The sequence below is a fragment of the Schistocerca americana genome, chromosome 10 (assembly GCF_021461395.2).
Source record: "Schistocerca americana isolate TAMUIC-IGC-003095 chromosome 10, iqSchAmer2.1, whole genome shotgun sequence".
NCBI classification, from domain to species: domain Eukaryota; kingdom Metazoa; phylum Arthropoda; class Insecta; order Orthoptera; family Acrididae; genus Schistocerca; species Schistocerca americana.
In genome coordinates, this window is record NC_060128.1 from 63,334,071 (window position 1) to 64,487,503 (window position 1,153,433).

At 42.5% G+C, this 1,153,433-nt stretch overlaps 5 protein-coding genes, 7 non-coding genes and 1 pseudogene across 24 annotated transcripts; 5 read left to right on the top strand and 8 right to left on the bottom strand.

The window, feature by feature from the left end:
• Positions 1-74,165: 74,165 nt before the first annotated feature.
• On the bottom strand, positions 74,166-74,924 carry LOC124552676 (piggyBac transposable element-derived protein 3-like). The gene has a single exon (XM_047126998.1). It carries the CDS (start codon positions 74,922-74,924, stop codon positions 74,166-74,168), a length of 759 nt encoding a protein of 252 aa, XP_046982954.1.
• Positions 74,925-103,183: 28,259 nt separating this feature from the next.
• On the bottom strand, positions 103,184-608,053 carry LOC124552687 (poly(rC)-binding protein 3). Of its 13 annotated transcripts, none has more exons than XM_047127022.1 (11): positions 607,918-608,053; positions 385,331-385,371; positions 195,505-195,697; positions 176,988-177,044; positions 159,075-159,191; positions 157,092-157,358; positions 136,144-136,497; positions 128,328-128,421; positions 120,376-120,526; positions 119,256-119,384; positions 103,184-109,498 (listed from the first exon to the last, which is right to left on the bottom strand). In XM_047127022.1, the coding sequence occupies exons 3-11, from the start codon at positions 195,580-195,582 to the stop codon at positions 109,414-109,416; spliced, it is 1,332 nt and encodes a 443-aa protein (XP_046982978.1). In that variant the 5' UTR covers positions 195,583-195,697; positions 385,331-385,371; positions 607,918-608,053; the 3' UTR covers positions 103,184-109,413. The 13 variants fall into 13 exon arrangements, with proteins under 13 accessions (XP_046982978.1, XP_046982966.1, XP_046982977.1 ...); XM_047127010.1 differs by lacking the exon at positions 103,184-109,498 and adding an exon at positions 113,996-115,856 and having other exon boundaries at positions 157,092-157,370; XM_047127021.1 differs by lacking the exon at positions 103,184-109,498 and adding an exon at positions 113,996-115,856 and having other exon boundaries at positions 136,372-136,497; positions 607,918-608,052.
• On the bottom strand, positions 307,705-308,193 carry LOC124552677 (sulfated surface glycoprotein 185-like). The gene has a single exon (XM_047126999.1). The coding sequence runs from the start codon at positions 308,191-308,193 to the stop codon at positions 307,705-307,707; it is 489 nt and encodes a 162-aa protein (XP_046982955.1).
• Positions 546,518-546,592, bottom strand: Trnas-cga. Its single transcript has one exon. It is a non-coding gene; the product is annotated as a tRNA-Ser (tRNA).
• Positions 608,054-608,802: 749 nt separating the features above from the next.
• Positions 608,803-770,998, top strand: LOC124552479 (molybdenum cofactor sulfurase 2). Its single transcript, XM_047126760.1, has 13 exons — positions 608,803-609,182; positions 648,269-648,425; positions 661,202-661,454; positions 665,949-666,191; positions 674,301-674,449; positions 682,617-682,902; positions 688,431-688,547; positions 700,118-701,025; positions 708,314-708,546; positions 726,957-727,172; positions 746,497-746,603; positions 753,502-753,606; positions 767,541-770,998. Exons 1-13 carry the CDS (start codon positions 609,128-609,130, stop codon positions 767,736-767,738), a joined length of 3,027 nt encoding a protein of 1,008 aa, XP_046982716.1. The 5' UTR covers positions 608,803-609,127; the 3' UTR covers positions 767,739-770,998.
• Positions 770,999-820,357: 49,359 nt separating this feature from the next.
• Positions 820,358-820,429, top strand: Trnad-guc. Its single transcript has one exon. It is a non-coding gene; the product is annotated as a tRNA-Asp (tRNA).
• Positions 820,430-863,661: 43,232 nt separating this feature from the next.
• On the bottom strand, positions 863,662-1,071,789 carry LOC124552679 (carbonic anhydrase 2-like). The gene is made up of 9 exons (XM_047127001.1): positions 1,071,681-1,071,789; positions 1,039,526-1,039,637; positions 985,931-985,999; positions 971,156-971,227; positions 924,684-924,848; positions 903,454-903,586; positions 893,792-893,897; positions 883,878-884,108; positions 863,662-863,766 (listed from the first exon to the last, which is right to left on the bottom strand). Exons 2-9 carry the CDS (start codon positions 1,039,620-1,039,622, stop codon positions 863,662-863,664), a joined length of 978 nt encoding a protein of 325 aa, XP_046982957.1. The 5' UTR covers positions 1,039,623-1,039,637; positions 1,071,681-1,071,789.
• On the bottom strand, positions 998,386-998,503 carry LOC124552889 (annotated as a pseudogene).
• On the top strand, positions 1,030,663-1,030,735 carry Trnak-cuu. Its single transcript has one exon. It is a non-coding gene; the product is annotated as a tRNA-Lys (tRNA).
• Positions 1,030,813-1,030,886, top strand: Trnat-agu. The gene has a single exon. It is a non-coding gene; the product is annotated as a tRNA-Thr (tRNA).
• A 45,065-nt stretch (positions 1,071,790-1,116,854) lies between the features above and the next one.
• On the top strand, positions 1,116,855-1,116,925 carry Trnag-gcc. The gene has a single exon. It is a non-coding gene; the product is annotated as a tRNA-Gly (tRNA).
• Positions 1,116,926-1,145,428: 28,503 nt separating this feature from the next.
• Trnat-agu lies at positions 1,145,429-1,145,502 on the bottom strand. The gene has a single exon. It is a non-coding gene; the product is annotated as a tRNA-Thr (tRNA).
• A 78-nt stretch (positions 1,145,503-1,145,580) lies between these two features.
• Positions 1,145,581-1,145,653, bottom strand: Trnak-cuu. Its single transcript has one exon. It is a non-coding gene; the product is annotated as a tRNA-Lys (tRNA).
• Between the last annotated feature and the right edge of the window lie 7,780 nt (positions 1,145,654-1,153,433).

Genomic DNA, 1,153,433 nt, shown 5'->3' on the forward strand with positions numbered 1-1,153,433 from the left:
CTGCATCAGAAGGACTTTCAACTCAAAGCCCAGTAGCCACTGCCACAACCAGTCACGGTGAAACAAGATGGGACGGTACAGGGAAACAGTAAAACACTTAGCTAGGAAGTCCACAGTTACATCTGGACTGGCAAATAATAACAACATTACAAATATTAACTGCAAACTTACCTCTAAAGGAATGGTTCATGCAGCTCATCAGACTTTGCAGATTCTCATGAAAAACATTGAAAATCTTCCAGGAAGAACTTTTCACGACTTCCCACCAATGTATGACCTCAGAATGATTTAGGCTTGTAGAATCAGCAGAGAAACAAAACTAGCTCTCACATTCAACTTATGTAACAGGAAACGAACTTTATTTGTGAAACTAGATGATTTACATTCTGGATGATCTACAGATTGCACTTACAATTTATTGTATTTTGGTATGATTAGTGATGTAAATGCCAAAGAGAAAGATGAGTTTATAAATTTTTTACAATCCTTATGGACCACTGGAGTCATTTTCCTGGCCTGAGAGAGAAGATTCATGTATGGTGATTATGGATCCTCTCAAACAAAATGACTGGGAGAACTTACAGAATCACTCAAGAGTGAATATACGCTAATATTCAAGTTTTGAAAATGAAGATACAAGAACAACGACCTGCAATTTAGAATTATTTTAATAGTGATTTCTGTCATAATACATCAGATTTAATACTGGATATGTGTTTACCATGTCAGTTTCCTCGTTTAAAATCATGTTCCCTCACGGAACGTATAATGTGTGGCCAAAAGTTTCCGTTCAAAGGCCGTAAAGTGCAGAACTGGTATGTCAGTCGGGCAAAATCGCCATGAGCAATGGGGCAATCATCCCACCAATGGATTCCGTCCGGTAAAACTCCGTGTCCCACTGCATGAAGAGGTCTGTAACTGCCTGCTGCGTATCCTTGTCCGACAGGAATTGTCGACCCTTCGAGGCATTTTTTAAGAAATCGAGGGCACGATAATCGCGTGGGGAGAGATCAGGATTATAGCTGCTCGAGTGTCTCCCATTTGAGTTTTCGTAACTTCTGTGTAATGTCATTTGCTATATGGGATCGACCAGTGTCTTGTGTCGAATCGTGACCATCATGGAACTTGGCACACATTCCACAAGGCGCTCTGCAACAGACGTGCTGCCCCGACGGATGTCTACTGGCATTTTTCCTTTGGTAGCCACGAACTGAATAACAGCACAGTAATCCTGTTTGGACATATTTGCAATGTCGTCACCACAGTTCACATTTGCGCATTTACCGCATACACGTCGGAAAGACACGAATGCCGCACTAATCCCTCGTGTAGGTGTTAGTGCTTATCACGTGCATCAGAGTTGTGCTGTGTTGCATTTACACTGCAGCAAAACCCTCAAACGGAGATTTTTTGATTGCCTTCTCAATTTAATCTTGTTTAAAGTACTCAAAATGGTTGTTGTTAAACCAAAGGAAAGGCAAACACGCTGTTAAGTATGCTTGTGAATTTTGTTAATTACTTTCATATATGAAGTAATATATAACGAAAGAATGAAAACTTATTAATTTTATTTTAGAGCAAACTCAAGAGAGAAAAAAAAAAGGCATTGGGGTATCCTTTTCCCTTTCAATGATATTGCTCTTACTGTTGTTCTCTGTATTTGGTTTTCAAATAACTGAAAACAGCAATTTAGGATTTTTTCCTGGCCACATGAAGATTTCATCTTGCACACTGAGCACATACAAAAAAAAAATTTTAGCATTCTTTACTTAGTAAGGAGATATAAATTATTTTGTATATCTGAACGCATTGCGTCCGACCACCATAGGTTGTGAAATTTCAAAAACTTTAGTTGGCTTTCAAACCCAAACCATTTGGGACAAAGCAAAAATATTTTGGAGTCCTACTTAAACCCATAAATGACGTAAACACACTAAGTTATACTACAATCCGAGACCGAGGGTGTCATGGAGTGGTTGAAATGACATGGAATGACCCAACCTTCTTTTATTGAAATATGAATCACAGGCAATGTAAATGTGTTTACACATCACTGCCACTGGGAAGGAAAATGAATGAATAATTTTGCGTCAGCTTTGAATTTGATTTTTGATTTGATTTATTGATCCATTTCCATCTACACTGCACAATGTGCAAGAGATATTTGGATTTTTATGTTAATATTAACAGTTTTACATATAATATACTTTTGTACATAATAACACACATTAATATATCAATTAATGATGAATACTTAAATAAATGTTGTTACGCTATGTACAGAGAGATAATATACAAATGTTCTTCTGTATGAGACTACATTGGGTTAACATAGAAAAATTTATCTTTGTAGGTATTCATTTACTGTGTAAAAGCAGTGACCATTTAAGTGTGACTTCAAATTAGATTTGCAGTGACCAATCTTTTGTATGTGTTTAATGGTATCTGGTAAGGCACTGTATAGTTTGATACTAGGATGGATAAGATTGTTTTGAAATAACTTTGTGTTGGCCCTTTGAACATGTACATCCAATTTTTGTCTTGTATCATAGCTGTGTATTGTAAGTTTTGCTTTAAATACATTATATTTTCAAGTATATATATGCAAGGAAGTGGCAGGATCATCTTTTTTTGAAAAAATGGTCTACATGATTTGCAATTATCTACCCTTTCCATTATTCTTATAATTTTTTTTTTTAATTTTGAATTTTTTGATGGCATCTCCAGAATTTCCCCAGGACATAATCCCATACCGGAGGTGAGAGTGTACAACTGCATAATATACACACTGGAGGGTGTTGTAGCTGGTACAATTTTTTAATGTACGCAGCACAAAACAAGAAGTACTTAATTTTTTGTCCATTTGCTCAATATGTGCTTTTCATTTCAAGTTGTCTTGTAGATGAAGTCCAAGAAATTTGGTACAGGCTGTTTTGGCAATTGTCTGTCCGTATAGCTCCAGATTGGGTGATATCAGATTTTTTGTTTGTGCTTTGTATATCCGTAGCTACAGTTTTTCCAGTGTTTATTATTAAGTCATTGTTATCAAAGTAATATGTTAGCCTGTCAGTGGCTTCTTTTAAGTTTTTTACAAGAGTTTCTTCTGAGTTTCCTGTAATTAGAACACTTGTATCATCAGCAAATTGAAATATTTTACTGCTGTCATTGCTTATGTTTAGGTCATTTACATAGAGTAAGAACAGAACAGGACCTATTACTGATCCTTGTGGCAGTCCATATTTAACAGTCAGTAGCTTGGAATTACATTTCCTAATGACATTATCCCTTTCCTGATCTATTTCCACATCTTGTTCCCTGTTCTTAAGATAAGAGCTGAGCCAGTTGTTAGCTGTTCCCCCAATGCCAAGATTTTCTAGCTGGTGTAGCAATTTCTTGTGATTTATGGTATCAAATGCCTTTGACAAATCTAATAATATGCCCATGGTAAGTTTTTTGCTGTCTAATGCTATCAGTGCCTCTAATAGAAAGAAGTGAACTGCTGATTCAGTTGAACGATTTGCTCTAAATCCATGTTGAGATTCTGACAGAATGCCAATATCCTTCAGGAAGCCTGTTAGACTCTTACTGAAGAGCGTTTCTAATATTTTTGAGAAAACAGACAGAAGTGCCAGTGGTCTATAGTTGGAAATATCATCTTTGTTTCCTTTCTTGTGTAAGGGCTTTACTTTTGCTATTTTCAAACATGAAGGAAAAGTTCCTGTAGCAAAAGATAGGTTACATAGGTGAGTTAAGGATTCAGTGATCAAGTCCCCACATTTCTTTCTAATGAAATCAAATATATCATGTATGCCTGCAGAATGTTTCATTTTGAGACTTTTTATTGTAACCTGTACTACTTGGGAACAGAAACATTGATTTGCTTGAGACTTTTTCCCCTGTTTCTGTATGCTGTTTTCTATTGGAGGTCTGTTGTAGTAGTTTCTCTGTTACATTTATAAAATAGTTATTAAACATATAAGCTACTTCCTGTGGGTTATTAATGTTTTCCAAGCCAGCCTTTAATACAATGTTATTCACTCTATTTTTGTAAGATTTGGTTTCTTTCTTTACAACTTGCCAGATTGCTTTGGTTCTGTTTGAAGCATCTTATGTATCTGTCATTGTCTCATTTCTTTGCCTCCTTTATTATTTTATTTGAGATAGATTTATATTTTTAAAGTAACTATCAAACTCCTGAGTTGCAATATTGTGAATGTACCATTTTCTAACACAAGATTCCCTTATACCACTAGTAATCCACTTGTTGCTTTTAGTAGTTAGGGTTGTTTTAGCTTTCAATGGAAAAGCAAAATCTAAAAACTATTTAAAAATATTCATGAATACTTGAAACTTATAAGAAATATTTTCTGTACTGTACACTAGCTCCCATGATTCTTGTTGGAGATAATTCGGGAATGTTTGTACTGCAGTATTACTGAAAGTTCTGCCCATGTGTGTAGTCTTCCTCATATAATTATAGGATGGATTAGTGTTTACACAAAAGCTTATAGCCTGTGCATGATGGTCTGCCAGTCCAGCTTTAAGTACAACTGATTTATATTTTGTTTTGGAGCTAATTATTATTTGGTCTATAGTAGTACTAGAATGATTCGTTTCACATGTAGGGGAGTGGATTGTAATCTCCAAATTATTGGCTGTTAATATGTTCATCAGTTCAGATTTTGAATTGCTATGCTTATTTAAGTCTGCATTTAGCTCTCCACGTATAAGAACTGTTTTTTGATTTGTTACTACTTCATTTAGTAAAGTATCAAGCCGAGTGTTGAATTTTTTTAGGTGGGTATGTGGAGATCTATATAAACACATTACAATTAACTTGAATGCTGAAATTTCTATGCCTGATATTTCAAACTCTCTCTGTGTTTAAGGATTCAACATTGTCTAAGTTATTGAATTTGATATCTTTCTTTATGTATATGCAGTTCGCTTCATGTGTAAACTGATTTCTACAAGTTTGTGCTGCTAACACACAATCCATTATTTTCACTGTCTTTAACTCATTTTCTTTCAGCCAGTGTTCAGTTAAGCAAAGTATATTAACATATCTGAGTTCACGTGATAGCAAGATTTCCAGCTCCCTTACTTTATTCCTAAGTGACTGTATATTCTGATGAAGAAGAGTAACCTGGTGAGATTTTAGGTTTGTTCTGACTGTACTTGGTTGACCACTTACCTTTATTCCTGAATTTAAATTATGTGGGAAATCTTCCTTCTCATCTTGAAGCGTGAGTTGGTTTTTTTATATTGGTCATAAGAAAATGTCCTAATGCTGATAAGGGGCAGTTCTCCATCTCTTTGGTCATTTTTCTTGTGTGGTCGATGTTGAGGTGGTTTCTGTTTTTGCTGCAAGGACTGCTACTGGAGATGGTTTTGATAGATGAACTAGTTATCCTAATTTGGTCTTGAGACCTTTTGGGAATAAAAAATCTTGTAGATGACACGGTCACCTTATAATCTTCTCACTGGAATTGCTGAACTTCCTCCTGTTGCTGGGGTGGTAGTAGTTGATTGTTGGTGTTCACTGATACATGTAAAATTAGATGTCCTTGGTGATACTTTTATGACTGGATCTGCTGATGTCCTTAGTGCGTCTTCTGTGGGTACTGCTTCTGGTTTTCAGTGCCAAGTTCATCTTGTTGTATCTTGAATATCTTCGGGTGTGGAACTTGGTTCAGTTGCTTTTTTTTGGGTTAGATGCTTTTGGCAGGAACTGATTACCAGCTGACATACAGCTCATAGGTAATGAAAGGAATGTGCCAAAAAAGGAAAAATGTTGCCACAGTCAGTCACATTTTGAAAAAAGAAAGCAAATTCAGTCGATGTTTAAAGAAATTCCAGCATTGTAGTTGTTTCTTTTGAATTGGCAAATGAATCACCAGTGCTGATAATGTGTTACATATAAATCTTCAAACAGCTACTAACTGCTATATAGTGATCAAGGTAATTAAGGTTTATTCTTAAATAGTTCAGTTCATGTGCATTGAATTCAATTAGCATAGTGAAATTCGTTTGACGGACATCAGTACACAGTTTAATTACTCTATGCTGATACATATCACCATCATGAGACAGATTTTAAAGATGTGAGTTGACATAATGATGGAATAGATAAAGACTTACAGTTTGCACCATTCACTGGATAAATACCTCATCACTTTTATCCATTCTAACTAAAACTCATCCATGTCATCACTTTTTTATTGGAAAATCAGTTTTAGAGTTGTACTACAACCTCCAATTATTCTCTTTATGTCCCCAGTTACACACTTAAATTGTCTTCCTTTGTTACTAGTTTAACAACAATCCAGTATTGCCAAATGCCCAAGAGAAAATGTTGCAAAAAGGCTTTCACAAATAAACTATTTTGCATTGAAACAAGCTACGTTGTATGGACATTTTATTACAGCTATAGGTGGTAAAAGACATACAACTACATTTGTAGTACCATACAAGATGACAAAAGTGTTGATTACCTCATTTAAATTTCTGTTGTATGATCAAGTTCAAATTCAAGTTCTGCAATCGATAGAAACAAAGGTACAGCCATAGTTCATACTGTGCTTAATCCTTCCCACTGAAATTTATTGTTTTGACAACACTTTCCCTCCCAACTAAGTTTGCTCTTATTGTCATTACCGAGTTTAAAACTTCTTACGGTATTTTATTATGCAGTTTGTTTTTTTCATAATCGGCCTACCGTACTGAAAATTCTTTCAGCCCCTACATTTGAACATGACAAAACTAGTAAAGTTACTAATTATATCCACCAAACACTTGACAGATTAACACCCAAAGCAGCTTTACAGTTTGCCATCACACTAAATTCCAGTTGCTAAAAATCAGAAACTGACAACAGTGTGAAGAACAGAATTTTCGTACTTTACTAGAGATATCTGCTCCAAGAGAGAGAATTTCTTCAGTGGAGCATGGAGTAACTGTGATTTGTGTGTAAGTATGTGGCACTGATCCTCGATATATTCTATTGATGCATCCCGTGAACTGTGCACGACAGTCTTCTGAAGTACATAAAGCAAGTGATTATGACACATCTCAACTGCTAACTGCTGCCATTTGCTATTTGACTGTTTTCTTTAATATCGAAGTCCCCACATTCCTTACCTGATTTCCTCGTTTCTCTTGACTATCGCCAATACAGAAACAACCAGATTTCATTTTATCTTGCACATATTTTGATTTCATTTGTAATCCAGGGCTTTTATTAAGTTCAATTCTTGACAAAGCAACTGTTAATTATTTTTACAAACCCACCTATAAATGCATTAAGTTTGGGATTAGCATTTTTCACATTATGCGCATCCCACCAGCCAGTTTCCTGTGAAGTTGCTGGCTTAAAATTTTTGTTGTCATTCGTTGACATCATTACATTGTAATCAGATAAGTTATTTAGCCCAGCTGTTCGTGCATCATGGCCAGAGAGGCCATTCACTACTGGATAAACATTTATATTATTGATTACATGTTGACCTGCAAAACTGTTGTCTTTTAGTGTATTGGTTTCCTGTGTAATTCTAAACAGAACTTGTGTAACAAGTGATATGTAACATTTCCATACCATTACTTTTATGTATGTAGATTTTCAACAAATGCTTGAAAACGGCACTCAGGAACATTAACTGTCTTGCGTCTTTATAACACAATGACACATATGGGTTTTCCTGTAATGTGATTGATTTTTCACAAATAATTAAGTGTCCACTGTTGATAAAATGCTGCATGCCTCAGGTGTTTCCAATTTTTTATACCCCAGTTTTCCCACGATTTCATTAAGACAGTTGAAAATAATGATACTTTCATTACCTTCATTGCGTCTTCCAAACCATTCCATATGCTGCCATTCTTATTTAGTATGGCTAACTGTGCATAATGGCCAGAGGAACGATTGTGTACTATACAAACATTTACATTATTTAGTGTTCGCCTACAAGAACAACAGGGCCCACACTTTACTACAGTGTTCGACAGTTCATTACATTACACAAACAGCAACAATAACATACCTTTACTCACCCATGTTTTCTTGCAAGTGTTTTCCTATGGAAACCATCCTAGAAATGCCAGGTTGCTGTGTAGGACAGAAATGCTGCTGCGGTTCACAAGCTATCAGCTACAGAAACTATAACAGACTCAGCAGAGCCTCTTCCAAGTAAAAGCACTCTTACTGCAGTTTTACCTTGCATTACTCTAGCAGTCAGTGACACATACAGCTCTGAAGCAAATGAAACAGGACACGTTTGGCGATCGTATATATTCATGTTACCACTTTCAGTGTTATATTCAGCACTTGCCAAAGCTACGAAGTACCCTGTTCTTCTTTTTTATATCCCTCACACTTTAACAGGTGTGCCAGATCTGTATAACAGACACAAGTGTAAGATCAGCACAACTTGGTTCATTATGTCACTGGTGTATTCTATCCCTTAATGAGCACAGTACACTGCAAAGCAATCATATCAGCTCTGGTGGAAACGTTGGACAGCCTATTACATTTGGATAACTGCCTGTCAAATATTTTATACGACCTTTCACTTCGGACATCCTGTAATGAGCTCTGAACTGTAATTCCGTCTGAGACTTCCAGAAAATAACAGATGTTCCTATATTTCAGTCTTTGTCCATCATTAAGTAGGAGTTTAAGAAAACTCTTGTATGTTCCACATTCTAAAGAATTTTATTGCATTACTGAAATACCAGAAAAGAATTTTCGATATTACAACTACACCATGCAACAGAATTAATGGATTAATTTTTCAAAAACCCATTATTTTCACTCATTGTGTCACTTAAGTTTAACATTTGCCTCAAAGATACCTACAATCTTCCCCTGTAATACTGCAAAAAGCACGGTGCCCTGCGATGTCATCCTCCATGCTTCAAACAGCAAGATGTCAACACATGAAAAAAAGGTGACAGTTCAGAAACTCAAGTGATGTGTAGGGAGGGGGGAAGGGTATGGAGGGGGGCTGAATGATGACACAATGCCGCTGTCGACATGTCACATGATCGGAAGGTCATCACACCCCCTCTTACTCAAATTTCACCACTTCTTTGGATACCTTTGCAGTGGAGGTCAGAACCGTGACACCCAGGTTTGAAATCACAAGGTTTTCCTATGAGTGGCCACTAACATGATTCCAGACACACCATCACTGAGAATCAGCACGAAAAGGTCTCGGGGAGATGGCATAAAGAGTGTCAATGAAACCATCCCTTCCCTGGTGAGATGATTTCGCCAATTTTGTGCTCAGAAACGAAAGTTCACAGTGCGATGAGCAACAGGAAGGTGCTCTTCCGACCTTTGACACTAATGACACCCTCAGGTGCTCCGGCACTTCTCTAAGGACACTGTGGTGCCGCCTCCCCATCAAACATGATCATATTCATTTGGAAGGCAGTGTGATCTCAATTTTTGCTCTCGTGTATTGGTTGAAACTGCTAGGGACCATTCAAAACCATTTGATGAAACTTCTATTGTGATCCAAAGCTCTTTCAGTACTTCTATTTAGTGTCGTCCTGTGGTGTGATCACTAGGAGATGTGACACTGTCACACACACAAATGAAACGGCAGAGTCTCTCCGAGACCCTCCAGTTTGGCAAAGCCCCCAATGGCACCTGCTACTTCATTTTGAAAATTTTGAAAATGTACCAGTATAGACAGAACCCATGATAGAGGTCTACGTGTTTACAGACCATCAACCCTTTCTGTATGGTCTACTATCAGGTGCAAGAACAGGATTGTAGTGGCGAATGAGCAACAGTGTAGCCTCCTGCAGGCAGCTGGTACTTTTGTCACGGGTCCCGTCTGTACAGGTACATTTTTAAGGTGCTAAATACAGGCAACTGGGTGGCGCTGAGGGTTCTGTCGCACTGGGGGTCTTAGAGAGATCCTTTGCCAGTTTATTCATTCATCTCTCAATGCCAGTCCCCCCATGATCCTGCCAAAAGAGGACACAAAAATAGGAGCACTGAAAAAGCATAAGCACACTTGGCCGCTTCGGATCACGTTCAGATTTCGTAGAATGGCTTTGAATGGTCCCTAGTAGCTACAACTTGTAGATGACAACAAAATTGCTGTTGCGCTATGCTCCAAATTAGTGCAATCACGATCGATGGAGATGCAGCCGCACAATGTCCATAGAGAAGGCATAGTGAGTAGAAGAATACTCACTATGGAGAAGGGTTGAAACATCTGAGGGTGTTAAAGGTTGTTAATAACATCTTCCCACTGCTTATCACACTACAAACAGTCACCTCCAACTGCGAAATATATGGGAATCGATGCCCCAGGAAAAGGGGAGGCTTCATTGGTGTCCTTCATGCCACACACTGTAGCCTTCTGTCTACGGTCATGGCGGCAGGATGTCTGGAATGTTTTCCTTGGCCACTCATAAGAAAAGCACGTGAAATGAAATGTCGTGTGGCTAGTGCCTCCTGCACCAGTCGCCTGGTGCAAGGCTTTGGAGTTGATGCCACTTCTGCGACTTGCGTTTCGATGGGGATGAGATGTTGATGATGAAAACTACACAACACCCAGTCCCCGAGTGGAGAAAATCTCCAACGCAGTCGGGAATCGAACCTGGGCCCCTTTGCATAGCGTGCCATCACGCTGACCGTTCAGCTATCGAGGTGGACAAAACCGCATGATTTCAGTGCTGGGTTTCGTGGTGCTAACCTCAATTGCAAAAGGCGTCAAAAGAAGGGGTGAAATGTGGTTAAGAGCAGCTGTGATGGTCTTCTGATCCTGTGTCACGTCCACAGTGGCACTGGACAGAATTGTGAAGAAATCTGGTGCCAGTGTGATATCATTAACCCACTTTACACCTCAATGAACTTCTGAGCTGTGGCCTTTTTTCTTATGTGTTGGCACCTTGCCATCTGAAGTGTTTCAATCCCAAGGATGATGTCACAGGGTGCCACAGTTTTGCAGCATTACAGAGGAAGGTAGTACACACCTGTGAACCAAATTTGAAACTTAAGCATTGCAATGGGTGGAAGTAACAGGATTTCAAAAAAGTAATCCTTTAATTCTGTTGTGCAGGGAAATTATCACAGTTAGTTGTGTGCGTACATTGTCGGTGGAAGCATAGCTCTCACTGACAAAAGCCAACGACCTTGAGGTGGTGGAAAGGGAGGAGCAGTCACAGTGAGCTCGCACTTGCTAGGCCATTACATTTTCTAACATGTGTTCTAATCCATTGAGAGACATTTCTGTAGCACATAAAAGTTATGCAACACAAGAGTGTTTCTTCCTTTCAAGATTGTTCTTTTTTGTCATTTCAGTTTACAATGAATATGATGAATGTGTTGTTGGACCAATTTTGGCCAAGTCTCCAATGAAAGAAAAAAATAATTATAGACTCAGTTGAGGGGGTTATGTTACTTCAATTTAATTTCAGTAATTTAATTTGCTGAAATTACATTGTAGTAACATAACCCCCCTCCATATGGAGTTAATAGTCTTCCGTCAGGCACTTTGCCAGGTGGCAGACAGGGGAATGCTCACCGGATATGGTGGGTATTGGGAAAATAAAATACCTGGGGTGGTGCCTTGTAGCATGATATTGGCTTATCAAAGGCTAATGTAAGAAAACCTTGAGAATGAATTACCTTGTTCCCCCTATTGGGGGTTGTGCAGTGAGCCAGCTCCTCACTACATTAAACTTATTGAAATGCTAAAAAACCTAATAATATGCCTCAGGAAAACTGGAGTCTTTGACAACAACTGGCGAAGAAGAAAGGAAAATGACATTTGGATGCAGGAATGTGCAAGATATCTCCACAAAACTGAATATATTACCAAGAGAATTTGGCAGTTTCAAAATGGATGTTGTCGTACTTTCCGAGACCAAAAGGAAAGGCAAAGGAGAACAACAACTCGGTTATTATGTACATATCTGGAGTGGGGTGACCAAAGCGGTAAGAGCCAAAGCAGGAGTGTCCATTATGATAAAGAAAGCATGGAAAAAGAGAATCACAAATTGGAAATTTATTAAAGAATATATTATTGTGGTAGAAATTACTATTTGTTAGGGACATTGTAGCTATTGGTGTATATGCATACACAAATGATGCAAGAGACTAGCAGAAAGATAATTTCTGGACAATTCTTAGGAAGACTACAGAAAAAAATCCTGAGGAAGAAGGAACTGATTATGATGGGGGATATGAACGGAAGAGTAGGAATCAGAGAATCATGTCCAACAGTGGGAAAACATGGAGAGACAGAATATAATGACAACGGAGAACGAATGATTGAAATTTGTGAACAGTTTGATCTGAAAATTACTAACATACTTTTTAAACACAAGGGTACACATAAATATACTTGGGGACAGAATAGTAGAGAACCTCATTCTGTACTAGATTATATTATGATTAGAGAGACAAGTAGTTTCAAGGTAGCAGATGTTAGACCTTATAGAGGGGCCCATTGCGGATCAGACAATTATTTAGTAAAAAGGAGGAGATTTTGGCCAAGGAAGAATGCAAAGAATGAGTCTAACAACTTTAAAACAAATTGTGGGCACAAAGTTCAAAATCTACACTTCAATATTGACAGCCCACAAGATGAAAGGGTATGCCGCCAGAATGGAAAAAAAATTGGGAGAATCATTTGAAGAAAGTACAGAGGAAATATATGAATACATAAAATCCAATGTTATAAGTAGAGTTTGGATTATGTATATTTGCATGTTGCATATGCATTTGGCTCCTTTTTACCGGTTATTGCATATTTTAACTACAAACTAGTGACGATGCATATTTTCACTCTAAGTTTACAATATTTTAAGAATTATATGGGTGGTCTCCAGCTTGATCTTATTTTGATGTCACACAGATTGACTGTGACCTAGAATGCGTGCAATCGCTAACTGAGAGGCCACTGTCTAGAGAAATTATTACAGGAGAGGAACAGGAACAGGCAGACAGAGTCAATGATTCCGCGCCCGCGGCTAATTCCTTCTGCTGTCATACCATAAGGGTTGGCAACAATTAAACTAAGCAAACATTTAGTCACATTTCCATTGTTTCAGATTAGTTTTCTGTTTACTTGTACACAGTTGAACATGTTTACGACGTGTAGTGTTTAACGTGTTGTGTGCCATTCCGCCCGAAAAAAGAAATGTCGTTTTGTAGATAGCTGACCATCCTAGAACATTTACATATGACAGAATTCTTTTATATTGTCGAGTTTGCAAGAAAAAAGTTTTTTGCAAAAAAAGTTTCAAATAGACCAGCACACCAAGACAAGTCTTCATATCACAGGAACGCAGAAGAAAGGACCACAACAGCAACTTCTGACAACAGCAAGCTGCAGTAGCAGGGATTCGTCCAAAGGTAACCAAAAAAGTTGGTTCAACATGGATCTATGTGAAGCATTCATTGCAAGCAATATTCCCCTTCTCCACCTTATAGATCCTATCCTCAAAGGCTTCCTGTGCAAATATTTCTTAAATCAAAATATACCAGATGAATCAATATTGTGTAAAAATTACGTACCGACAATTTACGTAAATGTTCTGGAATAAATACACAATGAACTCAAGGACAGCATTACCTGGATTTCAGTTGTAACTGCAGACACTTGTGGCTGTTACAGTGCAAATTTAATTCAAGATTTTAAACATGGCTGAAACAGCAACTGTTGAAATTCTTCATGGTAAATGATGACAGTTGCAGGATAAAGATTTATTAAAATTCTTGACCACGGTTTCAGTATATCTAAATATACCTTCATCAGAAGTAAAATACACTAAAATCACATCCTGCAATGGAGATTCATAAAAAAGTTGTGCCAAAGGCGTCATCAGTAGTTGAAACATCATCTCCATTTACACAACATAATTATGGACAGAGGGTCAATGCGAACACAGCTTAGCATCAGTACCTCGCCTATGAACTAATATTATATTAAGCACTGATGCTAAGCTGTGTTTGCATTGACCCTCTGTCCATAATTATGTTGCGTAAATGGAGATGATGTTTTAACTACTGATGACGCCTTTGGCACAACTTTTTTATGAATCTCCATTGCAGGATGTGATTTTAGTGTATTTTACTTCTGATGAAGGTATATTTAGATATACTGAAACCGTGGTCAAGAATTTTAATAAATCTTTATCCTGCAACTGTTTTGGCTGTCATCATTTACTGTGGCAAATTTAATTGTTGGTACTTTAAAAGAAGAGCCTTCTTCTTCCTATTTAGTGGCTTGCAAAGAACTTGAAAAAGTAAATCATTCTATGCTCGCCAGATTTGTGAATGAGGGTATTAGAAAAATATTTCCAGAGTCTTCTGCAGATGAAAGGGTGTTCATGTTTATTTCTTCAGATGAAAGGGTGTTTGTGATTTCAGATGCTGCTCCCTATGTGATCAACTCGCAGACGATGACTTGAAAGGTGTATGAAGTGAATCATGATTACAGGATTGCAACCGACGACATGGTAATAGAAGATAGTGACAAGGGACGATACCTCTAACACCAACACAGTGAAACATGAGAGCTCACCTCACATGGGCAAAAATGAAAATTAATCTTCATGTACTGACGCAAAGGAGAATGACAGTGAAAGTGACTTTTCATGCAAAATGTATATTGTTACAGTAAGGAAAGGCCCAAAAGATCTCCAAAATTACATTAAAAAATCCTTTCAAATATTTTTTTGAAAGTTTATTTAAATTCTTCATGGCCGCATTAGCTGTACATGGGTTCCTTTATTAGGCGACACAGTGGGTTCCGTACCTTATAGGTCCATCTTCAGGTGATAATCTGTATTGAATACAAAACATGTTCATATAAAATGCTGTTCTGGAGCATGAGTTTTGACACTTCTGATGTTCACCTTACAGTGTATAAATTCCAAGTTTAGTTATTCCATGATCAGCCTTTTGAGATGTTACACAATTTATTGGTTTACAATCTGACTGTCAGGACATCGCACATTCACTCTAGCCTGATGATGCGAAAAGTTGCAAGTAAAAACCTGTTCCTTTTCCTCGCTACTATACACTATGTACTAACAGCATTTTATAAAAACATTTTAGTATTCAATACAGATTATTAGCTGAAGATGCACCTGTAACACTGTAGAACTGTTTGTATTCACTAATAAAGGAACCCGCATACAGGTAGTACAGCATTGAAGAATTTTTGTTCATTTTCAAAAAGTTTACAGTATTTTTAAAGATTTTTGGAAATTCTTCTTATAGTAAGAATGTATAATCTAAGCTGTCATTACTCTAATTACAAAATACTCTGTACAATACATACATGTTTTAAATGCTGTGTATATTTAATTGTGTTGTTTTACACCAAACATTCAGCCTACCTGTAACTTCATATCGCTTCTGATAAATACTACAGACATTATACAAATACACCTACTGCATATATCCACCTTCCATTACAAACTTTGACATTACAGTTCAATGTCTGTGCCCTATGGGTGCTCTAGTGCTTACCTGCTTTGTTTTCATTTCTTTCCTTCTCGTGCTCCTCTCTGCTACCACTGCACTTCCTCTGCTCGAGCCTCTTGCTGCCCTTTAGGCACATTTCCCTTCCCTTGCTGGCACATTTGCCTCTCCCGTCATCCTCCTTCCGGGAAGCCCGACACTGCCACATTGCTTCTGATGGTGCAGCCATTGCCAATCATTACAAAAAAAATGATATCTTCATTGAATTAGTATGCCGCTTTTAGTACCCACTTTACAACACATTATGGCACTTACTATCACTGCACTTCCTGTCTGCTTTTGCCTACGGCCAGCTGCCCTGCACAGGAGGCAGGGCTTGTCCCCTCCCAACACATCCCTTAATACCGCTATAGTCCTCATTTGTTTACACTCACAGCTGATAGCCGTGATACAGTGTCCTACACACAATGTGTAGAAAATGTCATGTCAACAATTACTTTAACAATCAGTTACAGTTCTGCTTGTTTCATTCTTTTGGAGCCTTGTTCAAACTGTCTGCATTTCGCTGTTGCATTTGCAGCATAGTGAGTGGGTTCTTCTGGCTGAATGCAGCTTACATACTTCATAAGGCTAAGCAAGCTTTCTAATCTGATCTATATTTGTAATAATAGTAGCTTCGATTATTTTGCTTAGCTACATAGAGGCCAGAGGCAGTGGTCACCATTTTCATGTGATTTGTGTTCGCAAGAGTGTGAGTGTTTTGACTATTTAAGAAGAAGGCCTTTTGGCCAAAAGCTTACTAGTTTACCAGTCTTTTTGTTGTGCCCATCTACGACTCAACATCACTATATGGTGAGTGGCAATCTATCCTTTTCATAATATTGTAAAATAATTTTTCTGTCACAGTTCGAAGTATGCAAACATTTTTTTGATGCAGCCTGTACTTTTGTGATGAAGTGGAAATGGACAGAGAAAGGAGCAGCTTGTCTTCCTGCGCAATTTGGCTAGAGCATCAAAGTGTCTACACAAAAACAGCTGCTCTAAATTTTTTTAAAGATTTTAGCAAATGTGAATAAAAGGTCTAGTTCAACACACTGAAGCAAAGCTGAACAATTCATTTCAAGTTTGTTGGCACCAGTCCTCACTTTTCTGTAACTGTCCCATGTCCCTACATGAGTATCTGAAACAATGTTGAATCCTTAATATCTGGAGTAAGACTAAATGGTTGCAACACAAACCTGGTCATCAGCCTACAGACGCAAGGAACTTTAGGCAAATTTCAGTTCTGCACAATCTGTACATAATATTTTAGAGAATGCTTGTGAATCATAACACCAGACATAAAACCTCTGGTAATTCCATAGCAGGATGGTTTCAAGACAGTATGGACCTGCAGAACACACAGAAGATGAGCTTCAATGCTGGAGTGACTTTTGTGCATCTCTCTTTGGTGTACGGCGCTCTACAATACCAAACAGCTTTAAGAAAGGTCTAGTGTCCTATCATGGAATTTAAACTTACACAAATTACAGCAAATTACAGCCACTCTGCTGCAGAACAAATCTTTCTTTGTCGAACCCAAGGCCAGCACAGTAGATGAAGAATACAGCAGAGTTGTCTCCCACAAGAGAGTGTTTTAGCGCTAATGCTGTTTAACACACACACCTATGACCAAATACTCCTGTCATACAAAGAGCTTCCTATATGCAGGTGACATGACCCTAAAATCTTCGAGACTGTGGCACAAAACTTTACTAATGCTCTGAAAATGCTTTCTGATTCATACGAGCAAAATCACCCCAAGCCAAATGCTGCAAAAGCCAAAAGCTGTACTACCACTTGAACAAAAAAGCCTCATAGAAGTTTCTTGTGAATTGGAGAAATATCAAGTTGGAGCACAGTAATGCTCCACTTAACCTCGGTGTTACTTTACACTGCTCTCTGGCCTTCAAGACGCATTGCATCAGCACCAACACAAAGGCTTTATCATCCCTCAGTCTACTATGTAAGGTACCTAGATCTGGATAGGGTGCCCATCCCCAGATAGGAAGGACAACTGCCCCAGTACTCTGCTGCAGGATATGCTAGTCCTGAGTGGTACAAATCCTCTCATGCAAAAAAATCTACACTGCCCTCACTTGTGGTAATAGTTGTGCCCCATATAAGATGTGAAGTGGACACTAAAAAATAGAGACAAATATCTCCACACATCTCCTCCTTGATCATCAATCACCATCAGCTCGTCTGTAGTCTGAGAAGCGCTTCTGTACTATTTCAAACCCAGATTTTATTGGGTCTGAATGAAGTATGGAAAAAGAGGTAGCCTCATCCTTCATAATGTATCAAAATTAAAGAATTGTCACCTGGTCATGGAGATGGATGGTATAAGCACATTTGCCAGCTTTTTTTTTTTTTTTTAATGAAACACTAATTTTGAATTGCAAAGTAAAAACATTTTATTCAAAGTACTGACCATTTCTTTCTATACATTTTGACCACCTTTCTGGCAATTTATGGACACCACAACAATAGAAATGTTCGTCTTTTGAAGCAAACCAATCAGACACCCAATTTTCGACTTCTTCAAAGTGTCCCATTGATGAAAACAAATGGTAGTCGGAAGGGGCCAAGTCTGGTGAATATGGCGGGTTGAGTAGCAGCTCCCAGCCAAGTGTTCTGATTGTATCCTGAACCAGTTTTGCTTTGTGTGCAGGTGCATTGTCGTGTAAAAAAATTACTTCGCCACATCTTCTGGCCCATTCTGGTCTTTTTTTGATCAAAGCATAGTTCAAATTGATCATTTGTTGTCTGTAGCGATTATTATTCACAGTTTCACTGGGTTTTCGAAGCTCATGATACACCACACCTTTCTGATCCCACCAAACACAGAGCATTGTCTTCTTGCTGAATCGATCTGGTTTTGCAGTCGATGTTGGTGGTTGTCCCGGATTAACCCATGATTTTTCCCATTTAGGATTCTTAAAATAAATCATTTATGTTCTGTGTAGTACCTCATACATTCTGTTTTAATTTCTTTTTTAATAAATAGCCAATTGACTAATGTGCCTATGAATATTTCATATTCTACATCTTCAATATCTATTTGGTATGGTACTTCTGACATGAACAAAGAAAGGATGCCACCCAACCTCACAAAGGCAAAAACATTCCCTTCCTCGGGTCCAATGGCACATGTGCACCGTGTCAAGTACTCCAATTTGTGTGGTTGTGCTCCAGGCATTTCAACTAAGTGTTTTATGCTTCAACAATAGACTTTGTTACATTCCAGCAGAGTATGGGGCTGAAGTGCCAATGGACAATACATGATTACTGATATACTAGTTGTGAATAGAACAGCACAAAATTCAAGGTTTTGGACTAGCTCTTGTTAGTTAAACTTTAATCTTGTTATGTGAGTGTTTCCCCAACCTTCCACAAATAATTAACATCCCATGACTAAATCTTTACCTGACAGCTGGAGGAGCATTGAGACAGCCGTGAGGAAACCAGGTATGTAGGGTTTAGGGACACAGTTATAACTATCTACACTTCGCCCCTATGTTTATGTGACATGCAGTATTCGAAGGGAGTAGGCCAGTTGAAAGAGAGTTGTTTTACACACACTGAAAAAAGAAAATGGTGTGATATTTTTTTAGAATTTGAAAGTATCTTCATTCCTCATTACAAGGGGGGTAAGAACAGTAACCATTACAAACGGAAAAAATTCCATGACCTGAGTAGTTAAACATATGCAGAACCAGTATTATTCACATGTGTAGTTAGCAAATAACATATAATAGTAACTTCAGATGTTAACATGCCTAACCTTCTAACAATCTCAGTTTAAAACAGAGTTTCCCAAAATAATGGATAAAATCTTTGAAATTGATTATCTCTTTAATTAAAGGAGACAGAAAAACAATTTTTGTGGGTAATAATTCATAAGGCAGTGAAAAACATAACAATGCTTCCTTTCATTTCAGATTTCAGAGTTGTAAACAAACATGGTGTTATGGTTCAATCAATGGAAATGAGTGCTAATGTGTTAGTGGAAGAAAAGAGAATGTGAGTGAGGTACAACGACATTGGAGGGTTGTATTTGGACCCCCACAAACAATGGTAACAATCACAAGAATCTGGGATAAGTGTGACATCAACACAGTGATGCAGGATCCAGAGGAGGGACATTGCATAAGAAGGAGAAAAAGGAGAAGAAGAAGAAGAAGTAAAGTACAACAGGCAATGAAAGTGTTAATGCAGTGATCCAAGCTTACACAGAACCCCAGAAGAAAACTGTGAGGCAGTGCTCTCATGAAACAGAGATCTGCAAAAGCAGTGTTCATAGAATTTTGCAGGCTCATAAATTTAAGCCCTACAGCCCAAGACTTTTCCACACTCTTAACAAGGATAACCCTGATAGGCGAAGTGAATTTTGTGAGTGGTTCATTAACAGATGTGAAGAGTAATGTTCTCAAGATCTCTGGTTGGATAAAGCAACCATTAAACTTAATGGAACAATTAACCACCATAGCTGTGTGTACTGAGCCTGTGAGAATTCATGCCTAACCAAGGAATGTCACGTTAATCTACCAGGAGTATCAGTCTTTTGCGTCTGTCTTCTAGAGGGTTAATTGGGCTATACTTCTTTGAAAATCCTGTCACAGGTGACTTACTTAGAGATGTTGTATATCATAACTAGACCTCAAATTTTAGGTAAAAATCTACTTTGTTCCTGATTAAATAAAGGCAATAAAAGTTGTACATACACAAATTATGTCAATTTATGGTCGAAAACACTAGTTTTATAGCACCTACAAATACCAAATTTCAGGTTAGTACTTGATTGTACTTAAATTTTAAAAACCCAGTTAAATAAAAATTTTTTATGACTAACATTCTGTCGTGGTCTTCCCAGCTAAGAATTACACCAATATTTTATCAAAAATTGTAATTTTATGGTACCTAAAATACCTAATTTTATGTAGAGTCTGACTGTCTAATTTTTAAAAATCCAGTCAGATAAAGTTTGTATGACAAACTACTTTTCTAGTCTTCCAGGCTACTTAGAAAATAGTAACTGAATAATAACCGGTTTGTTTGCATGCTTGAATGCCAATCGTGAGTCAGACAATGACAGCATACGTCAGGCTGTTCCATCCCGTCCTGCAAAGTGTTGTCACTCACTGTGAACCGTCAAATGGGCCGGCAGGGGATGGAGGACTCTTGTGATCTGCTTCCAGTGCCTTCCTGCCCTGATGGAACAGCCAGTTTAAAACACCTGCACAGCCTTCATTCAGTTGGTCAGGGTGCTGCTTGGATGTGGTGAAATATTTCACTGTGACAGTGTATTTGTGGAAAGTCAAGCATGCCGGAAAATAAATCAAACTTGAAACAAATGTTTGTAACTAAAGCTAATGCAACAAACAAAAACAAATTTCATCTGCATCAAGCCATTGTTGCAGCAAACATACCATTTGATGCAGTTGGAAATAGCCAGTTCAAAAGTTTTTAGATAAATACTATCACTATAGCATCCCATCAGGATCCACAGTGAGAAAGAACTAATTAGATAGCTTATATGATAATACATTGAGCACGATAAGGGAAGATATAGGCGATTCGTACTTATGGATCTCTGTCGACGAGACAACTGACAGACAAGGTAGGTATGTGGCTAATTTGATTGTTGGAAAGTTCGACCCTGACACTCGCTCTGTACATCATCCGATCTGCAGCAAGGAGCTAAAAAAGAACTAACCAGGAAACAATTGCTCACTTTGTTAATAAACCCCTCAAATTACTTTTCCTCAACAGTCTAGATGAAAAAGTACTTGTAACCTATAAGGGGTGTTCAAAAAGAAATGAACCGGAGGCATAATTACAGAGACAAGTACCTGTGCTAGAAGTATTGACCCTGGCTGTTGAGACACTTGTCCCACTGTGACACAAGACGGTAAACGGCTGTCTCATAAAATTCCTGGGGCTGCTGTGTTAGCCAGTTCTGCACATACAACTGGATGTTGTCATCCAGGGTGAATCGTCTGCCCCTGAGATCCTTTTTATGGGGACCAAAAATGGCGTAATCACAGTGAGAGAGATCCAGACTGTACGGACGGTGGCCGTGAATGTCCCATTTGAATTTCTGCAGGAGTGCCACAACAGTGTTGGCCAGATGAGGCTATGCATTGTCATGGAGCAGAATAATCCCACAGGTGAGATTGCCCAGTCGTTTTGACTTGATCACTTGGCGAAGGGTGGTCAAGGTTTGCAAGTAATGCTGGGCATTCACTGTTGTCCCGTGCTGCAGGAAGGGTCATTCCACACCAAATCATCCAGCCAGAAGTAGATATAAAACCCAAGGGTTTCGGATTTGTTACAAAATTTATATGTGAAATGTATGCATAAAGATAAGAAAACATCCAAAGTTTCATCCAATTCTATCAAGTAGTTTCTATCACCATTTTAAGTTTTAGGATAATTGTATTTCTGAGGGCGATTAAGACTTAACTAAAGCGTGCATGCTTTTACAGAATTTGAAGCAAAATCGTTAGTTTTGAAACTAGAGGCTTGAAATTTTTACAGCTTTGTTCTAAATTAAACCCTAAAACTGATAGATCTACAAAATTCCAATTTACAATGTTCAATCATATTGAAAAACTGTACTGAAACTTAAAATATTGTTAGTTTCAAAATTGTGACGTATGTGTGGAAAATTATGAACAGCTACAGTCTCTCTCCAAATAACACAATACAATCGTATATTTTTGAAAACAGCATACAATTACCTTTCAAATGATGTAAATAATTTGGTGGGGTCCCAAATTTAACAATTTTATCTTACATTAAAGTAAAAACAAGTTTTATGTATTCAAAATGTATAGAACAACTGTTTTAAGATTCAAAATGGTTATAGTACAGGTGATATAGAAGTAAAAGGTTTTAAAACTATAATTTGGAAGATCAGCTACTTGAAACAGTAATTTATTTGTACATTTTTTGTTATGTATTTTTAAATTGAGATAAAGATTTTACTGTAGTTGTAATTTTATTTATCTTTTTTGTTTTATTTAGCTGAAGTTAAAGTCAAGGAACATACAACATTTTTGGAGTCATGAGAAGTGTGTTGAAGTTCAGATAAGGCAGTACTACTATGCAAGTATGCACATGAAAAATTCACCAGTCAGCAGTCTCCCTGCTGTCTTCCAACAAGACATGAAATTCAAGTCAAGACATGAAACCCTCCCTCCCCCCACAGCCTGCTTGTACTGCAAGTCTATCAGTGCGCATTTGGCTCTGTTCAAGTTAACTGCCTAGTGTTTTGTGCTTGACATTTTAAATAATTGTTATACAAACACAGCTATAATTTTATTTTTAAAACTATTGTTTTGTGTGTGTGTGTGTGTGTGTGTGTGTGTGTGTGTGTGTGTGTTCCTTACCATGGAGATAAGAACAAGTTCAAGTAAAGATGAAACTAATTTTAAGTGTTCAGTAGGTCCATTACTAAATTTTTCATGTGAAAATACTTCACTGACAAAAAGCAAATGATTTATTATATTTCGAAAAAGTTGTCTAAAAATGAAGAAAATCTTTAGTTTGGTGCCCTAATAAGCAGTACAGTGAAACAAATGCTATTTGTTCCTATCATTTGTTTTATTTTTTAAAGTATTTTGAAAAGAACCAAAAATCCTGTTGCATTCCATTTAAGAAATATTCTGAAACTTTAACTAAGCAGAAAGATTTGAGGATAATTACTCTGGAAAATGCAAAACATGTTAAGGAAAATAAGAACATTATTTTACTGTTATTTTAGTGCCGGGAAAACTGTAGTGCAGTACATGTAGAAAACTGTTGAATGAGGCAACACCTACTTTAAATCATGAAGATATTGCTCTACTGGAAAGTGATGAAGCAAATGAGAGTGAATTAAGCAATGCAAAAAGAGTAATAGAAAGAGAAAAGTTCAATGAAACTCTTATAGGGCTGGATGTGACACCACTTACTCTTCAGTCATTATCTACCCAATCAAAGAAAAAATATGCTAAAAAGAAGTTTAAAAGGCAAAAGACCATGTTAAAAAAAGATGTCATTTGTTTTGAAAGCACAACAATCCAATGATTCAAGTGAATCTGACAGTATAACTCAAGGTAATGAACTGAAGACAAAATCTGAGGATCTTTATGCTTTAGTGGATGCTATAAAGGAAAACCTCAAGACAGACTTAACCAAACAGGAAAAAATACAGATATTAACAATCACTCCAAAGTCTTGGTCACACAGAAAAGCAGCAGAAAAATATAATGTATCAGAATATTTAGTGCGAAAAGCCAGAACACTTGCAAAGCTATTTTGGCTCTGACAGAACCCAAACATGGCCGAACCCTTCCCCAAGAAACAATAGACACTATCCAGCTGTTTTATGAAGATGATGAATTTTCTTACATGTTGCCAGGTGCTAAAGACAAAATTAGTACAAAAAATGCTTACAAGCAGAAAAGAATTCTTTTATGCAACTTAGAGGAACTATTTATTGCTTTTAAAGAAAAACACCCAAATATTAAAGTTGGATTTTCCAAATTTTGCTCCTCGAGACCAAAATGGTGTGTGCTTGCTGGTTCACCTGGAACTCACCAAAATGTTGATCTTTTAGCAAACTCTCTGAACCAGCATGTTAAAGAATCAGTACACACTATGATGGACTAATTGGTTTGTGATAGAAAAAATGGGGACTGTATGTTAAGATGTTGTGATGTGTGCCCAGAAACAAGTGAATCACTGCAGCTACATCTAAGAGAAATACTAGCAGACTACAATGAAGATGAAGACATTAAATTTTCACATTGGATTTCACGTGATGGCAGAATGATTTTACTCCTTGCAAGGAGTTTATTGATTTTACTATAAAAACAATTGAGTTCTGATACCTCATCCTTACATCACAATAACTCAAAACTCTTACATGAAGCAGAGCAAAGAAAATTTGGCATTTAATGAGATTTTAGTTCTTATGGATGTTGCAGAAAACTAACTCCATTCTGCAAAATGAAGAGCAATTCTACCACTGGGGCCACTTGAGATGCTCAGTTCATCCAGCAGGGATTTTTTCTAAAAATGAAGATTCCATCATAAAAGAAACATCATTGTGTTTCATTTCAGATGATCTAAAGATGATGTACCATTTATTTATTCAATACAAGAAATAACCATAGATTTCATAAAACAAACTTTCCTGACATTTACCAAATTGAGTATTTTACAGATGATTGCAGTGCTCAGTACAAAAACTTCAAAAGCATGATAAATTTCTGTTTTTATTATAAAGATTTTACATTAAATGCAAGCTGGTCATTTCATGCTACGAGTCAAGGTAAAACAACATGTGATGGGATTGGGGGTACAGTCAAGAGAACTGTTACCAAAAAAACTTGCAGAGCAGTAGGCAAAGTGAGTAGATAATAAACACTGAACAAATGCACAATTTTTGCAAAAGTTTATTCTCAACATTTTTTCTTTTTAAAGGAAGAAGAAATTGAAACTAAAAGAACAATGCTTGAAACTAGATTTCAAATGGGTCAAACAATACCGGGTCAAGAAGTTTCAATTATTTTAAGCCAGCTTCTTGCGGAGAAATTTCAGCCAAATGATAGAGTTCAGACTCTGAAATTTTGTTGAAACAAAATATTTTTACGACTATCCCAACTATTAAACCTAAATCACATTCTTTCATTGCACGTGTTTATGAGCAAAACTGGTGGACAGAAATGGTTCTGAGTTTCAATGAAGAAGGAAGGGACTATGACATTCTTTTTATTACCCTCACAGAGCAGCAGTCACTTTCTTTTGGCCTCAAAAAGAAGACAGATGTCCTGTTCCACCAGCCCGTCTTCTATGTGTAATAACTCCTCCATAAATAGCATCTCAGTTCGGCAGATCATGTAAGATTGATGCTAATTTCCAAAAGGAAATCATCAAAACATGGAACAATTTCAATGCATTATTGTAAAAAAACCTTAATGGACATTTAAATGTAATTATTGTACATGCTGCTTCATATAAACTTAGTATAATACTTCAGCTGAATATTTATTAAACTTTAAAGGAATCAAAAACTCTTTCTACAAAGGATTTGTTTAAAAACGAATAATTGCCAACTCATGTGTTCAAAGTAAGTAAATCTACTTTGTAAAATTCTCAATGTATGTATCTTTTATTTTAAAATAATTCATACATAAAACTTGAGTTCATCTGGTATTTTCACAGTTGTACTGTATTCAAATATTTAATTATTGTATCAAACATTTATTTTACAAAGTAAATTACAAAATTTGACTTCAATGTGTTATAAAATTGTCACGACCCAGAACCCCACCACTTTTTTGTACCATTTGAAAGATAATTTCATGCTATTTTCAAAAATATATGGTTATATTGGCTTATTAGGGGAGAGATTTTAGGTATTCACAATTTTCTACACTTATGTCACAATTTTTAAATAAACAATATTTCGAGTTTCAGTACAGTTTTCCAATATGAATGAACATTATAAATCAGAATTTTGTACATCAATCAGCTTTAGTGTTTAATTTAGAACAAAAAAAGTGAACATTTTGTGGCTCTACCTTCAAAATTAACGATTTTGCTTCAAATTCTGTATAAGCATGCACGCTTTAGTTGTGCCTTAATCACCCTTGGAAATACAATTAGCCTAAAACTTTAAATGGTGATAACTCAGATACTATTTGTTAGAATTGGAAGAAACTTTAATGGATGACTGTATGGAATGACCTGGAAGTGAATCAGAAGGGGACCATCTTGCACAAAGAAGAATGTCAGTATAACCTTTCCCGCACTTCCTCAGATGATGACATCCAGCTGTACGTGAGGAACTGATCAACATCGCAGTCCCAGGAATTTTATGAGACAGCCATTCACCACCTTGTGTCACAGTGGGACAAGTGTGTCAACAGCCAGAGCTGCATTTGAACACAACAGGCAAGGAACTTACAGCAAAAAGGATTCCAGAGTTACTGAACATGAAGAACAGGGATAACAAACCAGTGATTGAACTCAAGTGGAAGGACGACAGCAAATAATGAGCTAATGACTATAGCTTTAGCAAATAAACCAGCAGCATGTGCAGCTGAAAAGAAGACTTCCCACAAACAGCCAATCCAGATACCAACTAAAAAAAAAAAATATCCCAACGAGCCCTTTGGAAATGGAAACACAAATATGGAAACTAAATAAACCTCCAGTATGTATAGTTCAAAAGGAGACTTCCTACAAGCAGTCAATCCAGAAGTCAGAAAGAAGAATAAACAGGAATCGAGGATGAGCAAAGAAAATTCCAACATGCTGTGTACGTAGATCAACAAGCAGAAAGAAGCCACTGCACAGAAGTCAGGATATTTGGTGGGATCAGACTTGCTGCAACACCACGTAAAAGAGAGAGTGAAGATCAGTGCTCAGGCAAGTACTACATCATGTTCTTACATGTTAACAAGCAACAAATGAGGGTATCAGTGGATTAAAGAAAGTGACCAGGCCTAATACTCCAAGCAACTGTGTGCGGACAAAGAGTCCCCAAATGAATACAGATAAAGACAAAATATTAACTTTTTTACAAATCAACATCTGTTGCATTAGAACATCTTTGTAATGATTTGTTTGTGTACGTTATATGTATATCTGAACACAGGCTAACAACTGAGCAAGTAGACATATTTGTCCCTCAGGGGTATGTTGTGGCTGATATCATGTGTAGAAAGCAGAGAAAGAATGATGGTGCAGGTAGTTTTGTAAGAGAAGGAGTGAAATTTTCCAAAATTTATGTAACAACTTATAGCTCAGAACTACATGCAGAGTTCAGTTGTGTTAAGCTGGTGGATGAAAACATTATAGTAGTTAGCCTATATAGATCCCCAGATGGTGATGTTAACCTATTTATAGAGAAATTTGAATTATTAATTAAAAAAATTTTGAAATTCAAGACAAGAATTGCTGTCTGTGGAACTTTCAACATTGAAATGGCTAACACAGACAAACAAGTCACAAAAATATTTTTGAATCTACTAAGATCATTAAACTTATACTGTAAAAATGTGTCCTACTCATATGGATGTATGCTTGGACAACATAGTTAATTTCATTGAGGAAGATTTTAGTCACATTTGCAGAAGGACACTTTGCAGATCATGATTTTTTGCTCCTGACACTTTATAAGAGGCAGCCAATTAAAACTACAGGACAAAAAGAGGAGTACATTACACTGTTTATTGATAAGTTAAGGAAGGAAAAGTGGGACTGGGTGTACAAATGTCAACCAGGGAAACTGGGAACAGAAATAGCCTTTGATAACTTTTTTGAGAAATTATAGAACTATGGTATTCCCGTTCTCCATTAACAAAAGCTATAACTACAAGGAAACCTAAAAATAAAATGCTTAACTGGTTTACCAAAGAACTTTCTTAAATTAGGGAAAACTTGAACATATTACACTGGATTTACAACCATGCCTGTATTCACAGGACTGAACAGAGAGAGAGAATTTATAAGTTGTATACTAAATCCAAAAAATTCTACAGAACTAAGCTTCTCCTCACAAAAAAACTAGTATCTGAAACGTACATAGAAAGTGCTCCCAATAAATGCAAGGCAGCATGGCAAATTATAAATCAAGGTCTCACTCCTAGACACACTCAAGTGCCTTTGATGGATTCTGAGGTACCAACTAACTTTTTTATTAATTCAGTTAAGGGAGTAACAAACAGTATTAAAGAAACAAGTTCTTCTGCAACAGACCTGCTGGCTACCCCTCTGCCCAATGAATGTATATTTCACTGGAATCCTATCACACCCACTGACATTTTAAACATTGTTGCCAAATTTTCAAATTCGAAAAGTATGGATTGCCATTTGTTGTCCAATTACATTATTAGAAAAACAATACACTTCATATGCTTACCATTAGCAAGTATTTTTAATAAATGCTTAAAATTTATAGTTTGCGTAATCCAGTCAAGATATCTAAAGTTATTCCAGTTTATAAAAAGGGGTATAAAAAGTTGCCTGAAAGCTATCAACCAATTTCAATTGTGCCTATACTGTCAAAAATATGTGATGCACTAATGCACAACCAGCTAAATACCTACTTTGAAGATCATGGCTTACTTTCTAACTTTCAGTTTGGATTTTGCAAGGGAAAAAACACAACTGCTGCTGTTTTAGTAATCATTGATTGAACATTGTCTGCTACTGAAAAGAAAAACAAAGTATCATTTGTATTATGTGACTTAAGCAAGGCATTTGATTGCATTCCTGTTTACATCCTACTAAAGAAAATGAAATACTATGGGTTTCAAGATAACACTTTAGCCATCATCACTTCTTACTTGAACAACAGGAAACAACTCATTTCAGTCAGGAATGTGTATTCTTCCTTGCGCGAGATAGACATCAGGTGTTCAGAAAGGATCTACCCTCGGACCCTTCTTTTTCATTGTCGCAATCAATGACCTGAAATTTCCTGGCAGATTTAAACTGTGTGCCAGACCGAGACTTGAACTCGGGACCTTTGCCTTTTGCGGGCAAGTGCTCTACCATCTGAGCTACCCAAGCACGACTCACACCCCGTCCTCACAGCTCTACTTCTGCCAGTATCTTGTCTCCTACCTTTGCCCGTGAAAGGCAAAGGTCCCGAGTTCGAGTCTCGGTCTGGCACACAATTTTAATCTGTCAGGAAGTTTCATATCAGCGCACACTCTGCTGCAAAGCGTAAATCTCATTTGGGAATCAATGACCTGCCTTACAACATACCACATCCTGTCATATGTTATGCAGATGATACTACACTGTTTATCTCTCATCAGAACACCTCTGAACTCAATCACATAACAAAAGAATCTCTCGACATAGCTTTCGACTGGTTTACTGCTAATAGACTCTTATGTAATCCCGGTAAAACACCACAACTCATACTAGGCATGACAAAGGATATAGAAACTAAATCACTAAAACTTCTAGATATTCACATTGAGTCCAAACTTAATTGGCAAGAACATATCAATCATGTCTGCAAAAAGATATCTCTTTTTGAAACTAAGGGACATGGTAAGCATGGATTACCTTTGGATGACATACTTTGGACTTTTCCAATAGCATACATCATATGGCCTTATTATATGGGGACACTCTCCCCATATTGATAACATTTTAAAAATACAAAAAAAAGTTTCGCATTTAATTTGTAAGACAGGTGATTTGGAACATTGTTGTGTACTCTTCACCAGGCTCAAAAGACAACAGAACTTGTTGTCAGGGGGGAAGTTCATGACCACAATATTAGGGTTAAGTCAAAGTTAGGTATACCTAGGCACAGATTAGCAATGACTGGAAATTCTCACAAAGTAAACCAACTCAGAATTTCCAATAAGTTATCAGTCTTTGCTCAGACCATGGATATAATTAGTTTTAAACGTAAGTGGTACAACTGGTTAACAGATCACCCTTTTTATAATATTAAAGAATACTTTGATTTACCAGATTATTATATTAACTTTTAAAAACTGTTACTTTTAATTGTTTTATTATGTACTGCACAAACTTTGTAGAACTAACATTTAATGCTACACATTGTACGACTGTGCACAATGTATACACTTTATCTTGTATGAAATTGATCAAACCAATATCATTGTGAAATGATTGATGGTGAATCAAGATTCTTGATTCTTGAAAACTTCATACATACAGGTACTGGTTTCTGTAATTATGCCTCCGGCTCTTTTCTTTTTGAACGCCCCTTATACACTGATGCAGCCGCATATATGATTGCTGCTGTTAAACTGTTGAAAGTATTTTATCCAGTCTTGCTCCATATCACATTTCTTGCCCATGCCATGAATCATGTGAATCATGTAGCTTAGACAATACGTCTCAAATTTCCACATGTAAATAAGCTAGTTTCAACCATCAAAAAGGTTTTTATTAAAGCACCTATAAGAATCCAGTTATTTCAAGAGGAACTTTCCAACGCGCCATTTCCACCAGAACCCATACCTACTCACTGAGGATGTGGCTACAGGCTGTGGAACATTACAGCGAGCATTTGGAAGACATTGAGAACATTGTTCTTAAATTGTGGGAGGAGGCAATGAGCATTACTTCCACTAAAGACCTTCTATAGGACCCAACAATTTCCAATGACATTGCATACATAAAATTGATCATGCATTTTTGGTCCCTATTATTAGAGTTCTAGAGTGTTCAGTGAAACCAGTCTACACACAACTGTGATTGATAGAAAAGGATACAGAAAAAAATCAACTTGCTCGCAGGTTCTATTATGAAAGTTAGCGAGAAACTAAAAGACAGCACTTTTTAAAAAAAAAGAAAAAGAAAGAAAGAAAAAACAGAATGGACTACAGTGGAGGACATCTTACCAGGTAAATAAACAGAATGAGTATGCGGTCCTATTGTGCCTAATACAGTCATTTAAATATGCTCCGGTTACATGTGTTGACGTGGGACACTCATTCTCAGCATATAAGATGCTATTAAACCACAAGAGGTGCAGTTTCTCAATGGAAAATCTGGAGAAAGTATTAGTTATTTACTGTGACTGTAATTATGGACATGGGCAATAATATAATGTGGATTTTTGTCAATCTATTTATCTTTCTAGGCAATAAAACGTCACATTTTGGTCACCTATCTTCTGATTTTTATAACCTTTTTTGGAAGTGATAGAACCTATTTTAGGTACCTAATTTAAGATTTTTAGAACCTAAAAGTCCGAGATCTAATAACAACTCCTGCTCTTAATGAATTTTTTTAAAATAAAGAATATTACATTCACGATTGCACGCCACCTCACTTTGTCACTCATGTAAGGGCATTTCTGAATCTGAGATGTAGAGAAATCTTACATGTAGATGAAGATGAAATGGGAGATATGATACTGCGTGAAGAGTTTGACAGAGCACTAAAAGACCTAAGTCGAAACAAGGCCCCAGGAGTAGACAACATTCCATTAGATTTACTGATAGCCTTGGGAGAGCCAGCCCTGACAAAATTCTACCATCTGATGAACAAGATTTATGAGACAAATGAAATACCCTTAGACTTCAAGAAGAATATAATAATTCCAATCCCAAAGAAAGCAGATGTCGATAGATGTGGCAATTACCGAACTATCAATTTAATAAGTCACAGATGCAAAATACTAACACGAATACTTTACAGACGAATGGAAAAACTGGTAGAAGCTGACCTTTGGGAAGATCAGTTTGGATTCTGTAGAAACATTGGAACACATGAGGCAATACTGGCCCTATGACTTATCTTAGAAGATAGATTAAGGAAAGGCAAACCTACGTTTCTAGCATTTGTAGACTTGGAGACAGCTTTTGACAATGTTCACTGGAATACTCTCTTTCCCAATTCTGAAGGTGGCAGGGGTAAAATACAGGGAGCGAAAGGCTATTTACAATTTGTACAGAAACCAGATGGCAGTTATAAGAGTCGAGGGACATGAAAGAGAAGCAGTGGTTGGGAGGGAGTGAGACAGGGTTGTAGCCTCTCCCCAATGTTATTCAATCTGTATATTGAGCAAGCAGTAAAGGAAACAAATGAAAAATTCAGAGTAGAAATTAAAATACATGGAGAAGAAATGGCAAGGAAAGTGTTTCTGAAGAAGAGAAATTTGTTAACATCGAGTATAGATTTAAGTGTCAGGAAGTCATTTCTGAAAGTATTTGTATGGAGAGTAGCCATGTATGGAAGTGGAATATGTATGATAAATAGTTTGGACAAGAGGAGAATAGAAACTTTTGAAATGTGGTGCTACAGAAGTGTGCTGAAGATTAGATGGGTAGATCACATAACTAATGAGGAGGTATTGAATAGAATTGGGGAGAAGAGGAGTTTGTGGGACAACTTGACTAGAAGAAGGGATCGGTTGGTAGGACATGTTCTGAGGCATCAAGGGATCACCAATTTAGTATTGGAGGGCAGCGTGGAGGGTAAAAATCATAGAGGGAGACCAAGAGATGAATATACTAAGCAGATTCAGAAGGATGTAGGTTGCAGTAGTTACTGGGAGATGAAGAAGCTTGCACAGGATACAGTAGCATGGAGAGCTGCATCAAACCAGTCTCTGGACGGAAGATCACAACAACAACAACAACATTGCCTGCCACATGGAGAGGATGACGAGGGAGTGTGCAGTTTTCCAGTTCAATCTCCTGATTTAATTCCTCTATTCATCTATCTGTGGGGCACTCTCAACAACACAGTTTCCATTGCAAGACAACAGACACTGAATGATCTTAAAGAGTAAACTGAGCAATTGTGAGATGCTATTCCATCAGGAACAATACAAGCGGTACGTCAGTCTGTTGTAAGATGTTCACAAAGTGTATTGCTGCTGAAGGAGGTCATTTTGAACATTTACCACCTTTAGTTGGACCTTAAGGTACACCACAAACATTGTACTGTATTTCTATCTCCTTTAATTAAAGAGATGTTCAGTTTCAAAGATTGTATACGTTATCTTAGGACACAATGTATATGTAGTTAAACACATTACCATATAACAGGCTATTTTGCTGGCACTACTTAACACCTGAAGACATTCAAAACTAAAAAATGCACCCTTCCCGCATGGGCTACTCACACCTGCACTGGAATCTGCAGCTGTCACGATGTGGACAATACCTGGAAGATGTCATGAAGAGAGATCAGAGCCATTTTGTTGCTGCAGCTCATGCCTGCGGCTGGGTTGAGGTTTATGTAGCTAGCATATGTATTGCTCCAGAGTCACTAGCTGCCATATGATGGCAGAAGTCACTGAACCACTGAATACACCTGCGACAAATTTTGCAGTACAGTACAGCACAATGTAAGTCAATCACTCACTCGACATTTCCCATTAACAGCCCCCCCCATCAGCCACCACACCGACTGTCGGCTTGGACTGTGCGAACAGGACTTGTGATAAACGCAATATATCAATTTCCTAACCAATATCATAACATCTGTGATGTTTAAAAAGAATACTATAACTGAATCCAAATAATGAAATGACTGACATTCGAGCACAGAAGGGGGCAACGTTGTCAGTTACATTTGACTGCACACACAATAAGGCTGCAGCAGCAACAGCTGGGTGTTTCCATTCTGGACAGACTTCTCATACGCTGCATGTCAATGTGCAATATTGGGTCTGCTCAGCAGGTAAAAGTACAGCACAGTGTCCGTTACATGCTGCTATTAGTAATGGTTCGCACTGTGAGAAGTCAGCACAACAAATCACAAGTCAGATGTAGGCACCAAATTATATTCTCATTTGTAATTTTCTGTATGGTTCATGAATAAGGTTAGCTGGTATTTTATTCCATTGGGTTAAAATTTATCTACATTGTTGAAATATCAAGCAAAATCATAAATAAGACAAGTAAGTTATTGCAATGATGAATTTACACCTGGGGCTATGCCACACTTCAGTCTATCATGACAGAGTTATTTTCATGTTGAGATTCACTGGCTTCATCAAGTCTCAAGCAAGTTATCACCTTCCAACCTAAGCTAGGCCTCACATTTTGCTAGAGGTCAGTCTATGAGCACATTAGTTTTTTTCCAGTCACCAAAGAGATATGAAAATAAACAAGCAACCATAAAATTAACAAAAACCAGCTCAGTAAAAGTTACTGTGGCACTCTACATGTCTAGAAAAAGTGCAATCAATTCCTATCTTCTGCCAAAAGAAATAATTAGATTTGATAATTTTCACTAGCTACTGTAACACTACCACCCAAATGGCTATGACCAACAGCGACAAATTGTTAACATCAATATGTAATGCAAGAGCCACTGACACCATAAATACACTACTTTAGCCATTTACAAGGTGCACTTAAGCAACTAGTTCAGGACATTGGTACAAAATAACAATATCAAACACAGAAACAACACAAATGATAAACATTAACATGACTATTACACTACTGGCTGCAAGTATTGTCTGCCACTGACTGTGGCAACTGGTACCTTACAGGATGACAGCAGTGAAAAGAATGAGAGGCGAACTGAGCTCATTCTCTGACTGGCTGTTGCTACAATAGCTGTCAGTTACTGATTGTGATACAGGTACAGCTAACCCCCACAAATTTATCTTTTAGCAATCTCCCTTCTATAACTGTTATAACATCAAGTTGAACACATATATTTCAAAATAACACAACACATGTAAGTCACAGAGCAAGTTGACAAAGCAAGACATGTGAACACGGTAACATTCAAATGAGCACCGAGTCCAAGTCTAGCGGCTGCTGGCTGGCTGGCTGGCCACTTAGGTGGCGCGGCTGCTGCATGGCTGGCAGACAGCGCCGCATGTAGAGGACACGCGTAACTGCGCGGCGGCACTTTGAATGATTGGCGAGTCACAACAATAACTTCAATAACATAAAAGATTTTCACAAACATCAATAACATTAGGAATCTACTCAATAACCTCCTTCACAACATTAGTGTTTTCCTTTCTTTCTTTTTCTTCTTCTTTTTTTTAACAATCAAAAAGATATATAAAAGTGCAAATTATAAAATAATTTTGGGGTTAAATTTTGTTACAACAGCTTTCAGTGAAAAACATTTGGTGCCACTTTCTCAAAATCAGAAGGGCGGAGTGCAGAGAGTTGGGGGAGGGGGGGGGGGGGCGGAAGGGGAACAAGTTACTGACATGCACTCATTTACTATATTGGCCTGAATATTAGTCACACATTTTCTCCAAAATCTGGTGAAAAATTAGGGTGCTGCATACATGCATGACCCAAGAAATACTGGTATATTTTCCAATCACAGAAACTTCAACTGTAGTGCTCCTTCCTTACAACAATACAAATAATTGGAAATTAGCTGCTGAATACAATGAAATAATGTTACCAACTTCAACTGTTGAAATTTTACTACATAGCGAGTAGTAACTATTATCCTGATTACATTTCTGCAATTTTATACTGCAGGACATGGACAGTTTTCCTCTATGTACATATTAGAATTTGAAGTTCAACAATGAATGGTAACATTGAAAGGAAATCTTCAGCAAACTTTACAATTTATCAAAGTTATGATTCACATTACAAACTCACAGTTACACATCATATGAAAAGTATGTATAATACAGAAGCTTATAAAAGTAATGTTTAGACAGATGTAATGTGTGGCATTGGATCAAATTGGAGAATTAACTGCAAACTACCATTTAATCAAAGAAATCTTACACTAGGCCAAAAGCTGGAAGTATCCTGAAATGAATTAAGACTGAAAATCAAAAGCTATCAGTTAGCCTTATTTATGAGTGGATTCTCATACACTCTCTCCCCCCTCCCCCTTCCACCAGCTACAACATTAAAGTATGGCTTACATTTGGGCCAGTACAGCAATTTTTTTTTTTGGGGGGGGGGGGGGGGGGGGAGACATAATGCAGACATGTTTACCCTTTAAAAAAATTCTGGTGGAACTTTACAATAAAAATGTAAAATGCAAAGCATTAGCAGCAGTTTCATGATAGAGGTGAAATTCTGTCAAAAATTCAAAAATTAAATGTTCCTGTTTCTCTGGACTGACTTCCAAATCAGTGTTAAATAGACAGAAAAATAAAATAAAATAAAAATATCTGGCATGGAAATAGATAGTAAAATACATGCACACAAATCATATTTTGAACATTGTAGCAACAAGGATAACAGATGATCTCCAAAGATTAGAGAAATAAAAAAATAAAAAAAAAATAGGAAGACACACTTCAACAGAAAGATGATGATATCAGTGTGTAAACTGTTTGGTATGAAAAGAAAAAGAAGCATGTCTCCACATATAATTGTGAAAAGTTCACAAGAAACAAAGCAAAGTCCCATAGCTAACAAGAAATAGGGAAATATGTAACTGGGCAATCATTTTTGAGGTACAATTGACATATTCCTAGCATTGACATTCTGTTTATATTCCCTGTAAATTACCAGCAAACCTCAGACAGTGCCCAAAATTTCCACTGAGGCTATCCAAAGAATGATTATAGAACAAGTTATGATTTACTCGATGTAACAAAGTCAAAACGAACCAGAAGTGCAGAGCACAACAGAATGTTACAACAACAAAAAACTGTTTGTGGAAAATCATTTGTTTCATTTCAAAATTTAGTCCTGTGCATAAAAAAGAGACTCTCCAGTGCTGTTTGTCAGGCATGCTACTTTTCTAATATTTCTCTGCAACAATCTTTGATTGTGGAAAGAGGGCATATCATTAAACAAGATGTAAAATTTAATGTACAAATGACACAAACTCTTCAATACAGATAGTAAAACATTTTTGAGAGGTAGGCCTTTTTCCTATTTCCACGAATGAAAAAAACGCTAAAAGGGGAGCGTTATGACAATGTGGAGGCGGTAAAATCAGCTTCGCAAAGGGCACTGGACCATATCAAACTGGAAGAGTTCAAAACATGCTTCCAACAGTGGGAAAAGAGACTTGAGAAATGTATTGCAGGTAATGAAGAGTATTTTGAAGGTGACTGAAGTAATTTTGTAAAAAGGTTCATCAATAAATTTTTTATGACAACAATCCGGTTTCTTTTGGGTCCCCCCTCATATATGAGTTTCATGGGCATCTTACACCATTCTTGCTCAAAAATAGTGGCAAGTTCGCATAAGGATGATGGAGGTGGATAGTGCTCACACAGAAGTCTCACCAAAGCAGACCACAAACGCTCAATAGTACGGAGAACTGTTGATTGTGGTGGCAAGTGGAGACGTAAGAATTAATTCCTATTTGTTCCCCATCAGTGATGCTGTAATCCAAGATGACAGGGCCAAAATGGCCACATAATCCTTGGCAGTACTGAATCTTCACAGAGTAACCATGGGGCCCACAGAATACAATGATACAGCTGTCCAAATCATTACCGAACCCCGACCGTGCTTCACTCTCGGCAGTGAGCAGTCCGCATCGGACTGTATTCACCAGGTGTAAACTTGGCCAGAAGTTGGAAACAGTGTGAAACAAGACTCATCTGCCTAAAAGGCTTTCTTCCATTCCTCCACATTCCAAGTTTTTGGCGTACTATGTTTTTGTGTTATGGGCATTTGCATCACTGATGTGCTATTTTGGAATTCCACCTCACCCTGCAGTTCACAGCTTATCTAGCTCTCTTCACATCATTTTAGTACTGACAGATTTGTGAGGGTGACATTCAGTTCTACATCTACATCTACATCCATACTCCGCAAGCCACCTGACGGTGTGTGGCAGAGGGTACCTTGAGTACCTCTATCGGTTTTCCCTTCTATTCCAGTCTCGTACTGTTCGTGGAAAGAAGGATTGTCGGTATGCTTCTCTGTGGGCTCTAATCTGATTTTATCCTCGTGGTCTCTTCGTGAGACATACGTAGGAGGGAGCAATATACTGCTTGACTCTTCGGTGAAGGTATGTTCTCGAAACTTCAACAAAAGCCCGTACCGAGCTACTGAGCGTCTCTCCTGCAGAGTCTTCCACTGGAGTTTATCTATCATCTCCGTAACGCTTTTGCGATTACTAAATGATCCTGTAATGAAGCGTGCTGCTCTCCATTGGATCTTATCTATCTCTTCTATCAACCCTATCTGGTACGGATCCCACACTGCTGAGCAGTATTCAAGCAGAGGGCAAACAAGCATATTGTAACCTACTTCCTTTGTTTTCGGATTGCATTTCCATAAGATTCTTCCAGTCTTGTTGCAATCCTTGTCCACAGTATGAGCAGCCCTTAGCGCCTCGCCATCTCACAAGTGTTCATGACGTCGCCTTTCCGGCTTAGATCTTTTTTAATATGTGACTTGTAAGTACTGCATCTTTTCTAGTCAGTACAAACTTTAATTTTATTAATGTACTATATACCTAATGTTTTAGTACAGTTAGTTTAATTCTGAAGACGACACTCATAGTAGCGTCGAAACCAGGTCAATTTTGGCTTAATATTTGTGACCGAGGGCTTATTTGTTACAATATTCTTCCAATGAATCTCAGTCTGGCATCTGCTTTACCAACGATCAACTTTATATGATCATTCCATTTTAAATCACTCCTAATGCGTACTCCCAGATAATTTATGGAATTAACTGCTTCCAGTTGCTGACCAGCTATTTTGTAGCTAAATGATAAGGGATCTATCTTTCTACGTATTCGCAGCACATTACACTTGTCTACATTGAGATTCAATTGCCGTTCGCTGCACCATGCGTCAATTCGCTGCAGATCCTCCTGCATTTCAGTACAATTTTCCATTGTCACAACCTCTTGATACACCACAGCATCCTCTGCAAAAAGCCTCAGTGAACATCTGATGTCATCCACAAGGTCATTTATATATATTGTGAATAGCAATGGCCCTATGACACTTCCCTGCGGCACACCTGAAATCACCCTTACTTCGGAAGACTTCTCTCCATTGAGAATGACATGCTGTGTTCTGTTATCTAGGAACTCTTCAATCCAATCAGACAATTGGTCTGATAGTCCATATGCTCTTACTTTGTTCATTAAACGACTGTGGGGAACTGTATCGAATGCCTTGCGGAAGTCAAGAAACACGGCATCTACCTGGGAACCCGTGTCTATGGCCCTCTGAGTCTCGTGGACAAATAGCGTGAGCTGTGTTTCACATGACTGTCTTTTTCGAAACCCATGCTGATTCCTACAGAGTAGATTTCTAGTCTCCAGAAAAGTCATTATACTCGAACATAATACGAGTTCCAAAATTCTACAACTGATCGACGTTAGAGATATAGGTCTATAGTTCTGCACATCTGTTCAACGCCCCTTCTTGAAAATGGGGATGAGCTGTGCCCTTTTCCAATCCTTTGGAACGCTACGCTCTTCTAGAGACCTACGGTACACCGCTGCAAGAAGGGGGGCAAGTTCCTTCGCGTACTCTGTGTAAAATCGAATTGGTATACCATCAGGTCCAGCGGCCTTTCCTCTTTTGAGCAATTTTAATTGTTTCTCTATCCCTCTGCTGTTCTGCAGTTACTTTTGCAGATATCATCCTCTTATTTTTTGTCACAATCCTCATCACAGAGCAACTGTCATGATCACTCAACACACACTTTTGTCCACATTATGACTCAGCAGATGAAATTTTTCTGCTTCCCCTGTACACAGTGCCTCTTGAAACACTAAACATTTCATTTCCCCTCAGTTACAGAAGCACCCACCTTACGAGCAGTAACAATTGGCCACATTCAAAGTCACTTATCTGCAATGTAGTGCATCCACAACTACACAGAACACCTTTCTGATCACGACTAAAACATACAACATATTGAAGGCACTGAATGGTTGCCATTTGTGGTCAAATACAATAGCACCATTCACAGACTTGTACAACATCTACATATAAGTTCAAGCATGCATTTCTCACGCAGTGTTTCCATATTTGTCTCCAACCCATGTATGTGTTTTATGACAAGGTAGTTACCATCTCTTAAATGAAAATATGTTTAAAATTCTTTGACTTATTCCCCATCCATGGGGAACATTTCATTTAGGATCTTTGAGAAGGATGTTAGTACGCTTCTCTTGTTTGTATTATATATTCTTGCTTTATATTTCCTACATCCTTGAGGATACCCTCACTATGCATCTATGGAATAAAACTACACCTAATCAAATCTAATGAAAATACATAAAAAGACAGTTTTGTAACAACTTGCACTTGGTGATTTGTAGGGTTGCATTCAAATATCCCAAGTGTTAATAAACGTTAAAAGCACTGCAGGCTCACATGACCCCCTGGTGCCATCTACAGCACACCAGAGGGATCACAGTGCTTTTACATGGCTCATAAACCTGGTGCATGCATACCGCATGCTAGAGCATGTCTAAATCACAAAAATCAGTAAGTGGCCATATGTGCGTCTTTGCTTGCTCATCATCAATTGGCTCACAAACAACACTAACCATTTCTATCTCATATCATTACTGGTGACAAGAAATCTTGCCTTTATGCTAATGTAAACAAAAGAAAGAAGTGGTTCAGCCCAGACAAAGCAGCAACTCCCCATACAAATACCTGTGTGCATCCACAGAATATAATGCTATGTGCATGTAAAAGCAACAGTGTGGTGTACTGCAATTTGCTTCCCTGAGGTGTAACCATCACATCTGACATTTATTGTCAACAACTGAGACATCTTGCAGATGAGTCCAAGAACAGTGACCGGGAAGACTGTGTGAAGTGATGCTACTCCATGATAACCGCATTGTGCTAGACTGACAAAAAACACTATACAAGAATTAGGAGGGGAAAGTATCCCCCACCTGCCTTATTCATCTGATTCTGCACTGTCAGATTCTCGCCTTTCCCACTATTTATCAAGCAAGCAACTTCCTTTCCAGACGAGAACGCACCCCAAACGTGGCTCGATGAGTTCTTCAGTTTCAGTTTCAGAGTTGAAAAGTCATCTCAGGATTTCAGACTATTATTGTAAGGGGTGATGGCGAATAAATGATTAGTGACTAAAGTTTCTGTTATGTATATCTGTTGTGTCTATTAAATTTATGGAAAAATGCTATGGACTCATTCACCAACCCAGTAAGTTCCCATATATGGGAAATAGATAATTTATGAAAATAAATATTTCTGTTACCTATAGTTTTGTAATGAAACATTGGAAATGAAAAAATTCAAAATAAATCTTCTGTTCAGGGCCAGTGTAATATCATACTGCTGAACTATGGCCACTATTCACCTATATGTTGTACATTCCTGACACACTCAGTCTGCAGACGATCTGCAATATATGACAAGTGAAGAGAATATCACAAGGCAAGATTGCTAAAAGAACATTTTACTGGATGACAGGTTTTGACAGAGCTATGCTGTCATCATCTTATCTTATGCTTTAAATTTTTTTTCTTTTTTTACGGCTTGCTGTAAAAAATTGTAAAGCATAAGGTCTGATGACAACAGAATAGCTCTGCCGAAACCAGTCCTCCAATAAAATGGTTTTTTAGCGGTCTTTGTTTGTGAAGGCTAGAAGTAAGATACAAATATGAAACTTGTGTCGAATTGTTTACAACTATCAAAGTTTTTTTCTGTTTTAGGGTCGCAGTACGTAAGTAGTGGCTGAGGTGCAGTGCCCAAGAAGCCATGTTAACCAATCAGGAGAAGGCACAGTGTGTCCTGTGGTACCATGAGACACGAGCACCAACCATAGTGCACACACACTTCCAGACAACATTTGGAAGGAATCCACCTGATGTCAAGAGCATTAAAGCCTGGTATGACAAGATCAAGAACACAGGATCGGTTGCTGACCCTCCGAGGTCTGGTCGACCGAGAACCTCAGCATACAGGATGGAAGCTGTAAGGCAATCTTTTTTGCGATGTCCCAAGAAATCGGTGCGCAGGGCCTCATGTGAATTACAGATGCCAAGAAGCTCTCTCCGTGACATTTTACACAAACATTTATTGTTTCGTGCATACAAAGTGCAAATCGTTCAGGCCTTGTTGCCTAATGACAGTACTCACCGATATGACTTTGCATTAGAAATGCTATCACGTATTGAGGACGATGATGGTTATCTCAGACGAATTGCCTTTTCCGACGAAGCGACCTTTTTTGTCAGTGGAGTAGTGAATCGCCATAATGTGCGCATTTGGGGTTCACAACCCCCTGGCGAGGTCACGGAGTGCACCAGAGGCAGTCCAAAGCTGAAAGTTTGGTGCGCGCTATTGCACCATCGAATTATCGGGCCGTTCTTCTTCGCTGAGGCTACCGTCACATTTGCAGTGTATCTGGACATGTTGCAACTGTATGCTGTTCCTCAGCTGCTTCAGTATCACCCCAATGTCTTGTTTCAGCAAGATGGTGCACCGCCTCATTTGGGTTTGGATGTCCGTGCCTATCTCGATATGACCTTTCGTGGGCGATGGATTGGTCGTGATGGGCCAACAGTTTGGCCTCCACGCTCTCCTGACATAACCCCATTAGACTTCTTTTTATACGGTTATGTCGAGGACGAGGTCTACCGAACACGTGTACCAGATCTCGAAACCCTGCGGCAACAGATAACCACAGTCATCGAATCGATCCCTCCGGTGATGTTGGCTAATGTGTGGACGGAAATTGAATATCGCCTAGACGTGCTACGTGCTACCGAGGGTGCTCATGTGGAAGTTTACTGATGTGTGAAAAAAAACTTTGATAGTTTGTAAACAATTAGACACCAGTTTCATATTTGCATCTTACTTCTAGCCTGAGTTATCAATTTATGTAATCAGGGAAAGACTTTTCGGACACCCTGTTTTATTTTGTGTACATGCAATACACTGATCAGCCAGAAAATTATGACCACCTGCCTAACAGCTGGTATGTCTACCTTTGACACAGATAACAGCAGTGACGCGTCATAGCACGGAAGCAGTGAGGCCTCGGTGGGTTGCTGGAGGGACTCAGCACCACATCTGCACACTCGAGTCATATAATTCCCATAAATTCTGGGGAGACGGCAATGAGTACTGTTGCCATGTTCAACCACATCACAGATGTCTTCCATCAGGTTCAGATCTGACAAGTTGGTGGGGGCCAGCACATCAACTGGTATGCACTGCTGTGTTCCTCGAACCACTCCATCACACTCCTGTCCTTGTGACATGGCACCATTACCTTGTTGAAAAATGCCACTGCCATTGGGAATCATGATTGTCATGAAGGGTGTACGAGGTCTGCAGTCGGTGTACAATACTTCTTGACCGTCACGGTGCCTCGTAGGAGCTCCACTGGACCCACGGATGCCCACGTGAATGTTCCCCAGAGCATAATGGAGCCATTTATTTACTGATCATCATTTTCTATTTGTAGTTCACTGATGCTGTTTTAGTTTACATATCATTTTGTCTTTTGGTAATAGTGAGTGGAGCTGTGGAGAAATTGGAACATATCTGACATATTCTTCTGTTCGAGTTCCACAGAAGAGGCGTTGAGGAGCTGTCCCCTGGAAGATGAAGTATTCATGCCCTCCCATCAGCATAATAAAGAAGATATTACGATTCATCAGATCGTGCAATGCTCTACCACTGTGCCAACATCCAGTGCCGACGGTCACGTGTCCATTTCAGTCACAGTCACAGTGTTAATATTGGCCCACGAACGGGGCCTCGGCTGTGGAGGCCCATCGTTACTAGTATTCGGTGCACTGTGTGTTCAGACACACTTGTATACTGCCCAACATTGAAGTCTAATCTTAGTTCTGCCACAGCTCACTGCCTGTCCTGTTTCACCAGTCTGCCCAGCCTATGACAACTGGCACGTGTAATGAGAGGTGGCTGCCCAATCCCGTGCCATCTGTATGTGGTTTCACCTCGGTCTGCCACAAGTCGAAGATACTCACAGCGGCACTCCTCGAGGAGTCGACAAGTTGTGCAGTTTCTGAAGTTGTCATGCCAAGCCTCTGGGCTGTTGCAGTGTGTCCTCGGTCAAACTCAGATATATCCTGCACCTTCTCCATTCTACACACAGACAGCATGGCCACTGATGCATATGTGCACTATGTGTTTGTTTGACTGCTAGTCACTCCTCACCAGGTGACACTGCTGTTGCCTGGACCAGCTTATAGCAATAGTAGGTCGGTGGTCATAATGTTCTGACTGATCAGCATATGTGAATGGAACATCTAATAAGATTTTATTTCACTATTTCAACCACTGAAACAGGTACAGTAGAGCGTCGATTATCCGAACGTCAGTCAACCGAACGACCGCTAAACCGAACCGTGTACTCGCTGGCACCTGTTACTCTCCCAGCCTACCGTCCATCATCCCCCTCACTCCCAAACCAAGTTTCCCACAGCAGTCGCCGCACTGGTCCACCGCTGCCGGAACATTGCTTCTAATGGGGCCTTCACGAGGTGCTCCTGACCGGCTGAGCCGCCAGTCGCTGTGTTTCAACAATCAGCACACTTCTGTCGGCTTGGCACTGGCAGTAGAAGTAGCGGCAGTATCAAAGCTGTTGACAGCAACAGCAGTAAAAACCTAACCACACAAAATGGCTCTGAGCACTATGGGACTCAACATCTGTGGTCATCAGTCCCCTAGAACTTAGAACTACTTAAACCTAACTAACCTAAGGACATCACACACATCCGTGCCCGAGGCAGGATTCGAACCTGCGACCATAGCAGTCGCGCGGTTCCGGACTGCAGCACCTAGAACCGAACGGCCACCGCGGTCGGCGCGCCAGCTTAGAGTTGAGGCGTGCCGCTCCGCGCAGTTTGAAGGATTGCGCGTCCCCAAGAAGAGCTTCTCACGGTGCAAACAGTCACCTTCTGATCTCTGTTACGACCACTTGTGTGCTGCTGCGTGAAGAAGTGAACTTGACGATACAAAATACTTAAACGTAAACGAAGAGGATGGAAAAGAAAGTCTTTTAAGAAATCATAAGAATATTGACTTGAAAGACGCGTCCTACATGATCAGCGCAGCATGGAATAGTGTAAAGGAAGACAATTTGAAGAAAGCCTGGAATAAAATCTTGGACACAGAAGAAAATTCACAAGGTATGATTGAAAATTACGAACAGAATGATATGTCCGAAATTCTTGGTATGCTAAAAGAAATAGATTGCCACAAATGTGATGAAGACGTCGTTCATGAATGGGTGAATATCGATGAAGCAGATCCAGGACACCAAATCATGCAGGACAGCGAGATTGTAAACGTCATCACCGATAAAGATGACACCACCAGCATCTCATCAATCAGTGCTCCAGAAAGTGAAGATGAAAGTACACCAACAGCTTCTGAGGCATTCACTTGTTTAGGTACTGTCTTGCAATGGTTTGAAGCCCAAGATGAAAGTGACCAGTTTCAGATATCTTTAATGAAAAAAGTACATGACTTAGCTGCTCATAAACGTGTAGGCTTGCTTAGACAGACCAAAATAAAGGATTTTTTTAAACGTTAATTTTGTATACTGTGTGTATTGTTCATACAAAATGCATATGTAATATGTATATATTTTTGTTTAATAAACTATGCCACGTACTATATATTCCTACTGAAGTTGTCTTTGTATGTTACTTTGTAATACTAAAAGAGATGGCTGTTTTTATGAATAAATTTGCTGTACAGTACTTCTTTTTGGCAAATTAACATGTACAGTTCGATTATCTGAACAAACCAGTTTTCCGAACACCCATGTCCCCCATTTACTTTGGATAATCGACGCTCTTCTACTGTACTTTGATCTTTGAACCATTAGGCATATCTGGGAACATACATAACATCAATCAAGACACAAAAATTACCAACCTTAGTTCACTGTTGTTACACAGTCCAGTCACATTAATATGACTACTGTCTAAGTTCATCACCAACATGCAATAGCCACTCACAGATGGCATGTGACAACAGTAGCAATGGACTGTATATAAAGTGTATCAGGGAGATGTAGGAAACAGTGCAGTCATTGTCATGATGCAGAAACGGAGTGATTTATTTGACATCCAGAAGGGCACAATCATTGGCTTTCGGGTCAAGGGTGGAAGTATTTCTGAAACGGCCAAGTGTATAAACTTCTCGTGTGTTTCCACGGTTAAAGTATGCCGTGCATGGCAAAATGGGACTGTCTAAAACCAGCACCTAGGCAACTGTGTTTCACCATGGTCCACAGATGACAGGGGTTAATGACAGCTGCAGAGATGTGGACAGGCAAATAGACCTGCAACTGTTGAACAATTACTCATCCAGATGAACTGAACAGTGACCAAAAGTGGCTCCTCAATGACAGTTCGATGATCACTGCTGTCTATGAGCCTCCACAGCAGGTGCCTAGTTCGTGCACCCATGCTGACCGCAGTTCATCGGTGACAAAGGCTGTAATTGCTGTACTTGCCAGTACAACAACTTGGCATCCATTAAATGGCAACAGGTGGACTTTTCAAACAAATCTTGCTGTATGTTCCATCGTACAGATGGCCATTGGCATGTACAGAATGAAATACCTGAAAGCAAATACCCTGCAAAAATCATTGGAAGTTTCTGGTAACATTTTTGAGGAACAGCGATCTTGTAAGCTATATAAAATTAGCAAAAAAATGGCTTAGATCATAATGGTTATTTTACTAAAATGACCAGTTACCAGTTTCGGCGTAGTATTAGGCCATCTTCAGATAACACCATCACACCGTCAGCTGAAGTTGATGATGCCTAGAACAGTCAGTTGACCTCAGTCGCTGCAGTTTCAGTAACTGAGAACAACTGACAGTTCTACGCATCGTCAACTTCCGCTGATAGTGCTGTCTCGAGATGGCCTAAGATTGGGTCAAAACTGGTCATTTTAATAAAATAACCATTGTGACCTGGACTGTTTTTTCACTGATTTTATAATCATTGGAAGGGTTCAGGCTGGAGGAGATTGGTTGTTTTGGGGGAGGAGACCAAACAGTGAGGTTTCGGGTTTCGACCCCATTGGATTAGAGAAGGACGGGAAAGGAAGTCGGCCGTGGCCTTTCAAAGGAACTATCCTGCAAGTTGCCTGAAATGATTTAGGGAAATCACAGAAAATCTATCTCAGGATGGCCAGACACAGGTTTGAACTGTCATCCTCCCAAATGCGAGTCCAGTGCGCTAACCGCTGCGCCACTTCACTCGGTATCAGAGAAGGAAGTATAATGATCTGCAGAATGGTTTTGTGGCATGTTTGATCAACAGAAGTATACATCTATCCTTGGGATCGTGTCCACCATTACACGAATTTATTTTTCTCTGGAATGATGGTGTCTACCAGCAGGACAATGAAACGTCTCGCATAGCTCACAGAGTATGTGCGTGGTAAGGAACACCAGGATCAGCTTACTGTAATACACTGGCCAGCAAACTCCCCAGATTTAGACCCAATCAAGAATCTGTTGGACCACCTCGATCAGGCTGTACGCACCAATGATCCTCAAACGAGAAACCTATTGCAGCTGGCCACGGCACTGGAGTAGTAGTGGCTTCACATTCCTATCTGTACGTTCCAGAATCTCATTGACTCTCTTAATTTGCTCTAAAGTCATCATAGTGCACAGGTTATATCAAGAAAAAGAATCTTTGAGGACGTGGAATAATTCAAGGTATACGTTAACATGATACATGGAAATCACAGTACCTTAACCTGAATATTGTATTACTGGTGAACTATGACTGTACTTGCTTAATGCTATTCAAGCTTATATCAACTAAATTTTATTGAGTAAATTAAGGAAGCTGCTACTTTGAAAACAGCTGCTCCCACCATAGCTGCTGTTTATCTGCTATGATATTCTACTCTGATTCACGAACAATGGGCCCTCAGGGACTCAGGATCTGTTTGCCAGGTACAGGCTCGGAGACCTCAGGGCTCCTGAGCTGGAGACTGGCTATCACCTCCTGTCCTCTGACACTTTTGGCTCTGGGAACACTTCAGCAAACACTGTACAGTGCAGTGGTGGAACATCGTGTGTCACACAGAATGGGGAACCTGGCTTGACTGCTGGATCACAAGGATGGTAGAAAAAAAAAAGCACCTCAGTCTCGAGGTTTGTTGTGCGTCGATGAGATGTGTGACTGTTGAGGTGGAACAGTCACTAGAGGGCAACCTGTGGGGAACCTGCCACAGCTTAGTTGTATAAGGCTTACCTAGGCAGGTAGGGCTCTGTCTGAGTGGACCCCCATTTCCCTAGCTGTTCGTGAGACAGATGGAGCCCTCGTCATTAAATTCTTCCACTCCAGGAGGAATGGGCATACTGCTGGTGGGTTTTAACACCCATTTCAACAAGAGGGCTCATGCGGCCAGTCATCCTGACTCAGGGATTTTCCAGTGTTCGTATGTTAATAACAAGAGAATGCATGTTGCCAATCAGGATGTTTTTTTAATAGTTGAAAGGAAAGAGGGCAATGTTGAGAAAGATTCCTCTTCCTACAGTCAAAAGGATTTAGAGGCACATTCACAACGTTTCACTTCAGCCCTTAAAAAGCCTATTCCAACAGCCAATGCCTCTACGCAAACAGTGGTTGTTGGTATCAGTACTAGTACCTGTGTTTGGCAGTGCACGTGTGAAGCTGCAGTCATCTAACAGCCCATTATTCATCTGAGAATATCAGACAAAGCCACAGTTGCCAACTCTGTGGAGATCCCGGCACCTCCAAAAGGCAGAGTCTGGTAAACAATCCAGCACTGCCTCTACTGCAGTGGTCATTCCATTTTAAATCACTCATAATGCCTACTCCTAGATAATTTATGGAATTAACTGCTTCCTGTTGCTGACCTGCTATATTGTAGCTAAATGATAAAGGATCTTTCTTTCTATGTATTCGCAGCACATTACACTTGTCTACATTGAGATTCAATTGCCATTCCCTGCACCATGCGTCAATTCGCTGCAGATCCTCCTGCATTTCAGTACAATTTTCCATTGTTACAACCTCTCGATATGCTACAGCATCATCCGCAAAAAGCCTCAGTGAACTTCCGATGTCATCCACAAGGTCATGTATATATAGCAATCGTCCTACGACACTCCCCTGCGGCACACCTGAAATCACTCTTACTTCAGAAGACTTCTCTCCATTGAGAATGACATGCTCTGTTTTCTTATCTAGGAACTCTTCAATCCAATCACACAATTGCTCTGATAGTCCATATGCTCTTATTTCTTGCATTAAACTACTGTGGGGAACTGTATCAAATGCCTTGCGGAAGTCAAGAAACCCAACATCCACCTGGGAACCCGTGTCTATGGCCTTCTGAGTCTTGTGGATGAAAAGCGCGAGCTGGGTTTCGCACGATCATCTTTTTCGAAACCCATGCTAATTCCTACAGAGTAGATTTCTAGTCTCCAGAAAAATCATTATACTCGAACACAATACGTGTTCCAAAATTCTGGAACTGATCGACATTAGAGATATAGGTCTATAGTTCTGCATATCTGTTTGATGTCCCTTCTTGGAAACGGGGATGACCTGTGCCCCTTCCCAATCTTTTGGAATACTATGCACTTCTAGAGACCTACAGTACACCGCTGCAAGAAGGAGGGCAAGTTCCTTCGCGTACTCCATGTAAAATCGAACTGGTATCCCATTAGCTCAGGTGGCCTTTACTCTTTTGAGCGATTTTAATTGTTTTTCTATCCCTCTGTCATCTATTTCAATATCTACCATTTTGTCATCTGTGTGACAATCTAGAGAACAAACTACAGTGCAGTCTTCCTCTGTGAAACAGCTGTGGAAAAATACATTTAGTATTTTGGCCTTTAGTCTGTCATTCTCTGTTTCAGTACCATTTTGGTCACAGAGTGTCTGGACATTTTGTTTTGATCCACCTAACGCTTTGAAATAAGACCAAAATTTCTTAGGATTTTCTGCCAAGTCGGTACATAGAACTTTACTTTCGAATTTGTTGAACGTCTCTCGCATAGCCCTCCTCACATTACATTTCACTTTATGTTCAAAAAATGTTCTAATGTGTATGAAATCTTATGGAACTTAACTGCTAAGGTCATCAGTCCCTAAGCTTACACATTACTTAAGCTAAGTTATCCTAAGGACAAATACACACACCCATGCCCAAAGGAGGACTCGAACCTCTGCCAGGATCAGCTGCACAGTCACTTCATGTAATTTTTGTTTGTCTGCAAGGCTTTGGCTATGTTTATGTTTGCTGTGAAGTTCCATTTGCTTCCACAGCAGTTTTCTAACTTCGTTGTTGTACCATGGTGGATCTTTTCCATCTCTTATGATCTTGTTCGGCATATACTCATCTAATGCATATTGTACAATCGTTTTGAACTTTGTCCATTGATCCTCAACACTATCTGTACTTGAGATAAAACTTTTGTGTTGAGCCATCAAGTACTCTGAAACTTGATTTTTGTCACTTTTGCTGAACAGAAAAATCCTCCTACCTTTTCTAATATTTCTATTTACGGATGAAATCACTGATGCTGTAACCGCTTTATGATCACTGATTCCCTGTTCTGCATGAACTGTTTCAAATAGTTCGTGTCTGTTTGTCACCAGAAGGTCTAATATGTTATCGCTACGAGTCAGTTCTCTGTTTAACTGCTCAAGGTAGTTTTCAGATAATGCACTTAAAAAAAATTTCACTGGATTCTTTGTCCCTGCCACCCATTATAAAAATTTGAGTCTCCCAATTTATATCTGGTAAATTAAAATCTCCACCCAAAACTGTAACATGGTCTAGAAATCTACCCAAAATATTTTCCATATTTTCCTTCAGGTGTTCTGCCACAACAGCTGCTGAGCCAGGGAGCCTATTGAGACATCAAATTACCATGTTTGAGCCTGCTTTAACTGTGACCTTCACCCAAATTATTTCACATTTCGAATCTCCATCAACTTCTTTCGATACTACTTCACTTTTTATCACTATAGGCACATCTCCCCCTTCACTGTTCAGCCTGTCTCTGTGGTATACATTCCAATCTGAGTTTAGAATTTCATTACTGTTTACATCTGGTTTCAGCCAACTTTCCATCCCCAGTACTATGTGGGCATTGCGAATGTTTATTAATGAGAGCAGTTCTGGGACCTTTCTATAGACGCTCCTGCAGTTTACTATTAGCACATTAATATTGTTATTCCCTGTTGCATTTTGCCTACTCCTACCTTGCCGCGTCTCATGAGGCGTCTTGTCGGGCCTAGGGAGGGAATTCTCTAACCTAAAAAACCTCCATGTGCACTCCACACTTACTCCACTACCCTTGTAGCCGCTTCCTGCGTGTAGTGCACGCCTGACCTATTCAGGGGGACCCTACATTTCTCCACCCGATAGCGGAGGTCAAGAAATTTGCACCCCAGATCTCCACAGAATCATCTGAGCCTCTGGTTTAAGCCTTCCACTCAATTCCGAACCAGAGGACCGTGATCAGTTCTGGGAATGATACTACAAATAGTTAGCTCAGATTCCACCCCGCGAGCGAGGCTTTCCGCCTTCACGAACTGAGGATGACCTCTGAACCCAGACAGCAGGAGTCATTGGTGCCGACATGAGCAACAATTTGCAGTTGGGTGCACCCAGTGCTCTCTATCGCCGCCGGCAGGGCCTCCTCCACATCTCGGATGAGACCCCCCGGCAACTAGACAGAGTGAACACTGGCCTTCTTCCCAATAATTAATAAACCCCTCCCTCCCTGTGTGAGTGCTCGGACCGTGCTGAAGGAGCAGCCACATGTCCACTCACAGGCAGAGTGGGCGATGCCACATGGCCAGCCTCTGCAGTGACCCTCCGCCTCGTGTGAAGTGAACGTGTTGGACCTGCCACTCCCCTTGGGGAGAGGGTGGCCCAACCGCACCCGGTACCCGTGAACATGTCTCGACAGCAGGGACCGTGGGTGAAGCGTGTAACACCTGGGGTGTACCATGCGATGCACCAGACTCCCCACTGCTGCTACACTCTGAGGCAGCAGCCTGAAGATGACTGACCGAGGCCACCAGCACGCTCAGCTGTTCACAAACAGTGGCCAGCTCCTGCTGCATCCGTACACAGCAGTCACGAATCCTATCCATCCCAAGAAATCAACAATTTTCTGTAGAGAGTTAAGTAATCAACTTTTAACTAGACTGCTAATTCACTAAAGGCAGCTGATAGCTGACTAAACTGTGGTTGCTAGATACTTCTTGTTGGAAACAACGAAAATAAGAACTAACTGTCCCTGGACTATATTCGAAACAAACACAAAATCTATGGAACATCATTACTAGTACTCAAAAATTAAAGCTTCATAAAAACAAAAACACATGGAAAAAGAAGTGACAAGTAAGAGAAACACAGCTAATACTTAAATTTACATAGCTTGCTGCACAGGAGATGAGAAGCAGATGGCAGTTACGACGACACTCCAATGCCCATAATGGGGGCTCGAAATCAGCTTGCCTTAGGGTTCGAGTTTTGGATAGTCTCATGAAGTCTCAAGAGCTGTGCATCCTCAACAAGGGGAATCCTACTCATTTCTCGGCTGCTACTGGGTCATCCTCAGCCATCGACCTCTCTTCTTCCTCTTCCAGCTCTCACAGATTCACCTCAGCAGGAATTCACCAGTGATCTTCATTCAGTAGATCCATAGATCCACCTATTGCATGGAGCATTACTGGAAAGGAAGCCAGATTGTCACCAGAGCTAACTGGAAGTTGTTCAGCCAGCTGGCTGTGTTTGAACACCGTGGCAGTGTTCAGGAGTGGGTGGACCACATTATACAAGTGATCTGTCATGTCACTAACTTATCCATCTCAAAGTCCTCAGATCACCTTAGGAGATAACCCGTACATTGGCGGACTGCTGAGTGCCGCTCAGCAGTTCGTATCAGGTGTGTGACTCTACAGTGGTTTAAATACTGCCCTACAGCTGACAACCTGACAGCTATATGAGTCATCAGAGCTGAAGCTTGAGGCTCAACTGAGGAGAGCGAGGAAATGCCGTGATGAGCTTTCTTGGACTATATCGACTGCTCTGCTTGTTCTACAAAACTATGGGAAGCCATTAGATGTATTTCTGGTAAGCACAGTCATTTACCCATAACGGCAGTGCTGAAACAGGGGTGTCTCCCCAAACGATGCCCGGGGACATCACCCAAATGATGGCAGAGCATGTGGCAACACTACTGCCAATGTTAGCCGGACTCCAGCTTTCCACCTGAGCCAATCCATGATCGATTGTCAAAGATCTCAGGCTGCACTTGAGGCGGTGCTACCCTGCCACCTTGCTAGGAGGTGATAGAGTCACGACTCTGCAGAAATAAAGGAGCATGCACGGCCTGGCCAAGGGTCTCTTGGCCCCTTCTGAAAGCAGTGCTGTATGTGATGCCAGACAAGAAGTATCCGCTCTGCCAAGTCTGTCATTGTTGTGAGTCCGGGAAGATCCTCTGAGAGTTGCACGGTGGTGCTCTGATGGTTGGATGCTGTAATCTCCCCCCTCCTTCCTAATTCCAGTTATTGTCCACAATAAGCAAAGTCTTTTATGAAAAATTTGAGAGGAGCAAAGATTACAATAAACTTTCTACTTTACTTAGCTTTTTCTGTGGAGTTGGATCCAATTCTTCTTGTATAGGGGTCTGATTCTTGAAGCTGAGATTCTCACATTGTGGGTCCTCAGGTTTGATTTTATCTGAATAAATTTGAAGATTGTTGTTGCAGAATTTTTGTTGTTACATTAATATATTTTGTCATATTTTAGTATACCATATAGTTTTTTGAATTTTTACGTTAACAAAGATGAAATTACACTGTTTGCCCAAAATACAAAAAATACATCCAACCATATCAGAGGCACGCTTACTATTACTTCCCTCTGCACTAATAATCGTATTCCAAAGGGTTTACAATTTTTCTTGACACATGAATTTCTATTAATTTCAATTATTATTGCATAAATGAATCCAGAAATAAACATAGTAAACGGTACTATATTGCATAATTAATAATAGTAGTAATTTTAAGAGTGTCAAACAATGCGTAATTTCAAATGTTTCTATAAAAAAGAAAATTTTAACTGTACATTCAGATCTAGTAGTTATCGACTGTAACAGAGAAAATAAAGTGATTCCTTTTCATAGATTTTAACTTGAAATATAGCATACTGAGTATAAAGTTATATGAAAGTTTTCAGAAAAGCAGCTGGGAGAATACTGACCTGTCCAAAATTCAAAAAATAATATTGGTATCGACAACTACTGTTGAGGAAAAGTGATGATAGAGGAGGATGTCCCATTACAATGCGTGGTGTTGTTCCAGAGCTGACATAGTGCACCTTGCAGCGGAGTAACTGTGGTAGCCATAGTGGACAGTTGCCAGATATGGCCACTTAAAAGAGGTGCTCCACATTGGCAATCAGAAACATCAGACAGGGTTGTCAGCCACTCCCCACATATATTGCCCATTGTGATGCTTGCCAAGATATGTTTTCTGATGCAGAACAAAGCTACACTTCAGTGCACGGCTAGCACCACATTTATGAGCAAATAGTTTTTCACTGGGATTAGGACAAGAGGCTCATTTGTGCTCTGAATGTTCGGGTGTGTGTCTGCACTTTGCAGCTCCTCAATTTGACAGGGCCTAAGACTTTTTGTGGTTTAAGAATTTGTTGTTTTAAGAATAAAATTCATTCTGCCTTTGTTGAGACAATACCTTTTAAATATTCTTATTGTGCTGGCCCACTTATATTAGTGCTGTTAAACATTTTGTAGTTCATTTTGAATTTAAATGGTTATGATGCTTGAAGCAAGTTATGAAAGATTACATCTAGCTGGTAATGCCTTTTTTCGCTCTGTCAGCTGATTGCACTGAGCGGAAATGGAGTTTACATAAGTTGCAAGAATTAAAATTTTACCTCAAGATGAAGTGTAGTTTCTGTTAAAAATATATGTTTGCCCCTTCTGGGCATAACATTTTAGTGAATACTAAGTTTTATTACTGTTTTTTAAATGCATCTAATTTAATTTGATTTTCATCACAAGATGGACTATATAAGTGTCAAGCAAGTTTCATTTTAATTATGTCAGGTGATTATTTGCCAGTGTACATTTTGTAATATGTTAACGTACATATGTTTTAGATTTTGCCTGTACACGACATGTGTTAATGTATTCTTTGAAGGTAGTGGACAGCGAGGCTGTGGGGGCTGTTGTTAAAATCCTGAATTTGATTTAGTGTAGTACAGGAGAGGTTGCACTCCTGCATATGTTTTTAATATATTATTTTATGAAATTTTAACTGAGCGCTACAACTCTGTAGCCATAACTGAATTTATAGCTGGGTCTAAACAGGGGGACTCAATTGGTTGCTCTGTTGTTTTCCCTGATCATGTCCCCAAGATCTGACTGCCTCGAGACTTTACTATCTTCGATGTGGAATGATAAGTGATCTTGTGGGCACTGGAACAGATGAGGCACTTTTGAGTACTAAATTCATTGTCTGTTCCATTTCCCTTAGTGCCCTTCACTCTCTACAACGTCTGTACCCAGCAGATAAAGTAGTCCAGAGTACCCGGGACGGCCTCCTCCACTTACAGAGGTTAGGGAAGGAGATGTCTCTCCACTGGGAGCCAGGGCACGTAGGAATTAAGGGGAGTGAAAGGGCCAATGTAGCATCCGAGGACACACGTCACGATCCTCACACACTGTCTCCCCGTTGTCGAGGTACAGAGGCATGCGTTGATGGGAAGACGAGTTGCTGGAAGTGACAGATAATAAGCTGTGCCCCACAGAGCCCACTGTGCAGCCGTTGTGTACCTCTCTACAGCTGTAGGTGGAATGAGATCCTCCTCAGTTGTCTCCATATAGATCACAGCCCTATGACACACGGCTTCTTGCTCGAGTGACAGGACATTTCTGTATGTGGCGTTCTTGGCATACAGATCACATGGCACCAAATTTTACTAGTTTGTGTTTTATTTTCAAACCAAAGGGCGGCAGCTCATCTGCCGACATATTGCCCTCTGTTTTACTTGACGATCAAACAAATGTGGTATGATGTTTAAAATTTAGTGACTTGTCCAATTTATTTCCTAAAATTTTAGGGCAACATTTTTAAGGTGGCTGGCTCATCTGTGTTTTTGGTAAGTGATCAGCCAGCCACACATTCCTGTTGGTTTATTGTAGTTTTCATCGAACATGTGAACACTTTTAACACTACATTCTATGATGTGAGCTAGTGTGATTGTGCGGGTGACTGTGGGTGAGAGTGAGTGCAATTTTAACTCGGATTGATTTATTATCTCCTTTTCACACATTTTCTTCCATTTTAACCATATTCAATTCTACTGATTTTGTAAGGACACTAAGGATTTCAAACCTCCCTGCCCCCGCTCCTCCCACACACACACACACACACACACACACACACACACAATGGCATAGTGTGTGCACGCGTGTGCTTAGCGCATGAAGAAATCGTGTATCCTGCATATTATGTCCCTCACTTGCTTATGTAGAATTTTCTTCTTACCGCCACCATCAATGATGACAACTCTCAGCAAACGGAATGAAAATTCACTAAATACCTCACTACGATCAGGCATAATGCTCGCATTGGCTACGACATTCACAGCGAAACACTCAGAACGCTACTCAATGCTCAGTACCTGTCAGAGAATGTGTGACATACGAACACACACACCAGCATATACTTGACCACAGCCATTTGTGATTCCACCTGTAGTTCCTTGATATTAACTTGATTAGAAGGGTATTTTTCAAAGAAAAAGTTCCTTACATCTGCCAAATATTGAATCCTATTTCTTCTTCTTCTTGCTCTTGTGCCTTTATTCCATGTCAGTGAGGGTCAGCTTGATCATTAATGGATGTGGCAAGGTTAATTTAAGGTGTGGGCATATGCCTTCCTGTTGCCATCCCATTACCCTCCAGGACAGAATATGTGATCCCTGACTGTCTACTTGTAGTGTTATTTGTGTGAAATATTTAAAATTGCATAAATGAGATGGGACACAGGTATCAGCCCAGTATTCACCTAGTAGGATATAGGAAACAAACTGAAAACCACATCCAGGCTGTTTGACACCATCAATATAACAGGTAGAGTCCATCTAGGGCCAGTGCATCTACCCATGCTGGAAGTGGCATTTTCATACGCATTACGGCCCGGGGGAGTGACTGCTGTGTCTTGTTTACAGATTTACAGTAATTTACAGTTTTATAACAAATACTGCTAACTGCCATGCAACAGAATTTTTCAGTTCCTGAATCTAGATATTCAGATAATTTGTAGAATGTCCTTGACAATGTATGTTTTTAATTGGTAGATATTCCCAGTTTCTTTCTTTATTTTAGACAGGGCCTTGTCGAATATCTTACCAACAGAGTACATATTTCCATTCTGAGACCTGGACAAGGAGGCAAAGTCTACATGAAAATTACTTTTCTGTCTTCTATTGCGACCACATAAATCGCAATTCAATTGAAACTGATTTTTTTACATCAACAACAAAAAGCATTAATGAGTAAATGTGTTGAGATAGAATACAACAAGTCTGAGACCCTCAAAAAGGCCTTTACAAGATTTGACTGTCTGTTTTACAATAACATTTTTACTATTTGCATCTGCTGAACAACTGCTACTTTAGGCCTACTGTCCCAGAAGATAGTTCCACAAGACAAAAGACAGTGAAAATATAATCAGAATGAAACACCATTCTTTTCTTTATGTCAGCACAAAGTGAGGGCAGAACACACTGAGGTAAACTTTTTGATTGGTCTACCCGTGGGCTGACGACATTTTAACTTGTTATAAAAGTCGGCCCTTAGGCATATTACATATTCTCTCTCTTTCAGTGCATCATCACTAATGTCAACATATGCTAAATGGCCATTATTGCTGGTTTGAAACTATATAATATGAGTCCTTGGGACATTAAGTCTTAAACGATCAGTTGCAAACAAGCTGCAGGCCTGCTCAGCTGTTATCTGAACTGTGTCTGCTACGGGTGCGTTTATTTATTTATTTATTTATTAAGCATCGTATGATGTACATCTGTGGAGTATGTCCAAGTTACATATTTGCTTTGTCAGTGTTACATTAAAATACATTACTTTTACAGCTTCAGACTGCAAATTTGCTTAGATGACTAATGGATTTTAGCTATAATACTTCTATAATTAGATACAGAAAGCCAAACAGATTTTATGAGGTATACATATTCTATGTACATAAATGAAAGAAAATTTAATTCCACTAATTCTGTACCATGGTTACATAATTTTATATATACAGCATAAAACAGTCATATACATATTCTGGCTCCAGTTATGTTTACATTAGTAAAAAATTTATAATCAGTAGTGCTGTACCAAAGTTAAAACATTTAGATGCAATAATGCTGTTAAGAATTTACCTCATTTTACTTTTCACTTTTTCTCTCTTCCTGTGTACATTTTTTTTTTTTTTTTTTTTATGCTCTGCTTGTTTGCTTCAGTTAGTTTCATATGGAAGAAATTTTCTGATTGCATACAAACAGGTTTCTAACAATAGCTATTTGATCAAATGTTTGAACTTAACTTTTAATTTGGCATTAGTGGTGGGTGGTGGTAAATAGTTGTACAATTTTACTGCCATGTACCAATTGCCCCTCTCATGTCAAGTTGTGTCATGCTGAAGAATTCTTAATTTCGTGCGGTTTCTATTGTAGTAGTGGTGTATATCTTCATCTTTGCTGAATTTATCTTTATGATCCCAAGCAAGGAGCAGAGTTTTGTATATGTACAAACTGCAGAAAGTTAGAATCTTAATTTTTTAAATAGACATTTGCAACTGTCTCTTATTCTCATGTTTTGTATTAATTCTCTTTTGTAATTTGAATATTTTAACTGCATCAGAGATTTAGGAACCAGGTCTTAAATTGTAGGACATTTCCAGGGGCAGATGTGGACCCTGACCACAATCTATGGGTTATGAACTGTAGATTAAAACTGAAGAAATTGCAAAAAAGTGGGAATTTAAGGACATGGGACCTGGATAAACTGAATAAACCAGAGGTTGTACAGAGTTTCAGGGACAGCATGGGAACAACTGACAGGAATGGGGGAAAGAAATACAGTAGAAGACGAATGGGTAGCTCTGAGGGATGAAGTAGTGAAGGCAGCAGAGGATCAAGTAGGTAAAAAGACGAGGGCTAGTAGAAATCCTTGGGTAACAGAAGAAATATTGAATTTAATTGATGAAAGGAGAAAATATAAAAATGCAGTAAATGAAGCTAGCAGAAAGGAATACAAACGTCTCAAAAATGAGATTGACAGGAAGTCCAAAATGGCTAAGCAGGGATGGCTAGAGGACAAATGTAAGGATGTAGAGGCTTATCTCACTAGGGGTAAGATAGATACAGCCTACAGGAAAATTAAAGAGACCTTTGGAGAAAAGAGAGCCACTTGTATGAATATCAAGAGATCAGATGGAAACCCAGTTCTAAGCAAAGAGGGGAAAGCAGAAAGGTGGAAGGAATATATAGAGGGTCTATACAAGGACGATGTACTTGAGGACAATATTTTGGAAATGGAAGAGGATGTAGATGAAGATGAAATGGGAGATATGATACTGCGTGAAGAGTTCGACAGAGCACTGAAAGACCTGAGTCGAAACAAGGCCCCGGGAGTAGACAACATTCCATTGGAACTACTGACGGCCTTGGGAGAGCCAGTCCTGACAAAACTCTACCATCTGGTGAGCAAGATGTATGAGACAGGCGAAATACCCTCAGACTTCAACAAGAATATAATAATTCCAATCCCAAAGAAAGCAGGTGTTGACAGATGTGAAAATTACTGAACTATCTGTTTAATAAGTCACAGCTGCAAAATACTAACGCGAATTCTATACAGACGAATGGAAAAACTGGTAGAAGCCGACCTCGGCGAAGATCAGTTTGGATTCCGTAGAAATACTGGAACACATGAGGCAATACTGACCCTATGACTTATCTTAGAAAATAGATTAATGAAAGGCAAACCTACATTTCTTGCATTTGTAGACTTAGAGAAAGCTTTTCAAATTCTAAAGGTGGCAGTGGTAAAATACAGGGAGCGAAAGGATATTTACAATTTGTACAGAAACCAGATGGCAGTTATAAGAGTGGGGGACATGAAAGGGAAGCAGTGGTTGGGAAGGGAGTGAGACAGGGTTGTAGCCTGTCCCCGATGTTATTCAATCTGTATATTGAGCAAGCAGTAAAGGAAACAAAAGAAAAATTCGGAGTAGGTATTAAAGTCCATGGAGAAGAAAAAAAAACTTTGAGGTTCGCCGATGACATTGTAATTCTGTCAGAGACAGCAAAGGACTTGGAAGAGCAGTTGAATGGAATGGACTGTGTCTTGAAAGGAGGATATAAGATGAACATCAACAAAAGCAAAACAAGGATAATGGAATGTAGTCGAATTAAGTCGGGTGATGCTGAGGGAATTAGATTAGGAAATGAGACACTTAAAGTAGTAAAAGAGTTTTGCTATTTGGGGAGCAAAATAACTGATGATGGTCGAAGTAGAGAGGATATAAAATGTAGACTGGCAATGGCAAGGAAAGCGTTTCTGAAGAAGAGGAATTTGTTAACATCGAGTATAGATTTAAGTGTCAGGAAGTCGTTTCTGAAAGTATTTGTATGGAGCATAGCCATGTATGGAAGTGAAACATGGATGATAACTAGTATGGAGAAGAAGAGAATAGAAGCTTTCGAAATGTGGTGCTACAGAAGAATGCTGAATATAAGGTGGGTAGATCACGTAACTAATGAGGAGGTATTGAATAGGATTGGGGAGAAGAGAAGTTTGTGGCACAACTTGACTAGAAGAAGGGATCAGTTGGTAGGACATGTTTTGAGGCATCAAGGGATCACAAATTTAGCATTGGAGGGCAGCGTGGAGGGTAAAAATCATAGAGGGAGACCAAGAGATGAATACACTAAGCAGATTCAGAAGGATGTAGGTTGCAGTAGGTACTAGGAGATGAAGAAGCTTGCACAGGATAGATTAGCATGGAGAGCTGCATCAAACCAGCCTCAGGACTGAAGACCACAACAACAACAACTGCATCAGTTGAGTGGTCCCAGACCTCCATACAATACCTCATTCTAGCAATGAAGTATGAAAAATACGTGATGCACATATCATTATCAGTTGTTATTGGAGTAATTTGTTTGAGGCCCAAAACAGTGCTGCTAAGTTCATTGTTTAAGCAGGCAATATGATCTTACCATCCTAACCAACTGTCTACAGAGATCCCTAAAAATTTTGTATTTTCAACTTCTCTTACATGTTGCTCTTGCAATTTGGTCAATTCATTTGTTTTTCTTCTGTTGTTTCTAAACAGCATTGCAATAGTTTCCTAATAACTGAGAAGAAGCCTGTTCACTTGAAGCCAATGGGTGATCATTTCAGCTGGGCGGTCTCATGGTTATGCTTGTTGTGTCATCTGCTAAGAGTACCATTTTACTTTCTGTGCTAGAAAAAAAAAAATATATATATATATAAAAACAAAGATGATGTGACTCACCAAACGAAAGTGTTGGCAGGTCGATAGACACACATACATACACACAAAATTCAAGCTTTCACAACAAACTGTTGCCTCATCAGGAAAGAGGGAAGGAGAGGGAAAGACGAAAGGATGTGGGTTTTAAGGCAGAGGGTAAGGAGTCATTCCAATCCCGGGAGCGGAAAGACTTACCTTAGGGGGAAAAAAGGACGGGTATACACTGGCACATACACACATATCCATTCACACATATACAGACACAAGCAGACATATTTGTCTTTAAATATGTCTGCTTGTGGCTGTATATGTGTGGATGGATATGTGTGTGTGTGTGCGCGAGTGTATACCCGTCCTTTTTTCCCCCTAAGCTAAGTCTTTCCACTCCCAGGATTGGAATGACTCCTTACCCTCTCCCTTAAAACCCACATCCTTTCGTCTTTCCCTCTCCTTCCCTCTTTCCTGATGAGGCAACAGTTTGTTGCGAAAGCTTGAATTTTGTGTGTATGTATGTGTTTGTTTGTGTGTCTATCGACCTGCCAGCGCTTTCGTTTGGTGAGTCACATCGTCTTTGTTTTTAGATATATTTTTCCCACGTGGAGTGTTTCCCTCTATTATATATATATATAAGGACAAGGAGAGGTCCTAGAATACTGCCCGATGCACACCATGTTCTATGCCCTGTAGTTCTGATACATGTTTCCCTCATTTGTACGACACTTCCACTGCTTGTTTTCTGTTCTGCAGAAAGGACTTTATGATACTGGGGGCTGTTCCTGTAATTCCATAGTGGCATAGCATCATTACTAAAATTTGGTGGTTAGAAAGATCAAAGGCTTTAGATAAGTCACAAAAAAGACTAACAGGGATTTGGCCATGATCTAGGTCTCCTGGGATCATAACAATAAGTTCAAATGCAGCTGACACTGTAGAATTTTCCCCTTTGCAACCCAAACTGCCTACAGTTATAATACAGTTTTTATCTAAAAGTGCCATTAACCTAACAAATGGGCAAGGGGCTAACTGGTCAGAAACTATCTGGGTATAGGGGTTCACTTTTTTTGAAGAGTGGTAATACTCTGACAGCCTATCTAGGAAGATTCCTTTTCCCAGATATGAATTAACTAAGTGACAAAGAGGTTCAGCAATTTCCTTAGTGGTTTGCTTGAAAATTTTATTTGAGACACCATTTATGTCTGTGGAGGCTTTATTTTTTAGTGTTCCTACTATTTTTATGATCTCTTATTTAGCTGCAGGATACAGGTAACGTGTTTCTGGGTGACTTTTGTTTATTCTCAAGCAGTTTTTAGACCAGTCATTAGTATGCTTGTGCCACCAGTTTCTCAACAACTCTCATTGGAAGATGGTTTATGTAGGTTAGAAACAAGAGTGTGGCCAGTACTGATGCCTGTAGTACTTCACATGTTATGTCTTCCCAGTCTGAGGTTATTTTCAGGCCTGACACAAAGTCTGTTTTCACAAAGAGGGAAAATTACCAGTAATGTAACCCAATGCTTATAATGGACATCAGTGTGTCACATTACATTGCATCCTCATTTGTGAGGCCAAATGCAAGTTTCCAAAATGTAGTGAAAGAAAACTTTACTCTCAATGGCACTATTATAATTCGATCAGGTTTGTGCATAAGTTCATGCTATTTTGTTTTGCATGTTGGTATTCTAGTTGCTATGGGTTTAATTACCAATTGTCATTTCTTATTTGTAGTTCACTTTTGCTGTTTGAGTTTACATCTCATCACATTGTCATTTGGAAATAGTGAGTGGATCTGCGGGCATTAGAAAATGTAGTGCCAAGTGGAGAAATTGGAACATTTTTTACATAATCTTCTCTTTGAGTTCGACAGATGGGTGACAGCAATGGAGGCAGCCAGAAACGTTAGTGCCACATATAGGGGATAATGCCATTGGACAGAGCACAGCAAGAAAATAGTTCTCTCATTTTAATGAGGATTGTTTTGGTATTAGTGACTCTCCACATTCAGGAGATCTTTGGCATTTGATGAAGATTGTTTAAAGACATTAATCCACAATAATCCAAATCAGTGTACCCGAGAACTGGCAAATGTGATGAAGTGCAATCATTCCGCCATCATATGACATTTGCATGCAATGGAGAATGCTCAAAAATTGGGTGTATGGGCATGGCATGCTCTAAACCAAAATCACAAAAATCTGCGGGTGGTCATACGTGCGTCTCTGCTTGCTCATAATCGATTGGCTCACAAACACTGACCGTTCCTATCTTGCATCATTACTGATACCAAGAAATGGTGTCTTTATGCCAAAAAAATGAAAAGGAAGAAATGTTTGAGCCCAGAGCAGCAACTCCCCATACAAAGACCTGTGCACACCCACAAAAGATGCTATGCATCTGGTGTAACAGTGACGATGTGTCAACAACTAAGATATTTTGGATGTGTAGTTCAAGAAGATTGATGAAGAAGACTGCATGAAGTGATGCTACTCATCACTCATTCATCAGATTTGGGTCCTGATATTTTCATCTTTTCCGCTCTCTGCCAAACAACCTTCATGGAACTTCATTTCCAGATGAAAATGCTCTTTGAATATGGCTCAGTGAGTTCTTTGTTTTAAAACCACTTGATTTCTACAGTGATGGAATTGGCAGGCTACCCCAGTATTTCAGACTGTTGTAAATAGTGAAGGAGAATATATTATTGATGACTGAAGCTTCTGTTATGTGTATCTGTTGTGTCTATTAACAAACTTATGGAAAAAAATACAAACTTATGCACCAGCTCATTAGTTGGGATAAATGACACTAAACAAAACACAGGTGACTGTTATTACAGACATATTATACAGAACTAATACTGTGCCCTATCCCTTAGAGCAGGCTGTTCCAGCTCGTCGGCTCCGTTGTGAGCCGCGGAGCGCTCCCTGCTCCAGGGAGCCGTGTAGCTCGCTGTGACCATTCCAGTGGGCCGGCACGTGGCACGGCTGGCTGAGGCAGGCAGCAAGGCGAGCGTTTTGATGCGCCAGCTGCGTCTTACAAGATCGACAACCTCATACTCTTAGCTGCTAAGACGTGGTGACATGCTATACCAGGAAATAACAAGTTCGGAAAATAAATAAGAAACAACTGTTTTACAAGAAATTGCGTACTAAATTTATCGGGCCTCTGTAGCTCGACATTTTCTTTCCATTACAAGATCGGAAATATCAGGCGTCAAAGAGTTTGCAGCATTAATGCAGAGGATGGCCTTCATTTTTGCATCCTGAAGAAACGATCGTTCCTTACTTTTTCCTCTTTTCATTGCTGAGAAAAGCTGCTCACAACAATACATAGATCCAAACATGCACATGACGATACCATCGTGACAAATCCAACGTGTTGTAGAACCTCTCTTTCAAGAAAGTTGAATTTTTGCAAATCAATAATCTCCAATTGAAGTGACAATGACAAGTCATTGGGGGAAACTGAAAAAGGAGTGCTGAACACCTGAAGTTCCATTTCAAAACTAGTGAGGAAATCATGTTTCAACCGACGTGATGAGCTGTTTTAACTTTGCTTGGTAATCACCGAAACTATTACCTTCAGGTTGTTTTAAAGAAGCAAGACGACTGAAGAACGTTAAATGTCCATTACTCATCTGCCTTTCAAATAAACGTAACTTTTCCATGAACTCTTTGATCTGGTCGTGCATGTCAATGATTACCTGCCCTTTGCCCTGCAATGACAGATTTAAATTATTCAGATGCATAGTTATGTCAGCTAGGAACGTCTGGTCTGATCATTTGTGGTGCACCGTCTGTCGCTACAGAATGGAGCTTATCCCATGTCAAATTCATATTGTCCACTGATTCACAAACAGCTTCAAAAATGCCACGTCTTGTTTCGGTGTAATCGAGTGGTACCACATCCAAGAGTTCTTCAGTTACTTACAGCTCCATGTCGACACCACGCACAAAGACTGCAAACTGAGCACAGTCCGATACGTCGGTGCTTTTGTCAAGTACTAACGAAAATGCAACAAAGCTCTCCGCCTTTTTCCTGAGCTGTATCTCTAAATCCGCTGCTATTTCCAGGATTCGACGAGACATTGTTTGTTTCGACAGGCAAACCCCTTCAATTGCCTGCACCTCCCTTGGAAACAAACATTCTGCAATTCCTACCATGCACGATTTTACGAGTGGTCCCACCAAAAACGGCTTGCCTCTCGTCGCAACGATGTGAGCGACCCTTGTAGCTTGCTCGAATTGCAGATTCAGTAGTGTTTTCTCCGCTCTCATTCACCTGAAAATTATAAACGCATTACAGAACACAAACTATGTTGCATGTTTTGATACCCTCCGTATTACGAAACCGTTTTGAAACGTACATCTCTTGGTATGTCGTTCTTAAGCCTGGCTACCAGTTCTCTGCGTGCAACACCTTCTACCTGATCGTAGTGTGCTGCGTGGAGACATGTATAATGTTGTTATATATTGTACCTCTTCGCAGAATTAAATACTTTATGACATACAAGACACTGCGGGCGACCATCCCTCTCAATGAATAGAAAGGTATCCTCCAATAGAGGTACAGGGCTCCCGCGGCTAGTCATAGCTGTCATTGAACACGGGTTATTCCGTCAGTGGCAGCTGCATGAGGCCAGGGGGCAGTGAGTTCGCTTTCCCCCTCCACGCGGGCTCTGAGCTGTCGCAGTGAGCGCTCCGGAGCGCTCCGGCTCTCTGGAGCTCGGTTGGAACAGCCTGCCTTAGAGGTATAATAAATGACTAGAGTAATGATACAGTTTGTTGTGTCTAGACAAGACAGCCTAGACACAATGAGAGGAAGCCGAAAGGCACGCGCTTAAACTCACGCAGGCTGGTGTGAGGTCTGAAACAGGATACGTAATGAATGCTATAAAGAAAAATACGTAGCTTCTGGAATACTTAACTTTAATCCACATTTGTAGAACATCACTCTTGATGATACATTAATAGAATCTCAATATCAATTGAATACGGCGCCTTGCTAGGTCGTAGCAAATGTAGCTGAAGGCTATGCTAACTATCGTCTCGGCAAATGAGAGCGTATCTGTCAGTGAACCGTTCCTTGCAAAGTCGGCTGTACAATTGGGGCGAGTGCTAGTACGTCTCTCTAGACCTGCCGTGTGGTGGCGCTCAGTCTGTGATCACTGACAGTGGCGACACGCGGGTCCGACATATACTACCGGACCGCGGCCGATTTAAAGGCTACCACCTAGCAAGTGTGGTGTCTGGCGGTGACACCACACAGTTTGTTTTCAGACTTGAGAAATTTTATATATATCATGTCACATGACAATACTCATGTTAATATAGTAAAACATAAATATGGTTCTGAAAGGGCAGGACTATACCAGACATGGACTGCACATCAGTAGATGAGATCGGATAAAATTGAGGAAAAACTTTGTTACCATAGTCACAAACAATGGAATCAGAGGAAAGTTGTGAAAACTATTTTCCCTTGGCACTCCAGGGCAGTAGCTACATTACTAAAACATCTGTGGTGCAATGTACTTCAGAAGCAAACAAAGTATCAAATATCTATCACAATACCATGCAGCATAAAAATAACAGCCCAATCTTCTACATCACAAAAGAAAATATTGTCCAATGTAGGATCTAAAATTCATGTTTTATTTATCGTAGATACAACAGGAAATTTTTTCCTTTATGAAATACATCGAGGCAGTGGACCAATGTACAAACAAGACTATCAGTCTTGTATATGATATGATGTCTTCATTCCTGCAGCCTGTTATTAATCATAACCCTTCCATAACTCTTCAAAGCATCCAAGTGTAAACTCCATAGAAAACTTGGTGTTAGTATGTAAGCTAAACTGAAAACAGCAGCATTAACAAACCAATTACAGTAGCTACACAAAAAGGAGTACTGGCATCAGCAACAACAGCACCACCACCACCACCACCACCACCACCACCACAACAACAACAACAATGATAACAACAACAATGATAACAATAACAACTACTGCTACTACTATTACAGCCGCTACTACCACTTCTATAACTACAACTACAATTCCATGTACAGCAGAAACAGTGCCAGAAAATAGAAAGTGATCCATTACAGTAGAAAAAGCACTGCTCAGAGCTGAAGCCATACAGAAAACTGCATCTAAGGCAGGCTGAAAAGGAAGTCTGTAAGATAAATAGAACAGGATTTCATATAAGATGGAAGTGCCAGTATGTGACTGCATCACAGTGTTCAAGGACTCAGAGAACAGAGTAAGTGAACTTGAGATTCTGACTAGCAGTTGACAAAATATCATCAAGAATGGATTTACCATGCATTAGTGAGAACTGGCTCAAGCCATCAGAACTGCCAAATCAATGTATCACTAGTTTTAACATAAACACTTTGGAGTCAGATACCATCCTTTATGCAAATGACTTGACAGATATAGTTTGTTCTAAAACCAATGAAGACTTATTCCACCATATTAAGCAGACACTTGGGGAACTGAAGGAGTGGGTAAAAAATAATAATTTGAAATTAAACTTTGCAAAAACAGAAATTGTTCATTTTGCCATGAAACAGTCGGCATGGTGTATAAGTGATTTAAGCTATATGGACAAAAAATTGGGCACTGCAAGCTGTGCCAAATTCCTTGGTCTCTTAATAAATAAAAACTCGTTGTGTAGTGATCCACCTATCCACTGAATCACAGTTATAACACTTTCCAGAAACTTACTACTACATTTCACCTGCAAATCCACCCATCTCTCCTCATACGTTGCTCCTGTCAAAATTTTACGTCTTTCTTTTTTCTTCGCTACATGTGACAATAACTTGACAAAATTATCCTATCTCCCTCAGCACAATTTCTTATGTCCTTTTCACTTCCCAGACGCATGATATGTTATTCACTTCCATTATAACCACATAACATTTTCACTCATCCATTTTCGTTTTCCCTAACACCATGCCTACCACAGTGGAGCCATCAATGACTGCAAAGACTACATAACTCCATTTGTCTGTGAAAATCTCACAATTCCTAACCAGTAACTCCATTATCAAAGACAAATCTGCATGTGCATGAATTTCTCTAATATGTCAATAATAGGTTTTGGGCATATAGTTACGCATGTATCAACTTTATATGTATCACATCTTTGCTTCTCCTGTAAAATTTAGCAAAATGGAGTTATGAGGCTTTCATTGCCTGCCATAATAATGCTCTATTTACCTGCACCAGTTCAGAAACATATTACTTTCCCTGGTTAAAACACAGTCCCCACATCCTCTTCATTAAATGCAGCCTAAGCCACAGAATCCCCTGTGATGGCTTACCCGTAAAAATCCCCCCTTCTGGAGGCTGTAAATTGCCATAATTCTGTGATAAATATTATGGATAAATTTGTCACTTCAGCTTGTTGCAGAAATAACTTACAGACCAATGTAGGAGTAAAGGAAGGCTGTCATTGTAAAATGTTCAGTTATATTTATAAGTTGTTGCGCATATATTATTGTGGAAAAGAGCTAGAGGTGAAAAGGATGATGATAATTCAAGTGGTGATGAGTGTTCCTGCCAAGCAACATTCTGAGCTGCAAAGATGATATTAGAAGCTGCAGCTGGCCACTATCTGAAGTCACAGTAGTTCACTATGTCAGTTTGAAACTGTTAAAAGTAGCAATATCACTGTTTGTTTATTCATTCTTATTGGTTCCTCAGCAGTTTTGATGGTTCAAAAGTGGAGTAAATGGGTTGGTTCTAGTCAATGATAGATCTGACCTTGCATGAACTCAAAGTTCACAGGATAAGTCAGTGAATGTGCTGAATGTCCATAAAAAGTTGTGGTGGTAGAGATATTGGGTGTTAATTTCTCAAAGATTAGCACAGGTTCCAGATGTAAAGTTTTGTCGAACAGTTACGATTTTTAATCAGTATTAAATCAAAGGAAAGAGCTTGTGCAACTCATTGGTGATTAATAGGGAACAGATAAATTACTGAATCCGTAGGGATTTCACCATAAATTGCCTGTACACAAGACAAAATAACTGTCATTTTGTGATCTTCCTTATGCAAAAATATTTAAACGGTGTGAGTCCGATTAATGTCCCCATAGTTCAGAATAGTGGTCTGGCCCAGAACACTGTCTGCATCTACATCTACATCCAGACTCTGCAAATCACTGTGCAATGCACAGCAGAGGCTACATCCCATTGTACCAGTTACTAGGATTTCTTCCTGTTCCTGTGGTTCAGGTCCCACACACACGAGCAACATTCTAGCATGTGAGTCATTTGTAAGCAGTCTCCTTTGTAAGCGGATTGCAATTCCCCAGCATTCTACCAATAAACTGAAGTCTGCCACCTACTTTGTCAACTGAGCCTATGTGACCATTCCATTTTGTATCCCTACAAAGTGTTACACACAGGTATTTGTATGAGTTGGTCGATTCCAGCTGTGACTCATTGATACTACAGTCATAGGATACTACATTTTTTTCATTTTGTGCAGTGCACAGTTTTATTTTTCTGAACATTTAAAGCAAGGTACCAATCTTTGCACCACTTCAAAATCTTATCAATATCTGACCGAACATTCATTAGCTTCTTTCAGTCAGTGCTTCATTATAGAATTGTGGAATTGTGGTTTATTCATTTCGTGATGTACATTTGCAATCCACTTGGTCTGCGAACAGGAGACATGTCAAAAATTTATAATACAGTTACAATAATTTTTACACTAATAAATAATAACACTAAAATAAATAATAACACCATAATGATATTTCTTGGAATAGATAACACATTGTATCCAGCTCAAATTTTCAGTTTGTCTCGCATGAATTCATCCACTGAGTAATAACATTTCAGTGTCAGTGGCTCTTATAGCTTTCTTTTAAGTGGACCTAAATTCATCTGCATTAACGTGTTTCCTTTTAATTTATTACAAATTTTCATTCCCATGCATTCAGGTCCCTGGGCATACAGTTTGAGGCAGTGGGTGAGGAGCATAAAACTTTCTTTGTATCTAGTATCATGCGAATGAACAAAATAGTTTCCCTCAAATAATTCATGTCTGGTGTAAAAAAGATTTTTTTATATAAATGGCTGAATAATATTTTAAGTTTTCTAGACATGGTTCTTCATGATTTGCTGTGCACATATTTCGAATGATTTTGTTTCTGTATGTTTAGTATCTGCACTATGTTCACCAAATTACCCCAAAAAACAATACTGTACCTAATAATGGATTCAAAGTAGCTTGTATATTCTGCTTTTCATATGTCCATATCAGTTGCAGTTGATAATATTTGCCTGCAAATGCAAAGCTGCTCAGTTCGTTTGCTAAGTACTCAATGTGTGCCTGACAGCTCAAATTTTAACTCTATTTAAACCCAAGAATTTGACTGAGTCACTTTATTCTATATCTTGGTTGTTGTGAACAATCTTAATCTGCTCACATTTTGACTGTTTGATTTTGAATTGCATAATGTGAGTCTTAGATATGTTTAGATTCAACCCATTTAGCTGAAACCAAGTTTCTAACGTACCGGGGTACTGATCACAGATTTGGAAATTTTTTTCTGAATCCTGGTTTTCAACTATGACAGAAGTGACATCTGTGAACACAACTGATGGGGAGCTGATATTTAAAAGTAAACCATTAACATTCCAGTCAGAAAAATAATTTGCTAACTCTTCACTTTGTTTGACGAGTAAAATTTAAGCCATTGTACGGCACTGCCACTAATGCCACACTTTTCAAGTTCATAAAAAGCAAGGCATGGTTTACAGAATCAAACACCTTTGTGAGGTTGCAGAAAATTCCTGCCACCTTATTTTTTTTATCTAATGATGTATTTATTTTCTCAATGTAACTGTTCACTGCATCTATGCAGTTTTTCCACTGTTTGAAATGAAAGTGATTGTTTAGAATACTAGAATATTTTGCAATGGAGTTTTGGATTTGGCCAACAGCAAGGTTTTCAGATATTTTAGATATGACTGGAACAATTGAGATAGGATGATAATTTCCCATGAACTCTCTCGATTGCTTCTTGACGAGTGGTTTGTCTTCAGTGTATTTCAGTGCCTCTGGTAAACAGCCCACTTCAAAACATTGATTTAATATTTGAGACAGTGGGTTTGCAATTTTATTGTGTACTGCTTTAATGACTTTGGTGGGTATTCTATCCCAACCTGCAGATTTTTTTTTTTTAATATTAGGATTGCATTTTCTACATCCTTCACAGAAACTTTTAAAGATTTTGTAAAGTTTTCAGTGTTTTCATTCAGGCCATGTTGTGATAATCTGTTACATCCACATCGACTTTGCTACATTTATACAGAATTCATTAAAGTACTCTAGTATTTGAGTTGGACTTGCAATTTTTGAAATGTCTTGGTTACAGGCTTTAACACCTAACTCAGATTTAATGACTGACCACACAGCCCTTGTCTTATTTTTATGGCTTAAAATTAGGCTGTTATTCACCGATTGTTTTGCTGCCTTGACAACTCTCCTTACATGGAAATTTTTATGTCCTGGGTAATCCACTTTAATTTATTTGTCATTTTATTGCTGCAGAGTCTAGGTGGAAATGTTTCATTAAAAACACCACGAGAACTATTTAGGAATTTCTCAAAGTTTTCATCACTTGAGTTACAATGATCAAAAGGCCATTTTTTCTCTTTTAGCTTATTACTAAATATTAGCAAGTTTTATTTGCTAAAGTTCCTTCCCATATGCATCATCTATAAAAAACTTGAAGGTACTATTAATATAGTCTGCAAGGTCATTGATATGCAACATGAACAACAAGAGTCCCAACACACTTCCCTGGAGCACACCCAAAGTTACTTCTACATCTGGCGATACTCTTCATCCAAGATAATATGCTGTGTCCTCCCTACCAAAACATCCTCAATCCAATCTCAAGTTTCACTTGATACCACATAAGAGTGAAGTTTTGACAGTAAGTATAGCTATGGTACCGAGTCAAATGCTTTCCAGAACTTAAGAAATGCTGTGTCTGCCTAGCTATCTTGATCCAAATGTTTCACTATGTCATGTGAGAAAAATGTAAGTTGAGTATCACAGGATTGATGTTTTCAGAATCACTGCTGGTTGGCATGGAGGAGTAATTCTGTTCAAGATACCTCATTATGTCTGAGCTCAGAATATGTTCATAGATTCTACATACCTACAATGCTAGATGGAAAAGTGACTTTTATTACCCGTTGCTAAAGCCTTCATTGGCTCAGAGAGGTGTTCAATATGCGCCAATAAAATTTTTTGATCATTTGCCCAATAACATAAAATGTCTGGCAGGCAGTGAAGCACGCTTTAAATCTAATTTAAAATCATTTCTTCTGAACAACTCCTTCTACTCCATTGAAGAACTGGTAACGATTAAAAAATAAAATTAAATTAAATTGAATAAAAAGTTTATTAACTCCACCACTGCCGGTGGAGTGCAGAGGGCCTCATCTCACAAGTGAAGAGGAAGGAATCTCAGAGGTGGAAGAGGAATCCTAACTCCCAATGGCAGAGAGACTGGAGGAACCTAATGGAAAAACCGTGGAAAATAATCATTTCGGACTAACAATCTGATCTTACCTTGGAGTTTATTTCCCAGCATGTAAAATGTACAATTTCAATTGCAGAATGGGAAGTCCACTAGAAGAAAGCACTACCCCAGGTGGTAACTTGGAAGAGGAATCTACCATTGCTTAATGCAATGCATTGGGACTTAGGGTTCTGGGGAGTCCCAACATCTGCATTAGGGATGAGTCGGAGCATCCTTGGTATCCTTCCAAACTCAAGTTCAAAAGGAAATTCTCTGCAGGCACCTCATTATGAAAATTGGTAAACAAAACAACTTGAAATTCTCTTAGATAAGCATGAAATACATATTTTAGCAGTTCAAGAAATAAGATTTTTGGATGAAAATGCTACAGAAATCAAAAACCATAGAATTTTTAAGGGTAAACCAGCAAAAAAAATGATGAAAGGCATGCATAAAAAATTAGTAGATAACATTACAGAATTCAAATCCAGTTCAGAAAGACTATCTCTTCTCATAGTTAAATGCAAAAATAAACAGTATACCTTTGGTAATTGTCATGCTCCAATCAATGATGACAATAAGAAAAATCCGAGTAAAGTAGAAGCATGCTGGGAACTTCTAGAAGAAGAAATATCAAAACTTCAAAAATCAAATCATGTTATATTAACCCAGATAGTCCTGAATTATTTGTTTTTCAATATTGATTTATATCTTATCTACATTGATTCACAAGGTTGTAAGGAAGAAAGTAAAAATAGTTTTGAGTATTTATTTTTATTTAGTATTTCCAAAAATGGGCGTCCTTCCAGAAGGACGTCAGGACAATAAGGGAACATGTTTTTAAAGTATATGACATTGCACAATTAAGTTGTTTTGGTTTTTATACTTTCAAATAAACATAAATAAATTTGAATTATGGGCTAAAATAGCTAATAAATACAAAAAACAGAGAAAATAACCTATACACATATTTTATGCACTAGTATGATAATACAAAAAGCAACAAACATGAAATGTTTCGTCACATTTTACGAACATAATAGTAGCTTTTTGTGGCAACTTCGACATTTCAGCTGCTTTTTCTTTTTTGTTATCTCGTCTGTTGGTAATTCAGCAACCTAATGTTTTCTTCCATCAAATCTAGAACCTAGTTTTGCCCTCTTACTAGGACACCCTCTGCTGGTAGTGACCCTTTCGTTACTTTCAAGAATTGCAGTGACAATTCGACGACGAAATGTCAGATGATCTATGGGTTCTTCGTTGTGCGTGCAAAGATCCCAGGTATTTTGCTCAGAAATGTCTATAAAATGTGCGATGATCAGGATATACAAGTTTTTCCCTCTTACAGAGCATCTATATAGGCATACATTTTGGTCAGCTTGATCTATGCCTGCCATATGAGTATTGTAGGACTGTAATAAGTTAGGTTGAGGCACGCTAATCCTTTTCTTTGGTTCCCTGGAAAGTCTTGCTACAGAGCGTAGTGGTTGCACTCTGTCAAAGTTGGTGGCTACAGTAACAACACTGTTGTCATTCCAACGTACAATGGAAATGCTGTATGCTGAGTCAGAACAAACTTCATATGATCCTCTATTTTCTTTTATCATTTTATCTACAGATGATAGTGTAAAATTCTTACCTCTGTTTCCACTTATTGTTCCCGTTGCTTCCACGCCCCTCACTTTTTGGTCATGTAGTAGTTCAACGCTGGTAAAGAGGTTATCAAAGTATATTCGATATGGAACATGTGGAAGTAACTGGTCAACATAAGTCATTATCACACCGTACCCCATACCTTTTGTTTCATAATCCTTACTACACATACCAGCATTAGGTATTTCCTCATCTTTTGATTCTAACATGTCCAAAAGTTCCATCAGTGTACATCGTTTTCTGTGAATACAAAATCCTTCTGGGAGGACAGTTGGAAACATTACTGAATTACAACTGATGAAAACTTTCAATCGTAATATGAACCCGTAAATAATATGGGTTAATTCTTGAAGATATCATATGACATGTTTCAGAATTATTGATGCAATATGAAAGAAAATATACATACACATTGATGACAATGTCAGTCAGTTCATCCATGGTAAAATAGGCCCTATTTTCAAGACACAGTTTCTCACTCACTATGAACGACAGCGTCAAACTGACTGTCGCAGTGCGCAACTGACTCTGCCTACTTCATATAACAATGCGTCACAGTCCGTTGCAACAATGTGTTATTCGCAAAAATAAATAATTTCAACAGTGAGTGACGCTGTCCTTCCAGAAGGACGTCAGGGTTATCTGGGTTAAGGGGGATTTTAATGCACAAATAGGGAGGGAGATATCGTTTCGAAAAATAGTAGTATATTATCCTTCATTGTATCGCCATAAGAACAAAGGACTGATTGTAGATTGCCTGGCTTTTGCAGACGACATGGCATTGATTGCTGATTCTCTTCAAATGGCAACAATGCAGGTAAATTGCCCCAGAGAACATGCAGCCAAAGTGAATCTTCAAGTGTCGCTGGAGAAAATAAAGTTCTTTACCAACATCAAAGAAGCTAACAAAGAGATGTTACTAGACCAGGGAAAGATCAAAAGGACTGAGAAATTTAAGTATCTTGGCGGATGGATTGAACCCAACTTATCAGAAAAAACGTCATTATTCACGAGAGTCAACAAGTTGGAACTAGCCTACGGACTGACTACGAACACCTACAACAAGAAATGCCTGTCACGCAACCCGAAACTTAAGCACTACACATCAGTCATACGATCAGAAGCCCTGTATGCCATGGAATGAATGTCTTTCTGTGAACTGGAGAGGTCTGATGGAGAAATTGGAAGTAAGAGAGAGGAGAATCCTCAGGAAGATCCTTGTCCCAGTAGAAGAAGCTGGGGAATTCAGAAGGCAGCATAACTCGGAGCTCTACAAACATATCGAGAGGCTCTCTGACTGTGCAAGAAAAAGAAGGGCAGCTTTCTGTAGCCATGCTGCAAGATTGCCTCCAAACAGATTGACCAACCATCTGTTCACCTTCTGGCAAAACAAGAAGGTTTGTACCACTTGGCTGACAGAAACCTAGAAGGGCATTAAAGAACTGGGAATAAAAGATCTCCAGAACGGACAGTCTGTGAGACACACCATGAAGGAAGTCTGAGGATTTCAGGAAAAGCCCCGAAGAAAAGGTACCCCCTGAACAGAAGAAAGGAAGGAGTTACACTGACAGAGGATGTGACAGTACTGGGCAAAGATCAAAGCCCAACAGTTGAACAAGCATGGTCCAAAGTAGGCCCATTCGAAATAAGGAGAAGTAGGATATTATCCACCCCATAAAATGACAAACAAAAATGGCACAAGACTAACCAGTCTTTGTAGAACATTTCAGTTGAAGGTAATGTCAACGATTTTCAAAAAGTTTCCAAGAAAGTCAAAAACATGGATCTCTCCAAATCCAATGATAGGGCAGTTCCAGTTAGATCATGTGGCTATTTCTATGAGCAATTTTAAAGAAATCATGAATGTAAAAGTAGCAAGAAACAGGGAATTTGATTCTGATCATTACCTGACTAAAATTAAACTGAAACTCCGCTTCATTAAAAACCAAGAGAGACAGCAAAAATTAATTAATAGGCTCAACATCACCAAAGAGGCAATAAAAATTTTCAGGAAGAAATATTGAAAGAAATCAACAGGGCAGCGAAAAATGTATTTGAAACAATAAAAATGAAGAATAAAGTCTGATGGAATGAAATCTGTGAAGAAGCAGTTACAAAAAGAACAAAACAGTGGAAGAAATGGAAATGTTCTGGGAAGCCTGAACACCTTGATGAATTTAGAATGCTAAGGAAAGAAACAGCAAGAATAATAAAGAGTGCTAAAAGATCTTTTGAGCAATCACAACTTCCTGATATGCAAAACAACTTTGTAAAAAATAACTCCCAGAATTTCTATCAGATGTTTAAAAGTCAACTAAAGGGCTACCAAGCTCCAAGTATTTGCTTCACAGATGAAAATGGTAAAGCAGGCCTAAGCAACAGCCACAATTGTGAAATACTAAGAAAGTACTTAGAAAAATTATTGAACTGTGAAGAACCAAACTGTAAGCTAGAATTGCCAGATCTCCATAAAAATAAAGAAGCAGATCCACCACCTACAGCTGAAGAAATTAAAAAAAGCAATAAGTACCCCGAAAAACAACATAGCCAGTGGAGAAGACTCTATTACAGTTGAACTTGTTGAACAGTCTCAACCAAAAATTATAACTAACCTTTGAAGAAACATGGGAAACTGAAAAGATACCAGAAGACTGGAAAGTGGCTCTCATCCATCCCTTACACTATAAAGGTAATAAGTAAAATGTAAATAACTACAGAGGTATATCTTTGTTGCCAGTGGGTTATCAAATATTTTCAACAATACTACTAAACAAGGTAGAAGCAACACTTGACAGCCATTTGGGAGAATATCAGAGTGGATTTAGAAGGGGCAGATCTTGCTCAGAACAGATTTTCAACCTAAAGTCCATAATTCGTCTCAGACTTACAAATTCCAAAGATATAGTTGTAACACTTATAGTTTTTAAAAAGGCATTTGACTCAGTTGATAGGGAAACACTAGACAAAGTGATCAGAGAATTTGGCATCAAATCTAAATTAGCAAATCTTATTCATGAAACACTCACAGACACTAAATCAAAAGTTTCAGGGTGAAATATCGAAGGCATTCAACATAAAAACAGGTGTAAGGTAGGGCGATGGCCTGTCTCTAATCCTCTTTAACTGCTTACTAGAGAAAATAGTAAGAGAATGGAAAGAAAAAATTTAAAAACAGAAGCTATCACCAATCAGTCTGGGAACTAAAAACAAAGGTATTGAAATTCACTGTTTAGCATTTGTGGATGATTTTGCCATTTTTTCTGAGAACCTAAGAAATACTGGAATACAAATCAATTTCTTAGAAGAAATAGCCAACAAAGCAGGTTTAAGAATATCAGTAGAAAAAACAAAATTTATGAAAAATATAAAAAATGCTCCAGCATCTTTAGCAACAGATATTGACCAGATAAAGAGGGTAAATAAATTTAAATATTTGGGAGAAATTATCTAAGAAAATGGATTAGAAAAATTCGCTGTAGAAGAAAGAGTACATAAAGTGGAGAGAGCTTATGGAATAACTAGGAATGTCTAAAGCAAAAGGTTGCTGTCTGTCTGTCTAAAAATTTGAAGATACAGCACTACAACACAGTAGTAAAACCAGAATGTCTTTATGCAAGCGAATGTTTAGTACTGAACTACAAACTACACAAACGTGAAGTCCTAGAAAGAAAAATCATTTGAAAAATACTTGGGCCACCAAAAAATACAGAGGTATGGAAATTAAGAAACAATGAAGAAGTTTATCGCAACATAAATGAAACACTACAAGAAGGCGACTGCCATTTTTTAGACACTTATACAGAATGAACAGCAACAGGTTAACCAAACAGCTTTTTAAATATCTTTGTGACAATAAGTCAACAATAACCTGGATTCAAGAAGTTAGGAAAGGTTTGGAAAGACCCATCATAAGTGAAAAAGATGAATCAGAAAGAGAGATTTTCAAGAGGAAAGTGTTAAAAATGAAAGGATTCCAAGGAAGGAGGGAAAAGAAGACAGGGCCAAAATCGTCCAAGGAGAGAAAAAGGACACACAGTGAAAAGATGAAAGAAGACTGGAGGAAAAAGAAAGAAAACAAAGAAGGAAGCATTGAAATTGGTGTGTGGTCCTCAGATGACCCAAATGGAGAAAGGAGAAGAAAAAGTTTATTGTTAAGTGAAGTTGCACGAGTAGGAATAAAATGATAATGTGTTCATTAATGTCACCACTAATCATGTAAACATATCCTGTAAACTGACTCGTTCCACATCATTTTGATAAAAGGATCGTTCAAATGATCTATGGAACATTTAACTAACTAACTATCTAATTGAGGTTAAAGATATTGGATGGTAGTTTTGTGGATTACTTCTACTACCCCTCTTGTAGAGTGGTGTTACTTGTGCTTTCCTCTGCTACTGGGCACAGTTTTTTTTATTTGAGAGACCTTTGACAGGTTATAATTTGAAGGAGGCCTAACTTAGTCACAAACTTGATATAGAATCCAATAGCGATTCCATCAGGCCCTGGAGCATTGTTCAGTTTTAATGATTTCAGCTGTTTTTCAACATTAGCCTTAAATCACACCCCTGTGTAATCATCCTTCCTGCAGACAAAGATTCCATCACTGTTGTGATGGGTCACAGTGACTACCTGGTACAGGGCCTTAGTCAACTGTTTTACACCTCCAAGTTCTTCTATGGTGATACCATCCCAGAAGTCCAACATAGCTTCCAATCACTGCTGTAATCCATAGGCCATCCCCCCCCCCCCCTCCCGACTCCATCACTCCCCTCACCTCAATTGTACTCTGTGTATCTACCGTCTACATGCTCCCTAAAACTGACAAACCCAACAATCGTGAATGCCAATTGTAGCTGACTATTGTGCTCATATTGAAAGAATTTCCACTCTTGTTGACAAACACCTCTGACCTATTGCCCAAGATCTAGACTCCCACATCAAAAATTCCGACCACTTCCTTCACCTAATCTCCACCGTCCCCACCCCTGTACCTCCTGGATCCCTACTTAACACTGTTGATGTCACCTCCCTATACACTAACATCCCTCATGCCAATGGTCTTGCCGCTGCCAAATGCTACCTGTTCCAACATTTGTCAAACTCCAAATGCACTACCTCATTCCTCACACACCTTACAGATTTTCCACGACATATGCCCACAAACCCCCAATCCTTCAACCAACCCCAATGATCAATTACAATGAAGCACTCCCCTTGTCACCCAGTATCGCCCTCAACCGGGAAACTGAACCACATCTTAGTCGGCACTTCGATTATCTCTCATCGTGCACTGACATGAGGGATAACCTACTCAAGATATGTCCCAACCACCCTAAATTGTGTTCCACTGTCCACCCAAAATGAACAACTTCCTAGTCCATCTTTATGCCACTCCCACTCTGACTCGCAACCCCTTACCACATGGACCATACCCGTGTGGTAAACCAAGGTGCAAGGCCTGCCCAATCCACCCACCAATCACTTCTTTTTCAGTCCTGTCACAGCTTATCTACCCTATCAGAGGCTCGGCCACCTGCAGAAGTAGCCGTGTCATATACTAACTCTGCTGCGAACACTGCACATCTGTTTACGTTGGTATGACAGCCTACCAGCTGTCTACCAGAATGAAAGGTCACTGCTACACTGTGGAAAAAAAAACAAAGTTGACTACCTTGTGGCACAACATGTACACCACTCCCCAGTTAACTCTGACAGCCGTGTATCACAGGCCTGGCTTACGCACCAGCTATTCTTCCCTCTCGCATTCCTAGCTGTAAATTGGCTGTCTCCCCCCCAGCTGCTGGCAACCACCTCCTACCCCTCACCCTGCCTCCCACCTTTCTCTCCAACCCACCAGACACAAACTCCACCCCAGTCTAGATCACATACCGAAATGCAGAACTGGTATTGAATGTCCAGCTACCACCACATAGGGTATAGGCATGTGATTGCACACACACACACACACACACACACACACACACACACACACATTTTTGTGTGTGTGTGTGTGTGTGTGTGTGTGTGTGTGTGTGTTTTTGGGGGTGGGGCCATAGGCACATGTGCACGCATGCCTGTCGAGGACTCAGTACTTCTGCTTTTTGTTGCATGGTTGCCTTTACTCCAACACATTTACATTCAACCAGAACTTTCCTACAAAATTGTCCCCAACTTTAATTTACTGTAGCGCTATTCCTGAAACAGCTTTAAGAATCAGTTTTCTTTATATTTAAGGCATGTTTCTGTACCTAATGTTTTGTCTCCTACTGGTGGAGACATCTTCAGACACTATAAATACCTGTTAGTTGTTTCAGACTTTCACGACCTCAGCATGCCAAACTGTTCATACAGGAAGAACGCCCCTAAAGAAATCTACTGTCAAAATTTTAGCTGCTAAGACACACTGCAAAAATTTTTAAAAAGTGTTAAAGCTATTCATTTTTGTTGCACCAAGAACCCTTTCTTGCTAGCACATGATTGACGAATAAGCAGATGCAGCAGTGACATGAGAACATAGCGCTGTGTAGTGCTAAATCCAAAGTGCACACACATGACTTCTGACTTAAACCATACTGAACACATCTCAAATAATTAATTTTTTGAATAATGAACACCCTGTTGCAGATGTATCTGTCACACAAGTGACTAATAGAGGTAGGAAAGAAAATCAAGCCAGTGTATGATCTTTCTTTACAGACACTTCCATCAATTGGGACTTTCATCTGTTGGCATTAAATGTTTTATAACAATTCCTGTATCACAGTTCTTATGATAATTTTTGAGTAATGTACTTTTTAACAACAATGAAACAGTTCCTTTTCTAATTGTCATTATCATCACAAAAATGCAGAGCATCTATTGGATGACAAAAACAAACATTTTTCTTACAGCAGGCACACCTGACAAAACATTAGTCCATTCATGCACTTCTCACTAATTACTAGTTTTATTTACACAGAAATGGGATGGAATAAGAAATGGCCACAGCTGTTGTTCAACATATTATGCTGAGTACCAGGCATACTCTTCCAGTTCGTAAAATGTAGTCATGCAGATTGACAATGCAGAAACAACTATAGTTTAATAGTGTTGTTCTGCTCATAAACCTGAAATGACATAGAGCTATTGGATATTTTTGTGTTGTCTCATTGGCACTGTAAGCTTGTACCATGAGAAGCAAGGAGTGGATGTTGTTTGGTGACCAGTATCCTCTTTCTATAACACAAACTGCACACAAGTATTAATTGGGTTCTTTATTAATAAGAATAAGAAAGCAACTTAACTCAAGATAGTCCAGGTGTTGTGGTACAAGCTCTCTGTAACAGTCCACATTAGCCTCACTGCTGGTGAAGTACAAGTCACTCCTCTGGTCGCCTGCGACTGTCTGCAACTGCAAGTGACTGGGCTGCGACTGATGTCTCGGTGACTCACTGGATGAAATGAAATGTCGTGTGACTAGGGCCTCCCGTCATGTAGACTGTTCGCCGGGTGCAAGTCTTTTGATTTGACGCCACTTTGGTGACTTGTGCATCGATGGGGGTGAAATGATGACGATGAGGACAACACAACACCCAGTCCCTGAGCGGAGAAAATCTCCGACCCAGCTGGGAATCGAACCCAAGCCCTTAGGATTGACATTATGTTGCGCTGACCACTCAGCTACCAGGGCCGGACACTCACTGGATAACAGATGAGAACTGAGTGGGCATGACGGCAATGGAAATACTGGCAGCCGAGAGGGCATTGGCAGCGCATTTCCTGCAAGTCTGTCTTGGGCCTCTATCGATCTTTTTGCAATCTGTTTGCCACCTGGTGTGCTTGCACCAGGTTACACCACCACAAAGATTCCAGCAATTCAGACTGCTGCACATCGATTTGGCAACAATATACAGCAGATGCATCAATATCAGAGTGTGGGCCAATCGGAAGGCGAGTTGTAGGAACGAAATAGTTAAGCTAAATGAGCATGTCTCTAGTCTGCAGTTAATCATCAGTTCCCTGAGTAGTGAGATGTCGCTACTTAGAAAAGAAATGTGTGTGCCATTCGCCAAACAAAAGTGTAGTTCTTTTCCACCCAAAAACTCAAACGAGTGGTCGAAAATATCGTATAAAAACAGAAATCCGATCATTAAAAAATCACCAGTGATTGAAAAACTGATCAATTGACAGTTGAAAACGAATTTCATGTACTTTCCATTAGTGAAGGAACTGAATTAATACCGGAAAGTAAAAATGGGCTTTTTAACCAAGAGTGTCAACACAAAGTTGAAACAAAGTCAAAATCCAGCATTAGGGAAAACAACGACAGTGAAAAAGTGTGTACGCCATCCATTGCACGTAAAAATGAAATGAATGAGAAGAACACTATGAATAAAAATGTAAAACAGTGCATTTATGAAAGTAGTGTATTATTTTTAACTGACAGCCACAGTAAAAGCGACAAAACGTTTCAAAGAACACAGGAAATGCTACGCAACAAGTATTGTTAAGCCTGGAGCAACAACAAAAAATATTATTGGCGTCAATCTGCATGAAAAATTGCTAAGAAAAAATGACTTTGTGGTGTGTGTCGCAGGTTCAAACGATGTTGCAAAAAATGAAGTTGATAACTGCCTAACAGAGATAAAGAAATTCTTAGAATGTAATGAACAACATAATACTATCATCTCAACATTACCACACAGATGCGACTTGATGTATCACTCATGTATCAACAAAGAAATACGAAAAACTAACATGAAAATAAAACAAATGTGTTCTTTGTTCACAAAATGCAGTGTCCTTGATATAGGCAAATTGGACAGATGCCAGCATATCAGGAATGGGACGCATCTGAATTATGAAGGAAAGAACTTTATATGTAAAATGGTAAACCAAATTGTTGAAAGCAGAGAGAAAATGAACCAAACAGTTCCTTGTATGGGACCAACTTCACTAGCAGCAGAAACAGCAACATTCCCCCTGTGTTTGTCAGCAGCGGATTCAGAAGTTCCATCTGCTGCTGATATTTCATCAGTGGCTCAGGACCTTTCATCAGTATTGGCCCCTCCTCAGCCTTCAACGGTGAAAGACTTTTCAGCAGCTTCACCATCATCAGCAGTAATAGAAGCAAACGGAAGAAGCCCAAGAACCAGGAAACATACAACTCTGCACGATTTTTGGTACCCAGCCTCAGTTCCAAGATTAACATAAGGCAGATACCCTCAGGTAGACCTGCTATAATCTCTAATTGCAGTTCACAACAAAGAAGCGTCATTGAATCAAAGAGTTTAGGAAATGACAAACTCTGCTTATTTCATCAAAACATTATGGGTCTAAGGAACAAACTAGACCAGTTGTCTGTCTGCATTTATGACAGTGGTGCAATAAACAATGGCCATATTTTATGTTTTACTGAACATTATATGAAGGAAAGGATTGAAATGCTGCAACCAGACAAGTACACCTTAGCAACTTTTTATATTAGAAGTAAAATGGACAAAGGAGGAGTGATAATGTATGTTAGAAATAATATAGTGTACAAATCTATAGATGTAAAAAAATATTGCGTTGACCAGCATTTTGAGGCTTGTTGCATTGAAGTCCTTCTCAATACACTGCCTATTTATGTTACTGCTGTCTACAGAGCTTCCTCAGGAAAGGTCAGTCTATTCCTCAAGCAAGTAGAATCACTTTTAACTTACTTGTATTCAAAAACCAAAGACATAAAAATGCTTGGTGATTTTAATGTACATTTTCTTACCTGTAACAATGATAGAATAAAGTTTGAGTTTGTAATGAATTCTTTCAATCTGAGGGCAGTTGTTGACTTTCCCACTAGTCTGATTGACAATATTTTTGTAGATAATAATAGAATCGAAAATATATTTGTAACAAAAATCTTAAATGGTCTCTCTGACCATGATGGGCAGCTGTTGGAAATACAATATGTAAGCCCTGCTAACAAGAGCAGCTCCATCTGTAGACCATACAGGTTAATCAACACTGAAAATCTGGAAACCTTCAGTAGGCATTTGGAGCAGTTAAATTGGGAGGCAGTATATCAGGCTAAAAATGTAAATGATAAATTCAACCTTTTCCAAAATGAATTTGTTACCCTTTTTGAAGCTGTATTTCCTAAGAAAATTTCAAAAAGCACAAATCGGTTTGTAGGAGACAGTGGCTCACTAAGGGAATAAAAACTTCATGTAGAAAAAAGAGAATGCTTTATGTTTCACTCAGAAATTCTGATAAACCTCGGGATAGGGAACACTACAGATTGTACTGTAACATCCTAAAGAATGTTATTAAAAAATCCAAGAGTATGTTTATCAAATCTGAAATTGGTGGTGGTGTCGTCTTCAGTCCTGAGACTGGTTTGATGCAGTTCTCCATGCTACTCTATCCTGTGCAAGCTTCTTCATCTCCCAGTACTTACTGCAACCTACATCCTTCTGAATCTGCTTAGTGTATTCATCTCTTGGTCTCCCTCTATGATTTTTACCCTCCACGCTGCCCTCCAATGCTAAATTTGTGATCCCTCGATGCCTCAGAACATGTCCTACTAACCGGTCCCTTCTTCTTGTCAAGTTGTGCCACAAACTCCTCTTCTCCCCAATTCTATTCAATACCTCCTCATTAGTTATGTGATCTACCCATCTAATCTTCAGCATTCTTCTGTAGCACCACATTTTGAAAGCGTCTATTCTCTTCTCGTCCAAACTATTTATCGTCCATGTTTCACTTCCATACATGGCTACACTCCACACAAATACTTTCAGAAATGACTTCCTGACACTTGAATCTATACTCGATGTTAACAAATTTCTCTTCTTCAGAAACGCTTTCCTTGCCATTGCTAGTCTACATTTTATATCCTCTCTACTTCGACCATCATCAGTTATTTTGCTCCCCAAATAGCAAAACTCTTTTACTACTTTAAGTGTCTCATTTCCTAATCTAATTCCCTCAGCATCACCCAACTTAATTCGACTACATTCCCTTACTCGCGTTTTGCTTTTATTGATGTTCATCCTCCTTTCAAGACGCTGTCCATTCCGTTCAACTGCTCTTCCAAGTCCTTTGCTGTCTCTGACAGAATTACAATGTCATCGGCGAACCTCAATGTTTTCATTTCTTCTCCATGGACTTTAATACCTACTCCAAATTTTTCCTTTACTGCTTGCTCAATATACAGATTGAATAACATCGGGGACAGGCTACAACCCTGTCTCACTCCCTTCCCAACCACTGCTTCCCTTTCATGCCCCTCTACTCTTATAACTGCCATCTGGTTTCTGTACAAATTGTAAATAGCCCTTTGCTCCCTGTATTTTACCCCTGCCACCTTTAGAAATTAAAAGAGAGTATTCCAGTCAACATTGTCAAAAGCTTTCTCTAAGTCCACAAATGCTAGAAATGTAGGTTTGCCTTTCCTTAATCTATTTTCTAAGATAAGTCATAGGGTCAGTATTGCCTCACGTGTTCCAACATTTCTGTGGAATACAAACTGATCTTCTTTGGGGTCGGCTTCTACCAGTTTTTCCATTCGTCTGTAAAGAATTCGAGTTAGTATTTTGCAGCTGTGACTTATTAAACTGACAGTTCGGTAATTTTCACATCTGTCAACACCTGCTTTCTTTGGGATTGGAATTATTATATTCTTCTTGAAGTCTGAGGGCATTTCGCCTGTCTCGTACATCTTGCTCACCAGATGGTAGAATTTTGTCAGGACTGGCTCTCCCAAGGCCGTCAGTAGTTCCAATGGAATGTTGTCTACTCCCGGGGCCTTGTTTCGACTCAGGTCTTTCAGTGCTCTGTCGAACTCTTCACGCAGTATCATATCTCCCATTTCATCTTCTTCTACATCATCTTCCATTTCCAAAATATTGTCCTCAAGTACATCGCCCTTGTATAGACCCTCTATATACTCCTTCCACCTTTCTGCCTTCCCCTCTTTGCTTAGAACTGGGTTTCCATCTGAGCTCTTGATATTCATACAAGTCTCTTTAATTTTCCTGTAGGCTGTATCTATCTTACCCCTAGTGAGATAAGCCTCTACATCCTTACAATTGTCCTCTAGCCATCCCTGCTTAGCCATTTTGCACTTCCTGACGATCTCATTTTTGAGACGTTTGTATTCCCTTTTGCCTGCTTCATTTATTGCGTTTTTATATTTTCTCCTTTCATCAATTAAATTCAATATCTCTTCTGTTACCCAAGGATTTCTACTAGCCCTTGTCTTTTTACCTACTTGATCCTCTGCTGTCTTCACTACTTCATCCCTCAGAGCTACCCATTCGTCTTCTACTGCATTTCTTTCCCCCATTCCTGTCAATTGTTCCGTTCTGCTCTCCCTGAAACTCTGTACAACCTCCGGTTTAGTCAGTTTATCCAGGTCTCATCTCCTTAAATTCCCACCTTTTTGCAATTTCTTCAGTTTTAATCTACAGTTCATAACCCATAGATTGTGGTCAGAGTCCACATCTGCCCCTGGAAATGTCTTACAATTTAAAACCTGGTTCCTAAATCTCTGTCGTACCATTATATAATCTATCTGATACCTTCTAGTCAAAAGTCTTGTACCTCCTGCCACCGAACTTCACTAATCCCCACTATATCTAACTTCAACCTATCCATTTCCCTTTTTAAATTTTCTAACCTACCTGCCCGATTAAGGGATCTGACATTCCACGCTCCGATCCGTAGAACGCCAGTTTTCTTTCTCCTGATAGCGACATCCTCTTGAGTAGTCCCCGCCTGGAGATCCGAATGGGGGACTATTTTACCTCCAGAATATTTTACCCAAGAGGACGCCATCATCATTTAAGCATACAACAAAGCTTCATGCCCTCGGAAAAATTACGGCTGTAGTTTCCCCTTGCTTTCAGCTGTTTGCAGTACCAGGACAGAAAGGCCGTTTTGGTTAGTGTTGCAAGGCCAGATCAGTCAATCATCCAGACTGTTGCCCCTGCAACTACTGAAAAGGCTGCTGCCCCTCTTCAGGAACGTTTGTCTGGCCTCTCAACAGATACCCCTCCGTTGTGGTTGCACCTACGGTACAACCATATGTATCGCTGAGGCACGCAAGCCTCCCCACCAACAGCAAGGTCCATGGTTCATGGGGGTAGGAATCTGAAATTTCTATTTTATTATTTGATCTGAATCTGAAATTGACAGATCAAATAATAAAATAGAAACAATCTGGAAGGCGGTAAAAAGGGAGACAGGAAAAGTTTCAGAGGATACAGACAGTATCCAAGTTTGTCACCATGGTAGATGAAGGGGAAATAGTTGCCAATATCTTCAACAATCATTTTCTAACAGCAGCGGATCAAATTAGATGTAAAGGGTCTATGGAGAAGCCACGAACCTTCTACAAAAAGCTGTGCAGAGAAAAATTAGTTTGATGTATATACCCTACATCACAGCAGATGAGATTGAGAAGGTGATATGCCAAATCAAAAACAAAAATTCCACTGATGTGGACAATATATCTATCAAAGTACTGAAACATTGCCACAAATATATTCTTAAAGATCTGTGTCAAATATTTAATGAATCTCTAAATCAAGGTACTATCCCTAATAGACTAAAATTTGCAGTTGTTAAACCACTCTTCAAAAAGGGTGATAAAGCAGAGGTTTCTAGCTACTGCCCAATTTCATTGTTAAGCAGTCTTTCAAAAATCCTTGAGAAACTTACGTACAATAGAATCATGGCCCACCATAATAAATATAACATCCTCAATAAAAATCAGTTTGGATTCCAAAAGGGTGTCTCGAGTGAACAAGCCATTTTCTCATTTGTCAACCAACTCCTTGAATCAATAAACAAGAAAATGTCACCAGTTGGAATTTTTTGTGATCTGTCAAAAGCAATTAACTGTGTAGATCACAAGATTCCACTAAGAAAGCCTGAGCATTATGGCTTAAAAGATAAAGTAGGGAAGTGGCTTGAGTCATATCTAGATGACAGAAATCAGAAGGTAGTATCAAACAATTGTCCAAAGGTGCCTGCTAGCTCAGATTGGGGCACATTAAAATACGGAGTGCCGCAGGGTTCGTTGCTTGGTCCCTTACTTTTCTTCATCTTTGAAGTGACCTTCCATGGTGTGTAACCCAAGAAGCACACTTCACCCTATTTGCAGATGACACTATCATTATGATTGACAAGGTACCCAACTGCTGTCTGGAGAACACTGCAACCCTATATTCCAAGAAGTTCTAGATTGGTTCACTGCAAATGGTTTGTCCCTCAATGTTAATAAGACTCATTTCATTCAGTTTCAAACAGTAAACAAAAAATTGGAAAATGCTGAAATAAAATGTGGAGACAAAGAAATAGTGAAAGTTGCATCTTCCAAATTTCTGGGTTTACAAATTGGAAACAAACTAAACCGGTCTGTCTACATCACTAACCTATGTAAAAGACTGAATTCAGCAGCATTTGCTATTTGCTCAATTGCATCTGTTTGTGACATGGAAACAATCAAAACTGCATATGTTGGTTATTTCCATTCACTTATGACATATGGCATCATATTCTGGGGAAATCAACCACAAGCAAATAAAGTCTTTCTTGCACAGAAGAGTGTTATCAGGATTATGAGTAGAGTGCATCCTAGATCATCTTGCAGAAATATATTCAAATAGCTGGGGATCCTCACTGTGCCTTGTCAATACATCTTGTCACTAATGTGCTTCGTGAACAAAAATTATGCAATTTACAAAATGAATAGTGCGTACCATGATCACAATACAAGAAGAAAACATTATCTTCGCAAATATTTATAAAATCTCAGCATAAATAAAAATAAAATAAAACAAATCTGCACTGCCATGCTTTGCCGTAGGTCTGTACAAAATTTCATACTGATAACACTAAAGCAACAAAGTCCAATGTTGCAATTTTTGACCAGTGTGTGTAGGAACCTCTTTGATGGATGAAACAAGGACTGCAAAGGCTTGTGATCTGTCACTAAATAGAACATTGTGACCATACAAATAGTGATGAAATTTGGTCACACCATACACAGTATCGAGAGCCTCTTGTACTATTTGAGAATAATTGCACTGAGTTTGAGTTAACAACTTTGAGGCAAAAGCAATAGGTCTCTCTTGTGCACCAACTCTGTGCAAAAGCACAGTGCCGATTCCGTAGGAAGAAGCGTCAACTTGAAAAACTACCAGCTTAGCAGGGTCAAAATGCACTAAACAACTGTCACTAAGCAAAGTATTTTTGAGTTTCTGAAATGCATCTTAACAGTCTTTAGTTCACACAAAAAGCACATTTTTGCGATGCAAGTGATGCAATGGAGCCACGATCTGAGTGGCATTTGGTATGAACTGAACATAGTACATCATCTTGGCTAGTACTGACTGCAGTTCAGATGCATTGCGAGGAACAGGCAAGTCGTGGATTGCAAGAAAATGAGATTGGAGGAGGTGCGCACCCTCACTGTTTATTCTATGACCTGAGTATTGTAGTTCAGTTTGAAAAATGCCACACTTTTCTAGACAACACTTGAGTCCTGTTTCTGACATCACTCGTAAAATGAGTACACAAATTGGCAATGTGTTCCTCTGGTGTACGACTTGAGACAACATTATTGTCAAGGTAGTTTGAACAAAATGGTAGTTCTGCAGTCAGCTGCTCCAAGTAATGTTGAAAAATGGTGGGGGTGGAAGCACTGCCAAAGGACAAATGCAAGTACTTGAATAGTCCGAAGTGTGTATTTACAACAAACACTTTCTGTGATTCTTCAGCCAATGGATTTTGCAAGTAGGCATCACACAAATCATTTTAGAAAAGTAATGCACTGCACGAAGCCTGTCCGTGAGTTCCTCACAGTGAGGTAACGGATTAGTGTCAACTACCGTTTGTGGGTTGACGTAGACTTGAAGTCAACACAAATGCACATGCGACCAGAAGGCTTAGGCAACAAAATGAGAGGACTTGCCCACTGACGAGCTTGAATGGGAGCAACTACACCATTATCTTGCAATTCTTTCAGTTCACTGGCGACTTTGTCTCTTAAAACAATTGGAACATGGCTAGGAAAAACTTAGGCTATGCATTGTCTTTCAATGTAACATGTGCTGAAAAGTTATTAGCTTTTCCCATTCCTCCTGAAAATAGTTCGGGAAATTCTGTAAGCAAGCTACCAACGCTGTCTTCTGGGTCAAAAGCAGACACTGGAAGTACATTGTCTGGTATGTCCAGCGAGATCTAGGTCCTCAGCAGACACCAGAATCTACATCTCACCTGCAGGTGCAGAGCTTGTAGGTAGCGGTGGTGTTAGTGCCACTCCAATTTCCTTGGCCTTGGGGAAGTTCTTTTTGGATTTTTCTTGCTGCTCCTGGGGCTTACCTAGCTCGGAGGACTTCACTGATTCAATCTCTGAGGATGATCGTGAAGCTCTACGACCAGCTGCTTTTGGGCTCTTCAGCCACTGGTGGGTGTCATCTTTCCTACTAGCAGAAACCTGGGAAGGGAGTGACCCAACGCACCCCTTCCTAGCAAGAGGAGCCGAAGAAGACTTACGCTTCTCCTCTGGCTCAGAAGTGGGGGCTGGTATCCCCAATGGTTGGGGGACGGGCGGCGGGAGGGGGAGGGGGGGGGGGGGTGTTGCTCCCGAAGAAGGTGGTGCGAGAGCAACAGGGAGAGAAGTGTCCCCCACCATCAAGGGGGCAGGTGTAGGCTTCTGGTTCTGAGAAGCGACAGTGACAGGAATGCGAGGAACTGATGGGGCGACAACTGTTCTGGTAGTGACGGTGTAAGAGGTGGTCATAGCCACACGATGTAGGTACTCAAATTTCCTCTTAGCCTCAGTTTAGGTCAGTCGGTCCGTGGTCTTATATTTCATTATTTTCCTCTCCTTCTGTAAAATCCTGCAGTCTGGCGAGCAAGGAGAATGACGCTCTCCGCAGCTGACACAGATGGGAGGTGGGGTACATGGAGTATTTGGATGGAATGGACATCCACAATCTCGACATGCGACGCTGGAAGTACTGCGGGAAGACATATGGCCAAACTTCCAGCACTTAAAGCATCGCATTAGAGGAGGGATATATGGCTTGACACCACAGTGGTAGACCATCAACTTGATCTTCTCGTGCAATGCGTCACCCTCGAAGGCCAAGATGAAGGCACCGGTAGCAACCTGATTATCCCTCGGACCCCAATGGACGTGACGGACGAAATGAACACCTCGCTGTTCTAAATTTGCGTGAAGCACATCGTCAGACTGCAAAAGAAGGTCCCTTTTGAATATAATACCCTGGACCATATTTAAGCTCTTATGGGGCATGATGGTGACAGAAACATCCCCCAACTTGTCACAGGCGAGTAATGCCCGTGGCTGGGCAGTGGATGCTGTTTTTATCAAGACTGACCCAGAGCGCGTTTTGGACAAGCCCTCCACCTCCCCACACTTGTCCTCCAAATGCTCCACAAAAAACTGAGGCTTCATGGACAATGAAGATTCCCCATCAACTCTCGTACATACAAGGTACCAGGGTGAATAAGCTTCACTACCATTCTTAGCCTGGCATTCCTCCCATGGTGTGGCCAGGAGGGAAACGATTTGGGGTCATATTTCTTAGCACTGAAGTTAGACTTTGCCCGCTTAGAGACTGCTGGTGGCAGACCACTAGCAAGAGATGACATACTACGCCTTGTGACGTGTGATCCACCCTGATGCCAGCCACTCCGACCAGGGGCCCTCCCCACGGGCGCCACCCAGCCTCAGCAAGGGCCTCTTGCCAGGATGGCCATTGCCGCGGGTGCCGGTGCCCCAGGGTGATGGGCATCTACTCCATGGCATACATGGGGAGTTAACAGCGCAGGCATCAGCAGAGTGATCCCTGTGTTGTCAGGGGGCTACAACCTGTTGGTTGGGTACATGGCAGCCCCACCACAATGGACTGGCTACCGTGCCGAATATGAGGTGCAAAGAATTCCATGGTCGTCATCAGCGCAGAAAATGACACTACATAGTGGGTGGAAGAAAATGCACCCAGGAAGGTGTCCTCGCTCAAGAGATGGAGGATGAGTGGAACTGCAATAACACGACGAGAAAGTGGGCTAAAGATCTCAATTCGTGATGGACATAATGCACCATGTAAGGCGCCCTTCCCCAATTGGCTGCCTCTTACGGAAAATTTTAAAAAACGGAGGTCAAATCTTACAGGGGACCATCACATAAAGGGCAAAAGTTGAGAGACTCCTTTTATTTGCCTCTTATGGGAGGCAGGAATACCTCGGGCCTATTCTAACCCCTGGGCCTGCAGGGGGTTGACTGGAGAGTGGATTGTCACTCTGTTGTCTTCAGTGATGACAGTATGTTGTGTCTGTAAGTGGGACAGTGATGTCCACATACATCAGGTGAAACACACTGTGCTCTTTGTGGTTCATAACAGTTGCCCCGGCCAGCAAGATCGCCAATTGAACACGTACAGGACACGACAAAGTGGGAACCTACTCGTTCTTTGTGGCCTCGGAGATCTGTTGCCGAACTGCAACAAAAGGTGCAACGAGCTTATGACAGTCTATCAGAGGATGTCACTGGGTGGCACTTTCAAGATTGTTTACATGCGAGTGCACGCACACATGCACATGCACACACACACACCTGCATTGCCACCAGAGAGGATTATGCAGTACACTGCGTACTGATGTAACATCCTTTATTGTGATGTCTTCCACTTGGTTTCAATGTGTTATATCTGCTTGTAACCTCACCTGTCAATAAAGTGACGATGTCCTTGAAAGTGTTGCATTTTTTGTCCTCAGCAGGGTATTTACATCATGCACCAACATATGATGTACAACTGCCTCTATTATTTTTGTACTATAAATTTCCTTTGCCCATTATACATTTAAACTTAAAATTTTGCTTTGCCTTTTTAAAAATCTATAATCCACATTCCCATATCAATGCAATACTATTAATTACAAAGCTAGTACAAGATATGTTTTCACCTGATCACCGATTCTGAAAGGCATAGTTCGTATCTCCTCCATTTCTTTTCTCCCGTCAATGAGAAACATGTGGTTCCATAAGCTCTTGTAATGGTTGGAAGTATTTTATGTTTCTATATGAGCATCTGATGCTTGTGAATTAACACTAATGCAACGCACACTCTACCATTCCTGCACCTACATTAGTTACTAAACATGCAATGTATATTCTGATTTAATTGCGATGTCCTATAATCATTTAAACAGATCTCTTATCGAAATGACATGGAACGAGTCAGTTTACAAGATAGGTATGCTTGATTGGTGTAAATATTAATTAACATATTATTTTTTACTACTTCTCCTACATCTATACATAGCTTTATTTACAGACTATCAGTTTCTAAAGAAAAATCACTCCATAGAATAGTTGTCCAGGAAAAATGATTTTAGGTCAGATTTAATACTTGCTTTGCTACCTGTGAAGACGTTTTATGGTATTGGGCAAATTATCAAAAATTTTAGCTTGTGCCATTGTACTCTCTTCTGAGCCACTGGCAACTATAATAATGGGTAATAAAGACCATTTTCCTCTAGTGTAGTAGGTATGGACATCACTATTCTTCTCAAATTGCAATGTATAATTTATGATGAATTTCATTAGTGAATATATGTACTGTATTGAAGCAGTCAAAATGCACAACTCCTTGAAGAGGTACCTACACCATGACTGCAGGTAAAGAGCACATATTATTCTTACTGCTCATTTTTGTACAATGGTTGCTTTCTTTCTACATATGAGTTACCCATAAAATTATTCTGTTAAGACATTATTGAGTGGAAGTATACAAAATAAGTTAGGTTGATCATTTGTTTCCAAGACTGGTGATTACATGAACAGCAGAAGTAGCTAACCTTAACCGTTTCAATGGATCAGTAAAATGCTTCTTCCACTTCAAGTTTTCATCGGTACACACACTCAAAAATAAGGAGCATTCCATCTAGTTTACTGGCTCCTGCTCATGTGCTACATCAGTTGTTGGTAAGATTAATTGTTGCACAGCACCAAATATAGCGTTTTTCTCCAAATTTGGTGAGAGTCATTTTCAATCACTTAATAATTATTTGAAATATAATAACCAAAATCTCTTCTGCTGCACTGTCTCTGATAGGATTTATTATAAGACTAGTATCGTCTGCAAACAGTACTAATTATGCTCTATTACTGGTAACAGTGAGGTCATTTGCATATATAGGAAATTCTCCAATCACGAAAATGTTATCTCCTTGCAACATTCTTTGAATTACAAAGCACAGCTGTTTGCATTCTGGCTGTTAAGTATGATGCAAATCAATTGTGCGTCAAAGCATCAGTTTCATAAAACTTAAGTTATTCTGAAAGAGCAGCACAATCTACACAAAAACTTTGGGGGAAAAAAAATGCTTCTCATTCAAGCTACCCTTCTGGAATCCACACCGCAGTTTGTATGTTTGTATCTCACAAAATTCCAGTTTTAATTTTATCTGCATTATTAATTTGTCAGGTGGTGCATACATCTGGACATTTTAATGACCTTCTTTAAAATATAAAGTAATATTAGATCTTGAATGAGACTTTTCACTCTGCAGCAGAGTGCTAGCTGATATGAAACTTCCTGCCACATTAAAACTGTGTACTTGACCGATACTCTAATTCGGGACATTTGCCTTTTGCAAGCAAGTGCTCGACAACTGAGCTACCCAAGCACGAGTCATGACCCAACCTCACAGCTTTACTTCCAACAGTATCTCATCTCCTGCCTTCCTAACTTCACAGCTCCCCTGCAAACTTTGCAAGTCTAGCACTCCTGGAAGAAAAGTTATTGTGGAGACATGGCTTAGCCAGAGCCTGGGGAATCTTTCCAGAATGAGATTTTTACTCCACAACAGAATGTAACCTGGTATGAGGCTTGAAAGCAGGACTTCTGTCTTTTGCAGGCAACTGAGCTATCCAAGCAGGACTCACAACCCATCCTCAGCGCTTTACTTCTGCCAGTAATGTCAGATCTTGACTTACTCTGGTCTTTATTAAAATGTGTCTCCTCCTCTTATATTGAGATTTTAATTCCCTTAATTATCCTTGATTTACTTGTTTTTTACATGGATTTTTCTGGATAACTTTTTCAGGTAGCTACTTTCAAATATTGACACAAATTTACTGTGGAATAGATTGAACCTGACTTTAGCATCTTTCTCTATATGTACCTCATCCCACACCATCTCTTAACTTACTGTCACTAAACATTGTGCCCTGTTCTCATTGATGAGCCTCAGTGCTTTGTCTGAGCAGCTGTAATGTGATACATTGTTTATTTCTGTTAATTGTGCATCATGATCACATTTCCTTTACCAGTTGGGTAGACCATAATTACATGTTTTGTAACCATAATTAACTGAACCTGAGCACTGTCCGTGAAAATGTTATCAGGATCCTGTTACCTTGTCACACACTCGTTGGTAAATTCATTGCTGAAATCAGACTGAAACAGCCAAATAGATATGGGAACATTCACAGGAAGAAGCAAAATGCCAGTAAATGAAATTAACACAATTTATTACTAAACACAGACATGCAAAAAATCGTGCACACGATACAATTACTCACACCAAACACCAAGTCAAAGATTTTCTCCCTGTGGGAGGCTAAACTTCCTGCCAAAGAGACGTTTTCTAATATGTTACATCATCAATTGTGAGGTCCCCAAACAATGATCCTATTTCATTTTTCCTGTCACAGCCTTATAAAATTTAAATCTTTCGAAAATCCACCAGGAGTCAGAAATTTAGATGGCATTTTTGTATGAAAATACCAGTGAAAGAAATGTGGCATTCAGTTTGACAGTTCTGCTGTAGCATGTTTTCATAGCAACAAATTCCACATTGAATACTGATTTCTGTAAAAAAGAATATAATTGAAAGCGGTATTTCAGTGCGTTATCAGTGGTGGTTATATCTTTGGTGTGTTGTAAACATTCAGTTGTTTCAGTTTGAGATTTATTTCTCTGGAGAAAAATGTTACCAGCAAGGCATCAAAAAAAACGGCTGGCATATGTGCAACATAAGCTAAGTATATGATCACAGAGTCAATGACTGAAGAAGAGAACAGACAGTGTTTGGAGGCACACTGAATAAAAATTTCTCAAGCACAATCCATGATGACTCCAGAACAATGAATTCAGATTCTTCATTTCAATAAATTCATGATCTTAGTGAAATAGTTTTGATAAATTCACACAAATTCAAGGAAAGATTCAGATGGATGAGTGACTGAGTAACTGAGTGAGACACCGTGCACAGTCTCAGCCAATGGAGATATACAATAAACATCTTCTGTTAAACTGAGAAAGAATATGCTAAGCTGTGCTGTGAAAATGTGCAGTTCTGTTTTCCTTTTTGCAGTAATTTTAACAGAAAACAGGAAACTTGGAGTTAATAACTTTATACTCCTACCTGTTTGTATATTAATACCATGTAAAATACTTTCACTTAAGACACTATCCTCACAGGCCCAGCAATTGGAAACATCTCTCTCATACCCTGTGTACTGATACCGAGAGAGAGAGAGAGAGAGAGAGAGAGAGAGAGAGAGAGAGAGAGAGAGAGAGAGAGAGGGGGGGGGGGGGGGGGGCAGGAGATGGATATAAAGGAGGGGAAGAAGGATACAGATAAAAATGAAGGAGGAGATGGCTAGAGTGAGTGTGGGGCAAGAAATGTAAAGGGGGTAGGGGGTGGGTGATGGACAGAAATAGAAGCAGGAGCAGACAGAGGGAGGAGGGTGGAGGAGTGGGACAGAGAGAGGGGGGATAGAAGGGCAACGTATATCCAATTTCCACACATATTTAGCAATTGCGAAGTACTGGAGCAGACAGAGGGAGGAGGAGTGGGACAGAGAGAGGGGGGATAGAAGGGCAACGTATATCCAATTTCCACACATATTTAGCAATTGCGAAGTACTGTCGGGTTCATTAGTGTTTTCATAAATAACAGAGAGGTTACTAAAAGGCACCTGTAGACCATTACAAGAGAAGTATTCTGCAGTATAGTCTGATTCAAAGTAGTTGTCACTCGACAGGCAACGGGCTGCAGGGCTCCCGCCACCAATAAACGAATGGCAGCCGACGCTGTCGGCTGCCACTGCGTTGCCACTTCACTCTGCTGAGCTGACTAAGGCATTGTTCCAACCAGCCAGTCCTCAGCGAGCCGTTGTAGACGCACGGGTGAGAGATTTCAGTCACTTGTAGCTTCGGGTGTTTACGATGTCTGATGAAAGCAGTCGCAAGAGAGGGAGGCCGAGGCTGCACACTCCTCGGAAACCTCCAAAAAGTGGTGGACATGGCGTCGCCGTACGCAGTCAGGCACATGAATACGTGTGTTCCTTAAGGGAATATTTTGAGAGAGAGAGAGAGAGAGAGAGAGAGAGAGAGAGAGAGAGAGAGAGAGAGAGAGAGAGAGAGAGAGGGGGGGGGGGGGGGGGGCTGGACAGACAATACCATCAGTGGTAATATGGCAGCTCCGATCGGCAGAGGAAAAAGGATAATTGTAGCACATGCCAGAAATTAAAAAGGTTTTATTCCAAATTGTATGCTGCTATTCAGTTCAAATAAGACCTCCGACTACCACTAAGAGATGAACCACAATCCTTTCGTGAAATGGTTTGAAGACTGTGTGCTCTTGAACTTAACAAAAACTCTATCATTGTTATGGATAACACTCCTGATCACTCAGTAATACAAGATAAAGCACCCACAAAGGCAACGAGGAAACGCGACATTGTTAGCTGGTTACAGAAACATAAGGCACAGTTCGACAGTAATCTGACAAGGGCAGAATTATTAGAACATGTATCGCAACACAAGCCAAAGAACCCGATTTACATTGTGGATGAAGTAGCAAAAAAAATACGGGCATAAATTGCTCAGATTGCCTCCTTACCATTGCCATTTCAACGCAATAGAGCTGATTTGGGATCAGGTTAAACAGCATATTGCTGCAGAAAATAAGAAATTCACATTAACCGAAGTGGAACGCCTTTTGGAAGAGGCAGTTGAAACTGTGACATCGGAAGACTGGCAGAAGGTAGTGCACCACGTGAAAGGAGTGACACAGGACGCATGGGACAGTGAAGGTATCTTACGACAAAGTGTTGAAGACTTGATTATATCTGTCAATATGAGCAGCGACACGGATAGTTCCACTGACTCTGAATTAAGCGGTGTTTTCGCATTGTCTGATTGGTGTGTAGTGTACTTACTGTCATTAAATATCGTGATTGTGAATTTATTTCGATTAATTTTTATTCTTGTTGTGAGACTAAGAATTACTGTTTGGCCAGTTCTCGTCATCTCCTTACGGTAAGTTAGACTGAATTTTAATTCTATTTCCTTTTTTATAAACACCAAGATGTTATTAAATGTGTGTAACAGTTTTCGAGATTTGCAGTCTAAAGAAGAAAACTTTTCCGGGCGCGAAAATTTCTCACACTTCAGTAGTTAATGTAACAACGGCCCTAATTAAAATTAAGAAAGGATATTTGATATGCTTATGGATACCACTGAGACTGATTCTGCACGTAAATTTCAAACTATGTACATAATATTTATAGGAGATAGAGATTTTAAACGTCATACTTGTTTCGAGTTCAGTACTGATAGGGTTGCTTAAAAACGCTGTTTTCAGAAATTTATATACAGGAAACGTAATGCAGTAATGCACTATGAAAACTTTTAAGGATTCTTTTCCGAGTGCATTACTTTGGTAAAGAATGGAAAAAAAATATTTTGCTGTGACACCAATAGTTTTTCAGTAATGACGTGATAAGTAGAAGCTGTTTGCGAAATAAAGAATTTAAATGGTTTCAAACAAATTAACATAACTCGTCCTAATTAAAATTAAAAATAGATATTTGACAGATTGAGACACATTGTCAAGATATACATCATATGTGGGTTTGAAATTTTTTACTTACTTTTTGTAGAAGATACAGGCTTTAATACGCTTTTCTATCCCCGGGGATAGCGATGCGCTGAGACGGCTGCCTCCAGCCAGCGCTTGTGACAACGCCGCAATTTCGTAGCGCAAACATCAAGTGACAACTACTTTAAATCAGACTATAATAACTTGCAAGCACATGCTTCTAGGTTCTGATCTACACAAAAACTGATTGTTTCAGTATTTTTGACTCTGTCCAATTTTTATAAGTGTGTGCTGAAAAATAATGCCTCCAATTTTTTTATTCTATTCTCAATATTAATTTGAAGAATTATACATTGTTGATATTACCCAGCGATGGAAGTTGGAACCCTCTGCCTCATCAGAGCTTCGAATTGCAGGGTGTAACATGGTGGTATGTAATGTAACTACGTTGGTGCATGAGAAACAGTGTGCTTTAATAGGTTCTAACCACAAAAACTGATAATCTGTCCTTCCCTCTTATATTCAGGTGCAGGTAATGGTTTGTGCGCCCCCATCATAGATCAAAATATCTGAAATGTAAGGCCCATGTTATGAAACAGAAACAGTGAGCCCTGAATACAAGAAATATGGTGAGCAAAATTCATATCATTGCTTTTCAAAATATTAGTACTAGATGATGATATTCATTTGGTATATGGAAGAGTCTGGTGACAAAAAGTCTTTATTTGTAAAACCCAATATTGCAATTTTGACTGTGTGTTATGTGGAAATTATATTCCCAATAACGACCATCTTATATGACTTTACTCTGAACTGTAATGCAAATTCGTTGCTCATATTCAGCTTAGTTTTTACTCTCATCCGTAATATTGGGTACGTAAATGATTACATATTTGTTTTTGTTTCATATGAAACAAACTGGTTTCGTCACATGGTATTCTGTAACCTCTTGTCTATTTGTTACTGCTTATGAATGTGTGCAAACTGCTCGACTTAATAGCACTAAGCATATTGCTTATATTCTACATTATTTTTGCTACCACCTGTCTTTCGTACTTTCTCATTTAATGGAGGCCATCGAAATTTTTATTGACTTCTGCTTAAATGTACTGTTTGTACTCCTGTTAATAATGTGTGCAAACATTTCCAGAACTACCATCCCATTTACAAGGAAGAATGCTCTGGTTGCCAGGATTGCATAGCATTCAGTGGTAAGAAGCAACACCGTTCAAAGCAGAATTACATACCCATTCCGTAGCGAAGTATAATGAAGTTTAATAGCAATACTGTCAAAATCTGCTAAAACTGAGTTTTCCTTTACATGTGAGAAAGTTGGATTACATAGAATACGGACAATATACTTACAATGGTCTTAAATATAGCAGTTCGCACTCACATTCATAAGCAAAAACATAAAAATAAGTTAACAGAACACCAAGCAATGAAAGCAGCTTCTGTTTCACATGAAACAGGAACAAGTTTGAAATCATTTACCGCACCCAAAATTAACTGATGCAACAAGAATAAAACCGGAATACAAATAACATGGTCAAACGCAATTCAAAGAGTGCAATGCACGCTAGAAATCTTAATTGGAAGCACACCAATGAAACCAATTTCTGTTGACTATGAAACGAAAATAGACATGGAAGACTAAAAATTAGCAAATAAGAAAGCGAGTGATGGACTGACAAACTTTGAGAGCTCCGAGTTGTGTGGCAGCAAACTAAGGGCATGTTACCTTAAGTCCCTATATGAATTTCATCTCCGAGATGACTACCTCTCAAATTGCAGCAATAGGAACAGCACAGATACGTGACGATTGCTTTTAAGTGAAACTCTCAGCTCTATGTTTCTAGACAATATCAATCAAAATAATCTTTCAAGTGAATTTTAAATTACATAAAAATAAAAATTTAATATATTGTTAAACTGAACTTCCTACTTAGCATGATCTTTGGAAAGTACAAAAATTTTAACTATAGAACTTCAAATAATAAAGTCCTCACTTCCTGCACTGACCAGATATTGAAAGTAAGTAAAAATTCCTGCTTTTCAAAATACATTATGTATTTCCTTTCCCTAACATCACGAAGTTGTTCAACAGCCAAGCAGTGATGGATGGGAAGGGGAGTGAGTGCACAAATTTTAATTTCCCTGATTATTTCTCCTGTCCATCAGTTACACGGAAAGTCAGCTTAAGATGACAATAAGAAAACAGATGCAATAAAAAAATGGCCATTATTACACTAAATATAAACAAATTATTCATCAAAAAAGTGGGTGTAATAAAAATGCCCATGATGACTTTCTAAATACACATAATTTAATAATCAGAACTCAAACTTACATAAACTGTTAAATACCAACATGACAGAAAATACAAGACAGAATGTGCATTATCTAAAAATCATGTCTTTTTTAATGCCCAAATTTAAATTAAACAGTTATTGCCTCTGAAAAACAGAAAACTGTTTTATGAGTACTTTACACATCACAATACAATACATTCTCACCACTTAAATCATTTCTCACTTGAACCTAAAGCACAATTTCTTATTTTTTTCTATTTGCACCAATGTAAAAGTTACTGAAAAGATTTCACTAATTTTGCTTTGTTTCCTGAAAAGTCTACTTTTCAGGCTTATGACTTTTTCCTGAAATGGGTATTAAGTACAGGACTATAATATAAGCAAAGCACTAACAGCATGGAATTTTATCACACGTCGCAATGTTTACACAATTCCATGATCACTGCAGTAAAATTATACGAGATTTAAATTCTTGTTCATCACAATTGTCAATTAATGCCAATAGTAAATCAGCCCTCATATTTATCTCTATTTTACCCCCTATTTTACAAGAGATTAACCATCCTTCTACCCTCCCCAAAAAGCCACGCAGCCTTATCTTCCTCGATACGAGTATACAACAAACAACACAGACGTGTTTGCCTTGGTATCAAATAACAAGTACCGGCAAATACACCTACCATCAATCAATAAGTCATTTTATATGCATTACTGCATACCAGTGCAACCACATGAGAACTTTTATTTTTCTAAATTTGGAAATACATCCATTGTTTGTTCATATTTCAACTGTTAGTAAAATAAACCTGTTTTTCAATTTGTACAGTGCTTTAATTACAGTGAATGAGACATTCTGGCTCACACTATCACTCACTTGTCCTGCAAAATGACAGATTAAGTGATGGCATGATCTTAAAATTTGTCCAAATTACATTACATAGTCCCTACTTATATAAAGTTCTCATCTGATTATAGATTTGGAACACCATTAAATAGTGTCCCACATCCTCCCATTTCTTATATTTATAAATAATACAAAAATCACAAAATGAAAAAAAACAATACTGCTGTTTTTTATTTTATACAAAGATATGGCATTTCACATATGAAAACACAGCTTTTTTGTACAACTACCTACTTTAAAAATTATTTTTAATTGTTTGAATATGTTTTGACCCTGTTCATTTGAAGGCTAGTAGTAAATATATATTTTAAAACTTTCTTAACACACGTTCAATTTACACTAAAGGGAACTGGTAACCGGCCAGTACACCGGTTGTGATGGTAAACTGACAAAGCTTCTTCCATCGTCTCTTTTTTTTTTTTTAGAAAAATGGGTGTCCTGTCAATGGATTTTAATTTGGGTGACAATGTGGTTACTCTAGTCTGACGGGTGTATCTGGTCTGTTGTTGATGTTTCTGAACCCAGGTTACCACATGGTCCACTTGAATGTTACAATTGTGACTCAAAAACACTATTCCTGCAGTTTCTGCACAATATGCTGCTCAGGAGTTACAAGTGAATAAACATGTGGCAACACAGCGCTCAAGGATATTATAACTGCACAAAAGGGCATACGCACATTTCCTGAGTTAACACTGCATTTATATTATATATAAATATTAACGCACCTCACTTATATACACAAAAGGCTACTAGGTGGCTTTGGAACCAGTTTAAATTCAAACAGATTCACATGTAAGGTTCAGTCCAAAATTTGGAAAGCAAAGGAAAAAGCACATTTAAAAATGAAAAATCTGGAATGTTGCTCTTTGTGATCATGTAGCAGCAGCATTTGCATCACAGACATATAGTTCAGTACATACAATCAATGTTGGAGAGAAAATATAGGATAAAAATTTGTGTATACAATTTGACTAGAGCCTTAAATTCATTAAGGACCCACCCAAAAAATTTAAACTTCTGTACAAAGTAATCCAATAGATACTTTCCTGAAAGTTCATACTGGGTTCTTACTCTAACCTCACAAATACACTCAAATGTTTACTAATTATTAAAATCATAAGAAATAATCACTGGAATTATCAACACAGGCTTAATCATCATTTGCTGTAGAGAGGGAGACACTTATTTAGGTTATGATTTATACTACAAAAGTGGAAACTTATCTTTCCTATTACGCTTTGCACATGAGATGAGCCACAAGCTGCAACCTAGTAGCCAATATGAGATTCATAGCACAGCCTACACAAAGTAGTTTCCACTGGGAAAGTCATCCATCACAATATCAGTTTTTTCAGTAAAGAACTAGAAGTGTTCTGTTATCACAATTTAAAAGCATTAAAACTTTCTAGCAGAACATAGACCCACTTTTTACACATTGTAGCCATGACCAAGACAAAATAACTTCATGATAAAAATTACTGATATTTTAGCAGTAATTGTAAATCATAACCTGAATAAAATTCTTAAGGTTAAATTTACCAGACCAGCTTTTTAAATTAACACAGAACACTTTTGTCTCATTTTATAAAAAATGACAATATCAGGCAAAAACTTCAACAATTTTATAAAAGATATCTTTAAAATTTTGTTTAAATTATATTTATATTAGATAATTTAACATCTGTTAAAACACCTTTAAAAGTTTACAATGGAAGAAAGAACTATTTATTAACAGTACTTGATTGCCTTTCTTACAAGAAATTTCCGTTGTTTTATCCAATAAACTATTTATTGGGCATTTAGGAAAGTACAGACTAAGCCCAAAATGGAAAAGTTTTCAATATTTTTTCTGTAAACAACTGAAAAACTAACTCATTTTTCTTGTTTAGAGAGAAAATTTTCCTCAAACTGATAAATTTTGGAAGCAATGACATTCGTGACATTGCCAATATTTCATAAGCAAATAGAACAGCAATCCACCCCCTTTCGCAACCACTGACAAAGCTTGGAAAGTCATACTCAGTCACCAAAGATGGGTGTCTCAACATATAAGGCCCCTGTAACACTGTTCACAAGTAATTATGTTCCACATTCAACTCAAAATATTTCCTCATTATTGCTCTGAGCTCTAAGAATATTATTAGTTTCTGCCTACCCTTTCCTCAACAGTATTTGCTTTAAATAACTTACAAAGAGGGACATCTTATTGCACATGCATCAGAATCCAGGTCATATCAAATGCCTCAATCAGGAGCGTAAGAAAGTTGAAATAAATGATACTGCAAACAAAAATGCAACGAAAGAACAGCTTTGGACTAAACAGCTTGAAAATACAACACAGTGCTAAATCACATGGTTATTCACTGACAAATCATAAAAATAAGAAAACTGGTAAGCTAACATTCCTGTGAAAAACCATGATTTAATAGATCAAAGACATCAATTATTATTACTAGTTAGTACAGTGTGAACATGACTAAAGACCAACTGAATTTCTTCTATGAAGCAAGACCAACTGAATTTCTTTGATGGAGCAGCATCATATTTCAACTTCCTTCTCTACATGCAGGGGAATACGTGGGTTTACAAGATCATCATCCTATTTTCACACCTGGTTTCTCTACAGTTATACACTTAGGGAGGTCAGAGGGATGGATTATCTACCTTACCTGGTTTATCAGATTCACAGTTGGTAAAACAATATCATTATTGGCTCTTGGAAGAATAGGTTTTTCCTGGATGCTTAATGTTAACCATCTTCAGTATATTATGCACTAGCCACAGTTTCTGGTGAAAAAAGGATTCCTAAGGAACCGACCAACACACTGAGAAATAAAAAACAGGACCTAAAGCTTGAGATAAGAAGGACAGTAGGGCAGGAAACATTGTGACATGAAGGGTAGACAGACTTTTTAGTCTTCTTAATCCCTGAAAACACAGGTAGTTTGTACCCTTTATTTCCTAACCCGTTTAGAAACGATCATTATTGTTGAGAAGTTCATAGATACTACGAAAGCTTGCTCTGACATCCAATACAACCAATTTAAATATAAAGATAAAGACAAGAGTAAAGTTACTTGTTTTATAACGTCTGAAGCAAAACTCTTCATTTTCGGTACGGACCATATATAGATATATGTATATATATTACACTTTTATGTATATTACTTCCTTTTTAAATAAAATGCATAGCAAAAACAAAGTTCTTGTACGAAATATAAATATTTATATATTATATAGTATATATTATGAAATCTTACAATTCACAAGACTATCTTTTACATTAAACTGCATGAAAGTAATTTTCTTTTGAAAACTACGAAATGTACTTTGGCACTGAACATTTTCAATTGTGAATCAACTGCAGTTTTTTTTTCTTTTTTGGCACACACATTATCTTAATATAGATAGTTTTTAGTAAATATATTAACAGTTCTCTAATGCTCACTCTCCAAAATGTACACCTCACTTTACTGAAGAGCCATCTGCAGGCTCTTCAAAAAGTGTTTACCAACAAACACATAATGCACTTGTCTAACATGGAAGAAACTATTGTTCAACAAGAATAGCTATTTCTGTTTTTAGACTAGCATGAGAAAAACATTGCTCTTTCTGCATAAAAATACCTTCTGAAAGATATCCACTATCTGCATTAGTAAAAAACACTAAAATTTATAAGTTATTGCAAATAATTTTACAACAAATATATGCAGTGCAGTGAACTTTTAAATGCTCACAATTCCTAAAAAACAAACACATTGAAAATTATACTTAAGCTTATCAACCTACAAGAGATAACTGACATATAGTTTAGTATAAACAGCCTTACATAAATATTTATGAGCTTAGTGCACTTAAAAACATTCATCTCTACTAAATATTGACGATTGTCCAGATGCCAAATGACAACAACTCTATCTCTTATTTTTAAGAATGTTTTACAATAACCTATGAACTACTGTGTATCAGAGAGAAGTATTTATTGTACACAAGTTATTATAACATATCTTTTATGTATCATTTACCCTCTGTCACATCAAGATCAGCACAAATGTGCTAACAATGGTATATCAGTTATTAAAATAAATAAGTATACTAAAAGATATGTAGATCTGATATTTTTAAGTAATGAAGTCTGCCAATGCATACTTACAAAAATCTTAAAGAATCAAAGACAAAATTATTTTGTACTGTAAGTGTATACACATGGCACAAAGTGTTTATTGTAGTATTATGATTTGCCATATCAGTATCCCTACTGTAATGACTAGATTAGAAGGAAACTAGGTGACACACTGACCAGCCTTCTTCACTGATACTAATTCTGTGCCACAACAGCACACAACACATTCCAAGCCCCATCACAAAAATATTCTTACAAATTAATGTAGTTTTTGTATGATTATCAGCCCCGACTACTTTCAGACACAAACAATTTTTTTATAATAATATACAATATTTAAAACAAAATGCACGTAACGGCAACTGGTGAAGCTTTAGCATTTACAAACCAGCAAGGTAATTCAATATATTACTTAAATGAGCAGCAAACAACCAAATTCCTTGCAAATTGCTTATTACAAAACGAGGACTATATGCCGATAAGAGTCAATTAAACTGTAATGTATCACCACAATAAGCACTTGACCAGATAAAACGCAAAATATGAAGTATGTTATATCCAATTAGAATGATTTGTAAAAGTTAATTTTCAATAAAAAAAGTAGCTAATGAACACAAATTACAGTATGTGATACAGCAAAAATGTGGTCCTATCCAGATCTTAAAAATACAATTCTTAAAAACTGAATGACAGATACCTAAATAAAGACACACAAAACTACACAACTCCAAAAGGAGCCTCCTCAATATAAAAAGTTTATATCTCCATAATTTACTGTCATTCTGCATACAAGTTGGTTTGCATAAAACTTCAGTTTGCTTTGACACACAGTTTTTTTTTTTTATATAAACAGAGTACACAAAATATACTAACTATTCACAGTACGCTTTTACAGAAGAATGAAGTATATGTTGGTATAATAATAGAAGTCTTTCTACTAGAACACTTAAAATGTGCATTATATGGTTTCTAAATTTTAAAACTGTAAATAATTTGGCACATGAACTAGTGCTCAGGATATGTAATGGAAGCAAATCTGACAACTGTATTAATAGGGGGATATGTGGTATCGTACTAATGTGTTTGCATTCTTTCAAGTTATCAGTCCCTACTTTATACTCAGTATACCTACTCAACAGCACTCAACTTCTTAAATCAGTATTTTGCAATATTTCATCAGCTGCTTTCATGACTAGATGATTGTAAAAAAGCATTTTAATGACATGCTTATTTCAGTTAGTACTTTAACAATAACTAAGCACAGAGCATCTGTAAACTGCTAACATTTTTATAACCAAGATGTTCACAGAACATCACAGAAAATGAATAAAATATTTTACATGTGCCCTAGTGTGATATGATTCTTTCTCCAAAATGATATGAATCAATAGCAATTATGTAAAGTATTGACTGAGAACTCCAACAAACGGTGTAATTTTGATTATTCGCCCCCACTCCCAAACTGTTCCCTATTTATCTATGTGTGTATAGTATTTACACACTGATCTCACCAGCACTCTTATGCCAATACTGAAAAACTTGAGCAGCTTTTGTGAGAGTGTACTGAGAAACACCATATCTTAAAATACTGATTCAGTTTCCATGTAATTTCAGTACAAATCACTTATAGCAATCAATTATGTTTTAAGATGAAACACTGATATGGCTAGATTTAAGATACGTATAAAACTGATGAAAATTTCAACAGGTCAAGGAAGACTAAAATGTTTGCCAACTGATTCACTACCCAGTCACAATACTGTGCCACAACTGTGTTGACAGTGTAATATGTCACAGTACAATAAAATTACAAGGGCACTGAACAACAAACATGATTTTCATTCTAAGCCCATTATGTGGTTTACTTTTTCTGTTGGGCAGTGAGAATTTGCTCTTCAAGAAAAGAAAACACTTATCATAGCTAATCATTACTGCTAACATTAACAACTTCATGAAGGGAATGCCATTAAATGACAATAACAGGAGCAATTAAGAGTGTAACCACTGTAAAATATTACATACAATAAACAAAACAAAAAAAATCTTTGGCTTGATCCCCTTTTACCTCCTAGCTAAATTTTCACATGGCAAATTGTCATTCCACTAATTTAAAACATTTTTGAATAACTTACTGTGTTAAAAATAAATAATACAATGGGATAGCAACTTGCCAATGATGTTAAAGCTCTGCCTGTATTAAAACTTAAGTCCGTTCTTTCTTCTTTGACTTTACCATGGCTTTCCAAAGAAAATAAACACACAAAAGTCAGTTTGCTACAATTCCAATTTTCACAGATATTTCTGCTGAACCTCACTTCTTTATCATAAACAGTATACAGTAGACTATGTCTCTTAATGTGCATCAACTTTACCAAAACTTAACAATGTACAGTGAGTGCTGCATCACTTGCTTTAAATGACTTTTGAAGACCATTCCTATCAGGAAGTCAAATTAAAATAATATACCATCTTAGTTAATGAATTGGAGCTTTGACAATATGATTTGGTGCAATGTAATGGTAACCTGGCAGTGGCATCCCAGCTGTTTCCATAGATATCCTGCAACAGACAAATATAACACAGTCTTCAATAAACACGTGAAGATATATACTTAAATTTCAGGTAAGTTATATGCTGCAGAGGAGGTAGAAAATCACACCTCATTAAAAAAGCAAGCATCCTAAATAAGTAAATGGTATGACCAGTTTTGCTACTAAATCATTCAAGGTCCATAAAAAACAGGTGATTATCTGAGACAATCTTCTATATGTGATATTTAAAAGCAAAATATCAGATTGGAACCAACGCTTGACACTTCTGTTTTATTACCCTGAAATAAGTACACCTCTGTGTGAACTAAATGTCAATATTCTAAACAACAAGAGAGGCAGGAAACTTTTCAATCTTGCAATAATAGATTGCCCTTATCAATTACCCTAACATATCTATTGAAAGCACTATCTACATGTTATCTGTCTAGTAGGTTTCCAATCATTCAGTTTATTTCACAAAGTGCTATATTTTAACACGGAATACAAAAAAAATCTTGGGAATTTTGACACTTATCCACGAACATAAACTTTCTGTAAGTTAATTCTGAACCTGTGAGATTGGCTGCACAAGTAGCACCCTGTAATACCAATGAAAAGCACAATGCTCCCCCTCAGTACATACTTCCCCTCTTACACAGCTTAAACATAAAATCTTCTTAATGGTGCCTTGCAAGTTAGGCAAACTGTATATTTAATATGATACCATAGCAACAACAAACTATTTTTTTCCATGTAGATCAACCTGTGATGTGCAATGTTCAGATGAGGCACTCAATACTATTCAATCATGATTTACAAAAATATATAAAGGTAAAACACCATGTCACACGGTAAACCTCTTAACTGGGTAAAATCAGGAATCCACAACCAAAATGTTACTTATGGCTCTTTCAGAATTACCTTTAGGTTCAGGAAGATGGGGAAATGTGTTTCCTACAACATGGAACAAATTCAATATTGAAATTTTTTTCCACGTTATTGTATTGGGAGGCAGAATAGCGATAAAATAAAATAACCGTGACTCGTGCAAGGGTCCTGTTGCCTGTAATAGTCTGGCAAGTAGCAGAAAATATGACCATCTGGAAGGAAAATAGCATCTGTACTCTTAGCTATGAGCAGCAATTTTAAAATTTCCATTAAGCACCTGTAAGACTATTTTGCACGACACATGCAAGAATACATAACATGAAATAATGGATTATTCAACACAGAGTATGGGACATTTCCCACTACTGCACTACTTAGATACCTCTACATAAAACAAAAAAAAATCTATACACAAGTTACTGGAGTTAAGGCAGAATGTTGTTTAACAGTTTGACAGCACAGCCCTAAAACTGATCACATATCACTAGCTGAGCAAATACAAGGGTTCCATCATAGGACACCAAGTTTGAAAGCAAGCTTGAGGGTAAAAAACCCAGAGTGGTGGTGCAAAGATATTCAATCTTTCAGTGAAATAGCAATCTGCACTATTTTAGTGAATTAAGAGTTCTTTCATTCTGGTAGATGCATGATAGTACCTGATAAATCACACACTGCATGTCTGCAATAGTGATTCTTCTGAGACTACTACACTTGTGATCCTATTTGAACTTACTTTGTATAGCCATTTTCGTGACAAATGTGTGCTTACTTGATGATAAAGGATAGAAGTGAGGAAATAATAAACAATTTATGCCAGGTGAAACTTTCACAGAATGTAAAATCTGCTGAGGAAGCTTGACAAAACGAAAGGTTCCAGATGTATAAAGCTGTTTCTTACACAGTCTTCAATGATAATTGTTTATAATCTGCAAAAGTACGTAAATGAAGAGAAATAAAACTTCACTACAAACACTTGTTGCTGTGAGGTCACAGTAAACTACTCTAGTGCTTAATGGACAACATATGATCCTGGGATGTCTTCACAAAGAGAACTTTTATTTACACCATCCATTTCACATATAATTTCATTTCTGCATTTGTTTAAATTATACACAGAAACTGCAAACCTGCAACCTTGTAGAATCATGTCACTATCTTTGGAATGTAAAGACATTTCTGTTTTAACCCCCCTCCCTGAATTTTCATAAAAAAGTATTAAGATCTTTGTTACTTTATTTCTGCTTATAACTTTTCTAAACTGCTGTACAACAAGGTACTGTGTATTTGAGCCATCACTGTGTATTAGACAGCAAAACTCAAAAATGGCTCACAGACACTTGAAAATGATTTGAGATTTCTCAAAGCAGAACGTATGCCGTTAGTTATACAAATATAGTTTAAGTTAGACTGTCTACACTGCACGATTACTGAAATCAAATTAAAATATCACCTTTTCAAAAGCTTTTTTTTGCCATTTCCTAACATACATGGCTGAAGATGTATTGAGCAAGGAAACAGCATTCTTAATTTTGCTGTCACTTAATGTATTTCTGGGAACAAGTGTGCTCATTTGGAAGTAAGTGCATTAGAAGAAGAAGAAGAAATTATGCAACAGCACTCTAGAGCAATATAACCACGATGGCCTAGCTAAACTTAACAAAAAGTGGTTCTACTGATAAAATAAGCAACAACATATTCTACATAAAGTGGCTATGCAAGCGGGGGGATACATCAAAGCTTAATTGTTACATTAAGCATCCACCCGACAAACATCCAGATGGTGAAAAAAAAAAAAACCGCACATACACCTCACCCAACCTGCTTGTTATACTATCTGTTGTTGCTATTTACCAGACTATTTCGGCAACTGCATATCTAAGATATGGAACTGTTGCACAACCAGTTAAGAGGTTTCTTGTTCAGTGAATAAAAAATATGATTGTGACAAATCTCTGCAAGGGATTAAAGTAAAGAAGGTACATAAAGGAAAAATGTAACATGCTTACCGGACAATTTGGCACAGGCTGGATGGTGAGGAGGATGGGGTTCTTCCGTGGTTATTGGTTAAAAGTCTCAGTCAGCATCTCTTCAAAACTTCAATACCACTTGACACTAACTTTGCTGTTTTCTAACAATTGAGGACAGAAAAATAGTTGCCCTCCATATGTGAAAGGTTATGATCCACATTACCTCCAAACCAATGTTGTTACAATCTACCATGTTATATCTGACTAGTCATAAGTTCACAACAGCATTTGTGTATCATCCACAATGATTAAAATGTTGCACATTACACATAGTTATAATCTTTCTGATAATTTACCTAACAACAGCAATGCAAATGAAAATTTTCTTTACAACAAAAGGAGTTAAGTACCATTAATGTCCAACCAGTGAATAATGCCTCACAAAGTGACACCACCCACCCAACTCCCGACCTGAGATTTCATATTAAGGCAGACAGAGAGCCACACAACTCCCACACATTGATAAGCATTTAGTTTTTTTATGTACAGATACTAATTTATCATACATGACATGTACCTCAAAATTTCCTAATATGAGAGAATTACATTAAATACAATTAATAGAAATTTGAGTATGGAAAAAACTAACAAAATATGTTGAGACCACCACTCATATCAAGGGGAAAAATTGGGGAGAATAGTTACATTTAACTGTCATTTCTTTGAGGGGAGGAAAAGAACTATTTTTCTGATTATCATTTGCAAGTGTTCACCTCTACTCATTTAAGTTTCACTTTAGTTTCATACCTGTCCTGTCTTTGGCACATGAAATGCCACCGCCTAACAATTCTTCAGTGTCACTGTATGATTTCTGCTCACAAATATAGGCCGTTTAATGCCAACACAAGATGCAGTTATACTTTGTTAAGAATGAGGTGACTACTTGCTTTCTAAATAATGTCCACTTTGCAGATGGGACAGTTTATGTCAACTTTCTTTTCACTAAATTTCTTAATAGAAAGAAAGAAATAATGATTAATTTAGCAAGTACAAATTATTGTACCACAACCTGCAGCAGTTCTGATAGAAAAGCAAGAAACTCCTCAAATCGATTGATCCCAACAAAAAAATACTGACACTAACCACTTTTCCTACTTACATCGTGCCACAAAGTTTACGGTAATGACCACCATTTTCATGTATATTTCTAGAACTTTGTACTCTTAAAGAGTAAACTTAAACTGAAATGGTAACATTATCACCAAACTTCCACTTAAATTGGGATCAATACCTTGACCACATAACAGAAGAATAATAAGAATACAAGAAGGGATTCTGTAGCTCTAGTTGTAGTCTGACACCTAATATAAAACTACTACTATTTCTAACCAGAGAATAGAAAGAAAGAAAGGAGAAGGAGAGGGAGAGGGAGAGGGAGAGGGAGGGAGAGAGAGAGAGAGAGAGAGAGAGAGAGAGAGAGAGAGAGGGAGGGAGGGAGAGAGAGAGAGAGAGAGAGAGAGAGAGGGAGGGAGGGAGAGAGAGAGAGAGAGAGAGAGAGAGAGAGAGAGATGTTAACTCTGAAGTTTGATTACAAATTGTAAGATTAGTTTAATATCTCTGGGAACACATGGTTGAAAATTAAAACAGAAAAGAAAGCCTTCTGACCAATAAACATGTGTTTTTGTTGTATTTTATTCATTAACTTTACAATTCTCAGTCACAATCTTCTGAATAATGTCTACAGTCAAATAAGAAAAGTTGTACAACAAATGACATTACAATATGTAAACGGTTTCTATTCTGTCTCCACGATGTGATAAAGCAAATGAATCCAAGAAAATCTTCACAAATCATGTATGACAAAGTTGTACTGATATGTTATCATACTCTTGACAAAATGACAAAACTCTAAGAAATTCCTTTAATAAAAAAACAAATAAGGCAACTGGGAGGAGAGAAATTTACTATAAAATCTGAGAAAATTACGCGAAAGAAGGTACAATCTTTGAAAATGCTATCACAATAATAAAAACACACAATATTGTCACTAATGTTTTAACACTGGAAAGCAAAATTCTGGCAATACAGTACAGATTATCGTCTCACAAAAATGTGGCTCGACACTATTTTGTTTCAAAAATGAGTGATATTTCTTGATCCCTCAATAAACATTTATGAATTATATATTATCAGTCCACGTAAAAATAAACTGTATAATGTAGTTGTCCCATGATCCATAAGAATTGGGGAAAACATATTGATCACTAACATAAAAATATCCAAGAGGAAATTCAGTTACTTGAAAATATCTCCAACAGAAAATATATATCAAAAATTAGAAAGTCTTACGATTTTGGCTACGCCAATACAGAATATAAAAACACACGTCACTCAACGCAAAGTACTTACTTGGCATCAAAAAAGTCTAAAATATGGGAGTTATAGGTGATGCATATTAAAAAATGTCACTAACAGTTGGATGAAATGACAGATAATAACCTAATGTGTGAATATTGTTTTAGTGGAGATCTAATCATGTTGTTGTTGCCTACCACTCCATCTAATACAACAACCATGTCTGTTCTATTACAAATATCTTCAGAACTAAGATAAGCTGTCCAGAAAATAAAATTTTACCTTCTCGAAGAGGATGAACTACAAGACTAAGGTGCGAACAAACCTCTGTAAATGAAACATTTCACAAGATATTTAAAATATGTTAATTCCCATCTTTAGAAGAAAAGCCAAAACTTTCACCAGTAAATACAATGAAGCAGGGAAAGACAGAAGGAAAATTTGAGAAGTAATAGCATACGTGAATTTAATCGACAGAGCAGCAGTAGTGTACTTGTGTCTGACGAGTCAGAATAGTGCGTAACACTTACAGAGAAATGGAAACAAATGGCGTCTCGTGTACTTATAAGAGAACTGTCCTGTCTCCTGTGGCCAAATAGAGAGGTTACAGAAAAAAAAAAAAAATTCAATAACAGTACCGAACAGACACGAGTAATCAGTATAACTAGTAACACTGTCATTTTCTGACGACGTCCCACGACGAAACGATGTGTCGAGACGCCGGTGACGTCCCTGTTGCAGGCACTCGCCTAGTAGGGAGCAAACTTGCTGCGCTCCGTCTTCATCTTGCCGGAATCCTGGCCAACTCCTTGGCCCGAGGCGGGACTGCGCAGACGTGGGGCGTACGGCTTGTGCGCACCACCCCCTGTTCCCGCGCCACCACCAGACGTGCGGTGAACCCCGGTAGTGCGGACAGGTGCGCCCCCACCGGCGCCGCCTCCTCCGAGGAGCTCAGTCAGGCCTCCGAGGGCCGTGAGTGAAGAGAGAGCATTGAGTGCACCCGGCTTCGAGAGCAGCTGTGCCAGTGGAATGGCCGAAGCCAGAGGTGACACGCCGCTGCCGGGTGCCCCACCTGCTCCCCCTGCACCACCGCCGCCGGTAGGACCACCCGCACCCGCACCACCAGGGTTGGAGCCAGGATTTTGGGCTTCAAGGTTAGCTTTCTGCAGTTCAACACTGGTGGGAGAAACAGAAGAGAGAGACACTGGAGATATTGGTACCAGGTATTCGGTGTGATAGGAATGGCAGAAAAACACAGGCCTTTTCTCCTTAACCTGTCAGAGCCCAGCTAGGCCGTCAAAGCTAATCTCGAAATCTGCAGAAATAAAAGTTTCCACTGCAGATAAAACTGAGCCAGCTACTTATTTACAATGGTGCAATCCAAAAGTCACCTATGCGTTATAATTAGTAGAACCGGAAATAAGAAAACCGACACACTTTGCACAGTTGTGCAGAAAATTCAATTTCATTTACTAACAAATTGGCTGTACAGCACCAGGAAGCCAAATCTTTTAATGTCCTGTGAGAATAATATATTCGACAATGAACATTTGAACAGTAAGTGCTTTAAAATTTAACTAAAATTCTCCTCTGATCGAAAGTTAACTGTTCCAAGAATTTTTTATGGATCAGTTGCACTTTTATTTATCCCACCCTATGTCTCCCACAGAAAATAATTGACATCCGATTACATATTCTCTAAGACACAACCCCACCACCACTACCTCACTTTGCATACACTCACTCGGATAAATCAAAGATAATGTCAGTCTTATGACATTTCGTATAGTAATAAAACTAATATGTAAAAATCATTCAAATATACACTGTAATGTGAGTTGAAACATAATGGCCTCTAATTTTTGACCATAACGTGGTACAGAGCCATCATCTGGTATAATTTCCTGTGGGCTTGTACCACACTGATACACCTAAGCACCAAATGAGGAGAAAAAAGGGAGGATAAGAATTTCTTTTGAATCACTTTATAGGACTATGGCAACTGGCAATGAGAAGGGAATTCCATCTGTTTTATAGCTGTATGCAGCCAGACTGCAGGATCATTTCGTATGGGATAATGGGAAAGAATAAGCACGTCTGATTCTCCCCATCACACTAAGGAAAAGGTTGCTGGCATATTTAGGTGCAGGGAAAAGTAACTGACGGCATTGTGTTGTTTCACACTGGGCTTTAAATGGTTAAAAAGAGAATGAAAAAATGAAAGAAATCAATTAAAAGAAACATACATGGTGATTCCAGCCAGCTGCTTCTCTGCTTACAGCCTGAAAATACTGGCAATGTGCCATAAAATAAAAAAAACCTGCAGTTATATGCAGGCATCTCTGAATATTTCTTGAAGTTGAAAATTTTAATGAAAGTATTGGACTCATTTGCTGCTGATAAATAACAATGATGAGTCCTGAATGTACAATTACTGGCAGAGGTCTTGCTAGCAAAAACAAACTGCCTCAGAAAATGAGTAATGAGTTCTGTCTTTCAATGAGCGCGAACTCGGAAGCAACTAGCTGGAGACTGGGAAATAAAAACAGTAACTGAAGCTGTTGGATATACGTGCACCACGTGGAGATGCTATTAATACAAGTGTAGTGGCTTATGTGCCATGTAAGAGAACTAGAGGTTTATTTTTCTAAAAAATCAAAATAGCACAGTAATCAGCCACAGTCATGTTTTTACCATAATAGGGACTGAATATCACCACTTAAAATGCACAACCTGTAATTGTAGCTGTTAACAGTGGCTTACAACAATACACTAATAAACAAACAAAATTTAACAAAAATAAAAGGTCCAATGGCCGAAAAACGTAGAAGCTGCAGAAAGCACTTTTAAGTGGCGATCACTCAGAAATGTTTGATATACAGGGATTTATAAACTTATGGACTTAATTATAATGCTGGATATCATGAAGTGACATATGTTATACAGAATGGTAGTACAGCTCTTAGTGACATTCATGCCATGATACAAATCATTAGGCACTGAAAGTCAACTGTTTCAAGTCCTTTCATATAAAAAGAAAGAACGAAAAAGGGGAAATGTTAAAACATAAAATTAGGCAGCTTTTCAATTATTGCTCTTTACACATTCCTGGACAAACAAGAAAATTTCAAACCTTTGTCTAATGAGGTCAATAGTAAGAGAACAATACATTTGAAGGAGGTGTTTTGTAAGCTAACTCTACAGGAACGCTGAATTTCCATTTCAACCAAAGTCCATGTAATAGGAATTCCAGCTGTACAAACTGACTGGGACATAGTCTTAGTTAATACAGTCCTAGTCAGTCTTCGTTAATAATGCAATAATATAATCTGTAGTGCAGAGAAGTAGGAGAAAAAATTGGAGCTTGGATAAGAGTTCATAACTTTTCCTCAGAAACAATTATTTCAAATATTTCTGCTAAGCCCATTTGAGCTTTACATGCTATTGATCGCATATGAACACTGCATGTATGAAATTCTGCACTGTATTAAGCAGAAAGGCTAGCAAAAATTACAGGTGGATGTACATCTTGAACTAATGCTTACGAAATGAAAAACCCACAAACTTTTAGGCAAACAGCCAGTATTTCACCACAAGTAATAACAGAAAAAACTGACAGCCCACTGTGAAATTGTTTGACAGGTCTTTAGCTGGGCATCACTAGTATGTGGAAAGGTGTGTGTGTGAGAGAGAGAGAGAGAGAGAGAGAGAGAGGATATTTACTCTTTAACTTCCATTACAGGGAATCCGTTGGAATGGCTGTTCTCATTTTGGTATCGGGCAAACAGGCAGGAACAAATTTCTGTGAAGGAAACAAATGCAGAAAAGAGATGAAGGACCTGGACATAAAAGAGAGGTAAGAAATATGGTGGCGGCTCATCCGTGGGCAGATTTCCTCTCTGATGCGATGTCTTCTCCAGTTGAGAACCTGTTACCTGCTATACTACGAACAGCTAACAAGGAACAGAACATGCAAAAATCTGCATAATAATACAAAAGTTAGAAACACACATCTGGGCAAATGGCAACTGACAACAGGTTTACGAAACAATAAACAATCCAACGAAGACCTTAGAGGCAGCAGCACAGGGCAAGAAAACTGAAGGAATAACATCTAGTGCAGAACACAATCACAACCAGGCTGCTGGTTCATAATGTTCAGAAATAAGCCTACAAGTTAAGTAGTTTTCGCATGACAACATTGAAACACAGTAACTGAGAAAATAATCGATTACCTCTTTTCTTCAGTCAAGAGGAACCATCGACACATACAAAAACACAGGTTTTCTTAAAGTTATTTTTCCTGTTTTCTTTTTGTATGTATAGAACAAGAAAACCAGTAAAGTGTGTAAATTCTCATTAGGGCCTTAGCAGGCATGTAACAATTTGTTAACAGTCTGTAGCACCCAATATACAAAACAATAAAATTTTTCACGTCAGCAGAAAGTTAAAAAGAAAACTTGCAGCCAAGTGCTCTTGTGAAAACTACACTCTGATGTTATTTCACTGTATACCTCGCAAACACCAAACAGAAATTCACTATCTGTGGAGAGAAAATTATGTGACTCTCCCTACCTCATGTTGATCAGGTACTGCGCCAGTGCGACGGAGTCTGGATTGCCTGTGATTGTTATGGTCCTATCAGTTGGCCCACCTTCACGTTCCTCACAATTTGAGATGCGGATCATAGCACCACTAATTTGCCTGCATGAGAACAAGAAGGAGCATCTATTACAACAAACAGCACACTGTTGATTGAAAATTCACATAAAATACATATGACATACAGAGGGAATGTGAAAATAATCCATTTCTGATTGAACTGTCTGTGAAAGCCTCATTTGCCGATTGACTTAAGGAATCAAGCCAAATGGGGAAACTTGTGCAAAATCAAGGACCTACTGGTAAGATGGCCCCAATTATACTTGATTATACTCAATTGATCTTTCTCTATTTTTGTATCCAGGAACATGTACGTTTAACATATTTGTTGCATCTATGGATGTATGTAGGTTATCATTAACTTCAGCATATTTCATAACTAGAGTTAAGTAGTTGCACATTTCAAGTTTCATAATCTGGAAAGTGAAAAATGAATGTTTTGTCAACTATAAATGAACTAACAAAGTCATTCTTTCAAGAAATGGTGAGCCGTTACCTACATTCTTTCATATCAATTCCATGTTTATACATATGGTCAATTTTTTATGTTCACCTGTGACAAACACTTCTGCGACAGCTACACGGCCAAAACATTAATTCAGGAAACTCCACCCCCTCTCATTTTGTCCATTGTAACTAACCGAAAAATTCCAAAGCGAAGTAGACCCGCTCAGTTATTTGAACTATCAGTAAATAGTAATTATTCTGTTTTGTGCATACACAAACAAAACTGCACTGAACCACTCATCAGATGCTACAGGAAGGAGGCAGTCATGTCGTGTGTACTGTAAATCTTACATAGATACATTGGTTTATCCTTTTTTGTCTAATACATTAAAAAATTTGCAGCTAACTGCATTCACACACAGTTGGGGTATTGGGGTACACTGTACACTTGCACGCTTCCAAACAGCGACTTTTGTTCTCAGCCCAACATTAATGCAATATTAGTATTTGCACTTGTGCATGTTTAGAGTATTCATTAAACAAAACTTTATTTCAATCGTAATCTATAAAACAATGTCACACTCACCTAATCTCTGCAATCTTTGTGCCACCCTTTCCAATTATGCAACCAATCAGCTCATTTGGGACTGTCATCTCGTGGGTCTGCTGGTTAGCTCCAGGCTGTGCACGGTTCTGGTTGTTCGTGCGTAGCTGGCTTCCCGCCAGGGCGGCCAAAGCTGAATTCAAAACAACTGCTGAAGAAGTGTGGACAGAATCAAAAATGCATTAAAACTACTGCATATATAAGTGTGGAATCTCACATGCAGTCCCAATCACTAGCACAAATGGGCAAGCTTTCCCCCAGGTAGGTGAAGATTATAGACGGACTACGAAATTCTAATGTGCTGCATAGAACACACAAATCTGCAGTGCAGGAAATGGGAAACATTAGGTATGCAGAAATCAAATATTTAAAAATCTGTATAATTTTTTTAATAATAGGACTGTTGTCTGTGATTGTGACACTGAAAACTAACACTTTCTAAGGTGGAGCTACATGACAACTAAAACACTTAGCAACTGTTCTGTACTTAATGCAGCCCAACAGTAACCATTTTAGTAATGCTGCAGATAATATTAGAAAAATAATTACATAATTTGTCCCCAACATAAGAGATCAAAGCATTCCTTGCACAGTGCAATATGAACTGTGGTAATAATCATTACAGCTAAAATTGCTTCTGCCTTCGATATATGATGCAGAACAAATACGTTTTTGTGCCAGTTCGCTGATGGCCATGTTTTTCATCATGCTGTCACCGAAGTGTTTCAGACATTATGTATATTCACAATGGAGATATAGGAATTAATTATGGTTTCATCTAACTGAGGTACACTGCACTGAGCCAATACACACAGGCTATAGTATATCCAGTGGCATATTTTTCAACAAGGCAATTATTCCTCCACGTTGTCTGTAGCATGGTGTGTCCTATTTCCATACATAGAGTAACTTTATGTCAACAATATATTAATGCCAATTAAAATGAAGTGTAAGCCCAAATGCATTTACTAATTTTCAATATAATCTCTCTTTACCCTGAAGGAAAGAAGTAGTATTCTCATCCTAGTAATGATTCTAAAAGACAGACATGCAAACCATGAATCAATTCAATATGCCACCAAACAACAATATAATTTCAATACAAGCATCCCATAGAAGGTAATTTATTAGGTTCAACATCCTACCAATGGGGTCATCATCTCCCAGATATTGAAGCATATAATTATTCAACTGGAGCAAGCTGGAACGAGAATCATTGCATTTGCATCTTACAGTAACCTTCTGAATAAAAATGTCTGGCAATGTCTACAAATTCCTGGCATAAAAAATAAAGTTACTTGCCCTAATCAAATCCAGTTGGCAAAACCACAATAATGTGAGTATTTTAGGACAAAAATCACGCAATGAAGTGTATGAGAAATAATTCTGTGATAAACAGATGTACTTTAATGACAGAGTCACCAAATATAATTTTTTTATCAATGAGTTTATCAGAAAGCTACTTCCCTGAATTTGCTGGATCAAAAGTCTGCACCAAGTTAATTTCCACTCATTTTGATTCGAGGTGATTTCAACAAATAAATGTAAGACTAGCTCTGTAGTAATTTCAATGGCCGCCAAATACAATTTTTTAGGGAATTTTAAGTAATATGATTCAAAGACAACAAATCAGCAGGGTCATTCCTTACACAGACAGTATGAACAACTATGTGGACACACTTATTTCTGCAATGATGCATTGTACAAAGATTCAGAGGCTCACAAAATGTTAATGAAATGGAGACATTCTCATCAATAAAAGTAGGAGCTTTGCTTCCAAAATAACTCCCATGCCTATGAGTAATCATTGGAAGTACCTTATGAATATCTCATGGCATGGAGAAGAATTTCAGTTTATTTCTTGACAGCAAAGTTTAGTAAGGATGTGCTGGAATATCAGTCTCGTACCTTAAGGTCTCTGATTTGCAATGTCATCTGTCAGTAATACACTTCCTGAGATTGCATATGTTACAGTGTATTTCATTCCAGCAAACCTTTCATTATCTTCCTGTGTAAACTGAACATCTTCACAGAAGCACAATCCAATCTTCAATGTAAATTTCATGAATGGATGAGACTGTGTACTGTGCTTGCCGTGGGTCACAAGTGGAGCAACGGACATCTCGCGGCAGAACTGGTGAACTAGGGGAGTCGGCACACACACTCTTCTACTCAGTATGCAGGAATTAAAAATGCTCCTGATGAAGTAATTTACCTCACATATGCTCTGACCACACCGATAATGGCATAAACCATACCCATACAAGCATTTTACAGAAATTGATGGAAATGAAGACAGTATCAGGAAACAACAGTAACACAAGAGTGCAGTAGCCAATTAGCTGGGAAATGCTACAAACTTTACACATAAAAGGTACTATCGCGTAGACCAGTGTGTCAACTGCTGCATAATGTGTGCACTAAACATTTCCTTGATTTGACTAGGAATGCTCAGGGTGCTCTAGCACACCTCTCTTTAGTCATGGTGGTGATGATGGATTCGTGAGGTCCTCAACTGTGTGGTCATCAGCGTCCGTATAACGTCTCAATTTTTACACAGTCCAATCGAGCCACTGTCACGAATGATGATGAGGACAACACAAATACCCAGTCCTTGGGCAGAGAGAATCCCCAACCCAGCCGGGAATCGAACCCAGGACCCAGAAGCAGCAATGCTAGCCATTAGACCACAAGCTACGGACAAACCTCTCTTTAGTGTTGCATACTGTAAGACATGGGCAAGCAAGTCTTTAGAAAACGAACCAATTATTGTAAATCAATAGTGTCTGATGCGATTCCAATTGAAACTGACAAATGCTGATGCTTCTGACTCGAGAACCGACTCGTGGCGATAACATATTAGACCTTCTGGTGACAAACAGACCCGAACTATTTGAAACAGTTAACGTAGTCAGGGAATCAGCGATCATAAAGCGGTTACTGCATCGATGATTTCAGCCGTAAATAGAAATATTAAAAAAGGTAGGAAGATTTTTCTGTTTAGCAAAAGTGACAAAAAGCAGATTTCAGAGTACGTGACGGCTCAACACAAAAGTTTTGTCTCACGTACAGGTAGTGTTGAGGATCAGTGGACAAAGTTCAAAACTATCGTACAATATGCGTTAGATGAGTATGTGCCAAACAAGATCGTAAGAGATGGAAAAGAGCCACCGTGGTACAACAACCGAGTTAGAAAACTGCTGCGGAAGCAAAGAGAACTACACAGCAAACATAAACACAGCCAAAGCCTTGCAGACAAACAAAAATTACATGAAGCGAAATGTAGTGTGAGGAGGGCTATGCGAGAGGTGTTCAATGAATTCAAAAGTAAAGCTCTATGTACTGACTTGGCAGAAAATCCTAAGAAATTTTGGTCTTATGTCAAAACGGTAGGTGGATCACAACAAAATGTCCGGACACGCTGTGACCAAAATAGTACTGAAATAGAGGATGACAGACTAAAGGCCGAAATACTGAATGTCTTTTCCCAAAGCTGTTTCACAGAGGAAGACTGCACTGTAGTTCCTTCTCTAGATTGTAGCACAGATGACAAAATGGTACATATCGAAATGGACGACAGAGGGATAGAGAAACAATCAAAATCGCTCAAAAGAGGAAAGGCCGCTGGACCTGATGGGATACCAGTTCGATTTTACACAGAGTACGCGAAGGAACTTGCCCCCCTTCTTGCAGCGGTGTACCATAGGTCTCTAGAAGAGCGTAGCATTCCAAAGGATTGGAAAAGGGCACAGCTCATCCCCATTTTCAAGAAGGGGCGTCGAACAGATGTGCAGAACTATAGACCTATATCTCTAACGTCGATCAGTTGTAGAATTTTGGAACTCGTATTATGTTCGAGTATAATGACTTTTCTGGGGACTAGAAATCTACTCTGTAGGAATCAGCATGGGTTTCAAAAAAGATGATCGTGTGAAACCCAGCTCGCGCTATTCATCCACAAGACTCAGAAGGCCATAGGCATGGGTTCCCAGGTGGATGTTGGGTTTCTTGACTTCCGCAAGGCGTTGACACAGTTCCCCACAGTTGTTTAATGAAAAAAATAAGAGCATATGGAGTATCAGAGCAATTGTGTGATTGGATTGAAGAGTTCCTAGATAACATAACATAGCATGTCATTCACAATGGAGGAGTCTTCTGGAGTAAGAGTGATTTCAGGTCTGCCGCAGGGGAGTATCGTAGGACCATTACTATATATAAATGACCTTGTGGATAACATCGGAAGCTCAGCGAGGCTTTTTGCGGATGATGCTGTAGCATATCGAGAGGTTGTAACAATGGAAAATTGTACTGAAATGCAGGAGGATCTGCAGCGAATTGACCCATGGTGCAGGGAATGGCAATTGAATCTCAATGTTGACAAGTGTAATGTGCTGCGAATACATAGAAAGAAAGATCCTTTATCATTTAGCTACAATATAGCAGGTCAGCAACTGGAAGCAGTTAATTCCATAAATTATCTGGAAGTACGCATTAGGAGTGATTTAAAATGGAATGACCATATTAAATTAATCGTCGGTAAAGCAGATGCCACACAGATTCATTGGAAGAATCCTAAGGAAATGCAATCCGAAAACAAAGGAAGTAGGTTACAGTACGCTTGTTCACCCACTGCTTGAATACTCCTCAGCAGTGTGGGATCTGTACCAGATAGGATTGATAGAAGAGATAGAGAGAGAAGATCCAGCGGAGAGCAGCGGGCTTCGTTACACGATCATTTAGTAATCGCGAAAGCGTTACGGAGATGATAGATAAATTCCAGTGGAAGACCCTGCAGGAGAGACGCTCAGTAGCTCGGTACGAGCTTTTGTTAAAGTTTCGAGAACATACCTTCACCGAGGAGTCAAGCAGTATATTGCTCCCTCCTACGTATATCTCGAAGAGACCGTGAAGATAAAATCAGAGAGATTAGAGCCCACACAGAGGCATACCGAGAATCCTCGTTTCCACTAACAATACAAGACTGGAACAGAAGGGAGAACCGATAGTGGTACTCAAGGTACCCTCTGCCACACAACGTCAGGTGGCTTGCGGAGTATGGATGTAGATGTAGATGTGTCTTGTTCGGGTATATTTGCCACAGTCATGTGATGCTAACTATGCATTACAGAAGTTCTTCAATATGAGATTTTAAATTTGCTGTTGACTGTTACTTTCTATAACACCTAATCACAGGAAAGTATAATCATGTAATGATGACAACTGAGGGGTTTGGTGCAAGGAGGAGGCAGCTCCACCCACTGGTTCCAGAGAAATCCAACAGATTGAGCTGCCTGTACTCCAGGTTTGCGTGAAAACTGAATCAGCCCCAGGAGCTGCCTCATTCTTCCCCCAAATGATAGCAGAAAGGATGTTATGGTACATAGTGTAAACACTGCACATTCTGTGTGAGGGATATTTTTAACAGGCTTACAATCTGTTTTGTGACTTCATCTTTTGATTTCACAGTTTTTGTCAATATGAATGAATCAGGAGAGGAACGACTGTTTAATTGTAACTCTTGAGAAAAGTACAAGGCAGGTGAAGATGAGACATCTACCGATTCAGAAGAAGATTCCAGAAGCAGAGACACAGTTGTTGGACTAATGAAGAGGAAAAAATGATCGTACAAGGAACAATGGGAACGGACATACGAAAACAGCAGAAGGTTGACAGAAAGCACCACAATAGCACGAGTAATTGTACCCAACATGTGTATTTGGCTGGTTGCGTTAAAGGTTTTCGTGTTAAAAGAAATAGGCCAAAAAGTGGAACAGGAAAGCCCAGATCATTTTCAAATTTTTATAGTGTGAGTGGTGAGAGTAATGCAAAAGTCTGTAAAACAGTGTTTGCGTCACTGCGCGGTGTGTCCACAAAGCGAGTAGAAAACATCACAAAGAATATTTTTTTTACGTAACTTGCACGCCGAAACCAGATGGTAGGGGAAAGCATAATACAAGACACGACAAAATTCCAAATGAAACTGTGCAAAAGGTTCATTGTCACATTGAGTTTTCCAAGGTGAGAATCACATTATAGTCGACGAGATAATGGCAACAGACAATACTTACTTGCCTGCCAACCTCACTATCAAAGAAATGCATCATTTGTACATAGAGAAGCACTCTGAATCTCCAGTAGAATATGATTTTTGCTTTCGGTAGTTCAAAACACCTTCAATATCAGATTCAGGCATCCAAGATCACACACATTTCAAAAACATACAAAAGGAACTCAGTGCCTCTTCCACCTCAGATGAGAGACGTAAGGAGCTCCAGGATCCCAAGCTACTTCATCAAATTGGGTGGATTCATTTTATGAAGATATTAACGACAAGATGGCACTTTCACACCATAATAGTGACACCAAGATGATGTGCTTCAACTACCAACAAAATATGCCCCTCCCGAAAGTTTCTTCTGGGGACGCATTTTGTAAACGCCAGTTGTGGGTCTATAACTTTGCAATTTTGTCTTTTAAGACTGGGAAAACATCATTTCTATCTCTATGATGAAACCATCAGAAAAAAGACGTCTGATGAGCCAATCAGTTTTATAGATCACTACATCAACCATGTAGTAACAGATGATACCAAAATACTTTTACCTGTTTTATTTTCCGGTAACTGTGTGTCACAAAATTAAAAAAAAAATCATTTGTTAATGCAGTAGCTGGTCACTTTACAAAGATTGGTCATCAATTCCCAGAACCAGGCCACAGCTTTATGCCACGTGACAGAGCATTTTGTAACATAGAAAAGTGTTTCTCTACCAGTGGACTATTCTCACATCATCAGAAGAACCAGCCCCAAATTTCAAGTCACTGAAGTGGACCAGGTATTTAATTTCAGCTTTGTTGACAAACTGAAGAACTTTTGTTTAACGTACTCTTACATATGATTATTGAACAAGGAAAGAAGAAATATTTAATCATTAAGTACAAAATATTCCTCTGTGAACAACCATACATCGGTAAAGGGATTATTCAACGCAGCGCGAATGTAAGGATGACTGTGTTCAATAATGTGCAAATTTGCAGCCAAGGACCTACGATCCTCATAACATTGGACCACCTTCATCAAGCTTGTGACTGTCTCCTCCCACTTAAAGACCAAAAGCTTAATGATGTCAAAGAGCTGGCCAGAAAGTATGTTGCGCAAAACGAAATTTGGTTTTTACGACCAGTTGACATCTGATGCTTCAAACGATCCTGAGGGAGAGCTAGAAGACTGAAGAAAAACTGTAGATACTGATGTATTGTGCCAATAATGTTGTACTTTCTTCATTAATAAATGTTTTTTAAACTGAAATATGGTTAATTATGGAGAAAATCGTCCTACAAAGCTTTTTCATTTTTTAAAACTGAAATATGATTAATTATGGAGACAATGGCCCTACAAAGCGTTTTTCATTCACTTTGGAGCAAAACGGAGGCAGCTCCAAAATTCAAAACTCCACTGCACGTACCTGAGTGCATGTATTTCTGTCTATTCTGGTCATTAGTATTAGACACCCCATAACTTAACACAAGGCTGACTATTTTTTGGTTTTGGTGAAAACTGGATTTTTAAACCTTTTTAAAATTTGCCACAAACTGGAAAAAGTGGAGCTGTCTCCGTGCATCAAACACTTCAATTGCTTTTGACTGAAAGGAATATTTCACCACTGTGGGAAGTTCAGGAAATCCTCTAGCTCCTGTGCTGCAGTGGAAAGCTAGACACACAAAACACTCCACTGATGTGGAGAAAATTTAAATTTGCTGTGAGACTGAATTACGAACATAATTACGCGTGCTTATTAATGTAAAAATTACAGACTGGTACGGGGCTGGTGAAAGAGTGTAACTGATTATAACAGAGGAGTTGGCTGAAGTATGCTTTCCTGAGTAGACATTTCCCCTACTGATGACAACAATGACTCGTCAACACTTACACTCACCTGCTGGATTGAGGCCGCCTGTTGTGCCAGCGTTCAGGCCACCGAGTCCGAGAGCAGCCAGGCCAGCCAATGGGGAATTGCCCATCCCCATCTTCTGGAAGCATGCACATAAGGGTACTCTATCCACAGCAATGGCCCACAACCAAGTGCTTGGCCACAGGCACTTCAAAACTTACATTCTACAACTCTAGCAAAAAAAAATTACATATAAATCAAAGGAACAATTAAGCACTAGGTAACTGCAATGAAACCTGTATTTCACTAATTTATAAAACTGAACTGCCTGTAACTGAACTACATTTCTATAGCCAAGCAACTCCTCTGAGGAAATGTCAGTTTATGTTAACACTTCATTACAAATAAAACAAGAATTTGCTCCAAAATGTCATATACGTTGTTACTTAGTGCTTATTATTTCCAGGCAAAGAACATACATTTAGAAATCATGTGGTAAAAACTGTTTCTCTGTAGGTAATTACCCACTTCATGCATGTGAGTACATTAACAAAAATGTTACTTTCGCCTTCTGCCACATAAAAAAAAAAATCATATTGTCTTATGTAGCAGGTATAAAGTATTATGAGAACAGAAGTGTTCAATTAAGTTTGTAAACTAAGGAGTTATAAACAGTTACCAAATATGGAAGCTAAATTGAAGTAATGCTTCATCAGTATTACAAAACTAAAGAACTTTCTTTACTAACTCTACACATAGGAAGAGCTGTACCATTGACAGTCTGTAAGAACTGACACGGCAGATTTTTTTATGAAACAAGTATGTTGAAAATTTAATCACTGATACAATAACATCAAAAATATTAACAGGCAAATTAAGCTCAATAGCATATTTAATGTGTGTTGCTATGGCAATATGGTTCCCACTGCCCCAAACTGACTCCTGAACACATTTATAATAGAAGTATCTACACCGTTCAATGAATGCAATTGGGGTTGGTTGTGTGATGCATTAATACAAAATAAACAGTTACAATGCTCTTAAAATGGAATTAAAGTTAAAATCTCTTTGCACCAGATTATTCTTGGCAGCTAGGAGTGACACTATAATTGTTCAGCTTTCAGTTTCCAGGCTTACTCATCTTGGTTAGCTCACATTTTCAATAAAAGGCGAGTACTGTTTTAGTATATCTTCTTAATCAAATAAGATGCAGTTGTTCCCCCCAATAGTTGGAACACATTAAAGACATACCTTTTAAAGGTCACAGTCAGTTGTTGCACATTACTAGCAAGCATTGGGTCGAGTCCGCCTAAGATACAGTGGCTGGTGCGTAGTGACCAATTTTTGTCCGAAGCACTGGGCAAGTTCATTTGTTTGTTCAGAAGGTAAGGCAAACATTGTTTGCCCACTTTCAGCCATTTGGCAATGTGCTGCACTGACGAAATCAAGGTGCACAGCCTGTAATCTTCCTCAAACGATTCTACAGTACTATACAGTAAAAAAAAAAATTCTGTGTTACTTATAGCTTTATACGTCAGCTTCATGACGGCCCACATTTCATTAATGGTCATAATTACTGTGATATTTGCATGTGAGACAGACATTACAAAATTCAAAAAATTTTGCAATGAATAAATAGGGATCACAATTATGCATTTGGTGCATATTACATAATATGTTGCTGTTCATGAAATTTAGCTAACATATTGAATTTTTATTTAGCTCGAGTGGATGTCACTGTCTTGAGAAAACTAATGTTAAGTAGAGTACGCATTTTCGATTGAACATGCAAATGCCAAAAGCCAGAATGAAATATTCAGAACATTCCTCATATCTCAAATGGTTTGAGATACTGAAACAAGATTTTGAAAAACAATAGCGCGAAACGAGGAGAGTTGTCTGCCATATGCTTATTATACGGAACATCATTATCTACCGTGTTATACCTTGAACTACAGATTTTTTTTCAATAGAAGAATTTATTTTTAAGGGTCATTGATAGCTTGTGAAATAAGAAATTCTATGGGTTTTGGATTATCATATATGAAGTCATTACATTTTTTTATCGAGGATGTGCTTCTATATAAGCTACTGACCTTACTTGTCAGTTCCTCACTCAAAAAAACCATCATTTCAGAATTCTCTTGCAATTGTGCATGCACAACATGTTAGTGAGGTGAAACTGTGGGAACTCCGTGTTTTGGCAAAAGAAGCAAATCTTAACAGGGCAACAAGACAGATGTAGGTTTCAATCAGAATTCATCATTCGTGATGCTTCTCTGAAAGTTAGAAAACTTAACTGGTCAGGTGAAAATATACTGTCACTTTTGTTGAATTTTTAGCAGAAATCGTTCAGTTATTCAGTTTGGAATGACACTTTCTCTCCAGCATTCGGTTTCCTCTCTGGCATGCTGGCCACATTATTCTGTACACACTCTACTCATGCATATTTATACTCTGAATATATCATTGATTTCATGTTATTCACATTCTCTTTCAAACTGACTTTGCAAAACAAAATGGGGGAAACACTGGCTCAAGCGTCTCAAGTTTCCTTAAAAAAAGCTGACACCTATTGTAGAGTCAATTTTCCACCAAGAATTAAATTTTACAAGAAAGGAAGGAATTTAGTTTTAACACTTTCCATTCTAATAATCGTGCTGTGTTATGGACATTTTTTTTAAATCCTACCAATTGTTTCGTAGCCTTCTCTTTCAGCAACAAGCAGGAGGTACACATTCATGAAGTGGGAAATCACTCTACTGTTGGTGCACGTGCACTCAAGGTTTGAAGGATTAAAATCATCCAGTTTATCTCCTACACTGTCAAATACGAGCCAAACATCAAAAAGGTACAAAAAGACATCAAGAAAAATCAACACCAATACTGTGCAAAAACAGCAAGAAAAAATGTGAAATCTCAAATAAAAAATAACCTCTGAATGTAGTCAGTAACAATAGATCACAATATGCTTGGAGAAAAGGGGGGCTAACAGTATAACTCAACAACCATCCATAAATTACTTGTAATGCACATTCAAAAAATTAACACTTAAGTTCATTCACAACACACAAAACTAAATCACTGGGAAAATACAACAACAAGAACACATAGTGAAACCAAGAACAATTTACACATCTAAGAAACTGGTTCCTTTCTGACAGTTCAAATTTCCTCTTACATAAAAACCAACCAACTTTATCTTCTGGCGTTCAAGGATGGGTCGATTGGTCGGATTGAAGAGATCTAACAAGTTAAGGAGAAGTAAGTTACATTGGCAATCAACAAATGATCTCTTTTTTCCAAGTAAAAACTTATCAACTACAAAGATTTACTACGTAAAACACTGAATGACACATGTAAATGTCCACACTTTATTTAATAATAATGGAAAACAGGTATGGTGAATAAATATGATTGTTTCTGGTATATGGCTGGTATGTATTTGGGGTGGAGCAATAGGCTATAGACAAAGACAAAATGAACTTTCAATTAAAGAAATAAATAACTCATTAAGCCTTCCGCTTAGGTACCAGCCGACAACGCAAACTTAAATGAGATTAAATGAAAGAAACAAAAAGCTGAGAATTAAATAACAATAAAAATAAACGGTCCATCAAATTCTTGATCCTATAAGAAAATATTTCTATCAACAAGACATTGACTTGCCTCCACAAGGAAAAAAATTGTTCTGTTCTAGTTCTGTGCTGAAGAAAGATTTGTTCACTACGCTTTAACAAAAGCATGTAAATGTGGCAGGAGGTAAGTAAGGAGGAAACTGTGTACTGCAATATCATTCTCTAAACCTGTGTTCTCTTCATGGCAGTGTAGCATTTACAGTTCCCTTAATTTACCATCTGCTACATTTGAATTTAAATAGAACCTAAGAAAGTACAAATAATAAAGATAATAAAGATAACGAAGTGAACAAATCTAACTATTACAATTAATTAATAGCCTGCATAAAACACTCAGAACAACGTTTTAACTACTGACATCATTACAGTACCACAACTACGGTGAACATAAACAAGTTGCTCGAAAGTGACAGGTTAGGTGGGGCTAATAAAGTGGGTGTGTAAAGTTCTGAAGTGTGGACACTTACAACATCATCAATACATGTTAACCAATATAAATCATTTCATTAATAAAACTAAAAAGATTGATCCCTGGGCCTTTACCGGGAGGGACATCCCCACATGGCAACAGTCCCCCTCCCCTGAAAGAAAAATTTAAGGAAATCTGCCAACAACAGCCGTCAATCAGCATTTCGTTTTACTGTAAACTGAGTGCCGTACAAATGTATAAGCCAAGTAATGAAAGTGATGGTGTGCGATAAAGACCACGAAAAAAGCCATGCATAAAATGTTATATGTACAAATTTATACGAACTCTAATGAGAAATTTTGAAGGCATACATACGAGTTCAGTAAGAGGACTTATAACAAGGAAAGGTGTGGCTTCATTCTAGATATTAGGATTATGGAGGTTTCTTTGGATAAGGTAAATTCAAAGAGTGCCAGAAGAGATTAATTATCTTTGAACAATGCATGAACTCCACAGGCAATGTGAAACTATTTAAGCTAATTTCAGGTTACTTATTTCCAAGGTTCTCAACAAATGAGCTCTGTTTATTTACGAACTGTTACCAGAAAAAGAACTCTGACAAAGCTAAAGAAGTGCCAAATTAAATCAAAATGGTTGCCAAAAAACATTTCCAACTTATGCATTTTGTTACTGGCACCATAAATTAAATGAATTAAAAAGCTACAAAAATTACAGATTCTTCCCCAAAAACCTAGGTATCTTCGCTTGAAGATGGAGCACAAACAGCAAGAGTGTATTAGCTAAACTAAACAGCAACTGAACCATGTACAAAATTTAACATGAAGCAAATCACCTGGAATCTCAACATAACACAAGCTTTTTTAATGTGACCTCTGTAGGTAACCTGGAAGATCCAAAGATGCAGTTCACATTCATCATGCTCCATCTTCATGCAAACACTACAGGAGAACTGAGGACATGGTTGCAATAAAACAATTTTTTCCCAACTAAACAAGCAAATATTTGCTCCAGTTCCCAGGAATTGTAACTGTGGCAGGCAATCAAATAGAAGCAGTGCACGAAGAAATTTGCTGGCATACCAGATATGCAATAGAAAGAAACAACTGCAATATTTTTATTAGAAGCACATTCATCACAATAACCACAGAAGAGAAAGTTAAGATATTCCTGGAAACTTAAGCTTAATTAGTCTACTATTCAGCAATGTAAACAGAACGATCATCATGAATGTTTAACAGACCTCAACATTACTGGGAGAAAGAACTACTTACAGCTAATAAATCAGAAAATAAACAATGCGCAATATCTACTTTCATTCAAAAAGGAAAAAAAAAGAGACAAATAAATAATCCTAATTTAAAAGCAAAATACTGCCAACAGGCCATGATGATTGTTCTGCAACTTTCTTATAACCATAAGAAATGATCCCAAGGAAAAACACAGTAACATTCTAACAATGCAGTGTAGTTCAACAGATGGCTTGAAGGTTAGTGTTGTGTGCAGAAGTTAGAAAAAGAGTGCATGAATGGAACACCAAAGGAATGCCATATCTTAGAAAGCAGGTACACGCAACTTGAAACGCCTCTCTTACGCATAGTTCACGCCTCGAGACAGTAAATGAACCACTGTTTAGAGATCTCACTTAACATATAATATCTGACAGCACAAGATTGCACCACCAAAGTCGCAGTGACTGTTCGAAATGCACGGAAATATATCAGACGATATTTTAAACAAGGGCTGAAAAGGTTTATACCTCAGCTCACTAGCAGAAACATCTGAATGCACTTTGGAGTAATTGTAATTGCTGTATGTTCTCCTGACTGAGAACAACATATTTAACAGAGACCAAATGACACACAATGAGAGTGACCCACACCATAAAATTATAAAAGTAATATTCTTAGCATATGTATGTGTAAATATCAACAAGATCAACAGTATAATTACCAGCCGGTTCAACAAAGTTACAAACAGGATGAACCAGGATTAAACAAACTGTCTGAGATCTGAACGGAAAAACTGTGAGCAAACATGGGCTCTTAAGCGCATACCTTATAAGTTACGAGATAGTTTTCATCTTCACTACTGTGAAACATCTGTTCTCCTGAAGAAGTGCTCACACCTCTGAAGGTATACATTTTAGAGACTGTTTACTGGACACTTTTTTCTTATTTTGATCCGTAGTACCAATTCTGAAAGTTTGTTGGTGGAGTTCTGGTTCACCCTGTGTATAGGAAGGGGAAAAGCACAAACTGGTGGCATAACTAAAATGTCCAAAATTAAGACTTTCTGCCTGCTAAATATAACCATGGGGAGCAACGACAAATTATATTAACGCCATCACCCAGTTGGTAAATTGTGCCTCCAAGAAGTGTCCATTCATAAGGTAACAAATTATTGATGTCTATTTTTAAAAAATATGACCATGTTATTGTTTATAATTGTCAGAATTTTATTTACAAGCTAATTAAATAGATCACCTCCTCGACAAATACAAATTCCTACAGGAAGTCAAAGCGAACAACAGAGAGCAGAAAATTAATAGAGACCGTGAAAGCTTACACATACATACTCCCATCACCACTCATTCTACTCAACTTGCATGTGGAAACATCCTCTTGCCACAGTGACATTGCCACAGACCTAAGAAGTCATAGAAGTACTCTCACTACACTCCTGTTGCACCATCACCATCCAAGATTTTCAACAACACCTGCTACTCAGAAACTGCCATCATTCTGCCCTCATTGGTTCAACCGCGGAAGTCTATTGTGTACATGCGTTTATCATTCCATACTTTGCATGTATGAAACGAACATTTTTTTGTTCAGGGAACAAAATTTACTTTAACTCTTTGAAAGTCATCTCAATCTCATTCTACTCTTCAATGGTTTCCTTTAATTACTCATTGGTATTAAAGTCAAGTAGTATCAACTGTAATGTGTTTCAAAAGTATTTTAACTTTAAGAAATGGTCTTCCTGAAGTTCACTTTACTGCATTAACTGTCAATATTTCACATTTATTTTGATTCCAATGGAGCAACAAATTTTTGCTTTTGTCACTGAATATAAATATTAAAATGAAGTGACAACAGTTATATTAGCAACCTTTAGACATTTAAATCTAATAAAATTACTTCTAAAGACAATGGTGTTCTTAGTAGCACAACTGCTGAATGATAACTTTGTTCTGAACAACGGAATAAAGTTTGGTTGCAAAATTAACTACATTAAAACATATCCACAGCACCTATGACAACCCAGCATCACGAATTAAAGACAGAACTGTTGACAATATCATTTTATCCCCAAATGATTTCAACAAGAAATTACTTTCCACATACACAATACGGACCTTCTTTTGCATTAAAATTTCCGTCAGCTCTCGACTCAAAAACACATAGCTACACTAATGTTTGCACACAAATCAATTGATTTGACACCATATTAAAATTCTGAATGCATATGTGGAAACAACAACTGGCATTGGATGGCAATGATTTGGGGAATGGTTTTGCTCAAGAAACCCAAATTTGTACACAGTACTAAACAGAGACTATGGTGGTGCACACATTAATACAGCTGCCACTGTACAAACCTGCTCCAAGATATGGAACCCCCTAGTGTCGGTGTGTAGGTGGGCCGGGGTGGAATTTCAAAAGGGGTCGGGGTGGGGGGTTGGGGGGGGTGGGGGGGGAGGGGTCGATACGGCAGAGGCGGGGCACCGTGTCACGGTCGAAGGGTGGATTCGGGGCACTCAGGAGACGGCAGGGGGCCCGACCGGACTTACGTCGGCAGCGAGGTGGGCGGGAGGCAGAGCAGCCGCCAGGTGGCCGTTCTTCAGCAGCGGGTCGGCGAGCCCGGTGGCTGCGGCGGCCAGCAGTGCAGGGGAGGGGGGCAGGCCCAACTGGGGGTGGGGGTGCCCCACGCCGGGGGGGACCGACAGCGACACTGACACGGGCACGGGCGGCATCGCCGGCCCCGGACCCGCACGGTGCAACAGGGGCATTGTACTTACGTCGGCAGCGTGGGCCGGCACCGCATAGTTACCCTGGATGGTGTAAGCCTGACCACCAGCCAGGATCACGGGTCCCGCAACCTGCGGCTTGGGCCGGTACGGGATAGTGGCGCCCTTCGGTGGAGACTGCAACAGAAAACAGAAAAATGAGTCAAAAAACTACATACTGGAGAAAACCATGTAATTGTACATAACGATGACTCAATTTTAGCAGTGTACTATCACATACAGAATTCGGACTGTAATTACAGGCTCCTTCATAACATACATTTTCTCACATACCCGAAGTCACTCACCGGTCAATGGCTCTACAGTTGAAGAATGCTTTCAAACAACAGCTATATTTCATTATAACCACCATTTCTTACTAGGATATTGCTGAGAGTGAATAAAACCTACAAATTTATTAAAACATCCACTTTCACTCTTAAAAACTGTGCAGCCTAGTGCAAGATATATGCAGCAAATGTTTACCGGGATACAATTGACAATATGTATCAGGAACAAACCGAACAGAATAGTAACAGGCTTGTAAGAGAACATTATGAGAGAAAAACTGTAGTACCTACAATATAATTAACTTTTGTATCTGCAGTTGTGTATGATCTAGAGTGCAGGATACAAGTTTGTATGATTCATAGTGGTGTGTCACAGAAATGCTGGAAAGTGGTTTGATAGACACTGTAAGATGATTACCAATTATTCCATTATCACATGAAAGTGTACCATTACGAGGAACATTACCGCTTTAAGGAACAAGAAAAATTCTTTGCGATACCTATGCTCAGACAGGGATTGCAAAGATTAATATTAAATTATTTACAATACAGAAACAAGCATTTCTTACCACACTCCATATGCTAATGGCATAACAAGGAAATCTGACACAAAGGGGAAGAATGATCTGCCACACAATAGGTTTGCAGAGAACATGTGTAAATGTAGACTCTGGAAGCGAACACAGGTGCAGCTATTTAGCAAGTGGCATTGGTCCTGTCTATCATTAACCAGATATGATCCAACAAAATATATAAGTAAGGATAAACCACAATCTTCTGGTAACACAATGCAACAAACTGCAAGTTCACAAAAACTTCTTGAAAATGTAGGCATCCATTATATATTTCAACTGCCTGAATTCAAAAATATACCCAAAGCTTATTTCACCCACAGTTTTTGCACAAATTGCTTACTTTTGCAATAACGATACTACACACAAAAACACCAAATGAAGTTCAGAAGTGGCACATTGGTTTGCGTTGTGCAACACTCGCACACCTAGCTGGAGGTAACTAACTGTCACACTGCAAATGGCACTACTTGTCCATCACTGCGTTAAGTTTGTGCAAGGAAGCCTGTGTAAACTTTCCCGTCTGTTTCTGTGGTGGGGAAAAATTACTGCTTTCTTGAGAAAGTTCTATCATGTCTATTTCAGAGTGAAACAGTGACATAATAAAGTATGGGCTTCACAGGCCTTGGGTACTGCACATGTAGAAGATTTAGGACTGTAGGCAGCAGCAAAGACGAAGGCATTACGATTCGACATCTCTGTGGCCTGGTGGGAACAAAAGAATCATACCAATGTCTGTTACTTGTCCTCGTGTACCATTACTGGTTTCAACAAGAAGAACAGGAAGACTATTGACAATACAAACAACATTCACTCAGCAACTTGTCCTGTTCTACATAGCTCTGATACACCTGTACTACAGCCTTCACAAACATCAGATAGGGATGGCAGTGACGATAGAGGTACCATGCAGGAGATGGAGCATACTGACTTTGAAGTAGGCACAAATGAGGGCTCTCTTCTATTCACTCACAAGTCTATCTAAATGATTCAGTCTGTGATCTGGGACTGACAAATGATGAAGAACTCCTAGGAAAGATGTCTTTTAGCAGCTGGTGGAGTCTGCGCACAATATGTTGGCCGATGCGCAACAACCAGTTTTCGTCCAAAGCACTGGGCGAGTTCATTCATTAAAATCCTAATTGTAAACTGCCGAAGCATCCGCAATAAAGTGCCGGACTTTGAAATGCTCATGAAAAGCATTAGAGCTCATAATACTAGTGCAGAAAACTGGCTGAAACCTGAAATTTATAGCAGTGTGATTTTTGGGGAAAATTTGAGTGTATATTGAAAGGATAGACAAATGGGAAATGAAGATGCTGTATTTGGCACAGCAGAGAAGGAACCCAATTCCACTGAGGTGGAAATTGAAGCTACGCATGAGATCGTTTGTGCAAGACTCAATATCAGGGGTGAGCATAAAATAATTAGGCCCTTCCTTCGCCTAACAGACTTATTCCTAATGCAACCAAAAACTTTAAGAGAAAACCCTCCGTTCACTTGTTCGGAAGTTCCCCAATCATACTGAACTCAACAGTGGAGACTTTAATCATCCAGCAACAAATTGGGAAAATTAAAGTAGTGCCCTTTTTTTTTTTATGAAATCCTGTGAAACAGACCTAAATCCCTCCTCCGAAAACCACCTAGAACAGATAGTTAGGAACACCACTCATGAAGGGAATATATTGGATCTAATGGCAAAAAAAAAAAATGGCCCGACATCTTCGAGAATGTCCACATCGAAACTAGACATAGAGACCGTGACGCTGTTATGGCAACAATGACTATCAAAGGACAAATACAACAAGCAGAAAGAACTAGATGTTCAGTAAATTAAATAAAAAAATCTGTAATGTGAGGAACTTTAAACAGTACAGGTCATGAGCATGTAGAGTAACTCTGGCTCAAAAGAACAGTTGACCGTGCACTGTATAGGTAGGCACTCAGTGGAACAGTTCGTAATGGGAAGGAATCTCCAGGTGTACAGTCACTGTAAAGAAACTTCTAAAGAAACAGAAATTACAGCATGACAGGTATAAAACAAAGCATATGGCTATAGGTAGAGAGATGCTGAATGAAACACATTTGGCTGTCAAGGGAGCAATGTGTGATGCCGTGAGTTACTACTGTAGCAGAGTATTGTCAAGTGATCTTCCACAGAACCCAATGAAATTCTGGTCATATCTAAAGGCTGTTAGTGGCACCGAAGTTAGCGTCCAGTCCCCAGTAAATGAGACAGGAACTGAAATTGAAGATAGCAATGCAAAAGCTGAAATGCTTAACTAAGTTTTCTCGTGTCTGTTTATGAAGAACCACCCAGGATAATGCCCCAATTTAATCCTTGTACCACTGAAAAGATGGTATTAAGAAACAGCTGAAATTGTTAAAACTGAACAAAGAGATTCTACACAGAATGTGTGTTTCAATAAACCCCTCTTCTCACTATATCTTAGATCCCTTGAACAAAAAACCATTCCCAGTTCTTAATAAAAGGCACAGGTAAAACCCATCTACAAGAATAGTAGTAGAATGATCCACAAAGCTATCATCCAATATCCTTGACATCGAGTTGTAGAATCTTGGAACATATTCTGAGCTCAAACATAATGAGGAATCTTGAAGAAAATTACACCTCCACGCCAACCAGCATATATTTCAATAATGTCGATCATGTAAAACCTAACTCGCATATTTTCACAGGACATACAGAAAGCTTTGGACCAAAGCAACGAGTAAGATACAATATTTCTTTATTTCCGAAAAGCATTTTAACTCAGTACCGCACCTATACGTCTTGTCAAAACTACGATCATATGCGGTATGAAGTGAAATTTGTGACTGGATTCAGGACTTTTTGGAAGTGAGAACACAGTACGTTATCTTGGATGGAGAGTCATTGTCGGATGTAGAAGTAACTTTGGGTATGCACCCCAGAAGTGTGCTGGGACTTTCGCCATTCATATTGTATATTAATTACAATGCAGATCATAATAGTAAAATCAGGCTTTTTGCAGGTGACGCAGTGATCTATAATGAAGTAATATCAGAAAGAAGCTGCATAAATATTCAGTCAGATCTTGATAAGGTTTCAACATGCTGCAGAGACTGGCAACTTGCTCTAAATGTTCAGAAATGTACAATTTTGCACATAACAAAATGAAAAAAATGTAGTATCCTATGACTATTGTATCGATGAGTCACCATTGGAATTGGCCAAACCATACAAATACCTGGGTGTAGCACTTCGTAGGGGTATGAAATGGAATGAATTCACAGGTTCAGTCGTCAGCAAAGCAGGGGGTAGACTTCAGTTTACTGTGAAAGCGCAATCAGACTACGAAGGAGATTTGTAACCAATCACTCGTGCAACCTGTTCTTAAATACTGCTCGTGCAACCTGCTCTTAAATACTGCTCAAGTGTGTGGGACACATACCACATATGACTAAGGGGGAATATTGAACATATACAGAGAAGGGCAGCACAAATGGTCACAGGTTTGTTTAATCCGTGGGAGAATGTCAGAGATACTGAAACAACTGAACTGGAAGGCTCTTTAAGACAGACGTAAACTATCCCAAGAAAGTCTGTTAAAGTTTCAAGAAACGTCTTTAAAAGATTACTCTAGGAATACACTACAACCCCCCATGTATTGCTCACATAGTGATTGTGAGTATAAAATTAGAATAATTGCTAGACGCACAGAGGCATTCAAACAATCTTCCTGCACTCCATAGGCGAATGGAACAGAAAGAAACCTAACAATTGGTACAATGGGATGTACCTTTTGCCATGCACATCACAGTGGCTTGTGCAATATAGATATAGATGTAAATGATCGGAAGGGAAGGCCGACAAGCGTTTTCCGCTTTTTGGTTGGTCAGTGATGACAGAATTGAGGCGCACACCCTGCAATCTTTGTCAAACGATTTTACAGAAACTATTACGTGAAAAATGTCAGGTTCATGATGATGTGCCCATCATGTCGTTAGTGGTCATAGTCGTCGTGATATTTACAGGGAAATACAAAAATGCGCAAAATTTAGAAAAGTTTGTAATGAAAAATTGAGGTTGCTATGATCTGTTGTTGCATATGAAATTTAGATAACATACTGAATTTCTCTTTAGACGGGTAGAGGTATCTGTCACCAAGCTAGATAAAACTGACATGAAATAGCACACTCACTTGAAATTGCGTCATGCCAGTGACAAAGCCAGAGTGAACTACCCACAACATTCCTCACACTTCATAAATGGTCTCTTATTTCGAAATGAGATTTTTGCAAATGATAGCATGCAAAGAGAAAAATATTTTGCCATATCATTATTATGTAAAACTGCATTATCTACAGTGATTATCCACTAAGTATAGCCTTTTTCCATGAAAGAAAGTAATTTTTAAGGGCCATCGACAACTGATGAAATGAGAAATGCTATGGGTATTTGGAACAACATATGTGAAGACATTACATATTTATTTTGTACCAAGGATGTGATTTTCTGTAAGCTACTGTCATTTTTGCTCACTTAATAAACCACTGCTTCAAAATTCTCGCAACTGCATCTGCACAGGTTAGTGAGGTGAAACTGTGTAAACCCCACTGTGTTTCAGCAAAATGAAGCAAATTTTAACATGGCAACCAGGGAAATGTGTAGGTTTTACTCAAAATTCGCAGTTCGTGATGCTTCTCTCTAAGTTCCAAGTGATTAACAAGCCAGGTGAAAATAAATAGCTGCATTTTCGGCAGAATTCTTTCTAAATATTTATCAAAACAGAGGTGACAGTAGATCTTTTTTAATGGTCACCACGCTTAAATGTGGGCGATATTTACAAGAAATGTGGCTGCAGGCTTCAGTTTAGAACGGCACTTCCCCTCCAGCGCTCAGCGTTTCCCCTACAATGCCTGCCGTCTGTGCCCCCTACCTGTGCAGACTATACATCTTAAATTTTACAGAAAAATGAACTTGATATTCACACAATATTTTGGTCAAAATGACTTTTTAGTGAACTGCAGTGATGTACAAGGTTTGGTGCGTCAATTCAATATACTGTACACACCTGGGGAGGGAAGACCATTTATTGTCTTATCTAAAAGAATCTGTAAGGCAATTCTGCTGAACAACAACAACATGAATGCCTCAATGCCTGTTGACTATGCTGTGCACCTGTAGGAAATATAACAAAGGTTCTTCTTACTATCATCACAATGACGATCGCAACTGGATGGGGCGCAGTGATTGCAAGTGTTGAGTATGCTTCTAGGACAACGATCAGGATACACCAAGTTCCCAAATTTCATCTGCGAATGTGATAGACAGGTTACTGACGAACACTGGGAGTTAAAGTAGTGGCCCTGAAGGTTGGAAATAGGGATAATCCTATTGCATTCTCTACAAATCGAATTGGGCACAATGAATCAATTAGCTAAGGCATTTCCAAAGTGTGACAGATTCAAATATCCATGTTACAGTACTTGTTTTGTAAATAAAGTCACCTTTTTTATTGCAATGTAATGTTTTTTCCAGGTGCATTTTGCCTGGTGTAAGGCATGATCAGTGGGATCTATAGCAATACAGTTTTGTAACTGTTATATTATTCAGAAAGTTCATGTGGCAATTGTTTATGTAATTAAGTAATTACTTACGGTTTGCTGTGATCTTCGTTTACTCTCATCTGGTCTGGAGGTTACATTACCACTTTATTACATACACACAAAGTGGTAGTGTTACCTCCAGACCAGATGAGAGGAAATGCAGCTCACAGCAAAGCTTAAGTAATTACTTATTTACATGAAAAATTGCAACATGAACTGTTTGATAATCGAACAATAAGAAAACTGTATCGTTATAGATCCCACTGGTGATGCCTTAGGGCAAGTAAAAGGCGAAATGCGCCTGGGAAAAATAAATTAAGTTACAGCAAGCAAAGGCGGTTTTATTTATGAAACAAGTATTTCTGAGCTTGCTGCAGAGGATGGCCACGCAAACAAACTCGTTATCTATGTTACAAGTTCCACAACCTCTCAAATGCAAAGTTCTTAAAGGGTGTGTTCGCTGGTCCCTTTTTGGAAATAATTGCTACATTTCATTCAATGAATGCCACAGAGCAAGAAACCTGGACTGCCTGTAAGTGTGTGGTTCAAACCGTTTTGAGAAACAATCTTAGCCCAGAGTATATCGATACAGTTGAGAACATGGCGACAAAATTCAAAATAAATCAACCATTTTAGAAACAATGTAACTCCACATTTTATGTAAAATCTGTCATTTGTGTACAGGCCTTCTTTAAGGGTAGCTGCAGCGTTCTGTACAAAAAACAACATAATATCCATCGCCGTGTCTATGTTTTTTGCATCTGGTAACTTTGTATCAGTTTTAGAAACAATATAACTCCTGGAGTTCTGGTGTTTCTAATCTTAATGCGGCAGCAATGTTGATTCCATTCACAGTACAGTGTGGTCTGTTTATTCTAGTAATAAGCTTTGTCATTTTGAAGAGTTGATTGTCTCTGACAAAACAGAAAATTCTTGGTCTTAGTTATCTTATGCAATTACAAGATGCAGGATGATAGATTTATTTTAAAGTTCTGTGATAACTGTAAACTACATTAAATGAAAGAGAGGTGAAAGGAATCAGGTTAAATACGAGAGTTCAAGGAAGTGAAAACATGAAATATGCAGGTGAAAATTCTGGAAAGAAAAACAGGTGAGAAATGCAATTGTAAGAAAGCATGTTTTGTTAATGTTGATGTTGATATATTTCATTAGACATCTTTGTGAGATAGATTAAATAATTTCAAGAGCACAGATGAACAGGATATATACTTACAAGGTCTGATCACCTGTAACAATGTACAAAGACCTTGTCCGTCTAAAAATGTGTCGTCCATCAAGTGTAGCCACAGAAGTACTCCAACATACTTAATGATGAAAGGAAGGTGGTCTAAAAAGACAGCTGTTATTTATGAGGAAGCCCCTCCCCAGCAAATTCAAAGCCTGCCAAAATTAAGAGGCCCATTCATCAACATATTGAGGCTTCTCCAAGAAAACAGACTCACTATTCCTCCAAAGTGAAAAATTGCCTTGATGCAAAGATATATGTGAAAATTGTGTTTCCATTTCTTTAAGCAAAAATATCCTGATGTAGACATTATGTATCAGAACTATGCTAAAACTTGAAAGGCCATTTTCACATCAGTTTTGGGAGGCCTCAGGTAGGTACCCGCTGTACATGTGAACTTCTGGAAAAGAAACTAAAGAACCCATACCTTAATGAGAAGGCAAACGGCTGCTGAAGCAGAATTAATGATTCACAAAAGAAGAGCTAAATATTTTACAATACTCAGCAGCTTCAATGAATCTGTGCAAAGAAAGGGAGTATCTTGCCGCTATAACATTTGACTATACGCAGAATATTTCACAGCCCAATATTCTGGTGCAGGTGGTAGTTTATCTTCAACAGTTAACGCTCAATGTTTTTGAAATTCATAATGCAAAATCAGGAGGTGGTCATTTTTACCTCATAATGAAAACGATGGTAACAAAGAACCAAATTAAGTACGTTCTTTTCTTCTGCATTACACAGGTAATTGCATTCTGAAGGATGTGAAGCGATGCTCGGAGGATGGGCAACTATTGCTGTCTGCTCCAGTGTAAGCACACACGAATGCCTCATGTGAGAAAAATTGGGGGTTTACCATACAACTAATACAACATGTAATGAATGTGATAAATGCATCTTTGTTACCCTGTTCTCTGGATGCACCTGTCTGTTGTGTGCATATTTCAATACGTTATTGTTTGAAACTTTTGTTTCACTAACGTATGATTAGTGTGCCTTATACTACTTAAGTATATGACAATGTTGGTGAAACTGTGGGCGACAAAATGTTTTGAATATCAGTTTCAAATTCAGGAACACCTACATTAGCAAAAAAGCTTCACCAAATGCCATCATCCACTTTAGTTACTTCTCTCTTGCTTCTACTTTTAAGCTACAGCTGACCAATAATGACAGAAGCCACATACATTATCTACACTGCTGGCCACCGTAAATGCAACACCAAGAAAGACAAGAGGTAGCACAACAAAAGCCAGAGTAGCCGCCGTTGTTGGAGATCACCGCTGCCACACATCTCGGCATTCAGTCAAAGAGACATTGGATGTGTTCCTGGGGTACAGCAGCCCAAGCAGCTTCCACACGTTGCCAAAGATCATCTGGTGTGGCAGCTGGGGATGTAATCTGGGTCACTCGTTGGGCATCCATGGACCACATGTTTTCTATCGGCGAAAGATCCAGAGAGCAAGCTGGCCAGGGAAGTAATTCAATCTGGTTATTGACGGAGAACCTTTGGACAATGCATGCCACGTTTGTTCGCGCATTATCCTGTTGAAATATGGCTGTGGCCGAGCCCTAAGGTAAGGAAGGACAACTGGCTCCAGCACCTCGGATATGTAGTGCCGGCTATTTAAAGTACCGGCAATGCGTACTAGAGGCGTGCGAGAGTAATATCCAATACCACCCCATACCATAATACCCGGTGCAAGACCAGTGTGGCGGTGCATAATGCAGCTGTCCAGCATCTCCTCTCCACGGTGTCTCCACACTCGAATCCGACCATCGTGGTGCTGCAGACAGAAGCGTGCCTCGTCAGTAAAGACAACGTCATTCCATTCTGCCGTCCACATCCGTCTGTCATCACACCATTGGCGACGGAGACGTCTGTGATTCTGCGTCAATGGTAGACGAAGCAATGGATGTCTTGTGGACAGACCACTCTGCTGTAAACGGCGTCGAATGGTACACGCAGACACTGGATGATGCGTTACAGACGCAATGTGCTGTGCTATGGTTCGGGATGTCACTGAGCGATCCGTCACTGCCATGCGCACAATTTGCCTATCAGCACGTGCAGTGGTGCACCGAGGTGAATGCGATCGACCACGTCGGTCCGTCGTACCCTCCTGCATCCAACGGTCACATATCCGCATTACAGTTGCTTGGTTTCGTCCAACACGACTAGCGATTTCTCTGTATGATAATCCACAATCTCGGTAAGCCACTATCCTTCCTCTGTCGAACTCGGATACTTGATCAAACGATGTTCGCTGTTGTCTACGAGGCATAACTGATCGTCTTGTGAAACAACCACAAGGTAAACACACGTGCCGAACGTACACTCGTCGAAATCGCCAAGCCTTAAATGGTGCTATGAGGTGGCACCACAGGCGCGCGTGATGTGCGTCTGTGCTGAAATTCTAATCAGTTGCATATCTCATCGCTGCAAACTCATGGTGTAAATTCCACTCGATTCGGATGCTTCCTTCAGGGTGTTGCATTTACGGTGGCCAGCAGTGTAGATATTCTCTGAAGGGAAAGGCATAATGGTGATGCTTTATGTCATCAACGAAAAATGTGCTACAGCTGAGCCATTGTCAGAGCATTTCATCTAACTTAGAAGTTGAAGTATGTGGGATTATCATCAAAGGGACGGGGGGTGGTGGTGGTGGATCATTTCAGCACGAACTTTGTAATTGTTTTAGAAACTAAGGCCACAACTATTTGCAAAGAGCTATCAAAACATGCTGTCAGTTTTAAGGAAGGTCAACTACACTTTGCAATTCTGGGTTTTGTTTATCCATACATTCAAATATTGTGAGAAGTAACATAGTAGCCAAAAGTCAAAATCATGGCGAAACTACCATCTTTTATTAACGCACTAGCTTAGGTCCCACTGCTTCGCTCACATAGACAGTATGGCCTGTAGACTTTTTTTTGTCTTTATTTGGCTGAATTTTATGCTGTTCACAAACTGTATTGCCTTCTAAGCTTTTCACGCTAGTTAAGGCCATATCAGCAAAGTCTTTTCCAAATTTATTTCTGACCAAGAAGTGATTCTGGTAGCTGGTGACCAAGTTTTTGTTAATTATGCCTTTTGCATTTTTGTGGAGATATTTCGGAAGCACCTTCATCACTTAAAAAATATTGCTTTATATCTAACCAAGAAGTGAATCATAAATTTAGCTCTAGAACTTTTTAATGTAACGAAATATTTTCAAAAATCTAATACCAACTGTCACAGATGTAGCTTCAAAAATCCTTTATCAATTCTTTAGTATTTATTTTCAAAAAATTTCACCCATTTTCCCCCCTTAGTAGTTCAATTTCCCAAAATGCTGAAACCATTATTTCTTTATTTCTGACCAAGAAACCAAATACTAATTTCTGCAGGCCTAGCTTCAAAGTTGCCTAATAGCAACGTTTCTGGAAAGACTCTTCGTCCCCTTAGGGTTGGAATTTCGAAAATTTCTTCTTAAATGATGCCTACAGTATAACAGCAACACCTTGTCCAAATTTCAAGTTTCTATCCTCAGCAGTTTGGGCTAGGCGATGATGAGTCAGTCAGGACATTGCCTTTTATATAGCCTTTTATATATAGAGATTAGACGTATTTTATGCACAGCACAGAGAGGAGTCTCCAAATTAGAAAGAAATTAAGAATGTCTGTTTCACTCAACTGCAGTACAATCAAATGACTTGACACTGCGAAATATTACGGTACTGTTGTGCTAATATATTTGGGGAAATATCATGAAACCCCACTTAAAAACCTTTTAAGGCACTTGAAAAAAATTGTGTAAAATGCGGGAAAATGTAAAATGTGGAAAGTAACATTTTAAGCTATTTTCACACTTCATGTATGATACATGTATATGTAATAAGCATCAAAACACTTGTCAGGAACTTGTTTATTAACTACTAAAGATTTATTAATTAATAAAAACCACTAATGCAACTGGAACCGATAAATGTCTAGGGAGCAGGAGAGTTTAAACCAATTTCATAGGTCATAATCAATTTTTCATTAAAGTCTGCAGCTGTCATTCATTATTAAAATAATGAAACGCTTCATCAGTTACACATTTTTTCATGTTTAGCGCGATGCATTTCGAGAATTTTTTCTCCTTTTAAGTCCAAATATTTACATAAGTATTTTGTGTAGTGTTTGCATACATGTTGTACTGTAACAGTCTTTTTGAGGTTATTAGCTACTGTGCCACCTCAGCAATGTAGAAAACCATACAGATGCCAACCATCATTCACACCGTTTGTTTGTGTAATATCGTACAAAATACATACGTACATACTGGACTCGACAATGAGGATACATTATCCAAAAATGTTCTGCCCAGCATGAAAAAATACGTAACTGGCACTGTCTATAAATCAAAAACATTTGAGCAATGCAGAGTGAGTGAAGGTGTCAACTAGCACTACTAGTGACCAAACAATGAAACACGCTAAATATGATTCAACGAAGGTGTCACAACAATCACAAAAATCCTGAAACTACGCACGTGCAGTATAGATAGATTGGAAATGGTTGTGATTGGTCATGATATCTTTATTCGAATGAACATAGTTACTCCCATCAGGCGGCATGCTGAGTAGAGCTTGGCAGCGGCAGGAGATGCAGCATGAATTGTTCCCACTTTGCGCGCACTACATTTTCATTCGACAAATCTTCCAAACGAAGAAAACTGAATGTCAGAAACAGTTTTTCGCTGTCGTGTTTACACGTTAAGGTCTGAAGTGGATTTGCTAAACCCATATAAATATGGTTATGATTTAATCAGCACAATTGTTATTTCTCTTCAATTATACAAGATATAAACAACTTCAGTCTAATATTTCTTCTTACCCTTCACTGTACAAAAAGCCGCTCCATCCATATTAGCCCAAAATTTTTTAAGACAAGATGAAACCTGACAGCCCAAGCACATTTCAAAATCAGTTGCATTTACACGAGAGTGAAAATCAATTGCACAATTGGATAACCAGCTATAGGAACCAGATTTCCAGAACTGATTATAAAGTGTTTATATAACCACCCAGAAGTTGTATCGGGAAATCTGTTTACAAAATCCAGTATCGGGTAGCCCCTACAAACGAAGTGACATTTACCGATTCAAATCTGCTGAGTAGAGAACCCTGGTGTCAACAAACTTAAAACACACAATGTTTGGTAACACTACTTGACACACATCATCATGATAGCATCGATTTACGCCAGTTTTTTCTCCACACAAACATTTTTTCATATAGTGTAAATCAAAGGAAATTTATAAATTTGTTGAAGCAAAATCAGTTGCGAATTAACATTGTGAACATAGGAAATCTGACGGAAGTGATAAAAAAATATCAAACGGTGGGAAAACGTTAATTCCGGAAACATAAAGTGGGGTTGTACTGTATTTTTGAAGACGGTAGAAATCTGCGACTAAAATTTTGTGAAAAGAATTTGCCACAACGAAACACCTTTAACGATTACCACCTCATTCTGCATATTATATCTGTGACACTCTGACCCCCTATTTTGTGACAATACAAAATGAGCTGCCCTTTGAACTTTTTCAGTGTCCTCTATCAACCCTATCTGGAAGATCCCTTACTACATAGCAGTAGTCCAGAAGAAGACAGTTGAGCACAGTTTAAGCAGCCTCTTTAGTAGACCTGTTCCACCTTACAAGCGTTCTCCAAAATAAGTCAGTCATTTGTAACGGTAACCACTAACTATTTAGTTGAACTGACAGCCTTTAAATTTGTGCATTTGTTCACATAACCAAGATTTAACGCAAACTAATTGTTGAAAGAATCTACGTCACATTTGTAACATGGCTTCAAACATCTGTCTGCTTTACAAATGAGTTAGTATGTTTAACATTTGACAAACATGCATGTGCAAAAAGGTTTGAAATTATCCTTGAGGTTTGTTGGAAGTCGCTAAGTTCTCTCATTCTTAAATACTGTATGAATAATACCCAGGTATTTGTGCACTGTCTCTAACACTGCCTGAAAACAAACACAGTTTCTAGCTGTAACACACATCTTATTGTGTTAAACATTTAACTTAAGATTATACCTCTTAATGAGTAGGTTATGACAGCATTTAAAATTTTTAAATTCAATCAATCATTATGGAAAATACTTAGAACCAAATTTTTGCTGCCCTTGGAACTGGTACCATGTTCTGATTTTATTTTGCTTTAGGCCACAAAAACAACTAGGGTCATACACCCCTATGTCAGAACCGAAAAACACACAAAGAGAGAAAGGGGTTAAAAGCGACTACAAGTCAAGCCCAATCGAGGGAAGGAAAGACAGCTAACAATAGGGACTTGGAGAAAGGTACTTAAAAGATGCCATAGAGACAACGGAAGTCCTGAATTAAAGATTAAACATACTCCGCCATATTGCTACGACAGATAAAAAGTACAACACGGTAGACAGCTTGCATCCCATTCACTAAAATGGCCGATAACTCAGATGGCAAACATATATTAGAACACATGTGATTTAAAAAGTGCACTGTCAGGAAATGGCAAACCATCAAAGGCTGAGGACAATGAGCACGAAGTAGTGGGGGATCACCACTTAACAAATGGCGACGGCTAAACGAACAGTGTCCAATATGCCACCTAGCTAAATACTGATCCTGTGGTGAGAAAGCTGAGAGGAGGTTGGCCAAACCACTGGGAGAGGTTTATTCCTCAGGAGCTTGTTCCCATGAAGGAAAGACCAGTGGTGATGCCAAAGTGACACCACCTGCTGACAGACGACAACATGGATTATATTGGAGGGAATGGAAGAATTAGCAGGCAGAGGTACGAGGACTGCAGCCTCGATGGCAGAGCCAGCGGCCTAATTTTCTGTCAGACCAACGTGACCAGAAACCCATATAAACATCACAGTCACTCCATCAAGAGTGAGAAAGTTGAAATTTTCCTGGACCCATTGCACCAAGGAATGGACAGTGTACAGAACACAGAGGCTCTGAAGGGCACAGAGAATCTGAACAGACGATACAATTGAAAAGCCTGTCTCGCCGGATGTACTGTGTGTCCTGATACAGGATGAAGAGTTCTGCTGTAAGTATTGGGCAGTGTTCTGGAAGCAGGTACCAAAAATCTGTCAGTACCAACAACAAAGGCACACCCGACACTGCAGTCAGTCCGAGAACCATCAGTGTACACAAAGGTACTATCGGGAAGTTCCACATGAATGTAGAAAAACTTACGGCGATAGATCGAGTCTGGTGTAGTGTCCTTAGGAAGAGTGAAGTCCAACGTGAACACGGGCTGCCACATGACGCCAAGTTGGTGAATGGTTCACATCCATTGGGAAAGTGGCAGGTAGTGTGAAGTTAAGCTGTCAGATGAGCTGAAAGTGAACTACTTACACTGGCGATCAAAGGAGTCATCTAAGAAGGATGCATCAGATGGGTGGCCAGGCATGGCAGACAAACAGCACGTGTGTCTGCTGAGGAGAAAATCACGGCAGTATGACAGCACGGTTCGGGAGCTTCTGCATACAGACACTCATCCGGACTGGTGTAAATGGCACCAGTGACCAAATGGCTGCCACGACGGATCGTATTGAAATGGCGTAAAATGGACAAACATGCAGATGGATTAACTAAACACCCAGAATCTAGTTTTGAACTGACAAGGGACCGGTGCAAATGGATGAGGGTGATCCAATCCGCTCCTCAGGAAGCACCATTGAGGACACACAAGACAATGAGGGATCATGTACAGGGGGTGGCCAAGTAAGACACATGGGAGGACCAAGAAAGTTTCCTATCGAGCATGAGCCCAGGAGTTTCTTAGTTTCAACAAACAAAGAGCAAAGGGGCCAAGATGTAAAGACAGCGTATAAAACCAACTGCACCACCAGAAATTCATACAAACAGTTTTGTCAGTGGAAAATCGAAAGCCACTGCCGATGCTCCACGAGTCCAGAGATCGAGACAATGCTGAAGTTGCCACCCAAGGAGACAGGTCTGTAGAGAACTGCAATAGATGGCAAAAATCGTCAACAAAAAGGGAGGCAGAGATGCCTGGTGGACGACAGGACGTTATAGGGTTAATGGCAATAGCAAAAAGGATGACGCTCAGAATGGAACCCTGGGACATACAGTTTTCCTGGATAAAGATGTCCAACACGGACAACCCACACGTACCTTGAAAACTTGTGGTCTTTTAAAAATTCCTGAAGGAAACAGGGCACGCAGCCTCGGAAACACCATATGTAGAGAGTAAGGAGGATACCAGTCCTCCAGCAAGTGTCGTAGGTTTCTTCAAATTGAAAAACATGGCCACAGTCGGGTATTTCCGCAAAATACCATTCATGACATGGGTTAACTAAGTGATAAGATGGCCAACTGCAGAACAGTGCACTCAAAATCCACATTGTGCACTGGTTAGTAAACTGTGAGACTCGAGCCACCATACAAATTGTGCATGAATCAAACATTTCATCATCTTGCAAACATAGCTGGTGAGAGAAATGGGCCAGTAGCTAGAACGAAAGTGTTTGTCCTTACTGGGCTCAGGTGTGGTTACGACAGTGACTTCATGCCAGCATGTGGGAAACGTGCCCTCTGGCCAGTTACCATTGTACGTATGAAGCAGGAAGAGTCTGCCCACAAGAGAAAGGTTCTGCAACATCTGAATGTGACCATCTCCGCAAAATAGCAGCCCAAGGCGTTGGAGATAGCAACAGGGTCCACTATGATGTCATCTGCTACCATCAGAACAGAAATTGGGGAACGAACCTCAGTTCCAGAGAGCCGACGGAGGTTGACCCACATGACGGAAAAGGGACTGGAACCGTTAAAAGAATTAGTAAATTAAATCCAGCTAGCTTTTATACAATGACACTGTGCACGCAACTGTTTATATAACAAATGCAGTCTGCCATCATAGGATGATGGTCAAAAATTCAGACAGCACATCTGGGTGCAGGAATCCCATCGTGGCACACCTCAGTCCACAAAAGGACCGGGACACAGTGCAATAAAGATGAAGTGCGAGGAATGGGACGTTCTGTCATCACAACTGGGGCAATGTTCGTGAAAGGTCGCCAGTCAGGAGTACAGCCTCCTGTCGGCCTTAGAAAGCTGCCATTTGGATGTGCACGTAGGTGGAGTAGGAGTCAGCAAACAAAGTACAGAGGAAATAGCCACTAGAGTACGTTTCAAAGAGAACAGACCACTTGAGGCAACGAGCAAGCTGAGCAGTGCAGGAGGAGAGGTCCACATGGGAACCGGTGTGTGTGTGTGTGTGTGTGTGTGTGTGTGTGTGTGTGTGTGTGTGTGTGTCCTGATACAGGATGAAGAGCTCTGCTGTAAGTATTGGGCAGTGTTCTGGAAGCAGGTACCAAGACAAATGAGGTTAAGTTGATTGAGAAGGTCTACGAGGAGGGCACCTCTCTGACAGGTTCTGGGAGAACCCCAAAGGGCATGGTGTGCATTAAAGTCACCGAGCAGCAGAAAGGGGCGAGGGAGTTGTCCAATAATGTGGAGGAAGTCTGCCCTGGTGACACAGAATGACAGAGGGATGCAAATGATGCAAAGGGAAAAGGTGAAGTGAGAAAGGAAAATGTGGACTGCAACAGCTTGAAGCTGGGTAGTCAGGGAGATGGTTTGACTACGAACATCATTCCGGATGAGCAGCTTGACTCATCTACGAGATGGAATGCCATCCTCCACAGGAAGGTCTGGACCACACAGAATTGCGAGAGGTCAAAGCGGTCGTGAGGACTCAATTTTGTTTCCTGAAGGCAAGAACAAGTGGACACTGCAATTCCAAGACCAGTCGTAATTGCTCTTTGTACAATCATAGATCGTGAATGTTCCACCGGAAAGGAGACATGACGAGGAAACAGGAGCAGGGAAAAAGAAAGAGGTGTCACCTCGGAGGTTGCCGAGTGCCAGCCTTCGAAGACTAACTGCAACAGGGCACAGAGGCTGGTGGATCCTGCTCCACAAGATCTACAGACACTGGAACTCTCCCTTTGTCGGTCTGCCGAGTCCAAGGCAGAAAAACGGTTGGCGGTGTGCACTGGCAGCACAGATGTCGGCTGGGTGAGGGTATCATGTGGCTACACCGTTGAAGAGGATCTCTGAGTTGGCAAAGGAGAACATTTGCTTTTAATTTCTTGGAACCTTTGCGAGTGGCAGATGACAAGTCAGATGTTTGTGGACTGGAGGGACATAAAATGTATTCGTGGGAGTATTCCTTGTGTTCTTTCTGGACTGCTGGTTGTGTAGCAGGCAGCTTAGTCCTGCGAGGTGTAAGTTTGACGGCTTGTTGCACAGCTGGAGGAGGAGATGGGGGATGCTACAGTGACACTGGGCTATTTTACAGCTGCGGTACTGAATTTGAGGTTGCATGTCTGTGTGGCAGTGTCTTTCCTGGAGCGAGATGTAGTAAGAACAATACCGTAAGTGCTGGATGGTAAAACGCAGTTTTTTTAAGACTGGCCAACAACTTGCGAGCAACCAGGCAAGGCACTTTTTCCTTCAGCCGGATCTCCTCAACGGCCCGCTCATAGAGATACATGGGACAATCTTGGGAGGAGACTGCACTGTCATCATTGCAACTGATACAGCAAGAAGGAGGAGGAGGAGGAGGAGGAGGAGGAGGACAATCGCCCTCATGAGCATCGCCACCACATGTTACACATGTAGCCGGATATCTACAGAACATTTGTGTGTGATTGTAACGATGGCACTGGCAGCAGCGCATCTGGTTTGGTATGTACGGTCAGACTGTGATTCCTTAATAGCTTGCTTTGATCCGAGATGGAAGCACTACTATATCAAATGGCAGAAAAAGAGAGCGTGTGGGAGCCAAGGATGCATCAACTTTTTTCTCATCCAATGGACTGCAATGATGCCCTGATCAGAGGTACGTTTGGTTTTTGCCTTTGTCAGACCATCAAGCAGCCCAGTGTAAACAACACATGAAGAATTCAGTGTTTTATGGGCCTTGACACGAAATGGATAGCCGTGGATGAGAGAAGGTGCAAGCAGTTTCTGTGCTTGAGGATCAGTAGTAGTCTCCAAAAGCAAAGTGCCAGTACATAAATGAGAGCAGGATTTCACAGGGTTAGCAATTGAATCAACACCTCTCTGACAATAAATGGAATTAGCGTAGCAAAGGACAGGCAGTTCAGTATGTGAGACCACGAAAAACCGTGGTGCAGCCGGGAGAGTCTCTGAATCGTTCTGTTTACATTTTGTGGACGTAGACTGTGAAGATGATGGTTAGCTAATTGTGAGAAAATCCCCAGGGTTGCCAGGGTCTCCAATGATGTGTTCTTTCCCACTGGGGGCCTGCCTCAGAGGGGGTCTTATCTTCCTTAGGTGATTGTTCACACCTCAGGTCACACCTCCTGAACATCTGACACAGGGGCCAACCGGTGATTTGGGAAGATAACAGCTCAGGCAATCACCCCTCCATGGGCCTGGCCTGTAACGGGGGGAATGTGCAAACCCTACACTAGGAATTACGTCATTATCCAGTCACCTGTTATGTGGTCAGACGCATGGGCCATCACTCAGGAGTGAACCGGAAGGAATAAGAAAAAGAGAAACCACAAATACCGAAGTGGAGGAAGAATTGGAGAAGGGGACCAAAGAAAGGAAAAAAAGAACAAAAAACAATGGAGAGAATGCTCTGATGTCAGGCTACTGAAAATGCAAAGACACGTTCCCCAAGGGAGTGGAAAAAGAATAGCAAGAGGACAGACATGCAGCACAGAAGGGAAAAGATGCTGGTAAGGCTGGGGACCTGTGGTAGCCAAGCACGAACCTGACAGAGTGGCAAGCTCCCTGGTGGAGTTGCGGAGGGGGGTTCTCGGGTGAGGGAGGGGTAGTCGCTTAGTAATATAGATGTGGATGACCTCAGTTTTCATTATTTAGAGTCAATTGCCACTCTTAGCACCAAACAAATATAGTGTCTAAATCATTTTGCAACTGCATTTTATCTTCTAATGCCTGCTCAGATTGTCTGTTACACCATTTATATACATTAGCTACAGCAGAAGGCCTGTGACACTACACTTTCTTGAAGAACACCAGATAGTATTGTCAATTACTACAAACTTTGACCTTTCTGACAGAAATTCTTGAATACAGTCACCCAGCTGAGATATACTTTATGCACCTCGCATGTAGGGACTAGGAGAAAGAAATTGTGTTTATAAACTTCCCAAGCTCAACAATGCCTGTGTTTCTGATCAAACTGCAAATCCTTAATGTCAATACCCACTGCATCTTTGGAAGATACTATGAATTTGCTTGAATTATTGTTTTTGTGCATTGCTACTGTAATGGAGTATTCTTAGCTACTGTTTAGCAAAAGAAGTTTTATGTGGAAGGTGCCTATGATTTTTAGCACAATTACCGTTTTTCTCATTTCTCCCCTCAACACATATTTTTTTACGAAGTGCAGGCCAACACCAAATGCAAGGGGCACGAGATTAAAAAGGTGTTTGTTTCACTCTTGCAGTATTCTCTTACCAATAGTAGTATCTTTCTTTTACTTTAACACCTGCTGTTCTTGGCAGACTGCATACCTGTGAACATTTTCTACTCATTGTTACTCTCAATATTCGCTGTCAGCTACACAAAGCTAGCAAACTTAATTGCTCAGTGAGTGAACCATCAGCTTTGAGTCTCCTAACTTGTTTCAAAAATGATCGCCACAGGAAGCATGCCTCTCATATATATATATATATATATATATATATATATATATATATATATATATATATATATATATAAAAGAGAGAGAGAGAGAGAGAGAGAGAGAGAGAGAGAGAGAGAAGAAAGAAATAAAAGTAACACTTTCAGGTGTCATGGCCTACTGACAATGTGGGAGTGATACGAAAGTAGACACCCTCCTCCTGAAAGACACAGACAGGTCACAATAAATACGCCAGTTTCCCGTCACTAAAAATCTGTGATTTACTGTGGAACAGATGTTTCCATTATAGAAACTACAGAAAAAAATTTAAACTAACCTCAAGCATGACGCAGCAAATGTGGTAGATGCACTGAGTGACAGCTTCGCTGGTACCCGTGATGGTGACAGCACGTTCCGTCGAGTTTGGCAGCATCTCCGATGCTACCTGGATGGATGCTCCCGTGACTTCTCGTATCTCCTTGATCTTTGAGCCACCCTTTCCAATGAGGGATCCACACTGCGAGGCGGGAACGATGAGCCGCAGGGTAATCGGAGGTCGGGGGATGCCCGAACCGCCCCCTCCTCCACCCTGCATCTCCTGGAACTTGTAACACCACTGGGGGTTCAAAGACCAACATGTGTGTTATTAGATAGTGTTCCAACTGTGGACAAGCAGCATTCAGAGTTTGTTGTGGTTTGTCAAAGCAATATGCTGGAAGGGTGTGCGAACAGCAACTGCATATGACAACAGGATAGTGACAAGATTCTGCACTACTAGGACAACTTTTTCCCTGGTTCCTGAAGCTATGGACACAGTCTGTGCAGTAAGTACACTTACAACAATTTAAGCTGGCCGCGTATTCTGTTAACCCTGTGCAACCTTGTTGCAGTCTATATGGCATACTTTTACAATTTTACATCACTGTAATATATCTGTTTTATTTGTACACACACTACAACAAAGCCCAACACCAGTTTACAGAAAGTATTTTCCAAATACAGAGTAGAAACAAAACTAAGAACTTCCAAGTTCCAAGAATTACAAAAATTAAAGACAAAATGCAAGTAGTAAAGGCAGTGCGAATCCAATTAGAAAAAATGTGATATGTTGTTGGTTCATTATTTAGAGCCTTTTGCTAAAAGATGATAGCAAAGAAAGTCCGTTTTAAAGCTGTGACACAGGAAGAATACAACAACACTTATCTGAAGAACAAATTAAAGACCGATCAAGAAATATGAAGGGTTATCCCGAAGGTGTGTTCCATAGCCACAGAACCAAGAGCATACATATAAAAAAATAAATTACTGAGGAAGAAAGAAGGGGAGTTGAAAATTATACAAACACAACAAACCAAAAAAATAACTAAAAATACTTTTTTCTGATATCCCAGTTGAATATCATTTCTGAGGTCATGCTATCTACAAACTGAACTCTATAAAATCATCATGCAGCTACAGACCAACTTTAAATATGAAGAAACATACATGGGGCACATAAGTTTAATTAAAATGAAACTGATAAAAAATACGTGCAAGTGCATTTCACAGTAAATCTCCCAAAGCAGCCAAAGGCAAGAAAAAAAGATATTTAACAGGGATATCAAGTTCTTTCCACTTGTAAAATCTAATTACAATAACTGTTTCCCTTGCAGTAATTTCTGGTTTACCTTACACAGAGACGATGAAATTTATGGTCTTTAAACAAAGCTAAATGTTGGCATTGGCATGAAAGTTACACTGCAGAATCCAATGTAAATAATCCAAGCTATCCAACAGTAAAGAAGAATACAAACAGTAACACTAATGAGGGAACAAATTTACCAATACAAACTCACATTAAGACAGAAAACAGTTCTCTCCAAGATCATGCATTGTAAAAGTATGTAATAGCAGCAAGGGTGTAGCTGATGCATGCACATTCAATTAAGAGGCACAAATTATGAATGCAGTATCTGTAGTTGAAGCAACACTATCTAATCTATTTTATTTCTTGAAGAAGAGAAAGACCTTCCATTACATTCTAAGGAAATAACTTAATGCTAGTTAATTTTTAACATCTTTCATACACATCCACCAGAAATATTTCAGAAAATATATCTGTGCTGTAATTATTATAAATACATGGAAATACTTCAAACAGTGTGCAGAATATGTAAGAAAAGACATCTATGTCAAATTTACATTACCAACTCATTTTAGTTCAAAAATGTTTTTGTGTGTTTCACAATGATGATGTTCATTAAACTAGCTCAAAATTATAAGATGAAGATTGCACAGATCTGACTACCCACAGCACTGTATGTGTAAGATCTCTACTTACCTCTTCAAACTTCTTGCAGATAAGGGTGAAAGCTTTAAAAATTGCATTTGTCGGTCCAGTGACAGTGACAATTCGTTCGGGACAAGAGCCATCAGATATGTTGATCTTTGCACCAGACTACAAAAAGAAAAAGAAGCACTTCACTTTAACTATTCAATTATGCACATGAAAATGGATGGCCTTTATTAACATGGTATCATACCAAATAAGTCTTGAGCACCTTTTACACCTGGTATGTTGTTCAAGATTGCTAGACACTACATAAAAATTTGTAACCAAAAAGTTTAAAAATTCACATCACACAAAGGAAACCACTATTATTAAAAAACAACACTCCACCCGAACAGGCCTCGAAGACCCGACAGGACCAACTCGGCCCAGAGGCACTACCGGATGTGGATAGAGAGGAGCCAGTGGTCGGCACACCACTATCCCGGCCGTACGGCAGTTTACAAGACCGGAACAATAAAAAACACGTACGTATAGCTACTACCACGTGGACCGTATGCACTAGAGATATTAAGGGCAACTTAATTGGCAGCAACTGGTTTGGCCACAAAGGTTACGGTTTCAAATATTCACGTGGGAAAACTAGCCTTTTGCCAAATGCAACAAAATGTTTTCACTCTTCTTACTACTGCCTATGTACACAACGGGTCAATTGCTTCGGTGATGAAAGGTTTAAAATCCAGTGCACTGTATCCCTCCGCCCTCCTCACAACTAGACCAAATAAGTAGAGGATGTGAAACAACTCATCAGATTTTATTTTGATTTACGCAGATACCTGACAAAGTGAATAAAATTTCATACAAAGTTTAATGAACTGCTCAATATACTGTTAAATTTTTGTCTCTATAACCTACAACTCCAAAACATTCTCTGTAGTATTACAACGACCACCCGCAACAGGAACCAAGCCAAAATATCCTCCCTCGCTACTTCAGAGCACTAAATAACTCCTGTCCTTGTTATGTATACACCTGTTATCTCACTACAATAAGTACCCTCCCTCAGAACTGGCTCGTCATAACATCTCGCTTTTCTTTTGCACCTTTTACTGTCACCACTGTTGTCTTCGTCCTAACAGTGTACTAGACCATCAGTTCTCACTCCATAACATATTAGATAAATTATCATTTCAAATAATTTTAATTGTATATTATTTCATTAGTATGTATCACATTAAAATCATCACTCTTTATGCACCTGAAATGTATGTGTAAAATCTTGGCCTGATCTGAGAGGTCTGACACCCTCATCTAATCATGTTAAATAATAAGTTCATTGCGGCTTCACTGGGACATTTCACTACTACTCAACAACAGCTGCCATCTATAGAACAGCTGCGGCAGTGTCTGCCCAAAGTGTAAAACAGAGAACTTTTGAGTCCAGTTATGCACTGAAATTACTATTATACTAAAGCAGGCAGTTCCGTAGGGGAGATATGATGCAGCCTTACCTGTCAAAACTAGCACTCTATACAATGAATTTATTAAGTTAGTGAGTAGCTGCGTATGTTATACATGGCCTACGTGTGGAGAAATTTCATTAGAGGGATTTGTGTTGTCATAACAGTAACAAATGCAAACAAATCAACTACTTTTTAATTTGCAAATCACTGCAGCAAATCACAATCACAAGAGAAAGCAGAAACTACCAAATGTAATTAGATGAGGCCAACATATAGTGTGGGTTTTATCATCAAACACAGCTACACCGCCGGCCGGGGTGGCCGAGCGGTTCTAGGCGCTTCAGTTCGGAACCGTGCGACTGCTATGGTCGCAGGTTCGAATCCTGCCTCGGGCATGGATGTGTGTGATGTCCTTAGGTTAGTTAGGTTTAAGTAGTTCTAAGTTCTAGGGGACTGATGACCTGAGAAGTTAAGTCCCATAGTGCTCAGAGCCATTTGAACAGCTACACCTTCATCTCTTAGTTCTTCTTCGTCTTCTGCTGCTGCTTATCCATTAATGGATGTTGGCAACCACATGCTGCATCTTTCTTCTGTGAACCGCAGTATGCAATAGCTGGTCTACACTTCGTAGTCCTGTCCACTGCTTTATATTGGACAACCAGGATGATGATCTTCACCCTTTTCTTCTTTTTCCTTCAATCTTCCCTTCTATTTTTAACTGTAGAAGCATACATTTGGTGTCCCGTATCAATTGTCCTATGTCCGTCCTACAGAGCTGTATAGAAGCATGGACCAGATGTAGCATTTTACAAATCAGACTAATGTTTAGGTCTACGTCTGTGCTTGTAAGAATATTCTTAAATTTTATGAAGGTGTTTCGGGCATTCTCTATGCGACATTTTATTTCAGAGTCTGTTCACCAGTCTTCACAAAGCCACATTCCGAATATTTAGTCTCGTTGACTCTTTGTATTACAGACTCTCGAAATCGTAGATTTGCATGTTTTAAATGAGTCAGACTCTCTTGTGACAATCATAAAATTAGTCTTTTTGAAGTTAATATTCAGACCTAGAGTACTGCTGTAATCTCCTACTATGTTGACAAGTTGTTGAAGGTCATCTAAATTATCAGCTATCAATACTGTGTCATCAGCACAGCAAATGTTGTCTATACACACTCCATTAACCTTTATGCCTTTTCTACATCAAGTGCCTCCTGAAAAATACTCTCAGAGTGCAAGTTAAATAACAGGGGTGCAGTATGCATCCTTGTCGGCCTCCTCTACATATACTGACCAAATCTGTAACCTCATTATCAAATTTAACCTGCACTCTCCGATTCCAATATAAATTCTCTATGCAGCAGATATCTTTCTCATCTTATGAATTCTCTTGAGAACTTCCACAAGTTTATGAGGTTGCACTCTATCGAATGCTTTTTCGTGGTCAATGAAACAGAGGCGTACATTTTTACCCTGATCGTAGCAGTTTTGTACTAGAACTTTTAGTGTGACTATTGCTTCTCTTGTACCTAAACCTTTCCTAAATCCAAACTGTCTCACTAATTAATTTCTCACATTTTTCGTCTAGTCTCTGATCGATGATTCTCGGAAATATTTTCAGAGAATGGCTCATAAGACTAATGAGTGTGATCTTCAGATCATCTCGTATTCCTTTTCTGTGGTAAGGGAATGAAAGTTGATAATAGTCATTCAGCAGGGTAATAACCAGTGTCGTAAATTTTGTTAAACAGTTTGTTTAAGACTTTGATACCTTCTTCATCAAGGAGTTTAATAAGTTCGAATAGAATTTCATCAGGCCGTGTGGCTATTACTAACACAAAAACCTTGGTACACAAATTGTTACATTTTCAGTTCCTTCTAGAAGTTTCTATTCATTTCCTTCAATTAAATTTTCCCACACCTCTTTGCGACACCTACCTCCAATTCCTTGTAACATGAACCGTATCCCTGTGGAAGACCAGTATGCAAAAGCTGATCTATACATCAATCCAGGACATACTATTCAAGTCACATCACAGGCATACCCTACCCTATCTGAGGCAGGCTACCAGTGCGTGTGGTTGGGTCATACTGACCTTACTAAACTTACACTCTGTCTTTTATACGCAAAGGACCTCACCTCGTCGAATACACCGATTGCCATAAGATCACTGAAATTAAGCAACACCTGGCATGGCCAGTATCTGCGAAACCACCACAGGTGTTGCGAATTTTCCCATTGCCTTTCCAGCAAAGGGAAGGAGGGGTGGTTGTGCAAAGTTCATGATCTCCAGACTTTGCACCAATTCCCTAGGTTAAACTGCAAATCTTTCCACACTACACCATGAAGTGAGTGCGGGTGACAACGGTGGTGATGATGTTTAACTGTCCTTCGGATGGGGACATTAAGCTCGGCAGCCACCTTGGTGCTACTTAACAGGAGTAGGGTATGTGCCAGCAACAGGTATCAACACCCCCCCTTCTCTCTCTCTCTCTCTCTCTCTCTCTCTCTCTCTCTCTCTCTCTCTCTCTCCCCCCCCCCCCCCCCCACACACACATTCTGTTGCGTCTAGACAAACTTTTCCGCAGACAAAGGGGGCTGGAGCTCTACGACATGAGCAGAATAAACCCTAACAGGTGAATGCCAATTGCTGCTGTTTATGTGGTCAATTGGGTGCGCAAATGATCAGCGTTATAATTCTTTGTGAAATCCATAGATTCAGATTACCACAGTGGAAATAAACAACTAAGAGGAATAAGAGGTAAGAAAGATTACAAATTAACTTCTCGGCGTATCCAAGAAAATGACATTCTGACAGAAAATTTTTGCCAGATCGCTACATTAGTAAGGGCCAGTTGTAGCAGCCACTAAGTTCTATTCTTGGAATAGTGTGGAAAACATGTCGTACATTTGTCAGAACAAGGAAGGAGAGAAAATGGGATCACCATACAAATTATATGAAAGAATATGATGATTCCTAATGTTTATATAAATTTCATACTACTACTTCCCAATCTCTCACTTGAGAAACTGGAGTGTACAAATGGAATGTGAAACTGTTTCCTAAGACAAAACTTTTTGCTTGTTGTAGGCCTGATAGGCATTTGATATTGGTACTTCATGAATTATATTCTACTGTGTTATAAAAATGACCATTTGTGCCAGTCTTGCTAATTTGCCACGTGTTACAATTGCTGCAATATTAGAAAGGCCTATTTCGTTTTATCTAGCAGAAAGCGAAAAAACTGATGTAATCAAGTCGAGAAACCACACCAGTCTTGGCTACTGTTTATATTAACAGCTTTTTCAGTATTGGACAACGACACTGATTTTTCTTGTAGCAAAAAGTTTGACGAACTTTGATGAGATGATAAGATTCTTTCGCAGAAGGGTAAGCACGTCGTGTAAAGCTGTAGCAAGATTAAAGAGGAAAAAATGCTGGGACCTAAGGTCTGAAGAAATGTGTACCGCCTTGTTTGTGTCTTTCCTTCACTGGTTTCATGTTTCCTATGTTAAATTTTAGGTCACACAAAAGAGAAAGTTATTAGCTAATAGGCAATGAAGAGTGCAAATTTTATCAGGAGTTCTTATTCTCCTTGTTACAAATAATCAGAGGATGTCAAATTGGCTGCCTGAGAGCATAAGAGGCACCACAGGATATTTACTTTCCACTGTCCTGAATATAGGTTTAATGTCTTCCCATACAAAATATACATCTTTGAATTCCAGATCAAAATACAGTGGCGTGTGATAGAAGAATGCTGTGTGAAGAGGTCTGATGCTACAGTTTGGCACACTTAAGACCAAATAACATGTCTTACCTTTCTCTGAACATGTATGTTTTATATATCAAACTCTTCAGAAAGATGTGAGCTACAAAATGAAAATATTTTTGAAAACTTTATTTCCTAAAATTTTTGACACCCCATCCCAAACACTTGAGGGGGAGGCACCACTATCAATATTTTGCCACAGTTCGGAAATACCTTAGATCCGGGGCTGCATACGACTTTACTTTTACAACCTTTCATGCTGTCACCAAACAGCTATTTACCTGAATATCAAATTGTGGCAAACAGATAAGTAAACCACATAGCATCCGAGCATATTTTCTTGAGCACAATGCTCTCAGCTTCAGTATACGAATCTGTAACGCCTCCTCCCCACTCACCAACAGTCCCCACCATTTCACACTAGTTTGATACCTTTATCCTTAAATCTACAACCACTAAGTTTTGTGCAGTCTGTTCTATTGCCTACCCCTCCCAGACTGCACCACATAATTTATCATATACCATTTGCAACCTCCCCAGTCTGCACCTAAGACAAGCTCACCAGATGAAAATGCCTATCCTGTTCCTTCGGGGTGACCCCAACACCGAGCCCTAAGACTACTACATCCAGCTTCCTTCATGTTCCTCAAACCTACCCCAGTTGACGATTTCTTATTGCAGCTAAGTTGTGCTGGGACAATGCAGCTTTGTGCATATGACAATGTAGCAAATAATGAATAGTAGCGAAATCTTCAAACTGGAATTAATTTTAGAGGGGTGGGGACGATTGTAATGATGTACAATTAAAAACGATGTCTAAGAGAGCTATCTGCCCGAAATAGTACCGAACATTTATTTCTTGAGCACTTTGACATACTCTATCGCAATTTCTTAAATTGTGTTTAGAAGCGCCCCATTTTACGGCAATACTCGGCCGCAACAACATTGCCTTTAACTGGGCTGCAACAGACAAAAAAATTTGCCATATAACTGATGTAGGCTGTCGCAGGTAGTTGCCAACATACTGGTGAGTGATTGCTGGTGTTTTCCACTAAGTGTGGTATTTCATACTACTCTCACCAACAGTCCTGTAGTCACGTGTCTGAGTGAAAACAATATTGTTTTGCTTTTGTTTGAAAATTTGCATGCCACACACTTTGTAGTTGTTTGTTATTGAAGTTTGTTGTCTACAGCAATGTAGAAGCAAGAAAATACAATTTTTATAAATGTGATTCATCTATGAGCAGAGCTATAGAAGTCTAAATCAATGTATACAAAGATCACAATACGAAAAACAACTGGCAAGCTGTTGCCAATGATCTCAGAATCAAGCTAAAAACAACTCAAATCTTCAAAGTCATGCCAGACGTGAGATAAAAACCTTGCACAGGAAGAGTGGAAGTGTAGGCAGCTCTTCATTGACAGGGTGTGCAATTGATGCTTCAGGTTTCATACTATATTGACTCACACAAGAAACAGGAATTTATAGTTTCAAAAGTGTGTACTGGACAACGAAAATAAAATTAGGATACAAATTTTACTCTTATTTGAAACCTCCCTTAATAAAGTCTTTCAGAACTATCAAAGCACTGCATACTTTTGGTACCGTAAGGCTTATTGGTGATTAATGAAGGCCAGAGTGGTACATTAAACTTCTGTACAAATCACCAGTAGCTAAACCCCACAGGGTAACGGATAATTGGGTTTTAAGTAGTACATACTGGTTTTAGCAATTCTTGGGCGAACTGCTTCTACAAAATATTTGAAACCTTAAAATTTTGCAACAGGTATGTAAGGACTATGGTATGAAGATTAGCATCTCCAAAACGAAAGTAATGTCAGTGGGAAAGAAATATAAACAGATTGAGTGCCAAATAGGAGGAGAGCAGGTGGACGGTTTCAAGTACTTAGGATGCATATTCTCACAGGATGGCAACATAGTGAAAGAACTGGAAGCGAGGTGTAGCAAAGCTAATGCAGTGAGCGCTCAGCTACGATCTACTCTCTTCTGCAAGAAGGAAGTCAGTACCAAGACTAAGTTATCTGTGCACCGTTCAATCTTTCGACCAACTTTGTTGTATGGGAGCGAAAGCTGGGTGGATTCAGGTTACCTTATCAATAAGGCTGAGGTTACGGATATGAAAGTAGCTAGGATGATTGCAGGTACTAGTAGATGGGAACAATGGCAGGAGGGTGTCCACAATGAGGAAATCAAAGAAAAACTGGGAATGAACTCTATAGATGTAGCAGTCAGGGCGAACAGGCTTAGATGGTGGGGTCATGTTACACGCATGGGAGAAGCAAGGTTACCCAAGAGACTCATGGGTTCAGCAGTAGAGGGTAGGAGGAGTCGGGGCAGACCGAGGAGAAGGTACCTGGATTCGGTTAAGAATGATTTTGAAGTAATCGGTTTAACATCAGAAGAGGCACCAATGTTAGCACTGAATAGGGGATCGTGGAGGAACTGTATAAGGGGGGCTATGCTCCAGACTGAATGCTGAAAGGCATAATCAGTCTTAAATGATGATGATGATGATGATGATGATGTATGTAACAACATCAGCTTACTAGTTAAATTTTCTGAAACATTCCACTTACTTTAAAACAGAAAACACTTGTGAAGCAAAATTTCTCATTCTTGCTCTATTCCTTATGTGACGCAAAAGTAATACAGCTACACTCATTCCCACTATCTTCCATTTGTCCACTTTGTGGCCCCCCTGAAACACTTCTGGCATAGATATTTAGTGCTGCAAACACTTCCAGGCAACAGAGGCCAGCAATGTTGCAGTAAATGTGGCTTCAATTTGTGTGGCAACATGTTGGCAGACAATATTGTAGACAATGAACAAGTTTTACGGCCTGTGTAACCAGAGTTTTATGCGTATTAATAAGTGATTACATGTCGGTAAGACGTGTGTGCATCTGTGCACTCACACTTAAATTATATTAAAATGAAGCGGCAGAGGTCACTGTAGTAATAGAGCTGCTACAATTGCAAGTCATATTTTTTATTTCTAAAGCACATGAATACTTAGGTTAGTAAGTGCTATGTAAAAATAAATTGCAAAATTTATAAAATGCAATTACTCTCAGTGGTATTCCTACCAGGTTATTAATATGACAATGTTACTTTCTTTCAGAGTTGGAATATACTAATTCCTAAATTAGTGACCATGGGGAATGAACAGGTTGTTTTAATTTCACCTGACCCCAAAAAAACCACAAGCTATTTTTAAAAAGCCATTTCTAAATTCCAAAAATGCAACTAAATTTAATTAACATACAAAATGTTACATAGCCTTCGACTAATTAGAAAGAGCCATCATATTTATTGAAGCCAACTATTTACTGTTCCAAGGATTTATTAACATTGTTTAAAATTTTCTTGCAATTTAAGAAACAGTTAAACAACATTTGACTTCCAGAGAAGAACTTTATGTAGAATCATTATGACTAAGTACAAATTAGTCCTCCTTGGAATCATGCAGAAATTCCTAGATCTTAAATAATTTTTCGGCTCTGTTCTGCTGTGTCCTAAACTACAAGTATTTCTTAATTTTGGCTTACAAGCCCCTCAGTGCAGAAGATTCTTTCAATGGATGCAGTGGTGGCAGAGTGTGAAATGAAGCTTTTCACAAACTTAATAAATCTTCCTTTTCTTTTGCTGTTTTCACCTACATTACTTTCCACTATCTGTTTGCCTGTAGCTGTAACAATTCCATTAGAAAACACAGCGGCTGGAAAATAACCAGAATCAGTAATCCTAAACGCATTATGCTTGCAAAGGTACATGCATCACTATGTGCCATTTTCTGCTTGTGTCTGTGTATGTGCGGATGGATCTGTTGTGTGTGCATGCGCGCGCACGAGCGCGAGTGTATACCTGTCCTTTTTCCCCCTAAGGCAAGTCCTTCCGCTCCCGGGATTGGAATGACTCCTTACCCTCTCCCTTAAAACCCACTTCCTTTCGTCTTTCCTTCTCCTTCCCTCTTTCCTGATGAGGCAACAGTTTGTTGCGAAAGCTTGAATTTTCGTTTTCTGAATGCAAAGAACACCAAGCCAGTCAACATTTGTCAAAAGATTTACACAGAAAATGCAATAAGTGATTCAATGGTAAGGAGATGGGTCCATTTGTTCAATGGAGGACACCACCAAAAACAAACCAATGAGAGCTGTACTGGCAACGTCATGTACTTCTTAAAGCATTGTGCCAGCCAGTCCTCAGTGAGCAGTGGTTCACATGCCAATCTAATCAAAAGAGGGACAGACCGAAGTTGCACAACCCTAGAAAACTTTAGAAAGTGTTGAGAGGACTGCCTCTTGTTCCTCTGGATTCAATAATGGGGTAAACTGTAGTTGCTCAGCAAATTAACGAAGGATCAGTGTTACGAATTTGCAAGAAGATTTTAGCAGAAGAGGAATGGGGCAAGTCCTCTGTATTGGTGACACCAGAAAGAGGTACCTCAAGGAGATGGTCCCAAAACTCTAATCATTACAGGAATATGCAATTTGCCATGAAATATACACACATTATTCAAGAAAAAAGCTCAGAAAGTTACATGCTACCTTAGTAGCAGCAGATACGATACACACTGGTAAACTGTCCTTGCTACGAGTCGTGTCAAGGTTATGGTTAATACACTGTATCATTTGATTATACAAGGTAAGGCACTCAAAGGCAATGAAAAAACAAAAAAAGACATCGTTTGCTGGCTAGAGGAATGTAAGTTACAGTTTAACAGTACTCGACAAGGGCAAAATTACTAAGAACTTGTGTTGTAACACAAGTCGAAAAATCCAATTTGTCTTGGGGGTGAAATACTAAAAATTATGGGCATTAAGTGCATTGAATGCCTCCTTACCATTGCTATTTTAATGCAATAAAACTCATTTGGAGTGAGGTTAAATGTTTTACTGCGACAGAAAAAAATTTACACTGACTAAAAGGAAATGCCTTTTGAATCGGCAAATGAAAAAGTGACAAGAAGACTTGTAAAAGGTAGTGGAATGTGTGAAACTAGTGTTACAGGAAGCACAGAACAATGAAGGTGTGTTACAACAGTATGTCTAAGACTTGATAATACAGTGACTTTGAGCAGTGACACCAATAGTTCAAGTGACCGACTCTGAATTAAGCAGTTTTCTTATTGTCCGATTAGTGCATACTTTAATGAACATCTCACTTTCACTGAATTTTTGCATTTGTGAATTTATTTTATCATTTTCTCTTTCCTTTAGTGAGACTAAGGAATATAGTTCAACCAGCTCCCATCATCTCCTTATGGTAAGTTAAACTGAATGTTAGATATAATTAATTTTGTGTAGACACCAAGATGTTATTTCATGTGTGTAATAGTTTATGATACGTGCAATGATAAGAAGGAAACTTCTTCCAGAGCAAAAATTACTGTTTCAATAACCAACGTAATACTGAGCCTTATTAAAAATCAAGAAGAGATTTCTGACTTGCTTAGAGATACCACTGAGACTGATACTATACATAAATTTCAGAATTTTTATGTTGTGTGTGTGTGTGTGTGTGTGTGTGTGTGTGTGTGTGTGTGTGTCTGTGTGTGTGTGTGTGTGTGTCTGTCTTTAAACTCCGTGCTTTTAACAAGTTGAATAGTGAGAACTGCATAAAAATGCCCTCTCCAGAAGCATATACACAGGAAAACAACAATACAAAAATTATAAAAGAATTTGTTGCCAAGCAAGCAATTTTGGTAAGCAACAAGCAACATAAAGTACTGTTGGAAGATCAATAGTTTTCGAAACACGACATGATTAATTTGAAGCTGTTTACAAACAGGAAAATTTAATCTGTTACAAAAAATTAATGTAACTCTTGTCCTAATTAAAATTATTTTGACATGCTCTAAGACAGTAGAGAGATCTATATTGTAAGTGAATCTGAGATTTTGGAGGTGGTGTAATGGGGATGTTTTTCAGGGTTAGGACATGGTCTCCTTATTGTGCTGAAGAAAAATGCTGCATGCAGAAGGCTATGAACACACACTTTACATCACTGTGTACTACATAGAGCAGAGGAACATTTTAGAGAATACTGTATCACCATGATTAAACATCATCTCGAAGCAACATTTGTGAGGCAAAGGTCAGTGGACACCAACATTCCTGAAAGAACCTGAGCAGCCCAGAGTACTAAGCTGAACCCAATGGAATACCTTTGGGAAGAGTTAGAATGTCAACTCTGCTCCAGACCCAGTGTCCAATGTCACTAGCTCAGCTCTTAAGGAAGAATGGGCTGCCATTCCTCCACAGACATTCAAATAACTCATTGAAAGTGTCCTCAGCATAGTCCAAACCATCAAGAAGGCAAATGGTGTACACCTTACATTACTGTACAGATATTACAATCAGATAGTGTATGCAAACACACACAAAAATAAGTAAATATAAAAGGCCAATTTCTGTGTCGCATCACTCAATGGTGAGACAACAATGATTACAGTAATGTCAAAGTAAAAATGTAAATAAATAGAAGATAGGTGACCAATCCAGTTACTGGGGCAATGTTTACTTTGGGTCTGTACAAAGAAGGAACAGATACACTGAAACAAAGTCTTAGAATTCACACACGTTAGTTAATTATTAAAGTGTTAAACATTCTGTTTATAACGTGTGGATCTGGTACAAATAATAAATGTAACTCGTGTGTGTGTGTGTGTGTGTGTGTGTGTGTGTGTCTGTGTGTGTGTGTGTGTGTGTGTGTGTGTGTGTTGTTTTTTTTTTTTTATGCAAACAGAATTCAGAGGTTCGAGCATGTTTATCTTACATACACACATCATCTTGGTTGTTGCAAGAAATTTTGTGAACAACACAATTTTACAGTGTAGTCATATGTTTAGTAGTATTTTTAAAACATTTCCAGTTAGAAAGCAAATTTTAATCTTGTGGGCATTTGAAAGCTTTTGCTACACTATCTATTCCTTACCTATAGGTCATGAGAAAAACGGATGGTATTGACAGTTCACGTGGTCAGGTGACAATGTCACTACAGCTCACATATTCTTGCGGAAAAATAAGGGAAGTAATACATAAATTCAAAAAATTGAGAAGAGGCGGGTGGTGGCGGTGGTGGGTTGTAAGTTCCTGTGGGACCAAACTGCTGAGGTCATCGGTCCCTAGGCTTCACACCCACGGCGAGGGTGGACTTTAACCTCTGGCTGTGGGGAGCCGTGCGAATCGTGGCAAGGAGAAGAGGCAAGTACGCTGAAATGTCTTAAGTTATTTGTTATGCAGGGTGGTTAAAATTAAACTTTCACTACTTGAGTCAGTGTAGATAACTGTATGGATGCCCAACTTTAGAGGAATGATGTTCAGACTGCCTGCTGTAGGATTTGCATTATTGGTAGTGTTAGTGTAATGGCTTGCCATCAGGCACTGGTACAGATATGACAGCATAGGGTTGAAACACAAGCATCAGTGTGCATTACAGTTGCAGACAGGCAGCACAGGTCTTGACAATGTTAAAAGGACTTTACTGGCAAAACTGTTTTATCACAGCAACAGCAATGGTGCTGCTGTTCTCTGCAAGTACTGATGCTTTAAAGGAATATGGAGAGGTCTCTTTTCCACACTGGGATTGAAGAAAATGATTTAGACATTGGCAATTTGAGAACTTCTATTGGGAGACGGCCAATTGCACCACAAATTATTGAAGAGATTATTGTTGCTCTGGCTGAGAACGCTGGACGCAATGTGCGATCTTCAAGTCATGCACGAAGTGTGTCACGACAGGGTGAACATTCCATGGTCTACAGTTTGAAAAGTTCTGCACACAACTGTGAAATGTTATCTACAGTGCAGTTCCAGGGTGTCATGGATGTAGACAGTTATCACATTGACCAATGTTTGTAACAAGTAACAAACACTGGCATGGAAAACAAATGATACCCTCTCATGTGATAATTAAAACGAGTTTCTTTCAATGGTTGATTCATTATTTTCCTTCCGCATGTCCTTGTGAACGTTTCCACAAAGTTTCACTATTCCACAATCTCTCTTTATTTTCATGGGGGCCCTCTCAAGTAGAGAAAGTTTTTAATCAGAACTTCTCTGTATTCACAAGATAAATGCCAACTATTTCACAGTTTCATCAAATATTTGCAGTTCTTTCCATAGTTAAATAACTGCACTGTTCCTCAATGAGCAACAAAGACTTTATCAATATATTAACAGTTATAATCAGAAGAAAATACAATGTGAATCACCACTCACATGGCTGTCAAGATACTACAGTGATTTTCTTCTGCACTGCTTGAACTATCATTGGCGCTAACACAAATTTTATCTAACTGCAAAAAACTTTTGAATTTCGCACCCTCGATCCTCCACAAATCTGCACCACCATGTAGCAATATCTGCCCTTCTGTTAATGCTTTACATCTGTTAATAATGGATTAGCTGAAGCCTTAGTCTTTGTCCGCTGCACACAATGAAAATTTGCTGCCTTTAAGATCGTCTTTCTGAAGCTACATGGGCAACTTTTGATTGTTAAGGGATGGGAATGGCCAATGCTATCACTTACAAATAGGACAGTGAAGTACGTATTTCTGAAAACTGTCCAAAGCCCTCCTGGTGACTTCAGCCTTGTCACGTCAGTCTATATTATACTGTTCTTTCCCTATCATTACAACTATCTTTCTGTTTACTTTTAAAGATGCCTTGGTCCTCTTTATGACCTGGCAAACAGGAAGTAAAAGCTCACCATGTCCATTCTCTTTCTCAAAATACTTCCTCCCCAAGTACACGAGTATGTGGGCTTTGCTATGCAACATTCTTTCTCCTCCTATTTTCACTTCACACGTTTGGCTTGCCCCACAATTACAAACTATGAATCAGACATCTAGTTAAGTTAAGCAAAACAACAGCATCTGTTATTCACAAGAAACTCATTGTTACATCTAACACACACGTGCACATTTGTCTTGCAGCATGGCAATGTGACTTACACAACCTGCTCAAATACCATTCATCACTAGTCAACGAAACAATAGAGGGATCTGGGACAGACACTGACATTATAACAGCCATCTACTAGAGTTCATGAACAAGTGTCAACTGGTCGTAACAAACTAACTTTACAACAAATAGATATACTTTTGATACGCTTTGAGCATTTATGATGAAATCAGCAACAGCTGAGTTGGCATAAGCTGATCCCTGCCAACTGGAGTAGGACACTGATGACAGCTTTACCTGCCTACTACAATGAATCATGAACCGTAATTTTATAAACTTCTCTGTGTCAATACCTCAGAGCTTTCACATCTCACAGACAGTTACTGTGCAGCTGTATTACAGAATACATAATGTTTACACAAAGATTCTGGAGCCACATATTGGATAGCAGAACAAACACTGCTCAAGAAGGGAGAAAGATTAGGGTTTAATGTCCCACTGACAACAAGATCATTAGAGACTGGGGACAAGCTCAGATTTGGTAATAAAGGGAAAGGATATTTACCTTGGCCTTGCCAGAGAAGCGATCCAGATACTGCCTTAAACTTTTAGAGAAACTGTGGGAAATCTGAATGTGGATGGCCATACAGGTATCTGAACCACTGCCTCCCAAGTTGTTTTTTTTTAGTCCAGTGTTTTATCACTCTGCCATCTCATTATGTCATTAATAGTTGAGGATACATACTTTATCACAGCATAAAATCCAGGCTTGACCAAGGAACTATAAAAGTAAACATTAAACTGATAAAAGCAATGAAGATTACGCAAATGAAATCAACAGAAAATGGAAACAAGTAAAACCAGAATGTATGAGAACGACATGGCAACAGAAGTGGGTGCAGAAAAAGAAAGAAAGAACGAAAGAAAACTGATTATGGACGCAAGGTGTCTGAACTTCACTGCACTGAAGTTTAAAATTAGGTCAACATACTAAGAATACATAGAAAGCACACGTTAAAGTTGAGAAGGAAGGAAAGATGAGTAGCAGCTGTACCTCAAAAATCTGAGGAAAGTTCATTCCTGAGTACATATTGTTTGAAGTGAAAGCAATAAAAATCCGAATAAAATTGCCAGTTTTGACATAGCAAATGGAGGCAAATAAGTCACCTGAAATCAGTGGAATATCATCAGCACACTAAAAACAGTTAATTTTAGGAATTGCTATTTTCGCCAACACCGATATATGTCTCTCGTGATAATTCCATCAGATCCCCATAAATATGGCAATGGCCTTGCCGCAGAGGATACACTGGTTTCCATGAGATCACCGAAGTTAAGCGCTGTTGGGCGTGGCCGGCTCTTGGACGGGTGACCTTCCAGCCGCCATGCGCTGTTGCCATTTTTCGGGGTGCACTCAGCCACGTGATGCCAATTGAGCAGCTACTCGACCGAATAGTAGCGGCTTCGGTCAAGAATACCATCAACACATCCGGGAGAGCGGTGAGCTGACCCCACGCCCCTCCTATCCGCATCCTCCTCTGAGGATGACACGGTGGTCGGATGGTCCCGGTAGGCCACTCGTGGCCTGAAGACGGAATGCTTTTTTTCCCCATAAATATTCACGACAAGACAGAAAGACTGGACAAACATCAAAACTACTTTATAATGTTTGTTATCTTTTGTAAATAAGCTGTTCACTTGATAATTATACAGAATTAGAAAACCTGACGTATGCATGAGAAAGACCAGTTTGGTTGACTTCAGGAAAGGCAAAATGGATTATGAAAGTGCTACAGATACGGTATAAACTTCAGAATGTTTTGATGAATGGGGATAATGCAGAGCAATCTAAAAACCATGTACATGCAACAAAAACAGCAGAATAAAAACTGAATATCTCTCTTGCTGAAATCATGGGAGTTAAAGAAATTTCATAACAATGTGACAGAGTGACTTTCACCATTCAGTGGTCATTCAATAGTAACTTCTAAGAAAGAAGTTAGATCATTACACTTTCACTGTCTTTAGCCCTACGTCAAACGTCATCACATCCAGCCTGTTTCAAGCCAAGTGGTTACGTTAAAAGTCCAAAAAATAGAGAAAATTTAGTTATGAGCTGTAACACCTGTGTTACAATCATTATCAGACTGGATGGGCATTGGTTCAAACTACAATATTTTTTAAACATAATAAGTCAAAACCTCGTACATAATCAGCTGTCTGCTCCAATAACACATGCCATTTTTATCACATGCACGATGCGTCTAAATTCACCGTCAAGGTATAAACATAAATGAAGTTTGGTGCCCAACAGGCACTGGGTTGGAGATCTCACTCTACAAGAAATGGTAATCATCAACTGTGCTTCGTACAGGGGATTTATACGCTTTTTCCATTTCTATGGTAAGTATTATACAGCACACCAAAGGCTTACCACAACAAAATGACAATTAGTACATCTTTGAGAAACAAAAAGAGAGATTCTAGTAAAACTGCAAAACCCTTTGAAACTCACAATAAAGTTTGTTTCACTTTATAAAATTTAACAGCTGATCACTTTCTGAGTAAGTAAAATATATTGCAAGGAGTGCAAGTTCAAATCTATGCCCAACCAGTCTGACTGTGACAGGAACACAAGCCTTACAACATATTACTACTGCCCGAGTTAGTTTTTTACCTTCCTAAGAATACCCACAATAATTGAAATCAATGTTTCAATTTCTTGGAAACCATTACGTTGCAGACCTGACATGTGTAAAAAAAATTTACATTTTTTTAACAATGGGAAGTTTAGAATATAACAACAATATGGGAAGGATAGACTGTTACTCACTATATAGAGTAGGCGTCAAATCGCAGGCAGTATGTTTCATTATGCATCTCTGCTACTCAATGCCTTCTCTATATGGTGAGTAGCAATCTATTCTTTCCATACTGTTAGCCATTATTTTAGAGGGTTATTTCGATTCCTACTGGTCCATCTCCAATCTGGATTTTTGTTCAAAAATGGTAGTGATCTAGACACTTTTACATAAGTTACTTTCGTGTGGTCCTGATTAGTATGCCGATTAACGTCCGAAATTGTGGTTCACAGGATCTGGTCTCTCTGTAAGAGAAAAAGTTACCAATGCTGATATTCAGATGAAATAACTGTGTGGCTCAGAGTGAGCAAGTCTTCGATTACACAAAGCAAGTGTAGACTAGGCAGAATAACAACAAGCTGAAGACATTCCCTTATGTTTCAGACATTCATCCAGTGACATTTAGCAAACATTAAAAACCATTAAATAGAATGATCACAGTGGAAAACAACAACTACTTCACCTTAATCATGAGTTTAGTACTTTCATCACTGTATAATCTCATTTAATATCCTGTATGACTGGACATCAGATTGGCTCTCATAGTTCAGTCAGCAATGTTACTACAGTTGACGTTTAGTATCTGACAAATCGTGTGAAAAAACAAAAACTGGGGAGGAAAAAAAACGGGTGTGATGGGTGTTGGTAGATGTACAGGGTTCATCTTAGTATTGTTAACAACATGTGTGGTACATGTTTCACATTGTGTAATCCAACTAAATAATATACTACCACCACTGGTCATTAAAATTAACGAGTCAGAACTGTCAACAGAACGCTCAGTTATGAGGACTACCACACAAACATTGTATTTGCCAACATACCACAAGCATATAAAATATTTATATTTTCCTTTTGGCCTCATAAAAATAAAAATACAAGTCAAATTCAGTAAAAGTTTCATTTCTATCTTAATGAAATAAGTGCAAATACTTGCCTCCTCTCTAAATCTTTTAACAATTTCACCCTTCTTTCCAATGATGCTCCCAACCTCCTGCAAAGAAAAAGGAAAGCATTAAAATTCATCAACAGTTCAGACAGACATAAAACAATGAGCAAGCATTCTCCTACACGCACAAGATAATCTTCAGCTACAATGGCATATCCACAATGCAAAAACACAATAATGTTAAAGACAAGGCATAGAGGTGAGAAATTTCTGCCCAATACCTACATCTCGCAAAACGCCCTAAGCTCCAATTTACTACTTTGCAATTGCAGTGCCAATTGTGTACAAACTTTGATAAACAGAAAACCGTATCACAAATTAGGTTTACATTTGTACAATATGGAAACTGTCGGACCTTTGTTGCAATGGTATAAAAGTATAGTTTATGACCAAAAGTTATTCGAAAGAGTCTGACTGCATAGAGTTTTAAAATGTAATTTTGTCCAAATGCAAGGTACTGTTCCAAAATCCTCAAGAGCTTCACAGAATGGAAACTGAAGGTATTGCAGGAAAAATATGTCAAGAATCATATGGTATGTGACTGGTGAAATATAGAAAAAGTTTTTCTGAGAAACAATGTTCACTTACCAACTGCTGAAATAGCAAAAATTGAATTGGAGAAATACAGTACAAATCTCTAACTTTCAGGGTTTCTCTAAATTTATTCTTGAGAAAGGATGTGGAAGAAGAAAACAGAAGAGTATAATTAAAAGGATTACAATTTTTCTATGCTGTAACTGTGTATATCCCACCCACTGCAGTCCTCATCTGTACACCAATGGAAGTCTACTGGAATTTTAATTACATCAAACTTTAATTTAATGTGCTGGTTCAGCTGATAAGGTTTCAGAAGATGATGATCTTCACCAAATTATTATTATTTCCTTTCATTTTCAGTTTGAAATGTCAGTAAACTTTAACCATAAGAATCACTCTGATGAAAGACTATAGTTTGCAAAGATGTCGGCTACATGAATTTTCCATTTACACTGTAATAACAGCTAAACAAGCAAGACAATCTCTTCAGTTTTTTATTAGTTTTCACTGTTTCAAACTGCATCTTATCACAGATTTAAGTTGCTGAATAACAGGTATAAGGCTAAAAAGTTATGCAGACAGATAAATGGGAAATTATGTAACAGCTCTACTTAAACAATTTTGCAAGCACAAAGAAGGCAAAAGAAAATGTGAAATGAAACATGGCACTTTTAAAGTGATGGTATGAGTTTCAAGCAAATGTTGAGAACTTTTTGAATTTGTAAATGTATTCCATGTAGTATTACAGAATGCAAACAAATACTTACAATTATGGTGGCACAATAACATGGGAGAAATTGTAAAAGCATTGGAAAGAGTATTTATACATTTTGATGGCTCAAGAGATGAATCAGAAAAAAACAATGACGAGAACAATAACATTCCTCAAGTGAATAAGAGCCACAGAGTTCCAACAAGATTCACCACGGACAAAACAACAGCAGAAGTGTTGTACAAGTCATCTGAGGTGTAAAAAAGATAGATGCCTGAAGATAGGCATTTCTATAGAAATGGTTTAAGGTGGGGGCAAAGTAAGATGTCCATCTAGAAAGAAGATTCCCCAAAGCTGGATGTTTTTAACTCCTATTTACAGTGTGTGTGTGTGTGTGTGTGTGTGTGTGTGTGTGTGTGTGTGAGAGAGAGAGAGAGAGAGAGAGAGAGAGAGAGAGTACAGATAGCTTTTGACTTACAGCTTCCCCTTAGTAACTCAAGATATTCAAAACCTGCATAGGATATATATGTTTGAATTGAGCAAAAGAACACGCTGGCCTCAAAAGAGAATACTGCACACTGGATTGTATACAACTCACGAACAAAATTATAGAACAACAATGCCTTGGGAGGGCGGATAGAAGAGACCAACTTGTTGGCAGGGTTCCTGGAAAGTGTTGTGGACCTTACAGGAAATATTAGACAATATTGCAATCGATTCTAGAGCACTATGCCAATGATTAAGGTTGTCAAGTACACACGACAACAGCACTGAATGATTTCAGAGAGCGTTGCAAAATCTCTAACATAACTGTGTATCGCACAAGGTGTGGCAGGAATGTTCATCAAAATCCAACGGGAACATTTTGAAAGGAGACCATACAATTGTTATGCCGCCACCATCGACTCATGTATGTGAAAGTAACGCAGCAGAGATTAGTGTATGTGTAGGTGCATAGTCATCTTCCACTGCTCAATTACAAATGGGAAAGGAAAGAAAAAAATCATTAACACTGGTATGATGTACACACTGCCACACACTGTAGACTGGCATGTGAAGTGTATATATGTGGATGTAGGCGAATTAAAAATCTTTTTTAAACAAATTGAGAAACTTTATGACTTAGTTACAACAAGATCTCTACTTTCTCTGAGAAACCACTCCAATTCAACTGATTCTAACATGTTGAAGAATATCATCAAGCAAGGCTTCAGTTCTAATTGGACTGTCAGGACACAGAAAACGGAGGTGACAGGGGGAGCAATGAGAAAGGAGGGTGATTCTGCATGATCAAAACTGTTCTCCATTCTAAAAATAAGTTTTCCGACTGAAAAAAGACTGAGGGACTATAAATCTCCTTGTCTCATACATAAATCTCCTTGTCTCATACAGGAGGCAGCGTGCCCTTTAAGAGACCGTGTTATTATTCAAATATTAACTATTTTTATTGAAATCAGTTCTCCAACTGCCAGTTATGTTTTAGTTTTATTCCCCACAACTGCTTCAAACTCAATTACAAGTCATTTCCATGTGTTACATGCAGTTTCATAATAGAATGTACTTTTCCTTCAATTTATAGACTTTCACTGGCCTCTTCATAAATAATTAATATACTTGAAATGAATTTTAGTTTTATCAGTGCAATGATTTCAACTTTATTACAACAGTCGAAAACTGATTTCAATTTAAAAACCTTAATTTTGCTGATAACATTTTTACAATTTGCCTGTAGTGCAGATAAGCTTCAACAACAAACTAAATGAAATTTACAGAACAAGTCTGACCTAAGAATCAATTCCAACAAAACTAAGGTAAAACACGCTGAAAAAATTAAAACAAATTTTTAATCGGTAAAAAATAAGTCAGAAAATTGTAATAAGCTTTTTGTATTTAGGACAGGTGAAGACAATAAATGGATGCAGAGCCAAAGAAATAAAATATTAAAAATCAATGTGGCTGCTTTTGATACACCAAATCCGGCATACAAAACTAAACTTCCAATGAGTCAGGAATGGGAATTATAATGTTTTAGAAGCTTTGATTTCTGGTACTTATACAAAACCAAACAAAACTGGGGATTGTTCAACGGCATTTACAAAGCAACCAATAGAGACTCCAAACCCAACAAACGATCCGGAAACACAGTGGAATAGACTGCTTTATTCTGATTGAAATATAAGTTGGTATGACATGTAGCCAAGTAAATAGATGAAAGATGCACCTAAGGAGTTCTTTGCTAGATACCAGGAGATAAGAGACCAAGACAATGGCCTAATGGAGTGGGATAGTTGATTTCCAAAACTGAATAAGCAACATTAACTGAAGAACATTACGCAAGCAAAAGATGAGGCCTGCAGCCAGCAGCAGAAGTCAAATGGCTGCTTCTGCTTATGGGGATTTTACTGTTCAATTGTGACAATAAATATACTAATAAATAACACCCACCAGAATGTGCTGTGAACACCATGTAAATTAAAAGCTGATACACACCGAGTTATGTATGTAAGAATTACTTTCTGAGAGAGAGAGAGAGAGAGAGAGAGAGAGAGAGAGAGAGAGAACTTGCATGCTTCCCTCGATTTATTCACTCGCTTGTCAGAAGAGGGCAAGGAAAGCAAGGCAATTTAGAGTAGCACACTACTGAAATTGACCTGACCCTAGACTTGGCTCCAACGTCTAGTTCCATTGCTAAATTTAACTTCTTGGCTACAATCACTTCTACTCACCTAATAGCCACAGGCAAACATCTGATCTGTGCTGCAGTTTCTAAACCTACATATCTGTGAACTGATATCAATTTTGCTGTAACAAACCTCATGATTTGGAAGAGTTGTTACACTACACTGTAGTCCAAAACTGCAGTAATATCTGCAAAGGACAATTATAGTCCAAGCAGAAAAAACTATGCAGCTTGTGAACATGCATGTGGAACTCTGAGCAATCTAAGACAAGTGACTGCCACTGCCATTATTAAGAGTGCTGACATACAACATGGCTCAGACTTTCGTGACTGCAGGAAATCAAGCACTATAGATCATTCATATCCCTACCCTTTTTAAAATCTACATTAATCTACTGGTACACAAGGTTCTATTTGGTTTTCGGTGGGTGAGGTGAATTAATAAACACGAATGAGAGCAGATTAAGCCAGTTTAATAATATGAAAGTGGCACAGGTTATCTTCCAACAGCTAAATACATTAGAAAAACAACAACAAAAATTTTGGACACAGCCACTGTGTTTTCTCCTGATTAATCCAGTCTTCCACATCCTTGACTGTAAGCAACAGAAACTTGCAGGATTTTTTAAACTCTTACAACCACATTCAGAGATGTATTTTTGTTTTATTTCTGTGTTTCTCAGGTAATAGTTCACTGTCACAGCCTCAATCTCCAGTGCTAATTCTTGTTTAAATTAACCAAGTCTCACAGTTGCAGGCGTCATCACTGCTCACAGACATACAAAGATGCTTTTGTATGTCCATCCTTTTAGCAGGAAGTCTCTGGGACAACAGCCGTTTACTATCGTGACAAAAAATAAGAGCACCTACAGCGGTCATTATGATTTTATTTTGCCGCTAACAAGTTTCAACACTTCATCTTCAGGCTGTTTTGATGTGGTACAAGTTGATACGATCCCCATGCATAGCCCATCCGTTGCCAGCATTCCTGGATACGCAGATAATCTGAAACTTACGTGTCAGCACTCCAACCATCAACAGGTTGATCGCTGGAGTGCTGACACGTAAGTTTCAGATTATCTGCGTATCCAGGAATGCTGGCAACGGATGGGCTGTGCATGGGGATCGTATCAACCTGTACCGCATCAAAACAGCCTGAAGATGATGCAATGAAGCATTGAAACTGGCAGACACAAAATAAAATAAAATCATAAGGACGGCTATAGGTGTTCTTATTTTTTTGTCATGATACGAAGAGCCAGTCTTGGTGCAACTTGTTTAAATGCGTACGTGCACTTGACAAAGGGGTTACAGCCCTTACACCAGTAGCAATGAAATCAATATAAATTTTAAAAAAGAGTAGCTGCAAAACTACCACTTTCCGGAATATTTTTATCATCTATAGACCCTCACGCTAAATTCTGCTACAAAACTAATACAAGAGACCATGCAAAATTCAGAGAGAACAGCCATTTACAACAGCCGAAGAAATAAAATGGAAATTCATACAGTAAATTGTGAGATATCTATTTACTAATAACCCAACTTCATTCCAGTGTTCTAACATTTTACTTATAGGATTTCCCCAAACACTTTTTACTATTCTCTTTCTGGGTGCACTCAGAACAACCACATCATTATTTAATGTGTACATTTTTTAATTTATTACAACACAGAACACATTAACAACAATGGCGCACTAACAGGTTTCAAGAACAGTTGCTGCTGCTGTTAATGGCACAACTGTCACAACTGAAGAACACAGAACAACAGCTTTCATATGTTCCAGCAGTCAGAGCTTAGTTCTGGGACTGGTTCATCAACTATAGTAACAAAAATAAGTGACAGCACAATTAACAGTGCTATGGGGAAAGGCAGTCTCTACAAATTACACATCAATAACATTTTGACAAAATGCAATCAGTACATGTGAGATTCCCGTGCAGCACTTTTTGAAGCCCACACAAAACAACTTCAATACTTTTCAATGAGTGTACAAACACAAAGCCAATTTTAAACACAAAGCACTATTGTCACATCTTTTAATCAAGTGGTATTGAGCCAAACCAACAGGCACGTCAAAATCTAAGTTAAGTCTTAAGGCAACAAATTATGCGGAGAAAATTTACAAACTGGATAAAAAACAGTGAAAACAAATGGTATTAGGTCTATGTGATTATGGAGAGACAGAGCTTAAATTGTAGAGATGATTCAGCAATTTCTTCACCATGTAACTTCTACCACACAGGACCCTTCTGTACTCATTTTTAAAATGTTCACACCCCGAGAAGATATGTAGTAAAACTAATACCATGAGAATGGTTGCACACAACACCTACACAGAAAGAAATCAAAAGGAAAGTCTTGCCATTGCAAGTATTAATTCAGTTTTCCACTGTTACAACAAAAACAAGTCAACAACAATGTCTATTTTAATCTCTGCATGTAATTTTGCTTAATTCAGCTGCCAATGATACATTTTTTTCCAGTTGCCAATGATAAACATTTTTTCCACAAAAGAATACAATTTTCAGCTAGAGCGTTGTACTGCCCTCACTCGCTGAAACCTTGGTTGTTCAAACAGAATGATACGTAGAGAAGCTTCAGGTTGCGAGTCTGAAGCCAACAAATGTGAATGCCAAGTAAAGTTCGTGAGGCTACTAAAGTCTATAGTAAAGTCTATACTGTGGCCAGTGCCAGGTAGTGGTGTTCCTGTACTGCTCATAGGTTGGCAATGCATCTGTTGCGTGTAGCCAGTAAGATAATCTCGGTTGTCACAAATATTTGGACTTTTGTCCCCAAATGTATCACGATTTCAGTGGTCGTAAGTGACACCACTATTCCTTTCCGAATGTGTAGCAGATTTCACATCCATGTTGATACAACAATGCGAAAATTTTCCTCGGTCTTTTGCTTCGAAAGATGTCTGCCCACTACTCTCTCATTGGCTGTGAATAATCAGCAGCTTACAACCACTTTCTTTCCCAACATTACCTCATGGCAAGTGTTGGTAGCAGTGCTGCACAAAACAAGGAAGTAAATCATTTGTCCCACTTTATATCTTAGAAACGAAAAGCCCACAGACGGAAGAGAATAAAACTTCGCTACCTTTGCATGCCGTGTGTGTGTGTGTGTGTGTGTGTGTGTGTGTGTGTGTGTGTGTGTGTGTTTGTTTAGACCAAATGTATCCATGCAGAAACATGCAACTGCCTTTAACCCTACCTCAGGTACAAAATGTTGTTGCAATAAACCCTGGATTACTAAATCCTTGTAAAATTTACAACTGCAGTTGGTATCAATTAGCAGTGCCTGCCAATTAGTTCAGTAACTAACTACTTTTTGCTAGCAAAAATTAAGGTTGAGATTTTAGTTTTGTATCTTGCGCACTTAGTTGAGAGTCTGCTGAATCCACGTTTTCAACCTATTACCAAAATGATAGAGCATTAAATTTTGTGTCAAATGACCTACTTAAACGCAAAAATCAGTGCAGCCATCCGACCACAATAAGTTGCAATTTTTATCAATTTTACTAAAAACCCGGCTCCAAATGAAAAATATTAACTTATGACTAATGGAAAATCTTATATGAAGATGTGAAACATCTGACAACCATGCCTCCATCCTTGCTACCCTCCCTGTTTACCTTTCCCTGTTGCTTCATAACCTGGGTTGTGAGTAACTAAATCCACTTTCCCTTCTTCCCTTTTTTCCCCTCTCTCCTCCCTGATGAAGGAACAAAGTTCTGAAAGCTAGGAATGTAAATTTTCTGTTCTGTTTTGTGTTATCTATCGGCTGTACTGAGCTGAGGTAAGTACTGGCTAGCCCCTCTCTCTCTCTCTTTGTAAATATTAACTTATCAAAGTTGTAGAACACAAAATTTCATATTATAAAAGCATCTGGAATAGGAAAATAGGAATGCGGGTAAGCTACTACAAACAGCATAGTGAACGCATTATTGTGGCCAAGATAGATACGAAGCCCACGCCTACTACAGTAGTACAAGTTTATATGCCAACTAGCTCTGCAGATGACGAAGAAATTGAAGAAATGTATGATGAAATAAATGAAATTATTCAGACTGTGAAGGGAGACGAAAATTTAATAGTCATGGGTGACTGGAATTCGAGTGTAGGAAAAGGGAGAGAAGGAAACATAGTAGGTGAATATGGATTGGGGGACAGAAATGAAAGAGGAAGCCGCCTGGTCGAATTTTGCACAGAGCACAACATAATCATAACTAACACTTGGTTTAAGAATCATGAAAGAAGGTTGTATACATGGAAGAACCCTGGAGATACTAAAAGGTTTCAGATAGATTATATAATGGTAAGACAGAGATTTAGGAACCAGGTTTTAAATTGTAAGACATTTCCAGGGGCAGATGTGGACTCTGACCACAATCTATTGGTTATGACCTGCAGATTAAAACTGAAGAAACTGCAAAAAGGTGGGAATTTAAGGAGATGGGACCTGGATAAACTAAAAGAACCAGAGGTTGTACAGAGATTCAGGGAGAGCATAAGGGAGCAATTGACAGGAATGGGTGAAATAAATACAGTAGAAGAAGAATGGGTAGCTTTGAGGGATGAAGTAGTGAAGGCAGCAGAGGATCAAGTAGGTAAAAAGACGAGTGCTAGTAGAAATCCTTGGGTAACAGAAGAAATATTGAATTTAATTGATGAAAGGAGAAAATATAAAAATGCAGTAAGTGAAACAGGCAAAAAGGAATACAAACGTCTCAAAAATGAGATCGACAGGAAGTGCAAAATGGCTAAGCAGGGATGGCTAGAGGACAAATGTAAGGACGTAGAGGCCTATCTCACTAGGGGTAAGATAGATACCGCCTACAGGAAAATTAAAGAGACCTTTGGAGATAAGAGAACAACTTGTATGAATATCAAGAGCTCAGATGGAAACCCAGTTCTAAGCAAAGAAGGGAAAGCAGAAAGGTGGAAGGAGTATATAGAGGGTCTATACAAGGGCGATGTACTTGAGGACAATATTATGGAAATGGAAGAGAATGTAGATGAAGATGAAATGGGAGATATGATACTGCGTGAAGAGTTTGACAGAGCACTGAAAGACCTGAGTCGAAACAAGGCCCCCGGAGTAGACAATATTCCATTGGAACTACTGACGGCCGTGGGAGAGCCAGTCCTGACAAAACTCTACCATCTGGTGAGCAAGATGTATGAAACAGGCGAAATACCCTCAGACTTCAAGAAGAATATTATAATTCCAATCCCAAAGAAAGCAGGTGTTGACAGATGTGAAAATTACCGAACTATCAGCTTAATAAGTCACAGCTGCAAAATACTAACACGAATTCTTTACAGACGAATGGAAAAACTAGTAGAAGCCAACCTCGGGGAAGATCAGTTTGGATTCCGTAGAAACACTGGAACACGTGAGGCAATACTGACCTTACGACTTATCTTAGAAGAAAGATTAAGGAAAGGCAAACCTACGTTTCTAGCATTTGTAGACTTAGAGAAAGCTTTTGACAATGTTGACTGGAATACTCTCTTTCACATTCTAAAGGTGGCAGGGGTAAAATACAGAGAGCGAAAAGCTATTTACAATTTGTACAGAAACCAGATGGCAGTTATAAGAGTCGAGGGACATGAAAGGGAAGCAGTGGTTGGGAAGGGAGTAAGACAGGGTTGTAGCCTCTCCCCGATGTTGTTCAATCTGTATATTGAGAAAGCAGTAAAGGAAACAAAAGAAAAATTCGGAGTAGGTATTAAAATTCATGGAGAAGAAATAAAAACTTTGAGGTTCGCCGATGACATTGTAATTCTGTCAGAGACAGCAAAGGACTTGCAAGAGCAGTTGAATGGAATGGACAGTGTCTTGAAAGGAGGATATAAGATGAACATCAACAAAAGCAAAACAAGGATAATGGAATGTAGTCTAATTAAGTCGGGTGATGCTGAGGGAATTAGATTAGGAAATGAGGCACTTAAAGTAGTAAAGGAGTTTTGCTATTTGGGGAGCAAAATAACTGATGATGGTCGAAGTAGAGAGGATATAAAATGTAGGCTGGCAATGGCAAGGAAAGCGTTTCTGAAGAAGAGAAATTTGTTAACATCCAGTATTGATTTAAGTGTCAGGAAGTCATTTCTGAAAGTATTCGTTTGGAGTGTAGCCATGTATGGAAGTGAAACATGGACGATAAATAGTTTGGACAAGAAGAGAATAGAAGCATTCGAAATGTGGTGCTACAGAAGAATGCTGAAGATTAGATGGGTAGATCACATAACTAATGAGGAAGTATTGAATAGGATTGGGGAGAAGAGAAGTTTGTGGCACAACTTGACCAGAAGAAGGGATCGGTTGGTAGGACATGTTCTGAGGCATCAAGGGATCACCAATTTAGTATTGGAGGGCAGCGTGGAGGGTAAAAATCGTAGAGGGAGACCAAGAGATGAATACACTAAGCAGATTCAGAAGGATGTAGGTTGCAGTAGGTACTGGGAGATGAAAAAGCTTGCACAGGATAGAGTAGCATGGAGAGCTGCATCAAACCAGTCTCAGGACTGAAGACCACAACAACAACAAAAGCATCTAGTTTTTCAGTTTTAGGCACTAGTAAGCATTCATACACTTTAAAGCCAAAGCAATCCCCCTTTTTTGTAATTCAACTGAATGAAATTTGCAGTTGGAAAATGGCTCTCTAACGGGGACACGTGTGTTTTCTATGTATATCTGTTTAATTCATTCTTCACTCATGTGTATTTTTATTTATTTTTATCCATGCCTCGAGTGATACAAGTGGATTGCTAAAATCGAAACTAAGTACACAGTAATGGCCAATATATATTAACATATGAGTAATATGAAAATTTGTACAAATGAACAAATAAAAGAGCACAACAATACTAAAAAAATACAATTTAAATATGAGCCACATTCTACGAAATTTCAGTTCCATCAAGGTGGTTTGGAGACACTGGCAGGCCTTGTCCAGCATCCAATCTTCAGGATCCATAACAGTGTCTTCACCAACTTCCATCCTGGAATGTACCTTTGATCTCCTCCTCACCCTTGTCAATCTCAATTTCTGGAGTGTTCTCACAAGATAAGCTGCAACGTTTTTGCACATCAAGGAGCACTTCAGTTCAGATTTGCAACATCCAGATGCAGCTGTGCATCTTGTTTTGCATGTGCAGGAAACCATCTTAAGTAGTGTGTGTGGTGTCAATCATTCGTCATTGCCATGGGAAATAAGTCGATAAGTTTTTCTTTCCATCCCACTGGTGTGGATCAGTTCTCTTCCCCAGCCAATGCTGAACATGATGGGAGGATCGCAATGAGTGCCACCTTGCTGCATCTGATGATGGTGGTACCCTTTCAGATTTGAAAGGCTTTCTTGGTGCAGACATTACAAAATACTCGTACCCAAGATCGTCCAAAGATGCACAGTGGGAATTACCATACAGTGGTAACATCAGCTATTCTGGCTATGCTATTACACCTCGAGAGATTGAGGGTTTAACAAATTCAGCAGCCTGATAAGTTTTTCCTTCTGTCGTTCCGAAAGGTTCAGTAATTTTCCTATTTCTTGGCCAAAAAAGAGGATCTGATATCACATCTGTGAAGGCATGGCTGAAAAGGACAAATGCAGGATCAAAATTGAAAGAATTACTAGCGTGGTCTTTTTAAGCCTGTCAACAATCATTGTTTCTTCACCATATGTCCACAAGAGTGTGGGTTTTATGAGCGTTACACCTGCCGGGTGCACACACGGTCTAGAGGTAGCGTCTTTGATTAGTAATCAAAATGTCCTTGGTCCCGGATTCGAAACCCACTACTGCTTAAATTTTTATTAATAATCAGCATTGGCGGCTGAGGACTTCTGGTGTAAGAAGTCATCATCTTTCTGTCAAAGGCCTTGTCAAAGAGGGCGGAAGAGTGGACAGTTTCAGGGCACTCTTGGCTTTGGGGTAGGAAAGTGGCCCTAATTCCTACCCCTAAAGGCAGAAGAATCGACAATGATCAATGATATGAGGATTAAGAAAGCAATGGACAACAACTACACCACTGTGTATCCACAGGACATGTGGTCAGTAATTGAAAAAGTGTCATGATCTCTCCACTGGCAAAAGATTCTGGAATAGTCCCAGTTCGGATCTCTGGGAGGGGATGGCCAAAGGGGAGGCGACCATGAGAGAAAGATTCAATAACCAAAGAAAGGGGTAGGGAAGCTAGAAAAGCTGAAAAGGGAAATGCAGAGGTTGAATCTAGATACAGAAGGGGGTCAGTGAAGTGAAATAGAAAGAACACAAAGATTTCTGATCAGAGTATAGGGTAATATCAACAGCAGTAGAAAATGGTGTAACATGAGTATATGATTCATTACGAATAGAAAGGTAGGGCAGAGAGAGTGTTACTGTGAACAGTTCAGTGATGGGGTTGTTCTTATCAGAGTCAACAGCAAACCAACAGCAACAACGATAGTTCAGGTATGCGTGCTGGTGTCACAAGCTGAAGATGAGGACATGGATGAAGTATATGAGGATATTGGAAGGGAGATGAAAATCGAATAGTCACGGGGAACTGCAATGCAGTTTTAGGGAAACAAGTAGAAGAAATGGTTAAAGGAGAATATGGGCTTGGGACAAGGAATGAGAGAGGAGAAATACTGATTTCTGTAATAAATTTCAGCTAGTAATAGTGAATACTCTGACTCACAAGGGGAGGACACATACTTTGAAAAGGCCAGGTGACATGGGAAGATTTCAGTTAGATTACATGGCAGTCAGACAGTTTCCGAAATCATATACTGGATTGTAAGGCGTACCCAGAAGCAATATATACTCAGATCATAATGTAGTAGTGTTGAAGATTAGGCTGCATTTTAAGAGATTAGTAAGGAAGAATCAATACACAAAAAACTGGCCCACAGAAGTACTAAGGAATGACGAGATACACCAAGTTCTGTAAGGATATAGATACAGCAATAAGGAATAGCTCAGTTGGAGAGAAAGACACATCTCTGAAAATGGAAATTACAGAAGGTGGAAAGAAAAACGAAGGTACAAAGAAGGTAACTGAAGAAATACTTCAGCTGATTGATGAAAAAGAAAGTACAAAAATGTTCAGGGAATTAAAGAAATACAAGCCACTGAGGAATGAAATAAATAGGAAGCACAGGAAAGCTACAACAAAATGCCTGCATGAAAAATGTGAGGAAATCAAAAAAGAAATGATTGTTGGAAGGGCTGAATCAGCACACAGGAAAGTCAAAATAACCTTTGGTGAACAGAAAAGCAATGGTGGTTACATTAAGAGTGCAATGAGAATTCCACTGTTAAATGCAGAGAAGAGAGCAGATATGTGGGGGACGATTTGTCTGATGTGACAGAAGAAGAAACAGGAATCAATTTGAAAGAGCTCTGGAAGACTTAACATCAAATAAGGTAAAAGGATAGATAATACTCCATCAGAATTTCTGATATCACTCTAGAAAGTGGCAACAAAACGATTATTCATGTTGGTGTGTAGAACGAACAAGTCTGGTGACATAATATCTGACATTTGGAAAAAATCCACACAATTCCAAGGACTGCAAAAGCTGACAAGGGTGACAATTATCATGCAATCAGCTGTACAGCTCAATCAGCCAAGCTGATGACACGAATAATATACAGAAGAATGGAAAGGAAAACCGAGAATGGTTAGAGGACAATCAGTTTAGCTTCTGGAAAGGTAAAGGCACCAGAGATGCAATTCTGACCTTGTTGCTGTAATGGAAGCAAGACTAAAGAAAAATCAAGACATGTTCATAGGATTTGTTGACCTACAAAGAGCATTTGAAAATGTAAAATGGTGCAAGATGTTCGAAATTCTGAGAAATGTAGGGTGAAGTCATAGGGAGAGATGGGTAATACAAAATATGTACAGGAGCCAAGAGAGAATAATCACAGTGGACAACCAAGAACGAAGTGCTCAGATTAAAAGGAGTAAGACAGATGTAGTCTTTCAGCCATACCGTTCAATCCGTACATCAAACAAGCAATGATGGAAATATAGTAATATGTGGAAAACACTGACAAGGAGAAGGGACAGGATGATAGGACACCTGTTAGGACAGGGCAAAAACTGTAGAGCAAGACAGAGATTGTAATACACCCAGCAAATAATTGAGGATGTAAGTTGCAAGTGATATATATACCAGTCATCAGTGATTTGGTCCCTTAACTCCCCTTCTGATTGTTCGAGGTAGGAAGAAATAATTTCCATCTGTCTGTATGGATTCAGAACTTCCTCGTTTTCGTCCACCCTATATCGGCCAGTAAAAATGCCTCTGACAAAACCTATGATATTGAGCACCTTTAGCACAAAGTTGCACATCATGGACACATTCCAATACTTTGCAGTCCAGTCATCACCTCGCCTTTCAGCTACCCTAATAACAGAATCTTTTAATTCAAGTTCCATAACTTACTTCATTTCACTTTGCATAATTAAGGCTGCTAAGTTTCTCCCAATTGGTATCAATTTCCTCACCACAATAAAAGCAGTCTTCATTAAAATCAAATGCCTTCTTGTACGATCAAAGATTTGATGCTGACAGCACAGGGCCTTTATCAAAGACAATTTAGTCAATTTTGGATTACTGTACTACTTCTGATAAGCACCGTGCACTTCAACTACTGTCAGACCAATACACAACTTATGATGTGCTGCAATTGACCTATCCCTACTGGATTGCAACAATATTTCCAGACATTTCTGTTTCATTTTAACCACTTAACCACCTACCATACTGCCAGCACATATAAAACACACCTCCGCACTATCTGAAGCACCCGTTTTAAATGCAATGACCGCACAACGAAGGCAAACCCAAACAAAGAAACGAGCATCTTACAAGACACAAGAAGTTTTGAATGCATTCCTCGCACAACACAGAGAGACTAACAGCCACCAAATCCAACTACAGCGACCAGCTCATAAAGGTGAAACGTAGCAAATATCGAATTGCACTTTATCCTACATTTAAGGATAAGGTATGTTATTGGTGTTGCTTTGCAGGTAAACAAGTGTCAATTTCTTAATGCATTAGTCTTAATTGTTATTTCCCACATAACCTGAAAAAACACAGATCTGAGGTAATAACATTACAGAAATTGAAGACTATGGAAGGAAACCAATATCAGGTCCAAGAACAGCAACACAGTCATGAGATGATCACTTCTTTCACCTTCAAGTTCTCTGTAACCATTACAACAATGCCATTGACACAAAGTCAATTCAGAGTAATCAATGTTACTAAAAGAATCATCCAGTAAACACAGGTTGCAGGCAGTCTTCAACCCATCAAGACCTGCCATGCCCACAACTCACCACATGTAATCACACAGCTCTACTATGTTTTGAAATAGAATAATACTGATAGAGATAATAACTACGGAATCAAGTATTATTCGCTGACGAGTTGTGATTTGGCCTGCAATCAAATGGCGAGAGGGAGGGCTTTGAGAAGGGTATCCCCTTTAAGCATTTTCATCCAGGTCACCTTCACAGGAGGATCTCTTCTTATATGGGTAGGAATCAGTATGATTGTCAAGTTGGGTTTGGTCTTTGCTGAACATGAGGCCTTGCAGCACATTAGTATGTGGAACAAATCCTTTCGGACCATGTTTGCCCTCTGTTCCATTTATTGGTCATAATTTTCCACTAATGCACAACAGTGCACACCCACATCTTGTGAGAATTGCCCAAGAGTTCTTGAACAAATGGAATTTCATGCTATGGCTTGGCCTGCTTGAAGCCCTGATTAGAATTCCACTGAGAATGTACAGGCCCAGCTGCGGAAAAGGGCTCATCAGCAGCATTCTGAAAACCTCCTGAAAGAATGGGAGATGATTCCTCAAGAGAATACTGCCACATTAAACAGGAGCATGTGTAAACGGTAGCATTCTATGATCAGTGCAATAATAGATACATGTTTTCTGAAGATTCGGAATAACGTCTGCAGTTAAGTGTAGAAAACGGAGGTGCATTACCTTCATCAAAACTTGCTTTAAGTGTGAATCCATTTGTGCTACTTCCACTTTCCTGTCTTACTTTGCTTATAAACTTTTTTCGTTTTTACGCAGCAAGATCAGACCATACCTCAGTGTTTTATGACAAACAAGCATATATGTGTCAGAAGAAATCTACGCACTGAGCTTTCAGATCAGTCAGTGCAGTAAGAAGCACTGGGCATATACTTTTCATTTTCAGAACCCCAGAAGAGAGAGATTCTTATTTTACAATAGACATGTCACTTTGTTATTTTATTAATGTGCCATGGGCAGAATCTGAACATAACTGTACAAAACTTGGGAAAGTGGGTTAAGAGTGCTTATACTGAGCACCACAGCTCCCCTGTTTTGTGGCACTGCTGGCAATTCATTATCTATGCTCATATCCAATCCAGTAATAGTATGTGTTACCCAATGACTATTACTGAATTTAATGACTTTCTTTGGTGGAAAGTATGAATTAGGTACAAGATTGACAATAATATGGCTACTGCAGATTATAAATTTGGTTACTGGTTTCTGTATCCATTTCTTGTACATTTCTGAAGATATAACAAGATTCTTGTAATATTGTTTTGGAAGCCAGTGTTACAGTTTGGTTGCAAGTTGACAAAGCCAATGAATACGAATGGAAAAAAAAAAAAAAAAAAAAACTGGCTGTGATGATGGGCCGATTTGTAGCATAGACCAATGATCATTTAAAATATTTGTGAGGCATTTCCTGACTGTCCCGATTTCCAGGGTGCTGTTTATGCAGGAACTTAAGACTACAGTTTAAATTTTAAAGAATATTCTATCTTATACAATAGCAAACTGCACAATATAGCCCATTATGCCACTATGTAATTTAATACACTCAAGATCATGACATTTATTGAACATTGTTTTCTCATTGGTTCTGCTATACTGTCTAATCCGAATCTTGATTTAGCAATTGCAGCACAGAACAGAAGACATGTTGTATACCATAAGTGCACTTTAACCCAAAACTTTTTGTACTACTTAAGTATCTGTGACGTTTTCATTTCTTGTAAATAAATTCTGGTCTTGCTTGTTATATTCAGCAATGTAAGGCTAGGAAAATAAACATTAAGTGAAAAATTGCAGTAAACATGTGATAGAAATTGAGAAAAATGTGTTTCATGTACTGGGCCACACCTAGCTCAACTTGCTCCCTGGTTTTAGAGCTGTCTATAGTTATTTATGTATAAACAATATATAGAACTGAAAAATGGTTTCCTTGGCTCTGGTGTTCCTATCCTTTAATAGTTATAACATTACACACAGAGCACACAGTTTGGCAAAGTTGAGGGAATGAACCAGCTATTATGCGATGTGGAAACTACCTCAAATGATTTAGGAAAGTCCAATAAAACTGTATGTTATAGATAGACTGGACTTTGATAATAAATGCCCTGAACATATAAGCAATACTTTAAACGTTTACCTACCATTTTCTGCATACTGGAAATGCAAGCACTACCGCGACTCAATAAGGATGCAATGGTTTATTGACCCTATCGTACTTTTTATCACCGTGCATGCAATTATCTGGATAATTACAGCTTATACTTTGAATAATACAGCATATGAATTGGAGTGTTGTCAGTCATTTTAAGTACAGGGCGGAGATTGATATAAAGTGAAATTTCACAATTGCCAGGAAAAACGGATTAAAATATAAATTGTTACCTAATGAGAACATAAAAAGTTGGCACTGCATCATCTCACAAATGCTGAAAATAAAAAGGTCAAAGCCAAATTTGGACTAGTACAATGAGGGCTGCTTGGTTATGGTGTGAAAGTGACATTATGGATTTTCTGATTTTTTGTGCTGCAAAGAAAAAGTTGTAATGAAGACCACAAAAAAACAGTGATCCTGGACTTTTGAAGTTTTCAGTGAGAAGTACAATTTAAAAAATTAAAAAAAATGGCAGCACTTTGCGGGTCACTCAGTAGCACTACCACAATGCAAATCCATTTCCTGTGTATGATGGAGGGTGTTGCCTCAAGGTCTGAAAAACATCCTTTGTGGATATAGCCACAAAAGCCTTCATTATCATCCCTGCAAGAAATCTCCATTAACTCAAAGAATTTAACATAGCCTACAATACATCAAGTTGCTCTATATGAAAACGGTTCAACAGTTTTTGAGGGTCAGTTTTCGCATCTGGTGTCTGATGCCTATGCATACTTATCAAATAGAAACTGAGCATCATCACACAGTATGGTATAATACATCCAAATAACTTGAATAAAATGTTTATTATGCAGTACATTAATAAACCTACAATGAAATATTTTACTTACCAGAACGTACTGTCTGTTAAGTACCCGTTTTCCTATTTCTTTTCTCTTACACAATGAAAATATTTATGTTTCCCTTGTTAAGGTAATGGGTGAAACAAATGTCCCCTGTGTATGGGTATTAGCTGTAATCTAGCAATATTTGCTTCAAACACTCAGTTTATTATTTGGAGTCATGACACCCACTAGAACTGAGGTAATATAGTACCAGAGCAAAGAGGGAAGCCAACTTACCTTGCCTTGCATAATAAGTCGAATGGTCAGGGTGACTGAGGGATCATCGTTGGGCAGAGGTTTGTCCATGGAGTCCATGACTGGCACAACAGATGGGCTCTACTTGGCTGGCGGTGGTTGCGGGTTTGTTGGTGAGACGGTTAGAACGGTACAGGGGTGGTTGTGGTGTGGCACGTGGTCAACTCGCCTCACTCTACACAGGTCAATGAAAAAAATAAAATCAACAAATGAACAACACAATGAGACAGAGCAATCTTACAGGTAAATGTAAGGGTTCAATAGGTGAACAGCTTGCTAAATGCATCTTTTATCAGTGATATGTTGGGGCATGTAATTCATATAATTGGTTTGTGACAAAAAAGAGGTTTCCAACATACTGCTATAACAGTTGTCTTAGTTCCCAATTTTTCAGAAGAGTTCCAATGTTCAAAATAGATATGTTTCAAAATTCTATCAGACTGTCAAGATAAATTAGCCTCGGAAGCATGCAGTTAGCAATTCACCTAAAAGTTAGCAATATTGCAAGGGTAATAACTATATGCCACTAAAGTGGAGTGGGCTTGGATTTACTACCCTGGTGAATCACAAGTTACAAATATGAGGGCTGTTCAGAAAGTTTAACAGAGTCATGTAGATGCAAACCTACCTTCCTCCCTGATGTGCAATATGTGATAATTTTAAAATGTTCTGTAATGCTTTGTCACTGAAAATATAATCACAATACTCTGTACAAAACCATTGGACTGTGAGAATAATTTCTGAACATCCCTTCGACACATATAAACAGCTTAACTCGACACATATAAACAGCTTAACTACTGAAACTATAAACTTAATATACAATTACGTGGAAGTAAGACAATGCGCGCGTACATACAGGAACAAACATGTACACACCTCCACGATAGTACAAATTATTTACAGCACAGACAAAAGCTCCTCACCTCAGGGCAGCTGAAATGGGTCTGGGGGAGGTTCTAACAAACCGTAACAACTAACAAGATTCCAAACCGCAGTAGTTCCTCATGTCAGTAAAGCCTTACAGCAACCAAGATGCCTTATAACATCAGCACGCTGCAAGCAGATTAGCCACAGGAATGCGAAACCCCAGAGTGCTAACCCGTCATAACAGGATTGCAGGTCAAAAACGAAAAAGTTCATAAAACAGACTTTTGTAAGGGCTGCAAGCAGCAACTATATAATGTCGATCGTAGCTTTGCCCAAGAAGAACCAGAAACGATGCTTTTCAAAACCTGCAATTCGTGAAACGGTAAATGTTTAAAAAGCAGTCCGATACAATCAAGTATCCTACTACTTCTGCGAAAATCACACTGCCTTTTACCATGAAATACATGTTGACAACTCTACGCACATACAAAGTTCTACACACTTAACTACCGGCCCGGCATCCTTTCTAGCAAGGCCTAACTTCTAACCATGATTTCTGTCTGTCTTCCTCCTCCTTTTCCCGCGCCATGCCCGCATTTTACACACAGTTGGGTTATGTTGCTAAACATGCTCGAGACCTTCTCTACACAGTGGGCCGTAAATCACAGTTACGGGGCAGAATATTGTCCTGTACATATGTAATTGCACCACGCACGTTACTTAGGTGTATTTAAACGCACTCAAGACAAACGAATAATACCTACCGATACACTTCAAGGCTTTTGCTCAAACAATGTACAAAGTAAAGCGCGAAACTACTACTTGTGTCCTCTTACCTACACTCCGCATATGCCAACTTCCGCAAACAAAATACCCACGATTTTTCGAAAACGCTATGCCGCCCAAGCTTCCGCCGGTACAAAGACCCTCCACCGTGCAGACTGTCTACTCGCCACCGCTGATATTAATACAACACGGTAGCGATCAAAGTCGCAATGTCCCAAAGGAACTTGTACCAGTGGTTCGAGATATAGAGGAACGAGGACCACTAAAATCACTATGCCCAAGCTGACAGAAGACTCCATTAACAATTAATGTACGCCACTATAGCCAAAAATTGAGCGCAAAGCCAACAAGAATTTAAAATATTATTCGTCTTTAAAACTTGCTGGTACGATCCTAATAACGCAGAGAGGCACATCGGTGAATGCAATTACAATAACGCATTTCCATTGTACCTTGAACCTCGATGGACAGTATAGTGTCATGTAAAATTATTCGTCGTCGTCGTCTTATATACAGTGTTTAAACTGTGGATTAGGCATATGCTGTTCCATCTTGACAAACTTGATAACCGTGGTCTCCTCAGTCGACCTATGCCTTAATATTCTATATTTACATCCATACTCCGCAAGCCACCTGACGGTGTGTGGCGGAGGGTACCTTGAGTACCTCTATCGGTTCTCCGTTCTATTCCAGTCTCGTATTGTTGTGGAAAGAAAGGTTGTCGATACGCCTCCGTGTGAGCTCTAATCTCTCTGATTTTATCTTCATGGTCTCTTCGCGAGATATACGTAGGAGGGAGCAATATACTGCTTGGCTCCTCGGTGAAGGTATGTTCTCGAAACTTCAACAAAAGCCCGTACCGAGCTACTGAGCGTCTCTCTTGCAGAGTCTTCCGCTGCAGTTTATCTATCACCTCCGTGACGCTTTCGCGATTACTAAATGATCCTGTAACGAAGCGCGCTGCTCTCCGTTGGATCTTCTCTATCTCTTCTATCAAACCTATCTGGTACGGATCCCACACCGGTGAGCAGTATTCAAGCAGTGGGCGAACAAGAGTATTAATTCTTTAATAAGTCTCTTTTAGTGCACGAGAGTATCCTCACGAATCTCATCCATTCTGCTTGTATTTTATCATCTTAGTTTCTATTATGTAACTCTTGCTTCCATACAACAGTAATGGCAAGATTACTTGTTCTAAGTAATGGTACCTTCACTGTTCAGGATTTAATTCTTGTATCGTTTCGAGTTTTGTTATTCAGGGTTTTGTTTCTTGTTCCATATATTGCCTGAAACTTGAGCATAACTGCAAAGCAATTAAATTAGCGTGTTTGCTTAATTTAATCTCTCGATAATGAACTGATTTCTAACTTAGAAGGAAATGCTCCACTTTAACGCTAGGAAGAGTGGATCAAAAGTAACATCCCTGTCTCACTCCTTCACTGACTTCCATTTCTCCTTTCTTTCCTGTATTCTGTACTATACTATTTTTGTTTCACAATATAAGCTTTTGATTGCCCTTATGAGGTACCGGTATGCCAGGTAACCACTCTCATTCATTAATGATCATAATTTATTTCCATCAATTCGATCGAAAACTTTTTTTTTTTTTGAGGCTATATAATTAATACGGGTTTCAAGATTGAATTCTTTGTTTCTCTACTACGAAATCTAGATAAGAGCTCTGGTATTACCGGTTGTGCAATCGACTGTATAATTGTGCATAGCTGACTTGCTCAAATTCAGTGTTCGACGAGATCTCTGATAAATCTTAGTCATTCATCTACAGTGACTCCAAAAAGGATTCGTCTAGCTGCATATCTTTTAGAAAACAAAGTCTGTGTAACATGAAAAGACATGTATACAAAATCTAAAGAGCCAGTCATGTAAGAAGTGCCTCGGTAAGTCATTTTTGTTGAAAAACAAGGAAAGAAATACGTCCAAATCGACAGCATGGTTAACAAAACAGAAAATGTAATACAAGAGCTCGTTCATAAAGTATTCGTCCACCATCTGAACATGCCTAAATTCTGCGCGCAGTGATTAAACTGTAACGCTGACCCACGGCGCACCCTGGAGTCTACCGTGCGCGGCCCCACCCTATCGCCTGTTGTGGCTCTAAACGGCGCAATTAGCGCCATGGGCCGTAAGGGTAGTGAGGCGACGCCGATCGAAAGGAAACTTATTCTGCGCTTACATAGTGAGTGCAAATCTTCTTACGAGATTGCTAAAGTAGTCGGTAGATCTAGATCGACGGTCGTCGATTATAGATCGATTTTGCGCAACTAAATCATTAATAAGCCAACCACGTACCGGACGTCCTCACACTTTGATTGATGCTGCTGTGAGATTTATCGTGAGGCAAAAGAAGAAGAAACCTAAAATCAGTTGGCTGGGGAGTTAAGAGTCCAGGGGAGAGAAGGTGTGCGCCAACACCATCAGAAATACCTTCAAAACGTATGGGTATCACGGCCGTGTAGCGCGCAAGAAATTTTGGGTCAGTTAGCAGAATCGAAAGATTCAAGAAGGAACACTTCTGGGATAGAGTAATATTTTATGACGAGAGTAAATATAACGTATTCGGGTCGTATGGCAGGCGAATGGTGTGGCGTTAAGAAGAATGCGGAGATGTCGCCACACAATCTTGTGCCAACGTTTAAACACATTGATTGGCGACTCAATGGAGTGTCCTGTGCACCACGACCATATAATGGGTATACTTGGAAGGAGAGACAGCATTGGTCGTATTTTTTTGTTTTATTAAACGCAAAATCGATTTTCGGTCACTTAGTGACCACCTTCAGTGCTTAATATATAATTTAAATTGGTAGGCACTGGTGTCAACAAGCTTAGGGCGACCACATTGGTGGCTCGCCGCTGGTGTGGGGCTGGGGCTGGATGAGTGCTGCAGGTGTTGGAAAGTTACATTTCATAAAAGGCACAATGGATCACCAACATTATAAAGGACAATCTGAATCCTAGCGCCGAAAAATTACGTCTGCAAGGAAATTACATTTTTCAACAAGATAACGACCCAAAGCATACGGCTCTAAATACAAGGCTGTGGCTCCTGTGCAACTTAACACCCCTCCTCATAGCCCAGACATTAATCCCGTTGACCACCTTTGGAAAGTACTGGAAGATAGCATCAGGAGAAGACACATTTCTAACAAGATAAACCTTAAAGGAACATCTCAAGACGAATAGGACAGAATTCCAGCCTCTCTGCCGGCAAATTTGGTCAAGTCGATGCCCAGACGACTACAAGCAGTAATAGCTGCATAGGGAAACCCCACTAAATATTAATTTTTGTTATTGAAATCATATTTTCAGACTGTAAATTAAAAAAAAAAATTATGCGGTGGCCGAATACTTTTTGAAGCAGCCCTTGAATAAATTATCCGTTTTGTAATTTTTTTTTTATCGCTACGGATGTATTTATTTCCTTGTCCACCAATAAAGATGACTTACTAAGGTTCGTTGCATATGACTGGACAATCACATTTTATGTTCCCTTCTTTCACGTGACATATACTTAGTTCTTTAAAAAAATTACAACTAGACGAATACTTTTTGGACCCACTGTACGTAACATAGCGTGTGTTATGCTTCTCTGGCACAATGTTAACGCTGCGTTACACAATGGAAAAAGTCTAACCAAAATCCTGAGTGTCTCGTGCTACGTATTAGGCTACGGTTTTGCGCGTCTCTTTTACTTTGGTATATGAGCTGGAAAAAACGTGGCAGGAATATTTCGTGGCGGCCACACAGAGCAGAGAAACTTGCCGTGTAGTGGCACGTACACGCGCCGAAGCAGTAAAGCCCTTCTCACACGGAGCAAGGTTCCCGCAAGTTTGCGAGATGGCGTGCATGCTCGCCGGCTTGCAGGGAAGGGAGCCGGCTATCTTCCATGTCGAAGCTCTCCCACGGTGCAAGATCGGCAGCTAGTTGTGTTGTGATTGGCTGCATGTTGTATCGAACGAAGATGGCTGCTTCAGGTACAGATGTTCAGAGCAAACTGCCATTATTAGCTGTTTTGGTGCTAAACGATGCAGAAATGCATGCTAATGAGAGAAGAAGAAAGAAAGAATTGACGAAAAACTGTATTAAGAGGAGAAACGCTGGAAAAGGTGTGCTCTCCATGCTTCATAACGAGTTGAGGTTAGTTCGCATAACACCTACTTTTGTTTGAAAAGTATCACCATTTCATTACTGTTTGACTTCATAAATATACCAATAATGACTGTTATATACGACTTTGTTTTATAGGATAGAAGATCGTACATCCTTTGCAAATTTTATACGTATGGATATGGCCGAAGAAGACACACGTCACTTGCAACTCTTCCGAGTGCTTCTGCACACAAGTGTTTATTATAGTAGTTTGCGCTTTTCATGGCGTACAGACACTGTCTGTCCCTATAAGTACATATCAATGCTTTAATCGCTTCCTTGGACCACTGCGGTGCCATTATTTAATAATTATACGAACTTCCTACCGCACCTCACAACAGCAGAAAAGCTACTATCAACAAAGGCTTCCCGCCCAAGCTTTCCGCGACTGACGTCACAAACGAAACTGTCTCATGATTGGCCAACGCAGGTGGCACGCAGGGAACCTTACAAGAAAAATAGCACCGGACCTATCCTGGAAATCTTACAAGGTTCCCAGCAAGGTAGCCCGCTAGCAGACGACGGAGCCCGCAAGGCAGCCGTCGCGCGAGCCAGCAAGGAAACTTACAGCGAATCTTGCTCCGTGTGAGACGGGCTTAAGCAGACGCAGCTGAAACACACCTGGACATGGCGCAGTTTCGTCGACTGCTGCAACCGACTCTTCGTTGCTTCCTGTTGTCCCGCAATCATTTTTTCCATATTGGAATGACCAAGACTAATGGAACATTCAATATGTCCCAATAACTCTCTCTCTTAATCCATACTACTATTACAAATGCAATAGCAACTCCGTCGGTTACACTTTCACGATTAAATCGCTGAACTAATTTTGATAAAATTTGGTATGGAGATAGCCTGGGCGCTGAGGAAGAACATACGCTACTTTAGAAAAGTGTGTAGTACGAAATATTTGTTGATTTGAAGAATGTAACGCGAAATATGAAACAATAATTACTCTTCGAAAAGGCTATTTACTCTATCACTTTTAAATTTTACCATATAGGGTATTTATTAGTCTTTCACTTTTAAACTTTATCATATTTGTGATAATGGGTTTGCTGGTTGATATGTTCTACGTAATATGATTCTACGTAATTAACACAACGATTAATCCATACTTCCATACTAACTCCAGTATGATTACATTATTATTTCCGAAGTGACTTACTCCGTTGTGCTTTCATGAGTACACTGCTGAACCAATTTCAATATTTTTATGGGGATAGCTTGAACCCTGCGGAAGACCACTGGCTACTTCAGAAAGTTGTATTTTTAAATATGCTATACGTGATTGCCAGCCGACTAGGCTGGCCCGATGGTCGGCGACTCTTAGTGTCTATAGATTACTCCTTGACAGTGCAAATCCATTATCCTTGACACTGCAAATCCAATGTTATTGTCATAGAGTAAATATCTCTGGAGTGAGCACTCACATGCGCAGAACAGATTTTGTGTTGTCAACATACATTGCCGGCCTGGTCACGTGATCTCGGGACGTCGTGTGTTTGTTCGTATAGCGCCCTGTATATTTAGAATGTCACTACATCCCTAGCACAGATGGATTCTTTTCGTACGTGTCGTGGATTATTTATATATGTTGCGCAGACATTTTAGCAGTATCCATTTGATACCGGGAAAAAACCAGCTACGTAACTTTTAAGGGCAAGTGATATTACATTCAGCTTCTTTGCGATAGGTGTCATAGTTCTGATGCACTCGATTTTTGGTAGTTTTTGGTATGATACCGCACTTTATAGTATTACAGAGCCTGAAGTACATTTTTGCAGTGATAGTCCTGCAAAACGACTTAACAGTACGTTAGTACTTTCGCAAGTGTCCGAAAAACACCGAATTTACCACACATTAGCGATTATATCCCTGCTAATTCGTCCTTGGTTATGTGGACTCTGACCACAATCTATTGGTTATGACCTGTAGATTAAAACTGAAGAAACTGCAAAAAGGTGGGAATTTAAGGAGATGGGACCTGGATAAACTAAAAGAACCAGAGGTTGTACAGAGATTCAGGGAGAGCATAAGCGAGCAATTGACAGGAATGGGGGAAATAAATACAGTAGAAATGTATGATGAAATAAACGAAATTATTCAGATTGTGAAGGGAGACGAAAATTTAATAGTCATGGGTGACTGGAATTCGAGTGTAGGAAAAGGGAGAGAAGGAAACGTAGTAGGTGAATATGGATTGGGGGACAGAAATGAAAGAGGAAGCCGCCTGGTCGAATTTTGCACAGAGCACAACATAATCATAACTAACACTTGGTTTAAGAATCATGAAAGAAGGTTGTATACATGGAAGAACCCTGGAGATACTAAAAGGTATCAGATAGATTATATAATGGTCAGACAGAGATTTAGGAACCAGGTCTTAAATTGTAAGACATTTCCAGGGGCAGATGTGGACTCTGACCACAATCTATTGGTTATGACCTGTAGATTAAAACTGAAGAAACTGCAAAAAGGTGGGAATTTAAGGAGATGGGACCTGGATAAACTAAAAGAACCAGAGGTTGTACAGAGATTCAGGGAGAGCATAAGCGAGCAATTGACAGGAATGGGGGAAATAAATACAGTAGAAGAAGAATGGGCAGCTTTGAGGGATGAAGTAGTGAAGGCAGCAGAGGATCAAGTAGGTAAAAAGACTAGGGCTAGTAGAAATCCTTGGGTAACAGAAGAAATATTGAATTTAATTGATGAAAGGAGAAAATATAAAAATGCAGTAAGTGAAACAGGCAAAAAGGAATACAAACGTCTCAAAAATGAGATCGACAGGAAGTGCAAAATGGCTAAGCAGGGATGGCTAGAGGACAAATGTAAGGATGTAGAGGCCTATCTCACTAGGGGTAAGATAGATACCGCCTACAGGGAAATTAAAGAGACATTTGGAGATAAGAGAACGACTTGTATGAATATCAAGAGCTCAGATGGAAACCCAGTTCTAAGCAAAGAAGGGAAAGCAGAAAGGTGGAAGGAGTATATAGAGGGTCTATACAAGGGCGATGTACTTGAGGACAATATTATGGAAATGGAAGAGGATGTAGATGAAGATGAAATGGGAGATATGATACTGCATGAAGAGTTTGACGGAGCACTGAAAGACCTGAGTCGAAACAAGGCCCCCGGAGTAGACAATATTCCATTGGAACTACTGACGGCCGTGGGAGAGCCAGTCCTGACAAAACTCTACCATCTGGTGAGCAAGATGTATGAAACAGGCGAAATACCCTCAGACTTCAAGAAGAATATAATAATTCCAATCCCAAAGAAAGCAGGTGTTGACAGATGTGAAAATTACCGAACTATCAGCTTAATAAGCCACAGCTGCAAAATACTAACACGAATTCTTTACAGACGAATGGAAAAACTAGTAGAAGCCAACCTCGGGGAAGATCAGTTTGGATTCCGTAGAAATGTTGGAACACGTGAGGCAATACTGACCTTACGACTTATCTTAGAAGAAAGATTAAGGAAAGGCAAACCTACGTTTCTAGCATTTGTAGACTTAGAGAAAGCTTTTGACAATGTTGACTGGAATACTCTCTTTCAAATTCTAAAGGTGGCAGGGGTAAAATACAGGGAGCGAAAGGCTATTTACAATTTGTACAGAAACCAGATGGCAGTTATAAGAGTCGAGGGACATGAAAGGGAAGCAGTGGTTGGGAAGGGAGTAAGACAGGGTTGTAGCCTCTCCCCGATGTTGTTCAATCTGTATATTGAGCAAGCAGTAAAGGAAACAAAAGAGAAATTCGGAGTAGGTATTAAAATTCATGGAGAAGAAATAAAAACTTTGAGGTTCGCCGATGACATTGTAATTCTGTCAGAGACAGCAAAGGACTTGGAAGAGCAGTTGAATGGAATGGACAGTGTCTTGAAAGGAGGATATAAGATGAACATCAACAAAAGCAAAACAAGGATAATGGAATGTAGTCTAATTAAGTCGGGTGATGCTGAGGGAATTAGATTAGGAAATGAGGCACTTAAAGTAGTAAAGGAGTTTTGCTATTTGGGGAGCAAAATAACTGATGATGGTCGAAGTAGAGAAGATATAAAATGTAGGCTGGCAATGGCAAGGAAAGCGTTTCTGAAGAAGAGAAATTTGTTAACATCGAGTATAGATTTAAGTGTCAGGAAGTCATTTCTGAAAGTATTCGTATGGAGTGTAGCCATGTATGGAAGTGAAACATGGACGATAAATAGTTTGGACAAGAAGAGAATAGAAGCTTTCGAAATGTGGTGCTACAGAAGAATGCTGAAGATTAGATGGGTAGATCACATAACTAATGAGGAAGTATTGAATAGGATTGGGGAGAAGAGAAGTTTGTGGCACAACTTGACCAGAAGAAGGGATCGGTTGGTAGGACATGTTCTGAGGCATCAGGGGATCACAAATTTAGCATTGGAGGGCAGCGTGGAGGGTAAAAATCGTAGAGGGAGACCAAGAGATGAATACACTAAGCAGATTCAGAAGGATGTAGGTTGCAGTAGGTACTGGGAGATGAAAAAGCTTGCACAGGATAGAGTAGCATGGAGAGCTGCATCAAACCAGTCTCAGGACTGAAGACCACAACAACAACAACAATTCGTCCTTTTTTCTTGTATTTCTGCGTATTTATTTTCTCGTTTTCGCGACGTAAAACACAATTTTTCTTACTGGTGGCACTTTGAGGTATTTATTTAACGCATTTTAAGTACTTGCTCCCAGTTCATTAAATAAATAGTAGACGGAGTAATCTATATACATAATTGACAAGTCACTGATAAATGCATGGAGGATAGTATTTACTGAAACAACTAACCTTTCCCTTTCCTGTTCCACTAGCAAATTTACGAGAGGAAGAGATTGTTTGTAAGCTTTTGTACGAGCCGTAATATCTATTATAAAGTCGTAGAAAAATAGGTCTACAGAATCAAGTCTTAATTATAATGCGTCTCGAAATTTTTAAACGTATACAGTGTCTCTTACTAAAATGAAAACTATAATTAGAGCTATATGGAATGTACCCATGAAAAGTTACTATCCCTCCTTTAACATATTTTTCTTTGCATCCGTAGCAACAACGTAATTCACCATCGCTATTACATTATCAACAAACGGTGAAACACAACAAAAACTCAAACGCTGCAGAAAGCACACACGCACAGCGAAGTCCCGAGATCACGTGACAATCCTGGTTTAATGTTGACAACATGCGCAGAACGCAATGCTCACTCCAGAGATATTTACCCTATGGTTATTGTGCGCGTGGCTTATGTAATTGAGTTCCTACGCCACTGTCATGGCTAGAGAATTCGGATGGAGATACAACAATAAAATCGGTCGGTAAGCCCCAGAACAACTATGACTACAAGCCTGCGAACGTTAAACTGATTTAGCGCATAGTTCTAAGAATGTTGCTCGAATTCAACAAAACTCATAGCAATGTCATGTCCGCCGGAACTTGGATGCAGAACATCAGGCGGCCTTAAGAGCTACAGAGATATTAGAATAGTCACAGGCCGTCGCATTTTTAGACGCTGAGCTCATGCGTACATTACAGCTGTACGACAGAGAGTAGTACATTTACATGTGGAACGCGGGAGGCTTTGGGTGAGGCTGCATTTTGTTATCATCTATTAACTCACTGTGTTAATCATAAATCAGTCATCACAGGAGGACTGGTTAAAAAAGGTATAGGCATCACAACGTATTAAAATGGAAGGGAGAAGCGGTTGGTATGTGTTGCTCTGATGGCAAAATCTCGCATCCAGTACTAGGTGAACCATAGAAACCCCTAAAAACTATATTTCTGCACGAATGTAATGAATCGAAGATTCTTACATATAATTAGAAAATATAGCGCGTGCTCGCCGACTCTACATACACCATAATAATAGAAGTACATTCATTGTGTTGTTATATAACGGCACTGCACGCATTTCTTATACATACGTTTCCACACCACTATATACACACAGATATCTCGTAATTGCTCACCGGCACTCATAACAAAACTACTATTACGCGAGCGAAGCAGGAGGTGACAGATATCTGAAAATAAAACTAGAGAAAGGTAATTTACTTGCTAAGATAACGCTACTTATTCTTCGCTGCATCTCCACTTCAGTCTTCCCGCAATTTTAAGCTTCTCAAATAGTTACGCTTTTCCAACGTTTCTGTACCTCCTTACCTACAATAAAATTTATACACATTATAAAACGTAGATAATTTTCAAATAATTTTGAGGTATCTAGAATCAGGAAACGTTCACTTTACTTCGAGTGCTACTTGTTCATTCATCGGCTGCAGAAATTATTCGTTATGGGAGACGCTTGTAAAAGAGTTGATGAAACAACCAATCACTGAAGACTGGGTAGAAATCAGTACAAATAATGAAATGAAGATCAATTTCCGTCATTGTGTGGCAGCCATTAATGCGAAACACATCATAATTATAAAGTCATGCGAATCGGCAAGTGATTTTTTTTCCAACTACGAAAAGTTCTTTTCGATTGTCCTAATAGCTGTGGCAGCCAGCAGTTACTATTTCAGATACACTGATGTGGTAGGCTATGTGGATGAAGAAGATTCAAATTTGTTCAAAGCAACTGATCGAGGTAAGAAAGTCTTTGCAAAGACCGTAAATTTGCCACAGCCGGAATTTTTTTCCAAACTGTCCCACCGGTAAACTTCTTCCATCTGTATTTTTGGCTGACGAGGCATTCGCCCTACGCAAAGACCTTATCTAGCAAAACACTTGACGCCTAAAAAAGTGTTTTCAACTAAAGATTGTAAAAAGCCAAGCGTTTTATTAAATGCGCATTTGGCATTTTAGCAAATAATAGCAGGTTTTGCACCAGGCAAAGGATGTGAATATTTTATTTATTGTACTTCATAAATGGGTAGGTATTTTTGACTGTTACAACTTTGAGGACAGACTGACGTGTCCATTAGCCGGCCGTAGTGGCCGTGCGGTTCTAGGCGCTACAGTCTGGAGCCGAGCGACCACTACGGTCGCAGGTTCGAATCCTGCCTCGGGCATGGATGTGTGTGTTGTCCTTAGGTTAGTTAGGTTTAAGTAGTTCTAAGTTCTAGGGGACTTAAGACCTCAGCAGATTGAGTCCCATAGTGCTCAGAGCCATTTGAACCATTTTTTTGACGTGTCCATTGACAAGTATGTCTGCATGTCGAACATGGAAACACCAGCGGAAAATTTTTCAGAGACGATTTTGCAGAGTAGTACTGTTACAGTCATCGATCATTGCCTTGGCAAAACAAGTCTACGGTTTAAATCTTAAAAGGTTGTTCTAGTACGAATTTTAAGAGGAACGTGGTTGTACATGAAATGAAGTAATAAAACTTTTTAGGCAGCTTTCGTACAAACCAACAGCATTTCTTTCTTCCGGTTCCATTTTCTGCACGCCCCCAATAGGTGCCATGGTAACTGCTTGCCACGAGTCCGTCTTCATAAATCTGCTTTGTAGTCTGGGTACCTAATAAGCCGTTGGCGCACGCACTGTGACTAACTGAGCATTGAGCGTGCCGAGTTTTTGAAGTCATAGCATAGAAAAATCATTTTCAGGAGTCTTTCCTAACGTGCACAGGAATTTCTAGCATGTCCGATATGGGATATAGGTAAGTCAGAGACAGGTAGGATCAGAAATGAGGAGGGACAAATAGCTCTAAAAATAAATGAAATCCTGGTAACAAACTAATGTTGTATTGCAAACCATTTAAACAAGTATTTTGTCTCTGTTCCTGATAATATGGGGTTGTCAGGTTCAGTAAATAATGCAATGGAATATCTGAGACCAGTACACACAAGCAATCTCAGTAAAATGGAATTGACACTTCACCCAAAGGAACAGAATTCATCATAAAGTCCTTGAAATCAAAGCATTGTAGTGGTTATAACAACATATCAACAAAGTTAATAAAAGAGTGTTCATGTGAGCTTAGTTGCGTAATCAATCACCTATCACAGGAACATTCCCGGACTGGCTGTCCGCAGCTTGTGGTCGTGCGGTAGCGTTCTCGCTTCCCACGCCCGGGTTTGATTCCGGGCGGGGTCAGGGATTTTCTCTGCCTCGCGATGACTGGATGTTGTATGATGTCCTTAGGTTAGTTAGGTTTAAGTAGTTCTAAGTTCTACGGGACTGATGACCTCGGATATTAAGTGCCATAGTGGTTAGAGCCATTTGAACCATTTGAGCTACAGTCATTCTGGGAACAGTCCTCCAGGCTTGGCTCTGATGACTATGGGACTCAAGTTCTGAGGTCATTAGTCCCCTAGAACTTAGAACTAGTTAAACCTAACTAACCAAAGGACATCACAAACATCCATGCCCGAGGCAGGATTCGAACCTGCGACCGTAGCGGTCTTGCGGTTCCAGACTGCAGCGCCTTTAACCGCACGGCCACTTCGGCCGGCTCCTCCAGGCTTGGGCCAAGCCACGTATCTGCAGTATCCTTTTTTTCCCCAGGAGAGCTAATCATACAAATTAGAAGGAGAACTTCTGTAAAGTGTGGAAGGTAGGTGGTTAGACAATGGCGGAAGCAAAACTGTGAGGACGGGTCGCGAGTCGTGCTCGGATAGCAAAGTTCGCCAAAGGCAAAGCTTGAGGGTTTGAGTCCTCAGTCAGCACACAGCTCTAGTCTGCCAGGAAGTTTCACCGATATGGGTAAGCTGTATAGGGCACTTCTTAATCCACCACTGTGGAATCAGAACGACCCCTCTAACTTGATGCGAAGTAAAACAACTCTCTTCTTACAAGAGATAATCCGGTTTTTATATAAAGGTTGTTAACAATTTTGATACTAGACGCTTCAAGCAGCTGGATACTTATGTGAAAGTCCCACAGTGCTCAGAGCCATTTTTGAACCGGACTGGCTTAAATATGCTGAAGCTATACCTCTCCACAAGAAAGGGGACAAAGAAATGTCGTCAAATTACCGACCGATCTCACTTTTGCTTATTCAAAAATCTTTGGAAAGGTTATGTTCAAGCGTCTACTTAAGCACCTTAGTGAAAATAACATACTGTCAAAGTCACAGTTTGGGTTTCTTAAGAGTCCTGATATTGAGAAGGTTATTTACACTTACAGCGAAAATGTCCTTAATTCATTAGACAACAAATTAGAGGCAACTGGCATATTCTGTGACCTGTCAAAGGGATTTGACTGTGTGAATCACAGCATTCTTTTAAGTAAATTAAAATATTATAGCATCACTGGTAGTGCTGCAAAGTGGTTTCAGTCATATCTTACTAATAGAAAACAAAGGGTGTGATTACATAACACATCAGCAGTAGGCAATCAGGCATCATCTGATTGGGAAAAAAAAAAAAAATTACATTTGGTGTTCCCCAAGGTTCCACACTAGGTCCAATACTTTTTCTTATGTACATTAATGACCTGTCATGCCAAGTTTGTCTTATTTGCAGATGATACAAACATTGCAAAAAATAGTGAATTAAATATAAATTTAGAAAGGGCAACTAATCAAATTTTTACTGACAATAAGTGGTTCATAGCCAATACACTGTCATTAAACTTTGAAAAGACTCACTATATACAGTTCGGAACTTCCAAGAGATTCCTTCTAGTGTGTGAATAAAATATGACGACATGGAAATAGTAGAAGTTGAGAGTGCAAAATTCTTGGGATTACAACCTGATGATAAATTCAGTTGGGAGCGACATACTAAAGTACTGCTAAAGCGCCTAAACAAGTCTGTGTTTGCAATGCGAATGATGTCGTCGGACATAGGAGATATGAATATAAAAAACTGGCGTATTTTGCTCATTTTCACTCCATTATGTCATATGGTATCATATTTTGGGATAACTTCACAAACAGAGAAAAATTTTTGGAATACGGAAGTGTATAATACGAGTAATGTGTACAGTAAATCCAACACTACTGCCGCAGGTTCGAATCCTGCCTCGGGCATGGATGTGTGTGATGTCCTTAGGTTTGTTTGGTTTACGTAGTTCTAAGTTCTAGGGGACTGATGACCTCAGTAGTTAAGTCCCATAGTGCTCAGAGCCATTTGAACCATTTTATAAATCCAAGAACATCATGTCGAAACCTATTCAAAGAATTGGGCATACTAACCACAGCTTCTCAGTATAGTTATTCCTTAATGAAGTTTTTTGTAAATAATACATCTCTTTTTCCAACTAACTGCTTAGTACACAGTATCAATACTAAGAATAAGAACAATATACATAAAGAATTAAAATCACATACTCTTGCCCAGAAATGAGTCCAGTATTCAGCAACGCATATTTTGAATAAGTTACCAGCAACCATTAAGAGTTTAGTTTCAGACAAGGCATAATTTAATCATAATTGAAAAGAATTTTTGAACGCCAACTCCTCCTATTCCATCCATCAATTTCTCATGTGCATGTAAGTAATGAACATTTTTTATACTTTAATTTTTGACAATACTTGGCTGTGATAGCCAAGTAACTAACTAATGTGTGAATGATGGATTTAATGAAAGCAGATGAAAGTATTAAACCTGTAAATATTATAAGTTTAATTTTTATTCATGTACACAATTTTACTGTTTATTGACTGAGGATCATTAAAATCAATGAAACTCAAGTTTTTCTAATTACATTTTTGTAATGTGTTTATCTGAGATGTTCCACAACCAGAAGGATCCCCTCTTTTGTGGGTCTATGGAATGAATACTTAATCAAATCTGAGTGATCGTTTGAAACGTACGATGACGTCATCACTCTTTAGTACAGAGTTGCAAGATGTCATCTTCTGCTTTCAACTGAAGCCTGTATGTGTATATGTCATTTCCAGGCACCAGCAAATTGCAGATCCCTCCAAAACTCGTAATTTATAGTAAGATTTGTTGTAATGAAATGCCGGGAAACGTCAGTCATATTGGTGGATAAAGAATTGTAGTAACTTCCGTTTCAAGACAACGGAATACTGAGGATGCATGACAAACGAATTGTCCTTGGTGCAATTTGTAGTAATTAAGTGCCATTCAAAGACATCTACGATTAAAGCTTGCAGAAAATGATAAGCCACATACTATGGTCGCAAATTACTAATGGTCGGTGTAGCGCTATAGCGCCGCTACTATTGTATGTAAGGGTGAGGGGGGGGGGGATTATATGAAGTATCTTCCGTATTCTGGAAGACGAATGGTGACTTACAGTTTGGCACAAAAAAAGTCTCAGTTCCCACCCTGTTAAAACCCTGCGTTATACCCATTTTTAAATAATTTTCTTGAAAGAAAAACGTCCGACTACACCATATTTTTCCCTTTCCCTGGGAGCCAAGGGAGGTGGGAGTGGCCCCCTCTTGCTCTCGGATTATGGGCGCCCTTTGTCTAGCGTAATGAGTAGAGACGCGGGTGAACAATGCAACAGAGGGTGTGTTGCACTGGATAAAACACTTTTTTTTTTACTAGCATTCACGTATTCTAATAGGTTCTGACACTTTCTTATTAGTTCAACAGAAGACTAAATTATATTATAATGATAATATTCGATGTTATGTAAATGTAAGAGTGCTCTTTCTGAGGAGTGAGTTTCTTGGATCGGCTGTATCTACAAGATCAGCTTGCACTACTTGGCAGAAAATATTTTCTGCTTTCTTGTTTCAAACTTTTTATTTCACATGTTGTAAAGCTTTTGCTACTGACCAGGAACAGCGATCAAGTACAAATGACGTTAGGTGAGGATGATGGAATAATTTTCATGGTACGTTGAGAACTATTGTAAATTTCATCGCAATATTTGTAATAGAACTTTCATTAGCCGCTGTCCTTACTGACTGAACATGATATTTTCGTTTTTGTCTTATACACGTTCATGGATACTGAAATTTTGATTCATGTATACTACGGATAGAACGACAAGACTATAACACGGACAAGGGAGCAAGAGTATATTTTAATAGAGCTAAAGTAAGAATTTTACGCGTCCTTTTCCTAAACAAAGAGTGTCGTTTGCGAGTCAGTTATAGGGGACAACTGCCGCTGGAGCGCGCTGCTATCGCGTTTACCGTCTTTTACGGAGTCTAAAATGCACTTTTTTCTTCGAGAAATTGCCTCCAAAATTCAGGTGCCTCTTATACTCGAAATTAATATAAAAATGTTCAGTGATTGATTTAAAATTCACGCTCGTCTTAAAAATGGCTATATATGCGATGCCACGGGAAACCTATATCTGTATGGCAACTTTGAATTCAACTGGCAGCAGCAGTGCACCGATGCGACGAATGTGAGTTCCGGGGATTCACGAGCTTGCTCACACTGTCTCCCACCCACGCCGCCACCACAGACCCAGAACACTGTCTACTCTATGATGCGTCATTGCAGTCTACGGTGCCAGTTAACTTGAATTGAAAGTGATTTCTGTCACCGGTAAAGGTACAGTATTTTTGTTAGTAGCTAGTTTCGTAATGAAAAAAGTAAAACGTATTCTTATGATGCGGGCTATAAATTGAAAGTAGTAGCATCGGCAGAAGAACATGGAAGTTGGGCAGCTGAGCGGCATTTCGGCCCTCCACCGACAGAAAAAAAAACAAACTTTCGCGGTTGGCGGCCTAGTAAAAAAGAACTGAAAAATGCGGAAATAGAGGACTAAATGCAAAATGGCCAAAATTAGAAGATGACGTATTGAAATGGATTCAAGGACACCGTCAAAACAGCGCTGGAATCAATATAAAAATATTCAAATACATGCTCGTAAGCTATCGCTGCTGTGGAACTTAACAGACTTTAAGCGTGGAGTTGGTTGGTGCTTCAGGTTTATGAGGCGTCATGGATTTGGCGTGCAGACAAAACCAAAATATCTCAGAAAATGCTACAAGAATATAGAGAGAAAACATTATCTTTCCATCGAATTATTATTCAACATCGAAAGAAAGCCAGTGTGGAACTAGGCCAAATAGCGAATACGAACGAAGATCCTCCGGCATTTGATGTGCCGAGTAATAGAACTGTTTGCAATGAAAAGTACTGAAACTATAAAAACAATTGGACATGAAAAAATTGACTACACTATTGTCCTTTCATGTTGTGCTGACGGTACTTAACTTAATCCAATGATCATTTTCAAGTGCCGAACAACGTCAAAACCTCCTGAAATTCCGCCAGGCTATGGTGTTCACGTACATGACAAGGGTTGGATGGACGAGGCTGGAATGAAATCAGGGACCAACGGAGTGTAGGAGAGAGGGAAAGGCGCTTTCTTATTGAAGAAAAGTTTCCTTCTTTGCTAGATCAGTTTAGTAGTCATTTGAAAAATTCTGCGAAAGATAAAGTGAGACGGGAAAATACGGAGCTTGCTGTTCTTCCGGGAGGACTTACTTCACAACTGCAACCTCTTCATGTGTCGATAAACAAACAATTTTAAGTGTATATGAGTGAGGAATGGAACAAATGGATGATCCCCAACATGTATTCGCGCCGAAGGGAGCTCTGAAACGACTTACAATCAAACAAGTGTGTCAGTGGATAAGAGAGTCGTGGTCTATAGTGAGAGAGGACATTGTTTAAACTTTGAAGTAGTGCTGCAGAAGTAACGCTCTCGATGGCAGTGAAGACCATCTTACATGTGGAGAGGATGACTATGAGGACGAAGAGAAAGAAGAAGGAAGTTGAAATGACGATTTTCGGGTCACTTCGGTTTTATAAATTAAATTTTTTTACCTGGATTTGCAATCTAATAATAAAAAAGGTAAAACGTTATTTTTAAAAAAGGCAGAAAAATTAAGGTGCATCTTACAGTCCGTAAAATAGGTACCACGACGAGGCACGCCGCATTCCCAAGTCGCATCTTTTCTGACAAGGGAAACTGCCCATCGCACTCCCCTCAGGTTTAGGGGTAAGATGGCCCAGAAGATAGCCCGTCAAAAAATGAACACAGGAAGAAAGTTTACTGAACTGTGAAGAAAGCAAAATAGAAAAAGTGCACAGAGAGGACAAAGAGTTACAGAAACAGCGTCGTGGTTTAAGTGGTTACGGTGCTGGACTGCCAAGCGGGCGAGCCGTATCCAAAACTTCCTCGTTCCTTTTTTTTTTTTTTTTTTTTTTTTTTGTCACAACAGTATGAACTGTCCGTCCGGTCATTGAAATGTCTGTTTTTTTCTGTAGTCTCGGCAGTTGCCATACTATACACTGGTTATACAATATGAGTCATGTGGAAAGAATATGTTACCGTCGCAAGTAAATGCGATGTATAGTGAGAGCAGGCGAAACACCACATGGACGTCCCACACAAATGAAAACAACAAATAAACTGGTGTTAATTATGTTACAACAAAGGAATTCATGAGTAAAGACTTCCAAAACGGAACGAAACTTCAAAAACGTTAAAAACGTATGATTAGATTAGATTAATACTAGTTCCATGGATCATGAATACGATATTTCGTAATGATGTAGAACGAGTCAAACTCGTTTTGACAGAGCACAGAGAAACTGTTCTATTGTGAAACTGTTGCAGCTTATGGGACAAACTATTATGTTTTCATCATTTCCTTTGGAGTGATCCATTCACAGTCATACGAACACCTATGTCAGGCAAGGAGGCATATCTCACTCGTTCACCAGTCGTACAAATTAGGTGCGTCGATAAGATATTCCTATCGCACGACACACGTACTGTCACTAACGATGTGTGTGACACACCAGACGTGTTTTCCGGTGGTGGATTCGGTCGCCCCGTCGTCAAACGATTGCGGTTCCCATTTGAAAGCAACTTTCTTTCGGTTGCCAATAGAGTAATTGTGCAGAATCAACTGTCATTATAGGTCCCTCCTAACTTCCACCTCGCTATTGCAAACGGACATTACACCACGACACAGACACAAATTTGAAAAAAGTGAACAACGGGAAAAAAGTAAATAAATAAATTGACCCGGCTTGTCCACTTGACAGTCCAAAACCGTCTCCACTTAACCACGACGCCACTTCTTCCTGCAGCTCTATATCGCACTTCTTGTTCTTAGACCGTTCACTGTTTCTATTTCGCTTTTGTTTTTGACAGTTCAGTACACCTTCTACCTATCTTCGGACTTAATCTGTTTTTGGCGGGCTGTCCACAGTGCCCTCTTACCACTAAATCTGAGGGGGGTGGGGGTTTCCATTGTGAGCGTTCAGCAGTACCTTGAACTCGGCACGCTCAACGTTGACGCTCGAAAGCACGGTCGCCGTGTCGAAGGCTTAAGGCTACATCAACATGGCCGGGGCTGCACAGTAGTTCAAAAATTACAGTATAATGTTGAATTTTATAACACATTTCTTGTAAGATATTCTGCTAGTAGATAAGATTAATAGCAGCAGTCGCGTAAATGAATATGAAGCACAATATTAAACAAAGATGGCAACATTTCAAACACAAGGAAAAATTTTACAAAACCTCAGTAAAGAATCGTTTCAGCTGCTAGTGAGAACGAACTTACTCCGTATTAATTACTTGTCAGACCGGTATTTTACGGCGATTACTCCACCGTAATTGCGCAGGCATTTCCCTTTAACGGCATTTCAACAGAGGGCACATTCCCTAGCTGGCTTTTAGGAAAATTCACAGCGCAAGGTGAACGCTTTTACAGAATTTTCTAGATGTTCTGTTGCAAACAATGGTAATCAGCTCCTTTCTGGGGGCCGCGCCACATGGAGACATCGGGCGGCTGCGAGAGTGACGTGAGAGCCGCGGGAACCGGCCAACTTAACGGCGTTAGCAGCTGTCGCCCCGCCCCCCCCCCCCCCCCCCGCCCCTCCTTCTCAGGCCACTTAGAATTCTACCACTCTGTATCGACTGACGGCCGATTTAAGGGTGACACGTGACGCGCACCTATTATCGGGAAGTAAATTCAGAAAAGACAGTCGCTCGTCTGAAACAGGCTTTTCGATGTGCGGTGGCGGAGGATATCTCCGATAACACTTGCATTGTCCCCCCAAGTTTCTGGTTCAATTATCACCCGTTTCTTATTCCATTTGAGACTGGCGCTTACGAGATAACTGCCGTCCGTCTGCGTACGAGTTCGAATTCATGAATTTATCGGCGACGCACAACGCTTCCCGTCAATCGAAAGCATACAGGAGCAATCTGGGCCATATGGAGAGGTTTGCGAGCTTGGCCACTGTCGAGGGAGCACAAATAGAGCGGGAGAAAATCCAAGCAAAAACAAGGCAGACAGTCTGCGAATGTATACGCACGCAGTCCTCAGTGCGCCCACGGAGTGTCTACGCCCAAGCAGCATCGTGAAGAAACGATGGCATCGTTTATCTGGCGATAGTGCACACAGTTGCCGCCTACACAATTCGCTCATTTTCAACTGTACAACGCTTGCTGCTAATTCACTACAGCGTTTTTGGGTATGATAGGCGAGCAATTTGACGGAAAACTTCCGATTTGCGCCAACTGAGACACCGAGGAGGAGCGAACAAGCGAAAACGCTGAAGTACATAAGTGACTCACTAGCCCCTCCAGCTACAAAGTTTTACTTGATACGATCTACTGTGTAAATAAAACAGAAAGTGAGCCTTCTGTGGTGGATTTTAGTACAGGGTGTATCAAAAAGAATCGTCCGATTTCTGAAACTAATTTTTGGTACCTTCTCGCGTAGGTGTTCAATATGCCCCCCTTAAGATGCACGGCTTAAGTCGATGCGATATTCAAACTGTTCCAGCACTAGAGCGAGAATATCTTGAGTTACAGCCTCCACATCTGTTGTTATGTCATGTCTCAGTTCATTCACTGTTATCGGTAACGGAGGCACAGAAACAGACTCATTTACAAACCCCTCCCCCCCACAAGAAGTAATCACATACAGTCAGGTCCGGTGACCTTGGAGGCAAGTACTGTGAGGCTGAGTCATTTGGTCCAGTGCGACCGATCCATCGATCAATGATCCTTTGATTTTTAAATGCCCGCACCTAGCGGGAACCATGTAAACCACGTAGAACTCGAGAGTTTTCTCTTTCCAACAGTACGCTGTTCACGCATATTTCTCAAATAACATAATAGTTATGATTTTTTAAATCGGTGCCTCGTGATGACTGGGTGTTGTGTGCTGTCCTTAAGTTAGTTAGGTTTAAGTAGTTCTAAGTTCTAGGGGACTGATGACCATAGATGTTAAGTCCCATAGTGCTGAGAGCCATTTGAACCATTTTTTTTAAATCGGATGATTATTTTTCATACATCCTATATAACGAGAATTTTTTTGTCTTTTTGCCTATAGATCTACAGCTGTACTCTGTTCAAGGGCCCGGATTCAAAGTCCAAGTGAGAAATGCCGCCGCTTGGGGCGCCAGAGGAGCACCAACCGTTCCTGACTGGGACGTTATGATATGCCGCACGACACGCTGCGATATGGCTCGCGCGGTCCGTGTCCCCGGCCACTGCGCTGGCCGTGGCAAGACGTAATGCCTGACATGTGGTGTTCGGCACACTCTTCATACAGTGGATGTCAGAATATTTAATTACGGTTTTCGAACTGGAATGTCCCATCCGTCTAGCTGCAACTACCAATCCGCGTTCAAACTCTATTAATTCCCGTCGTGCTCCAATGATCACGTCGTAGATCTCTTCACACGTGTATCACCTGAGCACGAGCAAAAGCACCGCCAATGCACTGCCGTTTCACAGCTTGTGGTGGTACTACCGCCAGCTGTACATGAGGCTATCGCTATCCCACGAGTTTGGCCACCTCACCGTATGTCGAGTATGAACTCGAGGCCTGAAAGAGGTATGGCTCTTCTTCCTGCGATAAAAACAATTTCGATTTGTTTGCTAGATTTGGTACCAAGCGCATCCGACCTAAAACGCACCAAACTGACTACTTATATTTTTTACTTCAAATTTTTAAATTATGCGCTCAGTGTCGATTTCGAAATATTACAATAACTATGGGCATTAGCGAAAAGAAAACCATCAGTTCATTATCAATCTGAGACATCACATTGTAAAATGTAAAAAAAATCTTATTTTCTTTACTAAAAAGTTTTCTCAAAAATCGAAAATCGGTTTTCTTTCAGCAGCTACCGAATGATGGTTTTCCTGTACCACAGGCAGCAGCATGAAACAGCATTCTGGAGCAATCCTTCGGCTCCGGAAGAGCCATTCTCCGTCGTATCCCTCGTGATACAACTGAACAACATATACAGGAGAGCCTATGCAAAGACCGGAAAAGTAAGAAAGAGAAACTGCCGGATTTAAAATCAAAATATTTCTTCCCAGTGTGCCCGGATGATTCACGTTGCAAAGTAGAGCAGCTGAACCCAGTACACTTGTCAGACGTCACCTAGATAAGACGGAGCTGAATTGAAATGACTAATTGGTGGGGGGAAAATACGGGACGAAAGAAACTGTCAACTTAAATGAACAGAAAGAGGCCACTAAGGGCAAACTGGGCAAGCTACCAACTCTGGCTCGCATCACGGCAGAGCAGACAAAACGGCCCAGACAGGGGACAACCAAGTGGTTTCCACAGTTCTATAATGATTGTCTACCACGGAGTTCACAAATACGAAGGAACGACAGAGTCGCCGACGCATTGAAATCGAGCTATTACTTCAATTGAAAACTCCAATTAGAGTACCCATTCACATTTCTTGTTCTTCCCCCATTTCGAAGGATTATTTCCACATTATAAAATGGTTTGTACGCAAAATATATTATTCTGTCTTTTAGTCGTATTTGCATTACGTACACTTTCCATAAAACACTGATCGCCTCCGTGTTCTAACGGTTCGCTCTGTTACTCACTAACACGAATGTCTCGTGTTTGTTTCCAAATTACTAGCTCAGATTTTTATGTGGTGGACATACCTCGGACGGAGTGAGCTCAGCCCCGTTGGTTAAAATGAGAAGTTGCTCGATACCGAAACTTCTAGGACACGAACGCCGCAGAAGCGGCTAACCGGGCTGGGAGGGACACAACGTTTACTTGCACGTTTTCATTTGATTTATATCAGACGACGGTTAAGCAGAGACAAAAAGAGGCAGCAAGCTCGTATCACAGTAGTTGGATTAGAGGTATCTGGCTGCATTCAGGTTGTGACGAAAGTATGATCAGTGATAGAAGAGTATAGACTTGCTAAATCTATGTAGCGGGTAGAATAAAATTTGGTGATCATTATTCAAAATTTCCTGCTCTGAAGGACTATCACTAAATTCTGCTACCGAGTGTGGAAAAACACTGCTTAAAGAGAGAACTTTATTATTTTTATCGTAATTACCCTGTATACGAAAGCATTTTATTGTGATGAGTTTTTTTTACAACTTTTTCATATCTCACGTAAAATTCGCCCAGCCCAAACCGCTAAGTATAGAAATTTGAGATTTGGAGACGGTATTGTTCTAATACCATAGGCTTCGTTTAGGAAGAGATGTTTCGAAATCCCACTCCTAAGGGAGTGATACGCGAAATGAAAGGTTTTTTGAAAATATGTTGCTATTAAGACAATTTTGAAGCTAGAGATACGAAAACTGCTATTAGGTTTTTAGGTCAGAAATAAAGAAAAACATTTTTCACCGTTCTTTGATTTTTTTTTTTTTTGAAAATAAAACATTATTGAAGAACTACTGAAGTATGAAAACTAGTATTTGATTATTCGGATACAACTAAAACATAAGTGTCTTAGTGGTATTGGAAATTGAGCCCCCAACGGGTAAAATAGGGAAGGAAATGTTTGACAATATTTAACTATGGAAGCATTTTTAAAGCTAAATCTATGTAAATTTGAATTTGTCTTCTCGGTTAGAATTAAAAAAAAAAAACATGTTTCACTGTTTTTGGAAATTCAATCTCGACGGGGGTGAAACGGAGGATGAAATTTTTTTAGGAAAATATTTAGTTACATTAAAAATTTTAAGCTAAATGTATGAAAATCAGTATTCCACTTCTTGTCCAGATATAAAGAAATGTGAGTTAGTGGATGAAAGTGTCTATGGAAATTCGCCACAAGAACTTAAAAGGCACGATTAACAAAAACTTTGGGCTCCAGCTACCAGAATCGCTTTTTCGTCAAAAGAACATTCGGGTAAGGCCAAGCTTATATGGCTTTAATTAACGTGTGAAGTTTAGAAGGTGTTGAAATTTGCGAACATAAAAATCGATAAAAAACCAAAAAACACGTGTGCAAATAATAACCGTCTACGCGAGCGAAGCCGTGTCCGCATCCTAGTACCTGGAGGTGCGACATGGTTCTGTGGTAGAATTCTCACCTTCCATGTGGTTAGCCCAGGATCGACACCAAGCTGTGTCAAATTTTTAAACAAAGAATCTAAGTTTCAGTGTTCCGTAAAATTCACAAAGGCGAAAAAATATATTTAATTTGCAACGTTGTTTCAATTTAAACAAACTTTATTAACACAGTCTTTTGTAAAAGATTAATAATTTGTATTTCCAATGAACACTGGATTTTTGTGTGTGATGTGTCACTAGAAAGACGTGCATTTTTCATAAAAAAAAAAAATACAATTAGGTATCTGTTAATCAGCATATACTTGGTCAATCGTATATTTAAATGACGTAAGTATTCCAACTGAACGAAAAAAGACACCGAGCGAGACTCGAATCAGCGATTACCAGACTCAAGTATGACTGATTTCTTTCAATCTTTATATATTTTATGTTTCACGGAAATGCTCATAGAACATGCACTAATGTTTGAAAATTTGCATTAGCCTGGAATCGGATCTCGACCAGCCACGTAGCATTCTACCGTATAGCCAGCCACACAGCCTGTCGAAAGAGGGACCTCGAAAAATATCGAAGAATATTTTCTCGAGAAATTTTAAGACTTGGATCGACCTGCTTTGGAAGATTGAAATTTGAGTTCTGAACTGCATGTGCCTTAAAGAGCAAACAAAATAAATAAATAAACTAGATTGCGGTGTGGTCTCCTTGCAAGCCACTAGTTTTATGTGAATTATCCTCGAAGCAATCCTTTAATCACGTTTGGGGAAAAAAACTTATCTTTTTGGTCAAAGTACATTTGAGAAAGCTTAAAGCTAAGTCGGCGTTTACATTGCATATGGAAACAGCGCTACGAAACGTGTGTGAGGGCGTGTTGTGACCCCTAGATCGAAAAACATCTTCCAAGATGAGGGCACTGAACCCGCATGACGTCCTCAAGCTTGCCCACTAGAGGAGTGCAACACTCTCTTGATGGTTCTGCTCTTTTGGAGGTAGTCTGTGAAAACTACTACGAGAATCCTACTTAAAAAAAAGTAGCCACGACTAATCTTTCAGAAATAAGCTGTTTCTATCCCTTACTGTACTGCTATTCCATTTTTTCCATCTGTTGGATGGTTGACTGGTTCGTGGTTGGCTGGAGGTAACGCACGGAACAGCGATGTCACAGTCCTTCGGTTACGAGGTTGTTCAACTGGAGTTGGTGATGTCCACCACAAACGTGGTAAAATCGAGGTTTTGACAGCAATATTGATGCCAGAAGTGAAAAAAATTTAAAACAGTAAAATTATATGGCTTCGGCCTGTACTTATGTCACAGGAGACGAGGCGTCTCCCACAGGTCATCTGTATCGAGAGGAACCCGCATTCATATCCACCGCGAATCCAATTTAGGGTGAAGACAGTTACACAACAAAGCAAGCCTTCCAGCCGGAAGATTCGTAAAAGTGTAAATTAAAGAAACAGGAAGTCGTGCATTGTGTCAGCTACTTTGGGTCAACGATCTGAGACAGACACTGGGAACAGTGAAGATGAGAAAACTAATCACGCTACGGCGAATGGCTAGGAAGTTGCTCACCAATATCTGGCGGAACAGAGCGATAACTAACACCACAATTGTGTTCTCCATCTTCTTTTATAGTTGTGATAGGTGGACATTTAACGCCAGAGACAAGCAGCGTATCGATGCGTAATGCGTTCGCTATGCTGTTCATAGTAATTTAACACTTATTTATAATCCGGTATTTACCTGACCAGAAGTCCTGTTCATCGTGCCACCGAACTTCACTAATTCCCACTATATCTAACTTCAGCCTATCCACTTCCTTTTTTTTTTAATTTTTTAACCTGCCTGCTGGATTAAGGGAACTAACATTCCACGCTCCGACCCGTAGAACGGAAGTTTTGTTTCTCTTGATGACGACATCCTCCTGAGTAGTCCCCATCCATATATTGGAATGGGGAGCTATTTACTCCAGGAATATTTTATCCGAGACGACGCCCTCACCAATTTAATCATACAGTAGAGTTGCACGCCCTCGAGAAAAATTACGGCTTTAGTTTCCCCTAACTTTCAGCGGTTCACAGCGCGAGTACAGCAAGGCTGTTTTTGGCATATGTTACAAGGCCAGATCAGTGATCATCCGGCCTGTTGCCGCTGCAACTACTGAAAAGGCTGCTGCCCCTCTTCAGGAACCACACGTTTGTCCGGCCTCTTAACAGCTACCCCTCCGATTGGTTGCAGGTGCGGTACGACTATCTGTATCGCTGAGTCTGAGGCAGTCCGCCCCCGGTAGCTGAGTGGTCAGCGCGACGGAATGTCAATCCAAAGGGCCCGGGTTCGACTCCTGGCTGGGTCGGAGATTTTCTCCGCTCAGGGACTGGGTGTTGTGTTGTCCTAATCATCATCATTTCATCCCCATCGAAGCGCAAGTCGCCGAAGTGGCGTCAAATCGGAAGACTTGCAGCAGGCGAACGGTCTGCCCGTCGGGAGGCCCTCGTCACACGACATATATATAGTATAAGGCACGGTAAGGTTCATGCTTCATGGGCTTAGGCCTTTTTTTAAGACATGTCATCTCTGACACGCAAATTCTGTCCTCCTACGCTGACTGAGCCATGTTAGTAAGTATCCTTCAACAGGCGAGAACTCGCCCCCTTCGTTTCGACAGCTTGAATAACGAAAACCCGAAACTTTCCGCTGCATCTCTTTTTTTCCCCTTTTCCTTCTCACACAGGGTTCACGGCCACAACGACATGGTTCTTTTTGGCAAAAGTTTGAAATTTTTCCAGCTGATTTATATGCCACAGTATGTTAGGCATTGTTGAGTAACAAAGAAAGGTCATCCAGTCTGTTATACCAGTGTACACCAAAACCAATAGCATGTCTACGACTTTTCGGGGACCGAGTCAGAAGAGTCGACTCTGTACAGTTTTGGGTTGAACAGCACGGTGCCCCCCGTGTGAGAGCTGAGCAGCGCGGGCGCCTTGGCCGGCGGCCAGGGTATCAGAGGCACGGCGAGACGCTCAGTGCGCTGGCAGCGAACCGGCGGCCCTCCGGGCAGGCGGCAGGCGGCACGGCGCCAGGCGCGCTCGCCAACAAGCAGCGGCGGGCGGCGGGGTCGATACTCGCGTCCTCCCGGCACAAAGGCCGCAGACAAAGGGAACAGAGGGGCCGGGCGAGAATTAAAAGAGGGCAGGTGGGCGCAGCCCTAATGACGCGAGCCAACAGCCCCGCCCGCATTGTCTCCCGGGATTCTCTCTCTCCTCTCCACGCGAGCGCTCGCCGCCGCGCCCGAGTGGCCAAATTCGAGGGTGTTTGGGGCGGAAGTAATGAACTCTGCCGGAGGTTCGTCACCGACGGCTGCGCGTCCAGTCACCAGCCCGAGACGACATCACAACCGGTATCCAACCACCGGCTTAAGTGTACTTTTCTTTGGAATATTTCAGAAAATAAATTACACAGATTATTACGTTGTGGTCTTCAGTGCTAAGAATGGATGCTCCTCTCACGCGCAAACCTCTTCATCTCAGCGCAACTACTGCAACCTACGTCCATTTGAACCTGTATTCATCCCTTGGCCTCCAACTACAGTTTTAACCCACACATTTCCTTCCTTGCGTAACTGACGATTCCTTGATCCTTCAAGGTAAGTCCTATAGATCGATTCCTCCTTCTACTCAGCTTATGCCACGAATTCTTCCCCCGCCCGCCCCCCTCCACATCCAGTGGGATCAAGAAATCGTCAGTGGGGCTAAAGTTTGGGAGGGAGACCTGGCATGAACACAAACAGATGTAGGTTAGAGCATTTATTCGGAAATGAAGAGACTCGCACACCACCGTTGAGAGCTGCATGAAGCCAGTCTGCGGACTGAAGACCACATGGACAACAACAGTTAATCGACGTACCCATTTAAGTCTTCTGCCAAGACGGCATACTGAAACTGATTTTTACGAAAACATCATAATTCAAACATTAAGTGATTTATTTGAATCAGCACAGGTTCAAACATACTACACCAAACATAAGCTTCAACTACGGATCTACAGAAAGTGCTCATCGACGTTTGCTCGTTGCCGTCACGGAGGTCACGAACACTGTTTCCTATTGCTCGAATGGAAAAAATTACACATTTGCCTCTTTTCTGGTCCTAAAGTCCAATAGATATCGTGCCGGACACGAAATACATCGAAAAAGTTCCAGCTCTTGTTTCGAATACCGACTGCTTGGGGCTCTATCGGTACGAACAGAATGATCCGACTAGGGAGTCAGAATGTTTATTCAACGTACCTCGCTCTATCACTTGTAAGTGGATACAGAAATCAAGACAGAATCTGGAAACTACCATAAATGAGCCAAACACAGAAGACTGGTGATGCAGATAGACGTCGTGCACAATGCAAACAACTCTCTCCTGGGAGCGCCTAAAATGGGGTCGGAACTCTTTGAAACGAGTGGCAAGGAAGGACACTCAGACGTATTTACGGGGGTGTTGTACTAAGGTACAGTGGACCAGTAGAAAAAACGAAATCAAAACCATCAGCCATGTCACGATAGGAAACCGACTGCATGTAAAAAAACGCCGCACTAGTAAAGGATCCAGACCGGTGGGCAGATAATGTATATACAGACGAGGGTAAAATTTAAATGTTTGCAAATCGAACTTACACGGCATATGACGAGCGCAGAATCGCAAAATAAAACATTAAGTCACAGCAAACCACGCTGGTCTCACGTAATGATACGAGACTATGTTTCTTTGGCTGGAATGGTAAACTTTGGATTCACGCGTTGTTGCGTCTGGATATTATGGAGAAGTGTTCACACGAAAGTGCTGAAAAGCTAAAGGCGCCAGGTTTGCGCCAAACAATCGCACAAATCACACTACTCGCTGCTTTGCTTCAACGCAACAAACACGCTCACAATCTACGGCTCTCAGTACTAATGAGAATTCAAGGGAAAACTCTGGCTAGAAGAAGAAGCCAGAACAATTTCACCAAGAGATGAATCAGAGAGATTGCGGTAGAATAGCTCCACATTCAGCCATATCGAACGGAAGATGCGCGGGAAATTAAGTGGAATGTTTAAAATAAGTAATGATAAGGAAGTGGTGCGAAACAATGTATTAACGCTTTTCAACTGCTTTTAGACAGCGTTTTTATGTTTCTATACCATGAGGGCGGATATTAAAGTAGAATCAGTTTATTGTAACACTACAGAGGTTTCTGAGCGTTCCTTCATTTCCGTAATGATTATAGTCCAGAGACTTGTGTAGAAGAAACATGTGTCATCATGCACTTTCAAATTTGTTTAATGCAAGAAATATTACCACAAATATATAAAGGCTACGGTAACGTAAATACTCACTTGAGTGTCGGTGGGAAAGGTGAACTTAACAACAGTACTTCCGGGTACAATTTATCGCTTCAGCGGTCGCAATAGTCGTCCTGCTTCAAGAAGAGGTTCACCAATAATTAAATCTTCTGCTGGCAACGTTGTCTAGAGGCGCAACATTTCAACAAGTTTCATACTCGTCACTTCCATAAAAAGGAAGGAACAAGATAACGCTTTAATGACCCGTCCACAAAGAGATCAGAAAGTGGAGCAAGACAAAGATGGTGAAGGAAATCTGCGGCGGTCTTTCTGCAGGCACCAATCGGCATTCACTTCAAGTGATTTACGGTAACTGAGGAAAATCTAAGTATGGATGCCTGTCCAGGAACCTGAACCGCCGTTCTCCCCAGTGCGCGTCCAGAGCGCCACATCGTTAGGCCGACGTCTTCAAAACTGAGGATAACGAGTACGGAACTTGTTGAAACGTCGCCTCAGAACGACGCTGTCACCTTAAAAGATTTCTTTAGTGGGATTCGCCCAGAAAACCTGCAATATCAAGTACACCGCTCTTCAAGCTGGCTGAGACTGCAGTAAAGAAATTCATGAGGAGTCGCATGATCACACAACGTCTCTTATAATCAGTTATACGAAAGATTACGAAGCCACTGTTTCTCATGCAAAATTGCGTTCAATGTCTACCCTACTCCAGTTCCTCATTCCTCATCGACACACTGCTTCTATCATCGAACTTCCCACATCACCGAGTTAAGCTAGCAAACGATCTACAGGGACGTTCATCACAAGTCTAGTTAGTTACTAGAAGACGCACGCATTCTTCTACTCCAAGAGCAAACGTCACAATTTATCCGAAAAACTGGCGACGGCTATGACAGTTCATGTTGAAGTTTTACGAGAGACAACGAGGAAGATCATAACAGAACAAATATGTCTTCGGAATTTTAAATTTTTCCCTCGCCTTTCTTTGCTAACACATGATGAGTTATATTAAATCTTGCACAAGACCTAACGAGGTAACGGATCGGCAGTGAGGGTGTAATTCGCTGTTCTCCATTGTGTGTATGGGGACAGAGTCTTTCTTTTTACGTCATCACTACGTAGATAAGTGTGATGCTACCCATCTTTTCCTCTTTGTGATAATTTCATGAAACTATTACACGATAATGCGATTTCTGCATTTTAGTCTTGGTCTGCTCTGCTCCTTCCAGCGCCAAGTCAACTACTACTGCATTCCTTAGCGTTATGTCCTACTAAAATGCCCCTTCTTTAGTAAGGGTTTCTCCACAGACTAACTTCCTCATATATTCTTTTTTAGAGGTACTTCATTTCGTACTTAATCCGTCCGCATTTCGTAACATACTTCGATGGAACCAGTTTCCTTTTCTCCGCATTTTCGATGTTTCACTTTTGCTGCTGTGAGGATCGTATTTTCTTACACGTTACTTTTTTTATCTGTTTCCTTAGCTTGGCTGAATATCGAGTAGCGATAGCCATGCAGTTACGCTGTTTCGAGCAGTGAAAATATCTTTGGCCCTGAAAATGTTTTATGAATTATGGTTGTTCAGGTTGCCTCCGTTGCCGAAGTCAAAGTAAAATTTTGCTAATACCTATTGCGGGTAAAATCCAATATTTTCTCAGAAAAAAATGGCTCTACGCACTATGGGACTTAACAGCTGAGGTCATCAGTCCCCTAGACTTATAACTACTTAAACCTAACTAAGGACATCACACACAGCCATGCCCGAGGCAGGATTCATGCCTGCGAGCGTGGCAGCAGCGCGGTCCCGGACTGAAGCGCTTAGAACCGCTCGGCCACAAAAAAAAAAAAAAAAAAATAAATAAATAAATTAGCGTTGCTGACTGCTGTGCGGAATGACCCGGGTTTGGTTCCCGGTGCCGCCTCAGGTTCTCTCTGAGGTAGGTCGGTCTGAAATGACTGGTCGAATAAAGATGCAGCGACACTATCAACATTCACCTACTGGCAATGGCGGCTGGAGAGATGGGCGATTTGCTGACCACACGCTCCAGGATCCCAGACCGCTCCTCGCACTTCCTTGTAGCCAGCAGTCGGCCTGTCGGAACAGGCATTCAGGACTGATACTTGAATGGCGGTTTTTGTTTCGTGCGCGGACTGGGCGTAATACGTTTCAGTCCCAGTTGGTCAGCAGCGGTCTGTTGATATAACCCGGGTGAAATTACACCCATATCGAGATTATGTTCGGGTATACTGTACCCGCAGTGCGAATGATTAAACCGAAGTTTTACCGTGTACAAATTCATCATTTGAGGCATATGGGATTTTTATTTATTTATTTATTTATTTATTTATTTATTTTGAAAAGGATCAAATCCAACAAACAAATTTTGTGATCCATCACTGTTGCCAACTAAATCTCCTAGAATGTTCGGATAAATAATGTGACGTGCGAGGATGTACGCTTCTCGTAACAGCATAATATACACTGTTGGAAAAAAAATTGTACACCTCAATTCACTCGCGATTTATTGTTGCAGTACTGCATGTGGAGCAAATGAAATGATTACATTTACAAATCAATAACCCACGCGATACTGCGGCACCAGGTCTCGACCCACGCCGAAACAACCCATATTAGTATGTGGTGCATCCTTCACGGGCGGCAACGTAAGCGCGCTGACTCTGGCGTCCAGTCGATCGTACAGATAGCGAATACTGTCCTGGGACACGTTATGCCATGCCTGCTCGACTTGTTAACGTAGTTCTGTAAGAGCTGTTCGTTGACGAGTCGCAAGAGTCGCTTCTCGTCTCATCGTATCCAACGCATGCTCGACTGGAGACTTGTCTGAGATTGTGCTGGCCACGTAAGTTGCTGTTCGTCTAGCTGAGCACGCTGATTTTTACGCGCAGTGTGCAGGCGAGCATTATTCTGTTCAAACAACGCGTCACCTTGCTGTTTCACGAACGGCAAAACACCAGGTCTAACAGCATTCTGCACGTATCGAACGCTAGTTAGCGTCCCCTCCAGAAAACCAAAAGTGAACGGGAGTTGTAGCTTATCGCACCCCAAACCATAAGGCCTGACCTGAGGCCATTGTGTCTTGAGACGAATGCACTCTATGAGACAGCACTCACGCGGGCTACGTCGTAAGCGAAACGACTACTAAATCAGATCCAGGCAGAATCTGCTTTCATTGCTGTCGACCACGGCGCGCCATTCCATCTTCCAAGTGACCCTCCGATGGCACCAGTCTAGCTGTGCGCGTCGATGCTGTGGCGTGAGTGGAAGACAGGCTAGGGGCGTGCGCGCCCGTAGTCCCGCCGCTAATAACCGGTTAGCAACACTTCTAGGCTCGCGAGCCTTCTTAACTCTGCTGTCGTAGCTCTACGATCTGCGACTACTGCCCTTACAATACGGCGATCATAGTGGGCGCCTGTGCTGGGTGAATGTCCAGAACCGCATCTATGGGTGTCAGAATGTTCACCTGACCACCGATACCAGCATCGTGGCACGACTGACTGACGCGGCACACCCAACATCCCGCAATTTTCCGAAAGGACAAGTCCGCCACTGGGATGGCCACAATTTGGGCACTTTCAAACTCGCTGAAATGGCTGTATGAAGTACGAGTGCGTCCGTGGCTGGGTTGCCTGCTTGCCTCACACGTTTGCACTGCACTCAACTTCTGGCAGTCAGAATTCCCTGTTAAAGGGTAGACACAGATGGCGCTTTGATATCTATACTACTACGCTATATGTTGGCGGACGCTGTTGAAACCTTTATCAGTTCATCTACTATCACTCAGGTGGCATTTGCCGTCATTGGGCCAAAATCCGCGTCATCATTCCAGGTTGTAATGGTACTTGAATTACGTAACCATTACGGCAGCTCACCTGAACCTCTCGATACCAGCAATATTCTACTGTGTTTCTGTAAAATAGTTAATATATTTCTGTGACAACATTTAGATTTGATTTCATTAATGTAGAGGTACTTCGACACGTCGATATGTATACATTGCAATGATATTATTCTTATGCGTATTCTTTCTTTTGTCACTATGATCTTTGACGTACTTTTAACTCTGATTTTTGGGCGCGTAAGCGGTTATTAGAGAGTCAAGCTTTGGTAGTCATGTTAAAAAGACGCAAATTGCAGTCAGCTTATGAAATGTGAACTTTAACAGTGAAGAAGATATTTTCAAGTATGTTTTATATTGTGAAGTGATGTTTTGGAACGAGTTATGTGATACTGCAAGAAAAGTAATAAAAAAGAAGTGTGACTTAAATTCGGAGTGCTGATTACTTTTTTACATCACCTTTGTCCTAACTTGCAAAAGTTTAATCTTCAAGAATGGTTTATGAAACACATCTATAAAACTTTTGAATATCACAGAATAACATCTAGGCCTCTTTGCATCCGAGCTTGGAATCATCACTACCTAGATTTTCGACGATTGAGCCATGAGTTCACAACGAGACCAGCGTGGGAAACACGAAAAGATGAGTGTCTAGTTTATCCATTATTTCAAGAAACGACTTTATTAACTGTGCTCTTATGACACCTGCCATATAATATAACTTTGTTGTTGCCCTAAAATGAAATATTTAGCAGCCTGAGCAACACTACAATCATAATTAATTTTTGATCTTTGTTGTGGTAGGGTTGTTAAAAGTGTGCTATTTTTTTTTTCTTCGACAGGGTGGAAGTGAAACTTAAAATGTCGAAAATCAAAATAACAACTTCTGCTATCGAAGAATACTAAGAACTGTGGCCCGATTAGGTATTAATATGCTGCTGAAGAAATGCGTATGATCGGCCGACTGAAGAAACGGGTGAGGAGACGAGTCACGTAACCTTCATGGCAGGCTTCCACTGTGCTCCGTACGTCAGACTTTCTTCTTCTATTCTGCATCAAGTGGTCTTGTTGAATAAAACTTTCTTAGGCTGTGCCAATGTAGCTCTGATGTTTTCCTTGCTTCTGGCAATCTTTGTAGCCTTGCTTCCTAGATAGAATTCACATACCTGTTCCACTACTGTGTCGTTTCTAGCAGCGATGCTACCCAAGTCGTTATTCTCCTTTCTACTGTCCCACAGCAGCTTAGCTATGTTTATCCGTAAGCCGAATTCCGCGCCAAGTACGTCCTCCCCTCCTTTCAACAAATCTTCTGCCCTCCTTACCTCCTGCCAGAAGGGCTCTATTGTTGCGAAACTTAGCATTGGTAGGTATTTCTTTTTTAATCTATACTCCAACCTCGAATTTTCCCTTCATTTTTTCTTTTATTCCGTCTACGACGTATAACTTGCTCCATGACCTCGTATTTCTTACCTGTAAGGTCTGCGACCGTATATCCAAGTGAATGGGACCTAAATTACCGTGGCAGTAGGTTTTTTTTATGAGCACTGTGCCCTCTTGCTAAGATGACTTCGCACTAAATTTACACGGCAGCTTTTTCTATAGGCACGAGCCAGTTCCGGACGCGTGCGAAAGTGTTACATACGAAACATTCATGCAAGTATGTGTTACACATGCCACATGTGAGTCACTCCCATGCTAAAAAATTTTCGGCTTGAAAATGACAGTGTAGTCCACGTGTAAGCAACAGCTAACAAGTAAACACAATTTAATGTAAAGGCACGTGATTATCAGAGAATGCCCTCTTAAACAAGTAGTGGCGATGAAACAAAAAATAAAATAGCGTCAGATACAGCAAAATATTTTCATTCGCCACAGGCTAGGATTGTACGTCTTTGACCAGCTTAAAGAAGTAATATAGTTTTCTAGACAATATACTATGACCGAAATAAGTCTCTTGGCACAATCAGAGATAAGCATTAGTAACTCTCACCGAAGAATATCTACTTTCGTGAAAACTCTGTTCTATCCAAATGCTGTGCAAGTCATTCTACCGTCTCAACATTTTTTAAAGACTTTCGTATGAAGCACACAGCTTATAGAGGAGCAGTAGTACCGCAGGTTGATGCCTTATGGGTAAAGATAAACTTCATAATCCAAATATATTCAGCTTTAGATCTCCAATTAAGCGCAGTTTATTTCCTTGACAACAACGCGTCATTATTTCAGAAATTTCTTTCCAAAACTCACACTTTACGTATATAATTATACACACAGCAAACAGCTTGAAGTAAGGAGACACTTGACAGAGTAAACAAAGCAAAATCTGCCTCATACGTCAACACCACTAAGTAAGTCAAAGTAAGTGGACTTAAACTCTTCAAACCTAGCACTTTCAACCTCAATGCAACAGATATACAGGGCGAACCAAAACTAAACCGACTAAATTTCGGAGGTCCTTTAGCGATATTTTCCGTGTATTTTTTTAATGGATCCGTGGTCGCCAGTGGCTCGTGACAAGAGTACTTGCATTTCGTTTGATTTCCTGCTCTCATTAAACTTTTGTTCCACTCAGCCAGGGTACGTTTTTTGTTGACAACAGTGAAGTCCACAGTTCTGTCTGTTTTTGCTTTCGGCTGGGTTAGTTGGTCCTTAACTGTAATACACAGCAGTACGGATGGAACAGACGCTATGCTGAGATGTTCTCCCAACAGCGACAACCCCATTACACCACTTTTGCATCTGCTTGAGGATTGCTGCATTACTCTGTTTAGTCTTGTGGTGTTGCCAGCTTTTTTACTGTTGTGAAGGCATCTTCCCATAAATAAAGGTAACTGGGGTGACAAACTGAGTAAATCGCGACTACATCATTACTTTACAACGAACCACCGAAGACCACGGATCCCCTATACTAAAACACACTTAAAATATTCCTAGACAACCTCCAAAATTTTGTCGGCGAAATAGCGGTCACGTTGTGGATGTGCGGAAGTACACAAGATAAATGTGTGCAGCAACATGTGCGAAATGCGTAGTGATTCAAATAAAAGAGGGGCAGGACAATCACTATCCAAAATTTAAATACGTATGATACCTACACGCAGACAGCTGATCCCGACGTAAGGGAGGAAATGATATGGTAATTCCCCCAAAGTGCATGGACCCTATGTTAATAGCTTGATAAGTGCTTTGTTTTTGAATTTCGAACGAAACCATGCCGATAAGTAAGTGTAATTATAGCAGGAATAAACACGTTTTAACTCAATCCAGCCAAACGTCTATGAAGACGAAAACTATACTGGTGCATTGTAGTGAATCAGAGGTCACTATCAGAACGAAAAAAGTGTTTGCACAGGAACTAGAGATACTACGGTAGCAAAAATGAAGCTCATTTGATATTAAAAAGTAAACGTTTTCCTGGTGTTTTCTGCAAAAATTATTTTTTTATTATCAGTACCGTGTCTGTCAAGTATCGGCTAATAATTCTGTGAATGAAGCTTTATTTCCTTAATCCAGCTATCAAAGTAATGATAGATAAAATTTCATGTTTCCCATCGCAGTACTAATGTAGGCTATGAAACTGACGATCACGTAAAATCAATGTTAGGAAAGACCAATGGAAGATTTAGATTTATTGTAGGGGTCCAGAGAAAGTGTGCCACCAATTGCAGAGTACTGTTCCAGTGTTTGGAGTCTGCATTAAACAGGTTAGACAGCGGATATCGAAAGATTTCAGAGACGCACTGCTAGGATCGTGACAGATCGCTAAAGGCCATGTCAAAGAGTAACGGAACTCCTCGGAGAACTTAAGTGGGAATCCCTGGAAGAATACACAAGCAGTTTTTGCGGAACTCTGTTTGATAAGGGATTATGAGAATGAGACAAGGGATGTAAACTGATAAGCCAGAACATTATGACCACCGACCTACTAAGGACATAAACCCAGCCAGGTGCTAGCAGCGTCACGCGGCAAGGAACGACTGCTAGTCAGACACGCACACGCACGGTACATGTAGTATCAGTGAGTGTGCTGCCCATTTCCAGAAAGGAGAAAGCGCGCGATCTATCGAAGTTTGTCCGGGGACAGACTGTGACGGCCCGGAAGCTCGGCACGAGCATTTCGGAAACTTGACGACTTTTCGTGTGTTCGAGGGCTGCTGTGGTGAGTGTCTTCAACACGTGGCGAAACCAAGGAGAAACCACGCCCAGACGTCGTGGGGTGGGGCGGCCACCCCTCCGATGTCGTAGGATGGGCAGACATGTCAATAAGGTCAGGCAGTGAACTGTGGCAGAACTAACATCACACTTTAAGGAGGGTAGGACGTCAAACGGGCCGACTTGGAGCAGGAGAGTCACCACAGGACATTTTAATTTCCACTGTCTATACTTTTACAAATAAATTCATAAAACTTTGTCAGCATCACCAGGAAGGATTCGGGGTTCACACTAGTAGCAGCGGAAGTTCAAAAACATAACAAAATATTTTTTTACATGTGTAATTTCATCATTTTTTCAGTTACTAATGGCAGCATTTGTTGCTATAGGTACACTTTTCTTCATAAGCAAGAGAGATTCTTCGATGAATTTTGCACAGCATACAAACCATACTTAAAGGTGCATGAAACTCTACAATTTTCCAAATCTATTAAAAACTGCAGTAAAAATTGAGGTAATTAACTATAAAATTTGTGTTTTTCCTAAACATAAAGTTTAAAATATAACAACTCATTCGTTTTTTCATAAATTAAATAAATTCTAGAGCTACATGCACCTGTAAGTATGGTATGCATTGTGCAAAATTCACCGAAGAATCTCTCTAACTTAGGAAGAAAAATGTACCTATAGCAACAAAGGCAGCCATTAGTAAGTGAAAAAAATGATGAAATTTTGCACGTGAAAAAAATTTTTTTGTTACGTTTTCGAACTTCCGCTGCAATGAGTGTGAATCCTGAATCCTTCTGATGATGCTGACAAAGTTTTATGAATTTACTCGTGAAAGTATAGACAGTGGAAATTAAAATGTCCTGTGGTGCCTCTCCTGCTCCAAGTCGGCCCGTTTGGCGTCCTACCCCCCTTAATGCTGGGCAGAGTACAAGTGTATCTGAACACACACAGCGCCAAACACTTCTAACGATGGGCCTCCACAGCCGACCACCCACGCACGTAACAATACAACATCGGCAACTACAACTGAAAAGGGCACGTGAGCACTGGCACTCGATGATGGCGCAGCGGCAAAGCGTTGCACGGTCTGATGAATCCCGATACCTTCTTCATCGTGACGATGCGAGGGCGCAAATCCGTCGTCTTCCAGGAGAAAAGCTCCTCGACACACGTACTGCCGTACGGATACAGGGTGGTGGCGGCTCCGCTACGCTACGGGGAACACTCACGAGGGAGGTCGTGCAAGGCACACAATGACGGCAAAGGCATATCGTACTCGGGCTGCAGGCCACGTGAACCCCTTTAATGACCATCATGTGCAAGGGGCATTTTTAAGCAATATAATGCGCCACGTCACGAGGCCAGGAGGACAATGGGGTGATCCGAGGAGCACAGTGGCTAGTTCCAATTGATTTGCTGGCCCCCCAATTCGTCAAATCTGAACCTGATCAAACATAACTCCCCTCCCCATAATTTACGGGAACTGACTTGTGTCTCAATAATTCAAGAACAGTCTTAATCGCATTTATTATTGTGATTACACCGCCAACCGGTTTCAACCCGTCGTAGGGGTCATCTTCTGGGTGGTGTCACTCCTGTCTACAATACGGCAGGAAACTTTTGTCTGCAGACGTTGTGCCAACTCCCTCCAGCAATCTACTAAGACCTCATTGCTTCCGAGCTACGACACGTCGCCGCTGTTACCCCTGCTAAAGGTGGACATACCCGCTATTTGGTAGGTGGTTATAATAATCTGGCTGATCAGTGTAAGGACAGGTACGCAGAGACAGTCAATTTAGCCACGCTGAATACGCGGTACCATGTGCCCTCCCTGTAAAATGCCTTGTAGATTCAGGATACGAGGGAAGGGAAGAAGAACAAGTATTTGGCTGCAAATTGCTGACGACTGTGCCGAGCCACAGTAAACGGCAGCCAAGGGCTCGTAGCGGACGACTTCCGGCGAGCCGCCGCGCCTGACGCACCGGCCACCGGCAGCACAGCTCGACATTCGCCTCCCGCAGGGCAGGCCAGGCGGCGTCGAGCTGCGCGGCTTTACCCCCCGCGCAACACGAGGCGGCCAGAAGCCATGCGAGTTGCACTCCTGTCCACGTCACCTGTGCGGCTTCCCAAAGACAAAGACGTGCGCGCTGGTCGACGCTGCAAGTGTTACGAGAATAACTTGTAAAAGTTACAGCAAACCTTTCCCATGGAGTATATATACACGGAGTGAGCACAGCTCACTGCGGGTGTTCTCAACATCAAACCGGGCTAGTCAGGTGACTTTCGGACACACTACAATTTGTGGTAAAACTGAAACCTGAATATTACATGTATTCACCTTGTTTTACAAACGTTCCTGCACGTTTGAGCTGTGGTGCAGAATTCCCATTGCTATGGATGTAAAGGTAAGTCTGTGAAAGGAGGACCATCAACTTTTCATAGGTAGGCACAACAAATATGTAACTAAAAAATGGTTCAAATGGCTCTGAGCACTGTGGGACTTAACATCTGTGGTCATCAGTCCCCTAGAACTTAGAACTACTTAAACCTAACTAACCTAAGGACATCACACACATCCATGCCCGAGGCAGGATTCGAACCTGCGACCGTAGCGGTCACGTGGTTCCAGACTGAAGCGCCTAGAACCGCACGGCCACACCGGACGGCAATATGTAACTCTAAATGTCATATTGATATGAGGCACTTCATATGTCGAAAAATATCAACACGTACTGCACACATCAAAAAATTTTTTGCATCACCTCGGTTCCGAGAGCTCCGGAACCTGTATAGAAAATTAGAATAGAGATCAACATAAACATCACTTCCGCCCTTTTTATTGCTCATGAAAACCACACATTGCATGATGTACCACCATACAGATTTCTGCACACATAGGTACCTCTAATCCCCAGTAGCAAGCCCACTTGCATTGATGCGTGCCTGTATTCGTCATGGCATACTATCCACAAGTTCATCAAGGCACTGTTGTCGAGATTGTCCCACTCCTCAACGGCGATTCGGTGGATATCCATCAGAGTGGTTCGTGCGTCACGTCGTCCATAAAAACCCTTTTCAATCTATCCCAGGCATGTTCGATAGGGTCTGGAGAACACACTGGCCGCTCTAGTCGAGCGATGTCGTTATCCTGAAGGAAGTCATTCACAAGATGTGCACCATGGGGGGGGCGCGAATTGTCGTCGATGAAGACGAATACCTCTCCAATACGCTGCCGATATCGTTGCACTATCGGTCGAAGGCTGGCACTCACATATCGTACAGCTGTTAAGGCGCCTTCCTTGACCACCAGCGGCGTACATCGGCCCCACATAATGCCACCCCAAAACAGCACGGAACCTCCACCTAGGTGCACTCGCTGGACAGTGTGTTCAAAGGCGTTCACACTGATTGGGTTGCCTCCAAACACGTCTCCGACGACTGTCTGGCTGAAGGCATGTTCACTCATCGGTGAGGAGAACGTGATGCCAACCACGAACAGTCCAATCGGCATGTTGTGGGCCCCATCTGCATGGTGTCGTGGTTGCAAATATGGACCTCGCCGCGGACGTCGGGAGTGTAGTTGTGCATCATGCTGCCTATTGCGCATAGTGAGTCGTAAAACGTCCTGTGGCTGCATGAAAAGCATTTTTCAACACGGTGGCGTTTCTGTCAGGGTTCCTCCGAGCCATAATCCGTAGGTAGTGGTCATCCACTGCAGTAGTATCCCTTGGGCGGAGTGAGCGAGGCATGTCATCGACAGTGCCTGTCTCTCTTTGTATCTCCTCCATGTCCGAACAACATCGCTTTGGTTCACTCCGAGACGCCTGGACATTTCCCTTGTTGAGAGCCGTTCCTGGCACAAAGTAACAATGCGGACGAGATCGAACCGCGGTATTGACCGTCTAGGATTGTTTGGATTACAAACAACACGAGCCGTGTACCTCCTTCCTGGTGGAATGACTGGAACTGATCAGCTGTCGGACCCCCTCCGTCTAATAGTCGCTGCTCTTGCGTGGTTGTTAACATCTTCGGACGGGTTACATCTCTGAACAGTCAAAGGGACTGTCTCTGTGATATGATATCCACAGTCAACGTCTATCTGCAGGAGTTCTGGGTACAGGGGAGATGCAAAACTTTTTTTGATGTGTGCATATTGAGGTGATAAAAATCGCGGGATACCTCCTAATATCGTCTCGGATCTTCTTCTGGCTGACGTAGTGCAGCAACTTTACGTGGCATGGACTCAACAAATTCTTGGAAGTCCCCTCCAAAAATATTAATTCATGTTGCCTCTGCAGTCACACACAACTGCGAAAGTGTTGCCAGTGCACGAACTGACCTGTCGACTGTGCCCAATAAATGTTTAGTGGGATTCATGCCGAGCGATCGGAGTGGCCAAATCATTGACTCGAACTGTCCAGAATGTTCTTCAAACAATCGCGAACAATTGTTGTCTAGTAATACGACGCATTAAGCTGCAAATCGTCTCTAAGTGGCCGAGCATAACTATTTAAAGTAAATGATCGGTTCGGCTGGACCAGAGGACCCAGTCGCTTCCATGTAAACACAGCCCGCACCATTATGGAGCCACCACCAGCTTGCACAGTGAATTGTTGACAACGTGTTTTTACGGCTTTGTGGGATCTGCGCCACACTCGAACCCTACCGTCAGCCCTTACCGACTGAAATTGGGACTCATCTGATCAGGACATGATATTCCAATCGTCTAGGGTCCAACCAACCGGTTTGGTCGTGAGCCCAGGAGAGGTGCTGCAGGCGGTGTCGTGCTGTTAGCAAAGGCACTCGCGTCGTTTGTCTGATGCCATAGCTCATTACGCTGAATTCCGTTGCACTGTCGTATCGGATGCGTTCGTCGTACGTCCTACATTGATTTCTGCGGTTATTTCACGCAGTGTAGCTTGTCTTTTAGCACTGACAACTCTACGCAAACGCCGCTGCTCTCGGTCGTTAAGTGAAGGCCGTCGGCAATAGCGTTGTCTGTGGTGAGAAGTAATGTGTAAAATTGGGTATTCTCGGCACACTCGTGACATTGTCGAGCTCGGAATATTGAATTACCGAACGATTTCGAAAATGGAATGTCCAATTCGTCTTGCTGCAAGTACCAATCCGCGTTCAAAGTCTTAATTCCAGTCGTTGCGGCCATAATCACGACGGACACCTTTTCACACGAATCAACTGAGTACAAATGACAGCTCCGCAAATGGACTGCCCTTTCATACCTTGTGTCCGCAACAGTAGCGCCAACTGAATATGCGCATAACGCTATCCCACGGTTTCTGTCACCTCAATGTATTTCTTTGATATCGCTGTGAATAAAATAGTGTCGCTGGAGGTTTTAATATCGCCTGTTTCAATGGAGCGCTAGTTACTTGCTAAGAAGCTATCATTATGTGGAACCGTTTACAGTGATAAATGTAATGGAGATCTACAAAGCACAAGCTGTAAGATCTGAAAACAGCAGTGGCTACCTATTTCAATGTTAAACGGTCCCCTGACCAGAGGCCAGCTTTGGCAGGTAAACAGCTGGAAGGCTCGCCGATTAGTCCGGCGTCTCCGCGCAGTTTGCAACACCGACTTCCCACCCTGTTAGTGTGCGCCGGCCCTTTGTCAGTGAGCAATTTACTTTATGAAATACGGCCAGCCTTTCAGAACAACAGGAGCAGAAGATTTTAACGAGCTCTCTTTCGATGGAGAGCACTGGGCCCGTTAAGGGCTATCAACTTTCCTGGTTTTTCTGGACACACACACACACACACACACACACACACACACACACACACACACACACACACAGAGAGAGAGAGAGAGAGAGAGAGAGAGAGAGAGAGAGAGAGAGAGAGAGACCACGTTATCACCACTGTTCACAATTTATCACTATAACAACAAAAGCATATCATTACCACCCATCTGACATCGAGTGCCGTGGGCCTAATTCGCCGTGCGATTTTTCGACACGTTATGGCCTCAAGTCAATTCCACCCGTGTCCAGAGCCAGAGTTACGTTCAGGCTATCCTGCCTGCAGCCTGCGCGCCCGCACCACAAAAATTAAACAAGCAAAAGTGGCGCGTGTCCTTCTATAATCGGAAACGTCGTAACCGCAATTATTTTGCATGGGCTTATTCCGCTATATTTCTCAGTGGAAGCCAGATACGAATTAAGTAGGCGTTCATCTGTCAAACCCCGTGTTCCCTAACGTCATATTGCTGTTGGCGGCCGGTCAAACGCGTCGCAATTGTGGCCAAAATTGGGAATACTTTTAAAGCAATGAGTATCGGAATTGGGGCATTCTGGAGTGAGTTTGATTTCGTGGAAAGCTGGCTTCTTCCATATCTCATTCGATCCAAATGAGAAGCTGGGGAAAATCGTTTTCGGGTAAAAGTTCGTAATTGTGTTATGAAAAAAAATTCGATACGTTGCGCTCTTGCCGAGTTAATTAGCATCGAAGTTAATAATTCAGGCGCGTTGCGCGTGCAGTTTCAAGTGGCCCGTTAAAGACTGAGTCGTCGAACGTGTATTTCGTTTGGTTTCCTAAAATCGAACAAGAGAGCGATACAGAAACTGGACGTGGGAGTAAGGATCGAAGCTGGACCAAAGGCTGAGCAGTCTCGTGCGCTATCACTACGCTACGAGAACAACTGAAACTAACTGCGTCTAGCGGATCTCTTGAATCTGTGCGCGTAACGATCTGTTTGGCTAATGCTAATGCTAATGAACTTGGAAACGGCGCAACGTATCCAACTTTTTTTCGCAATTAGTTCACAACACAGCACTTACAAGCTTTTCAGAGTGTTTCTGACCACGCCTAGTCTGTAAGCTCAAGACCAAGGCCCCGCTAGCGCTTGTACAAGGGATTTCACAAAGTTGTGTTTGCCCTGCCGCGGCGAGCCCTCTAGTTCTGTGGCGACGAAGGGTACAGATACGTCTGGGCAGCGTTTATGTTTGGTAACTACATTAACACCATACGGAATACAAAAGACGATTGCCTTCATCCGAAACAGAACATTATAAATCATTTTAACGCAGGAACGGAAATCAGGATTCATGCATCAACTGCATATATAGAACCGAATGCCTGCTCATCTGAATGGATTTATTCTGACACAATTTTGAACACCATAAAGTGTAGTTACCCTGTCGAATTTAAGGCTTATTTTTATTTTGTGTTGTCACAAAGTGGTAGATGTTTTCTTTGACGAGGTGCATTGAGACGCAACAATTCTTGCTACACGAGGGGTGTCTACTGTAATTTCGCGCGTTGTATTAGTCTTATTCGAACCACTTTTTGTCACTGTGTTTTTAAACATGTCTGAAAAGTGCAGAGCGATATTTCGTCTGTCGTCGGCCGTCAGAAACGTTACAAGTGTTTTGCTACTATCGGCGATTTCTTATTTTGTATAAAAATGGATAGAACAACTTAAAGTTTGCTATAAAACGGAATACAGCACACCAAAATGTTAGGAATGTTAAATACTGCTTTTGGTGAGCCTGCTGTGAGTAAAACAAGCGTTTCGAAAAAGGCCTTGAGGACGTCGAAGATGACGTGCGCCTTGGACGACGCACTACATCGATCGATGAAATCGTGGAAAAATGACAGAGAAAGATCACCAAATCGCAATCAGGGAAGTAGGTGATGAAACTGGCATAACAACTGGCTGATGTCATGGAATTGTTTCGGACGTTCCAGCAAACTGTTGAATTTTGAAGAAAAACTTCACAGAATGCAAATTGGTCGGAGTCACAAGATGAAGCCAACAGCGACACAGAGCTACTGAAAAGAGTCATAATGGCAAAAAGGCTTGAGTTGATGCATATGACAGGAAAACTAAGGCTCCATCGTCTCAGTGTGAAGCAACCCGGATCGCCAAGTCAGAAAGAAAGCTCGACAAGTGTGGTCAAGATATAAAGGTTGTCCGATAATGTTTTTCGATTTTAACATTACGGTGTACCAGAAACGAACAATAAGGATTACTACTTACATGTTCAACGTTGTTTGCACGCTGCAATCCATGTCTCTACTTTTAGCGGAAGAATTCATGGTTTTTGCACCACGGTAAAGCACCTGTTCACATTCAACGCCACCTGCATTGACGAACTTCGTTGCGCGGTCGTGAATTTTTGCCCAAAAACTATATCCACTCCACTAGGCTCTTTCTGTTTCCAAAAATAAACTTGAAGAGTAGGCTTTTACAAACATAGATGGGGTGAAAAACGCGTCACTGAGAGGCCTAAAAGTTGTTCCAAAAACGAAGTTCCAGGAGTGTTTCGGGTTTTGAAAAAAGTGGGGGCGTACGTATATTACGTAACGGGAAGATTTTGAAGAGGATAACACTGACGTGGACACAGGGCACTCGAATCTTCGACATAGACCAGCATTTGATCCAATATTCACACTGAGTTTCCTCCTAAAATTATCTGCGCTCTTCCCTGGCGATTCGACTAAACCATCTGATGTATTTTCGCATTTATTTTTGATGCGTCCTTTTGTGACAAAGCTGACTTTTGTATGATATCTGTTCGAACAATCCAGAACTTTGCCCACAATTTTTTTCTATGCTTATCTTTTACTTATTGTGGATGGTCTCCTCGGAAGTACTCTCCTCCACAATTGATACGCCGCTGCCAAAGCCGTTTCCACTTCCGGAAGCAGTCTCGGTACGCCATCTTTGTGGATCGCGCGAAGTGCCGTCTGCGAATTTTCTTTTATCTCGTCTATCGTTGTAAATCTTCGACCTTTCAAGGTGGGGGGGTTCAACTTTTAATTTCCAAAGACCGCAGGGGCCGGGTTTGGAGAGTACGGAGAACGAGGCAGCACAGTGATGTTTTTTTGTACAACAGCCACGCACCATCAGGAATGAGTGTGCGGGTGTCTTATCGTGATGCAAGACCCACGAATTGTCTCGCCACATTTCAGGCCGTTTTCTTCTCGCAGGCATCGCAACACGTCCCGACAATACCATCGATTAACAGTTTTCCGTGGCACGAATTCATGATGAACTAATCCTTCAAACACAGAGAAAACTATCATCACGGCTTTGACATTTGACCTGACTGCCTTTTTTTTCGTTTTTGAAAACCTTTCCCGACAATGACCCATTGTGAAAATTGAATCCCGCCTGAACATCATAACCGTGGACCCAGGTCTCATCATTAGTTACGGTTCTCTTACGGAACATTTCGTTCTCATATGAGCAATCAAGAAGCTCTTCACATATTGCGAGGCGAAGATCTTTCTGGTCTTGACTGACGAGCCGTAGGACGAATTTAGCGGCAACACCATGCATTCCAAAATGCTGTATCAGCATTTCATGACATGAAATGTTACATTCTTCTGCAACCTCTTGGACAGTCCGTCTTCGATTGGCACGCACAACTTCATTCACCTTCCTGACATGAGAGTCGTCGATAGACGTCGAAGGGTGTCCTGAACGAGGGTTATCTTCATCTTCCCTCCGGCCATTTTTAAACCGTGTGAACCATTCGTAACACACACTACAGCTTAAGCACTCGTCACCGTAGACTTCCTGCATCATTTGGTGTGTCGCTATGACGGTTTTTCTAGAGTTTCACGCAAAATTTAATGCAGACGCGTTCATCCCCTAAATCTGCCCTCTCGAAATTCGCAAACTGTGCGACACAACGCTCTGGTCAATTCAGCACTGAACAATGACTAACAAACAAACAAACAACAGTGAAACTTCCGGAAGTTACACATTAAACACAGGCAGGCAGGCGTGTGCAGGGGTAGCAAACGGCATTTTGCTCCCACTCACCACTGGCGCAAAATTACGAATGTTCTGAAATTGTTTGAACAGACCTCGTATAAAATGCAGCCCTTTGTTCGGGACTGTCAACGTCAGCCAACAGTTCTTTCGCTTTCAACTCTTTAATACAAGCTGTAATTACGCAGGTGGTTTGAAAAGTTCTCGGAGCAGAATAGAAAAAAAATACATCTCTGAATATTTTTTTTTTTATTTTTCAATGTAGTGTCCTGGTAGATTGATGCATTTGGTCCAGCGATATTCCGGTGCCTTGATCCCATCTCGAAAATGAGATTCCTCCAGGCCTGCAAAATAGTTGTCAACTCCGGCTATCAACTCTTCGTTTGAAGTGAATCTTCGTTCACCAAGAAAAATCTTCGGGTTTTGGAAGAGGTGGAAGTCTCACGGAGCCGTATCAGGTGAATAAGACCGATGTGGCAACAATTCATGCCGTAGTTCGTGTAATTTTGCCATGGCAACGGCACATGTGTACGGGCGCGCGTCAAGTGTCGCGGCACCCATCTTGCAGATATTTTTTCCCGTGTCTAATTCTTCAGCTAAGATGTGATATACCCTTTCAGATGACATCTGGCAAGCGTGAGAAATTTCACGCTCTTTCAATCGGCGATTCTCCGTGACCATTTTGTGCACTTTTGCAATGATTTCCGGAGCAGTGGCACATCTTGCCCGACCACTGTGCGGATCATCATGTAAGCTCTCCCGACCAAATTTAAACATATTTGTCCACCTGGTAACAGTTGAATAGGTCCTTTCTTTACGACGTATTTAATCACTGCTCGAATCTGATTATTTCCATCTTCGCAAATCACTAAGCGGGAACAATAGAACCACAGCTCGCTTCAAAGAACACTGACATGGCATTCCAGGCAAGTCCAATGAATATCATGTGAACAAATCGTTTGCGCTAGCGCTGACCTCTCGTGGTGATTCCGAGAACTTTTCAAACCAGCCTAGTACGTTAGAGACGACTGAATGCACTTTACTCTGAAAATACCTCTTCTTTGTATTGTGCACATTTTCTTGAGATGTACTACGCTTATTCATCAATCCTGAATATGTGTGTCACAAAATACACAAACTGAATTGACTGATGCTAGTACTAAAACGGCACGAAATCAACAAAAATCAGTGCACACCGCAAGACACTTACGCGACAGGAAACGGGCAACTGACTTTGGGTCTGCCCATCGGGCAGTTACAGCGTCCTTCCTTGAAAAGCCATTTCTGTCACACAGAGCGCTGCTCGTGCCTGAGTTTGCCGACAGACTTTTTTTTATAGTAAAATCATGCGACTCTGTCACTCTTTTCGCGTGAAATTCAGACGCCAAATAAACACATGCTTTTTTAAAAAATACGAATAATTTTGTACAGGAAACGTTCTGGTCATAGTCGTCGTACTATAACCAATTGCTTGTAGTTATAATATGTAATTTTTTAAATCGAAAATCTGATTTTTGCAAGGACACGAATCACAAAGTTTATGTTCCTTTTTCTGTAAAAAACGTAGCAATTTAATAAATTGTGTCGAAATCTTAATAGTTTGGATTCTCTTAATTTTTCTGAGTTGTATACCTCCCTCAGTTAAAACGGAACCCGTGTAGGATCACTTCGTTGTCCGTCTGTCTGTCTGCCCGTCCGACAGCTAAAAAACTCTTCTTCTCAAGAACGGGTTCACGCATCAAGTTGAAATTTATGCCTTATACTGAGATCTATAATCCCTTGGCGTGTAAAAACTTGAAGCTTCGAAGTCGGTGCAATCAAAAAATACGGCCATTTGCGTCACATATTTTGATACAAACTCACTCATCAAAGACCCATTTTTCTTAATAGTCAGGAGACGTATCAATTTCAAATTTCTGTCACATACTCACGTCCACGGTCCCGTTGTGGTACAACACATTTCAACTTGTACGTCAATGCAATCAAAAGATACGGCCGTTTATCACAAATTTTGATATTTTGCAAGTATCAACACGGATATCAGGCAAAAATCGTCAAAATTCTCGATTCCCGGAATGGATGAACTATCTACATACATAATTAGGTTTCTACAGACCCCTCAGTACGTCAGTCCTCCTCACACTTTTCCAAATTTTTTAATCTCATCAAACAATTGTATAAAATTGTTTCACAGAGTGGAACAGTAGACCTAAATGCTGCATTACAAGCTTTTAATTAGAAAACTGAAGTAAATGCAGTTTTTTGAGGCGTAGTTTTCACAAAATTTCCGATTTTATGGCCGCACTACATCTTCACCCTACGGTGTCCGTCCTTAATTTGTTTTTTATCCTCATTAGGTTAGTGGTGCGATATTACACTCCTGGTTTCAGCATAAAAATCGAAATTTTGCATACTAGCGATTTTCCAAGCGAAACAGCTGACAAATTCCATTTATTGAGAAAATTTTGACAGAATATGAAGCAATTGACAAAGTAATTGCATTTTCTGCACGCAGTTCAAATACCAATTTTAGGGTAGCCAGCCGTAATGGGACACAGCGTTTACCAGGAACTCCAAGCAAAATGAAGTAATTCTCTTGTTGGTGTTAGCTGTGTGCTCAATTTTGCACGGTGGTGTTCAATCAGCATGGTCCGCCAATTTACAAATATTCTGAAACGTATACTGTTAGAAACCATGCCTCAAAAGAATTCTGTGAGTTTACAGGTGTTAAAGACAGTCCCTATTAAGTAACAGCAGAGCTCGTTGGCTCCCTCTTCTTCCTGTATATCCTGCATATACTTTTCCTGGATATTTTCGCAGGATGTAAGTCATACTTTTTGCCCCTTGACAACTGCCCTGAAATTTTGGTAAATTTTTTCTCTAATAGCTCTTTCCCATTACGGTGGAGGTTTTTAGCAGATCAGTTGGAAATTTTTTGCTGCTACCATTAAAAAAATTGAGAATCAAACTATCTCATTCCCTGGAACCTCTAATTTGGTTGACAATCTTATTCAAAAGATAATTTCTGTAACGATCAGCAGATTCATAACAACAGTTATATAACTGTTGAAAAATCTCGTGGAAGGAGGAATTATTACAGAAAATGTTGATTGCAGACATTTTTTGATGACACTGTGAATTGCATAAAGTAGTCGACTTTCAGGATCTACATTGCATCCGTTGCGACAATCTGCCTCACTGGACTCATCTCAGGGTTCTCTTAGATCTCTGTCTTAATGTAGTGTTCCTGTCAAAACTGAAATAAGCAATTATGGGATTCCAAAGTTTGTCAGATGCCAGGAATTTGCGAGGTTACAAAGTGACCTGTTCGTTCGCCATCAGCAGCCCTGAAAGCCGCCGAGAGCACGACCATCCCCAATGACGCTTAGGACGTCTCGAGGGGCTGGAAAGAGAACTTAAACGCTCACTCTTAAGCCGTATCCATACTGCTACTGACTATTTGACCCCCAACATCCAGCTCGACCTCGAACGGCAGTCCAGCCGATATTTCAGGAGTCTGGCACAAGGCACTAGATCATTGGCAGCCATGGGCCGCATGCGGACCGAATCAGTTTCTGGTGTGGCATGCAATTATCAGCTATGTTACGTAACAACATACATCTAGTAACTAAAAGCCGAATCCAAAAACTCCAGCTAGGGTTATTAGCTGCTTCAGAATGTAGTTACCTTGCTCAGCAACAAACGTAAATGCTTACGGAGATATATTAATATTTTAAGATGTGCTTAATATTAACTGACGTTGGTAAATTCGGACGTGAGCTAAGTAAAGCTGGCCGCTTACGTCATGGGCAGAGGGATGAGCAGTGCAGCCATTGTAGGATCGCAGGATGCGAGAGGGGAACTGTTTTATTTTGTCTTCCAGTGCTGAGGGGGGTGGGGGAATACAACTGCTCCACATAGTATGAAACGGAGCAAGACACACGGACCTGATATCCTCTTGGAAACCATTCAAACAAGTGGCTTGCCTCTAAAAACCAGAATCTTCTCCCCGTTTCTTCTATGAGTATCATGGAAAACCCCTAATGTACCAGCTGACAAGAAAAACTCTACCATAATTGTCCATCTAAAAAGACGACCGAAGCGCTAGTGATGATTACCGTGGCATATACTTGCGATCCGTGGTTGGTAAGATCTTTGCTATAATTCTGTTGAATCGTTCTCGGGCTCTCTTCTAGACAGTACTGTACTTCTCCCAGTGTTGATTATGTGACTCCAGAGGCAATATTGATGTGATCTGTGCGCGAAGAACAGCAGGACAAGAGCAGAGAACAAGGTAAGTCTTTACTAGTAGTGTTCTATGGCTTACAAAAAGCCTTTGATACAGTGTCCAGAGATGCTAAGTGGAAGTTCTTAAAATGTTTTGGCTGCCCTGAACACTTTTGATGTGTTTCAAGCTCTACATGATAATATGTTCGACCAAGTGCTATACCGGAATGTAGCATATGGTAAATCGCCTATTACTAATGGGGTCAGACATTATTTGCCCTATATGTTGCAGCCATGCTTTCTGAGGCATCGTTTGTGAACAAGGCAAGTGTAGAACTGTAGATACAGATTTGACAGAGGACTATGTAATCATTCCCGACTCCATTTTAAAGGGCACGTAAGTTTCACCAAGGTAATTCAACGGCAGTGTCAAGACGACAATATTTCTCCAGCTCATACACACGTACAACCGCAACTGTCTGGATTGTTTCAGTAGTGTATATGAGAGGTCTGTCCTGACCATACACACCCCAGAAATAAATGCAGTCGCCAAGACAACTACTGTAACCGCCTTTTCGGGTTTGAATATCTCTGTATTTAGCCCGCCATGGAACTATATGATCATTTCCTCTACTTAGGAAGTACATTACCAACTAACTGCTAACCGAAAGGACGTCTAGAATACAATCCGCGTTGTCCATTTTGCACTTGGACGTCTCACACATCGGGTCTTCCTGAATAAAAACCTGACATTATGCACCAACCGTATCGAGCAGCTGCTGTTTCTTCCCTGTTCTGTGGTAGCGAAACCTGGATGGCCGTGACCGTAGAAGGTTCCAGCCAGCAGAAGGCTCGATAGATTACGAACATCAAATGGAATGACTTCATATAAAAACGCAAGCGTTCTTGAGAAGGCGAAGGTAAACGGTTTGTAGACCACCGTCATTGCTCACCAACTCAGTCACACTGGGTACCTCGAGCAGATGAAAAATGAAACTTGTCCGCGACAAATTTTGTAATCGAAGTGAGCACAGCTGGAAGAAAGGCTCGACGTTGCTCCTCTGAAGCGCTACTGGGATCAATTCCAGAGCAATTTAAGAGCTTAAACATTGAACTGAGTAACTGGTGTGCCATAGGAGAAGGTCGTAATCTACTTCAGCTGCTGTCTTACCTTTGGAGCATGACCGGTAAAAACTGGAAAATGAGATACGTAAGAGATTCAAATTACGACCGACCCGGCTCTCTGCCCTATATTTATGTGTACGCTTGCATCGGTCTGCTAAGCCATCAGGGGCACCACCACGCCTAAGCTGCGATGCATTTAAGGAAATCTAGGAGAAAAAGTGGAAAACTCAATCAACGACACGAAACCAAACGCTGTCAGTCGACAACGTCGTGGCGCGAGTTCATAAAAATATGCTCTAGGCCGGAGAAGGAAACCAAGTATCTCTTGTGCTAATTAATAGTTCGTAAAATGTTGTTTAATAAAACAGAACTCAGATGAATTTATTCTTCAAACGTTCCAAACTGCGAAAGGTTAACTCCTCCCCCCCCCCTCCCTACCCCCGAGCAACTCGTGGACGCGGTATATGGTGAGCAGCTCACGAAACAGCAATAAAAGTTCGATTAAGATGCATTCCTCGTCAGTTAATACGTGTTGCTATTTCAATATATCACGTACGGTGAATATGGTGACTAAAGGAATTGTTCCACTTGAACCCCACTACCGCAGGCTCTAGGCCTAAGCCTGTATTACATTGTGAAACAACTCAGTCTATTATGTTTTACGAAAGACGTTTTATAAATTCTTCGACAGTCTACTGGAGCACTTTTATCACATCTTTTATAGTAGTCGGGTCGTGGTCCTAGCTTTTAGAGAAGATTTCTCTGAGAACTTTTGTAGTACGGGTCTGTGCACAGTGAAGCAGAACGTGACGTGCATCAGGGTGCAATGTCTGCGACCAAGCAAGGGCAAGTCAGGCTCTGACCACAGACAGGACAAGTTCAGTTCAGGAAAGCCGGTGTCTGCAAACCGGAATATCGAGTCCCAAAGCCAGCCTGCGGACTGCAACGCCGCGGAAGCAAGCTAGGGCGACCTCAAACCGCGCTAACCGTGATTTGCGCCGCGAATGGAAGAATGCCGATCTTATTTGCCAGGCCGCCTGTGTCCTACAGTGTAGTATTCCAAAGCAGGGTCCCATCACCGACTGTATCCTCACTGATTACCTGGCAATTGGCTTTGAACATAATACTCAAAAATTGCAGAAATTTATCTCGTACAGATATCGTTAATTTCTTCTGTAAAGATAAAAAAGGGGCATTATCACACTTGAAGTTAATTAAAGGAACAGGTATTTGACAGCGGATATCAATTTGCTGTTATCTAATCGAAGTATTCAAGTGCATTGCTCTTTCTCATAACCCGAAAATGGCTTAATCTAGTGATTCTATACTTTATTCACGTCAGTATGAGCAAAGGGTACCCAGCTACGTACTTTGCACGATACCACGAATTTCGAAGATTCAGATTGCGTTCATACGTAAATTCAATTTTAACTGAAAAAGGCGTTTCCAAATTAAATTTTCTTGCGAAACTTTAAATACAAGAGACAATGTCTACAGTCACAACACCAATGAGAGAAATTGCTAACGTTAGATACGGTAGTCCGCATGCGTTAAATGCTGAACTATACCGGTAACAATAGGGCTGACTGAATGAGGGAGAAGGGGGGGGGGGGGGGACAGAGCAGAGTCCTCGTGAATGCACTCGCCCTGATGAACACCTTACAATCGAAACCGCACTAAGACCGCGCCCTCACCCTCTTTCTGTGATTAGACCACCTCAGTTTCCCGCCTACGCGCGCTACTGTTCGACGTGAAACATTGGAGAACGTTACGGTAGCCGTTTAATCTCGCACCAGGCGCGAAACGAAAAACACTCCCAAAAACATCTACAGAAATGGACGACTCTGCTCCCGTAGGAAAGGCAGAATATTTCTTCGTGGAGAACTGCTGACAAAGGCCTCTTTCTCGGATAGAAACTGTTGTACAAGAGAGCTTACGTTCTAAAAAATAAACGCTACAAGTCAAGCCTACGTCATTATACCATGCGGATCTACGTCGTCTTGGAAGCACATTATCTAGCGATGGATCGAACGTTTTAGGGCTTTCTGGATGGCTCACGACCTCGGCAGGAAATCAGTTTGAGAGAAACCGTCCCCGCATTTGCTTGATCCCGTTCAGAGAAACCGTGGAAAACCTAAATAGGAATAGACAGCTCCGAATCCAGTGTCCTAAGTGGTCTATCATTTTCCTACTTCGAATTTATAGATCCTGCCAGCTGTTATCTGAATTGATGACGCTTCGGTGGTGCAATTTCCAAGTAGATCTTGCGCTGCAGAAACACCTTGCATTAACAGACTGACACCTTTCTGTAGACGTAATTCTATGTTGATTAAAGTTGACTTATTTGTCTTTGAACAGGTTGTCACGAATCTTTCCGGTCAAAATTATAGGATCCTAACCTCAGTAATGTAACATAAGAAAGTAATGGTTCGAAACAAATATTTAGTTTTTAACTGCCACGAACAAATTACGCTTTATAGTATCAACTTACGCTCATAGTGTTCAAAGTGATGAGGGCCAGTTTCAAAGCATGCACTTTGTTATTCGTAGACAGAACTGAAAATATATGACCTCATTACTTGAACACGATTGGGACGTAATTCCTGAACCACCTGTATTCTCGAAAGTGAGCGGTTAATAACCGCACTGGCAGTGCTTATTGATGAATTATACAACATAACCTAATCAGACTCTACTAAGCGAACAGTACTCTTCCAGTAACGCTGGCCAACATTCTATTGCTTGGACGTCCAGTTTCTTGTACCTTTTTGCGCTGCTGTTGTCTTCAGCCCCAACACCAGTTTGGTGCAGCCACTAGTCCAAGTCTCTCGATCTCAGTCTAGCTACTACAACTTACATACATTCTAACCTGCTTACGGTATTCAGTCCTTTGTTTCCCCTCTACAATTTTCATCCCTGCCACCCACACTTCCCTTCATTACCGAATTGACTAATGCTTGGTTTCTCAGGATTTTCCCAAATTAGATCTAGTTTCTCTACATTACTTCTTCGATCTACGCACTTAATCTTCAGCATTTTTTGTAGCACCAGATTTCAAAAGCTTCTACTCTTCTCTTGTCTCGACTGTTCTTCTTCCACCTTTCACTTTCATAAACTCTACATGAATACCTTCAGAAAAGACTTCGTAACATTTAAATTTCTGTAGGGCAGAAAAAAAAATCTTGCATAATAAGTCAGTCACTATATTCTTTATTTGATGAATGATCTGGGTAGGGTGCGCAAGTAATCTTCAAATATAAAGTTGGTGTTGCTTATGTCGCTCTTCCTTTTCGACAAACTGCGTTTGCAGCACTAGTTTTGGATCTGAAGCTGATCGGCGCAACAAAAAAAACCGTTATCTCGTTGACAAGTTTATGACAGTGAAGAACGGGAGGGAGGGAAGGAAGGAAGGAAGGAAGCAAGGAAGGAAGTTTGGGTTTCACGTCCCGTCGATATCGAGGTCATTGGAGCACAAGCTCAGATTGTGTTAAGAATGGGGAAGGGAATCTGGCCGTGCCCTTTCAAAGGAACTATCTCGGCATTTGCCTGGAGCGGTTTATAAAACGTAAACCTGGATGGCCGGACGCGGGTTTGAACAGTCGTCCTTCCGAATGCGAGTCCAATGTGCTAACCACTGCACCACCTCGGTACAGGCAAGAACGAACGAACGAGTGAGGAGGTGAAACAATTATGGAAGATAAAGCTTATGAATAAACGAAATGTAGGATACGCATAAGGGACGTTCAGTCAAAACAAAATGTTGTCAGTATCTGGTTTTGAGTTTTACGAAGATCCTCGCATCCCGACGTGTGTTTCCGGGAGGCACGAATGGTCTAATATACTCCTGCCACTGCAAGCAGATGCTGTTTATCTTTAACAAACGACAGACACCTGTTGATTTCACGCAAAATACTACGAAGAAAGTATCTGTAATCACTGAAAAGAATCGGTGAGTGTGAGAATGTGTACCGCAACCCATGTATGATCAAAAACCAATACATAACGAGCGAAAGATATAAGCTTGACATGATAGAACGCTCCGTGAACAACCCATCTGGACACCAACCTAAAGCGCTTCCGCAGTAACAGCAACTAGAGTTTGCCAGTGTTGGTACGTTTCGCTGTCGGCGACGCCCATGTAGCCTTTCTCTTTAAGTAGCGCAGCATCCCATGCAGACCATGAGAACCTCCTTTGAAGACGGACACGAAAGTACTACGTTTGGGGGGATTACCATGCTGTAAGGATATATATGCTACTTCCACGTACCACATGGGATAACGTTTGGTGCTAGAGTCAGAAATCTATTAGAAGAGGATATTAAACTAAGCGCGAAAAACAGGATATCTCTTTCGGGCCCTGATATCCATCTGCAACTGCAGATCACACTTAAAGGGTTTTGTAGCGGATGCACAGAACACCTTTCAGACTTTTGTCTACCGTTAAACTGGCACGTGGGGAAAATTAACACCTAATCTTTCTGTGTTCGCACAGATTCCTCTTTTTGTATCACGATGAAACCTTTTTTATATAGGTGGGAGTCAACAAAATATTTTGCCGTTCGGAGGAGAAAGTTTGTGACTGAAGTTCCGTGGAAAGATTTCGGCCACAACTTACAGCGTTTGTTTTAGTGATAGCCACCCGAAGTTGCTTATGTCCACGACTCTCATTTCGTGACAATACCGAGGCGAGTTGTCCTCCTCTGAACCACTTCGTCAACATGGTCTGGTCATGACTCGACACCGCGCAACATTGCTCCAGGATAGGACGGACAAGTGCCGTACAGACTGTATCTTTAGTAGGTTTGTTGCACTTTCTTGCTGTGTGCGAATAAAATGAAGTCTTTGGCTCGCCTCCCCCGGAACATTTTGTGCGTGAAGGCTCCATTTTAAGTTGTTCGGAATTGTAATCCCTAGATATTTACTGGAATCAACAGCCCCCTTTATATTCGTGTGATTGATACTATAAACAAAATTTAACCGATTTTTGTGTGTTCAATCTTTTGCCCCTTGCAGATATCTGTAATAATACTGTACCAACAGCCGTTATTTTGGTATTGTTTTTTTAGGTAACCAGCTTGGACGTTCCAATCACGTCACCTTCAAGACCTTCAAGCTTGTCGCATGAATGACACGAAATATCACTTGTGCATATGTAAGACAAGACACCAATATTTGTATCTGGTCCCGCGATATCCGAACTTAATGAGTGCGCGTGCTCTTCACACCTGTGATAGCAGCTGCAGTTATACATGCCCGAGCGGTACTTGGTGTCGTTGATGCGACAGGCCTGAAGATGACGTCATTGGAACGTCTAACCTGGTTGCTCAATAATATGAAAATAAGAGGTGTTGGTACAATATCATTACATTTCACCCGACCAACCGCTGTACCACGCTCCTGAACCCAGAATGAAACTACATTTGCAGATACCTTGTCTAAATCTGGCAGAAGTAAAGCTGTGAGGACGGGGCGTGAGTCGTGCTTGGGTTGCTCAGGTGGTAGAGAACTTGCCCGCGAAAGGCGAAGGTCCCGAGTTCGAATCTCGGTCCGGCACACAGTTTTAATCTGCCAGGAAGTTTCATATCAGCGCATACTCCGTTGCAGAGCGAAAATCTCATTCTGGATTTTTTATGATGGTTGGATGTGTGATTTTCTGCCTCTTGGACTGCAGTTACAGTTTTGAGGTTATAAAGTATTGAGCCTCCTCAATTACAATGAATATTACACACATGCAATATATTACGTCCACTGTTTGATTTTATAATATAATAATAACAAAAAAAATTAAAATAAGAAGACGTCGATTATTATGAAAGAAATTAACCTATTCTCGGCGAACCCACCCCTGTTATAATAATGGATTTTGTGCTTTCGTGTTGTCTTGATATTTATTCTCTTGACTGCTTTGTTTTTGCAAAGGCTGCAAGAGAACCTACTTTTTTTCGCTATTAGCGTTCTCCCACAACAGAGATAACTGAAAGTAAAATGGTATTTACATTTTATAATACTTGTTCGAAGAAAAAGTCTGAACTACGCAATAATAAGGAAGCAGATAGACAAATATTTTTAATTAACATTGTTTGAACAGTGGAAAAATCTCACTATTTAACGAGAAAAAGAATTTTGTGTGTTATTTGGCACTTAGGATACATAGGATGTTTAAAAAAAGCGGTGCTTACTATCTTCCAAAATACTATTTGATGTGTGTGTAAACGTATATTTCTTCAACAAAGAAATCTAGAGGTTGTGAGATGCTAGGACGATACTTCTGGAATTCAATATGAATTTTGCTTTGCTCATTAATAACCTACATCGTTATTATTTGCTCACACATACTATTACTACATTTCGTTTGTTTCGTAAATAGGATAAAAACGAAACGTGCGTATGGCATTATTGCCCCCACTGGTGCACGTCTTTTTTATTTGCTGCCACAATGGCGAACTACGCATCGATTATGAACTCATGATGCACTGTCACTTTAATCGCTGTGGTGCCAAACTGCAATGAGGTGAGAAAAACCAGGAGATATCTCCTAATATCGTTTCGGACCTCCTTTTGCCCGGCGTAATGCTACACGTCGACGTGGCGCGGCCTCAAGTCGTTTCAAGTTCTCTGCAGAAATATTGAGCCATTTTGCTTCTAGAGCTGTCCATAGCTGCTTTTTGCCGGCGCAGAATTTTGTGCACGAACTGGCCAATGGATTGCGTTCCATAAATGTTCGACGGGATTCATGTCGGGCGATTTAGGTTGTCAAATCGTTCGCTCGAATTGTTCAGAATTTTCTGACAAGGCGTATTGTCATCCATAAAAATTCTATCGTTCTTTGGGAAGGTGAATTCCACGAATGTCTGCAAATGGTCTCGAAGTAGCCATACATAACCATTTGCAGTAATGATCGGTACAACTGGACCTAAGGAACCAGCCAATCGACGTGAACACAGCCCACTCCTTTATGGAACAACCACTAGCTTGCACAGCCTTGTTGACAACTTGAGTCCATAGTTGCATGCGATCTGCGCCATACTAGAACCCTACCATCAGCTCTTACCAACTGAAATAGGGAGTCATCTGACGAGGCTGCGCTTTTCCTGCCGTCTAGGGTCCAACCGATAAGGCCTACGCGGTGTAGGCGATGTCGTGCTGTCAGCAAAGGGACGCGCGTCTGTCTTCTGCTGCCACAGCCCAGTAACGCCGAATTTCGCCGCACTGTCTTAACGGATACGTTCGTCGTACGTCCCACATTGATTTCCGCCGTTATCTCACGCAGTGTTAGCACTGACTACTCTACGCAAACGCCGCTGCTCTCTGTCGCGAAGTGTTGTCCATGGTGAGGGGTAACGCCTGAAATTTGGAATTCTCGGCACTGTCTTGAAGCTGTGGATCCTGGAATATTGAATTCTCTCACGATTTCCGAAGCGAAATGTCCCAAGCTTCTAGCGTCGACCACTATTCCGCTTTCAGGTTTCGTTAATTACCGTCGACTAGGCCATGATCACACGAATCACCCAACTACAAGCTCCGCAACTACACCGCTCTCTTATACCTCGTGTACGAGATACTACGCCATCTGTGTGTGTGCATATCGCTATCCCGTGACTTTTGTGACGCAGCAGATAGCTATCACACGAGACATTTCGATGCCCGCATGTAAACGAAACAGGCCATTCGTGACAAGTGAGGCGCTGCAGTAAGCTCACTTGCTACGAGTAGTAGATTGAGAAGTTAGTTTATTCGGCCTACTTCCACTCACTAATGAGTTATGTAATATTCTTTTGGGGAAACTTCTCTCACAAAGAAAACATTTTCAAAATTCAGAAACAAGTCATTAGAATTACATCTGGTACAGTCATGCAGAGACCTCTTTAAGAAACTTGGTATTCTAACTACTACTTCTCAGTACATATACTCACTGATGTCCTTAGTCATTTCCAAAATGTCTATTTTTACACAAAATAGTGCAAAACATGATTATAATACCAGAACCAAAAAAGTCTGTATAAGGACTATAAAAGCTTATCCTTAGTACAAAATGGTGTCAAATTCATGGGTAGTCATATATTCAATAACTTACCAGGGCATATCAAAGGTCTAGTAAGTGATAAAGATCGGTTTCAGAGTGAACTAAAGAACTTCCTGTTGGCGAACTCTTCCTACTCCATCGATGAATATCTACACAAGGATTACAGCTCTTAACTCTGTCTGCATTAGAATTCATCTACATCTACATCTACATGATTACTCTGCAATTCCCATTTAAGCGCTTGGCAGAGGGTTCATCGAACCACAATCATAGTATCTCTCTACCATTCCACTCCCGAACAGCGCGCGGAAAAAGGAACCCCTAAACGTTTCTGTTCGAGCTCTGATTTCTCTTATTTTATTTTGATGATCATTCCTACCTACGTAGGTTGGGCTCAACAAAATATTTTCGTATTCGGAAGAGAAACTTGGTGACTGAAATTTCGTAAATAGATCTCGCCGCGACGAAAAACGTCTTTGCTTTAATGACTTCCATCCCAACTCGCGTATCATATCTGCCACACTCTCTCCCCTATTACGTGATAATACAAAACGAGCTGCCCTTTTTTGCACCCTTTCGATGTCCTCCGTCAATCCCACCTGGTATAGATCCCAAACCGCGCAGCAATATTCTAACAGAGGACGAACGAGTGTAGTGTAAATTGACTCTTTAGTGGACTTGTTGCATCTTCTAAGTGTCCTGCCAATGACACGCAACCTTTGGCTCGCCTTCCCCACAATATTATCTATGTGGTCTTTCCAACTGAAGTTGTTCGTAATTTTAACACCCAGGTACTTGGTTGAATTGACAGCCTCGAGAATTGTACTATTTATCGAGTAATCGAATTCCAACGGATTTCTTTTGGAACTCGTGAGGATCACCTCACACTTTTCGTTATTTAGCGTCAACTGCCACCTGCCACACCATATAGCAATCTTTTCTAAATCGCTTTGCAACTGATACTGGTCTTCGGATGACCTTACTAGACGGTTAATTACAGAACAAGCTAAGAGAACTGCTCATATTGTCACCCAAGTCATTTATATAGATCAGGAACAGCAGTGGTCCCAGGACGCTTCCCTGGGGAACACCTGATATCACTTCAGTTTTACTCGACGATTCGCCGTCTATTACTACGAACTGCGACCTTCCTGACAGGAAATCACGAATCCAGTCGCACAACTGAGACGATACCCCATAGGCCCGCAGCTTGATTAGAAGTCGCTTGTGAGGAACGGTGTCAAAAGCTTTCCGGAAATCTAGAAATACGGAATCAACTTGAGATCCCCTGTCGATAGCGGCCATTTCTTCGTGCGATTGTACAATATCCACGTATCTGAGTAAAAGCCTTTGACTCTTTCCACATCCCGGAGACTCCTAATGCAGGGTAATGAGACACGCTCCCGCTAGTGACGTCAGCAACGCCGCCGTGGCCGGAGTGGGGTGGGGGCGCAGCGCCGGAACACTCCCGGCGCATCAGCGGGCGCCCGGCTGCTCTCCCGGCCGTAACGCAATTACGGCGCCGGCCGCTGCCCGGCCCCACAGCCGCAGCACGTGGCCCCTCACCCACCCTGCTGTCAGCTGCTTCCACACGTCCTCAACTAGCATTCTTTACAAAGGCTAGCTTCTCTCTCCATCTGCATCCATTTAAAAGACGTCCACCCTCTGCACACTACTGTCGACTGCACGACAGAGGCTACGCTCTGTTCTATCATTTATCTTTGTTTCAAGATTTTAAACATGGCTGAACAGTAATTGTTGAAATTCTTCACAATAAAGGATGACAGCCAAAAGAGTTGCAGGATAAAGACTTATTAAAATTCTTGACCAAGGTTTCGGTATATATAAATATACCTTCATCAGAAGTAAAAAATCCTGAACAGGAAGACACTTTCATTAGCAAAACCTTAGCATCGGAAATGAGAAACACTAAAGCTTAAGTAACAGTGAAATTACCAGAGTAATACAGGCACGAAATCTTTTAGTTACTTACTAAAATTACATCATGCAATGGAGATTAATAAAACAATTGTGCCAAAGGCGTCGTCAATAATTAAGACATCTTCTCCATTTGTACAACATGACTATGGGCACAGGGTCAATGCGAACAGTTTAGCACCAGTACTTCGCCTATGAACTACCGAGACGAGTGTGTGAAAGCACTACGGCAGATGGTTTCGCCGAGAGAGGGCACTTGTGGTATGTGGCAGACACTCGCGCATATTAAAATCCATGAATATCTACATAAGCGCATCAAAAATTATGAAAAGTTGTGTTAATTCAAACTTTCTGTCTTAATAAATAAAAGATATCGGACCATTTAAAAACATTTATGTAAAATAGAAAAACAAGACAGGAAAAGCGCATTTCACCGGCATCAACAAGCAAGAAAACTAACTTCTAGTCAGGCAGGCTACATTACATTAAGGCAAGGAGGGGTTTGAAACTGTCTAAAACATTTTTGTTTCTGAGCTGCACCTGTTCATAAAGAACAAAACCATCTGTTGGGATTTTACGTATTTTTGATGTTTGCTGTTTGTGATTTTTGATGTGTATGTGTGGTTAATTGACTAGTATGTTTTTATTCACAACGACCACTTTTAATAATTTACTATTATTAACGACGCCTTTGGCACAATTGTTTTATTAATCTCCATTGCATGATGTAATTTTAGTAAGTAACTAAAAGATTTCGTGCCTGTATTACTCTGGTAATTTCACTGTTACTTAAGCTGTAGTGTTTCTCATTTCCGATGCTAAGGTTTTGCTAATGAAAGTGTCTTCCTGTTCAGCATTTTTTACTTCTGATGAAGGTATATTTATATATACCGAAACCTTGGTCAAGAATTTTAATAAATCTTTATCCTGCAACTCTTTTGGCTGTCATCCTTTATTGTGAAAAAAAAGATTTATCTTTGTGTTTGGTTTACGGGTCGTGGGAGGAATGATTGCTTAAACGCCATTGTGTGCGGTGTAGTTGGTATTGTCTAACGGGAACGATACTTAGAGGGTTGCAGTATATCCACAGAGCCATCATTTAAAGCTAGTTCTTGAAGCACTGTAAAGAAGTTTTCTCCGAATAGTTTACTTCTACCTTCAAGGGTCTCCGTGACACACTCCCATGCGTCAAACGAATCTGTCATCGTTAGTAGGTTATCGGTGTTGGTTATGGATTTCAAGGCACGCCTGTCACATCCGGTGTCAGGTTACATACTCGGTCATTCAAGGTCATCCCACTACCCTCCCTTCGGGGCAACCACAGGGATTTGATCCAAGGTCATCGATGGGCAACAACCCCCAAGTATTAAGCAGTGGTGTGAGTTACATTTAAGGTCATGACGTAACTCTATATGGACACACGGTCCTACCAACTCAACTTAGGCAAGTAGACTATTTATAACTCAACAACACGATTTAACTCGATAGTGGCCACATGATGTAAAAAATGGCTGGAAATCCTCGTACCTGCCCTATCTCTCTCACGCGACACAATAAAATGACCGAAAACCGCTTCCCCTCTCCCTCAACCAATGGGACCACAATAAAATGGAGGGAAACACAATGGACGAATAGTAATCAAATTCTCTCCTCCCCTCCCTTATCTTCATTTATAATTTACCCAACCTCTTCATTTTGTATTTGGGCGTTATGGCGGAGATGTTCAGATTTGTTATAAAAAGCATATTAAGTTCCGGATTATCAACAATAATTCTCTCTCTCTCTCTCTCTCTCTCTCTCTCTCTCTCTCTCTCTCTCTCTCAATTACTGCACGAGTATAGTCAACTGTACTCTGCAATGAAACGGTTTGTAAATAGTAACAATGATATAAAAAATGTTCTCAGCAGAGAACCACTCGAGCAATAACTGAAGTATACACATAGATAGACAGAGACTGTGTTTGTTTAGAGAGAGAGAGAGAGAGAGAGAGAGAGAGAGAGAGAGAGGTATGGGAGGCCTTTCCCGCCATTTTTATGTCTTGTGATTACAATATAGTCTCACGTCATCACGTTGAATATAAAGTACTCCTCTTGCCTACGTTGAATGGGTACGACCATGTGACCACTATCGAGTTAAGCTATGACCTTTAATATAGCTCGCACAATGGCCTAATGCTTGTAAGGGGTTTCCCGTGGGTGACCTTAATCAGGTCCCAGTGGTTAGTGGTTCCCCACGGAGAAAGATTGGGGGGTGGGGGTGGGGGGGGGGGGGTGGCGTAACTCAGACAAGTATGTAACTTGACACCTGATGTGGTAAGTGTCCGTTTAAAGGCAGGACCAGCACTGATAACCTGTTACCAATCACGTTGATCTTCTCTGTATACGTTCAATATTTCCTGTTGATCCCAATTGGTATGTGACCCCCCCCCCCCCCCCCCACACACACACACTTCTATAACGGGTCTTATTAGCGTTTTCTAAGCAGTCTCCTTTCTAGAATGGCTAAAATTCCCTATCGTTCAGCCAATTAACCGGACTCTGCTACGCGCTTTACCTACGACTGAGCCTGTCCGATCATTCCATTTCATATCCCTATAAATCGTTAGATCGCTGCATGTATCATGGTTGTTCAATGAATAATGCAACAAACTTTTTACCTCGGCCAATTTGGGTTGAAAAAATGCGAAATTTGCTGTGGAACACAAGCACGACGAGTTGTTGGACGAGGCATCTGTCGTCATCGCAACGACGTCGCGCAAACCTGTCCAGCCTCTCGCGTGCCATCCGGCCGCACAGGGCTGCGACTCCTGCAGTGCTGGCACGTCCCGAGACTCTCACTGGAAGTGACCGAAGGGTCACAATCAAACGCCTGCCTCTCTGCTCAGCTGGACGTCTCTGTGGTTAGTGCTGACACACTCGTCCACCAGTTGGGGCAGAAGAGAAGACAAAGACAGAAGACGCACCATCTGTGCGGAACTGCTTGACCTTTACGAGGCTGATCGTGACAATTTCTGTCCAACATCTTCACAGACTATGAAACATGGGTTCATCACTTCGAACAGGAAACAAAACGGCAACCTGTGAATTGGCGCTACTCCTCCGCAGAAAAAGTCCTCAGCCGCTAAAGTCAAGGCGACAGTCTTCAGGGGCTCTGAGCGGCTTATTCTGTTTGATTTCCTACCTCGTGGTGCTACACTGAGCTGTATTGTGCTTCTCTCAGGAAATTGAAGAAACGACTTCAGCCTGTTCGTAGCCACAAAAATGCAAACGAACCTCTCCTTCTCCATAACAACGTAAGACATCATACAAGTCTGCGCACCCGAGAGGACTTCTGAAGACTTTACTGGCCAGTTCTTCCTCAACCACCCTACAACCCGTATCTCGCACTTTCCGACTTCCATGTGTTTAGCCCAACGCAGAATGCACTCCGTGGGGAGCAGTACGTGGATGATGGGGAGGTTACTGACGCAGTGAGACGTCGGCTCAGACGTCGACCAGTAGGCTGGTACCCTGCGGGCATACGGGCCCTCCCAGTAAGCTGGCGTAAGCCTATCGCTTTGAAAGGAGATTATGTTGGATAGCAGGATTTTGTAGCCACAATATTTGGGAGTAATACGGTGTTTTGGAATCCTGAACAAAACCAACATGCTTTCAGAAAAAAATGTGTTGCATAACTTACTGAACTACCTTCGTATTTGTAGGAGTTGATTGATTACAATTATGACTCGTTAACCGACATAGCTGTGGTACTTAGACAGCTGTTTTTCGTAAGTCAAGAAATAGTACATCAACCTGAGAGCTTTTCTTTATGACAAAAATAGTTTCAATGACTAAATGTGTATTTTATTTTACAGTAGAAAATACACAGAAATGATAAAACATACCGTGGAGAGCACGCAGGTACTACGGGCCGTCGGCCGCAGCTGTTGCCATAAAGATGGCGAGGAAACTAACTTACAGCTCGCCCTCTTCTCCGTCCGGAACGCCGTAGTGGATGCTGAAGTGGTCTCTCAATATAAACAAATGTAACGTATTGCAGACAATCGGGTAGAGTAGATAATGCGACTGCAGAACATTGACTTAGGGCACTCACATGCTATAAGTATCTAGAAAAACGTGTAAAGACATGCACATGAAGAGTGTTGTCTATCCACGAAAGATGTTACTTCCAAAAACCTCGTTCGACCAATGCTTGACTATCGCTCTATTGCTCACCAGACTGGGACGCACACTAAAAAGGACTCATAGAAAAAATACAGATGATCAGCGTTTCGTCAGAGATTCATTTACTAAAAAGGAGAACATGACATGTGTCATCACTCGATTTCCCAGGAACTTTGCTCAGTAGGACTCAAAACAAGCGAACATATGTCTCGTTTTATCCACAGATAGTCGACCGTTTCTGAGACACGACGGTCAAAGTTCTCCAGCTACTAATGTGTCAGTTATCTGGTTGGTGTGTCGAAGATTGAGTGTTCGAGGCTAATTATTTGTCTATTTTTTATATCTTTATCGAAATGGCAGTGATAATTTGTATACACTTCGATGTAGCTTTTCATCATTTTACATTTTCGTCCATGTCATTGCAAACGTTATGTCTGTTACTCATTTCGCTCGAATTTCGTTTTATTTATGAAAATTGTTCCATTTAAATCTTCATCTGCGTTATTTTGTTCATGGTGCGCCAAGAATCTATGTTTTATATGTTTGTATGACGATTAGAATCCAAAAATTTAAAACTCAGTAATAACGAAAATTTTGATCCATTGCACAGCCAATATAAATACAATATTCCATCTCTTATTTTTAATCGATAGATCGACATTTTTATATGTTTAATGTTTCGACAGAAACATTAAAAGATAATTATCACTACATGAAAAGATTCCGAAAGAAAAACGAATAAGAAGAAAGTAGCAAATAAATTAGCAAAATATTTTTAAAAATATATTTCTGCCAACGAACTGAATACCCATTTCGATGGAAAAAAAATTAACACCTAATGGAAATGGAAGCTACAGCCACACTACTTAAACGCTACACTATGGTACAATTACTGAACTTACGCAATTTCCAGGGATCTAGTGCAGGGGTAGTAAACTTTTTTTACTAACCGCCCACTTTTGTGTCTCTGTTCGTTGTATAATTTTTTAAACGATCGTAGGTTCCACAGTACTCGTGATTTATGAAGTAGGGAGGTATCTTTACTTTATAAAATTTAGAAAGCAGTTTTACAGCAAGTTAAAGCGTACAATAATAATTACTTACGAAACACTTCATACCAAAATTTTCCGAAAACCTAATGAATTTTTTTTTTTAAACTCTACCACCTACCAGCCACAATGAAAGCTGGTTCGCCCACAAGTGGACGGTAGGGACCACGTTGTTTGCTAATGATCTAGTCAAGTGGATCACAAGAAATACTGTTTTTTTTCCGGTGACTCACAAACAATGGCCCGCCAGGGTGAATGGCTGCAGGGTCATAAGCTACAGCACCGTGTATGTGCTTTCAAGAACTCGATCCCACCTTTGGGGGATCTCTCCTTGTCAGATACAGATCTATGTTCAATCCTTGCCAAGCATGGCAACTAGAAAATATACTTGGTAATAAACGAAAATCACACTGCAGACACCCTGCCTGGTACAAACGAGTCACATAACTGTTATATAGCACTGGAACGAAGTTTTTCTCCCCCTGCTTAGCTCATACACGTCACAGCTTCAACTCATGCGGTTTGAGCTATATCTCAATCCCCTTAATACTTGAATTTCTTTTTAAAGATACGTCATTTAAACCATTTTGCAAGCAGTTGTTAACGGAAGAGAAATATTTTAAGATCTTACATGAGCAGCCAGCTAACGGGTGGAAAAAGTCACGTTTCTGGACGCTCATTTCACAATGGACCTCCTTTTTCGCGCCGCGCGGAATGGCCGCGCGGTTAGAGGTGCCATGTCACGGACTGCGTGGCCCCTCCCGCTGGAGGTTCGAGTCCTCCCTCGGCCATGTGTGTGTGTGTGTGTTGTTCTTAGTATAAGTAAGTTTAAGTTCCTTTAAGCAATGTGTAAGCTTAGGGACCGATGACCTCAACAGTTTGGTCCCTTAGGAATTCACACACGTTTGAACACACGTTATGGTCAATTCAAGACACACTGTGACAACACGAATTACAACTAAAAAGATTAAACGGGGAAATCGCCGTGTACATCTTAATGATTAACGATTAACACAATTCCAGAGCAGTTACGGCTGTTCCTTGACACAAATCTCTCTGCTGTAAAGCGCCGCTTGTTTCTGGGTGTTTGCAATTAATTTTTATTCTTTGTTGACGACAGGCAGCTCTTCTCTTAATCTTCCAATCCTTTCTCCACTAGTGCTTGACTTCCCTTTCCCGCAATTTGGATTCTGCTGCTTCTGGTTGCCGCTACAACGGTAGATGCCTGTGAATACAGTACTCCACTATGTTTGCGCACTTTCGCGGCCGCTTTCGTCGTTACCTGGCTAACGGAACGTTTACGAGACACACGAACACAAATGGCGCAATATGTAGCTTCCCGGCTATCTCCCAAGACGACGTTGACCTTGTTCTCCAAATAGTTACCGCCACTATTTCAACACAGCACGCCGCTTCCAATTAACTACGGGCTATGTAGCTAGCGCTGTTCGTTAGCTCTGAATGCAGACAATTTGCATTATTTATTTCCCACAAACGCACCTCAAATTAGAGCGCACAAATTTCACGGACAAACAGCTTCCTAGGAATTCTTTCACACAAAACTTTAGACTCGACTGAAGAATACGTTTCACATAAGTATCCAGCTGCTTGAAGCGTCTAGGATCAAAATTGTCAACAACCTTTATATAAAAACCTTACTTCACGTCAAGTCAGAGGGGTCGTTCTGATTCCACAGTGGTGGATTAAGAAATCGAGGGTGCCCTATACAGCTTACCCATATCGGTGAAACTTCCTGGCAGACTAGAGCTGTGTGCTGACCGAGGACTCAAACCCTCAAGCTTTGCCTTTGGCGAACTTTGCTATCCGAGCACGACTCACGACCCGTCCTCACAGCTTTGCTTCCGCCACTTTACAGAAGTTCTCCTTCTAATTTGTATGATTAGCTCTCCTGGGAAAAAAAGTATACTGCAGACACGTGGCTTGGCCCAAGTCTGGAGGACTGTTTCCAGAATGACTGAAATGGTTCAAATGGCTCTGAGTACAATGGGACTTAACACCCGAGGTCATCAGTCCCCTAGAACTTATAACTACTTAAACCTAACTAACCTAAGGACATCACACACATCCATGCCCGAGGTGGGATTCGAACCTGCGACAGTAGCAGCAGCGCGGTTCCGGACTGAATCGCCTAGAACCGCTCGGTCACAACGGCCGGCAGTGACCGTCGCCATGTCGTTATTTGAAGTGATTCTGAGCTCTCTCAGAAAATTTGCCTACGAGTCCGTTCCTGTTCTATGGCTCGATTTGTTTCTGCGAAGTTCTCATGGGGGGCCCGAATGGAGTGGGAACGGAGTGGAATTTGAATCGACAGCGAATGGCACGTGGGAGTAGTTCATCACGTGGAAGTGAGTACTGCAGAGCCGTACGCCAACGTTTTAGCTTACTCAAGTAAACGGCGTCGTGCACATTAAAATCTCCGTAATTCTTCGGGAACTCTTGGCGTTTGAGCTAAACAGAAGCCGCTAACACGGTTGTGTTCCGAACATGCCCTTGTTTTATCCACCGTATTAACTATCAGCAGATAAAACATTTCTCTTAAAAGCGTTTCACTTGAAGTATGTGTGATAGCAACGCTTATTCTTACCAAAAATGTCACGCTGGTACCATTAATACATGATGAGATGTACAGTTTAAGATTGCGACAGCAGTAGTTCCTCCCGAGTTAAAATGTAAACGGACCATATTATGTTCAGTTGCGGTAACACACACAACTCTTAGTTTGACGCTTCCCTATGAGTCGCAAAAGGAGGATACTGTCAGGACCGACAGCGGGAACTTCTGGATTACTATTTAAGTCTAAGATGTACTCCTCCATCACGATGGAAATGAGGCCGAATCGATGACCTATAAGTATGATAAAGATAAATAAAAGGCCAAAGTCCAAAGCCATATTCAAGGAATGGGAATACCTTAATATTCCAGCAACAGTATCTACATTACATTAAGGCACTTACGTCAACATCAGCCTACCCCCTACTCTATTACACCAGTTTGTGGGTATATAGAACTACGGTCCAGATTCTCGAAGAATTTTACAGTTTCTATCGATAAAAATCCAAAAACGTTAACTGTAGACAAGCATGTTTTCCCATTATTTAAGAAGTCTTCGATCCACTCACATATCTGTGAACTTGTTCCATGTGCTCGTACCTTCCTTAGCAGCCCGCAATGGGACACCGTGTCAAATGCTTTTTTCGAAAATTTGTGGTAAATTCCTATGGGACCAAACTGCTGAGGTCCTCGGTTCCTACGCTTGCTTACACACTTCTTAAGCTAACTTAAGCGAACTTACTCTAAGGACAATATCCGTGCCCGAAGGAGGACTCGAATCTCCGACGGAGGGGGAGGGGGGGGTGGCGGTGGGGGTGGGGAGAGCCCGTGAACAGTGGCGAGGCGCCTTAGACCGCGCGGCGTCAAATGCTTTCCGAAAAATCTAGAAATATGGAATCTGCCTGTTGCCCTTCAGCCATAGTTTGCAGTGCACTGTGTGAGAAAAGGGCAAGCTGAGTTTCGCACGAGCGATGCTTTCTAAAACCGTGCTGATTGGTGGACCTACGCTAGTCGGTCTCAAAAAAAAAAAATGTTAAAATGTGTGTGAAATCTTATGGGACTTAACTGCTAAGGTCATCAGTCCCTAAGCTTACACACTACTTAACCTAAATTATCCTAAGGACAAACACACACACGCATGCCCGAGGGAGGACTCGAACCTCCGCCGGGACCAGCCGCACAGCACAGTCCATGACCGTAGCGCCCTAGACAGCTCGGCTTATCCCGCGCAGCTGTCTGCTCAAGAAAATTTATTATATTCGAACTCAGAAAATGTTATGCATATTGGTTTGTAATTTTGCGGGGACGTCCTTTTGCCCTTCTTATACCAGCAGTCAGTTGCGCTTTTCTTACGTCGCTTGGGGCTTTTCGCTGAGCTAACAGTTGCGATAAATGTAACCTAAGTAAGGGGCCGGTGTTGTAGGGTACTCTTTGAAAAGACGAATGGGGATTCCATCCGGACCTGGTGACTTATTTGCTTTCTACTCCTTCAGTTGTTTAGCTACGCCATGGATGTTTATTACAGTATGTCCTCCATACACGAGTCTGTTCGATGGTCAAATTACGGCATGTTTGTACGATTCTCGTGTACGAGCGATTTCTTGAACGTGAAGTTTAAAACTTCGGCTTTTCTATTGCGATCTTCAACTGTCACGCCACACTGGTCACGAAGGGGACTGGATGGAATCGTTAGACCTGCATAGCGATTTTATGTAGGGTCAGTATTTCCCCGCGTTCCCCGCCAGATCTCCTGCTAAGGTAGAACGATGGTAGTCATTGTATGACTAAGGCACAGATCTTTTCACAGATGCACGGATCTCTACCAGCCTTTCTCTGTCATCATTTACACGTTCTCTTTTGAACAGAGAGTGTAACAGCCTTTGCTTCCTCATCATCATTTTCCGAATCTCGTTATTCAACCATGGTGGATCTACTCCGTCCTTAACCCACTTACTAGGCACATACTTGTCCACATCACGACTAACAACCTGTTGACACTTTGCTCGTATTACCTCTATGTCCATCATACCGGAACTAAACGACTGCAATTCATTGTCGAAGTGAGATGCTAACAACTTCTTGTCTGCTCTTTGTAGAAGGAACACTCTTTTAGCCTCTTTGATTGGTTTATTAACCTTCGTGACCACAGTCACTGTGACGACCTCACGATTACTAATCTCCGTCTCTTATACTGGCACCATCAATAAGGTCCTGTTTGTAGCTAAAAGGTCTAAGATATTTTCACTGCGTGAGAGCTGCTGAACTAGCTGCTCAAGATAGTTTTTGGAAAGCGTGTTCAAAACTGCTTCGCAAGACTGACTGACTGACTGACTGACTGACTGACTGCACCCTCCGCAATCAATACATAGACGTCCCAGTCTATACTCAGCAGGTTAAAGTCTCCTGCAGCTAGTATTGCATGATCATTCTGGTGTACGGAAAAATCCCCATTATGTGCACGAGTTTGAAAGGAACTCGTCCCATGTTACGATATGTACTGGAATGTCACTGCAGTTTTTAATACCATTTTTTACGGGTCTTCTTCTCTTCTGTAGTGGTCAATCCAAGGATTGGTTTGCGACGGCTACAATCGCAGCTTGTCTCCATTCTGTGCGTCTTTCAGCTTTTCTCTTCATTTCTTTACAGGTGTCACATCCCATATCTTTCACGATGTGATCCATGTACCTCAGCCGTGGTATTCCTCTTGGTCTTTTTCCCTCCATATATTCCTCTATGATTGTGTTCAGGAGTCCTTTATGTCTTAATAGATGGCCTATAAATTGCACTCTTATTTTAACAGTGAAACTCCAGAAGCTTTTCTTCTCACCTGCTCTTTCCAGAACCACTTCGTTTGTGACCTTGTCGATACATTTTATTTTGAGCATGCGTCTATAGCACCACATTTCAAAAGCATTTAGCTTCTGGGCTTCCTCTGTCCCGACAGTCCATGTTTCACACCCATAGCATGCCACACTCCACACATATGATTCCAAAAATCTTTTCCCGATTTCAAGGCTGATGCTCTTAGATTGTAATATGTTTTTCTTCTTGTTAAAATCAGACTTTGCTTGAGCTATTCTACTTCTCACTTCTGCCTTGCTCCTTCCATCCCTGGTAATATTACTGCCCAGATAAGTAAATTTATCAACTTGTTCTAGCAGTTGATTGCCTACATGAACTTGGACTTTCTCTTGACCTTTTTTGTCGCATGCCATTACTTTTGTTTTTGCTTTATTAATTCTCTTTCTCCAGAACTTTGAACATTGTATTCAGTATGGGTACATGAACGGAAATTCTCATCTGGTCATGTCTCCATCTCTAAGATAAGGGAATCGTGGATCACGTGTGGTTACAGCAGGATGGAGCTCCAACACACTTTGTTCACGAAAGTACTCACGCACTTGAATAGCGATTTTGCGGCCGATGTATTGCGAATGGTTGAACAACATTTCTAGCGTAACTGAAATATCCACCGTTTGGCTCGGCCCTTACAATTCATCATCGGAACACTCAAGTAGCCGTCCAGTGTGGCCTAGCCGTTCTAGGCACTTCAGTCCGGAAGCGTGCGACTGCTATGGTCGCAGGTTCGAATCCTGCCCCGGGCATGGATGTGTGTGATGTCCTTAGGTAAGTTAGGTTTAAGTAGTTCTGAGTTCTAGGGGACTGATGACCTGAGATGTTAAGTCCCACAGTGCTCAGAGCGATTTGAACCATTTCTGAACACTCAAGTTCCACTGTGACAAGACTAATGAGGAAAGCGTTCGAGGTGTGCAGGTGTTTGGCAGCAGGCGGCACGGCCAGGCCGCGCCATTATCGAGCGCGCTGCCAGGTCGGGCCGAGCGCTCGGCCGTATCGACCGCCGCCGCCTCCGCCGCCCCCGCTCCTCGCGCCGGAGGATCCAGCAGCCTCCACGCTGTCTGCCGTCTGCTGCTGCTGCCGCTTCCGCCTGCTGCGCGCGCGCGCATCCGCGTCTCACGTCCTCTCTGTGCCGCCTGCGCCTGTACCTTCAACTGGTGGAGTCCTTCATATTCAAACCAAATAAACAAATATCGAAAAGTCGAGGCCCTTTCACATCTAGAGCACGATCGTTAAATCTGAATTTTCACTCTGCAGCCGAGTGTGAGGCGGCAGATTAAAACTGTGTGCAAGACCGGGAGCCACACCTGGGACCCTTGCCTTTCGCAGGCCAGTGCTCTACGCGCTGAGCTACCCGAGCACGACTCACCGGCCACCCTCACAGCTCTACTTCCCAACTTCAGAGAAGTGCGGCTGCATATCTTGCGGGACTAGCACTCCAGGAAGAAGTGACACAGTGGAGAAATGGAATAGCTACAGCCTAGGTCATTGTTTCCAGTTATAACCTGTAAAGAAGTTTAAAATCACAGCACACTCCGCTGCAACATGAAAATTCATTTCGGAAATAATTCCCTAGTCTGCCTACGCATTTCACCACAGCAGTGAGTGTAGTCCAGGACGGTATATAGGAGAATCTCTGCGGAGTTTCGATAGTAGGAAGAGGTTCCGCAGGAAGTAAAGCAGTGAGGGCGCATCGTGAGGCGAAGGTCCCAGGTTCGAGACCCAGTGCGGCACAAAGTTTCAATCTGCCAGGAAGCGTCACGACTGACAAGTGGCGACGTGGAACTATTGCACACACTACATTTCTATCATGTCTTTTTTATGTATACGTAACGATACAGGGTCATTCATATTAACATTTAAAAAAAACTCGAAGCGACGTGGATGACGCTAAGATAAGTAATTCACTAAAGGACACGTGGGGCCGCAAATATCGGGAAATACCCCAAAAATGGATGTCAAGTGCTGAGCACGTGACGTCACCGGATGACGTACGTCGCCGCACGTGCAGCGGTGTAGCCAATCCGTCTGTCGCAAGAGATCATCCCAAGTCAAGTCAAGTCAAGTCAAATCAAGTAAGGTAATGTAATGTAATGTAAGGTATTCACGTCGGTGTGCCTCCGGGCCTACCTGCTCGACTTCAGCGCGGGCGGCTCAGTGTCCGAGTCTTTCATCTGACAGGCAGTATTTTTTTGCATTATGTTAAATTGTGTGTTTAAACTGAAGTAATATTCATTATTTACCGGCTTCGCGATCTCCGCTGGTTAACTGCAAAGCACAGTACAACAAAACCTACCATATTGCGTCAGAAGTAAATCATCGCTAACCTACCATATTGCGTCAGAAGTAAATCATCGCTATCAGTAAATGACCTACGTGTTCTTTAGTAAATGAAGTCTGCAACAAAAAAAGAAGGGACAAAAGGAAAGGAACACACATGAGAAACAGTCTTTGCTTGGTTCCAGAGAGGACAAGTTTGTATTTTCTACGTTTAGAACAGATCACTTTTGTAGAAGGTGTTCGAAAACATTGTAGCCTAGCGGAGCGATGTGTAGCCCTGCCCCCCTGCCAGCGAGGATAGGATCGACAAGACAAATTGCTGCACATGCTGCAAGGTACACCTGTGATATTTACTAATCCATTTTTGAGGTTTTTGCCGACAATTGCGGCTCCATGTGTCTTACATTACATTACTTGTGTTTCAGCCTCATGTACTAACAAGAGCCGGCCGGATTGGCCGAGCGGTTCTAGGCGCTTCAGTCTGGAACCGCACGACCGCTACGGTAGCAGGTTCGAATCCTGCCTCGGGTATGTATGTGTGTGATGTCCTTAGGTTAGTTAGGTTTAAGTAGACCTAAGTTCTAGGGGACTGATGACCTCAGAAGTTAAATCGCATACTGCTTAGAGCACCATTTACTAATCAGAATTACCCTTGATACATGTATATCGTCTCCACTTCAAGGTCGAAACTGTAAACAAGGCAGATAGCCTTCAACTAAGTAATTTAAAACAAGGAAGTAATAGTCGCATAAGAACACATAGTTTTTTTGTTGGCATAAGCAAGTCATAGATTAAGGCAACCACTTAACCTCCTGCAAACTAAAGTAATGATTACCAAGCTCTATGACGGCAATAAAAATAAGCGAAATATTGTGCTGGTCTCTCAAATATCCCTCTTGACTGTTGTACGATGAGACTGGTTGGAGAGAACACCTCCTCCGATTGTACTGGAGTCGCACACGTGATGTGGACACATCACGGACGCTTGTGTATTGTGCGTCAAGGCAGCAACAGCAACGTCGCTTTGGCGGACGGTTCTTTGTCGTGAAACACACGCAATTTGCAAATACTTGCTGTAAATGGACTATCGCTCAAGACTCCTTACTGCTCAAAATTTTCATTTCTGACCACTTGTTCCTTAACAGATTCAAAGTTGTGAATTCAGAAAAAAAGTCCTGAAACTTTGTTGGTAGTATCGTGAACTCGTGCCTTCTCTAACTTAGTTTTACCCTGATCCTCGTGGCTGTGGCACTGATGTAATAAAGGCAGTCACCGCTTGTTGCCGTAATTCGATAAATATCTGCTGTTAAATTTTGACACTTAAAGCAATTTATTTTAACACACAGTTCAATTTTCCTTTTGATCTTATTTTTACAACTACTTAACAGCAGAACGTGGCTGAACGAGTCCACACACGCACAGCGGAACAGTGAGGCTTCCTCGGCGCAATTCATCACTCGTCGTTTGTGGATGTTCTGCGGAGTTGTCTCCATTTTGTACATAATATTTCGACGACCGACCTTCACGTACAACACCTGACTCGGCAGAACACCCGGAAGGACGCTAATAGTGAGCTAAATGTATTTCCCAATAGGATGGTACTGCAATACTGAGGCCGTAGTACAGGGGCACTAAGTAAAGGTTTGCATTTTCTGAATTACAGAGCACATCAGGGAAGTGTTGGTGCGCTTCAAACACCGACAGAATCCGTTTTCTTCATTTGTGACAGAATACGCTGCATTTGTAAACCCATCATTTTTGCACTTCTTTCCCGCGATATTCTAAGCTATGTATTTCACAAATCCACTAATCTTGGCCATATCATCATCTCATTTCTGCTTTCGACGTCCAGCTTTACAACAGTAGTCTATAGAAATTAAATTTCTAAATAAATACTTTTTGCTGAATTGTCTGATATTTTTTATCTGAATACATCCACACTTCTACACGAGTTTACGCCGGGTGGTGGCCTACTTCTGATTATTTCTTTCTTTCCATCTTTCCTTCCTTCTAACCTTCCTTCCTTCCGTACCCGATGTCCATCACAACCCTAAAAGAAGAAATTTAATTTAAAGAATTAGAACGAATCATCCGCATTGAAGTAGTTGGAAACAACTTTATTTTACGTGTATAGTTGCAGTCTATGATTTTCAAAGAGAACGTGGACAACATCTATACCTAAAGTGCGTCCAATAACCAAGAAATTCCTATACACGATATAACCTATCACCATCGCATATAATCTCACTTTTCGCTGAAGAACGCTACGAAACTCCATGCCACGTGCCATCAACCGGTGATCAGACTTCCGTCCGAGTGAAATCTCCCGTATTTACGAAGGAATGAATTATCTCTGAAATTTCAGCACGTTGTCGGTTGTAGATGCATTCTTCCACTAACTTACCGATTGCAAATCTTCAGTAACTAACACTGTTACTGCATTTCGGGTCTCATTCGTAAACTGGCAGCAAGATTAAGAGCTGCAGTATTAGTGAAATAATGTAATTACGACTGGCAGCAGGCAGGGAATTTCACTTGTCGGTTGAAGCAAGGGTTGTAGCAATGCCGCCTCTAGTAAACACAGGTCGGTTGCAAGCACGATAAGCTGATAACGTATCGCCGGCATTAGATAAGGAACTCTGACTTAGTTGAGAGAGGACGGTATAAAATCGGCCGTGGCCTTGTTAATGAATCATTTCTGCATTCTTATGTTATAAAAAACATGAAAACCCTGATTTAGAAGGCTCTTTTTGGAGGTTGGAATCCTGCCCTTTTTGCACCTCTTCACCTGTCAGTTACAAGGATTTGCAGGAGAGATATGAAGGTTATACTTTGCTCACCTCACTATAAAGTGCATCGTCATGGACGTAGCCTCACTGATCCAGAAGTCTTCGGAACAACCTAACACGACAGTCAACGACAAGCACTGCAAAAGGAAATGGAGAGGGAGGGGGTCGAGGAGTAGGAGCAGGAGCAGGAGAAGTAGCAGTAGCAGTAGTTCAGGACTGAAACATGATCCCAAGCCCAAGACTTGTCCCCAACGATAAAACTAGTTAGCAGGAAATCACGGAAAAAGTTCAGCTGGTGCGACGAACACTGACCCCAGTCGGGTGTACTCTGGGACCAGACGGACTTTGAGTCATCAATAATTGGTCTACTGTATAAACAGCTATCTATGGGTGGTTTCACTGTGGTTAATAATCCGCTGCTGAAACGTGACGAAGTTTGTAAGTGGTACTGCGAAGTTTACGTATGCGCAGAAAGCAGCTTACAAATCACATTATGGTTGAACTGGTGTGCATATTCAGTGTTCCAGCTGGGCTCCTCGCTGCTAATTTTTTCTGGCACTTCATGACACTACCAGCGTAATGCTGCATGGATGAAAAACAAAAAAAGGCCATAACACGTCAAAGATGATGCTTTACGAGACCATGTCCTCGGATAAAATGTTCCCCGCCTCCTCCTTGTATCTATTATGCCCTGGGACTAACTATTACATATAAGGGACATTCAAATGTAACCCTATCACTAATGTAAAGTAACAGTAACGATTTTATTAACTCAAAAATGTAATTATACGAAGTACACATACTCATGAATAGTTGCCAAAACTGTTGGCACATTTATCCCACTGTGACACTAGCCGGTCGATCCCATCCTCGAAGAAGCTACTACGCTGCTGTCGAATCCAGGCCTGGACCCATTCATACACTTCGTCATCCGTTGCGAATCGAAGTCCGCGAACAGCTTGTTTTAGAGGTCCAAACTTGCGTAAGTCACAGGGTGAAAGGTCGGGACTATACGGTGTTCTAGCGTTTCCCACCGGAAACTGCCACAATGTCGCGTGTGGGAGGGGATTATCATGCAGGAGGATAACGCCATTGCTCAACGTGCCTCGCCGTTTCCACTTGATGGTTCTGTAAAGTGGCTTGATAACGCTGAGCACTGGTGGTGTTTCCCCGTTCCAGGAACTCGACAAGCAGTGGGCACTTGTGGTCAAAAAAGGACATCATCACCTTACCACAACTGGTGTGCACGGCCTTTGGTTTCTTTGCAGTCGGTGAAGTCGCAAGTTTCCACTGCCTGATCTGACGCTTGATTTCCGGCTCAAAATGGTGACACCACGTTTCGTCACCTGTGACAATACGCGATAGAAAGCCGTATTCCTCCTCATGACAACGCCGCAGATGACTCAAAAAGAGCACCATTGGAGTACTGCCCTGTTCGGCGGTCAGCTAGTGGGGAATCCACTGCGCACAGATTGCATTATGGTGTTTCTACGGTTATCCAATACTAAAGCATTCACTTCCGCAACCATTTCCAGTGTGATGACACGATGAGCGTGTCGAGGACGAGCATAGTCTTCCAGTGACTCGCGCGCCTCGAGGAATCGTTTGCGACATTCCACAACACTTTAACGACTCAGACTGTACTCACGACGCACAGCCTTCACCTCCAACTGCCTCCGCCGCCAAAAATCAAATCACTCCTCGTTGTTCCTGCTTCCTCGCCTGGATGTTGGGCAGTGGACGATAACTTGTGTGACCACCTTCTCTTCGGCGTGAAACCACACTGGCGCCGTGCAACATCAAACGGTGCGCACGCGTCAGCCTCTCTACCAACAGATGGCGCCACCACACCCGCAGTTACGTGGTGCCACCCTACGTGTAAGGCACAGGTAGACGCACTGACCAGGTTTCATTTGAATGAACGTCATACACTTTCCGAACAAACATCGGATAAAGAGAAAAGCTGTGGCCTACAAAACATTTCGGCATTAACACTAATAAAATTATTAATATTGTTTCTGCGCGTTGCATCAGCTGTTTAAGACAGTTTCACAACGTGTGCCTAACACGATCTGTACAAGAAGTTGGACAATCCAGCGGGTGTTAACTCCCTCCTGGGGCTGTGGGAGAAGGCATTCCACTCAATGGATCACTACGAATGTGTGTGTGTACCTGGAGAGACATCTGCTCAAACTCTGTTTCTGTGGGTACAGACAGAACAACAAGTACAGGAAGTAAGACTTTTTCTAGAAAAAGATCTGTTAACATCCAAAAACATAAAGCTTGAAACAGCTATGTTTGGAGCAGAAAGAGGGGAAGACATATGAAAGAATTGAAAATGTTGTGTTACAGCAGAGTACTGAAGGTCAGATAAATTGATCGAGTAGGGAATGAAAACGTCCTGCAACAAGACAACGAGAAAAATAGCACCTAAACAACGTAACGAAACTATGATACACGAAGGTAATAAGATGAAGCCCGTAAGGCGCTATTTTGATGTTATTTTATTACACTGCAATCAGTTTCGATGACTCAGTACACCATGTACAGGCCTTAAATGGCACTGACAGGGTGAACACCAACCATATAAACGATCCCATCACTGGCCTCAATCTGCGAGCTGGCTTCCTTGGAATACTGTAAAAGAGAGGTGATTCGATGAGCCCTCGGCCACGCACTTAAATGTGCTTTGCAGAGTATCCATGTAGATGTAGATGCCTGGAACCACGGATGGAGTCGTGTATATGATTGGAGTTCAACCCCTCAGCGTCAGCTAAAGCCTGAAGATGGAGCTTGAATCACCGAAACTGGTTGCAATATAATAAAACAACATCAAAGCGACGGCTGTGGGTGTTTCAATCTCATTATGTATGTGAACGGCCGGTGTCCAGCAGACCAACAACCTCATGGACGGACGTACAAAAACATGTACAAAGTTTGTGCACTTATCACCACTTGAGTCGTGGCTAAAAACTAGTTGAAGATGTCGCGAAAGGAATACTTGTGAATATATAAGGCAAATCGTCGATGACGCGGGATGCAGCAGTGCTGCTTACATGGTGATAGCTGGGAGGCGAAAGGAATGGAGATGATCGTCAGACCCACCTAGTTGTGCATGACCGAAGCAACAACAAGAATATTAATTACAGCAAGTTTAAAGGAATTGTTAGAGCACAGGTGATGTGAGGCTGAGTGACGTCGGTGAACCCCCGGCGGCGTCAGTCGAGGCCAAGGCCTCCCCCGCGGACGCGGACGTTGACAGCCCGATCCGGAGCCAGGCCGGCCCAGATACCGCCCGGCGCGCCATCTGTATTCCGGACGGGCGCCGTGACGTAAGCACCCCACCCTCCGGAGCACGACCACCGCCTGCAATCGATGCTGCTACTGGCTGGCTGGGTCGGGCCGTTGCCATGGGCGACACCAGAGAGCGAGACAGAAGGGAGGCGGCCCAAGTTCCGAGCAACTAGAGTTCCCCGTCTAAACAGGAGGCAGCAGGGTAGGAAACACTCTTACGCGAGGAGTTGGAGTGGAGCACTTAATGTTGAGAAGGTCAGACTCAAATTTTCGGTCTTTGGCCTTAATTTTTTTCATAATATCTTCTTTACGAAATAAAAGTACGATGGGCTGGGATTCGAACACAGGCCACCTAGCCAGCGAGGTGACGCAGTGGTTAGCACACCGCCGGTATTCGGGAGGACGAAGGTTCAAACCCGTATCCGGCCATCCTGATTTAGTTTCTCCTTCATTTCCCTATATCACTTCACTTCAGGCAAACACCGGGATTGTTCCTCTGAAAGGGCACGACCGACTTCCTTCCCTATCCTTCCTTAATCCGATGAGACCTACGACCTCACTGTTTGGTCCCCTCCCCCAAATCAACCAACTCTATCTCTTGATGATCCTCAGTAGTCGCCTCAACCAGTTAGTCTATGCGACTCGACCCAAACACTCACTGTCACTTCCGGTTTCGTCCCATTTTCCGAACGTTTTCCCTTTCGCAAATACCACCACCAGACGAAAAGGCGAGACCAAATGAGTAGAAGCAATACACTGATATGAACTACCAGAAATGCCTCCCTTGTATTGCAATTATAAAAGGTGGCAAACGAAAATTTGTGCCATATTGTGGTATCGTTGATTACATTATCGCTAGACTCTTTCCTCTCTTTTCGACGAATTTCAATTAATTCACATATATCCCACTAGCGGTGAGGAAATGCGTATTGCCCTAAGAGTGCCGAAAGAATGTCGTATCCTTTAGAGGTAATGATATCAACCAGAAGATTGGTTTGACCGCCACAGTGCTCTACTAGGCATTGTCCTGCTGGAAGTGGTAAATCTTCGCCTTCCTCCCTCTTTTGACACGATGTAGTCAGGCAGTTACAGAGCCAAGATGCAACTGCGCATTTTTCATATCAACACTTACCAAGAAGTGGTAAGTAAAGGAAATAATCTCTGGACCAAGTGCGGATACAACCCGGGACCTTTGAATGTAAATGGTCTGGCACTTTATCCACTAAGCTATACAGTGTATCCAATGACGCCCAAATCTATACATATAGCGTCTGCCCGGTATATGAATCAGCACTGTTGAGACTGCTTGTCGGAAAACCTTAAGTCTCCCGCAGGTGGTGTCTGCCTGTCGACGCAGATTGGTTCACACCCGTCGCGTCGCAGTGTAGCAGCTTCGTATCAACACTTTTATCGAACCTACACTGCCTGTTACCGCCATACGGACATAGTCTCGCGCTTCGTTTCGGCGTGGCAAAGCCGCGTCTGAGAAACATTCATTCTGCTCCTTTCGATCTCGTGCTTCAGATATTGCTGTTTTTTTAATGCCCAGAAAATCTACTGCAACTTGTTTCCTGATTTCAACTTGGTTCGACGAACCTTCATTGACTACACTTTGTGTACATCTGACCTTTTCCCGATAATACAAGAGGTCACTGCTGCGCCTAGCAGTGCCCCATCTTCTCTGACATGACTTATTACTACCGCTATACTGTTCAACACATCCTCCGAGTCCGGTTTCATCCGAGCCAGTCCTTCTGAGTGCAGTATTCTTTCCCACAAGCTCACTGGTTATATGGTGTTTTGCGATGTGGAGAACACTGAAGCAACACTAAGGAATTATTAACCTCTTGCAGTTCCTTGCGTCATACGTAAAATGAGTTCCGGCAGTCTGCTAGCGAAGTACTCTGAATTTCGTGTGAAAGTCTTTTTTATTTTATTCGATACAATGAGGAGAATTGGCACGTCATTTTCTGAACAACCCGTTACGTTGTCAGCAGCTAGTCGTAACTAGTCGTTTGGGGGCAGTTGAGGAAGGGAAGGTTACTACTGTTGGATTTTTCACTTCTAAAACAATGCTAGACAGTTGTTAGTGTTGAATTCATTTATATCACAGAAAAATTAATGAATATTGATTTCAGTCCCTCTAAACCGTATTTGCTTCATACGTCGTGTCTGTGCGACTACGTTTTACTCCAATGAGCAATTCATAGTCGATACCTTTTCACTCTGTGCATTCGACGGTCCGCCAGTATCTTGCCTGTCTTATAGACGTGTATATCTACTTTAATAATTGTATAATTTCTTCGTTCTCCTAAGATTAGCGTATGACGAGAACAGAAAAAATGGCTCTGAGCACTATGGGACTTAACATCCATGGTCATCAGTCCCCTAGAACTTAGAACAACTTAAACCTAACTAACCTAAGGACAGCACACAACACCCAGTCATCACGAGGCAGAGAAAATCCCTGACCCCGCCGGGAATCGAACCCGGGAACCCGGGCGTGGGAAGCGAGAACGACGAGAACAGATAAACTGCTTTTGTTCTTCCACTGCTGAATCATAAATACGCTCTGTCACGACAAAAAAAAGGCAACTGAAAAAAAGAGCAGATCAACGTAAATGGGACTGAGTCATTCAAGCGTGACAAATGTGAGACGTTTTGAACATAAGATACTCTTTCTTCTTTCTTAAGTAAGAGATTGTTTTAAGAAGTATTAGCCTATACGCCACATAAATAACAGTGACGCGACAACAAATATTTATGGTACATCATTAATAAATATTCTTCATTCGCGTCATTTTGTGTCGTTAAAGTGTCGTATGCACATGATACATGACCTATGAAAACGCGGAGTTACTTTATTTTACACACTTTTCAGTGTCTCCAACTGGCAGATGTTTGTTCTAATTTGTTTTAAACGGGGTGCTCTAAAATTCGCCTTACAAACTTCTAGAGCTCGTAGGGAGGACTGAGCAGATAATATTTTGAATTGGAACCCATGTCCGGGAACGTACCGTTTCCGTGTTACAACCGTTTGAAAACATGTAGGTAACACGACCACTTTTACAAAAAAATTGATTAGGCGTGGCCCAATAATTAGTTGTTTCACAATTCAATCATTAATAACCAAAGAAACAACAAGGAAACGTAATCAGGTTTCAGAAACACTGTTGTTTAGAATCAAACCGTTTTTGTCCATTTCAAAGGAGGGTTAGCATTCTGATACTCTACAATTAAGTTTCGACGTGACGACCACCAAGTTTAGTTCACACAATGTACCTACGAATGATGGTGTGGTACATACGCTCTCACCACACTTCGTGTCTCTGCAATCTGTCCTGCAGCATCCACAACGCGTGGCACCGGGTCATCATCTGTCTTTGAAGGACTCTCATAAACCAAAGTCTTCATTCGACCCCACAGGAAAACAATGGGGTCAAATCTGGTGATGGTGGAGGCCACGCGACTTGACCACCTCGGCCTATCCATCTGTGTCCGAATCGTTGGTAAAGTGTTCCCTGACAAGACGTTAAAAGTGAGCGGATGCGCAGTCATGCTAAAACAACATGTCTTGATGGAAGTTCAATAGCTGTTGTAGGAAGATCAAGTAGATGGGACCCGTGAACTTGAGTGGAAGTATGTACGGTCCAGTCACATGACCGTCCAGAGTACCTGCCCACAGTTTGAATCCAAGGACATGCGTGGCATGTGGGCTTCCATCTGCTAGTAAATTTACATTCACATGTGAACAGAATGCACTGTGGGAATACTACAGGCTCGTTGATGCAGAGGCGCACAAACTGCGTATAGAAGTCATCGCGTGGTGGAAAGCTGACAATTCTCTGGACGTGGTATGGGTGTCACTGCGCGCGGAATTGCTCGTGTACTCGCTGAAGGGTTCTCTTCAATGTGGTACAGGATCGCCTCTTCCAATTCGGGTGTGCGGCGTCTCCTTGCAGCACCACAGTAACGCAGTAACGCCTGCTGATGGCGGAGGTACCCTTTCTTGAAGCCGCTGCGTGGTTGTGGCGAAAAGGGTATGCGATGGTGTCGCACGTTGTGGAGAACGATCTCGATGAAGGCGACGATCAGGTCTTCCATTACCGTGAGCTTTGTCATACAGAACGACCATGTCTGTGTGTTCTGCAAACGTGTACTCAACCATGTCGCTCTAACACGTAAGCAACCCCATCTATGAAACGTCCTGGCAGATTAAAACTGTGTGCCGGACCGAGACTCGAACTCGAGACCTTTGCCTTTCGCGGGCAAGTGCTCTGCCAACTGTAGATGTGGTTAAGCCATGTCTCCGCAATATCCTTTCTTTCAGGAGTGCTAGTTCTGCAAGGTTCGCAGGAGAGCTTCTGTAAAGTTTGGAAGGTAGGAGACGGGATACTGGCAAAAGTAAAGCTGTGAGTACCGGGCGTGAGTCGTGCTTCGGTATCTCAGATGGTAGAGCACTTGCCCGCGAAAGGCAAAGGTCCCGAGTTCGAGCCTCGGTCCTGCACACAGTTTTAATCTGCCAGGAAGTTTCATATCAGCGCGCACTCCGCTGTAGAGTAAAAATTTCATTCTAACCCCAACTATGACTATCCCGTTTTAAAACGGCTGTAGCAGGGGAACGGTACGTCTCCGGACAAGGGTTTCGGTTCAAAATATTGTCTGCTAAGTCCCCTCTACAAGTCCTAGACGTGTGCAAGGGGAATTTTGGGGTACCCTGCATATTCGTTTTCGCGTCTCTGGAGAATGAATGTACGGAATACGCCAGGAAAACCTCGGGTCAGACAGGAACCTTTACAGGCAAGCAGAGCGGCCGTGCAGTTGTTGTAATGGTGGGGTGACCTGCGGCAGGTGGCAGAGAACAGGCTGAGGCCGCCTGGCTGGGTCGGAGTGTGGCTGTGGCTGCCCGGACTATTAATAGCGGACAGCGCGAACCGGGGAGCAGGGAGCAGCGAGCAGCGAGCAGGGAGCACAACGCCGCAGACACAGACACAGGCAGGCAAGGCGACAGGGACGCCGCGCCGCGCCGCTCCGGCTTATATATCTGGCGGCCGCGCAGCTGTCCGAGTCAGAGTACGTGTACACACACACACACACACACACACACACACACACACACACACAACCTTCCTATTTAAATGGCCACACGGCTTTTAATACACTTCCTCACAGACCACTCGGGCAGCTAGTCCACGACGGTAAGTCGGCAAAGTTACTTCGAGAGACGTGTTTCACAACCATCACCAAACTATCCGATTAAAAACACTATATATATATATCGCGTGCGCGTATCGTACGTGTCAATCTTTCATAGCTCGTTCTCAGATCTTCCCAAAAGTGCGTAGGGAATAATACGGAAGATCGAAAAGTGTGAGTGAAGGGAACCTTTATGGCATTCGTCAAAAGCAGCCTTTTGATTACTTAGAGTTTGTGTCGCACAGTGACTGGATCTGTTGTTGGGCCCTAAAAAGACTAGGCGCTACAGTCTGGAACCGCGCGACCGCTACGGTAGCAGGTTCGAATCCTGCCTCGGGCATGGATGTGTGTGCTGTCCTTAGGTTAGTTAGGTTTAAGTAGTTCTAAGTTCTAGGGGACTGATGACGTAAGAAGTTAAGTCCCATAGTGCTCAGAGCCATTTGAACCCTAAAAAGAAATTTTATTCGCTGTTGCGCCAAGTAATGCAGAAACCATTTCGATAAGCTTGATTTTATTTAATATACGTACAGAAAACCGCAACCAATCACTTTTTTGAAATAGTTATTTCCTAAAACGGTTTTTGAACTTTTTATACGGTGCACATGAGGTTGCAGACAATTTCAAAGCTTAATGATCCTGTGCACTATCTGAAGATGAGCCTGAAAAGGATCGAAAACCAGTTTATGAAATAAATAAATATTTCAAAGAAGTTAGTAGTTGCAGTTTCATGTATTTATAATGAATAAACAGTCCCCAAAGCAACTCTGTAACACAGTACATGTTGTTCGAACCTACCGGTAACAAATCTAACAGCAAGCTGCTGAATTGCTTGGATATAATCCTTTAATCTGACCTGGTGCGGACCCCAAACACTCGCACAGAAGTCAAGAATAGGTGGCACCAGCGTCCTATGTGAGGTATCCTTTACATATGAACCACCACACTTTCCTAGAATTCTCCCAATAACCTGAAGTCGACTATTCGCCTTCCCTGGCACAGTCCTAACACCCTCGTTCCATTTCATATAGCTCGCCAACTTTACGCCCAGATAGGCAGCTCTCCACGCTAGCCTATTCTGTGCATGTCCTTTCTTCTCCACGTAAATAATTCAATCTTTACGCATTCGGAACTGCTTACTGTAGTCAAGCGTAATCTTGCTCTACAAGTTACATCCTGCACACTTCCGTCCATCACCAATTTAACTAATTCTTGAAGTCAATGCGTCCCTTCTTTTTGTCAAACTGTGTCCTAAGTATATCCCTCCACCCCCCCCCCCCCCCCTCCCAACCCCCAATTCGAAATGGTTGAAATGGCTCTAAGCACTATGGGACTTAACATCTGAGGTCATCAGTCTCCTAGAACTTAGAACTATTTAAACCTAACTAACCTAAGGACATCACACACATTCATGCCCGAGGCAGGATTCGAACCTGCGACCGCAGCAGCAGCGCGGTTCCGGACTGAAGCGCCTGGAACCACTCGGCCACACCGGCCGGCTCACCCACAATTCGAATCGGTATCGTTTCATAATCTAACCTATCTACCCACCCACCCAATCTTACGCAGTCTACCACAGCAGTCGTTCCCAAAGTTTCTGTGGTATCGTTCGAAGAATGAGGTCTCTTGTTACAGTTGGTACCTCACGACGGGACCACAAGCTCAAGACAGTCACTGCCAGACGCAGCCACGAATGAGACTCGTCGGTGAAGATACGCCCCCTAGAGGCGCCATACTACGCCGCTGCTTTCGTCAGAGGACAGCGCCACTCGCCCCAGTATTATGATCATCGATTAGGACAGCAGCATCAACACAGCTCAGATCCGGCAGCGCTAGGATTATTAGTCAGAACTGTGTATCGAAGTTAAATGTACCGGTAAATTGAGATGTGACTTCTTCAGTACAGACGGTATTCCGGTACTTGGAAAACGTAATAAATATATATTGTGAATTCAAGTTGACCTGCAATGCTTCTAAGTTAAGTACTCCATATTAAAAATTACCAACGAAATGAACCAACATTTTACGCATGTTACTGCAGCCGCTCAATCTCCTCCTGAAGCAAATCTAGGGTTGCTACGATATACTGAAGACTGTTCTCTTCTTGACTGTGCTGTTTGTCGTTCACGCATCACTTGCCCTATCCAATAAGCCTTCAGGTGACAGTGTAATGTGGTTAATGCTGCCTTCGTCGATCGCTTAGTTTTTCCACAGAGCTCTACTGCACTCAATCGCCAATTTAACACCATCTGCATCCAGTTCTTGCGACAACCATTGTTCCTCGCTTTCTTCCTCTGGTTTGGATGAAATTACTTAAGAAAACTACACTGAACAAAGATTGATAGGGATCTGAACCAAATTTGTAACTGACAACATCAGCAGCACAAACTCACTGTAGATAGTGGCATCATCACTGAAAGGCATTGTGAAATCCTAGAGCGATTTAGAAATATTGCAGCTAGCTGTAGCCAAATGTAGTTTGTCTTAAAGGTGCATAAATGTATGGCATGCACATAAATAAAGGGAAGAGACACCGTAGCTATCGATTCCAGCATTAGTGATAAGCCTCTGGAATAGCAAAATGCAACTACAATGAAGTGATATGAAAAGGAACGAACTCGTAATATCACTAATTGCAAGAGTTGAGAGCGTCGAGAGAGCGTAGGGCTTATCATGATAAGTATTATCGAGTATTGTTTTTCTCAGATTCTCTTCGACTAATCTTAAGTATCCCCCATGAACCATGGACCTTGCCGTTGGTGGGGAGGTTTGCGTGCCTCGGCGATACAGATAGCCGAGCCGTATCGTAGCAACCTTTTCAGTAGTTGCAGGGGTAACAGTCTGGATGACTGACTGATCTGGCCTTGGAACATCAACCAAAACGGCCTTGCTGTGCTGGTACTGCGAACGGCTGAAAGCAAGGGGAAACTACAGCCGTAATTTTTCCCGAGGGGGTGCAGCTTTACAGTATGGTTAGACAAGAAGACAATAGAAGCTTTCGAAATGTGGTGATACATAAGAAAGCTGAAGATTAGGTTGGTAGATCACATGACTGACGAGGAGGTACTGAATAGAATTGGGGAGAAGAGGAATTTGTGGCACAACTTGACTAGAAGAAGGGATCGGTTGGTAGGACATGTTCTGAGGCGCCAAGGGAGCACGAAGTTAGTATTGGAGGGAAGCGTGGACGATAAAAATCGTAGAGGGAGGCCAAGAGATGAATAGAATAAGCAGATTCCGAGGGATGTAGGTTGTAGTAGTTACTCGGAGATGAAGAGGCTTGCACAGGATAGATTAGCGTGGAGAGCTGCATCCAACACGTCTCTGGACTGAAGACCCGCCCGCAGCTCGTGGTCGTGCGGTAGCGTTCTCGCTTCCCACGCCCGGGTTCCCGGGTTCGATTCCCGGCGGGGTCAGGGATTTTCTCTGTCTCGTGATGGCTGGGTGTTGTGTGCTGTCCTTAGGTTAGTTAGGTTTAAGTAGTTCTAAATTCTAGGGGACTGATGACCATCCGGGATTTTCTCTGTCTCGTGATGGCTGGGTGTTGTGTGCTGTCCTTAGGTTAGTTAGGTTTAAGTAGTTCTAAATTCTAGGGGACTGATGACCATAGATGTTAAGTCCCATAGTGCTCAGAGCCATTTTTGACTGAAGACCCCCCGAACAACAACAACAACAACAACAACAACAATCTGAAGTAATATGTAGAGTCACAATCCCTACTACAATAGTAACTAATGGCTTTAGTTAGCATCTATAATACACGAGCCGCGTTACTGAACGTATTAAGAGTATTACTTCTCAATCCCATGGTCTGTAGGCGAATGGTGTGCGGGAAGAATGATCGTCAGCAAGACTCCGCATGAGCTCGGCATTGTCAGATTTTCCCAACCTCTCTGCTGCTGCGTCTTTCACTGGAGTTTCGAAAAAATCTCTGCGAATGCTCTCGCGCTAAATGAACTTGCCGCTCTTCTTGGGAAATTCTCTACCTTCGCTGTTAATCATATCTGGTAAGGGTCACAGATTGACGAACAATTCTCCAGAGTCGGTTAGGAGAGAGTTGGCCATAAAGTAATACAACGCATTTTTTTCTTCGACAATTCTTTATTGAACATAATGAGAATTACCCAAACGAAAGAATGGTGTTTTATCTGCACACGCTACTTTCGCCCACGAAATCTCCATCCCGTTCCACGGCTTTCCTCCAGCGCGAAACAAGGGCGTGTCTGTCGGTACCAATCCTTGTCTTGCTGGCGGAGCCAGTGCTTCACTGTGTCAACTTCCTTTGCTAATTGACAGATGCAGCGCCAACTGCCGAGTCGGAATGCCCCTGTCCTCGCGAACATCAGCAGCTCGGTGCAACATGCCCGGTGTGACAGTCTCGGATGATCCCCCCGACCGCTGCAAATCGTGCAGCTCCGCCGAGCCGCCTTCTGATGACCTCACCCTTCCTACCCAGCGACTAACTGTGCCTCTGTCGACACCAGATGCTCCATACACTTTGCACAAGCGTTTGTGAATATTCCCCACAGTTTCTTTCGCTGCAGTGAGAAATTCAATGACGGCACGTTGCTTGTAACGTACATCACCTACAGACGCCATTTTGAAACTGTCCTGCAGCTACGCTATCTGTCGGAAGCGACGGAAACTTCGCGTGCTCACTCAGGAAACTTCAGATAACACATACGTAACGTTTCGCATTCGTAGCATTGTTTTCGACTGAGAAAAGAAATGGGGTACATTACTTTCTGGGCAACCCTCATACATTTCGTTAGGATTCTTTGAACAAATCCTACATCTTGCATCTGCCCTTATTATTATTTATGTGATGGTACCACTCCACGTAGCTCCGGATGAATATTTATAAATATTCAACATGGTCCCTTCAAGCAGCAACGGAGTCATCAGTCCAATGACATTCGGTGTAATTCACGTCAAATTCATCCATTTATCTCACAACAATAATGTTAACAGGTTTGCGATAGTTGGGCTAATAGCAGTTGTCGTGTTGTAGCAATTTCGTATCACACAATCAATTAATCCAAGAAAACAGCTCCATTACGGAACTCATTTTAGTAATAATCACGTTCCCTCTGTCCTACCTGTACAACAGTGTGATCCAAGGCAAAGAGGGATTTGTGGGTCTGCTTTGTCTACTACACCCATGCTAGTTTGAACGATTATTTCGCTAATATCAGGGCGTTTTACTCATTGTTCCTTCTACCCCGTACATTTCAGAACACTACCAACATGTTGTGCTTCCCCGTACATCTTGTAATGTACTGGCCTCGGTTCATTCGGTGACTGATCGTGCATAAAACACATTTAATCAATCCACTGTAGGGTCATTTAATTTCATGGAAAGTGAAGGTTTTGTTACGACTGGCCGCCGGACTGGCCGAGCGGTTCTAGGAGCTTCAGTCCGGAACCGCGCTGTGCTACGGTCGCAGGTTCGAATCCTGAATCGGGCATGGATGTGTGTGATGTCCTCAGGTCAGTTAGGTTTAAGTAGTTCTGAGTTCTAGGGGACTGATGACCTCAGAAGATAGTGCTCATTTGAATTTTTTGTTTTTCCGAAAGTTCTGACGAACCAGAAGGACTAAAGTGTACGATGATTTGTCAGGAAATATTGAAGGCCTGCTAAAGAAACCTTATAGTTCAAGAACCCGTCGTCACTCATTCTCGGTGCGTATAATGTACAAAAACAACGCAACCGTCATAGCAGCGGCTGGGAAAGCCGTCTAACAGGCCGGACGCGAACCACGGTATACAGCTCCCGGCAAACTGATGCCAGGACTGCTGGGGTGCTCGGGCTCTTGCTGCACGCCCGCGTTACAAGAGGAAGGCACTTCTGCAGCCACTTACGCATTTACGAGGTCGGGAAGCAGCATTCCAAACAGCGCTTTCTCAGTGCAGCGTAGGTAACTAATAGAATAGATACACTGTTGTAGTCCCGCCGCGTAGACAAAATAAAAAGCTATGATACAGTGAAAAGCCCAACAACAGACGTTCCATTTCGAGTCGTGCAACGTTACGCCTACATATTTAATCGACGTGACCATGTCCAGCAGCACATCATTAAAACTGCGTTCGAACATCACAGGAATTTTTTTTATTACTCGTCTACACGTAACTACATTTCTTTTACACTTACTTCAAGCTGCCACTAGTCATACCAAACAGAATTTATGTCTAAATCATCCTAAGACGACATTTTCCCGCACACGCAGCGACATGAGCAGACAGTCGTGGACTGCTGCTCGCCCTGCCTGTCAGATCATTTACGTGTATACAGAAGAACAATGGTCTATCACACTTCCCCGAGGCACTCCTCAGCATACCTTGCCCCTGACACGGGCGCACATTCGATGGCTGAGCGTGCTTGTTATCAACAACGTATCCGAAAGGGCAGAACCTATTAAGGAAGTTGAGTAGAGGAAGATATAAAGGGAAAGACCCCCCACCAAGAACAAAACTCACATCTCCAACGTAGTGGAAACGACTGAAGGAAAGTCATTGCCGTCATTTAGACGCTCAAACAGCCATAGTCTTCCAACCTGTGTTCACTGCAGTAGTGTTAAGTGGAATACCAGTAATAGTGCACACTTATATTTTGTCTCGAATAAAATATATTACTTATTACTTTAGTTCTTAAATTAATAACATGACGTAAGTTGTTCTAAAATCGTCAGACTGATGCTTTTCAAATGCTACATTTCTCCAACTGAATTTCTTGGATGTTATGTTACAGCATTGTACTAACTTCTGATGTAAACAAATAATAATCATTGTTATATTAAAACATTTTATACACTACTACAACAACAACAACAACAACAACAACAAACCACGAAGCACCACGAAGGAATTTTGCGAATGAGACGGAAATTGTTAGACGTACAATTACAGACAAACAAATGACTACAATGTCAAAAAAACTGGACGATTTGTTCAGGAGAAAGAGCTTCTCAAATTTAGCGAGTCAGTAACTCGTTGGTCCACTTCTGTGACCTATGCAAGAAGTTATTCGGCTTGGCAATGATCGATTGAGCTGTTGGATGTCCTCCTGAGAGATAATGTTCCAAATTCTGTTCAACTGGAGCGTTAGATCTTCAAAAATCCCACACTGCTACAAACGTTCTCAACTGGGGAGAGATCAGGCGAATTGCTGGCGAAGCTAGGGGTTTCCATGCATGAAGACGAACAGAAATGTAAGGCCATGACGGCTAACAAAACAAGAGCGTAGAACATCGTCGACGTACCGCTGTGCTGCAAGGCTGGCGCTGATGACAAAGGGATCATGGCTGTCGAGCCGCATGAAGGGCAACAGTCGTGCTGGTGTCCCGTCGCTCTCCAGTGCGCCTCCTGATCGGTCACAGGGGTTCAGTTCCAAGCGGGACTCGTCGCTGAAAACAATCCTACTTCATCCAGTGAGACGTCCTGGACGGCGGTGGGACGCAAACCTGACTGTCTCGCCACAGACCCGAAAACCAGAAGTGACGCTCTGTGGTTTCATTTTTCTTTTTGTACAAGGAACCATTTGGTTGTCATCCACGGCACTCTTACGGTACTATGGTACGTCGAGCATATCCTATGCCCCAATTCTGCCGTTCATGGCAAGTCATCCTGGACCCACATTTCAACAAGATAACGCCCACCCGCACAGGGCAAGAGTTTCTACTGCTTACCTTCGTGCTTGCCAAAACCTACCGTGGCCAGAAAGATCGCCTGATCTATGCCCAGTAATATTATGGACTAGGTCCTCTAACCCGCTCGAGATTTTTAAGATCTAGCGCGACAATTGTAAGGACTATGGCACGACATTCGTCAGGAGGACATCAAACAACCCTATCAATCAATGTCAAGCTGAATAACTGCTTGCGTACCAGGCAGAGGTGGACCAATGCGTTACCGACTTGCTCAGCTGGTGAAGCTCTTGGTCCTGAATAAACCATCCATTTTTTCTGAAATTAGAATCATTTGTTCGCATGTTACATGCACGTCACATTTACCGACTTCCATCCCATTAAGGTAATTGCTTCGTGGTGCGTCCTTTTTTCTTATTGTGTATATTTTTTGTCAGTATCTGTGGCAAGTTAATCAAGTATGTGACCGTAAGTAATATTTGTTGGGGGAACGGGTAGAAGAGGGTACAGAAGAGGGGAGAACACAGACTAACTACCTGGAAGCAACAGTTTCATGATTTCAGTACATTCATTTTCTTTTTTACCGTAAATATTGGGACTCCCAAGAATTCTAGGTCCACATGTATTACAAAGTGTAATGGCGGATTCCTCATCTGAGTTTACGTCTATTTTTCTGTGGGAGACTGTAACTTGTAGCGAGCAAGAAATCTCCAATCAACCGTGAATTCTCAAAGTAAGGCCACGTTGTTGGCCTGGAATTTTACTGATTCACATCTAGACATTTCATGTGCAGACTCTGAAACGCCTTGCATACGTCGTGAACCATACTTCCGTTAATGCACTTCCATAAAGCTGTCGGCACACGGACCGTCACTGTTGAGTGTGCCGAGTTCGAGGCGCTGCTGAACGCTCAGAACCGATGGGACTCACTCATACGGCACCTGTACTTTAACGTGGTATGTGCCATCGCAGCGCGCTCCAGCTGAAGCTGTCGGCTTATCTGGCTCGCAAATCACATTGTTTACGAAATGGACAGCCGAAAAATTCCTACATTGGATGTATTAAAATGCACATTTACTCCATTTCCCATATGCTACTTCAGACTGTTTTACCTGTAACATGCATAAATAAAAACTTTAATTTCCATGAACATGTTATAAGGCGAAAAGGGAAGTACCACGTCCAGTCAGTAAGGGCATCGGCTTATGAAAGTTCCATTACACGAAAGGTGATAAATTTACAATAGTTCTCCACACAAGAAAAAAAACTGTTTCTTCATTCTCATCTTTCAGTGGAACCTAAGGTCATCCTTACTTAATCACTTTTCCTATTCCGCAGCAGAATCTTTATAACATGCGAAATACAAGAATTGAAACAAAGCGCAAAATTCATTACTGGTACATAGTAGTGCAAACTGTCTTATAGATAAAAAGTTCATTGATCTCATTCATTGGAAAGAGCGCACTTATACATATATAGAATAGAATATACTTTTATTAAAATAATAAGAAAGATGAGCAAGGAGTAGAACATGCGAATGTTAGTACAGAAATATTTGGACCCAGTGAGCTGCAAACACAACACATCACCTTTTACTTTACAACTCTGCATCTCTGTTCATGACGCTGCACGACCATGAATGATGTATGACCATACTTTGCATCTCACCATCTTCTGAAACCCTTAACCGTAGATATGTATTAACTGACAGTTGTAACAAACAGTACCACGAACAACGCAAAATTACTCTGAGCACTATGGGACTTAACATCTGAGGTCATCAGTCCCCTAGAACTTAGAACTACTTAAACCTAACTAACCTAAGGACATCACACACATCCATGCCCGAGGCAGGATTCGAACGTGCGGCCGTAGCGGAAGCGCGGTTCCAGACTGAAGTGCCTAGAGCCGCTCAGCCACAATGGTCGCCATGTACAGTGCACTTTTGCTGTGTCCTCGATGTGCCATTGCCTTTAAATCGGATATTTTTCATAAACTGCAAGGTACAATAACTTTCTTCCTCATGAATATGTCGTTTCCCGCCATTTTATTACAAAAAGTTGTACATTCACCCATAGGTTTTTGAGAGAGCCTCAAGTTGCTGGTGCTTAAGAACAGCATGCACGGGGTGATTCAGCTGCCGCTTTCAATGGGTTTTATACAGCACACAATGCCTTCGAAAACCACATGCGAGATTTTCATATAAACACGACCTTTTAGTCGGAAATTTAATACAGTTATTTTTTTGTAATGAGATATGTTTGTGCTGGAAGCAACAATTTTCGAATTGTTCGAGAGAAACGAGTTTGAAGGTCATTCTCATACTTTTTTCTTGAATAATTCGAACTGCAGCCTCTAGAGAAAATGTATCCCAGTACAAAATTTAAATTTATTTTCCTACGAATTGATGCTGTTCATTTTTTTCTGTAGGACGAATAGTTCGCGCATAGCGAGCGAGAGGTATTTGAAGGCGCTGCGGGTTGCATGAAGCCTGACGGTAGGGGCAGCTGAACACGCTGCGCTGTGGGACCGGACCTGACCGGACAGCGGAGAGCGGAACCGTGTTGCTGCCAGTCGGCGCGGTTATTCCGACAATTTCCGCCGACGGCACCGCCCGCTCCCAATAACCGCGCGCTGCCCACGTGCGTCATAGCCCGCGCAATCGATATGGCGGTACACGGTGTATGACGTGCTGTGATGTGATGCGATGCGATACAACTACGGTCGATGGCGAGGGCGAACTAGCAACACGCTCTCTAGATCAGAACCTCACAGAGCTCGCATCCACGAGTCAGAATGGGAAACATTGTTCTGCAAGTGTTTCTGTCATTCTCTGGCGCGTTTTAATGATTCTTTCGTAGCTCAAACGCACAATAGCAACAGTTACATTAATACCATACAAATTTGTAGCTCTGTCCTATGTAAGTTTTAGATTATTTCATCTCAATGGTTCAGAGTATCTGACATGTCTGATACAGCTCTGCACGTTGGGAAGGGTTCGGCAGCGTGCTGTCTCCACGTTATGACGTCAGAGACTCAGCACCGAGGCCTACGAGAAAGACAGGCGCGGCGCGTACGTTACGAAGATAGGCCAAGCTCGCGCAACTCAGCAGACAAACTGCGTTTCTACACCTGTTAACTCGCAACTAGGTGTGTACGCACAAACGAGAATTGCATCTTCTACCGAAATCCGCTATTATGGAATTTTCCCGTCAATAGTCCTACAATGATAGGAAGTCCACAGGCCTACTAATACTTTGTTACGGCTGCACTGGAGTACAATAAAATGAAAATCATGCCAAAACGATCGTTAGTTGCATAAAGCACTACATCTTCAGAAAAGACTAAATGCTATAAACAAGGTGTTATACATTTTTTTTTTTCCTTTAGGACAACTAGTAATCAGTAAGACCTCATAATAGCAGACTCCAGTACAAGATGTAATTCTCGTTAGTACTACACATTCAGTTGCGAGTTAGGTTTAGAAACGTCTTCGTGACGTACGCGCTGCGGCCTGTCTCTCTCGTGGGCCTCGCTCAGTACGCTTCGTGTACCGACGGCTTTAGGTAGCATCCACGTTGATCTCTAAGCTCACGATCGACTGAAACTAAACTTCTTTTGATAAGTCTTGTCTGAACAGCATTCCAGTATTTGCGTGGTGAACCGTGGTTGCGTCCTATCAGCATAGATGAGCAGTAAGACGCTGGCTGCCACGCACAGTTGTAGTCCACCTCCGCGCCCTCCATTCCCCCTCAAGCCCACTACTTCTCTCACCCCCTCACACACTCTCTTTTCGCACCTGGGACCATACGCATTACGAGAATTAGTACTTTTATTGTATACCCTCCGACCTTTTACCACCACGTGGCAGCGCGACAGTAAATATTATGATCGCACAGCTTAACATATTATAAGTTTATTTCGAGTAATCAAACCAAACATAGGGAAGAAACAGTATCTTGATTATTAATTGTGTATCCAACTGTCGCACTGTGCTGACAACACAGTGCTGTGCTCTCTACATATCAATCTGCCACTATTTCATCCATTTGCACAAAACCTTCAGAATTATTTGATAGTTGTACTATGTCACAACTGCACCCTTGTATCCGATAATACGGCTATTAAACGAAACGTAAATTACGTGTGTTAGTAGATTTGATGTTAGAAATTCATCATTAACTCGAACAATTAGTGAGAGTCGAGGTTATTCTACTACCCTATGGGAAAGACCAGCCCGTCCACATGAAGTTAATTCCCACTTAAGATACCTATTTTGTTTCGGTTCGTGTCATTCTATCTTTACGGTTCCGTACATCAATTAGTAAAAACACGAACTTATAGGTTCGTTTTGTTGTCCGTCTGTTCAAAAACCATTTTTCTCAGAAACGGGTTGACATATCACGTACAAGTTTATGTCGCATACTAGCAACTGTGGTCCCTCGGCGGTGTGATGAACGTTAGCTTCTACGTCAATGGAGTCAAAAGATACGGCCATTTATGTCACATATTTTGATACTCGCAAACTCATTCATCGAAACCTTCCCATTGGCCAAAAATCATGACATTTGGCATGAATAAAGATTTCACAGTACATGTGCAGAGAAAAAAATCCGAAAGTGTTAATTTGTTATTATATCACTTAAAAAAAAAACTATTTGTCTTTGTTATCAGACTTCAAACTTGAAATTAAAGCATCTCCGGAACCAATGTTTGGCGAGTATCAATGTCGGTAATAGGCAAAAATGATAAGATTCTCGCTTCCCGGAATGGATGAACATAAATTAAGTTTGTACGGAACCCTCACAGCGCGAGTCCTGCCCGATTTTTCCATTTATTTACAGTTCCTTCAGAACAGAGAACAGTTTCATAATGGAGAGAAGTGTTCTGACGTGGTATTTCGTCTGCACATTTTTGCAGTGGAGAGGTTACAGTGTACTTAAGCCTTTTGTATAGTATGTGTCGACGGTGTTCAACCATACGTAAAAGAGCCCCCCCCCCCCCACACACACACATTGCAAACAATAGTGAAGAATGCCGTTTTGTACTCGGCCAATACATGGTTTAATAGTTCTTGCGCATCCAGACTGGTTTGCAGGCAAGTATACCTGATCTTTTTGATGGTAAATCCATTAATTACTACCCGTTGATACTTAATGGAAAATACGAAGGAGCTGTGATTAATGGAGTTTTATTAACAACATTAGATATACTGGTGATACTGTCTTACTCGCAACGTGACCGGAAGATTTTCAATAACTGTTACTAAAGAGAGTGATGCCACGCCGTTACGTCCAAACGTCAGTAAGATAACACGGACGGTTGTCATCAGCAGAAACCGGGATGAAACTCGGGGCACTATTGCACTCGGTAATGGTAAGATCGAAAGCGTTCCACCATATACACATTTGGGAAGTGTAATAGAAAGTAACTGGTTCTTTTCTCAAGAAATTTGCTGTCGAATTGAAGAGTCCTGAAGTTCTTTCCAGAAAATTAAAGAAGTTCTGACTAGTCATGACTCAAGTATTGCTCGTCGCACTGGATTAATTCGATCATAAATGTTCACTATCCTACTCTACGTATGGAGTTGAGTCACGAACACTTGGGTAAGAAATTGGAGGCATTTGAAATGTCGCGTATCGAAGGATGTTAGCCGGCCAGTGTGGCCGAGCGGTTCTAGGCGCTTCAGTCTGGAACCGCACGACCGCTACGGTCGCAGGTTCCAATCCTGCCTCGGGCATGGATGTATGTGATGTCCTTAGGTTAGCTAGGTTTAAGTAGTTCTTAGGGGACTGATGACCTCAGATGTTAAGTCCCACAGTGCTCAGAGCCATTTTTTTGAAGGATGTTAAGGATACAAAAAAGTCACAAATGTGGCAGTACTTTGGCGTATCAGCAAAGATTTAGAAATTATCAATACCATCAAGAGAAGAAAATTTGAATACATTGGCCATATAACGACGAACAACAAATATGACATGTTGCAAATAACACTTCAAGGAAAGTTTGATAGCACTGGTCAACAATGGATTTGGTTCCTAAATGGGAGTAACAGCTATTAACTAAATTCGATGTGCTGATTTTAATACTGTCGATAAAAATCACTAACTGGTCCTAGTTTCTGAGACGATGCGTTACGTTAGGTTCAATTGGTTAGTTATGTAATGAGACCTCCGTATTCTTTTATACTATATAAATAAAACTTTTTTTCCATTTCAGTTTTGCGTAATTCCCTGTGAGCCAGTGACTAGTTCTGCAATAAAATGTCACTCTCGTGTGTGAACAGTAGTGACAATTTCTGTTACATTTGTGGCGAGATCATATTTACTACACAGACAAGGAAGCTCACGCCTGTTTTCCGCAAAGCTTAACTGTACTTTGGAAGCAAGGTGGGTGACCAGGAGGAAGGATGGGCTCCTTATTTCTGCTGTAATACCCGTGCTGTGCAGCTAAGAGAGTGGCTGAATGGGAAGCATATATCTGTGCGATTTCCAGTGCCCATGGTTTGGCGAGAACCAAACAACATACGAACTACTATTATTTTTGTGCAACCCCATAAATAAAAGTATGACAATGACAAACGAAAGGATTGTGTATCCAAATTTACCATCAGCACTTCGCCCTGTTCCCAGCAGCTCAGAGTTGTCTGCATCTAGCCGGCCGGTGTGGCCGAGCGGTTCTAGGCGCTTGAGGCTGGACCCGCGCGACCGCTACGGTCGCAGGTTCGAATCCTGCCCCGGGCATGAATGTGTGTGATGTCCTTAGGTTAGTTAGGTTTAATTAGTTCTAAGTTCTAGGGGACTGATGACCTCAGATAGTCCCATAGTGCTCAGAACCATTTTGTCTGTACCTCATCTGCCTGTACATTGGATTATCGACGAAGAAGAACATTTATCATCTACTGATAAACATGAGATACAAGATGAAGCTTTTACAGTTACTGAGTGAGAGATTTGTCGTCCTACACAGGAAGAACTCTATGACCTTGTTCGGGATCTTGAACTTAGCAACGCCAAAGCAGAACTTTTGGGTTTCCAGCTGTAACAGTGGAATGCATGCAATTCCTACTGGCGTTAGCATCTCATATCAACAGAGGCGTAAGGCATTTGTAGACATTTTAAAAATGGATGGAATAGTCTGTTTCTGCAATAATATTGATTCAAATGGCTCCGAGCACTATGGGACTTGACATCTGAGGTCATCAACCCCTAGAACTTAGAACTACTTACACCTAACCAACCTAAGGACATCACACACATCCATTCCCGACGCAGGATTCGAACCTGCGACCGTAGCAGTCGCGCGGTTCCAGACTGAAGCGCCTAGACCCGCTGGGCCACCGCAGCCGGCTGCAATAATATTGATGGGTTACTAGCAGCATTGGGAACTGAATACAACCCACAGAACTGGAGACTTTTCACAGATGCCTCAAAGGAGAGTTTAATACGTGTGTTTCTCCATAATGGGAGAAAAGTTCCAATCCTGTTGTGCATGCTGCACATATGAAAGAGACATACAACTCACTGAAGCATATTCTACAAGGTCTACAATTACCTACCTATAAGTGGACAACCTGTGCTAATCTGAAGGTTGTACCGCTCCTCCTAGGTATGCAGTTAGGATATACCAAGTTCTCGAGTTCCATTTGCGAGTAGGACAGCCGTGCAACTGACAAACGCAAGAGTGGCCAAAGCGAAGCAACCTAGAACTAGGACAGAAGAATGTATTGAGTAATCTTGTCGATAGATAACAGATTCTGCTGACTCAACTCCACTTCAAACTCGGTCTTATGAAGATTTTCGCAAAGGCCCTGAATATGGAGAGTGCAACCTATGAGTGTCTTCAAGAAATGTTCGCTCACATGACACATGTTAAGCTCAAGGAAGGTGTAATTTATCGGCCCACAAATTAGGACAGTCATTAAGAGCGAACATTTTACTGAACTACTGAACGAAAAGGAAAAAAATTGCATGATGCTTCTAAAGATGTAACCATCAATTTCCTTGGAAACAAGAAAGCAGAAAATTATGTGGTATTTGTGTAGAATGTGGTTAAATGGGGTGTCACATGTCTCTTACGTTGCACTACTTACACTCCCACTTAAACTTCTTTCCAGGGTCTCTCGGTGCTGTTAGTGATAAACATGGGGAGAGATTGCATCAGCACAGCGCTACGATGGAGAAACGTTACCAGCGAAAATGGAATTCTTATATGTTAGCAGACTACTGCTGTACAATCAACAGGAAGACTTTAGAAACTACTGACAAACGAAAATCTCGAAAAGGAAAATTTTTAGAGTATTTTATATATATGGAATTAATGTTTGTAATAAATGTACTCAAGTTACGTGTATATAGGCAGATAAATGAATTGGCGTATACAGAAAACAGTAGTTAGTATTACGTATATACAGTATTCCTAAATCACAGGAGTGAGGACCAACTCAATAGTTTTAGAACCGTTTTCCTATTGAGTGAAGTACAACGCATCGAGTGCAGTTTGTTTTATCCAGGAACCTAACAAAAAGTTTTCATTTGTTGACCAGTTTAGCAAGCACTTTCCAGAACGTACGAGGGCGTGCTGAAAAGTAATGCCTCCAAATTTTTATGTGAAAACTCTTAAAGCTTTCCAATTAAACTCTATTACCATTCTACACACTTATAGCTCATGTCCACACATTCATATGTCAATGTAGTCACCCGTTTCCCCCAACGAGAGACCAGTTTGTTGATATCGCAACAGTAGAATGTTTGACTTCGTTGATGGAACCACCTCTGCTTGCGCCGCTCCATCACTGTCAAAGTGAAGCCCTCGAGGGTGCTTTTTAAGTTTTGGAAACATGAAAATCGGATGGGGCGTGGGATTGTTGCAGATGACCTAGCGCTCGTGTGTGTGTGTGTGTGTGTGTGTGTGTGTGTGTGTGTGTTTGTCACGCTGAAGGCGAATGTGCTGTGTGTGTGGACGAACTCTTCGGTTAGATACTAGATTACAGCGAGCTGTTTCTCAGGCACCGACACAGTTACGTTACATACCACCACGTTACACGCTACTATTCGGAGCCATCTAGCGGCAAAAGACTGTAACTTGCATTAGCGAAGCAGGACATGTGACACCTCAACCGATATTAAAATGCTTTTCAGCACGTCCTCTGGAAGACTGTCCATGCTGAAGAACTTACGACAGTCGTTTAGACTGAGCACACAACTCTGTTCAGAAAAGCCTTGACAAACAGCGTATCATACTACTGGTCACCAGTATTCCTGGAAGACGGTGCACTTAAAGAAGAGAATACAGTGCAATTAAAATTGTCTTTCTTCATCTGGAGATAAGCGACTTGATTAAAATGAAATGAAACATGTAGGGAGTCAGTCGGACTAAAACGAGACATGAGGGAAAACAGAAAACTTTATTATTTCAAAAGCAATCGCCGCAACTTATTACATCTATACCGCTGTGCCCCAAGACGGTCAGTGCTAATGTCTGCGGCTGCCTATGGAACCGTGACTGTACCCAAGCGGGCTCATTCGTTGCCAAGGCTGTTTCGACTGTGCAGCAAAAGTTTCGCTGGGAAGCCCTTACACATCCTCCACACAGTCTCGGTCTCTCCCCACATGATTTCCATATTTTCAGGTCCCTGAAGAAAGACATTCGTGGACGTCCATTTGCTTCGCATGAAGAGGTGACCTCCTGGGTACAATCACTGTTCCGCAGGCAACCGCGAACATTATGCCACGAAGACATTGACAGTCTTGTCTCTCAGTGTGATAAATATATAACAGTTAGGACGATTACTTTTGAAACAACTGGCAGTTTACTTAATTTTTCCCCAACTGTCTCGTTTTCAATTGACTGCCCTTATATAAATGTCAGCGTTTCTGTAATATCGATATTCAATTAAAATCTTTCAGAGTATAAGCGAAGTAGATATCAGAAGGTAACAACTAAGTGACGCGACATAAGACAGTACATGAAAGCGTAACAGCAGGAAAGATCAAAAGCAAAAGCCCAAAGCACAGCTTATATTTTGCGCCCCTGTCTTAATTAACAAGACAAGAGAGAGCGGCAGAGGTTTGGGGGGGGGGGGGGGGTTAGGGAGGTAGAAGATAATATTTTCCCTATTCATATGTATCCATGGCAAAGGCGTTCAGTTAGTTCTAAAACAAAGGCTGTTTTTGAGCAACAAACGTGACTCAATCACTTAGCGAGAATGTGTGTGACTAAAAATCCGATGTCACGGTTTCAGTCATCAGACGGCTAAAAGATTCTTCGTTCACTTCGGTATCTGTCAAAAACTTCGCTCCACCGTTGTTGATGATCTGGATTGAACAGTACGTTCGCTGAATCAGGAATCCAATAGGGCTGAAGGCAACCTTTTCGTCGAGGAGGGATTCATCTTATTTGATGGAAAAAAAGTTAGTGTGAATTGACACTGAAGATATCGCTAACGTCGATATGCAGCAGGATTTTGGAACATGTATTGTGTTCGAACATTATGAATTACCTCGAAGGTTCAAATGGCTCTGAGCACTGTGGGACTTCACATCTGAGGTCATCAGTCCCCTAGAACTTAGAACTATTTAAACCTAACTAACCTAAGGACATCACACACATCCATTCCCGACGCAGGATTCGAACCTGCGACCGTAGCGTTCGCGCGGATCCAGACTGTAGCGCCTAGAACCGCTCGGTCACCCCGGCCGGCACCCCGAAGGAAACGGTCTATTGACACACAGTCAACATGGGTTTAGAAAACATCGTTCCTGTGAAACACTACTAGCTCTTTAGTCACGTGAAGTGCTGAGTGCTATTGACAAGGGATTTCAGATCGATTCCGTATTCCTGGATTTCCGGAATGCTTTTGACACTGCACCACACATGCGGCTCGTAGTGAAATTGCGTGCTTATGGAATATCGTCTCAGTTATGTGACTGGATTTGCAATTTCCTGTCAGAGGGGTCACAGTTCGTAGTAATGACGGAAAGTCATCGAGTAAAACAGAAGTGATTTCAGGTATTCCCCAAGGTAGTGTTATAGGCCCCTTGCTGTTCCTTATCTATAGAAACGTTTTGGGAGACAATCTGAGCAGCCGTCTTCGGTTGTTTGCAGATGACGCTGTAGTTTATCAACTAATAAAGTCATCAGAAGACTAAAACAAACTGCAAAACAATTTAGAAAAGATATCTGAATGGTGCGAAAAGTGGCAAATAACAAAAAGTGTGAGGTCATCCGCATGAATGCTGATAGGAACTCAAACTTCGGTTACATAATAAATAAGTCTAATCTAAAAGCCGTAAATTCAACTAAATACCTAGGTATTGCAAATACGAAAAAGTTAAATTGGAAGGAACACACAGAAAATGTTGTGGGGAAGGCAAACCAAAGGCTGCGTTTTATTGGCAGGACACTTAGAAAATGTAACAAAGCTACTAAGGAGACTGCCTACACTATGCTTGTTCGTCCTCTTTCAGAATACTGCTGCGCGGTGTGGGATCCTTACCAGATGGGACTGACGGAATAAATCGAAAAAGTTCAAAGGAAAGCTGCACGTTTTGTATTATCGCGAAATATAGGAGAGTGTGTCACAGATATTATGCAGGATTTGGGCTGGAAATCATTAAAAGAAAGGCGTTTTTCGTTGCGACGAAATCTTCTCACGAAATTCCAATCACCAACTTTCTCCTCCGAATGCGAAAATATTTTGTTGAGACCGACCTACATAGGGCGGAACGATCACCACGATAAAATAAGGGCAATCAACGCTCGTACGGAAAGATATAGGTGTTCGTTCTTTCCGCGCGCTATACGAGATTGGAATAATAGACAATTGTGAAGGTGGTTCGATGAACCCTCTGCTGAGCACTTAAATGTGATTTGCAGAGTATCCATGTGCACGTAGATACTACCTGAAGACGAAAAATAAACCGTTTCGGTGTTTTCATAATTTTTTCCGTACTACATGGACTATATAGTCCAACTGAAGCTGAGAATATCAATGAAGTTACAGAAGGTTCGCAAAACATTTACAACGGGTATTTCATTCCTCAACGTAAAGAAACTAAAAAAAGTTGCTACCCATGTTTCGTCCAACAATACCAGTGCAGCTGCAACAGCGAAGCAGAGGAATGTTTTTTCTGACCAACTGTTCACGGTAACAGCTTGACACGTCTGCATAATAGACGCAATTTTGTAGACTGTGTTCGGGTTGACAGCTGATTTACCTTATTTCATGAGCAAGAGAGTTGTGTGAACCTAAACTGAGTAGTGCTACAACACGATTTCGCATATGCGTACACGGTTGCATTCAATGCGCCTAACAATAACCTGGAACTCTTCAGTGGTGACATTTCGTAGGTCTCGTAAAATCCCCCATGCCGAATAATACAGTAGGTTAACTATACTTTGCGGCAGGTAAGCTATAAGTTTCTGGCACTATGATATTTAGAGACTGCACAGAGAGTCGCCACATGCGTATCTGCAGCTATGTAACGCTTCCAATATTTTCGTCTTTTATCAACTGGGCGACACAATAGAAATAGCAAAAGTCTTTCACACTTTTTATTGTATTTAATATACAAAACACTTCCTGAAGGTTCCAGTTGTGCAACACAAGGTATGGAGGAAGACTGTTGCCAAGTGCAGCCGCTCCGTGATGACACAAATGACAGCGTCCGGCTATCGACGGTGACGTATAGTTAATGCAATCCATAATAAAACGGTATTGGACATTTAAAGTATCTAATTCCTCAACACTGTATGGTTTTTGTTTAACTGCGATGGTGGCTTATAGATAGCCTTACTGAATGTGCTATAGTCTTTACATTTCTACAACTATTCCAACAGAGTCGAAGTTGAATGAGTGCATGCTTATGAATTTCTTTGCGATCCAAACACACGCTGCAGAACGTGTAAGTTTTGAAACATCTTTTGTGCAACGGATCCTCCGTGCTCACTGCGAAAATAACCTATAACGTATAAAAACAGGAAGCGCTAAGCTGCAATGCCACCAGTGAGACTAGAACGATGAACACGACCCTTAAATTTTCCCTACACGTTAAGAACTTTTGAGACCTTACTGCACAGCGCTGTTTTTCACTTTCACTTAGATACTTTAAAAATGACAGTAACGTTTAGAGATGCATCTCCGTTCACAGTCGTTACCTTTTTCGCAATAGCTATGCGAGTTTTGTGTTAGAAAATTACAACGCTCGACTTTTTGGAATCGGAAGGGATAGGATCCAAGCACGGTCACGCGGAGAACGGGCGTGCATCTACGAAACACGAGGTTAATGGCGAGTCGAGGAGCAGATCTTGCTGGTTACCTGAGCCAAATCCAGAGCAGGAGCTAAAGTCTTTATCGCAATGGAAATGCTCCCATTTACTGGCTGCAGCAAGAGCAAGAATCCACCTCTGGTTCTTCTCGGTACCAGCCGAATGCGAAGAAAGGAAAACGCTGAGCGTTCAGGCAGTCACAAACAGCGTGACAGTCCCATTCCGCATGGTCGTCCTCGTCGCTGCCGTTTATGCCCTCTTATCCTCATCAGTTGCTTCCAGGAAACAAACCGCAACTGCCACCTTAACAATGAAGTTGTACGAAACAGTTCGCGTTGCTCCGTTTTTCTTTTATCCTTAATTCTCGTTTAACATCTATGTCTAGCTAAGGGATATTTGCCAGCATCAATATCAGATTCTGAAGAAGCTGCCTTTTCCTTGCTCATAACCAAGCGCTTTACTTCTGATGTCCTCCCTCTCGACCTAGGGTTGAACTCATCCGTCGGACACGGAACTAGAAATGCCTTCATTCAGCTGGGGCGTAAGAAGTCTGTTTCTGCGGATCATTACTTTACACTATACTTGAACAAATAGGTCGTACAGGGGAAGCTGCAAACTACTTTCTGCCGATTGCCGTCTTGACAGTTTGGTGCAGGAATCACCCACATGTATTTTATACTACTCTAAATCTTCTGACAGGCGGAAAGCAGTGATACGGAAGTTTAATGTACGCGGCTTACCTAATCGCGGTACTTAGCGTTCATGCAGTGTGTGGACTACGAAACTCTGGCATACTATTTATCACCTTTCTTCCGTCCGCAGTTGGAGCACGTCTACTACTACAGTTTTTAATACGCCGTCAAGCATATAGCAAACAGGTCCGATCAAGTCCATGAGGCCTGTTTCAACTGTAGCTCGTCAGCAGTGTAACAACAGAAAGCGGTTGACCAGTTGTGTGTCATTAAACGAATCCTTCCTACTAAAAGGTGCGGCGTTCTACTGTGGCAGTGGTCCATTGCATACACAATTGTGAGAATAATCAGATCGACAAAAACGGCACCCTTAAAAGCCACAGGCACGGTGCCGCTAGCCAGTGAATGCTGAGGCCGACTAGCCTCGTACAGCATCAAAGTTTGGATACAGCAGCATATAAAACCCTGTTACCAGACACTGGAATGAGTGTTTATTACTTATAGTTTTAGTTCAAACTTCAACTGAAAGTCAATTATTTTTTATGTTCGCCATCATGGTTCTCACGATAGCAGCAGTCGACACTAGCATTAGCACTCACACAGCTCGATAGGATAAGGTACAAAACATATTAGAGCACATCTAACACTATCGAAGAAAAGCTAAGCATTCGAAACGTGTCGTGAGGATTAAGATACGACTGGGAATCCAAAGTATTTTTGTAGTTTTTAACACAGAGTAACGGGACCCCCTTTCAGTCATGACTACGAGAAAATCCAAATAGAAGCGATTCTACGTCTACCATTAGATACATCTACAATATATATACCTCACAGCCAACTGGGCAGTCGCCGCAAATATTAGACTTTCACTACGCTATTCTACTAGCATGTGGAGGATGGGGAAACTAATTGTGCGGCGGCGTACGCACCCTACACTCACTCACGTATTTTGATGATCCCTATGGGGACGGAAGCACAGTCGAGGTAAACAGCGGTTGTTTGATGTTAAACGAGAACACCGTAGTCATTCTCCTAACGACTAGGTATTGGGCTGCGTGAGCGTCTATGTTGACCTTTCATATGGGCTGGTACGACACAGCAGCACTTTAATTTTCGACCAAAGTCTATCGTCATACCTACCTTGTGAGCGGTCCAAACGTCGTAGCAAAGATCTAGAATTGGCCGCTGTAGCGTCTGGAGAGAGATTTCCTTTGCTTACTCGTAGCGCTTTCCCGATACGTTCCCAAATCTTCCGTTTGCGTTCGCCAGTACTGATTTCGTGCGTTCACTCCATTTCATATTTCAACGCTGTGGTTCAATCGCTAGGTGGCCAAGTGCCGGTCTACACATGCTTAGGTTTGGGCCTCAATTCTCTGTCACTTATCGCTTCTTTCACGTCTCGCACTGTCAAATTGCACGTTATACTGTAGATCACCCTACACCTCGGCATTCTAGTGACTTCAAAGGTCGCCAGAAGGGGAGGGTGCGACTGCACAATAACATCGTGCCCAGTAAAACACCGCTGTGACCAGAACAGGATCCGGGGTGAGAGCATCTTACCTCGAGAGCTGTACAGACTCGTGACGATCTCAACAACGCCTAAAATCCTTCGTTGTTTGTTTCCACGCTTACTGGATAAGGATTGCATCTCCCAAATTGTTCGTTCCGGCATATTTTTCTTCGTAACTGCTCTTCACTTTCGTTGAATCCTCCCAACGAATTGCATTCATCGGAATTTTACACTTCCGATTTCACACATTCGTTCCATTTCATATCGCACCACAGTATGCGTACGCTAGTATTAAAACGATGAGAGAGGCCTTGGCTTACCACAAAAATGTGACTGCACTCGAAATCTGATCCTAACAGCTACATCTTTTATTTCGTACGCAGGTTTCTGCATCCGAAGCTGTGAGCCTTCCGCATGTCCTCCCAACCTGCTCAGTGCCCGGCAGCTGCCCTGACGCACGCACTCACTCACACAGCCACACACAGAGCCACGCAGCAGCCGCGCTTGGCGCCGGCCTCACTTGCCATGTACCGGAGGCCTCTTCCGGGAGCTGGCCGCGTGCTGCTTCGGCGCTTCTGGCGGGCCGGCTGGAACGTGCGTGTGCGAGATAGTAGCGGTGGCTGGCTGGCTGGTTCGCTATACAGTTAACAACGGGGCAGGGCGAACACAAACTGGAGGGAGGGCAGACACAACTGAACTGGCGCGCGGACGCGGCAGCCGCCGGTGGCAGGGCGCCCAGGCGGGGACGGCGCGGTGGAGTGGGGCAGCCTGGCGGGGGTGTGGAGGGGGGGCAGGGGGGGGGCGGCAGCCGCGGTATCGACGCCCGGCGCCTCCGGAGCGAGGGGCGAGGGGGCCCGGGGGCGGGGGCGGGGGCGGAACGGGAGCACGTGCGGCACGCCTGCGCCCTCGTGTTTACCTCACCCCGCTGTCCCACTGCTCTCGCCGCCGGCATCGGACCCACACTCCTCTCACTCGTCCTCTACTAACATCGTTTTCTCCCAAACGCGACGTTTCTGTCCCCGATAAGCCAACGTAGTCGCGAACGGGAGTGGTGTTTCCAGCGCGACTGCCGAGTCGAGCGGTTATTTGTACTAGAATTTTAGAAACGTCACTGAACCGACTTACCCGCAAGCTGGACACCACAACGCCACTGTACTCGGATCAGAGCAAAAATGTGACTGACAGCTATTTGTTTGAAGGACAACTACTATAGCAACATCCATCCAGAAAATACGCTAGGAGGTGCCTTATGTTTTGTTCAACTATGCCATATGCACTGATGGCAAAAAAAAAATCGCGACACCGAGAAATAGTTTAACGCATAAACCAAAGATGATATCTATTCAAATTTCGTGCCACTCGCGTAAGAGTGGCCCTAGTTGCGCCACTGTAAGTGTGGTGTCACCGCCAGACAGCACACTTGCTAGGTGGTAGCCTTTAAATCGGCCGCGGTCCGTTAGTATACATCGGACCCGCGTGTCGCCACTATCAGTGATTGCAGACCGAGCGCCGCCACACGGCAGGTCTAGAGACTCCCTAGCACTCGCCCCAGTTGTACAGCCGACTTTGCTAGGGATGGTTGACTGTCTACATACGTTCTCATTTGCAGAGACGACAGTTTAGCATTCCCATCAGCTAAGTCAAGTAACACGGTGTTGGCTCTTCTGCCAACACAACAATAAGGATGCAAATCAGGTTTGCTTGAAATACACGCTGTAACGGTCGTAAGCGTTAGTTGCCTTTCAGATTGGTGAATCGACGTTAGTCAAGAATGGCTTTAACTTGACAAAATGCCATTATCAACACCTCACTGAGTTTGAACGAAGACGTGCTGTAACAAGACAACGAGGAGCTGGATGTTCCTTCTGCGAAACGGCAGGAATGTAGCCACTGTACGTGAATACGGGCAGCGGTGGTCACGAGAATATACTGTCGTGATGTGACAAGGCAGCGGACGCCCACGTGGCGCTACTGGGAGGGAAGAGGAAGAGCACCGTGTTCGGCTTACGGCTCTCGCGCTATTCGGGCTGCAGTTGGCACCACAGTTACACAACGAACTGTTACAAATCGGTCACTTCAAGAACAGTTCAGAACCAGACGCCCTGTGGCGTGCATTCCACCGACCCCAAACCACCGCCATCTGCGACTTCAGTGGTGCCAAGCGAGAGCTCACTGTACGGCAGGGTGTTTTCTGATCAAAGCTTGATCTGCCTCCTCGCCAGTGATGTCCGTGCGTTGCTTGGGAGGAGGCGAGTTGAGGGCTGGTAACCAAAGTATCTGCGTGCTAGACACACCGGACCTACGACTTGGACTACGGTCTGGGGTGCGATTTCGTATGACAGCAGGAGCACTCTCTTGGTTATCCCCTGTGCAACAGGCGTGGAACTCCATCCCACAAATCGACCTCCAGCACCTATACAGGGTGTTACAAAAAGGTACGGTCAAACTTTCAGGAAACATTCCTCACACACAAATAAACAAAAGATGTTATGTGGACATGTGTCCGGAAACGCTTAATTTCCATGTCCGAGCTCATTTTAGTTTCGTCAGTATGTACTGTACTTCCTCGATTCACCGCCAGTTGGCCCAATTGAAGGAAGGTAATCTTGACTTCGGTGCCTGTGTTGACATGCGACTCATTGCTCTACAGTACTAGCATCAAGCACATCAGTACGTAGCATCAACAGGTTACTGTTCATCACTAGCGTGGTTTTGCAGTCAGTGCAATGTTTACAAATGCGGAGTTGCCAGATGCCCATTTGATGTATGGATTAGCACGGGCAATAGCCGTGGCGCGGTACGTTTGTATCGAGACAGATTTCCAGAACGAAGGAGTCCCGACAGGAAGACGTTCGAAGCAATTGATCGGCGTCTTAGGGAGCACGGAACATTCCAGCCTATGACTCGCGACTGGGGAAGACCCAGAACGACGAGGACACCTGCAATGGACGAGGCAATTCTTCGTGCAGTTGACGATAACCCTAATGTCAGCGTCAGAGAAGTTGCTGCTGTACAAGGTAACGTTGACCACGTCACTGTATGGAGAGTGCTACGGGAGAACCAGTTGTTTCCGTACCGTGTACAGCGTGTGCAGGCACTATCAGCAGCTGATTGGCCTCCACAGGTACACTTCTGCCGATGGTTGATCCGACACTGTGTCAATCCTCATTTCAGTGCAAATGTTCTCTTTACGGATGAGGCTTCATTCTGACGTGATCAAATTGTAAATTTTCACAATCAACGTGTGTGGGCTGATGAGAATCCGCACGCAATTGTGCAATCACGTCAACAACACAGATTTTCTGTGAACGTTTGGGCAGGCATTGTTGGTGATGTCTCGATTGGGTCACACGTTCTTCCACCCACGGTCAATGGAGCACGTTATCATGATTTCATACGGGATACTCCACCTGTGCTGCTAGAACATGTGCCTTTACAAGTACGACACAACATGTGGTTCATGCACGATGGAGTTCCTGCACATTTCAGTCAAAGTGTTCGTACGCTTCTCGACAACAGATTTGGTGACCGACGGATTGGTAGAGGCGGACCAATTCCGTGGCCTCCACGCTCTCCTGGCCTCAACCCTCTTTACTTTCATTTATGGGGGCATTTGAAAGCTCTTGTCTACGCAACCCCGGTACCAAATGTAGAGACTCTTCGTGCTCGTATTGTGGACGGCTGTGATACAATACGCCATTCTCCAGGGCTGCATCAACGCATCAGGGATTCCATGCGACGGAGGGTGGATGCACGTATCCTCGCTAACGGAGGACATTTTGAACATTTCCTGCAACAAAGCGTTTGAAGTCACGCTGGTACGTTCTGTTGCTGTGTGTTTCCATTCCATGATTAATGTGATTTGAAGAGAAGTAATAAAATGAGCTCTAACATGGAAATTAAGCGTTTCCGGACACATGTCCACACAACATATTTTCTTTCGTTGTGTGTGAGGAATGTTTCCTGAAAGTTTGGCCGTACCATATTGTAACACCCTGTACAATACAATGCATGAATGTTTGCATTTAACAATGTGCCGGTTACGTATGCTATTAATGTGCCAGCATATCACATTTTGAATGGCTCATCTCGCGCTGTAATTTTGGAGTGTGACTTAAATATGTTACCTTGACAAAGGTATTGCCGAAATTTCATTACCTACATTAATTATTGTTTGTTGCTGCGATTTTTTTTCCGTGAGAGTAGCTCTGCCAATGACGTGCTAGTTACGTAAAAATATGAATGCTTTTCATTGCTTGTACCTTTTCTCTATCAGGTGTGTTTCTTTTCCACGGCAGAATGTCAGACTAGTTCCAAAAGTGCGCAGGAAATCGATAAGGCAATTACCACCTTACGAAGCAAACCAAATAGGGCTCGGCGAGGAGCGCGTTGATGCACGCAGAACTGGAGTGCACAAGCGTTGCTGCGACAGCCATTTGCGTGTGCTGGCAATACTGTCCCCTTCCCACATCGACCGTCTGTCATTCTGCTGTTTTCATCGAGGTACACCTGATGGCAGACTAATACTGACGCAATGTTTTTCACATGTTTCAGATCGACGCCCGACAAAATCGTCAGACGAATAACATACTTAAAGTGTTGACGACAGGAAGTCTACGAGCTGTCAATGGATGGCTCCTCACCGCCTTTTCCGAAGTAGTAAGCCATCGATATAAACAGGGAAAGTATCATTAAGACGTTCTTCCATATGACTGGACGAAGCGAACCACATTTGTGTCTACGTAGTCAGACATTCTGAAGGAATATCGAAATGTGTCTTCTTAACAAATCAGCACAGAAATTTCTCTTTCAAGGACAGTCACGTTTAATTCACGACACGTTTATGATGATATCTAGTAATGCCCCTGATGACCATGCTACTGAGCGCCCTAAATTCTTCACCACCACCACGCAGCTGTCTGTTACTGGTGCCAGAGATCGATCGCGTGTCGAATGCTGTCAACGAACCGCCTGCATGTGGCAGTATTGCTGGCTGGCTGGCTGCAACCCGCTTACGTAGCTATGAAGCGTCTGTGTGACCCTACAGGTGAAGCTCCCAATGAGTTTCCGTGAGGAGCGATGGCGACTGAACGCGGGTGTTGAGCGACGGAGCAGTGCGACGCGGTAAACCTCACAATGGAACCACCTCCAGATGGACAGGTCCCCGAAACGGATGGAATTCTAAGAAATGTTCGCGCCACTGTTCTCAATACTGCGCTCGTCTGGTGCGCTAATGTATATTTCACTTCCTCGTCGAAAACACCTCCATCGTCATTATGTTAGAAAGCGGTCTGACGCTGAGAGAGTACAATAGGCGTATCTGTTGCGCTATCACGGCTGCGTCTCACCGATTCGAACAAATCTTTCGACCTCATCCTCCTTCCGGTAGATTGCACGTCCATCTCGTAGGTTTACCTGTTCACGCAGCTTCTGCGCCATTCGCTTCCACTATAACCACCTATTTCGCATAGCGTCGAAACTATCCGCACGAGAGAAATGAATGTTGCCGATTCTGAATCGAGTTCTTATGATAGGCGCAATTGTCAACCTACGTACACGGATGAGAACACAATTTTTTTGTCATCGCTCCGTCCCAGATTTGAATCACATTTTCTTGCTTTAACTAAAATCGTGATGCGTACTACTTCCGCTGGTAATTCTGTTCGGCCTACAGAAAGCTGCTATTGTTGTGCGTACTCATCAGTTAATATAAGCAGTATAAGGAACACAGGGTCTTGTTCATCTGGGAAGAATGCTGAAAAACACTCTAGCGATGTTTGTGTAGGAAGTACTGAGCTACGCTTTTCCATCGCTGTCACATCTGACCGGTATTCTGATTACTTTTATTTCCTTCCTGCGCCAGCGCTCACTGATTAACAATGCCGTGCGGTTCTAGGCGCTACAGTCTGGAACCGAGTGACCGCTACGGTCACAGGTTCGAATCCTGCCTCGGGCATGGATGTGTGTGATGTCCTTAGGTTAGTTAGGTTTAAGTAGTTCTAAGTTCTAGGCGACTGATGACCTCAGAAGTAAAGCCGCATAGTGCTCAGAGCCATTTGAACCATTTGATTAACAATGGGCTCTCTCTCTCTCTCTCTCTCTCTCTCTCTCTCTCTCTCTCTCTTTAAAGCCGGCTAACAACATACATATTTTCTCTGTAATGGATGATGCTCAATTGCCTACTTTTTTTTCCTACCTGTAGTACTGGACAGAGGATAGTTTGAATGGATATTCCGATAAATACAAGGTATAGCCAAATGCGCAATGCTAAATCCTCGTTTGACACTATCGTTTTTTCTGTCTGTGTTTGTTGTGCCGTTCAGTTCTGGTAATGCTCTCTTTTCAGATTTCACGCCCTTCTGTAGCTGTGCGGCTGATCCGAAGGAAAGCCATGTCTCGGAAAGAGCTGTGACGTTCCAACCAATCGCGGACCGCCTTACTGGAATGGACGTTGTCCGGTTGTTCTTGCGAGCATATGTGTTAGGCGAACGCTTCCTGCTTTCTCAGTCTTCCGAAAATAGCGCCACGTTCGGGTCCAGATAACAACAAACAGAAGAGCTGTGACTGTCGCATTCGGTAACTATATTGTGTACCGGGAAGACGAAGCAGACAGGCGTAGCAAAACTCTGCTCTCTTAATGTATGCCTCCAGGTCCACCGTCACGCCTCGCATACGCTCGCAACTGGACACCCACGTTAGCCGCAGGACAGCTTCTCTGAGAGGCAGACGTGAAGAGGGAGGGAGGGAGGGAGGGAGGGAGGGGAGACGGAGAGAGAGAGAGAGAGAGAGAGAGAGAGAGAGAGAGACGCTGGGCTGCTGGGCGGCTGGTGGCGCCTCGCCTCGCCCACAACACGTGGTCCCCGGCGGGCCCGCGGCACCTCCGGTCTGCGACGTGTGTCGGAGCGAGCGACGCCCAAGATCATGCGCGCCGCTTCAGTCGCGCGCTACACGGCCCGCAGTCGCCCAGACTGCAGACGGGCGTATTACTGGCCAGCTCACCCAGCAGGTACAAAAACCCTGCCACGAACCAGACGACTCTTTCCGTGTTCGTGCATCGGGTAATATCAGGGTGGCGACCGTTTACCCAACTCAATTATTTTTGTACGTACGAGCAAGTTTTACTTTAAGCTGCAACGTTACTTTTTACTTATTACCACTACACTCCGATTCTTTAAACAATAGAACACCTGTCTATGAAACAGCTTCAAAGGCTTGATTACTTCACAAATGAGTTACTGTGCTACATGTGGTGTCACCGCCAGACACCATACTTGCTAGGTGGTAGCCTTTAAATCGGCCGCGGTCCGTTAGTATACGTCGGACCCGCGTGTCGCCACTATCAGTGATTGCAGGCCGAGCGCCGCCACACGGCCGGTCTAGTCTAGAGAGACTCCCTAGCACTCGCCCCAGTTGTACAGCCGACTTTGCTAGCGATGGTTCACTGTCTACATACGTTCTCATTTGCAGAGACGACAGTTTAGCATAGCCTTCAGCTACGTCATTTGCTAGGACCTAGCAAGGCGCCATATTCAGTTACTCATGTACCGTCAAGAGCGACGTTCATCATTAATGGATTAAAGTTAAGTATCAAACTAATTACGTCCGCTTTCTGAATTCTAATTCCTTGTCATGTTCCAGACCTCACGTCAGTATAGTTCTTCCCTCCTCACGCCAGCCTGCAAGAGGTAAAACGCGTGCATTTCGGCCTCCACTAGTAACACGGTGTTGGCTCTTCTGTCAACACAAAACTACGTATCTGACTTAAAGGGGGAACGTGTATGAAATTTAACAGGGTACATGAACAGCGAAAATTTAATAAGCGATTAACTGTTTCCCTTGTAACAGTAGGCTCTGAGCACTATGGGACTCAACTGCTGTGGTCATAAGTCCCCTAGAACTTAGAACTACTTAAACCTAACTAACCTAACGACATCACAAACATCCATGCCCGAGGCAGGATTCGAACCTGCGACCGTAGCGGTCACGCGGTTCCAGACTGAAGCGCCTAGAACCGCACGGCCACACCGGCCGGCCCCTTGTAACATTCTGTGCCGGATGTCAGGAGAAATATTTTCATAGAGGTGTATTGCTTGTTGCAGGTCTCAGTCTGAAACTCTGGCTGAACACAATCCGGGGAATGGGACTCGTAAAGTTACGCTATCTCAAGACATTTGCACTGTCTTTACCTGTAATACTAGTCTTACTGCGTAGTGTAAGAAAGATCTCAATTTCTTTAATTCGGCCAAAAATTATACGCAACACTAGCTATTTCCTATTGTTCCACTCGCACATCAGCAGTTTTTGCTGTGACAAATGATGCTGAGTAAGTGAACAAGTAATTTTAAAATGTCTCGGTGTACAGCTCAGATGGCTCTATTGCACTATGGGGCTTAACATCTGAGGTCATCAGTCCCCTAGAACTCAGAACTACTTAAACCCGACTAACCTAAGGACATCACACACATCCATGCCCGAGGCAGGATTCGAACCTGCGACCGTAGCAGTCACGCGGTTCCGGACTGTAGCGCCTAGAACCGCTCGGCCACTCCCGCCGGCACGGTGTACAGCCATGTACGAGGGCAGTTCAATAAGTAATGCAACACTTTTTTTTCTGAAACAGGGGTTGTTTTATTCAGCATTGAAATACACCAGGTTATTCCCCAATCTTTTAGCTACACAACACTATTTTTCAACGTAATCTCCATTCAATGCTACGGCCTTACGCCACCTTGAAATGAGGGCCTGTATGCCTGCACGGTACCATTCCACTGGTCGATGTCGGAGCCAACGTCGTACTGCATCAATAACTTCTTCATCATCCGCGAAGTGCCTCCCACGGATTGCGTCCTTCATTGAACCAAACATATGGAAATCCGACGGTGCGAGATCGGGGCTGTAGGGTGCATGAGGAAGAACAGTCCACTGAAGTTTTGTGAGCTCCTCTCGGGTGCGAAGACTTGTGTGAGGTCTTGCGTTGTCATGAAGAAGGAGAAGTTCGTTCAGATTTTTGTGCCTACGAACACGCTGAAGTCGTTTCTTCAATTTCTGAAGAGTAGCACAATACACTTCAGAGTTGATCGTTTGACCATGGGGAAGGACATCGAACAGAATAACCCCTTCAGCGTCCCAGAAGACTGTAACCATGACTTTACCGGCTGAGGGTATGGCTTTAAACTTTTTCTTGGTAGGGGAGTGGGTGTGGCGCCACTCCATTGATTGCCGTTTTGTTTCAGGTTGGAAGTGATGAACCCATGTTTCATCGCCTGTAACAATCTTTGACAAGAAATTGTCACCCTCAGCCACATGACGAGCAAGCAATTCCGCACAGATGGTTCTCCTTTGCTCTTTATGGTGTTCGGTTAGACGACGAGGGACCCAGCGGGAACAAACCTTTGAATATCCCAACTGGTGAACAATTGTGACAGCACTACCAACAGAGATGTCAAGTTGAGCACTGAGTTGCTTGATGGTGATCCGTCGATCATCTCGAACGAGTGTATTCGCACGCTCCGCCATTGCAGGAGTCACAGCTGTGCACGGCCGGCCTGCACGTGGGAGATCAGACAGTCTTGCTTGACCTTGCGGCGATGACGACACACGCTTTGCCCAACGACTCACCGTGCTTTTGTCCACTGCCAGATCACCGTAGACATTCTGCAAGCGCCTATGAATATCTGAGATGCCCTGGTTTTCGGCCAAAAGAAACACTATCACTGCCCGTTGTTTGCAACGCACATCCGTTACAGACGCCATTTTAACAGCTCCGTACAGCGCTGCCACCTGTCGGAAGTCAATGAAACTATACGAGACGAAGCGGGAATGTTTGAAAATATTCCACAAGAAATTTCCGGTTGTTTCAACCAAAATTGACCGAGAAAAAAAATGTGTTGCATTACTTATTGAACTGCCCTCGTACTTAGGTGTGTGTGTATATACGTATTCAGTGCCACTATACAGAGAGAGAGAGAGAGAGAGAGAGAGAGAGAGAGAGAGAGAGAGAGAGACACGATGATGATTGGCTTGTGGGACGCTCAGCTGCGCGGTCATCAGCCCCGTACGAAGCCCCAATCTTTATACAGCGCAATTTTTACACAGTCCAATCTAGCCACTGTCACGAATGATGATGAAATGATGAGGACACACAAACACCCAACCCTGGGCAGAGAAATTCCCCAACCCGGCAGGGAATCGAACCCGGGACCCCGTTATCCAGAGGAAGCAACGTTAGTCATTAGATCACGAGCTGCGGACACAAGAGGCATATTGAATGTGAAGCTATTATTTTGCCGTATGTCGAATCTTAGTTTAAAATATTAGAAACTACAAAAATTTGTACATGCATTAACGCCAGCTGCACTTAAGTGTTTGCCTCTTTAGGTAAGCATAGCTCGTGATGTGTCTTCCATGCTGGTCATGCCTCGGTGGAAGAACCCGACGAAGTGTTTCCCAAAAAGTCTACTCTCTTTCCATGCCCTTTCCAACTTTCCAAAACACCCCAGTACGCAACGGCGAAGCGGACGGAACAAGAACACTTCACACCCGAGATACCCCACGATCACATAGGTGGAAGATATCCCAGACGATTTGACTGTAATGGCGTTGCTCTACTTTCCCCGAGATCGCGGCAGTTTGTTGCAGTTCTGGTGTCTGAAATAACGTCTCTCACATTCATATAGCATAATGAATGGTTCCAGAATAATAGTGCCCGAGTTACTTTCTCACAAGCTGAGATCCATCATAACAAATTCTTGAGATTGTAAATTCTCCTGCAATTTTCCTTCTAGTCCGCTGGCGGCAGAACCTGGAAAGTGCTAGTCTGGACCTGAGCACTAACGGCGGGTGTGCAACGGTCGCTTTGCTGAGAACATCTGTGGCTACTCATAGCTCTGGTCCTGCATCTGCGACTGCGACTGGGCACGTCTATTTAGGATAACCGCTACCACCCTCAATGCGAAAGCAGCTACAAAACGTGGGTATAACAGCATCGGTAGTCAGACTTACACCAGACTGGGAATACGCAACCACAAGGTCCTGCTTTATCTGCGAACGAAAACCAAGAGGGAGCAATATACTGATTATTGGAACATGGAATGTAGAGACTCTTCCGTACATACTTGGCAACAGACCTGAAACGAAAACACCTTTCATCACCCACGTCCTTCCTAGATTAGATATGGACCTTGCTCCTTAAATGAAACCAAATTATCAAGTAAAGGACACAGCAGTGAGATTAGCTCAGAATAAGCAATGTAGAAGAAATTGCATCCGTCCTGTGGGATTTACATTAAAAACAAAAACAGTTCAAGAACATCGATTAATCAGTATTGTTGTCAACGAAAGAATTCTAGCTTTTACAATTCCTGTTGCTGGAGAAAGTTTTTGTCACTCTCGTCGACGGCTATGCTCCCCCCTTCATACAGCGATAAAGATACAGAACGATGTCCTCGTCAAGATACCCACAGAAGACAAACTTTAAGCAACTTCAATGGTGGAATGAGAAGAAAAGATCGCTTTTGGAGAAGTGTCATGGGTAATTAAAGTGTTAGGAACAGCATGCAAATGGGCTGTTACTTCTTGGTTTGTGCGCTGGGTACACGCATTTTATCACCAATACACAATCTCATTTGCATTATCGTTTTAAAACTACATGGACGCACCCACGTTCTAAACACTGGCTTATCACTGACAGTCTTCATTCGGTAGCGTGACGAGAAAGACGTCCTCATCACAAAAATAACTCGGAACGTCAATGATTGGCGGATTGATCACAAACAGTTAGGTATCCATGTGAGGAAGTTCGTATATCGTAAACCACGACCCAATGTTTCAAATCCTTCCAGGAGAAAACTCAAAATAAACAGCCTGCAGGTTAAAACTGTTTGTTATCTCTTGCAACACACACTTAGTTCCACTTAGGAAAACGTCAGCTAGCATAACAGATGTTGAAAAGGAACGGACCGCTTATTAAAAAAACACGTTAAAATTACTGCAATGAACGTCATTGCTTCCATGCAAAGAAAAGAAATGAATGGTTTTATGAAAACAATCACTCCATTAAACATGTCAAACTGGATGTTAGCCTATCTATTACTCAAGATCGTTCCTCCACAGGAAAAACATTGTCAAGAGCTCAAGCAGAAATTTCCGACTGAAATGAGGATAATCACTAACATCTGGTGGCAACTAAAAGACAAGGAAAAACGAAGACTTTTCAAATGCCAGAGATTCGCGGAGGTTTCAAGCTGAAGTAAAAGATACGACCTGTTTGTTCCTCATCAGAAACCCTGAAATCCATCGGCAGTAGTACCATCCTCGCTGACAGTCAACATACCTCCAGGCGCTGGAAAAAGCACCTCAGTTCACTATTGATCCGTAGTTCTACAGCTAATGACGACTTGCTCAAACACGTCCCACAACATCCACCACAACCTACAAGAGTATCCCACCGACATTTCATTTCATTAATTTTTAGCAAGGTTCTTGACAGTATGAATCATCCCTCCGAAGATTATTCAAAGAGGTGACTTGTTTCTAAAAAAAAAAAAAAAAAAAAAAAACACCAACTTGCCGTTGTTTCTCCTAACATGAGAAACCCGTAAGGTTCCAGCTGACATGAAAAGCCCCATATTGTCAGATTCTTTAAAAAAGGCAACCGAAACATTTGTGGTAATACACGGTCACATCCATCCAGAATCTTAGCGCGGATTTCTCCCCTTCACAGGCACTGCTGATAGGATCTTTCGTGCACGACAACGCTAGGGAAAGTGTAGGGAACAACGACGTAAGCCTTTACCTTTAGTGTTCTATAACTCGGAAAAAGCATTTGATATGGTGCGCAGAGAAGGTATGTGGAAGCCCTGAACTATTCCGGCTGATTCATGTTCTGCATGATAACATGTCCGGGCAAGTGCTATAGTGGAATGTAGTATTTAATAAATTCCCTATTACTAACGGGGCAAACATCACTTGCCAGTACCTCACAGCCATGTTTGTGAAATAACATTTGTGAACAATGCAATTGTAGAATTTAGATTAGATTTGACGAAGGCTATTTAATCAGCCCAGACTGCAATCTAAAAGGTTCACAAGTCTCACCCACGTAACAGAAGTGCAATGTGCAGACAACACTGCTTCTTCAGCCCATACACACGCAGAGCTGCACCTATCGGTAAACTGTTTATTAGCGCATGTGAAAAGTTTGGCCTGGCCACTCAGCCGAAAAACAAAACGTATCTGCACAAGCAGCTCCTGTAATTGCCTTGTCGGATTTCAGTATCACACCTTTGGAGCCTTGAACAGTTCCTAAATAGAGAATGTATATTATCAACTAATTACTCATCGGAAAATTACGTGGATAACAACAGATACGTGCTGCCCATGTCACTTTTTGACGTCTCGGGTCTTTCTGAATAAAAGTCTGACAATATGCACCGAACAGATGGTATGTCGAACAGCTGTTTCCACCCTGCTGTAAGGTTGCGTAAGCTGGAGCGCTGTGATTGTAACAAACGAGAAAGCTTCAACCAATGAGAAGCTTAATACATTATGAACATCACATGGGATGGCTCTACATCAAACGTAACAGTTCTTGATAAGGCGACGATGAACGACCGTCGTTGGTCACCGACTCTGATGACTTTAACATCTGCAGCAGATGAGAAACACTGAAATTTTGTACGCTGAAGGTAGCACAGCTAGCAGGAAGGCTGTATGGTTCTCCGCTGAAGCGCTGCTAGCATCAATTCGAGGACAACCTAAGAGCCAAAACGTTAACCCGAGTGATCGGCGTGCCGTAGCAGTCGGTCGTAATCGCTGGCGCACAACTGCTTCAGCTGGTGTTTTGCATTTTGAGTAGGAATGGTGAAAACTGGAGAACGAGAAACATCAGCGATGCAAAGTCCACAGGGCCCAGCCACGCTCTCTATCCTGTATTACGAATAATTGAACTGGCCGCACGTTTCATTCCAGGATTGGTCCGCTAATCTCTCTAAAGTCTCCACATCTGAAATGTGATGCATTCGAGAAAAACCAGGACAAAAATTAAATTAGAATAGGGCTGTCAGCCGACTATGACAACCCATGTGAAAGAACTTATGGAATGTAGTCGAATTAAATTACGCGATGCTGAAGAAATCAATTATGAAGTGTGACAAAATAGTTTACGAGTTTTTACTTGTTGGGCAGCAAAATAATCTACGACCTGTGAGTTAAGAGGATATAAAATGTAGACTCGCAATAACAAGAAAATAATTTCTGAAAACAAAAGAAAAATATTTTAGAATCGAATATAAATTTAAATGTCAAAGTATTTTCTGAAATATTTTGTTACGTTTGCGCCTTATATGGATCTGAAATGTGAATGTAAAATGTCTTCTTTAAAATACTAAACAGCGTAAGTTCTTTATAGATGACCACATGCTCTAAATGGATCTAAGTTTCGTTCTTTTTTCCCAACAAACGCATTTTGGTTCTGAAACGGCTGCTCTTCAAACTATTTTTCAACGTTAGTGAGGAACTGACGAGAACAGAGTGATGAAAAGCAGGAGTTTGCTGCTCCTGAAATTCTGTCATTGATTCCGCTGCGACTGGAGACGCAGACGCGATACAGCATCCAAAGGGTCGCCAGAATACGCGCCAGTTAACCTCTCGCTCTGACCCTTAGAGAATTCGTGCTAATTACGCTCGCTGCTCAATTCGCTGTTCGAGAGAACGTTCTACTACACGTTCCTGTGATGGCCTGCCGGTTTACAGATTTCTGTTCTTTGTGAGACGAGAAGAGTAACTTGGGACATGTAATGTAGTCTAACGTAAAATCCTAAACATTCTGTTTCTGATCGCTCATCTCACATTATCAACCGCAGTATTTCAACAAGAATGTTAAATGAACTACTTCAACACAATTCCCATCTTGTTAGCATTACGTATCTATGATATTCTCTCAGAAAACTTCCCACCTTGCTTATCCTGTCAAGTACAAACATATTTTTAGAAAGTCATCGTGTCGTCTATAACCGAAGTTATTCAGTTCAAAATTTCTTAGTTCCACTTCCGAACGTTGAAAAAATATTCGTGTAAGACGAGAAAATTTCTGCAAACAAAAGGATGGAGATTGTTGTATTGCGTCGCCACGCAAAAATAGGAGGTATGATTTAAATTTAAAGACAGAAGTGACAAATGGAAAGATTTCAATCAAGGACGCTTTTAGCAAGATTTATATTGCGGAAGCTTGATAATTGTATCATCATCCTATTACGTATTTCTTCTAAAACAAGTAGTTTTGACAACAAAATAACAATAGACTGTTCACCTGCGGCGAAAAAAAAAGTAATTAGGCAAACAAGTTCGTCTCCCTCAACGAACTACCTAAAAGTAATACTAGATAAAAACCAAAGATGGGCTTAACATACAATTACAACGCGCATTAAAAGAACTTAGAAGTTCTCCCGTTACAATCTGAAAAATAATCTTGAACGAGCACTTTTAATACCAGCTGTTAGTACAGCGATGTTAACGTACAGAAGATGCTTGGAGTTAAGTCACGAACTTCCCCTGAAAAAACGCGCGCGCACACACACACACACACACACACACACACACACACACACACACACACACACACACACACACACACAGAGAGAGAGAGAGAGAGAGAGAGACTGCTTTACTGTCTGATCAATGCACACTGTACCTCATATCTGTATCGAACCATAACACTTTTCCGAATAATACAGCAGGAAAACACTTATTCTCAGCCACGGCTAGAAACTGCCTCAACTGCATCACACAGATGACTTTTCTAAAACCGTTTCAGTAGTAGTAACCGGACTTCTAAATAACATTTCCAGCTTCTTCCTAGCCGAAACTGTCTGTCGTAATTTCTTTTAATTCTTTACGCGGTAATATGGCGCCCTTACACTCTTACTTTAATTGCATCTGATTTTCTATTGTCTTTGTCGTCAGTAGTAGTAGTAGTAGTAGTAGTAGTAGTAGTAGTAACATTACTGTTCCTTAGTTTCTTGTGAATACTGTGACTCCATATAGGTAGGAGTAGGCAAGTTTGGAATCATGCTGTCCTGTCAATTATTTTATACATTTACTATAACATCTGCAATATTATTACTTAAACTATGAAGCAAATACACTACTGGCCATTAAAATTGCTACACTACGTAGATGACGTGATACAGACGCGAAATTTAACCGACAGGAAGAAGATGCTGTGATATGCAAATGATCAGCTTTTCAGAGCATTCACACGAGGTTGGCGCCGGTGGCGACACGGACAACGTGCTGACTTGAGGAAAGTTTCCAACCGATTTCTCGTACTCAAACAGCAGTTCACCGGCGGCCTGGTGAAACGTTGTTGTGATGCCTCGTGTAAGGAGGAGAAATGCGTACTATCACGTTTCCGACTTTGATAAAGGTCGGATTGTAGCCTATCGCGATAGCGGTTTATCGTATCGCGACATTGCTGCTCGCGTTGGTCGAGATCCAATGACTGTTAGCAGAATATGGAATCGGTGGGTTCAGGAGGGAATACGGAGCACCGTGCTGGATCCCAACGGCCTCGTATCACTAGCAGTCGAGATGACAGGCATCTTATCCACATGGCCGTAACGGATCGTGCAGCCACGTCTCGATCCCTGAGTCAACAGATGGGGACGTTTGCAAGACAACAACCATCTGCACGAACAGTTCGACGACGTTTGCAGCAGCACGGACTATCAGGTCGGAGACCGTGGCTGCGGTTACCCTTGACGCTTCATCACAGACTGGAGCGCCTGCGATGGTGTACTCAACGACGAACCTGGGTGCAAGAATGACAAAATGTCATTTTTCGGATGAATCCAGGTTCTGTTTACAGCATCATGATGATCGCATCCGTGTTTCGGACATCGCCGTGAACACACATTGGAAGCGTGCATTCGTCATCGCCATACTGGCGTATCACCCGGCGTGATGGTATGGGGGTGCCATTGCTTACGCGTCGCGGTCACCTCTTGTTCGCACTGACGGCACTTTGAACAGTGGACGTTACATTTCAGATGTGTTACTACTTGTGGCTCTGCCCTTCATTCGATCCCTGTGAAACCCTACATTTCAGCAGGATAATGCACGACCGCATGTTGCAGGTCCTGTACGGGCCTTCCTGGATACAGAAAATGTTCGACTGCTGCCCTGGCCAGCACATTCTCCAGATCTTTCACGAATTGAAAACATTTGGTCAATGGTGGCCGAGCAACTGGCTCGTCACAATATGCCAGTCACTACTCTTGATGAACTGTGGTATCGTGTTGAAGCTGCATGGGCAGCTGTACCTGTACACGCCATCCAAGCTCTGTTTGACTCAATGCTCAGACGTATCTAGGCCGTTATTTCGGCCACAGCTGGTTGTTCTGGGTACTGATTTCTCAGGATCTATGCACCCAAATTGCGTGAAAATGGAATTATAGGTCAGTTGCAGTATAGTATATTTGTCCAATGAATACGCGTTTATCATCTGCATTTCTTCTTGATGTAGCAATTTTAATGGCCAGTAGTGTATCTTTTTAAGCGTAAAGCAACAGTCCAATGTAAGAGTGCCCCAATGCCCTAATTTGATCAGTTTACGTTAGTAATATGAATAAAATATTCAACTGTAGCGTAGGAAATCAGACCTATCAACGTAGGCCCATCGGTGTTCATCGCTGGAGCAAACAGCAGCAGTGCGTTGAGATCGGTCCACACTATCAAGAGCAGTCGGCCACTGAGACTTTTCCGTTTTTGCAGCGGGTCTAAGAAGAGAGTGCAACTTGGACAGGCTCCGTTATTGCGCGCCCGGCAGTGTGTGTGTGTGTGTGTGTGTGTGTGTGTGTGTGTGTGTGTGTGTCGCGCCAACTTTCCACAGCGCAGCGCCGCGCCGCTTAACGCTACACGTCACGTCACACCGTGGCCTGTTACGTACAGCAGGTCGCCTCCCTGGCCACCTGCGCCGCCTCATATATCACCCCCTGACGCGCTCCACTCATCTTTCAAACACGACACAAGACAAAAAAATTGTTAACGTTCGCCGAACTATTCCGGCGGCAGCGCCAATTTCACGGCTCGTATCTTATCCGTCGTTAAAAATATCCCTTTTGCTGCAGCACGTCTAACCTGTACTGCTACTACTATAAACCCATGCTTTCCGTCACATAAATGATATATACAATGGTCGGGAGCACAAAGGAGAAACAAGGAGAAGACATACATATACTAACGGGGAAAAAATCCGAGACTAAGAAGGAGCTGTGTAAGACTAACAAAAGTTGGTAAGCATGTTTCTACGTCTGAAATTTCGCGCCAGTCGCATAAGAGTGCCACTAGTAGAGTTACTATGAGGATGCAATTCAGGGTCCGCATCTCGTGGTCGTGCGGTAGAGTTCTCGCTTCCCACGCCCGGGTTCGCGCGTTCGATTCCCGGCGGGGTCAGGGATTTTCTCTGCCTCGTGATGGCTGGGTGTTGTGTGCTGTCCTTAGGTTAGTTAGGTTTAAGTAGTTCTAGGGGACTTACGACCACAGCAGTTGAGTCCCATAGTGCTCAGAGCCATTTGAACCATTTGCAAATCAGGTTTGCACGTCGTTACGGTCGTGAGGGTTAGTTACCTTTGGGACTGGACATGGTGAGCTGACGTTAGTCGAGACTGCCTTTAAGGCGACAAAGCCCTTATCAACATCTCACTGATTTTCAAACAGGTCGCGTCGTACTGCATCTGCAGCGGCAATTTGAGCAGCAGGCTGACTGCCATTTGCGACTTTAGTCGGGTCAAGCGAGAGCTGAGTGAAGGGCACGGTGGAGGTCTGTTCTATTTTCTGATTAATGCTGGATCTGCCTCGGTGCCAGTGATGGCCGTGTGTTGGTCAGGAGGAAGCGAGCTGAGGGCCTGCAACCAACTTGTCTGCGTGCTAGATACACTGGACTGGGGTGTGATTTGGTATGACAACATGAGCGCTTGTCGTGGTTATCCCACGCACCCTGACAGCAAAATTGTGCGTCCGTCTCGTGACTCGACCTGTCGTGTTGCCATTTGTGAACAGCATTCCAGGGGATGTTTTCCAACAGGATAATGCTCGACCACAGCGCTGTTGTAACCCAACGTGCTTTTAGATTGAAGGCACGTTACCTTGGCCTGCTCGATTACCATAACTCTCTCCCATCGGGCACTTACGGGACTTTATTGGACAACTCTTGCGTCATCGACAACCAGCACACACCATCCCTGTACTGACCGAACAGGTGCAACACGCACGGAACTCCATCCCACAAACTGATGGCTCAAATGGCTCCGAGCACTATGGGACTTAACAGCTGTGGTCATCAGTCCCCTACAACTTAGAACTACTTAAACCTAACTAACCTAAGGACATCACACACATCCATGCCCGAGGCAGGATTCGAACCTGCGACCGTAGCGGTCGCGCGGTTCCAGACTGTAGCGCCTAGAACCGCTCGGCCACACCGCCCGGCGACTTCCAACGTGCACTGGCCACTGAATGTCGACTGAGTAACAAATCCATTAACGCTTCTAAAGCTGCCCAAGTAGACCGCTGATGATGCGACAGTGAAGCGAAAACGCGAAGGAGCAGCTGTAGCTAAACCAAGACCAGGAAGATATCATATACCGACGGACATTGGTTGTCGAGCACTGCAGAGGGTGGGCGTAAAAGAAGGCATTAAACCAGCGGAAGGAGTTCCAAAGTGCTACCACCAGTCCAGCTAGCGCAATGACTGTTGCGTAGGGAGTTGAAAAGAGTGGAACACAGTGCTCAAGCAGCTCCTCGTAAGCCACACATTCTGCTGTCAATAGTAAGCGACGCGCGAGGAGCGTAAAGAGCTACGCCACTGGACGGTGGATGACTGGAAACGAGTGATGTGGAGTCATGACGGAAGAGTTTGGGTTTGGCGAATGCCTGGAAAGCATTACGTGTCATCGTGCATAGTATCGATAGTGAAGTACGGAGGACGTGATGTTACGTTTCGGGGGTTTTCTTCGTGGTTAGAGTGTGCTCCCATTACTGCGCTTAAGAAAATGCTACATGCGTGAGGATATGAACACATTTTACAACACTATGTACTGTCGTATCCACAAGTCATCGAGACAAGCTGAATGCCGTAGCGAGAGTCCGCAGGGTGGCAGGCTTCACACGACGCTGAGTACACAGCCGGCGCCAACATGGCGGCGACCACCGAATGGAATGTGAACACGGCAGCACCATATCGTGTCCCTGCCAAGTATTCTCAGTACACATCTAGGTCAAAATAAGAGGACGGTAAGTTTTCCGAAGAAACAGAACACAGGGCTAGAAGACGACGGAGGTATTCTGGAAAGGGAACCTAAGCGCCGAGATACAGAAATAAAAAGTCTGAGAGTCAGAAACTTTACTTGTCGCAGTGTGTTACCAGTTTGATTCAGTACAGACGGAACAGTGCCATCAGATAACCTTCTCTGTTAAAAGACTCGGTCTCTCTGTGGATATGGAACCTAACAAGTAAGGGTAGCAGAAGAAAAGTCACTTTCCGAAATAAACTAGAAAGTGTTACACATCTTGAAAGGATCACATCAAGCTTTCCAATCCTCATCTTATTTTCAAGGAGAAATGGACAGGGCAAGAGTCCCTCTCACAGAAACCAACCAGCTAATTCAATCCATGAGACCACCCACGTTTGGGATGCGACAGCACTACTTGCGGCAGAGGATCAATTCGGAGAAGCTGGTTCACTGTTTTTTATTTTTTTGGGTCATCAGTCTACTGACTGGTTTGATGCCGCCCGCCACCAATTCCTTTCCTGTGCTTCATATCAGAGTAGCACTTGCAACCTACGTCCTCAATTATTTGCTTGACGTATTCCAATCTCTGTCTTCCTCTACAGTTTTTACCCTCTACAGTTCCCTCTAGTACCATGGAAGTCGTTCCCTCATGTCTTAGCAGATGTCCTATCATCCTGTCCCTTCTCCTTATCAGTGTTTTCCACATATTCCTTTCCTCCCCGATTCTGCGTAGAACCTCCTCATTCCTTACCTTATCAGTCCACCTGATTTTCAACATTCGTCTATAGCACCACATCTCAAATGCTTCGATTCTCTTCTGTTCCGGTTTTCCCACAGTCCATGTTTCACTACCACACAATGCTGTACTCCAGACGTACATCCTCAGAAATTTCTTCCTCAAATTAAGGCCGGTATTTGATATCAGTAGACTTCTCTTGGCCAGAAATGCCTTTTTTGCCATAGCGAGTCTGTTTTTGATGTCCACCTTGCTCCGTCCGTCATTGGTTATTTTACTGCCTAGGTAGCAGAATTCCTTAACTTCATTGACTTCGTGACCATCAATCCTGATGTTAAGTTTCTCGCTGTTCTCATTTCTACTACTTCTCATTACCTTCGTCTTTCTCTGATTTACTCTCAAACCATACTGTGTACTCATTAGACTGTTCATACCGTTCAGCAGATCATTTAATTCTTCTTCACTTTCACTCAGGATAGCAATGTCATCAGCGAATCGTATCATTGATATCCTTTCACCTTGTATTTTAATTCCACTCCTGAACCTTTCTTTTATTTCCATCATTGCTTCCTCGATGTACAGATTGAAGAGTAGGGGCGAAAGGCTACAGCCTTGTCTTACACTCTTCTTAATACGAGCACTTCGTTCTTGATCGTCCACTCTTATTATTCCCTCTTGGTTGTTGTACATATTGTATATGACCCGTCTCTCCCTATAGCTTACCCCTACTTTTTTCAGAATCTCGAACAACTTACACCATTTTATATTGTCGAACGCTTTTTCCAGGTCGACAAATCCTATGAAAGTGTCTTGATTTTTCTTTAGCCTTGCTTCCATTATTAGCCGTAACGTCAGAATTGCCTCTCTCGTCCCTTTACTTTTCCTAAAGCCAAACTGATCGTCACCTAGCGCATTCTCAATTTTCTTTTCCATTCTTCTGTATATTATTCTTGTAAGCAGCTTCGATGCATGATCTGTTAAGCTGATTGTGCGATAATTCTCGCACTTGTCAGCTCTTGCCGTCTTCGGAATTGTGTGGATGATGCTTTTCCGAAAGTCAGATGGTATATCGCCAGACTCATATATTCTACACACCAACGTGAATAGTCGTTTTGTTGCCACTTCCCCCAATGACTTTAGAAATTCTGATGGAATGTTATCCATCCCTTCTGCCTAATTTGACCGTAAGTCCTCCAAAGCTCTTTTAAATTCCGATTCTAATACTGGATCCCCTATCTCTTCTAAATCGACTCCTGTTTCTTCTTCTATCACATCCGCCAAATCTTCACCCTCATAGAGGCTTTCCATGTATTCTTTCCACCTATCTGCTCTCTCCTCTGCATTTAACAGTGGAATTCCCGTTGCACTCTTAATGTTACCACCGTTGCTTTTAATGTCACCAAAGGTTGTTTTGACTTTCCTGTATGCTGAGTCTGTCCTTCCGACAATCATATCTTTTTCGATGTCTTCACATTTTTCCTGCAGCCATTTCGTCTTAGCTTCCCTGCGCTTCCTATTTATTTCATTCCTCAGCGACTTGTATTTCTGTATTCCTGATTTTCCCGGAACATGTTTGTACTTCCTCCTTCCTGATTTTCCCGGAACATGTTTGTACTTCCTCCTTTCATCAATCAACTGAAGTATTTCTTCTGTTACCCATGGTTTCTTCGCAGCTAGCTTCTTTGTACCTATGTTTTCCTTCCAAACTTCTGTGATGGCCCTTTTTAGAGATGTCCATTCCTCTTCAACTGTACTGCCTACTGCGCTATTCCTTATTGCTTTATCTATAGCGTTAGAGAACTTCAAACGTATCTCGTCATTCCTTAGTACTTCCGTATCCCAATTCTTTGCGTATTGATTCTTCCTGACTTATGTTTTGAACTTCAGCCTACTCTTCATCACTACTATATTGTGATCTGAGTCTATATCTGCCGCTGGGTACGCCTTACAATCCAGTATCTGATTTCGGAATCTCTGTCTGACCATGATGTAATCTAATTGAAATCTTCCCGTATCTCCCGGCCATTTCCAATTATACCTCCTCCTCTTGTGATTCTTGAACAGGGTATTCGCTATTACTAGCTGAAACTTGTTACAGAACTCAATTAGTCTTTCTCCTCTTTCATTCCTTGTCCCAAGCCCATATTATCCTGTAACCTTTTCTTCTACTAATTCCCCTACAACTGCATTGCAGTCGCCCATGACTATTAGATTTTCGTCCCCCTTTCAACATCCTCATACACTTTATCTGTTCATCTTCAGCTTGCGACGTCAGCATGTATACCTGAACTATCGTTGTCGGTGTTGGTCTGCTGTTGATTCTGATTAGAACAAACCGGTCACTGAACTGTTCACAGTAACACACTTCTTCAATTACAGGCCACATGTTCCGTGGATACACGTTACGTGTCTTTAATGCAGTGGTTTCCATTGCCTTCTGCATCCTCATGTCGTTGATCATTGCTGATTCTTATGCCTTTAGGGGCAATTTCCCACCCCCAGGACAAGAGAGTGCCCTGAACCTCTATCCGCTCCTCTGCCCTCTTTGACAAGACAGTTGGCAGAATGAGGTTGACTTCTCATGCCGGAAGTCTTCGGCCGCCAATGCTGATTATTTATCAAAATTTAGGCAGTGACGGGGATCGAACCCGGGACCGAAGACGTATTGATTATGAATCAACAAAGACGCTACCCCTAGACCACTGTATCAGCGTGAAAATGCACCCTGCTATAAAACAGCAGGTGAGGCAATGGTCTGTGGACAATAACTTTCCTGAACTGGACTGGTCTGATCAAAGGCCTCATCTGAACGCAACGGAACAGCTCTGAGATGAGTTGGAACGTCGATTGGCTGCAGACACCAGAGCCTAATCTCACTACGGTTTTAACTCTTGAAGAAGAATGAGTTGCCATTCCGCCAAAAAAATCAGACACTTCGTTTAACGTGTCCCCGGTAGAATCCACAACGTCACAAAGGCGAAGGGGTCGCTAACAGGTGTCCGGATACTTTTAACCAAATAATGCAGATGAAATTGAATAGCATCGCCGATTGAGCTGCTAGTGTTTCCAGAGACATAATTCCGAACTATCAGTTTAATAAGTAACGGCTGCAAAATACTAACGCTAATTCTTTACAGACGAATGGAAAAACTGGTAAAAGCCGACCTCGGGGAAGATCAGTTTGGATTCCGTAGAGATGTTGGAACACGTGAGGCAATACTGACCCTACGACGTATCTTCGAAGATAGATTAAGGAAAGGCAAACCTACATTTCTAGCATTGGTAGACTTAGAGAAAGCTTTTGACAATGTTGAGTGGAATAGTCTCTTTCAAATTCTGAAAGTGGCAGGGGCAAAATACAGGGAGCGAAGAGCTATTTACAATTTGTACAGAAACCAGATGGCAGTTATAAGAGTCGAGAGACATGAAAGGGAAGCAGTAGTTGGGAAGGAGTGAGACAGGGTTGTAGTCTCTCCCCGATGCTATTCAATCTGTATATTGAGCAAGCAGTAAAGGAAACAAAAGAAAAATTCGGAGTAGGTATTAAAGTCCATGGAGAAGAAATAAAAACTTTGAGGTTCGTCGATGACATTGTAATTCTGTCAGAGACAGCAAAGGACTTGGAAGAGCAGTTGAACGGAATGGACATTGTCTTGAAAGGACGATATAAGATGAACATCAACAAAAGCAAAACGAGGATAATGGAATGTGGTCGAATTAAATCGGGTGATCCTGTGGGAATTAGATTAGGAAATGAGACACTTAAAGTAGTAAAAGAGTTTTGCTATTTGGGGAGCAAAATAACTGATGATGGTCGAAGTAGAGTACACAGTATAAAATGTAGACTGGCAATGGGAAGGAAAGCGTTTCTGAAGAAGAGAAATTTGTTAACATCGAGTATAGATTTAAGTGTGAGTAAGTCGTTTCTGAAAGTATTTGTATGGAGTGTAGCCATGTATGGAAGTGAAACGTGGACGATAAATAGTTTAGACAAGAAGAGAATAGAAGCTTTCGAAATGTGGTGCTACAGAAGAATGCTGATGAGGAGGTGTTGAATAGGATTGGGGAGAAGAGAAGTTTGTGGCACAACTTGACTAGAAGAAGGGATCGGTTGGTAGGTCATGTTTTGAGGCATCAAGGGATCATAAATTTAGCATTGGAGGGCAGCGTGGAGGGTAAAAATCGTAGAGGGATACCCAGAGATGAATACACTAAGCAGATTCAGAAGGATGTAGGCTGCAGTAGGTACTGAGAAATGAAGAAGCTTGCACAGGATATACTCTATTGCATCAAACCAGTCTCAGGACTGAAGACTACAACAACAATCCCAGGAGTGTTTCAGGGACTCGAAAAGCTGCTGGCGTTAAGTGTATAATACCTAACGAGATCTCATTTAGAGGTGATTACATGTATGCAGATGGATATATGAAGTTATTTCTGAAACATGGAAGTTGATTCTTTTTTGAACGCACCTCGTGTACGCTGAGTTACGATTAGCACTGTGCAAACGCGCGCCCGCCCTACAGAGAGTGAGACGCGGAGGTTACGCGGCGTCGGCCGAGTGTAGCGAAAGGCGGACCTGTGTCGTCACAGCGCGTCGCTGGAGAGGAGAGCAGAGCAGAGCAGAGAGAGAGAGAGAGAGAGAGTGAGAGAGAGAGAGAGGGGGGGGGGGACTGGAAGGCAGGGCGCAGGCAGCGAGAGATCAATGAAGGGCGTCCGCGTCGGCACAGACTGCCTGGCGCCGGCTGCTGCCGCCCGTCTGCTCTGGCCTCGCCGAGCAGCACTCCACTCCACTGCACTGCACGCGCGCACGTTCCACTTCATTACCCTACACGGCACGTCGCTCTGTACGTGCTCCCCACCATCTTCCTCAGTCACTCGGCTCAACTTTTGCTTGACGCCTTCTGTCTGACCACCGCAGTGTGTCGTACTCGGGAAATCCTTCCCTGAACAAATGCGACTCGATACATTTACACGGAAAATTTCTGGAGGAATAGTAAATATTTTAGGTAGTGCTAATACAGACTAGTTCGAATAGAACTTTCCATCCAACAAGTGGCCAGATCCCAGAATGAGATTCTCATTCCGCAGCGGAGTGTGCGCTGACATGAAACTTCCTGGCAGATTAAAACTGTGTGCCGGACCGTGACTCGAACTCGGGACCTTTGCCTTTCGCGGGCAAGTGTTCTGCCAGGAAGTTTCATATCAGCGCACACTCCGCTACAGAGTGAAAATATCATTCTGGAAACATCCCCCAGGCTGTGGCTAAGCCATGTCTCCGCAATGTCCTTTCTTTCAGGAGATCTTCTGTTAAGTTTGGAAGGTAGGAGACGAGGTACTGGCAGAAGTAAAGCTGTGAGGACGGGGCGTGAGTCGTGCTTGGGTAGCTCAGTTGGCAGAGCACTTGCCCGCGAAAGGCAAAGGCCCCGAGTTAGAGTCTCGGTCCGGCACACAGTTTTAATCTGCCAGGAAGTTTCAAGTGGCCAGATGTCGGAATGTAACTCAAACAAATATTCACAGTAAGTGTTAAGCAAACGCAAAAAAATTAAGTTCGTAGTTGTTTGTCATTAGTTCCACCTTCAATGCACTTTGGAATTCTCTTGACGACATCATCTGTAGTTTTTCTAATGTTGTCTCTCTGTATTTTTATGGGGGCACCATTACTCATAAGCCGAACGATTAATTCGTTTCTTGGTTTTACTTTTTCTATGTAAACTACTACTTTAAATTATCGCCACAGGCGATGCACCTTGCTGAGCAAGAAACGTGACCACTTCGGCATACCCATTTTCCAGGGAATGTTAAGTTTGGTCGGTGATCGTCGAAATTTTTGGCTCAAGAGTGAAGCCAGACGTTGTAGGTCGGCACTTCGGACCGCATACGATTGGACTGACGGGGTTGAAGGGACCAAACCACGAGGTCATCAGTCCCTCCATCCTACATGCGTCGAGTCGTCCAGAGTCCTCGGAGAGGAAGGACACAGAACCCAAACCTAATGAACCTGACTGTAACCGACAATCAGTAAAACCTAGACATAAAAGCAAGTGGAAGTGACAGAGTTGTAAGAGGGTGGAAATGGGCGAGTTGCTCTCACCAAAAAGCAGCCGCAGGCCCACAGACGTGTTGCGCAATGGGAGGTGGACCCTCTGCCTCCGACCACTCTTTCCTCATCTTCCAATACTACATGGTCCACCCCCCGGTAGCTGAGTGGTCAGGGTGACGGAATGTTAATCCAAAGGCCCCGGGTTCGATTCCCGGCTGGGTCGGAGATTTTCTCCGCTCAGGGACTGGGTGTTGTGTTGCCCTAATCATCATCATTTTATCCTCATCGACGCGCAAGGCGCCGAAGTGGCGTCAAATCGAAAGACTTGCACCAGGCGAACGGTCGTACCCGACGGGAGGCCCTCGTCACACGACATTATTATTACTACATGAAAACTAGGAATCCTAAGAAGTTAAAAAAAATGTCAGGAAAGAGAAGAACGATGACGAGACAGCAAACCAACGAGAGATGTAAAAGAATAAGAAGAATTAAGAAGATCAGAAGAGCAGGAGCCAGGCCGGACCAAAGAGCGAGAACAGCCTTGGTCCCCCAGGGTCAGAGCAGTGGATGGAGCACCCCTCCCCAATCCCTCAAGCGGTTTACAAGGCCAATGTGACCTACCTCAAAGAAAGGAGTAGAAACCACCTTCAAAGGAAAAACTAAACTTCAGCGTTGTCCGTTAGCACCAAAGGCAGTGTGTCAGCCATATGGCAGCCAAATTAGGGGAGTTCAGTGAAAAACTGGGTCACTGTCAGATGGGCACTACACCTCATGTTGTAGGACGTGACTATGGGTCAGCGAAGTTTGGCTAGTGTAAAGCTGACAGAATGGTAGATCCTCTGCGAGAAGCACAAAGGGAAGACTGTCACATGATCATTGTCGTCTTCATTGCTCACTCTTTGTTCAGAGAAAAAGGCACAACAATTCATTTTCCAAGCCTCCAACTACTGATGGAGAAGAGTCAACCAATGGTCTTGCATCCAATCTCTAATGTCGTCATTCTGGTAGCCAACTTAGCCAATCGATTATTATGTTCATCCCTGGGATTCCAATGTGACCTGGAGTCCAGATGTACGACCAACCATCCAGCTTCATGGAGTCAGAAAGAAGAACCTAGATAATCACAACCAATGGGTGTCGAGGGTTGCACTGATTGATAGTCTGAAGGGAGTCACTGCTGATTAGGAATGTCTCACTCCTGCAAGAACGTACGTGACTGACGGCTTGAGCAATGGCCACCAATTCTGCATCCACTCAGCAGGCTGCATAGTTCACTTCACTTTCCATGTGCGTAGGCAAAATCGGTTTGTCTGTCGACCGCATATGAACCTCGAGAAGCACGGAGGACAGCCATAAACAGGTAGCGAAAAACCATAGGGGTCAACAGTGTGCCCAAAGATAGATTGAGACAGATCTGAGAATGGAGTACACACCATGGGGGCGTACACCATTGCTCCACGCCAAGAGGTGGCACTGGGGGAAGTTGGAGTTCACAGCACAGATACTGTATGCAAACTGTGACCTTGACTCCGGTCTTGGGCCCCTGTTGTGGGAGGTGATCCCTACCAAGGAGAACGACACGTTAGTTAGGATGCTTATGGGAGCGGTGAATGTGTAATGCATAGCTGAGCAGGTGTTATTGGCTCCCTATCTGTGGGGGAGGAAGCCAGCCAGCCTCTGCATGTAGGCTGTTCACAGCGCTGATCCGAAAGGCATCTGTTGCAAGTCGGTCCCCAAAACGGCGTATTGCATCCAACATCCACAGTGCTGAAGGCAACACCGTGCTATATGTCAGATTCCCATAATCAAGACGGAATAAGATCATAACACTTTAAAGCTGCAAAAGTGTTACTGAGGCAGAAAAGAACGTTAAGATGTGACCGGCGCGTTTGCTTAAGGCGGCGAAGATAAGGAAGCCACGTCAACTGGGCATCGAAGTCCAGTCCCAAAAAGCGATATGACTTTACCACATTGACGTAATTGGTTGTCGTTCTGGTTGAGGCTGAACAGTATGACAGTATATGTACGATTCGTATCTCGGCGACTGAAAACCGGAAGGCATAGGTGTGAGTCGAGGACTGTGCTTTTCATGTGGCACTCAGCACTCAGTGTTCGGCGACACAGACAGTGGACGAGCAATAGTAAATGCGAAAGTCGTCAGTGTACAGGGCGAGTAACTTTGTACGCCCCACAGCTGCAACTGTATCACTGACAGACACTAGAAATAAGAGCACCCACAATAGAGGAAAGAGTAACAAGAGTTGTGGGTATATTTTTGATCGATGGTACTCCACCTTTGATTAATTCGTCGTGTACGATGACGAATCAACAATATAATTCCTACCTAGTGTTTCTCTACCTTGAGAAAGCAGTACAACAGCGATTCTGCTTGGTAGGTTTGGGAGGTATGTGAAACTATAAATCTCGCATAGGTCGTGCAGATCCTGTAGGTTTTGGGCCTATGATTTGTAGACGCACAACTGACCACCGAAAGCATCGTAGATGTCTCCGACTTGTTTTTGATCAGGCAAATTTTGTTGCCAAATTCAAACCACCGCACCACGATTCGGGCTGGCCTTGTAACACCAATAGTTATCCAGTAGGAAGACGCCATTGCCGTAGGGGAAGACGTCAAGCGTGAAGGAATACATATTGTCCACAATAATGTTCACGTAATACAAATTTGTCACGATGCCTTCAAATTTTACCACGTTCCTATGGAAGCCTAGGTGAACGGCTTCCATGTCACAATACTCGCCCTCTCCTCCTCCTATTCCTCCAGTGTCCACGGTGCGGTCCATGTTCCGACCAGCCATTCTCGTGAATGTCGGCGTATTCTAACAAGACCATTGATTTACTGCAGCTAGAACAGTGATTCATCGAACCAGGCGACACCCTTCCACTGATGTAGGGTCCAATGTCGATGATGTCGTGCCAACTAAATTCGTGTTTGACAAGACATTGAGTTAAAATTGGAATGTAAGGGTCGTGTGTTACGGAGCCCCTGTTCGTAAACACTTGTGTGCCACACTAGTTTTGTTCTCTTGTCTTCAGATTTCCCAGAATTCGCCGCCTATCCTGCTTTAAGGAGCAGGCAGGTCTCTGACATACACACTACGTGATGCGTGGACGTCAAACACCTTGTCGCCGGATGTCAAGCAATTTTCAATGGATGTGGGCGACAGTATCACACGAACAGTCTACCTGCTATGCCGCTTCAGAACTTCACGTTCCGAGGCACCGGTTTATAACAATTTGCCCTTTATCAGAGTCGCTTAATTCAGTGGTTTTCAGAATTTGAATGGCCCCCATCCGTCTTTGTTCCGCTTATGCTGGTTACTCGCCGCGTCACGAGCCATCAACGCCACAGGACGGCAGTAAATTTCGCGGTGGGCAGTTGTCATAATGTTTTGTCTCATCAGTGTATGCTAAACTAAACGGTGTCTTACATCTGCTTGTGCGCGCAACTATGATTTCGGATAGGACGAAGAAAATCTTCCGATAAGCAAACGCGGTCCGCATTTCCTTTAAAGCTGAAAAATCACGGGCATTAATTGAGCTAAAATTTGAAAAAAGTAAGCGAAAATAAGAAGGCGACCCTTAAAACTAATATAAAAGGAGAAAATTACCAGTAATTGTCTCTCTCTCGTATTCCCAGGCTAGTGTTGTTACTGAAATTGCATATATTGAAGAACTAGCAATTCCAGCTCCATTAGCTGTATTGGAAAAATTTGGAAAAACTTTCAACTCCAAGTCAGGCTTTACTGAGGTTGAGCACCAAAACCACTTATCAACACACCGGGTTTCCTAAAACGCTTGTCCAGCAGCGATTGCCCAAGATCGCCAAAAGTCGACACCCGATCCAAAGTGCTGAGAGACGAGCAACAAGGCTGTATCTCTGAAATACTACTTTCTGTAGAATGTTTCTAGGCGCTCAACATATACCTTACATGAACTGCATAAAAATGATCTCTTGTTCCAGTCTATCAAAAATATCAACACTCTTCAATTCATCAAGCATCTAGCCTCGTCACGTTATGAATTCAGCGCTGTTCGTCAACTTCTGCAACCGTCTGTAAACTGGTGACAAATCCTAGACATTTTACATGTTGTTTCCGCTCTTCACTAGTGTTTTGGCAACTAATCCGCCGGCACTGTAGCATTCCTCGGATGTTCACTCCTGGAGTAGTGGCCACTTTCAACAGTTCAATGTCACCGGCACGGACGCCCCTCTGACGGGAGGAAGGGAACTGGTTCATTACGGCTTTTCAAGAGAGCAGGGAAGTTGTGGGGGTACGGTGCTGAAACGGGGGGTTATGCGGTTGGTGGAACACCCAGCCACGAGAAACAGTACCCTCACGCACTTCGGCAGCAGTAAGTCTCTTTTCGTTTATTATTGCACAGTGAATATAAAACTAGGAAATCTGGAATTAAATTACTGCAATAATATGGATTTTAGGCATAACTATTTATTTCGAAGATTCTGATCGACAAAAGGGGTTAAGTCTTTAATGCCCAGCAAGCGAGAAAGTCATTAGAGACTGAACACAATGACGGACTCTGAGTTTTCCTTTTCGATGGTACTACTCCAGCATTTGTTTCAAGCGGGAAATGCTGACCTGCATGATCATTGTATGAAAAAATGGGAACAAAACATCTGGATTATACAGTCAATCTAACAACTTTCTTGCTATCAGGTCAGTGGATTCACCCGAACTCTTCATTCGGCAATAGGTAAATTGCAGAGTTTCTAGTATATCCAAACTACTCAACAGGTTTTGTGCCCTCTGACTTCTACGAACTGCTGTACGTAAGAACATTATTTCTGCAATGAAGGGATTCTGGCGGTGATATGTGGGACCTGTCAAAATCGCACTTAGGAAACAGAATTTACACACTACAAAATTTTTGAGATAATTGAACTGACTCAAAAAGTTACTATATCAAAAAGTAGTGCGTTCTTTGACCTAAAAACACTGCCACTTCTGAGGCAAAAACTATTTATGTTAGCCTCGTAATAATTGAGCCGTTCATGGCTCGGCGTCCCACCATTTGGTATTTTACACCCTGTTTAAGCGTATTTCCATCTCACCACGTTAAATTACAGGCGTTACTGAGCTGCCGTTTTGCCTGACCGTCATCGGCGCTAGTAGCGCGTATCGATATATCCCCTCTGACAGGATCTTTGCTCGACTGCTGTTACTTCCCGGTTGTCATCTGTCGTGGTGTCAGTCGGAACGTGCGAGGGGGAGAGCTCACGGCGGCAGTTCGGGTCGTGAGCTGGGCCCTGGCAATCAGTTGCAACGAGTTTGGAGCGCAGCCCGGACCAGCCAGTCGCCGGCTTGCAACAGCAGCGAGCCGTGCGTGGACATCGCCCGCCCGACCGTTGCCGCCACGCATCACTTAAGCCGGGCCTGACTTTGGGTGGATTGTTGGTCGGTCGGTTGGTACGAGGACATCTCCGTGCGGCGTGAGTCGACTGGGCCCGCGGGCAGTCTCTGCACAGTCTCGGAGTCTGTCTGGAGCTGGCCGATCAGTACGAGCATCGTCGCTCGCCGACCCAGGACGTGACGGTTGAGTGGTTTTGAGCATTACGTTGTCGGTTCCGGTGTTGCTGTTCTGGAGGTTTTCCTGTGAGCAACAACGAGTGAAGTGTTCGAGATAGCCGTCGTCAGGTGGAATTGATTTATCCATAGTCAAGTGAACCAGTGGAATTTTCTGCATTGTGGTCGTGAGTGCTCTGGTTACCCGCCCTGGGCGCTAACTTAGTTCTTAGGCACTGTCTTTTCCTCACCTGTTGTTGCTGCCCAACATGGTGTGTAGTTTTGGCAGCTCAGTTCACATACGCGTTTGTTTGGCGATAGTGATACTGGTAATTATATATATATATATATTTGGGGGGGGGGGGGGGGGGCTGAATTCTCGTGGGTTCCGTCGTGGCAAGCAAGCGGTTGGTCGGTCGGTCCGTAACAGTCCCTTGTTTGGGTTCGCACGAAGTGTAGTTGGACACACCAGTGAATGCGGGCAGACCAATCCACTGGAGACTCCCGAGTGCCGTTAACTATCCTTTTGGCGGTCTTAATGTTGTTGTAATTTAACTGTATTTTATATTTTTAATCTGGCAAGGTTAATTGTGGGCCTTCAGTCCTGGAAACACTATCGCCTTCTGCTCTTGAAAGGTTATTGTAATTTCCTCTGAAAGGTTTTACGAGTTATCGTGGGCCTTCCGCCGCTGGTGTTGCAAAAAGGAAATTTTTAAACTTAATGTATTGTTTTACCGATTGTTGCAATATATATTTACTTAATTTGCAGAATTTAACTTTGAGGCCTTCAGCCATCTTATTGCGTTTGTTTATATCTTTTTGTGCACCTTGTGGGCCATCAGCTCTGTTAGCATCTTAAAACATTGTGGCCTTCTGCCTTCAGTAATCATCATACTATATTTGGAATTTTGAAGATTTAATCCGGCGGTCTTCAGCCGCTCCGCATGCTGATCTCATATGTCTATACAATTTATCTTATTCGTAAATTTAACTGTGTGTCATGTCTCTTCAAAATTGGACTTATTCTAAAGCATCTGTTTGGAGGCCTTCAGCCGCGAAGCCAATTTCTTTCAAAAGTGTATTTGTGAACTAAATGATAATAAATTACAATTGTGAAATTAATCCGACCGCAACACCCTTGGCCCTTTCCACAATCCTAATTACCCGTTTGCCCTGCGTGATTTAGCGGCGTCTCAATAATGTTTATCTCCATATCAAAGGTGAATGCTTCTCGAGTGGAATGTTGTGTTACTACCGATCGTGCTATAATGTACAGAAGAAACAAGGCACATCCTTTCCCAAAAAATACAAGTGTCTCAAATGTTGGAACTATGAGCAATGAGTGAGTCTGACTCCAGAAAAACGATATGAAATTTTACGAGGTACGTGACAATATCCAACTATAAGCAAGTGATATCAAACAAACCAAAGCCAAGAAGCCTCGAGTGTGTTTGTATTTACGTTCAGAAGTCTCAGAGATCTCTCTAGTAGTCTAAAGAGATGGTTAAAATAATATAAGGTACCTAAATCATTCCTGTCTCTCGGCCGGCAGAGTACACAACTTAAGTACGTTAACAGAAAACGGGCAATACTTGCGGAGAACCGGCAATGATTTCCGCCGTCAAATGTGCGCGTATTACTGCCCGTATCAATCACCATTTCTAATTCCGAAAAACAAGTCACTGCACTTGCTTCTTGTACTATATTGCTCCAGCATTCAGTACACAACTGCTGTAGTGCCCCCTCCAGCATCCGAAGTAGTATTTCAGCACAGGGAGATGTGCAGTCGCTGGAACAAATACCAAATGGAAATGAGTAACATCCACTAATGCAAATAAACACCGTTCCGCACGCTCACTTCCCCAGTTGATTGAGCAGCTAAAAGCTTGAAAGCACAGCGCGTAATTCGATCTCTCAGACTGCATCACGCGCAACATTCAGCCATAGGAGACATTTGTTGCCATCGTAACCAGAACGGTGAATTTTTCAGAACGTGGCGACAGCAAGTTGCTGTACACTTTTTAACGTTGCGACTAAAACACTACTAAGCATGAAGGCCACACGCAATGCGTTTCCGGAAACGGCAAACTAAGTCGCCGAAAAAGATGCTTTTCGTACTAATTGCTTAGAGGGCATGTGCAACTACACAAGCGCAGATTATACAGGGTGAAGTCACTATCTATTGTCACTAAGAATAACTCCTAAAGCATGATAACTGAAAAAATTTTGGGACAGTAGTTGCATGGGACAACGAGGCCATAATATGACGTTCGTTTTTTGTTGCTTGGTGGCGTCGCCTTAGAGATATGGTCAACTTTGTTTCTTTTAAATGGGCTGCTGTAGTTTGGTACTCATTTTCTGATAGCGGCTATCGAGACGAATCCAATGATGCGTAACAGTAAGGTCTTTGAAGCTCAACGAAGGTCACAAAGGTGGAATGAACGTCCACTTACAGAAGGTGTTCGAAGTGATGACCATTGGTATCAATTCAATGCTTGAGTGGTATTCCTCACCATTTCGGCACTTATCGAAGCACATGCTCAGACAATTCTCTCTCGCTTATCTGCAGGTGTAGTTTTACGAATCCCCACAAGAAAAAATCCACAGGCGTCAAAATTGGCGAACGAACCGGCCACGATACATCTCCTCCGCGTCCAATCCAACGATTTGGGAATTGACTCTGCAACTCATTCCTCGCCATCAGCAAAAACTGTGCCGGACACCCATCGTGTTGATACCACATTCAGTTCCTTGTTCCTAAAGGTATTTCTTCCAATAACAGACCTAATGTTTATTGCAGGAATGTGGTGTACTTCCTACCATTAAGATTTCCTTCGATGAAATAGGAATCTATAATTCCGTCCTCCAGAATCCCACACAATACATTCACCGCCACGTTTTTTTTTTTTTTTTTGTGGGGTTTAAGGGCGCTCAACTACTGCTACTGAGGTCATTAGCGCCCAGTCACAGTTGTTAGAGCACATGGAATCTAGTAAAGCTCAAGGGGAGGGGGGGACACCAGAAAGTCCTGACAAAGATGCAGATAAAATAAGTAAAAAAGTTAGATGTCTTTGGACAAGCCAGTCAAAGTTATAAAACGCAGAACACGAGCAGCTGCTCGAGCGTCATCAGCTAAAATATCCGGTAAAGTAGATGGCAGGGACAGGACAACACGAGATTGACTGAAGCGGGAACACGACAATAAAACATGGCGCACTGTTAGTGCTTGACCACAAGGGCACTGCGGGGCTGGGTCAACGGAGAGCAGGTAGCGGTGGCTAAACCGGCAATGCCCAATCCGCAACCTGGTCAGAAGGACCTCTTCTCGCCGAGATGGTCGGGAGGAGTTTGTCCAAGCAGTTGGGAGCGGTTTTACTGCCCGGAGCTTGTTTCCTTGGAGGGATGACCAAGCATCCCACCACAACGACACAAGCCCCTTACTAACAACCCCACGAACATCAGGTGACGGGACACAATGGGAGGCTGGCCGAGGCAGGAGGACTGCAGCCATGGCTGCAGCATCTGCAGCCTCATTCCCAGGCACTCCTACATGTCTGGGAACCCACAGAAAGCTGACAGGAGAACCATTATCAGCGAAAGAATGGAGGGACTGCTGGATCCGTTGAACCAAGGGATGGACCGGATAGGGAGCTCCAAGGCTCTGAAGAGCACTGAGTGAGTCAGAGCAGAGTACATACGATGAATGGCGGTGGCGGCGGGCATACTGAACGGCCTGATGGAGAGCAAAAAGCTCACCCGTAAAGCTGGAACATTGGTCGAGGAGCCGGTATTTAAAGGTGGCGGCCCCGACGACAAAGGCACAGCCGACACCATCGTCAGTTTTGGAGCCATCGGTGTAAATAAAGGTGTGACCGGCAAGTCGAGCACGAAGTTCGACAAACCGTGAGCAGTACACTGCAGCCGGAGTACCCTCCTTCGGGAGTGAGCTGAGGTCGAGAGAAATATGAACCGGAGCCTGGAGCCAAGGTGGCGTCGGGCTCTCACCCTCACCGCCACGGTTTTGGGTGTGCAACTTGCCGCAGCCAACGTCGATTTCCAGTTGCCCATTAATGCATGTTATGAAAATTAACATTTCCATGGTTCGTGGATGTAGCCTCGTCAGTAAATAAAATCAAATTAATAAATGTGTCATCCATCTGAATGTGAAGTTGAGCCCATCGGCAGAATTCAACGCGACATATACAATCCGTACCAGTTAATTCTTGGTGGAGACTGATACGGCAAGGATGATATTTATGGCGATGCAGAACACAAACTACACTGCTCTGGCTCATGCCAGATTCCCTTGCGATCTGACGCGAACTAACCCAACGATCACTAAGCACAGTTGCATATGTCAATGGCACGTTTAGATGGATACGCCGCATTCGGCGTATATTTACTACTTGGACGATATTCGAGAGAGAATTGTCATAGCATGTGCGTCGGTAAGTGACGATGTGATGAGGAATACCACTCAATCCATGATAAGAAGATTGCAGCACTGCATTGATACCAATTGTCATCACTTTGGACACCATCTGTAAATGGAAGTACATGCCACTTTTTTAACCTTCGTTGACCTTCAAAGACCTTATTGCTGCACATCACTGTATGTGACACGACCACACCTAGCAACAAAAACCAACGTCATACTAGGGCCCCCGTTGTCCCATTGAACACTTGTCCCACAAACTTTTCACCCACTGTCATAATTTAGGAATTATTCTAGGTGGCAATAGTTATTGATTCACCCTGTATTGTCTCGTGCGTATCATATTATTATAATCCTTTTCATTCTACAGAACGAGACCGTACTCTGGATACCGCTTAACTTTTAAAGTCGCAGGTTTGCAACATATGCCGCTGAAGCTCAATAATGTGGAAGCGAAAGACCCGGACTGCAAACAGCATCACGATGAGTGAGTTTGTTCTATCACTGTGACAGTATTTATATAACAAAATTAAAACGCATGCCCAGAATCAATTTTTACTTCGTGCTGAACTGAAATTTCCTCGCAGAGTAAACTGTGCCCAAAGTTCTGAAGGTAAAAGCAGCAGCACTGGCGGAAGTAAGCTGTGAGGAAGGGTTGGCAGCAAAACTTGGGTAGCTCAGTTACCAGCCACGTTCCACTCCCACTCTTAGTTTTAGTCTGCCACAAAGTTTTAAAACATACGCGCATTGTGTGTGTGTGTGTGTGTGTGTGTGTGTGTGTGTGTGTGTGTGTGTTCGTTCAACTAAAAACTGCAACTTTCCTACCTTGTAAACTGGTGCGCGAGTTATGCTGGAAGAGAGAGAGGGACAAGATTGGGGAGACAAGTATCGAAGCAACAGGTACGTGAAAGAGACCATACCAAATGGAAGTCTTATCGCGCGCGGCCTGTGTGGGTGTGCTTTTATATCGCACCGGTGCGACATCTTTCTAACATAAATGTAGGGAAGCGCAAGGAGAACTGCACTGCTAGTCGCCAGCAGCTGAATCTGTACCGAGAACCGCCTATTAGCGACATCTACCAACGTTCCAATCACAACACTACTGTATACTGCTCCGGCATTTTCCCCACAATCGCACAGTCTTTTAGATTGTGGCGTGGCAGTACTTGTGAAGTCACCCGTATTATTTTCGCCGTCGCTTTTGACCGATTTCTTTCAACAACGTGGAAACAGAAGACGTAACAAATTTTACTTCCGAAGATATTATACACCATAGTAACTTGCAAGCGCTGTGCGTGAAGGTGAGAGCAATCCGAAAATCTCCACCTATAACTTCTGGTGCTATAACCTCTCTATTATTATTTCCTTAAAATACGGGGCACCTGCAACAGAACTCAAAGTGGTAGAAAGCTAAGACCTCCGTTTCCTATCTAAATCCGTGACAGAAGGTTCTTTCATAACAGCAACGATGCAATACAGTTCTCCAACATCTAACTACTTTGAAGCAGAGCACTCCGAAATATCCAAGCACATTCATTATTCCTCAAGTCTTAATGCCCACACACATAACTTTGTCTTCGTTCCAAAAGTGAAGACACTGTCCAGAAGACAACAATTTTCTGCTGAGGAATTGCTTCCGCCCTGACGAATAATGTGTTCTCTTCCCAAAAGACTGACAAAATGGTATTAGTTAATGTTTGGGAAGTGTGAATATACGCCATTTTACGATTCATATTCCTACCTTCGCCTGCGTTGATTAGTAAGTGTGGAGTGAGGCATTTAGCACGAACAGCCGTATCGAGAGGCAAAGAAACACCGTTGTTCTTTAAAGTTCCCCTTATGCAAGACAATACTCATTTTTCCTTCACCCACACATTTGGGTATTTAATATGCAGAGGGTCATTGATTTTTTCGCAGCCTCAAAATTAGGTCACAGAAAACAGTTTTAAAAGTGACCACAGAAGTGAGACTAAAACTAGTCTACCAGAGTTGGAAAACATCTACTTATTTTATATGAAAATAGCTACCATCGCATGTGGACTGTGCTACAGGATATACGCGTACACTATAGCTTGCTGCATGCAACAACGTCTGTGTCATGACATTTAAGAACTAGTTACTACTACGTGGGAACAGTTTGGAAGGCAGCAGACGAGGTACTGGCAGAAGTAAAGCTGTGAAGACGGGGCGTGAGTCGTGCTCGGGTAGCTCAGATCGTAGAGCACTTGCGCGCGAAAGGCAAAGGTCCCGAGATCGAGTCTCGGTCGGGCACACAGTTTTAATCTGCCAGGAAGTTTCATGTCAGCGCACACTCCGCTGCAGAGTGAAAATCTCATTCTGTAAACATCCCCCAGGCTGTGGCTAAGCCATGTCTCCGCTATATCCTTCCTTTCAGGAGTGCTGGTTCTGCAAGGTTCGCAGGAGAGCTTCTGTAAACTTTGGAAGGTAGGAGACGGGATACTGGCAAAAGTAAAGCTGTGAGTACCGGGCGTGAGTCGTGCTTCGGTAGCTCAGATGGTAGAGCACTTGCCCGCGAATGGCAAAGGTCCCGAGATCGAGTCTCGGTCGGGCACACAGTTTTAATCTGCCAGGAAGTTTCATATCAGCGCACACTCCGCTGCAGAGTGAAAATCTCATTCTGGATGATTAGTTATTTTGCTCCCTAAATAGCAAAACTCATTTACTACTTTAAGTGTCTCATTTCCTAATCTAATTCCCGCAGCATCATCCGATTTAATTCGACTACATTCCATTATCCTCGTTTTGCTTTTGTTGATGTTCACCTGATATCCTCCTGTCAAGACACTGTCCATTCCGTTCAACTGCTCTTCCAAGTCCTTTGCTGTCTCTGACAGAATTACAATGTCATCGGCGAACCTCAAACTTCTTATTTCTTCTCCATGGATTTTAATACCTACACCGAATTTTTCTTTTGATTCCTTCACTGCTTGCTCAATATTCAGATTGAATAACATCGGGGAGATACTACAACCCTGCCTCACTCCCTTCCCAACCACTGCTTCCCTTTCATGCCCCTCGACTCTTGTAACTGCCATCTGGTTTCTGTACAAATTGTAAATAGCCTTTCGCTCCCTGTATTTGATCCCTGCTACCTTCAGAATTTGAAAGAGAGTATTCCAGTCAACATTGTCAAAAGCTTTCTCTAAGTCTACAAGTGCTAGAAATGTAAGTTTGCCTTTCCTTAATCTTTCTTCTAAGAAAGTCGTAGGGTCAGTATTGGCTCACGTGTTCCAAGATTTCTAGAGTATCCAAACTGATCTTCCCCGAGGTCGGCTTCTACCAGTTTTTCCATTCGTCTGTAAAGAATTCGCGTTAGTATTTTGTAGCTCTGACTTATTAAACTGATAGTTCGGTAATTTTCACATCTGTCAACACCTGCTTTCTTTGGGATTGGAATTATCATATTCTTCTTGAAGTCTTAGGGTATTTCGCCTGTCTCATACATCTTGCTCACCAGATGGTAGAGTTTTGTCAGGACTGGCTCTCCCAAGGCTGTTAGTAGTTCTAATGGAATGGTGAAAGGTAATGCCTCAAATTTGGTATGCTCGGCACACTGTTGACACTGTGGATGTTCGAATTCCCTAACGATTTCCGAAATGGAATGTCTCATGCGTCTAGGTCCAACCACCACTCAGTGTTCGAAGTCTGGTAACTGCCACCGTGCAGCCATCATCGCATCGGAAACCTTTTGGATTACCCGACGTGAATCCCATCGAACATTTGTGCTTCGCTGCCTCTGAATCACGGGGTCCCGGGTTTGAGTCACAGCAGCCTTGGGGATTTTCTCTGCCCGCGGACTGGGTGTTTGTGTTGTCTTCATCATTTTCAAGTGACAGCTCCGCCAATGTACTGCTCTTTTATACCTAATGTACGCGATACTACCGACATTTGTATGTTCGTGTATCGCTATACCATAACTTCTGTCGCATGTGTATTTCATTCAGTTCATACGCTGAAAATACCTGCTCATAAGGCACGTTATTCTACGAGTTTTTCGCGGCCGGTCTGCGGAGCTCGGCAGCAGTGCTGCGAGCGATCTCTCTATCCGTGCGGCACATAAATACGGCGCAGCTGTTTAATCAGGCGGCCGCCTGCTGCCTGCGGTGGGGTATATATATTAGCTGTCAGGTAGCGGCGCGCGTTTTCAATTACGGGGTTGGAGCCGGCAGCGCCGCATTCCTTTATCCGGGCTGCGGAGCGCCCGCGGACGCGTTAAGGGGCGGCGATCGGCGGTTAATTAAACCCGCGCCCGGCCCTATCGCTCCTCGTCAGGGGCGCCGCGCCGCCTGTCCTCTCGTCACCCCTTCACGTCGACGCGGCGGGGCAGCGGCAGCGCGCAAAGTGTCCCGGAACGGCGGGGAAGTCGCCTGCCTGACCTAAGACACGAAACGTGGGGCGGCCGAGACGTTACAGCCGACGCATTAGCTTGGCTCGAGAAGCACGGGGGCGAGGTCGATCGTGGCCGCCGTAGAGGTACCTCTACATCTACATACATACTCTGCAATCCACCATACGGTGCGTGGCGGAGGGTACCTTGTACCACAACTGGCATCTTCTCTCCCTGTTCCACTCCCAAACAGAACGAGGGAAAAATGACTGCCTATATGCCTCTGTACGAGCCCTAATCTCTCTCTTTTTATCTTTGTGGTCTTTCCGCGAAATGTAAGTTGGCGGCAGTAAAATTGTACTGCAGTCAGCCTCAAATGCTGGTTCTTTAAATTTCCTCAGTAGTGATTCACGAAAAGAACGCCTCCTTTCCTCTAGAGACTCCCACCCGAGTTCCTGAAGCATTTTCGTAACACTCGCGTGATGATCAAACCTACCAGTAACAAATCTAGCAGCCCGCCTCTGAATTGATTCCATGTCCTCCCTCAATTCGACCTGATAGGGATCCCAAACGCTCGAGCAGTACTCAAGAATAGGTCGCACCAGCGCTCTATAAGCGGTCTCCTTTACAGATGAACCACATCTTCCCAAAATTCTACCAACGTACCGAAGACGACTATCCGCCTTCCCCACAACTGCCATTACATGCTAGTCCCACTTCATATCGCTCTGCAATGTTACGCCCAACTATTTAATCGACGTGACTGTGTCAAGCGCTACACTAGTAATGGAGTATTCAAACATTACGAGATTCTTTTTCCTATTCATCTGCATTAATATACATTTATCTACATTTAGAATTAGCTCCCATTCCTTACACCAATCACAAATTCTGTCCAAGTCATCTTGTATCCTCCAACAGTCACTCAACGACGACACCTTCCCGTACACCACAGCATCATCAGCAAACAGCCGCACATTGCTATCCACCCTATCCAAAAGATCATTTATGTAGACAGAAAACAACAGCGGACCTACCACATTTCCCTGGGGCACTCCAGATGATACCCTCACCTCCGATGATCACTCACCATCGAGGACAACGTACTGGGATCTATTACTTAACTAGTCTTCGAGCCACTCACATACTTGGGAACCAATCCCATATGATTGTACCTTAGTTAGGAGTCTGCAGTGGGGCACCGAGTCGAAGGAATATAGCATCCGTCTGATACCCTTCATCCATGGTTCGCAAGATATCATGTGAAAAAAGGGCGAGTTGCGTTTCGCAGGAGCGATGCTTTCTAAAGCCGTGCTGATGCATGGACAGCAACTTCAATGTCTGAAGGAAATTCATTACATTCATACTGGGACTATGTTAGAGAATCCAGCAACAAACCGATGTTAAGGACATTGGTCTGTAATTTTGAAGATCCGTCCTTCTACCCTTCTTATATACAGGTGTCACATGCGCTTTTTTCCAGTCGCTCGGGACTTTACGTTGGCCAAGAGATTCGCGATAAATGCAAGCTAAGTAAGGAGCCAATGCTGTAGAGTGCTCTCTGTAAAACCGAATTGGAATCCCATCAGGACCTGCCGATTTATTTATTTTCAGCCCATTCAGCTGCTTCACAACCCCAGGGATGTCTACGTGCTCCATGCGGGATTCTGTACGGGACTCAAACGGCGGTATGTTTGTACGATCCTCCTGCGTGAAAGATTTCTCAAATGCTAAATTTAAAATTTCAGCTTTCGTTTTGCTGTCTTCCGTTGCCAGGCCAGACTGATCACTGAGTGATTGGATGGAAGCCTTCGACCGCTTACCGATTTTGCGTAAGACCAGAATTTCCTTGGGTTTTCAGCAAGATCTTTTGCTAAGGTATGACGGTGGTAGTGGTTGAATGCTTCGCGCATCGCTCTTTTTACGGCAGCACGAATCTCTACCAACTTTTGCCTGTCCTCATTCTCCCGATCTTTCTTGTACCGCGACTGCAACTGTCTTTGCTTCCTGAGCATTCTCCGAATTGCGCTGTTAAACCACTGTGGGTCTTTTCCGTCCGTAACCCACTTTTTCGGCACATACTTGTCCAATGCGTGATTTACAATGTGTTTACAATTTGCCCATAATTCTTTCACGGTCATCGTACCAAGTAAATGAAGTCGATTCATTTACTAAGTGGGATGCTAACAACTGCTTATCTGCTCTTTCTATTGAATACTCTCCTAGCCTTCTTGACCGACTTTTTAACTTTCGTAACCACAGTAGTAATGACAACATCACGATCACTAATCCCTGTCTCAACACTGATACCATCTATGAGGTCTGATCTGTTCGTGGCTACCAGATCTAAAATATACCTCTTCAACCTCGTATTTTGTCCACTCGGTTACAGTAGGGAACTGTGTCCAATGCCTTCTTTAAGACCAAAGTAAAGCAACATAATGCGGAATTTTTAGTGGGCCATCGTGGAGTATTCTCGCTACAGCCCTTATACGAGGGTTGGAACTTAAATAGAGGCAACTATTTATTCACAACCGGTACAATAGAGTTACATGTTTGCACCTGTTACTGTCCTTCAAGGTAGCCACCAGCGTTATGTAGAACCCGTTGCCAGCGATGTGGAAGCCTTAGTATACCGTTAGGAGAGCTTGTTCTGTTGATGGTGCGAATGGAGCGGTCTACTGCCGATCGAATCTCTGGAACAGTCCTGAAGCGAATGCCGTGAAGTGGTTCCTTCATCTTCGGAATCAAATCAAAGTTAGAAGGGCGTAAGTCCGGGGAGTATGATGGGTGTTACAGTTCTTCCCAGTCGCATCGACCGAACAGAGCAGCGACAACTTGAGCTGTATGCGCATTGTCGTGCAAAATGATGGGTGGGTTGCGCAGAAAGAATCGCCGCTTCTATCGCAAAGCTGGTCGCAGGTGATTCTCCAAAAACGAACAGTAATACTGTCCATTGACGGTCTATCGTGGAGGAATGTAATGCGTTATGATAACACCATCGCAGCCGTACACGAGAATAACCATAACTTTCGCCATACTGGGGCTCTGACGCACTTTCGACTTTCGCGGCGACCCATAATGACGCCATTCCCTGGATTGGCGTTCCAGTTTTTGCTCGTACGATGTGGCCCATGTCTCATCCAGTGTTACAATACGGCGTAAGAAAGCCTCTCCTTCGCGCTCATAGCGCTCCAAAGGCGTCTGACCAGCGTCGAAACGCATCCATTTCTGCACTTCCGTCAAGTCACGCGAAACCCACTGTGATGCAATTTTTCGCATGCCCAGGCGTTCCTTCAAGATGCGAAGCACTGTTGTATGCGCTAATCCTGTTTCATGGGCGCGCTCACGAATCATATGGCGTCGCTCACTGTCCACTAACGCGGCAACAGCATGCACTTCTACTTCAGAGACGCTAGGACGACCTGCCCGATGCATGCCAGCCACGGTTTGCCGACCTTCGTTGAAGGCTTTTACCCAACGTGCCGCTGTTCTATACGGCAATGTCGATTCCCTGCACGCCTCTCTAAGACTTTGGTGACATTGTCGTGCTGTACAACCTCTGGGACATTCCCTGTTAATCCAACTCCGTTGTTCCTCTTTCGAAAACATACGACACCGTTACGTTAGACCGCTCGCTCACAACTGTTTCCCTCGATTGTGCATACGCCGGTGACGTGGGACGGGCGAGTCGATTTGCTCGGAGGTAAGATAGGTATGTCAACAACAGTGTTGCCACTAATTAAGTTCCAACGTACATAGTTTCACGGAGTTGCGATACTTGCCGGCGCTATACGTGGCCTACAAAATAGCGTCTTGTAATGGGGGTGCGTTCCGAGCAGAGCGCTGTCACTGAGTTTCTTTTGGCGGAAAACAAGAGCATCCAAGATATTCATAGACGCTTGCAGAATGTCTACGGGGACCTGGCAATAAACAAAAGCACGGTGAATAGTTGGGCGAGGCGTCTGATCATCGCAACAAGGTCGCCCTCTCCCGCAAGACGGCCAGCCGCACACAGTTGCCCTCAGAAAACTGAAAAAACTACTTCGGCGTACTTGTCGCCACAAAAATGCCAACGAATTTCTCCTTCTCCGTGACAAAACAAAACCTCACACAAGTCTGCGCACCCAGAGAGCTCACAAATATCTACTGGATTCTTTTTCCTCGTCCATCTCACAGCCCAGATCTCGCACCATCCGACTTCCATCTGTCTGGCACAATAAGGACGCACTCCGCGGGGAGCGATAAGTAGATGATGCGGAGGCTATTGATACTGCAAGAGGTTGGGTGAGACACTAGCCACTGGAGTGGACCTGATTTAGGAAAAAATGTGCTTAATCTTTATTGAAAGCCCCTCTATTTAATCAGATAAATCATGGGCAGAATAAATTTAGTTCTGACACTAAAACTCAGACAGCAAAAATTCTATACATAGTGTTTGGATTTCTATAGGTTAAAAAACCTTCATTACTCGCTACATATTAAGTCTGTCTCTTCCAAATCCAGGAAGAACGAGCTCTGCAACTCAAAACCAGTTCAATTATTAGTGAAACATTACAAGGTACAAAATATGAGGTAGAATTTAGAGGAGAAATTTTGGACTGCTTGGAATTAAAACAGAAGTTGACGGGTATTTTGCAGGCCTGGATAAATCTAATTTTCGAGACTGGATCAATATAGTGGAACATCGCTCGACCAACTGCGTTAGTTTACAGCAAGACTACAGTGAAAAATAAAAAAGCTTCACTGAGGTTTAAGTCGTTTCTTTTCCAGCAACTTTTCATACTACCCTCGTATGTTCTGAATATGAATCTTCCTAGTCTTTAGTGTGTAACGCTTTTCCCTGTTAAGGTATCCAGTTGCGACTTCCTATCGGTTTTCAAGCGCTTCAGGACAGCTTCGGTGAAATTCGAAAAGCAGGGGGGAGGTAGTGGCAGGTCCGAAGCTGTAATAAAGAATCATTCGGTAAGGGCAAAGTACCGTTTTTGCGTTCCCAGCCCACATGCAGTTCCGATCTGCTACAATATTTTAGGAAAAGTCACCCTGAGTGAACAAAATAGTGAGTCTACGTATGTGGCGATACGTATAAGGATCCCACCGCAAGAAATGCAGTCACAATTAGTAGTATGGAAAGAAAAAGAAAGGCGACGGTATTACCATCGTCCATCTATGGTATTGTTTGCTCCGAAGTGAGATCTATTTCTCTGCTGGCGCACAGCCACAAGAGGCAAACTCAAAGTGACTTTTTCGAGACTTTTATCCTTTACATTTATAGCGAGAGGCAAATCCTTATTAAAGCTAAACTGGATTTACTTCCGGCATCTCTGCTGAACTCATTTTGTTCCCATTTCTTACAACTGTGTCCAGAGAAAGAGAATCTCAAAGACTGTTGCCCACAAAATGTAAGTGCGAGTTCGTCAACAAAAATCAGATTACTAAAAGAAGAGAGTTAAAGAATTACGGCGATGTTTACACAGTCCACAGCAGTCACGGTGTAAGGTGTCAGGCAAATCCAACACCTTCCATGAAAACCCTGACATAATAAGCAAATCCAGTAGTATGTCACATAGCTCCGAATAAATCGTGACATTAAATTAACCAAAGTAATACGAGTAACGAGTCAGCAAATTGAATACCACAGACTAACACAAGAATGCCTAAATGCTTGTCATACCTTCCCACCGTGAGACAGACGCAGTTACGAGGGGAGAAACGAGAACAGAAGCCGAGAGCAGAACCGTGTTAAGCGAGAAGGCCCTACGATAAGGGACGGACACCCACGTCTCCAGCTAACCGCTAGGACCACCCCCCCATCCATGTTAAAAGGTAGAGCCCTCCAGACGAACAGTATAGATCTTACGATAACGCTAAAAGGACCACACCAGCTGCAAGTTTTAGCGTGAGACTTTTTCGCGTCTCTGTTACGTTGCAAACTTTAAAAACATTGCCCCACCACTTAAAGTATAACGTTTCTCATTGGATAAACAGAATTTTTGTAGGCGGAGCTTAAGGTTAACATTGAGACCCTGATTGGTCAGATGAAAAAACAGCCAGATAGTTTGTTAAAACAACTTCGGTAAATTGTAGTAAGGAGAAGTTAGGAGAGAGTTGCTTCCGAGACGGCGAGGTGAGCGGAGCTGTGCTGCCCGCCGCCCCCTGACGAACACCGACAAGGTAATGAACGCACGCGATGCCGCATAACAGCGCATTAAGCTTCACTCAGAACTGCAGAAGTCTCATCTGTTACACCCCATTTTTGCGTAATACTAGCGTCGATCGTCAATTAAAGCTCATGGTGTTCACATTTGCCACTTGCAGTAAAAATCTGAAATGCGATGATTTTTCTGTTATATAGGTATTGAGAAGCCACATCAGCCACTGTAATTTACGACAAGTTAGATAAGTAATTAAAGATAATTGAGGGTCACTGTAGACCATTTTGATAGTTTTCTCTTTTGTGAAACTTAATTTAAACCTAGATTATAGATGTGATATGGCATAGGTCATCCTTCGATCCATTGTACATCTTGGAAACACATTCAGGGAATATTCGTTCACATTTTTGTTGAACGCAGTTGGTTTTTACCATCCTGTATTAAAACATTTCCTTTTATCAATAGTGCAATTTATAAACAATGTTTTGTGAGTAGAATAAAATTTCCAATGGTAAACTTAGCTGCTTTTTCGACGTTATTTTGCCAGCTAACTAAAAATAGGAAAGCCTTGAACCCCTTCCACTAAATTTAGTTAGTATTAAGATTCTTTTACAGGGAGTGCAGTGGAGCTGACGCTGAAATCATTAAGTATTTGGTTATATCATCGCTAGTCTCACTGAACTCTACATGTCATGTGTGGCCTGGCGCCTCCTTACCAGCAACAGGTCCCAGGTTCAAACTAGTCAATTCCCTAAAAAACACTCTCAGAGCGTCGTTGCGCGAAAGTGGTAGGGAGACACGATATTGAACAAACAGACACCACGCAGAATGTTAGAACGGTGCCGTCGAATCCAACAGGTGAATGTCCACTATGGCCCAGTACTATAACCAGCGCACTGCATCCATTCCGCGAGCATGTTTCCAGCAGTCGTTCGCCTGGATGGTGGTGTATCCGGACACGACGATCGATCTGGTGTCACAATAAACTTTATTCATACGACCACGCGACTAGTTTCCGTTGATCCACGGTACCGTCTCCACGATGACACTGGGTCAACAGGGGAACACGTAGAGCCCTAAGTTCAACTATCTACGCTGAACGGTGTGGTCCCAAAGACTTGTGTCTGCCTGCACCAGCACTGTACTGTACTCTGTCGTCAGATCTTACACAGATCGCCAGCTAACCTACTTTACAGAACGGACAAGCTACAGACATCCACATCTTGACACAAGGCGTGGGCGTCCAACACTACTCGTACTTTCACCGTCCTCCGACCAGCTTCCATTGAAGTTACAGAAGTGGCACGCAAACAACCGGCAGAGATTGTAGTTTCCAAGCACCGGACGATTACGATCTGCTTTTTGCCAAATTTGTTTGGCAGCGGATCTCCCCGTTTGCGGTTGCAGCCCCACCAGGCGGCAGTCAGTATCGCAGTGGGCAGCACGGGCGCTTAGTCATGGGTGACTGGAATTCAGAAGTAGGAAAAGGGAGAGAAGGAAAAGTAGTAGGTGAATATGGATTGGGGCTAAGAAATGAAAGACGAAGCCACCTGGTAGAATTTTGCGCAGAGCACAACTTAATCATAGCTAACACTTGGTGCAAGAATCATAAAAGAAGGTTGTATACATGGAAGAATCCTGGAGATACTAAAAGGTATCAGATAGATTTTATAATGGTAAGACAGAGATTTCGGAACCAGGTTTTAAATTGTAAGACATTTCCACGGGCAGATGTGGACTCTGACCACAATCTAGTGTTTATGAACTGTAGATTAAAACTGAAGAAACTGCAAAAAGGTGGGAATTTAAGGAGATGTGACCTGGATAAACTGACTAAACCAGAGGTTGTACAGAGTTTCAGGGAGAGCATAAGGGAACAACTGACAGGAATGGGAGAAAGAAATTCAGTAGAAGAAGAATGGGTAGCTTTGAGGGATGAAGTAGTGAAGGCAGCAGAGGATCAAGTAGGTAAAAAGACGAGGGCTAGTAGAAATCCTTGGGTAACAGAAGAAATATTGAATTTAATTGATGAAAGGAGAAAATATAAAAATGCAGTAAATGAAGCAGGCAAAAAGGAATACAAACGTCTCAAATATGACATCATCAGGGAGTGCAAAATGGCTAAGCAGGGATGGCTAGAGGATAAATGTAAAGGATGTAGAGGCTTATCTCACTAGGGGTAAGATAGATACTGCCTACAGGAAAATTAAAGAAACCTTTGGAGAAAAGAGAACCACTTGTATGAATATTAAGAGCTCAGATGGAAACCCAGTTCTAAGCAAAGAACGGAAAGCAGAAAGGTGGAAGGAGTATATAGAGGGTCTATACAAGGGCGATGTACTTGAGGACAATATTATGGAAATGGAAGAGGATGTAGATGAAGATGAAATGGGAGATATGATACTGCGTGAAGAGTTTGACAGAGCACTGAAAGACCTAAGTCGCAACAAGGCCCCCGGAGTAGACAACATTCCATTAGAACTACTGGCGGCCTTGGCAGAGCCAGTCCTGACAAAACTCTACCATCTGGTGAGGAAGATGTATGAGACAGGCTAAATACCCTCAGACTTCAAGAAGAATATAATAATTCCAATCCCAAAGAAAGCAGGTGTTGACAGATGTGAAAATTACCGAACTATCAGTTTAATAAGTCACGGCTGCAAAATACTAACGCGAATTCTTTACAGACGAGTGGAAAAACTGGTAGGGCCGACCTCAGGGAACATCAGTTTGGATTCCGTAGAAATACTGGAACACGTGAGGCAATACTGACCCTACGACTTATCTTAGAAGCTAGATTAAGGTAAGGCAAACCTACGCTTCTAGCATTAGTAGACTTAGAGAAAGCTTTTGACAATGTTGACTGGAATATTCTCTTTCAAATTCTAAAGGTGGCAGGGGTAAAATACAGGGAGGGAAAGGCTATTTACAATTTGTACAGAAATCAGATGGCAGTTATAAGAGTCGAGGGGCATGAAAGGGAAGCAGTGGTTGGGAAAGGAGTGAGACAGGGTTGTAGCCTCTCCCCCATGTTATTCAATCTGTATATTGAGCAAGCAGGGAAGGAAACAAAAGAAAAATTCGGAGTAGGTATTAAAATCCAGGGAGAAGAAATAAAAACTTTGAGGTTCGCCGATGACATTGTAATTCTGTCAGAGACAGCAAAGAACTTGGAACAGCAGTTGAACGGAATGGACTGTATCTTCGGAATGGACTGTATCTTGAAAGGAGGACATAAGATGAACATCAACAAAAGCAAAACGAGGATAATGGAATGTAGTCGAATTAAGTCGGGTGATGCTGAGGGAATTAGATTAGGAAATGAGACACTTAAAGTAGTAAAGGAGTTTTGCTATTTGGGGAGCAAAATAACTGATGATGATCGAAGTAGAGAGGATATAAAATGTAGACTGGCAATGGGAAGGAAAGCGTTTCTGAAGAAGAGTTGTATGAAGTGTAGCCATGTATGGAAGTGAAACGTGGACGATAAATAGTTTAGACAAGAAGAGAATAGAAGCTTTCGAAATGTGGTGCTACAGAAGAATGCTGATGAGGAGGTGTTGAATAGGATTGGGGAGAAGAGAAGTTTGTGGCACAACTTGACTAGAAGAAGGGATCGGTTGGTAGGACATGTTCTGAGGCATCAAGGGATCACCAATTTAGTATTGGAAGGCAGCGTGGAGGGTAAAAATCGTAGAGGGAGACCAGGAGATGAATACACTAAGCAGATTCAGAGGGATGTAGGTTGCAGTAGGTACTGGGAAATGAAGGAGCTTGCACAGGATAGAGTAGCATGGAGAGCTGCATCAAACCAGTCTCAGGACTGAAGACCGCAACAACGGGCGCTCAACGGAGAAATTATCGGCGCCTTTACAAATATTAAAAGAAACGAATGAGGGTAAAAGGGCTAAAAACGTTGTCACACTTCCTCCGAGTTCAGATGCCACATAGATGCTCCCAATATGCGTTGTAGCCTGAGCTGTACAGCGTATTTCCGACAACGTTTCCGATTTTGAAATTAGAGAAGTTCCGAACTCTTGTTTGATGTCACCTGCCTTGTGGCGCTGCTCGCCACAGCAACAAAGATTTTCTGTTGCGTGGCTACGCAGGAAAGAGCACGCCACATAGTGAGTGTGTGTGTGTGTGTGTGTGTGTTGGGGAGGGAGGTGGGGGCAGGGGTATTTCTGTTGGTTAGTTTTATGTAGCGTGGAGGAAACTGGTACATTTGGCTGTGTGCCTTCGCCCATTAAATTCACTTAAAGTGTTCAGACAAATAAAAAGGCCATGAAATTAGGCAAGAATTGAAACAGTTGTAAACAAATGCAACTAGCTCAGCGAGGGCGTATCCAGTAAATGAAGCCGTAAACACTGCTTACTACCAATATAGTCAACTACATTTAGCTACTGAAGTACTAGCGTAAGTAGCGGTCAAACACACACATGCATAAAATACTCATACATTTTAACGTCTATCGATAAACATTACAAAGGATGACTCAACTTTATATGCAAATGTGTCTTTTTCCTTTCCTTTCGTTGTATATTCGAGGCAATACGATACTACGGGTCGGCACTCACTCACTACAGTACTTCTTTTTAAGAACTTCAACACCAAGAAGCGTGCACGTGGCTAGAATTATCAGATCAGGTACATGAATATACCGCGTAATCTCCACGGTCTCTAACGGTATGTTTTAGTGACGACTCCCATCTTGTGGACAATATTTGGACGACTGAACGAGCCGTTTAGTATCACAAGTATAAAAATACGTTTAAAATCCAACTTCCTACAGCTAGTAGTAGGGTAAATGGTCGAAACTGAAATTCACTCGCAAATATTCCCAACATTTGAGAACCTTGTGCCCCACTCGCAGCTAGCCATGTCAGTTTGTACACACAAACAGAATCTACATTTCGGCTGGATTTAGGGAAACCTATCGTCTATTAATCACGTGAGATTGCTACAGAGTAAATTCCACTTTCCAGGCAACTGCTTTTCCACCTCATTCTAGTTCTACACTCTTATTTGGTACTAGAATTTATGTACGCAACAACAACAGCAGACATTATACATAATTAGTCAGTCATATTTGTTTATTACTTGTATAATGCCGACCAAATTTGACAGTGACACAGATTTAAATCACTAACGGATACTAGGAAGCGATATTAAATCGAACTAGTATTCGAAAATCAGTGTCAAGGAACGCACAGAAGAGCTAGATTCGTCAATAGAATTCTGAGACAGATGAAAGAAACAGCAGACTAAAGGCTAGGGAGTACTGCACCGCAGCCTCAGGCCCTTATGGAGAGGCTCAATCGTCGGAGAGACCTTAGACCCGTAATTTGCTTTCTTCCTCACTCAAGCAGTTTCACATAAGACGGCTACGGAATTCTTAGACGTATTTGAGGATTATCTGTAGCCCATACGGAAGTGTAACATAGAGGCTCAGCGTCATATGGGAATCATTCGAAGAAATGTGACAACGCCCTTGGAGAACTTTGTCAGTTGAATTTGGAGAGACGCAATCGGATGTATCCTGTCCAAGTTCTACTGCCTCCGCCGTTTGTCTCGCTTAGCGGTTGTACGTACAGAGGCATATATACAGTCCTCTGACCGCTAGTCGTAACGCGAATGAAGCAGCAAAAGGAATGGTTAACACTGGCCAAATGTGCCTTCGCCATGCACTGTGCACCAACGTACAGAGTGCACAGATGCAATTTCCTCATTACCACATCTCAAAGTAGTGCAAAAGAGATATCTCCCGCTGTTTTTTTTTTTTTTTTTTTTTTTTTTGTATTATCATACTCTTTAGCACGAACGATTATCAAAGTTTTAACATGGTAACCAACATTTTCACGGCAGGATAAAAAGTACTCAACAGTCGAGAGCAACGTGTTCTCAACATCACGTCGAAGCGCAGTGAGCCGGAGGAGTGGATACGATTGGGCGTGAGTGTATGCATATAAGGCCACACCCCGCGACGTGCACACCACGCGTACGCCCGCAACGTAGTCCACACCGGTTCAGAGCGTAGAGCGTTCTGTGTCAGTGTGAGTGAAGCAGTTCAATGTTCGTTGTGGAAAGCTACGTAACAACAAAGTCTCAGTTGTTTGCTGAGAAGTATAATGGTGTCAAATTGCCAGCAAAGAGTGGCATGCAACGCTTAGTCCGAAAACGGCATCAGACAGGATCTCATTTGAACAAGTAAAAAAAACTTTCCGAAACGTGTCCGCACATCAGAAAATGTGGCTCCAGTTCACCAGAAAATGCTTCAGAGCCATACCAAATCAACACGACGCCTGCCGTAAGAGACCGGTATATCACGCCGATCGTGCGGACGAATACTCCACCTGGAACTGCACATACATCCCAAGGTAGTGTTTGTGCATTAAAACCAGCAGATGTTCCTCAGCGCCTCCGGTTTTCTGCGTGGCTGTTCACTGAGATAATAATGAACCGCTTGGCCAGGGTTCTGTTCTTTCTACATCTACGTGATTACTCTGCTATTCACAATGAAGTGCCTGGCAGAGGGTTCAATGAACGACCTTCAAGCTGTCTCTCTACCGTTCCACTCCCGAACGGCACGCGGGAAAAACGAGCACTTAAATTTTTCTGGTTTCACCTGAGTGGTTACGTCAACTCACAGGATAACAGGTTCTGGGCAGCGGAGAATCCGCGTTAATCTCCACGAAACACCGTTGCATGATCAGAACGTTGGGGTTTCGTGTGCTATGTCTGGACGGCGCATTATTGGTCCCAACTTCTTTCATCAGACGCTGACTTCGGTGCGTTACACTGCCAATATTTTGAAACCATATGCGGCAGCATTAACGGCAGCTGAAAATAACCTGTTACTTCCAATAGGATGGAGCAACAGTCCATTCAGCCGGTCGAACCTTGGAGCACATTTACACAACCTTCACGCCTGACAGTTGTTAGCCAAGATTAGTATGATCGTGACCCTAGCTGACCATTCACATCATCTGATTTTTCAGTGTACCATTAATTTGTATGGGGAGCCCTCAAGTCTAAGGTGTTCGCAACAACCCTTACAGTCTTCAAGAACTCCAGCACAACATTTCGGATGAGACTGCACCAATTCCAGGAGTCCAGCTTCGATCCGCCTTCAGCAACTTGGTGACTAGGGCCCAAAAGTCCCAAGAGATTAATGGCGGTCACTTTCAACATCTGCTACGGTCAGGTTAGTACTGCATTTTCTTTCCTCTGCTGTGTTTCCTTGTACGCCGGGACTCTGTTCTCCGAGCCACTTCTAATTGCCCACCCTGTATCACTCCCAGCACACATTGACATACCTCTCCCCCGTACCAGGTGAGGTCCTGCCTCGGACCTTCCCCCAGAGTACGCTGGACGCCGCCCACCTGGGACTCGGCGTGTCCGGCCGGATATACCTGCGGGCGGCGCGCCTCCGCGAGAAGCGGCCGCTTACCTCCGGCCAGCGGACGGACGGCCGGGGAATTTAATTTCCGCGCCGCTGACGCCGGTTAATTAATCTGCAGACAGCCCACGGGCGGCTCGGAGATCTGCGGCCCGCATTCTTCTGCGTAGCAACGGCGCCCAGTAGCCGCTCTCAACTCTTCTGGGTGCGCATCGCCGACGAGCTGGTGCTGCCACGCTTCTCCGCGCGACGCACTACTTATCAGCATAACCTGCACATACGCTAATCCACTTTTCTGTGGCACACACGGTAAATGAACACAGGTTTCCGGACGTTCAAGATCTTTAAAAATGAAATGATTGTATGGCGTTATTCGAATTAGCAGCACACTAACCACTGGAATGGAAGCCATCCTGGACATGCCTCCACCTTTGGGTTAAGATGGAGGCAGCAGCTGCGGCATACAGACTTAAAACTGGCCAAAACTGGGTCTCATTCGGATATCCAGGATCACACACTAATATAGTGAGTGAGGTAAATATTGGTATGGCTGGGGAAATGCCCGCTGACATAACTCCTAACTGCTTCGACAAGCCTTACAATATAATAATTGGAAGTAGGGAGCAGTGGGAGAAAACAGTTCGACACCGTACGGGGGACATCGTTTGGTTCACCGATGGGTCGAAAACAGATCGAGGCGTTGGGGCAGGGTTGTACGGGGTACAGCCAAGACTGGAGAGCAGCATCTCTCTAGGGAAACTGGCCTCTGTATTCCAAGCTGAAATTACTGCAATCAGGGCTTGTGTGGAGGAGAATATGAGTAGGTGCTACAATGATCGTAGCATCTGCATCTATTCAGACAGCCAGGCAGCCCTGAAATCATTGGCAGCTCCTGCAACAAGATCTAAGATTGTTGCAGATTGCCACAGGGCTCTGGTGGAGCTAGTGGGAAGCAATAGTGTAACCCTAGTGTGGGTCCCTGGTCACTCAGGGATCTGTGGCAATGAACAAGCCGACAGATTGGCTAGGATGGGGCCAACAACTCCATTTATTGGACCGGAACCTGTCTTGACAATCACCAAGGCTATGATCAGATTAGAACTACGGAACTGGCTTACGAAACAGAACGTAGGATATTGGACCAAGGTCCATAAACGAAAACATGGTAAGGTAATGATGCCCAAGCCATGTTTTAAAAGAAGCTCTGTAATCCTGGGATTGAACAGGAAAGAGATCAAACTCACAACTGGACTGATGACCGGCCATGGGAACTTCAAAAAACACCTACACACAATGGGTATAATGGAAGAGGACCCTAAATGCAGGATCTGTGACGAGGGTGAAGAAACTGCATCACACCTAATCTTTGAATGCACGGCATTGGAGAGTAAAAGAAACAGAATCTTCGGGACAACTAGACCTAACAAAAAACTGGTAGAGGGACTCCTTGCACTATTTAAGGGCACTGGTTGGCTTTACTAGATATACAGGGAGCGATACCGCACAATAAACCTAGTTTCGGTGCGGGCAGTGGCGAGTTAGACCTAAGCTGTTTTAGCTCTCCTGTTAAAATCAAATCAAATCAAATCAATGGCGTTTGCAGCGAGACTCACGACTAGGCGACGCAAGCTGTGGAAAATTGACTATAATAGGGATTTACAGGCCATCTATTAAGACATAAAGGACTCCTGAACACAATCATAGAGGAATATGTGGAGAGAAAAAGACCAAGAGGAATACCACGGCTGAGGTACATGGATCAAATCGAGAACGATGTGGGATGTAACACCTATAAAGAAATGAAGAGAAAAGCTGAACGACGCACAGAATGGAGACAAGCTGCCATTGTAGCTGTTACAAACCAATCCTTGGATTGACCACTACAGAAGAAACGGCTGACGAAATGAAAGGGGTGATGTGTGTCACACGACTGAACATTTCGAGAAAGCACCGTGAGCATTTACAGTCTGACACTTTAAGACTCTTAGCCACCAAGCCACGGGGAGTAATCATACCCACTGTTAACGGTTTTTGTTGTGGGATAAACTCTTTATTTTTACCCCTTTGAGTCCCAACTATACGAATTATATATTTTTAATTTTTTCACAAAATTAACCTTTATTATCACACACGAATACAAGAAGGAATTAGCAAAAAGTAAATAATAAATTGTGAAACCATTGAAACATACCATTTTCACCCATCAAGTCCTATCATATATTTCCAAGAAATTCCGCATTTTTCCTAGACGCAACCCCACATCTCGAAACTCCCATGAGCTCATGACGCATTAAACAAGTTATAGCGTTAAATAACAGGCAAAAATAAGCCCAACATTTAACAAATTTTGTATCAATACTACATACTGTTGCAGTGGTTTTGCGATCACAACAAGAAAACACACACACACACACACACACACACACACACACACACACACACACACACACCACTCGTATAGTTACGTAGCACGATATCCGCGCCGACTGTTGCTTCCAACGTTCTAAATGATTGCAACGTATTACATTCGTAAAGGTACCCCAGTGAACCACTTGGTGCCTCTGCCATTCAACAGCATTAGTCGTCTCATGCTAAAGGCACTGTTACTTCAAAGCGAAATTGGTACTCTAAAGATTAATTCATGTTTTATTCAAGAAATATAGTTACATGTTTTGGATGTTGGTTTAGACAAGTAAACATCCACTCACACGGTCCTTTAGAGAACCGAACTCCTATGTGTAAAATGTCATATCTGGAAAATTATACCTCGTACAATAATATTTTTGTAAGCACATTCTGAAGTACATGTGGACAGTGTTTGCGAAATGTGTTGTGGAAGGAGTTAGTAGTAAGATTAAAATGTCATGCCTGGTATTACAGTTTTACTGCATGAACAGTGAAAATTTAGTAAGCGATAAACTTTTTTCCTTTCAAGATATTGGAGGTGTTAGAAGATTAAACTTTCGCTAAATTTCGAAACCATCTGTAAAGTTTGTAGGAAGTCACTAAGTCGTAACAGGAGAATATGTTAGTCGGGGTACTTGCGCGCCGTGAGTACGCTGCCTGCATGCACACACTTTATCACTGTAATACTAGTCTTGCTATGTTAAACCTTTAGTCTTGTAACGTTAGGTGTACGTATGTGGGCACTTATTCGTCCATCTTGTGTTGGTACTGCCGGCCGGGGTGGCCGAGCGGTTCTAGGCGCTACAGTGTGGAACCGCGCGACTGCTACGGTCGCAGGTTCGAATCCTGCCTCGGGCATGGATGTGTGTGATGTCCTTAGGTTAGTTAGGTTTAAGTAGTTCTAAGTTCTAGGGGACTGATGACCGCAGCTGTTAAGTCCCATAGTGCTCATTTGAACACCATAACAGAGCCTCCATCAGCTCGAACAGTCCCCTGCTGACATGCAGGGTCCATGGATTCATGAGGTTGCCTCCATATCCGTACACGTCCATCCGCTCGATACAATTCGAAACGAGATTCGTCCGACCAGGCAACATATTTCAAGCCATCAACAGTCTGATGTCATCGTTGACGAACCCAGGTGAGGCGTAAAGGCTCTAAGCACTATGGGACATCTGAGGTCATCAGTCCACTAGACTTAGAACTACTGAAGCCTAACTAAGCTAAGGAAATCACACACACCCATGCCCGAGGCAGGATTCGAACCTGCGACCGTAGCAGCAGCGCGGTTCCGGACTGAAGCGGCTAGAATCGCTCGGCCACAGCGGCTGGCGAGGCGTAAAGCTTTGTGTCGTTCAGTCATCAACGGTACACACGTGGGCCTTGGCCTCCGAAAGCCCATATCGATGGTGTTTCGTTGAATGCTTCGTTCGCTGACATTTGTTAATGGCGCAGCACTGAAATCTGCAGCAATCTGCAGAATGGTTGCACTTCTGTCGCGTTGAAGGAGTCTCTTCAGTCTTCGTTGGTCCCGTTAGTGCCGGATCTTTTTCCGGCCATAGCGATGTCGGAGATTTGATGTTCTACGAGATTCCTGACATTCACGGTACATTCGTTAAATGGTCGTACAGGAAAATTCCCACTTCATCGCTACCTCGGACATGTTGTGTCCCATTGGTGGTGCGCCGACTATAACATCACTCTGAAATCCGCTTAAATCTTGATAACCTGCCATTGTCGCAGCAGTAACCGATCTAACAACTGCGCCAGACACTTCTTGTCTTATATGGGCGCTTCCGACCGCAGCGGCGTATTCTGCCTATTTACATGTCTCTGTATTTTAATACCCACGCCCATACCAGCTTCTTTGGCGCTTCAGTGTATTTCGAAGTTCTGAATGTGCTCCAGAGTAGGACTCTGACTTTGCCGCTTGTATTACAAAACTGAGGATAGACAGTGAGTGCTTTTTGTGGAAAGTTCATGTTGAACTCTGAACTGTTTTAAGATAGGGAATATTTCACGTATAGTGATTATGAAATGAACTTCGTCTTTATGTAACTTTGATTACAATTTAATTTACAATGAAATGAACACCCTTAGCTGCTTGCAGGCGTTGACATACGTCAACGGGGACAGATGAAAATGTGTGCCCCGACCGGGACTCGAACCCGGGATCTCCTGGTTACATGGCAGACGCTCTATGCATCTGAGCCACCGAGAATACAGAGGATAGCGCGACTGCAGGGGTTTATCTCTGGCACGCCTCCCGCGAAACCCACATTCTCAACGTATTGTCCCGCACTACATTCGTAGTGCCCCGCCCATTATACTCATTACTCGCGGCGCGTTGCCGATTCCCGGAAGAGTTCGGGCACTGTTTGTGCATTCGCACAGAAGAAGAAGAAGAAGAAGAAGATGGTCAAGTGGCCGGTGAGCTTCGGACATGTCCGGAAGAACAGATACCATCTTAGTATATATAGATTACAATTTAGTTTGGATATTTTAATACCATTCCCGTAGCGCTCTGAACATAACTTTACTGCATTTAATAAGGGTATTTTCTGTCTTTATTTTAAGTGAATATCGTAGGACCACTTCCTGTTTATTTGAGATGTCATTTCTGGAATAAACATTATTCAACATAACTCTGTCATATACACCAATTACAAATGGTTCAAATGGCTCTGAGCACTATGGGACTTAACTTCTGCGGTCATCAGTCCACTAGAACTTAGAACTACTTAAACCTAACTAACCTACGGACATCACACACATCCATGCCCGAGGCAGTATTGGAACCTGCGACCGTAGCGGTCATGCGGCTCCAGACTGAAGCGCCTAGAACCGCTCGGCCACACCGGCCGGCTGAGAATAGGAACTAAACAGCAACCGTTAGGTACAATCACACTCCTAAGGAATAGAACACGACAGCATTTGAAGTTTTTAAATCCGGTCAATGTTTGTACGAAACGGGGTACTGAATATCAAATTTTTGTTGTTCCTGGAATACGTTAGACGGGGAACCTACAAGTCGATCCGTGCCCTGGGACACAGCCGTCTAGTAATGTAGACGTCACACAAAGCGCTGTAGGCGATCCAGTGTTGTGAGCCGGTGCTACGGTCCTAGTGCCGTAAAACTGGTCCAGTCTGGTGAGCGACGCGAGGCGCGGCGGTGCGGGGCGGAAGGTTTATCTGGCGACGGCAGGCGCGGCCCGCGGCGCTATCTCACCTGCGCCTGCGCCTGCGCCGGTCCGCCTGAAAGCTGCCGTCACGCCACACGACACACTTCCCAGCAGCACTCGCTCTGACAAACAAAAGCCGCCGGCCGGCTCTGTGGCCGACACACAGCGTGCAGCCGAGCGCCTCTCCCCCGACCTGACGTACGGACACGGCACGAAACAGTATCAACTCGTTTCGAACCACTGGTAGGCAGCAAGGAATACAAAGCACTTACCATGTCGTTCAGAAGAATTTCTTACTTAAACTAGTAGGTTGGTAAATGTGAATAAGTTGTGTGGAACTATGAAAAAAATAAGCAAAATATACAAACTGAGTAGTCCATGGGCAAGATAGGCAACATCGAGGGTAGTGTGAGCTCAGGAGCGCCGTGGTCCCGTGGTTAGCGTGAGCAGCTGCGGAACGAGAGGTCCTTGGTTCAAGCCTTCCCTCGAGTGTCAAGTTTAACTTTCTATTTTCAGACAATTATTATCTGTCCGTCCGTCCGTTCGATGCGAGGCAACTGACATCCACAAGAAAAATTAAATCAGGCAAGGTAGAACCTTATTTTTTTTTATTGTTCCACACAACTTCTTCCTGTTTTCTCGATTGATCTGTGTTCAGTTTTTCAAGGCCTATCCACTGTGCCAACTTATAACTAAATCTGAGGGGGGTGCGATGGGGAGGTTCCCTTGTTAGTTGCAAAGCCGTTTGGCGTTTCACAACAGCTTGCGAATGTATCGACCTGGCTTAAAAAAAAGGGGGGGGGGGGCGACAATAGAGAACAATGCACGAAATGGTGGACCCCGAAAAACCATCCCAAAAGAAGGCAATCGATGGCTGATCCCAAAAAGATCAGCCTGGGCAGTACCACGTTGATGCACAGGTGAAACACGGAGTGGAGGTTCACGTTTCGGCAGTTAAACATTGCTTTCAGCAACTATAGAGCTCAATGGCAGATGAGCTTCTCGAAAACCTATGGTAAGTTCGGAGCAGGAAGGCTAGACTACCGTTTGCTATGAAGGTTGCGTCACCACTGCAGACTGGTCAAAAATTCCATAGAGTGATGAAAGTAAATTTAATCTCACAGCCTCAGGAGGGATCAGTACCTTCGACGATCGAAAAACAAGAGTAATAATAGAAAGTGCAAAAATGGCTCTGAGCACTATGGGACTCAACTGCTAAGGTCGTTAGTCCCCTAGAACTTAGAACTAGTTAAACCTAACTAACCTAAGGACATCACAAACATCCATGCCCGAGGCAGGATTCGAACCTGCGACCGTAGCGGTCTTGCGGTTCCAGACTGCAGCGCCTTTAACCGCACGTAGAAAGTGCAAAGTACCACTCTGTGGTGCTGTTTCTCGCTACGTGGTGCAGGTCCTCTCGTCGAAATTCAAGGGGTAATGGATAGTTTGAAATGTGATGAATCATAAGACACCATGTAATACCTTAACAGAAGACTAAATATGCCTCATAACTGGCAGTTCCAGCACGGCAAGAATCCGAAGCACACTTATAGCCATGTGAAGACAGTTCTGAAGATGTACAAAGTACAGGTATTCGAATGGCCAAAAACCGCATAGAAAATGTTTGGTGGCGTGCTGTATAGACGTGATCGCCAACACAACTGCACTAACAAAGCGGCTTTGTAGAAAGAATTGCGTGAGCAATGGAACACGGTTACTCAGGTCCGATTCGCCAAACTCGTGGATTCCATGCCAACCAGGTGTACTGCACGCAAAGGGCTATGCAACCAAGCATTAAACCATAACCATTATGGGTCAGTTCTTCATTATTATTTTTCTTGTGTATGGTTTCAACAAAATACTTTTGACCCTATGTAATTTATTCATTTCTGTTTTGTTTGTGATGCAAAGATGAGAATGGCACAAAATGTGTAACAAAATAATGTGCACACTATAAAGAAAAACTTTTTTTTCAAATTTAATATCTCTGAAAAATACTCTGCTCTGTAAATGCTACTTTCTTTCCAGCTTTTCAGACCTTATCCCTCCCATCTTGTACATATACAGAAATGTTGCGACGAACTTCGAGGGGTTCTAGAGGGCGTCTGGAGGAACAAATACAGGATAGGAATCCGTGTCCGGGAACGTCATCCAACGACGCGATAAAGCGTTTCCATTTGCGGTTCATTTTCTCCCCGTATACCGAGAAAACTGATGATTTTAGATAATCCCATGGGAAAAATAAAGTAGATGGAAACCGGCGTCCAAAACCATCCTCCACTGAGACGACACAGTATCACATTCATTGGAGAGCAGGCATAATTATACAGCAGCTAGCACCATGTTGACCACTGGTGATCTCCGCAATCAGTCGCGATCGCTGAATAACGAAGAATATTGCAAGAAAATCCGCTATCTGTCCGACAGCGTAGAAAGTCTCGTTTGCCGTCGAAAAGGAGGGGCTAGCCTTAGTGGCAAGCGCCGGCGTATATAACTTAAGAAGCTCTGTAGCGTCGTTGGATGACGTTTCCGGACACGGGTTCCTACCCTCGATTTCTTCCTCAAGACACCCTTCTCAAACCCCTCGAAGGGTGTCGTGACATTTCTGGAACACAATGTAGATATATATGTATAACGACACGTTGATAGGTAAGTTTTTTTTTCTCTGAGCTTCCTGCACGTATCTCCTGCTGCGATCGTAGAGCATCTTCCCTCGTTTTGTTGACATATTTATACTACTTTAAGTCGCACTTCATTTTCACTATATTTTTACTTGAGGTTTGTATACAGGCTGTACACAATTAATCGCGAAAACTGATACGACAAAGCATTCGAGAGCAAAATCAGAAATGCTAAGTGAATATGGCTCCGTAAACGACCGTCTACACAGGCACACTCAGCTTCTGGTGTGAGACGACGTCTAACGCGTCGCATGCTCCAAGATGGAGCAGCGCCGTGCCTTGGCTTCCAAGAACACCACCTCCCCTCCCCCAATCCTCTGGTTCTGCATTTTCCTTTGGATCATCTCAAAAGTTGTCTGCCTCCGTATCTGAGTGCCATGTGCCGGACCTGCGTTCCATTCCCTCGGTAGGAAGACAGGCATGGGATGCACTCAGCGTCGTGAAGCCAACTTGGAACCGCTGGTAATCCGTCGAGCAGCTGCCAGTGTGAGTGCACCCAAAGTCGGGTTGTCTGACAACTCACGCCCGGGAGAGCGGTGTGCTGACCACGTGACCCTCCATACGACATCTAATGACGTTAGTGGCTGAGGATGACACGCCGTTTCATCTCAAAAGTCAAGCGTACAGCCCTCTCCTAGATGTTGTTGTTGTTGTTGTGGTCTTCAGTCCTGAGACTGGTTTGATGCAGCTCTCCATGCTACTCTATCCTGTCTAAGCTTCTTCATCTCCCAGTACCTACTGCAACCTACATCCTTCTGAATCTGCTTAGTGTATTCATCTCTTGGTCTCCCTCTACGATTTTTACCCTCCACGCTGCCCTCCAATGCTAAATTTGTGATCCCTTGATGCCTCAAAACATGTCCTACCAACCGATCCCTTCTTCTAGTCAAGTTGTGCCACAATCTTCTCTTCTCCCCAATCCTATTCAATACCTCCTCATTAGTTACGTGATCTACCCACCTTATCTTCAGCATTCTTCTGTAGCACCACATTTCGAAAGCTTCTATTCTCTTCTTGTCCATACTAGTTATCGTCCATGTTTCACTTCCATACATGGCTACACTCCATACAAATACTTTCAGAAACGACTTCCTGACACTTAAATCTATACTCGATGTTAACAAATTTCTCTTCTTCAGAAACGATTTCCTTGCCACTGCCAGTCTACATTTTATATCCTCTCTACTTCGACCATCATCAGTTATTTTACTCCCTAAACAGCAAAACTCCTTTACTACTTTAATTGTCTCATTTCCTAATCTAATTCCCTCAGCATCACCCAATTTAATTTTACTACATTCCATTATCCTCGTTTTGCTTTTGTTGATGTTCATCTTATATCCTCCTTTCAAGACACTGTCCATTCCGTTCAACTGCTCTTCCAAGTCCTTTGCTGTCTCTGACAGAATTACAATTTCATCGGCGAACCTCAAAGTTTTTACTTCTTCTCCATGAATTTTAATACCTACTCATAATTTTTCTTTTGTTTCCTTTACTACTTGCTCAGTATACAGATTGAATAACATCGGGGAGAGGCTACAACCCTGTCTCACTCCTTTCCCAATCACTGCTTCCCTTTCATGCCCCTCGACTCTTGTAACTGCCATCTGGTTTCTGTACAAATTGTAAATAGCCTTTCGCTCCCTGTATTTTACCCCTGCCACCTTTAGAATGTGAAAGAGAGTATTCCAGTCAACATTGTCAAAAGCTTTCTCTAAGTCTACAAATGCTTGAACGTAGGTTTGCCTTTTCTTAATCTTTCTTCTAAGATAAGTCGTAATGTTAGTATTGCCTCACGTGTTCCAACATTTCTACGGAATCCAAACTGATCTTCCCCGAGGTCCGCTTCTACCAGTTTTTCCATTCATCTGTAAAGAATTCGCGTTAGTATTTTGCAGCTGTGACTTATTAAACTGATAGTTCGGTAATTTTCACATCTGTCAACACCTGCTTTCTTTGGGATTGGAATTATTATATTCTTCTTGAAGTCTGAGGGTATTTCACTAGTTTCATACATCTTGCTCACCAGATGGTAGACTTTGTCAGTACTGGCTCTCCCAAGGCCGTCAGTAGTTCTAATGGAATGTTGTCTACTCCCGGGGCCTTGTTTCGACTCAGGTCTTTCAGTGCTCTGTCAAACTCGTCACGCAGTATCGTATCTCCCATTTCATCTTCATCTACATCCTCTTCCATTTCCATAATATTGTCCTCAAGTACATCGCCCTTGTATAAACCCTCTATATACTCCTTCCACCTTTCTGCCTTCCCTTCTTTGCTTAGAACTGGGGTGCCATCTGAGCTCTTGATATTAATACAAGTGGTTCTCTTCTCTCCAAAGGTCTCTTTAATTTTCCTGTAGGCAGTATCTATCTTATCCCTAGTGAGACAAGCCTCTACATCCTTACATTTGTCCTCTAGCCATTCCTGCTTAGCCATTTTGCACTTCCTGTCGATCTCATTTTTGAGACGTTTGTATTCCTTTTTGCCGGCTTCATTTACTGCATTTTTATATTTTCTCCTTTCATCAATTAAATTCAATATTTCTTCTGTTACCCAAGGATTTCTATTAGCCCTCGTCTTTTTACCTACTTGATCGTCTGCTGCTTTCACTACTTCATCCCTCAGAGCTACCCATTCTTCTTCTACTGTATTTCTTTCCCCCATTCCTGTCAATTGTTCCCTTACGCTCTCCCTGAAACACTCTACAACCTCTCGTTCTTTCAGTTTATCCAGGTCCCATCTCCTTAAATTCCCACCTTTTTGCAGTTTCTTCAGTTTCAATCTGCAGTTCATAACCAATAGATTGTGGTCAGAATCCACATCTGCCCCTGGAAATGTCTTACAATTTAAAACCTGGTTCCTAAATCCCTGTCTTACCATTATATAATCTATCTGATACCTTTTAGTATCTCCAGGATTCTTCCAGGTATACGACCTTCTTTCATGATTCTTGAACCAAGTGTTAGCTATGATTAAGTTATGCTCTGTGCAAAATTCTACAAGGCGGCTTCCTCTTTCATTTCTTCCCCCCAATCCATATTCACCTACTATGTTTCCCTCTCTCCCTTTTCCTACTGACGAATTCCAGTCACCCAAGACTATTAAATTTTCGTCTCCCTTCACTACCTGAATAATTTCTTTTATCTCGTCACACATTTCACCTATTTCTTCATCATCTGCAGAGCTAGTTGGCATATAAAGTTGTACTACTGTAGTAGGCATGGGCTTCGTGTCTATCTTGGCCACAATAATGGGTTCACTATGCTGTTTGTAGTAGCTTACCCGCACTCCTATTTTTTTATTCATTATTAAACCTACTCCTGCATTACCTCTATTTGATTTTGTATTTATAACCCTGTAATCACCTGACCAAAAGTCTTGTTCCTCCTGCCACCGAACTTCACTAATTCCCACTATATCTAACTTTAACCTATCCATTTCCCTTTTTAAATTTTCTAACCTACCTGCCTGATTAAGGGATCTGACATTCCACGCTCCGATCCGTAAAACGCCAGTTTCCTTTCTCCTGATAACGACGTCCTCTTGAGTGGTCCCCGCCCGGAGATCCGAATGGGGGACTATTTTACCTCCGGAATATTTTACCCAAGAGGACGCCATCATCATTTAATCATACAGTAAAGCTGCATGTCCTCGGGAAAAATTACGGCTGTAGTTTCCCCTTGCTTTCAGCCGTTCGCAGTGCCAGCACAGCAAGGCCGTTTTGGTTAATGTTACAAGGCCAGATCAGTCAATCATCCAGACTGTTGCCCCTGCAACTACTGAAAAGGCTGCTGCTCCTCTTCAGGAACCACGTGTTTGTCCGGCCTCTCAACAGATACCCCTCCGTTGTGGTTGCACCTACGGTACGGCCATCTGTATCGCTGAGGCACGCAAGCCTCCCCACCAACGGCAAGGTCCATGGTTCATGGGGGGGGGGGGGGGGGGGGGGCTCTCCTAGATATGGTAGAAATAATGGATGAGAGAATTACACAGTCTTGTCTTTCTGTACGAGATTACGCTGGGTATACGTAAGGAGTGTACAGTAAATTCGAGCATGTAACGACCTGAAGCTGTATTGTAATTCTTGTTGAAGAAATGGATGGTATTTGAACCAAATTATATGGGGACTTAACCAGAAAGTGTTTGTATGGAGTGTGGCCATGTATGGAAGTGAAACATGGACGATAAATAGTTTGGACAAGAAGAGAATAGAAGCTTTCGAAATGTGGTGCTACAGAAGAATGCTGTAGATGGGTACATCACATAACTAATGAGGAGGTATTAAATAGTATTGGGGAGAAGAGAAGTTTGTGGCACAACTTGACTAGAAGAAGGGATCGGTTGATAGGCATCAAGGGATCACCAATTTAGTTCAAAAATGGTTCAAATGGCTCCGAGCACTATGGGACTTAACATCTATGGTCATCAGTCCCCTAGAACTTAGAACTACTTAAACCTAACTAACCTAAGGACATCACACACATCCATGCCCGAGGCAGGATTCGAACCTGCGACCGTAGCAGTCGCGCGGTACCAATTTAGTATTGGAGGGCAGCGTGGAGGGTAAAAATCGTAGAGGGAGACCAAGAGATGAATACACTAAGCAGATTCAGAAGGATGTAGGTTGCAGCAGGTACTGGGAGATGAAGAAGCTTACACAGGATAGCGTAGCACGGAGAGCTGCATCAATCCAGTCTCAGGACTGAAGACCACAACAACAACAACAACAACAACCAGAAAGTTCGCATCTCAAACAGATTCGAAGTAAATATGACATTATGGAATGCTGAAGTCAGTGGCAGTTCATATCCACACACATTCAGAGTTATCTCGCTAACAGCTCGTTTGCGCACATATGTTTATTGGAGCGTTTTTGCGTCTATTACCGTTTATTCTTGCTCTTGTCAGATTTCGCTATTAATTATAATAAACCCCTCTCGCACGTTACATTCATATATAACTCTCAAAACCAAGATGACCGACATGTGTGTGTATTAATATTTTGAGCTAACATCCTAGAAGGATCACGTATACACTGAGATAGTACGTGTACAACGAACAGTGATCAAAACATTCGAAGCTCTTCTACAGAGTACTGTCTGCTTTGTTTCAATATTCCGGCAATATCAAGGCGAATCGGTAAGATTTACCTAAGTATCTTAGAATATTACAAGCCCAGCTGAGCAACATTTTTCTCCTGCACATTTCATCAGAAGAATATTACATTTATCTTCAAGCCAGTTGATAACATTTAAAACTTCGTGAAAATTTAGCTTGTATATATGTTTATTCAAATTCTATTTGGTACGATTTTCTTTCAAAAGTTCCTTAGAAAATAACCCACAGTTACGAATTTAAATTATCTACTTCTAATAGAAAAAAAACCTGGCGAATGGGCTTGAAATTTTGAAGTTGCCTGATAATCTCATTATTTAACTTCGAAGAGATTTCATACTTGTTACTCGTTTCCTACTTTGATCCACATTGATTTAACTTATTGCTGTAGAAACATTTTTATTGAAAATACTTAAGAGTTTCATGCTCTGACGAGTGCTTCGATTTTTCGAAATGATTTGAAATATGATTTCAAACAGTCATCACCAGCATTCTTAGGTGTTAACTGTTAGTATTTTCTTAGTTTTGCATGGTTTTCTGATGGCAGTTCCATCTGGGCGATTCGGAATCTTTAACATATTTTCAATGCTCAGGTTCTTTTTTAAGAGGCTTTTCGAAAGTCGAGTATCATTATGTTTCTTTAGACAAACATCACACGTTTCTGTATGTATTTCCAGTGTGATTTGGCGCAGATACTTTATGAATTTGTCAATTCCTTTTCCAGTTATTTGTCTTGTGTTTTCCAATAGTTCTTACGTCATGCCCTAGGACATTATACCGTCAGCAGCTGGCCATCACGTTCCGACATACAAGTATGACATGTACACTATGACTATCGTATGCGTTCATATAAAAATGTTATCCATCATCAGTAATGCTGCTACTTCCGTTGTTGCAAATCGCATAAGGGGAATTTGAGGCTACAAAATGTCAAGGGAAACTGGTACAGCAAAAAAATTCGTTTCACGTCTGAGTTTAACATTATTTTACTCTGTTAAGAATTGAAACATGTTTAACAATGCATAAATTCGTAGCACGAGTCACTCAGCTGGAGGCTAGTATCTACATTTTCACAAGCGGAACGTGAAACACGGTTCGCTGCCAAAATTTTGTTTGGTCGGCAGAGACACTGTGCGTTGTTCCAACATAGCGTCCAACTGACGGGCAGATTCACTGCGGCGTTGCTGGAATATGCGCTGCTGCAACAACGGGGGCAGTTTTATTTTGGTGTGGCGGGTTTACACGGGGTATTAATGGTACAGCTTTACGGAGAGTCCCTATTAGTATCTGGTTCCTAGGAAACAGACCGAGGTATTGGCTGTTGCTCCACTGTGCGCGCGACCGTCAAACTGCTGGTACAACGCCGGCGCAAATGTCGGGTGCTACGTGCAAATACTGAATCGCCGCAGCGGCAACAGCGCCATTTCCCTAGCATGGCAGCTGTTTGATGTGCTAAGTGTCAAAGAATACGTAATGTAAATGAGAGTAGGCAACGACGCACATTACTGGTGTCGTACAAATGACGTCTCAGAAGTGACTTACGTAAGTTCTTAATAGCAAGCAGTTTCTCTCGTACAAGCATAAACTTTATCTCTATTGCGTTATTACACTTTCCGCGAACCGAGCTACTGTAGGAGACGCTCATGTCTGACATGATGCAATCACGAAGACAGCGAAAAACCACGCTGTCAGAAGCGTTGGTCATGAGAGCGGTGTTGCCGTGCCGAAGTTCGTAGAAATTTAAGCGCTATCGTCTACTTCGCTGAATCGCCTGCCGTGTCGTGGGCGTTCGTGAACAAGCGACGGGATACGTGAGGGGAGAGAGAGAGAGAGAGAGAGAGAGAGAGAGAGAGAGAGAGAGAGAGAGAGAGAGAGAGAGAGAGAGGAGGAGGAGGAGGAGGGGGAGGAGGAGGAGATGGTGGGTGGACCGTGAGTCAGATCTATCCATCAACTGCAGACTCCATCGCTTCCCTCTCGCCAGTGATGCCCTGACGCCTTCAAAGATTTAAAATTCCAATAATCTTCGCAAAGTGCCAGGATCCGACTGAAGCCAAAGAGTCGTAAAATAGTCCTCTCTAGCCGCTCAGCGTCTCCCGTGCTTCCGCCTCCCCCGCTAACCCTATTTCTCTTTCCCGGCAGGCCGCGCGCGACCCGCCCGGCCTCGATCGCCACCCCTTCCAACACGCCCTAAGTGATTACTTACTCTCCCTTTACCTACGGTTTACAAATCCTCCTCCGCCGCCTGCGCGGCCTTCGCGCCCGCTCAACCCCCCCCCCCTCCCCTCTTCCCCCACCCGGCCGCCCTTCAGCCGGCCGCCGCGCCTGCCAATCGGCTTTACCACATCCCCACGCGAGGCCACGCCTCCGCAGCTCTGACGTCACCGCGCCGGCGCTCCAATGGCGAGGCGCGGCCGCCACCCCTGCGGGCGCTCCTTCAAGAGATGCTGACCTTTAGCTCTCGCGCCGGTCCTCGAAACGCGGCCCCACACCACAGCCGGGGACACGCGGGGGCTCAAAATGAAGGCGAGGCGGCCGCCGCCTCCCACCCGTTGCTCACCGCTCCGACTCGACACAGAGCCCGAAGCCGTAATAAACCGGATAAAATATTCACGAGCCAACTCACCGCCCCTCATTTTGCCCCACCCGGCGACCCCTTTCAACACTTCGTAGGTCCTTCCGTGTCCGCTCAAAGGTAGCGACGACTGTCCATTGTTTCTATACAATCTGCACTAAATCTCGAATGGAGAAGGTGGGAGGCAAAAAAGATGTATTTGCAATGAAGGAGCACAACTACTCCCCTTTCTCCTTCCTTTATGATTGTCGGCTTTGGGCAACACGCTTTAAACGTATTTGGGCTTGTATCATAATGTCTTAGCTGAAAGAGCTAAGACATTATGATACAAGCTGTCTTAGCTGAAAGAGAGCCCTGCGAGTGTGGAGAGCAGCAAGACCCACAACATCTACTGGTCTGCAGGAAACTAAACAACCCGTGTTCGACTCAAGACCTATTTGAAGCAAATGACAAGGCTATTCAAGCTGCAGTGTATTGGGCTTCACGTGGGATATGAAAATCGCTCTGTTTCGCATCCTTAGCGCTTATTATATGTTACATACTTTTCTATATTATTGTAGTTAATTTACCTTATAACCATGTACTATTGTATTATAACTGCTTCTCTTGCATTGTAATATAATTTTTTTTTGTAATTTGGTGATGTCTTGGATACGATAGATAAATAAATAAATAGCTGAAAGAGAAATGTAACTGACAAGTGTTTACTGAAATAACTTTGCGAACTACGCTTCTTGAAGGACATCTTACGTAAGGCTACTCTACGATTTTCTTCATATTCACAGATTTTGAACGTCAGAGCGCGTACGTAAATTTCCTAAAGCAGTACGACGCAAACTTCGTAAACAGTCGAGGAAAACGCCTTTGAAGATTAGATTTCCGAATGTCGTCACGTATAAAATACTTTCGACACTGTAACACAGCATCTGGTAGCTGAAAGCGTGGCGCAAATTTTGTAGACACGGGAGTCCCTGTGTAACGTCCCCACAGAAAATACCCTCTACCACGCACCAATTAATCATTGTCAATCAAACCATCCACATTCATTCACTTTGAAAAAGTATCTGATCTAATTTTCTCGTAACATATGCGGCGACAGCTAGACGACGCCAAAGAGTTTTCTAGCGCGTTTATTCTTTGACATAACAGAGATGCATATATGCATTCTCCATGGTTGTTAGAGTGGTAACTAGGACAGCTTCTGGAGTAGGGATTCTACATCTACATCTACATTTATACTCCGCAAGCCACCCAACGGTGTGTGGCGGAGGGCACTTTACGTGCCACTGTCATTACCTCCCTTTCCTGTTCCAGTCGCGTATGGTTCGCGGGAAGAACGACTGTCTGAAAGCCTCCGTGCGTGCTCTAATCTCTCTAATTTTACATTCGTGATCTCCTCGGGAGGTATAAGTAGGGGGAAGCAATATATTCGATACCTCATCCAGAAACGCACCCTCTCGAAACCTGGCGAGCAAGCTACACCGCGATGCAGAGCGCCTCTCTTGCAGAGTCTGTCACTTGAGTTTATTAAACATCTCCGTAATGCTATCACGGTTACCAAATAACCCTGTGACGAAACGCGCCGCTCTTCTTTGGATCTTCTCTATCTCCTCCGTCAGACCGATCTGGTACGGATCCCACACTGATGAGCAATACTCATGTATAGGTCAAACGAGTGTTTTGTAAGCCACCTCCTTTGTTGATGGACTACATTTTCTAAGCACTCTCCCAATGAATCTCAACCTGGTACCCGCCTTACCAACAATTAATTTTATATGATCATTCCACTTCAAATCGTTCCGCACGCATACTCCCAGATATTTTACAGAAATAACTGCTACCAGTGTTTGTTCCGCTATCATATAGTCATACAATAAAGGATCCTTCTTTCTATGTATTCGCAATACATTACATTTGTCTATGTTAAGGGTCAGTTGCCACTCCCTGCACCAAGTGCCTATCCGCTGCAGATCTTCCTGCATTTCGCTACAATTTTCTAATGCTGAAACTTCTCTGTATACTACAGCATCATCCGCGAAAAGCCGCATGGAACTTCCGACACTATCTACTAGGTCATTTATATATATTGTGAAAAGCAATGGTCCCATAACACTCCCCTGTGGCACGCCAGAGGTTACTTTAACGTCTGTAGACGTCTCTCCATTGATAACAACATGCTGTGTTCTGTTTGCTAAAACAGAAGGGATTTACGTATTTCTGAGAGATAATATTCTGATTTTCTTCTCGCTTAATCGAGCGAATTAACTTTTGTGCCACTAGCGGTTTGTTTGAATAGAAAGAGAGTGTAAACGGAAAATAATTAAGACGTGGAATCACCGGAGATCTGGACATGTAATGGAGATGGATTTAATACAGAATTTCCTTCATAAATAAGGTTTGTGACTTTTTATTCCGGAGTGAATGAACGAATGAGTTTTTTCTGAACCATTTGATGATCACGTTGGCCCTGTAATTAGTGGGGAAGTTTCAGCTGTGTAGAATAGAGCCTGTAATCACTGAGTCTGTGTTAAATCGTCCACAAAGGCTTCGTACACATCTGGAATTCGTAATCTTTCGTAAAAGGAACAAATTGTCCACACGATTGATTCTCCCGACTGAATACAGTGTTTAACAGTAATAATAAATGTAAAGATCTCTTACAGCAAGCCAGCCGCTGATTACCAAGACGAAGGACTCCACCAAAGATCCTATTTGGCTGATTTCACGTAATGAAATATTATAATAAAAACTGTACATAGATAAAGGCGAGAAAGAGAGAGAGCGAATGAAAATAGAGATAATACTAATAATCCTCCATTAGTCTAACTTTTCGCCTGTCTTATTACGGATCAGCCAAGACACGGGAGGCCCTTACATTACGGTATAGATTTATGTGTGAAGGTGAAAGGGTCTTAAAGGCAACAGATACACGTCTATACAGACAAAACATTACACAAAGTTAGCGGCTAGCTGCATTCATCATCTATTCATAGAGGAAGAGACGACAACTTATTATATCTTGTTAAACCTGGCTCAGTTTTCGTTAACAACAGTGTCCCTTTTTAATTCTGTTTAAATTCTGTATTATTACTAAACGAAAATGTTAAGTTAACGTACACTGTATAACTTTTAAATCAAAATTTTTTTAAAAATGGTTCAAATGGCTCTCAGCACTATGAGACTTAACATCTGAGGTCATGAGTCCCCTAGAACTTAGAACTACTTAAACCTAACTAAACTAAGAACATCACACATATCCATGCCCGAGGCAGGATTCGAACCTGCGACCGTAGCAGCAGCGCGGTTCCCGACTGATGTGCCTAGAGCGGCTCGGTCACAACGGCCGGCACGAATCTCCTTCACTGGAAATTTTATAGCACTTTACAGGCTATTTTGTCCCCCATATGCAGCTAAGTAATAGCAGAACTAATCAGGTCTGTAACGCAGGCGTTAGCGCTACAAGTGTGCGATGGAGATCAGAGACGAAGAGCCTGACTGAAGCACGACAATAAGCAGACTGCAACGTAGAGCAGTGTCCTTCAGGAGATGCCACCCACAACGCGTCGTGTCGCTAGGCAGATGAGTAGCTGTCACTCAAAGTGATGGCTGCCATTGTGAACGGTATGTCCGCAGGCGACACCAGCCCACGCAGTTCACCTCACATTGTGTTCACAATGCCTCCTCTACCGTACAGCCCACATGCGGAGGAGACCGCCTTTTATTAAAATTCATTCCAGAACAAAATAACACAAACATTGTAAATAATAGTGCTTCATTTTAAACTGACATGACACGCGCGTGACATAATAGACACGCGTCGTTTGATTACATCAACCGTCAATCGATGCTGGTATCAAGCTGTTACGTGAGAATGGTGGTTGCGCTACTTTCAGCGGTCGAATGCAGTAACGGCTACAGAACCGATCATTGCATTCTGTCACCCGCAAAAAAAGAAAAAAGAACTGAGTTTAGTCGCTTTAGATGACAATATCTCGGTCTCAGGCACGACTCATTTCACTCTGGTTCACAATTAGCGTTTCGCTAATCTCGATGCGTAAATACTTTTGGAAACGTCATCCATCGCAGCGAAGAGAAGCAAGCTGAAGTGGCAACTCTTAGGAACTGCAAGTAAAGCATTTCGAGAAACCTTCATATGATAATTTTTGAAGATGCACTATCCTCCTAACAGCATGTGAATAAGATTGCAATATGTTAAGTGAAAGCTACAGAAAAAAACTGTATACATCTTTCCTCTTCGCGCCATATCAAAATTAAAATACCGGCCTTTGTCGCCGAGCGGTTCTAGGCGCTTCAGTCCGGAACCGCGCGACTGCTACGGTCGCAGGTTCGGATCCTGTCTCGGGCATGGATGTGTGTGATGTCCTTTGCTTAGTTAGGTTTAAGTAGTTCTAAATTCTAGGGGACTGATGACCTCAGATGTTAAGTCTCATGGCGCTCAGTGCCATTTGAACCATTTGAAAAATTAACATTCCCAAACGATAACGCACTTACGTTTCTGGAGTTTAACGGCCACGCAAGTTACGCTGCAAAGTAGATAAATTCTGAGGGACTGTCGCCTTCGTTTCACATGCGATCAAACACGCTCCAGAACACGGTATTTCATGTATTATGCAACCACGGCGTAACAACAAATCCCCTACGGGCGAGATTTTGACAAGACTGGGGCATAAATCAAAGAACCCCTAAAAGTCAAAGTCTTCGAAAGCAAGAAATGACTGCCGTGCAAGGCACTTCGCAACCTGAACCAACCGTGCACACGTCCACCGAGCACCAGTACTTATGAGCACCTGCAGAAAATCAGGAAGTCACACTATTCACGATAATCTTAAGCGCGTTGCTGATGATGACGGGTTTGTCGGTCCGAAGCCGTAGCTCTCCACGCTGGTCTGTCTTCACTTCTGCAACACACACACACACACACACACACACACACACACACACACACACACACCTGAACCTGTTGACCGTAGTCATAAGCCTTGGTCTCCATCTAAAATGCTCATTCCCCTTTTTTCAGCTGTCCATCACCAAATCGACTATTCCTCGGTGTAGTACCACATCTAGTTGTGCCACAGATTTCTTTTCTCCACAATTCTATTCAGTACCTCCTCATTAGTTACGTCATCTACCCACCTAATCGTCATTATTATTCTGTAGCACGAAATTCCAAAAGCTTCTATTCTCTCTGTATCTCAGCTGTTTATCGTCCACTTTTCCATACAAAGCCACACTCCAAATACTTTAACAAATTTATATTCAGGAATTTATGTTCGATGTTAACAAATTTCTCTTTTACACAGGAGCTTTTGTTTCTACTTCCAGTCTGCATTGAGTATCCTCTTTACTTCTCTCATTGTCGCTTATTTTACTGCCGAAACAGTAGAACACTTCTATATTCTGCGTCTCATTTCGTAACCCCTCCCTCAGCTTCACCTTATTTAATTTTACTATACTTCATTATTTCGTCCCCCCCCCCCCCCCAGTCCTTTCTTTACTTCTCTTAATGTTCATCTTTAACCACTTTTCAAGAAACTATTCATTCCATTCTCTGATCTTCGAAGTCCTTTGTCGTATCTTTCTCAGTTTCCTCTCAAACTACTTATACCCTTCTACGTTGTTCCGATTCATAGAACTGTAGGCAACTAGCAGTACAATATGTAGATAACCTTTCGATCCTTCTATTTTATCCGTGATATCTTCAAAACTTCAAGTATTTAAGGAGGTATCCCATATTCATACTTGAGCAAAGTGATACAGTACACGACCACTAGCATTATTTATCAAAGCAGTATAACGAAAGGGCTGAAGAGGACTAAAACAGGAAGCGCTTTTGAAGATCGGTAACACACCTTTTGATATTCCTAAACTGCCTGAACCAGTAATCTTCCATGTACCGTAGCTTCGCGTATCCAGGTCCGTTACCGGACAATTAGGTCCCGAAAACACTTTACGCATCATGCTTGCAAAAAAATGGTTCAAATGTTCAAATGGCTCTGAGCACTATGGGACTTGACATCTGTGGTCATCAGTCCCCTAGAACTTAGAACTACTTAAACCTTACTAACCTAAGGACATCACACACATCCACGCCCGAGGCAGGATTCGAACCTGCGACCGTAGCAGTCGCGCGGTTCCGGACTGAGCGCCTAGAACCGATAGACCACCGCGGCCGGCAATCATGCTCGCAAAGGGCACGTCTGGATGACTGCTCACCAAAACCTTTTCTCTTAAAGTAGTTCTTAGTTTCATGAACAGGTTCGTTGATGGCGACTCCACTGTCTGGAAAGTCTGAAAACGGCACGTGCCTCTCCATACTGAACCCGCATGACGCCGCAAGCCAGAGGATGACACGGCTGCCGGAAAACATCCTTTGGGTATTGAAGGTTCACTCTGCAGCGGAGTGTGCGCTGATTTGACACTTCCTGGTAGACTAAAGCTGGACCGTGACTCGAACTCTACACTTTCGCCTCTTGCGGGCAATCGCTCTACCGACTGAGTTACCCATCCACGACTCACGACCCTTCGTTTCAGCTTTATTTCCTCCAGTATCTTATCTTGCACTTTACAAACTTCACAGAAGCTCTGCTGCGTAACTTCCCAGACTTGTGTTGCGAGTTAGGCAGAGCTAGTCTTGCAAGTACGCAGGGAAGCTTCTGCGAAGTTTAAAAGGTAGGAGATGCGGTACTGGCGAGGAAGACGTGAGGAAGAGTCGTGATCCATGTGCTTTGGTGGCACGGGCGGTTAAGCACCTGTCTGCGAATGGTTGGGTTTCCGAGTTCCGAGCCTCGGTCCGGCACACAGTTTTAATCTACTAGGATGTTTCAAACAGATTTAAGTTTTCTGTGGTTTCCATGCACCACGTCAGGCGAATGCCGGAACGGTTCCTTAAAAAAGTGGCGTCACATTTCTTTCTCTCCCTTAGCCAGGTTCAAATTATTTCGTAGTTAAATGCCAAACAAAAATTTCCATCGTGTGCACGTACATTCTTAAATGAAATCATGAAAGACACATAATTCGAAATTCTTATCGCCAAACGAAATTTACGGTTAAAGAAAACATTTTTACTGGCAACAAAGGACACAAACTAAAGATTTAATTAAAATAAGACTACATGCAGCCCATTCAAAAGTTGGTAGGAGAAGAAAGTAATACAGCCTCACTTACCAAAAATCATTAACACAGTAGCGGACCGCTTTATTGTCGATCTGAAACAAAAGAGAACAATTAGTTACTCTGGGTTAATTCAGTATAAGAATCGTAGATTCCAGTCTCCATTCATAACCAATAACAGCGGGTCTCCAACAGTCAGATACAAAACCGTAGAAAAGCTTTAACATTAAAGATACGGTAAAACTTTCGACGTAACAGTCGCCAAAATGGACAGATGCTCGTTGAACTTTTAACCAATGAATACAGTGCACACATCCGACACAAATCAATGCCCAAACGCTACTCTCATATCTGCATACGTTAGTTTAATCTGGCTGAAAGATGCTGACACTTACGCTGAGAAATATCACGAGATTCAACATAAGCGATCCAAAAGGGAAGCGGCCACTACAGGTTGTGTGTTTCCGCAATCAGACTACTGCAGTACTGGAATCTGGACGACTAAAGAATATATTTTTCCCGTATTGGAACAAACATGACGTAGAACGTGCTGTTCAACAAAAAACTTCCCGAGCGCCACCACACTTTTAGGTGTCACTTCTATGGGCAGGACGTCTCTTCATCCTCATTACATCTCCTCTCAGAAGGAACTGTCACTTGGTGCAGTTTTCCTGATCCCCTGATTACCCTCTAGACTACGTTCTTCTATCCTGTAATGTGCAAATATTTCATAGAAGGTGCAAGACAAGAGTACAGTGAATTGACCCAGAGAGATCAGGGCCTGATTAAATGTCGCAAAGCGCCACGTACATCTTCGACAGCGAGTGACATGGCCCCTTGACCACGAATCGTAACGGGACAGGGTACAATATAAAACTAAATAAAATGCTTAGAGGTACTAAACGAAATGTAGGAAATCTCCACCTAAAACGAAAAGAAATGCCAAAAGCATTGCTTTGACTTCAGTGTGAGCACAAAAGGACTGCAACTCAAGAAAATGAACACCGACAGATGATGATAATATCACTGGAACTGAAATTGTCAAGGAGTCGGTGAGGGCAGAGGAAGGGAAACGACCCCTGCACTACACAGAAAAAGGCACGAACAACCACCAGCTATCACATTACTCGGGCCGCAGCAGCAGTCTGTGGCTTTCTTGTAGGCGGCGGTAAGCGCAGTCCTATCATTTACCACGGCTGCAGCCACTGAAACCGAACACACTGATGAAAAAACGTTACCACCACCTGCTTATTAGTCGTTGGTCCATCATTAAAAAACAACGCAGCAACATTTCTGCGCGACGTGGATTCAGGTAACTGCAGGTATGAGACGGCAGATGTTTACACACAGCTCAGGACAATTCTGTAAACTATGGGCCGATGGTTTGTGGGTGCGAAAACGGCACCCAATAGCGTCACATGTATGTTCCACCAGGTTCAGATCAGGCGAATTCGGAGGTCAAGACGTCAATTCACTATACAACTCCTCAGAGCACAGTAGCAAGATTCAGGCCTGGTGACACTGACAGTTACCGTGCTGGAGGAAGCCGTCAAGCATGAAAGGGTGCAGGTGGTCCGCAATAATGTTCACGTAGTTCACAGGCATCGATTACCACCACACGTCACGAGGGAGGCCAGGCGAATGCCCCCACGCCCCAACGCGTCCGTGGTGCGCGACGTGTTTCGAACAGCCGTCCGTCTCAATGACGGCGTATCCGGAAAAGATCATAGGCATGTTGTAACAAGAAACACCATTCCACCAGGTGATACACTACTGGCCATTAAAATTGCTTCACCACGAAGAAGACGTGCTACAGACGCGAAATTTAACCGACAGGAAGAAGATGCAATGATATGCAAATGATTAGCTTTTCAGAGCATTCACACAAGGTTGGCGCCGGTTGCGACACCTACAACGTGCTGACATGAGGAAAGTTTCCAACCGATTTCTCATACACAAACAGCAGTTGATCGGCGTTGCCTGGTGAAGCGTTGTTGTGATGCCTCGTGTAAGGAGGAGAAATGCGTACCATCACGTTTCCGCCTTTTATAAAGGTCGGATTGTAGCCTATCGCGATTGCGATTTATCGCATCGCGACATTGCTGCTCGCGTTGGTCGAGATCCAATGCGCTGTTAGCAGAATATGGAATCGGTGGGTTCAGGAGGGTAATACGGAACGCCGTGCTGCATGCCAACGGCCTCGTATCACTAGCAGTCGAGATGACAGGCATCTTATACGCACGGCTGTAACGGATCGTGCAGCCACGTCTCGATCCCTGAGTCAACAAATGGGGACGTTTAAAAGACAACAACCATCTGCTCGAACAGTTCGAGGACGTGACGCCGTATTGTTTCTTATATTATTGTTCCCCATTAGCAATGCTGTTGTGTGTTAACTGAATATTCCTTCGCGTTGTTTTCCTTTCTCCCAGTACCTAGTTTCGAATACTTTACCACTAGTCGTAAAACATCGGACACAGTGTCTCTCATCAGAGACTGAGGAACCCATTTCTATTTTTGGCAATGACATCTATCGAAACGTATTGCACAACTGGACAATCGAACATAAATCCACAAGCATTTTTTACACGTTGTAGTAAATGGCATTGCACTTTCAATGTATACAGACACAAAACAATGCATATTAACGCGCCGGACAAACAAATCACTATCCCCTTCCGCCCCCCCCCTCCTACTTGACACCATAATAACAAACTGTAACACCGACTCCAGCTTTAGTAATGGCCTCCAATCGTCAACGCAGTAAATAAATTTCTTCATGTATAACGCATCAAGCTCCAGTTACTCACTGACGGTTAGATTCCGTCGAGCTGTATTACCAAGTTACGAGATTACTGATTGCTCCACACGCTGTTTCAAACAGTCCCAGACATTTTCTATGGGATTTAGACCGGATGCTTTAGAGGGCAAGTGGGGTGCGATTGGGTGCATGACTGTCAGTCAAACCAAGATCGTAATCGTGCAGCTGTATGAACAAGGCTGTTATCTTGGAAGATGCTGGTGACTACATTATATTCATTCCGAAGATATTGAAGAACTTTGTGTGAATTGTAATCCAATATACTTAATTATTTTCCAATTCAATTCAATTCAATTTTTAAAACATTATGTACAAAACTGTAACAGTTAAGCTTTTTATTCTTGTAAATATGCATTTCTGTATTTGTTTATTCAATTATGTGTACATTGTCACTATGTGTTGCCGATGGGTAAATTGAGTACACGCTTAAAAAAAAAAACGGGCAACACTTGGTCACCGAGAATGTTGAAAAACACCATCAGCTAAATGAGTGGATCCCTGTCACCGTTTCAGTTTGGAACCGCGCGACCGCTAGGGTCGCAGGTTCGAATCCTGCCTCGGGCATGGATGTGTGCGATGTCCTTAGGTTAGCTAGGTTTAAGTAGTTCTAACTTCTAGGGGACTGGACCTCAGATGTTAAGTCCCATAGTGCTCAGAGCCATTTTTGAACCTAAAACTGGTGGAGGTGGAACTGCATTGACTGACAGTAGAAATACATGTCGTGTTTGAAACGGATTGGTACTGGCAAGGCGAGACATTCTTTTCACGTCGGTTAGCAGCTTCGTGCGAGCACTGTCCTTATCAGCGTAATATGGCTGCGAATGGTACACCATTCCTCGTAGAAACGATGGAGTGTCCGCTTTCATATACCAACAAATTACGTAACTTCAGTCACGGTGGTGTTAAGGACACCTTCGACACAATAGCTCCTTTCTGCATTCTGGCGACGTCTCCATCTTAGTGCACTGATTCCATACGTCCGACTGACAAATGCGCGCCACTTCACTGCCAAGACTTACAACAGCAATGGGATAACATAACCGCCTGGTACCATATGTACAATACTGCAGTGCTAAGAAGTACCAACGTGGTACTGGCAATACTCATGCGAGTATAGAAGAGGAATAGTAATGGGCTGAAGTGAGAGTTGCACTATGTGTCTAAGAGGGAGAAGTACAAGGCTAGACCGTGCAGCCGTGATATATGTGGTGTAACAGATAGCGAATCTACCTAGTAAGCAGAAGATCGAAGTTCGAGTCCTGGCGCTGGTACAAATTTCAATTAATTGTCATAGCCTACATCATTATTACTGCATTACAATTTATCGATTCATCGATTAGCCAGGGGGAATCGTTAGTTCTAAATTTCAGTGTTCTTCCAGTGTTGTGGAAGACATTTTCAGAGTATAGAGTCACGTCCACTTGGAGAAATCTTGAAAACGTAGTTTCAAAACACTGTAAAAAAAAAAAAAAAAAGAAAAAAGAAAAACACTGCTCAGAATATTACCGAAGACATGGGAAACGTTATGAAAACAATAACAGTAAAATTTAAGGAACTTTTTCCCCACTAGATGGCGCTGTAAGCGGCAGAATACACATCTGTTCCTCAGTTTGCGTCTCTCGCACTCTGTATGACTACCTCAATGCAGTATCGTGCGCTGGTGGTAAAGCTCTTCTACCAGAATGGTGACAGTGCCAGTAGCTCTGGTAAGTTCCGGACACTCAATGACATGGAAAAAGGCATTGGTTAGATGTCTGGTATGGGTCTGGAGAAAATGATTACAACTTTAGAAAAGTCAGGCTCTTTTGAAGTTCAGTGAGGCAGAGGGAGGAAAGCAGCTGATCGAAGATATGGCCATAGCGCTGTAGGAGGGATCGGGAGGTGGTGTGCACCCACACAAGCAGTGCACGGAGAACTGCCCCAACGTTGGACATGCCTGCGAGCACGGTGCATAAAATCCTAGAAAACATCCTGCACTGCTATCAACGCAAAACCACCCACGTTCAGGAGTTGCTTCCCGCTGGCCTGCCAGCAAGACAATCGTTAATAGAATGAGATTTTCACTCTGCGGCGGAGTGTGCGCTGATATGAAACTTCCCGGCAGATTAAAACTATGTGCCGGACCGAGACTACAACTCGGGACCTTTGCCTTTCGCGCGCAAGTGCTCTACCAACTGAGCTACCCAAGCACGACTCACGCCCAGTCCTCACAACTTTAATTCCGCCAGTACCAGAAAGGCAAAGGTCCTGAGTTCGAGTCTCGGTCCGGCACACAGTTTTAATCTGCCAGGAAGTTTCAAAACAAACGATCGCTCTGGAATTTTTTGCTCCCATGAACGTAGACAACGAATGGCCGTCTAACATTTTGTGAACAAACGAACTCCCATTTCCATCTCCAAGGAGATGTCACCACGCAGAACTGCAGAATATGGGTAACTCAAACGCCACATGCATACCAACCGGAACCATTTTATTCTGAAAAGGTGACTGTGTAGTGCGAGTTGACGGCGTAGTTTATGGCTCTGAGCACTATGGGACTTGACTTCTGAGGTCATCGGTCCCCTAGAACTTAGAACTACTTAAACCTAACTAACCTAAGGACATCACACACATCCATGCCCGAGGCAGGATTCGAACCTGCGACCGTAGCGGTCACGAAGTTCCAGACTGAAGCGCCTAGAGCCGCACGGCCATACCGGCCGGCCATCGTTTATCTTTAAGGCCATATTTTTTCGAGATGAGATTTGAAGGTCCTGTTACCTGTCACTGATAAACTTATGAAAGTCTTTTGTGCACCAGCATCAGCCCATCATTTGTACGCAATGTGGCGCTCCTTCGCCCATTGGAAAGCAAGTGAAGCCGAGCCGGGACACAATAACTAGAAACTTTCTGTGGCACACACACCACTCGAGTACACGGTCATGCAGGAGTAGGTGGTAAAATAGGTGCATAATGTCTTCCTCTTTGTTGGTAGGACAGACACCACTTATTGTTTTACAAGATTCTCATATGCTGCCGCACGTCTTCCAGTACGTCTGATAAAGGAAGCATGTTCGCACACCTTTGTCCTGTGGGGGATGACACTGTTAGCGAGAATGTCGATAATTTCATTGCCTCTGACAGCACGGTGCCAGTTGACAGTTCGGCATGTTGAATGCTTAACTTGTGTGGCCATGCATACTGTGTATGGTGTAATGTGTAAATCACACCACAGTGTAACACCTACAACGCCTCTCGGTGTTAATAAACCGAAATAGCTCCCAAATTAGCTCCCATGCCCTCGAAATATAAATTCAGAAAATGTCCCATGCTCCTCCACCAGTAGTAATTTACTAAATAGAAATAAGAGACAAATAGAGGGAAATCTATAGTAGAAAAATAGAAAAAGAAAAGAATTTTAATCATAAATTTCGGAAGCATGGGAGGGGGGAAAAACGATAGAAATGGTTAAATTATTAGTTATTCTTATATATGAGAAAATATTATAGTCACAGAACGTAGGTCTTGAACACCAAAGATAGCGTTTACTAAAGTATAAATAGACATACAATGCAATTATGATACTCCAGTCTTTATCCTCTTGTCTGTTCTAGGTCAATTAGGACGTACAGCTTTAGGAATCAACAACAGGAGCTTTATTAAACCAAGGCGCAAGAATAAATCGCGACGAGATTGTTTTTTGGGAAGCATTAATTTCAGATCAGAATTGGAACTTTTGTCATATTAGAGGAACGGGGAGGTGATCAATAATCTCTCTGACTTTAACGTCACTTCGTGTTAAGATTTAAATATTTTACGGAATTAACGATTTTTGGACAGATTCTGACTTTGATTGTGATAGTGGAAAAGATTTACTTCACGCGACTAGTAATCATAGTTCGTGACAGTTTATGGATATTAAACGGGAACAACATTTTTATCGCAAGTGACAGAACATTGTTTAGTATCTCTGATATTGACGGAATTCCAGATTAGATACTTATTCAAAGAACCCCTTTGAATGACATCGTGTGAGTGAAGTGATTTATTAATAATTACTGTTAAATAAAATAACGTGTTAATTTGAAACTGACTATTCGTTTTGAACTTTACTTCGATTTAGATTCATAAATAATTAGGTTACGTGATGTTCGCCAAGAAAACAGAATAGTAACTGAAACAAGTGAACGAGAATCTATCGAAAACACTAGTATTAATTTACTTATGGTTTTTTCCTTCAAAACTGGGAAGACAATACGTGTAGTGACTCACTGGGGTTAATTTAAGAACTAGCCGAGATAAAACAAAACGTCTCAATACCAGTCAATGTATAGATAAATTACATTCCTACTTTCATGCAAGTACGGAAGTCGGGATAGAAAAAAGGGTCGCCACAACAGCCATCGTATTGCGAATCATCTGTCATTTGTAGCCGAGGTTATTTATGTTCTGACGTCTTAGGTGCTATCTGGTGGGAAAAATCTTTATTTTTTTCTTTCCGTAACTTTTGCCCCCTTCTTCGGTAATATTCAGTCGAAGCTGACGTCATTTTGAGCGGCAGTTCGTTCTAATTATAACCACCCTGTTCGAGCCGCCCTGTGTGGTGCACCGGCCAGGCCGCCGTGTCCAGCTCCTGGCGGCGCACAGCCGCAGGTAGCGGCCGCGGCTACAGCGACGCCTACGCCCGCCTGCCGAGCTCACGCCGGTACAGACGATTTCACGCTCCACGGCGGTCGAGCAGTTTCACAGCCGACTGCCGCCGGCCTGCCAACACTACGGACGCTTTGATCAGCGCAATCTGGGCGCGCAAAATCGCCAGCGCTCGTCCAACATTTCAGCGGACGGAAAACAAGGCAAGCCCTTATCCTTCGGCAGCGCACTGGCGCTTCACTGCCATTAACGACTCTCCTATATCTCAGAGAGTGTGTACAACGCGAGACGAAGCTCGTCCGTAAGGCAACCAGTTTAGTTTGTAAATACACTTACGGTCAATAAATCATTTATGAACTGCCTCGTATAATGCTGCTACACACAAAACTGGCCATTTACACTCCCAAGTGGAAATCGAGTCAACCTCTGAGTACCTTCTTAGAAGCCGCACCATTTTGGCAACTGACAACTATCAGCACCTCATCGAAACCGTCGTATACCGCGTTTGATGACAGCCCAAAAAGGAATGATGGAAGGAAAGTTAACATTTAACGCACACTCGACACAGAGGTCATCTAGTGACTGAGCTTTAATTCTGGTCCGAAGAGATACCGAAACAAGGAGCCTAGTTGCATCACCCTCCAACCGCGTGTGCGACATCAGAAACGTACTACAGAACGGGAGATTCTTTGTGGGATTTCAGGAACAGAAAAGTGGTTACCGCAAGGCAGTGTTCTCGCACCGTTGTTATTCAACATTTACGGTACACTAACGATCAGCCACTGCCTGGAGGGACCCAGAGTTTTGTCTACTCTGGTGACTGTGCCATCACTGCTCAGGCCGACTGTTCTGAAAACGTGTTAACAAACCTTCCCAAAGATCTGGACCAATTTACTACCTAGTATAATGAAAATCACTTGAATGCGAATCCTGCCAAAATTCACACTTGTGTATTCCACCTCGGGAACAAACACGCTGATAAAACCGTTCAAAACATCTGCGAAGGAATTCCTCTTGAACATTATCTCCGGAATATATAGGAATGACTCTGTATAGTATAAATTACATCGTCTTGGTGGCATAGCCCCTCCTGAGATAAGACGCAACGTAGATTTTAGATCCGAGAAAAGCAAGGCTACAGCTACGGAAGCCTACCCTTTTTACAGTCGTCAGTGAGCACATCCTCGGCTGAAATCAAGAAGCAGCTTCTTGGCAACTACCGAAGCTCTTACAGAAACGCCATAGCGAATAAGGGTCTCAAAGTAGCGGAGTTAACATTCGGACAAATGGATGGTTCCGTAGAAAGCACTCCCTCCTGTTCATTCAGAGAAGTGGACGATGGACTGCACTCTAGTACCATGAGAAGCATGACCAACATGCAGAAGTGGGACCTTCCTCTGGAATTTTTTTTATTTTCTTTATTTTATTTTTTATTCCAACTATGGTAGATGTCTACACACAGACTACCAGCCACCTACTACAGTATTCATCTCCAGCCACACGCAGCATGAGAGACGCGATGGGGCGACACTGTATGCACTCAACGTGGCCAATTTCTGGTAAACCAATGAATAATAAACTGATGTCAACGATCGAGTTCCTTTGGTTAAGTATCGGTCCGTCTGCTTAGCTGAGTGGTAACGTGTTTGTCTACCATGCAACAGGCCCGGGTTAGATTCCCGAACGGGTTGCAGATTTTCTCCGCTCGTGGACTGGATGTTGTGTTGTTGTACCACCACCACCACCACCGCCGCCGCCGCGCAAGTCGCCCAATGTGGCGCCGCCTGAGATAAGACTTGCAATCCAGCGGCCGAACTAGCCCGATGGGGCCTCCCGGCCCACAGTGCTACACGATCACTTTTCTTGTTAAATTTATAGTTTGTACTTCTCATACTTCTTGACTGGAATACCTTCTTTCAAATTCTGAAGGTGGCAGGGGTAAAATACAGGGAGCGAAAGGCTATTTACAATTTGTACAGAAACCAGATGGCAGTTATAAGAGCCGAGGGGCATAAAAGGGAAGCAGTGGTTGGGAAGGGAGTGAGACAGGGTTGTAGCCTCTCCCCGATGTTATTCAATCTGTATATTGAGTAAGCAGTGAAGGAAACAAAAGAAAAGTTCGGAGTAGGTATTAAAATCGATGGAGAAGAAATAAAAACTTTGAGGTTCGCCGATGACATTGTAGTTCTGTCAGAGACAGAAAAGGACTTGGAAGAGCAGTTGAACGGAATGTACAGTGTCTTGAAAGGAGCGTATAAGATGAAGATCAACAAAAGTAAAACGAGGATAATGGCATGTAGTCGAATTAAGTCGGGTGATGCTAGGGAGTAAGATAAAAAATGGTTCAAATGGCTCTGAGCACTGTGGGACTTAACTTCTGAGGTCATCAGTCGCCTAGAACTCAGAACTAATTAAACCTAACTAACCTAAGGACATCACACACATCCATGCCCGAGGCAGGATTGGAACCTGAGACCGTAGCAACCACGCTGTTCCAGGCAGTAGCGCCTAGAACAGCTCGGCCACCCCGGCCGGCAGATGAATACACTAAGCAAATTCAGAAGGATGTAGGTTGCAATAAGTACTGGGAGATGATGAAGCTTGCACAGGATAGAGTAGCATGGAGAGCTGCATCAAACCAGTTTCAGGACTGAAGACCAAAACAACAACAACTTCTCATAATAATAATAATCTCAAGTGAGATTCACTATGCTCCGGGCTGGACTATTCCCACCACCAATACACCGACAGAGCCTGGAATTGTTAAACGCCTGGAGCCAACTAACTGAAGTCAGACTATAAGCGAGCAGACGCCGTGGTGTATTCCGCACAGTGTTGCCACGGCGCTGCAATATTTCCCGCGAGTTTCTGGAGTCTGTAAGCTGCGTGTGCTCTCGAGTGAACGCCGCTTCTTGTCCTCCTCGGGCGCCAGCCCCGCAGGTGTTTCAGCCGACGGCCGTCAGAGCCCTGTGGGCGAGGCGGGGCGCTCTCAAGGCAGGCCGGCACGTCTGCTCCTGGCGCGGCTCCAAAGCCGGCGACGGCGGCGGCAGGAGGGCCCGAGCAGCGAAGGAGCTCGCGAACAAAGCGTCGTCGGGGGAGGAAGTGCCGGGGGACCGGAAGGTAACAAACAACCATTGTCCTCGCGGTTGCCACCCCTAACCCTTCCCTGGCGCTACCGCCGCCCGGCTCCCGACTCCCGGCTGCGTCCCGCTCTCCCTCGCGCGCCCTAAGTGGCCGCATTATTCTCCGGCTTGTCTTGCGGCTTTTTATTTAAAACAGTCAGGTAGTCACAGTACAGCTGTCGCATTCACAATGGCTTTTGCAGCTCGCATTTCATTTTCTACGGCACCCGAGTATCATCTTACGGAGGCGTGAATTCACGACACGAATGACATTTCCGTTGGCTATAACGTTAATGAGAACGAATAACACCCAAAAACGTAAACCGTAGAGCGCTAGTGTTCCGGGCAAACTCCAGTTTGTGGCAGATCGAGTGCAGGAACTGCTGCTTAAGTAATCGAGCAAAAATTGGACTGGAGGCTTTAAAAATATTTTTCGAACGATTTATTGTAGCGAGAACGAAGTCTTCCCCGAAGGCACTATCGTATAAAACATTCTCGGAGGGTGAAACCTCGAGATTTTGAAAATTACCTCCCTCGTCTTCGTGAGGGCAGCTAATTTTTTGAACTGCTGCTGTGGTGGACTTATATAGCCCACAGACAGCATCTGACTGATCAGTACTTCGGTACTGTTGACGCAGATGCTGTCAACGTCTCCCATGGTGGCGCCACTGCTCCCGGAGAAGCGGAAACATTACGGCGAATACCTCTGCCTCTCCTCTGCATACAGACCTCGTTTCCCGCCACCGCTAAGATTACATCCACCGTTACGATTGAAATGCTTCTCACACATTCTTATTACTACAGTCTCTTTAATTACAGACTGCCAGTACGTAGAAGCCTGGGACAAAACTTCCGTTTCGTCAGGTATGTTGCAAGTTTTTGTGAGGGTGTGCTCTGCAACTGCAGATTTCTCCAGTTCTCGATTTTAATGTGCCGTTGATGTTATGAACAGCTGTCGGAAAGGGTGCGGATGGACTGACCGATGTAACTGCTACCGCACTCACAAGGGATCTTATAAATCCCAACGATCCTGAGGCCGACACTGTCCTTAACAGGGCGTAGCACCTCCTTTCTCTTCTTAGGAGGTAGGAAAAGAGGTCTTACATCTCGTCTCCCCAGCAGTCTACTTATTTTACTGGATGTAACGCCCCAGAAAGGATGAAACACATTCGGTGGCTCATCACGTGACTGTTCATCAGCTTCACGTTTCCCTTGCTTGCATATCGCTGACTTGACATGACGTGAACCAAAGCCGTTTTTTTTTGGAACATGTGCTGCAAATGATTAATTCCGACATCGAAGTGGTCCTCGATACAAACAATTTTTGCTCTGTGTACCAATGTATTTAAAACTGCTTTGTTCTATAACGGATGATGAAACCTCAGGGCGCTAAGATATAAATCAATGTGCGTCGGCTTGCGGTACACCGAGTGACAGAGACGGCCGTCGGACTTCCGTTTTACCAAAACATTTTAAAACAGCAGCCTTCCTTCTTTCTCTGTCCCGACAGTAAATTGGATTTTAGGATGAATGCTGTTCATATGTTCGAGGTAGAGCTCAACAGCTTCTACGCCGTGTGGCTCAAATGATTCAAATGGCTCTGAGCACTATGGGACTTATCATCCGAGGTCATCAGTCCCCTAGAACTTAGAACTACTTAAACCTAATTAACTTGCGACCGTAGCGGTCGCGCGGTTCCAGACTGAAGCTCCTAGAACCGCTCGGCCACAGCAGCCGGCTACACCGTGTGGCCAGACTATAAATGTGTCTTCAACTTAGGAATAAGATGAAAATGGACGAACAGGGAACCAAATTTAATGCATATTCCTCAAAATGATCCATAAAAAAAAAATTGCCACTGCTGGAGCTCACACCACTCTACGCGTCGTTTTATAAGATTTATCACCATAAAAGTAGGTGGTCACCATGATATGTCACAACAACCTCATCGTTTGAGGAAAATGCTCTGCCAACAGTAACTTTCGTAAATAGTGAGACCACATCCATACTGACATTTTTTGAAGCTCACGCTAGTGTTTTAATTTTCTCAGCGAACACCTAAGAGTTTTTGATGTGATGTGCGCACCGGCCAACTATCAGAGTCACTAAATTACTTAAATACAGTTGCGGATCAAAATTTAAGTTACACTAGGTCGCCGTGAGAGCACGCTGTGTGTCGTGACCGCGGCCAATGTGTAGCACGCGACAGTAACTGCTGGCACTTCCGAGAGCGCGGGTGGTGTGGTACCCCATCGTGGTGTGTGCGCAGAGCAGACTAGGCTCAACAGAGCGTCAATCAGATGTTCACTCCAAATTGGAGGTGCGTGCAGCGATCAGATTTCTGTGGGCTAAACTGCTCAATTGCACGCACATTCATCGAGAAATCACTGTTCTATATACGGTGAGCGTGCAATCTCTCGCCTACGCACTGTAACATGGTGTGAGCAGTTTGACACAGGCCGCACACATTTTCTGACGAATATCGCCAAGTCAGGCCTACAACGTCCAATACCGTTGCAAATGTCGAGCATGTGGATGTGATCATCAGAGAGGATCAGCGCGTAACACCACAGGAAGTTAGCCGCCACCACGCTCAACATTTCGTATATCAGTGTGTTCTCCACTGTTCGCAAGCACCCCGGATATTGTAAACTGCGTGCCAGGTAGCTCCCACGGTTGCTCACCGATGTTCATAAAGGACGACGTTTCCAATCTTCACTGGCATTTTTGGAACGGTATTCTGTGGAGATCAACGAGTTTCTACGGCGAATCATCACAGGTGATGAAACGTGGATCCATCACTTCACCCGGGAAACAAAGAGAACTTCGATGGAATGGGTGCACACTCCATCACCATAATGGAAGAAGGCCAAAACCAACCTTCAGCAGAGAAGGTGAAGGCGACAGCGTTCTATGACATGGAGAGGATTGTGCATGTGGAATTTATGCCAGAAGGCGCAAAAATTGGCTCTGCTTCGTATTGTCAAACGTTGCGCGGGTTGCGTAAGGCCAGCCTGGAAAATTGAGCGCCATTGTTATTCTGTTGCACGATGACGCAACACCACTCTCGGCCCGCCAAAGTCAGAACTGCTCGAGTGATTCAAGTGGAAGGTATGGCAACATCCTCCATGCAGTACAGTACAGTACAGTACAGACCTAGCCCCATGCGATTATCGTATGTTTGGCAAGAAGAAAGAGGGTCTCGGTGGATGACGATTCCGGAACGATGCGGAGGTGAAAGCAGCTGTATCCAGGTGGTGGCTTCTATGCATCCGGAGTCGAAGAGTTGGTTAAGGTTGCGAGGTCCATAAAAGACACACACAGCAGGCAAAGGGCGCAAAGGCCGCCCCCCACACACGAAAAGAAAACACCATGAACCCACCCAGACACACAAGAAACCAAAACATGACAACACACACAGACAAGGCCTGGGTAAAATCAAGGCCAGACACACCAAGGGCAACATATGCGGAAGTGGTTTCTCCCCCGAGGAACCACGAAAGCATTGCCCAACCACCACAACATCAGACACCAACACAAGAACAACACCGAGTAATACACAGCAACAACGACCAGGTCCAACTTGACGGAGAAGGCCCTAGGAAACCCCAGACACACTTCCCCCCCATGGATCAGTTGTTAGGCGTAATGGTGCAGACCATGAACCTCGTCATGGAAATGATGAAGGAATTCAGGGAGGCCCAAAAGCAGAACACACAGGTCCTCGCTGCCCTTCAGGCAACAGTCCAGCAGTCGCTCCCCTCTGCGACTTCCTCAGTAATATCAAAACCCCATCACGGATAGACGACCAAACATCCAAGGCCTGACAATGTGCGTCTTTAACGCAGACGGCATTGTTAATCAAGAGGTCGAGTTCCGAGAACTCATGAAGGAGTTCTCCATCGACATATGCATGATGGGGGAAACCCACCTAAAACCGGGAGTAAGAGCGACAGTTCCCAATTACGTTAGCTACCGTAAAGACAGGCCAACCCAAGGCGGAGGAGTGGCCATATATGTAAAAAGAGGGATCCCCCACCACCAGGTATTCTTACCAGCTACCAACAAAATCGAAGCAGTGGCGGTGGAAGTAACCACAGCCACTGGACCCCTAACAATTGTTGCAGTCTACCGACCCCCACATGACCAGATAGATGAGGGAGACATAGCTGCTCTAGGGCAAATTGAAGGCAAACTCGTAATAGGGGGAGACTTCAATGCCAAACACCCTGACTGGAATTCTAGAGTAACCTCCAGAGCAGGCGCCAAACTGCAACAACTAGCGCGCACCCACCACTTCGAAACATGGGGTCCAGTCGAGCCCACATATTTTCCGAAAAACGGAAGCAGGCCCGATGTGTTAGACATAGCTCTCACCAGGAGGATCGCAGGATTTGTGACCGCAAGGACAATCAACAGAATGTCCTCCGACCACAACCCAGTGATTCTAGAAGTCGATGTGGGAGAATGGGTAGCACTCCCACGGTACCAGACGTCGTACAAACGTACAGACTGGGAGCGATACCAAGAAACTGTCGCCTCTGATATCGCTCGCGCTCCGCCACCTACTGCCGAAACAGTAGAACAAGCGCTACAAGACCTAACAGGCACCATCTTGCAGGCAGCGGAAGAAGCCACCCCTCCACAAAGGGATGGCCCACCGCCACAAATACAGCTCCCGGAACACTTGTTAGCTCAAATTCGACACAAGAACAGAGTGGCAAAAGAGTGGAAGATCACCAGAAATCAGGCCACCAGGAGGCTGCTCAATCGTCTACAGAGAGAACTGAAGGTAGCGCTCAATGAGCACAGAAACCAGCAATGGCAAAACCGCCTCACAGCTCTCAAAGTAGACGATCATAGGCAAGCAACCAAACAATTCACAAAAAGACGCGCTAGGATGCCGCCACTGCACGGCGAGCGGGGACTGGTCTACAGCAATGCTGAGAAGGCCAACGCCCTCCGACTCCTTCGAGAAGCAGTTTCAAACGGCAGAACCCGAGGATGAAGAGCATGAAGAGGTAGTCAGTCGTCAACTGGCCGTCTTCCTCAATGCTGAGGAGGACCCAGAGGACGAACCCATACTTTTTGCCCCCGAGGACGTGGCAAGAGTAATCAGGTCCCTCCCTACAAAAAAGGCGCCAGGGCACGACAGTGTCACAAACCAGTTAGTCAAAAAACTCCCACCCACAGCGATCACACACCTCGCGAACGTCCTCAACGAGATTACTCGTTCCCGCGAGTTCCCAGCTTGCTGGAAACATGCGGAAGTGGTCGCGATACACAAACCAGGAAAAGACCCTCTATTCCCGCAGCACTACAGGCCGATTAGCCTCTTGCCAACACTCAGCAAGATCTATGAGCGCCTCCTGCTAAAACCCATACAAGAACATATTACCAGAGAGCAAATTCTGCCGGATTTCCAATTTGGATTCCGGCAGAACCACTCTGCCCCACAACAGGTCATGAGAATGGTTGAAGCAGCCACAGAGGGCTTCAACCACAGAGGCTACTGCGGGATAGTGCTACTAGACGTAGCCAAAGCCTTTGATTCAGTATGGCATAGAGGGCTACTCTACAAGTTGTACTCACAAGGGTTTCCAGGGAGCATAGTTCAGCTAATCAAGAGCTACCTCGCGAATAGGACTTTCTCCGTCAAAGTAGAAACTGCCACCTCCACCAGAAGGCGTATTCGTGCGGGGGTGCCACAGGGATCGGTCCTGGGGCCCGTATTGTACAGCTTGTACACTGCGGACACTCCGACGGCCCCCCTGGTGCACACCGCGCAGTACGCAGACGACACAGCCTTCTACACGAGAAATGCGAACAAGGACCTGGTCATTCGTAGGCTACAAAGGGTTTTAGACGACACAGAAACCTGGGCCCGTCGCTGGCGCATCACCATCAATTCGGAGAAGACGCAGGCAATGCTGATTACCCGCAGGCTCGGAAGGCGCGAACCTCCTCAACGTCCCCCCCTCCACCTCAATGGAACCCAACTCCCCTGGCGCAGAACCGCCAAGTACCTTGGCGTAACCTTGGACTCTCGTCTTACGTGGAAACCCCACATAGACGAGGTCCACAGGAAGGCCTGCGCCAGAATGTCCATCCTATATCCTATCCTGAACACAACCAGCTCCCTTCCCTGCCCAGTAGCAGTAAATGTTTACCAGGCCCTGATCCGGCCAGTAATGGAGTATGCGTGCCCTGTCTGGGGATACGCGGCAAAGCAGCACCTGGACAAACTCCAGAGGCTGCAGAACCGCGCCCTCAGAAGGGCACTACACTTACCTCTTGGGTTCCCTACAGACGACTTGCACGCCGCAGCCGAAATCCCACTCCTGAGAGAGCGTTTCCAGGATCTGGCAAGGGCCTTCTACGAGGGTTCTTCCAGATCCGGAAACGCACTCATCCACTCCCTAGGTCGGTATGACATGTCCCGCGATAAGCACAAGCGCCCTATGACGATCTTCGACGACTAAGTCGAAGAGAAAATCCCAACACCCAATCCATCATCCTGTTCCATCCCACATAACACCAAACTTCTCGCCTACCTCAGGCACGTACCAGACACACTCACAACAATCATCACAAATCACAGACACCAAAAACTATAGAAAAATCACACACACACGTTCACAGGGGAGTAAAAGCCAAAAGGCTACAGACTCCCCCTCACACTTCCCCAAAGAGGGGAAAGCAAAAGATGAGTGCAGGCAGGGAGAGTTGGTTACCTGTTCCGAGAAATGGTTACACGCTCTTGGGGACTATGCGGAAAGGTAAACTTCCATCGTATGTTGTCATGCCTATGCGTATGTGGTTTAATAAATGGCCACAACTTGGAAGTGTATCTTACTTTTGATTCGCCCTCGTATATGGCTAGCCTGTAGGTCGGAGAAATCAATGCAATACCTTCCTGGCACAGTAATCCGTACAGCTTGGGAGGTCTAGGAGCTCGGGCTTAAGACTGATCAACATTTGAGCCTTTGTATGCTAGTTATCAGATGTAGGGATTGTATGTAGTTCAAGTGTTCCTGTCACCTGTTACTCCAACTCGGATTTTATTTACATTTCCCTCATATAGCTCTGAGAAAGATGCTTTTGGATTGGAAGTTCATAAACGCCAAATTACATAAGCCTAACTTAAAAACTATTTATTGACTACTTACATCATGCCACTGCACAAATATACAGAAACAAGTTTTGAATAATACTGTTTGTCAAAAATCTAACCTGTCATCACTAACTTAGGATGAAGTTGTTTTTCCCAGCCAGGGCGCGGCTAAAACATAGCTACCGACAGAGTATTTAGCACACTGGACTCGCGTTCGGGAGGGCAACTCTTCCGATCCGCGTCCGGAGATCCAAATTTAGGTTTCCCGTAATTTCCGTGAATCTCTTCGAGCAAATGCTGGAATGGTTCCTCCCAAAGGGCACCGCCGAATTCCTTCCCCATCTTGTATCAGCCCGAGCTTGTGCTCCCTCCCTAATGCCATCACTATCGACAGGACGTTAAACACTAAGTGGCGCGCTTGAGCTGTCTTTGTTTTGGAGTTCCTTTAAAGTACATCAAAGATAAGCTAGAACTTAGTTCATCAACGTACTGGCGTTATTTGACCATAGGATATTTTCCATTAGTATTCATAACAATATTTTTTTCTCACAAACTATACGAGATTGCATGCAAGAAGGGTTGTATAAAATTACGTGGCATTAACGGATGTTTTATTTTGTCAATCATTTACAGCTAGGCACTGGAGATACGGTGTTTTTTCTAGTTTTGATTATTTACAGCTAAATCTCAGTATTCAGTATCCAGCTACGTAACCGACTGGAAGTTCACAATGCGTCTTTCCCTCTCGCGTCCTCGCCTGTCATGCGCGCTATCTTCGTGATGTGTGGCGCAAGAGACGTATTACTTACAGCAAGTCCGTTTATTAGAGGACCGATTCTAGAAACTTTTTTTTCGATGCTGCTAATGGTCTAGACAGGGCGCGCGTGTCCGAGTAATGACCCTTGTAGGGATGAACTTTGCAACCATATACCAGGCGAACTGGTAGTGTAGCAGAGAGACACCCCAAACGGGGGAATGCTTCAGAGGTGATTTCCAGTTCCAACATTTATATTATAACGAAGGAAAATCTCCTTAAAAACTTCGGCGTAGTCGGGAGATTCGACGGTTTATAATTCATCTGTGGGACGACATGTCCCAGACAACAAAATGAAGGCATATTCTATGTGAAGGTCTTCAGCCGCGCTTTGATCTGCGAGATACGGTTAAAATAGTCACAGTTCCAATGGTAAATGCCCTGAAACAGCACTGAATAAGATTCTAAGATCCGAACACTGGACCGGAAAACGCACACCGCCATCTGTCAAGGCACCGCCTAGCGGTACCAATTAATTCCTCGCAGCATGCGCAAAAATCTTCGTAACAACGAAACTATTTAATTATATCGCGCCAAGTCCACCTTTCCCGTCAATGCCTCCGCCACCTCTTTAACAGCTACACTATCCAATGCTAGTTCCAGGCGGACTAATACAGCACGCCACTTAACCCGAAACGCCAACGGAATCGAAATTAACTGTCGACAACTCCACGTCCGAGCACGTGCGTCGCACTTTCTGATTCTTGTAATCTAACCTCCACAGGGAGGAACAATATTTCCACTGCGGGCAATATAAACAAGCAACGAGTGCCACCTCCATCACACACGGCCCACGACTCGCCTCTTACATCAAGAAGAGCTCTCTATGTACTCCCAGATTGTTCGGGCTCCAAGAACTTCCGAAATGTTTTAAATACTCGAGCCTTTTAGCCAATCACACACGAGGCGCAGAATGGTTGGCCTTTAACTGAAGTGCAGAAATATAGATCACTCCCTTTCTCCCAGTGACAGTACTCTTATAGTAAGCGCAACCTCCTGGTAAAAGGTGTCATCATTTCCCACATAATGCTGATGGCAGAATACCTGACAAAGTAAGCATCCATATTTCATGGGCTTGGCTCTGGCTTCACTAACACATATCTCAAAGCACTGCTAGGCTAGAATGAACGTAGGTTTCATCCCCATTTAAAATACAAAATTATTATTGTTCCTCCAGAGACTCAATTATATCACACACACACACACACACACACACACACACACACACACACACATATTATCCGTACATACTTCACACCTTCATTCTCAAATTTATTTCGCCAATACCTCCGGCAACTCTTCAAGGTATCTAGCTAGGTAGAGTTACAGCTAAGACAATCTACACCGACTGTTTTTCCCCAGTACAAGGAAACGCACTTGTCGAGTTTGCAATAGTAGGATTTCAGATTAAGTGGAGAGCCTTTTAGGATGGCACCGATGACAAAAGTGGCTTGAGTGTTGGTTAAGTTCAACAACGCCCAGATTTATTTTTAACCTCACTGAAGATTACTGAGCAGTACCCAGTTGAAGAATACAGCTCCTTGAAATCTTTTCTCTGAACTAGGCAGTACAGTTCTAACAGTCGTGGGTTAGCCGTCAGGTTCGTTGGTTTGTGGGGGTTGAAGGGACCGTATTACAAAGGCCATCGGTCCCTTATTCCACGACCATGAAACTCCCAAAGGGAAGAAAAACAAGCAACGGAGACAAGGGACGCCACAGAACAAGAAAGACATAGACAAAGACCAGAAAAGAAGAATTAAAAGCACACAGTTACAGTGGTTGGCAGACCATGGAAGAAAATAAGGAAAAAAAGAAAAAAAGGAAAAAAAGGAAAAAAAGGAAAAACCAACCACCAAGACACATACTGAAAACCCCACTCTAAATCCGTAGGCCAATGGCCAGACACACACACGAAAGAGACAAACCCTCAGATGGATCGACAAAAGCCCCCTGCACGAATAAAATTGAAAACTAAGCCTGCCATTACAGCGTCATCCGTTAGAAGTGCAGGGAGCGTATCAGGCAGCGCAAACGTCTGCCTGAGCGCAGTTAAAAGCGGACAGTCCGACAAGATGTGGACCACTGTCAACGCTGATCCACAGCGACAGAGGCGGGTCCCCGCGGCGCAATAAATGACCGTGCGTCAGCCAGGTACGGCCAATGCGTAGCCGGCAGAGAACAACTGAGTCCTTGCGAGAGGCTCGCATGGAGGAGCGCGGCACACCCGTACTCTCCGTGGTAACCCGAAGGTTGGGTGAAGGCAGGGTGCGCCATTCATCACCTCACTTTCTGCCGCAATAGTAACTGGAGATCACATTCCGAAAGGCTAATCTCCAGGGCCGGTTCACTGATAGGCTGTTTGGCCAGCCTGTCAACACGCTCATCGCCCGGGATGCCGACATGACCCGGGGTCCACACAAAAACCACGGAGCGGCCGCAACGGGCAAGAGTATGGATGGACTCCTGGACAGCCATCACCAGACGAGAGCGAGGAAAACACTGGTCGATAGCTCGTAAACCGCTCAGGGAGTCACTGAAGACTCACCTGAACAGGAGCGGATATACTCTAGGGCGCGAATGATGGCTACCAGCTCTGCAGTGAAAACGTTGCATCCATCCAGCAATGAGCGTTGTTCAGATCGATCCCCAAGAGTAAAAGCTTAACCAACGACACAGCAACCACCGAACCGTCAGTATAGATTACGTAAGAGCCGTGTAACGCGGCAAGGATGGAAAGAAAGTGGCGGCGGGGGTATATGTATATAGGCCCGGAAAAGAGGTGGGAGAGGGAAAAACTCAAGCCCAGAGAGAAGAGCCCAGACGCGAACCGCGATCGTACACCCTGACCGGGGCCGCCGTTCTGGAAGATGGACGACCGAGTTGGGGAACGGGAGACGGTAATTTGGGTGCCCGGGCAAGGTTCAAACATGTGCAGCATAAGTGGCCAGTAGTCGTTGGCGCCGGATCCGGAATGGAGGGACCCAGCCTCCAGAAATAGGCTGTTTACAGGGCTTGTGCGGGAAGCACCAATTGCGAGTCGGATCCCGCAGTAAATAATAATGGAGTCAAGCAACCGCAACGCGGAAGGCGATGCCGACCGTACGCCAGGATTCCATAATCGAGACGGGACTGAATTAATGCCTGGTACAGTCGTAGAAGGGTAGACCGATCGGCAGCCCAGCTGGTGTGACTCAAGCAACGAAGAGCGTTAAGATGGCACCAGCATGTTCGTCAGCCGTCAGGTTAAAGAGAATCGTCAAACATAGAAGTGTACCAGTTCACGCGCATTAGAGCAACAATTCTACTCAAACGGCGAGGAAACTGGTGGAATGCCAAAATACTGAACAGACATCAACTAGTACTGCATCGAAACAACAATCATCGAGCCCAGATTAATTTTTTTTTCCGCTGCGCAGTGGAGTGCGCACTGCTAATGTTAAGGATAAATGTTTGGTTCGTACATTTAACAAGTGAGCAGTAAAATACTTAACTATCATAAGGGTGCGACATGCATCCAAACTTTTTCTCTTTTACGATTCACATGTTTCTTTTTATCGCAAAATAATCACATTTTTGTCTTATTCTCTTATTTCTAAGTTTCATGGTATGTGGCTGGCTCCCTTTCGCGTACAAATACATTTTCTGACATGTAACAGCCGAACTACTATTAGACAGTTTTAGTTGTTTACAGATGAGCATTTCCTGTTTTACTATTAATTCGTTTCCGAGACTGTTCATATTCTGCTGTTTCAGTGGATTTCATCGTAGTAAGGACTATTTGTTTGTATACAGGAACTCTATTCTGTGACGCAAAATAACTCTCAACGTCAGCATATTCACACGAAAAAGTGGCGCTCGTGAAGTGCAAGTTACCGTATACTTTCTATAAATAGACAGACTGACACCAACAGTCACCAGGAGAAATGTGCGTTGTAGCAAACGTATTTTAGTGGTAATAAAGAATATAGAGGAATAAGCACAATTCTGTACACACAAAGGACAATCTACAACTTATCTGGCGGTCACACAAATGGCGTGAATGTGGTTAAAATAGTATAAAGTTTCAAAAGAAGACTAGATTACGCACTGTGAAGCTCCAGCGATATTAGTTTCGCTGCCTTTATGTAAAAACGGTGTAAACAGACAAACGTTAAGATGAAAGTGAATTACGAGTGCTGGCGAAGTGATTCGTTTTAGAGTGTTTAATCCCAGCGTATATAACAGAAGTTAGATTCGATATGAAAGCATTCTCGATTCGAGTTTACCTGGTCAATATGTAAGCTGCTGTATTTAGGCGTGCTCTGTGTCAACTGCACACGATGGTCTGTCTGGAAGTACGCGGCCGACGAGAATGTGGATGAAATTCACAGCGCAGTCAAGACTGACATTGCGAAGATCTGCATAGGCTTCGTCCACCAAGTTGTAAACAAACCCTACACAACAAACCTTTCTGTTTGATGGATGTCACGCCTGTTAAACCTCTGATCAGAATCTCCTGTAAATGAGCATCCCGTTTATGTAAGTTTCTCTGACGTTTCGCAATTTTACTATATGAAATTTGGATTCTTGATAGCACGCCAGAAACTAAGGAGTGGTCGGTATAACCGGTGAGAGGAGATGAAAGTGTGCCAAAAGAAGCGAAGCCAGATATCAGACTGCCCGGGAGACAAGATGTGACTACTGTTTCCCAGGTGTTCCACGGTAAGTGATTATACGCTAACTCGGAGTCCAGAACAACGACAACACCAACTGGAGAGCGTCGCGCTGCCGACTAAAACCTTTCTTTAGTGAACTATCCTCACAGCGGCTACACGAGCTGCCGCGTTGCCAACCGACGATCAGTCCTCGCTGGCACTTGACTGTATGTTATAGGCGCCACAGGCAGATTGCGAACGAAATAAGAATGATAGGGAGATAACAGCACGTTAATGGAAAAGAATTACGAGTAATATAATGACATGTAGTCATGTTAATTATATAGAAATAATAATTGATTACAATAAGGAACAATAAAAAAATTTGCTACATTTGACAAGATTCGAATATATGACCGTCTACCTGTCAGGGTTACGAGTTAACCATTGCACTACGACCCAACACTTGGTTAAGGGGAGGCGGAACGATCGATCTCCTCCATGTTAATTTTAGCAAATAGAAGCAACATTTTTTCTAAAATCATTAAACATATTGCTCTGAAATTTGGACTACATGTTCAGTGATTATTTCTCTGCAAAGTTATAATGCCATGTTAAGAAATATTATTGGTTTTTGTTTCACAATTTTTTTAAACAGATGCTTATTTTTTCTCTAAAATTTTGCACTTTTTCTTCTATTACTCTTTAATTATACCACATTTTTTTTACAATTTGTTATAAAAATGAAAGAAACGAAGTAAACAATATTTTGTATAAATTTCACTGATATACTGTTAGCAGTTCTTGAGAAAATGTTCCTCAAAGACGCAAATTTTAAAGTTACAGGAAATTGCTTCCAAAGTTTTTTAATACATTCCTGCCCCATATGATAGATTATCAGCATCCTCTTCTTTTTTCAGTGTTGGTTTCCTTTTCACTGGTCTTTTCTTTTCTTTTGCTGCATGTTGTAGGCCTTTGTCTCTTCTTCCTGCACCTCTTAATCTTTCTTCATCAATTAGGCGCTTTCTGAAAATGGTGGTGTGTCCTGGTTGGAAACCGAAACGTTCCAGCACATCACATTTGATAATTTTTCATTCACTGTAGGTTGCCACTGCATCATACAATCCAAAATGCAGTTAACTGTACAGACACTCTTTTGGGAATCCTAATCCAAATTAAATTATTTACACTTTCATTTGGATTTTGTGTTTTCCCATGTGGACGCTTTTCCAATACACTTGGTTGTGATAAATCTCTGAATATGGGCTTAATTACATCAATTACAGCATTTGGCAAACTGTTTTTATGGGCATATTCCTTTCCTGATTGGTACTTACACCAAGAGTCATCACCTGTGGGGCACATTGCATGTTGTGGATGCTCATTTGTTGATACAGTATAAAAAATAATGCCCTACTACTCTCCTCATATTCTCAATGCTTCTTGTATTTTGCCCAACTGCACACCCATAAAACCTTTAGAATCTATCAATTGCTTCATCTGTCAGTCTTCCTCTTCCTCCACGAGTCTTACCATCACTAAGCTTCTGGGATCCTAATGTCTGCTTTAGTTTCCGCAAGCGAGCCCCCATGCACGTCTGCACATGTCCAATGCACTCCTGTTTTTTAATGTGAATTTCATTGCCATAAGCTTTGAGTTCCTCTACAGCTTTATATCCCTTAGAATCACCATCTCCTAGATAGTTAGTGTATCGTACATTATACCACTCCTGTGATCTGAAAAAAAAAATTGCTTTCACTCCCAATACTTCCATCACTCTACTCGTGCCGTGAAAATTTGCTTCACAACTTTCACTATGTTCGTCCTTGGTATTGCCCTGACATCTACAATGTTTTGAGAGAATAGCAACATTAATTACTTTGCAACTGCCTCCACTGGTAGCTGTCAAAACTCCATTTAGAGATTTATGACCTCTACGTTACCATGATCCATCTAAAGCAACAGTTAAATCGCTACAATTCCCATTATCTGTCACCGCTTCTTCAATTGCTTTCTTCATTGTTGCTTGAGCAATTTCTTATAAAATCCAAATTTAGTTGGTGGTTTTGGCAAGTTCATAAGTCCACATAACATTGTCCCTGCAGCACTGCCCTTGCCAATGCAACGCAAGCCATACACTAGCCTAACATTTATATCATACACCTTCTTTCCACTATTACCACTACCAGGAATACTGTTAGAATAAGAAAACGAAACTTCCGCAGCGCATTTGTTACACTTCAATAACATTTTACATGCCAAACCAATGTGTGAAGTTATTTTCAATTCCAATCCTCTTTCTTTGCAAACTTGGCATACTACGTTATGTTTCAAAATATTAGAGAGCAAGGGTATGGTAATTATTTCATTAACATCATTACTGTCACTTTCATAGTTTTCAAATTTTTCTTTGTGGTCACAAAGTTTCTTGCTGGAAGAAGTTCAATCACATTCATTTGAAGTAGTCGGTGAAGCAGTCTGAGCAGCATCTCCCTTCGAAACAACAAAAGATTTCTTCTTCCACTCATTGTGCCTTGTCTTAAACACTCGATTGCTGAAACGGAGCATACTGATATCCACAAACCAAATACGTAAAACAGGTACGAGCAAAATTCGTCAAATACGCAAAATTGAACAGCTAAACAACACAAGTCAACACACACGGTATAGCGTTTATGTTTATCGATATGAACTGTCACTTGTCACAGAGATTAACCCATACAGCGTTGGAAAACAAAACACTAATTCCGCAAAGATACCCTGCTTGCAGCCAGCGAGCGGCGCCGTCAGAGGTGACACACCAAGTCGCTACAACCGTTTACGCAGCGCGTCAACTTTGAAGCGATAAAAAACACACTTATAATTCACTTAGAAGGGTGAAACTTGATTTGTTTTATTCAGAAAACTCCCAAATAATTTTATAATGAAAAAATACCAAAAACGTTAATGTTATCATTTTTATAGTTCCGGCTCCCCTTAAATAGTGGTAGTTATGACTGTGATGCCTCGGGCGCAACGATTAATTGAAGCCTTCTTATATAATGTAAGCCGATCCCTGTGACTATGATAACTGTATATGTGACGCTAAATTAAGTCTTGTGCGGAAGTATCCAGTCGTTGCTGGTTAGTGCTGTGTACGAAATGTGTGTATTTCAATTGCATCTTTGTGTGCGTGAGTTGTTTTTGACCTGGTTATCATGTGTGATGAAGTATGAAATAAAAGTTGTTACAGACAGAACGCCGGCCAAGGAATTGGAAGCGAACTTACCAATTGTTGTGGCTGTTTGGCAACGGCGAACGATTCGGGCTTGACGTTGAGCGCTCTGATTGGAGGAAACCAACTCAGACGCGTGAAGTGTCAAACGGTTCAAATGGCTCTGAGCACTATGCGACTTAACTTCTGAGGTCATCAGTCGCCTAGAACTTAGAACTAATTAAACCTAACTAACCAAAGGACATCACACACATCCATGCCCGAGGCAGGATTCGAACCTGCGGCCGTAGCGGTCGCTCGGCTCCAGACTGTAGCGCCTAGAACCACACGGCCACTCCGGCCGGCCGTGAAGTGTCAATTACCAATTAGTTTTAATCCGACTATAGCTGCCGCTACTGAAGTAAAAATTATCACACTGACGTCCCCCCCCCTCACCCCCCCCCCCCCCCCCCCAAATCCACCACCACAGTGTTTACCATGCTATTACCAAAAACCCAGTGCCTGTGCGTAACGTTGTATGAATCTTTTGAGACCACTGTCAGGTCTTTTTTCTATCCTTCACTGATTCTTACACAACGTAAGAGTGCGTAACAATAACCAACACACACACACACACACACACACACACACACAGACACACACAGACAGAGAGAGAGAGAGAGAGAGAGAGAGAGAGAGATGGGAAGCCCTAGCCTCACAGAAGAGGCCTCATTTAGGCGAGCAGCTGCCCAGCCCGCAGATTCTGTCTGCAAACACAGTGGCGGAATCAATTTGGGCGACAAACAAAGCTTTCGCGGCGCCACAATGGCTCCTTTTTATAGTTTTCGCTGGCAGCCGACGGGTTAATATGCGCCAGGTATCGCCCATTAATATCATTCCCAGCGGACCGTCGGGTTATTTTTGAAACCGGCCGAGCGATGGAACTCATTGCCGCCTATTCTCGCTGCAACAGGCGCGGACCAGCCAGTAGCATTGACTCAGTAAATGACAGTATTTCAATAGGAGGGTATGAGAGTATACGTGGATCCAAATGTGCCCTTCTACCAAAAAGCAGCGGCGCCTTGGGTGTGCTGCTGAATTCGTCTGTCTGATTTAGCAGTGGCACCTTCTATATTATCTTCTTCCGGCATCCACCCCCCGAGACGAACTTAATTCGTCGGACCACTTTTACATCATCTTTGCAAAAAAAAAAGCTAATAACTGCACGTCATACTCTTTATTTTGTACTGGTCAGTTTCAACATAATCATGATGAAGTATATGCCAACTTGCAGACGCACCTGAAGATTGGACATAACTTATGCTTTCCTTTTTAGCAATAAACAGCTTTTACAACAGTAGCGACTTTTAGCACTGATGAGTATCAACAGTTGTGGATGTCCCGTCAAGAAAAACGTGTGTTTAAATAAAAAGAAAAGCCTTAGGTTACACATTGATAGTAACATTAAAACAAAAAGTGCCGGGTTGCCTTCATATACTAATATAGCATTGATGTTATGATAATTATGTTTAAATTTACCCACATCCCTTCTGTAGTCTCCATTCACATACACATCTTAAATATAATCTGATGATTTGTGACACGTTTGTGCGTGACAACGTTTCTTTTGATCGGATGTGTCATGTTGGTGCGGTGGTGATGCACGGTTTTCTAGTTACGCCTATGTGGAGAAGCAGTTATTTTGTGTGCATAAGTCCTTGCGCGAATCAGCAGTCACTACTGCCCGCAATATACTTTCACGTTTTTATATGAGGGTCATCATGAGTTTGGTTTACATCTATTGCGTATTATAATTATGCATGGCACTAGCTGTAGCAGGAAATGTTCCTCTTAAGAATCTGCACCTAATCTGGTACGTTCCACTGGGTGTAAGTAGTACGTACGACCACCTACATGTCCGTACTCCGTTTTCAAAGTTATAATCAATGCATTACACGAGACTTCGTAACTAGGATTTATTTCTTCATTTAAAGTTAAGTGCCTCATTCGTGTTTGTCCATTCTATATAAATGGGGGAATGTTTGATAATGACTACCAGGTTGAAAAATTAGACATTAATAAACAAAAGTGTTACATAATGTTACTGCCTCAGCAGAAACATGTCTTCTTTTAACCAGTAGTTTGTGGTATGCACCCAATTATAAAAAAACAACTGACACAATTAAGCGTTGTGGTAGAGAAAAGAACGTAGAGAATGTTAGCACCATCATTCACCATACACTGGTGTGGCAAGTTGAGGGATTTCGTGAGAGTGCTGGAACTATACGTGGCATGGACTCACTAAGTCGTTGAGAAGTACCATGCAGACATACGCTGCCTCTTTACCTGTACATAATCGCCAACATGTTGTCGGTGCTTGCCTGTGTGTACCGATCTCTCTAGTATGTCCCATAAATGTAGGATGGGACTCCTGTCGGGCGATTTGGGCGGCCAAATCACTCGCTCGAATTGTCCAAAATTTTCTTCAAACCGTTGTTTGAGAACATGATGGCTGCAAATGGCCGACAAATAGCCGATCATAATCATTTCCAGTCAATGGTCGGTTCAAAAATGGCTCTGAGCACTATGGGACTTAACATCTGAGGTCATCAGTCGCCTAGAACTTAGAACTACTTAAACCTAACTAACCTAAGGACATCACACACATCCATGCCCGAGGCAGGATTTGAACCTGCGACCGTAGCGGTCGCGCGGTTCCAGACTATAGCGCCTAGAACCGCTCGGCCACCCCGGCATTGGTCGGTTCAGCTCGATCAGACTAGCCATTCCATTTCATGTGTAGAGGACAAGGGGTTATTTTTAGGAAATTCGGTACGAAATTGTGATTTAGTGTGTTTGAGTGCGCGATGCGCCAGCCTCACGGCAAACGGCGGACGAAGGCTGGCGGGCGCGTTATGCAGGCGACACAGTTTTGCAACGAGCGTCGGTATGTGTGTACGTGTGCGGCAGCCATCATCAGAACGCAGCGTTAGCAGAATTACGCAGGCGCGGTTGCATTAGCCAACTCATCGAGAACCTTCTAAAAAACACGCCGCCGCATAACCGGCGGATTCAGCAATGGTCTGCACTATTTAAGGGCATCACAGTAGGGTGTCGGCATTCGGTTCGACCGATTGGGCGTCCGGTCTCTGTCACGTCGTCGTCATCAGTGACGCTGCACCGGCGACTCCCGGCGTCGTCACGAGCCGCCGCGTCTGCAGGAGGCGAGCCGGGCCGGGCCTCGTGCCGCTAACCTCCTATCGCCTGGGCAGCCACTGACCGAGCCCGATGTCGCGTTCCCTGGGCTGCGTGCACCAGCATGTCTCCACCACGACACGAGCGGTGGCGCTGAGTTACCGGAAAATGTATTGGAAAAACCAACACTAAAGTGGAAGATTGCTAGAAACAACAACCTTCTTCTACCCACCCACGCGCTACAACCCCGACCACATCACCCACTCTGGTCATCCTGTTACACATGTAAACACGGCCCACACCACTATGGTGCCACTACCAGCTTGCACTATGCTTTGCTGACAACTTGCTTCTATAGCTATGAGGGCTACCATCACTTCCTACAAACTGCCATCGGGACTCACCTCACCAGGGCACGGTTTTCCCGTCGCCTAGGATCACGAGCCCAGAAGACGCGCTGCAGGTGATGTCCTACTGTTAGCAGAGGCACTCGCGTTGCTTGTCCGGTGCCATAGCCCATTAGCGGGGGACGTTGATGAAATTGACTAAAAACGTCAATTTTCGATTTATTTTTTATTTGTTAGTACAACTCATGGACAATAAGTTCCCAGAGTTTCAATGTTGAAATCGCATCCCAAGTAACTGAAAATTAATTGAAAGTGTGACGTGGCCTCCTTTCCACGTCCACGTTTGAAGCAGCACTTCAATACCAGCTCAGTGGGCAACGATTCTGTGTATTACTTTCAACCAAACGTGTGCGGGATACAAACTCTTGGCTTTCATAGATCATCTTTGACTCTGTTCCGTATCTTACAAACAATAACAAAGTAGCTGCATCGTTTATGACGAAGATATTCTCTTTTTTTTTTCATTGTGATACTGACGGAGATTTATACAAGTGCTCGATTCTTTCTTCATTCACTTATGCCACTATCACAATAAGTGTATAAAAAACTGGATAAACTGCGTTTGAATAAGTTAGTGAATGGAAGACTTGAGAAACTACGACAAAACAGCAATGAGGCAACGTCCGAAGTAAGATCATCTGATGAAAATGTTAACTCGTCTCCTAGCACCTCCAAGCGAAAAATTGGTGAGGTCAATGGTACGTACTACAGTGATGAATCTCGCTACACTGGATTTAGATTAAACGACCTTGAATTATTGACTGCAGCAGTGGAATTTTCTTGGGTTTGTAAGACGTGTGTGGTAGTGATAACATTCAGATTATACATGATGGTAAGGGAGTAGGCTTGGCAGCCAATCTGCATATTGTGTGCAAAAAATGCGATGCTGATAACTCATTCAAAACTTCTAAATGTAAACTATGTACTACGAAAGTTATGAGTTTTACCTATGGATTGAGGTGCATTGGAGTTGGGAGAGAAGGGGGAAATTTACTGTGTGGAATAATGAACATGCCAGCGCCGTGTCTGAGATTTACACAAATAAACCGTGTACTGGAAAACAATTTTTGACGTGTGTGAGGACAGTATGATAGCAACTACAGTAGAAGCTATTGCAGACAATGACCCGTTAGATGAGAACGATTCTGGTCATGTTAGAACAGATCTTGTTGTTTCATGTGATCGTACATTCATAAAAACCGATGTGACTGGAGAAAATGAGTTTACTCTCTTTCATACGCTAGGAAAAATCTGTGAGTTCCGAGACCCGTACAGAGGGCTCCCACTATGTGTCACATGCCTTCAATGGCAATCTAAGTCTTGCTGAATGCCGGTTGCCTAATTGCCCGTCTAATTTTTCCAATTCCTTCCTCCTCCCTATATTAACTTTTTAACTTGTCACATGGAGCTCTGTGGAATTATCAAAGACCAATAAGCCCCAATATTAACAGCAGCACTCCCGTTTCTTGAAATTTTCCCGCCGGATAGAATCTCTGTTCTTTCAGCTGTGCAATCAGAACAGCAGTATTTATATCAGAACAAATAAGCCCACGGTCACAAATATTAAGTCAAAATTGACCAGGTTTCGACGCTACTATGAGCGTCGTCTTCAGAATTAAACTAACTGTTCTAAAACGTATTATATATATAATACATTAATAAAATTAAAGTTTGTACTGACTGGAAAGAGATGCAGTACTTACAAGTCACATTTAAAAAAAAATCTGAGCCGGAAAGGCGACGTCATGAATATTTGTAAAATAAGATGGCGAGCCGCTAAGGGCTGCTCGTACTTGACTGAACAAGGGTTGCAACAAGACCCGCCATCTTATTTACAACTATTCATGACGTCGCCTTTCCGGCTCAGATTTTTTTTAAAATGTGACTTGTAAGTACTGCATCTCTTTCCAGTCAGTACAAACTTTAATTTTATTAATGTATTAGATATATAATACGTTTTAAAACAGTTAGTCTAATTCTGAAGACGACGCTCATAGTAGCGTTGAAACCTGGTTAATTTTGACTTAATATTTGTGACCGGAGGCTTATTTGTTCAAATATAATTCTGACACGGTAACTGAACTTTAGCAGCTATGTTCAAAGTTTTACAGTAGTATTTCTTGTTCCGATACTTGGGCTGATAACCTTAGAGGCATTTTAAGGTGAGTGTCGAGTTATTTATTTCTGCCAGAGATTCAGCTTGAAGATAGCCACAGAATGTCTCATAAGGTTAAGACTTTACTCCATAAAGAGGGAAAAAATATAAATTAATAAAAAATTTAAAAAACAAATTGAAAAGTGAAAAAAGATTCGTTTTAGAAAGGGCACAGATCACGCAGCTATCAGCTGCCTGCTAGGTTCATCGTTATTCTCAGTTTCAATCATTTTTAGCCCCTTCCCTCAATTTCAATTTACGAGAGACGGATTTGCCGATAAATTCGTTATTTAAAAACCGTTCACCCGGCAGCACCAGCGCAATAACTCCTTGACACCGTCCCCCGGCACTGGCGGGGGGCACTAAATATGAAACAGGGAGAGAACTGCGAGCAGTAAGCCCCACCGTGGCGGCAGCACACAAAGGCGGAAGCTAAGCAGCTTAGCGCGAGCCGCACTGGGGCGCTCCCGCTTATTTCGTCGCCCCGTTTCAAAACTCGGCCGAGCAGCACGAGATCCAGCACCGCTGCGACAACGGGCCTCGCTCCGATTAATGCCCCAGGGCAGTACGCAGCTGGCATACAAAGGCAGGTGCCTGGTATGTTAAGCAATGCGCCCTACAGTGAGATTTTGTGAGATAACCCTTTCCAAATGTGAAGTACTGGTACATTAATAACAGCCAGAATGTTGAATGCAAGCACGCAAACGTATTTACATTGCGTTCGACAGGTGCCGGATGTGTTTGTGGGCTGGATTTCAATGCCTGCTGCACTTGGTCGATCAATGCAGGGACAGTTAATGCTGGTTGTGGATGATGCGGGAGATGTCGTCCGGTGATGTTCCATAAGTGCTCGATTGGTGATGTTGCAGGCTACGGCGACATGTCGATACACTGCAAATCAGTCTGCAGCTCGTGGTCTAGTGGAGCCGGCACGGTAGCTCAGCGTGCTCGGTCAGAGGGTTAGCTACACTCAGTAATAAAAACTGAGTGAACGGATCAACAAAGAACCTGAACGGCTGTCATCGGACGTCCGCCACGAACAAATCCAACGAACAATACAGAACATAATGAGATTTTTTAAAAAAGTGGCCAGCGTTGCTACCTCTGGATCACGAGGTCCCGAGTTCGATTCCCGGCCACGTTGAGGATTTTGTCTGCTCGGGGACTGGATGTTTGTGTTGTCCTCATCATTTCATCATCATCCTCATCTTTCGTGACTGTGAGAAAAACTGGGACTTTGTACGGGCGCTGATGTCCGCGCAGTTGAGCGCCCCACAACCCAATCATCATCATCATCATCAACACTGCAAACCATGTTGGGTACAAAACAATGGTGTGTGCGAGCTTTATCCTGTCGGAAAGCTATTACTGGAACGCTGTTCATTGGCAGCACAACAGGTCGTATCACCAGCCTCACGTGCAAATTAGCAGTCAAGGTGCGCGGGATAATCAAAACTATCATACCAAATCGCTCCCCAGACCATAACTTCCCATGTAGCGCCACTGTGTCTAGGTCACAGACAGGTTGATTGCAGATCACCTAACCTCTTAACACACGGTTATCATTGGCACCGAGGCAATACCGGCTTTCATCAGAAAACACAACAGATCTCCATTCCGCCCTGAAATGAGCTCTCGCTTGATACGACAGAGTAACATCGAGCTTCTCGTAACCCTATTACACACTGTCCAGACTCACTGCGTTGTTGATAGTCGCCTCTGTCGCCTTAAAGGCATTCTTTACTAACAACTCACTACCTCCAATCTCAAAGGCAACTAACGCGCACGACCGTTATCTGAAGCAAACCTGATTTGCATCCTATCTCGAACAAATTCCTCTTTGTATTGTCAAAGCACATGATCGCTAGTTTTAAGATTGCGACATGTATCCATGCTCCTCACATATGTTGTTTTTATGGTCACCCAGGTTTATCTGTGCTGTAGGCCTTTGTATATATAAACATTCTCGACGCTGTCTCATCGATTCCTCTGATACACGCTTCCACGTGACCCTGACGACGATATGGTTTAGGTCCTTATGGTTCTCAGTGGTTTTATATAAATACATATACACAATCTCTCTCTCTCTCTCTCTCTCTCTCTCTCTCTCTCTCTCTCTCTCTCTCCCCCCCCCCCCTTCCTCCTCAAACACGCACCGCCCATTTAGTGACGACTACATCTGCTATTCTACTTTCGTTAAGCTACACAAACACTCGTGATTATTTAAATAATAAGCACTGATACATGTCACTGAGAAATGAAATTTATGCAACAGGTTCCGTATTTGGGAACAAAGCAATAAAAAGGACTACATTCCTGACTTGGGTGATTTCTGACCAGGAACTCTGCAGCCTGAGTATGTAGTGAAGGCTCCGTAAGTTGTACGCTGAACCTGCCACAAAACAGAAGAGCGTCTCTGTGTGTTCCTTGGGAATCTCCCACCACGCGGTAAATATGCACAATCACGTGGGCTTTCTGGTCGTGGTGTTTCCGACCCTTTTGTAGGAGCAGTAGGTACGGTGGGACTTACGCCTAGTAGCTTTGCACCGCGGGTTTTCCGACCAGAGCCTCCCCACTGCTGATTTACGCCAGTCGTCCACCAGCAGGGGATGTGTTGTCACCATCAGCCAGGCAATACCCTCACCAACAGCGCTTCCGTATAATTTCGTAGGCCTAAGCTACTTGAGTTCTATGCACTATGGGTAATAGAAATATTTCAAAAATGGTTCAAATGGCTCTAACCATTATGGCGTTTAACATCTCAGGTCATCAGTCCCCTAGACTTAGAACTACTTAAATGTAAATAACCTACGCATATCACACACATCCATGCCCGAGACAGGATTCGAGCCTGCGACCGTACCATCAGCGCGGTTCCGAACTGAAGCGCCTAGAACCGCACGGCCACAGCGGCCGGCAGAAATAATTACAACAATGAAAATGAAGTACTCTTTTCTTAAAGAATGGTCACTGCTACCGGACGCACAGAAAATGTAATGAGTTTACACTAAGTGACGGAATTCATGAGAGTATCGCATACACGAGGCATAAAAGGGAAGCGCATTGGCGCAGCTGTCATTTGTACTCAGTGATCCGGGTTGCAGCTAAGTGCATGGGACATTCCATTTCGGAAACTGTTGGGGAATTCAATATCCAGACATCGACAGTGTCAGCAGTGTCACGAGAATACCAAATTTCAGGCATTATCTCTGACCACAGACAACCCAGTAGCCGGCGGCTTTCACGTAACGACCGAGAGCAGAGGCGTTTGCGTAGAGCTGTCGGTGCTACCAGACAAGCAACACGGCGTAAAATAACTGCAGAAATAAATTTGGGACGTACGATGAGCGTATCCATTATAACAAGTACGGCGAAATTTGGCATTAATTGGCTATGGCAGCAGAAGAGTCACCTGCAGCGCCGCTCCTCGGCTTGTGTCCATATCGATTGGACACCAGACAACTTGAAAACTGTGATCTGGCCAGATGAGTGTGATGACAGAGTTCGAATGCGGCGCAAACCCCGCGAAAATATGGACCTAAGTTGTCAACAAGGCACTGTCGAAGCTGTTGGTGGCTCAATAATTGTGTGGGCTGTGTTTACATGGAATGGACTGAGTCCTCTAGTCGAACTGAACCGATCATTGACTGGAAATAGCTATTTACCGCCATTGATAGACTTCATGTTTCCAAACAACTATGGTATTTTTATGAATGGCAATGCTCTATGTCACTGGGGCACAATCGTTTGCGACCGGTTTCAATAACATTGTCGACAACTAGAGCGAATGATATGGTCACCCAGTTTGCTCGACATGAATACCATCGGGTACTTATAGGACATAATGGAGAAGTCAGTACGTGCGCAAAATCCTGAACCGGCAACACTTTCGCAATTATGGACGGCTATAGAGAGGTAGCATGGCTCAGTATTTCTGCAGGCGGCTTCCAACAACATTACGAGTCCACGCCACATCGTGTTGCTGCGCTACGCCGTCCGACACACGATATCATGAGATATTCCATTACTTTTGCCACATTAGTGCACATGCTCGTTACCCGTCAATTCTACTCAGACTAAATGCTGACGCAGTTTAAAAATTGCAACTGGCAGTATCGTGGCTGAACACACACATTCTAGCCCACTTGCCGAAGCACATGTGCATATTATGTAAGGAATTCTTAATCTGCCGCAATAGACTCCACAGTGCCAATTATCCAAATTTTTACTTAGCAATTTCAAGATTTGAAAGATAAAGATTTAGATTTTGTCGCAAATATGTCAAATTAGAAGAATCTCCAAGACTGCATTGTGCAAAGCAAGAAGAGATAGACTACTAGGGCGACCCAAAATCCTGGCACTTCCTGGAAGATTCAAATGAGCGAAGACATTTTCAAAATAAACCATAGGTAAAAGTGTTTTTGAAAACTGACCATGAGTCTGTTCCCGACAAAAGAATCCTGGTGTTCACTTGTAAAGAAGTAGAGAATATCATATGTGAAAATGGTACTGTTCCTATGGACGAGACATCTGACAGTTGTTCGAAACAATTTAAACAACTGTCCACCACACACACTGACATTGGTAGTATGAAAGAAGAGACCAAGGTACTTCCCATTTTATTTTCTTTGCTTGCAGGCAGAATCCGACATACGCATGAATCACTTTTTTCTGGACTGAAAAAATAAGACGACTGATTGATGACCGACAACTGCAGTGCTACACTTTGAAACGACTAAAATTAAGGCTATGCAATCAAGTATTCTCCGAAAGGTTCCTTTCCAGTTGCAGTTTTCTCTTCAGCTAATGTCTGTGGAAGAAAATACAAGAACTGAGAATAACGGAGAACTACAGGGAAAGAGATGAAGTCAGATTGCTTTGCCCCACACGTGTTGCAGTGGTACGTTTTCCAGCCAAACAGTGTTGTTGAAGCGTGGATTGAAACAGAGGAAATTCCCAGTGGAGAAAAGGTCATGAAATTCGCAGATTATTGGTCAATCAATGGAGGGAAAATCCCAGTATACCAATTGAAATGTGGAACGTTATTAATCAGCAGCACGTATGCTGTCCAAGTTTGGTAGAGGAAACTAAACTCTTCTACAAATCAAAAATACTAACGCATACTTTCTGATAAGTAAGGTGAAGGAGGAAGCAGCAAATGCTGCATCTGACATTATAAACAATTCTATTGGCCTTCCTGTTCAAAAAAGAATAAAAAGATACACGGGTCCTTGGCAAAAGGTAAAAGGATATTATAAGGGGAACTCTGAACAGATATTTAAAAATCTCTGGCTTTCTTACAAAAAACTGAGTGAGAAAATAAAATTAATACAGAAACGGACCGTAGAACCTGCCCCCTGTTGCTACTTTCATTGACGGTCGGAACACTCATGGCTAAAATATTTGTGGTCGGAAAAATCGCGTTCACGTAACGGTCGGAAACTCCACTGCGCCATCGTTGTTGCTACAGCAGTGTGAAGAGCAAGCTGCCCATCCTCTACAGGGGGACAACATGTTACCATGCCTAACACGGTTTAGAAAAACCGTTGGCATTCGAAACAGCTTCCATTCGTCTCGGAATGGATAAATACGGGCGCTGTATGGTTTCAGAGAGAATCTTATACCATTATTCTCGCAAAATAGTGGAAAGATCAGGTAACTGTGATTGAGGTGAATACGATGACGCATCCTTCTCTCCAAACCATAAAGGCCCAACAATGTTGAGCCCTGGGATGTGTGTTGGGCAGCGGATATGCGACGACAGTTCATCTTCGTGCGCGACGAGAGCTGCGTGGACAGGGGCCCTGTCGTCTATAAAAACAGCATTACAGTTGGGGAATAAACATTGTACCATGTGATGGTCCTGATCACCCAAAATTGTCACATTATCGTTGGCAGTAATGCGACTTTACGGAGTAGCCATTGGACCCGTGTAATACTAATTTGGCTGCCCAAATCATGACCGAACCCCCACCATGTTCCACTCTACGGACGTAAACTCGGCAAGTAGTTGGAAGTGGGTGTGTAACAAGACCCGTTCCACTAAATGACTTTTCTCCATTGCCCAATAGTCTAGGTGTTACACTTTCGGCGCCACGTTTTCCTGTTACAGCATTTGCATCACTGATGAGTGGTTTTCAAATTCCCTCCTTATAGACCACCATTCGTATTACTTTGGTGCTGACGGGGTTCGCGAGTTTGACATTCAGTTCTGAAGTGACTTGCATATGTTGTCTCATTTTCTGTCACAATCATTTTCAATGATGCCTGTCACGATCACTCAAAACACACACTTGTTCCGAGTTGTCACATGTTTTCCCGCTTTTCTTGTACACGATGTACGTCTTCGATACGGTGCCTCTTTAAACACCAAACGCTTCGTGTACCCTGGTAACGGAACCACCCGCCATACGAGCAGCAACAGTTTGCCGACATTCGAATGAAATGCACTGACTATATACAACACTGTTCTGACCACGGCTGACACTAGCAACATAAGGAGGATACTGAATATGTAGTGTTCGTGGCCAAATACAACAACGCAATCTGCAGGCTTGACTAGCTTCCGCAATTATGTTCAAGCACACATTTCTCTCTGTGTTCCCATATATTTGTCCAACTCCTGTATACTACATATGTGTTGCACTTTAGGCGAAAGAACAGAGCAGGGAAGGAAAGGTACCTGTCGAAGAATTCTTTCAGATGCCTCGCCACGGATGGCCAGCTGTAATTTGAATGCGCCTCGAGGAAGCATCTTGCCATCTAAAAAAACTCCATAATGTTGCGGTCGCTATTCAGATTGCTTCCGAGGTCGTATGTTATGAACGGTGATGGTCTAAGCCACAACACCTCGATTTTGTGAAATATGCCGTTCACCGGCTGTCAGATTGCGGTCACAGCATTACTGTATTGTCATCGTTGAAGAAGACATGGCAGCGCTCTAGCGTCAAGCCATACTGTGGAAGATGCTGGGACGCTCCATACTACCGCTGCCCCTCCGTGCTGTTGCGACATTACGCATGCCTACACATGTAACGTCATACCCGATACAAACAGAAACGTCGAGGTGAGACAAATCTATTAGGGAGACTGGTTCTTCTTCCCAGAAAGCAATGCCTGATTTGCTGCAATTGCGCCCCCTAGCGTCTACTAGGGATACTGTAGCCCGTTATCATGTTTCCACTTCTGTCAGCTCCTTACGAATTGAACTTTATATAATTCCTGGCTTCCGGGTGACAGATGGATTTGTTGGGCCTTCGTGTACATCACCCCTCTCTGTAGTCCGTTACACTTATTATTACAATATTCAATCTCATTTCCCCAATACAGTAGACGACATTCCAGCCAGTCTTTTTTTTTTTTAAGTTGTGGCTTTTGGGCTGAAGGCTCTCCGTGTTTTGGAATTTTACAGGACAAGGTTACATATATCTACACATTTCATAATTCATTTTCAAATCAGTATATTAATTTTGACGAAGGGAGTTGCTATGTTAGTTAGTAATGGTATATGAGACTGGATTAATTGTTGAATGAAATCATTTTGCCAGTATGCATACAATTTACTCTAATGTGACATATCTCCAATTGTTACTCCATTACATTCACAAAAATGATTATGTCTGATGTGTATTCAGTTCGATACCTGGGAATGATACACGATTAAATGCCACACGAATTATGGAACGTAAAAACATTTTACTCGCCTCAATTGCGTGGAACCAGGGCTCCGAGAAAATGTTTTTGTCTGTCCGTAACATTTCCCTCTAATTCTTTTTGATGACTGATATTCGGCTTATCAATGTTAGCGTGTCCTTTCATCCACATATATTTTACCTTGCCAGCTATCATGATGTCCAATCCCAGGGGATTAGTTTTCTTGAGAAGTGCGTATCCTGTAGCAACCTTCTACAATCCGTCTAACTCGATATGTTCCTTACTTGACGTTCTGCAAGCAATTCAACGATGCGACTACAAGGTAAAAAGTAAAAATTCCTTTAAATCTATCAAGCTTCAACATTAATTCTGATTTTTGGATACTGTTTAGCCTCTGTATATTCATTTCTTCCTAGAACAATCCGGGCCACGCTCTTGGGGTGTCATTATTCTCACATTAGCTGACTGGCTCTGCGCTGCTCTGCCTGGTGGCTTTTCCAGTTTTCGCCGACGTCATTGCATCGCAAGCCGGCAAACGATTTAAATGGCTCTGAGCACTATGGGAGTTAACATCTATGGTCATCAGTCCCCTAGAACTTAGAGTACTTAAACCTAACTAACCTAAGGACATCACACAACACCCAGTCACCACGAAATGATTTAAAGCTACAGAAAAACAGATACCATTGCCTTGAGATTGAACAGTGATGGTTGTTAGCAATACAACGAGCGATCGACTATTAAGTGCTCTCTACACAAGTATTGTACGAGTATACTTAAGTGTCCAAAAACTTTAATGTTCTGTGTCTAATTTCTGAAAACCGGTGTTAAGCAGACGTTGTTGTACCGTGTTGCATGCCACTGCCTGCACTCACAGACCACTGGAACCTTCTCGTTTCTTCCCACACACGCCCAAAGCGCACAGACAGTGCACACTGCAGGGAGTCAGACTTTATTACAGCAGGAGAACTGCGGTCGAAGTTTACTAATGACCGAGTATACACGTGAAAACATATTTACGGGCATCATAATTACGATATAAAACCGGTCGAAAAATTAGAAAACATTGGTGACGATTGCCTATAGTATTAGAAGTGTTAATTGTTAATGCTATAAGATCTTTAAATAAACTGGCGTACGATCGTGTTTACATTTATGTCCTCTATAACAACTGTGACAGTGTTACCCGTTATAGAGGGTATCACTACATGAATCGAGCAATAATTGTCGACAAACATAAACATATAAAGAGGTTTTGATATAATGTAGCAGTGAAATACACCACTTCCACAACTGTTACAAAAGTTATGTCACACATACAAGTTGGTAAAAGAACCAGGCATGCAAATACAAAGAAAAAACAAATTACAAAAAATACACAATAAATTGGTAAGAAAAAATACTCAGGCTTAAGTACCAAACCAATAAGTCTTAAGTTCCAATAATTTTAGAACATTTGGCACAGGAGGGTTACATAGAAATATAACACCAGTCCACAAAGTTTAAAAAATTAATAAGATGGTAGTAATGTTTTAGGGGGTAGAGACACCACCACCTGTAGAACCACCCACTGCACTGACAACGCTTATACGCAAAAAATCGGATACCCAACTTTATGAACAGACAGTGTAGGGCATCCTTTCTTATAACAGGCGGTTTGGTCCTATGCAAACAATAATACTACTACCAAAATCAAAAATAAAATTCATTGGGAAAGCTATTATCAGACAGCACACACATTTAGCAGTGGTGTTAGCGAATCCCCTGATTTGCTTTCGTACAGATTACTAACTGCAGCGTCACGAGGACGGCCCTGCAGTACTCTGCTGTGCTTATAAACATTCAGTAAATCCAATCACCACAAAGAAACAGGCTATAGCCAATGTGTGTGTACATTACGATGATTTGTCTGGGGGTCTACTATCAACTTCCACACATATGTAGCTGTGGTGTTAGCGAATCCCCCCCATTTGCTGTTGCACAGATTACTAACTGCATGCCACGAGTACGGCCCTGCAGTACTCTGCTGTGCTTATAAACCTTCAGTAAATCCAATCACCTTAAAGAAACAGGCTATAGCCAATGTGTGTGTACATTAAGATGATTTGTTGGGGGGTCTACTATCAAACTCCACGTATATGTAGCTGTGGTGTTAGCGAATCCCCCCATTTGCTGTTGCACAGATTACTAACTGCAGCGCCACGAGGATGGCCCTGCAGTACTCTGCTGTGCTTATAAACCTTCAGTAAATCCAATCACCATAAAGAAACTGGCTATAGCCAATGTGTGTGTACATTACGATGATTTGTCTGGGGGTCTACTATCAACTTCCACACATATGTAGCTGTGGTGTTAGCGAATCCCCCCCATTTGCTGTTGCACAGATTACTAACTGCATGCCACGAGTACGGCCCTGCAGTACTCTGCTGTGCTTATAAACCTTCAGTAAATCCAATCACCTTAAAGAAACAGGCTATAGCCAATGTGTGTGTACATTAAGATGATTTGTTGGGGGGTCTACTATCAAACTCCACGTATATGTAGCTGTGGTGTTAGCGAATCCCCCCATTTGCTGTTGCACAGATTACTAACTGCAGCGCCACGAGGATGGCCCTGCAGTACTCTGCTGTGCTTATAAACCTTCAGTAAATCCAATCACCATAAAGAAACTGGCTATAGCCAATGTGTGTGTACATTACGATGATTTGTCTGGGGGTCTACTATCAACTTCCACACATATGTAGCTGTGGTGTTAGCGAATCCCCCCCATTTGCTGTTGCACAGATTACTAACTGCATGCCACGAGTACGGCCCTGCAGTACTCTGCTGTGCTTATAAACCTTCAGTAAATCCAATCACCTTAAAGAAACAGGCTATAGCCAATGTGTGTGTACATTAAGATGATTTGTTGGGGGGTCTACTATCAAACTCCACGTATATGTAGCTGTGGTGTTAGCGAATCCCCCCATTTGCTGTTGCACAGATTACTAACTGCAGCGCCGCGAGGATGGCCCTGCAGTACTCTGCTGTGCTTATAAACCTTCAGTAAATCCAATCACCATAAAGAAACTGGCTATAGCCAATGTGTGTGTACATTACGATGATTTGTCTGGGGGTCTACTATCAACTTCCACACATATGTAGCTGTGGTGTTAGCGAATCCCCCCCATTTGCTGTTGCACAGATTACTAACTGCATGCCACGAGTACGGCCCTGCAGTACTCTGCTGTGCTTATAAACCTTCAGTAAATCCAATCACCTTAAAGAAACAGGCTATAGCCAATGTGTGTGTACATTAAGATGATTTGTTGGGGGGTCTACTATCAAACTCCACGTATATGTAGCTGTGGTGTTAGCGAATCCCCCCATTTGCTGTTGCACAGATTACTAACTGCAGCGCCACGAGGATGGCCCTGCAGTACTCTGCTGTGCTTATAAACCTTCAGTAAATCCAATCACCATAAAGAAACTGGCTATAGCCAATGTGTGTGTACATTACGATGATTTGTCTGGGGGTCTACTATCAACTTCCACACATATGTAGCTGTGGTGTTAGCGAATCCCCCCCATTTGCTGTTGCACAGATTACTAACTGCATGCCACGAGTACGGCCCTGCAGTACTCTGCTGTGCTTATAAACCTTCAGTAAATCCAATCACCTTAAAGAAACAGGCTATAGCCAATGTGTGTGTACATTAAGATGATTTGTTGGGGGGTCTACTATCAAACTCCACGTATATGTAGCTGTGGTGTTAGCGAATCCCCCCATTTGCTGTTGCACAGATTACTAACTGCAGCGCCACGAGGATGGCCCTGCAGTACTCTGCTGTGCTTATAAACCTTCAGTAAATCCAATCACCATAAAGAAACTGGCTATAGCCAATGTGTGTGTACATTACGATGATTTGTCTGGGGGTCTACTATCAACTTCCACACATATGTAGCTGTGGTGTTAGCGAATCCCCCCCATTTGCTGTTGCACAGATTACTAACTGCATGCCACGAGTACGGCCCTGCAGTACTCTGCTGTGCTTATAAACCTTCAGTAAATCCAATCACCTTAAAGAAACAGGCTATAGCCAATGTGTGTGTACATTAAGATGATTTGTTGGGGGGTCTACTATCAAACTCCACGTATATGTAGCTGTGGTGTTAGCGAATCCCCCCATTTGCTGTTGCACAGATTACTAACTGCAGCGCCACGAGGATGGCCCTGCAGTACTCTGCTGTGCTTATAAACCTTCAGTAAATCCAATCACCATAAAGAAACTGGCTATAGCCAATGTGTGTGTACATTACGATGATTTGTCTGGGGGTCTACTATCAACTTCCACACATATGTAGCTGTGGTGTTAGCGAATCCCCCCCATTTGCTGTTGCACAGATTACTAACTGCATGCCACGAGTACGGCCCTGCAGTACTCTGCTGTGCTTATAAACCTTCAGTAAATCCAATCACCTTAAAGAAACAGGCTATAGCCAATGTGTGTGTACATTAAGATGATTTGTTGGGGGGTCTACTATCAAACTCCACGTATATGTAGCTGTGGTGTTAGCGAATCCCCCCATTTGCTGTTGCACAGATTACTAACTGCAGCGCCACGAGGATGGCCCTGCAGTACTCTGCTGTGCTTATAAACCTTCAGTAAATCCAATCACCATAAAGAAACTGGCTATAGCCAATGTGTGTGTACATTACGATGATTTGTCTGGGGGTCTACTATCAACTTCCACACATATGTAGCTGTGGTGTTAGCGAATCCCCCCCATTTGCTGTTGCACAGATTACTAACTGCATGCCACGAGTACGGCCCTGCAGTACTCTGCTGTGCTTATAAACCTTCAGTAAATCCAATCACCTTAAAGAAACAGGCTATAGCCAATGTGTGTGTACATTAAGATGATTTGTTGGGGGGTCTACTATCAAACTCCACGTATATGTAGCTGTGGTGTTAGCGAATCCCCCCATTTGCTGTTGCACAGATTACTAACTGCAGCGCCACGAGGATGGCCCTGCAGTACTCTGCTGTGCTTATAAACCTTCAGTAAATCCAATCACCATAAAGAAACTGGCTATAGCCAATGTGTGTGTACATTACGATGATTTGTCTGGGGGTCTACTATCAACTTCCACACATATGTAGCTGTGGTGTTAGCGAATCCCCCCCATTTGCTGTTGCACAGATTACTAACTGCATGCCACGAGTACGGCCCTGCAGTACTCTGCTGTGCTTATAAACCTTCAGTAAATCCAATCACCTTAAAGAAACAGGCTATAGCCAATGTGTGTGTACATTAAGATGATTTGTTGGGGGGTCTACTATCAAACTCCACGTATATGTAGCTGTGGTGTTAGCGAATCCCCCCATTTGCTGTTGCACAGATTACTAACTGCAGCGCCACGAGGATGGCCCTGCAGTACTCTGCTGTGCTTATAAACCTTCAGTAAATCCAATCACCATAAAGAAACTGGCTATAGCCAATGTGTGTGTACATTACGATGATTTGTCTGGGGGTCTACTATCAACTTCCACACATATGTAGCTGTGGTGTTAGCGAATCCCCCCCATTTGCTGTTGCACAGATTACTAACTGCATGCCACGAGTACGGCCCTGCAGTACTCTGCTGTGCTTATAAACCTTCAGTAAATCCAATCACCTTAAAGAAACAGGCTATAGCCAATGTGTGTGTACATTAAGATGATTTGTTGGGGGGTCTACTATCAAACTCCACGTATATGTAGCTGTGGTGTTAGCGAATCCCCCCATTTGCTGTTGCACAGATTACTAACTGCAGCGCCACGAGGATGGCCCTGCAGTACTCTGCTGTGCTTATAAACCTTCAGTAAATCCAATCACCATAAAGAAACTGGCTATAGCCAATGTGTGTGTGTACATTACGATGATTTGTTGGGGGGTCTACTATCAAACTCCACGCATATGTAGCTGTGGTGTTAGCGAATCCCCCCATTTGCTGTTGCACAGATTACTAACTGCAGCACCACGAGGAAGGCCCTGCAGTACTCTGCTGTGCTTATAAACCTTCAGTAAATCCAATAACCTTAAAGAAACAGGCTATAGCCAATGTGTGTGTACATTAAGATGATTTGTTGGGGGGGTCTACTATCAAACTCCACGCATATGTAGCTGTGGTGTTAGCGAATCCCCCCCTTTGCTGTTGCACAGATTACTAACTGCAGCACCACGAGGACGGCCCTGCAGTACACTGCTGTGCTTATAAACCTTCAATAAATCCAATCACCAATCTCTTTCAAGAAACAGGCTATAGCCAATGTGTGTGTACATTAGAATGATTTGTTGGGGGGTCTACTATCAAACTCCACGCATATGTAGCTGTGGTGTTAGCGAATCCCCCCCTTTGCTGTTGCACAGATTACTAACTGCAGCACCACGAGGAAGGCCCTGCAGTACTCTGCTGTGCTTATAAACATTCAGTAAATCCCATCACCATAAAGAAACAGGCTATAGCCAATGTGTGTGTACATTACGATGATTTGTCTGGGGGTCTACTATCAACCTCCACACATATGTAGCTGTGGTGTTAGCGAATCTCCCCCTTTGTTGTTGCACAGATTACTAACTGCAGCACCACGAGGACAGCCCTGCAGTACTCTGCTGTGCTTATAAACCTTCAGTAAATTCAATCACCTTAAAGAAACTGGCTATAGCCAATGTGTGTGTACATTAAGATGATTTGTTGGGGGCGTCTACTATCAAACTCCACGCATATGTAGCTGTGCTGTTAGCGAATCCCCCCCATTTGCTGTTGCACAGATTACTAACTGCAGCGCCACGAGGATGGCTCTGCAGTACTCTGCTGTGTTTATAAACATTCAGTAAATCCAATCACCATAAAGAATCAGGCTATAGCCAATGTGTGTGTACATTACAATGATTTGTTGGGGGGTCTACTATCAAACTCCACGTATATGTAGCTGTGGTGTTAGCGAATCCCCCCCATTTGCTGTTGCACAGATTACTAACTGCAGCAATACGAGGACGGCCCTGCAGTACTCTGCTGTGCTTATAAACATTCAGTAAATCCAATCACCATAAAGAAACAGGCTATAGCCAATGTGTGTGTACATTACGATTACTTTTTGGGGGGTCTACTATCAAACTCCACACATATGTAGCTGTGGTGTTAGCGAATCCCCCCCCATTTGTTGTTGCACAGATTACTAACTGCAGCACCACGAGGACGGCCCTGCAGTACTCTGCTGTGCTTATAAACCTTCAGTAAATCCAATCACTTTCAAGAAACAGGCTATAGCCAATGTGTGTGTACATTACGATGATTTGTTGGGGGGTCTACTATCAAACTCCACACATATGTAGCTGTGGTGTTAGCGAATCCCCCCCATTTGCTGTTGCACAGATTACTAACTGCAGCACCATGAGGACGGCCCTGCAGTACTCTGCTGTGCTTATAAACATTCAGTAAATCCAATCACCATAAAGAAACTGGCTATAGCCAATGTGTGTGTACATTACGATGATTTCCCGGGGGGTGTCTACTACCAAACTCCACGTATATGTAGCTGTGGTGTTAGCGAATCCCCCCCCATTTGCTGTTGCACAGATTACTAACTGCAGCGCCACGAGGACAGCCCTGCAGTACTCTGCTGTGCTTATAAACCATCAGTAAATCCAATCACCAATCACTTTCAAGAAACAGGCTATAGCCAATGTGTGTGCACATTATGATGATTTGTCTGGGGGTCTACTATCAAACTCCACACATATGTAGCTGTGGTGTTAGCGAATCCCCCCATTTGCTGTTGCACAGATTACTAACTGCAGCACCACGAGGACAGCCCTGCAGTACTCTGCTGTGCTTATAAACCTTCAGTAAATCCAATCACCAATCACTTTCAAGAAACAGGCTATAGCACATGTGTGTGTACATTACGATGATTTGTTGGGGGGTCTACTATCAAACTCCACGCATATGTAGCTGTGGTGTTAGCGAATCCCCCCATTTGCTGTTGCACAGATTACTAACTGCAGCACCACGAGGACAGCCCTGCAGTACTCTGCTGTGCTTATAAACCTTCAGTAAATCCAATCACCAATCACTTTCAAGAAACAGGCTATAGCACATGTGTGTGTACATTACAATGCTTTGTTGAGGGGTCTACTATCAAACTCCACACATATGTAGCTGTGGTGTTAGCGGTTCCCCCCCCCCCCCCCCCCCTTTGCTGTTGCTGGATTACTAACTGCCGTATCACCAGGACAGCTCTGCAGTACTCTGCTGTGCTTATAAACCTTCAGTAAATCCAATAACCTTAAAGAAACAGGCTATAGCCAATGTGTGTGTACATTACGATGATTTGTCTGGGGGTCTACTATCAACCTCCACACATATGTAGCTGTGGTGTTAGCGAATCCCCCCATTTGCTGTTGCACAGATTACTAACTGCATGCCACGAGTACGGCCCTGCAGTACTCTGCTGTGCTTATAAACTTTCAGTAATTCCAATCACAAGTCACTTTCAAGAAACAGGCTATAGTCAATGTGTGTGTACATTACGATGATTTGTTGGGGGGTTTACTATCAAACTCCACACATATGTAGCTGTGGTGTTAGCGAATCCCCCCCTTTGCTGTTGCACAGATTACTAACTGCAGCGCCACGAGGACAGCTCTGCAGTACTCTGCTGTGCTTATAAACCTTCAGTAAATTCAATCACCTTAAGAAAACAGGCTATAGCCAATGTGTGTGTACATTACGATGATTTGTTGGGGGGTCTACTATCAAACTCCACGCATATGTAGCTGTGGTGTTCGCGAATCCCCCCATTTTCTGTTGTACAGGTTACTAACTGCAGGGTCACGAGGCCGGCTCTATAGTACTCTGCTGTGCTTTGAAATTAGTGCTCACAGGCATCATTCACAGTCACACGTTTTGAAAATTACTGGTTGTTACGGTCTACTAGCTGTCCCTTTGATTTACCTTTCATTATACTACTAATACCATTTTACTTGAGTAGATACATGTAATTTTTGGTATATCCTTTGTTTAATATGTTTTTACTGCTACAGCTAAAGAACGTGATATATCCACACATGTCGCAATATGTTTTTGTGTACGTAGCATGCTGCTGTCTGTTTTCATGGTACATTCTCAATACGTTGCTGAATTTTTATCGTATTGAAAATGGTGCATTCTGAAGTGATTTCGCTATGATGAAAGTGAAACATTATATTGAGTGAAATTATTTATCAGGCCTTACTTTATCCCACTGTGATGCGTTTATATCCTGTGAAATATTTGCGATTTAGTGTGAGCTACCGTGTTCGTAAATGTCCGAAAGAAGTCGACAGTAAAAACGAAACTGTTCAACACGTGTTGATCCGAGAATGCACAGGTTGTGTGTTGCAATGACATAGTTTGTGCAGCAGTGTAGTTTGGTTATGGCAATGACATTTGTTATACTCTGTTTCTGTGAGTCTTTACTACCTGTCTGTAAATATAACAGCCCGAGTGAATGGTTTGATCTTGAATTCATGAAGCTAAGAACTCGTAGTTTCCATGTTGGTTTTCTTCGTTATGCTTTTGTAGACTGAAATGTGAATAAGTAAATTTACGGTTTAATCAACGCAGCAATGTCCACAGACTTGCAAGCGCTGTCCTGATGTTACTGACGCCTCCCCTCCTACATTTTTCGGCACTTGCGAGTAATATATCACTTGAAGTACAAAACTCCAAGGAATAAGAAGAGTGGCGACAATTAGGAGAAAAAGTGACGTTGACGGTTCGAAAGAAAGAAAACGTTCAGGTGCACCTACATGCAGATTTCTACAATTTTCGCAATGAAAGTTTTCTGCGCTTTTTGTTTGTACGAGGTCTCCTTGCTAGCACGATGTTAGGATGTTCTGTTGGTGGCACAGACTCGGTAATGCACTGGATCTCTGGAAACACAACGAAGAATTTTCTCTCTGCGATCTCCGTAAGTTATTATTATTTCTTTACTTTCTCAGAGTTAAGTCTGGTTAAAAATGGCAAGTGACGCATACCTTGATCAAGCGTCACTTCCTTTTAGCTGTACGGTATATGTTATATTGCATTTAGGAACTTTCGGGTAATTGAACATGTATCAATAATTACGGATTTCTGTAGTTGTATATATAAGTTTGGATGTAGCTGTACTGCATTTATGTACTGGTGGATATTGTGTGGTATGACTCCTGTAGTTGACAGTATAATTGGTATAATGTCAACTTTATCTTGATGCCACATGTCCTTGACTTCCTCAGTCAGTTGGATGTATTTTTCAATTTTTTCTCCTGTTTTCTTTTGTATATTTGTTGTATTGGTTATGGATACTTCGATTACTTGTGTTAATTTCTTCTTTTTATTGGTGAGTATGACGTCAGGTTTGTTATGTGGTGGTGTTTTATCTGTTATAATGGTTCTGTTCCAGTATAATTTGTATTCATCATTCTCCAGTACATTTTGTGGTGCATACTTGTATGTGGAGACGTGTTGTTTTATAAGTTTATGTTGTAAGGCAAGCTGTTGTATTATTTTTGCTACATTGTCATGTCTTCTGGGGTATTCTGTATTTGCTAGTATTGTACATCCGCTTGTTATGTGATCTACTGTTTCTATTTGTTGTTTGCGAAGTCTGCATTTATCTGTTGTGGTATTGGGATCTTCAATAACATGCTTGCTGTAATATCTGGTGTTTATTGTTTGATCCTGTATTGCAATCATGAATCCTTCCGTCTCACTGTGTATATTGCCTTTTCTTAGCCGTGTGTTGGATGCGTCTTGATCGATGTGTGGCTGTGTTAGATGATACGGGTGCTTGCCATGTAGTGTTTTCTTTTCCAATTTACTTTCTTCGTATCTGTTGATGTTATGTGATCTAAAGGATTGTAGAAGTGGTTATGAAATTGCAGTGGTGTAGCCGATGTCTTTATATGAGCGATTGCTTTCTGTATTTTGCTAGTTTCTGCTCGTTCTAGAAAGAATTTTCTTAAATTGTCTAACTGTCCATGTAGGTTTTTATGTCGATAAATCCCCTTCCTCCTTCCTTTCTGCTTAATGTGAATCTTTCAGTTGCTGAATGTATGTGATGTATTCTATATTTGTGGCATTGTGATCGTGTAAGTGTATTGAGTGCTTCTAGGTCTGTGTTCATTTCACTACTCCAAATGAGTAGGTCAATATTAGTATAGCATAAGTATTTATAGCTTTTGTCTTGTTTCTTGCTGTCAATTCTGTTTTCAGTATTTTTGTTAGTCTTTGTCTATATTCTTCTTTTAGTTGTTCTTTAATATTTGTATTATCTATTCCTATTTTTTGACTGTATCCTAGATATTTATAGGCATCTGTTTTTTCCAACGCTTCTATGCAGTCGCTGTGGTTATCCAATATGTAACCTTCCTGTTTAGCGTTTTTTCCCTTGACTACGCTATTTTTCTTACATTTGTCTGTTCCAAAAGCCATATTTATATCATTGCTGAATACTTCTGTTATCTTTAGTAATTGGTTGAGTTGTTGATTTGTTGCTGCCAGTAGTTTTAGATCATCGATGTATAGCAAATGTGTGATTTTGTGTGGGTACGTTCCAGACATTATTATTATTATTTCTTTACTTTCTCAGACGTTAAGTCTGGTTAAAAATGGAAAGTGACGCGGACCTTAATCAAGCGTCACTTCCTTTTAACTGTACGGTATGTGATATATTGAATTTAGGAACTTTCGGGTAATTGAACATGTATCAATAATTACAGATTTCTGTAGTTGTATATATAAGTTTGGATGTAGCTATATTGCATTGATATTATTATTATTTACTGACAAAAAGGATTGCAGTAAGCTCAGCAAATGAGAGCATTAGTTTGGTATTTCTTATTTTATAACCAGCCTGACACTTCCTAAGCACCTACGACCTAGTAATTATCGGTATGTAATCCCAGTTGCCTTTCGCATATTTCATGACCCTCCTCCCTGGAAACTAAGACAACTTAAAGCAATGCGAACACACAATTCCTAAAGAGAGGCTTTTTAATCTGAGTTAGCCTTTATAGAACCAGGTTTTGGTGCTATTCGATAAAGCTGCAGGGCACAGGTGGAGCTTTAAACATTCTCTAACAGTCGCAGAGAAAAGTATCCTTAGCTCCACTGTGGCGTAGGTGCTAATGGTACACAATTCTCGATCCTCCTCTAAATTTTTAGTCACCTACGATCCTCTGCATTACCAAAGTGACAATCCCTTGATGACTCTGGACTTGTCATTTCTGTTCAGTTCGGTACTTTTCATCAGCTACTTATCACTCATCTGACGTTTAGCATTATTTTGTAGCTCCACATCTCAAAAGCATCTATTCATCAGTTTATCGCCTGTATCTTTCACTTCCGTACAAGGCTAAGTTCCGAACAAGTACAAACCGAAAGGACTGTCCAGCACGGAAATTTGTATTCGATGTTAACATATTTCTAGGAGTATACAGTGACCCCTACATATCGCTCCCGAAGCGATCGTAAGGACAAGTTTTGGTTCATTACAGTGCGCATGAAGGGATTTAAACAATCATTATTTCCGCTCTCCATATGTGAATGGAACGGGAAAAACCCCAATAACTGGTAGTACAGTGGGACTTACTATCTTCGATGCACTTGTAGTTTGCGAAGTATAGATGTAGATTTATCTTTTGAAGCTGATATTTTCGTCCTATTGCCAGTGTGAATTTTGTATTTTTACTTTTGCCAGCAGCAGTTATGCTGTTGCCCAAATATCGACACTCGTGGGCTATTTTTAGTGGATCAGTTCCCGATCTCAATTCCTTCAACTTCGCTTGAGGTAATTCGGATGCAGTCCATTATTCTCGTTCAACTTTGTTGACGACCATGTTACAATCTCTTTTCAAGACACTGTCCATTTCGGTGAACTGGTATTTCACGTTCTTTTTCGGCTCTGATAGAATTACAATGTCTTCAGTAAACCTCCAAGTTTTTATTTCTTCTGTTTAATTCCCTTACCAAATTTCTCCTGACTTTCCGTTACTACTTTGTCAATGTACTGTGTGATCTACAGCTGTGGAACCACCATTCTAAAGCAAATACAAACAGCTAAACAGAAATTCTAACTGAAGTAACAGGAAACGAGTTGGCATCTCTGAAGCTATGTTACTATCATGGCGGCCTTTGGGAAGTAATCTCTGCTTCACTTCGTGTTTTGCCATCGGAAAGAGGGTCATATAGTACGAGATGGGAGAGGGGTAAAACCCTCAGGGGCTATATTTTTGAAGGTGGATGCAGCTCGTAATTCTCAAGACACAAACGAATTAATGACATTTAGCTGCTAGTGGCCGCTGATATACATCAACTGGGAAAGCTGAAAATTTGTGCCGGCCCGGGATTCGATCATGGGTCTCCTGCCCAGTAGGCAGATGCTCTCACCACTCAGCCATCCGGACACAGTAACCATTGCAACTGCGCGGACTACCCTCGCAAGCCTCCAGTCAGACACAAATTCCGAACTTACCCACGCACTGCTAATATAGCGCCCCTGCCCATTAGCCTCGTAATTCAAGGAGTTTCACCGATTCACGTCAGAGCTCGAGTGTGGTGTGCCTGAGCACTGAAGAGATCATTGGCCGTCCTCGCCTTAGTCATACATGTGGTTCCGTTCTTTTGGAGATATCCGAAAAAAACAGACACCGTTTAGATTATTATTAATCATTTATATAGTGTTATTCTCAAATGGGAAGGGGGGCCATTTAATGTAACAAACAGCTAGTGTTAGAAAAAAAAAAAGTAGTGGCTACTTTCAGCATATATTTATTAATTCTCCAAGTTACGTCCATTATATACAGAACAAGTAAATGCTGGTGATGACACAAAGACTGTGGACTAGTTCGGTGCGTTGTCCAGCACGTTGTAAGGTGGTTATTATTCATTTCACCAATTTCTCATATACTTGAACCAAGACATGTACCGGAAAGCCAGCACAAACATCAACAATCTGCTCGCTCGTGAGTCCAAGGTTTCTACTTTTCGCGCCACACTCAACTGCCTACACACATCCCGACAAACGGAAATATAATGGACTTAAAAGTGGGGAGCGTGGCAGCCACGCCAACAGGATTTGTACGTCCTACCCATCTTCAGGGTAACTGGACATCCAGGTACGCTCGGGTGTCTAGTCCGTAATGGGATGTGACACTACCGTGATGAAAGCACTCACTCCGTATTCAGGCCACGGGTGGGGGGGACTGAGACCATCTGACCGCCGTGTCATCCTCAGTGGAGGATGCGGATAGGAGAGGCGTGGGGTCAGCACAACGCTCTCCCGATCGTTATGATGGTATTCTTGACCGAAGCCGCTACTATTCGGTCGAATAGCTCCTCAATTGGCGTCACGAGGCTGAGTGCACCCCGAAAAATGGCAACAGCGCATGGAGGCCCGGATGGTCACCCATCCAAATGCCGACCACGCCCGACAGCGCTTAACTTCGGTGACCTCACGGGAACCGGTGTATCCACTGCGGCAAGGCTCGGAAATTTCCGGTCTTCATAAACGAGCGGCGGCACATGTGCAGGAAATTGTGTATGCGGTGAAAATCGGAAACCTTGCATACCTCTGGGAGAGGACTGTTGATGATTGTACTCGCATTCCGCCGCATATTTCCGTTGAAGTCCATGAGAAATGGCTGAAGTCGATAACAACAACGTTACAGTGTGCTGGACAACATGCCGAGCACACCCTGAAAGATTTACACGTTATCACTATGATTTGCTTGTTCTGTAAAAAAAAGTTCAAATGGCTCTGAGCACTATGGGACTTAACTTGTGAGGTCATCAGAACTTAGAACTACTTAAACCTAACTAACCTAAGGACATCACACACATCCATGCCCGAGGCAGGATGCGAATCTGCGACCGTAGCGGTCGCGCGCGGTTCCAGACTGTTGCGCCTAGAACCGCTCGGCCACTCCAGCCGGCGTTCTCTAAAAAGTGCGGGATAATGCTCAAAGTGATGTCACTACTGATTTCTCGTGTAATTGTGTCTGATACATCACACGACATCCTTCCCCATCTGAAAATTAAGAGCTGCGGCTTCCAAAATTGGCGCCACGATGGTAACATAGCCTCTCGTATCTCATACTACTAGAACGGTGGGTCCACTTCCGGGGCAAGCTGTGCACGGTGAGTACTGCCTACATGCCTGTCTCATTGCCCCATGAGCTCCCGCCTCCTGCGACCCGCACAGCAGCACATTTCCTCGGGCCTCCCCTCCAGGCGCGCCGTCGCCGCGAGCCTAGGTGACCCGGCGACCCGCGCGCGCACCTGTTGTCCTCAGATCGAGCGGCAGCAGCGGCCGGAGGGTCACGTGAAAGGTCAGTCCGCTGAACCGCGAGGTCGCGGCCGCCGCTCGGGTCACCGCTTCACAAACGCGCTATATTCACCAGTTCGCTGCCGCGTCGCCCGGTTCTTCACAACTGGCCTTTTTGAAATTACAGGTTTAGGCCTACGTGTTTTCTGAGCCTTCAATTACCGCCCGCTCCTCTCTCTGTGCCTATGTTTTATTTGTGGCCGAACATCTTTTCGCCCATCGGTTCCGGTAACAAGTCGATCCCGAATAATAATAATTAAAAAAAAATTCCATTCCATATAAACTCCAAAGCCTCCATCCCATTTACAGCTGTAAGTCCAGCAGTGAAACCTCGATTCTGATTATAGGCGTAAATCTAACAGTGAACTAAAACACTGATTAATCGAAGTTAACCATATGGACTGGAAGGGTAGAATCACATGACATCGGGAAGAGCTCAACGTTCACATTTACTGCAGAAAATACTCGTTGTGCATTGCAGAATACGAGTGCATGTCATTCTCAATGGAGAGAAATCTTCCGAAGTAAGAGTGATTTCAGGTGTGCCGCAGGCGAGTGTCGTAGGACCGTTGCTATTCACAATATACATAAATGACCTTGTGGATGACATCGGAAGTTCACTGAGGCTTTTTGCGGATGATGCTGTGGTATATATCGAGAGGTTGTAACAATGGAAAATTGTACTGAAATGCAAGAGGATCTGCAGCGAATTGACGCACGGTGCAGGGAATGGCAATTGAATCTCAATGTAGACAAGTGTAATGTGCTGCGAATACATAGAAAGAAAGATCCCTTATCATTTACCTACAATATAGCAGGTCAGCAACTAGACGCAGTTAATTCCATAAATTATCTGGGAGTACGCATTAGAAGTGATTTAAAATGGAATGATTATATAAAGTTGATCGTCAGTAAAGCAGATGCCAAACAGATTCATTGGAAGAATCCTAAGAAAATGCAATCCGAAAACAAAGGAAGTAGGTTACAGTACGCTTGTTCGCCCACTGCTTGTATACTGCTCGGCAGTGTGGGATCCGTACCAGATAGATATCAGAGATAGAGAAGATCCAACGGAGAGCAGCGCGCTTCGTTACAGGATCATGTAGTAATCGCGAAAGCGTTACGGAAGGAGAGACGCTCAGTAGCTCGGTACGGGCTTTTGTTGAAGTTTCAAGAACATACCTTCACCGAAGAGTCAAGCAGTATATTGCTCCCTCCTACGCATATCTCGCGAAGAGACAATGAGGATAAAATCGGAGAGATTAGAGCCCACAGAGAGGCATACCGACAATCCTTCTTTCCACGAACAATACGAGACTGGAATAGAAGGGAGAACCGATAGAGGTACTCGAGGTACCCCCCGCCACACACCGTCAGGTGGCTTGCGGAGTATGGATGTATATATAGATGTAGCTGCATTAATATCGATCATTTAGTTCCAGAAGGTTAACAACATACACTGAAGAAACACACCTACCTAATATCGTGTAGAACCACCGCGAGCACGCAGAAGTACAATTGAAGAGGCAAGAGCTACGTCACAGCGAATCACGTCTAAAACGACGAAATCCACTGCAAATCAATCTAGGATTTGCGAAACAGGCAGGTCACAAATAGACAGTGACTACTGTGCTCATTGCGCAATGAACTACTATAACAAAACGTACGACAGGTAGACTGGATTCAGCGTGTCACGTCTAAAAAGTGGATGGATGGAAGCTGTACAAAATAAGAAAACCTGTGCAATAACTGCGCAAAAGAACTCTGATTTAATGTGGAAGAAATCGTGTTATTTGCTAGTTTCCTAAATCCAGTTAAGTGTTTGTATATTCCTCTTTGCAGTCTATTAAATTTGCTTTCCGAATTATGTGTAAGGCACACTGTATGATAAAGCCACAAAACTAGCGTTTGAGTCTGCTTCCGATATAACTGCCGTCTCACCACGATGCTGAGGATGACGCGCCTAAACAACGCTCTTCATTACAAAAATTCGTAATTCGTATAATTAGTAATGGTAACATAATATAACTGACCTGTACACAGAAAAGGCCCCTCAGTGAAAACCAATTTAGTGTCGAATCTAATCCCGCAATTCTAACTAAAGTTTTGATCCTCTAAACCTTAAGTTAGGCCTCTTCCCCCGATCTAGTCTACGGGACTAATCCTAAAGCAGTGTATGTAATTACCCTAAAAATATTAAATAAAAATAAGACGTTTATTACAAAACCGTCGTGCGACTTATACTGGAACACTATTTGTCGGTAAAAAGGCAAACTATCCTCAGTCCGGAGCGAGCTTCGCAATGCAGTGCTTTATTACACTTGGTGCCATTGGATGTGGTCTGGTCTGGTCTTCTTCAGAGTTTCGTTCTGATTTACTCAGCTAGTTATATGGGAACAGACTCCGATACACACATCACCTCGGCAGATCCACAGCAGATTCAAAGAAGAGAAGCGCGCTACTCACATGTCTGATCTGTGGGCGAGAGAGAATTAATGAAACTTAAACTGTAACACCACTCACAGATTAAGCCGTCGGCATGTCGCGACTGGTCGATTGTCACCTGCATGGCAGCACGATGAATGAAGCATGTGATCAGCACGTCATCAATCCCTTCAGTCGTTACTGGCCAGTACAGAAATCCCGATAATGCCGCTGCTTCTTTATTCAAGCAGCTCCTCATCTGTCACTAGGCTCAAAGAATCACGTTCCGGACCAAACTACACCAAAAAATCCGAGGACGTACTGCGAACAGAAGCTGAGTCCTCCCGCACCGAAGGCAGCATGCTAACCATTCGGCTACACAGGTGGTGGGCTCAGTAAACTGCAGTGGGAGACGCTAGAGGAGATCCGTTGTTCATCACTCGCAAAAAATAGAAAACCCTGTTTCAGTATGAGTCACGAAACACATTTCCTTCAACATGAATTACGCCTTATGATCATGATGGTAAAGGTAAGGGAATGCGTGCTTATATAGGAGCGGATGCCGATAGTGTTCTCCCTATTCAATGCTGAGGTGACAAAAGTCATGGAATACCTCCTCCCCTAACATCGTGTCGGACATCCTTTTGACCGACGTAGTGCAGCAACTCGAGTCAACAAGTTGTCTGAACTCCCCTGCAGAAATATTGGGCCTCGACAGCCGTCCATAATTTCGCAACTGTTGTCGGTACAGGTTTTTTTTTTTTCACGAACTGATCGCTCGATCATGTCCCAGTATGTTCGACGGGATCCGTGTCGGGCGATCTGGATAGCCAAAGTTTTCTTCAAAGCAACCACGAACAACTGTGACCCTGAGAGATCACGCACTGTCACCCACAAAAATTCCCTCGCTGGTTGAGAACGTGAATTCCATGACTGGCTGCAATTGGTCTCCAGGTTGCCGAATATAACCATTTCCAGTCAATGATCGGTTCATAGACTTTCCCAGCGTAATAACTTCTGATATTCTTCACGGCTTTGCAGCCGGATCATGTCGTCGTCCTGACACAATATTTCGGCGGACCAACTGGCCGCCATCTTCAGGTGAGTTAATGCTAGTGCACTGCCTCGCCGGAACTAGCACTATTAATGCATTAACTCATCTGAAGATGGCGGCCAGTTGGTCCGCCGAAGCATTGTGTCAGGACGACGACATGATCCGGCTGCAAACCCGTGAAGAATATCAATGATCGGTTCAGTTGGACCAGAGGACCTAGTCCATTCAATGTAAGCACAGCCCACCATTATGGAGCCGCCACCACCAGCTTGCACAGTGCCTTTTTGGCAACTTGGGTACATGGCTCCACTCGACCCCTACCATCAGCTCTTACCATCTGAAATCTGAACTGATTTGACCAGGCCACAGTACCCTAATCGTGTAGGCACCGATCGATTCGGCCACGGAGCCCTTGAGAGGCGCCGCAGGCGATGGATATCGTGTTATTAGCAAAGGCACTCGCACCGATCGTCTGCTGTCATAGCCCGTGAATGTCCAATTTCGTCGCACTGTCCTAAAGGATACGCTCGACTTACATCTCATATTGATTTCTGCCGTTACATCACGCAACGTTGCTTGTCTGTTAGCACCGACAGCTTTGAACAAACGGTGCTGCTCTCGGTCGTTATGTAAAGGCCGATGGCCAATGCGTTGTCTGAGGTGAGAGGTAATGCCCGAAATCTTGTATTCTTGGCACACACTTGAAACTATGGATCTGTGAAGATTGAATCCCCAAACAATTTCCATGTGTCTTGCTCCAATTACCATTCCGCGTTCCGTCGTGGGGCCTAATCACGTCGGAAACCTTTTCAAATGGATCACCCGAGTACATATGACAACTCCGTCAATTCGCTATATCCTTTTATAACTTGTGTACGCGATACTACGGTCATCTGTATATGTGCATGTCATTATGCCACGATTTTTGTCACCTCAGTGTATACGCGAATAGAACAGGATTCGGAAGAGAGTGGAGGGAGGGGGGGGGGGCTAAAATGGTACTGGTACACCCACCCTCACACCCCTCGCTCTGCGATACACACTTCATTAGCTTCTAAGCTTGTCTGAGATTGAAAAAAAAATAATAGTTATAAAATAAAAATAAACGTCACAGGCTTACTGCACGCCAAGTGTTCATTATCAGCCAGGGCTTCCCAACCTTTTCAGCTGGTGGACCCCTTCTTCAGTCGAAATTCCATGGCGGACCCCTAGTCAGTCAAGAGCACAGTAACTTTAAATTTCAGAGCGAAACCCATGGCGACTGAAAGCTTCTTAATGCAAGTTCCATCTTCCCAATGAACATCGCCTCCCCTCCCCACCCCCCGAAGTATTCGACATATGAAATAGGTAGTGCACTGACAAAGCAAGTTTAACATTTAATGATGCCTGGGTCCGCATGCGTGCCAGCGAATGCTGTGATTGGTCAACAAAACTCGCTCCGCGCATGCGTAAAAGGTTTCAGCGCATCTACCGCCGTCAGCCGGTGCACAAACGACCCCCGTATTACTTTGAACACAGCTGCTAAGGTTCAGTGACCGTGTCAGAATTATATTGGAACAAATAAGCCCTCGGTCACAAATATTAAGTCAAAATTGACCTGGTTTCGACGCTACTCTGAGCGTCGTCTTCAGAATTAGACTAACTGTTCTAAAACATATTAGGTATATAGAGTCTCGTTGCAACCCTTGTTCACAGTTCGAGCAGCCCTTAGCGGCACGCCATCTCACAACTGTTCATGACGTCGCCTTCCCGGCTTAGATTTTTTAAAATGTGACTTGTAAGTATTGCATCTCTTTCCAGTCAGTACAAACTTTAATTTTATTAATGTACTATATACTTAATGTTTTAGAACCGAGCGAGGTGGCGCAGTGGTAGCACACTGGACTCGCATTCGGGAGGACGATGGTTCAATCCCGTCTCCGGCCATCCTGATTTAGGTTTTCCGTGATTTCCCTAAATCACTTCAGGCAAATGCCGGGATGGTTCCTTTGAAAGGGCACGGCCGATTTCCTTCTCCATCCTTCCCTCACCCGAGCTTGCGCTCCGTCTCTAATGACCTCGTTGTCGACGGGACGTTAAACACTAATCTCCTCCTCCTCCTAATGTTTTAGAACAGTTGGTCTAATTCTGAAGATGACGCTCATAGTAGCGTCGAAACCAGGTCAATTTTGACTTAATATTTGTGACCGAGGGCTTATTTGTTCCAATATGACCCCCGTATTGTTGCGAAACAGGCGTTCACAGAAGCCACCTTCTCCGACACTAAACTGTGTATGCGTTCTCACTTAGGAACCGTAAAGGCTGCTTGGTAATACGACCTGAAGTAAAAGTACACATTTTTTTCACACGAAAAAAAAGTGATGAATTTGATTTTCACATTTTTATTCAATAATTTTACTCATTATTTTAAACGATTTGGTGAAGGATGGCCGCGGACCCCTAGGGGTTCCGCGGATCACACGTTGGGAAGCCCTGCTATCAGCCACAGATGCCCTCTTTAGACACTGGACCTGCCAAGTTGACAGACTGAATACGTAGGTCATTAAACAATGCTACTGGGGCGGCAGGGAAACCCTGACGAGCCCGAGTTGTTCCTTAAGTGTACGTTAGCGGGCCAAGTTGTCGGCAGTGGGAGCGGAGAGCAGCGTCGCCCCGGCGGCTCCGCCGCGCGGGGAATCTGTCGCTGCCCGCGGGCAGCATTGCTATTCGCGAGCACAGCACAGCACAGCCGATGCCTGCGCCGGCACGTGACGGCCGAATTCCCGCAGCCGGGTTGGGGGTGGGGGGTGGGAGGTGCGACTACGTGCCACGGAGCGGCCGCGCGCGCAACACGTGGACGGCCCACAGGCATTCCGGGCGCGCCTGCCCGGCCGGCCGCAGTCTCACCCGCTCCACGGCGACGCTGTGTACCCACTCGGTTAAGCGGGCCCCTTGGCTGGCGCATAGCGGGCATCCCATTATCCATATGCGAATAATGTACACTATTTGTATATTTGGGCACCGATATGGGGTACCCCCACCCTTCGCGTATATGAGAGTTTGAATTTTGCTGCCGGCCGAAGTGGCCGAGCGGTTCTAGGCGCTGCAGTCTGGAACCGCGCGACCGCTACGGCCGCAGGTTCGAATCCTGCCTCGGGCATGGATGTGTGTGATGTCCTTAGGTTAATTAGGCTTAAGTACTTCTAAGTTCTAGGGGACAGATGACCTCAGAAGTTTTAAGTCCCATAGTGCTCAGGGCCATTTGAACCATTTTTGAATTTTGCTGGAGACGCTTTCCAGTGAGGTGCGACTGTCCCTGGAGGAATGGTAATCCGTTCTTCCTCAAGAGCGCAGGACCCAGACGGTAGTCATGTTGGATGTTGGGGTCTAGAGGAAAGTAGAGGTTCTAACGCATTCCATGTTGTTATTGTGGTCTTCGGTCCTGAGACTGGTTTGATGCAGCTCTCCATGTTACTCTATCCTGCCCAAGCTGCTTCATCTCCCAGTACCTACTGCAGCCTACATCCTTCTGAATCTGCTTAGTACATTCATCTCTTTGTCTCCCTCTATGATTTTTACCCTCCACGCTGTCCTCCAATGCTAAATTTGTGATCCCTTGATGCCTCAGAACATGTCCTACCAACCGGTCCCTTCTTCTTGTCAAGTTGTGCCACAAACTCCTCTTCTCCCCAATTCTGTTCAATACCTCCTCATTAGTTATGCGATCTACCCATCTAATCTCCAGCATTCTTCTGTAGCACCACATTTCGAAAGCTTCTATTCTCTTCTTGTCTAAACTATTTATTGTCCACATTTCACTTCCATACATGGCTACAGTCCATACAAATACTTTCAGAAACGATTTCCTGACACTTAAATCAATACTCGAAGTTAACAAATTTCTCTTCTTCACAATCGCTTTCCTTGCCATTGTCAGTCTACATTTTATATCCTCTCTAATTCAACCGTCATCAGTTATTTTGCTCCCCAAATATCAAAACTCTTTCACTACTTTAAGTGTCATTTCCTAATCTAATTCCCTCAGCATCACCCGATTTAATTCGACTACATTCCATTATCCCCGTTTTGCTTTTGTGATGTTCATCTTATACCGTCCTGTCGAGACACTGTCCATTCTGTTCAACTGCTCTTCGAAGTCCTTTGCTGTCTCTGACAGAATTACAATGTCATCGGCAAACCTCAAATTTTTATTTTTTCTCCATGGTTTTTAATACCTACTCCGATTTTTTCTTTTGTTTCCTTCACTGCTTGCTCAATATACAGTTTGAATAACATCGGGGAGCGGCTACAACCTTGTCTCACTCCCTTCCCAACCACTGCTTGCCTTTCATGCCCCTCGACTGTTATAACTGCCATCTGGTTTCTGTACGAATTGTAAATAGCCTCTCGCTCCCTGTATTTTACCCCTGCCACCTTTAGAATTTGAAAGAGAGTATTCCAGTCAACATTGTCAAAAGCTTTCTCTAAGTCTACAAATGCTAGAAACGTTGGTTTGCCTTTCCTTAATCTTTCTTCTAAGATAAGTCGTAGGGTCAGTATTGTCTCACGTGTTCGAACATTTCTACGGAATCCAAACTGATCTTCCCGAGGTCAGCTTCTACCAGTTTTTCCATTCGTCTGTAAAGAATTCGCGTTAGTATTCTGCAGCTGTGACTTATTAAACTGATAGTTCGGTAATTTTCACATCTGTCAACACCTGCTTTCTTTGGGATTGGAATTACTATATTCTTCTTGAACGCATCCCATAGGTGTTCCACTGTAGCATGTTTGGACACTGTTGTTATCCACAAGCCATTGCCACAGATGGTGCAATGTCATGTTGATAAAACCATCATCTCCGTTCTCTACTTTTCCGTCGTTAAGGATAGAAGCTGAAGGAATAAATTAAAATTTGTGCCAAGGCTGGAACCTGTACCCACATCTCCTGCTTATTAGGAAAATGTGTTTGTAGCAATGAAAGAGTGCTGTAGTGGATAACACAGCTGCGTGGATTACCTTAGTCCAACGCCCTCCTTAACAGGGAACTCAATTCATGCCTCAGCCTATCTAGATTTTCCTTCTTAAATCTTCAGTATTTTCCAGGCTCCGACTCAGGACGGAGAAAATCAAGATAGGCAGAGGCGTGAATTGCGGTTCGTGTTAGGGAGGGCATTGTACAATACATGTCTGCGCAGCTCTGTTAGTCACAACACCAGGGTGCTTAGTAGACAACACATCAGCATAGTAAGCAGAAGACCTTTGTTCAAGTAATGCCGGGACATTGGCACCAATTTCAGTTCATTCCTTAAGCTTCTATCCTTATCAAAAATAAAGTTTAGACTCAATATTGCTCCCCATAACAGGCGGGATTAACAGCACACCAACTGTTGGGATAGAAGCCATGCTGGACACGTCTCCACTACACCTTTGTGTCAAGATGGAGGCAGCAGCTTGTGCATACAGACTCAAAACTGGTAAAAACTGGATCTCAGTGGGATATCCAGAATCGCACACTAAAATAGTGAAGTAAATACAGGAATGGCTGGGGAAATGCCGCCTGACTATACAACTGTTTCAACAAGCCTTACAATAACTGTAAGCAGGGAGCAGTGGGAAAACAGACACTGAACGGGGGACATTGTCTGGTTCACTGGTGGGTCAAAATCAGACCAAGGCGCTGGGGGTTCAGCCAAGACTAGGAAAACTGGCCTCGGTATCCCAAGCTGAAATTACTGCAATCAGGGTGTGTGTGTGTGTGGAAGAGAATATGCATAGGTGCTACAAGGACCGTAGCATCTACATCTATTCACGCAGCCAGGAAATGCTGAAATCATTGGCAGCTCCTGCAACAAGATCTAAGACTGTTGCAGAATGTTTCAGGGCTCTGGTGGAGCTAGCGGGAAGCAATAGGGTAAACCTAGTGTGGGCCCCTTGCCTCTCACGTATGGGTAGCAATGAACAAGCCGACAGACTGGCCAGGATGTGGGCAAAGACTTCACTCATTGGACCGGAACCTGTCCTGACAATCACCAAGGCTATGATCAAAATAGAACTACCAAACTGGCTTAGAAAACAGCACATAGAATGATCGACCAGGTCTATAAAGAAAAACATGCTAATGTCCTGTTGCCTAAGCCGTGTTTTAAAAGAAGCTCTGTAATCCTTGGCTTGAACAGGAAAGAGATTAAACTCATGACTGGACTGATGACCGGCCATGGGAATTTCAAAAACATCTACACACACAATGGGTATAACGGAAGAGCACCCTAAATGTAGGATCTGTGATGAGAGTGAAGAAACTGCATCACACCTAATCTTTGAATGCACGGCATTGGAGAGCAAGAGAGACAGAATTTTCGGGACAACTAGATCCGAAGAAATTGCGTCTAACAAAAAACTAGTAAAGGGACTCCTTGCACTATTTAAGGGCAATCGTTGGGGTTACTAGATATACGGAGAGCGATACCGCACAATAAACTCTGTTTCGATGCGGGTTCAAAATGGCTCTGAGCGCTATGGGACTTAACTGCAGTGGTCATCAGTCCCTTAGAACTTAGAACTACTTAAACCTAACTAACCTAAGAACATCACACACAGCCATGCTCGAGGCAGGATTCGAACCCGCGACTAGAGCGTTCGCGCGGTTCCAGACTGTAGTGCCTAGAACCGCTCTGCCACTGCTGCCGGCTTCGATGCGGGCACTGGTGGGTTAGACCAAAGCTGTTTTAACTTCCCTGCCAAAATCAAATAAAAAAAATAAAATCCATATGCCTCCTCGAGTATGCAATTTCATGCAGTACACAATGTGTGTTCATTACCTTCAAAATCTAGCGTTTTCTTAAGTGCAGTAAGGAGACTGCACTCTAACCACGAAAACACCTGCACACTAACACCATCTCATCTGTTCTTCACATTACACACGATGGCAAGGGATGTTTTCTGCTCTTCTCGCAACCTCAAGTGTCACTCAGCGTTGACTACAAGAATGTATGACTTACAAGCAGCTGCTCGAACCGTCAGCTAGCTACTGGTAGCACTTTCGAACTCGTGACTGATTTCTTCCGCTGATTTCACTCCATTTTTTTAAAACCACCTTCCGGAATGCTGTTCGTTAGTACATTAGGTCTACCTGCTCTTGGTCAAGTTGTGGTTGTTTCTTCGCGTTTCCATTTCTCACTCACATAATAATTAGTCAATTTGGGACCCGCCTCCGTGGCCGAGATGGCTAACGCACGCCTGTGCGGTGGTGCTCGACACGGAGGTAAGGCGGTTCGAACCCTGGTGTACGTAACAATATTCACTGCCAGTATGTGGTCGGCAGGGGGAGGGAAGGCGGTGGCGTAAGGTTTCTGATCACCAGATTTTGCGTCAACGTCCTGGTTTAAACATCAAACCTCTCCGCAGTGTCTCATGGAGTGAGGGCATGTGACGCTGCTGATGGGTGATCCATCCATCGGATGGAACGATATGCTGGGCGGCCCCCTTGTTGCGATTCACAAGGAGTAGGCTGTGGACCGTCACCGGATTTCACCCTCTCCCTTCTCTTCGTCTCCAATACGAACATGACGCGTACTAAGCATACACCTATTATAGTCAGCTACACTTACTGGAAATTACGCACACAGCTCTCATACTTCGCAAACGACTGGTGCCTGCGGGCGCGAAGGAAGAGGAAAATCTCTCCAGCTAGGCGGCTAAAGCTGCTCTTCGTGGTCTCGCAACCATTCATGACATACGCCTTTATTTATAGTCGACTTGGGCAGCTTTAGAAGGGTTAAAATGTTCCTGGTGGATTTATTTTTTAGCTCACATTCAATGACATTCGAAGTCACAGATTTACAGAGCGACCCATTCTGATGTTAACTTCCCTACTGACACCACACAACTTCGACAAATTCTGTAATAACAGGTCTGCGGCCCGTGACATCTAGTGGTCAATTACGCACTGATTCGGTGTGTCTGGATACTTTTAAACAGACAGTGTATGAGTGATCATTGGGGGAGACAAGAAGGGGGAGGGAGAGAATTCTGTCCATTCGGAGTTGATGTGCGATCGCCTCCACTGGCCCGTTAGACGGTTGCCAGTGCTTCGTCGAATAGTGCAATGTCTGAATATCGGAGCGCAAACACAACTTCACACATTCCAGTATTATTCACGGCCCTGGCCCCTTCTACTGCTCCATTACTTCAGCGAGATATGTTACATCCACTATTAGAATTTTTAACTGTTTTGCACATGTATTCTGCTCAACAGGGTGAGACACTAACGAGCTTTGTTATATATATATATATATATATATATATATATATATATATATATATATATATATATATATATATATATATATATGTGTGTGTGTGTGTGTGTGTGTGTGTGTGTGTGTGTGAGAGAGAGAGAGAGAGAGAGAGAGAGAAAGAGGGGGGGGGCGGGGGGAGTGGGGGAGGTGGAGAGCGCGACACGGATCACCGATCTCATACGAATGAATAGTTAGAGATTATATCACTGTATGCATGAACTAGTTAATTAAATAAGTTCCCTATTCCACTTACGGTAACATGTCTGACAGAATTTGGAAATTATATGTGGCTGAATAAACTAACTAATCAACCAACCAAAGGATTGACATCTTGTCTCCTCGCAGCTCTCTGCATGATTGAGTTAGCGACAAGCTGCCTCCCCATTGCAGTGTAACCAAATATCAAAGGAGTTGCACCCTGTTTCCTATCGCTTAATTTGCGGGTAACAATATATGACATTAAATGTTTAGTGGGATTGTAGCCAATTTTTTTTGTGCGACTGTAAAATTTGATTTGCGATTTTTAAATCGGTTTTTCGTCTCCGTTTCATGGTGGGCGAGAGTGCGTAATGCGACGTCGGCAACATACTCGGCGCTGCCGCCAAACGAATAGCTGACTGCTGTTTCTCACCAAGTGAAGGTCATCGCGCGGAAGAAGGTACTGTCGGCGTGTGTCAGCGCCCTCCGATTTAAATGAGATTAAGCAGGTTTAATTGGGTTTATCAGACTCAATAAAGGACGATCAATTTTTTAAATCAAAAATGTAATTATGTTTAGTTAGTCCTTGTCTTGACCCCATACGGCTAACATCGAAATTACAATAAAAGACGCTGTATTAATATACATAAGTGGAAATGAAGTTACTCGTTTATCCTCCATGATTTTCTAAAATGAATGCACAAGTGGGAATAGTAATTTGAATTTGATTCTAATTTCATCAAGAGAAGGATGACCTTTTATGATCAAGTCTTGCTGATAATTTTATAGTTATTGATGTCTGAAGTGTATCGACGATCAATAGTTCATATCTATATCTACGTCTATGATCCACAAGCCACCATCCGGTGTGTAGTACAGGGTACCCTGTCTATCCAAGTCACTTCCCCCTCTCCTCTTCCAGTCGCGAATCGTCCGGGGAAGAACGATTGCTAGCAAGCTATGTTATGTCTGCAATTTTACCTTCATGGTCTTTTCGCAAGATATATGCAGAAGGAAGCAACATATTGGCTGACTCTTCTACGAAAGTACGCTCTCGGAACTTCAACAGTAAACCAAACCGTGACACAAAACGCCTCTCCTGCAATGTCTACCACTGGAGTTAGCTCAACACCTCTGTCATATTTCGCACTTACTAAATGAACGTGTAACAAAGCGTTCTGATCTTCTTTTGATGTTCTCTATCAGTACTACCTGGCACTGATCGCATACTGGGGAGCAATTGTCAAATACTGGTACATGAGTGTTTTGTTAGCTACCTCCAAACTTGATTGACTACCTTTCCTGAGAATTCAGCTGATGAATGTCAGTCTGGAATCAGCTTTACTCGTAATTAGTTTTATATGGTTGTTCCACCTCAAATCGTCCCGTATGCCAACTCCTAGAGATTTTATGGAAGTGACATCTTCCAGTGATTGTTTTTCTATCGTGTAATCATACAATGATGAGTCTTTCTATTTATGTAGGAGCCATATGTTACATTTGTTTACGCTGAGGGTCAACTGCCACTCCGCACATCAAGCGTCGATCCTCTGGAGATCATCTTGCATGTTGCTACAACTTCCTTTTGTCGGACTTCTCTGTTTAGTACAACATCATCCGCTAAAATCCTCGTGCAACTTCTGACGTTACCTACTACATAGTGTGAAAAGTAATGGTCCTTTAACACTTCCCGGGGCCATGCCCGACGTTACTTTTACGTCTGAAGACTTCTCGTTGTTTAGAATGACATGTTGGGTTCTGCTGGCTAGAAATTCTCCAATCCCGTCACACGGTTGGTCTGATATTCCGTACGCTCGTGTTTTGTTTAGTAGCCGGCCGTGCGGGTCAGTTAACATCTACCTGGGCGCATTGCTGGCTCCTACAGAGGCGTTTTTCAGTCTCCAGAAATGTCATAGTGCGTGAGCATAAAACACGTTCCAGAATTCTATAGGAGAGATATAAATCAGACTAAGAACAGCCGACCAGTTGCAAAGGATAAAGTAATCTTTACCTAGGTTTCAATAGATATAAATCTATCTTCTTCAGAAGACGGCCTGGGGACAATGAACATCGTAATATATATTAAGGTATGAAACTTGAGTCAAGAATAAAGTTTAACATATGTTAGGAAAATATTCTTTTGTGAAGGAAATTTTTTCATGTAAACCGTTGAAAATGTTAAAGAGATGCTCTAACTCATGATCAGTGCCATCAAAAGCAATGAAAATGTCATCAACATACCGTGCATAATAGCGGATTTTGTGGCGTAATTCTGAACTTGAATTGAAGAACGTTGTTTCCAGGGCGTTAATGAAAACCTCTGCTAGAATACCGGCGAGGGGGCTACCCATTGCTAGACCATCTGGTTGTACATACATTTTCCCGTTAAATGTGAAGTAATTGTATTTTAAAACGACCTTAAGCAAACCAATGAGTTCGGCAATCTGAGTTTCACTTAATTTTTTATGTTTAAGAAGATTCTCTTTTACAAGGTCTATGGTTTCATCAACCGGAACATTTGTGTAAAGGCTGACGATGTCAAAGGACACCAGTCTAGTGTCAGGTGTACAACTTATAGATTGAATATTGTTAATTAATTCCTTACTGTTTTTTACAGAAAAATTATTTTCAAAAGTGAAAGCATCTTTAATTTTAAAATGGAGGCGCCTAGCAAGTGTGTGATGTGGACTGCCTATACCATTCACTATAGGGCGGATCGGGTGATTTTGTTTATGCAGTTTAAACTGACTTCTGAGCACTGGTGGTTTAGGGTTCATATTTATAAGCCCTTTCTTTTGGAACTTATTGAACAAGCTGACGGAATTCGTTAAAGTACGCCGGATTTCATTTTGCAGTTCAGTAGTAGGATCTACAGTAACCTCAGTGATGTCGTTTTCCTCAAAAAACTTTACAGTCTTCTCTATATATTCATTTTTATAAGCCACGACCACGGTGTTCCCTTTGTCACTCTTAGTGACACCCATCCAAAAGCTCATAAATTGGCATTTTTTCATTCCGCCATCCACCGAATGGTAACCACTCCTTTATCACCTGCGGATCAAAAAAAGGAATTGAATGTCATCAAAGCGATTGCGGTTAATAATGGGTATAACCAGAATATGATCGATTACCTGCTCAATAAGAAAATCTCCCAAAAATGTTCGACTTTGAGAAATATTCTCCCCACGGATACCACAGAAACTAAAAAATTTATTTCCATCCCTTTCCTGGGTAACTTATCGTATAGGATTAAACGTCTTCTAAATAAAAAATATAACTGTAACGTCTCCTTTTCTACAGATAACAGTTTAAAAAGAAATCTTGTACAGTCAGTAGAGATTGCCAGGGACTGGTTTTCTAATTCAGGTATTTACAAGCTAACCTGTAATAACTGCCCCTCTTATTATATTGGTCAAACCGGCAGAGCTGTGAAAACACGATATAAAGAACATCTGTTGGGTAAAAAAGGAACGAATATTCGCAACTCTACCTTTGCTGAACACCTCTTGATAACCGGCCATACGCCTAAACAGTTAGAAAACACGGTTATCCTACATAGACAGGTCAAAGGACGGAGACTAGATCTGTGGGAAGAGCTATTTATTTTTAAACATCTAGAGCTCAAAGACGGCAATATTCTGAATGATCAGTTGAACCTTGCCTGTAAACAATTTTTCGAAGGCTTTAAACCCGTACTGTGTAATATATAACATTAATGCTAGTAACCTCAGTAGTCTATTTCCTCAGGAAGCTATAATGCACTTTCAAATCTTCCAGTTTACTACCGTTTATATAATGTGTTCTTTTCACGATGTACGGCTGCTACTACAGCGGCCCTCATGTAATTTTCTCTTATTCTATATTACGTAGTAACTGGATTGTAGACCAGGTCTCGTAATTTTCTTAAAAGCCATTACTGATTGTTCTTGATGTTTTGACTTATATACGTTCTATGGGCTTCACTAATATGGTAATATAACTTTATATTTGGCTATATAGACCACTGCATGTAACTCACGGCGGAAGCGCCACCTGTCTTTTTGATGTATGTATCTACGTTATTGTTCCTATACCTCCCACAATGTCATAACGGGAATGTTAAATGCTTGCCAATTTATTTATTATCACTCTATTTAAGAACGCATTTAATATTGATGTTTCAAATGTTACTTCAGTACGCCTATCGGCACATAGTTCGCGACATGAGCGCCACCTGCCGTGGCCGCTGTGCTACTACGCTGGCCGATTTTACTCAGTCGCTTAGGCGCTCTGCAACTTCTATGTACCTATTTTATTTGTTTGACAAACCCTGTTTTCAGGGCTATATTTTATATGATTAATGTAACTATGCGGATGTTTGCCTAAACGATAAGGACATATCACTTCATGTTATAATACTGTAAGTACCAAGAATCTTTCTCACATCTTGTAATACAATATTTTCCTAACATATGTTAAACTTTATTCTTGACTCAAGTTTCATACCTTAATATATATTACGATGTTCATTGTCCCCAGGCCGTCTTCTGAAGAAGATAGATTTATATCTATTGAAACCTAGGTAAAGATTACTTTATCCTTTGCAACTGGTCGGCTGTTCTTAGTCTGATTTACGTGGAACCGTTGCTGTAGCGCAGCTATGTTTAAAGGAGAGATATAGATTAATCTGACTAGATAGTATCTTATTTTTTATAGCTACAGATACGCCTCCACCACCGGCGTTCAACCTATGTTTGCAACGACATTCCACTGGGACTTCAGAATTTCATTGCTAATAATTAACCTTAGGGCCCAGCCAGCTTTCTGTCTCAAGAGCTATGTGGGCATTGTTTGCGTTTATAAGCAAGATTATTTCTGAGACCTTTCCATAGACGCTCCCGCATTTAACTAATCCTATATTAACATGTTCTTTCTCCGATTTGCTATGACGAACGCTACTCGTATGAACTCAGAAGGCATCTTATCGGGCCAGTGGAGGGATTCAAGTCAAGGGCTGAGATAATCCTGCAGGTGTTAATTTTCGGGAGGGCACGAAACTTTTCTGGAGCTGATGATGCGTAGACTCGCTTAAATTTTGTCTCTCCTTACTTCCGAGCTTGCAAAAAGTTAATCTCATTATTTCACTGACGTAATTCAAATTCGTCGTGGCGCGCCTCTTTGGAAAGGAGGTTTCACACTGTCAAGCTGACTTAATTTATGAAATTTTTGATAACTGAGTGTATGTTTGAATAATAATATAAAAAGTGGTGTGGCGTGGTACATGCGGCCATGGTATATCTGCTTAGGACTCAGGGACATAATCCCCTAGCCCTCCACTCACCTCCTAAACGGTACAATTTAATGCTGTCAACTTCCAGTCTTCTTGGAAAACAATGTCCTTTGCTAACCACCTCCCTTTTAATTTGGTCTTAACACTGGTAAATAGGAACCAAGGCACAATTCTTTGTGGTCGGAGTGACCACTTGGTCAACGCACCTGAAGTACGTGTCTCCTACGACAGATCAGCTGCAACTGTTTTTTAATACTGATAATATCCATACCATACAATATACTGAAAGAGGAATGTTTCACAGCAACGAAATTGCCCTTGGGCACTAACTGCTCCCAGAACGGAGGACAGAATCATATACTCACTGGTCAGTTACACTTTCGACAACAGAGTGTTTAAGGAGCAGCAGGGTTACAATATTCTGAACATTTCAAAACGAATGCTCGTTTATTGAAAAGAAGTGTTACAAATTTTATTTTTAAAATTGTTGTCTAACTGATTCTTATTTTTCTGAGGTTAGAAATTCTTGTTTTTCTTCGTGTTTTATTAATTAAATTTGGTATTTACTCCATTAATGATAAATTAATGATTAATTATGATTCAGAGAACATGTAAAATAAATAACATTATACACAACTAGAGTGAAATGTTGAAGCACTTAAAATATCATCTTATAAAATGATATTCCATGTTTTAAGAAAAAAAGGAAGGAAGCAAAGTTAGTGTCACTGCAGACTCAGTCCAAGCTCAGACTTCTGGAAGAAACTGTCAGAGTCCATACAAAGTAACAATCCCCGAATTTACCTTACCATTGAGAAATTCAATAATCAACGTCTGATTTTCAGAACCCATTTGAGCAAAATGTGGTCTCAAATACAAAACGATTGCTCTTTCTTCATTCGAAAGGTTTAGCCAACAGCGGAATTTTTATTTTATAGAAGCCGAAGCTCGGTCACATATTTCTAGGGAACGGAATTATAACACCGCCATTTGACTCAGGGAATTCATTACTCGCATATATTATATAAATCTGAAAGCAACATTTCATTAACTTTTCTTTCCACTGGAGTGTCATTAATTCTCTATCACTCATGGTCACAGTTGCTGAGTCAAACGGGGATGTGTAAGCCAACGAAACTTAATAAAATTGCAACAGAAGGACTTTCAAAAACAATTTTTAACATTACTAGATACCCAAGTAAACCCTTTTAAAGTTCGTTTAAAGCACTAGACTCGTAATACCCATACAGAGATAATATCATTCTGATGATGATGGCCGGCCAGGGTGGCCGAGCGGTTCTAGGCGCATCAGTCTGGAACCGCGCGACCGCTACGGTCGCAGGTTCGAATCCTGCTTCGGGCATGGATGTGTGTAATGTCCTTAGGGTAGTTAGGTTTAAGTAGTTCTAAGTTCTAGGGGACTTATGACCTCAGCAGTTAAGTCCCATAGTGCTCAGAGCCATTTGAACCATTTGGTGACGATTGGTTTGTGGGGCGCTGAACTACGCGGTTATCAGCGCCCGTACAAATTCCCAATCTTCGCTCAGTCCAATCTCGCCACTTTCATGAATGATGATGAAATCATGAGGACAACAGAAACACCCAGTCATCTCGAGGCAGGTGAAAATCTCTGACCCCGTTGGGAATCGAGATCGGGACCGTAATGGTTCAAATGGCTCTGAGCACTATGGGACTCGACTGCTGAGGTCATTAGTCCCCTAGAACTTAGAACTAGTTAAACCTAACTAACCTAAGGACATCACAAACATCCATGCCCGAGGCAGGATTCGAACCTGCGACCGTAGCGGTCTTGCGGTTCAGGACTGCAGCGCCTTTAACCGCACGGCCACTTCGGCCGGCTCGGGACCGTAATATCACTGTGCATACTGTTTTCTCCTATTCTACGTTTCATATAAATGCTTCCTTGATGTAGTTAACAGAGCTGCACATTTGCTCCATTCCCTTGCAGCCAAGTGTTCTGGGAATTTAGCTTTTCAAATACAGCGAGACAGACCACTTTAGTAAAAGCTAAATATTCCCGCCATTTTCTGTCAGAGGTTCGTGTTCCCATTCTATGGGTATACCTTTCCTCCTTGATGCTGATAAGCATTTGGGTGAAGCAATATAGTATTGCGTTCAAATCCATTTCTTTACGAAGGATTCTAGAAATTATACGTTTCAGCGGTTTTGTTTCGTTTACTGTCGCAGTTTAAGGTACTATCTTCAGCAGTTTGCGAAAATTTCACACAGGTTCGTGAGAGTCCACAAAGATTCCTATGCAGGAGCTACGAAAAAGACAAATCCATTTTCCACCCGATTCCATCATGATTTCGGTTCCGTGTCATTTTCAGATGCTTATTCAGAACCCTTCGTACGTGCATACAGTATACAGCTGATTGTGTGAAACAAATGACTGTGATCATGATACAGCTAAGGAGGAAGATGGAGTGATTTTTTGGTAAATCTATGGCTATAGCACCCGACATGGAAAAGGTTAACTGTTGCTACGAATATTTGCTGTAATCCAGCTCGACTTCCAAATACTGCATAAGCAACATCACAAAATATTCAAATGAATGTATCCGAGGTTATTGTACTTTTAGTATAGAAACTACTAAAAATACGAAATGGACTTTCCGCAATATATATTTTAGCAATAGTCAATTGGAACAGGCGCTTTTCTCGAAAATTGGTCCCATAAGCATTGTGTCAACTACGATATTTACATAAATCTGCCACTTCATCGATTTGAAGGGCAAATTAAATGAACTAGTGGTACGCGCGCCATTCCGTCTTCTTCCATTGTCCATAAATGCCAAGGACGCCTGGTGAAGCATCTGGAACAAGAACGACATCACCGACGCGCCGAACAGAAAAACCATGTTCTCTGTAAAATTCCCCTTTCACGTGTACTAGAGTGATGGTCCGGTACACTGGAGACTGCAGTAATGCAACCTGCAATGTTCAGGACAAACGCCAAACGTGGTAATTTGGGATGCCGTTGGATGCTACATGCGATTTTAACCATTCGTATCGAAGGCAATCTTAAGGCCGACTGTTACACGACGAAGTTTTAAAGCAAAGTCATGTGCTATATTTCAGCAGGGTAATGCCCATCAAGAAATTCTCATATACAACGTTCATATTCTATGTATGGGAAGGACAACCTTCAGTGACTCGTAGCCACGACCCGTATAGTTAACCGCGCGTGCCATGTCACGTGACGCACCAGCAGCGTTCTTGGCGCATGCAATCAAAACTACAGTGTAATCTATGTTAAGGTTCATAGGATAACGCACATATCTGAATGGCACCGCTTTCCCGACACGGCACACCAACAAATTAGGCCTCAAACCACGCGTTTCTTAGAGTAAATTTTTGATCTTCACGCCTTATTGAGATGTTTAGGTTTATTTGTGCGCCTTAAACACTGCTACTTTACTTACGACGTTTTACAAGAGCTGTCTTAAAAACTTCCGTCCGGCCCGCGGATCGCCCGCTGCCCATACATGTTCTATTAGATTATCTTTACTACTGGTGTGTAGTGTACTAGTGCCTTATAAAAATGCGTTTATAAAAATGCGTTCAGTCACATGTGTCCTTATCACACACTTGTATCTGATCAGGTGAGCAGTCCACTTTAAACAGCAGGTCACCCGGTAACGGGCTGGGTAATTCAATTCCAAGGTCATGGGAGGCACAGACATACCATACGGGGCAGTCAAATGAAAACTAGACGTACGGAAAAAAAGGTAAGTAAACTGAAACTTCCTGGCAGATTAAAACTGTGTGCCCGACCGAGACTCGAACTCGGGACCTTTGCCTTTCGCGGGCAAGTGCTCTACCATCTGAGCTACCGAAGCACGACTCACGCCCGGTACTCACAGCTTTACTTCTGCCAGTACCTCGTCTCCTGTAAAGCTGTGAGTACCGGGCGTGAGTCGTGCTTCGGTAGCTCAGATGGTAGAGCACTTGCCCGCGAAAGGCAAAGGTCCCGAGTTCGAGTCTCGGTTGGGCACACAGTTTTAATCTGCCAGGAAGTTTCATATCAGCGCACACTCCGCTGCAGAGTGAAAATCTCATTCTGGAGGTAAGTAAACTGTTTATTGCGAAGCAATCTCCGTGACTTACTACACTTATCCCGCTGTGAGAAAAATCGGTCAATGGCTTCAAGGAATAATGTTTGCGGTAGCCTACAGAACCAGGATTCAACCAAGGCGTGCACCTCTCCGTTCAAAGCAAATCGACAGTCACAAATGTCTTTCTTCAGTTCTCCAAAAATATTGAAATCGCGTGGGGAGAGATCAAGACTGAATACAGAATGTGTAAGGGCTACTGAGCGAAACTTGTGCAGCGTACTCGAAACAACCGTGGCAACAGGTGGGCGGGCATTACCCTGCAACAGAATGATGCCGTCCTTCAAAATTCCTGAGCGTTTGGACTTCATGGCACGCTCCAATTTTTGCAAAGCGTCCACGTACCGATGTGCGTTAAATGTGGCGCCGTGTTCCACAAAGTCAATGAGCAACGGGCCTTTGCACTCAAAGATTACGCAGCAGAAGTTTCTCTGGGAAGCCCTTACATATACCGCATACAGGTCCGGTCTCTCCCCACGCATTTTTGGGAACTGAAGAAAGACATGCGTGGCAGTCGGTTTACTTGGGAGCAAGACTGGGCCACTCATAGTTCCCTAGGCAATCGCAAACATTTTTTCATGAAGGCACTGACCGTCTTATCTCACAGTGGGATAAATGTGTTATGGGGATTTCTTTTGAAATAATAAACAGTTTACTTACCTTTTACCATCTCTCTCTGTTTCATCTGACCTCCAACGATCATGTCTAGAACAGTAATGATGAGTTTAAGCCGAAGTTCAGGTTGAAGGAGGGCTGAGTGTTTAGAGTGTAACGTCCCGTCGAGGTGATGCTCCCATTGGAAAAAGGCAGTATAATAAAACGGCTGCGTCTGTGAAGACGAACCCCTAAGCGAACTAGGAAAACCGAGATAGCTCGAAATCTGAATAGATTTCAAACCGCCATCCGGCGAATACGAGCGGATTTAACCACTGGGCCAGTTCGCGATCGTTCGGGTTGGGGACTGCTTTTGCGCAGGGAGCTGAGCGCCGAATGACGTGGTCCAGCAGAGGAGCGCACACACACACACACACACACACACACACACAGGCTGCGCGCGCCGCCCTCGCTGCCAGCCAGATCGATAGTCCAGCTTCCTCTGTCAGCTTTTGCTCCCCTAGTTGCCAGGCGAAGCACCGCCCGTTTGGCCAACAGACGACACAACTGCATGCTACTGGCCGCAGAACACTAAACCCACAAGAAAATTATTCCCACTATCAGTGAAGAAACCTGTCCTAAATTCACGCAGTTAACATACCTAAGGCTTCGAAATGAACATACGTGTACCGATACTGTTGTAGCTAATTTTGTAAGGCAGGCGACTAATACAGTGTAGACGGCATACTGTTTACGGATACAAACCATTCTGATGTTCAATTTCTACACTGTAGTAGACTGTAGTCTGCTTACAAGGTGAAGTGTTAACGTCGATCAGCCCTAACCAAATGGACTTGTATCCGATGACGGAACTTGCAGACAGGATTTTCGTGTATGGACATGAAAATGCAAGTAGCAGCGAAGCGAAGAGGCTGTATATAACTAAATATCTGCGAAGAAGACCGCCGGCTAACATCATCTTTCCAAGGCTGTTCCAACGATTAAGTGAAACAGGGTAATTGGTACAACGACCGAAGACGAACTACACGAACTGCCGACTTAGAAGATGCAGTGATTGAAATTAGCGCTATCAATTGCACGTGAAATCAATGTTTCGCTCGGTGTCCTGCGGCGAGTATTACGGGAAAAGGAGCTACACTCGATCCTCAGTTTCCTGCGTTACGCACTTTTCATGGATAAAGCCTGTTTCACCCGAGACGGAACGCTACGTAGTCGCAATAGCCATATCTGGGCAAATGAGACCCTCCGCGCTACAACTATGAAGAGCCATCAACATTATGAAACAACGTGTAAGCAGGCACTGTCTATGATCATGTACTAGGACCATTTCTTCTTCCTGCCCGATTAACTGTACCAGTGCACACAGTGTTCATCAAAGACATGCTTCCCAAGTTCCTGGAACACATCCCACATATCGTCAACAGATGTGGTTCCAAGGTGATTGACTCCAACCTCACTTTGGACTGAGGGTTCAGTAACACCTGAATCACACATTCCCTGAGAAATCGATAGCCAGAGGAAGTCCGGTTTCGCGGCCAGTGCATTCACCTAATCTCATTCCACTTCATTACTTCTTGTGTACGAAACGCCTGTCGACGCTGAAGATGATGTCCTGACAAGAACTCTGGCTGCCTGCGACAATGTTCATACGTCGGAGATATATGAGAAAGGTTATGACAGAACTTTGTGCGCAGACGCCATACCTGCACTGACGCTGGGGGACGCCATTTTTAATAATTGCTGTAACTGTTGCAGCTTTTGAAACTTATGCAGATAAATGGAATTCGTTATTACTGCATCGTAGACTTGTGATTTTCGGGCTCTCTGACATCAAGTTATGTGTCCCATTAGTAGTTCACCAACAGGGGAATTATCTGAGGGTATCGGGGAGTATTCATTGAGAATTCTGTGTGCCAGAAGTTTAAGTCCTTAGTTTGAGTACTGCGCGAGCTTAAGCCAGAACTTTAGTACATTTTCGCTTCTAACATTCGCCTCGTTCATTTCTGGACTAGGGTCTCTGATCTCAAATTGATACATTTACCCTTCTCCATCTTTCCTGAAATTTTGTATCATCGCCACGTAATCAACCTGTATAAAATCTTTTTGTTACATGAATGAGGAAGAGTAGTTTGTTTTATACGTATGCTGCTTTTGAAATCCATTTCGGATTTCGTCACAGGAGCCGAGAAACTTATTTGTATCATCGTCATCCCATCCTTTCGTGTTCTCCCACTACGTTTCCCTCCCCGCTCTGTCGCAGTCTTCTTCTTCCTTCTTCACACATTCTTCGCTCCAAAATCCAATGTCTCTAGCTTCCTCTGGGTCTCGTTCCGTCTGTTATGTTTGCTGCCAATTCCAATACTTTTAACGTATCCATACAAGTCGACATCGTCTTTCTGTGGCTTCTTGCATGGGCCTCTTTATCACTACTTCTCTCGGCGTTCATTCCTTACTCTGCCCATTCCAGATGCTTTTATCTTACTTCTTTGAAAATTCATCTCGCAAGCCGGTATGATGCTCGCATTCCTGTACTCATTAACCACGTTTCTGGTACATACGTGACTATCGGAGCATAATATACTCAGTATAACAATTGTTGGCTTTCCGATGGCATATCTTTGCTTTAGACTAGACTTCTAACATTTTGCAGGACTTCATATGCTTGCCTTACCCTTCCACTGCACTTTACCATTTCTACCAATGTCTTCCTTCATGATATTCATGTAGTTTATACTTTCCACTTTTTTTAGCACTTGTCCTCTAATATATCCATTGACACACTTATCTTATTCTTCACTGTCATAATTATTTCCAACTTCTTTGCATTACATTTCAATCCATACTGTCCCACCACTTCCTCCGACACGTGTAGCATTTTTTGTACCTTCCCCCCTCTATTTCCCCACACTATTAAATCATCTACAAACAGAATTACTTTCCTATTTTCATCTTCTATTCGCGCTGCCACTCCTGGCATCATCCACAACGGCGATGAAAAACAGAAGGGAGGGTGCACTCCACAGCTTCATCACATTTTTTTTCTATTAACTCTTTACTCTCCCATTTTTACAGAACTCATACTTCCTCGTTACCTTTCCTTTACTCTTCTCGTAGTCAGCCTTCCTAATCTCCTTTTCTGTAGGGCTTCCCCGATCTTGCTTCTTTTGCACTATCATCCTCCTCCTCAACATGTAGGAACACCATTCCTAAATTCTTACCATATCCATAGCGACACTCTTGGAGCTGCATTAAACCAAAATTAGATCTACTGTCCTGGTGTAAACTCATAACGTTCCTCTCTCAGTCCTCCTACTGTTATCTTCCGTATTCTCTTTTACAGGATCTTCTCACATAATTTCACAACATCACACATGAAAGTATCTGCCCTATAAATTTTGGCATAGCTTCCTGCCATCATTCTTCAAAACTGACACGATGAGTCCCTGTTTTCCAGACTTCAGTTGTCCTTTCTTTCCATACTGTTCAGTAACAGCTGCTCTCATAATTTCCACTATTATTACATCCAGTCCAGGCGCTTTGCCTCTCTCCTCGTCTTTAGCGCTTCCTCTGCTTCAGTCAAGATTAGGTCCACCTCATCATCTTCTAAATCCTCACGCTCATTTTCAACATTTCTATTGGTGTTTGATAATACTTCAAAATATCTCTCCCGCATCTCTCTGTGTTTCTGCATATTATCAAAATTTCAACATCAATGGTGCATGCCTGTCGCTCAGCGGTCAGTCCTTACCAACTCTCTTGTCCTTACCAACTCTCTTTTAACACCAGGAATGACACCGTTCTTCCAATCGCGTGGTACGCACCTAGGACGGATGTCTGACAAACCCTAGGACGGGGGACCAACTCTCTCCAATCGACTCTACACCACATCATGCACTAACAACACAAGGCGAGCGAACGGGCGACCGCATATGTAGTATCTCGATGCATATGCTCAATAGAATCCACCATGTTATAGTGGACGGCGATGTTGAACAGACAGAGATTAATATTGGATGTACCAGAACAACGTGTGAAAAACTCGTTTGTTCTCAAAATACATGAACGATTAATCAAATAAGGTCAGCAGAACTGTAAGATGGTTCGCCGACAATGCTGTTCCCTATAGCAAAGCAATTTCATCGAACGATATATTACACATCGCAGTAAGCGTACTGATCGCAGTAGGTGGTGCACAGCTGGTAGCAGGTAGTCATGTGACGATCCAATGCTGGCGTAACTAATTGCAGTTAAGTGGGATGTCTGTAACGGTTGGTCGAACAGAATCCGCTCAGTCAGATGGATCACAGCTGCGGCGTGACAGAATAACAGAAAGGGGATATGTTTAACGTTGTCCGGTCGGTACGTCCGAAATGCGTACAAGAAATAGTGTACCACTTGCAACCATTTAACACGGCATAAGAACAGTGGTCGTATAAAGATGCTAACCGACAGGGACACGTGGCAAGTGTCACCCCTCAACCAGTTCCAGGGCGAGCAATGGGAAGGTAACTCCATGTTACAGCGACTTCAAGCTTTTTCGTTTCTCAACTTATTGGCTTTCGAAACGTGTCCCTTCAGCCATCTCAAAAGCGGAGTGCCAGTTATGACGATACGAACATAAGGACAACACCCAGTCCCCGAGCGGAGAAAATCTCTGACCCGCCTGGAAATCTAACCTTAGCCCTTTCGCTTTACAATCTGCCGTGCTGACCGCGCAGCTAGCGAGGAGGGCATTCACCGAGTCGACAAAAGTCGTGGGATATCTCCTAACATTGTTTCGGACCTCCTTTTGCCAAGCGTAAGTAAGCAACTTGACGTGGCATGGACTCAAGTCGTCGGAAGTCCGCTGCAGAAATACCGGGTCGTGCTGCCTCTACAGTCGTCCATAATTGCGAAAGTGTTGCCGGTGCAGAATTTTGTCCAAGAATTAATCTCCCGATTATGTCCCACAAACATTCGATTGGATTCATGTCGGGATATCTGGGTGGCCAAATCATTCGTTCGAATTGTCCGGAATGTTCTTCAAACCAAACAGAAACTATTGTGCCCCGGTGACATGGCGCACTGTTATCCACAAAAATTCCGTCGTCGTTTGCAAAACTGATGTCCATGAGGGGCTGCAAATGTCTCCAAATAGCAGTACTGAACCAGTGCCACGCAATGATCGGTTCAGTTCGACCAGATGATCCTGTCCATTCCACGTAGATAAAGCCTACACCATTACGGAGCCACCACCAGCCTTATTGACAACTTCGCGGCCTGGAGAGGTCTGCGCCACACTGGAACCCTGCCACCAGCTCTCGGGACTCCTCTGGCAATGCCACGGTTTTCAAGTCTCTGGTCAAACCGACACGACCACGAGCCCGGGAGAGGCGCTGCAGGCGATGTCGTGATGTTAGCAAAAGGCACTCGCGTCGGTCGTCTGCTGCCATAGCCCATTAACGCCACATTTCGCCGCAATGTCCTGACTGATTCGTTCGTCGTACGTTGCACATTGTTTTCTGTGAGGACTTCGCTCAGTGGTGCTTGTGTATCAACACTGACAACTCTGCACGAACGCCGCTGCTCTCGGCTGTTAAGGGAAGGCCGTCGGCCACTGCGTTGTCCGTGGTGAGAGGTAATGCCCGACTTTTGGTAATGTCGCCACATTGACACTGTCGATATTGGAATACCGAATTCCCTAACGATTTCCGAAATGGAATGTCCGATGCGTCTAGCTGCAACTGCCATTCCGCGTTCAAAGTCGCTATAATTCTCATCGTACGGCCACAATATTATCGAAAAACCTGAGTACAAATGACAGCTCCGCCAATGCAATGCCCTTTTATAGCTTGTGTACGCGATACTACTGCCATCTGTATGTGCATATCGCTACTCCACGACTTTTTTCACCTCAGTGTGTTTGGCGTTTGAGATCTCACTGCCGTAATTCGCAGCGACATATCAAGGTGCATGTCTAATGAGCCAACCAACACAAAAAGATTTCCTTCTGATGGAACATGTAGATGTTCAAATGTGTGTGAAACAGCCCATGACTGCAGCGCCTTAGACCGCTCGGCTAGAGCATGTAGAATAAAATGCTCGAAGCGAAACATTTAACACTGGCTTCGTGACACAACAGTCCGCGGCTCGTGGTCTTGCGGCAGCGTTCTCGCTTCCCGCGCACGGGGTCCCGGGTTCGATTCCCGGCGGGGTCGGGGATTTTCTCTGCCTCGAGATGACTGGGTGTTGTGTGTCTTTCATCATCATTCACTCGCAAGCCGCCGTAGTGGCGTTAAGGATCTTGTGGAGCGTCGGCCGAACAGCCCCGCGAGGGGCCACCAATGCCATACGCTCATTATTATTATTTCTTTCTTTTCTCAGACGTTATGTCTGGTCAAAAATGGCAAGTGACGCGGACCTTGATCAAGCGTCACTTCCTTTTAACTGTACGGTATATGTTATATTGCATTTAGGAACTTTCGGGTAATTGAACATGTATCAATAACTACGGATTTCTGTAGTTGTATATACAAGTTTGGATGTAGCTGTACTGCATTTATGCACTGGTGGATATTGTGTGGTATGACTCCTGTAGTTGATAGTATAATTGGTATAACGTCAACTTTATCCTGATGCCACATGCCCTTGACTTCCTCAGCCAGTTGGATGTATTTTTCAATTTTTCCTCCTGTTTTCTTTTGTATATTTGTTGTATTGGGTATGGATATTTCGATTAGTTGTGTTAATTTCTTCTTTTTATTGGTGAGTATGATGTCAGGTTTGTTATGTGGTGTTGTTTTATCTGTTATAATGGCTCTGTTCCAGTATAATTTGTATTCATCATTCTTAGATGATACGGGTGCTTGCCATGTAGTGTTTTATTATTATTATTACCTATATCCTACTCTCTCTACTGCCGGTGGCCTGACTTTCAGACACTGTGAGTACGAAGAAAGAGTCCCCGCTGTGTAAGATGTCTGGCGCCGCCTCGCCGCCGTCGTGCTCGTGTATGGCCCCCTCGGCCAGGACACACTCCCTGATGGACCGGCCGGGCTGACTGACAGAGGCAGATAGCGCGCCCGCCGCGTCGCGGGCTGACAGCGCAATCTCTCCCGCTGACGGCGCGCGTCGGAAGCGGTTTGTTTCGCTTTAATGGCCGCGCGCCAGATGCGCCTATCGCAGCAGATTTACGGCCGGACCGCTGGAGCCGCTGGTGAGCCTGTGCTGCGGTTAGCGCAATGCGAGTTATCAGAGTTCGAGTATCGCAATTAGGGCTGCCTCTGCGCGGTCCGCAGCGTGGGGCACTCGACACTGACGAAATTGCAGCTCCCAGATAAACGGCTCCCTCGGTGCTTTCCTTTCAATTACACGTATTTACTCGGAGCTCTGTTCGCGAACCAGATGGTAAATGCCACAAACTTCTCGCCTTAACAGCCGAGGCCGCAAATGAAGGCTGAGGCGAATGCGATCCGGGTTTTCACAGGCAAAGGGACGGTTGGTTGGTTTTGGGTTTTGATGGGGGCTAAACATCGAGGTCATCAGTCCCCAGTTCCAAACAGACGTACTTGTAAAAGGCCTATACAGTAAAAGCGTAGCCTCTGCACCCAGAGGGAGGGAACACCAAGGGGTACAGAGCTAAAATGAACACCGCAGTAACACAAAATAGGACACACTTAAAAAGAGCAGAGCAAATAGTTGGCTAGAGTAAAACAGGCTACAGTGGTTGATTGATCAGGTAAAAGGTCAACCACTCAACGACAAACGAACAACCTCCAGCTGGAAAGCGTTGAGAGAGGTACCAACACAACTTGTTACCATAAAAGACACTAATTTGGTATCCACGTCACAATTAAAAGTCGCTGGAGTGGGTGCAGCCTGAGTAATCATGCGAGAGCGCCCACACTAGAGCGAGTGATAAAATCCAGCTGCACGGATAAAACGTAAAACTGAGTCAGCTACAGAGGTATCGTCACCTAGAATTAAAGGAAGTGCAGCTGGCAAATTAAAGGACTGCCGCAAGGGGGCTAAAAGGGGGGCGGTCCATCAGAAGATGGACCACTGTCAGCCCTGCATCACAGCGACACTTGGGCGGGTTTTCACGACGAAGAAGATTGCTGTGGGTCAACCGTGAGTGTCCAATTCGGAGACGGCAGAGAACAACTGAGTCCCTACGCGTGCCCCTCAAGGATATTCTATACGGCCGTGGATGACTTGACCAAGTCGGCCAAAGGGACGAGATGGAGTCACGTATACTGCATATTTCCGAACCATCGTGCAATGTGCCAAAGTTCCCGTTTCAATGCCTCACAGAATAGACGAATGGGGATGTTCGGAGATCTCGTAATCCTGCGCTGAAACAAGAATTCATCCTTCTCCCTCCTCTTACTCCTCCCACCCACACCCAACAATAAAGCCGGCTACTCCGCCCCCGTGCCCTGGTCGTTGCTGGACTGTGTGTGTGTGTGTGTGTGTGTGTGTGTGTGTGTGTGTGTGTGTGTGTGTGTGTGGTGCGCGCGGACGAGGGGGCGGGGGGGGGGGAGGGGGGTTGGGCATTTTAAAAAACCAAACGAGGACGTTATCAGTTCCTCTTTCAAAGTATAGTCCATCTGGTATCAGAGACACTGTCCAATATTTTCATCGAATTAAGATGTAGGAACAGTAAAACTGAGGCACTGAAAGCAGCACCAAGGACACAGACAAGAAATAATTGAGAGAGAGGTGAAAGTAAGCAGGTCAGACACCAGAACAGAGACAGGAGTAAGGCAGCGACGGGATACATATTAAGTTGGTGCATCACAAATTCGTAGCGTGTTTTGTTTTCCATGTTGGTATTCCAGATGCTACTGGTTTTTTTATTTGAAGTTCACTGTTGGTATTGAGGTTACATACTGTCATAAGGAGATTTTGAGTGAAGCTGTGGAAGCTAGAAAATGGAGTGACAAGTGGAGAAATCGGAACATTTCCGATATATTCTTCTGCTCGAGTTCAACAGAGGAGTGACAGCAGCGAATGCAAACATTTGCGCCGTGTATGGCGTTAAAGCCAATTGCACAGTGCACAGCAAGCAAATGGTTTTCTTGTTTTAAGGAGAATCGTTCTGACATTCCACCTTCAGGTACACCTTCGGGGTTGGAAGAAGATTGTTTAAACGCATTAATCCACACTGATACACGTCATTATACTCGAGAATTGGCAAATGTAATGAAGTGCGATCGTTCCACCATCGTGCGACATTTTCATGCAATGGGGCAGGTTCAAACATCGGGTGTATGGACACCATACGCTGTAAGCCAAAATCACAAAAATCGACATCTCAGCGCGCTCGTCATCAACCGACCCGCCAACAGCACCGGCCGTTCCCCTCCTGTATCGTTACTGGTGTCTGTCTTTAAGCTAACGCAGGGAAAAGAAAGGAATGATGGAGTCCAAACAAACCAGCAACTTCCCGTACAAAGACCTGCGCGCACCCACAGAAAATAATGTCACGCGTCTGGTGGAACAGCGATGGTGGGATGTACAACGAATTGCTGACATTTAATGCCAACAACTGAGACTTTTTGCAGACGACCAGTACGACTGCGTGAAGTTACGCTACTAAACGGTAACGCCCGCCCGCATTCTGCTAGACTACGCGCCCTCAGATTTTCACATTTTCCGCTCTCTATCCAATAACCTTGAAAGAACTTCCTTTCCGGATGAAAATGAGCTAAACGAGTTCTTCGCCTCAAAACCAAGTGATTCTACAGCGACGGAATTGAAATGTTACCCCAGCGTTGGCAGACTGTTGCAAATAGTGAAGGAGAAAATATTACTGATGACTAACATCACCGTTTTGTACACTTACGGAAAAACGCTACGAACTTATGCACCAACCTAATCATTTCTTACAGCCGGGTGGAGAAGGCATCCATACTACTACAGTGCAAAGGGTACAAATGCAATGACCTCTGTAGGACCAACAACAGTGAAATAAGATGACAGAAATAATCAGGTCGTTAGATGAGTAGGGGCTCCCGAGTGGCCTTACATCTACGTCTACATGGATACCCTCCAAATCACATTTAAGTGCCTGGCAGGGGGTTCATCGAACCACCTTCAGAATTCTCTATTATTCCAATCTCGTATAGCGCGCGGAAAGAATGAACACCCATATCTTTCCGTACGAGCTCAGATTCTCCTTATTTTATCTTGGTGATCGTTCCTCTCTATGTAGGTCTGTGTCAACAAAATATTTTCGCATTCGGAGCAGAAAGTTGGTGATTGGAATTTGGTGGGAAGATTCCGTCGCAACGAAACACGCCTTTCTTTTAATGATTTCCAGCCCAAATCCCGTATCATTTCTGTGACACTCTCTCCCATATTTCGCGATAATACAAAACGTGCTGCCTTTCTTTGAACTTTTTCGATGTACTCCGTCAGTCCTATGTGGTAAGGATCCCACACCGCGGAGCAGTATTCTAAAAGACGACGGACAAGCGTAGTGTAGGCAGTCTCCTTAGTAGGTCTGTTACATTTTCTAAGTGACCTGCCAGTAAAAACGCAGTCTTTGGTTTGCGTTCCCCACAACATTTTCTGTGTGTTCCTTCCAATTTAAGTTGTTCGTAATTGCAATACCTAGGTATTTAGTTGAATTTACGGCATTTACATTTGACTTATTGTGTAACCGAAGTTTAACGAATTCCTATTATCACTCATGTGGATCACCTCACACTTTTCGTTATTTAGAGTCAACTGCCACTTTTGGCACCATTCAGATATCTTTTCTAAATCGTTTTGCAGTTTGTTTTGATCTTCTGATGACTATTAGTCGATAAACGACAGCGTCATCTGCATCAACCTAAGACGGCTGCTCCGATTGTCTCCAAAATCGTTAACACTGTAAGGTAACAGCAAAGGGCTTATAACACTACCTTGGGGAAAGCCAGAAATCACTTCTGTTTTACTCGATGACTTTCCGTCAGTTACTACGAACTGTGACCTCTCTAACAGGAAATCACAAATCCAGTCACATAACAGAGGCGATATTACATAAGCACGCAATTTCACTACAAGCCGCTTGTGTGGTACAGTGTCAAAAGCCTTCCGGAAGTCCAGAAATACAGAATCGATATGAAATCCCTTATCAATAGCACTCAACACTTCATGTGAATAAAGAGCTAGTTGTGTTTCACAGGAACGATGTTTTCTAAACCCATGTTGACTATGAGTCAATAGAGCGTTTTCTTCGAGGTAATTCATAATGTTCGAACACACATGATCTAAATGCCTGCTGCATATCGACGTTAACGATATGGGCCTGTAATTTAGTGGATTACTCCTACTACCTTTCTTAAATACTGGTGTGACCTGTGCAACTTTCCAGTCTCTGGGTACGGATCTTTCGTCGAGGAAACGGTTGTATATGATTGTTAAGTACGGAGCTAATGCATCAGTATACTCCGAAATGAACCTATTTGGTATACAGTCTGGACGAGAAGACTTGCTTACTAAGTGATAACTTAAATCACTACTCCTAAGATATCTACTTCTACGTTATTCATGTTAGCAGCTGTTCTCGATTCGAATTCTGGAATATTTACTTCGTCTTCTTTTGTGAAGGCATTTCGGAAGGCTGTGTTTGGTAAATTTGCTTTCGCAGCACTGTCTTCGACAGTATCTCCATTGATATCGCGCAGAGAAGGCATTGATTGTTTCTTGCCGCTAACGTACCTCACATACGACCAGAATCGCTTTGGATTTTCTGCCAGGTTTCGAGACAAGTTTCGTTTTGGAAACTGTTATAGGCATCTCGCATAGAAGTCAGCGCTAAATTTCGAGCTTCTGAAAAGATCGCCTATCTTGGGGATTTTACGTCTGTTTAAATTTGGCATATTTGTTTCGTTGTTGCTGCAACAGTGTTCTAACCCGTTTTGTGTACGGAGGAGGATCAGCTCCGGCGTTTCTTAATTTACTTGTGCCCAGGGACTCAACCCGCCGCGGAGCCGAGCCGTCCTCCCGGGGCCTGGTGGTTTGCATCGCTGGCTACTGACACAGAGGTCACCTCACAGATTCCTGCGGGGAAAACTCTGGTAGGAGGTCCACTCAGTCTTGACGGGGCAAGTGACCTGCTGCTTGAATGAACAAGCAACAGAACTGAAATGCAAGCCGCAGAAGTGGCGTCAAATCGACAGGCTTGCACCAAGCAGAAAGAAGCGAGATATTTTGATTTTTTTTTTTACCAACTGAAACACTTCACTATCACATAATTACCAAAATTCTAACTGCTAAAATGAAATTATTGAAGTGAATGACGTTGATATCAGTGAACATGCTGATGTATCTCTGAAAATGGTTCAGAGATGTCAAATGTGCAATGTAATGAATGTCACAAGTGGAGGTGCGCGGTTATTGTCTAATGATAAATTCGATTGCACTTGAAAAGCAGGAAATGCAACACACTTTCACTGGTCACGACAAGTCCATTAATTTCCATCTCTGCGTTTCTGAGCGCCACTGCACTGACATTACATTTCATTGCACCGCCACTGGATTTGGTTCATTTCATTTCAGGGAATTTGATTCAACTGGAAGACGATCATCATCTAACGCATCCTGAAATTCGGAGCTCTCCTGGAGCGTGCGGCATCAAGTAATATTGGTTAGTACATATTAACAGAGCCAGAACGCTGTGCATAAGGCAAACACTGCTGTAAGTATATGGATTTGGTCAAGTTAGCGATTTCCTCACCATCCCATCTTATGTAATGGGATACTGGCATTAAGGAGGCCGTTAACATTCAGATAATAAAAAGAACAGCAACAACAACCGTAACTACGGCCGGAACACCGGCTATGCCCTTAGAGGTGGAGAGTTTAGGGCGCTCGATGCCGAGTGATTATACAGAAATGTGCTTAAACGTTTATATTCCAGTGACACAGCATTCTTCCGTCCCAGAAACCGGTATAATCCGATACTGCATGTAAATTCCTTGGCATTTGTATGACGTCGTCATGACGTTTGACGGTCGACTATTACAGAATACTGTTGGTGTACTAATTACAACGGTCAGCCCCTCACGATAACCACTCCGGAAGACGTCCAAAACTTCAACTGTCACCATCTAAAAGCTGACGCTGTAAAAATACCTAAACGATTTGTTCACATACACCGCCGTGAGAAAACGCGTTCTCTGGACATATTAGGTATTAACGTATCTCAGAAATCAGAGGAAATAGAGCAGAAGCTATGATTGGTGTGGTGCTGGTTCAAATGGCTCTGAGCACTATGCGACTTAACTTCTGAGGTCATCAGTCGCCTAGAACTTAGGTTAGTTAGGTTTAATTAGTTCTAAGGACATCACACACATCCATGCCCGAGGCAGGATTCGAACCTGCGACCGTAGCGGTCGCTCGGCTCCAGACTGTAGCGCCTAGAACCGCACGGCCACTCCGGCCAGTGGTGTGGTGTCACCGCCAGACACCACACTTGCTAGATGGTAGCCTTTAAATCGGCCGCGGTCCGTTAGTATACGTCGGACCCGCGTGTCGCCACTATCAGTGATTGCAGACCGAGCGCTGCCACATGGCAGGTCTAGTCTAGAGAGACTCCATAGAACTCGCCCCAGTTGTACAGCCGATTTTGCTAGCGATGGTTCACTGTCTACATACGCTCTCATTTGCAGAGACGAAAGTTTAGCACAGCCTTCAGCTACGTCATTTGCTAGGACCTAGCAAGGCGCCATATTCACTTACTATAATTACTTCAAGAATGTATTCTAAACAGATATTATTGTGAATCATGTACCGTCAAGAGCGACGTTCATCCTTAACGGATTAAAGTTAAGTATCAAACTAATTACGTCCGCTTTCTGAATTCTCATTCCTTGTCATGTTCCAGACCTCACGTCAGTATAGTTCTTCCCTCCTCACGCCAGCCTGCGTGAGTTAAAACGCGTGCATTTTGGCCTCCACTCGTAAAACGGTGTTGGCTCTTCTGCTAACACAAAAATTGGACGGATGTGGCAGCAAATCGAACGTGCACCCCACCTGTGACAGGAGCGGGAGACACAGGGGAGGGGGGTTGGGGAGGGAGGGGAGGGAGGGGTAGGAGGAGAAGGAAGGGAAGGGAGAAAGAGAAAGAGAGAAAGAAAGAGAGAAAGAAAGAGAGAGAGAGAGAGAGAGAGAGAGAGAGAGAGTCCTGTAGTTGGACCAATATGTCAGCTCCTTCTCTCCAGCACAGTTAAAGCCAAGAACCGAATGAACCACACACTGTGTCTTAAGGGAAGAAGGTTGGGGGTTCAGCGTCCCATCAAAAACGCAGTCATTACGGATGGAGAAGATAAGGGAGCGAAGACACAGGGCGCGGCGTTTCTCAAAAGAATCACCGCTGCATTCACTTTAATCGATTTAGGCAAGACATTGAAAACCTGAACGTGAACGGCCGTAATGGGATTTGAACCGCCGTCCTCGCGAATGCAAGCCCCACTGCGCCAACCCATCAGAAAATCCGAGAAAAGTTGGAAGTAGTTAACGGCAGACGGAAGTCTAATTGGTGTTTTAAGTGTAATGCTTGACTGTTAGTAGAGCAGTGCCGATGAAACTTCAAGATCCACGTTAGAATACCAGTACGTCCCACCATGTCCAACACACCTCGGAGATACATTTCGCTTCGCACCCATCTGAAAGAAAAAGTATCATTCTGGTCAGGTCCGTTTATCTCGACAGCAAGATGCAAATTCTGTGTTGTGGTACATTAGCGATTTTGCCGTGCTGCTCTCCAGTTTATAATAATCTACTCGTTAGTGGCGCCGTTGTGACAGCGAAACAGAAGCTAAGTAAAAGCACCCATTAATAAAAAGGCCGGCCGTATTTATTGCCTACGAACGAACCAATATGCGGGATTTACAGCCCCCGTGGCGCTCCCCGTCTCCGGAGTACAATACTTTCCAGCCGACATCCGGCAGTCAATTATGCAGCGTGTCCCAGCTAATGCGGCCACCTCCAATATTGTACAGCCATTCAAGACAAAGGAATAGCAAAAAGCGCAACAAATTTCGCGTCTACTCTTCGAAATTTGTATTCTGTACAAAAACACCGAAACAACGAATACCTGTCAAATGAAACGTTCTACAAACTGCGCTTAATAAACAAAGAAAAATCATATGCTTCCTAACAACACTAGCAATGAATCATAAGCTCCTTAACAAAACTAGAACTGAAATGATTTCGTGAAAATACTCTGGAACTGTCACATGTTAGGCAATAGTGTATATGCAATGGTTCAAATGGCTCTGAGCACTATGGGACTCAACTGCTGAGGTCATTAGTCCCCTAGAACTTAGAACTAGTTAAACCTAACTAACCTAAGGACATCACAAACATCCATGCCCGAGGCAGGATTCGAACCTGCGACCTGTATATGCAATCTCGGGCTTTTGGCAGCTTTTGCAATTACGTTATGAGGAAATCCTACCCAGCGAAAATTGCCGTAATATCCAGTTATATGGTTCAAATGGCTCTGAGCACTACGGGACTTAACATCTCAGGTCATCAGTCCCCTAGAACTTAGAACTACCTAAACCTAACTAACCTAAGGACATCACACACATCCATGCCCGAGGCAGGATTCGAACCTGCGACCGTAGCAGTCCCGCGGTTCCGGACTGAAGCGCCTAGAACCGCTCGGCCACCGCGGCCGGCTATCCAGTTATATCTCAACATGACATCAGACTAGTAATAAGTGGAACGGTAACATGAGCTTAAGTGGAGGCAAGAAAAATGGCAGACTTCAGTTCATCGATACCGTCCTGGGGAGCTACCAGTTGTCTACAGAAGAGATGCGAGAGACCGCAACATAAAAAAGTACAACCTTAAATGGCAGACGCTCTTACACCTCAAGAGAATCTGCACAAAAAATTTTAAGTAACATCTTTCAGGACTGACCACGAATATTATTCAGCATCCCTCGTTCCATCTGTGGTCAGAACGAGAACAGTCTCAAAATATGGTACAATAAAAACGCTCATGTCATACACTTAGGGTCCGACGTGTATACTTATACAAGATGCTTAAAAACAGTCTCAAAAGCTTTAATGGTGTTGCAGGGTACATTGTACAGGGAGGAAACAATCACGAAAAAAAATTTTATACGTTGCGCCGTTTCCGATTAATTATCGTTTTAAGTTATCGAATCAGGCCGCTGTGCGCGCAAATTCAAGCGGTCCGCCAGAGTTGGTATCTCCAAACTTGTTCTTCGTTTCCTAAAACCGATCAAGAGGACGATACAAAAAATGGACATGAGACGGTAGTAAGGATCGAACCCGAAAAAAAGGCCGAGTAGTCTCGTACCCCATCATCTACGCTATGAGAACAACTGACACTAATTGTATAAGACGGGCCGTCTGAATTTGCGCGCAACGACCTGATTGACTAACTTCAATGCTGGTGAACTTGAAAACGGCGAAATGGATCGAATTTTTTTTCTTAACAACTATTTCTCAACACAACCCATCCCGCAACATTTACAAGCTGTTCGAACAGTTACGAACCCCCTGCATGATACACAGCATTAGTGGTATCGGTTTTCTGTCAGCTTCAGTCCTGTTAGAACGAAGTACATAAACACTAACGTAACAATAATAGATTCAATTTGACAGAATAAATCAAGCAATACATAATGAAGATAAAATGGTTGACGGCCTTAACATACCATTATGCGTAATATGATAAGAGTAACAACGTTAAATACTTTGCACAAGCACGTAGATGAATAAGTCTAGTAATGTAATGAGAGCTTCTGTATTTGTGTGAGCACGACTTACAGCTGGTAAATGGGGCCACTGATGAAGTAACCCAAGTGCCCAGCATCACAGATTCATTAGTTTAAAAGAGGACATTCCTGGTCGTTAATTACAAATGTTTCACGTGGCTGAAGTGTGTGTCTAATGGTGTGATGCAGCGAGTCGAAAATGTTAATGTTGTGCATTATATTATCAAGTGCGATCAATACGGACAATTATTAATTGACGAAGTGCACTAATTGGAACCCACTTGCTGTCTAAGAGTTCGTCTTGCTAATTGTGCAATATCAATATTACAATGAGTCAAGGAGAAAATCAACGAATGCAAAAAGGACAAAAGGAGAACGCATCCAGGTGTCGGTGGTGATTGTTGTTGAATCTGTGACACCAATTTATTATCTAGACCATAAAAAAATTTTCACAACACAGAATTTCACCTACCAGTCACTAGTATTGTACTTACTATGTTCTCAACGGAGGCAGGACGATTTAATACCGAAATAATTTCATGTATTCACACAGTGTCCAACAACAGCTGAGAGACAACATAATCTTGAAGTTAAGATTACTGAATGCACGACCGAGAGCATGGAAATGCCGCGGTAGATCAGTAAAAATTGAAAGTACTTGAGCGTTTTGTATCCAGCATAGGGTCACATCCACGGAGTCAAAACATGTCAATAATGATTGCAGATCTGACAATGTACGTTTACACACACAATGAGACGGTGAAATTTTTTTTCCAGCGAGGAGGCCGTGAAAGTGAAGCAATTTCCACACCCTTAGGCTCTTCCGTCATGGGACACTGCGTTACCTGTAAGTTCAAGACACATGCAACACCATTCCGAAATGAGACGGACGTGTCGGGCCTTCGCGTAATGGCGGAGGCTTGTTTTTGGGCTTTAAAGTAGTTTTTCCCACATTAGGAAAGCACTTCACCATCAGCTTACAACAGCATTTCTGAAGTAAGAACATAACAAAAGGAAGGGCACAACTTGCGAAACAATGGTTCAATTGACAAGAGATAAGTATGTAGTAGTCTGAAGACAACTACTTACTTCATAACTACAGTATAAAGCTGCACACACAGTCCCGGCTCGGCCAAATATTGTTATATTTTCCTATCTTGTAGATCATGTCTTTTCTGCGCTGTAATTTAAGAGATCAAGTTCAAACAGCCTACGGCAGCTGCAAAGGTACAGACAGAGTCTCCACAACTGCGTACAGCGACTGCAAGTGTGTGTACTAAATAACAAGAAAGCTATTCTAGACTACTGCTGAAGCTCTTATCCTCCTACCGTATCGTAGTTTCCAGCGGCAGATGCGGCCCAACGGAACTCACCTGCAAGTAGAAAACAATAGTTTAGAGACAAAATTTTGACACCTCCTTAATATGATGCAATGCTACCGAATAAATTAGCCTATTACAACACGTTAGATTGCTGATATGGCAAGAAGCATGTTAAAACATGCTGCGAAGTAGTACTTTTTACAGGGAACGAATTTTCCGTTGATACAAAATATTCACATCACTTCCACAATGCCAAATTTGCAAACTTGATACTGTGATTTATCATCAAGTCACCATAGTAGTACTTTGAAAGCTTCATTATAATGTAAAATAGTAACAGGCCGTGGCAATCGGCTAAATATGTGGAAGCATGCGCTGGAGCTATCTGAAGTTGAACGGAATTTTATAACTAATCGTAGGGAGGCAGATCCAATGGAGGAAGTGCACGCATGAAGGATGCAGTTACCATCTTACACTGTCACTATCAGGTTCCAACACAACACTCTGCCCACTGACGACTGCGCAGTTCTCCGGCATTTGCCTGAAGCGATTTAGGGAAATCACGGAAAACCTAAATCAGGATGGCCGGAGACGGGATTGAACCGTCGTCCTCCCGAATGCGAAAAGAAAGCTGGATGGTTTTCATTTTACTAGACGCTACAAAAAAGGTGTCATGAAAGCAGCTGTAAATAATTTCACGATAACTGAAGATCAAAAGAGCCGGTAAATAAATTTTAACAGCAATGTTAATGAAACTTCCTGTGCCGGACGAGACTCGAACTCGGGACCTGTGCCTTTCACTGGCAAGTGCTCTACCGACTGACCTACCGTCCTCACGACTTCACTTCCGCCAGTACCTCGTGTCTCCCACCTTCCAACCCTCACACAAGCTGTCCTGCGAACCTGCCTCGGGAGAGGATGCGACGGCTCGGTCACGCCCTTCCTAGCCGAATAAGTGCAAGCATGCAGGCCAGAGGAGTGCTACGTCGTCTTGGTAAGTGGTCTCATACTGACTACTTTGCTAAGTTGATTCTATGTAGTAATCACCAGAATAACATCAAATACCCTCTCACGAGTGAAGTGTCATTTCTTTTCATCTCCCCTTCTTGGTGCAGCACCTTTTTTGTTTGTCAGGCACTAATTAACTTTAATCATTCTTCTCGCGAACTATTCTAGACACAAACAGGAATGAGGGTACACACTGCCACACAGCATGACGTGCAATGATGTGTACAGATGTAGTAGCACTAGCAAAATACAGATAATATTGTCCACGAAAATAATGTTCATAGATGTACGACCCAGTCATTATGGCCATTACTGACTACAACGCGTGTTACGAGGTGTTCGTATCAACATGGGCAAGCATAGACTAAGAATACAAAATTCATGGTTTACTTCCCAATATCGTGTCGGACGCACTTTTGCCCGGTGTAGTTCAGCAACTCGACGTGGCATAGACTCAACAAGTCGTTGGAAGTTCAAAAATTGCACTGAGCACTATGGGACTTGACTTCTAAGTTCATCAGTCCCCTAGAACTTAGAACTACGTAAACCATCCATGCCCGAGGCAGGATTCGAACCTGCGACCGTAGCGGTAGCGCGGTTCCAGACTAGCGCCTAGAACCGCTCGGCCACCCCGGCCGGCCCGTTGGAAGTACCCTGCAGAAATATTGATTCATGCTGCCTCTACAATCGTCCGTAACTGCCAGTGTTGCTGGTGCAAGATTTTGTCCACGAACTAATCTATCGATTACGTCCCACGAGTGTTACATGGGAGTCGTGTCAGTGTGGCCAAATCATTCCCTCTTCAAACCAGTCGCGTAAAACTGTAGCCCGGTGGCATGGCGCATTCTCATTCATATAAATTCCATCGTTGTTTGGCAGCAAATGGTCTCAAGTAGCCAAACATAACCATCTCCAGTTAATTATTGTTTCAGTTAGACCAGAAGATCCAGTTCATTCCATCTAAACACAGTCTACACCACTGCGAAGCCACAATCGGGCTGCGCATTGCCTTGTTGACACCTTGGGTCCATGGCGTCGATTCGTCTGCGCACCATTGGAATCTTACCACCAGCTCTTATCAACTAAAATCAGGACTCACCTGACCAGGCCACGGTTTCCAGTCGTCCAGGATTCAACCGGTATACAGGGTGTTACAAAAAGGTACGGACAAACTGTCAGGAAATATTCCTCACACACAAATAAAGAAAAGATGTTATGTGGACATGTGTCCGGAAACGCTTAATTTCAATGTTAGAGCTCATTTTAGTTTCGTCAGTATGTACTGTACTTCCTCGATTCACCGCCAGTTGGCCCAATTGAAGGAAGGTAATGTTGACTTCGGCGCTTGTGTTGATATGCGACTCATTGCTCTACAGTACTAGCATCAACAGGTTAGTGCTCATCACGAACGTGGTTTTGCAGTCAGTGCAATGTTTACAAATGCAGAGTTGGCAGATGCCCATTTGATGTATGGATTAGCACGGGGCAATAGCCGTGGCGCTGTACGTTTGTATCGAGACAAATTTCCAGAACGAAGGTGTCCCGACAGGAAGACGTTCGAAGCAATTGATCGGCGTCTTAGGGAGCACGGAACATTCCAGCCTATGACTTGCGACTGGGGAATACCTAGAACGACGAGGACACCTGCAATGGACGCAATTCTTCGTGCAGTTGACGATAACCCTAATGTCAGCGTCAGAGACGTTGCTGCTGTACAAGGTAACTTGACCACGTCACTCTATGGAGAGTGCTACGGGAGAACCAGTTGTTTCCGTACCGTGTACAGCGTGTGCAAGCACTATCAGCAGCTGATTGGCCTCCACGGGTACACTTCTGCGAATGGTTCATCCGACAATGTGTCAATCCTCATTTCAGTGCAAATGTTCTCTTTACGGATGAGGCTTCATTCCAACGTGATCAAATTGTAAATTTTCACAATCGACATGTGTGGGCTGACGAGAATCCGCACGCAATTGTGCAATCACGTCATCAACACAGATTTTCTGTCAACGTTTGGGCAGACATTGTTGGTGATGTCTCGATTGGGCCCCACGTTCTTCCACCTACGCTCAATGGAGCACGTTATCACGATTTCATACGGGATACTCTACCTGTGCTGCCAGAACATGTGCCTTTACAAGTACGACACAACATGTGGTTCATGCACGATGGAGCTCCTGCACATTTCAGTCCAAGTGTTCGTACGCTTCTCAACAACAGATTCGGTGACCGACGGATTGGTAGAGGCGGACCGATTCCGTGGCCTCCACGCACTCCTGACCTCAACCCTCTTGACTTTCATTTATGGGGGCATTTGAAAGCTCTTGTAGCTCTTGTCTACACAACCCCGGTACCAAATGTAGAGACTCTTCGTGTTCGTATTGTGGACGGCTGTGATATAATACGCCATTCTCCAGGGCTGCATCAGCGCATCAGGGATTCCATGCGACGGATGGTGGATGCATGTATCCTCGCTAACGCAGGACATTTTCAACATTTCCTGTAACAAAGTGAAGTCACGCTGGTACGTTATGTTGCTGTGTGTTTCCATTCCATGATTCATGTGATTTGAAGAGAAGTAATAAAATGAGCTCTAACATGGAAAATTAAGCGTTTCCGGACACATGTCCACATAACATATTTTCTTTTTTTGTGTGTGAGGAATGTTTCCTGCAAGTTTGGCCGTACCTTTTTGTAACACCCTGTAGTCACGAGCACAGGAGAGCCGCTGCAAGCGATGTCGGCTTGTTAGCAACATGCACTCGCGTCGATCGTCTCCTGCTACAGTCAGTTAGCGACAAATTTTGTCGCACTGTCCTTACAGATACGTCCGTCGTATATCCCACATTCATTTCTGCTGTTAGTTTACGCATGTTGCTTGTCTCGTTAGCCCTGACGACTCTACGCAAATGGCGCTTCTCTGTAACAACTGTGTGTGATATCTTATGGGACTTAACTGCTATGGTCATCAGTCCCTAAGCTTACACAGTACTTAACCTAAATTATCCGAAGGACAAACACACACACACACCCATGCCCAAGGGAGGACTCGAACCTCCGCCGGAAGGCTATTGCATTGTCCGCAGTGACAGGTTGTTGTTGTCGTCTTCAGTCCTGAGAGTGGTTTGATGCAGCTCTCCATGCTGCTCTATCCTGTGCAAGCTTCTTCATCTTCCAGTACTTACTGCAACCTACATCCTTCTGAATCTGCTTAGTGTATTCATCTCTTGCTCTCCCTCTACGATTTTTACCCTCCACTCTGCCCTCCAATGGTAAATTTGTGATCCCTTGATGCCTCAAAACATGTCCTACCAACCGATACCTTCTTCTAGTCGAGTTGTGCCACAAACTCCTCTTCTCGCCAATCTTATTCAATACCTCCTCATTAGTTATGTGATCTACCCATCCAATCCTCAGCATTCTTCTGTAGCACCACATTTCGAAAGCTCTCTTCTTGTCCAAACTATTTATCGTCCATGTTTCACTTCCATACATGGCTATACTCCATACAAATACTTTCAGAAACGACTTCCTGACACTTAAATCTATATGTTAAGAAATTTGTCTTGTTCAGAAACGCTTTCCTTCCCAATGCCAGTCTACATTTTATATCCGAATTTTTCTTTTGTTTCCTTTACTGCTTGGTCAATATACAGATTGAGTAACATCGGGGAGAGGCTACAACCCTGTCTCACTCCCTTCCCAACCACTGCTTCCCTTTCATGTGCGTCGACTCTTGTAACTGCCATCTGGTTTCTGTACAAATTGTAAATAGCCTTGCGCTCGCTGTATTTTACCCCTGCCACCTTCAGAATTTGAAAGAGAGTATTCCAGTGAGAGGTAAGGCCTGAAATATGGCTTTCTCGGTACAGCCTTGCACAGCGAATCTCGGAATATGAAATTTCCTAGCGGTTTCCGAAACGGAATGCTCCATGTACCTAGCTAGCTCCATCTACTATTCAGCATAGAAAGTCTGTTCAATCCCATCGGACACGATTTCACATGAACCACCTTAGTCCAAATGACAGCTCTGCCAATGCACCGCCCTTTTATACCTTGTGTACGCGACACTGTGTCCGTCTGTACGTGCGCATGTCGCTACCCCACGACTTGTTATCTTGGTGTAAACGTGCCCGCTTTGGTTCCACGTAGTCTGTGCAACTTCCATGGGCGTGACGTAACAAAACGTGAAAACAGTGTAGGCGCTGGACGGGCAAACAAACGCCGGCACTCTTTGGGCAGGTGGGCGTGAGGCACAAAGCGGCCGCCTGGCTGGACAGTGGACGGTGGACGGTGGACAGCGCTTATCGCATCAGGCGCCGCCTCTCTGTGACCGCCGGCCCGTGCGGCCGCGCCGCGACGCTCCGCTGCGCCGATATACACAGAACGGCGGCCGCACGCCTGTCGCGCTGGACGCCGCCACAGCTGGCGCATCGGTCTGGCCTGCCAACAGCGACCGGTCTCTCCTTACGGTACGGTCGTACTCGTCGTGGATGGGGAGCGCGGGGAGGGGATGGTGCAGGACTTAAATGAAGATTAGCTGAGTGCTAAAAATATCATCATAATCGTCACTAGGTGTTACCCATACTGGCAGCACCCTGAACACCCCTGTTGCCTCCACCTGGTTCATTCCAGGCTGTTTCCTAGTCTACTATTTTCCTGTTTTCACTTCATCCAGTAAATTTTACCATCCGCGTTTCTATTTCCTACTGTCCTTACACTCTACCTTTAAGGGATTTTGCTAAAATTAGTCCCATCCACATTGATATACTCTTCTTAAACAGGTTTGTTCCGTTACCTTTTCCATAACTTCATTGTTTTTTTACTTCAGCTACGTACTTTATTTCCTCCACTCTCTTCCAAACCCACTCTTTGACTTTTTCTATTTTGTCTCTTTCTCTCTCCTTCAGTGTCCAGCTTTCACACGCTTCGCTACCTTGGAGGAAAACCGGCACATCTCTAAAACCACTGGTTTAGAGAAAACCCCACTTAAACTTAACAACTAAAGTTTCAACATTGCTTTTCTCCATGAAATCACATCAGCACTGTCTTTTTCTTTGTAAGTAGTACATACTCAGAGGTAACTTTTAAATAACTTTTCTTTCATTTTGAGTGATAAATTAACCCTAAGGGCTTCGATGTGTGACGCTTTTCTATAAAGAAAACTTCAATTTTAGTTAAAGGGAAATACAGCGTAACACTGCACAAATTATTTGAATCAAATGAAGAAATTAGTCAACTCAGGTCTTTTGGTTTGTTTTACGTTTTACATCAAATAGCACAGAAAAATTAACCTACAAGTTATTAAAAAATTAAAACAAAATTTTGGAGCTACATTTTTAAGTACTAACTGCAACAGTCCAGCCTTTTTAGCATCTGAAACACCTTTCTCAGCTGTACAGGCTTTTGCCAGACACGCCTTCTGCTTGGCAGCTTCTGATGTTTGTGATCGAGTTGTTTTACGATTATCAGTTAATAAAACTACTTTAAAATCTTGTTCACTATAAGAGTTCTTTTATACCAACTCATTTGGTTTATCTCGGTCGATCCTAAAAATCTTAACTTCAGAAATCTTTAATGTTTCTTTGTCAGTATTCCTTTTACTGACCTCCATGTCTTGATTTTGAAAGTCATAACAAAGCTCGTGCACAGTATATGGCACGCCAATTTTTTTGTCTACCTTATTAGTCTCACATAGTCAGGAACATAGATAGGACCAGATTTGCAAGCTTTACTGATCTGTTTCTCAATATCAGAATGTACACTGTCTCTCGTTTTCGGTATGCCCAGAGATTAAATATTTCTGCATTATGGCTTTAATCCACTTGAAAGTCAGTATAGCTTTACTTTTATTTTGGCCGGCGCAGTTATCTGAATAAAAAATGACCTCTGTTCTATTTCCGTTGCTTGATTCATTACCCCTTTCTTAATGCAGTTGTTCTAAATAAAGCCATACATAGGAAGTAATTTCAACAGAACCTCGATTTGCTTGTCCTTCGTGACAAACGTAGCAGTTAACTAAATTTGTGTTATGCTGAAAAATCGTGAAATTGAAAACGTTCGGATTGGAAACGTAGTAAAACGTTGAGGCATCACCCACACGACATGGTAATACAGCTTGTAAGTCATACACTGCTACTATATTACTAGATTTCTTATCTTTCTCAATTCGTAATAGATCTCTCTCTTTCAAATGGTTCTCATATTGCACTACAAATTTTTATTTTTCTTTATTTGATGAGTTTTCAAACTTTATGCAGAGCTCGCACTGACCCTTCTTCGGGGTAAAAAAAATAATCTTTGATAAAAATTGTGTAATACATGAGCTAATTACCATACTACATAGCTTACGGCGTGCACTGGCAGACAGCACAGCAAATAAGATTGTTAGGAATAACCTGTAGCAACCTCCTCCTTGACTGATAAAATAAAAACACACTCGAATGTCTGCTCGCACCCAGCTCGGAGGAAACAGCTTGTACCGGTCCCAGCAACACGCTCAATGAGACATACATCCTGCCGCACTGCCGCAGCTGTGCTATCGACAGTGTCTCCCACCGAGGATCCAGCGACTCGACAAACCACGATCAGGGCGCTGGGTATGTGCATTTTGCTTCGATCTTTTCTAGCATATGTAGCTGACATCTCGCATATAACCATATGCACGAGAACCATTCGAGCGCCAGTCCGTAGTCTCGAAATAAAGCCTCGCTGGAACATGAACGAGTTTCGCTTGTCGACGCCTCCTTTAAGAGGCCACAATGTCAACTAATATAGACAGAACAACGCTCGACAAATAGGCCAATCCTTCACGTAGTAGCTATACACACGTGTTTCCTACTTCAATAACAACAGAGCGGGATGGCGCCAGTGGTTAGTACAATGGCTCACCTTCGGGAGGACGTCGGTTCACACCCGTGTCTGGCCATTCAAATTTTTCGTGATTTCCCTAAGTCGCCCAGGAAAATGCGTGGATGGTTCCTTTGAAAGTTCACTGCCAATTTCCTTCCCTATCTTCGACACAATCCGAGCCTGTGCTCAGTCTCAAATGACCTCGACGTCGGCCGGACGTTAAACCCAATCTTCCTTGCTTCGTTAATTCAACAGCATTGCGCTTTCAATATGTCACACATTGTAAGTGCTCTACGCAAACAATGTTTTAATAATTTATGTCTTTAAGGCTATTACTTTTCTACAAAAGAAGAACATCTCGTATTTTAGTACCCTACTGAACATATTTTCCAGATAAAGTGTCGTGTTGAGTCATTCCAAAATTTCTAGAGAAAGTCGACTTCGAAGTTTTCTGGACTTCTGTAACATGCTAAAGTAAGGCTGACGTCTCATCAGACGCTCTGTGCAAGAATGCCCAGGGATTTGATTCCTGTCTGACGCGAGTTTTTAAAAGAACGTGCAAGTCCTATGAACATTTCAGCGATGTGTATACAAATCATACAATCTGAAAAAAAAATAAAAATAAAAAAGGAAGGGCGACACGAAGTGTTTAGAACGGTACCGACTTAACGACCTAATTTTTTCTACCCACGCGACGGAGATGTGAGGCCTGTATCACGGTCGGCGTCGTAATTTCGAACACCTTTTTTGATGACTGTTGCCTGGTTTTGTTCTTATTTCTTGGTTTCTGTTGTACTTAACATAATAAACATGTTTTCTCCCGCTGCTCGTAGCTTTTGTTGTTTGCGTTCGTTTTATGTAGTCACTATGGCGCCAGGAAAGCGTTTCCGACCATGTGATTTTCCATTGTCTAGGCCTATGTCTCCAACTTTTTAACGGCTGTGCTGGAACACACTATACATACTAATTTATATGTAAATGTTATTTTTATTAAAATTGCACGTCTTCTTATTTCTTATTATATATAGCACCCAAGAATCCTGTTTTCACTCCAAATATAAATTCTTAATTAGCGGTCTTTTATAAATAATTGTTAATAAAGATTGTTAGGATAAAAAACACTGAAAATTAAATTTCTCACTTTGTGTATTATTCACTTCACGAAAATTCTCGTAGAAGATGCACCTTCGTTTAAAAAATGTTATCAGCTGGGAGTCGAATCCCGGCCGCTTACGTCGCAGGTGAACACACTACGGCCCTGCAAAATAATCTACCCGACTTTACGATATTAAATAGTTCGGATAACTTAAAAGTATACTTGATACAGACTTTCTGAGAGTGGCGTCGAATTTTTTTAGGTACTGATATTGGAATTCTGAACATACGTACCATAAACATACAAAAACACGCAGCAAAAACCACACTTTAAAATAGCAGTTTCTCCTGCGGAGTGGGGATACTGAACTACCGCTGAAATACAAATTAAGAATAAAAAACTTATGTCACGGATTGTTACGAAATTACCATCACCAAAATAGATACTGTTCTCTCCTCACAGCTACCACTCCAAACAATATTAGTCTTCAGAGACAATGAGCTTAGCTGTATGCCGCAAGATCCGTTCATTCTAGTTAATATAGGGATTAAGACCGTAGCCTGATGCTTCATCTTTAACAGCAGCCTCATTCATAGCATGAAGCGACTTATGTACAGTAGAGAACGCAATAGCGCTCGAGTCCGTCTTATGCAGATCAAGACCTCCTAAGATTCCAGCGATATGCCTCTTCGTCTGCGTTGCTCATTTTAGCAGCTAAGATTCCCGCCAAAATTGAATTCAATATCAGGCAGGTGGAAGAAGCAGCAGCGCTAATATACGCCCCCGTCACAGCTCAAGTACTCTAGCGGAGAACTTCACGGGAACAACAGTCTGCCGAAAGTTGGCAAGATTCACAACGCTCACACTAAGTGCAGGAAGTTTATGGAGCGGTAATTTCCCCTGAAGAAATGCTTATGCCGGTGGGGTAATTATGATCACAGCAGCTCGCTTCCTCCCGCCGAGAAGAGAGAGAGAGAGAGAGGGAGAGAGAGAGAGAGACGAGTGGGGCTGGGCGATGGAGATAGACTGGAGGTGGGGTAGAAAGCGTTGACAGCGAAGCCTAGGAGAGGAAACACTAGCCAAGTAGCGCAGCCAACTATGCGTATTAGTCGGACGTCTCTCCTGAGAAATGGCCCATAGCAAAGCAAAGGACAGCCTCCTACACTACAAAGAGCTGCGAGGTCGCACCACATTACTCGTAATTTGGAACTGTGCCGTGGGGTAGAATCGAAAGAGCTGCTGCAACAACCTAATGTCAAGTGACTGCCGTGTTCAATGCAGGTAGTCCCTTCTCGACTTCACCTCGTCCTGCTTTGGCAAAACAAAATTAGTTCCGGCAGCACAAACCAACTGCAATCATCGCGAACGACAAACGTGCCGAAAACAAGGGACTGTCACCATTGCGCCTGGCTGCCTGTACCGCCTCGTGGAAGTTACGCGTACTTGCTCATCCGTTTGCTGTGTGAAACAAAGCAGTCAATACTTACTGCATTGTTTCATATATGGAGAAGTCCGATCTTTCATAAGCGATGCTGCCTGGTGTGAATTATCCACTGACCTTGACGAGGTACAAGACACTGAAGTTGCGTTACGTCTTATAACTGGCTTTAAGTATTTACAACAGCAATAATTACCTGTAATCCGTACCGCTTGCGGTTTTGTACACTATGAGCACTCGGATAACTGAATGAAGTCGTAACTACCAGGAGTACGTATGGTATCACAAATGAACAGTGGACGTACTCTGAGGCGACAGAAGTGGTGGGACACGACCTAATATTGTGTTGGACCACGCAACTCAATATGGCATGTACTCAACAAGTCTTTGGAAGTCCGCGGCAAATATATTTAGCCATGCTGCCTCTACAGCCGTCCACAACTGCGAAAATGTTGCCTGTGCATGATATTGTGCACGAACTGACCTCTCGATAATATCTCATCAATGGTCGTGGGATTCATGTCGGGCAGTCTGTCCGAACTGTCCAGGATATTCTTCAAACCAATCGCAAATAACTGAGGCCCGATGACAATGTTATCCATAAAATTTCCATTGTTGTTTGGAAACACGTCCATGAATGACTGCAAATGGTCTCCAAGTAGCCGAAAATAACTATTTCCAGTCAATGATGGGTTCAGTTGGACCAGAGGTCCTATACCAGTCTAAGTACACACAGCCCACACTATTATGGAGCCACCACAGTGTCATGTTGACGACTTGTGTCCATGGCTTCGTGGAATCTGCGCCACACTCGAACCCTACCATCAGCCCTTACCTACGGAAATTGAGACTCATCCGATCAGACCAAGTTTTCCTCTAGGGTCCAATCCATGTGGTAACGAGCCCAGGAGCAAAGGCACTCGCACCGGCCGTCTGCTGCCACAGCCCATTAACGGCTAATTTCGCCGCACTGTGTTAACGTAACGGATACACGTCTCGCACATTGACTTCTGCAGTTACTTCACGGAGTGCTGCTTGTCTGTTAGCAGTGACATCTCTACACAAACGCCGCTGCACTCGGCGATTAAGTGAAGGCGGTCGGCCACTGCGGTGTTCGTGGTAGGAGGTAATGCCTGAAATTTTATATTCTCGGGACAGTCTTGTCGCTGTGGATCTCGGAATATTTTAACGATTTCCAAAATGGAATGGCCCATGCATCTAGCTTCAACTACCAATCTGCGTTCAAAGTCTTAATTCCCATCATATGCGGTCATAATCACGTCAGAAACCTTTTCAGATGAATCACATGATTACAAATGACAGCTCGCCAATGCACTGTCCTTTTATACCTTGTGTACGCGATTCTACAGTCATCTGTATATGTGCATATCGCTATCCCACGACTTTTGTCACCTCAGTGTGAAAGACTGTAACACACACACACACACACACACACACACACACACACACACACACACACACACACACATACAGAGAGAGAGAGAGAGAGAGAGAGAGAGAGAGAGAGAGAGAGAGAGAAGGGGGTTGGGTGGGGGCGGGATCTTCTGAACGAGTGCATAAACTAACACGGTGCGGAAACAGCACTCACGAATAGCGTTTCCTAAGCCCCTTGCTTCCAGCACTTAGCGCAGACCGTCCTTCTGTCATTCCATTACGCACGTGTTTATCGTATTTAAGAATGTGTTAGTGGCTCGAAAACGACGAACTAGACTAGATTAACGAAGATAAAAGCTGCTGAGGCATACACGCTCTGGTGACCACAGCTGAGAGCACGTGAAAGAGATCGTTTAATGTGTACAGTTAAGAATTGCGACGCAACACTTTTCTTGCCACAGTGTATATGGGACACAGCTTGTCTTCCAGTGCGCGGAATATTATGATTTCTACATACATATTCGTGGAAACTCCACCTTTATAAAACTACTTTCATCGAGGTTACCGCGTCACCACCTTTAACAAGATCGCAGCAAGTATAATTCCTTCCAAACGTTTGCTTCTATTTTGCCGAGTTAAGTTTCGTTACTCATAAATAGGAACTGGAACGGATACAGCGAAGGGGCAGTGTCAGCGGAATACTTAACTCTGTTACCTGCACGTAGTCCTGTTTCAATATTCTATTAGCGTGCATTGTTACTAAGTTTACCGCTTCCCTTCGAGGCGCAGAAGATCCTGTTTATCTACAATAAGGCATTTTTTATCTACAGTAATTTATTTATTGTCCGCCCCTCGTGGTCTCGCGGTAGCGTTCTCGCTTCCCGAGCAAGGGGTCCCGGGTTCGATTCTCGGCGGGGTCCGGGATTTTTCCTGCCTCGAGATGACTGGGTGTTGTTGTGTCGTCTTCATCATCCCCATTACGGTCGGAGGAAGGCAACGGCAAACCACCTCCATTAGGACCTTGCCTAGTAAGGCGGTGCGGGTCTCCCGCATCGTTCCCCTACGCTCTGTAAAGAAGCATGGGACTTCATTTCATTTTACAATGTATTTATTACCTACAGTCTGAAGATTGAAGTGAATTGTAAACTTAGCATAATGAAGCAATTATTAGAGGCAAGGTCATATTGGTTGAAAGCATATCACGTAACTTATGATTTAAATTATGTACGCTCATCTCTGCACTGAGAGATTAGATGGACGTCAAAAGTACTGTGCCTCTACGTTTTCTGGAAAACTTCATAACATTTCCAGTTACGAAATCTTTATTGACATGGCAGGCTGTCTTAACAGTGAAACCGTCAAACGCTATCTAAACAGCGATTAATGCATTTTGAGGCAGACATCACATCACATCCCTGATTTACGGATTCTTCCAGCCGCAAAACAGTTATAATAATAATAATAATAATAATAATAATAATAATAATAATAATAGCGTTCACTGCCTTATTATAAAACTGTAAAAAAAAAAAAAAAAACAGTTTTCTCTGCAAATGTGAGACATTGCCTTGCTAGTAACTCTCATTGTGAGAGTGGCCGTTGGTGCTGTTGAGTGCCGTACAATAAACCCAGAAGCCCGGGTTTCGAACCCCCCAGTCGATCCTGGGATTTTCACGTCAAACTACAGCTGCGCCTGTGTTAAGTTATTTCAAAGCGTCGGCGGAAAGCAAATGCATATCACCTCTAACATGTCCAGTATAGCACTGAGGTATTCAAACCGCCCTTGAGACTGCGTTCAACTTTAAATAATTAACTTTATCATTCACTGAGGTAGAGAGCGAAATTAATAAAAGGAATGTGCAATATAAAACAGAATGATTCTGCTGAAGTGACTTATAAAGGTCGCGGGGAATCAAATCACGACATTCGGCATGGAATATTTACTTAGCTACCGCGAAATATACACATTGTTCTGATTATTCGGCTCTGTAGTATGCCATCTTTCGCAAGGCAATAAGTAAGAGAAAATAACAAAGGGGTTTCTTGATGAGGCTGAGGTCTCTGACCACCACTTTGAACAACAGAATACGATACGTAAGCGATGGAGAAAAATAGTTTAAGGCTGTATGAAAAAGGAATAATAGTGAGCAGCACAAGTTAGTGCTATCAATGGAACTTCGACACCGAGCGATACTTAGTTTAGATAATGAAAAAGTTGTAATAAACACGATTCGGCAAGTTGTTCGTACCACGTTTCTGGAAGTCTACCTCTAGGGCAGAGCGCTGTAAATTGGTGCCAAAGAAGTCACAAAAAGGCAGACGTTAGGAACATTTAAAATGGTATGCTTACAGAATCAGGATACAAAGGAAACAGTCGGATAAAGGAGAAAATGTTTATATTACCGTCTGTAATAGGCGAGGAAAGAAGTCACAGGGAAACCATTTGAGATACGCTGATATGAGAATAGAGGGAGCAATACTATGTCGAGGAAACAGATATAAAAAGGGAACTATAACAAACATTGTGGACATTCGCTGCATCTGATATGCAAAAATGTCGACAGGAGGAAATCATGAACGGTACCGCACCAGCCGGAAAAGTTGACAAGTGAAAGAAATCTTGAATTTTATCTTCGTGTTACTAGTTCTGCTTTCACCGAAGATACGCTAGCCGAGTTAACGAAAGCTTCGTACAATCTCAAGTCTGTTCGAAGTGTTGTGCACGAGAAAAACTAAATATGAAAGCAATCTCTCTCGTTAAGCGAGGTCCGCATATACTGATGAACAGAGGGCGCAACATAAGTGGGGAAGGTTAACCATCGTGGAAGTGTTGCTCCTTTCATACGCAATCCTTTCAACCGAGCTCCGAGGTGCGATGATGTTCTGAATGGATCTTTTTTCCGCTCCGCGCAACCATTACGAACGTGGCACTTTCGTTACAACACATGTCATCCATCTTTATCAATACGTCCATACGACCAGATGGTCTAATTACTCGGTGGAACGTACAACAAACACATTAGGTTTCATTTGTTCTGTTGAGGGGGACTGGTGACTGGTGCTTGCGTTCACGCCATTTATCAGCAGTCAGTCGGTCGATCGAGACACGTTCAGCAACTGTAAAAATTTAGCCAAGTATCGCAACCTCGAAAAGCAAAAGATAACACACAACAATCGATGAATGACACCGCTGCCACCAACGGGTAACATGTGTCTGTAAAGAGGACTGCATGTATTCGATTCGATTGACGGGCTACACATCAGTATATTAAGTAAAGGGAACACTACATTCTACTTGCTAGTACGAGAAATGCAACTTTCCCACCCCTAAAATTCATCGAGCAAGCTACCGTTGGGGCATGATACTGAATTGGCTCACGGGAGTGGAATTCAGATCTTCGTCCATCTATTGGTTTCCCATAAATTCTTTAGTTTCTGGTTGAATCTCTGAACTGTTCCTTTCAGAAAGGACAATGACAGGTTCCACTTCCTGACCCATTTCTGCCAATTCAACTTTCCACTAAACGTTAAACTCTGCAGACCAGAAGCCACGAAGTATAAATCAACCCGTCCAAGGCGAAGATCATACATTTCTTAGCTTCACATAACAACAAGTCGCGAAATAAATCTAAGTATTCCGTAGCTGAGCAGTATCTAAAAACTTGTTGACTTTTTTTCGGCAGAAACGAAGGTACGCTAGTAGATGCGACGATATTTTTTTGGCTATCACGAGCTTGTGTACGTGTGTGTGAAGCTTCTTCAGTAAACGCTTTAATGATCAATTTACACCACAAGCGCTCAGCTACATAACGTTTGTTAAGTCTGTATTTAGTTACAACACAAAATTACTGACAAACCAACAATTTCTGGGCATAAGAAAATACCTAATATGATGGACAAGCTTGCGCTAGTGACACTCAAACGGCCGCATTTCTCACGGAGTACTGGATGTGAACTCATGTAGGATAGCTGTGCGCTGAGCTGACACTCGAACTCTGATATTTTCCTTAGCCGCGCACCGAAATGTGCTCTTGATTTCTCGCTTCGCAGACAGTCACTCCGAAACGCAAATGTCAAGAGTTGAAATCATGGCCTGGCACAGAGGTTTGATCCACACTTCCGTCCAAACGTTTAGACTAATCAAAATATGGGAACACATTACTTGAACAGGATATAGAATATACGCAATACGATAAATTTTCAAACATTTTACACTGCACAAGTGTAAAAAACTGGAATATCTCTATCGCACAAATAAAAAGTTATTACACGTAAAGTTTTCAACGATGTACTTCAAGAACATCGATCTTATTTCTGTGTAAGAGTTAATAAACAAAAAAAGGTCTTAAGTTAAAACGTTCTGCAGTCGAAGAGATCATTAGAGGCAGAGCACGAGATCGGATTGTGGAAAGAAGTCGGCCGTGTCCTTTTAAAAGCAACCAACCCGGTATTCGCTTTCATCGATTTAGAGAAATCACAGAAGAATCTCTGTGGATTTGTCATGCCGCCTCACACATAAGAGTCCAATGTGCTACAAATGAGACAAATTATAGAGAGATGCGCAGAGACTTCCTGGCAGATTAAAACTGTGTGCCGGACCGAGACTCGAACTCGGGACCTTTGCCTTTTGCGGGCAAGTGCTCTACCAAATGAGCTACCCAAGCACGACTCACGCCCCATCCTCACAGCTTTACTTCTGTCAGTACCTCGTCTCCTACCTTCCAAACTTTACAGAAGCTCTCCTGCGAACCTTGCAGAACTAGCACTCCTGAAAGAAAGGAGCACTTGCCCGCGAAAGGCAAAGGTCCCGAGTTCGAGTCTCGGTCCGGCACACAGTTTTAATCTGCCCGGAAGTTTCATATCAGCGCACACTCCGCTGCAGAGTGAAAATCTCATTCTGGAGATGCGCAGAGATTTAGAAGAGTCATCGTTGGCCGTTGGAGGGTTGAGATTGGTCGCTTTTTAAAATATACACATAAAAAAAGTTTTGCGTCACCTCGGTTCAGAGAGTTCCGGAACCTGTACAGAAAATTGGAATAGAGATCAACATAAACATCATGTACGTCCTTTTCATTGCTCATGAAAACCACACATTGTATGTTGTACCACCATACAGCGAGACCTTCCGAGGTGGTGGTCCAGATAGCCGTACACACCAGAACCTCTAATACCTAGTAGCACGTCCTCTTGCACGATGCATGCCTGTGTTGGTCGTGGCATACTATTCACAAGTTCGCCAAGGCACTGTTGGTCCAGATTGTCCCATTCCTCAACGGCGATTCGGCGTAGATCCCTTAGAGTGGTTGGTGGGTCACGTCGTCCATAAACAATCTATCCCAGGTATGTTCGATAGGGTTCATGTCTGGAGAACATGCTGGTCACTAGTCAAGCGATGTCGTTATCCCGAAGGAAGATTCACAAGATGTGCACGATGAGGGCACGAACTGTCGTCCATGAAGACGAATGCCTCGCCAATATGCTGCCGATATGGTTGAACTATTGGTCGGAGGTGGCATTCACGTATCGTACAGCCGCTACGGTGTCCTCCATGACCACCAGCGGCGTACGTCTGTCCCATGTAATGCCACCCCCAAAACAGCAGGGAACCTCCACGTTGCTGCACTCGCTGGACAGTGTGTCCAAGGTGTTCGGCCTGACCGTGTTGCCTCCAAACACGTCTCCGAAGATTGTTTGGTTGAAGACATATGCGACACTCATCGGTAGAGAACGTGATGCCAATCCTGAACGGTCCATTCGGCATGTTGTTGGGCCCACCTGTACCGCGCTGGATGGTGTGGTTGCAAAGATGGACCTCGCTATGGACGTCTGGAGTGAAACGCGAGGGAAGGCAGGTCGACGTTACACCGATCTTCCACAGCGTGCCTTCTGGATCACAGGCGACGCATAGCGTAGACATGCCCGTGGGGTGTTTATTTTCCACAAATTGCGTAAACACACGTGGAACGCACATATGAGTTACTAATAATACTAAAGCAAGTGAGCCTTATGTAAAAAAATCTTCGCAAATCACTGCACACTGTTAGAGGGGAAATTCATTCTTAGTCATCCTGTTTAGCAGCTGTAATGACCTCGGGGGAAGGCGACTTCCTCCACCATAAACGTACCCTATTTCAAGTTTTCAGAAAACTAGTGGCGTTATGATCAATTACTTGGTTGTGAATTAATGAATGATCAGAAAGTTATGCACTTCTCTCACCGCTATGTTGCTGGTACACGTTCACGAATCCTTCCCATTCAGGAACTGCTAGCGCTTGTGGAGTGTGATGAACTGTATGGAGCCACATCCACAGTAGATCATACAAGATGGGAGTGAGTATGTCTGATGGCATAACAAGTCCAGAACTGTAATCTGCTATAATGCACTGCTTGAGTTTCTGTACGTCTGTAACACCTATCTGACCTACTTCTATTGCAGTGGGAGACAATTTAAGCTTATGGGCCTCTGCAGATTTGGCGTGGGCTGGGCTGATGCATTTGATACTCCTCACGCTGTAAAAAGTAATCCAGACAGCAATAGTGGAGACAATGAAATAGAAATTGTCGAATACGTACTGTCACCCTGCTATACTTGGAAACGGCTGTTCGGAGTGGTTAACAGTTGACAGCTACAGCTGTTAAGTGAGCTATTGCATAAAAAACCTTAACAACCACAAATAAGTTCTCAGTTACGAAACTGCAGATAAATCACCAATATGAATACGAGCTCGCTGAACTTCTTTGTCTAACTCACATAACGGAATTGGACAAGAAATGCTGGGAAGGTAGAGTTTCTCTGTGAATTGAAAATCGGACAGCGCTCGTAGTGTGGGAAGTTGCCTTTCCTGGAAGAACACTACTTCAGCCGTACAGGATGGCAAAGAATCAATTTTCCCCTCCAGCAGTGAAAAACAGTGGGCAGAGATTTACATATATTCTGTCCACAAGCATTTCTTGTACTCGCGTTATTAACTCAAATCCGTATTCTATGTAGTGTACCCTCCGGGTATGTGTGTGCACTGCATCGTCAGTAATTCGTAAGGCACGTTGTGGAGTGAAACTTTGTTAAACACCCTGTAGCTGCTGCTTGTGACGTAGTTGTGAAGAGAGAGAGAGGGGAATTACTTGCTCGATCTTCAGTTTGCGGGCCTGTGAAACGGGCTTTCGGAGTGAAAGCCTGAACATTAATACGAATGTTAACCAAGTCTGCAGGTGGCGCTGTATTTGACAACGAACGGCACCTGTGCGACCCCCTCAATACGTTGCACGTGCCAGTCGCGATCACAACTGTACTCTGTGTAGTTGTGAGAGCACCACGTCACAGCTAAGTGAATTTGAATGTGTGGAAATTTTTGGTACCGTTATGGAGGGTGTTTTTCAACCACAGAAACCGAAGTTTTAGGTGTTTCATGAGGCAACGCATCGAATACTTACACCGCATACAGCGAAAGACATCATCCGCTAAGTCATAACGTAGATGAAATTGTGTGTTTAGTAATCGTGGCGGACGATCACTGAAAAGGAATGTGTCCAAAAACAAAAGAGCACGACATCAGGAAAGTCTCTGCAGAACTGAATGTGGCACTTGCGAACCGTCTCAGCCAGAAATAACACGAAGGTATCTCCATAAACAAGGAATTGCAGGAGCGAACTGGAATTCGAAAACCACTCATCAATGATGTCTGTAACATGGTGCCGAAGCCACAAATCCTGGACTACTGAGGAATGGAAGAAAGTGATTTGGTCTTGTTGCACATTGTTTCCAACTTGTGGCCGAGTTTACGTACGAAGAGTGAAACACGGCGGGGGTTCGGTAATAATTTGGGCAGCTATACCGTGGTACCCATGGGCTGCACTGTTACACTGCAAGCTCGGATTACCGCCACGACTTGTCTGACCACTGTGACACAGGTCCACCCCATGGCACAGTGTTTGCTCCCCAGTGGTGCTGACGAGTTCCACGACGGCAGCGCCCCTGTTCACACAGCTTGTATCGTCCAGGACAGGTTTTGTGAGCGCGATGATGAATTGTCGCATCTCTCCCGGCCACAATATTATTGAGATTTTGCGGCCTACTTTGGAGAGACGATGCGTGATTTCTGTTCACCTCCATCGTTGTTACCTGAACTTATTACTACAGTGAAGAGCCAAAGAAACAATACACCTGCCTAATACAGTGTAGGGCCCTCGTGAGCACGCAAAAGTGCAGTAGCGCGACGTAGTATGGACTCGGCTAACGTCTGAAGCAGTGATGGAGGGAACGGACACCATGAATCCTGCACGGCTGTCCACAAATCTGTAAGAGTGCGAGGGAGTGGAGATCTCTCCTGAACAGCACGTTGCAAGGCATCCCAGATACGGTCAATAATTTTTGGTGGCCAACAGACGTGCTTAACTCAGAAGTGTGTTCCTGGTGCCACTCTGTAGCAATTATGGACTTGTGGGGTTTCGCACTGTCCTGCTGGAATCTCCCCGTCCGTCAGAATCCACAATGGACATTAATGGATGTAGGTGATCAGACAGGATCCTTACGTATGTGTCGCCTGTCATAGTCGTATTTGGACGTATCAAAGGTCCCATATCCGGAAACAGCGATCGTGTGAGACCCAACTCGCTTTATTTGTTCATGAGACCCAGAAAATATTAGATACAGGTTCCCAGGTAGATGCTATTTTTCTTGACTTCCGGAAGGCGTTCGATACAATTCCGCGCTGTCGCCTGATAAAGTAAGAGCCTACGGAATATCAGACCAGCTGTGTGGCTGGATTGAAGAGTTTTTAGCAAACAGAACACAGCATGTTGTTCTCAATGGGGAGACGTCTACAGAGGTTAAAGTAACCGCTGCCGTGCCACAGGGGAGTGTTATGGAACCATTACTTTTCACAATATATATAAATGTCCTAGTAGATAGTGTCGGAATTTCCATGCGGCTTTTCGCGGATGATGCTGTAGTATACAGAGAAGTTGCAGCATTAGAAAATTGTAGCGAAATGCAGGAAGATCTGCAGCGGATAGCCACTTGGTGCAGGGAGTGGCAACTGACCCTTAACATAGACAAATGTAATGTATTGCGAATACATAGAAAGAAGGATCCTTTATTGTATTATTATATGATAGCGGAACAAACGCTGGTAGCAGTTACTTCCGTAAAATATCTGGGAGTGTGCGTATGGAACGATTTGAAGTGGAATGATCATATAAAATTAATTGTTGGTAAGGCGGGTACCAGGTTGAGATTCATTGGGAGAGTCCTTAGAAAATGTAGTCCATCAACAAAGGAGGTGGCTTACAAAACACTCGTTCGACCTATACTTGAGTATTGCTCATCAGTGTGGGATCCGTACCAGATCGGGTTGACGGAGGAGATAGAGAAGATCCAAAGAAGAGCGGCGCGTTTCGTCACACGGTTATTTGGTAAGCGTAATACCGTTACGGAGATGTTTAGCAAACTCAAGTGGCAGACTCTGCAAGAGAGGCGCTCTGCATCGCGGTGTAGCTTGCTGTCCAGGTTTCGAGAGGGTGCGTTTCTGGATGAGGTATCGAATATATTGCTTCCCCCTACTTATACCTCCCGAGGAGATCACGAATGTAAAATTAGAGAGATTCGAGCGCGCACGGAGGCTTTCAGACAGTCTTTCTTCCTGCGAACCATACGCGACTGGAACAGGAAAGGGAGGTAATGACAGTGGCACGTAAAGTGCCCTCCGCCACACACCGTTGGGTGGCTTGCGGAGTATAAATGTAGATGTAGACACACGTCCCACACAATTACAGAGCCTCCACTAGCTTGAACAATGCCCTGCTGACATGCAGGGTCCATGGATTAATGAGGTTGCCTTCATAATCGAACACGTCCATCTGCTCGATACACGAGACGAGACTCGTCCGACCAGGCAACATGTTTCCAGTCATCAACAGTCCAATGTTGATGGGCCCATGGCGAGGCGTAAACCTTTGTGTCGTGCAGTCGTCAGGGGTACACGTGAGGGCCTTCGAATCCGAAAGCCCATATCGATGCTGTTTCGTTGAATGGGTCTCACGCGCACTTGTTGATGGCCCATCATTGAAATCTGCAGCAATTTGTCGAAGGGTTGCACAACAAGGGTTGTCGTTGGTCCCATTCCTGCAGGATCTTTTTCCGGCCGCAGCGATGTCGAAGATTTGATGTTTTACCGTATTCCTGATATCCACGGTACACTCTGAAATGTTCGTAAGGGAAAATCGCCACTTCATCGCTACCTCGCAGATGCTGTGTCCCATCAGTCGTATGCCGACTATAACACGACGTTCGAACTCAAATCTTAATAACCTATGTAACATCTGCGCCAGACACTTGTTGCCTTGTATAGGCGTTGCCGACCGCAGCGCCGTATTCTGCCTGTTTCTATCCTGTATTTCGATACGCATGTCTATACCGGTTTCTCCGGCGCTTGAGTGCATTCTGAAGGATGAGATTTCCTTGAAAACCATAGAGAATCTGTATATATCCATTCTGAGATGTCTGGAAGCTGTTTCCAATGCAGATGGTTTGCCTACACTGTATTAGGGACGGTAAAATGTCACGCTTTTGCTGTTTCCAGACTTTTCGCCACTCCTGTACATGAGTCGTACCGGCTTGGAGCACGGGTAAAACTGTACCGCAATAAATAATTTACTTCTAACCGAGTAGAGAGGAAATGCCTAATACAGGGTGTATACATGGACAAGGAAAAAAATTCCCGGATTTCTCGGTTGAAAATACGTTTTCTCCCGTGTGAAAATACATTTTTCCCCGTGTTACGTGAGAGTATACTTTTCCTCAGCACTGTAAAACTTATGCCTTTTGAATGTTTATGGTTTTATGCGACGACGTAGAATTTCCCGGCACTTTAGAAAACGAAACTCTCAGGGGGAGGAGGAGGAGGAGGGGGGGGATGGGGGGAAAAAATCACGTTTTTCAAAGACCGTTGATGTGCAGCAGCAACATGTACGCTGCATATTTTCGTGACCCTTGTATGAGTACTATGTTTTGTTGTTGTATGTGGCCGATTTCCTTTGCGACTTAAGTTTTATTTTCGTTTTTTCTTCCTCTTGTTAATGTTTTGTTGCTGAAGTATTATCCTGCAGACGGGGGATACATTAATATCCTTTGTTGGAGTATTGGTTCTTAACAGTCAGTCACAAAAATTTGAAAACTAAAACAATGAAACATTCCCGGAATCCTAAAAATTCTCGGGTTTTTCCCGGATCGTATACACCCTGTAATAGAAAATGTGAAAAGGCTAAAAACGGACAGACATCAGTAGGACCTATAATATTACAAAATTTGAGAGAAATACTGACGTCTGTACGGTGGGTGGGCGCAATCGAGTGTCTCCCAGGGATCAGCCGCACCCATCCGATCCGTTATAATAAATGCTTTAAAGATCTGAATACAAATCATTCTCTCTATGAACTATAAAATGCGATTAAACTGTAGTCATTCGTTAGTATCGAATAAGGAATGTTGTAGGTCTTGCATTCAGCGGAGTGCTACAGGAAGGGGAATTCCTAAAAAAAGGTCTAACAGTGTGCGGCAGAAAGACGGGGCTAACCGCGAACGTGTGACGTCACGGACCGGTACCGTGCTGAGATGCCGGCTCCTCGGTGCGCCCGCACGCAGTTACGCGGCCCGAGTATCGCATTGCCGCTATTGACTGAGCGTGCGCGCGCCCGTAACGATCCGCGGCCGCTTACGTCACGCCGCCCGCTGCCGGCCGACATTTAGCACGGCGTGGCCGGGCCGGGGCACGCCGGCTCGCGCTCCACCCTTCCTCTCGCAGCAACACGCGCTCCTGCTCCTGCCCCTGGCCAGGCGCACAATGAGCGCCGCTTATCGCCACCGCCCGGGCCGCCCCCACCGACACACAATCGGCGCGGGCAGCGGTTCCTCCGCCGACACGCCGGCTCCAGACAACTGACACCGGGTCGCGCCGCCGCGCTCTACTTCCGACGGCTCTGCTCAGTGCCGAAGGCCTTAACCGGGACCGAAAGATGCTGCCGTACGGCCGAACTTCCACGTCGGCAAAATTTTCTACTTATTTCAGTTATCTACTATAAAAGGTTTGCTACCACTTCATACTCTCTTTCAAATTCTGAAGGTTGTTGTTGTTGTTGTGGTCTTCAGTCCTGAGACTGGTTTGATACAGCTCTCCATGCTACTCTATCCTGTGCAAGCTTCTTCATCTCCCAGTACTTACTGCAACCTACATCCTTCTGAATCTGCTTACTGTATTCATCTCTTGGTCTCCCTCTACGATTTTTACCCTCCACGCTGCCCTCCAATACTAAATTGGTGATCCCTTGATGCCTCAAAACATGTCCTACCAACCGATCCCTTCTTCTAGTCAAGTTGTGCCACAAATTCCTCTTCTGCCCAATTCTATTCAATACCTCCTCATTAGTTACGTGATCTACCCACGTAATCTTCAACATTCTTCTGTAGCACCACATTTCGAAAGCTTCTATTCTCTTCTTGTCCAAACTATTTATCGTCCACGTTTCACTTCCATACATGGCTACACTCCATACAAATACTTTCAGAAACGACTTCCTGACATTTAAATCTATACTCGATGTCAGCAAATTTCTCTTCTTCAGAAACGCTTTCCTTGCCATTGCCAGTCTACATTTTATATCCTCTCTACTTCGACCATCATCAGTTATTTTGCTCCCCAAATAGCAAAACCCCTTTACTACTTTAAGTGTCTCATTTCCCAATCTAATTCCCTCAGCATCACCCGAGTTAATTCGACTACATTCCATTATCCTCGTTTTTCAGGTGGCAAGGATAAAATACAGGGAGCGAAAGGCTATTTACAATTTGTACAGAAACCAGATGGCAGTTATAAGAGTCGAGGGACACGAAAAGGAAGCAGTGGTTGGGAAGGGAGTGAGACAGGGTTGTAGCCTCTCCCCGATGTTGTTCAATCTGTATATATTGAGCAAGCAGTAAAGGAAACAAAAGAAAAATTCGTAGTAGGTATTAAAATCCATGGAGAAGAAATAAAAACTTTGAGGCTTGCCGATGACATTGTAATTCTTTCAGAGACAGCAAAGGACCTGGAAGAGCAGCTGAACGGAATGGACAGTGTCTTGAAAGGAGGATATAAGATGAACATCAACAAAAGCAAAACGAGGATAATGGAATGTCGTCGAGTTAACTCGGGTGATGCTGAGGAAATTAGATTAGGAAACGAGACACTTAAAGTAGTAAAGGAGTTTTGCTATTTTGGGAGCAAAATATCTGATGATGGTCGAAGTAGAGAGGATATAAAATGTAGACTGGCAATGGTAAGGAAAGCGTTTCTGAAGAAGAGAAATTTGTTAACATCGAGTATAGATTTAAATGTCAGTAAGTCGTTTCTGAAAGTATTTGTATGGAGTGTAGCCATGTATGGAAGTGAAACGTGGACGATAAATGGTTTTCACAAGAAGGGAATAGAAGCTTTCGAAATGTGGTGCTACAGAAGAATGCTGAAGATTAGATGGGTAGATCATATAACTAATGAGGAGGTATTGAATAGGATTGGGGAGAAGAGGAGTTTGTGGCACAACTTGACAAGAAGAAGGGACCGGTTGGTAGGACATGTTCTGAGGCATCAAGGGATCACAAATTTAGCATTGGAGGGCACCGTGGAGGTAAAAATCGCAGAGGGAGACCAAGACATGAATACACTAAGCAGATTCAGGAGGATGTAGGTTGCAATAAGTACTGGGAGATGAACTAGCTTGGACAGGATAGGGTAGCATGGAGAGCTGCATCCAATCAGTCTCAGGACTGAAGACCACAACAACAACAACAACAACAACAACACCACCACTTCATGACCTGAATATTCATTTGTATCGGAAACCTCTCTCTCAGTGTTCTCCCAACCACAGGAAAAGCGCTGGGTGCTGGGTATTCCCAGCTATCTAACAAGAGTTGACAGTGAACCACTTTCTATGCAGTTCTGTCAAGTGAGCTACGTCTCCAACATTGAATGGGACGAAACAGCTGGCGTAGTTACACTGTTTAGTCTGTCAAACCTCCAAACGTCGTTTCAAGCTTACACCGTGCGCGCATTGTCATTTTACGGCAAAAAGATGTTCTCCGCCCCAAAAGCAGCAGTCGGCACGGGGTATGAACCAGCGGCCTGCTGTGGAGACCCAAACGCAGCAACGTACGCTGAATGGTCGTTGAAGAGACAGTATTGGTAGCCCGGTCGTCCATCTGGGAAGTCAGGTGCTCAACCGTTGCACGTCTATTCGCTGGTAAACATCTCCGCAGCTGTCGCTCATCCCTGACACCATAGTTGCCCTTGCGCCGGGTTTGGATAGAGCCACTTTGCTATGCACGGTATACTTAAGCAACGGCGCCACGAGAACAGTTTACGACGTTAGCCGTGTCACAAACGTTTCCATCCCTCGCCCGAAAGCCAATGATCATGCCCTTATGGACGCCAGATAAATCGCTCAGTTTCCGCATTACGACAACGACTCCACTGTTTTCCGCGTCCCCCGGGCGCGCCTTATACACTTTCCACTACTAGTGCTGCTACCTGCCGTCTGTGAATGGTTACTGCATGTTGACGTTGAATGTAGGCAGTGATCGTATTCATGCGATTGGACCATGTAGAAGCAAATGGCTGTGTTGTACCGGCAGTACGCAAACGAATCCAAATGACTCAGAGGCCCATAGACACTGGTTCCCAGGTAGATGCCGTGTTTCTTGACTTCCGCGAGGCGTTCGATACAGTTCCCCCACAGTCGTTTAATGAACAGAGTAAGAGTATATGGACTATCAGACCAGTTGTGTGATTGGATTGAAGAGTTCCTAGATAACAGAACGCAGCATGTCATTCTCAATGGAGAGAAGTCTTCCGAAGTAAGAGTGGTTTCAGGTGTGCCGCAGGCGAGTGTCGTAGGGCCGTTGCTATTCACAATATACGTAAATGACCTTGTGGATGACATCGGAAGTTCACTGAGGCTTTTAGCGGATGATACTGTGGTATATCGAGAGGTTGTAACAATGGAAAATTGTACTGAAATGCAGGAGGATCTGCAGCGAATTGACACACGGTGCAGGGAATGGCAATTGAATCTCAATGTAGACAAGTGTAATGTGCTGCGAATACATAGAAAGATCCCATATCATTTACCTACAATATAGCAGGTCAGCAACTAGACGCAGTTAATTCCATAAATTATCTGGGAGTACGCATTAAGAGTGATTTAAAATGGAATGATTATATAAAGTTGATCGTCAGTAAAGCAGATGCCAGACAGATTCATTGGAAGAATCCTAAGAAAATGCAATCCGAAAACAAAGGAAGTAGGTTACAGTACGCTTGTTCGCCCACTGCTTGTATACTGCTCGGCAGTGTGGGATCCGTACCAGATAGATATCAGAGATAGAGAAGATCCAACGGAGAGCAGCGCGCTTCGTTACAGGATCATTTAGTAATCGCGAAAGCGTTACGGAGATGATAAACTCCAGTGGTAGACTCTGCAGACGCTGAGTAGGTCGGTACGGGCTTTTGTTGAAGTTTCGAGAACATACCTTCACCGAGGAGTCAAGCAGTATATTGCTCCCTCCTATGTATATCTCGCCAAGAGACCATGAGGATAAAATCAGAGAGATTAGAGCCCACACAGAGGCGTACCGACCATCCTTCCTTCCACGAACAATACGAGACTGGAATAGAAGGGAGAACCGATAGAGGTACTCAAGGTACCCTCCGCCACACACCGTCAGGTGGCTTGCGGAGTATGGATGTAGATGTAGAGACCAATATGTCCTCGACCATTTTGAGCAACAGTACGAACACCCCTGCAGTTTAGTGGGCGGATGACATCGACCAGGAAACACTTGAAATAAAACCTGGATCTACAGCGACAGGACTCTTAACGGACGAGTGCAGGATCTGTCTGACGACCAACGGTGTGGTACGCACGGTACGAACGCAACTCTCACGCATGCATTCCAACTACTTTGGCAGAGAGAGGGGTCTGTCGTGTTTAGGGGGAATCATGTACGGATGTCGAATATAAACTAGGAGCTGTGCAGGATAGACGCACGATCCTCCACCCTACAGTCAACACTTCAGCGATGGGCTGGTCCTTCGAGACAACTTACGAGCACACTGCATCACCTTTCTCGATGAGCCACGTGGTTTTAATGGAGGGGCCTGCGGTATACACCGACATGAACCCGTCTGAGTAATGCCTGGGATCATTTCAAACTGTGGGACAGTCTTGAGTCAACGTCTCGACAACCTTGTCGAACAGCATGTCAACGAGAAGCGAGGTGTGCTACAATGCTGAGAAGAACGCAGCACGGTACCAATCGCAGTGATTTCACAGCAGTGCAAAAATTTATAGTCTCATCTATGTTTTCTTTATTTCGTGTACTTTTTCGACAATTTTTTTTAAAGTCCCGAAACTTAAACCATCTAATTCCTAGTTTAAAGTAGCTTCAAACGCGTGATTACTTTACAAATGAGTTAACGTGTTAAATGTTTTACATTAAGCATGCAAGTTAATGTTGACTGGAAGTCGCTAGATTATGTCATTGAGAAAACACTGGATAAAAATAGTTTGGGTAATTTGAGCTACGTTTTAAGGAAAAGCTAGTTTTTCCACGCATCTCGATGCTTATGACGACGAACTGTGTATTTACTGTACAATGATGGTGTGTGTCTGGGCGCTGTCTGCAGAATGTGCTGCCAATAGAGTCAGCAGTAAAAAGACAATAAATTAAAACATCATGCTTGATGCTGTGTTTTTATTGCATGAATAGCGAAAATGTAGTTAGCGACGGACTTTCTTCCTTTCAACATCTGGTGTGGGATGTCAGAGCGAAAAAGTTCCGAAAATGTTTAAAATTACGTGTAAAGGTTATTGGATTTTGTTAATGCTTACATTCTCAAATACGGGGGGAGAAGTTTGTGTCATCTGCGCGCTGTGAGTTACGCTGCATCAAGTCATATACACGCTTTCTGACTGTAATATATGACTTACTGTGTCAAACTTTTGACATAAAATTATCTCTCTTAATACACTTAAATTTTTAAATTCAGTCTATAATTACACTAAGTATTTAAAAATCAAGTGTTTGTTGACACACGAAGCCGTTAACACTGATTCTAACGACATTTAAGTATTTAAATACAGTCAATAATTATACTGAAAATCAGCTTTTTACTGCCTCTAGAAGCCGTTAGATATGCAGTCTCCAACTGGGACCAGGAACCGGATTAACCAGTTAGTAATATAGATGGTTATTCTTTCATTACCTTCTCTCCTTTACTCAAAGCCCGTACATACACTGGTATATGGAAGTTTCTCCTAAACTCAGTTAACTTCACCAACGGAGCTTGGATATTGACGAGATTCATTTTCTCTGCAGCCAAGGAGTGTTGTTGCACCCTTCTTTAAATACAGATAAATGCAACGAAATCTCATCCAGAATTTCAGCCCTAATGTTTTCAATATCTATGTGGGACGCGGCATTTAACGGAAAAAGGGAGGTTATATTTAACTTTGTCGGAAACGAGGTTGTTAGGAATGGCGCCGAATCCAGATGAGGGAAGGATAGGAAAGAAATTCGGTCGCACCCTTTTAAAAAACAATCCTCCTGGCAACTACAACAAGCGATTCAGGGAAACCATGGAAAATCTAAATCCGGATGGGCAGATTCCTTAATGCGAATCTAGCGTCTCATATTGCGTCATATCGTTTCGTGATATTCAATAGAACGCACTCTTAAATTCAACAGTATGAAGTCTTTAGCGCTATCGAATCTAGAGTACTGTTACAGTGTTAGAGTTCCTAATGAAGGGGGAAACGAAGCATTTATCGAAGTTATACAGAAAGGGACTTCGTAATCGTAACAACTATGTTTTGTCCAATTTAAAATGTGAGAAGATATTAAAATAGTGCAAATGACAATCGGTGGCGCAAAAGTGTCAACGTTATCACAAAAACCTTGTTGGTGAAAGTTTGATGTAAATGCATCAACGAGAAAAAAGCACAACATAATTAACGTAGAGTAACGGAATTTCGGGAACACATCTGTCTAGGTAACATTTATGCGATCAACATCACAAAATCGCAGGTTAATGCAAGCACGAGCTAAGCCATTGCAAATTAATGATCGGTATAAGCGCCAGAATGTTGAATGCAAGCAAGCAAACGTTCTTGCACTGTGCTTCACAGGAGCCGGATGTCGGTCTGTGGGACGGAATTCCATACCTGTTGCACTCGGTCGGTCAGTATAGGGACGGTTAATGCAGTTTGTCAATGACGCTGCAGTTGTCGTCCGATGGTGCCCCACGTGCCCCACTGGAGACACATCCGGTGATACGGCAGGTCAAGACAACATGCGGCCACTCTGTAGAGTGTGTTGGTTTACAACAGCGGTATGTGGGTGAGGATTATTCTACTGGAAAAAACCCCGTGGAATGCTGTTCATGAATGACAGCACAACAAGTCGTCTAACCAGATTGACGCACAAATTTGTAGTCAGACTGCGTGGGATAACCACGACAGTGCTCCTGCTGTCATTCAAAATCGTACCCCAGATGTAGGTCCCGTGTGTCTGGCACACAGACAGGTTGGTGGCAGCTGCTCACCTGGCCTCCTCTAACCACAACACACAGCCATCACTGGCACCGAGGCGGATCCAGAAAACACAGCTGTGTCTGTTTCCATAAGAAAACAGAACAGACCTCCACCATGCCCTCCATTGAGCTTTCGCTTTGACACCAATGAAGTCCCAGTTTGTGGTTGTCTGGGGTCAGGCTCGGGGCTGTCACTGAAGTAACCGATTTGCAACACTTCGCTGTGTCACTGTGGTGCCAACAGCTGCTGCGGATGCGGCGCGATGCACCGCACGGTGCTCTTCCCCCTCGGCAGTGCCACGTGGCCATCCGGAATCCAGCCTTCTGCCGACCGTGCATTCTCGTGACCACCGCCGCCAGCAATCGCGTACAGTGGCTACGTTCTTGCCGAGTCTTTCCGCAGTATCGCAGCCATATTGCACGACCTCGTCCAAGTTCAGCGAGATCTTACGGCGTCTTTGCCGCCTTAAGGGGTGTAGGACGTCAAACGGGCCAACTTAGAGCAGGAGAGGCACCACAGGACATTTTAATTTCCACTGTCTATACTTTTACAAGTATATTCATAAAACTTTGTCAGCATCACCAGGAAGGATTCAGGATTCACACTCGTAGCAGCGGAAGTTCAAAAACATAACAAAATAATTTTTTTTACATGTGGAATTTCATCATTTTTTCACTTACTATTGGCTGCATTTTTTCTTCATAAGTAAGAGAGACAGTAAGATGAATTTTGCACAACATACAAACCATACCTACAGGTGTCTGAAACTCTAGAATCTATTTAACTTATGAAAAAATGAATGAGCTGTTACGTTTTAAACGTTGTTGTTGTGGTCTTCAGTCCTCAGAGTGGTTTGATGCAGCTCTCCATGCTACTCTATCCTGTGCAAGCTTCTTCATTTCCCAGTACCTACTGCAACCTACATTCTTCTGAATCTGCTTAGTGTATTCATCTCTTGGTCTCCCTCTACGATTTTTACCCTCCACGCGCCCTCGAATACGTTATGTTTAGAAAAAAAATCGAATTTTGTAGTTAATTATCTCAGTTTTTACCACAGTTTTTAATATATTTGCAAAATTCTAGAGTTTCATACACCTCTAAGTATGGTTTGTATGTTGTCCAAAATTCATCAAAGAATTTCTCTTACTTGTGAAGAAAAATGTACCTATAGCAACAAATGCAGCCAATAGCAAGCGAAAAAATGATGAAATTTCACATCTAAAAAAAATTATTTTGTTATGTTTTTGAACTTCCACTGCTATGAGTGTGAATCCCGAATCCGTTCTGGTCATGCACACAAACTTTTATGAATTTATTTGTAAAAGTATAGACAGTGGAAATTAAAATGTCCTGTGGTGCCTCTCCTGCTCCAAGTCGGCCCGTTTGACGTCCTAACCCCCTTAAAGGCATTCTTGACTAACTTCAGCGCACCACGTTCAATCTCAAAGGCAAATAAAGCTCACGAGCTTTATAGCGCGCATTTCAAAAAGCCTGATTCGCATTCTCATGGTAGCGCTACTATCAGTACTGCTGTGCAACTGGCGCGAAATTTGAATAGACATTTTTCAGTTGTAGAAACAAACGCGCCTACCAACTTTCGTTCATGTCGCACAACTCCTACTTGGTGTTGCGATTTTTTTTATCAGCGTATGTCCAACCCTTTCGAACTTCACAGTGCTATACTAGGCACGATCTCATTGCAAGTGGTATGCCGTCGCCTTTCTCCGTCCTTTGAGCTGACTTAATTGTAGAGGGGCTACAGTTCAGCATTGATAGTAAACGAAGCCGTAAGAACCTTTATTTGCATTAGACTCAAACAACTGAACAACGTCCATCACATATAAAGATCATGAGACGAACAACTGAGAGAATAGTGCATGGAAGCACACAATCATTGGAACAACTGAGAGAATAGTGCATGGAAGCACACAATCATTGGTCCCTCACTCCATAAGCGAAAGGGCGGACACTACTGATAAACAATGCCTTCTGCCGTTTTAAGTACAGCGGCTTGTGGTATACATAAAACAGAATACACGAAGTAAACCGAACAGCGTTAACATGCTTTTACAAACAGGAAACAGTGCATTGCGACTGAGAAGCAATAAGGAAAAAAAAAAAATCATCTCAAACGGCCGGAAAGGACAGCAATTATGGCAAGCCCATAGCGTACAAGAACACACATATTTAAATATTTTGGAAAGCAGCGTTCCCGTCCACGCAGAAAGAAAAACATTTGCAGAATACAGTACTATCCTAATATTGTAATGAGAAGTACGGGGCATCTGCAACTTCTTATCGCCAGCAGCTTAGTAACGACGTCGATGTTTTAAGTCCCGAAACGAAAAGACAATGCCCCCAACTTATGGTAAAGCCCTGCAGCATTCTCCCTCACGATTCGTTCAAGTCAGATGCTCATGCGACACTTTTACTGTAGCATTTCGCTTGTCTTCTCCAACTCCCAAAAGCCGCATTACCAAACTCATCAACATTGTAGGCGTAGTCCGATTCTCTATTATTATATCTAAAATGTTGTGTGGCGCAAAGCATGCATTTCACCTTAACTTACCTTTTAGTGTAGCTACTTTTTCAGCTCGCCAGCCATTCAGCTAGCCTCACAATACTGAGCAGTCCTTATATCCTATATTAATGAAAATATCTGTTATGGCCAAAAGGTGTCGAATTCAGGACCTTGAGTCACAAGACAAATGCGAACGAACAGGCCACTTACTGTGTCTAGCTGATTACACCGACATGCCAAAGATTGCTTTGTAATTTGTTTATAAAGGTTCCATACGGTGAAACCATATTAGCTTATTGCTGATCACAGAGTGGCATTTTTTTGATAACCTTCGTTCTACCGGGACGATTTTCATTTTAGGTTTGTGTACCTTCACTGAATATTACAGTCACGGAAGAACAAAACATCACACATGGTTGCGACACGGTTGTACCGCTCGTGTTGAGGTCTGAAGTTTAATGAGGTTCATCGTAGTCTTCAGGGGTGCAATCTAGCTGTGTTGATAATCCATCCATACATGAAATCCTCCTTATTTGGTTCCTAATTCTAACATTAACATTTGTCATCTCTGGACATGGATATACCCTGTACATGCACTAGTTTAATATTTTTCATTCAACAAACATTCACTGCAACACATACTGATCTGTGCACCTGATGATGGCGTTACAGCCGAAAACCAGGTCGTGTAATAAATAATAAATATTGTGGAATATTACACCAATGTTGTGTGTGTTTCATTCAATGGAACCCATCAAATTACGGCTTTACCGTTGATATGAAGATTCCCGGGGGGTTTGGTGTCAGGTGGCTTTAATTTTCTCTTTTGAACAATTACACTGCGGAAATTATCCGTTTCACCACTAAACAGTCACAAATGAATGTTACACTATTAGATACGGTCCTTAAAATTGTTCCATACATGCGTACCACAAGACAGAAGAAACTTTAAGACAGCCGTTGTATTTCATTTCTCATTACATATTCATTCTGAGTAGAGAAGCTTACGAAGATTTTTGTACGAGGGTCATTCTAAAAACAACGAACGTTTGTTTCTTCAGAAATTTTTATTTGAGATAATGAACGAAAACTTGTTTTACAACCTATTTTGTTATCTCAGTTATTTTTCAATGTAGCCGCCGTTCGACAAAGCATTAGTTATACCGTTCCACAATTTTCGCACGCCTTCTGCATAATCAGTTGCTGCCAAATTGTTAAACCAATCACTAACACCCTCTTTCAGATCGTTGGCATTTCCATAACGCTTTCCGAACTGAAAGCCTCGCTCGCGGGGTGGAATCTGAGCTAACTATTTGTAGTATCGTTCCCAGAACCGATCGCGGTCCTCTGGTTCGGAGCCTAGTGGAAGGCTTAAACCAGAGGCTCAGACGATTCTGCGAAGATCTGGGATGCAAATTTCTCGACCTCCGCTATCGGGTGGAGAAATGTAGGGTCCCCCTGAATAAGTCAGGCGTGCACTACACGCAGAAAGCGGCTACAAGGGTAGCTGAGTACGTGTGGAGTGCACATGTGGGTTTTTTAGGTTAGAGAATTCCCTCCCTAGGCCCGACAAGACGCCTCCTGAGACGCGGCAAGAAAGGAGTAGGCAAAATGCAACAGGGAATAACAATATTCATCTGCTAATAGTAAACTGCAGGAGCGTCTATAGAAAGGTCCTAGAACTGCTCTCCTTAATAAACGGTCACAATGCCCACATAGTACTAGGGACAGAAAGTTGGCTGAAACCAGATGTAAACAATAATGAAATTCTAAACTCAGATTGGAATGTATTCCGCAGAGACAGGCTGGACAGTGAAGGGGGAGGGGTGTTTATAGCGATAAGAAGTGCAATAGTATCGAAGGAAATTGACGGAGATCCGAAATGTGAAATTATAAAGCAGGCTCATAGATTTTTCTGTTTAGCAAAAGTGACAAAAAGCTGATTTCAGAGTACTTGACGGCTCAACATAAAAGTTTTGTTTTAAGTACAGATAGTGCTGAGGATCAGTGGACAAAGTTCAAAACCATCGTACAATATGTGTTAGATGAGTATGTGCCAAGCAAGATCGTAAGAGATGGAAAAGAGCCACCGCGGTACAACAGCCGAGTTAGAAAACTACTGCGGAAGCAAAGGGAACATCACAGCAAACATAAACATAACCAACGCCTTGCAGACAAACAAAAATTACGCGAAGCGAAATGTAGTGTGAGGGAGGGCTATGCGAGAGGTGTTCAAGGAATTCGGAAGTAAAGTTCTATGTACTGACTTGGCAGAAAATCCTAAGAAATTTTGGTCTTATGTCAAAGTGGTAGGTGGATCAAAACAAGATGTCCAGACACTCTGTGACCAAAATCGTACTGAAACAGAGGAAGGCAGACTAAAGGCCGAAATACTAAATGTCTTTTTCCAAAGCTGTTTCACAGAGGAAGACTGCACTGTAGTTCCCTCTCTAGATTGTCGCACAGATGAAAAAATGGTAGATATCGAAATAGACGTCAGAGGGATGGAGAAACAATTAAAAACGCTCAAAAGAGGAAAGGCCGCTGGACCTGATGGGATACCAGTTCGATTTTACACAGAGTACGCAAAGGAACTTGCCCCCCTTCATGCAGTGGTGTACCGTAGGTCTCTAGAAGAGCGTAGCGTTCCAAAGGATTGGAAAAGGGCACAGGTCATCCCCGTTTTCAAGAAGGGACGTCGAACAGATGTGCAAAACTATAGACCTATATATCTAACGTCTATCAGTTGTAGAATTTTGGAACACGTAATATGTTCGAGTATAATGACTTTTCTGGAGACTAGAAATCTACTCTGTAGGAATCAGCACGGGTTTCGAAAAGGACGATCGTGTGAAACCCAGATCGCCTATTCGTCCACGAGACTCAGAGGGCCGTGGACACGGGTTCCCAGGTAGATGCCGTGTTGACTTCCGCAAGGCGTTCGATACAGTTCCCCACAGTCGTTTAATGAACAAAGTAAGAGTATATGGACTATCAGACCAATTGTGTGATTGGATTGAAGAGTTCCTAGATAATAGAACGCAGCATGTCATTCTCAATGGAGAGAAGTCTTCCGAAGTAAGAGTGATTTCAGGTGTGCTGCAGGCGAGTGTCGTAGGACCGTTGCTATTCACAATATACATAAATGATCTTGTGGATAACATCGGAAGTTCACTGACGCTTTTTGCGGATGATGCTGTGGTACATCGAGAGGTTGTAACAATGGAAAATTGTACTGAAATGCAGGAGGATCTGCAGCGAATTGACGCATGGTGCAGGGAATAGCAATTGAATCTCAATGTAGACAAGTGTAATGTGCTGCGAATACACAGAAAGAAAGATCCCATATCATTTAGCTACAATATAGCAGGTCAGCAACTGGAAGCAGTTAATTCCATAAATTATCTGGGAGTACGCATTAGGAGTGATTTAAAATGGAATGATCATATAAAGTTGATCGTCGGTAAAGCAGATGCCAGACTGAGATTCATTGGAAGAATCCTAAGGAAATGCAATCCGAAAACAAAGGAAGTAGGTTACAGTACACTTGTTCGCCCACTGCTTGAATACTGCTCAGCAGTGTGGGATCCGTACCATATAGGGTCGATAGAAGAGAGAGAGAAGATCCAACGGAGAGCAGCGCGCTTCGTTACAGGATCATTTAGTAATTGCGAAAGTGTTACGGAGATGATAGATAAATTCCAGTGGAAGACTCTGCAGGAGAGACGCTGAGTAGGTCGGTACGGGCTTTTGTTGAAGTTTCGAGAACATACCTTCACCGAGGAGTCAAGCAGTATATTGCTCCCTCCTACGTATATCTCGCGAAGAAACCGTGAGGATAAAATCAGAGAGATTAGAGCCCACACAGAGGCATACCGATAATCCCTCTTTCCACGAACAATACGAGACTGGAATAGAAGGGAGAACCGATAGAGGTACTCAAGGTACCCTCCGCCACACAGCGCCAGGTGGCTTGTGGAGTATGGATATAGATGTAGAAAAATCCTTAAATTTGTGGAGGAGATGGTAATCACTTGGGATCAAGTTCGGGATGTTCAAAAACTTACCAAGTCACTACTTCATCAACGTTGTTGAGAAGTCCACCCGGCACACAATCTGTTATAGCCCAAGTCATCACAATCAATCTTATAAAGAAATGAGCGTGAAATTTCAGGGAAGCACAAGCTCAATCCGTCAATACGGAAACGTCTTTCCTGATGCATTTTTTCCTTGCTCCTGTAACTTCGTTAATCGCAACAATGTGCACATATTTCGAGCTGAAGGTTCTTTCATTTCATATTTCCAAAAATCTACGGCTGTGTGTCTAATTTCGATAGGGCGGACTTTTTGGCATTCAGAAACCGTATTACGCTAGGAACCTCGTACTTGGCAAGATTGTTCATTTTGATACACACATTAAAATCGAATAAACAGTAAACGACCGTTTCTGCTCCCTGTGAGCGCCCTACTGGCGCCAACGATTAGGAACGTCTATTAGCCGAGAGCGGGTTTGGAGCGAGAATTACAGAGCTCGTCAGGATCAAGAATTTTTTTACTTTTAGAATGATCCGGGTATATTTTACTGGTGTTTGGTATAATACTTAACTGTATTAGCCCTGTAGCACAACTGATGATAAATAGCCTGAAGACATACAGAGTACACGATACAGAAGCACTCCGTGGAAATACGTTCAATTGTGTGTAGGTTACAATCTAAGCCCTGTGATGGTATTTGTATTTTCCAACGCAAGGATATTAGGGATCGTAGTGGGAAATTCGTCTTTCAACTTACGGTCTGTTGTCAATGCTCGCAATTACAACCGCACTAAAAGAACGTTATTCCAATTGCCATCCGGTGTCGAGTCACAGGTGGAAGTTGGTCTCTCGCGTTTATCATGTGGAAAAAACTGATGATGCTTCAGTGATGGAAGCGCATTAAGTTCAGGGATGTAGATGGACGTGCTGAAATCGGGAAGAAGCGCATGGTTTTGGTTCATTATGCCCGCAGTGAGGAGGTGCCCATACTCTTTTTTTGGATGGAGCTGTGTTCTGGTATCCGTAGAATTTTCCTAAAGTTCAATATCGCCAAAGCTCACGAGATTAATGTCATTGTCCCTCCGTTTGCTGCAGTGTTGAGAGCCGATAGTACGTCCAAGAAGTCAGATACTATGATCTTGTTTACCGCAAAGTGTTGTAGCGAACAGCTGGAGTTCCGCGATGGCGACTGGGCCCGTGTTTAACACTTCCTGAGGGAGGGAGTACGGCCCTCCTGCTCTGCGATCACGGTAAAAGAAGGCGCTCCCCACATACTGATGTCCAGTTGTTTCACAATCTCAAGTGATAATATGATTTGTATGGTTGACGGGAATGTGTGGTTATTGTTTGGCGTTTCACGTTCAGAGTAAGGGTGGCCACTGCAAGAAGCGAGTAAATGAGACAGACAATTTCGAAGTGCTGGTTCACCAGGCGAGTTGGATGGAAAAGGAAATGTTCCTCTTAAGCAGGAATTATTTCTGAGAAACGAGAGTTTTTTTCAAGACAGAAACGAAGGGAAACTTGTCCGGAGAATTTTTTTTTTTCAGTTAACCGATTTCTGACAACTGGATGCTCCGGAGTATAGATTCTCTGCTTCACTCACTCGACGGTTCCCGTCAGATCACCGAAGTTAAGTATCTCCGGACGTGTCCAGTAGTTTGATGGTTGACAGTCCGGGTACGCCGCGTGCTTTTGACAGGAGGAGTGGTGGTGTTAAGCCCCTCATCACTAGTCTTTGCTCCAATATCCTGGATTGAATTCCAGACCTCTTTCTGCAGTGTCTCTTGAAATGAGGGCACGCGATACTGTTGATGGTGATACGTCCGTCCAATGGGGACGTTAAGGGTGACTGCCCCGTTGGTGCTCTTCGAGAGGTCTAGCCCAATAGGCTTATGTGCCGGCACCAGGTTTCACATCATATCCAAGACGTACATGACACTAAACTACACGCCTCATACCATTACTGATGCCTATACGTAACAGATGCCCAACTCTGCAGCTGAGTGGTCAGTGCAGCTGACTGCCATGCTGAGAGCCGAGTTCGATCCCCTGTGGCTGCTAGGGATTTTCCCTTGGTTGGGGGGAGGGGGGGGGTGGGACTAGCACGGGGTGCAGTCATCCTCGAGAGGCCAACTGAAGAGCTATTCGACTGCGGCTCTACAGTCAAGAAAACCAACAACGATCGGTAGAGCGGTGTCCTGACCACATGCCCTCCAATGACGTCACTGGCAGAGGATGACACGGCGCACGGTCAGGCCCTATCAGCCGGTCTTACATTAAACAGATACATTTGTACATACAATTGTAACACTTCGAGAAGAAAGGTGCTTGTCGGAGAGGAGGACAAGGGGGAACCATCCCAACTAGTCGTCTAAACCTGCCCTTCGCGTTCTCCCGTCCTTTTTACTCATTCGACAGGAAATACTGCCCAGTACGGAGAATCATTTGTGCTGCGATGACGAAACGGGCAATGATAGGCTTTTAAGGCACCTGTCCCCTCCTGATTCCAATTTCTTAAGCGTTAATTTAATGGAATTGTGGAAGGAGATCGCACCGTAATATAATCCAGCCAGCACTGGGAATAGATGTGGACCCCACCCAACAATAAAATTGTTCATAGTTTTACAACAGTTCCAACTATTTAGATCGCTGCAATAAACATCCAGCCATCAGTTGAACGGCGATGACAGCAGAGTCCCGGTGCGCCGCGGCGCCAGTGAGTTAGGGCAGGGCAAGTGTTTTGGCAGCCTTGAGGCGGCGAGGCCGCCTCGCGGACATTACGAGCCCTGGCAGGCAGGCACTTAGGCGCTGACAGCCCCCCCCCCCCCCCCTTCCAGGCTCAGCCCGTCACCACTCGGGACGGACGGTCCAACAAACAGAACGCCTCCGCCACCACACACCCCGTCTTGTCCTTGCTCCGCATACATCACTCTCGTCAACAAGTTGCTGTCGGCTATCCGCGAGGTAGAACAAATTACACCACATCACCAGTTTACAAGAGTTCCGCATGTCAAGTGCGGCACCTTTGAGGCACCTTAAAACGGGAAAGGTACACACTAAAATCGTTAGCCCTACTGCAAAATCGTGGTAATTATTTTGATTGTTCAGAAGTCTTTCGGTTGTGCCCTCACTCGTCCTTGGTTTGCTCAGTCCCAGATCTAACCATCATCGGCAGTCTCTGAGTAACCGTGGCAACCACTGACAAACACGGCATCTTCGCCCAAACCACAGCTGGAAGAAGACAGCGTGTATTGTACGCTTCCACTTAACTCAAGTTCGGAGAAAAGCGAAGGTTCAAATGTCCAGCTGGTGATACGGATATACTCTCATCGTGGATGAGAACATGCCAGTATGATGGTGAATCGGTTTCTCTAAGGGACTCAACAGCATGGTTGTAAGTCCCTTTATCGTCATATTCAAAAAGCCAATGTAAGACTTCTATGAGTAAAACAGAGTTGGGCCACAAGAGCCGTGACGCCGTCGCAAGAAACAACTTACTCAGAATGGTTATTCTACTATACACTTCGTGCATTGCTGTTTACAAAAATATTTAGGGTATTGAGGCGTAGCGCCGTTTAACGATCCCGCCTTGGAGGCGGTTAAGTGGAAGATGTGTCTCGGAGCTGGATAGTGACAGATGGTGACGCGAAACTGGACGCGGACGTAGTTTATGTATCAGCCGATAGAGGACAACATTGGATAGGGGGACTGTGTTTTTAATTGTGCCCACTAGAGTGCACTAAAGTAATAGAATGTTTTTCATAAACTGTTCTAGTATTTTCATAAAGTATTATTATGTCTTTTTGAGTATGTAAAATGTTATAAATGTGTTTTAGCAGTATGAATGATGCCCGAGTGTGGTTTAAGGTTAACATGAAGATAATTGTTTAACGAGTTATGTAGTAGGATTTAGTGTGGGAACATTTCGAAGAAGTAAGGATATGGACAAAGGGGATTTCTGTAGAATAGATTTGTAAAGTAAGTTTATGGTAAGGGGAAAGTTAATTCTGGTATAAATAACAATAGTAACTAACTTTATGCATAAGCAAAACTTCAGCATATTAGATAATTACGTCGGTAAAAAGTGCAGTCGTTGGGTTTACTATTTTGCGATTGGTTATTGATGAAAAGCGCTGATTGACGCGGGAGAATGTTGTTTTGCTATTGGCTGTTGAGTAAACTGACCAATAGTAAAGCAATATTCTTCGCGCTCCTTTCTCTGCTGGTAGAGAAGACTTAGAATATTATATAGACGAGTGGGAGCCTATCCATGAAACAGTTCGGACGTGTCCAGTAGTAGTTCCGATGGAAACGATAAGTCGCCGGATCTAGCAGTGTTTCAGACATCAAAAGTGTGGTAAAGTGACGGCATAATTACTCCGGTGGGCGTGTAGAAATTTCGAAATTTTTAAGTGAATTTTGTGACGAGAAAAGACATACATTCCGCGTGGTGTATTGAGCAGGTCGGTAGCTAAAAACTGTGATTGCATTTGGTACCGACAGACTTAATATTTGGCGAGCATTCTCAATCAAAAACAATCAGTATTTCTGAAGCTATTACGTTTTCGGGAAATGCAACACCATAAACTTGCTAACGTGAGTGAAAGGGATTGTGAGTCACTGTGTTAAGACTACCACGGGCTTGGCAGTGATACTTGTTCACCTAAGTTTCAGAATATATTAACTGAGGACAAAATTTCCAACCTCCCATTTCGTGTGAAAACTTTCTCCCGAAACGTAGATTAGTGACTGTAACTGCAGCCTGGTTCACGTCGGAGTACAGTAGGTTTCGCTCGGCATCCCTACTGACGATATGCTGAGAATGTTCACAGGTAGGTGCAGGTTCGTCGTAAAGGGACGGAAGGAACCGCGCCGCCGCAGTATGAATAAATGATTGACACATGTCACCATTACAAACTACCCAAAGTGATAGCACAGTAACAAAAAAAATGTACAAAAATCCTGTACACAGTCTGTGTAGATCATAAGATGTACGACATGCACAAGCGGAAATAAAGCAGTAACAAGAATTGCGCAGGTGACGTTTCCTCCAGAATAAGAGCTGGGACGGATGATGCACCCCGCATCACCCACTGGCTGGCCCCTCTGCATCAACACCATAGCCACAAAAACACACTCAATGTATTACGAGTCATAAGGACAAACATGGGGGTCATGCTAAAAATCGTGAACAACCCATTCTTGAAATTCAAATTCGAACAATGAACAAAGAATGCAAGAGCGTAAACTACAGACCTTCCACCCCATGTTGCCATATTGTGAGGTCATTAACGACTATCCCGTAACCACAAGCAGAACTTCCAAAATGGCGGATATCGATATCACTGAATTCCTTGTTAAAGAGGGAAAAATCTGCTGCTGAAATGTACCTCAACGTGTCCATGGAGATGTCTGCAAGGTTACTAGCAGTGTTAGGAGATGGATGAAGCTTTTCAAAGATGGGAAGTTGAGCCTCGTAGCGGTCGCTCGCGAACTGCCTCCACGAAACGCAACGAGGTACGAGTTGGTGATGTCATTGCAGAAGACAGGCGTGTCATGGTGAATCAAATCGCTGCTAAGCTTCAAGTAGGACACACTGCAGTGCCGAAAATGGTTCAAATCGTAAAAACTAAACTCCTCCCGAACAGGCCAAGAAGGCCCAACGGTACCGACCGGCCGCCGTGTCATCCTCAGTCCACAGGCGCCACGGGATGCGGATATGGAGGGGCATGTGGTCGGCACACCGCTTGCCAACAGCGCTCGGCAGACCATCCAAGTGCTAGCCCAGCCCGATAGCGCTTAACTTCGGTGATCTGACGGGAACCGGCGTTACCACTGCGGTAAGGCCGCTGGCGATTCAAATCGTAGATTATTGAAAAGTTTGTGTACTTGGCATCCGACGTTTATTGACCGAAGACAACAAACTTCGGACAAGAACCATCAGATAAAACCTTCACAGAGTTCAAAATGAAGATGCTTTTTTGACGAATATTGAGATAAGTGATGAAAGCTGATTTCATCATTACGAGCGCGAAATGAAATGGAATGGCACTATTTGGATTGGCCATCGGAGACGAAAGTGCTGCCAGAGCTATATGCTGGGAAGGTGATGGATAGCACGCACAGGTTTGCATTGTGCTTGATTTTCTTGAATCTAGACAAATCATAAATGTTGTCCGCTGTAAGCGCCCAGCAAAGAAGATCACTCTGCACCAAAATAACGCGCGTCCTTACACTGTCTCTGTCACAATGGATAGCAGAACATTTGGGTGGGAAACTCTTCCACACCCTCCCTACAGCTCCACCTTCTCGGCTCTTTAAAGGATCAGGTGCGAGACCAACACTACGAGACGATGGAGGATATTGGGAAAATAGTGCGGCAGTGTCTTCGTTCGGCTGGAACGGAGTAATATCGTTAGGATATTTTCACTTACAGAACGTTGGGAGAAATGTGTGCAAATAAATGGAAAGTGAGAGGGAAAAGTCTGTGAATGGGATGATATATTTGGTTTCTGTGAAAAATAAATATTAAGGGATTTACAAACAGTATGACACTCGAAACAGTATGGGGAGGTGACAGTATGGGGAGGTAGGATTTGGAAATTATGTCTGTCCCGTCATCACGGGGGCAAAACAAGGGGCAGATGTCGCTTGTCATTCTCGACAGGTTTAGCCATCTACTAAAATGAATGCTTTACAGCAAGCCGTGATATCGACTTTCCCATACATAAGTTTAAACGTGGTCTGGTTTCGTTGGTTCGTCAGCTAGGATATGTGGCAACGACGCTTCAAGACAAAAAGAAGCCGGCATGGCACCTTTGGAAAGCTCCGACATCGCGAGACGACCAATCCGAACTCGTGGTCTGTTTTATAATTTCCACGTCCACGGGACGTTAAACCTTAATGTTCTTCCTTTTTTTAACGTTTTAGCTTACTCTGTCTTCCATTAGAAGGGGAAATTCTTCAGTAAAGTCGGTGATTTATCCACGAAACAAAAAAGAAAAATTAGGGAAGTTGAGGGACGCCTTATTCTCCGAATTTCCAGGTAATGTCTCACAGAGCACAATCCACAGACGCGAAAGCTATCCGTCCATAAAACTGGCCCACTGCTGTTCTGCCAAATAGCGGGATCGTCGTGTTTCGAAAGGTCGTCGACTGCCTGCCCGATACTGTCGCGAAGCTAGATTGGCGGGGGAGGTCTGTGGTGTGGTGGTCCGTTGCCGGCTGCATCGCGCTGCGGGCTACACTGAAATTGAGACGTTCCGCAATATGAGCGGCTGGCTTGCTGCGCGACTTCTGGCCCGGAGCGGGCCGCGGATAAGGGAATAGGGGAGGGGGGCAGGAGTGGGGGTGGTAGCGGCGGTGGGGCCCGACAGAGTGAGTAATCTCCTCATCCCGGGCGCGCCAAAGACGCCTCCGACATGGAGGCCGTATTGTCACCGCAGCGGAAGAAAGTGATTGCTCTCGTCTCTCTTCCTCCCCCTTCCGCTTCCTCTCCTCAGTCTAGGTCTTTGGCATCACTGTGTCTTCCAGGGAAACCCTGCGGATGTCTTCTTCATCTACAGCTGCAGAAAGCACACGGGTGTCAGTCGCCCTGATAGCCTAACGAACGAAATTACTTCCCGGCAGTCGCTATAAATATCAAGATACGAGTCAAATTCTTGTGATACAGCAGATAGTTTATTGCCTGTGAGCACGGCTGTTAGTCGTTTTGAAGTCTCCACAGCCCTTTGTTCATGAAGATGGAAGACTTGCTCACCAAGAATACTGAAATACGTTCACTGTAAAAGGATGGTTCGATAAACACCTCCATAACGTCTCACAACCATTCCCCGCCTCGACAGACAGCAGGTTAAACGCCTTGTTGAGCCATCAGTGCACTCGACATCTCGCATCATTTGAAAGAGAGGCAAACTTGACTCGTGGGACCACATTCCACGACTCCAGTCAGCTACTGTGCAGTTTGTGTTGTCTGACCCACTAAACATGTGCAGATTCGTGTGTCGCCGTAAGATGTCGCTTTTGGCGAGGTAACAGACTCCAGTCGTCCTTCGCACACAGTTTCCTTCGCAACGTTCACTCAGAAAGTTGTTCTGATGGACCTGCATTCACTGACGGCAACCGATTGTCATAGAGAACCCTGTATGTTATGATTTTATTACAACAGCGCTTCTTATGCAGTGGCACATGGCTGCGACTGGTACATAATACTTGTAGGCACGTAGGAGAGACCGTGTGGATACACGAGCCAATTGGGCAACTTCATTTACGGAGTGATTATCGAAACTTGCAAACGCGATAGCTCCTTTCTGTCATTCTGTCACATCTCCACAGGAACGAACCCTACTGCGCTGATTCCATACAAACGACTGGAACATTCACACTAGCGTAACATATCCGTCTACATCAGTTCCGCACTATCCATAGTGAAAAGTGTGTTCTTTTACGGATGATGACTAATATTTTGTCCAGTCAGCTTATGTTTTAGTAGGTCTGTACTGTTATCAGTAGAGCTTTTCCAATTTCGAAAATATAATAGAATAAAAATACTGAAGACAGCGCATACACATTTCGTTGATTTAGGTGATACCGTAATTACCTCTTTGTGGAACTGTAGAACTTTCATGCATGTCAGCTAGGTAGTGTATGAACTGCAATGACGTGGTCGTTTTGAAGATAAGACGAAGCTTAAAAAAAATTCTATTTCAATTGGAAATCGTGGGTTACCCAGCCGAAACGATAGAACGTTTTATTAAAACGGAACTCTCAATGCCCACAGCATAAAGTAAACTCAAAGACAAAAAAGGAATTATCTGGATGGTACGGAAATCAGTAGGTGTGATGTAAATATACAGACAGACAAATGATTACAATTTCAGAAAAACTGGGTGATTTATTAGAGAGAAAAGGCTTCACAAACTAAGCAAGTCAATAACGCACTAATCCACCTCTGGCTCTTGTACAACCAGTTATTCAGCTCTATTAAGTTTGGTAGTGTCCTGAGGCATATCGTGTCAAATTCTATCCAAATGGAGCGTTAGATCGTCAAAATCCCGAGCTGGTTGGAGGGCCTGGGCTATAATGCTCCAAATCTTCTCAATGTTGGGATGGTCCGGCGACCTTGTTGGCCAAGGTATGGTATGGCGGGCACGAAGAAAAGCAGCAGAACTCTCGTCGTGTGCGGGCGGGTATTATCTTGCTGAAACGTAAATCCATAATTGAATGCCACCAACAGCAACAAAACAGAGAGTAGAATATCGTCTACGCATATCTGTGCTGTAAGGATGCAGCGGATGGCAACCAATAATGTTCTGCTATGACAATGGCTCCTGGTTCCCGGCCTTATGGCGGTTGACAGTCAGGTACGTATCCCACAGCCGTCAGGAGCGTCTTTGCCGGTCATCGCGGCTCAGTTAAAAGCTATGGTCATCATTGAAGACAGTTCTACTCAAGTCAATAAGATTCCAACCTGACTGTCGCCCGGCCTAAGGCCCGAGAACCACTAGTCATCGTTTAGCGTGCATTTCATTTCATAGCAGGACTTCTTTGGTTGTCATCCGCCGCAATCTTACAGCACCGCGGTACGTCGACAATATTCTACGCCCTGGTTTGTGGCCCTTCATAGCAAGCCATCCCGGGCTAACATCTAGCAAAATAATGTCCGCCTGCACATCGGAGAATTTTTACTGCTTTTCATCGTGCATGCCAGTCTCAAGTTGGCCAGCAAGATCACCGGATCTCTCCACACTCGTGTAATAAGGGCTGGGCCCTCCTAACAGTTCAGGATTTTGAGGACCTAACGCGCCAGTTAGACGAAATTTGGAATGGTATCCCTCAGAAGGGCATCGAACAATTCTATCCATCAATGCCAAGCCGAATAACTGCTTGCACTAGGGCCAGAGGTGGACCAACGCGTTACTGACTTTCTCAAGTTGTGTAGTTCTTTCTCTTGAATTAACCATTCAGTTCTTCTGAAATTGTAATCATTTGGTTGTTTGTATAAGTACACCACATATACCAATTTCCGTCCCATTCCGATAATTCCTTCGTATCGCATCTTTTTTTCTTTGGGTGTATTTGCCAAATTTTTCCATTTTAACTGCAGGAGTTTTTTTAAAAAAGGTTGAAGTATGAGATTTGGACTCAATGAAGACGGCACAGGCGTGTTGGAATATTAGGCGGTGGGAATAAATAAAAAGACCTTGTGTGTTTACGAAACAGGGATATTCCATTCTTATTATTTATGAACATGCTAAACGGAGACCAGAGCAAATAATAGAATTGCAGCAACTCGCAACAGTGATTAAGTTCAATGTTACATGTTCAACTTGATTTTATCGTTCATCTGCGCTGTTAGGCACACCATTGAAAGACCGCGTTACGCGTCGAGTGGTTGGAAGCAAAAGCTCGTCACACATTTCTTAACTTACAAGATGTTCATGTCGGTTGATTCGCCTAATATTTTGAACGATGATAGTAACATACAAAATGTCATGAACTATAACGTCTTTTTGTGTGTAACTTATATTTACTGGATCTATTAATACTTTATTCGAAGAAAAAAACTGGCGGTAATAATATTCTTGCTTATAGCAATTTCGGCGAAAACCTCGATTAAAAACAAACGGATATCAGCACATTCTTAGCTGTTTCTCGCAATCCCTACCTCGCTAATAATTATAAGATCTCTGTTTGTATTCTCTAAACAGAGCATTTCGCCATAGTTCTGCGCTCACAACACGAGCACCGCCGGATTGCTATAGACAACCTCCAACTATCAGTTAAGAGAATTTCACTGGATTCTACGTATCTTAATTACGTCTATCTTCGTACAAAGAACCTTCTTCCCTCATGGTGTCATTCTGGACGCTATAAATAGAGAAAAAAATGGTTCAAATGGCTCTGAGCACTATGCGACTTAACTTCTGAGGTCATCAGTCGCCTAGAACTTAGAACTAATTAAACCTAACTAACCCAAGGACATCACACACATCCATGCCCGAGGCAGCATTCGAACCTGCAACCGGAGTGGTCGCTCGGCTCCAGACTGTAGCTCCTAGAACCGCACGGCCACACCGGCCGGCTAAATAGAGAAAATGCAGTGACGTTTGCTACTGTGAAATTTGTTAGAAGCAGGAAAATATATCGGTTCAAGCTTCTAGTGATTTCATAGCATGTCCATCCAGAATTGTCTGGAAGAAGGAACTCGCAGTTTAGTGTCCCTACGACAACGAAGGAGGAGACGAAAATTGGATAAAAGCTTTAGAGACGACTGAAGGGACAACTTGGCAAAACGAACAGCATTAATGAAAACAGCTGACTCTGCATGCTGATTATTAATTTATAGTCTTGTTGAGTCCACCCCAGGTTTATTTTTTAAAAGGGTTAAAGGACTACGAAGTGCACACATTGCGTTAGAAAGCCTTGCGCCTGATTGCCATTAACTGTGAATATAATATACCCACTGCAAAATTTAAAAAGGATATTTTAAGCCGTTTCTTATTTAGGGTCTTGAAAAACGCAGTAACCCAGACACCACAATGTAGTCTTGTGCTCTCAGCATTTAATCCGTATCAACTTGAAGTCTTTTATAGATTCTAGTTACAGATAAAGACGGGAGTTTTCTTCTGATAACTGGGTTTTGAAATCGTTCTTTCTGTTGCTAACAAAAAATCCTTCCTACAGATACAAATTACACGAATTACAAATTTTTCGTCTGATTCAGGTGCTGGACTCGCAGTCTGGAGAACGGCGGTTCGATCCCCGCTCGGCTTCTCTAGTTCGCTTAAGGCAAACAGCGGGATGATTCTTTTCAAAAGGACACTGCATATTTCCTGTTATTGTCTGCCGCAAATCGAGCTTAAGTTCCATATATAGCGACCTCATCGTCGATGGGACGTTAAACACAATCTTTCTTCATTTTTCTAAGTTGATTCAACGAAACGGTTGAGACAGCCGACAGTCGACGACTCTGGGTAACACTTTTTACATAGGCACAGAGGAGAAACAACGCACCAATAATACGGTCCCCTTGTGATCTCTGGGAAGAAATAATTCGCCGGAAATTATTTTGAGTAGAATGTGCAACCAAGTAGAAACGTTCAGCATCCGCAACGGCATTACTGTTACACACACACACACACACACACACACACACACACACACACACACAGAAGCCAGAAGAGTTTGTTTTGACGCTCCCCGCAACCTTGGCTCGTGAGAATAGGAGGAACATCCACTATCCGTTTCTGAAAAAAGCAACGCGTTTCTGTAATTTTGAAACAGATTTAAATATACTCTTTCTGCCCTAGTTGTGGTCGGGCGCGACGCTACACGCGGCGTCTTCCGATGTTACTTCTGATGACCGAGTTCTGCCAACAAACTGCGTCTTCCCCAAATATTTACTGTGCGCCTCCTTCACAGCTCGCACCTTAGGGCGGATATTGCAAAACAAACTTCGGGTTCCCAGCTGCGTTACAATACTGTTATCTTATCAGTGCATCTGTTGAAGCTGTTCCGCCGTGGCTCGTCGTACAGCGAATGTGTGCGATAAGAGCCTAATATGATCAGCGCGACACAGTCGTACGGGTGTCGGCCTAAAATTTTTCAGGCTGGTTCCACCAGGACTAATTTAGCGATGTAAAAAAGAACAGAACTGGTACTAACGTTTCCTATTTACCTCCGGTCAAGAAGAAAGACCCAGCTTAAGATTGCAGAACACGCCAGTCTCAACGATATTTCTGAAGTGCGTTCTTTTTTTATGCTGTCCCGGTTATTCGTCAGTTTTAAACTACTGCGCAAGGTCTAATATTTGGCAGTATATGTTTTCCACAGAAGATGGAAAAAAGAAGAAAGCCACTATCTTCATGAACGTGTATTATAATCAGTCATCGTTTCTACAGCGCCTATGAGAGCTAAACAATGCGCAAGTACTGGAACAACTAACGCTAGATACGTCTAACATAAAAAATATATATAATGCAAATGAAAAATCCGATTTTCACTGTTTTAAACGCTGTTTTGTTTTCAAACAAACAACTCAAAGGACAACAGACCCGCTGCCAGCAGTTCCTGTTGACAGTATTTGCTGGCAATTTAAAAAATGGTTCAAATGGCTCTGAGCACTATGGGACTTAACATCTGAGGTCATCAGTACCCTAGAACTTAGAACTACTTAAACCTAACTAACCTAAGGACATCACACACATCCATGCCCGAGACAGGATTCGAACCTGCGACCGTAGCAGTCGCGCGGTTCCCGACTGAAGCGCCTAGAACCGCTCGGCCACACCGGCCGGCCGCTGGCAATTTACACCAGTGGACTTTCTCAAAACGTTTCAGTAGTGTTTCCACTTTCTTCGCGAGAGAACTGCAGCCTCTAGGTGAAGTAAAATATCAAAAAGATGTCATCTAGAGACAACTGACAAGTTCGTCGTAACGTGGAGAGCAAGAATAATAAATGTACACTGATCTGTTTTCTGGCTGTAGCTACACGACGAAATCTAATGCCGTCTTCGTAAGACTATCCTGCGCAGGACTTAGAGCCGGCTCAGAAGCTACAGTTTCCCAACAGACTGGCTAGCTTATTGTGAAGTAAGCACCATGTAGACTACACCATTAGCTTATGTGAACTGATTTTCGTAGAGAGAGAGAGAGAGAGAGAGAGAGAGAGAGAGAGAGAGAGAGAGAGAGAGAGAGACAGCAGATACAATTAACCTACATGAGAGACTAGTCTGATAGTGGTGGAATCATCTTAGTGGATGGATGTACTAAACTACAGTATTCCTTTGCTGAATGGAAGACGTTAGCGTCCACAGGCACAAAATTTCCAAGCGAGACATATCAGAAGTAGAGCTCATCTGGCTTTCCACTTCGTTGACGATACTTTCCGTCCTCAATGAGCTGATAAGGGGACAATTTTCTCGCAGAAATAATAGTGAGGTCTTCGGATCTGAACCCTTTAGAGGTTGTCTGAAGTGTATTGAAAAGGCCAACTGCAGCCCTTCAGGTGCCAGCAAGAACTCTTCCAAGCCTTTGCCTAGGTCTTTTTAAGGAATGGTATTGGATACCTGTCTGCAGAGTAGCGACGATCAGTGCAGCAACCTGCAGTTGACCCTGGACGTAAATAAATGGAACACTGCGCGTAACTAGACAGAGAGAAATTAATTATCAATTACACAACATTATACTATTGGCAATGAATTACAGGAAATTCCAGTCACTGTGAAATATCAATTGGTAACCGTTCCGAGCGCCCTCAAGTAGAATGATCACAAAACTAGAGGGAAAAGCAGTTTCCTGAAAGAACTTAGAGGAAATTTAATTCGTCCACGAAATAACTGGCTTCACTAACACTCCTTCGAAGGATTATTGAGGAGCGGGGAAGATTGTTGTTTAACGTCCCGTCGACAAAGAGTTCATTAGAGAGGGAGCGCAAGCTTAAATTGGGGAAGAAGAGGAAGGAAATCGGCCGTGCCCTATCAAAGGAACCTTCCCGGCATTTGCCTGAAGCGATTTAGGGAAATCATGGAAAACCTAAATGTGGATGGCCGGACGCGGGTTTCAGCCGTCGTCCTCCCGAATGCGCGTCCAGTGTGCTAACCACTGAGCCAACCCGCTCGGGAAGAATTACTGAGTAATGCTAATAAGTCTGGAATACTTATCAGATTAGATTGACAACGGTAGAGAAGATACGATGGCGCGTTTCGTTACGAGATCGTTAAGGAGATGCCCGATGGCTTACGGTGGCAGACTCTACATGAGAGGGTAGTGAATCATAAATAGATTTACTGTTTAAATACAAAAATTTTCAAAGAAAATTCAGGCAGCATATTACATATTACAAGTTGAGGACAATATTATGGAAATGGAAGAGGATGTAGATGAAGACGAAATGGGAGATACGATACTGCGTGAAGAGTTTGACAGAGCACTGAAAGACCTGAGTCGAAACAAGGCCCTGGGAGTAGACAACATTCCATTGGAACTACTGACGGCCTTGAGAGAGCCAGTCCTGACAAAACTCTACCATCTGGTGAGCAACATGTATGAAACAGGCGAAATACCCTCAGACTTCAAGAAGAATATAATAATGCCAATCCCAAAGAAAGCAGGTGTTGACAGATGTGAAAATTACCGAACTATCAGTTTAATAAGCCACAGCTGCAAAATACTAACACGAATTCTTTACAGACGAATGGAAAAACTAGTAGAAGCCGACCTCGGGGAAGATCAGTTTGGATTCCGTAGAAATACTGGAACACGTGAGGCAATACTGACCTTACGACTTATCTTAGAAGAAAGATTAAGAAAAGGCAAACCTACGTTTCTAGCACTTGTAGACTTAGAGAAAGCTTTTGACAATGTTGACTGGAATACTCTCTTTCAAATTCTAAAGGTGGCAGGGGTAAAATACAGGGAGCGAAAGGCTATTTACAATTTTTACAGAAACCAGGTGGCAGTTACAAGAGTCGAGGAACATGAAAGGGAAGCAGTGGTTGTGAAGGGAGTGAGACAGGGTTGTAGCCTCTCCCCGATGTTATTCAATCTGTATACTGAGCAAGCAGTAAAGGAAACAAACGAAAAGTTCGGAGTAGGTATTAAAATCCATGGAAAAGAAATAAAAACTTTGAGGTTCACAGATGACATTGTAAGTCTGTCAGAGACAGCAAAGGACTTGGAAGAGCAGTTGAACGGAATGGACAGTGTCTTGAAAGGAGGATATAAGATGAACATCAACAAAAGCAAAACGAGGATAATGGAATGTAGTCGAATTACGTCGGGTGATGTTGAGGGTATTAGATTAGGAAATGAGACACTTAAAGTAGTAAAGGAGTTTTGCTATTTGGGGAGCAAAATAACTGATGATGGTCGAAGTAGAGTGGATATAAAATGTAGACTGGCAATGGCAAGGAAAGCGTTTCTGAAGAACAGAAATTTGTTAACATCGAGTATAGATTTGTCAGGAAGTCATTTCTGAAAGTAGTTGTATGGAGTGTAGCCATGTATGGAAGTGAAACATGGACGGTAAATAGTTTGGACAAGAAGAGAATAGAAGCTTTCGAAATGTGGTGCTACAGAAGAATGCTGAAGATTAGATGGGTAGATCACGTATCTAATGAGGAGGTATTGAATAGGATTGGGGAGAAGAAGTTTGTGGCACAACTTGACCAGAAGAAGGGATCGGTTGGTAGGACATGTTCTGAGGCATCAAGGGATCACCAATTTAGTATTGGAGGGCAGCGTGGAGGGTAAAAATCGTAGGGGGAGACCAAGAGATGAATAGACTAAGCAGATTCAGAAGGATGTAGGTTGCAGTAGGTACTGGGAGATGAAGAGGCTTGCACGGGATAGAGTAGCATGGAGAGCTGCATCAGACCAGTCTCAGGACTGAAGACCACCACCACAACAACAACAACAACAACAACAACAACAACAACATTATATCCCTCCATATACAAGCCGCGAACTGGAGTTCATATGGAGGCTTACAATCAGTCGTTCTTCCTACGCACCATTCGCGAATGGACTAGGTAAACATAATGTTGTCAGAGGAGCCCTCCACAACAGACAGTATAAGGTGGCTAGTGGAGCATACATTTAAGTGTGAAAGATCCCGCGTGACCGTACGGTGTACGTAGTGCACCACTGTCATTTCTGCGTTATCCCACTCTCGAATGGTAGGCGAGAGGAAAGAATGTCGATACCCTCAACATAAGCTCTAAATTATCAAATTTTACCGTCGTAGCCTTTACGGGAGATACAATGCTATGTAATGCGGAATTTGCCACTTGGTGTCACGACAGGCCGACCCGCCAGTACAAAGGAGAAAGGCAGTAACAGCACAATGAGATCAGTGGCTTAGAATGTGGACGGTCATTTGATGGCACCAGATTAACAAATCCATCAGGGACGTTTTAACCCTTCTAAAGCTTTCCAGCCGACTCCTGGCGATACGACTGCGAAGTGGAAACACGGAGGAATAGGCAAACAAAGTAATGCAGAGGGTGGTCGTAAGAAGTCGCGTGAAGTCAGAGGGAGCAGTCATTTGTGGCTTCCAACATGCTACCAGCAGTCCAGCTAGTACAATGGCTGTGCCTAGGAAGGTAAAAAAAGAATAACGTTGAGAAGCTATTCATAAGGTTACATACTGAGGAGGTATAAAGAGCGACGTCACTGGGCCGTCAATGACTAGAAACGGCTGCTTTGGTGTGATGAATCTCGCTAAACATTGCTGCATCCACAAGGAATGGTTTGAGTTTAGCGAATGCCTGGAGAATGTCATTTGCCATATGTGCAGTCCCAGCAGTGAAGTGCGAAGGAAGTGGGGTAACTGTGTGTGTGTGTGTGTGTGTGTGTGTGTGTGTGTGTGTCGGCGGAGGGGGTGGGTGTTTCTCGTGGTTACGGTATGGTTCCCTTAATGCGCTTAAGGAAACGTCAAATTCAGAAGGATACAAACATTTTACAGCATTCAGCGTACAGTAAAGTTTAGAAAAGACGATTGACTGGATCAGCATGACAACGGATCCTGTCGTAAAGCAGCATCTGTAAGGCAGCGGACAGTAACTTTCGCGAAATGGACTCGCCTGTCCAGAGTCCGAGCCTGAACCCAATGTAACGCACATGGGAAGGGTCAGAACGACCCTAGCGTCCGTCTCCACTCCCTCTCTGGCTTCGGCTCTGAGGGAGATTGGGATGCCATTCCTGCATAGACATTCAGAAACCTCACGGTAAGTGAAGTACAAGCCATTATGAAGTCGAAGGTTGACACAGGCCAGGTGTTAGTGCCACTATAAGGTGTCCGGATACTTTAGCGTATATGCTGGAGGCAGTAATTGGTTTCTTAAATAATCGTCTTTGAGTGTGGGTACTCTACACTTCGTGAGGAAGGCTCTCCGTGAAGCACAGCGCCTTTTTTGCAACGAGTTTGTAGAGCATTTCTGAGAAACTGTGGCGCTCTTTGAGCAATGCCGCGACAAATGGTGCAGATCTTTCGGTAATCTAACTTGATAAAGGATATCAGACCGAAGAACAGTAATCAAGATTGGGTAGAAAAAGGGTTTTGTATGCGATCTGTTTCTTGCCTGAGTTACACTTCCTTAGGCTGAACAAAAACTTGTTTCGACTTCAGCTCTGTAAATGGTTTAATTCGCAAATCGTCGCCAACGTAGTCAAATAGTATATCAATTTCTCGACAATTAAAGGCCATTCCATTACATTCACTTAAGTTTAAAATCACCTGACATAGCTGCAACTACACGTAGCCAAGTTCTCTTCACAGTTCCGCTGCTCTGGAAGTGATATTTCAATTTTTTAATTACTTTTAAATATGTATCGTCCGTTTCAGAACCTTTTTTCTTCTTTAGCGCAGTTTCGCACCCAACGTCTTGAGATTTAAGTTTACTTCTTCTGTAGGAGAGGATTCAAATGGCTCTGAGCACTATGCGACTTACGTTCTGAGGTCATCAGTCGCCTAGAACTTAGAACTACTTAAACCTAACTAACCTAAGGACATCACACACATCCATGTCCGAGGCAGGATTCGAACCTGCGACCGTAGCAGTCGCGGGGTTCCGGACTGAGCGCCTAGAACCGCTAAGACCACCGCGGCCGGCTGTAGGAGAGGAAACTATGTTCTCATTTACAGGCTATGCTTAAAGCTAAAGCACTAGCGTATCCTCGTCGGTTTATCTACGAGCCACGATTTGTATTTGGCGATCATCATTTGGCACTGTTGACCGCGGACGACCAGCGAGGCAGACTTCAGTGCTTTGCATCGCGGAACACTAGCTGAAGGTTTTAACGCCATGGCAATGGCGTGCCTCAATTCGGCGGCCAGGTTTGCCTGTTGAAAAACGTTAGTGATGGAAAGTGACAAAGCGCGTACGATCTGAGCTTGAAGCAACTATCCGTGCACGATAGAATGAAAAATTTACACCAGCCGCTTTGTCCCGTTCACGATTGAAGACATAACGCGCTATACAGAACTGCACTGAGATGTAGGTGTACTCTATCACCTTTACACAGGTGGTTGCGTAGCGATTTTCTGTGTCAAAACAGAATCGAAAAACAGAGACCCGTGGACTGTCCGTACTTATTAGTTTCTTGTCGTTAGTTCATGTTTTAAACAAATCTTGATGGATGGAATCAGAATTTCTTTATTAATTGTAACATGATACTACCCACATAAGCAAACAGTATGTAATGAAAAGATCCTATATAATGATGAAAAAAGAAAGATGTTACGGAAGCGGTTGGTGTCCGAAAGAATACGGGCGATGGTGATATTTACGAACGGGTGAGTACACATTCATGGAGCTGCGAGATCGCGGAGACTGTCATCGCATGCACTGAAAGGACAGGTGGACCGCACCATTGAACAGAACAGTCGCACTGCGACTAAAGCGATGTGCTATCAACGTTCCGCAAAACCGTGCACAGTGGACACAATGAATAATCACCTATCTGCCAATATGAATGCTGCATTGACTTTCTTGACTGAGTTACGGAAGAGATCACATTTCCATGGGACGTGCAACACATTTCGCACAATACAACGGACAGGAAGCGTCAACCCATTGAGTTCTATCACCTTCATTCACTGTGTAAACCTCAGATATTCACGCCAACTGCCTCATTTTGAAAACTGATGTCCTCTGTCTCCTATGACCGTCACGTCACCACAATGCCCATGCACAGCCATGAACGCCGAGTGCGGAACTCATCGAACTATGCAGAAATTTCACGAAGAACATCCCTTCTCGTGGCTTACTTCTGACAGTAGCACTCCTGGGAAATGAGGAACAGCGAAAGCTCAGGCTATTTCTCCAGCAACCGTAAAATACGCTTTGTATGATACCTCACGAGACAGGTCGCGGGGTACAGTCTGTCTCAGGGGAAACTGTTAGCAACATACCGAATGCTTCACAATGCAACAGATTCCTGCACGGTAGTACCACTGTCAAGTGCTATATCAGCTTTAAAATAAAAATAAAATAAATGGAACAACAATTTAATACAAAGACCAAATTGAAATTTAAAACGCAGCAAATCCTCTTTCCTGTCCAGTTTATCGTTATCGGAATTTCACTGTATTCTTTAACAGTGATTTTAGTAATTCATGTCACAGATCCACAAAAGACCAAGACTTTACATAACCAGTACGTGCCACGTGGAAGCCGCATTCCATTTATAGTCACTATTGTAGTACTGTATATTTGAGACAGACAGAACGGCCTAGATAGCAAGTCAACAAAACTGATGAGAGAAATTTCTACTGCCATCAAGCAGACAGATCACATGTAGACAGCAGTCGGGTTTATTAGATCCCGGCTATACGCAAACACTTTATGCCTGATGCAGCAGCTTGCCGTATTATGATATCTCAACAAGTCACCATTTCAGCTGGGTTTAGCCGGTGGGCGACTCACAATGTCATAACATAAGTTAGGGGGAACACTTTCTGAAATTTATTTCAAATGGACGCGTCATATCAATATTTAAAAGTCAAGACTGACTGCGGGGCTGTTTTGAGAATACATTGGCAGAACGATGAAATCACATTATAAATTTGTCTGTTTTGGGGCAAGAAGTGAATATTTCAGGCTAGTTCGCAACTGATCTTGCTTCATGACTGCTATCGCTCTCAGTATTGGTAAATATCTTCTTGACCAAATTAAAACTGGATTCTTACGGAAGTTCTCCCTTCTTTTAGATTCTTCCTTGCATCGTGTATCATTACGGATCCTAGGTTAGTCAAGAGCTTCCAACACAAATCTTGTTTTCGACCAGTATAAATGCATTTACCACCATTCCTAGTTTCTTAATGCAGAAAGTAAATCCCAAACTCTTGTGAGGCTGACGTACCGTGATAACTTTACTCTCATAGATAAGCACTGGACGACGTGACGTGACTGTATTGCGTTTTGTTTTGGCATCTAATGTGAGTCAACTCTGACAAATTACAGTACAGTAAGATCAACGAAGCGGCTGGCGTCACAGAGGGACTGCCGTTGTGACACTACCTCACAGCAGATGTCAAAGTGCAAAGAAAAACGTACGGGCGCCTCTGAGCTCTCCTGACGAGGTGACCAGTATTCATTTCTTCGCATTGCGTGGCAGCCGTTTCCAGAATGACAGCCATGTGACTTAAAGGGTGAAATTTTTTCTGAACAATCAAATGCAGACTACTACAATGTCTGCGACAAATCATCCACTGTTGGATAAAATGGTGCTCCATCGATGGATGAATATGTAACTTTAACACCATCAACAATTCTGAATGTCGCAGAGTGATTTTTTCTACGGGATATAAAACTTGACTTCAAGAGACAGCCTCATATTTTCACACTAACAAACCTGCCAACCTTCAAAAACCACATATCACGAGATTTCACTTTTAAAAATCAGGATGTATGAATGATTAAAACTGCAACTCATTTTCAGTATTATATCGAGACAACTGATGTTAGTCTTTCCCTATGGCGTCACGAAGCTAAATAACAGCTATACAAAAGTAAACCACCCAGAACTTTCAATTCCATAGCCCTTATCTCTAGCACAGCCCAGTTAATCGGTTGTGGGATAGGATGTTTTTTTTGGATAATCACACACTTAACATTTTGTGAAATCTTATGCGACTCAACTGCTAAGGTACACACACACACACACACACACACACACACACACACACACACACACACACACCCATACCCGAGGGAGGACTCGAACCTCCGCCAGGACCAGCTGCACAGTCCATGACCAACGCCTACACTTACCTACGAATGTAACGAACCAGAATGAAGAATGCTGCTATCGTAGCACCAAAAAGGCGAATACGAATATGTTCTGGCAGAGTTAGGAATGTTTAAGAAGGGGACTAGCTTTTCCTACTTATCTGGTTGCTTCAAAAACATTTAAATGTGGACACCTTGACATATTCGCGCTTTTAATCCACCCCCACAAAGTTCATCCTTCCAGAAAAACTTTTTTCGATATTACAAGTACACTCTTCGGTCATATGATATATATTGTTCACTATGACTGGCGATTTTTCTGTATTTTGGACATAAGATCAGGGTTTAAGCCTATAAAATGCAAGAAGCATGTGTTCCAACACCATGCAGCTAAGAGAGCTCACTGCACTGGGGAAGGGTTAATCGTAAGAAAGCGCAAATATGTCAAGATGTTTTGATTTTAATGTCTTTGATGGTGCCAGGTAAGGTGAAAAGCTAGTTCCTCCTCCTTATACTCCATAACTCTGCCGAAGACATATTCGCCTTGTTAGTGAGATCTTTTTAGTTTAGGTTCCCAACTTTTACTCTACCATATTTTTCACATTAGACCGCCACAGCTTGACAACTGATGTTTGGTCACCGATGTATACTTTTGCTGAGTCGCCTGACGCCTGTTCAAGTACAGGTTTTTTTTATTGACTTTCGCACGATGTTGCTTATATTGTGGCTACGGATAAAGCATCAAACTTAACTGCGTCGTCATATTTCCTGTTCTCTAGTACCGTGCATTCCCTATTACGTATTCGAGGATTACTTGTTCCAACCCTTTCGCCGCACAGTTCTACTGGAAACAGCCCTGTACCAGTGTCCGGTTAAGGTACACAGTATGTCCAACCCCAAGACACCAGACACTGAGAACGCAAGTCCTTGAAAAGCCGTTGTCATATATCAAGTCGCGATCTCGCCGTCCACCGGTGAGTGTAAATTATAGAGAGGAACAGTCCCTAGAGGGCACAAAATAAACAACGTCTGAAAGTGGCGAGGGAGACGACGAAAGACACGGCAGCTGGCAGCGGACCAGGCCCTCAGCTGACCCACAAACAGAGGCGGCAGGAATGTGACTAATAATAATAATGGCTGTCGCGCAGTTCGATTGGAGCGCGCTCCGGAGCGGAGGACAATGCACACGCGAGGCGGCGGCGGCGGCGCGCACAGGAATAGATCTTGGCGGGCACTTTCGCGCGTTCCACGCAGGAAAGGCCGCCTGCCCGGTTTACCACTCTACTCCACTGTCGCGCGGCGCGGCCCGATTTGCGTGATATAGCAGAGACTAACTGAAAAGCGCAACACTGACAAACCGCGCTTGCCACCATCGACTGCCAAGTTATTCGAACCATAAAGCTGCGTTTACACTGGCCGTATTACACGGCAATGTTTTGCCACAACCTCCTCCTCCTCCTCCTCCTCCTCCTTCTTCTTCTTCTTCTTCTTCTTCTTCTTCTTCTTCTTTACTTCAAGTATTAGACCTTGGCCAATTATGCTGTCCATTTCTTCCTTCGCCTTCTCAGGCTTCTTCAGGCTACCGGCTTACAATTTCTGATTTTGTAAGGTAGTACACCACAGTTCATTCTGATTGAAGTTATTTTCTTACGTTAAATATGTTTAATTCCTTCCTAATGCCACTGTTTCCCAATTGTTTACTCTGGTACAGTCTTCCACAACTCTAAAAAAAAATCTCATTTTCAGCTGCCTTCTTTTATGTAATTGCACCACAGCTGCAATATGGCTGCAACACTTAGCAATATTTCCGTACGGGCGGACACTATTCTTGGTGGAGCAAGCCATTACAGGTAGTTTCTGAGGAATGGCCGTCATGATGCGCATCAGTGGTGGAGAATCTGTAATGTGACAGTAATATGCAGTATACAGATAGAGGTAGCATCGCTTACACAATGTGTAAGACGGCAGTGCATTAGTGGAGCTACCTTTTGTACTTAGGTGGTTCATGTAAAAGGCTTCCGATGTAATTACGGCCGCACGACGGACTTTGAACGAGAAATGGTAATTGCAGCTAGGAGGGTTGCCCAGAAAGTAATGCACCGCATTTTTTTTTCTAAGCCAAAAACAGTGCTACGAATGCGAAACGTTACTTACGTATTATTTGAAGTCTCCTGAGCGAGCACGCCACGTTTCCGTCACTTCCGACAGATAGCGTAGCTGCAGGACAGTTTCAAAATGGCGTCTGTAGGTGACGTACGTTACAAGCAACGTGTCGTCACTGAATTCCTCACTGTAGAGAAATAAACTAGGGGATATTTGCAAACGCCTGTGCGAAGTCTATGGAGCATCTGCAGTCGAGAGAAGTACAGTTAGTCGCTAAGCACGGAGGGTGAGGTCATGAGAAGGCCGTGCGGCGGAGCTCCACGATTTGCAACGGTCGGGAGACCATCCAAGGCTGTCACACCTGACCCAGCCCCGTCGGACTTCCACTTGTTTGTGTCATTAGATGTCATTCGAGGAAGGGCATACACGACCTTGTTTCGCGCTGGAGGAAGGCAATAGAAACGGATGGCGATTACGTGGAAAAATAGTGTAGATAAAATGTTACATCCAGCCTAGTCGTCAAATATTGGGTGTCTAGGAAACCCGCTTTCTCGGATCGCTAGACAACATCCAAGCAAATCGTATTAATGAGTCTTATTACAAAAAGGAAAGATTATAATACTTAACTTTGACTATCACATAAAAGTGTCGCAAAGAAAGGGCGACCTGCAAAATAAGCAATGTTCTCCAGTATAAACTATCGTAAGTCGCTGCTATACAAGTGCCTAATCTTGAAGCTACTTTTCAACTGGGGCGCGACCATATAGGGGCCACTACTGTCGCGTTGTCGTCCTGGGCGGACGTACGGTCAGCGTGTGATCGGTTGACTTCTGACATCGTTCTCTTATCTGTTGTTCCCGACGTGTGTGCCGGCGCTCGACTTTACGTCGTAACATAAAACATCATTCATTCGTGTTTGTAATTCTCATTATGTTCAATGAACAATTGTTGAAGAAAGAAAACGTCGTGGATTACTTTCTGGGCAACTCTCATAGATGCATGGAACATTAAATTTCGGAAAATGTTGGGGGAATTCATTATTCTCTGATCCACAGTATCAAGAGTGCAAGTATTATCTCTATCACGGACAACGCAGCGGCTGAGAGCAGTGGCGTTTGCAAAGGTTGACAGTGCTAATAGACAAGCAGCACAGCGCGGCAAAATGTGGCGTTCAGGGGTATGGCAGCACACGGTCGGCCGAGCGCTAACAGTACGACACCGCTTGCAATGGGCTTGTAGCTGTATTGGTTAGGCCCTAGACGACTGGGGAAATAGTGGCTAAATCAAACGAGTCTCTACTTCAGTTTGTACCAGCTGATGGCAGGGTTTGAGTGCGGCGCTGACCCCACGAAGCCATGGACCCAATTTGTCACCATGGCACTGTCGGCAGCCGCTCCATAACAGCGTGGGTTGTGTTTACAAGGAACGGACTGGGGCCTCTGGTCCAACTGAGCCTGTCATTGACTTCAACTTAATGTTCCCAAACAACGATGGAATTTTTATGGATGATAAATTCCATCGAACGTTTATTGGGCATAAAGAAGACGTCACTCCACGCACAACATCCTGCACCGGCAATACCTCCGCAAGGACAGACGGCAGTAGATGCAGCATGGCTCAATATTTCTGCTCAACTACTCGAGTCCACGGCATGTCAAGTCGCTGGCTGCACAAAGGATGCAAAAGGTAGTCCGACATGATATTAGGTGGTTATCCCATCACCTTCGTCACTTTTGTGTATTTCGTGTGGTCAGGGTCTATCATAGTTTGTCCTTGTTTACAAATGATTTCTTCTCTCTTTTATGAATTTCTTGTTGTTCTGTCAAAACATTTAAAACTTTTGGTGTCAAGAGGTATGTAATTGGTGAGTGCGCTTTAAAGAACATCACATAAAAAGAAACACGAAGACATCAAACTTCTCCAAGCAACTTACGGGAAACTGGTCGGTTATTTGACGAATGTATACACCTAATGGAACTTAGTTTCCTCATACTACGAGAATGAACATAAACCAAAAACCACACATTCTTCCATATTGGTACACTTCTCGGAACAATTACTCTCTGCAAATGGAAGCTTTGCATACGACGGAAATACGTACTGGACGGAGAAACCTTGGGCAAACTGTCACGAAATGCTGGCGGATTTGCGAATTACTGGCGCTTGGTGCAAGGGCTGGCAGATAACCTTCCATGTAAATAAACGTCAAATGTGTAAATAGGTGACAAGATAGTTTAATTGTGCAACTGGCGAAAGTCACTGCAATCCGCCACAATCGTCAAGCATTACGAAATCTCTCTTCGGAGCGTTTCAATGCGAAACGACTACAGGGCTAGCCGTGGGAAAGGCAGATACCAAACAGATTTACTGCCAAGGAAAGCCACTTTTAAACATTCATTCGACCAGTTTATCAGAATGATATAGCTGGGTGACGTACCAAGTTTTACAAACCCAATGCTGTGGTTGCTGTGAACTCAATTTTCATACTTATCAGTAATATGACTCTTTTACATATCAGCTACTATGATTGATTGGTATGATGATCTAAAATGTAGAGAAACAGCACATTTTTTATACTTCCATGCTCTTTCAATTCTTTTTCCTCTGAGACTAAAGCTGGTGATCTGATGCGATTGGGTGAATGGAATGCAGAGACAAGATTCGAAAAACTGAGCGATTTGTCATGTGTGAGAATGTTACTGATACGCTCAACAAACCCCAGAAGGGTACGCTATAAGAGGGGTTGTGCATCGTGGACGAGTCTTACTTTTAAAAATTTGGACTTTCCTTTGTGAGTCAATACAGCATTTTCCCGAACAGTCATCTGGGGTATGACAAGATGGTACAAACAGATAAAAGTCGGACGTATGCAGAGACATTCTTCCTCCTTACATTCAGGAAGTGGAACATGAAACAGGGAAAATGATTCTGGTACACTACATGGCCTCTGCTGGATACAGTACGACAGGTTGCGAACACTACGTAGACGCTCAGAAGGGGTAATCTTGTGGCATCTATAGGGACGTGACCAACAAATCCTACACGTTAATGTCCGGAGGGCATCCTCTGTTCACAACACACTATCCCTGGGCGAAAAGCGGACTCTGCGACCAATCAAGGACAGCTGCTACCTGCACAGCGGTCTGTCTCTCGTAGATTTTGCTGCTCAGGAAAAGGGACAGTGAGATGGGGTGAAGGGGAGACACAGAAAGGTAAGAGCTCACAATGATGGTGCTGATGAATGATTGTGCTTGATGGTGACGATGGATTACGGTGGTGACGACGATGATTATTGTACTTACGACGTCAAGTTATCTCGAAAGCCTGAACCACTTACACAATAGTCGCCTTTCCTTGGTTGAAGGATAAATCGTCACAGCAGAATATACCGAAACATCAGTACGTGGTTTGGGGGAGACTATCAACGCGAACCGTCGCAGGAACCTGTCCAAAGGCACGTTTTCCTAAACGACAATGCACCAGCTCCTCTGCGCAAGCCAAGTCATAAAGGCTGCAATTTGGGCTGTTGCTTCGCCTAAACGCATCATCCTAATATGGCACCTAGTGACTTATTTCTTTGTCCTAGGATAAGAACGCATGGTGCGTGCATTTCCAAAATGATAAGTTGGTTTACGAAGTGGAACGTTTCCCGAAAAGCCAAAATTCAGACGTCTACAACCGTGGCCTCGCCCAAGTCGTTCAATGTTGGAGAAAACGTGTTACACTGACGGGTAAAAGTATAGAGAATGATGTTCCATGGCTGCAGTTTGATTGTTTTCGAAGTGATAAAAATTTTGTCTGTGTCTTGTAGTTGTAAAAATGCCAAGTTGCAACGTAGTTCGATGTCCACGTTAAACATCTGGCGTCCATGTACGTCTGAGAAATAATATAGCAGCCAATTCTGTACCTGACAGAACAGATAGGCGTACAAAAATAAAATGGTTACTCGGATAGCACTGGTCGATCTCAGGCCTGCATACGATACAGTTAACCCCAAGTTGCTCTTCCAGAAGCTCTGTAACGAAAAGAGATTTCCATTTTGTTCGTCTCCCTCACAAGATAGACAATTTTAGGTCGTTCTCAATGGAAAGAAATGGTCCACAGAAGCGTTCGGGCTCCCTACCTTTCCAACCTATACAGTAACAACCAGCCAACACTTAATCATCCTAAGCATTCCCTATATGCAGATGCCTTGTCAATCACAGCTCGGGGGAGGACTTGGGGTGAGGTAGAGCATAAGCTGGAGAAAGCACACAATGTTGCCAAATACTATCAAAATAACTCCCTTAAATCGAATCCTCAGAGTACTTAAGTAAGAGCTTCCCACCTTCTATCTCGCCAAGCAAAGGGAACACTCTAATGTTTCCTAGAATAATATCACACAGAAACAAACAGTAAACCAACCTATCTCGGTGTTACGATGGATACATCTGAAAGAGACAGCACCGTGAAAAGATCCGTCACAAGGTGGCCAGAAATAATATTTTGCGGACACTCGTAAACAGCAAATAGGGAGCAAAACCTACTATCCTGAGAACCACCGCCCATGCACTACGTTCCTCTGCAGCTTAATACGCCAAACCACGCGAGAAAGGTTGACGTGAGCCTCAATGAAACACGTCTACTCACAACAAGGTGCACGAAACCCACGCCTCTACCAAAGGTGTACATAGCTGCTGGTTTTTGAGTACCAGCTTCCGAAGAACATTACACGAATTTACAGAGTGTCATCGATGATCGACATCCTCTGTTTGACATTATGTGGGAGCCTGGACGACAGATCTCGTGGAAGGTTCTTAATTACGGCCACTGAAGACCCGAATATCCGCCAGCACAGGTACAGCCTAGCGGGTCCACAACAAAACACGGAGTACCCTGAAATGCCTAACAGCAGGCACGGTCCCAGTGAAAACAAAAATGGACAGCTGGAGTCATGGCAACGTCGAGACAAGTGCGATTGTGGTGCTGTGCAAGACATGGAACACCCCTGACCTGTCCACATCAAAACTGCTACTACAGATCCAATCTTGGCGAACTGTGACTGGACAAGAAAGAAGCCCAGGACGTGGCCCAATACTGGGCTGAAAGACTACGATTGGTTTCTGGACACGAAAAAGCGAAGTACTGAGGAAGTCCGCTCAAAGGAAGGCAAGGGGATGCCATGTAAAACAGGGCCATGTCGTGTCAAGAGCTTTTGCATTCGAACTAAAATTCAGGATGAGGACAGATTTATCTCAAATTTGTCACTGTTAACGAATGTTACACAGCAGTAAAATATGAAACTTCCTGGCAGATTAAAACTGTTTGCCGGACCGAGACTCGAACTCGGGACCTTTGCCTTTCGCGGGCAAGTGCTCTACCAACTGAGCTACCCAAGCACGACTCACGCCCCGTCCTCACAGCTTTTCTTCTGCCAGTACCTCGACTCCTACCTTCCAAACTTTACAGAAGCTCTCCTGCGAACCTTGCAGAACTAGCACTCCTGAAAGGAAGGATATTGCGGAAACATGGCTTAGCCACAGCCTGGGGGATGTTTCCAGAATGAGATTTTCACTCTGCAGCGGAGTGTGCGCTGATATGAAACTTCCTGGCAGGTTCGCAGGAGAGCTTCTGTAAAGTTTGGAAGGTAGGGGACGAGGTACAGGCAGAAGTAAAGCTGTCAGGACGGGGCTTGAGTCGTGCTTGGGTAGCTCAGTTGGTACAGCACTTGCCCGCGAAAGGCAAAGGTCCCGAGTTCGAGTCTCGGTCCGGCACACAGTTTTAATCTGCCAGGTAGTTTCATATCAGCGCACACTCCGCTGCAGAGCGAAAATCTCATCCAGTAAAATATTAGTTTTTAACAGCCAGTTATTTTCCTTTTCCGGTACAATCTCGCGCTCCTCCGTAACTTTAGTAATCGGTTTTAAAGGAACTGCCTGTAGGCCGAATAAAGCGCGAACCTCTAAGAACGTCGTCGAGTCGGCCCTTAAAATAAGTGAAAAAATGCGGGCCGGTCGCGGGTCACCTGCAGCGTGGATGGCCAGAAATAAAAATACTATCGGCGACACCAGAGGAACGCGGCTTCGTATCAGATACGGGCGACGGCCAAGGGGCTGCCCTGGCACTGGGGGACAATGCGAGTCCTTCTGGATCTCAAAAATACACGGCTCGCCAGCCAAGTCTGTAGGTGCGCGGCGTGGCGTGGCTCTGGCTGGGCGTGCCACGGGCCGCCTTAATAGCACCTCGTGCCAAGTCCGGCCGACAGCGGCGCGATTCGTCTTCTCTGGCCTCCAGGCCCCATGGGAGGGGAGCGGAGCGGAACACAGGGGCCGTCCCAAACTCTACCAGATCATTACCCTTTAACGAGTTATGGTATCAGCCAATACCTCCAGCAATGATTACCAACTAATTAAGCTTGAATTAAAGAACTTCGAACACCACCCCCTTACACATGTTTTACTCAACAAACGGCAGCACTGTGCACTGAGGTGGGCTAGCGATATGCACATATACAGACGGCCGTATTATCAAGAACAAAAGGTGTAAAAGGGAAGAGCATTGACGGAGGAGTCATTTGTATGCGGATGATTGATGTGGTAACATATTCTACTAATTATCCCTGCACAATTCTATGAGTGAATTACGTTTCCTACTTGACCATCTATAAACTCGCAGAATCGATGCGAAAAGTAGTACAGTACTACTACTATTCCATGAGCGCATAATTACTCTTTGTAATATTCTCTCGGGTGTGTGTTGAGAGGACTTCTAGGATCTTCTCCGTGCCGAATAACCGCATTGAATAATTGTAATTTTGCTATCGAGATTACTGGAAGAAAGAGATTGAAAATATATTGTATGCTACTCAAGAAAATATATGCTGACCATTAACATCAAAGGTGTGTAAGGAATTTCATTATATATGTATTCTCTAATTCGAAATTTGCACGGAGGTGTCGTTTCGTTGGTAATCAGAAGGGAACTTCCGATGAATTGGAAACGAACGTGCAATTATTAGATCCAAGAGCTCCATTATTTCATCGGATAATTAAACTCTATCAAAGCAATCTTTCCGCTTGATCTGAGGTTTCCCGACTGACTACGCAACGCAAGAAAACCAAGACATTTTATTTACACATGATTGCAGATCGCTTCGAATCATCGAGACTGCGGACAAAGAGTGTCATCGCCCGATTCTGATTAAATAAGTAAAGCTTAATTATACCTTTCTTGAGCGACTGTGATGACTGTGATATGGGTGCTTATGAATGAGATCATTAATAAAATACTAACAACTAAATTTCCTCCTCACCAGCAACCAGTATAAACAATATTAATTAAAATTATAATGTAAAAGGTTTCGGAGCCAGGGAAGTCAATATTCCGAGATCCACAGTGCAAGAGTATGCATTGCCTCTCATAATTACCTCTCATCACGGGCAATGCGGTGGCTGACGGCCACTTACGGACAGAGAGCAGAGGCGTTCGCGGAGAGTTGTCAGTGCTAACAGATAAGCAACACCGCATGAAATAATCGCAAGAGTCAATGCGGGACGTATGACGAACGTATCAGTTAGGACAGAGCGGCAAAAATGTGGCGTTAATGGACTATGGCAGTAGACGAGTGACGAGAGTGCATTTGCTAACAGCACGACATCGCCTGGAGCGCTCTCCTGGGCTCGTAACCATATCGGTTGTGCCCTAGACAACTGAAGAACTACCTCGCGACCGCTACGGTCGGAGGTTCGAATCCTGCCTCGGGCATGGATGTGTGTCATGTCCTTAGGTTAGTTACGTTTAAGTAGTTCTAAGTTCTAGGGGACTGATGACCTCAGATGTTAAGTCCCATAGTGCTCAGAGCCATTTGAACCATTTGACTGAAAAACTGCCCTTGTCAGACGAGTCCCGATTTCAGTTGGTAAAAGCTGATAGTAGGGCTCGAGCGTGGCGCACACCCCACGGAGACACGGACCCAAAATGTCAACAATGCACAGTGCAACCTGGAGGTGACTCCACAATGGCGTGGGCGGCATTTAAATGGAACGGGCTGGGTCCTTTGGTCGAACTGAGCCGATCGTTGACTGGAAATATTATGTTCGGTTACTTTAGAGACCATCTGCAGCCATTCATGGATTTCATGTTCACGAACAATGATGTCATGTCACCGGGCCACAGCTCGCGATTGGTCTGAAGAACATCCTGAACAATTCGAGCGAATGATTTGGCCACCCAGATCGCCCTACATGAATCTCATCGAACAGTTAAGGGGCACAGGGGAAAGTCAGATCGTGAACGAAATCCTGCAACGGCAAAACTTTCGCAATTATTGACGCATGTAGAAACAGCGTGGTTCAGTATCTCTGCAGGGGACTTGCAACCACTTATCGAGTCCATGCCACCCACTATTGAACTATGCCGGACTAAAGGAGGTCCGACACGACAATAGGAGGTATCTATCCCATGGCATCTGTTGTCTCACTGTATAAGTGTAGACAATGGCCGACATCGACACTCGTAAACGACAGCATTATGCGACTGAATTCTTTACTCCCGAAGATGCCCATCGCATCGCTGAAGAACGTGTACGGAGATCCTACGGTGGACGTCAGCATACTTTTAACGTAAGATTCTCTTTTTGGGCAGATTGTAACAGCAATTTAATATTTTATATTCGGTTCATAATCACGAAAAATATTAAAAATTAAATTTTTTGGCCCATGGAAACTGTTAGATGGACAATGTTGTGACTTGGCAAGACAGCCAAGCCACTGTGAGATAGCCGAAAGGTACGCGTTTAAGCTCACGCAGGCTGGCGTGAGGTCTGGAACAGTTAAAGGAGTTGAGTCTAGTAAAAAAAGTACGTAGCTTCTGGAATACTTAATTGGTAAACTTAATTGGTAAACATCGGTCTGACGGTACATGCATCACAAGATAAATAGCAAATGATAATGGCGCCTTGCTAGGTCGTAGCAAATGACGTAGCTGAAGGCTATGCTAACTATCGTCTCGGCAAATGAGAACGTAATTTGTCAGTGAACCATTGCCAGCAAAGTCGGCTGTACAACTGGGGCGAGTGCTAGGAAGTCTCTCTAGACCTGCCGTGTGGCGGCGCTCGGTCTGCAATCACTGACAGTGGCGACACGCGATTCCGACGTATACTAACGGACCGCGGCCGATTTAAAGGCGACCACCTAGCAAGTGTGGTGTCTGGCGGTGACACCACAGACAATCTGCAACTGGGTCTATGCCCGAAATATTAACGTTAGAATGCACAAAATCGGAATAATACAGATGATTTTGTTTCAGACCGGCGATTGAACTATAACTGAACCCACTTCTGTTTTTAACTCTCAGAAAATCTAATTTTGATGGTGTTAGGACAGCAACCAGCCACAAATTTACTTTCAGTTCCTTTATTCAAAGGGTACCGTTACCGGTATCGAATCGTTGTGATTCATCCTCAGACGGTTTACACGCTTTCTTTATGACATGGTGTGTTTTTTACAGATTAATTGTCCTAAAATTTTATCACCTGAAAGGTGTGAGAACTGCTGATTGAGCAATCCATCAGTTCGAAAACTATGGTGTCTCACGACACAAGACTGAAATCTCGTTGAATTTTGAAGCTAGTCATTATTTCTTTTCAGATTGTGTTTACAATAGCTACACACATTTTTCTTGTAGATGTCAATTAGTTCTGTCTCTTTATTCCTTATCACCTTACAGTCCAGGTGGCAACATTAAGAGCATCTACATAAGGGCTGTAAAACTAAAGACCTAATTTTGTATCATATATATTTGATGTTGTCGAGATACATACCCTTTTCAAAGTATTCGTTAATCGTTACTGGATCCCATATCGTATAAAGCTTCACCCAAAAGACATCACCGCTGAGCGGTTAGCGCGTTCGTTTTTTTTTTCTTTTTTAAAGTTTTTTGTACATCAGATATAGCGGTAACCGTATGAAATGGTTTGTGCATCATCGCTTGGGGCCGACAAAAAAATGTTTCTGGTCGTTAGCACAATGAAGAGCTATCAAAAGAGCATCCTTTTGGTAAGATTTGTTAAAACAGAGTTGCCGAAAATGGGACAACGAGCTGAGCGTCGGAGAAACCAGCTCAGCGAACATCGCAGTGGAATTTATAATAATTTTTTTCGTACGATATTCATAAGTATCTTCACAAAGCCAGATGTCTGACTTGACTTTTTCGTACACGGGCTTTCGGACTGCACTACAGACAGACTGGTACCACTTTCCCTAACACACTGTCGACTACAAAGAAAGAAAAATGGTAGTGTAGAAACATGTGGCAGATGTTGCAGCCCTGATGGAAATAAATTATCATAGACACACCGAGGCTACTTAGCATTTTTTTGTCTAAATTTGTGTTGGACCACCTCCTCTGAATATTATCGACGACATAAATGACACTATTTTTTTTTCAGAGTAGATCCCGGAAACAAAGCAGATCTACATCTACATCTACATTTATACTCCGCAAGCCACCCAACGGTGTGTGGCGGAGGGCACTTTACGTGCCACTGTCATTACCTCCCTTTCCTGTTCCAGTCGCGTATGGTTCGCGGGAAGAACGACTGTCTGAAAGCCTCCGTGCGCGCTCTAATCTCTCTAATTTTACATTCGTGATCTCCTCGGGAGGTATAAGTAGGGGGAAGCAATATATTCGATACCTCATCCAAAAACGGACCCTCTCGAAACCTGGCGAGCAAGCTACACCGCGATGCAGAGCGCCTCTCTTGCAGAGTCTGCCACTTGAGTATATTCGTCCAATTCCGTAAGTACACAGTGTGAAAAGTTTTATAACCAACTGAAAATGTCGTACAAATAAAAAAAGATTACGTACAGCTGGAGACACACAGTTCCTGCAAAAAGTAACTCAGGCCATCTGTTGAACGCGTGAAACATAAAAAAGGTGTTGAGGAACTGAAAGATTACGATTACTACTCACTCTGCTATTTTGCACACAGGAAAGAAAACAAGTCGGCGGCCAATGGATTCGATACGACTTGTTCCACTGAGAATAAAAACTGACTGAACTACCGAGTCGGCACTGAGCGTGCGGGGAAGAAGATATGCAACGAAACAATCCAGGCAGTAACGAATCGGTACTTCGAACTCTTAGTAAATAACGAATACATAGTTATTTCTGAGCCATGTGTTTCTTACTTTCAATATTCCACTAATGTAGTTGCTAAAATGAACACGAACGGATTAATACAGCGGGAAAAATCTGAGCGATCGGGCCAACCACAAACGAACTGCAGAGGGGCTCGCAGCTGCCAATCACGGTTCGGGCGAGCGCGCAGGAAGTCCTGCAACGACACGATAACGAACGCTACATTTGCGCCGCGGGTGACGGCTGCGCATGGCCCGCTTCCGCCGTCGAGTTCAAAGGCCTGTTACTGGATTTCATGTTAACGCCCGGTATGATAAAATCCTATTACCAGCTTCGCAAATGCATTAATTCGACCCATCAACGTTTACAGCGTTCATTATTTCCACACGCACGCACCACTCAGGATGCGAGTTAAATGTGTCGCACAGCACAGTTCAAACACAATAAAATTACGTGCAAGGTAATTTGTTTAGCGTTCGAAGACCGGTTTAAACAATAATAGTTGCACGGCCTAAAGTGTTTCCGAAAACTGGCAGGCACTCTTGTCAGCGTAGCTGCCCCTATCTGACATTCAGATTGAGTTAGTCGTGTAACGAAATGAGTAACTGTCGAGATACTGTTGTAACACACGTTTTCAGAGTTTCACCATCTACCACCAGAAGAATTTACTTTGTGTTTGCGGGCAACATTAACAACCTGGCTTTCATGCTCACAGCGTACTTGCTCACGAAAGCAACAGGTATCGGTTTGAATAAATTTAGGAATGACTCCTTTCCCGTGAGCTACCAAGTAAACAGTAGCTAGTCAAACCGCGACGCTTTCTACACTTCATAATGGGCTATCAAAACATAGCGTGTGGTGAAGGTTGAAATTAAAAAAATGTATTGGCGAATAATAACTGTAGTTTGACAGCTTTCGGTAACGTGTTTCCATACTACAGTATAATGGCTGAACTTCGTGGTGTCGGTTCTCTCGGACATGTCTGAAAGAACAGACACCACGAGGAATCAGCTGAAGTTACACATTGTGTAGGCGGAGAAAGGAAAGGAAACAATGATATCAGCTGCATCAGGACTTTATGCGGAATAAATGGCTGCCAGTGAAGAAGTGTGCCGGACCTTATGACTCCAACCTACACTCCGTTGCTTACTAGACAGTTCCGTTAACCAGTGCGCCACCCGCACAGTGTTCATCGCAAATGCCCGCCTGACCCCTATTCTCACCTAGCACCACCTACCCGCGGTCTCCGTCCATGTCCATTTTAGAACCGCACTGGAAGTCGAAAGTGAATATGCATCCGCACCGAAGATTGTGGACTCATTGCCTATTGAGGCGAATCAGTTTATATGAATGCGTACTGCCTGTTCTTTCAGGCAAGTCCCGCTGCAGAAGATATTAGTTCATTTCCGTTCCGTTCCTTTCCTCCTCCTCCCCCCCCCCCCCCACCCCTCCACCTTCAATTAACATAATATGTATCACAGCTGCGGATTCGGTGTAGTGTCTTCTTTCAGACATGTCCGAAAGCACAGACACCACCCATTCATATGACTGATTCGCCTCGACTGGCAATTAATCCACAAATTTCACTGCGGAGGCACGTCGTCGTTCGGCCTCCAGTGGGAATCTAAAATTAGCGAGCATGAAGGCAGCTGGATGGCGCTAGGTATGAGTGTGGGTCAGCCGGGCAAAGTGCCGAGATAGTTCGCGCATTTGCGATAAACACTGTTTTCGGATGGCGCAGCAGTTAACGCAGCTACCTAGTAAGCAAGAGATACTGGGTTTGAGTCTCAGCACGGCGCACGTTTTCACTCGTCGTCGCTGATTCCTCATAAAATCCTGATGCAGTTCGTATCATTAGTTCCTTCCCTTCCCTTTACTTTTCTTTCTCACCTCTTCACCTTCAATTTATATACACTCCTGGAAATGGAAAAAAGAACACATTGACACCGGTGTGTCAGACCCACCATACTTGCTCCGGACACTGCGAGAGGGCTGTACAAGCAATGATCACACGCGCGGCACAGCGGACGCACCAGGAACCGCGGTGTTGGCCGTCGAATGGCGCTAGCTGCGCAGCATTTGTGCACCGCCGCCGTCAGTGTCAGCCAGTTTGCCGTGGCATACGGAGCTCCATCGCAGTCTTTAACACTGGTAGCATGCCACGACAGCGTGGACGTGAACCGTATGTGCAGTTGACGGACTTTGAGCGAGGGCGTATAGTGGGCATGCGGGAGGCCGGGTGGACGTACCGCCGAATTGCTCAACACGTGGGGCGTGAGGTCTCCACAGTACATCGATGTTGTCGCCAGTGGTTGGCGGAAGGTGCACGTGCCCGTCGACCTGGGACCGGACCGCAGCGACGCACGGATGCACGCCAAGACCGTAGGATCCTACGCAGTGCCGTACGGGACCGCACCGCCACTTCCCAGCAAATTAGGGACACTGTTGCTCCTGGGGTATCGGCGAGGACCATTCGCAACCGTCTCCATGAAGCTGGGCTACGGTCCCGCACACCGTTAGGCCGTCTTCCGCTCACGCCCCAACATCGTGCAGCCCGCCTCCAGTGGTGTCGCGACAGGCGTGAATGGAGGGACGAATGGAGACGTGTCGTCTTCAGCGATGAGAGTCGCTTCTGCCTTGGTGCCAATGATGGTCGTATGCGTGTTTGGCGCCGTGCAGGTGAGCGCCACAATCAGGACTGCATACGACCGAGGCACACAGGGCCAACACCCGGCATCATGGTGTGGGGAGCGATCTCCTACACTGGCCGTACACCACTGGTGATCATCGAGGGGACACTGAATAGTGCACGGTACATCCAAACCGTCATCGAACCCATCGTTCTACCATTCCTAGACCGGCAAGGGAACTTGCTGTTCCAACAGGACAATGCACGTCCGCATGTATCCCGTGCCACCCAACGTGCTCTAGAAGGTGTAAGTCAACTACCCTGGCCAACAAGATCTCCGGATCTGTCCCCCATTGAGCATGTTTGGGACTGGATGAAGCGTCGTCTCACGCGGTCTGCACGTCCAGCACGAACGCTGGTCCAACTGAGGCACCAGGTGGAAATGGCATGGCAAGCCGTTCCACAGGACTACATCCAGCATCTCTACGATCGTCTCCATGGGAGAATAGCAGCCTGCATTGCTGCGAAAGGTGGATATACACTGTACTAGTGCCGACAATGTGCATGCTCTGTTGCCTGTGTCTATGTGCCTGTGGTTCTGTCAGTGTGATCATGTGATGTATATGACCCCAGGAATGTGTCAATAAAGTTTCCCCTTCCTGGGACAATGAATTCACGGTGTTCTTATTTCAATTTCCAGGAGTGTAATACCCACATTCTGCTGTCGTTTCAAGATCCATCACTGTAATACGCCTACTTTAAAATGAACTTTTAACACTTAAAAGACAATACGCTGCCGTACATCCATACAAAATGAAAAATGAAAGATTATTCGCTATACTCTGTCATGCTGGAATACACCTTTCCCAAAGTAGTTTGCGGACGGCTCCGACTTTTTTATTTGCTATTCTTAAGATCAGCTATATTCAGCGAATAACGCCTGTCAACAAGCTGACTGGACAGCGCAGAAGATCCTCGCCGACTGAATGAGTGAGCAGTCAGTCACGCCTCTTGGCCAGATGGCGCTGGAGCCCCGCCAAAGCCATCAGCCGTTATCGGCCGCTGAATTATTGAGTGCGGGCGGCTCCTGAGCCGCTGACATTGGCCACTACAATGCAGTCTCTGCCAGCTCCCGACCGACATCAACCGCGCTGCTGCTTACCACCATCATGGATTAGCTGCTTATCCCGTCTTTCATACAGTGTCCCAGGTTATCGACCTCAGTACATTTTCCCTATCTTTTCATCTCGGCATTTCTTTTACTCGTGTGGTGTTGCCGGTGACATTATTGTCGCTCGTCCTTTCCCTTGTTGTAGGCAGGGAAGGTCGCGACAGGAGGCAACCAGTGGTTGGTGCGGCCCCACACACACTAGTTACTATATCGCACTACATCGCGATCTTTGGTATGAAATGCGAATAAAATATTTACATGCATAGATAATGAAGCAAGTGAACACCGCAAGCTGGAGGTGTGTCATTCTTTGGCAGTATTTACGCTAAAATTCGGGATGAGGCATGATGTAATACCTAGAATCCTCATACTCTGTTTATTGTACACTCACGTGCACCTAATACTGTGTGTGTGTGTGTGTGTGTGTGTGTGTGTGTGTGTGTGTCGTGGGGTTGGGGGACCGCGAAAATGTGCACATTTTCGACACCTCCACAACTGTAGCATCTAACAGCAAAACATTCCTTTCACACCTCCATCAGGTTATGATCCTGCAGTATCTCGAAAGCCAGTTAATGGTGTAATACATCGCATCAAACTGAAAAAAGTTACTGGTTGCATATCACACGCACATAAATCGCCAACTACTGACTAAATTCAGACGGAGGAACGGCAGATGGTGGTTACGCTACAGAGGTATTGGACGTCGGTGCACTTTCTCTGAATTCCAGAGCACCAAGCCCCCGAACCAAACATATAACTGGACCTCTTCCAGAAGTACGCAGCGAACAACAGACACTTTCTTAACCCCGATTTCACAGCACCCGGGTAACGTTGAAGCGACGGCATACAACAAATGTGTATTAAACACTATAGCAGAAACGCCGTATGAATTAATTAACGTTCAACATACTGTCTTCAGAAGATCGTGGTCTACAACTGGACTCGCGGTAGACGTCACAAGTCACGAAGGATGTGCGTAACAGACTCCCCAATTTGTTTGTGCAACCCACCGCCATACGGTTATTTAAATTTCCTCTTCTTTCTGTGTAACTGGTGTCGCCATCAACGAGTCACTTTTCAAAGTTAAGCAAATTGCGCACCCATTTTCCACTAAAATCATCATTATTTTATCATAAAACGAAACAACTTTGAGAACACAACGTAATGCTTGGTTTCTACTTTATGTCGTCTTAAAACTAGATGATTATTACTGTATCACCTAAAAGTAAATCGAACGTATTTGTAGCTACTACAATTTTCGTTCCCCAATATTCTAATATTGCCCGTTACCATGATGTGTTACCAGTTACTGTCTGTTCAGTATGTTACACATCTCTTTACATTAACAGATGTCGAATTACGTGTTCTGATAAAAAAAATAAACCCAAAAATGCAAGGATTTCCGCACACTACGTCTTCCCGAATATGACAGCGTAGTTTTCTATATACTGAGAAAGCAGTAAAGGAAACAAAAGAAAAGTTCGGAGTAGGTATTAAAATCCATGGAGAAGAAATAAAAACTTTGAGGTTCGCCGATGACATTGTAATTCTGTCAAAGACTGCAAAGGAGTTGGAAGAGCAGTTGAACGGAATGGATAGTGTCTTGAAGGGAGGATATAAGATGAACATCAGCAAAAGCAAAACAAGGATAATGGAATGTAGTCGAATTAAGTCGGGTGATGCTGAGGGAATTAGATTAGGAAATGAGACACTTAGGGTAGTAAAGGAGTTTTGTTATTTGGGGAGCAAAATAACTGACGATGGTCGAAGTAGAGAGGATATAAAATGTAGACTGGCAATGGCAAGGAAAGCGTTTCTGAAGAAGAGAAATTTGTTAACATCGAGTATAGATTTAAGTGTCAGGAAGTCGTTTCTGAAAGTATTTGTATGGAGTGTAGCCATGTATGGAAGTGAAACATGGACCATAACCAGTTTGGACAAGAAGAGAATAGAAGCTTTTGAAATGTGGTGCTACAGAAGAGTGCTGAAGACTAGATGGGTAGATCACATAACTAATGAGGTATTGAATAGAATTGGGGAGGAGTTTGTGGCACAACTTAACTAGAAGAAGGGATCGGTTGGTAGGACATGTTCTGAGACATCGAGAGATCATCAATTTAGTATTGGAGGGCAGCGTGGAGGGTAAAAATCGTAGAGGGAGACCAAGAGATGAATACACTAAGCAGATTCAGAAGGCTGTAGGTTGCAGTAGGTACTGGGAGATGAAGAAGCTTGCACAGGATTCAAAGGTGGCTACACTGAGCCACTGCGCCAGAGATTGCGCCAAAGAGTATTATTAAGCCGCCTCCTCAGTGCTTGTCGAGAGCTCGTGGTAGTCAGTGCCTGTCGAGGACTCCGGGTAGTCGGTGCTGAGATGTTGTAGCAGAGAGTGTTTGTTGAGATGTGCTATTAGGCAGTGCTTGCTGAGATGTGATATTGGAGAGTTCTGGTTGAGATGTGATAGTAGAGTGTCGGTGTGAGATATAATGTAAGGATTAGAGTGATTTTCATCAATATAAATGATGTAATAAACTCCGTTTCTTTTAAAAAATAAAAAAAAGCGTGCATGGGGGCTTAATTAAATATGATTGAAAATACTTTTAGTTTTTAGTAGCTGTATGTCCGATTACGCTGAGTCTCGTAATCGGTTGGCCCTGATTAGTATTATTACGCAATCTGACTGCATAGAATAACAACAAACAATGAAAGAAAATTTTCGCAAACACAGTTAATTATTTAAGTCCCCAGCAACTCTAAAACCTACTAAACCAAAGCACAAGTATAACTGTTCTGTATGTGGAAGTATGACTCAACGCACATCTGGCACGGTTCTTCTTCAACAAGACAAGAATTTTTAAATACCAATTATACTGACGTGACAAAAGAAAATTAGAAATACTATAATTGCGTAAGGAAAGCAGAATTAAACTCTAATACAAGAACACACGCCAGATGCTTTGTTGACTGAACCTGTAATGACGCATTATTTAGGACACTGAAATAAAAAGAAACGGAGTTTATTACCTCATTTATATTGATGAAAATCACTCTAATCCTTACATTATATCTCACACCGACTCTCTACTATCACATCTCAACCAGAACTCTCCAATATCACATCTCAGCAAGCACTGCCTAATAGCACATCTCAACAAACACTCTCTGCTACAACATCTCAGCACAGACTACCCCGAGTCCTCGACAAGCCCTGAGGAGGCGGCTTAATAATACTCTTTGGCGCAATCTCTGGCGCAGTGGCTCAGTGTAGCCACCTTTCAGGATATAGTAGTATGGAGAGTTGCATCAAACCAGTCTCAGGACTGAAGACCACAACAACTATTTTCTGACTATCTCAGTGTGGGGCCTTCGTTTCACGTGAAACAAAAAACACGGCGAACCGCGAAGGAATTATCCTTATGGGGGAGGAAATCCGTAGCTGTGACGCGTACACGTACAGACAAACAAATGATAACAATTCCAGAAAAATTCTATGATTTATTCTAGAGAAGGAGTTTCACAAATTGAGCAATTCAATTCACTAACACGCTGGTCCACCTCTGATGCTTATGCAAGCAATTGTTCGACTTAGCATTGATTGATAAGAGTTGTTGGATGGCCTCTTCAGGGTGGTAGTGTCAAATACCGGCCAGCTGACGCGTTATATAATCAAAATGCTGAGCTGGTTGGAGGTCCCTGCCCATAATGCTACAAACGTTCTCTGATGGGGGTGAGTTCCGGCGACCTTGCTGACTAAGATAGGGTTAGGCTAGCACCAAGCAGTAGAAACTCTCAACGTGTGCGGGCGGCATTATATTGCTGAAATGTAAGCCCAGGACGGCTTGCCACGAAGGACAACAAGGGAGCGCAGATGACAACCACAGGGGTCCTGTTATGAACCACTCCTGCTTGTCAGACCGCATAGCGGCCGACAATCTGGTTGCGCCGACTACTACTGGACACTTTTCACCAACAAGTCAGTTTACAGTGGGGTTGGGGACACTCGGCCTGGAATCTCACTGACTTGGAGTAGAACAGTTTTCAGTGAGGAGTTCTGTTCCGAATTGAGCTCCGGTGACCAGCTAAGATGTGTTTGGAGAGAACCCGGAAAGTGCTGGGATACCCTCCATACGGCTCGACAGCCAGGAACTGATCGTCTGGAGTACAATTTATTTTCATAGCAGGACCGCTTTGGTTGTCATCCGCAGTACCCTTACATCACCGCGGTGCGTCCACGATGTTCAACACACTTTTTTTTTTTTTTTTTACCCTTCACGACAAGCAGTTCTCGGCTTACATTTCAGTCCGCCCACACACGGCAAAAGTTCTATTACTTTTCTTCGTGCTTCCCAAACCCTATATTGACCAGCAACGTCGCCGAGTCTCTGTCACATGGATAATGTCTGGAGCATTTTGCGCAGGGGCCCACCAACCAGTTCAGTATTTCTTTTTTTTTTACGATCTCACGCGCCAACTGGACAGAATCTGACACGATATCCCGTAGGAGCACATCTAACAATTCTGTCAATCAATGCCAAGCCGAATAATTGCTAACGTAAGGGCTTGAGGTGAACCGATGTGGACTTGTTCAGCTTGTGAAGCTCTTTCTCTTGAATGTATCATCAAGTTTTTCTGAAATTGTACTCATTTCTCTCTGTCTGCACAGGTACGTCATATCTACCTATTTCCGCACCATTCAGGTAATTCCTTCAGGCTGCACTTCTTTTTTCTTTTGTCTCAGAATGTATTTGCAACAGATTTTCGCTTCTGAAACAGAAGTTGCTCTGCTTTTAGTCTATTCCCGTCTGCGTCCTTCTATCATCAATCATGTACATTTCACGACATAGAAATGTCGTTCTCAACAACAAAGCTTACAACCTGCTACCGTATTTTTTTCTTCCTTTATATCGTAGCGTCAACTCGTTCCACAATATTGTCCGTAATTTGTGTCTTTAGAAGACCTTATATTACAAATAATTGCTGAAACACGACTAAGTACCTCGTCAAGAAGACTATTTCAGTCACAATGTTTCAAATTCTGTTTTATGCGTGTCAGTTTGGTACGTAGTACGTAGTGCATGTCTACCGATTCTGCGACAGGGCTACAGTAAACTACAGTAGTCCACTTTGCTTTTACTTCCTGTTCAAACTTTTTTAAAAAAGGAAAAGAACTGATATTTGACAAGGTTCTTTTTTATTGTGTGTGTAGGAAACAGAGTGTGTGTGTGTGTGTGTGAGCCAGAGAGAGAGAGAGAGAGAGAGAGAGAGAGAGAGAGAGAGAGAGAGAGAGAGAAAATTTTGTTTTGTAATCTAATGCAAGTTTTGAAAATTTTCCATTTAACAACTCGCCTCATCAGATTTCACAATGGGCGCTGAAGACTTGGGTGCCGTGTGCAGCAGCAGGGAAACCAAACGAGCATTCGCTCTGTGACCCCCACAGCGGTGGTACTGAGCAGCAGAGTATTTGTCGGGGACGACCTTCCTCTCGGCCTTGCGAGCCGCAGCCTCAGCTGAGTCCCGTCCCCCGCCCCGCTGCACGTTGGAGCGAGTGACGAGAGCAGCTCCGCAGTTTAACGACCGACCGTAAATTAACAACGGGTAGCCCGCACCTGCCACCTACCGATGCGCTACTTGCTGACAGCCCCTCCGCCCCTCCATTTCATGTTCGTCCCATGGGATGGCTCTCTGCTAACCAGTGTTTCCTTTTGTCAGATTCGACAAGCTGTTTTGATACTGATACAGTGATTTCTAATTTCATTCTTATGCAATATATTAATTTGATATATTTTTTTTTTTGCAGTCGTTAACTTCACCTTCGAAATGAGGTATATACAGGGTGTTACAAAAAGGTACGGCCAAACTTTCAGGAAACATTCCTCACACACAAATAAAGGAAAGATATTATGTGGACATGTGCCCGGAAACGCTTACTTTCCATGTTAGAGCTGATTTTAGCTTCGTCAGTATGTACTGTACTTCCTCGATTCACCGCCAGTTGGCCCAATTGAAGGATGGTAATGTTGACTTCGGTGCTTGTGTTGACATGCGACTCATTGCTCTACAGTACTAGCATCAAGCACATCAGTACGTAGCATCAACAGATTAGTGTTCACCACGAATGTGGTTTTGCAGTCAGTGCAAAGTTTACAAATGCGGAGTTGGCAGATGCCCATTTGATGTACGGATTAGCACGGGGCAATAGCCGTGACGCGGTACGTTTGTATCGAGACAAATTTCCAGAACGAAGGTGTCCCGACAGGAAGACGTTCGAAGCAATTGATTGGCGTCTTAGGGAGCACGGAACATTCCAGCCTATGACTCGCGACTGGGGAAGACCTAGAACGACGAGGACACCTGCAATGGACGACGCAGTTCTTCGTGCAGTTGACGATAACCCTAATATCACCGTCAGAGAAGTTGCTGCTGTACAAGGTAACGTTGACCACGTCACTGTATGGAGAGTGCTACGGGAGAACCAGTTGTTACCGTACCATGTACAGCGTGTGCAGGCACTATCAGCAGCTGATTGGCCTCCACGGGTACACTTCTGCGAATGGTTCATCCGACAATGTGTCAATCCTCATTTCAGTGCAAATGTTCTCTTTACGGATGAGGCTTCAAATTGTAAATTTTCACAATCGACATGTGTGGGCTGACGAGAATCCGCACGCAATTGTGCAATCACGTCATCAACACAGATTTTTGGTGAACGTTTGGGCAGGCATTGTTGGTGATGTCTCGATTCGGCCCCACGTTCTTCCACCTACGCTCAATGGAGCACGTTATCACGATTTCATACGGGATACTCTACCTGTGCTGCTAGAACATGTGCCTTTACAAGTACGACACAACATGTGGTTCATGCACGATGGAGCTCCTGCACATTTCAGTCCAAGTGTTCGTACGCATCTCAACAACAGATTCGGTGACTTTCGTTTATGGGGGCATTTGAAAACTCTTTTCTACGCAACCCCGGTACCAAATGTAGAGACTCTTCGTGCTCGTATTGTGGACGGCTGTGATACAATACGCCATTCTCCAGGGCTGCATCAGCGATTCCGTGCGACCGAGAGTGGATGCATGTATCCTCCCTAACGGAGGACATTTTGAACACTTCATGTAATAAAGTGTTTGAAGTCACGCTGGTACGTTCTGTTGCTGTGTGTTTCCATTCCATGATTAATGTGATTTGAAGACAAGTAATAAAATGAGCTCTAACATGGAAAGTAAGCGTTTCCGGACACATGTCCACATAACATAGTTTCTTTCTTTGTGTGTGTGAGGAATGTTTCCTGAAAGTTTGGCCGTACCTTTTTGTAACACCCTGTATAATGAGGTGAGAAATGCATGGGATACCTCCTTATATCGTGTCGGATCTCCTTTTGTCCGGCGTATTGCAGTAACTCGACATGGCAAGGACTCAAATAGTTGCAAGTTCCCTACAGAAATACTGAGGCAAGCTGCCTCTATTAACTGTCCATAATTGCGAAAGTTTTGCCGGTGCAGGATGATGTGCATGAACTGAACTGAACTCTCGACTATGCTCCATAAATGTTCGATAGGGCTAATGTCGAGCGATTGCCAAATCATTCATTCCAATTTTTCGGAATGTTCTGGCATGGTGCATAGTCATCCATAAAAATTCCATCGTTGTTTGGGAGGTTCATGAATGGCTGAAAATGGTCTCCAGATAGCCGAATTTAACCATTTCCAATCAATGATCGGTACTGTCAAACAACAGTACCCAGACCATTCCATGCAAACACAGTCCACACCTTTATGCAGCCACCACACGCTTTCACAGTGCCTTGTTGACAACTTCGTGGGGTCTGCGCCACACTCCCCATCAGCTCTCACCAAATGAAGTCGGCACTCATCTGACCAGGCCATCGTTTTCCAGAAGTCTAACTGACATGGTCACCAGCCCAAGAGATCCGCTGCAGGCGATCTCGCGCTTTTAACAAAGCAACCCGTGACGGCCGTCTGTTGCAACAGCCCATTAACGCCAAATTTCGCCGCACTGTCCAAACCCGTCGTTAAGTCCCAGACTGAATTCTGCTGTTATTTCCCGCAATGCCTGTCTGTCAACAATGACAACTCTAAGCAAAGGCCACGGCTCTCTGTCGTTAAATGGGGGGCCTCGGCCCTGCTTTGTCCGTGGTGAAAAGTTCTGTCTGATATTTGTTACTCGCAGCAAACTCTTGACATTGTGGATTTCTAACTATACACTTTCCTAACGATTTCCGAAATGTAATGTCCCATGCGTCCAGCTCCAACTATCATTCCGTGTTCGAAGTCAGTTAATTAAAGTCGTGCAGGTATAATCATGTCGGAAAACTTTTCACGTAAATTACTGCTCTGTCAATGCTATGCCCTTTTAATACCTTGTGTATGCGATACCACAGACATCTATGTGCATATCGTCATCCCACGCCTTTGTGACCTCAGTGTATATCTTACACACAGTCCGAGTATAGAATGACAAATCCGAGAACTACCGCACAATTAGTTTGGCAGAGTATGCACAATCATTTATAGAAGACAACGGAAAGTGTGGACTTGTTGGATTACTACCAGTTTCGAATCAGAAAAGTAAATGAACCAAAAAGGCAATTCTTACCTTACGCTTCATAGTGGAAGTTCGATTTAGGAAAAATGATGGTTCTTTTATATGTTATGTCGACCTATAGAAATGTTAATATTTAAAATCCTGCAAGACGTTCGAAATTCTCAGAACAATAGGTTATACGTTATGCTGAAAGGTGAGTACTCAAGCTGTCTTTGAACACTCTGATCTCCAAACCTACTAGCAGCATTTTCATGCGGTTTTCGCAGGTAACTTTAGCAAAGTTTGGGGCACCCTTATAGGCTTTAGTTCATCAAAATCGGGTCACGAAATAAGGTATCGTGATTTGAAGTTCTACTGAAACTTCCTTGTCTGTCTGAAAACGCCAGTGTCCAGAAGTAGTAGACCATCACGTTAAATTTGCCTACTTTCTTCCGTTCCCTGTACCCATGTGTTAAAGTTTCCCGGTGTACTCACCAAACCCTTAATCAAACCATACCCAGTGCATATGTGGGGAGGAGACAATGGTTGAAGGTAGTAGACTGCAAGAGAAAAAGACAACGGCAGTGGAGCAGAGACAATGAAAGTGGCAGACAAAAAGACAAGTGTTAAGGAAGAGCGACAGAAAGAGATGAAGACAGTGACAGCGGAGAAAAGGAGGCGACAGTGAGGGGGAGAACCTGCGTCCGAGGGCTTCACTATAGTGAGAGTCTGCGTAAAAGAATTTAGGATGTTCTGTGTTAAAAATGCGTGAATACATTCGCATGTCAAAATTTTCGGTGAGGAAGGCGGAATGAGGCAGCTGGTTTCCCACTTTTCTGTTGGAGTCTTTTAAAGAGGAACATTTTTGTCTTTAATGGTCATGGGGATCACCGATCCCTTCTTATCTTGTGAGGATCGTACTGTCATGGACAAGGATTAGCCCCTTCACTCATTTCGAAATAAGGAAAGAATACAACGAGCGATGCACAAGACAAAGCAAAGCGGAGTACACAAACCCAAGGACCATAAGAAAGCGAGGATGGACAGTAAGCGCTCTCTGCCGTTATTTGCTGACGCTGTGACGTCACTAACAAACAGTCTCAGCAACAGCGCTCGAAGATTTGGGCCGCGCATTCACGCGAGTTATTTGTGGAACGCCTTAATTTCTACAGAAATAATGAAATATAAATTATTTTCGGGCCACACTACTTAACTTGCCAAAGTTTGGAATAGACAATGGTAACTTAAAAAAATTTCGAGAAACTATCATTGATACACACACAAAGCTTGGTATGTTTTTGCAGGTTTTTGTCAACGTGAATGTTGGAGAGAGCACGGAGTAATCTAAGTTGGCTATGAGAAGCTTTAATGTGAAAATAAGTATAGATAGCTCAATTTTAAATTTAGTATGCACCAGAAGTTAAAAAAATGCTACGTGAAACATGTACACTGTTATTTGAAGAGCTTTAATTCTACAACGCTTCTGAATTAACTAATCTAACTGGGACACACACTTTTATGCTGTTAGACGCAACACTTTTCTTTGCATTTTTCTTGTCAAAGTGAGTAGAGAATGCTGATCCTAACTGTTTAAATTCACTCATATAGAAGGGAATTAAATCGAGAACTTACCAGCACTGCGAAATGTGAGTTACAGGAAGCGTTCGCGATTTCACTTACCGCGCTTTTTGCTACGTAGTTGAAATTCCAATCAAACACACGCAGTAACGAAGGAGCTTCACTTTTGACACTAATTCAAGTTCGTACACAATTCGCATACTATTGTTCAGTTCGCAACGGTGAACTGCCTCTGTCTTCTTTCTCGTATCTTTCGATTACAACTACTGCAAATGGGATAGATGATCACCTTCTGCCATAAATTTTAAATTATTTCTGAATGAACAGCGGTTATCATTTCATTTTATCCGAAGACTTATAAACAACTTCATTTGTGAATGTATGTTTCACAGCACTCTTCTTCTACGGGAAAACCTTGTCTAAAATATCTAGGCTTCTTGTACGAATCTCATTTTTCTTCTTCTTCTTCTTCTTCTGCACATAGTGTGTTATTACTCGCGCTACTGCAAGGCGACTTGCATCATGTAAACGCATCAGCCTTGAACACTCCTTTCTGTGGTAAATTCAACAAGTCTCTTAACATACTAAATTTCTTCGAAATGAGGAGAGCATTTTCCGGCGCTTACGACGTGCACAGCGTCTCTAAGGATTTTTGACAGTCATATCTTTTTCGAACTTGCATTGCGAGCGAAAATGTGAAGTACTATTTCAGTCAATAAGGCACTGCTTACAGCCTTGCACACATGCAAAACATTTTCTTACAAATCAATCGATTGTACAAATGCAACTAAGCTAAAACGATAACATTAACGAAATCACACAGCCTGCAACATCCAAGTATGGGCCTCAGTGACGTCATGCGCACAACAACAGAAACTCGTTTCTTTCGGCTAACACCCCCCCCCCCCCCCCAGCCCATTCGAACGAACCGAACGAAACGACTACAGCGAAACTGTTTGCTAAGGTTGGCAGAGTCGTAAACGTGGTAGTTCAGGCCCGACCTCCACCAGTATCTTACGCAACCATCGTTCAAAACACCTCCCATCTGAAACTTCCACGTCAAAGTCTGCGTAATGCCGGCTGCAAGCGCCGTCTGAGGTGGCAGAGCGCTATGGTATGGCAATGGCGAACGGAACGAGAGGCATGACCGAATTCATCGTTTGACTGGTTGCTGCTGTGGTAGCTGTTCTATAAACAATCAGCTATCAATCACTTGGTTAGTCTGATTCCTGTCTGCTAGCCACGCCACTCCATAACGCTCACTGAAGGGCAGAGTAACTGTGAGGTAGGGATGGGAAAAAATCGACCGGTTAACACCGATACTGGTATTGCAATTCTAAATAACCGATATTTTTTGTTTTTCATCTCGGTTATAAGAGGCTTTTTCATTTTTTACTAATAACTGGGTAAAAACTGAGCTCAGTTTGCTACAGCGGCTATGCAAATTTCTTTGTTTTTAAATAAAACTTTTTTAGAAAACGACAAATGTTTATTAGTAAAACGACCATTGGGAAAAGTGATTTGTGCTATTTTAATAACCAGCAGACAAGAACTAGCTACAGAGACATATCAGTATAGCATCGCAAAGGAAATGACTTACCTCTTGCCATACGAAGTGTGCTATTACTCGGTATGCATGTACGTGTTGTGTGGAAGACTTGCTCCCATCTAGTCTATACAGAAGAATGGCACTATGCCTAGTTTGGAATACTTTTCAATGTGTGGTAGCAGTGAAGTACACTGTTGTATCTGCCTTAAAAAATTAAAAATGAGGGAAGGCACAACAGTCTTGCAACATTATACAAGGTGAAAAAAATCCACATGTCCTTTGGAAGAAAAGGTAAATTTGGTCGATATACCTATACTTTTATTGACATTCTATAAACTTGGGATAATAAAATTGATACCACCCTATAGTGACTATGCAGGGAAGTCACCAACTAGCGACCTTTCACTGTAATGCTCCTCAAACCACTGTAGCATGGTTGTGGTTCCGAGACACGGACAATTATGCTGCTATAACATGACATGGTCGTCGGGGAAGGGAAGGATCATGATGGGATGCACGCAGTTCGCAGCTGTCAGCGTGTCTTCCATTACTACCACAGGTTACACGCAAGCGCAGGAGAATTTCTCCCATACTGCTCCCACCAGCCTGCGTCCGTGGCGCGCTGCACGTTTTGAGCCGTCGTTCACCTCGACGACGGCGTCTGTTGAAAATGGTTCAAATGGCTCTGAGCACTATGGGACTTAAGGGGATACGGAATCACCTATCCCCGCAATGTTAATATATGCCTACTATAGGGAACATTTTCTCACAAACTACTGGAGACAGAGAGGTAAAAATTTTGCTGTATGTGCATTCATATGTTACAACAATACTGAAACAACAGTTTATTGTCAAAGTATTTTCTTACAGAGATATTGTACATTTATTTTTAAGTAAATTTTTTCCATCGCTTTTTACTAGACTATCACCCCTAAGTCTTTTGTAAATCAAGTAATTAAAAAATCGTTGTTTCAGTATGTAATAGGGACCTATGTCACTACGTCATAAAAATTTCAGACTTCTAGGTTGACCAGTACCTGAGATAATGTTCCTAGATGAAGTAAAAAGTAAACTTACGGGAAACGGAGAAAGAAGATTAAAACATTCCTGATCCATAGCTAATACCCCCTTCACAGTCTTCATAATCATCTTCAAGTCTTCTTTTGGCACCCCTCTGCACCTGTCTTGCTTTTTTCACTAATGTCTTGATTATATTATCAGCATGCCTTAGTCTGTGCTGATCTAAAAAGAACATAGCACGTACCGTACGGGAACCAACACACATACCCAACTTTTGAAGGACCTGGCATTTAGTTATATTTCCAAGATTGAAGGTTGCCACAGCATCATACACACCAAAATGTAGTGTATTAATTCCGACAAACACTGTTTTTGGGAGACGATGCCATATCACACTATTCAAGCACTCGTTGGGGTTCTGCGTTTTTCCGTGAAGACATTTCATCAGAAGACTTCTGTCAGCCAAATCTCTGAAAATGGGCTTTATTTCTGCCATGATGGCTGATGGTAGACTGTGGTGGTGAATGTATTTCTCTCCTGTTGTTAGTCCCCTATTGTATTTACACCAGCTGTTTTCACCTTTGGGGCACAAACCATGTTGTGGATGCTCATCCGTGGATGCGGTGTGGAAATATAAAGCCCATATAGCTCTCCTCATTTCTTCAAGATTGCCTGTATTTTGCCTGATTGCAAGGCCATAGCAGTTCTGAATGTGGTCTATTATGGAATCAGTCAATCTTCCTCTGCCATCCAAGGTTTTCCCATCATCTAGTTTTTTCCCTTTCATAACTGATTTTAACCTTCTCAGCCTGGCACCCATTCTCTTCTGCACATGTCCTATACATTCAAGTTTGCTTATATTTACACTGTTCCCATATGGTTTGCTTTCCAAAACTTCTTTGAATGCTTTAGAGTCACCATCTCCCAGATATTTGACATAGCGAACATTATACCACTGTGAAGAGCGATGAAAAATTTTCTTCACCCCAGCAACCTCCATGCCACGACTACTACCATAATAATTAGCAATACAGTCATCACTGTGTTCATTTTTCAGCCTGCCTGTGCACCTACAGTATTTAGACATTATTGCAACATCAATAACCTTGCCAGTATCAACACTAGTTGCTGTTACAACACCATTGTTGGAGGTGTGGCCCCTTTTCTGCCACGTGCCATCAAACGCCACTGTGAGGTCACGACTGCCGTCATTTTCTTCCACTGCTTCTTCCACAGCAACCTGCATTGACTTCTGTGCTACATCTTCAACTGCAGATCCTAGTACATAATTGTAAGCTTCAAACTTTGAAGGTGCACTTTGAAGATTTAGAACACCACATAGCATATCACCAGCTGCTTTGCCCTTACCAATTGCTCGCAATCCATAAACTAACCTAATATTTACACTATAAAGTTCAGTTTTCTTGTATCCATTATTTACAGTTACTGAAACCGAACTTGGAAACTTACAGCTGTATTTACAAACACTGCATATTAAATTAAACTGGGCAGCCAGGCCAACATGGGATTCTACTTTCAGAGAAACGTTTCCATGACATTTTTTGCAGCACAAACTGTTTTCAAGAGCTTCACACAATATATTCGTATCAATGAGTTCAAAAACTTCATTCCCTCTATCAAGTAAATTATATTTCTCTTCCAAATCTCTTAGTTTTTTTATGAGAAGCACTGTTTTCATTTGGTGTAAGTTCGTTCGGCAAATCAGTAATAAGTGGATTCACATTTTCCAACAGTGAAGATGATGAACTGCTTTGCTTTGCTAATGAATCATTATTTCTTTTCTTTTGCCAGTTCACACGCTTTTTAAATACTTTTGCTTTAGCTCTAGGCATTTTCACTGCGAAAAATGAAGCACTAAATACGAAATAACTCAACAACAACTACTTTCTTATATCACACTGTTTACAAAACAGTCCCGCCACAAAGTCAAAGAGTAACTTGAGGAAACCAGAGAGAAACATTTTCGGGCAACTAGTGTATAAATAGTCGCTGGAAACCGGGATATTTGAATTCATGTCACTTTAAAGGTACTGCCAAAAAGTTCATGGTCAGCCACGAGAGACGTGTATAACTAAAGCGCAATACCCGATCTCACAAATATATAAAAATAAAATAGTTATAATTGTAGTAGAGCTATGTATGATACGTCATTTTAAAGAGGAAACATGGCAGAATATAATACGCCAATAAAAAAAAATTCGATTTTTTAACCCAAAATCCGATTCCGTATCCCCTTAACATCTGAGGTCATCAGTCCCCTAGAACTTAGAACTACTTAAACCTAACTAACCTAAGGACATCACACACATCCATGCCCCAGACAGGACTGGAACCTGCGACCGTAGCGGTCACGCGGTTCCAGACTGAAGCGTCTAGAACCGATCGGCCACGCCGGCCGGCAGCGTTTGTTCAGACGACCATTGACCTAGTCATTCACACGAATAGCCGACACGTTTCCATTGATCGACGGTCGAATGCCGATGGTCCTATGCCCACTGCAATCATAACTGACAATAATGTAGGGTCAACATGTGAACACGAAGGTACAGTCTGCTGCGAACTCCACGTTCAACAATGTGCGATGAACGGTGTGTTCTGAAACAGTTGTGCGTGCACCAGCATTGTGCTCTTTCGGCACAGATGCCACAGATGATCATCTATCCTACCTTAGAGAGCAGATAAGACTGCGAACGTCACGTTTTGTGAAGAGTCGTGGACGTCCAACCATTTAGCGCCTAGTGGGAGTTTTACTGTCTTTCCTCTTCTCGTAAATGTTCACGACAGTAGCACGTGTACATTCCACCAGCTTCGCAGTTTTCGAGATACTCTCTCACAGGCTCTGCGTAATAATAATCTGCCGTTTGTCGAAGTCGCTTATCTCACTGCATTTCCCCATTTGCTGCCGATATCTTCGGTAGGGTGAGCCCCCCACCGTGTGTCACGAAACGGCATCCAATGTCCCGGAGGAGAGCGGTCATCATTTTTTTGGCGTATTAGTGTATTTTATTCGATACTTTGATTCCAGCTATCTTCAAACGTATAATGCAAAAGTCTGAGGGACTCAGAATGTGTCAAGCATTGTTCGATATCTACGTCTATTACTGGAAACAATAGCAACAAAAAACCGAAAATCTTATTTCGGAAAGCGGTTGTTTTGGGCGGTTTTGGCGATAACGGCCGCCCCTGGCCCAGAGGCCGACGCGTGACCGCCGGCGCGCCCCGGCCGTGTCAAGGCCGCGGCGTGACCCTGAACTCTGCGGGAGGCCGCCCGGCCCGACCACTCCGCGATCTGCCCCACTCAGACACGCCGCGCCCGCCCACAAAAACTTATCACTTCGCTTCAGCTCTGCCGGCCCGGCCCCTCTCAACTGGACGCTGCGCTACCGCTCCTCTGTCTTCTTCACCTATCTGTGCTACTCTGTGAATCGCTGCGACAGCTATTGGATGCTTTTCATATTCGCTAATGACGTCTCAATGCACATTTACTGCACACTTGGTTGCCAGCCTCGGCGGACCTGTTCTCGCTACCCTCCTTTTCAAGTCTTTACATACTCGTCTCTCTCGACACATATAAACATCTACATCGACACGGTTACTCTGCAAATCAAACTCAAGTGCCTAGCAGAGGTTTCCTCCAACAATATTCACAGTAATGCTCAACTATTCCACACTCTTTACAGCGCGCGGAAAAAAAAACCGGACGTCTATATCTTTCCGTGCGAGCTGTGATTTCCCTTGTTTTTTAATGATGGTAGTTCCTGCCTATGTAGGTCGGCATCAACAAAATATTTTCGCATTCGTAAGAGAAAACTGAAATTTCGTGAGAAAATCCCGACATAGAAAGCAGCGCCTTTGTTTCAGTATTCACCCGAAATCTTGTATCATGTCAGACACACTCTCCCCTATTTATCAATAATACACCAATGGACATTAAAATTTCTACACCACGAAGATGACGTGCTACAGACGCAAAATTTAACCGACAGGAAGAAGATGCTGTGATATGCAAATGATTAGCTTTTCAGAGCATTCACATAAGGTTGGCGCCGGGTGGGGACACCTACAACGTGCTGACATGAGGGAAGTTTCCAACCGATTTCTCATACACACACAGCAGTTGACCAGCGTTGCCTGGTGAAACGTTGTTGTGATGCCTCGTGTAAGAAGGAGAAATGTGTACCATCAGGTTTCCGACTTTGATAAAGGTCGGATTGTAGTCTATCGCGATTGCGGTTTACCGTATCGCGACATTGCTGCTCGCGTTGGTCGAGATCCAATGACTGTTAGCAGAATATGGAATTGGTGGGTTCAGGAGGGTAATACGGAACGCCGTGCTGGATCCCAATGGCCTCGTATCACTAGCAGTCGAGATGACAGGCATCTTATCCGCATGGCTGTAACGGACCGTGCAGCCACGTCTCGATCCCTGAGTTAACAGATGGGGACGTTTGCAAGACAACAACCATCTGCACCAATAGTTCGACGACGTTTGCAGCAGAATGCACAATCAGCTCGGAGACCGTGTCTGCGGTTACCCATGACGCTGCATCACAGACAAGAGCGCCTGTGATGGTGTACTGAACGACGAACCTGGGTGCACGAATGGCAAAATGTCATTTTCTCCGATGAATCCAGGTTCTGTTTACAGCATCATGATGGTCGCATGCGTGTTTGGCGACATCGCGGTGAACACACAGTGGAAGCGTGTATTCGTCATCGTCATACTGGCATATCACCCGGCGTGATGGTATGGGGTGCCATTGGTTACACGTCTTGTCACCTCTTGTTCGCACTGACGGCACTTTGAACAGTGGACGTTACATTTCAGATGTGTTACGACCCGTGGCTCTACCCTTCATTCGATCCCTGCGAAACCCTACATTTCAGTAGGATAATGCACGACCGCATGTTGCAGGTCCTGTACGGGCCTTTCTGGATACAGAAAATGTTCGGCTGCTGCCCCGGCCAGCACATTCTCCAGCTCTTTCACCAATTGAAGACGTCTGGTCAGTCACTACTCTCCATGAACTGTGGTATCGTGTTGAAGCTGCACGGGCAGCTGCACCTGTACACGCCATCCAAGCTCTGTTTGACTCAATCCCCAGGTGTATCAAGGCCGTTATTACGGCCAGAGGTGGTTGTTCTGAGTACTTATTTCTCAGGGTCTATGCACCCAAATTGCGTCAAAATATAATCATATGTCAGTTCTAGTATAATGTATTTGTTCAATGAATGCCCGTGTATCATCTGCATTTCTTCTTAGTGTAGCAATTTTAATGACCAGTAGTGTACAAAACATTTTGCTCTTCTTTGAACTTTCTCGATTTATTCCGTTAATCCTGTCTAGAAAGGCAGTCTCTAGTAGTTCCTTAGCGTCTTATAAATGTTGTGCCAGTAAAACGCAGTCTTGGGTTCGCCTTCCCCACAACATTTTCTGTGCGTCCTTTCCAACTTAAGTTGTTCGTAATTGTATTTCCTAGGTATTTAGTTGAATTTACGGCCTTTAGATTTGATTGATTTATCGTGCAACCAAAGTTAAACGCATTCCTTTTAGCACTAATGTGGATTCGCTCACACTTTCCGTTATTTAGGGTCAATAGCCAATTTTCGTTCCATACAGACATCTTTTCTAAATCGTTTTGCAATCTGTTTTGATCTTCTCGTGACTTTACTAGACAACAGTATCCATGTAGATAAAGGAAAGCATCATATGCAAACAACTCGAGACGGCTGCTCAGGCCGTTTCCTAAATCGTTCGTATACCAAGGAACAGCAGCGAGCCTTGGGGAACGCCAGAAATCACTTTTGTTTTACTCGATGACTTTCCGTCAGTTACTACGATCTCTCTGACGGGAAATCACGAATCCAGTCGCATAACTGAGACGATATTCTAGAAGTACGCAATCTGATTACAAGCCGCTTGTGAGGTACGGTATCAAAAGCCTTCTGGAAATCCAGAAATACGGAATCAATTTGAAATCCCCTGTTAATACACCCAACAGCTCATGTGAGTAAAGAGCCTGAAGAAAATTCACTTACGCTAATAACATTTGTACAGTCATTTTTGAAATGACCTCACTCCAGGAACCAAGGAAAACATACAGCGGGTGAGTACGAAATGTAAAAGGATTGGCTTTTTAATGCTTAAAGGACACAATGAAATGGGTTTTTACCATTACTACATTTGTTAAGTTTTACAATCTCTGAAAAAAGTAAGTGGAAAATATTTGAATAAGGTTCTTTTCTTGAGGCAGTAATGAATACGCATGGCCAACTTAACGCTTTTAGTAGTGCTTCCTTTCTGACTACTTTTTCATTGTCACCACCACCACCACCACCACCACCACCACCACCACCACCACCACCACCACCACCCCCCTACATACAGGCCACTTCATCAAATCATCATAGAAATACCTGTATCTATGCGGAATATAATGAAGTAAACGTTGAATGCCTTGCATTTTGTTCCTGTTAATACACACTGGTCCAATGCACACGCCTTTTCAAAACTGAAAACAACAGACGCTCCCAGAAATAAAAGATCGAACGAATGCGCCTGTACTCCAATGTATTCAAGAAGCCACAGCACCTAACTAACTCACTATGTTCAAAATGCATTAAGCAGCATGGTTGGAACCTAGTTCTCAGAAACAGTAAGAGAACTACAAAACGTAATGTATAGTGCATTAGGTATTCTGTAGATGGCATGCGAAGATGATCACGATTGAATGGGTATTGTTCCAGGAGTAAAGTCCTTTCAAAAATGACGTCGCTGTAGCGAAGTCGAAAAACAGAGTTACAATGTGTGAATGAAGCCCTTTTTCGAGCACAAACATCTGTCTTTGTGTATAGAATTTGTTACCGTTCTTTACACATTTTCTTAAAATTTGGAGTAAGGCCCTTTCAAAAGAGACTATCATTTGTTTGGTTACACAGAGCTCCAACTTTTCTGATGCTCAAACCACTTCATGTGGTTTGTCGCATTAGTCTTTTCAATACAGCACTCTCTCCTTGGGCGACAATAAGACAAACGGACAAACTAGAACCGTGTACGATATAAGCGAATACTCTGCTGTCGACAGATGCTAACATGTTCGTTGAATTTAACTGATGAATTGAACTTCGACATGTACGTTCACAGGTGATGTTTTGGATTAAGTAGAATTTCTTAATGGGTAACTGGAAATCCGTACTCACCGCTAACTTATCACCACGTATCATTGGGAATGGTGATGAGAATGCCTTGTAGCGCGAAATGCGTTCCAACGTAGTTGCTACTGAAAGGCGACGGAAAACCCTGCAGGCTTCATTTAGTATGGTTCAAGGGATAGAATTTATAGGATTACAATATTATCGATGAAGCAATTCAATGTTCAAGACTCACATGAAGAAGACAGACTGTGAGGTAGAAGCACGCGAAAAAACCAGTTTCGGAGTTACGTCCATTATAAGATCATCGCAGACGGGACAAAAGCTCGACTTGGGGGAGTAAATCTGCCCTGTACTTTCCACCGGAACCATCACGGCATTTAGGGAAACCAATGATGAATTTACCGGGTGCGCAACAGGTGTAAGCGGGTTTCGGTAGTGTGTGAAGGAAGGTAAACGCGATAAAGTTTGTGCTGACTGCAACAGCCGGCCTCCCTCATCGCGCACAGTGCACTTCCTCGTGAATGGGGCCGCGCCGATGGCAGGCGACGCGCCACTCTAAACGTTTACGCCCAGGCTGGGGGATTGTTTGGGATCCGTGACTATCCTGACTAACGGCTGCCAAAAGCTACATGCACCGCGAGAACACTGTCCGCCAAGTTACTCGGCAGATGTTCTCCCTCAGCTGAGAACGTTACACCTTTGTAAACGAGCCTTCATTCTCAAGTTAAAAAGCCACACACCTGGCGTCTGAAGTCCTTTGAAATCAGCTCTGCGAGATCAAACAAAAACGTCTACGGCTACGACAAAGCAACACAAGGGCGTTAGGGAAGACAGTTTCAAGTCACACACAAAATGCTGTTGCTATTCTGTAACCAAAAACGACAAGTGTACACTTGATTAAAGATTTGAAGTTTTGTTGCAGTACAAAGATATAATTGTTCACTCCTAAATCCTGACTTCCTGACGAATTATTCCCTTCTCCCCTCTACCAAACTGACGAGTGGACCGTGCCTACCAACGTTTATTGGGAATAATACGAAAGTGTTATATACACTATATGATCAACTGTATCAGTACACTTATAATTGGACATTAATAAGGGGTATGTCCATCCTTTGCCTTTAGACAGTTTAAACTTTACTGGGGACGCTTTCCATGAGGTGTCTCAAAGTCTGTGGAGGAATGGCAGCCCACTCTCCCTCAATAGCCGAAACCAGCGAAGCTTCCCTATTGGATGCTGGTGTTTAGAACGGTCTAGATCATGCCAAAGGTATTCCATTCGTTCATGTAGGAACTCCGGGCAGGCCAGTTCACTTCAGGAATGTTACTGTCCACAAACTACTACCTCACGGATGCTACTTTATGACAGGGTGCATTCTCATGCTGATCATCGTCTCCGAACTTCTGCTCGACTGTACGCAGTACAGAATGCCCCTCATTTTCTTAAGCACATTACGAAAACCACGCCCTAAGCATATCGCAGCACCACCTTCTCAATACTTCACTGTTAGCACCACAAACGATGGCTTTCGCCCGCCCAAACCTTTCAATCGGATTGCTACAGGCTAAAGCATGAGTCATCACTCCAAAGCACTCGTTTCCAGCCATCCTCAGCCTGGTGTCGCCGCTGATTTCATGCAACTTTTTACAACTTCCTTCCGCATAGCTCGACGACCCCCGTTAGTCAGTACATGAAGTCTGTTGTTGGTTTATCCGCAGTTGCTCCTTTAAGTTTCCACCTCACAGCCACATCGCGAACTGTCGACATGAGCAGTATTAGACAGGTTGAAATGTTCCTGATTGATTGATTCGTTACTCAGGTGACACCGAATGACTAGACTAGTCCGCGTCCGAAGTGCCAGCTTTTCAGAAAGAGGCATTCCGCTGTTACTGACAACACGATATTCCCTGACTACTTTTATAATGGTCCGCCACTCTTAACGATTAGTGGTCAACTCCGCCATTACATAAGGCTGTCCGCATACTTTTGATCAGATAGTGTAGCTTTTACCAAGAGACCAGCAACAGGTATTTGTGCTTCCTTTTCTGCTTCTTTGTGCAACATATACTCAACGCATAAAAGAGTTTCCTATCACTATTCCAGGAGAGACATTTTTTACGTTAAAAATGCTAACTTATAAAAGGCCTAAGCGACGCTACGTAAACCAGGAGATGGTTTGAAATATTTCCATCTGGTTGATGAACCAACTAGTATCCGAACCAGTAATCTACACCTTATTCACAATAGATGCACAATTATTACGAAAAATACTACGCATTTAACCCTGTATGAAACGTTCACAGAAGTACTGCTGAACAACTTTCGAGAAGTAGATGGATGTTCGTAATACAAGAAATTTACTTGCACTTAACTATTTTACACCATGCGTGATTAATTACGTATGCAGACCAATTTTACGTCTCTTCCATTCCACAAACGACGCTAGACGCAGGTAGTAAAAGCTTGAGCACAATGAAATTGTATTAAACAGTTCGCACTATTCATCCAATCCAATTGTGTCAACATAGGTACCATTTACTCTGCTGCTTAAAACATCATTAAAATTGATGCTGTGCATGCGATAAAACGGAGAACTTACAGGGTGTTTCAAAAATGACCGGTATATTTGAAACGGCAATAAAAACTAAACGAGCAGCGATAGAAATACACCGTTTGTTGCAATATGCTTGGGACAACAGTACATTTTCAGGCAGACAAACTTTCGAAATTACAGTAGTTACAATTTTCAACAACAGATGGCGCTGCGGTCTGGAAAACTCTATAGTACGATATTTTCCACATATCCACCATGCGTAGCAATAATATGGCGTAGTCTCTGAATGAAATTACCCGAAACCTTTGACAACGGGTCTGGCGGAATGGCTTCACATGCAGATGAGATGTACTGCTTCAGCTGTTCAATTGTTTCTGGATTCTGGCGGTACACCTGGTCTTTCAAGTGTCCCCACAGAAAGAAGTCACAGGGGTTCATGTCTGGCGAATAGGGAGGCCAATCCACGCCGCCTCCTGTATGTTTCGCATAGCCCAAAGCAATCACACGATCATCGAAATATTCATTCAGGAAATTAAAGACGTCGGCCGTGCGATGCGGCCGGGCACCATCTTGCACAAACCACGAGGTGTTCGCAGTGTCGTCCAAGGCAGTTTGTACCGCCACAAATTTACGAAGAATGTCCAGATAGCGTGATGCAGTAATCGTTTCGGATCTGAAAAATGGGCCAATGATTCTTTTGGAAGAAATGGCGGCCCAGACCAGTACTTTTTGAGGATGCAGGGACGATGGGACTGCAACATGGGGCTTTTCGGTTCCCCATATGCGCCAGTTCTGTTTATTGACGAAGCCGTCCAGGTAAAAATAAGCTTCGTCAGTAAATCAAATGCTGCCCACATGCATATCGCCGTCATCAATCCTGTGCACTATATCGTTAGCGAATGTCTCTCGTGCAGCAATGGTAGCGGCGCTGAGGGGTTGCCGCGTTTGAATTTTGTATGGATAGAGGTGTAAACTCTGGCGCATGAGACGATACGTGGACGTTGGCGTCATTTGGACCGCAGCTGCAACACGGCGAACGGAAACCCGAGGCCGCTGTTGGATCACCTGCTGCACTAGCTGCGCGTTGCCCTCTGTGGTTGCCGTACGCGGTCGCCCTACCTTTCCAGCACGTTCATCCGTCACGTTCCCAGTCCGTTGAAATTTTTCAAACAGATCCTTTATTGTATCGCTTTTCGGTCCTTTGGTTACATTAAACCTCCGTTGAAAACTTGGTCTTGTTGCAACAACACTGTGTTCTAGGCGGTGGAATTCCAACACCAGAAAAATCCTCTGTTCTAAGGAATAAACCATGTTGTCTACAGCACACTTGCACGTTGTGAACAGCACACGCTTACAGTAGAAAGACGACGTACAGAATGGCGCACCCACAGACTGCGTTGTCTTCTATATCTTTCACATCACTTGCAGCGCCATCTGTTGTTGAAAATTGTAACTACTGTAATTTCGAAAGTTAGTCTGCCTGAAAATGTACTGTTGTCCCAAGCATATTGCAACAAACGGTGTATTTCTATCGCTGCTCGTTTAGTTTTTATTGCCGTTTCAAATACACCGGTCATTTTTGAAACAGCCTGTATAATGCTGAAATAGGAAGAAACATTATCCTGAAACAGTGTCTTAGTAGAAGCGAATTAAAAAGACATTTACCAAGATAAGAGAACAGAAATCTGTTTACACCTCAAGTCACAGGTACATGGCCAGACGTAGATGATTACGTGATGGCCACATGAAGGTTAATGATTGCAACAGATGGAGCTTAGATTTCCAGAGTGTTTGCCGTTTTCGATCACAGGGGGTTATCTTGATTAATAATGCCCGCAAGTACGGCAGGAACGTTGGAACATTTTAAACAATGACGCAGTGCACAATCAAAGCCGTTTATGAAATCACACAGTAATTCTTTATGAGCCTCAAGCAGACGTGAGCGCGCGCGCATGTGCGTTTTTTCGAACACAGCTTAGAAAAGCCTGTAGCAATTCATAACCTCAACAAAACATGCTGCATATACTTATGCACTCTTAGTACTACAACACATCCCTATTTGTCAGGTTGGGTTGGGGAAGTGCAGACACGTAAGCTAATTGTAACACATGGAGAAATTTCAACCAAACTTTTCCTACCCACGAAAGAAATAGAGATGAGGTAGCACCTATCTAGCACCTCTACGATTAGTGGTGGGAAGGAGGTAACCCGTAAAATTAGTCTAAAACGACCGTTATTACACTGGAATCCACAGTTTTCGGGGTCACTGTGCTGATTGGTGTCAAGTGCTGATGCTGAGTTAAGTAGTTAGTTACAGGTCATCAGTTTCCTACTGATCCCGAGGACGGAAGCAGTGTATCCAATCTGTCTGCGTACAGAGTAAATTCAGTGTGCAAGTGAGAGAAAGTGTTCTAATTAATGTCTGTGTAGCGTGGAGCTGAAGCAGAACTTGGGAAGCAGCCCGGTATACACCTAGTGGGGCATGGGAAACATCCAGGTGGCCGGCACATACACCCATTGTCGTTCATCCGTCGGGCGGATTCGAACTGGGGCCGGCGCTCCTCCCCGTCCTGGAAGCGGTCGTGTTAACACGCGCGTCTATCCGGACAGGTGGTGACAAGTTCTGATGACAAATGATCCATAGGAGTTGGAAGGTGGTAGCATGAAAAGATAATGCATTGGAGACATTACAGCGCTACTTGCGCTTAATATTACAATTACTCTATGAAACATCTTACTTTAATAATCTGTAAAGTGTATTATCTTTTAAAAACATAAATGTTACGGTGCTCGCTTATTTCAAAGATCGTATCGATCTTAGTGCTGAGTTTTCACTCAGACGGCGCTTTGGCGTTAGGCGGTTGTTTCCGTGTGTGATCGCTGGCGGCAGCTTAACTGGAAGGTGTGAGGAGGAAAGAGTTGGCTGCCTTGGCGTGGAGACAGTTCGGCTCGGCTGGGGTTGTTTGCGCCTGGACGCCGAGTGGGGCCCGATGGGAAGACCGGACCGTGATTTTACTGTTAATAGTGTGGACAGCGGCGTGATGTGGCGTTTAACTTGATTCGCAAGGGGAGCAAAATCTCGCCTGTAGTTTGTCGAGCCTGAGTTTGAAATACCTTCTATGTGCGGCGGGATGCCATTTCGTCGTCCTGTCTCCGTCGCTGGGATTGCTATCCTCGTTTACCGTCCCATGAGTATATCGATGGGGTACGCTGCTCTCCGTACTCTACTAGACGCTGGTGATGGAAGTGCGTCGTTCAGCGGCACGTTAGTCTGGGTGCTTTATGTTTGATCTTCAAGTGCATCGTCTTCGAGTGGCACTCCTTAGAGTTTGTCTTGCGTAGTTAGATTGGAGTTTATTTTGTCTTGTGGTGCTTCCGCTTTCCGTTAACGAACGTTAAGCTCGATTCGGCACTCCGTACGACGCTTGGCACCTCAGCAGGCGGGTAGGAGCCACCTTCGCGTCTAAACGGAAGCCTTTGGACTGAGAGGTCTTGTGTTTTGCATATTGTTCATAAATTGTTGTTTTTGTATTAAGTTGGCTGAGGTTTCTTATGGATTTCCCGGCATTCGGTATGTTGTCCGGCCCGGGCTAGGTCTCGTTATTTTAAAAGTCAGTCCTTGTTTTGGCTTAGTACGATTTTGGTTTACTGCCTGGTGGTTCTGGTAGTACGCCGGGTCGCTGTCGTTGTGTTGCATTTTGTGTGGGGGCTGTGCTCGGAGCCGTGGAGTACCATTTATGTGAACTGCTACACTGGGGAGTACTGATCGGGCCATTCTTGGTCCTCTGCTGTATGAAATAATTTTATTATTATTTTAAAGTAACATTATCACTTAAATGATTTAATTCTTGTTGGGTTAATTGCAACTTGGGTACTGAGAAATTTAGTAGTGTAATTACGGAAGATTTAATAGTGGCACATGCCCCTTTACCTGTTTCGTAATCTGCTAATTACCGAAAGACCTTAAGCTCATAGTCATATGATGTGATTTTCTTAAATTATTGTATTTTTATGTCATGTTATTTTTTTTTAATTTGCTGATCACTGGTGTACTGTTCCAAGTGTTAAAATGTCTCGGGGTAGATATTACTTGCGTGGAACGCGCGGAACCGCAACGGAGAGAGTAGTTGCGTGCCTTACGTGTCCGTTGTTGGTGCGGCCTGGTGTCCGTTGTTTGTTTTGGTGCAGCTGAGTTAAGTACTGTGTTGCCTCCTCCCTTGCGGCCCCGTCGTGTTGTTCTCATAAACATTTGCTTCAAGGCATTTTAGTTAATTCTATGCTAGTATTATTTTAATTTCTTACATTGGTAAAATTGTGCGGCCTTCATTATGCACACTGTTTGTTATAGCGGAGTTGATGTGACATTGTAATTTCTTAAACTCCAGTGTGTGCGCCCTTCGTGATACATATTGTTTGTCATAATAGATTTGAGTTTGGCAATTATAATGTCTCACATCATGATGTGTGTGTGTAATGGTGCAATAAATGGATGATTGTTATTTCTGTTTTTGGCGCCCTTCGTGCCTCCTTGTCCCTATTGGTACGCTATCCTTGTACTTGTGTTGGTAAGTCACGTCAATAAATAAATTAAGTTTGTTTCTATGCTATGGACAGATTTTACCTCTGTACGCGCCTAATAATGCATAAGATTGGGATGGACAAGTAACAGAGCAAAGCCAGTTCACCAGCTAGTCGATAAATGCGAAGTTCCTCAGGTGCAGACAGTGGTGAACGGTGGTCTTTAGGAAGATAAACTGGGCAATGGAGTTGCGGCAAATTATTAATGTAGGAGTTAGAGGGGTCTGGCGCGCCACGATTCAGGATTAAGCGTCGCCACGGCAGGTCAGAGGGCACTGACGGCCGCCTCTACAATGCAATACGCGCAGATCTCGTTAACTCCGCCAATTAAAATGCAAATGCGGCTGCGGTTGTTTTCCTTACTTCGCTCATTTGGCGGCGGCTTTGCGGTGCCATCGCGAGTAATTAACATATTTAATACTCGCTGCCAACTCGGGCACAGAGTGTGTTTGCGGGCATGCGCAGAGGGGCCGTCCGCGTTACGTGGCTTCGCACTCGCGCAAAAGTAATAAGGGTTGCCAAGGGGGCTCTCACGAAACGAATCACACTACACGCTTCTGTAAAGCCGTGCATCTCACTAAAAACTGTTCCTTCTTACTTATTCGTCATAGTGCTAAATAACTACACACACAGCGTGGCACCTACGTAAGATTTAATTACGTGAGAGGCTTAAATGCACTTTATGTAGCAATGCAAACAGATCTCTCGTGAACACAATTGGTGTTTGGTCCGTCAACATGTCTTCACAGCTGAGCATCTGACTGCACAAATTGCAGTTGGCACTTTGGACTTGTTACACATTTTAATAAAAACGACTACCACAGTTAAATGGTCTGTCTGTGATGAAATCATTAGGGAGGGGACACGACAAGGCTGGACCATAAAATCGACAGCAGTCATGCGAAAGAGACCATTCCAGTATTCCTTCCAGACCACGGGAAAACAAAATCTGGATAGCCGGACGGGTGATAAAACCCCACTCCTTCCAACTGCGAGTCCAATTAAGACAATCCATTGTACGACCAAGACATTTTAAAACGTTTTTTTCCTTTTAAGGAATGTTGCATTTATTGGCCGATGACGTGTGATGTTTTCGACAAACTGATTTTAATTTTCTTCCTATCACATATAGACAACGAGACCAACGTTTTCTGAAGTTTCGCAATACGACTAGAGGCCTTTCAAAATAGACCGATGAATCACATCTTTTTACATCTCTTCTACTGCCGCGATTCTAATAATATAAAATGTTGGAAAACGTCATTTGTAGGAAACAATCTTTCGATTCGATAATTTTATGAAAAAGACTTCGATTGAGTGGTCTTCGATCTAGAATGTTACGTACGAAAAATTGAAGAACTGCGAAGCTAAATAAATATACGATCTATCCGCTGCGACGAGGTGGTTATGTCTACGCGAGGTACGGGGTGGATGGGTAATTTTTTGCGTAAATAATATTTTCGCAGTATCAAACTCACTGATTAGAAAGCATTTGGTCCAAAACGAAATCTTTTTTTTTCATTATCTCCGGGAACAAATTCGTTCCATAGCCTCGTAAAAGTCGTTACAGCTCACAAACCCCCTTCATTAGGCCAAAACTTTTATCCTAAGACATTTCTTAGATAGTGAACTGGAAACTTTCGCATGTAAAAATATGGCGAAGGCGACGGTAACCAACGGAGTAGAGGACACGTGGAGAAGTATTTTGAATGCCAGTTTGAATGTCACAGTCTAGTTGCTACAGTCATCACTTCAACCATCACCTGCTGACACCACTATTGCTGACCCCTGTTTTTAACACAACCGAGGTAGATTCTTCCTGCGCGTCGGTCAGGGCCCTGAAGATGGCGTAGTACAACGCTGAAACTGGTTGCCAAATAAAATAAGGTTGAAAATTGACGGCTGAAAGGTATTTGACATCGTCCATCGAACAGCCGAGTCCCGCGGCAACCATTTCTAAAAAGATGGACATGCAGAATATAAAGTAATGTCCACAAGTTGCGTCAACGCGTTATTTCGAATGGTCGAAATCAGGACTGAACAGAAGCCTGCTCCTATTAGTGCACAGGCAGATCAATAGCCGGCGCGGCGGCGGCCAACAGATGTTCACAGTCGGGCAATTGCGCCTGCAACAGCGCGGCACTAATTTCCCGAGGGAGCCAAGTGCCCGACAGCATAGAGTCCAGGGGGCAACGGCGACGAAAGCTGTCGGCACCGAGCTCCACGCCGCTCGCACACACTGGCGCATCGGGATCACTTAGGTTCCAGACTGAGCCCGTTAGCCGACACTTTAGACTGTTTTGTACGGTCTGAAACGAGGCAACCTAGGGATTTTCCCACACTGATATCAAATCACTCATTCCCGGAACGCATCAGTAACGCAGCAACGTCTCTTGGATTACAACGTATCTGGTTGTGTCTCGAGCCGCCGGTACACAACTGTTCGTTATGGGGCTGTTGTTTATTTATCATAGAGCTCTGACCTACAACTCGAGCAAGCTAGAAAATGAGGGCGGGATAGTGTCGTGTTGTAGTTTCGGAAAGACACTCGGTTATTCAAGAACTAAAAACCAAGTGTCACATGTTGCAGCCTGTACTGTTCTTTTCTGACTCAAAAATACGGAAGAAAGGAGTTGGGCTTCATGCGAATGAGACACCTTGATTACTTCCATAATTTTCTCCACTTACACGTTTCGTCGGTCTGTACTAACGTCCAATGAGGTAAACTACAAGTGCCGGCGTAGTTGGTACATCCATGGAGACAGCCGAAAATCAGCAGAGTTATCTCCAATCAGACCACTGCCACGAAGAAAGGAAGCTTTGAGTTTAACGTTCCGTCAACGACGAGGTCATCATTGAGTGAAAGCTCGGACTGGGACAGGATGGTTCAAATGGCTCTGAGCACTATGGGACTTAACATATCTGAGGTCATCAGTCCCCTATAACTTAGAACTACTTAAACCTAACCAACCTAAGGACATCACACATATCCATGCCCGAGGCAGGATTCGAACCTGCGACCGTAGCGGTCGCGCGGTTCCAGACTGAAGCGGCCTGGGACAGGATGGATAAGAGAATAGGCCACGTCTTTTACAAACGGACCATCGGGACATTTGGCTTAACAGATTTACTGAAACCATGGAAAACCTAGATACAGATGATGAATGCAATCTGAACCACCGTCGTTCGGAGTGCGAGTATCTTCACCACTAAGCAACTATTCTCGATTGGACTACTTACCTCAACATGCCTTTCGAGAACACATTAGACATACAAATAATGCGATGAGAATTACATAAACATAATATAAGCGATAGGGCTGGTACTTCGAAAGCAGATGAACGCAAAGTACTGTACATGCTTCAATGGAGCGTGAACAGGGCTTTATCAACGACTAACAGCAACTTGTCATGTGATATTACACTATTCCTTACCACACGATCGATTAGATTATGCAGAACAACAGATGAAGTGCACAATCTTCGGGTAAGTCCAATAGCGGTTCTGCAAATGTCTGCAAAACCATGTTCGTTCAGTGGTGTGCGTAACCATGTTCATTCATTCAAGTGCGTAACCATTTTTCACCGTATGGGATTAAATGTTTTAGGCATGAAACGTCCTCGTCTGGTTTGATGAGCACAGAATATAGTAATACGTGTTTTTCCCAGTCCCCGAAAACACAATCTTTCAGTTTCATCTAGCGTTTGTAGACTCTATTGGGAAAGCAAGTATGGTCTGTTAGCCTGATTCAGAATTTCTCAAGTAATTTGAAATTTCATTGTGATGTTTCGTAGGAAATATAGTAGATCCTCATTCGCGAAGTAGGACCCACAAACCATAAGAAATTGACCTCTGCATACAACGAAGCACTTAAATTGACATCTGACAGCATCACTTAAAAGATGCACAAAGCTCTTCTCCTACACCTGAAAAAATGTTCAATAATAAATGTGTAAAAGAGGGTAGTAGGAATGGTCAGTATCATGGAACCACAAATACATGATCAGTACTCACATAATAGAAGCCTAGTCATACAAGTTATTTCTCGTGTAATATGTTACCAATTGGAGTCATTTGAATTTTTCAGTATATCTAGAAATCGTAACCTCATCTCACAAGCACGCAGGAACTGAGGTTTCCCCAGTAGGATCAACGTATAACGGTTATGAGTGACGATCAACAGTGCTTTCTACTCTTTAACACTAACGAAGCTTCATTATTTAGGTTCACCGTATCATGATCGAACGCAACTGCACTTTGATAAATAAGCATTAAACAGGAACTTTTGCACGAAAACTATTTATGAGTTTCTTTGCACCAATGTTCTTTCGCTTTTATATATTAAACACAATATTGTGTCAGGATCTATTTTCTCTGGTGGACATCTCTTCGCCAATATCCGAGGCATCGACTGACTTGTACGGACTTCCCATGTTTCCGTCTATCCCTCTAAGAAAAATAACTTGGCTTAATATTGCGTGAAAGACCACGACATTACGAGATTTAGCGTAAACTCTGACAAAACCCCGATGACGCAGCGACTCGGCAATGCTATTATGCGAACGGACCATCCCGCCATTGGCCTTAAGCAATTTCAGAGGCTCCGCACCAGTTGAATTTTTAAATTTAATTTTTTTGATTGATCTTAATCTTTAGATGGGGTTTCAAATGTTTTCGAAGCAGATGAGGAAGAAAAGCCACATGGAGAAAATATAAATATCACTAAACTGGGGTGCATAGGTGGTGTATAAAAGCGAGTAAGTACCAGGCTGCAAGGACTGAAAACTGCATACAAGGGAAAGAAATTGGAAGACGGCAGAAGATTAGATGGTAACAATAAACTCACAGAATCTAAATCCAAAATTATTATGGAACTGCCATCATGCAAAATGTTAAGTCGTAGAAGATATGGAGGAGAGCTGTTATGGGCAGTATTGTTTCACCTCTTCAACAGACGATAAACCCATTCATGGGCTATGCCCTACAAGAAGCGACCCAGGATGCAAATAAACACAGCACAGCAAAATGGTGAGAAATTTATAAACCAGCTATATCTTCTGGCATAGTGGAGGTTTTGAAACTTTCAGAGATTTGTCAGGTGTAAGGCTATTTAAGAAATGTCTTCATGGCCAAACCCAGAATTCTAAAGAGTCCACACCAGTAACACCGTAATCTGGATCAGAATTCCCAAGACACTGTTTGCGTCAACTAGTACACTGTATTTTTGTATCTTTATGGCAGTGGCAACGTTCAATGAAGAAACTTAAGGTGCGAGGTCCTGAAAAGACTGCGACAAACTGTCAGTCGTTTCGCAGTGAAACAAATGTTGAGCTTAGATAAAGAAAGAGTTAGGGCATCAGGGAGATATCAGAAACCTTGAAACAAGGGCAAGACAACGCAGACGAGCGGGAAAAAGGGACACTGCAAGATGAGATGGAAGACGATGCGGACAACAAAACTTATGGAGTCGGAATGCACTGACAACTTTAAAGACTGTTTACCGCAAGTCGTATTTTTAAAAAATAAAGTATACTTTTTTTCAGCTTCCACTTCCCAGAATTTGTTCAAAATTAAAGAATACATTAATCTGAGTACTGGGCACATTTTAATACAGGGGATTTCAATATTTTTACAAATCCTTCTGTTAAGGGATTAGCATTGTGTTCACCTACAAGCCACATGTTTTGCAAGTTTTTATTCCCGATAGTGTCTGAGAAAAGGTACCTTTCATAACAATAAATTTTACATTATTTCAGGTGGTATAACTGACCTGCCCGGACCGCCTTAAAAGAACCACAGATAATCTAGATCTGGACGAGAGAGGGGTTCCTGTTTCTCCCGAATGCCAATCCAGTGCCGCAGCAAGTAGGCTGGCTCGCTCAGTTTACATTTAAGGAGCTATTCTTCATGCAAGCCAACTAGGCGCCTTTGCTAACATCTCACGGCACAGCTTACACAACCTCCTTGTGACTGCGTTGCGTATCACACGCCTGACCTCTGCAAGAAAAGCTGAAACTGTAACCGCGGGCGCATACTTCATAGCTAACCGCGACCGTAAGACTGCAAGTTGTTCGTTATAACGCTATCTACGGTTCCAACTGACAGAGGGCCCGGTAAACGACAAGCTGGCTATGCCTGGAACAGTTCACTGCGTGACGCATCTCCCAATGCCACGGTACCAAAATAACTTTCACGACTGCAGACAGCAGGCCTCAGCCGGAAAAAGTTACGCGTCATTTTCTCTAATAGCTGATCACGAAAGAAAGTGCGAAAAAGCTAGCTAGCGAAGTGTGCTGCACGGAACATTTTTAAATCTATTCTCCGGTGGACTTTTATTATGCTGATCATTACTTCCATGTGCATATTATTAAATGTATGTTATGCTAATGACACTCGCCACAAACTGAGCTTACAAATCTGTGGCACAGATGAGTTACGTCATAGTACTGGAGGATTAAGTGGAGCGCATAACGAACTTCTCAGTTGGGCTGACGCATGGTCGTCTATAGGTGCGTCGTCACTGGGAAGAACACACATTTCACACGAACATACACAAAAAAAAATTACAAGTTCTTAAGGACAAAAGGCAAATAGTGATACAAATCTCCATTGAACAGCCACAACAAACCGGACCATACATAGACGACGACCATGGAGGTAATCATCGAAAGCTTAGGATTTTATCCGATGCGGGAAGTTCACCGAGAACTTTTAATCCAAGAACGCCGTCGTGAAAGACTTCGTAGCCATAACGTCAAGACGACAGAGATGAGCCAGAAAATAAACTTCGATACTAAGGCGTCTATACTACAGTGTTTAAATTCAGCCGAACCCTTCTAGTGAAAATATAATTGTAAAAGGAGCATGGTGGTGACACTACAATGAAGTCTTTTTGACCAACATGTAAAACACGATTACAGGACATAAGCTGACTTGATTGGCTTGCTGCCAATCTCCTGAATGTGACGCGATTATGGCCATTAGCTAAATGGACATCGTATTATGGGGATAATCTTATTGATAAATGTGTATGACTTGCGCAAACCGTAAATGACGGTCTGTGTGCGTATACAACACACACACACACACACACACACACACACACACACACACACACACACACACACACGCGCGCGCGCGCGCGCGCGCGCGCAGGGAAGGGAGGCTGGCGGGTAATGGTTTAATTAAAAGCTTACAATAAGCACAGGGTAGGAAACTTTTACAGAAGAGATATCCCGATATTAGCAAAACTTCGTTTAAGGTGACAGCTTCTGTGATTTACATTGTTGACTACTAACGCGGAGCACCTACGCATCTTAAGATTTTCTGGGACAAAAAGGTATGGGACGATGCCCATCCAGCCCCGTGAGACTACATGAGCAACCGTTAAACAAATAAAGTACGGAAATTGACAGAAAAACACTAACTGCCGTCAAATCTAAACGCTTGCACCAGGCTCAGATCCACACATATTTCTTTATAATTTACAAAAAACAATGAAAATCTAAATCTTTACGTTCACTTCATGTCCTCCCATAACTCTTTCCGAATGTCAAACGTGTCCCTTAATAACCATGGCGCCGGCTTACTAGCGGGGATACAGGAGTTAGACAAAACCATGGAAAGTCTGTGAGAAGAACATGTTTGGACATAAATGCAAATGCTAACCACGCCTGCAAGTTGCGCTGTTAAATTTGCCCAGAACAGCGCCAGCACAATGTCCTCAATGCCTTCCAAGTGTCAGTCGCAATCAGAACTTCGCTCAATGTATTTGAGAGCGCATTATGTCGGAACTAAGTGACTTAGAACGTGAGCAAGTTGTTGATGCTTCCGTAACCGAGGTCGCCGCAGTATACTTTTTTATTTAAGAGACGCCGAATCCAAGATAAAGAATCATCCGCTAAGTCACAACGCGGACGCAACGCAAATGTTTTTCGAGTCATCGTGACGGACAATCACTGACGACGGCTGCGACGAAGAACAGAAGACGACAGCTGCCGAAAATCACTGCAGAAGTGAATGTAGTTCTCGCGAAGCCTGTCAAAATCGAAGGCAGCTCCAGGACAAAGAAAATGCAGGTCGAGTTGGAATTCAAAAACCATGCATTTGTGATGCAAATGCCCGTAAAAGGAGAACACGATGCCGATGCCACAAAATCTGGGCCACAGAGCAGTAGAAGTATGTTATTTTATCGGATGAGTCTGTTTCACACTTGTTCCAACTTGGGGCGAAGTTTACGTCGCAAAAGTGAAATACGGCGGAGGTTAGGTGATGATTTGGGGAGCCATATCGCGCTATTCCGTGGGCTTCGTGGGTACTTTGGAAGTTTAAATTACTGCCATGGATTATGCGACCATTTTGGCTGATCTGGCCTCTTCCATGATACAGTGTCTGTTCTTCAATGGTGGTGCTGTGTTCCAAGACTACTGTGCCCCTATTCACACAGCTTGCGCCGTCCAGGAGCAATTTTGTGAGCACGACGACGAAATGCATCTCTCCTGGCCACTACAGTTACCAGCTCTCAATATTACTGAGCCTTTGTGGTCTGCTTTGGAGGAAAGGGTGCACGATCGCTATCCACATCCAACACCATTATCTGAACTACCTACTATTTTGCAGGAAAAAGGTACGAGATTCCCTTGAAAACCACACAGGACCTGTGTTTACCCATTCCGTGACAACAGCAAGCTGTTTCTAATGCCAACTGTTTTTCTACACAGTATTAGGCATCATAATGAGCTGTTGTTTCCGTTTTTCCATATTTTTGTCCATGTCATGTATGCCGAGCTGAATCGTCGAGCCCACAGGGGGAAGAAAGCTGTCGATCTTAACTTTTTAGTGATTGTCAGTCCGAACACTGGTTTGAAGCAGCTCTCGACCCCCCCCCCCCTCCCCACACACACACACACACACACACACACACACACACACACACTTTGTTACTTCCATTACCAAATTATCTACGCTGAGGCCTCAGCATGAATCCCAACAGACCTCTCTTTCAGTTAAGTTGTGTCACCAAGACCAATACAATATCTTCATTATTAACCGTCTAATTTACAGCATTTTTCTGTAACGTAGCATAAAAAACTATTGTCTTGTTTAATTTAATCTGGAGCCAAATGGAACAGGGGTCGTGATTGTAAATTAAGGAATTATAACTACAGAATGCGCGTATGGTGCTCGCGCTGGTCTCCGTGTATTGGACGCACAGAAAAGTCGCTAGACCTCCAAGGCTACAAATAGTTCTGAATGATCGGAACATCCGGATTACAGAGGGATGAATAAATGAGATTTCGCTATTGTTTCAATTGGTTACACTGGTAAAAAATATCAAAAAACAAAACGCACTGTTCCTAGAAGACAATTCGTCCCTGAATCCAGAGGTTATTTTCAGAATTTCTGTATTGGCCTTAGTGTCCAAGTGATACTGGTTTCTGTAAATGCCAATGTATTATAGCATTATACGGGGTGTTCGGAAATTCCCATTACGAACTTCCAAGACTTGTAGACAGGAGTGACGTCATTAGATATTTACCCTGCCCCTCTGATCTGGTTCGAGCCTCATTCACGTGTCTGAGTGTTAGAGCAACATGGCTGAGCACACATCTGCAGAATGTGCTGACATGATCCTTATAAAAGGCGAAGGTCACGATAACCGAAGGGCTACTCGTCGCCTTTATCAAGATCATGCTCCACAACGTCCGACTATCGCATACCCTTTTCGCCACATATTACGCAACGATTTCGATAACGGACTACCTGCACCTTCAGCAGGCGCGATTGTGGTGCCCCAAAGATAACGCCGCACACCCGAACTGGAAGAGGCCGCACTCCATCGTGTTGAAGAGAGCCCTTCAACGAGTATACGAGCAATTTCTTTAGTTGTTAACCAGCGAAATTCTAAAACAAGTGATGTACTGGGTCACGTTTCATCAGTTACTCGTAAAAGTCGTCGCATTATACCAACATGATTTCAAACGGTCCAGATATGGCTTCTTATTCAGAATATTATCTACTAAATCACCTCTAAAAGTACTAGATGTCTGTAATGGGAATTTTCGAACACCCTGAATGTGTGTTGCAAAAGGACAACAAAACCATGTGTACACAAATTAATAAAAGAAATGAGTAACGTAAGAGAAAATACGTAATAATACAGGGTGAGCGCCAAAGTCTTGACCCGATTATAAAAATTTATAACAGAATCACCGTTTGACATAATACGTTACATTTGATGCCATTATATAGGATGGTGTTGGTAGGTTTTTTTAAGACCACTTACGTTAGTAAACAAACCTCAAAGTGTGCTCCCTTGGTAGCTCGGAGAATGTCGAGGCGGTATTCCAGTTACCGCCAGATGTTTCATAACATATGTTTTGTCACAGTGCCCACAGCAGCTTGTATCATAGCCTTCAGTTCGTCGACGTCACCAACTGGTGTAACGAACACGCTGTCCTTGATACAGCCCCAGAAAAAAAGTCAGGGAGTCTGGAGAGCGGGGTGGCCAGGGTGTTGGACCGTTCCTTCCAATCCACCGATACGGACATTACTTTCCAAACATTACGCCCCAAGGACGGAGTCTAACACTAACCAATGTAACGGCATCAAATGTAAATTATTATGTCAAACTGTTATTCTGTTATAAATTTTTATAATCAGGGCAAGACTTTGTGCTCACCCTGTATATTCTTTCTGATTTCCTACGTGACGTCCAGCAGTAGCCTGATAACTGTGACACACAGGTCTTAACAGCAGATGGAAAATTAGGGTATTTACAGTTTTCTTTGTTTTAGAAGTGATCCCAGCTAGTTTTGTCACACAGAAGTAATACTCTTCTGTGACCCGTTGTTTCCCTCTCATCATGGGGACATCAAATGACATGTGACGTGATGCTTTTTAACCATCCTGTCAGGAGTATAACATGTTAAACAGCACCCAAACTAAAGATTTTAACATCTTTTTTTATAAGAGAATTAGCTTCCATTTTCCCGATTTGGGAATTAACCCACCACAGATATAACAAAAAGAATTTGGGGTATTTATACAGGTGTGAGTTATTTCTTCTTCTGAATTCGCACAAAACACAAACATTCACGAAAATACAACTCGCTTCCCATGGTCAGAGCTCTGTCACTACTGACACCCATGCAAAAAGCACGGCGCAATACCGTGCAACGTTATGACTCATCGGCCACCTCTGTATCCTGGCGATGAAGGGAAGACTAAGCATCACGTACGGAATTACTTGTAGGAGGACTATCCACAAAGTACATTACGTTTTGGAATTAAAAATAAACAAAGTATTGGAATTTTTTTTATTATATACAGATGAAAGCCACACTTAAATACTACTTTTCTACATAGTTGCCATTTAAATTAAGGCACTTATCGTAGCGATGGACGAGCTTGGAAATTCCTTCGTCGTAAAATTCGGCCGCCTGCGCCTTCAACCACGTGGTTACCTCTTTTGGGACAGAAAAGGTGTGATTTTTGTGGATTTCCTGGAAAGAGCACTACAATAAACTCTCAAAGGTATTGCCAAACTCTACACAACCTCAGAAGAGCAATACAAAACAAGCGCAGGGGAAAGTTGGGCTCAAAGATCTTGCTGATTCACAACAACGCCCGGGCCCACACGGCAAATGCCACTCGTGAAGTTCTCGAACCTTTTAAGTGGGAATTGTCTCCTCATCCGCCGTACAGTGCCGACCTGGCACCGAGCGACTTTCATTTATTCCCAGCAATGAAGAAGTGGTTGGCTATGCAGCGTTTTGATGACGACGCACAGCTTCAAGAAGAGGTAACCACGTAGTTGAAGGCGCAGGCGGCCGAATTTTACGACGAAGGAATTTCCAAGCTCGTCCATCGCTACGATAAGTGCCTTAATTTAAATGGCAACTATGCTTAAGTGTGGCTTTCATCTGTATATAATAAAAAAAATTCCAATACTTTACTTTTAATTCCAAAACGTAATGTACTTTGTGGATAGCCCTCGTATATATACTGAGGTGACAGAAGTCGTGGGATAGCGGTATGCACACATACAGAAGGCGATTGTATCGCGTGCACGAGATATAAAAGGGCAGTCATCTATACTCACATAATTCATGTACAAAGGTCTGCGACGTGATTACGGTCGCACGATGGGAATCACAGACTTTGAACACGGAACGGTAGTTGGAACTAGACGCATGGGACATTCCACTTCGGAAATCTTAGGGAATTCAGTATTTCGAGATCCAAAGTCTCAAGAGTGTGCGGAGAACATCAAATTTCAGCCATCACTTCTCACCGCAGCCAACGCAGTGTCCAAAGACCTTCACTTAACGACCGGGAGCAACAGCGTTTGCGTGCAATTGTCACTGCTAACAGACAAGCGAAACTGCGTGAAACAACCGCTTACCTCAATGTCGGGCGTACGATGGAGATACCCGTTCGGGCACTGCGGAGAAATCTGGCGCGAGAGCCTTTGCTAACAGCATCTGCAGCACCTCTCCTGGGCTTGTGACCGTATCGGTTTGACCCTAGACAACTGGGAAACTGTGACCTAATAGGTGAATCACAGTTTCACTTGGTAAGAGCGGACGGTTGGATTCGACTGTGGCGTAGACCCCACGAGGCCGTGGACCCAAGTTGTCAACACGACACTGTGCTATCTTGTGGTGGCTCAATAATGGTGTAGATTGTGCTTACATGGAATGGAGTGGGTCCTCTGGTCCAACTGAATCAATCATTGGCTGGAGATTGTTATGTTCGGTTAGGGACCATCTGCAGCCATTCATGGACTTCATGTTCCCTAACAATGAGCCCTGTCACCGGGTCACAGTTGTTCGCGATTGGACGAAGAACATTCTGGAGATTTGGAGCGAATGATTTGGCCACCCAGATCGCCTGATATAAATCCTATCTAACATTTATGGGGCATAATCGAAAGCTCAGTTCGTGCATAAAAGTCTGCAGCGGCAACACTTTGGTAATTACGGACAGCTATAGAGGCAGCATGGCCCTGCAGGGGGCTTCCAGCGACTTTAGTCGAGTTGCTGCACTACGCCGGACAATAGGAGGTGCAACACGGTATTAGGGGGTAACCCAAGAGTTATCACGTCAGTGTATTTCTGTTGTTTACCAACAATTATCCCGTGAAAAATAAATAACAGTGAATTAATTACGCAATTCCGAAGCAACCAACATGCAGTATTTTCAAGTTATTTTATAGATACAGTGCACCGTATCACGAAAACTGAGCCTGACAGGCAAAATTGGTGTTACCATTCACATTCTTTGTGGAAAAAAAAATGCTTATCAGTATTATTAGCGTGGTCGAGTCTTTGATATTTTGTTGTTGTCTGCACTGTTTACCGATCATGGTACATTTCCATATAACGCCAAACTCCAGACAAATGCTTTCGGAAAGAGTTATTTATATTCGATGTCATCACATTTATCTTTTTCAGGGAAGTTTTCCTTGCTATTGTCAGAGTATATATAAACATTCACGGAGCCCGCCACTGAGTGCAGAAGACATCTCTGGGACGTAATACCAACTAGTGGCATGGCACGCATTTCACCATTTACTTCTGTCCACGAGTTTCCAGACGTCTCCAAGAGCCAGAAATACGCCACCTGGAGGCGACAGGGACAGGTGTAAACAAGGAAGAGGGTCCAGGCGGCGCCACCGTCCCCGGGCTGGTCCTATTATTTATAGAAGCGAGCGCCTCCTTAATACCGCGCAATACTGCCGGTTACGCGCAGCGGGAATAAAGATGGCCGGCATGCCGGCGGCACAGTGCGCCACAATGGGCGGTCCGCCTGCCAAGCCACAAATCAGGCTGGCCGCTTTGTGATCACCGCCGGCTCAGGCCCCGGAGATTTACTCCTGTGCCGCGTGTCGTGACACCACACCAGTCCAAGACACACTCCTACAACTTCACACATCGTCGATGTACCGACTCCGCGGTGTGTCCCACGATAGCGTAATGTTCACTATACATCCTGAGTTTGCGAAGGTCCGTATAGTTCATACTGAAGTGTAACACAGACGCTCTACGAACACAAATAGAAACCTACAGAAGAAAGTAGTAGTCGTTCTCAGGAAACACTGGTGGGTAAATTTAGAGCACCGGTATTCGAGGACAACGGACCAACTATTCTGCTGCCACCCTCGAACCTCTCATAAGCATCTTGATGAGATAGGAAAGATTTTGATGGGCATAGGTGCATAAAGACCACTGTTTCCCAAACTCATTCGTCAGCAGTGCCACATATCAACAGCAAAATGCATGAACTTTCTTCTGAAAGACAAATTTCTTAAACTATGAAGGTACACCCTCAATCTCATTCAGTTATGCTTGCTGAGAGCGATCCCTTCCAACTCTCTCATCCACACTCATACTATTTCCGTCTCTCCCCTTTTGTTCATCCTCTCTGTATGTCCAAACCCTCTGAACATATCTTTCTCAATGCTGGAAACTACGTCTTCTTTCACTCCACAACGCTCCCTAAAATTTAAGTCAATAAACTTTGGGTAAAGATTGGAGTCGTAGTTAAACTATAGGAATGTTAAATAAAACTTGGCATCATACTTAACGCTATTACAAGGTATCCATAAAATTAAATTATGACAATGACTGGCAAACACTAATTTGAACAATGGGCCTGAATTTCCTTCGAAAGTAAGGTTTGTATTTTGTTTTTCATTTTAAGCGTGATTCCTGATTCTCATCAATATAATTACTTCCTAATTTACTCCCGGTGAGGTTGGTGCTTTAAAATAACTTTTCACATGACTATGTAGACCCGAAAAAGAGAGAGCAGCAAATGCCAATTTTTCCAGCTGATTGTACACGAGTCAGGAATATTTCCGACATTATAAAAAGTCAAAGCAGAGCACTTGTGCTGAGAACTAAGTTCACGTTTCTTTTCTCTAATTTTTCTGTATCACCACAAATACGTTAAAAATCGTGCCCAGCAATTTCTTGTTTTTGGTTCTAGCAACTGCGTTACAAAGTTGTCAATGTCAACAGTATAGATGGATAAATTTTAGTTTTTAAAAGCAGCATTATGAGGATTGTTTCGCGACGGCATGTCTGTGCCGTAAAACACTGTCAACACAAGTGTTAAAATTCGGATCAGTTTCGAATCTCCCGCTCATGGTACGCAGAACTGATACTAAGAATTCTGGGCTGTGCGCTCTACACGGACCCATAGCATGAGCACTCGTCGTACGTTTCTCTTCAGTCGAGTGTGTGGCACGTCCGTAGTGAACTACAGTCAGTCAGCTGCGAACGTGGCAGTTTCTCGCATCCGTTGTAGTCTGACGAAAATGGATCTAACGTATGCACCACTGAAGGACTGGGCCTTCTCCGACTGCTGCCGTTAAGGCAATACGTGGAGCAATTTATGATCGTGGGGCATGTTATCAGCATGTCGCTATTCCCCCCAACCAATAATTGCCAGAAGATGAATCTTGATGGTGCCGCTGCTTCCTTATTCCAGAAGCTTTTTCGGTTCCAAGAGGTTGAGTGGACCCTGTTCCAGACGTCCCTATCTGAAGAGGTACCGGGAATCGAGCCCAGATGCTTCCGCACCGAAGGCAACAACAATAAATATTCGGCTACGGATTAAACAGCAACTGGCGACGGCGCCCTCTTCTCTGTTAGTGACTATCGTGAAGCGGGAGATTTGAAAGTCGGCCGATCTTCAAACTATTTTGCAGCCAAACAGCACATTTCTAGAGATGGGTTGCTTCTCAGAACTTTTATCTACTCACACTCAGTCCCTTCTGCAATCCCTAGAAGACTCCAATACTAATAATTGTGAAACACCCCGTACATGCAGATGAAGTACTTACTACCAACTTAACACCTCATACAGCTTTTATGTGACCTATCACAAAGGAAAAAAGTAGTGTAACTTCAACTTGGGCAAAGAAGAGCTTCGCGACGAATAATGTTTGGGAGGGGCTAGCCATCCTACTTACTGAAACTCCCTGATAGATTACAATTGCACCCCATAGCTGGACTCTATCCCAGAACCTCGGTTTTTCGTAGCCGATTGCTCTACCGGCTTTACCGCCATAGCCATTGGGATTGTTTCTACTAATGAAATGATGATGCGGCATTATTAGCAGGGCAACTCCATATGGGATGTTTGGCTGTCTGCTGCAAGTCTTTCTCTTTGATGATTTGTGCATTTTTGTGATGAAGATGAGGTGAAATGACTGGGGGAACACAAACACCAGGTCAATGAGTAAAGAAAACTTCAGCCCGGCTGACAATCAAATGCAGCACCTCGTAATCCTGAGGCAGCAATGCTAACCTGTAGAACATGAGATGTGGACTCTTCTAGCACTATTTTTACTGTATAGCACACTGCTACTGTAGCTTCAGTTGACCTATTGGCTCATATGCTGACCAAGTCTTGGTGGAAGTTATGAATGCATGCCCACAGCCTTATGATTTCACTACTGCTTCCTTGCAAATGGAGAAAACCCAATAGTATCCAACACACTTCTCATGTCATCAAAATGGCAATTAAGGAGCTGATAAAAATGGCAAACTCTTGTTACATGTGTGACTTGTGGAAACTAAGAAAATTTTAAGGAAGTACACTTGTAATCTCTTCCTTGACTTATTCTGAAGATTTCGTCATAACATAATATGGTGAAACTTAATTATCACTGTCCAAAGAACAATACAGCCAATATAAAACCATGAAAATAATAATCATGAAATTTTTGTGATTTCCAACTTTGGATGCGCAATGCAATAACTGGTCTTGACTTAATTCTGTCCTTTTCACTATAGCAATTTGACACTTTTAATATTACAGGAACATGATACAGTACTTCTTTCTTAGCAATCAGTTTGGCATTTTGCAGTCACAAGATTAAATGTAACAGCAGAGCAAGGCGAGTCACAAGGTCGCTCGATTGCAGCCACTGTGCAAGTAGAATTGTCTGAGGTGGAAGTAAGCTGGTCTCCACTAGTTTAAGATCTGCTTAACTTTAATCAAATTTTAAACCACCGAGACATATTGCACAATAACTGCCTTGTACAGCTGAATGAAATTGTTGCACAGAAACTTGATTGCCCTTTTTTTCTCTCCATAATCTGCTGCTGACCAGTCGGCAAGTTCAGTGACATTAAACAGCACTTGTTACGCATGTGAAAATCACAAGAAAATGCCAATGACAAACTTTTTAAATTACAAGAGAACAAAATAGTTGGCCGGTACTTACCTTTGGTTTCCTAGTACTTGCAGTGAAAAATACTAATCTTAGTTTTCCAAACTCTACAGGATTATTCAAACAGAAGGATACATTTTAGTAATTTTTATTTCAGAAAATATAAATTAGATATGAATAATCTACATATAGATGGGAACTGGAAGACAAAGTTTACAACCAAGTTATAAATGTTCGCTCAGCTCCCTTTTGCTCCACAGACATCCTTTGCAGTGACCACAATTGCTTAAACCAATAGCTTCTGCTTTTCCTAGTTGGTAGACCAATACAGAGGAGACGAAATGTCGTCTGCACTGAAACTGTTCACTCACTTCTGAACAAGGCAGAAAACCTTACTGTAGAGTAGCTACCTTACAACCAATGCGAACTGAATGCCTACCGACAAGCACCCTAACAGTCTTTGATGTAACACTATAATGGTGGTAATTGCAATTTTGGATGCTCTTATTTCCAGCACATTTTAAATTTTTCACTTCCAATTTTAAATTTTTCACTTCCAATTTATATTTGAATAAATAAAAAATTAATTAAACTGGATCCTTCTTTTTGAATAACTCTGCATTTCTTCTTCAGGGAGGAAGCAGGGATAGACCGAGAAAGGTTTCAAAAAACAGACAGGAAATTCAGCTGTTGTGAGGATGATGCAGGTCCCTCTCAACCTAGAATCTGAGTGATCTGCTCCTCCTCTTACCTTCCCCAGCCTGGCAGTCTTTCCTTTCTGAAGAATGAGCATACAAGTTTCGAAAGCTATGATTATCATATTCTGCTGTTTCTACTGCCAGTATTAGGAATTCCACCTTCTGATTATAAGTACTGAAAGCCATTCTGTCACTTCTATTTTTGTTCCATTTTCAAAACTATCTAATGAAAAAACAAAGCCCCTGTAATCAAGATATTCGCAAGGATGTACCAGTTGTGTACATTCACATGGGCAAAATATTTTAGGCGGGAATGAAGAGAGATGCAAGTAATTTATGAAGTTATGGGCTGGAGAGAGGCACACTCCAAACAGAAACTCATTTTTTTTCTTCTAAGAAATATTTTAACAGTATCCAATAATGTTGAATTTCATTGTTAAAACATGCCACAAAGTGTGTACTCTCCTTGTGGGGGAGGGGGGAACTTAAATGATACAGGTATTTTCTAACATTAGGAAATTTAACATTAACTGTCTCTGCTGCTGACAACAATTATTCCAGATTCTCCTGTCACAATATCAGCACTAATACTCATCACATAGCATGTGCCCTAAACCTAAAATATTCCCTACACAAAACTTCACAAAGGTATGCCAATGATAACTACCAAGTCATACAATGTAGACCTTCACAACCCGATTTACATCCTTAGCAATTTCTGTTATTAGCTCACAGTCCAAGGCACTTTTCTCTGTTTAATGCTGGAGACAGCACCCAAGGCTAGAAAGACTCAGATAGTAGTTTCAAACTTGTTGAGATTATTAAGCTTTGAAACTACTATCGAAGGCTTGATACCCTCGGTTGATATATCCAGCACAAGGACACGAAACATTAGGATCAGAAACATGCTTTCGATTACAGCCTAATGCCCACTAACCACCAGAGATATAAAAATAATGGGTTTTCAAAGGAATAGGTACAAGCAGCTACACATATTGAGTGGAGCCATGTTCCATGTCTCAATAGACTGCCATGTATCCCTACATTTGACATTGTGATGTATTAAGCTGCACAAATGCAATCTTTTACAATACAAAATTTGATACAATTTCGAACAGGTAAGAGAAAGTAGGAATAGCAATAAATCAGCTACCAGGTGGTTATAACTAAAATGCAGCTGCTCACGGAGGAGCAGTGTGGTCTGTAATTATCATATAGCAGTGAAACTTTGTGGGTACACTAACGTGTAAATGTGGAACCAGTTTACACAGGAAAAAAAGTAGTCCCAATTTTTACCACCAAGTGCAAATCTAGTACCGTACACTTTTTGCACGATTCTACGATATCTCAATTGTCAATTACAGTGATTCATTGAGAGAGTATAACTGACAAAGGTCTGAGGGGAGGCCTGATGTCATAAAATGGTTTAAAGGAGATAATGAAATTGAAAAACACTGGTGAGCCTGGTGTGCTACCTGGAAGAGCAAGGTGTCCTATCCTGGTGAAAGTTATAACGAGATTGCCGTTGCCATAACTGACCGTGCGGCATGTGTCCCGGGCAAGCTAGTGCTCGAGCAGTGAAAAGAGAATTGACCATCCCGTGGTGTACAGTACAGGAACTTTTGTGGTCTATATTACACCACCACAAGATCCAGGCGGTGCTGCAACTGAAACCTCGTGATCCACAGAAACATTCTGAATTTGCTCTTTGGTTTTTGGCACGGATCGACACTGGTGACAATACCGAGCAATATTCTTATGACTGACGAGCCACATTTTACACTAAAAGTTGCACCGAATACACAGAACCATCAAATGTGCGGCACTGTTAAACTGCACGTTGTGCCCAAAGAGCCACTGTGCTCACTATATGTTACTGTGTGGTGGGGATTCGCAAGCACCTTTATTTTCTGTCTGTTTCTCTTTGAAAAGAGTACACCCCGAGGGTCTGTCAGGTGTATCGCGACGTCTGCCCATTATTGAGACCATCTTGTACAGCATGCAATTTCTGCTTTGCAAAAATGTAACTGTGTGGAAACCACAGTTTCCACACAAGATGGCGTAGTGCTTCATGTCACTCGCCCAATGAAAGATCTGCTTAATGCAACCTTTAATGAACAAGTAATCTGCAGCTGATCGGAGTCCGTGTGAGTTTTCGCTCTGCAGATATCTAAAAGAATGAGTTTATCAGAGAGACATTCCGCCTCTACCTGACTTTAAGACCAGCACAAGTTGCTCAGAATTCGTTGGAACTCTTACAAGCAAGTGTTAATCAAATGTTCTATGGGTGCAGCATCTGATCGACATCTCCACTGCTCATGTTGAACAACCTGTGTAAGCAGTGGTTAATAATAAAATAAATGTTATACTTTTCTCATTTGTTTGAGCTTTTCAGCCCATACCCTGTTCCTAATGCATTACAAATGGAAACATTTCTATAAGTTTTTCTTGCATTCAAAATTGGAACTAATCTTTTTCCAACGTTAATCATTCCACAGTAACGCATTACCATTTCTACCAAGTTTTGCTGCCAAGTGGTAATTATAGACCACAGTGGACCTCTGCGAGTACCTGTACTTCAATCATAACCACCCTATACATTCTGAAATTATTTATTGGATGGAAATTCCTTGTTTTTATGAAGGAAACTCAAATGCGCTCCCCTTATTGAATGCATTTGGTGATTCAATCCACTTGGGACGTGTTATTGTGGGACACCAAAAGAAATTTTATAATACTTTCACTGCATCAAATAACTTTTTTGGGGGCATAACAATATCTACATATGAAAGTGTGTAAACAGTGCACAACCGTGTGTGTATTAGTGCTGACAAAGATGCTCCTGAATGGCAAGAAGTAAACTATTTTTCTAAGTTTTGACAAAGCTAGAGCGATTATAGTGAAAATATGCTGAAAAGTTCTTACCTTTCATTCTGATAATAGACCAAAGGAGTATTTCTGTATTGTCTAAGAAGTAGAACACAAAACTTCACGTTATAGCTCACATTTCCAGCAGTCCATTGCACTAGTAACATTGATTCATTTACTCATATCCTTCAACAAAATCCAAAGAATGCCTTGTAATACAATGTTTTAGTCGGCATGTGCGAGTTCCATATTGACAGCAATTTTATTAGCAATTATGAGACACAAATTCGAAAGTAAAAAATGTAAACATCCTATTTTACTAATAAGTACTGCCTCTTCAACATAAAAGACAGCACAAAAGTCGACAGCTCAATGTTTTCCACAGTCGAGTATTATTCTCTTTCCATGTTTACATGACTTAACTGTACACCATCCATTAGGTCAGCTGGAACTGTGTCTGATTCCTTGAGTAGGGCTTCGCATTTTTAAATCTAAGGTTCTACAGCTTTAACTTCAGTGACTGTTACACTAAACTGTCGACATAAGCAAAACAGGGGCTTCAAGAAAAATTTTATGTTATGCCATGTTTATATATCTGCCAAAGAAAGCAGAAACATAGTAAACAAAATTCTGGCGGAATGTAAATAACTGGTAAGTAAAGAAGACCACCCACCAAATACCAGAACTGTTTAATCACCAATAGGTACACATAAAGATACCTAGCTAGTTTTCATTGGGATAAATCTATTATAATGCTATCGTGGGTGCACACACACACACACACACACGCACGCGCGCACATGCATTGTGCGATTGTACTGTAGCTCAACAACGGATGTAGCAAATTTCCATCCTCTTGTGTGTGCGCCTGTCAATAACTCAACATTTCTTCTATTTGATGAGTACTCCCCTTTTCTCCTAGATGAAACCAGTGAATGCTTTTCAGAGTAGCCAACAAAGAATTGTACACAATTTTAACTGCCATATGGCAAAACATGTTTGTCTATCTTAAGGGTATTGATTGTGAAAAACTGGAAGAGTTACGAGAACCGGCCTTGTTTCGACAGCATCAAAACCAAAGCCAATCACAAGGAGAAGAAGAATGCTGCATATGATCTGCTTTTAACAAAATGTATGGCAACTGATCCTGCTGCAGACCACAGTGTCATTAATAAAAATTCCTTTAGGGCTAATTACAGCAGTAGAGCAAAGAATTGGAAAGGGTTCATAAATCTGGCTATACTACGTTTTAAGTATACAAGTGAACACAGTATGATTAGAGATGTGTTAAGTATTCATAACTTCTTCATGTAGCAAGAAACAGAACTGTTGTAATTTTTCTGCATGCAGTTACAGCTTGTCTTATGACGATATCTGGCTTTCCAACTAAAGGATTCAGAAGTAACAAAGTTCAAACTAGTTTTATGTTCATTCTGAGATATATCCACCTTCCAGCTCACCAAGAAGATAAACACAGGAATATGTTTTGCATTTCACTGACCAATCTTTAAACAACTGAAAGTTACACACACAAAAGGACCAAACATCTGAGTTTGGCACATTCAGAGCATCCACTTTGTGGAGGCCAAAGTGATTTGAGCAAGCTCTATCAAAACTGATAAGCATGACTGTCCAGCTTCCAGATCTGCATGCAAGTACCATAAGCCTTACTAGTCTCTTTTTCATATCTTTTCTTCCTCCTGCAGAATTTCCTGGCTCTGGAAGGTAGCAACTGTATGCCCTTTCAAATATTTCCATCTGCTGTTACACTGTGGGTATACATTTCTCTCCACCCACACTACCTTTCGAACATGTAGGCCTAACTCTTGAAATCGTGGTCCAAAACACTCATCTTAATGTGAAATGTGTAAAGCAACATGACTTCTCTTAAGTTTACTGCATCTTAAACCATGACCATTTTCTGTACTGTGATGGTGGTGGATAGATACAACTGCTGTTGAGCCATCAGTTTGTATTTTGTAAAAAAAACAACTGGAGTTTTACAGTGCTGCAAGTTTTCTTTCGCAACTGAAATAATTAATATTTAGATGAAAACTTACTTTATGACTACCACAGGCTTTACTGACACTTGTGGTGTTAAGATACCACATAAACCAACTTCATTAACAACTTACTAGATATTTTCTCACAAAGGTAAAACAAAAGTTCAGATGGGAAAAGCCCTTACAGCTCAAAAGACTTCTGACAGACATGACTTTTATGCATTCTTTGCTGTTTTTTTATGATTCGTAATTTGCATGCCACTAACATTTGTTGCAACTAACTTTCTATATCAGCAAAATACAAATATATATATATATATATATATAACTAGCCCTATACATTGCAGCATTATAAGAGCCTACATGGAAAGACTAAAGGTAAACTTACCAATCAATTAGTGCATAAAAATAATTTCCTGATACCTTTTCTTAGTTCTCTACAGAAATTTTACATCATCGAGATGTAATGTGTTTTCTATTGTCATCTGTAATTACATTAATTTTCGTTTCAATATAAGTGACAATCTAAAGTGGATTCTCTATTAATGTTTTACTCAAGCAATTTATTTGCAGATAAGGTGCCATGTTTAAACAGCACTGTATGACATCACAGCAAACTGATTGGGTCATTTACTCTGCTTCCCAGTGGCCAAAATTGTAAGAATTTCGTATATGGTTTGATCAGCTGTTTGCACATCTAATGTGGAAGTCTGTTAGCAGATTTCCCAATATGTGACATCTGACCATGGTAATTATTAATGTAGGTTACTGCAGCTTGAAAATCAGTATATGGCTTATGTGCTGTATGGGATTAACCACTGTTGAAAAATTTCCTTCAATAATACTGTGAACGATGGCATTAAGATGTTTTATTTATTATACACTCTCTCATTCCATGTGTCTAATACAATACAAGACTATAAGCAAATAATTCGCAGCAGAGTCCTGCTCCAACACTCACCCATGCCCTCTTGTTCTACTTACCATTGCATTCTACCTTCCTTTGGCGAAGTACCACTTTAATTAAAGGAAGGTTTCCACCAGACTGAATTCGGAAGGACAGATAACAATGGAAAGTGTTTGGAATGGTATATAATAATAATAAAATTTATTTTCTTGCTTATTTTATTACAAGTTGACAGTCATTCCAATGCCGTCAGGCTTGCATGGAGACTTTGGAAAAGTATGCAGAATGTTCGGGTGGTTCACAAAAGGTGAGGTACTGAAATTTAGCAATATGCACAGCATCTGCTGTTATTTTTCCCAAACAGGAGTTATAGAGGTTTCCAATTTTTTTTCTCCGGACATGCTTGGAAGGTAAGGTGGAAAGGACTAAATTCGGAAAGTATTTTAAAAAGCTAATTTTACAGTAGTGGAGGGCATGGGGTTTGGTTGGAAACAGGAATATAAAAGTTGTGCTGGCTGAAAGAAAACAGGGCATTTCTAAGAACTCTGTGAAAGTTGCGCAACAAAATTTGGCAAAGTAGACAAAAAGATCTAAATGGTGTAGCACGATGCAATTTACGATGGGATCCTTCTACTGTGTACTGGCACAAGAGAAGGTCAAGCATGGGCAATCTAAATTTTTCGTGGAAGGTTAAGGACAAGGGAGGGCAAACTGCTGAAAGATGATTAGGTTATGGTGTCACTAGAACAAGCTACTCTTTCATACATAAATTTACTTTTTATGTTCTATCAGCTGCTACTTTTAAACAACGCATCACTAAGCCGGCACACGGTATTATTGTTTTGCGGTTTGCTTACCCGGCACATTCACAGTCAAGGTCAAGAGCGACGAAGAGAGAGTAATATATAAGCAGTTATTTTGATAGCTGTGTTTCATAGTTATGGAATAAAACTTAATTCACTGTTAACTACTGAAAACAAAAATAGCACTCCCACGTACAAAGATCATTTACGCTTGACTATCATGGCTACCGGTTTGTACTAGCTTGTTCATCGTGACGAAGAGAGCTTGGAATACAAGTCATATGCAATTAATGGATAAAGGAAAAGTTACAAACATACCTTTGTAAACTCAGGAAAATACTGGCAGGTCCAGGAATAACGAGGATTGTTTCTGGGAAACAGAAACAGGTCACAAATGGAGGAACACTGGAATGGCAGCCTGACAGCGTTGATCCAAGGGCAAAGTGAACGTCAGAGACATTGCTCTAGCTTGTCTACGAGCATGGGCAGATCATGAAATCCTACATGATTTCGCTTTAAACCGGCATATTGTTTTATTGCGGTTTAGTGAAACAAAAAAGTAACGCTCTTCATAAAATGTTATCCAATAGGATTATCTATTGGTATTACAAACCAGGTTATCGAGAAATACCGGTGCCTATTTTTGAAGCTACACTCCATCTACAACTAAATACCAATATACAGCGGATTTGCATTTCGAAATGAATCCCTCATTACGCATTTACCTTTTCAAATATTTTTTAGATGTACAAAAAGATAGATGTTGCACACACTAGCGTTTGACCAGGAGTGCAGAGAATGGCACAAGAGAGCCAGTCATTTGTTTTCACAGATTCCATGGAATTACTGCAAATATCCAATTAATGTTCTCGCATTGTTTAGGGATGCTCACAGGCGTTACTCCTTGAGTGTTTAATTGGGGGTCAATAATTAAATTATACGATTAAGACATGTAACAAAACAAAGCTGGAGCTGCTACTGTAGACCCAGATTTTAGGAACTGTGAGCAATGTTTACGTCTGTAATCATTCATCCTTTTTATTATTAACTACTAAAAATGAGAGTATCTGTATTTACTTTTTCATGTTTTATACACACAACAAGTAGCAGTTAATTAAATAGAATCTCCAGTTGCAAACATTAACAGAAACGAAGAAGTGAATTTATTACAAAAGATATAAAATCTGTTGTTATTCACGATTAAACAGGAAAGAGCACCGTCGACTGATTGGTAGGAGGAACACGGGAATGGCAGCTTGACAACGTGTGGCGCAACGAAAACACGTAGTAAAATTATGAACCATGTACCTGTCTGAGGAAGCGTAGCGTGATTACGCAATGCACTGCGGGGGGTATTATTTCCTTGCAATCAGAAGGTTGTCGATGCGGAATATGTACACTCTTCGCCAAATTACCTGTATTGTTCGTTGAATAAACAGGATCTGCAGTTTCGCAAATTCGGTTTTGTCGGAGTACTGATGGTATACCAAGCTCACCTGAAGCATTAGCTGCTACGGAGGCTCCTGCGATGTACAGCGAGGAAACGATCAATAATTTACTGAAAGATTTTAGTAGACTGAAAGGTAAGCGCGCAATTTTGCTTTCATCTTCTCACTACTCTGAAAAACAAGTCTGATACATCGCAAAACATACTCGCAGCAAAAGCTTTGTAATCGAGATAATGAGTTTGATGACTTGCGGACCTGTAACCAACTCTTCTTGAAGCCTTCCCGTTTTATATACTTACTACAGGCTAGTCTCATAACTGGCTACCTCTCAGATGTGCAGAATGATACAGTGAGGTTTCTGATATAGAAACATCTCATTCATTCAAACCTGAGTGCTTGTCTTCAGTGAAGTGTAGGGCAAAGCAGCACAATTATGCAAAAACCAGGAAGATGCCAAACACCATCTTGATCAAAATATATCTGAAACAACAAGTGAATCCCCTGTTGCTAAATTATTGAAGGGGTAGTGACTAAAAAATGCAGGGAATACTCTGGATCTCAGTACAATGTAGAGTTCTGTGAAACCAGTGCCAGGTAACAGAGGGAATTGAATCACTGTCTGTGGACCTGAGTAATGATCAGCTGCCACTTTATGATAGGTGCAGACAATAAGCTGATCAAGAATGCAGCAAGAGTAACGACCTGTTTGGTGCAGCAACTCCACAAACAAACCGGTGACATCAGCCTTGGAATAATAAAACTTTAGGGCAAGCCAACTAGGAGTGCAATAGGGTGCTGATTTTGGAGAGACCTCACAGTGGCTCTGTGCCAGTTGCTGCTATTGGGAGGTGAGGATGTGTGAGGAATGGTATGAACTCTGTTGGCAGAGAGAATCATGTACCTGTATAAATAATGCTGGCCTCCGTCTGAAGCTTTGTTGTGAATCTCAGGGTGCTTTACAAGTCATGGTCCTAATGAAGGTGGTATACATTTGCATGCCACTGACCTTTGTATTGGCTTATCTAGCCTGATATAGGAGGGCCTACCGTTTAACTTAGACAGCAAATTTTTCCATATAGGGTTGTTCTGTGACTAATACTGTCATTCTCAGAAAATGTTGGAATTTGGTGTACCTAGTGTTCCTGCATAGTTGTGAATGAAAACCATAGAATTTTTTTCATCAATTCATCGGATATTTATTAAGCACTGACTTTTCAAAGTTATTTTAAAAATTGCTGCACCCTGGACTGGCATACTGCCATTTTCTCTGGAACCAGATCAGATACAGACCTAGAAAAGTGCCATTTAAAGCACTTAAGATGGGCTTTCATTTGATATGCAACATGATGGTGTTTAAAATTTAATATCTTTCTAAATTTATAAAGAGTTATATTTTTAAATTTTTTAAAAAATTACAAAGTTTATATGCACTGCCCAAACCCCATTTTGGGATCATCATGGGATCACATGTTGCAAAACTTTCAAGATCCAAGAGGTGTGTCAAAAATGACTTTTGGGAAGCTTCTATATTAAGAAATCAACAAATAATTGTTTAAAAGTGTATTTTCTTACCTACATGACATTCATGAATAACTGTGCATATCACCTTTTCTAATACTGGACTTAACTGTAAAGGTGATGTTGGTTTTGACCATATGATTTTCAGGCAAGATGTATATTTAGTCTGTTGGAGTCACAGGTTTCACCTTGCATTGAACATCTGCTACAAGAATCCATGTAACATCTGGCTTCTCCAGGTATGCAAAAGGAGGAGATGGATCACACAGATGAAGAAATGTCACTTTCAGATCCTCTTCATCTTTGCTCAAAATATACGCAAGCCACTCCATCTGCATCTCCAACTACCACTTGTTGTTATACACTGTAGCTAGTGTGTCTTGAGATGTGGTGGCCAACTGTTCAAGTGAAGTTGGAGCATACAAGAATATTATGACATATATTTTTGTTGTATTTGAGTCCCTGTAATTGCTTTGCTGAAGTGACTGTTTAGAAGTGTGCCTGTCTCTATGTAGTTGTCTGGAGTTACGAACGTAAAATGTACTCTAGAGGTGTTTTCCACTGCCCAGGTGAAACGCCACCAATGTGTAAGAATTTGATTTTCAAATGTATGTTGCAAACTTTCTCGGGCTGGCAACTTCTTGACTGTGCCACCAACTCCTTCGCAAGGCCCTTTTCCATGAGCTGTTGATGAAAAATGCCATTCAGCTTCTATGCCAAAATCAGCTTGACGAAAACATAAATTTAAACAATTGTTCTTATTTTTGAACAATTAAAAAAGTAGCATGTTTTTTTAGGTTCAAATTACTTTCTCAAGAAGTCCGTGAGCTTTTTCTGGACGCAGTAGACAGTCACAGTGTTATGTTCAAGACAGTCAGAAATAACAACATAACTGAGATGTTTTGTCTCTGTTTCTCCTTTGTGGTACACAACAGATGGGTGGACAGTAACTTGCTTACTGCTCCAATGATAGCTCTGGATTTCAGCTTATCAAAAATTAGTTCTTCTGCGAAAAATTACAGTACACAGCAAACTGTGAATCTTGAGGCTTCCTCTAAAGTGTTCATAAATGAACTTTGTTGTTTTGCAGTAGGACAAACAGAGACAGATCCTTGCAAAATAAAGTGATGAGCTCTGTTGTTAATTTTTGTAATGTTTCTAATTTACATCTGTAGACAGAAAGGCTGAAAGCAAGGGGAAACTACAGCCGTAATTTTTCCGGAGGGCATGCAGCTTTACTGTATGATTAAATGATGATGGCGTCCTCTTAGGTAAAATATTCCGGAGGTAAAATAGTCCCCCATTCGGATCTCCGGGCGGGGACTACTCAAGAGGTTGTCGTTATCAGGAGAAAGAAAACTGGCGTTCTACGGGTCGGAGCGTGGAATGTCAGATCCCTTAATTGGGCAGGTAGGTTAGAAAATTTAAAAAGGGAACTGGATAGGTTAAAGTAAGATACAATGGGAATTAGTGAAGTTCGGCGGCAGGAGGAACAAGACTTCTGGTCAGGTGAATACAGGGTTATAAATACAAAATCATATAGGGGTAATGCAGGAGTAGGTTTAATAATGAATAGGAAAATAAGAGTGCGGGTAAGCTACTACAAGCAGCATAGTGAACGCAATATTGTGGCCAAGATAGACACGAAGCCAAACCTACTACAGTAGTACAAGTTTATATGCCAACTAGCTCTGCAGATGATGAAGAAATTGATGAAATGTATGATGAGATAAAAGAAATTATTCAGGTAGTGAAGGGAGACGAAAATCTAATAGTCATGGGTGACTGGAATTCGACAGTAGGAAAAGGAAGAGAAGGAAACGTAGTAGGTGAATATGGATTGGGGCTAAGAAATGAAAGAGGAAGCCGCCTGGTAGAATTTTGCACAGAGCATAACTTAACCATAGCTACCACTTGGTTCAAGAATCATGAAAGAAGGTTGTATACATGGAAGAACCCTGGAGATACTAAAAGGTTTCAGATAGAATATATAATAGTAAGACAGAGATTTAGGAACCAGATTTTAAATTGTAAGACATTTCCAGGGGCAGATGTGGACTCTGACCACAATCTATTGGTTATGAACTGTAGATTAAAACTGAAGAAACTGCAAAAAGGTGGGAATTTAATGAGACGGGACCTGGATAAACTGAAAGAATGAGAGGTTGTACAGCGTTTCAGGGAGAGCATAAGGGAACAATTGTCAGGAATGGGGGAAAGAAATACAGTAGAAGAAGAATGGGTAGCTTTGATGAATGAAATAGTGAAGGCAGCAGAGGATCAAGTAGGTAAAAAGAAGAGGGCTAGTAGAAATCCTTGGGTAACAGAAGAGATACTGAATTTAATTGAAGAAAGGAGAAAATACAAAAATGCAGAAAATGAAGCAGGCAAAAAGGAATACAAACGTCTCAAAAATGAGATTGACAGGAAGTGCAAATTGGCTAAGCAGGGATGGCTAGAGGACAAATGTAAGGATGTAGAGGCTTATCTCACTAGGGGTAAGATAGATACTGCCTACAGGAAAATTAAAGAGACCTTTGGAGAAAAGAGAACCACTTCTATGAATATCAAGAGCTCAGATGGAAACCCAGTTCTAAGCAAAGAGGGGAAAGCAGAAAGGTGGAAGGAGTATATAGAGGATCTATACAGGGGCGATGTTCTTGAGGACAATATTATGGAAATGGAAGAGGAGGTAGATGAAGATGAAATGGGTGATATGATACTGCGTGAAGAGTTTGACAGAGCACTGAAAGACCTGAGTCGAAGCAAGGCCCCGGGAGTAGACAACATTCCATTAGAACTACTCACAGCCTTGGGAGAGCCAGTCCTGACAAAACTCTACCATCGGGTGAGCAAGATGTATGAGACAGGCGAAATACCCTCAGACTTCAAGAAGAATATAATAATTCCAATCCCAAAGAAAGCAGGTTGCCCTTCTTACATCGTCACCCTCATAAAATGACCAAATGGTGTGAGCAGTTTATACTGACAGAAATTTCCCTGGTTCTTTATCGGACATTTCAAGATGCCTCTGTTCTGTAATAGCTATTTTGCTTGTCGGACCATGTAGTTCACGGCATTGAACTCTTGCATTACCTTTCTTACACTCCAGTTCTGGAAGGCGTGTTGAAATTATGGTTTTCTTTTTTCTGCTGCTTGCATTTGTGAAATTGGGCTTCAGATTGAAACTTCCTGGCAGATTGAAACTGTGTGCCCGACCGAGACTCGAACTCGGGACCTTTGCCTTTCGCGGGCAAGCGCTCTACCAACTGAGCTACTGAAGCACGACTCACGCCTGGTACTCACAGCCTTACTTCTGCCAGTACCTCGTCTCCTACCTTCCAAACTGTACAGAAGCTCTCCTGCGAACCTAGCAGAACTAGCACTCCTGAAAGAAAGGCAAAGGTCCCGAGTTCGAGTCTCTGTCGGGCACACAGTTTTAATCTGCCAGGAAGTTTCATATCAGCACACTACAGAGTGAGAATCTCATTCTGGGGCTTCAGATTGTTTAAAACACGCCATTGTCACTTCCGGAAGACCCTGTATTGACAAACATATTTCTTTTCATCAGTTATTTTTCTCTTTATCCTGCAGAATATCTCTAAGGTACTACAAATGTTGTGGAAAGTTCTTGTAGAATCTCCTTCCCTCCTCCCAATGGACGGACACACACACACACACACACACACACACACACACACACACACACCCCTACGCCCCTACATGGTCCCAGCGAGACTGACAGTGCCAGTGTTCTTTTGTTGCAGATGGGCTGGTTGTCAAGGAGGGGGCATGGTTTGTGTCAGGTGAGGTGCTGGAGGGAGGAGGGGGGTGGGGGTGGAGGTGGCTAGCGGCTCAGATGGAGGTGGGTGGTTTGCTGGCCACAAATGCAATGCGGGAGAGAAAGCAGCATGTATATGGGCTGGCATGATTGTAGAAGTTGGTGGCAGCAGCAAATGCTGCAGACAATGTGGGGTCGTGAATTTGGAGGGGATGACAGGACGGAGGAGGGGGAAACTGTTAGGTGGAGGGTGCAAGAACAATTGGTTAACTTTGCTTGAGGCCAGGGTGATCACGGGAGCAGAGGATGTGTTGTGAGGGTAACTCTCATCTGCGTAGCTCAGAGAAGTTGGTGGTGGAGGGGTAGACCCTCATTATTTGGGTAGTGAAGCAGCCATTGAAACTAAGCATGTTGCGCTCAGCTGCATGTCATGCCACTCTGGGATCTCCTGCGAACCTAGCAGAACTAGCACTCCTGAAAGAAAGGCAAAGGTCCCGAGTTCGAGTCTCTGTCGGGCACACAGTTTTAATCTGCCAGGAAGTTTCATATCAGCGCACTACAGAGTGAGAATCTCATTCTGGGGCTTCAGATTGTTTAAAACACGCCATTGTCACTTCCGGAAGACCCTGTATTGACAAACATATTTCTTTTCATCAGTTATTTTTCTCTTTATCCTGCAGAATATCTCTAAGGTACTACAAATGTTGTGGAAAGTTCTTGTAGAATCTCCTTCCCTCCTCCCAATGGACGGACACACACACACACACACACACACACACACACACACACACACACACACCCCTACGCCCCTACATGGTCCCAGCGAGACTGACAGTGCCAGTGTTCTTTTGTTGCAGATGGGCTGGTTGTCAAGGAGGGGGCATGGTTTGTGTCAGGTGAGGTGCTGGAGGGAGGAGGGGGGTGGGGGTGGAGGTGGCTAGCGGCTCAGATGGAGGTGGGTGGTTTGCTGGCCACAAATGCAATGCGGGAGAGAAAGCAGCATGTATATGGGCAGGCATGATTGTAGAAGTTGGTGGCAGCAGCAAATGCTGCAGACAATGTGGGGTCGTGAATTTGGAGGGGATGACAGGACGGAGGAGGGGGAAACTGTTAGGTGGAGGGTGCAAGAACAATTGGTTAACTTTGCTTGAGGCCAGGGTGATCACGGGAGCAGAGGATGTGTTGTGAGGGTAACTCTCATCTGCGTAGCTCAGAGAAGTTGGTGGTGGAGGGGTAGACCCTCATTATTTGGGTAGTGAAGCAGCCATTGAAACTAAGCATGTTGTGCTCAGCTGCATGTCATGCCACTCTGGGATCAACTTTTTTCTTGACATCAGTTTGGCAGTGGCCTTCATCCTGGTGGACAGCTGGTTGGTAGTCATGCAAACATAAAAAGCTGTGCAATGATTGCAGCAGGATTGTTATATGAAATGGCTACTTTCACAGGATAAGATAAGCATGTGACAGAACTGGAATAGAAAGTGCTGGGTAGTTGGATTGAACGGGTCTTCCATCTTGGGCTTGCCACAGGGATACAATCCCTGTGGCAAGTGGTTTGGGAGAGGGAGTGGCGTAGGGATTGACTAGGATGTTGGGTAGGTGACACACCACCACTCTAGAAGTGGCGGGAAGGATCCTGGGTAGGATGTCCCTCATTTTGGGCCAGGAAGAGAGATAATCTAAGCCCAGGCGAAGGATATGGTTCAGTTGTTGCAGTCCAGAGTGATACTGAGTAATGAGGGAGTGCTCTTTTTTAGCTGATTCTTGGGTGATTGGAATATTGTGGGTGTGGGATGATATGGCATGGGAAATCTGTTTGTGAACTAGGTCTTTTTTTTGGGGGGGGGGGGGGGGTGAGGAGGTTGGGGAATTGCCTGTCTGTGAAAGCCTTTGTGAGGCCTTTAGCATACAGGGCAGGATGTTTTTGCCACTGCAGATACATCGCCTACGGGTGGTTAGGTTCTGTGGAAGTATACTGAAAGCAGCCATGTCGTAGACTATCTCTGCTGCAAACACTAAATAGCTTTTTAGTTGGCATGATTACCAACCAGCTGTCCATCAGGACAAATGGCCACTGCCAAACTGTTGTCAAGAACGAAGTTGAACATCCTGTGACCCAACATGTAGCTGAGCACAACATGCTCTTTTTCGATGGCTGCTTCACAACCTGAGCCATCTGTATCCTTTCCTCCTCCACCAGCTTTGTTGAACTATGCAGATGGGAGTTAGGTTTACAACACTCCTTCTCTCCTGTAATCATTCTGGCCTCAATTTCGGTTAACATACTGTCCCTGCACCCTCCACCTGACAGTTTCACCTTCAGCCGTCATGTCACCCCCTCCAGTTCATGTCCCCATATCGCTTTCAGCATGTACCATTTCCCCCTGGCCACTACAGTGGTGCTAACCCATATGCCTGCCACCCCTCCCTCCCGTATTCTTAACCGGCAAACCAGTCGCTTCTCTTCAGGCCACTAGCCATCCACTCCCAGGCCCTCTCCCTGTTTCCCGCCTTCCTCTCCTTTCACCTTCCCCACCTGGCACTACCCTCCCTCAGCTAGCCCACCTGCCACGAAAGACCATCGACACTGTCAGCTGACACCCTGTGGGGGCATAGATGTGTGTGTGTGTGTGTGTGTGTGTGTGTGTGTGTGTGTGTGTGTGTGTGTGTGTGTGTTTGTGTTTGTTATCTTTTTCTTATTTACATGAGATTCTTATAACATTTGAAGGGATTAGAAAATGGTGTGTGACAAGTAAAAGTTCATTCTTGATTGGAGTCTGACACTGTATTGTGGCCACCACCCATTTCAGCTGGTGCAGCTGTATGTTCTTTCTGAAGTGTACCAATTACTTTTCTTATTTTTTTTCTACAACTGTCACAGATTTTTGCAATTTTTGGCATTTCAGGAAAAAGTACACACATTCATTGTGAAACAGTTCAAAGTTCTTTTGTTTGGCAGCTGTGATTCACTGTACCCAAAGGATTCAAGCAATGTAAAATTGCACATGTCACTTTTCTTCATATTGTTATCTTATTGTCTTAAATCCTCAACACCTGGAATTTAAACAAACAAATAAATAAATAAAAGCACTGTCTAGAAAATATACAATGAAATTCATGTTAACCATGGGCTACATTTTGTGGCAATGCTAGATCTGCTGTTCCTTATTTCTCCCTATGCATGTTAACCTTTACTCCTTGTATGAGTGTATCACATGATGATCCCAAAATGAAACTTTGCGAGGGCAAGGAATTTTGTGATTTCTCAAAATTCTAAGAACATGGCTTTTTTGGAAATTTCAAATTCAAAATTTATTTAAAATTAAAAAAATGAAACACCATCGTGTTGATTCTAAATGAAAGTCCATATAAATATCTTTAAAATGACACATTTTCCATGTCTGTATCCTATCTGGTTCCAGAGAAAATGGCAGTTTACTAGTTTACGGTGCAGCAATTTTTAACAAAAATTTGATGATTCCATGCTTAATAAATTTGTAATGAAATGAATACTTTTTTGTTATTTTGATTTGCTGTTATGTAGGGACACTAGGTACACTAAGAGGTCTAAGTAATGTTAGGTTCAAAATTGTGTTGATTTAATAAGGAATTACCCCGTACGAATAATTGCCAAAGGTGAAATAAGTGATAAGAAACAGAAAAAAAAGTCCTATAGGACCAACTGGGGATTGAACCATGAATCTCTGTATTTATAGTCTGACACTTACTCACTTAGCTAATGGATAGCAGAACTGATAGCTGATAAATAAAGTGTGTACCGATGTACACTGATGATGATTGTTGTTGTGATGCAACCCCTCTTCCTTTTTTTCAGTTTTCAGGAGTTATGCAGCGTGCATTTTGTAAAAATTTATTTAAGTAATTTCGTATTGCTGTACCAGAATGTTACATGATCAAAAACAAAAACTTGTGAGCTACCTGTTGTGTTAAATAAACTAAGAGACCAAAAGAAAGGTTATCCACCATGTCTGCTTAACCCCCATGATGAAATAAGTACGTGATGAATAGTTGAAAGAAAAGGGGAACATTATGGTTTAAGGGGGAAAAAAAAAAAAGAAAAACACTTCACTACTGGGATGTAGTTTTGAAGACTGGTGTTGTGAGCTCACTGAATAAAGTAAATGACAGTCATTCTGTTCTGATTTCATTTTAGTTACCTGATACTGTGTGTGTGTGTGTGTGTGTGTGTGTGTGTGTGTGTGTGTGTGTGTGTGTGTTTTGTTGATGAAGGCCTTAATGGCCGAAAGCTTCATTTGGAACAGTCTTTTTGTTGTACCTATCTACAATTCAGCATCTCCACTATATGGTGAGTACTTTCCTTCTCATAATATTATTACATCCCATTCTGGATTTTCCATTGCTTGAATAAAATGCATTATTGGCTTCCTCAAAAGCAAAAATACGCATGGTGGTAGTAATATTTCAAGAAATTGCTTAAAACCTGTTCTTTGCAGACACGTAATTTTCGCATGACCACCATGAAATCTATTTTCAGATGGAGTTAATGAGGTTAGATGGGATTAGTAAATAACGCAATTGTCTGCCAACAGACCAATAATGCTATCAACATGACAGAGATAAGTCTCAAGAAATGACCTGTGGAACCTTCCAGGGGAGTAGAGGGTTTTCAGTGGGATGTTCTTGTTATTGACACCTTCAAACATATTAAAAGTCATATAGTATCGGTTCACAGTTGAAAATACAGGATTTTAATTAGGAACACAGGTGTAACTATGGAATGTGCAATGCAAAAAAAAAAATTCATGCTACATTTGTTGGCTTTGTCAGCTCACAACTAATGCATGATTGTCCAAAGCAGCCTCTGTATCTGGTTTTGCAAAACTATTTAATGCTACAGTTAGTGGAAGTACATGGGCAACTGTGGCCAATTCTTGTGGTGAATATGAAAATTTGGAAGCTTTCCCTGATAATGATGTTTGGCTTGAAAGACATTTTCTGTTAATGAATTACCAGGTATTTTGCAGAAGATATTGTTTGTGAATGTTAGTGCAAAGTAGGTTCTAGACACAGCCTCTGTAAAAAATTAAAAAAAAATAAATGCTGTTGTTGATCATACAGTGTAAACTTTCACGGCTGGTACTGACATCACTTAAAACTTCCAGGCTACTAGGCCGTGTTCGATGTATAAAACTGTCTCCTAACGTTCATCTTCAGAGTTAAAATGCTACTTTACCCCTGAAGATGCCTCGCACAGTCGGAGAGGAAATTTTAGGAGAAAGTTTTATACATCAACCACGGCCTAATAGCTCAGAAGTTTTAAGTGACGTCAGTCATCTCCAGAGGTTAAATGGGAAACTGCCATTTTACCTCTGAAGATGTTTCCCGCAGTCGAAGAGGAAACATCAGGAAAAAGTTTTATTCATCGACCACAGTCAAATAGTGAGGAAGTTTTGGTTAATGCCATTGCTGATGTTCCTGGTCAAAATGGGATGGCTGAATCACAATGTTCAATACACCCACCATCTCCACTAGACCTAGGTACGTGTACTTCACGATTCGAGCTGTTCTCTCCTTCAGTGGAGTGCCATTTGCGCTAGAAGTATGAAAGTGGGCTACATTTCATTTACAATGTTAGCAGCTCTTCCTAATGCAGACTGATGTTGGCAATCTGTTGACACTGGTTGTAGCCCTTGTTTTTGATAAGGTGAGTCCCAAAACAATTTTTACAGATGAATTTTAAGGTCAGTTACTGATTTTTTTGTAACTATTTACCGAACGGAAGAAAAACTCGATGTGCTGAGAGACTGACTTGTACCGAAGTCTGTGCCATAGGTTGGATTGAAATATGACAATATGATGAGGGCCAATGAATGTGGCTGAAAGAAAATTAGATGTGCTGACAGACTGAGCTATATCGTAGCCTGAGGACTAGATTAAGTTGGAATGAGACAGTTTGGTTGTGAGCTGGTGAAGCCAATGAATGTGAACATGAAAATATGATTGCTGTAAGAGATAATGTGTAGTGCAGCCCCAGGTATACCCTGAGGTGACCAAAGTCGGGGGTAGTGATATGCACATATAAGATGGTGGTAGTATTGTGTACATAAGATATGAATGGCAATTCATTTCCGTAGCTGTCACTTGTACTCAGATGATTCGTGTGAAAATGTTTCCAATGTGATTATGGTCACACAACAGGAATTAACAGACTTTGAACGTGGGATGGTACTTTGTGTTAGATGCGTGGGACGTTCCATTTTGGGAGCCTTTAAGGGAGTCAGTATTCCGAGATCCACAGTGTCAAGAGTGCGCAGAGAATACCAAATTTCAGGCATTACTTCTTACCATGGATAATTCAGTGGTCGACGGCTGTTACTTAATGACCGAGGACAGTATTGTATGCATAGAGTTGCCAGTGCTAACAGATAAGCAACACTGTGTGAAATAACCACATAAATAAAGTGTGACATATAACGAACTCATCTGTTAGAGCTGTGCAGTAAAATTTGGTGTTAATGGACTATGGCGGGAGACAACCGACGTGAGTGCCTTTTCTAATGGCAGCACCTCTCCTGAGCTTGTAACCAAATATGTTGGACCCTAGATGACTGGAAACTGTGGCCTGGTCAGATGAGTCCTAATTTCAGTCAGTAAGAGCTGATGGTGCGGTTAACGTGTAGACCCCTTGAAGCCAGGGACCTAGGTTGTCAACAAGGCACCTGTGCAAGCTTGTTACGGCACTGTAATGGTGTGGACTGCTTTTACATGGAATGGGCTGGGTCCGCTGGTCCAGCTGAACTGGTAATTGTCTGGAATTGTTATGTTCAGTACTTGGAAAGGATTTGCAGGCATTCGTGGACTTCACTGTTCCCAAACAATGATGTCACGTCACTGAGCCACAATTGTTTGCAATCGGTTTGAAGAACATCCCGGATAATTCGAGCAAAGGGTTTGGCTATCCAGATCGCCCCTCACGAATCCCGTCGAACATTTGTGGGGCGTAATTGAGATATCAGTTCGTGTACAGAATCCTGCAATTACAATGCTTTCGCAATTATGGATGGCTCTAGAGCCAGCATGGATAAATACAGGGTGTAAATTTTAACTTGACAAACCAGAATAACAAACCAGAATAAAAATGTGTAGAATCCAAAGTTGATTATTTTTGAGGGGGACATCTGCTGGTGCTAAAATTAGCCCGCCACCCCAGCCCCTGGGGGGTGGGGTGGGAGGCAACTTTAAAATTTCAAATGAGAACCCCCATTTTTTTTTATTGCAGAATCAGATTCTACATAAAAAACTATGTACATTATGTCTTAAACATTTGTTTTGGTTCTTGGTAGTTGGCACTGTAATTCAAGAAAATCCATGTTATCATTTTTGCGTGGGAAATGGTTACGGATAAATAAAAAATACTTATTTACTTCATAAAGTTTGATTCACTAAAACTAAACTCTTCCTCTCTTCCCACATGGTGAGGTTTGAGAGAGAGGACCCAAACAACAGTGGTCAAATGGGTCAACATTTGTAAAACTCTTAATTCCTCTCTCTCAAACCCCACCCTATGGGGAGAGAGGGAGAGATTTAGTTTAAGCAAATCAAAATTTATGAAGTAAATAAGTATTTTTTATTTATCCGTAACCATTTTCCACGCAAAAATGAGAACATGGATTTTCTTGAATTACTGCGCCAACTAGCAAGAATCAAAATAAATGTTTAAGACAAAATGTACGTAGTTTTTTATGCAGAATCTGATTCAGCAATAAAAAATGGGGGTTCGCATTTGAAATTTTAAAGTTGCCTCCTGCCCCACCCCCAGGGGCTGGGGTGGCGGGCTAATTTTAGCACCAGCAGATGTCCCCCTCGAAAATAGTCAACTTTGGATTCTACACATTTTTTCGTGTGAATCTTATTTTTTGAGTTATTCTGGTTTATCAACTTAAAATTTACACCCTGTGTATCTGTTGGGGACTTTCAACAACTTGTTGAGTCCATGCCGTGTCGAGTTGCTGCACTACGCCAAGCAAACGGAGGTCCGACACAATATTAGGAGGTACCCCATGACTTTTGGCAGTGTATGTTTGTCATTGCAGTAACCTACTTGTGTATCTTATTTTTGATTTTGTCAGAAATTGAGAATGTGTTTAAATTCTAACCTAAAACTATAAAATACCAGCTAACTTTATTTATGAAGCATAGAAAACGATGAGCAAGCATTCACATTTGCTACCAAGCACCGACTCATGATTCATTATATACAGTTCCCATCGAGTTTTTACCAATATTGTCACGCTACACGTCAGACACCGACACCGTAAGTGCACTTTTACCATGTAAGTGCAGTAAACAATATGATCCAAGCCTCAACCAAAAACTAAACTAAACTATGCTAAACTAAATGACATATTGTGAACAAAACACTTGAATTACATGTACAAGTGAAACGTACAAAGAAGACATCAGAGATGCCACTGCGTAACATATATCAAATATCAAAGGATATACTGATGGTTCACATTGTTCATGCTATTGTTTAGAGAGGTAATGATACAGGTCGTGATAACTGTCAATAATGTAAGTGTACTCAAATAGTACATATCTTTCGCAATAAGACTCTAAGGTAATCAGAGTACCAGCTAATTAATTTTTTTATTTATCTAACAGAATACAGAAACTTATGTCAAGAAATCTTGTGTGGATAAGGAATTGGCATACTCTGTGGGCAGAGATGTCATTGCTGGTTTGCTGTGCCACAGGGATTGTTATGATCTTGTCTAGTTTTTTGTTAGACATAGCTAAACTCCCATTCTATATCACTGATAACGCTCATTTAATCAAATTGGTGGGAATATCTTAACACAGACAATTGTAAATTACACTTCTCTGCAAATGGATTGTCATTAGGAGAGAGTGAAACATAGTAAAATAAATTCAGCACTGTATGAAATTTTACTTCCCAGTTAACAGCAATGTAAAAGCTAAAAATCTGCGAATAAAATGAAGTTTACATTCTTCAATGATAGTGACTTACACTGGAAGCCTTACATTAGTGATCCTATACGACATGTTAAGATCTCCAATTTTTTCACCACAGGCAATGAAAAAGGTATATGGGTAAATCTCAGTATGCCTGTTATCACTCATTGTCTTGCAGAATCATATTCTCATAGATCGACAGCTTGCTCAAAACATGACTAAATGTCTTGTTAAACACATCAGTGGACAAAAAGAATTAATAACATTTCATCATTCAATTTGGTATCAGTTACTAAAATTGGGAGCTTGTATCTAGTCTTAAGAACCAGTTTTCCAAATGGACTGTAGTTAGTGCAAGAGGTGCAGCACCAAGTTTCTGGTTCTGGTGTCATCAGCTCAGTGAAGAGTAAAACTGTGTTTACATCAAGGAACACTGTACAAAAGGTATGAAATAAATGAGGCACTGCAGTTAAGACACTGACCGTATGTTAGGGAGAAGTGAACTTTGTCTGTCCAACCATCCTGATTTAGCTGTTTCGCGGTTTTCCTAAATTATTTTAAGCAAATGCAGTGATGGCTCCTTCTCGGAGGCAATCTGTCCTGTCCTTATACTTACTCCTATATACTTACTCTTTGTGTCCTTTTTTGAGCTGCTTATTTTCATTGTATTATGATGACAAATCCTGTATCATTCTAAGATGATCCCTGGATGAATGAATGAATGAATAAAATAAATCCATCTGCAGTATTTTAACACAAAATTGCCCCATGAATCTGCAAAGAATTCCCAGGCCTAGATTTATTACAAAAATTATAAGTTCCATAAAATTTTGGGCGAACTGCTCTGAAACTTGGTGGCACAATATTTCAGCACAGTGTCTTCTGGCAATCTTCGGGTGAAAACAGACAGAAAAGGCACCGAACTCTGAATACTGGCAGGGAGGGCACTGTGCTCACATATTTGACACCCCACTCGCCCATATGTGGTGTGTCCAGTTGGCATTGCACATGCACCATTCATCTGCTAGTGCATGCTCAGCATTGCATGCCCTCCGTAGAGAAAGCTGGCGTCATCAATATCAGATTGGTTGTCTTTGCATGGCAACGATGCCAGCTACACTGAGCACGAAATTTTTCTGTGATGGGATTCCATGTAGAATTTAACTGAAATCTGCCATTTCGACTAATAATGGTCTCAGACAGTTGTATTTTCGCTGACTCATTGATGATGGAGCTCCAAAAGTTTAATGTATGGGTCACAATTTTCTTTTGGTCACATTCCTTCAAGTGACCAGTGGAAATAAAATATTCAGCAGTAGCAGACTTATTGGCTCGGAGGAGGCGAGTATGCCATTGATGGTCTACGATGCGTTCCTGCACTGTGCGCATTGTTTGTCCTATATACGATTTGCCACATTCGCACAGAATTCGATGAGCAACTGCCTTGCGCAACTCTGTTATCTGTAACAGATCGCAGTAGCATCGAGATATTGGGAGGAGGATGAAAAACTACTTTAACTTTGTCGACTTAAACATTCTGCCTATATTGGCTGAAATATTTCCAATGTGGTGTAAATAAGCAGTCGTTTTGAAGGTATCATTCTCTTGTTTTGCTTCTCATTTGTATGTCTGTAGTGCTCTCTGTACTTGCTGGAATGAATATTCAGTGTTCCTGAACACAGTTTGCAGGTGCTCCAATTATGTTTGCAGATTATTGGCATTCGAGATGGTACGAGCTTGGTGGATTAAGGTCTTTAGAATGTCTGTAGTTTGTGCTGATAGGAGGCAACTAGTAGCTTGCAGATATTGGCTGTTTCAGTGAGCTTTTGAAATGCCAGGTGTCCAAGTATGCCATCACTCTTCCATCACACCGAGATGGCAAGCAACCATCTTTCTTGATCTCCATAGTAAATTTTATGTTCTTGTGTACAGAGTTCATATGTTGTAGAAACTCTCGGAAACTGTCCAAACCGTGAGGCCAAACTACACTACTGGCCATTAAAATTGCTACACAAAGAAGAAATGTAGATGATAAACGGGTATTCATTGGACAAATATATTATACTAGAACTGACATGTCATTACATTTTCACACAATTTGGGTGCATAGATTCTGAGAAATCAGTACCCAGAACAACCACCTCTGGCCACAATAACGGCCTTGATACGCCTGGGCATAGAGTCAAACAGAGCTTGGATGGCGTTTACAGGTACAGTTGCCCATGCAGCTTCAACACGATACCACAGTTCATCAAGAGTAGTGACTGGGATATTGTGACGAGCCAGTTGCTCGGCCACGATTGACCAGACGTTGTCAGTTGGTGAGAGATCTGGAGAATGTGCTGGCCAGGGCAGCAGTCGAACATTTACTGTATCCTGAAAGGTCCATACAGGACCTGCAACATGTGGTCGTGCATTATCCTGCTGAAATGTAGGGTTTTGCAGGGATCAAATGAAGGGTAGAGCCAAGGGTCGTAACACATGTGAAATGTAACGTCCACTTTTCAAAGTGCCGTCAGTATGAACAAGAGGTGACAGAGACGTGTAACCATTGGCACCCCATACCATAATGCCGGTTGATACGCCACTATGGCGATGACGAATACACGCTTCCAGTGTGCGTTCACCGCAATGTCTCCAAACACGGATGCGACCATCATGATGCTGTAAACAGAACCTGGATTCATCCGAAAAAATGACGCTTGGCTATTCGTGCACCCAGGTTCATCATTGAGTACACCATTGCAGGTGCTCCTGTCTGTGATGCAGTGTCAAGGGTAACTGCAGCCGTGGTCTCCGAGCTGATAGTCCATGCTGCTGCAAACATCGTCGAACTGTTCGTGCAGATGGTTGTTGTCTTGCAAACGTCCCCATCTGTTGACTCGTGGATTGAGTCGTGGCTGCACGATCCGTTACAGCTGTGCAGATAAGGTGCCTGTCATCTCGACTGCTAGTGATACGAGGCCGTTGGGATCCAGCACGGCGTTCCGTATTACCCTCCTGAACCCACCGATTCCATATTCTGCTAACAGTCACTGGATCTCGACCAACGCGAGCAGCAATGTCGCGATACGATAAGCCGAAATGCGATAGGCTACAATCCGACCTTTATCAAAGTCGGAAACGTGATGGTACTCATTTCTCGTCTTTACACGAGGCATCACAACAACGTTTCACCAGGCAATGCCAGTCTGCTGCTGTTTGTGTATGAGAAATCGGTTGGAAACTTTCCTCACATCAGCACATTGTAGGTGTCGCCACCGGTGCCAACCTTGTGTGAATGCTCTGAAAACCTAATCATTTGCATATCACAGCATCTTCTTCCTGTCGGTTAAGTTTGCCATCTGTAGTACGTCATCTTCGTGGTGTAGCAATTTTAATGGCCAGTAGTGTATAAAAGTTTCATCAATGTACCCCCAAAATACTGTTGATTTTAAAATAGCTGAGGTGAGTGCCAACTCCTCAAAATCTTCCATAAAAAGGTGGCCACTAAGGGAGAGAAACAGCTACCCATGGTAACACTGTCAGATTGTTAAAAAAACTTGTTGTAAAATAAAAATACGTTGAGGAGAAAGTGTGCTCGAACAAAGCTGTAATGTCAGCCCCAAACCTACTGCTGATGAGATGCAGTGAGTCCATCAGAGGCACATTTGTAAACAGCAAAACGACATCGAAACTGACCAACAAGCTGTTGGTTTTGAGCTTAAGTGGCTGAAGTCAGCTGATAAAATCACTAGAATTTCTTATATGATGTGGACACTTGCCTGTGATGTGTTTCAGAAGAGACACCAAGTATTTGTCCAAATTGTAGGTGGCTGCTCTAATGTTGCTTACTATATGACATTAAGGCACACCTGCTTTGTGGACCTTGGGCAGTCCATACAGCCTATGTGGAACTGAACTATTTGGTCTCAGTCTTGTAATAACCTCCTCTCTTAGAGAATCGTCAGATAGAAGTTCTGCTGTTTTTCGCATCACTCGATTGGTAGGAGCCTTATCAGTTTTGTGATACGTTTAATCACTCGATAAAACATTGATCTTATTGATATAGCCCTCCTGTGGCATCGTAACGGTAGCATTACCTTCGTCTGATTTGAGTTCTACCGTATCGACCTCTGACCTTAAGTTGTGGACAACTGCTCTCTCTGTAGACGAGATGTTATTCTTTGAGGGTCCGGCTCTCATCAACACGTGACAAGACTCTCGATGAATTTCTTCTGCTGCATCAGCTGCCACACAGTGCACAGCTTCTTTGATGGAACTGTCAAAATCCGTCAGCGGCAGTGAAGCAGGTGTAGGAGCAAAATTAAGACCTCTTACCGACACAGTCGTAGTTGCGTCATATGTAGATTTCCCCGTGAAGTTCGTAACAGATCGTCAAATAGGAACTTCCTGCTTGCACCTGTGTCGAAAGAGTCAATCTTTGCACCCTGCCTTGTCTTAGCTTTGTCACGGATACATTTTGCTTTGGCCCATGTCGCACCATTCACACAGTCCAAAGATAACAAGAAGAGTCTTGCTGCCACTTCTAAATGCAAATAATGTATATACCTTTCGACACAAAATCCAATGCATGTTGACTAAAACAAATCCTTTCTCTCATCAGTGCCATGTTCGCCTTGCGTTTGATGTTATTTGCAGCAGTGTATTACGAAAATGCAATGCGAGGGCATTATTCTAAAGTTTGCCAAAATTGGCATTTTATTATACCACTGCTGAAAAAAACATCAAATGCAAGGCGAAAATGGCACTGATGAGAGAAAGGATTCGTTTTAGTTGATGTGAATTGGAGCATGTGTTGTAAGATTATTTTCAGTTAGAATTGGGAGCAAGAGTATCATCGTTTTCTTTGGACTAGATGGATAGTGTTTCATGGGCCAAAGCAAACTGGATCCACAACAAGGCTACAATGATGTAGAGTGCAAAGACTGACTCTTTTGACACAGGTGCCACAGGAAGTTCCTATTCGACAATCCGTTATCAACTTCATGGGGGAATTTATAGATGACACGACTATGTTTTGGAAAGAGGTACTAATTTTGTCCCTACACCTCTTTCACTGTGACTAGTGTACTCTCACAGTTCCGTCGAAGAAGCTGTCCACTGTCTACCAGCAGACGCAGCAGAGGAAATTCATTGAGAGCCTTGCTGTGTGTTGACAAGAACTGCACCACCAAAGAGTAACATCTCGCCTATGGAAAGAGCAGCCCTGTGGATATAGTAGTTTCCAAATTGGATGAAGGTAATGTTACTATTCTCATGCCATGGGAAGGCTATATCAATAAGATCAATGTTTTATTGATCAATAAGGATCCTACCAATTGAGTGATGCAAAAAACAGCTGAACTTCTATGTAACAGTTCTATACCAATGGAGGTCATGAAGCAACTCAGACCAAATAATTCAGTTCCACCTAGACTGATGGACTGCACAAGGCCCACAAAGGTGGTGGGCCTCTACATCCTATTTGGTGTCTTTAATGAAATGCATTGTAGTAGGGGTCCACATCATATAAGAAATTCTAGTGATCTTAATAGCAGACTTCAGTCACTTAAGCTGGAAAGCAGCGACTTGTTGATCAGTTTCTGTGTCATTTTGCTTTTTCACAAATGTGTGTCTGGTGGACTCAAACATCTCGTTGGCAAAATATTTGGGGCTGACATTACAGCTTAGCTCGAGCACGCTGTCTCCTCGACATACTTTTTATCTGACACCTACCTTTTTGAACAATGTGATGGTGTCACCATGGGTAGCCCTTTGTCTCCCCTAGTGGCCAATCTTTTTATGAAAGATTTTGAGGAGCGAGGACTCGCTTCAACTATTTTAAAACCAACAGTATTTTGGCGGTATGATGATAATACTTTTACAGTCTGGCCTCATGGTTTGGACAGTCTCCAAGAGTTTCTATAACATTTGAACTCTGTACATGTAAACATAAAATTTACTATGGAGATCAAGAAAGGTTGTTGCTCGCAGTTTTTAGACGTCTTGGCACAATGGAAGAGCAAGCTAATAGTTGCCACATCCCGCACAAACAATGGGCATTCTGAAGACCTTAATCCACCGAGCTCATACCAGCTCAGGTGCCGATGATCTGCAAACAGAACAGGAGCACCTGCAAACTGTGTTCCAGAACAATGGATATTTATCCCAGCAAGTACAGAGTGCTACAGATGTACAAACAACAAGACAAACAAGAGGATGAGGCCTTCAAAATGACTGCTTCTTTACCACATATTGGAAATATTTCAGCCAAAATAGGCAGAATATTAAGAAGACATAAAGTTAAAGCAGTTTGTCATCCTCCAACTAAATTTCAGCGCTACTGGAATCTGTTAAAGACAGCTTAGAGTTGTGCGAGGCAGGTGTTTATAGAATTCTGTGGGAATGTGGCAAATCTTACATAGGACAAACGCACGCCCAGTGCAGGAACACACTGTAGAACGTCAGCGGCATACTCACCTCCTCCAAGCCAAAAAGTCCACTATTGGTGAACATTGTATTTGCACTGTTCAGTTAATGAAATACAAACAAGCAAAAATTGTGGCCCATACATCAAACTTTTGGAGCCTCATCATCAATGAAACACTGGAAATATGACTGTCTGAGTCCCTTATTAATCAAGATGGTGGTTTCTAGTTAAATTCTGCATGGAATCCCACCGTAGAAAAGAAACTTAGTGCTCTGCATAGCTGGCATTGTTTGCCAATCAAAGACAATCTATCTGATATTGATGAAGCCAGCTTTCAATATGAAGGGTATGGGACGCAGCGCACACACCTCACATGCCGGTGGGGTCTTAAATATGTGAGCTCAGTGCCTTTCCTGTCAGTATTCACCTAAAGGTGGTCAGAAGACACTCTGCTGAAATATTGTGCCAACAAGTTGCAGACATCTGGCAGTTCACCCAAAATTTTATGGAACAATCTGTACACCAGGAAAGTGCAAAATTGAAAGTAATTGAAGTCAAAGAGGGAAGATGTCATTTACCAAACCCTAATTTGACTAATTCTTGAGTATTGATTGTACTATTGTGAAGTAGCATTGTAGAAAGAGATAAGAAACGTTAGAGAAGAGGTTTGAGATACGCCGTGAGGCTTTTGGTCAGCACAATAATCTCACTCTACTAACAGTAGTGTTTTAAGCTCTAAGAAGGGCAGATACTCTTTCTCTAAAGTTCCAAGAACTCAGTTTCTGAAGTGAGTCTTAAAACATACTGTATTCGCTAACAAACATCTCACATACTGACTGTTATGGTAAAATCAGGAAAATTAAAGTTTAATTGGAGCTGTACAAATAATCATTATTCCCATTTATTATGTGTAAATTTAATAAGAGGGGCAAAATTTGTATCGTACTCTTTGTTTGCTCCATTACAGACATACAATGAGTTGCAGAATAGAGATGTAGAGTTAGGCAGCTCTTAATTGAGTAAGAGTACTCTATGCACAGAAATGCATAGAAAGGTAGAATGTGATGTCGATCCACAAATCTCTCTCAGACTAACTACATGAAGTGCTGAAGTCATTTTACTCTCATTTAGCAAGAGTTGGTTTCTACTTTTCATCCAGTCTGTCTTATTTCAGTTTTTCGTTCTTTCCTTCGATTACTCTGTTTTCCTCCAACTAAAGAAATGCTTTGCCTCTAATGATGATATTACTATCAGTGCTGGTGTAAACTTAACAAGGCCCCCCCCCTCCCCCCCCCCCTCTCTCTCTCTCTCTCTCTCTCTCTCTCTCTCTCTCTCTCTCTCTCTCTCTCTCTATCATTTTCATGAGATTGCAGGTAGGAGGAGAGGAAACTCCAGTCCGTAACAGAGCAGTTATGGTTGTACTGTGAAAGACCAAACTCTGTTTTGCACGTCTGCGAAATTAAGACTGATTTATAAATTCGACTAACGCTCAATTCTTTCATGTAATAGAATCTATAATTACCATGTAACTTTGTGGATGGGTATCATGGTGTTTGATGGTATGTATGAAAATAGTAACCAAAAGCTACAAGGGTGTCTTGAAAAGTAATGTCCTGAATTTTTATACTTTTCTCGATTTTGGTTGACGTATTACATGTCATGCACATTACTTGATTGACTTTCGCACTTCACTGACACAATTTGCAACCCTCTGCTACTAGATCGCTCCAAACTGTAGTGTGTAACATGGTGCTGTGTAATGTAATTATGTCGGCGTGTGAGAAACAATTTGCTGTAACCAAGTTTTTAATTGCAGAAAATATGCATTTCATTTGCATTTTAGGTGTGAGAGTGTGAGTTCCTTAACAACTCTGAGACAGGTGATGGAAGCTAGGTTCACCATTTTGGCAACAAAAACAAGTGTGTGTCACTGGAGGCTGCCACAAAGGATCACTGATGCCAAAAAAGTTCAAGACCATGCCATGAGCAGGCAAAGTCATGTTCTCAGAGTTCTGGGTTTTGTGTGGTGCATTTAGAATTCATGCCTACAGGCACTGCCATAAACTCAGCAAGGTACTGTGAGAGACTCAGTAAACTGAAAGCACGAATTCAAAGAGTTCATCCACAAGTTGAGTACCCTCTGCTTCAGAATGTCAATGCCAGACCACACACGAATGTAGTGACAGTGCTGCACGTGTGCACACACGCGTGTACACACACACAAACATATGTACGTACGTACGTACCTACCTACCTACCTACCTACCTCTGTGCTCCTACATAGTGTCAGCTGCATGCACAATTCCAGGCTTGCAGTGCAGCAAATGGGCTAGGGTGGTGAGCGAGTCGTGTTGCGTGGCGTAGGTAGGAGGAGAGAGAGGCGAGAGGCAGGAAGAACAGTTGGGGGCGGGTGGCAAGCAGCTCACTTAGAGGAGACGGTTTGCTGGCTAGGAATGAGGGAGGGAGGGGTGGCAGATGCAAGGGCTACCCACGTGATACCCAGATATTGGACCCATTGGGGACACTGCACGATGCTGGTGATGTGGAAACATGAGTCGAGAGGGGATAATAGGATAGAGGAAGGAGAAACTGTTGTGTCAGTGGGTCACTGGAGAGTGAGGCCAGGAGGATATGGGAGCAAAGGTGTGTTACAAGAACAACTCCCATCAGCATGGGTCAGATAAGCTGGTGGTGGAGGGAAGCCCCAGATGGTCCCACTTCTGAAGCAGCCATTGAAGTAGGGCATGTTACGCTCAGCTGCAGGTTGTGCCACCAGTTGGTCAACTGTGTTCGTGGCAAAAGTTTGGTGGTGCCTTTTAATCGTGGCAGACAGCTGGCTGGCTGTCATGCTGACATAAAAAGCTGTGCGGTGATTGCTTCAGAGTTGGTATATGAGAAGTCTGCTTTCACAGGTAGGTAGCCCTGCCTGAGGTGGTATAGGATAAGCCTGTGATAGGACTGGAGTAGGGAGTGCTAGGTTAGTGGATTGGGCAGTTCTTGCACCTGGCTCTTCCACAGGCATGTTATCCCTCTTTTGCCCTTGGGGTGGGAAACTGCCCCTAAAGGCAGAAGAATCAGCAATGATCAATGGCATGAGGACACCGAAGGCAATGGAAACTACTGCATTAAAGACACACAACATATATCCACAGGACGTTTGGCCTGTAATTGAAAAAGTGTCACAATGATCTCTCCTTTGGGAAAAGATTCCAGAATAGCCCACGTACGGATCTCCGGGAGGGGCTACCAAGCAGGAGGTGACCAAGAGAAAAGATTGGATAATCAACAAAATGATGATGCTCTACGAGTTGGGGCATGGAATGTCAGAAGCTTGAATGTGGTACGGAAGCTAAAAGTGTGAAAAGGGAAGCACAAATGCTCAATCTAGATATAGTAGGGGGTCAGTGAAGTGAAATGGAAAGAAGGCAAGGATTTCTGGTCAGATGAGTATAGGGTACTATCAACAGCAGCAGAAAATGGTATAAGAGAAGTAGGATTCATTATGAATGGGAAGGTAGGGCAGAGAGTGTCTTACTGTGAGCAGTTCAATGATAGGGTTATTGTTATCCATTGACAGCAAACCTATGCCGACAACGATAATTCAGGTATATATGCTGACTTTGCAAGACGAAGATGAGGAGATGGATAAAGTATATGATGACATTGGAAGGGTAATACAGTACATAAAGGGAGATGAAAATGTAATAGTCACAGGGGGCTGGAATGCAGTAGAGGGGAGGAATAGAAGAAAAGGTTACAGGATAAAATGGGAATGGGGCAAGGAATGAGAGAGGAGAAAGACTAATTGAGTTCTGTAATAAATTTCAGCTGTTGCTGTTGTGGTCTTCAGTCCTGAGACTGGTTTGATGCAGCTATCCGTGCTACTCTATCCTGTACAAACTTCTTCATCTCCCAGTACCTACTGCAACCTACATCCTTCTGAATCTGCTTAATGTATTCATCTCTTGGTGTCCCTCTACGATGTTTACCCTCCATGCTGCCCTCCAATACTAAACTGGTGATCCCTTGATGCCTCAGAACATGTCCTACCAACCAGTCCCTTCTTCTTGTGAAGTTGTGCCACAAACTCCTCTTCTCCCCAATTCTATTCAATACCCCCTCATTAGTTGTGTGACCTACCCATCTAATCTTCAGCATTCTTCTGTAGCACCACATTTCAAAAGCTTCTATTCTCTTCTTGTCCAAACTATTTATCGTCCACGTTTCACTTCCAGACATGGCTACACTCCATACAAATACTTTCATAAATGACTTCCTGACACTTAAATCTATACTCGATGTTAACAAATTTCTCTTCTTCAGAAACGCTTTCCTTGCCATTGCCAGTCTACATTTTATATCCTCTCTACTTCGACCATCATCAGTTATTTTGCTCCCCAAATAGCAAAACTCCTTTACTACTTTAAGTGTCTCATTTCCTAATCTAATTCCCTCAGCAGCACCCGACTTAATTCGACTACATCCGATTATCCTCGTTTTGCTTTTGTTGATGTTCATCTTATATCCTCCTTTCAAGACACTATCCATTCCATTCAACTGTTCTTCCAAGTCCTTTGCTGTCTCTGACAGAATTACAATGTCATCGGCGAACTTGAAAGTTTTTATTTCTTCTCCATGGATTTTAATACCTACTCCAAATTTTTCTTTTGTTTCCTTTACTGCTTGCTCAGTATACAGATTGAACAACATCAGGGAGAGGCTACAACCCTGTCTCACTCCCTTCCCAACCACTGCTTCCCTTTCATGTCCCTCGACTCTTATAACTGCCATCTGGTTTCTGTACAAATTGTAAATAGCTTTTCACTACCTGTATTTTACCCCTGCCACCTTCAGAATTTGAAAAATAGTATTCCAGTCATCATTGTCAAAAGCTTTTTCTAAGTCTACAAATGCTAGGAACATAGGTTTGTCTTTCCTTAATCTAGCTTCTAAGATAAGTCATAGGGTCAGTATTGCCTCACGTGTTCCAATATTTCTACGGAATCCAAACTGATCTTCCCCAAGGTCGGCTTCTACTAGTTTTTCCATTCGTCTGTAAAGAATTCGTGTTAGTATTTGGAAACCGTGACTTATTAAACTGATAGTTCGGTAATTTTCACATCTGTCAACACCTGCTTTCTTTGGGATTGGAATTATTATATTCTTCTTGAAGTCTGAGGGTATTTCGTCTGTCTCATACATCTTGCTCACCAGATGGTAGAGTTTTGTCAGGACTGGCTCTCCCAAGGCCATCAGTAGTTCTAATGGAATGTTGTCTACTCCCGGAGCTTTGTTGGGACTCAGGTCTTTCAGTGCTCTGTCAAACTCTTCACGCAGTATCATATCTCCCATTTCACCTTCATCTACATCCTCTTCCATTTCCATAATATTGTCCTCTAGAACATCGCCCTTGTATAGACCCTCTATATACTTCTTCCACCTTTCTGCTTTCCCCTCTTTGCTTAGAACTGGGTTTCCATCTGAGCTCTTGATATTCATAGAAGTGGTTCTCTTTTCTCCAAAGGTCTCTTTAATTTTCCTGTAGGCAGTGTCTATCTTACCCCTAGTGAGATAAGCCTCTACATCCTTACATTTGTCCTCTAGCCATCCCTGCTTAGCCAATTTGCACTTCCTGTCAATCTCATTTTTGAGACGTTTGTATTCCTTTTTGCCTGCTTCATTTTCTGCATTTTAGTATTTTCTCCTTTCATCAGTTAAATTCAGTATCTCTTCTGTTACCCAAGGATTTCTACTAGCCCTCTTCTTTTTACCTACTTGATCCTCTGCTGCCTTCACTATTTCATTCCTCAAAGCTACCCATTCTTCTTCTACTGTATTTTTTTCCCCCATTCTTGTCATTTGTTTCCTTATGCTCTCCCTGAAACTCTGTACAACCTCTGGTTTAGTCAGTTTGTCTAGGTCCCATCTCCTTAAATTCCCACCTTTTTGCAGTTTCTTCAGTTCATAACCAATAGATTGTTGTCAGGGTCCACATCTGCCCCTGGAAATGTCTTACAATTTAAAACCTGGTTCCTAAATCTCTGTCTTACCATTATATAATCTATTTGAAACCTTCTAGTATCTCCAGGGTTCTTCCATGTATACAACCTTCTTTCATGATTCTTGAACCAAGTGTTAGCTATGATTAAGTTATGCTCTGTGCAAAATTCTACCAGGCGGCTTCCTCTTTCATTTCTTAGTCCCTTTTCCTACTGACGAATTCCAGTCACCCATGACTATTAAAATTTCATCTCCCTTCACTATCTGAATAATTTCTTTTATTTCATCATACATTTCTTCAATTTCTTCGTCATCTGCAGAGCTAGTTGGCATATAAATTTGTACTACTGTAGTAGGCGTGGGCTTTGTATCTATCTTGGCCACAATAATGTATTCACTATGCTGTTTGTAGTAGCTTACCCGCATTCCTATTTTCCTATTGATTATTAAACCTACTCCTGCATTACCCCTATTTGATTTTGTGTTTATAACCCTGTAGTCACCTGACCAGAAGTCTTGTTCGTCCTGCCACCAAACTTCACTATATCTAACTTTAACCTATCCATGTCCCTTTTTAAATTTTCTAACCTACCTGGCCAATTAAGGGATCTGACGTTCCACGCTCCGATTCGTAAAACGCCAGTTTTCTTTCTCCTGATAACGACATCCTCTCGAGTAGTCCCTGCCCGGAGATCCGAATGAGGGACTATTTTACCTCTGGAATGTTTTACCCAAGAGGATGCCACCATCATTTAACCCTACAGTAAAGCTGCATGCCCTCAGGAAAAATTACGGCCGTAGTTTCCCCTTGCTTTCAGCCGTTCGCAGTATCAGCACAGCAAGGCCGTTTTGGTTAGTGTTACAAGGCCAGATTAGTCAATCATCCAGACTGTTGCCCCTGCAACTACTGAAAAGGCTGCTGCCCCTCTTCAGGAACGTTTGTCTGGCCTGTCAACAGATACCCCTCCGTTGTGGTTGCACCTACGTTACAGCTATCTGTATTGCTGAGGCACGCAAGCCTCCCCACCAACGGCAAGGTCCATGGATCATGGGGGTAGGCTATTAATAGCAAATACTCTGTTCAAGAATCACAAGAGGAGGAGGAGGTATACTTGGAAAAGACCGGATGATACGGGAAAATTTCAGTTGGATTACATCACGGTCAGACAGAGATTCCGAAATCAGATTCCAGATTGTAAGGCATACCCAGGAGCACACGTAGACTTGCTTCACAATGTGGTAGTGACAGAGAGATTAGTCAGGAAGAATCAATATGAAGAATCAATAGGCAAAGAAGTGGGGTACAGAAGTACTAAGGAATGATGAGATATGCTGGAAGTTCTCCAAGGCTGTAGATACAGCAATAAAGAATAGTCCAGTAGTTAAAGAGAAGTGGACATCTCTGAAAAGGACAATCACAAGTGCTGGAAAGAAAAACATAGGTACAAAGAAGATAACTGTAAAGAAACCATGGGTAACAGAAGAAATGCTTCAGCTGAGCGATAAAAGAGGGAAGTACAAAAATGTTCAGGGAAATTCAGGAATACAGAAATACAAGTCACTGAGGAATGAATTAAGTAGGAGGTGTGGGGTAGCTAAGACAAAATGGTTGCATAAAAAATGTGAAGAAATCGAAAAAGAAATGATAGTCAGAAGAACTGACTCAGCATATAGGAAATCCAAAACAACCTTCAGTGAAATGAAAAGCAAGGGCAGTAACATTAAGAGTGCGACTTGAATTCTATTTTTAAATGAAGAGGATAGAGCAGATTGGTGAAAAGAGTACATTGAAAGCCTGTATGAGGGGGAAGATTTGTCTGATGTGACAGAAGAAGAAACAGGAGTTGATTTAGAAGAGATAGGGGATCCAGTATTAGAATCAGAATTTAAGAGAGCTTTGGAGAACTTAGGATCAAATAAGGCAAAAGGTATCAATAATATTCCATCAGAGTTCCTAAAATCATTAGGGGACGCGGCAACAAAATGACTATTCACGTTGGTGTGTAGAATGTGCGAGCCAGGCAGTATACAGTCAGACTTCTGGAGAAATATCATCCACACAATTCCGAAGACTGCAAGAGATGAAAAGTGTGAGAATTATTGCACAATCAACTTAACAGCTCATGCATCCAAGTTACTGATAAGAATAATATCATAAGAATCGAAAAGAAAACTGATAATATGTCAGATGACGATCAGTTTGGATTTAGGAAAGGTAAAGGCATCAGAGAGGCAATTCTGACATTAAGGTAGACAGTGGAAGCAAGACTAAAGAAAAATCAAGAAACATTCATAGAATTTGTCGACCTAGGAAAAGTGTTGGACAATGTAAAATGGTGCAAGATGTTCGAAATTTTGAGAAAAATAGGGATAAACTATAGCGAGGGTCGGGTAATACACAATATGTACAAGAACGAAGCGGGAATAACAAAAGTGGACAACCAAGAACAAAGTGCTCAGATTAAAAAGACAGGGATGTAGTCTTTCATCCCTATGGTTCAATCTGTACATCGAAGAAGCAATGATGGAAATAAAAGAAAGATTCAGGAGTGGAATTAAAATTCAGGGTGAAAGGGTATCAATGAAACGATTCACTGATGAGCTTGCTATCCTGAGTGGAAGTGAAGAAGAATTACGTGATCTGCTGAATGGAATGGAATGGACAGTCTAATGAGTACAGAATATGAATTGAGAGTAAATTCAAGAAAGACAAAAGTAATGAGAAGTAGCAGAAATGAGAACAGCAAGGAACTTAACGTCAGAATTGACGGTCACAAAGTAGATGAAGTTAAGAAATTCTGCTACCTAGGCAGCAAAATAACCAATGATGGACGGAGCAAACAGGACATCAAAAGCAGACGGATGAAGAGGAAACTGTTCAGTAGAGGGTGTAGGGGTAGTGGGTTACCAGAGATTGTGGCCAGGAGAGATACAGGAGTGAAGGATGTGCTGCAAGGATACCTCCCATCAGCATAATTCAGGAACGCTGGTGGAGGGAAGGAAGCATATAGCACGGGTTGTGAAGCAACCATTGAAACCGAGTGTGTTATGCAAGCTCCATGTTGTGACACTGGATGTTAAACTTCATACTTGGTCATAGTCTGGTAGAGGCCATTCATCCTGATGCACAGTTGATTGGTTCCCATGCTGACATAAAAACCTGTGCAGTGTTTGCAGCAGAGTTGGTACATGACGTGGCTGCTTTCACAGGTGGTCTGGCTTCTGATGGGATAGGATAAGCCTGTAACAAGACTGGAATAGGAACTGCTGGGTGGGTGTATTGGGAAAGTCTTGCACTTTATTAGCTGTGGGAAGGATTTTGGGTAGGATGTCCCTCATTTCAGGGCATGATGATAAATAATCAAAGCCCTGATAATATAGTTCAGTTCTTCCAGTCAATGGCAATATTGAGTGATGAGATGGTGCTCTTTTGTAGCTTGATTCTTGGTGGTGGTGGGTGGATTTGGGGTGTGTGCAAGAATACGGCACATAAAACCTGTTTGCAAACTAGGTTTGGGGGTAGTGCCTGTCTGGGAAGACCATAGCGAGATCTTCAACCTCCTATGCAGTCTGTTTAAAGGCCCCGTTTCATTTCACATCCCGTGTCACTATCACATTCTGCTCCCCACTGGCAGTTGCACCTGTGCATCACACGGTTAGCCTCTGCACCTTCCACCCCTCCCACATTCGCAGCCAGCACATTGGCTGCCTCCCTGTGAGCTGCTAGCCACCCACCTTCAAACATTCTTCCTGCCATCTGCCTCTCTCCCGCTCTACCCATCCAAGTGATGAGAATGGCCAAATTGAAAACAATTGAATCAGTGGGTTGTAGTTTAAGGCGGTGGCCTTGCCACAGTGGATACACCAGTGCCTGTGAGATCACCGAAGTCAAGCGCTGTCTGGCATGGTGGGCACCTGGATAGGTGACCATCCAGGCCGCCATGCACCGTTGCCATTTTTCGGAGTGCACTCAGCCTCGCGATACCAATTGAGGAGCTACTTGACTGAATAGTAGTGGCTTCGGTCAAGAATACCATCATAATGACCGGGAGAGCGGTGTGCTGACCCCACGCCCCTCCTATCCGCATCCTCCTCTGAGGATGACATGGCGGTCGGATGGTCCTGATGGGCCACTTGTGGCCTTAGATGGAATGGGTTGTAGTTTTAGATACCAGTGGGATTTTTATTCATTCATTTTTTTCACGTGAAACCAGTCTTGGGAAGCAACCAAATGAAAACAGTCAACACTGTCCAGTGGCATGTTGCATGCTACTGACTAAGTCATTTATTCTTTTCTTTTCAAGTGAAAACACTTCAGTTTTTTCTGTCTATTGAAGCTTGCATTCATTCGGTCATTCAATTGAAAGCACTGCTTAGTGGTTTAACTGACTGACTTATCCACTTATTCTTCTGAGTGAAACCAGTCTGTAATGCTTTCATTAGGTGAAGTAAATAAGAGGCATACAATACAAACTGGGGTGCACATACCCTCAGTTATACATGAAGACAAGCAATAAACACAGTCGTTTCATTATTTACCGAAGGAGTCATTCTTTTTCTCAGCATTTAAAACTGATAAATAGACTACTAGGCATTAAATTGTTCTAGTTGCAGTTAACACATAACTAATAAATGTTCATTGTGAGTACAATACTGAGCAAGCGTAGATGTTCTCTTAGGGGTACGTGGAGAGGAAAGGAACATCGACACATTTTTCTGGCTGTTTGCATTATGTTTTACTGAAAAGTCACAATGTACGCAAAAGAAATGAAAATTTGAAATAGCGCCCTTGTCGTGCACGCTCCTCAGTGGTGTCTGACAGTTGCCAGGGCCAGGGTTGCAGCCGGCGCAAGGAGGTGGCGCGGTGACCAGTCGCCACTGGCGCAGGTCCCGACAGTGGAGCGCTCGCACCGGCTACCGCGTCACCTCCTCGTGCGGCTGCGGCCCTGGCCCTGGCAGCCACAGGAGGGGGTTACAGTGACAATGACGCCACAGAAAAAGGTGAAAACGTATGTCAGTCTCAAACCCAGAGACTGATTGAAAACATTCGTATAATGGCTGCAACCGATGGAGACTTGTTTCAGTTAATTGTCTCGCATTGAGTTAAACCACACGAACCCAGTGAATGAGTGAAAACATTCGTGTAGCTGACATGGCCGCAGAGGCTAATTTCATCTAACTAAAAAAAACAACTGAACAAAAAAACAGCTCGTTGGCCAGTCATTGTGTGTCCAGCTGTCACTATGTAGGACCCCAGTTGCATGTGCGTCTGTTTTTGTACTCTAGCTCAAGAAATGATTTACTTCAAATGCTAGCAAGTTTTCCATCTTTTCCTTGTGTGTCTGTCAACAACTCCTCGCTTTCTGCACTCTAGTTGGTGGTTCCCTTTACTCCTGAAGTATTCACATTTTCTACAAAAACTTTCCTACTATAATTTTTCTGTACGTTATTCTCCAGCAACTTTTTTTAAGCAACAATCTGTTAGGCCGATTGTATGATAGTTCTCGTACTTATCTGCCCTTGCCATCTTTGGCACTGTGTAGCTAAAGGTTTTCCAGATCTCTTATGGTATGTCTCCAGATTCCTCATAGATTCTACACATCAGCATGAATAGTCATTTGGCTGCCCCAACCCCTTGCCTCAATGATATTAGAAACTATGATGGAATGTTATTTGTGTCTTCCATCTAATTTGTTCACAAGTCTTGCAAAGCTCTGTTAAACTCTGATTTGAATACTGGATCCCCTATGTTTTCCAAATTGTTTCTCATTTTTTCTATCATGAGATCGGACAGTTCCTCATCCTCTCCTCTGTATTTAATGGTGAATTCTTCTTGCACTGTTAATGTTGCTGCACTTGCTTTCAATGTCACCAAAGTTTGTTTTGACTTTTGTGTATGCTGAATCATTTATCCCAATGACCATTTCTTTTTCAATGTCTTCACAGTTTTTACAGCAGCCGTTTTGCCATGGCTTCTCCGCAATTCCTAATAATTACATTCTTTGAGGACATAGATTGCTGTATTGCATTTTTAAGAACATTAAATGGAATTATGACAAGGCTAATTCATAGGTAAGGCACATGGCAGACTTCAGTTCACTGGCAAAATACTGCAAAAGAAGACTCCAGACAAATCACTTGTATGTACCATCTTAGAATACTGCTGAAATAGGAGTAACAGATGTATTGATCACATATGTGAAAAGATGAAGCAAATTGTCACAGAAATATTCCTGGAAATGTTGGAAACCCTGAATTTGGATATGTTTGATGGTAGATGCAACCACAAACCACAGACATTGCCGTTGGTGAGGTGGCTTGTGTGTGTGTCAGATACAGATAGCTGTACCATAGGCACAACCACAATGGAGGGGTATCTGTTGAGGTGCCAGACAAAAGTGTGGTTCCTGAAGAGGGGCAGCATCCTTTTCAGTAGTTGCAGGGGCAACAGTCTGGATGGTTGACCGATCTGCCTTTGTAACATCAACCAGAATGTCCTCACTGTGCCGGTATAGTAAACAGCTGAAAGCAAGGGGAAACTAAGGACGTAATTTTCCCTGAAGCCATGCAGTTCTACTGTGTGGTTAAATGAAGATGGCATCCTCTTGGGTAAAATATTCCGGAGATAAAGAAGTCCCCCATTCGGATCTCTGGGTGGAGACTACTCAGGAGGAAGTCGTCATCAAGAGAAACAATGCATTCTAAGGACTGAAGTGTGGAGTGTTAGATGCCTTAATTAGGCAGATAGGTTACAAAATTTACAAAGGGAAATGGATAAGCTGAAGTTATAGTGGGAATTAGGGAACTTTGGTGGCAGGAGGAACAGTATTTCTGGTCTGGTGAATACAGGGTTATAAATATAGAATGAAATATGGGTAATGCAGGAGTAGGTTTAATAATGAACATAAAAATAGTAATATGGATGTGCTACTATGAACAGCATAGTGAATTCGTTATTGTAACCAAGATAGACACAAAGCCAACACCCACCACAGTGTTACAAGCTTGCATGCCAACTACCTCCACAGATGATGAAGAGATTGCAGAAATCTGTGATGGGGTAAAAGAAATTATTCACATTGCTAAGGGAGACAAAAATTTGATTGTGATGGGGGACTGGAATTCAATAGCAGAAAAGGAAGAGAAGCAAAAATAGTTGATGAACATGGGCTGGGGGAATGGAAAGAAAGGGAAATCCACCTGGTAGAATTTTGCACATAGCATAATTTAATCATCATTGACACTCATTTTATAAACTGTGAAATGAGGTTGTATGTGTGGAAGAGATATGGATACACAGGAAGCTTTCAGAATGATTGTATAATGGTCAGAGGTTTTGGAACCAGATTTTAAATGGTAAGGCATTTCCAGAGGCAGATGTGGTCTCTGGCCACAATTTATTGGTTATGAACTGTGGATTAAAACTGGAGAAATTGCAAAAAGGTAGGAAATTAAGAAAATGGGTCCTGGATAAGTTGAAAGTACCAGAGATTGTTGAGGGTTTCGGAGGGAGCATTAGGCAACAATTGACTAGAACGGTGGAAAGGATTAAAATAGGAGATGAGTCGGTAGCTTTGAGAGATGAAATAATGAAGGCAGCAGATGATCAAATAGATGAAAAGACAGGCCTAGAAGAAATGATTGGATAACACGAGAGATATTGAATTCAACTTATTGAAAGAGAAAATGTAAAAGTGAAGTAGGTGAAAGGGCATACAAATGACTAAAAAATGAGATTGGTATGAATTGCCAAATTGCTAAGCAGGAATGGCTAGAGGACAAATGTAAAGATTTAAAGCATATATCACTAGGTGCAAGATAGATACCACCTACAGGAAAATTAAAGATGCCTTTGTAGTAAAGAGAAGCAGCTGTATGAAAATGAAGAGGTCATATGGAAAACCAGACTTGTGCAAAGAAGGGAAAGCTGGAAGATGGAAGGAGTATATAGAGGGTCTATACGAGGGAGATGGACTTGAAGGCAATATTGTAGAACTGGAAGAGGATGTAGATGAGGATGAGATGGGAGATATGACACTATGAAAAGAATTTGATAGAGCTGTGAAAGACCTAAGTTGAAGAAAGGCCCTGGGAGCACATGGAATTCCTTCAGGCCTACTGATAGTCTTGGGGGAGTAACCAATAATAACCTAGGGGAAGTTAAGCTCGGAGTCTGGAGAAATGTAGAAACATGTGACGCATTACTGATCCTACAACATACCGTAAAAGATAGGTTAAGGAAGCGAAAATATAATTTTATAATATTTGTAGACTTACAGAAAACTTTTGACAATGTTGAGTGGAGTACTCTCTTTGAAATTCTGAAGGTGGCAGGGTTAAAATACTTGGAGGAAAGGCTATTTACAACAGACAGCAGTTACAAAGAGGAGAGGGGTGCAAAAGTAAAGCAGTGGTTGAGAAGGGAGTGGAGAGGGCCATACCCGATGTTATTTAACCTGTACACTGAGCAGGTAGTAAAGGAAACCAAAGAAAAGTTTGGGGTAGGAATTAAAGTTCAGGGAGAAGAAATAAAAACTTTGAGGTTTGCCGATAACATTATAATTCTGTCAGAGACAGCAAAGGACTTTGAATACCATTTGAACGGGATGACAATGTCTTGAAAGGAGAACATAAGATGAACATTAACAAAAGAAAAACAAGGATAATGAAATGTAGTTGAATTAAAGCAGGTGATGCTGAGTGAATTACATTATAAAACAAGACACTTAAAGTAGTAATCACTTTTGTTATTTGGGCAATAATATTAACTGATGATGGCCAAAGTAGAGAGAATATAAAAAATAGAATGGCATTGGTGAGAAAAGCATTTCTGAAGAAGAGAAATTTGTCAACACCAATATAGATTTAAGTGTTAGGAAGTATTTTCTGAAGGTATTTGTGTGGAGCGTAGCCATATAGGAAAGTGATTCATGGTCGATAAGAATTTTAGACAAGATTAGAACAGAAGCTTCTGAAATTTGATGCTACAGAAGAATCTGAAGATTAGATGAGTAGATCATGTAACTAATGAGTAGATACTGAATAGAATTGGAGAGAAAATAAATTTGTGACACAACCTGACTATAAGAAGGAATCAGTTGATAGGCCAGATACTGAGGCATCAAAGGATCACCAGTGTAGTGATGGAGAGAAGAGTGTGTGTGTGTGTGTGTGTGTGTGTGTGTGTGTGTGTGTGTGTGTGTGTGTGTGGCGGGGGGGGGGGGGGGGGTTAATATAACAGAGGGAGTCCAAGAAATGAATATAATAAGCAGAGTAAGAAGGATGCAGGCCGCAGTAGTTATTCGGAGATGAAGAGCCTTGCACAGGGTAGAGTAGTGTGGAGAGCTGCATCAAACTAGTCTTTGGACTGAAGATCACAACAACAGATGCAAAATTTCAAGACCCAGTATTAACTGAAACTGAGTGAGTGAGGTGGTGCAGTAGTTATTTATTTATTTATGGTGTGACATATATTAAGGCTTCTCACATCACAAGAAAAGTTATAATCAAACATTACTAAACTACTAATATCAAGATTTTAGCACAGCCATACAGCTTGTTATAACACAAATGACAATATTTGCAGGTTAATAAAAAGCATTTCATATATAGTCTATCACACTTTGGACTCTTCTAGTCACATGCAGGACATGTTGATACAACATGGGCAACTATTTATTGTTACACACCACTGTCACAGAATGGTGATCTTGATTTGCCTCACTTGTGGAGTGTTTCTGCACATCTTCCATGGCCTGTTTGGATGTGATTCAGGGTAATTCAAATTGCGTGAGCCTGGTCAAGTCCAGGGAGCGTCAACTGGATGCAGGGCAATTTCAAGTATTGTGCAAGACATTTTTGTTGCATGCATCGATGACAGCGAAGTAATTTTCAGTAAGAATCCTGGCTGTGATAAGAGTGTATTCTTTGATCGTAAATCTCATTTGCTGGATGGGGAATATATTGTTCAACTCTAGAAGTTCAAAGTTATCAATAATCTGTCTTAAGTCTCATGTGTCCTCTGGATGGTGCTAAAGAACAGTTGCTGTGAGGCAACTATCAAGAGACAAGAAGCAGAAGCAGCCAGATAATCTTGAAGATCTCCTGGCTAAAATGAATTTGACACACCACATGGACTCGTGCTATTCTTTTCAGGACACCTTTTCTACCCAGCTCTAAACTTTGTACCTGCTATCAAAATTTGTCAAATCAATATTGGAGGTGCAGTGGTCAGCAACTAGGCTGGCATTCGGGAGAACAATGGTTCACATCCCCAGCTGGCCATCCTGAATTGGGTTTTCCATGATTTTCCTCCAGGCAAATACCAAGCCAGTTCTATTGAAAAGAGCATGGCCGATTTCCTCTCCCACTCCTTGCTAATCTGAACTTGTGCTCCATCTCTAATGACTTCACGGTTGAAAGGACATTGAACTTTAATCTACCTACCTATCTACCATATTAATTGAAAAATCTATGTATGTTCTTCAGCCACTTGCATATTGCTCTCAAATGCTCTGTGAAGACAAGGTTAGACTATTTACAGCAAACATTTAAGTAATTTAAGTAGTCATTCTTCTCAGGTGCCATAGGGTTTACAATTGGAACGGGAAAAAACACTAACATGACGTCATATCGTACTAAGTACCTCCTGCCCCATTTAGCATGTGAAACCCAACTTGCAGTTTTCGCACATGACATGTTGAAAGCTTTGGATTGAGGCAGTCAGGTAGATGCAGTATTTGTTGATTTCTGAAAAGCATTCAATTCAGTACCACAGCTATGTTTATTGTCAAAAGTTCAGTCGTACAGGGTATCAGGCAAAATTTGTGATCTGGATTGAGGATCTTTAGGTAGGGAGGACACAGCATGTTATTTCGGATGAAGAGTCATTGTCAGATGTAGAAGTAACTTCCGGTGTGCTGCAGGGAAATGTGTTGGGGCCCTTACTGTTCATGTTATAAATTAATGATCTTGCAGACATTATTAATAGTAACCTCCGACTTTTGGCAGATGATGCTTTATCCACAATGAAGTGCTATCTGAAGGAAGCTGCATAAATATTCAGTCAGATCTTGATAAGATTTCAAAGTGGTGCAAAGATTGACAACTTGCTTTAAATGTTCAGAAACATTAAACTGTGCACTTTACAAAATGAAAAAAATGTAGTATCCTATGACTGTAATATCAATGAGTCACCATTGAAGCAGATGGTAGACCTCAGTTTACTAGTAGTATGCTAGGGTAGCACAGTAAGCCTGCAAAGGAGATTGCTTACAAATGACTAACATGCTAGAATGTTGCTCAGGTGTACATGAATCAAGTAGGATTACCAGAGGATACTGAATGTATACAGAGGAGGGTATCACTAATAGTCGCAGGTTTGTTTGACCCCCAGGGAGAGTGTTTCAGAGATGCTGAAGAAACTGAACTGGCAGGTTCTTGAAGACAGAGCTAAACTTTCCCAAGTCGATCTACTAACAAAGTTTCAAGAACTGGCTTTAAATGATGACTGTAGCAGTATGCTACAACCATGTATTACTCACATAGGGATTGTGAGGACAAGATTAGAATAATTATAGCACATACAGAGGCATTCAGACAATCATTCTTCCTACCCTCCATACATGAATGGTACGGGAAGAAACCCTAATAACTGGTACAATGGGACGTACTCTCTGCCATGCAGTTTTCAGTGATTTGCAGAGTACGACTGTAGATGTAGATGCAGAAACATCCTAATGGTCAGAAGGTAGCCATAGAAACACCTGTAATATGTGTCTCATGTATTATGTAACAAGTTGATACATCATAATGAACTGTTGTGCATATACAGCAGTCCGTGAATCAAGTAACATACCAAACAAAAGCTGTGTCATGGAGCTGCCAACCAGCATATAAACTAGACCGATAATGCAGCTGAGCTTTCAGACAGTGGCTCTGTTCAGAGCTACTGATGTAGCTGTGCATATGTATGTTTGTTATATATTAATTACATCTGAAGAAGAACAGTGCCCAAAACCTTAGCTATAAACCTGTCAGTTGCCCCTGTACCTGTTATATGTTTAGTGTTTTTTATTTAAGTCCTCTGCATTATTAGTATTCCATCCAGAGCTTTCCAGTATCACATCCAATCAAACAAAACTTATTTAAAAGTAAGAGTAACAAACGACTCACCTAATAGTAGAAGTGTTAAGTCAACAAATACATGCAAACAATCCTGGGAACTCCATATGGTTTTGTTGGTGAGTTGTTATTTTTACTCCTAAATTATTTATTTTCCACCAGAACTTCCATTGCCAAACAAAACCGCCAAACAAAACTAATGAAATCCTTGACTGCATTGATGTTCATCACACTAGAGTTGTGTTTACATGTCATCGGTTCCACCATTATTTCTTTGTGGCCTACCCTAAATCCTTTGTCATGCATCAGGTATTAAAACAGCAAAGAATAGACTTTTGAACAGTAAAATCACCTTCATAATGATTAATTTGGGTATAAACTTAAAAAAAAAATACTTCGTTTACAATGACATTGTTTTGAAAATTGCAGATGTTTGCTACTTGGACCATGTGGGAGCGACGCTATACTCTGAGAGTCAAATTAAAGCTGTGCAAGAGGATCTTTTGTCTAATGTGTATGGAAATCCTCATTCTTTAAGTACATGCAGCCGCTATTGTACAGATGTTGTGGATCAAGTACGATTCAGGTAAGTACAAAACATTGTGTGTCACAATTTATTTTTGGTAGCTGTGATAAGATAATGATCAGACTTTTTTCTTTTTTTTTTTTTTTTTTTTTTTTGCGCCATTAGGCAGAGCAACAGAATACAAATATTGTTGTTATCTTCAGTCTAAATACTGGTTTAATGTGATTGTCCATGCTAACGTTAATTTAATTCAGTACCTCACCATTAATTATTCGATCTTCCCACCTAATTTTCATCATTCGTCCGTTACACCACATTTCAAAAATGTATATTCTCTTGTTTTCTGAACTGCTTATTGTCCACATTTCACTTTCACGCAAGGCTATACTCCATGCAAATACCGTCAAAAAAGATTCCCTTACAATTTTTCAATATTAACAAATTTCCCTTTCATGAAAAATTATTTTCTCGCTACTCCCAGTCTGCATTTCAAATTCTCTTTACTTCAGCCACATAGTATCCCATCACAGGTGATACACACATGAGAAGAGAAACATGCTCAGGTACCCAAGAAAAATAGAACTTTATTTCTGACACAGACAGTTCACGTCAACAGTTGGCGCTTGGTAACAACAGAAAACCACTTTCAAGTGAAGGCAATGAAAAGATTGTCCTAATACATTGAAAGTCTGTCACTGACACAGTTACAGTTGTGAAGGTTTCAGCCCGAATAACACTGCCGTGGGCGGGGTTGTACGGAGATATTGGCACTGCGTGCAGTTCCCCTGGTGAGTGCTGCGCTCTGACAAGTAGGTCGGCTGCACTCGCGCTGGTGAGTCGAGACGTCACTGTCGGGATGGGAATTCGCGTTGGCTGCTGTGCGGCGTTCTGTAAAGGCCGTCTAGCAGAGGAGTACTAAGAAATTGTCTAGCACGATGCAGCTGGAGGCAAGCTAGTGCTGGCACAGCAGTGCCGTATCTGGCAGATGTGATGTCTGCAGATACTGTAGCGCCTGTCACAGGCTGAATGGGCTGCAGTTGAGTTTCAGGCGTCTTAACAGGGCAGCAGCTGACAGCACCCTGTTGTGTGGCTGGATTATAAGGCACTAGATACCGAAGGCCTTCGTCACTTATTTTGCTGCACAAATGCATTGGGTTCCTCTTTTGCCTGCTGATGTACAGATTGAATAACATTAGAGAGAGGCTAAAGTCATGTCTCTTTTTCTTCTCAACTACTACTTCACTTATCTGTTGTAGAGCAGCAAGCAGTTAATAGTCTGTGGTGATGTCAGTGTAAATGTTCAAAAGGATTTAAACAGGAAAACCTTATTTGAGTCCTGCAGTTTGATCTCAGTAATTAACTTTCCAACACAGGTGGGTAAAGGATCTTGACTGATAATGTTTTCTTTGGTGAAACTCAAAGCAAGAAAATAACTGTTTTCCCAGTAACAAATACTTTCTGATCGTGGAGCTCAGTTAGGGTAAATAAGATAGAGCCTTGCAGTATGAATACTCCTCAGTGGCAATCAGTTGTAATAATTAGTCACTCCAACACAAATGCTTTTAGGAACAGTTTACCTGAGATGGCCCAGGATGACTTTTACAATGAATAAAATACTAACATAAAATTTAATCTATTCCATGATAACTTCATATCATTATTTGAGAACGGCTTTTCACATAAGCTAATGTGAAAGGACATTGAACAGCGATGTAAAAAAGCCGTGGATCAGTAGAGGGATTAAAGTATCTTGTGCAAGGAAAACGGAAGTGTATCTGTTGGCAAGAGCAAGTAGAGATCCTGCGGTAGTTGCACACTACAAAACTACTCAAAACTACTAAGAAAAGTTATGAAACAATCAAGAAACATGCACATATATCAGAAATCAGTAAGTTTGGCAACAGACTTAAGGCTATATGGAGAGTACTGAAACAAGAGATTGGACAACCCAAAATTCATTTTGATAGTTTTTCCAATAGACTGCTTAAGATTGTTCCCATATGATAAGCCCTGTCTTGTCCGAAATATGTAATGCAGTACTAACAGAAGGCATTTTTCAAGAAAGACTGAAATATGCCGTTGTCCAACACCTCTTTAAGAGAAATGATAGGAGAGATGTCATTAACTACTGACTTGTTTCACTGCCGATATCATTTTTCAAAATTTTTGAGAAGGTGATGTATTTGAAAATAGTATCTCATCTGAGCAACAATAATATCCTCAGCAAATAACAGATTGGATTTCAGATGAATTGCTCTACTGAGAATGCCATTTACATGTTCACTCACAAAGTTTACAAGCATTAAATAGCAAAATAGTGTTGGATGGTATTTCTGTGATCTAACTAAGTTATTTAACTGTGGGAATCGCAGTATTCTCCTAGATAAGTTGAAGTTTTATGGGATTGATAGTATAGCCAACCAATGGATAATGTAATATCTAACCAAAAGAATGCAGAAAGTTGTACTTAATAATTAAAGCAATATAGTCTGGGGACATCATTCTGACTGGGGAGAAATCACATATGAGTTCCCCAAGGCTCAGTCTTGGGCCCACTATTGTTCCTCATACATGTAAACCATCTTCCATCTAATGTACAATAAGCATAATTAATTCTTTTTGCTGATGACACTAGTATTGTAATCAACCCCAGCATACATACAGAAACAAGAAATGGTAAACAAACTCTTAAAAGTATCATTGACTGGTTTTCTGCGAATACTTTCACCCTCAATTTTAAAAAGATGCAACATATTCAGTTCTGTACATGTACGGGTACTACACCAGTGATAAGTGCAACAAATGCTGAGCAAATATTAAATAGGGTGGAAACTTCGAAATTCTTAGGTGGTCATATTGATGAGAATTTAAACTAAAAAACCTTTTGGAACTCGTAGAACTCTTAGAACATTTGCACTTAGAATCATTGCAAATCTTGAGAAGAGACTATTTTCATTCAGTAATGTCATATGGAATAATGCTCTGGGGTAACTCATCTTTAAGAAAGAAAGTGTTCATTGCTCAAAAATGTGTTGTAAGAATATGTGGCGCTCCCCCATGATTATCTTGTAGACATCTGTTTAAGGAGTTTGGTGTTCTGATATTTATTCCCTCGTGAAGTTTGTTGTAAATGATCCACTGCAGTTGAAAAGGTACAATGATGTACATAATTACAATACCAGAAGAAAAATGGTATTCATTACTCCCCATTAATGTTGTCCTTAGCACAAAGAGTGGTTCAAATGCTGCAGCTAATATTTTTGATAACTTACCCACCGATACAATGTTTGACAGACAGCAGAGTAAAATTGAAAACAAACTAGGTAGTTTCTCCTTGACAACTCATTTTATCCTGCAGTAATAATTTCTGTTGCTGTAATATGTAAACAGTCGTGGATGGGAATTACTAACTCATGTAGACACATTTACAAATTAATTTGTGATGTGAATGTAAAATGAGTTGTTCCACATCTTTAGGATTTATCATTGAAATGATTCATGGAACACGAAACAAACAAACTGACTGACTGACTGACTGACTAACTAACATGCTCTTCAAGGCAGTCTGGTTTCTGTGTAAGTTGTAGATAACTTGTTGCTTCTTGTATTTTACCCCTGCTACCTTCAGAATTTCAAAAAGTTTATGCCATTCAGCATTGTCAAAAGATTTCTTTAAGTTTACAAATGCTATAAATGTAGTTTTGCCTCTCTTCAGGCTATGTGTCAGTAAGAGTTCACATGTTTTTGTATTTCTCTGAAACTTGAACCGATCTTCCCTGGGATCAGTTTTTCCATTCTTCTCTAAATAATTTTTGTCTGTATTTTGCAACCATCACTTTTTAAACTGATAGTTCAGTAATATTCACATAAAACAGATACGTATCATGCCAGAGATTCAAGTAACAATCAACTAACTAAACAAGAATAGATAATAGTAACTTTAAAAAAATGTAGTTACTGTTTATAAGAGGTGCCAGAAGTGGTGGCCAAGGGCACCCAGGCATCGCTGACTTCATGTGATGATGTTACGAGCAACACATTGTAATTCTGCAGGTGTGATGTTAATTTCTCTAGTAATGTTCCATTTAAGATCATCTACTGTGTGAGGATTGTCAGCACACTCTTTGCTTTTTAGTGTGCCACGTAAATAAAGCTCACACAGTGTTAAGTTCAGGGACCTCAGGGGTCAGATGTGTATACTGACAAGCCCGTCTTCAGGGGACACGGTGATACGGGCTATACTTTGATTGGATGTGAGAGTGGCTGTTTGATACTTTTAGAATATTGCATACAGCTTCTCTACATGTCTTAATTGTGCATAGATATTGGGCACTGTTTAAGGTGTAATTGAAAAATATGGGGTGAATAATGCACATTCTGGACAGTGTGTACCAAACACCTATCTTCTCTGAGTGGAGAGGTCCATGTGCAGAATATGTGGGATGGGATATCCTGCAACTGGTATCTGCTATTCTGGGAGTTTACATAACCCAACAAATGAAACCAGGTATCTGTCATGAAGCAAAGCAAATAGTCCAAATAACTGTTAGTAATTTATGTTGATAGCCAGTTACAATAACAACCTCTTTTTTTCTCCTGATCCTCAGTTAGCACATGACAACACTGTGTACGAGATACACCAGCCTGCTGTGGTAACCTCCTTACTGACTTGCAGGGTCTTCTCATAAAGTCCGTGCAGATTCTGTCTACAATTTCAGGGGTTCTTGCTGTCAGTGCCTATTCCTCTGCACATTCTGAATGGATCCTACAGTTCTCTATTTCTTTTGCAGATCTCGAATAGTGCTGGTCGTCCGGAACTTCCTACCGGTATACTTCACTTGAAGTTGTTTATTTACACTCCTCGATGTAGCCTGTCATTATGTCACATTTCACAATATCAGTTTGCCGTTCTAATGCAAACTGCCCCATTTCTGTAACAACTTAGCAGTATGAGCTCCTGATGGCAACTGGCATGTGAACATACAGCAGCACTCAACTGTCTGATAAAACACAGTGTAGCCAACTTTTGAGACAGTGTTGTCACTTCACAAGCAATTCGACTTCAGATTATCATACGGTATGTGAGGTGTGCTGGTTGTATGTGGGACACCTTGTATCTTTTGTATAATTTTTCTATATACTCCTCCCACCTTTCAGCTTTCCCTCCTTTGCTTAGTACTGGCATACCACCTGAGGTGTTAATATCCTTCTTCTTCTTCTTCTTCTTCTTGCTTTACGGCCTCTGTAGGACCACGGGTAGCCCCTTCGTGGACTGCATTTTCCTCTTCTTCTCCCAGAACCTCTTCATTCTTTCTTTTCTCCTCTCCCGCTCTTCTTCCGAGATCTTCAGTTTCCGTTTCTCCTGGCGGCTCCACTGGTGACATTCTAATCTTTTCCTGTATTCTTCTCTGTCATTGATCTCCGGCATATTTGTCGGTGTATATTTGTTCCTCCAATTTTCCTTTCCTTCGACCTCGATCCCCAATCCCAACCAGTCCTTCCGAAGTTCAACAGTCCACTTGGTTCCTGTCTTTCCCCTTGTCCTCCCTGTTGTTTCCCACACTCTTTGTCATTCTGTCCATACTCATCCTAACTACATGTCCAGCAAACCTTGCCCTTTTGAGGCTGATTTCCCCGGATATTGTTCTCATGTTCCGGTACAATTCTTCCCTAGGTCTTCGCATCCACCTCTCTCCACCTCTTTTGGGACCTAGTATTTTTCTCAGTATTTTCCTCTCTTCTTTCTCTAGTTGCTCTGCCCCATTTCTTCCTAGTGTCATCATCTCAGCAGCATATAATACTGCATTCCTCACTGTTGCCTTGTAGTGGCTCATCTTTACCTCTGTGGATATATTCTTTTTATTGTATACCTCTCTCCTCATGCAGAAGGCTGACGTCATCTTCTTTATCCTATCTGTTATTCCCTCCTTGCTCCTGTTCCTTCCTGTTATAAATTCTCCCAGGTATTTAAAGTTGTCCACCATTTGCACAGTGCCTTCCGTTGTTTCCCAGTCTGCAGTAGTGTTTAATGTCTTTGTCTTGTTATAGGCGATCCTCAGCCGCACCTTTCTGGCTACCTTACTTGTCAAGTTGTGTCTTTGCGTCTTCTTCCGTCTCACTTACTATTGCTATGTCATCTGCAAAGGCTAGGCAGTCCATTTGAGACCTGTTGTCCTTTTTGTCCCCCACATGGGTCTTTGGTATTCCCATTTCCTCATTTATTGCTCTCCACTGCCTGATCACTTCGTCCAGTGCAATATTGAACAACAATGGTGACAATCCATCTCCCTGTTTAACACCAGTCTTGATCTCAAATTCTTCTGACAGTGCTCCTCTGAATCTCACCCTTGCTTTTGTGTCTGTCAGAATTTCTTTTATGAGTTCTTGTGCAGTTCCATCAAGTCCTCTGTTCTTCAGGATCCTAACAAGAGTCTGTCTGTCGATGGAGGTTATTACTGTCTTTTTGCTTTTTAAGGCCCTATGTTCTATCAGTTGCTTCAGGATAAATATCTGTTCTATACAGCCTCATCCCTTCCTGAATCCCGCTTGGTAGTCGCCAGCTGTACTTTCTACCTGTTCTTCTACTCTCTTGGGCAATAGTTTTGACAGCACCTTGTATCCGACCTCTAGTAGCGATATTCCTCTGTAGTTGTTTGCATCTCTCTTGTCCCCCTTCTTATGTATTGGTACTACAATTGCATTCTTCCATCCTTCTGGTAACTTCTTTGTCCTCCAGATCTGGTGAATTATGTTGGTCATGTTGTCTATTGCTTTGTTGCCTCCCCACTTTATCATCTCGGCTGCTATACCATCTTCTCCAGTTGCCTTATTATTCTTTAGATCGCTTATGGCATGTGCAACTTCATCCCTGGTTGGAGGGCGTGGCTCTCTCTCTTCTGTGTCAGTCCCCAGTTCCAGCTCTTCTTCAGGTGGTTCACAGTTCAACAGGTCGTGAAAGTATTCTGCAAAAATCTGACAGTTCTCCTTCGCACTGACAGCCAGCTCCCCTTTCTTATCTCTTATAAACAGTTCTCTGCCCTTGTATCCAATCACACTCTTTTTGAATTTCCCGAAAAAGTGTCTGCTGTTGTTTTTCCTGAAGTTGGTCTCAATCTCGTCCAGTTCCTGCTTCATCTTCTGTCTTCTGGTCCATCTGATTGTTTGGGCTGCTTCCTTTCTTGCTCCTAAGAAAACTTCCCATTTTTCTGGGTCCTTGTTGCTGCTCCAGTCTCTCCAGGCTTTCCTGCGAGCCTCTACCGCTTCCTCACATTCCTTGTTCCACTACCAGTGCTTCAGTTTCTTTTCTTGCTTTCCCCATAGTTCAGCCTGTTTCGCCATATTTTGATTCATGTCGTCCCATTCATTGAATGATTCAATTCCTTCCTCATATCTGGATCGATTGTGTCTTAATTTGTCTCTGTCTACCTTTATGTTTTCTGTTCTTCTGTTCGTCTGTCCCTGTTTGGAATCCAGAGGCACTTAACTTCTGTAAGATAGTGATCCGATTCTATTCTTGTGTTCTTCCTGACCTTTGTGTTCATGATCTCTCTAGCATTTGTCCAGCTGATTGCTATGTGGTCAATTCGGAATTCCCCAAGGCGGGTGCATGGGTTTGCCCATGTCTTTTTCTTACACGGTTTGGCTCCAAAGTGTGTTGTCATCAATCTCATTTTGTGTTCTCGACACAGTTCAATTAGCCTTTCTCCATTTTTGTTTGTCCGCTGGTGTGCAGGGTACTCGCCCACTACTCCTCTATGTTGCTTCTCTCTTCCAGTCTGTGCATAATAATCTCCTACTAGTATCTTTATGTGTCTAAATGGTATGTTTTTCAGTGCATCATCTAGCTCTTCCCAGAAACTATCAGCAACTTTCTTGTCTTTCCTGTTCTTGTCATTTGTAGGTGCATGTCCACTTATTATTGTATACTTTTTGTTCCCTGCTTGAAAAGTCAGTGTTGATATCCTTTCTGACCTGCTCTTCATTTCAGTTATGCCATCCTCGTATATCTTGTCTACTATGAACCCTGTACCAAAGCATCTAGGTGCATGCCTTTCCTTTCCCACTTTAGCTCCTGGTTTCCCCTTCAGTATTATGAAGCCTTCTGACTCCACTGTGTCTTCGTCAGTGTATCTTGTTTCTTGCATCGCTAATATTCCAATGCTTCTCTCTTTCATCTCATCTATTACCTGTTTAAGTTTACCAGTCTCAATCATTGTCTGTACATTTATGGTTCCAATTCTGAAAGTCTTTTTAGTTTTAATCTTCTTTGAGGTTCTCGGGAGCTCCGACTCTTCCCTTATGCACTTTTTGGCAGGTCCCCTAGAATTCGAATGCCTGCTTGCGTCAACCTCGGTCGACGGGGGATTGTCCCCATGGGGTAATCTCGATTCCAAAGTGCGATCCATTCCGTGAGCTAAAAAATTTTTTGGCGGGACGTCTCGTGTCCGTCCAGTTATACGACTGAAGTTGTTAGCCCCAGAAGATGTGTTCACGCCACCCCAGACATGGGGACACAGACGCCTTTGGTAGCCACCCCTAATGTGGAGTACCGCCGCTATCTGATATGTTTCAGTGGCTCTTCTGCTCTCTGCTGTTGGGAAGCGACGTTCCTCTTCCGCCTTCGAGACCGTTGGCCGGGCTTCGCCTGTAAGCCTAGGTAGGTGCCCGAACTGGGTGCTACGATCCGGAGCCAGATGGACCCAGGTTTTCTTACGAGGTTGTTACTCCTCCCCCTCCTCCTTCCTCATCACTTGCGAGATGGGGCCCCGGGCTTGGGACCGGCAATGGCGGTACCACCTCAATGAAGTCGCCGGATAATGCGTATATCCCCCCTGCGGGTCTGGGGGTTAGAATAGGCCCGAGGTATTCCTGCCTTTCGTAAGAGGCGACTAAAAGGAGGTGTTGATATTCATATAGTTACTTCTCTTTTCTCCATAGGTTTGTTTAGTTTTCCCTAGTCACGCATACTTTTACAGCTTAGCATTTCTTGTCTAGTCATTCCTGCTATGTCAGTTTACACTTCCCGGCAATCTCATTTTTTGGACGTCTGTGTTCCCTTCTGCTGTTTCATTCTTTGCATTTTTGTATTTTCTCCTTTCAACATTTGGACTTAATATCACATGCATTATCTGAGAATTTCTGCTGGGCCTTGTCATTTTGTGTTTTTGACCTTCTGCTGTCTTCACATTTTCATCTCTCAAGTCTATCTACTCATCCTATATTGTGTTCCTTATCTCTATTTCAGTTAGTTGTTGCTTAATGCTTTCTTTGAAACTGTCAAAAACCTATGGTTCTTTCCATTTATCCAGGTTCCATGTGCTTAAATTCTTACGTTTCTGAAATTTCTTCAGTTTTAATCTGCAGTTCATAACCAGTAAATCATGATCAGAGTCAACATCTGCACCTGAAAATGTATTCCAGTTTTGTATCTGGTTTCAAAGTCTGTCTTACCATTAATCTCCATCTCTCTTCCGTGCACACAACTCACTTTTATGATTTTTAAACGCCTGTTCCATCTGGAGCCTGAAGGTCGACCGTGTTTTTCCTCCCAGATTGGTAAAATTCAGCAATGTACAATAAACCTATATAAGCCTTCAGCTCACTCATGGCCATTTCCTTCATAAAATAGTAATTTGCAACTACTTCACAAGCAAGTTTGTGTATTTCAAGATAATACTAAGCATATTTTCATTGCAAAACAGACTCCAGCATTCAAGCTCTGTCATTGCTAATCTTGCCGCTAAACTCACACCACGTACCTGCATGATGATATTTTCAGAACATGTCTGAACTTGTTGTTGAGGTGGATTTTTGCACCACTTGGATCCATCTTCAGCAAAATAAAATGAACTGCGTACCTGATTTTCCGATCGCTCGACTAATTCTGGTAATGCAGCATTGTGGGCAGCATTTGTAGCCCATTTGGTTGCATATTATCTTCTTTGTCACTGCCTTCACTACCATCTTGCCCAGCCCCACTGCTGCTACTGCGCTCATGTACACAATCTTTATTTTCACTGTCATCTGTCATAAAGTTCTCACTGTCTGATAATTCCATCAGCCGATGACGCATATCCTCAGCCTCCCATTCTTCATTGTCCACTTTGACTAAAAACAGCAAAAAACATTCATGAAAAAAGATAAATTGAAAAATGGCACAGAAATAGTACTTCGTGGCTGTGGAAAGGTCAAAAATACCCTCCTACCATTTGCACCCATTTTTCTCCTTTCCCGAATGGCAGCCATCTGAGTGCGTGCACACATTATGGAGGGGAGTTCAATAATTAGAGCTACTGAGAACTTCGACAGTGTGCAACTGCACAACAAAGAACTCAGAACAACACAAAATGAGCGGGGTCAAATTGACCCTACCACATCTTCGCAGGGTTTAGAAAAAAGTGTCCTACATTCTTACAGAAGACAGCACTGGTCGAAACTAGAAAATAAGTCCTATAAACATACATGTGAAAAAAAGTACTCTTTTAAACATGTACCATTCTGTCCTTTGATAGCCTCTGGCTGTTGACATTACAGGAAATGCTCAACATGGTTACTATTCATTCTTACACATCCTTCTGAAATAAAAATAAACTCATCTGAACACTCTTGGTGGAGCTTGGTTTTGGTCAGATGCACAGTGTGGATGTAGCTGTAATGTGTACACTGTCAGCGAGTGGAATACACTGTTGCATTTGAATTTACCCATAGAAAAAAAAAATCTAGGGCATTGAGGTCAACTAAACATGGAGGCCACACTACAGGACCTACTTCAGCAATCCATTGTTCACTAATAGCTACTGCTGTGTGAGGTGTAGAAAATGGAGCAGTGCCTCATTGTCCATAAGCCACATCCATTGTCCATGTCGTCTACACAGACAAGAACTCCATTTCATGGTCTACATGTTTGTTCTCTTGCAATGGAGTCTATATATATATATATATATATAAAAAATTAGTTTCATTAAAATTTGTAAATTTAACAGTGTTTGTGAAGCACCATCATTGTTATATATATAGCAGGGGCCACCTGAGCCCACAGAGAGTTGCTAATTGTCAGTGCAGTTGCAGATTGCATGTTTTTGGACAAGACCTGTATTTATTGTTTTCCCAAAGTGTTTCTAAAGTTCATCAAAAATAGAGGTTGCAATTCTGAAAATGTGTCCAAGTTTTATGTCACACGTCAGTTATTACTACACACAAATGGAATCTTGTATATTCCACTATGCCATTTAATCTCACATGTAATAAGGTTTGCTCTGAAGCAGAACACACAGTCACTGGTTTTCATATTTAGATTTAATTTCATAGTTGGAATATGACATATTGTTATGTCTAATAACAGCGTCACAACCAGAGAATTAACCACAGAGACAAACAAAAGAAATAAGAAATGAGCTGTGGATCAGCAGGAAGAATATGGACAGTACTCAACATGATTAAAATGGCTCGTTCTTAACAAGTATTAGATTCCATACACATGTTTGTACACTGAAGTGCCTTGGAAACTGGTACAGGCATGGGTATTTGAATACAGAGAGATGTAAGCAGGCAGAATATGGCGCTGCAGTTGGCAATGCCTGTATAAGAGAACGAGTGTCTGGTGCCATTGCTAGATTGATTAATGCTGCTTCAGTTGCAGGTTATGAAGATTTAAGTGAGTTTGAATGTGGTGTTATAGTTGGCGCACGAGCGATGGGACACAGCAATGAAGTGGGGATTTTTCCGTATGGCCATTCCAAGAGTGTATTGGGAATATCAGGAATCCGATAAAACACCAAATCTCTGACATCGCTGTGGCCAGGAAAAGGTCCTGCAAGAATGAGACCGACAACGACTGAAGAGAATTGTTCAGCGTGAAAGAAGTGCAACCCTTCTGCAAATTGCTGCAGATGTCAATGCTGGGCCATCAAAAAGTATCAGTGTGTGAACCATTCAGCGAAACATCATCGATACGGGCTTTCGGAGCTGAAGACCCACTCCGCCACACACTGTTGGGTGGCTTGCGGATTATAAATGTAGATGTACTACTGATGACTGCATGACACAAAGCTTTATGCCTTGCCTGGGCCTGTCAACACTCACATTGGAATGTTGATGACTGGAAACACGTTGCCTGGTTGGACGAGTCTCATATCAAATTGCATCGAGCGGATGGACGTGTAAGGGTATGGAGCCAACCTCATGAACCCATGGATCTCACATGTCAGCAGTGGACTGTTGAAGCTGGTGGAGGCTCTCTAATGGTGTGGGGCATATGCAGTTGGAGTGCTATCAGATCCCTGATATGTCTAGATACGACTCTGACAGGTGACACATACGTAATCATCTTGTCTGATAAGCTGCATGCATTCATGTTCATTGTGCATTCCGAGGGACTTCCAGTTCAATTCCAGCAGGACAATGCGACACCCCACATGACCAGAATTGCTACAGAGTGGCTCCAGGAACACTCTTCTGAGATTAAGCACTTCTGCAGGCCACCAAACTCCCCAGACATGAGCATTATTGAGCATATCTGGGATGCCTTGCAACATGCCGTTCTGAAGGTTTTCCACCCCCTCATATTTACGGATTTATCGACAGCCCTGCAGGATTCACGGTGTCAATTCCCTCCAGCAAACATTAGTCGAGTCCATGCCACGTCGTGTTGCGGCACTTCTGCGTGCTCGCAGGGGCCCTACGAGATATTACGCAGGTGTACCAGTTTCTTTGACTCTTCTGTGTAGTTTTTCTAGCTTTAACCAGTACTATCTCCTATAAGAATATGGGTTACACTTTTTATATTATGGTTGTTGTAAGTTATGCCATTTACTGTTTATTGTGTTGTGCTTTTGCAGAGTGTTGCAGCATTACAATGCCAGCCCAGACGAGTACAGCATAATATTCACATCTGGGGCAACAGCAGCCCTGAAGCTGGTAGCAGAGTCCTTTGTCTGGGGAGAGGACGGTCAGGCTGGGACCTTCACCTACCTTCAGGACAACCACACATCTGTACTGGGAATGAGAGAACTAGCAGCATCTCGAGGTGCTTCAGTCACGTGCATCAGCCAGGAGGAAGCTTTTTCTGTCTTCAGCAAGACTAACAGAGAGGTGAGATCAAACGTGTTTGCCGCCAGTTGGTTCCTGAGTAACGAATGGGTGACACTGTCATAATCGTAGTGTCCGTCTGTCGACTTCCTGTACCCTCCCTGTCCCTACATCTCCCATCTCCAGCCTCCGCCTGTTTCTCTCCCTAGAGAACCACGTATAGAGTATGGTGTTAATTGACACAGATTTGTGTGTGGGGGGAAAAAACGGACCTCATTGAAGTGCTTTCTGAAATGTTCCTAATTGTAAATTAATATTTGTTTCTCTTAATATTTAGTATGTAGGCAGGTCGTATTATAGAATTTGTCAGTGATAACAACTTCAGAATTGTAAATCGTGCCTAACCATATATAGCCATATGATAACCATTCAGGGTGAATCAGGAAGAAAGGTACAGGCTTTGGGGTGTGATAGTATATAAGACTCTGAACAAAAAACTTCAAATGAACATGTGCCCTATTCCACACAGTTTCCGAGATAGAACACATTTAATGGACAGAGAAATCCCCGTACCCCCTAGTATCAGATGCTAATTGATTTGACTTGTTTTGGCACAAGTACTTGCTTACGTATTAAATGTCCAATATATCGATATGTTCCCCACTGTGCTTTAAACACATTTCCATACGCCTCCGTGTTCTTTGTAACATATTTTTAATTGTGTCTAGTGTTGCAGTGTGAAACGCATCCACAGCAGCACTGCACAGTTGTTTGTTTGTAGCATAACGATATGCAAATACATGCGTCTTAATGACTCCCCGTAACCAGTTGCCAGTTGTGGAGTGTTCAGGTGTTCTTGGTGGTCATTTTAAGGGAGCTAGTGTTGATGAGGAACCACGGGTGTTCATTTAGGAACTCGCACGCTGCAAGGGTGTAGCGAGGAGGAGCTATGTCTTGCTGCATTCTGAAAGACCTCTTTCCTCAAGTTGCAGTATGAACTATGTTTATAACATGTGGAAGTAATTTGCACCATTAACATAGTGTAACATCTGATGTTATATCATCACTGCCAATATCATTACATGAGGTGGGTTCCTTTCTAACTTTTCTGTCTAACGAGGATTATCTTTGACCCAAATGACAATATTTCTAGCACGTGAATTGTGATAAAGGACACATTCATCTGAAACAAAGTGCAGCATGCTAAAACACACTCATTCTGGTCTGTATCCGATAAATCGTTTATGAATTGTAGTGGAAAAGTTCTGACCATAAGGTCTTTTTTCATGCACTCTTGCATTTTCGTCCTCGGTATACCGAGCTCTGAAGCACATTTATGTTTCAACTTCACATAGAGACTCTGGCACATTTCTCCTCGTGGCTTCTTCCTTCTACTCTGTCATCTTTAACACTACCAAAACTTAAAGCTTGTCTTTCCCAATCCAGATGTATTGCCTTTCAAGGTGGAGCATTAATAAATATTTCTTGGAATGCTCCCATAAGCTATCTCATTGTCTCCCGTGTGTGTTGTTATTCATACACCCAAACGCTTGTTCCTAAGCGCACCTCAATATGACCATTCACATCTGCCATGGCTACAAATTAAAACTCGACTGAGACCGTGAAAAAACAGGTCAACATGAATTCCAGCAATTGATAAGAAGTAACATAGCTACCACCCTGCGCAATAATATTTTATACTAAACAGGGGTATGGGGACTTCTCATCCACCCTTTACATTGTTATTTGTTTTCTTATTAATCAAACATTGTAGTTTTTTACAGTGTACCAGAGTAACATAGAGGAAGTTGAGACAAACAATGATACAGAACACTTGTGGTCTACCAAATTGGAGAACTATCTCAAACTGGGCAACAGAAGCTACTTAAGCTACAGAAAATTCATGACAGGCAAACTGTTAGTCGTAGAGAAAAAATGAATAGGACCTTTTTTATAGGAAATGTAATGTGGTTTAATTTTGTACTATGCCACGTTTTCACTGGAGGTTGTGGTTTTTGAGTTATTTTAAAAAAAAAAAAAAAAAAAAAAAATACAAAAGTGATATTAAATCTTGAAAACCATTTGGAATAGGACATATATCCATATGACATTTTTGTTCAGAATCACTAATACTATCACCTCTGAAAGCATGGCTCACACTGTATATGTTTTGCTAGCTGGGGAAAAAAAACCACCACACCATTACTCATCTGATATCTGCATGTGCATAAAATCTCCTCCAGACTTCTCCAAACATTTGTATGTTCAGCCATGTGCATTGACATTGCTCAGTGTATTTCAGGGATTTACATTAAGGACACACATTTTTGTAATTGAACAGCTGTGAATAGCTCAGAACGTAAAAATGTTATTTCACTAAACAGTTCAGAATCACTCAGGATTAGTTCAGTAATGGACAAAGATGTTTGAAACCAGTCATCATTATATGCATCTTCATGTTTTCATAGTTTAGTGCCTGATGAATTACATTTTGGTTCTGCAACCACATAAACACTATTGCTTACTTTAATATTTGGGCAGTATGCCTTTTAGCAATCTTCAGAGTGCTGTAGCTTCAGGATGTCAGCTCACTCAGAAGATGTCTGGTTAGTATACAGCTGAAATATTAAAAAAAGAAACAAGGTTGCACACCTGAAATTTAATAGATTAGTCACCCTTGTGGTTACGATTTAAAAATGAATCCAGTTAAAGATATTGGTGTGGCTACACTGATTTTCGATTTTCTCATATCGTTTCAAGAGAATGGTGTGATGGCTTTTAACAATAGACCATTAGTGTTCTTTTCCCCATTTATTTTTTGTCATTAGCAGTTTGAAATTAACATTTTATACAGGTTGGTTCTTATTAATGTCTTGGGAGCTCCAAAACAGTGTAGATGACACTGAGACAAGAAATTTTATACGAGACACATGGAGCTGCAAATGTTAAGAAATACCCCGAAAGTGGATGGCAAATGCTGAACATGTGATGTCACCACATGACATACCTCACCACACACACAGCAAGTGGGCTTATCTACCTACCCTTGACAGTAGGGGGCAGCACTACTGCTAGGCTACTTTGTCTTCAAACAGATTTGGTAAACGTTATCTGTTGAAAACATAGTAAAAGTTACAACATTATTGTCCTCACTGGAACCAAGAAAATCTGTTCTAATTCTGTGTTTTTCTTTCCTTTTGTCCCTTCTTTTTTGTTTACAGACTTTATTCAACAAAGAACATGTACATCATTTACTGCTAAAGTGGGTGTCATTTATGATGGCGGCCGAGTTTAGGTTCGTTCTGCGCATCTGACGTCACAAAACACAGTCAGCCAATGAACAGGGAATGACGTTGCCAGAGCTCGACTGCAGTGCAGAGCACGGATGAGTGCCTTAAGTTTTAGAAACGTTCAGTCATAAATAAAGTAATTGAACAAAAGCAGTGTCTTGATAGCAGACTTTCTTTTATAGAAAGTCTGGAAAAAGCATTCTTTATACCAATTGCTTCATATTCTATTAATTAATTAAGTCAAACAAGCAATAAGCCTCCTAATTAAGGCAATAGCAAGGAAAGGTGTTTGTATCATTCTCACTAACCGCTTTTTTTCAATAAAGAACAGTGGTAATTGTTTATTTCCTATTGTACTTCGATGAAACATGAGTAATTCATAGTCATACCAACAGTGTTTGTCGTTATTTTGCGTGAGATTTTAAAGTCCTCCGGGACATATATTGAATGACGAGCTGCGAACTATACTATGGCGCTGCTTCTCTTGGCGCGTACAACTGGCAATGCAGCAATCTCCCGCGTCTGGGCGGGCATGTGCAAACCGTCAAGATAAAAGAATTGAACTATAGCAATGCAATTTAGAGGCATATACTTATTTTCTTGTGACACAATATGGCAGGTTTCTGTTCTTCTGTACTTCGAAACTAACCGGCAGAGATTGCGATACCGGTAAATACAATAATAAATCTTACCTCAATGTAAACACACAATTGTGTAGCACACTACAAAAAAATACTGCCTGCTAGACACAAGACTCGAACCCTGAGCCGCCACGCGCTAAAGTCTCGCATACAGGCACAGAGCCACGCTGACGTGAATACTTGAGTTAGGATGATCAGGTGCAATAGACATATAGGCTCCACCAGTTCATAAGCGGCGAGGTACATCTTCTGGTCACGTCACATGTCCAACATATGTCATCCGCTTTTGGGGTGTTTCCTGACATTTTCATCCCCACGTGTCTTAAATTACTTTTCTCAGTGTCATGTATATCACTTCAGGGTTTTTGTATGTTAATAAGAATCACCTTGTATAATAATATGATGAAAAATATTATTATTTTTTATAGTTGTTGTTAGACACATTTAATTATTACTCACGTAATGTTGTGTCATGTTTCATTACCATGTAAGAATGTAGAACAGAAAGGCAATTCCAGTTGTTTACAGATCTACACCTCTTGCAATATATTTGCCTCTCTGCCAGTGAGGTCATTACAGGAAAGTTATTTTAGACACTCTGAATTATTTGGTGCTCTTTCTTACAGATACATGAAGCTGAGGTACCAAGCAGCAACTCCCTTTTTGTGTATCCAGCGCAGAGCAATTTCTGCGGCGTGCGCTACCCACTATCTTGGGTTGAAGGTGTGCACCGTGGCAGTTTGAATAATCTTCCTGGTATCAGGTCAACTGGTTCTTCAAAGTGGTTCTGTTTGCTGGATGCTGCAGCAATGCCATCACTGGATCTGTCGCACATGGCACCAGACTTTGTTTCTGTGTCATTTTACAAGGTACTCTCACTCATAAAGTCCAGGGTGAGAAGACTGACTCTCTCTCTCTCTCTTTTCTCTCTCTCTCTGCACATTTGGTGCTGTAATGTAGTACATATTATTAATGCAATGTATATTAATTGAATCTTTATTTTTTTGTAAAAAGAGTACTAGCAGAGTGTAAGCGTAGTGGACAAATAGCAGGTTGCCCCCCTCCCCCCTTACAGGAAACATTGCAACCATGCCATGTACCATCACCTGTAGCCTTGTTGTTGTTGTTGTTGAGGTCTGCAGTCCAAAGACTGGTTTGATGCAGACCATCTACTATATCTTGTGCTAACCTCTTCACATCCAAATAACTACTGCATCCTATATCCAGCTGAATTTGCTTATGTATTCATCTCTTGGACTCCCTCTACAATTACACCCCCCCACACACACACACTTCCCTCCAGTACTCAACTGGTGATCCTTTGATGTCTTAGAATGTATTCTACCAATTGACCCCTTCTTCTACCCAGGTTCTGTCACAAATTTCTTTTCTGCATGTTTCTATTCAGTAGTTCCTCATTAGTTACACAGTATACCCATCAAATCTTCAGCATTCTTCTGTAGCATCAAGTTTCAAAAGCTTCTATTCTCTTCTTCCCTAAACTGTTGCTCACCCACATTTCACTTCCATCCCTAGCTACAATCCATTTAAATAACTGTAGAAAAGTCAGATGTTGACAAATTTTTCTTCTTCAGAAACACTTTTCTTTCTGTTGCTAATCTAAATGTCATATTCTCTGTACTTCAGGCACCATCAGTTATTTTACTGCCCAAATAGCAAAGCTTGTCTACTGCCTGTAGCGACTTGTTTCCTAATCTAATTCCCTCGGCCTCGCCTGATCTAATTTGACTATGTTCGAGCACCTTTGTTTTGCTTTTGTTGACATTCATCTTATATCCTCTTTGATATGTTACAACCCTGTCTCACTCCCTTCTCATCCACTGCTTTCCTTTCGTGCTCCCTGACTCTTACAACTGCCATCTCATTTGTGTACAAGCATAAATAGCCTTTCGTTCCCTTTATTTTACCTCTGCTACCTTCAGAATTTCAAAGAGAGTATTCCAGTTGTCAAAAGCTTCTTTTTTTTTAAAATATGCGGTAGCTATAAACAACGATTTGCCTTTCCGTAACCTATCTTCCAAGATAATTCATTATTAGTAATGCCTTGCATGTTGCTATATTTCTCCAGAATCGAAACTGACCTTCCCCAGAGTCAGCATCTACCAATATTTGTATTCTATTGTAAATAATTTGTGTCAGTATTTTGCAACAATAACAACTGATGTTCAATAATATTTACACCTGTGAGCACCTGTTTTCTTTGGAATTGGAACTGTTAGATTCATTTTGAAGTCTGAGAGTATTTTGCACATCTCATACATCTCTCACCCTGATAACAGTCTCAGATTGACGAGCGAGGCTGTCCGTGAGTTTCGTCAGATATGCTGTATGTAGCTGAAGTAACCCACTGGTGATTACATCTGGTAGGACTACCAGACTGCAAACACATTCACTGCAGTGTTTCACCCTCTGTTCCAAATAGTCCCACACATTTTCTACGCGATTTCGCGAGCCAGTCGAGATGCGACAGTGAGTCCAAGTGTTCGTCAAACCGAGCACACGTGTGAGCTAGCCTGTGAATGTGGTTGTTGTCATCTGGGAAGAGAGGGGTGTCAAAAACATACTCGTAATGAAGATATAGAAAGAGAGGCAACACTCGGTTACCGAGAATGTCCAGCCCCGGTAGCTGAACGGTCAGTGTGACTGATTGTCAATCCTCTGGGCCCGGGTTCGATTCCCTGCTGGGTTGGGGAATTTTCTCCGCCCAGGGACTGGGTGTGGTGCTGTCCTCACCACCATTCTACCATCCTCATCGACTGCAGGTCGCCGAAGTGGCATCAAATTGAAAGACCGGCACCCGGCGAACGGTCTGCCGGACGATTAAATTAAATAAAAGTTACCGAGAATGTTCTTTTTCATCGTAGCCTGAATGGAGGGGCCTCACAGTACTGCCTCCGACCTGAACTACAGCCTCCACATATTGCAGGTAAGTGCCTCGTCAGGTCCTGCTGTGCACTCGGTGCTTCACATCATTTGTAAGGTGGCAGAGTAACGACTCATTGGCCCGCACTACAGACCTCCAGTCTACTGTCCACTCTTGTGTTGTTTGGCTGACTGAAAGTGCGCAGCTGTACCGCTGTGGCCTGTGGCCTTTTCTGAGATACCCAACTCCGAGTGCCTGTTGCATACAGTTGCTTTCACAGTGTTCGGTCATAAACTAATAGAGATGGACCTATATTCACTCACAGTAGCAGTCCTTTCATGTTTGAAACTGGTGCTGATTGACAAGGTGTGACTTTCATCTCCAGGCCACGGTCAGTTATGACCAATGTTCTCATGCCTCGTTACACGGCTTGTGGGCGGTACACCATTCCTTGTAGATACGTCGGATAGTCCGTGTCGATACGACGACAGATCGAATAGTTTTGTAGCCTGTGCGGTAACGGGCATATCGAAATGTGATAGCTCCTTTCTGCCATTTCGTTACATCTCAGTGTCTACCTATCTTTCTCTACTGATTCGATACAATCGACCGCCACAAACACATCACTTAACTTTTGTGAGTTATGTCTGAGGTGAAGGCTGCCTGGAACCAGTTCTATGCTGTGCCCAGTGTTCCAAAGAGAACAGTGTGCTCTCTTTAGGGGTGAATAATATTTTGTCCTTTTAATTTAGATAGGTCTCAGTCTTTTTGATAATAAACTTCAATTTCATCAACATTTGTTACGTAGCACATGTTTGAATGAAATTTTGTTCCTGTTCTTGTTGACTGGCAAAAGACAGGTGAGGCTGTATGTCTGAACTTCTATGGAGTGTACAGTGTTCTTTCATAGCCCACTAAGAAGAAACACAAAAAACTGAGATCAGAGCTTTAAACAAATCACAGAATAGATACTCTTTTTAACAGTCAAAAGTTTGTAGACAGTATTTGTTGAACATATTTTAGCCTTACCAGCTGAAATTTAATGGCTGTTATCCTAAATTCACCTGTCTTGTTGGATGTTGCAAACACTGTTGGTGGCAATTATGTAGCTTTACGGCTCTTTTAATATGAGAAGTATACTTGTGGAGTAGTAGACCATTTTACGAATGTCTCATTATATGTATTGTATAAAATGGAGAATTCATTTGAAAAAACTGTAAAATGACAAATGGCTGGCAAGTATTTAGCTTCAAAAGGTGAAATTGCAGTAGTACCACTGGACATATTTAAAAACAGAAAAAAGTGCTGATCATTGTACATCTTCCCTCCTGTAACATTTACAGACTCAACACATATATGGCAATTATTTCATTATCTAAGATGATTTTGTATGCTTGTGCTTGTGGTCTTTCTCGGATAAAATCACTTATTTATTTATTTATTTATTTAGCATATGGCATCTACAGAGTAAAATTGCACACATACTATTAATTAATATAATAAACAAATTACAAATATATTATTAAATGATTGATTGCAAACAACAATATGTGAAAGATTAGCGAGACAGCCACTAAAGCTATTACAAGTCCACATCTAAGCAGGTCACCCACTGAACAGCACGTGGAGCAGCATTCATGATATCCCTCCATCCTCCTTCAAACCTCCTCGCAGGACATTCGAAGATCAGGTGAGGGATTGTTTTTTCTTCTGCACCACAGTTGCATCGTGAATCATCAGTGAGTTTCCATTTGTGGAGAAGGCCTTACACCTGTCGTGGTTAGTCCTCGCACGATTAAGTCTGCACCGAGTTCTTCTGGGCATTTGCATTCCTTCCACCGGTATCGAAGGATCAATATCAGTGATGAGAGGATGGTGATTATTCAGCGACCAGTATTGCCTCCATTCCCTTGCTATGTCGTACCTTTCTGGGAATTTGAGGACTTCATCTTCCCATATAGGTTTCCTGGATTTTAGGCAGGTAGTTGGTAGATGGTCCAATATTTTTCAGATAGGTATATCTTCAGAGACAGAGGGTCATTAATTTTCTTCCATTCTCGGATAGCTGCTAGTTGCCTTCTGAGGGAGGGAGGAGCTATATTGCAAAGGGCATGAAGCCAGGGAAGTGGAGTCAGTTGCAGAGTTCCTGAGACAATCCTCATGGTGGTATTAAGCTTGACATCTATTTTGTTCGTGTGTGAGCTCTCGTACCAGACTGGGGTGCAGTATTCTGCCACTGAGTAAACAAGAGATTGTGCTGCAGTGTGTAGGGTGTTAGCTTGAGTTCCCCAGGAGGTTCCAGTCAGCTTTCTTAATATGTTATTTCGATTTTTTATCTTTTGACTGGTTATTTATAGGTGTTTTTTATAGATTAGTAACCGGTCAAGAGTTATTCCTAGATATTTTGGATGGCCGTTGTGCGTCAATCACTCATTGCAGAATGTTACTTGTAACTCTCGTCTTGCCTCATGATTGTTCAGGTGGAATACGCTTACCTCAGTTTTATTTGGATTGGGGCAGAGCCTCCATTTCATATAATACTGGCTAAGAAGTTGAAGGTCCGTTGACAGAGTAGCTTCCCCCTCATCGAATGTCTTGCTCTGAGTGGCTATTGCAATGTCATCTGCATAGCAGAATTTCTCGGATAAAATCACTGTCAGTTCCAGAATACTTAGCTGAAAACTATAATGGATGACTGATTTCTTTGGACCCACCTGCACAACCATTAAATACACTCAACACCACTGGTGTTTGATCTTTTTATGCTACTGGTTAATGAAATTTATTATTTATTATTAAATTTAATTAAATTTATTACTAGCCAACCGAGAAATGCTTCGCAGTTGCTAAATATGTATAGGAATTGAATGTATATACGAATCTCTGTATCCACCCTCCCTCTTTCCCTCTCCTCCTGCCCTCCTCTCTTTCTCCATTCCTCCCCCTCCCCCTCCCTCTTTCTGTGTCCATTTTCACCACCTTCCCCCTCACTGTGTCATTCTCATCCTCCCCCTCTCTCTCTTTCATTCTCCTCCTCAAATGGTTCAAATCACTATGGGACTTAACATCTGAGGTCATCAGTCCCCTAGACTAAGAACTACTTAAACCTAACTAACCTAAGCACATCACACACTTCCACGCCCGAGGCAGGATTCAAACCTGTGACTGTAGCAGCTGCGTGGTTCCGGACTGAGCGCCTAGAACCGCTCGGCCACAATGGCTGGCTCTCCTCCCCCCCCCCCCCCTCTCTGTCATTCTCCTCCTCCCCCTCTCTGTCCATATCCTCCTCCTCTCCCTCCCTCTGTCCATCTTTTCCTTCCCCCTCTCTATGTTTATTTCCTTTCCCTTCTCTTTCCGACTTGGAGCCTTGTTTAAATTGGTTGGGATCATTGGTAAACAGGGCACAAGAGAGAACTCTCCAGCTGCTGTGTCTATGAGGATAGTAGCTTCAGGACAATATTTTGCATACCGTAATTTTAATCTGCTGACAGGTAGGATTATAAAGTTTTTGGCAATTCAGATTCTATAGTAGGATTCTAATCATAAGCCGATGAACTGTAAATAAAAATTTCCTGTCTTCTGTTAAAACTGACTGCAAGGAATGAAATGGAATAGCATGTTGTTGTGTGTACAGATTTCATTTAAAATTTTATATAAGGAGAAAGAATATATATAGGACAAACAATCTGTCTAATGGAACTTCCTGGCAGAGTAAAACTGTCAGGGTGTATACGACCTGGGACAACCGGGAGAAAACCGGGAAAAACCCGAGAATTTTTTCATCCGGGAAAAACCCGGGAATTGTTCAGAATTCTGGGAATTTTTCATTGTTTTAGTTTTCAGTTAAATTTTTGTGATTTTGACTGGTAAGAACCAATAGTCTAACAAAGGATATTACTGTATCCTGCTACTGCAGAATAATACTGCAGCAACAAAACATGAAAGAATAAATAAATAAATAAAACTTCAGTTGCAAAGGAAATCCGCCATATACAACAACAAACAGTGCTCATACAAGTGTCTGCCAACTGCAAAGTGTGTCAAAGGCTTTAGGAAGACTTTAGTGCTTCATAACAACAAATTGCCTCCGATGAGCGTGATGTGTCAACTGTTTAAATTAGATTCGTTTGAGCAGTTGCGGGCTGGCTCTTGCACATGCGCAGTTGAGTCATGTATGAGTAGTACCTTCTCCCGCTTATGGTTACAGAAGTGTGGCTGGGCGCAACTACTTAATATTGTCCCGGCTGGGAAATAATAGTAAATCTGGGGCTGATGCATAGAGCAGTTTGAGTTGCGGTGGGGCGGTGGGTCGTCTCCACGTGACCTGTGTTTACGTTCAGTAATTTTGTTGTTTCCTCTTCGTTTGTTGCTCTCATGTTAAATGATAACAAAACGGATTTTTGTGGCCGGGAGCTATCAAATGAATTAAAATACGTTTGAATAATTACGGAAGGCCAAAATTTGTTATTAGTTTCAGATATTATTTCCACCTTTCTGACAGTCAAGCTTAATTGCCTTGCAGAACAATGAAGTTATTTTTGCTGGTTTGCTAAAGAGATTCCATTAATCTTTTCTGCTGAGGCAGTCAATTTATTTGAAATGAAGTATTTTATTTCACAGTATTGGTTAGTTTCAAATGTTCGCTGCATTTCAAGTGCACGTATGGCATTATGCCATAATAAAGAACCAAACATGAGATAATACAGTACTGGTACTTCAAGAAAATTTACATACAAGTGTGCATTTTAAGCCGTATTATGCATTTCCAATGCTCTTGACGTATTCTCTGATGTCTTGATCCTTGTATGACGCAATGTAAGATCTTTTAATGTTTTACACATACGAACATATATATGGGCTTTCTGCGACATCGTAGCTGCGCAAGCGCGGTGACGCCTGTTATCTGGAGCTCTCTTGCAACTTATGAAATGAACCTATTTCTAACAGGTCGCGGGAAAATATTACGAATGGTGGTTTCAAAAGCATTACATTTAAAGCAAATTTCCTTTTACGCAATATGAACTATGTGTGAGAATGTACGATGAATTTCTTAAATCACAAAGAGTTTGACTCTGATTTAAGAATCAACTCTTTTAGGACGACCATTTAGAAGAATTTCGAGCCCAAATCAGACATTTATGTCGCAATTAAAACTTTTACTGGCACATTTGTGCGATGTATCTTAAAGTGTATCCCGCGCAAAAAAGATCAACATTATATATGGAAGCTTAACTTCTCTTCCAGCTTATTAATCTTAGAGACCATATTATATGCAAATGCTATGTATATTAATTTAACCCATTAACTGTTCTTATTTGTGTGTTCGCGCTACTGAAGAGTGATCTTGCTATTGGCTGACTATATCACATGACCTATGCTGGCATCAGCTGCCGAGATCATGTGACATGAGCTATGACTGGTCTACAAAAACGCATCATAATCTCGATTTCAATGCTTCGGAAAGTGACATGCGTTGTTTATTATACCTTCGTAATACGAAAATATGTAGCTGCACATCAAAACGTGTCCCCCCCCTCCCTCCCCCCCGAGTTTAGTTTTCAAAAGTGCCGGGAAATTCTACATCTGCATATAAAACCATAAACCTTCAAAGGATTGATGAGTTTTACAGTGCCGAAGAATAACTTAACACAGAAAAAGTGTATTTCCACCCAGGTGAAAGTGTATTTTTAACTGGGAAATCTGGGAAAAATATGGGAATTTTTTTTCCTTATCCATGTATACACCCTGACTGTGTGTCGGACTCAAACAAGGAACCTCTGCCTTTTGTGGGGACTGAGCTACTCGAGCACAATTCGTGACCCTCTCTCAGAGCTTCACTTCCACCAATACATCTCCTACCTTCCAAATTTCCAAAGAGACCAGGTAAAGTAGTACTGAATCATATTTCTCTGTGAACCCTGACATATAATGGATGTACTTCACAAGTGAATGGTCCGTGATGTTATGAGGTTACGTACTGAAAGATTTTATTTGTGGTATAGAGAAGAGAAGAGTCTTATTAAGTGTTCATAACCATTTATAGTGGTAAACAGCAGTTTCACTGCACTTGGAAAATTATTTTCATTGTTTGCAGATGTTCGGTTACCCTACTGGTCTCGGTGCTCTGCTTGTACGCAACTCCAGTTCTAATGTCCTCAGAAGGGATTACTTTGGAGGAGGGACTGTTCAGATTGCATTATCGAGTGAGAGATTTCACGTGCCTCGAGAAGAGATCAGTGAGCGGTGAGTACAGCTGTATACAATTCATTAACATATTCTCGCACGAAGGAATACTTTAATTTGGTGGAAGGAGTTTAGAATCTACATCTTAATGTTAAATCTATGCTCCCAGTGACTGGACATTCATTATATCAATAGTTTCTTAAACAGCTATCAGTATGATAATGTATAGCACTCTTGCAAAAATCTCTTTCACTGGACATGTTGCAAACTAGGGAGCTCCATTAGCCAGACATATATGAGGGTCATTCAATAATTGAAGAGAGAAATTAGTGTGAGGAAAAAACTGTTAGTTAGGGCTTTAAGTTGGCATCACTGGGATGAGCCCTGATCAGCCGATGTATCGACATTGCTTTGTTTATAACCTCAAAAATATATTTCAAGGTGGAGAGTCCGCTTGAAATGTCCACATTAGTTGAACAACGTTCTGTTATTCGTTTTTTACTTGCTGAAGGCGAAAAACCAGTGAATATGTACTGTAGAATGTCTAAAGTTTATCGTGAAGGTTGTATGATTGGTGCAAATTTTTGCAAGTGGGTAGAACAGTTCAAAAATGGTCACAACTTGGTGACTGATGAACGCCATTCTGGCCGACCAGTTGCAGTTTTTACTCCGTCACTTGAAAGTCGAATTGCTGACTTCATTCATACCGATCGCTGTGTGACTGTGGAAATGATAGTTGATAAGGTTCAAGTTAGTATTGGTACAGTTAATAACATTATCTGTAACAAGCTGAAGTACCGCAAAACATGTGCAAGATGGGTCCCAAAAGAGTTTACGTGGCTACACCACAAAAGGAGGTTGAGAGTGTGCACAGAGCTAAAGGAACATTATGAAAGAGAAGGTGACCACTACCTCAACAAAATTTTAACTTGTGATGAAACTAGGCTTCACTATTATGAGCCAGAATCAAAAAGACAAAGCGTGGAGTGGAAGCACACCAACTCACCTGCCAAGAAAAAATTCAAAAGCCAAGCATAAGCAGGAAAAGTAATGTTGACGGTGTTTTGGGATGCTGAAGGTCCAGTTTTTTGTGATTTTCTCAAAGGCCAGTGTACAATGAACAGCCAGTTCTACTCAGATTTGCTTTTAAACAAGGTGAAATGAGCAATGAGAGAGAGAGACGTCGTGGATCTCAGAGGAGAGGTGTGATACTCCAGCAATACAATGAATGTCCTTATATTGCTCAACTAACCCGTGAAACCATCAACATAATGGGCTGGGAAGTACTGCCTCATCCCCCTTACAGTCCTGAGTTAGCACCTAGTGATTTCCATTTGTTTGATGCACTGAAAGAGGCTTTATGTGGGAAGAGGATCCAGGATAATGAGGGTGTGAAAAAGTTTGTGGGAAATTGGTTCAAACATCAAGATAAAGATTTCTTTGTAACCAGAATAAAAAAGCTTGTAGCCCGTTGGAACAAGTGCATAAATGTTCAAGGGAATTATGTTGAAAAGTAGAAGAAGTATTGTTTTGTAAAAATAAACACTTTTTTTCAGACCAATTTGTCTCTTTAATTATTGAATTATCCTCATACTTTCCTCAGGTTTTGGTACTCCAAGCCATAGAAGCACAAGAAGCTCCTTGTTGTCTGAAATAATGGATTGTTGTTGTTGTTGTTGGTGGTGGTGGTGGTGGTGGTGTGTGTGTGTGTGTGTGTGTGTGTGTGTGTTTTAACTTATTCAGCATATAATTCTATTTCACAACACATAGAAATTAAAAATTATAAATACTCTATTCCTCCAGATGAACTTCTTACTGTAATCTCTCCTTTTACTAAACAACCTCAATTTTTGTGTGCTATTTCATCCTCATTGTTAATTGTTTTCTGTATCACTCATCTTGTATCCTGAAACTTATCGACTCTCCCAATATTGCTCTGATTCCCGAGGAAAGACATCAGCATTTGTTGAGGACAGTTGCCGTGCATACATTTTGATATGTATTTGCATATTTGCCATCACTAGCCCTTTTCAATACAGTATTTTTCTGTTTTTCACATCTTTCTGTTTTCTCCACATATCGTCTTAGTTACTGATAGAGAAATCTGTGTTTTCTGAAGCTTATGTTCTATGAATATTTTTGTGTTAGGAGCACTCAGTTGGGTACATTTATTCACATTTGATTCTTCTTGAAGTTTCACCTTTGACTTCTAGTCTTGGCTTTTCATGATACCAAATAAGACTAATAGTGGATATTGAATGTATACAGAGAAGGGCAGCACAAATGGTCACAGGATTTTTGATGAATGGGAGAGTGTCACAGAGATACTGAAGAGACTGAACTGGCAAACTCTTGAAGACAGACAGAAATTATCCTGAGAAGGCCTATTAATAAAGTTTCAAGAACTGGCTTTCAATGATGACTCTAGCAGTAAGCTACAAACTCCTAAAAATTACTCCCGTAGGGATTGTGAGGATAAGATTAAATTAATTACAGCATTCACAGAGGCATTTAAAATTGTTTTTGCCATGCTCCATATGTGAATGGAACAGGAAAAACTAATAACTGGTACAGTGGGACGTACCCTCTGCCATGCACTTCACAGTGGTTTGCAGAGTACAAATGTAGATTCTTATATTTAATATATAATATAAAATAATAATATGTATATCTTTAGTGACTTTGGCCTGATGTCACTATGGCCTGACTGTAATGGAACAGATTTTATAACAATATTAGAACACATAATACATTATAAGTAAAAACAGTAAAGTCACTAAAAATTGCCTGGAAATAATGAATTTCCTATAGCTTCTGGTTTGACAACTGATACCTTTGATCAATAAAAGAAAGTTTTCAAGGAGATTCTCAGAAGTCAGAAGTCTATATAGAAAGGAGGCATATGCCGAATTTTGTGGAGTGGAAAATATAGTCATTTTGTTAAAGGTGCCATTACAGCCTTTGGTTTTTTTCTTTGTTGACTCTTGAGTATTTTGTTGAGGACCTTTCTGGAAAATAGAGTTCAGCAGAAAGTGAAAAATGTACAATAATCTCTTGGCTGTTATGACACTGTATTAAAAAAACCCACACTCATCAGTAATGCTTTCTTGCAAACTCAAGCAGAATATGTCCATAGCAGACTCATTAAACTCCATAGTGGCTTGCCACATACTTCAGTCCTCCTTCAGCTGTCTTCAACTCGTACATTTGTGACCTCTCAGAAACTGCAGCTCACAAATTCATCAACTTCACAACATGAGTCTCATCGAAAGAAGAAATTTTAGTGTCATGGAGGACATCCTATACAATGACCTTCAAAATATCATTTCAAAAAACAGCCCTGGAATTTCGTCCACCAAAGATAGAAATAAATCCGTAATAGTGGGTCAAACTACTAGCCTAGAGTCAGGTTCAGGAGTTGCACATTACGGTATAATACTGTCTGAAAGTAACTGGGTGTAACTGTAGACATAACCTTATCATACCAGCACCATCTTCAGAAACTGACTATTAAACTTCTGAAGCTGTGATGGATTCCCAGGCAGATGAGCCAGAACTTTCTGGAAAGCAGACACGAGTAGGCTACGAACAATTACTTTATCATTAGTATATTCATAAACTGAATATTGCTTTTGTGTATGGCTGAATGGTGCCCATATTTCACAATGAGAATTATACTCGGTACAGTGCTCCCCACCCCTGTACAATGGCTACTCACAGTGAGTCCACTGACTGACCTCTGACAAGCTCAGGATACCTTTAAGACTTTTTCTGCGTCATTCAGTTGTCGGAAGATATGAAACGTTAACAGTACTGTATATTGACACTTCTCTCAGTGTACTTTTCTGGACTTACCAGGCACTGCCAGAAGCTCTTAGTGGCAGTTATGTCTCTTAAAGCTAGCAAAAGGAGATAATTCAAAGAGCAGAGAAATATTTTACAAGTTCATGCACCATGTGAATGTGCTCTTACTTGATATCAGTAAGCATACCATCTGTAAATCCATAGTTGCAGTTCCCTTTTAAGTTAAGTATCCCAACAACGGGTTATTGTCCCTCAAGTAGGGGTATAAACAAACAAACAAACAGGCAAACTTTGTTCAAACAAGCCTTGAAGGCACAATGGTACTGACCGACTGCCATGTTATCCTCAGTTGGATGTGGATACAGAGGGGCTTTCCCAGCTGTTGTCAGTTTTGCTGACCGTAGCTGCTACTTCTCGATTGAGAAGCTCCTCAGTAGTTCCTCATCCCACTTGCCAACCGCACTCAGCAGACCCGGACTGTCACCCGAACGAGAGCCAGCCGAGCCTGATGGTGCTTAACTTTGGTGGTGTGACGGGAACCGGTGTTACCGTAATGGAAAGGGTGTTGGCTCGAGTAGGGGTACAAGAGTTATCAGAATGAGAGCTGATGTCACAATGATTAGAAAACAGAGAATTTCTTAAACTGTGTTCCTGTCTCACTGATTTGATTGAAATTACCTCAGAAAACAGAAAACGTGTGAAGTACAGTCTTGTCACAACTGCATCCACTTGTACATTATTTGTGTGTTGTCTGAGAAGCAGTCAGTATTTCCCTCTCCAGCTCATATCTGTCCACATGGGAAAGCCTCCAGGACACCAAAATCAGCATATCAGCCATTTTTGTTACCTCAGCTTGCCCTGCTATGTTGGATAGCAAGAAACTGGTCACTAAATAAATGCCCAAAAGTCTCCAATTTGCCTACCATAGTGATTTTCTTCATTGCAGTACCAATTTAAAATTAAGCTACTAGGAACCGAACACATCAAAAGTTTGTTTAAAAATAACAGTTAGGTCCACAGTATAGGTTTGGCAAAATGTCCATTTCAGATTATGTCCAGGAGACTGGAGAACTGCTCTCCTTGCACCCATAAGGCAACAGAAGAAAGTGCTTCCACAAGACTGAAATGTAATAATCCTGGCCAAAGATGCATGAGAATTAGCCGATATGTATTTTTCACCTAATGAAATGTGGCGATGAAGGTAGTCTGTCACATCCTTTTGACCTCGACAACATCCGTGACCTTTTTGCTAAACAGACTTGCTTTTCCCTAGCTGCATTGGCCCAAACTTAATAGAATATGCTGTGATGTAGAAAGAAGTGCTCTACATCAGTGGGTCATGTTAGAATCTCATTCTTGTGACTAACACACTGGAGTGAAGCCATGGCACACACTGTAAAGGCATTCAGTGGAAGAGCTGGATCATACATGTGTAGGGTGATCAGACGTCCGGATAAATCTGGACGTGTCCTCCTTTTTATCTCTTTGTTCGGAGTCCTGGCAGATTTTTGCATTGTCCTCCTTTTTTGCAAATTTGCCCATAATAAAATTATACTTGCAACTATTTTCATTCTATTGCTTTTTTTTTTTTTTTAAGGGCCAAGTATTTTTGTGAAAGTAAGCCTGTTGATTGTCATTCAGAATCATTACAACTTTCAGAATACTTTTTCAGTATATCAAGGCACAAGGCAAATTCAGAAAGCAATTTTTACTCATTACAACAAGCAATTTTTACTCATTACAACACAGTGGATTGGTGACTGGAACTGGTTGAATCTCAAATCTGTTAAAGGCTTGCTGATGGTCCAGTATAAATTTAAAGAACTTTCCAGTACTGAGCGAGCCTACTCTGGTACAGAAAATTGTATCTTAAGAGAAGTACCAATAAAAGTTAAGAAATATATGTTTGTCTATTAATTAATTAATTTATTAAATTTGAACATATATTTCTGTGTGTCCTCTTCGTTTTTCTTTGGTTTCTTTTTTTATACATCTGCAACCAGTACATCCATACGTATGTCCACTAAGACACTCACTTGACTGAAAAACCCTATGACTGTGCAAGATCAATAGAGAGCTTTAATTCTTCAATCTTCACTGTTTTTAATTTTCTGGATGTGAATCAGTAGCTCGGTGATGAAGTGCCAGAATTTGGATCCAAATGCTCAGGTTCGATTCCCAGTCAGTTTTATGGTTCTGATTGTCACTTCCAACTGCTTTCACCTCTGACAGAGTTTGTCGACATGTCAGAGGCCGAATTGCACCGTGTTCCGGAGTCCGTGTTAAACTCTAGGTCCTGTTCAACAGTTCAGAGCTTGGAGAAAGGCAATACCATGCCAGCTCTAAAAGAGCCTGGGACTTATAAAGTACTGTGGTGTTCATACCAGCTTTTGGATTGAGGTCAGCTTTACTTACATTGTAAATACACTTGTGTGTACAACCTTCATAGTTTATTTTTCTCATGAGATACAAACTAACTGGTTTATATACAGGAGACATATCAGAAATTTACATTGTAGTTCTCATAATTTTTATGCTAATAAAGAATTATGTGACAATAAAAATATGTTTCTAGAAAGCGCTTGATTTGTATAAAAAAGAGGATATGGTACCGTCACCTACCGGTGATCGTTTTTTTGAAATTTAGGTGTGTTAGTACATTATGTAGTACATTATGTAGACAGCCAACTGAAATGGACAAACCATGTCAACATTTTGGCAAAGAAATTATCCACAGCATGCTATGCTCTTAGAATCCTTGCACCGGTATGCAATAATACCTGTCTTAAAATAACATATTACGGATATCTACACTCAGTCCTCAGCTATGGGATCATGTTTTGGGGAACAAGTGCCAGTAACATACAAACTGTGTTCAAAGTACAAAAAAGAGCCATAAGGATAATAACAAATAGCAACAACAGGGCCCACTGTCTAGAATTATTTAGAAAGCTAGGAATTCTAACTGTTTCTTGTGAGTATATCTTTCAGAACATAATGTTCATTAAGAAAAATCTTAACATGTACAACACAAACAGCCTAATACATGACCATGAAACAAGAGCTTGTCACCACATCCATCTAGATAGAAAGAACAAGGCAAAGACACAAAAAAGTATATTTTACAATGGGATAAAACTGTACAACAAATTACCACAAGAAATTAAAGAAATAAATGAGCCCCTCACTTTCAGACAAAAGCTTAAAACCTTTTTAGTAAGTAAAAGTTTTTATACTGTAAAAGAATATTTAACATAGATGTAGATTTTTAGCAACATATGACATTATCACCAAAATATTATGTAATTATAAATATGTGTATGACTAGTTATAAAAACTACACAAAATATGAGAAACCTGTTTAATTGTAAATGTAAATGTGTGCTCATGTGTTGTAATCTGACGACATCCATACAATATTTATTGTTCCACGGATGAATAAATAAATAAATAAATAAATTTTAACACTTTTTTTCCCAGAGGTATTGGTACGAGACACCTGCACATACCATCACATATCGGGCACAGCTTCTAGTAATAAATAGCTATATTTACTTAGTGGGATAAGTAACAAGTTTGATACAACTCAAGTTATCGGTCAGTCTTTCATAAATTCTTCTGCTGACTAATAGCACCTCTGTGCAAGTGCGCTATATAACTTCATTTACAGTGTACCTGATTTTATCTGCCTGAACTTGTTTCCTTTTAAATATACCTATTCTTGTATGTTAAGCATCTGGACATACAGTTTGAGTTGATGGGTGGGAACTGTCAAGTTTTTCTTGTTTATTCTGTCAGCATAGGCACAACAGGGGGCATTTACAACCTCCCCGTTGATCGTAGAATCTAGAATACAGAATTTTTATTCAACTGAATGGCCATCAGTTCACTGAAATATAATAAGCTTTTTGTGTCACCTATAAAATATAATTCTTACCACCAAGTGACCAACTCATTTATGCCAAAATTGGAAATTTAACAGTTTTGCCCCCATCCTCTGCCTGGAAAATTTGTGGGGACATCCAAATGAGTCATATGTATGACACGCGCGCGCGCACACACACACACACACACACACACACACACACACACACACACACACGTGAACAGCTCTGGATGTCAAGAGTTTTTAGATATCAAACACTTTTACATTGTACTTAATTAACAAAGAGAGAGAACAATACTACTTTTCAAGGAAATCCACACTGTGAGATTACAGTTTGTGGATCTTGTAGGATAGAAAATTATTTCTCAGTGTCTAAGACAGCTCAAACATTTCTTTCTTTTGTGTAACATCTGGAAATATATCTGAAGTGTTGGTAATAATATCCTAGAAGACTACTAAAACAAATTTTCTTTAATGTAAACATCATTTTCTCAAAATATCAGTTATGATAATTCTCATTCCTATGGTAAAAACTAGGTTTGAAGATGGTACTCTGCCATTCCTGTCAATCGTAGCAGTGCGTCACGGCCTGGAAGCAGTGGAGCGCCTCGTCCCGGGAGGCTGCGGAGGCGCCTTGGCAGCACGCCATTCGCTCTCGTTGGCCCGTCGGGTGTTTTACCACCTCTTGCGCCTGCACCATGCAAATGGAGCACCGGTGGCTGTCTTGTACGGAGACACAGACTACAGCAGCGTCGAGACCCAGGGAGCGGTCGTCAACTTTAATCTGCTGCGGCCTACAGGGGAATTCGTCGGTTTTGTCGAGGTGAAAGAAGATTGGCTTAATTTTGTTTCTTTCATTATTTTTTGTGTACAAATTTTGCCATGAGAGTGTTTTAGTAATTTGTTTTTGTGAAAGTGTAGAATTTAAAAAGGAAAAAGAAAGTGAATAGGTTACTGTGCGACAGTCGCTACACAATTTTGTGGTCATTTCAAAACTAAAGTTTGATTAAACCAACTTCAGTATTTATTTTTACTACCAATTTCAGGATCCCAACCATTGATAATAATAGTTGCATATGTCCTCTGTCTGATATGAGGAACATGTTGGAGAAAGTAACAAAAATAAGAAGCATGTTTTCATTAAAGTACTCATAAAGAGAATAAAAAGTGTCTTTTATTGCTACTTCTTGTGCTTTATTCCTAAAAGTATTGGTTTTACTTCTCATGAATAACAGGGACAGTTTTATTGAAGAATTGGCTTGGCATATTCTTAATTATGACGTCTCAATTCCATGAAAAGAATCGATCATCCTTCTTATTCGACCAGTACTCATTTTGTGTTATCATGAAATAGGGGAGGGAGTGTGGCAGATAAGATACACAATTAAGAGTGGCAACCATGAAAACACGGGCATCTCTGATTGTGACAAGATATTTTTATGAAATTTCTATCATAAACTTTCTTCTTTGAATGTGTAAACATTTTGTTGGCTCCCTACAACACTGGGAGAAATGGTCATAGTAATAAAATAAGAGAAATGAGAGTTCAAATGGAAAGATTTAGGTGTACATTTTTCCCTCTTGTCACTTGAGTGTGTAATAGCCTTAAAGTGATTTTGCCAAACATTGAAGTGTGAATTACAGAGTACCGTCAAACGGGGTGATTTTGGACATCGGGGCGAATTCGGACAGTATGGCTTATTTGCTCTTTGTTACTGCATAGAAATAGAGTTACTTATTTAACATCTGTGCGCCAGTTATTTTAAGCGCAAGATTCCATTTATCGCTTTCCACAACTTTTATTTTGCATCAATTGTTTCCCTAGGTGAATAATTGACGAACAGTCTCAGTGTTAAAAATCCATGCATTATCATAAAGTGGAAACTTTCTATTGTTGCGCTGAGTGGGAAGTTACTGTAACTGTAATTGTCGATGTGCTCAGTAGCTAACAGCATTGAGAAAATTTCTGTACAAGTTTGTCGAGATTCTCGTGCAAAGTTATAAAATAACAACGGTTTTTGTAAAACTGTGTACTGTGTGGGGTGATTTTGGACAATGCCAAGAACTTATAAGAGCAGGAGAGGTGCTACAGTACGGTGTAATTATGACCTGGAACTTTTAGATAAAGCCGTTCGTGATATTCAGAGTGGTAAATTATCATACAGAAAAGTGTGTGATTTGTATGGTATACCTAAATCAGCCCTGCAAAATAAAGTGCAGGAAGCACATCTGAAAAAATGGGAGGACAGCCAGTGCTAAATAAAGAAGAAGAAGAAGAAGAAGAAGAAGAAGAAGAAGAAATGTTGAAGCAAGGTATCTTGAGGGCTCACATTGGAGATTTCCCTTCACTAAATTGGATATTAGATATTTAGTTAAAGGCTACCTTGATAAATCTAGCTGAAAGGAGAAGAAATTTCATAATAATTGGCCAGGAGAAGAATGGGTGCATTTATTTCTCGAACGACAGTCAGAAGATCTTTCCATTCGCTTGAGTGAAAATATTGAATGAGCGCATGCAGAAGTGAACAAAGAGACTGTTTATTTAAATTCTTGCAAAATAAAAACTTATCTGTAATATATAAAATTCATTATATCATTCCATATCACTTATTTGTAACAAAGAGCTGCCTTAAAATGTGTAAAATGTCACCAAAATCAAATAAAAAACATGTAGAATTTTTAAAAAAGGCAGTAACTGTCCAAATTCGCCCTCCGTATACTGTAACTACGGACAGAGATTTAAAAAACACATGTCCGAAATCACCCCAATCCATGAGGTAACTTCGGACACTTTATTTAACTGCCTCAGATAAATATACCTACACATACACTTTCTGGTTCTGGGATATTTTATTTGTTACACATATACCCTACCACTTCCATAACAATCAATTTAATCTAACAATATATACGAAAGTTACAATCAGCATAATGACAAAACCATCCAAAATCACCCCGTTTGACGGTAGTCATATACTTCCAGATGTTTGCTGGTATTGAGAAAAGGGCTTATTTTTTATGTGCCCATTGTAGTGGCTTGATCAGTATTTAGTAGCAGAAAAGTCTGTATTTATGTAATTTTATTCATTGGTTGGGTAAAAAGTAATGTTTCCTTTAAGAGACTCATTTGCACCATTGTTTGTTTTTGGCAGTTTCGTACATTTGGGGATCTTAATTTTTTATTAACACAAATACATTTTTTTTTCTTGTTAGGAAAATATGGTGGTGTTGTTGTTGTTGTGGTCTTCATGTCCTGAGACTAGTTTGATGCAGCTCTCCATGCTACTCTATCCTGTGCAAGCTTCTTCATCTCCCAGTACCTACTGCAACCTACATCCTTCTGAATCTGCTTAGTGTATTCATCTCTTGGTCTCCCTCTACGATTTTTACCCTCCACGCTGCCCTCCAATGCTAAATTTGTGATCCCTTGATGCCTCAAAACATGTCCTACCAACCGATCCCTTCTTCCAGTCAAATTGTGCCACAAACTTCTCTTCTCCCCAATCCTATTCAATACCTCCTCATTAGTTACGTGATCTACCCACCTTATCTTCAGTCATTCTTCTGTAGCACCACATTTCGAAAGCTTCTATTCTCTTCTTGTCCAAACTGGTTATCGTCCATGTTTCACTTCCATACATGGCTACACTCCATACAAATACTTTCAGAAACGACTTCCTGACACTTAAATCTATACTCGATGTTACCAAATTTCTCTTCTTCAGAAACGATTTCCTTGCCATTGCCAGTCTACATTTTATATCCTCTCTACTTCGACCATCATCAGTTATTTTACTCCCTAAATAGCAAAACTCCTTTACTACTTTAAGTGTCTCATTTCCTAATCTAATCCCCCCGCATCACCCGATTTAATTTGACTACATTCCATTATCCTCATTTTGCTTTTGTTGATGTTCATCTTATATCCTCCTTTCAAGACACTATCCATTCCATTCAACTGCTCTTCCAAGTCCTTTGCTGTCTCTGACAGAATTACAATGTCATCGGCGAACCTCAAAGTTTTTACTTCTTCTCCATGAATTTTAATACCTACTCCAAATTTTTCTTTTGTTTCCTTTACTGCTTGCTCAATATACAGATTGAATAACATCGGGGAGAGGCTACAACCCTGTCTCACTCCTTTCCCAACCACTGCTTCCCTTTCATGCCCCTCCACTCTTATAACTGCTATCTGGTTTCTGTACAAATTGTAAATAGCCTTTCGTTCCCTGTATTTTACCCCTGCCACCTTCAGAATTTGAAAGAGAGTATTCCAGTTAACGTTGTCAAAAGCTTTCTCTAAGTCTACAAATGCTAGAAACGTAGGTTTGCCTTTTCTTAATCTTTCTTCTAAGATAAGTCGTAAGGTTAGTATTGCCTCACATGTTCCAACATTTCTACGGAATCCAAACTGATCTTCCCCGAGGTCCGCTTCTACCAGTTTTTCCATTCTTCTGTAAAGAATTCGCGTTAGTATTTTGCAGCTGTGACTTATTAAACTGATAGTTCGGTAATTTTCACATCTGTCAACACCTGCTTTCTTTGGGATTGGAATTATTATATTCTTCTTGAAGTCTGTGGGTATTTCGCCTGTCTCATACATCTTGCTCACCAGATGGTAGAGTTTTGTCAGGACTGGCTCTCCCAAGGCCATCAGTAGTTCTAATGGAATGTTGTCTACTCCTGGGGCCTTGTTTCGACTCAGGTCTTTCAGTGCTCTGTCAACTCTTCACACAGTATCTTATCTCCCATTTCATCTTCATCTACATCCTCTTCCATTTCCATAATATTGTCCTCACGTACATCGCCCTTGTATAAACCCTCTATATACTCCTTCCACCTTTCTGCCTTCCCTTCTTTGCTTAGAACTGGGTTTCCATCTGAGCTCTTGATATTCATACAAGTGGTTCTCTTCTCTCCAAAGGTCTCTTTAATTTCCCTGTAGGCAGTATCTATCTTACCCCTAGTGAGACAAGCCTCTACATCCTTACATTTGTCCTCTAGCCATCCCTGCTTAGCCATTTTGCACTTCCTGTCGATCTCATTTTAGAGACGTTTGTATTCCTTTTTGCCTGCTTCATTTACTGCATTTTTATATTTTCTCCTTTCATCAATTAAATTCAATATTTCTTCTGTTTCCCAAGGATTTCTATTAGCCCTCGTCTTTTTACCTACTTGATCCTCTGCTGCCTTCACTACTTCATCCCTCAGAGCTACCCATTCTTCTTCTACTGTATTTCTTTCCCCCATTCTTGTCATTTGTTTCCTTATGCTCTCCCTGAAACTCTGTACAACCTCTGGTTTAGTCAGTTTATCTAGGTCCCGTCTCCTTAAATTCCCACCTTTTTGCAGTTTCTTCAGTTCATAACCAATAGATTGTGGTTAGGGTCCACATCTGCCCCTGGAAATGTCTTACAATTTAAAACCTGGTTCCTAAATCTCTGTCTTACCATTATATAATCTATTTGAAACCTTCTAGTATCTCCCGGATTCTTCCAGGTATACAACCTTCTTTTATGATTCTTGAACCAAGTGTTAGCTATGATTAAGTTATGCTCTGTGCAAAATTCTACAAGGCGGCTTCCTCTTTCATTTCTTCCCCCCAATCCATATTCACCTACTATGTTTCCTTCTCTCCCTTTTCCTACTGACGAATTCCAGTCACCCATGACTATTAAATTTTCGTCTCCCTTCACTACCTGAATAATTTCTTTTATATCGTCATACATTTCATCAATTTCTTCATCATCTGCAGAGCTAGTTGGCATATAAACTTGTACTACTGTAGTAGGCATGGGCTTTGTGTCTATCTTGGCCACAATAATGCATTCACTATGCTGTTTGTAGTAGCTAACCCGCACTCCTATTTTTTTTATTCATTATTAAACCTACTCCTGCATTACCCCTATTTGATTTTGTATTTATAACCCTGTAATCACCTGACCAAAAGTCTTGTTCCTCCTGCCACTGAACTTCACAATTCCGACTATATCTAACTTTAACCTATCCATTTCCCTTTTTAAATTTTCTAACCTATCTGCCCGATTAAGGGATCTGACATTCCACGCTCCGATCCGTAGAATGCCAGTTTTCTTTCTCCTGATAACGACGTCCTCTTGAGTAGTCCCCGCCCGGAGATCCGAATGGGGGACTATTTTACCTATGATGTTAAAACAGAAGTCATTTATGATTATTTCTACATGACTTCAATGTAGACTGAAGACTCTTGCAGATTTAAAATAACAGAGCTTGGATTTCATAAATATAACATACTCCTCACTTGCAACAAATAAACATGTTATGTAAGACAGCTGATAGCTTCTCATTGGCACATTGCTTATTGTGTTACAGGTACTCAACATGGCAAATCTGCACAACATTCAGCTAAGGACAGGATGCTTTTGCAATCCAGGGGCATGTCAGGTGCATCTCAAGCTCTCTTCAGATGATGTCAGAAAACATTTCCAGGTATGACGTCAGTACTACTAACTTTCACAAAACTTTGTTGTATACTTTTTCTTGAACTTCTGTCACATGTAGCTTTATTACTTTATTACTTAGTACTATAACATATGATGAGATAAAAGAAATTATTGAGATAGTGAATGGAGGTGAAAATTTAATTATGATGGGGACTGGAATTTGCTAGTAGAAAAAAGAGGAGAAAGAAAGATAGTAGTTGAATATGGACTGGGGGAAAGGAATGGAAGAGGAATCCACCTGGTAAAATTTTGCACAGAGGATATTTTAATAATCGGCAACACTCGGTTTAAGAACTATGAAAGAAGGTTGTATATATGGAAGAGCCCTGGAGGCACTGGAAGGTTTCAGATTGATTATATGATGTCAATACACAGATTCTGTAGCCATATTTTAAATTATAAGACATTTCCACACACAGATGTGGCCTCTGTCCACAATTCATTGGTTATGAACAGTAGATTAAAACTGAAGACATTGCAGAACGGTAGGAAACAAAGGAGATGAGACCTGGATAAACTGAAAGAACCAGAGGTGGTTGAGAGTTTCAGTGAGAGTATTGGGGAATGATTGACAAGAAAGTGGAAAGGAATGGAGTAGAAGAGGACTGGGTAGCTGTAAGAGATGTAACAGTGAAGCCAGCAAGAGGACCAAACAGGTAGAAAGATGAGACCTTGTAGAAATCCTTGGGTAACACAAGAGATATTGAATGTAATTAATGCATGGAGAAAATATGAAATGGAGCAAATGAAGCAGCAAAAGGGACTACAAATGTCAAAAACAACGGGATTGACAGAAAATGCAAAATGGCTAAGCAGGAATGGCTAGAGGACAAATATAAAGATTTAGAAGCATAATTCACAAGTGATAATATATATACCACCTACAGGAAATTTAAAGTGGCCTTTGGGGAAAAGAGAAGCAGGTGTATAAATATCAAGAGCTCAGATGGAAAACCATTCCTAAGCAAAGAAGGGAAAGCTGAAAGGTGGAAGGAGTATAGAGGAGTCTACACAAGAGAGATTGAGTTGAGCAATGTTGTAGGGAAGATGACCTAGATGAAGATATGATAACTGCGAGAAGAATTTGACAGAGCCGTGAAGGACATATGTTGAAACAAGGCCCTGGGGATAGATGACATTCTGTCTGAACTACTGGTAGCCTTGGGAGAGACAGCTATGACTAAACTATTCTGTCTGCTGTGCAAGATGGTATGAGTAGGCAAAATATCCTCAGACTTCAAGAATAATGTAATAATTCCAATTCCAAAGAAAGCAGTTGCTGACAGTTCTGAAAATTACTGAACTGTCAGTTTAATGAATCATGGTAGCAAAATACTAACTAGAATTCCTGGTAGGATTCAAGGTCATGGTAGATCAGTTTGGAGTCTGGAGAAAGGTAGGAACACATGAGGCAATTCTAACCCAACGACTTCTCTTACAAGATAGGTTAAGAAAAGGCAAATCTATATTTATAGCATTTACAGACTTAGAGAAAGTGTTTGAAAGTATTAAGTAGAATACTCTCTTTGAAATTCTGAAGGTAGCAAGTGTAAAATATAGGGAGTGAAGGCTTTTTACAACTTGTATGGAAACCAGACAGCAGTTTTGAGATTTGGGGGGCATGAAAGGAAAGCAGTGGTGGAGAAGGACGTGAGACATGGTTTTAGATTATCCCCGGTGTTATTCATATTGTACATTGAGCAAGCAGTAAAGGAAAGAAAATAAATTTTTAGAGTAGGAACTAAAGTTCAGGGAGAAGGAATAGAAACTTTTGAGTTTTGCTGCAACATTGTAATTCTGTCAGAGACAGCAAGGGACTTGGAACAGCAGTTGAATGAAATGGCCAGTGTCTTGAAAGGAGGCTGTAAGTTAAAAACAACAAAAGAAAAACAAGGGTCATGGAATGTAGTTGGATTAAATTGGATGATGCTGTGGGAATTAAATTAGGAAATGAGACACTTAAGGTAGAAGATGAGTTTTTCCTGTTTGGGCAGCAAAGTAACTGATGATGGCCAAAGTAGAGAGGGTATGAAATGTAGGCTAGGAGTGACAAGAAAATTGTTTTTGAAGAAGGGAAATTTGTTAACATCAAATGGAGATTTAAGTGTTAGGAAGTCTTTTCTGAGGGTATTTGTCTGGAATGTCGCCATGTGCAAAAGTGAAACCTGAAAAATAAACAGTTTAGACAAAAAGAGAATAGAAACTTTTGAATTGTGGTGCTACAGAACAGTGCTGAAGATTAGATGAGTGGATCACATAACTAATGAGGAGATAATTAATAAAACTGGGGAGACAAGAAATTTATGGTAGAAATTGACTAAAAGAAGGGTTCGGCTGAGAGGACACATTCTGAAGCACTAATTTAGTGTTAGAGACAAGTGTTGGAGGCTAAAATAGTAAAGGGAGACCAAGAGTTGAATATAACAAGCAGATTCAGAGGGATGTACGCTGCAGTAGTTATTTGGAGATGATGATGCTTGCACAGGATAGAATGGCTCACAGAGCTGCATCTTCAGGTTGAAGACCACAACATCAACAAAAACTCTGTAATGTAACATTTAGATGTGTAAAAGGTGCTGAATATCTATAGAATAAATTCGTTTGGGAGGCTATCACCATTTTAAAGTTGTTCATAGCAGAAATAGCAGTAGCTACACATAGAAAGAAGAATAAAAGTAGGTCTGTTTAAGTGGTGGTGGTGGTGGTGGTGTGGGGGGGGGGGGGGGGGGGCAACAAATACTGATGTTTTAAATTTGAAAGTGTGTGGAAAAATAGCATTTGACAGGGCTGTCAGAGATTGAGACTAAGATGATTATGGGACCAAAGGAAGTGTTGTGTAATCAAACAATGGAAAATCCAGGATGGAATGTAACAATATTATGAAAAGGAAAGTTGGTAATCACCATATAGCGAAGATGCTGAGTCACAGATAGGAACAATGGCAACTGCAGGCTCTGGCAACTGAAGTCACACAAAATGTAATAGCAGCAGTTCATGATGGGAGTGGGAACTGGGTGGAAGTAAAGAGAAGGCTGGGACGGGGAGTCGGAGGGATAGCAGAGGGCAGCTAGGTGCAGTCAGGAGGTTTGACAGAGGGCAGGGGAGAGGTGGGGTGAGGGGTAGTGGAAAAGGAGAGAGGTAAAAATACTAGGTGCATTAGTGGACTGAGGGCTGTGTAATGCTGGAATGGGAACAGGAAATGGGTTAAACGGGTGAGAAAAATGACTAACGAAGATTCAGGTCATGTGAGTTATGGGAACATTGGATATATTGCAGGGAGAGCTCCCACTTGCGTAATTCAGAAAAGGTGGTGTTGGTGGGACGGGTCCGTATGGCACAGGCTGTGAAGCAGTCATTGAAATGAGGGATGGCGTGTGGGGCAGCGTGCTCAGCAAGAGAGTGGTCCACTTGTTTCTCGGCCACAGTTTGTCGGTGGCCTTTCGTGCGGTCAGACAGCTTGTCAGTTGTCGTGCCCACATAGAATGCAGCACAGTGGCTGCAGCTTAGCTTGTAGATTACATGATTGGTTTCATAGGTAGCCCTGCCTTTGATGGGATAGGTGATGTTTGTGACTGGACTGGAGTAGGTGGTGGTGAGAGGATGTACAGGACAGGTCTTGCATCTAAATCTATTATAGGAATATGAGCCACGAGGTAAGGGATGGGATCAGGGGTTTTGTAAGGATGGACGAGTTTATTGTGTAGGTTTGGTGGACAGCGGAATACCATTGTGGGGGGGAGGGGGGGGGGGGAGGGAAGGGAAGGGAAGGGAAGAAAAGGAAAGTAAAGTAAAGTCAAAGTTAAAGTAAAGTAAAGTGGGCAGGGCAATTCTCATTTCAGGGCATGGCGAGAGGTAGTCAAAACCCTGGCGGAGAATGTAATTCAGTTGCTCCAGTCCTGGGTGGTGTTTCACCAGTGTGTGATCCGTACCAGATAGGGTTGGTAGAAGAGATACAGAAGATCCAACAGAGAGCAGCGCGCTTTGTTACAGTATCATTTAGTAATTGTGAAAGCATTACGGAGATGATAGATAGACTCCAGTGCGAAACTCTGGAAGAGAGATGCTCAGTAGCTCGGTACGGGCTTTTGTTGAAGTTTCGAGAACATACCTTCACCGAGGAATCGAGCAGTATATTGCTCCCTCCTACGTATATCTCGCGAAGAGACCATGAGGATAAAATCAGAGAGATTAGAGCCCACACAGAGGCATACTGACAATCTTTCTTTCCACAAATGATACTAGACTGGAATAGAAGGGAGAACCAATAGAGGTATTCAAAGTACCCTCTGCCACACATTGTCAGGTGGCTTGCGGAGTGTAGATGTAGATACCTCTCATCATGCCCTGAAATGAGAAATGTCTTGCCCACTACCATTCCCACCCCTCCCACAGTGGGATTCCTCAGCCCACCAAACCTATACAACATCTTCGTCATCCCTACAAAACCCCTGCTCCTAACCCCTTACCTCATGGCTCATATTCCGGTGATATACCTAGATGTAAGATCTGTCCCATACATCCTCCCACCTCCAGTCCATTCACAAACATCATCTATCCCATCAAAAGCAGGGCCACCTGTGAAATCACTCATGTAATCTAGAAGCTAAGCTGCAACCACTGTGCTGCATTCTGTGTGGGCATGACAACCAACAAGCGGTCTGTCCGCACGAATGGCTACCGACAAACTGTGGCCGAGAAACGAGTGGACCACCCTGTTGCTGAGCTCGCTGTACAACATGACATCCTACATTTCAGTGACTGCATCACAGCCTTTACCATATGGATCTTTCCCCACCAACACCAGCTTTTCTGAATTGCGCAGGTGGGAACTCTCCCTGCAATATGTCCTATGTTCCCGTAACCCTCCTGGCCTCAACCTTCGTCAGTCACTTTTCTCACTCATCCAACCCCTTCCCTGTTCCCATTCCAGCACTAAACAGCCCTCATTTCACCAACATAGCCAATCTTGCTATTTCTCTCCTTTTCTGCTACTTCCCCTACCCCCACTCTCCCTCGTCCTCTGTCTAACCTCGTAGCTGCCCTACTATCCCTCCACCTCATGCACTGCTGCTGTTGCTTGCAGTGTGGCTTCAGCTGCCAGAGGCTGCCATTGTGTGTGTGTGTGTGTGTGTGTGTGTGTGTGTGTGTGTGTGTGTGTGTGTGTCCGTGCGTGCGTGCGTGTGTCCGTGCGTGCGTGCGTGTGTTTTTTTGACAAAGGCCTTGTTGGCCAAGAGCTTATATTGTGACAGTCTTTTTGTTGTGCCTATCTCTGATTTAGATGTTCGCTATATGAACTGCTGTGTAACTTAGAGTGGCTTTGTGTTTGGGGGCTGGGGGAAGGGAGTATCAAGTACGCTGTGTTCAGTTGCGTGTTTAGCCTGCGGGTGGTCAACTCATCTCTCGGTCATAGTTTTGTGACGGCCATTCATTTTGGGTGTACAGGTGGTTGGTGGTTGTGTCCACATAAAGTGTTGTGTACAAATTACAGCAGAGCTGTATGAATACATGGTGTCACAGCAGTATGAATTAATAAAATCTTGTCGGGCTTCTTGCAGTGGTCTAGCGGTTCTAGGCGCTCAGTCCGGAACCGCGCGACTGCTACGGTCGCAGGTTCGAATCCTGCCTCGGGCATGGATGTTTGTGATGTCCTTAGGTTAGTTAGGTTTAAGTAGTTCTAAGTTCTCAGGGAATGATGACCACAGATGTTAAGTCCCATAGTGCTGAGAGCCATTTGAACCATTTGTCGGGCTTCCAGCTGTGCCCGTGGTTAAAATCCCACTGAGCTCTCCTTGAACATTGCAAGTGGTAAATGAATACCGTGTCGCTGTGGCCTTGCCATTACATAACTGCGCTGCTGGCTGTGAAGTAGCTGGTGCTTTCTTCCTCACCAAATAGGATAATGTTTTCATCCCGGGTTGGTTGTGTCCGTATCAACTTTGTGGTGGTCAGGTCCCAAGCTATACTGAGCTGCAAACCGCCACCTTCACTGAAGATGTTTTGAGGTATTTTGATTTCTGTGGCTTCTTTTGTGATGCTATCCCAAAATCCCTCCATTATCATAAAGACAGGCGTTTTGTCATATAGAAGTGTCAATTTTCAAAAGCATGTTCTGCCGTGGTTGTTTTTTTTTTTTTTGGATAGCGTAGGCATAAACACACCTGTGACTGTTTAAACACACACAAACATTGTCGTATTTCCTATATGATGACCAGCTGAATGGTGTGGCAATGGGAAGTTCATTAGCTCCATCCGTACCCAATTATGCAGGAAGCTGAAGACATCACTTTGGACAAAAATAAGCCAAATTGCTTTTAGCATTATGTTGATGACACATTTATCATCCAGCCCCATGGATGTGACAAAATTGGAAGAATTCTTAGATCAACTGAATGGCATTCACATTCACATTAGGTTTACAATGGAAGTAGTGATAAATGGTGCATTTCCTTGACTTGATCTCCTCATTCACTGAAAACCAATGGGCATCTCAACCACAGTGTCTCCAGAAACTATGCACACACAGATTGGTATATGCATGCTCTCAGCTACCACCTACTAGCACAAAAACATGGTGTTCTGGAGATCCTCATCCACTGTGCCGAAGTCATCTCATACGCTGAAAATCTGCCACTAGAACTACGCCACCTTTGAAAAGACTTCCAGGAAAATAGTTACAGTCACCACGAAGTGTCACAGGCTATTTCTAGTGAGACTGACAAAGAAGAGAGGAAAAAAATTGCATTTTTGTCTTTATGTGGCACGGCCTCAGAAAAGATTAGCCAGCTCCTGAAGAGACATAATATTTCATCAGTGTTCAGGCTCCTAGCAAAAATACAACAGCTCATGAGGCCTGTGAAGGACCATGTAGGGCTCACATCAGAATGCCTGGAGAGTATAAGATATCATGTCAATGTGGCTGCTGCTAAGCTGGCCAAACAGTATGCACTGTGGAGCAAAGCCGGATGGAACGTGAGAGGTGCTTATGCCTATGCTATCCAGAAAGATCAGCTGTGGCAGAACACACTTTCAAAAATCGGCATCAAATTATATTCGACAAAATGTCTGTCACTATGAGAATGAAGGGATTTTGGGTACAGCATCATAAAAGCAGCCATAGAAATTAAAATATCTGGATATGCCACCAATAAGGATGGTGGTTTGCAGAATAGCACAGCCTAGGGTCCCGGCCGTCACAAGGTTGAAGTGGGTGCAAAGGGTGTGGGGCGAAAGCATTACTGTATTTGGTGAAAATGTATGAGAATTCTGCAATGAATAAAAAACTCTTTATTGCAAATTCCAGGGGTGGAGTGCCCCCACTTGCCCTCCCTCCTCGATTGCAGACAGCTGTGTGCTCCATTGCAGCTAGTTCATGGGGTTGGTGGGAGGATAAAGACATTTGAAATCTGTTTGTGGACTGGATTTGTAGCTAATGTCCTTCTGTGATGGTGTCAGTAGGACTTTCAGCATTCTAGGCAAAAGGTTGTGTGTCACTGCAGGTGGACCATCTACAGTTGGCCAGACTATATGGGAGAGACTTTTTACTGTACAAGGTATGGCAGCTGTCAGTGTGCAGTACTGTTAATGGTTAGAGGTTTTCATGCAGCAATCAGAGAGGAGGTCAAACTCCAGGAAAGTGGCACATTGGGCTGAATAGGACAACGTGAAACAGGTGAGAGAGATTGTGTCAGGGGTGTGGAGCAATGTGGATTGCCTTTCATGGCCCTGGGGTGCCTATCGCCATGCTGCAGATATATTTGTATATCTTACTCTCACAGGAGAAATAGTTATATGAGGTCTGTCTAAAAAGTATGTGACCTTTGATTTTTCTGCACAAAATAGAGATGATAGTGTGGCGCCACTGTACACAGTAAAGGAAGAGACCTTTATGCGCATGTGTGAATTTTGTCCCAGCCTTCCAGCGCGTCAGTCGTTGCCTGTCGGTCGCTGAATGAGGTGCTACACCACGTGTTCATCAGATTACCGATTTTCTCAAGATGAATGAATGTGTTGAGCAAAGATACTGCATCAACATGTGTCGAGTGGCTGCAAAATTTGTGTCCCTGTTGTTGTCGCCGGAACAAAAAGACCTCCATTTTGACATTGCACAGCACCTTCTGGACATCACCAACAATGCTCCTGGGTTTCTGAACACTGTGATAACAGGAGATGAGTCACACGTGTATTGGTATGACCCTGAAACAAGAAGACAGTCATTGCAATGGAAGCATCCCAAGTCTCCAAAGCCGGAGAAAGTGCAGCAGGTGTGAAGCAAAATCAAGGTGATGGTGACTGTCTTCTGTGATGTCCACGGAAATGTGCATCACGAATACACACCAGAAGGACAAACAGTGACAAAGGAGTACTATCAAGATGTTCTCTGGCAACTTTGTGATGCAGTTCGGTGCAAAAGACCAGACATGTGGGTGGCAAAAAAAACTGGCAACTGCATCACGATAATGCCCCTGCACATTCATCCCCCGAGCGAGGTGGCGCAGTGGTAAGACACTGGACTCGCATTCGGGAGGACGACGGTTCAATCCCGCGTCCGGCCATCCTGATTTAGGTTTTCCGTGATTTCCCTAAATCACTCCAGGCAAATGCCGGGATGGTTCCTCTGAAAGGGCACGGCCGACTTCCTTCCCCATCCTTCCCTAATCCGATGAGACCGATGACCACGCTGTCTGGTCTCCTTCCCCAAAACCAACCAACCAACCATTCATCCCACTTGATCCAAAATTTCTTGGCCAATCATGGAATTACAACCATTTGCCAACCTTCTACTCTCCAGACATGGCTCCTTGCAACTTCTGGTTGTTTCCAAAATTGAAGAAGCCACTGGCACCAAAAGGATCACATTTTGAGAGTAAAGAAGAGAGAATGTGGAACACGATGACGGAGCTGAACACCATTCCAAAAGGAGACTTCTAGAGGTGTTTCCAGCTGTGGAAGGATCGGTGGGCTAAGTGTGTGCAAGCACTTTGAAGGGGATTAGGGTCCCAACCCTGTCAGGTATTCGAAATATTTTTCTGGCCAAAGGTCGAATACTTTTTAGATAGGCCTTGTAAGTAAGTATATAATTTGTCAAGTGTATTAGAAATGAAATTGGAGGGTCTGGAGTCCATAAGATGTTGGGAAAGGTAGTGTTCAGTAGTAGGTAGTCCGTGGGTGTGGGTACATCAGTGTATAGGGAGATAATGTCAACACATTATACACAAACATTACCCATGACCATGCTTATGCCTTTGTTGCTATTGAACATTAACTTTTCCTGATGGTCTACAGTGGCTCGTGAATAGTATCATCCAGCAGCAACATAGGAGCTCAGAAAGTGTTCCTTCATGGACAACCATTGTCAAAAGAGAAGTCATGTACTATGCCATAAATTATATATCTCTTCATCATCTTTTCAGAAGAGATCTTGTTACTTGTCCATGATCTGTATGGGACGAGTAAATTCTCTTAGAGTATTTACAACTTATGTTCATCACTCTGCTATGGCTCTCATGACTTTGGTCACTGTAGCAGGTATAGACATAGTGCAGTCAGTGTGGTGTTGGCACTTACAGAATGCAACAGTATAATTGTCCCAGAGGCCCACAATATCAGTCATCCAGTTTTCAGCCGACTTGCCCCTTTTTGCTCTTACAATGAAGTGAGAAGCATTGTTACCACATCATTTTTAATGTCACCTGCTTTAAATATTGTTGAAACTGTCTAAAAATTCGCTGTTCAGTGCAAATGCAGACAAGAGTCTTAGTCACCAATACTTTCAAATTTGCCTGTATGTGTAAAGAGTCAGATGAAGAATATCCTGTGATCACGTTTATGCCAGCATTGCTGAAGAAAAATGATCAGAAACTGGATAACATCGAATTCTCAGTAATAATAATAATAATAATAATAATAAATATCAAACCTGGCAGCAGACATAAGAAGGCGAAGATTAAAATTTTATGGACATGTCACTAGACTTCCCCCCACACGACTCACCAACAGAATTCTCACTTACATAGGAAAAGTCAAATCAACAACACCAAGGATTAGCCAAGTAAAATTAGATTTACAAAAAGCAAATATTGAGCTTAAAGATGTCAAAGATAGAAAAACTTTTAGAAATAAGGTGGAAAAGTGGATTGTATTGTCGGAGAAGGAAGCACTAAAGAGACCAGGAACAAAATGGACAGAAGAAAGAAAAAGAAAACATGGAGAACGAATGAAAGAAGTATGGAAGAAATGACGTCAGAAGGCTTTGCGTGATCCTTCTGGGTCCATTCGCGATAAGTAAGTAAGTAAGTAATAATAATAATAATAATAATAATGATGTAAGTAATGTGCCTCCAGTTGTGACACATATGCATCTATTGTTGAGGAAAATACATGCAGAATAAGGCCACACTCCAAATAGGGGAGTAACATGAGGCCCGATGTCACGAGCAGCCAGTTTGTGATCTACTTTGAGTACTGTAGGATTCACAGAGTCCTTCAATTATCCAGCTGTGTGTGTTGGGTTCTGCACTTTAATTTAAAGAACCAGAGTTAAGCCCTACTTCATTGTTGTTATTATCTTTGTAGTACATAGTTTGAGTACTTTTGAAGAAAAATTACAGGATCCTTCACGAACTGTAAACTTTAGCTCGAATGTTTGGCTCCTGAATTTAGAATTGGCAACAGTCTGAGGATTTCAAGCCACTTAGCAGTAACATTTATAATTTGACTGTGCTCTGCCTAACAGAACAAGATGGAGTGACAGAAAGCTTGCAAAATGATGAGAGAATTTTGCTACAATCAGTAAGATTTGAGGCCAAAGTCGTTTCTGAAGATATGCTAGACAATGATTGGATACCAGTATAACTGTCTTGCACCCTACGCCTGACGAGCAGTTGTGGTGGTGTGGAGTGACATTTCTTTTCACAGCAGGATCCCTATGGTTGTCATCTGCGTCACCCTTACAGCACAGCAGTACATTGATGTTATTCAATGCCCCTTTTTTTTCCCTTCATGGCAAGCTATTGTGGACTTACATTTCAGAAAGATAATGTCCACCCGCTCTTGACGAGAGTTTCTACTGATTGTTTTCATGCTTGTCAAGCCGTTTTCATGCTTGCAAGCCGTACCTTGACCAGCAAGATCACTATATCTCTCCCCAATTGAAAACATTTAGAACACTATGGGCAGAGCACTGTAACTAGCTGGGAATTTTGATGATCCAACATGCCAGTTGGATAGAATTTAGCATGATATTCCTCAGGTGGACATCCAGCATCTCTGTTGATCCCTGTCAAGCCAAATAACTGCTTGAATTAGGCCAGAGGTGAACAAACATGTTACTGACTTGCTCAATTCGTGAAGCTCTTTCTCTCGAATAAACCATTCATTTTTCTGAAACTGTAACTGTTTGTTTGTCTGTACATGCAAAACATGTCTACTGATTTCTGTCCCATTCAGATAATTCCTTTGTGCTGTATCGTTGTTTTTTGTGTTAGAGTGTATAATAAAAATTGTCACGTTACTCATTTCTGGAAAATCTGTAATTTTACTGTTTGACCTCCATTTCAGGCAGGCCACGTATGTGGTGACGAAAGAGACCTTATAGACGGTCAGCCGACCGGATCTGTTCGCATATCCTTTGGCTACATGTCAACCGAGCACGACGTCGACAGGTTTCTGGAGATGGTGGAGTCAGCTTTTGTACGAGGCCCGGCGATTTTCGAGACTCCGAAATGGTGGCCAGAGTTTGTTACATTGTACAGGCAAAAATTCCAGGTGTATTCCAGTTGTGTGCCCAACAGTTTTGACATCACAGTGCCGAATTCTACAGAACCTTTGTCACGTAGCGTAATTAGTGCTCGGGAAGCAGGGAAGGTGGAAAAGTACAGTTTCACAAGTTATGTTACTAGACGTGAAAAAGACAAAGTAGTATCTAGTCACTTCCGAGAAGAGGGAAATGGTGGTGTAGGTGAAGAATTTAACCTGGTTAATGGGAGCAGTTGGTGCACAGATATTCCGGAGCATGAAAGTGAGAAATGCTCAGGTGAAATGAACTGCGAAGTTGAAAAACTGAAGTCACTTCATCTTCTTAGTGATGAGGAACCTCGAGTACTTCTGGACTCTTTCAGTGACGTGCAAGATAATTCCGACAGGCTTGACAGTCCGAGAGGGATATGTGATGTGGAGGATCCTAAACAGGAAATTGTGTTGTGTCCAGTAACTTGTAAACATCTCTCTCCTTTGCCCATGACTGAAAACCTCACACGGTCTTGCAGTGATACAAACAATAACACTTCTGAAGAAGAAGCAAATGGAGACAGCTTGCTTTTTCAGCAGAAACTAGTAGCTTCCTCTTTCCGACCTCCAAGGAACAAAGTGTTCAGAGGTGCCAGCAGTATTGACGCTAATAATGAAACTGAAGAGAACTATTGTAATCTGACTGTGCAGCCAGAAAAACCACTACAGACTGTGAATGGGTAAGTAAAATTTTCTCTTTTTGGCCTTGCAAATGAGCTGTAACCTGCATGCCAAATAGTAGAACATCTGACACCCTAGTTGTAGTGTAAGTTGAGATTTTGAGAAATGTTTTACTTGCCTTTCATCACAGAATAGTGTGTGTGTGTGTGTGTGTGTGTGTGTGTGTGTGTGTGTGTGTTTTTAAAGATTGATTGATTGATTATTTATTCATGTATTTTTATTCAGTTTCTTGACAATGCAACCATCTTCTGTGTACACATTACCATAGAAACAACGAAATTAAATAATTTTGGAGCAAAAGAGACCACTCGCAGAATAGCAGAAGCATTGAATAGTCAACAGGCGCAGATAAAAGAGAAAGAAAACTTGGTAGCTTTTGGATTTATCCTTTCTCTCTCTCTCTCTCTCTCTCTCTCTCACACACACACACACACACACACACACACACACACACACACACACACACACACACACACGCCCTGCATGGTGCTGGTTGGATGCACAAAGTTGGGAATGCAGTTAGCAGTGCACTGGGAGGGGGGAGGGGGGTGGGGGAGTATCAGGTGGAGTGGGTAGAGGGAGAAAGAAGTGGTAGGCAGGATGAGTGGTTGGAGATGGGTAGAGTGGCTCAAAGGGAAACAGCAAGTTTTCTGGCTAGAAGATGCAGAAGGAAGGGGTGGCAAGTCCATGGGATAGGCATATGAAGTACAGGTGCCAGAGCTGGAGGGGGGGGGGGGGACAGAGAGAAATACACAATGAAGGTAATGTGGAGCAGTGAATTAGGAGCTGGTGGGTGACAGGACAGAGGAAGGGGAAACTGGGTGGTTAACTTTGTTCTTGGCAACAGTTTGGAGGTGGCCATTTAGCCATTTATCGTGGTGGGCAGCTGGTCGATAGTCAGAACAACATAAAAGGTTGTTCAGCTTTTGAATTGGTATACGGCATGGCTGCTTTCACAGGAAGCCCATCGTCTGATGGGGTAGGATAAGCCTGTGGCAGAACTGGAGTGGGAAGTACTGGGTGGGTGAATTAGACAAGTTTTGCACCAGTGTTTTCCACAGAGCTATGATCCCTGTGGCAGGGGATGTGGAGTGGGACTAGAATAGGAGTATATGTAATAAATATAATAGAGGGAAACATTCCATGTGGGAAAAATATATCTAATTGGAATGACTCCTTACCCTCTCCCTTAAAACATACATCCTTTCATCTTTCCCTCTCCTTCCCTCTTTCCTGATGAAGCAACCTTGGGTTGCGAAAGCTTGAAATTTGTGTGTGTGTTTGTGTGTTTTTTATTGTCTCCAATCAACGTACCAATTTGTACATTTGGTAAGTTACAGCATCTTTGTTGTTAAGTATATGTAATAAACTTAATAATTGTAAATATTTATATAATACACTTCATACTTTTAAATATTCTTCAATGGAGCAGGCATGATACTTTCTATAACACAAGTGGGTACTTGATATATTACATACACATATAAATAATAGTTATTTTTATGTTGTTAATACCTGCCAGGGTAGCCGGCCGAGAGTGCTAATGCACTGCTTCCCGGACTCGGTAGGCATGCTGGCCTTATATCGAATCGCCCGGCAAATTAACAACGAGGGAAAGTATGGCGGCCAGCCTGGGTGTGGTTTTTAGGCGGTGAATACTGGGCTGGTCCCCACGTTCTGCCTCAGTTACACGGCTCACAGACATTTGAACATGTTTGCAGCTAACACTGGCAAATTCGTAATAACAAGGCTGACTCCACACTGGTGCTGGACAAGGCCCAAAGAAAGAAAATTTTTATGTTGTTAATATAAATATGTATGAGCAAAATCATAATTTAATCTTAGTTTAATTAAACAGTGACAAAATAACCTTACATTACATGAGCTAAATCACTGTTTAATTGAAAAATAATAAAATAAACTTTCACTGTATCATTCTGATGTCACATAAAAGTGTTACCAAACAGGAATGACCCACTCAGAGCATTAAACAGCATAGTTGCATCAGGTCCAAACCAACTGCTTATTTGATTACTAATCATCATGTAGACAATTGCTTCAGTGTGGTATTGTCCTACTAGTTCAGAATATGGGTCATTTCCTTGCAGGAATCATAAATTAAAGTCTGTCTTCAGCTGTCGTGTGTGTGTGTGTGTGTGTGTGTGTGTGTGTGTGTGTGTGTGTGTGTGTGTGTGTGTATTTTGTCTATTTTTGACAAAGACCTTGTTGGCCGAAAGCTATTTTGTGACAGTTTTTTTTGTTGCGCCCATCTCTGTGACTCAACATCTCTGCTATATGGTGAGTAGCAACTATCCTTTTCATAATAATGGATCATAAATTTTCTCTGTCATAGCTCACTGTTTATTTTATATTACTGCTGCTGACTTGAACATATGACAACACAACTTATCACTGAGTTACCTGAAGAAATTATGAAGGAAAAGGTATGGGCTTGCAGTTATAAAACAACAATGAAGCACTACAAAACAACATTATTTGTGGTCAGTGCACTTCATACATAGGCACACATAGGCACTTTATACATAGGTACAGTAGTGTTAAAGAATTTCCAAAAATTTTTGCCTCAGTATTTGCTTTTATGTTCTCAGGAAATTTGTTAACAAAATTTAACTGCTGTGTGGAAAGCACTGTTTTGGCACAGTGGTGTGTTGTGTTGTGTTGTGTTGTACGTAAGTTTTCGTTTCATCAGGTAAAATGATCATGAACATTGCAGTTCTTTTGGAATTTACTGTCCTCACCTATTACATTTCTTTTAAAGAATACAAGTATTTACATAATGTAGATGCATCGTAAAGGAGGAATACCAGATATCTTAAACAATACTTTACATGAGTCTCTAGGTTTAAATCCAAACATGATTCTGATGGCCCTTTCTTGCACTTTGAATTTGCTGATAGCTGCTTTTGAGTTCCTGAAAATGTGATCCCATATTTTAGGTGATAATGAAATTAGGCACGACATACACTCCCTAACTGTTTTCTCACTACAGCAGCATTAACAATGCAGCATTTCTTTTGTGTTCGTAAATGAGTCACTCTACAAATAAGTTAAAGCACTATTTTAGCAGTTCCATTAATACAGTGAAACAGTGCTTTGGTTTGAAATTAATATTCCGAAACATGTATAAGGCAGAGCTGTTTATGTTATAAGCAACGTGGGTTCGATTTATAGCAAACTAAGAAGCATTGTATAATTCTGCCACAAGTGCTGATGTCTGACAGTGTTATCATATTCTGCACACTGAATGCCATATGTTACATTTAGAAGAAATTATGCAGTGTGGCAAAAGTCCACCAGTGGTACTACAATGAAATGCACCTCATATTCAGCCACAGCTTAACTATGAACATATGAACAAGCATAAGTGTCCAAACATCTATAAGCATAAGTGTCAAAACATCTATAGCTATCAACCACTCCACAGGCAACTCAGTGCTCAACTACTGCAGCAATCAACTGCAGTCAGGGCAGGATGCAGTTAGATTGCTGTAGCAGTCCACTACAGCCATAGGGTCATAACGTCTTACACAGAGTCTGTGAAGTTAATAAATGCTACAATAAATCTGTCTGAAATCAAAAGAGGAATAAGACAGTAATGTTATATTTTTACCAATTCTGTTTACCATGTATACTGAATACTTGATAATGAGGACACTATAGTAGAAAAGGAAGGAGCAAGCTTAGGAAGCCAGAAGATCAACAGCATCAGATTTCCGATGTCATGTTATTACTCGGAGGTACAGTGTGTCCGCAAAGTCTCTCTGCAGCAGTGAGCTCCCTGTGTCTCAACTTGCAGGGCGCATAATGTTGACAGAACCTTTGTGTTGCTGTATAAGCTAGGGCCTGGGATTCACTGCTGGTGGCTGCAGTTATGTTGGGAGATGGCGTTCAACATTGTTACAATTAAAAAAATGAAATTAACTGATTATATCCATTACTAAATACTCTGTACTCACCAATATCACAGTAGATGCTGGAAATGTTTTCCTTATTCTTGAAGCATAGTTCAACATATTTACATTTTTTGCAAACACCTTTGCCAGTGTTTCTTGTGTAATCGATTGCAGATAATCAATTATTTTCATACACAAATGTTTTAGCTGTGGCCCAAAGGAAATAGTCAGGAAGGGACTGAGTGCAGGGGCTAGAGATTTTTGTTTGGAAAAAATGAATGATTGATCTCATTTTCATTTAGCAGGGCAATAAATGGGTAAATTATCTAGGAACAATAGACATCGGAAGTGACGGTAGTATTGAAAAAGATTGGCCCTATAATTCGTGCTTGCATTGTGGCAGCCCACTGAATTTTCTCTGTATGGAATGGCATATGGATTTCCTGGTGATGAAATTCATGAATTTTGGGAGTTAATGTAGCCAGCTAGGTGAAATCGAGCCTCATCAGTAGAAAAGGTTGGATCTAAAACACCAACTCCATGTCAGTTAACAAACTGCTGAAACCATTCACAGTATGCTACTCATTTCTCACGGTGCATACAATGTAATTATTGCACAGCAGTAATTTTATAGATATACCCCGAGTTCTTTGGCTACGGACTTACGTGCTGTCGTATGAAAGACTTTAGTCTCTTGCAATAATCTCCTCACTAATTTTTTTTGGACTCTGCAACACAATATCCGAAGTGTCATCAAGCTTCTGTTCTGTTAAAATTTTGGGCTTACCAGTTCACAGTTCATGATGAACTGACCCTGTCATCTGGAATTTATGAGTTAAATCACCCACAGTGTCACTGTGTGGACGCCGTGAAGTAGGAAGATGCAATCTAAATTGCCACCTCACATGCTCCATAATGTTTCTCTGTAAAATTTCCTTTTGCATGGAAAATCCCTTCCACTAAAAATGCTCTCTTCGCAATAGTAAGCATTCTCACTACACTCGGCTTACCCAAGAACTAGACTGTAACACAACTAACACCTGGAATGCACACGCTATACCACTACCCCCATCCCACTACTGCACATCCACAGAACACGCGCAGGCAAGATTTTAACACGCTGCCAATCTTACACCCCTCAAAGGAGAGACTTGCGAGGCTCACTGCTATGGAGACACTTAGTGGATGCACAGTACATCAATCTGTTTTTGAAGAACACCATCCAGACTTGAAGGAGGGTTGTGAGAGTGCAGAATTAAAATCAGTTCAAAGGAAACTAAGTCGATGAGAGTACGTGGCAAAGAATACATGAAAGTAGAAACAACATATGGCCAAATTGAACAGGCTATAAGTACAGATATTTTGGTAGCTTGATAACTGAACACTGGGCAAGTGAAAGACAAATAAGATCAAGAATTGCTGTAGCAAAGCAAGCTTTCCAGAAAACGATATGCTTATTATGTACCAAAATGGTGGTGGAGTTCAGGCAAAGGTTGGGTAAATGCTTTGTGTGGAGTGTTTCTCTATATGGCTGTGAAAACCAGACAATGAAGGAGTGAGAAATGAACAAAACTTAAGTATTCGAGATGTGGGTTTTGGGCAGAATGAAGAAATTAAATGTGTGGATAAATGAAAGACGGTGAAGTAATGAAAGTGTAAGGGAACACAGAACTCTCCTAAACCTTGTTATGAAAACTGTTGTGGGACAAATACTGTGATGAAAAGGAATTTTAGTAATAGCTATCAAAGACACAACTAGACAGAAGAAAAATAGAAAGGAGAAGAATAAAAATACTGATTGGAGTGAAAAGAGGAAGATACACTATGTGATCGAAAGTATCCGGACACCTTGCTGAAAATGACTTACAAGTTCATGGTGCCCTCCCTCGGTAATGCTGGAATTCAGTATGGTGTTGGCCTTGATGACAGCTTCCACTCTTGCAGGCACACATTCAGTCAGGGGCTGGGAGGTTTCTTGGGGAATGGAAGCCCATTCTTCACAGGGTGCTACACTGAGGAGAGGTATCAACATCGGTCAGCATTCTAAAACATCCCAAAGATGTTGTGTAGGATTCAGGTCAGGACCCTGTGCAGGCCAGTCAATTACAGGGATGTTATTGTTGTGTAACCACTCCGCCACAAGCTGTGCATCATGAACAGGTGCTTGATCGTATTGAAAGGTTCAATTGCCATCCTCGAATTGCTCTTCAACAGTGAGAAGCAAGAAGGTGCTTAAAACATCAATGTAGGCCTGTGCTGTGATAGTGTCACACAAAACAACAAGGGGTGCAAGCCCCGTCCATGTGAAACACGACCACGCCATAACACCACCACCTCCGAATTTTACTGTTGGCACTACACACACTGGCAGATGATGTTCACTGGGCATTCGCCATAGCCACACCCTGTCATCGGATCGTCACACTGTGTACCGTGATTCGTCACTCCACACAAAGTTTTTCCACTGTTCAGTCGTCCAATATGTACGCTCTGTACACCAAGCGAGGCATCGTTTGACATTTACTGGCTCGATGTGTGGCTTATGAGCAGTTGCTCAGCCATGAAACACAACTTTTTCACCTCCCGCCTAACTGTCATAGTACTTGTAGTGGATCCTGATGCGGTTTGGAATTCCTGTGCAATGGTCTGGATGGATATCTGTCTATTACACATTACGACCCTCTTCAACTGTCACCAGTCTTACAATGAAGGCTTTCACGACCGGATGGTACTGTTGTTGATAATTCTTCCGGGTTATATGGCCATAGTCCAAGGAATTCTTCTATTCCTAATGTTTTGTCCAATAATATGTTGGACACCTTCAGAGGTATGGCTAGTCCTGCTGAGTCGGCAGAATTATCAACAACTGTTACCAGTCTCTCTCAGTCAACAGATGAGGTCGGCCTGTACACTTTTGTACTGTACATGTCCCTTCACATATCCGCTTCACTATCCCATCAGAAGCAGTGGACCTAGGGACGTTTAGGAGTGTGGAAATCTCGCGTACAGACGTATGACATGTGTGACACTCAATCACCTGACCACGTTCAAAGTGTGTCTACTGTCTACTGAGGTCGCTGGTAGTAGGTGGCAGCACAATGCACCTAATATGAAAAACTTATGTTTTTGGGGGTGTCCAGATACTTTTGATCACATAGTGTACCACACTATGAAGCAGTCAGCTTGGAGCAGGTTTAGTCTGAGGCAGCAGTGTGGTGACAGAGACATATAAGCTGTCATTCTTAGCTTCCTCCAAATGTGAATAGAATGTATGGTACAATAATGCACTTTGTCGTGGTCATTAGAGTATAGGTGAAGGTACTGACCAGGTACGTGTGGTTAAACATAAAGCAGGACTCACTTTTCTGCCCAGGAAATCTGAAACAGTCACAAGACTGAGGCACATCTTCGTGTACCCAGTGAAGTCGTGCGGCGCCATGGCCGTCCCGACGTGGGAGGTGAGTGCGCGCGGCCTGGCCTACGACCGGCAGTGGATGGTGGTGACGTCTGCGGGGGTGGCCCTCACGCAGAAGACGGAGTCCCGGCTGTGCCTCGTCGTGCCTCACGTCGATGTCGACAGGAGGATCCTGCAGCTCCACTTTCCAGGTGTGTGCATCTAGGCTGAGCTGGTTTCCAGTATATTTCAGCTGGACATCTGTGTTAACCGCACAGTGTCATAGGACACGTCACAATGTACACACACAATCATTCTACATCAACAACTATGTATGTACTCCACAAACCATGTACGGTGTATGGCATGTGGCACTGCTACTATTCTGTTCCACTCACAAATCGAGCAAGGCTAAAACAACTGTCTCTATGCCCCATTACGAGCCCTAATTTTTTCCTACCTTGCATTCACATTCCTTGCATGCAGTGAACGTTGGCAGCAGTAGAATCTTTCTGGACTCAGCTGCAAATACTGGTACTCAAAATCTTCTCAATAGTGTTTTGTGAAACGAACAAATTCGTCCCTCCAGGGATTCCCATTTGAGTTCATGAAGCACCTCCATAGTACTCTTGTGTTGACTGAACCTACTCTTAACAAGTCTAGCATCACACATTTGAATTCTTCAATGTCTTTCTCCAGTTAGACCTTTTGGGGATCCCAAACACTTGACGAGTACTGAAGAACGGGTTGCTTTAGTGTTATGATGCAGTCTCCTTCACAGTTGAGCCACTCTTCTCTAAAATTCTCCCAATAAACTGATGCAAGCATTTGCCTTCCATACTACCAACCTTACATGCTCATTCCATATCATATCACTGTGCAGTGTCACACATTGATATTTAATCACCGTGACTGCGTCAAGCAGCACACCACTAATACTGTATTTGAAAATTGTGGGATAATTTTTCCTACTTACTTATATTAATTTGCATTTTTTCTAGATGTAGAGAGAGTTGCCATTTTTCACACCAAGCAGAAATTCTCCTGTTTCCTCCAATAGTCACGAACTATGCTTCCTAAATCCGTGCAGATTTGTGGACACTGCCATTTGTCACACAAAATAGAAATTCTCAGCCACAATTGATACTTTCTAAAACCGTGCAGATTTGCGGACGGAAGCCTGAAGGAAACTGATTGTATTTGAACTTACAATATGCTCAGGAATTCTGCAGCAAACCGTAGATAAGGGTATTGGACTGTAATTTTGTGGGTCCGTTCTTTCACCCTTCTTATATACAGGAATCACCTGTGGTCTCTTTCAGTTGCTGGAGACTTTGTGTCGGGTAAGAGATTCACGATAAATGAGAGCTAAGTAAGGAGCCAGTGCCAAAGAGAACTCCCTGTAAACAAATCATCACGAACACTGTTATTGCATCATCATCATTAATGGACGTTGAACTCTGGATAAAGGATGCCTCCTAGATGTTTCAGTGCATTTTCTATTTGAGTCTGTTCCCAGGTTCATTTTTTGCCTTTCTGTACCTCCTACTAATTACCAACATGCCACTTTCTGTTACTCAGCAACCGCCAGGTTTCGACTGATTTTCACATTAAAAGGTCACGGCTCAGTGCCGCAACTCATTACTGTTGTAATTACTTTCTTCAGATGTGCTGTAAGCCTAGTTTTCAAATTTTACCAAAAACAATCGAGACCATTTTTACTCTTGTGTGTGTTTATTTATTTTGTTGTGCATCCAGTTGTTGCCTCCTGCTTCATTAAGTGCAAAAATTTATCAACCAGTTGTAGCACTTCGTTTCTGCAGTTTTCTGGTTGTACATTATTTTAATGTTACATTTTCAGGCCTTTTTCTGTAGTTAGTTCTTTTAACTGTTTTAAGTTATTATTGAAGCTTATCAGAGTTAGGGGCAGGTAACACACTGTCATCTGTAAAATGAAGGTGGGTCAGATTTGTGCCATTAACACACATGCCTTCTTTGTTTCCCCAGTGTAATGTTCTGAAAGTATCTCTAGGACCACTGAGAAAAACTTCGGTGTTATGGAATCTCCTTGCCTGTTGTTGATTTCAGTTTCAAATTTCTCTTAATGCCACCTGCTTAATAGTGTGTCAGTCTGCCTTTCAAAAGCGTGTAGGACCCACACCAAACAGCACTAACAGCGGAACTCAAGTGACACTCACATGAACATAGACGTAAACCGTCACTAGGAAGTCTACTTACAAAGTTTTGAGAACCAACTTTAAATAATGACTAGGAAAATACTGCAACCTGTCACATACTGCTCACATAGGGGTCGTGGGGCAAAATAGCATTAATTATAGCATGCACAGGAGGCATTCAAACACTCATTCTGCCCACACTTCATATGTGAGTAGAATTGGAGGAAACCCTAATTTAAGTAGCACAATTTGATGTACCCTCTGCCATACACTTCACAGTGGTTTGCAGAGTATGGTTGTAGATGTAGATGTAGATGTCTGTATAAATGTCTATGCACAGATCTCACAATTTCCATAAATTGTTGACAGATGGGTTGTGAGACGTGTTCCATCAGGTGAATTTGGTGGCCAAGACATCAGAGCTAGTCAAATACTATGCTCTTCAAACCCCTGCAGCATGATTCTGGTCTTGGGACATGGACAGATATCATCATGTTGGAAGATGCCATCGCCATAGGGATGAAGTTGAGTGTGAAGGGATGCAGGTGGTCCGCAATAATATTCATGCAGTCCACAGCTGTCGTGGTTCCTTCGATTACTACTACAGGTCCTGTGGAAGCTCAGGTGACTGTCACTCGTACCGCAGTACTACTGCCGCCGGCCCGCATCGGCGACGCACTGCGGCCCGCATCGGCGACGCACTGCAAGCTTGGACGGGCCGTTCGCCTCGTCAGTGGCATATCCGGACTCGACTGTCGACGTGGTGTTGTCTGACTGGGTGACTCATTTCCTTTGCTCCACAGTCTAATCACGATAATTCCGTGCCGACTGCAGTAGTAATTGACTGTGTCATTAGATTGACATGCGAATATGCAGGTATGCTCCAGAGAGGCCCGTGTTCAACAGTGTGTGCTGTATGGTGTGCTCTGAAACACTTGTACCTACACCAGATCATTGCCCGTTCCACTTTATTGAGCAGGAAAGCTTCCGACCTCCACATTCCGTGACGAGGTCTGGATGTCTGATACCGTGTCACTGACTTTTGGTTTCATTATTATTCAAACATTTTTCATAGATTCTCACAACAGCAGCGCACAGACAGTGGACTAGCTTCATTGTTTCTGAGAAGCTCATTTGCAGGTGCTGGATCACAACTATATGCCCTATGTCAGAGTCACAGATTTTGCCATTTGGGATCTGTACTGACACTAGAATGATTCCTCGTTCCTCTCTGCTGTTTTTAATATACGAGGGCTGTTCAGTAAAGAATGATCATAATTGTTTTGTGGTCATAATTTCTTGCGCAAAAATTTAATCTTACGATAGTCTGTTAACTTAATGTGCAACAAACATGCTGTAGTAGTCTCATTGTTGGGACCCCTGGTTCCCACCTGTGAAGGTCAGACATGTTCAGTATCGCCTACCACTGCAATGCAGGTAACACGTGAGAAACAATATGCAGCTTTGAAATTCTGCTTTTTCTCAACAAATCTTCAACTGAGTCCTATACAATGTTAGAGGAGTCCTATGGAGAGTCTGTTCTTCCCTATAGCACAGCTCGGAGGTGGTTTAAAATGTTTGAAGAGGGAAGACAATTAATTTCAGAGGAAGATGAACCCAGTGCTCCAATTACTGCTCTTATAAGAAAACATCAACACTGATGTTGTCATTGTGAGACAGGATTGACGAATTACCTTAATGTCACTTTCTCAAGTACCGAACATTTCATTGGGTGCCACCCACACGTTAGTGACAGAAAAATTACACACGGTATGTGTTTGTGCACGATGGGTTCCAAGACTCAATTCCCAAACAAAAGGACATTCGCGTGCAGGTCTGCATGCAGTTAAAGTTGATGTTTGAGGAAGATCCAGAGTTTCATTCAAATGTAATCACTGCTGATGAAACTTGGCTACATCATTTTGATCCTGAGAGCAAACAGCAAAGCTCAGTCTGGAAATCTCCTCCATCACCAACCCCGAAAAAAGCAAAATTGGTTGCTTCTTCTGGGAAAGTTATAGTTATTTCATTCTCTGATATTCATGGAATGGTTTATCAGCATGTTGTACCTGCACACAGATCAGTAACTGGACAATACTACAGGGATGTCCTGAAAACATTGCAAGTCCATATCAGACGCAAAAGACCACTTTGCAGTGAAGCACGATAATGCACAGCCGCATTTTGCCTATGTTGTTGCTGAATATCTTGCAAAAATCAAAGTCCAGATTTAGCCCCACGTGACTTTTTTCTGTTCCCTAACATGAAGAAACACCTTCGTGGGAGGCATTATCAATCATCGGGAGCAGTGATAAAGACTGTGGAGGCAATTTTGAAGGACCTCTCAAAAAATGGTTTCCAAGTGCATTACGTTCATGGGAGACTACTTTGAGAAGTACCATCATTCTTTATAGAACAGCCCTCGTACTTTCCCCAGTGAGTCACAGTTCCACTAGGTGACACTAAATCTCATTGTGAGCACTGTACATTTCTGTGTAGTAATATCGATTGGATTGATGCCTCAATTCTTGGAAACAGTTAATATAGATTTAGTTGAAACTGAGAACTAAGACACCCAGACAAAATTCTATATTTTCGTTCATGATTCACAAATGGTTCCTTGTAATGCACTGAAAGAAAAAGAAACATTAATAAAATGTAGAACAATGAAATTATGTAGTGAAATTAACTGATAATGGTAATAACTTGTGTATGTATAAAAATTTCCTACATTTTACAAGTTTTAGAGTAGGATACTTTTGAGAAGGCAAGTGATGTTGAGATGCACAGCAGGAACAGGGAGCATCCTGTGTGATGCTGCAGCCAGTAGCGTTACTGTGCTGTTCCTGACTGCTTTGCGGCATCGACTTTCGTGAGAGTAAGCGTGTGATGGTTATTTTGCCATTGTATTGTTTAATTGTTCACAACAGGTGACATAAAGTGACCACAATAAATATTAGGTTAGTAACTGATACCAGAATCAGTCCATGTTCATACATATTTTGAGAGATGGTAAATGGAAACAGTATCTTTCAAGCCACATACCCCAGCACTGTTAGGTGTCATGGAAGGGAACAGCTTGAGTGTGCAGTGTGTGACAAAGTCGGTAGTAGTACAAAAGTTTTTACCTACTTGCATACAATGCTTCATGCACAACATTTCTGTGTGCATATTCTTTTTAGCTACGGGTGAGGGAAGGGAAAGGAGACATCTGTCAAAAAGATTTCTTGCATTTGCCTGGAACATTTTGGAGCAACCATGCAAATACAAATTAGCATTTTTTCGTGAATAATACCGTGAATAACTGGAACATGTCAGGCAATACTGACCTTGTGACTTATCTTAGAAGAAAGATTAAGGAAAGGCAAACCTACGTCTCTAGCATTTGTAGATTTAGAGGAAGCTTTTGACAATGTTGACTGGAATACTCTCTTTCAAATTCTAAAGGTGGCAGGGCTAAAATACAGGGAGCGAAAGGCTATTTACAATTTGTACAGAAACCAGATGGCAGTTATGAGAGTCGAGGGGCACGAAAAGGAAGCAGTGGTTGGGAAGGGAGTGAGACAGGGTTGTAGCCTATCCCCGATGCTATTCAATCTTTATATTGAGCAAGCAGTAAAGGAAACAAAAGAAAAATTTGGAGTAGGTATTAAAATCTATGGAGAAGAAATAAAAACTTTGAGGTTCGCCGATGACATTGTAATTCTGTCAGAGACAGCAAAGGACCTGAAAGAGCAGTGGAATGGAATGGATAGTGTCTTGAAAGGAGGATATAAGATGAACATCAACAAAAGCAAAACGAGGATAACGGAATGTAGTCGAATTAAGTCGGGTGATGCTGAGGGAATTAGATTAGGAAGTGAGACACTTAAAGTAGTAAAGGAGTTTTGCTATTTGGGGAGCATAATAACTGATGATGTCGAAGTAGAGAGGATATAAAATGTAGACTGGCAGTGGCAAGAAAAGCCTTTCTGAAGAAGAGAAATTTGTTAACAATGAGTATAGATTTAAGTGTCAGGAAGTCGTTTCTGAAAGTATTTGTATAGAGTGTAGCCATGTATGGAAGTGAAACATGGACGATAAAAGCTTTCGAAATGTGGTGCTACAGAAGAATGCTGAAGATTATTAGGGTAGATCACATGACTAATGAGGAGGTATTGAATAGAATTGGAGAGAAGAGAAATTTGTGGCACAACTTGACTAAAAGAAGGGATCAGTTGGTAGGGCATATTCTGAGGCATCAAGGGACCACCAATTTAGCATTGGAGGGCAGCGTGGAGGGTAAAAATTGTAGAGGGAGACCAAGGGATGAATACACTAAGCAGATTCAGAAGGATGTAGGTTGCAGTAAGTACTGGGAGATGAAGAAGCTTTCACAGGATAGAGTTGCACGGAGAGCTGCATCAAACCAGTCTCAGGACTGAAGACCGCAACAACAACAACAACAACAATGTCATCCTAACATGTTTGCTGCAGTTTATTTATTTTTACTTTGAGGTGCATGATGTCTGTCAGATTTTGTATCAGTTTTCAACTGTCAGCTACATAAAAGGAGAAAATCACACATCACAGTACATACATAGGGTCAACCTACACTGCTGAGTCACATTAACGTGACTACCTGTCAAAGCCTTTTGCTGTGCAGATTACTTTATGAGACACGAAGGAAGAGGTCATTGAAGGTCTGGAAGGTACTGACAGGGATGTGGAGCTACACTAACTCCAGTGCTGTGGCCAGCTGCACTACGTTTCTCAGGTGAGGATCCGTGGTACGAAAACCTCAATCGGTGGTCCCACAGATTGTCAGTCGCGTTTAAAATTTGGAGTCTGGTAGCCAGGGGAGTACAGTTAAATCATTTTGGGGCTCCTCAAACCACGCGTGTACACTGTGACCTGTGTGACACATTGCATTGTCCTGCTGGTAGATGTCTTTGTGCAGAGGAAACGTGAATTTTGTTTATGGGTCAGCACGGTCTCCAGTGATAGATGTGTATTTTTGTTGATCCACTGTGCCTTTCAGAATGACAGGGGATGCCACAAAAACATTCCCCAGAGCATAATGCTCCCCACTCCAGCCTTGACTCTTCCGACGATTGTCCGGTGGAACGTAAAATGTGAGTGATCTGAAACGGCCACCTGTCTCCACTCAGTGTACATCTAGTAGCAGTATCAGCCTGAAAATTCCAGCCTTTGTCACTGATGAGTAGTCTTGTGTAGTTCGCGAATGAACTAGTTTGGAAGAGCACTCCCACAGCTGAACTACGCAAACTAGTTCACGGATAACCTCGCTACTTAGTGCGTTCGCTTTTTTCCGAAGACCGACAGACAATACCGAGATGGAGCAAGAGCCCGCAGTAGGCTTTTTTTTTAAAAAAAAAAAAAAAAAAAACCCACGTGTTCTCCCCCACCCCCCTCCCACCATCCACCCTCCTCCCACCAATGAGCGCCATATTGTGCCGAGCATCTGCCAGCTGCAGTTACATAGTTCAGTGGTGTGAATTTTCCGTTTTACGGTATTCTGCACTGCAGTGTCTGACATACAACCATAGTGTCAAGAAGTAAAATCATATACAGCGTTAGGTAAGTACAGTACCTAAAATGTGTAATGTAAAATGACTATTATCACATAACAATGGACTTCTACAATGCCATGATGTGGAATTCGGTAATGCGTATTAGTTGATTATAGGGTTACTATGTTTTGTTTTAGGCTGTTTATTACGATGTCATCAAAAAGGAAACATAGTTCCTTGTGGACACATTTCACTGAAGACACAGATAAAAGAAAAGCAAAATGTAACCACTTTTCAACATTAATAAGTATTGCAGGAGGCTCAAATGGAAATTTAACCCGGCATATGAAAACAAAACACGCTTTAATCCCAATAGCGATGGAAAGACAACCACCGATAATGTCTAGTTTAAACTCACTGCGAGCAAATAAAACTACATCCTTATTGCAGAATGTTATTTCAGTATCAGCCTCCCAACAATCAATGAACCAATATATTCGAAGACCACCGTCAGTCCGAAAGGTTAAAGAAATAATAGACAAGTTGTAAAGATGGTAGTTAAAGGGCATCACGCTCTACGAATTGTGGGAGAAAAAGATTTTCGAAAACTGATAGAACTAGTTTCTCATTGCCCAAACTACAAACTTACATCAAGAAAAACGTTATCGGAAAATTTAATATCAAGGGTTCGCAATGACATAATAGATGAAGTGCAAAAGAAGGTGCAAGCTGTATCTGTGTTATCTCGCAGTGCTGATGGTTAGATGTTGGAAGAATAATGAAAGCTATATAGTCATTGTAGCCCACTTTATAGATGAAGAGACTGAACTTCAGTCGGCATTACTTGGTTGTATTAATTATAAAGAGCGGCATACCAGCCAAAACTTGTGCAATTTCATGAAAGACGCTATGACAGACTGGCATATTTCCCACAAAGTTGCTGCTATTGTTAGCATTATCTGCTGTCAGACTTAGTGAATGGCGAACAGTCTCATGTTTCGCCCACTCTCTAAATCTTGTTGTATAAGAAGCTACTAAAGAAATATCTGACGTTTTGGCGCAAGTTAAAAATATTGTCGAGTTTTTCAATCATAGTACACAAGGCCAAAAAAAAACTGATTGCTACACAACAGCAAACGAATCTGCCTGTCCTCAAGCTCAAACAGGACGTCCACACCCGCTGGAATTCTACTTTTGACATGCTTCAGCGAATAATGAAGGTAAAGGATGCAGTGATTGCTATGTTAGCACTTCTGCGCTCCGACATAACAATAAAAGAAAGTGACTGGCAAATAATAGAAGGAGTTTTGTCCTTACTTAGTCCATTCTATGAAATTACGGTAGAAATAAGTGCCAATAGAAATGTGACTTTGTCAAAAGTTATTGTGTTTTGTAACCTGCTCAACAGTTTTCTGCAGAAACATGCTTCTAACAATAAAAAAATTGTCGCTGTGCAATCAGTGCTCAAGAAAGGCATGGAAGACTATTTTAAAGATTCAGAGAATAACATTCTATACGCTGAATGTACTATTGTGGACCCTCGATTTAGACAGAGAGGATTTGTGAAGTTGCAATACAATGCCTCAAAAATAAAGTTGGCAGAGTGCAGTTATTTCAGAAGGAGGCTCGAGATATTTTAGTGGCTGATCCTACTGCTAGCGACCCTTCGGCGTCTTGTTCTAGTAGCGGCAGTAATGAAAATAAAAAAGACTCTATATGGGACAAGTATGACCAAGAAATAAGAAAAATCACTAGTCCAGATAATCGACTTGCTACTGGTATTCGCGAACTCGATAAATACCTCAATGAAGAGTATTTAGATCGGAAGAAGATCCGCTTGAGTGGTGGGATGAGCGTCGTCAGTTATGGCCTCATGTATATGCATTTGTGTTAAAGAGATTTTGCATAGTAGCGACATCAGTGCCCTGTGAATGCGTTTTTTCGGCGACGGAACAAATCCTTAATGAACGAAGAACACTGTTATCAATGAACAAAGTTTCCAAATTAATGTTTTTACATAATAATATGTAAATTTTTGTAATATTTCACTTGAAAATTGGAAGACTGTTTATTTAAAGAATGATAATGCAAAGCACAAAAAGTATGCTTTAGAATACGATCTCACTCAGGGGTCATAGTTATTTTTTCTATGGCTAATTGTTTGGTAACAAATTGTAAGTGTTAGTGTTTCTTCTATTAATGATAAAGGTATTATTGTTTGTGCCATATAGTACTTAACCTGTACCGAAAGCAGAAATATTTTTTGTTGGTTATTTCCAAAACTTTAAAAAAGTCGATTATTTATGAAAGTGTATTTTTATTCACAAAAAAAATGCATTTAGCATATTCTGTAAGTAATATTCCTACAATGAACTAATAAATAAATAAATATATTTTAAAATTAAAATACTATGAGTGCACTGTATGTAAAGTAAAGTAGTTGACTACCCCATTTTACCCATTTGCGTAGATAAATGGTTTATCTGCCCTTTAGAAGTCTAATTACTCGACATAAAACTGTAATAATACAGGCATTGGCAACACTGGTCATTATTTAAAAGACTAGCATAAGGAATAAAAGAGTGTGTGCAGTAGCAGTAGCAAAGCGAGCGAACTGTCTTTCTGGAAATCGAAATGGGAGTTAACGAACTAAAAGAGCGACCGAGTTTGCGACAGAACCACGAACTAAACTGAACGTTCCCATTCGTGAACTATTATGCGCAAGACTACTGATGAGCAGCTGTCAGCACAGGTGAACGAACCAGGCACGTGCAGCGGAGGCCCGAACAGAGCAATGTTCACCGAACGGTCATCGAGGATACACTGTCGGTAGCATCTCAGTTTGTCTGGGTGGTCGTGCGCTCCACACCTGCGTGTCTATTTGCCTGTACATATTTCTGCAGCTCTTATTCACCCCTTTCATCTACGGCATAATTCCCGTCAAAGTATGAGAACATTTTTGTAATGTTACCAAGTCGTGTATCTGAGGTTGGCCGTGGGTAGCAACCCAGTATTCACCGAGTCAGATATGAGAAACAACCTAAAATTCACATACAGGCTGGCTGGGACACTGGCATTTGTTGTTAATCTGCCGACTGGATTCAGTCTGGGGCTGGTGTGCACCCCCAAATAGCAGAAGTGGAATGCTAACGTATGTAGCTATCCGGGCAGGTTACTACACTGCTTGAAGTTGTTCTAGTAAATTTGGAAGGAAGCTGCTGCTTTGGAAAAAAATCCTGCTACCTCTTCAGTTGCACTAAACAGCCGCTGTTCATCTTTTATTGACAGCTTGATACCTATCTGACAACATTGGTATTTTTCAAAGAAAATAGTTAGCAACATCTGTAAATATTGAGTTATGTTTATAGTACATTAATATTATAAGCAGCTTTACAGTGAACACAGATACTTGTCATGAAACTAACAGAACTTCTCTGTCTTTCAACTATGCAATGGAAACTCCATATTGGAATGTCAACAATGTAAGGAAAAAATAGACTGCTACTTACCATAAAGATGACACGTTATGTTGCAGACAGGCACAACTAAAAGAAACACATTAGTTTTGGCCGCAGCCTTTGTCAGAAAATGAACACACACACACACACACTCCATATCTCTCTCTCTCTCTCTCTCTCTCTCTCTCTCTCTCACTCACTCTTTCATTCATACAAGCAGGCACACCTCATGCACACATGACCTCCATCTCACAACAGAAGCAACAACCTGCAGGGGGTGGGTGAGGGGAAGGGATAACAGTAGACAAGGGGGGGGGGGAGGGGGGGGGGAGAGGAACACTGTCTGGTGGAATGTGCAGAGATTAGAATGCCAACAGGCGCAGTGTGAGGAGGCTGTAGGGTGGGGAAGTGAAAAAGGAGAGGCGTGGGGAAGGCAGGTGTGTTAGCAGAGGGTGACGGGGACAAGAATAGAGAGGAGATAATAAGACACGGGGAGTGTAAACTGTTGGGTGGAGGGTGTGGTGACAGTAGGTTACAGTAGACTGAGACTGGGAGAATTTCAAAGTGGAGGATGTATTGTAAGGATAAATCCCATCCATACACATCAGAGGGGAGGATCCAGATGGCTTGGGTAGTGAAGCTTGATTTCAATGACTGTTTCACTAACAGAGCCATCCGGATCCTCTCTTGCACCACCAGACTTTCTGGACTGTGCAGGTAGGTGTTATTACAACACATTCTCCACTCTCAAAATTATTCTGGCCTCGACCTACAGTAACATAACGTACTGTTCTCTTACCCTCCATCCAACAGTTTCTGCCCCCTCTGTCCTATCGTGTTCTCCCCATTCGCATCTCCCACCCTCTCTTCCAACGCTCACCCCTCTTTCCCTGCTCCTCTCCTTTTTCCCCACCTCCCTGCCCCACAACCTCCTGATGCTGCTCTACCAGATAGTGTTCCTCTCTCCCCACATCTGTACACTGCTGTCCCTTCCCCTTTTGCCATCCAACGTTTCTAGGCACTTCGGTCTGGAACCGCACGACCGCTACGGTCGCAGGTTCGAATCCCGCCTCGAGCGTGGATGTGTGTGATATCCTTAGGTTAGTTAGGTTTAAGTAGTTCTAAGTTCTAGGGGACTGATGACCTCAGATGTTAAGTCCCACAGTGCTCGGAGCCATTTTTGAACCTTCCCCTTTTCTGCCCTCTCTAGATTGCTCCACTTGAGAGTTGCATCCAGACTGAGCTGCCGCAAATAGTGGTCAGTTGTGCATGATGTGTGCTTTTTTGTGTGAATGAATGTGTGTGTTTTTAATTTCCTGATGAAGGCTGTGGCCAAAAGCTATTACGTAAGTATCTTTCAGTTCTGCCTGTTTACAACTTAATGTCTCATCTTTATGGTAAGTAGCAATCTACCTGTTCCTTTTATTGTCAGTATCTCAATTACATTTTCTGTTAATTTTAAAAAAGATTAACTAATCAAGTATGTTTTCAATTTTCTTTTAATTTGGCAAGGATTCTATACTTATCACTTAAGGGGGTAGCTCTCTTTGAAGGCATGAAAAATAGGTCATTTTTGTGATTTTCTTTTCAAGTACAATAAAAAATAATGCTAAATCTGATGTTATAGTTTTATTCCATTTTCTATCAGCATATATTGAATATTAAGTTCTAGCAAAATGTTGACATATTTAAAAAAAGGGGTGGGGGGCAACATTTTCTTCGCCCAAAGAATTAGGGCAAAAACGTGCACCAAAAATAGACTTTTGAAGATATCACAAAATGGCGATTTACACTGATAGTGAAGTCAATTTATAATGCTGGTATCAAATTCTGATCGAAATAGTATGTACCATTCTCAACTTATGTTTCCCACAAATTTGAAAAAGACAGTTTCGAGAAAAATGCATTTAAAGTTTTGGGTTACATTTTTTTGTAGGTAAGTTAAATATACTTCTAGTCAGCAATACCTGAACTATACAGTAACCATTTCAGATCCCAGAGGTTCTCCTACATCTTCCTTTTGACCACTGTGGGTCTGCAGCCCTCTTTGGCAGCTTCTGACATATGGGTCTCTGTTTGCTCAAAATGCTTTTCGTCCACATTTGTGGAGAAGTTGTACCGTGCTGCTCTGATCTCACTTCCAAGCATGTACATAATTCCTATAATGCTTATTAGGCCATCACTGAAATTACGTGTTGACTATTTTGTTGCTGCTGGGAATGGTTTTTGGACACACACTTGCCTTGTAACTTGACAACAGAGTTTATGGCAAACTTGGGATGAACACCACAATAAAGTAGACATCCCAGAGAACATTTTAAGCCCAAAAGATGATTTTGTGAAATTTTCAAAAAGGTCTACCTCCCCCCCCCTTAATGTTGAATGGCAGGCTGACTCTACATGACTCTACTCGGAACTATGGACAAGGAGGAAAGTCTGAATGAAAATTATTTCTTTGTCTTGTATTGTGATTACGTGAATTGCAGTCCATTTTAAAAAGAATTTTTACCCTCATTAACTAAAAACAGTAAGGAGTAAATGTATTAACGGCTTCGACAAAATGTACTGTTACCGACTATACTCAATATTTTTAATGCTCACTTCTGCTGAATTAAAACATTAATATACAGTGCTTCATCACATGAGAAGACTGCACATTTATTGAACGACACTTTAGAAATGGGTTGTAATTTACTCCATGATGTTCTTTCAGTGAACGAAGGTCATCATCCTCGTGGTTCAACCACAAGTGACCCAGATATCATCCGACAATTACTAATGGTTTCGGCATCAAGTGTGGCACAATGGCCACAAACATCCCACCACCATCACTGAACGAGGGCTACATGTCACCATACTTTAAACCACAAAGCAATCTGAATGCTCTCTTGTAAAGTTAACTTTCCTGTCATCTTGGCATTCACCATAAGAAGATCTATAGACAGTCAACATATTCTCAAGGACCCTGTAACAAAACATACCCTCCAGTAATAAATATCAACAATCACAAAATTTAAGGACATTTAAAACTAGGTAGCGACTTCTCACTCACCCCCTATAAATATTCACTGCCTTCTGACTTAGCTGAATCCCATAAGGTATTCCTGCTTTTCGTTCTCAAATGATGACCACCAGTACACGCAGCTCGTGGTGTAGTGGTTAGGATTATTGCCTCCAGACCCTTTAGCATTACTGCCTCCAGACCCTGGGGCCCTGGGTTCCATTACTGGCTGGTTCAAAGACTTTTTTTCTCAGGCAATGACTCTTTATGTTGTCCTAATCATTCTATCTCGTCTTCATCACAATGACATGCAAATTACTGAAGGAGCATCAGTGGGAAGACTTGCACTATGTGGCTGAACAACTCCAGACAGGGTCTCCCAGTCAACAATGCTGTACTGTCATTTAATTTTGCTACCAACATATAAAGGAAACAATACCGGTGACTGATTGTAGACTTGTATAACCCGTCGGATTATTACACGGTCCTATCACATTAATATGCCTACCGCCTATATTCGATGTCGGCGGACAATAACCACTTGTGGGTGGAAGGAAGCACTAGAGTGGAGGGTATATAAAGCATGTCAGGCAGGAACGTGGAAAAGAGTGCAGTCATTGTCATAACACAGAAATGGAGGAATTTATCTGACGTCTGAAAGGACAGGATCATTGGCTACCAGACCAAGTGTGGAAGCATTTCCAAAGTGGCTAATTTTGTAAACTGTTAGTGTGCCGCCATGGTTCAAGCATACTATGCGTGGCAAAATGGCACTACCCAAAACTGGCTCCAAGGCAACTGTGGTGTACCCCGGGCCTCAGATGACAGGGGTGAATGACAGCTGCCGATACGCGTATGGGCGAATAGACGTGCAACTGTTGAGCAACTGACTGCCGAGACAAGCAATGGGCTAACGACAGTGTCCCCTCCACGACTGTTCAGCGAATGTCGCTTTTTACGTGCCTCGACAGTGGGCGCCTGACTGCTCCTAATAGGTGACAGAGGCTGACATTTGCGTGCCAGTACCACGACCTGATGTCCACTGAATGGTGAGAGGGGGCCTTTTCAGATGAATCACGTTATGCACCATTTGACAGGTAGATAACAGAACGCAGCATGTCATTCTCAATGGAGAGAAGTCTTCCGAAGTAAGAGTGATTTCAGGTGTGCCGCAGGGGAGTATCATAGGACCGTTGCTATTCACAATATACATAAATGACCTTGTGGATGACATCGGAAGTTCACTGAGGCTTTTTGCGGATGATGCCAGGGTATATCGAGAGGTTTCAACAATGGAAAATTGTGCTGAAATCAGGAGGATCTGCAGTGAATTGATGCATGGTGCAGGGAATAACAATTGAATCTCAATGTAGACAAGAGTAATGTGCTGCGAATACATAGAAAGGAAGATCCCTTATCATTTAGCTACGGTATAGCAGGTCAGCAACTGGAAGCAGTTAATTCCATAAATTATCTGGGAGTACGCATTAGGAGTGATTTAAAAATGAATGGCTATATAAAATTAATCGTCGGTAAAGCAGATGCCAGACTGAGATTCATTGGAAGAATGCTAAGGAGATGCAGTCAGAAAACAAAGGAAGTAGGTTACAGTACACTTCTTCGCCCACTGCTTGAATACTGCTTACCAGTGTGGGATCCGTACCAGATAGGGTTGATAGAAGAGATAGAGAAGATCCAACGGAGAGCAGTGCGCTTCATTGCAGTATCATTTAGTAATCATGTAAGCATTACGGAGATGATAGATAAACTCCAGTGGAAGACTCTGTAGGAGAGACGCTCAGTAGCTTGGTACGGGCTTTTTGTTGAAGTTTCGAGAACATACCTTCACCGAGGAGTCAAGCAGTATATTGCTCCCTCCTGTGTATATGTTGCAAAGAGACCATGAGGATAAAATCAGAGAGATTAGAGCACACACAGAGGCATACCGACAATCCTTTTTTCCATGAACAACATGAGACTGGACTATAAGGGAGAATCAATAGAGGTACTCAAGATACCCTCCACTTGCGGAGTATGGATGTAGATGTAGATGTAGATGTAGAGGTGGCCATTGGCATGTATGGCATGAAACATCTTTAAAACAAACACCCTGCACCATTCATGGGAAAGGTCCAGGCTGCAGGAGGGGCACTACGGTCTGGGGAATGTTTTTGTTGCATTCCCTGGGTGACCTTGTCATTTGGGAAGACATAATGGATAAACTCGAGTATGCATCTATTCTTGGAAACCATGTTGTCTCTCACACAGAGTTTGTTTTTCGTTGCACAATGGCATCTACCAGCAGGATGTGGTTCGAACAGCACCAGGACGAGTTTACCGTACTCCCCAGGCGACCGAGCTCCCCAGATTTAACCCCAATAGAGAATCTTCGGGACCACCTCGATGAGGCTGCTCGTGTCGTGGATCCTCAACGGAGAAACCTAATGCAGCTGACCACGGCACTGGAGTAGGAATGGTTCCACACCCCTGTCAGTAGCTTCCAGAGCCTCACTGACCCTCTTCCTGCACATGTCACTGTGGTTTGCTCTGCAAAAGGTGGTTATTCATTCTTTTGGCAGGGGGTCACTTTAATGTTATTGGACATCGTATTATGGATCTATTAATCTCTTAAGTATCATTGCTTATTAAAATAGGTTGCATATGTACATATTTATGACAGCTTCTACGATTTTCTAGTTCAAATTAATGGAAGACATTGAAGCAGTTGAGAGGCGTCCTGCTAGATTTGTTACCAGTGGGTTTGATCAATATGTGAGTAATATATTCTCGACATACTGTCAGATGGAATAGTGACTGATACCCATAAGAAATATTACACATTTTAGTCTACTGTATACTAAAACATCTGTTGTAGCTGATATCCATATGAAATATTACACATTTTAGTCTACTGTATATTAAAACATCTGTTGTTTCCAAAATGTGAGTATTATGAAAATGCTTTGTGAACTGAGAAAGAAGTCCCTGGATGGAAGAAGACCTTAGTTTAATGAAATAATATTGAGAAAGTTGGGAGAACTGGGATTTGCAATAGACTGCAGAACGATCCTACTGCACTGACACACACTGCATAAGGTCTGAGGAGATAAGAGAAATCAGGGCTTGTACAGAAGAACATCGACAGTTGTTTTCCCTCATTCCATTTGCAATGGGAGTAAAGTGAATGACTAGCAGTGGTACAAGCTACCCTCCACCATATGTTGTCCTGTTACATATGTTGCTGTAAATTAATTCAAAAAATAATTATTAGTGTGAGCATATTAACACTAGTCACACTTTGTTGTTACTGTACTTTACAAATGTAGTCGGCTATGTATAACTTGACTAATTCCCTCTCCCCAAAAGGCTCTCTGTCATTGTGAAATAGGATCTGTGAATGACTGATCTATGAAGAAAAAAATTCTTGTCAGAAATTATGTCCCAGAGCCTTTGTCTTATAGTTCTAGTGAAGACTTTTATGTAATCAGTGAATGTGATAAGGGCCAAATTGTATCGATGGCACCTATTGATCATCTGTTGCATGCTGAATGCAGCAGCATCAGAAATTTATTGTCTCACAACATATGAGTTAAATTAGTAACTTATTGGCTTATGGGATATTCATCTACAGTATAGTTTTAGAGTGTTCTGGTGTTGTGTAATCTAACTACATTACATTGTTTAATATTGCATACTACATGAAAACGGAATCATTGTAAAAAAAGAATTTTTTGTAGAGCTACATATTGTATTTCCTTTTGCTGTTTCCTGCTCAAATATCATTTAATAACCCCTTTACTGAATAATAGGGTGCAGTACTATTTTATCTTCAGAAAATACTCTCAATTTTATTTATATTTTCCCCTCTTAGTTTGTTACAAATCTTCATTCCCACGTATTGGGGAGTTTGGGCAAGAAGCTGTAGCTGACGAGTAGGAAGCACGCGTTTCTCTTTTCTCTTAGTATTGTACATAGTCACTCTGTCTTTAGTCCACGAGTGGCCTACCGGGACCATCCGACCGCCGTGTCATCTTCAGAGAAGGATGCGGATAGGAGGGGCGTCGGGTCAGCACACCGCTCTCCCGGTCGTTACGACAGTATTCTCGACCGAAGCCGCTACTATTCGGTCGAGTAGCTCCTCAATTGGCATCACGAGGCTGAGTGCACCCCGAAAAATGGCAACAGCGCATGGCAGCCTGGATCTTAGTACTGTGCATATGCTGGAAATTATTTAATAAAAAAAGATCACAATAGTTTTATGTAAAGAGAATTAGTTCACATATATATGGGGACAAAACATTTAGTATATTCAGGTATCTTAATAGTTGATAACGAGGCACCGTCGGCCTCTGTTTGCACATATTTTTGGAACTCATTTTGTTCACCTGTGCTGATATTTATGGCTTCTGCATAATTAATGAAAATTCTGTAGACTTCTTTTCTGTCTGTCAGAATCGTTTTATCGTGTTCCAGGAATGGAGCGTCTCGATGTCAGCATCGGAGACACCGGTGCGAGTTGCACGCCACGCCGAGTGTCGGTGTGCCAGAGCAAAGTGTGCGGCGACCGCGTGCGGGCCGAGGACTGCGGCGACGGGGCGGCCGGCTGGCTGCAGGAGGCTCTGGGCCGGCCCGGCCTGCGGCTGGTCAGGCAGAGCGCCGACGACGGGCGCCACGGGAAGGGCCCCGCAGGTACGTAGCGCCGGTGGCCGGGGGTGGGGTGTGATGACAGAAGTAAGTAGGGCCCATCGTGAGGCATCTGGTAAGTTCTGATTTTGTAGATCTTAAAATTCTAATAGGAACATTAAAATGCTGTGCAGTCATATTTCAACAACAGAAAACACAGTCGCTGTGATGGAAATGTCACAGATGGAGTATCGCACAGTTCAGTACGTGGTCTACTCTTGTTCTTGATGTCGTAAATTATTTATCAAGTATATTGGAAGACTCTTCTAAAATTGAATGAAATTTTCACTCTGCAGTGGAGTGTGCACTGATATGAAACTTCCTGGCAGATTAGAATTGTGTGCCAGACAGAGACTCGAACTCGGGACCTTTGCCTTTCGTGGGCAAGTACTCTACTGACTGAACTATCTGAGACTCGGGACCTGCCCTCACAGCTTAAATCCACCAGCACTTTAGCTCGTACCTTCCAAATTTCTCAGAAGCTCTCCTGCATAACTTGCCAGACTAGCATTGCTGGAAGATAGGATACTGCAAAGACATGGCTTAACCACAGGCTGGGCGATGTTTCTAGAATTAAATTTTCACTCTGCAGCAGTATGTGCAACATGTCTCCACAATATCCTTTCTTTCAACCTGCAATTTTCGCAGAAGAGTTTAGTGAAGTTTGAAAGGTCGGAGACGGGGAACTGGTGGAAGTGAAGCTGTGAGGACAGATTGTGAGTAGTGTCCGGGTAGCTCATTTGGTAGAGCACTAGCCTGTGGAAGGCAAACATCATGAATTTCAGTCTCGGCCTGGCACACAGTTTTAATCTTCAAGTAAGTTCCTTTCCAACACTGTCATGTTTGTGGGTGATACAAGTATACTGATCAAGAACTTAAACATATCTTTTGTGTTAGCTGAATAGCCAACACCGTTTTACGAGTGGAGGCCAAAATGCACGCGTTTTAACTCACGCAGGCTGGCGTGAGGAGGGAAGAACTATACTGACGTGAGGTCTGGAACATGATAAGGAATTAGAATTCAGAAAGCGGACGTAATTAGTTTGATACTTAACTTTAATCCATTAATGATGAACGTCGCTCTTGACGGTACATGATTCACAATATTATCTGTTCAGAATACATTCTTGATGATAGTACTTATAGTAAGTGAATATGGCGCCTTGCTAGGTCGTAGCAAATGACCCGTAGCTGAAGGCTATGCTAAACTGCCGTCTCTGCAAATGAGAGCGTCTGTAGTCAGGGAACCATCGCTAGCAAAGTCGGCTGTACAACTGGGGCGAAAGCTAGGGGGTCTCTCTAGCCTAGACCTGCCGTGTGGCGGCACTCGATCTGCAATCACTGATAGTGGTGACACGCGGGTCCGACGTATACTAATGGACCGCGGCCGATTTGAAGGCTACCACCTAGCAATGGTGTCTGGCAGTGATTAATGAAACATGATTACAATCAGTTCACAGCAAACAGTTTAACCCTTAACCCTAAAGAGAGAGAATTGTGCAGTTCCAACAAAATAAAAATACAAACTCTGTGCTCCAATCTCGACGGACCGTTCAGTGCTGAACAGCCAGTGTGTTATCCGCTGTCATTGACTTCAATGTGCTGTGGTACGAGAGGCACGTGGTCAACATACCACTAGAATTCATTTGAGTAGCTCCTCAGTTGGCATCACTAGGGCCAGTGTGCTCTGTTCCAGTCGCCCACTGTTGTAACAGATGAAAATACCCCCGTCATTACCGTGGCGGGTTCTTTACTTTACTCCAGTAGAGGAGTGAGTAGATGCTACAACACATAAAAGATTAGTTCACTTTACTATTACATAAATAAGAAGAATTCCCTAACTTTATGCACAGTAAAGTCACAAGTATCTACAACAGTCTATGAAAATTAATGTATCATTTGATGCAGACAAAGCCCAAGTCTCTCATGCATTTTACACTTAACAAGAACATTGACATAGAGTTCTGCCTAACAGATTGATCACACATCTGGCCTATTAGAAGATGATGCTTTCGTCTTATTAGACACTCCTGGACTGGTGTCGAGTGGTACTGTGTTCGGCCATAAGCAGAGCAATCGCAGTGACGTAGCGATACATTTGCGGGCACAGCTGCACCGGCGTCACTAGTTTGTCGACGTGGCTCGCAGTGACCGTCTTCTCACATGGTTGCAATGTGAGGTATTGACCTCACTTTGGAACCTCGCCCTTAGGATTAAATCACAGTCAGTGAGGAAAAATCCCTGGCAGCATTCAGAATTAAATTCAGGTCCACCATAAGGCATTCGGACACACTGCCCACTCAGGTGTTGAGGTGGACAAACGGATGGTAGTGGGAGACGTAGAGATCAGTGGCAGCACATTAGATGAGGCACCTTGCATCAAGATCCTAAGCATACTGATAGTAAACTGAGGTGACACCAACGTGGGGATGAGTTAGCCAAATAGCTGAGTCTGCATGCTTTGCATTTAAAATCTCTCTCACTGTGTTGTCATGCAGATGGGATTGCTAGTATACTTTCGCTCACTGCTGCCGTACAGCATAATCTTCTCAAGCATGCAACTAATGTTCAAGAAAATGAGTTCATTTCACAGAAGTGTGCAGTAAGAATACATAAATAAAGAAAATGTCCCAACTGACTCACTCACTGACTCATTATCAAACCACTGAGGATAGAAACTTGAAATTTGCCGATGGCATTGATTTTATAGGAGTAGACATTGTTTAAGAAGGGATTTTTCGAAATTACACACATATGGAGGTGAAATAGGGGCAAATATGTAGCTATTAAGACAATTTTGAACACAGGCCTATGAAAATTGGTATTTGGTTTCTCGGTCAGATGCAAAAAAATACGTGTTTCAGCATTTCTGGAAATTTAACCCCTGTTGGGGTAAAATAGTGAGCAATTATTTTGAAAATAAGTCCTTATTAAAGGACTACTAAAATATTTTTAAGGCTACATCTATGGAAATTTGTATTTGAATTCTCGGTTAGAAATTAAAAAATGTGTGTGTCAGGGTTTTTCAAAATTCCACCCTTAAGGGGGTGAAGTAGGGGTTGAAAGTTTTATGAAATATTTCATTATGAAAGCATTTTTAAAGCTAAATTTATGAAAATTTCAGTTGGATTTCTTGGCTAGAAATAAAAATTACGTGTATTACTGGTTTTGGGAATACAACCCATAAGGGTGTGAAATAGGGCCACACTGATTCACTGACTCATCACCACGCTACCCAAACCACTAAGGACAGAAACTTGAAATTTGAAAAGGGTGTGGATCTTATATGGTACGCATTGTTTATGACAGAATGTTTTGAGGAGGAGGATATTAATGTTTAACGTCCCGTCGACAACGAGGTCATTAGAGACGGAGCGCAAGCTCGGGTGAGGGAAGGATGGGGAAGGAAATCGGCCGTGCCCTTTCAAAGGAACCATCCCGGCATTTGCCTGAAGCGATTTAGGGAAATCACGGAAAACCTAAATCAGGATGGCCGGAGACGGGATTGAACCGTCGTCCTCCCGAACGCGAGTCCAGTGTGCTAACCACTGCGCCACCTCGCTCGGTGAGAATGTTTTGAAATTCCACTCCTAATGAGGTGAAATACAGGACGAAAGGCCTTTTGAAAATATGTTGCTATTAAGGCAATTGGTATTTTGTTTCGTGTTAGACATAAAAAAATTGTGTTTCAGCATTTTTGCAAATTCAGCCACTAAGAGAGTAAAATAATGGGTGAAAGCTTTTTGAAAAAGAAATTATTATTAAAGAACTACTAAAACATTTTTAAAGCTATGTCTATAAAAACTGGTATTTGACTTCTTGATTAGAAATAAGAAAATATGTGTTTCACTGTTTTTGGCAATTCAACCCCTAAGGTGGTGAAGTAGGGAGTTAAGAAAATTTTTCGTTATGTTAAAAATATTTTTCGTTATGTTAAAAAATTTTTAAAGCTAAATGTATGTAAATTGGTATTTCAATTCTCAGTTAGATACAAAGAAATATGTGGTAGGAGATGAAAGTTGCTATGGAATATCACCACAGGAATGCAAAAGGCATGACTAATAAAAACCTTTAACTTCAGCTACCACAATTACTTTTTGGTCACAAGTACATTCGGAAAAGACCATGCTTCTGTGGCCTCAATTGGCATAAAAACTTCAGAAGGTGTTGAATTTGTGACCAATATAAAAATTTAATGAAAGAGAGAGGGAGAGAGAGAGAGAGAGAATCTGTGGAGGCTACACAGTCTATGTGTGTGAAGCAGCAGATGCTAAGCTAGTATTGTATAAAGTTGGTAACCTAACATTTTAAAGTAGAGGTTAAAAATAACAGGAACTGTGCAATTTGTAACCACAGTATTGGAAATAAAAATAATTTATGAGTACACTATGCATCCTTATCTAGCATTCAGAAAGGTGTATTCTGAAAACTGGGTTGTTTTGGAAATCAGCCTTATGCAAACACAATTCTGTTTGCATAAGGCTGCTTTCCAAAACACAATTGTGTTTGCATAAGGCTGATTTCCAAAACAACCCAGTTTTTAAATCGGAAACATGGAAGAATGAAAAGAGGAGCTTCAAATCTCAGTAAAATGAGGTGTATTCTGGTTTATAAATCTTTAATAGAAAATTGGAAATCCTCAAATATTTAAAGTAGAGGAGTACCGTACTGTAGTTGTTTAAAATGATTTGATAGTTGACCCTTCATGCGTTGGAGCTGTTTTCCTCCAATCATAGCACTCAGTGTGATGACAAAATTGTTTCCCTTTGCCAGACTGCAACAAAAATTGGTCAGTTCACTTCCAGTTCCTTGACCGACTGTCTTTGGATACAAAATCGTGGGTGTGTCACTGCTATCTCATATTTCATCACACATTATAGCCACACTAAAAACACGTACATGTGATGAAACCAATGACATACACGTTTCATACACAGTACTAACCAAATAATATTGGATACTTCTGCACAAAATGTGATTTGGTGCCACACACAAAGTTGTCATAATCACATTGCATAATCCTTGCAGAACATTGTGCGAAGCCTAATTTGTGAAGGCTGCAAATTGTCATTGTGACTTGTTCACCACAGTCATAAGTATAATTACTTAACACAGTGTTGCATAATAGTGCAATGGTTAGTGTATAAACCAGACATGACTTGTAGAAGGCTGTAGGTTCGAATCTCATCAAATGTATTGAATTTTTTTATTTCTAAATCTGATTAAAAGAATGTATTATTTTTCTTCAATTAATTGTTTTAAATGTAGTTTTTTTTCATTTCTAATTCATTGCCATGTCATTTTCATCATCATATTGACCTTTTTATTTTATTTTATTTTATTTGCCTGGAATGTCTCTGTGTCACATATACTCTGCAACCAAGTGCCAACCAGAACTGCTCATTGGTTGGTAATGAGGTAGGCCGTGTAGTCAGTGTGAGGATAGGTTCAGGTGACCAATGACACAGAGAATTAACAGTTTGGCTTTATCACTGAAACTTAATTTTTTATGTCTTGAGTTTACTTGTATGTGTTAGCCTGAATCACGGTGAATATAATGACCACGATTTTATTTCTGTCGAAGATTGTTAACCGTTGTTTTCTCAGATACAGTGCACATCACAATGTCGTCATTAACTTACAACAGGAGTTCAAATTCAGGGTTACAAAGCACATTGTATGCCACAGCTCAGTTGTTGGTCACCTAAAATTAGCTGTCGATAGAGCGTCTCGCTTTTCCAACATCCCTTTTGGTGGCTGCTTCCAACATTGCTCACTGTTACACATTAACAGCACGTGTAAGTGACTCACCATGTTTGCGTATCGCCCGCAGCTGATGTGGGAACACTGCAGTGGCAAGTGACAGACGTCAACTGTCAACTCATTTTAATTGGACTATAGTCACTCATCTTATCATTTTTTTATAGCAGAGGTCTTTATATATTCCACTAAATTATAAGGGATAGGTTGGTTTTTTTGAGAAATTGCGAGAAAAATTTCAATAAAATGTCGTAAATAAGATAATTCAAGTACACCATTGTGATTTTTTGTGCAGGCAAGTCATTGTTTTCATGTATTTGTGGAGCAATGATATATATTTAAAATCGTGAATTCTATCGAACATTTTATTCTTAAAAATATGTCAGATGCTATTTAAGATTGTTTAATTTCAAACTGATTGCTCTTAACATGCATTATCATTGACTTGCCACTGTTTGCTTGCTGGGAAAGTTAATGAAACATCACCGTGAAGTCTCTCAAAAATACAAATTTAAAAGGTCCAAATTGTTTCAGTTGATAGTACTACGATTTTTGTTCCAACAAAGCAGTATCAGAATATCAAAAATGAATCTATAATTCAGCACAACATAAAATTAATTTTATTGTCACCTTACTGCAGCAGACAAACAATGTAAAGGACGGCCCGTAACATTTTTATCATCACATTGTTATGTAAATTCACATAAATAACCGTATTGGGCACAACTTAACACTGTTACTTACTTAAAAATTATTCATGTTGTTGCTGTTGTTGTTGTTGTTGTGGTCTTCACTCCTGAGACTGGTTTGATGCAGCTCTCCAGTAAAGCTGCACGCCCTCGGGAAAAATTACAGCTCTAGTTTCCCCTTGCTTTCAGCCGTTCGCAATACTACAACAGCAAGGCCGTCTTGGTTAGCGTTACAAGGCCAGATCAGTCATTCATCCAGACTGTCGCCCCTGCAACTACTAAAAACGCTGCTGCCCCTCTTCAGGAACCACGCATTTATCTGACCTCTCAACAGATACCCCTCCGTTGTGGTTGCACCTACGGTACGGCTATCTGTATTGTTGAGGCACGCAAGCCTCCCCACCAATGGCAAGGTCCATGGTTCATGGGGGTGGGGGAATTATTCATATTTACGTGGTAAGCAACAACTTTTGAAGTGCATTTGCATTCGGGAACATGTTCGGCACCTTATCTAAGTCATAGTTATCCACATCATCCTCGAATTTGTACAAATAATCCCTGAATAGCATTTAAAATTATATAGGGCTGCAGTTTCTCAGTTCATAGTGGAACTATCAATTAATATGTGTAAAGGTCATCGTGTACCATGTTTTACATGCAGTAACTGTGTTTCACATCAACTGTCCCTTACCGTAGTTCACAACTAAGTTCTTCGTATATAAATTAAAGGTAATTAAAAATATATTTATCATGACCAGTATGTGGTACGATGGTCCCTTCAAAAGGAATGCACACAATGTTTGTAAAAATACAGTTTTCATTCTGGATGTGTGAAAGTTTTACAGTGTGTAGAAACATCCTTCCCACTTGTTTTCAAACTTAGTTCAATGTGTTCCTGTGAGTGGCGCCGTCACAGTGCGTCTTCAAGATGGCTGCTACACTTGACGTTCGCCAGAAGCAACATGCTGTCATAGAATTCCTTTGCTGTGAAAACGAGACAGTGGGAAACATCCACAAGAGGTTGCAAAAGGTGTATGGAGATGCTGCTGTCAAACGCAGTGCAGTTAGTCGGTGGGCAAGCGGGTTACGTGATGAAAGCGGGCACGGCAATATTGAGGACTGTCCTTGCAGCGGCAGGCCTTGTACTGCACACACTCCAGACAATGTGCAGAGAGTTAACGAATTGGTGACTGCCAACAGATACATCACAGTGAATGAATTGTCACGCTACATTGGGATAGGGGAACGAAGTGTTTGCAGAATAATGAAAGTGTTGGTGTTAAAAAAGGTTTGTGCCAGGTGGGTTCCCAGGATGTTGACAGTGGCTCACAAAGAAACAAGAAAAACAGTGTGCAGTGAACTTTTGGAACAGTACGAGAATGGTGGAGATGAATTTCTTGGAAGAATTGTGATAGGTGATGAAACATGGCTCCATAATTTTTCACCAGAAATGAAGAGGCAGTCAGTGAAGTGGGATCATGCAAATTCACACAAGAAAAAAGAATTCAAAACCACAGCTTCTGCTGGAAAAGTTCTGGCTACGGTGTTTTTCGATTCTGAAGGACTCTTGCTTGTGGACATCATGCCAAGGGGAACCACCATAAATTCTGATGCATATGTGACAGCACTGAAGAAACTTCAAGCTCGACTGAGTTGTGTTCGACCACGTCGGCAAAAGCAGGATGTTTTGCTGTTGCACAACAATGCACGGCCACATGTCAGTCGAAAAAGCATGGAAGCGATCACAAAACTCGGATGGACAACTCTGAAACACCCACCTTACAATCCTGACCTGGCTCCATGTGACTATCATCTCTTTGGGAAACTGAAAGACACTCTTCGTGGAACAAGGTTTGAAGATGATGACTCCCTTGTGCACGCTGCCAGTCAGTGACTGCAACAGGTTGGTCCAGAATTTTATCGTGGGGATATACAGGTTCTGGTTCCAAGATGGCATAAGGCAGTTGAGAGGGATGGAAATTATGTGGAGAAATGAAAATATTGTTCCTAAAGGATGTATCTACACACTGTAAAACTTTCAATTATATAGAATAAAAGATGGATTTTTTTTAAAAAAAGTGTGCATTTCTTTTGGAGTGACCCTCGTAGTTGATAAAGTTCTGTGCAGTGTTAGATAAAGGCTTAGTTTGCAGTTAATTTTTATTGAAGCAGCTCTCCATGGTAGTCTGTCTGTTCTTTTGTAGTCTCTTCATCTCTGCGTAACTAGTCCAACCTGTATGCGTTTGAATCTACTTACATTGTCTCCACAATTTTTAACCCCATCCCCACTTCATTACCAAACTGAGGATTCTCTGATGCCTCTGGATGTGGTCTATCACCAGTCTCTTCTCTTAAGTTGCGCCATAACTTTCCTCTCCGCCGTTCATTAGGTAGCTGACATTCACCTTTAATCGTGAGCATTCTTTTGTGATACCACATCTCAAATGCCTCTATTGTTCTCATCTGTACTGTTTAGTATCCGTGTTTCATTTCCATGTAAGACTAGACCACAGACTAATACTTCCAGACACACAAATTTTTATTCAATAGTAATGTATTTTTCTTTTTCAGAAAAACTTGTCTTGCTTTAGTCAATCTACATTTTATATCCATGTCACTTCTGCAATCTGTATAGGTTGAAAGTTTAGTTGCAAACAGGTGCAGCAAAAAGACTGCTTAACAATTGAGCTTTCAGTCAAAAAAACACACACACACACACACACACACACACACACACACACACACACACACACACACACGACCACTGTCGCTGGCCGCCGAGGCTGGTGTGCAAGTAACTGGTGGGTAACTGGTGGGAGAAGTAATCTGGATGGTGGGGGTAAGGAGGAGGCTAGGCCGGAAAGGCAGAGGGATAGCAGGGTAGAGGTGGGGGGCAGTAAAGTGCTGGAGCACACAGGGGCAAGGCGGGGAGAGGGCAGGAAGTTAGGTGCAGTCGGGAGGTGAGACGAGTGGGGTGGAGGGGGGGGGAGGGGGGGGGGGGGGGAGGAAAGCAGAGAAGTAAAAAGACTGTGGGTGTGTTAGTGGAATAGAAGACTGTATAGTGATGGAGTGAGAGCAGGGGAGAGTGTAGGTGGGTGAAGGAAGCGCCTAATGAAGGTTGAAGGCAGGGGGCTTATGGGAACATAGGATATATTGCAGGGAGATTTCCTACCTGTAGAAGTCAGAAAAACTGGTATTAGTAGGAAGGATCTCGATGGCTCAGGTTGTCAAGCAGTCGTTAAAGTAAACCGTCTCTTGGCCACAGTTAGTCAGTGGCCATTCCTATGGATGGACAGCTTGTCTCTTGTTGTGCCCAGGTAGAACGCAGCACAGTGGTTGCAGCTTAGCTTGTAAATCACATGACTGCTTTCACAGGGGATGGGTGATGCAGAGGACAGTTCCCTCCCCCCCTCCCCTCATCCTCCCCCCCCCCCCCCCCCCCCTCACCACCACCCCCACCTCTGCCTAATCTCCTAAGTGCACATAGCTGTCCCTCTTAATCACTGCATGCTCCCTTAAGCAGCACTTTACTGCCCCCCCACCCCTCAGCATCCCCACCCCACCCCCAGATTGCTTCTTCCATTATGTGCAATTACTCATAGTCTGGCCTCGGTGGCCAGAGACAGTGGTCATGTATTTATGAATCGTGCTTGTGTGAATGTGTGTGTTGTCTCCTGTAGAATGAGGCCTTTTGGCTGAAAGCTTCCTTGATTAGCAGTGCTTTTATTGTCCCTGCCTGTGACTCAAAATTTTTACTAAGTGGGAGTAGCAATCCTTTTCATAAAATTATCATTATTCCATTGTTTGCTAGTGGCCATTTGCATGGACAGACAGCTTGTTTGTTGTTGTGCACACATAGAATGTGCCATTTTCCTGGATTTTCCATTGTTTCACTTTTGCAGTCAACCATTATTTAGCTGCCAAGAAGCCAAACTCATTTACCACTTGTAGTGGCTCATATTCTAATCTAATTCCTACAGTATCATATTACTTAACTGAATAAACCCCATTATCTTTTTTTATTTTTTTACTTTCAATAGTGTCCGTATAACTTCTATTTCTCCAAGTGCTTTGCCTTATATGATAGAATTACAATCTTATCAGCACACTTTAATTTGGGCTACTCCAGAGTACTCCATCTTTCACTCCTCACTCTGTACACAGACTGAATGATGTGAGGGATGGGCTATAACTCTGTCTAACCTTTTTCAGTGACCACCTTCCTTTCGTGTCCTTTGTCATCTATATCTGCAGTCTGTTTCCAGTGAAAGTTTCAGACGATCTTTCACTCCCTGTATTTTATTTCTGATACCTTCATAATTTCAAAAAATGCATTCCACTTAACACTGTCAAAATTTTCTCTGAATTTATAAATGCAATAAATAGAGGTTTTTTTTCCCAGTCCATGTTCAAAGATAAGTTTCAGGATCAATATTGCTGCACGAGTTCTCACATTCCTGTGGAACCCAAACTGATTTTCTCCCCAATTCATCTTTTAGCAATTATATCATTCTTCTGTGAAGGGTTTTTGTTACCTTTCGTGTCCTTTGTCATCTATATCTGCAGTCTGTTTCCAGTGAAAGTTTCAGACGATCTTTCACTCCCTGTATTTTATTTCTGATACCTTCATAATTTCAAAAAATGCATTCCACTTAACACTGTCAAAATTTTCTCTGAATTTATAAATGCAATAAATAGAGGTTTTTTTTCCAGTCCATGTTCATGGAACCCAAACTGATTTTCTCCCCAATTCATCTTTTAGCAATTATATCATTCTTCTGTGGAGGGCTTTTGTTAGTAAATTAAAACAGCAGAGAAGCCACAAGTTGCATATAACTTTATTTTGACGTGTTTCACTCTACCATTGTGAACAGCTTCATAACTGTGGAAATAGAAAGGAAGACTCAGGAGAACTGCCCCAATTTAATCCTCTTCCCATTTAAAAGGTGAACTAAATAATTATTAATGTCAGTGGTGTTGAGAAACAGCTGAAACCGTTGAAATTGAACAAAGCTCGAGGGCCTGATGCAATCCCTATCAGATTCTATACTGAATCTGTGGCTGAGTCAGCTTCTCTTCTAACCATAGTCTATCATGGGACTGTTGAACAAAAAACCGTGCCTAGTTCTTCGGAAAAAAAAGCATACGTCACATCCGTCTACAAGAAGGGTACTAGAAGTAATCCAAAAATCTACCATCCAGTATCTTTGACATCAATTTGTTCTAGAATCTTAGAACGTATTCTGAGTTCAAACACAGTGAGGTATCTCAAACAGAATGACCTCCACCATGTCAAACAGCACGTATTCCGAAAACATTGATCATGTGAAACCCAACTTGCACTTTTCCTACATGAGATGCTGAAAGCTTTCAATCAAAGGCATCAGGTAGATGCAGTATCTTGTGATTTCCGAAAAGCATTTGACTCGGTACCACAGCTATAATTATTGTCAAAAGTTTGGCCATACAGGGTATCAAGTGAAACTTGTGGTTGGATTGAGGATTTTATGGTAGGGAGGACGCAGCACCTTATCTTGGATGGAGAGAGAACTAACTTTGGATGTGCCCCATGGAAGTGTGTTGGGACCCTTGCTGTTCACGTTGAATGTTAATGACCTTGCAGACAATATTAATAGTGACCTCAGACTTTTTGCAGATGATGTACTTATGTATGATGAAGTTATGTCTGAAAGAAACTGCATAAATATTCAATCAGATCTTGGTAAAATTCTAAAGTGGTGCAAAGATTGGCAACTTGCTTTAAATGTTAAAAAATGTAAAATTATGCACTTCCTAAAATGAAAAAAATGTAGTATCCTGTGACTGTAACATCAGTGAGTCACTGCTGAAATCAGAGAGCTCATATAAATACATGGCTGTAACACTTCGTAGGGATATGAAATGGAATGATCACATAGGGTCAACTGTGAGTAAAGCAGGTGCTAGACTTTGGTTTATTAGTAGAATACTTGGAAAGTGCAATCAGCTTACAAAAGTGATTGCCTACAAATCACTCGTGCAACTGATTCTAGAATATTGCTCATGTGTATGGTTCCTGTTCCAAATAGGACTAACAGGGTATATTGAATGTATACGGAGGAGGGCGACATGAATGTTCACAGGTTTGTTTGATTCATTGGAAGGCTCACAGAGATACTGAAAAAACCGAACTGGGAGGCTCTTGAAGATACATAAACTATCCTGAGAAAGTCTATTAATAAAGTATCAAGAACCAGCTTTAAATGATGATTCTAGTAATATACTGCAACATCCTACACACTGCTCACATAGGTATCATGAGGATAAGGTTACAATAATTACAGCATGCACAGAGGCATTTGATCAATCATTCTTCCCACACTCCATATGTGAATGCTACGAGAAGAAACTCTAATAACTGGTAAAATGAAACGCACCCTCTGTCGTGCAAAATATAGATATAGATGTTGGTGTAGATTCAGATGTAGATGTTAATTTGACACCACCATACAATAAAATAAAATTCGCAGATTCAGCTTACAATGTGATAATGTACATTAGGTAGCCAAGGGCTGCACATTACAAACATCGGGCTGTATATAGTGCACCTGTCATACATAAAGTGGAGTAAGCTGGTTGTGTACAGATAATATAAACTCTCTGATCAGGCACATTCTAAGAGTAAATACCAAGGCATATCACTTTTTGTTGATATGCTCTTTGGTTAAAACTACCTCATGGGCCTCAATGTAATACAATGCAATAAAAAAAAATTAGTATCACTAACCTATGGCAAATATCTGCTGCTTTTTTGGGCATTCACAGATACAAATCTAAACATCATGCATGGTTATTAACCCTTTCAGACCTGATATTTTATTTACTTAAAAAAATAGTCTCACATCATTTTTACATTCAAGTGAGTCTCCTGACCACATCTTTCTAAGAAAAAATTTCGTATGATCTCTAGTTTTCTAGATATTTAATGTACACAATTGTGTTCATCAGGTCTCAAGCTTCATGTCAAACATTAAGGAGGTTAACAGTATGGAACAAGTATGCCACTCTTTATTTCACTTTAAAACAGAAGAAACAATAAAAATAATTCCAAATTACAGTTCTTATTTAAACAACACCGGTCAACAGACTGATTTTAAGGTTTAGTATGAAACTGCAAAAAACAATTTCTGTTCTTTTGGAGACACAAATGTACTTTATATTTTGTGCACTGGATTCTAGAATGCCCTGTACATTTGGGGAAGTTTGCAATGACTTGGAGCTCCTACATCATGCAAAGGTAAATTATCTATGGAATCAAACTGTATCTCTGTAGCTGGTCACAATTCTCCTCTTTTTCTTGGTATGACTCTCATGTCTGAAGCCAGTCCTTCATCAGACGGACGCCCCCTCTTCTTTTCAGTCACTTTCTTCTGGCACAGTACCAATCCATCTGCTACCCTGATACGAAAGGAAAGAAGTTCCATTTGCTTCTTCTTGACAGGTTGTCTGCATCTCGTCTGTATTCCAACCAACTTTTCACGATGGCAAAGTCAACAGCATGAAAAATCATACGCAAAGGCCATTTTCGAGATCTGATGAAAACTCTGTAGTAGCTTATCAATTGATCAAATAGATCCACACCACCCATTGCATGATTATATCTTCGCACTATTTCAAGTCTTTCTACTTTCTCATATTTATGGTGCTTTTGTCCCCACACTCAACTTCATCCACTGAGCCTTTACCAACAAAGTTTGAACACAATACAACTGGCCTATAGTCTAGCCACTTACACATGGTAATGTCATCAGCACTAGTGGTTTCTTCACAGTAACCACTGGTTTGTTTAATTATTGTTTTATCATCTGAAAAAGGCAAGTTCTTTCCAAATCTGTTTTGACGGAGAGTACCTGCTGCATTGATGCCTTGAGATTTCAGAACTTGAAACAGATGATAAGTTGTCAAAGTATAATTTATGACCTTTGCCTTTTGAGAGTGGAACAGAAAATCCTAAAACAGCAGGCCCTAATTCAAATTTTTTACAGCATGCAGTATTTAGTTCAGTTGTAGCACCTTGACACAAAAGGAAATCGTGCACTATTCCACTCTCTCCACACAACATGAAGACTTTGATTCCCCATGGACGTGGTTTCCCCTTGACAAACTGCTTTGAAAACATCCCAGTGAAAGGAATAATTCCTTCATCCACACAAACATTCTCTTCTATAGAAAGTTCACTGCAGCGTTTTCGAATAGGTGTGTAAATTGGCCTGACTTTGTAAAATTTATCTTTATTTTCAGATGGCTTCTCCAGATTGTTCACCAAGTGTAAATTTGTTCATAATTATAAAAATCTGTCTCGTGACATGTTTTTCCAAAACACTTTTACCTTAAGGGTTGTATCCCAATACATTTGTAATCTGGGAAGTTTCAAAGTGCGAGTCAATGTATGCAAACCAAATAACACCTCTAGTTCTTGAGGAGTTGTCTGCTTGAATGAGGATTTGCCTTGTTGTAATGCATAAATATTAGTATGTGCTGCCACGCTAGTGAACAAATCATCTGTTATATATCTTTTGAAGTATTGTATTGGAGAACACAAGACAGATTCTTCAAAATTTGGAGCTTGGTATGTTTCTGCCATGGTACTTAGAGGCTTGCATTTCCGGTTTATGGATCCTTAAGTGTCACCATTATGTTGTCACACAGGTTATTCAATTCTGGGTTGTTTTCATTGCATGAAAAGTTCATTTCATCATCCACCACCTCTCCATCATCTTCATTTTCAGATATGGTGTCACTACACACTTCATTCACGCCCGCTATGCTATGTGATACACTGTCATCCTCATCTCCACTCAAACTAATGTCAGAAACATCACCATTTTCAATTATGTCCATAATCAAGTCCCAATCTTTCTCCACAGAAAGATATTCCTTATCCATATTTGTAAGTCAAAAGCCAGCAATATAAAATAAAATCGTATGTACAGGTCAGTTATTCTCCTCCTTGCTGCTGGTACTGAAATTACTGAAAAAATACCACACATAACTACCGTAGCCATGCAAATACAGCTGAGACACATTTTAGGTTACGTTTCCTATTTTACACCATTAATGACCTGTTGTACACAATTGTGTACATTAAACTTACCTGATACATAACACAAATATGATCTGGATGAAATTGCTGAAAATTCCACGGAAAGAATGTCTAATCTTTCCAAAAGATGGAAAGCACACAAAACATTAATTAAAAAAACTCACAACTTGACTATTTAGCAATAAAGTCAATGAGTAATTGCTTCCCACAGAGAGACAACACCAGAGAGTATATTTTACTATGTGCTTCACAGACTGCTCACAAGAGAGCAGAAGCTGCTGGAGCATGGCTAAAAGAAACATACACAAATGTGCACAGTGAGTGTGGATGCACCTGACATTTCTTGTCAGCGAAATATTAGTGAACAAACTTTATGTACACAATTGTGACCACCAGGTCTGAAAGGGTTAAATAATTTTGAAAAGACACAGCAAAATTACAAATTGAAATTACTCTTATGGTAGTTTCAATCAAAGCACATACTGATAGGGCTTTGATTAACTCAACAAAAAATAACATGTGTTGCTGTTTATGTCACAGAGTGCCAGACCGAAGAGTTTACATTAACTGCACAAAAGCAACTTACTGCACGTATATGCCTGATATTTGTTAATGTGACCTTTGGCTAATAATATGGATTATCACATTGTAAGGTGAATATGTGAATTTATTTTATTGTATAGTGGTATAACACATTGTATTTCCACAGTTCAGAAGATGGCACATTTGTCGAGTGAAGTGTGTCAAAATAAAGAAAAGTCACGTGCTACTTTTGGCCGCTCTGCAATCTTAATTTCTAACAGTCACTGTTATTCACAGGCAAAGCCTGTGCTCACTAAATTCATGTTCATATTTTACAAAAGTGACTTTTTAAATTTGTGGCTCAGCATTACTCACACTTGACAGCAACTGTTATTTTGTATTGAGAACCCTGCATTCTTCTTGAAGACTGAGGTTTGTTTCACTTGTCAAACAGCATTTGAGTGAAGTATGGCAAAGAAGAGGAGCGATATCATTCCGTGTTAGTAAAGTTGTAATTAACTGTTAGTATACTTTACTGAAGTAGCTGACAGTTGCTGCTCTTGCCATGTAATGTATAATTTGACTTGCCCCACATCCTTAAAGGCTGTTCTTCAAGGTGGGATTTATGGAATCCAGTATGTGAATATATCTGTCTCTACTTCTATGTACATACTGTACAGGTTAGGATATGGTGCATGGCAGAGGGTACTTTGTAGCACTTGTAATAACCCCCTTTTGCTATTCCACTAGCAAATGGAGCAAGGGAAAAATTTACTGCTTCCTTAAGAGTCCAGATTTCTCTTACCTTGTCAGCACTATCCTTACGCGATCTATGTGTTGGTGGCGGTATTGAGTTTTTGAAGCATTTCCCTAACACTTGCGTCTTCATCAAACCTACTGTTAAGAGTTCTAGCAGCGTGCCTCTGAATTGCTTCGATCTCTTTTTTTTTTAATCTGACCTGGTGGGGATACCTGACACAACCAGTTTTTATTCCATTACGAGTAACTAATTTCATTATTTATCAATGAAAATAATTAATTTTTGAAAATGTAATGTAACTGGATACATTAAAAGAAGTCTACTCACCATGCAGTGGCAGGAAAAAACCTCTTCAGCATTTATACGTGTCTTCTCTTGCCACTGCTTGGTTAGTAGATTTTTTTTTTTATCTATTCCGTTGCCTTACAATTTCATTATTTAATTTATTTGTAAGTTTTCCTGAGTGGTCTCATATTCCTGTGATTTATGAATTCACCTAGTTTCAATGTGGTGTATTATGTCAAAATTTCTAATTATTATTGTTAATGTATGAAACACAAGACAGTAACCATAGGAATTACAGAGTACACATATTGCTTAGTAAAACAAGTAGCAAATGTCTTTTTAGCACATTATGCTGCAGAGTTCTCCAAGAGAATACACTCTACACATTACAGATCAACTGAAATGATTAATGTTATCTATGGACCATGTGCCTAAATACATGAAATGTATTCACAGTTGTGAATATGGATGAACATCAGCTATATAATGGAATGACGTCAATGAAAATTTTAGCAGGACAAGGACTCGAACCAAGATGTCCCACTTACCACAAGTGGTATCTCTCCATCTGTGCATGAATGGTGCAAACAATACTTATTTCCAACATAGGTAGGATAATTCTATTGTGAAAAGGATAGATTGATATTCACTGTATGGATGATATGAGTCAGACAGGCACAGTGAAAAGACTCCTTTGCACCAAATGGCCTTCTGCTGAAGTAGAAAACACACATACATTCACACAAGCACAATTCACATACTCATGGCCACTGGCTGCTGTGGCCAGAAGTATTGGTCATGTTGTGTGAGCTGTGCTTGTGTGTGTTTTCGACTTCTGTAGAAGGCCTTTTGTCGGAAACTAAAATCTATGGCAGTCTCTTTGTTGTGCCAGTCTGAAATTCAGCATCTCCTCTGTATGGTGAATAGCAATGTCTGTTTTTGATAATATTGTTGTTATACGGTCCTGAACTTTCCAGTGTTTGATGGATAGGACAATTTCCATTTTATGGGGAAATCCTGAAGATCAATTACAGACATTACTCGCACTACAGCTACATGGTATGTAATTTATCTGTGTGTGTGTGTGTGGCCAGGGGGGCACTGCATGCATGTGCACACACTCTATACCACCAAGGAAAGAATCATCCATTAGCTAGCAGTGTCTCAGTCTTGTTTATGTTCTTTTTGACAGCACGGTGCCTCAATTATTTGGCAAGTTGTTATTTTTACTCCACAAATAATTTATATTTGGCCAAGGCATTTCCACTGTGTTACTTATAACTCAGTGAGCTTCACTACATCTTCATCTTTGAGATCAATATGTAACAATGGTCACTGTTAGCAGGGTCATTATATAAAGTTTATGATCAATAGATTGGTATCAAACAGCAAGATGTATTAAGAATTTACAGTTCCAAAGAAACAAGCATTGTAGTAACTTTCCACTATAGTGGTTTTTCTTTTGTTGCCAATGGATTGGATATCTTCACTCATTTTTTACATTGTATAAATACTGAAATTCTAAACATTTTCTTCTTATTTCATTGTAGAATGGATTAAAAAATTAGTATTCTATTACACATCATCCATTTATTAGATTGTTTTCACCTTCTGATTAAAAAATGTGCCCAAGCTTTTACATCAGATTATACAGGGTGATTCAAAAAGAATACCACAACTTTAGGGATTTAAAACTCTGCAACGACAAAAGGCAGAGCTAAGCACTATCTGCCGGCGAATTAAGGGAACTATAAAGTTTCATTTAGTTGTACATTTGTTCGCTTGAGGCGCTGTTGACTAGGCTGAAAACCAAACTACCTGAGGCAGCCCGTGACAGAGCACTTCATCACTGGCCTCCAAGAAGCCCTGATCTTACCCCCTGCGATTTTTTCTTATGGGGGTATGTTAAGGATATGGTATTTCGGCCACCTCTCCCAGCCACCATTGATGATTTGAAACGAGAAATAACAGCAGCTATCCAAACTGTTACGCCTGATATGCTACAGAGAGTGTGGAACGAGTTGGAGTATCGGGTTGATATTGCTCGTGTGTCTGGAGGGGGCCATATTGAACATCTCTGAACTTGTTTTTGAGTGAAAAAAACCTTTTTAAATACTCTTTGTAATGATGTATAACAGAAGGTTATATTATGTTTCTTTCATTAAATACACATTTTTAAAGTTGTGGTATTCTTTTTGAATCACCCTGTAGTATTCTTTTGACATTTTTCAGATACATCTGAACTGTCACTGTCAAATCAAGCACAGTACCTGATGATTAACCTGGCCAGTATTAACTGGTTTGCAGACATCCTGCAGGAGAGAGCAGCATTCCCAAAGGTCAGTAAAAACGAATTTATTTTGAGTTCAAGAAAGACCTCCATAAGGTTCCATTTCCTTTGCTCACAAGCCGACCTTGTTCAGAAATTTTTGTAACTCTGGTAAAAGAAAATGTGGAGCTCTAATTTGGCCAGTCTGTAATGGAATCTGCCTGTATTTGAAAAGCTTCTACACCACATCTGGTATTCTAATTAGCATTCCACAGTCAAATGCATGTTGGTGAGGTGGGGTGGGGGGTGGGGGGGGGGGGGGGATGTGTAAGTATGACAATACTCTATAAAATTGCAGATCAGTTTTGTTAAACAGCACAGCTCTCGGTAATTATGTTGCATATGACGGTTGTTTTCAAACAGTTGTAATGCACTGGTATTTGACAGTAAATGTCGTAAGTGATTGGTTTCACGGATAAACATGAACTTGAGGCTCTGATAATAAAAATGAGGAAAGAAAAAAAATAAAATGTCATCTGTACTCCAGGTACTGAGCCCACTGGACTCACATTTGGGAAGAGCGGAGTTAAAATTGTTGTCTGTCCTCCTCGATTTTTGTGCACCATGACCTTTCTTCCTTCTGTGAATCCACACACAAATTGAGGTACCAAAATGGTGTCAAGTATACATGTAGTCTCAAATCAGCCTGTAAATTGTGATCATATTTCATCAGTAAAGTGTACTATATGCCATGAAATTGTGTTAAATGGATTAAGAATTCGCACCTTCAACCATAATTGCTGTCATATCATGGATAGAAGTTCAAAATAAGTGCACCTGTGGTATGGAATATAATGGTGCCATTGAAATGTACAGTGCAGTCTGCAAGTGAATATAGAGAATAAACTTAGGAAAGAACTTGATTTTGTCATACAATACACTAAAACGTTTGAAAATTTGGCAAGAAGAGCAAGTAATTCTTCAGAGTCTAGCCAATATGGGTTCGCCAGTGTCAGACTGTAAAACAGTACGTGATCCGTAACAAAAACCACAGAACTTACTTTAGAACTAAGTAATAGTTTAATGTGCTTGAAAATAATACAGAGATGGAATAAAAGTTGAAAACTTGATTGTAGTTGAATCTATGTGTGAAGAAAAACATTTTGAGGTTGCAGCAATGCAGATGAATAAACAAAAGAGTAAATTAACAACAATGTCAGTTCACAGATCACCGTGTGGTGATCCCAAAGTTTTAGAAATAAGTTAGAGGCATCACTCAACATATTACATGATAAAAAACAGCAGTAATTATAAGTGGAGACTTTAATGTCAACTTGTTAACTGAAAGTGCATCTAAAGATCAATTCTTGAATATTCTACAGAGCTTCAACTTGTGTCCTCTTGCCCTACAAGAGTAACAAACTCTACAGAAAGTCTCATAGATGATTTCTTCACAAATAGAGAAACCATATATACAAATGTAATTAATGTTGACCTACTAATATGATCAAAGTGCACTAATCTTTAAAATTCTCGCAGCCCCGGTGACTGAAAATACTTTACATCAAATTTACAAAAGAAATTTCTCTTCTAATAGCTGCAGTCATTTCGTAAATACACTGGTTACCCAATATTGGCAGAAGTATTGTTACAAACAAGAACAAGAGCTGCATATAATGTTTCCTCTTCCCTGTTTAAGTTAAAATTTGAAATGTGTTTTCCTAAAAAAGTTGTCAGAAAAACTTATATGGCCATTTACATACTAATTCCTGGATTACAACAGGTATTAGAAATTCATTGAGGAAATTCATTGAGGACAATGAAAATACCTAACTCTTGATTGAAAAGTTGTACTGATCCCATGTTCAAAGAATATGTAATAAACTAATATATATATATATATATATATATATATATATATATATATATATATATAAAAAAACAAAGATGAGGTGACTTACCGAACAAAAGCGCTGGCAGGTCGATAGACACACAAACAAACACAAACATACACACAAAATTCAAGCTTTCGCAACAAACTGTTGCCTCATCAGGAAAGAGGGAAGGAGAGGGGAAGACGAAAGGAAGTGGGTTTTAAGGGAGAGGGTAAGGAGTCATTCCAATCCCGGGAGCGGAAAGACTTGTTCGGTAAGTCACCTCATCTTTGTTTTTATATATAATTTTTCCCACGTGGAATGTTTCCTTCCATTATATATATATATATATATATATATATATATATATATATATATATATATATATATATATATATATATATATAAAGGTATTTAAAAACAAAGATGATGTGACTTACCATACGAAAGCGCTGGCAGGTCGTTAGAAACACAAACAGACACAGACACATACACACAAAATTCAAGCTTTTGCAACAAACTGTTGCCTCATCAGGAAAGAGGGAAGGAGAGGGAAAGACGAAAGGAAGTGGGTTTTAAGGGAGAGGGTAAGGAATCATTCCAATCCCAGGAGCGGAAAGACTTACCTTAGGGGGAAAAAAGGACGGGTATACACACACACACACACATATCCATCCACACATATACAGACATATTTAAAGACAAAGAGTTTGGGCAGAGATGTCAGTCGAGGCGGAAGTGCAGAGGCAAAGATGATGTTGAATGACAGGTGAGGTATGAGTGGCGGCAACTTGAAATTAGCGAAGATTGAGGCCTGGTGGGTAGCGGAAAGAGAGGATATATTGAAGAGCAAGTTACCATCTCCGAAGTTCGGATAGGTTGGTGCTGGTGGGAAGTATCCAGATAACCCGGACGGTGTAACACTGTGCCAAGATGTGCTGGCTGTGCACCGAGGCATGTTTAGCCACAGGGTGATCCTCATTACCAACAAACACTGTCTGACTGTGTCCATTCATGCGAATGGACAGTTTGTTGCTGGTCATTCCCACATAGAATGCATCACAATGTAGGCAGGTCAGTTGGTAAATCACGTGGGTGCTTTCACATGTGGCTCTGCCTTTGATCGTGTACACCTTCCGGGTTACAGGACTGGAGTAGGTGGTGGTGGGAGGGTGCATGGGACAGGTTTTACACCGGGGGCGGTTACAAGGATAGGAGCCAGAGGGTAGGGAAGGTGGTTTGGGGATTTCATAGGGATGAACTAACAGGTTACGAAGGTTAGGTGGACGGCGGAAAGACACTCTTGGTGGAGTGGGGAGGATTTCATTAAGGATAGATCTCATTTCAGGGCAGGATTTGAGGAAGTCGTATCCCTGCTGGAGAGCCACATTCAGAGTCTGGTCCAGTCCCGGAAAGTATCCTGTCGCAAGTGGGGCAATTTTGTGGTTCTTCTGTGGGGGATTCTGGGTTTGAGGGGATGAGGAAGTAGCTCTGGTTATTTGCTTCTGTACCAGGTCGGGAGGGTAGTTGCGGGATGCGAAAGCTGTTGTCAGGTTGTTGGTGTAATGGTTCAGGGATTCCAGACTGGAGCAGATTCGTTTGCCACGAAGACCTAGGCTGTAGGGAAGGGACCGTTTGATGTGGAATGGGTGGCAGCTGTCATAATGGAGGTACTGTTGCTTGTTGGTGGGTTTGATGTGGACAGACGTGTGAAGCTGGCCATTGGACAGGTGGAGGTCAACGTCAAGGAAAGTGGCATGGGATTTGGAGTAGGACCAGGTGAATCTGATGGAACCAAAAGAGTTGAGGTTGGAGAGGAAATTCTGGAGTTCTTCTTCACTGTGAGTCCAGATCATGAAGATGTCATCAATAAATCTGTACCAAACTTTGGGTTGGCAGGCCTGGGTAACCAAGAAGGCTTCCTCTAAGCGACCCATGAATAGGTTGGCGTACGAGGGGGCCATCCTGGTACCCATGGCTGTTCCCTTTAATTGTTGGTATGTCTGGCCTTCAAAAGTGAAGAAGTTGTGGGTCAGGATGAAGCTGGCTAAGGTGATGAGGTCGGTTGGTTGGTTGTTTTGGGGAAGGAGACCAGACAGCGTGGTCATCGGTCTCATCGGATTAGGGAAGGATGGGGAAGGAAGTCGGCCGTGCCCTTTCAGAGGAACCATCCCGGCATTTGCCTGGAAAGATTTAGGGAAATCATGGAAAACCTAAATCAGGATGGCCGGACGCGGGATTGAACCGTCGTCCTCCCGAATGCGAGTCCAGTGTCTAACCACTGCGCCACCTCGCTCGGTAAGGTGATGAGGAAAGAGGTTTTAGGTAGGGTGGCAGGTGATCGGCGTGAAAGGAAATGCTCCATCGCAGCGAGGCCCTGGACGTGCGGAATATTTGTGTATAAGGAAGAGGCATCAATGGTTACAAGGATGGTTTCCGGGGGTAACACATTGGGTAAGGATTCCAGGCGTTCGAGAAAGTGGTTGGTGTCTTTGATGAAGGATGGGAGACTGCATGTAATGGGTTGAAGGTGTTGATCTACGTAGGCAGAGATGCGTTCTGTGGGGGCTTGGTAACCAGCTACAATGGGGCGGCCCGGATGATTGGGTTTGTGGATTTTAGGAAGAAGGTAGAAGGTAGGGGTGCGGGGTGTCGGTGGGGTCAGGAGGTTGATGGAGTCAGGTGAAAGGTTTTGCAAGGGGCCTAAGGTTCTGAGGATTCCTTGAAGCTCCGCCTGGACATCGGGAATGGGGTTACCTTGGCAAACTTTGTATGTGGTGTTGTCTGAAAGCTGACGCAGTCCCTCAGCCACATACTCCCGACGATCAAGTACCACGGTCGTGGAACCCTTGTCCGCCGGAAGAATGACGATGGATCGGTCAGCCTTCAGATCACGGATAGCCTGGGCTTCAGCAGTGGTGATGTTGGGAGTAGGATTAAGGTTTTTTAAGAAGGATTGAGATGCAAGGCTGGAAGTCAGAAATTCCTGGAAGGTTTGGAGAGGGTGATTTTGAGGAAGAGGAGGTGGGTCCCGCTGCGACGGAGGACGGAACTGTTCCAGCACAAGCAAAATTACTAAGTAATGATAGACTAACAACAAAATCAGGCAATAAATCAAGAACTACTTGGGAAACAGTGAAAAGGGAAACAGGTGAGAGCCTCTTAGATCAGGAAATAGTACTCGAAAATAGTGAAAATATTGAATTACAAGATGACAAATTACATTACTAACAATTTTTTAACTTAACCAAACATGAGAAATTAACAGCTTCAAAAGTAGATAGAAGTATGATGTTAACTCCCATAAATGAAAATGAAATATTAAATGTGATAAACAGTCTAAAACCAAAAATGTCTGCAGGTTTGGATGAAGTGCCTGTGTCACTAATTAGAAGTGTTGCCCAACAAATTATAAAGGAGTATATATTGCCAATTTGTCATTCAACAAAGGGGTGTTTCCACAGAGTTTCAAAATCTCAAAGGTTAGACATCTGTTTAAAAAAGGAGGGCCATATAAGGTAAATAATTACAAATCAGTTTCCTTTCTCCAATCATTTTCCAAATTTTAGAGACATTAATAAAAATCAGACTCATAGATTACTCAGATGCATACAAGCTTCTAAACTGCAATCAACATGGCTTCCACTCAGGCCACAGTGCAGAATCAGCCATCCGTGCTTATAATGAGCAGATTGTCAAGAATTTTGATGATCAAAAATTTTCAGTGGGAATTAACTTAGATCTATCAAAAGCATTCGATACAGTAAATCACCAAATTTTGTTAAACAAGATTGAGGCAACAGGAGTAAGAGGAGCTGTGTGGAAATGGATTGAATCTTAACTTTAAGACAGAACTCAGGTTGTAGAAGTCACCTCAGATCATAATAACTATAAAATCAAATAGTTTTCAGATGCAAAAAAAGTGGAAATAGGCATCCCACAGGGCAGTGTTCTTGGTCCCTTATTATTCTTGCTTTGTATAAGTGACAAAGAATCCAAATATTGCTACCAAAACTATGTTGTTCACAGATGACATGAACATAATTATAAGTGATGATGAAACAAATCACTATCCGCTACAACTGACATAGTCTGAAATATATACAACAGAGGTTTAATCACACGGGTTGGGATTAGCCGAGCGGTCTAAGGCGCTGCAGTCACGGACTGTGCGGCTGATCCTGGCAGAGGTTAGAGTCCTCCCTCAGGCATGGGTGTGTGTGTGTTTGTCCTTAGGATAATTTAGGTTAAGCTTTGGGACTGATGACCTTAGCAGTTAAGTCCCATAAGATTTCACACACATTTGAACATTTTTTTGCACACGAGTTAACACTTAAGTAAAACAAATCATATACAAGCAAACCAAGGAAATGATCTCCAGTTAAAAGTGAGTGACAAAGAGATAGAGAATGTGCAATCCACAAAGTTTCTGGGCATGCACATTGATCAAAACTTAAGCCGGAAAGACTGTATCGAGTATTTATCCCACAGGTTCAGTTCAGCATGTTTTGCATTGAGGGTAATATCTAGAGTGTGCTAGATTAGTGTATTTTGGTTACTTTCAGTCTGTTGTGTCTTATGGTATAGTATTCTGGGGTAAAACTAAATCACACTTAATAGATACCTTCAAACTACAGAAAAGAGATATTCAAATTATAATGCGCAACTCTGCAAGAATTTACAGTGGGACCCTCTTCAAACAATTACAAATACTCCCAATCCCATCACTGCATATATTTAAAAGCATTCTATGTACAAGAGCACACCTGAACAATGTATGTACCATTGAGGACTGCAGTGTCTGGTGCTCCCATTTTCCTCATTTTTCTGTTTCTCCTCAGCTGTACTTACTTGGATATGCTGGTGCAGTTCAGTTGCAATATTTATTATCTGAAAATGTTGCTTAATGCTATGTTTATTTTCCTACATGTTTTTTTTTTATTTTCTTTTTTGAGTGTCGTATCAACAGTCGGTTTCAAATAACGCTCAAAGAAGTTTCCTTGTGATTGTTTTAAACTGATGCTATTGTTGAAATATTTTGTGTTATTGTCAGATAGTATTTCTAAGCGACAATGTGCTCACTTCATGTTCCAGGAAGGTCTATTGGAAAGATTTCGCAGCAACTTGGTTGTAGAAAGTACAGATGCCTTTGAGGAAAATGAGTGGAAAACCTTGCGTATAGGATCCGTGGATTTTAAGGTATGTGTTTGGAATACGCCACTATACGAATAAAATTTTTATTTCAAATTAGTGTCGATGCGAAGGTATTAGCTGTGGCCTATTAGTAACTGTAATGATTTCTCTGTAGAATCATTTTGATTCATGATGCCTTGATCCAGTTACCTTGTCCTTGTTACAAGAACAATATTACCTCAATTTTCTTAATTTTAGTAAATTGCAGTAATGACAGTAAGCATTAAATGAATCTTGAGCATTCCCTGTAGAAAATAAGAGGATTTAGCCAATAGCATTGTTAAATTTAGGTTTCAAGCTATGCAGCTTATTATTAAGTCTATCAGTGCGTTCTGAAGAATGACACATTCTTTCCTGAATGACCAAGAAGGATGTGTTTCCCACTTTTAGACTGTTTCTCTGTATGTTGTACTGTGAATAGCTGCAACTGTGACTTCTGTAAACAAGATCACATCATCAACAACAAATCTCATGAGAGAGATAATGTTTGGGAATGTGATTTTAACAGCACCCATTAAGTAGTGGACTACATGAGGCTCATCAGTTAATACCCAATATTACATCATGGAATGTCAGTATGCAAAGTAAAGCATGGTGATGGACTATATTCTGATCATAAAGGCGGCTGCATTTAATTTCTCTGTTTTCTGACAAGGGAACCTCCCCATCGCACCCCCCTCAGATTTAGTTATAAGGTGGCGCAGTGGATAGGCCTTGAAAAACTGTACACAGATTAATCGAGAAAACAGGAAGAAATTGCGTGGTACTATGAAAAAAAATAAGCAAAATATACAAACTGAGTAGTCCATGTGTAACATATGCAATATAAATGTGAATATTGACTCAGGAACGCCGTGGTCCCGTGGTTAGCGTGAGCAGCTGCAGAACGAGAGGTCCTTGGTTCAAGTCTTCCCGGCAGCGAAAATTTTAATTTTTTATTTTCAGACAATTATCAAAGTTCAAGCACTTACACAAAATCAAATTTGCTGTCCAAAATTCCAGGACATGTTCAGATTTGCTTGGACATATGCAGGATTTGACGGTCTACACGCGGAAAAAATTGAAAACGTTAAAAACATATGTTTTGACGGAGCACAAGGAAAACTGTGCGACTGCAAAACTGTTGCATTCATTTGTTGCAGTTTATGTGACAAATTCTTATGTTTTCATCACTTTTTTGGGAGTGGTTATCGCATCCACAAGAAAACCGAAATCCGGCAAGGTAGAAGAATCTTTTTACCCATTTGCCAAGTGTACAAGTTAGGTGGGTCGACAACATTTTCCTGTCATGTGACGCACATGCCTTCACCAGTCTTGTATAGAATATATCAGGCATGTTTTCCTGTCGAGGAATCGGTTGACCTATGACCTTGCGATCAAATGTTTTCGGTTCCCATTGGAGAGCCATGTCCTTTCGTCTACTCATCGCACGGTTTTGCGGTGCGGTCACAAAACACAGACACTAAACTTATTACAGTGAACAGAGACATCAATGAACAAACGGACAGATCACAACTTTGCGAAAATAAAGAATAAAATTATTTCACCCGAGGGAAGACTTGAACCAAGAACCCCTCACTCCGCAGCTGCTCACGCTAACCACGGGACCACGGCGCTCCTGAGCTCGCCATATCCTTGATGTTGCCTATCTGGCACATGAACTACTCAGTTTGTATATTTTGCTTATTTTTTTCATAGTTCCACACAACCTCTTCCTGTTCTCTCGATTGATCTGTGTTCAGTTTTTCAAGGCCTACCCACTGCGCCAGCTTATAACTAAATCTGAGGGGGGTGCGATGGGAAGGTTCCCTTGTGAGTAGATATTTGTAGCAATAAAACTTCTCATACTTCACATAATTTGTTTTATACCTACATTTTTCTTCTCATTTTTTTCATAGTTCCACACAACTTCTTCCTGTTCTCTCGATTGATCTGTGTTCAGTTTTTCAAGGCCTATCCACTGCGCCAGCTTATAACTAAATCTGAGGGGGGTGCGATGGGAAGGTTCCCTTGTGAGTAGATATTTGTAGCAATAAAACTTCTCATACTTCACATAATTTGTTTTATACCTACATTTTTCTTCTCATTTTTTTCATAGTTCCACACAACTTCTTCCTGTTCTCTCGATTGATCTGTGTTCAGTTTTTCAAGGCCTATCCACTGCGCCAGCTTATAACTAAATCTGAGGGGGGTGCGATGGGAAGGTTCCCTTGTGAGTAGATATTTGTAGCAATAAAACTTCTCATACTTCACATAATTTGTTTTATACCTACATTTTTCTTCTCATTGTTTAATGTGGATTTGTCTTGCCAAACAGGAGTGGAAGAAGCTATAATTTTAATTTAATTCAGCACATTCTGTGGAACAATGTAAGTCAAAGCAATTTGTTCATGTGATAATTCACTACATAATTTAGTGTCATATACAATAAATAATATGTTACAGTGCAACACTAAGCTACACCAAATAAGCCCTGTACAAATTAAATGGAGAGTGCTGCAAGGAAGCCTTTGAAAAATATCTGGCTCATCAGAGATTTTTTAATTCTGCTGGCTGCTTATGTAAAATGAAACTTGCAGAATAGTGTTCACCATTCTCTACAGTGGTCAAAGAAGCATTGTACAACTGAATAAGAAATGAACAAAAATTATAAAAAAGGTAAATTAACAGACAAAAAGACTAAAAGTAAAAGTGTAGTAGTCCACTAAATAATGTATTGGTAGATATGACAGAATAAATTGAAGACCTTGTTAAATCAAAGGCAGCTTGGATATCAACAAAAACAAAGTAAAAGCAACAGTGACATGGGGGTGACTGATAGGCAGCACAAAGACACACACAACAGATGAGGAAATCACTGTAGCTTTAAAATGTTAATATTTTGTGATACAGACAATGAATGTGGCAGCTCATTTTGAATGTGTTCATATTATTAACCACGAGTGTGGGAGTGTATGTACAAGGATGACAGTTATAAATCTGGGATGCTTAAACACAGGCCTCGTGACGGCTCGCCCTGCTTTCTTTCTTCACTCGTTTTCCTCAGTGTCGATGTACTGGCTGAAAAATGGATTGTGGAAGTGCAACTACTGTCTGCTGTAAATGATGTAGCCGACAGATGCACAGTTGTGTTTCACAGTCTTTTACTTTCATTGTTCACAACTCCCCAATAGTATGCAGTTATATATGTATGGCCAGTGCACTATTGTTTAAACTTTCTGTAAGCCTCATTAATAGTTAATAGTTAACACCTCCACATACTGCTAAAATAGTTTACTATTGAACATCTACGAGCAGTAAAAACCTAACCACAAAGTTCACCGTTCTTGAAGAACAGAAAGGTATGTATGGAGCAGACACGTCATTGTTTTAACACCTGGGCTAATTGTGTAACACTTACTTCACTGTTAAGTTGCGGCATCGTTGTCATTCTAACCAACAAAGGTTTCTCGTCTGAAACTTGGCCGTGGACTGACTGTCTCGTGACTAAAAATTGGGCCCATATATATCCTCGCAATAATAGGTACTGGAACTTCACATTGTTTGATGTTTAATTTACAAAAATTACAATTAAAACTTAACTCATTAAATTAACTGAATATATCGAAAACTTACATCTTTTCAACAGCTTCTTGTACTAGGAGGGTTAAGCTGAATTATTTGTTTAAATCATGAAATTAACAAATTATGCAAACAATACCTTTGAGAAAACTGTTAATTACTTTTGCTAACATGTTTTTGAAGAGAGCCAAATAGGTACTGTAAGATTACTAGCAGTTGTTCCTCTAAATATTTATAATTAATACAGAATTTATATTTGTTTATACATCAACAATAGAATTTAAGTTATGAAATAATTACTGATTTTGCCCTATAGTGAAAGATACTAACTAGGAACAGTCAAAATAAATTAGAAAATCAATTACATACATAAAACTAAGCACAAAATTAGATCTGGTATTATATTCTTTAAAACTGAGGGCCAACCTTTCTCTACAATGAAAATGCAGATTATATTCACTTATGTTAATGGTAATTTGTCAAAATGAAAAAATGAATTTTAAGAAGGCAAATGGCAAAACAAGAGGGGAAGTAAAATTATCCCAGCTTGCTTCGTCACAGACTGCACAAAGTTTGCAAGCAGACACCATGGATCTTTCTGATTGCCCTTTTCTGGGCCAGTAATAATCTTTGTGAATGCATAGAGTTGCTGCAGAAACTTCCTGAAACTTACTCCGTTGCGGCCCCCTTATGAAACATACATTATTTTGTAGTTGCCCCCCCCCTCCAAAATCACCTATTTTTAATATGGCCCACAGTATCTATTTACTTCTGTCTAATTATTGCAACTATCAGTTACAACAACAATGTTAATGATGAGAGGGAGTCTTTTTGATGTCAGAATTAATTGTTTTTAATGAGTATGCATTTGTATGATTCACAGAGGGTTAAAGTTAACAAGCACAACTAGTTCACAAATAACCATGGCTGCATGTATAGTTACTGGAACTGAGCATTATTGGTTCAGAAATTAGTTGGTAAGGTAAAGTTTAACTGTTTCCATCTATATTTCTTTTAATTCACGTAGAATGTTTTAATATTTGAAAGATACTGAGATATGAATGATAATAGGACAATAGTCAACTTTTAAATTCCAGTTTAAAAGCTGATTCAAACTGATCATCCAAAAAGGAAATAAACAAGAGTAAGAATGTACAAAGTTCGAAATTTGGAAATTTTCAGACATATTCACAGTTGCTGTTATTGCGTGTCTGAATTTGTGAAGAAATAAATTTCATTCCTAGATGAATCTTGGAGCCTGCAACTCATAGATCCCCTTCCAGCTGCAATCGAGATCGACATTTCATCTCGATTAATGCCATTGTCAAAAATGTAGACTCACACAATTCTGTTTCATCCTTGAAGTGGTACATTAAGGGCATTCAGTTCCTCAAAAACATCGACAAGTAGCACCTTACTAGAAACCATTTCTCATCCATGAAACAAAGCCAATATACACACATCAAAAAAAGTTTTGCATCATCCCGGTTACCAGAACTCCTGAAGATAGATGTTGACTGTGGATATTGTATCACAGACACAGTCCCTTTTACTGTTCAGAGAGGTCACTAAACCCGCCCAAAGATGTAAACAACTATGCATGAACAACACCTATTATATGGAGGGGGTCTGACAGCCGATCAGTTCCAGTCATTCCACCAGGAGGGAGGTACATGGCTAGTGTTGTCTGTAGTTCAACCATGCCTAGACGGTCAATACCGCGGTCCGATCATGTCCACATTGTTACTTTGTGCCAGGAAGGGGTCTCAACAAGGGAAGTGTCCAGGCATCTCGAAGTGAACCAAAGTGATGTTGTTCGGACATCGAGGAGCTACAGAGAGGCAGGAACTGTCGATGACATGCCTCGCTCAGTTCGCCAAAGGGCGACTACTGCAGTGGATGACCACTACCTACGGATTATGACTCAGAGGAACCCTGACACCACCATATTGAATAATGCTTTTCGTGCAGCCATAGGACGTCGTGTTACGACTCAGACTGTGCACAGTAGGTTGCATGATGTGCAACTTCACTCCCAATGTCCATGGCGTGGTCCATCTTTGCAGCCACGACACCATACAGCATGGCACAGATGGGCCCAACAACATGGTGAATGGACCGTTCGAGATTGGCATCACATTCTCTTCACCGATGAGTGTCGCGTATACCTTTAACCAGACTGGGTATTAGAGTTATCGGTGTGTACAGCAATCTGGACCACCACCTCTGAAGGTCTCGCTGTATGGTGGTACGACATGCAGTGTGTGGTTTTCATGAGCAATAAAAAGGGTGGAAATGATATTTATATTGATCTCTATTCCAATTTTCTGTACAGGTTCCGGAACTCTCTGAACCGTGGTGATGCAAAACTTTTTTTTTTTATTATGTGTGTACTAGAACTGCTGTTCAATAGAAAAAGACCAAGTTCATCCTTGAGCGCCACAACACAAAGAACTGTACCACAAGACAATCAGAGTATTAGTAGGAGCCAATTGTGAGTAGAACCCATATCATTGCAAAGATTGGAAAATAATGTAGTGTTTAAAGCTCGTGGTTTCACAAAATTTACAACACTAACTGTATTATTAATCAGTTAATCAGTCTGTTGACTTCCAGTTGTACTATTTAGAAATTGATGCTTTCCTGTGTATCAAGCAGTGTGTTAATTTTACAGAGGGAGAAACAGTACACCCACTTGCAATGAACCCACTTTTAGTTCTGGTAAATGCTGTCATAATCAGTTCATATAGCAACACAACTTGCCCATCGTTGTCAATAAAAATGGAATTCACAAGAAAGAAATTACCTTCACCTGTAGTCCTTCCCTCCAGAACTTCACATAATAGTTAGTCCTCAAGCATTTCATTTTCATAACAGTAGTGTTCAAAAACAGGAAGCTGGGGAGGATTACTGATAGCAGTGCTGTCACCAAATTGGAGGGTGAATTTTGGGCTATCACAAAGATGCAGCAGCAGCAATTGATTTTTCATGTCAGCAGCTATTTCATCAATACAATGAGCCATGTTACCACCTGAGAGTGGTATCAACTTCAGACTCTTGGCAAACCTTTCTCCGTGTACAATTTTGCACACCTTTAAAGCTGCAGGAGGATGTAGTTTTTCACCAGTACTATGTGATGATTTGGATTTTGCAAATAAGCTGGCTACCTCTAGGAATGTTCTTAGGGCCTTCTTAGGAACTGATGCCCTTTTATTGAAGGACCTAATATTTCATTTTAGTTGTTGCTCATGACACCTAAAAGATTCAACAGGTTTATTTACGTCATTTGGAAGTTTTGTCTGCAGATCTCTCTTAATTAAGGTTTCAAGCGATTGTTGGCAAAAATCTCGCAACAAAGAACACACTGTGCTCATTCCTCATTCAAAAGTGTGCTGGTAAAGCCTATGTCAAATAATGAACTTGATATTTACACACTTACACATAATTCTGCATCTAGAACTAACATTGCTGATAGAAACAGAGAAAGATGCGAAAGAATGTTTGTTGATTAAATTTGAGTCGTTTTCCTTTTTAGAATTGCATCCTTTTCTTTGTCAGAACTGCATCCTTTTGAGGAGAAGAGACACTTCCATGGGATGTCTCGTTACCCCTGTCAACCAGCCACTCACCCATGAGAATGCCAGAACTTGTATCACTTTATTTTAAATCTGATTACCTACTTCCAATGAACATGCACAAGAATTCAGCTTCTAGTTATCTCACTATCTTTAAACTGGCTGTGGAAGTCTGCTACAAATTGAATGGACAGTCACAATGTCGTGATCAAAAATCTATTCATGCAGTCGTTGTTGCGAAGCAGTGGAGGGCATATTTTCAGTTGGCTTATTGTCATTACTGGTTGTTAAAAGTATCTAGCTAACTGTGCAGTGATCGTTGACAGAGGCGGTGTGATGAAATATTACTCATCCCCCTTTTCTCAGAATTCCTGCTGACAGGATCTACTGGTCAGTTCCTGTGAAACAAGACAGCACATTAATGATGGTTCATGGAGATGAGAATCTGACACTGCAACATTTGTTCACTGGAAATTTTTTTCTTACATAATCTGAAATATAAATATTTCAGTGAAAGACGGTGCCCTCTTCTGTTATTCTCTGCCCTCCACTTTGAGAACTGCCTCCATAGAGTATCAAACAATAGAAAAAACAACAATATGAAGAGGATAGATTCCTACTCACTGCATGCAGGAAGCATTGAGCTGCAGACAGGCACAATGAAAAAGACTGCTAAACATGTAAGCTTTCAGACAAAAATGTTCTCCTTCCGAAATAGAAAACACACACATTCACACACGCAACTGACACACTCACGGCTAATGTCTCTTGACACCGGAACCCAACTGAATAATAGTCTGTCCTTTTCATACCATAGAACATAATAGAGGGAAAATACTTGAAGTAAACAAACTTATTGATTTGAGTGTCAGAGAGAGAGAGAGAGAGAGAGAGAGAGAGAGAGGGGGGGGGGGGGGGGGGACATTACTCATAGGAAAGAAGGCAGTATCTAGTTTCTTCACAAGACCCTGACTGTGATACTGACAAGACAGCTTTTAATATCTATTTTCAGTCCTAAGAATTTAAGATGTTTGACTCCACTGGTTGTTTGATAACCTTGGAACAGTATAATTTTGAATCTGTAAGATTTCCATGTCAGAAACTGCATGCATTGTGTTAAATTGCAGTTAAATGTCAATTTATTCTCTGTAAGCTAATGTTATCTGCTGCCCTATTTCATAAATAATTTATAATACATGAGTATAGCTTTATTTAAAGCTTTGTTTTTTACTCTTATTTACTGATTCCATTAAAATTATGTAAAAAAGAAGAATTGAGAACATTATAAAAAATTACGGAAATTCTGGATGGAACAACAGGTAAAATAAGAGAGAGGGAACCACTGGCCTATAGCTGAGTGATGTGTGGAGCACAGAAGCACTAGTGACACCAGCTTTCCAGCTCTTTCTCTTTTCCTGGCAGAAGTACGCACATTTGTACATAAAACCACACGGAGACAGGGCATTTGGATGTCTGTGTGCTTGTATATGCAAATGTGAGTGTACTTTTACTAGAAAAAGAGAGAGAGAACTCGAAAGCAAGTGTGAATAGTGTTTGTGTACTCTGCACATCAGTCTGCTATATTTTACATAAAACTGTGAGACCGAGTAGATGAATGATGGTTGGCAAATAGTCGTGTTTGAAAAACCATAAAATTAGTAGAGATACATGTGTGTTGGAATTCCTGTTGACTTTGTTATATACCCCCACTAATCTAATGTCTTCAGATAAAGTTTGAATTTTTATCATTTTGTTTTCAATCAGCTTATTCAGGTATGTCAAAAGGAAAAATTCGTGGAGAAAACTATACAATTTTGAGACAGAAGGCAAAATGTCGGTACTGCTGATAGCCACATACTCCGACAGTCCAAAAGGTTTCAGATTGGATTAATAATTTAAAAAAATTACAGAAACGTTAGGATGGTGGTTTTAATGCTTCAAGTATTCTACATAGTCTTACCCCAAAGTGAGTATGATGCACAGGATGATCATACAACCATGTGACATTGCCAGAAAAGTCCTTTTTCGGGACATTGTTCAACTTGTGCATCACATTGGCTCGAATGTCAGTTTTGTTGTCAAAGTATTGTCCTTCATGTGAATTTCTGCACTTTGTTATTTTGTGTGGATTTGTATTGATAACACCAAGTCTGGGGGACTGTGTTGATTTTTTTCCCGAAAAGAATTGTACACATTTTCATTTCAGTCTAGCTGCAGCAGGTGTTCACAAGTCTTTGTTTTCGTTCAGAAGCTGAGTTGTGCAGACAGAATCTCTCTCTCACTTTTCTCATTTTCAAAACATTTTGGAGAATGTCTAGAACACATGATTAAGATATGTTGCTCCATTGTGATTTGTGACGTGTTGTTTACAGTTATTGATTGGTTCAAGCTGTCATTGTATTTGCTGTCCAGATTTCACTTAAGCACCAAGAAACAATATCAGTCTTGTAACTTTTTGGATGGATGGTTTGTAAAAATACACAACACCATCTTAGCTTTCATAACTAGTATTTCCTCAGTCTGAAAGGAGAGAAGGATAGTTTGGGGATAGTAAAGATGAGTGGAGACCCACCTGTTTTGTTTCCTTCATAACCTTCTCCAGCCTATCCCTCATCTCAGCATAAGGAAGGAACTGTTAATTCTGAAAGCTATGATAGAGTTTTTATGCAGGATGTCCCAGGAGAAATGGTGAATATTCAGGGATATGACAGGAGTGATCATTCAAAGTAAAAAAGTTGACGAGACATACCGTAAGAGCTAAGAGCACTCGCTGAATAGAAAAGTTTCTTTGTAGCAATGATGAACAAGTGCCCATAGCTCTTAAGGTATGCAGTTTAGAGTCCACTGGACACTTGTTTTCTTGCTTTGGTCCATACTACCATCTCTCAAGAAATGGAAAGCAAAGTGTTTAAAGAAGAGGAGATATGTGGTACAGTATTGAAGATGAAGAGGAGCTCATAGCTCTTAAGCAGTGCATTTTAGAGCCCACATTTACTACATAGTTTTGCTTCAAATGATTGTTCCTCAGTACTGGCCATTCTTCCCAGGGCACCGTATACATGCCTGTTGTGAGTACCGTCATTCTGACTTTTGTTCATTCATCGTGTTCTATAGATACTCCCAGGAAGGAGAAGCCTTTGGTATGAGGAACAAGTATAGGTGTGCATTTACAAAAGATGAACAAATCTTAATATGATACTGGAAAGTGCTGGATAGAATGCAAATAATGGAAAGTGATCACTTACATACAGTTGAGGTACTCAGCAGTTGTCGCGCTTACACTATCAGATAAGAAGTATCAGGGCACCCGTATGTAATGCAAAACTGACCACTATATAACATGAGGTGGACCTGCTAATATAAGGGGGAGCAGGGAGTATTGTGTGGTCAGTAGAGAAGCAGTTCAGCAGAATGGCTTGGGGTCACGAAACCTGAGTGATTTTTTATTGGGGCTGGTCAGTAACATGTGAGTAACAGATCTGTCAGGGGCATTTCAACTCTTCTAACATTGCTCAAGTTGGCTGTTCATGATTTGATGGTAAAGTGGAAGTGTGAAGGAACGACCACATCTAAATCGAGGCAAGAGACGCACCTCACTTACTGACGGACAGGGTCCTCGAACATTGCAGAGGGTTGTTATAAAAATAATTGAACAAAACCAGTGGAAGGAATAACTCGTATGTTCCAAAGTGCTACCAGTAGTCGAGCTCGCACAGTGAATACCCGTAGACAGAGGAGAATGAGGTGCGACATTCAATTGGCACATTCCTGTTGTAGGGCTAAGTAATGTGTGAGGTGGTGTAAAGAACAACTGGACAGTGAAAGACTGTGAACGAGTGATTCGGAGAGGTGAATCACACTCAACCCTGTAGCATCCAGTGGGAGGGTTTGTGTTTGACGAATGTCTGCCACCGTATGTAGTGCCATTAGTGAAGTACAGAGAAGGTGGTGTTATTTTCTACGGTTAGTGTGCAGCTCCCTTATTGTGTTTAATAAAATACTAAATACAGGAGGATACGAACACATTTTACAGCATCGTGTACTGCCACCAGTAGAGAAACAGTTTGGAGATTATGACTGGTTGTATCAGCATGACCACTGCACCCTGTCATGAAACAGCACATGTGAGTCAGTGGTTTATGGACAGCAACATTCCTGAAGTGGACTGGCCTGCCCAGAGTCCAGACGTGAACCAATGGAACGTTTTTGGGACGAGTTAACATTTTTAAAGTTCACTTCCATTGAGATAGGATGCCCTGCCTTTCCTCTGGGGACATAACAGACACCTCATTGGAAGTGTTGCTAGCAGTTTTGAAGCTATCATAAAAGTGGAAGGTGAACACACCCCACTTAAATGTCAGCTAATAGGTGTGCAGATAATTTTTATCAGATAGTGTATAAACAAGCTCCGGCAGACAGAGAGCATGGTTTGTGTGTGTGTGTGTGTGTGTGTGTGTGTGTGTGTGTGTGTATGTGTGTGATGGTAAGTAGCAATCTATCCTTTTCATAATATTGTCATTAGTCTATCCTGGATTTTTCATTGTTGGAGTACAAAAACCATTGATTGGATGACTATACGTAAAAAACCATGTCACAAACTAATAACAAAAGAACATCGCTGAGTTTCCAGAGAATGTTCTCCTTCTCTGCTAACTCTTTTTTGTGCGTTTTGTTTCTTATTAGTTAGGTCTAGGGAGGACATTGTCCATTAGCTCAGCAGTGTTTTTCAGTGTTGTTTATATGCCTGGCTACTCTCGAACACCTCAAAAACTCTTTAGAAATTTGATCTGTATACTGTATTAACTCCAAATTACCACTATAATGTTTAGTTGCTGCTTCCTTAGCTATGTTAAACTTCTGCTCTTTATCTCCAGTTTCTCTATGCATGTGACAGCTTTTATTGGATAGTGTCCTACAAGTGAATCTCATGAACTGCTCTGCCCACCTCGATTTCCTCATGATTTGGGATTTAAAGTTCAGTGCCCAGACAGAAATTTTCTAAAGTAGTACAATGCAGTTCTCAAACAAACTAAAAAACAGTTGTGTTTGAAGATTTTGGAGCACTGTTGCATAAACACATTTTGAGAATTTTAACAGAGATGCCAGTTGTGGAGTGCATAGCATGTGGGTTTTGTAACTGTAAAGTCACTGCTTTGATTTATTTTGTACTTTTATTTGAATTATATATTTATTTTCAAATGGAAATGTTTATTAATAAATAATCGATAATTTTTTCACAAAAATAACACTCTTATTATTCTTAATTACTAATCACACGAGTTTAAATTAAAATTTGTTACACATATGTGAAATGCCTTATTCATAAATGAAGAAATTATCTACACCAACAACACTGTTAAACGTCCATAGAACAGTATTTTATTTTCTATTTGACATTTTACGTTTTCATTTGATTGGTACTTAAAAATAAAAAGATGTTGTTATTGCTATTATGAAGCAAGGTTATGATTAAGTGTTTGTTGATTAACATTCTGTTTGAAAATAGAGTTGTAACAAAAATAAAAAATAAAGTTACATCCAGTCAAGCTGCACACCTATACAGTGTTGTCTCAGTTGTGAGACTGGATTCATGATTTCCTGTCAGAAAGGTCACAGTTCATAGTAACTGACAGTCATTGAGTAAAACAGAAGTGATAACTATCATTTCCCAAGGATGTGTCGTATGCTCTTTGCTGTTCGAAATCTGTATAAATCATTTAGGACAGCCATCTTAAATTTTTTGTGGATTATGTTGTTATTTACTGCCTAGTAAAGTCATTAGAAGATCAAACCCAATTGCAATATGATTGACACAATATTTGTATGGGGTGAAAAGTGGTAATTCATCCCCATCAGTACTAAAAGGAACCCATTGAATTTTGGTTACACGATAAAACACACATATCTAAAGGCTGTCAATTCACCCAAGTACTTAGGGATTACAATAATGAATTACTTACATGGTGGTGATCACACAGATAATGTTGAGGATAAGGTGATACAAAAACTGCATTTTATTGGCAGAAAACTTAGAAGATGCTGCAAATCCACTAAAGAGACTGCCTACACTATGCTTGTCTGTACTCTACAGGAGTATTTCTGTGCAGTGTGGGATTCTTACCAGATAGAATCGACAGAGGACATCGAAAAAGTTCAAAGAATGATAGCTCATTTCTTACTACCAGGAAATATGGGAAAGTGTGTAATGGATGTGATACTCAAGTTGGGTTGTGAATCATTAGAAGAAAGGCATTTTTTGTTGCGGTGAGGTGTTTTCATGAAATTTTAATCGCCAACTTCTTCCTCCAAATATTCTGTTTACACCCTCCTAAGTAGGGAGAAATGGTCATTTTAATAAAATTTGAGAAATCAGAGCTTGCATCGAAAGATTTAAGTGTTCATTTTTCCCGTGTGCTGTTCGAGAGCGGGACAGTAGACATATATCGTGAAGGTGATTTGATGAACCCTCTGCCGGGCACTTGAATGTGAACTGCAGAGTAATCATGTACGTGTAGATGTAAACGTACTTCTGAGAATCAAACTGGTGTCTGCGTTACTACAAGACCTATACTCTTGGCTACTGACTAATTTTTTAAAAACATCAAATTGTGTTGCATTGAACAGTGCCTGGAAACCTTCAAAGGAGATTTTTTCAAGTTTGTTTGGGAATTGTGCTTATTTCTCCTGTTAATAGTTCACTGGGCATTGACCTTCACATCGAATAAACATGAAGAAAACATAAGAGCCAGCCTGTAATGTCCATTAGCTTTTTTTGTCATTTTCAAGATAGTCAATTCTGTACAGGTGGACGGGCCCTGCACACGCTGCCAGGTGATATGCGTCGACCAGGCGACAGGCGAGAAGACGAGGGAGCCGCTGAGGACTCTGTCCGAGGTGTTCTGTGGCAAGATGAGATTCGGTGTATACCTCAGTCAGCTCCACCACGACAGTGCGAGTGCTGTGATCTCTGTTGGTGACAGAGTCATCGTTCCTGTACCCTAGCCTCTCCAGTATTACTGTATGACTCGCACAATGGCGAGCAGCTACTGGCGTACTAGTGCTTCGCGTACTGATTCCTATTTTTCAATTTGTGTTTTAAGTGCCTTACTCCTGCACATATTGTGACATTGCTGTTGTTATTCTGAAACATGTTCCTATCACCTCCTTATACTAAGTTCACCATCACACTATTTCCAGAATGCTTACTTGGTTGTGAAACAATAACTATCCTCTAAATAATTAAAATATCTACCAGCCACTATTTTATATTGTCTAGGTGCGGTACAGTTACCTCGATTGTAGCAATGTGAGGGAAACATGTTTCGACATGGACATCTAAGCGAGTGTAGAAAACACAAGTACAAAAATAATTACATCACAATGTAGTAATATGAGTAAAAGTAAGATTCACTTTCTGGGCAAGTTATACCATTGAGACAGCTGTGGCCGGCTGCGGTGGCCGAGCTGCTCTAGGCACTTCAGTCCGGAACCGCACGACTGCTACGGTCGCAGGTTTGAATCCTGCCTCGGGCGTGGATGTGGGTGATGTTCTTAGTTTAGTTAGGTTTAAGTAGTTCTGAGTTCTAGGGGGCTGATGACCTCAGATGTTAAGTCCCATAGTGCTCAGAGCCATTTGAACCATTTGAGCCGGCTGTGTAATAGGACAGTAAGAATAGATTTTCAGTGACATTTATTTTTGTATGGAATCTCTTCTGTGTCTGTTTTGTTTCTCCTGCATTACTTCCCATGGTGCAGGATATTATTATTTTGTGAGATCTGAAATTATTATTTTTGGATCCATTGTCTGTTACGTACATGATTTATATATAAAGTGTTTGGTTATGTGACTTCTTATGCTTTTCATTCTTTAATTATTTACGGGTGTTTGGAGCTACTTACAATTTGTTTATTTATGCACTGATTTTGACTTTATAGCATCGTACAAAATGCACACTCCATAACAGAGCGGAAGTTTCATTCTAGAAACAAATCACAGGCTTTGGCTTAGTAATTTCTTCGTGATATCCTTTCTTCTGGGGAGTGGTAATCTACAAAGTATGCAGTAGAGCCTCTGTAAAATTTGAAAATTAAAAGCAATGTATTGGAAATGTGAGGGTGGGCCAGGGCTTGGATATCTTTATACAAGCATTCCTGTGCGGGATAAAGGTCTGGATTTGAGCCCTTGTAGAGCACACAGTTTTAATGTGCCATGACATTTCATATGAACAAGTGAATTCATTTATAACAGGTTGCATCAAGAATATTTAACCTTTTAGCTGCTGCGGACATGTATACGTGTCTTGCTCCGCTGTTCCCCAGGTGCTGTTGACACGTTTACAGGCACTGCGTGTGGTTTACTACAATGCTACTGCGTGTATGTGTGTAACCACACGCCAACCTCTCACTGTTGCTTATGAGTTACTTCCACAATTACCTTTGTGGATAAAAAAGTTTCAAGTATTTATCAGTTAACATATGTGCATCTTTGCATGCTATCATTTGCAAAAACCTTGTTTCTATATCTTGAACTGTTTATGAAATATGATGATTGTTACAACCACACAATTCCCAAATTGCAGTGATGGAAATGGGTGCAATGTGTGTGACAGTAACTCGAGAACAAAAGGAGATCATTGAGCTCTCAATTTCAAATAAAAGTTTTATACCTTATCTACTTTTCATACACTGAAATTTATGACCTAAAATCAACCATAAACAAAGTTGACACAGTTTGCTTTTACCTTTGCAAACTCTTTAAAATAGCGTGCAATGTTTTACTTAACTTGATGCAGCACAGTAACCATGACAATAACAAAAAGTAATTCAGTTCTTTACCAAGCAAAGAAATCAGACTGTAAGATGTGCAAAAATGAAATTTTTTCAGCGAATAATTTTCTTAAAATCAGACGATAAATATTGCTTAGCAGCTCGAACACCGTCTTTGAGCACAGGTTTCAGCATTTGGTGATCAGTGCAGCCACAACAAAGCTACGCTTAGCACGAACTGTAGAGAGCATGTCTGTAGCAGGGTAAGAATTAAAATTTGAGGCAATTTTGGGTAGTGACAGTTTTGGACTCTGCCCCATGATGACACATATGTATTCTGCTGTACATTGTAGTAGAAATATATGACTTTTGCAAAACCTGCTTTTAGCCATTTCAAATAGTTTGAAAATAAGTATTGTATTTGTAATGTTCATTAAAACCATCTGTGACAAAAACTTGATGCTTGTATTGAACTGTCAATAGATATGTATAATGGGTATATAAAATTTTCTAAGATGCATTTATTTTGCAAATGGATTCCTGTAAAAACAAATATAATTCCATATTGTTTTTGATATTACTATGATTTTTAAAATAAAAACAATGCATATACATGACTTGATTTAGATGATAATCTACAGAAAAAAATCTTATTTGATTTATGAAGAAGAAAATGCAGAAAAGCAGGTTGTGACTGATTTTGTAGAGGGTCTGCAAGTGATGAATACATCTGAAGGTTGTCTAGTTTTCGTTAATCATTGCTCATTTTCAGAGGGAAAAAAAAGTCTTCAGGAGACATTCATTGTGTTCTGGTGCCACTGAATGATTGAGTTTCTCATAGTGTGAAGTAATGATTGGTGGTGGTGTAGTAAAAACTATGTTCAGAAAACTAGCACACCCTGTGTTCCCAACTTTTTGTACAGTTGTGGCCCGTTGTTACTCTCCTCTTATATTTCTCCACCTTCTCCTGCGACATCACCATCTGCAACCACGTGACAAACTTTCTGTTGCATAAGACATTAATGATATTAAAACTGGAAGACACAGTGAGAACACTGTGCAACAAGCACAAAACATTTTCACTTGCAAAAAGTAGGCAACATTCACTTCATCGACTGCAAATCCTCAGTGAGCCAAATGGGTACTTTCTTTTTCAAGTTCTAAGTTTTCTATTTTGTTGTACATAAAATTTACATGTGGACTGAAATTATTTTTATATTGTTGTTTTAAATAATTGTTAACCTGTGGTAAATTGTTAATTATCTACCTTATGACAGGACATCTTGCATTGCAGATTAGTTATTGTTTACTAAGTAATATTTTAAATGCACATTTTAAGTAGGTTAGTACATCACATAGTGCATATGAGCAACAGTAGCTGCACAATGAAGAAGAAACTGAGTGCAATATTAGAAGTCTAAGAACTAAAGTAGAAAAAATTGCACAAAAACTGCCATGATTTGTTAAACTGGGAAACTCTTACAAAAAGAATTTCAATAAAAGTAAAGCACAAGAAATACATATATATTAACCAATTGTTACACTGATTTGAGCTATGCTGTAGTATGTTTTTGTTCATTAGCATATTATTTTAATGTGGTTCTAACTTTTTATTTCTTTTGTTAGAATGAATTTATGACTGTATCAGAATATGATGTTATTTAATAATAAGAATTATTTTTTTTATTTTGAATTAATTGTTATAACATCTGAGGTCATCAGTCCCCAACAGTTATTAGTGTATTATAAGTGGCAGTCAGGTTATGTGTGTGCATGGCGGTGGAGGGTTATTTTTCAAATAGCCAAACTTTTACTTTCACCAGGCTATATTCATATTAGCTCCGTCTGCCTCAATAGCTGAGTGGCCAGTGTGGCAGAAAGCCATTCGAGGGTTGGATTCCCGACGGGTTGGAGATTTTCTCTGCTCGGGGACTGGGTGTTGTGTTGTCTTCATCATTCTGTCATCCTCGTTGTCACGCAAATGGCGTGAACTAAAAAGACCTTGCATCAGATGATAGATCTACCCGATGGGAGCCCTAGTCACATGACATTTCATTTTGGTTCTAAACAAACTCTTCTTTCATGTTGGTGTCACGCATGCAGCCAAAGTCAGACTTTTTTTTTATATTAGAAGTGTTTGATTTCGATCATTCAATGTGTGGTGACAAAATTTTATGTGAGATTTTAACGAAATGCACATTGAATTCCTGTGACAGATCAAAACTGTATCTAGAGACTCAGAATCAAGCTCAGGCCTGCATTGCGCAAACCTCTTACTGTCTCGGCTATCCAGGAATGCTTTATGGGTCACGTGAAATACGTATTGTGATAAGAAAAAGACTGGTGGTAATCACTGACAATGCTTCACTAGGCAAAACATTTAGGTATTGCTGGACTGTAACATTGCAAAAGAGTAATAATATTAAGCTTTATTCCATAGTTTTATTTCTTAGGTACAAAACAGATGTTTATGTGATGGTGAATAACTAGAGAGGACAATGTGTTGGTCAACCAGCCTCATTTATTTTGTTGGAAGTTAACTAAAGACAAACATCAAAATTTGTACAATCTGCTATGAAGAAAAATTAAATTAACTGAATTTAATGATTTTTTTTTTCTTTGATCAAAACATGGCCACATAAACTGTGTGTGGTGATAGTGTGAGGAGGTCCGTGGCAGTCACAGGACATGTTTTAGGTGGTCTACTGCCTGCTTTTCTCTGCACTCCACACTGGAATCTCACATCTTAAGGTTGTCTCTGCATCTTATGATGATGTCACACAATCTGTGTGTGCTGGAGGAAGCTTCTTTCCCAGTGTCAGTTGCTGATAAATACTCCATGCCCTTGCTCACAACTTTCTGCAGCATTTATGCAAATGTCTTTAACGCATTAGGAAATCAAATATTTGATGTTAAGCACCCTGCTGTGTTGGCTGACATTAAAGCTATGGAGGGGCGAGTGACAGGAGCACCCTATTCCTTTCTCTATTGGGTGCAGGCAGATAACAAGTGCAATTTCTCTGGTGGTGCACTGTGTAGGTGGCCTTTATCTATCATAAGCTGTTGTAAAGGAATTGTAAAAGTGTTCTAGCCCAAAGGCTGGTTTGAAAACTATGGTGTTTTACTGGACATTGTACTAATGGAGATTGTATGGCAATGCTCTTTTCTCATCCTTGGACTGATTTCTCCATCTTGTTATAGGTGGACCTACATTTTAACACTGACACTAAACCACAATGAAACTTGCATTTTTCACATCAACATTGCCAAAGATGACAAGGAAAATGCTAGAACCAACCAAAAATTCTACCCCAAACCTTTGTATGTGTAGTGTGATTAAATAACTTACGGAAATGCAGCCGGGTGACATCATCGGTAACCGACGATATTTTGACAGGAGCACACCCTGCAATTTTCAGTGGAAAATTGTAGCAAGGGAATTTAAAACCTCAGTTTTCAGAGAAACTCTGGGAAGGTAGCACTCATACACACCTTAAACACTAGTGCCATCACAAACCAAGATGGTCATCGTCAGAAGTTTTTGATAATGAAATTAATAGTCAACAGATTTTTTTGGCAAGGGAGAGAGCAAGATTCCATGCAGAATTTAAACAAAAATCACCATTTCTGTTTATAAGGTTAGTTGCTAATTTAATTTCAACATCTCCCTTAATAACACTATCACAATAGCTGGAAGTGCATACCAGAATTTCAATGTTGTTGTTTTCCATAGGGTAACCACTGCAAAGACAATTTTCTGCAATGGCGGATTTGCACAGCTGTTGTAAGTGTGTATGCCACTTAGGCTAAGTACAACGGTCCTCCATGGTCCTGATGGTCTGACCAATACATGACATGTCACAACTACATGGAATACGGTAGACACCTGCCTTACATAAATCGAGATCATCCTTTACAGAACCTAAAAGGACCCCGATGTTCAATGGTGACCGAAATACACACTTCACATCGCATTTCCCTAAAGTACGACTAATTGTGTTCAAAATTCCCCCTGCATAAGGCTAAAAGGCCGTGGACTTTGGTGCCACCTTGATATTATCACCATTCGTCCAGTGCACAGTTGATCGATAGTGCACTGCATGTCTGATCTGTCTTCTGTTATAACCATTCTGATGGGAAGGTGACTTTGAGATGGGCTAACTCAGCTGACAAATTGTCAGGGTCCGAGGTGGCAAACGAGCGCGCGAGGGCAGCAGTTAGCATACTGGACTTAGATTCAGGACAACAAACCCATCATCCTGCCATCCTGATTTATGTTTTTCATGATTTCCCTAAATCACTTAATACAAATGCCGGGATTGTTCCTTCGAAGGGGCAAGACTGCTTTCCTTCTCCATCCTTCTCTAATCCGAGCTTGTGCTCAGTGTTTAATGACCTCATTATCGATAGTGCGTCAAACCACTAATCCCTTCCTCCTCTTTCTGCTCCAAGATGACATGGGCACTGTGAACCAAGGTTACTTGCAGCAGTTTTGCCCTGAAAGTGGCAGGGTGTGCTCCTGTCAAAATATTGGCAGTTATCATCAACGGTACCTGGCTGCACTCTCGTAAGTTATTTGAACATTTTATATGCTGAGAGAAATTAAAGTCTCACATTGTAGTATGATGCTTACCCACTAAGTCACCAAGTGACACAAGAGGAATTGTATAAAAATAAACATTAAATTGGGAGCTTTGTTATGTTTTCTGAGATGTAGATGGGCACTTTAATACTTCACGGTGTGCAGCTCCTTGTATAGGCAATAAAAATAATGTTTTTAAAAAGCTGAATCATTAATGTTCAGGACCGTAGGATTGTTTTGAAGCAGTAAAAAGAGGCAATGTTTAGGGGACATGGGATAGGGGGAAGCAGCACCCACAGAACCCAGGTGAAGAGAAGTTAATGAGATATAAAGGTGACAGGAGGCAGAAATATAGGACTCTGGCATATGAAGAGAAAGAGCATAATTCAGACAGCAGGAAACTAACTGGCATCAAGGACTAGGAAATAAGGTACTGGAAGAGGAGAGATTGAAAGAAAACTGTAATATCAAGATAGAAGAGGGTTTGGGTTTCTTGGGGAGGGGAAGGGCGGGGTGGATTAAAAATTGGAGGACTATTGTGGTGGTGGTTACTGAATTATGTAAACATCAAGTTTATCATCATTGGAGGAAGAGGTTGATTGGTGCTTAAAAGAATCAGAAAGCACTATGAGAGCTGGCAATATCTTCCATAAAAACACTGTCTTGTGATCCATGGTTTTTAAGAACTGCTAGTAGCTTTGATTATTAGTGCCTTGTCACTGTTGTTAAACTTGAGCCTTCTTTTACTTGCTTATGTTTACTTCAATGTTGCAGCTTAGTCACTCAACCATTTCACTGTATATTACTGAATTCCTTTTCTTGGAGCTATTCACAGTACTACATTAGAAAGTGGACATTTTATGTCCTAACTTGCATATCAGTTCCATAAGAACGCAGTATTTATTGTAATGTCTGTAAATTTAATTCTTGTTTTGGTAGTAATGGGATAAAACAGAAAACAAAAATGGAAGATTAAAATCACTGAAAATGGGGGAGGGGCAGAGTGCACCCATTCCTTCACAGATTGATGTATCAGTGACAAGTAATGCTTGCTAAACAAAGGATACAATTCCTTGTTATATTACAAGCAGCATGAAGTAACAAAACAAAATAGATGCTTGGAATTTTCCACTTAGTGCACAGAAGCATAATTGTTTCTACAAATTTCAGTAATGGTCATTAGTTCCTAGGTTATAGTGAAGCTTTGAATGAGACATCCAATCATTTCACTCATTTCATTGCTGATGATTTCATTTGTGCAGCTACTAACCCTGTTCTGTATTTGTTGACTATTGTTTCAGTTATAAGATGTCTGTCATGGAATCATGTTATAATATCCTTATGTTTGTTAATTGATTTATTATGTGTTATATATCAAAATAGTACAAAGTACCTATGCTGTTTTTTGCACCTGTTATACTTTTTGCACTTGTTATAATTTCAGAAAGTTTTTTCTTGTTAAATTTACACAAAAAATCTGTGATACGGTATCTACAAAATAAAAGCAATGTTAAAAGGAACAGATTTTTCCTTGTGATTTTTTAATCAGAACTACATTGTTGTGTACCAAAAATATGCATACCTTTGTTCACTATTAATATAAGTAGTTGTGTCATTGTGTAAAATTTATGTTAAGTGATCATTATATTAGCTCACGTTGTTAAGCTGTGGATGAAAATATGTGGATAAAAAGAGAGAGAGAGAGAGAGAGAGAGAGAGAGAGAGAGAGAGAGAGAGAGAGAGAGAGAGAGAGAGTAGCATAACAGCATTTGTAATATGGGTTAGAATGGTTTTGCTAGTTAAAAATGCAGTAATAATACCAACAAAAGTGACACAAAAGCAAAGGAACACTGATGAAAGAGGACTAAGAACCTGATACTAAAGAGGGAAAGAAAATTCTCTTCATTAACCACAGGCTGACATGTAACATCACCTTGATCTCATCCTCCACAAAAATGCAGGAAACATACCTGTAAAATGCATTCATATCCTTCCACATTCACCATTTTCTTAAGCGCAACATGGAGACCACATTCTAACAATGAAACACATACCCATTCAGTAACACTACCACCTCAACACTTCACCGTTGGCCCTGCGCGATTGCAGGTAACATTATGGAGACATTGTTCAAACGCAATCCTTCTGTACTGCCATAGGCAGTATAGCATGACACATAAGGCCAAATCACTTGTTTCAGTCATCCATTGTCCAGTGGTGTTGCTCTCAACAGCAAGCATCGCTTAGCACTGATTACAGAAGTGTGCTGCGTGGCCATTGTACCCTATTCTTTCAAACTCCCTATGCACAGTCATTGTGTTAGCTGGACAGTCAGTAGCATTTTGGAACTCATGTGAACTCCCTTTTTTTTTCAACCTTACTGAGTAATGCTTGGCAGTCACTGTCTACCAGTACTTGAGATCTGCCTGATCTTGGTTTATCTGTGGTTGTTCCTTCACGTTTGTAGTTCACAGTCGCATCAGTAACAATCAGCTTCAGAAGGGTTCAAATGTTCCTCTTGGATTTGACTTGCTCACATTTGAAGGCACCGAGTTCACTTGACCAACCCATTCTGCTGTTCCTGTTTCTCTACTGACAACACAATACTGGCCACCTCCTTTTATATTGATGAGTCTGCCTCTCACAACATCTAGTGGCCAATTCCACATTAAATACGGGTGTCCTGTCAATCGGACTGTGTACTACAGCCGTCTATGTATCACTTCCATTGGGATTGCGAGGACGAGAACAGACGAATTACAGTAAGTACAGAAGCATTTTCGAATTCTTTCTACACTCTATACATGAATGGAATGGGAAGAACCCTTAATGATTGGTGCAAGGAAAAACACACATTGCCAAGCACTTTACAGCAGTTTACAGAGTGCGGGTGTAGATGTATATAAAGAAATTGTGGCTGGCCATCCAGAAGATTGATGGTCCAAGAATGTGATCTTCACACCACATGTTTATGTGAGAAGCTAATCCCTAACTGAAATAATGTTAATTAGAAGGTCAAATTTTTTGGAATTATGACATATATTATCAAGTAATAAAGACAGATTGTCTGGTCAGTACTTCTTAGTACTGTCACCTGAAACATGTAAAAGTACAATTAACAGAATAACAATTTTGCCTCCTGAATATGAGTAGCAGTTAGCCACTCTGTCCCATAATTTTATTTCCAGATGTGACCGTTGTCAGACGCATCTGACAGAACACAACTCATATCTATTACTCTGTGGGTGTGATGACTGTTTGATGAATAAGTTTCAATGCAGATGCACAACCAGTGTCCGAACTCCTATGGTAATCAGAAATCTGGTAGGAGAGGGTTAATGGGCAGGGGTCACAGCAGTGCTGCAAGTGGGATGGTAGAAATTTGAGGTTGATGGAAAGTGTGTCTGGCTGGCTGAGCCAGTTGAGGGAACCGTTCTAGGAAAGTGAAACATCAGGGTTCGAGTCTCGATTTGGCACAAATTTTCAACTCCCACTATCGCATCGTCACATTACCCTGTGTGGCTGGAAGTAATTCTTCCCTTCCTATCTCTTCCCCATCGTGTTTCCTTTCCATTTCTTTCACCCCAAGTTCACAGCCCGTGGCCTAGTGGTGTCGGCACGGTAGCTCAGTGTGTTCGGTCAGAGGGTTAGCTGCCCTCTGTAATAAAAAAAACTGAGCTAATGGATTACCAATGAACTTGAACAAGTGATACGGTAAGTCCGCCCCAAACAAATAGAACGAACACTAACAAACAAAATGAGAGCAAGGGGGGAAAAAAACATGGCTAGTGTTGCTGCCTCTGGGTCACAGAACCCTAGGCTCAATTCCCAGCTGGGTTGGGGGGTTTCTCTACCTGGGGATTGGGGTTTTCTGTTGTCCTTATCATTTTGTCATCATTTGGGAACTTGGTGAGACTGGACAGTGAAAATATTGGGAATTTGTACAGGTGCTGACAGCTACGCCATTCAGCACCGTGCAAACCAAAATTGTCATCACTACCACCACTTTCTCCTCAATTAGTTATTACAATCATATGGTTTTTTTAAATTTTTTCTTCTGGTGCAATAAATAAAGATATTCATTCACACATATTAAAATCAACAAGTGTAACTCATGGCATTTTTTCCTTATGTTGATGAAGATACACATACTAATTACAATGTTTTATCTTATACTGATGTGTGGATTCTAAGGCAGAAAGCAAAGAATGAGAGACACAACAACAGTTAGGTGAAACTGGTTTACTTAACTTCAACAGGTTGCAGAACGCAAGTGTTGGCAGATCCAATGTAATACCCAAAAATATCCAAGTCCGTAATTCACTGTAGTCACTTGAGAGACAGGCTGAGTATCTACATATGCACTATACTCGATTGAAGGGGCCGAAGATCACTTGCAGAGACCTCTTATACAGTTAGATAGCAGTACTGCCTGCGTCAGCCGAGGAGAGTGCACTGGTGGAGCAGCTGTCAGTTGATGGCCCAAGTGCTGGTTGGCTGCCTCTGAGGTGGTTCTTGGAATGTCTGGCGTCAACTTGTGAATTAGGAATTGTTAAGCCTAGTGTGGTGTCTATGGTGAATGACACCACAATAATTGTGTTTCATAATTTTATTATAAATTATTATAAATATTATAATTTTTATGAGGGACAGGAGTGTTCAATAACTCAGGAAGTTTAGAAACAAGCCATGAGAGTGCCCATGGCTGTACTGTGGACTCATTTGCAAATCTGGTTTTCAAAGGAAAAGCAGTTATGTACAAAAATAAAGTTGGGTTTGTGTTTTACCTGCCATTGTGTAGCAGTGCCAATGGTGAAGAACGGATGTGGCGGTGATACGGTGTGGGTGTGTTTTCCACGGTATATGAGTTGTCCCCTTATCGCATGTAAGAAAATGCTAAACGCCAAACACACTTTTCAGATTTGTTTACTACCCACAGTAGATGGACTGTCCTGAGATGATGCTTGTTTGCATTAGCATGACAATGCACCCTGTCATAAAGCAGCAACTGTGAGGCAAGGATGTGTGGACAGTAACTTTCCTAAAATGGACTGGCCTGCCCAGTCTCCTAACCTGAACCCAGTGAAACACTTCACTCCTGTTTCCCACATAACTGTCTCCTCTGGCTTCAGTTCTCAAGGAATAATGGCCCGCCATTCCTCCACCAACATTGAGACACCTCACCGAATGCATCTCCAGCCAAGTTCAAGCTGTTATAAAGGTGAAGGCATCACACGCTCCATATTAATCTCCACTGATATGTGTTCATATACTTTTGATCTGATAATGTATATTTCTAGAATCATCACTTAAAAGCTGGTTTTTGAAACTTTATGAGAAGGTTTTCACTAAATGATTTGGGTCTATCTTGAAGAGTCTGCTACCGTAGTTCAGTTTCTTAAGCCTGTGACCATTCGTGTTGTCCTCCTCTGTATACATTCAGTACCCCTGTCAGTTCTTTTCAGTATGAATCCCACACATTTGAGAAATATTTGACACCCAAATCATTTGTAAACAGCCTCCTTTGTATGCTGATTGCACTTGCCCCAGTATCTGCCCAATGAATTAATGTCTAACACCTGTTTAACCTAAAACTGAGCCCACAGTTCAGTTTCATACCTCTACAAATTGTTATACTCCTGTATTTGCATGAGATAACCAGCATCAGTTGTGACTCATTGATATTTTACTTGTAGGATACTGCATTCTTTTTCATTTTTGTGAAATGTACAATCTTACATTTCTGAACATTTAAACAAATTGCCAATCTATGCACACTTTGAAATATTATTTAATGTCTGACTGAATATTTGTGGAGCTTTATTCAGACGCAACTTCATTACAGATAATACCATCATCTGCAAGTAGTCTGAGGTCATTAATATAAAATGTGAGCAACAGGGGTACCAACACTTCTCTGTGGCACATCTGAAGTTACCTCTACATCTGTTGATGACTCTCCATCCGAGATAACATGCTGCATCCTTCCTACCAAGAAATCCTCAGTCCCATCTCAAATTTTGCTGGTACTCAGTACGATCATAGTTCCAATAATAAGTGTGGATTTAGTTCTCGGTCAAATGTTTTTCGGAAATCAATAAATACTACATCTATGTGGCTGCCTCGATCTGTGGCTCTCAGGATGTCACTTGAGGAAAAGTCCCAGTTGGATTTCACTCAATCGATGTTTTCGGAATCCATTTTGGTTGACATGGAGGAGGTCATTCTGTTCAAGAAACCTAATAACATTTTGGCTCAGAACATGTTCTAATATTCTATAACAAATGGAATTTAATGATATCTACATCTACATACATACTCCGCAATCCACCATACGGTGTGTGGCGGAGGGTACCTTGTACCACAACTAGCATCTTCTCTCCCCATTCCACTCCCAAACAGAATGAGAGAAAAATGACTGCCTGTATGCCTCTGCACGAGCCCTAATCTCTCTTATCTTATCTTTGTGGTCTTTCCGTGAAATATAAGTTGGCGTCAGTAAAATTGTACTGCAGTCAGCCCCTAATGCTGGTTCTCTAAATTTCCTCAGTAGCGATCCACGAAAAGAATGCCTCCTTTCCTCCAGAGACTCCCACTCAAGATCCTGAAGCATTTACATAACACTCGCATGATGATCAAACCTACCAGTAACAATTCTAGCAGCCTGCCTCTGAATTGCTTCTATGCCCTCCCTCAATCCGACCTGATACGGATCCCAAACGCTCGAGCAGTACTCAAGAATAAGTCATATTAGTGTTTTATAAGCAGTCTCCTTTACAGATGAACCACATCTTCCCAAAATTCTACCAATGAACCAAAGACGACTATCTGCCTTCCCCACAACTGCCATTACATGCTTGTCCCACTTCATATCGCTCTGCAATGTTACACCCATATATTTAATCGACGTGACTGTCAAGTGCTACACTACTAATGGAGTATTCAATCATTACGGGATTCTTTTTCCTATTCATCTGCATTAATTTACATTTATCTATATTTAGAGTTAGCTGCCATTCTTTACACCAATCACAAATACTGTCCAAGTCATCTTGTATCCTCCTACAGTCACTCAACGACAACACCTTCCCGTACACCACAGCATCATCAGCAAACAGCCGCACATTGCTATCCACCCTATCCAAAAGATCATTATGTAGATAGAAAACAACATTTTAATGATTTCACCTGTTTCTCAACACAGCTGGCATTAACACCTATTTCACTCATCTTTGCACTGATGTGAGGATTAAATTTAGGCAATACTCGTGAATTTTCCTTTGTAAAAAAGCAGTTGAAAGAAGAGTTCAGCATTTCTGCAGTTGGTTTGCTACCCTCAATTTCAATTCCTGTCTCATCCGTGAGAGCCTTTACATATGACCAGAATTTCTTTTAGTTTTGCGAGAGATAGTTTGATAATATTCTGCTAAGGCAGTTGTTGTAGGCTTCTCACATTTGGTCCTTCGACAGCCATAAATGTTTCATTCACCATCTTCTATTTACAGTCCTATGCTTTGTTTTACAACAATTATGCAGCAGACACTTTCTCTTTAGATGTTTCTATGTATATATATTTATTTTATTATGAAAAGGAAGGGCGTTACTCACCATATAGCAGAGATGCCGAGTCGCAGATAGGCACAACAAAAAGACTGTCAATATAAGTGTTTGGCCAACAAGGGCTTTGTCGAAAATAGACAACCAACACACACACACACACACACACACACACACACACACACAAAAACTGCAGCCATTGGCAGCTGAAGCCACACTGTGGACAACAACAGCAGTGCATGATGGGAGTGCAACTGGGTCAGGGTACAGAGAAGGCCGGGGCGGGGAGGGGGAGGGTCAGTAGGGTAGGAGTGGGGAACAATGAAGTGGTGCTGGGGAGTGCGCAAGGACGAGGTGGAGAGAGGGTGGGCAGCTAGGTGCAGTTGTTCCAGTCCTGAGTGGTACTGAGCTATGAGGGGAATGCTCCTCTGTGACCAGGCAGTGAGACTTTTGGAGTTTGTGGGGGACTGAAAAGGCAAGGGAGATTTGTTTCTGTACAAGGTTCGGAGCATAATTGTGGTCTGTGAGGGCGTCAGTGAGACCCTCGGTATATTTTGAGAGGGACCGCTCGTCGCTGCAGATGTGATCACCACGAGTGTCTACGCTGTAAGGAAGCAGGCTACACCCCCTCCCCCCCTCATCTCTCCCCTGCCCACCGTCCAACCCCCAACTGCACCTAGCTGTCCACCCTCTCTCCACCCCATCCTTGCACACTGCCCAGCAGCACTTCACTGTCTGTCACCCATACTCTGCTATCCCGCCCCACCCACACCCCAGCCTCCTCCTTCCCCCCACCATTCACACTCCAATCATGCACTGCTGCTGTTGCTCGCAGTGTGGTTTCAGCTGCCAGAGGCTGCAGTCGTGCGTGCGTACTCTATTTTAGACGAAGGCCTTGTTGGCTGAAAGCTTGTATTGTGATAGTCTTTTTGTTGTACCTATCTGCAACTCAGCATCTCCACTATACAGGGTGTTACAAAAAGGTATGGCCAAACTTTCAGGAAACTTTCCTCACACACAAATAGAGAAAAGATGTTATGTGGACATGTGTCCAGAAATGCTTAATTTCCATGATAGAGCTCATTTTAGTTTCGTCAGTATGTACTGTACTTCCTCGATTCACTGCCAGTTGGTCCAATTGAAGGAAGGTAATGTTGACTTCGGTGCTTGTGTTGACATGCGACTCATTGCTCTACAGTACTAGCATCGAGCACATCAGTACGTAGCATCAACAGGTTAGTGTTCACCACGAACGTGGTTTTGCAGTCAGTGGAAAGTTTACAAATGCAGAGTTGGCAGATGCCCATTTGATGTACGGATTAGCATGGGCAATAGCCGTGGCACAGTACGTTTGTATCGAGACAGATTTCCAGAACGAAGGTGTCCCGACAGGAAGACATTCGAAGCAATTTATCGGCGTCTTAGGGAGCACGGAACATTCCAGCCTATGACTCGCAACTAGGGAAGACCTAGAATGATGAGGACACCTGCAATGGACGAGGCAATTCTTCGTGCAGTTGACGATAACTCTAATGTCAGCTACAGAGAAGTTGCTGCTGTACAAGGTAACGTTGACCACGTCACTGTATGGAGAGTGCTACGGGAGAACCAGTTGTTTCCGTACCGTGTACAGCGTGTGCAGGCACTATCAGCAGCTGATTGGCCTCCACGGGTACACTTCTGCTGATGGTTCATCCCAAAATGTGTCAATCCTCATTTCAGTGCAAATGTTCTCTTTACGGATGAGGCTTCATTCCATATTTGTGCAAACATTGTTGATAATAAATTCAGAGAATATTTACATTATGGAAAGGAAGCTAACAGGTCTGTAGTTTTTTATGTTTCATATGTTCTCTTTATTGTGAATGAGAATAATTATAGGCTTGTTCCAGTTGTGTAGACTCCATGCAGTCTAATCGCCATTCAATCCATGCAGTGTAAACTGTCATTAATTCCATTCATTTCTATGTATTCATCTAGAGTGATCCAGAAATGCAACAGAAAATCTAACAGTTGGTGTCTGGATGGATATTTGAATCCCTGTACACCAACATGCCAGTTCAGTGTGTTAACAACTGTCCATGGTGTTTAGGTTGTCACCACTTTCATCAAAAAATTACTGTCTGGTCACTGTGGTGTACTGGACAGAGCCACAAGTTGTGATCTGAAAGACTGACATTTTGTGTTCTGCTTTCTGTGTCTGCATTTACTCCTTATTGACTTTTTTCAGAAAATAAAAATCAGTTTATATGGAACTGAGGTATATACAGTCACAATACAAGACACACAAATTATTTGTAGGTAGACTTAGCTTCTTTGCCTAGAGTACCATACAGAACATAGTAATGAATTGTGGTCAGAAGATATTCAACAAAGTCCCATCTAACATAAAGCAAGAAATTTGGAATGCTTATCAGTTTAAAACATACATCACCCACTCTTTCCATAAATTGTCTGCGTAACTAGATTAAAGGATCATAAAGATCTGTTGTCTACATGGCAAACTTCAGCGATTGTTATTAGGCTGTATGACAAGTAATAATGTACTGCAAGTAGGACTCAGTATTCACAGAAGTGGGAAATATCTTCTTCAAAATTAGCATTCTGTTTATGTCTGATGACAAACTACGGTTTCAAATATTGAAATATATTCCTAAAATTCAACTTCAATTTAACAGGTATAGATGTACTGCCACAGCACATGAAAATTTATGACAGACTGGGTCTCAACCCCAGTTTTCCTATATATCGCAAGTGCTCACCTTACCACTTAGCGTGTTCCCCGGACTGATCCAAAGTTCCATATACAGCTACATTCATCAGGTCACTGTAGTGTACTCGGCAGATATGTAAGTTGTGATTTGAAAGACTGACAGTCTGTGTCCCACTTTCTGTGTATATATTTACTCCTTACTGGCTTTTGTTGCTGAAATTAGAAATCAGTTTCAACTGAACTGTGATATACACAGCCACAATACAGGACATGCAAATTATTTGCAGTCAGGCTTAGCTTTCTTGTCTAGGATACAAAAATGGTTCAAATGGCTCTGAGCACTATGGGACTCAACATCTTAGGTCATAAGTCCCCTAGAACTTAGAACTACTTAAACCTAACTAACCTAAAGACATCACACACATCCATGCCCGAGGCAGGATTCGAACCTGCGACCATACCAGTCGCGCGGTTCCGGACTGCGCGCCTAGAACCGCTAGACCACCGCGGCCGGCTCTAGGATACAGAATAGAGTAATGTACTCTGGTGGAAAGATATGCCACACAACTATCTATTTCTTCTTATAGATTATTAATTAATTTGCTTACACTCACATGTCTTGTGATTCCCGTGCAGGTTTTAGAATCGAGACAATGATAAATCATCAAATATCACTGTCATTTACATCACAGGCCTGTCATGGCCTTAAAAGATGTGACTATAGAGGGATGTGTACACGTAAATAGTGGTAAGTGCTAAGTGCCACACACACACACAGTCCCCTATAGTCTTAATGTGGGCTGTGGTCGTGCCACGAAAATGCTTTTTGGGAATGAACTGGAAGAAGATGTGGATACATATGATTGTGATAAAATGCTGCATATGTTCCTGAATAGAAATGCACATCAAAAGGAGTTACTGATCAGCTAAAGTGTATTATTTTGCTAAGCAAGTAAACAGTGTTAAGTCACATTACTTAGCACAGTTTACATGTATTTATGTGACAATGTAATGAAAGGCATGTTAAATGCTGTCCTTAACATTGTTGACATGCTGTACTAAGATGCTTGTATCAATTTCTTATAAAGCATTATCTACTCTTGTAGCCATACCTTGAAAATCACATGAACAAAAGCCAGTTATGCATTTATTAGCCTTCACACACTATTACTGCATTTATATATCGTATAGGCCTGTGTTGCAAGTATATTTATATTTGGCATATGGATCTGATAGAGAAGACATAAAAGCAATTGAAACAGAGGATGGGGATATTGTCAGGGACATGGAAGGTAGCAGAGAGGAGATGAAGAATTACTCTGAAATCTTACTGAATGGGGAAGAAGCACAAGAAAGTGACACTGAAGTCATTGAATTAGAGGAAGAGCAGGACCCAATCTCTTGGTTAGAAACTGAGTATTCCCTGAAACAGATGAAAAGTGGAAAGGCGGCTGGAGTAGATGAGCTGACAGCGGACATGATTAAAGCCGCAGGAATCCATGGAATACAATGGTTACACCTGGTGCTGGGGGTGATATGGAAAGAAAACAAAGTGGCGGATGAATGGAAAAAAGGAATTATAACACCATTGTTCAAGAAAGGTGGTAGAAAGAAATGCACCAACTACCGAGGAATCACACTGTTATCACACTGCCTTAAGATAATGGAAAAGGTCATAGAAAAAAGGTTGTGGAAAATTCTAGAACACTGATTAGAGGAACAACAGCATGGGTTCAGAAGCAATGGGGGAACAATAGATCTCATTTTCTCCCTCTGTCAGTTAATGGAGAAATATTGGGAAAAAGGAAAGGACTTGATAGTAGTATTCATGGATTTGGAAAAAGCATATGACAGTGTACCAAGGGATAAAATATGGGAATGCATGAGAAAACATAATGTCCCTGATTCACTAATTAAAAAAGTCCAGATGCTGTACGATGGTTGTGTGAGCAGTGTACAAGTAGGAGATGGAAGATCAAAATGGTTTAAGACAAAGAGAGGTGTTCAGCTAGGCAGTTCGCTCTCCCCTTTACTCTTCATTACACTTATGGACATAATCATGAAAGAAATCAAGGAGGAAGAAATGGAGATCTCAACGCTTTTGTTTTTGCTGGTGAGAGACAGAAATGGAGTTTCAGAGGAGACTAGATTACTGGAGCACAAAACTGAAAAAAGAAAGTTTATAAACAAGACAGTGGCAATGAAGATGAGCAGGACCCCCCACACCTTGTCATATTGTACAGGAGGGGGAGAAGGTTGAATTTGTGAAAAGCTTCAGTTATCTGGGTAGCATCATATCACGTGATGGAAGTTCCAAACTAGAAGTCTTAAACAGAATAACGAAAGGATGTAGCTTTTTTCACCAGGTATGAAATCTAATCTGGGACAAGGAAGTCCCTCAAATGGCCAAACAGACCATGTATAAAACTTATCTCTTGCCAATCATGATGTATAGTCTAGAGACCTGTGTCATAAATAAGAGAGAAGAGAGTCAAATACAAGCATGTGAAATGAAGTTCCTTAGGTCAGTTCTACAAAAAACTAGGCGAGACAGAATCAGGAATGATTATGTAAGGAGAGACCTGCAGGTGACATTGACTACAGAGGAGAGAATGGGTGAGATTGAAGTGGTTTGGTCATCTGAAGCAAATGCATCTGACTCGAAAACCACGCCAGTATTTGGAGATGGAGGTACCAGGAAGAAGACCAATTGGGCGGCCTGGAAAGAGATGGAAGGAAGATCTCAAGAGAAGCGGAGTAACATGGGATGTAGTGGAAGGGAAAAGCTATACCAGGACAGAAACCAATGGAGGCATTCGTTCACAAAGTTCCTACCTGGCTCGCTGGAAGGAAATCCGATGATAATGATATGGATGAGAGTCTTAAAGACTACATAATACTCGTACAAATGGTCTACGAAAGTATACTACTGTTGTGCATGAAATTATTCTGATATATGTGGGGGATATTAAGCTTATAGCTGTGAATTTTTATAGGATGAGACAAACATCACACAAATGCATCATCCCAAAGATGCATCACTCTGGATACTCTGCAGGCAGATAAACTCGATGCCAATGATCACCAGAGACAACAGCGAGATCGGCAGAGGCTACAATGTGAAGGTTTCCAAGAGTATATGGAGAAAAGGTGAAATAAATGAAAGGAACATAGAACATTCAGGGGCAAGAGGCTGGTGGTGTATCAGAACACATAGGTTCTGCATGTGATACTCTAAAAGGTGTTTTGAATATGTAAGTGAAGAGGACAAGCAATGGATATTCAGGAATTTCTGGTAGTTGAATTGGTATGATGAACAGAATGGGTACTTACAAGGTTGTTTATGATCAAAAAGTGTCATCTGTAAAAGGACTGCTTCGAATTGTATTCTGGAGAGGTCTCGCAGTAATGTTTTGTTAACTCGCCCCGTGAGCAAATTGTGATAAGTCAATGGTAAGTGATGTTATGTGCATTAGTTCTGCAATTAAACAATGTTAGGCACTCACTGATGAAATTTTAAGACTAGGATTGTGGGTAAAATTTTCCATTTTAAAAATATTTCATTATGGTAGATATTATTAAATTTCGTGTGTGTTTTTCTGCTTAAGAGGTTTAATCCCACGTTTTTGTAAGTGCAAATTCATTCACTCTGTAACAGTAGTTGCTCACTGAACAGCCAGCTACACAGCTCATTAATGCATCAGCGTTCATTGGTGACAGGTAAGGAGGGTAGCAAAGGGCATATCTAGAATTTTGTCTGCTTTTAGAGTTTGCTTCTTCAGTTAGTCTCGTTAGGATGGCTAGGATGTGTGCACGCTGTGTGTGGACACAGGAGGAGCTGGCCGCAGTTCGCAAAGAGCTGAAAGCACTTTTGGCTACAGTCAGTGGCGGAGAATCACACGGGACACCTCAGGTGTCACTTGTTTTGCCTACAGGCACTGCTTTCGAGGCACCTCCCAGTGCACCGACACGGTGAATCCATCTTTACAGCAGGGCATCGCTCGAGGCGAAGGGTCAGTGGGGAGCCTGGCCTTCTGGCCTCACCCAGCACCTTCAGCAGGGTCCGAGCAGGCACACGGGTTGGGGAGGGGTTTACTAGTTATCGGGAGCTTCATTGTAAGGCACGTTATGAAGCCCCTTATGCAGATAAAGTTCAGGGCTGGAAAGAAAGCTGATGTGAATCCAGTATTTCTGCAGGGGGGCTGCATCTGACACGTGGCTCACATCGGGCCCAACGATGCCTGTCGCATTGGGTTCTGAGGCCGTACTAAGTTTGTACAGGTGGCTGGCAGAGGTGGTTAAGACTGCTGGCCTCTTGTGTGCGTTGCAACCAGAACTTGAAATTTGCAGCACTGTTCCCAGATTTTATCAGGGTCCTTTGGTTTGCAGCCGAGTGGAGGATCTCGACCAAAGGCTTCATCGACTCTGTGACAGTCTCAGTTGCAGGTTTATAGACCTGTCTTATTGTGTGGGGACTTGGACTCCCATCGATAGGTCAGGGATGCGCTATGCAAAGTGTGGAGTCTACATGTGGAGTGTACATGAAGGTTTTTTTTAGGTTAGGCATTAGTTTGAGGTGCTCTGATTAACACTTGCCAATCAATATGCAGCAAAGGAAGTCAAACAGCATTCAGCATTAAGACACTTTGACTGTCATAATTTTATCAGTAAATTGACAAGGCATTCGTAATAAAGTTCCTGAATTTCCTGCCCTCCAGGAAAGTTCTCATGCTAAAATTATTCTTAGAACCGAGAGTTGGCTGAAACCCAAAGTTGAAAACTCTGAGATATTTAGCAAGTCATGGAATGTATATTAGAGAGACAGACTACAGGCCACAGGAGGGGAAATGTGCATTGCAGTCGACAAAAATATTGTCTCTATTGAGGTCGAAGTTGAGTGTGACAGTGCAGTTATCTGGTCGCATGTAACAGGCGTAGGTGAAACCGAGTCAATTGCTGGATGTTTTTACTGGCCACCCAATTCTGCTGTGACAGTTCTCGAGCCATTCAATGAAAGTCTACAGTCAGTAGTGCATAAATATCCAGATCTTGCAATACTAATTGGAGATGACTTTAACCTGCCGAGTACAGACTGGAATGTCTGTGGATTAACTGCAGGGGGTTCAGATAGATACTCATGTGAAATACTTTTGAACACATTTTCTGAAAACTGTCTCGAGCAGCTAGCCTGGCAGCCCACATACAATGGAAATATGTTAGACCTTGTAGCAACAAATAGGCTGGACCTTATCAATAATGACAGTATAGAAACGGGAATTAGTGATTGTGATGTCATTATAGCAACTATGATTATGAAAGTTAATAAATCGGTCAAGAAGGCTAGGAGAGTGTTTCTGCTAGACAGAACTGATATACAGTTGTAAGAATCTCACATTGACAGTGAATTGGCATTACTTAGTTGCATTAAGATGCATGTAGAGGAATTATGTGAAAAGTTTAAGCAGATTGTAAATCACGGTCTGGAGAGTTATGTGCCTAGTAAGTGGGTAAAGGTTGGAAAAGATCCACCATGGTTTAACAACGAAATTCAGAGGTTGCTGAGGAAGCAGAGGCTGTTGCACTCTCAGTTCAAAAGGGAATGCACTAATGATGACAAGTGAAGGTCAGTATAGATTCGTGCATTTGTGAAAAGATCTATGCATGAAGCATACAACAACTACCACCGTCACACCTTAGCAAAAGACCTGACAGAGAAACCAAGAAAATTCTGGTCTTATGTAAAATTGCTAAGCAGCTAAAAGGCTTCCATTCAGTCCCTTCTTGACCAGTCTGGTGTGGCAGTTGAAGATAGCAAAATGAAAACCCAAGTTTTAAATTTCACATTCAAGGAATCGTATAACAGGAGATTCATACAAACACACCATCATTTGACCGTCGGACAGACTCCCATATGGATGACATCGTAATAAGTATCCTTTGTGTAGAGAAACAACTGAAAGACTTGAAAGCAAATAAATCACCAGGTCCAGATTGAATCCCAGTTCGATTTCACAAAGAGTACTCTACGGCATTGGTCCCTTACGTAGCTTGCATTTATTCTGAATCTGTCGCCCAGCAGAAAGTCCCAAGTGACTGTAAAAAAGTGCAAGTCACACCAGTACATAAGAAGGCTAAAACAATGGACCCACAAAGTTACTATCCCTAATTCCATCTGCCGCAGAATCCTTCAACATATTCTCAGTTCAAATATAACAAACTTCCTTGAGACTGAAAATCTTATGTCGATGAATCAGCAAGGTTTTAGACAGCATCGCTCGTGCAAAACTCAGCTTGCCCTTTTCTCACATCATATATAGCAGTCATGAAAAGCAGTGAAGCTCACGTAATACTAGGTACAGAAAGCTAGAATGAGATTTTCACTCTGCAGCGGAGTGTGCACTGGTATGAAACTTCCTGGCAGATTAAAACTGTGTGCCGGACCGAGACTCAAACTCGGGGCCTTTGCCTTTCCCGGGCAAGTGCTCCACCAACTGAGCCACCCAAGCACGACTCACGCCCCGTCCTCACAGCTTCACATCTGCCAGTACCTCATCTCCTACCTTCCAAACCTTACAGAAGCTCTCCCGCGAACCTGGCAGAACTAGCACTCCTGAAAGCACTCCTTTCTTTCAGGAGTGCTAGTTCTGCCAGGTTCACAGGAGAGCTTCTGTAAGGTTTGGAAGGTAGGAGATGAGGTACTGGCAGAAGTGAAGCTGTGCTTGGGTGGCTCGGTTGGTGGAGCACTTGTCCGTGAAAGGCAAAGGTCCTGAGTTCGAGTCTCAGTCCGGCACACAGTTTTAATCAGCCAGGAAGTTTTACAGAAAGCTAGTTGAAACCTGAAATTGATAGCAGTGAGAAATTTAGGGAAAATTTACATGTACATCAAAAGGATAGGCAAATGGAAAATGGAATGGTGTATTTCTCGCAGTAGACAAAAAACTCAAATCCACTGAGACAGAAACTGAAGCTGGATGTGAGATTGTTTGGGCTAGACTCAGTATCAGGGGTGGGCATAAAATGATAATCGGATCCTTCTATTGCCCACCAGACTCATCATCTGGCGTAACCAAAAACTTCAGAGAAAACCTCAGTCCATCAGTCATGCAGTAATCATTGGTGGAGACTTTCATCATCCAACAATTATTTGGGAAAATTACAGTTTTGCCAGTGGTGGGCATGATAAGACATCCTGTGAAACTTTACTATATGTCTTCTCTGACATTTACCTAGAACAGACAGTTAGGAACCCTACTCATGATGGAAATATATTGAATCTAATGGCAACAAACAGACCTGATCTCATTGAGGATATCCACATCAAAACTGGTATCAGTGACCATGACACAGTTGTGGCAACAATGATTTCCAAAGTAGAAGGGACAACTAAAACAAGCAGAAAGATATATATGCTCAGTAAAGTAGATAAAAAATCAGTAGTGTGATATCTCAACGAGGAACTTGAAACTTTCAGCATGGGGCAAGAGCATGTACAGGAATTCTGGCTCAAATTCAAAAGGATAGTTGACCATGCCCTGCATAGATATGTACCCAGTAGAGCAGTCATAACGGGTGGGTACATCCATGGTATACAGTTGCTGTAAAGAAACTTTTAAAGAAACAGAGATTACTGCATAACAGGTGCAAAACAAAGTGATAGACAGAGGCTGATTGAAACATGTTTGACTGTCAAGAGAACAATGTGTGATGCCTTCAGTGACTACCGTAGCAGAATATTGTCAAATAACATTTCACAAAATCCAAAGAAATATTGGTTGCATGTAACCTCTATCAGTGGCACACCAAAGTTAGAGTCCAGTCCACAAGTGAATGAGACAGGAACTGCAATTGAGCATAGAAAAGCAAAATCAGAAATGCTCAACTCCATTTTCAAATACTGCTTTAGAAAGGGAAACTCAGGAGAATGGCCTCAATTTAATGCTCAAACCACTGGTAAGATGACTGAAGTAAGTATTAGTGTCAGTGGTGTTGAGAAGCAGCTGTAATCATTAAAACTGAACAAAGATCCAGGCCCTGATGGAATCTGTAACGGAACTGAAATGATGGTGGGCTGACAGTAATTTGGAGCCCGCGCGTCGGAAACGGGCGCGCTGGTGTGAGACTGCCAGGGAGTGCACCCTGATGCCATCTATTGGCGAAACTGGGAATTAGCGCTGTCTCAGACAATGCAATAAGATATCGGAGTCAAATGTATTCTTTTTCTTGGTATTTATAAGCTATTACTGTATGATTTAATGTTATAAAGCGCTAGTAGTAAATTATTATGACTGGTATGAACTCCAGGGTAATAAATATAAATATTCTTAAATACTAAATGATTTCGGTGAAAAGGTGGTAGGGGAACGCCCCCACTCTTGGTGATACGAGCGTAGCTAGAGGTAGCTGGAGACACAGGGACTGAACAATGGAATGGCCTGGGGAGTGTTGACGTGAGCGGACATGCGTAACTGTGCTCACGCAAAAGTGATTGTGCAACAGCGAAGAGGCGAATATAGTCGCCGTTTGTGGAGTGGAACGCGACGAATGGTTGTCGAAGCCGTCTCTATGCCACTGGGGCTGAGTGTAAGAGTTCCTGCGCCCAGATTTTATGGCGGACGCGCAGTAGCTTATACGAGTGCTACAGCTCGTAGTTCCAGCCGCCATTAAGGGCACGAGGCGTGAAGAGGAAGAGCTGCGTTAGCCACCTGCATATCACCACCAGCACCGACACGTCTACCCAAGGCAAGACTGCTTGAAATTGTTAAGTCGAACTTTGTATACATGTAAAAGGAGAATACCAGTTTTCTTTTGTGCAAGTGCAGAAGACAGAATATAGTAATGAGCAAAATTACGACGCATGTTGTTCCTTGTAAAGTGTAGTAACCTGAAACATAGTGTAGTGAAATCAGACTGAGGCCACCATCGCCTCTTTCATTTACAATTCTTTTGGTTGTAGAATACTTTAGCGTTTAAGAACGTAGAAAAGAGCAATGGTCACTCCAGAATGAGTCGCCTATTTATAGTTACTTAAATTTTTCTGAATAACCTTTCAAGTAAAGTCACTTAACTAATTCTATAGCAATTGTCCAAGAGTAATATCCCAAAATCATTAAATAAGTTGAAGGGTAGAAGTTTGTTAACCTAAGTTGCTTAAATTGTCTTGGTGGTAATTACCAAGCCAACTCACAGAAATTGAGAGAGTATTTGCTTTGTAGAATCACCTAGAATGATCAGAAATAGTAATATTCAGAATTAAGTTTAAAATTCAACTCAAGCCGTTTCACTTTGAAACGAGCCAAAAAATTGATTTATTCTTTTGCTCCTTCAGAGCTGGCGACCGTAGTTATAAGTATTTTCAGGAGGATTCGACGGTAAGTCTGCTGCTCTCGTCGTGCTGATAGGATTATCTACTGCTGCTAGCAGTGGTGATTGGATACATAAGCTCACTACCAAGTTAAGTGGGTCAGGTAGGCAGTGTTACCGTGTGAACTGTAGGGCACTGTAGGCCGTGGATCGAACCCGTTCAATCATCACAGCTCTTTGAGAAATAGTCCGGTTAGGAGTGTACTAATCCAATAGGTAAATACTGGCGAGTAACGGTCAGAAATGTATACGCAAGTGAATTTAGCAAGGTCTATGTAGCACCTAGTTAATGTGGTGTAATGGCGAGGGTAGGAGTGGAGTAAAAGTGAGCTGAGCTTGTGGCAGCTGTGCTGTCTTCAAAGATTAATAACGCCAGAATTCACTACTAATTCTTACCATTAGGGCTGAGCTATTTACGGTTAAAATACGTAGCAGTAAGCGCAAAGGCGTGACAGCTACAAGTCCGTATTGGCTTTATACATACGGAAGTAGGAAGCGGGTCATTCTGTCAGTGGAAGGGTTAAAACAACGGAGTCACTTGAGAACATACCCCATTTACTGATGGAAAGATTCGGCGGTTCGGTCGCATGTGGCGACCGTGACAGGACTTACCAAGTTTGTAGAATAATGGCTGCAATAAAAGTGTTTTATATAAACTTGTAGTTTCAAGAAAATTTTAAATTTAAAATTCTGTTGTAGACAAATATACCACAATTGGTAAGTTCAAGACGACAACCTGCAAAGCAGCAAAAGGAAGTCCAATAGTAGAAGTTAAACAAGTAATACTTGGTTTAATAAACATTTCTATTAGGCACGAAATACAGCAGCTTAAGATGGAGTCGAATAGTAACAAGCAAGACGAAAACATTACAAGGTCAGACCCAGAATTAGGGACCATAGATACTGTTGTAGGGTTGGAAAATCCTATAGATGAGTCCACACCCACAAAACAGGAGGAACGGGAAGTGAAACCAGAGGTAGTGAAAAGTGAACCCAATGTATCTGTGGATGCAAGTCACAAGGGAGAGGATATGGAATTAACAAGTTTGTTGAATAGGATGATGGCGCAAATTCGAGAAGGGAATGATAGTTTGAAAGCAGAAATGGCTAGTCATATATCCCAATTGGATGAAAACCTATCTGGTAAAATAAAAGCCAATTTAGATATTTTGAATACGCAAAGCCAGCGTATCACAGAGGTAAACAAATCAGTAAATAGCATTAGGGCTGAAATAACAAATGTTCAGAGAAAAGTCACAGAAATAGAGAAAAGATTTGATACCGAAATTCAGAGAATAGAGAAATCAGTGGAACCTTTGGTTAGTGAAAAATTAGAACCGATAATTGAAAGTAAATTACAGGTGATAGTACCAGTTGTAAAGAAAGAGATTGTTAAAGAAACGGCAGCTGATATTGAAACACTGCGCAATACCATGTTGAGTTTTGATGCATGTGTGCAGGAGCAGGAAAATACACTGCGTAATGAGATAAAATTGTTAAGTCAGCAAGTTCAGAATCAGACGTTTCTTAACTGTAGTGGTATCCCATTGGTAATGCAAAAATCGGAAATACTGAGTAGGGAGGAAAAATATGATCCTCAAAAGAAACAAGGTGGATGGCATCCAATGGATTTTATAAAAAATTGTGAACGTGTCTTACCAACAGACATGTCGGATAAAGAAAAAATTAATTTAGTAATAGACGCTTTAGCAGGTCATGCTAAACGTTGGGGATTGAATTTGGATATCGACAATTTGAAGTTTACAGACTTCAAAGAAAAGTTCCTTGAGGAATTCTGGGGCACACAACAGAGAGATAGGTTGTGGAGAGAATTCGTTGTCGCCAGAATGCCAGAACATGGGCGTGGGCTCATGAAAGAATACTGTGAAGGATGGTTCAAGCGTTTGGAGTATCTTAAAGATCGTAGATCAGAATCGGAGATAGTGTGGGAGTTGTGGAAAAAGCTACCTGACGATTCAAAGCGTTATGTAGGAGGCACTCATCGAACATTCGATGAATTTTTAGAAAAAATCGAGAATGAAGATAGGTGGCGTGAAACTAGAGAGTTTCGAGGTTTCAGAAATCAGAATGGAATAGTAAAAGGTGGTAGGAATGAACCGCAAATTAACATGATGAGAGGAAGAGGTCGAGGAGGTAACTCTCAGCGAGGGAGAGGACACTATCAGGGAAACGGGATGCATTATCAAAATCAGGAAAACTAAATACCGCGCTGGTCAAGGGCCTAACGCGCGCGGAAAGAAAGAAATGGCCCAAATATAGGGAAGATCGGAGTAGTCAGTACTATAGTAGGATAGTGCGTCGTTCGCCTGAAGAGCAGTTACATAAACGAAACTTTGCGAAGTATAATGCAGGGATACAAACAGAGGAGAGAGAGCAGGGAGGAATTATTAAGGGAAATGAAGTAGGAAAAGAATATCGGTCGGATGTGAAGGCTCACGTGAATGAAATAAGTACAATTCGAGGTCAGAGTGACGAGTTGATGAAGGAAGAGTCAGAGAAGGCGTTGTTTGTCGGTAGGGATGGCATCTGTGCAGAGAGGCAGGGGCACGGTAGGAGTGATGTGACTTATGGTAAAAGGTTCGTACGAATAGTCGACGAATCGCATCGAGAAGTAATTAAAGAGGAAAGGGTGGATAAGAAAAAGGGGCATAGTGCAGAGACGCATGCCGATTCAGAAATTACCTCGTATGCAGAATATGTACATCAGCTCAAAAGCCAGCCAGCACAATTAGAAAGATCTTCCACTCAAGTGATTAATTTGGACCCGAATATGACAGTGTTAGAGAGCCATACCGATTATGATGTGTACCTAGTGACAGCAAGAGTACATGACTGTGATGAAGATTCTTTTAAAGAAATTAGAGAAAGTGTATCTAACCAAGAGAAAGAGTGTTGTGATCCCTGTAGTACTGAAGCAAATGAGTTGAGTGAGACTGGAATTCCATTAGTAGGGGAAAGTAATGAAAGTAAGAGTGGCGAATGTACTATCCAACAAAGGGAAAGTAGAGAAATGGATTATAATTTGCAAGAATTATTTGAATCCGAAGAAGGTCATATTTCTAAGGAGGAGGAATTATCGTCAGAATCATCAGAAAGCATCCAGGGAGAAAAAGAAGTAGAGGAAGTTTCCGATCCCGCAACCGAGAGTTCAGGCATGACAGATTCGAATGAGAACGAGATAGCATTAAAGAGCCTAGACGAAGGACTATTGGAAAAAGTGGTGAAAGAATTTAGGATGAAAAGGAGAAAGAAACCTCCAGATGGAATGGTCAGTATAAAAACCGGAAAAATAATATGGCAAGACTCGGCAGTGGAAAAGGATTTATTATGGGAAGATAAAGAAAGTATGAAAGAGGACAATAGGATGCAAACAATCCTACCCATTAATATATGTGGATACGATTTATATGTATTGTTGGATACTGGTGCTCAAATAAGTGCTATTTCGCACGCATTTTTTGAGATGATCAAAGAGCAACGAGGAGTAGTCATGATGCCAGTAACAGGTGTTAAAGTGATAGGGGCGACAGGGAAATGTAGTAAACCTGTTAAACATCAAGTGATGATGGAATTTAAGATAAAAAACAAGCTATTCTCGAATGCATTTTTAGTAGTTCCAGAGCTCAGTGCCGAGATCATTTTAGGCATTGACTGGTTAATAAAACAGAAAGTAATTATAGATTGTGACAAAGGGATAATAGTTTGTAAAGTTGATAGTGCGATCTTAGAAATACCATTTGAATCATCTAGAGTAATGGAAGAGAACCAGCTGAGATGGGTAGAATTTAGAGATGATCATGATCCAGGAATAGGTCAAAAATTCGATTGGTGTCTGGTGAGGCAGATAGTTGAAGATGGAAATAAGGAGACACTCCTTCGAAATGTAGTGGATAAAACGGAAGGACTATCTGATGCACAAAGGGAGGATCTATGGCAAATTCTGAAAGAAAATCAGGAGGTATTTTCAGACAAACCGGGACGAGTGATAAATTATGAGTACTGCATGGAGGTAGAGGAGCATGAACCTTTCTTTAAACCACCATATAATGTACCCTTGTCTAAGAAAGAAGCAGTTCAAAAAGAAATAGATAAAATGGTTTCATGTGGGGTCATTGAACGGAGTTCTAGCCCATATAATAACCCACTGGTGATAATAGGTAAGAAGGATGGAAGTGTACGAATAGTGATAGATGCTCGTACTCTGAATAAAGTAGTGAAGAGGGAGTTGGATCGTCCAGAGAACATAGATAATTTATTGCAGAAGTTTAATGGTGTAAAGTACATGACTAGTTTAGACCTAACTGCAGGATATTGGCAAATCCCATTAAGTGAGGAGTCTAGGAAGTACACGGCATTTTTATTCAATGGCAAATGCTACCATTTCACAGTGGTACCATTTGGCCTAAATACTTCCGTTTCAGTGTTCATTCGGGCTTTAGACAAGATTTTAGGGAGTGAACTTAGTTCGCTAATCACGGTTTATGTAGATGATCTGTTAATTGCTACAAGGACATGGGAAGAGCACATAGAGTTATGTGACAGGGTGTTCAAAGCTTTAATTAAAGGAGGAATGACCCTGAACCTGAAAAAATGCGAGTTTGTGAAGAAAGAAATAAAGTTTTTAGGTCACACAGTAACACCAGAGGGAATTGAAAAGGATCCCGATAAAGTCAAAGCAATAAGAAATTGTCCGGCTCCCAAGAATAAAAAACAACTAAAGTCATTTATAGGACTTTGTTCCTTTTATCGTAAGTATGTGGATGATCAGGTGTTCAATAGCCCACATCTGAACAACCTACTTAAGAAGAACAGTGTGTATATGTGGACTGAGGAATGTGAAGGAGCATTCAACCGGCTAAAAGACAATTTGGCTAAAAACATAAAGTTATGGCACCCTGACCTGTGTGAACCATTCCACATGGCAACAGATAGTTCAGATTATGGATTGGGAGTATCCATATTTCAGGAGGTAATGATAGATGGGGAAAAAATTCATAGACAAATAGCATTTGCGAGTAGAACAATGTCTAAGTACGAAAGAAACTATACGGTTTCAGAGAAGGAGGCTTTAGCTATAGTATGGGGTTTTAGGAAATTTCAACTTTTCTTATGGGGGCATAAGACTGTGGTCCATACAGACCACAAAGCTTTAATATTTTTGAAGGACTGCAGATTGTTACATAACAGGTTGACCAGATGGGCGCTGTTTTTACAACAATTTGATATAGAGATCAAGTATGTTAAAGGGAAAGAACATGCAGTACCGGATGCTTTGTCGAGATTACCAGAAGGATGTGAGACACTAGAAAGTGTAAAGAATAGGGAAGATGTTTTGAGATGAATTACTTCAAAAAAGTGGAAGGAAGAAAAAAAATTAGGGAAATATGTCGGAATATGCGAAGATATCAAAGTGATGATGATGCACTCAAGTCGGTAAAGGTCAAGTTTGACAATCCGGACGCAACTAACATAAGGGCTTCATATAAAATACATAAAGGTGTACTGTATCTTCAAAGATTAAATAATCCAGGGAAGTGGAGAGTATGTTGGCCGGAACAACACACTGAAGTGCTGATAGATTATGTTCACTTGGCATATGGCCATTGTGGTGCACGGAAGTGTACCGATAAGTTAGATGAATGCATTACCTTTAACAACATGGCACGAAGGGTAGCACAGAGGATAAGATCTTGTGATCTATGCCAAAAGGCGAAAGTAACAAATGCAACTAATCAAGGGCCCATGCAATCAATAAAACCTGATGAAGTATTAGAAATAGTAGCAGTAGATATCTTTGGACCATTACCGAAAACCATGGGGGGTTTTGTGTACATATTTGTAGCAGTTGAACTTTTCTCAAAGTATATAAAGCTATATCCCTTGAGAAAAGCTACTGCCAGAGCTGTGTATGATAAAATGGTGTGTGATTATTTTGTGAAAGTAGGGAAGCCAAAGAGAATACTATCAGATAATGGTGTTCAGTTTTGCTCAAAAATGTGGAAGGATGGGATAACTGAGAAACAGGTAGAAGTGGTACATATCTCAGCTTATCACCCATCAAGCAATCCGGCAGAAAGATATATGCGTGAGATAGGTCGGTTATTTAGGACGTACTGCCATAGTAACCACAAGAAGTGGGGCATGTATGTGAGTGAATTCGAAGAAATCATGAATTCATTAACAAACGAGAGCACTGGATTTACTCCAGAAGAAATCCTGAAAAAGACGAGAAGTAAAAGTCTAGTAGAAGACCTACTAGAATTTCCAGATAGAGTTGAATTAGATTATGATAGTAAAATGAACTTAGTAAAAGACAAGATGAGAAAACAAGCAGATGCGAGAATTCGTCGTCATGACGAAAAAGTAAGGAATCCTAAATTCAAAATAGGTGATCTCGTTCTTGTAAAAACACATGAAAAGTCAAGTGAAATTAATAACGAGATCAGCAAATTTAAATATATATATAATGGACCATTTAAAATAGTGTCCATACCCAATGTGAATGCTTATTATTTAGAGTACCCATTAACAGGCAAACGCCTGGGAGTAAGAAACATAGTGGATCTCAAAAGGTATGAGCCACGAATTCTACCAGATTGAAAATAAATATATAAATAAATATTAAAGTAAACCAATATGTAAATAGTTTTGTTTCTTTTGTTCTATGTGAAAGGTAAATGTTCACTAAAATATGTTGCAGTATTCTAATGAAACTTCTAGTTTAAGTAGAGACTAAACAGACTGGGAAAGACTGAGCTTCTAAGAAAGCCTTAATAGATGTGTAAATAAGTGTTGTGGAAGAGGTAGAAAAGTGAGGAGGTAAAGTGAAAAGGACGGGCTATAAAGTAATAGGCGCTTAACGTGTGTTTTACTTGCCTGAGATAAAAGAAGTGTATTTAAAATTTTTGTAAAAAAGATGTTTAAAGTGTACTGTGTTTAGATGTAAGAAAATTGTAAAGAATATATGTAAATCATTTATGTAATGTTTAGCAGGAAAGATAGAAAGAATTGGTGTTTAATTTTAAATAAGTAATATAAGTACCGAGGTGTATCAGTAAGAAAGGGAAAACCCTTGGTAAAAAGCTTAACGAAAATTTCAGATTCATTATTGGAGAGACTTCTTATTGAATTATCACTGTTAGATACTTCAATAAGAAGTGGGGCATGTGTAACGGAACTGAAATGATGGTGGGCTGACAGTAATTTGGAGCCCGCACGTCGGAAACGGGCGCGCTGGTGTGAGACTGCCAGGGAGTGCACCCTGATGCCATCTATTGGCGAAACTGGGAATTAGCGCTGTCTCAGACAATGCAATAAGATATCGGAGTCAAATGTATTCTTTTTCTTGGTATTTATAAGCTATTACTGTATGATTTAATGTTATAAAGCGCTAGTAGTAAATTATTATGACTGGTATGAACTCCAGGGTAATAAATATAAATATTCTTAAATACTAAATGATTTCGGTGAAAAGGTGGTAGGGGAACGCCCCCACTCTTGGTGATACGAGCGTAGCTAGAGGTAGCTGGAGACACAGGGACTGAACAATGGAATGGCCTGGGGAGTGTTGACGTGAGCGGACGTGCGTAACTGTGCTCACGCAAAAGTGATTGTGCAACAGCGAAGAGGCGAATATAGTCGCCGTTTGTGGAGTGGAACGCGACGAATGGTTGTCGAAGCCGTCTCTATGCCACTGGGGCTGAGTGTAAGAGTTCCTGCGCCCAGATTTTATGGCGGACGCGCAGTAGCTTATACGAGTGCTACAGCTCGTAGTTCCAGCCGCCATTAAGGGCACGAGGCGTGAAGAGGAAGAGCTGCGTTAGCCACCTGCATATCACCACCAGCACCGACACGTCTACCCAAGGCAAGACTGCTTGAAATTGTTAAGTCGAACTTTGTATACATGTAAAAGGAGAATACCAGTTTTCTTTTGTGCAAGTGCAGAAGACAGAATATAGTAATGAGCAAAATTACGACGCATGTTGTTCCTTGTAAAGTGTAGTAACCTGAAACATAGTGTAGTGAAATCAGACTGAGGCCACCATCGCCTCTTTCATTTACAATTCTTTTGGTTGTAGAATACTTTAGCGTTTAAGAACGTAGAAAAGAGCAATGGTCACTCCAGAATGAGTCGCCTATTTATAGTTACTTAAATTTTTCTGAATAACCTTTCAAGTAAAGTCACTTAACTAATTCTATAGCAATTGTCCAAGAGTAATATCCCAAAATCATTAAATAAGTTGAAGGGTAGAAGTTTGTTAACCTAAGTTGCTTAAATTGTCTTGGTGGTAATTACCAAGCCAACTCACAGAAATTGAGAGAGTATTTGCTTTGTAGAATCACCTAGAATGATCAGAAATAGTAATATTCAGAATTAAGTTTAAAATTCAACTCAAGCCGTTTCACTTTGAAACGAGCCAAAAAATTGATTTATTCTTTTGCTCCTTCAGAGCTGGCGACCGTAGTTATAAGTATTTTCAGGAGGATTCGACGGTAAGTCTGCTGCTCTCGTCGTGCTGATAGGATTATCTACTGCTGCTAGCAGTGGTGATTGGATACATAAGCTCACTACCAAGTTAAGTGGGTCAGGTAGGCAGTGTTACCGTGTGAACTGTAGGGCACTGTAGGCCGTGGATCGAACCCGTTCAATCATCACAGCTCTTTGAGAAATAGTCCGGTTAGGAGTGTGCTAATCCAATAGGTAAATACTGGCGAGTAACGGTCAGAAATGTATACGCAAGTGAATTTAGCAAGGTCTATGTAGCACCTAGTTAATGTGGTGTAATGGCGAGGGTAGGAGTGGAGTAAAAGTGAGCTGAGCTTGTGGCAGCTGTGCTGTCTTCAAAGATTAATAACGCCAGAATTCACTACTAACTCTTACCATTAGGGCTGAGCTATTTACGGTTAAAATACGTAGCAGTAAGCGCAAAGGCGTGACAGCTACAAGTCCGTATTGGCTTTATACATACGGAAGTAGGAAGCGGGTCATTCTGTCAGTGGAAGGGTTAAAACAACGGAGTCACTTGAGAACATACCCCATTTACTGATGGAAAGATTCGGCGGTTCGGTCGCAAATCCCTATTAGATTCTATACTGAATTTGTGGCTAAGTTAGTCTCTCTTCTTACTATAATCTATCATAGGTCCCTTGAACAAAAAACCGTACCCAGTTCACAGTTCACACCCATCTACAAGAAGGGTAGTAAAAGTGATCTAAAAAACTACCATCTAATATCCTTGACATCAATTTGTTGTAGAATCTTAGGACATATTCTGACATCAAATATAATGTGGTGTCTTGAACAGCATGACCTCCTCAATGCCAACCAGAATGGTTTTAAAAACATCAATCATGTGAAACCCAACTTGCTCTTTTCTCAGATGATATAATGAAAGCTTTGGAGCAAGGCAACCAGGTAGATGCAGTGTTTCTTGATTTCCAAAAAGCATTTGACTCAGTACTGCACCTATACTTAGTGTCAAAAGTAAGACCATATGGAGTATCAAGTGAAATTTGTGACTGAACTGAAGACTTTTTGGTAGGGAGGACACGGCATGTTATCTTGGATGGAGAATCATCATCAGATGTGGAAGTAACTTCGAGTTTGCCGCAGGGAAGTGTGTTGGAACCCATGCTATACATGTTGTATATTAATGACCTTGCAGGAAATAATAGTAAAATCAGGCTTTTTGCAGATTATGTCAATATCTAGAATGCAGTACTATCTGAGAGAAGCTGCATGAATACAGTCAGATCTTGATAAGATTTCAACATAGTGCAGAGATTGGCAACATGTTCTAAATGTTCAGAAATATAAAATTTTGCACCTCACAAAATAAAAAAAAATTAATATCTTATGACTATAATATCAATGAGTCACTGTTGGAATCAGCCAACTCATACAAATATCTGGGTGTTACACTTTGTAGGGATATGAAATGGAAGTATCATGTAGGTTTAGTCATGGTTAAACCAGGTGGTATACTTCAGTTCATTGGTAGAATACTGGGGAAGTGCAATCAGTCTGCAAAAGATGTGGCTTACAAACCAGGTGCAGCCCACCCCAAGATATTTCTCAAGTGTGTGTGATCCATGCTGGATAGGACTAACAGGGAATACTGAACGTATACAGAGAAGGGCAGCACGAATGTTCACAGGTTTGTTTAATGTATGAGAGAGTGTCATAGAGATACTGAAAGAACGTTACTGGCAGACTCTTGAAGACAGACGTAAACTATCCTGAGAAAGTCTGCTAAAAAGTTTCAAGAACTGACTTTAAATAATTACTCTAGGGATATACTACAATGATTATTCTTTCCATGCTCCATAGTGAATGGAACAGGAAGAAACCCTAATAACTGGTACAATTGGATGTGCCCTCTGCCATGCACCTCACAATGGTTTGCAGGGTATAGATGTAGATGGATGAAGGGAAACAAGTGGATTCCATATTTCTAGATTTCCAAAAACCACTTAACACATTGCCCCATTGCAGGCTGTTAAAGAAGGTATATGCACTATGTATGCACTCCATCTTCAGGCCACAAGTGGCCCATCAGCACCATCCGACCGCCATGCCATCCTCAGCTGAGGATGTGGATAGGACGGGCGTGGGGTCAGCACACCGCTCTCCCGGTCATTATGATGGTTTTCTTTGACCGGAGCCACTATTATTCGGTCGAGTAGCTCCTCAATTGGCATCAAGAGGCTAAGTGCACCCCAAAAAAAGGCAACAGCGCACGGCGACCCGGATGGCCACCGTCCAAGTGTCAGCCACACCCGACACCGCTTAACTTTGGCGATCTGACGGGAACTGGTGTGTCCACTGTGGCAAGGCTGTTGCCTAACAAAGGTATGAGCATATGGAATAAATTCATAGATATGCAAGTGCCTCAAAGACTTCTTAAATAATAGAACCCAGTATGTTGTCCTTGATGGTGAGTATCCATCAGAGACGAGGGTGTTGTCAGGAGTGCCCCAGGAAAGTGTGGTAGGACTGCTGTTGTTCTCTGTATACATAAATGATTTGGTGGACATGGGGGGCAGCAGTCTGCAGTTGTTTATTGATAACCCCAATGTCTACAGTAAGGTGTCACAGTTGAGTGACTGGAAAGATACAAGATGACTTAGACAAAAGTTGGTGTGATGAATGGCAACTAGTCCTAAATGTGGAAAAATGTAAGTTAATGGACATGAGTAGGAAGATCAAACCTGAAATGTTTGGTTACAGTATTGCTAGTGCCCTGTTTGACACAATCAAGTCGTTTAAATATCTGGTAACAACATTACAAAGCGATATGAGTGGAATGAGCACGTGAGAAAGCAAATGGGCAACTTTGATTTGTTGGGAGAATTTTAGGAAAGAGTGGTTCATCTGTAAAGAAGACCACACATAGGACAGGGTGCGAGCTATTCTTGAGTAGTGTTCAAGTGTTTGGGATGCATACCAGGTCGAACTGAAGGAAGATATCAAAGCAATTCAGAGGCAGGCTGCTAGAATAACATGTAAGTTTTACGGAGATGTTTAAGGAACTCAAATGGGAATCCCTAGAGGGAAGGCGATGTTCTTTTTGAGAAACACTATTGAAAAATTTTAGAGAACTGGCATTTGAAGCTGACTGTTAAACAATTGTACTGCCACCAACATACAGTGCACATAAGGACCATGAAGCTAAGATACAAGAAAGTAGGGCTCATACGGAGCTGTCTTCCCTCAGTCCATTTGCAAGTGGAACGGAGAAGGAAATAACTAGTGGATGTACAGGATACCCTCCACCATGCACCGTATGGTGGCTTACTGAATATCTATGTAGATGTAGATGTAGATATGTGAATAACATTGTGAATTAAAAAGATCCCATTGGATGAACATGCAATAACTTACTTATGGGAATTTGTTGAAACTTTATGGGATGGTTTCTTAAAACAATCAAAATGTCACTTACATTTGTTAACACACAAGATCTTCAATTTTGCTCTGTAAAAGTTATTAGTTCTGCGAAAAGGACTTAATATACCAATACTTAAAATATAGTAGCATCTTTTGACTCACTGTAATTTAGTAGTAATTTGTATACCAGTCAAAAAGCATTGTGTATGAACTTAACATCGTGTAATTTTGCTTGTTTCATTTATGTAACGAAGATGATTACCAACTAAAGAGGTTGTTTACCTCATTCTGCAATTGTCAGCATGCGTAACATGCATAAGTTCACAACATGTTAATTGTATTTTCAGGAAAATTCTTATGCAGCAATACAAAATTATTCATATGATTGTTTGGTTGTTAAATACACTGAGGTGATAAAAGTCATGGGATAGTGGTATGCAAATGTACAGGTGGTGGTGGTGGTATCATGTGCATAAGGTACAAAAGGGCAATGCATTGGCGAAGCTGTCAATTGTACTCAGGTGATTCACGTGAAAAGTGTCCGACGTGATTATGGCCACACACAATGGGAAATAACAGGCTTTGAACATGGGAAGGTAGTTGGAGCTAGATGCATGGGACATTCGATTTTGGAAATCATTAGGAATTCAATATTGCAAGCTGTACAGTGCCGAGAGTGTGCTCAAAATACTGCATTGTAAAATTACCTCTCACCACGGACAATGCAGTGACCGACAGCGTTCACTTAATGAGTGAGAGCAGTGGAGTGCTAGTAGACAAGCAACCCTGAGTGAAATAACTACAGAAATCAATAGGAATGTACAATGAATGTATCTGTTAGGTCAGTGTGGCAAAATTTGGCATTAATGGTCAATGGCCGTAGACAGCTAACGAGAGTACCTTTGCTAACAGCATGCCATCACCTGCACTGCCTTTCCTGGGCCTGTGACCGTATCAGTTGGACCCTAGATGACTGGAAAACTGTGGCTTGGTCAGCTGAGTCCCAATATCAGCTAGTAAGAGCTGATGGTAGGGTTTGGGAGTGGCTCAGATCCCATGAAACGACGGACCCAAGTTGTCAAAAAGGCACTGTGCAAGCTGTTTGTGGGATAATGGAATGGACTGTTATTACATGGAATGAACTGAATCCTCTGGGTCAATTGAAGCAATAATTGGCTGGATATTGTATCGTACAATACTTGGAGACCATTTGCAGCCATTTTTGGACTTCAAGTATGGATGACAATGCACCATGTCACTGGGCCAAAGTTGTTTGTGATTGGTTTCTAGAACATTCTGGACAGATTGAGCAAATGATATGGCCAGCCGGATTGCCCGACATGAGTCCCATCAAACAATTATGAGAGGCAATTGAGAGGTCAGTTCATGGACAAGAACTGGTTGTCAAAGGAATTTATGATGGAATTTTGAAGTTTCTAAAAATATTTGGGAAGTTCTCAGCAGATTTATTGTTTTTAAGTGCCAGTTGTCCACTTTCTACCTTAAACCAGAGATTTTGGGGCTGGCACCCCCTTAGATTAGTTTCAAATCTTTTGTAAAAAGTTCTGGTGTTGTTTCTTTGGAAGTCTTCTCAAATTTCACAGAGTAGACTGTTGTCATGGCATCTTTTTGTTTCTCTAATTAATTTTGAAGCTTCTTTTTTAGTTGCCAGGAATGTGTTGTGTGCAGTTTTTGTTACTTTCCATGTTATGAATGCCTTGCATTGAGATTTTACTATCTATTCACAATCTTGATTCTCTCAAACACATATTTTTTTCTGCCTATGTAAAGGAATTTGGATTTTGGCAATTTTGATAAATTTCTGTTTAAGTTATTCACAATTTTGTTGCTGCATTTTGCTGAGTTTGTTTGCTAATAGTAGTTGTTGGATTTTATAATTGTCAAATTAAGGAATTACTTACTTTGTTTGCTGAATTTTTGAAGTTTTAAAATTTAGTTACACTCGGATTAAACAGCGAGCTGTATAAATATTTAATAAACAATAAAATAAACTTCAAGGACAAAGTGAAATAATATCTGCTCAACAACTGCTCCTGCTATATAAAACAACAGAATAATCCTTGCATGTGTAGCAGTGTGTGTGTGTGTGTGTGTGTGTGTGTGTGTGTGTTATTTATTATTTCAGTTGTCTGAGACTGCAGACATGTATTTGCGTTTGCATTAGTATGTGTGTGCTTGTGTGTCTATTGCTGACAAAGGCCTTAATGGCTGAAAGCTATAATTGTGTGAATCTTTTTGTTGTGCCTATCACGACTCAGCATCTCCGCTATATGGTGAATCTGACTTGGTTAGGATCCATCCATCAAACATGCAGATAATGAAATAACTAACTAAATGATAACTTTGCTATCTTAATAAGTAGTAAAAATTATCTTGATTACATTTTGATTTATTTGCTGCACCATACTCAGATTTTACAGAGGCAGCAGTTTTGTAAGTTAATGACCACACAACCTGTGCATCCCCACTCTTTCAAGATCTGATGATGGGCAATAAAGACAATACTCTTCATCTGTTGAAATAAATCAAAATGTGACCAAGACTGCCAATTCTACAGTTCCATCTTCTGAGCTATACAGTCTCTATGGTCATTTATTGTACACTGCCTGACAAAACAAGTGAAGAACCTGAAGACTCATTAACATCATACACTAACAAGCCTCCAGCAGTTATGTGAATGATTAAGAGTTGCAAGTACCTGAGACAAGTAGAACAACTATAGGCAGTTTATAGACTGTATTAACATTATGCCTGTTTAGTGTTGTTACCAGGTTTGGTAGATATATGAGGGGCACGAAAAGCAACAGACGATGAGTGATCACCGAAGAATGCAGGGATGCCGTTTACCTGTGTGAGACAGCATGATCAGCAACTGACAAGAGTTTGAAAAAGGCCTCATTGAGGGTCACCATTTGGCCAACTACCTGAATTGCGCAATATCCTCATTTGCAGTGCAATCTGATGGCCCGATGTCATCGTTCTGGTTAACTACGTCTGACCACGATGAAAGAGGGTCACTGTATTGTGAACGAAGCACATCGTACCCCTTCACATCTGTGCATGCTATCTGACAACAAGTAATGGACTTCTTGCAACTTTGTGTGTCATCCCGCACTGTTAGTTGAAGACTAACAGCATTTGGACCGAGAAATTACTGCCCGTACATAGGCTGCTGTTAGCACAACACAAATGGCTGCATTTGGAGTAGTGCTATGATCAGGACGCACAGACTGCTGATAGATGGCATCACTGAGTGTTCAGTGATGAATTGTGCTTATGCACTATTCTGGATGTGAGTTATCAGTTAGTATGACAGAAAACCGGAGGGAGTTCCTATTCTCCTAGTATTTTGGAGAGGCATCGGGGTATGGGGAGCCATCAAGTATGAATTCAGGTCACAGTAGGCAGTGGCTGAGGGAGTTGTTCATGACATAATGACACATCATAGTCATCCTGTGTCCTCATGTGTTACCTTTCAAGTGACAATATTATAGTGCCATTTTTTAATAAGACGATGTTTGTCCACAAATGGTATGTGTGTCTATAAGCTGACCTGTCCCCAGCAGAACGTGAGTGGGTCCAGCTTAGACATCAACTCTGTCCCAGTGGCAGTATCGAGGATATCGAGGACCAGGTTCGCAGGAGAGCTTTTGTAAAGTTTGGAAGGTAGGAGACGAGGTACTGGCAGAAGTAAAGCTGTGAGGACGGGGCGTGAGTCGTGCTCGGGTAGCTCAGTTGGTAGAGCACTTGCCCGCGATTAGCAAAGGTCCCGAGTTCGAGTCTCGGTCCGGCACACAGTTTTAGTCTGCCAGCAAGTTTCATATCAGCGAACACTCCGCTGCAGAGTGAAAATCTCATTATCGAGGACCAGTTAGAACGGTTGTGGGCCAGCTTGCCTCAGGAGAGAATACAACAGTTTTATGAAAGCCTTCCCAACTGAATCTGTGAATGTATACAGGACAGAGGGGGTGCAACATCATAGTGATAAGTGGGCTCATACCGCCAAGTTGTGTGTAAATTTGACTCAGTTTTGTAATCACTCAAATAACATTACATACCCCCTCAAACTAATAAGTTTCATTTCATTTCCCCCTCCTCTTCTGGGTTTTTTTGTCAGGCAGTGTAACTTAGCATTCGTATCTTGCTGTTCCAGTGCTTTGTATGTCACATGTTCATACGATCTGGAAATGTACAAAAACTTCCTTTTGCTACTTACAAAATTTAGTGTACATAGTATGTATTTTGAGAGACGTATGACAGTTGTGACTTTAGATTCTCTAATATACAGTCTTTGGTGATGGATGCAATATCCAGAACTTACAGTTTTCAAAATGCAAAAGAGAGGAGAGAGAATCCTTATGAAAAGCGGTAAATGGGTTCACTGGAAAGAATTATTTCAGATTCCAGACCATAGTGTGCACCAATAAAAATATTGAAAACTAATAGGACAAGCAGCACAATTCACAACCATAGGACAAGATTAAGCCATTGTCTTCATCTAGATAGGAAAAATAAATGGAAGACCTAAACAGGCATTCTATCGAGATGTAAAATTGTATAATAAAATCACAGGAAGTCAAAGGAATCACACACATTACTTCAGAAAAACTTTTAAATTATGCCTTAGTTGAAGACCTTAATAAAAATATACTAAACTAATGGGAAAACCTGAGTACATGACTTAGATATTAAGATATCTATTTACACTGGGATGACGAAAGTAATGGGATACCTCCTATGTCGTGTCAGACCTCCTTTTGACAGGCATGGCGCAGCGAATCAACATGACATAGACTCAAGAAGTTGTTGGAAGTCCTCTGCAGAAATATTGAGCCATGTTGCCTCTATAGACACCCATAATTGCAAAAGTGTTGCCAGTGCAGGATTTTGTTCACAAACTGACCTCTCGATTACGTTGAACTGGGTTGCCAAATCATTCAGATGAATTGTCCAGAATGTTTTTGAGGCCAATGGTGAACAATTGTAGCCTGGTGACATGGTGCATTGTCATCCTTAAAAATTCCATCATTGTTTGGGAACATGACATCCACGAATGGCTGCAAATAGGCAAATATAACCATTTCCAATCAATGATCAGTTTAGTTGAACCAGAGGACCCAGTCCATTCCAGGCAAATGCAGCCCACACCTTTGTGGAGCCACCACCAGCTTGCACAGTGTCTTGTTGACAACTTGGATCCATCGTTTCACGGGGTCTACATCACACTCAGACCTTACCATCAGGTCGTACCAACTGAAATCGGGACTTATCTGACCAGGCCACGATTTTTCAGACATCTAGGGCCCAACGGACACAGTCACGACCGCAGGAGAGGTGCTGTGTTTGATGTTATGCTGTCAGCAAATGCACTCACATCGGATTTCTGATGCCGTAGCCCCTTAACACCAAAATTTCACTGCACTGACCTAACAGATAAATTTGTCAAATGTCCTGTATTGATTTCTGTGGCTATTTCATTCAGTACTGCTTGTCTGTTACACCAATAACTCTACACACACACACCCCTGCTCTCAGTCATAAGTGAAGGCTGTCAGCCACTGTATCACCTGTGGTGAGAGGTAATGCCTGAAATTTGGTATTCTTGGCACACTCTTGACACTGGGGATCTCAGGATATTTAATTCCCTAATGATTTCCAAAATGGAATGTCCCAAGCACCTAGCTCCAACTACTACTCCATGTTCAACACCTCTTCTTTCCTGAGTTGTGACCATAATCACGTCACAAACTTTTTCACATGAATCACCTGAGTACAAACGAAAGCACTGCCCTTTTATGCCTTGTGTACACAACACTACTGCCATCTGTTCTGCTGTGCATATCACTATCCCACAACTTTTGTCGCCTTGGTGTATATATAGTTTTAAATAAATACGAGTATGTCAATATGTACAAGGTCCACTCAATAAATAAGCAAACATTGTATAAGGAATACACAACTTAGATGAAGTTTGTTCTTTGTAATTTTTTAGTGGTGTCCTAGAACTATTACCAGATGGGTCTGGCACATGTCCCTCATGGAGACAGTGCTGGGGATCAGTGAAATAAGATGGCCGCACCCGTCGGGTGGCAGTGTAATATGGTGAAAGTTGTTCGATTCAAACACAAGTGTACAAATGGACATATAATTTGAAATGGGGTGCAATAAAATAAGTGTTGAAGATTCGCCATGCCCAGGAAGCTCTGCCTATGCAGTCACGGAGAACAACATTGGAAGAAAAGATGAGTTGTTATGGGGAAACAGGCAAGTGATATTGTGGCACGCATGAACATCAGTGTTGGTTCAGCCCACCATAGCATTCATGACATACTGATGTTACAGAAAGTGTGTGTGCAGTGGATTCCAAAACATTAGACATGAGGAATGAAAGGAAGATACACAGATACAAGCAGGGAGACTTGAAGTTCATATGCTTGCCCAACCTCCCATATTCCCCAGAACTGGCACCTTCAGATTACCACATTTTAACCCACTGAAAGAAGATCTTAGTGGCTCAAGGTTCGCAGTTGACGAGGGAGGCCGGGCAGCAACGCATAACTCGTTATGCATACACCTCAAGAATTGTCTGCATGTGGAATTGAGAAACTTGTCCATCACTGGTGTAACTACATAGAACTGAGGGGGATGCATTGAAAAATAAATAGGTGCTGCATTCCATTCTTGTAATAGATTCTTTACAAAAAATTCAGTTTTTCTACTGAATGACCTTGTATCTTAGAATCATTTCATACATACTGACAACATCAGTACACTGATGGATTACAGCTTTTCATTGCAATTCAGTACAAAATTGTAGTCGTTTCTTGCATCCTAGTTTCCAGAGTCATCTACATTTCCAGTCTTCCACCAGTAAATTCCTCTCTGTAATGGCTCTTCTGATTCCCTCTTCCCAAGTTGTTTTCAGGCATCCTCTTCTTCCTCTAGTGTTTGAAATCCATTCCATCATCTTCTAAGGCCATTTGCCCTGAACCAAAGTGCTTACATGCCTATATCAGCTCAGTCGTTTTGTTTCTGTTGTATACACCACAGTGATGCCCAGGTTCATTGCTGTAGTTTCTAAAATACTGCTGAATATCATAATCTTCATTTCTGATCTAATAAAAGTCAATTTAAACCTTTGATTCCTTATCTACCTTGGCCAACATGGTTCTTAATTGCATTTTGATAACATCCTTCTTTGTTAATATTGACCCCGAAATATTTATATGAGTACACAGATATTACTACCCCAAAACGTAAAGTCTGGTCTTGGCTTACTCCCCCTCAAACCAAATGCTCTGCTTTCTCTAAATTAATAGTTAAACTCCACTTCTGATATTCCCTGTCCCAACTTTCTCACCATGTATTTCAGGTCATTCTCATACTCCGCAAAAATGACCTTAACATCAGCAGTGTACAAAGTGAATAGCTTCTCGTCATTTATAGGCACGCCCATACAACAGCAGAAAAGTTTGCATAACTCTAAGGTGGAATTCAAGTATATTTTAAATAATGTGGCCAGTTCTGTGCATCCTCGACGTAATCCTTTGGTCACTGGAATCTCTTCAGATATTTTTGTACTTACTTTAATTCTGCAAGTTGTGCTACTGTATAAAGTTCTAGCAGCCTGAACACATAAACTACTCACTTTACTCTCTAAGACTGAAGCCCAAAATTTACAGAGGGGAACATTATCATAGGTTTGCCTCAGATCCATGAAAACAGTATGGATCTCCGAATTCCTGGCCGGTCGTTTTTCCACAAGCTGTTTAGGCAAGACATATTACTGCACACAGTCTTCTAGCATGGAACCCATTCTGATCTTCTTCACCCACAATCTGTGATTTGATTCTCACCTTTATAATTTTCCCATAAAATCAAGAGATTGAATTTGTTACACTTACTCCTCTATAATCTGAGCATTTCCTCCCGTAACCCTTTGTATTACGTTAGATGTGTGCAGTGCTTTCCATTTCTTTGATAATTGTTCCCCCCTTAGGAAGCAACTGAAAGATAGACCATTAATTCCAGAACTTTTTCTGGACCACTTTTGAGCAATTTGATGGGCAATCCATTTGGACCTAAAGCTCACCCATTTTTTGACCTCTACAGGCATAATTATTTTGTACTCTTCATGAGATGCATATGAGATAAACTCATCATCATTTTTTTACAGAGAACTCTGGACAGCTATCATTAAGTAGATAACTTCCTCCCGTTTTCCAATGGAATGAGTTCTCTATGCTACACTCCTTCATTCCCCTCCAGTACATTGATCAGTGTGTCTACATCTGCTATTCCTTACTTTATTCTTTGCATTCTTCAGTACTTTCATCATCTCTGTTCTATATTTTACATAGTCATTCCTATGATCTTTGGCCTGAACAATAAACACAACAGCAAACAGAAAGAAGCCAAGAGAATGTACTTCCACTAAGAATACGAGTGAGTGACAAGGATTCTATCAATACTGCCCATAGATGGCACAATGTTCCTCAGGAAGCTAAATATATTTGAAAAGTTTTTGATCTGTTCAGTATTATTTCACAACACCTCAACCCAGTCCATGCACATTCAATATTATTGCACAACCAAAACTACTGAGCAATAATATTGACCAAGAGGATGACTCAAGAAAGGCATGAGAACTGGCGCTGCCCTTGCTGATAACAGAACTTCAGTATTTTGCTTCTCTGGACTACACAGCCCACTTGATGGCCTATTTGTCTCACTTTTTAATACAGTACACAGTATCCAGTTCCAGTGATGAAGGCAATTGGTCATCACTTGAGCAGCACATCCTCTTGGCCTCGGGGCTGCCAACCACCTGGCCCTATACATCAAGAGTCATTTCAAAATGACAAGTAGATGCTTGGTTGACATAGATGACTGATTTTTATATATATATAAAAAAACAAAGATGAGGTGACTTACCGAACGAAAGCGCTGGCAGGTGATATATATATATATATATATATATATATATACGAAAGCGCTGGCAGGTTGATGGACACAGAAACATACACACAAAATTCAAGCTTTCGCAACCAACAGTTGCTTCATCAGGAAAGAGAGAAGGAGAGGGAAAGACGAAAGGATGTGGGTTTTAAGGGAGAGGGTAAGAGTCATTCCAATCCCGGGAGCGGAAAGACTTACCTTAGGGGGAAAAAAAGGACAGGTATACACTCGCACACACACACACATATCCATCCGCTCATACACAGACACAAGCAGACATTTGTAAAGGCAAAGAGTTTGGGCAGAGATGTCAGTCAAGGTGGAAGTACAGAGGCAAAGATGTTGTTGAATGACAGGTGAGGTATGAGCAGCAACTTGAAATTAGGGAGGTTGAGGCCTGGCGGGTAACGAGAAGAGAGGATATACTGAAGGGCAAGTTCCCATCTCCGGGGTTCTGACAGGTTGGTGTCAGTAGGAAGTATCCAGATAACCCAGACAGTGTAACACTGTGCCAAGATGTGCTGGCCGTGCACCGAGGCATGTTTAGCCACAGGGTGATCCTCATTACCATCAAACACTGTCTGCCTGTGTCCATCCATGCAAATGGACAGTTTGTTGCTGGTCATTCCCACATAGAAAGCTTCACAGTGTAGGCAGGTCAGTTGGTAAATCACGTGGGTGCTTTCACACGTGGCTCTGCCTTTGATCGTGTACACCTTCCGTGTTACAGGACTGGAGTAGGTGGTGGTTGGAGGGTGCATGGGACTGGCTTTACACCGGGGGCGGTTATTTGCTTCTGTACCAGGTCGGGAGCAAATAACCAGAGCCACTTCCTCATCCCCCCAAACCCAGAACCTCCCCCAGAAGAACCCCAAAAGTGCCCCACTTGTGACAGGATATTTTCCACGACTGGATCAGACTCTGAATGTGGCTCTCCAGCAGGGATATGACTTCCTCAAATCCTGCCCTGAAATGAGATCCATCCTTCATGAAATCCTCCCACTCCACCAAGAGTGTCTTTCTGCCGTCCACCTAACCTTCGTAACCTCTTGGTTCATCCCAATGAAATCCCCAAACCACCTTCCCTACCCTCTGGCTCCTACCCTTGCAACCGCCCCCGGTGTAAAACCTGTCACATGCACCCTCCCACCACCACCTACTCCAGTATATATGTGACTTACTATGTGGGAAATTATACTGTTGGGATGAGACAACCCAGGCATCCTTTAGAGATGCCATACAACTTATTATAAATGAAAAAAATACTGTGAGGCAAGATGTGCCTAAAACCACTAGGAGTGGAGATGGAAATGGTGGCACGTGAGAGCATTCAAAAATGGTAAATTTTAGTGTCAAATATATAATTTTTTATGTTGTTTGGCTGATTTGTGATGGTCCACATGAGATTTTGCCCTTGGGGGACAGAGGGAAGTGGTGATAATGGAGTGATGTGTACAAAGAATTGAAGACAACTGCCACTTCTGTAAAATTCACAATATTTAGTGTCGCTGAGGTGACTGGAAGAGGTAGATTTGCAGTTGGGACATTTAGCAAAATATAATTAACTATCACCCCACTTTTATAAACTGGTAACATCCACCAAAGAGTTAACTGATGCCATCTATAGGGCTGCATTGTAAAGTTATAACAATATCAACCAGTTTCAAGAGACGGACATTCTTGAAACTGAAAATGATGGCACCCACAAAATCAGCCATCACATACTTGCCATGATACTAGGTGTGGCCACTATTGATACAATATTATTACTAGACTCTAGTGTGTTCACTTCCCCAAAAGAGTTCCTAAGCGCCACTTCACCCAAGTCAGTGACCACTGCGCGAGCTTTCACTGAACTACAAAGCATTCACACTCACACAAAACTGGACCAGTCTGTGTGTAAAGCAGATAATGGGCAAATTAACTGAAGTGACAGTCCTAACACGCCAGGGAGGGAGTGAAACAGTCTTTTCCCCCAGATACTACTCTTCCTTTTATCAGTAAGAAACAACAATTTCCAGTGAGAATTGTATTCTCGATCACAATCAATGAATTCCAGGCACAGTCAATTAAGTGCTGTGGAGTGGCTTTTAGATTGCTATGTTTCTTCTACATGCAACTTTGCTTCACTCACTCAAGAGTAGAAATTTCAATGAATTTATTTACTCTTGTAAATGAATAGGAAACTGAAAATAATGATTATTGTCAATTTGTGTGTTAAATTAATATCACTATGAATTTATGAAAGGTATCTTATAATTTATATGCTGCATTTACAGTTTCAGAAACATAAAATAACTAAGTTTTATTTTACACTATAGACAGATTTAATTCCCTTTCTGATCTAATAAAAGATTGGGACATATAAGTAACTGAACAATGCTGGGCAATCAGCTACTATTAAGTAAAAAATGTGGCACATTTATTGAAATCTGACATGTTTATGTTTGACAAAATATTTTTATATACTTATATGGATACGGTGCTGTTCTTTCAGACATGTCCAAAAGAACAGACACCATATCCATACAAGTATACAGTTCTGGCAATACCGGCCATGACCTTCTTCTTCTGTGCGGATGCATACATATTCCCTGAACTCTTACGGGACTCTGTACGAATCTCTTCCATGAGTAGTGAGTATGTTGGCGTGGGACACCACGAATGTAGGGTGTGGACATACACGGTGAGGATGTGGCTCTCGTGGGAGCCATGCGCGAGATAGTCCCTGCAGTCGCACTATCCTCTGTGTCCTCGGTGGCTCAGATGGATATAGCATCTGCCATTTAAGCAGGAGGCCCCGGGTTCGAGTTTCGGTCGGGGCACACATTTTCACCTGCCCCGTTGATATATATCAATGCCCGTCAGCAGCTGAAGGTATTAACTTAATTCTAATTTCAAAATATTTTTAAGCATGTAGTATGTAAATGTGCAGGAAGCTACTAACACATTCTACAACTTCTTGTCACTTGTGAACACATTTGACTCTGATGTAAAGTACAGAGTGCTCACCTGGAACAGGTGTGCCAGCAAGAGGGTGACTCCAGGCTGCTCCAAGGCAGACTCCCATTCGTCGTATTGTGTGCTGCACATTACGACTTGCATCCCCATTGCACACTCGGAATACAGAGCCATAAGTGCAGGTCTTTCATCTCCATAATCTACCATTTCCATTTTCTGAATGGCTTTCTGAAGATAACTGTCATCTTTGAACACTATTACGTATGAAATGCTCAGTGAACTGCTGTTAGTTTCTATGAGTAACACTCCTACCCTTCTCTCTTTTTTTCTTTCTATCCCTTAGGTTATTGGACATTGAAGGTGAAATGTTTACAGGTACACGTTTTAATGATATACACATATTTATAATTGATGACAAACATCTACACACACACAACACGTCTTGATAAAAGTTTAAATCAAACAATGGAAAATCCAGGATGGAATGTAACAATAAAAGTTTCAAATAGAATAAAAGTTTCAAATACAATGATTAACTTTTGAAACTGCAAACTTACCTCCTCCATTCAGCCCAGTGAGACCAAATATTGTGAATTTGACACAAGTGCCAGTTGTCTTCAAAACATTCGTAGTGTCTCACTCCAACACACTCATTACTCATGGAAGAGATTCTTACCAAGTCCCGTAAGAGTTCAGAGAATATGTGTGCATCCACACAGAAGGAGGAGGTCATGGCCGGTATTGCCAGAACTATACACTTATATGGATATGGTGTCTGTTCCATTAGACATGTCCGAAAGAACAGATACCGTACCCATATAAATATATATAAATATTTTTGTCAAACATAAACATGTCAGACCTCAATAAATGTGCCACTCTTTTTACTTAATAGTAGCTGATTGCCCAGCATTGTTCAGTTACGTATGTGTCTCAGTCTTTTATTAGATCAGGAAAGGAATGAAATCTGTCTATAGTGTAAAATAAAACTTAGTTATTTTATGTTTCTGAAACTGTAAATGGAATTATACTGAAATATAACAGTTTATTTAATTTCAAATGCATCATTTGTTGTACTTTATGAACTGTAAACTCTAGACTTTTTCTGGATCTCACCGACACAACAAATATTGACTTGTATAATGTTAAAACGTTTTTATTTTCCCCAAGATTGATCAGATTTTAGCATGTTTGACTTTGATGATACAATATTCAATAGAGAACGCTTTGATTGAGCACATTTTCTACCTACTTGATAAAACTGACTAAAGAGTAGTTATTATAACACTTCAGTACCATGAAAAGACATGGAACATACTTATGAACAATATGTATGAAAAAGAATAAAAAACTAGGAATAAAGACAAGGGAATAGGAAAGAGCATCAACTGCCCTGGAAATGATCATAGCAAATCAGCAATTTAGTTGCTTTAGTTGTTTATACTGATGTGGCCCAATACCCAAAATTACTTTATTGAATATTCAAAAAATAATTCACTCTCAACAGTACTCTTTCATTATTTCTCCTTAATTCTACAAACACTTTTCAGTATCCAAAACTGGAACTATTTTTTTTCCTGTGCGAATCAATTCCGCATTAAAACATTAGTGTATCTACCAAGTTCCATACGATATAGTCCATACTGAATTTCCTAGACCAGCTGGACTTTAATTATAACTGTCTGCTCGATCGAATTACATAACTGTCTGCTCGATAGAATTACAAGTTTATGATGGCAGCATATAAGCCAATAGTGGCAAACACTGTACGTTTGAAATGATTTGATTGTTTTTAATTGGATTTTTCGATTGTCTCGTTTCTGTTTAGTGCTGCATTTTATCATTTTCATGGAAAATTACTCCTTTGCTAACATTTGTTACACGAATTATTCTCTCTATAATATTCTAAATATCGGGTAGGCCTACATGGTTTATTCTCGCAAATCAAGAAACGCCATCCGGCTTCAAACGAAGTTCAATAAATCTCCCTATATATGTTTGTAGAGTATAACCTCACGATACAGTGGGATTCGAAGTACTGTTCGACATGATTTGGTAAATCGCTTGTGGCTTGGTGGAAACGAGATAGCGATAACGCCAGTGTGTTTATCTCTCGTGTGGGGCTGGGGCATGGGGGGGCGCCCTCTACAATTTACATGCCCTTTTTTTTTTGCCTAATTTGAAACATTCAACTGTGGACTTTTCCTGCTGATATGCTTTGATAATTTGTTTTGTTTGGAATTGAAAGCATTTTGAGACACGTTCGATTGTTCTGTTTCATCTAATATATCTTCCTCCCCAAATGGGCAGACAAAGTACTGAGATTTTTATCCGCTGTTGCTGTATTATCTCATGCAGTACGGAAATGTTGGAAATTTTGACGGCAACATTGCAATAATTTTGACATAATGCACGCTGAGTGACAATAGACGACTACGGTAGTTCTGTGGTTGTCAAATAGACTAACTTCAATTCACGCTGGCTGACTGATGCTTCTTTCTGCTGTTTGCTAATTTGCAGTGTCATTGACCTGCCCATGTGTTATCACAAATTATTATATATATTAATAATATAATTATTATATAGACAAATTCATGCACCAAGCTGCGTCGTCGTTGATAAAATAGCGGTGAGTATCCCAGCACCTTACACGAGAGATCGGAGTCTGATTCGCCGACGGGACGGTGCATACGATTTTTAATTACTCACGTATCACGCACATAGTAAATTCGTATGACGTGTTCAAGTATGAGATATAATTGTCTTAGTTACAAAGACAAACTGCCGGCCAATCCTCGGTAGTATAGTGGTCAGTATCCCCGCCTGTCACGCGGGAGACCGGGGTTCGATTCCCCGCCGGGGAGATGCCTAATTTTTGTTTCGCAAGACAGCACTAAATGTTGCAGGTGTGGCCTGAAAGACTATTAACTAAATTCAATTGTGTCAAATAAGTGCCTGTTACGTGAAATAAATTGATGATAGCGCAGAGCACGAGCCACACATTTGTTGTAGGTTACTTGATCCAAAAAGTACAGTTACCGTTTTCGAATGTATACAGTTCATCAGACGGGTTTCATGCTTTGCCAAAAGATATGATACATAGTGTACTCGTTTCACGGCAACACACCAGTAAGCCAACGCAGCAGATGCTTTGACGAAAGCATAAAAGCTGTCTTTGATGAACTGTACAAATTCGAAACCGGTAACAGAATTTTTTGAATGAAGTTACCTAAAACAAGTTTTCCTGTACACCATGGGGATTAACTTTACGATGAAGGATTGTAGTCGCTGCACATTATTAAAAATTGTTTCAGCTTCGAAAGTGGTTTTCGAATTGCCGTGTCCAAGACGGCGTTATTTCAGAATTATGCTATGCTGTGCTCGTATTACACGGTTTGAGAATTTCTCTAGTTTACGAATATGAAAAAGGACCTGTAACCGCAGGGCCCGGATATTTTTGATCTAAAGTACTTGGAAAATTACCACTAAAATGATCTGAAAACATCGATAAAATGAGGTAAAATATAAGATATATGTACAGTGAGTTATGAAACGGAACTACAGTAACTGAAAACGTCATAGGAGATGATTAATCTCCGAACACCGGCCGCAGAAGCCTACGTAATTACACTAACTTCATAGGAGGTTGGAACTCAAATTACAAAAAAGACAATTTATAATCGCTGTGTTAGAAAATACTTTTAACATTTATCGAAACAACAGGAGCGTGCATTTTGATATTTTCCTTTAGTTTCGAGGATGAATCCAAAAATTCGACACACGGTATTTCACAAATGAACATTATTTTTTATACAGTATCAATATAAAATATCGATATGCACATTTCAGTACGCATACCTGGGTACAGTTATCATCATTAAGTGACGCGACAACGAAAATAGGCAGATGAACCATCCATTTATTATGTTTTAACACAGTGTTGCGTTTGTCAACATTAAAAGAAGAAATTGCTGCATCATAAATTGGCATTAAACAAAAACATGTAAAACTGTGGGGTGCGGTACCTATATGACGAAATATGCAAAATTAAATCTACATTTCTATAGCCAGAATAGTCAGCTGTTTTAGTGTTTGTGAACGATAGAAAGGAAAGGAAGGTTACACGTTAACACATTATGAGCAATACTAATAAACAGTAATGAAATTAAATGAAGCTGCCGATCGACTGAATAACGAAAACTACTACCTGTGTATGCAGTACCATTACAAAGGATATCGATGGTGACAGCTCCGTCTCGGAACGCGCAATTATTGATAAACCTCGAATGGCTAATGACGCAACAAAACAGTTGAACGAGAACACACAGTCAGCAAAACGTTACTCCTTCAAAATTCAAACAATGGTGAACAAATGTTGGAGTATCAAACTACGTTATGTTTCTTTCCGTTTCCTGAAGTGTTGTGTACCTGTACTGTGTGGTCGCTGATCAGTACCGTCAGTAGAAGCAGAAACTCATCTTGATCCGAACTGCTACCGGCTTATGCGCTCTAACAAGGGGTACACTCACTGAGTGATTGTTGTACAACAGCCTTCATTTTATTATTTCATAATCGCTACTGCAAATAAGCTTCACATCCGAGCAAGAACGTCTCTATAATACGATTGACCTGGTTAAATAAAGAACCAAGTAACATAAAAATAAATTTCACTGATCCCACGGCAACCTGACAAAAATTAAAATTTCAAGAATGACGTGGATCGCATAAAGATAAAATTTCCATTGGACTGGCTGCTATTATATCCATAGTTGGTTTATTCTAACGCAGTTAAAGGCTCTGGTCACGTACAATGCATGGGAGTTATGATGGCGCATTCTTAAGCCGCCCATTTACCAATCTGCGAAAGTTTCATGAATCAGGCACGCCGCATAAATTCCGAATGACACAAAGATGCAGTTGAAAGACGGAGTAATTTTCTGATATGATTACAAACAAAACTAATTGTAAGAATACAGACGATGTAGTCAATCAGAATCTTGCGAAATTAGGACAAATTATTCATGCCAACTTGAACTCACTTGCATGTTGTTCGGAGCATTACAGGACTTATCTTTAAGCTGAAAAACAAATTCAAATGTAGTTTTTGATGATTCGTTACAATTTAGAGTACAGTCAGCTGACGAAATATCAAAGCAAACGCTTAAAAATGCCATCTTTGTTTCTCATAAAAGCTAAAATGATTTAGATTTTGAAACAATTTGTAAGGTTACATGTTGTGAATGATGCTACGCGTTGTGTAACCGGGTACACGGTGTAATTTCCACATAAACATATCCGAAAATCGCAAAATGTGCGAAATGTTATCGATGAGAGAATAGTGGTTAAGACAAGAGAAACGAACCAAAGTTAATGGCGGGCAACGTAAAATCTGAGATTGTCAAAATAGATCTTACTATTTGTGTTAATAACACTGACATGTTTGTAACATGTATAGCATTCTAGGAGAAAATGTTTAGCAGATAACAATGCTCTAAAATTTTCTAAATCACATGTATGGGGAAAAACTTTTGGCCTTGCTTAGATGAAAACCTGCGGGCGTCCCTGGCAACACCAGCAACGCCGGTACGATAGCTTAGACTGTTCGGTCAGAGGGTTAGCTGCCCTCTGTAATAAAAAAATTGAACGAACAAATTAAAGCTGAACTTGACTGGAAGTCATGGGATGTCCACCCCGAAAAAAAGCAACGAGCCTTAGCGAACAAAATGAGATACGAAACAAAGTGGTCAGCGCGACAGAATACCAGATGTGAGCCAGGGGTTCGATTCCCCAGCAGATCGAAGATTTTTCTCCGCTCGGGGACTGGATGCCGTGTTGTCTCCTCACACTACTCTCATCGACCTGCAAGTCGGCGAAGCCGCGTCAACAAAAAAGACGCACCAGACCAACGTTCCACCCAACGGGAAGCCCTAGCCACGCGCACACACATCAGCCCATATGGTAGGCTTAATAATCGACGTCGAAGCAAACGGGGGCAAATAATTCTAGCAGAGTGTGGTTTCGATCCATGGACCTCTGGGTTACAGTCCCAGTACCTGTGCTAGGCTTTAACATGCTCTTTTTTCTGCACGTGACATGGAACAGATGGAAGTATCGGTTGGGCTGATCTCACACACCTAAATTTGTGTAACACCTACTGCAGTTCTCAGCTTCACTTGGCTCGATCGATGCAGCGATGCTTTACTTTTTATTCTTTTCATTCTCCACTCCGCGCAAAGATCCGGTATGTTAATAAGTCGATGTTCCGTTCAGCCAATTATCGGACAAGTACGATACTGCATTGCCCGTGTTAGTTTGAATTAAGATGCAAAGCTCCTTCAGACGTGCATGCATATCCAGAGGAACAGGTTCTGCGGCGACTACAGGCGGTATGAAATACATTTAATGTATTCGCAATTGCGGATGTGGACAATTGTCAGCTGTAGAATGGAATGGCGACAAAGAACATTTGTGTCGGGCAGGGAATCGAAAGCGGATTTGCCCCTTATCGCGAGCTATCTCCTTGCCATTTGGCTACCCGAGCATGTCTCACGGGCAAGGCCACACGCCCATACGTCGTCAACCATGCGTCTGCAGACTGCGCTCGGACATCCATCAAGCATATTCCCGTACAGGTAGATAAATACAATATAGCATGCATGCACATCGAAACGAACTTTGAATTCAGAATAACACATGCACTGCAGTGTCGTATTTACTCGCCGACGCTGGACAATGTCTCACCTGTACCAGAATATACATGATGGATGTACGAGTATAGGTCGTAGACGCGTGGTTGGCGACATATAGGGTGAGCACAAAGTGTTGCCATGATTATGACAATTTATTACAGAATAACCGTTTGACATAATACTTTACATTTGATGCCGTTGGATAGGTTAGTGTTACTACACTACTGGCCATTAAAATTACTACTTCAAGAAGAAATGCAGATGATAAACGGGTATTCATTGGACAAATATATTATTCTAGAACTGACATGTGATTACATTTTCACGCAATTTGGGTGCATAGATCCTGAGAAATCAGTCCCCAGAACAACCACCTCTGGCCGTACATTCGGTGAAACAGAGCTTGGATGGCGTGTACAGGTACAGCTGCCCGTGCAGCTTCAACACGATAGCACAGTTCATCAAGAGTAGTGACTGGCGTATTGTGACGAGCCAGTTGCTCGGCCACTATTCACCAGACGTTTTCAATTGGCGAGAGATCTGGACAATGTGCTGGCCAGGGCAGCAGTCGAACATCTTCTGTATCCAGAAAAGCCCGTACAGGACCTGCAACGTGCGGTCGTGCATTATCATGCTGAAATGTAGGGTTTCGCAGCGATCGAATGAAGGGTAGAGGCACGGGTCGTAAGACATCTGAAATGTAACGTCCACTGTTCCAAGTGCCGCCAATGCGAACAAGAGGTGACCGAGACGTGTAACCAACGGCACTCCATACCATCACGCCGGGTGATACGCCAGGATTGCGATGACGAATACACGCTTCCTGTGGTGTCACCGCCAGACACCACACGTGCTAGGTGGTAGCCTTTAAATCGGCCGCGGTCCGTTAGTATACGTCGGACCCGCGTGTCGCCACTATCAGTGATTGCAGACCGAGCGCCGCCACACGGCAGGTCTAGTCTAGAGACTCCCCAGCACTCGCCCCAGTTGGACAGCCGACTTTGCTAGCGATGATTCACTGACAAATTACGCTCTCATTTGCCGAGACGATAGTTAGCATAGCCTTCAGCTACGTCATTTGCTACGACCTAGCAAGGCGCCATTATCATTTGCTATTTATCTTGTGATGCATGTACCGTCAGACCGATGTTCACCAATTATGGATTAAAGTTAAGTATTCCAGAAGCTACGTACCTTTTTTGCTAGTCTCAATTCCTTGTCATTTTCCAGACCTCACGCCAGCCTGCGTGAGCTTAAACGCGTGCCTTTCGGCTACCTGTCATAGTGGATTGGCTGTCTTGCCAGTCCACAACACTTCCAATGTGCGATCACCGCGATGTCGCCAAACACGGATGCGACCAACATGATGCTGTAAACAGAACCTGGATTCATCCGAAAAAATGACGTTTTGCCATTCTTGCACCCAGGTTCGTCGTTGAGTACACCTTCGCAGGCGCTACTGTCTGTGGTGCAGCGTCAAGGGTAACCGCAGCCGTGGTCTCCGAGCTGATAGTCCATGCTGCTGCAAACGTCGTCGAACTGTTCGTGCAGATGGTTGTTGTCTCGCAAACGTCCCCATCTGTTGACTCAGGGATCGAGACGTGGCTGCACGATCCGTTACAGCCATGCGAATAAGATGCCTGTCACCTGGACTGCCAGTGACACGAGGCCGTTGAGATCCAGCACTGCGTTCCGTATTACCCTCCTGAACCCACCGATTCCATATTCTGCTAACAGTCATTGGATCTCGACCAACGCGAGCAGCAATGTCGCGATACGATAAACGGCAATCGCGATAGGCTACAATCCGACCTTTATCAAAGTCGGAAACGTGACGGTACGCATTTCTCCTCCTTACACGAGGCATCACAGCAACGTTTCACCAGGCAACGCTGGTTAACTGCTGTCTGTGTATGAGAAATTGGTTGGAAACTTTCCTCATGTCAGCACGTTGTAGGTGTCGCCACCGGCGCCAACCTTGTGTGAATGCTCTGAAAAGCTGATCATTTGCGTATCACAGCATGTTCTTCCTGTCGGTTAAATTTCGCGTCTGTAGCACGTCATCTTCGTGGTGTAGCAATTTTAGTGGCCAGTAGTGTAGTTTTTTTTAAGACCACTTACATTAGTAAACCTCAACGTGTGCTCCCTTGGTAGTTCGGAAAATGTCGGGGCGGTATTCCAGTTCCCACCAGGTGTTTCATAACATGTGTTCCGTCACAGTACCCACAGCAGCTTGTGTATCCTAGCCTTCAGTTCGCCGACGTCAGCAACTGGTGTGACGAAGACTCTGTCCTTGATGTGGCCCCAGAAATGAAAGTCCAGGGGCGTAATGTCTGGAGAGGGATGTCCGGATCGGTGGATTGGAAGGAACGGTTCAACACCCTGGCCACCCTGTTCACCAGACATTACGCCCCTTGCCTTTTCTTTTTTCCTGGGGCTATATCAAGGACAGAGTCCTCGTCACACCAGTTGCTGACGTCGACGAACTGAAGGCCTTACTACCGAGGGTGTTGTGATGGGTTGTCGCAAGGGGTAACAGGTGATAAATGACATAATTATTGCACTTGTAAAATGTAAGAATTGTAAAATACAGTCAAAATGAACACCTATCTTTTGTTATACAACTTCTTCTTTGCTGTGACAATGGTTCAGAGCAAAGTTTCATTTATATACATTGTCAGACCAGTTGAAACAGACTCTTCATTGTAGCACTGTTCAAAGACACAGTTGACAAACACATTCAAGGACTTTAAGATTAACATGGAGAGTGTAAATGGTTGTCTATTGTGGCTGGACACGGTACCCTTCTCGCTGCTTGCTGTGGACTAGCCATTGACTGGAACACAGCTGGCGTAGAACTGCTCTCGGGTCCGTGTGTAGGTCTGTTTGAAGACAGGCCGCTGAGGGGGTGCAGGGAACTTCTGTAGTCGTTAGCTCTGTTGAACACTCATCCTGACATTGATTGTCCTATTGACGCTGTAATTAACCCATTTGTCAGGCAAAACAGGAGCAGGGAGCATAGAATTCATCATTTAAGAAGAGAACCACAATTGTAACTTTTTTATTTAATAAGATGAGATTGTCTTGTATATGTGTATAACCAGTTTAAATAAAACTTTCTTAAACTTTTCATGTGACTTGATTACTTTTTATTAAGGTAAAAAGCAAAGGTAGCTCAAGATATCCTTAGCGCCCCCTCCTTGAGGTTTTTCTGTATCAGCCACTGGGTCGTTGTATATGATTGCTAAGTATTGGGCTATTGTATCGACATACTCTGAAAGCAACCTAATTGGTACGGTACCTGGACTGCAAGACTTACCAAGTGAACTAAACCGCATCGCTACATCGAAAATACCAACGTCTAAGTTGATCGTGTTGGCAACTGTTCTTGATTCGAATTCAGGAACATTTACTTCGTCTTCTTTGGTGAAGGGATCTCGAGAAAAGCTGTGTTTCATAACTCCGCTTTACCGGCATTATCATTAGCGATATTACCATTGGCATCGCATAGTGAAGGTATTTATTGCTTCTTGCCGCAGGTATGCTTTACATAATACCAGAATCTTTTTGGATTTTCTGTCAGATTTAGAAACAGAAATTCGTAGTGGAAGGTATTAAAAACATTTCGCATTCAAATCCGCACTAAGTTTATAGCTTCAGTAAAACTTCGTGAATCTTGGTGGCTTTAAATTTGGCATGCTCTTTTCGCTGTTTCTGCAGCTGTGTTCTTATCTGTTTTGGGTACCATGGGGAATCTGTACCATCTCTAATTAATTTATTTGGTATGTATTTCTCAAATGACGCCGATACCATCTCTCTGAATTTAAAGCACACTGGTCTACACTTACATAATCAGACTCGAAGGAATGGAGACTGTCTCTCAGGAATGCATGGAGCGAATTTTTTTCTTTTATATATAGATATATGTTGCGTTTACTTTTCGCGGATTTGGTCAACATCGCTAGAATGATCTTGTTGACACTAACCCCTGTGTCTCCCATCACGCTTACTATCTGGTTAGGATTATTTGTTGCTAAGACGTAAAGCATGTTTTCGCAAATATTTACACTTCGAGTGGGCTCCTGAAGTAATTGTTCAAAATAATTTTTGAAGAAAGCGTTTAGCACCAATAGTGACGATGTTGTTCGTCTATTACCGGCTTTGAACATGCATTTCTGTCAATATATCGAGGGTAAGTTGAAGTCGACACCAACTATAATTGTAAGAGTGGAGTACCAATTTAAGGTGATACTCAAGTTTTCTTTCAAACGTTCAACAACTGTATCATCCAAGTCGGCGGTCAGTAAAGGGAACTAATTATTTATTCTGGACGTCATGTGTGACCTATACCCACACTAACTCACAGGAACTATCTACCCTTCAATTCATCTAGAAGATGAACTTTTTCTAAGAGCATCCAACACGCCGCCCAAATTGTATTTCATCTGTCCTTTCTGAAATCCGTTGGGTTCTTTGTAAAAACTTCCGCTGAACTTACTCTGGGCTTAGCTAGGGGAAAAGAAAACAGCTACGACAATTTATGCACGTATACAGATGGCGGTAGTGTCGCGCACACAAGGTATGTAAGGGCAGTGCATTGGCGGAGCTGTCATTTGCACTCAACTGATTCGTGTCAAAAGGTGTCCGCCTCCGGTAGCTGAGTGGTCAGCGCGATTCCCGGCTGGGTCGGAGATTTTTCTCCGCTCAGGGACTGGGTGTTGTGTTGTCCTAATCATCATCATTTCACCCCCATCGACACGCAAGTCGCCGAAGTGGCGTCAAATCGAAAGACTTGCAGCAGGCGAACTGTCTATCCGACGGTAGGCCCTGGTAACACGACATTTTACATATCAAAAGGTATCCGACGTGATTATGGCCGCACGACACGAATTAACAGAAATTTCAGCCTTGTACATGCGCGTGTGTGTGTGAGTATAAACAAAGGGAATACGTTGTTAGCAAAAATCTCATCTTCGACACTATGCTAGACTCGAATACCTGCGTGTTTTTATGTACCACTTTTTAAAATGCATATATATATATACACACACACACACACACATATATATATATATATATATATATATATATATATATATGTGTGTGTGTGTGTGTGTGTGGTGTGTGTGTATATATAATTTACAAAAAGGAAGCGGTATCACCAAAACTTTAGAAAACTTCTCGATCGATTTACTTCAAATTTTTACACACTATTCTAATGAACATTCGGACGGGCATAGGCTGTATATTTTAACATTTATTCTATATATATTAGTGAAACATTATTAGCAAAGACCGAGCCTCAGCAACACGTGACCGAAACAGCTAGTGTTTCATAAATTTAAATAAATGATATGCGATCGTTTGTTTATTAAGACACTATTTACAGTTTTTGAAACAGAGTGAAAATTTATTTTACTTGTTATAACTTAGTATAAATGATTGCGGACTTTTCCCCATTAATGTACTACTTCTCAAACAAGTGTAACAGGAATGACAGAACAGAACTTCAACAATCCGTAAACGAGCACAACAAGATTACAGATCCTCATTGTTGTCTAAAAATCAGTAAAACTCCAGTCCTATCACATGTACCACTCGTGTAACGCTGGGCACTAATGCGTTAAGCAATTGCACGCGCAGCGAGTATCTTACTGACAATTATAGATCGACACACATAAAAGTCATAATCAGACCAAATAACCACTCAGAAATCATCAGATAAGAAAGTAAGCTTTCGCGGGTGTTGTCAGCAATGTTAAGAGTTTTTGGTTTTTTGATGCCGCATCATCCTTGCAAGGGAAACACGCCATCGCATCCCCCTCAGACTTAGTGGCAAGAGGGTCCTGTGGATGGCCCATCACCACCACCTTTGATGGCCAATCAAAAACTGAACACAGATCAAGCACGGAAACACGAAGAAGGTGAACTGAACTGTGAAAATAGAAATACTGAACGGTCCGAGCTCAAGGTTCGCAACATCGAGCGCAGTTGGAGAAACATGACGTCGTGGTTATGTGGGCACGGTGTTGGGGTGCGAAGAGGGAGATTTGCGTTCGAATCTAACTCGTGCCCCATTGTTTTTCCGGCCGTTGACAAAACTCTGTTCGCTGTATTCAGATCTGTGTTTGTTTCTTGGTCTAACGTCTGTTTTCAACAGCGAGGTGTACGGAAGGGGTCTCCAGATGTACGTTCGTCCTATTTGTTCTACACATGTGCCACTCTTGCGTTCCGTTTTGGAAGTTTTGACTCTTGAATTCCTTTGTTGTAACATAGTTCACGCCCCTTTATATGTTGTTTTCATTTCTGTAAGAGGTCTACGCAGCATCTTGTCTGCTCTCACTATTCATCACATTTACTTGGGTCGGAAGTATACAGAGTCCGCCGCTAGAAAAATGTATAGACTCTTTGTCAGGCTCTATCTAGAAACCGATATTGTCGTTCGATTTGAGTTACGAGTCTTTGGTTCAACAGATGTCAGTGCCTTAATCTCGGTATGGCTGGAGCACACTTGATATTCGAGCAACGGAAATGTATTGTGAAGTGGTTTTTCAGGTTTTATCCAAAAAGATTCTGGTCTTATGTAAAGCGTACCAGCGGCAAAGAAGCAATAAATACCTTCACTATGCGATGCCAATGGTAATATCACTAATGATAATGCCGGTAAAGCGGAGTTATGACACAGCTTTTCTCGAGATTCATTCACCAAAGAAGACGAAGTAAATGTTACTGAATTCGAATCACGAGCAGCTGCCAACACGATCAACTTAGGCGTTGGTATTCTCGATGTAGCGATGCGGTTTAGTTCACTTAGTAAGTCGTGCAGTCCACGTACCGTACCAGTTAGGTTGCTTTCAGGGTATGCTGATACAATAGCCCCATACTTATAACCATATACAACGACCCAGTGGCTGATACAGAAATACCTCAAGGAGAGGGCGCTAAGGATATCTTGAGCTACCTTTGCTTTTTACCTTAATAAAAAGTAATCAAGTCACATGAAAAGTTTAAGAAAGTTTTATTTAAACTGATTATACACATATACAAGACAAGCTCATCTTATTAAATAAAAAAGTTACAATTATGGTTCTCTTCTTAAATGATGAATTCTATGCTCCTTGCTCCTGTTCTGCCTGACACATGGGTTAATTACAGCGTCGATAGGACAATCAATGTCAGGCTGAGTGTTCAACAGAGCTAAGCCATTAAGCCGAGCCTCCTTCATTGTCGACCTCAGCCATGTCTTTGTACGCCGCAATGAAAAACTTATTGTTTTTACTGTAGCAATAGTTGCAGGTAGACAAGCAAATATTTTGTACAGCGTGTCCAAAGTAGGATATTAAGATCTAGCACAAACAGACAACGCTTTCATAACAGAATCACCATCATTAAGGGTGTTTATGCTCGTTTGCTTGTATTGAAGAATCTCTCCTATTAGTCTCTTTTTAATCATAAAGAGTGATTCGTCTTCAAAGAACGGTAGTTCAGTTAAGCACTGATTCAGTTTATGTGCCAGATCGCTACCGTCATGTTTCAGTAGTTGTGAGAGCAAAAGCATGTCTAATTTTAAATGATAATGCTACATAGGAAAGTACAACTATTCGATAACTCGATTCAGTGAGAGCAGACAAGATGCAATGGTGGCGGTTGGGGAGGGGGGGGGGGGGGGGGGGAGTGCGAAGCGTGTCCCACGCTCCCCCCATTTGTATCCTCCACTGCAACCACCTCGCTCAGCGGAAGATCCATCCCGATGATTGGAAAGTTGCACAGGCCATACAAATAACCAAGAAAGGAAATAGGAGTAATCTGCTGAATTACAGACCCAATATCACTAACGTCGATTTGGAGTAAGATTTCGGAAATGTGCCATGTTCAAATATTTTTAATTACCTCGAAGGTAACGCTCCACTGACACAGTCAACACGGATTCAGAATATATCGTTATTGTGAAACACAACTAGCTCTTTATTCGCACAGAGTAATGAGTGTTATCGACAGATTTCCAGAAGGCTTTCGACACCATTCCTCACAAGCGACTTCCAATCGAATTGCGTGCCTATGGGGAGCATCGCTTCGGTTGTGAGACTGCATTCGTGATTTCCGTTCAGAGAGGCCACAGTACATAATAATCGACGGGAAGTCATCGAGTACAACAGAAGTGGTATCTGGCGTTCCGCAACGAAGTATTATAGAGTGACTGCTGTTCCTAAGCCACATAAACGACTTAGGAGACAACCTGAGCAGCCCTCTTAGACTGTCACCATCTAGTAAACCCATGAAAAACCAATTGCACAATGATTCTGACACGACGTCTGTATAAAGAAAGGTGTGAGGTCATCCACATGGGTACGAAAAGAAGCATGTTGGGTTTCGGTTACACTGTAAATCGCACAAATTTAAAGGCTATCAGTTCAGGCAAATACCTCTGAATTACAATTACCAACAAACTGGAACGATCATACAGAAAATATAGTGAGTAAGGCGAACCAAAAACTATGTTTTATTGGCAGAACAGTCAGAAGAAGCAAGAGGTGTACCAACGGGACTGCGTGAACTACACCTGTCCTGTCTTGATATAGTACTGCTGTGCGGTGTGGGGTCCTTACCTGATAGGATTGACGGAAGACACCCAAAAAGTTCAAAGAAGGGCAGTTCTATTGCGGATAGGGGAGAGAGCGCCATGGCTATGACAAGCTACTTGCGGTAGCAAACATTAAAACAAAGGCGAGATCTTTGCACAAAATTTCAATCACCACTTTATTTTCTGAATGCGAAAATATTTTACTGTAGCCAGCCTACATAGGAGAAGTGATCATCATGGTAAAATAAGAGAAATGAGAGCCCATATGGAAATACTGAAGTTTCATTTTTCACGCGTGCTGTTCGAGAATGGAATGGTGGAGAAAGAGTCTGAAGGTGGTTCTAAGAACCCTCTGCCTGGCGCTTAAGTGTGAACTGCAGTGTAGTCATATACATGTATATGAAGGTGCGTAGCAAAACATCAACACAGCCAGTGTCCAGCATCTTGTCAGACTGGACGTAAATCAAAATTTCTCTCAAACACTTTAGCCACAGTCTATGTTTGATAGACAGATCAAACGAAGAGACACTGTCAGTTCCACAAACGAATTTAGTTTGACAAAATATCTAATCATTTGCAGCGACTTTTATGGGAGGCTTTCAAGATGAAATGAGCAATAGGGAGATGGCGGCATGAGGACGCTTTTGATATGAAACTGATACGCAAATTAATTAAATTCATCAGTTAATCACCCCACCTCCCCATTCCCACCCACCCCGGATGTCGTCATGTGGTTTCCTCAGTATGCACGTGGGTTCCCTCCCCCCTCCCCATCATTCCGCCTCCCCATCCTACCCTACTGGTGGCAATTTCGAATTTTAGTGGCAATTTCTTTGTCCCAGGGCTGTGCTGACGTTCCAACCCATCCCTCATCTAGGAATTGGTGGGAAATTAAAAATGGGGGCGCCCCTTTTGGCACTTGAAGCCCAGTCCTTCTGGATGGGAAGCCCAGGTGCAGCCTCCGACACATGGAAAAAGCACAGATGAAAGAGAGGGAGTTTAGGTTAGTGTACTTTATTTATTATGTTTGGGAAACTGAAATAAAGATCGGTACTAATTATGTAATTAGTTATAAAGATTGGTCCTAATTATGCATTTAGTCATAAAGGTCGGTCCTAACTACGCAACTATATGCATGGTGCTTCACAAGAAGTGCCTAAAATCACTATACAGCTCAAAAACTGACGATGGCATACAAGTGGTGTTTCCTGCTGCGAAAAAAAAATCACAATAACACTCAAAAGTAGCAGCAAACATACTCAAACTCTACTCTTCACCAACAAGCTGGTGGGAAAAAGGATGGAGTGGAAGGTACTGTATTTATTTTTGGCAGGAATTTTGTTCAACTGGTGTTGGACAGAGAGGAGTTTAACAAACGTATTACCTACAAGCATACAGCTGACGGCTGTATCTATTGATGTTTGACGTCAGAGTTCGCTACAGATGCCTCCCCCTGCATTGCTCGACCATCACCCTGCAGCCCAGGTAATTGGAGCCAATACTAATGGGAAGTGCTTCACTGTTCTAATTACACATCGAAATTGTCGTGAAAAATACCAGCTCTCGTAATTGACGGGTCATAATGCAACACATGTAATGCGGAAAACCGTCGTCCCAAAAGACTGCATCAGGAGAGAGGGGTGCCACTTGCAGCTGTGCCCTTCTTGATGGGCACTCACGAACTAACCGTCTTAGAGGCTGTTTCACACTTACCCCTTACCGCCCCTCATCCCTCCCTCTCCCCACTACAGACAGGGATACAAACCTTTTCTGCCTTGTCACGGATGGTCCACAAAGTGATCCTTCTGGTGGCATTGATATACTGTCTCCAGTTTGCAGAAATCAGCCACAGATTGAGTCGTGGCGACTGGCGCTAGGGTGTTCTACTTGCATCGCTGATATCGATATTCGGCTTTTTTGCTACCTTTGACTACTCCCCCCCCCCCCCGCTCCCCCGGCGGTTTTTCCAAGTAAACATGTGGCGGGAGGCTCTCCAGTCGGCGTTCAACGAGCCAACATGTGTTGAAAACAAGCTCGCGTCGCTGACCGTGGTTCACGGGCCCCGCCGTGCTCACGGGCCGCCCTTGTCTTTCGTCGCGCCGGATGTACGGTGCCGATCATTGGCCGCCTTGACGTTGCAAAACTGTGGTGGGTTCGTCGTCCCACGCTGAACAGCTCGTAATTAGCAAGCTCCAAGTTATTCTGTGTTTAACTAAGAAGATTGTTGAAACTTATTGTGGCACGGGTAGCTGCCGGAGATGGTTCTGAACTTGGTTCCACAGTGGCTGTTTTAAGGAGGCTGATGTTCCTCATCTCATTTCTCATCATCTGAGGAGTGCGTGTTTTAAGTGGTTTGTGTGCAAATTTTAACTTGTTTTAGGACATACTGACCGCTTTGGGACTGGTTGCGGTTGTGTTTGCGCCCGGCAGCCGTAGAGTTAATGGTTTAATCATTTGTCACAACAGGATTTGGTATGTTTATTTAATGCTGAAAGTGCCTTAAGGCAACTGGAAGTGATCTCTAAGTTTTCTGCTAATTTACTGGAAGACGGGTAATGTTAGAGTATTGCTCCATAAGGATTTTGGGGGCAAGCTTATCACATATTCCAGTGTGGCTGTGATTTGACTGTTTACATTGCAATCTATTTGTGCTTCAGGCCATTTGTCAAGTCTGCTCGTTTCCTGGCGTCTGTGCGATTATGGATTCTTGTCAGGACCGCTCATTGTGAGGCCGGTCGGACCGTTATACATAAATGCATACCGTCTGTTACTGAGCCTGTGCACAAGCCGTGGGGAGTGAACGCTCGTATTGCCTGCCGGCCGCAGCGTTATTGCTTCCAAATACTGCTGTGGGCCTTTAACACTGTTCTCTAAAGTTAAGTGCAATTTGGGAATCTACATCTACATATACATCCATACTCCGCAAGCCACCTGACGGTGTGTGGCGGAGGGTACTTTGAGTACCTCTATCGGTTCTCCCTTCTATTCCAGTCTCGTATTGTTCGTCATTCTGAGTCATTACGTCCGTTAGTTAAATGAGGCCACTTTGTTAATATTAGCGTTTCTGTAAGTAATTTTTTGGTTGGGTTATTACTAGCCATTCTTATTTAACACTTATGTTAATCATTTGTGTATCTTTAATGAATGTCCAACTTGTTATTTTTCCTCTGTGCCAATTTACGACCTTGGTTGGGCCATTTTGCATTTTTAGTATAATCATGTTTCGCTGTGGACCTTTATGTGGGCAGCTCAGTTTTATTAAGCTTTAAGATCTTTGTTTTTTAATGAAGTTGTGGTACTATGTGGCTGTGTAACTTTGGGTCGGAAGCATATAGTGTTACTAGTCTATTGAGATATGGTTAAACAAGAACGATTGTTTATGATTGATTATTTCACCGTGCGTACTATCTATGATTTTGGTTGTGGACGCAAAATATGATTCTTATTCGTGTTTATGTAATTCAATTAAAGTGAAGATTTGTACATTGCATCAGTAATATTTTACTGTGCTTCTCTCTTTCGATATATCGAATATATGTTGAGATAGAGCATACTACATATACATGTATCAGTCCACTGTAGCAGGAAACCAGTGGTCAAATCGCTTGCACAAACCTGTGTAAATGTTTGTCAACTGTACTGGAAGAAGACCATATCGAACAGACTATCAATCACGAGAGAGGGATGCTGTGTTGTTCTTTCATAAGCAGTATACTACACTGTTTTTTTAGCTGTAATACATCCAAGCAGTGTATGACTACAGCCTTGTACACTGTCATCCACTTCGTTTTTCCATCATGACTGCGAGATTTGTGTCAGGTGCTAAAACACCATTAACATGTTTCTATCCATCGGCTTTCACAGAAAGCTGAACATTGCATGGTGTAAACTAGGCAGCTCCCACAACACACAGGGTGGTAGAAATAAAACACAGTGGCAATGTTTCTCATTGACAAAAATGTGGAAGACGTCACAACATATGAACCTGGATGAGTTTGTGGCATTGTAGAGCGTTTCCAAGCAGCTATCCGAAGGTGATGACGTATACAATTAATCACATGGTACACAGTGATGGGGTTAGCAGATGTCTCGGTGTTCCATTATGAACAGCATTGTTTCCTCATTTTCCAATCTTGTACATGATTACTGCTTCAGTGTTGACCATCACTGGAAGGTGCTGTTCACAACATGCGTGAGGCATTAGAAATAGAAAGAGGTACTGGTATCTTATTGTTTAAAAAACTGTGCAGGGCATCACGCATATGGAAATAGGACAACACTGCAGCATTGCAGAGAGCTTCCAAACAACTGTCTGAATGTGATGGCCTCTACATTTAACCCTATGCTCAAGAGAGACAAGTAGCAAATATCCAATGTCCCGCCAAGGCTCTTTCCATCTCAACCGAGTGGTGTCAGTCAATCAATATGTGGTATTCAACAACACACCAATGGACGGATGGGATGGGAAAAACACCATCGATACGGGATGATATACTGTAATATGCACCACAGTTAGTAGCGTGATCAATTTTAGCAATTTTACCAGTTGTTCCATAATTTAAATGCCATTCTGCACACACCTGTTTCACTGCCAAACACTTTGCCCTTCATGAGCAGCAATTTTCCGGACGAATCCTACACATTTTCTCATGCCAATACTGCGCCCTCTTTCAGATTCATTGATTTGATGGTACAGTTTGCACATACATCTGTCAGGCATCCTGCACACCTGCTCAAGTCACATTGGTCCATAACATTCGGTTTACAGCGACAAGGAGATCTGCAGGGAATTTTACCAGTAGGTGGTGTTGCGCCGTGATATCGATGTTGACATTGAAACTGCATGCCAACGTGGTTCTAATGCTAATCATTTCTGCAGAACATACTAATGTACAGGTGCTGTGAATATCAAAAACTTATCTGTAGTCGTTCAAGGTGTTCTGGTTTTTCTGAACATGAGTGTATTATTCAGTATTTTTTGGATCTTGCAATGGTTTCAAATATTTTATGCACAGAGTGGTTAAGGAAGGTAATGGCTAGGAGTCCACTGACTGTTGTCGCTCGGGCAGAGCATCTAGTTGTGAGCACAACTGGTTGTCATGTGGTAACAACATTTGCTCTACAATTAATTTTAGAATGTCTGTTATTTCTTTTTCAACATCATATATTTCAAGAAGAGATCGATGGCATCTTAGGTCGTACTATGTAAGTCCAGTGGAGACATTACAAACAGACAGGCAACACATTTGGTTCAAATGGCTCTGAGCACTATGGGACTCAACTGCTGTGGTCATCAGTCCCCTAGAACTTAGAACTACTTAAACCTAACTAACCTAAGGACAGCACACAACACCCAGCCATCACGAGGCAGAGAAAATCCCTGACCCCGCCGGGAATCGAACCCGGGAACCCGGGTGTGGGAAGCGAGAACGCTACCAGGCAACACATTGCTTCCTTCTACAACTACATACAACTCCCGAGACAAGCATGACAGGAAAATACAAGAAATTAGAACTCCAATAGCCGAGGCGCAGCGATCGTTAGTTTGGACAAAACAATACTTTGTAATACCTATATTCTTTTTGAAACACCCTGTACATATATCTGTAATAATTGAACAATTGACTTTTTGCTACGCACCAAGTTTGCTGCAAAACCAGACATTCTAAAAATCTACGTCGATAGAGTAAGAGAAACTATCTTAGATACATTATTCATTTTTGCGCCTTCAGTATTTGTACGTTGCAATGTACTTTTCCTACACTGAGAGAAAGACTTCATGGCACTAATTTAGTTTCAACAAGAATCCATGCTTAAATTCCAATAATTATCTCTCATTACGTAAATTTCATGCCGATTCATAGCCTTATGTTAGCTGTTGGGCTGTCTCCCAAAAGCATGCTTCCTGCACATCATTCGTGTATGGAAGATTTGATTAGATTAGATAAAAGCTAATTATTGCTCCATATGTCGACAGCGAAGAAATCCGCAACGATGTAGAACATGCCATGAAACAAGAAGAGATGTATATATCAACACAAAAAAGGCCAGGTCACCTTCTTCTTCCTCTCCAGTTAACAATTTGGACTTATGTAGACATTGTATTTTTCTTGTGAAATGCAGTCTTGGGAGAACAGCGAAAGCAGAACGTGAGTAGCACAGCAACCCCGTAAGCCTGCCACGTGCACGGATCCACAGTGGAGTACGAGCACGGCTCGAAGGTGCGACGACAAAGGGCAGAGGCCAGTGGTGGGGTCGGACAGCTCAGGTAGGCGTCCAGTGAATGTTTTCTGGTGTGGCATCACTGTGGCGCCTTGGGCCAACTTTCGCCAGCTAAACAACAACACTAGCAGACTCCCACCTCCATTCCCCCCCAATTAAAACGTGACTGTAGCGAATGATCCAAGCAGCTGCCCATTCACAGGCCAACCAGCCCACCAGCCCCCTGCTGAGTGGGTCTGCCCCGACACTTTCTCCTTTGTGTGGACAGCTGGTCGGGTCCAGGGTCCAGATGCGCCAGCTACACCAGCACACCGCTACCTCCTAGCCCCGAGTGCTACCTGCCACTCCACATTCTGCCCTTTTCCCCTCTGTTCTAGCACTGTGGAAGCTAGCACGTGACTGGGTGCAGGTAGCATCCACCACACAGTCACAGTGTGTACAAACACAGACAGGGTAGCGACCTGCTAGGTGGGGGAGAGGAGGGGGGGGGGGGTTGGCCGTGAATGAGGGGCTTCACTGTTCAACTCTTCTATGGATATGTGGTCTGTCTTTTGGAGTTCGTTGTACGTTCAGTGAATTTGCGGAAGAGTGGAGCTAGGAGGTCAGTTTCTGCAGATGCCTATTTTTCTGCTAGTCTGTTAAAAAAAAAAAGGCTCTGAGCACTATGGACTTAACTTCTGTGGTCATCAGTCCCCTAGAACTTAGAACTACTTAAACCTAACTAACCTAAGGACATCACACACATCCATGCCCGAGGCAGGATTCGAAGATGCGACCGTAGCGGTCCGCGCGGTTCCAGACTGTAGCACCTAGAACCGCTCGGCCACCCCGGCCGGCTGCTAGTCTGTAAGCAAGTAAAGCATTCTGACGGAGTTCCTGTGTGTCATTTTCACCACCAGTTGCAGAGGCGACTGTTTGCCGCCACTACAGCATGTGGGAGGAACATAGCCACCCACAGACAGAAGAAAATGTTCTCAGAACTCTTGAAAAAGAAAGTGACGTTTTGTTGCATCGTTCCATGCGAAACGACCTGTCATTGGCCCACTGCCTTCATGGCGGAGGTCCAAGAGTCAGAATTCTGAGAACACAGCTCGCTGACAGACATCGGACCACAAGCTGTGTTTTGTACAAACTTTGTCGGGAGAAAAGTTGCAAACTTACAAGCATACTATTGATGGAAGCCAAGACAAATCTGGTCGTTGGCAATAAGCGCGAGCAGACGTTGGGAGCGAGGTGTTCACTTCACAGCACCGCACTTTCTGATACAGGCTAGGCAATGCCAAACTCATTCTCTTCCTGATGTCGCAGGACAGTCTTGGACTTGGAGATGGAGAGAGGCGAGGGCGATATATACAATTATAACTAACAATCTGAATTCTGGGGACCTCCACATACACGTCAGCTTACAATTATAGTAAGATCGTACACTCGTTTCGGCATATTAGGTCTCAACAAGGTACGGGTTCTTCCAGACTCTAGTAAATTCACACAGGCTCACCACGACTGAATTCACAGGCCCAGTGCACGTGTAGTTCTTTTTTTGTATTCACGCGGTTCCACTACGTTTAATGAATCTGTTGGGAAGTCCTTTATCACTGTCGCGTGTACCCTCGCCACACAGCGTTCCCTTATTGTTCATTCTCTTGCAGACGATTTCCAATTTAATAGGAAACCTGCAGAGAATAAATTAGCACGAAGACGAAGTCTGGGCACAGCAATGAATTCTAGAAATTCCAAGCTACGTTTAACCCAAGACATTTTAGAGTTGATTGAGTGAAAGCCTGCTCACCAGCCTGGTAAAGGTTCCCGTTCACAGGCTGACCGTGATTGCTTGCGACAACTGAAGTTTGTTTAATCAAACGTAGTGATCTTTTTTGTGCGTACAATAGCTTACAATAAAACAGAGTTTTAACTGCGCCATGTATTTAATTTCGTAATAAGCAGGTCCCTTCCGTTAGATTAATCAGTATAAAAATTACAGAAATTTCGGGGACTTGGAATTAGATCCTGAGACCACTTTACTATCAAACGGAGTTAAAATTAATTCCGTTATGTAGCTTCATCAAGCATCTGGACTTCAAGGAGTGAACTGCCTGTCAGTAGGTCCAGTTGGTGCAGATCTGTTACACTCGTAAACGACATTTCGCAAAACGAACTTGGCACATGGCATTGTTACTGATGTAGGTTATTAACATACACAAGAAAAACCAAGGGCTCTAATGTGGAACCTCGTGGGACGCCACATGTCATTAGTACCCAGTTGGATGATGATGACAGCTTAATACAGAACCTTACCCTGATGACGCCCCTTGTTTCCTGTCAGAGAGGTGCGATCTGAAACAGTTTGCAGTATTGCCCGTTACACTGTAATATTGCAATTAAAAAGTCATTGTGATTTACGCTGTCAAATACTTTTGAGGAACGATGAAGATGTCTGTAGTGGCTACCCTCCGCCATACACCGTAAAGAATGATTTAGATGCAGAACTAAGAGCTTGAGAATTGTAGCATCTCTATCCTTCTCTCCCAGGAAACAACACTGTACTAAAGAGGTAGCTCACACACAAGTGACGGCAGATTCTTACAAGGGAACCTCTCCATCGCACCCCCCCTCCCCCCAGATGTAGTTATAAGTTGGCACAGTGGAAAGGCCTTGAAAAACTGAACACAGATCAATCGAGAAAACAGGAAGAAGTTGTGTGGAACTATGAAAAAAATAAGCAAAATACACAAACTGAGTAGTCCATGCGCAAGACAAGCAACATCAAGGACAATGTGAGGTCAGGAGCGCCGTGGTCCCGTGGTTAGCGTGAGCAGTTGCGGAGCGAGAGGTCCTTGGTTCAACTCTTCCCTCGAGTGAAAAGCTTACTTTCTTTATTTTCGCAAAGGTATGATCCGTTCGTTCGTTCATTGACGTCTCTGTTCACTGTAATAAGTTTTATGTCTGATTTTTGCGACCGCACCGGAAAACCGTGCGATTAGTAGACGAAAGGACGTGCCTCTCCAATGGGAACCGAAAACATTTGATCGCAAAGTCATAGGTCAACCGATTCCTCCGCAGGAAAACACGTCAGATATATTCTATACGACACTGGCGACGGCATGTGCGTCACATGACAAGAATATGTTGTCGACCCATCTAACTTTTGTACACTTGGCGAATGGGTAAAAAGATTCTTCTACCTTGCCCGATTTAGGTTTTCTTGTGGATGTGATAATCACTCCCAAAAAAGTGATGAAAACATAAGACTTTGTCACATAAACCGCAAGAAGTGAATGCAACAGTTTCACAGTCGCATAGTTAGTTTTCCCTGTGGTCTGTCAAAAATATGTTTTTAACGTTTTCAAATTTTTCCGTGTGTAGACTGTCAAATCCTGCATATGTCCAAGCAAATCTGAACATGTCCTGGAATTTTGGAGACCGAAGTTGATTATGTGTGAGTGCCTGAACTTTGATAATTGTCTGAAAATAAAAAATTAAACTTTTCACTCGAGGGAAGACTTGAACCAAGGACCTCTCGTTCCACAGCTGCTTACGCTAACCACGGGACCACGGCGCTCCTGAGCTCACATTCTCCTTGATGTTGCTTATCTTGCGCATGGACTACTCAGTTTGTGTATTTTGCTTATTTTTTTCATAGTTCCACACAACTTCTTCCTGTTTTCTCGATTGATCTGTGTTCAGTTTTTCAAGGCCTTTCCACTGTGGCAACTTATAACTAAATCTGGGGGGAGGGGGGGGTGCGATGAGGAGGTTCTCTTGTTAGTGCACTTTGTTCAGCGTAATGGCGGGCGAGGGAGGGGAGAGGGTGTTGTGTTAGGCGCGGAACCATTCTGCTGGGCGACGACCTGCAGTGTGAGTATGAGAAGGCGAGGGTAAGACGAGAGGGCAGAAGCAAGTTCGCCAGGTGGCCTCAATATTGCATCCGCACACCAATAACGAGCGGCGCAAAGTTTGTCCTAACAAGGCGGCGAGTTCTGCCCGCCCCGACAAGGACCCAACCCGCCTGCCCAGAGTCACGTCCGCGGCTAAACTGAGCGCCAGACAGGAACCGGGAGATTCCAGACTAGGGTCAAGAGGGGGACTCTGTTTCTCGTACTGCTTGATTACTGTTACCGTCTAGTTGTGGATGCTTCATTTGATTAATTCTGACATGCTCTGAAGAACTTGTAGAGGATGGTGTGTAAGTGTGTTGTTCGATTTTGGAATAACCGTACTGGGAGGCAGACGAACACCTAACATAAGACTATGAATCGGCATGAATTTTACGTAATGAGAGATAATTATTATTTGCAGTACTGGAATAAGCATGGATTCTTGTTGAAACTAAATTGGTGCCATGATGTCTTCCTCGCAGTGTAGGAAAAGTACCGGGTGATTTTTTATTTTATTAAATTAATTAATTAATTATTTTTTTTTGTGACGAGGGCTTCCCGTCGGGTAGACCCTTCGCCTGGTGCAAGTCTTTCGATTTGACGCCACTTCGGCGACTTGCGCGTCGATGGGGATGAAATGATGATGATTAGGACAACACAGCACCAAGTCCCTGAGCGGAGAAAATCTCTGACCCAGCCGGGAATCGAACCCGGGGCCTTTAGATTGTTACGCTGACCACTCAGCTACCGGGGGCAGACGCCAGGTGATCAAAAAGTCACTATAAATTTGAAAACTGAATAAATCACGGAATAATGTAGATAGGGAGGTACAAATTGACACACATGCTTGGAATGACATGGGGTTTTATTAGAACAAAAAAAAAAAAAAAATACAAAAGTTCAAAAAAGTCCGACAGATGGCGGTTCATCTGATCAGAATAGCAATGACTAGCATAACAATAAGACAAAGCAAAGATGATGTTCTTTACAGGAAATGCTCAATATGTCCACCATCATTCCTCAACAATAGCTGTAGTCGAGGAATAATGTTGTGAACAGCACTGTAAAGCATGTCCCGAGTTGTGGTGAGGCAGTGGCGTCGGATGTTGTCTTTCAGCATCGCTAGAGATATCGGTCGATCACGATACAGTTGCGACTTCAGGTAACCCCAAAGCCAATAATCGCACAGACTGAAGTCTGGGGACCCGGGAGGCCAAGCATGATGAAAGTGGCGGCTGAGCACACGATCATCACCAAACGACGCGCGCAAGAGGTCTTTCACGTGTCTAGCAATACTTTTTTTTCGGTTCTAATAAAACCCCATGTCATTCCAAGCACGTGTGTCAATTTTTACCTCTCTATCCACACTATTCCGTGGTTTATTAAGTTTTCAAATTTATACCGACTTTTTGATCACCCAGTACATTGCAACGTACAAATACTGAAGGCGCAAAGATGAATAGTGTATTTAGCATAATTTCTCTATCGACGAAGATTTTTAGAATGTCTGGTTTTGCAGCAAACTTGCTGCTTGCCAAAAAGTCAGTTGTTCAATTATTACAATATATACAGGATGTTTCAAAAAGAATACAGGTATTACAAAGAATTATTTTGTCCAAACTATCGATCGCTCGTTGCTGTAACCAGGACGGAGTGTTACGGTCTGGGGAACGTTTCCTTGGCGTTCTCTGGCTGAAATCGTCATTGTGGAAGGTACAATGGATCAACACAAGTTTGCATTTATCCGTGGGGACCATGTCCATACCTACATGCAGTTTGTTTTTACTCAGTACGGTGGCATCTACCATCAGGACAATGCAACGTGTCACACACCTCTCAGCGAACGTGCCTGCTTTGAAGAGCACCACGTTGGGTTTACCGTACTCCCCTGGCCACCAAACTCCGCGCACTTAAACCCAGTCGAGAATCTGTGGGACCATTTCTGTGTGGCTGTAACCCAGAAAACTCGCTTAGCCAACCGTGGCTCCACATCCTTGTCGCTACCTTACTCTCTCTCTACAGAAGGTTGTTATTCAGTTTTCTGACAGGTGGTCAAATTAATGTGAATTTACCGTGCATATTCAAGAGCTGCCATTTATCTTCCACCGATAGCTTAATATCTGCTTGATGACAATGGTGTTTTTCCAATAAAATACACTATGTTCGAAAGTATCCGAGCACCCCCAAAAACATACGTTTTTCATATTAGGTGCATTGTGGTGCCAGGTACTCCATATCACCGACCTCAGTAGTCATTAATCGTGAGAGAGCAGAATGGGGCGCTCCGCAGAACTCACGGGCTTCGAACGTGGTCAGGTGATTGGGTGTCACTTGTGTCATACGTCTGTAAGCGAGATTTCCACACTTCTAAACAATCCTAGGTCCACTGTTTCCGATGTGATAGTCAAGTAGAAACGTCAGGGGACATGTACAGCACAAAAGCGCACAGGCCGACCTCGTCTGTAGACTGACAGAGACGACCAACAGTTGCAGACGGCCGTAATGTCTAATAGGCAGACATCTATCCAGACCATCTCACAGGAATTCCAAACTGCATCAGGATCCACTGCAAGTACTGTGACAGTTAGGTGGGACGTGAGAAAACTTGGATTTCATGTTCGGGCGGCTGCTCATAAGCCACACATCACGCCGGTAAATGCCAAACGTCGCCTCGCTTGGTGTAAGGAGGGTAAACATTGGACGATTGTACAGTGGAAAAACGTTGTGTGGAGTGAGGAATCACGGTACACAATGTGGCGATCCGATGGCAGGGTGTGGGTATGGCGAATGCTGGGTGAACGTCGTCTGCCAGCGTGTGTAGTGCCAACAGTAAACTTCGGAGGCGGTGGTGTTATGGTGTGGTCGTGTTTTTCACGGAGGGGTCTTGCACCCCTTGTTGTTTTGCGTGGCACTATCACAACACAGGCCTACATTCATGTTTTAAGCACCTTCTTGCTTCCCACTGTTGAAGAGCAATTCGGGGATGGCGACAGCATCTTTCAGCACGATCGAGCACCTGGTCATAAGCACGGCCTGTGACGGAGTGGTTACACGACAACAACATCCCTGTAATGGACTGGCCTGCGCAGAGTCCTGACCTGAATCCTAGAGAACACCTTTGGGATGTTTTGGAACGCCGTGCCAGGCCTCGCCGACCGACCTCGATACGTCTCCTCAGTGCAGCACTCCCTGAAGAATGGGCTACCATTCGCCGAGAAACCTTCCAGCGCCTGACTGAACGTATGCTAGCGAGAGTTGAAGCTGTCATTACAGCTAAGGGTGAGCTAACACCATATTTCAGCATTACCGGTGCAGGGCTCCACGAACTTGTAAGTCATTTTCAGCCACGTGCCCAGATACTTTTCATCACATAGTGTATTTTTAAATCTATAAATACTGATTTTTGTTTCAGTATACTACTACTCCCCATGTAGATTTCAATAAACACTGCTAGTTGACATGTAGCTAACATAATTTTTCAATCCTTGAATCAAGACACTGAAGTAATTTGTAGAAAGAGCGGGTAATGAGTGCTTTTATTTCTCCTTCGAACTGTACTTCTCACTTCATGTTGGATGAGACATCGTTGAGAGCCTCGTCGTAAGAGTCCATAATTCCACTGTGGGCCGTAGACAAGGAGGGAGAGTCGAAAAGAAAATTATATTTGTGCCTTGTATAGTGACTGTTTAAATCACGGTCCGGCAGAGTCTGATTTTTTTTTTTTTTAGGTTAACAGAAACAGTTAAGGAGCAGATGTACTAGCAAGTAAGAATACCAAAATCCATAAAAAGACGTCTCTAAGTTATTTACTTTGCACAATATTCATAGGGAATAGTTCCGACCTTTCCACAATGCCTTGAGGTACGATAAACGCAACCTTCGCTTTCGATGGTAACTCGCGATTAGGTTGAAATGATAATTAAATGGACACCCTCGCTGCAAACAGGCGTTTATATACTTCATTGGGTACATGTTGAAAATGTGTGCCCCGACCGGGACTCGAACCCGGGATCTCCTGCTTACATGGCAGACAGACGGTCTATCCAGCTGAGCCACAGAAGGCACAGAGAATACTGCGCCTGCAGGGACTTATCCCTTGCACGCTCCCCGTGAGACCCACATTCCCAACATGTCCACACCACTACATTCGATAAGTCCCTGCAGGCGCACTATCCTCTGTGTCCTCGATGGCTCAGATGGGTTGAGCGTCTGCCATGTAAGCAGGCGATCCTGGGTTCGAGTCCCGGTCGGGGCACACATTTTCAACATGTCCCAATGAAGTATATAAGCGCCTGTTTGCAGCCAGGGTGTCCATTTAATTATCATTTCATTCTAGCAAACTTGCGTGGTCTTTAACGGTAACTGTTCTTTCGGGAACAGATACTACGGTCATATATAGTCTCGATTAGGTGTCTTCTACTGAGTTGTGTTTACTAGAAATTCTTGAATTTTTTCCGATGGTCGTACGTGCGTATTTTGTGTACCACCTGTATTGTGGGCTTTCTTGAAGTCAAAGGAACTCGGCATCCACCTGAGTCCCGCTATCTGCTGCCTCGTGAACCTCATGAGCGAACAGAGGAAGCTCGGCTTCGTACGAGCGGTGCCTGCAGAAAGCATGTTGATACACAGTAGTTGGTCGATTTCCAGAAAAGTAATCATACTTAAACAGAACGTATATTCAATAACTCTGGAACTTATTGGCGTCAGTGAGACAGTTGTGCAGAGTGAAACGCTCCGCTACTTCTTCCACTTACTCGGCACGCCCTGCTGTTTCAGCGGGCTATGGCAAACTGTGACTGAAGAGTGGCCACTACCTTCTTCGCATGTTCAGTACGGAATCTATCGGGCGCCGCATCATGTCCTGTATCGAGCAGCAGAGATGGTTTCCAGCTGTCACTTCTGAATCACTTTTGGGTCAGTACTACGGTCGCACGTAGGAAGAGCATAGTTGTCTTCTGTGAAACAATTTCGAAAAACAGAATTTAGTATTTCGGCCTTCCATTTATTGTCTCCTTTTTTGGTGACATCACGATCAACGAGTGCTCGGACAGAGAACTTTGTTCGATCGACTCATTTTACATAAACTAAAAATTTTCAGAGTTTGTTGTCTACTCAGGAGGTAAAATTATTGTTTCAAATTCATTGACTTGGAAAGTCTCAAGATAACAGGGATAAAATACAGGGAGCGAAAGAATAACGGAAATTTTTGCGGAAAGCGTGCTGCAGTTTTAAGAGGGGGAGGGAGGTGGTAGGTGAGAAAGCAATGAGACACTGTTGCGACCTACGCCCAGTTTCATTCAGTTTGTACGTGGACCGAGCAGTGCAGGAAACGAAGGCGAAATGTGGTAAGGCAATTAAAAAGTACAGAGAAAATAAATAACAAATCTTTGAGTTTTGTCGATGGCATTTTAATTGTGTCGGAGATAGTAAAGGAGTTATGAGATCATTCAAGAGGGAACTCAAAACTTACATATTAAGGACGGTATAGCCGCTATTGTTGTGACCCTCTCATCTCCTCCTTTCTCCTCTCCATCATAGCTTCGAATTTTACCATTCTATTTCTCTTCCTCTAACCTAGCTACCTCTTCTATATCTCTTTCACCCCATTCTATCGTCTTATGTCTCTGCTCAATGAGAATAACTCACAAGCTGCAAGAACACAACGAGAAAATTCCCAACTGGCAATAGGACTGACATTCATAAAAGAAAAATATGTTTACTTTGATATACATAGTCATTACTATTATTATTATTATTATTATTCTTGATTGTTATAATTATTTTTTGACCGTTATAATTATCATTGTACTACTGTTATAATCTCTATTTTTTCTTCCTTAACATTAATACTGTATAACACGTTATATGTCCTTAATGTTCTGTAGAAACTGAAATTCGTTCAATCTGAGTATGCCTGGTTAGGTATAAGAGAGGGCCTGAAGGCCCTAATCTTGCCAGGTAAAATAAATGCATAAATAAATAAATAAATTAGTTGAACGGAATGGACAGTGCCTTGCAGTTATAAGATGAACCTCCACAAAGGCAAAATAATAGTAATATAGCGCCATAGAACTAAATTACGTATGGAAATGAGGAAAAAGTAGTGGATGAAATCGCTGCTTGGGTGGCAAAATAACCAGCAATGGATGAACGAGGAGCGATACAAAAGCAGACTGGCAATTGTAAGAAGAGAGTTTCCGAAAAAGCGAAACACGTTGCGCAACAGCATTAAAGGATAACTTTTTGCAAACCCTGTAATTGCGACTCTGAAGTTTGAAATTTGGCTCATAGGTACCTAACTTCTTTCTCTATAGCGGTCCGAAAGCATGGCGGCCTGCGACTTCACCTTCGGGTTCAGCAACGCTTCATACCGCAATGTGTCGCCACATGCGAGAAAAAGGCCAGACCTCGGAAGTTCACGTGAGCTGTAAGGTGAGCTAGCGATGTCACATTGCCCCCAAATTTTACCACAATTCTGCCCAACGCCGCCACGGAAGTTTCAATAATGGGAAGGCCGTCACCGCCTCTCTTACCCACATTTCACCCCTTCATTTGGCGCCTCTGTGGTGGAGGTCAGAACCACGACACCCAGTGTTGAAATCACACGGTTTTCTTATGAATCGCCGATGGAAACATGTCAGAACCCCGCCGACCAGTATCAACACGATGAGAGCTCAGGGCCGTCAATGAAACCACCGCTTTCCCTGCGGCTTTGATTCCCGCACTTTTCGCGGTCGAAAACTTTACAGAAGCTCTCCTGCGAAACTTGCAGAACTAGCACTCCTGAAAGAAAGGATATTGCAGAGACATGGCTTAGCCACAGCCTGGGGGATGTTTCCAGAATGAGATTTTCACTCTGCAGCGGAGTGTGCGCTGATGTGAAACTTCCTGGCAGATTAAAACTGTGTGCTGGGCCGAGACTCGAACTCTCAGGAGAGCTTCTGTAAAGTTTGGAAGGTAGGAGACGAGATACTGGCAGAAGTGAAGCTGTGAGGACGGGGCGTGAGTCGTGCTTGGGTAGTTCAGTTGGTAGAGCATTTGCCCGTGAAAGGCAAAGGCCCCGAGTTCGAGTCTCGGTCCGGCATACAGTTTCAATCTGCCAGGAAAGTTTCATATCAGCGCACACTCCACTGCAGAGTGAAAATTTCATTCTAAACTCTTGTGCTGCTCCACAGTCGCACAACGGGGAGTCTGAGAGTCCCAATTTGTACGTGAAGGACGTAGTTCTTCCATGTCCCCAACGGATTCTGTTGAGCACACACCAAGTTCTTCTAGGTAGTTGGAAGCCTGGTATGCATGTAGGGTCTTCGAGGCCACGGCGAAGTATGCTGGTGCAGTTTTTCCATTTCTCCTTCCACACATCTTCAATCTTGAATGGTTCGGGTTCTCGAGCTGTCCACAATGGTTTTCTTGGTTTGAGACGCGTGCAGGGTGGATTGGGCAGTATATCCTGGGCAGGTAGCCTTTGGGAAAGCTTTACGTTATTAAATTACGAGGAAGGTCAGCGTTGGCCGTAATATTGATGTTTTATTGATAGCTGTACAAATTAAACTCAGACAGTGGTATCAAGTTTGGTAACTTGATACCAGTGTCTGAGTTTAATTTGTGTGTCTATGTAATCGAAAATCGATTCTGGTATCAATGAAACATCAATATTACGGCCAACGCTGACCTTCCTTTTAATTTAACATACATGGTCGTTGTGCACACACACCGAGTGAGCTGGCGCAGTGGTTAGACACGCATTCGCGAGGAAGACGGTTCAATCCCGCGTCCGGCCATCCTGATTTAGGTTTTCCGCGATTTCCCTAAATCACTCCAGGCAAATGCCTGGATGGTTCCTCTGAAAGGGCACGGCCGACTTCCTTCCCTATTCCGATGAGACCGATGACCACGCTGTCTGGTCTCCTTCCCCAAAACAACCAACCAACCGTTGTGCACACAGCACTCCATGGAGTCGCCAATCAATTTACATTATTAGTCTTTTCCCGTTCACGGGCCGCTGCTTCTTGTCGTCTCAAATGTGGTGGAGCGATGCTATTGAGAGCAGACAGCCAAGGTAGTGGGGTTGATCTCCGGGTGCCCATTGTAATTCTCATGGCCTCCTCCTGTGGCGTGATGATGGCGACGTGCGACATTGACACATGCCTGAATAAAACGGCAGGCGGTCTCTCTAAGACGCCCTCTCCCTAGTTGGACTAAACCCACAGTGACACCCGGCCACCTCTATTGAGAAAGTTAGAAATGGACCTGTACGGAGGTGCCTGTGAAGGAGTCCTAGACGCTTGCGGGCAGGAACTCCCTTGACACCCCTCCAACTCCAGATGCCTGCCTGCAGGCGCCTGGGATTACTTCACAGGTTGTCTCCGTTATAATGGTCGCCTAGTCGTAGATATTGCTATAATAGCACTATTTCACTCCCATTTACGGAGCTTGTTAGCACTTGATGTTATGTTGGCGCCATCAAAATGCATTGTGGTAATCGCTGCTGCTTGCCGGATCGCTGCTGTGTCTCGATGCTAATGCTGGCTCTAAATCAGTTTGTCTAGGGATAAAAAGATGAGGTCCCGTGTTTTTGATGTGCTTTTGATGATAAATAATGAGCGAAACCAACAAATATTTAAATTTCAAATATTTATTACTCTGGTGGCCATCTTAATTCCACTGTCCACCAAAGACAATGACACAGCACAAAGTAGTACTTCTTTTGCATGTTCTTTGCAATGTTTATCCACCTCGAACAGTAACACACACACACACTTTACCAAAGTGACATTCAGACTCCGCTCCCGACCCTTCTTGCGGCTTGTATTTATAACCTTGTCAAAGAACTACTAAAAAGAGATATAGTTTATAAGTCACATGTGCATCTGTTATCGCAATTTGTGCAGAAATTTTATTAATTTATATCGAATGACATAATTTAACAGGTTATTAAAACGACAGACAGATTTGTTGACTTAAAAGAATAATTCTTTGTTACAAAAAGGCCGTTTTTTAGACGTTTGTCACTTGACTTCTCTAATTTGCATAAATAAGTACATAACATGAATTATTAAGACTTACATTGGTTTTTCGTCTAAAAGAGGAGTGTTTACGTGAATACTGAGTGAAAACGGTCCTAGTGAACAAATAGGTTTCACTGGGTGATTTTTATTTAAGGAGATCCAAAATACGTAAGTTGGCCACTATTTTTCGTACTTCATATTAATTATTTAAGATGAACTTCGTGTTTTTACATGATGACATTTGCTGTATCAGTGATCAAGTGATATTAACTTTTGTGTGGGTCAGTTATTCAGTATAATTTAATGGGTTGACTGTTTATGGAGAAATGTTATGCAATCATTGTTAACATACACAATAACTTTTCTATAATCATAAATACTCGTTAAAATGGTTGAATTTGGAGGGTATCGCATACTTCGGTAAAGTAAAGCCTTTAATAGGTTCCGTTACAAGATCCATCTCAAATACTGTACGGTCCATAGTGGTTCCAACCTGTACACGAGAGCAAAAATTGCAGTCACACTACGGCTATGTTAGGGCGTAAAGTCAAGCGGCGGCTCGCCAGTTGGGAACGATAGAGCAGAGAGGGTTGTGACAGGACGCCAGCCAATCGCACGCTGACCTACCCTCTCCAGGACGACAATGCGACAGCAGCGGCCTCTATGTGAAGCGCTCAACTAGTCGCGGCCCATTCGAACCGCAAGACTAGCGACTTGCATAGAAACGTCAAAGCTCATTACTTCGCCTGAACCCTATACGTATCAGAATTTGTAATTGCTATACTGAAGAAACTTTATTATTCTGTCTGTCGCCTTTTGCTTGCGACACATCTGTGTAACAAAAAGTTAAGTATTGTTGTAAGACGTGTATATTTCTATTGTTTATTGTCAAATCACAATTTATGAAAGATGTTTATATTTTATTAATAGGATTAAGTAGGAATAATTAATATTTGTCATGTTGGAAATAATTGTGGCAGCAGGGAATGTCTGCACCAAAATATTGTTGGCAAGAGAGACCGCAAATTGATATAATTTTAAAAAGGGCGGGAGAGACCGCGTATGGATACATTTTAAGAAAAGAGCGGGAAAGACCGCGCATTGATACGTTTTGCAATGGTTGCAGGGATTGTCTGCACCAGAAAGCATTGCTGGCGGGAGAGACCGCACTTTAGCGTTCGTAGGAAGTCAGTAGTAAGCGACAAGTGAAGCGAGTCGGTAGCAGGTCTGAAGCGAGAGGTTGAGAGGAGCGGTGTGCCTGCCAGCCACCAGCTGTGATTTACGAGAGATTATAAACGGATGTACAGAGACATCAGCTAACTATTATCATAAGAGGAACTAATATTATTGAATTAATTTTTTGAGAAACTCAAGACTACTGAAGGTATGTTTGCGCATTGCTAGTTGTAAGATTATTCTAAAAATTAAGTCCCATTTGAACGTTTGTAAAATCATTTCATTCAGAATATAATTAACTTTTGCCAGCAATATTGCATTTCTAATTACAATCCATCCCAAAAACCATCAACGTAAAACTTTGCAAAATTTTATTATTGTCAAGAAAAAGTTCCCCCCCCCCCCCCCCCCCCCCCCCCCCCATGAACCATGGACCTTGCCGTTCGTGGGGAGGCTTGCGTGCCTCAGCGATACAGATAGCCGTACCGTAGGTGCAACCACAACGGAGGGGTATCTGTTGAGAGGCCAGACAAACGTGTGGTTCCTGAGGAGGGGCAGCAGCCTTTTCAGTAGTTGCAAGGGCAACAGTCTGGATGATTGACTGATCTGGCCTTGTAACAATAACCAAAACGGCCTTGCTGTGCTGGTACTGCGAACGGCTGAAAGCAACGGGAAACTACAGCCGTAATTTTTCCCGAGGGCATGCAGCTTTACTGTATGATTAAATGATGATGGCGTCCTCTTGGGTAAAATATTCCAGAGGTAAAATAGTCCCCCATTCGGATCTCCGGGCGGGGACTACTCAAGAGGAGGTCGTTATCGGGAGAAAGAAAACAGGCGTTCTACGGATCGGAGCGTGGAATGTCAGATTCCATAATCGGGCAGGCAGGTTAGAAAATTTAAAAAGGGAAATGGATAGGTTGAAGTTAGATATAGTGGGAATTAGTGAAGGTCGGTGGCAGGAGAAACAAGACTTCTGGTCAGGTGACTACAGGGTTATAAACACAAAATCAAATAGGGGTAATGCAGGAGTAGGTTTAATAATGAATAAAAAAAATAGGAGTGCGGGTAAGCTACTACCAACAGCATAGTGAACGCATTATTGTGGCCAAGATAGACACGAAGCCCATACCTACTACAGTAGTACAAGTTTATATGACAACTAGCTCTGCAGATGACGAAGAAATTGAAGAAATGTATGATGAAATAAAAGAAATTACTCAGATTGTGAAGGGAGACGAAAATTTAATAGTCATGGGTGACTGGAATTCGAATGTAGGAAAAGGGAGAGAAGGAAACATAGTAGGTGAATATGGATTGGGGCTAAGAAATGAAAGAGGAAGCCGCCTGGTTGAATTTTGCACAGAGCACAACATAATCATAGCTAACACTTGGTTTAAGAATCATGAAAGAAGGTTGTATACATGGAAGAACCCTGGAGATACTAAAAGGTATCAGATAGATTATATAATCGTAAGACAGAGATTTAGGAACCAGGTTTTAAATTGTAAGACATTTCCAGGGGCAGATGTGGACTCTGACCACAATCTATTGGTTATGACCTGTAGATTAAAACTGAAGAAACTGCAAAAAGGTGGGAATTTAAGGAGATGGGACCTGGATAAACTGAAAGAACCAGAGGTTGTACAGTTTCAGGGAGAGCATAAGGGAACAATTGACAGGAATGGGGGAAAGAAATACAGTAGAAGAAGAATGGGTAGCTTTTAGGGATGAAGTGGCGAAGGCAGCAGAGGATCAAGTAGGTAAAAAGACGAGGGCTAGTAGAAATCCTTGGGTAACAGAAGAAATATTGAATTTAATTGATGAAAGGAGAAAATATAAAAATGCAGTAAATGAAGCAGGCAAAAAGGAATACAAACGTCTCAAAAATGAGATAGACAGGAAGTGCAAAATGGCTAAGCAGGGATGGCTAGAGGACAAATGTAAGGATGTAGAGGCCTATCTCACTAGGGGTAAGATAGATACTGCCTACAGGAAAATTAAAGAGACCTTTGGAGATAAGAGAACAACTTGTATGAATATCAAGAGCTCAGATGGAAACCCAGTTCTAAGCAAAGAAGGGAAAGCAGAAAGGTGGAAGGAGTATATAGAGGGTCTATACAAGGGCGATGTATTTGAGGACAATATTATGGAAATGGAAGAGGATGTAGATGAAGATGAAATGGGAGATATGATACTGCGTGAAGAGTTTGACAGAGCACTGAAAGACCTGAGTCGAAACAAGGCCCCCGGATTAGACAACATTCCATTGGAACTACTGACGGCCTTGGGAGAGCCAGTCCTGACAAAACTCTACCATCTGGTGAGCAAGATGTATGAAACAAGCGAAATACCCTCAGACTTCAAGAAGAATATAATAATTCCAATCCCAAAGAAAGCAGGTGTTGACAGATGTGAAAATTACCGAACTATCAGTTTAATAAGTCACAGCTGCAAAATACTAACGCGAATTCTTTACAGACGAATGGAAAAAGTAGTAGAAGCCAACCTCGTGGAAGATCAGTTTGGATTCCGTAGAAACACCGGAACACGTGAGGCAATACTGACCTTACGACTTATCTTAGAAGAAAGATTAAAGAAAGGCAAACCTACGTTTCTAGCATTTGTAGACTTAGAGAAAGCTTTTGACAATGTTGACTGGAATACTCTCTTTCAAATTCTAAAGGTGGCAGGGGTAAAATACAGGGAGCGAAAGGCTATTTACAATTTGTACAGAAACCAGATGGCAGTTACAAGAGTCGAGGGACATGAAATGAAAGCAGTGGTTGGGAAGGGAGTGAGACAGGGTTGTAGCCTCTCCCCGATGTTATTCAATCTGTATATTGAGGAAGCAGTGAAGGACACAAAAGAAAAATTCGAAGTAGGTATTAAAATCCATGGAGAAGAAATAAAAACTTTGAGGTTCGCCGATGACATTGTAATTCTGTCAGAGACAGCAAAGGACTTGGAAGAGCAGTTGAATGGAATGGACAGTGTCTTGAAAGGAGGATATAAGATGAACATCAACAAAAGCAAAACGAGGATAATGGAATGTAGTCGAATTAAGTCGGGTGATGCTGAGGGAATTAGATTAGGAAATGAGACACTTAAAGTAGTAAAGGAGTTTTGCTATTTAGGGAGTAAAATAACTGATGATGATCGAAGTAGAGAGGATATAAAATGTAGACTGGCAATGGCAAGGAAAGCGTTTCTGAAGAAGAGAAATTTGTTAACATCGAGTATTGATTTAAGTGTCTGGAAGTCGTTTCTGAAAGTATTTGTATGGAGTGTAGCCATGTATGGAAGTGAAACATGGACGATAAATAGTTTGGACAAGAAGAGAATAGAAGCTTTCGAAATGTGGTGCTACAGAAGAATGCTGAAGATTAGATGGGTAGATCACATAACTAATGAGGAAGTATTGAATAGGATTGGGGAGAAGAGAAGTTTGTGGCACAACTTGACCAGAAGAAGGGATCGGTTGGTAGGACATGTTCTGAGGCATCAAGGGATCACCAATTTAGTATTGGAGGGCAGCGTGGAGGGTAAAAATCGTAGAGGGAGACCAAGAGATGAATACACTAAGCAGATTCAGAAGGATGTAGGTTGCAGTAGGTACTGGGAGATGAAAAAGCTTGCACAGGATAGAGAAGCATGGAGAGCTGCATCAAACCAGTCTCAGGACTGAAGACCACAACAACAAGAACAACAAGAAAAAGTTTAACTATGAATTACGTAATTTCAGTCAAATTAATCATACACTCCTGGAAATGGAAAAAAGAACACATTGACACCGGTGTGTCAGACCCAACATACTTGCTCCGGACACTGCGAGAGGGCTGGACAAGCAATGATCACACGCACGGCACAGCGGACACACCAGGAACCGCGGTGTTGGCCGTCGAATGGCGCTAGCTGCGCAGCATTTGTGCACCGCCGCCGTCAGTGTCAGCCAGTTTGCCGTGGCATACGGAGCTCCATCGCAGTCTTTAACACTGGTAGCATGCCGCGACAGCGTGGACGTGAACCGTATGCGCAGTTGACGGACTTTGAGCGAGGGCGTATAGTGGTCATGCGGAAGGCCGGGTGGACGTACCGCCGAATTGCTCAACACGTGGGGCGTGAGGTCTCCACAGTACATCGATGTTGTCGCCAGTGGTCGGCGGAAGGTGCACGTGCCCGTCGACCTGGGACCGGACCGCAGCGACGCAAGGATGCACCCCAAGACCGTAGGATCCTACGCAGTGTCGTAGGGGACCGCACCGCCACTTCGCAGCAAATTAGGGACACTGTTGCTCCTGGGGTATCGGCGAGGACCATTCGCAACCGTCTCCATGAAGCTGGGCTACGGTCCCGCACACCGTTAGGCCGTCTTCCGCTCACGCCCCAACATCGTGCAGCCCGCCTCCAGTGGTGTCGCGACAGGCGTGAATGGAGGGACGAATGGAGACGTGTCGTCTTCAGCGATGAGAGTCGCTTCTGCCTTGGTGCCAATGATGGTCGTATGCGTGTTTGGCGCCGTGCAGGTGAGCGCCACAATCAGGACTGCATACGACCGAGGCACACAGGGCCAACACCCGGCATCATGGTGTGGGGAGCGATCTCCTACACTGGCCGTACACCACTGGTGATCGTCGAGGGGACACTGAATAGTGCACGGTACATCCAAACCGTCATCGAACCCATCGTTCTACCATTCCTAGACCGGCAAGGGAACTTGCTGTTCCAACAGGACAATGCACGTCCGCATGTATCCCATGCCACCCAACGTGCTCTAGAAGGTGTAAGTCAACTACCGTGGCCAGCAAGATCTCCGGATCTGTCCCCCATTGAGCATGTTTGGGACTGGATGAAGCGTCGTCTCACGCGGTCTGCACGTCCAGCACGAACGCTGGTCCAACTGAGGCACCAGGTGGAAATGGCATGGCAAGCCGTTCCACAGGACTACATCCAGCATCTCTACGATCGTCTCCATGGGAGAATAGCAGCCTGCATTGCTGCGAAAGGTGGATATACACTGTACTAGTGCCGACATTGTGCATGCTCTGTTGCCTGTGTCTATGTGCCTGTGGTTCTGTCAGTGTGATCATGTGATGTATCTGACCCCAGGAATGTGTCAATAAAGTTTCCCCTTCCTGGGACAATGAATTCACGGTGTTCTTATTTCAATTTCCAGGAGTGTATATATGAGTCACATTTTTTATTGGAAGATTAGTCACGTTATTATTGCGAGTTTACGGAATAATACACTATTGGTAGGTTACAGAATTTATCGGTTGGTAGGTTACGTATTTTTTTATTTATTTCTTGTTTTAAGTTGGGAGGTTACACTTTTTGTGGGGAGGTTACACTGAATGTGAATGTTATATATACTTATTTTTTTACTGTTGGGAGGTATTTTTAACTGTGTTACGCTGAATGTGAATGAATGATATATACATATTCTTTTTTACTGTTGGGAGGTTACACTGCATTTTTTCATTTTTAGTAAAACACATTAATACGATTTGCTTGAATGTTGTCTAGCGATCCGAGAATGCAGGTTTCCTAGACGCCCCACATTCGACGACGAGGCAGGATATAACAGACTGCATTCCCGTGATGTGCTTAGAGTAGATCTGAATGGCGCATGGGGTGTCAGCAATGGCGAATGTTGCCAGGAATGTCATCGCACTGCAAACCCTCGCTTCCGACCGCGAAATGTATCCGAATCATCGTCCCAAGGGAAGGACTGGCTTCACTGACGCCGTTTTTACCCCCTCCTGAGGGATTTTCGGTCCATTCTGAGCGGCGCCGTGTCTGAAATGTTTTGCTCGGCCACTCACGAGGAAACCGCGTGATTTCAACGCTTGGGGTCGAATGAAGGGGTAAACTGTGGGAAAGAGAGACTATGACGATCTGCCCAACCTGTGACACGTCCGCGGTCGCGTTGGGCAGAATTGGGGGGGGGGGGGGGGGCGGTGACGGTGATGTATGGCTGAAGAGGTGCGTCTTCTTCACAGGAGCAGAAAGTAATGCATTGCTTTTGCTGGGCTCTTGGCCTGGACATGACACCTTTGTTTCTAAGCGGGCGCCCAAAAGGCTTAATAGATTTCTGATTCCCTCCACACATAATAGTGTGATTCAGCCTCTCGAAAAAGAAATTTTTCGACAGTGTAAAAAGCATTTTTCAGAAAATTATCCGACAATATAACTTCCGGTGGATGTTTGTCATTTCAGGTTTTATCTGCGAATCAGTTTTTTTACGCTTCAGACGTTACCCTGCATTGTCAGTCTGTATCACAAAGTTCTGTGAATCTGATCAAGTACGCCTGGTACACAGCACAATATTCGGAACAATAGCAACGACAATTTCTTTCTCCATCCCTGTTCTGCCTAAATAGAACTAGTGATTACTGTGAAGTGCCCGAATGCATGAAATGTTCTGTTATTAGGTGAGCCTGGTGTAAAGAAAATGTTTGTTTTCGTCATCCAACAGACACTTTGCATTTTTGTGACGAATAGGCCTACATGATCTGTTCCATTGTTAGTTAAATATACATTATTGAAAAAACATAAGAACTCTGCTACAGGAATTGTTGTGAAATATTTCATGTCAACAAATTAATGTACCGATCGATGCAAGTTGTCTGTAATGTAACACCATACACTGCCGTGATTTTTTTTTCTCTGCTAGTCAATGTTTAGATGTCAATATTATCTGCAAGTTATTATGAAAATTAATGATTTGATACGTTTGTGGTGTGTTTTATGTTATTAAAATTCGTGTAACGCATTTTAGACTTCATGCTATGTGGCACTACGTTCTCTTGTGACAGCTACTTCTGGTTATTCGCCGATTCGCGCGGTAGGCAGGAAGAACTGTATAAACCGCCGTTAAATGCGGCTCTTCGTGCGCCAAAAATGTGTAACTTGAATATTAAAGAAAAATATTTGCAGTGCGCCCAATAGTGCATTTATTTCGGTGGAATATTTCTGTGTGACAAATCACTGGGAAGGTTTTGATGATACCCTTGTCAGTAACCAACATCCAGTGTGGATGTATTGAGAGATACACTAGCTTTTTTAAGGAACGCTAAATTTCGACTTTTAATGATTCATTTATTGTATTCATCTTCTAAGATTAATTGAAGGGCTTATTTCAATAGTGGTACAAGACAATTTTTGTTCATATTGAGATACGGATACCTAAAGTTAAATGAGTGCTGAAAAATCTGCAGTTGAGATACCAGAAATATTCAAGCATATGGCTTCCTGCTAGAGATGAGCCTTTCTTTCTGTTTGTTTGGCTCATTAATTGCAAAAGCGTTATGGACAGAAAAGTGGGAGTGATGGAATTGTACCACTATTGAAATAAGACCTTCAATTGTGATTTTAGTTATAATTCATTAATAACTTTTAGAGGTAGCTCAGTTGGTAGAGCACTTGCCCGCGAAAGGCAAAGGTCCCGAGTTCGAGTCTCGGTCGGGCACACAGTTTTAATCTGCCAGGAAGTTTCATATCAGCGCACACTCCGCTGCAGAGTGAAAATCTCATTCTGGAAACTTTTAGAGGTTTCATCCACAAAATAGGCACAAGGATATGTTTAGTAGGTATTCCCACAGATGTCTTCAAATTATGAATATGAAGATCAACGATTTCTTTTCGTATTTAGTCATTTTTTATATTCATTTATAAAAATCTTGATACAAAGTCTTAAAAGTTATGTAATGTTTACTGTTGCATAATTATTTCTGTTTCATCATAACAAATATAATATATACCTGAAACACTATTGCACACTAACTTTTAGCATAAAATTGTGCTTTCAACAATTCAAATAACTAAATATTGCGTAGTTGAATTCGTAAGTTACAAAAGCTTGCCAAGTTTTCAATGAGTCTTCAGATATTACAACCTTTCCTTGTGCAGTTTGCAAACTTGTAATTGGTTGTTGTATTTCATATTATGACACAGTAGTAAACTAACAATTCTAGAAGGTTGATTAAGTTCATGAATGATAACTGTCAAAGTCATTCAAGAGAAATTCAGTGAAAAGCATTACTGTCACTATATTTCGTGTAAATGATTCATTTAGAAATATGTGAAAGAAACAAATATAAAGCTTCCAAGCACACCCATTACCAACTAAAAAGACAATAATTACAAAAAATTCAGTTTCACGATGTTTTAGAAATAGTGGAATGAATGAAACAACTAAGTAAAAATAATAAAGTATCATGTGCTAATAATACTGCAGACATTACGTTACTAACGAATAACGTAGAAAAATGTAAGCAAGTTTTATGTATCATTCCAAAGACATAAATGATACAACTGACTGTGAATCTGGCAATGATACATGAGGTTTTACGTGGTAAGAGTTGATTATATGGACATCAACTGCTTCTTCTAAAAATTATTTAATGGATTACAAGGTGTTGGCAATCACTACATTGTTTGTGCAGCTCTTAGGCTGCAGCTGCAAATTTTATGATTGTTGGGGAATTATTAATAATATACGTTTCTGAACAACTGCAACTGACCAGAGGGCTATTATTCAAGGTAAGACCTACAAACATAAGCAGTCTTTGCCACTTGTTATAAGGAAAGATATAAACCTGTGTATAGAGGTCTTAGTGGCAAAAGATTATTAGAAAAGTAGGGCTCAAAACCCAAATGAGAGTTTTAACAACTGTATATGGGAATGAATACCAAAAACTCTTGTAAAAATTTGAAAATAAGTGTGCTGGATGCTCTCCTATGGTTCAGTGATGATGCAGTGTCAAATGGTAAGGCTATGGAATTGATGTGTGTGTCTGATGGACTAAATATGCAAAGAGCTTTAATTTTCATTGACCAGAGAAGACTCTTTGAAGCAGAGAATTGAGTGTTGGAAGCCACCATAGAAGCAAGAATAAGAAGAGGTGCATGAAAAGAAAAGGAAGGACGAACAACATCAAAAGTGAGATGGATGTGGACCTAGGATACATTAGCGTTATGCACATTAGATAGAGAAACGAGTTTTGACTTTAACTTGACTTGTCCTGGTACACAATGGTTACATACTACTGAGGCCAGAGGGCTCAAACTTTGTATACCATCTTAAAGCGTTCTTAACTAAAAATTAGACTATTTTCTGACTTAAATTAAAAAAATTAAAGACTTCTTTGAGGAAACCTATGAGTGAATTAAAAAAATTTTTGGTAATCGTTATTAAAATGTTTTGAATTAAAATTTAAGATAGCAACAGCTTTTCAAAAGTCTACTTTAAATACGTTAGTGTGAAGAACTTCCAGAAAGAAAATCACACTGCTACTTTGTTCTTATTTAGAGTTATGTGTACCTACACTGTGCATAAATAATTAACATGCTTGATTTCACCTGCAATACAAACTACAAAAGTGTGGAACCAAAAACGTTCCCAAAAGATCTGATACTAAGCATTACATGAGCTTGCAATTCTTATTCTTTGCGCTAAATTGCTTAGGAAAATGACAAATTTTTCAAGATTTCCTCTCGTGTTCACGAATCAGTCTCCTTATTTACTGAATGCAGTAGTTATACTAAGGACATAGTTGTGGGGTGAGTCTGCCTAACCAACCACGATCAACAATCCCAAATTTTTGACAATGCTTGGGACAAGCATCTAACAGAGGCCTTGTTGAGAGCAGGAGATAAGCAGATGTAGAGACCCCAGACTACATCACACATGGGTGCAGGTGTTCTGTCGAGTGGCTGCCGCAAACCTTGTCCAGACCAAGTCTGAGAGGGAATAGGTGTCTCTCGTCTAGTCAGGTCGGTAAATGTTGGTGGTGCCACCTCCATTCAGCGGCTGCTAAGGTCAGGCCAGCTGCTGAAAAGGCCCAACGTCATTTCACATCAGGAGAAGAGAGGTGATAGTGCAAATGTCGAGCAGCTCCAGCGCAGGCATTGAGATTCGGCCTGAAGTCATGGGTGATGGCGTGCTCATTTAGAGGCTGCAGCTACCACTCATCAGTTCAGGTCTGCAGCCACAGGTGACAGTGCATTCATTTAACTGCTGCAGAGGTCTGGTATGCGCAGACAAGAATTATGCCGATCTTGTTGAAATGGTGCTAGGTCTTCTTGCCTGGTTATATCAGTTCAGATCGCGAGATGTTTGTGGTGGAACCACGACTGAGCTGGCACCAGCTGCCTCTGGTTAGGTCAGGTCAGAAGACGTTGGTGACAGCCCCACTGTTCAGCTGGCTCCAGCCACCTCTGGCCGTGTTGGGTCAGAAGATGTTGGTGACAGTCCAGCCAGCACCAAGTGCCACTGGCTGGCTTGGGCCAGAAGATGTTGGCAGCACTAACATTGAACTGGCACCAGCAACCTCTGGCTGGGTCAGGTGAGAAGACGTTGGTAACAGTCCTGCTGCTGAGTTGGCATCAAGTGGCTCTGGCCAGGTCAGGTCAGGTGAGAAGACGTTGGTGACAGTCCTGCTGTTGAGTCAGCACCAGATGCCTCTGGGCAGGGCAGGTCAGAAGACGTTGGCAACAGTCCTGCCATCGAGCTGGCACCAGGCGCCTCTGGTCGGATCGGCCTCAGAAGACATTGGTGACAGTCCGGCCATTGAGTGGCTGCAGGGGCCTCCAGTTGCGCACTAGCGGTTTGCCCTTGTCGTTCTGTAGGCGTGACAGTAGCAAAAGCTGCAACACAACAATAAGATAAATGAAACTTCTATCTTCTTCAGTTTCATTAGTGGCATGAAAAGGTTTCTAACTCTCAAGGCAAGAGCTTGTGCGCATTAGATTCGTACATGCACAGCTAGGTCTTCATGAAGTTTAAACTGTCATCTCGAAAAAGTAAAGTTACACTGTTAATTTGTTTGTAGGTACAAATTGAAATCGTCAGATCACAGTGCCATAGCTGGCCACTAGAGGAATGGAAACAATACGATGTAGGCATAGGTGTTCTCAGGAGGTGTTGGTGGAGGGAGGAAGGGGCGAGGGAGGAAGGGGCGCTGGAGGGAGGGAGGGAGGGAGGGGCGAGGGAGGGAGGGAGTAAGGGGCGAGGGAGGGAGGGAGGGAGGGAGGGAGTAAGGGGCGAAGGAGGGAGGGAGGGAGGGAGTAGGGGGCGAGGGTGGGAGGGAGGGATGAAGGGGCGAGGGAGGGAGGTAGGGATGAAGGGGCGAGGGAGGGAGGGAAGAAGGGGCGAGGGAGCGAGGGAGGGAGGGAGGAAGGGGCGAGGGTGGGAGGGAGGGAGTAAGTGGTGAGGGAGGCAGGGAGGGAGTAAGGGGCGAGGGAGGGAGGGAGGGATTAAGGGGCGAGGGTGGGAGGGAGGGATGAAGGGGTGAGGGAGGGAGGTAGGGATGAAGGGGCGAGGGAGGGAGGGAGGGAGGAAGGGGTGAGGGAGCGAGGGAGGGAGGGAGGAAGGGGCGAGGGTGGGAGGGAGGGAGGAAGGGGCGAGGGAGGGAGGGAGGGAGGGAGTAAGTGGCGAGAGACGGAGGGAAGGAGCAAGGGGCGAGGGTGGGAGGGAGGGATGAAGGGGTGAGGGAGGGAGGTAGGGATGAAGGGGCGAGGGAGGGAGGGAGGAAGGGGCGAGGGAGCGAGGGAGGGAGGGAGGAAGGGGCGAGGGAGCGAGGGAGGGAGGGAGGAAGGGGCGAGGGAGGGAGGGAGGGAGGGAGGAAGGGGCGAGGGTGGGAGGGAGGGAGTAAGTGGTGAGGGAGGCAGGGAGGGAGTAAGGGGCGAGGGAGGGAGGGAGGGATTAAGGGGCGAGGGTGGGAGGGAGGGATGAAGGGGTGAGGGAGGGAGGTAGGGATGAAGGGGCGAGGGAGGGAGGGAGGAAGGGGCGAGGGAGCGAGGGAGGGAGGGAGGAAGGGGCGAGGGTGGGAGGGAGGAAGGAAGGGGCGAGGGAGGGAGGGAGGGAGGGAGTAAGTGGCGAGGGAGGGAAGGAAGGAGTAAGGGGCGAGGGTGGGAGGGAGGGATGATGGGGTGAGGGAGGGAGGTAGGGATGAAGGGGCGAGGGAGGGAGGGAGGAAGGGGCGAGGGAGCGAGGGAGGGAGGGAGGAAGGGGCGAGGGTGGGAGGGAGGGAGGAAGTGGCGAGGGAGGGAGGGAGGGAGGGAGGGAGGGAGTAAGTGGCGAGGGAGGGAGGGAGGGAGTAAGGGGCGAGGGTGGGAGGGAGGGATGAAGGGGTGAGGGAGGGAGGTAGGGATGAAGGGGTGAGGGTGGGAGGGAGGAAGGGGCGAGGGAGCGAGGGAGGGAGGGAGGAAGGGGCGAGGGAGGGAGGGAGGGAGGAAGGGGCGAGGGAGGGAGGGAGGGGGTAAGTGGCGAGGGAGGGAGGGAGGGAGTAAGGGGCGAGAGAGGGAGGGAGTAAGGGGTGAGGGAGGGAGGGAGGGAGTAAGGGGCGAGGGAGGGAGGGGTGAAGGGGCGTGGGAGGGAGGGAGGGAGTAAGTGGTGAGGGAGGCAGGGAGGGAGTAAGTGGTGAGGGAGGGAGGGAGGGAGTAAGGGGCGAGGGAGGGAGGGAAGGAGTAAGGGGCGAGGGTGGGAGGGAGGGATGAAGGGGTGAGGGAGGGAGGTAGGGATGAAGGGGCGAGGGAGGGAGGGAGGAAGGGGCGAGGGAGGGAGGGAGGGAGGAAGGGGCGAAGGAGGAAGGGGCGAGGGAGGAAGGGGCGAGGGAGGGACGTATGAAGGGACGAGGGAGGGAGGGAGGGGTGAGGGAGGGAGGGAGGGAGGGAGGGAAGGAGGGCGGCGGTCACTTGCTCCCCTCTCTCCAGAGATCTGGAGTACACAGGCTTTATTCATTATCAACGGAAAATGCTTCTGTCAGAACACAAAAGTGGTCAGTATGTTCTTGTTGCAAATAGTGACCGAGGGCTGTTTTCTTTCAATTGTAACTATTCACGATCTCTGAACGTGCAGCCATGTACAAAATTTTGCGCTTCTTGCAAAGACTGCTAGAAAAGTGGAAACAGTTAGCTTGGTCTGCCTTGCTTACAAAAATTTTGGCATGCGATCATATTAGCGTTCTTAACACAGAACATTCTAAACTCTTTCCCCGAGTCCCTATTTGTAGTTAAGGTTGTATACTCAGCAGATCCCTCACTGTCACTGTCTATATAAGAGTACGTCTTTCTTCCATTGTCTCCTTTTTCTCCCATTGGTTTGCAATATATCCTATTGCCACAGTCTCCTGTCTCACTTACACTGTTTTCTTTCTCACTGCCACGGGCTCCTCCATACCACAGCAGCTCAAAAATTTGTGGGGCGGGGGGGGGGGGGGGAGGGGGGGAGAGGCGGGCTCCAACTTACATTTTCCCCTATCCTTTTATGTTTAAATTTTAGGACTATGATGGTCCAAACCCCCCAAGATTACGTATGATCTCTACTCGTCTGTATTTTTCATTTGCACCATCTACTCTCCCTTTTGCTCCCATTGCTACTATTTCCATCCGCCTCTTTCTCTTTTACTGCCACTTCTCTCACTGACTATCAATATCTTCTCTTTGTTTAGCTCCCACTGCTTTGGTCTTCATCCATCTCTCTCTTTCACTGCCACTTTCTCTCTCCCACTGGCACTGTCTCCTCTCTCTTCCAACATCACTGTGTCTCTGATACTCTCTTCCAGCACAAAAAAGCGTGAATATGTTCGCATGCCAAAAATTTTGGTGAGGAAGTCAGTATGAGGGTTGACAAAATTGATTCTGCACTTTTCTGTTGGCCTTTTCAAGAACAACACGCCAGCTATTTTTGTGCTCCGACAGAAGCATTTTTCTGCTGATTGCCTTATTTCTCTGCTGCGGCAGGGTGAGTTGCTTATGTAAACCCAGTCCTATGGCTCAGTAGAGTTTTGAAAGTTTATTTATACACACACCAAGAAAAGTTTTGCGTCACTCCTGTTACCAGAACTCCTGAAGATAGACGTTGACTGTGGATATTGTATCACAGACATAGTCCCTTTGACTGTTCAGAGATGTCACTAAACCAGCTCAAAGATGTGAACAATCATGCATGAGCAGCGCCTATTAGACGGAGGGGGTCCGACAGTCGATCAGTTCCAGTCATTCCACCAGGAAGGACGTACACGGCTCGTGTTGTCTGTAGTTGAACCATGCCTAGACGGTCAATACTGCGGATCGATCACGTCCGCATTGTTACTTTGTGCCAGGAAGGGCTCTCAACAAGGGAAGTGTCAAGGCGTCTCGGAGTGAACCAAAGCGATGTTGTTCGGACATGGAGGAGACACAGAGAGACAGGAACTGTCGATGACATGCCTCGCTCAGCCCGCCCAAAGACTACTACTGTAGTGGATGACCGCTACCTATGGATTATGGCTCGGAGGAACCCTGACAGCAACGCCACCATGTCGAATAATGCTTTTCACGCAGTCACAGGACGTCGTGTAACGACTCAAACTGTGCGCCGTAGGCTGTATGATGTGCAACTTCACACCCGACGGCGACGTCCATCTTTGCAACCACGACACCATGAAGCGCGATATTGATTGTCCCAACCACATGCCGAATGGACCGCTCAGAATTGGCATCACGTTCTCTTCACCGATGAGTGTCGCATATGCTCTCAACCAGATAATCGTCGGAGACGTGTTTGGAGGCAACCCGGTCAGGCTGAACGCCTTAGACACACTGTCCAGCGAGTGCAGCAAGGTTTTGGGGTGGCATTATGTGGGGCTGACGTACGCCGCTGGTGGTTATGGAAGGTGCCGTAACGGCTGTACGGTACGTGAATGCCATCCTCCGACCGACAGTGCAACCTTATCGGCAGCATATTGGCGGGGCATTCGTCTTCATGGACGACAATTCGCGCTCCCACCGTGCACATCTTGCAAATGACTTCCTTCAGGATAATGACATCGCTCGACTAGAGCGGCCAGCATGTTTTCCAGACATGATCCGTATCGAAGATGAGGAGTGGGACAATCTGGACCAACAGTGCCTTGATGAACTTGTGGACAGTATGTCACGACGAATACAGACATGCATCAAAGCAAGAGGACGTGATACTGGGTATTAGAGGTACCGGTGTGTACAGCAATCTGGGACACCACCTCTGAAGGTCTCGCTGTATGGTGTTACAATATGCAGTGCATGGTATTCATGAGCAATAAAAACGGCGGAAATGATGTTTATGTTGATCTGTAGTCCAATTATCTGTACAGGTTCTGGAACTCACGGAACCGAGGTGATGCAAAACTTTTTTTTTATTTGTGTATATTTCGATACATTAATATACTTTGACACATATAAACAACAAACAAGGTTAACATAAAATCGTTTGCTTACATTTTTTTCTGGATACTTTGGTCATCCATCGCATTCCATCAGAGACGCGCTGTTTGGTATTAGTAATAATGTTAACAGAAATACTTTACCGAATTTGCAGTCTTTCCAGTGTTACATAATTTTTTGGCAGTCATGTTAAGTTCTTTGCAGACATGTTGAGACCGTCTTTATCACATTTTTGTTGCATATTTGTGTAGACATGAAGTTTTCCTCACACAGAGACGCCACGTCATGAAGTTTTGATGGTGAAAATAAGCTGACTGGAAACATAGTTTGGTGACCTCAGAAACCTTGTCATGCCCTTAGTACCCTTGCCATTTGTTCGCTATGTTAGTTAAAGCTACATTTAGGCTTCAGACCGAATGTTACGTGCAGATTGTATGGTACTTTTGAACCACTGAATCTTGGTAATGGATAATGATATCGAGAAAAATTTCAAATTATAGATGTGGCCATCTCCACAACTGGTTGTTTTGTACAGGATTTGCCTTTGGCGTACGGAATGCGGAATGTGGACATTCGGATGAGCGTAAGTACTTGAGTTACACAACTGGCCATTAAAATTGATACACTACGAAGATGACGTGCTACAGACGCGAAATTTAACCGACAGGAAGAAGATGCTGTGATATGCAAATGATTAGCTTTTCAGAGCATTCACACAAGGTTTGTGCCGGTGGCGACACCTACAACGTGCTGACATGAGGAAAGTTTCCAACCAATTTCTCATACACAAACAGCAGTTGACCAGTGTTGCCTGGTGAAACGTTGTTGTGATGCCTCGTGTGAGGAGGAGAAATGCGAACCATCACGTTTCCGACTTTGATAAAGGTCGGATTGTAGCCTATCGTGATTGCGGTTTATCGTATCGCGACATTGCTGATCGCGTTGGTCGAGATCCAATGACTGTTAGCAGAATATGGAATCGGTGGGTTCAGGAGGGTAATACGGAACGCCGTGCTGGATCCCAAGAGCATTCGTATCACTAGCAGTCGAGATGACAGGCATCTTATCCGCATGGCTGTAACGGATCGCGCAGCCATGTCTCGATCCCTGAGCCAACAGATCGGGACGTATGCAAGACAACAATCATCTGCACAACGTTTGCAGCAGCATGGACTATCAGCTCGGAGACCGTGGCTGCGGTTAAGGCCGGTTCCCACTAGAGCGCGGCAGCGCGGCGTGCGGCAACGGCAGCGGCAAGCGTTTTCCGCTTTGACGCGGCGGCTCGCGGAATTGGCGTTCCCACCTGGAAGCGGCAGCCGCTAGCGGTAGCCAATGACGGACAGCCACTGAGGTACGGGCTGGGACCCACCGAAACGACCGGTGTGTTTGAATAACTATATCTTACACCTAAATCAAGGAAAGACGAAGTTGGGTGATGACATACCAATTTTTCATTTTCTGTACAATGTACTCTTTCACATATTTCATTATTCGTGTTTTCTCATTTCAACATACACAGATTTCATGACTACCGTTCATGATTGTTCACTATCTCCTAACACATTGAAACAATGTACGGTAAAAGAGATTATTCAGATAGTTAAGCGAGACAAAAATTTAAAGTGTGATACGGTAGCAGGTACACGAAATCACTAAAAACACAAAGGCTTGGGGGAAGGGATGAAAGTGGAAGCCACCTGATAGAATTTCGCACAGAGCATAATGTAATCATCGCCAGCACCTTGCTTAAGAATCATGAAAGAATAATACATACTTGGAACAAAGTTTTCGAAACCAGATTTTAAATTATAAGATATTTCCTGGTGCAGACGCAAACCTACAATAATTTATTGGTTACGAGCTGCGGTTTACAACTAAAGAGACAGTAAACGGTAGCAAATTAAGGAAATGGAACTTGAATACGTCAAGACCCACAGTTTTTCGATAATCTTAAAGTTACCGTAATGCAACGACTCACTGAAACAGAGAAAGGAATCCGCTAGAATACGAATGGATATCTTTGAGAGAAAAAGTGGTGAATGCAGCAGAGTATGTGGACGGGAAGAAGGTACAGTAGAAATCGTTAGATAAAACGTGATATATTAAATTTGACACGAGGGAAATATATAAAAATGCAGCAAATAAAGTAGGCCATGGGAAATAGAAATGTCTAAAAATGACGTTGACAGAAAGTCCGAAATTGCAAAGCAATTTTGCACTTGGAAAACAGGGGAATGAAAATGAGAAAGAACAAAGAAAACTTTGCTCAAAGGAGAAGCAACTGTCAAGGACTCATCTGGCAAGCCAGAACTAAGCAAATAAGAGAAGGCTAGAAAGTGGAAGGAATATGTAGAGAGGAGAGGGGGAGGGGTTGTACAAACTAACATAAGCACAATGTTAGATTCCCGTGAAATGTCTGAACATGCAAGGCAATACTGATCCTACCACTTAGTTAAGTAGACACAGTGAAGAACTGCGAAACTGTGTTTATAGCATTTGCATGTTTAGAGAAAGATTTTGACAATCTTAATTAAAACATTATTTGAAGCTCTAAAACATAGGGCCACAAGATTATCTACAACTTGTACAGAAACCAAATTGCATTTCTAAGACTTCAGTGACTTGCAAGGGAAGCAGTAATTGAGAAGGCAGAAGTAGAGAGAATATAAAATAAAGACTGTGAATAGCAACAAAAGCGTTCTGAAAAAGAAAATTTGTTCACATCGAATATAAATTCTAAGGATTGGGTACAATTTTACAGAGGTATTTGTGTGGAGTGCAGCCTTGTATGTAAGTGAAACGTGGGCTATGAACAGTTCTGTCAAGAAGACAATGGACGCTTTCAAAACGTGGTGATCAATAAGAATGCTGAAGATTAGATATGAGGATCGTGTAACTAAAGAAGAGGTACAGAATTAAATAGAGCAGGAAGAGGAAGAGGAAATTACGGCACAACTTTGACTACAAGAGGGGTAAGTTGACAGGACATATTATGAGGCGTCAAAGAGTGAGGACAAAGGGGTTGGGTGATAGTATTCTGATAATAATCATCTGTTGAAATGCTATTCTGCTATTTTATCGATTAATGTAAGCAGTGAATTTACTATTCCATGCACTTCTCCACAAAACATTTAAACCAAAACTGAAATCAGCTGAACACCAAATCTTTCAACCACTGTCTGACAACTACAGCATTCTCTTTCAACTTTCTATAACTATCACTGGCTTGCCACACACACATAAAGATATAAGGAGGACAGAAATAAACAAACATTAGTTTTCAGCATATAATTCTTTAGATTGGCAACATGCACATAAACAAACCAAACAGGAAGGGACATGAGGTGAACACACTGTAGTTATGACTTCAAATCAGTGTTTTCGGTAAAATGTCTACAGCTAGTGACAGAAGAAAAAAGAGCGAACATGGAAATGTGCTTATGTTCCATAATCTAAGTTTTAGTTCAACCTCCAGCATGTGACCAGGTGAGGGGAAATGCAGATGTCCGCCAAAAACTCGATTCACTGTAAGTAATCAGTTACGTAAAAAAAAGATGTGAACTGTTTTATAATCTGCAAGTATCACATATCAAAACAAAACTGAATCCTTCTAGATTCCACCGAAGATGCCTTAAAGTAAAAGGCGAAACGCGTCTTGAACCAATAAAGTACACTGGATAAAGAAAAAAACGTTTGTTACTTCCAAAGGAAATAATCAATAGCTGTAGATAATTAGCAAATTACATCTTATGACATACCAGCAAATTAGTCTCGGTTTAAGTTCTCATTACACATGCTATTAAATGCTGTTTAAAAAAATTCATCTATCCCTTCCGAAAAAACTCTAGAGTCTTTCATATCTTGGTAGTTAAACAGATTTTGGATATTTATCATGCGACGAAATACCTGAGTTTTTACAAGTTATCGTTTGCAAAAAAACACGTTTCGATTTCTTGAACCGTTTACGAAATTTGCGGTTGATACAACCACATGGTTTACGACGAGCAGGACGAAGTACCGGTCGCGTCGCCGAGCAACCCGCGTGCGGTCACGGCATAGCCCGTCCGCCGACATATCAGACAATATCTCGAGAACGGTGATAGCTATCGATCTGCTCTCAGCTTTAAAAACAATTTCGATATGTTGACTAAATTTCATACGCAACAATGTATTACCTAAAATGAACTGTACGCAAATTCCACGCAATGCGTTTTTACCTCTGCACACTCATTAAAATTTCGTGTAAAGGTTTACGTAAATGAGATACAGCAAGTAACCACGACGAATAACGAAAAGAAATTCGGTCCTTTATCGAGAGAAGATATCAGGCTGTAACATGCCCAAGTATCAAATTTTTCTACCGAATAGTTTCCTTGGAATCGGATGATAAGTATTTCATAGCTGCCGCCGCGTCCGCGCCAGCGGTTCGGCGAAAGTTCGTGTGGCCCGGGAGTCCATACCTGACGTCACGCTCAGCGCGTTCTGTGATTGGTGGCGCGCACCTGGAGCGCGGCACGCGGCAGCGGAAGCGGTTCGACATGGTCAAACCGCGACGCAGAGCCCGCCGCGCCTTGCCGCTGACGCCATTTCCATGGCAACCACGCCGCTGACGCGCCGTTTTGACGCGCGGCAGCCCTAGTGGGAACCGGCCTTTACCCTCGACGCTGCATCATAGACAGGAGCGCCTCCGATGGTGTATTCGACGACGAACTTGGGTGCACGAATGGCAAAACGTCATTTTTTCTGATGAATCCAGGTTCTGTTTACAGCGTCGTGATCGTCGCATCCGTGTTCGCTGACATCGCCTGTATTCGTCATCGCCATACTGACGTATCACCCGGCGTGATGGTATGGGGTGCCATTGGTTACACGTCTCGGGCACCTCTTGTTCGCATTGACGGCACTCTGAACAGTGGACGTTGCGTTTCAGATGTGTGACGACCCGTGGCTCTACCATTCATTCGATCCCTGCGAAACCCTACATTTCAGCAGGATAATGCACGACCGCATGTTGCAGGTCCTGTACGGGCGTTTCCGAATACAGAAAATGTTCGACTGCTGCCCTGGCTAGCACATTCTCCAGATCTCTCACCAAGTGAAAACGTCTGGTCAATGGTGGCCGAGTAACTGGCTCGTCACAATACTCTCGATGAACTGTGGTATCGTGTTGAAGCTGCATGGACAGCTGTACCTGTACACGGAATCCAAACTCTGTTTGACTTAATGCCCAGGTGTATCAACGCCGTTCTTACGGCCAGAGGTGGTTGTTCAAGGTACTGATTTCTGAGGATCTATGCATCCACATTGCGTGAAAATGAAATCACTTGTCAGTTCTAGTATAATATATTTGTCCAATGAATATCCGTTTATCATCTGCATTTCTTCTTGGTGTAGCAGTTTTAATGGCCAGCAGTGTAAGTAACCAAAAAAATGTAAAAAACTGCCTGGAGGTTTATTTCAGTACATCTAGCCTAAGGATACAGGGATACAGCTGCGGCTAGTGGGGAGCCACCGACAACTAGATTGATGGAGCATGGCGCCCGAATAAGGAGAAACAGGGAGATACGTGTGAGCTGGTCAGCGTTGGGGGCGCCCCAGTGGTGTTAGTGTGTCCTCTCTAGTCCTTGCTGGGACCACCACGTGATTACATTAGATTAGATTAATACTAGTTCCATGGATCATGACTACGATATTTCCTAATGATGTGGAAAGAGTCAAATTTTCCAATACTTGACATAATTAAGTTAATTTAACAACATAATTAAGTCAATGTAACAACTTTTTTTTTCTTAATTTATATCTAAAAATTCCTCTATGGAGTAGAAGGAGTTGTCATTCAGAAATTCTTTTAATTTCTTCTTAAATACTTGTTGGTTATGTGTCAGACTTTTGATACTATTTGGTAAGTGACCAAAACTTTAAGTCACTATAATTCACCCCTTTATGTGCCAAAGTTAGATTTAATCTTGAATAGTGAAGATCATCCTTTCTCCTAGTATTGTAGTTATGCACACTGCTATTACTTTTGAATTGGGTTTGGTTCTTAATAACAAATTTCATAAGAGAGTATATATACTGAGGAGCTACTGTGAATATCCCTAAATCCTTAAATAAATGTCTGCAGGATGATCTTGGGTGGACTCCAGCTATTATTCTGATTACACGCTTTTGTGCAATAAGTACTTTATTCCTCAGTGATGAGTTACCCCAAAATATGATGCCATATGCAAGCAATGAGTGAAAATAGGCGTAGTAAGCTAATTTACTAAGATGTTTGTCACCAAAATTTGCAATGACCCTTACTGCATAAGTAGCTGAACTCAAACGTTTCAGCAGATCATCAATGTGTTTCTTCCAATTTAATCTCTCATCAGTGGACACACCTAAAAATTTTGAATATTCTACCTTAGCTATATGCTTCTGATTAAGGTCTATATTTATTAATGGCGTCATACCATTTACTGTACGGAACTGCATGTAATGTGTCTTATCAAAATTCAATGAGAGCCCATTTACAAGGAACCACTTAGTAATTTTCTGAAAGACATTATTGACAATTTCATCAGTTAATTCTTGTTTGTCAGGTGTGATTACTATACTTGTATCATCAGCAAATAGAACTAACTTTGCTTCTTCATGAATATTGAGTAGCAAGTCATTAATATATATTAAGAACAACAAAGGACCCAAGACCAACCCTTGTGGAACCCCTTTCTTGATAGTTCCCCAGTTTGAGGAATGTGCTGATCTTTGCATATTATGAGAACTGCTTCGTAGCTCTCTGACTGGCTGCTGGGGGGCACTGTGCAAAACGTGGCCAGTTAGAGACGCTTTTGCGAAGCGTCACCCCGTCAGCAGGACTCACTGTGAGGGCGTTATTCACACTGACTGAGCGTTGGTAGGCGGCGAAAGCCAGTGTCATCCGGTGCCGCAGCCGTTCAGATCCAGCCACGACCTTACAGTGAAACAGCAGTTCGGCTGTATCGGAACAAAAAAGTGGTAACACAAAAGGACTTAGTTACTAAAAAATTCTTCTCTTCAGTTTGTCAATCCACTCTGCACACTTTTAGCACTCATAGATCACGGTTTTTCGGGCGTATCTTGATAACGGATACACATCTTCAAAAATAGAGAACGGCGTTTACAGATGTATCTCGCAAGAATCTCTAGTTAAAATATGAGCCATTTGCTATGGTCAATTATTTAGAAAATTGCGGCCCGCGGTGCGAAAACAGCCAAGAAGAGTTTTCTTTTGTTGTTTTCTGCACAATTACAGTAACTCTGAACCTCTGGATCTCGCTAGCATATAATGATACCGAAAAAAGTTTCGAAATTCTCCAGGAATATCATCTTACGTAAAAGTTTGCTGCATGTCGTTAAGTGCCCGTGTTCGCAAATACTGGATGAATACAGAGTGGATGATTTGCACGCAGTCAGTTAAACTTGCCTCTAGACATACACACAGTTTGTAACTGTAACGCTTATATTACTGTCTTAAAACTTTAGGATAAGACTGTACCTTTCAATGAGTAGATAGCGACAGCATTTTAAATTGAAAATCGAAGTTTTCTTGCCCCTGGAAGCCGTTAGAAAGGCAACCTGCTGTTTAGTAATATATTGTAAATATGTAATTTTTAATCTGATATACTAATTTCTACATGGAGAATAATATCAAGTTACTGATTTTTTAAAACATATACTAAGTTGTTCATAGCGATGTTTACAAATCGCACTTAATGTCTTACTGATTCCAATTCTTCTAAGTTTTTTAATCTGATTATCTCGTTAAGCCTTATATTGTATAACAAAATTTTATACAATAGACAATAATACTTAGATCCTGCCTTATAGCCTTTCAGATCGAAAACTTCCCTGAAATGCCACTGCCGTTTGTTAGTTCCTATAAAATTTCCGCTGGTAGTGCACCACCACAGGTTGTGGTTTTCGGAGGCCACAGATCTTAATTACGGCTCAGTATAAAATCTGTAGGTTATCTTCAATAGCTTTACTACAAAATACATTAAAAGATACTGAAATTTTCTTACAGTACAAAAAAAGATCGGTCAGTATTCAAATGGCTCTGAGCACTATGGAACTTAACGTCTGACGTCATCAGTCCCCTAGAACTTAGAACTACTTAAACCTAACTAACCTAAGGACGCCACACGCATCCATGCCCGAGGCAAGCTTCGAAACTGACCGTAACAGTCCCGCGGTTCCAGACTGAAGCGCCTAGAACTGCCCGGCCACCGCGGCCGGCTCGGTCAGTATTACTCAATGAACAAATATATTTGAAAGACAGATTTTTTTCGATCTTAATTTTATTTTTAATAATTAACAGCTTCAGTTGCACCGTTTAACTAGAATTTACCTACGTTTCAGTCGGGATAACCTAACCTTCGAGCCGGCCGCTGTGACCGCGCGGTTCGAGACGCTACAGCTACGGCCGCAGGTTCGAATCGTGCCTCGGGCATGGATGTGTGTGATGTCCTTAGGTTAGTTAGGTTTAAGTTCTAGGGGACTGATGACCTCAGATGTTAAGTCTCATAGTGCTCAGAGCCATTTTGATTTTTGAAATATTTTTAGACTTGTATTTAACCCTCAATGTAGAATTTTTTCAGAAACTAGTGTTTGTAATTAAATTCAAAACAGTGACTACACATAATCCTGTGGGCTTCGTAAAGGTGTCTATATTAGTGGTGATACTGGACAATGGTTACATAAGTTTTCTGCAGTGCACCGTACGGCACTGAATGGCGACATGCATCCAACGCGAATATGCAGTGCGGCAGCGGCACAGCTTGTGTGACGGCTGCCGAGAAGTCGTCCGCGTCACTACGTAACCTGCGGCGTCCTGCAGTCCCTCTGTGGTGTACACAAACTCCTGCAGAGGCCAGATCTCTAACGTGCTCACTGACGCTTTCGACCTTATGTTGTATAAATATTCTAACTGTATAACATACAGGGTGTTACAAAAAGGTACGGCCAAACTTTCAGGAAACATTCCTCACACACAAAGAAAGAAAATATGTTATGTGGACATGTGTCCGGAAACGCTTACTTTCCATGTTAAAGCTCATTTTATTACTTCTCTTCAAATCACATTAATCATGAAATGGAAACACACAGCAACAGAACGTACCAGCGTGACTTCAAACACTTTGTTACAGGAAATGTTCAAAATGTCCTCCGTTAGCGAGGATACATGCATCCACCCTCCGTCGCATGGAATCCCTGATGCGCTGATGCAGCCCTGGAGAATGGCGTATTGTATCACAGCTGTCCACAATACGAGCACGAAGAGTCTCTACATTTGGTACCGGGGTTGCGTAGACAAGAGCTTTCAAATGGCCTCGTAAATGAAAGTCAAGAGGGTTGAGGTCAGGAGAGCGTGGAGGCCACGGAATTGGTCCGCCTCTACCAATCCATCGGTCACCGACTCTGTTGTTGAGAAGCGTACGAATACTTCGACCTTCCCACGCCCGGGTTCCCGGGTTCGATTCCCGGCGGGGTCAGGGATTTTCTCTGCCTCGTGATGGCTGGGTGTTGTGTGATGTCCTCAGGTTAGTTAGGTTTAAGTAGTTCTAAGTTCTAGGGGACTGATGACCATAGATGTTAAGTCCCATAGTGCTCAGAGCCATTTGAACCAATACTTCGACTGACATGTGCAGGAGCTCCATCGTGCGTGAACCACATGTTGTGTCGTACTTGTAAAGGCACATGTTCAACATTACCTTCCTTCAATTGGGCCAACCGGCGGTGAATCGAGGAAGTATAGTACATACTGACGAAACTAAAATGAGCTCTAACATGGAAAGCAAGCGTTTCCGGACACATGTCCACATAACATCTTTTCTTTATTTGTGTGTGAGGAATGTTTCCCGAAAGTTTGGCCGTACCTTTTTGTAACACCCTGTATACACTGTTATTTAAGTATAAGTTACATTATATGATTTTTTCCTGTCTTTGACAGTACCTGGATCACTGTTTATATTCGCGAATGTGTCGCAGCTGGTGAAACGCTATAGCCTATTGTCTATATGGTGTCACCGCCAGACACGATACTTGCTGGGTGGTAGCCATTAAATCGGCCGCGGTCCGTTAGTATACGTCGGACCCGCGTGTCGCCACTATCAGTGATTGCAGACCGAGCGCCGCCACACGGCAGGTCTAGTCTAGAGAGACTCCCTAGCACTCGCCCCAGTTGTACAGCCGACTTTGCTAGCGATGGTTCACTGTCTACATACGCTCTCATTTGCAGAGACGACAGTTTAGGATAGCCTTCAGCTACATCATTTTCTACGACCTAGCAAGGCACCATATTCAGTTACTATGAATGTATTCTGAACAGATAATATTGTGAATCATGTACCGTCAAGAGCGACGTTCATCATTAATGGATTACAGTAATGTATGAAACTAATTACGTCCGCTTTGTGAATTCTAATTCCTTGTCGTGTTCCAGACCTCACGTCAGTATAGTCCTTCCCTCCTCATGCCAGCATGCGTGAGCTAAAACGCGTGCATTTCGGCCTCCGCTCGTAACACGGTGTTGGCTCTTCTGCTAATACAAAAGGCAACATATGGCGTCTGGTGAGAAGGAAAGGGGCGGGGGTTCTGCTGTTTAACTCAGCGGCACCGCCACATAATCAGCAGTCGACATCAGTGGGTAGCATCCACAGTTCCTGGTCCGTGGCATCGTCTCCACACGTCATCACTGGGTATAAAATCGTATAATTTATTTTTAACTTAATACTTATCACAAAACATGTTTCCCTGTGACGAAATACAGGGCTTTACAAATGATTGAAGCGATTTCATAAATTCACTGTAGCTCCATTCATTGACATATGGTCACGACACACTACAGATACGTAGAAAATCTCATAAAGTTTTGTTCGGCTGAAGCCGCACTTCAGGTTTCTGCCGCCAGAGCGCTCGAGAGCGCAGTGAGACGAAATGGCGACAGGAGCCGAGAAAGCGTATGTCGTGGTTGAAATGCACTCACATCAGTCAGTCATAACAGTGCAACGACACTTCAGGACGAAGTTCAACAAAGATCCACCAACTGCTAACTCCATTCGGCGATGGTATGCGCAGTTTAAAGCTTCTGGATGCCTCTGTAAGGGGAAATCAACGGGTCGGCCTGCAGTGAGCGAAGAAACGGTTGAACGCGTGCGGGCAAGTTTCACGCGTAGCCCGCGGAAGTCGACGAATAAAGCAAGCAGGGAGCTAAACGTACCACAGCCAACGGTTTGGAAAATCTTACGGAAAAGGCTAAAGCAGAAGCCTTACCGTTTACAATTGCTACAAGCCCTGACACTCGATGACAAAGTCAAACGCTTTGAATTTTCGGCGCGGTTGCAACAACTCATGGAAGAGGATACGTTCAGTGCGAAACTTGTTTGCAGTGATGAAGCAACATTATTTTTCTTAATGGTGAAGTGAACAGACACAATGTGCGAATCTGTGCGGTAGAGAATCCTCACGCATTCGTGCAGCAAATTTGCAATTCACCAAAAGTTAACGTGTTTTGTGCAATATCACGATTTAAAGAGTACGGCCCCTTTTTCTTCTGCGAGAAAAACGTTACAGGACACGTGTATCTGGACATGCTGGAAAATTGGCCCATGCCACAACTGTAGACCGACAGCGCCGACTTCATCTTTCAACAGGATGGTGCTCCACCGCACTTCTATCATGATGTTCGGCATTTCTTAAACAGGAGATTGGAAAACCGATGGATCGGTCGTGGTGGAGATCATGATCAGCAATTCATGTCATGGCCTCCATGCTCTCCCAACTTAACCCCATGCGATTTCTTTCTGTGGGGTTATGTGAAAGATTCAGTGTTTAAACCTCCTCTACCAAGAAACGTGCCAGAACTGTGAGCTCACATCAACGATGCTTTCGAACTCATTGATGGGGACATGCTGCGCCGATTGTGGGAGGAACTTGATTATCGGCTTGATGTCTGCTGAATCAGTAAAGGGGCACATATCGAACATTTGTGAATGCCTAAAAAACTTTTTGAGTTTTTGTATGTGTGTGCAAAGCATTGTGAAAAAATCTCAAATAATAAAGTTATTGTAGAGCTGTGAAATCGCTTCAATCATTTGTAATAACCCTGTACATCTCGGGTGAACAGCCTGGTATGGGTGTACATAGGACACAATATTTCGGCAGTGGATTACGTTGCCATCATCAGGTGCGCTGATGTACTGACCGGCGGTGGGCCGGCGCCAGGTATATATAGGACAATCCCCCTCCCGCCCCCCCCTCAGGCGCTTCCTATGAGTCGGTGCGGTCCAGGTACAGCGTCCGTTCTCCCGCCGTCTGAACGCTGTGCGTCCTAGGTCTTCTCGTTCAGGAGGGTCTGCCGGCACCGCTTTCGTTTTCTTCCCTCCTCCCCCGAAGTCGATACACTCTGGGAAAAATCCTTTTTCTTCTTAATCTGGGTGATCGCTGGTTCACACGCCTTGCGAAGGATGTAACTGGTGTCACGATTTAGATTTGTCAGAGTAAGGGACCCACAACTGTCCTATATATACATGGCGCCGGCCCACCGCCGGTCAGTACATCAGCACACCTGATGATGGCAACGTGGTCGATTGCCAAAATATTGATGCACACTCATACCAGGCTGTTCACCCGAGATTTATTTCGTCATAAAATACGCCTGGTGAAATTGAAGAATCACATGTTTCCCCGTATTCTGTTTAAGTTACGGAATGTGGGCCGAAAATGATCGACATTGGATCGAAACCTGCCACCACCTATGAATATAAGTGTTTCTATACGATCACGACTGTTGTGTACACTGAGCCCGGTGACGTTAATGTGACAACAGCCCGCGTTCGACGTCAACGTGCGAACACTCACAGGCGGCAGGTGGCAGCAGCAGCAACAGTGGAGGGTTTACAGAGCGTGCGGGCACCACGGGAAGCTGTGCAGTCGCTTTCGTAATGCAGAAAGGTAGCGACGTATCTGTATTCCAAAAGGGCACGGTCGTTGACTTTTGGGCCAAGGGTGGAAATACACTCCTGGAAATTGAAATAAGAACACCGTGAATTCATTGTCCCAGGAAGGGGAAACTTTATTGACACATTCCTGGGGTCAGATACATCACATGATCACACTGACAGAACCACAGGCACATAGACACAGGCAACAGAGCATGCACAATGTCGGCACTAGTACAGTGTATATCCACCTTTCGAAGCAATGCAGGCTGCTATTCTCCCATGGAGACGATCGTAGAGATGCTGGATGTAGTCCTGTGGAACGGCTTGCCATGCCATTTCCACCTGGCGCCTCAGTTGGACCAGCGTTCGTGCTGGACGTGCAGACCGTGTGAGACGACGCTTCATCCAGTCCCAAACATGCTCAATGGGGGACAGATCCGGAGATCTTGCTGGCCAGGGTAGTTGACTTACACCTTCTAGAGCACGTTGGGTGGCACGGGATACATGCGGACGTGCATTGTCCTGTTGGAACAGCAAGTTCCCTTGCCGGTCTAGGAATGGTAGAACGATGGGTTCGATGACGGTTTGGATGTACCGTGCACTATTCAGTGTCCCCTCGACGATCACCAGTGGTGTACGGCCAGTGTAGGAGATCGCTCCCCACACCATGATGCCGGGTGTTGGCCCTGTGTGCCTCGGTCGTATGCAGTCCTGATTGTGGCGCTCACCTGCACGGCGCCAAACACGCTTACGACCATCATTGGCACCAAGGCAGAAGCGACTCTCATCGCTGAAGACGACACGTCTCCATTCGTCCCTCCATTCACGCCTGTCGCGACACCACTGGAGGCGGGCTGCACGATGTTGGGGCGTGAGCGGAAGACGGCCTAACGGTGTGCGGGACCGTAGCCCAGCTTCATGGAGACGGTTGCGAATGGTCCTCGCTGATACCCCAGGAGCAACAGTGTCCCTAATTTGCTGCGAAGTGGCGGTGCGGTCCCCTACGGCACTGCGTACGATCATACGGTCTTGGCGTGCATCCGTGCGTCGCTGCGGTCCGGTCCCAGGTCGACAGGCACGTGCACCCTCCGCCGACCACTGGCGACAACATCGATGTACTGTGGAGACCTCACGTCCCACGTGTTGAGCAATTCGGCGGTACGTCCACCCGGCCTCCCGCATGCCCACTATACGCCCTCGCTCAAAGTCCGTCAACTGCACATACGGTTCACGTCCACGCTGTCGCGGCATGCTACCAGTGTTAAAGACTGCGATGGAGCTCCGTATACCACGGCAAACTGGCTGACACTGACGGCGGCGGTGCACAAATGCTGCGCAGCTAGCGCCATTCGACGGCCAACACCGCGGGTCCTGGTGTGTCCGCTGTGCCGTGCGTGTGATCATTGCTTGTACAGCCCTCTCGCAGTGTCCGGAGCAAGTATGGTGGGTCTGACACACCGGTGTCAATGTGTTCTTTTTTCCATTTCCAGGAGTGTATTTCCGAAATGCTAAGTTTCAAACTGTTCGCTTGCCACTGCGGTTAAAGTATACCACGCATGGTAAAATGGAACTATCTATAAAGGAGCCGAAGGCAAATGTGATGCACCACAGGCCACAGATGGAAGGGGCGAACGATGGCTGCGGAGATGTGTATCCGCGAACAGACGTCGAACTCTTGAGGAACTGACCATGTAGAGGCACCAAAGGTCTACCAACAGTCTCCCCTCGACGACCGCTCAGCGAACGTTCGTCCATGTGGACATCCGCAGCTGGAGCCCTGTTCACGCACACTTGCTGACTGCTGTTCATCGGCGCGTGGTTGGAACAGCAGCAGGATAGCTTTATCATACTCCCCCGGTCACCGAGCTCCCCGGATTTAATGTCTGCCGAGAATCTGTGCCGGCACCTCGAAGGGGTTGTTCGCGCCACGGATCCTGAAACGAGAAACCTAGCGCAACTAGCCACGGTACTGGAGTCACCACGTCTCCACATCCCTGTCGCTACCTTCCAGAACCTCACGAACACTCTTCCTGCATATCTCTCACCAGTTCTTGCTGTAAAAGGTGATTATTCAGGCTGGTATTCACATTAATGTGACTTGCCAGTGCAGTGAGTAGCAAGAGTACGCGTCTGTAATGGCTGCACGAGTAATGACGTTCGCTTTCGAATGTAACAAGTAACCAACACCGGTATATCTCGACAGTGGCGAATACAGACGGTGCAAAGTGTAGTCGTTAATTTTTTACGGCCTGGCGAACAGATACTGTGGAAAATGGAATCCATAGAGTGTATTTTTGCCAAGGGCCTTGCAGCAGTGGTAACATTGGTTTCCGTCAGATCACCGAAGTTCAGGGATGTCTGCCGAGCGCTGATGGCAAGCGGGGTGCACTCAGCCCTTGTGAAGCAGACCGAGCAGCTACTTGATCGAGAAGCAGCGGCTCCAGTCTCGTAAACGGACATACGGCCGGGAGAGCGATGTGGTCACCACACGCCCCTCCATGTTCGCATCCAGTGACGCCTATGGGTTGAGGGTGACACGGCGGCCGGTCGGTACCGTTGAGCCTTTTTTTTTGAGAGTGTATTTTTGGTGAGAGAGCGTGTGCTTACCTGCTGTCGGGAGACGGAGTGCACGTCCTTGGAGAGGACCCAGCGCACGACCTGGCTGCAGGGCGGCGTGGTGAGCGAGCCCTGGTAGAGCAGGAAGGACTTCTCGAAGGGGTGGGCGAGCCGCGACAGGCGCAGCGGCCGCGCCACCAGCCGCGACGTCTGCGGCCGCACCACGGCGGCCAGGTGGCGGGACACCAGCTGCTGCAGCGCCGCGCTGCCCGTCGCCGACGCCTGCAACGCGTCACACACAGCTACCCTCACGTCTAGGGCACCTCGGCAAGGAGGTCCGTACGGCTGCCTCCGTCGGAGGTTCGAGGCCTCCCTCGGGCATTGGCGTGCGTGTCGTCGTTAGCTAAGTTAGTGAGCCATACTAAAAATTGCATTTCGAAAAGCGCGCCGCAGCGCGTAAAGCAGTCGCCCTCTGTTGCTGGCGGTGGCGCCGCTGTGGCAGCCGCAGCTCTGGTGTCTCCCTCTGGTGGGAAAGAGGAAAGGATGCCTGTTCACGTGCATTTAAGGGGCGCTATGAGGTCGGCAGGAGGTCCCCCACACGCATCCTCTACGACCTCATCCCCTTCCCCCACCTTCTCCTTTTCCTCGAACACATCCGCACACTATACATTGTCCGCCGCCTTGATCCCCCTCACCCCCTGGTGTCTCACTTCGTCTCCACCCCCAACCAGTTGCAGCGCATTTACCGTTGTGTCCCGCCCTCTCTCCATCTCCACACCCTCCATCTCCTTTCCCAACGCAACTTCCACCGTCTACCCCTCCCGGATGATGAGCTTCGCCCTGACACCTACCCTTCCTACCAACTCTAACCCCCCCTTCCTGCCTCCTCCTCAGGGCTTCCTCTCCTCCCCCTCCCCCCTCCTGAGCGGCTTCCCCCTCCAGCTCCCCCTCCCTCTCCTGTGCTTCCCTTCAGTGTCCCTGCACTCCCTCCTGCCCTGTCTTCCCTCTTCCTCTCCTGCCCCACCAGTATCCTGCCTCTTAGTGTACCTGCTGGTGCTGCTACTCTCCATTGCTGCCCCTTACTCTCCCCTCCTGTCCATCCTCTCTGACCTTTCCCTCGGCAGGTCCCACCTGGCACTTTTATTCTTCATCACGTGTACTCCAAGTGGGTTTTAAGTGTGTTGTCCCAGAGTGTTTTTACTACTGTTGCCGACTTTTAACGTGTGCATGTCCATTCAGTGTCTTGTCTGAGTTTTGAAGAATCGCCAACTGTCTTTTTTAACTTTCTGGTGACTTTTTTTAACTGTCATCCATGAATGTCTCCATGTTAGTCTATATTTTTTACCTCCATTTTCTCCTGTTATTCTGCTTTAAGTTCCCCTTTATCGCCTTATGTATGTAACATTTTATTCCTATTTTGAGTTGTCCTGTCACTCGGCTGAAGAGCGGCGGATTGTGCCGCTGACAGCCCTCCCCTGCCCATATGGGCCAGGGGAATGAAATCACAATAAAGAAAGAAAAAAAAACTCGGCAGGAGGAATCTGTCAGTCAGTCTGTCAGTTGGAGGCAGTTGGTCAGCCAGGGCAGTCTGGCGGTTTGGGCGAGTCTGGTCACTTGGCCAGCGAAGTTAGTCTGTCCCTCGTCCACATTGGTGAGGCGGTTAGTGTCTGTCGGAGTGGTAGTATGTGTTAGGCCGCCAGTCTGCTCGAGTTTGCTCAGGCAATGGGCATTGGCGGTTGGAACGATCGGTTGGTCGGTCGAGCACTGGGACACAAGATGACTGGTCCATCTTGAGCGTCGGCGCGTGTGAGGTCGCCACGTGAGTCCAGTGGGTCGCGTCGTATAGCGAGGGGGAGTGGCTTCGCGACCGACACGAGAGCAGCAGGAGTCAACCCACGACGTCGGTCTGGCCCGTGCGAGCTGCGACGCCGTGAGACGGGAGATCGGCGCGCCTTCCTGCGTCCGTTGAAGCGGCTGGCAGCGGACGGTTCGGGAGAGCGTTTTGGGGGTGCTGCACCAGGTCTTCTCTAGAGAAATCGTTGTTATTAGAAGCTGAGTGATTACTGATATGTTGTTTCAGTTACTTGTTAAATTCTACTTGTGTTCTTGGTCAGTCTCTCGTCCCCAGCATGCTCGTTTGTCTCGTCCGCATTTGTTAGGCAGTTAGTGTCTGTCTGTCGGTCTGCCATACGTTAATAACTGCCTCTGTCATGTTTTTCGGATTCGGTGTTAACGAATTTATTGCTTAAAGGCCGAATTCTTGAAATATGTTTATCTTGCCTATCATCTTGCGATGCGGTATATGTGTAATGTAGAGCATGTTGTACATTTTATGTAAGTCTCCATTTTATGGGTTTTATTTAAATAGTCATTTTAGGTTATAAGCTTGCCATCCTTCCACCGTAAGAGTCCTTAAAAAAGAAGAACAAATTGCATTTTCGGTGGCAAATAATTTGAGGGTTGTTCCATTTCCATTCCTCTTACGCGGTGGATAGTTTACATGTTTGTGTGACTCGCTTCCCACGCCCGGGTTCCCGGGTTCGATTCCCGGTGGGGTCAGGGATTTTCTCTGCCTCGTGATGACTGGGTGTTGTGTGCTGTCCTTAGGTTAGTTAGGTTTAAGTGGTTCTAACTTCTAGGGGACTGATGACCATAGATGTTAAGTCACATAGTGCTCAGAGCCATTTGAACCATTTTTTTGTTTGTGTGAGTTGTTAAAAATATTGTTGTTTAAAGTAATCTGGTGTGTTGCAGATTTGCACCAGTGTACTCTTTCAGAGGTTGTTGTGAGCGGTCATGACTACGGCCGTGTTAAAATGGAGCAGGCAAGCTTCTCAGCCCGAAGGCTCCTACTGTTAATATTGTTCTTTGCCTCTAAATAAAATTGTTACTTGATATTTCGTTGGTGCTTTTCTGCTTATAATTGTAAATCTGATTTTGAAAAGGCTTTTAGGAATAAAATTCACATTTGTTACAAGTAATTTTCCATCAGTTACTTCCTGGCAACTACTTCCACGCTCACCTAGTGTCATTAAATGTGTCAATGTTCTTGATGAATCGCCAGTAAATAAAGTAATTTCTTTAAGAAAAGGTTTTGAAAGTAAATCACGGTTCAGTTAGATTAAGTGGTGCGTAAGAGCAGGGACCGATGACCTCAGCAGTTTGGTCCACAAATTTCGAAATTTCATCTCACACCCTGCTGCATTGTGAACAGCTCGACAATTGTATTCTCCTTCGCGTACTTGAAGTAGGTCGGAACAACAAACCGCCGAAAAATTGCTTCTGTCGGAGCACAAACAAGGTGAATACGTACTTACTGCCTCAGTCCTCACTCTGCCTTCCTCACCAAAAATTTTGACATGCGGACATATTCACGCTGTTTCAATACAGCAGAATCAAAATTTTGTTTTCCAGTTCCTCTTTTTCATACTCAGCATCTCCTTCTCTCCCCCACTGTCTACATATGACCCTCTCCCACAGATTTGCAGTGTATCCCTCAACCACTGTCTCTGCTCCCAGTTACACTGTCTACTTTTATCTTTCTTTCCCACTGCCACTGTCTCTACTGCACCTCAGCACGTCAAAAATTCTTGGCTGTCCAACTTTTTTTTCCCCCTATATCCACATTTTCCAATTTCTGTCCAAAATGCGCTCTCCCCTATACCTACGTTCGCCGGTCTGGGAGAGTTTACAACCCCCAAGACCATGTATCGTCTCCACTCATCGGTTTTTTCATTTCTCTCTTTTGCGCGCTGGCCGTGGTGGTCGAGCGGTTCTAGGCGCGTCAGTCCGGAACCGCGCTACTGCTACGGTCGCAGGTTCGAATCCTGCCTCGGGCATGGATGTGTGTGATGTTCTTAGGTTTAAGTAGTTCTAAGTTCTAGGGGACTGATGACCTCAGATGTTAAGTCCCACAGTGCTCAGAGCCATTTGAACCATTTTTCATCAGTCCCTAGACTTACACACTACTTAAATTGACTTATACTAAGAACAACACACACACACACACACACACACACACACACACACACACACACACACACACACACACACACACGCTCGTATGAGGACTCGAACCTCCGGTGTGAGTTGCCGCGCAATCCGTGACATGGCGCCTCAAACCGCGCGGTTACTCCGCACGGCCTGACAGCAGATTAACCTGCATGATTGCAGATGACCCTTGGGTCAGATGGAACATCAACACCGTGGAATGTTTCTTCTAACAATTTTCCTTGTGGATGGACCTATCTTTACAAACCGTGGAAAGCTGAGCCGTTGAGAAGCCATAGTGCCTGAGGAACGTTGAACATCAGAGGCAGTGGAGTGTGAAGGTTTGGTGCGTGCTTATTCGAGACTACAATTCTGATCCTTATTTCACTGAAGCAATCTTAAGGGGTAAAAGATACACACAGTTTCTTGCCGTAGCGTTACCGGCTCTCCTAGAGGAAGTACATCATATACGCGGACGAGTATGGTACCAGCAGGATGGGTGCACTTGTCTGTGTCTGGGAACGCGCTCGTCCACCTATTTTCTGGTCGCTGAATAGGAGGTTAAGGCGTTTTCAGTTAGTCTGGACGTTCGCCTGGTTTGAGGCCACTGCAGTTCTCTCTCTGGGGTAACCTCAAAAAAGATGAAGTCTATGCACAAGTTCCGACGACCAAACGGGATTTGGGCAGTATGAGCTATGATATCGAAAGATCTATTCAGTCTGCCCAGAAGTCCTTGCACCAGCGACTGCAAACGCGCGTACTGCAGTAGACACTGGGCATTCGACACCGCCGATGTTCGACGCCAAAGCGCGATAACTACTCACAGGCGGAAGGCGGCAGGTTTTGTGACGCTCCCAAACCCAAAGGTCCTCGGCGGTACTTTTGGGGCAGCCACCACAAATTGTATAAAGCGTGGGTAGTGACCAGGATGTAGCTATGCCTGTTGACCGAAAAATAATTAATGACAAGAATTGCGCCAGCTAGAATGAAGAGAGAACTTATCTTTATTTCTGACGAAACGTGCACCAGCAATACAAGTCCGAGTAATATCCAAGAGTAATCCGTGTACTGAGCCAAGTCGAATACAATAGCAAATATCACCGTGCAATGGCTCCGCTATAAACTCCACTGAAGGCCAGCGCTCCTCCTGATATGCAGAAGGCAGAGGGCGCTGCGGACCCGAGCTCAGCCATGGGGCGACCTCTTCCGTCGGCGGTAGCGCCCTGAGACGCCGACGGCCACGACAGGAACTGTGGCCAGCGATGTCACGGTCAAGGCTGGTTGGGTCCGTGGATACAACAGCAGGACTAACAGTTGAGAGGGGCGGTGGAGTGTTGGGGGGATGTGGAAAACAGTAATTGCTGTAATACGAAAATGGAGCGTTTTATCTGACAGTGCATTGGCTTTCGGGCCAAGAGTGGAAGAATTTCTAAACTGGCGAAGTTTGTAAACTGTTTCCGTGTCGCCATGGTTAAAGTGGTTGAAGTATACCATGCATGGCAAAATGGCGCAATCCAAAACTGGCGGAGAGGCAACTGTGCTGGACCACAGGCCGTAGATGTCACGGGCGAATTACGGCTGCGGACAAATGTACAGGGGCGAGTATATGTGCAACTGTTGCGCAGTTGCCCGCCCAGATCAACCAAGGCGCCACTAACAGTGTCTTCTCAACGAGCTAGCGAACGTTGCCGAGTACAGGCTTCGGGAACAGGCGCCCCGTTCGTGCACCCTTGGTGACTGCTGTTCATTGGTGACGAAGGCTGGACTTAAGCGGTCGGCACACGGACCGTGCATCCGAACGTTGAGCGTGCCGAGTTTCTGACGTCATAGCTTGGAATAGCGCGTTCGGGAGTCTTTCCGAGAGTGCGGAGCAGTATCTGGGATGTCAGACATTCTGAGCGTGCGTCTGAGCGTTGACCAATGAGATGGCACAACGCCACCTACGTCACACGCACGCCGCCTCCCTTCAGTATGGAGTTGTGAGGCGCCATATTGGCATTCATTCCAAGCCTATATATATATATATATATATATATATATATATATATATATATATATATATATAGGGTGTCCCAGCTATCTTGTCCACCCAAAATATCTCTGGAACAATAACAGCTATTGGAAAACGACTTTCACCGGTATCAATGTAGGGCTGGGGCCCATGAATGTACATATTTGGAAACATTTTAAAACGAAAGCATATGTGTTTTTTAACACAAGCTTATGTTTTTTTAAATCGACCTCCTATATTTTTTCTTCAGCAATCCATAGCATGACAAAGCACATACACAATGGCGTTGATTGCATCGCAATATTCCCATTACATCCCGAGATATTGAGACGCGAGGTTGACGCTTGAAACACCCGACATGCTCTGCTAGCGCACGTCCTGAGGCTCAGGCGTGAACCCCATGCTGCCTGTAATCGCGATGTGATTGACATGCGTAATCACACTTCCATACTTATCAAGAGGTCCGAAACGAATAATACGGTCTGCTGCCATCCTGCATTAACGTCGTACATTCCAGCAGGTGTTTATCCCATAGGCTAGGGGTGATGAGGTTCTGTAACATATCTGTGTACCGCAACGTTAGTCACAAAGTTAACTTCGCTTATCGTTAATCCGTTACTAAAAAGGTAATGCCGTTTAACGTTAGAACTTTACTTTACTGTAGATCTAGCGCAAGTGACAGTTAATCATTCACTCGTAGTAGTAAAATTCATGTTGATGGTTTTACTGAAATGAGCAAGTGGACTAAAAGTTTTACCGTTGTTTAGGTAAAAATGTTTTGATTTGGGAACTTCAGGTAGGACGTAGAAGATGAATGTAAACATGTTTAACCAATTAGTTTTATTATCACCAAATATCAATGTTATGTTTATCTAATGCGTTAAATGACAAATTGTTGCAAACAAATGTTTCTTAACATCACTGGGTAAAATGGCCCTTTGTAGAAACTTCCATTGTGATACTAGCACTACACACTAAACATAGCGTTCACATCTCATGCTCAAAGTGATGCCCATTGGCTTGCATGCATAGGGTCACTCTGCGGATGAAGGATGCCCTACTTCGTGCTACTGTTTCCGCTTTGATGGCTGTACAAGCATCAATAATGCGTTGCTTCATGTCCTCTGGTGTTGTTGGTTCATGTTGGTAAACAGCATCCTTCACTGCTCCCCAAAGAAAATAATCCAGCGGTGTAAGGTCCGGAGATAGGGCAGGCCACCTAACTGGGCCACCTCGTCCAATCCACCTACCAGGGCGTGCGCTAGCAGAGCATGTCGGGTGTTTCAAGCGTCAACCTCGCGTCTCAATATCTCGGGATGTAATGGGAATATTGCGATGCAATCAACGCCATTGTGTATGTGCTTTGTCATGCTATGGATTGCTGAAGAAAAAATATAGGAGGTCGATTTAAAAAACATAAGCTTGTGTTAAAAAACACATATGCTTTCGTTTTAAAATGTTTCCAAATATGTACATTCATGGGCCCCAGCCCTACATTGATACCGGTGAAAGTCGTTTTCCAATAGCTGTTATTGTTCCAGAGATATTTTGGGTGGACAAGATAGTTGGGACACCATATATATATATATATATATATATATGCCGTTTCTGAGCACTAGCAAATTGAGAATCACTGGAAAACCCGTTGTTAGTTGTGTTATTCGTTCCAATACAATAATGAGAAAGATCACATTCGTGGCAAAAGAATTATTGTAACTTGCGTATTATGGGAGTAAGCTATTTGAAGGCAGCGACACACTCAAGATCCACCCAAAACGCATTGTTCTTCGTACAATTTGTTATAATTAAATTTCAATTAGTAACATAATTATCGACGATTAACGTTTTTAGCACGGGGTAACACAATATGGCTACGAGCAAGGATCGTAATGAGTAGCGTCTCTGTCAAATAATGAGTTTTTGTTAGGGCGGTGGTTCGCGTCTTGACACATCACATTATTTTTCTAACATTCGCGTTTTTATTAGGTTCTGATGCTTTATTATTAGTGTCATATAAGTATACGTTATAATATTTGATGTTATATAAATATAAGCTCACCTTGTTTTGAGGGGCGACTTTGTTCGACTGGCTTAACCTACTAGACAGTTTGCGCTACTTGTATAAAGATATTTTGCTCCTATTTCTTTTACGCTTCGTGATTCACATGTTGCAAGGATACTGCTACTGGGTAGGAACTGTGATCAAGTAAGACCTTGGGTTTTACTAAAATGTCGGAATGATGAAATAATGTTTATTTTATGCGGAGAAGTATTCCAAATTTGTACGGCACTGTTTGTAATGGAGCTTTTATAAGCCTGTGTCCTTATTGACTGGACATGATACTTTCCTTTTCGTGGACGATGAAGGAAATGTGCGTTTTAATAGAGCTAACGTGGGAATATTACGCGCGCCCGTTGAGTAAACAGTGTGATTTACGAACTAGAAACGTCCCTCAACTGCCGCTTGAGTGCGTTGCGATCGCGTATACCACGTTGGGGCCCACGTACCGTATGCACGCGTCGCATCGTTCCTGAGCGTTCAGCAGCACGTTGAACTTGGCACGCTCAACGTTGACGTTCGACAGCACGGTCCGTGTGCCGGCGGCTTTAGCTCGCCAGTGCCGCAACTGGAGTCCATTAAGTGGTAACAGGTGGTCTTTTCAGATGAATCACGTTTTATGCTCCATCGGACAGATGGGAGTTGGCGTGTACGGCCCTACAATAATCGTTGCAAGGGTCCTGGCCGAAGAAGGGAGCCTTATAGTCTGGCGAACGTTTTCGTGGCGTTTCCTGGATTATCTCGTCATTTTAGAAGGAACAATGGATCAACACGAGTACATATGCCCACCCTTACATGCAGTTTGTGTTTCTCGGCACTATGGCATCTACCTGCAGGACAACACAACGTGTCTCACAGCTCGCAATGTCCGTGGGTGATTCGAAGATCACCAGCACAGGTTTACCGTACTCCCCGCCACCAAATTCCTTCGAGTTAAATTCAACCGAGATTGTGTGGGACCATCTGGATCGGGTTCTTGACGCAACCCATAAACCTGGCGCAGATAGCCGCGGGGCTGGAGTCGGTAATGGCCCCACATCCCTGTCTTCCCGTACGTCTCGCAGCTGTCTGCAGTGCAAAACGTGTCCATACAGGCTTTTGTCAGGTGATAACATTAATGTGAGTGGGCCGTAAATTATTATACAATCTTAACATCTCAATAACCTGTTGTACATGTCTTTTCGATTTTTTTCGCCCACCTTTCTTTCGAACTCTGGCAGAAACAAGAAGAGAACTGTCACAGCAGCCACCACCCTTAGATGTTCACCTTCTGGCTTCCTGTTGGTGTGTCGGTCCCACAGATGTAGGCGACTGTCATCGGTATCAGGTTGAAGTTATCTTTTCTCTACAACTCCGCGTTTGTACGCAGACACATTCAGCTGCGACCAAATGAGCCTCACGTTGACAGTTTCGTGTAGCAACGCCAACTTCAGCACAACACAGTAACAAGTAAGTTATAAATATCGCAATTTCTGCAAAACTAGTAATGGGATTTGGAAGAGAGAAATACCACTGAATTCGTCTCTTTCAGAAGTACGATACTGTTTAGCAGCAAAAACGAGTGTAGTTCCATTCGAAAAAGTGAAATTGGTATCGATATCTCTGAAATAAATAGATCTATGAAAAGAGACTATAAATAATTTTGTGACGATTTTTCCACAATTACTTTCGATGAAGACAGAGTTACGACATGTTAGACGATTCAGGATATATCTGAAGTGAACAGATGAGCTAAATCATCGTGTACTTTGAAGACCATTGACTCACTGAAGACACATTTTCAATAAATATTACCTAATGCTTTAGTCTCGATATTTAGATGACAAACACAGCAGTAACTCGGCTGGCAGAGATCGGCCCTGAGTTGCTGCTCGATTAACATACATGTAGAGTAGGGCTACTCACCCGGAAGAAGTAGGCAAGCACGAGCACGCCGTTCTTCTGGCTCCTGGCTTTCTCCAGCGACGGGAAGCGCCTGTCAAACGTCACCACGTGCATCTCCATAGCGAACCTGCACAACCACTCCCAACTGTCACGTTTAACTCAGGAGAAGAGGAAAAATGCTCTGATTTTGCTTAGCTAATCTAAATAGGGTTTCAAAAACTAAGCTTTCAATGTGTCCCACATCGAAAGTTTAAAATACACAATTTTCAAACATTCCACCTACCTCCTGCTCCCCCCCCCCCTCCCCCAGCACCTCCCCAGTGGCCCCCTACTGCACCACTTCACAAACTCTGTTCTCAGTCAGCATATTCTCCCACACATTTTCTAAAACTAGTAGTTTAACCTAAAAAAAGCGAGAGTCAAAGAGAGGAAACGATGAACCTTTGCTGACAACAAAAACACAGAATAATGGCAGCAAAATCAGTTTCATATTAGGTCTGAAAATTTGGCAAATTATGTAACATAACACTGAAAAAGCCTTATTAACTGCAGATGAAATTAGAGATCTACTGCAAGTCTCAGACAGCAACATGAACACAAATGTGCAACCGTAATGTAGATATTTTTTCAGGTAATATTTCTCTTAAAACTTTTATTAATATAACTGGCTGAGTACCTGGCCTTGCTAGAGTGTGTATTCATTCCAGTATCCACTTAATCCATCCTCTGCTTCCCCCTCTCTCTGTCCACCTCGTCCCTCCCCCTCTCTGTCTATCTCCTCCAACCCCTCTCTCTCTACTACCTCCACCCCCCAACACCATGTTCATCTGCTACTGCCCATCTCTTCATTCGTCTTCTTCTGTCCCTTCATCTGCTCCTCCCCATTCCCTTCGTTCATTTCCTTTCTACGTCCATCTCCTGCCCTCCCCTCTTACCAACTCCTCCTCCTCCTCTCTTTCTTTGTCCATTTCCAGCTCCAACTTCTTTCCAGCCATCTCCCCCTCCCACTGTCTATCTCCTCTTCTCCTCCCTCTATGTCCATCTTCTTTTTCCTTCTACACCCTTCTCCCCCACTTTCTGACCATCTCCCTTAGTCCATATCCTCCTATCCCCCTCTCTGTTGATCTGCTCTTACCACTCCTGATTTCACTCTGCTCCTTCCACTCTGTCCATCTGCTCCTCCACCTCTCTAACTCCTTATACTACTCCCATCTGTCTTTTTCCATCTTCTCTTCCCTCTCTCTCTGTTGATCTTTTTCTCTCCTCTCTCTGACAACTTTCCGCTCCCCCCCTCTCTCTCTGTCTCCTCCTCCCCCATATCTGTCTCCATTTCCTCCTTATCCCTCTCTTTCAGTCCACCTCTTGCCCCCCTGTTCTCTCTCCACGGTATAAGCCTCACACCAATAGGAGGTTGCCAGTTCTTACTCTCACACTATTTATTTCCACGTAGTAAGTAAGATTTGTACCGAATTTGTCTGAGATCGATCCAAGGTTTACAAGAAGCTTTTTACCCACAGTTTCGGTCGCGTACCCACTGCCACATATATTTAACACATTGCACTCATATTCGTACACATATGTCACCAGCATATGTACCGAAATTCGCCGTGCAGCTTCGTTTTCACGCAGCTCAGTGATGCCATACCTTTTGAACTGCAAGCCGCATATATTATATAAATGAAAATAAACTGCCACACGTGTAAAAGCACCTCAGTTTGCGAATGGCTCCACCAATTTGGCTGATTTCTTTCTTATTTGGTTCGTAATTCTCAGGATAAGGTTTAGATGAAAGAAAAGTTTTGGAAAATCTACTGGAGAAGTCGGAAATTTGTACGGCATTTTTGTAGGAAAATCTCAACGAAAGAAATGTCATGTTCAGTTCGACAGTTTTGTTGCCGCCTGTTTTCATAATAACAACAAATTCTGCACTGAATATTCATATTTTACGAATAAGAATACAATTGAAAGAGATATTTCAGCGTGTTATCGATGGTGATCATATCTTTGGTGTGTTGCTAAGATTGAAGTGATATCAGTTCGTGGTAATTTGCTTTGTTGCAAACATTCAACTGATTTCAATTAGTGCATCATCTCTTTGGAAAAAATGTCACCATTGACTAAAAGTACTGGTAGACGTACATGCAGCGAAAGCCAACTACGAGTACATAGTCGTCGAGTCAATGAGACTGCGGAAGAGCATAGACAGTATTTGGGGACAAGTCCAATAACAAATTCTGAAGCGGAATGCATTATGACTCAGGAACAACGAATACAGTCGAATGCTTATTTAACACTATAATTGTGAAACCATAGTCCCAGTACATAAAATTTTTCTTTTTTTTTTAACAAAAGAGTGTTACAGTACTGTTTTCAACGAACTACATTGTGATTTTCAAATGTAAAACATCAGTTTGAGAAAATATATACGGAATTGCGAGCATACATTATACTCGTATATTCAACAAATGTTCTACATTTGAAAATGACGACGTAGTTCGTTGAAAGTAAATCCACTATATACTCGCTTTTTCTACCATCACGTACAGTCTTTTGACTTCGAGGGTAGTAATCTTAACTAAATTCAATATATTAATTTTATATATAAATATTGAACTGTTTAAATATGTTTGCATTTTATAATTAATAGTTTAACATTACGAGGAACAAAATGAAATAGAAAAGAATGTTAGCAGTAGGAATCGAACACAAGCTGATGAATTGCTAGTCGATGTGCTTGCCCACTGGGCCATGGAACAACTGCGTCAACCGCTCCTCAGAAATCCCTCACACTCTTCGCTTGCACCATCCTTTACACGCACTTACGAACAGAATTACTGCCGTAGCGCTGTGAGAAACGTAGCACTCACAGTGTCAGAAGGTACTACGTCACATCAGAGCACGCGCAGTCTAAAACAGACGGATGCGTCGCTTTTTTAGGTCGATTGAAGTGTGGCTGACCATCATTTCAGCACTCAACACTGGTTTCTAGAGAGATAGCACTACAAACCATGTTTTCTGCTGTTTTCGAAGAGAAATGGAGAACTTTTAAAGCGATGTCTGCCTTGGATTCAAAGAGGAAATGGCATGCTTAAAGTGCAATATTTGCAGTGTGCTACAGCGCAATAGCATATGAACACTGGCCACCACGAATGCCTTGCGGAATGTATGGGTGCTTCACTGGCCTGTAGTGCCCCGATTCGTCACCCACAGAGTGTCCGTATTGTGATGGGAAGGGATAAACGTTTATACCAGCCTCAAGGCAGTAATCTGCATGAAATGACGCAACCAGCATGGCAAGACATTCCTCAAGGTGGGGTTTGGGGCCATTTTATTTCCATGGCACAAATATTACCAGACGGTATTCCTGACCATGGGTGTTACGCCACATGATGATGATGATGATGATGACGACGACGATTGGTTTGTGAGGCACTCAACTGTGCCACCATCAGTGCCTATACAAAGTCCCAATTTTACACAGTCCAATCTAGAGACTGTCACGAATGATGATGATGATGATGATGATGATGATGATGATGATCTTGACAGCACAAACACCCAGTCCCCAGGCAGAGAAAAATCCTCAACCCACCCAGGAATTGAACCAGGGACACTGTGGTCCAGATGCAGCAGTGCTAGCCCTTAAACCACGAGCTGTGGACGATGTATTCCAAGTTGAAATGGTCCTCACTGTAGATCTCCGTTTTAGCAGATGCTCGAATCGTGCGATGTGCAAGTGTTTAGTGCATTCAGATGTGACAACAGCCAGACGACGGTCTGACTGGGAACGTGATGACAGCCACACTTATTGTCAACGTTCCAATCGATCATGTCTACCACCATAATGGAACAATGGCGTATTGTGGACCATGTACATCATAACCCCATCACATGACCACCTGCCATGCATGAGTAACTAACGGATGCCCCTCAACATTCTGTATCATCCCGCACCACTTTTCTGACACTAGAACCAGCTGCACCACAAACGACTGCATTTTGGGTACTGCCAGGATTGGGAAGAATGGACCACTGATGAATGGCCTCGCACCTTCAGCGATGAACTGCGGATCGGCACTACCCCAGCTGATCATGGTCAATGATAGCGACCTCCAGAAAAAGTCCCACTCTTTCTATGTTTTGGAGAGGCAGAGTAGTGATATTAGTGATATTTCTGGCAGCATCTGGTGTGACCTGACCTAGCAGGTGTGACTTCACGTAACGGCTTGCTGTGAATGAGGTTACTCTGATGGCACAATGGATTGTTAACATTTCCTGCATCCTCGTGAGTAACCTCTGATGCTATAGTACCGTGGTGCCATTTTTCAGGATGACAATGCTATCCAACGCATGGCACGTGTGTCTGCGAGCTTTCTGCCTAATGTTGAGATACTCCTGTCATCAGCAAGATCCTCAGATGTGTTGATGACTGGAAACATGTTGCCTGGTCGGACGAGTCTTGTTTTAAATTTATCGAGCGCATGGACGTGTACAGCTATGACGACGACCTCATGAATCCATGGACACTGTATATCAGCAGGGGACTGTTTAAGCTGGTGAAGGCTCTGTAATGGTGTGGGGCGTGTGCAGTTGGACTGATATGGGACCCGTGATACGTCTAGACACGACTCTGACAGATGACACGTACATAATCATCCTTGTCGATTGTGCATTCCGACGGACTTGGGCAGTTCGAGCAGAACCATGTGACACCCCACACGTCCAGAGTTGCTACAGAGTGGCTCCAGGAATACTCTTCTGGGTTTCAACACTTCAACTGGCCACCAAACTCCACAGACACGTACATTATTGAGCATATCTGTGATGCCTTGCAACGTGTCTTTCAGAAGACATCTCCACCCCCTCGTACTATTACGGATTTCTGCGGGATTCACGGTGTCAGTTCCCTGCAGCACTACTTCAGACATTAGTCGAGTGGATGCCACGCCGTGTTGCGGCACTTGCGCCTGCTCGCGGGGACCCTACACGATATTAGGCAGGTGTACCAGTTTCTTCGGCTCTTCAGTATATATTACGGTAGACCAATCAAAATACACTGGCGTGCAAAACTTAAGGACCAAAATAATTTTTAATGATGTTTCACTGTCAAGTAATATAGCTCAATGAAACTTGAACTATACAAAGAATTGCTATAGCACAGTATAGAAGGTAAACTGAGAAAAAGACACGCAGTGAGAGAAACAGAAACGGTACTTTTATTCAAAGACAACTGATTACCCTGAAGTCACGACGAGACATGATGGTGCTCTGGACGTTATGAAAGGCGGGACATGGTCGTTAACAGCGTGTGTGATCGTCACGAACGGCAACGCACGCTCTTCGCAACGCGGCTGATGAGGAGTTGTTGTGGTGGGACGTTCCACTGCTCCACCAGTACGGATGACAAGTGCTGGATGGTCTTACTGCAGTACGTCTCCCCAACGAGCCCCACAAGTGCTCGATAGGATTTAAGTCGCAGAGACGGGCGGACCACTCCATTCGGCGATCCAAGAGTTACTCCACCTGCGCATTTCAATGCGGTCGACCATTGTCATCTATAAAACTGAAGTCTGCGCCTACTGCGCCACTCAAAATACGCACACACGGGATGACTAGAGTGTCACATTAATGACGGGCGGTTAGTGTACCATCTACAAAGATCTGGAGGTCAGTACACCGATGCGGTATAATGTCTCCGTACAGCATACCTCGACTACCACAACTATAATGTTCGACAATGATCCTAGGTGCACTACATGTTGCCATATTTCGCCATATGAGGATTGTCCAGTATTGCCGAACAAGATGGTTTAGGTGGGTAAGGTGTTGTGGTGTGGGGAGACTACACTGAGGTAACAAAATTCATCGAGTAATTATAGTATCGCGTTGTTGTTGTAGTTGTGGTCTTCAGTCCAGAGACTGGTTTGATACAGCTCTCCATGCTACTCTATCCTGTGCAAGCTCCTTCATCTCCCAGTACCTACTACAACCTACACCCTTCTGAATCTGTTTAGTGTATTCATGTCTTGGTCTCCCTCCACGAATTTTACCCTCCACGCTGCCTCCAATACCAAATTGGTGATCCCTTCATGCCTCAGAATATGCCCTACCAACCTATCCCTTCTTCTCGTCAACTTGTGCCACAATCTCCTCTTCTCCCCAATTCCATTCAGTACCTCCTCATTAGTTATGAGATCTACGCATCTAATCTTCAGCATTCTTCTGTAGCACCACATTTCGAAAGCTTCTATTCTTTTCTTGTCTAAACTATTTATCGTCCACGCTTCACTTCCATACATGGCTACACTTCTTGACACTTAAATGTATACACGATGTTAACAAATTTCTCTTCTTCAGAAACGCTTTCCTTGCCATTGCCAGTCTACATTTTATATCCTCTCTACTTTGACCATCATCAGTTATTTTCTTCCCCAAATAGGAAAACTCCTTTACTACTTTAAGCGTCTCACTTCCTAATCTAATTCCCTCAGCATCACCCGATTTAATTCGACTACGTTCCATTATCCTCGTTTTGCTTTTGTTGATGTTCATCTTATATCCTCCTTTCAAGAAACTGTCCATTCCGTTCAACTGCTCTACCAGGTTCTTTGCTGTCTCTGACAGAATTACAATGTCATCGGCGAACATCAAAGCTTTTATTTCTTCTCCATGGATTCCAATTCCTACTCCGAACTTTTCTTTTGTTTCCTTTACTGCTTGCTCAATATACAGCTAGAATAACATTGGGGATCGCCATTACAAGGTGTGAAAGGGCAGTACATGGGTGGAATTATTATTTGTCCTCACGTGAAAAGGTGTCTGATGCGCTTATAGCCGCACGATGCGTATTAACAGACTAAGAATGCGGAGCTAGACGCATTGAACATCTCATTTCCTTAGAGAATTCCATATTCCGAGACCAACAGTGTCAAGAGTATGCCGAGAATAGCAAATTTCAGGCATTACCACTCACCACGGATAATGCAGTGGCCGACGGCCTTCACGACCGAGAGCAATGGCGTTTGCCTAGAGTTGTGAGTGCTAACAGACAAGCAAAACTGCGTGAAATAACCGCAAATCTCAATATCGGACGTACGACGAACGTATCCGTTAGGACAGTGTGGCGAAATTTGGCGTTAGTGGACTACGGCAGCAGACGACTGACGCGAATGCCTTTGCCAACAGCACAACACCGCCTGCAGCGTCTCTAAAAAATGGTTCAAATGGCTCTGAGCACTATGGGACTTAACTTCTGAGGTCATCAGTCCCCTAGAACTCAGAACTACTTAAACCTAACTAACCTAAGGACATCACACACATCCATGCCCGAGGCAGGATTCGAACCTGCGACCGTAGCGTTCACGCGGTTCCAGACTGAAGCGCCTAGAACCGCACGGCCACACCGCCCGGCTGCAGCGTCTCTCCTGGACTCGTGACCATATTGGTTGGACCCTAGACGACTGGAAAACTGTGGCCTGTTCAGACGAGTCCCGATTTCAGTTTGTACGAGGTGATGGTAGGGTTAGAGTGTGGTGCAGACCGCACGAAGCCATGGATCCAAGTTGTTACCAAGGCACTGTACAATCTGGTGGTGGCTCCATAACGGTGTGGGCTGTGTTTATGTGGAATGCACTGGGTTGGGTTGTTTGGGGGAGGAGACCAGACATCGAGGTCATCGGTCTCATCGGATTAGGGAAGGACGGGGATGGAAGTCGGCCGTGCCCTTTCAAAGGAACCATCCCGGCATGCTACAGTCGCAGGTTCGAATCCTGCCTTGGGCATGGATGTGTGTGATGTCCTTAGGTTGGTTAGGTTTAACTAGTTCTAAGTTCTAGGGGACTGATGACCTAAGATGTTAAGTCCCATAGTGCTCAGAGCCATTTGAACCATTTTTGAACCTATCATTCACTGGAAATGGTTATGTGCAGCTACTGGGAGACCATTTGCAGCCATTCATGAGTTTCATATTCCGAAACAGTGATTGAATTTTTGTGGATGACGATGCACCATGTCACCGGGCCAGAATTCTTTGTATTGGCGTGGAGAACATTCTGGACAGTTCGAGTGAATGGTTTGGACACCCAGATCGCCCGACATGAGTCCCATCGAACATTTATGGCACATAAGTGACAGGTCATTTCGTGCCGAAAATTCTGCATCGATAACACTTTCGCTTTTATGGACGGCTGTAGAGGGAGCATGGCTGAATACCGGGTGATCAAAAAGTCAGTATAAATTTGAAAACTTAATAAACCACCGAATAATGTAGATAGAGGGGTAAAAATTCACACACATGCTTGGAATGACATGGGGTTTTATTAGAACCGAAAAAAACACCCCATACTGCTAGACGCGTGAAAGATCTCTTGCTCGCGTCGTTTGGTGATGATCGTGTGCTCAGCCGCCACTTTCATCATGCTTGGCCTCCCAGGTCCCCAGACCTCATTCCGTGCGATTATTGGCTTTGGGGTTACCTGAAGTCGCAAGTGTATCGTGATCGACCGACATCTCTAGAGGTGCTGAAAGACAACATCCGACGCCAATGCCTCACCATAACTCCGGACATGCTTTACAGTGCTGTTCACAACATTATTCCTCGACTACAGCTATTGTTGAGGAATGATGGTGGACATATTGAGCATTTCCTGTAAAGAGCTTCATCTTTGCTTTGTCTTACTTTGTTATGCTAATTATTGCTATTCTGATCAGACGAAGCGCCATCTGTAGGACATTTTTTGTACTTTTGTATTTTTTTGGTTTTAATAAAACCCCATGTCATTCCAAGCATGTGTGCCAATTTGTACCTCTCTATCTACATTATTCCGTGATTTATTCAGCTTTCAAATGTGTACTGACTTTTTGATCAGCCAGTATTTCTGCAGGGCAGTAACTTGTCCACACGACATGGAGCTGCTGCGCTACACCGGACAAAAAGAGTCCTGACACGATATTTCGAGGTATCTGAAGACTTTAGTCACCTCCGTGTAATGTTGTATGGCCATACGGACCTCCTCTTGGAAAATGATACAGTCACCGGTCGTCGTTAAGAAGTCATTGTACTCCATCCCAGTGTGCGTCTTTTAAATGGTGCATTCGGCCCTCACTTCATTTTTAAGGACGACAATGCGCGACCGCATCAAAGAGCACAGGTGGAGGAGCTCCTGAAACGGTAGTATACTCTGCGAATGGTGTGGCCTGAGCATTCACCCGATATCGTGCACACGTGGGATGGATTGATGACGCGTATTGCAGCACGCCCACACGTACCATCCGAGAAGTGTAACGCCCCACCACAAGAACTCCTTACCTACATCGTGCCCAAAACGGGAGCACCTTGCAGAGAATGCTATGCCGTCCTTGGTGATCACAGACCCTCTGAAGAACCGTGGCCGTCTTTTGTAATGTCCTGGATATTATCTTGAATCGCACTGTCCTCAGTCTTTTTCTTTATCTGTGAAGTGTCATTTCTGTTGGTATTATTGCATATTTCTTTCTGTTATCTTCTGTACCGTACTCGAGCACTTGTTTCTGTGTATGGCCGAAGTTTCATCAAGCTATATTACTTGGGAGTGACACATCACGCAAAAAGTTACTTTGTCCCTCAAGTTGTGCCCACTACTGCACACACTAACCAACCACCAGGCGCTGAGCCACAGTGCCAGCCAGCCAGCTAGGCTACGTACCTCTCGCCGTTGAGCGTGTGCTCGCTGCCGCCCCAGTGGAAATGCGCGCTGTCCAGCCTGTAGCGGCGCTCCGAGTCCGACAGCCACACCACCGGCACCTCCTTCTCGCTCAGGTACGTCGACTTCACCGACACTGCAGCACCACACACACACACCTGCCGTTCTACAGAGCTCACTACCTCCACATTACTGCTCCTCTAGCCCAGCGTGATCAGTGGTACATCCCCACTTTGTAGTGATTTAAATTCATTAAGCGACCCATTAAAATTTCTCAAACTTCACATTTCTTTTTTTTTTTACAATGCACATGTTATTAGCGTAACAGTTACGAGTTTAACAAAATAAAATGCATATAGCAAAATCCTAATTTCATTCGAGTAATGCAGCTCCAAAACTGTTACAGGGTTACAAATTTTGTGCATTCGAGTAACTCGAAATACTATTATTATTCTTTCTTTTCTCAGTCGTCACGTCTGGTCAAAAATGGAAAGTGACGCGGACCTTGTTCACGCGTAACTTCCTTTTAACTGTACGGTATATGTTACACTGCATTTAGGAACTTTCGGGTAATTGAACATGTATCAATAATTACATATTTCTGTAGTTGTATATATGAGTTTGGATGTAGCTGTATTGCATTGGTGTGCTGGTGTATATTGTGTGGTATGACTCCTGTAGTTGATAGTATAATTGGTATAATGTCAACTTTATCCTGATGCCACATGTCCTTGATTTCCTCAGCCAGTTGGATGCATTTTTCAATTTTTTCTCCTGTTTTCTTTTGTATATTCGTTGTATTGGGTATGGATATTTCGATTAGTTGTGTTAATTTCTTCTTTTTATTGGTGAGTATGAAGTCAGGTTTGTTATGTGGTGTTGTTTTATCTGTTATAATAGTTCTGTTCCAGTATAATTTGTATTCATCATTCTCCAGTACATTTTGTGGTGCATACTTGTATGTGGGAACGTGTTGTTTTATAAGTTTATGTTGTAAGGCAAGCTGTTGATGTATTATTTTTGCTACATTGTCATGTCTTCTGGGGTATTCTGTATTTGCTAGTATTGTACATCCGCTTGTGATGTGATCTACTGTTTCTATTTGTTGTTTGCAAAGTCTGCATTTATCTGTTGTGCTATTGGGATCTTTAATAATATGCTTTGTGTAATATCTGGAGTTTATTGTTTGATCCTGTGTTGCAATCATGAATCCTTGCATCTCACTGTATATATTGCCTTTTCTTAGCCATGCATTGGATGCGTCTTGATCGATGTGTGGCTGTGTTAGATGATACGGGTGCTTGCCATGTAGTGTTTTCTTTTTCCAATTTACTTTCTTCGTATCTGTTGATGTTATGTGATCTAAAGGGTTGTAGAAGTGATTATGAAATTGCATTGGTGTAGCTGATGTATTTATATGGGTGATTGCTCTGTGTATTTTGCTAGTTTCTGCTCGTTCTAGAAAGAATTTTCTTAAATTGTCTACCTGTCCATAATGTAGGTTTTTTATATCGATAAATCCCCTTCCTCCTTCCTTTCTGCTTAATGTGAATCTTTCTGTTGCTGAATGTATGTGATGTATTCTATATTTGTGGCATTGTGATCGTGTAAGTGTATTGAGTGCTTCTAGGTCTATGTTACTCCATTTCACTACTCCAAATGAGTAAGTCAATATTGGTATAGCATAAGTATTTATAGCTTTTGTCTTGTTTCTTGCTGTCAATTCTGTTTTCAGTATTTTTGTTAGTCTTTGTCCATATTTTTCTTTTAGTTCTCCTTTAATATTTGCATTATCTATTCCAATTTTTTGTCTGTATCCTAGATATTTATACACATCTGTTCTTCCCATCGCTTCTATGCAGTCGCTGTGGTTATCCAATATGTAATCTTCTTGTTCAGTGTCTTCTCCCTTGACAATGCTATTTTTCTTACATTTGTCTGTTCCAAAAGCCATGTTTATACCATTGCTGAATACTTCTGTTATCTTTAGTAATTGGTTGAGTTGTTGATTTTTTGCTGCCAGTAGTTTTAGATCATCCATGTGTAGCAAATGTGTGATTTTGTGTGGGTATGTTCCAGTAATATTGTATCCATAATGTGTATTATTTAGCATGTTGGATAGTGGGTTCAGAGCAAGGCAGAACCAGAAAGGACTTAATGAGTCTCCTTGGTATATTCCATGCTTAATCTGTATTGGCTGTGATGTGATATTATTTGAATTTGTTTGGATATTAAGTGTGGTTTTCCAATTTTTCATTACTATGTTTAGGAACTGTATCAATTTAGGATCTACTTTGTGTATTTCCAATATTTGTAGTAACCATGAGTGGAGTACACTATCAAAAGCTTTTTGGTAATCAATGTATGTGTAGTGTAGCGACCTTTGTTTAGTTTTAGCTTGATATGTCACCTCTGCATCTATTATCAGTTGCTCTTTACATCCTCGTGCTCCTTTGCAACAGCCTATTTGTTCTACATTTATAATTTTGTTCTGTATTGTATGTCTCATTAATTTCTGTCTAATGACTGAAGTTAATATTTTGTATTTTGTTGGTAGGCATGTTATGGGGCGATATTTAGCTGGGTTTGCTGTGCCTGCTTGATCTTTAGGTTTCAGATAAATTATTCCATGTGTAAGTGTATCGGGGAATGTGTATGGGTCTGCAATGTAACTGTTAAATAATTTAGTTAGATGTGAATGTGTTGAGGTGAACTTCTTTAGCCAGAAATTTGCTATTTTATCTTTTCCAGGGGCTTTCCAACTGTGAGTAGAATTAATTGCTTGGGTCACTTCATGTTGCAAAATTATCACTTAAGGCATTTGTGGTATCATCTTGTATGTGTCTGTTTCTGCTTGTATCCACCGTGCATGCCTGTTATGTTGTACCGGGTTTGACCATATGTTGCTCCAGAAGTGTTGTGTTTGGTGGGTTGTCTATTTTAATGTGTGTGTTATCTGTCATCTGGTAAAATTTCTTTTGGTTTGTGTTGAATGTTTGGTGTTGTTTACTTCTATTTTCACTTTTTTTGTATCTTCTAAGTCGTTTGGCCAATGCTTGTAATTTCTGCTTCTTTTCATCTAATTGCTCTATCGCTACTTGTTGTGAGATTTCACCTAACCTTTCTCGTTTTTTTTCTGACATTTCATTTCTTATAAATTGTGTTAGCTGTCCGATGTCTTTTCTCAGTTTTTCTATTCTGATTTGTAGCCTGTGTTGCCATGCTGGTTTTGTGGGTTTCTTCTGTGGGTTGGTTCTGATCTCTGCCTAGTGTGTATATTTAGTGTAGTGAGTGCTCCTATATCAACCAGTAGTTGTAACTCTTCCATAGTTGTGTTTTCATTTATTTTGTTGCGCCCTAACACCACAAACAAAACAAAACAAACATTTATTTTGTTGTGTATGATTGTGTTGATAGTTTTTATTGTTGTTCGACTTGTGGGTTATTTGGCGGTATATGCAAGAATGGTCTAATGTTTGTATTTGTGTCTTTGTATTCTATATATGTCAGCTGAAATTTTTCTTCTATATCTAACATGTGTGTCACTTCGTGTTCTATTTGTGCTTGTTCTGGTGGCTGTCTTAAGATTTCGTTTTCCTCTGGTTGTTTAACTGATGCGTGTTGTTCTTTGTTTCTTTGCTCTGGGATGTTTGAGTCCATTACTGTATTTTCTTCTTCTTCTGATTGCACATTATTTCGTTCCAGTATTTGTTGTACTTGTTGTTTGATGTTTTCTAATTCTGACTGGGATATCCTGTTATTTTTTATTATTACACGGATCTGATCAGCTAGTCGTTGTTCTGTTAAAAATTTTAATTCTGGGTATCTGGTAATAAATGTTGTGTATACTTGTGATCTGTATCTAGTTGTGTTGGTTCCTAGGTTTGTTGCTTGGTAATAACAGCACATGAGGTGTCGATTGACTTCATCTGACCATCTCATCCTCTGTCTTTGTTTTCCTTCTATGGTGGTTGCAGGAAGCATATCCTGCAAAACACCTCTATTTGGATTTAAATCATTTTCCAGTTGGCTAGCAGTGTCGTTACCATTGTGGGCGGGCATGGGGTTCAAGCGTCGTCCCCGACCATGACGGCGCTTGTCCGAGGCTTCTTTAGTTCTGTCCTGAACCAACTAATCACACTAAAAGGGGGGTTAGCCCTATTAGTGGTTTGTTCTTTTCGTCGCCTTTTACGACTGGCAGAACATACCAGAGGCCTATTCTTTTCCCGGGCCTCCACAGGGTTTATTATTATTATTCAGGTATGCCGCATCCATCTGAATGTACTCGTTGATGATTAAATCCCGCCAGAACTACCAAATTGCAGGGGTATTGATTGCTATGTTTCAGCCATTGTTGTTAGAAGTCCGTGACTTTTGTGTGTGAGTAACTTCGGTTGATTTCACTCGTCAGCCGGGGTGTGGTAGGGTGGGTGCCTGAGTCTGTGTGAAGCCAGTGCATCGTAGCCCTGTTAACACGGCTGTTATCTTGGAAGGTGGGACGAATTACTCATGAAGTTGTCTAACGAAAGGCAACACTTGACCTTCACGAATCTTAAAGAAGAACATCTTTGTTCAAGTTCTAGGTAATTTGAATGTGCACCCAAATCGTAGTATGAAAAAACCTCAAAACATGACAGAAACACCTGCGGCCTAAGCTACACCGTCCACACACTGTTAACTAAACGGCTGTGTGGGCTGTCTCTGCACACAGCGCCTTTCAGCATTTGGAAAGAGTCTAAACTACAGGTCCTCGCACCACTCTACAAGACTACAGTCAGCCACTGCCCAGTTTGTGTGTTGTTTGGCGAAACAATGAAGTGCAGATTTGTCTGCCGGTGTGTGCCTTTTGCAAGGTCCCCGACTCCAAATATTCGCTGCACGCAGTTACCTTCGCAGCGTTCACTGGGAAAGTGGTCGAGAAAGGGCCTGCAGCCACTGACACCTGCAGTTCTTATCGTCCACGCCCCCTGTCGGTCAGCGTCTTTTTACATTCGCTATTCTTACGCCTTGTCACAAGGCTGCGAGTGGTACAGCATTTGTAGACACGTCAGAAGTTCGTGTGGTCGTGGACACGTCCAAACACGGCAGCTCTTTTGCGCCACTGTGTCACGTCTGTACGTCGCATCGTCTTATTACACTGATTCCACACATGATACGAGGGCTATCCACAAAGTACATTACGTTTTCGTTTGTGTCCGTTAGGGGCGGGGCTAGCGCGGCTATCTTGGTGTCATGGCATTCCGCCGCTCAGTCGGCTTCCTGCCGTGCTAGTGAGAGGTTCATGCTGTACTCCGTTGAGTTACTGTGACAGTTTGAAATGTCAGCATTAAGTGAAAATGCCGCGAAGTGTGAAGTGCGTGCTGTAATAAGGTTTCTGACTGCAAAAAACTGTACACCGATAGAAGTCTATCGGCAGCTTTGTGAAGCGTATGGGGACAACATAATCACTGAAGGTGAAGTGCGTCAATGGGTCATAAAATTTAAAAATGGCCGAACTAACGTTCACGACGAAGAGCGAAGTGGAAGACCCGGCATAGTGACTGCCGAACTTGTCGAAAAAGTCGATGCCGCGGTCCGTGAAAACTGTAATTTCACAATAACGAAACTCTCTATGAGTTTTCCACAAATTTCACGAAGTTCGTTGCACGAAATCATTACCGAAAAGCTCGGTTACCACAAGTTTTGTGCAAGGTGGATACCAAAAATCTTGACAGAGATTCACAAAAATCTGCGAATGGCTGCAGCGTTAACGTTTTTGGACACTTACGAGAAAGATGGCGACTCATTACTCGATCGCATCGTTACTGGCGACGAAACAATGGGTTAAGCATGTGAACTGCGAGACGAAATTGTAGTCAATGCAGTGGGGGCACACAAATTCCCATCAAAAACCCAAGAAATGCGTGCAGACAATGTCGGCAAGGAAGGTGATGGCGACTGTCTTTTGGGACAGAAAAGGTGTGATTTTTGTGGATTTCCTGGAAAGAGGCACTACAATAAACTCTCAAAGGTATTGCCAAACTCTGCACAACCTCAGAAGAGCAATACAAAACAAGCGCAGGGGAAAGTTGGGCTCAAAGATCTTGCCGATTCAGGACAACGCCCGGGCCCACACGGCAAATGCCACTCGTGAAGTTCTCGAATCTTTTAAGTGGGAGTTGTTTCCTCATCCGCCGTACAGTCCCGACCTGGCACCGAGCGACTTCCACTTATTCCCAGCAATGAAGAAGTGGTTGGCTATGCAGCGTTTTGCTGACGACGCACAGCTTCAAGAAGAGGTAACCACGTGGTTGAAGGTGCAGGCGGCCGAATTTTACGACGAAGGAATTTCCAAGCTCGTCCATCGCTACGATAAGTGCCTTAATTTAAATGGCAACTATGTAGAAAAGTAGTATCTAAGTGTGGCTTTCATCTGTATATAATAAAAAAATTTCCAATACTTTATTTATTTTTAATTCCAAAACGTAATGTACTTTGTGGATAGCCCTCGTATTTGTACATTGGGCCACCCCTCCAAGAGCAGCTAACGGCGAGGGAGAGACGTGCAGTTCTGAATTGATCTCAGTCGGACGTCGGGGCACGCGCGTCTCGTATGCTAAAAGGCTAATATGTATATTTTCTTTGTGTGTGATTGTTGTCAATAAAAAGTGTTTCTGTACACATGTTGGCATTCAATGCAATCCGAATGGATCGGAATCATTATACAGTCCTTTAAATACCTGGTCCTCCAGTAAAATTGATGATTCAAATTTCTGCGGGCGCTAACATCATGAATATGTATGTAAAACTGACTAGTCCACCGAAGTTCAGGGTAGTAATATCCTTCAAATTACATTTCACATGTATGATTTTTTCTTCGCCACATACAGCGGACATACCACTTTATGTGGAAGTTCTGTGACGTGGTAACATAGATGCGAAAAAAAAAGAAAAAAAAGAAACATTGCATTCTACTACAACACATCAAACCAATAAAACCATTAGACGTGCATAAATAAATTACGTAAAAACCAACTGGAAGACAAATAACGAATAATAGTGGACGATTAACAAAGACAATACAAGAAAACAAACAAAGAACAACGTGAAAAAGTACATCTCCATGTACGTATCTGTATTTGTCAAAATTTTAAGTAAAAGTTTACATACAATACAAAAAAAAAATCCAGGTGGCATCAAATTTTTAGACAAAGGTGCATGTTCTACGAGCATTTCCGATACTGGTGATCATAGATCGCACTTTGTTTCGGTCACTTTTTTTTCCTTTTTTCTTTTTCTCCGTTCAATTCGAACATCTACGTCATTTAAATACAAAATTCATCAAAAATATATGCTATTCAACACATCTAATTGTAATTTTTATAAAAAAAAGCACGTCTTCACTTTTCTAATTACAAATTACACGCAAAAATTTTTAATTACCTATCTTTTATAAAGGAATGTTAATCAAGACGGTATAATTTAAAAAATTACAAATTAATTTTTATTTATCTTTTTGTATTTTACAGTTCACATAAATGTTCACAGAACTTGCACCTGTGTTTACAAATTTTATTCCACCAGGATTTTTTAAAGGGCTAACTGAGGTTGAACACATCGGTTTCTGTTTTTTCCTGTTCAACCAATTAAGGAATCACACCGAGGCCGAACATTAGTTTTAAACAGTGGGGAATGAAACGAGACAATAATCAAACAGAAAGTAAGCTAATATGTGAGGACATTGGAATTTAGGACATTGGAAAAACTGTAGCTATTTTTGCTACATTTTAAATGAGAAAGCTAATCGAAGAATAAATGATATCTTGTTTGTTTGCGTTTTACTCTTCTTCTTTCCTTCGAACTCATGGCCCCCCCCCTCCCACCCTCCCCTCCCACACACACACACACACACACACACACACACACACACCAGCCGAGCGCTTTACCACATTGCCACACCGATTATCGAAAGTTTAGCATATTAAAAATGGTCGAAAAACTTTAAAGTCGAGTTCCTCGAGTATTTTTCGCGTTTCATCGAACTAACGGGCGGGTGTAATTAAAGTGCTACTACTCATGCAGGTCCAATGTGCGCTGTAATTGTAGCATGGCAGCGAAACTTGGTAGATATGCTAATGCGTTAAAACGGGACCAGTATACGCTGGAATTAAATTAGTTCCAATTATGGCCACCAGGTGCGCATCTGTACAGTATCTCGTCGACGTCTCTGGCACTGATATTGAGCAAATTGTGTAACTTACAGTTAATAATAAAACCAACATTATGCTTTTCTCACTGGTTTGACCTTTTCTGCCCATGTCCCATTCTTAATGCATTACATACGGAAACATTTCTATACGTCTTCCTTGCATTCACAGCGCCATATTTGCACCTGGTGACCAAAATTGCAGTTAACTTTTTTCCAACGTAAAGCGATTCCGCATTAGAATATCTACCAAGTTTCGCTGCCATACGATAATTAAGTGCTCCCTGGACCTCTGTGAGTAACTAAACATTGATTATAACGACTAGATACTTTGGAAGAGGTATATTTGAGTTCTGAACTACACATACCATAAACATAAAAAATTACAAAAATCTGATCGTCGTGTCGTCCCCTTATGAGACTGGTCGTCTGCAGTTGGTGTTCTGCTTAGCAGTTTTTCCCTCAGTCGTAGTAAGCAGCCAGCGAAAACTGTCCATCGACATAAGTCTAAAATTTTGAAATAGGTCTAATGAAGGCCGGGTTTGTAATTCAGTCACTGGTGCCCATCGACTGCGTGTTTGATGCTTCTGCAAAAATTCAGACACCCATACTTTTTTTTTCTTTTGCTGCTTCGCATAACCAACAGCACAACTGCCACACACAAATATCCCGTGCGGGCGGGTATCACTTTTTATCGCGACTGTTTCACTACGGTAGCGCTCAATCGGGCGAAATCTGTGTGTTGTCTTTTACTGTGTGATCGCTTGCTCGGAAGTCAAAGCGAGTGGTAATGAATAGCGATTTCTCTGCGGAATGCCCATGCGCTTATATTGGGAGCTGTGTATGGGCACATTACCCGCTGCAAGCCTTTCGACATACCGCTACTTTAGTGACCTTACGTGGCAATCTCGGTGTTTAAACTTCCAAGCAGCATTCTAGATGCCCTCAAAAGGCTCAATGGGCGACCTTGCGAACGTTTTCGCAGAAAAAAAATTTAGGTGGTGGTCGGGTTTCGAACCCGGGACCTCTGCAGTAGTAGCCAAATACGCTATCCAATACACCACACAATCACCTTGATACAAATGCTATGTATTATGAAGTCTAGGTGAGGAACAAGAAAACATAACAAAATCTGATGGCAAACTAACAGTCGGCATTATCATCTGCGATTGAAGCAGCGGTGGGGGCTTCTCTTGATTTTGATTTGTCTGCTAAGATTTTACGTGATTAATAAAAATGTTTCTTGAAATGTTGCACACTTCAAATCGGGACCAACATTCCTAACTACCACCATAGTACCAGAATTTTCAGTAAATGCGACCTGTGTTACAATTCTAAACGTTGAAACAGTTTATGACATTTCAGCTGCTAATATTTGGCGCAGCTGATCTGAATTAACGTCTTGTACTTACACAGAGCCGAATCCTTGCCCCCGAATCCTTGCCCCCCCGCACCAAGAATAAAAAATTATCTGCTCCCCTGTTGTCCGGATATCACTGTTGTTAACGCAATTATTTCACTATGGTAGTGTTCTTTCGGATAAAATCTATATATATGATTTTAGCGCCAAGAACTCGGCGTTCGCTTGTGTTCACAAGGTCAATCTTAGTTCGGCAGTGTTCTCTTTCGCTCGTCTACTATAAACGCTTGTTAGCAAGTGCAAGCGAATGTTAGTGAACACTAACTAGTAGTTTCCGGAGTGCACGCTCACTTATGTTCGCTTCGGTGTGCAGGCACACCACACCGTCCATTGCAAGCCTTTCGACGTATCGACAGTTAGAGGACTTGCGCGGCAGTTTCGGTGTTTTAACTCCCTAGCAGCTTTTCTGATGCCCTCCAAACGTCTCTACCAGAAAAAATTTGAAGTAGATGGGTTTCCAACCTGGCTGCTCAGTAGTACCAGTCACTGACGGTAACCACTTGTTTTTTTCTTCATTTTGATTGGTAATGCTTTCGACATGTGGTCTGGGCTCAAGTCACCACACGACACCCGTCATTTTCATTGTAGAATTATTTACCCATTTCTTTGTAATAAAGAGCAGCCAGCCCTCTGACCAAACACACATTTTTTTATTATTCCACAAAAATGAATAGCTTAGAATAAAATGACAGAAATAAGGTGACTAATTGCAGTCATAGAATGAGGAATGATATTCAGTTCCTAGCAATAGCACACATTTAGCATCTTCCCTCCCCACGTTCAACTAGTGGCAGTTCATCACATCCCAGACCCAACTCAATCATTCAGTAAATCTTTGATGTATGTTCCTAAGTCTCCTCCACGGTAAAACACACTGAGCTGCCGTGCCTGCGTTAGACCAGACTGTCTACAAGCTATTCGCCGCAATATTAGCCGATATCACTGGAGTGAAATCAGACGACTAAAGGGCGTGCATCAGGCTACAGAAAATATATGGTGACTATCGGAGGGGAGATACTTTCGTGGACAATGAAACTGAAAATATAATCAAATCTGTCGGTATAGATCCTAAGAGTCGGCATTATTCATCCGTGACTGAAAAAGCAGACGACGAATTAACAGACTTCACTAGGGAAAATATCATCACCGGGACTTTTTTTTTTTGCCACCTTCTCGAGAGTAAACGTGATGGTACCGCCACAGTAGTTCGCTTTGCCGGCTAATAATAATTGTATTTGTTTACAGACAAAAAAATGAAAACAGAGTTTATAAAAATTGTTGTGTGGTCGAGCAGTGTTTCTCCTGTCCACCTTGTTTTGCGCCCTGTCACGCTTCTGTCTCGGCGCGCCCACGCGCGAGAAATGCAGCGCATCCATTTCAGACGCGTGGGGCGGACAGAAACTGCTGAAGGGCGTGAAAATCTCGTTCCTTTTTTGGTCGAGATTGAAGTGACAGGCACCGCGGACGCTCCGATGCCTCGATATACGTCCGAACTGTTTGATCAGGACAGTCCTTCCCACACAACGGCCTCCCAGACGCATGGGATTACAAGAGTCCGCCATAACTCCCAGCCGGAGAACATTCTCTCTGAAAGCAGTCACATGGCGCCTCTAGCCGCTCCCAGCATTATTTCGCTGCTCGCAGAATGCTGCGGCGTAGGAGTGAGCAAGTAACATCATATCTGTTATAAATCACGGTGATTGAGAAGTTACAGATATCACAATAATTACAACTTTAAACAGTATCTGGCTGCGATTTCAGTCACAACTAGGAGACGCAAACGGCCTCGAACAGTTAACGTTGTGTGCCATCTGTTGGCCGAATTCCACACTTCTTCCTGTGAACCTTTTGTCTCGCTGCGATTTCAGTGACAAGTTGTAACTATCAACTAAAGAGCACAGTTAACATTCAGCGTCGTGTGTCATCTGTATGTACTTCTTTCTCTGAACCTTAGCTGCGATTTCAGTGACCTTTTGCAAGTAGCAACTAAAAAGCACAGTTAACTTCGACATCGTGTGCCATCTGTTGGCCGAATTTCGTACTTCTTTCTCGGAATCTATGTCCTATATTCTAGCCCGGATTTCAATGACAAGTCCAAGTAGAAGCCGCACGTAGCAACTAAAAACCGCAGTTAGGTGCTGTGTGTCATCTGTTGTCCTACGTCTTTACTTCGTTCTAAGAATCTTGTGTCTCACGATACGGATGCATTACATGCCTATGGTCGAAGAAATGCACCAAGAGGTCTATTTGCTCTGAGAAAAATTTTATACTAGGTTGCCGCCGAGGAATATGAAGGCCCTATTATGCTAATAGATAGGCCCTAGGCGTAGATTTTTCGTGACATATATAAACACACTCCTCATCATAAGGCTCCGGCGACTATTTTGAAGCGTATTACAAACATACTGGGTGATTCAGTAAGATTTTAATATGTTTCTCTACAAATAAAACTAAAGAAAAGAGTTCATACAAACATTGGTCCTCAAATGTTTAGTTACAGAGTTACGGCTAATACTAGATTTGGCCCGAAATTTAGCAACTTCGCTAATATGAAGCCATCGCAAAACTGTATGAGGCTAAATTAAAGCACGATTTCCATTTATTTTGTTTTTATTGATCTGGTGAATCTAATAAAACATGTCCCAGACGTTTATCTGCAGTAGTTTTCCAGAACATCCAGAGAAGCAAAGACGTAATTTCGTAAAATTTCTAATTTATTAACTACTTGACCAAATTTGTTTTGTAAATTCCAGACAATTGCTCGAAGTTTTCAACAGAATTTGCTGAGAATTTAATTTGGAAAAATGATGGTAATAACGTTAACTGAAACTGTATGAATGTGTCAGACAATCTGCTATTTATTAATACCATAGTACTCATGAATTCATGTGAAACCGGAAAAAACAAAGCTCAGTGTTAAGGCAGTTGTATAAAGTACATACAATTTCACATGAAATTCACAATAAATGCTCAAAAATGTCTCCACCGAGTTCAATGCATTTAGCTGCACGTGTATGAACAGATTTTGTTGCTCGTTTAAGTTTCACAGGGGTGTTCTTAATTTCGTTAATGGTTCGTGCATTCGGAATTCTCCGGGTTGGATAACACACGCGATATTCGTTAACTGCAGACTTAGAATAACCATCACATTTGCCATAAATAAACACCATATGTGCGTATTCGTCTGTCGTAGATTTTAAAGGCACCCCTATTTCATAAATAATCTACAAACTACAACAGTTACTATATAGTTTCACTTACATACACTGCTGTTATTATGTTCTTTCGCTGAAGAAAACAGAAAACAAACTCGCTTCAAGGTTAGGAAACTACTGAACAACTCACTAACGGTTGCCAACAAAGACATAACGTTTCTACATTCTTAATGCAAAGTAAACAAATTTACTTGTATAATAATCTTTGCTTCTCTGGATGTGCTAGAAAACTACTGCAGATATACGTTTTGGACATATTTTATTAGATTCACCGGACCAATAACAACAAAATAAATGTAAATCGTGCATTACATTAACCTCGCACAATTTTGCGATGGCTTCATATTAGCGAAGTTGCTAAATTTCAGGCAAAATCTTTTATTAGCCGGAACTCCGTTACCAAACATTTGCGGACTTACGTTTATATGAACTTTTTTCTGTAGTTTTACTTGTAGAATAACATATTAAATATTTGCATATCTTCGTTAATTTTACATAATCTACTAAACATGCAATATGCTGTCTACTAAGTAACTTTAACCAAATGTTTTTTCGGACAGTGCAATTCGCAGTTAACCTTTTGTCTGTATTTTCAAATATTGCGTTAGTACTATTCCCAATGTCAACTTGTAATTGTAAGATCAGTGCTTTCCACTGTTTTCACTTGCACATGATCAACCTTAAAACACGCAACCTTCCCGCCTAACCTAGACGTTAGGCTACGCTACAGGTTAGTCTGTCATCAAAACCAACATTCACGGCGAGAGGGTTAATTGTGTTTCTTCATTTCTCTACCAACTTTATACGTTGATGCAAGAACAATAGAAAGTGCAAATATAAACAATAGTTCTGTGATACACGCTAGCGCCCTGCGACTGTTTCGCGAAACATGGTAAACAACTGAGCAACGAATATTGTTAAACCGGAGAATATTCTCGGGCCCATCAGTACTGCCATGTCAATTTTTTCGGTGCTGACAACACGTTAATACTCATCCTCAGACGGTCAAAATATAGGCGAACTGCCAATAAATCTACAACAGTATCGAACGCATGAGGGCCCCTTAAAGTGTAAAAATTTTAAACTAAAGATGTTTTATATCTATTTTCCAAGAAAAAACTAACAACAAAAACTTTTTTGTCGAATTCACGTTTCATAAGGACTAAACACATTTACTTCTATAGAAAAACTGTTGACAACGGTTCAAACACGCATATAAAGAGAGAGAGAGAGAGAGTATTTAGGATTCTTATAGATTTCCAGTGCACTTTTTTGTCGATTACACGTTTCACAAGGAGTAAACACATTTACTTCTATAGAAAAACTGTTGACAACGGTTCAAACACGCATATAAAGAGAGAGAGAGAGAGAGAGAGAGAGAGAGAGAGAGAGAAGAGAGAGTATTTAGAATTCTTATAGATTTCCAGTGCACTGAACACACAACTTTCGTCTTCACTTTCAGTGACCGACATGTCATCTTCGACAACAGATTCATCTGGAGAAAATTAACTCGCTGTTTCGTGAACAGTGGGAATACCATTTTGGATGGTAATGTTGCTACCGGGATCGCTATCTTGATCTGAACAGCATCACATTCCTCAACCCAGGTTAGTATACTTTCCTCGAAGTTTGGATCTGTAGCGTTAACTTTTTTGGATTCGCGGACATATTCACTAAACTGAAAATATTACACTAACTGCTTCGCGGAGTCGTAGGAACTCGGACATGTCTCCCCACCCAGATCAACAGCTTCATGCTTCCCTCGAGTTCCAGACACTCCACAATGCCGTTGATAAAGCAAGGGAAATTATAAAAATAAAGTCTAGTAACGTATTAGCTGCGTTTGACCTCATGGCTTACGTCTTAGGCATTGGTGAAACACTTCCATGCTGAACTTTCATTTTGAAAGTATTTAACATGATTATTACAGAATTTCGTGACTCGGATGCTGCATTTAACCCGTGTTACAGGTCTGTGATGAAGATAATTTTTACTGTAATTTCCATGTACATAATTGGCGAAATAAGTTTAAAAAATATTTAGAGGAGCGACAGTTAGTTTGACATGCTTACGTATTCGAGAGGAAATTGTTGTTGTTGTGGTCTTCAGTCCTGATACTGGTTTGATGCATTTCTCCATGCTACTCTATCCTGTGTAAGCTTCTTCATCTCCCAGTACCTACTGCAGCCTACATCCTTCTGAATCTATTCATCTCTTGGTCTCCCTCTACGATTTTTACCCTCCACGCTGCCCTCCAATAATTGGTGATCCCTTGATGCCTCAGAACATGTCCTACCAACCGCTCCCTTCTTCTGGTCACGTTGTGCCACGAACTCCTCTTTTCCCCAATTGTATTCAATACCTTCTCATTAATTATGTGATCTACCCATCTAATCTTCAGCATTCTTCTGTAGCACCACATCTCGAAATCTTCTATTCTCTTCTTGTCTAAACTATTTATCGTCCATGTTTCACTTCCATACATGGCTACACTCCATACAAATACTTTCAGAAACGACTTCCTGACACTTAAATCAATACTCGATGTTAACAAATTTCTCTTCTTCAGAAACGCTTTCCTTCCCATTGCCAGTCTACATTTTATATCCTCTCTACTTCGATCATCATCAGTTATTTTACTCCCTAAATAGCAAAACTCCTTTACTACTTTAAGTGTCTCATTTCCTAATCTAATTCCCTCAGCATCACCCGACTTAATTCGACTACATTCCATTATCCTCGTTTTGCTTTTGTTGATGTTCATCTTATATCCTCCTTTCAAGACACTGTCCATTCCATTCAACTGCTCTTCCAAGTCCTTTGCTGTCTCTGACAGAATTACAATGTCATCGGCGAACCTCAAAGTTTTTATTTCTTCTCCATGGATTTTAATACCTACTCCGAACTTTTCTTTTGTTTCCTTTACTGCTTGCTCAATATACAGATTGAATAGCATCGGGGAGAGGCTACAACCCTGTCTCACTCCCTTCCCAACCACTGCTTCCCTTTCATGTCCCTCAACTCTTACAACTGTCATCTGGTTTCTGTACAAATTGTAAATAGAATCTCGCTCCCTGTATTTTACCCCTGCCACCTTCAGAATTTGAAAGAGAGTATTCCAGTCAACATTGCCAAAAGATTTCTCTAAGTCTACAAATGCTAGAAACGTATGTTTGCCTTTCCTTAATCTCTCTTCTAAGATAAGTCGTAGGGTCAGTATTGCCTCACGTGTTCCAACATTTCTACGGAATCCAAACTGATCTTCCCCGAGGTCGGCTTCTACCAGTTTTTCCATTCGTCTGTAAAGAATTCGTGTTAGTATTTTGCAGCTGTGACTTATTAAACTGATAGTTCGGTAATTTTCACATCTGTCAACACCTGCTTTCTTTGGGATTGGAATTATTATATTCTTCTTGAAGTTTGATGGAATTTCGCCTGTCTCACACATCTTGCTCGCCATATGGTAGAGTTTTGTCAGGAATGGCTCTCCCAAGGCCGTCAGTAGTTCCAATGGAATGTTGTCTAATCCGGGGGCCTTGTTTCGACTCAGGTCTTTCAGTGCTCTGTCAAACTCTTCACGCAGTATCATATCTCCCATTTCATCTTCATCTACATCCTCTTCCATTTCCATAATATTGTCCTCAAATACATCGCCCTTGTATAGAACCTCTATATACTCCTTCCACCTTTCTGCTTTCCCTTCTTTGCTTAGAACAGGGTTTCCATCTGAGCTCTTGATATTCATGCAAGTGCTCCTCTTTTCTCCAAAGGTGTCTTTAATTTTCCTGTAGGCAGTATCTATCTTGCCCCTAGTGAGATAAGCCTCTACATCCTTACATTTGTCCTCAAGCCATCCTTGCTTAGCCATTTTGCACTTCCTGTCGATCTCATTTTTGAGAAGTTTGTATTCCTTTTTGCTTGCTTCATTTACTGCATTTTTATATTTTCTCTTTTCATCAATTAAATTCAATATTTGTTCTGTTACCCAAGGAATTCTACTAGTCCTCGTCTTTTTACCTACTTGATCCTCTGCTGCCTTCAGTATTTCATTCCTCAAAGCTACCCATTCTTCTTCTACTGTATTTCTTTCCCCCATTCCTGTCAATTGTTCCCTTATGCTCTCCCTGAAACACTGTACAACCTCTGGTTCTTTCTGTTTATCCAGTTCCCATCTCCTTAAATTCCCACCTTTTTGCAGTTTCTTCAGTTTTAATCTACAGTTCATAACCAATAGATTGTGGTCAGAGTGCACATCTGCCCCTGGAAATGTCTTACAATTTAAAATCTGGTTCCTAAATCTCTGTCTTACAATTATATCATCTATCTGAAACCTTCTAGTATTTCCAGGGTTCTTCCATGTATACAACCTCCTTTTATGATTCTTGAACCAAGTGTTAAGATTAATTTATGCTCTGTGCAAAATTCTGCCAGACGGCTTCCTCTTTCATTTCTCTCCCCCAATCCATATTCACCCATTATGTTTCCTTCTCTCCCTTTTCCTACTCTCGAATTCCAGTCACCCATGACTATTAAATTTCCATCTCCCTTCACTACCTGAATAATTTCTTTTATCTCATCATACATTTCATCAATTTCTTCACCATCTGCAGAGCTAGTTGGCATATAAACTTGTACTACTGTAGTAGGCATGGGCTTCATGTCTATCTTGGCCACAATAATGCGTTCACTATGCTGTTTGTAGTAGCTTACCCGCATTCCTATTTTCCTATTAATTATTAAACCTAGTCCTGCATTACCCCTATTTGATTTTGTATTCCCTGTATTCTCCTGACCAAAAGTCTTGTTCCTCCTGCCACCGAACTTCACTAATTCCCACTATATCTAACTTTAACCTATCCATTTCCCTTTTTAAATTTTCTAACCTACCTGCCCGATTAAGGGATCTGACATTCCACGCTCCGATCCGTAAAACGCCAGTTTTCTTTCTCCTGATAACGAGGTATGTGGTTCATGGGGGGATCTGTTTTTAAGAGAAGCTGAAATGGTCTGTTTGCAACAGTTATAATTTTGTGCATGATGGTTGTATTTTATGTGCCATTCTTCTCTATATGATTTAAAAATTTACGACGTTCGTTCAGGATGCCCCTAATCATCTTGTTACTACGATTCTTCTAACTGATACAGGGTTTAATTTTAGTTTAAGATTTATTGCTAAGTTCTCTCTCAGGGTGAGGTATGTGGTTTAGAGAGATTCTAGTGAATTGGACAAGAGGTGTGACCAACATACTGGTGTACAACACTTGAGGATGAAAGTAACTTTCCCATAATGTGTCAATACCAATATCATAGCTCGATAAAATCTGGAGCATAAATGGAATAAACTGATCCCCACGAACGCTAGTGCATGCTCTGCAACGAGCTACCATGTTGGCCACAAGGTTGCCAGGGAGTTCCTGTGGTACGGCTTCCCATTCCTCCACCAGCGCTGTTGGTAATTGCTGGGTGGTCGCTGGTGCTGCGATGTGTCTCCCCACCGCATCTCACCACCACTCTCGATGGGACTGAAGTTGTGGGAACGAGCAGGTCGGCCCATTATGGGCTCATTGCTGGAGCTCCACCAGCTACGCTATTCGATATAGTTGCGGTTGCAGACTTTCATCCATAATAATGAAGTGATGGCTGAATGTTTGTGTTTGTGAAATAGCGACACTCAACATCAGCGCGCATACGATCAGCTGAAACTAATGTTGTTAAACCGTAGAAAATGCGATAAAAGAAGATAAGATAAAATCGCACTCACTCTCTCTCCCAATTGCACCCACGATAACCAACTGTAAAGGCCCAACACACTTCTGAATAGATGCACATGGGGACTTGTCACAGTAGCTTTGACCAGTGAGTGCACCATGTTGAATGATTAGGAAGCCATAGGACCGTGCAACATTATGCCTCCGCACGCCATCACACAAGAGGCACCAAATGGGACATTGATCCTGTGTGCATTACAGGTTTCCACCTCTCGCCTTATGAGGGTATGTAATGCACATGTTGCCAAACATAACCGTTTTCGTGGTCCAGGTGTTATGAAATGGGTAGGCATAATGCTGGATTGGCGTACTGACATTCAGATCTTTGAGTACCGTACAGTCACCAGTCGAAGTTATTGTGACACAGTAGTCCTTCACCGTGCGGTTCATCTCAGTGGTGCATTCACCCCTGATTTCATTTTTATGCATGAGAAGGCGCGACCACATCGAACAGAACAGTTGGAGAAGCTCTTTGAAGAAGAGGATATTCGGTGACTGGAGTGGCCAACCCAATTCCTCTCGAGCACATGTGGGATGCATTGTGGAGATGTACTGCAGAACTTCCACATGCACCAACCACAGTTCAAGGTTTGTCATCTGCGTTGGTGGAGGTATGGAATTCACTAGTACAAGAACTCTTTACCCACTTTGTGGTCAGGATGGGGAAACGTTGCACAGAATGCATTTTCGTCTATGGTGACCATGCACACTATTATGAACCGTGTCCTATCTTCAGTGATGTCGAGGGGACCATCATAAATCTTCAGTACAACTATTGTCTTTGAATAAAAGTGTAATCATTGTTTATATCTTTCAGTTACAGTCAGTACTATTTTTTTCTATTTATGGTCCAAGCTTCATTGGGCTATGTCACTTGGCATTCACAAACCTTGCAAACGTTACTTTCAACCTTAAGTTTTGCACGGCTGTTTATTTAGTCCAGTGAGAGAGAAGAGAATGTCACAAACACTTGATGCCAAAATACACTACTCGCCATTAAAATTGCTACACCAAAAAGAAATGCAGGTGATAAACGGATATTAATTGGACAAATATATTATACTAGAACTGACGTGATAACATTTTCACGCAATTTGAGTGCATAGATCCTGAAAAATCAGTACCCAGAACAACCACCTCTTGCCGTAATAACGGCCTTGATACGCCTCGGCATTGTCAGAGGTGTGTACAGGTACAGCTGCCCATGCAGCTTCAACACGATACGATAGTTCATCATGGTGTATTGTGACGAGCCAGTTGTTCGGTCACCATTGACCAGACGTTTTCAATTGGTGAGAGATCTGTAGTATGTGCTGGCCAGGGCAGCAGTCGAACATTTTCTGTATCCAGAAAGGTCCGTACAGCTGCTACATGCGGTCTTGCATTATCCTGCTGAAATGTAGGGTTTCGCAGGGATCGAATGAAGGGTAGAGCCACGGGTCGTAACACATCGGAAATGTAACGTCCAGTGTTCAAAGTGACGTCAATGCGAACAAGAGGTGACCGAGATGTGTAACCATTGGCACCCCATACCATCACGCCGGGTGATACGCCAGTATGGCGATGACGAATACACGCTTTCAATGTGCGTTCACCGCGATGTCGCCAAACGCGGATGCGACCATCACGATGCTGTAAACAGAACCTGGAGTCATGAGAAAAAATGACGTTTTGCCTTTCGTGCAACCAGGTTCGTCGTCGAGTACACCATCGCAGCCGCTCCCGTCTGTGATGCAGCGTCAAGGGTAACCGCAGCCACGGTCTCCGAGCAGATAGTCCATGCTGCTGCTGACGTCGTCGAACTGTTCGTGCAGATGGTTGTTGTTTTGCAAACGTCCCCATCTGTTGACTCAGGGATCGAGACGTGGCTGCACGATCCGTTACAGCCGTGCGGGTAAGATGCCTGTCATCTCGACTGCTAGCGATAGCCGGCCGAAGTGGCCGTGCGGTTAAAGATGCTGCAGTCTGGAACCGCAAGACCGCTACGGTCGCAGGTTCGAATCCTGCCTCGGGCGTGGATGTTTGTGATGTCCTTAGGTTAGTTAGGTTTAACTATTTCTAAGTTCTAGGGGACTGGTGAGCTCAGCAGTTGAGTCCCATAGTGCTCAGAGCCATTTGAACCATTTTGCTAGTGATACGAGGCCGTTGGGATCCAGCACGGCGTTCCGTATTACCCTCCTGAACCCACCGATTCCATATTCTGCTAACAGTCATTGGATCTCGACCAACGCGAGCAGCAATGTCGGGATACGATAAACCGCAATCGCGATAGGCTACAATCCGACCTTTATCAAAGTCGGGAACGTGATGGTGCGGATTTCTCCTCCTTACACGAGGCATCACATCAACGTTTCACAAGGCAACGCCGGTCAACTGCTGTTTGTGTATGAGAAATCGGTTGGAAACTTTCCTCACGTCAGCACGTTGTAGGTGTCGCCACCGGCGCCAACGTTGTATGAATACTCTGAATAGCTAATCATTTGCTTATGACAGCATCTTCTTCCTGTCGGTTAAATTTCGCGTCTGTAGCAGGACATCTTCGTGGTGTAGCAATGGCCAGTAGTGTATGAGAGTGGAGGATTGAAATGAATGAAGGTGTGTGAGTGGCGAGGGTCTACAGCTAGCTGTAGAGGGAGCCGCCGCACCGGTGTGTCCGTTGTTGGCGACGTGCTGCGAGACGGGCAGGTTGTGCCAGCCGAACCAGTGCAGGCGCGGCTGGTGGCTGGCCATAGCGGACGTGGTGTCCAGCGCCACGGGGCTCTGCCGGCGGCCGCCGCACTCCGGGGACGACGACGGCCACAGGGTCGGGCCTGCCGAGCAAACACAAACACACTGCTGAAGCGGACCGTAACACCGCAGCATCCTGCCTGAGAGACAGAAGTGAACCACAGGACGTGACAGCCGCAGGCAACGGGGCACGGCCGCACATGTAGCTACGGTGGCGTCCTAGGTTGTTGCCGGCCGCGGTGGTCTAGCGGTTCTAAGCGCGCAGTCCGAAACCGCGCGACTGCTACGGTCGCAGGTTCGAATCCTGCCTCGGGCATGGATGTGTGTGATGTCCTTAGGTTAGTTAGGTTTAGGTAGTTCTAAGTTCTAGGGGACTGATGACCACAGCAGTTAAGTCCCATAGTGCTCAGAGCCACTTGAACCATTTTTTCCTAGGTTGTTCACGTCCGTGCCACCACTGGTCATCCGCTACAACTGGCGACATTTGGATTCAGACCTGTTTGAGTTTTGTTGGTCCAGCAGGACAACAGTGGAAGGCCTGTTCTTCGAATTTCTCCATAAAGAAGTTTGCAATTACGGGACTTAGGGGGCTTCCCATAGCCCCGCCATCTGTTTGTTCATAAAACTGTTCATTCCACTTGAAGTATGTGGTCGTCAAACAGCACTTAAACAGTTCTGAAATATCGGCAGGTAAAATTCGATCCAGCTGTTCCAATACATCATTAAGTGGAACCATGGTAAACAGCGATACCACATCGAAGCTGACCAATATGTCCCCCGGCTGGACCACTATGCCATTCAATCTACTGATGAAATGTGTTGAATTCTTTGTATAAGAGCCCGAATGGCCCACATGTGGTTTTAACAGTGTAATCAAAAACTTGGCTAACGAGTAGGTGGGCGATCCGATGGCACTTAGTATCGGTCTTAACGGCACATTTTCTTTATGAATTTTGGGCAATCCATAAAGCCTCGGTGGTATCGCAACCGAATTCCAGAGACCTTTCTGTACACTCTCTTCAAAGGAGGACGTTTTTTTTAATAACCGCGACACAGTTCTGAGAACGTTGTTAGTGGGGTCCTTATTCAGCTTCCTATATGCTTGCGGATCCAGTAGATCAGCAATTTTACTCTGATAGTCGGCCACATCCATAATCACCGTTGCGCTTCCTTTGTCAGCTGGGAGAACCAAAATACTATCGTCGTCATTCAGGAGTTTTAATGCTCTTCTCTCACCCACAGTTATATTACTTTTCGGCGGTTTTGCATTCGCTAATATTCTCACTGTTTCTGTGCCATTGGTTCGCCCACCTACTCGTTAGCCAAGTTTTTGACTACGCTGTTGAAACCACATGTGGGCCGTTCGGACTCTTATATAAAGAATTCGACACATTTCATCAGCAGATTGAATGGCATAGTGGTCCAGCCGGAGGACATACCGGTCAGCTTCGATGTTGTATCGCTGTTTACCATGGTTCCACTTAATGATGTATTGGAACAGCTGGATCGAATTTTTCCTGCCGACATTTCAGAACTGTTTAAGTGTTGTTCGACGACCACGTATTTCAAGTGGAATGAACAGTTTTATGAGCAAACGGATGGCATGGCTATGGGAAGCCCCCTAAGTCCCGTAATTGCAAACTTCTTTATGGAGAAATTCGAAGAACAGGCCTTAGGTACTGCCAGCAATAAACCAAATGTATGGTTCCAATACGTGGATGACACGTTTGTGCTGTGGAGACATGGTAGGGAGGAACTAAGCCGGTTCCACGAACATCTGAACAGTATAAACTCGAGAATTCAGTTTACAATGGAGGAGGAGGTAGACGGCAAATTACATTTCCTCGATGTGCTTGTTTTTAGAAACGAAAATGGTAGTTTGGGCCACTCAGTGTACCGCAAACCCACGCACACGGACCGTTATTTGCACCGGGATTCGAACCACCACCCACAACAGAAGCGGAGTGTTATCAAGACGTTAGCGGACAGAGCTAGAAATATTTGTGAACCTGAGTTGCTCGACGCTGAGATGCAACATCTCCACAATGCACTAATGAAGAACGGATATTGGTCCGCCGAAATAAAACGTGCGTTGAGGCAGCCACGCAGAAATCATACCGACGTACAGGCTACTGCAAAATCTAAGGTTTTCCTGCCGTTTGTTAAAAATGTAACGGAAAGAATAGGGAGGATCTTGACGAAGAGGAATATTACCGTAATTTACAAGCCCACCAGGAAGATACAGGAATACCTTAAGCCTGCCACGGACGGTCGCAAACCTTTGGAAAAAGCTGGAGTGTATAGGATCCCATGCAGCTGTGGTGATGTTTATGTGGGTACCACTAAAAGAACTGTTTCTAAACGTTTGGAAGAGCACGAGGGAAATTGTAGAAGAGGAGAAACGGAACAATCAGCTGTTGCGGAGCATGCTTTCCAGCCAGGGAACCACAATATTCGTTTCGAGGAGACGCAAGTACTAGGGGCCACAAGCGGATACTACGAAAGGCTCTACAGGGAGGCAATCGAAATCGCTAAACATCCAAATAATTTCAACCGAAAGGAGGAGGGTGTGAAATTAAACGGTATATGGATGCCAGTGTTAAAGAAGATGTGTACCACCCGTCCACTACTGGGTGATGGCAACGGCGATCGACGGCGACGGACAGCGGCCAATTGCACTGACGCTTTCAAAACACGTGACGTCACGCCGCGGACACGGAATTTAGCGGCAGTCAGTAGCGAGCCAGTGGGTGTGTTGGACCTTCCATCGACCTACGGACCCCCTTGAAGATGTCTCCCGCAGTCGGAGACGAAACGTTGGGAATTGAGACTAAATTCATCAACCGACCTCGGCATAGCAGCCCGGATAATTATAATGGACATGATATTTCCGGCCGCGAAAGTCTACATTTTAGTATTAATTGTTAGTACAAACAAATGCCCCCTCCTACGTATATCTCGCGAAGAGACCATGAGGATAAAATAAGAGAGATTAAAGCCCATACAGAGGCATACCGACAATCCTTCTTGCCACGAACAATACGAGACTGGAATAGAAGGGAGAACCGACAGAGGTGCTCAAGGTACCCTCCGCCAAACACCGCCAGGTGGCTTGCGGAGTATGGATGTCGATGTAGATGTGCTTAAGTGATAAATGGATGTTTTATTATGTTTCCTTTCGAATTTTAGCTAGTAATTGTACTGCTTCACATCTAATTCAATTCCTCAAGCAGAAGCATCCCACTTAGTAAATGAATAGACTTCATTTACTTCCAGTACGATGGACGTGCAAGAATTATGGGCAAATTTTAAACACATTGTAAATCACGCATTGGACAAGTATGTGCCGAAAAAGTGGGTTACGGACGGAAAAGACCCACCGTGGTTTAACAGCGCAATTCGGAGAATGCTCAGTAAGCAAAGACAGTTGCACTCGCGATACAAGAAAGATCGGGAGAATGAGGACACGCAAAAGTTAGTAGAGGTTCGTGCTGCTGTAAAAAGAGCGATGTGAGAAGCATTCAACCACTACCACCATCATACCTTAGCAAAAGATCTTGCTGAAAACCCAAGGAAATTCTGGTCTTGCGTAAAATCGGTAAGTCACTCACTGACCAGTCTGGCCTGGCAACGGAAGACAGCAAAACGAAAGCTGAAATTTTAAATTTAGCATTTGAGAAATCTTTCACGCAGAGGATCGTACAAACACACCGCCGTTTGAGTCCGTATGGAGGACACGGTGATAGACATCCTTGGGGTTGTGAAGCAGCTGAATGTGTTGAAAATAAATAAATCGCCAGGTCCTGATGGGATTCCAATTCGGTTTTACAGAGAGTACTCTACTGCATTGGCTACTTACTTAGCTTGCATTTATCGCGAATCTCTTGCCCAACGTAAAGTACCGAGCGACTGGAAAAAAGCGCAGGTGACCCCTGTATATAAGAAGGGTAGAAGGACGGATCCTCAAAATTACAGACCAATATCCTTAACATCGGTTTGTTGCAGAATTCTCGAACATATTCTCAGTTCGAATATAATGAATTTCCTTGAGACAGAGAAGTTGCTGTCCATGCATCAGCACGGCTTTAGAAAGCATCGCCCCTGCGAAACGCAACTCGTTTTTCACATATCTTGCGAACCATGGATGAAGGGTATCAGACGGATGCCATATTCCTTGACTTCCAGAAAGCGTTTGACTCGGTGCCCCGCTGCAGACTCCTAACTAAGGTGAGAGCGTATGGGATTGGTTCCGAAGTATGTGAGAAGCTCGAAGACTTCTTGAGTGGTAGAACCCAGTACGTTGTCCTCGATGGTGAGTGTTCATCGGAGGTGAAGGTATCGTCTGGAGTGCCCCAGGGAAGTGTGGTAGATCCGCTGTTGTTTTCTATCTACATAAATGAACTTTTGGATAGGGTGGATAGAAATGTGCGGCTGTTTGCTGATGATGCTGTGGTGTACGGGAAGGTGTCGTCGTTGAGTGACTGTAGGAGGATACAAGATGACTTGGACAGGATTTGTGATTGGTGTAAAGAATGGTAGCTAACTCTAAATATAGATAAATGTAAATTAATGCAGATGAATAGGAAAAAGAATGCCGCAATGTTTGTTTTTTGTTTTGTTTTGGTTTTAGGGCGCAAAACTGCTATGGTCATTAGCGCCCGGTCCGTGACTTAGGAAACAGTAAAAAACCGAAAATGGAAACCAGCAGCAATGGGAACGAAAGTCATAAAATTGGAGAAACTAAAAGCAGAAGGAAGGCTTAAAAATCCACTACAGAAAGTGGTTGGTTGTCCCCAAAAAAAGCTTCAAATGACTGACGTCATTTCACCGGCACTAATAAACTTGAGAACGCGATCAGCTGAGCGCGTGTCATCTGCTAAAATCGACGATATATGAGGCGATAGCTGTAGACGGGAGCGTAACGGATTAAAATAGGGGCACTCAATTAAAAGGTGTTTTACCGTCCACAGCTGAGAGCAGTGGGGACAGAGTGGGGAAGGATCGCCGCTTAAAAGATGTCGATGGCTAAAAAGACAGTGCCCTATCCGGAGTCTAGTTAAAATTACCTCCTCCCGACGACGCGTTCGGGAGGAAGAGGTCCAAGCACAAGGAAGAGCTTTCACGTCCCGCAATTTATTATGGGGAAGTGTCGACCAATGCGCGTGCAATAAATTAACAACACGACGACATAAAACGCTCCGTAGATCAGCGAAGGGAATCGATTGAATAGCTGGCCGAAGAAGAGAGACTGCAGCCTTGGCTGCAATATCGGCCGCCTCATTTCCACAGATACCAACGTGTCCCGGGAGCCAGAGGAACGCCACCGAGACGCCCCCCAGGTGCAGCAAGCGCACAGTCCTGAATCCAGTGGACCAGAGGGTGCACAGGATAAAGAGCTTGAAGACTGAGGAGAGAGCTGAGAGAATCTGAGCAGATAACGTACTGTATCCGCTGATGGCGGCGGATGTAGTGGACAGCCTGGAGAACAGCGTAAAGCTCCGCAGTATAAACCGAACACTGGTCGGGAAGCCGAAAGTGATTTGGGGTGTCACCAACAATATAGGCACTCCCGACACCTAACGATGTTTTCGAGCCGTCGGTGTAAATAAATGTGGCGTTCGTCATTTGTGCACATAGAGCAGCAAATGCCCGACGATAAACAAGTGAAGGGGTACCATCCTTGGGAAATCGACAAAGGTCACGGAGCAGGCAGATCCGGGGACGGAGCCAAGGCGGTGCTGTACCCCAAGTTGTCAAGAAGGTTTAATGAAAGCGGAAGGAAAGAGAATGGAGCAGTTGACGGAAGCGGACTCCCGGTGGTAGTAGGGAGGAGGGGCGGCCTGCATACCCTACATCAAAGGAGGCGTCGAAAAAAAGGTCATGGGCCGGATTAGCAGGCATGGAAGACAGATGGCTAGCATAACGACTCAGAAGGACTGCTCGCCGATTGGACAGCGGAGGTTCAGCAGTCTCAGCATAAAGGCTTTCCACAGGGCTGGTGTAAAAAGCTCCAGACACTAAACGTAATCCACGGTGGTGGATAGAGTCGAGACGCCGAAGAATAGACGGCCGAGCAGAGGAGTAGACTATGCTTCCATAGTCCAATTTCGAGCGCACTAAGGCGCGATAGAGGCGGAGAAGGACCACTCGGTCCGCTCCCCAGGAGGTACCATTCAGGACACGGAGGGTGTTGAGGGATCGCAGACAGCGAGCCGAAAGATAGGAAACGTGGGAGGACCAGCACAGTTTTCTGTCAAACATAAGACCCAAGAATTTAGCGACGTCCGAAAACGGAAGGATGACAGGTCCTAGATGTAAGGAGGGTGGAAGAAACTCCTTACGTCGCCAAAAATTAACACAAACGGTCTTACTGGGAGAAAAACGGAAGCCGGTTTCGATGCTCCAAGAGTGGAGGCTATCGAGACATCCTTGAAGACATCGTTCAAGAAGGCTGGTCCGTTGAGAGCTGTAGTAGATCGCAAAATCGTCCACAAAGAGGGAGCCCGAGACATCAGGAAGGAGACAATCCATAATTGGATTTATGGTAACAACACTCAGCACGGAGCCCTGGGGTACCCCGTTTTCTTGGGAGAAAGTACGGGAGAGAGTAGTGTTCACCCGCACTCTAAATGTGCGCTCTGCCATATATTCACGAAGAAAAAGGGGCAGCCGACCGCGAAAGCCCCAAGAGAACAGTGTGCGGAGGATGCCTGTCTTCCAACAGGTATCGTATGCTCTCTCCAGATCAAAAAATATTGCTACTGTTTGGCGTTTCCGGAGAAAATTGTTCATGATATAAGTGGAGAGACCAACAAGATGGTCAACTGCAGAACGATGCTTTCGGAATCCGCATTGGGCAGGTGTTAAAAGACTGCGGGATTCCAGCCACCAAGCTAAACGGTAATTCACCATACGCTCCAAAACCTTACAGACACTACTCGTGAGAGAAATGGGGCGATAGCTAGAGGGGACATGTTTGTCCTTTCCAGGTTTCGGAACGGGAACGACGATAGCTTCCCGCCATCGTCTGGGAAAAGTACTGTCTGTCCAAATTCGATTATAAAGGCGAAGGAAGTAACGCAGACTATGGGTTGATAAATGCAGCAACATTTGGACGTGGATACCATCCGGTCCTGGGGCGGAGGAGTGAGAAGAAGAGAGTGCATGTTGGAGTTCCCGCATGGAGAAAACAGTATTGTAGCTTTCGCGATTTTGAGAGGAGAAAGCAAGAGGTCGCACTTCCGCTGCACGTTTCTTCGGGAGAAACGCTGGCGGGTAATTTGAAGAGCGAAATCTCAGCAAAGTGCTGACCCAATGAGTTAGAAATTGCGACGGGGTCCACTAATGTATCATGCGCGACAGTGAGCCCAGAGACCGGGGAGAAACTAGGCGCGCCTGAGAACCGTCGAAGCCGACTCCAAACTTCCGAGGAGGGAGTGAAGGTGTTAAATGAGCTAATAAAGAATTTCCAGCTTGCCTTCTTGCTATCGCGGATGACACGACGGCATCGCGCACGGAACTGCTTATAGCGGATACAGTTGGCCAAAGTAGGATAGTGGCGGAAAACGCGGAGAGCACGACGCCGCTCACGTATTGCGTCACGGCACGCCTCGTTCCACCAAGGAACTGGGGGGCGCCGGGGCAATTCGGAGGTGCGTGGTATTGAACGTTCCGCAGCTGTAAGAATAACGTCGGTAATATGTGTGACCTCATCGTCGACGCTGGGAAAGTGACGGTCATCGAATGTCGCTAGAGACGAAAAAAGTGTCCAATCGGCTTGGGCAAACTTCCAGCGTCGCGGGCGCATGTAGGGCAGTTGAGGCTGCAGTCTAAGGACACATGGAAAGTAGTCACTCAAGTGTGTATCATCAAGGGCGAACCATTCGAAGCGCCGAGCTAGCGGAACAGTACCGACCGCAAGGTCCAAATGAGATAAATTTGTCGTGGAGGCAGACAAAAATGTAGGGACCCCAGTGTTGAGGCAAACTAGATCCGCTTGGTGGAAGACGTCTAGCAATAGTGAGCCACGTGGATAAGGATGTGGAGATTCCCAAAGCGGGTGGTGGGCATTGAAGTCCCCAACCAGCAAATAGGGGGGTGGAAGCTGACCAAGAAGATGAAGGAGTTCAGCTCATGCCATTGGTGTGGACGATGGAATGTATACAGTACCATCAGAGAACGTGTATCCAGAAATGGAAAGACGGACGGCGACAGCTTGGAAGGAAGTGAGTTTATTGGGTGATAATGGAGAGTATCATGTAGAAGAATCATGAGTTCTGCATGGGCTGGAGTGCCTTCAACAGAGTGGAGATCATATTGGACAGACTGAAAATGAGGGAGAACAAAGCGGTCATGGGGACGCAGCTTTGTTTCCTGAAGACAGAAGATGACCGGCGAGTAGGATCGTAAGAGGATCGACAATTCATCCCGGTTGGCTCGAATGCCGCGGATATTCCAGTGGATAATGGACATAAGGTGAACAGAAAATGGAGGAATGTGACCAAGGTTGCCGTCAACTCAACGACTGCTCAGAGCTTGCGACCGACAGCATGGAATGGCATTCAGCCGAAGGCAGAAGATCCTGATCCATAGGTTGCTCAGGAGCAGCTCCTGCCACCAGCGATTGGCCGATTGATCGGCCGCCAGCAGTGCGCCTTGGCGACATAGAAGACGGCCGAGGGCGATTTCCGCCAGGTGGTGCTGTAGATGGGACATGCCTTGGCGGAGAAGGAGATGAACTGGGTTTCTTTGTAGCCTTCTTGGAAGTATGATGTTTAGATCAAGGAGGAACCGATGGTTGTGAAGTTGGGGTACATAAAAAATCTTCACGAGTATGCTCTTTTTTCGAAGTCTTGGTGTCTGACTTTTGGGCTCGAGATTTAGCAGAGCCCGACGAAGGGTGGGCCAGAGAGTGGGCAGGTGAAAGTGGAGAGGTTGAACGGGCGATCTGTGTGCTGGCCGATCTGACGACCGTGGGACTAAAGGTGAAGTCGCAAGTCTGCGTGGCCGCCTCCTTTGTTGGCCGAGGAGAAGCAAGGACAGTGCTGTATTTTCCTGTCTGAGGCACGGTGGGCTGTCGACAGGCGAATAATTTTCGAGCAGCAAAGGTCGACACCTTTTCCTTCACTCTGATTTCCTGGATGAGCTTTTCGTCCTTAAAAACGGGGCAATCTCGAGAGGAAGCAGCGTGGTCACCCATACAGTTGATGCAGCGAGGGGATGGAGGTGGACAAGCACCCTCATGGGCATCCTTGCCACACGTAACACATTTGGCCGGATTGGAACAGGACTGGCTGGTGTGATTGAACATCTGACAACGATAGCAACGTGTAGGGTTTGGGACATAAGGGCGAACAGAAATTATCTCATAGCCTGCTTTGATTTTTGATGGGAGTTGAACTTTGTCAAATGTCAAAAAGACAGTGCGGGTTGGAATGATGTTCGTGTCAACCCTTTCCATAACTCTATGAACAGCCATTACGCCCTGGTCAGACAGGTAGTGCTGAATTTCTTCGTCAGACAATCCATCGAGGGAGCGTGTATAAACGACTCCACGCGAGGAATTTAAAGTGCGGTGTGCTTCAACCCGGACAGGGAAGGTGTGGAGCAGTGAAGTACGCAGCAATTTTTGTGCCTGGAGGGCACTGACTGTTTCTAACAACAAGGTGCCATTTCGTAATCTGGAACAGGACTTTACAGGACCTGCAATTGCGTCGACACCTTTCTGAATAATGAAAGGGTTGACCGGGGAGAAGTCGTGACCTTCGTCAGACCGAGAAACAACGAGGAACTGTGGCAACGATGGAAGAACTGTCTGTGGCTGAGACTCAGTGAACTTACGCTTGTGAACAGACATAGTGGAAGGTGAGGAAACCATTGCGGAAGAATCCCCCATGATTACCGGCGTCTCCGATGGCGCGCTCCTCCCTTGTGGGGGCCCTCTCTGAGGCCACTCCCGCCTTAGGTGATTGTTCACACCTCAGGTCACACCTCCCGACAAACGGACGGAGGGACCAATCGGCACTTTCGGAAGGTATCAGCTCGGGTAATCACCCCTCCCTAGGCCTGGCCGTGTTACCAGGGGGTACGTACGTGTCCTTCCTGTCTACCTGGGGCGGGGAATTACGCGTTACCCCGTCACCGGCTACGCACAAAAATGCGTGGGTCGGCCTTCAGACACGCACAGGGAGGAAGAAAGAGAAAGGGAAAGGGAAAGACAAAGAAAGGGAAAGGAAAGAGGAGAGGTCTCAAACGCCGCAGCGGAGAAAAGGGTAAAGAGAAGAGGTAAGGAAAAGAGAAGGACAAAGGAAGGATGAAGACATACAAGCAGAGGAGGCGAAGAATGCGGTACATTTACGAGCGTTCGTCTCCGGACGTAGGCACAAACCATACTCCCAGAGGGGGAGAAAGGGAAGGAAAGAGCCAGAGGTGAGGGGAGGAGGGGCGAAGATGGGGCAGAGGGAAGGATGCGGAAAAGGAAGGTATGCAGCCCGGAAAGGAAGGAGGGCCACATTAGCTCGGGGTCCCGTGCTCGCTACGCACGTATCCACAAAAGAGTTGTGGACCCCCTGGGGGGCCCCGCAATGTTTGAATACTCCATTAGTAGTGTAGCGCTTGACACAGTCACGTCGATTATAAATATTTGGGCGTAACATTGCTGAGCGATATGAAGTGGGACAAGCATGTAATGGCAGTTGTGGGGAAGGCGGATAGTCGTCTTCGGTTCATTGGTAGAATTTTGGGAAGATGTGGTTCATCTGTAAAGGAGACCGCTTATAAAACACTAATATGACCTATTCTTGAGTACTGCTCGAGCGTTTGGGATCCCTATCAGGTCGGATTGAGGGAGGACATAGAAGCAATTCAGAGGCGGGCTGGTAGGTTTGATCATCACGCGAGTGTTACGGAAATGCTTCAGGAACTCGGGTGGGAGTCTCTAGAGGAAGGGAGGCGTTCTTTTCTTGAATCGCTACTGAGAAAATTTAGAGAACCAGCATTTGAGGCTGCCTGCAGTACAATTTTACTGCCGCCAACTTATATTTCGCAGAAAGACCACAAAGATAAGATGAGAGAGATTAGGGCTTGTACAGGAGGCATATAGGCAGTCATTTTTCCCTCGTTCTGTTTGGGAGTGGAACAGGGAGAGAAGATGCTAGTTGTAGTACGAGGTACCCTCCGCCACGCACCGTATGGTGGATTGCGGAGTATGTATGTAGATGTAGATGTAGAAGCGGATGAATTAAAGATCTGAACCGAAACCGTCATAGAACGGAAACGGTACGTCTGCAGACATTGGTTCCTATTCAAAATATCATGTACCCACTCGCCCAAAAATCCTAGAAGGTTGTAACGGGAATTTCCGAACGGAAGGGGGTATTTTTCATGGCGTAGTTACAGTATTCCGTGACTCATGATTCAATGAAATACAGATGTTAAATTTTTTTCATACACCCATTCCCTAATCAGATCGCCCAGCGATGTGTGATCTATCGGCAGAGGATCTCCATGTTTTAGCTCCTCACGTTAGAAAATGTAATAAATTACGTGCCTACACAGTTCTGCGACTGGATTCGTGATTTTATTACTCAGTAATTGACGCAAAATCATCGAATGAAACAGAAGGCGTTCCTGAAGGATGTGTTACAGACCCTACACTGTTCTTGCAACAGCCCTCTTACATTGTCTGCAGACGATGCAGTCAAATGGTTCAAATGGCTCTAAGCACTATGGGACTTAACTTCTGAGGTCATCAGTCCCCTAGAACTTAGAACTACTTAAACCTAACTAACCTAAGGACACCACACACATCCATGCCCGATGCAGGATTCGAGCCTGCGACCGTAGCGGTCACGCGGTTCCAGACTGTAGCGTCTAGAACCGCTGGACCACACCGGCCGGCGATGCAGTCATTTACCGTCTTGTAAAGACACAATTTACAGTGGTCGACGCAGTCAAAGGTTTTAGTATAATCAGCGAAACAAAAATATATATCTTCATAGAAATTCCTTGCCTTCTGCAAAATCTATCGGATGTTGGCAATTTGATTTCTTGTCCGTCTTTATTTCCGAAACCCAGCCTCTTCTTCAGGTAGTTCTAGAAACAAGAGATGTATATTTTGTAAGCTTTTTTTTTAAGATGACTTTGGATAAGTGGGATTATTCGGCAATTTGAACAGTCTTTATAAATCCCCTTCTCTGAAAGGAATACTGAGCTTTTACAGTCTTTCCGGCACTGTTGGGTTATCCATATTTTCTGACATACTGAACGAAGCACTTCCACTGCATTCTTTCCGATGATTCCGTACAATTCTGCTGGAATATCATCTCCACTAGCCCTGTTCTCCAAACTATCTGGTTCTAGTTCTAAAATAACGTTATCATCATCGTCATCAATACGTAGTTCTTTCCCGTACAGACCTCCTCTGTTACATCTTATTCACAGATCCTTACAAAAATATCAGAGCTCCACGCCCTAACATGTCCACCTGCAGTGGGTGCATTGTTTTTGATTGAATTCCATGACAGATTTCTTAAGTATGTCTTATGAACATACCTCCTTTGCTTGAATGATCGCGCTAATGATAGAGCACATCAACTCTAGTGCACTGACATCAAACACCATGGTGACACTTTCGACTTTGAACTTCTTACCAGGAGAAAATTGGAATCCCCATCACCTCTTCTCAAACTTGCAGTAGGATGTTCATCACAACCGTGTGTCAGAACAGGATCTGTTCCTAGCAGGCGATGAGATTTCTGTGCTATAATATATGTAAATGATTCATATTCACATGGGTTGAGGTCCAAAGGCTGGTTGCATGGTGGCTGGAATGAATAATGTCAGTAGCCTCGGAGGCTACACTGACATTGCTATTTTTAAAACAAGTTTAATGAAATTGTGTGCATTATTATACATGCATGCAGCATCTAAAAACTTTATTTTAAAATTATTGCAACATGGATCAATCTTATAAATTGAGCCCATGTGCTGGTTGAGATTATCCAATCACCTCCACCTTCAACCCTGCCATCCCCGCTCTCACCATAGGTAAGATAATACGTGAGGTATATGAGACATGAGGGATACCAGGACCACAAACCACAGTGGAATCCTGTGTTGAGAGGGGCGACACCACTAAAAATCTTATACAGGCAGCTCGGGACCTGCCAAAGCTGTGGAGGTACACCCCACTGCCAGGAGTTCATCTCTTCAAGGTCTAGATATTTTGCACATGAAAAGATACATTGGTGTGATATTTAACTGTCATAATGACTTCCTTCAAATCAATAATGCTTGTTGAGTAATACTTGAAAATTTAAAAAATGAAACAAATATGTCGAGTGTTTTATGAAATGATTTGTCTAAAGGAAATAAAATAGATTAAAGAAACATTTGTTATGCCTTTGAATGATTCTCGAAATCATCTGCAGCAAATGAGGTGTAGCAATATTCCTCTAATCTATTTTACTTCTTAGTGTTTGACAAATCATTCCATGCAACGTTTGACCTTTTTTTCCAAAAAAGGTGAGTGTTTCATTTACTCAATCTATTCAACTCATTGAAACACTTGGCATTAACACTGATTGGTAATGAATTACGTTTCCAACATTCAAATATCAGTAAAATTTCATGGTTGTTCCATGTTTTTTATTTGGAATTTAATGTGCATGATACACCGGGTAGAAGCTTACAGACTTAATGATCAAGTACTTTGGCAAGAAATTAAAGTGTTGTTTGAGATGCTGTGCAAAGAATATAAATAAAACTTAGTAGACAGAACAGGTTTAGGATTTTAACTGACGCAGTTAGTGTAAGAAGTAGCCATGTCCGAACCCAGCACCCAGGACGATCAGACTACTAGCCAAAGACACTACTGCTACACCACAGACACCTCCTGGCAAAAATCACTCACTTTTCTTTACTTACGTTAGTCAGTCATTCTTCCATGCTTATAGCTTGTTGATTGGTTTTAGTCACATAAGAAACACTCGTTATTAATTCACTGATGTGAGAGTCGAACATATGTCTGCTCATCTGCATATATTCGAAGATTTGTCTGGGATTTTCATAGTTGTTAATATAGATAGTGAAATTCTCCACGAACGTCCTTCCTTTGTAAATTTCATGCAGAGCGCTCTTTTATCGCGTAATTTTCCTGAGTAACTGTAATTTTATTGCCTTACCCTCGAACTAGAATAGTCAATGGGATGAGAAGTTTCGCCCTATGCAAGACACCTTTTTTTTCTTTTGTTTCACCCATACATGTTTCAGCACTTTTGTGCTATCATCAGTGGGTTCTATTTTTACTTTTAATTGTAAATTTGTTGTTAACATATTAACATTTGCGTCGTTTACAACATTATGTAAAAGTTGCATTTATAACTTAATTGGCGAAAAGTGGGTGTAATCATAAGTAACATACCTTACGTGATGTTATTGTCCACTTGTCTTGGTAGCTGTTCTGCTACACAATATACAACTTGTCATCTGCAAGCAACAAACCGTAATTTATTTTCTGTTTGTTATGCATTTACGAACGGAAATAAGACTGTATCACGTTTCTTTCGGTAACTTACAGTTTTGAAGTTGTGGTACGTTTTCCTGTGTTGTTGGCGAAGTAAATAGGCTTACTTCTTTGCCTGTGTTCGCGTGGCAATGCAGTTTTTCCGATTACTCAAAATAAAGGCGGAGTTTTCGCTGCCATTACGTGTTGTTGTGGCTGTGTGGCGTTCATTTGTTTCGTAGCGTGTTCTGCTGGATAGGCGCGCGAGTTTGAATTGTATTTGGTGTTAGTGGTGTGTGGTTTGTGTGGGTTTGCGTCTTTACTGGGCAGTCTTTACTGGGGCAGAGAGAGAGAGAGAGAGAGAGAGAAAGAGAAAGAGAGAGAGAGAAAGAGAGAGAGGATTTGTGTGTGTGTGTGTCTGTGTGTGTGTGTGTTACTTGTATAGTTCTTCTATTGTGGCGAAGAGGGCTTTGTTGCACAGTGATGTGTAATCATTGAGTACTTCCTTTCCTTGGGCTATTGATTTTTGGATGTGGTAGTTTTCTTCTATGGTTAATTTTTTATATAAGCTGCTGCTAGTTTTTAGGATGTGAAGGTCAGTTTCAATGTTTGTCCGGTGGTGGTTGTGTGCTACCAGGTGGTCTGCAAATGTTGAGTGTGTGCTATTGCTTTTCAGTGCTCTGAGGTGTTCATTATATCTGGTTCTGAAGGTCCTGCATGTTTGGCCCACATATACAGATTGACAGCAGCTGCAAGTAAGTTGGTAGATGCTGGACTCGCTGTATTCGTCAGTTTTGGTGGTATTTCTCCCGAGTCTGCTCTGTATTGTGTTATTGGTTCTGTATGCTATGTTGAGTCCTTGTTTCTTTAGTATATTACCCTCCCTGTGTGTGACTGTTGTTGTAAGTCGTCATGTGCCATTTGTTGCTTACTGTCTGCTAATTTGTTGTGTGATGAGTTGTGTTTGTATATGCGTGTGTTTCATGATTGTGTGCAGTTTGTTTTTGATTTTGTGGTTTATTTTGTCTACTATCTTTGCGTCATATCCATTCTCCTGTGCAATTTGTTTTATTGTGTTCAGTTCTTGTGTGTAGTCATGCTTGTTCATAGGTATTTGCCGGCCGGTGTGGCCGTTCGGTTCTAGGCGCTACAGTCTGGAACCGAGCGATCGCTACGGTCGCAGGATCGAATCCTGCCTAGGGCATGGACGTGTGTGATGTCCTTAGGTTAGTTAGGTTTAATTAGTTCTAAGTTCTAGGCGACTGGTGACCTCAGAAGTTAAGTTGCATAGTGCTCAGAGCCATTTGAACCATAGGTATTTTGTTCAGCCTGTGAAGTAAATATCTGAAGCTGGCTTGTTTGTGGGTTATGGGGTGATTGGATTGGTTATGAATAATGGTGCTGGTGAGTGTGGGTTTTCTGTAGATTGTGAATTCATGTTTGTTGTTTCTGTTGTGGATAGTGAGATCTAAGAAACTGAGTTTTTCATCTGTTTGTGTACCTATGGTGAATTGTATTTGTGGGTGGATGGAGTTTATGTTATCATGAAGTTCTTTTATGCGAGACAGTGGTTCATCTATTAAGCAAATTATGTCATCTACGTATCTGTACCAATATATTATTTTGTATTGTTTTGGTATTACTAGCTTGTAGCATGCAGCTTTACTGTATGATTACATGATGATGGCGTCCTCTTGGGTAAAATATTCCGGAGGTAAAATAGTCCCCCATTCGGATCTCCGGGCGGGGACTACTCAAGAGGATGTCGTTATCAGGAGAAAGAAAACTGGCGTTCTACGGATCGGAGCGTGGAATGTCAGATCCCTTAATCGGGCAGGTAGGTTAGAGAATTTAAAAAGGGAAATGGATAAGTTGAAGTTAGATATAGTGGGAATTAGTGAAGTTCGGTGGCAGGAGGAACAAGACTTCTGGTCAGGTGACTACAGGGTTATAAACACAAAATCAAATAGGGGTAATGCAGGAGTAGGTTTAATAATGAATAGGAAAATAGGAATGCGGGTAAGCTACTACAAACAGCATAGTGAACGCATTATTGTGGCCAAGATAGATACGAAGCCCACACCTACTACAGTAGTACAAGTTTATATGCCAACTAGCTCTGCAGATGACGAAGAAATTGAAGAAATGTATGATGAAATAAAAGAAATTATTCAGATTGTGAAGGGAGACGAAAATTTAATAGTCATGGGTGACTGGAATTCGAGTGTAGGAAAAGGGAGAGAAGGAAACATAGTAGGTGAATACGGATTGGGGGACAGAAATGAAAGAGGAAGCCGCCTGGTAGAATTTTGCACAGAGCACAACATAATCATAACTAACACTTGGTTTAAGAATCATGAAAGAAGGTTGTATACGTGGAAGAACCCTGGAGATACTAAAAGGTATCAGATAGATTATATAATGGTAAGACAGAGATTTAGGAACCAGGTTTTAAATTGTAAGACATTTCCAGGGGCAGATGTGGACTCTGACCACAATCTATTGGTTATGACCTGTAGATTAAAACTGAAGAAACTGCAAAAAGGTGGGAATTTAAGGAGATGGGACCTGGATAAACTAAAAGAACCGGAGGTTGTACAGAGATTCAGGGAGAGCATAAGGGAGCAATTGACAGGAATGGGGGAAATAAATACAGTAGAAGAAGAATGGGTAGCTTTGAGGGATGAAGTAGTGAAGGCAGCAGAGGATCAAGTAGGTAAAAAGACGAGGGCTAGTAGAAATCCTTGGGTAACAGAAGAAATATTGAATTTAATTGATGAAAGGAGAAAATATAAAAATGCAGTAAGTGAAACAGGCAAAAAGGAATACAAACGTCTCAAAAATGAGATCGACAGGAAGTGCAAAATGGCTAAGCAGGGATGGCTAGAGGACAAATGTAAGGATGTAAAGGCCTATCTCACTAGGGGTAAGATAGATACCGCCTACAGGAAAATTAAAGAGACCTTTGGAGATAAGAGAACGACTTGTATGCATATCAAGAGCTCAGATGGAAACCCAGTTCTAAGCAAAGAAGGGAAAGCAGAAAGGTGGAAGGAGTATATAGAGTGTCTATACAAGGGCGATGTACTTGAGGACAATATTATGGAAATGGAAGAGGATGTAGATGAAGATGAAATGGGAGATATGATACTGCGTGAAGAGTTTGACAGAGCACTGAAAGACCTGAGTCGAAACAAGGCCCCCGGAGTAGACAATATTCCATTGGAACTACTGACGGCCATGGGAGAGCCAGTCCTGACAAAACTCTACCATCTGGTGAGCAAGATGTATGAAACAGGCGAAATACCCTCAGACTTCAAGAAGAATATAATAATTCCAATCCCAAAGAAAGCAGGTGTTGACAGATGTGAAAATTACCGAACTATCAGCTTAATAAGTCACAGCTGCAAAATACTAACACGAATTCTTTACAGACGAATAGAAAAACTAGTAGAAGCCAACCTCGGGGAAGATCAGTTTGGATTCCGTAGAAACACTGGAACACGTGAGGCAATACTGACCTTACGACTTATCTTAGAAGAAAGATTAAGGAAAGGCAAACCTACGTTTCTAGCATTTGTAGACTTAGAGAAAGCTTTTGACAATGTTGACTGGAATACTCTCTTTCAAATTCTAAAGGTGGCAGGGGTAAAATACAGGGAGCGAAAGGCTATTTACAATTTGTACAGAAACCAGATGGCAGTTATAAGAGTCGAGGGACATGAAAGGGAAGCAGTGGTTGGGAAGGGAGTAAGACAGGGTTGTAGCCTCTCCCCGATGTTGTTCAATCTGTATATTGAGCAAGCAGTAAAGGAAACAAAAGAAAAATTCGGAGTAGGTATTAAAATTCATGGAGAAGAAATAAAAACTTTGAGGTTCGCCGATGACATTGTAATTCTGTCAGAGACAGCCAAGGACTTGGAAGAGCAGTTGAATGGAATGGACAGTGTCTTGAAAGGAGGATATAAGATGAACATCAACAAAAGCAAAACAAGGATAATGGAATGTAGTCTAATTAAGTCGGGTGATGCTGAGGGAATTAGATTAGGAAATGAGGCACTTAAAGTAGTAAAGGAGTTTTGCTATTTGGGGAGCAAAATAACTGATGATGGTCGAAGTAGAGAGGATATAAAATGTAGGCTGGCAATGGCAAGGAAAGCGTTTCTGAAGAAGAGAAATTTGTTAACATCCAGTATTGATTTAAGTGTCAGGAAGTCATTTCTGAAAGTATTCGTATGGAGTGTAGCCATGTATGGAAGTGAAACATGGACGATAAATAGTTTGGACAAGAAGAGAATAGAAGCTTTCGAAATGTGGTGCTACAGAAGAATGCTGAAGATTAGATGGGTAGATCACATAACTAATGAGGAGGTATTGAATAGGATTGGGGAGAAGAGAAGTTTGTGGCACAACTTGACCAGAAGAAGGGATCGGTTGGTAGGACATGTTCTGAGGCATCAAGGGATCACCAATTTAGTATTGGAGGGCAGCGTGGAGGGTAAAAATCGTAGAGGGAGACCAAGAGATGAATACACTAAGCAGATTCAGAAGGATGTAGGTTGCAGTAGGTACTGGGAGATGAAAAAGCTTGCACAGGATAGAGTAGCATGGAGAGCTGCATCAAACCAGTCTCAGGACTGAAGACCACAACAACATCAACAGCTTGTCAAAGATTTGTTTTTCTATCTGATTGAGGAAAATGTCAGCTAGGTGGCCACTGATTGGGGATTCCCATGGGTAGTCCATCTTGTTGAGAGTAAAATCTGTTGTTGAATGGGAAGTAATTCTGTTCTGTGATGAGCCTGAGTATGGATAATATTTCTTGTATGTTTGTTGTGGGTATGTTTCCTTGCAGTTGAGGTTTCTTTCTATTATGTTGATGGTTTCTTCTGTTAGGATGTGTGTGTACATTGAAATATCAAATGAAACCAATGCTGCTGTGTTTGGTACGTTTTTATTTTTTCTATTAAGTCACTTGAGTTCTTTAGACTTCTGTTGTCAGTGCATTTGTATATTGTCTGTAGCAGAGAGAGAGAGAGAGAGAGAGAGAGAGAGAGAGAGAGAGAGAGAGAGAGAGAGTGTGTGTGTGTGTGTGTGTGTGTGTGTGTGGCTAAGTGGTATGTTGGTGCTTTGGTGAAGTTTATTAATGGATGTATGGGTATTCTGTGTTTGTGAACTTTAGTCAATGATTTTAGGATGGGGGCCTTAGGATTTTCTGTATCATTTTTTTTAATCTGTGTTTCTGTGAAAATTGTTTCTATGTTTCTCAGGGTTTTCTGTAACTTACTTCACCAAAGCACCAACATACCACTTAGCCAAACACACACACACTCTGCTACAGAAAATGTACAAATACAGTGACAGCAGAAGTCTAAAGAACTCAAGTGACTTAATAGAAAAAATAAAAAATAAAAACATACCAAACACAGCAACATTGGTTTCATTTCATATAATTTCAATGTACACACATATCCCAACAGAAGAAACCATCAACATAATAGAAAGTAAGCTCCAACTGCAAGGAAACATACCCACTACAAGCATATAAGAAATATTATCCATACTCAGGCTCATCACAGAACAGAACTACTTCACATTCAACAACAGATTTTACTCTCAACAGGATGGACTACCCATGGGAATCCCCAATCAGTGGCCTCCCAGCTGACATTTTCCTCAATCAGATAGAAAAACAAATCTTTAACAAGCTAGTAATACCAAAACAGTACAAAATAATATATTGGTACAGATACGTAGATGGCATAATTTGCTTAATAGATGAGCCACTGTCTCGCATAAAAGAACTTCATGATAACAAACTCCATCCACCCACAAATACAATTCACCATAGAAACACAAACAGATGAAAAACTCAATTTCTTAGATCTCACTATGCACAACAGAAACAACAAACATGAATTCACAATCTACAGAAAACCAACACTCACCAGCACCATTATTCATAACCAATCCAATCACCCCATAACCCACAAAGAAGCCAGCTTCAGATATTTACTTCACAGGCTGAACAAAATACCTATGAACAAGCGTGACTACACACAAGAACTGAACACAATAAAACAAATTGCACAGAATGGATATGACGCAAAGAGAGTAGACAAAATAAACCACAAAATCAAAAACAAACTGCACACAATCATGAAACACACGCATATACAAACACAACTCATCACACAACAAATTAGCAGACAGTAAGCAACAAATGGCACATGACGACTTACAACAACAGTCACACACAGGGAGGGTAATATACTAAAGAAACAAGGACTCAACATAGCATACAGAACCAATAACACAATACAGAGCAGACTCGGGAGAAATACCACCAAAACTGACGAATACAGCGAGTCCAGCATCTACCAACTTACTTGCAACTGCTGCCAATCTGTATATGTGGGCCAAACATGCAGGACCTTCAGAAGCAGATATAATGAACACCTCAGAGCACTGAAAAGCAATAGCACACACTCAACATTTGCAGACCACCTGGTAGCACACAACCACCACCGAACAAACATTGATACTGACCTTCACATCCTAAAGACTAGCAGCAGCCTATACCAAAAATTAACTATAGAAGAAAACTACCACATCCAAAAATCAATAGCCCAAGGAAAGAAAGTACTCAATGAATACACACCACTGTGCAACAAAACCCTCTTCGCCACAATAGAAGAACTATACAAGTAACACACACACACACACACACACACACACACACACACACAAATCCTCTCTCTCTTTCTTTCTCTCTCTCTCTCTCTCTCTCTCTCTCTGCCCCAGTAAAGACTGCCCAGTAAAGACGCAAACCCACACAAACCACACACCACTAACACCAAATACAATTCAAACTCGCGCGCCTACCCAGCAGAACACGCTGCGAAACAAATGAACGCCACACAGCCACAACAACACGTAATGGCAGCGAAAACTCCGCCTATATTTTGAGTAATCGGAAAAACTGCATTGCCACGCGAACACAGGCAAAGAATTAAGCCTATTTACTTCGCCAACAACACAGGAAAACGTACCACAACTTCAAAACTGTAAGTTACAAAAAGAAAAGTGATGCAGTCTTATTTCCGTTCGTAAATGCATAACAAACAGAAAATAAATTACGGTTTGTTGCTTGCAGATGACAAGTTGTATATTGTGTAGCAGAACAGCTACCAAGACAAGTGGACAATAACATCACGTAAGGTATGTTACTTATGATTACACCCACTTTTCGCCAATTAAGTTATAAATGCAACTTTTACATAATGTTGTAAACGACGCAAATGTTAATATGTTAACAACAAATTTACAATTAAAATTAAAAATAGAACCCACTGACGATAGTACAAAAGTGCTGAAACATGTATGGATGAAGCAAAAGAAAAAAAAGGTGTCTTGCATAGGGCGGAACTTCTCATCCCAGTTTCTTAGCAAGCACAGAGACAACAAGAAGAACTGAACAAGATGATTACGATAGTCTATTATTCATTAGCGCCGCTTTACAAAAACAGCTGGTCGGCTCAAGCAGCGATCTTGTCTCTCGCGCGCAGGACTCCAGGACATATCGCCCAATGCTGGGCATTTCTAGCTGGAGTGTCGCGTATACAGCTCACAAACTGACGGTCGCTTCTGTCACTTACGTAGGAGGCCGCCTGCTACTACTACTACTACTACTACTACAAGTACTACATAATTTCCATTAACATTACAATAACGATATTCAGACGCAACCCACTGTGCACCCTCGGTTCCCGCCAAAAGTGCGCCTCGAAGCGGGATGAGTCAGGCTGTCTGGTCAGTCTGGAGCTAGGGTCTGAACGGTACGGTTCGCCTTACTGGCTACACAAATAGGATCAGGGATGCGTTCCACATAATGTTGTATTCAAATAACGCGACTCGGCATGCAAAGCAGAGAAAAATGCAGTAACAGTGTACATAATCTTTGTGGACACGTTTTCTGCAAGATTTAATTTAATGGAATTGTGGTTGATTTTAATACTAGCTGGGGTACTCGGCTTCGCTCAGGAAGTTGATATGAGATTGTGTGGTAGTTGGAATAGAAGGACAAGCTTTAAAGTACAAGAGGTTAAAAAAAATATTGATGTAGTAACCAAAACCAACAGCGGGAACGCCTTGGGCTGCGGATCGGAGCCGCCAGGCGGGGAAGCCGCCGGCGGTGGAGCACGCACCACCGGGTGAACACAGGACGAGTCGGACGGCAGACCAACGACAACTGACAACAGCCGACCACGACCGACTATGAGCGACACAACAAGGAAGAGATAAACAGCGGAGGCTTGTGGAAACCACAACACCAAACACCAACAGTAAATCCACTCGGAACCAGAGCCAGGCAAATGTCAACAACGAGCAACGACCAGAACGCAGCACCGCCGAGATAGAAACGAAATCCAGAGCGGCGAGTACCAGACTGGCTGGACTAGGGCAGAGCGGCTATTGGCCGCTGTCTGCACGTGGCGTAGCGGTGGCGCCCTCTCTGCGCGGAATAGCCGCCTAAGGACATCACACACATCCACCCCCGAAGCAGGACTCCAACCCGCGACCGTAGCAGCCGCGTGGTTGCGGACTGAAGTGCCTAGACCCGCTCGGCCATAGCGGCCGGCTAAGCTTTGTATACTTGACCGTGAGAGGAGCAGGAGTCTTCGAGGTTGACGTCCTTGTGCTTTGTCAATTGTAAAACTGGAGGCTAATTTGACAGGAAATTGCAGTATTTTAAATTTGACTGGCTATTCAGCAGAGATCAGTGTCATTCTGGAGATACAAAGTGTGTGTCCTTTGTACTTTCCAGTCATAAGTTCGGCTTCGATGATGTTATTCGATAGCTGTTTGGCCATCATCCTTGTTCCATTACATAGTTTTGGTGAGTTGAGGCTACTGAGTAGTATGATAGATCCAATTTTAATTCTAAGGCAGTGTAAGGGCATTCCTGGTACTTGCAAAGAGTCTAGAAATTCTGTAGGGAAATTCACACTTCCTTCAATGTGTACCATTGTGTCCATTGATTTGATTATTCTCTCTCCACCGGGAATTTTCTTTTGAATTTTTAAGTTGATATCGTCGATAATATGATATTGTAACGTTGCTACTTCAATTTGCTATGCTGGAATCGGGTGCTAATAGTAGAATAAAAGCGGGTTAAAAGCCGTGATCTGTCTGAGGACGTTAACCGTGGATTACTGGGCAACTGTTTCATCAGATATTTAGTCTAGGTTTACCAAGCAGACTAACATTAATGATAATCTTTTAATAGTCATACAAAACCGGTAATATACACTCCTGGAAATGGAAAAAAGAACACATTGACACCGGTGTGTCAGACCCACCATACTTGCTCCGGACACTGCGAGAGGGCTGTACAAACAATGATCACACGCACGGCACAGCGGACACACCAGGAACCGCGGTGTTGGCCGTCGAATGGCGCTAGCTGCGCAGCATTTGTGCACCGCCGCCGTCAGTGTCAGCCAGTTTGCCGTGGCATACGGAGCTCCATCGCAGTCTTTAACACTGGTAGCATGCCGCGACAGCGTGGACGTGAACCGTATGTGCAGTTGACGGACTTTGAGCGAGGGCGTATAGTGAGCATGCGGGAGGCCGGGTGGACGTACCGCCGAATTGCTCAACACGTGGGGCGTGAGGTCTCGACAGTACATCGATGTTGTCGCCAGTGGTCGGCGGAAGGTGCACGTGCCCGTCGACCTGGGACCGGATCGCAGCGACGCACGGATGCACGCCAAGACCGTAGGATCCTACGCAGTGCCGTAGGGGACCGCACCGCCACTTCCCAGCAAATTAGGGACACTGTTGCTCCTGGGGTATCGGCGAGGACCATTCGCAACCGTCTCCATGAAGCTGGGCTACGGTCCCGCACACCGTTAGGCCGTCTTCCGCTCACGCCCCAACATCGTGCAGCCCGCCTCCAGTGGTGTCGCGACAGGCGTGAATGGAGGGACGAATGGAGACGTGTCGTCTTCAGCGATGAGAGTCGCTTCTGCCTTGGTGCCAATGATGGTCGTATGCGTGTTTGGCACCGTGCAGGTGAGCGCCACAATCAGGACTGCATACGACCGAGGCACACAGGGCCAACACCCGGCATCATGGTGTGAGGAGCGATCTCCTACACTGGCCGTACACCACTGGTGATCGTCGAGGGGACACTGAATAGTGCACGGTACATCCAAACCGTCATCGAACCCATCGTTCTACCATTCCTAGACCGGCAAGGGAACTTGCTGTTCCAACAGGACAATGCACGTCCGCATGTATCCCGTGCCACCCAACGTGCTCTAGAAGGTGTAAGTCAACTACCCTGGCCAGCAAGATCTCCGGATCTGTCCCCCATTGAGCATGTTTGGGACTGGATGAAGCGTCGTCTCACGCGGTCTGCACGTCCAGCACGAACGCTGGTCCAACTGAGGCGCCAGGTGGAAATGGCATGGCAAGCCGTTCCACAGGACTACATCCAGCATCTCTACGATCGTCTCCATGGGAGAATAGCAGCCTGCATTGCTGCGAAAGGTGGATATACACTGTGCTAGTGCCGACATTGTGCATGCTCTGTTGCCTGTGTCTATGTGCCTGTGGTTCTGTCAGTGTGATCATGTGATGTATCTGACCCCAGGAATGTGTCAATAAAGTTTCCCCTTCGTGGGACAATGAATTCACGGTGTTCTTATTTCAATTTCCAGGAGTGTATATATATATAAAGAGAATTTAAATAAAAAGAAAGAAATCAGTTTATATTTGGAAATTTATTTTAAGATTGTTCATTGAAATTTCAGCATATTATACGTGAGTTATAACTGAGCTGGTGCCTTATTTACGATTGAAAAATGTGAGATTGTAATCTTACGGAACACATAAAATATGGAGCCAAGATTGGGAGACTGCATACGACACTGCATTCATAAAATAACTCACGAAGAACATTGAAACATAAGCAAGAAGAAATTAACCACAACCAACAGATTCAGTTTTTACCCAAAGAAATTACGTTCATACCACAACCCTGTCCGTCATGTAATTACCACACACTGGTATACTAAATTCATATTAACTCTTTGTGAAGTCTTCGCAAAAAGAATAGCTGAGGGCTACTTTGATGATTACACCACATGCTCCACGTGGTCAACTTGGTTTACACAAAGCGTACAACTCCACAATAATTTTGATAATTAAAATACATTAGATCGAAAAGCAATTGACAAAAGCAAAACCTTGAACTGGTTACTAACGTCTTACTATTAACCTGATGGGTCAAACAGTTATATAAGCACGTGGTAGTGGTCTCGCAAAGTACACCCCACGTGGGCTGAACATAAAGAAAAGTTGCTATATTGAAAATATAGTCAAGACGAGACGTTATAATCACACAAGCATTCGCATTTAAGATTGATCTTAGTTAGAGTTACTGATCAACACGTAGTTCCACTTTACTCACAAAGTAGTAACAAAGCAACTACCAGAAACTAATCTGAACTTCACACGAGAATAATACTGCGCTGCAATTTAAGATAACATCGGATATTTTAGACCTAAACCCGAAATAAGGGTGATTAAATTTTCAGTTAGGCTGAACTTAAGAAATCCATTGTCCTACGGGCTTAACAGACACGCGCTTAGCCGGAGATCTTACCACTTCAGACGCTCGCCACGGCCACCCTGCAACTGCCCTACAGCCGAGCGTGCTTCCTGAGGGTGGCTCACAAAGACCAACGGAAGTGGCCAGAGGGGCAGCTTCCTATACCAACATGACAACGGACAGACAGAACCATACTAAGGATAGAAACCTCTTTGCTTTTAGGAAGCGTAGCTACCTGTTCCGGCGTTGGTCCTACTGTTCTCTAGCAGACAGGCTTGTCTGCTACCCTCAAGCATGCAACTACAAATACATTAGCTCATTCATCCTCTCACACAAAAGGGAAGGGGGATGACAGTATCTTATCATATACAGTATATAAAAGAAAGCGGATGTAGGTTCCGTATGAAACTGTGTGACATGAATTACATATAAGAATTACATATAAACTGTGCTTTAAAGTGTAGTAGTGTGACAGATCGTTCTTGTTTATGTGTAAAAGTAACACGTTCCACTGCTCAGTCTCCTCCCAGATAGTCAGAAACGCCACAGTACATTTAGAAGAGGAATTTATTCCATAAATGGCAACAGATTTAAGAAATTAAACATGAAAGGAATCCAACAGAGACCTTTCATAACCCCAACGCTCCGGGAAAAGACTGTGCAGGGAATTTTCTGGCCATGCTAGGACATTCCCAAGCAGGCTTCTCACACCCTACTTAAACCAAAAGTGTAAAAGAAAAGGCAAAAGGACACCAGCTACTTGCTAAAACACAATAATTTCAACACATCTTTAGAATCTACCAATTTCAAACAGAAAAAAAAGAACACAATCTGTGACACCTATTTAAAAGGTAGTGTAGATCTAATTCGGTCAGCAAGTAAAAATAATGGTTCCTGTGTCATTAATACGAAAACAATTTCTGGTTGTTACCCTTATGGAGTTCACCAGTATTTGCTCATTGGAAGAGCCAACTGATCACAGGAAAATTTATGACTGTTTATTAACAAGCAAAATTTATGAAAATAGCAAAGGTGCCACAGCAATTAAAAAAAAAAAGAACATCAAATAACATCGGTATTAAAAAGCAGAACATAACAATGCACAATCTGCAAAAGCAACAAAATGATAAGAGAAAAAACATGTTTTACAAAGTGGTTATCGCAAAAAAAATTCTATATCGTATAAAACTAATAATTTGTAGAATTAAAATAACTATGTGGCACTCATTTAATCACTCTACTATATTTCAATTAGCTAGCAAACAATGAGCACTGTGTCATTATACTGAAACTACAATAATTATGTGATTATTACCCTTAAGGGGTTCCTCACAGTAAATATGCCCCATGCAAAGGCTAATCGATCACAGTTCAATGAGAATAAAAAGCTATCTGACTGATAAACGAAGCAATGCCACAGCAATGAATTTACGAAACAAAATATCACAAATCTAATACATCACACAAAAACAAACATTGATAAATAAAACAGTACAATAGTCAACATCTAAAACAAAAAAAACACCTATAAATAAAACACCTGCAAAATACAAGAGTCAAAGTCTAAAAAAGATAAATAGAACACCTGCAAAATACAAGAGTCAGTCTAATAAACACCAATAAATCGAACTCCTGCAAAACACACGAGTCAGAGTTTCTCCGACAGAAACACACGTATATGCACTGGACTAAGAACCGTATAATCACTGTTCACTGACACACTCAGTACTTCCACTGTTCCGAGGCACAATATAAGGGTAGGGGGGGGGGGGGGGGGTTCGTCGCCGCAGCTGTCAGTAGGGATTTTTTTTTTTTTGTCCATCTGTTGCGTGCGATCCCGCCGTCTCTGCCCTCTCATGAAGTTTCTCCCGTGTCACGTCATCTCGATTTGGTTCCATGTTTGTGTTGTCAAATTCGTGCGGTATCCTCGTTTGACACGCCAGGTTGATATTCCTGGGCAAGGATGGCACTTAATGGCTCTTCTTTTGTGCCACCCTTAGCGACCAGAGAACATCGAACCATGATTTACTGTCGCTTGACAGTGGGCATCCGTCAGGAGATGTTCATAGGCGTCATTGAAGTCTGCCAGTTACTCTGGACAGTATGTGTCAAAAGGCTCCACGCCCCTTGTGTTGTTTCACCGCGGCCGTCTCGTCACGGTCGCGTGCGTGTGGTGCGTTGCCAGCAGATGGATTTCCGCGCGGTGGACCGCTCGCCCATCTCAGGTCATCGCCTCGAGGAAGGGTCGCCCGTTAGCTCCAGGTACAAGGGAAAGTGTTTGCCGCGTACCTTCTTTTGTTGTCGGCCGCGCTCCCAAAGTGGCCTGGCTGACAGCGTGTCCTGCCGGGAAACCCGCCAGTTTACTAGTCCGGCTGCTCCCGCTGTCTCTTAAAGAGTTTTGCCGGTTCGCTTTCACGTTCTCAACTGCATTCACAGAAATTTTTCATCATCCTTATGTGATTACACAATGTCATACATAATACCACTTAGTATTATCTTCCACAATTTTTAAGAACAAAGTGAGACTTTATTTTTATAAAAAAAAAAAATTATTAGATGAATCGACAATATAAAATAAAATTTAAATGACTTGACAATGTAAAAAAAATAAAAGTGAAATGACTTTACAATGTAAAAAAAATAAAAAATTAAATGAACTGACAATATAATATTTAAATCCACATCACTAATGTGGTTCACTTACGTTTTAATAAATCAAATGCTATTTATTAATTCACTAAAATGAATAGGATTATGCCTTGTGCAAGTATAGGTCAGGACAGCATAGGGTTCACATGTTATTTACACACACATACATGCACACCTGTTGTCTATTCTACAAACTAACTACCCATAAACATGCATTACTCAATATTCTACTTCTATCCACTACTAGTTAAGCCAATAAGCTACTTCAATGCTATTTCAACACCGTGTATATACCACTACAACATTGTTCTAATTCGTCCTCTTCTTGACGCTCGCGGCATACGTCTTGTCACATGATAAATATGGAGAAACTTTCCTTAAACATACACAGTAAAAAGAACAATGGTTATTTACACACCAAAACATTTATAACAGTTCGCACACCTGAAAAGAGACTCGCAGTTATACATTTATCATACTCATATATTCACACATAAAACAGTAAGAAAATTTCATCTAAAATTACGTTATCACAAGAATTAATCACACAGATGGCTCTGAGAACGGTAAAAATGTCTGCACTATACAGGTTATACTACATTTTCTTACCCATTTTGCTGCGATTTCGTTCCTTCTTTAAGTTACCTCTCGCTTCCAAATCAGTCATTTCGCCTGTGGTGGTTGTTCTGGATTCATTTCTCATGAATGGCAAAATTGTGGTCACCTCTATTCTGTAAAACAGTATCATCTTAACATATTGAACTTACAACAGACACAAAAGATCCGAATCCTCCTGTAGTTTAAATGACAAATGTTTTGCTTCATCCTTATTACCTTAAACCAAGCTTTCCTTCGGTCCCATAATCAAAATTATTTAATCATCCTCTACCTTCAAGAGGGAAATTTCCTCAGTACAAATCATATAGGCTGCAGTGCATCCCGCACCAGCGAAAACAGTAAGCTGTAATGCTCACAGCATCAGCAAAACACATAAACGTCGCTTTTCTAGGACAAGTATTAACGCAGAATAATTTTTTAGGCTTTGGCTCAACATCAATCAAGACTACAAAAAGGATCCATATTTCCGTTCCATTCTCCATTTGCTGAAAAGCTGCTCGTATTTGACTACCACAATAATATTTCAGAGCCACGTAAATTACACAAACCACAATTCTTCTTTCACCTTGAAGGGAATCAATATACTTACGAAATCCACAGACAGCACTTTACGTACTCAGCTATAAAGAACAACAAAAACATATATCATCAATATTAACATATCATCGCATATTGGAAGCCAATGGTTCAACAATCGTATTATCGCATCCTGTTTTCAAGATTCCAAACTTACTCATTCCTTTCTCAGAGTTCTCCTATCTTAAAATATTCATACAGCACGCATACTATAGTAAGAGATCCTCATTTATACTGACAGATATAGAATAGTAATAGATAGATAGTAGCACTGAAAGCAGAAAATCGGAAACAAGGCTACTAACAGCTGGGGACCTGGGTTTGCCAGACCCATAATACCCACAGATCGGATATTCCCCTGAGTTTTGCATTAATTCAACACAGATCTTGCTTCTCTCAGGAGCGGCTCTTTTCAATTTACACGCACAAAAAAAAAAAAAACAGCATTTCACTCGTTCACAAGGAAACCTTTTATCTTTACATTTGAATCAAACTAAATCCTAATTGCACAAGGAAAGAAAACAAATTAACAACATCACTTCAATCAATCACATAAAAACATCTTTATCATTAATTTTTACCAACATATTATTCAAAATGCATGTCACAAATTTAAACTAATCAATTCATTCTCTCCACCGTCCTCTCTACTCCCCACTGTCCTTTCTACATATTTGCCATGTCGCTCATTTGTTCCGATTGGGCGCCTTCTGCGCTGATCGTTAGTCATTGCCGGTTTTGCTCATTTCTATTTGCTGGATTATGTCTAGGGTTAGCCGGCCGAATTTCCACATCATGAGGTGCTCCGCCTACAGTCCTATTCCCACCGTGTTCACCGTGATATCGATTCTGGTTGCCGTACCTGTAGCGTTCACGATCTTGTCCACGTCCTCGATCATTTCCGCTGTTCCACCTGTGTTCGCGACTGTTACCCCAGTTTCTATACGGCCTGTCCCGATTACTGTTCCGTTCGCGTCGCGACGACCAGTCACGCCGTTGATTAGTAATACGGCCACGACTGCGGTCGTGCTGCTGTGCCCCGTAATAACTTTGTGCCTGATTAGGCGGGCATTCTCCTGTATTGTATTCCAACTCTTGGAGAAGCGTCTTAAACGTTTCCACGTCCTCTTTGCATCGTCCCGCAAGAATGACGTGCCGCAAGTGCATCGGCAATTTGGTGATGCATATCCTAATTAGTTCCGCAGGCCCGTATGGGTCGTATAGGAATTGATTTGCCTGCAGCATGTGGTCGAATAGGCGTGCAGGGCTGCCGAAACCAGACTGGTTCAAATTTGACAGCATAATTATACCATGTTTGACCCTATCTTGTGCCGCTTCCGACCAATAGGCGGACAGAAAGGCTTGTCGAAACTCCCGAGTGGAGTTGCAGTGACGCGCTGCCGACCTCATGCGAATCGCCGATTCGCCTTCCAAATAGCCACACATATATTCTATCTTATGTGAACTTGCCCAGTCGGGAGGAAGACAGAACTCAAATTGCTCGAGCCATGCTCGTGGATGTATTCCTTTTTGCGAATTTCGGAATATCTCAAACTTTCTCACCGTAAGGCAATGTTTGAAATCAAATCCCCGCATTTCCTCCTGGCGAGGCCCTTGAATGTTTCTATTATTCTCATGTCTGCCCCTCAAATTACATTCTTCCCTGTCGTCAAAATCTCCCTCGTGGCCGGAGTCCCTCTCTGCACTGTTCGTACGGCTATTTTTAATGCTATTGACGAGTTCGGAATCACACGCCATGCGGTTTTCCAGATGCACCACGCGTTCTTGTAATTCGCCTGTTACAGCTCTGTTTTGCCTGTTCACTTCGAACTGTCCCTTCTGAAATCTCAGAAGCGAACGCACTTCTTCGGTCTCTGCGGCCGCTACCGGTGTCGTATTGTTCTCGCTTTCCGTCAGCTTCATCGTGCCTACAATGTCCGCTAATGCCGCAATCTTATCATCTACTTGTCTCTTGTCCTCCGCCCCAGTCTGCTTCAATTGTTCTACTTGCTGTTCCAACGCGTGGATCGCTAAACTGTTGTCCGCTATTGTGTTGCTAACGGGCGTGGGACAATGCGTTTCCGCCTCTTGGACCCTCGAGAGTACCTGCTGGTGCTCCCTTTGGCATTCTTCCCTCAGCTCTTGGAAATTCCTAAGTAGCCGTTCTTCGCTTTCTTTAGATTCGGCATCGCCCCTCCGCTTGCTCTGTTCTAAGGCTTGCAGACGATCATCGATTTGTTCAAATGTACGGCCTAATTCTTTCATAATATCACTTTTTATCTCACTTGCCAGATTGTTTATTCTTTGTGAGATATCATCGGACACTCTCTGCATCGACTTGTCGACTTTATTTGTCTGCTGGATTAGTTTTTCGTCTATTTGTTCGCCTAGCTCTCGGATCGATTTTTCAGATTTCTGCGTCATTTGTTCGCCTAGCTCGCGGATCGATTTTTCGGATGATTCTTTTTGTTCTCGGAACGATTTTTTTGATTTCTGCGTCATTTGTTCGAACGATTTTTCTGATTTCTGCGTCATTTGTTCCCCTAGCTCGCGGATCGATTTGTCTGTGTTTTCTTTATTTTGTTGCAATAAGGCTTTCATGAGTTCTGCTAAATCAATTTGGTTAGTTGGAGGCAAATTAATTTCTGGCTCTGCTGTGAGCCCGTTCGTGCTGTTTTGCATTTCGTCTGAAGTATTCCCCATTGCATTTTCGGAACCGCACGACGCGTAAATATTGGACATCAAATTATCCCCTTGGTCCATGTTGCTTAAGTTGTTGGACCGCTTACTTTTAGCTTGGTTACGTGTTTGCATTAGTGCAATTTATACTCAGTACGCAACACACTAATCACAATAAATGTGTCCCCCAAAAATTACGACAGTCACACGAAAGATACCCAACCTAGTACACACTTTTTCACACGCAAAACAAATTTTTATCTTTGATCGAAACAGTGGAATTTACAAGCGAGAATAAAAAACACACAGACATATAAAACACACAAATATAAAAAACAAAACAAGACAAACAACGCAACGCCGATCAACAACGACGTGAATCTTTTGAAAGTCTGCTCGGAAACAACACAGAAGTTGTTTGAGCGCTGTAGGAAAAAAATTAAGATTATAACACGCTCGCAATCTGACGTTTCAGAGATTCCAGAGTCTAGCGGAATCACAGAACAGGGTCGCCATGTGTAACGTTGCTACTTTAATTTGCTATGCTGGAATCGGGTGCTAATAGTAGAATAAAAGCGGGTTAAAAGCCGTGATCTGTCTGGGGACGTTAACCGTGGATTACTGGGCAACTGTTTCATCAGATATTTAGTCTAGGTTTACCAAGCAGACTAACATTAATGACAATCTTTTAATAGTCATACAAAACAGGTAATATATATATATATATATATATATATATATATATATATATATATATAAAAAGAGAATTTAAATAAAAAGAAAGAAATCAGTTTATATTTGGAAATTTATTTTAAGATTGTTCATTGAAATTTCAGCATATTATACGTGAGTTATAACTGAGCTGGTGCCTTATTTACGATTGAAAAATGTGAGATTGTAATCTTACGGAACACATAAAATATGGAGCCAAGATTGGGAGACTGCATATGACACTGCATTCATAAAATAACTCACGAAGAACATTGAAACATAAGCAAGAAGAAATTAACCACAACCAACAGATTCAGTTTTTACCCAAAGAAATTACGTTCATACCACAACCCTGTCCGTCATGTAATTACCACACACTGGTATACTAAATTCATATTAACTCTTTGTGAAGTCTTCGCAAAAAGAATAGTTGAAGGCTACTTTGATGATTACACCACATGCTCCACGTGGTCAACTTGGTTTACACAAAGCGTACAACTCCACAATAATTTTGATAATTAAAATACATTAGATCGAAAAGCAATTGACAAAAGCAAAACCTTGAACTGGTTACTAACGTCTTACTATTAACCTGATGGGTCAAACAGTTATATAAGCACGTGGTAGTGGTCTCGCAAAGTACACCCCACGTGGGCTGAACATAAAGAAAAGTTGCTATATTGAAAATATAGTCAAGACGAGACGTTATAATCACACAAGCATTCGCATTTAAGATTGATCTTAGTTAGAGTTACTGATCAACACGTAGTTCCACTTTACTCACAAAGTAGTAACAAAGCAACTACCAGAAACTAATCTGAACTTCACACGAGAATAATACTGCGCTGCAATTTAAGATAACATCGGATATTTTAGACCTAAACCCGAAATAAGGGTGATTAAATTTTCAGTTAGGCTGAACTTAAGAAATCCATTGTCCTACGGGCTTAACAGACACGCGCTTAGCCGGAGATCTTACCACTTCAGACGCTCGCCACGGCCACCCTGCAACTGCCCTACAGCCGAGCGTGCTTCCTGAGGGTGGCTCACAAAGACCAACGGAAGTGGCCAGAGGGGCAGCTTCCTATACCAACATGACAACGGACGGACAGAACCATACTAAGGATAGAAACCTCTTTGCTTTTAGGAAGCGTAGCTACCTGTTCCGACGTTGGTCCTACTGTTCTCTAGCAGACAGGCTTGTCTGCTACCCTCAAGCATGCAACTACAAATACATTTGCTCATTCATCCTCTCACACAAAAGGGAAGGGGGATAACAGTATCTTATCATATACAGTATATAAAAGAAAGCGGATGTAGGTTCCGTATGAAACTGTGTGACATGAATTACATATAAGAATTACATATAAACTGTGCTTTAAAGTGTAGTAGTGTGACAGATCGTTCTTGTTTATGTGTAAAAGTAACACGTTCCACTGCTCAGTCTCCTCCCAGATAGTCAGAAACGCGACAGTACATTTAGAAGAGGAATTTATTCCATAAATGGCAACAGATTTAAGAAATTAAACATGAAAGGAATCCAACAAAGACCTTTCAATATTTAGTTGCCAAAATTGTCCTTTCAAATAGCCAGTCTGGACTCGTATAGCTATGAACAATGTTTCCACAAATACGTTCAGTGAGCTCGTTTTCAGCAGCGGCTATGTTGCAGAAATCACTGTTAATGAGGCCGGCCGTCTGGTCAGTAGGATGTGTGCGTCTCCAGTGTGTAAACGTTGTCGAGCAAAATGTGCTGTTGTTTCCTATAGTTCAACTCTCGTATTTTTTGTTAGTCGCAGGGTTTATATGTGTGGCCAGAGATGTGATTTTCTTACGCATGCACTGACCCCGTCTGCTCACGTTGACTTGGGGACAACTGGCAGTGTTTGTCGAGAATCTTCGGAGAGTATGAGTAGACCTTCTCCCATCACTTCAGAGTTTGCTGTCAAGTCTTTTAATGTTCTGTCCACGGCTCCGAGTGATTTTTATGTGCCATTATGCATTCGCCCGAGAAGATCCTGGAGTTTCCCCGGTCATGTAATGTAAAAATCCCTGCGAAGGTGCCTCCATTGCTGGTAATCTGACTTTTCCATTCACTCCGTCTTCATGCCACGAGTGGCCTACCACGACCATCCGACCGCCGTGTCATCCTCAGTGCAGGATGCGGATAGGACGGGCGTGGGGTCAGCATACTGCTCTCCCGGTCATTATGATGATATTCTTGACCGAAGCCGCTACTATTCGGTCGAGTAGCTCCTCAATTGGCATCACGAGGCTGAGTGCACCCCGAAAAATGGCAACAGTGCATGGCGGCCTGGATGGTCACCCATCCAAGTGCCAGCCACGCCCGACAGCGCTTAACTTCGGTGTCTCACGGGAGCCGGTGTATCCACTGTGGCAAGGCCGTTGCTGATTTTTCCAGTCATGCAACCAAAATCCTGGTGTTTCTTTTCTCAGTTTTTTCGTGTTGCAAAATTCGCATATGTTATCCGTCTTTCCGTTTACGACGTGAATGTACCTGTTATATTCTTTCGTCGGGTCGTAGTTGAATGCTTCATTTGTTAGGCTATGCTGTCCACTTGTCCTCGTCCGCGCTTCTCGTAGGATGATATTTTCATGGTTGGCTTGAGTTGTGTCGCAATTCGCCATTCTTCAGTCCGTTCGTTTCCTCGCTCTACGGTTTCTTTGCTTCTCACGGTACTCATTCTCATTCATTGGTAACTTAAACGTGCTTCGCCCTTTTCGTCTGTTTCGTTTTCTCGCTGTTCTTGTTTTTTCCGTTTTGCTTCAGAACTAGTAATATCTCCTTCTCTTTCACGTTTTTCCATTGTCTACAATAGAAATCAAATCAACTAACAAATACACTAAGTACACTTTCCACACTTTTGTTTTCGATTTATATTTAGTCACTGTATCACTGACTACTCACACATCACTGTTTGTTTTTATTCACTCACTACACTACTTTTTCGGTTCCTCCCTTCCTCAGTGATAAGAAACTGACGTTCGGCCCACGATGGGCTTTGCTTTATACATATCCCTACCAATGGGTAAAGGTGAATTCCGGAACATACCAAAAAGGCTTCGAATGGACCACAATGTTCCAGAACATTCCACAACATTTGAGTGTGTTCTGGACTGTTCTACAATGTTCTGGGATATTCCAGACGTTCTGGAGTTTTTCCGAATGTTCCAGACTATTCCCAAGCATTCCAGAACATCCCCGATCATCGTGGAACATTCTGAAATGTTGTGGAATGCTCTCGCATACTCTCGAATTTCTGGAATGTTCTCGAATGCTCTCAAATATTGTGGAATGCTCTAGAAATTTCTAGAGGGCGAAACTTCCCAGCCCCCATATTTTCAAAAGCACGCCCTTCAGGTGAAAACGGGAACCTTCTTCATGAAAGGGGGATAGAGGACTACCACACCACGCAGCTCCCTTGATCGTACCGCGACTCGTTTCTGAGTTTAAGTTTTTGTGCACTTACTTTTATAATACAAAAAAATATTGTTGAACTGTGAACCGTGTGCCTTTGTTATCGAACATATGCAAAACGTCGTATTAGCTGTTTATAGCTTTATCTGCTTCATGTGTCGTCAGCAAAAGAGCTTCTGGCAACCCTAATTTCAAATTAGTTCAAATAGCTCTGAGCACTATGGGACTCAACATCCATGGTCATCAGTCCCCTAGAACTCAGAACTACTTAAACCTAACTAACCTAAGGACATCACACACATCCATGGCCGACGTGCGGTAGCGTTTTCCGCTTCCCGCGCCCGGGTTCCCGCGTTCGAATCCCGGCGGGGTCAGGGATTTTCTCTGCCTCGTGATGACTGGGTGTTGTGTGATGTCCTTAGGTTAGTTAGGTTTAAGCAGTTCTAAGTTCTAGGGGACTGATGACCATGGATGTTAAGTCCCATAGTGCTCAGAGCCATTTGAACCATTTGAACCATGGCCGAGGCAGGATTCGAACCTGCGACCGTAGCGGTCGCGCGGTTCCGGACTGAAGCGCCTAGAACCGCTCGGCCACAGCGGCCGGCCATTTCGAACTTACCATATCGTTAAGTAGAACTGACAGCCTTAGCCACCTCACCAGTTTTTTTACGGCCTCACTCCAATAACAACGAACTCGCGACCCGGGCACCACAACAGTGGTGGGACACCGACATCCGCACAAGATACCGAGTTAGTGAAGTGTAAAAGAAGTTCTGTGTTCTGCCTTGAAGCGGCAGAACACGACTAGCCCCATGGCATATTGTCCATTTCCACTACCAACGGAGACGGTCCTAAGTTATTTGTGGCAACACGGAGGAGAATAAGTTAAGGAAGAATTAATGTGGGGATGGAGTGCGGATTTGGACACAGACAACAGTCTGTCATTTTCAGTATTCAGTTCAGTTAACATTTTGATTGATGGGTACTCCTTGGAACCTCCTCATTTATAACTATACTCATCTCTCACTCCCAGTATCTCTCTTTTTCTTCCACATATAATTAGCTCTCTGCGCGACATAGAAGACGTTCAGACACACTTGTTACATGGGGAACGCTGCCCTCACTAACGTACGAGTATGGCGCACCACGGCAGCCCATCCAACACGTCATTTATACAGGGACTAGATGTTTGTTCTTCATCAGAAATCGTGTCAAGCGGATTTACTGGGAGTCAGTGTAGTGAAATGGAAGGAAGACAAGGATTTCTGGTCGGATAAGTATAGGGTAATATCAACAGCAGCAGAAAATGGTATTACGGGAGTAGGATTCGTTATCAATTGGAAGGTGGGACAGAGAGTGTGTTACTGTGAAGAGTTAAGTGATAGGGTTTTTCTCACCTCAATCGTCAGCAAAACAACACTGACAACGATAGATAGATATGAGGATATTCAACGGCTAATTCAGTACGTAAAGGGAGATAAAATCTAATAGTCATGGCTGACTGGAATGCGGTTGTATGGTAAGGAGTAGAACAAAGGTTTGCGGCAGAATGTGGGTTTGGTACTAGGAATGAGAGAGGGCAAAGATTAACTGTGCTCTGTAATAAATTTCAGCTAGCAATAGCAAATACTCTGTTCAAGAATCACAAGAGGAGGTGGTACACTGGGAAAAGGCCGGGAGGAACGGGAAGATTTGAGATAGATTACATCATGGTCAGAGGTTCTGAAATCAGATACTGGATTGTAAGGCGTATCCAGGAACAGACCTAGAAAAAATGGTTCAAATGGCTCTGAGCACTATGGGACTTAACTTCTGAGGTCATCAGTCCCCTAGAACTTAGAACCACTTACACCTAACTAACCTAAGGACATCACACACATCCATGCCCGAGGCAGGATTCGAACCTGCGACCGTGGCGGTCACGCGGTTCCAGACTGAAGCGCCTAGAACCGCACGGCCACACCGGCCGGCGCAGATCTAGACTAAGATCACAGTGTAGTAGTAGCGCAGAGTAGGCTGAAGTCTAAGAGATTAGGCAGGATAAATCAACACACAAAGAAGTCGGATACGGAAGAATTAAGGTTAAGATATGAAGAGAGACGCTTGAAGTTCTCTATGGCTATAGAAAGTGCAGTAAGGAATAGTTCAGTAGGTAGTACAGTTGAAGACATCTCTAAAAAGGGCCATCACAGAAGTTGGAAAGAAAAACATAGGTACAAAGATGCTAACTGCGAAGAAACCATGGGCAATAGAAGAAATTCTTCAGTTGATCGATGAAAGAAGAAAGTACAAATATGTTCCGGGAAATTCAGGAATACAGTACTACTAGTAAATTAGGAACGAAATAAATCGGAAGTGCAGGGAAGCTAAGAGGAAAGGCCGCGTGATAAATGTGAAGATATCGAAAAAGAAATCATTGTCGTGAGGACTGACTCAGCATACAGAAAAGTCAACACAACCTTCGACAAAATCACGGTATCATTACGTGCGCAACGGAAATTCGACTGTTAAACGCAGAGGAGAGAGCGGATAGGTGGAAAGAGTACACTGAAGGCCTCTATGAACGTTTTTCTGGTGTGATAGAAGAAGAGGCACGAGTAGATTTAGAAGAGATATTAGAATCAGAATTTATAGGAGCTTTGAAAGACTTAAGAATTAATAAGGCAGAAGGAACAGATATTCCATCAGAATTTCTAAAATCATTGGGTGTGTAGAATGCATGAGTCTGGCGGACATGCCATCTGACTTACGAAAAAACACCATCCACACAATTTCACAGAATTGCAGGAGTCGACAAGTGCGAGAATTATCGCACAATCGGCTTAACAGCTCAAGCGTCCAAGATGCTGACAAGAATAATATACACAAGAATGGAAAAGAAAATTGAGGATATTGTTAGATAAGGATCAGTTTGGCTTTAGACAAGGTAAAGGCACCAGATAGGCAGCTCAGACGTTGCTGATGATAATGAAAGCAAGACTAAAGAAAAGACACGCTCATAGGATTTGTCGACCTGGTAAAAGCGCTCGACAATCTCCAATGGTGGAAGATGTTAGAAAGTCTGAGAAAAATTGTGGTAAGCTATAGGGAAAGACGAGTAATATACAGAATGTATAAGAACCAAGAGGATCAATAAGAGTGGAAGAACAAGAACGAGGTGCTCCGATTAAAAAGAGTGTAGAACAGGGATGTAGTTTTTCTCCCCTACTCTTGAACCTATAGATCGAAGAAGCAATACAGAAATTAAAGAAAGGTTCAAGAATGGAATTAAAATTCAAGGTGAAGGATATCAATGATACGATACGCTGATGACATTGCTATCCTCACTGAAAGTGATGAAGAATTACACGATCTGCTGAATGGAATGAACTGGCCAATGAGTAGAGAATATGGACTGAGAGTAAATAGAACAAAGACGAAAGTAATGAGAAGTAGAATGACTGGCGGAGAAAGGAGGACTTAAAAAACAGACTAGCACTGGAAAAAAGCGCATTCCTGACCAAGAGAAGTCTACTAGTATCAAACACAGGCCTTATGTTGAGGAAGAAATTTCTGAGAATGTACGTTTGGGGCACAGCACTGTATGGTAGTGAAACATGGACTATGGGAAAACCGGAATAGAAGAGAATTGAAGCATTTGAGATGTGGTGCTACAGACGAATGTTGAAAATTAGGCGGACTGATAAGGTAAGGAATGAGGAGGTTCTGCGCGGAATTGGAGAGGAAAGGAATATGTGGAAAACGATGACAAGAAGAGGTAACAGGATTGTAGGACCTGTTAAGACATGAGTAACTTCCATGATAGTAGAGGGAGCTGTAGAGGGTAGAAACTGTAGAGGAAGACAGAGATTGGAATACATCCAGAAAATAATTGAGGACGTAAGATTGTATGTGCTGCACTGAGATGAAGAGATTGGCACAGGAAATGAATTCGATGCGGGACGGATCAAACCAGTCAGAAGACTGCCAAAGAAGAAAGAAAGAAAAAGTGGCTCGTCATCGAATTTTACTTAGATGCCGTATACTAAACAAACAACAACAGTGGTCCACTTTCACATATTTCACTACATAGCTGCCACATCTAATGAAATATGAAACTTATTTTTTTCAGATGTTAAATATGTCTTTAAATTACAATAATTTTCGGTATCTACCTTTCATGTATTAACTGCACTCTTTTTCCTTTGCAGCCAACAGTCTTATAATTGTTTTGATGTGACCCGCCATGAATTCCTATCCCGCACTAACCTCCTCATCTCAGAGTAGCACTGCACCCTGCGTCTTCGCCGGCCGTTGTGGCCGAGCGGTTCTAGGCGCTTCAGTCCGGAACCGCGCGACTGCTCCAGTCGCATGTTCGAATCCTGCCTCGGGCATGGATGCGTGTGATGTCCTTAGGTTAGTTAGGTTTAAGTAGTTCTAAGTTCTAGGGGACTGATGACCTCAGATGTTGAGTCCCATAGTGCTGAGAGCCATTTGAACCATATGAACCTACGTTCTCTGTTATTTGTTGGATGTATTCCAATCTCTGCCTTTCGCAATAGTTTGGAGCTTATTCTTGATGTCGTAACACATGTCTTGTAATCATGCCCCTCCTTCTTCTCAATGTTTTCCATGTGTTCATTTCTTCGCAGATTCTGCAGAGAACCTCCCCATTTATTAGTCCACCTAACTCTCTACATTATTCTATAACACCACATCTCAGACGATTCCATTATGTTCCGCTTTTCAGACAGTCCACGTTTCACTGCTGTGCTCAAAACGGACATTCACTGAAATTTCTTCAAGTTAAGACCTATTTTTGATACTAGAAGACTATCGCCAATTCTGATTTCAAGTTTCTCGCCACTGTCATTTTTCCTACAACTCATTACGTTTGTCTTTTGCCGTTTTCGCTGAATCCAAATCCTGTACTCACTACCATGTTCATTCTATTAAGCAGATGCTGTAATTCATCTTCATTTTCATTACAGATTGCAATGTCATCAGCGAATCTTATTGATATCTTTTCATCTTGAATTTCAATCCAACCCGCAAACTTTCTTTTATTTCCTTCAGAGCTTCTTCGATGTATATATTGAACTATAGGGTAGAAAGACTGCATCCTTGTCTTACACCCCTTTTAATCAAAATGACTCTGAGCACTATGGGACAACATCTGTGGTCATCAGGCCCCTAGAACTACTTAAACCTAACTAACCTAAGGACATCAAACATATCCATGCCTGAGGCAGGATTCGAACCTGCGACCGTAGCGGTCACGCGGTTCCAGACTGAAGCGCCTAGAACCGCACGACCACACCGGCCGGCCCTTTTTAATCGGAGCACTTTGTTCTTGGTCTTCCACTTTTTATTGTTCCCTCTTGGTTCTTGTATACAGGGTGTCACAAAAAGGTACGGCCAAACTTTCAGGAAACATTCCTCACACACAAATAAAGAAAAGATGTTATGTGGAAACGTGTCCGGAAACGCTTAATTTCCATGTTAGAGCTCATTTTAGTTTCGTCAGTATGTACTGTACTTCCTCGATTCACCGCCAGTTGGCCCAATTGAAGGAAGGTAATGTTGACTTCGGTGCTTGTGTTGACATGCGACTCATTGCTCTACAGTACTAGCATCAAGCACATCAGTACGTAGCATCAACAGATTAGTGTTCAACACGAACGTGGTTTTGCAGTCAGTGCAAAGTTTACAAATGCGGAGTTGGCAGATGCCCATTTGATGTACGGATTAGCACGGGGCAATAGCCGTGGCGCGGTACGTTTGTATCGAGACAGATTTCCAGAACGAAGGTGTCCCGACAGGAAGACGTTCGAAGCAATTGATCGGCGTTTTAGGGAGCTCGGAACATTCCAGCCTATGACTCGCGACTTGGGAAGACCTAGAACGACGAGGGGACCTGCAATGGACGAGGCAATTCTTCGTGCAGTAGACGATAACCCTAATGTGAGCGTCAGAGAAGTTGCTGCTGTACAAGGTAACGTTGGCCACGTCACTGTATGGAGAGTGCTACGGGAGAACCGGTTGTTTCCGTACCATGTACAGCGTGTGCAGGCACTATCAGCAGCTGATTGGCCTCCACGGGTACACTTCTGCGAATGGTTCATCCGACAATGTGTCAATCCTCATTTCAGTGCAAATGTTCTCTTTACGGATGAGGCTTCATTCCAACGTGATCAAATTGTAAATTTTCACAATCCACATGTGTGGGCTGACGAGAATCCGCACGCAATTGTGCAATCACGTCATCAACACAGATTTTCTGTGAACGTTTGGGAAGGCATTGTTGGTGATGTCTCGATTGGACCCCATGTTCGTCCACCTAGGCTCAATGGAGCACGTTATCATGATTTCATACCGGATACTCTACCTGTGCTGCTAGAACATGTGCCTTTACAAGTACGACACAATATGTGGTTCATGCACGATGGAGTTCCTGCACATTTGAGTCGAAGTGTTCGTACGCTCCTCAACAACAGATTCGGTGACCGATGGATTGGTAGAGGTGGACCAATTCCGTGGCCTCCACGCTCTCCTGACCTCAACCCTCTTGACTTTTATTTATGGGGGCATTTGAAAGCTCTTGTCTACGCAACCCCGGTACCAAATGTAGAGACTCTTCGTGCTCGTATTGTGGACGGCTGTAATACAATACACTATTCTCCAGGGCTGCATCAGCGCATCAGGGATTCCATGCGACGGAGGGTGGGTGCATGTATCCTCGCTAACGGAGGACATTTTGAACATCTCCGGTAATGAAGTGTTTGAAGTCACGCTGGTAAGTTCTGTTGCTGTGTGTTTCCATTCCATGATAAATTTAATTCGAAGAGAAGTAATAAAATGAGCTCTAACATGGAAAGTAAGCGTTTCCGGACACATGTCCACGTAACATATTTTCTTTCTTTATGTGTGAGGAATGTTTCCTGAAAGTTTGGCCGTACCTTTTTGTAACACCCTGTATATATATATATATATATATATATATATATATATATATATATATATATATATATATATATTACCCATGAAGAGTAACTTGATCATTCATTATATGAGTAACTGGTGTAGCATTGAAAAAATAAGGATATTAATAAGCGTATTACTTTTACTATAATGACAGAGGTATGAAATAAAACAGAAACACGGTTTGAGATTATATATACACATACATTATTTATTTGTTTAAATATCATAGGGTGCAGTATTTCAAGAAAATCATCAGACTTTTTCTTTATCCTCTTCTTCACACCTGTACATTATTTCGCAAACAAAGCTTTTTGACATGCAATAAATTCCGCGCATATCTCCCTGAACCCAATGGATGCCTCACAGTACTCAGGTTTTTCACACGCACATTTAATCTATTTCTCTTTCGGTTCAGCGTTCATGTGCAAACAATGGTACCGCTTGAAATCATCAAAATGTACAATATGCCCACGTAGGAAGTTTACATCATCATTGTATGGAGTGCCTATGCTTGGCAACCAACGGTTCAATCTCTCCAAAGCAAGACGTAACGCAGTATCCAGATCGTATAACTTCATAACTTAGATGTGCCTTAGATAAACACAGTTGTCACTCGATTTCACGCATAGATCAGTCATCATACACTGATGTAATATATAGTGTCACACTAGTAAGGTGAATGTCTGGGGCAGAACGAGTTGGATGATAATCTGTAGTCATCTGCTGATTGTTGTAGCGCTCTGCACGACATATTTCGTCCCAGTCGAACTCGGAAATAGGCACTTGAGCACGCTTCGATGCATTCTCGCATGCAAGCGCCAGTCATGATATGCTTCTACACCAACGTTTACACGTTTCGTTCCACTGGGAGTTAAATTGTATGTAGAACTGAAAAGCATGGGTACACTCGATGCCTTCTTATCCACAGCATCTCCACTCTGTGCCTGCACTAGCACAGGGATGTTCTGCTGGGATGGGTCGTATGTTGGTGACCAGTATTGTCCTCAGTCTTGCTGTTGTTTGGGATCACCAGCAGCGTTCGATGTGTTGGGGGCAGATCGCATGTCCTCATCACACAAATCGATGAGTGGGACAGACAACAGCTCCTTGTCCTGCTGCAGCAGGTGGGCTGTGTGCGCTACAGGATCCCACGTGGTCGCTACAGGTTCAAATATGCTGGAGGTTGTTGCTGCCGCAGTTCCAGACGTCGGTGTAGGTCTCGACAAGATGCCCTGCTGGCATGGATGTGTCGAGCGCTACTGCTGAACAAAAACGATGATTACCAAGATGCGAAAACAACCAATAATAAAAACGCTAACCACAGAGAAAGATGTGATATGGGATACTCACTTTTCCGTTTCATCCTGTTCTGCTGTTGATGCTTCATGGTTCTTCTTCTTCTACTGCTGCTGCTGCTGCTGCTGGCTGACTGAGCAAGGTTCCAGAGCTACTGAAGTGCCCTATACCCTCTCCAACTTCATTACCAGATACCGCCATCTTACTGGCTGAAGTCTAGCACGTGACTGGATTAAAGGTTGCTGTTGGTTCCCGCCATTTTTCCCCCTCCAGACCGCCATCTCAGATTACATCACAGGGCGGAGAATGCCGCCCTCTGGTGGCAGTACAGTGTACAAGGTCAGTTGGACTCCAGAACTCATGGTGAACACACTGAATGGAGGTACTGCCTCTAATTGTTTAAATAAAGACTGCCTGCAAAATAAAGACTTATGTCCATCCTATCCAGCACAGGCTGAGTCCTTTTCCCGCCAATTCCTAGGAGGCAGTCTGATGACTTAGGTTAGTGGAGGTAGGCCAAGTGACCTTTTTTCCGCTATTTTCTTAGGTTGGTGGAGGTAGCCATGGTGTGTTGCATTGTACTGCTGGAATTTGAACTTTGTGCCATTTTCTGGGGAGGGGAGGGGAGAGGGGAGTGGGTTAGGTTAGTGGAGGTAGCCCAGTTGACCTATTTTCCCCGCCAAAATTTGAACTACCAGCCATGATGTCATTGCAATGTTGCCATATCTATGACCGCCATCTTGGATCCGACATCTTAAATAAATTTGCCAACCATGTTGGGCAGAACATACTCTGTTCTAGCACTTACTTCAATCAAGCGAAACGAGTGTGGTGAGAAAAACATGCATACAACTGATGAGAAATACCCTCAGAAGCAGCGAGTTAATATTTGTATGTATTTCACCTGTTTATGTGACTGGCTTATATGTATTCATTTTTATGTGACTGACGAGCGCTTATGAGCCATATCAGCGATCTCAGTTAGTCTCTAACAGAGATAGACGGTGTCTACTAGAAAATATAGCAGACTTATTAGTACAGGGTAAGGTAGGTGGCGCTTTAATCGTGACGGTTTACAAGGTGTTCTGGTGAACGTTTTGTCACATGATCTTGAAGTTGCATACAGTAAGTAGCTTACCGACGTTACAAGCTAATTGACCAGATGGGGGAAGGTCTCAGCTGTGTAATTACTTGTAGGACATTGTGGAAATCGTTATAGAACACGTAGCAGTATGACTGTCCCTTCATTTTTTTCATAAAACAGCCTTCACCGGACAGTAGTAGTTACTGGGATCAGTAAAAGAAGAGAAGTGAGGACGGTTTCAGGCTGACTCACCGTTGTCCAGGTCGTAGCCCCAGTGACGCACCAGGTCTGCCACGTCATGGCTGGATTCGTTGTGGGCCAAATCTGCAAGGGAAACACGTGATGTCACACGGCGTCCAGTTTTCTGGTAGCCTTACTTATTAACTCACTCATTCATTCACGAAGGGCGTCAAGTAGTCTCTAACTCATAACGACGAGAAGGTTTTACTATTTCTCTTTCAAAAACTACCCTCAGTGCCACAGAGAGCAGGAACTGGGGAAAACACAGTACTAAACTTGTTATCGGCAAAGCCCACGAAGTAATTGTTCTAGATGACACGAATATTGATTTTGCTTTCGATAAAAGCTCACAAAGGCATTTTGCACAATGAATCAGTAGACCAGTTGACCAAGATGGCTGCTATATCCAGTGCCTACCTTGTTATCCAGTTACCATTCACAGGTTACTTACACCAAGTAACAATCGAAGTTAGGTCCCAGGCGGAAGAAGAATGGGGAAACAAAAACGCAAGTAGAGGAAAGTATTAGGGGTGGATTCAACTACACACAGGTCGCTTTCCTTAGTTTCGTAACAGGTCAGTACATTGCAGACCTGCCTCACAATCAGCCAGATGAGATTCAATCGCGGCAACTCCGCTGCTTATTTGCACTGCTTACAAATAACATATTCAAACACTTACTCTGATCGCATTAATTCAGACTTTCAAAATATTAATCATTTAATCTTGGCTTCTTCCAAATTCTAGAAAAATAGAGAACAATTTCTCTCAGAACAAAGAAAACTTAGATTGTTATTTCATACAAGCATTGAAAAAACTTCTAATAAAGAATGATAAGACATTTCTTAGATGCCTGAGAAGATCAATTTTTCTTACCAATTTTTAAATTTGATACTGACCTACAGAGAGGTTGCGATCACTATTTCTGTAGGCAATCAAAAAACTATTAATATAGCACATCTCTTTGCAAACTTTTTCGTAGAGAAATATTTAATTAATACATCTGTTCTTAGAAATTACGATACTTTTCCTTTTTTGCTAATAGTGAATACAAATTGTTTGATTACTTTAAAGCACCACATTTCTTTGTTCAGAATATTAATTTCTTGTAATTATTGATGGCTAAATAGTGAAATCATTTACGGTTAAATGGTGTACTCACGCTGAAGACCAAATGAAAAAAAAACAAGAATACATATTTATTGTTTCACTACTATGTCATGACGATGCCTAGGTACTAAGCAGACGCTCCATTTGCTGTAATCAGAATAATACTACTATTTACATAATACAAGCTTAACGAAATTTATCACACGACAGACTGAAGAAAAGGAGACCTAAGTTCATATCGTTTATACACACATCAAAAAAAGCATTGCATCACCTTGATTCCCAGAACTCCTTAAAGATAGACACAGTCCCTTTGGCTGATCAGAGATGTCACTAAACCAGCCAAAAGGTTTAAACAACCATGCATGAGCAGAGGGTCAGACAGCCGATCAGTTCCAGTCATTCCACCAGGAAGGAGGTACACTGCTCGTGTTGTCTGTAGTTCAGCCATGCCTAGACGGGCAATACCGCGGTTCGATCGCATGCAAATTGTTACTTTGTGCCCGGAAGGGCTCTCAACAAGGGAAGTGTCCAGGCGTCTTGTAGTGAACCAAAGCGATGTTGTTCAGACATGGAGGAGATACAGAGAGACAGAAACTGACGATGACATGCCTCGCTCAGGCCGCCCAAGGGCTACTACTGCAGTGGATGACCGCTACCTACGGATTATTGCCCGGAAGAACCCTGAGAGCAACGCCACCATGTTGAATAACGCTTTTGGTGCAGCCACAGGACGTCGTGTTACGACTCAAACTGTGCGCAATAGGCTGAATGATGCGCAACTTCTCTCCCGACGTCCATGGCGAGGTCCATCTTTGCAACGACGACACCGTGCAGCGCGGTACTGATTGTCCCAACCACATGCCGAATGGACCGCTCAGGATTGGCATCACGTTCTCTTCTCCAGTGAGTGTGGAATACGACTTCAACCAGACAATTGTCGAAACGTGTTTGGAGGCAACCCAATCAGGCTGAACGCCTTACAGACACAGTCCAGCGAGTGCAGCAAGGTGGAGGTTCCCTGCTGTTTTGGGGTGGTATTATGTGGGGCCGACGTACGCCGCTGGTGGTTATGGAAGGCGCCTTGACGGCTGTACGATACATGAATCCCATCCTCCGACCATATCGGCAGCATATTGGCGGGGCATTCGTCTTCATGGACGGCAATTCGCGCCCCCATCGTGCACATGTTGTGGATGACTTCCTTCAGGATAACGACATCGTTCGACTAGAGTGGCCAGCATGTTCTCCAGACATGAATCCTATCGAACATACCTGGAATAGATTGAAAAGGGCTGTTTGTGGATGACGTGACCCACCAACCTCTTTGAGGGATCTACGCCGAATCGTGGTTGAGGAGTGGGACAATCTGGACTAACAGTGCCTTGATGAACTTGTGGACAGTATGCCACGGCGAATACAGACATGCATCAATGCACGAGGACGTGCCACTAGGTATTAGAGGTACCGGCGTGTACAGCAATCTGGACCACTAGCTCTGAAGGACTCGCTGTATGGTGGTACAACATGCAATGTGCGGTTTTCATGAGCAATAAAAGGGGCGGAAATGATGTTTATGTTGCTCTCTATTCCAGTTTTCTGTACAGGCTCCGGAACTCTTGGAACCGCGGTGAGGCAAAACCTTTTTTTTATGTGTGTAGTTTTCGAGTAGACCTCTCACAATGTTGGCTGGAATTTTAAAGGTAGCAATGATAAAATGGAAGGAGCGGAGGATTACTTACAACTTGTAGAGAAACCAACTGCAATTATAAGAATTGAAGGAACCGAAAGAGAAGCAGTGGTTGACAATAGAGTGAGAAAGGATTTTAGTTTATCCCCGATTTTATTCAATCTGTACACTGAGCAGTCAGCAAAGGAACCATGGAAGAATTCCGAATGGGAATTAAAGGTTTACCGATCACGTTGCAACAACAAATGACTTAGATCAATCGAATGGAATGGGAAATGTTTTGAAAAGACAACAATAGTAAAAGAAGTGTAATGGAATGTAATCGAATACGATTAGGCGATGTTAACGGAATTATATTAGGAAATAAGAGACTAAAGTACATCTACATCTACATGGATACTCTGCAAATCAAATTTAAGTGCCTCGCAAGGGGTTCATCGAACCACCTTCACAATTTTCTATTATTCCAATCTCGTATAGCGCGCGGAAAGAAAGAACACCTATATCTTTCCGTACTAGTTCTGATTTCGCTTATTTTATCGTGGTGATCGTTCCTCCCTATGTAGGTCAGTGTGAACAAAACATTTTCGCATTCGGAGTAGAAAGTTGGCGATTGGAATTTCGTGACAAGATTTCGTCGCAATGAAAAACGCCTTTCTTTTAATGATTTCCAGCCCAAATCCTGCATCATTTCTGTGACATTCTCTCCTATATTTCGCGATAATACAAAACGTGCTGCCTGTCTTTGAACTTTTTCGATGCTCTCCATCAGTCCTATCTGGTAAGGATCCCATACCGCGCAGCAGTATTCTAAAAGAGGACGGACAAGCGTAGTGTAGGCAGTCTCCTTAGTAGGTCTGTTACATTTTCTTCCTGCCAATAAAACGCAGTCTTTGATTAACCTTCCCCCACAACATTTTATATGTGTTCCTTGTGTGTTCCAATTTAAATTGTTCGTAAATGTAATACCTAGGTATTCCGCTGAATTTGCAGCTATTAGATTAGACTGTTGTATCGTGTAACCGAAGTTTAACTAGTTCCTTTTAGCACTCATGTGAATGACATCACACTTTTCGTTATTTGGGGTCAAATTCCACTTTTCGCACCATTCAGACATTTTTTATACATCGTTTTGCAGTTTGTTTTGATCTTCTGATGACTTTATAAGTAGATAAACGACAACGTCATCTGCAAACAACCGAAGACGGCTGCTCAGATCGTCTCCCAAATCGTTTATATAGATAAGGAAGAACAAAGGGGCTATATCACTACCTTGGGGAACGCCAGTGGATGGATTTTGTTATTTACTCGCAAAATAACTGTCGATGGCGGAAGTAAATAGGATATAAAATGCAGACTGCAATAGCAAGAAAAGCGAAACCGAAAAAGAGAAATTTGTTAACATGGAATGTAAATTTAAGTGTTAGGAAATCTTGTCTCAATGTATTTGTCTGGAGGGTGGGGTTGTACACAAGTGAAACGTACAGAAAATAGGGTAACAATTTTGAAATATCGTGCTGCAGACGAACGCAGAAGAAAAGATAATGGCAATATTCAGAAAAAACAAACCCGCAGTGCTCTGATACAGCGCTAGTAATGACCTGCTTGATACAGTCGCGCGGTTGGAATACCTGGGTGAAGCGTAGCAAAGCGATGTGAAATGGCCGCGCGGGATTAGCCGAGCGGTCTGGGGCGCTGCAGTCATGGACTGTGCGGCTGGTCCCGGCGGAGGTTCGAGTCCTCCGTCGGGCATGGGTGTGTGTGTTTGACCTTAGGATAATTTAGGTTAAGTAGTGTGTAAGCTTAGGGACTGATGACCTCAGCAGTTAAAGTTCCATAAGATTTCACACACATCTGAACTTTTTTTTTTATATATATGAAATGGAACGAGCATGTGAGGACTGTGGTAGGGAAGGCGAATGGTCGACTTGGACCATTCTGGAGAATTCTGGAAAAGTATGGTTCATCTGTAAAGGAGATCGCATATAGGAAGCTGGAGCGACCTAGTCTCGTGTATACTCGAGTTTTTGGTATCCGAACCAAGTCGGATTAAAGGAAGACATCGAAGTAATTCAGAGGCGGGCTCCAATACATATGCTTCGAGAGCTCAAATGTGAGCCCTGAACCCTTGGACGAACACTAATGAGAAAATTTAGAGAACCGGCAATAGAAGTTGACTGCCGAATGATTCTGCTGTTGCCATCATAACACTACGCGTAAGGACCACGAAGATAAGATACGAGAAATTAGGGTTCATGCGGAGGCATATACGTGCTATTTAAGTTTTGGAAGCACATGAATATCGGATGGGGCCGAGTCGGGACTGTACGGAACGTAATCGATGACAGCGAAACCACAGCGTTGGATTTTCAGAGATGTCAAAGCGCCTGTGTGTGGCCTAGCACTGTCCTGCTGAAGAGGATGGTGCTGCAAGTGTGGACGAACTCTTCGCATGCGAAACTGTTACAAAATGATGTTTCTCAAGCATCGATATAGACACATCAAAAAACGTTTTGCATCCCCGCGGTTCCGAGAGTTCTGGAACTTGCACAGAAAATTGGAATAGAGATGAATATAAACATCATTTCCGCCCTTTTTATTGCTCATGAAAACAACACATTGCATGTTGTACCACCATACAGCGAGACCTTCAGAGATGGTGGTCCACCTTGCTGTACACACCAGTATCTCTAATACCCAGTAGTACATCCTTTTGCATTGATGCAAGCATGTATTCGTCGTCGCATACTATCTACAAGTTCATCAAGGCAGTGTTGGTCCAGATTGTTCCACTCCTCAACGGCGATTCGGCGCAGATCCCTCAGTGTTGTTGGTGCGTCACGTCTTCCATAAACAGCCCTTTTCAATCTATCCCAGGCATGTTCGATAGCGTTCATGTCTGGAAAACATGCTGGCCACTCTACTCGAGCGATGTCGTTATCCTGAAGGAAGTCATCCACAAGATGTGCACGTTGGGGGCGCGCACTGCCGTCCATGAAGACGAATGCCTCGCCAATATGCTGCCGATATGGTTGCACTATCGGTCGGAGGACGGCATTCACGTATCGTACAGCCGTTACGGTGCCTTCTATGATCACCAGCGGCGTACGTCGGCCTCACATAATGCCACCCCAAAACAGCAGGGAACCTCCACCTTGCTGCACTCGCTGGACAAAGTGTCTAAGGCGTTCATCCTGACCGGATGCCTCCAAACACGATTGTCTGGTTGAAGGCATATGCCACACTCATTGGAAAAGAGAACGTGATGCCAATCCTGAGCGGTCCATTCGGCATGTTGTTGGGACAATCAGTACCGCGCTGCACGGTGTCGTGGTTGCAAAGATAGACCTCGCCATGGACGTCGAGAGTGAAGTTGTGCATCATTGAGCCTATTGCGCAGAGTTTGAGTCGTAACACGACGCCCTTTGACTGCACGAAAATCATTATTCAACATGGTGGCGTTGCTGTCAGGGTTCCTCCGAGCCATAATCTGTAGGTAGCGGTCATCCACTGCAGTAGTAGTCTTTGGGCGGCCTGAGCGAGGCATGTCATCGACAGTTCCTGTCACTCTGTATCTCCTCCATGTCCGAACAACATCTTTTTTGTTCGAGACGGCTGGACACTTCCCTTGTTGAGAGCCCTTCCTGGCACAAAGTAACAATGCGGACGCGATCGAACCGCGATATTGACCGTCTAGGCATGGCTGAACTACAGACAACACGGGACGTGTACCTCCTTCCTGGTGGAATGACTGGAACTGATCGGCTGTTGGACCTTGGGCCCCCTCCGTCTAATAGGCGCTGCTCATGCATGGTTGTTTATGTCTTTGGGCAGGTTTAGTGACATCTCTGAACAGTCTAACGGACTGTGTCTGTGATACAATACCCACAGTCAACGTCTGTCTTCAGGAGTTTTGATGTGTGTAATTAAGTTACAAATGGTTCAAATGGCTCTGAGCACTATGGGACTTAACATCTGTGGTCATCAGTCCCCTAGAACTCAGAACTACTTAAACCTAACTAACCTAAGGTCATCACACACATCCATGCCCGAGACAGGATTCGAACCTGTGACCGTAGCGGTCGCGCGGTTCCAGCGCCTAGAAACGCACGCCCACTGCAGCCGGCAATTACGTCGCACATTGCCATGTTACACGCTACGCCTCAGATAATTCTAGCGGCAGAGGGCTGCAAATGTGTACACACGAAGAATAAATATATTGAGTGTTAATAACATTTGTCCTTATTCAAAACGCTTTGAGAGTTTTCACTTTAAAAATTCGGAGGCATTTCTTTTCACCACGCCCTCTTACTTCGACCAAATTGTACGTTTGGCGTCGGAATTAGGCTTATACTTCGCCTATCTTATTGCTGAGTTTCCAGTGCTGGATCTACGATGCCTGGCTGCTGAACTGTGATATTCAGCTAATGTAGTAACGTGTTGATAGCCTGTAGCCACAAGCGACAGTAATTCTACAGGAGGACTGTTAGGACAATTTTCTTTCAATCTTGCCACTAGGGCAGATTTTCTCGCGCAGGCGTCACACGTGTTGGACTGACTCGGTTTGTGTGTTCAGTGAGGAGAGGCTACGAGCTCCGAGTAACTCGGTGCGACTATCGCCAAGTCCTATTAACACTGTTCCCTTATCTTGCAAGGTCAGGCGCACTAATTAACAGGCAGGACTGTCACAACTTCGTCACTTATCAGGAAAGGCGTGAGCTGGCGTCATCCACTAGGTCATTCACATATACAGCGATCAGTAGTGCTCCTACACTGCATTGAGGAGTGCCCGAAGATACTTTTAAGTCCGAGGATTCCCCTCTGTTAAGAGTGATAAGCATGAGGGAACAGTAAAACTGGAAGACAAAGAACGAAATGCTCGCATTAGATATAGTGTAAGACAGCGATACAGCCTTCCACCCCTATAGCTCAATCTACACATCGAAGAAGTAATGACGGAAACAAAAGAAAGGTTCAAGAATGGGATTAAAATTCAAGATGAAAGGACATCAGTTATAAGTATCGCTGATGTCATTGCTATCCTCAGTGGAAATGAAAAATAACTGCATGATCTGTTGAATAGAAAAAACCGTCTAATGAATACAGAATATGAACTGAGAGTCATTCGGAGAAAGACGAAGGTAATGAGAAGCGACAGAACTGACAACAACGAGAAACTTACCAGAATTGAGGATCAAGTAGACGAAGTTCAGGAATTCTACTACCTCCATAGCAAAATAACCCATGATACACGGAGCAATGAGGACATAAAAAATAGAGAAGCACTGGGAAAAAGGGTATACCTGGCCAAGAGACGTCTACTAGTTTAGAACGCAAGTCTTAAGTTGAGGAATACATTTCTGAGAATGTACGTTTTGAGCACATAATTGTATGGCAGTGGCACAAGGACTGTGGAAAACCGGAACAGAAGGGAATCGAAGCATTTTGAGACGTGGTGCAACAGAAGGGTGTTGAAAATTATATGGACGCATATGGTTAGGAATGAGGAAGTTTTTTGCAGAATCGGCGAGGGAAGGAATACATGGGAAACACTGTAAAGAAGAAACAGGATGGTAGGACATCTGTTTAGACATCAGGGAATGACTTCCATGGTACTGGAGGGAACCGTAAAGAGTAAGAACTGTAGAGGTAGACAGAGATTGGAATACGTCAAGCAATTAATTGAGGACGTGCTACTCTGAGGTGATACCGTTGGGGGGGGGGGGGGGGAAAGACGGAAATCTGGTATGGTACCTGATAAAGCCGGCCGTTAATCTCAGTTAATATTGTAATATATTCAATGCGAGAAATTACATCGACGGTCTTGAGCCAGTTTTTTAAAGTTCGGTGTACGAGGGGTACAGCAAATCACAAGTATGTCTTCGAGGTGGGCATCCGTCATCCTTGACCGATATGTGTTCTTCGAAAAATTCAGTTTCGAGAACGACGATTCGCATATATATGTCGAACTAAACATAGTGACCACATTGATAGCTACTTTCTTACAATTTTCATATTTTTCTGAAACATATTTACCTCAAAATTCTTCAGTGGATACATTTTTATACATTTGCAAAGAAATATCTTCTTGCAAGTCGATTATCTCCACTTGAAGTGAAGACTTTGAAACGGTGAACAACTTAGTAGCCACATCAGTCCATTCTGCCGATTCATCAACGTCATAAGGAAATTTTAGGAACTGAGACAGCTTTCCAATTTCTGGGAAGTCTTGAAATCTTGTAGCAAATTCGCCCCTTAGATCGGACAGAAATTTTACAAACACTGCAATGTCGTTTTCAGAATTCTCTTTTTTATACTCAAAATTTGTTGGGAAATGAATAACTTCGTGTCTTGCAATATCTTTCTCAAAAATATCCAGCTTACGAGGAAACGCAGACACGCTTTGTATCAGACCACATATTAATTTCCCAATTCCTTGTAACTCTATGTTGAGCGCATTTAAATATTTCAGAATATCCTTCAGAAAAGCCACAGCTAGCATACTGCGCTCGTTTGTTATGCTTCTTTGCTCCCTGCGTATCCAAGATTTGCAACAAGGAGGTTACTTCTTCCTTTATTAGCCAGAAACGTTCAACAACTTGACCTTTACTTAACCAACGAACATTGTTGTATTGCAACAAGTCAGAATACATCTACATCTACATCTACATCTATACTCCGCGAGCCACCTTACGGTGTGTGGCGGAGGGTACTTATTGTACCACTATCTGATCCCCCCTTCCCTGTTCCATTCACGAATTGTGCGTGGGAAGAACGACTGCTTGTAAGTCTCCGTATTTGCTCTAATTTCTCGGATCTTTTCGTTGTGATCATTACGCGAGATATATGTGGGCGGTAGTAATATGTTGCCCATCTCTTCCCGGAATGTGCTCTCTCGTAATTTCGATAATAAACCTCTCCGTATTGCGTAACGCCTTTCTTGAAGTGTCCGCCACTGGAGCTTGTTCAGCATCTCCGTAACGCTCTCGCGCTGACTAAATGTCCCCATGACGAATCGCGCTGCTTTTCGCTGGATCATGTCTATCTCTTCTATTAATCCAACCTGGTAAGGGTCCCATACTGATGAGCAATACTCAAGAATCGGACGAACAAGCGTTTTGTAAGCTACTTCTTTCGTCGATGAGTCACATTTTCTTAGAATTCTTCCTATGAATCTCAACCTGGCGCCTGCTTTTCCCACTATTTGTTTTATGTGATCATTCCACTTCAGATCGCTCCGGATAGTAACTCCTAAGTATTTTACGGTCGTTACCGCTTCCAATGATTTACCACCTATGGCATAATCGTACTGGAATGGATTTCTGCCCCTATGTATGCGCATTATATTACATTTATCTACGTTTAGGGAAAGCTGCCAGCTGTCGCACCATGCATTAATCCTCTGCAGGTCCTCCTGGAGTACGTACGAGTCTTCTGATGTTGCTACTTTCTTGTAGACAACCGTGTCATCTGCAAATAGCCTCACGGAGCTACCGATGTTGTCAACTAAGTCATTTATGTATATTGTAAACAATAAAGGTCCTATCACACTTCCCTGCGGTACTCCCGAAATTACCTCTACATCTGCAGATTTTGAACCGTTAAGAATGACATGTTGTGTTCTTTCTTCTAGGAAATCCTGAATCCAATCACAAACCTGGTCCGATATTCCGTAAGCTCGTATTTTTTTCACTAAACGTAAGTGCGGAACCGTATCAAATGCCTTCCTGAAGTCCAGGAATACGGCATCAATCTGCTCGCCAGTGTCTACGGCACTGTGAATTTCTTGGGCAAATAGGGCGAGCTGAGTTTCACATGATCTCTGTTTGCGGAATCCATGTTGGTTATGATGAAGGAGATTTGTATTATCTAAGAACGTCATAATACGAGAACACAAAACATGTTCCATTATTCTACAACAGATTGACGTAAGCGAAATAGGCCTATAATTATTCGCATCTGATTTATGACCCTTCTTGAAAATGGGAACGACCTGCGCTTTCTTCCAGTCGCTAGGTACTTTACGTTCTTCCAGCGATCTACGATAAATTGCTGATAGAAAGGGGGCAAGTTCTTTAGCATAATCACTGTAGAATCTTAAGGGTATCTCGTCTGGTCCGGATGCTTTTCCGCTACTAAGTGATAGCAGTTGTTTTTCAATTCCGATATCGTTTATTTCAATATTTTCCATTTTGGCGTCCGTGCGACGGCTGAAGTCAGGGACCGTGTTACGATTTTCCGCAGTGAAACAGTTTCGGAACACTGAATTCAGTATTTCTGCCTTTCTTCGGTCGTCCTCTGTTTCGGTGCCATCGTGGTCAACGAGTGACTGAATAGGGGATTTAGATCCGCTTACCGATTTTACATATGACCAAAACTTTTTAGGGTTCTTGTTTAGATTGTTTGCCAATGTTTTATGTTCGAATTCGTTGAATGCTTCTCTCATTGCTCTCTTTACGCTCTTTTTCGCTTCGTTCAGCTTTTCCTTATCAGCTATGATTCGACTACTCTTAAACCTATGATGAAGCTTTCTTTGTTTCCGTAGTACCTTTCGTACATGATTGTTATACCACGGTGGATCTTTCCCCTCGCTTTGGACCTTAGTCGGTACGAACTTATCTAAGGCGTACTGGACGATGTTCCTGAATTTTTTCCATTTTTGTTCCACATCCTCTTCCTCAGAAATGAACGTTTGATGGTGGTCACTCAGATATTCTGCGATTTGTGCCCTATCACTCTTGTTAAGCAAATATATTTTCCTTCCTTTCTTGGCATTTCTTATTACACTTGTAGTCATTGATGCAACCACTGACTTATGATCACTGATACCCTCTTCTACATTCACGGAGTCGAAAAGTTCCGGTCTATTTGTTGCTATGAGGTCTAAAACGTTAGCTTCACGAGTTGGTTCTCTAACTATCTGCTCGAAGTAATTCTCGGACAAGGCAGTCAGGATAATGTCACAAGAGTCTCTGTCCCTGGCTCCAGTTCTGATTGTGTGACTATCCCATTCTATACCTGGTAGATTGAAGTCTCCCCCTATTACAATAGTATGATCACGAAACTTCTTCACGACGTTCTGCAGGTTCTCTCTGAGGCGCTCAACTACTACGGTTGCTGATGCAGGTGGTCTATAGAAGCATCCGACTATCATATCTGACCCACCTTTGATACTTAACTTAACCCAGATTATTTCACATTCGCATTCGCTAATAACTTCACTGGATATTATTGAATTCTTTACTGCTATAAATACTCCTCCACCATTGGCGTTTATCCTATCCTTGCGGTATATATTCCATTCTGTGTCTAGGATTTCGTTACTGTTCACTTCCGGTTTTAACCAACTTTCCGTTCCTAATACTATATGCGCACTATTTCCTTCAATAAGAGATACTAATTCAGGAACCTTGCCCTGGATACTCCTGCAGTTTACCAATATTACGTTAACTTTTCCCGTTTTTGGTCTCTGAGGACGGAAGTTCTTTATCAACGATGATAATGTCCTCTCTGGTAAGCCGTCAGGTATTTTATCGTTTCGCCCAAGGGGGGGTCCCTCTGACCTAAAAAACCCCCGTGTGCACGCCACACGTACTCTGCTACCCTAGTAGCTGCTTCCGGTGTGTAGTGCACGCCTGACCTGTCTAGGGGGGCAGAATACGCTGCATCACATTCTGAAAGAAACTTCTTGAACTTTCAGAGCTAAAGAGAAGAATGATATCTCATCAAATTAATCAACTGCACCAAGCTGTCCGTTACTTCTTTCAGTGTAGCACTGAGTTTTACACAAAGGGCAGTCTGATGAATTATACACTGGTACGACATTAGACCTGGATTCTGATCCCTGATTTTCTTTACTACACCGTTTTCTTTGCCAATCATCGCTGGGGCGCCATCAGTTGAAAGCGACTCTATTTTTATCATAACGAATGTGGGAATTATTAATAAATTCGTCAATAGCTTTGAATAAATCTTCTCCTCGAGTGTTACATTTCAAAGGCAATATTGGGAACAATTCTTCCCTGAATATCTTATTTTCAATGTCGAAAAATCTCACGAAAATAGATATTTGTTCATTATTAACAATGTCACATGATTCGTCAAGTGCAATGGCGTAGCATGGTGCCTTTTCCAAAAGTTCAAGCAGAGTGCTTTTAATATCAGTAGCTAAAATTTCCGTTCTTCTTGTATTACATCTTGCCGACATTGGGATGCTTTGAATTGCAGCGACAACATTCTTTTTTTCTTCAAAAAGTGCCGAGGCTACTTCCAACATACATTCTTTCATTATTTCAGAATATGAAAATGGTTTCTGGTGTTTACTAAGTGTCCAGCACACACGTAACGCTGCTTCTGCCGATTTTTCTTGCTCACTCGTGCAGCGAACCAGCAATTTCGTGCTTTTTTCGTAAGAAGTGAGATATTCCCGTAATTTAAATTTAAATTTTATCGTGATAAGTTTACAAAGCAGTTGTACATATCACATTTATACATTATATAATAGAATTATATTACCTGAAGTTTTTCTTTACGAGCCTCATTGCCAAGAGGAAAGTTTTTGTGAAATTGCTGATGAGTTGTTTCACCATCATCATCATCATCATCATCAGTGTTCTGCCTAAAGGTAGGTTTTCACATGGTAGTTCTCCAGACTGTCTGCTCTTCTGCCGTCCTCTTCAGGTCTGCATAATTTCCCCTTTCCCTTTATGTCGTCTATCATCTTGTATCTCCTTCTTCCTCTCAGTCTTCTCCCACAAACCAATCCTTCCAAAGCATCTACTAGCAAGCACTCCCTTCTCAATGAATGTCCCAACCAGTTATTTCTCTTACAACCTTCAGCAGACATCTCTCACCAAACCTTTCCAATACTCTTTAATTACTGACTCTTTCCATACAGCTTATTCTCTCCATTCTCCTCCACATCTCAAATGCTTCTAACCTTTTTTCATCCTCTCGTCTCAGTGTCCATGTTTCTGTCCCATATAGTGCCACACTCCAGACAAAACAATTGCCAAGCCTTTTTCTTAGTCCTTTATCTAATTTTTCACATAAGAGTCTCCTCTTTCTGTTGAATGCCTCCTTCGCTATGGCATTCGAGTTTTCGCCTCCTTGTTTCATAGTGTCGCTTTAAATTACCACTTTTAACAGCAGCGACAGTTTTATTACATATTAAGCAAACTGGAACCGCTTGAAGCCTATCAGGCAGCGTAAAACAATATTGTTCAGTCCATTCAGTCAAAAATCTACTATTTTCAGTGTCCACTTTTCGCCTTTTTAGGACCCATTATTAATGTAGGTATGTATGTACGAAAAGGTTTTACACACGACAAATTGTAAAACAAATGAATAATTGCTCCGCGGCCTGCGTGCGATTGACGAAACGAAGTGAAGACCGACCCCTGCCGCCCGCTGCTCTCTCTTTGACTAAAACGACAGGTTCGGACTTGTTTAACAAATGAACGAGTGAGCAGGGGCGCGTGGTGGGCGGCGCTACTCGCCGAGAAAAATAGAACGAAGTGGATCGTCTCGACTAAATGACTTGCTAATCTACTCGACTAAATTTTTGTTTTTCAGACACGTTTAGTTACTAAATTACTCGGTACTCGACTAAATTACTAGCCTAGTGCGAACGAGGCGCCAGGATACTTAGTTGGACGTCGGACTATATTTGGCGGTCCGAGGTTCGACCTTCCGCGGTCCGTATACGGTCCTCCTGTTGCCGATATCTGATCTAACACGTTTTACACGTTCCAGGGCTAAAATAACCTCCCTCCCCCCATTTCTCCCCCCCCCCCCCCCCCCACACACACACACAGTCACGCAAGGGCAAAGTGTGTTTGGTTGTTGCCCTCTACCGTAATTTCATACGAGTGAATGATAATAGCAGTGTCGCTACCTGTGAGATTTCTAAGCCCCAACCTGCTCTTTACGATTCCCAAGTCGCGTGCGTAACTCCCTTACGTAAGACACGGTGTTGTGGCAGCTTACCTGAACTGGAAGCGACGCCATTGCCTTCGTCCGCCGCATGGTCGACTACACAGCGGACGTCTCCACCACCTGCAACAAGGAAGGTCATCTAGAGTAGCACTTCGTTTTAATTACACTATACATGTTATCAGAATTAAAAATGCGCCTTTCACAGCACAAAAAAGGCAAGTCCCGGGCAGAGTTAGGAATTGTAAAAGAAGGGAACTAGCTTTTCGACTTATATGGCAGCTTCAAAGGCATTTAATTCAAAACATCTTACCACTTGGCCCTTTTTTACTTGTAGTGTTAGTACCCATATCAGTTAATACATTGCAACGTGTCAAGTAAAGTAATCTGATACATGATGTTGTTGTTGTGGTCTTCAGTCCTGAGACTGATTTGATGCAGCTCTCCATGCTACTCTATCCTGTCCAAGCTTCATCATCTCCCAGTACCTACTGCAACCTACATCCTTCTGAATCTGCTTAGTGTATTCATCTCTTGGTCTCCCTCTACGATGTTTACCCTCCACGCTGCCCTCCAATACTACGAGTAAATTGGTGATCCCTTGATGCCTCAACACATGTCCTACCAACCGATCCCTTCTTCTAGTAAAGTTGTGCCACAAATTTCTCTTCTCCCCAGTTCTGTTCAATACCTTCTCATTCGTTACGTGATCTACCCATCTAATCTTCTTCTGTAGCACCACATTTCGAAAGCTTCTTTTCTCTTCTTGTTTAAACTATTTATCGTCCACGTTTCACATCCATACAAATACTTTCAGAAAGGACTTCCTGGCACTTAAAACTATACTCGATGTTAACAAATTTCTCTTCTGTAGAAACGCTTTCCTTGCCATTGCCAGTCTACATTTTATATCCTCTCTACTTCGACCATCATCAGTTATTTTGCTACCCAAATAGCAAAACTCCTTTACAACTTTAAGTGTCTTTCGCTCCCTGTATTTTACTTCTGATACCTTTAGAATTTGAAAGAGAGTATTCCAGTCAACATTGTCAAAAGCTTTCTCTAAGTCCACGAATGTTAGAAACGTAGGTTTGCCTTTTCTTAATCTAGCTTCTAAGATAAGTCGTAGGGTCATAAGGTTTAGGATAAATGCACCCCCGCTCTGCGAGACTTCGTCTTATAGATGCACCTCCCCTCTCGATACTTCCTATTTTAGATGCATCCTACTCTCAAGAAGCACATAAATTTGTGTATTTGTTCTTACACCCGTCACCATATATGTGGCAGAGGTTGGGTTTGGGGCAAAGAGTCCCCTCAGGGAAAAACATCAATCTCAATCCCCCTCCCCCCCAAAAAAGAAATAAAAAAATTGTTTTAGCGATTCTCCAGCAACTACTCCAACCTCAGAAATTTTATACCCTTCGAAAAAGAATTTTAGCTATTACATGTATGATCTTCACCCATATATTATGTACTGTTTACTGTGGCTGGCAAATATTCTGGATTTTGGGCCCAAAATCAGCGACTTTAGCCTATAAATTGCAAATGCAGGTTTACCAACTCATTGCAGCTAATAAAGCTCACTGAAGTGTGGTTAAGGCGTAAAATTTCTTTGAAGTTGCCAGATAAGTGGAAAGGTCACTTCCCTTCTTTTACATCCCTAACTCTGCCCAGGTAATGTTCGCCTTCTGTTGTCCTATGATAGGAGCATTTTTCATTCTGGCTACCAGCTTTTACTATACTATAATTTTGGCATTAGACCGCCATAGCTGGGCAACAGACGCAGATTTTTGTCGACTTGGGCGCCGACTGACGCGGTATAGGATTTTTTATTGTTTTTCGACACATGGTGTTTATATCGTGGCAAGGGATAAAGCTTCACAAAGCTACAGGACGCCCATTAACTACATGTATGAGACCACTTTCCTACAAAATTTGAACCAATTCGCAAGGTTGAAACGTAGAAGCGCTCTGCGTTAAAATAGTCACAAAAACACGTTTTTTGCGCGTAAAATGTGAATGAAGCTAGATTTTTCAACGTGAGTTTTAAATTTTATGGTAAGAATGCATTTTTGTTTTCAAATTCATTTCATTCACATTAAACCGTTTCCGCGAATTCAGTTCACGCAAGAACGAATTTTACGTGCTACACTTACTTCGACTTTATACCGTCGTATCTCGACAAGTGATAAAGATTACCGGTTATAAAGATTGTTTTGACTTATCCATTTATCTACCTTCGTGTAAAGGTTGATCCAATTCGTACAAGTTTAAAGTGTAGAAGTGGGGCGCTCCTAAAACTTTCCAGAAAAACATTTTTTTGCATGTTTTGCACGTAAAATCCGAACGGAGTACATGCAAAAATGGCTCTGAGCACTATGGGACTTAACTGCTGTGGTCATCAGTCCCCTAGAACTTAGAACTACTTAAACGTAACTAACCTAAGGACATCACACACATCCATGCCCGAGGCAGGATTCGAACCTGGGAGCGTAGCGGTCGCACGATTCCAGACTGTAGCGCCTAGAACCGCTCGGTCACTCCGGCCGGCGGAGTACATGCAGATGGTGCCATTAGCTGAGCGTTAATTTCAGCGCAATTAAAATCTTTTGCAAAAGGAATTAATCGATTTACGCAATCTGACTGGGCGTCAGCTCTGGTTCGTGTTTCAAATCTTGCTTAATGTGCTGTAACGTAGCTACAGTAAGGCGTTCGAATGGCTATACAAGTTGCCGCTGGACTGGTGTAAACCAAAACTTTTTTACCCCATGTCGCTATCTCAAACAGGAACCGAGTACCAGGAGCTCCTCAAACCGCGATTATGTGCGCGGTTTTTCATTCTCTATATTTGCTATAGCCCTTCCGGGCTGAAACTATTACAGCTGTTTGTGTATCGAAAACAACGAGAATGCATCCGCGTTGCTATCGGCCGACGAGAATCCATCAAGTGCTACTTCGACGCTATAATGCACACTCAGGCGCCACGAAATCATGCGGTCGCTGTCATGATTTCTCGGCGTGATTGATTAATGGCGTGCTTTCGGGTGTTCAGCTGAGCTGACGATTGCCGGCCCTGAGTGGCCGAGCGGTTCTAAGCGCTTCAGTCTGGAACCGCGTGACCGCTACGGTCGCAGGTTCGAATCTTGCCTCGGGCGTGGATTTGTGGATGTCCTTAGGTTAGTTAGGTTTAAGTAGTTCTAAGTTCTAGGGGACTGATGACCTCAGTAGTGAAGTCCAATAGTGCTCGGAGCCATTTGAACTATTTTTGAGCTGACGATTAATCCAGAAGTAAGTTTCGGAATGAATGTAGCACTAGAGAACAGCTATCCTTTTGTGGCAGGGAATTGTGTACCGCACGATCTCTTACACAGTCCGCATATTCCTTTCCTTCTGGTGCGCAAGCAGGGAAGCCGACAAGCAGGAAAAACTGACTTAACGTACAGTAGTTTCTGCGCGGGTGTTATCTGTTGCCAATTACCACATACTGCCGACAGCTGGTGAGCGGTTCTCAAGCTTAAGCACCAGTACTGTCTCCGGAAGTTGGAAACAGCGGTCGGTAAGAATCTTTCATTAACTTTTGAGAGTGTGTGTGTGTGTGTGTGTGTGTGTGTGTGTGTGTTCAGCGGTCGGAAAGATTTAGAGAGGGGAGCGATGATAGAGGAGTCGGGATGTACCGATTCAAAGTTTTTAATGTTAGTTCTTTAACACGAATGTACGGAATGTCACATCAGCTGTTTGACTGGACTGAAGAGTTTGTGGCAAACAGAACACAGCATGGCATTTGCAACGGGGAGAAATTTTCAGATGTGAAAGTAACTTCGTCCATACCTCAGGGGAGTGTTGTAGGCCCATTAATTTCCACAATATCTCTAAATGTCCTAGTGGATAACGTCGGAAGCTCCACGTGGCCTTCAGTGGATGATGCTGTTGTATACAGTGAAGTCGCGATGCTAGGAAATTCTGGTGAAATGCACGAAGAGCTGCAGAGGATGAACCATTGGTGCAGGCAATGGACCCCCAACGTCAACGAATGTATAGTATCTCGGAAATACTTAGGAAACCACAGTGTTGTATGATTACATGATTGTAAAATAATCATTGAAAACAGCTGCATCCACAAAATACACTGAAGAGCCAAGGAAACTGCTACACCTGCCTGATATCGTGTAGGGCCCCCGCGAGCCCGTAGAAGTGCTGCAACGCGACGTGGCATGGACTAGAGTACTATCTGGAGTAGTGCTGGAGGGAATTCCACAACTGACACCACGAATCCTGCAGGGCTCTCCATAAATCCCTAAGACTACAAGGCGGTGGAGATCCACATCTGAACAGCACGTTGCAAGACATCCCAGATATGCAGAAACAATGTTCCTGTGTGGGGAGTTTGGTGGCCAGCGGAAGTGTTTCAACACAGAAGAGTGTTCCTGGAGCCGCTATGTAGCGATTCCGAACGTGTGGAGTGTCGCATTATACTGCTGGCATTGCCCAAGACCGTCGGAACGCAAAATAGACATCAATGTATGCGGGTGATCAGACAGGTTGCTTACGTACGTGCCACCTGCCAGAGACGTAACTAGACGTATCAGGGGCCCCATATCACTCCAACTGCACACGCCCCTCACCATTAAAGAGCCTCAACCAACTTGAAGAGTCCCCTGCTGACATGTAGGGTCGATTGATTCATGAAGTTGTCTCCATACCCGTACACGGCCATCCGCTCGATACAATTTGAAACGAGGCTCATACGACCAGGCAACATTTTTCCAGTCAATAGTCAAATGTCGGTGTTGACGGGCCCAAGCGAGGCGTAACGTAAAGCTTTGTCTCGTGCAGTCATAGAGGGTACACGAGTGGACCTTCGGCTTCGAAAGCCACTAGCGATCATGCTTCGTTGAATGGTTTGCATGCTGACACTTGTTGTTGGTGACCATTGATATCTGCAGCGATTTGTGGAAGGGTTGCACTTCTGTAACGTTGAACGATTCTCTTCAGTCGTCGATGGTCCCGTTCTTGCAGGATCTTTTTCCGGCCGCGGTGATGTCGCAGATTTGATGTTTTGCCGGATTCCTGATATTCGCCATACCCTTGTGAAAAGGCCGAACGGGAAAATCCCCACTTTATCCTTACCTCAGAGGTGCTGTTTCCAATCGCTCATGCGCCGACTATAAAACCACGTTCAAACTCACTTAACTCTTGATAACCTGCCATTGTAACTGCACTAGCCGATCTAACAATTTCGCCAGACACTTGTTGTCTTATATAGGCATTCCCGTCCGCAGTACCGTATTCTGCCTGTCTACATGTCTCTGTATTTGAATACGCATTCCTATACCAGTTTCTTTGGCGCCTCGGTGTATTTAGGAGTATACGTACCGAGATATTTACAGCGAAACGACTGCATAAAGGTAATGGAAGTTAATACAGATGGCAGACTGAGATTCACTAGACGAATCTTGTACTACATTGTTAATCAATTATCAGGTAAGCGATGCGCCAAAGATTATATTTATGGAGAGGCGTCTGTAGGAGGGCATTGTGCTCGGTCTTTGTTTTCTGCCTTGCGTCCATTCCTTAATCTGTGGCTTTTGAGAGACTAAAGGAAAGAAGCTGGGTTTCTAGCGTAAGATAGGCAAGACTAGGACACGTTTGAAACAATTGTTTTGATAACTGATCGAAAATAGTTGTATGCAAATGAAATGTTACCCACACTTGTATTTGAATTGGTTAGTAAGGTGAAATTCATGTGAGGGAATAATAATTCTATTTCTACAGAAATAAAAATTCAAGTTGACCTAAAACTTACAACGAATCATAAAGAGATTTTCTCATCCTTGTTAAAAGGAAACCTGGCTTACGGTTCGGAAGAATTGTTGGAATGTGGTGTGGTTAGTCAGAGCCTGCACTTCGGATAGGCCTACCCGGGCCCAGAAAATTTTCTCTCTGAGTTGACAACACGACGGTCGCGGACCATCGTCGAACAACAGTATCGTGCCTTGCACTCGGTGCAGTCTGCTCCCCAGCCCGAGGTTCGTAACGTCTGTGCACTGAAGTGCGAGCTTCCGATTCACTTCATTTTCACGAGGAGTAAATGCTGCCGGCCGCTGTGGCCGAGCGGTTCTAGGCGCCACAGTCTGGAACCGCGCGACCGCTACGGTCGCAGGTTCGAATCCTGCCTGGGGCATGGATGTGTGTGATGTCCTTAGGTTAGTTAGGTTTAAGTAGTTCTAAGTCTAGGGGACTGATGACTTCAGCAGTTAAGTCCCATAGTGCTCAGAGCCATTTGAACCATTTGAGTAAATGCTAAGTTTTTACATGACCCATATCCTCATGTAAGACTGAAGTAATAATACGGTATTCACAGTTCATATATTTGAAAGAATTATTTTCCTGATCTCCAGTAAAATTCAGTTTGAGGAAAAGCTTTGTCGGATGTCATACGACGAATTAAATTCAGTATTGCAAAAGAAAGTGAAGCAACATCAAATCGACTTCATACTAATCTCAATAGTAATTTTAACACCACATACTAACGGCAGAGAAAATAATTTCCGGAAGCCGCATTAACTGTTGGTAACCTAAGATTCTACACGGTCGGCTTCGCGATACTGGAGTCGCATCATCAGGTGAAAAATCTACAAAAACGTACAATGTGCATTAGCAGCAAATTCATAAAACTGATAGGTACCTAACCCAGAAGAAGATAACGTGAAATACTCACACAGCTAATTTAACAATAGGCCATTGGGACAGTATGGTCTCCCAACGTTGGATTGGCACTTGACATTAGCATTGCCAACTTAAAAAATATCGTAAGTAATCCAGAAAAAAGCAAACTTACTGGCTGTAAACCGTAAAACTCAACACTGCAAGTAGCGTTTGTAGACATAAAGAAAAATGTGGACATAGTGTGACACATTCGAAAAACTGTGGAAGAACTACACCATGTGATCAAAAGTATCCGGACTCCAGGTTGAAAATGACTTACAAGTTCGTGACGTCCTCCATCGGTAACACTGGAATTCAGTCTGGTGTTGGCCCACGCTTACCCTTTATGACAGCTTCCACTCTCGCAAGCATGGGTTCAATCAGGTGATGGAAGGTTTCTTAGGGAATGGTAGCCCTTTCTTCACGGAGTGCTGCACTGAGGAGTGGTATCGATGTCGTTCGGTGAGACCTGGCACGAAGTCGGCGTTCCAAAACATCCCAAAGGTGTTCTCTAGAATTCACGTCAGGACTCTGTGCAGGTAAGTCCATTACAGGGATGTTGTTGTCTTGTAAGCACTCCGCCACAGACCGTGCATTATTAACAGATGGTCGATCGTATTGGAAGATGAAATCGCCATCCCGAATTGCTCTTCAACAGTGGGAAGCAAGACGATGCTTAAAACATCACTGTAGGCCTGTGGTGTGATAGTGCCACGCAAAACAACAAGGTGTGCTAGCCCCGTCCATGAAAAACACGATCACACCATAACACCATCGCTTCCGAATTTTACTACACACGCTGGCAGATAACGTTCACCGGGCATTCACCATATCCACACCCTGCCATCGGATCGCCACATTGTGTATCGTGATTCGTCACTCCATACAACGTTTTTCCACTGTTCAATCGTCCAATGTTTACTCTCCTCACACCAAGGGAGACGTCGTTTGGCATTTACCGGCGTGATGTGTGGCTTATGAGCAGCCGCTCGACCATGAAATCCAAGGTTTCTCACCTCTTGCCTAACTGTTATAGTATTTGTAGTGGATCCTGATGCAGTTTGGAAGTCCTGTGTGGTGATCTGGATAGATGTCTGCCTATTACACATTACGGCCCTATTCAACTGTCGGCAGTCTCTGTCAGTCAATAGACGAGGTCGGCCTGTACGATTTTGTGCTGTACGTGTCCCTTCACGTTTCCACTTGACTATCACATCGAAAACAGTGGTCCTAGGGATGTTTAGGAATGTGGAAATCTCGCGTACAGACGTATGACGCAAGTGACACCCGATCACCTGAGCACGTCCGAAGTCTGTGAGTTACGCGGAGCGCCCCATTATGCTCTCTCACGATGTCTAATGACAACTGAGGTCTCTGATATCGAGTGCCTGGCAGTAGGTGGCAGCACAATGCACCTAATATGAAAAATGTATGTTTTTGGGGGTGTTCAAAAATGCTTCAAATGGCTCTGAGTACTATGGGACTTAACATCTGAGGTCATCAGTCCTCTAGAACTTAGAACTTTAAACCTAACTAACCTAAGGATATCACACACATCCATGCCCGAGGCAGGATTCGAAACTGCGACCGTAGCGGTCGCGCGGTTCCAGACTGTAGCGCCTAGAACCGCGTGGCCACCCAGGCCGGCTTTTGGGGGTGTCCGGATACTTTTGAACACATTTTGTATCTACGGAAAAGTAAAGGAATGACGGCTCGCCAGTGCTGCAAAACAGATGATTACGGCAAGAAGCCACATGTAGTGATGTGCCAGTCATGATCATGTCTGTAGCCGGAAGTTTTTAAAAGAAGCTGTTATAAGACACAGATCGATATGTAACATACAGCGTCAAAAATACCACTTTTCAACGTCTTTACAATACAGTCCTCTGGAAATAAAGCTCACGCACAGAAGAGGTAGATTGTAAAACTCATTCAACCAGTACTGTCGGAGCACAAAAAAGGCGAATATGTTACTCTTTAAAAGAGTGACGGGAAAGTGTACGACCAGCTGGCCCATTCCCCATTCCGCCTTTCCCAGTCAACAGCTTTTGCGTGCGCATATATTCGCATTCTTAACAAAGAATATTGTAAAACCTTTTGTCTAGACTCTCCTTGTAGTTAAGCCTTCATACACAGCATACCCATCTCACTGCAACTGTCTATACATGTCTCTCTCACACTGTCTGCCTTTTTCTCCCATTGGTTTCCAGTATATCCCGGTGCAGTTGTCTCCTCTCTCACTTACACTGTCTCCTTTTGTCTTTATTTCCCGCTGCCACTGTCTTCACCACACCTCAGCAGCTCAAAAACTCTTGGAGATCCAACTTACTTTTTCTGCTATACCCACGCGTTCTAAATTTCGGTCCAAAATGGTCGCTCCCCTATATACAAGTGCACGGTCTCCACTCGTCTCTCTTTTTATTTCTGCTGCGCCCTATCTCTTTTGCTCCCACTGCTACTATCTCCAGTCAACTCTCATGCTGTCACTGTTTATCACAGACTATCAATAGCCCATCTTTTTCTAGCTCCCACTGCTATGGTCTTCATCCATCTGCCTTTCTGTTTCACTGCCACTCTCTCTCGCTCTCTCTCTCTCTCTCTCTCTCTCTCTCTCTCTCTCTCTCACACACACACACACACACACACACACACACACACACACATTGTCAGTGTCTTTCTGCTGCTCTCCTTTAGGACAAACAGCGCTAATGTGTTCGCTCGCCAAGACTTTTGGTGAAGAGGGTGGAATGGGGATTGAGGCAGCTGGTTCCCCACTTTTCTGTCAGAGTCATTTAAAGAGGAGTACATTAGCCTTTTTTCTGTTCTGACAGGCGCATTTTTCCGCTGGTTACTACTTTTCCCTTCTGCAGCAGGGTGCACTGCTCATGCTGTATAATACGAGCTAGCTGAGTACCCGGCATTGTTGTATCACGCCTTCTCCTTCTCCCCTCTCTCTGCCCTCACCTCCTCCCTAACTCCTTGTCCATGTCCTGCTTCCTCCTCTCTGTCTGTCCATCTCTTCCTCTCCCCTTCTCTTTCCACGTTATCACCCCCATCCTAATAGGAGGTTGCAGCTTCTTACCCCATCGTGTTTCTTACCCAATCATATACCAAGTAAACTAAGTGATATGTGTACCAAGTTTGAAATCGATTAAAGTGTTTAGGAGGATTTTTTGCCCGCACCTTTACCAGCATACACACGTCAGATAAATTTCACATATATTTAATATATTTCATACATATTTTTACACATATTTCACATATATCTCTAGCGAATTTAGCCCTGTAGTTTCGTCAATCATACAATGAAGGCTTTCATGACGGAATGGTACTGTTGTTGATAATTCTTCCGGGTTATATGGCCGTGGTCCATGGAATTCTTCTATTCCAGGAATAGAAGAATTCCATAGACCACGGCCATATAACCCGAAAGAATTATCAACTAACAGTTTCGTCAATATTTGTATCGTCATATCTGCCAAACTATGTGCTGTACAAAGAAATTTGTAGGCGCTCACAGCGGTGTATTTGGTTACTGTGTGCGAAATGTGTTTCGGATACATTTAGTAGCAAACAAGTAACAAATTTAATCGTCATGCATGATGTGGCAGTTTTTGAAGCATCTCAGTATTAAGACGTCATTTCTCCTTAACTATACGTCGCACAATGACATAATTTTGTAGGTACATTCAGTGATATATGTAAATACTGTCAGCACAATGTACCACGAATGCAGTTAGTACTAAAGAATTAATAAATTAAGACATCATGCCGAATGTGGCAGTTTTCCTCCATGAACACCGAAAATGTAGTAAGCGATACACTTTCAGGCTTTCGTCATGTTGTGGGGGTCGTCAGCGATAAAAAGTTTCGTAAAGATTTGAAATTGAGCGTAAAGTTTCTAGCAAGCCACTAAGTGGTATCTTTCTCTAATACTGGATGAGTAAAGTCTTCTTTTTCGGCCCTACCGCTACCTCTTTGAAAGATAAGTGGTTCTTAGCCGCCAAAGATTCTTTGCACACAGTATGTGATACATGTACCAAGTTTGGTTGAAGTCGGTCAAGTGGTTTACGAGGATATGTGGAATAGTCATACACACATTTCTATAATTTGTGTGAATGCTACAGCTGCGTAAAGTTTTTACACTTAATTTATATTCTTCGATAGATTTATATACTTTGATATATAACAACAACAAATAGGTATGCTTAATATAAGGTTAACATAAGATAGTTGGTTCTACATTTTCTTCTGTATACTTTGCTCATCTGTTTGCAAGTTATGGGAAACACGTCGCTTATGAACCGTATATTAAAACAGTAAAAATGTTATTAGAAATATTCTACTGAATTTACAGTCTTTCCAGTTTCACATAATACTTGGCAGTCATTTTAAGTGCTTTTTCAGGCACGTTATGACCCTCTTAGTCCAGTTTTTTGTCACTGCAATACCACTTTGGGCCTATTTGTACAGGCCTCAAGTGTCCAACATACAGAGGCAGCGTGCCATGAAATGACATTTCTGACTAATAAAAAGTCCGGTGACCACAGAACCCTTGTAATGCCCCTCCAACCCCTGCGATGTCCTTATAACCCTTGCGACATTTTCACTACGTTAGTTAAAACTACATCTACGCCTGAGACCGGAACTTACGTGCATATTCTACGTTCATAAGTGCGGTAACTTTGAACTGCGGTAACGGATAATATCGAAGAAAGTTTCGATATTCCCCGAGAATATTATCTTAAGGGCAGATGGTAAAAATTTCGACAATCTACCATGCACAGACGTAATAGAAGTGGCTATTCCCACAATTGGTGCTTCTAGTACCCAAAAATCATGGTTTTCCGGGGTTTTCTCAGAAACTGTCAGTGAACAAATGGTGGTTTTATTGTATAAGCCATCTAAGGTCCACCCTAGACTACCCGCAATGCAAGAGAACCAACCGATTTACTCAATTTGCCTGGGTCGGAGGAAGTGTGCAATGCATAAATTTTAGCGCTGTGCTATAGCATAGCTACAGAGTGCCTGTTCTTCCGATGCGTACACAAATGGTCACTATGCCACGGGCTATCCACAGCACTTGACCCCTTATCTCTGAAATCAACAGAACACAAGACCCCCTGAAAAATCACATCTATCGTGCAGCTTTTTCGAAAATATTGGTCCCATCCACTGTCTCACACGGATCGGTATTGCTGATCAGCACGAGATCCGCACCACATAGCATGGATAGAGAAAATATAGAAGGTCCAAAGAAGAGCGGCACATTTTGTCACAGTTTAATTTAGTAAGCGCAAAAGCATCTGAGATATGATCAACCAACCCGTGTGCCAGACGCTGTAAGGGAGACGTTCTCCAACAAGGTGTGATTTAGTGTTAAAACTCCGGGAGCGTACATTTCCACAGGAGTCAACTAATACACTGATTCCTGCTACGTACATCTCGCGGGAACAGCACGAAGACAAAATTAGAGAGATTGGAGCCCACACGGAGGCTCACCAACGAAACATTCACGAGTGGAACAGCAAAAGGGGAAAGTGAAAAAGGTACTCAAAGTACCCTCGGTCACACTCCATAAGCTGGCTTGCGGGATATAAAAGCACTCCGTCTTCAGGTCACAAGTGGCCCATCGGGACCATCCGACAGCCGTGTCATCCTCAGCTAAGGATGCGGATAGGAGGGGTGTGTGGTCAGCACACCGCTCTCCCGGTCGTTACGATGGTTTTCTGTGGCCGGAGCCGCTACTATTCTGTCGAGTAGCTCCTCAATTGGCATCACGAGGCTGAGTGCACCCCGAAAAATGGCAACAGCGCGTGGCGGTCCGGACGGTCACCCATCCAAGTGCCAGCCACGTCCGAGTGCGCTTAACTTCGGTGGTCTGGCGGGAACCGGTGTATCCACTGCGGCAAGGCCGTTGCCGTGCAAGGACATAGATGTAGATAAAAACGAAGAAAAAAGCTTTTGTACTTACATTTTCACGTTTTTCTGTATCGCGTTATGAATGTACAGTGTGAATTACCTACAACTTGTACCACAGGTATTGCGGAAGTGGAACGTGCTGTTCATGTGCGGCTTTCGCAGAACGAACTGGTACTCGGGCTCTCATACTGTTTAACCAATACACAGATTTTAAGAGCACTCAGAAAAGTATTTTTTGTGCAAAGAGGCGCTTTTTAAAGCGAGCAATGTAAAACTGGAAATTTGCAGAGGTCACAGCAATATTCAAGAAAGGTAGTAGGAGCAATCCCATATCGTTAACGTCGATATACAGCAGTATTTTAGAACATATATTGTGTTCGAACATTATGAATTACTTCGAAGAAAACGGTCTACTGACACACAGTCAACATGGGTTTAGAAAACATAGTTACTGTGAAACACAACTAACTCTTTATTTACATGAAGTGTTGAGTGCTATTGACAAGGGATTTCAGATCGATTCCGTATTTCTGAGTATCCGGAAGGCTTTCGACACTGTACCACACAAGCGGTTTGTAGTGAAATTGCGTGCTTATGGAATATCGTCTCGGTTATGCGACTGGATTTGTGATTTCCTGTCAGAGGTTAGAGTTCGTAGTAATTGACGGAAAGCCATCGAGTAAAACAGAAGTGATTTCTGGCGTTTCCCGAGCTAGTGTTATAGGCCCTTTGCTGTTCCTTATCTATATAAACGATTTGGGAGACAATCTGAGCTGCCTTCTTCGGTTGTTTGCAGATGACGCTGTCGTTTATCGACTAATAACCTCATTAGAAGATCAAAACGATTTAGAAAAAATACCTGAATGGTGCTAAAAGTTGCAGTTGACCCTAAATAACGAAAAGTGTGAGGTCATCCACATGAGTACTAAAAGCAACTCGTTATACTTCGATTACACGGTAAATCAGTCTAATCTAAAAGCCGTAAATTCAACTAAAGGTATTACAAGTACGAACAACTTCAATTGGAAAGAACACAAAGAAAATGTTGTGGGGAAGGCTAACCAAAGGCTGCGTTTTATTGGCAGGACACTTAGAAAATGTAACAGACCTACTAAGGAGATTGCCTACACTACGCTTGTCCGTCCTCTTTTAGAATACTGCTGCGCGGTGTGGGATCTTTACCAGGTAGGACTGACTGAGTACTTCGAAAAAGTTCAAAGAAAGGCAGCACGTTTTGTTTTATCGCGAAGTATGGGAGAGACTGTGACAGAAATGATACAGGATTTGGGCTGGAAATCATAAAGGTGTTTTTCGTTGCAACGTAGTCTTCTTACGAAATTCCAATCACCAACTTTCTCCTCCGAATTCGCAAAATATTTTGTTGACACTGACCTACATAGGGAGGAACGATCACGACGATAAAATATGGGAAGTCAGAGCTCGTACGGAAAGATATAGGTGTTCATTCTTTCCGCGCGCTATACGAGATTTGAATAATAGAGAATTGTGAAGGTCGTTCGATGAACCCTCTGCCAGGCACTAAAATATGATTTGCAGAGTATCCATGTAGATGTAGATGTAGATTGACATTACGAGACTAGGAGTAGAGTAAATTAGAATGTCAGTGATCTTTCTTTCAGGATTACAGTGCGAGTCGTTTACGAGATATCCTATTTTGAAAAATTTCCGCAGCTACAGTTGTTTGTGCGATTCTACCCGCATAGTTGTTATGTACGAAATTACCTTTGCTTACAGTGTGCTTGTGTGTTCCTTGAGTGCTCTGCGATTCCTAGTCAGTTAGTGTGTATCAGTCCAAGCAGTGGGTCGTGAGTGGACGATGGGATTTCAAAAATGGTTCTAAGCACTATGGGAGATAACATCTGAGGTCATCAGTCCCCTAGACTTAGAACTGCTTAAACCTAGCTAACCTAAGGACATCACACACATCCATGCCCGAGGCAGGATTCGAACCTGCGACGTAGCAGCAGCGCGGTTCCGGACTGAAGCGGCGAGAATCGCTCGGCCACAGCGGCCGGCCGATGGGATTTACCAACGCAGAAAAAGCAGACATGAACATGGTGTACGGAGCGTGTAGGATGAATGTAGTTCCTTCTTGTACGGTCGATGCAGCAAACATCCCAATACACGTCAACTATCTCAGCAATTATCTTCAACCAGTTACGTGAAAGCTGTAGTGTAATACCTAGACAACGTAAGAAAAGGAAACGAGTGACGACAGAAGAGGGGGGGAATTGACGTTCTTGCTGCAGTTGCACTTGATCCGCAGTCGCACGAGGAGGCGACCCGAGTCAGGCAAGTGTCCTGCGTATTCTCCACCGGCATGTTTCCATTCCTATCACATCTCCCTCCATTAAGAGCTGCATGGAAATGATTATGGGGAGCGTGTTAACTTATGCACCTTGGCACTAAGACAGGATATTCTAGATGTATGATGGATCTTGTTTAGTGATGAAGTGACATTCCATCGTGGCCAGCTAAACCGGTTGCCTGTTGACGGTCCCACTGGCTTCGTCAGGTGGAACGTCGGCGTCTATGGAAAGTGTGTGTGGGATAGTGAACCATCAGCTCTTCGGCCCGTTTTTCATAGACGGAACACTGAACCCGCACAAGTGTTGGAGCCCCCTAACAGACTATCTTCCACGGATACTAGAAGACGTTCCTCTGTAGACTAGGTGAAACCTGTGGTACCAGAATGATGGCTGTCCAGACCACAGTGCACGAATTGTTTCCAAATAGTTGAATTCGATGCAGAGCGCCTGTATGTTGGCCGGCCCGTTCTCCGGATTTGACGGCTGTAGATTTTTTTGAGGGGAAAGCTCAAAGACGCTGTCTACAAGGACGTACCAACTACATCCGATCACATGCAACGCTGTGTTACTGCAGCCTGGTCGGACATCTCAGCTGAAATGGTAACATGTGTGCGGCAGCCGTTCCGTACCAGAATGGAAGCGTGTATTGCCGCTGCCGGTGGTCATTTTGAACACAACCTGTGATGGTCAGTTGTCTCGTTACTGATCAGAATCCTCATTACTAGTGCGTGTACCTGTGTTGTTCTTTAGTGTGTGCCACCACAGATATTGTGCAAGTGGCGGTGCGGGAACTTTTCAAAATACAATATCTCGTAAACGACTCGCTTAAGAATTCTGCAGCACCATCTTTTTATTTTATTAATGTCAATAGGCATTGGTCCATTTACAAAAGCGTGCAGCTTATCCTGCATGACAACCGATACTATATCTATCACCTGAGTGCCATTTTGGACATCTGTTGTGACTTGGATGCGATGCAGCTCTGTACTGAGTTCTGGGACGATTTGTTGCATTCGCACCGTTCATTTCCAGACACATGTTCAATGGACCTTTTTTCTTCCATTTCCAGTCAGGAATCCGTCCTTGAGGTTTGTCTGTTTTGTCAAGGAAGTGCTGGAGCTTATCGAGGACAAAGCTTCCCACGACGGCGGGAAAGTGGCTATCTGATTTCGGCATGCCCACCGCACAACGAACGGGAGGGATGTCAACTTATTTACCCAGGGAACTGAGTTACGACACGGGAGCCCTGAAAGCCCCAGTTCCGCAGACTGAGCCCCTGCTATTACCAGAGCAAAGGCAAATTTTCTGTAAAGTTTTGAGCCGCGTGGAGAACGGAGAAGGGGGTCTTCATTTCTTGGACGCACCTGGGGCACTGGCAAGACATTCCTATTGACTTAGTTGCTGGCCCAGTCGTGCAAGGAGAGGAACGTCACCTAGCTGTTGCGTCCTCTAGAAGAGCCGCGACCTAGCGCAGCGGAGGAAGAACTGTACAAGCTTCCTCTGAACTTTGCAAGTGAGGAAACGCCGACTTGCAATATAAGCCAGTCGTCGCGACATTCCATTGCGGTAGTGCAAACTGCTCGAGCTCACACAAGCGTGTGATCGGGTGCAGCGTGCAGAACATCTGCTGTTAACCCAATGTTGACGAGTGGAGTCGCCGTCTTGCTCGCAGCCGACTTCCGACAGACGCTGCCGGTCATCCAGCGAGGCACTGCGGCAAGCGATATCAACGCGTGTCTTGAAACTCCGCCACTGTGGGCACCCGTAGAAGGTTTACAGCTGACAACTAACATGAGAGCCCAACTCTACAATGACCAAGAGTCTGGACTCTTTGCTCGATACTCCCTCGAGATCGGCGAGGCCCGCATGCCAATAACGCGGAAGGCCTAATAAAATGTGAAAGCCGCTTCCGAAATGCTGCAAGCTCGGATGATAATCTAATTAACGAGATTTTTACGAGCTTACAGGAGTGGTTATATGAAAGTTATCTTGGCGCCTGAGAATGGATCGGTGGGAAGCATGAATGAAGAATTGGAAATTTGTGGTAAGGCCTTATGGGACCAAACTGCTGAGATCATCGGTCCCTAACCTTACACACTACTTAATCTAACTTACACTAACTTACGCTGTGGACAACACACATACACCCTGAGCCGTGGCGCGGCTGGCGCCAGTTTTCCCGCACTTAGAATGGCATCGCTGCCATCGATTATAGGGTCACCATCTTTGCCTTCCGCGACTCAGGCCGGTGGACGGGTGGTTAACGGGGAGGGAGAAAAGAGACAGCGGAGTGGAGATTCGCAGGGTCGGAGGTGGCTTGTTGACGTTTACCGTGAGGCCTGTGGTACGACGCCTGTACGCTATGGGCAGGCTCAGCGAGAGATCCCGGCACTGACTTGATGGGACCTCGAGTTTGTGCACTGTTGTGTTTTGGGGCTTTTCTGCTGCGAGGGCATGTATAGGTTCTGGTTACTGGCCACTGAAATTGAGACGTGTCTACGGCGTGACGGAGGAAATGTGTGATGCTCGCCGCTGTTGCATGTGAAAACGCTTCGTCTGCCTCGTGTCTGTGCAGGAGATTATGTGAAGTAAATAGCTGATAGCACGGCGAGGTCTTGCTCTCACGCGGTGTTGAATATATTTCGGAATTACTGAATGGTGAAGATATCCCACGTGTAAAGCAAATGTAGCCATTTGCGCCATACTAGGGTACTGTTTTATTCTGCTTGAATCTGTGTCAATTATATGTGCATTTATATGCCCTTCTTTAGTTGCAGAAGTTATAGAAGTGTGTAAACAGAGAGCTATGTGGAAAGGGATGTAAAGTTGATATAAGTGGAAACACTCGAAGTCTATGTTACTAAAGGTGCCTTTCGATACCAGCACCTACCTTGGGTAATAAGTGTTATTCTGAGGCTGCCTTGCTACTGTAAGTAATTATTATACACAAAATTGTTTATTCTGATTATACTAAATTGGAGATGTAAGGTCGGCTGTGTGGCGCTGTAAATTACTATTGTCTCCTCTGTGTGGCAGCCTAGCATTGTCAGTGGCTTCAATCATTATTCCTGTCATATTTCGAGTTTTGTATTCGCGGGTTTACTTAAGCTGACGCTGTTGAGTTGTAAGACCTATAAACAGGCAAGTCAAACTCAGTATTCTATGAGCTCAAGACGATATTCGATTGCGTGCTACCTTAGTTTGTTATAGGTTAGAAGTATTTTACGTGTTAAATATTCTGCTGTTTGCCTTGTCTAAAGAGGAGCTAGTTCTGCGAAGTAGTCGTTTATATTTTATTAGTGTGTTACGCGTTGTGCCTTTTCATGTTAATTGTTTTTTAAGAAGCCACAAATGACTCTGTGTATGTCGCAGGTAGCTGAAACTGACGTGTTCACCGGGGTCGCCTTTTTTTACTACGGCACATCCGGCTATCCTCCTTCAGTACATTTGTCTCGCTTATATCGTTACTGCGTTTGTCGAGTGGAATTAGGGCTTACTGTAATCACCTTATATGTTGAAGTTTATATCCCTTTCCAGGGCGCGAACCTTCGTGGATATAGTCGTATTCTCATCTGTAAAGATTGATAATGTTATTCATTTGTTCTCGTCACACGTATGATTACTTATCTTGTTACATTTAATATCAGTAAAATGTAAGTGTTAGCGAGGTCCGAATTGGGACGTCGTATTCTCCTCTTGTGGAAACAAATTTAACTGATTTTATTCATTTTTTAAGTAGCCTTTAGATGCGTACATTTTGTCTCCATGTTTGGTGTTTTTATGGCTTCCACGTTAATTAAAATTACAATAAAGGTAAATTTTGGCAACGGAGGGTTTCGTGCATTATTAGTTGCTAAGTGGATCCTAAGTTAAGTGCAGGAACCCTACCAATTGGTAGCAGAGCGTCGTTCAATTGGTACGGCTACCCCGCGGCCATGAATAAGATAATTATCACTCAAGTACCTGGTGAGGTGACCACGTACAAGTCAGTCGATACAGTGATGACGACGAAACGTCATGCCATGTAGAGTTTCTAAACTCATTAGAGCTGTCGGGGATGCCGTCCGACAAGTTGGAGCTGCATGTGGGTGTGCCTGTCTTACTGATGCGTAACCTGGGTGCACCACCTCTGTGCAGTGGCGGCACTTGAGAAGCTGCACCGTGCAGTCCTCCATCATCACGGGTAGGGCCGAGAGAGAGGCAGTATTCATACCATGAATTCCCATCATCCCAACAAACCACAAGTTTAAACGCTTGCAGTTCTCATTGAAAGGGGCCTTATCGATCAGTACAAATAATAGTAAAGTACATACGTCAAAAGTGGCAGGTATTCATCTTCGCACCCCATGTTTTTCGCACAGACACCTCTACATTGGCTGCTCGCGTGAATCAAGAACCGGACACCTCTACATATACTCGGAAAACAAGTCCCGAATCGTTGTTTACAGAGACGTGTTGGAGCAGATTCCTGGCTCTCCATACATACCAAAATATATTTTCCGGGCTAGCCATGTCGCAAAAAGTCGAGCAAATATTTACATTTACTCCCTTTCCTTGTACATTTTGTAGTTTGCTAACCTATCGCGTACATTTTTTTTCGTAATGTAAACGAGTGACTTTTAAGGGACTCGAGCTCTGTCACCGTTTTGCTGGGCCGCAAGTGGCTTGCGCCGCATTACCTCCAAGAGAACTTTTGTTGTTGGACATACGCATGGGTGGCAAGTTTCGGCGTTAACGCTTCCATACAGCTGACTGTTTAACCGCTGCTAGCGTGATGAAAATGTTCGATACGGCGCCTCTTGGAACTCCAAACACTACGGCTGCCTTGGTTACGGAAGCAGCCGCCACAAGAGTAACAGCTGTTTGCCCAGTGTTCGAATCCACTCAGCTCCGACATAAAGCACTCGCAACTACACAGAACACTGCTCTGACAGGACTGACACTTGAAACAACTGAGGACATTGCTGGGGCGCCGTTCGTTATCGAGTATAAAAGCGCAACCTGCAGACTTGATTAGCGTCTGCATTTGCCTTCATGCATGCGTTTCCCATGTTTTTGTGCAATCACTGTGTGTGAGGTAGATGAAATACCCCCAGACTTAAAAAAGAATGTAATAATCGAGTTGCAAACAAGGTAGATGGTGAAACATGTGAATATTACCAAACTACCTGCCTATGAAGTCACGACTGCAAAATACCAATACGAAGTATTTACGGGAGAACACAGAAACCGGTAGGGCCACCCTCGGGGAATACCAGGATGGGTTCCGGAGAGTAGTAGAAACACTCTTTATCTTAGAAGATAGGTTAAGCAAGGGGAAACCTACGTTTATTTGTAGAACAAAGTAACTAACTCCCTCAGAAGCAACTCTGCATCTTCGTACACTTTCTTTATCCGTGTTGATTCCTTGCGTGACGCTTGTTTTGCTTCAGGAACACCTATCGAGTAACTATTGAAAATGTACTGAATCGAATTCGAGAGAAAATAACTTCATGGCACAACTTGAATAAAAGAGGGGATACGTTGATTTGACACTTACTGAGGCATTATGGAATCCTAAGTCTCGTAAGGGAGGTGTCTGTGTGTGTGTGTGTGTGTGTGTGTGTGTGTGTGTGTGTGGAGGGGGGGGGGGAGAATTGTGGAGGGATACCAAGGCTTTACTACAGAAAAGGTTTCAACTAGGTGTAGGTTGCAATAGGTCCGCAGAGATAAAGATACCTGCATAATATAGACCAGCGTTTAGAGCTGCATCAAACATGCCTTCAGTTTGAAGACGACAACAACAACAACTCTACACACTTGTCCGGCTACGGTGCACAACATTTTTTTTATTTCACACGATCTACGTTTCACGTTCAAAGCCGATTTTCTGGTGTTTTGCTTGGAGTCCGAGATCGAGAGCGCGTGGAATAATGTTGACACCTGGAAAATGAAGTAAATTTTTTGTAATAATTACAATCGACGGATCAGAACTGACAATCAAATAGGTTAAAATTATTTTAAGAAGACAATTTTCTTGTGTTGCGGCGTAACCTCACGCTCAGGTCCAAGGCACTCAACTGATTAGCAAATAGCCACATTGTGACAAGAGTAGATTTGTGAGTTTACCAAACTATCAGGCTTTATATTAGCTCCCTAGGAACCAAATACCGTAATTGTTGAATTTCGTGTGTCGTCTGGCGTCATACGACACGGACGCATTCGGGATTATTTTTTTCTGGTGTCCAAATCCACTACATTTCAGCCCAAAAATTTATCGTTATAAAGCAAACAAACGAAGAGTAGCTGTTAGCGCTCATCTTCAGCAAGTATTTATCTGTCGTGGTAGTTGGGAAAAGAGATTCACTAGTTCAGAGATTCACTACAGCGCAGAGTGGAGAGCAAGAGCACGGAGTCTGTTATGATTTGTACTGTTCAAAAATGGTTCAAATGGCTCTGAGCACTATGGGACTTAACATCTGAGGTCATCAGTCCCCTACAATTTAGAACTACTTAAACCTAACTAACCTAAGGACATCACACACACCCATGCCCGGGGCAGGATTCGAACCTGCGACCGTAGCAGCAGCGCGGTTCCGGACTGAAGCGCCTGGAACCGCTCGGCCTAACGTTGGGTTTGAACAGTGGAGACCGCAGCGTACATTAACTGCCATTGGATTTTCTTTTCTAATGAAAGTTAACGCGTCGCATAAATGACTGATCATTGCGGCTACTCCATCGTATCCTGGATCAAAAATTCACGATTTTGACAATACTTAGTTTGACAGCCCATGTCGTGTTAAGTCTGAAGCAGGTACAAAAACATGTGTAAGTCTTCACGAATCATATTTAATTCCAAATCTGCAAATCGAGCACACACAGTTAGTTGCTCAATTCTTGCCAGGGCTGTCACTTTGCCAGCAAGAACGGCGGAGCACTTGTACACACTGTGGTCAAACATCACTACTCATTTCTAGTGCCATCTGGTTTTAAATACCAGCGCTGATGTATTGTCGGTTCTCAGACCATTTTGAAAATGTCTTTGCAAAATTAAATCGCCAACTTCGGCCTGGAAACTCAGGATAGAACGAAAATTCGCATCATTTGACTCTCTGTCATCTACTTTAAATTCCCAGAGTAGTGTTTAGCGCGAAGATCCAACTCCTGCCGTCCTTACAACTCGCAGTTTTCACAAGCGACTGAAGCACTCTCCATCGGTCAACATCTTTACGTGTCATTTATTTGTTCATCTGATGCACAATAGATTGTTCTCCTTTGCTGGTATCTTCAAAAAACTATCAGCGGATCCGACACATTTTAGATGATACATTGTTTCTGCACGACTCGAAAGATTTTCCAGAGCTTTCTAGTAGATAGTGTATGGCCCATCTTTTTCGACATTGTCAGATTTAAAAAGAAAGCAACGTTTACAAAACGCTCATCGTATGTGTTCAGAACACGCCAGCCAGGAGTACCTGTGAAGCCTCTGTTTTTGGAAACGAAGTGTTCTCTTCGAAACTGCCGGCAATACACAGTCTTTTTTCAAAAATTTTGTTTACAGCAGTCATCAATACGAATTTCGTACGACATCCTCTTCACCCCTGCCAGTTGCTATGTTCACTATAACGTCATGCCGCGCGGGATTAGCCGAGCGGTCTGGGGCGCTGCAGTCATCGACTGTGCGGCTGGTCCCGGCGGAGTTTCGAGTCCTCCTTCGGGCATGGGTGTGTCTGTTTGTGCTTAGGATAATTTAGGTTAAGTAGTGTGTAAGCTTAGGGACTGATGACCTTAGCAGTTAAGTCCCATAAGATCTCACACAAACATGTGAACACTATAACGTCATTTGAGTCTGAATTAATTTAACTACAGTGTGTACTGAAAGCCGCTGTGCACTGGACTACGGAATACGGATGTACATTACGTCGGAACCTGGAAACAAAGTTGGTAGAACACAAGTTGGCAGGACAGTTTTTTCATAGATACGCTTTTTTATGTGTTCTACTGTTGCGTAACATTTAACTGTTTGTTTCACTTAATGAAAGCTACTGAATGGGATTTGTGGTGTTTAAATGTTCAATTTGCTTTTAAATTATACTGGTTGCAACAGAGGAATATACACCGAGCGCCAACCGATTTGGTATTGGCGTGCGTATTCAAATTCAGTGATATGTAAACAAGCAGAATACCGTGCTGGTCTCGGTAACGGGTATATAAGGAAACAAGTGTCTGAGGCAGTTGTCAGATGGGTTACTACTGCTACAATGACAGGTTATTAAGATTTAAGTGAGTTTGAACTTTGTGCCCGATCTATGGGACACCACATCTCCGAGGTACCGATGGAGTGGGGATTTTCCCGTACAACCATTTCACAAGTGTACCGTGAATATCAGCAACCCGATAAAACATCAAATCTCTGACATCACTGCGGTCGGAAAAAGATCCTGCAACAACGGACCAATGACGACTGAAGAGAATCGTTCAACGTGACAGAAGTGCAATCCTTCCGCAAATTGCTGCAGATTTCAATGCTTGGACATTAACAAGTTCAAATGGCTCTGAGCACTATGGGACTTAACTTCTAAGGTCATCAGTCCCCTAGAACTTAGAACAACTTAAACCTAACTAACCTAAAGACATGACACATATCCATGCCCGAGGCAGGTTTCGAACCTGCGACCGTAGCAGCAGCGCGGTTCCAGACTGTAGCGCCTAGAACCGCTCGGCCTCCACGGCCGGCCATTAACAAGTCTCAGTGTGCGAACGATTCTACGAAACATCATCGATATGGGCTTTCGGAGCCGAAGGCCCGCTCGTGTACCCTTGATGACTGCACGACACAGAGCCTGGACCAGTCAACACCGACACTTGACTGTTGATGACTGGAAACAGCCGGCCGGTGTGGTCGAGCGGTTCTAGGCGCTTCAGTCTGGAACCGCGCGACCGCTACGGTCGCAGGTTCTATTCCTGCCTCGGGCATGGTTGGTTGGTTGTTTTGGGGAAGGAGACCAGACAGCAAGGTCATCGGTCTCATCGGATTAGGGAAGGAAGTCGGCCGTGCCCTTTCCTCGGGCATGGGTGGGTGTGATGTCCTTAGGTTAGTTAGGTTTAAGTAGTTCCAAGTTATAGGGGGCTGATGACCTTAGAAGTTAAGTCCCATAGTGCTCAGAGCCATTTGAACCATTTGACTGGAAACAAGTTGCTTGGTCGTTTCAGATTGTATCGAGCGGATGGACGTGTACAGGTATGGACACAACCTCATGAATCCATGGACCCTGCATGTCAGCAGGGGACTGTTCAAGCTGGTCGGGGCTCTGTAACGGAGTGGAGCGTGTGCAGTTGCAGTGATGCGCGATCCCTGGTACGCCTATAGATACGACTCGTACGTAACCATACTGTCTGATCAAATGCTTCCATTCATGTCCATTGTGCATTCCGACGGACTTGGGAAATTCCAGCAGCATAATGCGACTCGCAACACGTCCACAATTGCTACAGAGTGGCTCCAGAACACTCTCCTGAGTTTAAACGCTTCCGCTGGCCACCAGGCTCCCCAGACATGAACATTATTGATCATATCTGGGATGCCTGGCAACGTGCTGTTCAGAAGAGATCTCCACCCCCTCGTACTCTTACGGATTTATGGACAGCCCTACAAGATTCATGGTGTCAGTTCCCTCCAGCAGTACTTAGTCGAGTCAATGGCACGTCGTGTTGCGGCTCTTCTGCGCGCTCGCGGGGGACCTACACGATATTAGGCAGGTGTACCAGTCTTTGGCGCTTCATTGTATTTATCTTCAGTAGACAAGGCGATAAACACACAAATTTAGTGCAGGAGACATTTGCTGAAAAATTGCCGGGTATAGTTTTATCTGGTCGTAATACGGATCTTCGATTTCTTGAGAAATTTCGAGTGACTGGCTTAGTGTTGGATACCGAACGAACGCACTAAAAGTATCGAAAAAAAGGTTGTGGAATATTTCTGGCTATGCAGCAGAACCTAGCAAAACCATTGCACAAATTGGCACAAGGAAAAAAAGATACCGGTGTAGCGTAAAACCGGTTAGGCAAACAGTAAAACTATTCATGTAAGGCCTATAAAGTCACAGCAGTGCAAACATTGAAAGATGCGGGTCATGGAAAGCGATCCCGTTACTGCAAATGATTTACATCTCTGAATGAGGGTAACACCGCTGATCTGTTGTCACCTCCTACACAGATGAGGCCAGGTTCCACCTCTCCGGTCAAGTTAACACACACGATTATGCTCAGTGGAGAACCCCAGTACTGTGCTTCAAACTCCAATGCATGACCAGAAAATTTCCAGCGTGGATAGCAATATCCAGACGGCGCATTATTAGATCTTTATTTTTTGAAGAAACCATGAAGAGCGAACGTTATTGTTCGATCATTCACAACTAAAAGAAGTCGACATCAACTGCTCATTGTTGCAACAAGACTGCGCACACAGGTAGCAACACTGTGCGTCTTCTGGGAGTTTCTTGGGGAACGTGTCATCTCAAAAAACCTACGCCACTTCGCTCAGCGGACCATAATTCACCAGACACTTTTCATTTGGGACCTGAAAAATCTGTAATGTATTGCAATCAACAACGCACGCTTTCCATAACTGCATATACTATATGATCAAAAGTATCCGGACACCTGGTTGAAGATGACTTACAAGTTCGTGGCGCCCTCCATCGGTAACGCTGGGTTTCGATGTAGTATTGGTCCACCCTTAGCCTTTATGACAACTTCCACTCTCGCAGGGTTACGTTCAATCAGGTGCTGGAACGTTTCTTGGGGAATGGCGGCCCATTCTTCACGGAGTACTGCACTGAGGAGAGGTATCGACGTCGGTCGTTGAGGCCTGGCACGAAGTCGGCGTTCCAAAACATCCCAAAGGTGTTCTATAGGATTCAGGTCAGGACACTGTGCAGGCCAGACCGTTACAGGGATGTTATTGCCGTGCAACCACTCAGCCACAGGCCGTGCATTATGAACAGGTGCTCGACCGTGTTGAAAGATGCAGTCGCCATCGCCGAATTGCTCTTCAACAGTGCGAAACAAGAAGCTGCTTAAAACATCAATGTAGGCCTGTGCCGTGATAGTGGCACGCAAAACAAGGGGTGCAAGCCGCCTCCATAAAAAACACGACCACACCATAACACCACCGCATCCCAATTTTACTGTTGACACTACACACGCTGGCAGATGACGTTCACCGGGCATTCGCCATACCCACACCCTGCCATCGGATCGCCACATTGTGTACCGTGATTCGTCAGTCGGCACAACGTTTTTCCACTGTTCAGTCGTCCAATGTTTACGCTCCTTACACCAAGAGAGGCGTCGTTTGTCGTTTACCGGCGTGATGTGTATCTTATGAGCAGCCGCTCGACCATGAATTCCAAGTTTTCCCACCTCCAGTGTAACTGTCATAGTACTTGGATCCTGGTGCAGTCTGGAATTTCTGTGTGGTGGTCTGGATAGGTGTCTGCCTATTACACGTTACGACCCTCTTCAACTGTCGGCGGTCTCTGTCAGTCAATATACGAGGTCGGCCTGTACGCTTTTGTGCTCTACGTGTCCCTTCATGTTTTCACTTCACTATCACCTCGAAAACAGTGGACCTAGGGATGTTTAGGAGTGTGGAAATCTCGCGTATAGGCGTATGACACAAGTGACACCCAATTGTGACCACGTTCGAAGTCCTTGAGTTCCACGGACCGCCCCATTCTGCCCTCTCACGATGTCTAATGACTACTGAGGTCGCCGATGTCGAGTACCTGGCAGTAGGTGGCAGCACAAAGCACCTAATATGAAAAAGTATGTTTTTGGGGTGTCCGGATACTTTTGATCATATAGTGTAGCACAGTCAGATGTACAGAAAGCGTTTTGCAATAAAATTTAACGGGTTCAGACCTGTATATTCGCCTAGGAGCATCATTTCAAACATATATCGTAATTGTACAGACACTTTCCGAACATCCTATAGTGTTGTTGTTCTTGTTGTGGTCTTCAGTCCTGAGACTGGTTTGATGCAGCTCTCCATGCTACTCTATCCAGGCAAGCTTCTTCTCCCAGTACCTACTGCAACCTACATCCTTCTGAATCTGTTTAGTGTATTCATCTCTTGGTCTCCCTCTACGATATTTACACTCCACGGTGCCCTCCAATGCTAAATTGGTGATCCCTTGATGCCTCAGAATATGCCCTACCAACCGATCCCTTCTTCTAGTCAAGTTGTGCCACAAAGTTCTCTTCTCTCCAATTCTATTCAATACCTCCTCATTTGTTATGTGATCTACCCATCTAATCTTCACCATTCTTCTGTAGTACCACATTTCGAAAGCTTCTATTCTCTTCTTGTCTAAACTGTTTATCATCCATGTTTCACTTCCATACATGGCTACAGTCCATACAAATACTTTCAGAAACGACTTCCTGACATTTAAATCTATACTAGATGTTAACAAATTTCTCTTCTTCAGAAACGCTATCCTTGCCATTGCTAGTCTACATTTTATATCCTCTCTACTCCGACCATCAACAGTTATTTTGCTCCCCAAATAGCAAAACTCATTTACTACTTTAAGCGTCTCATTTCCTAATCTAATTCCCACACCATCACCCGATTTAATTTGACTGCATTCCATTATGCTCGTTTTGCTTTTGTTGATGTTCATCTTATATCCTCCTTTCACGACACTGTCCATTCCGTTCAGCTGCTCTTCGAGGCCCTTTGCTGTCTCTGACATAATTACAATGTCATCGACGAACATAACAGTTTTTATTTCTTCTCCATGGATTTTAATACCTACTCCAAATTTTTCTTTCGTTTCCTTCACTGCTTGCTCAATATACAGATTGAACAACATCGGGGAGACGCTACAACCCTGTCTCATTCCCTTCCCAACCACTGCTTCCCTCTCATGCCCCTCGACTCTTATAACTGCCATCTGGTTTCTGTACAATTTGTAAATAGCCTTTCGCTCCCTGTATTTTACCCCTGCCACCTTCAGAATTTGAAAGAGAGTATTCCAGTCAACATTGTCCAAGGTTTCTCTAAGTCTATAAACACTAGAAACGTAGGTTTGCCTTTCCTTATTCTATTTTCTAAGATAAGTCGTAGGGTCAGTATTGCCTCACGTGTTCCAACATTTCTACGGAATCTAAGCTGGTCGGCTTCTGCCAGTTTTTCCGTTCGTCTGTAAGGAACTCATGTTAGTATTTTGCAGCCGTGGCTTCTTAAACTGATAGTTCGGTAATTTTCACATCTGTCAACACCTGCTTTCTTTGGGATTGGAATTATTATATTCTTCTTGAAGGCTGAGGGTATTTCGCCTGTCTCATGCATATTGCTCACCAGGGAAGAGTTTTGTTAAGCCCGACTCTCCCAAGGCTGTCAGTAGTTCTAATGGAATGTTGTCTATTCCCGGGGCCTTGTTTCTACTTAGGTCTTTCCCTATAGTATCAACTGAAAATAGTTTTAAATTTGTTCAAATCTTTTTTTTTTCATATAAAATTCAGTAAAAATCACTATCCCGCTTCCATGTGCTACACATTTATCCCGATCACAACCTCGATATTGCAATATACACGTGACTAGCATTTAGAGGAAGTGCACTCAATCTTCTGCGCCCCTCATTGTTAACACGATGAACGGGAACAAACATGTAGCACGGACAATAGCGAGTGGCGTAGCGATATGCACTGACGGTTCGTCCCAGTGCTCTTCACACCGCGTCACCTCCCTATGCCCGCACATTGCAGGCCGAGTCACGTGCGTGTAGGCTTCGCATATCCTTTTAAATCCCACGCCAACCCGTGAATTACTAAAATCATTTCACGTATACCAATGGGTATGTAACCTGTACGTTTCGGTTCTGTAGAGAGTTCCAGGGGAATGGTCAATATTCAGGGACAAGGCAGGAACGCTCATTCCAAGCCATAGGGTCATAACCTCTAAAATGCATACTTTGAGAGCTATGAGCACTTCATCACCTTCGATAATGTGAAACCAATCTCTCTACATTTCGAGAGGTGGTGGAATCGACCAAAACAAGAAAAAATTATCTAAATATGGCTGTAATACGCCTGTCTTAAAAGCTACAAGTAACTGTTCAGTAGGCGAGACGCGTTTCAGAGTATCAGAGATGAACAAGTGCTCCCAACTCTTGAGGCATGCACTTCAGAACCCTTGTTTACTGAACTTTTTTTTCGTTTAGTCTATACTGCCACCTCTGAAAATATGGAAAGCAAAGAGCTTGCAGTAGAAACCATTTGTATCACCCTATCGAAGATGAAATAGTACCATAGGATAGGCTTTTAACGATCGTACTTGTCATATCCGGGAATACTGGTCACTCCCCCTGGGATATATGCAAAATTTACTAAAACCTCAATTTTGTATCTTCCTATTAAAGCCAACCTCCTGAACGTTAATATATATATGTATTTTTTTTTTTTTTTTTTTTTCAAATACATCAGATCAAGAACTACACTAAACATTTTGCTCAATAGTTAAGTTATGTGATGTTTTGAGTTTTCAAACAGTTATTATTATTATTTCCAGTTCTTTGACATTATAATTTTCATTTATACTGCTGTCAGGAGGAGTGAAGCACTTGTTTGGCGTGTGAATTTTGAACATTGTTAATGATGAATGAGAGTAGAAATCACATTGTGTAGGGTAATATACACGCATGAAATTACTGTAAACTTGCTAGTTTAACAACTATAGAAGAAGACAAAGATCTGGTTGTTTTGAATGTTTACTTTTCTAAAAATATAAAGTTTGAGATACAATGAAATACAATTCGGAGTTCTCGATTGGTCATCGAGGGAAATTATTGTGCTGTCCGTGAAAAACTCTGATGATGACTGGCTAAATTATATTCCAGCCAACCAGTAAGGAGAGTTTTCATGTGTTCTGGAAGCAGATCGCTCGTCTCGAGGAGTCATGACTGAGCATTACTAGCACACGACCTGTTTCTCGGTGTTTAGGTAAGTTTGTAAAAATGGTGCAATTTGTTTCTGCACAGACAAGTAATAGCCCGAAAACTGATGAGAACCTTTCCGGAAGTTTCGGGATCTTAGAAAAAATTGCGAATTTTTCTGATGGATTAAAGAATGACGTATTTCGGAAACTTAAGATTCTGGATATTGGTGTACCGCTTAGACATGGCGGAGCGTACTAAACTGATAACTATCACACGAAATTTTTAACCGTTTACTGACTGCGAAAAGTTGAGGTTATTTGTACAGCAGGTCGCGATTTCTATACTTGGAGAGAAAATGTGCTATCGAATGAACTGAATAGTGCGAACTGCACACAGTTAGGCGTATGTGCTTTTACGACTACTTTGTACGTAGGACATCACTATTCAAATCATATGAAGGGCTTATTTCAATAGTGGTACAGTCTGATGTTTAAACAGCTGAACCACGTAGAGCCACATTACGAGTCGCATCAGGGCTTACTGTGGTGGGGCGGGGGGGGGGGGGGGGGGGGGGGAGCGAGCCTGGGGCAGCAGAAGTGTACCAAGGAACTCAGGATACTAGCAGTGTAGTCCATAAAGGACCTGCTCCGGCTGTTGGTGATCATCATAAGAAGTGCATCATCACTTTCGCTCGCTTTAAGTCCACGTCCTCAGGTTTCGAGCCAAAATGTTCTTCCTCGTCGTCTCTCACCAGATATCTTTCCTTGAAGAACGTTCTGCAGCAACGAGCATCTGTTTCCACTCCTCATTACGTGGCGGAGACATTGTAGTTTTATGCATTTTAATATGTTTAGGAATTCTTTCTTTCTTTTTCTTCATTTTGCGGAGAATGTCGATGTTAGTAATGTTATCTGTTCACGGCACTCTTAAGGTACACATGCACACCTAGCGACAAGTTGCACGACATTGTGCGCCAACAGTTGTTAGATTAGATCAGTACTTGTTCCATAGATTATGAATACGACGCTTCGTAATGATGTGGAACGTGTCACGTTAATAAAAGGTGTCTATACAAGATATTACATTGCACAAAATATTACATGACACTCATTTTTTTTTCCGCAGCAGTCGCTACGAGAGTCCCGTGTCCACGACTTCGAAATCAGGTGCACAACGCAATGTCCCAAAAAAACTGCTCTCTATACGTTTAATAAGGTAATTTCATATTATTAAAACAGTAAACGTAAACGTTAGTGTAGGAGATTCTATTCTGAGGAGGCATTACTGATATTGTGAATTTTCTCACCCCTCTGATAGGGGACATGCCGTGGCACGACCATAGAATTGCCTTCAGCTGCCGTGATTCTAAGAACTCATTCACTGGGTCTATTTCCTGGCTACTTTGTACTGTTTTACTTTCTATGTGTTCATTGCAGATTAGCTTAGTCTTACTTTAACCGATTTCAGGTGTACTTTCATACTTCCTTTCATTATCGAAGCTTATGGTTCAAATGGCACTGAGCACTATGCGACTTAACTTCTGAGGTCATCAGTCGCCTAGAACTTAAAACTAATTAAACCTAACCTAAAGACATCACACACATCCATGCCCGAGGCAGGATTCGAACCTGCGACCGTAGCGGTCGCTCGGTTCCAGACTGCAGCGCCTAGAACCGCACGGCCACACCGGCCGGCTATCGAAGCTTATCTGCACTGGAGACAAACAATACAATGTCATCAGCACAACAAATCCGGTTCATACATGATCCATTACATCGCATTCTTTTCCCACTATACTAAAGACTTCTAATGGAAGCAGTACCGTTGACGTAACTGCTAAATAGGTATTTTAAGAATTGGATACACGTCCCAGTCTCCTCCACCCCTTTCTCTTTCAGTCACCTCATTCTCCCTCTCTCCGTCCATCTCCCTCCGTCCTTGAGCCTTGTTCATTATATCTGCAAACGAAACTTTTCTTGGGAACTGAAGTTGCTTAAAATGAATGGGTAAATCGACTGAGCTCACTGGTACACGGGCTATGAGAGAGACGTTTCCATCGGCGTCAGCGACATTATTTCTCACAGTTTTAGTCTGCCAACGGGCAGGATTACAGGATTTCCGACGATTCAGATTCCGTAACAGTATTCTGATCATAAGCCGATAGAAGAAAATGAAACAGCACGTTGTTGTGTATACAATTTTTGCTTAAAGTTATATACGAAGAGAGAGACTATGTATAGGAGAAACAACGTCTGTTAAATGCCCTGACGTCTTAGTTAAAACTTACCCCGAAAAAGTAAACGAAACCGCCCCACAGTAGACAATTTTTCTTCTTGCTTTAGGTTTTAACAGAAAATCTGCACACTGTTGTTTACCAAAAATTCAGACGCACATAAACTGTATATTTTTAGAGTATTACGTAAAATTTTGAAATCAATCGGTCAAGAACTTTTCGAGATTTTCGTGCGAACGTTGAACAACGTCTTTTCTTTATAAAGATATCGTATTGTGAAATAAAGTAAAATGTACCTATTCCGTTAACAGCCAGTCTACCTTCATCGCAATCTGTATGCCGACTTCCCCTGGATTCTATGCTTCGTAGTAAAAATAGTAAAGGATGATAACCAAGTCAGTTTAATTTTCGTGGAGAAGAACATCTTTTTTGACTCGCACAGCTTCTTACGTTCTCTCATGTATTGCGATTTTAACTTGTTTATTTTTCTCCATATTGTGGTGGGACATTTCGTATTTTCTGGCCAAATGCTCCACGGTATCCCCCTTTTTGCTCCTGTTTTTGTAGACGAGGTATGTCACACCCCAGAGGCATGTAAGGACCCGAAAATTTTCAAATACTTTGACTGTTGTCTAGGTGGCAGGAAAGTAAAAACCGCCTCGGAAAACCTATTGACAACAATAATTCGCGCAACATTGGCGCATGATCGTTTCGATGAGGAACATGAGACGTGTGAATTTTGTACCTCTACTATAATCGCCACCTGTCCCGATTTTGTACTGTTGTCCCTACTTTTGTATAAGTGTTCTGTGTCCCTACATGATACGAAGGGATGCACTAATGTCGCTGCTTTCTCGGTTTACTTTTTAAATTGTACCTTTTTTGTATTATACTGCATAATGTTTAATTTCATATTCTTCATTTTATCATCTTATCCGTGTAAAGTTCATGAGAGAACAACAAAACAATGGGATTAAAAGTCAACTGTTTCGACGCCTCGTTTTCATAATACATAGTATTGGAGCGACAGTTGTATTTATGAAGCGACCGAGTCAAGGAGTTCTGATATGTTTCGTACTTTGGCCGTTCCGTAGGAGCAGAACATTATTACCATTACGCTTATTTTATGGTTTTTCCAAGTACGATCCATATTTAAATAATTAATTTCGAACCTCGCCTTTTAAGGAATCGCTGTCCTAGGCATGAAATGAGAGATGGATTTTGATAGCGTTATAGATATTGTAAATGACAATAGTGTAAAAGTAAACGGTGATAAATTCTACTATTATATGCCGCGTTAAGAACTGTCGTTCAAACTTTTAAAACTTCAGATTTACCAGCAGACAAAAAAATGAGATCATTTCTTTGGTAAAACTGCAGCTCCAAACTTACGAAAGACATAAGATTTGTATTTCGTATTCCTTTGAGCAGCGCACACACAGAATGAGTGTCCTTCCTGATATAGACTTGTGGACTGATGAGCGAAACAAACTGTAGGTGAAATGTGTTGAAAACGAACTTCTTGTAAAAACAGACTATAATATATGCTTCTCTCAGAGTTCTGTCAGCATGTTCTACACTAGAAGAAACTTCTATAGGCCGGAACACTAGACAATAAATACATCTGTAAGTTCCAGGCTTAGCTCCACTAATTTTCACCAGTGTGTAAAATAAACACAGTTCATTTCTAAATATTTTAAGGTTCGAGTGTGGCGTTTGTAGCTAAGTTCTGGTGTGAGGACAAAGTCTGGCTAACGTTAATATGAATTGCGCATTTGCTGATTAAGTACTTACCACCTTGTGTGTGAAGTATCCTGACTTTTGACTTGCCAAAGGAGGTAGTGTCCAGACTTTTGACTTGCCACAGGTGGAACTCTACTCGCGACAGCCACGGAACGGGAGACGTAAATTCGCCTCGGTGATATTTCTCCGTGACATCACCACGACGTGTACACACATGACCAGTTTCGGCCATTTGGGATGTCTATCGGCTTTCGTGGTCGTATCGAGTTCTAAAAACTGGGAGAAGAAATACTGGATTTTTGTCTTCTTAATTGAAGTTATTGTTTAATAGGTTTTTAATTACAACGTATGTCCTACAGGGTGTTTCAAAAATGACCGGTATATTTGAAACGGCAATAAAAACTAAACGAGCAGCGATAGAAATACACCGTTTGTTGCAATATGCTTCGGACAACAGTACATTTTCAGGCAGACAAACTTTCGAAATTACAGTAGTTACAATTTTCAACAACAGATGGCGCTGCGGTCTGGGAAACTCTATAGTACGATATTTTCCACATATCCACCATGCATAGCAATAATATGGCGTAGTCTCTGAATGAAATTACCCGAAACCTTTGACAACGTGTCTGGCGGAATGGCTTCACATGCAGATGAGATGTACTGCTTCAGCTGTTCAATTGTTTCTGGATTCTGGCGGTACACCTGGTCTTTCAAGTGTCCCCACAGAAAGAAGTCACAGGGGTTCATGTCTGGCGAATAGGGAGGTCAATCCACGCCGCCTCCTGTATGTTTCGGATAGCCCAAAGCAATCACACGATCATCGAAATATTAATTCAGGAAATTAAAGACGTCGGCCGTGCGATGTGGCCGGGCACCATCTTGCATAAACCACGAGCTGTTCGCAGTGTCGTCTAAGGGAGTTTGTACCGCCACAAATTCACGAAGAATGTCCAGATAGCGTGATGCAGTAATCGTTTCGGATCTGAAAAATGGGCCAATGATTCCTTTGGAAGAAATGGCGGCCCAGACCAGTACTTTTTGAGGATGCAGGGACGATGGGACTGCAACATGGGGCTTTTCGGTTCCCCATATGCGCCAGTTCTGTTTATTGACGAAGCCGTCCAGGTAAAAATAAGCTTCGTCAGTAAACCAAATGCTGCCCACATGCACATCGCCGTCATCAATCCTGTGCACTATATCGTTAGCAAATATCTCTCGTGCAGCAATGGTAGTGGCGCTGAGGGGTTGCCGCGTTTGAATTTTGTATGGATAGAGGTGTAAACTCTGGCGCATGAGACGATACGTGGACGTTGGCGTCATTTGGACCGCAGCTGCAACACGGCGAACGGAAACCCGAGGCCGCTGTTGGATCACCTGCTGCACTAGCTGCGCGTTGCCCTCTGGTTGCCGTACGCGGTCGCCCTACCTTTCCAGCACGTTCATCCGTCACGTTCCCAGTCCGTTGAAATTTTTCAAACAGATCTTTTATTGTATCGCTTTTCGGTCCTTTGGTTACATCAAACCTCCGTTGAAAACTTCGTCTTGTTGCAACAACACTGTGTTCTAGGCGGTGGAATTCCAACACCAGAAAAATCCTCTGTTCTAAGGAATAAACCATGTTGTCTACAGCACACTTGCACGTTGTGAACAGCACACGCTTACAGCAGAAAGACGACGTACAGAATGGCGCACCTACAGACTACGCTGTCTTCTATATCTTTCACATCACTTGCAGCGCCATCTGTTGTTGAAAATTGTAACTACTGTAATTTCGAAAGTTTGTCCGCCTGAAAATGTACTGTTGTCCCAAGCGTATTGCAACAAACGGTGTATTTCTATCGCTGCTCGTTTAGGTTTTATTGCCGTTTCAAATATACCAGTCATTTTTGAAACACCCTGTATGAATATATGCTGCTTCAAAATATTGGGAGTATCTCGAAATCTTATCCTTACTGGTACGTTTTGTTATAATTAAATATAAGGTAAAGTTATATCGGCGGGTAAAGTCTTCAGCACGTATTAGTATGAAACTAATTCACGAGTTTGGAACGTCCACGAGGGAGTACTGATCGGGGTGTCATGTTTCGACGAAAGGTAAAGTAACAGCAATGGTTCATGTCTTACTATTTCTAATATTTTTTTCTTTACCTTCCCTTTTCTAAAAGGTGTTGGACCTTCTTTTTAATCCGATAAAAGCATGTTCTGTAATATTTGATCTTATGTATCACACATGTACGAGTGCTCTGTCCTATGAGAGAGTTTTCGTTGTCAATAATATACAAATTAAGCATGAAACACGCCAGTACCAGCAGAGATCTCGAAGACATTATCATGTGCTAAAACAAACTAGGTACCACTCAGAATAAAAAGGACAGGAAAGATTGACACATTTGAAAGGAACAAAAAAGCAACTTAGGCTCAGCCGTCCATAAAGTGTAAAACGAAATTTAGGAGCTAGAAATTTTAGGAGATTTATTTTCCAAGCAAGAACATCTTCAATTAAAGTGCATATGCAGACCCAAATGTATCCTGGTATTAGAACAGGAATGTTCCAGCTGATGCTTTTTCCCCTTGCGTTAGTTTCAAGAGCAAAGGAAGGAGTTTATTTTTATCGCAGTGAATTATAATTTTCTGTGAAAATTAGAACATACTTCACACAACCACCACACTTTAACCATTTAGAGAGATTATTATTAAGCACTTTTCGTAATACATATGTAAATATTTCTTTCTTTGGGCCTTTGTTCTGCACCAGCGCGGGGTCGGCCTTGTTACTACGGATTTGGCAGTTGCAGAGGGTGGCCAGATGCCCTTCCTGCCGCCACCCCGAACCCCCCCGGGATGCAAGTATTGTACCACAGTTGTCTGCGTCTAGTGTAAGTCGTGAAATAGTGCGAATGTGTTCAAATGTCTGTAAGACGTGTAACTGAGGCGGAATGGTGGGACTAGCCCGGTATTCACCTAGTGGGATGTGGAAAACCGCCTGAAAACCACATCCAGGCTGGCCAGGATACCGGCCCTCGTCGTTAATCCGCTGGGCGGATTCGATCCGGGGCCGACGCGCCTACCCGAGTCCAGAAAGCAGTGCATTAGCACTCTCGGCTACCCTGGCGGGTATGTAATACATCTGTAAATAACGAGTACGAAGTTGGCAGGTTCTCACTTTGAAATAAAGAAAAAAGCAACAATAGTGTCCAAAATCGCAATGAGTACACCAGCTGAAGGTAATGAGTTGCTCCTTTAATTCGTAGACAAGAATGCTTCAATGATACTCCGTATTTACGATCCTTTCATAGTTTCAAAAGAGTGTTATGGTAATACTACGTTTATTACTCTGGTGTGCAAACGACGTACAATTTTATATAGTAATTAGGCGACATTATGTTATGCATATTGTCCTCAAATGAATAAAGAGGTCAACTGAAATGAAGTCAATAAACACGTCAAATTAAATAAGATGACTCAAGATGTCACATATCCGTTTGATGCGCGATCTGTAAATACGTTTACATTTATTAACACTAATGAGGTGCACACACAATGACTGAGCATTTGTAGATGGCAATTCCTAAATAAACGTAACCTGGTTAGCCTCGTAATGCTTTCACGCTTGGAATTAATCAGATATTAAAAATAGCAATCAGAACATTATTTCAAAGAATAATTATAGTGCCTTTAGAATAAGTTGCGACTTTTGACGGTTCGGTTCGGGGCGAGTGGAGGGAAGCGTGTACGGGCCGCGTCGGCCGGTGACCGCAGTATAATGGCAGGCCCACTCGCTCAACTGAACAGCAAGTCGCGCGAGCCAGCTGATCTGCGATCTTTCTCAAACGATTTTAAAGAAACTGTTCCGTAGTAAATTCTGATTCTCGCACATCTTATAGTTTAATTCGTAAGCTTCATGATGAACCCCCCCCCCCTATCATTTCGCTAATGGTTATAGTTACTGTAGCATTTCGATATCAGGTAAACTATTCCAAAAAATCCTTAGTTTACTGTGAAAAATAGGTTTCGCTATGAATATGTATTTTGAGAGTGTTACGTTTCATGTTCCTGCGTATTAAATGAGAGAGAGAGAGAGAGAGAGAGAGAGAGAGAGAGAGAGAGGATGGTGTTTAGGTGTGGTATGAGCGAGGTGGGAGTGGATGAGTACAGTATTTATTAGTTTTTCAAATTTAAGGATTCTTTAAAATTTTAGAAGAATGGGTTGTTTGCTAAATCAATTTGTTCATTGTTATGTATGAAAATTTCCAATTGTTCCAAGAGGTCCATTATGATTCCTTTGTCTACACTGTGTAGAATGTGAAGGTAGGTTTTTATATCTGTGATTGAATGACTATTTTGTACTACATGGCTCCCTGTCTCTCTCTCTCCCTTCTCCCTCCCATCCCTCCTTCCTTCCCCCCCCCCCTCCCCCTCGCCCCATATGTATACTATCCTGTTTGTTGACCAATGAGAAACATGCCAAACATAACTTCACTACCAGAAATATTGTCCTAAACACTTTGTTGTAGATTTTGTAAATAGCAAAAGAAAATTTTGCAATGTAAAAACATAATAATATTTTTTATAAAGAAAGTAATGTAACAAATATATATTTTATTACGAATGCCACACAAAACGAAAAATGAGCAATGAAAATCTCTGCCTCCACAAAACTCTTTGGAGACAACAACAGTCACAATCTTTGGTTTGTTTATATTTTGTGAAGTACGTGGGAGTCGCCGTCGGAGGAAAAGTGCCTGTTTCACTTTATATTTCACGATACTGGTAAGCACACATTATGTTTTCCAGAGCAGTGCCTGCCACAAGAATAAAAACAGTGAATAATACCACCAAATTAACCTTAGAATCGTAATATTCTTTCGACATACAGTGCTCACTTTTTCGTCTCTGTATTTGCCACGGATGCACGACCCCCACAATACTCCAAACTAAATTGTATCATCTCATGATGAATCGCCAGGCGATTCGAAACCGGTCATGAATAAATAAAAATTGAAGAAAAAACGGCGAATGGTTGCAGTAATTCCTGAAACGTGGTACGAGAGTGTTTTGCCGTATGATTAATATGCGAAACTTCCATATCTATCGCGATATTCAAGCGACTGCATATTTGTCAATGAAATAGTGTGATTATTGAGGACCATCGACAACCGGTGAAACTAGAATCGCTGTGGATTTAGCAACAGTGTAAGTGAAGAACTTACGTCCTTATTTTTATACTGAAAATGGACTGTTTCATAAACTATTGACCTGACTTGCACCTTGTTGGTAGTTAAATAATACACCGTTTCTGTGTTCTGTCGCAATTTCAATTGCATTAGAAAGTTATTGAGATGAATATGTCTAAACTCTGCTGTGTTCTGACAAAAAAGCAGATTCTAAATGGTTCAAACGGTTCTGAGCACTATAGGACTTATCATCTGAGGTCATCAGTCCCCTAGAACGTAGAACTACTTAAACCTAACTAACCAAAGGACATCACAGACATCCATGCCCAAGGCAGGATTCGGACATGCGACCGTAGCAGTCGCACGGTTCCGGTCTGAAGCGGCTAGAACCGCTCGGTCACCTCGGCCGGCAGCAGACTGTAACATGGCAACAAGGGAAGTTACATATTCCCTAATGTCTGCTCAAGTACTCTCTTGCTATGGGTGAAAAATCTAGACCAGCCCTGCTATGTAACATTTGCGGTGGCTTCTTTTGTCAGCATTTAAATCTCAGTGAGCGGGGCATCTTGTTGCTTTTTGCCGCGTAACTATTTACTTAGGCCCATATACTCTGTCGGATTTAAATGGCCATGATACGGAGGAAGCCTCATTAAACTATGCCCTTTGCGGTTAGCCAGTTGACCTGGTAACGTGAAATTTCTGCTTATATAGCACAACAAGTTCCCTTTGCTTTATACATGGCGGGTGAAACATTTCTTTGTACCCAGAGCAAAAAACTCTCGCTTTCCTCCACTGCATTGTTGGGGATTTATGCATCACAACACTGCGGTATGGCGTTTCTCCGTTACTATTGTCGAATTCCGAGGAGTGTTTTGCAGCCAGTGAACAGTGATCCTGGACGACACTTTTATTGCAAATCTCTTATTCAGATGATGGCCGGCCGATGTGGCCGTGCGGTTCTAGGCGCTACAGTCCAGAACCGCGCGACTGCTACGGTCGCAGTTTCGAATCCTGCCTCGGGCATGGATGTGTATGATGTCCTTCGGTTGGTTAGGTTTAAGTAGATCTAAGTTCTAGGGGACTGATGGCCTCAGAAGTTAAGTCCCGTAGCGCTCAGAGCCCTCTTATTCAGATGTACTGCGCTATTGTTGTTAATCCAACGCAAACACAAAACACTTCTTCACGATATCTGATGCCTACAGAATATTTCAATGCCACAAAATATGACTACGACAGCTGACGAACGTTGGCGTGATGCCACGTGGTACTGTTTACTCGTGGTGTGGCAACAGGGGCGCATTACCAGCCGAACCGCTTGTGGCGTGGTAGGGAGAGCCTGCTCGCCATTGGTGTTCCCCGGACAACGGCGTCACGTCTCCCTCTAGTGTGCCGAATGTCGAAAGTCACAACTAACTTCAATCGCACTTAAGTTATGGTAGCAGGTATAACAGATGTGAGGTTCGTGCGACGGGACACGGGAGGCTCACCGCGCTCAGGCACAACACGACCATGAAAATCGATTGACTCTCTAACGACCGAAATTGGGCACGGATACGTCATAGTGTAACGTTGCGCTTGTTCAGGCGAGCTAATCTGCCGCCCAGTATAACTGACGGATACGAGCGAGCCCGAATACAAAGACCACCAGCGTCGCCGAAAATCGGGAAAATCCCAGTTCCGGGAATGTTGACGGCAGTTCACCGCTGCGTGCACTAACTAATCATGTTTGTCGCTAGTATGTGTATCGCGTATGTCACAATTTTGCTTTCATAGATGCGTAAGTGCAACCTTTACGCGCTTATTTTTTCAAGCGATTCTCGTTCGCAAGTCGATAGTTTTAGTCTCCAAAGAAACACAGATAATTTCTCGCAGTGCGCAAATTAAATATAAGTAAAACGCTTTTAAAACTGTGTACGAAAATAAGGGAGTTGGCCGGCCGAAGTGGCCGTGCAGTTAAAGGCGCTGCAGTCTGGAACCGCAAGACCGCTACGGTCGCAGGTTCGAATCCTGCTTCGGGCATGGATGTTTGTGATGTCCTTAGGTTAGTTAGGTTTAACTAGTTCTAAGTTCTAGGGGACTAATGACCTCAGCAGTTGAGTCCCATAGTGCTCAGAGCCATTTGAACCATTTTTAAGGGAGTTGAAGTTCATTTTTCTATTTTTTTATTTACCATGGCGCAACAAAATGTATAATACACGCTCTAGAGAGAGAGAGAGAGAGAGAGAGAGAGAGAGAGAGAGAGAGAGAGAGAGAGACTGTGACTGTGACCGACGATGACATTGCCCTCTGTCATGCCTGTGACATCTGTGAGTGAAACTGGATCAAAGAGGTTTAGATGTGAAGCGGCAGCGATGTAATTTGAGGATATAATGATTCTTTGCCTTTTATACGAGCAGTACGATTATTACTAATTTCCCATTTTCTTCTTTTTGTGGAGAAAGTTGTTCTGTACCCTTGTGGATTAATGATAAGAGACATTTGAACATGGAAATGATTTCCTAGAAAATGAAATATTAAAAAGCAGATGTAATATAAGAAAGATCGCTGGAATTTGTAAAGAGCGAAAGATATCTGTAAATGAATATTGCTCTCTAGAGAGAGAGAGAGAGAGAGAGAGAGAGAGAGAGAGAGAGACTGTGACCGACGATGACATTGCCCTCTGTCATGCCTGTGACATCTGTGAGTGAAACTGGATCAAAGAGGTTTAGATGTGAAGCGGCAGCGATGTAATTTGAGGATATAATGATTCCTTGCCTTTTATACGAGCAGTACGATTATTACTAATTTCCCATTTTCTTCTTTTTGTGGAGAAAGTTGTTCTGTACCCTTGTGGATTAATGATAAGAGACATTTGAACATGGAAATGATTTCCTAGAAAATGAAATATTAAAAAGCAGATGTAATATAAGAAAGATCGCTGGAATTTGTAAAGAGCGAAAGATATCTGTAAATGAATATTGCTTCAATCTAGATGTCAAAACGGCGTAAGTTATTTCAAGCACTTACGAATATAAAATTTCTGGCTGCTATTTTTCTCCAGATATTTCAACTGTAGTTTCTAGCGAATAGTATTGCTGCTGTTGGTATAAGAAAGTCTTTGCAAATCGGAACACACTGCATTTTTGCACAATCGCGCATTTTTACCTGTTCCCTCTGTGATGGGTGAAAATCGCCCGACTTCGTGCCGCTCTGGAATGTTTACGGTCGCTGCCAACACTAGCTACGTACGTGTTCGCATTGTGCGCCGCAAGAATAACCAGCCGTTGTGAATATAGTATTGAACCGTGTACTATGTCGTGTGTAGTGACTGTTTAATGTTATTTGCAAATGTGAGCGAAGGTGCTGCACCTGGTCCTAGTAGCGACTGACCGTGAAGCAAGAACGTATTACACGTTAATTTCGTTCGCGTCCTGGACAAAGTCCTATACACGCGGTTTCATACATTCGTTTCACTAGCTGTAACCTCCACTGCATTGTATGACCTGTTAGTACTAGTAAGAGAAAAAATGAATTACTGGTAACTTTAAAATTTTAATAAATAATGCTAATGGTAACAATCTTTAAAAAAATATTTAGTCTTGTGAGTGAAACGCAATCGAACCCTTTTGTTTTTACCCTTTGCAAAATTTCACGTTATCCCTTCTGAGGTAATTAGCTCCAGGTTGGGAAACACAGATTTATCGAGACAACTACATTATAGACTGCAAAACCTACACCATACAGCAGCTAATAGAACAGCATAATAAGGCCGTAATTATTATCCGTTTATGAAAATTTCATTAAACACAATGTGAATTCACTTGTTTCTTACTATCAATGTTCTGTTCCACCTTGTCCAAATGTCACATAGTACTGTCGATTTATAGAGACGAGTTCTGTTGTTCGTTATACTCTGTTCAATCCATTTGCTGTAGCGTTGAAGAAGAATCCTTGCATTGCTCTAGTCACAATAGATTGAATCTAGCGGGAGGTGGGGGATGTGGGATTGCAGTCTCGACCCCTCCCCCTCATAACTACATCCATTTCTCCCTCATAACTACATCCATTTTCGCCCCACGCTTAAAAAAATTCTTGCAGTTGTAATTGGTATTACAACGGACTAGCGAACCCAGCAATACTTCACAATAGCTAAATATGTATGGGAATTAGATATACATCCTAATCTTTTTCTGTCTCCCTGTCTGTTCATCATCTCCTCCCCTCTTCCCCCCCCCCCTTTACCCATCTCTTCCTCTCATCTTGCTCCACCACTTCCCGCCCCTCTCAGTACCCATTTCCTCCCCTCCCCCCTCGTCTTACCTTGAACCTTGTTTATTGTTACTGCGACGAAACTGTGGTTGGGTATTGAAGCCAATTAAACTGAGTGGGATCATTGGTATTGGGATATAACAGAGACCACTTCTGCTGCTGCATCTGTGTAAATAATGACTTCAGTGACAATATTTCGCATAGCTTTAATCTACAAATGCGGAGTATTACGAAGTATCGGACGATTGAGATTCCTTAGCAGTATTCTCATCACAAGCCAGTAAGCCATAAATGCTGCTTTCCTATTTTCTATTGAAACTGACTGCTAGTATGAACACAAAACAGCATATAGTTGTGCATACAATTCTCGTTTAAAGTTACGTAAAAAGAGACTGAATATATAAGTGATTTCATGGTTTAAATGCGCTCCTACTGTAGTTAAAACTGACTGGGAGAAAGAAAACGTCACTACCCATTTTCACAGCACAGCAAATCATAGGATTATCTTTCTCACAGCCCATTTCAGACAGACAACCTTTACATTCTTATTTAATCGAATATATAGGTTATGCCCATCTGAATGTTAAATCGTGTAAAATTTTGCAGTAAGCCGGCCGATAACTTTTCCGAGTATTTTGCCAACAGTGTTTCCCCTTTAAATATTTTACATATTTTATATAATATGAATGATCTGAACGTTGAGTATCGTGTAAAAATATGGAGTTAATCGGTCAAGAACTTTTCGAGATTTTTGCTAATAAAAAGATTCTTGAAGCATCCTGTAAGCATTTCGAAGTAAATCAATAAAAAAATTCTTGGAGATTTTTGGTACCGGTAACAAAGCTGAACAACGATTTGTCTTTGTATAGTTGTGTAGATTAAGAACACACCTTAGTTCACTCTAGAGATTTGTATTAGTTCAGTCGTCCCCCCCCCCCCCCCCTTTCCAATCGAAATCTTGGATTCAACTCCTGAATCACATTACCTTCGTATAGATTTAAAAATGTTGATGAACGGAGCCTGCATAACATGACGGGGTGCAGTAGACTATTCGATTAGTTGAAGCACGATGTAGGTTTTACAGTATATGCCTAATTCTGTCGATAAATAGATCATGTCAGCTAAAACGGTTGTTGTCAGAAAGTATTACGGAACCGGTACTCCATGTAGCATGTAACTTCTGTTTCGAGTAGTAGCAGAGTTTAATAATCAGTACATGAATGTGATGTCAGTTATTAAGGACAAAATATGTGATAATGCGGCGGCAGTATATCTTTTGTACATACAGTTTTCAGGCGACATTTATGAGATGCTGATGTTTTATGATATTGTACCCTTAATAATTGTTTATGTATCGTTATCATGTTTCTTTTCGTTCCTTGTGAGGACCCTAATTTACACAGTCAACTGTATGTAGTTTAGCATGTAACGGCCTGTTGCGTTTGGAAATACAATAACTTGCGTACCACTGTAAGAGGATCTACAAATACGCAGTATGTCAACCGCCCGGCTAGCTCAGTCGGTAGAGCATGAGACTCTTAATCTCAGGGTCGTGGGTTCGAGCCCCACGTTGGGCGAAAATTTTTAATGTATGAAAACAGGACAGCGTATCGATTTTAACTGTCTGCTATGCAGGAAGTACAGATTCATGTGCGGCGCCGTGGCTTAGTTGGTTAAAGCGCCTGTCTAGTAAACAGGAGATCGAGGGTTCGAATCCCTCCGGTGCCTCATGGGTTGTAATGTTTTTATTAAGTAGGTGTAAGTTCTGGTATATTAATGACAAAAAAGAACATTTTCCCAACCTTGATGAAAAAAGAGAAAAAAAGGACATTAAAAGACTAGGAAACTAAATTAAAAATGACTACACACAGCTGCACGAACTTACATACGTTACACAGTACTTGTTCAAGCAGAACTGAAATCAGGACTCCAGAGCGGCACTAACTCTTCAATCGTAAATATTAGATAAAAAAAAATTTCCCACATATAATTAATTGTAAGCCATACACGCGACAACCAGAAAATAAAACCCGTATGGTGGTGTAGGTAAGCTAAACGTGCACTAGAAGTGGACTATACGGCAAGCGATCCATGAGTGCCAAACTGGACACCGAAAGTCGTAAGCTAACACCAAACATAATCTCGGTGGACACGACGGAAACAGGCAATTACGGTATTCTCATTTAGATACAGAGTATTTCGATGAGTCTAGAAATGTAGCTAGTACTGAAAAGTAGTCGATTAATATACTCATTCAGTAACAATTTCACTGGAGAGTATTTTAAGGATTATTTTCTCTTAGAATAAGTGTTTACATGAATAGGCCATTTCACTTGCCTTTGTGGAAGGGCATTTTTATAATACGGAGTACCAGAACTCCACCGACGAACTCCAGGCGGTTCAAGGACCCTTTCGGAGTGTCTTGGTCTGCGAAGGTTCGCTCTAACATAGTAATATAATTACCACTTACTATGCTTGTTGCCCCATTTACTTTTGTTGTGGAAACATCGGCACAACAGTGAAGAAGGCTTTAACATGCATCAATTGGAACGTACAACACACAGTAATGCGACAACATCCAGACGATGCAAAAGTATTGCATATAGGCCACTTCTCCATGATTAGGGCCCGGTTTCTAATGACATGAATTAATGATGATTATGTGTTTAAAGGGACTGAAGTACTGGGTCATAAGTCCTAACGACATAAAAAACAGCGAAATATGCAAGCATTCATGACCTAAAACTTAAATGAATATGACCTTAAAAATAAAATATGACTTTATATATTCACACTGTAATACAAAATTCACCAAGTTGTGAATATAATGATTACTATTCGCGGTCTTTAAGACTTACTAGCACTTATTTTAACAATGTCTGCATGTGTCTGGAGATTAGATTTGTTTTTCGTTCCATAGATCCGTGCTGAGGAGATCCTCGTGGATGTGGAACATGTCAATTTTTTTAAAAAGCTGAAATAACAATACTAATAGTATGAGTATGTACAAAACTGGAGAAAAAACATAAATTACCGTGAAAACAATAACACCTAGCCAAACAGTAAAACTGTGGTGTCACCGCCAGACACCACACTTGCTAGGTGGCAACCTTTAAATCGGCCGCGGTCCATTAGTATACGCCGGACCCGCGTGTCGCCACTGTCAGTGATTGCAGACCGAGCACCACCACACGGCAGGTCTAAAGAGACTTCCTAGCACTCGCCCCAGTTGTACAGACGACTTTGCTAGCAAGGCGCCATTATCAATAGATATTTAACCCTTGATGCCTGCACCGTCAGACCGATGTTCTCCAATTATGGATTAAAGTTAAGTATTACATCAACTACGTACTTTATTTGCTGCTATAAAGTCCCTTAACTGTTCCAGACCTCACGCCAGTCTGCGTGAGCTAAAAGCGTGCATTTCGGCCTCCTATAGCAACACGGTGTTGGCTCTTCTGCCAACACTTCAAAAACCATGTTTGTTTGCACGGTCATCCTCCGCAGAAAGCACAGTAATGTTTGTTGCACTGTGTTTTGTTTCTCCCAGACGCGTTTCGCCCTTCTCACTTTAAGGAGTCATCAGTGGGGTCTAGAATGATACAGTTTTGTTTTGATGTGTGTTATTTGTAGATTAGATTGACATCTCGTTTTATATGTAAACAAGAGATTACTTACAGCTCTTCGCGTTTTTGGTTGGCATCTTGAGTTTCCCCTCATCTGGTCGCCTGCTGGAGGCCGCACTGCAGCTTTAAGCGTACTTTTATGTTCCGACCTTTCTTCGTTGTCATTTTTCATTTCGTTTGCCCTTATTGTAGTGATGCACTATCAGTCTTCTGTCACTAATTTTAGATATTTGATCGAAAACTGTGATTTAAAGACGTAACTACTGTTTGGTTTCTTTACGTACTTGTTGCCAACTTAGCGAAGTATACGCTGAAAAATAACGCCTACCCATTTTTGTCATGTTTGGAACCGCGCGACCGCTACGGTCGCAGGTTCGAATCCTGCCTCGGGCATGGATGTGTGTGATGTCCTTAGGTTAGTTAGGTTTAAGTAGTTCTCAGTTCTAGGGGACTGATGACCTCAGAAGTTAAGTCCCATAGTGCACAGAGCCATTTGAACCAATAAGGGCAAACAAGATGAGAAATGGGAAGAAAAAAGTTCGGAACATAAAAACATGGTAATGTTTCGTGAACAGAGCTGTAGTGCGACGCTCCAGCGTGTGACCAGACCAGAGGCGCCAAGCAAAAATACGAAGAACTGTAAGTAATCACTTATTTATATAAAAATTATATTAAAAAAAATGAGACTTGGACTGTTTTAAAATCCACAAATAACGCACATCAAAACAAAATTGTATCATTCTAGATCCCATTGAATCAACCTTAAGGTAAAAAAGGCAAAACGCGTTTGGGAGAAATAAAATACAGTTCACGAAGAAAATGCGATTTTTATCTACTGCACACCACTTATTTAAAGTACTGCATCCGAAATTAGTTAACACGCCCTGTCTGTCTTCAATTTCTGCAGAGTTGCACTGGATGACATGGAGCGTTTTCAGGTTTTCTATTTCCATAGATCTATGGTTGTCGCTAAGCATAGTTTTGTACCGGAAAACGCTCCTCTCCACTTCAAAGGGCGCGCGGGGTAGCCACGTGGCTTAAGACGCCTTGCCACGGTTCGCGCAGCTCCCCCCTTCTGAGATTCGAGTCGTCCCTCGGGCATTGTGTGTGTGTGTGTGTGTGTGTGTGTGTGTTTTGTCCTTACCGCAAGTTAGTTTAAGTAATGTGTAAGCCTAGGGACGATGACCGGAGCAGTTTGGTCCCATAGGAACTTACCACCTCCACATCAAAGGAGCGTATTTCAAGGCGGTGAGGTCACTGCAAGCCAGCTTTGGTTCACTGTCTTCCAGTGTTTTGGTATTTTCAGAAAGACTGTCACTAACTTTGCACATTGTAGAATATCTAGGATTCCGCTGAAGAGCAGTTTGCAGATCGTTGCTCAGTTTGTTGTTACGTACGTAGATACATCATCCATTCCATCGAAATTTCGAAGGATTTTTTCTTGTTATCGACACTGATACCTGCAAGACATCAAAAATATTTGACAAACGGCCGTATCTTTTGATTGCAGTGATTAGAAGCTTTAATTTTTACACCGCAAAGGAACCGTAGACCATAGTATGCGACGTAAGTTTCAACTTGGTACGTCTACCCGTTGCTGAGGAAAAAGCGACCTTAAGGGACGGATGGCAAGGGATTTACCGAAGTGGTAACACCGGTTCCCATCAGATAACCCAAGTTAAGCGCCTTCCGGCTGGGCTAGCACTTGGATGGGTGACCATCCAGTCTGCCGAGCGCTGTTTTCAAGTGGGGTGCACTCAGCCCTTGTGAGGCAAACTGAGGAGCTACTTGATTGAGAAGTAGCGGCTCCGGTCTCGGAAACTGACATACGGCCGGGAGAGCGGTGTGCTGGCCACATGCTCCTCCATATCCGCATCCAGTGACGTCTGTGGGCTGAGGATGACACGGCGGCCGGTCAGTACCCCTTAGGCCTTCATGGCCTGTTCAGGAGGAGTTTTAACAGACGGATGTACAGACGGTCAGTCGGATAATAAATTACAAAAACATTGTATGGTGTCATATAATTGCCCGCATCTCGTGGTCATGCGGTAGCGTTCTCGCTTCCCACGCCCGGGTTCCCGGGTTCGATTCCCGGCGGGGTCGGGGATTTTCTCTACCTCGTGATGGCTGGGTGTTGTGTGCTGTCCTTAGGTTAGTTAGGTTTAAGTAGTTCTAAGTTCTAGGGGACTTATGACCACAGCAGTTGAGTCCCATAGTGCTCAGAGCCATTTGAACCATTTTTTTGTCATATAATTAAAAATTAACAATTTTCGGATCTTTCCCCTTATGTGTACTAAACCTTACTTCTTTCCATATTTCATGATTCTAGGCCAAGGGATTTAGATGAGTAAGTTTGCGAGTATCAAAATATATGACTCGTGATCGTATTTTTTGATTGTACTGAGGTAAAAGCTTATTTCTACATTGTCAGGGGTCCATAGGTCTTAGTATGTGACGTAAGTTTCAACTTCATACATGTTACGTTCCTGAGAAAAAGGATTATTAGCAGTCCGACAGACAGACGGACACAAAGTGGTCATATAAAGCTTCCGTTTTTACCGATTGCGGTATGGAACCCTAAAATCATCTTTGTTTTGAAACCGTGAAACAGTGGGTCTGGAGAGAGAGTTCTGCAACAACTGCTTCAATCCTGTTTCTTATGTGACGCAGATAAGCTGATAGCGGGCCAGTTGAAGTCTAGGGAGGCAACGAGTTCGACAGCAGCGATTTATGAAATGTGTTGTTTCACTGTATTGGAATTGTATGTACTGAAGAGACTTCTTATTTGTATGTCGTCATTAACTTCCGACACCGTTGTAAACTGTCAAAGTATTGTCATTTATTTTACTGTAATATATATCCATTAATACGATTTGCTTGAATTGTTTAACGATCCGAGAAAGCAGGTTTCCTAGGCACCCCATATTAGACGAGTGGGCAGGACACAACGCTTTTTTTTTTTTTTTTTTTTTTTAATAACGTAATTGCTCATAACGATGTTAATAAGTGTAGTTGAACATGTTAATGATTCCCGTAGTTCTGAATTTTTAAAATGGTATCCATTTATTAAATTTTCAATTGTATAATAAAATTTTATACAATTACACAGGATGTTCTACGAATCATGTCACACAGTTCTAGAGGTTGTAGAAGAGATTTCGTAGATGAAATTATACATAGGAACCGACGCCCGGAAACGTCATCCTACGACGCTACACAGCGTCAAAGTTATAGGGGCCGGCGCCTGTAAATGCATGTATATATACAGGGTGATTCGTTGATGATGTTACAAACTTTGTAACGTGATGGAAAACGATAAATGTATCAATTTGAGGTAAGCGTCCCTGTACCAGAAAGGAACGAGTCGAAAGTTATAAGCGTAAATCATTCTGATACCGCTGACAGTGGAATACATGTTCTTGCTAAGATTGTAGGGTAGGTAACTTTATGAGGTGGTAGTATGCACCACGATAAGAAAAAAAGTCCAGAGAGCACGGGCTTAATGCATACCTGAGGAGCTGTGGAACACTTGTATTGTATGGAACTGGGGACCTAGAAACGACGGAGAAAATTCGTCCTTGCCGTAACCCCATAACAGGCTCCAGCAGTCCACTGACCCCACAGCCGGCTCACACAGGCTTATTGTGCGGTTCGGCCCCCGGTGGACTCCCCACGGAACGTCTCACACCAGACGAGTGTAATAACCCCAAATGTTTGCGTGGTAGAGTAATTAGGGTGTACGCGTACGTGGAGACAGTGTTTGCACAGCAGTCGCCGACATAGTGTAACTGAGGCGGAATAAAGATAACCAGCCCGCATTCCCTGAGGCAGATGGAAAACCACCTTAAAAACCATCCACACGCTGGCCGGCACACCGGACCTCGACACTAATCCGCCGGGAGGATTCGTGCCGGGGACCGGCACGCCTTCCCGCCCGGAAAGCGGTGCGTCAGGCCGCGCGGCTAACCAGCCGGGCGGGCTTGTGGAACACTTACTCGTCCTCGCTAGTATGAAACGTATCTCCTCTATTTAACAAGCGCTCTTCGCTCTTAAGATATGCATGTTAGAGCCATTCCTTACTAGACTTTTTATCTAGTTTTTGTCCATACCACCAACTCTGAAATTTGCCTACTCTACAATCTTAAAAAACAACAGAACCACTGTCAAGAGGTCTCAGAATGGTTTTCGCTTATAACTTTCGACTCGTTTTTTTCTGGTACAGGGTTTCTTACCGCAAATTCATGCATTTATCCTTGTCCATCACCCTTGAAAGTTTGTATCACGGAATCCCCCTGTGTATACGTCTACAGGCTCCGGCGTCGGTAACATTGACGCTCCGTAGCCTCGTTGGATGACGTTTCCGGACATGGGTTCCAACTGTTGAGTGGTACTGAAGATAGGTAAATAAATTAGTGAAATCAATGTGAAGTAGAAATTAGAAAATAAATGAAAAACTTAGTTTAGTTTAGAAGAATCACACACTGGCAAACAGCGGGCAGAGCAGCAGTGACAGAAGAGCCAAAGACCATGAAGTCAGGACGTTCAGGAGAAGCCATAGACCTCCCCACATAAGCGGAAGCTGTCGATTCAGCCATCAGGGCATCGCCCGACCGTCTCACGTGTTTCTCAATTGTCACATGTGACCAAAGACCCTCGCCTACATTCCAAGAGCAAATGACCGACGTTAAGAAGAGGCAATGACCGTGAAGTCGTTCACCTCCAGTGAACTGAAGTAAATAAATACGCGAGACACAGTGGGCCCGACAGTAGTGTTCAGTTCAGTTTCGATGCTGAAGACCGTCATGCAGGAAGAGACTACATCGTACACAGAAGCACCGCCGCTGTAATGGAATAGCAAGCAGCAGCCTCGCCGCCAGAAGACGGAAGTTAGAAGGTATTTGAAGGCTGATTTTTACGTACCCGGGTGACTCGTGAGGACGGGAAGGAGACGGCCTCACATCAGCAGTCACCTGTGAGCTGGGATGAAGATCTGACAGCCGGAGACTGGCAAGCTGGAGTCCGTTATTCGAGTCCGGGACACTGTGGCCTTCCCCTGCCGCGCCGCTCCGCTGGCCGACGCACAACACTGACACACGCGGACGCATAGAGAAGAGAAACATTGGGACACCACATCCAAGGTATCACCACCCGATTCACGACTTCGTTCTCAATAATTAGACGGGCCACCTCACGAGGCGCATCTCCAGTTAACTGGGCGAAACAGCGACACGAGATACACACCGCCACGCGTAATCAGACGCCGCCGCTGCCGCAGCAGAAGGCTTCGCAAACGACACAGCTGCCGCTCTCCCAACCAGAACAATCCAGTAAGGAAACCATTGTACAAATCTTTCAATAAAAGTTATCTTATGTAAAAATGCTGTTTCATTCTACCTCACACTCGAGCCAAGGAAGAACCCACCGTGCCCACATGTTGTTAAGAGGGAAAAAGTAATTTATTTAGTGTTTTTCACCCTGACATGATGATTTAGAATCAAATGCCCTTTGCAGTAATGCTCATCCTAACAACTGACTAGCATCAAAAGAGGTTACCCAGTTACACTACGTAAAACTATCTCTAGAAGTGGGTAACATGAATTTCGAACCATGCTGTATAATGAGCCTCAATTGATGGATTAAAGGCTTTTAATCCGAAAACTGATGTAAAGCGCTATTTTTGCGAGTCATTTAGCACAAATCACCTCAGGTTCTGTCAAAGTCGTTAGAATGTAAATACAGGGCGAATCAAAAGTCCTTGGACACCTTCGTAAGTTGGAAGATTAAAGGGAGAATTGAAATGTGATGATGGGAACATAGGTTTGACATGGAGCCGCAACTTTTGGAGTGAATGTCATTCATGGCCGCTATCCTGAAATCCGCCATTTTGGATTCAAGTCATTTTTCTCAAATGGGGGAGGGGGGGGGGTGTATGACACATCAAATAACACTCGCTTGAGCTCTGGAATTTAGTGGTGGAATTTGTTTTTGTCTATCTTTAAAATGGTTCAAATGGCTCTGAGCACTATGGGACTCAACTTCTGAGGTCATCAGTCCCCTAGGACTTAGAACTACTTAAACCTAAGTAACCTACGGACAACACACACATCCATGCCCGAGGCAAGATTCGAACCTGCGACCGTAGCGGTCGCGCGGTTCCAGACTGTAGCGCCTAGAACCGCTCGGCCACACAGGCCGGCTTGTCTATCCTGTACGGTTTACAAGTTATTTATGTGGTTGCGGCGACTACAGTTGTGCATTGCACAGGATGGACAACACGTAGAACATGTGTTATACCAGTCGGTATGAAGGTAGTTTCCCAACTTTGAACATTAATAACCTCTAAACTGTACAAGATAGACAAAAACAAATTACACCACTAAATTCCAGTGCTCAAAGAAGTGTTATTTGATGTGTCATACACTCCCTCCCATGTAAAAATAATGACTTGAATCCAAAAAGGCGGATTTCAAGATGGCGGCCATGAATGACATTCACTCCAAAAGTTGCGGCCCCACATCAGACCTATGTTCCCATCATCACATTTCAATTTTCTCTTTAATCTTCCAACTTAAGAAGGTGTCCACGGACTTTTGACTCACCTTGTGTGCCCGTGAACTGGGCGGTGTTACCATCTCCCTCCGTGCCCCCGTTGTTTCTCCAGCGTAAACACGGCGGTGGTGCCCCCTGGGCAAGTCTTGAGTTGATACTGGCGGGAGAGAGAATGGGGAGTGCCCTACTTACCGGCGCAGCTGTTGTCGGACAGGATGCGCACCGCCAACTGCGTCAGGAGCGCCAGCAGCAGCAGCTGCAGCCTCACTGCGACACCCTGGGCCCGCATGGCTGTCTGCAGCACCTGCAACATACAGGATCAGTTTCAAAGTCTGGGACGCCTCTTGTCCAGTTACAGGCGGAACATAACCTCACGTGAGAAGAGACCAGTCGTGACTACACCGTCACTTCAAAGAGTTTCGAGCCTGGATTAATAAAATAAAGGGCAAATTAAGATGGCGGCTTCAGTGCATCAGGTGCTCCTACATAGTGTGTCCCCCCTCCCCTACCCACTTCAGTAGAAAGCACAGGCTTTCACACAACCGTGTGAAACTGTCAGAAGAGTCCTTCTTTGTTATGTTCAACTCGCTTGTCGTATCGCACTTTCTTTGATCTTGGCGAACCATCACATACCCATGCTGCACTTTGTCGTTTTGCAGTAGACTCATAAGCACCAAGCATCGTCACCCGCGATTTTTTTCCGGATTTTGCATTTCAGTCAAGTAGAAGTGTGACTTAATAGGTTTCTTGATCTCTCTACTCACTCAGTAAAGTGTCTTAGTACTAAGAATCGTTATTCGGCTATGTACCACTCTAATTGAAAATGTGACTCGCTAATGTCGGACAGTCTGCTTTATGCCCAATAGCAACTGATGAACAAGGAAAAGCTGAATACAGAAGAATAAGGAATTTAGTTAATAGAGAACTAGGAAAGCAAAAGAAAATTTTCTTGAAGAAATGTGCAGGGAAGTGGAAGAAAATATGCAAAACGGAAGAACTGATTTAGCCTACAGAACAGCAAATCAGTTCTTTAACAAACTTAAAACAACACTCTCAGGCACAATAGAAAATAAAGAGGGGAAATGCTGTTTGGTGAAGACACGGTGAAAAGATGGAAAGAATACATAGAGGAGTTGTCTGCCGGAACACCTCTTTCGGAGGAAGTAATAGGAAGAGAAGAGCAAGTAGACGAAGATGACAAGGGAGATGACATTCTGGGAGAAGAATTTGAGAGAGCTCTAAAAGAACTACGGGACAACAAAGCAACGGGTATTGATGATATCCCTGCAGAACTAATAAAGAATGCTGGTGGCAGCATGAAAATGATGCTGCTTAAACTTATTAGGTCCAGCTATAACACAAGAGAGATACCGACAGACTTCCAGAACTGTATCATTGTTCCTATACCAAAGAAGGCAGCAGCTACAAAATGTGAACAGTACTGAACTCTAAGCCTAATATCACATGTATCGAAAAGTCTCATAAAAATAGTTCTGAAGAGAATTGAAGAGGCGGTTGAGGATATGCTGAGTGAAGATCAGTTTGGTTTCAGAAGCGGATTGGGAACAAGAGAGGCGATTCTGGCACTGAGACTCGTTATCGAAAAGCAATTACAGGAAAATAAACTAACTTATATTGCCTCTGTTCAAATGGTTCAAATGGCTCTGAGCACTATGGGACTTAATATCTTAGGTCATCAGTCCCCTAGAACTTAGAACTGCTTAAACCTAACTAACCTAAGGACATCACACAACACCCAGCCATCACGAGGCAGAGAAAATCCCTGACCCCGCCGGGAAACCAACCCGGGAACCCGGGCGTGGGAAGCGAGAACGCTACCGCACGACCACGAGATGCGGGCATTGCCTCTGTAGACATGGAAAAGGCATCTGATAACGTTATCTGGCAAGAGATGTCCAGAGTGCTGAGGAAAAGTGGAATAAAGTACAGAGACATCCGTGTGATACTCAGCTTCTATAAGAATGAAGTGTCAGTGATTAGGAACTGTCACCATGAACAAGAGGCAAATATTAGAAAAGGGGTAAGTCAAGGATGTGCTCTCTCTCCTCTTATATTCAATGCTTACATCCAAGAAGCTATGGACCAAGTTCGAGAAACTACTGAGGTGGGGATCATGCTACGTTATGCAGATGATATTGCTATAGTCACGGAGACATAAGAAGATCTAGAGGAAGTCCTCAGAACAATGGAAAAAATTCTATGCAATCAGTATGGAATGAGAATAAACAAGACAAAAACTAAAGTGATGGTATGCAGTACAGGAGCAGAATATGAACCTCTGAGAATGATAATTGGAAGAGAGGAGCTGGAAGTGATATAGGAATTTACTTACCTGGGAAACAAAATCACAAGGGATGGTAGAAGCCGGAAAGAAATTTCGAGCAGAATACAAAAGGCCAAAATTGCATTTAATCGGAGAAGGAACTTACTCACCAGCAACAACATAAGTCTGAAAATAAGGAAACGTATCATGAAAGGTTTCGTTTGGAGTGTGGCCCTATGCGGATTGGAAGAGAGAAGATGGCTAGAGGCCCTGGAGATGTGTTGCTATAGAAGGATGATGATGATCAGCTGGAGAGACAAAGTAACAAATGAAGAGGTGCTTAGAAGAGTACAGGAAAGCAGATCTCTGTGGAGCCACATCCAAACAAGAAGAGACAAACTTGTAGGGCACATCCTACGACACAACAACATCATTGGAACAATAGCAGAAGGAGCTATTGAGGGAAGGAATCGGCGGGGGCGACCAAGGATATCGTACACGATACAGATCATGAATGATGTTGGATGTAACACATACGAGGAAATGAAGAGGAAGGCAGACAGAAGAGAGGAATGACGCTCTGCTGCAAACCAGCCTCGAATGAAGAAGCTGAGTAATCCATAGTAAACTGTGTTCTTACAGTCTAATGAAATAAGCACAGGCAGATGATGTGAATTAATTAATAATAATAATAAATTGGAGTTATGAGCGGTGATCTGAAACGATAAAATTTGTAAATATTTGCAAATTAATGTAAGCGGTAGCACAGGTTTAAACTGGCACAATATTAATAGTTTCTTCAGAAATAAAACAGTGTTATTAAGAAATGGTGGTCCCGCAAAATATACTTAAAGAAGGTTCAGGACTGACTGCACAGTGGACTAGAGGTGACAGCAAACAGATGGGCCAGAGAACGGACTGCAGCGCAAGAATTGATTACGACCGAAATGGCAAAGATGTGAAGTGCAAGCGCATGGGCAGGCGAAACGATAGTAAACGGAATACGAAAATATCTTGCTGACTTCCAACAGGTATGAGAAGGCCGAGACCAGGCCGTAATGTAATAAAGTAATATTAACTTTTAATCATCTCGAAAAACTAAAGTACGTAATTAATGTTTTTTTATGTTTTAGTTTTTTTCGTTTGTACCACTTTATCACTGACCTGCCACATTTAGTTTGAAATGCTACGATAACGTGATGGGAGGATTACAGCTGAAAGTCGTATTTCGTTTGGTAGTTCCATTTTTACTCAGTGTATTTTGCATTTACCAGAGAGTGGAAGTTACGTTTCTAATACTTTCCTTTCTCTACAATTCTGAGCTTCTACTGATGGAAATAGCTCTTTGAGCAACCTCTTTGCATGCGAACTGCGACATTTTCCGCAGCCTATGGAGGTCGGTAAGTCCCTCCCAGTTTGAAACGACGAGGTCTGCCGTGTCTGAACGTGCTTCCGCCATTCTTGTTCTGACTCTCACCAGTTCGAATTGCTGCTGCCGCATTTCAACAACATCAGTTCAAATGGCTCTGAGCACTATGGGACTCAACATCTGAGGTCATCAGTCCCCTAGAACTTAGAACTACTTAAACCTAACTAACCTAAGGACATCACACACATCCATGCCCGAGGCAGGATTCGAACCTGCGACCGTAGCGGTCGCGCGGTTCCGGACTGACGCGCCTAGAACCGCTCGGCCACACCGGCCGGCTCAACATCAGTTCTCGAGAGTCCAGTCACATTACTGTGACCTCTTGTCGAAAGTCTGGAACACCACCTTTTGCAGTGCGGACACTGCGAGACGAACAGGGGGGTCAGTGAGGTTTTGGAAGGCACCGACATGGTTGAGGAGCCATGCCGACTCCCTGTGACGTGGCCAGCTCCGCTGGGTTTCTAGTAGGGATCCGTGACGCGAAAAGCACGATAAAAATGGTCTCTCAGGTTCTCGATAGGGTTTAAGCGGAGTTAGAACTGAAAAAAAAAGTTTCACATTTTCGGATTTTTATCTCATAATATTTGCAATTTTCCGAATTTAGATCTACTGACAGCCTTGGGAGAGCCAGGCCTAACAAAACACTACCATCAAGTGAGCAAGATGTACGAGACAGGTGAAATACCCTCAAACGTCAAGAAGAATGTAATAATTCCAATCCCAAAGAAAGCGGATGTTTACAGATGTGAAAATTACCGAACTATCAGTTTAATAAGCCACGGCTGCAAAATACTAACACGAATTCTTTACAGACAAATGGAAAAACTAGTAGAAGCCGACCTCGGGGAAGATCAGTTTGGATTCCGTAGAAATATTGGAACACGTGAGGCAATACTGACCTTACGACTTATCTTAGAAAATAGATTAAGGAAAGGCAAACCTTCGTTTCTAGCTTTTGTAGACTTTGAGAAAGCTTTTGACAATGTTGACTGGAATACTCTCTTTCAAATTCTGAAGGTGGCAGGGGTAAAATACAAGGAGCGAAAGGCTATTTACAATCTGTACAGAAACCAGATGGCAGTTATAAGAGTAGAGGGACATGAAAGGGAAGCAGTGGTTGGGAAGGGAGTAAGACAGGGTTGTAGTCTCTCCCCGATGTTATTCAATCTGTATATTGAGCAAGCAGTAAAGGAAACAAAAGAAAAATTCGGAGTAGGTATTAAAATCCATGGAGAAGAAATAAAAACTTTGAGGTTCGCCGATGACATTGTAATTCTGTCAGAGGTAGCAGAGGACTTGGAAGAGCAGTTGAAGGGAATGAACAGTGTCTTGAAAGGAGGATATAAGATGAACATCAACAAAAGCAAAACAAGGATAATGGAATGTAGTCGAATTAACTCGGGTGATGCTGAGGGGATCAGATTAGGAAATGAGACGCTTAAAGTAGTAAATGAGTTTTGCTATTTGGGGAGCTAAATAACTGATGGTGGTTAAAGTAGAGAGGATATAAAATGTAGACTGGCAATGGCAAGGAAAGCGTTTATGAAGAAGAGAAATTTGTTAACATCGAGTATAGATTTAAATGTCAGGAAGTCGTTTCTGAATGTATTTGTGTGGAGTGTAGCCATGTATGGAAGTGAAATGTGGACGATAAATAGTTTAGACAACAAGAGAATAGAAGCTTTCGAAATGTGGTGCTACAGAAGAATGCTGAAGATTGGATGGGTAGACCACATAACTAATGAGGAGGTACTGAATGGAATCGGAGAGAAGAGAAATTTGTGGCACAACTTGACCAGAAGAAGGGATCGGTTGGTAGGACACGTTCTGAGGCATCAAGGGATCACCAATTTAGTATTGGAGGGCAGCGTGAAAGGTAAAAATCGTAGAGGGACACTAAGAGATGAATACACTAAACAGATTCAGAAGGATGTAGGTTGCAGTAGGTACTGGGAGATGAGGCTTGCACAGGATGCATGATGAGCTGTATCAAACCAGTCTCTGGACTGATGACCACAACAACAACAACAACAACAAGAACATCACTTATGAAGTCACGTGAGAACTATTTTATTTTTTTAAATGTAATCTACACCTGTTGAAAATGTAAAAATTTTGACGTGCATTACTTCAAGATCTAATAAAATCGGTAATTTTTTTTATATAGAAGGCTGTGGATTGCTGTGTTATGATGGTTAAATTACGTGCTTGTATTGGTGGCACTGTCAAAAACAGTATCGTATCGTTTCATAGTATAAACACGCGTTCTATATCGAAGTGCTAACGTTTTTCCGATGAAAAGTGACGAATAGATTGGTAAATCTCTCAAAAAGTAAAGTATGACGCTGAAACGAAGAGTTTTTAAGAAACATGAGTTTCATGGTACTAGATTTTCGAATAACGGGAAAGATTGTGTTCAACATATGGCGTGTGAAGTTACAGACAATGAACTACAGGCAAACTCGTCAGTACCTAGAGAAACACCCATTAGTGCTTCGGAGATTAAAATAAAACGTTGTGATACACAGTTTTCTCAAAACGAATGTGATGTATTGGTAGGTTAGGCTATATTCTGATAGATTTACACATCCTAGCAAGGCTGTTAGGTGTATGTTTATGTTGTGAAATATGTGGAGAGCCAGTTAGTTTGCATGAAGACAGTGAGGTATCAAATGGACTAGCCAGGAAACTTATCATTAATTGTGCCAGTTGTAAATAGGCTCATTCATTTTGGAATTCTGGTAGCTGTAAAGATAATTATTTTGAAGTAAATGTTAGTTGGTTTTATGGATTGAGGGCTACTGGCAAAGGACACACTGCAACAGAAACAATGTATGTCGTTATGAATGTGCCACGCTCACCTTGTAAAATCGACAAATATGCAGGATTTATTGGAGCTCTTGTGGAATCTTTCGCATGTGTGTCTATGAAGGGTGGTGCAAACGAAAATGGTTCAAATGGCTCTGAGCACTATGGGACTCAACTGCTGAGGTCATTAATCCCCTAGAACTTAGAACTAGTTAAACCTAACTAACCTAAGGACATCACAAACATCCAAGCCCGAGGCAGGATTCGAACCTGCGAACGTAGCGGTCTTGCGGTTCCAGACTGCAGCGCCTTTAACCGCACGGCCACTTCGGCCGGCTGGTGCAAACGAAGCCGTTGAAATAAATGATGGTATGACTGACATAGCAGTAGCTTTTGATGGCACTTGGCAAATGTGTGGCTACAGTTCTAAGAATTCTGTTGCTATGGTGACCAGTGTGGATACTGGAAATGTAATAGATTTCCGATTTTAACCAAACATTGTTATAAGTGTAAAACAGGCAATGAAGAAGGGCATATCCATGACAGAAAAGATGAAGAAACAAGTGGTGGTACGGAGGTCTCTGCAGCTGTTGAATTTTTTTGCCAATCTGTGAACGAAAGGGGAGTGTGTTAAACTAAGGTGATGCAGACTCAAAAGCATATAACAGTGTAGTAGCCATTCAGCCTTATGGTGATAAGATTATGGGATGTGTTGGTCATGTCCAAAAGAGGATGGGCATCAGGTTGAGGAAGTTGAAACAATATTTGAGAGACAAGAAACTTTCTGATAGTAAAACCATAATAGGCAGGCTGACAGACGAAATGATTGATGAACTACAGCAGTATTATGGGATGACCATTAGAAATAATGCTGAGGATTTGTTGAAAATGAAGCAGGCAGTATGGGCTACCTTCTTGCACAGACTGTCAACTGATGAAAAACCAATACACCACCTTTGCCCTCCTGGGCCTGATTCATGGTGCAATTACCGCAATGCCCAGTACTCAAGCACTTCATACAGCCATAAACATTCCATCGCATCAGCAGTCGCGGATATCATACACCTATTTACAGAGACCTGGCAAATCCTGAATTACTGAAGAAGTGTCTGCATGGTCAGACTCAAAATCCCAGTGAGTCGTTCCGTAATCTTATACGGACTCGCTTACCAAGAAAATGTTTTGTTGGAATGAAGACACTAATGTGGGGGGGGGGGGGGGTCAGTGATGCTGTTATTGCTTTTAATGATGGCAACATTGGTAGGGTGAAAGTGCTAAGCATATGGGAATTACTCCTGGAGCAAACTGCATCAGAGAACTTGAACGGAGCCGGCCGCTGTGACCGAGTGGTTCTAGGTGCTTCAGTCTGGAGCCGCGCGACTGCTATAGTGCTCAGCGCCATTTGAACCATTTTTGAACTTTAACGGATGGACAAGATTTGCATTGATAAAGCGGAGTATGCAGCACAGGTGGCCACTAAGGAGTACAGAAAGAAGAAAAGAAAGAAAAACTTGGAAAAAGATCAAGAGGATGATGTACAGTAAGGTGCAGTGAGCTTCTGAGTGACTAAAAGTAAAAAATTAAGCATATATTAAGGGAAACTTTAGAACCTGTTACCTGAAAATTTACATTTTCCGTTGCATTTTTCCCTAAATCTCAGAAACCACTTCGAGTAGAGTATTGAAATTTTCAGTGAGTAATAACATACATATCCTGATTCCACTGAACTAAAAGAACAACATAATGTTTTGTATAATTAAAATTATTTAGGATAACGTACAAAAAAGTACAATTTTAACAGTGTAATTAAAAAATTGTATTTCCGAAAGCAGTAGTTGAAATGCAATTATTGTAGTTCACTAAACTCAGAACATACACGTTAATGTATTGTAAAAGTTTCATGTCAATGGCTACAGCGGTTCGTGAAATACAGGCAAGACAAGTCACTAATTTAACATTGTCTGGATGGGCCGTTCCCTTAGAGCTGTGGTGTTCGAACCACGCACGTTCATTGCGAGCTGTGCGACACGTTGCGTTGTCCTGCTGGTAGACGCCACCAAGGAAAGACAAACTGCATTCCTACAGGTGGACATGGTTCCCAGCGATAGGTGCATACTTGTGTTGATACATTGTTCCTTTCAGAATAACGAGATTACTCAGCGATTGCTATAAAAACATTCCCCAGACGAAAACGTTCCCTCCTATGGGCTGTGGTTTATAGACTATTGTTGCACGGTCTTTACTTTCAGACTCTTCACGTCGCTGGAGCATTAAACGTAATTCACCTGAAAAGGCCACCTGCCACCCGCCGTGGACATCCAGTTGCGCTTTTGGAGCGCAAATTTCCAGCCTTTGTGGCCGATGAACAGCAGTCAGAGTGGTGTCTGAACCAGGCGCCTACCGTTGAGGCCCACATGCAGCAACGTTTGCTCAGCAGTCGTTGAGAAGACGCTGTTGACAGCCCCTTGGCTCACCTGGACGGTCAGTTGCTGAACAGTTGCGCGTCTGTTCGCCCGCGCATACATGTCCACAGACGTCGACCATCCCAGACATCTATAGCCCGTGGTGCACAACACTTGCGTCGCCTCCGGGTTTGGATAGCGCCATTTTAACCACGGCGGCACGCCAACAGTTTACATACGTAGCCGTTTCGGAACTGTTTCCATCTTTGGTCCGAAAGTCAATGATATGTCGTTTTGTTGACAGATACATCGCCCCGTTTGCACATTACTACAACGACTGCACCGTTTTCCGCGTTCCCCAGTACGCTTTTTATACCCTCCACTGTTGGTGCTGCCACCTGCCGTCTGTAAGGCCGGTATTACACTATCAAATTTCTTTGTCAAAAATCTTTGTCAAAGATATTTGATGCTGTAATAGGGAACTTTGTCAAATGTCGTCCAATATTTGATCAAATCTAGGGCCTCGCTGTAGATTTGATCAAAGAAGTCGTTTGTCTTCTATTCACTGCAATGTGACATGTTACCACATGGAGCGCTAGCATCGCTGCAGCGTTCTGTCGTCTGTATTGTTTTTATAAACATTGCCGGTAAATACAATTGGTGTGTGCCGACAACTACAAAATTAATAGAGATGTATGAAGTTGATAAGGCGCTTTACAACGTGAGGCACCCTGAATACAAAAATAGATTAAGAAGATTGGAGACCTGACCTGACCTAACCCTCTCCTGTAGCAAGGAATTGGAGTGTTACAGTGAGCCTGTCTTCTGCAGATGTAACAGTTCTTAACTGACTATTGTGCTTTGCGATATGATGACCCACTTCACTGAGCACATACAGAAATGTATGCTCATCCATTCTTAAGTAATTGATGTACGGCTTGACGTCCTCCGCTATAAGCTCACGTAACAAGTCTTGTTGAATGCTTTTATCTGTGATCGTAAAACCTACGGCTTCACCCAGGTGTGTTTCCTTTTTTCCCCCGCTTCTCATCCGCATGTGCACACAGTTCAATTGTGGTACATGCAACTGCTGCGGTTAATAACAAGGTGTTGTCAGCCGTCTTGAAATTTGACGAAAAATATGATGACAGTGTAATACCCCTTCTAGCGCTACGTCAAAGATCTTTGTCAAATATATTTGACGGAATATTTGATCACATCTTTGACAAAGAAATTTGATAGTGGAATACCGGCCTAAGTGAGTATTGCACGTTGACGTCGCACATAGGAGGCAGCCATATTAATGTGACTGAGCGTATCTGCGTTGGGAGGAAGAGACGGTTTGTCTGGTGCGGATGTGAGCTGGTTCAGATATTCTTCAGTGAGGAAGAAATTGAATGAGATCGTTTGAACTGATTGCCGTCGTGATTATTAGACAAATGGCCAGATTATTTCGTGAGTGCATTTGCATTTCTAAACAATTTACTATTACTCTGGGTTCTGGCTTGCGGTAGTTTGCTTATGCGTGGCGAAACGTACACTCGCATGTAGCTCATTTCTGGTTAAATGGAAGCTGATTACAGGGGCGAAGATTACCGTTTACAATCTGTCATGCTGAAGATTGAAAGTTATCATTTCCTAAAATCTGAGTTGTGCCTTTATTTAAAGTTAGGTTCTCGGAACATGTTCTTACGATTATGCTTTCGTATTCAAAGCGTGTGTATCCACGTCGGCTTGCAATTGAGTTAGATCCTTTTGGCAATCATAAATAGTAATTAATGCGACGCTTTTGTGAAATATTTCCATCGACACCAAGTAATCTCACTGCTGTTTTCCTTGTCATCTGTGTCGCGTTTTTTTCGCCACCATCTTGCTATTATTTGACAATGCATATCACCACGCGTAAGTATTCTGATGCAACAGAAACAGTTTTCCTGATTCAGGCCTGCAGTTGCACGCCACTAGTAAGAAGTAGCTTTTGAGTAGGTTTCAGATCCAGAAACGTAGGTCGTCAGCTGGTGTACGGATGAGTGTTAACTTCTAAAATTTACTGCGGAGCGAGCCGACACGTTATTGAAATGAAATGCAGGGTGATTCAAGAGTAACTGTACACACTTGGTGGGAGTAATGTATGGGTCAAAATAAGAGTAAAGCGTCGAATGAAGTTTTGTCCGCAACTGCTTTTCTTCCAAGTTACGATACATAATGTTATTTGTGGTAGGCATTACATCGTGGGCTAGCACAGGCTTTTGGCGTGTCGCCGTTGAATCTCTTTCAGTGCCCAATACCGGCAGAGTTCTTCGTTTCTCTTAAAAACTTCTCTACACACATTATTGAGTTACTCATGTTTTTGTCACGTTGTACTTGATTTATGTAAAATTTTCATGCATTCAGTTGGTGGACGGTTTCGTGTCCAGTAAGACAACCCCGACATTCATTGTGGGGTGTTACTCACATAGACGTAGTCACGTCTCTTCCATCAGCTGACGTTTTTATTTGCGCGATGCAAGAGACCACCAGGAATGTGTCTTGCGCTGACGGAGATAGGGCTACACTCACTTTGAGTGGCAGGCTGCAGTGAATGTCTGCGAATGATTTATCTAAGACAAAACCGGTCTCATGCTGCACTCCCCCCCCCCCCCCCCCACACACACACGAACCAGTAGAGGCGCAGAAAACAGGGCTCCTGGGTAATACGGCCACTATTAGTAGTAGACAAAAATGCTGCAGACAGGAATTTATTAACAGGAAGGGATTCCTAATGTGGTGTTACTAGCTTGTGGAAGATGGACGGATGGGGGAGATAGGATGGTCTACATCTAAGTATATACGGTGTACAAACGAAAGGGGGCGGCCAGCGAACAGTGAAAAAAGCAAATAATGCTAATAAACATTTTTACAGAATCCGATGGTTTACCCACTACGATGTATTATGACTGACTACATGAAAACCTTATAACAGTCTCCGTGGATCCGAACTGCAGGTATACGCTTCAGGACGATCACGTTACAACAGGTGCCCTTATGGGCATCGTTCATGTGAAGGCAGGCTTCAGCACATTTCCTCATCGAAACCTGCACACGTTCAGAAATCACAACCATCCACAATGCTTCCCCAGAGTTCATCAAAAATACCAACAGTGAAAATATGAAATGTGTGGCTAGGGCCTCCCGTCGGGTAGACCGGTCGCCTGGTGCAACTCTACATCTACATCTACATCTACGTGATCACTCTGCTATTCACAATAATGTCCCTAGCAGATGGTTCAGTGAACCACATTCAAGTTGCCTCTCTACCGCTCCACTCTCTAACGGCACGCAGGAAAAAAGAGCACTTAAATTTTTCTGTCTGAGCCCTGATTTCTCTTATTTTATCATGATGATCATTTCTCCCTATGTGGGTGGGTGGCAACAGAATGTTTTGGCAATCGGAGGAGAAAACTGGTGATTGAAATTTCGTCAGAAGATCCCGTCTTTGTTTTAATGATTGCCACTCCAATTCACGTACCATGTCTGTGGCATTATCTCCCCTATTTCGCGATGGTACAAAACGAGCTGCCCTTCTTTGTACTTTTTCTCGATGTCATCCGTCAGTCCCACCTGATGCGGATCCCACACCGCACAGCAATACTCCAGAATAGGGCGGACAAGCCTTTAGTGGACCTGTTGCACCTTCTAAGTGTTCTGCCAATGAATCGCAGTCTTTGGTTTGCTCTACCCACAATATTATCTATGTGATCGTTCCAATTTAGGTTATTTGTAATTGTAATTTGTAATCCCTAAGTATTCAGTTGAATCTACAGCCTTCAGATTTGTGTGACTTATCGCGTAATCGAAATTTAGCTGATTTATTTTAGTATTCATGTGAATAACTTCACACTTTTCTTTATTCAGGGTCAATTGCCACTTTTCGCACCATACTGATATCTTATCGAAATCATTTTGCAAGTCGTTTTGATCATCTGGTGACTTCACAAGACGGTAAATGACAGCATCATCTGCAAACAATCTAAGACGGCTACTCAGATTGTCTCCTATGTCGTGAATAGAGATCAGGAACAATAGAGGGCCTATAACACTTCCTTGGCGAACGCCGGATATTACTTCTGTTTTACTCCATGACTTTCTGTCTTTTACTATGAACTGTGACTTCTCTGCCAGGAAATCACGAATCCAGTCGCACAACTGAGGCGATACTCCGTAGGCACGCAGTTTGGTTAGAAGACGCTTGTGAGGAACGGTGTCGAAAGCCTTCAGGAAATCTAAAAATATGGAATCTATTTGACATCCCCTGTCGATAGCACTTATTACTTCATGAGTATAAAGAGCTAGTTGTGCTTCACAAGATTTCTGAATCTGTGTTGACTATGTGTCAATAAACCGTTTTCTTCGAGGTACTTCATAATGTTCGAGTTGACGCCACTTCGGCGACTTGCGCGTCGATAATACCAACAGTGCTGGGCTACAGTGAATCGTTTGAACACAGTCACACAAAAACATCCGTCCAGTGACCTCGCGAGCCACGACCACGGACGTACCTAGGCCATGGCGGGATAGGCGCACAGACAGCGGCGGTGAAAAGCTGACTGGAAAAAGAAGATAAAGACGATCTCCGAATTGAGCAGGAAAGGTACGTGAGGTCATGTCCCATGTGTTCCTATCCTCTGCCTGCAAGAAGAAGCCTTTCCCTCGGCCCGAGATTGTGTAACAGGCGATTAAAAGGTTTCTGTTTGAGGAAGTTGCTGCAGCGAATATGCAACGTATCTCGACTCCGATGCGGGCACTGTCATGTAGCATGGGATTAGTGTAGCATTCGTGTCTTTCCGATGTGCGTGCGGTAAATGCGGAAACATGAAGTACTGCGACGTCGGTCCAGCGGACCAACATGCTGTTATTCTTTTCTTGGCTGCCGAAGGACACACACTGGTAGACACCCATCGCAGAATGAGGAATGTGTATGGGGCAGCATATCTATCGAAAGCCACAGTTGTGGAATGCTATGCCAAGTTGCGCACTGCTGCTACATCATGCCAGACGCACCCACAGAGTAGCTTATCAGCACTGGGCTGTACCGCCTTCGAATCCAAGTTTTTGATCGCCCTTTATAAATGTGCGGTATTGCCAACGTGACATTTCGTCCAGGTAGCATCAAAACGAAATAACAACGAACGGGCAGATTTCAAATGGGTTATGAGCCAAGAGTGCGCTTGGTTCTGCCGTCTACACAGCTATCTCATGTTTAACAACGAAGTTTTTGCTGCTACTTCGCTACGGTATCAGAGGATCTCGAAGGTTGGCGAGAGGCTGCTGAAGCAAATAATACGCCATTTGAACCGACATCTGTTAACTGGATTGAAACTGTTTAAGCTAGAGTGCTTGGAAGTATTGCATTTCAGTCATAAAATGGGAAACAGGTCTCTCATACACTGATAAGCCAAAACATTAATACCACTGCCCAACGCGACGTTGAATGCCAACTGGTTGGGTTGCGGGCCTTGACACGCTAGCAAAAGTATGTAAGCGGAGCTGACACGGACGGGGCACCACGCTAGCGAGGATATGAGCTGCAGATGGGGAAATCCATTGAGATGGGCCACTTTGACAAAAGGCAGATTATTATTACTCAGAGCCAGGGAACGAGCATCTAGAAAACGGCGAAGCTGGTCGAATGTTGACGCAAGGAAAGAGAGAGAAGGACAGTGGAACTACCACTAGGGGCGAAATGGTTTCGAAGTCCACAACTCGTCACAGAACGTGGGGTTCGCAGGCTTGTCTGCTCCGTAAGCTAGGACAGTTGGCTATCTGTGGCATCTCTGCCGAAACAGCACAATGCCGGCGCATGAACAAGGGTTTCGGAGCACACCGTTCATCGTAAGTTGTCGAAAACGGAGATACGCAGCACATCACTCCTATGTGTTCACATGTTGACCCGAAGACATCGTGAGTTACGATTCGAGTGGACACGGGACCATCGGTATTCGACCGTCGATCAATGGAAACTTGTCCAGTCTTCGGGTGAATCACGGTGTTTGCTACACTAGGTCGATCGTCGCCTCCACAACCGCCGTCACCGAGGTGAACGGCGGCCCGAAACGTGCAGGCCGGTGGGAGCGGTGTTATGCTACTTGAGGCATTCTCCCGCGCTTGCATGGGACCTGTCGTACTGATCGAAGGCACGCTGACAGCTGCGAACTTTGTTATCGTTCAGGACTACAACTGTCCGTGTCTCGGAGCCAGAACCGTGCTACAGTGGTTTCAGAAACATTATAGTGAACTCACGCTAATGTCTCGGCGACCAAATTCGCCTGATGTAAATCCTATGGCACCCATCTGGGGCCGGCCGGTGTGGCCGAGCGGTTCTAGGCGCTTCAGTCTGGAACCAAAAAATGGTTCAAATGGCTCTGAGCACTATGTGACTCAACTGCTGAGGTCATAAGTCCCCTAGAACTTAGAACTACTTAAACCTAACTAACCTAAGGACAACACACACATCCATGCCCGAGGCAGGATTCGAACCTGCGACCGTAGCAGTCGCGCGATTCCAGACTGTAGCGCCAGAACCGCTCGACCACCAGCGGCCGGCAGTCAGGAACCGCGCGACCGCTACGGTCGCAGGTTCGAATCCTGCCTCGGACATGTATGTGTGTGATGTCCTTAGGTTAGTTAGGTTTAAGTAGTTCTAAGTTCTAGGGGACTGATGACCTCAGAAGTTAAGTCCCATAGTGCTCAGAGCCATTTGAACCATTTGAACCCATCTAGGTCGCTACCATCGCGTACGTATATCAGCGACCCGTTTTTACGCTAAGTACGTGACCTCCAGAGCCACATGCCTCCACAAACGTACCGACAAAGTGTCTGATCCCTGGTAGGCAGAATCAGTGATGTATTTCGTTCCAAAGACGCACAAACAGGCTATTAAGCAGGTGGTCATAATGTTTTGGCACGTCAGTGTATGACACACACATCTCATTTAAATTTTCTGTGAGGAACGCCTTAAACGAGAGTTCAGTGCCTTGTTTTCAAAAATATGCACCAGATTTTGGTGCCAAATAGTGTCTTTGGAATTCCAGTAGAGAGAAGTCTGAAAAACACTCACACAGCTTTCCATCTGGATATATTGAAGATCTTTTTCGACGTATGAATAATAAGTTTCTTATTGAAACAGCGAAATAGGTCTGAGGATATTTGTAACTATTCCAGCGGCTGCAGCATCTTGTCAAAGCAATTTCAGCAAATGAAAGATGAAAAAAGAAGTACTTAAGGTCGATTGTAGGTGAAGAAAATTGTGAAATACAGTTATCTTGCCAATAGAGTACGATACAGCTACTAAATTCGAGTTCAATTACATAATCGACGAGCTTGTTTCGCTCAAAGTAAGCAAATGAAAGGTAAATTCTAATAAAAACTCAATTCCTGGAAAGCATGTGTTCTCAGCACTTAATTATAGCCATTTTTCTTTTAATTTCAGTTAATAATTTATGCAATATTAGTTATATATGAAGAGCAAATAAAATGTGTTCTTTGTTATACGTCATATTAAAATCACTATCGAGTACCCTTAGAAAGTTTATACAATTTTTAATTTGTTTACTGCAATGATACATTTAACTTGTTGTGTCCAATATTTTTCACCTTTATCGCTCATTTGAGTAATATTATTCAGTAATGCTTCATCTTTGTTGCATTTACCTTACTGTATTATTTTAAGGAAGACAGCCAACAAGTCACTTTTTATGTACTTTTATTTATTTATTTATTTATTTATTCCGGTCTTTCACCTATCTTCAGTCAGCGTAATACATATGTGAAACTATCGTTAAAGCACCGACAGCAATCTGAATGCTGTTGCTGGTTTTCTTCTCTACTTCTTTGTATTTCTATTTTCGCGTTTACGGATGTAGAACATATACTTCTCCAGTTGTATCTTGCACGGAAACAGTCCAGTATCCGTCATTGCCACTGCAAATAAAATACACATAATTTACCAACCTGAACAAAGATTTTGCCCGCCCCGGTAGCTGAGTGGTCAGCGCGACAGACAGTCATACCTAACGGCCCGGGTTCGATTGCCGGCTGGGTCGAAGATTTTCTACGCTCAGGGACTGGGTGTTGTGTTGCCCTAATCATCATCATTTCATCCCTATCGACGGGCAAGTCGCCGAAGTGGCGTCAAATCAAAAGACTTGCGGCCGGCGATCGATCTACATCTACATCTACATGATTATTCTGCAATTCACATTTAAGTGCTTGGCAGAGGGTTCATCTAACCACAATCATACTAACTCCCTACCATCCCACTCCCGAACAGCGCGCGGGAAAAACGAACACCTAAACCTATCTGTTCGAGCTCTGATTTCTCTTATTTTATTTTGATGATCATTCCTACCTATGTAGGTTCGGATCAACAAAATATTTTCACATTCCGAAGAGAAAGTTGGTGACTGAAATTTCGTAAATAGATCTCGCCGCGACGAAAAACGTCTTTGCTTTAATGACTGCCATCCCAAGTCGCGTACCATATCTGCCACACTCTCTCCCCTATTACGTGATGAAACAAAACGAGCTGCCCTTTTTTGGACCCTTTCGATGTCCTCCGTCAATCCCACCTGGTAAGGATCCCACACCGCGCAGCAATATTCTAACAGAGGACGAACGAGTGTAGTGTAAGCTGTCTCTTTAGTGGACTTGTTGCATCTTCTAAGTGTCCTGCCAATAAAACGCAACCTTTGGCTCGCCTTCCCCACAATATTATCTATGTGGTCTTCCCAACTGAAGTTGTTCGTAATTTTAACATCCAGGTACTTAGTTGAATTGACAGCCTTGAGAATTGTACTATTTATCGAGTAATCGAGTTCCAACTGATTTCTTTTGGAACTCGTCTGGATCACCTCACACTTTTCGTTATTTAGCGTCAACTGCCACCTGCCACACCATACAGCAATCTTTTCTAAATCGCTTTGCAACTGATACTGGTCTTCGGATGACCTTACTAGACGGTAAATTACAGCATCATCTGCGAACAACCTAAGAGAACTGCTCAGATTGTCACCCAGGTCATTTATATAGATCAGGAACAGCAGAGGTCCCAGGACGTTTCCCTGGGGAACACCTAATATCACTTCAGTTTTACTCGATGATTCGCCGTCTATTACTACGAACTGCGACCTTCCTGACAGGAAATCACGAATGCAGTCGCACAACTGAGACGATACCCCATAGGCCCGCAGCTTGTGAGGAACCGACGGGAAGGCCGTAGTCACACGACATTTACATTTCTTAACAAAGATTTCACGATCCTAACAGCGCATCCATGTATTCGACGTCTGGTGCCACGCCCACTTTACGGCGACCCGAAAATTTGGGGCAGGTCTCTAGAACTCCTCACACTTGCGTCTTGTACACGATTTTCTTTGCACATGTACAACAGTGTTTTCTATCCATCACTGCTATTACGAGTCTTCCAACTACCTTCCCTATTAGTAATTTCATGTGTTTGACCTAATTCATTTCGCTTCTTATTAATATCGCCACTTAACTTTATTTTGTATTTTCGGAGTCGAGCTATACAGGAATTTCCAACGTCGTACAACGTGAATGGGAACAGCGCATATTTATTCACTGGCCACTATTATCACTATGTTGTACCACGTTTTCCCGGGAAAAAAAGTAGGCTACTTGGGTGAACAGAGCGACATGTAAAGACAGTTAAAGAGTTCAATCCATATTATTTTATTTCTTTTAAATCTTTCGTTCCAATAGCGTTTTCACTAGCTCGTAGGGCATCTTCAAGTGTCCACTGCGCCTGAAGCAGTTCAGTTCACACGCAAGCCGAAGTTACTGGCAAACATCAACACTGTAGACAGGTGACACTACATGCACACCCGGTACGTTTGCCAGAGAAAGTTAGGTGTACCGCGGTGTCTGCCTGAGCCGGAAACTTACAAGGGGGATGGGGGACACCACGTAAAATACGTTGCCGACAGGCCGCACGTGACTCTCCAACAACCCTGTTAAACAGGGAAAGCACTAAACAAGTGGGTGTCGGTATCCATGTAGATGACACTGATCAGACCTAAGATGACGTACGCAGCTCCTGTCTGGGGATATGTAGCTCTTACACTCCTGCAGGTCATACAGAGCAAAGTGCTCCGCTTCATTAGTAACGCTACACTCGCACCGCGGGTCTTCATAGTGAATACCGCCTTGAAACTCAAAGAACTATTACAGAAACTCGCCACACGATTACAGAGTAAATCGAGACACTAACAATTCTTTCATCCTTAGTCTGAGGAACTACGATCGCAACCGTACGTGGAAGCGCAAGCGACGAAAGACACTGCTAGCTAGGGCACAACCACCTATAGCGAGCTAACACACACTCACAAGCGACAACATAGGCGAGCGCCTGCACATCAGCAATTCTGACTGGATATGGCAACTACTATCACAGCGGATCAACAGGCAACAGCAGCGAAGACGACAAGCTTGCTTGCTTGCACAAGCAAACCGCCAACACTACCCTGCACTGTGCATCCGCTGTATGACCTATCGGACACTAAACGATGATGAACCCAACTCTTACAGGTATGGTGTTGCTGGTCCAGACGACAACGCCGATATCCAGCTGCAACCGCCGAGTAACAACGCTTCGCAACGTTAAAGGTATCTGCCTCCATGATACGCCACTAACGCACCTAACTAACCCTTGCATGATCTGTCGCAGACAGCAAGCAACCCGCTACTGCACTTCCTACCCGACACGACCAGGGCACAAATTTTTTTCCCTTGGTTCTTGCCTCGGCACTCCCCCGCTAAGCTTCAAACACCTACCCTTCATTTAACTTTCGACCCAATCTATCTTCGAAGAGCGCGTATTAATGGTTAATCGTAACCAGACGTACCCAGACATCGCAATACCCACATCCTGCCATCACCTCACCTAGAAGATTAGGGATGGCAGTAGAGCTTTTTTTTCTTTTTGTGTGTGTGTGTGTGTGTGTGTGTGTGTGTGTGTGTGAATTCGTAAGAGACTGAACTGCTGAGATCATCGGTCCCTACTCTTACACACTACTTAAACTAACTTACGGTAAGAACAACACACACACACACCCATGCCGTGATTTCCCTAAATCGCTCCAAGCGAATGCCGGAATGGTTCCTCTGAAAGGGCACGGCCGCCTTTCCCCTAATCCGATGACCTCGCTGTCTGGTTTCCTGATTTTGTGGTGACAAACATGCGAGTGAGAGCCTGGAGAGGTTCTACCTTAACTGCACCTCCGGTAGGGTTTACAACAGTAGATTGTCGGTCTCCTGAAAATACGGGGTGTTTGACTATTATAGGTACAGATGAAAGGGACGAGCAGAGAGGACAATGAAACAAGCAAATAATCCCAATAAACACAGGCCCGGAAACCAGTGGTTTCCCTGATACCACGTTTGTACAAATGCAGTCACACCAATGTTACGAAACAGAGCAAGCTGGAACTTCCGAACCGCTTTCATTCCATTCCTGATAATAGGAGTTGTTTTTACTAATTTTTGACATTTTACTCTAGTATCTAGAAAGTATTTGTGTAACATATAATCGATTTTGTCAAAATGGCTCAAAAATGGTTCAAATGGCTCTGAGCACTATGGGATTTAACATCAGTCCCCTAGAACTTAGAACTACTTAAACCTAACCAACCTAGGGACATCACACACATCCATGACCGAGGCAGGATTCGAACCTCCGACCGTAGCGGTCGCGTGGTGCCAAACTGGAGCGCCTAGGACCGCTCGGCCACACCGGGCGGCTTCTGCCAAAACTTTAATCAGACTGTGTCTTACTTAAATTCGTTATTAAGAGTTTCTTGATCAATGTTCTGATTTCATTAGGTGTCGTTAATTTTACTGAAAACCGTGTTAGTTAAAAGTTATTAGTACATGAAAACTTTACTACGATACGAGATACAGAACTCTGAGCTTGTCGGTCGAGTTAATTACGTTCACACCGACAGCCATACTATGCAGTAACTCACTCTGACTTCCCTGAAACTAATTAACGTAAGAGATAACTCTAATGAAAGTTCGAATACATCCAAAATTACTTTTGCCATTTGTAGCATTACGCCCGCTAGATTCCAGCTCTTACCAATATACTTGGGTTACTCTATTTTTTCTAAATCAGATGACATCTTTCACTAAGTGATAGCCATTAATTAACAACTTGCATAAATTCACAGCGATGGTTACAAATCTAAAAATGGCGCCTGTATTCATCAATGAGTTATTCCTAACACGTTTTTAAATCTAAATAGCAAAATCTAAGGTAGCCGTTTTTCGGACCAATATGTAGTTTCTGCAGTCACAATATATTCATACGCCAGTATTTATAAGATCAAACCCACACCAAAATCGTCAGCGCCCCATCGACTAGCTTGCATGCAACACCCATGTACCAAAATCCGAATCTTAGTACTCACAGTGTTAACATCATATAGCTCCTCTGTTGTAGTTGCAGCAGCAAATTACTCAGTTGCGTACGCACGTAAGAAACTGGATACGAAATTCCAGGGAGGTCTGTCTGTCCTTAGGTCTGTCTGTCCTTAGGTTAGTTAGGTTTAAGTAGTTCTAAGTTCTAGGGGACTGATGACCTCAGCTGTTAAGTCCCATAGTGCTCAGAGCCATTTGAACCATTTGTGTACAACGTGTGCAAGTTCCGGCAGCACACGACTCTTCGGCCCAGATTACCTTCGCCCAATAGCTCATACATGAAGCCTGCGTTACTGATGATGCTATCATGAACATCCACAGCATGCATGTTTGGGCTCACGAGAACCCACTTGCTACCACAGAGAGAAGCCACTTCTGCGAAGATCTTCCATTATCGTTTGGGATGGTGTCGTTGGAGATCCGTTGCTATGACCACATTTCCTATCTGGTCGACTTGCTGGTCGTATGGACCTTCATTTCCTGGAAACTCAAGCTAATCAACTCTTTGCATGTTGTTCCTTATTGTGAAAGGATGCGTATGTGATACGTGCATGATGGCGCACCAACACACTTTCATTTAGTTGTTCGGGAATACCTAGCACGAATGTATGACAACAAGCGTATCGGTCACGGCTCGCCAATACCATGGTCTCCCAAGATCTCCGGCTTGAACCCGCTGGATTTTTTATGTGGGCACATTTAAAAGCTTTGGTATTCTAGCCCTGTTGATAGTGTGGCAGAACTTCGTGAACGCACTGTCTATGCCTGTCAATATATTCGGAACGTGCCTGGCATATTTGAACGTGTACAAGCACCCATGAGGAGACGTCCTGGTCCCTGTCTTTATATGGACGGTGGCCGTGTGAACACTTGGGTGTTCGTCTTGGAGCGCACGCCCGCAGTCTGGATCCTCAGTGACTCTAAGATGTTCACGTACTGAGTCGTAATATGCCGCATCGAAGCCATTGGTTTCCGGACCTATGTATATTAGGATGACTTGCTTGTTTGATTGTACTGTGTCCTTCTGTTCTGTTTGTACCTGTAATAGTCAAACAGCCTGTATTCACAATCGCAGCGCACGTCAGATCAAGTCAACAGCATTTTCCGACAGAGTGGGTCATAAATATAAGCAATTTAAAGCTGCCTGAACAGAACATACCATTCCCATTTAAATAATTGCACCATCGACTTTGGGTCACACCCGTTATGATCATCAGCAGCAGCAGCGTCCACTTCACATACAGTTCCAGGGAAAAGTCCGCCTGCTTAGCTGGGTGGTAACGTGCTCGCCTCCCAGGCCCGGGTTCGATTCCCGACCGGGTTGGAGATTATCTCCGCTGGGGGACTGGGTGTTGTGTTGTCCTCATCATTATTTCATCACCATCACCGGCGTTCAAGTCGCCCATTGTGGCGACGAATGAAATGAGACTTGCTCTTGGCGTCCGAACCTCCTGGCCAACGACGCCATACGCTCATTTCCATTTTCCAGGGAAAAAGTCTGCTGCAGATTTCTTCACGCATTACACTGTTTAGCAATATAGCCTACATCCATGCTGCTTGTGGATGTCTGCTAATGCACCTCATATTAGTTTGTGGTCTCGTTATCGTCTTAGCTCTGAGTATAGATAGAAGTCTGTTTGCAGCAGAAAAATTAGATCCGCATCCGCTTTCACGTCTTCAAGTCGTTCGCGGATGTTAAAAATTTGCAAACGACTTTTAAGAAATTCGGTAAGCCGCAGCTCTGACAGTAGGATTGCTACTGGTCTAAATTTGCGTCTGCTGAAGTCGGACATCGTAATTTATATCCTACTCATTAATAACGTAGATACCGCCGCCGAAGAATACACTTTTTAAACTTAAAACACGGTGTTACAACTTTCTGTCATCGTGCTAAATTTCATGCTGAACATTTCCGCTATATTGCGAAGTCAAATGAACTCATATATTGCACACTGTAGTTCATTTATCAAAAGTTCGTAAAACGACGTTAATGTTGAACTGAGTACAGCACTGAACATTTGAAAGTTTTTTGAAGAGGAAGGCTGTGGTTGACAAATTCATTGATTTCATACCAAACATTATTCGTGATAGGTCAGAGCACTGTACTCCTCTGATAGTTCAGTCCAGTGCCTGTAGCAAGTTCAGTACCGTTCTCTGCAAGACATAACAGTCGCTATTTATGGGGTGAAGACACCCAAGAGTGTTTACAATATTACTGTCAGTTATAGTGACAACACCACAGGCTGCCAAGAGACAGGATGGTTATGTATATACACTACTGGCCATTAAAATTGCTACACCACGAAGATGACGTGCTACACATGCGAAGTTTAACCGACAGGAAGAAGATGCTCTGATATGCAAATGACTAGCTTTTCAGAGCATTCACACAAGGTTGGCGCCGGTGGCAACACCTACAATGTGCTGACATGAGGAAAGTTTCCAAACGATTTCTCATAGACAAACAGCAGTTGACCGGCGTTGCCTGGTGAAACGTTGTTGTGATGCCTCGTGTAAGGAGGAGAAATGCGTACCATCACGTTTCCGACTTTGATAAAGGTCGGATCATAGCCTATCGCGATTGCGGTCTATCGTATCGCGATATTGCTGGTTTATCGTATCGCGACATTGCTGCTGGCGTTGGTCGAGATCCAATGACTGTTAGCAGAATATGGAATCGGTGCTGGATCCCAACGGCCTCGTATCACTAGCAGTCGAGATGACGCATCTTATCCGCATGGCTGTAACGGATCGTGCAGCCACGTCTCGATCCCTAACAGATGGGGACGTTTGCGCGACGACAACCATCTGCACGAACAGTTCGACGACGTTTGCAGCAGCATGGACTATCAGCTCGGAGACCGTGGCCGCGGTTACCCTTGACTCTGCATCACAGAGAAGAGCGCCTGCGATGGTGTACTCAACGACGAACCTGGGTGTACGAATGGCAAAATGCCATTTTTTCGGATGAATCCAGGTTGTGGTTACAGCATCATGATGGTCGCATCCGTGTTTGGCAATATCGCGGTGAACGCACATTGGAAGCGTGTATTCGTCATCGCCATACTTGCATATCACTCGGCGTGATGGTATGGGGTGCCACGTCTCGGTCACCTCTTGTTCGCATTGACGGCACTTTCAACAGTCGAAGTTACATTTCAGATGTGTTACGACCTGTGGCTCTACCCTTCAATCGATCCCTGCGAAACCCTGCATTTCAGCAGGATAATGCACGACCGCATGTCGCAGGTTCTTTACGGGGATTTCTGTTTACAGAAAATGTTCGACTGCTGCACTGGCCAGCACATTCTCCAGATGTCTCACCAATTGAAAACGTTAGGTCAATGGTGGCCGGGCAACTGGCTCGTCACAATTCGCCAGTCACTACTCTTGATGAACTGTGGTATCGTGTTGAAGCTGCATGGGCAGCTGTACCTGTACACGTCATCCAAGCTCTGTTTGACTCAATGCCCAGGCGTATCAAGGTTGTTACTACGGCCAGAGGTGGATGTTCTGGGTACTGATTTCTCAGGATCTGCCCACCCAAATCGCGTTGAAAATGTTATCACAGTTTTAGCATAATATATTTGTCCAATGAAAACCCGTTACGGAGCCACCACCAGCTTGCGCAGTGTCTTGTTGACAACCTGGGTCCGTGGCTTCGTGGTGTGTGCGCGACACTCTAACCCTACCATCAGCTCGTACCAACTGCAGTCGGTACTCGTCTGACTCCATCACGGTTTTCTAGCGTCCTGCGGCCCGACCGATGCGGTCACGGGCCCAGGAGAGGCACTGCAGGCGCCCGCTCTGCTGCCGTAGTCCATTAACGCCAGATTTCTCCACACGTTCGTCGTTCGTCCCACACTGATTTCTGCAGCTATTTCCCTTCAGTGTTGCTTCTCTGTTAGCACTGACAACTGTACGCCGCTGCTGTCGTTACAGTGAAGGCCGCCGACCACTGCGCTCTCCGTGCCGAGAGGTAATGCCTGGACTCTGATATGCTCGGAACACTTCTGACACGGTAGATCTCGAAATATTGAATTCCCTAATAATTTCCGAAATGCAACGTCCTGTGTGTCTAGTTCGAACTACTGTTGCGCGTTCAATGTCTGTTAATTGCTGTCGTGCGGACATAATCAAGTTGGAAACCTTTCCAAATGAATCACCTGAGTACAAATGACGGCTCAGCTCGACCAATGCACTGGCGTTTGTATACCTCGTGTGCTCGGCATTACCGCCATCTGCATACATACATATCGCTGTCTCATGGCTATTGTCACATCAGTGTAAGGAACTACACCAGTAAAACCACTATGTGTACTAGCATTCAGCTAGAATATCCCGACAATCCGCAAAGTAGTTATTAGTGCGGATATCTGGAGAATCTGCGTCATTGCAGATAACGTTCAATAACTAATGCAATACTTTTTTTCTGAGTAAAGGTTGGTTTTGTTCATGATTCCGGAACACCATGGTATTCCTACTCTTCTGGCTACAAAACCCTGCTTTTGATTGGGCTGTCTTATGCCACCTTCCTGGGAAGACCTACTTGTTCGCACGATACCACTCTAATGGTTCACGTCGCAGCCAACGTCTTACTGCGTCAGTAAGCTCCCCATCATACCGCGGAGTGCATCATTTATTGGGCCAAAAAGAAGTCGGAAGGCGCGAGATCCTGGCTGTAGGGTGGATGAGGAAGAAGAGTCCAGTGAAGTTTTGTGAGCTCCTCTCGCGCCTGCAGACTTGGGTGACGCCTCGCCTTGTCATGAAGAAGGAGAAATTCACCGTGTTCGTCGCCTCAAAAATCAAATGAAGTTATTTCTTTAGCTTCCTGAGCGTAGCAGAATACATTTCAGAGTTGATCGTTCCTCCATGAGGGAGGATATCGAACAAAGTAACGCCTTCAGAGTCCCAGAAGGCCATCGCCAGGACTTTCTGCTGAGAGTGCGGCTTTGAAATTTTTCTTCCGTGTAGATTTCCGATTTGTTTCCGGTGACTTGATATTTCATTGCCTGTTACGGTGTTCGACAAAAATTGCCACGGTCAGCCTCTTAACGCCCAAGCAATTCCGCACTGATGGTCCTTCGTAGCCCATTATGGTCTTCTGTTAGGCGCAAGGAAGCCAGCGAGAACACACCTTTGAGTGCCCCAACTGGAGGACGAGTGTGCCAGCACGACCGACAGGGACGTCCGGTTGAGCAGCGAGGTGTTTGGTTGTAGTCCGTCGATCACCTCAAATGAGAGTGTCCGCACGTTCCAACAATGCAGGAGTCACAGCTGGATGTGGCCGGCCAGCACGCGAGAGATGGGACAGGTTTGTGCAACCTTGTTGCAATGATGACACACGCCTCGTCCGACGAATCGCCGTGTTTTTGTTCACAGCCTATGAATATCTGACATGCTCTGGTAAATAAATGTCGTGTGACCAGGACCTCCCGTCGGGTAGAACGTCCGTCGGGTGCAAGTCTTTCGATTTGATGCTTGATTAGGACAATACAACGCCCAGTCCCTGAGCCGAGAAAATCGAGGAATCGAACCGGGCCCTTAGGATTGACATTCTGTCGCGTTGACCACTCAGCTACCGGGAGCGGACACATGTTATGGTCGACCGCCAATAGAAACGAGAAACGCAATGACAGCTCTCTCCTTTACAGAGGTATGAATCTGGGGGCTGAAGCAGGAATATTCTATTACCACCCTATAGAAACGCGCATTTTTCGAACCTAAATTGGCAGAAAGAAAAATGCATTGCATTACTCTTATTGCACCGCCCCCCCCCCTTTCATTGCGGCCACAATTACGATTTCTTAAGCCGTGTGCGTGGTTTCAAGTCCCTTCTATTAATTCTTCAAATACATGTCTTCCATTGTTCGAAGTGGCTGTCATAGCTCGTAGTGAGCAATCCAGGTAAACACTTTCCAGTAAGAATTAACAGGAAGAACGACTGTTTACACTAAGTAAAACGAGGAAGAACGCGTTGTCTAGCGAGCGCTACAGGTAAACTCGTCGTGGCGATCTCGTAATTACTCATTCGCCAAGCTTATCACCTCACCAGGGACGCCGGGCCGCACCGTTGACCACACTCTGCCTCGTTAGTCCATCCGCGGTTGTCACTCTGTACTCTGGTCAGGGTCGGCGCCAGGCTCTCAACCAGCGCGTTTGTTTTTTATTTATTTACTTTTTTTTACAATTTTATGGGACTGAACTGCTCAGGTTATCAGTCCCTAAGCTTACACACTACTTATCCTAAATTATCCTATGGACACACACACACACACCACACACACACACACACACACACACACACACACACACACACACACACACACCCGAGGGAGGACTCGAACCTCCGCCCGCACAGTCCATGACTGTAGCGCCCCAGACCGCTCGGCTAATCCCGCGTGGCCCAGCGCGGTTACCTCGGGATTTCTGCAAGAATGAACACTGTGGTTTCGCTCTGGATAGGAATCCTATCTAATCATCAACGATTACGATGCTGTAATCATAGCGTCCACGTTAAGCGCAATACAGTGTGTGGTGGCATATTTCACTGGAGGACGGTGCGCGTGGAAAAATTAGTCAGTGCTCATCTGTATGCTCGAGCGAGGTGTCGGACGCACTGGTTAAGAATAGCTGGGCTCAAATCCGAGAACAACGATGTTTAAATCTTAGTCCCGCTATGCTCATTTAGATGTAACGTAGTGTAGCAGTTCCTATCTGTTCCTAAGTAATCAACTAATTAGGATGAGACGTGGAATGCCGTGACTTACAGGATGACGCAAAAGTCCGTTAACATTTGAAAATTCAATATTTAACGGAATAAAGTAGGTAGAAAAGTAAAAACTGACAGACGCTTCAAATGATATAGTGTTTTACTGAAACCGAAAGAAGTGCAGAAAATGACCAACAAGGATTCTCAGCAAAGATGGTGTTCTTTATAACAAGTGCTCAACATGTCGTCCGTCATTCGTCAACAATACCTGCCGTCGATGTACAATGTTGTGAACAGCACTGTACAGCTTATCAGTAGGTACGGTGAGAAATTGCTGTCGGGTGTTGTCTTTTAGCATTCCCAATGACGGATACTTGTGATTCCCGGTAGCCCCACAACTAATCCACGCGGATTGAGTTTTGGGACCCGAGATGCCAATAATGACGGAAGCGGAGTTTCAGGACGCGCTTCTCACTAAACGATGTGCGCAAAAGATCTTTCACACGTGCAGCAATATAGGGTGGAGCGCCTTCCTGCATGAAAGTCAGATATTCCAGCAGGTGTGAATCAGCCAGGTCGGAGACTGTGCGAGTCTACACCTCGCGCCATATCACGCTGACTGTTTGAAAAGCAGCACCCCGCATTTTCTCGAAGAAAAAGGGTCCGATCACGATTCATGCGGTAAATCCACACCTCACAGTCACTTTCTCGTCATGCAGTAGGATTTCCACCACAGTTTCTATCATTTTCGGTAGCCAAAATTCTACAGCAGTGGTTGTCCACAGATCTTTGGAGAGCGAAATAGGATTGTCGGTCCACAACACGACAGCCAATCGTAATCTTCCCCCATTTTTTCCAGTGGCCACACCACAAATACTCTCCACGTCACAAAATCGGTGGCTGACAGTTCGTGACGCTGGATTTTGTAGGGATAGCACTGGAGGGTACGACTTAGTGCTGTCCAGACTATAGTGCTTGGAATGCCAGTGCGACGAGCGCCTTCACGAGCGCCGACTTCACCGTGCGGAGACCAACCCGCCGAGGTCTCCATTACTTCCTCAACTGTCCGAGCAACATTAGCCCACTACGGGCCCGATCGTCTAAATAGCCCATGGCCTTAAACCTTGTGATCATTGTGCTTCATAGCGAAACTTGTCACAAGACGTTTACCGTTCGAATATTTTTCTTATGGTGCTACGTTTGTAAAGCTGCAGTAGCGGATTCTGGATTCTGAAAACAAAGTTTCGTTAACAGCGCCTCTTGTGATAAAGTCAACCTAACGCCGTACCTGGCGCCTCTTGACTCCCTCTCTCACCGCAGTTCATTTTATACAAGTTTCTCATGCGGCGTCACTGACATGTCGCCGTTCAGCGCCATCTATTAACCAGTTTTTGTACATTTTTTTAGTTTAAATAAACCCCATGTCATTTCATTCAGGTGTGTCAATTTTTACCGCTCTACTTACACTATTCCGTGAATGAATGCAGTTTCGAATCTTAACGCACTTTGGGGCCATCCTGTATGACGGCACCGGACATGCTAATCTATAAAAATGTGAGTACACAGTAAATTATAAACACACACAAAAAAAATTTGCATCACCCCGGTTCCCAGAACTCCTGAAGATAGACGTTGACTATGAATATTGTATGACAGACACAGTCCCTTTGACTGTTCAGAGATGTCACTAAACCCGCTCAAAGATGTACACAACCATGCATGAGCAGCGCCTGTTAGACGGAGGGGGTCCGATAGCCGATCACTTCCAGTCATTCCACCAGGAAGGAGGTACACGGATCGTGTTGTCTGTAGTTCAACCATGCCTAGACGGTCAATACCGCTGTTCGATCGCGTTCGCATTGTAACTTTCTGCCAGGGAGGGCTCTCAAGTGTCCAGGCGTCTAGGAGTAAAGCAAAGCGATGTTGTTCGGACATGGAGGAGGTACAGAGAGACAGGAGCTGTCGATGACATGCCTCGCTCAGGCCGCCCAAGTGCTACTCCTGCAGTGGATGACTGCTACCTACGGATTATGGCTCGAAGGAATCCTGACAACAACGCCACCATGTTGAATAATGCTTTTCGTACAGCCGCAGGACGTCGTGTTACTATTCAAACTGTGCGCAATAGGCTGCATGACGGTAACTTCACTCCCAACGTTCATCGCAAGGTCTATCTTTGCAACCACGACACCACACAGTGCGGCACTGATGGGCCCAAAAACACGCCGAATGGAGCGCTCAGGATTGGCATCACGTTCTCTTCACCGATGAGTGTCGCATATGCCTTCAGCCAGACAATCGTCGGAGACGTGTTTGGAGGAACCCAATCAGGCTGAACGCCTTAACACACACTGTCCAGTGACTGCAGCAAGGTGGAGGTTCATGTTGTTTTGGGGTGGCATTGTGTGGGGACGACGTACGCCGCTGACGGCCATGGAAGGCGCCGTAACGGCTGTACGATACGTGAATGCCATCCTCCACCGGTAGTGCAACCATATCGGCAGCATATTGGCGAGGCATTCGTCTTCATGGACGACAATTTGCGCCCCCATCGTGCATATCTTGTGAATGACTTCCTTCATAGTAACGACATCGCTCGACTAGAGTGGCCAGCATGTTCTCCAGACATGAACCCTATCGAACAGGCCTGCGTTGGATTGAAAAGGGCTGTTTATGGAGGACGTGACCCACCAACCACTCTGAGGCATCTACGCCGAATAGCCGTTGAGGAATGGCACTGCCTGGACCGACAGTGCCTTGATCAACTTGTGGATACAATGCCACGACGAATACAGGCATGCATCAATGCAAGAGGACGTGCTACTGGGTATTAGAGGTACCGGCGTGTACAGCAATCTGGACCACCACCTCTGAAGGTCTCGCTGCATGGTGGTACAACGTGCAATGTGTGGTTTCCATGAGCAATAAAAAGGGCGGAAATGATGTTTATGTTGATCTATATTCCAATTTTCTGTACAGATTTCGGAACTCCCGGAACCGAGGTGATGCAAAACTTTTTTCATGTGTGTACATATTTTTAATTTTAATTACTACTTGCCTGAAAAAATGGGAGTATTAACGGAAAATTACACATATTAAATTACTGTGAATGCTCAAATTATCAAGCAGTTAGAAAATAAGAATGAAAAGATGTCATGTTTATTAAAACTTATCATTCAGTATTTGTTAATTAACACTTCAATTTGTTAATAAACACGGAATTTAAATGAAAGTACAAAAGATTCTTATTGCAACATTTGAACTGGTGACTTCATTATTACAAGACTAGTACACTACACTTTTCATTCAACATTCATAAAAACATTACTAATACTTCAGTCTGCAAAACTGATACTTCATTTTGTTTACAAAACAGTTTTCATATACCGATTTCATACCGTGGTTAAAAACTCTGGCCGACCGCTGTGACCGAGCGGTTCTAGGCGCTACAGTCCGGAACCGCGCGACCGCTACGGTCGCAGGTTCGAATCCTGCCTCGGGCATGGATGTCTGTGATGTCCTTAGGTTAGTTAGGTTTAAGTAGTTCTAAGTCTAGGGGACTGGTGACCTCAGATGTTAAGTTCCATAGTGCTTAGAACCATTTGAACTGTTTATAAAAAGTCTACATTGTGCAGTGAAACAAACAGAAATTTAAATGTCACATCTCTAAGACAAGCAGACTCCAAACCATATTCTCTTCTTCTGAGAAGGCTGCTTACGTATAAAAAGTAATTTCCCAGTTATTAACGCATCAGCCAACTATCTGTGACTACGTCAATTAGTCTTAAGTCTTTGTGCTTGGCAATGCTCCTAAATATTATAATCTTCAAACATAAATTTTTTCGAGGGTTTTTTTGTAATATTGCATCGTACTGCTTTAGTAAACTGATGTCTGGACGCTGAGATGGGAGAAAACAGAGCAGTCTTTACTGTCCTCTAGTTAGTGGCGAGCGCGTTACGTTGTGTAGTAAAACAGCGAGTGAGCGAAAAACGTTGTTCCTTTATCGCCAGCTAACGACTGGTTTATCTGTATACCTGAACGTTTTCTGTCCCTTACGCAGTTTGCACGCTTGTCCGATATGAGGGCATGTCCCAACAAACAGTGTAGTGAAATGTGTATCCAGTGCTTCAACTACCGAAAACATTTCAGTTTTATGTGACCAGGATATAGAATATCGCTCAGTGCGTGGAAGAGACAGTCTTGTCTCAGGCGAGGAAAGTGTAACTGATGTACTTACATAGCGCGTCGTTAGCAGGAGCGCAGCCAATCCGCTCAGCGCCGTTCAGTTGTCCGGGGGACGACTGCGCAGCGACTGGCGAAACAAAAGACGGTGCGGCGCGTTCGAGTGGCGTGTGGTGTGTGCGAGCCAAGTTCCCACCCGACGGGGACGTGTGTAGTGGTGGCACGGCCGGCCCGGTAGAGGGAAAAAGGTGCGTTGACGCAACAAGCAGCGGCTGTCATCACGGACGAAACTCGCCGTGTAGTGCACTCAGTGTCGCGTTCCTTCCAGACTGCTCATTGTTCCAATATCAGCACACAGTCCCCGGTTTATGAAGAGTCCACTAATGAAAACTCTCTCTCTCTCTCTCTCTCTCTCTCTCTCTCAAGCCGGCCGCGGTGGTCTCGCCATTCTAGGCGCGCAGTCCGGAACCGCGCGACTGCTACGGTCGCAGGATCGAATCCTGCCTCGGGCATGGATGTGTGTGATGTCTTTAGGTTAGTTAGGTTTAAGTAGTTCTAAGTTCTAGGGGACTGATGACCACAGCTGTTAAGTCCCATAGTGCTCAGAGCCATTTGAACCATTTTGAATCTCTCTCTCAACTCAAGAGCATTTCTCTTCCAACTCTAGTTTCTGTAGCCGGCCGATGCGGCCGAGCGGTTCTAGGCGGTACAGTCTGGAACCGCGCGACCGCTACGGTCGCAGGTTCGAATCCTGCCTCTGGCATGGATGTGTGTGATGTCCTTAGGTTAATTAGGTTTAAGTAGTTCTAAATTCTAGGGGACTGATGATCTCAGAAGTTAAGTCCCATAGTGGTCAGTGCCATTTCAACCATTTTTTAGTTTCTATATGATACTGTCAAACAAAGCAAATAATCTGATTCTTTGGTAAAATACACTCAAATACCCAAAAGGGTGCTGCTTTGATTTTACCAGTTTTTTTAATTTAAAATGAGTGACTTCTGGCCTGTAGGCCATACAGCCTTCTATCAGAGTTTCGGAATTTTGCGGGGTAAGGTTATATTTGTATAAAATTTTCTTATTTATTTTTTAAATTAATATATTTTTTGGTGAAGGGGCATTGCGATTTTAGTTGGCAATTTTTAATGAGATCTGATTAACTGTTCTATGAAGTCAGTTTGCTGGTTTGCATACAGTTTCGAATCGAGAAAGTTTTCACTGGTATCTCTTACCGTTATTCCAAGGCATTGGCGATAAGGATTACGCCGACGAGTTACATCATGTACTTGAGGGTTTGGGTAATGCCGTATTTCTACTGAATCTCGTGGCACTGTTTTGTACGACAGTGGAATAAATGAGTATAGCATAACATATGTGTAAGGAATACTGAACCTGCGACTTATCTTAGAAGAAAGATTAAGGAAAGGCAAACCTACGTTTCTAGAATTTGTAGACTTAGAGAAAGCTTTCGACAATGTTGATTGGAATACTCTCTTTCAAATTCTGAAAGTGGCAGGGGTAAAATACAGGGAGCGAAAGGCTATTTACAACTTGTACAGAAACCAGATGGCAGTTATAAGAGTCGAGGGGCATGAAAGGGAAGCAGTGGTTGGGAAGGGAGTGAGACAGGGTTGTAGCCTATCGCCGATGTTATTAAATCTGTTTATTGAGCAAGCAGTAAAGGAAACAAAAGAAAAATTCGGAGTAGGTATTAAAATCCATGGAGAAGACTTAAAAACTTTGTGGTTCGCCGATGACATTGTAATTCTGTCTGAGACAGCAAAGGACTTGGAAGAGCAGTTGAATGGAATGGAAAGTGTCTTGAAAGGAGGATATAAGATGAACATCAACAAAAGCAAAACGAGGATAATGGAATGTAGTCGAGAATTAAGTCGGTTTTAGATTAGGAAATGAGACACTTAAAGTAGTAAAGGAGTTTTGCTATTTGGGGAGCAAAATAACTGATGATGGTCGAAGTAGAGAGGATATAAAATATAGACTGGCAATGGCACGGAAGGCGTTTCTGAAGAATTTGTTAACATCGAGTTTCTGAAGAATTTGTTAACATCGAGTATAAATTTAAGTGTCAGGAAATCGTTTCTGAAAGTATTTGTCTGGAGTGTAGCCATGTACGGAAGCGAAACGTGGACGATAAACAGTTTAGGCAAGAAGAGAATAGAAGCTTCCGAAATGTGGTGCTACAGAAGAATGCTGAAGATTAGATGGGTAGATTGAATAGAATTGGGGAGAAGAGGAGTTTGTGGCACAACTTGACTAGAAGAAGGGATCGGTTGGTAGGACATGTTCTGAGGCGTCAAGGGATCACCAATTTAGTATTGGAGGGCAGCGCGGAGGGTAAAAATCGTAGAGGGAGACCAAGAGATGAATACACTAAACAGATACAGAAGGATGTAGGCTGCAGTAGGTACTGGGAGATGAAGAACCTTGCGCAGGATAGAGTACCATGGAGAGCTGCATCAAACAAGTCTCTGGATTGAAGACCACAACAACAACATGTGCAAGGAGTGACTAAAAAGTGTCTGTTCGAAGGCCGTACAGCCCAGAATTGTTATGCCAATCAGGCAAAATCACCGTGAGCACTGAGGCAATTACCCCACTGACGCAACAGGTTTAAGATACCCGTGTGGTAAATCACCGTGTCCTGTCAGCACGTCCGTTGTCAGACGGGAATCATTGACCGTTCAAAAATGGTTCAAATGGCTCTCAGCACTATGGGACTTAACATCTGAGGTCATCATTCCCCTAGACTTAGAACTACTTAAACCTAACTAACCTAAGGACACCATACACATGCATGCCCGAGGCAGGATTCGAACTTGCGACCGTAGCAGCAGCGCGGTTCCGGACTGAAGCGCCTAGGACCGCTCGGCCACAGCGGCCGGCACTGACCCTTCAATGCCTCTTCCAAGGAACCGAAAACGTGACAATCGCACGGGGAGAGATGAGGACTACAGGCCGGGTGCCCCGTGTGTCTCCCACTTTATTTCGTGTTAACTTGTGCATTACGACATTTGCGATATGGGGTCGTGCGTTGTCATGAAGTAACAGGACATGGCGTACCATTCCAAAACGGTGGGTCTTGACAGACATGCTGCCCGGTACACATTTTTCATCCTCCGATGCGTGTCTATCTATTTACCCTTCGGCAGCCACGAAAAGAATATCAGCACATTACTCGTTTTTTGGACGCGTTTGTTAATAACGTCGCCACACTTCACATTTCAGCATTTACCGCACGCACATCGGGAAGACAGGAATGCCACACTAGCCCCTTGATTATATGTCGTCGCTTATACACCAACTTCGCAGTCGCGCTACGTTGCATATTCGCTGCACAACGCCTTCAAACGGAAACTTTTTGATTGCCTCCTTATATATATAAAAATCACTGTATGTATATACGAGGTATGTTTCTCATTATCTCCTAAACCACTGGACCGATTTGAACCAAATTTCACCTATTAACTACTAACGAGCAGTGTGGAGTTACGAATAATCCATATATATTAAGTGTGGTGACGGGGATGAAAGGGGTGGTATAAAATACCATAACTCAGGAACATCTGGAGAGAGTTCAACCAAATTTAGTATATGTAAATTACCTGTTTAAAAATACTGTGGGCATAATATATTCACATCACCCCTAGGGGTTGAAGTTGAAGTAACATGTAACAACTCAGAGTCCCCCAGAAAAATGTATACACACTTTACTTGTGTTTATTCTATATTCAATAACTGATCACATATGTTGTACAACCTTCAGTTTACCACCTGGTTACTTTCAATGTTCAAAATGTTCACCGTTGGCGGCTGATACACATAACAGAACGACGAGCGGTCGCTACAGTGGAGATCGCGGCACGTGTCGCTGTAATCTGCTGGCGAAGTTCCTCCAGCGTGCGTGGCTTACGTCGATACATGTTATCTCTCACAGTTCCCCACAAATGAAAGTCCATAGGTGTGGCGACCATGGAGGGAACTCAAGGGGCCCTCCTTGTCCAATCCAATCCCCCGGAAAATTCTCATCCAGAAAGCTCTTACGGCTAGGTGGTAGTGTGGTGGCGCCCAGCCCTCTTGGTAAAAGACCTCTTCATCAGCTCCATAAAGCGCACGTATGTCTGGCAAAATTGATGTGCATAACATTTCCAGGTACACTTCTCCAGTGACAGTAGCGTCAAAGAAAAATGGTCCTACTAAGCCCCTAGATGATAGTCCACACCACAAATGAACACCTGGTAGATTGGCCACCTTATAGACACATAAACATGCGGATTTCCCGGTGCCCAGTACACACCGCTATGCCGATTCACGGTTCCAGTAAGTTTAAATTGTGCCTCGTCACTCCACACTACCTTTGTCACAAATTGTTCGTCATCAGTTACCATTTGATGATACCATTGGCAAAATTGCATTCGGCGATCAGGATTGTCATCATTAATTGCGTGCAGTAATCGTGGAATGTAAACTTTCCACTTTTTAGCTTTCAGAATTCTTCGTACACTTGTACTGCTAACCCCCACTTCACGTGCACACTGCACAGCAGACTTCTGGGGAGAATTAACGAACGTTTGCAACACGAGAGCCGACGAAGCAGGACTTTTAGCTGTACGCTGTCTTCCTGATCCTCCTCCGTGAATACCACAAATCGTTCCATGTGCAGTTCAAATTTTTCAACGACACGTTTAATTATTAAGCGCGTTGGCGGTTCTGTTTCAGATTCCCACTGCACTTCAATGATATTATCAAACTTGAAAAACCGCTTCAAAATACATGTCCACTGCTCGAATGTCTCTCGTGCTCCAGCCACCTTTTTTTCTCAGTACTGAGATGAAGTGGCTGGCACGAAAATAGGGAATCAAGATCATCTCGCCGTCTTACAGCATTGCCAGTTTTTTCTTTATAGTGATACTTTCAAATGTTCGTAAAAATTTAAAAAATATATTGGGAGTACTTTTTTTAAAAAAAAAAAGCATCGTCAAAGTGTACGGATGCATATGCTGCATATTTTATTTCGGAAAGATAAAAGTATTCTGAGATGTTAGAGGGGCGAAACTGTGCCTACTGCGTAGCAAAAAATGAAGTCGCTGGTGAATTTTCGTTCTGTAGGACTGTGAAGAAACTTCCCGCTAGAAAGTTGTTAAGAAAACTACAAAATTATTTTATTTTACGTAAGATTTCAGAAATCATTATCGTATCGTATGACGTAGAGAGGCAGACTGCTTCCGCGATATCCCGTGCGCAGCAGCGCGCAAGTCGTTGTTGGCCGTCGCCAAGAGTTTTGTTCGGACGGCTCGCTTTAATCCACTACTGGCGATTAAAATTGCTACACCAAGAAGAAATGCAGATGATAAACGGGTATTCATTGCACAAATATATTATACTAGAACTGACATGTGATTACATTTTCACGCAATTTGGGTGCATAGATCCTGAGAAACCAGTACCCAGAACAACCACCTCTGGCCGTAATAACGGACTTGATACGACCGGGCATTGAGTGAAACTGAGCTTGGATGGCGTGTACAGGTACAGCTTCAACACGATACCACGGTTCATCAAAGGTAGTGAATCGTGTATTGTGACGAGCCAGCTGCTCGGCCAGCATTGAGCAGACGTTTTCAGTCGGTGAGAGATCTGGAGGATGTGCTGGCCAGGGCAGCAGTCGAACATTTTCTGTATCCAGAAAGGCCAGTACAGCATCTGCAACATGCGGTCGTGATTTATCCTGCTGAAATGTAGGGTTTCGCAGGGATCGAATGAAGGTCGAGCCACGGGTCGTAACACATCTGAAATGTAACGTCCACTGTTCAAAGTGCCGTCCATGCGAACAAGAGGTGACCGAGACGTGTAACCAATGGCACCCCATACCATCACGCCGGGTGATACGTCAATATGGCGATAACAAATACATGCTTCTAATGTGCGTTCACCGCGATGTCGCCAAACACGGATGCGACCATCACGATGCTGTAAACAGAACCTGGATTCATCCGAAAAAATGACGTTTTGCCATTCGTGCACCCAGGGTCGTCGTGGAGTACACCATCGCAGGCGCTCCTGTATGTGATGCAGCGTCAAGGGTAACCGCAGCCACGGTCTCCGAGCTGATAGTCCATGCTGCTGCAAACGTCGTCGAACTGTTCGTGCAGATGGTTGTTGTCTCGCAAACGTTCCCATCTGTTGACTCAGGGATCGAGACGTGGCTGCACGATCCGTCATAGCCGTGCGGATAAGATGCCTGCCTTCTCGACTGCTAGTGATACGAGGCCGTTGGGATCCAGCACGGCGTTCCGTATTACCCTCCTGAACCCACCGATTCCATATTCTGCTAACAGTCATTGGATCTCGACCAACGCGAGCAGCAATGTCGCGATAGGCTACAAGCCGACCTTTATCAAAGTCGGAAACGTGATGGTACGCATTTGTCCTCCTTACACGAGGCATCAGAACAACGTTTGACCAGGCAACGCCGGTCAACTGCTGTTTGTGTATGAGAAATGAGTTGGCAACTTTCCGTATGTCCGCATGTTATAGGTGTCGCCACCGGCGCGAACCTTGTGTGAATGCTCTGAAAAGCTAATCATTTGCATATCGGAGCGTCTTCTTCCTGTCGGTTAAATTTCGCGTTTGTAGCACGTCATCTTCGTGGTGTAGCAATTTTAATGACCAGTGGTGTATGACCGAGAATATTCCTTACTTCCAGGAAATATTATACTGGCTGCTAGTACATATCCTTCGTCATTTCATCGATCACTCAAACTCACGATGATCATGTTTCCCGACGGAATGGGCATTTTTCAGCAAGGTAATGCGCCATGTCCCAAGGCCAGGAGTGTAATGGAATGGTTAGAGGAACACAGTGGCGAGTTCCAGTTGACGTGCTGACCGCCCAACTCGCCAGACCCAACACACCTGGGCTGTGAATGGACCTGGCGTCAGGGCTCGTCGATACAGTAGAACTGTCATCGTTTCTTCGACTAGTTGTTTTGTTCTTCTTCAAAAATTTGGAATGTCCGGTATAATATATTCTGTTGTGGCCACATGTAGTAAGCGTTGCTTCACACAGTGGAGAATGGCAAAAGAGAGGCACGCCGGCGACCGAGGCATTGGGAAGTAAGCATGCACAGGTAGCCTTGCTGACAGCAGCAGTCTACCAACAGGCTGACGCAAGGACGCACACAGACCGAGCGCCGAGCAAAGCCTGGAGAGTGCTGAGTAAGGGGAAGTGAGGCCAGCACGCCAAGTTACGCTGCAATATACTGCGGGAGTAATAACAAAAACGTAAAAAACGTCCTCCTGCTGGATATAAATAGTGGAGCGCAGGCAGCAACAGACAGAAGCCATTAGGAAGCAGTTTGGATCTGAGGATGGATGTGGTCCGTGTCAGAATGTTCGATCCTCATAGGTGACGATTCTGGAAGTCTGTTCCAGCTCGCAGGAGTCATTCGTTCGCCGCCAGGTGTCAGCTTCAGCTCTGGATGTCGGCTCGAGTCCGGTCGGCACCGTGGCTGGCTGACTGCAGCGAGAACTTCCAGCAGGACCGGCCGCGGCGCGGTCTCGGTCACAGGCGCCGCCGGGGACTGACGCCCGGACTTCACGGCAACCCGGCTCCACGGTGCGTGGTCCGTCCGTGACTCGTTGTGCGTATTGTCGGAGAATCTACACAGCAGCGGCCAGGCGGAGGGATCCACAGGGCTGGGCAGCGACGACGAGGGAGAAATTGTAAAGAAAGTTCAATAAGTAATTGTAAAACTCCACGCTGTCTCAGTCTTTGGCGCAGCCACTGTGTCTGCTGCTAACAAGTTGTGCAGAAGGCGTAACAATTCACATATGCGCAGGATCGTGAAGTATTTTCTTTTGTTGTCTAGTGATACGTACGTACTTTTTGGTCCATCTGCGAGTACAACATGGCGGCCAGCAAGTACAAGGTTCACTGTCCCTCATGGTCGTCTTACAGTTCGACACGCAGTATCGCTAGGCGCCACTGGCAGCGGGACAGGAATGTCGTCTTTGAAACAGTAACAGTAGAATATGTTCTTATAACCTGTAGTCTGTTTCGCGTAAAACGAAAAATTGTGAAACATAAGCAGAAAAGGGCTTGCATAATGATTATTGTGTTTCACCGAGATTGCACGGTCAACTCAATTAAAAAACACTTGGCACTAATCTACATCTATCAGGTGGTTGTAATTAAAGTGCAGCTAGTCACAGAGATACAGCGTGGGCTGTAATTATCGCACTACAGCGAAAATTTGTAGATATCCTGTAGCGTTATTGTGGGACCGACGTAAGTTGGAAAAAATTAGTTCCACTTATGGTCACCAGGTGCAAATCTGGTGCTGTGATGCAAAGAAATACGTATAGAAATGTTTCCATATGTAATACATTAGGAATGGGACGTGGGCAGAACAGGTCAAACAAGAGGGAAAGGCACAATGCTGATTTTATTATTAACTGCTGCTTACACAGTTTGGTCAGTATGAGAACCGGGCACATCGACGAGATGCTTCATCCGCAAAACGACTTGATTAACAGTTGCTAGCAGCGGTTCCCGTGAAATCTGAGCAACGCGTCCCTGTATACTGGCCTTCAGATCAGGTAGATATCACCCGAGCCAAAAGTCACTTGGATTCAGGTCAGGGGATCTTGCAGGCCACGCATCTGGAAAACCCCTGGAGATAACACGTTCGTGGAAGGTTGCATTAAGCAGGGCTTTCACTCAGCGAGCAACATGAAGTGTTGTCCCATCTTGCATGAAAATAGTGGTTTCCACACAGTTGCCTTCCTACAAAGCGGGAATCACGTGATGCACAAGGAGGTCTCGATGACGTGCAGACGTTACACTGCACTTGACCGGCGCTCTGAGCGTATTCGAGCGGACCGAGAATAAAGGTGTTTGCGAATCCACACCACACAGCCATATATGGCGACTACAGTGGCTCTTCGCGCACAATGCGTGGTTTAACAGTACCACAAATCCGGCATTTATGTGCATTCACTGCACCCTATGGTGTAAAATGTGTCTCGTCACTCCACAGAATACTGTCCGGCCACACGTCATCAACTTCGGTCCTTTCCAGAAACCGAAGAGCAAATTCAGAACGTTGCTGCGAGTCATGGGACCTCAGCTGCTGCACCGTCTGTATGTTGTACGGGCGCCGGTGTAAACCAGACCGCAGAACTTTGCGTACTGTAGACCGTGGCCTGGACGATTCTCGTGACACTGCACGAGCGCTGGGACTGTCCGGGGCAGGTTCTGCGTGGTCAGCTGGCAGCAACAGCAACCTCGCCATTAGCTTCCACTGGGACAGGAATCCCCCCCCTCTTACACGTGCCGTGCCGGGCTCACGCGTCTTTTAGAATTTCATTTTTCTCTTTATAGAATTTAATGACATCGGGCCTCTCCTCAGACTTTCCAGTCGGCGAAACTCTCTCGATGCGGCACTGTAATTGCTACCGTTCTCATAAAACAGTTTCACTAAAAGTAGCCATACTGTTCACTCACGTTACGCCTTAAGAAAGACAGCGTGGGAGACATGCCGTCATACAAACAGTGTACAGCCCCACATTTGCCCTGGTGGTCAAAGTTGGAACTAATTTTTTTCCTGGGTATATCGGTTCCGCATTAACGTATTGCGTATCTGCTACGTTTCGGTCCCATATGATAGTTACAGCCTATTCCTCCGTGAGTAGCTGCGCTTCTAACCAGCACGTACATCTATGCTCTACAAACCACTGTGAAGTGCATGGCACAGGGCACCTCCCATTATGCCTGTTATTAACGTTTCTTCCCTCCACTTAAGGAACGTGGGAAGAATGATTGTTTAAATGCCCCTGTGTGCTGCAATTAATGTAATCTTATCCTCGCGATCCCTAAGTGAGCGAAATTTAGGGGGTTATAATATATCGAGTTATCAAAAAGTCAGTATAAATTAGAAAACTGAATAAATCACGGAATAATGTAGATAGAGAGGTACAAATCGACACACATGCTTGGAATGACATGGAGTTTTATTATAACCAAAAAAATACAAAAGTTCAAAAAATGTCAGATAGATGGCGCTTCATCTGATCAGAACAGCAATAATTAGCATAACAAAGTAGGTCAAAGTAAAGATGATGTTCTTTACAGGAAATGCTCAATATGTCCACCATCATTCGTCAACAGTAGCTGCAGTGGAGGAATATTGTTGTGAACAGCACTGTAAAGCATGTTCGGAGTTATGGTGAGGCATTGGCGTCGGATGTTGTCTTTCAGCATCCCTAGAGATGTCAGTCGATCACGATACACTTCCGACTTCAGGTAACCCCAAAGCCAATAATCGCACGGACTGAGGTCTGGGAACCTGGGAGAGGCCAAGCATGACGAAAGTGGCGGCTGAGCACACGATCATCACCAAACGACGCACGCAAAAGGTCTTTCACGCGTTTAGCAATATGGGGTGGAGCGCCATCCTGCATAAACATCGTACGTTCCAGCAGGTGTTTATCAGCCAGGCTGGGGATGATGCGATTCTGTAACATATCGGCGTACTTCTCACCCGTCACGGTAGCAGTTTTGCTGTCCAGCGCCATCTGTCGGACATTTTGTGAATGTTTTTTTTTTGTTCTAATGAAACCCCAAGTCATTCCAAGCATGTGTGTCAATTTTTACCTCTCTATCTACATTATTCCGTGGTTTATTAAGTTTTCAAATTTATTCTGACTTTTTGATCACCGTGTATTTCTGGAGTCGTCATTTAAAGCCGGTTCTTGAAACTTTGTAAGCAGCCTTTCTCGAAATAATTTTCGTCCATCTTCAGTAGTCTGCAAATTCCGTTTCTTCAGCGTTTCTGTGAGACATTTCTCTCTATACGTTCAGTATCTTCTGTTAACCCTGTCTGGTACAGGTCCCACAAAATTGGTCATAAAATGTCGGTATTATGAGAAATAAAGCAGTAAAAAGAGTGATAAGTAGTTATATGAGAACCTTCAAGGTAACAGCGATCTAACATTTGAGAATACCTAGTAACGAAAGCAGTCCTTGTCCGCAAATTTGTTTTATTCAATAACCGGTTTCGATAGTTACGATCGTCATCGGAATGGTCGATAAAAGAAAGTACGTGCGTAGTTATGGTAAAGAGCATTGTGATAAGTTATAACAGTGGAAGTAGTGGCTTTGATTCACCTGACCTGAGAAGCATCCAACAAGTAAAATACATGGCTTCGTAAACTTAAAAAAAGAAAGAAATTTAGCCAAGACTGGAATTGTCACAATATAAAAACATGATAAAACCATGATGAATACTTGCGGCCCAAAATGCAAAGTGTGCCTTCACGACACTGAACTGTTTGCCTGCAGTGTAAATAAGTTTCCATAAGGAATTTAAGAGTATAGCTGAGAAGCTTGAAATTAGGCTCGAAAATCAATTTGAGTGGACTATTACGTATAGCCTACATAAAAATGTGTGTGAAATGTTATGGGACTTAACTGCTAAGGTCATCAGTCCCTAAGCTTACACACTACTTAACCTAAATTATCCCAAGGACAAACACACACACCCGTGCCCGAGGGAGGACTCGAACCTCCGCCGGGACCAGCCGTATAGCCTACATATAAAAAGAAGTAGAGAACTAGTTCAAATACTGAGGACTGCAGAGAGAACGACACTCAGATACATCAGGGATTCTCAACCTGTGGGCAGCGGCCCCATAGGGGCGCGTGAAAACACTAAATAGGGCCGCAAGCTTATCGAAAAGAAGTAAGTATGAATTCAAAAATTGATCAATTTACTGAAGAAAAGCAAAACAAAGTACTGATATAACAAAAAATAGTTTTGCACAGCGCATTTAATAATTAACTTTTGAGTACTAAATTAAAAACAAGTGTAATACTTACTAGTCACCCTTTTCTGCCTGGCTTGCAGAGCAAAGTTTTTCGAAGGAAGGCTTAATATTAGAAGTAGACACTCTGAGTTCTTCTTCAATGTTAAGCTGAAATATACATCTTGTCTTCGTAGGAGGCTACGCAGAAAATTCGGTTTCACAAACGTTAGTGTGGTATCGATAGCTACGATGCCACAACGTAGGTGCGCTCTGCTAGGTTGGCACTACGACACCGACACCAACGACAGCGCACTATAGCCGGAGCGGGAGAGATCTATGAGCTCCGCTCCTGATTCTGCCCATCTCATGAAGAGCAGACGGCCGGGACACTTCGCACCCCATTGCAAAGTTATATATTCTTATTGCTTGAGTAAGGGGGATTTAAATTCATACAGCAGTACCGACGTGTATTACCTTTTCCTGACCCTACCCTAGCGCCGCCTTCCAGGCGGCATACAAAAGTTAGGATGTTGGAAATGGCAATACTAAGAGGGGCGTTCAATATGTAACGCAACATTTTTTTTTATTGAAAGTAGGTCGATTTTATTCAGGATTCCAATAGATCATATTATTCTCCACTCTTTTGGCTACAAGACCCTGTTTTTCAACCTAATCTCCATTCAATATGATGATATTACGCCAACTTACTGAAAGATCCTGCACGTCCGCCTGGTCGGCGTCGGAGCGAACGCACTGCTGCATCACTGAGCTCCCCACCGTCGAGGTACTGCATCCAGCGGAGCGCGTCCTCCTGTGGGCCAAACAGAAGGTGCGAGATCCGGGCTGTAGGGTGGATGAGGAAGAACAGTCCAGCGAAATCTTCTGAGCTCCCCTCGGGTGCACTGTCGCGTGTGATGCCTTGCGTTGTCATCGAAAGGGAGAAGTTCGTTTTGCATTCTTGTGGCGACGAATACTCTGAGGTCCTGCACGGCAGGAGTCAGGGCTGTGCGCGAGCGGCCGTCACGCGGGAGATCCGACAGATTTGCGAGACCTTGTTGCGATCTGACTGGCACAGCGATTTAGCGTGCTTTTGCTCAATGCCAGGTCTATATAGACATTCTGCAAGCACCTATGAATATCTGCGGCGCTCTGGTTTCCACCAAAAGAAACTCAGTGACAGCCCTCTGCTTGGAACGCACCTCCTTTGCAGACGCCATTTTGAAGGATGAGTATAGCGCCGCCACCTATCTGAACCTCAAATGAAACTGTAGGGGCTGAAGCAGGAATATCCCAAAATACCCCACAGTAAATTTCCCAATATTTCAACCGAAACTGGCCGAGAAAAAATGTGTTGTATTACTTTTTGAACTCCCTTCATATACGAAATGCTCTTCATTTTCATGCATTCAATGTGAGCACCACGACAAATATAAAAACAGTGGCTCATTCTGTGCCACACACGAAGCAGCTGGTCTCTCGTTATCGAATTCACAACTTAAACAATGCGATGTCACAGATTCTCAAAAGTGTCAAGCATAGAGGAGATAAAAACGAAATCCTTTAGATAGCCCCACAGGCAAGTTACAAGGTGTAAGGGCTGGAGACTTAGGAGGCCACTGCCGATGAAGTTCATCTTCTCTTACAGCGTCCTGGAATGGTGTCATTCAAGTAACGTTAGTCGTGCTCACAGAGTTTCTCTTGTATCTGTAGGGTTAAGTAAAGAAAGCGTTTTTATTCCGCTTCTGCAACATCGAATTGTTCAATCTGCAAAATCGATAACGGGAGACCAGCTGCTTCGTGTCTGGCAGGAAATATGCCACAGTTTTCATATTTGTCGTGTAACCCATGATCATCACATTGAATACAAAAGAATTTGAACTTTTCTCTTTCCAGGAACGTTGGAATTGTGTTTCTATCTTTTGTGATTTGGAAGCAATAAATGTTTGAAATCTGTTCCTTTTTTTTGGAGAAGCCCTGTGTGTAATCGTGTGTGTGTGTGTGTGTGTGTGTGTGTGTGTGTGTGTGTGTGTGTGTGTGTGTGTAGTTATCGTATGAGGAGAAGGGGGGCCTGATGAAAATGATTATGGCCGAAAATTCGGTCGCGGTTAGTGAAAGGTTGCGAAACGCTGAGGTACATGATGATGAAAAACATAAGGACGAAAGAAACTTTCTCATCTTGTGTGACCGCCGACCAAGTGGAAGCTTTCTTGGACCCGTTGCACTAACGGATGGACTGCGTACAGCACACAGAAGGTCTGAAGGACACAGAGAGAATTTGAGCTTATGAAAATTAAAAAGCCTCTGCCACCAGATGTACTGATAGAGGGGGAAGAGCTGTGATGCAAAAATTGAGCAGTGTTCCAGAAGATTATATCGAAAATCGTCGGTGCCAATGACAAAAGCACACCCGACACTACTGTCAGTCCGACAGCCATCGCTGTACAAAAAGGTACTATCTCTAAGTTCCGTGTGAAGGCTGAGAGACTGACAGTGATAGGTCGAATCTGGATTAGTTCCCTTAGGAAGCGAATGAAGTCCAGAGTGAACAGGGGCCACCACACAAAAGCCAAGGTGATGAAGGGCTCACATCCATCAGCAAAGTGTCAGGTAGCGTCAAGTTAAGCTGCTCGAGCAATAGCCGAAAGCTAACTCTAGGAGGTAACAGAGAAGACGGATGTGCCCCACACTGGGGATCAAAGGAGTCATCGAAGGAGGTGGCATAGGATGGGTGGCTGGGGACGGCAGACAAACAGCATGCGTATCTGCTGAGGAGGACATCACACTGGTATGACAGAGGTAGTTCAGCAGCTTCTGCGCAGATACTCTCAGCTGGGCTAGTGCAAAAGGCGCCAGCGGTCAAACGGATTTCAAAATGGTTGATTGTATTTAGACAGCGTAAGATGGACGAACATGCAGGTATATAAAAGAAACACCCATAGTGTAGTCTCGAACAGACAAGGGATCTGCGGCTTTTCACGGATGATGCTGTAGTATACAGAGAAGTTGCAGCATTAGAAAATCGCAGCGAAATGCAGGAAGATCTGCAGCGGATAGGCACTTGGTGCAGGGAGTGGTAACTGACCCTTAACATGGACAAATGTAATGTATTGCGAATACATAGAAAGAAGGATCCACTATTGAATGATTATATGATAGCGGAACAAACACTGGTAGCAGTTACTTCTGTAAAATATCTGGGAGTATGCGTGCGGAACGATTTGAAGTGGAATGATCATATAAAATTAATTGTTGGTAAGGCGGGTACCAGGTTGAGATTCATTGGGAGAGTGCTTAGAAAATGTAGTCCATCAACAAAGGAGGTGGCTTACAAAACACTCTTTCGACCAATACTTGAGTATTGCTCATCAGTGTGGGATCCGTACCAAGTCGGGTTGACAGAGGAGATAGAGAAGATCCAAAGAAGAGCGGCGCGTTTCGTCACAGGGTTATTTGGTAAGCGTGATAGCATTACGGAGATGTTTAGCAAACTCAAGTGGCAGACTCTGCAAGAGAGGCGCTCTGCATCGCGGTGTAGCTTGCTCGCCAGGTTTCGAGAGGGTGCGTTTCTGGATGAGATATCGAATATATTGCTTCCGCCTACTTATACCTCCCGAGGAGATCACGAATGTAAAATTAGAGAGATTCGAACGCGCACGGAGGCTTTCCGGCAGTCGTTCTTCCCGCGAATCATACGCGACTGGAACAGGAAAGAGAGGTAACGACAGTGGCACGTAAAGTGCCCTCCGCCACACACCGTTGGGTGGCTTGCTAGCGGAGTATAAATGTAGATGTAGATGGGCACAAACGGAGGAGGGTGGTCCAAGCCGCTCCCCAGGATGTGCTACTTAGGACACGTAGGACACTGAGGGACCATGTACAGTGGGTGGCCAGGAAAGATACGTGGGACGACCAAAGATGCATGAGCCCCAGGTATTTCGTAGTTTTAGCGAACGGGAGAGCAGCAGGCCCAAGATGTAAAGACGGTGGGCGAAACCCAATGCACCGCCAGAAATGCACACAGACGGTTTTGTCAGTGGAAAAGCGAAAGGCACTGTTGATGCTCCATGAGTGAAGATAATCGAGACATCATTGAAGATGCCGTTCAAGGAGACAAGTCCGTGGAGAACTGCAATAGATAGCAAAATCGTCAACGAGAGGGGAACCGGAGAAACCCATCGGGAGGCAAGCTATAGCAAAGGGGGAGACGCACAGGATGGAGCACTGAGCCACATTGTTTTTCTAGATAAAGGTGTCCGACAAGGCAGAACCCCCATGTACCTTGAAAATTAAAGAAGGAAACTGGGTCGGCAGCTTCGGAGAGAGTGTACGGAGGATACCAGTTCTCCAGCACGTGTCGCAGGCTTCCTCCAAATCAAAAAACACTGCCACAGTCTGATCTTTCCGCAGAAAACCGTTCACGACACGGGTTGACAAAAATTGACGAGATGATCAACTGCAGAAGGGCGCGCTCGAAATCCACATGCATTGGTTAGTAAATTGCGAGACTTTAGCCTCCGTACCAGCTGGGTATGAATCATACTTTCTATTATCTAGCGAACACAGCTTGTGAGAGAGATGGGGCTCAGGTATGGGTATGACAGTGGCTTCACGCCAGCGTCTGGAAAACGTGCCATCTGCCCAGATGCGATGGTATGTAAGAAGCAGAAAGTCCTTACCCGCGAGAGAAAGGTGTTGCGAGATCTGATCATTGTCTGGCCCTGGGGCGGAAGATCGGGATGCAGTGACAGCATGATCTTGCTCCCTCATAGCACAGCTAGCATTGTAGCATCCACGATTCTGGGGGCAGAAGAGTATCACCCACTCGTTTCCAATGGAGGAAGGCAGGATGGTGGCGGGTGGAGCTCGAAATCTCTGCAAAATAGCGGCCTGAGGTGTTGGAGATAGAATGGGGTCCACAATGACATCATCTGCTACAATCAGGCTGGAAATTGGGGAAATGACCTTTGTCAGCTGGTATGGAGGCTAAGCTGTTGGCACTCAGCTATGTGAGGCCCTGAGTACTGTGCAACATGTCCAGAGTGAGTTGGGTTGAGCTCGTGGTCATGTGGTTGACAAAGTGAAAACCAAATTGCAAAGTGTTCCCCAACAGAATCCTGGATATTCTACACTGTGCAAAATTAGTGACAGGGAATGCCGCAATATTTGAAGATACTGAAACAAAGCTGAACTGCAGTGACCTGGCTGCCTTCAAATACGCTCCAGTGACGTCTTGCGAAGCGGAGAGGAGCTTTTCCAGGTACAAAACTATCCTCAGCGACAACCGTAGATCTTTGACAATGGAAAACCTGAAAATGCACCTTGTGATCCAGTGCAACTTTCCAGATACTGAAGATTGGCATCCGGTATTAAAAAATGTGAAACGCTTTAAATACTATGTAGAAACAAAAACATTGTTTTACTGTTTCGATAGATGATCTTTTCACTGTACTTTGTGTTTAGAAAATAAAACATTCAGACCTCAAAAAATAGGTGCAAATTAGCCACAAACCCTACAGAAAGAAAGAACTATACTTACAATATTTTGAGAAGTGAATTTTGTATTACTTTACGGTGAGTAAAAAATTAAATAAACAAACAAGAATGCTTTAAATAAACTTCTATTACGTCATATTTTATTTTTTGAGGTCATATTTATGTAAGTTTTGGGTCATAAATGCTTGTATATATTTCACTGTTTTTTAGGTAATTAAAATCCGGGCCCTACTCATAAGTTATCGATAATGCATACTTTATGTAATTAGAAGCAAGAACAAGTGCGATCAGGACTACCGCACCGAGAGTTCTGTACAAAGTTAAGTATGTGTGTGTGGACAGGTCAGTTCATACATCCCGGGATTCGAGGATGTCGACAATTTTTCCCTGTTATCGATATCGACGCCAGCAAGATATTAGGATACGTGACGTAAACTGCTGCAGGTTTTGATTGGTTTGAATTAGAAGCTTAATTGTTTTTCACCACCAAGGGACGGTAGGTCTTAGTACGCGACAAATTTCAACTTGATACATCTACCTGTTTTTTAACAGTGGGGTAGAGAGGTGGGCAACAAAGTTATCCAATAAGGGTTCCGTTTTTACTGGCTGAGGTACGGGATCCTAATGACGATTACATACATATTTTATAGTTAAATTTTGTAGGTATTTGAACTGAGAGAAAAAAGTAAAACGGAAAACAATACCATAGTCATATTCGAACTAGCGATCTGTAGTTTAACCCAATTACCATGCTACGACGCTACCGGGTGAGCCATGCAGTCCACTGTGAAAATTTACTAATGTTCGGTGAATTAAAATTCCCCGTAAATCTTCATTCTCGTGAATGTTTGAGAGTTGCGTCGAACTGCTTTGAGGGATTGACACCGGAGGGGATTGTTGGCGCTGTGTCACGTGGTCTGGCAATTCTTGCTTCTCTTCTTCCACTGTTTGCGTCACTTGCAAGCATCCTCTAGTGCATGTTTTTCTAGGCAAGTGCAGCAGTCTGTCGACGTCACTGCGAGGGTGAAGTGCACGGTGAACTGGTTTGCACTCCGGGTTATCCAGCTCCGCTTGCGTCCAGTTCTCGATAACGGGTATGACCCAGGTATTAAATGCCTCGATGGTATATCCGCCATACAGTTCTCTTACCAAAAATTTTCTGAATCTCTGGGTGTAGTCTTCGCCGACTACATTTGCTACATTCCCATGCTCGATGTTGTGCAACTGCAAAACGCCTACGTATTTGTAGGCTACTAGCTGGTCACACTTGACAGCTTGTCTTTTTGAGATTTAGATGCCTTCGCTCCGGTGATACTTTGCCCTTCTTTAGTACCACTGTGGCGCACTTTGCAAGGTGCCCAGGCTAGCAGTGTATTTAACACTAAATTCTTCTAGAACCTTCATACGGAAATGATGCTCTAAGCCCCCCCTTTTCTAACTCCGTGCAAGTGGAGTAGAAAAGAGTTTGGCACCTGCAATAATTTAATTTGATAGAAATTAATTAGATAAAGGAAAGTTTCATTAACGTAGTGAGAAATGAAAGGGTTGCTCTACCGATTAACAGAATGAAAGTTCTGTCCAAAATAACAATTTCATTTATTGTGGCTAAACTCAAAATAATAAACAAAACACATGAAACATTTACAATACATCAAATTGGATACTCAAATTAATGCTGTGAAGGTGAGGTTGTCCACAAACTAGATTGTGACAATTATGACCAAGTGGTACGTGAAGCCAATTCCTTGCAACTCAAATCTTAAGAGAAACACCCAGCCAACCCAACATTAATTGCTGCTACAGTAGTGAGAACTCAGACAATGAACAGCCAAGACAGAACCACATAAGAAAAGACGGGAACAGGCGCGCTATTCTGAGCTCTGATTATCACTGAGCAAAATTCCCTAATCTTCCGGCTCTGCAGACGTACATTACCAAGCTGTCTTCTTAGCTGCAAGGACACGATCAGGCTTGCCGGAGGCTATGGCTAGTTGCTTCGACGTCCCGTCGAGGTGATGATAATGTCGCGAAAATAGCCAGAAACAAATTATCCTGGTCTGGTTGTTCCAGATTAAAGACTTCCTAGTAATACAAATGCGCCTCTGAGGGAGACGTAGAAGGCTCACTATACAATCACTGATGGTACAGTGATTGATTTTAACAAGCGAAGTCACACAGTAACTCCGATACAGTCAACTTTAGCCAAAGCTGCTCAAGACGGACAACATAGGTCGCTTGTACGCAGAACGCTCAATTTCCAACTGTACACGGAAAGTTACGTTGAGTCGAAACTTCAGCAACTTCGTCAAACAGTTACAATTAAATGAAAGTATATTAGACAGCCGATGGGAGGCAGGCTGTCCAGAGCAGCGACACCTCAGTCTTGTAACCTACTCCGACCGAAAGGCGAGAGCCGACCCCCTCAAGAACACCCGTACAAGCCGAACACAGAACATTCCCGCCCCCACGACCGTGACCGTGGATAAACGTCCCAATCAGCAACTCTAAAACCGGCGGAAAATTCCACTCTATCGCCGACGCACTACTATTCCACCAATGGAGGTACTTGGCGCCAATTTCTGCGCCGATTTTGCTACGCCACGGAGCTATCCCCTGAGCCAGCCAATCACAGTTAAGATTTTGCAGAATACGCGAGACTTGGCCCAGCAAAACTGCCTGGGAACACAAGTCATTCCCACGCCTCGCTCATAGCACATCAGAATGTGTTTTCACTAAGTTTCTGCGAAGTAACGGAATCTCTAGCCAAGCCGCTCCTTCAGGCCCCTGCCGGCGTGTCGCTCCCGCTCTTATGACAATGTCGGCGTCTGGAAAGCATCCACTCGACTCCCTCACACCCGTCGGCATAACCCTTTCAAGGTCAGCAGAACCCGCCTGTCACCGGACCACCCGGGTGACGACAGACGCTGCGTGGGAAGTCCGCGTGTGAAGGAATAGCGACCTTTCCCCGCATGCAATTAGAGAGGAGAATTGTAAGATAGAAATATGAGATGGGGCTCATACCACCTCTCAACTTGTCGAAGCCAAATTCTATGATGATGTCAATGTTGAAGATTCGGGCTACATTCGCCAGAGACTGAATTTAAAATTCATATTTTCGGTGCAGCTTCGTGTCATCGATGTACGTGAAATGGAATATTTTCTGAACATTTCTCTCTGTCTGATAAAGTTTGTTTTCTGTAAGATAATTGACCGGTGGCTGAAGGCGATGAACAGCAGCGGAGACAACGACCCTTCCTGAAAAATAATTATTATTACTCAGACTGATAGTGCTGTTAAAATTCTACGTTAGGTGTAGTTCAGCGCCAAGTTTAAAGTTTTAATCGGACTTAACACGCTTTTGTCACCCATTATTCTGAAACGCAATTCTTACCAGTTTACTGACGTACCGTGTTCACTGCGCTTGCAGCACCTCGTGTTTGCTGCTCCTTCCCGTGCATCGCTTCGTGTTCTCCAATCTGAGAGCCGTTGCGCAACGCGGCAGTGCAGTCTGAAATCCAAGCCCTTCATTAGCCGGCCGGCTGCCGTATTCCGCCCAGCTAATCAGAGGCGCCGTGCTGCGTGTTTCCTGCGCTACCGTTGCCGCACTCACTGCCCTCTTCTTAAGTTTGCATCCTCCCCACTTACTATTAGCTCTTGCATAAGGAGGAATAATCTTTCCCATTCTTTCCCAGAGCTGACAGCTTCAGTGCACGCAATTTGAGACCTCAGCGATCATCTGAATAGTTTCAATGTTCTTTATCGTAGCTTAAAAAATAGCTTTCCGTAATGAGTTATTCCATCAGCTTCCGTATGAATCATCTAAACCTTCAGTTTTGCGTCGGTGTTTACGTTCTCTTGTTGAAGTACCGTACCTTGGTAATGCAAAAATGGCTCTGAGCACTATAGGACTCAACTTCAGAGGTCATCAGTCCCCTACAACTTAGAACTACTTAAACCTAACTAACCTAAGGACATCACACACTTCCATGCCCGAGGCAGGATTCGAACCTGCGACCGTAGCGGTCTCGCGGTTCCAGACTGAAGCCCCTAGAACCGCACGGCCACTCCGGCCGGCCTTGGTAATGCCTCTAACAATAACAACACTGAAGGGACGATGTCTCATCTTATTAACTACAAGCTTGCTAACTGCATTCACCACACTAAAAATCATTGCATTCATCTACTCAAATCACTTTTAAAAAATATAAAACAGTTTTCTCTAACCAAATAGCAGAGATAAAGAATTCTTACATGGATTCACGAAAACAAAGGAGGACATAGTATATAAGAGGCTGTAAGTAGGATGTTTACGTTTTTATGTTGGTAACGCCACGTAGCGCTCTGTATGAAAATCACTGACTGTGCTGTGTGCAGTCTGAGGTTTGCTGGTTTGCATTGTTGTAATATTCGCTATTGTAGTCTTGGGCAGTTGGATGTGAACAGCGCGTAGCGTTGCGCAGTTGGAGGTGACCCGCCAGCAGTGGTGGATGTGGGGAGAGAGATGGCGGAGTTTTGAGAGCGGATGATCTGGACGTGTGTCCATCAGAGACAGTACATTTGTAAGAATGGATGTCATGAACTGATATATATATATATATATATATATATATATATATATGATGACTTTTGAACACTATTAAGGTAAATACATTGTTTGTTCTCTATCAAAATCTTTCATTTGCTAACTATGCCTATCAGTAGTTAGTGCCTTCAGTAGTTTGAATCTTTTATTTAGCTAGCAGTATTGGCGCTGGCTGTATTGCAGTAGATTTTGGTGAGGTAAGTGATTCATGAAAGGTATAGGGTATTGTTAGTCAGGGCCATTCTTTTGTAGGGATTATTGAAAGTGAGATTGCGTTGCGCTAAAAATATTCTGTGTCAGTTTAGTGTTGATCGGAATAAGTGAAGAGAGAAATATCTGACCACGTTCAGTTTTGCCCAGCTGTTTGAAAATCAAATAACGTAACGGGTTTATCAGCACAGTAATTCAATAATTTTTCTAACGGGACGTTTCATAAAGCAATACCAGCTGTTAGAAATCGTCTACAGTGTCACTAGATCCCCAGAAATGTCCATGTTATCGAAAATTTTCAGAGAACCGTGTCTGATTGCGAAACAAGTGCATACTTGCACATTTTAATTAGAGAACATCGGAAGTTGGCAAATCTATTGGCAAGTGGCATGTATCAACATTAAAAAAGTTTGTACCACCTGTTCAGAGATGACTTTCACTTCATTCAGAGATCAATTGAGTAAGTTATTGAGTGGACGTACGTTTAGTTTCACGATTTTATGACTATTACCAAATACGTGTGTGGACGCTTAAAACAAAAAACGTGTTGCGCAACCATTCAAATTTCATTTATATTGATATGTGTTAATAATTTTAAAAATTAGTTATACTTACATGTCTCGCATATCGTTTTCGTCTGGGAGTGAACGTAGAGAGTCGTTCAGATGAAAAACTAAGCAGGACTCGTAAAACGTTTTCCCGTTTCGAGTTTTGTCGACAGAGGGTATTCACGCCGATGTTAGCTGGACAGAATTCTGTCGATCGAGCCATCGGTTCCTCTCGCGCCGACCAGGGCAGCAGCTGACGACTACATGACGCCGCCAACATCACGCCACGGCAGTCTCACCAGTCAGGGCACGATCATCAGTCTCCTCACCTGAAATGTTAAATTACAAGACATTTCAGTACTGCACAGTGTGATTCACGTCAGCTGCAAAATCTTATAAAATGACTGCAAGAGTCTATAATAATATCAATAAATCAAAGGATGGTGATACATTATGCAGAATTTAATCTACCAGTTGGCAGATTCTTTTCTTTTAGTATTTCTTCTTATTTTTAGTTTTTACTTCCATTTTTTTTATTATTTCTTTTTTTTTTAATGGTTCAAATGCCTCTGAGCACTATAGGACTTAACAGCTGTGGTCATCAGTTCCCTAGAACTTAGAACTACTTAAACGTAACTAACCTAAGGACATGACACACATCCATGCCCGAAGTTGGCAGAGATTGAGTAATTAAAGACAAAAGTGAAGAAATTGATTAGATTTCAATGAAATGTTGTTCGAGAACTTTCAATTTTTTTACATTCATAGACCAATAATTTCAATAACAATGTCAATGATGTGCATCAACATGATGTCTTATTAGGTGTGATGTGCAAAAAGTGTTGACTGATAATAAGAACTTGTCAGTAGTAATACTTATCAGCAGACAATAATGCAGCAATTGACTTTTCAATTCCACCACACTATGTGCTACGTAAGTGTGAAATAAGTCTTCTGATTTACATGGACTCAGGAACGACATCGTGACTCAGAACTCTGAGAGTACTGCTTGTGAAAGGGTGAGGTCCGAATGCTATAAAGACTTACACTCACTGACTTTGTTGTATTCAGATGAAAGCATAATTCCACTGCGCATCACATCACGCGACAACAAAATCCGTGAAATTGAAATGTTGCTTTCTTTTCGTGAAGTGCATCATACAAAGTGTTTCTTTATATACGCATGTATTGTGATACATACACCGTAGATTACTGATGTTAAAAGAGGTAGACCTTAATTGATTTTCTATTCTTGTCAGTCAATTTTGAAGTTCTCTACTTCCTAAAATTTTTTCCCATACATCATGTATCCATTCCTCACTTGTTCCAGTATCATGCTCTCGATTGAGCACATCCAACATTTACTACCTACCAATCGATGTTATTTTGAAAAAAATTTGTATCACTTCTCGATTGTTCAATCGACACACGATCCAGAATTTTTATGACGGTACCAGTGATACGCGAAGTCGATTTTGAGCATCACATGCTGCCAATCACTGTATGTATTAGCAAAGTTTTGTTACTTTAAAAGACGAAATATCGTAACTTGAATGCGGCAGTCAATCCATCTAACAGAACGTAATATTCGCTGTTCTAAGAATAGCTGTATTTTTATCTGTCATTCTGGTTGCTTCGTTGTTGTTTACTTGGTAGCATTTCTGTAAGTCGGTTCTGAAAAACAGAAATATAAAAAATGCATTGAAGTGTTTGTTGGAACGAACGTTAGCTATATAGTATTAAGTCAGAGGAATATCTAAAAGGTTGTGAATCGCTTATGGGAATTTTACTAATTACGGAATCGGATCCACACAAAAATCGCTTAATTCCATGAGTCTGAACATCATCTTACAATTTCTTCATCTCTGCCACTTATTATCATCCTTTTCTAATATAATTTTTTCAGTTTTTTTCCTATTCCTTTTTATAATAGCCTAGAGAGATCATATGGTTTAATGTCAATGAAGTAATGTCCTTCAGTTACTTGTTATTTCAAATATACTGTTCGTTTAAGCAGTAGTTAAGTTCGTTATCGTAATAAATTCACTTCTTTTATCAGTTATTAATCGAATTACTATGTGTATTAATTTTGAAAGGTTAAAGTTGTGGACTGAAGTTCAAACAGACTGTTACTCATCCATAACATTTACACAAAATCGTCTCATTATTAAAGAACGTCGCAGTATTGCCTATGAGTGTTATCTTTAACTCAGTCTACCACAATATGATTTTTTTCTTGTTGGGGAACTATGGCAGTAGCTAGTAATAAAGAATCCACTTTCTAGCAAAAGTAATGTTGACTCGTACCAATATTCACCAACTGGACCGTGCTTACGATCTAGCAATCAGTATTAGCCACTCCAGTTTTGACACCATCTTTTAATGTGATAACATTTATATACAGGGTTACGAGTAATACAGTACTACACACATCGTAATAAATGTCATGTTCCTTCACTGAAATTACGTCTTACGATTGAACCACAACGAAATACATCATTCATATCCATTTCAATCTTGAACCAACAAAAGATACATCCATAACTGTACGCATAATATCCAGAATGAGATTTTCACTCAGCAGCGGAGTGTGCGCTGATATGATATGAAATCAGCGCACACTCCGCTCCAGAGTGAAAATTTCATTCTGGAAACATCCCCCAGGGTGTGGCTAAGCCATGTCTCCGCAATATCCTTTCCTTCAGGAGTTCTGCCAGATTCGCAGGAGAGCTTCTGTAAAGTTTGGAAGGTAGGAGACGAGGTACTGGCAGAAGTAAAGCTGTGAGGACGGTGCGTGATTCGTGCTTGGGTAGCTCAGATGGTAGAGCTCTTGCCCGCGAAAGGCAAAGGTCCCGAGTTCGAGTCTCGGTTCGGCACACAGTTTTAATCTGCCAGGAAGTTTCAAGAAATAATATATTTTTTAAAAATTAGCACTTTCAGTATGACATATCAGACAGACAAAGAATAGCACGAGAAAAATTTTGGTGCCTTTCATTTGAGCGTAATTTTATTCATTTTCATGTTATGCGATATTTTATACATAACAAGACAAATACAGATGGTAGCACCTAAAGGCTAAATATTGTGCTCAACGTTTTGTCCAGTACGATGTAAGGTCGTTGTCACCTGCTTCATGCTTCATCCATTCTTCGCGGGTTTGAAGCAGGACAAGTACTGGAAAGCGAGCTCAAGCAAAAACAACCCGTTTCATGAGCTGAGCAAGATTTCTAATCTTCACCGCGCACCTAACTGCATCGTTTGTTTTTAAAGGGGTACTTGGTTAAGTGATAACGAAAGAGAACGGAAAGTTTCAGGGAGAAACTAGTAAATGCTAGACGATCAACGGCTAACGAAATTAGAGGGGTCAAAACGAAGTTCCATCAGGACTCATCGAAATCTATCGAGGAGGCTTTGGGTTGCCACAAGATGAGAGATTACTATTCAGGCATTTGAACAGTACCAATCGAAATTACTGCACCTACTCTTATGATGAAGGATGTGAACAGAAAGAGAGCAGCTAACACGTATCACAGTTCAATAATTTTGGCTTAATACTTCGAACAGTTACTAAATAGTGCGGAACCTGAACAGTGTTTGGAATTTGACCCTTATCCCAGAAATAGGACGCATCTAGAAAACTTTAGAACCCTACATTCAGACGAAGTACAATCAGTGATTAATTCACTTCGGAATTATAAGGCGGAGGATGAGAATCAGTTAGCGGTAGAACTCTGGAAGTATGCAAATGCCCAGACTATTCTGAAATTACGTAGACATCTTCCTGAAATTTGGAATACTGAGAAATTGCCAGGAATGGAATGTTTCAGTAATCCATCCACTACACAAGAAAGTAGAACACATTGGATCCAAATGATTATAGAAGCATATCTTTGCTGGATACTACTTAGAAAATTTTCTCTAAGTTTCTGTATCCCAAAATTCATAAACAGCTTCCAATTAGATGAATATGGAGCAGGTTTTCACCTGGGACGAAGCTGCCCTGATCAAATTATCAGTCTTAAATGTAAGATGAAACACAGAAGGGTCAGGAACAAGAAGCTAGTGATCACCTATTGTCTATTTCTTAAAAAAGCCAATTATAGTATCCATCGTCAATCTTTGCAGTCTATCCATACAGAATTTGGTTTACATCAGAAATTTGTTAACCTCATTGTGGTCATCCTTCGAAAAAATAAATTCTCTGGACCTTTTAAGATTAGCACTGGACTTCGACGAGACGATGGATTGTCTCCAGTACTGTTGAATTGTGTGCTGGAGAAAATTATGCGCGAATGGAACAGGGTATCTTCACCATCTGTCAGTATTGGACGAAAGATTAGACTTAACTGTCGTACATTTGCAGAACATGTGACACTGTTAATAAACAGTATGGATAAAGGAAAGTTCCCGACAGAAGAACTGTAACGATTAGGACCAAAGGGCAAAGTTCCAGATAGAAGAACTCGAACGATTAGGGCCAAAGGTTGGGCTGCAAATTTCTTTTGAGAAAACCGAGGTGATGCCCACCTTCCCAGTTGACACAACCCATATTACACGCCATAATGCTCACAACATTAAGATGGTAAAAAAGTTTAAATATATTGGTGAGATTAATACTTGGAATGCCAATAACATAGTATCACGAGATACTACAAAAAGATACTACAACACTGGAACTAAAGCGATCGCAGACAGCTGCTTGGCCAACATACACAGAAGATCTCTTTCAACAAGTGCGAAACTTCAGTAATATTCCTCCATCATTAAACCGGAGGGAACATGTGCAAGTGAAACATTATTTAAATTGAACACTCAAGCAACAACTCATAAATTGCAGAAAGGCTGATAGAAGAGTACCGTACTCCGAACTATTATCAGTAAAGAGCACCAGGTTAATGGTCGATGTAGACTCTCGCTCACTTCGGTGGTTTACCAAGGAGGTGAATCTATTGTTGATACGATACGAAAAAGAATGGTTTCATTTTTTAGCCACATATCTCGCTTACCGAATACTAGACTCTTGAAACGACTTTTTAACTATTTTTGGAACAGTAAGACAGAAACCAACTAGTATAAAGAAGTGCAAATGGATCTGAAAGAATTGAACATTACCAAAAATCAAATTGAACATACAGGAGAGAAGGGAGAGAAGGTGCTTCTGAAGAAGAAATAAACGTGACTGACATTCAAGACATCACAACGGAAGAAGTATGTCATATCTGCATGAGAACGAGCCATCAGATCCCTATGCATGAAGTTACATGCGTAGTGTATGTACCTTCATTCAACTGTATATAAACGGTTATGTTCCAAACAGAATAAGACATCTTTTCCTTTACGTAGATGGTAGTTCGGAACAAAATCGTAATCACACCGTCATTCTTTTCTTTTCTCCTCAAACTGTTACTGGCAGACTCGAATCTGTGAATCAGTTTTTCCAGTTACGAGACACACTTTCCATCCCTGTGATCTAGATGTTATAAAAAAACGTTTGCAAGAAATCGAGTGAGTCTTCGCACCAGAAGAATATGCCAGGTAGATTGTAGAATCAAGTAAGTCTGGAAATTCATTGTGACACTGATAAGCCGAAGACATTAAAGATTATGAAAGATGGTGGACACAATATTATAAGAAAAATGCACTTTCTGTGGTCATCGGAGAAAAGTTTACCTAAAGAACAAAAACAATCTTTCGCAGTGAGCCAACTTTCACACTCTGTGTACAGCTGTAAACCACCAGAAACACGAACATCAATGGACTTCTAAGGAACGGCTTCAAACTATTAAAACTCTCCGAATGGATATTGGTAAGCTATAGTTGCCAACTTGGAAAGCTTGCGCTCAGAAAATAGCTATTATTCAAAGAATCTGCAACACATCAGCAACGTGATCCGGCACATCGCTCACGATGAATTTTACAGGGACATTCTGCCATGACCAACAACTGATGAACCACTGATCCTATTATCCAGCAGCTCTTTGTTCTTGCTATATAGAAAAGTAATTTTATTTTTAAGGGGACACATCCAGTCTGTACGACCTATACATCTCCGGATGACGATGGTTATGGTTTTAGGGCGCTAAAGAGCGAGGTCATCAGCGTCCTTGCATAAAATAAATAAAGACGAGCGTGGTGAAAACTTATTAAAATAATAGGAAATTTATAACCTTCAAGTAACAACAAACGAAAATTTAATACACGAGGGTGTGGAGAAAAAGTATGTCTCCGAATTTTTATGTCAAAATTCTTCAAGCTTCATAAATACAAAAGCCATTCTACATATTTATTCGTCATGTCTATATATTTGCAGCCCCATGCCGCTAGAGGGCTCCGAAGCGCGTAACATGGCGGCGTGAACGCAACCATGTCGGTGCTTGAGAAACAGCGTGCTGCAATAGTGTTTCGAATTCGAAGAGTTCTTCCGCATAGTGGAGCACCGTTTCCTTCATTGTGACGACGGCAAAGAACACGCAAGTGCTGCAACATCTGCTAACACTCTGACGCCTTGGGTTTACTGCCATCGATCATCCTCCCAACTTTGCCCCAGCCGATGTTTATCTGTTTCCAAAACTTAAAAAGCACGTTCGATGATTACGCGGTGCAAGCAGAGGTGAGGTAGCGGCTCCGTCAACAAAGTAAAACATCAACAAACTGGTCTATCGTTGGGAGAAATGTGTTCTTTCAGGGTGACTATGTTGAGAGCTAAATATCCATACTTGAAGAATAAATAAGCTTTCACATCAAAAGTTCAAAGGCACTTCTTTTCAGCACGCCCTCGTGTAACACATCAGACGATTCATTACGAGACTGTCCATAGAATTCAGATAAAACATTGCAAAATGACTAGGTAAAAGCAAGTACGGACACAGTGAAAAAGGGGTCAGAGCACAGCGGCTAGATGATTGCTTAAAAGTAATGGGTGACCAAGCCAATCAACAACACCGTAAAATCTCACACCAAATATTTATAAAAGAAGTCCTCATGTCACAGAAAACCTTAAAACACAAACCACGCTCGCCCCATTATCAGTTAAAATAGAGGCATGTCCGTGGTTCACAGTAAAGTTCTGAATTTTTATCGTGTGTCCGTTGCACCTTACACCACACGAAGCAACAGATTATTTCTGATACACAAATTACGAGTAGACCATTTATCTTTAGCTGCTGCATCTGCTGAGAACGGCAGTACTCCAGACACAAAAACAACATGCTGAGCAGGAGGTAAGTCACTTTTATTTCAGGGCAGATCTCACCTTGCTTTCTTGTGCAAACAGTGGGTGGTCAGGATTGCCAGGTGTCTGTGCAATCAAATACATTAATTTTCTGCGTAGTGTTGATAATTTCAAACAGTTATTTTCTTCTGAGTAGAGCAGTAATGTATTGTTGTGGATATTCTTATTCATGTTACGTATCGTTTATAGAGTGCTTCGGTACTGAGTTTTACAGTTTTCACTGAGCACACAATTAGTTTCTTTTGAAATTTAATTAGATTCATTTTCTTTATTTCAAATTTTGCACTTCAGGAAGTTCAAGGCTTTTATTTCACTACACTGTTCACAAGCGCAACACAAGGCCAGCCAACGGTCAGTTTCGCTCAGCAATGGAATGTGATACCTAAAGTACATGTTACATGAGTAGAAAGTTTTCAGAATCAGTGTATTCAGTTTTCTCTCATACGAAAATAATTTAATAGAAAGCTTACACATCCAGTGATGGTCGACGTCTGACCGGTATCTGTGGTTCTGTTTATTTACCTTTCGGTTCAGAAATTAGTTTCCATATGCAGACAGTAGTACCTCATACGGGAAACTAATGTTTCGCTCAACATGGATGTCATCCAAGATACGAACTGCGCACACATTCCACCGGTCGTAATTTACACGTACGTGTGCATCTAGAACTACACCTCCTACATCATACTCCGGAAGCCACCTAACGGTGTGTGGCGGAGGGCATATCTGGTACCACTAGCTGATCACAACTTCCCTGTTCTACTCTCAACATGGGAAGAATTATTGTCGGTAAGCCTCTGTTTTGGCTCTAATTTCTCGAATTTTCTCGTGGTGATCATTTCCCAAGATGGGTGTGTGAGATAGTAATATGTTGCCTGACTCTCTCTGGAAATTTCAGTAGTACAACATTACTTGATACACAACACGCCCCTTGCATCGCCTGCCACTAGAGTTAGATCTTCTCTGTCTTTTCCATCAGTGCTATGTGGTGGGGATCTCACTCCTGAACAGTACTTAAGAACCAGTGGAAAAGAGCCTCATAATCCACTTCCTTCGTGGTTAAGTTACGTTTCCTGAAGAATCTTCCCTTGAATCTCTGGCGTATGCTTTTCGTACTATTTGTTCTATGTGGTCATACCACTTAAGGTCGGTCTGGATAGTTACTCCTAGATATTTGACGGTAGATACTGCTTCCAGCGATCTGTCGTCAACAGTGCTGTTGTACACTAGTGGATCCCTTTCGCTTAGGAGCAGAACTACTCTGTTGCCTGGGCTGCCGTTGGGACGGGTATGAAAGCACCACGACAGGTGTGGAGAACGTGAACGCCAGTAGCGACTATCTGCACCTTCACGCTTGTTGTCTGCCCCTGTTAGCGACGGTTCTTCCAGCAGGATAACTACCCATGATACAAGGTCAGAACCGTGCTACACTGGTGGTTGATGTCTTAGTCAGCGGGTTCGGCGAAAATGAACCTAATGGAACACATCTGGGACGCTGCCAGGAACCATCTTTGCTTCTACAAACAACCAAATCGTAATTTACGGGAATTGCGTAACATCTGCGTAGGTATACACCACGTGATCAATAGTATCCGGACACCTGGCTGAAAACGATTTAAAAGTTCGTGGTGCTCTCCATCGGTAATGCTGGAATTCAGTATGGTGATGGCCCACCCTTAGCCTTGATGACAGCTTCCACTCTCGCAGGCGTAAGTTCAATCAGGTGTTGGAAGGTTTCTTGGGGAATGGCACCCCATTCTTCACGGAGTGCTGCACTGAAGAGAGGTATCGATGTCGGTCCGTGAGGCCTGACACGAAGTCGGTGTTCCAAAACATCCCAAGGGTGTTCTATAGGACTGATGTCAGCACTCTGTGCAGGCGAGTCCATTACAGGGCTGTTGTTGTCGTGTGACCACTCTGCCACAGGCCGTGCATTATGAACGGGTGTACGATCGTGTTGAAAGGTGCAACCGTCATGCTCGAATTGCTCTTCAAAAGTGGGAAGCAAGAAGGTGTTTAAAAGATCAATGTAGGCCTGTGCTGTGATAATGCCACGCGAAACAACAAATGGTGCTACTCCCCTGCATGAAAAGCACAACCACATCAGAAAACCACCACCTCCGAATTTCACTGTTGACACAACACACGCTGGCGGATGATGTTCAACGGGCATTCGCCATACGCACACCCTGCTATCGGATCGCCACATTGTGTACCGTGATTCGTCACTCAACGTTTTCTCACTGTTCAATCGTCCAATATTTACGCTCGTTACACAAAGCGAGGCATCGTTTGGCATGTATCCGCGTGATGTGTGGCTTGTGAGCAGCCACTCGACCATGAAGTTTTCTCACCATCCGCTTAACTATTATACTACTTGCAGTGGATCGTAAGCACTTTGGAATTCCTGTGTGATGGTCCGGATAGATGTCTGCCTATTACACATTACGACCCTCTTCAACTGTCGGGGATCTGTGTCAGTCAACAGACGAGGTCGGCCTGTAAGCTTTTATGCTGTACGTGTCCCTTTACGTTTCCACTTCGCTATCACATCGGAAACAGTAGACCTAGGGATGTTTAGGTGTGTGGAAATCTCGCGTACAGACGTATGACGCAAGTGACACCCAATCACCTGAGCACGTGCGAAGTCCGTGAGTTCCGCGGAGCGACCCATTCTGCTCCCTTACGATGTCTAATGAGTACTGAGGTCTCTGATGTGGAGTGCTCGGCAGTATGTGGCAGGACAATGCACCTAGAATGGACAATGTATGTTTTTGTCGATGCCCGGATACTTTTGATCACATAGTGTATATCGTCATATACTTCCAGAGTCGTACGAAGGAATTATCGAACACTATTCACGCAGAGTCGCTGTGGCATTGATTTCTAAAGGTGTGCTAGTACACAATTAGGAAGATGACTATGATGTTTTGGGTCATCGGCGTATGTTGCAGGACGTAAGAGCTCCTTTGTTCGCTACGGAACATGGGCTGTTGGTACTTTGTACAGGTCTCTGCAGAGCAAAACCTTTTTCTTGTGACGGCTACCATTGCCGTTCGTGGACATCCGTATGACACTCTCGCGGCGACTAAAGAAGACTATGGCGAATCGTGTGCCTCAACTTTGAATCTTTTACATATGTCTTCTGTTCCTCGGACTTGGCAAAAGTGCTGCACCGACGAATATTGCTCAAGAATTTATCGGACGAAACATGGCAAGCAGCCCGCACTGTCCAGTCACATTAATGTGACCACCTGTGAAAAACCTGAACAACCGTCTTCTGCAGCGCACCCACTGCCGCGGGAAGTGCAGAAAGGCAGCCAGGGAGGTTCTCCAGAGTACAGACGGGGATGGGGAGCCACGCCAACTCCAGTGACGTGGCCAGCTGCTCCAGGTTTCTTCGTTGAGGATCCATGGCGCGAACCGATTCTCGATTGGGTTTTAAGTTGGCCGGTTTGGTGGCCAGGGGAGTTAGGTAGACTCAACCTGGTGCTCTTGGAACAACGCACTGTGTGACACACTGCATTGTCCTGCTGGTAGATGCCATCGAGTCGAGGCAAAACAAACTGCACGTGGGGGTGGACATACTCCCCACGCATAGCTGGATGGTTGTGTTGATCGATTCTGCCTTCCAAAATGAGTAGATCATGTAGGAAGTTCCACGAAAACTGTTGCGCGGTGTTTGCGTTCAGACGTTGCACGCTAAGACACCGAGGGCCATATGATCAGTGAAGCATAAAGCGTGTTGGATCAGAATAGGTGAGCTGCCGCCACTGACAAGGGGAGGCCACGACGTTTGGAACGCGGATTTACTGCAAACTTCGTACACTCGTAGTACTCCATGAGGACAACAACATGTGTAAGCAGTAGAGCGCACTTCTCAAGCGTTACTCAGAAAATCGCAAGATAATTTCGGTCGTCAAATATACACCTGTGCGTGGCCGTTTTTACCAGGAAGAGGCGGCAGGTGAGTGGTAGCCGGCACGGTAACTCAGCGTCTTTGGTCAGACGGCTACTCGCCCTCTGTAATAAAAAAAAACTTAGTTAATCGACCAACAACGACCTGAAACGGGTGTCTTTCGACGTCCGCCCCGAGCAGATAAAACGTAGTCGGTTGCGATCAAGCCCCGTAAACGCTCGGTCTCTGGATCGCGTCACGTTTGTTAGTTTTTTTTTAACTTTAACACAGTCATTTTCTTTACTATTTATATTACAATTGATATAATGGGAAAAATACGTGTAATCGGATGAACTTTTATTAAATTTACAATGTTATTTGGCAGTCTACAAATTTTATTATCACAAATAACATAATATTCATAACTGTCGACTAGTAAACGACCAAACGCATAAAGTGATACTGAGAATGTATGCTTGTCGGTGTCTTCAAAATTGTTCGTATTTAATCGAAAAAGAACGAGAAATTGCGTCTCGTGAAGACGCTATTAAAATACACTCGATACTGCACGATCGATTATCAGCGCCGATATTTGAGGAAATGTTGTGTTATGCATCGTTTGCTTCCAAATTATCGGCTGTAAGAGAGGTTTTTGAAAATGTTAATGAGGTTTGTTTTTCCACGGAAAACCTCAAAAGACCTTGCGTATGCAGAAACATAGCATTTATTCAATGCAGCTGGTGCCGTTTAACTTTATGTTTTCCATGTTTTTACGAAAAATCCTGCAAGTTGTAATGTCGAAAGCGACGATTAATTGTACATCTTTCGAGAGCCGTCTGTACCGGTCAAGACTTGGAGGTAACAAGTCGTTTCAGGCCCCTTCCAGGTATAAGGGATTTCTCAAATCACGGACAAGCATACATTTTCAGTATCACTTTATGCGTTTGGTCGTTGACAAGTCGATAGTTATGAATATTACATTATTTGTGATAAAAAAATATGTAGACTGCCAAATGACATTGTAAATTTAATAAAAGTTCATCCGATTACAGGTATTTTTCCCACTATATCAATTGTAATATAAATAGTAAAGAAAATGACTGTGTTAAAAATGAAAAGCAAATGACGAACGGGACGCGATCCACCGATCCAGCGGCTTGAACGCTACCCAAACGGCTGCCGCCGCGCCCTGGTGAAAACGGCCACGCACTGGATTACAGGGTGTTACAAAAAGGTACGGCCAAAATTTCAGGAAACATTCCTCACACACAAAGAAAGAAAAGATGTTATGTAGACATGTGTCCGGAAACGATTACTTTCCATGTTAGGGCTCATTTTATTACTTCTCTCCAAATCACATTAATCATGGAATGGAAACACACAGCAACAGAACGTACCAGCGTGACTTCAAACACTTTGTTACAGGAAATGTTCAAAATGTCCTCCGTTTTCGAGGATACATGCATCCACCCTCCGTCGCATGGAATCCCTGATGCGTTGATGCAGCCCTGGAGAATGGCGTTTTGTATCAAAGCCGTCCACAATACGAGCACGAACAGTCTCTACATTTGGTACCGGGGTTGCGTAGACAAGAGCTTTCAAATGCCCCCATAAATGAAAGACAAGAGGGTTGAGGTCAGGAGAGCGTGGAGGCCATGGAATTGGTCCGCCTCTACCAATCCATCGGTCACCGAATCTGTTGTTGGGAAGCGTACGGATACTTCGACTGAAATGTGCAGGAGCTTCATCGTGCATGAACCACATGTTATGTCGTACTTGTAAAGGCACATGTTCTAGCAGCACAGGTAGAGTATCCCGTACGAAATCATGATAACGTGCTCCATTGAGCGTAGGTGGAAGAACATGGGGCCCAATCGAGACATCACCAACAATGCCTGCCCAAACGTTCACAGAATGTGTTGATGACGTGACTGCATAATTGCGTGCGGATTCTCGTCAGCCCACACATGTTGATTCTGAAAATTTACAATTTGATCACGTTGGAATGGAGTCTCATCCGTAAAGAGAACATTTGCACTGAAATGAGGATTGACACATTGTCGGATAAACCATTCGCAGAAGTGTACCCGTGGAGGCCAATCAGCTGCTGATAGTGCCTGCACACGCTGTACACGGTACGGAAACAACTGGTTCTCCCGTAGCACTCTCCATACAGTGACGTGGTCAACGTTACCTTGTACAGCAGCAACTTCTCTGACGCTGACATTAGGGTTACCGTCAACTGCACGAAGAATTGTTTCGTCTATTGCAGGTGTCCACGTCGTTCTAGGTCTTCCCCAGTCGCGAGTCATAGGCTGGAATGTTGCGTGCTCCCTAAGACGCCGATCAATTGCTTCGAACGTCTTCCTGTCGGGACACCTTCGTTCTGGAAATGTGTCTCGATACAAACGTACCGCGCCACGGCTATTTCCCCCGTCCTAATCCGTACGTCAAATGGGCATCTGCCAACCCCGCATCTGTAAACATTCCACTGACTGCAAAACCCCGTTCGCGATGAACACTAACCTGTTGATGCTACGTACTGATGTGCTTGATGCTAGTACTGTAGAGCAATGAGTCGCATGTCAACATAAGCACCGAAGTCAACATTACCTTCCTTCAATTGGGCCAACTGGCGGTGAATCGAGGAAGTACAGTACGTACTGACGAAACTAAAATGAGCTCTAAGATTGAGCCGGCCGGAGTGGCCGTGCGGTTCTAGGCGCTACAGTCTGGAACCGAGCGACCGCTACGGTCGCAGGTTCGAATCCTGCCTCGGGCATGGATGTGTGTGATGTCCTTAGGTTAGTTAGGTTTAATTAGTTCTTAGTTCTAGGCGACTGATGACCTGAAAAGTTAAGTCGCATAGTGCTCAGAGCCATTTTTTTTCAAACATGGAAATTAAGCGTTTCCGGACACATGTCCACATAACATCTTTTCTTTATTTGCGTTTGAGGAATGTTTCCTGAAAGTTTGGCCGTACCTTTTTGTAACACCCTGTATATTTGACGACCGAAATTCTCAGAAACGCTTGAGAAGTACGCGCTACTGCTTACACATTTTGTTGTCCTAATGGAGCACTACGAGTGTACGAAGTTTGCAGTAAATCCGTGTTCCAAACGTCCTGGCCTCACCTTGTCAGTGGACGCCCAGTTGTGTTACTGACGTGCAAAGTCCAGCCTTCGTCGGCGACGAACAGCCGTCGGCACGGGTGTATGGACCAAGCGTTTGCCGGTCAGCTGCTTCAACATTTGCACGCCTACTCGCCCGCACATAACTCCACAGCCGACGTTCTCTCCACGGTCATGGTGCACTTCAGCTGCCTCGGCGCCGGTTTTCGATAGCTCCGATTTGGCATACACGGTACAGTTTAAGCACAGTGGCACGCGGACTGTTTCCAAAGTTAGCGGTTTCGGAGATGCTTCCACCCTTGGCCCGTATGGCCCGTAAACCAATTACCATGCCGTCCTGGACGTCACATAAATCGCCCCGTTTCCGCATTACAACAGCTGCACTGTTTTCCACGTCCCCACTCCCCAGGTCACACTTTACCCACTGCTAGTACTCCCAACCGTCATCTGCGAGTGGTTATTACACGGTGACATGGTACATAGGCGATGACCACATTAATTTGAGTGAACCGTGTATTTCTGGCGTAGATTATATTTATTTAAGATTTTCCCAAAAAATTTGTGTCTAACAACCACCTTGAATACAGCTATATTTTTGTGGCCCTTCTACCACAAATCACTCCAGAAACTAACTGGTCCCGAGTTCGAGTCTCGGTCCGGCACACAGCTTTAATCTGCCAGGAAGTTTCATATCAGCACACACTCCGCTGCAGAGTGAAAATCTCATTCTGGAAACATTCCCCAGGCTGTGGCTAAGCCATGTCTCCGCAATATCCTTTCTTTCAGGAGTGCTCGTCCTGCATGGTTCGCAGGAGAGCTTCTGCACAAAGTTTGGAAGGTAGGGGACGAGGTACTGGCAGAAGTAAAGCTGTGAGTACCGGGCGTGAGTCGTGCTTGGGTAGCTCAGTTGGTAGAGCACTTGCCTGCGAAAGGAAAAGGTCCCGAGTTCGACTCTCGGTCCGGCACACAGTTTTAAAAAGAAAAAAAAGAAGAAAAACAAAAAAAGAAAAATAAAGAAAAGAACAGATAAAAAATAAAAATAAAAAACAAACAAAAAAGTAAAAACAATAAAAGGGGAAAAAAAGAAAATGAAATACACCGGTTCTCGTCCGATCACCGAAGTTAAGCAACATCGGGCCCGGTTAGTACTTGGATGGGTCATGTTATTTTAAAAAAATTAAAAAAAAAGAAATCTGCCAGGAAGTTTCATATCAGCGCACACTGCGCTGCAGAGTGAAAATGTCATGCTGGTAACTCTAATACACTTTAAGGTTGCGTCTGTTTTCCCCGTTTAATCACCATAGTGCACTCGAACCGGATCTTTTACTCTACTTACGGGAGCAACATTACATTTATTTATGTTTAGAGGCAGCTGTATGCTGTATGCTCCACACGCTGATCATCCGCAAGTGTGTCTTGCATTTCGTAACAACTTTCTAAAGCTGCCATCTCTCTTTGTACAGTATTTCTGTGCGGAGATGTGCTGGCACTACTAGAAGAGAAACTACTCGTAAAATGACGAACTTCCTGTTCATGTCGAGATGTTTCTGCCTGCTTAGGAGAGGTGTATACTGAGATGCCCGATACCAGTTTAATATAGTAGAAGACACACTTTTCAAGTGAATTTTGTGATCCATTTAATGTAATGTAATGAACTGCAGACGGCTAGCTTTATCGTCTCATTTTATACACTAAATTACGAAATCATGCGATTCGTAACTTCGTGAAAGCATATTTCAGTTTAGGCAGTTCTGTTGTTTCAAATCCAGAAAGACGGAAATTGGGTTGTGTAATTCAGTTTTTCAATAAAAGCCGCAAATTCTTACTGTAGAGATATCTGGAAAATAATTAGAACAACACTGTCGATTATTCAAAATGTAAACATTCCGAACTTTTACAACCTCTATCATGGTTCTGAAGAAATCTTTGTGCACGAATGAAAAACACTTCACCATTGGAATGTTTATAAATGAAAGCGACTGAAATACTAAGAGAGTTTACCTATACTTTGCATTTTAAATAGTGACTGACTTAAAGTTTCACAACACATCTAAAATTTTCTGAATATTTAATTCTTCACTGTAAAAGGGAAAACGGCAGTTACCAATGATTTATCTGTCATTGATACACAAGTATGTAAGGGCTATCGCTGTGTACACGAAATTTTCATTCAGAGGCAATTGTTTTTTGCAGTCTCAACGGTCAGTCACTGTCAATCAACGCTGTATTTGATAATGTGACAGTAGAACTCTGCGTGACAAGAAGACCGTGTTTCAATGCCAAGTTAGTGTTTCTGGACTTTTTTCCCAAGCGAGAACAAAAACTACACGATGAGCCAAAATTATCATAAGTAGTTTGAAGTTCTCCTCGTGTAATTACTGGGATAAGCGTATAACCACTTCTCAATACTACATCTACAGTTTTAAACCTGGCTGTTACTCAGCAACCGAATGCTAATTTCAACATAGAATTATACAGCCAACCGGTTGCAAATTACTACTGGGAACCCTGACCTAGGTTTAGACATCTGCTAAGGGTGTCTTCGTCAGAATGAAACTCTGAGAAACCCTGCTAAGGGTGTCTTCGTCAGAATGAAACTCTGAGAAACCCTATAAAATAATACATAGAAAATTAAGCATGACAAAAAACATAAACCAAGATGACGATTTTCATGATGTACAAAGGTTACGTACGTAAAATTACCTTGCGAGAAGGCAATGGCCCAATTTTAGAGCAGCTATGGTCAAGTCAAAAGTAAAACAAAACGTCCCAGCCTTTGGCACGTGTGCCTAGCTAGGAAATGGCTCTGATCACTATGGGACGTAACACCTAGCTAGGAGCAACACCAGACTGATCGGCCCAGTGGCTTAGATTGTTGCTACGAGGACAACACAAGTAGCGGACAGTGACATGTGCCCAGTTGAAACATTATAACAGAAATAATTGAAACAAAACGCAATTAATTTTAAAAACAAATATATAGGAAGAGAGCTTAATGCATTATTGAAAATACACGGTAGTCACACAGATTAAGTATAAATAAGAGCCGTCAATTAGGCTTTACAGAAATTAGTATTAGGAAAAGACAGAATAACATAGATTTTTTTTAATTTGCAGACAGGTGTATAATGCGGGAAAATATTTGCATGAAGGTAACTTAAAAGTACCACATATCTATGAGATTCGAAGAAAACGATGTTTAGGAACCAAAGGCAGGAAAATATAGTAAAAATAAAGGAATCAAAATTCCTCGCGCTTTGGATTGGAACCATTGAAAAAGATTTTGTTACGTAGCTGTAACTGTTGACAGAGAATGAGGCCATGGTTCTTAGAAGTATGCCTGAAAATCTACAGCTCTTAGAGTACGTCGAGCCCATGACCTTTCTTTCCTCCATGTAAAATGGGAATGACTTCAACGACAGTGTCCAGAAATTAGTAGAGGATCAGCAAAAGAGGAATTGTGTAAATTAGTGCCTCTTTTTCCAAATAATTGTTCCTTACACCTGACACCAAAAGACGTTCCAGTTTGTCCTACACAATAAACGGGACACGTATCACAAGTGATTTTGTACACTCCTGAATTGTGTGTCGGAGCAGCTGTGGACTTGTGACTGTGAACGAGATTTTTTTTGCAAGTTATTGTCCGTGGAAAGGAACGAATACAAAAATATTTTATGGATTCCATTTTCAGGCCCGATTTCGTATTAATTCGTCGTCATCTAATTAAAAAATATGCATTCAGAGTTACCTTTTCCACGAACAATAACTTGCAAAAAAATCCCATTCACAATCTCAAGTTCACAATCGCTCCTATACACAAGTCACAGGTGTGTGTATAATATCACTTGTGATACGTTTCCTGTTTATTACATAGGACAAACTGGAAGGTATTGTAGTGTCGGAATTTCTATTTTACATTGAGGAAAGAAAGGTCATAGGCTCAATGTACTGGAAGAACTGGAGATTTTCAAGCATATTTCTAAGAACCATGGCCACAACATCAATGAACAGCTTCAACAACGTAACAAAAGAATTTTCAATAGTTTTCAATGCACTGATCGTGGAATTTTGATTCCTTTATTTTTACTATATTTTTCTGCCTCTGGTTCCGAAACATCATTTTCTTCGAATCTGATGGATATGTGCTACTAAAGTTACCTTCAAACAAATATTTTCTGGATGGTCCAGCTGTTTGTAAATAAAAAAATTCTATATTATTCTGTCCTTCACGTAATAGTTTCCTGTAAATCATAATAGATGGCTCTTATTTATACATAATTTGACTACTGTGTATTTTCAGTAATACATTAAACACTCGTCCTTTATATTTGTTTTTAAAATTAACTGTCCTTTTTTCAATTATTTCTGTTATAATTTTTCAAATGGGCACATATCAGTGTCCGCACCCGATAGGCGGCACAACTTGGGTTGTTTTTGCTGCAGTAATGTAAGCCACTGGGCCGATCAGTCTGACGTTGTTCCAAGCTAGGCTCACGTGCCAAAGGCTGGAACGTTTTATTTTTGACTTGAGCATAGCTGCTCTAAAATCGGACCACTAGTTTCTCGCAATGTAATTTTACGTAAGTAACCTATGCAAGGCACGAAAATTGTTATCTTGGTTTTTGCTTTATGTCATACCAAATTTTTTATTTATTAGTTTGTAGAGTTTATCAAAATTTTATTCTGACGAAGACACCCTCGGTAGGTGTCGAAACCTAAGTCAGTGTACCAAAAAGTATTTTGCAACCGGTTGGCTGTTCACTCTTATGTTGATACTACGTTTACCTGTTGGCGGGACAGTATGCCAGAACGTGCAAGAACATAATTTGTTCTAAGTCGTCATAGTAAACTGATTCGTCTTCGGATGACTAGTTGTCTTCCAGGAATTGGCCTATTCTTTCCTAGGGTGCACGCGAATGTCGAGTTCCTGGGAAAACGGTTTCTCTGCTGTACTCCCAAATGGAACGTCACAAAATGCCGTTACTTGCACCCACCCTCCGAGCTACTGACTCGTAGCACATTATCTCGGAACACTCAGAGCTTTCGCATATTAGCTGGGCAGGAGACAATCACCTTTGTTCAGAAGAGGGGGCGCGTCACAGCCATAGATACACAGGACAGAAGAGCTGATTGCCACGAGACACAGCTGCACGCCCAGAGTAGATATGAAAAGTAACTTCGCCTTCAGTCGACAAGTTTGTTTCCACACCACAGTGCCTTACTTTGTGGTCGGACTGGAGGTGCTGCGTCCTTTCCTGCAACACCACAGCCAGCAACGGCACACTAGCGGAGATGGGTGAGACGTAACCCGCCATACAAATGCTGAAAGCGGTGAACAATTGACTTTTCGTTTTCAGGAAAATGAATCAATAGAAAAGAATGGGTTGACATTATTCTATTGCAAGGGGCTGATCATTGAGGCCGTGATAATTAACTTTGTAAGCCAACCGCCCCGGCCTGCTCGTTTGGAGATGATGATTGATAAAGCGATAGCTGAAAGTGGAGTCATGCTGTCATTTCAAGACGTAACTCACAGTAGTTCGTCTTGAAATCACAGCTTTCAATCAAATATCTGTAACTAGTGGCAGAAGAACAATAGTGTACCAGAACAATAAGGTCAAACAAGATGAATAATATGATGAAAAAAGTTCGTAACGTAAAAACATGCTTTTCGTAAAGAGAGTTTTAGCTTGTGACCTGATGGGAGGAAGCGCAGATACCAACCAAAAACGCGAAGAACTATCTCACTGATGATGGCTGAAAGTGGAAAAGGCGAACTGCACCTGGGAGACATAAAATACAAAGCAGTTAGAAAAGGCGGTTTTTATTAAAAAAAAAAAAAAAAAAACCCAAATGTTTCTGCGCTCGCTGCGGAGGATGGCCACGCAAACAGACTTGGAAATCATCCAGCATTTCTGAACTTGGAACAATTTGTTTTCCTGTCCATGTACATCAGATTTCTTTTGTCTTACTTGTTAGAGTGTAATTTCGTCGCGATAACCATTAAGGAGGCGAAAATTCTGTATTTACCTCAAAAAGATTTCGACTTCACAACACGTAAGTTCCTCCTAAACCTGTAGCCTTTTGCGTAGATATTCTGTACTTTCTTGTGTTACAGCTTGTTATCTGTTACCTGGCAACAGCAAAACCTTTTATCTTTACGGAGAGAATAATATTTGTTACGATGCTGAATTCTATTCCTGTGTTAGGCTGGATTATCATATTTTTGTAGCACTAATTTATTCGACTGGTTTTATTTAGTCACTGAATATTTTTTTTTTTTCGTTTCAGGGTTCCTGTTTCAGCAAATGAATTCGGTAACCTCACCACCCCTGTAAAATTGCTCCTCCCACCCTTTCGGCCGATTTCCAGCGCTGTCCTGAAGTGTTGCAATACCGACGTGCGTTCCTATCGCTGTTAGTCCGACGTCAGTGGTTTGCCTACAATCGCACCAAAAAGTATTGGCACACGTGCGTATTTATCGTTGCTGGTTACAAACGCCGCACTTTCCGGTACACAGTACATGTACGTGCTACCTCACATACCAGACATTACAATTCTGCCCATAGTGCCTACCATTAACAAAGAAATGCAGTGTTATGGGCAAACACGTATCTCCTCTGCACACAAAAAGTATTGGCACAGAGCATGGCATCTCGGTATATTGCTGGGTTTTCAGGTACCGGAACGCCATCTGCTGACACATTAGACACTGCGTGTTGTTGACGGCCCGGTCGCCAGTATGTTGCTGTAGTGCGCGATAGTGGTCAGCATGGGGCCGAAGAAGAAGGAACATTCAGTGGCGTTGCGTGAGAGAGTGGTATTGCTCCATTCACAAGGGAGAAGCTATCGACAAATCGGAGCAGAGGTGTCTGTGAGCTACACCACGGTAAGAGCCATCATTCAGAAATATAAAGAGACTGGAACAACAGTGAATAAGTGTCGTCCTGGACGTCCAAAAGTGCTTACAACCCGAGAGCGTCGCCATATCATCGCACTTGCTCGGAAGGAACCTGCTACAAGTGCAGCAACTATTGCTGAGATTGTTCAGACAACGTCCGACAAGACGGTTAGTGTTCAGACTATACGAAATGTGTTGAATGAGGCTGACATGCATGGACGTTCTCCCAGGAAGAAGCCATACATTTCGGAAATTAACCGGCAGAAACGCCTGCAGTTTGCCAAGGACTACATCAGCAAGCCGATGGAGTTTTGGAACACTGTGATATTTAGCGACGAATCGAAGTTCAATGTGTTCGGATTTGATGCAAGAAAGAAAATTTGGCGCAAGCCGAATACGCACCTCGACATCAAACACATGCATCCCACAGTCAAACACGGTGGGGGCGGTATCATGGTCTGGGGCTGTATGGCGGCTTCCGGCGTTGGAAATCTAGCTGTAATTCACGGCACAATGGATCATATGAGATACATTGACGTGTTGCGAGGTAATTTACACGCTAGTGCACAGAAATTGGGCCTTACTGGGGTGTTTCAGTTCCAGCAAGACAACGACCCAAAACATACCGCCATGAAAACCCGGGAGTGGTTACTGTACAATGCCCCCAGAAGGGTTCTAACACCACCTCAGAGCCCTGATTTGAACCCCATTGAGAACCTGTGGGCTCATCTTGACACACAAGTCAGAAAAAGGCGTCCGTCCGGTAAAAACGACTTGGAGAAAGTGCTCCTGGAGGAATGGTCGAAAATTACCCCTGATATCACCCGGAATTTAATACAAAGCATTCCTAGGCGTTTACGTGCTGTTATAGATGCTAAAGGGATGCACACTAGCTATTAGATGGTGAACATCAATGAAGAAAACGAACACACTGTCCGATTCATATGCGTGTGCCAATACTTTTTTGGGTGCAGAAGAGCGATGTTTTTTTTCATGACACTGTATGTTACTTTAAGGACAGGTGATTTTGACATATTTGTAAACTATGTAATGTAAGGTGTCACATGTATGGGTTCTGTTCTGAAATATATGTTTCGTTTAACCTACAACCACTAAAATGTAACTGTGCCAATACTTTTTGGTGCGATTGTATGTAGTGTGCACGTTCTTTGGAGTAGACATAACGCTGATAGTGTTACGTGCACAGTAAATGGACTTTGTCACACTTCATATGCGGTAACAGAAGATCTGAGAGGATGGACTTTGACGGAAGCATCATTAGCAGACTTCTTTTTTTTTGATTTGTCACCAGCATTACGGCGGGCGCAGAGAAAGCAGTGTCAAACCCAGCGAGCATGACTCGGCGCAACGCCCACGCTTCTCACGTAGTAACACACCACTCTTACTTTGCAGCATCGGTGGTTCAGTGGTAGAATGCTCGCCTGCCACGCGGGCGGCCCGGGTTCGATTCCCGGCCGATGCATCATTTTTTCTTTTTATGCGCAGCTAGGGAACTTGTACCTACTCCCGAGAGACCGGTCGCAGTTGGTTAGGAGGAATATCTCTGGTTAATCAGTTTTCGTGTAGTTCTCGATTAATATTGTCAATTTAGTATCTGTTCACCTCTAAATTGTGTTTCCGTGTGGTTGCGGTGTCAACGCATCAGTGAGCGGCGCCAAGTCGTGCTTCGGAGGGCGAGCTGCGCGGACAGGCCTCTTTTACGTCCTCGCTGCGACCGGCCGCGTGCTGACAAGTAAGTGGGGAGTTTGGCGCTCTTGCGCCTTACACGCCGATTATATAAGTGAAAATGTGTCGAACATGAATATGACGCAACCGCTTCGAAAAGATACTATGAAGTTCACGTTTGACGAACGCTTTGCACGACCTAGAGCATTCGAAGTAGAACAGTTCTTGCGCGATGTAGTAAAGCTCAGTTTCGCTGAAATAATTGGGATCCACTTAGCGATTGTGAGTAGCTCAGTTTACGTAAAGATGGTGAATGCTAAATGCTCTGGTAAGATTATAGAAGGATGTGGCGGATCTTTTAAATTTAATCGCTGTGATGGAAACGTCGGTGGTGTCAAAGTAGCTCATGCAGGCTTCGGGATTAGAACGGTCCGGATTTTTGAATTCCCTTTGAAATAGCTGCGGAGCAGATTAATTGCGTCCTCAGAGCATACGGGAAGGTCATTACGGAGAAGTGGACCACCTTTCAAACGTTTCCAGCTTTAAATGGTGTCAGGCAAAAAAAAAAAAAAAAAAAAAATAGATCTTCAGCAGCACATTCGCTCGTATATTTACGTATGCGGCTATAGAGCTATTGTGATGTATACAGAGCAGAGTGACGCAGGTACCGGCCAGAGAAGCAGTCCCTCCCATGACGATGAAGGCCTTACCAGTGGCATATGCTACGGCCACCCGTGGCCACACTGCTACGATATCGAGTTTCGCAGTGGTGAGCAGTGGCGACAGAAAAGACGATGACCAAAGCTTGTCAGTGACCACTAGCTCTACTGAAGGAACGACTGTCGTTCCGTTGCCTGAAGCGGTGCCCATCACAGAAACAGGAGGTCTTTCCAGAAGTGACGGAACTTTTGAACAAGGTGTACAGCGAGACGAGAACGAGGATGCTGCACAAGATCCCATCAAGGCTTCTGAGGATGAGGAACGGCAGAAATCCGGATCTTCTCCCAAAAAGCATAAAAAAAACGGAGGATGGCTCCACCTGACGCTCCCCAAAAGGTACAATCAGTGCGTGAAAAGGCGCTACAAATCGGTCGCAAAATCAGTGGCATGACATCTGTCAATTTTGGCGTTGACCCACAGACCCCGCACACAGCGGGAAAAAACGACTTTCGAAAAGTGAAAACGCAGACGCAACAGGATGGCGAAACGAAACGGTCCACAAGTAAGGAAACAAAGAACAGGACTCCATCTCAACGCGGGCTGGAGATAGAGTTGCCTCAACGCAGTCATACGAGAAACTGGGCAGATGACATTGAAGATTTTTCCCGCAGATGAGGAAATGAAGGAAGTGTCACACCTACCAGGAGGAAAGATTCCAGTGCAGAAAGACAAGCAAATGAGGAGACATCGTCTCGTCCACTACATGGAAAACCTTAGGCTTCGTCGACAGTGAGCCGTAACGACTTTTATTCTTAATTAATCACGACTTCATTACAAGCTTTAGAATCGGGACTCTGAATATAAACAAGATCCGTAGCGAATTAAACCTCAAGAACTTGCAAGATATGCTCTATGCCGCCGATATTGATGTTATTATGTTACAAGAAGTAACTGGATGCCATCACAGGTTACAATGCAGTCGTAAATCCAGGGAGCGACCGTGACCTCGGAACGGCGATACTCGCCAAAGAAGGAATCATCATCAAAGATGTCGAGAAACTGAAAAACGCCAGAGGTCTAGCAGTCACCGTTCACAATACGCGTTTAATAAATATCTATGCACCATCTGGTACCGGGAACAGGAAGCGAAGGGCTGAATTTTATAAAGATGATATAGTTCCCCTTTTCGGTGGCCGTTACGAGCATATCATTGTTGGAGGTGACTATAATTGTGTGCTGTCTGCAAAAGACCAGACGCCGCATTTTAATAACTGTGCAGAACTCGGAGCCGTAATTACAGAACTCCCCTTAATTGACACCTGGGAGCTCAAGAACGGTGCATTGCCGGGTTTCACTCATATTACCAATCATTCCGCTAGTCGCATCGACAGGATCTATGTAACAGTCGACCTGGAAACGCACGTCCTCCAGACAGAGTTATGGGCCACTATCTTTTCGGATCACGCTGCATACATATGTACCATGAACCTAAAACGGCAAGAAACATACAGGGGACGAGGCTTGTGGAAGTTGAACGTGGAACATGTAAAAGGCCCTGAATACCACGAAATATTCAATAACGTATGGAACGCGTCCGAGAACAAATTCACTTCATATACCTCGGCACTGGCATGGTGGATGAAATGTGTGAAACCCGCGATAAGAAAATCGCTGATGAATTACTCCCGCGAGAAAAGTGTTTGGCAAAAACGGACGATAGAATATTACTTCCAAGTCCTTCGTGACCTATATGAATCTGATGAATCCGTAATCGCCAACTACGTGGAAATAAAACGGATTCAGGCTAAACTTCTCGGACTGAAGCGGAAACAGCTGGAAGGTCATCAAGTAAGAGCAGGACTTCACGATGCTGTAAAAGGAGAACAAACATCTATATATCATGTTATTAATGAGAAGAGGGGCAACGCAGGAAAATAATAACCGAACTAAGATCTTATGACGGCAGGTTACTGACGCAGCAAAGTGACATCAAGAACGAAATTCACAAGTACTTCGCAGAGTTATTAGGTAAAACGACAATGGATATCCCGGTGGACAGTGACTTCATGACGGGATTCACACGCAGGCTCGACCCGGTAGAAGCAAACAACCTGTTAACTCAAATTACAGAAGAACAAGTCGCAGACGCTATAACACGAAGCCCGAAAAATAAGTCTCCTGGGCCTGACGGAATCCCGGCGGAGTTTTATCAAATGTTCAGAACGCAGTTGATTCCCAAATTAGCGTGTACCTGTAACGAACTAATGAATCCCGCCAATGGCGCCCCACACGACTTCCTAGAAGGAACCATTGTTCTAATCCCGAAACATCCTGCAGGAAACTCTGTAACAAATTCTAAGCCTATCACTCTCCTAAATTCTGACTATAAAATATTTGCCCGCAACATAAACGAAAGATTAAAATCAGTATTGAACACAGTCACTGGATCATATCAATTGAGCGTAGGAAAAGACAGATCAATTTACCACACACTGTGCGACTACAGAGATATTATTTCCGCCTCTGTAGCCCGTAAAATAAAGTGCGCCATCCTATTATTGTAGCGTTCAAATGGTTCAAATGGCTCTGAGCACTATGGGACTTAACATCTGTGGTCATCAGTCCCCTAGAACTTAGAACTACTTAAACCTAACTAACCTAAGGACATCAGACACATCCATGCCCGAGGCAGGATTCGAACCTGCGACCGTAGCGGTCACGCGGTTCCAGACTGAAGCGCCTAGAACCGCACGGCCACACCGGCCGGCTTGTAGCGTTCGATACAGTCGATCATGCGTATCTCTTTCACACCATGTGTGCCATGAACTTTCCGCAACGTTTTATCGATATTATTAGAAATCTTCTGCGGAAGTCAACAAACAATCATGGTAAACGGTCAATCCAGTGGGCCTATTGCAATGAAATTTCGGTGCGACAAGGGTGCCCGATGTCTATGTCACTCTTTGCAATAGCAATCGAGCCATTCCTTTTTCTCCTGAGCCACAACCTACAAGGACAGTCCGCCCCGGTAGCTGAGTGGTCAGCGTGACAGACTGTCAATCCTAAGGGCCCGGGTTCGATTCCCGGCTGGGTCTGAAATTTTCTGGGTGTTGTGTTGTCCTAATCATCATCATTTCATCCCCATCGACGCGCAGGTCGCCGAAGTGGCGTCAAATCGAAAGACTTGCACCAGGCGAACGGTCTACCCGACGGGAGGCCCTAGCCACACGACATTTCCATTTATTTACCTAGAAGGACTCACTACACGCAGCCGTAGGATTGTCTGCAGGGCATACGCCGATGACGTTGCATTTATTGTCAAAGACAACGACGAGGTAAAGAAAGGACTGGACATAATAAACAAATATGAACTAGTATTTGGTACGAAACTGTATAGAAATAGTCTGGCTTAATGAATATTGAAAGCGGATTAGGAATACCCCTTCGTGGACCACTAAAGAAAACTGTCGCCATGACATATCTTGGGGTGGAATATCCGGCAGATCATCGCAGTTAATTACAGAAGAATCCTCACCACCATCTGGGCCTGTAAACGTCAGGACAATCTCCGTACTCTCGATGAGATACAAAGAGTGGCTCTCGTCAACATCTGTTTATCCTCTAAAATGAATTACGTGACTCAAGTCCTGCCAACGCCGAGGGAAGTGGCGAACACGGTTTTGGTTGCTTTTGGCCACTTCGTCAGCCGCAGCCACATCTCCGAAGTCAAATACCAAACGTTGACTCTACCGACTGACAACGGTGGATTGAATCTTACAGACTTTTACAATAAAGCACAAGCATTGTACGTCTGTACAACATGTAGACTGTGGAAGCGGTCAGTCAACAGTGTTGCCGCATTTCTGTTAAATGAAACAGCACCAGCCAGGACGCCCCAATTGACGTTCACCAAATCCCAAATGAACCTAAAACATTTCTTCGTAGAAACACCCGAGAACGATGTCATCAAAGTCAAGAAAATCTACCATAACTTAATGAACTTTCTGACCAAGAACATCATAGAAGAAAAATACGTCGGTCACTCTTGGCATGATATCTGGAGGAATATACACCACCCGCATTTACCAACAGAAGTGCGGTCATTGTGGTATTATTTTATGAATAGGATATTTCCAACGAACTCCCGACTACATTCCACTCATCTGGCGGATTCCCCTTTGTGTACCACTTCCAACCTGATTGACACAGATGAACATCAATTTGTTTGTGGAAATGCAAATAGCATATGGTTGTCAATCAAAAAAAAATTAGCAACTGTGCAGAGAAAACCGCCGTATTTGGTAATGCCAACGTGCCTTTTATACCCGGAAGAAGAACTATACCTCGCCTCGAAGAACAATGCAGTCAACTGGTTGAAGGGACACGCCGTATTTTACCTATTGTCCAGTAAAGAAAGGAGCGAAGGAGATTTTTGGACGTACATCTCCGACCATCACCACAAGCTACTACGCATCAACACTTACTATGATACATACGCCAACTCGTCAGAAGAACCGTCATGTGAACTCCGATTTTCGATTATGCGATTCAGAACATGGGAAAACGAGGGGCAATCTGATCTATGAAAAACACATACTATCAAACCGCGAACATCACTTTCAAGAAGTGTTTTCTTTTCGCAAAGGCATCCAGTAATGCAGAAGACTATCTTTAGGCCTATGTCAGTATAATAAGCAACTTCGCAATGTTGTTGTAACTATTTCTGAATAAAAAAAAAGAGTGGTAGAATGCTCGCCTGCCACGCAGGTGGCCCGGGTTCCATTCCCGGCCGATGCATCCATTTTTTTACGTTTTATTCGCAGCTAGAGAATTTCCACCTACTCTTTAAAGACCGGCCTCAGTTAGTCAGGAGGAAACCTCAGACATTATACTACTACTACTGTATTTTAAGTGTAATACAACAGAAACAAATGATAAGTTTAAAATCTTACTATTGGGAAGTTGTTAACGTCATACCTTGCAATCTCCTTTTCATAAAGAAAATTTGTCAGCTATTGGAAATTGTTTTTGAATTTTTTTAAAAGTGCCAGATTTAAAAATTTATTATTGAGAAAGACTTTAGAATAAAACGGTATCTTTAGCAGTGTGTGTTATTTCACCAGCACCTCCTGGCCCCTACTTCCACGATAACGTTTTGGAATAACATGTGTACTTGAGTTGTTTGTGAACCGCCCTAATTGATGGTTCAAAGATGTTTTCGTTACTTGTTGTTGTGGTCTTCAGTCCTGAGACTGGTTTGATGCAGCTCTCCATGCTAATCTATCCTGTGCAAGCTCCTTCATTTACCAGTACCTACTGCAACCTACATCCTTCTGAATCTGCTTAGTGTATTCATCTCTTGGTCTCCCTCTACGATTTTTACCCTCCACGCTGCCCTCCAATGCTAAATTTGTTATCCCTTGATGCCTCAGGGTATGTCCTACCAACCGATCCCTTCTTCTAGTCAAGTTGTGCCACAAACTTATCTTCTCCCCAATCCTATTCAATACCTCCTCATTAGTTACGTGATGTACCCACCTAATCTTCAACATACTTCTGTAGCACCACATTTCGAAAGCTTCTATTCTCTTCTTGTCCAAACTATTTATTGTCCATGTTTCACTTCCATACATGGCTACAATCCACACAAATACTTTCAGAAACGACTTCCTGACACTTAAGTCTATACTCGATGTTAACAAATTTCTCTTCTTCAGAAACGCTTTCCTTGCCATTGCCAGTCTAATTTTATATCCTCTCTACTTCGACCATCATCAGTTATTTTGCTCCCCAAATAGCAAAACTCCTTTACTACTTTAAGTGTCTCATTCCTAATCTAATTCCCTCAGCATCACCCGGCTTAATTAGATTACATTCCATTGTCATTGTTTTGCTTTTGTTGATGTTCATCTTATATCCTCCTTTCAAGACACTGTCCATTCAGTTCAGCTGCTCTTGCAAGTACTTTGCTGTCTCTGACAGAATTACAAAGTCGTCAGCAAACCTCAAAGTTTTTATTTCTTCTCCATGGATTTTAATACCTACTCCGAATTTTTCTTTTGTTTCCTTTACTGCTTGCTCAATATACAGATTGAATAACATCGGGGAGAGGCTACAACCCTGTCTCACTCCCTTCCCAACCACTGCTTCCCTTCCATGCCCCTCGACTCTTATAACTGCCATCTGGTTTCTGTACAAATTGTAAATAGCCTTTCGTTCCCTGTATTTTACCCCTGCCACCTTCAGAATTTGAAAGAGAATATTCCAATCAACATTGTCGAAAGCTTTCTCTAAGTCTACAAATGCTAGAAACGTAGGTTTGCCTTTTCTTAATCTTTCTTCTAAGATAAGTCGTAAGGTTAGTATTGCCTCACGTGTTTCAACATTTCTACGGAATCCAAACTGATCTTCCCCGAGGTCGGCTTCTACCGGTTTTTCCATTCGTCTGTAAAGAATTCGCGTTAGTGTTTTGCAGGAGTGACTTATTAAACTGATAGTTCGGCAATTTTCTCACCTGATAGCACTTGCTTTCTTTGGAATTGGAAGTATTATATTCTTCTTGAAGTCCGAGGGTATTTCACCTGTCTCATACACCTTGCTCACCAGATGGTAGAGTTTGGTCATGGCTGGCTCCCCCAAGGCTACCAGTAGTTCCAATGGAATGTTGTCTACTCCCGGGGCCTTGTTTCGATTTAGGTCTTTCAGTGCTCTGTCAAACTTTTCACGCAGTATCATATCTATATCTATAATGATATCTAGAATTGATACTATAATGTATGAAATGTAGAAGCACTAAAAAAGAACAGGTGGGGAAAGAAGCTATCGAAAAGGAATGGAAAGTTGGGGTTTAGCGTCTCGTCGACGACGGGGTCAGCTTGGTCTGCGGAAGGACATTGGAAGTGTTCTGTCAAAGGAACCATCCCGAGACTCGCCTTAAGCGATTTAGGGAAAGAACGGAACTCCTGCATCTGTATGTAGACGGGGATCTGAACTGGTGACTCCCCGGGTGTGAGTTCAGAGGTCTGTGGAAGGGGTCAACGGAAGTGTTCGGCTCCACGTCTGCTCTGGTCCCGTGACGTAACTGTCTTGTTTGACGTCACTGAGGCGCGACGTGTTTTAAATAGACTGTCTGCAGAGGGCGTTCTGGAGTAAGTGGTGCCGCACTCGAGCGTGGGTTGGTTATTTTTGTGAACTGTTGTGAGTGGTGTTACTGCGGCATTAGACTTATTATCGTGTGTTACTGGATGTTTTCGGAGTTTGTGTTCCGCGTCTTGACTTCGAGTTATTTCCAGGTCGTTAGTTATTGACTGCTGTTTTGTTTTCGGTTTTGTCACTGTTAGTTCGTCGAGTTGTTAATGATTCAGAAGCTTTTTTGTGTTTCGTTCGGTACTGTATTGTGAAGGTGGTTCTCGTTGGGTACTATGTATGGATCTTACAACGAAATTTACTACTCCTTCGTCGGTTGCTGCTATGAGGGACAATATCGCGTCTATAATTAAATTTATCGTACGGCCTCTTGGCGGAATGAGTGAAGTGTGAATAGTGCACGGAATGTATGAAACGCAGCGAAGTCTACGCTTCCGAAAACAGGGGCTCGTGTGTGTGTGGCGGTGTTTTTAGTGGTTTTCAGTAATATTTATTTTGGTGTGTGTGTGTGTGTGTGTGTGTGTGTGTGTGTGTGTGTGTGTGTGCGCGCGCGCGCGCGCATGTGTCTAAACTAAGATTTGTCAGCTGACTGGGTGTTCAGTATGTTTTTACTTATTTTTAGTCTTTATTGGCCGGCCAGAGTGGCCGAGCGGTTCTAGGCGCTACAGTCTGGAGCCACGCGACCGTTACGGTCGCAGGTTCGAATCTTGCCTCGGGCATGGATGTGTGTGATGTCCTTAGGTTAGTTAGGTTTAAGTAGTTCTAAGTTCTAGGGGACTGATGACCTCAGCAGTTAAGTCCCATAGTGCTCAGAGCCATTTGAACCATTGTTGGTCTTTATTGTAAAAAGTATAGTTTGTTTCTGTAAGTCGTAGTCTTTTACAATTTCTTGTTGTTGATAATTGAAGTTCGTATTTAGTGGTTTATACGAAGTTATAGGTGTCGTGGAGTGAGCTCTAGTTATTTTCGTGTCGTTAGGTTTTGATATAGTTCTGCCATGTTGTTAACAGACATTAACTAATGGGGTCTCTGTGATTAACTTCTGAGTTAGGGATTATTAATTAATAATATTCCATCATCAGTCATTTTATTTTTATTTTTTAATTGCTGTCCAACGCGATTCGGAGCTACAACTCCATTTTCAAATACTGTATGGCTATAACGGGCGTCACAACTGTTTCAGTTTTTCACCTGATAGTAACAGAACGACACAGTTATTAGATTTAACGAAATAAACTATACCTCATGCTGTATTAATGAGAAAATGCTACAGAAATGTGAGAGAATCTAGTAACATACTGTAAGCGTTCGACCACACAATTTCCGCCTTCGGGGTTGGTGAAAAACTTCCACATTTGTACTTCCATTTTGAAGTTATTTAACATGTTTATGATAGTAGTAACGCTGCATACATGTAACTTACGTTACAGTGATGGCGTATTGGATTTACTATTATGCAAATGGGACTAGTAGTAAATCGTGTGACGTCATGGTCGCAGTATTGCATATGCTAGAAACAGGGGAGTCCGCCATCTTGATGACGTCACGGGTCAAAGCAGAGGGCAGAATCAGACAGTGCCGTACTGCCTATGGAAGATCATTACCACAAAGATCTGGGCTAGTAGGCCATCTGATATTAGCAAACCCGGCAATGGAAGGACCAGTAGAGGGATAAAACAGTACGGACAAGCAGAGACAAGAATATGCAAAGCGGACGCTGAACTGGCAGACACATGAAGACGGACGCAAACTATTCCGAAAAGCTTACTTACCAATTTCAAGAACTGCCTTTAAATGGCGACGCTACGAATATACTGCAACCAGCCCACGTATTGCTCCCGCAGAGTACGTGAGGACAAGATTAGATTGTTTAACTGCCTTCGTGCGTGCTGTCAATTAAAGATTCTTCCGGCGCTCCATCTGTGAATGCAGTGGCGCTAAGTAGCGGACTACCGAAGTTACGTAATCTACCCATCTAATCTTCAGCATTCTTCTGTAGCACCTCATTTCGAAAGGTTCTATTCTCTTCTTGTCTAAACTATTAATCGTCCACGTTTCACTTCCATACATGGCTACACTCCATACAAATGCTCTCAGAAACGACTTCCTGACACTTAAATCTATACTCGATGCTAACAAATTTCTCTTCCTCAGAAACGCTTTACTTGCCATTCCCAGTCTACATTTTATATCCTCTCTACTTCGACCATCATAAGTTATTTTGCTCCCCAAATAGCAAAACTCCTTATTACTTTAAGCGTCTCATTTCCTAATCTAATTCCCGCAGCATCACCCGACTTAATTCGAATACATTCCATTGTCCTCGTTTTGCTTTTGTCGATGTTCATCTTATATCCTCCTTTCAAGACACTGTCCATTCCGTTCAGCTGCTATTTAAGGAACTTTACTGTCTCTGACAACAATGTTATACGGCGCAAATCGCTGGCGCTGTTGACCGGCCAAGCGGCGGGTAACGCCTCATCGTAACAGTCGGCTCGTTACGTCCTGGGATTGCTGTTCACTGTTAAATTTAGTAGTAGTTAGAAAAGAACAATAAACTTAATGCGCAAGTCTTGTGGAGTTGCGTTACATCTTGGAGACACTTTTGCTGCATATCATATGAAAGAGAAATATCAAGTACCAAAGACAATGCAAATAAACAAATATATGAAACATACATACGTAAATGAATACAAAATTTGTTTATCTTCGAAATTTGATGAAAGTAGGGGAACAGGGTTGAGAAGTTAGGAGAACTAACGATGAGATTAGTAAAACGTAACAATTTATAATCTCCCGATAACGTCAAGAACGGCCGGCGGCGACAAGCCAAGTAATCCGAATTAGCGCTGCCGGCGCCAAGCGAATAAATCTGTACGACACGTTTGCGGACGGCAAAGTGTTAATACTGCGAGAGGATACAGTTCACTGGAGTAAGTAGCACTTTGAAAATACTTTTTCTCCACTACTTACTTCTTGCAACGTGAAAGCCAAATATCAATAACACATTAAGAACAAGTGCGCTGATGCGATTAAAATATATACTGATGGTTTCAGGAGATATGGTAAATATTTTAAGAGGCTGATGATGAATGTAGCATCTGTCTTATTTTTCGTTAAATTATTACTTCTGGTTACAGTGATAAGTATTTATTTCGTCTCTTGGGATCCCAGTTGCTATGGGTTTATTTATCGATTGTATCTTTTTTAAGTTGAAATTGCGAACTTGTGCCGAGTTTGCATAACTGATTGTGTGTGTGTGCGTTTTGGAATGGAAACGCTACTTGCAGAGAGTATGGCAGACGATTTTCTAAGTGCAGAGTGCGAGGTTCGAGAGCGTTTCCTCGTGTTTTTGCCAAACTGCGTGAGACTGGCGCAGGAGTGTACAGCAGCCGTACGTCATCTGAACTTGCAAATCAACAGAGTGTGAAAGAAGCAAAGGCATTTATGAAAGAGGTCTCTTTGGCTGCAAGAATTGGTGTGTTCTTCCAGCATGAGACGACCCCTGAACATTCTAGTCCGCAAAAATTACCTAGAAGATGGAAAATGGTGACGTTTCTTGGCCATCAAAGTTCCCAGGTCTCACTCTTTTCTGATTATTGCTGGAGGAGGCGGTTGGAAGGCGAAGTCCACAAACAAAAAGTGCTATTGGATCTTACGAATTATGAATAAAGCTGCTCTCATAAGAGAATGCCAAGACGAACTAAAAAAAAAAAGAAAAGAAACAAACTACGAGCGGTGTTGTCATTAGAACTCGAGAGTGGATTGGAGCAGGAGGAGCAACATATCACGTCATCTTTGAACTTAATACGAGGGTTGACTGAAAAGTAATGCCTCCACCTTCGTAACTCTTCAACAGTTGGCAGCATTGGTATGCAGCAGGTACTGGCTTGTTCCGTAGCCTCTTCTCTACAGCTCCAGTTGGCGGGAAGCCTTAGCACTGAGCGGTTGTGTCGTTGCAGTGTAAAGTGTAGAACACTGCGCAGACGGTCGGTCAATGCGATTTAAGCAACGTGCAGTCATTGAATTCTTGACAGCAGCAGATGTCACCCCAAATGAGATTCATCAGAGAATGAAAGCAGTTTGTGGTGATTGTGTTGTTTTGAGTACTGTGCATCGCTGGGCGAATGAGTTTAAAGATGTTGAGGCGGGAACATCCTGCGACAGCAACCACCGAGTTTCACAAGTAAAATGTTGACAGATTGATTCAGGACGATCGTCGTATCACCCAGAGAGAAATTGCAAGCACAATCGGCATTTCACAAGAATGTGCGGGTCACATTATTCCTTTGCTTAGCTATCGGAATATCTGTGCACTATTCTAACTCTTGAAATGAAAGCGCACAGACTTGAAATTTGCCAGGAACTGCTCTCGCGTTACGAGAATGTAGGTGACACCTTTCTCCATTCACATGTGGCAGAAGACGAAACGTCAGTCTATGGAATGTCAATACAAAGACTCGCCCCAGAAAAAGAAATTCAAGACGCAGCCCTCAGCCGGAAAATCATGGCCACAGTGTTCTGGAACGCAGATGGGGTTAGCCATGTTGATTTCCTTGATCGTGGAAAAACAATAAATTCGGAGCGTTACATCACAACGCTGCGAACTCTGAAACGGCGGCTAACAAGGGTCCGAAAGGAAAAGGCAAATGTTTTTCTGCAGCATGACAATGCCAAACCACACACTACACGTTCCACGACAGGAGAACTTCAGAGACTGAACCTCACCACCGTACGGCATCCACCATACAGTCCAGATTTAGCACCGTCCGAGTTCCATCTGTTCCCGATAATGAAAGACGATCTGGAGGGACATTTTACTTCTGATACGGACGTTGAGAGAACTGTGAGACTGTGATTGTGGAAACAGAGTGTCGACTTCTTCCGTGACGGCTTTAGAAAACTTGTTCATCGTTGGCAGAAATGAATCCAACTGGCTGGTGATTATGTGGAAAAGTGAATATTGGTAACTAAAGATCACCTTCTAAGGATTATTTCCGCGTTTGATTTATTAAAATATTCCCATCCAAACCCAGTTAACGAAGGTGAAGGCATTACTTTTCATTCAACTTTCAAATTTTGTCTTCTCTTAACGCCTCTTGTGAGTCTTTGTGCGAGCTGCTTTCTAATGGCTGTGTCTCTGTAACCAATAAATATTGGACACATGTTTTGTCGAATATTTTGTTCAAATAAATCTATGCAACTATCTGCAAAAATACACTCTAAGACAAAGTAACGACGCACTACGAAGGAATTAATTATCTGAAACGAACGGAAATCTGTAGATATTATCACATGTACAAAGAAACAAATGATTACAATTTCAGAATAATTTGGTGAACCATTCAAGAGGAACAGGTTCACAAATTGAGCAATTCAATAAAGCGCTGGTCCACCTCTGGCCTTCATGCGGGCAGTTATTCGGTGTGGCACTGAATGAGAGAGCTGTAGCCGTCCCGCTGTGAAATGAACTGCGCACTCTAGACCACCACTCCCGGTTATCGGCCAGTATGGCGGGCGACACTCAGGTTGGTACCCTGAGGGATACGTTGCCAAATTTTGTCCAGCTGGCGCGTAGATCGTGAAAATCCCGACCTGGTTGGAGAGCTGTGCCCATAATGCTCCAAACGATTTTCCTGCCCAACGTAGGATTTGGCAAGCACGAAGACAAGCTGTAGAAACTCTCACCGTGTGTGAGCGGAGCCAGCCGGAGTGGCCGAACGGTCCTAGGCACTTCAATCCGGAACCGCGCTGTTGCTGCGGTCGCAGGTTCAAATCCTGCCTCGGGCATGGATGTGTGTGATGTCCTTAGGTTAGTTACGTTTAAATAGTTCTAAGTTCTAGGGGACTGATGACCTCCGCTGTTAAGTCCCATAGTGGTCAAAGCCATTTGAAGCATTTTTTTGTGCGGGCGGGCACTGTCTTGCTGGAATGTAAGCCCAGGATGGCTTGCCATGGACAATAAAACGGGCTGCAGAATGTCGTCGATGTATCTCTGTGCTGTAGGGGTGCCGCAAATGCAACCAAAGGGGTACTGAAGAGGCACTCTGGCCATATGGCGGGCGACAGTCAGGCTGAGCTGTCTGTGGCGTCTCCGGAGGCGTCTTCGCTCATCGTCGGGACTGTTAGAAGCAGGACTCATCACCGAAGACAATTCCACTCCAATCGATGAGGTTCCAGACTGAATGCGCCCGATGCCACTGTAAAGGGGCTTGTTGGTGTACAGAGGTCTACGGTAATCACTACAATGCGTGCCGTGAGCTGAAGCCTCTTTATATGAGCAGCCTATTAATGACTCTCTGGGTCAATAGAACACCAGTTACACGTCTGATCGATCATGATGATGAATCCGTGCCCGAGTGCCTCTGTGAAGATTGCTCGGATCTCACATTCTGTCATCTCCCTAGGTCGACTGAATCCTTCTTGACGACGTGTTCGACCATGGTTCACCCAGTCCTGCCAACATTGTCGAACAGTGGCATCGGTCCTATTCAAATGTCGAGCGATGCGCCGATTACTCCCATCTTTGAGCCCAACTATACATTCTTCCTCAAATTCTGACATCTGCTTATATTGGTCACGCGCCTGTTTGCGAGGTATGTTTACCGTCCAACTGAGTACACGGAATGAAATTCGCACAGATTTTATGCCCTGGTGTCGACATATCCCCTCGACAGCTCCGCAGTGAAATTGCGCTGCAGGGTCACACATTCATCCATCGGCCGCTAAAGTTAAGAGTTTTGCATTTTCCATCGATATCTGTATGAATATAAATTTTGACGAATTTGCGTGACTCCTTCTACTTGTGTCTCTTGGCTTGACACTTCCAGCTAATTGTCTGTACTGCCTTCCTAAGGACGCCTCGTTTGCCGCAGTGGCAATGAACTTTATGAAAGCTCTGTAGTTGGTGAGGCAGCTGTGACAAAACAGCATCTTTAACTCCTTGACTGCTCTGACAGATGTCAACAGCCCAGTTTTACTGCAGTACAACGACTTTTATCTTGTGGGGAAGGTGATTGAGCTGTAGCGGTATGGGATTTCGGAGAACTTTCCTTGAATGCCAGCGCAACACGGCGTCCAACAAAACAAATCCGTTGTCCTCATCGCAAAGGTCGCAATGCGTAAAGGGCGGTTACTTATTCACGATTCCAATGCACCCGACCACACTCCTGAAGCAAAAGCGCGTTACTTTTATCGCGTGGAAAGATGAGTGGGCAGAGACAGGCGACAGAGAGTTTGCCAGTGCCGTAACGTGCAGGTGTGACCGGGTTCATGCTCGTCGACTGTGGCATTTCTGGAGACTGAAGATCTCCTCTGCAGGAATCGATATGGATTTCGCAAACAAATGTCGTGTCTCTCTCTGTCTGTCGATGTGATCCAGAAGGCCCAGGAAGATACCTGGACTTCCTTAGATTGAGTTCCATACTGCAATATAATCAATATAGCATTATTATTATTAAAATTAAAAAATTATCCAATAACTTTTACTGCCTACCCCGAAATTTACGTTAGACAATTAAAACGTGGCGACTAGTTTTGGTTGTGGACAACGACCGTCTTCAGATTTGTAACCAGGCAGAAAAGAAAATCGTCTCGGAAAAATTCTTAACATACAGATATAGAGTATGAAAATGTTAAAGTCGACACATTATTCACAGGTAGAGCCTGCTCTATTAGTAAAATGAACATACATCACAATCGATTTTACAGCGTTGTTTGGATAATACCTTACTGCTCTAGAAGTAATCTGCCGTTCAGATCGCAAAAGTAGGTGAATATGCACTGAACAGTATCAGTACTGAGCACTATGTACAAACATTCATCCATATTTTAAAAAAAACAATCATATTAATACATCATTTACGTTAAAAGCATCTTAAAGGGCGAGCCGAATCGTAACAGTGCAGAAATAAACTGTCCTAGCAATAAAAAGATTATACATGAATCCAAATAATTTTGAAATTTTAAAGTGACAGAATGACAGACAATTAAAAGACTTGGAATCTGTACTATATTACAACAGGCCACGTATAAAAAATATATCCTACGAAAATGTGATATGACATTGTAGCATTCGTTGTTTGAGTCTCAATCGAATGTCCTCTCGAGAGTTTGAAGCAATACGGGTTTCCGAAAGACGGAAGAAATGGCCTTCGGAGATGTACCAACTAGCACCGTTTTTTGTCCGCAGTATTAACACTTTGCCGTCCGCACGTCTCGTACAGTAAACCACTCACCTTCAGATCTTCTCTCACAGGCGTCGGACATCGTCTGTCACAGCAAGTGTTTCGTCGCCTAGTAAAGAATTAATTAGCAGAGAGGGACAGCGGCGAAGCTACAGACCAATGCAAGTCAGTGTAGCGCCCCAATGCGGCGGTTCACAAATGGACACATAAATTAGAGGCAGCCCTGCCACAAGCTTCCTAAAGTATCGCCCACAATAACACAACCGCTAGACAAGCAATGGACTTAACGTAGGACATGAACAAGTACTACTTAAATATTCATTTTTTTTATTTTTATTTACTGCCTTCTCTCTTTTCTGTACATATTATAATAATTTTCAAACATATTTATTTTCGAAGATGTATGTAAGCTGTACGAAGGGATAACGCGCAAAAACAAAGAACCGCTTCAGCTTCAGTTTTTTTTTTCTCGACGAAGAGTCGTGTTTCCTTATCTTAGGTCGAATTGCAAAGATGTATGATAATGTGTTGTGTGCGAAATGCTGAATAATCACCATATAAAAACGTATCGACACTGTTTTACGTTGACGGTCCAACGAATCCGCAACCTTGGAATCCAGTCAAGTTATTTCTTGAAAATTTTCTTTTCAAAATCTCATATTGGGCGCCGATCTTCGACACGACGCTGCATAATAGCTGAGGTACGTGAATGAACTTACCTATTTCCTTTTGTGGCCACCATATTTAATGTTTTTCTTAGGTCATGGCAATTCGTGACCATCAACCTGTAACTATTCTGCTTTCACGAAGTTCGATTCAGTTTATTTCTTTAAAAATAAAATGAATGTCTTTTTCCCCCAACTTTTCTTTACATAGGCCACAAGGGACAGACCGTGCGTGCCTCTCAACGAAGTGTACGCTCGAGAGTTTCACAAAAGGACACGTAACTAACCAGTATTAATATTTGAGAAACATAGGATTATTTTGTATTTGTGGTCTCATTTTATCGCGAATTTACGTTCTCTCTTATTCTTACAGCCAGTCCGGTGCCATATTTTAGTAACTTTTGTTCCATATCTTAATCGCACCCCCGTTTTACGGCGGAATGTATTGCGCCGTTTGTCGGAAAGCTTACTGTTTCCAAGTTGCCGCGGCGACTGGCCGAAATGTACAACAATAAACATTAGCAGAAGCTCAAAGCCACCAAGTTTACGGCAGATTAAAGAGATAATTCAGTCACTGAAACATAACAAAGCTTTAGGAGAAGACCAAATCATCACAGAATTATGGAAAAATGCAGGAGAAAATCTTATTGCAAAACTCAAAGAAGTTATACATGAAATCTGGAAAACTGAAAAAAATCCCCACAGATTGGAAGACAGCAATCATACATCCTCTGTACAAAAAAAGAAGTAAAACAGACCCCAACATCTATCGCGGAATCTCTTTATTGTCAATAACATACGAAATTCTGTCTAAAGCCCTGCAAAACCGAGCACAAACTCAGGTGGATTCAAAACTAGGCGAATACCAAGGTGGATTCAGAAAAGGTCGATCGTGCGTAGAAGAAATTCTTAGCTTGAAAAACTCGATGAAATATTTGCGTAGTATTTCAAACAAAAGTTATGTCATCACGTTTGTCGACTTTAAAGAAAGCATATCACAGTATAGACCGAGAACGCCTTTTTGAAGTATTACCAGAATTTGGACTAGATCAAAAGGGACGTCATAAAAGAAACACTCATGGTGACCAAATCCAAAGTAAAATTTATGGGAGAACTTAGCACGGAATTTGAAGTAGACGCAGGAATACGAGAAGGGGATGTACTGTCCCCAGCGCTCTTCAACTGTGCTCTTGAAAAAGTCGTTGGAGAATGGAGAAAAGCAGGTGCAACAGCACACAGACTGGGACCAAAACGTAAGGGCATAGAATTAGGCTGCTTAGCATTTGCTGATGACATGGCACCGATTACACAAGACATTGGCGATGCACAGACACAGCTAGAATTATTACAAGAGCAGGCAGCAAAAATAGGATAGCAAATTTCATTTGAAAAACCAAAATATATGAGTGACATCAAATTGGTAATAACTACATGTCTCGAGTAAAAGAATTTAAATATTTATGTGAATGGATTGCAGAAAATTGCAATGAAAAGAAATCTGCCAGATCAAGAGTCCAGAAAATAGAGACGGCGTTTCAGTTAACAAAAAACCTTTACAACAAAAAGAGTCTCTCGTGGAACTGCAAAATACGACACTACACAACAGTAATTAAACCGGAAGCTCTCTACGCATCTGAGACACTAAACCTTAAATACAGAACACTAAAAGGGGAATTAGAAGTGGAAGAACGTAAAATAATGAGGAAAATCCTAGGACCAAGAACTAAAGATGGTGTGCATTATCCAAAACCCAATGCAGAAATATATAAAAATATTTCCAAAATAACAGACACAATGCGCACGAGAAGAATCCAATTCATGGGGCATTTAGAAAGAATGGACTCAAACAGGTTCACACACAAAATCCATACATTTTTAAAGAACAAAACTACAAGGCCGAACTGGTACAAACAGGCGGAAAAAGACCTGAGAGAATTAGGGTCTCCAAATCTACATGACAGAAATGAAATCAGAAAAATCACAAACAAACGGGGTTTTGAGGAAGAAGACAGAAAAACTCGTGCGGTTAAAGGCGCTGCAGTGTGGAACCGCAAGACCGCTACGGTCGCAGGTTCGAATCCTGCCTCGGGCATGGATGTTTGTGATGTCCTTAGGTTAGTTAGGTTTAACTAGTTCTAAGTTCTAGAGGACTAATGACCTCAGCAGTTGAGTCCCATAGTGCTCTGAGCCATTTGAACCATTTTTGAACAGAAAAACTAACCGACATACGTGGTCTACGCAACGAAAGCTAGCCCATTGGTTGCTTATGAAGGAATACTGGGCGAAAAAGAAGGCCAACAAATGTTGACTACGCGTGGTCCTTAAGTGATCCATCCGCGAAGAAGAAGAAGCATCAGAAGCAAAGGGAGAACGTCCAGACAAGTCTAAAAAACGAAACACACACACACTAACGTCTTCAGAATGAAGTCCAGACCCTAGAGAGAGCGCTAAATGAGTTAGCGTTAACGGAAGAAGTTAGTCATAGGTCCAGAATGCGGTGACGGTAACGGGGATGAGAGGGTAGAGCTGACCACGCTACATATGGCTTTGCAGCGCCGCTATCTCGTTGTGCAAATGCAACGACAGCGTCGTAAGTGCAGCATGCAGCGTAATCCTGCACATCGCGGATGGTTAACACGACACTGCTCACAACGTAACGGAAGGCAACACTTGCCGCAAAAGTCTGTAACTGCTGCACAACGAACATCGCAACGCCGACAGCATTAGTAAATGTAACAGAATGGCGTCGCAGACAGAGTTGCTCTCCGGGCAACTTAAGCACACCGTCGACGAACTGCAGTGGACCTCGGCGGTGTACGAAAAGGTCCTCGTAGCCAACCTTAACACAGGTTGGAGGTGTAACTATTCTTTGCGACCCGGTCGACTGGTGCGGCTTAGTTCTTGCTGTCAGGTGGCGTAGACCGAATTGGCGCGGTTTCCCAGAACATTATGCGGGGTGTTCAAAAAGTCTCTCCGCAGTGCCGTATGCTTGTTCGCTTGCCTGGGTTACTTCCCTTCAAGTGCACTCTCCCAACATTCCACTGTTTCGTTTATCTCTGCCAGCGTCAGTAGTATCGTTGGTGTGTGTCGTTACGTGTTGACGTAAACGCTTAAGTTTAGTTTCTTAGTTTCGTTTTTGTCACTGTTAAAATGCTTAACATTCAAGAACGTGTGTTTTTAGTCGAACAAGTGTTCAAAGGTGGCGGTAAATACACAGTTTCAATTCGTCAAACATTTAATTCAGTTTTCCCTGAGACAACAGTCTCACATCGCGATACTATGCGAGATTTGACGAACAAATTTCGAAGTACGGGTTCACTGACAGATGCACCGAGAAGCGGTCGTCCTAGCGTTTTGTTCGAGCATAAACTACTCGATATTTCCGATAAAATGTCCACGAGTCCGAACAAGTCCGTAAGAAAACTCGCCCAGGAAATCGATGTTAGCCTCTGAACGACCCACACAGCTGTAAGCAAAAAATTGGAACTTTAGCCGATACAAAGTTACAGTCGTGGAAGAACTGAAAAATACTGATCATCTCAAGAGACTGCATTATTGTCAATGGTTCAATAATTTCGTTCAACAAAATCGGAGGGGTACTCTTAATGAAATGTTTTTCGCTGATGAGATATGGTTTCATTTATCCGGGTACATGCAAAATCTCGTATGTGTATTCATGAGGAACCACTTCACTATGTGAAAATAAGAGTTTGGATTGCAATTTCTAGACGTCGGATTATGGGTCCCATATTTTTCAACGAAACAATAAACGCACAACCATACTGCAGTGATATTCTGTACCCATTCGTAGGAGAGCTTGTGTTAAGTCAAAGTCTGAACGGTTATTTTCAACAAGATGGTGCAAGCGCGCATACAGCTCGCGTTTCAGTGTCACTGCTGACGACATGACACTCATCGCGCAAGCCATTACTGATGCACAGAAACAGCTAGAATTATTACAAGAGCAGGCAGCAAAAATAGGATTACAAATTTCATTTGAAAAAACAAAATTTATGACTGACATCAAAGATGCACCTTCTGATCTCAAAATTGGTAATAATTACATCTCTCGAGGTGATCGCATATTTCACAGGGACTTTGGCCTCCACGATCGCCTGACTTTTTCTTCTGGGGTGCAGCGAAAGCAACTGTCTATAAAAACGGTCCAAAATCTATCGATGAATTGAAAACTGCAATATCCACTTTCAATGCTTCTGTTACAGAAGAAATGTTACAGCTAGTGTTTGGAAACATGATTGGACGAACTGAATTGTGTATTCAACAACAGAGGGGACACTTTCAACATCTAACGTGAAAATATGTAAGTAAAAATGAATATTCAATAAATTAATAACTTGTATTTCACTGAGTTTCATTTCGGTATATTCACTGCGGCACACGGCACGCGCGGCTAACAATCACACGGCACTGCGGAGAGACTTTTTGAACACCCCGTATATTTTCGGCGAAAAAAAGAGTACTCCTGAGAAGACAACGTCGATTTTGATGGATGATGGCACATGCCACCTGGGCGATAGTTGATAATGGTTTCAACATCGTCCACCAACAATAGCGTAGTGGGATAGCTATCAGAGCGCCATCTGTATCTACCCATTAATAGGGAATCCTCACAGCTAGAAGACTCAGTGTAGTGCAAACGTGTGAAGCAAGCAGACGACAACGCCACGGAGACTATCTGGTTGTTTCCTGTGGGCAACTGAATGAGACTGAAAGGGGTCAAATTGTGAGCTTCCAAGGAGGGCGACAGTCCTCTCGGAAAATTGTCATACAAGTTGGACGTACTGCGTCAGTTGTACAACGATACTGGTATCAGTGGTCACGTGAACATTCTCAGACTCGTAGACGAGGTTCTTGGTGTTCACGCAGCACAGTCGTCCGACAATATCGTTGTATTGTGATGGCAGCAGTAGCAGACCGTACAGCTACCACATCACAAATAAGACGGCATGCGAGCCCATACTTGTCAAGACGAACTGTTGCGAACTGATTATAGTCTGTAAACTCAAGAGTGAGCAGCGCTTTTGGTGGGGGAAGTGGCCTTTCCCGGAAGAACGGCCTACAGGGGCACCCAAAATCTGTTACCCGCTACCTGTCTAGCAGTGTAGATTGGCGTGCAGTGATACACGTCGTTTCTCTTCGTGTGATCTTAGTTGCCAGTGTCAGTGAGTTAACTTGTATACTTACAGATGTACTTCGATATCTGGAAGTGATGGATAATCGTCTAGCATTGCAGGAAAATGTGCAGAATACGAAGAAGAGGAGGTATTTGCGGAGTAACGACCGTTCGATCGTCTCTAATGTTATTACAGCGTGTATTAAAGAGGCGACCCAAGGAGAACTGTTGGCTAATATTTCCAGTCCCAATAAAGGGCTGCAATGTATGCAAACGTCAGCCTCGTAGAATAGGCCGCATACGGAAGGAACGTGAAAATAAGCCGCATGGTTTAGTGGAATCGCCGCGAAGGAAAACTAATAATCTTGGGAGGAAACCGATCGTTATAGACAGTTTCAAAATCACGTAAAACCTTTGATGCTTTTGTTGTTGGTGTTGTTGTTGTTGTTGTTGTTGTTGTTGTGGTCTTCAGTCCAGAGACTGGTTTGATGCAGCTCTCCATGCTACTCTATCCTGTGCAAGCTTCTTCATCTCCCAGTACCTACTGCAACCTACATCCTTCTGAATGTGTTTAGTGTATTCATCTCTTGGTCTCCCTCTGCGATTTTTACCCTCCACGGCCGGCCGGAGTGGCCGTGCGGTTCTGGGCGCTGCAGTCTGGAGCCGAGCGCCCGCTACGGTCGCAGGTTCGAATCCTGCCTCGGGCATGGATGTGTGTGATGTCCTTAGGTTAGTTAGGTTTAATTAATTCTAAGTTCTAGACGACTGATGACCTCAGAAGTCAAGTGGCATAGTGCTCAGAGCCATTTGAACCATTTTTTTTACCCTCCACGCTGCCCTCCAATTGGTGATCCCTTGATGCCTCAGAATATGCCCCAGCAACAGATCCGATTTGATGCTTATGGAACACTAAATCTCTGTCTCGGTCACTATTCACCTTATTCTGAGACATTTTGCTTGAAATATGTGCGCAATAGCTATTCTAAACTCCGCTGAAATTTTATTCGAAACATGTACATCGATTCTGGACTTCTAAGCAAAAAGCTTGACATACGAGGAGCGTTCACATATTAATTTTTATTTTTTGGTAAGAACTTTATTTGTTAGTGTACAGCAATATTGTCCTCATAAAAATATTCTCCATTACATACTATACACTTGCGTTAGTGCTTTTTCCAATTTCCGAAATTCTTTAGGAACTGTTTCTTCAGGACAGTTTATTGGTCTCTTAACTGCGCATTTTTAATCTCATCCATGCTTGTAAAACCGCTGTCCTTTAACGTCTGCTTTGAAATGTTTATACCACTTGTATGCCCTTAGTTCACTCATAACAGGCTCACCAAAAGCAATATTTAACATTTCTAAAAATTTCATTCACTTTATTCCATCCCTATACCAAAATTTAATACTGATTCTCTAATCTATTTTTATACAAAACAAATAATCGTTGATGCTACCAAAACACACATAACCTTTCTTTTTTTACAGCTGACAAAAATTCAAATGGCTCTGAGAACTATGGGACTTAAGTTCTAAGGTCATCAGTCCCCTAGAACTTAGAACTACTTAAACCTAACTAACCCAAGGACATCACACACATCCATGCCCGAGGCAGGGTTCGAACCTGCGACCGTAGCAGTCGCGCGGTTCCAGACTGTAGCGCCTAGAACCGCTCGGCCACACCGGCCGGCTACAGCTGACAACAGAGTAAATACCCAATATGCATAACATTGTACACATACTTTTGAGACATGTTTACTAAGACAGTGGCAAAAAAGTAGTGCAAATGGGACTAATACAACACACAAGATTATAAATTTCTGCTTACTTTTTAAACACTCTTCGTGTTGCAAAAATTGTTAAGTTTCAATGCAGCCCTCCGAAGAAAACTTCTGCCTTTTAGTAGAAACACAAAGTAAGAGCAAGCCTTAATTTATACAGATTGATTGCATCATATGGGGTTCGTTTCGCGAATAGCAATGGAGGAACATACAATGCATTCACATGAACAGGCATTCGGTCCTATGTTTGTAGTAGAATCCTGACTTCCGTTCTTATGTTAATATTATTTACTCTATAATGTTGTGTTTCGGAAGAAGCTATCGTGTATTGTATTCCTTATGGTCTTAATGCATTTGTCTAAAAATGAACGCAGCCGAGACGTGTCTGTGCACGGCGTCGCCTCAGATTTGAAGAGCGCGCCGCGGCAGGGCCGGTACTACGTTGTGAAACAGCCTGTGGAAGCGCCCTGTGACGTAGCCGGGTTGGCAGAGTGGGGGGACTCGCTCGCTCGCTCTTCAGTTTACCGACAGACTATATCGGCAATGGGGCTAGGGGCACGCACACTTCTAGCCCGTCTTCCACTCACGCCACAGCATCGCCGTGCGTAATTCGACTGGTACTATCACAGGGTCACTTGGAGGATGGAATGACGCGCCGTGGTCTTCAGCGATGAAACCAGATTCTGAGATTCTGCCCGCACGCAAGTGATGGTCGTATGTACGTACGACGTAGACCTGATGAGTGCTGCCTCATAGGCTGCATTCCTCCAAGACACACCCTGGCCTTATGGTCTGGGGGGGGGGGGGGGGTGATAATCTACACTCTGGTTCACTTTGGTGCTTCTGGTGGGGATGCTAACCAGCGCTCAGTACGTGCAGAATATTGTTAGACCCGTTCTTGCCACAGGGAGGTGATGTGCTATTCCAACAGGATAATGCTCCCCCACACACTGCCCGTAAAACTCGACGTGCTCTGCAAGGCGTGCAGCAACCTCCCTCACCAACACTATCTCCAATGGAGCACTTGTGGGATATGATGAGACGAGAAGTGACGCACGTGACTCGTCGACCAACAACTCTTACTGAACTACGCGACCTGATCGAACAGCGAGCCATAACGTATCCCAGGACAGTATTCGCCAACTCTAGATCGGCTGGATGCCAGGAACAATGCCTGCATTACTGCCCGTGGAGGTTACAACACGTACTGATATGCATGTTTTAGCAAGGGTCGATATTTGGTACCTCAGAACCGCTTGTTTTATTGATCCGTAAATGCAGTCGGTGTGCAGACATTTGCCACGATTTTACCTGCTCCGAAGGGCTGAGTCCCTTGTCTCCCCCACCCCTCCCCCCTCCTCCTCATCATCATCGCTTACTGAGCCTTTACGCTGGTTTTCTTAAGACAGAACCAGAATCTCTTTGGATTTTCCGCCACATTTCTAGAGAGAGTTTCGTTGTGGAAACTATTAAATGCATCTCACATTGAAATCCACACCAAATTTCGAGCCTCAGCAAAACTTCGCCAGTCTTGGAGATTTTGCGTTCGTCTAAATTATACTTGCCTTTTTCGGTGCTCCTGCATCAGCTTTCTGTCGTGTTTTGTGTACCATGGGGGATCAGTTCCGTCTCTTATTAATTTATTTGGTGTGAATCTCTCGAGTGCTGTCGATGCTATTTCTTTGAACTTAAGCCACATATGGTCTTCACTTACATAGTTTGGAAGGATCGGGGACTGTCTCTTAGAAAGACGTCAACCGAATTTAAAAGATATATTTTGCGTTTGGTTTTGGTGAGTTTCTTTGTTACGGAATTGCGCCTCGCTACGACTGTGTGTTCACTAATCCCTGTATCCGTCGTGATGCTCAGGATTATTTGTGGCTAAGAAGTCAAGTGTGTTGTCGTAACCATTTACAATTTGAATGGCCTCGTGAACTAATAGTTCAAAATAATTTTTAAAAAAGCATTTAGAAGAATTACGGAAGTTGTTTTCTATCTACAATAGGGTCTGAAAATGTATTTTTGTCTACATAAGGAAGGTAGATTGATGTCACTGCCAACTATAATTGTATGAGTGGGGTACCTACTCGTATTTCTGATGAGACTCTCCTTTGAACTGTTCAGCAACTGTTTCATCTGATACCGGGGGTCGGTAAAAGGAGCCAGTTATTAATTTATTCCGGTTGTCGAATATAACCTCTGCCCATACAAAGTCACAGGAACTACCTGCTTCAATGTCGCTTGTGAGCTGGAACACACACTAAATTATTTTTCTTTAAGTTGTGCTTCTTGTGTGCCTTTTCCCTCCAAAACCTGGGATGCTTTCTCTGTGACCCTGTAAATTCCACAGCTAAACAATGTAGAACAACAACGTACGTTACAAGCATAGCATTCTGTATTACTTCATTTCCTTATTGCTAACATTTTAAAATTGTATGTCGATTTTAGATGACATGTCAATCATAGATGATCTTATCTCTATTTAGTGAACGTATTTTCAGTCATGTTTTGAACATTGTACCGCTACACTTTATTAACTAATGTTTCACCGCAAGAGATATCGCATTTTAGAGAGTAAATTAATATGGAGTATGTCGTTCTACTTTTCAAACATTCACATACGCATTTCTTCTTTCCTTATTGTCTTTTTGGCATTCAGTTGTGGTAATTAAAGTACGCACAAATGCGGTGATCAAAAAGAAATGATCAGCGTACATTCGCATTCTCTTTACATCGTTCCTTTCTTGTTGCTCTCATGGCGATGGGTTGTTTCTATCGCAATCAGTAAGCGTGAAAGGGAGCTGCCGTACAGACAGACGGATCTATATTTATACTTGGCAGAAGTAATTACATACTGACATAATCGTCGATATTGCTTTCGTTTCCCAAAACTTATAAATATTTCTATTTCGGAAAAGAATCTCTGTATTTGGCCAAGATGTCGAAGAAGAAGGTCCCTTACGTACTGGTTGTATCGAGTAAGATGTGGAGAGGGCGGTTTGAAAGCGGACAGAAGAAGTACGAGGAAGGGCGTCCCTTACCTGAGGGATCGCTACTCAAGCTACCTGGTGAAGGGGCAAGTGTGGCAAATGTCCGGCGTGGCAAATGTCCGGCATTCAATGTAGTCAATTCATGTACTCCATACGCACTGTTGCCACAATAGATCTTCAGTGAATTGGAAATCTCTCAAAGGATGTATAAATTTTTTGACCGGCAGTACATGTCTCCGCCACTACCTACTGCGATTCAAAATAACTGTCAGGAAACCAAGCTAGATTTCGCCTTTTTGGATGTTCTCTGTACAAAATAAATGGGGAATGTCAAAATTATCCTGCCCCTTCAACCGGTGATCCTTTATGTAAACAATACTTAGGTAGACTTGAGAAAAATTAGTTTAATAGTATTAAATGAGTAATTAAGATTGACGACGTGTTAATTAATTGACAGGTGTGAGTTTGGTATCAATTATCTCTGAATTTTATAGGGAGTTGGAATGTCACCAGAATTAAAGGATCAGTTTTATTACTCTCTCCTCATTTGCTGTGGGGACTGGTCTAGACAGACGCTGTGGCCTCGCCACGTGCGTAAAGTTATCACATAAACATATCAAAATTGTAAACCGCGGTCTAGGCAATAAAACATTTTTGTACATTTTTTTCCATTTCAATAGAGCACAGCACGTCATTGTCAACGGAGAGAAATCCTCAGACGTAAAAATAACTTGTGTTCTAAACCAAGACAATTACTTTTCACAATGTATATAAACGATGCAGTGGATAACGCTAGATGTAGCATGTGGCTTTTCGCGGATGGTACTGTTGTACGCAGAGGACTCACAATGCCAGAAAACTGTAACGAAATCAAAGAAGACCTGCAGAAAATCCACACTCGGCGCGGGGATTGGGAGTTGACCCTCATCACAGCCTAATGTAACCTACAGCACATAAATAGACGGGAATTCACCCAGTATTGTACGGTTAAGGGAATCGTTCAGAAGACTGAGAGGAAGCGGTCACATCCATTAAATATCTGTGAAAAAGTGTAAGAAGCTTTTCAAAGTGGGTTCACCACATAAGAGAAATAGCAGATAATGCAGATTCCACACTGAGATTCGTTAGAAGAGTCGTCGGGCAATATACTGTGCCCAAAAAGAAGGTAGCTCACAAAACTCTCATTCGATAAACACTTGAGTATTGGTCGTCAGTGTGGGCTCTGTACCAGACAGGACTGATAGAGGATCTATACAAGAGCAGCCCATCTCGTCACTTAGCGAGCGCGGAAGTCATGGTGGCCGAAAATGTAAAATTTACTAATTCATCACGGACTACTTGACATTGTAACCTGTATATGCGGGATGTTAACAGTATAAATGCAAATACCTATATTGATGACTGAGGTAAGTGTCGTGAACATTACATTGTCCAAACTAGGCACGGAAGCCTTACGTTTTATGTCATAGCAGCTTTTGGTTGAATGCATAGAAAAGTTTCATCATCCAAAACACTTTTCAGATCTCATATTCAGGCAGACAACTGTTTCCTTACATTCGGATTACGAATATCCAGACATAGGCTTTCTTAAGACAATACACGCAAATGTGGCGATGGTTTCTACTGCTGTCCTATCGCTGTCCATAACGATATGTCAAACCCCTAATATTCTTTCCGTCTTTTTCCGTTATTCGGAGATTTTATTAGACATAGAAATATAAAAACTAGAAAGCCCACAAGGCACCGGAGGGATTCGAACCCTCAATCTCCTGTTTACTAGACAGGCGCTTTAACCAACTAAGCCACGGCGCCGCACGTGAAATAGTGTTATCTTTGGAATGTACCTTTGTTCAAGACTCCACGAACATACCTTCAAAGAATAAAAATTTTCGCCCAACGTGGGGCTCGAACCCACGACCCTGAGATTAAGAGTCTCATGCTCTACCGACTGAGCTAGCCGGGCACCTTGGTAAATCGCGCCCCACACGTATATGAACGTGACATTGCATCTTGTGAGAAGCCTATTAGAAAAATTATGTAATTCACAGTCAATAAGTATTTAGTACGGTATCTGTTCAATCCCAGCAGTTTCGAACATATAGAAGTTTCCTTTAATTTTCAATATTAGTAGTAGTTGCCAGCAACCTATAACCAGATTGATAACGGTCACGAATGATAACTTGGAGAGTACTTTCAAAACAACGAAGTTGTGCCATTCGATGTTAAACTGTTGCACGCAAAAAAAAAAAGCATGGTAAACGAAGTGAGAAAGGTGATCATACGCAATGCTCCCTTTTTCTTTTTTGCATAATATTCGGAACAAACTGCTATGACGAGGATCCTGTCAGTAACTTTACGAACAAGACAGATTTTTTCCGTGAAAACATGGCTACGTGGTATTCATTTACAGAACTAGATTTTTTTTTTCTACCGGTGCCCAAATGCAATATTGCAGATATTATCTATTCAGCATTTATCTATGGAGTACAATGAGTTGTCAAGTAAAATAACGTAAGCGGAATTGACTTCAAACTTGTTTTTAAAACGTCCATTTTTGCCAGCACCTTTAATTCACAAGAGAGGTGGCTACATACTTACTCCTTCCTGTGCAAGAGTACGGCTAACAATTTTACTTTGTGGATTGTGAAAACTATTTCTGCTCCTTGTGCTATATTTATGAATCCTACTACTGATAATAGACGACATTGTCATAAGATACGCAGCAATTTTATATTTTTTTAAATTCTAATTTTAGCACAATCAGTTACAAATTGCCACAATTAATTCCTAGTTTCCCTTACTTAGTTGTCATCCCCAGATCGGATTTGTTAAGATGATCGTTAAGTGATTGAAATCACGAATCATTTGCAACTGAAAGTGCTAAAAATATACATATTATTAATGCTACTATTGTTTTGAAGTTGTGTCTGGCTCTTCACAACGAACTTCAGAGTCTAAAGGTACTACGAGGCTGTTGTTCGTAAGCCACATTTTTTACAACAGTTACCTACATTTATTTCGAGCATGCATATCGCGTTTCTGTAAATTGAATTCTGTGTGCCTACATGTGCAATTGTCCCAGAAAATTATTTCATTCGACATACGAGGGTAATTTCAAAAGTAAGGTCTCCTATTTTTTTATAAGTACATAGACCTGTTTATTTCTACAGTGGTGTAAATCAGTTTACAGCTTGAACATTTAGCTATTTTTCGACATAATCAGCATTTCTGTCGTTGCATTTTTGTAGACGCTGTGGCAGTTTTTGTGTGCCCATGTCATACCAGCTCGCCGCCATGCTGTTCAGAAAATTATGAACCACTTCTTTCACCGCGTCGTCGGAGCTCAATTTCTGGGCCCAGAATTGACGCTGACAGGTACTGTTAGACTCTGATTCAAACTCTCCTGTAACAGTTTCAGTGAAACATAATCTCACGCGCCCTGTAGTCCTGACTTGACTCCCAGTGACTATCACCTCTTCCCTAGGTTAAAAGAACATTTGGCCAGAAAGCGATTCAGCTCCGACGACGAGGCGAAAGAAGAGGTTCATAACTTTCTGAACAGCATGGCGGCGAGCTGGTATGACATGGGCATACAAAAACTGCCACAACGTCTACAAAAATGAATCGACAGAAATGGTGATTATGTCAAAAAATAGCTAAATGTTCAAGCTGTAAACTGATGTAAACCAATGTACAAATAAAAAAAAATAGACCAACTAGGATCACGTTAACAATTTCAGTTCCTCTTATTCCTTTGTTGCTGTTTCCTATTTTTCCAGTATTCCCTCATTTTTTGTTCCCGATTTTTTATTTCTTCTGCTTTGAAAGCCTTCCAAATTTAGTATTTTGTTTTTAAAACGGGTTCTTTCTGCTATTTCAGATTCTTTGATGTTGTTTCTTTCAAGATCTTTTCTTACTTCTGTAATACATGCTATTGTCGATTTCTTCTTCCAGAAATAGAGGAGTATTTGTTTTGTTTATTTCCACCCATTCGGTAGAGATGTACAAAAAAGGTTAATCTTCGTTTGGCCATTACTTCAGATATTTTCTCTATATTTTTGTAGATCTCCTCATTACTTATTATTTTCCAACCATCTGCAGTTTTCATTGCACCCACTATTTTTCTAATAATCCTTCTTTCCAGTTCCTCTAGTTTGTCCATCTTATAGTTCTTCGTTAGGCATTCAGATCCATATAAACATTCTGGTCGTACCACTGTGGTGTAGTGTTTTAGTTTTGTTTTTCTAGATACACATTTCTTGTTGTAAACATTTTTGGTCAAACCATATGCTCTTTCCATTTTGTTCATTCTTACATCTATTGCAGATTTTTCTAGGCCATTCTGTTGTATAGTTTCTCCAAGATATTTAAATTTATTTACTCGCTCTATTGTACCTATTTGTGTTTCTATGTATTTTGGTGCATTTCTTATATTTGTCATGAATTTTGTTTTTTCAGCTGAAATTTTGAGACCGGTTCTGTTTGCTAATTTTTCCAGAATGTTTATTTGAGTAACTGCTTCTGTCAGGTTTTCTGAAAGTATTGCGAAATCATTCGCAAGAGCCAAGCAGTTTACCTTAATTCCATTTGTTTTCCTTCCCAGAGTTATTGGTTCAATTTTGTGATTTTTTAGCTCCGAATTCCAGATCCTTACAATTTTTTCTAGAACACAGTTAGTAAAGGTGATAAACCATCACCTTGTCTAACACCAGTTTTTATTTCAAAAGGCTGAGATACTTCTCCCATAAATTTGACTTTAGATACTGTACCTGTTAGTGTTTCACGAATTATGTTTGCTAGTTTTGATTTAACGCCAAATTCTCTAATGACCTTATCTATCGTTTCTCTGTCTATACAATCGAATGCTTTCTTGAAATCTATAAGTGACACTAGTATTGGTTTGCTGGTTAACATTCTATGGCGAATTATTTGTCTGTTTAGTATTTACACATTTATGCACGTATTGAAAGTAGGCCTTTGTCTGTTTAGTATTTATGACAGAAAGAAAGGAGGTATGGATATAGTGTCCACTGCGAAATCCCAAAGAATCCCATCTCAAGATGTCCACCACACAATGTTTACACATAATTTTTCGACAAAATAATACACCGGCACTCGGTCGTTGATTTCAATATTTGTTGTTATAACACATACGTTGGTGTACTGTATATCTGTTACTACAGAAAAAGGGATAAAGAATTTGCAAGCCGGAAGTACGTATGGTATTTAAAAATACTCCCGTTATTCGCAGTTTGGGTTAAACGCATTTTTATGCCACGTTTTCTGCCTATAACGACGCAAAATTTCACTAAAATAACGTACTGCTACTGTTACTGCCACCGCAACTACTGCTACAACTAACTAGCCATCCCTCAAGCCACGGAGGTTACCAGGACTCCGGTCCAAATCCCTGTCCAGCCATCCAGATTTACGTATTCCGTTATTTCCTCCTCCTCCTCCTTATTTTTCTTCTTCTTCTTCTTCTTCTTCTTCTTCTTCTTCTTCTTCAGATACCCATTCCTAGACACAGGTCTCTTCAAAAGAGCCCATATCGACCTTTGCTGCGAGGTACTTCAGGCTAGCTATCCACTCGTTTTTTCCTTATCTCTTTTTTCTTGAACTTGTGTCTCAGACTCACTCCACGCATTACTCATTCTATTGTCCTTTGACAGACCTGGAGTCGATTTGCACTGCTTGTGTCATAGTTTAGAACCCATGTGTTGTCACTGGCAGAATGCATGTATCATAAACCTGCCTCTTTAAATTTATAGGGATAGTCAGTTTGCGGAGGTTGTAATGGAGCTAACCGAAAGTTATCCAAGTGAGATCAGTTCGCTGGGTGTATCTGCGTTCTGATTATCTTGCACAAGCTGGATTTTATGTTCCAGGCAAACCTATTCATTTACTATTTCCAGTGCACGGTTTCTGATGGGGGCCGTAAAAATGTATTTGATGTTCTGAAGGTTGATTTTGAGACCTACAAGTTGGGATGGATCATTTTAGTTCTTGGATGATTGCTGACAGTTCGTCTGCGTCGCTGCTAAAGAGGATGACATCATCTGCAAAGTGTTGACGGCTGAGACGTTTTCGATCTATACTGATACCTTTCACAAAGATAGACACTTTAAAACAGCCTCCAGAGTCAAGATTAATAATTTGGGTGAGACTGCGTCTCCTGATATGACGCCTTTCCTAACGGGAACTTTCCCTGTGATACAGTCCCTCTGTGTTTTCCTAAGTACAGCGGCACTCGCGTAAATGTAGCGGATTAAGTCGGTATATCTGTCGTCAATGAGGACCTTGTTCATCGTCGTCACTACTGTCTAGGTCTCCATCGTGTCCAACGCCTTCTGGTGCTCTATGAAGGCCATGTGACGTGGTTCACTACACCCTGCACATTTCTCTGTGCGTGTACTGCTTGGATACGGTCGGTTGTACTGAAACCTTTTCTGGGTCCCGCCTTCTCGATTGGTCGCTAGATGTCAAATTTTTTGACTCAGGCGGTCCGTAATGGCTTTTGTTAGCAGACTGCAAAATACGAATAGGCCTGTCATCGTCGATGTCCGAGTTGTCACTTTATTGTGTTCTGTACCTCAGTCTGTTAAAACGGGATCCTGTCTGTCAGTCTGTTAAGACCCCTTTTTCCCAGCAACAGGTAAAGCTATCAAGTTGAAATTCATGTCAAGTACTAAGGTCAATGATCCCCTGGCGAAGTTGGTTGGTTGATATGGGAGAGGGGACCAAACAGCGAGGTCATCAGACCCATAGGATCTGGCAAGGATGGGGAACGAAATTGGCCGTGCCCTTTCACAGGAACCATCCCGGCATTTGCCTCGATGTAGATTTAGGAAACTCACGGAAAACCTAAATCAGGATAGCCAGACGCGGGTTTGAACTGCCGGCCTCCCCAATGCGAGTCCAGTGTGCTAACCACTGCACCACCTCGCTCGGTGAATCGCCCATGGCGAAGTAAAAAAAAAAAAAAAAAAAAAAAAAAAAAAAAAATTATTAAGTGTCTAAGTCAATGCAATAACAAGATGCAGAGATTTACGTCGCATATGTTGATATTCGCAACGTCACTCACCAAAACCTATAGATGAACTGCCTATACAAATAATAAAGTTTCCACGGAGTTCTCAGAGCGCGAGCCCTACCCGCCTTTGCCCGGTTTTTTGAAGAGCAAAATAACTTCTACATTTTTCTGTGACTCTGGAATTTTCTATTACTCGAGGCATTAATTGAAATATATTAAATCGCTTAAATGGTTCCTTTGAAAGGGGACGGCAGGCAACTTTCCCAATCGTCCCCCAATACGGGCTGTATTCTCGTTCAGAGTGTACCATTACGGACATGGTATCGGTAGATTCAGTAAATCTTTCTAGTTGAGCTTTACAATCTGTTCACACAATATTTCGACAGACAACATTTGTAGACACTGTATATGTTCTATACAGAAGAAATATAGGAGGGAGTTTACATCTTATCAAAAATGATCTTCAGTGTAGACTTAGAACCACATTTGCAAGTACACAGGTATCAAGAAAACATAAATTTTTGGAACAGACAAAATGCATATTACATGTAAGCAAACCTCAGAGCACTGACATCATAGAAACAGACATGTTAATTTCAATAACGAACCAAAAGACGAAAATTACAAATTGTGCAATATTGTTAAATAGTTAATTAAATCATCCTCTGGAACTTTATATCTCATCCGAAAGCTTAGGAGATAGAGACACTGAAATGCTTCCTAGTTTTTGTCAGTTGCATCCCAAATAGAAAACAGCTGAATTTGAAATATGAAAATTGCGTCGTAATTTTGAATCAAAAACCATCATTGACTCTCGAAATTGTTCACACCAAAGCTACTTTTATTATTTGTAATTCCTGATATGGAATATAAAACAGATGTAACCAATTTGAAGAAAAAGACAGAACTGCAAAACATCCCTTTCTAGAAAACACGCCGTAGACAATTTAAGTATATCATTATCAACACAATATAAACATCATATTCTCATAAGTAATTTCCAATAGATGTAGTAAGCATTGCTTTCAACCTACGAATTTAACATTTTCTAGTTTTTGCAGTAGTATTAACCTGTGTCAAAAGGTGGCAAACAAAGTCCAGAACAAAACAAATGCAACCTGAACCAGGAGGTTTTATGAGATCTCTGACGTTCGAGGCAGACGGCGCACTTGGTTGTCAGGGATGGTAGGAAACGGCGTGTTTTGAGGGTCGCTCTAAAAACTGTTGTCATCACTAACATGTGTGAATACTGTAACCAGTAGTGAAAGTGTAATCAGAATTTGGAAGCAAACCATGTGGCGGAAAATGACATCATGGCCAAGATATTTATTTACAGACAAACGTCAGACCTCTTACCAGAACCTATTTTTATTCAACTTCCACAAGAAGCAGCAGCAGCGTGGAAGACGTCGCTCAAAATTTCAACGACATCAAAAAGCTAAGTGCAAATTAATTCACTTATGCCTTCTTCACACTGTCCAAATATACTTAGGGTAGAAGATGAGTATCGGAATCTGGTGAAACTCAAAAGGACAGGTGGATGAAGTGGCCAGACAGAAGTTTTAAAATATATCTTGGGGGTGGGTTCCTACTGCGGGGGCGTTGTGGGTGGGCCACGTGTGTCGACAAGGAACACGCCAGTAGAGGGTTTACCCCCAAAAGCAGGCAGCAATCGGCAGATGGCCAGCCTCGTCTACAATGCGTGTCCGTTACAATGATGGCTTTTGCTACAGTATGAAACATCTACATCTCAGTGATTACTCTGCTATTCACAATAGAGTGCTGTCTCTCTACCGTTCCGCTCTCGAACAACACGCGGGAAAAACGAACACTGTAATTTTTCTGTGCAAGCCCTGATTTCTCTTATTTTATCGTGACGGTCATTTCTCCCTATGTAGGTGGGTGCCAACAGAGTGTTTTCGCAATCGGAGGAGAAAACTGGTGACTGAAATTTCATGAGAAGATCCAGTCGCAACGAAAAACGCCTTTGTTTTAATGACTGTCATTCCAATGCACGTATCATTCCTGTGGCATTATCTCGTCTATTTCGCGATAGTAAAAAACGAGCTGCCCTTATTTGTACGTTTTGGATGTCATCCGTCAGTCCCACCTAATGCGGATCCCACACCTGACACAGCAGTACTCCAGAATAGGGCGGGCAAGCGTGGTGTAAGCAGTCTCTTTAGTTGACCTGTTGCACCTTCTAAGTTTTCTGCCAGTGAATCGCAATCATTGCTCTTCTGTATCCACAACACTATCTGTGTGATCGTTCCAATTTAGATTATTTTTAATTGTAATCCGTAAGTATTTAGTTTAATTTACAACCTTAAGATTTGTGTGACTTAGCGCGCAATCGAAATTTAGCTGATTTCTTTTACTACTCATGTGAATAACTTCACACTTTTCTTTATTCAGGGTCAACTGCTACTTTTCGCAACATACACATATCTTATCTAAATCATTTTGCCATTCGTTTTCATCACCGGATGACTTTACAAGACAGAAAATGACAGCATCATCTGAAAACAATCTAAGAGGGCTTCTCAGATTGTCTCCTATATCGTTAATATAGTTCAGGAACAATAGAGGGCATATATCACTTCCTTGGGGAACGCCGGATATTACTTCTGTTTTACTCGATGACTTTTCGCCTATCACTACGAACTGTGACCTTTCTGATAGGGCCGGCCGAGGTGGCCGTGCGGTTCTA

What these genes read in the sequence shown, in the direction of transcription:
- LOC124552676 (XM_047126998.1), bottom strand. Translation starts at nt 74,924, where the DNA reads ATGGAACTTTTGGACATGTTAGAATCAAAAGATGAGGAAATACCTAAT.
- LOC124552687 (XM_047127010.1), bottom strand. Translation starts at nt 195,582, where the DNA reads ATGGACTCCATGGACAAACCTCTGCCCAACGATGATCCCTCAGTCACC. An exon ending in TTAAAAGATTTAGAGAGGAG is followed by an intron (nt 159,192 to 176,987) that starts GCAAGTATTTGC and finishes TTCTTTTTGTAG; the next exon opens with TCTGGTGCAAAGATCAACAT. An exon ending in TCTGCAAGAAGTTTGAAGAG is followed by an intron (nt 157,371 to 159,074) that starts GTAAGTAGAGAT and finishes TTGAACCCCCAG; the next exon opens with TGGTGTTACAAGTTCCAGGA.
- LOC124552677 (XM_047126999.1), bottom strand. Translation starts at nt 308,193, where the DNA reads ATGCCGGCGGCGAGAGCAGTGGGACAGCGGGGTGAGGTAAACACGAGG.
- LOC124552479 (XM_047126760.1), top strand. Translation starts at nt 609,128, where the DNA reads ATGTACAGCGAGGAAACGATCAATAATTTACTGAAAGATTTTAGTAGA. An exon ending in TCAGCAAGACTAACAGAGAG is followed by an intron (nt 661,455 to 665,948) that starts GTGAGATCAAAC and finishes TCTTTCTTACAG; the next exon opens with ATACATGAAGCTGAGGTACC. An exon ending in TAGGATCCGTGGATTTTAAG is followed by an intron (nt 753,607 to 767,540) that starts GTATGTGTTTGG and finishes AATTCTGTACAG; the next exon opens with GTGGACGGGCCCTGCACACG.
- LOC124552679 (XM_047127001.1), bottom strand. Translation starts at nt 1,039,622, where the DNA reads ATGCGGGCCCAGGGTGTCGCAGTGAGGCTGCAGCTGCTGCTGCTGGCG. An exon ending in TGGCGTCGCTTCCAGTTCAG is followed by an intron (nt 971,228 to 985,930) that starts GTAAGCTGCCAC and finishes TTTCCCTTGCAG; the next exon opens with ATTTGGCCCACAACGAATCC. An exon ending in ACTCCGTCTCCCGACAGCAG is followed by an intron (nt 863,767 to 883,877) that starts GTAAGCACACGC and finishes GTTGTGTTGCAG; the next exon opens with CTTTTGCTACTGTCACGCCT.